General features: G+C 38.2%; 2 protein-coding genes and 1 pseudogene across 2 annotated transcripts; 2 read left to right on the top strand and 1 right to left on the bottom strand.

Moving 5' to 3' along the window:
- Positions 1-11,911: 11,911 nt before the first annotated feature.
- Positions 11,912-25,922, top strand: LOC136866782 (histone-lysine N-methyltransferase SETMAR-like; annotated as a pseudogene).
- A 221,842-nt stretch (positions 25,923-247,764) lies between these two features.
- LOC136866781 (histone-lysine N-methyltransferase 2C-like) lies at positions 247,765-1,059,319 on the bottom strand. Its single transcript, XM_067143888.2, is given in 66 exon segments — positions 247,765-248,608; positions 269,017-269,199; positions 275,891-276,020; positions 277,621-277,915; positions 278,019-278,310; positions 292,628-292,876; positions 309,480-309,723; positions 329,187-329,296; positions 329,499-329,693; positions 334,453-334,683; positions 352,415-352,635; positions 373,138-373,405; positions 381,966-382,120; positions 388,181-388,297; positions 388,965-389,310; positions 395,938-396,044; positions 416,308-421,503; positions 421,537-421,729; positions 421,778-422,690; positions 423,458-423,693; positions 436,801-437,082; positions 456,819-456,977; positions 463,027-463,223; positions 468,837-468,865; positions 474,804-474,972; positions 479,497-479,755; positions 539,983-540,191; positions 541,165-541,318; positions 552,339-552,886; positions 553,688-553,860; positions 560,922-561,087; positions 564,483-564,719; positions 577,473-577,635; positions 584,878-585,203; positions 591,087-592,011; positions 602,255-602,355; positions 661,119-661,254; positions 673,023-673,745; positions 682,040-682,158; positions 702,386-702,391; positions 703,174-703,385; positions 712,807-712,927; positions 736,635-736,766; positions 747,665-747,809; positions 766,689-766,805; positions 789,270-789,395; positions 789,487-789,695; positions 803,404-803,592; positions 819,487-819,702; positions 826,601-826,764; positions 845,877-846,041; positions 860,449-860,630; positions 885,823-886,029; positions 895,628-895,891; positions 908,947-909,047; positions 909,175-909,320; positions 909,699-909,889; positions 939,799-939,965; positions 947,564-947,683; positions 961,874-962,146; positions 963,141-963,238; positions 976,706-976,924; positions 997,932-998,177; positions 1,012,863-1,013,037; positions 1,043,068-1,043,251; positions 1,059,217-1,059,319. Coding segments are annotated over 65 exon segments (19,206 nt in total). The 5' UTR covers positions 1,043,234-1,043,251; positions 1,059,217-1,059,319; the 3' UTR covers positions 247,765-248,515.
- On the top strand, positions 387,045-387,797 carry LOC137499024 (piggyBac transposable element-derived protein 4-like). The gene has a single exon (XM_068227058.1). It carries the CDS (start codon positions 387,045-387,047, stop codon positions 387,795-387,797), a length of 753 nt encoding a protein of 250 aa, XP_068083159.1.
- Positions 1,059,320-1,153,433: the final 94,114 nt, after the last annotated feature.

Raw genomic sequence — 1,153,433 nt, 5'->3', positions numbered from 1 at the left:
CTCTCAGAAAACGAGTCAGATCGCGAATTTCAGTGGATTGTGTATAAAACAATAAGGATTCAATTCTAAATTTCAGTATAATACTGTAACGAAGCATGGGTATCTTGCTAGTATAATATATATACAGTGCCCCTTTTCTCTAAAAAATTATAAGGTACTCTCAGTTATAGTCATCAAAACATCACGGTCTTACATATTTCGGCAATTATGCACAGTTCGGTTATCACTTTTCGGGATGACATGTTTATAGAAAAATTGTTTAAGCTATTTTATTTTTGGTCTGCATGTCAAGGTGGCAATTGCATTCAGTGTTTCTAATCATTTTACATTTTAAATTTAAGTGAACACATAAATATAAGCACTGTGGTAGTGTCTCATTTTGCTGAACTGAGTAAATTCCACACTGTAAAAGAGGCTGATCACTGCCATCTTCACGCTTCCTATCCTTGCTTTTTGTGTCAGTCGCCAGATGTCTTCCTTTCAGAAACCATGAATTCATGTAATCCACAGGTTTGAAAATTCTTAGTGGAGGCCCAACCAACTTGATGAACATAAGATTTGCTACTGTATTCAGATGCAATGATGGATGCTCTTGTTGGAAACATGATAAAGTTCATTTGTGAGAAGCCTCTTTCACATTCACTTGTCAAAATTGGGAAGCTGCTCATAGTGTTATTAAGAGGCAGGAGAGACATTGAGAATTTCTTCTCAGCAAGATATTCACAGAAACCACTTGAGAGTTGCCTTTTACGGAGCTTAAAACGTTTACACAAGTTTCTTATTTCTGCTTCTCCATAAGTTACATCAGGATTTTCCAGCCAAGTGATAGTGTCCAAAACTGTAGCCAATTCTGGGATTTCAATGCCTTCTGATGTTAAAAGACACTCATAGAACTTCACAGCATTAATATGACTCCCTTCATTTCTTGCTCCTTTTTTGAGATTAAACATTAACAGTGCTTCTGCTTCCAAGGCTTCAGTGTAGTATGGGCCATGTTTTGTCTTTCTTTCTGTAAACATCTTAAGTTGCTGGCATAACTTCTAATGGGCCACATAAATTGTAATATCATGAGTTTGTAACTCACTCTAAATTCCGCCAACTCCTCCTAATATAAAGTTGACATTGGTTATGCATTTGGAGTCCTCCATACATGGCTTGCTTAGTTTTGTCTCTTTTGGGATCATCTTTGGTATTTTTGAAATGTGAAACTTAAAGTTCAAAATGTTTCCACACAGCTGAGACTGCTCTAAAGCTAGAAGCAACCCATCTTGTCTCTAGAATCCTTGCAATTTTTAGGAGTACAGTTTCAAGTTCCTCTAAATGAGCTTCCAGTCTCCTGCCATTTTTAGGTGACTGGTGGTAAACTATATACAGTTTATCAAGGAAAGATTTGAAGTAGTTTACATGTGAGGAAGAAATCTTGACTCCTCACATCACCTATGGAAAGCTTTAGCCTGTGATTGGCACAATGCCAGAACAATGTTGTTTGAGTCATCAGTCCATAGACTGGTTTGATTCAGCTTCCTATGCCACCCTATCCTGTGCTAACCTTTTCATTTCTATGTAACTATTGCATCCTACATCTGCTCTAATCTGCTTGTCATATTCTACCCCTACAGTTCTTACTGCCTACAGTTCTTACTTCCTACACTTCCTTCAAATCCAACTGAACAAGTCCTGGGTGTCTTAAGATGTGTCGTATCATTCTATCAGTTCCTCTCATCAAATTTAGCTACATCGATCCCCTCTCACCAATTCGATTCAGTATCTCTTCCTTCGTGATTCGATCTATCCAACTCACCTTCAGCATTCTTCTGTAACACCACATTTCAAAAGCTTTCATTCTCTTTCTTTCTGAGCTAGTTATCATCCATGTTTCACATCCATACAATGCCACGCTCCAGATGAAAGTATTCAGCAACACCCTTCTAATTCCTATATCAATGTTTAAAGTGAGCAAATTCCTTTTCTTAAAAAAGCTCTTCCTTGCTTGTGCTAGTCTGCATTTTATGTCCTCCTTACTTTTGCCATCGTTAGTTATTTTACTACCCAAGAAACAATATTTATCTACTTCCTTTAAGACTTAATTTCCTAATCAAATATTTCCTACATCACCTGGCTTCGTTTAGCTGCACTCCATTACTTTTGTTTTGGACTTATTTATTTTCATCTTGTACTCCTTATCCAAGACTTCATCCATACTATTCAATAACTTCTCGAGATCTTCTGCAGTCTCAGATAAAATAACAATATCATCGGCAAAACTCAAGAGTTTGATTTCCTCTCCTCGGATTGTGACTCCCTTTCCAAATTCCTCTTTGATTTCCTTTACTGCCTGTTCTTTGTAAACATTGAAAAGGTGGGGGGACAAACTGCAGCCATGCCTCACTCCTTTCTGGATTGCTGCTTCTTTTTCAAAAGCCCTCAATTCTTATCACTGCAGACTGATTTTTATACAGATTGTAGATAATTCTTTGTTCTCAGTATCTGATCCCAATCACCTTCAGAATCTTAACTCTCTTGGTGCCAGGCAGTAGCGCGAGCATCCGCCCTTTAAATTGCCAGAGCCGATCTGGTCGGCCGTTAACAATCCAGTCGGATGTTGCCAGAGCCGATTACATCGGCCGGCTTAAAATTCTGTGATATACATAATTTTGAGGCAACCTATAGTGACGTGCATACTTTTGTTACAACCTGTAGTAAAGGGGCTACACGTTATTGTGTGCCTGGCGTTGCTTTGGCAGTTCTAAGAGGGTGTTTTACTTTTCACAAGAGTCGTTTCCTGTGTTTACAAATACCGCTAACCGGTCAGTAAGAGATTGCTCCTTGCAGTGAGTGGATTTTTGACAGGAAAATGGCATATTGTTCACGAGATAATTTTTCAGCAGGTATTGATGACAATAAATTAATGCAGTATTTAGAACAGTGCGAAGTTAACGCGGATGATTTATGGGATAGCAATAGGGAATTTAGTTCAGAGAGTAGCGACGAAATTATACCGCACACGTCCGCGCAATCACAGCAGCTAAAGAAGAAAGGTTTAATTGTGTCTAACAGCACTAAAGCTACTCTGGATATGGTGGTAGATGAAACTAGTGATAACGAATATGATGATGATGTCTCTGGAGAACATTTTATGGAAATTTGTCCCAATGAACCCGACAACACTCCTCAGCCTCCTGTCTCCTTCAAGGAAGTTCTTGGACCTAAACATGCCCTACCGTCTGATTCTCCGCCCATATCACACTTCAATTTACTTTTCACTTACTCTCTGCTAAACCTTATAGTCACATATAGTCCTCTATCATTACCTAAATGCCGGCCTCCGCAGGCCAACTGTAGCGTGCCTGCCTCTCACCCGGAGGTCATGGATTCGATTCCCGCCCAGGTCAAGAATTTTTGCCTGGTCCTGAGGGTTGGTTCGAGGTTCACTCAATCTCAGTGACCCTAAGTGATTGCAATTGAGGAGATATCTGAGGGTGAGAGGGTGACCCCGGTCTGGAAAACCAAGAATAATTACTGAGAGGATCCGTCTCACTGACCATGATCCACCTCGTAAACTGCAGGTACCAAACTGAGCAGCGGTCGCTTAGTAGGTCAAAACAAATCACGGCTTTAGTGTCATACATTTCTTAATTTCGTAAATTCTGTTGTATTGTAAAATTATTTTTCTAATATATACTACAACCGAAAACGAGAAACTATTTTTCTGAAAACAAAAAACTATAATATCAACTACTATTTTTTACTTATTTAATAATTCAGAATTATTTTAATACTATGTTGTCCGCACGTAGAAAATTTGTTGTTAGTATTTGCCAAACACCGATACATACACGCGAATTTTATCGGTGAGTAAAATTGTCTTGTTTTTACTAGTGACATATGTTTGAATTTTTATTTTTTACGTTTTTATTTTTCTCGTTCAAATTAGTTATTCTATAGAATTGTATTTAGAAATACATTATACATAATTACGTATATTCTTTTGTATCGTAAATTATTTTTTCAAAGTATATATTGAGAGAGAAAGTGCGAAAATATTTTTCGCTTCCTAAAAATAAACGTTATTGACAACTATAAATCAACAATAAAACGTCTTTGACTCTCTATATCACTCTAAACCAGTTTCTCTTTCTATGTAGTCGATATGTAGAAAATTTCATGCCGGTATTTGCCATACACCGGTAGATATACGCGAATTTTAAAATACATGTATTTCCACTGAAAACAGCCTGGCACTTTACAGTAGTAGAGTGGAGGCGGAGCTCTGGCTTCTTCCAGCTGATGGGGAACAGCCGACCAGATCGGCTCTTGGCTCCAAGAGGGTTAAATAGCTTGGTTCTATCAACATTATCAAATGCCTTTTCTAGATCTACGAACACCATGTACGTGGGCTTGTCCTTCTTAATTCGATCCTCTAAGATCATCCCCCTGTGGGTGGGGGTGGTAGAATAACACCCACGGTATCCCCTGCCTGTTGTAAGAGGCGACTAAAAGGGGCCTCAGGGGCTCTGAACTTTGGAGCGTGGGTTGGCGACCACGGGCCCCTCAGCTGAGTCCTGGCATTGCTTCCACTTACTTGTGCCAGGCTCCTCACTTTTATCTATCCTATCCGACCTCCCTTGGTCAACTCTTGTTCTTTTCTGACCCCGACGCTATTAGGTTTGCGAGGGCTAGGGAGTCTTTCATTTTCACGCCCTTCGTGGCCCGATATCTTCATTTTTCGAAGTGTCGGATCCGTTCCAATTTTCCTTCTGATTAGTGTTATATAGAGGATAGTTGCCCAGTTGTACTTCCTCTTAAAACAATAATCACCACCACCACCTCTAAGATCAGACATAAAGACAGGATTGTTTCATGTGTTCCTACATTTCTTCTGAAGCCAAACTGATCTTCTCCCAACTCAGCTTCAACTTGTCTTTCCATTTTTCTGTAAATAATACGTGTTAAAATTTTGCAGGCATGTGATACTAAGCTAATGGTGCGGTAGTTTTCACACTTGTCAACACCAGCTTTCTTGGGTGTAAGTATAACAACATTCTGCCAAAAATCGGATGGCACTTTTCCTGTCTCATACATCTTACACACTAAATGGAATAACCTTGCCATGCTGGTTTCTCCCAAGGCAGTCAGTAATTCAGAGGGAATGTCATTATTTCCAGATGCCTTGTTCCTATTTAGGTCTCTCACAGCTCTGTCAAACTCTGACCTCAAAATTGGGTCTCCCATTTCATCAGTATCAACAGCCTCTTCTTGTTTCGAACTAAATCATCTACATCTTTAAGTTGATACAACTGTTAGATATGTTCCTGCCATCTTTCTGCTTAGTCTTCTTTCCCTAGAAGTGGCTTTCCATATGAGCTCTTAATATTCATACACCTAGATTTCCTTTCTCCAAAGGTTTCCTTGATTTTTCTGCATGCAGCATCTACCTTTCCTAGGACTGTTGCTTTATTGAACTAAATTACACCCTTTTTCTTTCCCACCATTACTGCAGCCTCATCAGTACTTTATACATTGTTCGAAATACATTGGCAGTTATTTCCTATTCTTTTTCGAAAGCCTTGGTGCATGCAGTTTCCAAAGTTTTCAGTATTTTATCTGCAGCCTGATGAGCTGAACTCTCTTTATGTTTAAATATTTTCTTACAGAGAGAAAGCATTTGCCGACATTTATTTTCAGTTCCACCAGTTGCACAAATAGAAACTGAAACCCATTGCCGTGAAACGTTCATCCCTCATGATGTGCTTTCAGTTCACAAGTCACCAACTTCTCCACAAATTTTTCAGCCAAGTTTCTTAGTTTTTACCACCAACCATTCATACTTACTGCAAAATTTTGGATTTTTCTCCAAATTCCAGCATTCAGGAATGTCTTCTGTCCCACTGCTACATGCGGCTGAAAGCTCATTGTTGTGATCTTCTTTTGCATCACCACACGACACTGTTGGTGTTTCCTCATCATTGTTTACATTCTAATCATTAACTGTTGGCTTTTTTGATGTCTGGGAGGATATAAAATAGTTTGTTATTTTCTTCATCCTTCAAACTAACCACTCACACAAAATAACAATCTAACTCACCATCAAACACTAGCTTACATGCTTATAAGAACGAAAATTCCTTCTGCACAATTGTTAGAGTAGGTACCGGTACCATCAAATCATTTCTGTTCAGGTGTTCAGATTACCAACACAGTCTAATGATTTCTTTGCTTTCTTTAAAGTTACACATGCCATTAAGAAATTCAAAATCTAATCATGAAAGACACGCTGCTTTTCAATGCAAACCAAACACAATAAATCACATACTCAAGAAAATTGAAAGGCAACAGTATTACATCAGACAAAAGCCAGCAACCGTATTCAATAAAGCTCCCACTACAGTTTTATTGCACAAGGATAATTACATTAAGAAAACTGAAAACTTTTTCGCTAGTAACAGTTATACTACTATCAACAAGGACCCCATTCCTAAAATCCAACGATGTTTAAAGAACTTATTGAAAAACTCGCCTTTTTTGTTGTAAGAACGTGAATGTCAGAAACTCATAATAATGAATCGAAAACTTCCAACTGCCAAGGCTCTGCCAAAAATTCATAAAAAAGACATACCCATGCACCCTATCATAAATAGTATGAACAGTCCTACTTACAGAGTTTCTAAATTTCTACACTGCTTTCTTAGCTAACATTTTAAGTTTTATAATGTGGCCCACATAAGAAACTCCATTGATTTCTGTGAAAAATTATCTAAATTCAAACTCAAATATAATCACATAATGGTCTCTTATGACATTACTGATATGTATTTGAATACTCCTATAAATAGAACTATTAATATCGTAAAATCTATCAAAACACAGCAATTTGAGCAAATGTGAAATAGATAATTTTATCAATTTATTAGAATTTGTTCTTAACAATAACTACTTTATATTTAATAATGGAATATATTACCAAAAGGGCTTAGCAATGGGCGATCCGATTTCTGGTATTCTGGCTAATATCTTCATGGACAATTTGGAAAATAATAGAATAATAAATAATATCAACAGTCTCCAACTAAGATTAAGATATGTAGACAACACATTTGCTATCATAGATAAACATAAAAATGATAGTGATAGTGTGTCAACATTCCTCAATAAGCTTGATAGTAATGTCAAGTTCACAAAGGAAGATGAAGTCAATGGTATTTTGAACTTTTTAGATTTAAATATTTCAAGATAAAGTGATTAATTCATATTCCAAATCTACAGGAAACCTTCTTTCACTCCTGTTACTATAAGAAATGAATCCTTGCACCCACAATCCCACAAACAGGCAACATTTTTTAGTCTTGTCTAGAGAGCATGAAAGATTCCGCTGACAATTGAGAATCGCAAAAAGGAGTTAAATTACACTAAAGATTTGGCTAAATTTAATGGTTATAATCCAATTTTGATTGATAAAATCATTAATATGATTAAACTAAGAACTGTTACTAAGTTAATTCCAGATAAATCTATGAAGACAAAATTTGCGGCCTTTACTTACACAAACCCAGTCTTATATCAAGTCACAAACTCGATGAAAAAATATGATATCACTATGCTTATAGAACTCGGAACACAAATCGAAATATATTTTTCAACTCCAACACCATGAATTCATATTACAATACATTTTCAAACTCTGGAATCTATAGACTTAAATGAGCCCAATGTGAGTTTTCGTATACTGGGCAAACTGGACATAGTTTTCAAACCAGATACCTAGAACATTACAACACTCCTAAACATAATAAACGTTCTGCAATGAGCAATCATATGAAGGAGACTGGACATAGTTTCACCAACATTGGAAAAGATCTTTAAATCCTAAAACACATTAACAAAATAAACTAATGACAGAATTTGAGGATACTTATGTATTTTTGGATCAACATTTTAATGGCAATCAAAATTTAAACGATACACTAGAAACAAAAAGTCCAATAACTGAGAAATTCCAGAACTACTCTCTTTTCTTAACCCTAGACCGGGCGCGCCAATTTCTGTCACAGTACCATACGCGCAGTTGACTTTGTCAACCAGTTACGTTTTCAGTCATTTACAGGCTTCCAATCGCATAAACATTTCATTTAATGGCGTTTTATCTTTTGTCTCAATGTTGTTCTCCAAATCAAATCAAAAGCTTGTATTAGTGACTAATATGAATGTACTCAAAATGGATAATTATGTACACGTGAACTAATTCTGATAGGGACATGAATACTGCGCCTATTTAAAACGAGTTAAGCAGTAGATACATAATTTAAATTAATTGTAATAGTTTAATATTTGCACAATTATACAATGAAATGAACAGATATAATAGCAAAAGATGACGAATGGTAAATAACCTTTTTTGCCATGTCCAAAAAATCTTTCACACCTTATCCCCGAGCAATGCCATAATTTCACTGCGGTTCGCAAATTTAGAATCACGCTCACGGATGTATTTCACTTCCTCCCGCTTCCTAGAAATGTACAAATTAGTCGAGTATAATAATTCATCGACCATCCCAGCTTTTATCAACTGCATGAAACAGTCAATTTCTGCTTTTACCTTCGAAGTAAGTTTTGAAAAGTCCGTTGTGGACCACATTGTTCCTCCATCTCTCCTGAAGATAAATTCTCTTTAGTTACCGTCTTCATAGATCTCACGTACCAAATCAGCCTCCTGCTCCGTATCACTGTTATGATCCTGATCCGATATGTTTATAATTTCCTTCTCTCCATCCGAAAAATCCGAGGCAGAGTCCTCTATTTCATCGGACAACTGGCTCAAAATGTCAGATTTGTCGTCATCATTGACAAAACAAAACCTAAAGTAGAAATATACTATGTGTAATTACGTCTTACTTTGTCTAATTACCCAAAAAGTACAGAGGAAAGAAAATATTTTAAAGAAATAAATTTTACTTACATGACCAGGCATGTGGTTGACTTTGTCAACCAGCTTCGGGTTCCAAGAGTTCGTTCGAAATAATTACACATGTATCACTTCCACTGTTGTCAAAACTCGACTGAACAGAAGGGCAAGAGTGAGAGCAAAGGTATTAGACGCGAGGTGATGAAAGACTGACACTTCTAAGAATTACGACATAAAATAATGCACTGGTTGACAAAAACAACCAGCGCACCCGGTCTAGGGTTAATATAAATAATAATAATAATAATAATAATAGTTTTATAAGTATTTTTCATTACAAAACCACCAACATCAATGGCATGGAATGACATCAGTAGATGAATAAGTCTGAGTGGTGTCTTTAAAAGTAGGAAAGATCACAATATGAAGATAAAGTTGGAATTCAAGAGGACAAATTGGGGCAAACATTTGTTTATAGGAAGGGGAGTTAGGGATTGGAATAACTTACCAAGGGAGATGTTCTATAAATTCCCAACTTCTTTGCAATCATTTAAGAAAAGGCCAGGAAAACAACAGATAGGGAATCTGCCACCTGGACGACTGCCCTAAATGCAGATCAGTAGTGATTGATTGATTAATTCTCTGCTACAGTAACCATCTCTCTGCCACCTCTCCACATTACATCCCCTCCGCTTGCGACCGGCATGCTTAAGGTTCTGCCCACCCCTCCCCACCCGACTCACTCCTCCCCTCTATGCACATCCTTACAATACAAGAAACAGTAGTAAAGCGAGTTGCCAGATCGCCTCACACAGCCAATATGATAGTTAACTCTTTCTACTAGTCTAGGGGTTAAACTTGTTTTGTCTTTCTCCACAATTGTTTTATTGTTTGATACAACACTTACACATTTCTCCTTTTATTTCAGATTTCAACAAGCGTCAAATTGCTTTCCATATCACACCTAAGGCCTCGTTGAACTCCCCATTCTGTCTTCATAAAAGATATCCAAGTTTACATGATATAATTACTGCTGAATTTATTATCTTGTCGTGTCTTCAAGATTGCATAACTATTTTCAGCTACTACTGTTCGTCAAGTGTCATTTCACTAGCACAACATGGATGTGTTATGGTTCAGCTTATCATTTCTCTGTTATAAGTTTAATTAATCCACGCTTACACGCTTAAGTATTTTATAATGTTATAACCATTGTGAAACATGGGTGCTCTTTATGACTGGTTTCTCAACCATAGAATCACTCCTTTGTAATTTTATGACACTGTGAGCTTAAAAAAAAATGTTTATACCTATTACACATATTGTAATATTCTTAAAATACCTTTGTGTTTTATTTTACAACTTATTGTAACCAATGATCATTCTTTTATTGTAATATGGCAAACTTTAGATATGTGGAGACTGTCTTAGGTTCAATTCTGGCTCAGGGCCCTGACCTAATATTTGAGTATTAATGGCTGATGATGCTCGTGATGTCGAACGAAACATGTCCCATAATTAATATGGTATAATGATTATATCCTAATTGTAAAAAGTATATTGTATTGAATAGGTGGTTGCTAATAAAATTGTATATTACTTTTATTATTCTGCTACTTAGTGCCGAGTTGCTGTCCAAGAGAAACTGATTCCACAGGTCAATTTAAAATGAAGATGACTTGAAATCTTCTCCAGCTGTTGTAAACAGTGCGTTGACGCCAGCTGATCAATGAACTTTCAAGTCGGAAGTTGTATTTGCCGGATTAGATAGAAATGTAGCAACATTTTTTTCTTAAACAGTCTTCAAATATTTAAGGGGTATGCATACCCCCGGTTCCCCCCCGAAATGAAAGAAAGCACTATATAAATAGTCAGTTTAATAGTATATTAAATTATCCATTGTATTTTCTTTGAAGATGCATATGTCTGTAATTAGAGATAGACTTTTTTTTAAATTGCATAATTCAGGCAATGGCCTGCCTGGTGGCCTTGATCATTTAAGGCATCAAGTCTATATGGTCTGACACTGTAGTTAGCCAGTTCAAGTCCCATTGGTTGAAAAAATTTCACCATCAGAATACTGGCCAGCAGGATAGGAGAGGTGGTGGTATAGAATTTCTAATCCCTCTGTGGGTAGAATAACACCCATGGTATCCCCTATCTGTCATAAGAGGTGACTAAAAGGGGCCCCAGGGAATCTTAACATGGAAGCGTGGGTTGGCGACCATGGGGTCCTTAACTTAGTCCCGACATTGTTTCCACTTACTTGTGTCAGGCTCCTCACTTTTATCTATCCTATCCAACCTCCGTTGGTCAACTCTTGTTCTTTTCTGACCCCGACTGTTTTAGGGTCATAAGTCCTAGGGAGTCCACTTTCACACCCTTTGTGGCCAATACCTTCATTTTTCGAATTATCCATTATATTCTCTTTGAAGATGCATATATCTGTATTCAGAGATAGACATTTTTTAAATTGCATAGTTCAGGCAATGGCCTGCCTGGTGGCCATGATCATTTAAGGCATCAAGTCTATATGGTCTGACACTGTAGTTAGCCGGTTCAAGTCCCGTTGATCGAAAACATTTTACCATAAGAATGTTGGCCAGCAGGGTAGGCCTTCCATTGTTTCTCTTTGATTAGTATTAATAGAGGATGGTTGCCCAGTTGTATTTCCTCTTAAAACAATAATCACCACCAACACCATCACCATCATACAATTTCTAATCACTAGATTGCATGCCAAAAGCCTGGAATATATTCCAAACCTCTCCACAGTGCTCATGACACTGCTGATGGTGATTCGTCCATTGGATGGAGATGCAAAGCTTTCATCAGACCCTTGGTGGTATTCAACAGAGGAGTAGGCTAAGTGCTGGCACTGAGTTCCACCTTCTCCCTTCCTATTATCATATATCACATCATTCATTTCATCTCATTAACTCCTCTGATGAGGTTGACGTTCAGGAAAAGTATCCGGTCTTAAAAACTTGCTACGAAGATTCATCTCGCTTCATGCCCAACCCTGTGGAGAAACAGGACAAGGGTTGCGTATACATAGTTCAGGCAATACAGGGTGAGACACGCTAATATTCCTATATAAAATTAATACAGATATTTCACAATTAATGTAGAAATTTTATTTAGAGGTGAAAGGTAGAATTTTCTGTACAGTACCTAATTGCAATGCAGATAAGAGCTTAATACCTCATAAGAGTTTCATGAGTTTCATGAATTACAATTGATTCAGATAAGCCAGAGCAAGAACGTATCAACTACGTGCGCAAGCTAGCTGGGGTTGATGGTCCATTCCAGTCACCTATCAATCTTAATCTTCATGATATGCACCCCTTGGATCTCAACAAACTCTGTTGGTATAACTATGACATTGCACCCAAGAAGATGAAGATCACGAACACAGGGCATACAGGTAATACTATTTAATTGTCTACTTGTCTGTGAACTTAGAACTTTTATATCATACTTCATTTTAATCTTGTATTTAGGATATAGAAGTCAAAATAGGTCCAGTTGTGTTTCTATCCATTATGTTATTATGACATCATGTATAAAATGGATGAACAAAATTTTATGAAAAGCAGTATTGAAATTCAAAAAAATTAGGGCTTGTAGCTTTGGCTCTAATTTATTTTATTAGTGTCATTTGAGGTGGAAATTTAGAAGAAGGAGTAAAAGTAAATTATGAAATGTCTCTATAAATTGACAACGAAGGCCAAAAGTGTGAGAAGTGCTGCAGTGACAATGTGGGTAATTACAAAATACTTAGTTAATTAAGGTTAATTTCATAAATACTTGTATTACTCGTGATGAGTTACAATCGGTCAGTGCATCCAGGAGATAGTGGGCTCGAACCCCACTGTCGACAGCCCTGAAGATGGTTTTCCGTAGTTTCCCATTTTCACAGCAGGCAAATGCTGGGGCTGTACATTAATGAAGGCCATGGCCACTTCTTTCCCATTCCTAGTCCTTTCCTATCCCATCGTCGCCAAGAGACCTATCTGTGTCGGTGCGATGCAAAAAAAAATTGCCTAGTACATGTTTCAGCTTGTTTCAAGCCACCATCAGCTGACAAACAATGATAAAGAATAATCTTTCTCTTATAAATGAAAAGACATACATAAAATAAACATTAGAAGCAAAATATATATATATATATATATATATATATATACAGTGAAGGAAACGAGGTGGACTAGAAAGCGGTGATAAAGATATAGGGATCTGTAAGTCAAGTAGGGATGACATAAAAATGTTAGTGTTGAATCGTAGAAGAATCAGTGGTTGTTTGTGCTGAATGATATTGATGCTTCTGCTCTGTGATGCCCAGTCCATTGCATTAATTGTAACAGACACATATAAATTTGTATTGCATACGGGAAGAGCCAACTGAGCTTGTGTGCATCCATCCTCCAACCCTGCAGAAATGTTTTACTTCATGTCCTATCTGTTTGAAGTTGCCAAAACTGTGCAGAAAAAATACAGGTAAACATACACATGCATAAGTTTGTGCAGTATTCTTTTGGGTTGGCAACAATTCAGTATTGCTGCACCGTTATTCCATTGTTTAACTGAGTTTGGAGTTTGTGTGTTCACAACCAAGAAAACCTGTGTTTTCTTGATTGTGAACGTATTATTTGTGTATATTTCAGACAAACGGATATGGAGTGTCAAGTTGAGAAAAGTGAGCATTTCCGACACATTTTACTCTTTGAGTTTAACCGAGTATCCAGTGCAGCAGGAGTTGCAAGAACAATTTTTGAAGTGTATGGGAATGAAGCAATTGCTGAAAGAACAGCACAAAATGGTTTTCCCGCTTTCAAGCAGGATACTTTGACTTGTCTGATGATCCACGTTCTGGAAGACCTACAGATTTTGCTTCATGAGAATCCTCATCAAAAAACGTGTGAAATGACGCAAATTTTTGAATGTGATCAGTCAAGTATTGTATGCCATTTGCATTCAATGGGTAAGGTACAGAAATTGGGTATATGGGTACCACATGTGCTAAGTGACAGTAACAAATATCAATGAGTAAACAACTGTTCGTCATTGATTGCTCGGCACCGGTTGGCTTGTGATAGACACGAAGCATTCCTTTCGAATATTGTCACCGGTGACGAGAAATGGTGCTTGTATGTCAACATTAAGAAGAGGAAAGAGTGACTCAGCCCATCAAGAAAATCAACTCTCCGTGCCAAGGATAGTGCCCATCCACAGAAAATCATGTTGTGTGTTTGGTAGGACAAAGATGGCACTCTTCACCATGAACTTCTTCCGAAAAACATAATGATTACCTCTGCTGTGTAGAGTCACCAGCTAAGACGGCTTGCCATTGCTATTGACAACAAAAGACAAAGACGAACAACCAGTCTTATTGTTCCATGATAACGCTTGTCCGCATACAGTGCAATTGACCAAAGGTGTGATTGCTGAACTTGGCTGGTATTCCAGCCTGGTACCCTCAATGAGCCAGTACAAGTTAAAGTAGTTTAGGAAGCACAAAACCCAACCCAAAACACAACATCAAAACCAAGACAGAGATTAAACTTACTTTAAGCAGGTCAAGTTATCACCAATAACCAGTAGATCAATGGATGTTTGGGTACAGTACTACGTTGCTAAGAGTTAACCAAAGAAAAAAAGGAACACCAAGTTTAAGGAAATAAAATTAATTTTAATTCAGAAAAAATTTAAATCAATATTACCAACAGAAATATTGCCCTCTTTTCAGAAATCCAAGTAAATTATCAGAGCAATAAAATTAAATTAATTGTAAACACAGCCAGCCAAACAAGGTAAAGAAAAGAAAACAAAATTACATTTATTACAATAACAGTAACTTCATGCTTTTTCTCATTTACTTCAGAAGGTTCTTTCCAATGATAAGATTTCTTTTTTCTTTATTTAGTTAAACTTCGTCAGGATAAGTTTCGTCCAGGGAGCTTCTGCAAGGAAATTAAAATTCTAGCTCACAAGACAGAATTAACATAACTTACATAAACTACTCTGAAGACAGGGAAAATGAATATGAGTGAAGCAAGAAAAAAAATCATAAGATAACTTAAAGGGGCAAAATAACTGAAAGTATTTCACCAAGATGCAAAACTTTACAAGGAAAAAATTAATCACACAACCAGTTCAATCAGCAATCAACAACAGTCACATCACCATCCACGTTTCCATGGTGACGTACACATGCTAAAAGCAAAACGAATCGTCCAATCCCGGAATAGAGACACAACAATAGTAGCTTACTTGGGAAGAACAAAAGACAATTAGGTAGATTGAAAAACACAAAGTAACAAGATATAATAAAATTTAAGGTGAAGCAGAAAGTAGATTTTAAGAAAGGGATCAAACCAAAATTTTGAAATGCTTGTGAAAGCTCAAATGGCAGTTAAACTGTCCATAAACATGATTTACTTAAGTCACATAATAAGGTAAAACATCTTGTCCCAAAAAAAATTAATAATAATAAAATTTTCTTAACACCATGCATGGCTCAAACATATTTAACATAATAAAATATATAATTGAAGATCTTAGGAGATATAAATTAAAATTACATTTTGAAACCCATTTTCCATGATGAATACTGATAAGAATAAGAAGATTAGCGATATCAATCAAGTCAAGAGTCATTCACTACTGATCTGCATTTTGGGCAGTAGCCCAGGTGGCAGATTCCCTATGTGTTGTTTTCCTAGCATTTTTTAAAATGATTACAAACAAACTGGAAATTTATTGAATATCTCCCTTGGCAAGTTATTCCAATCTCTAACTCCCCTTCCTATAAACGAAAATTTCCCCAATTTGTCCTCTTGAATTCCGAACTTATCTTCATATTGTAAACTTTGCTACTTTTAAAGACACCACTCAAATTCGTCTACTGATGTCATTCCATGCCATCTCTCGACTGACAGCTTGGAACATACCACTTATGATAAAGATGTTGATTCCCATAGGAAAACTGAAATATTTCTTCCAAATAAGTAAATTTATATACATACCACTTAGTTGAGTAGCTCCTCTCTTTTCTCCCAGGTCTTCCCAGTACCAAATTTTACAACATTTTTGTAATGCTACTCTTTTGTCGGAAATCACCCAGAACAAATCGAGCTGCTTTTCTTTGGATTTTTTTCCAGTTCATAAATCAAGTAATCCTGGTGAGGATCCCATACACTGGAACCATACTCTAGTTGGGGTCTTACCAGAGACTTATATGCCATCTCCTTTACATCCCGTCTACAACCCCTAAATATCCTCATAACCATGAGCAGAGATCTGTACCCTTTATTTACAATCATATTTATGTGATTACCCCAATGAAGATCTTTCCTTACATTAACACCTAGGTAGTTACAAAGATCCCCAAAAGGAACATTTAACCCATCAATGCAGTAATTAAAACTGAGAGGACTTTTCCTATTTGTGAAACTCACAACCTGACTTTTATCCCTGTTTATCATCATACCATTGCCTACTGTCCATCTCACAACATTGTCAAGGTCATTTTGCAGTTGCTCACAATCTTGTAACATATTTATTACTCTGTACAGAATAACATCATCTGCAAAATGCCTTACCTCTGATTCCACTTCTTTGCACATATCATTGATATATATAAGAAAACATAAAGGTCCAATAATATTGCTTTGAGGAATTCCCCTCCTAATTATTACAAGGACAGACAAAGCTTTGCTACTCTAATTCTCTGAGTTTTATTTTCTAGAAACATAGCCACCCATTCAGTCACTCTTTTTTCTAGTCCAATAGCACTCAACTTTGCCAGTAGTCTTCCATGACCTGCCCTATCAAATGCCTTAGATAGGTCAATCACGATACAGTCCATTTGACCTCCCAAATCTAGCATATCTGCTATATCTTGCTGGAATCCTACAAGCTGAGCTTCAGTGGAATAACATTTCCTAAACCCAAACTGCCTTCCATCAAACCAGTTATTAATTTTGCAAACATGTCTAATATAAACAGAAAGAATGCTTTCCCAAAGCTTACATGCAATGCATGTCAAACTGACTGGCCTGTAATTTTCAGCTTTATATCTATCACCCTTCCTTTATACACAGGGGCTACTATAGCAACTCTCCATTCATTTGGTATAGCTTCTTCATGCAAACAATAATCGAATAAGTACTTAACATATAGTACTATATCCCAACCTATTGTCTTTAGTATATCCCCCAAAACCTTATCAATTCCAGCTGCTTTTCTAGTTTCCAAATTTTGTATCTTACTGTAAATGTCATTGTTGTCTTGTCACCACCTCTATCTGGACATTATCTTTGTAACCAACAATCTTTACATTCTGTTGATTGAATACTTCTGCCTTTTGAAGATCCTCGCATATACACTCCCCTTGTTCATTAATGATTCCTGGAATATACTTCTTGGAATCTGTTTCTGCCTTACCTATACATACTCTTCCATTTTTCACTAAAATTTGTATGACTGCCAATTATGCTTGCCATCATGTTATCCTTAGCTGACTTCTTTGCTAAATTCAATTTCCTAGTAAGTTACTTCAATTTCCTTACTTCCACAGCCATTTCTAACTCTATTTGTTTCCAACCTGCACCTACTTCTTAGTCCCTTTACTTCTCTGTTATAATATAGTGGATCTTTACCATTCCTTACCACCTTTAAAGGTACAAACCTATTTTCACATTCCTCAACAATTGCCTTAAACCCATCCCAGAGTCTGTTTACATTTTTATTTACCGTTTTCCACTGATCATGGTGACTTTTTTTAAACTACCTCACGCCTGTTTTATCAGCCATATGGTACTGCCTAATAATTTTAATATCTTCCTTTCTTTCATATTTATTTTTAATTACCACAAAACAGCTTCGTGATCACTAATACCATCTATTATATTGGTTTCTCTATAGAGCTCATCTGGGTTTACCAGCAGCACATCCAGAATATTCTTCCCACTAGTTGGTTCCATCACTTTCTGAATCAGATGCCCTTCCCATATTAACTTATTTGCCACTGGTTGGTCATGCTTCCTGTCGTTCACATTACCTTCCCAATTGACATTTGGTAAATTGATATCACCCGCTGCAATCCCTTATTTGCCATTTGTTGGTCATGATTGCTGTTGTTCACATGACCTTCCCAATCGACATTTGGTAAATTGAGATCACCCACTACAATCACGTTCCTTTCCTTATTGTTTCCCACATAGCTGATTATCTTATCAAGTAACTCTGAATCAGCGTCAGTGCTACCTTTTCCCGGTCTGTACCCTCCAAAGGCATCAAGTTGCCTATTATCTTTAGAGATGAGCCTTACACCTAGAATTTCATGTTTGTCATCCTTAACCTTTTCATAGCCTAAAAATTCTTCTTTCACCAGAATGAATACTCCTCCTCCTACCATTCCTATCCTATTTCTACGATACACACTCCAGTTCTGTGAGATAATTTCTGCATCCTTAATATAATTTCTCAGCCATGATTCAACTCCTATTACAATATCTGGTAAATATATATATATTAAATTAATTCTATTCTTTTATTTACAATATTTCTACAGTTCAGCACTAACATTTTTATGTCATCCCTACTTGATTTCTAGCTCCCTGTTCCCTTATTACTGCTCCCTAGGCCACCCCGTTTCCCTGAATGTACCTCCCTATAACCCTTCTAAATAAATTTCCCAACTTATATGTACCACTGTGATTTAAGTGAAGGCCATCTGAGCACAGATCCCTATCTCCTACCCACCCATTAGGATCTAGAAATCTCACTCCCAGTTTCCCACATACCCACTCCATAATCTCATTTAAATCCCCAATCACCATCCTTCCTACTCAGTATGTATGTTGGGTATTCAGCCCGAAGGCTGGTTTGATCCTCTTCAGCTCTGCCAACAGCTGTCATAAATAGCCTAGGCGTTACTGAAGAGGCGTACTAGGGAAATGAGGAGTGAGGTAGTTTCCCGTTGCTTTCCTCACCGAGCCAGCCATTGCTATTACATATCAGTCTGCCAAGCCCACTGAAATGCATGCACCAACCGACGCTATGAGCGATATTTTCACACCATTCATAGCAGGGACTGGCTGCATAAGGAATGGTATTACTAGCATCACTCATACCTCAGTCACTTTCATATTGTCAAAGCCAAGGATGAGACTGAGACAGGTCAATGAAAGTAACAAATTTGATATAGCCCATACCAGAAGACATAGTGCACTGTAAACACTACATCTCGCCAGCAAAGGCATTCCTACTCAGTATTCCACTGATAACAATCTCCGCTTCCTTAAACTTCACCCGTACTGCATTTACCAGATCCCACACATCCCCAACTATGTTGGTACTTATACCTGCTTGTCTTCCGTTGTTAGTACCAACGTGAAACACTACCACGTTCTCCTTTCCCACCTCCTTCTACTTTCCTCAACATCTGCCTTAACCTAATTCCTGGATAACACTCTAACCTGGTTCCCTTTCCTCCACACACCCCACATGTCTGAAAATGGAATCCCCTATGATCAGAGCCTCAACCCTACCCACCCCATTTGATCCCCTCCCCTTCTGGTCAGTCCCATATTTCCTGACAGCTGCAGAAGCTACTTCCTCCTCCCTTTTATCCATCCCATGACCCTGTTCCACCTGTCTTTTCCTATCCTCTACTCCACATTTCCCTTTCCCACCTTTTCCCTTCCTCCTACTACCACACTTCTCTGCAAAAGTTCCCTGTACCTCATCTTCCCTCGGTTGTTCTACCTGCAGTGACACGTACCGATTTTTCACAGACACCTGTCCTGAATTCTGATCCTGAATGGAGCCCTTAACCTGCCAACCACCTGTCTTCTACAATTCCCCCTTTCCTCCCCATCCCTCTTTTATACCTACTGTATCCTGTACATTGCTTGAGGGAGGCCCTCTTTCCTTCGTGTCCTCTGAGAATATCCTAATTATTTCTCTCAAACTCTCCAACTCTTCCCTCATACTCCTTAATGCCTGGCCACACCCACAGTTCCTACACTTGCACTCCTTAGCCATTCTTTACTGAATAATGAAAAGAAAAGGAAAAATAAGATAACTTATTCTGTGCAAAGTAAAAATGAAAGGAAAGAAATATTTTCTAGGATAGCTCACAAAAATCACACGACAATAAGGTAATTAATAAACGCTACTACTACACTACAATACTACTTAGTTGTATGATTTTTTTCCTACAACACCCTAACAGGATGAAAACTGCTGTTAATTACTGAAAACAGAAAATAATACACAAGAATTAATTATAAACTTCAGTTAATTCTAACCTAATTACTACAACAGAATTCTAGTAAGAGAGTTACTACAGATACAACAGATAATACAGATACTATACTACACAAATATTTCACAGTAATAGAATAAACACACTAATTTCTAATAAGATACTATAATACACTACAGTAATTTTAAATTTAAATAGGAAAATGGACGTAATTTTTGAAGATACAATCACACAAACGATCCCTAGGAGAGGATATTTCTTAAAATCATCATTCACAGTCTCTGAAGGCAATTTAAAATTAAAAGCATGAAGAAAACTTACAGGTTCTCCTCCAACTTGCAGTAAGACATTAGCATGTGGCACCACATGCTCACAAAAAATGTGCTTAGTAACCAAAACTTAAATTACACCAAAACACAAAGAGTCAAAGGACGATGAAAAATTATAATGCAAAAGAATCTTCTGAGGGTGAAAAAACCCTCAAGTTAATGTAACTATCCTGGATCCATGATCCAGCCTGAAGCCAGAACGCTGCGAGGACTCAGAACGGATCCTTCCCTCATGACTGTAGAACAGCGAGTCATGGCTGCCGCAAGCTTACAGGAGTGCATTGGCAAGCCCAAGGTGAAGCTGTGCGCTGATTGGCCAGAGACAGTGCCATCAGGTTAGACCAGCTATGGTAGAGAGCAGGACAAAGCAGAAGCGAATGAGCACATCATGTGCCCAGTTGAAGAAATACAAGATGAAGTATTTGAAAAATAGGAGCTTAGCGCACAAGGTGAAATTGATATTATAATCAAACATGTGACACCAAGTCACTTAGAAAATAATAGTAGAAGCAAAAAAAAAAAAAAAAAGAAAAAAGCAAAGTCATCTCCGTACAGGCCATGAAGGCCCTTGGAGGGGTGGAAGGTAAAGGCTTCCACCAATCGTAACCTTGGCACGTAATGGGGTGGAGTGGTTAGCCTTTGTCCCCAGGAATTTACCTGGTACTCATTTCTGGTGTAGGCTGAGAGAATCTCAGGGCCATATGCACTTCTGGAAGTGGAAATCTCGTTTTCTTAAATTTTACGACTTCCTGACAGGGATTTAAACCCATCCTTCTGGATGATCCGAGCACGCCTTTACCGTCTCGTCCAGGCAGCCCTTATAGTAGAAGACAAATTGGAAATAAATTCCCAGTAACACAGATTTCTATGGCAAATTTGCCACATCTAAAATGTTAAAGGAGAGGGCCTCAAAAATGTAACCTCAGTTACAGCTGGGAACCTCTTCCTCATCCTCCATATCACCCTGACCTTGCCCCCTCAGATTTCCATCTTTTCTGCTCTCTTTCTAACCACATTCAGGGGCAAGTGTTTCCTGATGAGGCTTCTCTTGACCAATGGCTAACAAATTTCTTCCAGTCAAAACCAAAACAATTCTAGGGGCAAGGCATTCAACTGCTACCTGAAAAGTTGGCAGAAGGTCATAGGGAGTGGAAGTGAATACATCACTGAGTGATTGTGATTTACAGTGCTTGATTGTGACAGTAAAATAAAATAAAATATAAAATATAAGAACCGCACAAACTTATGATTGATTAAATATATGACCCTGATTTCGAGGGACTTTGATGATATAAATAACTGACTAGTACAAAAAACAAGAGTTAAAACATTTCAAAAAAAGCCTTTCTTCCGCTTATTAAAAAAATGTTGATCTAGAATCGACACACACATATTTACAGATGTTCTGAGACCTGCGTACATCTTTGGGAGCCGGCTTTCTTAATGGAGGGGAAATATAATCTGATGGTACTAACATTCCTATTTTCATTTTCATAAGTATCTAACTCGGAAGAATTCACTACCGTTATGGAGAAACATATTCATGATTACTTGTAGGCCTAAGAACTCGCTCATTCACTTCATATGAGAGAAAAAGTTTTCGGTCATTGAATAGAATTATGCTTAAGTCCTGGCCATTTACACATAAGATAGAGTAATATACATAACCCCCAGTCCTAAACATTGTTTGAAGACTTAACATGAATAGTCAATTGATTTTGTGTTAGGTAATAACAACCATCCTCTTTTATCATGCACTTCTCCTGTATTTAAGCTATTTGGGCTTTCTTTCTACTGAACAGAAGCATCACAACTATACTGTAGTACCTGAGAATGTTTACATGTAAATTTTTTTAACCATATCAATATTCACACAATTTTAAAAGTTCTCTATTTACACTGATGAGTACAGTGGAGGGAGCATTCTGGCAAACAGCTGACAGTGAGATTTCAACATACTCTGCTCTCTGCAGTGATTCTCTCACAGACGGTGGCGCTGGTGTATCATAACTTTATAGTCTCAGCGACACAGCTTCCAATACGCGCGAATAGGCCAGCCGAGCTGCAAGGCATGCAGTTCATACAGAAGCTTAGCCACCTATCGGAGAAAGCTGTAGTTAAGTGTGCTCTCTCACAGCTCTCTCATGCTTTCAATCACATGTTCTGTCATTCACAAATCCTAACAAGATTGCCAGATCGCTAGTATCTTAATGGGTATCGATCTTTGGCTCGATATCACTATTCAGTATGAAGGATGGGATTGCCAGTCGCAAGAGCTTCCGAGATCTGGATACATCATTGGGAGCCAGCTTTCTTAATGGAGGGGGAAGATAACCTGATGGTACTAACGTTCCTATTTTCATTTTCATAACTACCTAACTCAGAAGAATTCACTACTATTATGAAGAAACACATTCATGATTACTTGTAGGCCTAAGAACTCGCGCTGTGAGCTCGCATCCGGGAGACAGTGGATTCGAACCCCACTGTCAGCAGCCCTGAAGATGGCTTTCCATGGTTTCCCATTTTCACACCAACCTTAATTAAGGTCACGGCTGCTTCCTTCCCATTCCTAGGCCTTTCCTGTCCCATCGTTGCCACAAGACCTATCTGTGTTGGTGCGACATAAAGCAAATAGCAAAAAAAAAATTTAAAATAAGAACTCACTCATTCGCTTTGTACGAGAGAGAATCTACACAGTTCTGGTGGTTCTGCAGCTCTGCAGATTGATTTATGGAGCTGCGTCTGAGAAGTATTGTAAATGTACCAGTTTATTTAGTTTATCAGTTTATATAATACGGGTGTTTATTATTATATAGAAAACTGAGTCTTTGTACTACACTGCAAATGAAGAAAGAGACTGTTTCAACACCCTATAGAAGCTACTTCTCTCTCATGTCTCGCTGGCACCAGAAACTAGCCTTGTTTCCAATGTTTCGAAGAACATCAGAGAGTGTGGGAATTTTGTCAGCAAGAAACCTTGGTTCAGAGGTTCTGGCAACTGTCAGAGTGTTCTGGCAGTTATCAGAGGGTGTGAGAACATTCCACCCTCATGACAAGAATATGCAATGTCTGCTCCATTCAAATCCTGCACATGATTGGTTGTTTGCTTCCCTTCTTCTGGAAGAGGATACGTGCAAACTGGGGGGTTTATGTTCTAAGACGCAAAGCTAGAATGGTCTATTCACATTTTGACCCTCTGTGAAGGTGGATGTGTCTGTTCAAAACTCTCGCTCCAAGGGGGAGTTTCAACCTAGGTTAATGGGATAATGTAAGTTTTAACTTAACCTATTCAGTTGCTGGAATTTGGCAGGGCAGTCTCGCATCTTCGATGATACAATGTAATCAAAACAGCACTTTTCAGTGCTTTTCAGGGAGAGGCAACCTTAATATAATACTTGTAAAATAACTCATGTCATTTTAATTTTTTCTGTTTATCTGTCTCTGGAAGAATGGGACTAGCCCACTGCAATAAGGGATCTTCAATTCTGAAACAGGTTTACTTATTACAGGGTAATGTCGTTACAATCCCCTTGATGTCCATTAGCTTACTTGTGTTTCCTAAATTGCTACTGATTAACCTTTGTTTTTAAAATTTTAAATTCCTTTGGTATCACTTATAAACATATTTTCCATCTCCAGTTTCCTGGGTGTGGTGTACAGGTATTTGTCACTTCTTCTTGTCAAAGTATAGTTTCTCTTCCTCTCTGTCCTACCACTTGCCATTCCTCTTGCTGACCTCTGATTTCACAGTGTCTATCCATCAATTCCTTGGCCTCCTGACTAGCGGTGTTTATTTGGTGCACAGAACATCATTTGGGTCCTGAGGGCAGTAGGGATGGGCAGACCGGAACCGGAACATTAGGAGCTTGAGGTGGAGTGTTTCGGTACAGTGTGCCGGCACACGGGACTGTAACTGCGCAGTAGTGAGACCTTCGTGAGGCAGCAGGAATGTGCTGCTGTAGCGGACGTGCTGTGCGTAGTTACGGCCAGCATAAAGCTGCACGGAACGTGAAGGAACAGTCAGAACATTGAAATTCATGCCCAATAATAACATTTAAAGGCTGCTTTTAGGTGAAGTTTTTTTGGTCAATATGAAACACACATAACACGGTTACAATGGCAGTACAGGTGTTTAAAAGTAACTAATCGAAGGATATTTTCATCAGTTGAATATATCAGCCTATACAGGGTTACTCTAAATGATTGTCAGGGTTTCATGAATTTTTTTTTGAAAACGTGGAAAACGTACCATTTTTATTGTTGCAGTAATGGTTAGACAAACTCTCAAAGTTTTGTTTTGCATCAACTGTAGTACATAAGTTATCACCAGATGGCAGTAATAGCATTGTTTAACAAAATGGCGGTTAGCGATAAGGAGAAAGCTTTTTGTACTCTTGAATTTTATCAACACAAATCCATTACCAGAGTCCAGCGCCATTTTCAGACAAAATACGGGAAGGAGCCTCCTTCTGACAACTCTATTTGCAGATGGTATGCACAATTTGTGGATACAGGTTGTTTGTGCAAAGGGAAAAGCAGTGAGCGTCCTGCTGTGTCAGAAGCAGATGTGAATCGGATTAGGGGTGTTTATCTCCGTAGTCCTAAGAAATCAACTACGAGATGTAGCAGGGAACTGCAAGTTCCTGAAACCACAGTATGGCGTGTGTTAGAAAGGCACCTAAAGGTAAAGCCATATCGCTTACAATTGCGTCAAGCTCTACCAGCTAATGACAAAGCCCTATGTTTCAACTTTTGCATGGCACTGCAGGAACGGATTGAAGAAGATGATGGTTTTCTTGACAGAGTAGTTTTCAGTGACGAAGCTACTTTTCATGTAAGTGGAAAGGTAAACAAACAAAACGTTCACATTTGGGGTGCAACGAACCCCCATTGTTATGTGGAACATGTGCGAGACTCTCCTAAGGTAAATGTGTTCTGTGCCGTTTCAAATACGAAGGTCTATGGCCCGTTCTTCTTCAATGAACAGACAGTAACAGGGCTGACTTACCTGGACATGCTCACAGAATGGCTGTTACCCCATTTGAGTGACAACAGGGATGATTACGTGCTACAACAGGATGGTGCACCACCTCATTTTCATGGGGAGGTTAGAGCATTTTTAAACCAAGAACTTCCACAATGACAGATGGGACGCGGAACGGAAGGTGATCTGATGCTCTTACCCTTTCCACCATGTTCACCAGATCTTACACCATGCGATTTCTTCCTGTGGGGATATGTTAAAGATCAGGTATTTGTTCCTCTTCTACCAGTGGATATTCAGGAAGTGAAGCAGCGCATCCAAGCCACCTTCAAAAGCATCACCGCTGCCATGTTGACTCGTGTGTGGGAAGAGATGGACTATCGAGTAGATATGTGTAGAGTGACACAAGGTGCACATATCGAGCATTTGTAATGTACTATGTATGTCAAAATAACTTTATAGTTACAGTACACAATAAAACAAGATTCATATTCGTATGTCAATTGCACCGTGAGTTATGGATTTTTGTAACCCCGACAATAATTTAAAATAACCCTGTATTGTGAGTAATTAGGGCCAGGATAAAACTTCATGGCATGTGAAAAAGCAGTCGGAACTCTGAAATAGGCACCCAGAAAATCATGTCTAAATGTTGTTTTTAGGACAAGAATGTTTTCATTCATTCTTAAATATACCTGTCACAATTACACTGGCAGTAGATGTGTTTACAAATGTCACAATGTTATTTTCACCAATTCAAAATATACTCGCACAGTTGAAGAAACATTCGTCAGTACTTTATTTACGCACACAATATACAAGCGGAACACGAAAATAAAAAATAACCGATACAAACAAAACACGAAGATAAAAATTAAACACTATATACAAGCGGAACAGGAGATTAAAAATAAAACTAGGCCTATGCAAGCAGAACACGAAAATAAAAATTGTAGGATGTTTAAGTTTCAAATGTTTTGTTGTTGTGCCTGTTGAAGATCCCTTTGCAGAAAAAATAGAAGAACATAAATTGCATGTCACTCTGTCTGGTTTTATTCTAGTAGAAAGTCGTAAACCGAACTCCGGTGTGACATTATTCAAAGTTTACCATCTTTATACGGTATATATTGCTAGGCTTCAATGAATACACTCTTACAAAACAGAATGCATTAAGTTATCCACATGTACCGAAGGCCAGTTGCCGGTGCAACGGAACTCACAGAATAAAGAGGATATGACGTAACAAGGAACATTCCAGCACATGGCAGTACACTGCTGGTATCGACAGTCAGCTAGTAGGTGAAGGCAGTACATAGTGGCGCTTCTGATGGGACAGCGAGTCACTGTCTCGGTCTCACTTGAGAATGTTTCAGAAAAACTGACGCTCCGTGTTCCAGAACAGTGGAACATAACTATGCACCGGCACAGTGTGCCGAAATAGGGACACAGTGCCCAACCCTAGAGGGCAAGTCTACCAATCCTCACATGCCTGTGAGCACAGCTGTCAATTTGGTCGCCTTTCCTTGATTTTCAGAGTAGTAATTTGATGTAATAATATTTATTGTTTTATAGTCCTAGACCTCAAGGGTTACTACATTTGTGAGGAAGGCAACGATTTCAGGTGAATATCTTCAAATCATTTTGCAAGTGTCAACAAGCACATTGTAAATATTTGTTAATATAATTAAGCTGAGTGTGTTCTAACCTCAATGTTTGAAAGTGAAGACTATTTTCTAAATTGGCTTAAAGAGTATTTTAAGGTCCATGATAGCCTTATTCAAGAATAAAAGCACCAACAAATTATGTTCCTAGCAGGGCCATCCAGCACCTTCCATACATCTTCATGTCCGTCTACTTATATTACCATTAGTCATCCTTGTTTTGTTTATTTGTTTATCTTTCCTTGGCTTGTTTATAATTATTTTATTGTTTTTATGTTTATAATATTACCATGCTGTGCAGTAATGAAAGGAATAGAATTACGTAATTTAATAGATATATACTTACCAGATACTGTAACAGGAGTTCAATCATTGTCGAGAAGTGATACCATGGATGCAGAAGTTTTCTTATGGAACTGGAGTGTTTATCATAAAGATAGAATAGGTGAAAGAAGAATTTGTAAGCTACAAAAAAGTTAAAGGTGACAAACATGAAATTCTAGGTGTAAAGTTCATCTCTAAAGATAATAGGCAAATAGATGTTTTTGGAATGTACAGACCTGGAAAGGGTGGCGCATATACTGATTTGGAATTATTTGATAAGATTATTTATCAGCTATATGGGAAACAATATAGAAAGGAACATGATTGTAGCAGGTGATCTCAATTTACCAAATGTCAATTGGGAAGGTAATGTGAACAACAGGAAGCGTCACCAACAAGTGGCAGATAAGTTAATCTGGAAAGGACAGCTGAATCAGAAAGTGATGGAACCAACTTAAGAGAAAAATATTCTGGACATGATACTGGTAAAACCAGATGAACTCTATAGAAGAATTGAAGTAATAGATGACTCAAGTGTCATGAAGCTGTTTTTGTTGTAGTTAAAAATAAATGTGATAGGAAGGAAGGCTGTAAAAGTAGGACTATTAGGCAGTACTGTACAGCTGATAAGACATGCGTGAGGGGGTATTTAAAAATGAATTATGATTGGTGGAAAATTGTAAATAAAAATATAAACAGACTATGGGATGGGAATTGTTGAGGAAAGTGAAAATAGGTATGTACCTTTAAAGATGGTAAGGAATGGTAAGGACCAGATATACTATAACAGAGAAGTAAAGAGACTTAGAAGGAGGTGTAGGTTGGAAGAAAATAGAGTTAGAAACGGTTGTAAAAGTAAGGAGAAATTGAAGAGGCTAGGACTAGTGAAAAAGTCAGCTAAGGATAACATGATGGCGAGCATAATTGGCAGTCATACAAATTTTAGTGAAAAATGGAAGGATATGTATAGGTACTTTAAGGCAGAAATATGTTTCAAGAAGGACATTCCAGAAATCATTAATGAACAAGAAGAGTGTGTAATGTGAGGATCTACAGAAGTATTCAGACAGCAGTATGTAAACATGTTTAGTTAATAGGATAATGTCCAGATAGAGGAGGTGACTAACACTAATGAAGTATTGAAATTTACGTACAATAACAAAGCCATTTACAATAAGATATAAAAGTTGAAAACTAGAAAAGCAGCTGGAATTGATAATATTTCTGGGGATATACTAGCGATAATGGGTTGGGATATAGTATCATATCTGAAGTATCAGTACTTGTTTGATTACTGTTTTCATGGAGGAGCTATACCAAATGAATGTAGAGTTGCTATAGTGGCCCCTGTATGTAAAGGAAAGGTTGATAAACATAAAGCTGAAAATTACAGGTCAGTCAGTTTGACATGCAGTGCATGTAAGCTTTGGGAAAGCATTTTTTACGATCATATTAGACATGTTTGCAAAATTAATAACTGGTTTGATAGAAGGCAGTTTGGGTTTGCAAAATGTTATTCCACTGAAGATCAACTTGTAGGATTCTAGCAAGATTAGCAGATATTTTAGATTCAGGATGTCAAATGGACTGTATCGTGATTGACCTATCTAAGGCATTTGATAGGTTAGATCAAGGAAGACAAGTGGCAAAAACGAGTGAAACTGGACTAGACAAAACAGAGACTGAAAGGGTAGCTATATTTCTAGAAAACAGAATTCATAAAATTAGGGTAGGAGATGCTTTATCTTTTACTGTAATTAATAGAGAGGAACTCCTCAGGGCAGTATTATTGAACCTTTATATTTTCTTATACCAGGTGGTCCACCAGCCCCTTGCGATCCAGTTTATGCATCCCTTCACATTTACTACAATTCTTAAAGACATTGTTCCCTCTCCCTAAACTGGGGTATTATAACGAGATGTGTGTTTACGGGCTAGAAGACAGCAGGAATCATGAGCGCCATTATTAATTCATTATGGGTACCCCGAATGAACCCATAAAACTAGTACAGATACGCAGAACGCGTACTTTAAAACAGGAGGTGGACGCACAGACCGGAAGCACGGTACTGTATAGGCTGGGAAGTGAGCGCCGTAGGTCAAGTGTTGCAGTAGCTCACATGGCAAACGGGTGGGGAGATATGTGATAGTGGACAGTGCTCGAAGTAGAAGGTTCAAATCCCACATAAGAAATTTTTTTAACAGCCAGTTGCCTGGATGTGGTAAGGTTGCATACTTGATAGCTTTCAAGGACTGATTTGTTTATTTGACCATGTAAAAGACCATATGTATCGTTGCATTGGGTATGGTGCTGTCAAACAATGGAAAAGAATAATCATTCTCTTATACATAAAATGCATATTAAAACATAATTATGAACCTTCATGAGGATCCATAAAATGAATGTCTCTTGAAACAACTGGAATATCATGTTAAAATGAGTGCACATTACAATAATGGACGCTTCATAGGAATTGTTAAAGAATATCCCTTAAAAAAGAATGTATGGGCCGTATTGATAGAATGACAGGAGATAGGAAAGTATCAAGTATCCAGTTCATTTTCCAAGAACATATTGTACCAGTAAAAGATGGCCCATGGCCCATACTAACTTGTTAATTGAAAAGAGCATGAATTGAAGTTCTCAAGGGACTTCCTAGGCAAAAATAGCTCAGGCTTGGTACAGGAGAGTAGGTTCTATCTACAATAAGTGAAGATTTAATTTGAATAGTCTGTTTATTCAGAACATTGGCAAGTTGAAATTCATATCACCTTGCTGCAGTGAACCACCATCTCCTGAATCGTCTTCCCGAATGGTTTTCCAGGCAAATCGTACTCCAAGGTCCTCTTGTTACAATGGAATTGGACTCGTACTCCAAGATTCTCTCATCACCATGGAACTGGACTCGTTCTCCCAAGTCCGCTCGCCACCATGGAATCAAACCCGTACCTCATACCTGAAGGTCTTGAAGTTCTCAGGGGTCTACAGTGATCTTTATGTGGGGTAATCACTTGTGGTTTAGCTTTATAAGAGTATTCACAGTCGTACAATCCCCCGACACGTTCACAATCACTTGTTACCAAAATTTGCAAAATACTGGCTTTAATTTATATGGGCAGACAACACGTTTGAAATATGCCAATAAACTTCGCTTGACACTTGAAGATAGAAATTAATGAACGTCACTTCATCATGTTAAAGTTGAAAATGCAGATAGCATTGATGGAACACAGTTCATGGTCATTTACCACTGAAAATGATGAAATTAAACACAGTTCACTTGCAATACACTGTCTGTGGTTACTTGCCCCAACGAAAAAAAATACTGTCGCACTTGACACACAAAAAGAGCTATTAAAGAGTTTATCCATAAGAAACTGCTAATAGCAATGAAATAAATAATAACTTGTCAGTCACTCTTAGCACAGTGAGTCTTGTAAAATAATAAAGTCACTGAAGACTATTTAGAAACAATTATATATAACTACTAGCTGATGTACCCGTGCTTCGCTACGGAATTCTAAATTTTACACAGAATTCTAGGTTAGGTAGTGTAAGCGTTGTGGGCAAGATTGTATTAAGTTGCATAGCTCTTAAAGTTGCTCTAGAAGCACGACGGGCAAGCCATCAACGTCTTTTCTCATATGAAGACTGGGTTAGGGAATTTTCATTGCAATGGTAGGCCAGCTTGCCTACCGTATGTCATAGAAAGAAAGAGATCCACCTTATCAATTTATAGATTCTCAGAAAGACTCTCTTAGTGGATTTCCCAACTGAAATGGACATGGGTCATTACAATGACGTCAGTAGGAATGACGCGATTAAAAGCAATGCCTTCATATGAAATACTTGATCAAATGAAAAAACCACACATTTTCTCACTTTTAACGAACAGTACTATGCTGCCGAACTAACAGTCCAAAGCTACAGAGCTGGAATGGCCAAGATGCAGACATCCGTGATCCGTGAACAATCTTCGTCCTTTTTTCAGCGGGGGGCGAGGGGGGTTTCAAATAGTGGATAGTCCCAGGGCAAAATCTATGCCGTTTACTTATCTGTTTCCTGGGAGTACCCGATGAGTCGGAAAATCTCAATTCACTACACTGGCGGGGAAAAAGCTGTCTGACGTGGAGGCAATTTTTCCTCCAAGCCAGAGAAGAAACCACATCTTCGCTGCTAATTTGGGATAAAATTAATTTAGATTTAATGAAAGTGAAGAGGAAGAAGCTTTTCCTAAGAAACGGCTCTTTTCAAGGTTGAATTTTGAGTTATTTAGTGAATTGTGGTACTATAATTTGGAATAGGGCTAAATTGTAATTCCAGACCAGTTCATACTACTACTCCTACTACTACTAACTGAGCCTCTGACTTAAGTGCGCACACTGCTCATTCAAAACAGCGCGTCAGAGTAGGTATCGAATAGCTGGCTTACTATGATGAACCAGTGCGTTACGTACCAGCAGTATCAGGAAATGTATGAACCAGAGGATTGGCATGCTAAAGAAGAAAGTTATCTAACTCCTCAGCTATTTCCCGCCAATATTCAGTTAGGCTGTTATACTCGTTACGCAGCAGTAATCCCATCTATCGGAGTTGAATGTCAGCATAAGAGACAAAGAACATTACAATAAACAACGGTCAGTGTAATGTTATTGTTGATCTATGTTACGCGCTTTCGATATTGTAGGCCTTCACATTATTAATTGTCTTCCGGTTCTGAAATACCACTCTTATCATAGTCAGTACGGTAAAACTGAATAAAACATAAGTGATCAGAAATTATATTCTCTGTAACTTTTGTTATGTAATACTTTTCCATAGGACCAAGAACATAGGTATTTAAAAATTAAATTTTAGGTGCCTTCCCCTAAACTACCATTTCACCCAGGGTGAATAACATTGTTTATAGCTTAAACTGTAGTTTCTTGTTCCCCGACTCTATATACCGATTTTCATTAAATTCTGTTTACCCTTTTGTCGGGGTTCGGTGTTGATATGGGCTTAGCAACAAAAATCCAAATTCATGAATATCTGTGTTATCATAGCCGGTACGGTAAAAATGCATAAGACATAAATGATCAGGAAATGAATTCTATATAACTTAAGTTATGTAGTATTTATCGACATGACCACTAAAAATATAAATATTTGAGAATTAAATTTTAGGCCTTCCCCTAAACTACCATTGCACTCAGCGTGAATAAAATAATTTGTAGCCTAGATTGTAGCAGCTCACCCCCCGATTCTACATACCTTTTTTTATTAAATTCTCTTCAGCCGTTTTCTCGTGATGCGTGTACATACAGACAGACAGACAGACAGACAGACAGACAGACAGACAGACAGACAGACAGACAGACAGAAATTACGGAAAAGTAAAAACTGCATTTTCTTATTACTGTGGACATGATCGATACAGAAATACCATTCTTTTCAAATTCTGAGCAATGTACAGACAAAACTCTTATTTTATACATATAGAAGATGTGCAGAAATCGGTTTGAACCAAGTTGAGATTAACACGATAATGGATTATCAGTTTAAGTCGCTCGCATTTAACAGTACGGTTGGCACAGTCTATCGTACTCAAAGTTTATCACTAGTTAAGGAGCACTTAAGTGTTGAATAGCAAGAAATATACAAACACTTGTGTTATAACAATGAAATATTTCAAACACTTTCAAATATCACAGTTACTGAAATATTAAATAATGTTCTAACACTTGCACAACAACGAAATGAATTAAACACTTCACTTGGGTTTTGTTGAAAGAAATATTCAGTTCTGCAGTTCGAGAATATTCTCGGTGTGAGAATTTACAAGTTGTGTTTCATAATCATTACATTATCACTCGACTATACTTTCCGACGGACAGAATAACATAGGGTCTGACCATGCAGAGCCCTTGCCAAGAATGCCTGTCTATCGCTGGGTAGCCCGGTCTTTTATATGGTCAAGGCCTACATGTCATAGGATAAAGTGGATTTACTTGAAAATCCCTCGATGGATTTTCTTGAGATTTGACAGTAGAGATGTTCTTGTGATTGGCTACAGAATGGCACATCTCCCAAGATGATAAGACCATTACTTAAAAAAGTTTTAACATTTCTGAATCGAAAGTTCTCGTATGCATGACTCACAGTTCCAGATGTATCCAGTACTCGCCACGAGGTAGACTGATGAGTTGGACGAGCTAGTCTGCCTTGCTCCTGCATCTACATCACGCACAGCCGTTCACTTGCAAGCTGCCTCGTTCTGCTAGATGAGCTTTGAGTTCTTGGCATGCATGATAATGATACGACATTGCTCTTAATAAATGCTGCATGTACCATGCGTTCCTGGTACAATATATCATTCAAGTCAACTAAAGTCAACTATCTGTTTTGTCAAGCCAACAACATGTTGACCACATCATAGTTAATATCTACATTTCTCAACAACTCAATTTTGTGATTTTCACTTCTATTTGAAGGATTCAATCAACTAAGGCCTATAGTCATTTTAAATATTTAATATGCCCTTCACATCCAATAAAGCACATTGTTTTCAAACAGAACATTCTCTTGATCAAGGGGCACTAATTATTAAGGAATTCCTAATATGTGCAATGTTTTAATATGTTTTAGCCCCATTTCATTGAAGAACACATATTCTTTAACTTCAAACCACATGAATATGCACACCTCCCTTTTTGTTAATTTATCTAATGAGTACTTATGATAAAATGAAGGATTCACATACTCTATCACCAAATTTATGTGCAGTGTTTCAACATGACATATTTTCTTAAGAGAGATTAATTTCAAGAATTCCTATGAAGGGTCAATTATTTCAATGTGCACTGATTTTAACACGACATTTTTTTTCAAGGCCCATTAATTTTAAGTAACCTCATGAAGGATCGATCGATCAATCAATCAATCAATCAATCAATCAATCAATCAATCAATCAATCAATCAATCAATCAATCAATCAATCAATCACCACTGATGTATATGTTGGGTAGTTGCCAAGGTGTCAGATTCCCAATCTGTTGTTTACCTAGCCTTTTCTTAAATAATTGCAAAGAATTTGGAAATTTATTGAACATCTTCATTGGTAAATTATTCCAATCTGTAAATCCTCATCCTGTAAATGAATAATTGCCCCAATTTGTTCTCTTCAGTACCAACTTTATCTTCATATTGTGATCTTTCCTACTTTTAAAACACCATTCAAAATTATTCATTATTCCGACTGGGTAAGTTGGCCATGCGGTTAGGGGCGTGCAGGTATGAGCTTACATCTGGGAGATAGTGGGTTCGGACCCCACTGTTGGCAACTCTGAAGATGGTTTTCCATGGTTTCCTATTTTCATACCAGGCAAATGCTGGGGCTATCAGACCGTCAATCAAAACTTTATTTGGAAGTTTTAATAAGATTGCGCAACAGTGTTCGTCAAAAAAGACCCGATAAGTGGCAGTCGGGAGACTGGTTCTTCCACCACAACAATGCACTTGCACACACATCCATCTCTGTTAGACAGTTTTGGGCTAAAAATGTCATGGTTCTACCACCCCATACACCTTACTCGCCTGACCTGACTTGTGCGACTTTTTCTTATTTCCACGCATGAAAAAAGGCATAAAAGGACACCAATTTGACAAATGTATCAATTGTAATGGAGAGCATTTTGAAGCTGATGAGGTAGTTTTGTAAAAAAAATTGAAAATATATATTGCTTCTAAAAAAATTTTTTTTTTTTGGGGGTGTACCTCCTCGTATAGCATAACCAAGTGCATCAGCACAATCTACAGACTTCATATAATGTGTTGAGGTGTTGTAACATCATTAGCTTTGATTGCGTGAGCACAAGTATCAAAAGTTTGGATACAATTGCAGCAAAACTTCTAGTAGAACACAGAGCAGGAAGAGATTGTATGCGCAGGCTATCAAAAAGTTTATAACCGCTAGGTCTCACATTTATTGACAGAAGATCACAAAGTTTAGAGAAAAACCATTGGTCAGGACCTTCTATAGAGAAATCAAATAAAAGAGGTTATGTGTTATCGAATATTGTGACAAGTGATGAAAGACAGTTCCATCATTATGAACCGGAAACAAAATGGGAGAACATCGAATAGCACCCTAAGAGAAAGAAAGCTGAGAAAATTATGAGCACCATCTTCTGTGATGTGGAGAGGTGTATTCTGGTTGAATTTCTTGGACCTGTGGGAATCATAAAAGCTGCTGTGACCAACATCCTTGAACAGTATAATGTGTACCCTCAATCTGTTCACTTCACCAAGGATTAAAATGGGAAAATGAGGTGAGAAGTTCTGCAGCATCTTAACTACAATCCTGAGGTGGCACTTTATAAATATCATCTTTTCAGTTTTGTGAGTAAACAGAAAGCAGTGTAGTGGTATCCGCAGACTGCTGGAATGGAGCACCACTGCTAGAGAATTTTCGAGCTTGCAGAAGATTATGCTGAAAAGTGAAGAAAACTCAGTAGATTCAAATGGTTTATGTGATTTTTCAATAATAATAATAATAATAAGAATAATAATAATAATAATAATAATAATAATAATAATAATAATAATAATAATAATAATAATAATAATAATAATAATAATAATAATAATAATAAACCCTGGTTCAGAAAAGATTGTTGCTCATTAGTTTCTGTATGAACTTCATAATGTGAGGAATGCACTGAGAGTAGGGCCCAGATGGTGTATTCTGAATGTTATATGGGCTGGAAGGATGGTGAAGGTGAGGCACGAACAGAGAACGTTGGAATTCAATGGTCACCGTTTTCAGAACTATACAATACTCACGTACTCGTAGTTTCTCCTAAATCATTTATTGGGGTCAGATTTTACTTAATAGTTCATGTTCATTAGGGGGGCCATACATTCCAGTTTAAAAAACTATATCCAAATAATGTCTGCTGTTGTCCTACATTTTTAATATTGAAATTACAACAGGGAAATCGTTTGAAAAGAGGTTCTAATTTTTAATACTGTAGCTGTGTGCGAAAAATTTGTAGTTGTCAGTATTTAAAACACTGTAGGATGTACAGAGATAAACTGAGTCGCTTCAGGCTAATTGTTTCTTTGTTTGTGGCCCATGCAGAAGTCAACAAAAATGAATTTATTTTATTTTATTCCCTACCAAGGGTGAACTAGTGAGTTTTGTTCTGTAGGAAACATGTGTTCTTGTCATACTGAAGGTTTGCAAGAAGCAACTGTTAGTTTTCTTGTTTCCAAGTCTTTACATAAAATTAAATCCTAAATTTCAGCCCAGTTAGTTTTTTTTAATTAACTAATATTGAAGATGTTTCTTAAAGGTAATTGTGATTATCTATTACAGTTTAGAACAGAGAATATCTTGATAAAAGATATCTCAGTATTCAGAATACTTGTGAAATATTTAGGTTTGTCATCAATGTTTATCTCTGTTTTGCACTTGCAGTTATCATGAGTGGTAAATGGTGTGGAGTAAGACCATTCATCCGTAATGGACCACTGCATGGTAGCTATGTCTTCTCTCAACTCCATTTCCACTGGGGTGAGACCAACATGGAAGGAAGTGAGCATACTGTGGATGAGAAAAGGTCTGCTCTCTATATTTTGATGTAATGTAATGTAATACTAGAATGGGTAAAGATCAGTTCATTTATTTATTTTTGGTCACATTTGAGGCCATTTCTTTTCAGTTTCATCTATTTCAATATATAACTGTTAGGTTCTTCAGTCTTTCAAAACTAATTTATGAATTAATACATATCATCTCACCAGTTTTATGAAGGAACAGAAAGCAGTGTACTGGTATCTGCAAGACCGTTGGAATGGAGCTTCATTTTCAGAGAAATTTATATTCATTTCAGAAGGCTGAAGAACTTGACAGTTATATATGATCACTAGATACACATAACAGTTTTGTGTATTTTGAGAAAAATGCTCATAGTTTTAACGTTTTTATATGTAGAATAAAAAATAAAACAAGTAATGGAAAGAAACAAACAAATGCAAAACATTTCATATACATTATAGGTACAGTTTAAAGAACACATAACAGGATAAACACAATTTATATATGTTGGAATGTGTTTACTTTCTCATAAAATGAAAAAAAAAAATTTGTACTTCCAACAATGATAAGCTGCCTATATCTTACAAAGTATACCATAATACATGAATACATCTTGTGTATTATAGTTGTAAGAAATCTATAATTATCAAGTTTACATGTTGGTAACTAGTGTTCATGAGTATTATTCTTAGGAGTAATCAAAAGTCTCTTTTTTGTTTCCTTGCATTCCCTTTTTTTAAACTGGTAACTGTGTGGACTGTAGGTCTTCAGTGACAATCATAACAATAACATGTGTGTGTGAAGAAACTATGGTGTTATCATAATTTTTAGCCTGGTACTGGTATTACATTGTAAAAATGAATAGAAATCAACAGGTCATGAGCCCAGAGCACCTCAGTGTAGTCCCGAGAATATCAGATGGAATGGAGTAATAAGAATTAACGAACAAAGCGAGTTGTGTACAATAACATGGAAAAATGGCAGTATTGTGGACCAGGGAAGAAACACTAAATAGGAACATGTCTAAGCTTACAGTAGAGAACTATTTTTCTTTGACATCAAGGGTGAAAAATTAAATAACTGGAAAGGAGGTTCAACCTATTCAATACTCAAAAGAAAGAAACGTAGCAATCACATTTCTATTTAAATGGGACCGGTTTCGACCTTAGTCTAGGTCATCATCAGCCATAAAAAACATGTAAAATGTTTATGAATGTTGGTCAGTTTCACAATCTGTTAGGCACAAAGACACGACATCACATTCTGTTCTGCACAAAGTCACAACACTACCAATCAACATACGAAGATCAAAAAGGTTTGAATTCGCGGACGAACAGATCTGTAGTAGAAAGCCGCCAGCTCCCGGTGACCAGCGTGGCACACTCAAGGTCACGCGCTGCGGCTAAACACCAAAGTAGAGTGGAGAACGTTTCGAAGGTCCAGAACCTGTCACGGCTGCGGGAAGCCAAGTGCGTATATAAAAATATACGACGCCAATTAGTGTAACTGAATGAGCACCCGTATTCCAGCTAAGTTCTTGGTAAACAGTTGACTTGAAAAAACAATTATATTTTATATACGCACTTGGTTTCCTGCAGCCGTGACAGGTTCTGGACCTTCGAAACATTCTCCACTCTACTTTGGTGTTTAGCCGCAGCGCGTGACCTTGAGTGTGCCGCGCTGGTCACCGGGAGCTGGCGGCTTTCTACTACAGATCTGTTCGTCTGCGAATTCAAGCCTTTTTGATCTTCGTATGTTGATTGGTAGTGTTGTGACTTTGTGCAGAACAGAATGTGATGTCGTGTCTTTGTGCCTAACAGATTGTGAAACTGACCAACATTCATAAACATTTTACATGTTTTTTATGGCTGATGATGACCTAGACTAAGGTCGAAACCGGTCCCATTTAAATAGAAATGTGATTGCTACGTTTCTTTCTTTTGAGTATTGAATAGGTTGAACCTCCTTTCCAGTTATTTAATTTTTAACATCAATAATTTCAATACGGAACAATGAAATTTTTATCTTTAAATCAAGGGTGAAACAATCATTATTGTTGAAGAATGTTTGGGAATCAGTTACAGGTTATGAGGATGCACCAGGTTGTCAGTTGCTTCAGACAGAAACAATACAGCGAGCGTGAAACAATATGATTGCATTAGCAGTTGTTTTCAAGTATATGGGAGAACATTTTTGAAAGTGACATTGCAGATACTAAATCAGTGAAAAAGATATGGGAGAAACTGGACGAGTTGTGCAATGATGGGGGGCTAACTCATCTTGTGAAGCCAAAGGAAATAAATGTACAAGAATACTTTCCAAAAATAAATCAACTGTGGAGGACAACGAGTAAAGCAGGATATAAGTTCACAGATCAACTAGTTGCAGGAACGTTCATTGGAAACCTTACAGAGGAATATGCAGTTTGTATACCTTCCTTGGAAGTTGACATGGCAAAACTGACAATCTTGAAGGTGCAGGTGAGATTACTTACTGAAGAAAGCAGAAAGAAACTTCAGAAAAATGGAATAAAGGCTTACAACACTGGAAAATATGAGGAGGATGTGGCCGGATTTGGGACAGCAGTGGGGAATGATGGAAGCCTCTTCATTTATTGTTTTAAAAATTATTTATGTTATATAAGAGTTTTAAAACAATTATTTAATTACTTTTGGAATAGTAAATCAAAAAACAATTGGTTTAAAGAAGTTCAAAGTGATTTGGAGGAGTTGAATATTACCATGCAAACCATAGAAAACAGAGGCGAGAAAAGTATTTTGAAGAATAAATGCATCAGGCTTCCTCTGACCACTGTACAGAGGAAACAATATGTTATAACGGATGCGGAGAGGGCAGCCAGGTCAACCAGACTCAAGACTTTTTGGAAGAAGAAAAGGAAGACAAATTTGTTGTAGTCTGATTTAAGTGTTCCAATGTGGGCGTAAACTCTGTAAATAAATAAATAAATATATTATTGTGTTTGGACCTGTGAACTAAAAGAAAAAAATATTTATGGTTTGGACTTTTGAACTTTTAAAAATCGTTTTGCAATTTTTTTTTTGTATCATGTACCTGTGACTTTTAATATTTTAAATTTGTTTTATCTAACTTATGAAACAGAGTGTACCTCCACATGCCATGTTTAGAAGCACATTTCCTGTTGCTTCCTGTTGTGTAAAAGACTTTCTGGATCAGCGAGAAATAACCATTTTTCATTGGTCAAAATAAAATTAATTATAATGGGTAAATATGAAAGTCAAGGATAAATTCTGTAGCCTGATTGGTTACCTTGGTGGTTGCACCATTTCCTGTTTCTCTATCTCATCCACTCCTTTGTGGGAGCAAAGTTGGCTCTGCATCTTTGATTCTTGACCATCTTTGAGAGCGGTCGTGCTCCTGCATCAGTCCCGTCATGGGATACCTCTCTCAGGGTAAGCACTATTGCTTCTTGTTTTTCGGACATTAATTTCATTTAAATGTAATTAATTCTTTTCTTGCACAGGAGTTTATCCTCGGGATTCACATTCACCATTAAATTATTGAAATGACTTAGCTTTTCAGCTAAGCATGCACAATTTAGTTTTTGGAGGCAATTCCCTTTTCCTTTCTTAACCTTGTAACTAACATGTAATTAAACTTTACCTCAGGTTTGCCGCTCATAGTTCTGCATGACTTAACACAAGCGCCCTAAAGGTATGCTCTTTACTGGAAGTGTTTTAGGTACTGACGCAAATTTTCGGTGCCTCTGTGTTAAGATTTTCTTTCTTTCCTTTTCTCAGTTTGTGTAGATGGGGATTAGCCCTCATTTAAATAATCATGCATAATTGTATACTGAAGTGTGACTTAAATTTTTCTTTATACGCAGCACATATCTGCAGGCGCAGTTAAAATTTTTATCTTGTAAATGAGTTTGTTTAGTTCTTTCTACAATGTGTTTTAGTTCATCCTTTTATAATTTTGTTGTGTTTTATGTAATTAAAAAGATAATTGTCAAGGGTGATTACCATCTATTATTCATTCATTCATTCATAATAGATATGTTCAATCACCTCATATGGTCCATGCTGTTTTCCACATCCATTTGATAGTTGTCATGTTTCCCAAATTGTTGTTTATGTTTTATGCTACTTCCCTTCTATGAACCTTGAGCTTGTTTTTCTGTTTTTACTGTGTCCTTAAATTCATAAATTTTATTATTATTATTATTATTATTATTATTACTATTTAATATGATCGTGTAACCCCACCAAGCGGTTACAATTGTCGCAGAACCCAAAAGTGCTTCAATTGTGGTAAGTATATCAAGCACTAAAGAGTGACAAATCATCACAGGAAAGTAAATGAGTGAATGCCAGTGGAAAAGTAGTGAGCTCGGAAATTATACATGTAGTGAATAAAGCAATTAGTATGAGAGTTTTTGTAGGAGCTGAGAATATTAAAGATTGGGTGTTCAATTCACGTGTATCCCATCATAAGTGTCCAACAGAGTAGATATTTATAGACATCTCAAGAAATGTAACTAGGAATGTGGAAATAGGAGACAACAGTAAGCTGGATATTAGAGGTACCAGTATAGGTTAAATGAAAGTAAAAATTTCAACAGGATGGACAATTACATTCACAGATGTGTTGTATGTGCCAAGCCTAGGTGTGAATTTAACGTTCATTGGTAAGTTAACCAGCAAAAGTTTCAAAGTAGCATTTGCAGGTGAGAAAGCAGCAGTTATGGATAAGAACGGAGATGAAACATTGTTTATTGCAAACAGGAGGAATGATGTATATGTATTACAGACAGAGGAAAGAAGTGATATTTCAGCTGTGATTGAGTGTGACCCAATGATACAGCAAGAATGCAATAATGGTAATAATGTAGCATTTAAATGTGTTTCCAGGTTAGGTTGTGGCATGAAAGATATGGACATGTACATTCTGAAGCTTTGTGTAAGTTGCCCATGTTAAAATTGAAAAGAAGTAATGATATTAATGATATTATGATATTAATAATAGATTTGGTTTAGAAAACCTATAAATACAAAATTTCTTTAAATTTTTTGTAGTTCCACTTTACACCAGACATCAGTTCTTTTTAACAGAGACATCTATGGAGAAAAGTCCAAATTTCTTGAAATAGTTGTTGCAACCTTTATGTGTTAGATAAGCCTAGCGTTCTTCAAGGCGCTTCTTTTAAATGCACGGGGTTGAGGTGTACCTCCTGGTACAACGACAACAATGACAACAACGACAACAACGACAACGATAATAATAATAATAATAATAATAATAATAATAATAATAATAATAATAATAATAATAATAATAATAATAATAATAATAACTGCACCAAGAACAGGCAGCAGAAGCTTTAAGATCAGAGCCATTTACCAGTCATGCAATAAGGTCGATAGAAAAGTTAGCGCAAACCGAGGCCATCTCCTATGCTAGATATTTATCAATATAATGTATCCCAACAAGAACAAACATTGCTTACAAACGGGGTCCTGCCCCTACACTATACAAAGTCTCCACTATTCTCTTCATAACGTGAGTGGGGTGTTTCTCGAATACACTCTCACTCGAGTATCACAATACAATTCTCAAATATTACAATTTTAGAGGTATTTGGCTATATACAAATAAACTTCTATGAAGATGAAATAGTACTGACTGCCGAATCTGCCCCAACAATTTTGATTATATAAAACATCAGAGGCGAGTTATTATTTCCAACCAGCGAGGCCTAGAACCTAGAACAATTAGCAAGAAGATTACATTTTCAGGATTAAAGAAACTCTCTCCTTTAGCCCAAAGGAAAGTTGAAGAACATTCTTCCTACCTGCACACCCGTAGATGAAGCAAGCGGAGCGAGCCGCTGCTTTCGGCGAGACAAGTTACTCGCATGGAGCAATCTGAGGAACTCCTCACAAGAGGCACTGACCTCAGCATATACGCGCCACGACCCCACCCCCCCCCCCCCTTGCGAGAGAAGAGGGCCGAGGCGGGGAGCGACGAGATGGACGTGAAGACGGGAAGAAGGCTTGCCAACATAAAGATGGGGAAATCCACCAAGGCGGAAGTAACTTCCCTTTTCCCTGGGGTCATAAAAGGGAAGGGGCAAAATGCAATTTATTAAAGAACAGAGGAAAATAACACATATACAAATAATATAAGAATACACACAGATCGATCTGGCCTAATAGATAAAGTTGAGAAAATAAAATGAATGGCAAGGGAGAGTAATTCATGGTACAGACCTCCCCCCCTAAATCCCCAACCAGGTTGGGAAGGTTTACTTCTCACACATGAGAGCTCTTGAGGAAAAAGTTCATTCTTGCTATAGATAAATATTGGTTTGCTCCACAAGTGAAAACTCTTGAAGAAAGAGTCCTTCTTTGTAACTAACACACATCAAACTTGTGTCGTGACACAGGCTTTGCCACGACGAGAAATGATGAATAATCAGATTGACTTCCTCCGAGTGGTAATGAGGGGTTGTTCAATGGGCCTGGGAGATTTGCTACGTGTGAAGAGACGAAGTCCTCTGTTTCCCAAAACCTTCCTTTAATAGTAGACTGATGAGTATGTATAATTATATACAGTATTTACAATCTCCTTCCTAACTTCAAATGACGCTGACATAGAAGACTTGGCGTGGTCGAAGTATTGAAGTGAATACTCGAAGTCCACACTTGGACCTTATTATTATTATCATCGGTGACCTGACTGACAGGGCTTCCGCCCGCACTTCTAGTCGACTTGTTCCAAAAAAGCCTCGATCAGGGTGTGTACCCCTGTTTTATACCTTCACTAACTTTCGCCTCCCTTCGAGAAGGCCATCGAAGTTCTCATCCTATGGAGACTGTCCACAGACACACAAAAATGGAATTGCCTCCTTCCGTTCACTCTCTACCCACCTTTTCTGAAGATATACTACGCACCTATAGCAGGGTGCAGCATGTGATTCACCTACTTCGACCAAGCCTTACTTCTAATTACACAACTTGTTGCTTACAGCTTTTGGTGTGCCTTCAAACTCTTAAATCTTATATGATTCTTAATTTACTTATATCCTTCTCCCAGCATTTTAATAATGATTCCTTGGCCTTACTGCCATTTCATAGTCATTACTATTAGCTTATAATTTCCCCATAATATTAATGTATGCCTCAGCGACACCATTCCTCCTACGTTCCCGGTCAAGGGTTCGATCCTCGGAAGAATGAGTCCTGAGCTCCAACTGGGGTCGACACGACACCTCCCCCCTTCGGGGAAAAATGAATGCAATACCTCTGCATTCATTTTTACTCTTACTCTTACATCCTGTTAGAGTCTCCATGCTCTTGTTCGTGGGTGCGCTGTGCCAAGTTATCTCTGATAATTGCTCTACCCGTAGTAGGGCGTTCATGTAACTCTAATCCCGGCAGCGATCCTGAGTGGCTGAGGGCCCTTTCATCCAGTCGAGGATGCTGAAAATGGACAGTAATGTCCTCATCAGAGACCTTAGCTCTGTGGTCATTAGCGATCACATTTTGGAAAATACATAAGTTGGGACAGCGCTCTCTACTGTCTTCTATGCATTTACTTAAAGATCTACACCTTCTACAGCAACCACAACAGTAACAACAGCAGCAACAGACTATTATAAGTACTGCAAACAAAATAATACCAGTTACAATTTGATATACACTTGTGTACTGTTGTGTCATTTGCATTTTAAATTCCTTTTCTTTCTGCATTACCAGTGCTTCTACATCCTCAGTCTTATGACTGGCTAACCTTAGGTCGCTTATATGATTCAGTAAGCTTCCTACTGTAACCCTATTTAATTCTGGTACATCCTCTAATTTGATATCACTGTCTAATTGTTCACAACAATCATATATTAACATTACTTCTGGCACTAAGTCCTTCTTTGTTGTAGTATTCACTGAACCTGCACTCTGAATTTTACTTGTGGGACTGTAAACTGTACACAAGTCTGTGAATTGTATTATTTGCACACCATTTAAACTTATATCACTGGTAATATCCTGACAAACACTGGTGACCTTTGTTTCATGAGGCGATACAAAAATATACATATTATCATCAATAGGTATCCATATGAGTTCATAAATCGACATCACACTTTTCTTGCAGTCCTCTGGAATAAAACTAACACCAGTTAACAACTTGACAATACAACTACCTTTTGACATTACATTATTAATAGGAAAATTTGCCTTGCATAATCTCTGTCCATTGTCAGTCCACTTGCATTGTTTCACTTGTTCATCACTTAATTCTACATATGTCTGTCTTTCTTGATCAACTAATACATACTGTTTTTCATTAGATATATACACAAAATGGTTTGGATTACTCTTCATGGGAGAGGGGAAAGGTACACAATGGTACAAATTGTACTTTATATTGTTAGTAAGAGGGGTGCGTAAAATATACACCAAAGTATCTCGAGTTATATATACACTCACTGATGATATTTTCAGAATCAAGTACCCATAAGTGACTTGCAAATCATATGGCAGATCATAACCCTTAGGGAAATCTCTTTGGGCCTTCTTATATGCCCTTACTAGATCATCGGGACTTAACACTTGGACACTCACCGTGCCTGTCTGAGAACTTACAATACTATCTAATAAGATCTGATAATGCTCGTGCAATTGCATCAAAAACCCTTGCAACTCAATTAAGTGTTTATTTAATGATATTTGCATTTCTGACTGTCTAAAAGCCTCATTTATACCCGTTGTTTCATTCTGAATGAAACTCTTAAGTTGCTCAAAGTTTTCACTTAGCTTGAGTTCGTTTGCTGTGATGTCATACAGAGTATTATTAACAGATTGCAAAGTTGACTTTACAACTAACATTTGACTTTTTGCTACTTGTATCATGGACAATTGTTCCTGTTCTAGTTCCTTAATTTTGCCTTCGTAATACATTGCATCACTGTCATCGAGCGTACCAAATAACGTCTTTGCGATGGTACCAATTGCATTTATTAACCCGTGCTTGCTTCGTTTCCCGTTGCCTTCCGTTGTTTCGATCCTAGTAATTTTCCTAATTAAGTCCTTAATCCCTTGAATCCTTTGAAATTGTTGCTCTACTAACATTATCTCATGTTCGCACTTAATATGTACTTCCTTTTCTATCTGAATACAGAGGGTTTTAGTCTTTCTACGGGCTATCACAAATAGATCTGCCAAACGTGTAAGGTTAATATAAGTAACCAGTTTCCATTCTACAGTGTATAATTGTACTTCGTCTTGAAATCCAATTGACTGGTGGGTATGGACAGCCCTAGCAACATAACCGTGACGACCAGTATTCTCCAGGTCGTGCGGCCTGTCACCCCTTCCATCTGCTTGGTTCGCTCACCTCCCTGCAAGGTAAACACGACTTTCACTTTCTTTGTTACTCTACCTTACACACTATACTGTTAGGTGTTGTTGAACCTACCCTCAACTGTTTATCTGTACCTGTATACACACTTAATGTGACTGACTGTCTTACTGTAATGTTTGTCTTCTCATAATTATACTCTGTACTAGTCTACTAGTATACTCGTGAGTAATTTAAATAAATCTACGAATTCCTTTTCGTAACTGATATCTCTGTGAAACTTCACTCTTGGGCAGCTCTAACAAAATTTTAGAGCCATCATTAGCCCATTCAAAAATTCTCTCCTTGTTTGACGTACCTGCGTCCTTCTCCTTATTCTTACGGACAGATGATAGACATCATTGGCAATTAAGAATTTGAATAGCGTCTGTTAAAGACTGCAGAGGATTTACCTCGAGGAATGGTTACAGAAGGTAAAGTTAAATACAGGTATGAATCTACCGAAGTGATCTCTATGGGATTGTACTCCGTACCCTTGGAGTCACATCTCACGGGACGGTTCTCAACGTGGTGAGAAAATTCCCTTCAGTGGATTCTGTTCCCACGAGAATCACACTGTTGTGGAAAATCACCGGCCTAATGGTGATATTTCCCAGGCAGAACCCGCCTCACTGAGTTCCATGCCTTACTCAGGGCGCCCGTATTCGTGCATAAAGGACTAAATACAAGGCCATTCCCTAAGTGGAACCTTTAGTCGCCTCCTACGACAGAGAGGTTCGAATCATGGTGTTATTCTAGCCGTGTAACTGTATGGGAAGAAGAGTACCAAAGTGTAGAGTTTTGTTCGCGTAAATCCCCGACACCACACGGGGTTATCCTCAGGATAACGACCCTTATTTAGATATCATATGGATTACGTAAAACATTTATCTGTGAAATTTTTCTGTACCATGAATGAATTTTGTTTCAGTGGAATTAGGCTTGGCATCACGCCCCTTCTGATTTTAATAATTACAAGCAGATCTCATTTATTTTTACATACAACGCTACCTAATTTACTCATTTAATTTTCTAGTGACAGTAAGTGAAGGCTTTTTCAGAACGTGTACATAGCAAGTGTAGATAATTTTAATCCTCATTATGAACTCGAATTCTCTCCATATTCAGTTCGAACCCTGCGGTTCCCTTTTGACGAGTTGATATCTGGACATACAGTCTCGTCACCTGTAGTCTTTCTGACGGGTACTTAGGATGTACTCACAATGGTACTCCCGTACCAAAATTCCTAGGTTCCTCTCTTCTTAGGTTGAAATTTCTAGTACTTTCCTGATTTCGACGCGACCTGACAGAGTATTTCAACTAACTCTATCAGCGGTACACGATAATCCACAATACCGTTGGAGTGAGGGAAGTGTAACTCACTGCGACCTAAATAGGAACCATTACCTTACATTCTTCTCTAATTAATGTACATTTTTAGTCTATTCTGGTGAACTATAATTTATTTACCACGCTTGTTTACTTGTAACGTGCAATTCACTCCCGATACCTTAGTAATCTTATAAGGACCTTGATATGGTGGAGAAAGTTTCCTTGAACGTCCCCTTCGTAGGGCATCGTTACGTAACAACACAAGATCTCCTACTTTGAATGAAACTTCATTCTTAGCCTTATCATAGTATTCCTTATCTCGTTCCTTGGTTTTAATTAACGTCTTTCTAGTTATCTCATGGCTCTCTTGCAGTTGTCTGGTTAACTGCTCCAAGACATTCTGGCATTCATTATAATTTGGTTCTGGTTTCCTTTGGAGAACACCAGGAATATTTGCCTTTCGCCCAAATATTAACTCAAATGGTGTATAACCTGTGCTAGTGTGCTTGGTCGTGTTATACACAAACATTGCCATAGGAAGATAACTATCCCAGTCATCTTGTGAACTGCATACATAATGTCTTAAATATTCTGCCAGCACCCTATGAGAGCGTTCCAAACTACCGTTAGATTGTGGTCAAAATGCCGCTGTATAGACCTTCTTGATTCGCAATATTCTGCATAGCTTCTTAAAACATCAGACATAAAATTTGCACCCTGATCTGTCAGTATAATATTTGGTATACCGAATATACTAATTACTCTATTAATCAGAGTTCGTGCTATGGTTTCTGCACTTTGGTCCGGCATAGCACTCGCAATTAAATACTTAGACAGCTGGTCTTGACAGGTGAGTATGTACCTGTTCCCTGCTTCCGTTACATTTAAAGGTCCTACCACATCTAGTGCTATTTTCTCAAAGACTGCTTTCGGAGTATCTGTGATCTCCATCTTTGCCCTTACTTCAGGCCCGGTAATCTTATTCTTTTGACACGATGGGCATGAGCGTATATACCTTTCTACATCCTTTTGCATCCCTTCCCATTGATAGTGGTCTTTTATCCGGGCATATATTCTGGATATGCCCTGATGGCCTGATACTAATGGCTCATGACATTCCTTAATAATCTCTAATTTCTCTTGTTCTGTTAGCTCCGGGCTAGTGTTTCTAGCCTCTCCAGTTACATCCTCCCTACACTACCTTCTTCGCTTCCACTCTCACTCTCAGGCTCTGTCACCTCTGCCGTGGCGTCCTCGGATTCAGAGCTGAGTCTCCGTGGTTGTGCATTATTATCTGAGCTAACAGGTGCTTCTAAGTTGTCATTAGCCTCACACTCCTCATTACTAGTCTCTTGGTTATTATCACTAGATTTAACTACTCGCACTTTTTGATCAGGCTCTTCGTCCCTAACTGGAATCCTACTTTAGGCATCTGCGTTGCAGTTACGTTTGCCTTCCTTGTACACTATCTCAAAGTCGTACTCTGCTAATTTCAATCGGAATTTAATTAATCTAGAGGATGGGTCTTGGACATTAAATACCCATTTCAAAGGCTTATGATCTGTTACTACCGTAAAATGCCTGCCGAACAAATACGGCCTAAAATACTTCACACTCCAAACAATTGCTAGTAATTCTTTCTCTGTCACAGAATAATTCTTCTCAGCCTTATTTAAAGTCCTGCTAGCGTAAGCTATCGGCAAATCCTTACCTATCTGTCCTTGTGACAGCACTGCTCCTAAGGCCTCATTACTAGCGTCTGTGGTCAATATGAAAGGTTTCTCAAAGTCTGGGTACTGCAATATTGGTTTCTCTGTTAACTTTTTCTTTAAGATCTGGAATGCCTGCTCTTGGTTATCCGTCCACTCGTACGGTACTTCCTTCTTAAGCAGCTCGTACAGTGGTTTCGCTATCTTACTATAGTTCGGAATAAACCTACGATAATAGCCTGACAAGCCTAGAAATCCTTTCAGCTGTTTCGTAGTGGTGGGCTGCAGATATTCTCTTACTGCTTGAACCTTCCGATCATCAGGTTGAACACCGTCCTTAGTAATCACATGTCCTAAGAAAGCTACCTCCGTTCTTAGAAATTCGCATTTATCTGGACCTAATTTGAGATTTACCTCTCTCAATCTCTGAAAAACATCACGTAATCTCTGATTATGGTCCTCTACAGAGCTAGCATACACAATCAAATCATCCATATACGCCAAACATTTAATGCCTTCTGAGCCTGCTAGTGCCGTTTTCATCAAACGCGTAAAAGTTGCTGGCGCGTCTCGAAGTCCCATGGCTAATCTCTTGTATTCATAGTGCCTTCCTAAGGCAGAAAATGCTGTCTTTTCTCTGTCCTCAGGTTTCAGCAATACCTGATGGTATCCACTGGCCAGATCCATAGTGGAAAAATACTTCGCCTTTCCTAGGGCATCTAATATTTCAGAAATTAATGGAATAGGATACGTAGTTCCTATGGTGACGTCGTTCAAAAGTCTGCAGTCCACTACGACCCTCCACTTCTGTTTACCAGAAGCATCTAATTTCCTTGGGACTAAAAGAATGGCACTAGACCATGGGGAAGTCGAAGGAGTAATAATATCATCCTGTAACATCTGATTTATCTGGTGACCTATCTCTTCTTTCTGAGCCTCAGGTAACCTATATTGCCTCACATGAATTGGGGGTTGATCTACGCGTGTGGGGATAGCATGTTGAAGTATATTCGTATGCGTTAATTTAGCCCCTTCTAGGTGAAAAATATCCTGATAAGCCGTGCAGATAGCGTAAATTTTCTCCCTGTCTTGGGGAGCTAAGTGATCTACTCTAAGCAGCTCCCGTATTCGCTGCGTTCGGGATTTACCTTCCTGATTATGATTACTATTATCATCCCTCTGCGCGATCGGCCTCTTGGCCTGACTATCGCCCTTTACAGCTATGGCTTCTTCAACCTTGTGTACCTCCGCTGTATTTTCGCTTTCTATATCCAATAACTTAACTACTGGGCTTTTTAATCGCCATTCCCTGTCAGTAGTGTTCAACATACTAACGAGTGCGACATAATCCTTGGCTTTCGTTAAACACTCAGCTAGGTATACACCTGGCTTTACTTCCTGCCGCTCTATCAAGCCTTCGGCTGACTGTTTGTCTACTTCTATAGCTACGATTTTCTCCACTCTTGGTTCGAGCACCACCCACATATCCTCTTTCGCCCCTAGTGGGTATCTTTTTCCTGCTATCACAGCATAGCCTTCCTTATAATTTAAGACCCTGTCTCTTAACACGTCCTTTCCAATTATACCGTCTTGTTTCAAATTAAAGTCGTTGTCCACTACATGGAAGTCTGGGCATCTACCACCAACGGGAATTCGAACTTTTCCTTTGGTTTGCTTCGAACCTTTCGTTATGCCTCTTAACTTCAGAATTTCCTTGCGGTTAACCCAAGCACCGTAAGGAACACTACCTTCCTTAATAAGAGAGACATCACTTCCTGTGTCGATTAAAAATCTTAAGGCATCCTTACGCCCGGTTACCGTTATTAATACAGTACCCTCCTCATGCTGTCCGACCTTACTGGGACTGATGGTCTTATGGGAGATCTCAAGCATCCCTGACTTGTCTCCCTTATCTAGTTTAAAGCCTCTCTCTCATTTTTAAACCAGCAATCTTTAGCTGAATGCGACCATCGCCTACAAATTCTACATCGCGTCTTTTCGCGTGTTCTATCACGGGAATTATTATTATTATTACTGTTACCACTCTGAATATTCCTAGTTTGTCTTCTAGGCAAGAGCTCTGTCCTATCTTTGGGCTCGCTATCGCATCTGGTGCGACACTGCCTCTGTAGGTGGCCAACCTTGCCGCAAGCATAACAACGCCTGAATTCTGGCTTTGAATTTCTACGTTGGCATTCTGCCTTTTTGTGCCCTCTTTCATTGCACTTAAAGCATTTCGGTCCTACCTTATTCACGCTCTGTCGGTAACCAGAGGTGCGCACGATGTTCACCTCGTTACCGGTCTTACCGGTCTCTTTATTTCTGTTTTGGTTAGCTAATTTCTTTCTACACTGCCGTGCCCAATGGCCTGGCTTTCCGCAATAATTACATTTTATCTCTCCCGCGGCGTTTCTTCGAGGAGTAAGCGATTCCTTTGCCTTTGAACTCTGATTCTTCTGCTTACAATCTCTAGCTATATGTCCCTCCTTATTACAATTAAAGCATATTAGCAGCACCTTGTTATAATGGGGAGATTTACTAGGTTTTTGCGCCCCTTGCGTGGCCTTGCCTTGCCACCGACCCTTCGTGTAGGTTACCGGCTGGGTGTGCGCGCCTTCTCTTCTAGAAGCCGTACTATTCCTGAGGAGTGCCTCTCTCTCCTTCTGGGAATTAATCATGGCTTCTTCTTGTCTAGCAATAGCTACAGCCGCCTCAAAAGTTTGAGGGCTACGATCCTGTAGCTTACCTTGTATTCGCGCTGTATGAATCCCCTGAGTGAAAGCCGCTATTGTGATTTTCACTAGCATTCTGCGCTGCCCTGTACGATATTCTATCGGTTCATTTTCTAGGATAGCGTTTCGAAACATCAACGCCATTTCTTCAATCCGATGGGCCCACTCAGCCACCGTTTCTTTCGGTCCCTGGCTTTTTTGGAACAATTGACACAAATACAAGTCAAAAGTGCCCTGTTTTCCATAATATTCCCAAAGAGCTTCCTTAGCTCTTTCCCAGCTGATTATGTCACATCTAGATAACAACTTTTCGCGAGCAGAACCCGTAATCTTTGTCAAAATATATTTAAAGAACAACGGTTGGTCCCTATCCTTAATCATACTCTGTGCGGCATCCACATTAGCAATAAACTCACGCAATTGCTCTGGTTTAGCACCACTAAATTCATGACCTATTAACCGGTATCCCCCAGTAACTGACACGTATAAATGTCCATCCTGTGCATCCCCTGCACTATCATAGTCAGAAACATTATCTGGCACATCATTGGGTACATTGGAATCTGCCATATTTACAACACTTGTGGGTACTTACCACTGCCCGAATATCTGCTGTCTTCTCTCGGTGTCTCGGCGTTGAGCTCCTCCAGGTGCCTCCTGCTGCTCTCCTGTCCTGATGTCCGCTTCCTTCTGCGTAGGCTGGAACGGTAGGCCTCTCATCTGCTGCTCTGGACCGGATCTGCGAATCTTCTTGCTTGAGCTAGCCTCTTCTGCGTGGCTCTTAAAATATCTGTCTCTTCACTGAGGCGGAATCGAACCCAATACCCCACATCTGACACCAGTTTAGTTTTTCTGTCGTGACACAGGCTTTGCCACGACGAGAAATGATGAATAATCAGATTGACTTCCTCCGAGCGGTAATGAGGGGTTGTTCAATGGGCCTGGGAGATTTGCTACGTGTGAAGAGACGAAGTCCTCTGTTTCCCAAAACCTTCCTTTAATAGTAGACTGATGAGTATGTATAATTATATACAGTATTTACAATCTCCTTCCTAACTTCAAATGACGCTGACATAGAAGACTTGGCGTGGTCGAAGTATTGAAGTGAATACTCGAAGTCCACACTTGGACCTTATTATTATTATCATCGGTGACCTGACTGACAGGGCTTCCGCCCGCACTTCTAGTCGACTTTTTTCCAAAAAAGCCTCGATCAGGGTGTGTACCCCTGTTTTATACCTTCACTAACTTTCGCCTCCCTTCGAGAAGGCCATCGAAGTTCTCATCCTATGGAGACTGTCCACAGACACACAAAAACGGAATTGCCTCCTTCCGTTCACTCTCTACCCACCTTTTCTGAAGATATACTACGCACCTATAGCAGGGTGCAGCATGTGATTCACCTACTTCGACCAAGCCTTACTTCTAATTACACAACTTGTTGCTTACAGCTTTTGGTGTGCCTTCAAACTCTTAAATCTTATATGATTCTTAATTTACTTATATCCTTCTCCCAGCATTTTAATAATGATTCCTTGGCCTTACTGCCATTACATAGTCATTACTATTAGCTTATAATTTCCCCATAATATTAATGTATGTCTCAGCGACACCATTCCTCCTACGTTCCCGGTCAAGGGTTCGATCCTCGGAAGAATGAGTCCTGAGCTCCAACTGGGGTCGACACGACACTTGCTTAACAGTGAATAAGGTTAATACACATATATTGTTGCTTGGCAAATAAGCGATGAAAGAGAGTCTATAAGAATCAATTTCCTGGGATAGATGATGTCTCAATTGGCTTCCAAGGCCAAATTAAGACAAGCAAGGTATGGTGCAAAGTCAGTGATAACGCTGAGCACGCGGCAAATAGCCACACCAACATGCAGAAAGTCAGAGAGAAGATGCGTGCAACAACTGTCGGCGGATGCTGGCCCACACAGTGCATGAAGAAGAACGGCGCAGCAGGACGGCCGACGGAGTCAGCGTATGCCAAGCCATGCCCACATGAAGGGCCCTTCCCACGGAGCAAAGATAGAAACTCCATAATGCTGAAACACAAACATGTAAGGCCAGCAATTTTGTCTCACAGAAGCCGATAAGGTTGACAGGTCAAGATGGAAGAAAACGAACCAAGCCAGCACACCGGGTGTGGAGGAGGAAGGCAAAGTAGGGCTCCAGGGGGGCTCACATAGCAAACAAAAAACTTACAAACTAAGATAGATATAACACCTCCAAATACAGGAGTTAGTAGACCAATAGAGAAAACTCACCCTAGTAGATATTAACATAACAGACACCACAGGTTCTCGCGAAAGAATTAAAGGCAGAGAAAACTCACTGAGCAGACTGAACCTGCGAAAGGTGAACGCGGAAAACCCCCTCTGTCTTGGGGTCCCTCATCAACAGGGTGGCCCGCGTAAGAAAGTCAAGAATCTGGAAAGGACCCCAAAACCGAGAAGCCAGCTTCCCAGAGGGAACAAAATTCTTAATAAATACATTATCCCCAACGGCCAGGCTGATAGGCTGATGTCCCTTATCATAGCGCTCCTTTTTCCTTTGATAAGGAGCCTTAAGGTTCTCCGTAGCTTTCTTCTAATTAGCCCAGTTGTTATGGGTATCGACCCTTTCGGTCAACAAGTCATTAATATGCCACAATTTAGAACGCGGGGAGTTCGGAACGAACGAAAACATGAGGAAAAATGGGGAAAACTGGTGCGCCTCATGCACAGCGGAGTTGAATGCATAAGCAAGCCACGGCAAGGAGGTGTCCCACCTCTGAACATCATGATACGTACGGATCAACGATTTTCCCATCTTTCAAGTCTTGTATGATAAGTGCCAAGACCGGATCCTCTAATTGGAATTTACCTATGTCATGATACAAGAGAGGGGTATCAGATAAAATAGCTCCAGCCAAAGGTAATGAGGGTGGAGACTCAGAGAGACAGGGCTCCTCATCAAGAATGGGTTGATCAGAAAATTTACGGCTGAGGGAATCGGCTACAACATTTTCAGAACCTCCAATATGGTGGACATTAAATTGGAAGGCGGAAACCCTTATGGCCCAACGGGCCAAACGACCAGTTTTCCATGGTTTCCCAAACACCCAGTTTAAGGCCTGGTTGTCAGTCTCAAGCTCGAACTTAACGTGCTCTAGGTACATACGAAAGCGTTCTAGAGCAAAAAGGACAGCCAAGCCCTCGAGGTCGTGCACGGAATATTTAGCCTCGAGAGGAGTAAGAGCGCGCAAAGCATAAGCAATAGGGCGTCTCCCTAACTCAGAATCCTGGAGCAAGACGGTTGCAACAGCTGACAAAGAAGCATTGGTTTGAACAATGAAGACCTTAGTAAAATCCGGCATGGCCAAAACCGGAGCTTTGGAAATGGCTAGCTTGAGGTCGTCAACACAACATGTCCTGAGTCGGCGATGCTAACAACATTGAAGCAGAATTACTGATATGTAAAGGGATTTTAGTTGTTTGAGAAAACTTGAACCAACATGAGCGTTCCTGTATGCCCAACACCAAACCAGAATAATTGAAAAAATTTGAACCAATAATGACAGAATAGGTAAATTACTTGCGACATACAAAGGAAATTTCCAAGTGAAATTGGAAACGCGGACTTTACGTTTTACCACTCCCAGAACCTCAATTCTGGAAGAATTAGCTGACACAAAGGAAAGCAAAACCGGAGACAGCTTTGTGCAAAGGCGAATCATCTTTCACTAATAAATGCCACTACACTGCCAGAATCAAGAAGGGCCGAGACTGGCTCATTATTTATTTCCACCTGAACCAAGGGAGTCAAACCTTTAACGTCCGTGGATATCCCTAAACAGCCTGCAGGGCAAATGGGAGAAGGTTCACCGAACGAAAAAGATTTATGATGGTCAACAGGGGAAGGTAATTCAACACCATTGTCCTGAACCACCTCCCGCTGTAGTCAGGAACTATTTTGAGTGGTCACACAATGCCGCGCGAGATGACTGGCGATTCCACCCTGAAAACATATAATATTACTAGTTCTAGATGGAACTTCTACCCTAGAACCCGCGCTAACACCCTGAGTGTTACGAGATCGAGAGGGGCATTTATTACACCAATGATCGGAGGCACTGCAGCTATAACACTTTCTTAATAAGATAGGCTTACGAATAACTGAAGACTCCCTCACATTAGAATCACCCAGGGGCAACCTCGTATAACGAAGCGAGTCTGCATGGCGAACACCTTGGGCAGATACCACCATCGCTTCCAACTCCGCGAAACTCTGAGGTTGAGTAGCAAAAGACAAGCAGGAGCAGTATGATGGGGAAATGCCCTTTACGATCGTGAGAACGATCTCCTCTTCAGTATAATGTAACGCAAACACCCTGGCATAAAATTTGACATCAGAAATAAATTCAGTTAAAGGCTCGTCCGAGTGTTGAAAACCCTGAAATAAAATTTCAGCAATAAAAAGTTGAGAGCCTTAGCCAGAATAAAATGGGTAAGCAAATGGGCATGAAACTGCTGAGGTGACAACTGATCAGAAATGGCATTGACTATTTTATTGGAAAGCACTCCTGTAGTATACAAATAAAGAATTTGCAATATTGGAACGTGAGTTAGTCCGAACACTAGAGCATGATCTTGAAATTCAACAAAAAATCGCAAGAAGGTGACTACATCATCCACGGAATTTACCGAATAACGAGGAACATTTTTAAATATACTATTTAATGGGAGAGGGATACTAGAAAAGGGCAAGTTTGATTGTTGAATTGAGGAATTAGCCTGGGGGAGAGCCCTAGCTAAGGAACAATGCTGCGACTCCAGCAAGCCTTGCTGCCCATCAGACTCAAGATTACAAATACCCTTATTTGATTCCTCCTCGACCCGACTGACAGAAGGATTTAATGGGAAGCGCGGCCAACCAAGCCTCAACCTTTCCTAAAAGTTGGAAAGCCTTGTCCTTTAAAGCTCCAACTTGACTTACTAATTGCTCCTTTAATTCTAAGGAAAGTAAATCTTCCGTCCAATGAACATAATGGGTCAAATGCCCTTGTACTCGTTTTAACTGATGGAGGGGCGCTACATCATTTTCTAGAAAATCCACAAATGAAGATATGTCAGTTAAATTGGCTTGGATAAGGGACGCCAAACTCGCAACCTCACTGTCAGACAAATTGGGCACTATGATGAATTTGCCTAAATTTGTTCGTAATAATAGCTTATCTGCTTTAACTGTCCCTTTTGACTCTAAATTATGAAATAATAATTCGTATAAGAGCTCCTCTTTTTGAAGAGATCCAGGGTAGGCCATGTCTCGAGTAGCCATAGTGCAAATATCTCCGGCCACCCAGCAGTATGAGGAAAACCGTAACTGAGAGAGACCTTCCATGCTCAAATTGCCCGAAAACACTGGTAGGAGCTAAAATAACCACGCTCTGCTACCAGAATGCTGCACCAAGAATAGGCAGCGGGAGCGGAAGTAAGGAAGGTGCGGGCTTTAAGATCAGAGCCATTTACCAATCATGCAATAAGCTTGATAGAAAAGTTAGCACAAACCGAGGATATCTCCTATGCTGGATATTTATTAATATAATGTATCCCAACAAGAACAAATACTGCTTACAAACGGGGTCCTGCTCCTACACTACACAAAGTCCCCACTATGCTCTTCATAACGTGAGTGGGGCGTTTCTCTAATACACTCTCACTCGAGTATCACAATACAATTCTCAAATATTTAACAATTTTAGAGGTGTTTGGCCATATACGAATTAACTTCTATAAAGACGAAATAGTACTGACTGCTGAATCTGCCGCCCAAGAATTTTGATTATATAAAACACCAGGGGCTTAGCCTTGTAACCAATATCATTAAAACCCAGTATGACAGACTAGATTAAAAGCAGATCTCATACATTAACATGCCCTTCAAGAACCTTATTCTTTCCAACCAACGAAGTCCGTAGCCTCTCCTAGAACAATTAGCAAGATTACATTTTTAAGATTAAAGAAACTCCCTCCCTTAGCCCAAAGGAAAGTTGAAGAACATTCTTCCTACCTCCACACCCGTACATGAAGCGAACGGAGCAAGCCGCTGCTTTCGGCCAGACAAGTTACTCGCATGGAGCGATCTGAGAAACTCCTCACAAGAGGCACTGACCTCAGCATATACGCGCCACCCCCCCCCCCCCCCCACCTTTCGGGAGAAGCGGGGCGAGGCGGGGAGCGATGAGATGGGTGTGAAGATGGGAAGAAGGCTTGCCAATATAAAGATGGGAAAATCCGCCAGGGCGAAAGTAACTTCCCTTTTCCCTGGGGTCATAAAGTGGAAGTGGCAAAATACAATTTATTAAAGAACAGACAAAAATAACAGATACACAAATAATATAAGAATACAGACAGATTGATCTGGCCTAATAGATAAAGTTGAGAAAAGAAAATGAACAGCGAGGGAGAGTAATTTATAATAATAATAATAATAATAATAATAATAATAATAATAATAATAATAATAATACCCAAACCCCATGGCACTACATCCATGAAAAATCTAGGCCTACCAAGCGACCGCTGTTCTGCCCAAAGTCCTGCAGATTACAAGGTGTCGTGTGGTCGCCACACTGAATCCTCTCAGCTGTTATTCTTGGATTTCTAAACTAGAGTCACCATCTCAATAATTATAAAACTCAAACCCCATGGCTCTACAGCAAGATTATTATTATTATTTATAGGTTTACTGACCCTTCCAATGTCTGTGCTTATAGAGATGTTGGGTGCCTAAATTTTGCCCACCATAACATGCCAGTGAATCTACTGACCCACATACGGGAGTCTAACATTTATACACTACTAGCAAGATACCTGTGCTTTGCTACGGCTTTAAAATGAAAGTTATCATTCAAAGTTTTACATTTTGGAGTGTCCACTGTCAGCTGAGCCTGTAAAATATGTCCTCAGTTTGTTCGTCAAACAGTTTTGGGGGAAAGATTATTTATTTTATAATCTACTACTCACTTAAATCTCATACAGAAGAATTTGAATGTTTTAAACCATATCTGATTATATTCTAGGACGTAAAAGTGACCAGCCTGAAAATTTTGATTTTGTACGTTGAACAGTAATGGAGGAATGAATACTTTTTTAAGGGGTGAATGTTTTGAAATATTTATTAACATCTAGGATATAGAAGACCACCCTTCAAAAAAAAATTATGTTCATGCCTGAAATGGTTTCGGAAGAATGGATATTGTGTTTTTGAGAGTCAACTACCATCTAAACCTCTTAAGGGAGAAATGTTTTAAAGTATACAGTATTTTACATCTAGGGCATAAAACAAGACCCTTCTCGTAAAATTACAATTTTGTACACCAAACACTTTCGGAGGGATGAAAATTTAGTTTACAGAGCTAACCTCATTTGACACTTTAGCAGTGGAACGTATACAAATATTTCCTATTTCACACCTAGGCTTTAAAATGTATACTGCTATTTGGAATTTTGTCTTTGTACATTAAACCATTTCGGAGGAAGGAATTAGTACATTTGTTTTTGGATATTAAATCCCATTTAACGCTCTGAGGGGTTAAATTTGTTTCAAACCTTCTGTTATTTAACACCTAGGATATAATTTGACTTTTAAATTCGTAACTGAAGTTTCATATACCGGTAAACATATATTTTGGTCATTATTCCTCATCCGCCGGTCAAAACCCTGTAGCGGTGTATTGTTTTAAGTTCACTTCTTATTTGTATCCTAATAATAAAAGATTCAACTCCTTTTACACATCCCTTAAGTTGATTTCCTCCCCAACAAAAAATGCATGTTTCTTTATTTTTAAAGGAGATTCCAAATACTAATTTTCATGTCCGTAACATCCTTTTTTTGTGATATAATTATTTTCATACAAAGAATTAAACTCATTTTTCAATTTATTTACCCATCCTTAATTGGATTTTCCAAAAACAAAAGAATGTGTGTTTCTTCATTTTTTTAAGAAGATTCCAAATACAAATTTTCATGGCTGTAACATCTTCAGTTTTTGAGATATAAGTATCCACATGAAAAGAATTCAACCCCTTTTCAGTCCTTTTTACACCCCCTTTAAGTGGATTTTATGAAAAAAATGTGTTTATTTTTGAAGGCCAAATACCAATTTTCACATCTGTAATATCTTCAGATTTTTGAGTTACCAGTATCCTAATAAAAATAATTCAACCTGTCTTCACAGTCTTTTTAATCCCCTCCAACCCCCCCTCCTCCCTCCAAGTGATATTTCCGAAAACAATAAAGTATGCATTACTTTATATTTAAAAGAGATTAAAAATACCAATTATCATGTCTGTAATATGTTACATTTTTGAGATATACTCATTTTAAAAATTCACTTCCTTTGTCAGTCCTTTTCACATGTATTTTTAAAGGAGATTTCAAATAATACTTTTCATGATTGTAACATCTTCAGTTTTGTGATATAAGTATCCTCAAAAAGGTATTCGACCCCTTTTTCATCTTTTTTCAACCCCCTTGACAGGATTTTCTGAAAACCAAAAAATATGTGTTTCTTTATTTTTAAAGGAGATTCCAAATACCAATGTTCATGTCTTTAAACTGTTCACTTTTTGAGATACAGATACACTCATTTTAAAAATTCACCCCGCTTTTCACCCCCTTAGCGACGGAATATCCCAAAATCCTCCCTTAGCGAGCACCTACATTGTAATATGAATGTATCCCCAAAATTTCACTTCTTGTGTCCAGAAGTTTTGGCTCGGCGATGATGAATCAGTCAGTCAGGACAAGCTATTTTATATATTGTAACAGGAATGCCCGTACTTTAGTTCAGTTGAGGGAATGGACTGACGCCAGGGCGTGTATGGTCCATGCTCAGAGAGAGATGGGTAGTATATAATAAGTTCTTATGAAGTTGAAACTTGTATTTATTTAAAAACCGACAAATTATATCACCTTTTACAGATGAACAGTTGAGATTTTGAATGTCCAGGTAGAGGTAGGGAGAGACGTCGCCCCTCGGCGCCGACATCGGTGATGTCCCACATTGTCGAACTCCTTCTCCCTCACCATAGAACTCCTCTCAGCACCATGGCACCACGTTATCCCACGACGGTTGACGACCTTCAAAGATCGGATGAGATTCGAACCTGGGAGTCTGACGTCTGGTGATGTCTGTGTGCAGCATGGAATATTTAATTAGCTTTTATTCCACCAAAATCCCATGAAGGGAGTAGAGAAATGTGTGGATTTCACACAGAATGTCAACAGAATCTGATACGACACTTCTCCACCGCACTGCTCTAAAGATTGTTGCACGACACTGTTCGAAAATTCCATGTTCCAGAGTCAGTAGGGTTGGACGCGAACACTTCGAAGAAATTCAAATAAATTCAGTATAACAGTTTGTGACGATGAGGAAAATTAGCACAGTTCAAATATGAAAGTAATTACCATCTGATACACTCGTCGACGAACTAGAAATTAATGGGGTAACACAATAATCTGGAACCTTCTATGACTTTAAGGTTCAGTCTTACAAAATGACATGAACACCATTACTTTGACACAGTCCAATGAAAAGAAATAAATTAAGTCACTAGAACACAGTCTCATGTAATGCTTGAACATGATAAAATGAATGTACAGTTCTATGAATGCAAGTTAGAACACACATAATCTTATAAACAAAAATTACGTTCTTTCATGAAGGCACAGTCTTATTTGAGCACAGTCTTATGGAACGAAACTAAGTTTCATGAAGGCACAGTCTTATGAAATGAGACACACAGTTTAATGGAAAGAAATTAAGTTTTCACTGAGGCACAGTCTTTATGGAATGAGTTAAGCACACTCTCTTGAAAAGAAACTAAGTTTTACTGATGCACAGTCTTTATGAATTGAGCTGAGCACAGTCTTATGAAAAGATATTAAGTTTTACTGAGGCACAGTCTTTATGAATTGAGATGCACAGTCTTACAAAAATACAGTCATTTGAGATAAGTTCATGCATAACAGTCCCATAAACTAAATTAAGGTACAGTCTTCGCAAACTGAAATGAAATTCACAAGTCACTTTCTGATTGTTTAAAATATCAATCATCTAAGCCCTTTCAGTTCGACACTTTATGAAACCAATTTTATCACTCTTGCATTCATGTTTGTACAAGTTAGTCACTACCAATAACTTGAGATAATTTACCTCCTTCAATCTCACACAAAGTTAAAGTCCTAAGATTGCACTTCTAACACTTAGAAAATTTAACTGTATCATTCACGTCCTGTCATCAGCACTCAGCCGGACAGAGTAACGATCTTGAGTACAACTTCCACAACTGACCTGCATGACGTGACAGCTGAGATACGAAGACACACACTGAATTCTACTGAGCCAGCACGCTTCTTTTATACGCGTGGGTTGGACTGCGAGGTTTCAAATATGCGATTCTTCAATCTTTAATAACCCGACTATTCTTCAGCCAATTTTCTTGAAATTTGGGTATATTATAATCTGTTATAAAGATCTACATGATGACATGGTTAAAATTTTGATCGGACATTCCATCCTGGAGATAATTAAATGGAAGCAATGGAATGCTCGATCGTGACATCACTTGGCCTTGGCCGGCTCCCCACACTGAGCGATCACCTGCCTTGCTGTCACATCCACTGCCGGAGTGCTCAGCGGTCTTTTCAAACCTTAGTAGACGGGTGTTAGGGTGAGATGCGTGAGATGCATAAGAAATACTTTGACGGCAAATGTTGACAGGACATTCCTGTTTCATCATATATAGATTAGATGCCAAGGACTGTGCCAGGACTCGATGTTCAACTAGCAGCAGGACCTATGAGATGTATTTGCTACCCTGTTTTTTATGGTTTCTTTGTTTTGACTTTTACAAGCATTTATAGGTACTAACCTTCAGTATGTTGATGAATAGTGCCATTGAGCTGAGGAAGAATAGTGTTAATGTTCCTGCGAGCTGTTTGGATATGAATCCTTCCTCTTTTACACAGGTATCTACTTAAAATTTAAGGCAATAGAAAAAATAATATTATTCTCCCTATCATTTATGAGAAAAATGTTTTCTCCTAAGCTGGATTGTATGTCCATAATGCTAGAGCATCGTGAACTTCTTGTATATTTTTAGGAAAAGGTGGCAAGTTTCTCCACTTCTTGGCTGCAATATTTCTTCTTATTCACCAATATAATTTGATAGTAAGCTATCAAACAAGTGCTAAGGGTCAGCAAGTACCAGTATGCCCTTCCTCACCAACTTCGATGACAGTTCACAGATCTCATCACGCACCTTTCTTTTCACACTGTTTGAAATAAATTCTTGATTGATTGTATGACATGGTTGAATGTGCCTTCTCAAATATCTCCACTTCTGGCCATGTTGCGTTAACTCACACTCACAAAATTTATATTTTCCTGTAACTCATATGTCTGCACCTCTTTTGACTACACATGGATAACATGTTAATATTGCACTGATTACTTCTACGGAAACTCCAGGGAGTCCAGGTGCAATACATGTAGCTGTCGTAGTTGTCAGTCAACTTGGATCACCTGTCACTTCATCGCTCTACCAATATTTCAAAGAAGGTACCTCCACTCCCTTCCCAAACCTATTAGCAAGAACTCACTGGACTCTCTGGGTGCAACCCCATCAGCTCAGCTCAACCCATCCTGTAGCAGACCTGAGAGAACCAAATCTGGGAGTTTCTTTTTAAAACTCTTTACACTGTTTTCAATTTTGGGCTCCAAAGACTGCCAAACTCCACATTTCTATGTAAAGAGACTTAACATCTAGGAGAAGAATTTTTTGAGGGGGGAAAAATGACATTCTGCCTCACTAATATCATTAGGGGAGAAGGGCAGAAAATGCCTTGCCCCACTAAAGTCGGCACCGGTGCTTCTGGGTACTGTAAACCATAACAATCTCAAGTTCTATGCTCCTTTGCACTTGTTGTGGTATGTTACTCGCTGTCTGGCACCTGTTCTTCTTAGCTGTACATAATGGTCCTCATTTGGTGGAGTTTACTGTGAACAACTTTCACCAGCCATTACCTGTCATTCTGAAGGCTTTATATGCTTGTGATACAATGTTTTAGACGATACCAAATTTGTGAGTCACATTTGTCATACTCCGTCCTTAGTCAAGCTTCCCAATTATTCTACCCTATGTAAGGTCACCATATTATGTTCTCCATGGGCCATTCAGTAGTTTTTAACCCATAGTGTAATGTAGTGAAACTATTAACAACAATGTTTTCCCTCTCAATATTTAGTGATACCTAGGATATTAACACACTGTTTGCTTGTGGAACTTTTGAAGTTGAGAGGATGATTTGCTATACTCCCAGTGAAAAACATAGAATTTAGTAGTGAGGTACCTAATATTCAATAACAATGTCCATAAATACACAGCCTTTTTTTAAAGTGTGAGAAATAACTGTACCATATTACAAATGATGAGGAATTTATTGTATTCCCTAGAGGAGTTAACTCTGCCTTCTGGTATTGATACAGTAAAAGGCTGACTGAATAGAACTTGTCTTCAGAATATACAATAGCAGAAAGCGAAAGCTGAAATAGAGTGTAAAATGTGCATTTTTTCAGTAAATATTAAAAGTCTCTGACTTAGATTTTCTTTGCAGCTTTCCACTAGAAATGCATGTCGTGCATTTCAAGGCTTGCTACAAGACACAAGATGTAGCACTGAAGGAACAGGATGGTCTGGCAATAATGGTTTATTTCTTTCAGGTAAGTCTTGGAAATTCTTTCAGAAAATGCTGCATAAATGAACATCATGATACAGAACCATTTAAATTTTTCTTCAGCTTATCCCAGGTATTTCTGGTGTTGCTGGAGGCACTCTAGCTCATTGTGGGCTTGGTCAGGGCTGTAGGATCTCATGTCATATGATTTTTCTGCTGAAAATTCCAACCAAAGATACTAACAGAAAAAGAAAGTCATATTAAACTACAGTATTTGACTAATTCATTTTAAATACCAGTACCTAAAAGTTAACATTTAATCTGCCTGTCAGTACTATTATTTACATATTAATATATGCCTACATTTTTTTCCACTGTTTTAAGGGCTTCTTCAGTGTGTTATATTTTTTTGGATCAACATTGGAAATGTTATTAGTTTAAAATCATGTATATTTACTGAACTCAAAATCTAAAGCTTAAGTGAAGAGTGGTTTAAATATTTGAAGTGCTAATTCTTCTTCTTTCAGTAGAAATCTAGTGTATTCACTCCAATCTGTAACACACAACTTCACTAAGAGATATACATGAATTATACCTTAAAATGCTTGTAGAAGAGATCATTACAAATGACAGGGACCCACCCAGCCTGCCCAAAAAGGCACATTTACTTTTATAACCTAATGAAAGATTTCATGCTCCACTGACCACTAGCCAGCCAGGTACGAGAACAGCCATTTGCAGATATAACGTCATTCCCAGAATTCCTAACTCGCTGCTTCCATTACCAACCTGTGCAAAATAAAAATACAGTGTTAATTCGCACGCCAAGAAAAAAATGTACCTGTAACCTATCTTTGCAAATCCAGGCCAAGCTCTGTCATGAGAACAGTGGCCCCCTTCGGAGGCCACACTCCCTTCGAGAGGCTCTTAACTATCGCCATGGTGCATACTGCCCACACAGCAAGAAAAAATGTAATTTACTAGTATCGTATAATGTCGTAACAGATGGTAACAGTTCGCAGATCGCTGGTAGACGCTCCTATCAGCAATCTCGTGAGCGAAAAAGAGAAGGGCATCACCCGCCGCAGAGCCTCCGAGCCTCAGTGTACAGCGAGCGGAGTGAATACACTAGACATCTGCCCTCCTGGTAGGTCTATTTCTCAATGTATTGAGGTTGGCACGGGTGGATGATTTGACCTAATTTTACAGCCGGATGCCCTTCCAGACACTAACTCTATGTGGAGGGATGTATTCACTATTGAGTGTTTGTGTGGTGATAGGTAGTGTGGTATGCTATGTTTGTATGTTGAGGTAAAGAAGTGTATTAAGACAAACAAAAACACTCAGCTCCTGTGCCAAAGGAATTAACTATACGTAGAGTTCGTGGTTTATAGCACTTAAAAATCAGAGATTTAGCATTTTGATTTTCAAATTTAGCATTTTTATAGCATCTATACCTCTCAAATTTAGTGTTTTGTAGCAAATTGGTTAAAAATAGACATAATTTGCAAAATTGCACACACAACAGTTAGGAGTAAAATCATACTGTTTAATCACACATTGCTTGTCATGTAGTTTTGAATACACTATGGAAAATAAGACAAACATCAACATAATACTGCAAGAAGTATTATAATAAAAAATATTTAAAAAACCACACACACACACACACACACACACACACACACACACACACACACACACACATGCATATTTATAAATTTACAAACACAATTTCAAAGTGAAAAGTACTATTCTAAACATATTCTTTTATCACAGTGCAAAAGAACTACAATGAAGAGGAATTTCGATGATGAAGTACAATATGCCAATTGTTCGAACAGTGTCCTCCTTCATTCGAGACTGCCTATCAGTTACAATCATGTTGTACTTGCTAAAGAAAACCTCTCTACATCAACACTGTTTGTAGAGGGCCAAATGCACTGCAATGCTGCCAAGACACAGGAAGGAAACTTTAACCTAAGTGCCATCAACATTTGAAGAGTGTCAGTGTTTTTTTTTTTTTTTTTTTTTTTTCAATTTTAATGTTCTGCAGCAGCATCTGTTGGTGATATGCCTCACAGCCCTCGACAAACTGATCAACAGTGACACTTCTAAAATATGGCAACTTATGCTTCAAAGACACAAGTGATTTGGGTTCCAGAGCACTGCTTTGTCCTGCAACTGTAGGATTAAATAAATTGCACACTTCGTTGAAAAACATGTTAATATCACTGACGCTCATATGTTTCGAGAGCTTAGTTATGCATGTAAGCATACACTGCTAAATTGCACTTAATTTCCTCTTTCGTCGTATTGCTTGCCAAATAAACTTGTTGTTCTGCATTTGATGTGATCGTCCTGAATAGAACAGCACCACGTCTGCCTCGGTTGTCCAACGTCTCATCTGCGATTACTGCAATGGGTTTCCCATCCAATGCAGCATTCACCTCTGCCCTTGCTGAATCTCCGCAACGTGGAACATACTCTCCAGTAAGGGTACTACCTTCAAGAAGATCTCCTGATCCTGGACATACCTATGGGGCCAATAAAATTTTGTTAAACATGGTAATAATAATAATAATAATAATAATAATAATAATAATAATAATAATAATAATAATAAAGTTTAGAGGTAAGGACAAATACTTAAACATTTTGTGCAGTGCTGGCCTAGAGAATCACTGAACGAGTTTTGAAGCTTTTCCCTATCAACTTCCTTTTCAGTACATGAAAAGTGATTCTCTTCACACATACACATACAATATGCAGGAGATAAAAAGAAAGTAATCTTAATTTGTTTTAAAATTTTAAGACCTCAGACTAATTTTGCATTAATGTTATTTGCTTTCCATCCTAATAACTACTCTTTTATGGTTTTCAGAGAATTTTGCACTAGAAAATGTTTTGTAGTAAAAATGTATTTGTTATAATTGCAAAGGGACCTTAATATGAATGATTAAGATGCAGTATTGGAATAAAAGTGATGAAGAAAGTCGAGAATAAAAAATAAAAAATTCTGCCATACCATTGTTTGTCAAGAAAAGAAATGAATAATCCAGGATGCAACAATGAATATCATAGTTAATTGTTATATCTCTGTGAATGTCATTGTTTTAACATTAAAGGTTAACGAATTTGATAGCAAACTGTGAAGTATTAATATATTTATTTCAGATCCAGCCTGATCCAAACCCTGAACTAGAAGACTTTGTCACCTCCTTCCAATTTATTGATAAGGCCCACACCTCAACACGGATAAAGCCAATACCAATGACATCTCTCATGCACACCTTTGATGAAGATTATTTCTTATACTGGGGCTCTGTACTGACTTCCTCATGTGCACATCTCATTTTATGGTTTGTTTGTCGAGAGCCTATAGGTATTTCTGCTGGCCAGGTGGGTACTTAATTATACAAAGAATTAGCATTAGAGTGCCAGGTTCTTTATATCATTTGTTCGTATCAGCAACTTTGGTTAATTTCAATATGCACTGTTGTCACTAAACAACGTACAATGGAAGTAGTGAAATTTCTTAATTTATTGTTTAAAAATGTTTTTTGTATAAGATTTTATTTTGTTTAGACCTTTGGACTTTGAAGAATTCTGTTTTAGAAACTCTTTTTTAAGTGTTTTATCAAAATTATCTTTTATCTGTGAATCTTAATTATTCTTTTGTCAAAATTCAAGATCAGTGCACTCACACCCCCATGTGGTGGCAACATTACAAAATTTCTATTGTACATATTCAGTTTTCAGTGTTGCCACACACCGGGTGAGTTGGCTGTGTGGTTAGGGGCGCATAGCTGTGAGCTTGCATCTGGGAGATAGTGGGTTCGAACCCCACTGTCGGCAGCCCTGAATATGGTTGTCCACTGTGTCCCATTTTCACACCAGGCAAATCCTGGGGCTGTACCTTAATTAAGGCCACAGCCACTTCCTTCCCACTCCTAGCCCTTTCCTATCTCATCATCGCCATAAGACCTATCTGTGTCGGTGCGACGTAAAGCAAATAAAAAAAAGTGTTGCCACATTTTCAGGATATTAAAAATAGTTTCATGACTTATGAATTAACCGATGTAACATATCTTCCAGATGAGTGTCCCATTTCCATGGTCAGCCCCTGCTTTTCACATACATTGAACCACTCATTTCCAATATACACTACTGTGTCAAAGACCTTTCCCACATTGATATGCTACAATAGTTTTCTGTGATGTGGCAGTATTAAGACAGCAGTACGCATTGATTGAAATTTCTTAATTTATTGTTTTAAACTTTTTTTGTATAAGATTTTATTTTGTTTGGACATTTGGACTTTGAAGAATTCTGTTTTAGAAAATATTTTTTAAGTGTTTTATCAAAATTATCATTTATCTGTGAATCTTAATTATTTTTTGTCAAAATTTGTGAAACGGCATGTACCTACATGCGCAGTTCTGGAAGCATGTTTTCTGTTGCCTAAACAAAGACTTTTGTCGAACATTTGTCAGCAAGAACAACGAGACTTTTGATTGGAGAAAATAAGAGTTAATGTAATTGGTAAATAGGAAAGTTGAGGGTGAAGTTTGTTTTCTGATTGGTTCTCTTTGGTGGCTGCACCATTTCCTGTTTCTCTATCTTACACCGCTCCTTCTGTAGGAGCAAGGTAGAATCTAGGACTTTGATCATGTGACCATCTTAGTGAGCGGATGTGCTCCTCTCATGGTCCCCTTGTGGAAAACCCGGTCTCAGGATAAGCACTGTTTGTACATTTATTTCAGTTTTAACTTCATTTAAATGTAATCATTTCTTTTTCTTATGCAGGCGTTTATCCTCGAGTTTCAAGTTCACCGCTAAATTTGTCCAAATGACTTAGCTTTTCAGCTAAGATATTGTACCTTTTGTTTCAGAGGCTATACCCTTTTTTCTTAACTTTGTAACTAATAATGTAATAGCCCTCGGGTTCGCCTCCCCGTATTTCTGTGTCGCCTTACATAAGTACTGAACATCTATGCACATTTCCTGAAGTGTTTTAGGTAGTGATGCAAGTTTTCTGTACCTCTGTGGTTGGTCTTATTTCTAGATTGGGATTAGCCCTCATTTTAATCAACATGTATCGTTAAATAGTATTTCTAGATTCAAATTCTGTGATTAAATTTCTTTTAGTGTACTGTGTATGTTTGCAGGCATGGTTAAATCCTTAATTTCCCTTGATAAAGATCTATTTTTAGTTTTAATTTGTTTCCTTTTTTAAATAAATAAATGTGTGTAATCCAAAGGCAATTGACTTACTTGACTTACTTGACTTAATTCCTGTTGTTCCTTGTGGAACATAGGGCATCAACAAAGCATCTCCATCTGATCCTGTTGTCAGCCAACCTCTTCACCTCTCTCCAGGTCTTGCCTTCTTCCATTGCCTCCATGTGTACAGATCTTCGCCACGTTTGTTTGGGCCTTCCTCTCCTCCTTTTACCCTGTGGGTTCCCAAGGGCAATTATCCCCTACATTTTCTTTCTTCACAAAAGGCTACATTCCATTACCTCTCAGGGTTCCATGCCGCTTTCCACATTCATTCTATAGTTGCCATGTTTCCTAACCTGTTTGTTCACATTTTGTGCTCCGATACTTTTGTTTGAATCTTAAGATTTTCTTTCACTGTGTTTAAAATGTTATTCTTTATTATTATTTTATTTGTGTAAGCGAGCCAGTCTACAGTTACATAATCGCTGTTAAATGTTCTCGTTAGTACAAAATGAAATCCAGAGGACAGAAGTTACTTGATACATTTAACGTTCGAAGAAGTAATCAGTCGAATACCTTCATATGTTTCTTTACTCAGAAACCCAGTGGCCTTTTCTTCACTGCATGTCTTAATTGACAAATGCTACAATTGTTTTCTGTTCATATCCAACCTTCTTCCCAGTACCATTCATGCTTCTCTCATATTTCTTTAATGTAACGGCTTTACGTCCCACTAACTACTCTTTTTTGGTTTTTAGAGGTGCCAAGGTGCCGGAATTTAGTCCCGCAGGAGTTCTTTTATGTCCCAGTAAATCTACCAACATGAGGCTTACGTATTTGAGCACCTTCAAATACCACCAGCCTGAGCTAGGATCGAACCTGCCAAATTAGGGTCAGAAGGCCAGCGCCTCAACTGCCTGAGCCACTCAGCCCAACTCTCTAGTATCTCTCTCAGATTAAAACAAATTTGGTACTCTTCTCTCTTATTTTTCCTTCTATGGTCCATTATTCATTTTGAACAATAGGTTACTACAGAAATCATTTTTTAATTATTACAATGAATGGTATATTCTGTCTTGGACAAAGTAGCTGGTTTCATAAACCCTAAAAAACTTGTCTGTTTTCATAGATGTCTTTGAAAATATTGAATAAATATGAGATGGATCAAGAACTTCAAGGTAAGCAACAACAAAAAAATGTGTGAAAACAAATGGCAAACACCACGGTTAAAATCCCACAAGAAAATATAACATAAGATAAACAACAACATTTATACAGTAAAACCTGCTCAAAGTGGAACGTCTATAAAGCAGAACCTTGTCCATTGTGTACGAAAGTTATGGTCCCGGTGCACTGGATATGGCTTTGCATGTTATTTATGTTGTATAAAGCAGAATCTGTTCAACATGGAAATGAAATTATGAAAATAATTACTGTATAATGTGGAAATTGTGCTTTAGCTGTGAAATTTATTTAGGCATACCTGGTACTACAGGTACATAAATATTTCACCAGGGGAAGCGTCAGGTGTTTACAGACCATAACACGCTGCTCTAATGAGGTCTGAGTTTCCCAAATTCCCGGTAGAATGGGATTTAAATCCCCACTAATCTCCACTAATTGCCTGATTCTTGCCATGGTTCATACAGATCTTTATCTTGATGTACAACTTGAACCCAATTCTAAGATAAACAGTTCTCTTACTTTTTGTCCTGTCAGTAAACTTCTGTCAGTTTTGAATGGCTAACAAATATACGTCACTGACACTGAACGAGAAAGTGAAAGTTATTGAAGCGAGTGAAAAGGAAAAGTTGTCTGTGCGTGAAATTATGTCCCGTTTTAAAACATAAGGATGACATTACTAAGCACTGGATGTAGGGGAATGGACAAATGAAAAGGAAATCTAAGATAACAGGCAATGAAGAAATCAATGATGTAGTATGGAAATGGTTCATCAGTGCCTGTTCGAGAAACCTTCCGGTTAGTGGACCTATGCTACAGAATGAGGCTCTTGCCATTGTTAAATCACTTGGCAACACTGCCTTTAAATCATCAACTGAATGGCTGGAGAGTTTCAAAACAAGACACAATATCATATGGAATGAAGTCTGTGGTGAATCCAAAGACGTGGATGGAAATGTAGTAGCTGAGTGGAAATCGAAGTTGCAAAATTTAATTTCTGGCTATGAACCTAAAGACATTTTCATCGCTGACGAAACAGAATATTTCCACACAAATGAAGAAGGAATAAATCATAATTCCTTTTAAGTCTTAAAGTAAGATAAATTCCATCAAGAAATCAGAATACATGCCACATCCAGGCAAGAAAATAGAAAAGAACACACCCACAGACAATGGGGTGCGAAACAAAAAACTGATATGGAACAATTAAGCAGGAGTAAAAGTAAAATATGAACAAAAGAGGTTAGAAAATTAGCTTTCAACTTTCCTCATAATCCCCCCTAATATTTATAATGACTATTAAAAAAAAAACCATAATAATAATAATAATAATAATAATAATAATAATAATAATAATAATAATAATAATAATAATAAGTATACAATAAAGAAATAAATATAATGTACAACATCAAGAGCCATTCTATGGTCAGTGATTTACAAAGCAGGGGGTTTGAATAAACAAACATAATAAACATGAGTACTAGTATTTAAAAAGTAAAAAAGCAAAGTCATTTCTGTACATACTATGAAGGCCATTGGAATGGTGGAAGGTAAAGGTTTCCACTAATCCATAACATTGGCACTTGGAGAGGTAGAGTGTTTAGCTCTATACCTGGCCGACTTTGCTTCCAGGAGTTAACCTGGTACTCATTTTTGGTGTAGGCTGCGAAAACTTCAAGGCCATGTGCACCTCCAGAAGTGGAGATATTGTTTCTTAAATTTTAGAATTTGTAGCAGGGAATCAAACCCATGTCCTTCTGGCTGGACAATCCAAGCACACCTTTAATGACTCGACCAAGCAGCCTCTAACGTGAGTTTTTAGTGTAATTAATTATAATAAACTTCTTTGAGCAAATACTCTGCTTCTTAAGAATAAATTAAGTTCCTGAGATTGTATCCTTTAACTGAGCATGTATGTTATGGAGGTGGTGTAGCATGAACCGACATTTTGAACAGTCTAAGAGCAGATTCTCAATTCTGTTGGTATGACTAAAGGAGAGTATCTTCTCCAATTAATAAGTATACTGATTAACAATTGAATCAGTGATACCTGGCTGGTAGCATGCAGATCTACTTTAGCGCTGATGATTGTGACGATACGGAGCGGCAAGGGTTTGAAAAGACACTGGAAACATTTGGAAGCTATCCTGATCTACAACCACTGCACAGACTCCCTTAATGCACAGAGGTGTGGTGGAATAATAACTAAGGTGTGCACACCTCTCACCTCATTATTGTAGAACTCAACAATCTTCTCTTCAGTGTGTTTCACTTCATTTCTCCATATCTCTGCTGTCACTTGTAGGATATATTGAAGTATCACAACCTCACACGTATATGATAAACTCCACTTCCTTATATCCAATAAATAACATTTCCACTTGGCTTATCTGATCAAGAGATTCTTTCCACACAGCCATGGCAAGGCCTTGAAGCCACTGTTTTATTATAACTAGGGAGCGGATTTTTGTGTGCTGAAAATGTGAAAAATATTTATTTTTTATGTGCTGAAAAACTTTAAAATATGTGATAAAAAATTGAAATTATTTTCCTTTAAATATCACATAACTACTCGCGCTCAAGAAGTAAATAAGTATAATATTTTGTATTAGAATATGGTGCTACCAAACGTGCTCCTTAAGGCAAAATGATGTCTGTGTATGGAAACGTGCTGTATGGTATATTAATTTTTGATATGCCAGAGTAGATATTATGAATGGTTATTTTTGTAAAGGTAATGTTTTGTTTAAATATGGCAAAAGCAACCTATCATCTTTGAAAAAATAGTACCAGTTTGTACTCACCCATCACACGCTGGAATATTAGTTGCTAGAAGTAGTCTCAGAATTGCAGTGAACAACAAAGGTCATCTCCAAATTGTCCATCACAAATGCATGCCTATTATCTCTAAAGAACGCCTTATACTGCGAAAACGATCGCTCCACATCACAGGAAGTCAGACGAGCATAGTTAAAGAGAGGAATGTCACCAACAATAACGCCATCAATTTCGCCAACATGAGCACACTCTAATACATAAGAAATTTGGCACATTGTTTGAAATCCACTGTTTTTCCTGAACAAATTTTGATATTTGACCTTTAACAGTCCCTGTACCTGCAAAGCCGGGAGTGAATCTAATTTATTTTCAACAGCGTGCACTTCCTTCACTGTTTTGGACAACAGGTTAGTGGATTTTTCAAGTATGTCTATAGTTTTAGACAAGAAGCTTAGATTGGCAGATATAAACGCCAAATCATTTTTCAAAGAGCTGTCTTTTAGTATCTCTTGAAGAATCTAAATTGACGACGCGTCGTTTTTATCTAGCACGTTCACAACGGATGCAAAACTTTCGAAATTGTCTGCGTAGTATACCACAGCGCTAAGCTAGGTACCCCACCGCGTAACAATAGGCAGAGGAGGAAGCGCAAGATCCGGGTTTTTCTCTTTAAAGAGATCGATTCTTGAGGGTGCTTTTACGAAGACTTTTTTGCCATTAGACACTAATTTATCCACTTGTGGATACTGAGCCCGCACAGTTTCACATAACCTGTGTAGAACATGAACAACGCAAGTTACGTGTATCATTTTCGGAAAGCTCACAGAAAGGCCTTCAGCTGCCTTTTTCATGTAAGCTGCACTGTCCGTAAGGAAAAGCAATACATGGTCGTATTTTATACCTTTTGGCCAAAGTAAGTGCATGGCTTCATTGAATAACCTAGTTACAGTGACATGGTTTGCAGCAAGCATTTCTTTACACGCTAGCAAATAAGAATGTTCGCAAGCAGTTTTGTCATTCTTCAACACACCAACTACAACATTTCCTACTTTTCTGCCATTTGAATCAGTGGTTTCGTCAATGCACACCCACAGTTTTTCGCTATCACATACTGCCCGAATTCTCTGTAAAGTTTCTTCGTAACATTTTGGGAGATAGTTTTTCCTTAATGTGGATTCGTCTGGAGGCCCAAAATTAATGTACTTTGTTAGGAAATTTCTCAGTCCCGGATTATTTATTTTACCAAGAGGAATGTCGGTGCAAACAAATGCTCTGCACACATCTAAATAATACTGGGAATATTTAGATGGGCCTGCATTTGAAGTAGCTGGTTCAGCTATTAGTAATTGTCGCGAACGCACACGCGAAGCAGCCGCAGTATGCTTATTTCCAGACAAATGCTGGATTACTTGAGAACGTTGATCTGCACGTACTGTTTTACCACACGGTTGGCAAAATAATACTTTTCCATCGGTAGTGAAAATGCTTTTAAATTCCACTACATATTGTTGAAGACGTGACCTTCTACTCGACTTCTCTTTTGGCATTATTTTGCAGCTTACGACACACGCATTTACGGTGAATCACTGTTTCAATAAAAAGAATAGCAGCGGACACTGAAGGAAATATTTCTTATAAATCCATACAAAATCACACAACCACGGGAATGATATATGGACCTGAACAGCTAACCTTACTCTTAGGAGTGATGAAATTCCACTACCTAATGGTGGGGCAATATTCTTCCGAGTCTCTCATGTCGTAACGGAATTACGTCACCTTATCTCTCCGTGATTGCCTTTCGCTGATATTCTATAAACAAAACCTGACAGGGCTGACTCATAAAGAGTTGGAATGACATCATGCAAGGAAACATCTTGTGCAGCAAATCAAATCGCTGTCTAAATGTAACGACGTAGCCAGTGACCAGCAAGTTTTAGAACTTATGGAGGGAAGTCCATAAATAGCCGAAACATTCAGATACATTATGTTAAATACACTGTTAAAAACAATATCGTAATCGTAAAATGAAAATATGAGCATTGTTTTATAACACAGAAGCATTTTAAATTTTATTGACCAACAAATATTGCCGATTTATGTGCTTATTATAGATTTTCTTAAAATATGTATTTACATTTAAAAAATGTGAAAATATGTGTTTTTATGTGAAATAAGATTCAGTTTTTACACTTTGGGATGCACAATAGGAATAATGAACTTCGTAACTTGTGTTAAAACTTACGCAAAAAAATATGTAATTACATAAAAATCCGCTCCCTAATTATAACACTGCTTTGCCACAGACCATACTAATTCGACAGCATTGAAAAATGAGTGATATGGAGGACGTTGTAGAACAGTATAGCCTTCATTGTGCAGCATCTCATCAACAATATACCTGGTGCAAAAAAACCACAGGAATGTTGTTATGCATACATGTAAGTAAACAACATTACCTAAACTTATGTTTAGGCGTTTAAGTTTAGGTGTTTACTATACCTCCTTACGTGACTCCAGTTCATATTACCTTTGCAGCTCATCTTTTGTTGCATTTTCTGGTGGAGACACCTCATACTGCCTCAAAGATGACTATAAATTAAAGGAAAAATTAAAATTAAATTCTGTAACATCATTAAATATCATTCAGTAAAAGAGAAAATATTCAATCTAGTATAATGACCACTAATTTATCCTTCCTCCATTTCATTGTCAGTTGATGCTCCACAAGCTTACAGTGATATGCTGCATTATCCATTACAATAACACAGGATCCTACATTTCTTAATCCTATGATTGTGTTTCCACCCACATCTGAAAATTCTCATTGTTCATAGCACCATGATAATCTTGATTTCTCTTCAAGTTTGTGGCAAATATAAAATCAGCACCTGTAAGAATTTTGAGTTTTAGCATGAAGTTATTTCTTCTAAAAAGTATTCTCTAAAAATATGAGATCATCCTCTTCATTGACATTAATAGACAAAATTGGGATTTATATTGAATGATTGAAAAAGATATCTGATTTTAAGTGAAAGTAACCACAATGCAGCAAAGTCACCTGATGATGAAGTCAGTGAATTACTACTTACACTACTTTACCCTAAAATCCATCATGATTTTACTTCCATTAGTATATCTAGATTAGAAATCAATGATATAACTGTAAACACTAATTTTAATACCTTAGAACAAAGGTAATTGCGACGAACACTGAACTTGTATCAAACACAAAAATATAAGCTTAGAAGGTGTCCAACAGTGAGCTATCATACACTGATTCAGGAGGAGATTGTCGAATACAGAACAAACCTAATAAATAGGCCTACAGTACAAGTAATTTTGCAGACACCAATATTCAGTAATATTATATGAAAATACACTGGAGAAGTTTTAATTGAAGTTCCTCTCTAAAGTTAATTGTTGGCCTAAAGTGAATACCTGCAGGTCTTTTTAATAACCAAGAGGTTCCTTAAGAGTGGAGAAGTCAAAATCAAGAATAACAGATAGCACCCAGTTTAGCAGTAAGTTATAATGCCACTTCCTATATTGTGCTGGTCAATTTCAATCAATCAGTCACCACTGATCTGCACTTAGGACAATCGCCCAGGTGGCAGATGTTGTTTACCTAGTCTTTTCTTCAATAATTGCAAAGAATTTGGAAATTTATTATACATCTCCCTTGGTAAATTATTCCAATCCCTAACTCCTTTTCTTAAAAAACAAATATTTGCCCCAATTTGTACACTTAAATTCTATATTTATCATTGTACTATAATCTTTCCTACTTTTAAAACACTACTCATACTTATTCGTGTACCAATGTCATTCCACACCATCTCTCCACTGACAGCTCGGAACATACTACTTAGTCAAGCAGCTTACCTCCTTTCTCCTAAGTCTCCCAAGCCCAAACTCTGCAACATTTCTGTAACGCTACTCTTTTGTCAGAAATCACCCAGAACAAATCGAGCTGCTTTCCTTTGAATTTTTTCCAGTTCTCGAATCAAGTAATCCTGGTGAGGGTCCCATACTCTGGAACCATACTCTAGTTGGGGTCTTACCAGAGACTTATGTGCCCTCTCCTTTACATCCTTACTACAACCCCTAAATACCTTCATAACTGTGTGAAGAGAGATCAGCTCACAATAATAAGAAAATGAAGTAAAATAAAATAAGAACAAACCAGATACAAAAGCATTTTTCACTTCAGCATGAACAATAACCGGTCTTTCGCCCTCAGATATAGGTTGATGAATTACTCCTTGGACATCATGTCCAGATTTGTGTGGTTTATTCCAGGAGTATGTGGGTGACTGAGAAAGAGAAATGCACATTTGAAACCAAAGACACCTGATGAAGAAAAATTACTCTATGACTGTTATATAAAATATCATAATGTATATGTATGTTCATTCTTCAGCCTTAAGGCTGGTTGGATCTTCAACAGCTCTGCCATCAGCTGTCATAGATGGCCTAGGCATCACTGAAGAGGCGTACTAGGGAAATGAAGAGTGAGGTAGTTTCCCGTTGCTTTCCTCACCGAGCCAGAAGTTGCTATTACATATTAGTCTGCGAAGCCCACTGAAATGCATGCACCAACTGACCCTATGAGCAACATTTTCATACCATTCATAGCAGGGACTGTCTGCAGAAGAAATGGTATTACTAGTTTTGCTCATACCTCAGTTACTTTCATATTGTCAAAGCCAAGGATAAGACAGAGACAGATTATTGAAAGTATAAAAAATTGTTCTAGCCCATACCAGAAGACATAGTGCACTATAAATACTAGGTCCTGCCAGCAAAATAACTTATAAAATATATATTCACCAGTCATAAAAATACAAGTCTCATCCAAGAAAAAAATAGGTTTTGGGTTCTCGCTCTCCTTATTTCACATGTATTCCCTCAGAAAACAGGATCTCTTAAAACAAATGTCTTCATTTTCTTTAACATATGCATAGGGATCCATTTTTCAAGCAATTGTTGAGAAATGTGAAAATAGGTTTGTTCCTTTAAAGGTGGTAAGGAATGGTAAGGATCCACTATATTATAACAGAGGAGAAGTAAGGAGAAATTGAAGGAACTTACTAGGAAATTGAATCTAGCAAAGAAGTCAGCTAAGGATAACATGATGGCAAGCATAATTGGTGGTCATACAAATTTTAGTGAAAAATTGAAGAGTATGTATAGGTACTTCAAGGCAGAAACAGGTTCAAAGAAGGACATTCCAGGAATCATTAATGAACAAGGGGAGTGGAGAAGTATTCAGTCAGCAGTATGTAAAGATTGTTGGTTACAAGGATAATGTCCAGATAGGGGATGTGAGTAACACTAAAGAAGTATTAAAATTTACCTATGATAACAATGACATTTACAGTAAGATACAAAAGTTGAAAACTAGAAAAGCAGCTGGAATTGATAAGATTTCTCTAAAGGCAATGGGTTGAAATACTTATTTGATTATTGTTTGGTTGAAGGAGCTATACCAAATGAATGGAGAGTTGCTATAGTAGCCCCTGTGTATACAGGAAAGGCTGATAGACATAAAGCTGAAAATTACAGGCCAGTCAGTTTGACATGCATTGTATGTAAGCTATGGGAAAGCATTCTTTCTGATTATATTAGACATGTTTGCAAAATTAATAACTGGTTTGACAGAAGGCAGTTTGGGTTTAGGAAAGGTTTTTTGACTGAAGCTCAGATTGTTGGATTTCAGCAAGATATAGCAGATATCCTGGATTCAGGAGGCCAAATGGACTGTACTGCGATTGACCTATCTAAGGCATTTGATAGGGTAGATCATGGAAGACTACTGGCAAAAATGAGTGCAATTGGACTAGAAAAAAGAGTGACTGAATGGGTGGCTATATTTCTAGAAAATAGAACTCAGAGAATTAGAGTAGGCGAAGCTTTATCTGACCCTGTAATAATTAAGAGGGGAATTCCTCAAGGCAGTATTATTGGACCTTTATGTTTTCATATATATATATATCAATGATATGTGTAAAGAAGTGGAATCAGAGATAATGCTGTTTGCAGATGATGTTATTCTGTACAGAGTAATAAATAAGTTACAAGATTGTGAGCGGCTGCAGGGTGACCTCGATAGTGTTGTGAGATGGATGGTTGACAATGGTATGATAATAAACAGGGTTAAAAGTCAGGTTGTGAGTTTCACAAATAGGAAAAGTCCTCTCAGTTTTAATTACTGCGTTGATAGGGTGAAAGTTCCTTTTGGGGATCATTGTAAGTACCTAAGTGTTAATATAAGAAAAGACCTTCATTGGGGTAATCACACAAATATGATTGTTAATAAAGGGTACAGATCTCTGCACATGGTTATGAGGGTATTTAGGGGTTGTAGTAAGGATGTAAAGGAGAGGGTATATAAGTCTCTGGTAAGACCCCAACTAGAGTATGGTTCCAGTGTATGGGACCCTCACCAGAATTACTTGATTCAAGAACTGGAAAAAATCCAAAGAAAAGCAGCTTGATTTGTTCTGGGTGATTTCTGACAAAAGAGTAGTGTTACAAAAATGTTGCAAAGTTTGGGCTGGGAAAATTTGGGATAAAGTAGACGAGCTGCTCGATTAAATGGTATGTTCCGAGCTGTCAGAGGAGAGATGACATGGGAGGACATCAGTAGCCGAATAAGTTTGAGTGGTGTCTTTAAAAGTAGGAAAGATCACAATATGAAGATAAAGTTGGAATTCAAGAGGACAAATTGGGCCAAATATTCATTTATAGGAAGGGGAGTTAGGGATTGGAATAACTTACCAACGGAAATGTTCAATAATTTTCCAATTTCTTTGCGATCATTTAAGAAAAGGCTAGGAAAACAACAGGTAGGCAATCTGCCACCTGGGCGACTGCGCTAAATGCAGATCAGAATTAATTGATTGATTGATTGATTGATTGATTGATTGATTGATTGATTGATTGATTGATTGATTGATTGATTGATTGATTGATTGATTGATTGATTGATTGATTGATTGATTGATTGATTGATTGATTGATTGATTGATTGATTGATTGATTGATTGATTGATTGATTGATTGATTGATTGATTGATTGATTGATTGATTGATTGATTGATTGATTGATTGATTGATTGATTGATTGATTGATTGATTGATTGATTGATTGATTGATTGATTGATTGATTGATTGATTGATTGATTGATTGATTGATTGATTGATTGATTGATTGATTGATTGATTGATTGATTGATTGATTGATTGATTGATTGATTGATTGATTGATTGATTGATTGATTGATTGATTGATTGATTGATTGATTGATTGATTGATTGATTGATTGATTGATTGATTGATTGATTGATTGATTGATTGATTGATACAAATCCCATGGCCTTCAAAATTCTTTTTAATGATGTTTCTGACCACTTGTACAAATAAGTGTCATAATTTGCTTTCATGTAGTCGTAAACCTTTCTTATAGTTACAAATTCTCCTGTGGAGAGAGAAAAGGGTGTTGTGAGAGGCTCAAAATAGCTGTATAGCTGTCGATATATGCACAAAACATTTCTGGGAGGTTATCTCACCTGCATGCCATTTTCTATAAATAATGTTGCAATAGATTCCTTGCGAAGTTACCTTATCTTTATGTATTTTATCGTATATAAACCTTGCTATCACTTTGTTAAAAGAACTGTCTATACCAGTCACTGGATGCTCACGCTTCCAGTGTTTACCTGGAGTAGATAATTTAACTCCCTTGTTGAAAGTTCCTATTACTTTTACTTTTTGGACTAAAGTGAAACCAAACTGTAATAATACACACAAGCAAATATATTACATACACATATACTGTCAGTCAATATGAACACACAAAGGCTAAGTCTGCAAACCGTATCAAATTCGAGAGAAGACATGATTAGGTTAGCTTAGGTTCATAATGAAATATTCTTCCATTTCAACTAATTCTCATTATGTCAAAAACTTATCATAGAAACAAGATTAAAATAAACACTTACCTCAGTTAATTTTAAAACTCTTATCATAAAGTCTGTATCACTACAAATGATACCTTCTTTATTGTCTTCACGTTTCAATTCCTCGTAGCCATGTATAAACATATCTTGACCTGATATTTGTAAAGGACGTAATTTTGCTTTCCTTTTCGGAGGAGTTCTTGCAGATTTTTCTTGCTTCTTAGACATACTGATCGAAATTTCTACGTAGGTATTGGACGAAATAAAACTGTAATTAATAAAATGCTGTGTTCATCATTTCACATGAACTATGTTATTAAATGCATTATTCGAACATGCCACAATTCTACTTACGTGGTATTACTCAAACAGATTTACAATCTCACAGAAAAAGAAAATATGCTTTAATTATACCCGCAATTGTATCACTAGTGACTTTAACAGTATTGCAGTGGCAATATGTAATTCTGGCATAAACCATGACTGTACAGTGCTAACATGCCAGATTAACAGTAAGTGTAAGATGTCGTGCACCTGTGACAGCACCCCAGCAATTCCTATGTTGTTGGCGTTGGTGTCCATGATGAACTTCTCTCCAAGCTTGGGATATCCCAGGATGGGTGCCATATACAGAAGCTCCCTCAGTGAATGGAAAGCAGCCTCTGCCTCTGATGACCATTGGAACAGCCTACTCTCCTCAGTGAAATGCATAAATGGCTTCAGGATCTCAACATATACTCCTGAGCACGTAAACCTGTACATTAAGGGTGCAACCTTACTCTTTCTCCCCTGTTAATGCTGAAGGTTGTGATTTATAGTTGTTTTCTAACTGTTGTTGGGTTTGATTCATTGTCGCTAACCATACAGTTTAGGGGCCCTACTACATGTATTGTAGGGGTGTGTATGTGAAGGCAGAGAATGAGTCGGGAGAGAGGGGGGTTAAATGGAGCATTGAGGACATTAGGAAAAGGTAGAGGGGGTTTAGTGTGAATCGGTGACTTGGAAGTGGCTACTATTGCAGTGGGGAAATTGTTAACGTGTTTATAATTAAATATTTTCATAAAATTATTGGTATTTATATTAAAGGCAGTGAGTAAATTAGGGATTTGTTCAATTAATGGACTATTTGTGTTGAGAACATCATTTAGATTACTATTAATGTTATAATGCTGATCCCAAAAAATGTAGGCATTTTCGAACTCGGTGGCTCCAAGTAGCCTACGTAGTGGCCTCCACGGTGTGCACTAGCCATGCGTCTTGGTAGGTGTGCTAGGTACCAACTGATGAGCCCAACCTAGCACACGGGGGCAAAACACTGGCAACCAGGAATGAGTTCGCTGGAAAATTTATAATGTCCAATAACGGACCATATATATTGGTAATAAATTTACTCATTTGGGACAAATATTTCTGATTTCCTATAGGAATCAATATCTATAACATCTGATGGCCAAGCAGGCATCAATTTTTTGGTAATGAGACAAAGTCTCTCATAGTGCATTGGCACTGCCAGTGACTCCAAGTAGCCATACCTGCCAACTTTACAAAACCAAAAATCAGGAGATTTTGATTTGAAAATCAGGAAAAATCAGGAGATATAATTGGTCAAAATTGCTTATTCTACATGTCTTGCGCAATACAGTACTACAATATATTTACAACACTTATTGTCTCAAAGGCCGACTGTTGCTATATGAGGTTACAAGGCTAAAAGTTACACATCTCTATTCCCTCACAGGAAGTATGTGAGTGAGATGATCAGTCTCCGATAAGCCTACCGAAAATAGTATGAACTCGTGCTCCACATGTGTGAATCAGTCATGCACTTAGATGCCATTACTTAGCAAATGCATAGATTAATATATTGCATCAAGCGCCCGCGTGATTATGCAAAGATCAAATAACTAGCTGATGTACCCTCGTTCGCTATGGAATTCTCAGAAAGACTGTCCTTATAATTTTCCCAACTGAAGGCAACATGTCATTACAATGATGCCAGTATGAATGTCACGGTTAAAAGTAATGCTTTCATAAGAAATATTCGATAAAATGAAAACAGAACATGTTCTCACTTTTAGCGAAAAGTACTACAGTGTCAATCTAACAGTTCAAAGTTTCAGAGCTAGAACGACCAGGCTGCAGAGAGCCGTGAACACTCCTGTGTAATTATTCCGTTTAAGTCTGCACATTGCTCATTCAAATCACTACCTCAGAGTAGGTATCGAATAGGTGGAATATTATGATGATCCAGTGTGTTACGTACCAGTAGTATCAGAAAATTTATGAACCACAGGTATGCCATGCTAAAGAAAGTGATCTAACTTCCCACTCCCCAGGTTCTTCCCGCCAATATTCAGGCAGGCTGTTATACTCGAAATGCAGCAGTAATTCCATCTATTGTAGATAAATGACAGCAGAATACACAATGCACATCACAATAACAATGGTCAATGTAATGTTATTGTTGATCAATTTTATGGGCTTTCTATATTGGAGGCCTTCACTTTAGTTTTCTTCCGAATCTGTGATATTACAGCATCTAATGTAAAGTGATTCATCCTTTCTTTCATGACTCCCTCTTGTGTTATTATTCAAGCGATTGTTCCTTCACGACTTTTTTCTCATTCTTATAATCATCTTCAAAATTTAATCACCATCACCACCAATATTATTATAGTCGGAACGGTAAAACTGAATAAGCAAATTATCACAAAAATAATTTATTCTATTATCACCACCTTTTCAATACAAGCCATGTGCTATGTGGATGAAATCTACATAATACTCTATACACTTCTCAGGGACATGTTTCACCCCTTGTAAAGGGCATCATCAGCCTGTAGGTAACCTTAAGGTCAAATGTCTGAAACATTATCTATTCATACATGGATTAATGTCTAACATACTTTTCATTGTAATCCATGTATGAATAGATAATGTTTCAGACATTTGACCTTAAGGTTACCTATAGGCTGATGATGCCCTTAAACAAGGGGCGAAACATGTCCCTGAGAAGTGTATATAGTATTATGTAAATTTCATCCATGTAGCATGTAGTTTGTATTGAATAGGTGGTGATAATAGAATAAATTATTTTTGTGATAATTTGCTTAAGTCAGTTTCAATACGAATCATTCATGAGAACTGTCTCTTGCAAAACTGAATAAGACCATAAATAATCGAAATTGCATTCTCTGTAACTTTTGTTATGTAGTTCTTTTCAATATGACCACTAAGATAGGTAATTAAAAATTAATTTTTTGGCACCTTCCCTTAAACTACCATTTCGAACAGAGTGAATAAAATTATTTATAGCATAGACTGTAGTTCCTTATTCCCCGACTTAACATAAAATTCTGTTCGCCATTTTCTCGTACCTCGGCACTGATATGGACTTGGCAAAAAAAAAAAAAAAAAAAAAAAATCCAAATTCATGAATGTCTTATCATAGCTGGTACAGTAAAAATTTATCATACATAAATGATAGGAAATTTAATAATATATAACTTTAGTTATGTTGTATTTATCGCTAGGGGCAATAATAACATAAATATTTGAGAATTAAATTTTAGGCCTTCCCCTAAACTACCATTTCACTCAGCGTGAATAAATTTATTTATGGCCTAGATTGTAGCGACTTATTCCCCGACGTTATATACCGATTTTCATTAAATTCTCTTCAGCCGTTTTCTCGTGATGAGCCTGCGTACGTACGTACATATAGTACAAACACATAGACAGAAATTACAGAAAATTAAAACGGGCATTTCCCCTTGTTACTGTGGTCACGATCGGCACGGAAATATCATTCTTTTTAAATTCTGAGCAATGTACAGGCAAAACTGTTATTTTATTTATATTGAGATAAATTAAAATTAGTCAGAATTGTCTCCAAATGGCTCCTAAAATCTCTAGAAAAGACACCAGTCGTTATCATTGAAATTATGTCACTAAATTACTAAGAAAGTGACTAGTCTCTAGAATCGACCAAAGAGGATGGAATCGACTAGACTGATGTGAACCAAGACCGACTCCAATCGGTCTTGTGTGAACGAACACGGACATAGTACGCGAGAACGAGAGATTGACTGTCGATATACGCGTCGCGATATACAGGTTTCAATAAACATCGCACATTCGCGCACATTTTTCGCATTAGTAAACGTCGATATTTCGTTTGAAAGCGGCCAATGGGCGAAGGACTTCCAGCCACTGGCGTAAAAAAGCTGAAATGGCGGGATTTGAAAACAAATGTTTGAAATTCACTAAAAATAAGCTAAAATCGGGAGAAAAGATAGAATAATCGGGAGGCGGGAAAAACTGTCGAAAATCGGGAGTCTCCCGCCTAAATCGGGAAAGTTGGCAGGTATGCAAGTAGCCTACGCAGTGGCCTCCACGGTGCATGATGAAAGTATAATGGTGTGTCAGTGCGCATCCAGCCTACCGCAGTGACGTCACGCTGGTAGCAAAGCAAGGAAGGCGGTAACATTTCCCGCTCTGTGAAGAGAGCGCATCGATCAAAATGTATTCGTTTACAATCGAAAGACCAGTAATATGTTATTACAGTCATTTTATTATTATATCATTAATATCCTAAGTATTTTATTCTTACATTTATGCAATGAATGCCTTACGCATAAGCGTTATACGGCAGCTCTAGCAGTTTGTAATGTTCGACATTTTCTTGGACGTTTATAAAATTTTCTCCCTGTTTTAACTGTTTCAAGCGAATACAAGATATTTTGCACGCTAAAGTTAAACTCACTTCTCGAGGAATTTTCACCGTTGGCGGTAATTGCTTCATGGTTCTCTGTTAGTTTGTCAAATATGTAGGGTTCCCCGCAAAGGTAGTTACCGTGACGGTCATTAAATTACTTCTCCAGTATATTTGTAACTTTCAGTAACTCGTAACTGGGTCTCATTACATTTCCTCTTGAGACACATTGGAGTCAGTTCGTTTGTGGTTGCCGAACAGTTGTACCTTTCTTTCTTAATCTGTTTACCCTCCAGGGTTGGTTTTTCCCTCGGAGTCAGCGAGGGATCCCACCTCTACCGCCTCAAGGGTAGTGTCCTGGAGCGTGAGACATTGGGTCGGAGATACAACTGGGGAGGATGACCAGTACCTCGCCCAGGCGGCCTCACCTGCTATGCTGAACAGGGACCTTGTGAGAGATGGAAAGATTGGAAGGGATACACAGGGGAGACAGAAGGATGAGGCCGGGGCCTTAAGTTAGTACCATCCTGGCATTTGCCTGGAGGAGAAGTGGGAAACCACGGAAAACCACTTCCAGGATGGCTGAGGTGGGAGTCTAACCCACCTCTACTCAGTTGACCTCCCGAGGCTGAGTGGACCTGTTTCCAGCTCTCATACCACTTTTCAAATTTCGTGGCAGAGCCGGGAATCGAACCCGGACCTCCGGGGGGGGAGCTAATCACACGAACCACTACACCACAGAGGCGGATTTTATTTTATTTTCATGGTTCATTAAAAATTGTATTTGCCCTGGAGAAAAAATATGTCCGAACATTGAAGTAATTGTCTCAGAAATGCCATTTGCCTTTTTTAGTTGTGGTAGTAATTCCCATTCATTCTTCAATAGCTGTTCATATTTTTCCTTAAGTCACTATTTTCTCTTTCCAACAGTAGGATCTTTCTTCTCAAATCATCCAACTCTTTAGTTCCATTTTATCCGTTATAGTCCACCATTTCTTCAGTTTCATCTTCCCTAAAATTAACAAAGACAAGTTATTTATTCTTTCAGTTGAAAAAAGTGGAATGTTATATAACATTTGAACATGTATTTATTGTGTTTCTTCACTCACCTGTTAAATCAGCAGCCGGCGATCTTAGAAGTTCAGCTACATCCTTATGTCGATTTTTCTGTTTTTCCCTCTCAACCCTCCTGCCACTATTAGGAGTTAATATATTTCCTCATAGTGGCATAGACTCATACATCCGGTTTTAATTCACGGCTGCTTTTATTCCGATTATTTAGAAGTTATTGTCTTAAAGGGATTTCAAAGCACGTCACAGCGAAATAAAGCGAGCAAACTCGACCTAAAGTAATAACGTAATAACAAACTTTGTATTAACACAGCATGTATCGAATAAAGACAATAATAATGTATCGTCAACTATAAATACGTACCGTGTTTCACACTAAATTTATCATTGCGCCGACAAGCGTTTTCCCACAGTCTGGCAAGATCTTCATTTTTCGGGAATGAAAAATACTTTGTGTATGATCCTTTGGTTTTCCTGTAGTAGCTTAAACAGCCTGCTACTGCACATCCCGGATTTTTCAAAAGTGTGATCCGTGCATATTAATGAAACGAATAAAAGAGCTTCAAGTTATGTACGACACATATTTAATACATAACGCGTGTTTAACACATTAAAAATACAACAGCTACAAGCCATGTAGCCGCAGAGCCAGTTTAACGCAGTGCTCCCCGTGTGACGTCACCTGCGCAGAAGCAACGCGTTTTCGTCTCTCTTACTGACACACCATTATATTCACATCACGCCACGGTGTGCACTAGCCATGCGTCTTGGTAGGTGTGTTAGATACCAACTGATGAGCTCAACCTAGCACACGGGGACAAAACGCTGGCAACCAGGAATGAATTAGCTGGAAAATTTATAATGTCCAATAATGGACCATTTATATTGGTATTACAAACAATAGATACCAGCAAGCGTTTCCATCATGGAGGTTTATATGTTTTATGTTCTGTGTAATTTAACTGATAAAAACGAGTCTGTAAATGCAGTGCAGGATAGCAATAGCACTTTACAACTTTATCATGGGAGACTTGCTCACAAGAACCCTTTTAATTTTTTTTTCTTTTTTACAATTGGCTTTATGTCGCATCAACACAAATAGGTCTTATGGCGAAGATGGTATGGGAAAGGGCTAGGAGTGGGAAGGAAGCGGCCGTTGCCTTAATTAAGGTACAGCCCCAGAATTTGCCTGGTGTGAAAATGGGAAACCATGGAAAACCATCTTCAGGCTGCCGACAGTGGAGTTTGAACTCACTGTCCCCTGAATGCAAGCTCACAGCTGTGAGCCCCTAACCGCATGGCCAACTCACTTGGTGCTCACCAGAACAAGCATCACGTCAAAGAACTTATTGATCGAGAATTGGGTATTAATGTTTTGATAGATTTGAAGTTATGCAAAGATTGTGTTTACAGCAATGTGCTTAAATTAAAATTTGGAACTAGACTTGGGTATTAAAGTTCCGATAGATTCAGATTTATGTGAAGGTTGTGTTTATGGCAAAGCGCACAAATTAAAATTTGGAACTAGAGAAAAAGAACCACTTCTGGACAAGTCATTCACGTGGATGTTGTTGGCCCATTTGAGCATTCATTGTCGGGATTCTGTTATTATGTTCTTTTTAAAGACAACTTTACTCGCTATACATTCATTTACTTCATTAAAGAAAAGTGTGAAGTGCATGATAAGTTTGTTCAACTCCTGAAGGATTGAAGACGAGCAGGTCATACAGCTAAAGCATTTCAGTCCGACAACGGAGGTGAATTCGATAATACGCAAATGAAAAATACGCTAGATAAGTATGGCATTGAGCAACTTTTAACCATGCCTTACAGTAGTGAATTAAATGGCTTCATAAAGAAAGACAATAGAACTGTTGATGAAGCAGCTAGAGCTGTGAAAAACTACTGCTAGAGTATTTATGGGTGGAGCTTACTAATACTCCTGTGTATATTTTAAATAGGTCAGGAAAATTAAGTACTCCTGATAAGATGCCCTTCGAGATGTGGTTTAACAGAAGGACTGGTATTAAACACTTACGTAATATAGGCAGCAAATGCTATGCTCACATTCCTAAGCAAGGAAGAAGATGGATAAAAAGTCTATCAAGGGTGGAGCAGTATAAAGATAGCAGAGTTGAAATGGATTGGAATTTCTTAATTTATTGTTTTTTAAGATCTATTCTGTTTCGACTTGGAAGAATTATTTTGATCTCATAAACCTGGATCTATCCATATCATTTTAAATTCTGTTTTAAAAACTCTTATGGGTTATATCAAAATTATCATTTATCTGTGAATTATAATATTTCCATTTCTTGTTGTCAAAATTTGTGAAACTACACGTATCTACACGCGCAGTTCTGGAAACGCGTTTCCTGTTGCATAAATTAAGACTTTTCTCAAACATTTATTATCACTGTGTCAGCAAGAATGAAGAGACTTTTGATTGGAGAAAATAAGAGTTAATGTAATTGGTGAATGTCAAAGTCGAAGGTAAATTCTGTATTCTGATTGGTTCTCTTTCGTGGTTGCACCATTTCCTGTTTCTCGATCTTATCCCGCTCCTCCTGTGGGAGCGAGGTAGGATCTGTGTCATTGATCACCTGACCATCTTAACAAGCGGACGTGCTCCTCTCTTGGTCCCGTCGTAGTAAACTCGGTCTCAGGGTAAGCACTGTTTCTATGCTTATTTTGGTTTTTAACTTCATTCAAATGTGTTAATTCCTTTTTCGTACGTAGGAGTTTATCCTTGAGTTTCATGTTCACCACTAAATTTGTTGAAATTACTTAGCTTAACAGCTAAGATCTTATACCTTTTGTTTCAGAGGCAATACCCTTTTTCTTAACTTCGTAACTTATTAATGAAAGTATCCCTCAGATTTGCCACCCGGTATTTCTGTGTCACCTTGCATAAGTATAGAAAGTCTATGCACATAACCTGAAGAGTTTTAGACAGTGATGCAAATTTACCTCTGTGTTTGGTCTTATTTCTACATTTGTGAAGATTGGGATTATCCCTCATTTTAATAATCATGTATAGTTGGATCGTTTTTATTCGAATTCAAATTCAGTGATTAAATTTCTTTTAATGAAATGTGCGTGTCTGCAGACATTCTTAACACCACAATTTTGAGTTCTTGATTTGTTTCCTTTTAAAATAAATGTGTGTAATCCAAGAGCAATTACCCTCTCCGTTTTCTTTCTTCACAATAGGCTACGTTCCAGTACCTCTCAGGGTTCCATGCCGCTTTCCACATCCATTCTGTAGATGTCATGTTTCCTAACCTGTTTGTTCACGTTTTGTGGCACGATGCTTTTTTTTTAACCAACATTTTTTCTTTTACTGTGTTTAAAATTTTATTCTTTATTATAAATTTTACATTTTATTTGTGTAATCAAGCCAAGTGCAGTTACAAAGGTTGTCTATGAACATTTTGGATATAGAATTTGGGATGGAGGCTGAAGAAGAATAATATGATCCAGAGATGTCATTTTTAAGGATACTCCACTGACTTCAGATAGTATTAATATTTAGAAATTTCATGATCCATATTGAAGTGGGATTACAATAATTGAAATTAAGAGGGTTCCTCCTATTCAATGCAAAGATATTTATTAACGTGAATGAATCACATATCGTTCATTCATGAATTCATGAATCGCATATCGTTCATTCATTCACGTTAATAAATATCTTTGTATTGAATAGGAGGAACTCTCTTAATTTCAATTATTGTAATTCAGATAGTATGGCACTCCATTTCACAGAAGGTGATCAGCCCAAACAACCAGCTATTGTAAAAGATAAATCAGACAAAGAAGAAAAAACCACTGAAGAATTCCACAATTTTTTAGAGGATGCAGAGTCTGATGTTCCAAAGTATATGACCCTTGGAGACAGGAAGAGTATTTGACCGCCATAAAACTATGAGGAATACGAGTATGTTTCCTTTGTGGTATCGGAGATGCAGGATGCTCCTGAAAGCCAAGATGAAGCTACAAGCTCAAAGTTCTCCAGAGAATGGAAAAATGCTACGGATGCATAGATGAAAGCATTAAGAGAAAACAAGACAATCAATCAATCAATACTGATCTGCATTTAGGGCAGTCGCCCAGGTGGCAGATTCCCTATCTGTTGCTTTCCTAGCCTTTTCCTAAATGATTTCAAAGAAATTGGAAATTTATTGAACATCTCCCTTGGTAAGTTATTCCAATCCCTAACTCCCCTTCCTATAAATGAATATTGCCCCAGTTTGTCCTCTTGAATTCCAACTTTATAGCTAATATAGATAAGTGTCTGACAAGGATAGCTTTTATCACAGCTAATGTAAATAAGTGTCTGACAAGGATAGCTTTTATCATAGCTAATGTTGGAATGCAGGTCGTGGGAGAGGTACCACATTGTCTAGGAAAGTCAATCAATCAATCAATCAATCAATCAATCAATCAATCAATCAATCAATCAATCAATACTGACTTGGAACCATGAGTGTTTACCTAAAGGAATGAAGACGTTGCCATGTAAATGGGTATACAAGATAAAGTAAAATCCCAATGGTTTGATTGAATGTTACAAAGCAAGTCTTGTAGTGAAAGGTTTCTCTCAAGAAAATGATGGTAATTATGATGAAACCTTTAACCCCATTCCTAAGATGGGAACCATTCGTACTTTACTCATTGTTGCAGAAAGTGAGAAAATGTCATTGGCAAACTTTGACATAGCAACTGCATTCTTGAACGGAGATCTTAATGAGATAGATGAGATTTACATGCGACAACCCGAGGGCTACGATGATGGAAGTAGTCGAATGTGCAGACCGAAAAAAAAGTTTGTATGGCTTAAATAGGCTGCTCGCTGTTCATAAGAATGCTTGTGAATTTTCTGAAGAATCTTGACTTTACTCCTAGTGATGCAGACTGTGTCCTTTCATAAGAAATGAGGGAGAGTGTAAAACAATTATTGCACTTTATGTTGATGACGGGTTAGTTGTGTCATCTAACAGAAGAGTTGGAAGATTTTCTACAAGATTTAAAATCGACTTCTATAATCAATGTAAAGTCATTGTCATAATTTTTTATTTTATTTAGGTTTAGAAATATTCCAGAAGGAAGACAGCTCGATTCACATTGAATATGGAGAGTTCCAAACCAGTGACTACACCGATGCTACATGTCAGGTCATTAGAGAAACAAACAGGGAGAAAAGAAACTAACTTCCCTTACAGACAGGCAGTTAGAGCCTTAATGTATCTGATGCTGTCAACGAGACCTGATATTTCTTACATGGTAGGTGTGGTTTCAAGGTCATTACAGAATCCATTCGCCAAAGATGTTTCTTGAGTGAAAAGGAATCTTCATTATCTAAGAGGGACAGAAAACCTAGGCATTATTTATCGCCATGGTGAGACTTCGAGTAAACAAGGGGGATTTAGTGATGCTGACCTGTATGGCGACATGGACACCAGAAGACCAACGACTGGCTTAGTTTGCAAGTATGCTGGTGGATCAATATCTTGGCTAAGTCAACTACAGTATAGTGTAGCAATATCTACAACAGAGGCCGAGGTGGTTGGGAGCCCGCGACCTGGTTTGGCTAAGGCAACTTCTTGATCAACTTGTTGGAATTTACGGAAAACCAAACCTGTATGTGAACAAAGAGGTTGCGATAAGGCTCACAAAGAACCCAGAGTATCATCGCAGAACTAAACACATTCGTCTGAGACACTTTTATGCACAAGAGGTGGTTAATGAGGGAATCCTTGACATCCAGCACATTTCAACAGAATGCCAGCTTGCTGATATTTTTACCAAAGCTTTGAATAAACCAAGATTTGTGAAACTTATTGGTGATATAGGGCTTAAAGAGCTGAAGGACTAAAACACATGTTCAGTGAGAGAGAGCGTTAAAAGTAAAAAGTTCATTTTTAAGGTTATTTAATTATTTATTGCAGTATGTTTTAGGCTATTCATTTTTATTCTTTGATAGCTCTTATTGTTTTACTGACGACACTGCCGACTGATCTATGTAGATAAAGTTTTGTTTTTCCTTCGTTCTACCTAGTTTAAGCTTCAATTAAAGAAAAGTAAAGATACTTTCAATAATTTGTTGAGAATATTTATACATATTCATATGACTCTGGCTGAGCCACCATCAAGTAGCGCCAGCTACACACTACGTTTTCTTTGTCCCTTCTGACACGTCACGATTGTAATCTCCATGTCTTGATTCACTACATCCATCTTGTGATTTACGTACCGTAAAATGGGGTGAATAGGATCACTGGGGTGAATAGGATCATAAAAAGATAAAGTTATTGCCTTCACTTTTCAAGGAGTAAACGACTTTCTTCTAAAATATTTCCATGTTTATACAATTATATGCTATTTTCTCCTTGGAATCCAGTAAATTTCATGTGTGGGGGTTGCCTGTCGTGACACATGCACATTTTCCCGCCATTTGTGTCACTGTGACAGTATATGGGAGTGAAATAACTTTGTCTGAATCTCAGAAGCTATTAGATTCCCCGAAATCACAGTTGGTATTTTGTATTCAAAATATATTCCAGAATCATGTGTGAAATAGGCAATATTGTGCGTCTATTAGAGTTTCTGGAATTTAGGCTAACCTCACTTTGTAATTTTTGTACGCTTGTTTGGGGTGAATAGGATCACCATACCAAGAACTTTCAAACGAGATCGATATGCAAGGGCTTACAAGAACCATGATCCTGAGACCATACAATTAGCTAAGGATGCAATTAATAAGAAAGAGCTGCAAGTAAGCAGTTTGGGGAAGAGTTTTTTAAAAGTGTTGCCACTTGATGATGGGGTAAATGATCCTGATCACGTCAGAGAAGTGTTGGACGATTCTTTCAAGGCTTTTCTAATGAGCACCCGGCATGCGATATGAAGAGAACGTAGTGCGGAAGCAAAAGAAGAAGCTGGATGTTGCTCCAGACAAAAGCGTGACTTGTAGGTAAGAGTGACTCATCCTCAAATCCTAACGTGAGTGAATCTCACTGTGAAGTGGATGTTCCGGCAGCTAACAGTGATATTTCCGAACGTCGTTTGCATGAACAGAATTCAGAAGGGAACGCAAATAACAGAATACAAGTTCCTGCTGATGAAGCTGAAAATGGGGACTGACTACTGATTTCCTTTCTGACCAGTAAACTAGGCACTAGTTCCAGTATGAGTCACTCTTTTATTGGTCAAGTTCTAGAGAAGAAAGAGAAGGATCGATTTTGTGGCCAATTTTGTGAGGCCGAAGGTTACTCAAGATTATGCTGGTTACATTTACACTGTTCCTGATTTTGAGGACATGTGGATTTTCCTATACTCAGGTAAAAGAAAACTGGACAATCCACATATAATGAGAAGGGGCCAATTGAAATTCAATGTGCACTCTCAGACTTGGCTTTCATAGAATGTCATTCCTTGATAAAACAAAAACAAAGTTTCTCCTTCATATATGTTGTTGCTATTACATACACATTACAATACATTTGAACTATGTACTATAAATAGCATTTTTTGTTATTATTTTATTTATGAAGGCACTATTCCTGCTACAATTTTCACAGATATTTTTTTACTTTGGCAAGAATGTTTTTTTACCCTAATCAGTTTTGTTTTAGTTACTTCAGAACATTAAACTGTAATAGAAAGTGTATTTATGTGTTTTAACTATCAAATAACCAATCCCATTGACACCAGTTTGATGTGAATCGAACAACTTTCATATTAGTATGCCTGATCCTATTGACCCCAGTCAAGGGGTGAATAGGATCACTTAACAAATTGGTTAAAATCAAGGAAATATGAAGGAATTCTAGAATATTTGTGGATAAAGTTATAAAACATAGTAGGACTCATGTACTGAAACAAAAAAGGAGAATAATTCTGTATTCTTCTTGTTGGTAGGTTAATGTTCCTCGTGAAAGTGATCCTATTCACACCATTTTACGGTATGTAATAAATAGTGTCATTTTAATATAAACCGTGCTGACCTTATTACTTCCAGATTCATCGTGCCTTTTCAACAGGTTATGGGCCCAGGATGGGCGTTTGGAAAGTGATTAAATGTGTAGTGATAAAATACACTGAAAAATAGACGCGTGAAAATATCGTGTCGCGCACGGTTGGCGAGGTTGAGTTAAACATTTAGCCAAATGTCTTCTGCGAAGAAATAGTGTGTGAAGATGAACACTTCAAGTATGGTGCGCATCGAGACATTGTCAAAGGAAAATTTTGACACGTGGAAAATTCACATGAAGGCTGTGTTAGTAAAAAATCGTAGGACTACGTGGGCGTACGTAGCTGGGATAAAGGTTAAACCTGAACCGGTCAGCGAGAATGCGGCCGCTATTACAGAATGGGAAGAACGTGACAGTGAAGCAATGTCAGATATCATCTTGGCGATTCAACCCTCGGAATTGAAACAGGTAAAATATTGTGTCACTTCGCGCGAACTGTGGCTTAAACTAGAGTCGATTTACCAATCGAAAGGGCCAGCGGGGAAAGCAACATTATTAAAGCAGATCGTGCTTCAAAGAATGAGTGAAGATGGGGATGTACCGGTACGCGATCATTTGCGGAGATTTTTCGACGCCGTGGACAAGCTCAGTGGTATGGACGTAGCAATCAACGATGATTTGTTATCCATATTACTTCTGTATAGCTTGCCAGTCAGTTTCGAATACTTTCGGTGCGCAATAGAATCTCGCGACGAACTTCCAAAGCCCGAGGTATTAGGCCTACGCATAAAAATTGTCGAAGAAAGTGACGCGAGGAGCAGTGATCGGAACAACTTGATGCAAAACTGTATGACTGTTGAACGAAAATGCAAGAACAAGAATTATAGAAAGCCCACAAGCAAAGTCGATAAAGGCGAAAAAGGAGGATCCACATCTCTTCGTTGCTATCGTTGTAAAAGGATAGGTCATAAGACGAAGGAGTGCAAATCATGACAATGCTCACAAGGGCGAAGGAAGTACCTCGCTATATATTACATCAGAACTGAACTCGTGCAAGTTCGTGACGGACCGCGACGCAGATACAGTGTGGTGCCTCGACAGCGGCTGTACATCGCACATGTGTAAAAATCTGTACTATTTTTCACAAGTAGAATCCGATGTTTCAGATGATTTAAAGTTAGCGAACAGTTCTACAACGAAAATAAGTGCAAAAGGTGTTGTGACAATGTCAACGAACGTTGATGGTTGTGATAAAAGTTTCAACCTATGCGATACATTATACGTACCTGATTTGCGTACTAACCTACTCTCAGTCGGGAAGATCGTAGACAGGGGTCACCGCGTAGTGTATGACAAAACATCCGCTCGAGTTACAGATGCGAACGATAGTACTTTATTCATTGCACATAGAAAAGACGGACTTTATTACGTCAATGGGTCATACACCGAAGAACAGGGAAAAATTGTCCAAACTGGAGATACACGCAAAGGATCTATTATGGACTGGCACATTCGATTGGGACATCTAAACATAACGGATCTACGTCAGGCAGTGAAGAATAAAAGGATAGAGGGAATGGAACTCATCGACACTGAAGAGGATTTTGAATGTGAGATCTGTCTCCAAGGAAAGATGACACGTACCCCCTTTCCGAAGAAGTCCGATAGGAGAATGGAACCAGGGAAATTGATTCATTCCGATATTTGCGGCCGTATGAGGGTTTCCTTGAATGGAAACGCGCGTTACTTCGTCACATTCGTCGACGATGCGACTGGATGGTGCGAAGTGAAGTTTCTTCGTCAGAAAAATGAAGTCGTTAATGAGTTTCAGGACTTCAAAAACGTCTGGAAACACAGAAAAACGCGAAGATAAAGATTTTGCAATCTGATAATGGTACGGAATACGTGAATTCCCAATTCGACGCATTGTTGAAAAGCTGCGGGATCCTACGACGCCTGACGATTCCACGTAAGCCGGAACAAAATGGAGTAGCGGAAAGAAAACCGTACATTCGTCGAGATGGCCAGATGTTTATTAATGCAGTCCGGACTTCCTCCTTCTTTCTGGGCAGAGGCTGTTGCAACAGCGAATTACATTAGGAACAGATGTCCTACAAGTAAACTGGGTGGACGAACTCCTTATGAAGCCTGGACTGGAAAGGTTCCAAATGTTTGTAAATTCGAAAAATTTGGATGTGAAACCTACTGCCTAAATCGATCGCCGAACATAGGAAAATTCGACCCTCGGGGAGAAAAGGGCATATTCTTCGGGTATGCGGAGCAGTCCAAAGGTTTCAGAATTTGGATACTACAGGAACGAAAAGTGGAAATCTCATGTGATGTCAAGTTTTTGAAATGAGACAGAAAAGAGCAAAAATATGATCTTGATATTTTTCCAAGTCAGCACCAAAATGTAGAGCACATTGATAAAGATCATCCCAGGATAGAGCCAGAGAAGGTCGATCCTTTCATCAATGTAAACATAACTCCTAGAGACACAGAACGTACAGAAAGCACCGAAGATCCGGATAGTGCTGAAGAAGAATTTCTTGGTTTTGAAAATGAGCCAGAACCAGAAATACGACAATCTCGACGTGCTCCAGGAAGACCAAAAATGATTCGTTCAGGAACACGAGGCAGACCTCTAAAGCTTTACCAGGAACACGATGGAGGACAAACTGATTCGGTATGTCTGGCTTAGGTTCCAATTCAGATGGCATTTTCAGGTCCAGAGAAAAATGAGTGGATGCTGGCAATGGCAGATGAATTTGTCTCTATTCTAAGAAACAAGACCTGGGATCTTGTAGACCGCCCAGAAAATAGGACGACAGTTGGAAGTCGTGTAGTCCTTAGGAATAAGTACGGAGCAAATGGCGAGATCACAAGAAGGAAGGCTAGAGTCGTGGCCAGGGTTTTTTTCCAGAGACCAGGTATAGATTATACTGAAACATTCGCACCAGTAGCACGACTCAGCTCAATACGAATGGCTATTGCGCTCGCTGCTCATCATGGAATGTATGTCCCACAATTCGATGTAGCAACTGCATACTTAAATGGAATTGTTGAAGAGGAAATCTTTATAGAAGTACCAAACTACACCAGAGAAATACTCAAATTCATCGTAGAGGAAAGCAATGCAACATCCGAGATTATAGCTGAAGCCAAGAGGATGCTGAAGATGTTGAACAAGGATTGTGTGTGCCGTATTAAAAAGGCTCTGTATGGCTTGAAGCAGGTTGGCCGCTGTTGGCACCGACGCTTGAACGAGCAACTACTAAAGCTTAGTGTCAAACCAACGTCCGGCGATTCGAGTGTTTATGTGAAGGGTTCTGATGCTGGTGCTCTCCTAATCGTAGTTTATGTTAATGACATTTTAGTTTTGTCACGGAACTCGAGAGAAATTTATGAGGTCCACAAATTTCTACAAAAGTCATTTGAGGTCAAAGACCTGGGAGACATTAAGTACTGTCTCGGGATTGAGTTTTCTCGAGATGAATCCGGTATCGCTTCGAAACAGAAAGGTTATGTTATGGATATCTTAGATCGCTTTCGAATGTCTGATTGCAAGCCCGTGGCCACACCAATTGAAGCTGGAATTAAACTGTTAAGATCAAGTACTTCGTCCAATGATGATGGTGAGAGGCCCCCTACAGAGAGCTCATAGGTGCTCTTATGTATCTATCAACCGCAACGCGTCCAGACATATCTCATGCAGTGAGTGTCTTAAGCCAATTCTATGATTATTTTGGCAAAGAGCACTGGCAAGCAGCAAAGAGGGTACTGATGTACCTCAAGTGTTCTTCTGATGTGGGAATCACCTTTGGAAGCGATACCAGTAATCTAACTGGCTATGTAGATGCTGATTGGGCTGCATGCATCAACGATCGCAGGTCATACACTGGCTTTGCCTTCACTATGTATGGCGGAGTCGTATCTTGGGAATCCAGGAAACAACGGACAGTGGCATTGTCCTCAACGGAGGCTGAATATATGGCCTTGAGTGAGGCTTCAAAAGAGGAAGTGCACTTACTACGACTAGCAAGGGAGATAGGCATTAACAGCGGGTCAACTGTACAGCTATACAGCAACAACATTGGAGCTCAGAAGCTTGCTGGAAATCCTGTTTTCCACTCTCGGACTAAGCACATTGATGTGCGAAATCACTTTGTACGAAAGGTTCTTTCATCTGGGGACATTCACCTCGAATACTTGTCAACTGAGAAGATGTCTGCAGATATATTAACCAAGGGACTACCGAAGGATAAGCACTGGAAGTGTTTAGAGTGTCTGGGTGTCAGAAGACTGAAACGTTGAAGCTGGTTCATCCTTCGAGAGGGGATGTTGAGAATGTTTATACATATTCATATGACTCTGGCTGAGCCACCATCTAGTAGCGCCACCTACACACTACGTTTTCTTTGTCCATTCTGACACGTCACGATTGTAATCTCCATGTCGATTGATTCACTGCATCCATCTTGTGATTTACGTATGTAATAAATAGTGTCATTTTAATATAAACCATGCTGACCTTATTACTTTCCGATTCATCGTGCCTTTTCAACATAATTCAATAATGAAAACACTTCTCCAGGTTCGCCCCTGGACATCAACAATTAACTTGCTTGACATCAAGTGCTGCATTCGACATGATGGAATTCCTATACTGATGGGCACAGGAATCAGACCAAGTTATTAGTTCATTGACTTAATTCTCCTCAACTAACACGTCTAAAATTCCATGAAATGTCATTTTCAACTCGCCCAGGAATTCTTCTCATACCAGCAAAATTAGATAGACAAACCATTAAATAGGAATGAGGTTAAGTTAGGAAACTCTGGTGTACCAGTACTCTCATTATCACAAATATCAGCCAAAGGAGGAAATGGACCATATTCATCAATGCCATCACTTAACAGATGGTAAAAGACTAATACCACTATAAATGGTCCGTTATCGGACATTATAAATTTTCCAGCTAACTCATTCCTAGTTGCCAGCGTTATTCCCCCGTGTGCTAGGTTGGGCTCATCAGTTGGTACCTAGCACGCCTACCAAGACGCACGGCTAGTGCACTTATAGTTATGAATTTTATTGGTTCCGTATTGAAGTGGGATTACAGTAAAATTAAATTCTTTCAAGGTTCACCTATTCAATACAATGACGTTTTATTGTGATTTAATCACATGTCAAATAGTCAGTGGTACTAGTTTCGGCATCTATGTGCCATCATCAGCCTTGAGTACAAATTAAAACAAGATATATATTCCTAAAACATCTAAAACACATTTTAACTCATTATAAAATAACATACAATTAATGTGGTGATACATGAAATACGATAAAATTATGATACAATTGGTGTGATATAAAATTCTTAAAATTCCGGCTGTTCGTTACATAATTCAGTCTATGTGCATCCGGGATAAGTGAATTTTTGCAGTTGTATGCTGTCTATGTGAATGACATTTGTTCCTTTAGATATTAGGTGGTTCCAGGGAAGTTTACTTTGATCATATAAGATCGTGATGTAATTAGAGATGAATTCCCAATTCAATTTGAACCTGAAGGAGAAAATAGCCAAGTTAGACGTTGGAAGCAATGTATGGAAGTTACTAGAAACATTAGAATCGTTGAATGATGATTGACTCACCTTGAGCAGCATGTAAACGTGTTATTACACAAACGGAGCCAGACGAAGTGTGTGGGCAACGGTAAAGGAGGCGAGGGGAAGGAAGGAGGCGGAGCACTTGCGGGGGAATGGAACTAAGGCGGGGCCTTACCTGGAACCACCTAATATCTAAAGGAACAAATGTCATTCACATAGACAGCATACAACTGCAAAAATTCACTTATCCCGGATACACACAGACTGAATTATGTAACGGAGAGCCGGAATTTTAAGAATTTTATATCACACCAATTGTATCATAATTTTATCGTATTTCATGTATCACCACATTAATTGTATGTTATTTTATAATGAGTTAAATGTGTTTTAGATGTTTTAGGAATATATATCTTGTTTTAATTTGTACTCGGGGCTGATGATGGCACATAGATGCCGAAACTAGTACCATTGACTATTTGACATGTGATTAAATCACAATAAAACGTCATTGTATTGAATAGGTGGACCTTGAAAGAATTTAATTTTACTGCAATCCCACTTCAATACGGAACGAATGGAATTCATAACTAGAAGTGGAACGGCCTACCAGGCAAAGGGAAAGGCCTATCAATATATGGGCCTAAAAATCAAAGTTGCCAAATTAGGCAAAGATATCAATTTCCTGAAGCAATGTATTACACATTATTTAACACCCAATTATTTGAAAGGAACAATTAAAAAACATCGTTATGCACCACATTTGATCAAAACTCAGCAAAAAACGAACAAGATTTGGCTAGAAAACGAAATTTGTTTTTTACATAAGAAAAAATCCTTCTTAAATAACAAATTGTATGAAACTCACCTTGAAGCAGCTCATCTGCTTTCTACAGCACAATGGAACATAAGTTATTTCAAAGTCAAATTGACAAATTGTTTGACATTCTTTCGCAAAAACAGCTTACTTTAGATAGAAAATTAAACATTAAAAAAAAGAAACAAACGTTTTTACTTGTAAATCAACCTAAAGAATTCAATTTGACAAAAAATATAATCGAGAAATAACATCACCCTGTAGTTAACCTTTCCAATGTAAACTTTAATAAAGAAGAAATCGCCGTCTTATCAGAAGGCCCTAACCAAAACTGGCCTAACATGAATAAAATAAACATAATGACTAACATGATTAAAGAATCAGAAGCTACAATAAAAACATGCCTTTGGAGAAACAAGACGAAATTAGATTTGAAATAAAAAGAAAACTAGATAAGATAGGCACAGCTAAAAACGTAAGTAGGAAAACTATTTCCACTAACTGTAATGAGGACAAATTTACCTCTGAACACAAACAAATCACAGAACTTAAAAGTAAAATAAAACATAATGACTTAATAATTACAAAGGCAGATAAAGTTAAAGCTACTGTCTTAATGAATAAAACTGATTATGTATCCAAAATTAAAGAATTTTTTAACAACAACAACACATTTAAAATAATCAAGAAAGATCCTACACAAAAAATCCAGAGGCAACTAAAGCAAAATTTAAAAAACTTAACATTTCTTTTTACAGACCATGAAAAATCTAAACTGATAACCATGAATCCAGACCTTCCTACAGTCAAAGCCCTTCCAAAAATTCACAAACCTAATATTCCTATCCGACCCATTATCAACTACAAACCCAGTTCACTCTACAAAGCATCCCAATTCATTCAAAATTTCCTAACAAAAAATTATCACTTTCTCTCCAACAAATCCATTAAAAACACTACTGAACTGATTGAAAAATTAAAGGTATTAAACCTACAACCTAACCACTCCCTCCACTCCTTTGATATAGAAAATATGTACCCGAGCATACCAATTTCTAAAATTGAATATAATCTAAGTAAACAAAGTTCTCTTAGCAAACTGGAAATACAAGATTTCATTCAGCTTCTAAACCTGGTCATCAACAATAACTTCTTTGTTTTCGACAAAATTATATATCAACAGAATGGACTGGCGATGGGATCACCTCCATGAGGAATTTTGGCTAATATTTATTTAGATAACTTAGAATATACAAAAATCAATAATAACAACTTTCCAAATATTCTCATGGGCTAGATATGTGGACGACACATTCGTCATTATGGATGAATCAATCAAGAACGTGGAATCCACTCTTCAAGACTTGAATAGTATTGACCCATACATTAAATTCACACTAGAGTCAGAAACCAATAAAGCAATCAATTTTCTAGATATAACCATTATTAGAAATACATCTGGCCTGTCTTACAAAATATACAGGAAACCTACACAAACTGCTAACACTATACACACAGATTCCATACATCCCATAATGCACAAACGTGCAGCATACAAGTATGGTATATCGAGACTTCGCCATACCCATCGCAAAGAACAAACTTAATACCATAAGGGCAATTGCCAAGTTCAATGGGTACAACAGGCAGTTTATAGAACAAATAATAAATAAATATAGGTACAGGCCTAAAACCAAACTCATAAAAGAAAAAGAAAAACTCCTATCTCAACCACCTTCACTTATAATAATGACGTCCACAAAATCACCAAACTTTTCCGAAAACACAATGTAAGAATTTTATTCAAAACTAACAATAGAACCTCCGAAATTTTACAAAACTCTGCATCAATCAATACCCCCAGTATCTACTCCAAATCGGAATATATAGACTAAAATGCAATGAATGCAGCAGCTCCTACATAGGTCAAACAGGACGCAACTTTATGATTAGATATTCGGAACACGTCAACGCGATGAGACTCAATAAGTTCTCCGCCATAGGTATACATATGCACGACACTAATCACAAATTTACTGACATTGAACAAGATATGGAAGTTCTCCAAACAGTAAAGACGGGACCCATAATGAATATCATTGAAAGTTGTTACATTAACTGCGACCAATATTTTAACCCCAATTACAATTTAAATGAGATTTACGAGAAACCCAATATCCTTTTCGATCTTTTACTCGATTGGCTTAAAAATACCAAACTATCGAAAAACAGTTCGATTTTCCAAGTAATCCGGAATACACACTCCCATCAATTAACCCCACTACCCCGACTTAGTTCCATTCCCCCACAAGTGCTCCGCCTCCTTCCTTCCCCTCGCCTCTTTTACCGTTGCCCACACACTTCGTCCGGTTCCGTTTGTGTAATAACACGTTTACATGCTGCTCAAGGTGAGTCAATCATCATTCAACGATTCTAATGTTTCTAGTAACTTCCATACATTGCTTCCAACGTCTAACTTGGCTATTTTCTCCTTCAGGTTCAAATTGAAGTGGGAATTCATCTCTAATTACATCACGATCTTATATGATCAAAGTAAACTTCCCTGGAACCATCTAATATCTAAAGGAACAAATGTCATTCACATAGACAGCATACAACTGCAAATATTCACTTATCCCGGATGCACATAGACTGAATTATGTAACGAACAGCCGGAATTTTAAGAATTTTATATCACACCAATTGTATCATAATTTTATCATATTTCATGTATCACCACATTAATTGTATGTTATTTTATAATGAGTTAAAATGTGTTTTAGATGTTTTAGGAATATATATCTTGTTTTAATTTGTACTCAAGGCTGATGATGGCACATAGATGCCGAAACTAGTACCACTGACTATTTGAAATGTGATTAAATCACAATAAAACATCATTGTATTGAATAGGTGGACCTTGAAAGAATTTAATTTTACTGTGTCTAGTGCACACCGTGGAGGCTACTGAGTAAGCTACATGTTTGGCTCAGTTAGCTGAGTAAGGCCACTGCATAGGTATTATAAATTTACTCATTCGGGACAAATATTTCAGATTCCATATGGGAATCAACATCTGTATCATCTGATGGCCAAGCAGGCATCAATTTTTGTTAGTGAGACAAAGTCTCTCATAGTGCATTGGCACTGTCGGTGGCTTCAAGTAGCCTACGCAGTGGGCTCCACGGTATGCACTAGCCATGCGTCTTGGTAGATGTGCTAGGTACAAACTGATGAGCCCAACCTAGCACACGGGGGAAAAATGCTGGCAACCAGGAATGAGTTAGGTGGAAAATGTATAATGTCCAATAACGGACCATTTATATTGGTATTATAAATTTTCTCATTCGGGACAAATATTTCAGATTCCCAATGGGAATCAACATCTATGTCATTGTGAAAGACTAACACAGAAGGAGAAAAGGAAATCAAACAGTCAATATAGGTAATGGAAAGGAACAAACAAGTCACAAATCATGTGATAGTTTCTTACCTGTATTCATTTTTGTCCCTTCACTTTTCCTCTCTTTCTTCTTATCCTGAACTTCTCACATCAAGAATGAAGATCTGTCAAGGTGGTCACTTAAAGATTGCGATGCCCACCTTCTTCAAGGAGCTGGGAAGTAGAAACAGGCTTGCTGGGGACCTGAGATGAAAAGGATGTAGAAGAATAATTGTGATTCACAAGGGGAGAGTCCATTTATGTGAAGATGACTTTGCATGAAGGTGTGGAGATTGTTCTTATTCTCTATTGCTTTGATGTTTGTCTTTGTCCCTTTTCCTTGTTCTCACTCTTCTCACACTATTGTACCATTGTGTTTATTCTATAAAGTATTTCTTTTCACATTCCTTTCTATATATGACTTGATTTATCACTTGAATTTTTTTCTCCATCACTACAATTTACGTTTTTATGGAGTGACTGTTCTTCAGAGGTCCCTTATCTTTCAGATTAGTCATCACCACTTTTTAATGGTGAGGTGTCCGACTTGTTGGCTGAACGGTCAGCATCCTGGCCTTCGGTTCAGAGGATCCCAGGTTTGATTCCTGGCCAGGTTGGGGATTTTAACCTTCATTGGTTAATTCCATTGGTCCGAGGACTGGGTGTTTGTGCTGTCCCCAACATCCCTGCAATTCGCACACCACACATAACACTATCCTCCACCACAATAACATGCAGTTACCTACACATGCCACCCACCCTTATCAGAGGGTCTGCCTTACAAGGGCTGGACTCGGCTAGAAATAGCCACACAAATTTTTATTTTAAAAAAATGATGAGGTTAAGAGAGGAGAGAGAGAGGAGAGGCTTGATACAGGTCTTTCGAACTAATGCCCAGGGACCTGCGTCTCTGTTAGGGTGGGGCCCTACCTAGGGTAAATTCTACTGAAGACAACACACACACACACACACACACACACACACACACACTTAGTCCCCAAGCCAATTAAGGTTAAAATCCCCGACCCAGGAACTCTTGGACCAAAGGCCAGCAAGCTAACCAGATAACCATGGAGCTGGATAGTCATCATCACAGAGATGTGTCCATGACCCCCATAAGGGATGGGGAGGTCCAAGTGGACCTTCATATCCCAGGCCCAGACCATATTGAGGCCCAACACCCAGCATAAAATCTATAAAAAAATTATTTTAGATTTTTATTGTTTTTAGTTTTCAGGGTGGAACTACTCAGATTGGTGATGTTCACAACAACAGTTTTACGGGAATAATGGAACTGATTGACAAATGAAAAATGAAATGGCGTTTGGCTTTTAGTGCCAGGGGTGTCCGAGGACATGTTTGGCTTGCCAGGCGCAGGCCTTTTGATTTGACGACGGTATGCGACCTCCACGTCATGATGAGGATGAAATGATGATGAAGACAACACATACACCCAGCCCCTGATGGTTAAAATCCCCGACCCTGCCGGGAATTGAACCTGGGACCCCAGTGACCAAAGGCCAGCACTCTAACCATGTAGCTATGGACCTGGACTGATCAGCAAATAAGATGACATAATTCGTGACAATTTGACCAAGGTAGAAGAAAACCAACTAACAGACAAACATGAGGGACCAAGCTCACTATTTATCACGGTATTCTCAAAACTGAATTTATTTCTCTATTTGGTGAAAAACTTTTGAAAATAATTTTGAATCAAAGAGAAGAGGCATTATTTTATGGAATAACTGTTGATGTTACATTTGACGTCTGCCTTCAAGAACGGAAGTTCTTATTCTGCATTAAGATTTTCAAAATAAAGAAAAAAAATTATTTGAAATTTGTGAGAGATTTACTGAATTTGAGAACTTTAGTAGGAAAACATGTGAGGCAAGAATGGATGAAGCTTGGAAACTCTTCAAGTGCCACTTCCAGATTGTCCTGCACAGGGTTACAACAAGGACTCGAACATGCAGACACACATTAGTGGAGTTCAATCAAGAATACTTTAAAAATCAAATTTGCTATTTTTTCCTCACTGCGCAGCACACTCATTGAACAGAGTTGGTATTAATGCTGCTAAAGTGAATCGTGATGTACAGACATTTTTTTTTGTAAATATTGAAAGATTGCACTCTTTGTTTTGTAGTAGCAGTGGTTGCTGGGAATTGTTGAAACAACACATCCCATTATCTCTGCAAAACCTTTCTGAGATTTGTTGGAGTGAAAGACTACAAGCTGTGCTCCCAATAGTAAAGCACTGTTCTTTGATTCTCTAAGTTCTAAACCTGCCCCTGGAAAACACTGTTACTGTATTGACTCCATTAGCACGAAACATCATTTTGGGACTTAAGAAGCACTTTATATCTTCCAAGGGGTCTTTTGATGCCATCATTTTGTCACAATGTTCTGTCTACTATTGATCCGAAGAATTTCATCATTCAGAGCAAAGGAATGTCCTCCAATGCTGAGACTCAACTCATTAAAGATTAACTTGATGAGATCTAGAACGTCTGAGATTCATATGAAATCACTTTGCACGAATCAAAAATAGTTGCCTAAGCTTTTGGCATCTCCTCCCACTTAGTTAGTAGGATGAAAAATAGTAGGACTTAGTGATCAACTCAAAATTAATACCAAATATCTTGTTTCCAAATAAGATTATGACTTATCAGATGTATACAGCTTAAACAAAAAAAATACTGCATAGTATGAAGAATGTCCATAGCATGGTGTTTGACACAGAAAAGTATGCACTTAAGCTTCTCACCTGCATCTATTAAAAAAAAAAAAGTGAAACTTCTTTTGTAAACTTGTGCAACAGAATCAAGGTTTATTTGCACAATTCCAGTAATGGTATCTACTACTGAGAGGTCCTTCAACAGACTGGTCAACTCTCTCAAATGAAATGGCGTATGGCTTTCAGTGCCGGGAGTGTCCATGGACATGTTTGGCTCGCCAGGTGCAGGTCTTTTGATTTGACTCCCGTAGGAGACCTGCGTGTCATGATGAGGATGAAATGATGATGAAGACGACACATACACCCAGCCCCCGTGCCGGCGAAATTAACCGATCAAGGTTAAAATTCCCGACCCTGCCAGGAATCGAACCCGGGACCCCTGTGGCCAAAGGCCAGCACGCTAACCATTTAGCCATGGAGCCGGACAACTCTCTCAAAAACTGGCAGAGAAGCAAAACTAACCCTAACCATCAGAAACATTTGGCAATTTTAGCCATAGAAAACAAACTGGCAAAAAATGTAAACTTTTCTCATGTTATTGACCATTTCAGCCAGAAAAAAAAAAAAAAAATAGGAAGATGTAGTTTAATTCAAAATAACTCAATAACTCAATTTTGCACATGTATGCGAGTCATTTTTGTAGGTTTTCAAGCTTCAGCAGTTCAACTACAACTACAGTATTACTTCTAACTCTAGCTAGTTTTCAATAATGAATTTTCATTGCTACAGTATTTTTATTTTGAAAATTTTTCTGGTTTTACTAGACCTATGTAATGTAATTTAAAATAAGAAAACAAAATGGCCTAAGCCTAACTGACTTTCATTGTAGACTTCTTATGTTTGTAAAGTAATCGTAAAAGAGGTACATTTACATTAAATAGTCCATACACATAGATTAATGGTTAAAATGTTAGATACAATTCATTTTTGTAAATGCTGTAAACAATGGTAAGTTTAAATTTTATCTGATAATAAAATTGAATAAACTCTTTTCTCATTTATAGACTTACCATTGTCCATTGTAAGTGAAATTACATTTCAGACAGGTCATTGTTATTGGCCCATGCCATGAAGATGGGTTCAATAAAAAAAAAAAGAGAGGGTGACTAACTTCTTTCTCTCCCTAAACAAAAGAAAATATGAAAAATTATGAAAAGAAGGTTTCCGCTTCAGATTCTGGGTCCTGGGTCCACAATTTCATGTTGGGGCCATAGACATACTATGGTCCATTTTTGCTTTGCTTACCTTCCTGCTTTCTCTTCATAAATGTACAAAAAGTATTGTTGAATGTACGGCAAATGGGAACAATCTCTTCATGAAAAGAAATTCAATGATATCATTATTCCATTTCCATGTTCATATCTGATGGTATTATAGCATGTTGCTTCTCAATTCCCATGTTGCGAAGCAGAAAAACTTGCTGGAAATTTCAAACTCTACAGTCAGAATCAGCTCTGAGTGTACTAAATAAATTAGGAGGTATTCTTTTCAATACAATCCACAAAGTTTCTCCATTCCCTTTAAAAGATCTTCATTTAATACTGCATATACAAGAAAAAAAGTAATCTGCACAACATGTCCTTTCCTGTCCTTTATTATATTTTAGGTGTAGGCTACCTACTAGTGCAAGTTTCTTATTTTTGTTCATTCAGATAAAGTTTGCATGTTTCAACAAGTTATTACATACTTTAAGGATTTTCCATGAATTTATGATGGCAAGTAACAAAAAGGGATCTGTCAAAATATAAAAGAAAAATGTAAATATTGCCAGATTATTGTCAGAATGAAGACTCAAACCATTGACTTTATAATTACTGGTCCTGTTCATCAATGTTTGACAACTAAATTCCTGTTCTTAGTCATGATAATACATTTTAATCTGATTATGCATAATCCATGCAAAATCACTCACAAATACTGTTTTTATATATGAAAAGAAGATGATAAAATAGTTTTTCTGAATGCTTTCAGATGGCCAAATTCCGATCTCTGAACGATGCAAACAATGAACCTCTGGTTCACAACTACCGTGAAATTCAACCACTCAACAATCGTTCTGTGTTCCACGTCTCACCAGGAAAATCATTATCTCATACTATGTTACATATTCCTTCAAGTCCTTCATCCAACGTTTCACGAGGAGGGCAGCGCTCGACAAGGAATAGTTATGAACATTGTGAAAGGTATCTTTCTCAAAACACTAGAGACAGTGAACGACAGCCACCAGCCTCTCCACCACCCAACAGCCACACAAGAACATTAAAAAATAAACTGTTAGCAGTTGCAAGAAGTACAGGTAATATTTTGTCAAATAATAGTTTCTCTAATAAAACTGATTCCCAGAAATCAATTAGAACATTTAAACATGACAATAATCCTAGAAGTGTTAAGAAATTCATGAGCAATGAAAAAATATTAGAAGAAAATTACCAAAGGATGAGAAACTTTGCTAATTCATCTACAAGAGCAACAAATCAGCAGACCATACCAGCATCTCCTTTCCATGTATGCCAAATGAAGAATTCAAAATATTCTGTTTGCAATAAACCTACTTATACTAATAATTCTGAATTTAGCACTAGAAGTTCTGGTTCATCCCATAATTCAAAAATGAACTCTACATTCTGCAGTGATTATCAACCTAGCATACATTCTAGACATAGTCCTACAAATTTAGTAAAAAATGATTCAGCTCCTTTTACCTGTAGACACAGGACATTTCCTGGGAAAACTACAAATGAAACACAAGATGATTCAATGGTATTTTACAACCAGCAATTTATGCCAAAACAAATGCTTAGAAGACGGTGTAAATGTAAACTGACAGCAACAAATGCAGTTGATTTCATGAAGCAGACATGTGATCACCATCCCCATGAAGATGTTCCATGCTTAACATACATTACACAAAAACAAACACGTATGATGAAACAGATAGAAAGTAGCAATCTATTTCAACAACACGGTAAGTGTTTCAAGATGAACTCATTGATGACTACTAGCTATGATACCTCACCAAGAGAATTGCCATCATGCTGCTCATGTTCTGAAGTACATAAATTATCTCACCATCCAAAAAGGACAGAACATCTACGCAAGGACACAAATGTAACAAGAAATGTCCACAATGCCAAAAATGGCTGTGTACTAAATAATTTCAACAGTGCTACAGGAATCAACAAGCAACTACAATTGAAACTAAGAAATCCACTGTCAGTTGGTGACAAACTGCACATAAATGAAAACAACAGGAATAGGAAAGGTAATGATTTCTATTCGTCTGCAGCAAATAAAAACAGTGACAGAAGAGAAAAGCAGGATTTCTACACCCATTGCAAGCACACTAGGATACATTCCACTCACTCAAATGAAGGATCATCTAAAATGTTACACAATGAATCTCAAAAGGATCATAATACTGACAAACACAGCAATGAGCAACTTAAACATCAACCAATAAGCGTATCATTTATTGCTCATCCAATAATAATTTTTGAGAAGGAATGTGGCCAAGAACAAACAGCTAGTACTGAAGAAATGCCATCAGTAGATAGTTCGCAATCAAGTATTCAAAATATTCAAGAAATTTTAGAAAAATACAGCCAGAAAGTAACATCTACTGCCAAAGTCCTTCAATGTCATTACAGTGATAGTGCTCATTATTTATGCTCATCCATTTCTCAAATTATAGATATGAGTAAGAAAAATGAAGCACGATCTGCAAATCCAATTAACACAGATATTCCTAGAGAAGAAGATAAAGTCAAGTGTGAGATCCCACAACATTTACAGGAATCAAAGCCACAGCATGATATTCATGTTGGTTCCAACGGTATTGCAGACAACTTATCAAATTTAGTCCTCACTAAAGATAAAAATACTCAAAATGATTACTATAACTTCAATAAAAGTAATCGTATTATTCCTCGTTCTCTTTCACCTAATGAGTATGGACAGTTCTCCCTTGGAAAGACAGGAACAATGAAAAATTTTAATGAAAGAACAGTCTCTCTTAACAGGAAAAATTCATTAAATACTGTGAACAAATCTTCCAAAAGTGCTTCAAATTTTCTCAGGTACTGTAATGGATCAAGATGTCGGAGATTAGTTCCCACATCGTGAGACTTGGTTCTTCAAAAAAGGTTAATGCATAAAAACTTCCCAAGGATAGTCCTAGTGTACATCTATTCTATATGTATGAGTATGGCCTGTTATGTATTTCTAGTTTGTTGTATCAATGAAAGCATTTCCTCTTGTTGCTATTGTATGATGTTCACTGAATTACTGCTTTATATGTTGTATGTAAGATCGTGTGGTAAGTGTGGATTGTGAATTTGAAAAACTACTCTCTGAGATGTGTAAATATTGTTTAATGTCTGGTAAATAAATAAAATCATGAAGATATAGAATGTTTAGATTATTTAGTGGTGTAGAATGCTGTAGTCACATCCTAATTCCATGGCTGTCGTGAGGGTGGGATGAACAAAATGGTCGCCTCTAGTGCCACAAGTATCATTTTGAATACAGAGTAGCATATGGTATTATGCATACTGTTTAAATATTGATACTGTATTATTTTTTCATGCAAAACAAAAACATAAGGCACTTTATAAATAAAATATTATGTCAAATTTCCCTTTGGGAAAAATCAAATGATCATAAATATGTCTCACATTACTTCACATCACAGCCTGCTTGATTGCTAGGTAATATCATGTCATACATTTTGTATTGCTGCTTTTGTGGTGCAAATTTTCAGATCACCTCCCCCGCCTCCCAGCCATAAGACATATTTATGTCAACATTTACATAATTACTAGCCCTGTATTTATGCATGGGTCACCTAGGCCAGGGCAGCAATATATTGAGAAAATAATTATGCTAAAAATAAATTTTCATATGTGCATTAAAGAGCAGCGATAGTAGTGGAAATTTTTATTAGTGAGAGGGAAACTGTTGGTAGATGAAGGGAGATCTTATGCTCATCATGCAACCAGGAACACTGCCTTCCTAAAATATGCTTGCTTGCTAGTTTGCATTGTTATTCTGGCATAGAGGCCTTTAAGTAGCTTGGAATCAGAATGGTACAATATTTTTCTCTCAGTGAGTTTCTGTATATTTTCTGAAGTCTATTAATGTGGTAAGTGGTTTAGTGTAAAGTGAATATCAATATGGACAGTAGAAACCATTTGAGTGGTGCAATGTACAGGAAATTAATTGAACAAAATAAAGGAGAAAAGGAAGTGTTAGATCAAACGCTGAAGTTTGTTTTTTGTTAATGAAGAATTAGATACTGCAGCTGTGGATTCTCCCTCATCTGAATAGTTAAAACCTACAAGTGATACACAATATAGCAGAGACTGTGGTAAAATAAACAAAATTAGTAAATCTGAAAATGACAATGCACGTGTGAACTGATCCACAGTAAGTGAACCAGATTTAGGCGTAGGTAAGGTTTTATTATATTTCACACTAGGTGAAGATCCCTTCTTTTGGGTTAACAGTGAAAAAACCACTAGATTACATACTAAGAAACAGAATTAACCAGAATAAACACTGTGAGTTTGTAAAGTCAGAGCAAGTATTATCATTGTTTGAAAGGAAATGTTGACTGGAGACATGGTGTGTATGAACTGCCTGCACGCCTCCCCTGTCAGGCAGTTGGGAAGTACGTAGGGTCCCAGCAAGCACTTACCAACGATGCCGGTCTAGACGTTGGAGAACCTCTTTTGGTGAGCCCCTTCAGCTCATACGTGCTGGTTATGGAAGTTTTGAATGCCATCATGTGTGAACATTGCCTCTTTGGACTATAATACCAATGATGGAAAACGTGGTCGCGGAATGCATTGTTAGAGGAAATCCGCCGATGCCAGGGCTTGGACCCGCTGTAGGTGCTATGGATACAATTGGTGTTCTCACAAAAGTCACCAAATGTTGATGTGAGGAAACTACATCTGTCTACCTAAACTCCTTGTGCTGACGTGAGGATTCTGGTGTACAGCCTCGAGAACAGTTTGAACAGTGGCAGGGGTAGTGGATCTTAGCCGTCCTCTGGTGCCAGGTGCAGGTGTAAAGCTGTCATGTTCACGTAGGCAGCAATGGACACATTCAAATGTTTTTCTATCGGGGCAATGATGAATTGGATTTTGTTGTCGGTAGAAACTACATGTCTCCACCATGTTTCCAGCCACCAACCAATACAGGAAGTGCATGTCCGCATACTTGGTAGTGGAAAACCTTTTACATTGCCTGGGAAACAACACAGCTGAATGAATAACTGCACTCACAGACAATCAACTTCAGCAGCTGCTAAGAAACTTAAGAATCGTATGAACACTTACACAGTATGTCAACAGCAGCAATCAATCCTTTGACCCGTCCCCAGGAGTAAAAATGTACAAGTTGTCTCCATTGTAATTATTTGGAAACCACCATAATCAATCTGTGGGTCATAACAGATTTTGTTTTAAGCATTGATCTTTTGATTAGTGTTAGATTAGTGTCACACCATGAAAATGCAGCAAACAACATGTAAGCTCACAGCATTTGATGGTGGCTGTAGTGAAAAAACTTCTTTCTAGAGGATTATCATTTCATGGCAATGAACAGTTTGGTTTCTTAAGGAATGGTATGGTAGTTTTATGATGTGTTTAGAGCCGATTGCTGAATTCGATCCATTCTTATCTGGTCTTATAACCCAATGTGAAAACTCATTTAGCCTTTCTGAAGACATTATAAACATAATGAGGAAGACTGTCACAGAAGATATCATAAAGGAGATAGTTGATTCAGACAAAATATTACTTCATTATATAGATTCTACCTCTGATGTTTCACACTGTAGTTAGTTAAGTTTCATTATATGGTATGTGAACAGAGCAATTTAGAGAGTTTATGGGAAATGCTGGGCATACTGGGCAAGAATTGACAGATTCTGTGTTTAAGTTCCTCAGCTCTCATGGATTAGACATAAACAATTGTTGTGGCCAAAGTTATGACAATGTTGCAAATATAGCAGCAATCTACTCTGGCCTACTGGTCTGAATCAAGCTCTTCAATCCCTTGTCCTTTCTTAATTTCTTGCTCCCTAAATTTGATAGGGTCAAGTGCAGTCAGATGCTGTAAACTGGCTACAACTCTTTGATTGACCTGTTACAAACAATATTTTATTTTGGGTATCTACAAAACACTGGAAGTTTCTACAGTCTTTTTTTGAAGATGTAAACTTGATTGAATAACTGAACTTGAGTTTAAAGTCTCTTTGTATTACAATATAATCAGACCGAGAAGAGGTCTGCAAAAGTATAAAAGCTAATTGGGATGCAGTCAATAAAGGTCTAAAATTTCTGAAGAGAAAAGTGAGAAGGCTGTGCTTAAATCAGAAACAACAGATATTCTATAAAGGTTTAACTCTCGAAAAATGGTATTTGAGGCTACAGTGTGGGGGAGTATTTTGGAACATTTCAATGCAGTGAGTACACAGCTACAGCCAGAAAAATGGACATATCTGGAGTAAAGAAACTTTATACTTCGCTTCTTACTTTTCTAGATGAGATGATAAAAATCTTCTGGAGATTACACAACAAGTAGTACATGTCAATGAAACTACACCAAAATGTGTGAAGAAATAAAAGTTCTTTGATGACTCAGATCCTGAATCAAAAGATTAAACTGCAGTTTTTGAATCTGATGGTGACATACTGAAAACTAATTTTTTTACTATATTGAACAGATTAGCCACAGAGCTCAAGAGGTGTCTTGCAATTTAAGAATGTGGTTAAGTGTAAGAGAGGGCCTAGAACCTTAATTTTGTCACAAACAAACAAACAAACAAACAAACAAACAAACAAACAAACAAACAAACAAACAAACAAAACAAAACAAAACAAAACAAAAAAAAAACAAAACAAACAAACAAACAAACAGTGTCTGAAAAGTTCGGTGAATGGTCTCATGAAATAAAGACAACGTAAGTTCCACACAAAACTCCTTTACTGGCCTTCAAAGTAATCTCCGTTAGCTACAGCACACTTTTGACAGCGACTGTAAACCTTCTGGAAGCTGGCAGCAAACACTTCTTTTGTAATCTCCCAGAGAACCCTTGTCATGCATTGTTGGATAACTGCTACACTACACGTTATAATTCTCATGTTAGGTCCGTATTGAATACGTAAATACAAAGTATGTTACAAGTGTTATTTTTTTAAAATATTCAATACAAAGAGATCTCTTTTAAGAATTAAATATTATTATAAAATGTTAAGGGACATATTTCGCCCATATTAAGGGCCTCATCAGCCTCAAACTCAAACCTGTATGGTGAAAAATCAGGATCCTGATTGTTCTTACAAGTCGTAAAAAGAGGTTATCAATGTACGAGGGCAGATCAAAAAATAAGTTGCACTTCCCAGTTATGGCCATTTATTACACCACTAAAACACGACTAAAACAATATACACTGTAACGTCACTTTTCCACATAGTTTCCAAGAGACTCCAAACATTTCTGTGAGCGCACAACCAACCTGTCGATGCCGGATGCATAGAAATTTCCTCCAGCATTCTGCAACCACTCGGAGACAGCGGCCTTCACCTCCTCATCGGTCTGGAAACATCGACCACCGATCTCCGTTTTGAGCTTACCGAACAGATCAAAGTCACATGGCGCTAGGGCGGGGCTGTAGGGTGGATGTTGCCAGAAATCCCACTTGAAACGCTGCAGCAGTTCTCTCGTTTGGCGGGCCTTGTGAGGTGTTGCGTTATTGTGCAACAAAATCACACCGGCGCTCAATTTCCCCCGGCACTTCTCTTTAATTGCTTTATGCAACCGGTGCAACGTTTGATAATATGACGCCATGTTTATCGTCGTTCCTTTCGGCATGAATTCCATGTGCAGCAAACCCTCAAGTCAAAGAACACTATCGCCATAACCTTATCGGCTGAAGGTTGAACCTTGGCCTTCTTTCGTTGTGATGATGAGGGGTGCACTCATTCCATTGATGTTCTCTTCGTTTTGGGGGTGAAGTGGTGGACCCACGTTTCGTCGCCTGTGACGATTCGCCACAGAAACCCATTGCCGTCTGCGGCATAGCGTTGCAAAAATGCCAGGGAAGATTGGAAACGTCCCTTGTGCTCATCAGTGAGAAGACATGGAACCCATCTTTGACACAGCTTATGATATCCAAGGTCCTCGTGAACAATGGCGAACACACTGCCATACAACATGTTCAGCTGTGTCACGATTTCTCTCAGTTTAATGCGCCGGTTCAGTCTAATGATTGCATTCACACTGTTGTCCTGGACGTTGCGGGCCTGCCTTCGCGATGGTTGTCCGTGATATCCGTGCGTCCGGCTTCGAATTGCTGACACCACTTTGCGATACCTTGCCGGGAAATAGCCTGCTCCTCATACACAGCACTAATTTCACGATGACTGTCCATGTAATTCTTCCTTTTGGCCCATAGGAATCGGATTGTCACACGCAACTCATATTTGGAGTGAACGTCCAGTTGATGCGCCATTGCATTTGGCCGCTATTCACACAATACTAGACGGGACACAACAGCGACCTGCCTAAAAGACGTGTGGGCAGTGTCCGTCCCTTTCTCCGCTGTGCCCACGTTTACGACACACAGCACACTGCTGCTGTGCGTTAGTGCAACTAACCTTTTGATCCACCTACGTAGGTGTTAGTCTAAACATAAAAAATTATTAGAATGTCCTTGGTTAAAATCGTAGTATCAAGCTGCATGTCACAAGTTCACAAGATTATACTTTCCGGAGCGGTGATTCAATGTGCCCAAAAACCTGTTGAGGGTATAGCAATAAACAGCCCAATCTTTATAAAGAAATAGAAATGTGTTTTATTGATAACTCCTGTTGGAGGATAAGAAAAAGTAAAGCCGACAGACTGTTAAAGATGTTAATTTCGTATGTTAAGATAAGACAACAGTCTTCTTAAGTAGCTGTTCAGCTGTCTATAGTCTTATTTAACTGGCTTGAAGGTGTGAAAGTCAAATGTATTACGATAAGATAACAGTCTTCTTTAAGTAGTTGTCAGAGCAAGGAAAAGTATTCGGCTGTCTATAGTTGTATTTATCTTGCACGAAGGAGCGAAAGTTGAAGATATATTGACGTTGATAGAGTTTTTTGGTGTGAAGTCTGTAACAAGAGGAGAATAATAATAATAATAATAATAATAATAATAATAATAATAATAATAATAATAATAATAATAATAATAATAATAATAATAAAGCTTAGGATAGGTATTTTTGAAGAGAATGTGGTTAAAAAAAAAAAAGAAAACATGGAGAATGTATACTCATCCTTTCGTCTGTAAAGATGTAAATCAGTTATGGAAAGGTTAGTTGAAGAAAAACAACGTTATGTGTATGTTCATTTTTTTTTTAAACTGTTATGGTGCTAATCAGTTGCTATGGTAGCGTTGAATGACTGACACTTGTGCTTCTAGTATTGTATCGATGAGAGATTGGCGGAGGAGGGTGTGGTGGAGGGGAGGGTGTAGGCGGGGCGTTAAGTTTATGTGTTGCTGGTTGCGAGAGATTCGCATGGTTGGACAGGGAGGGAGTCGTGTTGGGTTGCAGGAAAATTGCGGGGGTGGACATGAAGGGAGTCAAGTTAGTTAAAGTAGTGGAGGTTCTAGAAGATGTTAATTTAAGATTTTTAAGAATGTAGTTATGTTTTGGATTTAGAGTTTGCAATAATATGGGTAAACTTTCATATAATGGATTCTTGACTTCAGTCAAATCATTGAGATTTAGATTTTTGTTGTAGTATTGGTCCAAAAATATATAGATGGTTTCAAGTTCATTCATCAACTTTCTTTTGTCTACTCTTTTAATAATTGTGAGGTCTTGTTCTATCGTTGTGAAGTGATGTCCTGTTTCTTTCATATGGGAGCTCATAGCTGAAAATTTATTGTGCTTAATGGCATTATAGTGTTCTAAGTACCTAGTTTGAAAACTCCGGCCTGTTTGACCAATATAAGAGACGTTGCATTGTGTGAAGGTGAGCCTGTATATGCCTGAGCCTAAGTAAATGTTTTTACTTGAATTGACTGTGTTGTGATTAAAAATAATTTTTGGTTAGTGTTTGTTGTTCTAAAAGCTAAACTGGTATTTTTGTTTCTTATTGGGTTCAAAACATGGTGAATGTTTGGATTGTTGTAGGCGAAGGTAACGAATTTGGATTTTTTGGGTTTGTCAGGGATGAGGTTTGTTGTTAATTTGAATTTTATCTTATTTATTAAACGGTTAATCATTTCAGGTTTATATCCATTGATTTTTGCAAAATCCTTTATATAATACAGTTCTGTTTCAGGGTTCTTGGGTGTTAGAGGGATTTTTAAAAATCTGTAAATTAAACTGTGAAAAATGGTCAATTTATGGGAGTTAGTATGTAAAGAAGTATTTTTGATTGTTAATGGGGTGTGAGTAAATTTCTGTAAATTTGAAAAACAAAGTTGCCATTAATATGAGTTACTGTGAGATCTAGGAAATTTAAGGATCCACTGACTTTATCTTCCTTGGTGAATTTAATATTTTGGTCTAGGTTGTTTAAATAACTTAAAATATCAGTACTATTGTTGAGATCTTTATTGATTATTATGAATTGTAAAGAAGTATTTTTGATTCTTAATGGGGTGTGAGTAGGTTTTCTGTAAATTTGAAAATCAAAGTTGCCATTAATATGAGTTACTGTGAGATCTAGGAAATTTAAGGATCCACTGACTTCAGCCTGCTTGGTGAATTTAATATTTTTGTCTACGTTGTTTAAATAATTTAAAATATCAATACTATTATTGAGCTCTTAAATTAAATTAAATTCACCAAGGAAGATGAAGTCAGTGGATCCTTAAATTTCCTAGATCTCACAGTAACTCATATTAATGGCAACTTCGATTTTCAAATTTACAGAAAACCTACCCACACCCCATTAACAATCAAAAATACTTCTGTACATCCTAACTCCCATAAATTGACCATTTTTCACAGTTTAATTTACAGAGTTTTAAAAATCCCTCTAACACCCAAGAACCTTGAAACAGAACTACACTGACTGACAGAGCAAATGCAACACCAAGAAGGAGTGGTTCGAAAGGGATGAAAGTTGGGGAAAAAACAGAGACGGCACGGACGAATAATTGATGTTTATTTCAAACCGATATGCAGGTTACACAATGCGCACGGCATCGACTCAGTAGGATGTAGGACCACCGCGAGCGGCGATGCACGCAGAAACACGTCGAGGTACAGAGTCAATAAGAAAGCGGATGGTGTCCTGAGGGATGGTTCTCCATTCTCTGTCAACCATTTGCCACAGTTGGTCATCCGTACGAGGCTGGGGCAGAGTTTGCAAACGGCATCCAATGAGATCCCACACGCCACACGTGTTCGATTGGTGAGAGATCCGGAGAGTACGCTGGCCACGGAAGCATCTGTACACCTCGTAGAGCCTGTTGGGAGATGCGAGCAGTGTGTGGGCGGGCATTATCCTGCTGAAACAGAGCATTGGGCAGCCCCTGAAGGTACGGGAGTGCCACCGGCCGCAGCATATGCTGCACGTAGCGGTGGGCATTTAACGTGCCTTGAATACACACTAGAGGTGACGTGGAATCATACGCAATAGCACCCCAAACCATGATGCCGCGTTGTCTAGCGGTAGGGCGCTCCACAGTTACTGCCGGATTTGACCTTTCTCTACGCCGACACCACACTCATCTGTGGTGACTATCACTGACAGAACAGAAGCATGACTCATCGGAGAACACGACGTTCCGCCATTCCCTCATCCAAGTCGCTCTAGCCCGGCACCATGCCAGGCGTGCACGTCTATGCTGTGGAGTCAATGGTAGTCTTCTGAGCAGACGCCAGGAGTGCAGGCCTCCTTCAACCAATCGACGGGAAATTGTTCTGGTCGATATTGGAACAGCCAGGGTGTCTTGCACATGCTGAAGAATGGCGGTTGACGTGGCGTGCGGGGCTGCCACCGCTTGGCGGCGGATGCGCCGATCCTCGCGTGCTGACGTCACTCGGGCTGTGCCTGGACCCCTCGCACGTGCCACATGTCCCTGCGCCAACCATCTTCGCCACAGGCGCTTCACCGTGGACACATCCCTATGGGTATCGGCTGCGATTTGACGAAGCGACCAACCTGCCCTTCTCAGCCCGATCACCATACACCTCGTAAAGGTGTCTGTCTGCTGGAAATGCCTCCGTTGACGGCGGCCTGGCATTCTTAGCTATACACGTGTCCTGTGGCACACGACAACACGTTTTACAATGACTGTCGGCTGAGAAATCACGGTACGAAGTGGGCCATTTGCCAACGCCGTGTCCCATTTATCGTTCGCTACGTGCGCAGCACAGCGGCGCATTTCACATCATGAGCATACCTCAGTGACGTCAGTCTACCCTGCAATTGGCATAAAGTTCTGACCACTCCTTCATGGTGTTGCATTTGCTCTGTCAGTCAGTGTATATTATATAAAGGATTTTGCAAAAATCAATGGATATAAACCTGAAATGATTAACCGTTTAATAAATAAGATAAAATTCAAATTAACAACAAACCTCATCCCTGACAAACCCAAAAAATCCAAATTCGTTACCTTCGCCTACAACAATCCAAACATTCACCAAGTTTTGAACCCAATAAGAAACAAAAATACCAGTTTAGCTTTTAGAACAACAAACAGTAACCAAAAATTATTTTTTAATCACAACACAGTCAATTCAAGTAAAAACATTTACTTAGGCTCAGGCATATACAGGCTCACCTGCATGCAATGCAACGTCTCTTATATTGGTCAAACAGGCCAGAGTTTTCAAACTAGGTACTTAGAACACTATAATGCCATTAAGCACAATAAATTTTCAGCTATGAGCTCCCATATGAAAGAAACAGGACATCACTTCACAACGACAGAACAAGACCTCACAATTATTAAAAGAGTAGACAAAGGAAAGTTGATGAATGAACTTGAAACCATCTATATATTTTTGGACCAATACTACAACAAAAATCTAAAACTCAATGATTTGACTGAAGTCAAGAATCCATTATATGAAAGTTTACCCATATTATTGCAAACTCTAAATCCAAAACATAACTACATTCTTAAAAATCTTAAATTAACATCTTCTAGAACCTCCACTACTTTAACTAACTTGACTCCCTTCATGTCCGCCCCCCAATTCTCCTGCAACCCAACACGACTCCCTCCCTGTCCAACCACGCAAATCTCTCGCAACCAACAACACATAAACTTAACGCCCCGCCTACACCCTCCCCTCCACCACACCCTCCTCCGCCAATCTCACATCGATACAATACTAGAAGCACAAGTGTCAGTCATTCAACGCTACCATAGCAACTGATTAGCACCATAACAGTTTTAAAACAATAATGGACATACACATAACGTTGTTTTCCTTCAACTAACCTTTCCGTAACTGATTTACATCTTTACAGACGAAAGGGTGAGTATACATTCTCCATGTTTTCTTTTTTTTAAAACCACATTCTCTTCAAAAATACCTTTCCTAAGCTTTCACTCTCCTCTTGTTACAGACTTCACACCAAAAAACTCTATCAACGTCAATATATCTTCAACTTCGCTCCTTCAAGCAAGATAAATACAACTATAGACAGCTGAATACTCTTCCTTGCTCCTGCAACTACTTAAAGAAGACTGTTATCTTATCATAACACATTTGACTTTCACACCTTCAAGCCAGTTAAATAAGACTATAGACAGCTGAACAGCTACTTAAGAAGACTGTTGTCTTATATTAACATATGAAATTAACATCTTTAATAGTCTATCAGCTGTACTTTTTTTTATCCCGCAACAGAAGTTATCAATGAAACACATTTCTATTTCATTATTAAGATTGAGCTGTTGAGTGGCGGTTCGTGACATTTTACTCCGGCAGGGCTGTGCCGTCATCTCCTCCCCCCACCCCCACCCCTCCCATGACCCAGTTTTCACTCGGCAGCACCACGATAATTTAGATGAAATATAATAATAATAATAATAATAATAATAATAATAATAATAATAATAATAATGATAATAATAATAATAATAATAATAATAATAATAATAATAATAATAATAATAATAATAATAATAATCCGATGACACTGGCTAAATACTGTAGGCATCTCCTTCCGAGGCAGAATGATCACGTAGCGAAAATCAGATAATATCGCGAAGCGGAAAAAGGTAGAAACTTAAAGCACCGCAAATCCGGAAGCATTACAATCTATATACCCTTAAAACATCGACAATAAACATATACTTATATTCACAAAACCACTAAATTCATGACTCGATATACTTTTCTGGTTGAGGTTCAAAAAAACATAGGTTAATATATTACAACACATGTAGGGAAGTGAAGTGTGAAGACAGCAGAGCGAACACCACTGACAAGAAAACTCAACAACTGAATCCGAAAAATAATTCTAGTAGATTACGAAATATGTAAATTATTATTATAAGTATAAAGTTTGTACTTTGATGATGATGATGATAATGACGAGATGAAGATACACATGAAAATAATACAAGAAAGTAGGTAACGATACCTTAGCTGACTTGCTTGTATACAAAATCCATTCTCCTCCCCTGTTCTGCGAAGTGGTTGATGACACATTCGTTGAAGTTAGGAACTGCCAACAGCTGTTTCTCGATGGAGCACATAGCAAGCGCGTTAAGTCGGTCTTCCTCCATAGTATTCCTAGTGAACGACTTAATCCTTTTCAGCGTAGAGAAGCACCTTTCACTTTCTGACACTGTCATCGGAATTGTACAAATAATTCGTAATAACTTAATTGACTCGGGAAGAAGTACTTCCAAGTTGTTATCACAAATGCATGTCAGAAGAGTTAGGGCACCTGAAGCGTTGGCAAAATCACTTCTGCCATATAAAACTGAGAGTTCATGCCTTAGTTCAATTTGGTTAATAGGAAATAATCTAGCAGCAATTTTAAATTCAGTTTGCGGGAACAGTATCCTATACCTCAGAAATAAACTAGGCTGGAAGAGTTTGGCAACAGACAGATGGTCACTGAACAAAAAACGGTCCTCTATTCCAGATAAAATAACATCGCACACCTCTCTCACTGCAATCTTTCTATTATCTTCAAACCATGCACGTTTTTTACTTGAGCCTGCTGGATTTCCATCGGTAGTGTCTGTGCCATTAAGCCAGTGATGGTCGTAACCGAGAGAGTTTCTGACTCGTTGCACTGATAACTTGAAATCAGATATACTTTTTTGAGCTTTTATACTATCAATTTCGCGGTGCTGAAGCTCGTTGAATAGAAAGTCACAGTGAGGCATAACTTTAGAGAATAGCTCTAGCCAGAATAGAAAATCAGGATCCTTCAGTAGATTCCGTAGGGCTACGGCTTTTCTCACTGTCGAATAGTCATTATTGTCATCGGCGATCTTCTCAAGACACGGGCATTTCTTGGGATGCGCCCTTTTTTCACTTTGTCCAAAACAGCAGTTTGTTTAGCAGATTTAAAAAAAATGATGAAAACCCTTCTAAATTACTAAAAAAGATCCTGACCTGCTTATTCTGAGTAGCACATCGCTCGACAATTAAATTTAATTGATGTGCGTAGCAGTGCACAAAATGAGCATTTTTGTAAACAACCTTGACCTTTGCTTGAATGCCAGTCTGCCTTCCACTCATTACTGAATGGCCATCGTACGTCTGTGCAATGACTTTGTCCGGAGTTTGGTCCAGCTTAAGTTTTTCCAACTCCTGGAATACTGCAGAGGTAATGCCTTCTGCTGAGTGATTATCAGGCAACACAAAACTTATGAATCTTTCATTTATTTTGCTACCCAGCTTGTACCGTACAACAAAAACGAGTTGAGATAAGGTGGAAAATCGGTGGTTTCATCAACTTGAATTGCCACAAAATTTGTTTGAGAGATTTCTTCCGAAATCATTTGATGGCACACGGCATAGATTGAATTCAGAAGCTCATTCTGTATGGTATTAGATAACCCAACAAATACTCTGTTATTTGCTCTTTCAATATGTTCTTTCAGTGTGCTGTCTAGCTCTGACATTAAATTGACTAAACCTCAAAAAATGCCTGGGTTATCAGACGTGTTAGTCTCATCGTGGCCCCTGAGCGCTAGTTCAAACTTCCCACAGAACTTATAGCATCAATTAATTTACTAAGAATGTATCGATTCTTCGAAACCTGTTCATTTGATTGTTTAATTTTAAGTCTGTATGCACTGTCTAATTGGCATCGAATATCTACCAAGCATAGCAAATTCAATACCAGCGTTTATATGTTTCTCGTTCATTTTATGCTTTTTCACTTTTTCACCTACGTGTTTTATGTCTGATACCCCGATTGATGTCCATGGAGCGTCAACGACATCCATTGCTAAACAAGAGTAACAGAAGAACGCATTCCTTATCTCACATCCGCACAGCCAGTCAGCCTGCTTATAAAGTGACAGACTGAATTTCCCAGTATATGCATTTTTGTTCTTGTAACTCTTCTGTTCTTGTGCAATATTTAAATTCGGTTGAGGAGGCCCTAATTTCTTTAATTCTATCCTAAGTTCAAAACTTAAATTCCCATCACTACTTAAAATACTATTTACAGAATTCATCTTCCTTGTCTTCCTAAATTAAGACTGTAACATTTAGTTTTCAAATGGGCAGATAAGTACTAAACAGACGAATGAAGATATTAACACGACACTTAAAACTCAAGGTAGAATTTACAATGTTATTTAAACTATTATGGTGCCGTAGTTTTATCTACTGAACATTTGCACAGCAACACTACACTACAATGGCATTTAAACACACACGAATTAGCCGGCTAACAGCTACTACAATCACGGCTACTATGACACTCAACTGTTTTACTGATCACAAACGACAATGACATTCACGAGAACAAATAAACAATGCACGCCCGAGTTCCTTTCGGCTTCCTCAAATCTCAAAGCAATGTGACCAAAGTACAAATAGTGCCATCACCTTATGATTAGATTTTAAATCTTTATTTTAGCTTATTTTTAGAACTGAATTGTTTAAATAGTCAGTCTAATTGAATCCATTGTTTTGTAAACAGTTTTAGAATTAACCTCTAACAACAGTTAACGTAAGACGTGTGGGAAAAGGCCTAGGTACATTGTAAAGTGGTTGGTGACATTGCTACGGGCTCTGCCGGACAGGCCAAGTATTAAATGCTCTAAGCATTTAATACTTGGCATTTAATGTCTGCACTCTTCCTTCCCCTGACAAGGCCAAATCATCTTCCAAGGCTCCTCCCGCACCCCTCATTCTTGTTAAACTCTAGGAACTTACTTGGGGCTCTCCTGCCAGCACCCGACTGCCTAATGTCTAAAGAGAAAACATTGTGCTGGACCAAAGAGAAAACATCGTGCTTGCTGAATGGATGCCACAGTCAGACAGCCTTTGCCATGTCTTTGAAAATAAAAAAGCGAAATGTTTACAGCCAAAACAATAAAGATAACATTGAATAACTGAATAACACAGTACCATAAGTTAGACTTTGCTACATTTGTCCATCTCTTTATATAATCAGCTACGGAATGAAATTATGTTACGTGTTTTAGTAAAGGCGGCGGGGCGGCGCTCAAAAGCCCTTCATGCACGAACCGCCACTGGAGCTGTTTATTGCTATACCCTCAACAGGTTTCTGGGCACATTGACTCAACGCTCCGGAAAGTATAATCTTGTGAACTTGTGACATGCAGCTTGATACTACGATTTTAACCAAGGACATTCTAATAATTTTTTATGTTTAGACTAACACCTATATTGATATCCTCTTTTTACGACTTGTAAGAACAATCAGGATCCTGATTTTTCACCATACATGTTTGAGTTTGAGGCTGATGATGCCCTTAATATGAGCGAAACATGTCCCTTAACATTTTATAATAATATTTAATTCTTAAAAAAGATCTCTTTGTATTGAATAGGTGGATATTAAGAAAAAAAACTTGTAACTGCTACAATGTCAAACCTGTGGCCTTTCAGGGCTAATTTAAGACGGGGAACAAAAAAATCTGCCGGCGCCAAATCCGGATAATACGGAGGGTGTGGAAGAACAGTCACCTGGTGTTCAGCGAGAAACTGGGTCATGCGGATCGCGGTGTGCGGACGGGCATTGTCGTGGAGGAGCGTCCACTGTCCACTCCGGTACAGTTCAGGCCGAACCCGTCTGATGCGTTGCAGTACCCATTTCAAAACTCCCTCATAGAATTCCGCATTGACAGTTGTACCCTGAGGTAGAAATTCATGATGAACAACACCATTGATGTCGAAAAAGGCGATCAGCATTGTCTTAACCTTTTAAGAGCTGAGTTACTAGTGGACTGTTTGGTACCTAAGTGCTGAGTAGGTAAATATTTTTTTTGGAAGCCTCAATTTTTAACTTATCAGGGTAGCGATTAGCTAAAAATGTTTACTAATGTTGGTTGTTTATAAATCTAATTGCAAATGGAAAATCGTACACTTATGTTCAGTATTATTTTGAGAGAAAACAAAATTACACTTATGTGCCCATACGTACATTATCTTTATACAAATTAAAGAGCCCAAAATAATATTATTTCCTAAAATATGTAGGCAGCTAATACATGTAACTTCTTAGAATATATAAGTTGATATTTTAAAATACATTCCAAACCTGGAATGTGGTGATAGTTAAATGTTTTCTACTGGTTGTTTGTGCTGCCAATTTGTTCAACTATCTGCACCAACTCCACTGGCACAAAAGTTTCTAAAAAGTAAATGATTTTCGGGTTGTCATCAAACATTACTTGGCCCTCAGAACCTGTCACAGTTACATGAAACTCTGGTGAAGAAAAGTAATCCATCCGCCACGAAATAAGTGATAAAATAGCCTTTGTACTCACCATGTTTTTCTTCTTTCCTTTAGAAGGAGGCTCTGTTTCTCTCTCGCATACAATATTTTAGGCACTCTCACTTTAAAAATTGCTTAACAAGTCCTTTAAATGATCATCTCCATCATCACTTTCCGCTGTGGTTAATAATTGAAAGATTGTGATCCGAAATAACATCTCTAAATTGTTCCACCATGTTGGTTTACATCACAGCTGAACTTCACAGACGTCTACAAAAAGCTCTGTAAGTTATTTCCCGAAGCTATAATCTCTGATCAGTTAGTTCTTCATAATGCCCAACAGATGGCAGAATATATCAGAGATGAAATTCGCACTCAAAAGTGAACCAGGAAACGCAAAAGAATTAAAATTCTCATGCATCGTCTATAGATGGACGTAGCACTGGTGGACCGGCCACATCAGCCCGTCTATAGACGGGCGTAGCACTCATAGGGTTAATCTTGGACTTTGTGCGCCAACTTTTCTTGGGAGGCAGAGAAGACAGTGAACACCATGCCAATGGCTGTCTCTTAGTCTCTGGATCATACTGGTAGCACCACGACTCATCTCCTTTAATGATGGTTTTCAACACCTCTGGATTTTGGTCACAAACATTAATGAATCTCCCAACGTTTCCATCTGAGTTTGCTTCTGCTCGTCTGTCAGCATGTGCAGTACAAACTGGGCACAAATCTTCCGCTTTTTCAAATGTTCGTGAACAATGGTCCTTACACTGTCCTTGCCTACACCCACTTCATCTGCTATCATTCGTAAGGACAGTCGCCGATCATTTGCAAGCAACTGTCGCACTCGTTCGGTGTTGTCTGGAGATGTGCTTGTGGTTGGTCGACTCGAACGCGCCTCGTCCTCAACACCTTCCTTTCCATCTCAAAAGTGTTTAAACCAGTCAAAAATGCTTGAGCGTGGTAAACTTGCACTAACATTGCGTGTGTTTCCGCTGCCATTTTGCGTAAGAGGAAACAAAACTTCATGTTAACGCGTTGCTCCGTTTTGCACTCCATTGTGCAATGACACGAGTCCTCACACTGACTCCGTGCGATGTGTGGCAGCATTCAACTCCATTTAACTGTGTTGAGTTGACCGATAGGGGGCACTTGGTGTCATGTCTCGCAATGCGTATGCACGAGTGCATCGTCCGAACTAGCTTGGTGTACAAACTAGGAAACCATTCACCGAACTTTTCAGACACAGATTGTATTTGAGCACACCAGTAACAAACTGCTCTGCCATAGGATCATTCTCAGTTCTTGGGAGAGTTAAGAACTACCTGTTTGCTTCTCAGACTCAGGAGCAATTGAATCATCTGGCTGTACTGGCAATAGAAAATGATCTGACTGTGAAACTTGAATTTGTGAATGTAATAAATGTGTTTGCAAATGACAAGGCAAGAAGAAAACCATTCAACCACTGACATTCTTTGTTGCATCAAAAATTTATTTTGATGCTACTACCGAGTTTCTTTTTTTTTTTTTTTTTTTGGTGGTGAATACTGATCAGTATTTTTGGTGTTTCTATTCTGAATTATAGACACAATGCGACCAATCTTTCTACTCTGAACTCAAGATTAGTTACCATACTTCAGTATGTTTTTTCCCCTCTTTGCAGATTTCTTTTTTTAAACAATATCTATTGTTAACATCACCATTTTACAGTTTTTCTGATGAATGTTTTTAAGGTTTGCTTAAGTTGTAGGGGACACAAATATTTTTTGGGCCCATGGGTGTAACATTACCTACATAAGAGGCTGATAATGACTATCAGTTGCATTTGATAAAAACTTCAATAAGCTAATTCAATCAAAAGGCCTCCTCCACACACAGTTTGGTCAATGGTTATCCGTAATATATATATGAGGCATCTAGTATCAAAACCGGCCAAGTTACTGAAGTCATATTTTTCAATATGGCTGGAAAACTTGTAGAGACAAAGCAATACTAGTCACAAAAGAGTTTTTTCCATAGTTATATCCTTAATGGTTTAACATTTAAGTTCCGCTGTTTTGAGAAATCTGACTCATAATGAACTCATCCTTTTTGTTAATATAAATTTTGATGTGGCCATTTTTGTTGCACTAACCTAAATGCAGATCAGGATTGATTGATTGATTGATTGATTGATTGATTGATTGATTGATTGATTGATTGATTGATTGATTGATTGATTGAAGTTCCTTTTGGGAATCATTGTAAGTACCTAGATGTTAATATAAGGAAAGTTCTTCATTGGGGTGATCACATAAATATGATTATTAATAAAGGGTTTGGAATTTAAATTTAATACAGTTTTAGAAAAATGAATGAATGAATGAATGAATGAATGAATGAATGAATGAATGAATGAATGAATGAATGAATCAATCAATCAATCAATCAATCAATCAATCAAACACTACTGGTCTGCATTTAGGGCACTCACCCAGGTGGCAGATTCCCTATCTGTTGTTTTCCTAGTCTTTTCTTAAATGTTTACAGAGAAATTGGAAATTTATTGAACATCTCCCGTGGTAAGTTATTCCAATCCCTAACTCCCCTTCCTATAAACGAATATTTGCCCCAATTTGTCCTCTTGAATTCCAACTTTAATTTCATATTGTGATCTTTCCTACTTTTAAAGACACCACTCAAACTTATTCGTCTACAGATGTCCTAATCACAAAGTTTTTTTTCTTTTTTTTTTCTATTTGCTTTACGTTGCACTGACACAGATATGTCTTACGGCGACGATGGGATAGGAAAGGCCTAGGAATTGGAAGGAAGCGGCCGTGGCCTTAATTAAGGTACAGCTCCGGCATTTGCCTGGTGTGAAAATGGGAAACCACGGAAAACCATCTTCAGGGCTGCCGACAGTGGGACTCGAACCCACTATCTCCCGATTACTGGATACTGGCCGCACTTAAGCGACTGCAGCTATCGAGCTCGGTAATCACAAAGTTTACACAAGGAGTAATTTTAATACCACCTATTCAATACAATTTATTCCATTATTGTGTGGTCAAATACACATAGAAATTACCAGAATTTTAAAGGTACATGTTTCGCCCACTATTTATTGGGCATCATCAGCCTCGTTCAATCTTAAAACACACACTGGTCTGAGGAATCTTAACAATTTACATAAAACGTATTGATGAGCACTTACGGGTGTTGATACTGTGGTTCCATAATAATTACAGCACAAAAAATATTGAATAAAATAGATACATATACTAAAATCACTTTGAAAAATTAAAATGTTCGTCTAAAAGTAATTGTCACACATTGTTTTTTAATAATAGTATATATATATACCATCATTGTAAGTACCTAGGTGTTAATATAAGGAAAGATCTTCATTGGGGTGATCACATAAATATGATTGTTAATAAAGGGTTTGGAATTTAAATTTAATACAGTTTCTCTCAACCTAATTATGCGCCATCATGTTAATTTCTGTTTCATTCCAGAATGACAACATTGTTTACTACAGACATCCACGTCTACATGAGGCATTTTCTGGTTACACAAAATTGTCATTTGACCTACCTTCTTTTATTTGGATAATTTCAGCAGTGTTTTCAATAAATTCTTCAATGTTTTTTAGCACTTCTCAACATATTACGATTTTTATCCAACATTCTAAGACGTCTTAATCTATACCGCCTCCAATTCGACTACATATTTTCATCCTAATTTTAAATTTTAGACCTCAACCTCATCATATACTATATCTTTTAACTGTATTATTCTTGTCCTGTGAAGCCTTGGTTTTGATAATCTGTTCTCCAGGCGTGATATATATATTGTTCAAGCTTTTTATCAAAAAGATCCATTTCAGTGTCAGACATGGATTATTTTTAAAAAACAATGTGTGACAATTACTTTTAGATGAACGTTTTAATTTTTCAAAGTGATTTTAGTATATGTATCTATTTTATTCAATATTTTTTGTGCTGTAATCATTATGCAACCACAGTATCAACACATATAAGTGTTCATCAATATGTTTTATGTAAATTGTTAAGATTCCTCAGACCAGTGTGTGTTTTAAGATTGAACGAGCCTGATGATGCCCAATAAATAGTGGACGAAACATGTACCTTTAAAATTCTGGTAATTTCTATGTGTATTTGACCACACAATAATGGAATAAATAGTATTGAATAGGTGGTATTAAAATTACTCCTTGTGTAAACTTTGTGATTAGCTATTTTTCAATACGGAATAATGATGAGAATAATGGTTTGTAATAATACTGATGTCCTCCCACGCCATTTCTCCAATGAAAGCTCGGAACATACCACTTAGTCGAGCAGCTCGTCTCATTTCTCCCAAGTCTTTCCAGCCCACACTTTACAACATTTTTGTAACGCTACTCTTTTGTCGGAAATCACTCAGAACAAATCAAGCTGCTTTTCTTTGGATTAATTCCAGTTCTTGAATCAGGTAATCCTGATGAGGGTCCCATATACTGGAACCATACTCTAGTTGGGATCTGACCACAGACTTATATGCCCTCTCCTTTTCATCCTTACTACAACTCCTAAATACCCTCATAACCATGTGCACAGATCTGTACCCTTTATATAAAATCATATTTATGTGACTACCCCAATGAAGATCTCTCCTTATATTAAGACCTAGGTATTTACAACGATCCCCAAAGGGAACTTTCACCCCATCAGTGCAGTAATTAAAACTGAGAGGACTTTTCCTATTTGTGAAACTCACAACCTGACTTTTAACCCCTTTTATCATCATACCATTGCCTACTGCCCATCTCACAACATTATCGAGATCATTTTGCAGTTGTTAACAATCTTGTAACTTATTTATCACTCTATACAGAATAACATCATCTGCAAAAAGCCTTATCTCTGATTCCACTTCTTTACACATATTATTGTTATATATAAGAAAACACAAAGGTCCAATAATATTGCCTTGAGGAATTCCTCTCTTAATTATTACAGGGACAGATAAAGCTTTGCCTACTCTAATTCTCTCAGTTCTATTTTCTAGAAACATAGCCACCCATTCATTCACTCTTTTGTCAAGTCCAATTGAACTCATTTTTGCCAGTCTTCTATGATCTACCCTATCAAATGCCTTAGATAGGTCAATCGCGATACAGTCCAATTGACCTCCTGAATCCAGGATATCTGTTATATCTTGCTGGAATCTTACAAGTTGAGTTTCAGTTGAATAACCTTTCCTAAACCCAAACTGTTTCTATCAAACCAGTTATTAATTTCACAAACATGTCTGATATAATAAGAAAGAATTCTTTCCCAAAGCTTACATGCAATGCATGTCAAACTGACTGACCTGTAATTTTCAGCTTTTGTCTATGACCCTTTCCCTTTACACACAGGGGCTACTGTAGCAACTCTCCATTCATTTGGTATAGCTCCTTCATGCAAACAATAATCAAATAAGTACTTAAGATATGGTACTATAACCCAATCCATTGCCTTTAGTATATCCCCCAAAATCTTATCAATTCCTGCTGCTTTTCTAGTTTTCAACTTTTGTATCTTACTGTAAATATCATTGTTGTCACAGGTAAATTTTAATACTTCTTTAGTATTAGTCACCTCCTCTATCTGGACATTATCCTTGTAACCAACAATCTTTACATAGTGCTGACTGATTACTTCTGCCTTTTGATGATTTCTCATCCACACCCCCCTTGTTCATTAATGATTCCTGTTGGAGAGTTTGAGGGAGATAATTAGGATTCTCTCAGAGGACAGGAAGGAAAGTAGGCCTCCCTCAAACAATGTACAGGATAAAGTGGGTGTAAAAGAGGGATGGGAAGGAAAGGGGGGAACTGTAGAAGACAGGTTTTCTATGTTTTAAGGGGAAGGAGATTGCAGGCTAAGGGTTCCATTCAGGATCTGAATTCAGGACAGGTGTCTGTGCGAAATCGGTATGAGTCACTGCAGGTAGAACAACCAAGGGAAGATGAGGAACAGGGAACTGTTGCTGAGAAGTGTGGAAGTAGGAGAAAGGGAAAAGGTAGGAAAGGGAAATGTGGACTAGTGGATAGGAAAAGACAGCTGAAACAGGGTCATGGGATGGAGAAAAGGGAGGAGGAAGTACCTTGCAGCTGTCAGGGAAGATGGGACTGACCAGGAGGGGAGGGGATCAAATGAGGTGGGTAGGGTTGAGGCTCTGGACATGGGGAATTCCATCGTTAGACATGTCAGGAAAGTGTGTGGAGGAAAGGGTACCAGGGTAGTGTGTTATCCAGGAATTAGGTTAAGGCAGATGTTGAGGAAAGTAGAAGAGGAGGAGGAGGGAAAGGAGAAGGTGGTAGTGTTTCATGCTGGTACTAACAATGTAAGACAAGCAGGTATAAGTACCAACATAGTTGGGGATGTATGGGACCTGGTAAACGCAGCGTGGGTGAAGTTTAAGGAAGCGGAGATTGTTATCAGTGGAATACTGTGTAGGAGGGATACTGACTGGAAGGTGATTGGGGATTTAAATGAGACTATGGAGTGGGTATGTGGGAAACTGGGAGTGAGATTTCTAGATCCTAATGGGTGGGTAGGGGATAGGGATCTGCGCTTAGATGGCCTTCACTTAAACCGCAGTGTTACATATAAGTTAGGAAATTTTTTTAGAAGGGTTATAAGGAGGTACATTCAGGGAAATGGGGTGGCTTAGGGAGCGGTGATAAGGGAACAGGGAACTGGAAATCACGTAGGGATGACATAAAAATGTTAGTGCTCAACTGTAGAAGTATTGTAAAGAAAGGAATAGAATTAATTTAATAGATATATACTTACCAAATATTGCAATAGGAGTTGAATCATGGCTGAGAAATGACATAATGGATGCAGAAATTTTCTCACAGAACTGGAGGATGTATCGTAGAGATAGGATAGGAATGGTAGGAGGGGGAGCAACTACGGTATCCTGGATCATGTCTTCCCTCCCCTGGCTTTGATCTTCTGCTAATACAGCTTCATTTGTTGGCTTATCTGCTTCCTTCTTTCTTCTGAAAAAATCACTTTTGAAGATTTCTTTTCTCCTTCTTCTCAGAAGCCTTGGAAGTCTGAAACTAATTGTCGAAAATGGTTCCTGTTTTGGATGTCTTCATGACTAATGCCCATTCTCTCCATATCAGCATGTATCTCCATAAACCACCTGGGAACAAATTTTTTCCCTTCGAAATGTGTAACGAGTTTTCAAGTCAGCCTTTCTTGATTCATATGTACGAGATGTCCATAAAATTGTATTCGTATCTTCTTTGTCGACTCTGTAATTCCCTCAGTCTCTTTGTATAATTCTTTGTTAGGTCTTAATCTCCGTTGTCCACCAACATATGTAGGTCCCAGAATCTTCCTTAGGATCTACCTTCCTTTCTTCTCCAGTTGTTCCAGGAATTCTCTGCTTGTTAAATCCAAGGTCTCAGCAGCGTGTAGTCCTTCTGGTTTGATCATGGTATTATAGTGCCTTAGTTTTGTTCTCAGACTTAATGATTTCTTGTTGTACCCATCTTTCATCAACTAGTACACTAATTCCATCTTTCTGATGCTTGCCTTGATTGCCTCCTGTTCTAAGCCATTAGACTGGATCATCTCACCAAGATATTTGAAGCTCTTGACTTTTTCTACCTTCCCTCCTGTTGTGTTCATTATTCTTGGAGCACTACTGTTGACTGTAAAAAAGATGGTGAATTACAGTTTATTATCTAAGAAACAACAGTACTAATAAGATTGTGACTAGAGTTGGCTAGTGTGTGTATGCTTTGAAACACTGAGCGGGCGCAGTCAGCTGTCTCGATGCCTCGACGCAACAATGCTTCACTGTTTTGAAGCAATGAGATTGCTTTGCGTGTCATGTCGCATGAACAGAAACTCCAGTCGTTCCATACACGTCAGCTACATTGATGGTTCAAAACAGTGACGGTGCTTTGTTTATCCTCTCAAAATTTTAAGGAAGAAGCTGCTAAAGTTCTACCTATGAGGCCGAGCAGTGAAGGCAACTCCATCTCAATGTCTCAAATTCAGCAGGATGATCCTGGAAGAAAAGAACCACAGGAAGAAAAATCTATGGAAATAAAAGAAACTGGAGATTTCTCAGGTGCTGATGAAGCACGTCATGCTGAAGACATGTTTAAAGAGGCAATGGCGGAGTTCGTGGGTCTCAAAGTGAACTATAGACCAAACTTTCCCAAAATTTGAGGAACACCAATGAGCAGAAACCTTGTAAGTACTGTAAATAACATCCTACAGCAGTATATAGAAGAATCCAGTAGCATAGAGGAAACAAACACCCTCATTTATTGCCCAGCAGTAACTGTGGTTAGGCTGAACAACCAAAATCTAATACCCATCTCCAGAAGCTCTTGTAAGAACGCAGATTCAGAATACATTCCACCATGGCAACGTCGATTACAAAGTGATATCCAAGAGCTAAGAAAAACCATGGGTCAACTTTCTGCATACCTCTGTAAAAAACTAAAACAAAAACTAACAGAAACTTGAGGAACGTGTTCGGGAAAATCAACACCCACACAAATGAACCTGAGCACAGAGAAAAGGTCAAAGAACACATTGACACCCTAAAACAAAAGTTGTGTGCAAAAGCAGCAAGGTTCAGGAGGTACAAAGAGTCTCAAGCTAGGAAAATGCAAAACAACCTTTTCTCCAAGAATGAGGGCCAGTTATACAGAACAATCAAGCAAAATCGGCAAACTAAGGCAAAAGAACCTCCAAGTATGCAGTACACAGAAGACTTTTGGAAACGTATTTGGTGTACCAACACAGTCCACAATACAAACAAAACATGGATTAAGGAAGAGAAAAACAACAATGGTTATGCAGAAATGAGTTTTGATACCATAGAAGAAAGCCATCTGAGTAATTCTGCCAGGAGAACTCAAAGTTGGAAAGCACCAGGTATAGACAAAATACAAAATTTTTGGTATAAACATTTCACTTGCATCCACAAGAAAATAGCCCAACAATTTACTTATCTCATGCATCCTCAAGAGTGTCCTGAATTTTTTACATCAGGAATTACATACCTCCTTATGAAAGAAGATGGAAATGCTACAGATCCATCAGCTTACAGGCCAATCACTTGTCTACAAACAATCTACAAACTTTTTACATCCATACTCACAAAAGAAATGTATAAACATATCAGCAACCATATCATTCTGACTAAGGAGCAGAAAGGATGCAAAAAGTCATCACTAGGGTGCAAAGAACAGATAATCATAGACTCCGTTGTAACACAACAGGCAATGCACTCACAAAGGAACCTGTACACAGCGTATATAGATTATCAGAAAGCATTTGACTCAGTTCCCCACTCATGGTTAAAAGAAGTACTTCATTTGTACCAGATCAGTCCAGCCATAATTCATTTTCTTGAAGTTACTATGAACAATTGGAAGACAGTGCTCTGCTCTAAGACAGAAAATAAATGTATCATGTCCGACACAATTAAAATTGAATGTGGTATATTTCAAGGAGATTCATTAAGTCCTCTGCGGTTTTGCCTTGCAATGAATCCCCTATCCAATGTTCTAAAAGCTACTGGTTTTGGATTTGATATTAAATATAACAATAGGAAACACAGAATATCTCATTTGTTTTATATGGATGATCTGAAAGTGTATGCACACAACGAAACACAAATGAACACCTTGCTGAATATAATAGATGCTTACTCATCTGATGTGGGAATGACGTTGGGAGTAAAGAAATGTAAGCTGCTAACAATTGAACGTGGTCGGTACACAAACTCCCAACCATATGAGCTCCATTCCGGATCTTTAATTGAGGGAATGACACAAACAGAGACATACAAGTACCTTGGATTTGCTCAGAATGCAATAAACACGTACGCTATTCCAACTCTTGTTTATTCATTCGGAATTCTGAAATGGTCTGTTACAGAAATAGACAGCATACAAAGGAAAACAAGAACTTTGCTCACCACCTATAAATTAAATCATCCAAATTCATGCATGGAAAGGGTCACACTCCCATAAAAATCGGGAGGCCGAGGAGTACTGGATCTTCAAGTCATGCTCCTGAATCAGATAAAGACCTACGGAGATACTTCCATAAAAAGCAAGAAAACAGCCTTCTCCATAAAGCTGTAGTACTTGCTGACAAGTACACTGTTCTGTATCCATACAATGACTCTGACCCACATACAAATCACCAAGTATCCCTGCAGGAGAAAGAAAGGACATGGTGAGAGAAGACCCTCCACGGAAAATACTACAGCAATCTAAACCAACAGAGCATAGACAACAATGCATCGTGTATGTGCTTACAAAGGGGGCGCTTATTTGAGGAGACAGCGGGATTTGCAGTTGCTATACAAGACCAAGTAATAGCTACAAACAATTACAAAAAGTACATCATCAAAGACACCAGCCTACTCTCCGACAAATGCAGACGATGCTCCGTTCATCTCGAGACCATCGACCATGTCACTGCGGGCTGCCCCGTACTTGCCTCCATAGAATACACGAGACGACACAATCATGTCTCGGGAATCATACACCAGGCACTTGCTCAGGAAAACCAATTAATTCAGGAGTGTATCCCTTATTACAACTACCATCCAACACCACTCCTGGAGAATGAGTCGATTAAGCTTTATTGGGACACCGCGGTAGTGACAGACAAAACAGTCAACCATAACAGACCAGACATCATACTGGTAAACAAGAAAACTGGGACAACTTTCATTATTGACATCGCTATCCCCAATGACACCAACACTGACAGGAAGTACTGTGAAAAAATCTCCAAGTACAAAGAACTTCCAGAGGAGATCAAGAGGATCTGGAAGATGAAACTGGTACGGATAGTCCCTGTGATTCTGTCAGTCAACGGCCTCATTCCACACACACTTCACTAGAGTCTGTGAGAACTGGGTCTTCAACCGAACATCTACAAAATTATTTAACATTCTGTCCTCCTGTCAACATGCAACATCGTGCGATTGTTCCTCTTGCAAGAATGAAGATCCCGCGATCTACAGTTTTGTATATACCTGTACATCAATGTTTGTATTATAATGTGTAAATACTTTAATTATTGTATGGCATTTGGTGCATCCCATGCCCCATTACTACCCATATTTCCAGTGGAGTATTAATAATAATAATAATAATAATAATAATAATAATAATAATAATAATAATAATAATAATAATAATAATTGTACCGGGAGGTACACCTCTACTCCGTTCATACAAAATAACCACCTTTAACAACTCCCCTATTGATCAAAAGGTGAAGCTGAAACTACACAAACTTGGAACTTTAATCAGTTGTCACCACTAAAATATTAAATAATTGTTTTGGTGTAAAGTTTCCTAAACTGACTGAAATTTTCCTTGTTTTGTTATGCAATGCATCAAGAAGTTTGAACATTTTTCTACAGATGACACTACTCAAAAACTATGATCATGCACTCTGGTGCAAAGTGAAAGAATTCATAATTTAAAGGTTTTATATTCCTGGGTTTTCCATAACTGATCTATGTTCATTTATTTTTGGATTGGCAACACTTCCTTTTCTTTCCACCAGTTTTGAATTTAGCCAATCAGGGATTTCTGTAATTAATTTTCAACCTATCACAGGCTTCTTGTTCGATTCTGAGTGTAACTTTGAGATTAACCAATTAAACTGAGAGAGTGGGGCTGGTTTAGTCTTGAATGATCTCGAAACTTCCCTGAGGGCTTATAAATTGTAGCTTTTCACGTTTCTTGGCTAATTGATTGTCGTCTATCCGAGTGTGTGTGCTTAAGCAGGAGGCTGGCAGCCTCTTACGTCGGCAGCAGAACATCTATAAGGTAATGGCCACATAAATTACATCTTTCTGGTTGTAGCTACCTCTGCAATTTAATCCGAGGGGAAAGGTCCAAATCTTTAACTATGTAACCTACTTTTCTGAAATGTAAATTTTCTTTTGGCTAATATAAAACTTCATTAAGCTACAACTGCAAACCGGGGATAGAGAGTGAAGTACCCTCTCGAGCTCTCCTTCATATTGGTTTGAGGTGACTTCGTTTTGTAACGATTTTCTTCCTGTAATGTGTTAAAGTGATTTCCATGCGAGCCACCTCAGTAGTGTGGGAATAACCCTGCTTCATCGGCCAAGAACTGTATAGGTTTTAATATTTCATTATCTGGAAATATTGTGTTTCGGGCCGTTTACTTAACCTGTTCCTTTTCTCAAAGGCCCTGTAGGTTGGGTACGAGATACCTCTGTGTAATAATATTTCAATTTGTAAATAGTGCCTCGAAAGGCCAGAGTTTGTCACTTTTCTTGAAATGTTGCCTTGAGTAGGCGTGAGAAGCTGAGACCCTGTTATCTCTTTTTCCAAATGTTGTAAGAGTAACGAATGCTTCTTGAAGTCTAGATGTTGTAATTTTGGGAGCAAGTGCTCTTTGAATTAGGGGATTTCTGCCCTTGACTAAATTGGTTCTCATTTTAAATTGTAAATTTGAGCTGGGAGCTCAGGGATTGTAAAACGAGGGGCTTGAAACCCAGAATCTGTAAAGTTCACTTTTTTGAATTTTCCTAGTCTTGTTTCAAGATTGCTTTGTAGCTGATATATTATTATAATGTTCACTCAGTGAAAAATATTGTTAAGTTTGTTGTTGGAAAAGAAATATAACCTTTTAAAGTTTTAACTCAACTTTGGTATTGTAGATAGAACTATTCACCCCAGCACTTTCTTTGACCTCTTTCTGCTCCACGGGTAACCCCAATAATAATAATAATAATAATAATAATAACAATAATAATAATAATAATAATAATAATAATAATTGTTATGGGGTTACCCGTGAACCAGCAGAGGTGAAAGAAGGTGCTGGGGTGAATGGGTCTAACTACTATGTCCAGAAAGAATTTAAACTGAAGTTAAACAGTTAAATAAATAGACCGAACACAAGATGAAAGGAGGTGAATACTTGCACTCCTCAATGTGACTTCTTAAAACCTAAAGGGCACTAGGCCGATGAAACAGGGCCTATTCCCAAACTATGGAGGTGACTTGTATAAAAATAAATTAAGACATTACGGAAAGGAAAAAGACCAGTTACAAACGTAGTCATCTCAAACCAATGTGAATGGGAGCTCGAGAGGGTACAGCGCTCTCTATTCCCAATTTACAGTTAAAGATATCATGAAGTTTTTACATAAGCCGGCAGAAAATTATATTTGTAGAAAAGTAGGTTACATGGTTAAAGTTTTGGACCTTTCCCTCAGGTTAAACTGCAGAGCTAGCACGAAATAAAGATGTTAACTGGCCATTACCTTGCTGAAGACCTGCTGCCTGATGAAAGAGGCACCTCCCGCCTCCTGCTTGACACACACACTAAGTTAGATGTTGATCAAATGGCCAAGAGACGAGAAATCCGCAGTTTATAAACCCTTGGGAAAAGTTTGAGACCTTTCATGAATAATCAAGCCACACCCTCTCACTTTATTGGTTACCTTAAAGTTACACACAAAATCGAAGAAGAAGCCTGTGATAGGCAAAAAATTAATTACAGAAATTCGTTATTGGCTAAATTAAAAACTGGTGGAAAGAAAGGATAAATAGTGACAACCCAAAAATGAATGAACAAAATTTAGTAAAGAAAAAACTTATGAATACAAAACTTCTTCAAAAAAGTTCTCTCACTTCGCACCAGAATGCATGATCATAGTTTTTTAGCAGGGACATCTGTTGAAGAAAGTCCAAACTTCTTGATGACTGGTAAACAAAACACGTAGAATTTCATACAGTAAATGAAATTTCAAACTAAGAAAATTACGTCCAATTACTGTAGTGACATCTTCTGAGTAATTGTTGAAGTAGGTGTAGTTTCAACTTCACTATTTCTCCAGAAGAGGAGTTCTTTTAAAGATTTAAATGTGTGGCGTAGAGGTGTACCTCCCGGTACGGACCTCCCTCCCCCCAAATGTCCTTCAAGGGGGTGACACAGAAGAATTTTGAAGAAATTATTTAACTTCGAAGAAAAAAATTTCGAATTTTTTTTTTAAGTAGACAGGTGGAAGTTAGATTAACTCCAGCTTAACAGTGTCTTTGTTGCCGTAGAATGTGAAATACATGTTGATAATTTTGACGGCAAGTACTGCCGCCGCTGCCGATATCCAATTGAGGTGAATTCATGGTGAAGGATGCCGCAGATCAGAAGTGTATTTACAGTCCCCAGATGAGTTGGCGGTAGGGGCGCCGCACTTCAGCCTTTGCTGGGAGATGGACTCCAGCGCGCTGTACACAAGTAGACTTCACGGGAGTGGAGTGGGCCTATACCCCACCTCAGTGATGGTACGGCAACGAACGGCTGCGAGGGCAGTGAAACAGTAAGATCTCGGCGACAGAAAAGAGTTGTTGGTGACTTGAGAATAGAGGGTACGATCTTTATTGGTGATGCTGAGGGGCCTGCGGCGTGGAAGGCATTTGCCAATTGTGTGGATTTGCAGGAGACGGGGGCTTAGTTATGGCCACTCGGGAACAGATAGCAGGAAAACCAGAGGGGAAGATTGTACATACAAAAATATATATATATCACAAAATCAAATAATCTGGGGCAGAGGGCCACCCAAAAATATAACCTTCGAACTGCTACTAAACGTTGCTGGCAAAGTTAACAATGACATTACACAGGTTTCACCTGGGAGATGTGGACCCTAAAGATTCTCTCGGTGGCTGGATTGCTCGCCAACAATGTTACTGGAGTCAGGAAATCCAAAATGATGCACGGGCCATGAAATCTGGGGGCAAGCTTGCCCGCAGGAACAAAATTTTAAACCATGACTTGATCTCCTACTTTTAAATTGGTGGGCCTCCATCCACAATCTTATCTTTCCCTAACCTTTTCATGAGAAGATTGGCTTTAGCCTTCTTCCATAGATCTCTGATATTATCGGGATCTATTGTCTCTGGTAGAATATCATTAAGTGACCAAAGGTTAGAGAGCAGCGTGTTAGGTACATTTTAAACAACAGAGAAGCAGGAGTAACCTTATGGGCCTCATGAACTGCCGAATTCAAAGCAAAGGCCAACCAATGCAGGGACGTATCCCACCTGGAATGATCTTCATGATGAAATGTGAAAGCGCCGATCTCAGATTACGATTGACCCGCTCAGCCCGAGATGGTTGAGGATAATACGCCAAAGTAGTTACAAGAGAGATGGACAGATCAAAACAGAATTTACAGAAGAGATTGGAGGTAAAGGCTTTAGCATTATCAGAAACCAAATATTGACATGGACCAAAAGAAGCAAAGATGGAATTTAAACAAGAAATGGTGGACTGAGCGGTTGCCAGCTTGGTCAGAAATAACCAGAAAAATCTTGTGAAACCATCTACACTCACAAGAATGAATTTGTTGGCTTTCCCCTTTGATTGGGTGAAGGATCCTACATAGTCGATATAGAGGCGTTCCATGGGGCGCGACACTTGAGGAGAAAATAGTAGACCTAGCTTAGTGGAAAAGATGGGCTTACTAAGCCAACAAGATTTACAAGCTTTTACTAATTCACGAACTTCACCGTCCACACCTTTCCAAATAAACATATCTTGGATCTTTTCTCAAGTTTTGAAGATTCCTAAATGCCCCCTAATGGCGTCTCATGGTAGTACTTGAAGATCATAGGTACAAGAACAGCTGGAACCACAACTTTCATCTTTTAATCATGGCTCAACGGGCAAAATTAAACCCCATTCCTCAACACATAAGGGACGACATGTTCCCCAGAAGAAAGGGTTTCCATAATAGGGGCCAGCACAGGTTTTTCACGTTGATATTTTTCAATATCCCTGAACAATATGGGGGCATCAGAATGGCATTAATACCCGAAGGTATGGGTGTGGGAAGGGAGGAACTATCTTCCAATTCAGCGGTCTCTACATCCTGAGCGAACATGCGGCTTAATCCATCCGCCACAACATTTTCAGATCCTCTAATGTGCCTAACGTCAAATTGGAAGGCAGAAATCCTGATGGCCCATCAGGCTGTACGACCCGTATGGCGCGGCCTAGCTAAGACCCAACTTAAGGCTTGATTATCAGTTTCCAAGTCGAACTTGACATGTTCCAGATAGAGGCGGAACTTCTCTAGTGCAAATAAGACTGCCAAACCCTCATGTTCATTGATGGAATACTTGGCTTCTTGAGCTGATAGTGTCCTGGATGCATAGGCGATGGGTCGCCTTCCGAGTTCAGTTTCTTGAAGAAGCACAGCAGCCACCGCCGACGACGACGCGTCGGTTTGAATGATGAAATTCTTTGAGAAATCAGGCATAGCAAGAACAGGGGCATTACTAAGAGCTAATTTCAGGTCTTCGAAAGCGGCATGTTGAGAAGGCCCCCACTCAAATTTGACGCCTTTCCTATGGAGTAAGTTCAATGGCGCTGCTCTATTAGTGAAGTTAGGAATAAATTTCCTGAAGAATTTCACCATGCCTATGAATCTGGCAATACCTTTGATGTCCTTAGGAGGTTTGAAATCACGGATGGCCTGTGTTCTAGAATGATCGATCGAAACATCATTGGGCGACACAATATGCCCTAGAAATGACATGGAAGGCTTAGCAAAGGCTACCTTGGATAACTTCACAGTTAACCCTGCCTTACGAAGGCGATTAAGGACCTCTTTCAGATGATCTAGATGTTCTTCAAAGGTCTACGAAAATACGACATCATCCAGATAATGGTATAAGTATTCAAACTTGATGTCAGAGAAGACCGTATCTAGTAGTCTGGTAAGCACAGCTGCTCCCGTTTGAAGACCGAAAGGCACTCAGTTGTACTCATACATTGTACTCATACAAGTTCCAATCCGTGGCAAAAGCTGTTAGATTTTTTGATTCCTCGGCTAGAGGGATCTGATTATACGCCTGATTGAGGTCTAAGATGGTGAAGAACTTAGCTTTCCAAAACCATGAAAAACAAGAGTGTAGGTCAGGAAGAGGCACAGACTGTAACACCACCTTCCGATTTAAAGCCCTATAGTCAATCACAGGCCTGAATACACCTTGGGGTTTAGGAACCAGAAAAATGGGTGATGAATACGCCGACTTAGAAGATCGAATAATACCATCCTTTAGCATTTGGTCGATGATCTCCTTGAGAGCCTTCATTTTAGGAGGAGATAACCTATAAGGTGGAAACCTAATGGTGATCGAATCCGTAACCTCAATCTTGTATTCAATAAGGTCAGTAACACCAAGAGTATCAGAAAAGACATCAGGAAAGGACTGACACAACTTACGAATACTTTCAGCCTGCTCCTCAGGTAGATGTCTAAGGTCTAACAACATTTCATCCTGGGTAGGCGAAACAGATGAACATGATGCAGAACTACACTTAAGCAAAGGAATTTTACAATTACTAGCAAATTTTAAGGCGCACGACTGGCTCTGAATGTCGAGCACTAGACCACTAGAAGACATGAAGTCTGCTCCTAATATTATGGGGCAAGACAGGCACTTAGCCACAAACAACTTTCCAGGTGAATTTAGGAATATGAATTTTGGCAAAGATAAACCCTAAAATTTCTAATGGAGATGAATTGGCCGAAACACATTGAACTGAAATCAAACAATAGTCAGAAAGTTTACAGACAGACATTAATTTTGAGTACCATTCAGCCAAAATAATAGAACAAACACTCCCAGAGTCTAATAGAGCAGTAATCGGTTCATCATTCAACTCAATCTTGAGAAAAGGTACAAGTGCAGGGGGCTCCGCCGCAATCCTAAGGCATTCTTTAGGGCATTCAACTGCGGGGTTAGAAGAACTTCTACCCTGTTCCGAGCTTTCGGAGGCTTTAACTGAGGCTGAGCCTTGGAAAGATGAATTTGCCGACTCAGCCAATGCCACTAGTCACTTTCGATTATTCGAGTTGGTGGAAGTTGCACCAGAAATTGGACAGGAAGGGGTGCTATTAGCATTAGGGTAATTCTTGGTGATATGAGAAAACGAACCACATTTAAAGCATCCTTGTGATGACCCTGTTCCATTCTTTGTCCCACTGGATTTAATCAAAGGACACTTATTATGCAGATGATCTGCCGATCCACAAGCATAACATTTGCGGGTGGTGGAAGTTCAGCGAGGTGAAGGCCGAAAAGTACTGGAAGATGGAGGGGGTTCCGTCGCGACTCTTAAGGTGTCGGCATACCTAACTCCTTCGGCCGAGACAGCCATCGCCTCCAATTCAGCAAAGGTTTGAGGACGTGACGCGAGACACAGATATGACCTGTAGGGGTGGGGAAATGCCTTCCACAATGGCCTGCACAATTTGATCTTCTGGGAAATGAAGAGCAAATACCCTAGTGTAGAACTTAATGTCCTGGATGAAGTCGGCAAGATTTTCATCCAGTCGCTGTACTCTATAATAGTACCTTTAAATTAGTGATGACATAGCTCGAGCCGGAATGAAATTAGCTAGCAGATGGGCGTGGAAGTCTTCTATAGATGATTGTTCAGCTATTGCTCTGACTATCTTGTCCGAGAGGACACCAATGGAGTAAGAGTAAATAATCTGAAGAATTTGAGAAAGGGAAAGAGAAAACACTAGAGCGTGATCTTGAAATTCAACTAAAAATCCTTAAAAATGAAATGACATCACTAGTAGAATTGATTGAAAATTTAGAAATTCCCCTAAGAAACATAGCCAAAGGATGAGGTAAACTACTAAAGCCAGGTGGCATAATAGGTAACGGTCTAGGGGGTGAAGAAGCCTCAGACACAGCATTATTTAAAAAGAAAAGTGGAATGGATGTACGACGCTCAGATTCCTTTCCTAATGGGGCAGAAGTTTGTTGAGTTGCCACGGATTTCCTGCTTTCTACGTTCTTGAACAAGTCCTCCTCACATACGATGTTTACAACAGTGGCTTGGTCGGTTTTGGGAGTAGCAGACCCAGTTAACAATTGACTAACTTTACAGGACATTTTAGAAAGATGTTCAACAAGAGTACTAGCCTCCTTACCCTGAACTTCGTTTAACTTAAGAGACAATAGATTGCTAACTCTATTGTAAAAATGGAACAATCTAGCCTGCACTCTTTTAAGTTGGTTTGGAGATGGATCACTTACTTCAAAAAAGCTAACTACAGATGCTAACTCAGTAGTGTTGTCAGTGATAGTGGAGAGAGCCTCATCAATGTCCTTCTTTCCCAAGGTTGGGATACAAATTGGTAACTCTAATGACTTCTTCAGTTTGTTTGAGTCTACCACAACTGTGCATCCAGATTGAACATTTCTAATATCTAATTCATAAATCAATTCCTCCTTGCGCAAGTAGCGGGGATAGAGGAGTTCGCGAGGGCCGGACATGATGACACAAAAATTTACAAATTTAGAAAATAGGAAAGGAAAATTCCAGCGAATGAGTAAATTCTTAGAGGTCGATCTGAATGCTACGTTTAGCCATCAAACAGGGCTTAATTGAGACCCATTCAACCACGCTCTTCTACCACTTGTTACGGGGTTACCTGTGGACCAGCAGAGGTGAAAAAAGGTGCCGGGGTGAATGGGTCTAACTACTATGTCCAGAAAGAATTTAAACTGAAGTGGAAGGTTATATTTTCAAAAAACAACAAGTTAACAAATTCTCACTCAGTGAGATAACAATGACATAGCAATTTAGAAACAAGACTTAGAAAAATCCAAGAGTTCAAAACTTTAACACACTTGGGTTACAAGCCCCTAGTTTTACAATTTCTGAGCTTCCAGCTCAAACTTGACAGAAGGTTATAATTTTACACCAGGGCAGAAATCCCTCAATACATGGAGCGCTGGCTCCCAACTCCCAATATCAAGCCTTCAGAAGGCATTCAATAATCTTACTTTGAAAAAGAGCTAACAGGCTCTCGGTTCTCAAGCCTATTCAAGGCAACACCAAAATTATCTTACACCTCTTGGCCTTCCATGGTGCAGCTTAAAAATTGAAACAGGGGTATCTCGTACCCAACCTATAGGGCCTTCGTGTAAAAGAAATAACAGTTAAATAAATGGACCGAACACAAGATGAAAGGAGGCGAATACTTGCACTCCTCAATGTGACTTCTTAAAACCTAAAGGGCACTAGGCCGATGAAACAGGGGCTATTCCCAAACTATGGAGGTGACTTGTATAAAAATAAATTAAGACATTATGGAAAGGAAAAAGATCAGTTACAAATGCAGTCACCTCAAACCAATGTGAATGGGAGCTCTAGAGGGTACAGCGCTCTCTATCCCCGATTTACAGTTAAAGATATCATGAAGTTTTTACATAAGCCGGCAGAAAATTATATTTGTAGAAAAGTAGGTTACATGGTTAAAGTTTCGGCCCTTTCACTCAGGTTAAACTGCAGAGCTAGCACGAAATAAAGATGTTAACTGGCCATTACCTTGCTGAAGACCTGCTGCCTGCTGATGGCACCTCCCGCCTCCTGCTTGACACACACACTAAGTTAGATGTTGATCAAATGGCCAAGAGATGAGAAAATCTGCAGTTTATAAACCCTTGGGGAAAGTTCGAGACCTTTCATGAATAATCAAGCCACACCCTCTCACTTTATTGGTTACCTTAAAGTTACACACAAAATCGAAGAAGAAGCCTGTGATAGGCAAAAAATTAATTACAGAAATTCGTTATTGGTTAAATTAAAAACTGATGGAAAGAAAGGATAAATATTGCCAATCCAAAAATGAATGAATGAAATTAAGAAAAAACTTATGAATACAAAACTTCTTCAAAAAAGTTCTCTCACTTCACACCAGAATGCATGATCATAGTTTTTTAGCAGAGACATCTGTTGAAGAAAGTCCAAACTTCTTGATGACTGGTAAACAAAACATGTAGAATTTCATACAGTACATGAAACTTCAAAATAAGAAAATTACGTCCGATTACTGTAGTGACATCTTCTGAGTAATTGTTGAAGTAGGTGTAGTTTCAACTTCAATATTTCTCCAGAAGAGGAGTTCTTTTAGGCACAAGATTTAAATGTGTGGCGTAGAGGTGTACCTTCCGGTACTACTACTACTACTACTACTACTACAACTACTACTACTACTACAACAACAACAACAACAACAACAATAAAGGATGAAAATCGTTATTTGTATTCAGTAGTTGTGCCAAGTCTAATAATCACTATCTATGCTTTTTTTCACTCTGTAAGAGGGAGTTTTTAAGGAGGAAGGTAGGGGCAATGAAAGAAAATGTGGACCAAGCCAAAGGAAATGTATGTTTGGGTCCCTTAAAATAGAATATATTGCCTAATCTGTTCAAAATATAGGCTCTGAAAAATATGTTTTCTAGCAACAACCTTGGACATACTAATTGATGTAGAAATCAAGGAGAAAGATGTAACAGAGAGGGTGATCAGGTGCAAGTTATTACTGTATTAGACTGTTCACTACCGGGCGAGTTGGCCGTGCGCGTAGAGGCGCGCTGCTGTGAGCTTGCATCCGGGACATAGTAGGTTCGAATCCCACTATCGGCAGCCCTGAAGATGGTTTTCCGTGGTTTCCCATTTTCACACCAGGCAAATGCTGGGGCTGTACCTTAATTAAGGCCACGGCCGCTTCCTTCCAACTCCTAGCCTTTCCTATCCCATCGTCGCCATAAGACCTATCTGTGTCGGTGCGACGTAAAGCCCCTAGCTAAGACTGTTCACTATTGTTACCAATAGTGTACAGATAAGTCCGACTTCAAAGAGGGTGGAGCCGTGCAAACTCCTAGTATTTATATATGGTAAGTACTGAATGTCTTTATTAAACAACTTTTCTTCTAGCAGAACATATGTATGTTTGAGTTTGTGGTCATATTTAAGACAGCACTATTTACAAAAATAGTGTACTACTTTGAAGTAAAAGTACAGTAATTTACACAACTAAAATTGAAAGTGTTTCCCAACCTTTTTGTCTGAAAAAACCCTCTGCAGTTAAAAAAATATTTTTTTAAGTACCGCCAATAACTAAATTCATACGACAATATGGAAAAACACATTTTTAAAAGACTGGGTTGCATTCTGAAAAGTAATATATTCATTGTTAAAGTAATTTCAACAAGTGAGTTGAACAAATATAAAAAAGAGTAATTCTAATGGGATACCTGACCTTTCATCACCAAAACCAGTTTATTTTATATCGGGCTGAACTTTGCTCAGTATTAGCCTTAGTGTGGCCTCCACATGCAAATTCACTACGTGATCACCTTAACCCTTTGGCACTCAGCCTATATACAGGAGTTTGCTCGAAGACACTCAGACTAATATCTGTCATTTTCCAAACCGACTTACAAAAAATCAACGCGTAAAAGAGTTTAACACACATTAAAATAAAATAAATCACACTAATACAGGAAACTATGAGCATTTCAGAAATGAACATACCTAAAACGTATTGTTATTGTTAAATCCAGAAAAGATTATTAAATTTTGAAAATAAATTTTTAAAAAAAATTGATTTTCAATGGCTGGAAAATCAGACATTATTGCGTATTCCTTCTTTACTCTTAGACGTGAAAGAAAGAACATTTATTTCTGATTAATTTGATATCAATATGATGTGTGTGCTGCAATTCATTCATGAAGCATGGCACATAGTTATTCACTGTACATGTAACGATCATCGATGTCAGGTCCTCGCCGTCCGATGCATGGTGAGCAGCTGTGACTGTGTCATTTCCCACATAATGCGAATCACTTTCGGCAAAAGAAGGTCATTATTACTGTCTAAATGAACTGAAAATTCAAGGATATCTGCCTCATTCGGCCTTGAATATGGCTTAGCCATTACGATAAAAAGATGACGCAAGCGTGTGCAACAACGGAGTCATGAAATGGAGTAAAATTATAATTTGCGAAGTACAGCGAACACACGATATACCAAAGAAACGAAATATACTCTTAACTAAACTCATATCAAGATCAAATTGTTGTATTCATAAGCCAACCAAAACAGATCCACGCAATTAACAACTTCAAATAACCACAACATAAACATTCATGGTCAATAGATTTCATTTGTCGAAAATAAAAATATTTTGTAGGGCAGGTGGATATTTCTGTAGAGTAAAACGCAAATTCAACGTTTTAAGGTACCGTCACGATCAATTGTTACGATTTAAGAGCCACGGAAATGATGAAAATGCCTAAATAGACAGAGCCGATATATCGGCGCCGTGAGTGTTTTCGCCATAACCTCTCGCGCCGATAGATCGGCGCGCTGAGTGCGAAAGGGTTAAGATGGTAAGAGTATATAATTATGTTCCACTGAGGTCAAGAGAGTGAAGAACAAAAAAATGTTAGCTTACTCACCTGTCAACAAGTGGCAGACTTATGAGAAATTTAACTCAAGATATTAGAAGCCATGGAGATTGGGAAAGGGTAGCACTGACGCGGATTCGGAATTATTTGATAGGATAGTCAGCTATGTGGGAAACGACATGGAAAGAAATATGATTGTAGCGGAAGATCTGAATTTGCCAGATGTCAATTGGGAAGGAAATGCGAACGACAGGAAGCACGACCAACAAATGGCAAATAAGTTAATATGGGAAGGACAGCTGATTCAGAAAATGATGGAACCAACCAGAGGGAAAAATATCCTGGATGTCGTGCTGATCAAACCAGATGAGCTCTATAGGGAAACTGAAGTAATAGATGGTATTAGTGATCATGAAGCTGTTTTTGTGGTAGTTAAAAATAAATGTGATAGAAAGGAAGGTCTTAAAAGTAGGACTGTTAGGCAGTACCATATGGCTGATAAAGCAGGCATGAGGCAGTTTCTAAAAAGTAACTATGATCGGTGGAAAATGGTAAATAAAAATGTAAACAGACTCTGGGATGGGTTTAAAGAAATTGTTGTGGAATGTGAAAACAGGTTTGTACCTTTAAGGGTGGTAAGGAATGGTAAAGACCCACCTTATTAAAATAGAGAAATAAAGAGACTAAGAAGGAGGTGCAGATCGGAAAGAAATAGAGTAAGAAATGGCTGTGGAAGTAAGGAGAAATTGAAGGAACTTACTAGAAAATTGAATCTAGCAAAGAAGGCAGCTAAGGATAACATGATGGCAAGCATAATAGGCAGTCATACAAATTTTAGTGAAAAATGGATAGGTATTTTAAGGCAGAAACAGGTTCCAAGAAGGACATTCCAGGAATAATTAATGAACAAGGGGAGTGTGTATGTGAGGATCTTCAAAAGGTAGAAGTATTCAGTCAGCAGTTTGTAAAGATTGTTGGTTACAAGGATAATGTCAAGATATAGGAGGTGACTAAGGCCAAAGAAGTAATAAAATTTACATATGATAACAATGACATTTACAATAAGATACAAAAGTTGTAAACTAGAAAAGCAGCTGGAATTGATCAGATTTCTGGGGATATACTAAAGACAATGGGTTGGGATATAGTACCATATCTGAAGTACTTATTTGATTATTGTTTGGTCGGAGGAGCTATACCAGATGAATGGAGAGTTGCTATAGTAGCCCCTGTGTATAAAGGAAAGGGTGATAGACATAAAGCTGAAAATTACAGGCCAGTAAGTTTGACATGCATTGTATGTAAGCTTTGGGAAGGCATTCTTTCTGATTATATTAGACATGTTTGTGAAATTAATAACTGGTTCGATAGAAGGCAATTCGTTTTTAGGAAAGGTTATTCCACTGAAGCTCAACTTGCAGGATTCCAGCAAGATATAGCTGATATCTTGGATTCTGGAGGTCAAATGGGCTGTATCGCGATTGACCTGTCTAAAGCATTTGATAGGGTGGATCATGGGATACTACTGGCAAAAATGAGTGCAGTTGGACTAGACAAAAGAGTGACTGAATGGGTTGCTATATTTCTAGAAAATAGATCTCAGAGAGTTAGAGTAGGTGAAGCTTTGTCTGACCCTGTAATAGTTGAGAGGGGAGTTCCTCAGGGCAGTGTTATCGGACCTTTGTGTTTTCTTATATATATAAATGATATGAGTAAAGGAGTGGAATCGGAGGTAAGGCTTTTTGCGGATGATGGTATTCTCTATAGAGTGATAAATAAGTTACAAGATTGTGAGCAACTGCAACATGACCTCGAAAATGTTGTGAGATGGACATCAGGCAATGGTATGTTGATAAACGGGGTTAAAAGTCAGGTTGTGAGTTTCAGAAATAGGAAAAGTCCTCTCAGTTTTAATTACTGCGTTGATGGGGTGAAAGTTCCTTTTGGGGATCATTGTAAGTATCTAGTATCTAGGTGTTAATATAAGGAAGGATCTTCATTGGGGTAATCACATAAATGGGATTGTAAATAAAGGGTACCGATCTCTGCACATGGTTATGAGGGTGTTTAGGGGTTGTAGTAAGGATGTAAAGGAGAGTGCATATAAGTCTCTGGTAAGACCCCAACTAGAGTATGGTTCCAGTGTATGGGACCCTCACCAGGATTACCTGATTCAAGAACTGGAAAAAATCCAAAGAAAAGCAGCTCGATTTGTTCTGGGTGATTTCCGACAAAAGAGTAGTGTCACAAAAATGTTGCAATGTTTGGGTTGGGAAGAATTGAGAGAAAGAAGAAGAGCTGCTCGACTAAGTGGTATGTTGAAATAATAACATTAAGTTATTTATTAGACCACCTAATCAATACAAAATCGTCTTGGATGATTTACATAAATTTGTTAGCTAATAATGGGACATGTTTCGCCTTCCCTGAAGGCATCATCAGCCATAGTCTTAACCTTAAATTAAAAATAAGCGTCTAAATAACATGTAGTAATGAAATGAATTTTAAAAATCTTGAAGAGATTTGAAGTAAAATAACATTAAAAATAACAATGATGGTTTGAAAATACAATGTGATGAGATACAATAGTGGAAGTATTAACAAAATTAACATTAGAAGGCTGCTAAAATAAGTACAATGGATAAAACAACAGATTGTTATACAATAAGTAGTAAGATTGCATAAAAGTAAAGTTGATAGTCAAGGCGGTTATAATTAGACGATGGCGAAAAATCTTATATAATCAAAGTAAAGAGGAGAGAATAAAAGTCGAAGTTAGTCGAGAGATCCAAAGTTCATCATGATCTTGAAGATAAAAGACGAAAGTCAGATGCATATGGTGAAGTTGAAGAACAGTTTCAAATAGGATCACTATGGACCATCTCAAAATTTGAAGTGATGTTCAAATGTTGTAAATTGTGAGTTTGTAGATATTCTAGTTGAAAAAGCATATAAAAGTGGAATCTGTAAATGGAAGCAAGAAACGTAGAGTTAATTGTGTGAAAAGATATTTGAAAAATATTGAAGTAGAATCGTATGCACTTACCATTTGACGGTGACAAAGATAGCTTGTAATATTATGAGTTAGAAGAATTTGCAACCGTAGACTTCTTGCTACGTGTGTTATAACTGAAGTTTTGTGCTGGAGGGGGATCTGTTTGCGTTGACGTAACTATTGGAGGGGGGCTGCTATTGGTGGGAGGGAAGGAAGAGAGTGTATTACTGCGCGTGTTGTAACGGTGTAAGGCTATTGGAGGGAGCGATGTTCCGGTGGGTGTGGCTATGGGTTTATTGGTTGTATTTGAATTAGCGGTACTAGCGGCGGGGGGAAGGGAGGGGGGTATATTAGCTGTAGGGGAGGTGGGAACTCTAATTGATGTGAGGTTGAAGATTTTTAAGAATTTTTAAGCTAATATACCCCCCTCCCTTCCCCCCGCCGCTAGTACCGCTAATTCAAATACAACCAATAAACCCATAGCCACACCCACCGGAACATCGCTCCCTCCAATAGCCTTACACCGTTACAACACGCGCAGTAATACACTCTCTTCCTTCCCTCCCACCAATAGCAGCCCCCCTCCAATAGTTACGTCAACGCAAACAGATCCCCCTCCAGCACAAAACTTCAGTTATAACACACGTAGCAAGAAGTCTACGGTTGCAAATTCTTCTAACTCATAATATTACAAGCTATCTTTGTCACCGTCAAATGGTAAGTGCATACGATTCTACTTCAATATTTTTCAAATATCTTTTCACACAATTAACTCTACGTTTCTTGCTTCCATTTACAGATTCCACTTTTATATGCTTTTTCAACTAGAATATCTACAAACTCACAATTTACAACATTTGAACATCACTTCAAATTTTGAGATGGTCCATAGTGATCCTATTTGAAACTGTTCTTCAACTTCACCATATGCATCTGACTTTCGTCTTTTATCTTCAAGATCATGATGAACTTTGGATCTCTCGACTAACTTCGACTTTTATTCTCTCCTCTTTACTTTGATTATATAAGATTTTTCGCCATCGTCTAATTATAACCGCCTTGACTATCAACTTTACTTTTATGCAATCTTACTACTTATTGTATAACAATCTGTTGTTTTATCCATTGTACTTATTTTAGCAGCCTTCTAATGTTAATTTTGTTAATACTTCCACTATTGTATCTCATCACATTGTATTTTCAAACCATCATTGTTATTTTTAATGTTATTTTACTTCAAATCTCTTCAAGATTTTTAAAATTCATTTCATTACTACATGTTATTTAGACGCTTATTTTTAATTTAAGGTTAAGACTATGGCTGATGATGCCTTCAGGGAAGGCGAAACATGTCCCATTATTAGCTAACAAATTTATGTAAATCATCCAAGACGATTTTGTATTGATTAGGTGGTCTAATAAATAACTTAATGTTATTATTTCAATCTAATATCATCAATACGGACCAAAAATGATATTTATTATAAGTGGTATGTTCCGAGCTGTCAGCGGAGAGATGGCGTGGAATGACATTAGTAGACGAATAAGTTTGAATGGAGTTTATAAAAGTAGGAATGATCTCAATATGAAGATAAAGTTGGAATTCAAGAGGACAAACTGGGGCAAATATTCATTTATAGGAAGGGGAGTTAGGGATTGGAATAACTTACCAAGGGAGATGTTCAATAAATTTCCAATTTCTTTGAAATCATTTCGGAAAAGGCTGGGAAAGCAACAGATAGGGAATCTGCCACCTGGGCGACTGCCCTAAATGCAGATCAGTATTGATTGATTGAGTTATTTATTATAAAAACAACCCTTTATAGTTTTATTTTATAACTTTGTTCATGTTTCAAAATTTTACCCAGCCACTTTATTGTGTACCACTGGACATCACCTCAAGTACCACTGGATGAAAAATGCTGACATGTATTATTCTATGTTATTTCATATAGTGATGTTTCGCTATATCTTTCTTAGCACATACCAGAAAGCCTTTATTGAAATTTCTACATGCAATTCAAGTATGCAATTGATTCAAATGTCTTACAGTCAAACCTCCGTAGAACGATTACCAATACAGCGGTAAACCCGGTTACAGTGATAATTTTATATAGTCCTGGCAGATTTCCTATATTTACTATGTTAATTACCCTTCATTAGAATGATGAAGTAATTTTAGTACCACCCTGTTATAACAAAGACAAAGTTTTGAGGATCTTACTATTTTCCGCTTCTAAGAATATGACCATAACATTTCGTATTGTTTGTTAAACCTCTCGACCTTCAGCGCTGTATTCTTAGAAGTTTCGCTACATACTTTACTGGCAGTAAGCAGGTAGCGAAAAGCTGCTATGCTCAGCGGCAAGAGTCAAAGAGCTCCTGTGTTTGAAGCATTGTTGACTGTTGTACTCTGTACATTATTGAGCTTGAGTTGCAGTCAGGAGTGTTGTATTGAGCTAGTACGAAGTTTATTTATGTGATCTGTGCAATCTGTAAATGTTTTTAAGGTGATAAATACATTTTGGACTTGGCTAATGAAATTTGGACAATGGCTGGAAATTGGAAACAGATAAGCTTAGAGACTAAACTGAAAGTTTTCAAAGACAATTTGTTTTACTAGTGGCTTTATGTCACACCAACACAGACAGGTCTTATGGCGACAATGGGATAGGAAAGGGCAAGGAGTGGGAAGGAAGCAGCCATGGCCTTAATTAAGGTAAATTTGCCTCGTGTGAAAATGGGAAACCACGGAAAACCATCTTCAGGGCTGCCGACATTGGGATTCGAACCCACTATCTCCCGGATGCAAGCTCACAGCTGCGCGTCCCTAACCGCACATTAAAAGACATTGATAATAGGATGAAACAGGTAGATGTGGTGAGGAAGTATGGACTTGCACAATCAACGTTGACTACATTCCTTAAAAAACGGAAAGAAATTGAAGAAAGTTTCCTAGGTGGCAAGTTTAACCCTTCAAGAAAAAGAATGAAGATGGCTGCTCTGACAATATGGACAGTGCTACACTGCAGTAGTTTAACGAGATGCATGTGCAGAACATTCCAATTAATGGCCCCTTTTTATGTCAAAAAGCCTTAGATTTTTGCTAAGTTACTTGGCAATTCTAATTTTAAGGCAAGTAACAGATGGCTGCAGAGGTTTAAGGAGCGGCATGGGATCATTTTTAAAGTGATTTCAGGTGATGAAAAATCTGCACCTTTAGGTGATGATGCAGAATATTGGCAGAAAAACACCATGTGTAAACTGCTGAAAAAGTACGGTCCTGGAAACATGTACAACACAGATGAGATGGGATTGTTTTACCAACTGATGCCAGGGAAGATGATGGCCTTTAGAGGAGAAAAATGTAAAAGAGGGAAGCAATCTAAAGTACGCCTGACAGTTCTTCTCTGCAGCAACGCTACGGGGACACATAAGTTGACACCGTTGGTGATCGGAAGATCAACAAACCCCCAGTACTTCAAAAATCTAAAAAATGCTTACCAGGTAAGAGTACATATATTTTATTTTTCTTCAATTCATAAGTTGATACAGTACTTACTGTAGTCATTTTATGAGTATGCATGAAGAGTAGGTATATACAGTACTGTACTTTACCACATTAATTTCAATATTTTTTGTATTTCTAAATATGATTTTTTTTATTGCAGTCAATTACAAGGCAAATCGAAAAGCATGGATGATGATAAAGAGATGGCAAGAAAAAAAAAGAAAACTGCATTGCTGGTGGATAATTGTAGTACGCATAACAACATGCCAGTGTTGAAGAATGTAGAACTATGCTACTTCCCCCCGAACTGTACTTCGATCCTTCAGCCACAAGACATGGGAATAATTAAGAACTTCAAGACAAAATACCATTCACGTCTAGTGTCTAGTTCAATAATAATAATAATGCTATTTGCTTTATGTCCCACTAACTACTCTTTTACGGTTTTTGGAGATGCCGAGGTGCCGGAATTTAGTCTCGCAGGAGTTCTTTTACGTGCCAGTAAATCTACCGACACGAGGCTGAGGCATTTGAGCACCTTCAAATACCACCAGACTGAGCCAGGATCGAACCTACCAAGTTGGGGTCAGAAGGCCAGTACCTCAACCGTCTGAGCTACTCAGCCCGGCCATCTAGTTCAACATGTGATTACAAACTTTGAAAGAAAGGTGGACAACCCCTACAGTTTCAATGTGAAGCAGGCTTGTGACATGATTGCTACTTCCTGGAACAGTGAAGAGCCGACTGTGATTGTAAACTGCTGGAAAAAAGCAAGGATTTCTGAAAGTGAAGATGTTGGTGAGAATGTTGTGGTGGATAAAGAAATACAGGATGATGTTCAATGTGATCTTGAAGTGTATTCTGCAGTAGCTGGAAAAAACATAGATGTATCAGTGGTTGAATATATGTCAGTGGATGATGAGGCAATGGTGTTTGAAGCTTACACTGATGAATCTATCCTCAAAGAGTTAAAGGGAGATTTGCCTGTTGAAGATTCTGATGGTGACAGTCATGTGGTATGTGTGAATCCTCCTCCTCTTCTAATGGAACTAATCGGTCAGTTGGAAACTGTGACCTGTGTTGGTACAGCAAGCTGGAAATTATCCTCATTAAGTTTTGTAAAATTATTTAAGTTTGGACAAGTAAACTGTTCACCATTTTTTATTATTTTTCTATTGCTATTTGCTTTACGTCGCACTGACACTGATAGGTCTTATGGTGACAATGGGATAGGAAGGGCCTAGGAATGGGAAGGAAGTGGCCATGGCCTTAATTAAGGAACAGCCCCAGCATTTGCCTGGTGTGAAAATGGGAAACCACGGAAAACCATCTTCAGGGCTGCCAACAGTGAGGTTCGAACCCACTATCTCTCGGATGCAAGCTCACAACTGCACGCCCCTAACAACACAGCCAACTTGCCCGGTACCTTTTATTTTAGGAAATGTGGAGAGAAAGAGACATTATGAACTGTTAATGATGAAGAAGTTTCAATCTATGAAGATGTGAAAATTGAATGTTGATTTGCAGGGAATGTTGAGTAACTGTGCATTTAATGTTGGTAACTAACTTTTGAGGCAACTTGTACTGCCACATGTACATTTTTAAAACAAAATTTCTATATGTTGCAATCGAAACTCTCTAGGTCTTGCTCATGTAAGTAACTGTAATATCATTGGTCGCAATAACAACCTTTCCTATTGGTGAATACGGAGATCTGGGGGGAAATTCCGTATTCTCATTGGTTACTTCCTGATCACTCGATCTTAGGTTTAGGGCTCCTCATGAGAGCGAGGCAACTGTCCGTGTCTTTTGAATGCTGATCTCCTTAGCGTGTCCAGCCCATCTCGGGACTCCAGCCCCCTAGGTAAGTGCTATCATCTTATATTTGATTTCATTCAAATTCATTCTTCTATTTCGGCCTTGGTTTGATTCAAGTAACTTCCATGGTAACGTAACTTTTAATTTCGCGAATCGAAGTTTCTCCCTAAACTTCCACATTCACCAATCTTGTGTTTTCTGAATTACTGTGCTTCGACAGACAGTCATAGCATCATGTTTACGGAGGCAATTCCTTCCAGACTTAGTATTTTGTAATTAAAAGTTAATGTTACTTTCTTTCTCGGATGGCGATATTGTACGCCATATTTAGATTACCATTTGTATTTTATAAATTTATTTAAATATCCTTTGTTTTAAGTGTTCTTAATTCTCATCTGCTTCGTCATTTGTTGTTTTGTTTCATTTAATTTTGTTAATAATTAATAGATTAATTGAGGGTGATTATCGAGAACCTTTTCTTCCCCATAATGTTATACTTTCCCATGGACCTCAATAGGGCTCCTGCCACTTCCACGTCCTTTCCGTAGTTGTCGTTTGAACTACCTGTAAGTTAAGTTTTACCTCGCATATGGTTTTGAACTGCGTATGTTTATAAGTTAACCGTTTTATTCCCATTATTTTATGTCCCCCTTTTTTCCCACTGCCACAGGAACTATCCAGCAAGTAGCATCTTCAATCCCCAGTGTTTCAGCAGAACAACTGATTGCGTTAGAGGAGATAAAAGAATATTTACAAGAGAGTCGTTAAGAAAAAAGAAAATAAGTGAATTCTTCTGTACACAAGAGTAAGCTACTCTACCAGTACTAATAAATGGAGTGAATGAAATGTGTTTCATTAATTGTATTTTAATGTTCTTTTTTGTCAGAAGAGTACTGTATATACTGCACTTCTCGGTACAGTAGGTACAGTACTGTAGTAGTCACTAATTATCAAACCCTCATTATAAAAATAACCCTGCTAAAACAATATTAATTTTAAGGTCCCCTGGATATTGTTCTATCAAGGTTTGACTGTATTAGTAGAAAGAGCCAGCTATACTTTAAGCTGGCTCAGTCAGCTAGAAAAAGAAACTCAGGATAGTAAGGAATTTCAAGTTACCCAATTGCAACAGTCAAGTTTTAGGGAGGAAGGGGGTCTGAGATTGCTCTTGGTAAACTGTCAAAGTGTAGTAAATAAACAATTAAAATTCGGTACATTGATGGAATCTTATGAGACTGATGTGGTGATAGGAGTGGAATCGTGGTTGAAAGAAGGGGTGGGTAATAGAGAAGTATTTCCAGAAGGGTACACAGTCTATCGTAGAGACCGAGGAGATAAAAAGGGAGGGGGGGTGTTTATTCTGGTGAAGGAAACTTACTGTTCACATGAATGGTTTACCGATGAAAGGGATGAAATATTAGGGATAAAATTAGTTTGTGATAATATGAAGGAGGTGGGAATTATAGGAACATACAGGCCTGGAAGAGAGGCAAGAGACATGGAAATCTTTGAAAAAATAATAGATTATACTTGTAAAAACAATAATAATGATATGGTAATAATTGGGGGAGATCTAAATTTGCCTGAAGTTGAATGGAAAGGAGCTGCAAGTGAAGCCCATGAACAGAAACTGGCAAATAAGTTAATTTGGGAGGGAGGATTTACACAAGTAGTACAAGAACCGACTCGTCTCAATACTTACTAGATGTATTCTTGGTTAAACCATGGGAAATTGTTGATAAAACTGAGGAATAGGAGACCATAAGGCTGTAATAATGGATGTAGGACTCGTACCAAAAAGGCTTAATAAGAGGGTTACACAAGACAAGAAATTGTACAGAAAAACTAAAGTTGATGAATTTGGGACTTACCTTAACTCACAATTCAGTTGTTGGATAAGTGAAGGGAGTAACGTGGATACACTTTGGGCTAAATTTAAAGGAATTATTTGGGAAGGAGAGAAGAGATTTGTACCTGTTAAGAAGGGTAAAATGACCTCAGACCCTGTTTATTATACAAGGGAAATAAGAAAATTAAAAAGAAAATGTAGAATAGTAAACAGGAAAATCAAAGAGGGTAGGGAGAGTAGAGAAACTAGAAAACAGCTAATGAGGGAACTGAATAGAGTGAAAAAGGAAGCAAAAGAGAATTATATGAATGGCATACTTCAAGAGGGTAATGACCACAAAGGGAAATGGAAAAAGCTGTATTCATATATCAGGAATCAAAAAGGAAAAGGAATCCAAATTCCTACAATGGTGGGAGAAGGGGGTGAACACTATTTAACAGATACTGAGAAAGCAAACCTATTTAGTAGGGAATTTAGAGATTCAGTAGATGATTGTCAAGAGTTGGAAACCGAAACAGAAGATAGAGAGGGAGAGAGACAGAGGGAAACAAGAAGCTTCTCATTCACAAACGAAGATATTTTCAGAGAAATCCAACTGCTTCAGCAAGGAAAAGCAGCAGAGAGTGATCAAATTACTGGGGAGGTATTAAAGACAATGGGGTGGTACATAGTGCCTTATTTAAAATTTCTCTTTGACTATGTCATAAATAATAGTGTAATACCAAAGGAATGGAAGGAATCTATAATAATACCAATTTATAAAGGAAAGGGTGATAAAAGGAAACCAGAGAACTACAGACCAATCAGCCTGACCAGTATAGTTTGTAAAATTCTGGAGAGTTTAATATCGAAGTACATCAGAGGGATATGTGATGATAAAAATTGGTTCATGAGGAGCCAGTATGGATTTAGAAAGAAATTTTCTTGTGAGGCACAACTGGTGGGATTTCAGCAGGACATATCAGATCAGTTGGATTCAGGAGGTCAGTTAGACTGCATAGCCATAGATCTTTCCAAAGCCTTTGATAGAGTGGAACATGGAATATTATTAAAGAAATTGGAGGGAATAGGATTGGACGTAAGGGTTACACGTTGGATAAAAGCATTTCTAAATTCAAGGGTTCAGAAAGTCAAAGTAGGAAATAATGTATCTCAGGAAGAGAAAGTTTGGAAGGGAATTGCACAGGGTAGTATAATCGGTCCGTTACTTTTCTTAATATACGCAAATGATTTAGGGAACAATATAACATCAAAAATAAGATTGTATGCAGATGACATAATTGTTTGTAGAGAAATAAACAACATTGAGGATTGTTCAGAATTACAAAGGGACCTTGAAAGTATCCAACAATGGGTTGAAGAAAATAATATGAAGGTTAATGGAGGCAAATCAACTGTTACAACTTTTACAAACAGGAGCTTTAAAACTGAATTTGAATATACTTTGGATGAGGTAGTTATCCCAAAAGATGGCAAGTGCAAATACTTAGGTGTGAGATTTGAAAGTAATTTGCACTGGAAGGGTCATATTGATGACATTGTTGGGAAAACATACAGATCATTACATGTCATAATGAGGCTACTTAAAGGATGCAACAAAGAATTAAAAGAAAAAAGTTACTTGAGTATGGTTCGTCCATTATTGGAATATGCAAACAGTGTTTGGGATCCTCACCAAGAATACCTAATAAAAGAAATAGATAGTGTGCAGAGGAAAGCAGCAAGATTTGTAACAGGGGATTTCAGGAGAAAGAGTAGTGTATCAGAAATGTTAAAGGAACTTGGGTGGGAAACTTTAAGTAAGAGAAGGGAGAAAACTAGACTTATAGGATTATATAGAGCCTATACAGGAGAAGAAGCATGGGGAGATATCCGTGAGAGGCTTCAGTTGGAAAATAATTATATCGGCAGGTCTGACCACAAATATAAAATTAGAAGGAATTTTAGCAGAAGCGATTGGGGTAAATTTTCATTCTTTGGGAAGGGTGTGAAGGAGTGGAACAGTTTACCAAGGGTAGTGTTTGATCCTTTTCCAAAATCTGTACAGATATTCAAGAAGAGAATAAACAGCAACAGAGAAAATAAATGAAATGTTAGAGGGCATTCGACCAGTGCAGGTTATTGTATATAAAAAAATGTGTGTGAATAAATTAATTCCATCCCCTGGTCTAAGGAGTTTGGACAGCCAAAGTAGGGGACTGCCTGTAGGGGTGAAGTACAGTGGGGACTTCGAGGGCCCTGGGACCGCTACGGTAGCTGTGAAGGCCCTTCAGGAACTCTGAAAAGTGGTGGCAAAAGGGGCTCTGGTTAAGACGCAGCAGGTCGTTATGCTACTTAGGATCCAGAACGGGTAAAAAAAAAAAAAAAAAAGTAAATAAATAAATGCAATGTAAATATTAATGTTATACCAGTTGTATAGTATCATTTGAAGTAATTCCACATACTGTATATCAGTTGACTATATTTGTAAGTAGGACAGGATATATTATAAGTAGAATTTTGTAAACAATATAAATTTATTAAGGATGAGCTGTGTGTTTAATAGAAAACATTGTTAGCGTAAATTGTATAATATTGTATTATAGGAAAAATTTTCTTCTCTTGTTAATTTAATATTTAGTGCTTGACAATAATGTATTTTAGTGTACCATTTGCCACCGAGGTAGACACCTCATTTGCAAATAAAGAGATTTTGATTTTGATTTGATATTAGATAGATGTGACCTAATATCTGTTCTATTCAAGCCAGAAAACTTATTTGCATTCAGCACTATTGAGAGGAATAATTAGAATGACCAACATTAATTGGTGTTATTTTATTATTCCATCAGACCCTTTTTAGCTTATTTTGCCCACTTAACTCGTAACTTACTGCATTAAAACAATATTTTTAAAAAATTAACCAATAAAGGAAGCATACTGCCTATAGGCCAAACAAGCCCGGCCAGTCCCTATTGCTTTTAGTTTTAAATGGAACAATTTGGTCACAGACAAGGCCTACATATAAACATGGTTATGTCTTTAAAAAACCACCTACTTTCCCTATAAAGTTACGTTTGCAGTAGTATTAATTAAATGACAAATACATACATAAACAGGGTCTGCAAAAATGTAACAGGAAACAAATCTTGGGTGGGTGGGTGGGTGGGTGGGTGGGTGGGTAAAGAGAGTTAAGTCAACAAATGTTAGTTTTGAGAAAACACGAGTTTGATGTTTGAACACTTTTGAAAGATCATGGAACAAACCAACAACACCGCCATTACATACGTACGTGAGCCTGGTCCTAGTCCAAACATATTATGACTATTAAATGGCACTGTATGACTTAATTCGGATTATATTATTACTTAACATAACAGAAAATTATTTTCACTGACTTATATCACTTTAGACATTATTTATTTTACACATAAATCCCTTTACACCAGTGGCATGAATGTGATCTAAATTAAAACATTATCTGAATATGTTGATATAACTCAGAACTTGTCACTAAATAATAAGAATACACTTCAATAATAATAATAATTGGCTACTCAGACAGTTCTTCAGAGCAGGTTGTTAGACATCTCTGTCATCGTCATCAGAGTTCATTGTATCTGGCAGGATATTGCGTACTTGAGTGCTGGTTTTCAAATCCCTGTAGAAGTTATGAAACACGGGTGAAATGTAGGGAAGGAGAGACAAAAGATCTTTCTTCTTTTCCACTGAGATTGGCTGTGGTCCATTATAGCTTAGAAGTGGGCGCAAAACTTGATTTGCCTTTCCCTGCCTTCTGAAACTGACTACTTTAAAGTCGGCACCATGGTCAAGAGTTGATTTGTACATGACCGTTCCTGGATTGCTTTTCTCGTAACACAACAATTTGATATCCCTCCAGTTCAGCTTTTCTCCACTGATATTAATCTTTCGTAGTTGGAGAGGCCCTTTCAACAGAGATGAATAGCTCCTGAAATCATTCCAAGCCATTTCCGTCACTCAGAACGGTTTGCTTTTTCCGGTCTGCCGAACCAGCATTCCCCAGTCATGTGGATGTTCAATGGGTCCTTGGAATTTCTTCTTCTTATTTTCTATTTGGCTGTGGTCGCCATCACACTCCATGCGTGTGTGACCTGGAAGAAGAAATTTGTGATCAATAGTTTCTAGGTTGGGTGAATCTTGAAGTACAGTCATGCACATCACAGACATGTGACTGTTTTTATTTGGCCTCTACATGTGTCTGAGTACAGGGTTAGATGCTTAACTGATGATTCTATACTTGTTAAGAACTTGTACACACATGAAGCCACATCATTAGCACCTCTCCCAGTGATGCTCTCATTCCACATAAAGCAATGCGCTTGATCTTCGTCACAGTCGTGGACAGTCAAATTGAAGGTCCACAACTGGTATAGGAAGACACTGTTGCATGTCAAAGGTGATCGTTTTCTTATGAGGATCGTCTCTTGACATCTCTTTATCTGTAGCTATGTATGTCTGATCAGCTTGTAGATGCAATCTGTTCCTGGATTTCTTGCTTGTTTTCCACCACTCTGAGTTGCAAAGAAAGTCTGTTGCATGTCTGACATGTATCAGCTTGGGGGTTCTTGATAGTTATTTATATATTTATTTTTTGCTAGTGGCTTTACGTCGTACCGACACAGATAGGTCTTATGGCGACGATGGGATAGGAAAGGCCTACGAGTTGGAAGGAAGCAGCCGTTGCCTTTGTACTGGGTTTATACCCGGTAGCTTTCGAAGAAAGAAGCGGTGGGCCAAGGGAATGGGGTGTAAAGGCACGATAAGTTTGCCAGATAACAATTTATTATATAAATGGAAGCTTGCGTTACTTCGGTATACAATGTTTAACAACACCAGGGACATGTCCCAATTTAAAGCACCATCCTAAAAGGAATTTAAATACATGTGACCAGCACAATTTACTGATTAGTATAATATTCGTTAGAAACCGGGACCGAGATCTGTACACAATACATCATTTACTTTACAAACACCCAACTTAGGGTCTCCTGGTATCCCAGTCTCCTCAATAGTACCAAAAGGTTCTAGATCATACCAGTATAATCTTTACTTAGAAAATTACGCAAGAGTGTTTACCACCAAAGTATCGTACATAACAGCAAGAATTTTAAACACATAATACTTGCTCAATACATCATAGCCTTCTGGTACCCTCTCGTACTCAGTAATTACACACATTTACCAAAACTCTTTGAACTTCTGAGACCGGAATGGTTTACGCTAATACAAATTTAAAACATAGTTTAAAAGTGATCTGTCCCATACATAAGGACAACATAGCAAAAGAAACACAGGTCTAAAGACCCTAAAGTACCTCTATCATACATACTATATTTTGAGTGAAAACTTGCCCGGGGCGAGGACCTATTGAAACCTTACGTAAACTAAAGCTTTAACATGAAATTCTTTAAGATTGCAATCCGCTTCCTCAACTTTCATAACGCGCTACACAAGGGGGTAACTATCTAAAGTCTTACCTCCACGTCTGGTGAGTCCTCGGTTCGAGGCCGCAGCGGGACCGGCTGCAAATGTGCAGCGAGCGAGAAAGTCAGTCAGAATGACGGCAAGGTCCAGCGAGCGCTCGCCTGCCCAGCAGGGAGAGGCGCGCGCGCACCCAAAAGGGAGGGGAGTTTTCTCACCAGATCGTGCAGGCAAGAGGAGGATAGCCAACATAAGATAGAAAATACCCCAGGACGGGAAGAAACTTCCCTTTATCCTGGGGCCATGAGGGAATGAGGACAACGTTTTATTTAAGGAAAGGGCAATGCAAAAACATAATACAATATAACATGTATAAATAACACATGAATTAAAACAGCTTGCAAGCACAATTACACTGATAAAATAAGACGAGGAGTGGAAAGAAAATTTTCTTCACAGTACAGATCTCCCCCCTCAAAACTCCAAACAGGGTGCAAAGTTCCATAGAAAACCTTGGTTTACGTAGAAGTGATCGTCGTTCAGGAGTAGGTTCCAGACCCCAAACAAGGTGGTCGTACATGAGACGCACACAACAATTCGCGCCACGTGACCCCTCCGAGGATAGCTTTTCATTTGATGTTTCGAAGAAGGTTACCAGCACTCTGGAGAGTAGGGTCCAATGCCCAGGAGCGCTGAGCGATGTAATAGTGCTTTATACCATAGCACAGTTGGAAATTCCATCAGGACGGAAAGAGCCTGAGAGGCAAGCAACCTCCATATGAAGATCAATCCAGGGAGCGTGGAAGCCCTGGGGCTCAGTGCATACGGAAGTGTCCATACTAGCCGTAAGGAACGGCTGCCGGAGACGTAGAAGCCGACAAGAGGCTCAACTGAGGGGCCCTCTCAGAGAGCAAACGGCGAGGCAGAAACTCCAGGGAACTGGAAAATAAATGCAGAGCCAACAGTATGTTTCACCAACATCCCAATTCAAGGGGAGGGATGGGCATAGAGAGGGGAGAGCGACCGCACACGGAATAACCGAGCACAGACGTGGAGGTAAGGAGCATACCCAAAACCCAATAGGAAGGGGAGGGTGATACAGGAAAGGATGAGGAAGCGGAAACATTACAAATTCAAACAATAATTTAACGCTCCATAAACATAAACACAGTTTACCTTAGAAATACCAAGAAACCCCACACTACAATACAGAAGCAAGGCAAACTCGTTCCACTTTAAACAAAAGAAAACTTAAGCAGGCTTAACCTGCGAGAGGTGGACCCTAAAAATTCTTCCGTCTTTGGGGTCCCTGAGAAGTAGAGTTACAGGAGTAAGAAAATCCACTACCGTACAGGGCCCCCGAAACCGAAGAGCTAATTTACCAGACAGGGTAAAATTCTTCACAAATACACTGTCGCCGACGGCGATGTTCGAGGGCCTACGCCCCTGAATATAACGCTCCTCTTTCTTCAAACGGTAGCTCTTAAGATTATTCAAGGCACGCTTCCAGGTGGCCCTAATGTTAGGAGGATCGATGTTCTCAGGCAATAGTTCACCAATGCTCCACAAGTTGCATAAGGGAGAATTAGGGACAAACGAAAACATTAAAGAGAAGGGGGTTGCCTTATGGGCCTCATGATTAGCCGTATTAAAGGCGTAAGCCAACCAGGGAATCGAGGTGTCCCACCTCAAAACATCTTCATGGTGGAAGGCAATGAGGGCAGAACGCAAATTACGGTTGACCCTTTCGGCGTACGAGGGTTGGGGATAGTACGCCGAGGTGGTAACATGAGATATGGAAAGACTAAAACAAAACTTTCTAAATAGGTTGGAAGTAAAAGCTTTAGTGTTATCTGAAACTAAAACCTGGCAGGGACCAAAGACGGAAAAAATGGACTTCAAGCACCTTACCGTGGTTTCAGCGGTAGCGAGTTTAGTTGGGAACAGCCACGTAAAATGAGTAAACCCGTCAACACAAACTAAAACGAACCTGTTCCCATCTCCCTTAGATTTAGGTAAGGGTCCCACGAAATCAATGAAAAGACGCTGCATGGGGCGCGTAGCTTGAGTAGAGGAGAGAAATCCTACCTTTGTATTCATCGCTGGCTTACTAACTCTACAGATCTTACAAGCCTTAACCAACTCCCGTACTTCACCATCTAGACCCTTCCAAATGAAATTTTCCCTGATTCTCTCCCTCGTTTTGAACACTCCCAGATGCCCCGCAAGAGGAGTCTCATGATAATATTTAAATATCATGGGTACTAATATAGCAGGTACCACCACCTTCATCTTTTGGTCGTGCCTAGCGGGACAACAGAGGACCCCATTTCTCAGAACATACGGAGGGAAGTGTTTCCCACTCTCCAAATCTCGCACAATAGGACCTAACACCGGATCTTCGCTTTGAAACTTGGCAACATCATGGTACAAAAGCAGGGTGTTAGACAAAATCGCGCCCGTAAGGGTCGGTGAACCATTAAGCAGGGGAAGGGACGAGTCATCATCTTGAACCTCGGGATGACCTAACATACGACTCAGGGAGTCAGCCAAGACATTATCGGTGCCCCGAATATGACGGACGTCAAATTGGAACGCCGAAATTCGAATCGCCCACCGAGCTAATCGACCAGTTTTCCTTGGCCTACCTAACACCCAGCTCAATGCCTGGTTATCCGTCTCGAGCTCGAATTTTACATGCTCCAAGTACATACGGAATTTTTCAAGAGCGAATAATACAGCCAACCCTTCCAGCTCATAAATCGAGTACTTAGACTCAAGAGGCGAAAGCGTCCTAGACGCATAAGCAATCGGACGTCTCCCAATCTCTGACTCTTGCAACAATACAGCCGCTACCGCTGATGAAGAGGCATCGGTTTGCACGATAAAGGTTTTAGAAAAGTCTGGCATCGCCAAGACCGGGGCATTCGAAATGGCTAACTTAAGGTCATCGAAAGACGCTTGTTGGGACGGACCCCACTCAAATTTTACCCCTTTACGACGCAACAAATTAAGCGGAGCCGCCCGCTTAGCCAGATCCGGGATAAACTTCCGAAAGAAATTGATCATGCCCACAAAGCGAGCAACTCCTTTCACATCGTTCGGAGGACGGAACTCACGAATCGCCTGTGTACGAGACAGATCCACAGACACGCCCTCAGCCGACACAATATGCCCCAGGAAGGACATCTGCGGTTTCGCGAAAGAAACCTTAGACAGCTTGACGGTCAACCCGGCGTGGCGAAGACGAGTCAAGACTTCACGTAGATGTAGGAGATGGTCTTCAAATGTCTCAGAGTACACAACTACATCATCCAAATAGTGATAAAGGTACTTGAACTTGACGTCCGAAAAGAGCTTATCCAGGAGCCTCGTGAGCACAGCGGCTCCAGTGGAAATTCTGAAAGGCAGGCGGCAAAATTCGTACAAATTCCAATCGGTGGCAAAGGCGGTCAAATGGCGCGATTCTTCCGCGAGAGGAATTTGATAATAGGCTTGGTTTAAGTCTAACACGGTGAAATACTTGGCCTTCTTAAACCAAGAAAAGCACGAGTGTAAATCCGGGAGAGGAACCGACTGTAATACAATCTTCTTATTCAAAACCCTGTAATCCAAAACAGGCCTAAACCCACCTTGAGGTTTAGGGACGAGAAAAATAGGCGACGAATAGGCAGACGTAGAAGGCCGAATAATTCTCTCCCAAAGCATATTATTGACAATCTCCTTCAAAGCCTTCATCTTAGGAGGGGAGAGCCGATAAGGGGGAATCCTGACGGGGATTGAATCCGAGACCTCAATTTTATATTCTAAGATGTTTGTCATGCCTAATTGTTCCGTGAATACATCAGAAAAGGTATTACACATCTCGCTAATACTCTGCGCCTGTTCCTCAGGTAGATGGCTAAGATCACACACCATCTCACACTGAGGGGGCGTGACACAAAATAGCGAAGCAGAATTAACGAAAGTTAACGGAATCTTCACCGTCTCACAAAACTTGAACCAGCAGGAACGGTCCTGGAGATCCAATACTAATCCAGAATAGGAAAAGAAATTCGTCCCCAAAATGACAGGGCACGACAAATTTTTTGCAACATAAAAAGAAAACCTCCAAGTAAAATTGGAGACACGGACTTTACATTTAACCAAACCCATAATCTCAACTTTAGAGGAATTAGCAGAAACGCAAGTAATGGAAGTGGGTTCTAAATTGGAAAACTTACAAATAGTTTTATGAGCGACATACCACTGCTCACTAAGCAGAGAGACTACACTGCCAGAGTCCAAGAGCGCAGAAAAAGGCTCGTTGCCAAGTTCGACCTTGATGAAAGGGACACATCCTCTAACATCAGCGGAAATGCGCGAACACTCCACCGGACACGTAATAGAGCACTGATTTACCAGGACATCTTTACTGCGGTTATCTAAGGGGGTTCCATCGGTGAAAGAATCCACACTGGCCCCCTGTCCTAGTCAACTGGAACTCGGGTTCGCGGTACAACGTCTCGCCACATGTCCAGCAAGGCCACAGCGAAAACAAATGACACTGCCACTGCTAGGAGAGATGTTCACATCAGCAGCCACACGAGGTGGCCGCGCGCCCGGCGTACGAGAAGGACAGCGGTTTTGTAAATGATCAACGGACCCACAGGCATAGCATTTCCTAGAATTAACCGGCTTTCTTAACATAGGGGTACTAGCAACTTTAGCTGGCAAGGACTCACTAACCATACGTAAGGAGTCCGCATGGCGAACCCCTTCGGCCGAGACGACCATAGCCTCCAATTCAACGAAGGAGTGGGGGTGAGCCACGAAACACAAACAAGACCTATAGATGGGTGAAATCCCCTCCACAATCGTAGCAACCATTTGCTCTTCCAAATAATCCAGAGCAAACACCCTCGCATAAAATCTAATATCAGAGATAAAGGCAGATAATGATTCCTCCATACGTTGTACCCTGAAATAAAACTTCTGAATAAATGAATTGAGAGCCCTAGATGGAATATAATGGGTCAATAGATACGCATGAAACTGCTGAAGGGACATTTGCTCGGCAATAGCACTGACGATTTTTCGAGAAAGAACTCCATCCGTATGCGGGTATATAATCTGTAAAACTTGATCATGCGATAACCCGAAAACTGAGGCATGATCTTGAAATTCAACGAAAAATCGGAGAAAAGACACCGCGTCACTAGCCGAATTGACAGAGTACCGGAGAGCCCCCTTTAACATTAATGTCAGCGGGTGAGGAATGCTAGAAAAGGCAGAGACATAAGACGGTAAGGTGGGCCGTACGGATTGCTGATCAGTAAACGCACCATTCTCCGTAGGTTTACTTAGCTCCTCTCCAAGTAAAATAGAACTGGCAGGAACCGACTTAGGTTTAGTTACCAAATTAGAAAGCCATTGGTCAATTTTCTCTAAGAGATTAAGCGCTTTAGTCTCCAATCCCTTAACCTGGCTTCTTATTTCCTCGCCTAAGTCCAAGGAGAGACGGTCTCCGATACGATGGACATAGTGGGACAAGCGACCTTGAACTCTTCGAAGCTGATGATGTGAAGTGACATCACTTTCTAGGAAATCGATTACTGAAAGAATATCAGAAAGATTCGCGTCAATCAGGGCCGCAGCAGTCCCGACCTCATCGTCAGTACATTGAGGGACAGAAATAGCCCTATCTAAGCTTGACCTTAATAACGCTTCATCACCCTTCACTGTACCTCTGGATTCAACATTACGGATTTTTAGCTCATATAGTAGCTCCTCCTTTCGGAGCGCCCCCGGGTAGGGAACGTCACGAGTAGACATTTTAAGAAAGGCCAAAACTCAAGAAATACTCTGACGAAAGAACTTCCAGACTCCACCCCTACACAAGGTTAACTGCCAAGTATAAGTAAGATAAGCCCCATTGAAACCACGCTCTGCTACCAGATTTTGTACTGGGTTTATACCCGGTAGCTTTCGAAGAAAGAAGCGGTGGGCCAAGGGAATGGGGCATAAAGGCACGATAAGTTTGCCAGATAACAATTTATTATATAAATGGAAGCTTGCGTTACTTCGGTATACAATGTTTAACAACACCAGGGACATGTCCCAATTTAAAGCACCATCCTAAAAGGAATTTAAATACATGTGACCAGCACAATTTACTGATTAGTATAATATTCGTTAGAAACCGGGACCTAGCCCTGTAAACAATACATCATTTACTTTACAAACACCCAACTTAGGGTCTCCTGGTATCCCAGTATCCTCAATAGTACCAAAAGGTTCTAGATCATACCAGTATAATCTTTACTTAGAAAACTACGCAAGAGTGTTTACCACCAAAGTATCGTACATAACAGCAAGAATTTTAAACACATAATACTTGCTCAATACATCATAGCCTTCTGGTACCCTCTCGTACTCAGTAATTACACACATTTACCAAAACTCTTTGAACTTCTGAGACCGGAATGGTTTACGCTAATACAAATTTAAAACATAGTTTAAAAGTGATCTGTCCCATACATAAGGACAACATAGCAAAAGAAACACAGGTCTAAAGACCCTAAAGTACCTCTATCATACATACTATATTTTGAGTGAAAACTTGCCCGGGGCGGGGACCTATTGAAACCTTACGTAAACTAAAGCTTTAACATGAAATTCTTTAAGATTGCAATCCGCTTCCTCAACTTTCATAACGTGCTACACAAGGGGGTAACTATCTAAAGTCTTACCTCCACATCTGGTGAGTCCTCGGTTCGAGGCCGCAGCGGGACCGGCTGCAAATGTGCAGCGAGCGAGAAAGTCAGTCAGAATGACGGCAAGGTCCAGCGAGCGCTCGCCTGCCCAGCAGGGAGAGGCGCGCGCGCACCCAAAGGGGAGGGGAGTTTTCTCACCAGATCGTGCAGGCAAGAGGAGGATAGCCAACATAAGATAGAAAATACCCCAGGACGGGAAGAAACTTCCCTTTATCCTGGGGCCATGAGGGAATGAGGACAACGTTTTATTTAAGGAAAGGGCAATGCAAAAACATAATACAATATAACATGTATAAATAACACCTGAATTAAAACAGCTTGCAAGCACAATTACACTGATAAAATAAGACAAGGAGTGGAAAGAAAATTTTCTTCACGGGACAGCCTTAATTAAGGTACAGCCCCAGCATTTGCCTGGTGTGAAAATGGGAAACCACGGAAAACCATCTTCAAGGCTGCCGACAGTGGGATTTGAACGCACTATCTCCCGGATGCAAGCTCACAGCCGCATGCCTCTAAACACATGGCCAACTCGCCCATTGATAGTTAATTTTAATTCATGAAATAATGATTCGTAAATCCGATGGCTAACTGGACTTTGTGAACACTGTTTCTCATACCCATCGTCTAATGAGTAGAAGAGAAAGTGTGAGCTCTTAAGTTGTTCCCTGTTGGCTAGTAAAGGGACTGTGATGAATCGTCCGCTGGGGGCAGCACCGTTGCTATTTGAGGGTTGGTATCTGTAGTTGTAATATCGTTGTGTTCAGTAGTGTTGTTCTGTGAAGGCAAAAACTTAATTGTCGTGCATTATTGTTAAGTGAAAGGGAAGAGCATGTGATTTGGTGATGGTATTCTTTTATTTAGTGTAAATATAGTGCTGAGTTTATAAAACAAAAATACCGACGAGGAAAAAAATGCCTACTTGCTTCGTTCCAGGATGTAAGTCTGGCTACAAAACTATGAAAGGTAAACACTTCTTCAAACCACCTAAAAATGAAGCAGAATTTTCACAATGGGAAAAGGCTATTCCCAGAAAAGACAAAAAACTTTCTGATAAGTGTTATGTGTGCGATTCACATTTTTCTGATGAATTTATTGTTAAATCAGATTCATCTGTAATACAAGGCAAACAGGTAAAAATTTCTAGAGATAGATGGAAACTGAAAACTGGTGCTGTCCCTCATATATTTCCCAATTTGCCACAATATCTCATGAAACAATTAAACAAATGAAAATCACCCCATAAAAGACAGCCTCCGAAGACGGAGGAAAGTTCAAGAAACAAATCACACAGGCCTCACCGCGACTGAAATTTCGATGCTTTTTCTGAGAGTGATAAAAGAAATGAAATAGATTCATACACAGTTAAAAAGACAATAAGTTCACTTAGAAACAAACTAAAGAGACACGGACATAATATAATGACTATCCATAATAAATTGAAAATAGCTAATGTTAAGATTTTGTTGCTAGAGAAACAACTAAGAGATTCCAAATTACAGCCAAATGATTCAAGTGAGCCGACATTAAGCAGAAAGGAAAAGGTGATTATTGACATCATGCTAAAACAATATCAGTAGAAATAAGAAAGGAATGAGATATGATAATGAATTCCTTTTAGATAGTCTCTTATTTAAAATTAAATCACCTAAGGGCTATAGACACTGTTTAAGGCATAACATGCTTCCTCTTCCTTCGGAGTCTCACCTGCGAAAATTAGTTAAAGGTCTTAAGTGCCCTTACATGGTGAACACCCATGCCATTAGTGCTATTGAGAATTATTTCAGCGATGAGAAGAGTGAAAACAATCGCACGGGAATTCTCATATATGACGAAGTAAAACTGAGAGAAGAGGTTCAGTTTAACACCAACTCATTAAAAGTTGATGAATTCGTAAATTTAGGAGAACACACCCAAGAACATAAATTCTCAAATCATGCGTTAGTGTTCATGTTTGTGCCCCTGTTGAATGATTGGGTTCAACCGGTTGCTGTGTATGCAAGCCGAAATTCCACACCTGGTGATATTTTGTCACAAATTTTAATCCAGGTGGTCTTACAACTGGAGCAAATTGGAGCCAGAATTATAGGTTTCACCTCAGATGGAAGTCAGTCTAATAAAAAGGTGTAGAAATGTTTAGGAATAAATGGAAAAGAAGGGAAGGTCATGTGCTCTATTTCTAATCCCTTTGATTCTAGTAGGAGACTTTGGGCCTTTTCAGATGCTGCACATATAATTAAGTGCTACAGAAATAATTTCACGACAAAATGCAAGTATATTACAATAATGAAGTTGTGGACTTTAAAGTCTATCGACAAGTTTTTGAAATGGATAACTGCCATAAATTTGCAGGTTTGAACGTTTGCCACAAGCTAACGTCTACACATATAGACCCCACTTCATTTCAGCGCATGAACGTGAGACTTGCTTTTCAGTTATTTATTAATTCTGTTGCAAATGGCATAAAGTTCTTTAGACAGATAAACTCAGAGGGATTTGATGTCAGCGAACCGACAGAAACATTCACAAGGGAATTAAACATCCTAGTAGATGTATTAAGTACAGCAATTGAGGTGTCCGAGTATTTATGGAATAATGGATTCCGATATGTGCTCACAGCCAAATTTAATCAAGATCCACTAGAACGGCACTTTGGTATACTATGCTCATTAAGTTGTGATGACTACCCTTCAAAAATAGATTTTCTGAATTTACACATGTTGCAATTTATGTATATCCCAACCAAACTTGCCCTGTCATCGGGTAGTAATTGTGAGCCCAAATTTGAACTGACATTGACATCATTCGTCAATCAAATGAGAACATTGGCTACGAAGACAGGACAATCAAATGAGAACACTGGCTAAGAAGACAGGAGAGACAAATAAGGCTGTAGTAGAAAATGCACAAAAGAAAATAAGACAAGCACTAGACTTCACTGAGAATATGGATGACCTCTTACCAGACTGGGAGAACAATTTAGGTCTAATTAACAGTGATAGCTATAGTCTTGCAAAGGAGTGTTTGATTTATGATCTAGGAGGATGTATAGTACGCAATGTATCCAAGGTCACAAAATGTCATAAATGTGTCAGCCTGCTTCATGGAAAGCCTACAGAAGAAATTCCTGCCGCAGCCCTCACATTTATTAGGGACCATAGCAATAAATACAGCACTGACAGCACTTTCCTCACCCATCCTTCAAGTGCAGTTTATAATGTGTTCGTGCAAGCTGAAAGTGTAGTGGAACAAAAACTCTCCTGTGAACATAGTTTATAGGGTGATGTATTTTACAAGTGTTTGGACAGTTTGCACAGTATCACTATTAATCCAAAAGAATTAGGATGCTGCAATGACCATGTTGTGGACATTATCCCCAAACTTGTGTTACATTATCTGAAATGTCGATTTTATTTTGTAACAAGACAGATGATAAAGGAAATGAAATCCTCAAAAAGACCACAAAGTCTACCCGGAAGCTATCTAAACTATCTGACAACTACTTCTGGAATGATAAGCAAAAGCATAATATTTTGCATGCAATAATTGTCTTTTATTCGTATGCTGACTTGTAAGCTCAAGCTCAAATACTGCTGGGAGAGCGGCCTAGCGGAGGAACCGATGAACTAGGGGAGTGATCACACTTCTTCCTTCTACTCGCTATGCTCATCCTATAACTGACGCATGGTCAGATGGGATGGCAAATATCTACGTTGAGAATCTCTCCTTGTATAAAGGCTCTCATAGTTGTGAATGGAAAGTAAGTGTTGCCGTGCTTATTCTATTTCTTCTTTTGTTTTCTTTTGAGGTGGCTCATATTTTCCTCTTTGATCTAGCTGGGGAATGCCAGCAATGGAACAACGCTTCTTTCTAACAACTGTGTCAATAAATCGGTTTGTTTCACATAATGTCTTACGAAAACAAGTTTTACAAATAGGCTTCTTTTGACCATTGACATCCAAATGATACTGCACCATTATATGCCTGAAACGCTGTTTACGAAGGCTTTCCTGTCTTACCCTCATCAATTTCTTATTTTCTATTTCAATCAAACTAGCTATGAACGCAAGATGACGATTATAATAACTTAGGCCCCAATAATCCTTAAATATTGCCTCCCTATTGCCATATGTAAATGTCTCAGAACGCTTGTTTCTGCATTTCTGTAGAGGCTCCAATTTTCTCACAGGCACACGCTTTCCCTTACTTGTTACATAATCTGGTCCTAGATTCCTGGCAGTTTTTCTTTCCTGTCTCACTTTTCTCGTTTCGCCTTTAACACCACGGATCCGATGTATGCCCTTGTTTTTCCGGGAACGGTCACTTTGTTTTGTTTTTTTCGTTATTATCAACATTTAGTTTGTGACTATGTGCTTTGTCGCTCACTTCCCTATCTACCCCTTCCTTACTCTCAGTCGTAATTTGCACTAATGTTTCACTACTTCATTTCAAAATATCCGCAAGGCTGTCCTCTATTACATTTTCATCAGTCAGGTCCATTTCTTGAGTCACTTTCGAACCAATACTTGGGGAAGGATGGGTCCTATTGATAGTTTTTAACTTCTTTCTTGGTACCAACTCCCATCTGAATCTGAGCTCTGCTGTATGTCAGGAAAATAATGTAGATCATCAACGCTGTCATCTGAAGTCAATAAGTCTTTAAGATCATCCAGCAAGGATGAAGCTTTGCTTGAATCTGAGAAAGAAAGAAGTTGTATTAATACACGACACATGGTCTCCAAATAATACACATTATACAAATGTATAAGTGGCAAGATATCCCTTACCTGAGTCTGCTTGCAGGCCCTGTTCATACACCAGTGCAACCATTCGCTGTCCTCTTGAAGGGTACATTACTGTAATGATTCACCACTGATCATTAACTCAATCACAAAGCGAACGATTCTAAGAGTACTGTAGTATCAAGTAGAATGAACAAGGTGGGACAAAAAGAGGTATGTCTCTTCCCACCCACTGCTATCAACACAGTTTCCAATAATGCAGAACTAGATTCTGCATTATTGCCTGCATGAAATCAATGTGCATAGAGAGCTAAGTCAGTCTGAAAGTGACATAACCCTCTCTGCACGCAGAAATACATTGTTGTAATACATGTAGAGAGAGGTAAGTTGACATAACCTGCTGTTCTCACCCAACATCTCACAATTTATGATCTAGCCCAAAATACGCTGAGTCCTACCCAGCGTTCTATGCGAGATACGACTTGACTCTCTATACCCACGCGTAGAGATCATTTTTCTGCAGGGGGCATACGAAATAACTCAACTTTCATAATTTCTTGACTTTACTCTCTTTACCCACCCACCCATGAAATTGAATAGTATTAAATTTTAACATACCTCAAACAAAACATGAATGGATTTTCTGAATCAACCTTCCTTAAATGTTGAGGAATGCTATGCCCAAAGACTGCTCCTCACTCATTAGTGATCCCAGGTAAGCCTTTACACACCTCAGAGTTCAGAAAGAGCGTTATACTGTGCAGTTGGTGGCTAGTGAACTCAGTGTCATCCAAAAGACCTATAAACCCAGGTACAGTTCTATAAAATCTTCGTGAATAAGTTGACAAAGACATGACAAATCTGCAGCCTTATCATGGTCTGCCATTAGAAGTTGCAGATGAGCATATTCATTTTGCAAAGTGGAGGAAACAAAATCATCTTCATGGAATGACTAGCTTCCCGCCGTGGCTTTACTCGGTCTAACAATTATAAAGGTTCCAAATTTTCTGAAGTCTCTCACCTTATAAAACAGTACATATCTTGTCAAATTATATGGTACAGACTTCAAAATTATATGACACAGGGCCATATGGAAATAATTAAAGTAGGAATGAATTAACAGAAAAAAAGATCAAAATAGGCTTAGGCAATGAACAGCAACAACAAAGAATATTTTTACAATTTGCTTTACGTCACACCGACAGAGATAGGTTATGGCGACACTGGGAGAGGAAAGGCCTAGGAATGGGAAGGAAGCGGCCAAGGCCTTAATTAAGATACAGCCCTTGAAACATGGCTTAATTCCAACCGATTAACTATCAATCTAACAAAAACAAACTACATAAATTTTCACAAACCTTTATATGTATTAAATTTGGATAAAAATCTGCTTTTCTTCAATCAAAGAGTAATGAAAGTGCACAGTACTAAATTCTTAGGACTGATTATAGATGAAAATCTGTCGTGGAGTAATCACGTGGAGACTATCTGTAATAAAATTATCCCTGTGATTGGTATCCTCAGTAGATTGCGATATAAGTTTTCTCATGGGTTGTTGAAGGGTATTTACTATGCTCTTATTGAAAGCCACATCTCTTATATGATACATGTCTGGGCATGCTGTAATAAAGAATTATTTGGAAAGGTAGAGGTCCTTAGGAAGAGAGCACTAAAAATAATTTTCAAACTGCCCATTCTGACACCGACTAAAGATCTGTATAAATATTGTAATATATTATCACTTCCAAACCTCCGCATAAAGGCTTCTATAATTATGATCTATAAAATTCAAAACAAATTAGTCCGCTCAAACACATCAGTAATTACCAATTCACAGATTCATAATTATGAAACAAGAATTATTTATAATATTCACTACAATCAGATTCATTCCACTAGTTATGGTCAAAACTCTCTTTGGCATTTTTCTATAACTATGTATAACTCGCTTCCAAAAAATATAAAAATGTTACCAACTTTATCTATCTTCAAAAGTAATTTAACTAAATACCTGAAGTAGTATGGTAATTATGGTTAGGAAGCTTTGTCCTATCTTATCTCTTACACCATGTTAAATTATATACTACTGTATTTTATTTTGTAATCAGATTGTGAATATAGCTGCCATTGTCATTTATTTGTATTGCACCAAGAAGAGCCTTGGCTCAGGTGCCTATATTGAAATGAAATAAATAAAATAAAAATAAATAATTTGCCTGGTATGAGAATAAGAAACCACAGAAAACCATCTTCAGGACTGCTGACAGTGGGGTTCAAAACCACAATCTCCTGGATGAAACTTAGAACCATGTAGGTATAGTATGTCTCAATAAATAAAATAGCTGCCAAAACTTAAAATCCAACCCTTGTATATGTTAATGTGCATTACTTCTACAGAAGGAATTTATAAATTTTACTGAAGTTTCTTTGACTGTGATGTTTGATATAGCATGTTATTTGATATTACATGAAGAAGAACATAGCCTACGGTAAGACTAGGTTTTGTTGAGGATATTCCTTCTATTTTTTGGCCTTGTAAATAGTGAAAGGAACACTTTGGTGTTATTCACAAACATTATGCTAATAACAGTATGGAAATGTGGAAACAAAAGGTATCTCAGCAGATTAATGCTGTCTACAAGTTTAAAAATATTTAGACCTAAACAGAATCTCTTAAAAATAGAAAAAGTAACACTTTGGTGCTTTTCACAATCATTATCATGTTAAGAGTATGGAAATGTGGAGCCAGTAAACATAAAAGTATCTCTGCAGATCAGCTCTGTCTATGAGTTTTAAAATCTCTTGTAAATAGCAAAACAACACTTTTGCGCTATTCAAAATCATTATGCTAATAAGAGTATGGAAATGTGGAACCAAAAACAATATGTGTCTTGCAAATTAATGCTACCTATGAGTTACAAATGTTTAAACAAAATCTACTTTGGCCTTGCCTACTCTCATGCAAGTGCCTAACCTGCCCCCATAAGACAAAAGGCTCTATCTCCAATGACCAACATTTTACAGGAGAGAAGGGAAACAAATTTCTTCACATGCACCAGTTTTGATACAGTACTTTAAAAGGCTTTTGATGTGTAAAAGTCTTCGTTTTAATATACCCAACTTTGTGATAAAGTTGATGTTGTTGTTGTTTGAGTCATCAGTCCATAGACTGGTTTGCTGCAGCTCTCCATGCCACCCTATCCTGTGCTAACCTTTTCATTTCTACGTAACTATTGCATCCTACATCTGCTCTAATCTGCTTGTCATATTCATACCTTGGTCTACCCCTAACGTTCTTACCACCTACACTTCCTTCAAAAACCAACTGAACAAGTCCTGGGTGTCTTAAGATGTGTCCTATCATTCTCTCTCTTCTTCTTGTCAAAATTAGCCAAATCGATCTCCTCTCACCAATTTGATTCGGTATCTCTTTATTCGTGATTTGATCTATCCATCTCACCTTCAGCATTCTTATGTAACACCACATTTCAAAAGCTTCTATTCTCTTTCTTTCTGAGCTAGTTATCATCCATGTTTCACTTCCATACAATGCCATACTCCACACGAAAGTCTTCAAAAACATCTAATTCTGATATCAATGTTTGAAGTGAGCAAATTTCTTTTCTTAATAAAGCTCTTCCTTGCTTGTGCTAATCTGCATTTTATGTCCTCCTTACTTTTGCCATCGTTAGTTATTTTACTACCCAAGTAACAATATTCATCTACTTCCTTTAAGACTTCATTTCCTAATTTAATATTTCCTGCATCAACTTCCTTCGTTCGACTGCACTCCATTACTTTTGTTTTGGACTTATTTATTTTCATCTCGTACTCCTTACCCAAGACTTCGTACATACCATTCAGCAGCTTCTAGAGATCTTCTGCAGTCTCAGATAAAATAACAATATCATCGGCAAATCTCAAGGCTTTGATTTCCTTTCCTTGGATTGTGATTCCCTTTCCAAATTCCTCTTTGATTTCCTTTACTGCCTGTTCTATGTAAACATTGAAAAGGAGGGGGGACTGACTGCAGCCTTGCCTCACTCTTTTCTGGATTGTTGCTTTTTTTTTTTTTTCAAAGCTCTCAATTCCTATCACTGCAGACTGATTTTTATACAGATTGTAGATAATTCTTCATTCTCAGTATCTGATCCCAATCGCCTTCAGAATCTTAAATAGCTTGGTCCAATCAACATTATCGAATGCCTTTTCTAGTTCTATGAATGCCATGTATGTGGGCTTTTCCTTCTTGATTTGATCCCCTAAGATCAAAAATGTCAAAAACATATCCCTCCATGGGAATTTAGAATTTTCTACCCCTAAGATCAGACGTAAAGTCAGGATTGCTTCACGTGTTCCTACATTTCTTCTGAAGGCTTTTCAGGCATTTGCTCTATTAACCAGCATTTCGTCTTAGGTCTGACACTAGACTCATCAGAATGGGATGTGTCAGACCCTACCCACTGACGCTGGGGTGTATGCAGGTGAACTTATCAGAAGCCCTTATAAGAGGCACAGTCTGATAACTGCATACGGGAGATAAATCTCCACAATGGAAGTATTGCCCGCCTAGCAATTCCGAATGAAAAATTCTAAATTCCCATGGAGGGAATTAGATATTTTACACCAATAGAGCATGTCAAAAATGTCAAAAACATATCAGATCTAAGGCTTTTCAGGCATTAGCTCTATTAACCAGCGTTTCACCTTAGGTCTGATTCCCTCCATGGGAATTTAGAATTTTCTACCCCTAAGATCAGACGTAAAGTCAGGATTGCTTCACGTGTTCCTACATTTCTTCTGAAGCCAAATAGATCTTCTTCCAACTCAGCTTCAACTTGTTTATCCATTCTTATGTATATAATATGTGTTAAAATTTTGCAGGCATGAGATACTAAACTAATGATGTGGTAGTTTTCACACCTGTCAGCACCGGCTTTCTTGGGAATAGGTATAACAACATTCTGCCGAAAATCGGATGGGACTTCTCCTGTCTCATACATTTTACACACTAAATGGAATAACCTTGCCATGCTGGTTTCTCCTAAGGCAGTCAATAATTCAGAGGGAATGTCATCAATTCCAGGTGCCTTGTTCCTATCTAGGTCGCTCACAGCTCTGTCAAACTCTGACCTCAAAACTGGGTCTCCCATTTCATCAGCATCATCAGCCTCTTCTTGTTCCAAAACCAAATTATCTACATCTTTACCTTGATACAACTGTTGGATATGTTCCTGCCATCTTTCTGCTTTGTCTTCTTTCCCTAGAAGCGGCTTTCCATCTGAGCTCTTAATATTCACACACCTAGATTTCCTTTCTCCAAAGATTTCTATGATTTTCCTGTATGCAGCATCTACCTTTCCTAGGACCATACAACCTTCAACATCCTTGCACTTCTCCTTCAGCCATTCTTCCTTAGCTACCTTGCACTTTCTATCCACTTCACTCTTTAATCGCCTGTATTCTTTTCTGCCCTTATCATTTCTAGCATTCTTGTATTTTTGTCGTTCATCAATCAGGTCTAGTATCTCCTGAGTTATCCACTGATTCTTAATTGATCTTTTCTTCCTTCCTAACATTTCTTCAGCAGCCCTACCGACTTCATTTTTCATGACTATCCACTCTTCCTCTATCGTGTTTTCTTCAGCCTTTTCATTTAGTCCTTGCGCAACATGTTCCTTGAAACAATCCCTCACACTCTTTTCTTTCAACTTGTCTAGATCCCATCTTTTTGCATTCTTTCCTTTCTTCAGTTTCTTTAGTTTCAGATGGCATTTCATTACCAACAAGTTGTGGTCAGAGTCCACGTCTGCTCCTGGGAAAGTTTTGCAATCCAACACCTGGTTTCTGAATCTCTGCCTAATCATAATGAAGTCTATTTGATACCTTCCAGTGTCTCCAGGTCTCATCCACATATAAAGCCGTCGTTTGTCATGTTTGAACCAAGTATTGGCAAGGACTAAATTATGATGAGTGCAGAATTCAACCAGCCGACTTCCTCTTTCATTTCTTTGTCTCAATCCGAATTCTCCTACTGTATTACCTTCTCTTCCTTGGCCTACCACTGCATTCCAGTCTCCCATCACAATTAGATTCTTGTCACCTTTTACATATTGTATTAAATCTTCTATCTCTTCATATATTCTTTCGATTTCCTCATCATCTGCTGAGCTAGTAGGCATATAGACCTGCACTATTGTGGTGGGCATTGGTTTGGTGTCTACCTTGACGACAATAATTCTTTCACTATGCTGGTCGTAGTAGCTTACCCGCTGCCCTATTTTCTTAGTCATTATTAAACCAACTCCTGCATTTCCTCTGTTTGATTTTGTGTTGATAATTTGGTAGTTGCCTGACCAAAAATCCTGTTCTTCCTGCCAATGTACTTCACTCATACCAACTACATCTAACTTTAATCTATCCATCTCCCTTTTCAGATTCTCTAATCTACCACAACGATTCAAACTTCTAACATTCCACGCTCTGACTCGCAGAATGTCAGTATCCATCTTCCTGATGATCGCCCCCTCTCGTGTAGTCCCCACCCGGAGATCCAAATGGGGGACTAGTTTACCTCCAGAATATTTTACCCGGAACAAAACCATCATCAGTACATCATTCATACAGAGAGAGCTGCATGTCCTCGGGAGTTAGTCACAGCTGTAGTTTCCCATTGCTTTCGGCCGTGTAGCAGTATCAATACAGCTAAGCAATGTTGAATATTATTACAAGGCCACATCAGTCAATCATCCAGACTGTCGCCCTTGCAACTTCCGAAAGGCTGCTACCCCCCTTTCGATGAACCATTCGTTAGTCTGGTCTCTCAACAGATACCCATCCGATATGATTGTACCTACGGCTCGGCTATCTGCTTCATTGGGACACGCAAGCCTCCCCACCGCGGCAAGGTCACATGGTTCGCAGGGGAGGGATAAAGTTAATATAATTGTTTAATATTTATTTAGAAGAATTTAGGGCATTTTATTTTAAAGTTTGGTGCTGTAATACACGGTCTTGAAAAGCCCTAACTCCCTGTATGGAAGGTGGGCCATTTTTTTGTCATAATTATCATATTTCTTCTTCTGGTTCCTATCCGTTCTGGATGTTGGGAACCATCTTGGCTGTGCTCGCCCTGTCACTTGCGGCTCGAAAAAGCTCTGTAGATGTTTTAGAGTTCCACGTTCTGATGTTCTTAAGCCAGGGTATTCTTCTTTGGCCAACGCTTCTTTTTCCTGGAATTTTTCCTCGCAGGATGGTCTGAAGGAGATTGTATCTGCTGTTGTTCCGCACGATGTGTCCCAGGTACTGGATCTTTCTTGCTTTCACGGTGGTCAATACTTCTTCTCCTTCTTCATTCTTCGTAGAATCTCAACATTTGTGACATGCAATGTCCATGGTATTCTTAACATTCTTCTAAATAGCCACATCTCAAAAGCCTCCAAACGTTTACACAATGATTCTGTCAGAGACCATGTTTCAACACCATAGAAGAGAGTGGAGAACACATAGCAGCATAGTAGTCTGATCTTCGTCGACATTTCTAACCCATGATTCTTAAACAGATTGCTCATGTTATTGAAAACAGCCCTGGCTTTTCCAATTCAGGCCTTCACCTCATCAGAAAGATCCCATTGATCATTTATGGTAGTACCAAGATACGTGTATTTATGAACATGTTCAATGTTGTTCTGGCCTATCTTAAGATAACATGTAAGAACCCTGTTTTTACTGATTATCATTGTTTTCGTTTTTTTGAGTGTTGATATCTAGACCATATTCAGAGCTCTTTTGTGTAAGTCTGTCTACAAGGTACTGTAAACTATCCTCACTATCAGAAAAGACGACTGTGTCGTTGGCATATCTGATGTTGTTGATGTATTGGCATTTAAGAGCACTCCCATCTCCACTTTATCAAGAGCTTCCTTAAAGATGCGTTCTGAATAGATGTTGAAAATCAGTGGAGATAATATACAACCCTGCCTTACACCTCATAGAATGTCTATGTCCTCCGTATTTTCTCTGTCCAACCAAAAAGAAGCCGACTGGTTCCAATATAAGTTTACTATTATATGCAGGTCGTTGTCATCCAAACCAATGCTTTTTAAGATTTCAACGATCTTCTGGTGTTTTACTCTGTAAAAAGCCTTCTGGTAATCAATAAAACGGGCATAAATGTCGCAATTCACGTCTCTGCACCTTTGAACCAGCACCTGGATACAAAACAATGCTTCACGCATACCAAATGTATTTCTGAAACCAAATTGTGTAGGAGAAATTTGTTCTTCATAGATCTTGTATATTCTTCAGTGAATGTTCATCAGAAATATCTTCAGTAAGTAACTTATGAGGCTGATGGTCCTGTACTCACCACATGTTTTAGCTCCGGGTTGTTTGGGCAATGTAATAAATTCAGATTTAAGCCAATCCCGTGGAATACAACCAGAGTCATAGATGTCGTTGAATAATGCAGTCAACCATTTTAAATTATCTTCACAGAGAAGCTTTAGAATTTCGTAATTTACATTGCTGGGCTAGGTGATTTACAGTGGCGTATGCTGGGATCAAAATGTGGGCTACCACTAGACTTAGGTTACCCCTTTTCAATGGTTGGTTTAGTGAACATCAGGCCTTCAGCGTTTTGAGCTGTGGTCAATTGCCAGTGGAGAAGCCTGGTGGGTTGTCAAGGTTGCTTAACAAGCTACTGCCCTGGCCTCTGCTACAGCCAATGCTCAACCCCTGATCAGTGGAGATGGTAGCCTAAGGTTTAGCAAATTAAAGTCCGGCTTTGTGGCTAAATGGATAGAATGCTTGCCTTTAGTCTGATGACCTCGGTTCAGTTTTTAGAATCCACACCCTCATACTGTTAATTCCCCTGGCTTGAGGAATGGGTATTTAGGACATCCTCGCTATTCATTTTATCCTCATTAGGTCACCACCAAGCCTATACAGATGCCATGCCCCATCATCATCATCATCATCATCATCATCATCATCATCATCACCATCACCATCACCATTGTTAAATAGAAATGTTGAATTTTATAGGGGTCGTACCCATCCTTCACTGGTTAATTAGCTTCCTCGGGAGATCAGTGGTGGTGTCCGACCCATGATCACGGGTTCGATTCCAACCAAAAAAAAATAGAACACTAAATATGAAAGACTGCATTTCATTTTTGCAGATCTAGCAATAAAAAGAAAACTATATTACTCTTATAACAGAAGACCTGGCAGTGTCTTCCTACGAGGATATAGAAGTAAACGGGGTGAAATGTCAGCACTCTCTTATCTATATAATTAAAACAGAAGTATGAGGTGAGGAAGTATATACGATGAGTAATGCATGGTTGATAGTTAGCAGTGGCGATCTGACAGACCGAAACCTAGCACACCTATCACCCTGGTGCCCGCTCCAATCCGATATAAAGCAGCAAGCCGCGTGTGGCATGTCGAGGGGACAGGGACGGGAATCTGGGCTGCAATATCAGTCTGTGATGCCTTGCTCTCAGAAATACATGTGACGTATTTTCTCAATGCTTTCAAGTTTTGTAAATGGAACAATGTGACAGAGGCTTACATTATAATGTGCTTTAGACTTCCACCTTTCTCAATAGAGGTTTGGGCTTCACTGATAGCCTTGGTAGCCCTCAGTATACGCCACTGGTAATTTACCATCTTTCATTCCATTTATCGCAGCTTGTACTTCTTTCATCAGAATTCTAGGTCCTGTTTCGCAGTTTACTTCAGGGGGTTCAGGACGATTGTCATAAAAGAGTTGTTCTACGTATATTTTCCATGTGTGTTTTAGGTCCTCTTGTCCAACGATTATTTTCCCTTCACTATTCATCAACCTGCTCCCTGTTCTTGATTTGTATTTCCCAGTCACCTCTCCAAATTTTCGATGAACATTGAAATTGTCATGCTTCAGTTGTAATTTCTCTATTTCATTGCACTGTTCCTGTATTTCTCTTTCCTTAGCTTCTTGTATTCATTTCCTGATCTCCTTGTTGATATTCCTGTATTCATCAGGGTTATTTTTACTTTCCTCGCCCTGGCCATCATTTTAAGTATTTCTTCAGTCATCCATGACTTCTTTTTGGTGACATTAGGTTTCAAATGTTCCTCTTTAATGGATTTCACTATAGAGTTTATTCTTTTAATTTTCTCTTTAGTGCACAAGTTACCTGACAGAGACTTAAGTTCATTATTGAGATGGACTCCTGCATTTTCTCTTATGGAAGGTTCTTTCAGTTTTCAGTTATCATACATTTTGACTCTTTTTTTCTGAATTTTTTTCATTCTGATTTTAAAGACACCAACTAGGGGAATGTGGTCTGAGTTAATGTCAGCACCTGGATATGTTTTCATTGAAACACAGCTATTTCTATACCTTTGATTTAAGAAGACATAATCAATTTGATTCCAGTGAAATATTTTCATCTGAATCTCTTGGGGATTTCCAGATATAGAGACGTCTGGGTGGTACTGTGAAGAATGTGTTAGTTATTACAAATTTCCATTCTCCTGCAAATGCACTAAGTACACTGCCTCTCTCATTTCTTTCACCAAGTCCATAGGGACCTATAATATCACCGTCAGATCCTCTTCCAGTCTTGGCATTAAAATCACCAACGATTATAGTAAGATCTTTCTTCGATAGTTGTTTCAAAACACCTGTGATTTGGGAGTAAAATTCTGCAACTTCTCCATCACTATGGTCTGTTGTTGGAGCATAGACCTGAATAATGTTCAGTTGTGCAGGTAGAGCACTTATTTGAAGCAACATTACTCTCTCCAAAACAGGTACAAAATTGGTGACACATTCTGCAATTGTTTTCAATATTATAAATCCTACTCCAGACTGATACAGTCCATTAGATGTTCCTGAGTAGTAAACTCTGTACTCATTAATGTTACAAGAACCTGAACCTGGCCATCACATTTCACTTACTCCCATAATCTTAATGTGTATTCTTTCCATTTCTTGGATTACATTGTTTATTTTACCAGCTTGAGCCATCGTCTTCACATTCCATGTGCTTATCTTTATACTATTCTTCAATGATAACCTCGTCTTTGTTACAGCGTTGATCAAAACTGTCCCCCATGGACTTGAAACTCCGGAACATTTGTTTTTGAACACAACCGTGATGTGTAACTAGAGAAATCCATTTGGATCTTGAATGCAGGAGTTTATCATTGCTTTCTGCATTCCCATGCCATTGGCCAACCAGTAGCTCATCCGCCTTTAGAGGAGATTTCTCACCCCTTGGACAAGAGAGTGCCCAAATTTTCCACCAGCTCTTCCACCCTCCAAAGAGGCTGTTGGTATGTGAGGAAAGTTTATCTCCTTATCCCGGGAGATATTTGGTCCCTGTATTAATCATTCACTAATGTATTTATCTATATACCCAGAGGACAAGTGTAGGGTAATGTTAGGTGAAAAACTTATGGACATTGAGCAACGTTGTCCCCGCAATCAGAAGTGTAGAATCTCTGTCTTAGGAACATCAGGAAGGCCATACATCTTATAGCATTACGAAGCCGTACATAGTGTCTACCTTCTCCATGACTACCGCGATATTGATGGCAAGTCAACAAAATGGCTGACACCTAAGGCAAGAATGTAAACCTATATATCAAGTGTCTCTCTTCGTAGTGTTCTCTATGGATCAAATGCATGCAAAAACAATATGGCTGATACTTAGGGCACAACAGTAAGAAATATTAATGCTTAAAAAAGGTGATAAATGATCACAAACTCTCTAGATAACACTAACACACACTAAACACTTAATGTAGTGTCAAAAATGCTGCCTAGAAACCACAAATGGAGCATAATTCTAACATATAGATGGAGATAAGATGCACAGAAACTACACTTGATCTTATGTCATGGCCTCTTGTAACTTAGTTACAAACCCTAAATAATAGCTTTGCATACAGTAACATTTAAAACCTGTAATACCATGAAATGCAAAGATCACATTCAGTAATTTTCAGTTTTCTAATTCACATAACACTGGCTTACATATATATATGAACCTTGTTTATGATCAGTCTGTCATTAGTCAGCTTGTAGTAAGTCAGGCTCTTCCATACAATTGAAAACATTTTACAGGCCACCTACCACTCTCTTCAAACCATCAACAGACCAGGCAGTGCCAATGGGATCCAATAGCTTCCGCACTGCTGGGAACACTTGTACGAAACACTGGTGACTATACTGAAGGCCTTATGAAACCTAGAGCCATGTATGTATGCTATGTCTCAAAAGCGTATCTCGGCAGATCAGCTCTGTCTACGAGTTTTAAAATATTTAAATAGAATCTCTTGTAAACAGCTAAACAACACTTTTGCACTATTCAAAATCATTATGCTAATAAGAGTATGGAAATGTGGAACCAGAAACAATATGTATCTCATAAATTAATGCTACCTATGAGTTTCAAATGTTTAAACAAAATCTCTTTTGGCCTTGCCTACTCTCATGCAAGTGCCTACTCTGCCCCCATAAGACAGAAGGCCCCTTCGCCGATGACCAACATTTTACAGGAGAGAAGGAAAATTAATTTCTTCACCTCCATCACAGTTTTGATACAGTACTTTAAAAGGCTTTTGATGTATAAAAGTCGTCATTTTAATGTACCCAACTTTGTGATAATGTTAATATAATTGTTTAATACCGTATTTATTTTTAGAAGAAATGGATTTAGGGCTTTTTATTTTAAAGTTTGGTGCTGTATTACACGGTCTCGAAAAGCTCTAACTCCCTGTATGTAAGGTGGGCCTTTTTAATGTCATAATTATCATATTTACAAACCCTAAATACAGTTGAACCTGACTTATACGTATATTAAAGGGAAGAGAAAAACTACTTGTAACTGAGAATTACTTAGAAATCAGACTTACACAATACATCACATATTTACTGAAAAACCAATGAAATAGACCTACATGTGTAAATCCTTGCAAATAATAAATACATTAAGACAGAAAATATTATTTTGAACTTGGTCCAGCCTTAAAGAAATCAGATAGTTTGGCTTGTTTCACTTTTCTTGCATTAAGAGTATAAACCTGCTTTAGCAAACTTAGTAATGAATTCAAAGCACTTTCACTACAACTTTTCACACTGATGTAACGCCTACACACATCGATTGCATTTAACACTTCACTCACTTGAGGTGTTTCAAGATTCAAGATTCAAGATGGAGATCTCCATCACTGTCACTATCGCTTGTAGCTGGTCCATCACCACCGTGTTGTTGACATGTATCAGCAATAATCTATTCACCTGGTAGTTCTCCACATATAGCCAGATTATCATCGAAATGCACAAAAATATCGCATTCTACACCCTCCGGTAGCGTTAGCTCATTGCCAGACATAACTTCGTCCCCATAATAATCATTAGAGGCAGCCTCTTCTAGTAAGGCATCAGCTTTGCAGAAACAGTTGCTGATTGCGGAGGATGACACCTGCTTCCAGGCAGCCAAAATGAAGTCCATGAGTTGTAGTAAATTAATGGAGAGAGGTTCATTTCCTGCATCACTCAGTGTTATTAAATGTTGAACCAGCATTTTTCTATAATGCACTTTGAAATTTGTAATGATGCCCAAATCAAGCGGTTGTAGAACACTGGTACAGTTAGGAGGGAAAATCCCACTCGGACATTCTCCAGAATGATTTGAGGTGGATGTGCTGCACATCGATCCATAAGAAGAAGGATTTTCTTCTGTTTCTTTTTCATTTTAATGTCCAGTTTTTTCAACCACTGTTCCATTAGAAGCATAGCCATCCAAGAACTTCTGTTGGATTCATATTCCGTAGGTTTTGTTTTCGCACCCTTAAAACAACAGACCGCTCTACTTCCGTGTACGTCGACAAAGTGGAAACTTCGTAAATACAGTAGTTTCTTTTAACAAAGCACATGCTCATTAGAATTATGCAGTTATATTTCACTGACACTTAATATACAACAGCAAATTACGTATAAACAGATTACGTATAAATAAGGTTTAATTAACACGCTTTTAAATTACATTTTGCTGGGACCTAAAGGAAATTACGTACAAATATGAATTACGCAGAATAGAGTTACATATATAGCAGGCTCAACTGTAATAGCTTTGCATACAATAATATTTAAAAACTGTGTAATACCATGAAATACAATGAACACATTCAGTAAATTTCTGTTTTCTAATTCACATAAAACTAGCTTACATATATATGAACCTTGTTCTTGATCAGTCTGTCATTAGTCAGCTCATTAGATGGCATATTTCTTTTTTCTTTGCCTTATTGAATCCTCGTATTCTGTTCATTTTTGCAGGCATGGGAAACATGGGAAAGTTTTTGATGCATTTAGCTTGCAAGATGTTCAACACTTTTGAATAAGATTCCTCATATTTAGTAGAATACAAAAGACTTGTTGAACCTTGTTTAGCAGTTAATTTAACAACATCTGTGAGATAAGGTATGTTGTCACCTTGATGCATATTTTTTTGTTTTGAGGTGCAGTCTTTCCATGCGAAAAGGTCCCCAATAAGTTCTTTGATGTCTACTTTTCCTGAGTTTGCTTGCTGAACACACTTAACAAAATCCTGGAAATCATAAACCTTTCCACACTGTTTCATAGCCAGTTAAACTTGATGATGAAAGGAGTCATTAGCCATAAATGTATGACCTGGTTCGAAGTAAAAACTGTCAATGGTGTCTACGAAATCTGTGGACAATAATTTACAAGATACACCAGAGAGGTAAAAAGAATCCATTTTTTGTTTTCTGCTGAGCAATTGTTCAGCCAAATACAGATATGCTTTACATCTCTGAAATGATTGCAAAATGCATAAAATGCATTTAAGATGTCTTCTTTTATTCTTCCACTTATTGCCTCGTGCCACAAGGCTGTGAGAGGTTTAACCTTCTGTTTTGTACCAATAGGAACAAAACTTTCATTAAATACCACCATTCTTCAGGTAAACACAACTTCTTTGAAGGAATCCATCCATGGCAACATAATCACCTTCTGTATATCAGCACAAACGTATAAGGTGTCAGTAGAAGGCTGCTGCTTAGCATATTCTTTATAGAGGTCTCTTGCTTTTTCAGCCTTTTCAATGTGGCACTTCCAATTAATGCAAGTCTCACAGTCTGGTGATAATTTTTCCTGGTTGTGGTCTATATCATATTCCTTAAACTTGAAGCACATGCCACATTCTTCATGACTAAGTTTTGTAAACAATATGTTCAGCTCATTATCAACCTTCCTATACAGATCGTAAGAACAGTCACAAACGTTTTTAGCTTGTATGAAATCATCATACATCCTTTTAATAGTCACATCATTTGAGAGGTATCGTCAATTTGATGCATGTTCTCTTCTATAGTGAGCAATACTTGGGTTGTAGCTCTCTATATGATTTATAATAAGGCTCCTGTCAATTTTCTTATGATTAGGATGCTTTCCTCTTTTGTCAGTCGAACATGATGTCATACCAGTCATGGTATCTTTGTGAACAGATGTTAAAGTGTCATAAATAACTGAGTTATTTTATTTAGAAAACCCAGGAGTAGTCAGAAAAAGCCATTTACACACTCTGAATCTTTTTGCTGTCTTTGTAATTAAAAAGATATTGAAACAATTGTTTCTAGTTTCCGATTCACCCCGACATCTCTTCACCGGGAGCTTAGTGGCACACATCACAATAAAGTCCCGTCTTTCAGTGAAATTTTTGTTCCAAAATTCAGTGTTACATTGGTTTCTCCACTCTTCCAAAAATTTTGTGCTGCATTGTAGCGACATTTGTCACCACAAGGATCACATGGGGGATGGTTTTCTTTTAACTTTTTGATTCTGTACTGTGCTTCTTCTTTTGGAGTTGTATTTTGTTTCTTCCTTACTCTGTTTGTTCCCCTTTTTGTGAAACCAGGATGTTGTTGTTCTTCTTTTTCTTTTGGAGGTACAGTATTGTTTAAAGTTTCACCATCGTGACAATTTTCTATTTCATTTCATACTGGATCATTTTCAACTTCAATAGGCTCTTCAAAATTGGATGGAACCATAACCTCCAGTGTTGTGTAAATCAATGTGCTTTCATCTTCGTTTTCATTGATACACAAGCATCCGACATTGATTGTGGTTCCTGAAATTAAATGCACGATCATCAGAACCCATGTAAAAGATTGACTGACTAGATGAACAATAAACATCTGAAGGTACCGTATATTAATTGTTTGTTACATATAAAAGAACCAGACAATGCAACAGCTCATACAAATGTAGGCCTAATCAGTAAACAAAGTCAGCTGTATCCAAATTGTGAGAACACAAGGAACTTTGTTACTATCTGCTTAAATGAGAAAGCATCATTAGGTGAATGTTTGTTTCTGTTACAACAACAACATACTGTTTGTGTTACTTTCATTCATTTACATTTCTTATAGTGGTGTGTATGCCAACTGTTACTGCAGAATGCTTGGTATTTATTATTGATGACTCACCGGAGATGGGGTGCCAGAATGATGCCTGTCACTCCGTTCTTACTTGATCTTCACTACTTCTTCACACATCAGCAAATGATGAGCATTTACATGTAAAAAAAAAAAAATTTTTTAATAGAACTTCCTGTTCGTACGATATCTCCTGTAATTACAAGTAGCATGTTGTCACCTCACTCACGCTTCCTGACTGAAGTGGAAATGGGCCATGACCCATCAGATTCCACTGCATGGAGACAGAAAGGAATTCCCCTGACCATGATGTTACGCTCTCCCTACTGCTATCTTATTGGTCTTAATGCGATAGCAGAGCCTGCTTGAAGAAAATGAGGCATTGCTTTAACACTTACAAATGGAACAAGTAAATAAAAGAGAACAGACTGAACTGCACTCAGTGTGTTACAATAGAGAAAGGGAGAAAGTAACAATGGGATTGTCAACAGACACTCCAGCTAGGCTGTTGAAAAAATGGCCAGTCACATTGACAGGTCCGATGAAAGAAGGCCTTACCTCCTGGACCAGGAAATCCCACAAGAGTGTCTTACAAAGGAAGGCCCTAATTCCTTGATAGGATGCTTAACTTGAAGGGTGAAGGCCCTAAGTACAACTCTTTGTGGATTAAGGGTGTTTTTAATATGTTTTTGTTACATAGGGCCTTCTTTCATCGAAACCTACCTCAAACTGGAGTTAGGGCCAATATAAAATTCAATATAACCCAACAATGTTTTGGATTTAGGGCTTTCTAATGGCATAGAAAGGTGTATTCTTGCACATTGCAAGTGCTAATGAGTCATTATTGATCCGTATTGAAGATACTATATGTAGGATGCTAAAAAGTTTATTATGTCACCTATTCATAGGTATTCATACGTATTCTTGTACACCAATTTGGAAAAGCTAATGGAAAGCATTTGGAAAAAAGTTGAAGTTAGGGCCTTTTAACTTATCAGGGCAGTAACTTTGAACACCAAGCCTGTATTCTAGAATCCTTCAATTGACGTTGCTATGGTTATAGCCTGTAATTTATACATCAAATTCCTACAGCGGGGGAGTGTGGTGTAAAAATCTTGAAAACAGTTGATTTTAGGGCCTTAAAGCATGTTTTTCAGTGTTCCATAGGGACTTATAATCAAATTATGTTCTTCCCATTGTGAGGTTTAAAATGAGCTGTGTCTCCTCCTTGTATAACAAATTTGATAATCTGTCTGTATTACCCTATGCCAAAGGGTCCAAATCACAGTTCTCAAGGGAACCCTTTGATATTCTCGGATGAAATATAGCCAATGTCACCAAGATGATATATTTTTTCAAATGGTGAAAGAAATTTCACAACCAGTTCAGTAGTTTCTGAGATTACCCGTTACATAGACACAAACTCACAGTCTCTCTTTATATTGAAGGCATGTTAAGCAAGTACTGTTTTGATATAGAAAAAAGTAATGCAATTTTTTAAACAATTCAATTTTTTACATGTATGCCTGTACCTTAATAGTACATTATGCAACAAGCCTATAATGGCAATAATTAAAACATGAGTATGTTTATGAAACATGTTCTCCACCAATAAGAGTTCAGATTTTCATTATGATACAACTGTTTGACCAATTAGGTAAGGATAGCATTGCACCTGCACTCAATGCACTAGCTTTGCACTTGTTTCCAAAATCAAACAAGTCGGACACACATATTAACATCAATGCACCTTCTATTTCCAATATTCTACAACCACATGGGACATTCCCGCAAATTCACTTCACCAACTGTACAATAAACAATTTGTATTTGAAATAAAGCTAGATTATGATAACCTTCTATCAAAGCTTTGAAAAATGATATTATCAAGGTCTCTGATCCACTCACGGAAAATCAATAACACATCGCATGTGCTCTGTTCAGTAAACTCAACTGTCAAGTGACATCTCGACAGAAATTTATGAATATTTAAAAAATAGAGTTATAATTATTGTTGAGCATAAACAGTTGTATGCAATTCGCCTATAATGGAATTAAGACATTCGTATGGAAATTATACTGAAAAAGGTGGACCATACGACATTAGTTTAATAATAATTATTGTGACTTATGTCTCTGTCAAAGGGTACAGAAGGGTCCACCTATTTAATACCATTAGGTTGTATATTGTCTTATAAAACTGGGACTAGTTTTGACCCAATATATACAATACTCTTATTAGCATAATGATTTTGAATAGCGCAAAAGTGTTGTTGTTTCGATGTTTACAAGAGATTCTGTTTAAATATTTGAAAATCTGGGATGAACTAAGTGTAAAATCTGAAAATACTTGTGTCTTAGTTATTGCCATTATAGGCTTGTTGCATAATGTACTATTTCAACATAAGTTCCATCATAAGTTCTGAATTTCATTATGGTCCATACTGACAATTGAACACTATCAAAGGGTAGAGAAAGGTCCACCTATTCAATACCATTAGCTTGTATATTGTCTTATGAATGAAACTGGGACTAGTTTCGACCCCATATATATTGGGGTAACAGTATGGAAATGTGGATCCAGTAACCATAAGAGCAGCTCGGCAGATCAGTTCTGTCTATGAGTTTTAAAATATTTAAACAGAATCTCTTGTAAGCAGCGAAACAACAACACTTTTGCGCTATTAAAAATCATTATGCTAATAAGAGTATTGTATATATTGGACCGAAACTAGTCCCACATTTTTTTAAAGACAATATACAAGCTAATGGTAGTCTATTGAATGGGTGGACCCTTCTCTACCCTTTCATAGAGGCATAAGTCACAATAATAATTATAAAATTAATGTTGTATGGTCCACCTTTTTCAATACTATATTATGCAATATTATTGAATTACATTACTAAACTAGGGACTAGTTTCAGCCTTGGCTGGCCATCTTCAACCTTAATGTAATACATCTAATAATTAAACAAATGTAAAAACACACAATTGACATGAAAACTAATCACTTTACAAATGAAAATATTTATAAAATCCTCCGTATCAATACAAATTAAGTCATCTGTTAGATGAAGTAAAGTCTATACATGTTTCAGCCTAATCTCAAGGCCATCTTCAGTAGCAAAACAGTAATTACATAATACACAAACAAATTAAAAATCGTAATGAAGTGAGGTGACAGTGAACATGATTAGTGACTTAAAAACATATTGAGGTACAAAGTCCTCTCATCTAATAGATCGTTCTTGAATTGTCAAATAAAACTTGCTGACTGTTAAAATGAAAACACTGTGCTGAGGAGTGTAGTGAGACCGTCAATACTATGGATTAAAACGTGTGAAACATCTGTAATGAGAAAAAGGAATATATGAGTGGATGAAAAACAAGTTAAAAATAATGTATGAAAAGAAAACTCATTTAACTTACTTGTACATAAAAGTTGTCGTCTCGTATGCAGATGACCTTGTCAGCCTCAAGTCACATTGACAACTAAGCCTGTGTGTGGTTTACTGTGTACCGTTGCCTACGTCATAATACAAGGCCTTGAAATAGAGCCCATAAAACTCTATGGAAGTGGTTACACTGAAGTTCAATGCCGGGTCGCTAGGATCCCTATCTTGGCCCCCTGTCTACCAGGCTCGCGCCTTTAAACGTGTTCATTAACTGAGTTGGTTGTGAATGTATTATGTATTTGTTTGATGTTAAGCATTCGCAGTTCCAGTCATGGTTTATTCACGAAAAATTAAAGGTAGTGGGAATTTCGTTTCACAAGTTTCCAGTGAATGTTCAACGTTCGAAACATTATACAGAGGAAGTATTACGCATGAGATACGACTTCAAGCTGATCGAAGTAAGCGTCTGTTCCTAAGTACCGAGCTCGATAGCTGCAGTCGCTTAAGTGCAGCCAGTATCCAGTATTCGGGAGATAGTAGGTTCGAACTCCACTGTCGGCAGCCCTGAAAATGGTTTTCCGTGGTTTCCCATTTTCACACCAGGCAAATGCTGGGGCTGTACCTTAATTAAGGCCACGGCCGCTTCCTTCCCACTCCTAGCCCTTCCCTGTCCCATCGTCGCCATAAGACCTATCTGAGTCGGTGTGACGTAAAGCAACTAGCAAAAAAAAAAGTTCCCAAGTTTTGATCCGAGTTACGTCATAAGAATCGGGCGATCACTGGACTTTTTTTAAACTGTGCTACCGTGACCGGCAATCATTTGAGAGGTATCTTCAAACTCAGAAATCTTAAATTAGGAAACCAACGAGGAAAATAATTTGCCCAACAAAGTTCACGAAAACGAATGTAGCAAGAGCTAAAAAAAATTTTCCCCTGAAACAATCTCTGGTTTGAAAAGTATGGAGGTGGTTTTGTCCTGAGAGCATAAAATACAGTTTAAAATAAGCCATTTGTTTTATGGAGCATTTTATTAAATTGTTCAATGAGCATAACGTCTGCAACACCTCACATGGGACATATTCAGGAACGAGAACAAACGTGCATCTTTTAACCGGGCGAGTTGGTCGTACGGTTAAGGGCGCGCGACTGTGAGCTTGCATCCGGGAGATAGTGGGTTCGAATCCCACTGTCGGCAGCCCTGAAGATGGTTTTCCGTGGTTTTCCATTTTGACACCAGGCAAATGCTGGGGCTGTACCTTAATTAAGGCCATGGCCGCTTCCTTCCAACTCCTAGGCCTTTCCTATCCCATCGTCGCGATAATACCTATCTGTTGTTGTTTATAAGTTTCATTTCCGTATTGATAGATATTACTTTACAAAAAACAATATATATATGAGTCTCCACCTTATCAATACAAATTTATTTTACATTAAGCTGGTAAATATAGTCAAGACTAGTTTCGACCCCTAGGGGGTCATCTTCAGTTGACATGCATTAAAAATGTATTATTTACAAAAACATCACATGTAGTGGTAAAAGCTTAAATTAATTTGAACCGATCATTAATGTTGGTATGTCTGGTACATTTGGGCTATTGTATGTGTCAATTTTGAGTTTTTAGCACACAGTGTGAAGGTAGTTGATTAACTAGTGTGCATCATCCATGAAGACACATATTATTTTTTATGCTACTACCATCCAATTTTTTGGGTTATACAATGTGGAATATACATACATTTGTGCAAATCAACAGTGGCAAGTTTAACAATATACATTTAAAGTTGGTTCATAAATTACACAAATTGGCTATTGATTAGTCATATGAAAATGTAGGACATTGGTTTGAACACTTTTGACTGAAATATCAATGTAACACCTTACTGGCATATATCTTAGATGCTAAAATCAGTTTATAAAGCCTGTTACTCTTGATTGAGTCTTGGAATAGGGTTAAAATTTTTTTAAATAAAAACCATTTGCTTAGTATAGGCATTAAATAATGCTGTTAAAATGGACATATAGCTAAAACAGTGGTATATGTATGCCATATATGCCTGGTTAAAAACACATTACATTAATGTTATTGATATGTGGTGCTACATGTACATTGTTTTGGAATAAATGGGGTTGACGAATTTTTCACAACAGTCTTAGATATAGTGTTCCGATAAAATGGGTCCGTAAAAATATTTATATGTAAAAAACGGTTAGGTAAGTATTTGAATAATCCGCTTGCAGATCAGGTAATACTCAGTTATATATCTGGAGATATTTTAGGCAGCTACTAATGTTGGAGTTATTAGAAATCTTGAATATATTAATGGAGCATGTTTTTCCATCCGTATGTCGTGATGTTTTAAGTTGGTGACATTTGTCAGAACGTGTTGAAATTATGCGTCTTGATGCACGTTGATTTTATCATGGAAGCGTATATGTTGTAAAAACAAGGTACAGTATCTGGAAATAGAAATAATAAGTGTGATAATGGTGTGGTATGAAAGTGTAATAGTAAATCGTATGATCGGTTCAAATTAATTTAAGCTTTTACCACTACATGTGATGTTTTTGTAAATAATACATTTTTAATGCATGTCAACTGAAGATGACCCCCTAGGGGTCGAAACTAGTCTTGACTATATTTACCAGCTTAATGTAAAATAAATTTGTATTGATAAGGTGGAGACTCATATATATATTGTTTTTTGTAAAGTAATACCTATCTGTGTCGATGCGATGTAAAGTCAGTAGCAAAAAAAAAAAAAAAAAAAAAGCATCTTTTAGTACTGAAGATGAACGCCTCAGTTGGTTAATTAATTATTTCCTGTCATATATTAAGAAACTTAAAATGCATTCAGAGAAAGTAAAAAAGAATCATGAGAGAAATGTATCAGGCATAGATCTTGACTACCCAGTCCACTGTGGCCTGCGTAAAATACCTCATAAGTATACATTTTCATTATGCATTGACGAGGAACCTAACGAGGTATGACATCAAGCTCTTCTTCAGCTACCTAAGACGCCAAGCGGAATACAATGACATTATGGTTCGTGTGGCGAAAGAAAAAACAGACTGTAAAGGCTGTTTAGAACATATCTGTTCTCCAGCTACTCAAAGTCCAACATTGTGTCTTATTCGTTTTCAAGATCGAGGAGCCATCAGATACCGAAAATCATCGTCTGTGGCACTTCTGCAGTGAACGATGGAATTTGTCACTTCCGCTACGCAGTACTTGTCCCGAAGAGAGTTACTAAAAGGTGTACATTTATTTTTTCAAAAGACATGTTCAAGAGTGAAATTAAGTGTGGAAAGTGTAAAGGCGACAAACCACCTCTGTTTCTACTATGAACATTTCTGAGACCTCTGTTAGACAACATTGCTTTGAGCCACACAAGTAGAAGAGAGAAAGTTTTGAAACTTGTTAAGAAGCCCCTCAGAAGGAAAGTTTTGAAACTTCAATGACATATCCAAGCCAATGCAGCACCGCTCTATAAATAAAGTACTGTCAATACTCGCAAAAACATTCAGTTCTTTTTATTTAGGATATACTTTACTTATTGACATATACAGCCATGCGAATACAAGGGGGCAAGACCGCTATCCTAGCGGCTGAATGGTGAACTAGGAAACAACCCGTTTCCACGAGTGCATTTCAAGGCCTTGTATTATAGCGTAGGCAACGCTGTGTACCTGTGTGGATGTGGTTGGGAGGGGTAATGGAGGGGGAGGGGCGAGGAGGGAGGGACAATGTGAATCACTGGAGGAGGGTGTTGATGGAAGGGCGGGTCTTGTTCTAGAATGTTGGTAGTGAAACTCGCTTTTATTAATGAATTGTTCACAGATGAGTGGGACAAAGCTTTCAAAAAAAAACATTTTTATTTTCATTGATTTCATTCAAGTTGTACACGGGATTGTTATATTGGTCGATATCTATCTCTCTCTCTATATATATATATATATATTCTCTAGTATATTAAGTAAGGGACCTTTCTGTTCGTAATGCAGGATCTTTAAATCTTGATCAATTGTTGTGTATTTATGATTTTTCTCTCTACAATGTTCGCTCATGGCTGAGTAGCAATTGTACTTTAGGGCATTGAGGTGTTCGGAGTATCTTACATTGAAGCTGCGGCCTGTTTGCTCAATATACATTGAAAGACATGATTGGCATTTTAATTTGTCTATCCCAGAGTTTGAAAATTTTTTGTTGCTGTTGACAGTATGAGAATTAAAAAACGTTTTTTCATTGGTGTGAACAGTCTTGAAAGCTACTTTTAACTTGTGTTTTTTAAAGATGTTTGAAATAGAATATATGTTATTATTATTATTATTATTATTATTATTATTATTATTATTATTATTATTATTATTATTATTATTATTATTATTATTATTATTATTAAAGGTAAATGTGGTGAACCTCTATTTAGGGGAAGATTCTTTTCTAAGGTGGTCTTGGGTTTACTTTTAAATTTATTGAGAATTTTGTTCACAAAAGCTTTACTGAAACCATTACCTTACCTTCGGCTATTGCATATATGGTGTTGATTTCCTTTCTAAAATTCTTACAGGATAAAGGAACATTATGAACTCTGAAAATCATACTATTGTAAGCTGTCTTCTTCTGTGTCCCTGGGTGTAGAGAAGTTTGGTGGATTGTGTTTATTGTGTGAGTGGGCTTCCTGTAAATATTAAAAAAAATGGTTTTATTCTGATTGCAAGTAATAGTTAAATCGAGATAATTAAGGAAATTGTTGTTCTCGGATTCTATCGTAAATTTTGTGCGGATCCAGGTTAGTAATTCAAGAACGGTGTTGCTATCAGTAATGTGTGAATCCAGGATAATAAAAGTATCATCCACATACCGAGTCCAATGTTTGATCCCATTAATTTTACCTATAATGTGAGTGTATTCAAGGAAATCTACGTAAATATCAGCGAGGATTCCCGAGGCCGGTGACCCCATAGGAAGACCCTTCTGTTGGTATATGATGTTATTAAAAGTGAAGAAGCCATTATTTAACGTAAACTTGAGGATCTGAATAAATTCTTCTATCTCCCCAACAGTCATTTTACTGAATTTGGAAAGGTTGTTTTTTACTATTTCGATGGTTTTATTGACGGGTACATTCGCGTACATATTGACTATGTCAAAGGAGTGAAGGGTGTAATGTTTCGGTAACGTGAGATTTTTTTATTCTATTGCAGAATTCCAGGGAATTTTTAACTGACGTGTTAGCTTGAAAGAAATAATGTGTTTTAAAAAAATTGTGAATATATTGGGATATTTTGTACGTCGGACTACTTCTGAAGTTAATAACGGGCCTTATGGGGACATCCGCCTTGTGAATCTTCGGTAACGCTTTCGCCGTAGGTAACTTGGGATTCATGATGATCAATTTTGATTTTTCTAGGTCATTAAACAAGAATAAAAGGTTCTTAATTAAAGCTTTCAGTTCTCTTTGTATTCTATTAGTAGGATCTTTTTATTACGTTAAAGTTATTGTTAGTAAAGAAGAATTGTGCTTTATTTAGTGACTTTTCTTCATAACTACAGTAGCATTACCTTTATCTGCTTTAGTTACTATTAAATCGTTATCTTTAATTTTCTTTTTGATATTGCGTGTGTTGGTGACTTGTTCTTTATTGGATTTACCAGTAGCGGTATGTTTCTGATCGAAAGAAGAAAGTAACTTTCGCTTAACTTCATATCTAACCTCATTTTGAACATCTGTAGGTAACCTATTAACCGCTAATTCAGATTCAGCCAACGTAATGATTAAATCATCATGGTTGAAGGACGTGTCCCAGTTATGTTTTGGTCCCTTATTCAATATCTTGAGGTCTTTAGGATCAAGGCCAAGTTGACTGAGGTCAAATACAGTAGAGACAATACGCGACACTGACGGATTTCGCCTTACTAAAATGGGAGACAATTCGACGGTGGCGCTCCTAGTGACTTGACCTGAATAAATGCGCTAAATTCAAATATCAATGGAAATGTATATCAGCAGCGGCTGCTGAGGGGAACTGGTGGAGGGGCACACTACCTTTTCACAAATTTACGTTCTTACTAAGCACACATGAGTAAAGAAATGCATAGCCGGATACACATCACACAATGTTAAATACTTGATCATTACTCACCTACTTCACTGTCATCTTCTTCATTTTAAGAGAAACTGTGGAATGAAATGTTGGTGTCCATTCGAAGAAGGCAGCGATCCAGACTCTTCATCACCCTAAGTATCTTGAACTATTTAAATGTACAGCACCTACTGTCACTAAAGTATCTTGAACTATTTAATGTACAGCACCTACTGTCACTAAAGTATCTTGAACTATTTAAATGTACAGCACCTACTGTCACTAAAGTATCTTGAACTATTTAAATGTACAGCACCTACTGTCACTAAAGTATCTTGAACTATTTAAATGTACAGTACCTGCTGTCACTAAAGTATCATAAACTATTTAAATGTAAAGCACCTACTGTCATTAAAGTATCTTGAACTATTTAAATGTACAGCACCTTCTGTCACTAAAGTATCTTGAACTATTTAAATGTACAGCACCTACTGTCACTAATGTATCTTGAACTATTTCAATGTGCCTACTGCCACTGAAGTCTATCTGAAATACGTTCACAGCGCTATATACATTATGGAACTACCGTTGGAGGGCCTTGTAATACAGAAGTCCATTCAAATTACTGTACCGACTGATAGGCCTTCTACTGAGTCTACAGGACGAATGAAGTACAGTCTACTCGCCCTGGCCATACAAATGAATACGGTAGGGCCTTGTTCAACGACCGCAGTGTTATCTCTTTATTTAAACACGAATTCCATTCTTCTATGCCTTAAATTCACAAACTTAGAAATGACTTTATCGTCAAAGTCAGGCATATCGTAAATAAGGTATTTCGCAATAGAAATCATTGCCAGAGCAGATAGTCGTTCTTCGGTCATTGTGTTGCGCAAAAATGTCTTAATACGAGCCAGTGTCGAAAAACAGCGCTCTGCTTCGGCTGTGGACATGGGTGTTGTCACAATTATCCTGAGAAGCTTTAGCGTTTCTTTGAACGTTGATTTCAGATTATTTTCTAAAATAAAAGCGAGAAGTGGTAGAGCTCCTTTCACTTGCCTGAAATCTGTCCGTTTGTAAATCACTTCTAATTCCGTCTTTAGCCTTTCTTTCTGCAACATTGGATAATGTAACACAGTAGAATTTAATACATTTTGTGGAAAGTTTATAGAGAATTTGTCAAACGAATCTGAGTACAGTAGTGTTGCAGCTTCAATGTACCCAGTAAATGCAAACCTATCATACACCTGATTCATTACAACGTCACATACTTCTTTCGCTGCAATGGTCCTTGTGTCACTTACTCTACGTCTTTTATCGGAATTATTGTAGTCCGTGAGGTCACATGAAATTGTATCTATTTCTTCACGTTGTTGTGCTACGCACTTTGCGAAGTCAGAAATAGCCTTTTTTATTTGGACTGAATCTGTTTCGCGTTTTTGTAGCTGATTGTACAAAATGTCAACATGCGGCATTAATTTGTGAAAAATAGACAACCAGAACATGAATATGGTATCCTCAAGAGCACGTCGCAGTCCACTGGCTTCATTTACGCTAACAGACGTTTTACCTTCTTCTTCTATTCTACGAAAGCACTCGATCAGTTTATCTCTATTCTCATAAACTATATTCACCGTACGAATGTTGTAGTTCCAGCGAGTAGTGATTGTCCGAGGGAGTCTAGTCTTCATTATTTCATTCAATAGGTCACTTCTGTGAGACGAGTTGGAAAAGAAAGTTGGAATTGCGGACAGGTTACAGAAAAATAATTTGACTTGGGGACTGTACGAACAAGCCTTCTGCATTGTCAAATTTAGCTGGTGTCCATAACAATGAATGAAATGTGCATTAGGGTAGTGTACTTTCAATTTCGCCTGCACACCCCCTGTCCTTCCGCTCATTACGCTGGCTCCGTCATAACTCTGACAAATAAGTTTATGTGGTGTGTCCCTTAATATGGGATTAATTTGCTCTAACAGACATTGACTCAATCCATCCGCTGTCCTGTCGGTTGGATTCATGAACCCCCAGAATCTTTCATGGACGTGACCCTCTAATGCATATCGAAAAACAAGTACCAATTGGCATTTGTTTGAAACATCCGTTGTTTCATCTGCTTCTATTGCAACGAATTGGGATTCCCCAATTTCTGAAGAAATTTGTTCCCTGCACACATTTAACATACAGTCAAGAAGCTCGTTCTGAATGGTCTTTGAAGTACCTTTAAATACAGAAGCTTTGGCCAGGTGTTCTTTCATAGCAACGTCTATTTCAGCCGTAAAATTAATGAGGCCTTTGAAAATTCCAGGATTTAGAGAATTTTCTGTCTCATCATGGCCACGGAGTGCCACTTCAAATACGCCACAGAATTTTATGCACTGAATAATTCTGCGTAATATGTGCCTATTTTTCCTAACCTGATCATTGTGTTTGTTAATGGATTGGCGATAAGCAGAATCCAGTTGAGTCACTATATTAACTTTCCCTAGCACAGCTAATTCCATGCATGAATTGATATGTTGGGAGGAACTTTCGTGTTTTTTAATTTTTTCTTTCAAGTGTTTGAGATCTGTTACTCCGGTTTTCGTCCACGTCTGGTCATGTCCGAATAACATGCACGGAAAACAGAAAAACGCATTCCTTGAATCACAGCCACACAACCACTCGTATTCTGTATACACCCCTGGCTGGAATCTACGTCGATATTCACGCCCTTTATATTGTCCGACTTGCTCTAGTTGTAAATGAGGCGTTGGTCGACCGAGTGTCTTTATCTCAGTCTTTTCCGTTAGGGACAGTTGAGAAAAAGGTCTATTTAAAATATTACTCACAGAATTCATTGTACGTAGCCTAGATGTTAATCATACCTGTGTGATATACCTTAAGAGACTCTTCATAGGGATTCTGTATGTCCGCACACAAAACACGACAGATTTACTTTTAACGACACCACACTAAATATTACGAGATAGGATACTGACTAATTTCATTAGCCAGTACAGCATGTTTATCAGACCGCAGATGACAGACTTGGAACACGATGTTCTGCTCGGCGCGATAAGCCTTCGCGTATTTTCGTAATCGTAGCGGGCTGGCTTCGGTAATGACCCAATCTCCCATTCAGTGCATGTTAAAAATTAGTTCGTTCCACGCATGCGTGAACGAAAATTACGTAAGAAAGAGTCAGCAGCTAAGGGCACAGGGCCCAGCATGACCAGCCAGCGTAGAGCCCGCCGGAGGAAGCAAAGTACGTGTATGATGAAAACATTGACACTCTAGCTGCATGCGGCGCCTAATATCAAAACTGAATGTATCACCATTCAAATTGCCAGTATTTATAAAACCATGCATTAACAGTTACTTAGCCGGAGGGGCACGTGCCCCTCTGCCCTTTAGAACGAGCCGCTACTGATGTATATACCGGTACGGAAATGGATAAATTAATTACGTCTAGAAAGAAAGTGGTATTGAGATATTAACTTCGAAGTTGCTAAAGCAATTCTGGATAAATGAATGTAAAATTATTTAAAAGACTAAAATTAGACACATAAACAAGATATGAAATGGGCTGCTGTGAAGTGGCTTGATCTTTCATTTATGCATTACTTTTTTAGCTTTAGCATTCCTGCCTGAACTTTTACGGTTGGATTTGTCTTTTTTCTCATTTAAAAAACATTGTATGGTCACATTAAGACACTTGTCAATAAATATCGGCACATTCCTTACACACATGATGCAATGAATTAACATTATTTTAAAAGCAGGACAATTTTTCCCTTAACATGAAGCCTACTAACAGAAAGAAAATCTATATATTTCCGGCTTTAATCTGAGAAGAGGGATTAAAGAAAGAAAAGTATGAACATGTTGTCGATAGTGATGCTTTGAAGAATATTTACGTACAATTAGAGTAAAAATGTAACATACCCTTGGCTCTATAGTCGAGGATTTCTAAAGTCGCTGGCCTGGAAATGATCTGAACAGATCTTATAATTCTTATATAAGCGTAACGTCTCTTCCTTCTTGTACACCTTATCCAAATCACTTCTGTGACATTTCAAAACACACAGATCACACCTACAACAACACATCGGTATTGAAGGTTAACTGCTGCACTATACAATAAAATATGCGTATTACATTTTATGCCAGTTAAAATATGGGACGAGCAGGTCAGGAGATTATGAAGTACTATAAAAATCTCTGTCACTGGAAGAATATATATGCAAACACAATATTACTTACATGTTCTTGTCACGAGGGAACCTGAAGAACGACCGCGCATTTTTCTCTACTTCGTAATTACTGCAGCCAAACACAACACATACCTTTCCCCTCATGTTGAGAGGAGATATCAAGGAATGACACACGCTACTATTTAAGTATGTCAACTCACTGAAAACGCATAAATAACACCAAAAACTTCACACAAAAATACACGTGCTCTTATGAGAGAATCAGTACTGTTCAGGTCTATCCGCTAGGGTGAGCTCCAATAGCTGTCCCTCGATATCTCGCTCAGTGTCGCGTATTGTCTCTACTGTATTTGCTGAGGTTCACTACCAGTGGGTGAAAGACGTTCGATTCCGCGTAATTCTGCGTGTTTGGGATATTGTGGGAAGCTTTTATTAAGTTATTCCACTTCTTATCAAGAGTGCTTTGTTTTTACAGTAAAACCTTATCGAGCCTATTGGTGACGTGAGCCTGAAAATAAGTCCATTCGAGAGGACATAATAAGGTCGAAAGTTCTAAATGAGTGTCGTAAAGATTATTGTTAAGAAGAGCTTTTTTTCTTTTGGAGGAATTTAATTTCCTCTCTTATCCAAATTCTATCCGTTTTTCGTTGAGTCGCGCGGGTTTTAGCCGTGTCTCTATAAGTTTTCTTAGCAAATTTAAAAAAAATTAGGTGTGACATCATTAGTTAAGCATTTTCTTAAAAAACGTAAATCTTTACCTAATTTGGCAACTAGCCTGGATGTCGTTACCATTGCAAGTTATAAATCTCATTCCGTATTGACGGTTATCACTTTACAAATGAAAATATTTATAAAATCCACCATATCAATACAAATCAAGTCATCTGTTAGATGAAGTAAAGTCTATACATGTTTCAGCCTAATCTCAAGGCCATCTTCAGTAGCGAAACTGTCGAACGTCTTTCACCCACCGGTAGTGAACCTCAGTCAAGTTGACCTTGATCCTAAGGACTTCAAGATACTGAATAAGGGACCAAAACATAACTGGGACATGTCTTTCAACCATGACGATTTAATCATTACGTTGGCTGAATCTACTACAGATGTTCAAAATGAGGTTAGATATGAAGTTAGGCGAAGGTTACTTTCTTCTTTCGATCAGAAACATACCGGTACTGGTAAATCCAATGAAGAACAAGTCATCAACATACGCAATATCAAAAAGAAAATTAAAGATAACGATTTAATAGTAACTAAAGCAGATAAAGGTAATGCTACTGTAGTTATGAAGAAAAGTCACTAAATAAAGCACAATTCTTCTTTACTAACAATAACTTTAACGTAATAAAAAGATCCTACTAATAGAATACAAAGAGAACTTAAAGCTTTAATTAAGAACCTTTTATTCTTGTTTAATGACCTAGAAAAATCAAAATTGATCATCATGAATCCCAAGTTACCTACGGCGAAAGCGTTACCGAAGATTCACAAGGCGGATGTCCCCATAAGGCCCGTTATTAACTTCAGAAGTAGTCCGACGTACAAAATATTCCAATATATTCACAATTTTTTTAAAACACATTATTTCTTTCAAGCTAACACGTCAGTTAAAAATTCCCTGGAATTCTGCAATAGAATAAAAATCTCACGTTACCGAAACATTACACCCTTCACTCCTTTGACATAGTCAATATGTACGCGAATGTACCCATCAATAAAACCATCGAAATAGTAAAAAACAATCTTTCCAAAATCAGTAAATTGACTGTAGGGGAGATAGAAGAATTTATTCAGATCCTCAAGTTTACGTTAAATAATGGCTTCTTCACTTTTAATAACATCATATACCAACAGAAGGGTCTTCCTATGGGGTCACCGGCCTCGGGAATCCTCGCTGATATTTACGTAGATTTCCTTGAATACACTCACATTATAGGTAAAATTAATGGGATCAAACATTGGACTCAGTATGTGGATGATACTTTTATTATCCTAGATTCACACATTACTGATAGCAACACCGTTCCTGAATTACTTTTTTTTTTGCTATTTGCTTTACGTCGCACCAACACAGATATATCTTATGGCGACGATGGGAGAGGAAACGCCTAGGAATGGGAAGGAAGCGGCCGTGGCCTTAATGAAGGTACAGTCCCAGCATTTGCCTGGTATGAAAATGGGAAACCACGGAAAACCATCTTCAGGGCTGCCGACAGTGGGATTCGAACCTACTATCTCCCGGATGAGAGCTCACAGCTGCGCACCCCTAACCGAACAGCCAACTCGCCCGGTCTTCAATTACTTAATAACCTGGATCCGCACAAAGTTTACGATAGAATGCGAGAACAACAATTTCCTTAATTATCTCGATTTAACTATTACTTGCAATCAGAATAAAACAATTTCTTTTAATATTTACAGGAAGCCCACTCACACAATAAACACAATCCACCAAACTTCTCTACACCCAGGGTCACAGAAGAAGATAGCTTACAATAGTGTGATTTTCAGAGCTCTTAATGTTCCTTTATCCCGTAAGAATTTTAGAAAGGAAATCAACACCATATATGCAATAGCCGAAGGTAAGGTAATGGTTTCAGTAAAGCTTTCGTGAACAAAATTCTTAATAAATTTAAAAGTAAACCCAAGACCACCTTAGAAAGAATCTTCCCCTAAATAGAGGTTCACCACATTTACCTTTAATAATAATAATAATAATAATAATAATAATAATAATAATAATAATAATAATAATAATAATAATAATAATAATAATAATAATAACATATATTCTATTTCAAATATCTTTAAAAAACACAAGTTCAAATTAGCTTTCAAGACAGTTCACACCAATGCAAAAACGTGTTTTAATTCTCATACTGTCAACAGCAACAAAAAATTTTCAAACTCTGGGATATACAAATTAAAATGCCAATCATGTCTTTCAATGTATATTGGGCAAACAGGCCGCAGCTTCAATGTAAGATACTCCGAACGCCTCAATGCCCTAAAGTACAATCGCTACTCAGCCATGAGCGAACATTGTAGAGAGAAAAATCATAAATACACAACAATTGATCAAGATTTAAAGATCCTGCATTACGAACAGACAGGTCCCTTACTTAATATACTAGAGAATATATATATATATATATATATAGAGAGAGAGAGAGAGAGAGATAGATATCGACCAATATAACAATCCCGTGTACAACTTGAATGAAATCAATGAAAATAAAAATATTTTTTTGGAAAGCTTTGTCCCACTCATCTGTGAACAATTCATTAATAAAAACGCGTTTCACTACCGACAGTCTAGAAAAAGACCCGCCCTTCCATCAACACCCTCCTCCAGTGATTCACATTGTCCCTCCCTCCTCGCCCCTTCCCCTCCATTACCCCACCCAACCACATTGACAAAAGTACACACGCAGGCTTAGTTATCAATGTGACTGACAAGGTCATCTGCATACGAGACGACAACTTTTATGTATAAGTTAAATGAGTTTTCTTTTCATACATTATTTTTAACTTGTTTTTGATCCACTCATATATTACTTTTTCTCATTACAGATGTTACACACGTTTTAATCTACAGTATTGACGGTCTCACTATACTCCTCAGCACAGTGTTTTCATTTTAACAGTCAGCAAGTTTTATTTGACAATTCAAGAACGATCTATTAGACGAGAGGACATTGTACCTCAATATTGTACCAGGAAAAGTTGATTTTAAAGAGCATGAGGTCTGTCAAAGGGGTACCTAGTCCTTAGGCGATGGTACAGGGAGGGAGGATCACAAAGCGAAATAATAGATATTATATCTTTCTTTCCTTTATTCAATCTTGGGAAGACCACCCTATTATGTCGCCGAATCATACATTTTTAATCGAAAATAAATTCCAATTTCAACAACAGAATAGCGAAATTTAAGTGAAATTCAACTGAATAATATCTTCTTCAATTTTATGGCATAAATTAATAATAAATAATGTTAGAAGTAAATAAGAAATCCTAAAGTCTTTCTATCGGCACTTGCGATTTCAGATTACACTTTCTAAATGAATTGAATAAAGTAAGTTTGGCAATTCCTTCTCGAGAACACATCAAATTCAAATATGAAAACACTTGAAATCAAATCTAGTCTTCTTGTATAAAGTTCTGAGTATCGTCCTACTCTTTTGTTAATTATTGTACACTTGACAATATTGTAAATTGAGAGTTTGTGATACACTACCACTATGAATATTGCACTCAATTGATATTTCAAAGTTCCAATAAATGAGAATATACGAGAGCACACTGTTATTTGAAAGTCTGTCTTGAATTGAAGAGTTGTAAAACGTAAAATTTCCAAGTAAAGTGTTAATTTAGTGAACTTTTAATGTCCTTTGTCAGCAATGACACTGTTTATGAAAGTTCTGCTCAAACTTAGAATTGAATGGAAAAAAGCACTGATATCACCTGATATACGGCTTCTCGTTGAGCTCGAACAGTTGAATACTGCTCTGCAAACAGCAATCTGGAACTCAGCTATCAGCAGACACCAAGATGTTCCATAGTACCACGTCCCTGGAACTATTCCTCGTAGTACCAAATTTCCGTCGTTCTCCGTCGTCTTGAGTCAGGATTTCTCATGTTATTAAAAGACTGGCTTTACCACGAGAAAGTCCAACTGACTAGGTTGAAAATGTGCACCATTTGATTTTGCACTGTTAGACCTGATGACTGTTTCATAAATAATCACCATTCACTCGATGAGAAATACGTCGGAGCACTGTCTATTATCGTAACTCACGATAATGAGAAATACACTTCACTGCACAGTTCGTTTAGACACGTACTGCCCACTGTTCGTATGGTCAAAACAACTTTCATTTGAGGCACAGTTTGTTATGGTTCACCTTCACAGCAAAGAAATAAATAAGTGGCTCTCTCTCGTAATATCTCGTACGTTAGTTCTCAATAACACAGTCCTACAATTATTCATGTATGAGTCCTATACTTCACAATATCACTGGATTACGAAGTTCATTATACAGTCTGTCCACACGCGTTGTTTTAAATGGTACAGTCTGTTATGACAATACGCGAACAGTCCTTCTACACAAATGAAAGTGTTCTAGGCTTTAATAATACTCAAAATAGTCAGCGTGTTGCGACCTACACTCACGATATTCGCAGTGGAAACAGTCCAAGATCATTACGATTAAAATTAGCCGTGCTAATTTCAAGTTGGTTATGGTTATTCACAGGAAATTAAGATACTTTTCAAGTTCAAATATTGGTGAAATATTACAAGTCTTTATGACTTTGATGTTACACACACGTTAATTTCCTAAGTCTGAATGTCTGACGAATTGCAAGTCCCACAATTTATAAGTTACACACTGGTATTCACAGAAACTGTCAACTTGTCGAAATTTTCTAAGTATTACGATGTCCGGCGGCAGGAATACCGAGTTCGACTCGTCGCGTGCAGCATGACCTGCTAGCCAGCTGTGAAGAATGCGAACTGAATTGCTGTGGTTTTTTGCTTCCAATGTTTTCATTCCCCTCCCTGAAGGGGAGGGGCGGGCCACCTTGAAGGTTACGCCTTCACCCTGGCCAGGAGTTTCGGCTGGTTGGAGAAGGAGCGATAGTATGAGGAGGATAATTGAAGTAAGGGATGAGGAGGTGTGCACGTATATGTAAAAACCGGGGATGTGTTTAGGGAGTAAAAGTTTAGAGGAGAGTACGAAGGGGGATATGAAGGGTTAGTATGTGAGGGTGCGTGGGGTAAGTTGGAGGGCGAGGATGTGAAATAAGGAAGAGATATTGACTAGGGAAGTGAGTAAGAGACGGAGGAGATCGGGTGTGTGCGATGTTGGGGGAAAAAGCTAGGAGGGGGATGGTAAGAACGGTGATGTGGACGAGGTAGATGGAATGGAGGAGCTGGCCGGGGACGTGAAGGGTTGGGGCGATTTAAACGTTAGGGAGGAGAGCGTGACTGTTCGACTTGATGGTGTCGGCCGTGAAGTTGTGTTCCATTGGCGATAAGATTTTGGGCAGTGTCGGGAGTCTCTAGATGTAATCTCACTAAATACGTGGGTCCAGATGCGTTGTAAATCCGGGTAGCTCTTCGAACGGGCAATTCTGCCAGACGGAGTTCAATGGTGATGTCTTCTGTTGGCATTAATAGGTCCACGCCACGGACGACGCAGGTGCAGTCGGGCGGTGGTGGCGACGATGGTAGACGTGCCGTATCTTCTGCAGGAGAAGTGGCGGTGTCATCGGCGGGTAACTGAACAGTTGTAAGCGGAGAGTTGGATTGATCAGGGGTGGGACCGATGGGGAGAGAAGACGTCAGAATGGAGGAAGGTTGGCACATAACAGTCGTGGTGATAGGAACATTGGGAGAGGTGTAAGGGGACGTGATTGTGGTGGTAGTAGTAGTAGTAGTGGTGGTGGTGGTGGTGTAGGATGACGACGAAATCTGTGGAGTTGGTATTCATGGCTGCGGCAATGTTGTTGGAGGCATCTCAAAAGCATCGGTGAAGTACGGCGGACAAGGTTCCACTCGATTCCCGGAGGTGGAGATATACAAACCATCCTGGAACAATTGCCGGGCGTTGTCTTCCGTGGGTACTTGTATAAGGACCCGACTTGTTGGGACAAAGTCCTCCTGGACACGAGATACATTTGAAACTGGATAGTTGTTAATGCGGAAGAAGTAAAGGAGATCGTCTTCAGAAAAGTCAAGTTCAACATCGTGGATAAGGCAGTTAGGCATGACGGGAAGGCCGACTTCCAACTTGGTGTCAGGCCGTTTTGTTGATTGAGGTCGGCTGGGTGCTAAAGTAGTGTAGGCCCCCGGCCGAACAAAAAGAGGCGTTGTGAGGAATTCGTGAGTAGTCGTTCGATAATCGGGCGTGATCCCCCGTCGTGCTCTGTGGAGAAGCGTGATGTAATGTGGTGTTGCTGTGGTCTGGCCTGCTGCTTATATCCCGTACGACTCAAGGCTGCTTGCCACGTCACGGAGGGGAAATGTGCTTCTCTCTCTTGAATGCCGTGACAGATTTTTTTGAAATTAACATATGTTAATATATTTAGAACATGAGCTACACGATGCTATATGTCTCAATTTCGTAACTTAATTGGCTAAAAGTTAGACATTTCCTTCTAGCACATTCGATAGAGAGGCGTGCAACATGTGGCCGTGACGTCACCCGCAGGTTTCTTGCTCGTGACGTGTCCAGCTCGCCACGAGGAACTTCGTATTGCGCTAGTACAAGATGTCAGGGCATACGAACATATATTATCGCCGTCCCTTTTCCATATGTTCCGGCAATTATAAAACAATATACACGGCTGGAACAGTTCCTGGTACAATGTTTTTAACTCACTAATCATGTTCACTGTCACCTCACTTCATTACGATTTTTAATTTGTTTGTATATTGTGTAATTACTGTTTTGCTACTGAAGATGGCCTTGAGATTAGGCTGAAACATGTATAGACTTTACCTACTTCATCTAACAGATGATTTGATTTGTATTGATAAGGAGGATTTTATAAATATTTTCATTTGTAAAGTGATAACCGTCAATACGGAATGAGATTTATAACTTGCAATGAAAACTAATGTACAAACACACAATTAACATTAAAATCTGGGATGAACTAAGTGTAAAGGGCCCTGAACACAACTGGCCTAATTTTAACACTGAACACAGCCATCACTACAACAGTAGAAGCAGAATTAGCTATTAGCAAATTGCCAGCAGATAAACAAGATGAAGTAAGAAGTGAAGTAAAAAGGAAATTAAACTCCATTCTTAACCTAATAATTTCACCCCTTACTACTCACGACTTCAATAGCTACTAGGATTCAATTCTCATACAAAAGCAAATACATGCTCTCAAAAAGAAAATCAATGATAATAATCTTATAATTACAAAAGCAGAAAAGGTAACAATACTGTCTTAATGGACAAAAACAAATATGTAAGTAAAACAAATAATTTTTTAAAAATAGCTCATTCTCTACAGTAAGGAAGGACCCTACCCTGAGAATCCAACACCAACTTAAGCAGACCCTCAAGAATACTTCATATCTATTGACAGATCAAGAAAAAACTAATTAATATGAACCCAGGTTTACCCAATGCCAAAGCCCTCCCCAAGATACACAAAACCGGCGTCCCCATTTGCTCGATCATTAACTATAGACAGAGTCCATTATATAAAGCATCACAATTCATTCAAAGATTTTTAGTAAGGAACTATCATTTTTGTTGAACAAATCCATCAAAAACACTAAAGAATTGATTAATAAATTTTAACATTTAATCCAATCATTCTCTCCACTCATTCGATATTGTAAACATGTATCCTAGCATACAAATCTCCAAGGTATACCCCATCATTCAAAACAATTTAAGCAAATACAGCGGCCTAAGTATATTAGAAATACAGGATTTCATGCCTATGCTTAAATTAGTTATAAGCAACAATGATTTCACTTTCGATAATGTTATTTATCAACAAGAAGAACTGGCTATGGGATCACCAGCCTTGGGTATCTTAGCTGAGATTTACTTGGATTTTTTGGAACACACCAAAATTGATAATAATAATAACTTTGACAACATCTTTTTCTGGGCAATATATGTAGTTGACACCATTGTAATTATCGATGAGAGCATCACAGACGCTGCTACCACCCTCATTAATCTAAATAACATTGACCTGCATATAAAATTCACACTTGAATCCAAAATTGAACAGAAAATTCATTTTTTCAACTTAACTATTATCAGGCACCCAAGCTATGTAAGATATAAGATTTTCAGAAAACCCACCCAAACAGTCACTACAATCCATCAGGATTCTTCACACCCCCAAATTCACAAACGAGCAGCGTACAACAGTATGGTGTACCGAGCCTTCAGTGTTCCAATGTCTAAAAGAGACCTCAAAAATGAGTTGAACACTATACGTAACACAGCTAAATCTAATGGATACAACAGTTTCTTTGTTGAAAAAATAATTAATAAATATAAATATTGCCCCTCTACTACTCTGGAAAAAGATAAACAAAACAACTCCTCCCTTTCTATCTTTATGTTCAACAAGCAAATTTACAAAGTCTCTAACATCTTTAAAAAGCAAGATGTAAAAGTAGTTTTCAAAACCAACAATAGGAATGCACAAGTCTTACATAATGCCACATCCATAAACAAGTTCAATAGTTTTTCAAAATCAGGAGTATACAAGATTATTTGCAACAGTTGTAATTCTTCTTATGTTGGACAGACCGGGAGGAGTTTTAATGAAAGGTACTCGGAACACATTATTGCCCTGAAGTACAATAAATTTTCAGCTGTAGGACAGCATATGTACAACTATAATCACAAGTACACAGACATTAAACAAGATATGGAAATTCTCAAAATCATCAACAAAAGACCCCTCCGTTACATTACTGTAAATTGCTTCATACATATATATCAATTTTTTTTTTTTTTTTTTTTTGCTACTTGCTTTACGTCGCACCGACATAGATATGTCTTATGGCGACGATGGGATAGGAAAGGCCTAGGAAGTGGAAGGAAGCGGCCGTGGCCTTTACAGCCCCAGCATTTGCCTGGTGTGAAAATGGGAAACCACGGAAAACCATCTTCAGGGCTGCCGACAGTGGGGCTCGAACCCACGATCTCCCGATTACTGGATACTGGCCGCACTTAAGCGTATCAATATTTTAACCTGAATCATAATCTTAATGACATTTCAGAAAAGTCAAATATCCTATTTGACCTTCTAATTCCCATTTTTAGAAACATCAAACCAACAAGTCAAAATTCAGTTTTTCATAATATTCACAGCACCTTTCCTCAGCAGCCACCTCTTTTCACACATCCTTCAGCCCCGCCTTAATTCCCCCCTTCCCTCCATCCCGCCTCCCCCTTGCCCATTGCCCCGCCTCTCTCTTGTTTAACAAATTAATTTCCATATCTTGTTTTATGTCTGTGATTGTAGTAATGTATATGCTGCCCTACAGCTGAAAATTTATTGTACTTCAGAGCATTGATGTGTTCTGAGTACCTTACGTTAAAATTCTTCCCAGTCTCTCCGACGTAAGAAGAATTATAACCGTTAGTATGAGGCACACAACAATGCACCACATGCCACAACGAGAGGTAAGTCTCATATAACCTATGCCATTTGACTAACACGCTCTCTCTCTCTCTTTCTCCTTCTATTCATTAATTTTATCTATCATTTATTCAGGTTAACTTCATGAACACTGCAATGAATTGCAAATTTATACTAACAACAAATTAAGAATGTGCCAGTTTTAACCATATCTTCATGTAATACAGATGTTGATTCCCATAGGGAATCTGTAATATTTGTTCCGAATGAGTAAATTTATAATACCAATATAAATGGTCCATTATTGGACATTATAAATTTTCCAGCTAACTCATTCCTGGCTGCCAGCGTTTCGCCCTCGTGTGCTAGGCTGGGCTCATCAGTTGGTACCTAGCACACATACCAAGACGCATGGCTAGTGCATACCGTGGAGGCCACTGCGTAGGCCAATTGTAGCCACCGGCAGTGCCAATGCACTATGAGAGACTCTGTCTCACTACTAAAAATTGATGCCTGCTTGGCCATCAGATAATACAGATGTTGATTCCCATAGGGAATCTGTAATATTTGTTCCGAATGAGTAAATTTATAATACCAATATAAATGGTCCATTATTGGACATTATAAATTTTCCAGCTAACTCATTCCTGGTTGCCAGCGTTTCACCCTCGTGTGCTAGGCTGGGCTCATCAGTTGGTACCTAGCACACCTACCAAGACGCATGGCTAGTGCATACCGTGGAGGCCACTGTGTAGGCCAATTGTAGCCACCGGCAGTGCCAATGCACTATGAGACACTGTCTCACAACTAAAAATTGATGCCTGCTTGGCCATCAGATAATACAGGTGTTGATTCCCATAGGGAATCTGTAATATTTGTTCCGAATGAGTAAATTTATAATACCAATATAAATGGTCCATTATTGGACATTATAAATTTTCCAGCTAACTCATTCCTGGTTGCCAGCATTTCGCCCTCGTGTGCTTGGCTGGGCTCATCAGTTGGTACCTAGCACACATACCAAGACGCATGGCTAGTGCATACCGTGGAGGCCACTGCGTAGGCCAATTGTAGCCACCGGCAGTGCCAATGCACTATGAGACACTCTGTCTCACTACTAAAAATTGATGCCTGCTTGGCCATCAGATAATACAGATGTTGATTCCCATAGGGAATCTGTATTATCTGTTTTATGCCTGCTTGGCCATCAGATAATACAGATGTTGATTCCCATAGGGAATCTGTATTATCTGTTTTATCTGATGGCCAAGCAGGCATCAATTTTTAGTAGTGAGACAGAGTGTCTCATAGTGCATTGGCACTGCCGGTGCCTACAATTGGCCTACGCAGTGGCCTCCACGGTATGCACTAGCCATGCTTCTTGGTAGGTGTGCTAGGTACCAACTGATGAGCCCAGCCTAGCACACGAGGGCGAAAGGCAACCAGGAATGATTTAGCTGGAAAATTTATAATGTCCAATAATGGACCATTTATATTGGTATTATAAATTTACTCATTCGGAACAAATTACAGATTCCCTATGGGAATCAACATCTGTATTATCTGATGGCCACGCAGGCATCAATTTTTAGTAGTGAGACAGAGTGTCTCATAGTGCATTGGCACTGCCGGTGGCTACAATTGGCCTACGCAGTGGCCTCCACGGTATGCACTAGCCATGCGTCTTGGTAGGTGTGCTAGGTACCAACTGATGAGCCCAGCCTAGCACATGAGGGCGAAACGCTGGCAACCAGGAATGAGTTAGCTGGAAAATTTATAATGTCCAATAATGGACCATTTATATTGGTATTATATCTTCATGTGCCGTCCTGACAATGTCCAACAGCGTTTCTGCATGTTTTTAACAAGCACTACGGGAACCTTTCATTTTATTTACGTTGGTCGATGTGGAAACACCATCTAGCAGTTCTGCGTCAGCTGGTGGTAATTTACAGTGGCATCCAGTGGCTTGCATACTATTAACACCACTCAAGTAGATTTGATGATTGATGATCTGACTACAGAATCAACATTTACCAGTTCCCGTTTTGCAATTGGAATTGTAATGATTAGCAGTGATGAACTAAAAATTCTATGATTATCGATACCAGAAAGAGTCTGGGTGATGAGCATACTCCAGATGCTAAGAATTTAGAGCCTAATTTATTTTCAGATTTTACACTTAGTTCATCCCAGATTTTAATGTTAGTTGTGTGTTTGTATATTAGTTTTCATGTCAATTGTTTTTACATTTGTTAAGTTATTAGATGTATTACATTAAGGTTGAAGATGGCCAGCCAAGGCCAAAACTAGTCCCTAGTTTAGTAATGTAATTCAATAATATTGCAAAATATAGTATTGGAAAAGGTGGACCATACGACATTAATTTAATTATTATTATTCTGATCACAATTCAATATGGATCAAAACCATGAAGTGTATATCCTATGAGAGAGACAATTTCCAAGCATAGTAAGGCACTTGTCATATCTGTAAGCTGTAGTGGGACAGAACTGGAACTGGATGTTGTGTGTTGCAAGAAGTTGGAGTTTGGAAATGTAAAAGTTTTTTTAAATTTAACATATTTGAAGGATTTTATTTTGTTTGTAATATTTTGAGAAATGAAGAAATAAGAACTCTGGACTCTACTGGAATTATTTTATATAACTGCAAGAAATATTAATTTAAATATGTGTGTAATAATTTTTCTTTTAGGCAATAGGCAAGAAATGTTGAACTGTATGTACATTGAGAGGTGCAAGAAGTATTTTGATTCAAAAATTATGTAACTAGTAAAATGTAATTTAAGAAAACCTCAAGATTGGATTGTTAACTTTGCAAGAGTGATAAAGTGATCTGTATATCATGATGTAATTGGTGACATTTAAAAAATATAAAGGTGCTTTAATTTGAAACAGCCTATACCGCACGCGCGGTTATGGATGTTGAAATAAGTGATGTAATTTCTCTAGCATCAGTAGCCAGGAAATCACCATATATGGTCATGCGAATGTATTGGTGAACGAGAATCTAGTGGAAATTGTTTCTTATTGGTTAATTGTAATCGAGCCATATCCGGTCTTCTTGCCGGCTTTGGAAAAATAATGCGTATGCTCGGCGTCATTTTCCATCCGACCACCCTAGTGAGCGTTTGCGCTCGAGGGCTACCCTTGGGAACTCCAGCCTTTCCGAGGTAAGTGTTATTTCAGTGCTATTTTCTTGTTATTATCAATGTTTTCTGATTTCGTTTGATTTAATTTAATTCCGTTGCGTTTCGGTATTTTCTTGCTTAATGTAATTTTCAAAGTTTAATATTCAACGTGTCTGAGTTTGCCCTAGATTCTCGTTTCCGTAATTTAAAGTATTTCTCCTGTCTTTTATCAACTATCCTTTCATTTGTGTTTTGGTTTCGTAGTTATTCCGTTTGTCAAATGTGTAAAGTATCTGCTGCTCTGTTATGTAACTTCGTCTCTTGTAAAAAAAATTTATTTGTTATTTTTAATATAATTGAGATAGAGGGTGCTTCATGCAAGTCTTTTCTCCCCCATAACGTCATATGTTCCCATGGACCTCATAAGGGCTTCCCACACCTTCCACTGAGGATAGTTATTTCAGTTGTCATTTTTAGGCCTGTAAGGGTTCCCTGTATTTGGTTTAATTTTGCATATCGAAAGATGCTCGTCACGCTTCTATGTTCTGATATAAATACTCCGCCACTGCGTTATTTACAATTTCCTTATTCATATTATTAAGTATTATATTATTTACTATTATTATTCTTATATTATTATTATTATGGTAACCGTAATTGTCCCTTAGCGGTTACAATATCGTGAAACAGCTTCTGAATTCCATCCTCATAGAAATCTGTAGCCAGATGTGTCAGCCACTGCAGTAGGTCGTTTTTAGATCATCATCGTTGTGGAGCTGACTTCCTAATGGTTTTTTTCAAGTGCAGGAACAAGTGGTAGTAAGCAAGTCTTCAGTAATGACAGACGGTTGCCCACTATGCTTCTCATTGTGGACATTAGTACGGCCTTCTTTAAATGCTCTAACCCATTTTCTTACCATTCCTTTGCTCATAGTGTCCTCCGTACACTTCACTAATTTGCCGATGAATTTCCAACAGCTTTCTCATCTTTCGCATTTAGAAATGAATCACAGTGTGTACTTCACACTCGGCGGGACAGTTAATTGTCAGAGGCATTTTCAATACGCATAAAGATAAAGAAGGCTAATTCTTTTATAATAGCATTGCGACTAGCCTAATTTATTTTCAGATTGTGACTAGCCTACAGATGTACGTACTGAGCGTGGATGCTCTGAATGACGACCGAAATTCTGCAGTAGCCATATTTAAAAATGGTACTTACTTAAAAATCATGCTCATATTATTGTTATGGAATGATATAAGCTGCTGAAATTGAATTTGCATCTGAAGTATTCAGATTTCTCAGAAGCTAAATTTATCATTGTGTTCCTTGTAGTGACCATTATTTTCTTTGAGATATAAACACATGTCCAGGATTACATTAAATGTGTTAATTCTAAAATTAATCTGAGTCTTAAGTGCTGACCATTTGATGATGGTATCAATATACATTCATGAAAGTTTTACTCTCATTTCATCAAATGTACATGTCTGATATCTATAGGAAGTCTTTAAAATGAAAAACTTAGTCTCTCAAAATGAGTTATTAAATCAGTCGAACTATACTTGTCCTACATCAATATTTAGTTTGAAGACTAGCATTCACTGCTTGAAATATTTTTATGACAGTTCCCCAAAGAACCGCTATAAAAGCTCTTTCCAATAGGGGAGATTGCCCATTGTCGAGTGGATTCTGTATATTGGATAGCAAGGTTCTTCTTTCCAGTACCTGCTACACTGATGCAGAGGACAGGATTGCTTTGTTTTGCTCTACCTTCAGGGTAAAATGAGTTTTGCAGTGAGTGGTGTGCTTAGTAGTTATGTGGCAATTCCTGTGTGAATGCAGTTGAAAAGTATTTTGCAGCACTTTGTATAATTGAAGATATCGACTGAATGTAACTATTGTGGTTTTCTCTTTTATAAAGTTGTAATGCCTACATTTTATATATGTATGTTTAACTCATTCCTTGTTTTAAAATAAAATACATCAGAATTTGTGAGCTGATTTCCTATAATCATATATTTGGTGGGTACTTCATTTTGGATATCCAATATTTGGGTTTAGCCATTTCTTTTACATGATGTTTAATTTACAGATGCCATTGTCAAAAGCTACCAGAGCAAAAGCAGTGGTTTCCACAAGCAGTGATGAAAGCAGTATATGTTGTTAAGGAGAAAATGATGGTTTATAATATGAAAGCATAAGAAATTTTTAATGTTCTAAAATGAACTCTGGTGGATTATGTAAAAAGCACAACAAAAGGGATTCAGAAGCTCATAAATACAAAACTTTGAAGAAATCTTACTTTAGAGAAGGGTCTGGAGGAAGAAATAGTCGAGTTCAATAAAGTCAAGGAGAGCAGAAGGATATTTTGGATTGTGGTCAATGGATATACGACAGCTTGCGTTTCAAGTTGATTGAATAAGAATGGAAAACAATAGAAATCTGTCATATGCCTCTGATGGATATGTGAACTGTTCTGATATTGATAAATGAGATTGAATACTTTTGTTTGTGATCATCAATAATTTTAAATTTTAAAGAATGTTATTTTGTCTCTTGGAAGTTATTAGTTACATCTCAGACACATTTCTTCTCATTACATAAAAGTAATTTGTGTATATTGCTTATTTTAGTCCATCTATTACTCTATCTGACATTAGAAACTCTCATAAAGAAACCTTGAAACATACGTTCTTCAGATAATAATAATTTATTTCAAAATATGGAATGTTGCGTATAAACCATTTAGTAAGTTAATGCTGCGATATAAAGATGCATTTTTCGGCATACACAAAAATGTTCTCCATTTCTTTGTTGGAAATTAATACTAAAAATTTAATAACTCCATGTCAATCACATTGCGAAGTGTGACATGCATTATGGTGGGTAGACTATAGCATTTTGCTCAGACTCTGGAGTTATAGTTCGCAGTTCTGACTAAGAATTTTCCATTGGTGCATAGAAGCCATGAAAATAAAAAATGGAGTTTTTGGAGCAGTTCAATAAAAGATATTGCATTTATACAATGAACAGCAGTACTTGAACTCACAAGATTGAGAAAATGTTTAGTGGATAGAATGTAGTCAGTGTGAGGACAAAGTTGGTTTATTCTTGCCTGCAGATCTGCGCAATGCATTGTCATAAGACTGGTTCTACAATTTGAAATAGCTATACGTACTAAGTTCCTTCAAATTGGATTTACAGTATCTTCTGGCTTATGTCCCACTTTCGGCAAGAAGCAAAGAAACCACTCATCTTAAATTCCGTTAGTATTCACATAAGGTATTACTGTATAATATTGTAAGGTGTTCTATAGGAGATATATCAGGCATAGAGCGGACACAGTGATATACCTAGCTTGTTTGATTTCTCTGACAATTTTTTTTTTAAAGAATATGAGCACTCATAAAAAATAATTAGTTCCTCACATACCATATATGGTAAACCTATCTTATTTCCTGATCTTTTATTTAAAGTTTCCCCGGGAGTTAGGGGTGTTGAAGGGATGTACAGTAATTTGAAAACACATTCATAGATGACATTCAATGTCTCACGTGCTGCTAAACTTTGAATTGTAGGATCGTTAGCACACAGTAGCTACTTACATAGAGAACATGCTGTGAAGAGGAAGTGTTATTGTAGTCTTCACAAACAAAGGTACTCCTTCAATTATATCAGAAATATCATTCTATCATAAATGTTTGATATCAACACATGCATATATTTAACATACGAAATTTTACTTTAAGAACAGTATTATACAGAGAATTGCTTATGTAAATGAACATTTTCTTATGATTTGAAAAATATATATTTTATATAAAATGCCTCCATGTGGAAGGAATCCTTCACAAGACAATGGGGAAAAGGGCAGATAAAATGGCTCTGTGCAGAATGAATCCTTCACAAGACAATGGGAAAAAAGGGATCTGAAAGTTTACCCGAATAAAGATAAGAATATGATGCTGGAAGTCTTCAAGCAGTACTTCAGAAGGTTTTAGAGGAAAAGTGGCCTATAACCACAGCTACCAAGGAATAGATCCTTCAAATACCTAAATTCATAGTCAGTCAGAAAAAATAATTCTACTAGAGCCAAAAGGGATCCTACATCCAAGGTATACCTTCTAAATCAAGTGGAACTGTACATGAAAGTGCAAATAAGGTAGGCTTATCTATAGAAAGTTAAGCAGGCCCATATGGTTTGAAACCTGAAAAGAGGAAGAATACTGTGAAGAAAAGTGATGATGATGATTTATTTTATGATTAGTGTACACAAATATGAGAGTAGAAAAAAGTTGAAGTTCATGGATTCAGTGCTACTTTTGCCTAAAATAGTACCACAAAAACTGAATTCATGGATTCCAAAACTCACCCATCATTTCACCTGTAATGAGTACGCATGAAAAGAACATGTTGATAGAGACAGTGAATACAAACTTGCTGAGTGGAACAACCTATGTGAATATTGTCAGGAAGGAAATGATGAGTTAGATAACTTTCTTCATTTTGCCATTTGCCTGAATCATACATATTCTTATCACTACCAACTTGAATCACTGGTCCATCATAGTATTCAAGCTATTCGATCCATGCTATGGAGGCACAGGTAGGAATGGAGAGTTTACACACTGAACAGAACATAGTACAAAAGTCTTCACCGACGTCTGTGACCAATGTAACGTTATTACATTAACAAAATATTACTCAAAATCAGTGTATACTAAAGTGTGTACTAAAAAAAGTGTATACAAAAATACGTGTCTGTACGGCACGTCTAACCTTAAATTCTGATATGGATTGGACATTGTCAACGTTTTTCTTCTGCTCATTTTAAATTAGTCCATATGGGCGTATTGTCGTTGCGTTCCTTGTGAAACATTCCTTTGTAGCAGCGCGCATGTGCTGTGAGTGGACTCTGACGCTATCTGTCAGTGAATTAACTTACTACTCTTGTGTTCGGACACTCTCACCAGAGCGCACATTAATTTGCCCAACTCGTGTAAGTACTGCCTTTTATATTTGTTGGGTCATGTGATTTGGTTTATTATATGTAAATTAATTTTTTTGTGGAGTTAATGGTGAGATTTATGACATTCCCATTAATTTTGTTTATCCAAAGTTTATTTTCCCTCTCTGGTTATTATTATTTTGCTTCTTTTTGGCAATTTCTTGTATTCTTTCGTTTGGTGCGTGTGTTATTGCTATTAAATTTTCCTGTGCCTTGTAGATATGATATTCTTTGCCCCAGTGCTTGCGGGTTTTTATTTGGTCATTGTGTTTTGGTTTATTAATCTTTCACGTTTTTGATTCTGTAATTCTCTGGTGTTGACCTATGTGCTGTGTGATTCACCATTTTCTTCCTAGTTAAATTTTTTAAAATTACTATTAATTTTGGGTTTTGTAAATGTTAATTTCTCATTTGCCAAATTTTAATTTCTCTTCGTTATTTTAAAACCTCTTCAGTATTTTAAACATTTTGTATGTTTGCCTAATATTAATATCTATATAAGTCATTTCAAGGAATTATTAATGCTGGGACGTCCTAAATATTTTAAAGCTTGTATTATTTTAATATATATTTTAGTTGAAACATTCAAAAGAAGGATGTTTAACTTAAAATCTATTATTTTGCGGAGGTTTATGCTTTCCTTAGAGGAGTGTTTCAAGCGTTTAATATCCTTATCTTAACTTCTCATTGTTGCATTATCTTGCCTCCATTTCTGTCCTATTACGTAATGGTGTCATTGTTGCCTGACTTAACTGATCTTTTGTTCTCGCGTGGAGACGCTGATTTGTTTTTGTTTTGATCGTGGCGCGAGATTATTGTGTGGATGCCATGGGTTACCGATCCTGCCTTGAGTTCTATTTTATTGCCCATGGGATTTAATTTAGTTGGTTTACTAATCCATTTTATTTTATTTTATTTTGGGATTGATGCTTGATTTATCTGCGTTTGAGTTTTTTGTTCCCCTAAGTTTTGGGCTGGTTATGTGTTAAAATATTTTTCGTCTGGATGGTCCTTACATTTTAATTTCATGCGGCGATTAATGGAACTACAGTATGCCTCAGACCATATATTGGCTGGGTGATACCTCCAATAGGAATTATCATAAGCTCTTCACACGTTTACTCACCCTAACGGTTTGTTCCACATTTAAATTTATTAAATTTGAGAATTTTCAAACCTTGTTAAAAATAGATTAAATTTAATGGTGCACCATTTCTAATATTTGTTAATTGAGAAAATCTATTTTTTCACAAGTGGGGAAAATCTGAAGACCCGTTCTGCGACTGTGATAATGTGCCTCAGACCATCCAGCACGTTGTTATGGACTGCCCAAAAAGAAGATTCAATGGATCTGTTCAAGAATTACATAGTGCCTCTACAGAAGCAGTGGACTGGCTGAAAAGTCTGGACATTAAGTTTTAAATGCTGGCCAGTAAATTACATACTTATTTAAGAAATATGTATTTATAATGTATCCTTGTTTTGCCATACAAAATAATAATAATAATAATAATCTATTTTAAATTCCTATATTTATGTTAGCTTCATTGATTTATTTATTTTTCAGAAAATTTATTATATTATCAGTAATTTGTTTCCTTACATTTTCAAATTTTCATTTATTTAAAAATAATTGATTTAAAATTTTTCTTTAATGTAATCTGTTCCAAAACTTAATTATAATTTTATTTTAAAGTATACTGGTATTGTCCTTTGGTGACCTTGCTCAGTATTTCCTGGACATCATAGACCTTTTTTTATATGGGATGGGTTTTCAGTACAGATTCCATCGCTTCCGCTTTTGTCTAGGTAAGTTAATTTATTTTGAGGGTTTGTGTGTTGTATATTCGTTTGTGCTTCTTTCCGTTTTTGCTGTTAACGTAACCCTAGGGCGTTTGTTGAGCGTAACGTCATTCCTCTTCATCTCGGGGTTGCGTTGCACCAGGTCATTCCAAGCACTGGCACTTTGGCATTGGTAGAATGCAAGTATGCAGTAAAACTGTTCGTGAAAAAAGAGAATTCACATTTCATTGAGCATTTCATATGACAGCATTGTTTTTAACTGCAACATTTGACCATACTTTCACTACAGCTGCAAATCAATTGCTTTTCTTTATTTACCTACATGGCTGACATATTGAAGAGAGGCATGATAGCTAGTTAATAAACTACAATGAAGACCCACATTTACAGAGGAGAATTTAATGCTTTTCATGTCCATGGTGAAAATTCATGAAATCCCAAATCTTCTTATGAAGATGAAAAAAATCTCCATCCCCATAAATTTTATGGACAAACCGTAAAAGTTGGTGAATGGGTGATGTCTCAAGATCAGTTTCAGATACAGCAATCTGCATAACATGGATCACTAAATCAACATTGACATAAAGAAAAGGAAATTGAAGAAACCAGTGAAACTATGCCAAGAGGAAATTTATCAAGAGGTATGAAGTATTAGAATATCCAAGGGCACTTGTGGGTAAAAAACATTCATTATTCTGGGCCACTCGTCAGTCAATTATGACCAGCTTGCAATTAGTGGCGTTAAACATGTGCATGGAGTAGTTGCAAAATATGAAGTTTTGAAGAGCATGTAGGCCCTATTTGAATATTTACATGTTATTTTATTATAATTAGGTACCTAGCTTAACTTTGCTTCCAAACAACAGAAGTGATTGTGTTTCACACAAGCAAGAGGAATACTAGCTGCCAAACTTAAGTTATTTAAAGAATGCAGAATTTGGCCAGAACAGTAATCAGAAATATTTGGGTATTACAATATACAGATCGCTACAGTAACCAGCAAAGTAATGTAGTTGCAAAACTTAAAAGCCGCAATAGCCTTCTTCTGAGGTTGGTTGAAACATAGTGGAGAGTATACACTAACACCTTATGAACTACAGCTTTGGCTTTGGTGTACTCCACAGCCGAACTAAGAGAATTTCAAATTGGTGAAATTTAAATCACACCGCTCTGCTGAAGTGTGTCCGATGGTTCTTAATTTTATAGGCTCTTGAACCAGTCTCTGACTGCAAAGAGGTGCTGTTCAGTGGATTTCAGGAAGTAACTAATCTACTTCAACAATATTCCTCTTTACTTATTTTTTGGGAAAAAAAAAAAAAACAAAAAAAAAAAACAAACAACAACTTGGCTTTCTAGACTTGGGCCGCTATCTCACTGTCAAATAGCTCCTCAATTCTGATCACACAGTGGACCTCAAACCAGCCCTCAGATCCAGGTACACTACCCCTACACCACGGGGCTGGCTACTTCTAGGAAGGTAAGTGATTAAACAACACTAATATCATATCCTGCACCTAACTCTATATGTACAGATTAAGGGAACATGGTAATGAGTAATGAACTCTGTGTACAATCCACAGCAGCAAGATCTTAAAAAGTAATCCATGTTATAGAGATTATTTTTGGAGCAGATAAGGTAGGTTCTGTTGATAAGAAATAGTTTGAAAAGACATACCCGTAACTGGTAGTTGAGAATGTATGCTTTGTACGATCTGTGTATCACAACCTTTGGAACATATTATGACAAGCTGTGATTTAAAAAATGTTAACAATTCATTTAAAACACAAATCACTTTAGTAGTCTTTTGCTTTTCTTTACATCGTATAAACAAACTCTTTACACAACATTACATTTATTTATAGTCTATTTACCCAATGTCAGGCGGTGCTGTTTGTATATTACAGTTTTTAATGATTTCATATCATTACAGAATGATTGTCCTTTGTTTTTTATGAAATATAGAAAAATGTTTCAAGATTTACATAGGATTACACAATTCCTTTTTACATATATAAAAGTTACTTTATTCATCTATTTTTTGTCAGAACCCTTTCATGAGAGTGATTGTTTTTTAGAAATAATGTACATTTTGTCAATTTGTTCTATATTTTACATGGAATCACTACACTAATAAATACAAATTCAAAGAAGTACTAACAACCACTATATATATTTATATATATAGAGATTACAAAATAACAATAATCTGTAGATGTGTAAATCCTGAAACACTCTGTACAAGGAAAATCTCAAATAACACAATATGGATCTATGAAGAATCTACAGAATATATGCTTTGTTATCTGAGAAAGAGAGGCCGAGTTAAAGCTTGCGTAGCAAAAAGATGCAGTAATGCAAGTTAACCTCAGTATATAAATACCATCACAACCAGCTGAGATTCAATAATTTACATTACTTCCAATGAGGAAAGGGAAGGGAAAAAGGCATCCTCTGTAGTTTGTATTGATTCACTAAAAATTATCACTTTTGTGAAGTATGAAAATTGGTGATGCAAGTAATAACAAAAATATTCTATATATATATAGCACATCTTGAATAATCTGCTTATTATCTAGAAAGCAAACAAAAAAGGGTAAAGGTCACTATAACCTAAAAATATGAGTGAAAATAGCAAAGGTGAAGCAAATAGATATGCATTTTATACAACATTCTTGTAAAAAAAATAAAAATATATAAGAACCATGCATTCACTCTCTCTCTCTCTCTCTCTCTCGGCTAGAATTACTTTGTTGATGCTAAACAGGGGGGACACTAATGTACAGTAACAGCATCTCAGCACTTATCTTAAATATATTACATATATTGCAGTATAAACCTGAAAGAAATATACATAAAACAATTTTGGGGAGAAAGAAATATCACTAACCTCTCTTTCTCTAAGTTTACATGTATCTAAATACAATACAAACTGAGAATTCAGTATTACTAAAGTACATAACAAAAAAGAGAAATCACGACTAAGAGGAAAAACTCATTTACAATGAAGATTATGAATGTACATATGAAATGAAAATATTTCTTACGTTGGTTTATGGCTATTAAAAATTAAAAAATAACAATTATTTTCAACTATATTACATAATGAGAGTATAACTTTGCATAACACAGTTCATAAATCATATTCACCACATTTGCTTCATTGTGTTCACATACACATTTTAATTTATATATTAATACATTTATATATAAAAAATCTTAAGCTCTTACAGTTATTTCCTTCGCTTATTCCATTACTTTTGCAGTTAGCAGACAATAATGGCAATAATTAAAGAACGATGTTTCTCATATATGGACGCTGTTAAATTACAATAACTTAACCATTACTTTCTAAATATGTCTACCTGTACAATATGAATACTCTAATTGCATAACGAGCTTATTTGAAGTATACGTGTGATTAATTACAGCTCGGTTTCACCATTTCTTTTAACACTATTGCACTGAGAAGTACAATCCTCACTAGATTTCTATTCTACAAAATATACATAAGAAAAACAAGTATTAACAAACTTGGTTTCTGTTTACTTTGGCAAATAGCTAGAGTTCAACATAGAAAATATTTGGAAAGTCACTACAGAAATTGAAACAGTCTCCTCACTACTTCTTAACAAAATGTTCTCTAAAAATGTAGAATTCAATGCTTCATTGCAAAATAATGTGTCATGTGCATGTGAGCAAGTTTACCCAATTTACAAGCCCAATACCTTCTCCAGTGGTAATTCGATATTAATTAAAAAATACTTCCCCTTACAGGCCTTTTTACCTAAGTTCTGATTATTAGTGTCTTGTGTTTATACAGTTTCAAACTTAAAATCTTATAACAACAGTCAGAACAAAAAGTTTTAAAAAGTTTTTAAAGCACGGTTTTTTGTTCCATACGTTTGTCTAATACGATCACAACAAAGGTTCGAATTACTATTCTTTCATTTTTGCAGCTAAACTAGAAATCTATTTTAAGTTCAACTCTTCTCAGAATACTAACAGTACCTATAGAAAACTCTTCCTATTTTTGAAGTTATGCTTATTGCTAAGGTGTTTGGCATGTTAATGAAACTACCTACTTGTGTTACAAAGAATTATGCCCTTGTATTCTCAGAAAACACCCCTACCTAAATTCATGTCTTTGATGACTAAAATACCATGTCAAGATTTTAAAATAATTTGTTCCACTGCCATGGCATAGTTTAAAGCTTGACAGAAGTTCTCTCATCTTCAACTGGAAATGGAAGTACTCGTGCAGTGCCATTCTTCGGACTCATCAATCTATATTGGAAAGATTTTGTGCCTTTAAGTTTCCCTACTGTAATTATTACAATGGGCAAAAATTCTGAACATGGTGCCCAGGCTGAAAAATCAAGAAGGAAAACATTATTAATTTAAATGCCAAAGACCAATCTCCCCAACCCTTACATCATTATCATCCATTTCAGTCATCCAGCTCCTGCCAGGTTGGGATGTTTATGGCACCTTTTCCATCTCTCTCTATCCATCCAACCACCATTGTTCCTTCTTAACTGTGTTTCAGTCAAGGTTTCTTCTCATTATACTATTTTTGATCATTTTCAACCACCTTAATCTGGATCTCCCTCTTGCCCTCTCTCTTCCTATCTTGGTCTTCATCATCCACTTCAGCGTCCTTCCCTCTCCCATTCTCTTAACGTATCCAAACCATATGTAATGAATTTCATTTTGTACCGTATTGACAATGAACAGTTACAAATAGAGGAAGGGAGGTGAATAGGTGAACCTTCCTTCCTCTATTTGTAAATTTCCAAACCATCTAAGTATATTCCTCTTCTTTCTATTGTAAAGCTTTTCTGCTCCGATTTCCTTCCTGATGTCCTCATTTCTTCTCTTTTCTTGTCTTTCCTATCATACTTTTCAAAATTTATGTTCACTGGCCTGGATTTTATTCTCTTGTCTTTTTGACAGTGCCAGGTCTCTGTCATATATGTCAGTACTGAGCACACTTCATTGGTACTTCCTTCCTCCACACCAGCTTTCTCACACTCTGATAGAATGCATTTCCCTGTTGGAACCCTTTTACAGATCTCCATGTCCAGCCCATTATCCTGCATCAGTTCGCTTCCCAAGTACTTAAAGCTCTTCATATTTCAAGGTTTTATTATTATTTTTTTTTAAATATTCCTTTACCTTTCCTTTCCCTTCTACTAAACACCACTGTCATACTCTTTTCCACACTGATTTTCATTCCACAATTTTTAATAATCTCCCTCAATAAGTCAAGTTGCCCTTGTACTTGCTCTCTGTTTGCTCCCCACACAATGATATGATCTGCAAACAGCATTTACCTTCACCTCTCTGTCCCCATACCTTTGTCTTCTTCACAACTTTGTCCATCACCATTATGAAAAACAGTGGTGACAGCACACTTCTTTGTAGTCCAGTACCTTTCCAAAACCACTCTGTCCTGGGCACATGTGTTTAAACATGTCCCTTGCATATTAATACAAAACCGAGGACAATCTTTGGACAGACAACATGGAGAAGATAAATATTGCCATTGTAAGTATTTTGTAGCTACTTTTAGTGCTTGGTTGTTTACACAGTGGCACTGACGTCACTTGTAATATATTTTATTTCATATTACATCAAATTTCATATGTTTACATGCTTCAAAATAGTGTACCTTTACAATGCCAAAGGTGGAAGGTGAAAACTTAAGGAGTTTTGGTGTGGAAATCGAAAATGTTCTCTTGAACACTAGAAGGGAGCACAGTACTGTTGAAAGGTCCACATGGGAAGACCTCAAACAAAATATAGTGAACATTGCAATGAAACATTCTTCTCCAATACAGAGTCATCGTAAGTGTTGGATCGGTGATCATGCGTGGCAGCTCATAGAACAGCAGAAACAACTGAAAGAAACAGGCTTGCATATTTACGACAGATACTTTGAGCTGTGCTGTGAAATTCAATGTAACTGCTGCTTAGACAAACATAAGTATCTGTCAGGAATCTGTGAAGAAATTGAAGCTCATGGCCATCACAATGAGATACGAGATATATACCGTAAAGTAAAACAGCTGTCAAATAAATAAAAACCTTGTGTATGGTCCATAGAAGATTCTAATGGTCATAGGATACATGATTTTGAAATTGTATTGAATAGATGGAAACAGTACTGTGAGGAGTTGTAAAAAGAAGAGACAGTACAGCCGATGATTGAATGGTGAGAGTCAGCGGAAGGAGACCTGCTGGACAACCAAAGAAACGATGGGCTGGATCAAATGAAGAAGACAGACATCGAGAGTAGAGGAGGGGACTGGAGAGTGATCATGGAGGGAGACATCTACATGGACAGACAACGCTGGCGAGAGCTCGTTCAACACCATCCTACCCGGCGAACTGGAAGGGTTACATGATGATGATGATGATTACTACTACTAATAATAAAAACTGTAGAGCCTAGATAGCAGACCACCTGGAGTAGTGCAATTCAGGTGGCCTACATACCAGTTTCGATGTTCTATTTGCATCGACATTTAGCAGAGGAATGGAACTCTACTGGATAATTTCTACCACTGATTTAATTTTGGACTGTCAGAAATCTTTTTTTACTTGTTAGTGGACACTGAATGGACTGACAGAAATATTTTAAAATTTGCTAATAATTATGACCAGTGCCTGAATTTTTTCTTTCTCCTAACAAACAGATTATCTCAGTAAGAACCCAAGAGCTTGGTATTATGGGCTAGACAGCAGCTGAGTGTTTTTATGTCCTTCTAACTATTACTGAACAAGTTATTGGAAAATCAAAGTGCTAGAAAATGCCCTGAATATAATTTTTTCGATGTGTTAGTAAATCTACTGATATGAATCCCTCAGATTTAAACACTCCTGAATGCCAACTGACTGTTCTAGGATTCGACTCCACAATCTTGAGTGTCAGATACAAGTGGTTAACCAGCTGCACTAAATAGATGGTTTAATTTTATTGCTGTATATTTGTCCATGAACAATTGTTAGCATTAGGCTACAACAGTTTTGATTTAATTAAAATAATAGTTCTCTCTTCACCAAGAGGTGCTGTGAGGTTAGGGGGTGTACAGCTGTGAGCTTGCATTTTGGAGATAGTGAGTTCGAACCCAACTGTTGGCAGCCATGAAGGTGGTTTTCCATGGTTTTCCATTTTCACACCAGGCAAATGCAGGGGGCTGTACTTTAATTAAGGGTACGGCCACTTCCTTCCCACTCCTAGCCCATACCTATCTCATCGTTGGCTTAAGATCTATATGTGTCGGTGTGACGTAAAGCAAATTTCATAATTTTTTGAAATACACAGAGTTTGTCTCCTAAACACTTGAACAAGGTGGCCTTAAGATGAAGCAGCATGTTCAACATAGACAATGAAATCAGAGAGCAATATATAACTCAAATCTATGCATTACTTGCAAAAATAACAATAATAATTTAAGAAATGAGATGTGAACCAAAGTAAGGAAAAAACATTATATACAAGATTTACGTGGCATTATTTGAAAAATGAATTTTTAATTAACTCACTGTATGCTTTTTCCTATCATTTTAGCATTCACCATTTATAAATCTTTTACGTGTTAATTTTCAATTGAAAAAAAAAAAAAAGCACGATTAAATGAAAATGATATATAAAGTATTTACCAGGTGAGAATAAACATGTCACAACTGTAGCTACTGAACCTTCAGGACTGCACTTTCACCAAGTGTTAAGAAGGTTCCTTCATTCAAACAGACACTTGTTTAACTGCTAAGCTACTAGCTTTCTGCATTCAGGTTTAAAAAAATCTTGTGGTATAATAGCCGAATCTAAGAGGAAGTCCCCTCTTAACATTAAATTTTAAGTCTCAATTCTTGCTCCTGTTTGCTTTCTACAGATTTATCCTTATTGATATAAACATCGATAAACAAACAGAGGTTTGTTTTTCATTATCTTCATAAGAATATATTCATATTAGGAAAGTGGAAGATGATCGATATGTCTTGGTTAAGACATGATGATATTGGATACTGTAATATTTAAGTGCAGAAACAGCTAATAGGCGCCTATGTTTAAGCAGAATTCTTCAACCCAAGGAAGAGTGTTTCCTTTACTTGCAATGAGGTATGTTATTTTACTTTACTACAGCTGTAAAAGGAACAGGTAATCACATTCAACTGTCATTTAAATAAAAGTTAACAAAATGTTTCCATACTCACAACACTGTAAGCTCCCTACCTCAAAGAAATATACAATTTTATACTGCAAAATGAATGGTTTCAAAACAGATGAACAGTTGTCTCAATACTGTAGTGACTCTCATGACCTATTATATACGCAATAATATAAATAATATAAAATGCTCACACACTCATCAGGTAACAGTAAGACATAGCCATTATTAAATTTATCAACAAACAGCCTACGATGGAAAAAAAAAGTAACAATTTTAAAATTAATTTCTGTATGCATACAATAAGGCATCACTGATCATGAAAAAAAAATGTTATTTTACAATTAAGTGTTTCCTATTTAACAGTGAAAAAGGTATCAATAAGAAGGAATATAAACAACTACCTTTAAACAGAATAGTTATCTATACAAGCAATTTTTCAAACTCTTTGAATGTACAGCCAATCCTGACATACTACTATCTGATATTATAATAAATATGCTGTATCAAATTAAGTTTATTAAAAAGGTTCCAGCAACTTTATATTTGCATTTAGCAATATTCATCCCTGTTTGTAAAACCATGTTTTAACAAACATCACCAGGGCAGCAATATTATGTAAAATGAAGTTCCCAAAAAATATAGTTTCACATATTGTTGGAGAATTTCATATTTAAAATTCCATTTTAACAATAATCTAATGACTAATTTTTATATTCATTCAGCTAGAATCAAACAACTTTCACACTCATACTCTACATTATTATTAATTATGTACAAATGTAATACTAATATTTTATGCATTAAGTAAAAACAAGGAAGGTCACTTTAAATAAACTCATGGCTATCAATGACCATTTACCTGAGATCATTTAATTTTCCGTAACATACACAATGACTTATGATTAAACATGTTAAAAAAGTATAACCACAGATACTCCTTATATAAAAAAGTTTATAGGATAAGCAGGTTTGTTTGAGTCCAGGTGAGAAAATGTGATTTTAGTTCACGTTGCATATTCGTACTTTCTTAAAATAAATTTTCTCAAAATATTTCAACTACTGTTGTTTCAATACTGCTTAATCACTTCCAGTACATATACAAAACTGAAAGACTAGTTAACATAAGCTAGAGTAAGGAAGAAAAAGAAAGAACAAGTACCAATGAAGAAAAGTCAGGTTAGGAAGGTGCATATATCATATTTTAGTTTCTGAACGGGGTCTAAGAGTTAGGAAATTTGGTTTTTTTTTCGTGCTGATAGACTAAAAAAAGTGGGTTCAAATACCACTCTCTCAGCCACCTTAGAAATGAATTTTGGGGTCTTCCACTTATTTCAACCCTAAGAAAATTCTGAGATGATAACATGCAACGGTTGCTTCTTTCCCAATTCTAAAGCACAGCGACAACATGAATTAGATAAACTTCACGTGTACTGAATATACACAGAACTATTAGGTTGATGCATAAGTCTGTAGTGTTTTAGCTGTGATAAGACGTGTTAATATTATTATACATTTAAATGTTGCACATTTGGAATAATGGGATACAATGGTGATACAGACTATACACTAGTGTCACTAGCCATCATCAGTAACATAATGTAACATAACAACCATGATTGTTAAGGCATCAAGTCTATATAGTCTGACACTGTGGCTAGCCAGTTCGAGTCCTGCTGGTGGAAAAAATTATGACCAACAGAATGTACGCAGGCAGGATAGGAGAGGTTGTGGTATACAATTTGCATGCCAAAAGCCTGAATTCAATTCCAAACATCACTGCATCATTCACATGGAGTGAGAGCATATGATTCTGTGGATGGTGATTTGTTTGTCAGATGGAGACTTAAGCCCCGAGCAGACACCATGATGTTAATCGACAAGAGTAGGCTATGAGTCGACACTGGGTTTCACCCTCTCGCCACCTCATTATCATTCCACATCCAGATGCACAGATCGCCCATTGGCATCAAATACAAAGACCTGTATGAGGCAAGCCGAAAATGTCCTTGGATACGGTTGGCACAAAAACCATACGATAAATAAATGTCCTGCATTAACAATGACTTTCTGCCAATGCTGGGTCAAATTTTTAATTTCACACCTGAAGAAATCTACTGATTTGGTGTTGAAGCCAACAAGCCAAATTCAAAGATCATTTGCATCATGAAGAAGTGTCCTTGCATATTGTTCAATAAAGAACGTAAGAAACGAAAATCGGAGGGGCCACTTTGTACTCCACTTTCAACTATTTTTCTAACATTTCACTTTCTTCAGAGCAGCTCATTCAAAATGCATCCACAAGCACAATAATAGCACTCCAAATGGTAAAACAACTACTACTACTACTACTACTACTACTACTACTACTACTACTACTACTACTACTACTACTACTACATTTTTTGCAGTTCTAATGAAAGTTAGAAAAGAATAGTATATTGTGACAACTAATGGAAAGTCTCTGGATTGGAAACATCCTTCAACTGTATGCCGCTTCATGGGGAAGTTTTCACAGAAAATCATCAAAAATAATTTTAAGTGATAAGTTACTATAATCAATAATGAAAGTTAATATAATTCTGAAAGCAGTGAAGAAGTCTAGTTTCATTTTTTATATTTGAAAAAGTCAAATATGGACAGTAGGAGAGAATTACTATAAGAGACTAGTGTAAAGACAAAAGAAACGTAACCATCTCAAAACATGTCTTGAAAAAGATTGTGTTATAAGTCATGATATTTGGATCAGGGACTTGAAAGCTACAAATGTCACCCTTGCAATATAAATAAGTTATGACGAAGTCCCAAAGTTAGATGTTGAGGAATGATTAATTTTCTTTGTGCCTTCAAAGTCATTACGGGGGTCATACAGTAGATTATACTAAAAAATGTTATTTTTTAAAATAAATCTCATACGAAAGGTTGAGGCTTTCTAAACGCAGATATTAAGTTTTATGTAAAAATTCCTCATAGTTTTAGAGATATTTGCATTTTAGTGACGGCTGTGTGGCTTCTCTTTTCATCAATATCTTATCTCACTGGCTGCATGGTTAGTATACACGTAGGCCATGCCTGTATCCTTGGTTTAGTGAGTTGTCTTTAAGAGAGGAAAGCTTTAAACTTCTGTTTCCAAAGTTTCTGTTGTGTACTCCTTGGCTGTAGTAGCATTTTGTTATGAAACTTTCCACGTGCTTCTATTACATTGTGTTGTGAATTGTGATCATAATGCCTAAGAAAGGGAACGTTGCACGATGGACAAAAAAGGAGATTTGCTGGAAATCGCTTTTCTAATGAAGAGAGAGGTGATAATGGCAATGTTATTATTGATGTAACCAGTAGGCCTAGTGCATCAGCCAGGAAACTTGGGCCAGAGCTTAGGTCACCTGTCAGTGATGCTAAGGATACTGGCAGCGTGCCATACAGGATTATAGATTTTTCTTCTTTAGAGGATAATATAAGTTAACATTAGTGTTGCAAATTGTATCATGGAAATGTGAAATTAACTGGAAGTAATATATCTGGGTTGGCAAAGCAAAGTTTGGTCCATTTGTCCCAAAACATCATGCAATGGTAATAAAATTGTTCAAATAGCAACCTACAGTGCAATGGCCAGTTTTAATGATGGAGCTAGCAGTAGTCTACAAGTACTGAAGGCATTGGGAATCAAAGTTGGGAAGAATACTGTGGAAGCTTTGAGCAAGTTTCACAAGGTACGTGTAGATTCAGCTGAAAAAAGTAAAAAAAAAAACCCTCAACTTTGGAGGCTAGAAAGATTAGGCAAAGACTCAGACTGGAAGAACAATCCAAGAACAAAGACAGAGGGTATAACATATGGCAGTGGAGACTTCTAAGATGAAACGTGACTAGAACTGTGTGTGACAACTTTACATGCAGTTTCCTGAAAACTTATTTTTTTCAAACAAGAAATGTAATATCACAGGAACCATTTGTCTGATCTAAATGAAACTTTGCACAGTTGGTCAAATATGAATTCTACAGAGGATGAACTAAAATAATGGAACTGAGACAACATTTAGGCTTAATATAATGACATAAATAGGTCATAAAAATATATAAATTATACATATATTTTTTTTTTTTTAATCTGCCAATTTAATTTGAATGCACTTAGAGATTTCATCTTAGTCCATCCTCTATAACATTCTGTCAGTTTCAATTCAAAAGAAAGAAAACAACCATTAAGCTCATATTTAAAGAGTTGTTATGTTTTTGTCATATCAAATGGTTAATAATTTTATCAAAATTTGTTAATTAATAATGTGGCTACTTTATATTCAATTTTGATTTGTACTACATCAAACAATAGGTACTGATTTTCAATGTCCTACTTGAAATAATGTAGGAAATATTCATATTTTTGTCAAGTGGTAACTAAAAAAGGCATGACTAGTGTATGACCCCCCTTAAACAAAGAATCTATCTGAAAGAACTTGTACTTCTTCTTTTCTATGTCTTGTTTTCTACCATCCCTTGTTGGAATGGAGTACAGTTAAGTAAGCAATACTGAAATTTTGTATTTTATAATGACTAACTTCCCAAAGGCATTCAGGAAGTAGCAATAGAACTAATGGAAAGTGTGACAATAAAGAGGTAGAGGATGAACTGAAAGGGCAGATTCTATGCCTTGTTTTCTACCATCCCTTGTTGGAATGGAGTATACACAGAAGCAAGAGAACTTTTAACTTATATTATTACACTGCCAATAGTGAACCAAAGAAATCTGAGAAGTTTTATATATTTAATATTCTTAAAAACAAAATATAATTTACGCTCTAAAACATGTTATTCATAAAAAAATACTATCCTGCAAGAATTGTTTAATATATTAAAGAATTTGCACAAATTATACATAAAAGGTTGAATATAAATTGTCCTTAACCAATACCTTTCCAATTCCATGGCTATATGGTTAGCATCCTGGCCTTTGATCCAAGGGCGCCCGGCTTTGATTCCCAGCCAGATCGGGGATTTTAACTTTCATTGGTTAATTTCTCTGGCTCAGGGACTGGGTGTTTGTGCCGTTCGATAGAAGGCAATTCGGTTTTAGGAAAGGTTATTCCACTGAAGCACAACTTGTAGGATTCCAGCAAGATATAGCACATATCTTGGATTCTGGAGGTCAAATGGACTGTATCGCGATTGACCTGTCTAAAGCACTTGATAGGGTGGATCATGGGAGACTACCGGCAAAAATGAGTGCAATTGGACTAGACAAAAGAGTGACTGAATGGGTTGCTATATTTCTAGAAAATAGATCTCAGAGAATTAGAGTAGGTGAAGCTTTATCTGACCCTGTAATAATTAAGAGGGGAATTCCTCAAGGCAGTATTATCGGACCTTTATGTTTTCTTATATATATAAATGATATGAGTAAAGGAGTGGAATCAGAGGTAAAGCTTTTTGCGGATGATGTTATTCTCTATAGAGTGATAAATAAGTTACAAGATTGTGAGCAACTGCAACGTGACCTCGAAAATGTTGTGAGATGGACAGCAGGCAATGGTATGTTGATAAACGGGGTTAAAAGTCAGGTTGTGAGTTTCACAAATAGGAAAAGTCCTCTCAGTTTTAATTACTGCGTTGATGGGGTGAAAGTTCCTTTTGGAGATCATTGTAAGTATCTAGGTGTTAATATAAGGAAAGATCTTCATTGGGGTAATCACATAAATGGGATTGTAAATAAAGGGTACAGATCTCTGCACATGGTTATGAGGGTGTTTAGGGGTTGTAGTAAGGATGTAAAGGAGAGGGCATATAAGTCTTTGGTAAGACCCCAACTAGAGTATGGTTCCAGTGTATGGGACCCTCACCAGGATTACCTGATTCAAGAACTGGAAAAAATCCAAAGAAAAGCAGCTAAATTTGTTCTGGGTGATTTCCGACAAAAGAGTAGCGTTACAAAAATGTTGCAAAGTTTGGGTTGGGAAGAACTGAGAGAAAGAAGAAGAGCTGCTCGACTAAGTGGTATGTTCCGAGCTGTCAGCGGAGAGATGGCGTGGAATGACATTAGTAGACGAATAAGTTTGAATGGCGTTTATAAAAGTAGAAAAGATCACAATATGAAGATAAAGTTGGAATTCAAGAGGACAAACTGGGGCAAATATTCATTTATAGGAAGGGAAGTTAGATTTTGGAATAACTTACCAAGGGAGATGTTCAATAAATTTCCAATTTCTTTGAAATCATTCAGGAAAAGACTAGGAAAGCAACAGATAGGGAATCTGCCACCTGGGCAACTGCCCTAAATGCAAATCAGTATTGATTGATTGATTGAATGAATAGAAGTCATGTTAGGTAGGGCCCCATCCTCACAGACTTGATACACGAGTCCATTAGTCAGAGTGACGACAAATTCCTTGTAAATAGAGCCCTGCACGGATGTGGATTTATCCGCAGATATCCACAAAGTTAGTGTCTTGGCGGATACAAATGTATGACAGTGCGGATAATTTTTCCAATAATTTCTAAACAATGATGTTTATTGATTTTCACTCAGGTATACTCTTATTCTTGCTTGTGGTTAGGCGACCCTTGACATTGGTATGGGAGAATAGTGATATATAAAGAGCCTTGAAACCATAAAGCCGTAAATCTGATCTAAGCCTAACTGGCTCCTGCCTGCAATTAATGGAAAGGAAGGAACAAAGGTGAATACGTGAGTAGATATCGCAAGAGAAAATCCCTCATAAACCTGCGACTGTATGGGTTCTGGTGCCAGGTCTATTGTATTATGTTAACAGATCTATCCGTTTCAATATCTTGGGTGTAATGTACTGTAGTTAAATATTTAAATTATCCCCAGATAACCATTCGCGGATGCGGGTGCGAAGCAGATGCAGATATTATTTTTTATATCCACGCAGGGCTCTACTTGTAACATAATGTACATTCCTGAGACAGTAAGAGGTTTAGTGAACACCACTGCAGATCTAAGGCAGTGCTGAAGACTATTGAAGACAACACCCAAATACTTTAATCATTAGACCACAGCAGTTGTTCAAATTTGGACACATCCTAGCCTTCACAGTCTGAAGGGATGAGTGAATATTAGCCCAATGGAGTTAAGCAGCAAAAATGAAAGGGATGAGATGGGCAAAAGTGGACCAGGTTTAATTCAGAATTCCATTAGTATTTATCTACGTTCAGTCTATTGCAAAGGTAAAGAGCACCCAGTCCTAAGACAGCCATTCTTCTGGTGAATCATCAGTATGAAAAATTAGTTGATCATTATGTTTTGTAGTTCTGCCCATTTTTCTTTAAACATAGCATCAGTTCTCTAAGAGAATGGTTATGAATTACAAGTACAGAGTAACTATACTGTTAGTTCTGGAATAGTGTTCACTGGAGAATTCCAATATTTTATAATCTCCACTGAAAAAGCACAGGCATTTTACAACTACGCATAGAGTAAAAGTGAATATAATTTTTCTATTGGAAAATCTTGTGTCAACAATTATCTCACCATCAATACTATATACAGTAGTGAGAGTATACAAATGTACAGCAGTTTCATGGTAGGATGATTACTGTTTTTTCTTTAGCTGATCAGACAGAATACATACAGTAATAACTTTCTATCATCACTTAAGTCATGAATTAAAGTTAATTTTAACATTATAATGAGTGACTGTCACAACTAATCTGACTACTGGATAACCCTGAAGTACACAGTATAGTGTGCTGCATATATGTATGCTAAATATATATACCAGGAGGTCTGTGGTATATTTTAAATGACGTGAGGAGAATTCCAGAGGCTGCCTGTTTTGGCACAATAAAAATATGCAGAAAAAGTACCATAGTTTAGAATATAACTACAACCACTGACTGTGAGGTGTTCTACAGTTTAGTGCAGTAATATAATTTTCAAATCAAATCTCCTTGTTTCTAACAAAGAACATTCCACTACCTAAAGTAACATAACATACAATTTCAAAAGGAAATTATATAGGTTATATATTTTTAAAATAGTACCACAGAATTCTTGAGCACTGTCTTGTCCAATCAATGGACTGACCCATCCCTTGAAACTTGAATGAGTGTAGCAGGGTCAGTATGAAAGCAATGATACTGGTTTCTGAAAGGAAGGTCATCATTTTTTATTTCCGATAGTTCCTGAATTGTCTTTATACAACTGAGTGAACTCCATTTCAGACTTTTACTTCAAGAGAGAGCTTGAGTAGGTCAGAATCAAAACTGGGAGCACCTGGTCAGCCTTGTTATATGAAATCCAACTATTAAATAAGTGTGATAGATACCGTGTACTTTAAACAGCCACCGTAAAAGCTTCATTTTGCCATATTTTTTGAAGTGTGTACCATGCTACTCTTTCCTATAGACAAATATTTTTGAAAAGTGTTGTGCAAACATCTACAAGGATACAACTTATTCCCATTTCTCCCCTTCATTGAGTACAATAACACTATATTGTTTATTTATCTATAAGTTTCTTTGGGCTGAAATGTTCGATAAGGTATCTACTACAGGATCATACTTTATCACCTACTAATTTATCACATTCTCAAACATCAGCAGCTGGTGAGACAAACAAGAATATTCCACGGATTTACTTTCCCCTTGAGGGAGTACTGTACATGATGCAGTATGGACGTAACTAACTTAGAGTGTGAAAAAAGAAGAAAACCCCAACCACCACCACCTGTATTAATAGATGTTTAAAACATTCAATCTTGTTTTGAAATCACAATGTAGTATAATAATAATTGCACTATTTCTTGCATGAAGTGAACAGCAAGAAATGTTTATAGTTAAAAAAAAAAGGGACAAAATGATTACCATGTTCTCTAAGGGTAAAATACTCCAAAGTGGATGACAAACTATTGCTATTTGCTTTACATCGCACCGACACAGATAGGTCTTATGGCGACAATGGGAGAGGAAAGGCTTAGGAATGGGAAAGAAGTGGCTGTGGCCTTAGTTAAAGTACTGCCCCAGCATTTGCCTGGTGTGAAAATGGGAAACCACGGAAAACCATCTTCAGGGCTGCCAACAGTGGGGTTCGAACCCACTATCTCCCGGATGCAAGCTCACAGCTGAGCGCTCCTAACTGCATAACCAACTCGCCCGGTGACAAACTATTGAACTCGGATATAAACCTAAAAGTTGGTTTATTATGTTATTGATTTCATGTCCCACTTACTACTTTTATAGTTTTCGGAGACGCCAAGGTGCCGGAGTTCTTTAACATGCCAATACATCTACTGACGTAAGGCTGATGTATTTGAACACCTTTAAATACCACCAGACTGAACCGGGATTGAACCTGCGAAGTTGGGCTCAGAAGGCCAGCGCTCTACCGTATGAGCTACTCAGACCAGCGAAAGTGGGTTTATAGTTGTTGCTGAAGTTAACTTGGAATTTAGTCTACTATCAAAAATTATCTAAAAATGATAACAAGAAAGTTAAAATTTATGATGGTTATTAAATCATTTACAATAAAATCAGTTATTTGGAAGAATTGGGTATAACTCGGCAACAAATCAAAGACAGAAAAGAGAAGAGGATTTTGAAGAACAAAAGCATAAGTCTCAAACTAAAAGCAGTTGAACGGAAACAATATACTATATCGGACACACAAAGGGCTTCCAGGTCGGAGAGGATGAAAAAGTTCTGGGAGAAGAAGAAGAAGAAATTAACTCAAATGTATTGATTTCAGTGCTCCAATGTGGGCGTAAAATATGTAAATAAATAAATAAATAAAATCAGTTAAATATTGCAACTAGCAGTTTTCATGACAACTGATAAGAAAGAACGTGGATTTGTTGGTGATGAAGGTATATGTCAAAAATAATATTCCTCTGAGAAGTGTTGCCATTCTGGCACTATTTCTATTATATTCTACAATTGTGACCTGTTACTTTATTTGTTATCAAATTTCCTCTCTAAGTGGCGCAGGTGATTTTTGTTTTAAGAGGAAGTACAACTAGGTAATCATCCAATTTTCCTCCCTATGTTGACTAACACTGACTCATAAGAATGTGCACACAGCATCAGTACTTTTATAACAAGCTTGTCATAATGATATAGTAATATATTATACTATATAGTACATTACAATACTGGGTAAAGAGACTCACAAAACAAACAGGGATACACTGTACACGTAGTGAGGAAATTTAGGAGTTATCTCTACAAAAACCTGATATTTCAAACGAAGAATGACCTTCCATATTTCCACTATAATGAATGAATAACACAGAAACATCACATATGCAAACATAACTATTGGACAAAACTATTAACTTGCACTTAATTCCAGCAGTTGACTGAGAAAAAAAGGAAGCATACACAGGGTGATCGGAATCAACGTGAACCAGGTATATCAGCGTCAGCGGGTTAGCCACGCTGATAAATAATTCGAAAGAAATAATTCGACATCTCGCACCGTTGTCATTTTATCAGTTGCTGAAGTTAGCCAATCAGATGACTTTGCGGACGAATTCAAATGGGCTTTGCATGGTGCTGTTGCTAATTCTATATGAGGCTTAACACCAGACAAAGAATATACCTTTCCCAGGGGATGGGTTTGAATACAGACCTCCGAGCTGACAGGATCGCGCCAAAGCAGAAACGCTTCGGTGACACTGGCTGAAACCCACGGTGCATTTGTGTTTGATGCTGATTTCTCGGCATGGCTCTCAAGCTGCTCTTAAGTCGTCGTGCAGATTTAGCAACAGTGCCACACAAAGTCTGTTTGAATTCGCTCGCGAAGCAAGCTGATTGGCTAAGTTTAGCATAAAATGACAACGGTGCAAGATATTAAATTATTAATAAGCATGACCAACACTAACGCTCACATACCCGGTTCACATTGTTTCTGACCACCCTTTACTAAAAAACTATCCTTGAAGTAGCTCTATTTAACTATTTCTTTCAATGCACTGTGCAACATTTTTGGACCCTTCATGAGCTTGCAAAGAAACTGAAACTTTTAAATATGGCATTATTATTTTCCATTAAAATCTCTTTTTTCTCAGACAATTGCCATAACTGAAAGAAAATGGGGCAGTCTTAAAGTCATTTCCATCTTCTCACAGATATTTCAACTTTCCTTGACTATGCTAAAGACAGTGTAAAAATAATGCTCATCAAAGGAAGGCCTCAAAAAAGTAACAGAAGTATCTTCAAAATTTAGAGAGGCCAAGCATTTATAATGCTTTCTATTGATATTTGGTCTCTAAATGGCACACATATACTTGCGGTGGGTAAAACGTTTTTAGGAATGTAGATTACTTCCACAATAGTATGATGCATTAATTCATCCATTTCCGACAGTTGGGCGCACCACAGTTGCATGGGATCTTATGCTGATCGTCCTCTATGTCAAACTTATAGTCATATGCCAGCTGAAAAAATAAATTAATGAAACTATAATCAGTAAAAAAGGAACAAAAAATATTAAACACAAATCTCGGGGAAGGAGCCTTAGAATATTTGTTTGCAAAGGTATCACATTAGGAGTAAGTATACACATATGGGATTTGTTAAATATATATATATAAACAGGAGCCCTTAATTTTAAAATGACATCCCTCATGATTTTTGTAAACATTCGCAGTGCTTTAAATATATTTTCAACAAATTCTAATAGAAAGGAACAAACATGTGACAGGTCAAATCATGTACAGAATGGCAGGAACACTAATAGGAACATGTAATAGGAAAAACACAATGATATGACAGCATTGGAAGAGGTAGCAACAGAAAGAGGAGAGTAGAACAAACATGGAAACTCAAAAGAACCAAGGACGATGTCTACATTTTCATACACTGATGTCTTTACGTTGATAGGATCTCTCCTAATCGATTCTTGTTCTTCTATTTCCATTTATTCTCAGCTCTCGATGAGCTTCTCCCTGCTTTGTAATTTCATCAGGAGGGTGGGCTTCAACACTTATTGAAAGGACAACTTGATGGATACAATTTACAAGTTGCTTTACGTCGCATAGGTCTTATGGCGATGATGGGACAGGAAAGGGCTAGGAGTGGGAAGGAAGTGTCCGAGGCCTTAATTAAGGCACAGCCCCAGCATTTGCCTGGTGTGAAAATGGAAAACCACAGAAAACCATCTTCAGTACTGCCGACAGTGAGGTTCGAACACACTATCTCCCGAATACTCAAATAGAAATTCAGTCCTGATGTGGGAAATGTAGGATATTAAAAAAAAAAGCCAAATAAGCATAGTAAAATGGGAGAGACAAAAAATTAAGGTGAATATAGGTGGTAAAAGACTAGGAACAAAGAAGTGACAAATCAAGCCATGCACAGAGGGACAAAAACATATAATAGAAAAAAACCCACAATGACAGGTCATTTGTTGATGAAATTTTCAGCATATGAATCTATAGTGATCAAAGTGAGTGACGTAGAACAGTGGCTTGCCTTGGGACAATCTGATAATTTTTTGTATAGTTCGAACATTGTCCAAGAGATACATAAGGCCTGGAAAGGTTCTTATGTTTTGATCACAATAAAAGGACTCGCTCAGTTTACAGTCTCACCGCTAGGTATCAGTTAAACCTTTAAAAAGTCGCATGAGAATTATTGCACTAATAGTCGCGCAAGGAGGAAATCTCCGGGTTCAAGAAAGAGTTGTGTTTTCATCCTATAGTTCATCTTATTTAGCAGAAAATGTTAGTGTTCCTTTTAATGCTGGGTGGTCAGTTTTAAAGCAAACTAATATATTCTTACGTGATTTATTTAAGATAAAAAAGTACAGTATGCTAATATAGGACATGAACCATTTATTAGAATGTTATAACAATGGGGTTTATCCCATACCAAAAATATCACCATAAAAGTGTCAAAATAAAAATGCTGAAAGTGAACATAAGTTTAGAAAAGAAAACTAAGAGGTCATCTGAGCAAAAAATGGCAAGAAAAGTAAAACTATAAAACAATCTGTATAACTGAAAACGGTGAGAAAACATTCTGGTAGTTTGTTCTAAATTAACTGAAAATAATGTACACTTGCCGAACTTTGTGTCCAAAATTGAACCATTCAACTTCCGCACTTAAAAAAAAAAAAGCAAGAATGTTCGCAACGTGGTCACTGATTCAGTCATGTATGAAGGTATTTCATTTCATACATTGAAATTCTCATCTTCTTGAGAGTCCCCGTTGTTTGCATAATCCACATAGTATGCCACTCGATGATCTGTGCATAGGATTATTCAGCTCGATATTCACAACACTCCTGAAGATCTGTTCTGTCTGTAGGTACAAAAAGCGCAGCGCCCAGTTCCTTGGTCCGAGTTTCCAGGGCACAGTGGTTCATCTTCAATTCCAGCAAGTATCTTTATTTTTGTCTTCAGCTGTCATGGAATGTAGGGTAACGAGTGACGGATTTTCCAATAATCCAGGCAGAGTTCATGAGACAAAGTTTTCAGAAGTGCCCTCCTGGTTCATGTCATCTTTTCTGTTTGCCAGGAAAATTATATAGGCATTTATTGCTCCAATACTTGAGGGCAAAGAGGAGTGATAGAGGCCATCTCTTGCCGAACATAAATCCCCTTCTACCCCTGTTTAGGTTGAAAATTGGAACAATGACAAGTTCACATTGTTTGCTTCTTGAAGGGATATCACTCAATTCTAAAACATTTCATGCTTAACCAAGAAACCTCAAACATCTGATTCAAGTGGAATTCTTTCGAATAAGTTTTTTATTCGTTTCTCCTTTTGTGAATCCAGTTGCTATAAAAAAATATAACAAAAATGCTGTTATGGTGAGACTTACAAGAGAAAGACTTTAAATAATGCCAATACATGCCAAGTCGGTTATGCATAAGATTCAAAGAAAGATTCAGTAAAGAAAAATAAATCCTTATTAGCTGTTCAGTCTTATCACATGGTCCTAAAAAGTGCAATGACTTACAGGTATGTTTTCTTAAAATAGATCCTACAACATATAAAATGTTTACTTACAAATGGCTTTTGGCAGTAAACCACAACTGTAAACACGTAATAAAGAAAATAAAATGACACATACAGAAAATAAGCTACAAGTATTGGTGTAGAATTCAGAGAGGAGGTAGCCAGTAACCGGTATACAAGAAAAAAAGCTGTGTCAGAGGGACGATTCGAACCAACGAAAAAAGAAGTGTACTGCGGCCAGAGAACAGTATACTGCCACCCTGACTTGTGCTGTTGACGTTGCTTTCCGCTTTCCCTAAGCAAACACCAACGACTTGTTCTCCCAATAAGCTGCAAGTCTAGTATGGGTGATGAATTCAGAGTCGATTAATTCACTATCAGGTATCAAAGAAGAAAAGCGATGTCAGGAGCCGGATTCGAACCTTTGCTCACAGAAATGGACAGCGATCTGAACGCCGTGCCTTAGACCGCTCGCCCAACCTTGCATGAGCTCTTGCAGTTGCCCTACGCTAACTTAAGCAGACGCAACGACTTGCTGGCGTAATAAGATCCAACTCAAGTATTGGTATAGAATTACCGTGTATCCAAGAAAAAATGCTGCGTCAGAATTGGGATATGTACCCACGCCCACCAGAAAGCCTTTTTTATTCCTCGGCCACCCTAACATGTGGCGTTGATGTTGCTCTCCGCTATCTTAAGGAGGTCCAACGACTTGCTCGCGTAATAAGCGACAAGTCAAGGTCTGGGCTTAGACAACTGTCTCAGAAATATCCCTTCCCTGCCATAGCAGATGAGCTGTGACGACACATTTCACAAAGGGTGATTCAAAATGAATGAGGAGGAAGGCATAGGGGCAGATAGCTTCACCAGTTGAAGGTAACAAATTATGTCGTGCAAAATAAAAAAATAAAAAAAAATAAATAAAAAAAATAAGCAAAAATAAAAAGGTATAACAGGCCCAGATGAAACCTCCGGGTGCGACTAACTGATGTTAACTGAGATATAATTTGGTTGAGTTAACATTAGAGAAGCAAGAAGCAAATGTGATTTAAAACTTTTCAATAAATAGAAAAAAACTTTTCAATAAATAGAAAGTTTGTAGCAGCCCAAATGGTACACGAGACATTTCTCAAGAAGGTATTATTTTCCATCTGTTTCATGTAGATCCAATACTGAGAGAGAAATGATGATTTTCCATTTCCAGGCAGGGTGACAAGCACAAATCTCTCTGTTTTCAAAGTACCATGGTAAGGTCTACAATTTGCATTTCCTGCAATATGATTTCAGTATAAGTGCAACAATATTATAATACTCCTACAAAGTGCCTCCAGTGTACATTACCTTTTTGACTCATAAACAAAAAGATGTAAGTCGCTGAAAATATCCAGTTCCTAGACTCGCTCTATTATGGCCACAAAGAAGAAAAATAACACAAAGGACAATATTATTTATAATCAAGAAATTCTGAGACCTCCTTTAGATGATACTTCCGCCATTGATGAAATAAACATACAAGTAGAGTCACTTGTTAGTAGTCAGAAACAAATGAGTGTAAATTGTATCACCGATCTAGGGCCGATGATCTAGATGTTAGGCCCATTTAAGCCATTTTATTACCATCAAATCACCAACTGAGAGAAACTAAGAAGTAAAGAAGAAAAAGAGAACAAATACAACCTAGGACACCACAGCTCAATCGATAAAGATGAAATCTGAAGGTTGAAGGTTTGATTACCAAGCGCATTTGACCATTTTTGTTCTGTACTGAACATCTCCTTGACATGTACTATATGCACCCAGCATGACCTAATAAGCTGACAGTTTATTTCAAGTAATGCAGTCATGAAAACGTAAAATTTATGTAATTCAAAAAACAATGGACTAAAGATTTATGCAGTCACTGAACTACCTGCAACTCTATGCAAAGTCTCTTACATTGCTGATTTCACAGTTTGTCAGAAAATGGCAAGGTATTCGTATGCAACATAAAAAAAATAAATAAGTATTCAAGGGGTTGGACGTTGAGAACCTAAACTAGTTGTTTAACGGTCGGTTGCATAAACCATTTGATCTTAGATCAGAGATGAAATTGATCTCAGTTCACGCTAAACTCAGATTTTGTTGTTGTATAAACGTTAATCTGAGAACAATTCGCACTGAACTAGGTTTAACTTTGACTGGAGAAATTTCTCCAATCAAACAGTTTCATCTCAGTTCAAGGAGTTGTTTTCTATTTGAGATACAAGAACAGCTGATCGTGAACATAATATTACCTGTGTTGTTACGATAAATCATAAGAAAATACACAAAAGACTAACCTAATACATTCTTAGCTATAGTTGTCCGTATATAAGCTATATTACGCTTCTTGTAATGCGTGAAACATAGGCTAATTCTATAACATAACCTTTAAGAATTGCTTACGGATATTACATTAAAATCTCGTTCATGTTTTACAGATGTCTGATTAGTGGGATATAGAGGGTTATTCAGCTAAGTTGTCCATCTCAAATAACATATGGACCATTCAAGATAGAATGGCGTCAAAATCCTCTGAGATAATGCTATTAACTTTGTTTTTAAAATGGAACTACACTGTTGTCTACAGCTAGCCTTAAATCTACGAGCATTACAAGTTCAGCACTGTGATTGTTCTGAAAATCAATCTAAGTACTATTTGAGAAAATGCAATGTATTCAAACGTGCTTCATTTGCCAGCTGGGGACTGTCCTGTTCGATTCATGCTACATATGAAACATGAGCTAGCTGGTGACATATGGAGTTACTTCACATTTTCCTGACAGCTACATATTCGCTCTGCTGTGCTCATAAAAGCACTGTGAGGAAATGTATGATATAACACCTTTAATATCGCCGTAGGTAACAGATACCGCAAAGGAAAAACAGACATGCGACGGGCTCTATGTGACAACATTTTTTATCCTGATGTGATATTAAACCACACAAGACCGAACGAGCCTAGCGCAACTGAGCAATCACCCCTTCTTAACACTAACTGATTCTTTGAAGAATGAATAAAAGAAAGAGAACGGCCATGAAGGCCATGAAAATGAAAGACTCTCTAGGCTTCGCAAACCTAATACCGTCGGGATCAAAAAAGAAACGAGTGTTGACCGAGGGAAGTCAAATCAGAACAAAATCCCTTAATTGTTTAAATCTCCTTACTCAAATGCTTCATACACCATACCAAACATTAGGCCCACCCACGCCGCTTCTAGAAACTCCCCTCCAGCAACAGCACATGCGTCCAAAGACCAACCTACTCCTTCTCTCCCTACATGCCCCTCCATTACCACATCGATGTAACACCAGGAGTAGAAAAGATAGTAAGGCAGGTGCTGCCAGTGTAAGCTGTAGTGGGACAGAACTGGAACTGGATGTTGTGTGTTGCAAGAAGTTAGAGTTTGGAAATGTAAAAGTTTTTTTTTTTTTAAATTTAACATATCTGAAGGATTTTATTTTGTTAGTAATATTTTGAGGAATGAAGAAATAAGAACTCTGGACTCTACTGGAATTATTTTATGTAACTGCAAGAAATATTAATTTAAATATGTGTGTAATAAGTTTTCTTTTAGGCAATAAGCAAGAAATGTTGAACTGTATGTACATTGAGAGATGCAAGAAGTATTTTGATTCAAAAATTATGTAACTAATAAAAAGTAATTTAAGAAAACCTCAAGATTGGATTGTTAACATTGCAAGAGTGATAAAGTGATCTGTATATCATGATGTAATTGGTGACATTTAAAAAATGTAAAGGTGCTTTAATTAGAAACAGCCTATACTGCACGCGCGGTTATGGATGTTGCAATAAGTGATGTAATTTCTCTAGCGTCAGTAGCCAGGAAATCACCATATATGGTCATGCGAATGTATTGGCGAACGAGAATCTAGTGGAAATTGTTTCTTATTGGTTAATTGTAATCGAGCCATATCCGGTCTTCTTGCCGGCTTTGGAAAAATGATGCGTATGCTCGGCGTCATTTTCCATCCGACCGCCCTAGCGAGCGTTCGAGCTCGAGGGCTACCTTCGGGAACTCCTGCCTTGATATACTAACAATTTGTTGGTTATTTTGATCCACCTTTTCAATACAAATGAAAAGGTGGATCAAAATAACCAACAAATTGTTAGTATATCATAGCATAGTTCAATACGGGTCTAATAATGAGATTAGTTACATGTAACTCCTGCCTTTCCGAGGTAAGTGTTATTTCAGTGCTATTTTCTTGTTATTATCAATGTTTTCTGATTTCGTTTGATTTAATTTAATTCCTTTGCGTTTCGGTATTTTCTTGCTTAATGTAATTTTCAAAGTTTAATATTCAACGTGTCTGAGTTTGCCCTATATTCTCGTTTTCATAATTTAAAGTCTTTCTCCTGTCTTTTAATCAACTATCCTTTCATTTGTGTTTTGGTTTCGTAATCATTCCGTTAGTCAAATGTGTAAAAGTATCTTCTGCTCTGTTATGTTACTTAGTCTCTTGTAATTTTGGTTATTTGTTATTTTTAATAGAATTGAGCTAGAGGGTGTTTCATGTAAGTCTTTTCTCCCCATAACGTTATACGTTCCTTAGACCTCGTACGGTTTTCCAGCAGCTCCCACATCCTGTCTTAGTTGTCATTTTAGGCCTGTAAGTGTTTCCTATATTTGGTTTAATTTTGCATATCGAAAGATACTCGTCACGTTTCCATGTTTTGATGTGAATACACCGCGACTGCGTCCTTTTTCTATCTTCTTATTCATGTTATTAAGTTTTATATTATTACTACTCTTATATTATTATTATGTGTAACCGTAATTGTCCCGAAAATGGTTACATTTGGTAGCAGAACGTGGTTATGTAAGGAGCGAAGACTTACAATGAACATTCTTGGCTAACTTTTCTAAAATTAATTTTAAATCTTTTAAGTTTGAATATAGGTTGTAAGTGTTCCGTGTGTGTTCTTAATTCCCGCCTTTTGTTTTTCATGATTCTTGCGCGAGTTTTACGCACCACGTGTTTTCGTTCCGCGATGTGCAGTTTTGTGTTCTGTTTCATCTTGTAATTAATTAATTAATGGTTGGAGGAAATGGTGTGTCACTATTTGTAACAAGTTTTTTGGTTTCGTTAATTTTAATAAATATTCCTCTGTGGCAAGATTTCGCTTGACCACGTGTTTTGTAGTAAAGGGATATCTTCACATTTCATGTGCTGTGTTCACGTTCCGAAAGTCTTCTTTAATAAATTTCAATATGTTTGATTATGTCTACTTTTCTTCCATTTTTTTTCCCCGATTGTAGCATTTGTGTAATTTCCGGTTGTTTCAAACTACGTTGTGATATCGTGCTAAGTATTGTCTCGATACTGTATTTGGTACTATACTCCCGTGTCTTAAGTGTGTTGAAAACAGCTGAGCGTTTGACCCACTGCGAAGTGTACACACCCTACATCCTACGTTATCGAGTGTCGCGTTCTGCTTGTTTTCCGTCTAGACCACGTAAATTGTAGTGTGAATTGTCAGAGTGATCATTGTGTTCTTGTTAAATTTTAGCATGGAGTTTCCTTAGTTTTTCTGTAATTTCTGTTTTGGTAAATTTTCGGCAACAATTTCGAGGTTATGTTGTGAATTTTTCGAAGGTCTTTTCGAGTGGTTTTCTGTTCGTAAATCTCGTGTTTCAGCAAATTATTTTCTAAATTTGTTTCTTACCGCGTTGTGTGTTTTTTTCGGCAGTATTCCACGTGTGTGATCTTTAAAATTATTTTCGCGTAGTATTTTAGCTTGCTATGTACTTAAATTTCCGATCATGTTGTGTTGTTTTTGGTCTTTTGCTGGATCTGGGTTCGTTTCCAAGTAGGTATGGGACTATTTTGGGGACTGTTTCCCAACTAGCTACTAAATTCATCTAACAGATTATCGAGTATGGAATCTCTTAATCTGTGTGAAAGTTTCCTAGTTTGTCGTATGGAGCTTTTCCATCGTGTAAGTGTCTGTTTCCTTGTCACGTATATTTATTAACCCGTGTGTTCCATACTTGTTAGGATGGGTCTACATTTGACTGTGATTGTCTTGTAGGGTGAGTCTTGCTCACCATATTGTTAGACCAGCTAGGCTGACGCTCATTATGGGCAAATTTGACGGGTTACTGATCTGCGCTTGTGCTTGTGACATCTTGGAAATCTAGTGTATCTGATATGAGATTCTTCTGTGATCTTTTGGCCCAACATTAGGTGCCTAGATGGAGAACGATGTCCATTGTGATTATAAGAATGAGTACTAGGAGGATTTTCTACAAATGTTCATTTTGGTGTTCTTATGCTGATATAAATTGTTGTTAAATTCATAGTAGGTCTGCAGGTTGTCAAGATTTTCTTTCTGTTATTTTTAATTTGTCACTGGTGACATTTTGAAGGTATCGTGATTTAGCTAAGCCATTCAGTTAATTTTTCTGCTTGTTTTCTTTTGTTCGATTTTATCAATATTAAAAATTTCTTGCATTACGGGTTCGTGTCTTCAAAATTTATGTACTCAATTTGTAGAAGTATGGGATTCTCTAGACTGAGTACGGGTCAAAATTTGGGTAGTGCTGTATCTGTCCTACGATTTTCGCATATAATTGTGTGTTTGGATTGGGTGACTTGGCTAGGCATATGTATGTGTGTACTGAGACTTAGAGCTTAAGGTGCTGAGAGGCTGTCCCTCTTCTGGGAGTACGATATTGGCCCTAAGAGTCTCATTGTTGTGTGATAAGTTCAAGTGTACTTGAGGTCATGTACTGTCCTTTTCTTTTGTGGGTACTTCTTGATGTGTCATCGCACGGGTGTTTTTGTGTGTGTATGTGTACTGTGTTTGTATGTCATGTGATGGGAGTCAGTATCGAGGTCGTCTGTGCCTTTTACCATTCGTTGGTTATGCTGATTCAGTGATCATCGCACTTTTTTTGGTGGTTTGATGTTGTCTGTGTGTATGTAGGACAGATAAGCTTGGTAGTCTTGTATGTCGTGCGGTTATCTGGTAATCTCTGGTATGTTGTACTTGTATCTTTTTATTTCTGATATCAGCAAGTTGGATTTCCGTATGCGCACTCTTGCATCGCTTTCGTTTTTCATTTTTGAGTTACTGTTGGTAATGTAATGTGATTTTGATTTGATATTCCTGGCTTAATTGCGCCTTCATTTGACTGGTGTGACACGTAATATGTAATGCGAGTTCATCTATGTAAAAATTTTATGAGTACATGACAAAGTAAATGAATAGTGACTTACTAACCTCGGTTCATTGAAGGTGGTTGCAAGCTAACGTAATTTAGTATTTATTTCTTTGTTTTGTGTTCCCTTGCAACATTTTAAATTCTTCCTTTTATCTGGTTGTTTTTTCTTAAGGGGGGGGGGGGGTAATTAAGAATGCACGCGGTAACTTAATTTGGTAGTTATAAGGGATTTAGTTATAAATAAAATTTTTGTTTTGGGGGTAAATATCTGGCCGGATACATTGGCAATTTTATAGGTTTTGTAATGAGCATGGTCACTGTCACCATGTTAGGTATAATTTAATGTAATGTCTTTTGGGCTAAGATTAGAATGTGATTCATTTGCTTAGTTAGGGATTTTGTAACATTTTTGGGACTAGGGTAAACTCGGGCAGATTTTCTTTTAATTTTTTATATTATCCTAAATTTCAGAAATAACACTTGCCAAAAGGGGGACTGGGGTATCCCAGAACTATAAGAGGGACCTCCCTAAGGAGTTTTGTTATTGTTATAAGAAAAATAAAAACAAAAACCCACCCTTGAAACTCAAATTTTAAAGTCATCGATAGGTTAGGCCAGGGGCCTTATTTCTTCAGTTCCAAGTTTCTGCTGCGTTTGTTTATGTTCCAGTGACTGCAATACTACTGACTCTGTTCTACCTGGGGTGTCTGTTGGGAGCCTGCAATGCACCTTTTGGTCACTGTATCTGATAGTGGAATGGGAAGGTGGTTCTGATGGTGGCAGTATGCAATGTTGCACCAACACCCTTCACCTGTTTTGGGCCAGTTCACTAAGCTGGTGGGCTGTGCTGAGGCTATAAGTGAGCTATGGTTGGACTGCAATATGGATGGAGACGTTGGCAACGGCCGCGGTCAGCGCCTTTGTTTGACAGCGATACCAACGCTCTACTTGTTTTTGATTGTATGGACGTTCCTGAAGAGAACGAAGAAAAAAAGGAGTTGTGTGGTACAATTTGTGGTGTTGAAAGAATCTTCAAATCTCTATTAATCCTCCCTTTTAAGTTCATTTAAATTTTTTTATTTTTACTGTTTTTGTCGAGCGGAGCTCGACGTTGAGAGGAGAATGTAAGCTGTAGTGGGACAGAACTGGAACTGGATGTTGTGTGTTGCAAGAAGTTAGAGTTTGGAAATGTAAAAGTTTTTATTTATTTTTAAATTTAACATATCTGAAGGATTTTATTTTGTTAGTAATATTTTGAGGAATGAAGAAATAAGAACTCTGGACTCTACTGGAATTATTTTATGTAACTGCAAGAAATATTAATTTAAATATGTGTGTAATAAGTTTTCTTTTAGGCAATAAGCAAGAAATGTTGAACTGTATGTACATTGAGAGATGCAAGAAGTATTTTGATTCAAAAATTATGTAACTAATAAAAAGTAATTTAAGAAAACCTCAAGATTGGATTGTTAACATTGCAAGAGTGATAAAGTGATCTGTATATCATGATGTAATTGGTGACATTTAAAAAATGTAAGTGCTTTAATTTGAAACAGCCTATACCGCACGCGCGGTTATGGATGTTGAAATAAGTGAAGTAATTTCTCTAGCGTCAGTAGCCAGGAAATCACCATATATGGTCATGCGAATGTATTGGCGAACGAGAATCTAGTGGAAATTGTTTCTTATTGGTTAATTGTAATCGAGCCATATCCGGTCTTCTTGCCGGCTTTGGAAAAATGATGCGTATGCTCGGCGTCATTTTCCATCCGACCGCCCTGGCGAGCGTTCGAGCTCGAGGGCTACCCTCGGGAACTCCTGCCTTTCCGAGGTAAGTGTTATTTCAGTGCTATTTTCTTGTTATTATCAATGTTTTCTGATTTCGTTTGATTTAATTTAATTCCTTTGCGTTTCGGTACTTTCTTGCTTAATGTAATTTTCAAAGTTTAATATTCAACGTGTCTGAGTTTGCCCTAGATTCTCGTTTTCGTAATTTAAAGTCTTTCTCCTGTCTTTTAATCAACTATCCTTTCATTTGTGTTTTGGTTTCGTAATCATTCCGTTAGTCAAATGTGTAAAGTATCTGCTGCTCTGTTATGTAACTTAGTCTCTTGTAATTTTGGTTATTTGTTATTTTTAATAGAATTGAGCTAGAGGGTGTTTCATGTAAGTCTTTTCTCCCCATAACGTTATACGTTCCTTAGACCTCGTAGGGTTTTCCAGCGGCTTCCACATCGTGTCTTAGTTGTCATTTTAGGCCTGTAAGTGTTTCCTATATTTGGTTTAATTTTGCATATCGAAAGATACTCGTCACGTTTCCATGTTTTGATGTGAATACACCGCGACTGTGTCCTTTTTCTATCTCCTTATACATATTATTAAGTTTTATATTATTACTACTCTTATATTATTATAATTATGTGTAACTGTAATTGTCCTGAAAACGGTTACAGCCAGAACAGACGGATCCACCTAGTATGAACTGAATGAGTAAGTCACTTCACATTCATGGGGTACTATTCTGATTGGTTTCTGTCACAACCCGCTTTCTAATTTGTTGATTAAAATTTCTTTTTTACTCATTTCACATAATCTTAAGATCCCTCCCAAGGCCAAGTAACACCTCAACGGGAATGATTATTCTTTTTCAGTGTCTAGAACGTTCCTTCACAATTAAGCAGCAACCCAAAACTAAGAAAAAATCTAAGAATGTATTCTTCACATTCATTGTCAATACATTTAACAAGAAACCAAGAAGTTTATCCTTTCAATCACAACAAAATTGAATGTGGTTTTAAACAATCTTATCCAGCCTAAAGAAACAATCGGTTTCAAGTCTCCATTCGTGATTGACAACACATTCCAAATTGCTTTCGTCAAGATTAAGTAAATGATATATGTGGGTCAAATGAGCCTCCGGGTTAATATATTAAGACCATTGTCGTCCTAATGATCTTTAAGTTGGATGAAGAAGATCCATTTTAGTTTTGGACATTTTTTAAAATTAGATAGAATAGGTCTGACAAGTTTTAATTGTGTTAAAATACCATTAATTTATGTCACTTACATTATGTGTTATTCACATTTAAAAAAATATTATTGTGGCATGTTAATTTTAAGAGGTTATTAATGTGTAACATTAATGTCCATATTTCATACTATATATGGTTAAGTAAGGTCCCGGACCTTGACTGCAAGGTTGACTACAGGCTGAAGATGCCCAAAGAAGGGTGAAACATCTACCTGATAAATCTATATAAATTCATGTAGATTTAAGCCACATTAAACATGGTACGTATTGAATACGTGGTTTTATTAAATTATCTTTAAGAAATTTTTGCCTACCAGAAGTCCGATATCCGTTTTTCCTTCACTTGTATTCGGTGCAAGAAAAGCATATGGAGAAATTCCAGTCTATGCTGCAAACAACGTTTATGTTTCATTTGTCAACAGTCACGGCCAGCTCAATTCAATGTGTAAGTGTTATCCAAGGGGCAAAGCAATTTCTTATTTCATTTGTTGACAAGTCACGGCCAGGTCAATTCCATCACTTAATTATTATTCAACTGACAAAGCTATTTCGTGTTTAATTTGTTTTGCAGTGTTGCAACATCCACTTTTCTGAACTCCGATTACATCTGAACTGATGGGCTATCTGTCGTAAATGAGTATGATTGTCTTCCTGAAGAACTTAGTTTTTGTGAGATCTTAAGTGACAGTAGAGGCCAATCCTAGAACCCTATCTGAACTACACATGTGTAAACCGAGTTCAGTTTTCGTACAACACGTTGAAGTCATAATCTCAGTTCATTTTCAGAACTAGGTTCTAAACTGATCTCCGGTCAGATGTCCTTATGCAACCGACCTTAAGAGATTCAGACAGACAGAATGAGATAAATAGACATGGTTAATGAAATGCAGTAGTAGTCTAAGTAGTCTCTCTAAGAGAGAAGGTTTAGGAAACCATGGTTAAAAAGAGACTCAGAAGAGAAATGTTAGAAATGGTGCAAGCAATGTACAACAACTGTGTTAGCGGAGTACTGACCCCAGTTGGAAAGACAGAATGGTTTAGGAATAAGACTGGACTAAGACAGGGGAGTGTGCTGTCACCTGTTTTTGTGTTTATTATGGTCATGGACCAAATTGTAAAGGAAACAAAGGAAGCCTATGGAGATAAAGAGACGAAGATACTGCTATTTGTAGATGATGATGTTATCTGGGGAAAGGACAGCATAGAAGTACAACAACAACAACAACAACAACAACAACAACAACAACAACAACTAGATGTACGGAACAAAAAAATAGAAAAGTATGGCAGGAAAATCAGTACAGAGAAAAGCAAGACTATGGTGATGTCGAGAGAGGAAAGGCAAGGAAAACTGGAAGTCAGAGCCTGGAAATTGTGGACAGCTTTAAATACCTAGGAAGTGAATTAATGCAAAATGCTAGGGTGGACATGGAGATAGCAGGAGGATACAGCAGAGTAATGCATTCTACCAAAGTGTAAGAAAATTTGTTCGGAGCAAAGAAGTACCAAGGAAAAGTAAAGAGATAATGTACAAAATGTACTATGTACCCATAGGTGAGACTTGGACTTAGACTAGCAGGCAAGAGAGTAGATTCAAGCTAGTGAGATGAAATTCCTAAGAAGTATGATAGGAAAGACAGATTGAGAAATGAAAATGTTAGGAAGGAAGTTGGAATATTCAGAGAATGGCAGAAACCTGCACTGTTAAAAAGGCGTTTATAGGGAAACTTGATGGAAGAAGGAGGAGAGGAAGACCCAGGAAAAGATGGATTGATGATGTTGAGGATGACCTTAGAAAGGAGTTAAACGTTGGAGACGAAAAGCTGAGGACCGAGATGAATGGAGGCAGGTGATAAAGGAGGCCAAGGACCTACAAGGACTGTAGCGCCGACCAGTAAGTAAATAAGTAAGTAAGTAAGTAAGTAAGTAAGTAAGTTGGAATAGGAAAGCTAAATGGGAGAGTTGAAAAGAATAAATTAATGTGGTTTGGACATGTCAAGAGGATGGAAGAGAATAGAATTCCTAGACAGATGCTGGAGGCAAAGTGCAAGGGCAAGAGAGCAAGAGGAAGACCTAGAAGAAGATGGATAGAATCAGTGAAGAGCGGCATAAGAAGATGAAATTTAGACTGGGACAAGATCGTGGAAGAGGAATGATGGAAGGAAAGAGGAATATGGAGAAGTACCATAAATACTCCGACCCGGCAGGAGCTGGATAAGGGGAAATGATGAGGATGATGATGAGAAGTAGACTACAGGAATGGAGACTTTTATCAATGTGATACTGTGTAGGAGGGATACTAACTGGAAGGTGATCGGGGATTATTTACATGAAACTATGTGAGAAACTGGGAATCAGATTTGTAGATTCAAATGAATGGGTATGAGATAGGGATCTGCGCTCGGATGGACTTCATTCGAACAGCAATGGTATGTATAAATCAGGAGGGTCGAAAATAATTATAGGGAGGTCTATACAGGGAAATGGGGTTGGCTAGGGAGAGGTGATGAGAGACAGGGAGCTTGAAGTCACACAATGATGATAAAGTTGTCAGTGGTAAACTGTACAATTACTGTAAAGAAAGAAATAAAATTATGAAAAGTAATAGATATATATTTACCAGAAAATGTAAAATGAGTTGAATCATGGTTAAGAAGTGATATTAAGGATGCAGAAATTTTTCTTCATGAACTGGAGTGTTTATCATGAAGACAGGATTTGAAAGGAGGGTTGAAGAAAAATCTGTAAGCTGATGATGATCGTATCCAAGTATCCTCAAATGTTGAAAGCATTCCAGTATGAAGTAGTCACAACAGCTTTATCACTGACTATAATGGAGTCTTCAAGTTGGGTTTCCACAGGGCAGTTTGGACACTGAAATAGATGCTCAAGATCTTGACTTGCATCAGTCACAATCAGCATTCTGTGTATGACCTCATCTTTTGAGTGTACCCTTGGTTCATCAAAGTAGTTGTGGGCTTGTTAGTATGTTTATTGATTAGCTTATTTATAAACCACACCAAGGGACAACAAAAACATTGAAACAAGAAGACTTCCAGCTCAAGACTGTTTTGACGATCACCATCTCATAGTTTTTAACTTTCATCATGCCTTTTAAGAAAAAACTAGTGACTAGGAGGATATCAAAATAATTTCATACAATTTTGTAAGAAGTTCAACTGTCAATACGGATCTAACATGAGATTCATACTCTGTAATGGAAATGCCATCCAGGCAAGAAAGGAAGCTAATTTCTACTGTAACACAAAAGTGAAATTAGCAAAAATAGGTAAAGACATAACCTTTCCTAAGAGATGTCTTAATAATGATGTGACACCTAAATTTCTAAAATTCACTAAAAAGATGCACAGGAACACCACAAGAACTAGATTCACTCAATTACAGACAGATAAGATTTGGATATGGGAGATCAAGTTTTTAAATAAGAAAAAGTTAATTTTGATCAACAGACTTTACAAGGCCCACTTGGAAATTACCACACTTTTAGCCCCATCAGAATGGAATTCACTATAAAAACACACCACAAATAAGCTAGAGAACACACTATCCAGTAAGCAAAATACACTGGACAAAAATTGGAACTCACTCATAAACTCAACAAAACACAGAACACAAAAAACTTTGTCAATCTAATCAACACAACTGAAACCAACATTGAATCCAAAGGTTTTCATCCACCAGTTATGAACTTGAGTAAAGTAAGTCTTAGCAAGGACGACCTTGAAATTCTGAGTAGTGGACCGAAACACAATTGGCCCACCATCTCCAAACATGATAGTTTAATTACTACTTTAGTAGAAACAGAAATGGCCATCAACAAATTACCCTTAGATAAACAGGAAGAAATAAAATACGTTATAAAAAACAAACTTTTATCTTATCATAAACAAGTATTTAATCACAACACAGACCGATCCACTAATGTGAAAGTTAAAAACCTTAAAGAAAAACTAAAAGTTAATGATCTGATGGCAACTAATATCAGATAAAGGGAATGCAATAGTAATCATGGAGAGGAATGATTATATTAATAAAATACATTCTGGCATAGGGATGTGGCAACCCCATCACCCAGTGGGAAACCACTGCAATCAGCTGCCCGAGTATTGGCGGGAAAACCATAACGATTGCAGGGTATGGAGGAAATGCCTACTCCCAGTCCTGAACAACTAGGATGAACTTGTAGCGGAGATTGTTGCCTAACACCATTGTCTATCCTGAATGTGAATCAATAATATATACAATGCGTACAAGAAGAATTTTTTCTGTCACATATCAAGATTACCATACACCAGGATTTTGAATAAAACTATTTGATTACTTTTTGAAAAATAAAATCAATAATAATTGGTTCAAAGAAGTTCAGGATGATTTGGAGGAATTGGGTATAACTCGGCAACAAATCAAAGACAGAAAAGAGAAGAGGATTTTGAAGAACAAAATCATAAGTCTCAAACTAAAAACAGTCGAACGGAAACAATATGCTATATCGGACACACAAAGGGCTTCCAGGTCGGAGAGGATGAGAAAGTTCTGGGAGAAGAAAAAGAAGAAATTAACTCAAATTTAAGTGCTCCAATGTGGGCGTAAAATATGTAAATAATAAATAAATAAATAATAAAATACATTCGTTTTTCACGGAAAACAATTTTGGCGTAATTAAGGAACCCATAAATAAGTTGCAAAAAGAATTAATAGTCAAAAATAGTATTTTCCTTACCTGTAGTGAAATCATTACCAAATCGTTATAAGGCTAACACCCCTATACAACCAATTATCAACTTTAGGGGCAGTCCGACATAGAAATTATCTCAATTTATTCAAGATTTCCTTAGTACACATTATCGCTACCAAGTGAATACCACGATAAAGAAATCCATAAAACTTTGCAGAAGAATAAAACATATGAAGGTACCAGAACAGTACAAGATTTTTTTTTTTGCTATTGGCTTTACGTCGTGCCGACATTGATAGGTCTTATGCCTAGGAATGGGAAGGAAGCGGCTGTGGCCTTAATTAAGGTACAGCCCCAGCATTTGCCTGGTGTGAAAATGGGAAACCACGGAAAACCATCTTCAGGGCTGCCGACAGTGGGGTTCGAACCCACTATCTCCCGAAGTACAAGATGCTTTCATTTAATGTCGTCAATATGTACACCAATATCCCCGTTAAAACCACTATAAATTTGATACGGAATAATTTAACCAAATTCAGTAAATTAAGCCTTGGTGAAATAGATGAGTTCATAGGCTTATTAAAATTCTATAATTATTATAATAATTATTTCGTTTTTGAGAAAAAATCTACCAGCAGACAGGTTTGCTAAAGGGAGCACAGTCCTTGAGTATTTTGGTGAATATGTACGTGGACCACTTAGAACACACAAATATCATAGATAAGATCAAAGCTATAAAATACTGGACATGATACGTCGACAATATCCTAGCCATTTAAAGATAAAAATTTCATTGTTCCGTATTGAAAAGTATCACAGTTAAAATTGAAATAATAAATAAAGAGGTTCAACCGATTCAATACAAAAGAATAAGAAATGCAGTGATTACATTCTTATTTAATAATAAGTAGAAGTGGTACCGGTTTCGACCCTAGTCAGGTCATCATCAGCCAATTAAAACTTGAAAAACAATGCATAGGAAAAAGAAAATAAAAGATCGAGTTCACTCCAGATCAGCAGAAGAGGTGAAATAAATGACGGGGGTAGACACTGTAAAATTCAGAAGTTAAATGTAAGTCACTTAAAAGGAACTTAAAAGAAAATAGTGCGTAACTTTCTGAGCGGTAGTGTGGCACACGTAGTGTTAGGCAAAGTCTTACAATGTTTATGAAAAGCGGAGAACGGTAAATGAGTTAGCTTGTATACTCTGTCAGGCACAAAGTCATAACACGATCGAACACATATGAAGATCCATAATCTTGCTAAAGCTGAAGATGAGTAGATCAACTGAAGTAACTTGCAAGCTCCCGGTGATCAGCGTGATATATTCAATATCAGGCACGGTGGTTTTAAAGGCCAACGTAAAATGAAGAATAGCTTAAAGAATCAGTGTTTAATTCGGCTGCGGGAATGTAAGTATATATAGATACATATAATATAATTCAATATAATTGAATAAGTAATTGTGATCCTGTAGAATTTTTGGAACAGTTGACGTGAAAAAACAAATGTGAAGAGAAAAAAATATAGTAAAAAGCACAATACCGGAAACAAATGAAAACATAAATGCACAGTGCGCTATTATTTAAAATGTAAAAAATCCAGGTTGTGATTGAAGTAATCGAAGTTGGCATAAGGCAAGAGTTAAATTTGAATGAGAAGAACTGAAATGAAGGTGGATCTTTTTTTTTCTTTTTTTGTGAAAAGAAAAGATAGGATAAAATAATAGAGGAAGAGGAATAGTGGAATAAGAGAAGAATAAAAGAGATTCTCTACTACTGTAGAGTGCGTTTAAGTTGCCCGTTGAGGGCCAAGTCAATGAATGATCCCACTGGTGTCTGGTTGGCCATTTTTGTTCTGTACTTAACACATCTCTTCAACACGTACTAAATGTACGTAAAACGACCTAATAGGTTGAAAGTCGGTTTCGATTACAATGCCGTCGTGAAAATCCAATATTCATTGACTTGGCCCTCAACGGGCAACTTATTACAGTGTGATGGTAGTAGTACCAGACCTGTAGTTTAGATCCTTTCCAACAGAACAAAGATGGCCTAGGCCACCATAGCTCAATTGGTAGAGCAAAGGACGCGAAATCGGGAGGTTGTGGGTTCGGATCCCACTGGTGTCTGGTTGGCCATTTTTGTTCTGTACTTAACACCTCTTCAATACGTACTAAATGTACATAACACGACCTAATAGGTTGAAAGTCGGTTTCGATTACAATGCAGTTGTGAAAATTCAATATTCTTAAACCAGGAATACATTCAGGTGTTTTCTTTAATTTTTTTTTATTGTAACACAGGAAGTTGATTACAAGGCCAAATAGTAAAGCATTAGGTGTGAGAGATAACCAGAAGTAGTATAACAAATAATGTTAAAGCTAATAATTCAATTTGTAGCCCAATGAAGTAATTGTGTAAACCTTTCTAAATTCTGCATTTTCTAAATACAACTGTTAAAGGTTAACTTCCCAGTTTTATCATAATTTGTGTTTGACCAAATGGAAGATTTTCCTTATTCTCACATATAGATTAACTTGTGGAGATCTTAACAAAAAATGTTCCACCTTTACAATACCGTAATTGTCTTTATTAATAAGACTACATTAAACTATATCGGTAATACACGTTTTGTCCCTCTTTTGGGACATGTTCAGTCACACATAAAATCATTGAAAATATGGTAAGGGCCCACAATAAAATTAGTGAATAAAAGGTCTATGAATCTTGTGACGCGGCGCATTGGCGTCTTGTCAAATCTTGAGTCATAAAATAACAAACATGAATACGATGTGAATCATAAAGCCCAGTCATTGCAGGGGTTAAAATATAGTTGCACGCATGGAATCCACAATGTAATACAACATGAGTGGCTATGCAATATCGATACATTATCACCAAGATTTACAAAATGCCACAAGAGCACACAATTTATACTTACTTCTTCTCCTCTTGAGATTCGCCTCTTGGCAAAAATAATAATTCTTAGATCACGTTCTACTTCAACAATTTCAGCCACACAGTTAGGATTGCATGAATGGTTTATATACCGCGCTAATCCACCAGAGAGAGTAGCATCCACTACTCGTTCTTCATCAAGCCGGAACATGTAAATCCCACGATTCTGTTGAAATAAAATATAAAATCATTAACTGACACATAATTTTGTAGAAATGATCAAGATAAGCACACATGGTTTATGACTCAGTAATCTGTCTTAATGGAAAGACTCAAATGAGGAGATGATCCACAGGTACCAAAAAACATGGTCCATGGCAAAAAAAGAAGGTAGAAGACAAATGCAGAAGCAAACATAACTATTTCATCACAAAGCTCCAATTAAGGACTCTACCTAAGAATGTTATTACTCTCGATAACTAATGCTAGACCCCCTCCCCTTCATTTCTCCAATACGTCCTTCTTTGGCTGACTTTTGTTCTCTTTAAACCAAAATGCCTTCCTGAGTGGGTCCACTGGTAGAGTGCTAGCTTTCTGAGCTCAAGTTGGCTCCTGGCTCAGTCTAGAGGTACTTGAAAGTAGCACTATGAAAATGTTGTAAAGTTTGGGCTGGGAAGACTTGGGAGAAAGGAGACGTGCTGCTTGACTAAGTTCCGAGTTAAGAATGAATTATTTTAACCATGATGGTCAACTAATTATGTCCATATCGACTTCAACTTAATTTTTACATTCAATATATAAAACTTTATTCCACCCTCTCAATACTTAACAATTCTTACTAACTAATGCTAGAACTCCTCCCTTTCATTTCACTTCTGAACTGTCAGTGGAGAGATGGCATGGAATGACATAAGTAGACGAATAAGCTTGAGTGGTGTTTTTAAACGCCGGCCCCGTGATGTAGGGGTAGTGTGCCTGCCTCTTACCCAGAGGCCCTGGGTTCGATTCCCAGCCAGGTCAGGGATTTTTACTTGTATCCGAGGTCCACTCAGCCTATGTGATCACAACTGAGGAGCTAATTGATAGCGAGAAGGCGGTCCAGGTCTAGAGAGCCAAGAATAACGGCCGAGAGGATCCGTCGTGCTGACCACACGACACCTCATAATCTGCAGGCCTTCGGGCTGAGCAGCGGTCGCTTGGTAGGCCATGGCCCTTTGGGGCTGTTTGCGCCATGGGGTTTGGTTTGGTTTGGTTTGGTTTGGTTTGGTTTGGTTTGGTTTGGTTTGGTTTGGTTTGGTTTGGTGTTTTTAAAAGTAGGAATGGTCACAATACAGTAGAAGTCTGCTATGATGAGAACCCGTTATAACGGCAGTTTTTCCTGTCCCTTCAAAATTCATATATTAAACTGTGTGTTAACTTTTGCTTACAGTGAGAGCCCTATCACTGATGCATCTGTTATTACGAGCAATTAAGCGTGCGTGATTTTTTTCTGTTACTGATATTTATGCACCCTGGGATTATATTGCCTGCGATCGATCATCTTCAGTATAGTTTCCTTGCTATGACCTCTAGCAAGCTCTCTTTTCGACATTTTGAGGTGATGTCGGAGTCAATTAGTAATACCCATCGACTGCTGTTCCATGAAGAAAAATGGAAATGAAAGAGGAGAACATGTTTTCGTAATAAATGCATAAATAACATGTCCAACAGCAGTCGTTAATTCATTAAAAATAAGGGCTGAAGTAAACTATTGTTTAATTTTAATGTTAAATACTGCAATTATGTAAGAATGGGATACACCTCAAGATATGACAGAGTGCATAATTGATTTCAGAGGTTAGTTTTATGTTTTCTTGTGTCTGGTTAAATTTTGGAAAGGCTGTTATCATGTAAATTTATAGCGAGAAGGTTGTCATTTTTTTTACTGGCACTTGAAGTATGTTTTCATGATGCATATAGTGTTGTTTTGTTTTGTAATTTTAACTTTTCTCAGAGCACTGGAGCTCCATAGATCTAATAATAACCATTTCTGAAGTTATGCGATAATAGTATGTAGGAATAAAGCAATAACACTCTCCAATCCACCTTATTTTCCCTACCATTAATAACTGAATTCTCATGGTTGCACATGCCACTCCGTTGGGTGACAAAGGTCAGAGAAATTCCACTGTCTGTCGTGCAATGCACAGTATGCTGAGAAAGGAATGGGCACCGCGCTGCTCTCTAGGGACACCTTATGTGAACAAGCGATAGAATACAACAGCGAATGGTAGCGCCAGTTTCGTGCGGCAGCCTAAACTTGAGAGGCATGGACATACTACCACGTCACCCCATGAGCCGTCTTGACCTTGGTTCGCTTCACTTTTGAAATGCCAGAAATGCAAGCAAAATCAGTATGAACTTGTGCCGCTTTATTACATGACCCCAACATAACTTTGATACAGTCTGTTCTATCTTGACCAATATTTATGTAGTTTGGGAAAATGTGTTAAGCCTATTCACATCAATAAGCCTAAGAAAGTTTTCATGTCAGCACAATTGATATTAGTCCACTGAGTGAATCTACTCCGCTAGAATTTAGTCCCGCAGGAGTTCTTTTACGTGCCAATAAATCTACCAACACAAGGCTGACATATTTGAGCATCTTAAAATACCACCAGACTGAGCCAGGATCAAAACTGCCAAGTTGAGGTCAGAAGGCCAGCGCCTCAACTGTCTGAGCCACTCAGCCCGACACAAAGCATAGTTTTTTGGATTATTATATGTAAATTTAACATATTTATCGATCTTTTTTGGTTCTGGTAACAAGTTTGATTACTGTTTGTCTGTGAACTTTCTACTTATCTTATTTATAATGTTTATACTAAAACCATTGTAATGAGCCTGTTTACGAATAAATGAAAGTTCTTTATCAAGTTCAGGTATTGAAAGGGATACCCTATCGATGAAGCTATAATATGCTGATCTTTTCTCCGCCTCTGGATGTTTAGGCACAAAGTTCACTTTAGATCAAAAGGTTAGTAGTAAAATATTCATGGTGACAACCCCCCCCACTCATGGTTACAGGTCACAATTGCAAATTTTTTTTTTTTTTTTTTTTTTTTGCTAGGGGCTTTACGTCGCACCGACACAGATAGGTCTTATGGCGACGATGGGATAGGAAAAGCCTAGGAGTTGGAAGGAAGCGGCCGTGGCCTTAATTAAGGTACAGCCCCAGCATTTGCCTGGTGTGAAAATGGGAAACGACGGAAAACCATTTTCAGGGCTGCCGATAGTGGGATTTGAACCTACTATCTCCCGGATGCAAGCTCACAGCTGCGCGCCTCTACACGCATGGCCAACTCGTCCGGTCAATTGCAAAATATCAACTTCATAATCACCATTCAATTATGTTTTCCTACAAAGAAATACTATGAGTCTCATCAATTTAGAGATCTACTAATGAGTTTTTCAAGAGCACACTGCCATAAAAAGACATATTTTACTCATGTTTTATTGATCACGGTGTGTAAGTGTATACGAAGACATTTTAGATAAACATTATGACAAACTGTCACATTTTACATAAGTTTTTAAAGTTTGTAGTTAGTAATTGTTTTCAAGCCCCTTCTTTCACTCCCTGCCCCCCCCCCCCCACAACCAATCATTACCTTTTTCCAATATTTTTTAAGTAGTCAAGTATTTTTTGATATCACCTTGAGAAGACTATGTCTTTTCACTTTTAATGTTTCTGCTTAGACAAAGATAGCTGATGATGTTTATAATAAAATGAAACATGTGCTACTACTTATATGTTAACTTGCTTAAGGCACACACACAACATACTGAATTTGCTCGCATATAACTCACCACCGCGTGCATCTTGCACCCTGTTTTTAACATATAAAACTGCAGGAATAAAATACCCGCACATAACTCGCATTAATTTCTGACGTTATACAAAGACAAAGGGTACATACATGAAATAAAGTTTGGGGATTTTGTGGACGCACCCACATTAAATATCGGGACTGTACCAATAGCTGTAACGGTACTTTGCACGCAACAGTACAAGAAGAAGCTGCATTTCTTTCTACCTGCGGAACGGTTGAGGCTAGCTGTTGTAACAAAAATACCTAATGCCTGTTGCTCACGGTAAAATTTTCTGTCAAATTTATTGTAGAATAATTTAATTTTATAAAATTTCTGTTGCTCACGGTCAAATTCAAGTTTTATAAAACCTTTGATAACTTTTCATAAAATAGGACATGTTCTATTCCATAAAATTAATTTTACGAAACAAACCAATCAGCGAAGCTGACATCACGATGATGCTGGCGCTACATCGTGAGAAGATTGTGAGGCTCGATTGTAAACAAACACTTCTTTCTAAAATGGGAGGATCTGGGTGGACTAAGGAAGCTGTTTTTACTGGACGAATACCAGAAATATCCTTATTTGTACGAAGATAAAACACCACTTTACCACAACAGAAATGCAAGAAGAGAGGCAACCGCCAAATTCCTATATGTATGTTGGTCTTCTAACCTCAACTAATTTTCGACCAAGGACAGCAATCCTCTACCTTCTTCTCTTCTTCTGATCCAATCCCGAGTCCAGCATTTCCTGGGATTTCATTTCTTCCTTTTTACTACTGTACAATATATAATTGCAGCTAAAGCAGCAAGTTTTGCTTTGTTTGTTGGAGCCATACTCTCAAAAACACTGTAGGCTGAACAGCTGATTCCTGGTTTAAAAGTTTATCGATAGATGGCAGCACATGCGCATCTTAGTTCAGAAGTGAGTTCATAGATGGCCATCCTGATGCTTCCACGGATTTTATAAAATAATTTTACCGTGAGCAACACAACTTGATTTCACCAAATTTTTATAAAATTAATTGTACAACAAATTTTACGAAACATTTTACCGTGAGCAATAGGCATAACTCGCAAACCCTCGCCCCAAGGCTGCATTCCTAGCCAGTCAGTTACACTCAGCCATCTCTCTCACTCTTCCATTTTTGTCAATATGCTTATTGTTACCTGTCCGGCAGAGCTGATCACATGAACTGGGAGTGTTTCCCTGTCCAGGCAGTCAAGTGATCACAGTATTAGGTATTGTCCATCTGTTGTACTGTCGACAAGTACCAGTATTCTGTCTTCACGTTTCATTGTTGTTTCTCGCATAAGTTTTCTTGTGTAGGCCGATCTTCAAGTTATGGAGAAACGTGGGAGTTATACAGCTGGGTTTAAACTCAAAATAATAAAATAAGCTGAAGAACATAGTAACAAGAGCTGCTGGTTGAGAATTCAGTGTGACTGAGTTTAATGTTTGTTACAGCGTAAACAGAAAGCTATGCTAGAAACCACCAACCGAACAAGTAGTAATGCCTTCAGAGGGCTGAAAATTGGTTTCCTGAGCTGAAAGATGAGTTGTTTCATTACGTTACAGAGTTGCAAAATGATGACTTAGTATTTTGCACGAGATGCTACATTTCAAAGTGCGAACTACTGATTAAAGGGGGAATCAGGTGTTCGGATCTGAAAGTGAGCCAGGGTTGGATACGTAGATTCATGACACGAAAGGGATTGTGTCTGCGAAAGCAAACATCTCTCTGCCAGAGAATGCCAAACGATTTCAGCGACAAAATCATAGATTTTCATCACCATGTGATAGCATCGCGGAAGAAAAACAATGATCTCTTATTTGAAATTGGCAATGCACATCAAACCCCGATAAAATCCAACATTACATAAAATCAGCTTCATGGTCCGTATCACACTTCCACAATAAAGTATTTATTTATCTTCCACCTAGTCGATACAATGATTGCTTAAGGCAATTTTTAATGGTCAAAAGTGGTACATGTTTTGTATATTATCAACATCTTCAGCCACATAATGCTGTTTAGATGAAAAATATATAAATTGTCAAAGTAATGCTTTAGAGGAAGTGGCCTTAAAATTAATATAAGATTGACAACATTTTTAGTGACAATGAATAGGGTAAGTATACCAATTGTCTTGTTTCAAGAGCTTAATGCACCTTTTGCACATAAATTACCGCATACATCACGCACTGAAAATTTTTACACTTATTTATTGTTAAAAAAGTGGGAGTTATATGCAAGCAAATACGGTATTGTATCGATAAGGTGGAACAGTAATAATTACTATCAACTTGTTAAATCGCTGAAAGATGCAGATGCCTGTCCAATTCCTGGATTTTAATTTTGTCTTCGTTAGTAAGTGATGTTACAACTTTCCTCAGTATCTATAACTGGGCTACTACAACACATATACACCATGCTGGTCAATTTTACACAATTATGTTCCTAATTCGTAGGTAGTCTATCGTGTGACAAATATTCGCTACCCTTCAGATCACTCAACAAAGAATACATTTCTAACTTCTGAATGGAATGGGGTTTGTTGCGCACAACACTAAGAGAGTGCATGTCACAACATTTAACACGTACGAGGCTGATACAAATTAATATTGTAGGCACACTCCTTCATGGTGTTGCAATTTCTATTTGACAAAAAGTCAATACTTAATATATTTTTCTTTACACGATCACCATAATTTTTGTACAAACCCAAAACCATGATGTACTTTTTCCTTTACAACAATGAAACACTGAAGAAAAATGAGGGAAACTATTCAAGTAAGTATGGGACACTGTTCTAAGTTATAAATCCAGGTATTCTTCAATGATGCAAAACCTGAATGATACTAATAAATATTAAACTCACATCTTACTACTAAGCATCATAAATGTTTTATCAACTCAGAATTATAATTTAACATATCCCAAAATATTGTTTTGTACATCTGTTATATTATAAGAAAAATTAAGATAAATTTCAAATTAAACAAATGCTGTGAATGGTTGAAACCTACTAATAAATAATGATCCAAGAAATTAAATTCACCTTAGCCTCGTATTGTTTCTCTCTCAATTCAGAGAGTTCAGTTCGAATAACCTCTCCAATATACTCGATCACCATGGTGTGTCGTTCCAAATCTCGAGCTGCATACAAGCCTAAACCCTGTATTTTAGACCTGGAAAAGATAATAATGTAGGAAATACACACATGTACAGTAATCCTACAAATAATACAGTCACAAGAGCAAGAAAAAGTTACCTTTATCCATGACAAATATATATGTAAAAATTGTAAGAACAGGGTAAGGGAATAATATTTAACAATAAGACAATAATGTTGCATTACTCAATATATTACAATTCTTAGCGCTAATGCCCTGCAGTGTTACTTCATTTCATAAGACAACTAAGTTTAACCCCTTCAGTGACAGGTTCTTATGGAGTTCTTGTGCCAGAAAGGTGACATTTTTCAGAGGAAATGACTGTATTTCCTCATGTATTAGACCACCCGCTGGCTTACTGAGACAAACTTGTATGCAGAGATTTATTTACAACTTTTTCAACACAAGTTTTAGCATAAGAATTGGTCAATAATTAAGCAGAGAAATTGTTCCACCTAATCGATACTGTTTAAAGATGTGAGGGGGGAAAAGGGAGGTTAAGAACTTAGCTATGGCTATTTTGGTTAAAACTTATGGCTAATAAACATTTCTAAAAACATGTTATAATTGATGACTAGAAATGTCTTTGATCTTTTTGTGTTCCCGTAACATGGAATGTAGAAATATAAACTCGTCCCCTCCAACGTTTTCAAAGGTTCAACCTTTAAGTATCGATTAGGTGGAACAATTTCTCTACTTGATTATTGATTAATTTATCGATATGGATCATGAAGTGGACGGTTTGCAATAAGATACAGCCCCAGCATTTGCCTGGTGTGAAAATGAGAAACCACGGAAAACCCTCTTCAGGGCTGCCGACAGTGGGGTTCGAACCCACCGTCTCCCGAATGCAAACTCACAGCTGCGCGCCCTTAAATCGCGAAATGAACTCTGCAGATAAACAAGAATTTCTTGGGCAGTCATGTTACGGGCAAGAACATGCCACCCAAGAATTTATTGAGCGTGCCACTGAAGAAGTTAAATGTTGTTAACAGTTTAGTTACATGTGCTTCATATTGTCAACAAGAAAAAATGTTTTATGACTAAAGAAGAGAACTTCTGCTGAAGCCTTAAAATAATCTATATTTAAGACCAAATAAATGAATAAATGTAGGCATAAATATTACACTAAAATCAAACTGTGTTTAGTTTTTTTGTAAAGCTTTTCAAGCCTAGGAAGGCTTTAGCAGTAAGAATTTCTCCCATGAAAGGATTTGTAACCTTAACTTACAAGGACAGTCCAGTGTACAAACGAACTGATCCTCGTACTGCTATGGCAACATACTGTAGATGTAAGGTCAATTAAATTTCTGTATAAATAGATTTCTTACACTTAATAAAGATCATGGTTTCAGAGTCTGCAGCTTTCATAAACAATCTGCTACCTTTCCATGTTTATATGTATTACACACAATATATATGCCACTGAATTGTTCTCTGAATAATGATTGCATGAGATTAAAGGAAAGAAAACATGAAAAAGGAGTCAGAATATTAGCACTTTAGGCACATCTATCTCCAACTTATCACAGTATTTTCACTAGAGACACACTGGGGATTTAATGCCAAATTAAGAATTCCTTTCCACCATTCTTTTCTAAGAAAAATGAATTACCTGGCCAGATAAACATTGTTGCGCCACTCTTGCTTCATCTTCTTGTACTGTGAACTCTTGGAATGTACAAACTGTTTAGAGTAAGGACAAGCTGCTTCACCTGCCATTGTTGCAGTGGGTACAAATACAGGTCTAGAAGAGGAGCCGGTGCGTTGAGTATGAGGCCTTTTCCAGTTAAACTGGTTTCGCAGTTTGGGTTCCGTGCGGGCACATCCTGTTGGATTAACAGCCAAAGGCAACTCAAGCAAAGGGTTTCTCCCATATTTGAAGCGATAATCGGTTAATGTCTCCACTCCTATAAGATTAAAAAATTTTGACAACGTTTATCCCATACTTAATATCTTACTACATCACTATAAAAAACAACACAGCTCATGATGGACAACATGTATTTTTACCTGGCAAACTTTCCAGTACTCTTACAACGGCTGGTTCAGTAAGTCCAAAAAGATCTTCCCCAGATAGGAAACGTGGGAAGACCTGAACTCCACCAATTTCCCGGCGCAGCGCCGCCAGAGGTTCCAAGATGCGGGTCCATACAGCACGAGGTGAAGTATCCCGCAACTCAAGGTCATCTTGACATGGCTCCTGAACTAGTACTCGAAATTCTGGTCGTCCAGCGACATCATGGATTGAACAAACATACCGGCAGCGCTTATTTGGCACTCGCATGCTCCAATAAAACCGTACCTGAAAGTACACAGTATATGCCTGATCAAAACCAGGACCGCTATCAACTTCAGTTGAAGCTGTGGAAGGGTGTGACATAGTTTGATGATATATATCTTCTTCAATACAGATGAATGGCATCGGATAATCACAAGCTCCCATGCAATATAGGATGAGAAAACATACTAATATTTCATTAAATACATAAAAATAGGTAAAAATGTATTTTTTATAATCGTAAGTTTCCTAAACAACCATTTCTTAATTTTCCAATATCTGTAATTCTCAGTATTCTTCTACAGTCTCTTATACCTTGTTTCAAATTATTTCACATTATAAACAAAATCATAGATGATATAATCACTAATCATGATTGTGCCACTGTAGTTTGGGGTGAAGTCTGAGTTCGATAACAGACTACAGGTTTAAGATTGAAATTAATAACAATAACACACTTATTACAACAGAGGTACACAGTGGAAAACAAGCCCAGAGGGATCCGGGATGTAAAAGGGTGGTAGCAAACAGTACAATTAAAGGAAAGATAGTTTCGACGGTAATAATAACAACAACCTTTACTTCAAAATATATGTGCACATTACCGACCAGCGGGGTCTAAAAGAATCCATAAATAATTCCAATGGGAGTTTGAGACAAACTTCACACATGGTGTTGAGCCAAGATATAGTGTTAGTAGATAACAAAGGGTGATGAAAAGAAGTTTATTTAAATAGTTGATCTAGATCGCTACATATCCAGAGACTAGTGCCAAAATCATTTACAAAGAATAATCTACCAGGAGAATATATAGAGCAATGGAATAAAGAGTACGTAAGTTTAAGTAAACAAATAACTCTATTCAACAAAATCGACTGGAACATTAATCAACATGGTTAGACAGAGGTTACTAAATTCTTATACAAGTGTGTCTTAAATCTATGTACAATGATTCACACAAAATTTGAACAAGGTATGGGGTGGATAAGGGAAACCGAGAGACATGACCAGTAAGAAAAATTTTCTCGCTGGATGCACAAGGAATAACTCGAAACACGCGAAGATTTGAATTATGCTTAAAAGGTAGGAGTAGTTCGAATGCACTGAAAGTGTATGTCCAAGCATGCTTCAAAGATCCATAACCCATGAACACAGAATGGAATTTAGTGCTCTGTAACTTGGTGACTCTCCCAACTCCCTCACCATCCGAAGAAAGATGAATGAAAAGATATGTTACATAATGTGATCTCTATGTTTCACCTGAAGAACATCATTGGTCGATGGGAGCAGAGAACCAACTCTGTCTTATGTTATGCGCTCACACATCCAGTGGGGAACGGCCTTTTGTTCAATCTGGTGAGACAGGCCGGGTGTCGACTATTTATATGATTTCGGAGTTCATTCTAGAAGTTGCGAGACATAGAGCTGACGTCAGGGGAGTGGGAGAGTCAGCTGATTGTCCAAGATGGTGGTCAGTAAGTGCAAAACAAGGCCGGCAGAAGGTAGTGTAATATGAAGTGCCGGGGGTACACAAGGTAAGTTCGGAAAATCACAGCACAATTGTAAATTTCATTGTTAAGAATCATGACTCAATTCAAGTTGAATGGCTTCACAGTCCACCTAATGTAATCAACACTGAAAGGGATCTTTCAAATCATGATGTAACAGGATCATCATACCTAAAATTACAATAAGCTTGTGGTGGGGAATATGTAACTGATAATACAAGGAAGAACATCTGACATGTGCAGCACTGAGTCACTGTTGTTGTTGAAGATTCTCCAAAGGAGGAAATTTAGGGATAGGCACCAGCAGAAAGATGAATTAGACTATGATTGCTCAGACAGAATGCAGACAATAAGAACACCTGTACATAAGTCCAAACTAGGATTTTATGATAATGATGATATGACCATATCCCGATTCTCCTTAAATGTTGAAGTAGCTCCAGTATGAAGTGGCTATTATAGAATTGTCACTGACTGCGTCAAAATCTCCATGTTGGGTTTACACAGGGCAAATTGGGTAATGGTACACATTCCAGATCTTGAAAAGCACCGCAGTCATCATTTTGTGTATAGCCTTTTTTTTTTTTTTTTTTTTTTTTTTTTTTTTTTTTTTTTTTTTTTTTTTAAAAGGGTGGCCCCAGTTCTTGCCATATTAACCCATGGAGATCCACACAATGATATATCACTGTTTTGTATATACGATATATCGTTGTTTGGGTAGCACACTTTTCTATACGAGTTAGTATAACTTGGGCCGTTAGATGGCAACCTCTTATCTTTCGAGTTCATAGAGAAGGGTCAATAGATTTTAACTACGCCGCTAGATAGTGCATAAATTGATTTGTTATCATGCAGTGAATTTCTGAAGTCCATGTTCATCTATGACGTATGATCTCCATGCCGCACGAGTAAAATGGCGACTAGCAGGAAAAGTGACTTTGTTGATGATGATGAACTAGCTCTATATCTTAATAATTTAAGTGAAGAGGTGATGAAGTCTCAAATGAGGAATTCATTCGTCCAACAAGTGAGGAAGGGGTAAGTATTACTGGGAATGAATACGGCAATTTTTCTGTAAACACTCGACCACGTGCTCGTTGTCCGAGTGTAAACAGTGAAAGTGGTAATGACTGTGAGAGTGACAGTACTGATGAAGATGTTGGCTGTAACAACATTCAACAGCAACAATTTCCTGTTTTCCGTGAAATTCAGTTAGGTCAAGATACAAAATACCAACTCTAACCTGGTTATTATGAGACTCCTGGCCCGAGACATGCCCCTTCCTCAGACACAAAACCTATAGCGTATTGTTATTTGTATTTCACAGCTCAATTATGGAACCTCATAACTACAGAGACAAACAGATATGCTGATCAGTTTATGAGAAGTCATATCTTGTCACCACATGCCAGAGCATAGCAGTGGCGCCTGGTTACATTCACTGAAATGGCTTTCATTGCTGTTTTGTTGAACCGAGCATATTTTCTTATAGGGTCAAAAACTCCCATTATATTACATGGTTTGGAAATATGTTCTCATGAAACATATTCCAATTGATCTTGAGATTCTTTCATCTTGTGAACAATGATAAACTTTCACCACCTGGTCACCCTGACTACAACCAATGTGCTAGATTCGATCCCATTGTTGAACATGCCAATCGTTCATTCCGATACCATTGTAAATAACTCTTGAACTACTCAAGATAAAAAATGTGAAACTTTACATGTTTATTCACCTGAAATAGGACATTTCAAAGAAGTAATCAATATTTTTCAGTGAGGTGAATTTTCTGATTTTTTTCTGTTTTGTTTCTGATTTTTAATTTGTGGTGGTGTAAAACTGTTTAGATTTTTTTTTTTTTCAAAATACCCAAGAGCATTTTTTTAATGTTATAATTCAGTTCAGCAGTAAGAGTATCTTCTTGTTAACATTCATTAAACATTTCAAGTGATAGTGATAATATTTGTGAACTAGTATATAGCCCAGAGAGTGAGAACCTGCAAATTCCTCTAAATCTGTCTGGCACTCTTGGCATACTGTGAGCACCCAGGCCTGGCACTAAGAGGCTTAAGCATTCTCCAGGGTGGCCATGGTTGCGAGACATGGGTTGGAGTCCCATGTTTGGCTTATTCCAGTTTGGTAGTGCCAACTATTGCCGCCAGTACTGTGTAACTTTACGGCGACATTTGAATGCTACATCTGGGTAATGAAATAAAATATTAACTTGAAATAAATATAAATAACAAACTTGGGCACCACCTGCAAAATATTTTCAGGAATAATTGACTCTGGAGAGCATGAATGAACTCCTTTTCCCAAGGAGACAGTTATCAGGCTGACAAGACTTCAAACTTGCTTCATTATCTTACCTCCTACTGTTTAACCCTGAAAATAATTTTGGATAGCATGCCAGGCTTTTTCTTACTTCACCAATACAAGATTTACTACAAGTTTCACTATATGATTTTACTAACAAAACAAAACAAAACAAAACAAAACAAAACAAAACAAAACAAAACAAAACAAAACAAAACAAAACAAAACAAAACAAAACAAAAAAAACAAAACAAAACAAAACAAAACAAAACAAAACAAAACAAAACAAAACACCAATTATCATCACGTGATGAGACCAACTCATTTTGCCACTTAAAAAACTAAACATCCACAAACATCCATTATTTACAAAGAAGAAAAAAGACTGTACATTGTTCTGAAGGCCATGCTTCAAATTAATGGTATCCTACAGATAAGACGACTGTCCATTCTTAACCTTACGTACATTAGCAGAATAGCATCATCACCATGGAATCTATTTATCCTAGGTTATAACTGTATGTTAAAACAAACCCGGCCACCTCGCTATACTTTGTTAATCAAACAACTTCACTATGTAAAAGAAAAACCAACAACTTCTGTGGACTAGATGCAAGACAAATGATATGTCAAATCAATCAAAGAACGACCAAGCGCTTAACACTTGGCCTACAATTTCATCTAGCAATAATCAGTTATGTGCACAATTACACATTATCTCCAGATTACACCTACAGAGAGCATTTCCTTGGAGAGGAATAATAATAATAATAATAATAATAATAATAATAATAATAATAATAATAATAATAATAATAATGTAATTTGCTTTACGTCCCACTAACTACTCTTTTACGGTTTTTGGAGCCGCCGAGGTGCCGGAATTTAGTCCCACAGGAGTTCTTTTACGTGCCAGTAAATCTACCGACACGAGGCTGACGTATTTGAGCACCTTCAAATACCACCGGACTGAGCCAGGATCGAACCTGCCAAGTTGGGGTCAGAAGGCCAGGGCCTGAGCCACTCAGCCCGGCACCTTGGAGAGGAATAATCTAAGAGTCTGACTTACAAAAGAACACTATATAGCGCCTTCCACCGACTGCTACCGGGAACTTGCAATTATCGAGTAATGCACTAGTCATGACCTTGTAATGTACAGTAATGCAACCCTAAAGAACTCATACAACAAAGACTTCATAATGGTAATAGTCATCAATAGCAACCACAATGGTCATGAACTGTAACAGTAATCTACTTAACTTAAAATGAATACAAGATTTATTGCTCCACCTTCTCAATACTTAAAATCATTTAACGTTTATCAAAACATTACAATATGATAGTGTCAGGTACTAGTTTCGATCCGTTTTTTGGACCATCATCAGCCTAGCCAAAATTACAAGCAAAAGACATAATCTAAAATGATATGGATGAACAAGAGGATGGATGGTGATGGAATGACATACAAGTAAAACCTTATACATAAATTACACTGAATATAACCAAACTATGTTAAAATTAACAGATGAACAAAATCATTGTGATGTCGCTTAAAATTTCTTGATGCCAAACTCTTAGGTTGACGGTTGAACTCATGTTGCACACTTAAATTCTAGTGAAATCTTAAGTTTCTGGAAAGTTCTGAGAGCGAGTTCCACTATGGCACAGAGGGAAATGTCCAATATGACCAATGTAAACTTGACGAATTGAGAAAGCTGGACTTGTTCTATGAACAACTGCTGTGTTTAAAGGAAGTCTCAATTCAGTCGGAACCCAAAGAACCTGAAGAACAAAATTAGAATTGACTCGAAAAATCTAATAGAGAAAGTAGAAAGGGAGGGAGGAGGTTAAAATAACGAGTACTCACCTTGTGTTTCTTTTGGAAACAAGCTGCTGGAAGGAGTGCAACAGGCTGAGTGAGTGTCACGCAGCGTAGATCAGCAAGAGAGGAGAGAAGAGAGAGGGATGCGGAGGGGAAGTGTGCAACACGAGTTCAACCGTCAACCTAAGAGTTTGGCATCAAGAAATTTTAAGCGACATCACATCTGTTAATTTTAACATATTTTTATGTATAAGGTTTTACGTGTATGTCATTCCATCACCATCCATCCTCTTGTTCATCCATATCATTTTAGATTATGTCTTTTGCTTGTAATTTTGGCTAGGCTGATCATGGTCCAAAAAACGGATCAAAACTAGTACCTGACACGATCATATTGTAATGTTTTGATAAACGTTAAATGATTTTAAGTATTGAGAAGGTGGAGCAATAAATCTTGTATTCATTTTAAGGTAAGTCTTAACTCAATACGGTAAGCTTGCTGCACGTGCCTGTCATGTCTGCATAAGTCCACTGGAAGCAACGCTCCAACTGCAACATATTCAAGTGTCTCTTAGTCAACACAACCTCATTCAAAATCGGAGCTTTCAGAATGGTTATCAAGCTGCCGATCTGCAAATAGCGATCCTGCATGTTCATCCACACTGATGAAACAATCTTCAGCATACACTTCCCGGCCATATCCCGGGTTTCTAAACCACTTGTTGCAACACTTTTAACCGACTTCAACCGTCTCTACCGGTACAGTCACTGTTTCCTTACTGTATTTCACTGCTAGGCCATGTGCACAGACTCTTATCCAAACAGGGATTTATACAAAATATAACGATGCACATATGAAGCATTCCCCCACTACAAATTCATCCTACAAGTAATGTTCGTACATCTTAATTTAAAAAATTCACACGATATTCACTACTTTATATCACAAATTATTTACAAAAATTTCCTAACTTAAAATCGGTGATTGTGCCTTTTTTGATATAAGTTGGTCTGAAGCATCCAGAAACAACACGACATGCTTCATTCAAGGCAGTATCCACATATATATAATTTTTTTTTTTGGTATGCACAGAGTAGTCCAGACAGCACTTAAGAAAGAGCTTCCCACGGCATACTCTGGGCAATGTTCTGACCATGAGAACACCACTGGTCCAATTACAATATATATGTAGTAGAGTGACTAACTTTCTTGATACTGAGTAACCTCAAGTTCTTCAGACGATTCTATAATGTTACAGAAATGAAGGAAATTGAATGTAATTAAATGTAACATATTACACTATATGAAGGTGTGATTCTTTAGTACTTTTAAAATATATACAATAAAACCTTGTGAAGACCTTTCTGCAGGGAAAAAGAACGTGTTAAGTGAGAAAACATACTACTGAATACACGAATAAAACCATCTGACAGGGATGAGTAAACATTCAGTATTAGTTTATTTTCTGGGTTGAACCGTGTTGTTGTTGCCTGTACATCATGTACAGTTTGCTGACATTTCGAACACATTGCAGTATTCTTTGTTAAGGCGACTGAAATATCTCTACTCAATCCGAGCTAGTCAGTCTCCCAGGTAGCAGTAGTGTGACAAAGAATACTGCAATGTATTTGAAACGTCGGCAAACTGTACGTGATGTACAGACAACAACAACAACAACAACAACAACAACAACAACAACAACAACAAAAACACGGTTCAACCCGTAACATAAACTAAATAATTCTTCACACCGTGGAAGCTTCACCTCTAAGAAACATTCAGTATGTTTTTTCCAACAAGCGTGTATTTTCTGTTGTGTATGTACGCGTACACTTAAAGATTATAGGCTATCTACTGTTTCTAAAGATGAGATTAAAGTATTAAAAAGGCATAAAAAAGAAAAGAACAAATATGAAAACCTTTTCCACTGGAGTTTATTAAATAAAAGTGTATTAAAAGATGTGTAAAACACCAGACAAATATGAAAACATTTGCATTGGCGCCCAAAAAGTATCAACGTATCATTGCAGATCGCACTCTTCCTAAAGCCCTATATTTTCCTATTCTGAGGCCAGAATTCAAATCTCCCTCAGTCAGTACACTGAAACTACCAGCTACTAGCACTGCATGTCATATTTTCAAGAAATGTCATTCAAAATTTAACACTAAAGCATTGTAATCTCTTACAAGACGTTATGGATGGATGTCATGTTTTCAAGAAATGCCGTTCAAATTTTAACATTGAAGATTTAAGAAAACAAACATCTTTTGCAAGAAGGGATGGCCAATTTTATGTAAATAATGTGTATATTTTATGTTTAGTGTATTCGCAAACAGTTCTTAAAGGACATGGGTTCTTCCATTTTTAAATTATTAGACAGCAACAATGAGCATTGTAATCTACTACAAGACGTTATGGCTGAGGAAGTCTCAAATGGGACGAAATATGTTCCAAAGTATGTTTAATATAGTTTTATATTAAGTAGTTTTCACCTGTAAAGTGAAGTGTACTGATTGGGTGGACCATTAAACCTAACACTAGTTCTTAATTTAAACTGTATCAATATGGATCTATATGATGAAGTTCGTAAATTGTAACAAAGCCCTATATCTCGGATGAGTGGGTTAAACATTGTTTTCTGTTGGAGGTTAACTTTGGCCATGTGTGAGAGAATTATTTTGACAGCTATCTTGAATGCAACAACACTTCGAACGACTCAAGTCGAAACTCAAAGGTGTGAGTTTCAATATACCTGCAACCAATGAAAGATGTGGATGCCCATCCACTTCCTAGATTTCAATTTTGTCCTCATTAGTAAGTGATTCATGACTTTTTCAGTATTCATAACTGGGCTACCATAACACAAACGCGCACCACGCTAGTCAACTTCACACACGATTACATTCCTTATCTGTAGGTAGGTTACCACTAGGGCTCGGATGTTTAGGAAAAGTCATATTTTTTCTTTATCTCTATTTTCTTACCTGATTGCATTTTGGTGCAAATTACGTGATTACCGTCACAATTAAGCGATTTTTACTTGTCATATAAATGTATATTTTGGCTATTTTTTGTCTTAAGGTCATATTTTGAGCTATTTTCGTAGAAACGTCATATTTCTGTCATATTTCGGTGGTTTGACGATAGCTGTAGCTGTGCAAAATCAACTTATCGAATGCGAACTAGTGTTCAAAAAACAGCTTCTCGGTAGCGGTATCACATCTGCAGTTAATACAAGTGGAAATGAAAATGAAATGGCGTATGGCTTTTAGTGCCGGGAGTGTCCGAGGACATGTTCGGCTCGCCAGATGCAGGTCTTTTTGATTTGACACCCGTAGGTGACCTGCGCGTCATGATGAGGATGAAATGATGATGAAGACGACACATACACCCAGCCCCCGTGCCAGCGAAATTAACCAATTAAGGTTAAAATTCCCGACCCTGCTGGGAATCGAACCCGGGGCCCCTGTGACCAAAGGCCAGCACGCTAACCATTTAGCCATGGAGCCGGACAATACAAGTGGAATACCGTTTGTATAGAATGAAGACTCACTGCACCTTTTACATGATTTAAATATGCACCAATAACCTTGTGACGTAGAAACGAGCTTCTCTTCTTACAAGAATGTGTTAAGTGATAATCTGAGTTCTTTCGCACCTGATGATTTGAAAATGAATCTTGTCATACACTTCAATTCCATCCTTGGAGAAGAATGAAAAAGATATGTCGGTTTGCACTGTAGGCCCTGCCGCCCTACCGTAATATATTGAAAGACATCTCCTTAATTCATTTCGAGGTGCTCAATTTAAACTTTGATGCATTTAATAATATTAATGAAATCTGGGCTTGAACGTTCCAAAATATTTAAAAATAGATTGATTTCTAGTTTTCTCGTATTTTAAAACACCATTACAGGGTGAAAACATGTTTTATGTTTTAAAATGTTGTGTGATCTGATAATCTTATCGAACCTAGTACCAGTACTTTATAGCTATGTATTGTCCAACTCATTGGTCAGCGTACTGGCCTTCGGTGCATATTTTCCTTTGCAGTCTATGAATTTGCTGAAGTGGCATAACGTACCATGAACTGTAACTTAATTAAGAGTCGGTGGGTAGATTGTGACACACATGAGAGTTATGGCCACGAATAACAGGCTGCCCTTTTAAAATAGTCTTTCAAAGCTTAAAAATACTAGTCAACATCTAGGGCTTCTGAATGTGAGGCCAGCTAGAATGCGCACAGATGTTTTTGATAATGTTGTTTACATCTTCCAAAGTGTCTGAGGAACCAAATATTTTGTGCCACAAGAGTTCATTTACGTAAAGGTAGATCTACCGACACAAACTTTGCAGATTTCCAGCTTTCAACGAGCGACAGCTGTTCACTTACCATCGAACTGAGGCAGAATCAAACCCAGTGCATTGGTGAAAGGTAGCGATGTTATCTACCTGTGTTCCTAAAACTGTAAAACTGCTGGATATATTTCAAATAAACTGCCTATTTGTAATCTACTCATATGACGTCAAGATATCACTTGGAGTTAGCGTTTATAGTAAGGTTATTCCCACATATATTCGTTAAATTGGGTCTATCAAAAGACGGTATATAACAAACATTTAAGAATATGTTATTTCTGTTATTTTATGCCGTATACGTATTTATCGTATGATGGATAATAATGGAGATGCTTATGAAATATAGAATTTTTAGTCCAAGTCCCGTTGAACACTTCGTGTATGTTACTTCAAGGTAAGTAAACAGGAAGAACTAAAGAGCCATTTTACTTTTTTTTTATAGAACAGATAATAACGGAGGTTATTATCAACGATGGATTTCATGAGTCTTCGGTCACAGCACTATTCCAGTGGTCAGAAAAACAACAATATGTAACTGAGAAGCAGGGAGAATTTCGCACAAATTTGGACCAGGAACTGTACCATACAATAAATTTTCTAATCGTCCTCGTTCTGCCTCAACTTTGTTCAGCTTTATCGTAATTCACGTTACTGCCACATGCTTTCGTAGAATAATATCAGTTTAACATGCCGTATTAAATGTTTGAATACAGGAATGTAACTTCGCATAAATTCATGAAGGAAACATGTAATCCATTATAAATTCCCATGTGAAGAACTGGTACAACTCCTAGTCTTAGATAATTCTATAGCTATTCTAAGAAAGATAACCCGATTAAAAGAATATATATTACATAATATTTTACCCTTCTCCTGGTCAGGGGATGAGCAGAATTACAAAGGCAAAGTATATCAACAGTTAAATTTACATTGGACCTATATATGAGATAAGTAATAGCATTAAGATTGAAATACTCTATAAATTAATAATATGTGCATTTGCCTCCTTTTCCAGAGCATTTTTACATTGTTGTTTCTCATCATTTATACCCCCAACCCTCCATTTACACCAGTATTCCTTGGGTCCCTTGGAAAGTGTAAAATAGACATAATTCTGTAATATACAGATACACTACAATTTGAGTATCTTGAAGAAATCATCATACACAATTTATACGAGAAAGAAACATGGAAAGAACTAACACAATGAATAAAAAAGCTCAATTTCTAACCTGGTCAACGTATAACAAGAAATGCCTGTCAATAGACACTAAGAACCAACACTATAAAACCGTAACTCTCCCAGAAGCCACTTATGCTTGTGAAACCCTGTTCCAAATGAAAAATGAAAGAAGAACTGATCAGCTATTCAAAATTGAAAGAAGAATCATCAGAACTTGCATAAATAAACAATACCAGGGTGAAGGAGTCTGGAGAATCCTTCCTAATGAAACTGTCTATTGAGAGTCTGACCCAATCACTAGCACAATGAAAAAATCTTTTATTTCTTTCACATCTTGCAACTGCCAGGAACGGGATTTTACGACAACTAGTAATGAGATATCTTGGAAAGAAGACAGGACGCTGGATCCACGAAAGTCAGCAACATCTCAAAGCAGCTGGACTTGAGTTAGCAGATTCAGGAAGCAAAAATAAAATTAAAACCCTTCTTAAGGCTCTCAAACTTTCAGCAGAAATGACACATAGAAGGGTTACAGCAATTTCAGATGAATTGAGAAAATTACGATCGGAACAAATGAAAAAGTACTGGGCAGATCATAAGAACCAAGCAGTAAAACCTTCAATGAGAAAGTAAATGTGGAATGAATCAAGTGGTCCAATGTGGTTAAGAAAGTTAATAATAATAATAATAATAATAATAATAATAATAATAATAATAATAATAAACCGGACGAGTTGGCTGTGCAGTTAGGGGAGCACAGCTGTAAGCTTGCATCCAGGAGATAGTGCATTCGAACCCCACTGTCGGCAGCCCTGAAGATGGTTTTCCGTGGTTTCCCATTTTCACACCAGGCAAATGCTGGGGCTGTACCTTAGTGAAGGCCATGGCTACTTCCTTCCCATTCCTAGGCCTTTCCTATCCCCATCATCGCTATAAAACCTATCTGTGTCGGTGCGAAACGCAAACGGCAAGAATAGTAATAATAATAATAATAATAATAATAATAATAATAATAATAATAATAATAATAATAATACAGACACTCTACCTTATATTCATGAGCGACAAAGACTCCTCTTAAATTCGTCTAGCTTTCTAGTAATGCACAGAAAGAAAGGCAAGAAACATTCTAATGTCTAATAACTGAAACACTTCTGTTCTTGCTACTTGCACTCTTACCAGTAACAGGTTAAAGTCATTTCCAAATTATGAATGAAGCAAAAGTCAAATTATTGGGCAATTTTCAAATTTTTTGCTACATAAACTTTTTAAGGAATAATCCTGTAAGTAGCTCTTAGTGGAATAAAAACAGTGCTTCCTCTACTGTTGAATAACTTAAGGGTTGTTTTAGTATATGCCATAGAACACTGTTCAGAGCTTATCATACTTATCTTAATTAGTACGTCAATAAATTGCTGGTCTTTCATAATAGACTGGTGACTTAGCAGTGAAAGCTTTTCCAGCCATGAATTTCTGAAGTATTATTTAACCCTTTCCCTGCCAAGCTAAATTGCTGTACTGCTAAAACTGCCAACATAAATTAAGGTAAAATGTAAGGTCTAACTGAAAATTTTGAACACACCTCAGTTTTGAAGCTATATATATATGGGAATTTTTTAAATGATTTATCCATGTATATATCCTGTGATTTACTTTGTTGGTGCTTATGTCTTTATGTTAAAAAGTTAATGAATTATTAACTTCCACTTTCTGTAATTAATTTTGCAAATTTGAAATAGTATTTGGCATAGTAATAATTATTTCACATACATGTTAATGTCACTGTTAGAATCACGAAATTGTGTTGTCTTTTAATGTTAAACGTTTTATATCTCTGTATTTACGATGATGCTTGTTGTTGAAAGGGGCCTAACATCGAAGGTTATCGGCCCCTCTCTGTATTTAAAAATGTGCAAATGATTTTAGTTTTTGAAATTGAAAATTGAGGTTAGGTTTGTCATCATGGTGACTTGCATTGCGCTGGTTAACATCAACATCATTGTCACCTTCACTTTTGACAGTATTGGCAGTAGTAGTAGTTTGAGGAGGGATAATACTATTAGGCCTAATATCTGCCACATGAACTGTTGTTGTCTGTCTCACTGTTTTCATCACTAGAAGATATATCACTGTCACTAACAACATAGCCTGAATGTGCTTTTAACACAAGTGTTCTGAATAATATTTTACCATTTTACCCTATACAAATTTGCAGTATAATACGCAAAAACACAATAAAAAGCAATACCTCGCGTCAAACAAACTTGCCGCATAAATTTCGTTGCACACATGACATGGCCAGCGCGTGCCAACCTCTTAAAGAAATAAAAAATAAGAATGTTATATTCTCTTTGTCAGAGAGAAAATGGTATTTACTTGTAGTTTGAGATACCATGCCCAGCCCTGCAGTGTAGGGGTAGCATGCCTGCCTCTTACCCGGAGGCCACGGGTTCGATTCCCGGCCAGGTCAGGGATTTTCACCTGGATCTGAGGGCTCGTTCGAGGTCCACTAAGCCTATGTGATTACAATTGAGGAGCTAGCTGACAGTGAAATGGTGGCCCTGGACTAGAGAGCCAAGAATAACGGCTGTGAGGATTCATTGTGTTGACCACACGACACCTCGTAATGTGCAGGCCTTCGGGCTGAGCAGCAGACGCTTGGTAGGCCAAGGCCCATCAGGGCTGTTGCGCCATGAGGTTTGGTTTGGTTTTTCGAGATACCATGGATCAGCCAACATGCATATGTGAGTCATCTGTTGCCTTAACAGCCTGAACATATGGTATTTGAAAACAGACATTTACAGCATTAGATCTCATTGGATCGTGGCAGTTTTACAATTCACAGAGCACTGGATTACATCAGATATTAGCAGCCATTGGGTTAAATAACTACACATATTTTTTATAGTTCTATTATTGTGGTAAGAATATTTTTTGTTTGGTATACTTTGTCAAGCCTTGAAGAGAAAAAAATGAATGTGAAAAACTCTTATAAATTTATTTTGATGTATCTGTTTTCAAATCTTTATAGGTACTAGAATTAAGCATAAATTTGATGTTTAAAGTTATCTCTTTGTATCTGTGAAAAAAAAAAAAAAAAAAAAAAAGGTAATAAAATCTATTACAGGCTACCATATGAAGGACTTACAATCTTGTATCCTATGGGATAAATGTAGTTTGGTGTATGGAAGGCTTGCAGTTGATGAGGTAGTAGTTGTCCAACACTCAAGAAGATAAGACTTCCCACTCGAAGTAGGTTGTTATGATCAGTGTGGTGCATCACAGTAGCCACCTGCCTGTTCTCATCACGGTTTACATACACTCGGCGAAAAACAGCCAGAGTTGTTAGTTCGTTATCCTTCTCGTTCTTTGGTACATGAGCAGTGCAGTAAACAGACTAAAAACAAATAAGAGGAGATATTACATTGGATATCAAGAAAACATTAATTTTACAGGTCCAGTAGAAATTGTACTTCTGGTAAGCATTATGGACAATGTTTACTGACCAAAAGAATTACATTTCATAAATCAACAGCCTTAAAAAAATAGTGAGGATCTTCATAAGAGCAAGCACCAAATGTACGGTGTTACAAGCAAATGTTACCATGAAACGGAATCAATGAATTCAGGTAAGTTCACAGTCATCGCTACTGGCATCATTATATATTAAATGAGGCATTCAAAATACAATAGAACACCTGAATAACACAACCATTTGTAGTGAAAAAGAAAATTTTTCAGATTAAAGTTGCTTGGCTTGAAGGAACAAAATGTATTACAAGTTGTCCATTTCATGACCGTATCGATGTTTAATCAAGAAGTAAGTATTAATAACCACCTAATCGATACTTTATTAATGCCTCAGGCAAAATTGAATAAAATTAAAACAGCTGAAGAGGACCACTAAGTGGTCGAAACATATCCTGTAAGTTTTAATATTATTCAATTTTGCCTGAGGCATTAATAAAGTATCGATTAGGTGGTTATTAATACTTACTTCTTGGAACAAAATGTGATACTGATAGCCTTTTTTCATAGGTGGAGTGTGGATATGAAAGTCATTATTTTAAATGAGTTGATTTTTATTAATTACCTTTAATTCTAGTGATCAGTAGAAAGGAAAAGTGCAAAACAAGCTTGTAGTTTTATGAGACTACTGAAATTGTGATCATAGCCACAAGACCTCCACTTTACAAGGAATCCAAACCATGGGGACATGATTCCACATTTTGAAAATTCTGTAAGCATTAGCTAGGATTCAAACTGCAGCCAGTAACTGTGCCACTTGGATATCATGCCCCCTGATCCTACAACTTCTGTCTGAAAAATTCTTTCTTCATTTTCTTTTTCAATTGCTTTACGTCGCACAGACACAGAAGGGTCTTATGGTGATGAAGGGTTAGGAAAGGGCTAGGCATGGGAAGGAAGTGGCTGTGGTGTACAGGTACAGCCGCAGTATTTGCCTGATGTGAAAATGTGAACCATGTAAAAACATCTTCAGAGCTGCCGACAGAGGGGTTTGAACCCACTATTTCCCGAATGCAAGCTGATAGCTATGGGACCCAAAGTGCACAGACCTTGCTTGGTAAGCATTTTCTTCTATGATCACAAATAGCCATACATCGCGTATGCCTAAACCTGTATAGTACTAGTATATGTACTAAAGATAACCAAAATTTATTTGGGGAGGTTTACTGCACAAAATATTTTAATACTAAACTTAAGATTTAATCAGCAGAGAAAGGCGATGTTGAGAGGTTTTTGTAAGAAGTTTAAGAGAGACCTAAATTTGCAGGATGCTCTTGCTGATATACACTGACTGACAGAGCAAATGCAACACCAAGAAGGAGTGGTTCGAAAGGGATGAAAGTTGGGGAAAAAACAGAGACGGCACGGACGAATAATTGACGTTTATTTCAAACCGATATGCAGGTTACACAATGCGCACGGCATCGACTCAGTAGGATGTAGGACCACCGCGAGCGGCGATGCACGCAGAAACACGTTGAGGTACAGAGTCAATAAGAGTGCGGATGGTGTCCTGAGGGATGGTTCTCCATTCTCTGTCAACCATTTGCCACAGTTGGTCATCCGTACGAGGCTGGGGCAGAGTTTGCAAACGGCGTCCAATGAGATCCCACACGTGTTCGATTGGTGAGAGATCCGGACAGTACGCTGGCCACGGAAGCATCTGTATACCTCGTAGAGCCTGTTGGGAGATGCGAGCAGTGTGTGGGCAGGCATTATCCTGCTGAAACAGAGCATTGGGCAGCCCCTGAAGGTACGGGAGTGCCACCGGCCGCAGCACATGCTGCACGTAGCGGTGGGCATTTAACGTGCCTTGAATACGCACTAGAGGTGACGTGGAATCATACGCAATAGCGCCCCAAACCATGATGCCGCGTTGTCTAGCGGTAGGGTGCTCCACAGTTACTGCCGGATTTGACCTTTCTCCACGCCGACGCCACACTCGTCTGCAGTGACTATCACTGACAGAACAGAAGCGTGACTCATCGGAGAACATGACGTTCCGCCATTCCCTCATCCAAGTCGCTCTAGCCCGGCACCATGCCAGGCGTGCACGTCTATGCTGTGGAGTCAATGGTAGTCTTCTGAGCGGACGCCTTCAACCAATCGACGGGAAATTGTTCTGGTCGATATTGGAACAGCCAGGGTGTCTTGCACATGCTGAAGAATGGCGGTTGACGTGGCGTGCGGGGCTGCCACCGCTTGGGGGCGGATGCGCCGATCCTCGCGTGCTGACGTCACTCGGGGTGCGCCTGGACCCCTCGCACGTGCCACATGTCCCTGCGCCAACCATCTTCGCCACATTGATGGTTATGAATTTCATGTTTTTGGTCCGTATTGAACTGAGAATAATATATAAGTAATAATAATAATAACGTAAATGTTTCCACCTTTTCAATACAATATATTCACAAAATTACAAAATTATACGGTACTAGTTTCGACCCATCTAGGGGTCATCATCAGCCGTATTGGAGCAAAGATCATTTGTGGCGAAATCCTAAGACAATATTATTTTAAAGAATAACAAGTGAAATGAGATGTTATGGTAATAGTTAATAATACAAGGAATATACATACTAAGAGGTTTTTAACAAAGAATAAAGTATAAATGGGGTGTTGTAAAAATTATAATCATGGAAATCAGTAAGTTCTTGTATTGAAATGAAATATGGCTTAGGAAGAGGGCTTAAGGTGGGGCTGAAGGGTGCGGGAGAAAGTGTAATTGTCTTGGAAAAGTACCTTTGATTAAATTTAGGATTGAGTTTAGGTTGGCTGCATTATTGTTTCTGAGGAAAGTGATAAATAGATCGAAGAGTATGTTGGGTTTCTCTGAGATTTTATTGAGATTGTGACTGGCATTAAAGTATTGGTCTAGGTGTATGTAGTAATTTTCCATTATGTTCAGTAAAGGGCCCTTGTTTGCTAATACGAGGATGTCCATGTCTTGTTCAATATTGGTGAAATTATGGTTATAATCTTGCATGTGTTGGCCGATGGCTGAAAACTTGTTGTATTTTATTGCGTTAGTGTGCTCGTGGTATCTGATAATGAAGTTTCTCCCGGTTTGCCCGATGTAGGTTTTTTTACAGGTGGTACATTTGATCCTATAAACTCCTGATTTTAAAAAACTGCTGGTCTTGTTGATGTGTGAAGTATTGTATAAAACATTCATGTTCTTATTGTTGGTTTTGAAGGCTATTTTAACGCCTTGTTTCTTAAAGATGTTGGTTAACTTGTAGATATCATTGTTGAACGTGAAGGTGGAAAATGTTAGAGGTTTGGTTATTTCTTTTTTGAGGGTAGTTTTTGGGCGATGTTTGTGTTTATTGATTATCCTTTCTATAAAATGATTGCTGAAACCGTTGAATTTTGCGATTCCGCGGATTGTGTTGAGTTCGTTTTTTAGATCTTTATTGGACATAGGTATGCTGAAGGCTCGGTGAACTAGGCTGTTGTATGTGGCTCGTTTGTGGGACTGGGGGTGCACTGAATCTTGGCGAATGGTGGAGGCTGTTTGAGTGGGTTTTCTGAAAATTTTATAACTGAAAGAATCTGAGTTTCTAGTGATGGTTAAATCTAGAAAGTTGATTTTTTGATTTGATTCGGATTCTAGTGTGAATTTGATATGAGGATCAATATTGTTGAGTCTTAAGAGGGTGGTGGGTGCGTTAATTGATTTCTCATTCATGATTACAAAGACATCGTCGACATATCTGGCGCTGCACCGTGGACACATCCCTATGGGTATCGGCTGCGATTTGACGAAGCGACCAACCTGCCCTTCTCAGCCCGATCAACATACCCCTCGTAAAGTCGTCTGTCTGCTGGAAATGCCTCCGTTGATGGCGGCCTGGCATTCTTAGCTATACACGTGTCCTGTGGCACACGACAACACGTTCTACAATGACTGTCGGCTGAGAAATCACAGTACGAAGTGGGCCATTCGCCAACGCCGTGTCCCATTTATCGTTCGCTACGTGCGCAGCACAGCGGCGCATTTCACATCATGAGCATACCTCAGTGACGTCAGTCTACCCTGCAATTGGCATAAAGTTCTGACCACTCCTTCTTGGTGTTGCATTTGGTGTATAATAATGAGAACTTCGATTGATAATTAATGCTTTACATTATCGAGACATACTCTGAATATAACAATGAAAGCTTAGGACCTTAATTTGTCCTGAATGTTGGTAACCTGATCAATATTCTTTACTCAGTCAAGTGATCATTGAAGAGGTATTCTGAACCAGAGTATACTTGCAATAGGACTGACACCGAGGTGTCACATTTAATCGTCTTCTCCCCCCCCCCCCCCCTAACGTTTTTGGACCTGGGCTAATCCCTGTGGAAATTAGTGTCTTTCTACCTCAATTTTCTGTGTATTCAGTTCGCTGAATTTCTTATCTCCTTCTAGTTTTATGATTCACTACCACTTTATGGTAGGGCTCTGGTCTGAGTAACGACCTGATCTAAACGGCTCCTTGTACGTACTGACATCTGTGCAGTGAACTGGTACTACGATGCTCAGCTCCTTGACCAATGAGAGCTCGTCTCGGACAGAGAGCGTTGGCTTGTTGAAGCTCGCTTGAAGCGAGAGACTCATTCTTGTGCTGGTGTCTGGTTGGTGATGGACGCGTGTAGTATGAGCCTCGTGAAGGTGAAGATTTTACTCGGGACAATGGAGAACGGCTGAATACTATGTGTGTGAGGGCTCTCCTCATAGCCCTCAACATCGGGTGATACCTCATCCATCGTGAAAACGTCCACAGACTGTATGTATTTTATTTAAGTCTATCTATCTGCGTTTGGGAACCAGAGTTTTAAATGGCGACGCGAAGTGGCTTCAAGCTTCTGTTCTATTTTCGATATTGATGAACCCCCCAAAAGAGAAACTGTACGGAAGTGTGAGACGTGTCTAAGACTCTAATGGTTAAAATTTGTTCACTCTCGGCTAAATTTTAGTGATATGTTTTCAAAAAAAAAAAAACTTGGGTAGTATGTCTTTTAAGGGCAGATTCATTTAATCACGTGCTATAATGGTCATGTAAACTTGTAACGTTGTTCTGGGCGTATGGTAAATTTCATTCTAAATTGTTCAAGAGGAAAAAGGAATACGATAGAATACTAATTTTTACTCTACTGTTAAGCTCATCACAATTTGGTCTAACTTGAACTACTTAGGCCTAACCAAGAGACGGTTTGTTTATTTAATTTATGCGGTCCGGTTTTATATTTTCTTCCGTCTTGGTCCGTTCTACCTAAATTGTCGCCTTTTTTGCCTCGTTCCTGGTTTCCTTTCGGTGTGTTTCTTTGATTTTGCGTTGTATTGTGCGTGGGCCTGTTACCTTGACAACGTATGTTGTACGGTGATTGTTAATGTAAACATTTCCGTTGACGAATGATTTTGGTTCCTTGTTTCCCTTTCTGGGCTTGATGACCTGTGTTTCCTTTCTATTTTATTGAATGTTTTGTGCTTCCCCTTTTCTTGTACCTTTGTTTTGAATTTTCCTAATTCAATTTATATTTTTAACTTCTCCCTGCGCATAGTGTTTAAGGTGAATTTTCTTTCTGGGCTCCTGGTAAGACCTGTCCTTAAGTAGGACTAGGTGGTTCATGTGGTTTTTGGTAGTTTAAAGGCTGATTCTTTATTTTAAGCAGATACTATTTTCATTATCACATTACTTCTAGTATAGTGGGGCCACCTAATATTTTTTAAATATGATTAATTTATTTTCTTGGTAATAATTCTATTTCATGTTAATTACTAGTCTTTCTATTTTACTACGTGGGCGTTTTCTTATTACTAATTGGAAGGTTTAATTTTTCTCTAATAAATTCTACTTACCTTTGCATGAAAACACTGGTGTTGTTCTTTCAAATGAATTACTCATCTGATACTGGATTTTAATTTTACATGGTTTGATGTGTCACCCACTTCTTCTTGTGGTAAGCAATTTACTGGTTTTATGGTTACGTTTGGTGGGTGCCTAGTTACGCTTCCTGACCTACTTTTGTCTATTCTGACTTGGTGTGTTCTATTTTATTTCTAGTTGATTTATACCTTGCTGGCCTTACCGTAGTGTTCTGGGTTTGACTACGTTTGGGTCAAGGACAACCAATTTCTTTAAATTTCTCCATCAGCCAGCAGTATGGGGTTATCTATCAAATAACAAACCACATCCTACTGAGCAAGCTGGGTGTGTGGTATGGACCGTGTAGCTGTAAGCTTGCTTTAGGAAGATGTTTGATTCAAGCCCCACCACTGGCAGCCAGGCAAACGCTGGTGTAATTTACCTGTATCTTAATTAAGGTCATGGTTGCTTCCTTCTCAGCCCTGCACCTTTCCTATCCCATTGTCACTGATGAACTATCCCAGTTAGTGCGATGTTAACCCCTTCAGTGGCAGGTTTTAGCAGACCTCCTGTGCCAGAAAAGTGAGGTTTTGGGGGGGAAAATTATTTATTTTTAGGAAGCAAGGAATGAGTAACAATTATTAAGGGAACACATTCAAAATATCATTCAAGGTTAATAAAATCATACTTTACACTCTATTTACACTTTTTACAGTAGGCCTGTGATATTGTTTTATAAAATATTGGTGTTTTGTGAATACTGTCCTGTGAGTAATACATTTATATTTCAGGTTTTTGTATTATTCCCATCAACAACACTAACGCAATAAATTTCCAAATTTTGTAAGAGTTTTTTTTTTTCCCCAAAACTGTGCCCTTGCATGCAGAGATTTATTTACAAGTTTTACAATGCACTTGCATAGGGCCAATGAATTTTTTTCAGTCACTGTCAAATTTACAACTTCATCCGTTATACGTTATAACCAGTTCAAACAGACAGTCGCAGTCACCTCTGGTAATAATCCAACCCTCACACCAGTATTTCCTGTAAATGGAATTATATTAGGTCACACACTATCCCCAGGCTTACACTTTTTCCATATGAATGTATATTCAACATCTACCGTCACCTTAGCTTCTAATGTAATATCTTCTTCACCTTCCCTAGAATTACTAAGAACGTCATCATCTGAAGATTCAATTGAATCATTATCACTACTATAAGAAATACTAACGTCACTTAGAGATTCATCTTTGATGTAGTTCCCCATTTTGTCTTCAGACAAACTCCTCTACCATTTCGCGCTCGCCATTTCTGTTTACCTCGTCAGCTGGCCAGAGATTGCATATGTAAAGTAGAGAAGATAAGGCATATTTTAGGCCAGACGCTTCATGAATACAGCTGGAAATCCTCCTGCCATCTGTTGAGAATGATGGAAAACATTTTCCAAAGAGATTACACTACCTGAGAAATAATTGGGCGATCGCAAAATGAACACTGCCGCTAAACGACAATTTCTAGGGTGGTGAAGTTATGGGCAGGCGTGCACCACCCGAGAATTTCTCGGGCGTGCCACTGAAGAAGTTAAACCAGCAAGCAAACAAAGATTAAACAGAAATGTTGTGTGGAAAAAGGGATATAATAATATGATTATCACTAAATAATCTCCCTCACTTGTATCTCTATCTTGCTGGAATGAGGGAGCTTCAGTGCCAAAGCAATCCAAATATAGTAGTTCAGTTCAGTGTCATGGTTGGCAAGGATGGAGCATACAGAGGAACAGTTCGAAGGAAAGTCTTTAATGCCATATCAAGTGACGATAAGCAAAAGTTAACAAACAAAAAGTGCTAGAAATAAATATAAGAAAAGGTACATATCAGACGGATATCTTTAACCAAATAGACCATGCAGCAATTAGTAGGAGACAACTGTCTTTCATCCTTCAGGCAGACAGTTGTAGAAGTCCTAACAGTGCTTCAGACCTTTATATGGTAAGCTCACTGGGCAAAAATTTAGTCCCCGTAATGTGCACGCACAGGTGGATCGTTAAGCCTGTACAGATGGTGCAGCAAACTAATCCTGTGCTCAACCACATACGTACTGTCTCTACGTGAGCATAAGGCAGTAGCGATCAGTGAGATATTGATGTTTCAAGCAGACAATGTACGTCAACATGGGTAGATGTAAGGATGTGACAGAGTGACAAAAAGGGGCAATCGTGATTGGCGGGGCCCAAGGTCATACGGTGCGTGAAGTTGCTGGATTTGTTGGCGTTTTGCAGTGGACTATTCAATGTGTCTACAAGCAGTGGTGCATCACACGTGCCATGAAACACGTCAGAATTGTGGTCGGAAAAAAATACCGGAGATGCGTTTCACGGCTTGTGAATCAAAATCGCTTCCAAACCCGACAGGAATTGCTGCAGTCAGTGAAAGAAGGCCCATCCTAACCTGTCTGCGAGAGAACAATATGGCGGGAACTGCATGCAATGAACATTTGGAGTCAGTCACCACGCAAGAGGCCATTGCTCACACAGGCACATAAAGCTGCGCATCTCCAATGGGCTACAAATCATCGAATGTGGACAGTAGCTGATGGGCAGAATGTAATGTGGTCTGACGAATCACGTTTTTGCCTATATTCCAATAACGCATGTCGTCGAGTGCACCAAAGGCCAAATGAAGCATTTCATTCTCGATGTGTCCAAGGCCAGGGGCCTGTTCCATGAACAAACTTTGCAACTTTTCAGTTCAGATTTTGTTCCACCATCACTTTTCAGATTTAGCTTGCAAAGTGAAAAGTTAGGAATCTTTTCACTTTTCAAGCCTGTTATGTTCCTCCATTTGTACAGAAATGCAAAGTGCAAATAAATGAAGTGAAAAGTTTTCATCTATTAATTAACAAGCATGTACACTAGTTTATCGACGTAGAATTTGGTTTAGTGATATAAACATGTTACGACGAGAGCTTTCGTTATCATCAAGTGAGGACAGTGATGATATGATGAAGAATCCAACAAGAGAACATACAAAGACAGGATTAATTTTCATAACCACACTTCAAAGGAATTTTGCAAGTGTTTTCGTATTACCCCAACACAACCTGACTATATTCTTGAAATGATCGATCATTTATTGAAACATGCAACAAATAGAAGTCAATCCCTTTCCAAAAAAGAACAAATTCTTATATGCATACATTGGTTAGGAAATGGTGTCCAGCTGCAACAGTGTAGCAGCAATGCATGGGACATCAAAATCAATTACAGTAGAAGTCCGTTATAGTGAGAATTCACAACAGCGGAAAATGTACTCGCTATAGCGGATTCTCGTTATATCGGTATGAAACAGCAATCAGTTTGTTCAAAACTTGCGTTTCCGTGGATGATATCCACACTACCCCTTACTTGTTTGTTATTTTTCGAAATTCGATACTACGTGTAAGTGTATGTTTATTTCATTCTAAAAATGTACAGTACCGTATTTCTCCGAATCCAAGACGAGCCCCACTTTTTCCTTCAAAAAATTTAAATCAGGCTCAAAAAGTGTGCTTTGTAAAATCATATGAATGCCTTTGCTGTACAGTACGCATTTTTAGACTATCTTTAGACGGCGAACATTGGCTTTTGTGGCTGCACAATTATTCTTCATTTGCGCAGGTTTAATGACCATTAACTTAAAATTGGCATCATAATACCAAAGAGAACCCGCTGAACATTTGCCTGCAATATCTATTCCATGTGTGTCTACAATACAGCGATCTGTCAGGAAAACATTCTTGCTGTCTATAAAACTGTTACAGTACTTTTACTCAGCGTCAGATATAACCGGCTACCGCTACACACGTCTCGTCTGTTGTGCTCGGCCAACTTCAGCAGCTAACGATGTATCGCGGACGTTGAAGGTCAACAAACAAGTCTATTGCGCCACGGTATGGCCATTCCGCCCTTGCGTTTTTCGTGTACATACCTCACAATTTCATCTTCAACTTCTTTACAGCGTCCTTACTGAGGACCACTGAATGCATTTTTTGTACAGTACACATTTTTTAAAGCTATCTTTGTCTTCACGCTGATGCCTAATATGGGATTTAGGCCTATGCCATATTTTCTTGCGGCTGAACAATTATTCTACATTTTCGAGTGTTTAATAACCATTAACTTAAAATTGGCATCATAATATCGACTACTTTACTAGGAGTCAGGTACAGTAGACGCGTTTCAACTCTGCCACTGAGTAGCCGTGGCCTTTCTGTAAGAATTTGATGGCTAGCATGTTTTGACGCCATTCTGCAGATTTGAGAAATGATTTTGTAGATGCTAACAGAATGTCATTCTACCTTCACTATTTCCCGAGATCCAGTGACGCTACGCACAGGCAGCACTGTACAACCGGTTGTCACGGTTAGCGATGTATAATAAAGAGGGGGTCGTTTATTGTCAACGAATTTTGTGTGTGCGTGTGAAAAGAAGCAGTGTGGTTACCACAAGAGTTACCAGTGGTATTCAATACTGTTAGGCAGCGAATGCAGGACGACCCTTGATTTTTCGCATGAGATTCTGAGGAGAAAAACACAGTTTTGGATTTGGAAAAATACGGTTATCACTCCAAATTTTTCTTCTTTAAATGGCATCACCTAACCTAACCATGTATGTGTCATGAAAACATATTTGAAACACATGTAGAGAAATGAGTTATCCTCGCTAAAAATTTATATGTGAATAGCATTTCCAAAATTTAACTAGAAGCGAGAAAATATGAACTAACCCTCTGAAATCAGTGATGTACTCTGCCATATCTTGAGGTGTATCACATTCTTCCTTAATTTCAGTATATAACATTAAAATTATGAAATCGTTTACTTCAGCCGTTATTTTTAACTGCTATCAGCCACGTTATTTACGTTTTTATTACGAAAACTTGTTATCCTCTTTTATTTCAAATTTTCTTTGTAGAACAGCAGTCGTTGGATATTACTAATGGACTCCAACATCGCCTTCGAATGTCGACGAGAGAGCTCGCAAATGCACATAGTGAGAAAACTATACAGTACCCTACCAAAGATGATCAATCGCATTTTGTGGCAAATGTTTCAGTAGAGTAAATTAATGTATTATTTGGGTCCACCTTTTCAATACAAAATGTAAATAGTTTAAATTACATAAATGATTAGGGACTAGTTTCGACCTAGTAACAGGTCATCGTCAGCCTAAAGCAAAATTAAAACACAAATAACGAAGAAATTAAACAATGTAAAGACATGTACGGTCTCGTGAAAGTACATACCATGCGAGATATTGTGCAGCACTATGTTAAAAAATAACTCTCTGAAAGAGATTCATAATAAGTCCAGTGCATATTAAAAAGATGTTATAGATAGGAATCCTTGAGTTGCTGGAATATGCTGGCTCCTTTAAGAACCACTGAGCTGAAGTTACGTCGTTTATTTATGAATGAAGTCCAGTGCGCCGTATAGCATTAAAAAGTCCAGTGCGCACTAAAAAGATGTTATAGAAAAGAATTCTTGGGTTGCTGGATAAGGAGATTACAATACGCTGGCTCCTTTAAGATACTGGTATCCAACTGAAGAACCACTGAGCCAAAGTCACGTCGTTTATTTACGATTAAAGACCAGTGCGCCGTATAGCATTAAAAGGTTGATAGGGATGGAAATTTTTCAGTTGTTGGCCAAGGAATTCAACATATGCTGGCTTCTTAAATTTGCTGCTGTATATTCGAAGAACAACTGAGATGAAATTACATTGTTTTTTAAGATATTCATAGACGTAAAAACACACGGATGCTGGATAGGCTCTTCAGTTTTTTGGAACTTGAAGGAAGGTAATTGTTGCACGCGGAGGCTTAAGAATCCAGAGATGCGCTACATTATGTTAAAAAATAGAGATCCATAAAAAGGTCCCGTGCGCCGTATAAAAGTAACAAGTTGTAAAAGTAATACTTAAGTTGTTGGTCATGGAAATCGAAAAAGGTTGGTTTTTAAGCGATGCTGCTGTTCATTCAGAGATCAATTGAAATTACAGTACCGTAACACTGTCTTCTCAAGATGTTTATAAACTTGAAATAAATGTTGATGCGAAGTAAGATGCTAGAAGAATGCTCTTCTGTTTCTAGAATCTTGAAGGACGATGGATGTTACGCGAGGACGATTAACATATATGGAATTAAATAAAGGTGGATAGAAATTCGCAGTTCAATGCCCATACATTTGACTCTGAATAAATGACAGCAAGGAAAGAAAGAAAGAAAGAAAGAAAGAAAGAAAGAAAGAAAGAAAGAAAATTGGACAGGTGGAAGAAAATATTTAAATAAAATATGTCATAAGGGAATTTATGCGTGTTGTAATAAGCTGAAGAGAGAAATGGGGGTAGGTGAGGTTCAAAGGAAATCTTGAGGAGGTGAAGGGAGAAAAAGAATGGAAGGAGAAGAAAAGGGGGAGGAGGAGAGGATATTAAGGTGGGGCTGAGGGATGTGGGAATATGGAAGATTGTTTAAGAAAAGTACTATAAATAGAATGAAAAATCAGACTTTTAAAATTAGATTTTGATTGTCTGAAAAGCTGAATGAGCAAGTCAAAAAGAATGTTCGATTTTTTGGAAATGTCATTAAGATTGAAGTTTGGATTAAAATATTGGTCTAGATTTATAAAGCAATTCTCTGTTATGTTAAGGAGGGGTCCTTTATTCATAATTTTGAGAATTACCATATCATGCTTAATGTCTGTAAATTTATGATTATAATTATTCATGTGTTGACCAACTGCAGAAAATCTGTTGTGTTTTAGGGCATTGACATGTTCCAAGTATCGTATTTTAAAGCTTCTTCCTGTTTGTCCAATATAAGAAAAATTGCAGCTGTTGCATTTTACGCTATATACACCGGATTTTGAAACACAATCAGTTCTATTAACAGATGATGAGTTGTGTAAGACTTTAGCGTTATTATTGTTGGTTCTGAAGGAGATTTTAACATCATGTTTTTTTAAAGCGTTAGTGACCTTATAAATATCTTTATTGAACGTAAAGGTAGAAAATAAAGAAACTTTTGGTTTTTAATTTTTTAGAGTGGTTATAGGACGATGTTTGTATTTATTGATAATACCTTCAATGAAAGAACTGTTGTATCCATTGAGTTTAGCAATCATACGGATATAGTTCAATTCTTTTTTAAGATCACTTTCAGTCATTGGGACAGTATAGGCTCGATGAACCATACTATTATAAGCTGCTCTTTTATGGATTTGTGGATGAGAGGAATCTTGACGAATAGTAGAAGATGTTTGGGTAGGCTTTCTGAAGATATTGAATTTTAAGGAATATAGTTGCCTAATCATGGTTAAGTCTAAAAAATTTATTCTTTGTTCAGATTCAGATTTGAGCGTAAATTTTATGTGCGGGTCAATATTATTAAGGTTGACAAGAGTGGAAGCAGAGTCTGTTGTGCTTTCATCTAGGATTACTAAAGTATCATCCACATATCTAGCCCAAAAAAGAATATTATTGAAATTATTATTATTATCAATTTTAGTATATTCTAAAAAATCCAAGCAGATTTCAGCTAAGATGCCCGAAGCCGGTGATCCCATGGCCAAACCCTCCTGCTGATAGATAATACCGTCGAAAGTGAAATAGTTATTATTTAAAACCAATTTCAGGATAGACATAAAATCTTGTATTTCCAAAGCACTTAGGTGGCCGTATTTACTGAAATAGTTTTCAATGATAGGGTATAATTTAGAGGTTTGATTACTAGGATATATTAACAATGTCGAACGAGTGAAGGGAATGGTTAGGTTGGATATGAAATTTATTAAGATTCTCGATCAACTCTGTAGTATTTTTAATAGATTTTTTAGATAAAAAATGATAATATCTTCTTAGAAACTTTTGAATGAATTGAGAAGCATTGTAAAGAGGACTTGGTCTATAATTGATGATCGGGCGGATAGGGACGCTGGGTTTGTGTATCTTAGGAAGGGCTTTAGTGGTTGGAAGGCTTGGATTCATGCTAATAAATTTAGTTTTTTCTTGTTCAGTTAAAAGGAATGAAGTATTTTTAAGAGTTTGTTTAAGTAGGCGTTGGATTTTTTGAGTGGGGTCTTTTTTAACAACAGTGAACTGTCAGAAAAGAAATCTTTAGTCTTATCAATATATTCGTTTCTTTCCATTATAACGGTGGTATTGCCCTTGTCAGCCTTAGTGACAATAACATTATTATCAGAAATCTGGTTAAAATTCCAGACCCTGCCGGGAGTCGAACCTGGGACCCCTTTGACCAAAGGTCAGCACGCTAACCATTTAGCCACGGAGCCGGAACCTAACATAGTATGTTGGCCTGATAATCCACATTATATAGCGACGGAATTTCTAATGAAGAGTGAATTTCCTTCTGTGTGTGGATGTGTTTAGGTACTCTCGTTAATATTGATGCTAGTCATCATTCGAGAGGTTATTTTTAAAGTTGCCAGAAAGGATGTCCCATTTCTCCTTGATAACTTCCAGCACAGCCAGCTTCTTGTAATAATCTTTTTTTCTCATGATCAAAACTTTAAAACTAATGGTACCACAATTATACCGTCAAGTTTGCCATGAAAAATAAAGCATTAAAATCATGGAGTTTGCCCATGGAATAAACTTGGATCGGATCACTCATTCGCAAAGACTTTTCACTTTGCGAAGAAATTGAAAAGTAAAACCTAGATCATGGTGATACAGAAAGACTTTGCACTTTGCAAGAATTGAAAATTGTAAAGATGAAAAGTTGCAAAGTTCTTTCATGCAACAGGCCCCAGGTTCAAGCCATGGGTCGGTGATGTTTTGGGGCGGTTTTTCGTATCATGAATTAGGCCTGCTCACTGAGGTGACCACTAACATGAACCAGCATGTTTATTTAAACAATCTGGATGATCAGGTGTTGCCTTTCACTCAACATCTGCATGATGAGTATGCTATTGATATCCCAAGTTTTCAAGATGACAACAGCAAAGTTCATCACGATGGACACATATGTGACTGGTTTTATGAACAGACTTCCCTACCTTATTACATCTCACATGGCCTGAAAAATCACCTGACTTGAACCCCACTGAAAATCTGTGGGACATGTTGAAACAGCAGATAAGGCGCCGATATCAGCATCCCCGCAATTTGGTGGAATTGTGAGATCAAATCCTAAGTGAGTGGCTTAACCTATATGCTATGTACCTGTACAACCTTGTGGACTCACTTCCTAACTGATTCCAGGTGTTATCAAGTCCAGAGGCGGAGTTATGCAGTATTAAATGATGCTTGTAATGATTTCTCCAGGGAGGACTAATTAAACAAGTGAACTTATGAGTGAAAAACAGACAACCTAATATAATGTGCAGTAATATTAGGGAGGGAAATTAACATAAGACATAAAAGTCTCAAAACTAAAAAAAGAAGAAATTGTTCAATAAGCTGGAGGAGAAGGTTGAGGTTAAAGAACAGTACCAAGTGATGGAAAGAACTGAAGTAAAATATAATATGAGAGCCTTCTACAAGAAACTGCTCAAGTAGTATTGAAGATGGAAGAAATATAGGATGGTAAGGATACTTTGGTAAAAAATATAGGTAAGAAAAAGGACAAGGAGGAGAAAAATTAATAGATGAACAGAGAAGTACAGGATTTAGGCAGAAAAAAAGAGGGGCAGACAGACTGTGTAGAAGGAAAGTCACCCTGTCGGCGACGGCCGGGGCCGCCGCTTACACAGTACGAACAGGACTTGCCTGAGCTCGCAACAGCGGGCTCGGCAGGAGTCTCGCTCCTCGAGGGAGCCTCGCCGGAGGAGAGGACCGCGCGGGGCCGTCCGACTCCTCCTTCTCGAAATGTTTTTTGTTAAAAACAATTTCGGTAATGATCCTTCCGCAGGTTCACCTACGGAAACCTTGTTACGACTTTTACTTCCTCTAAATAATCAAGTTTGGTCATCTTTCCAGACACATCGGAAACTGCGCGAAGCAGATCCCGCGCACCGGTCCGAAGACCTCACTAAATCATTCAATCGGTAGTAGCGACGGGCGGTGTGTACAAAGGGCAGGGACGTAATCAACGCGAGCTTATGACTCGCGCTTACTGGGAATTCCTCGTTCATTGGGAACAATTGCAAGCCCCAATCCCTAGCACGAAGGAGGTTCAACGGGTTGCCCGGTCCTTTCGGACTAGGAGGACACGCTGATTCCTTCAGTGTAGCGCGCGTGCGGCCCAGAACATCTAAGGGCATCACAGACCTGTTATTGCTCAATCTCGTGCGGCTAGAAGCCGCCTGTCCCTCTAAGAAGATGTGTTGTCGCCGGTAGCACGAACGGATACCGGATGCGACTATTTAGCAGGCTAGAGTCTCGTTCGTTATCGGAATTAACCAGACAAATCGCTCCACCAACTAAGAACGGCCATGCACCACCACCCACCGAATCAGTTGGAAAAACAATGGATTACAGAGCTCGAAGAGCAACATAATACCCAAGAAGTACAACAGTTCTATGATAGAAAGCAAGACATAAAAAGGGGCTCCAAATCATTTACAGTGTTCTGAAAAGCACTGAAATGTTTGATAATATTATTCTAAATTTAACTCACCTTATTCTTGAAAAACACACAGCCATCTTTGACAGCGCAAGCCAGATGATATACATTTGAGCATCGATGTTTGAAGCAGCGAATTGTTGCACCAACACGGTGACAGAGTATACAATTTAAAACCAAACTTTGCTGAAGAGCATTCTCCACATTCATTAAAGCACCATTTACAGTTTCATATACATCATCTGACCACAGTGCACAGTTTAGGTGAACCCATTTATCTACATCAAAATTCAGTAACCTGAAACAATACACAGCCATAAACACATGTACAAGGAAACTACTAAAAAATACAGTACTTCTTTTTTTGCATTTTGAACAAAGTTATTTTATATCAAATAACCAGAAGAAGAAATAAAACTAAGATATTTATAAAAGAAAATCACTGAAAATCCACAGCCTGTTTCCAGTCATTCGACTGGGTCAGGAATGGAATGAAAGAAACCCCCATCTAGCGGTGAGGACAGGAAGTGTGCTGGCTGCCGAAGCCTGTGGCACTCCTCTGGGGCAATGATTAATGAATGACAGATGAAGTGAAACGATATTGGAGAGTGTTGCTGGAATGAATTATGACAGGGAAAACCGGAGTACCCGGAAAAAACCCTGTCCCGCCTCCACTTTGTCCAGCACAAATCTCACATGGAGTAACCTAGATTTGAACCATGGAACTCAGCGGTGAGAAGTCGGCGCACTGCCGCCTGAGCCACGGAGGCTACACAAAAGAAAATCATTATACAGTATATTAAATAACTTATGACAGTCAGCTGACTATCAACGCTGAGTAAATTTGCAAATTTATCATCATTTCATTTTCTAAAAGAAATTGTTTTCAAAGTTGATACAATTCTTGTAACTACTGTTGGCATTTAAAGTGTGTTTAACTTCTTAACTACAATAGTATTAATTTCAAGAAACACCAGAGGGATAAAATTTTGCCCGAAACAAATTTTCCTTAAGAGACTGAATTGAAAATTTCTAAGGAGGATGCAAGGGAATTAATTTTGTTGGCAACATGTTCCCAAAATTCTTCAGTAAGAAACTCGTGCAGCACTTCATACCTGGATTGCCTAGTCTTTGTGGTACCACAGCATTCAATTCACCATCTGCATTACAAAGCATATTACTTGGCACATTTTTCTAAAGTGTCCACTTCCAGCATTCGAGGTTATAAACATGCCCATCTGCAGGTTCTTCCAATTTTTCTTCTTCAATGTCACCTAATTTTTCAGAAAAACTACTACTACCTTCACTCAAAGATAATTCCATACCACTTTTCTCAGAAGAATTGTCACTGAAATCACTATCTTCTAAAAAAATATAATATTGTAGTGCGATAACTTCATCAGAAGTAGCCATGATGGTGCATTTACATATACAAGACAGGTGTCTCGACTGACATTATAACTTCTCATCATTATCATCAGAGCACGATCAATTCCCTACGACTAGGTAACCATTCATCATCACCTGCCAGTCAAGTATTAGGCCAGGTGGCCTGTTACGGTCTCAATCCATCTTTTAGCTGGACGTCCAATGGATCGTGTCCCCCTAGGTTGGTATTGTACAATCAGTACTGAAACTCGTTCACTAGGCATTCTGTTCATGTCTCGCCAGTTCATCCTGTGGGTTCCTATGTAATTTAATACAGGTTCTAATTTTAGTTCTTTCATCACATCTTTGTACCTTTTATGATCCCATCATGTGTATCCTGCTGTGTATCTCATAAATTTCATCTCAGCAGCTGTGAACCTGGTTTCATCTCGTCTCCTGATTGTCCATGCTTCGCTTCCATATGTAAGGATTGACCTAGCTAGATTTGTAGACTCAAAGTCTTGTGTCTCTCTGTAATAATCATGGCTTCATTATTGAGTTCACTGTACCTATGGATTCGTTGAACTTCACTATCTTATTAGAAATACCGGTATCTACATCATTGTTGAATGATAAGGCAAAGCCGAGGTAACTTAAGGTGTTAACTGTTTCAAACAGTATGTTCTTGGGACATTTTTCTTACTCGGAATTGGTTCTTCACTCTTGAAAGCAACTACTTTTGTTTTTTTTGTAGATATTTCAATGTCATATTCAGTGGCTATTCTTTCAGATGATGTATGGAGCGTTGTAAGTCATCCACCTTGCTGGGAAATAGTACTTAGTCATCAGCATTTCTAAAAGATGTCAGGAATTGTTTTTCAGCTCTTTTTCTTAAAACATGGCTATTACAAAGAACCTTGTGGAATGAATTTTAATAAGGTTCTTTGTGAAATGATAGTTTCATCAAACATTCCTTTATATAAAGTAGAGGTTTCCGAAAGTTCTTGGAGAAGCACACGACTTATAGCATTCCCTCTGAGTTCACATTATGAAAGAACTATCTGACTTCCTGTTAAATGAACAAAGTAAAAAACAGTGTGGGCAGTAAAAAAATTTGGCATTCATACGTGAAACCACCGATGTAGACGGTAGACATATGGCAAATATTATTGTAGGCACTCTTAAACATGATCAGCCTGGAGGAATATTTCTGTTGGCGTGTGAGGTGTTGTTTTCACTGTTGTTTTCGACACCTCAAACAGTTTACAAAATAAAATATATACTTTATACTGAAATCTTTAATAAAACTTTGCATTGTCACACTATCAGAGCACCTTCTTGTAGGCATCTTGAAACTGCACTGAACTACTCATTAGCAGATACTGTGGAGGGGCATAGATAGTTTTTTCCCTTACTAATTGCTTTACATCGCACCGACACAGATATGTCTTATGGTGACGATGGGACAGGAAAGGCCTAGGAATGGGAAGGAAGCAACCGTGGCCTTAATTAAGGTACAGCCCCAGGATTTGCCTGGTGTGAAAATGGGAAACCATCTTCAGGGTTGCCAACATTGGGGTTCGAACCCACTATCTCCAGGATGCGAGCTCACAGCTGCGCGCCCCTAACCGCACGGCCAACTCGCCCGGTCATACATAGTTTAGTGGTTTAGATTCCTTTCTACTATTCCACAGAACAAGGAAACTGAACATTGTCTATTGGGAAGGAGAGGGAGAGAGAGAAGTAGCTATTAGTTTCTTTCTCACGCACAATGAATCAAACTTTTGGTATCTCAAACGGGCTCATGCAGTTCGAGGTTGATTAGTTTATATCCACTGTTGTGAATTTTATCCATAACATTGTCCGTCAATTCACCTGGCATGGTGAACTTCAGCTCAAAACAACTATTCCAACATCCTTTTATACCCTCAAATTCCCAGCCTTTGCTCTTTGTAAACAAGGACTTACCTATATCTGAATGAAACACATTGCTTGCAATGCCAGTAAAGCAAGCATGGCCATCCTCTCTAATCAGCAAACTTCGCTTTGAACATGCCCTTTTGAACGAACTGGAGCAAACTTGGGCATTTTAGATTATTCGTTCCACTCATGCAAGATGTTGGTTGCATATCCAGCAAGGCACATCTTGCTCCATCTTGGTTACCTGTCTCTAGTTCGAACAATGCACGCCACAAGCTGGAAACCACCTGATCAGAACTGGCATGCAATCTGCTTACCTTCTGATATTTGTGATCGGCTAGATTCACCTATGTAATGTCATAATAAGAGTGATGTCTGGTATTAGCCGAATAGGAACGTGTTGTGCGAAATACCCGGTGATTACTATTTGTTTTTCTTCCAGTCAGGAATGCTACTTTCTCTGACATTGTTACTTTCTTCTTGCTGCATGGTTGCCAATGTTCTCTGCATTTTCAATAACAATAAGCTTATCTTTAGCCATGAACAAATTATTATGAGAACTTGCAGCCATACTTAATAAGTGATTCACACTTCGCTTCTTACGTGCTACTCGTGTTACACAGACCAAGCCCAGACAATACTATAGTATAATGGAATCCAATGGTTAAGGTGAAGTGGTAAAAATACATACATATGCTAAGTGATTGTCCAGTCAACCACAGGTACAACTATCACTATGTAAATAAGATGAATTTAAGACCATTATATCTTTGCCACATTATTTAAACAAATGATTATTTCACATCAATACTCACCAGTTCCAACAATGACCAATGTCTTTTCCTCTACTTTGTGCTGATAAAATCTCTTATAATTGATGGATATACATTTCAGACGACTGTCCTGAAAGGACAGATGACCCCTTATGATGAACCAACTGTTAATCTAATCGCCTCTCATCAGGTATCGATCTGATATGATAACATCTTTGTCTTAGATATATGCTTCTCAGGAACTTGCAAACCTCCTCACTGTAGTAATGTCATAATTATGGTTCAAAGGGTATGCTGACAATTACAGGCAAATATGGAATGAACAAATATCAAACACGATTTCTATCCAAACTAAGCCCCATCACAACGTATGATGTCTTGTCTGCTTATTCTATTTTAAAGATAAACTTTTTTTTTTTTTGCTACGGGCTTTACGTCGCACCGACACAGATAGGTCTTATGGCGACGATGGGATAGGAAAGGCCTAGGAGTTGGAAGGAAGCGGCCGTGGCCTTAATTAAGGTACAGCCCCAGCATTTGCCTGGTGTGAAAATGGGAAACCACGGAAAACCATCTTCAGGGCTGCCGATAGTGGGATTCGAACCTACTATCTCCCGGATGCAAGCTCACAGCCGCGCGCCTCTACACGCACGGCCAACTCGCCCGGTAAAGATAAACTTAATTCTCGTGAAAGGAGAATTTGTAAGCTATGAAAAAGTTAAAGATGACAAACATGAAATTCTAGGTGTAAGGATCATCTCTAAAGATAATAGTCAACTTGATGTTTATGGAGTGTACAGACCTGGAAAGGGTGACGCAGATGCTGATTTGGAATGATTTGATACGATAATCAGCTATGTGTTAAACGATATGGAAAGGAACATGACTGTAGTGGGTGATCTAAATTTACCAAATGTCAATTGGGAAGGTAAAGTGAATGACAGGAAGCATGACAAACACATGGCAAATTTAATCTGGGAAGGATAGCTGAATCAGAAAGTGGCAGAACCAATTAAGTGAAGAATATTCTGGACGTCGTGCTGGTAAAACCAGATGAGCTCTATAGAGAAATTGAAGTAATAGATGGTATTAGAGATCACAAAGTTGTTTTTTTGTCATAGTTATGTATAGGAATTTTAAAGCAGAAATAGGTTCCAATAAGGACATTCCACGAATCATTGAAGAAGGGGACTGTGTACGTGAGGATCTACAGAAGGTAGAAGTATTCAGTCAGCAATATGTAAAGATTGTCGGTTCTAAGGATAATATCCAGGTAGACAAGGTGACTAATACTAACAAAGTATCAAAATTTACCCATGATAAAGACTTTTACAATAAGATAAAAAAGTTGAAAACTAGAAAAGCAGCTGGAATTAGTAAGAATTTTTTTTTTTGGCTATTTGTTTTACGTCACACCGACACAGATAGGTCTTGTGGTGACGATGGGACAGGAAAGGCCTAGGAATGGGAAGGAAGCAGGCATGGCCTTAATTAAGGTACAGCATGGTGTAAAAAAATGAAACCACAGAAAACCATCCTCAGGGCTGCTGACACTGGGATTCGAACCCACTATCTCTCAGATGCGAGCTCACAGCTGTGCGCCCCTAACCCACGGCCAACTCGCCCAGTACGGTAAGATTTCTGGGGATATACCAACAACAATGGATTGGGATATACTGTAGTACCATATGTGAAGTACTTCTTTGATTACTGTTTGCAGAAAAAGCTATACCAAATTAATGGAGAGTTGCTATAGTAGCCCCTGTGAATAAAGGGAAGGGTGACAAACGTAAAGTCAAAAATTACAGGCCAGTCAGTTTGACATGTGTTACATGTAAGCTTTGGGAAAGCATGAATTCTGATTATATTAGACATGTTTGCACAAGCACAAGTAATAACTGGTTCAATAGAAGGCAGTTCGCGTTTAGGAAAGGTTATTCCTCTCACGCTCAAGTTGTAGGATTCCAGGAAAAAAATAGCAGATATCTTATGCATACCTGCCAACTTTACAAAACCAAAAATCAGGAGATTTTGATATGAAAATCAGGAAAAATCAGGAGAAATCAGGAGATACATTATTGGTCAAAACTGCTTATTCTACGTCTAGCGCAGTACAGCACTATGATATATTTATAACACTTATTGTCTCAAAGCCCGACTGTTGCTATACGAGGTTACAATGCTAAAAAATACACATCACTATTCCCTCACAGGAAGTATGTGAGTGAGATGATCGGTCTCTGATAATATTTCCAAAAATAGCATGAATTCATGCTCCACACGTGTGAATCAGGCATGCACTTAGATGCCATTACTTAGCAAATGCATAGATTAATATATTGCATCAAGCTTCCGTGCGATTATGCGAAGTGCAATACTATCTGTATCAAATAACTAGCTGATGTACTCGTGCTTTGTTACGGAATTCTCAGAAAGACTGTCCTTACAGTTTTCCCAACTGAAGTGTCAACATAGGTCATTACAATGACGTCATTACGAATGTTGCGATTAAAAGCAAGGCTGTCATATGAAATATTCGAAAAAATGAAAACCAGCACATTTTCTTACTTTTAACGAAAATAACACGGTGTCGATCTAACAGTTCAAAGTTCTAGAGCTAGAATGACCAGGACGCAGGCAGCCATGAACACTCCTGTGTAATTATTCCGTTTAAGTGTGCACACTGCTCATTCCAATCACTGCCCCAGAGTAGGGATTGAATAGCTGGAATACTATGCTGATCCAGTGTGTTACGTTCCAGTAGTATCAGAAAATTTATGAACCAGAGGAATGGCATGCTAAAGAAGAGCGAGATCTAACTTCCCTGTTACTTTCCGCCAATATTCAGGCAGGCTGTTATACTCAATAACAGTACGCAGCAGTAATCCCATCTATCGGAGATAAATGGCAGAAGAATACACAAAGCACATCACATCAAACAATGGCCAATGTAATGTTATTGTAGATCAATTTTATGAGCTTTCTATACTGCAGGCCTTCACATTTAGTTTTCTTCTGACTCTGTGCTATTAGAGCATCTAATGTAAAGTGAGTCCTCCTTTCTTTCATGACGCCCTCTTGTGTTATTATTCCAGCGATCGTTCCTTCATGACTTTTTTCTCATTCTTATAATCATCTTCACAAATTAATTTCATTTTAGTCGGTACACTAAAACTGAATAAGACATAAATAATCGGAAATTGTATTCTCTATTACTTAGTTACGTAGTAATTTTCGATAGACTAAGATAGGTTATCAAAAATTAAATTTCTGGCACCTTCCCCTAAACTACCATTTCGAACAGGGTGAATAAAATTATGTATAGCATAGACTGTAGTTCCTTATTCCCCGACATAACATACCGATTTTCATTAAATTCTGTTCTCCCATTTTCTCGTACCTCGGCGCTTATATGGGCTTAGCAACAAAAATCCAAATTCATGAATATCTCATACATTTTTACCGTACCGGCTATGATAAAAGACGTAAACGAAACGAAATTTAATAATATATAACTTTAGTTATATAGTATTTATCAACAGGGCCAATAAAAAATATAAATATTTGAGAATTACATCTCAGGCCTTCCCCTAAACTACCATTTCACTCAGCGTGAATAAAATTATTTATGGCCTAGATTGTAGCAACCTACTCTCCGACTTTATATACCGATTTTCACTAAATTCTCTTCGGCCGTTTTCTTGTGATGGACGTACATATGTACATACATACATATATGCATATAGACAGAAAATACGGAAAATTAAAACTTGCATTTCCCCTTGTTACTGCTGTCATGGCCGGTACGGAGATATTCTTTTTTAATTCTGAGCAATGTGCAGATAAAACTTTCTATTTATATTGAGATAAAATTGGTCAGAATTTTCTCCAAATGGCTCCTAAAATCTCTAGAAAAGTCACTAGTCGTTATCATTGAAATTCTGTCACTAAATTACTAAAAAAGACTCCGTATATAACGACTGGTCTCCAGAATCGTCTAGACTGATGTGAACGAACACGAAAATAGCACGCGAGAACGAGAGATTGACAATCGATATACGCTTCGCGATATACAGGTTTCAATAAACATCGCACATTCGCGCACATTTCGCGCATTAATAAACGTCGATATTTCGTTTGAAAGAGGCCAATGAGTGAAGGACTTCCGGCCACTGGCGTAAAAAAAGCTGAAACAGCGGGATTTGAAAACAAATGTGTGAAGTTCACCAAAAATAAATTAAAATCGGGAGAAATAATAGAATAATCGGGAGGCGGGAAAAACTGTCGAAAATCGGGAGTCTCCTGCCTAAATCGGGAAAGTTGGCAGGTATGCTTATGCCTGTTGTGCACCATCAAATTTTTCTTTCAATTCAATATTTCACAGGAAAAGTTGCCAAATCTTGTCAAAGACTGTTCAACATTGCTGAAGATTTGACAAAATTTGAAAAGATTTGACAAGGTTTTTATAGCATTTTGTTTTAATATGGAGGATAGGCAAACAGCCGTTGTGGTTCTTGGACTAGCACAGGGATACCTTCTTAAAAAGAAAAGAAATGTGCAATAAACCATAATTTACAAGGGGAAAATATTAATGTGGTTATCTTCAACATAATTTTTGCAATGAATTTACTGCCATAACATCATTTGCAGAGGTTATGTTATGTTGCATTTACTCACATTAATTCAATAAAAACGATGGCAATGCAATAGAAATTCATACCTTATTACACGAAAACATAATAGGAATGAAATAATAATAATAATAATAATAATAATAATAATAATAATAATAATAATAATAATAATAATAATATGCTGCTAAGATCATCATAAATCGATCATTGCTGTCAGTGTTTACTTATAGGTTACTGTACAGTAATAAACATAAAAGATGTACACTTCCTTCCGATATTTTTCTTGCAATGTCCTTGTACACTGCCGTGTTATTCATTTTATTGTGGTATTCTACAGAGTCCACTGAATACAGGCAGGGATATGCCTCATACTTGGCAATTAATACACACATAACATCCTCATGAAGACGAAGCTATTTTTGTTGTTTTGATTCCCGTCCCAGCAATCCCAGCATGCCTAGCAGCATAGCGCGCACCATTCATACTCAAATTCAATTGGTCAACTCTGTCAAAGACTTTGCAATTCTTCAATCAATTAGAATATATTCTAATTTACTTTCAAGACTTTTGAAAACTTCTCAACACTTGTGAAGTATTACAAGCAATTTGACAAGTGAACTAGTTAAGTATTGAAATTTCTTATGAAGTTCCGATTTTGACAAAAATTTGATTATTTATAACAGGCTTTAGATACAGGAGGTCAAATGGACTGTATCGTAATTGACCTATCTAAGGCATCTGATAGTGTAGATCATGGGAGACTACTGGCAAAAATGAGTGCAATTGGACTAGACGAAAGAGTGACTGAATGGGTGGCTACATTTCTAGAAAAGAGAACTCAGAGAATTAGAGTAGGTGAAGTGTTATCTGATCCTGTAATGATTAAGAGGGGAATTCCGCAAGGCAGTGTTATTGGACTTTGATGTTTTCTTATATAAGGAGAAGTCAAATGAAAACCAAACACCCGCTACAACGCGACTATGGAATAGTTTTGTTCAAAAGTAATTATCAAAAGTGTTAATATATTTATCTCACAGGGAGATGTGACTAACTTTCCAGTTTTGTAGAAAGAGGTAGGTTGCAGATGAACCCACAACTGCACTCACTCTTGCACTTCACTGTCCGAATGAAACTGACGTCCACTAATGTCTTTCTTCAGGTCACCAAAAATTTGAAAATCACAAGGTGAAAGATCTGGGTGTACAGAAGATGTTGAAGTGTTTCCCAACCAAATCACTGAAGTGTAGCCTCCACCAGATTGGAGGTATGGGGGCGAGCATAATCATGCAACAGGATGACTCAGTCCGACAGCATTCCAGGGTGCTTTGACTTTATGGTGTGTCGCAGTTTCTGCAAAGTGTCTTCATAGCGCTGTGCATTTATTTTGGTTCCACGCTTGAGGAAGTCGACAAGCAGAGGGCCCCCGCATTCAAAGGAGGTCATCATCATGACTTTACTGGAACTTGTACGAACACCTTTGGATTTCTTTGGCGGGAAGAACTGCGATGTTTCCATTGTTGGCTTTGCCATTTGCTCTTGGACTTGAAACGGTGGCACCACATTTCATCCCGTGACGACACGGGACAGAAACGCATACTCCTCGCTGTTTGACATCATCTTCAGCCAAAATGTGGGAAATAGGCTAGCATGTAGACATTTATATTACACAAGGCGTTACATTAAACAATACACATCTTACGAGGAGATAAAAACAGGGACGAATATAGAAACAAATGAATCGTTGAGAAAGCAAAAGTTATACATATTAAAAATAACCTTAACCACACATCTTGCAGTGCGAAAATATTCGCCTTGAATGATTCCTGAATACAAAATGCACGCGCGCACATTTCTGATGAGCCAGCAGGCAGGAAAAAGTAAAGTGAAACCTTAAGAGTTCTTCTGAGAAGAGTTCATCATTTTTTCTATGTTCCGACTAACTAATGAAGTCTCTCTTGAGTTCCTGATAAACATACACAACAGGAAATTCTCCTTCACTCTCAACAATAGCTATAAAGACCAACGGTAAATTGCATTTTAAATATTGTGCAGAGACGTGAAAGCATGATCTTGAACATGATATAACTTCTTCATTTAACCCAATTTTTTTTATACAAGGTATTACATTAAACAATACACATCTTATGAGGAGATAAAAACAGGGACGAATATAGAAACAAATGAATCGTTGAGAAAGCAAAAGTTATACATATTAAAAATAACCTTAACCACACATCTTGCAGTGCGAAAATATTTGCCTTGAATGATTCCTGAATATAAAACGCACGCGCACACACTTCTGAAGAGCCAGCAGGCAGGAAAAAGTAAGGTGAAAACTTTAAGAGTTCTTCTGAGAAGAGTTCATTATTTTTCTATGTTATGACTAACTAATGAAGTCTCCCTTGAGTTCCTGATAAACATACACAACAGGAAATTCTCCTTCACTCTCAACAATAGCTATAAAGACCAACGGTAAATTGTATTTTAAATACTGTGCAGAGACGTGAAAGCATGATCTTGAACATGATATAACTTCTTCATTTAACCACCTTTGAAAGTCTCTCTCTATATTACATAGCTTCATTAACACCACCATTCTGTAGATGCACAAAATAATCTTGTAATCTTCACAGGTCTGGTATTCAGCTCGACAAGAATATATATATATATATTGTTTTTTTGCTATGGGCTTTACGTCGCACCGAGACAGATGGGTTTTATGGCGACGATGACAAGAATATAAAATTGGTATTAAGGAATATGTTTTCTGAGAGTATGGAGGTTGACTGTGCCAGTATTTGTGGTGTATTGTTGCAGCGTTACGTGTAGGGTGGGGGCAGGTTTCTATGATGTTTATTGCGGGACCTAAGGCGGTAAAGCTATGGCGCGAGATGAAGAGGAACAGAGCGTGTTGGATAGTTTAGGTCTGGGGAGCGGCCATTGTTGGATTAGGAGGGGAGAGGGAAGGAGCGGTAGGGAAGGAGGGGAAATATGGAGGGTGATGTGGTGAAAGTGTGTGGCGTGACAAAGTATTATGCATAATGTGAAAGACAGATCTGTTTTTCCTGCCTGCTGGCTCATCAGAAATGTGTGCGCGTGCGTTTTGTATTCAGGAATCATTCAAGGCGAATATTTTCGCACTGCATGATGTGTGGTTAAGGTTATTTTTAATATGTATAACTTTTGCTTTCTCAACGATTCATTTGTTTCTATATTCGTCCCTGTTTTTATCTCCTCGTAAGATGTGTATTGTTTAATGTAACGCCTTGTGTAATATAAATGTCTACATGCTAGCCTATTTCCCACATTTTGGCTGAAGATGACGCCAAACAGCGTCGAAACTAGTTCCAAATGTAAATATATGTTGTAAATAAACTATAACATTTTTGTATTGAAAAGGTGGACCCTTTTAAGTTTCCTATCTTCCATTCTCAGTTCAATACGGACAAAAATGAAATTCTTAGATTTAAATGCATACTCCTCCTCGTGGTACCGCTGCAGATGACTCAAACATGATGCCATTCTGTCAATCTTTAGTCCCTCCATCAGTTACCGTATTTACGCGAATAATACCAGCATATATTAAAAAAAATTGAGGCACGAAATTGGGGTGCGGGTTTTATTTGAGTCAATGTTGGCTTTTTCTTTTTTTTTTTTTTTTTTCAAAATCAGCCTTCCTTAAGTTAGGGTGCGGGGATTATTCATGTAAATACGGTAATACGAAATGCACTGCGCGCAACTACAAGTGATCTTTGATAATCGCATGCACAGGGCCATGGCTAACGCAGACCTGAACACTAATTTCTTCCTCCATGATTCGTCGACTTTCACAGATAAGGCCATCAATCAGCCCTATCACATCAGGAGTAATGGGTCGATGGGCCTGTCCCGGGCACGCACTGTCTTGCAGTGATGTGCGCCCTTCTCAGAATCTCCTATGCTACTTGTGCACACTGTTCATAGACATGCAATATTCGCCATACATAGCAGACATGCGATGAGTTTCACATACTACAGCAACCTGAGCCACCAGAAAATGAACCACATTTCTCTGTTCTTCTTTGCTTGCCTCCATTTCTACAGTTGGATGAACTCACTACACCAGTCTGCGCACCAACAGAGACATAATAATAATGCTATTGGCTTTCATCATCATCATCATCATCATCATCATCATCATCATCATTTCCCTTTATTCAGCTGTAGCCGGGTAGGGGCAAATATGGTTCCTCTCCACTTTCTTTGGTATTTCCACCACTCCTCCTCCAACACTGTGTCCCAGTCCAGGTTTCTTTCTATAATGCTGCGTTGGATGGTTTCCTTCCATCTCAATCGTGGTCGTCCACGGCCTCTCCTTCCTTGGATTTGCATTTCCATCACCTTTTTTGGCATTCTTTTGTCCCTCATTCGCTTTATGTGCCCAAACCATCTTAGTCGGCTCTTCTCTATTCTATCATTCATTTTTTTCACTCCAATTTCTTCCCGGATTTTCTCATTCCTTATTTTGTCTCTTCTACTCTTCTGTATCATACTCCTCAAGAACTTCATTTTGGCTGCCTGTATTCGACTCTCATATTTATTTGTCATTGTCCAAGTTTCTGCTCCGTAAGTTGTTATGGGGACGTAATACATCTTGTACATAGTATCCTTTGCTTCCGTTGGCACATCTTTGTCCCATAACATGTTTCTTACACTATGATAGAAACAACTTCCAGCTTGAATCCTTTTACTAATCTCAGCATCCAGTCGAGCATTCTCCATTAATTCACTCCCCAGGTATTTAAACGTTTCCACTACTTCCAGGGGCTTGTCTGCAAGTCTAATCTGACCTTTCCCTTCTTTCTCCCCTCTAGTCATAACAAGAGTTTTACTCTTTTCTACACTTATTTTCAATCCACATTCTTCGATGTTCCCGTTCACCACATTCAACTGTTCTTGAACCTTCTTGTCGTCTTCTCCCCAAATCACAATATCATCTGCAAATAACATAATGTTCATTTCTCTTCCTCCATATGCTGCTTTTGCTGTTCTCATGATGTCATCCATTACTATTGTAAACAGGATTGGTGATAGAACACTTCCCTGTCTCAGCCCACTAGTTATTTTGAACCAACTTGTCCTGCCAACTTGTGTTTGCACGCAACTACAACATTCCTTATACAATGCCATGATCATTTTCATTAATCCCTGTCCAATTCCTTTTTGCACCAGACTGTCCCAAACTTTTGTCCTGGGGACACTGTCATATGCCTTTTCAATGTCAATGAATGTCATCACCATATCATTCCCGTACTCCCAATGCTTTTCCATTAGTTGTCTCATAATGAAAATGGGCTCTATTGTTGACCTTCCACTTCTGAAACCAAACTGATTTTCCTGTATCTGATTCTCAACCCTCAACCTTATTCTACTTTCCAGTATCCTTTCCATTATCTTAGCAACATGGGATATTAGAGTAATTCCCCTGTAGTTCTTCAAAACATTCTTATCACCTTTCTTGAAAATTGGGATGATTATTCCTTTTTGCCAATCCTCAGGGACCTCCTTATTCTCCCAGACATTCCTGAGAATCCGATATGTCCACTGCAGGCCTACAGCTCCAGCTGCCTTTATCATCTCCACTGAAATTTCATCTATTCCAGCAGTTTTTCCATTCTTCATCTTTCTTACTGCCATTTCAATTTCATTCATGTAATTTCTTTATCCATTTCTTCATCAACTAATTGCCTTTCCTGGTCGTCCATTGAAAATACTTTCTCCATCTATTTCTTATTTCTTCTGGCTTTGTTAAAATTATGCCACCTTCATCCTTCACAAATCAGGTGTTTACTTGATCTCTCTTTTTGTTCCTTAAGATACCATACAGTAATTTCTTGCTGCCCTGCGCATCATCTCTCAATTTCTGTGTGAATAAGGCCCAACTTTTTCTCTTTTCTTCCTCCACTACTTTCTTGGCCAAATTCTTTGCCTCCACATATTTTCTCCTACTTTCTTCAGTCTTAGATGTTTTCCATGCTTTCCATGCCATTTTCTTTTCCTTCACTTTAATCTTTACCCTATCATTCCACCAGTGTGTTTCTTTGTCTTTCACATTTCCTGATGTTCTACCACACACCTTTTGGCTTTACGTCCCATAATTACTTTTATGGTTTTCGGAGACACCGAGGTGCTAGAATTTAGTCCTGCAGGAGTTCTTTTATGTGCCAATAAATCTTCCGACACGAGGCTGACGTATTTGAGCATCTTCAAATAACACCAGACTGAGCCACGATCGAACCTTCCAAGTTGGGTTCAGATGGCCAACGCCTCAACTGTCTGAGCCACTCAGCCCAGCAAAACAGACACCAATAACTGTGTGCACCTGTGAGTTGCCACTATGCAGTTCTCCTACAACAGTAATGGCAGTATCGATAAGTAACAACAATATTGCCAACTTGTGCACGGAATGTGTGTTACGGCGGGTGTTTGGTTTTCATGTGACTGCCCCCTATATATATCATAAGTGTAAAGAACTGGAATCAGAGATAACACATTCTGCAAATGATGATGTTATACTGTATAGAGTACGTAATAAATAAGTTGATAAATGGGGTTAAAAGCAAGGCTGTGAGTTTCATTAATAGGAAAAGTCCTCTCAGTTTTAATAACTGCATTGATGAGGTGAAAGTTCTTTATGGGAATCACTGTAAGTACCTAGGAGTTAATATAAGGAAAGATCTTAATTGGGGAAATCACATAAACCAGATTGTAAATAAAGGGTATAAATCTCTGCACGTGGTTATGCTTTTTTTTTTTTTTTTTTGCTAGTTGCTTTACGTCGCGCCTACACAGATAGGTCTTATGGCGACGATGGGACAGAGAAGGGATAGGAGTGGGAAGGAAGCGGCCATGGCCTTAATTAAGGTACAGCCCCAGCATTTGCCTGGTGTGAAAATGGGAAACCACGGAAAACCATTTTCAGGGCTGCCGACAGTGGGGTTCGAACCTACTATCTCCCGAATACTGGATACTGGCCGCACGTGGTTATGAAAGTATTTAGGGGTTGTAGTAAGGATGTAAAGACCGAGCTCGATAGCTGCAGTCGCTTAAGTGCGGCCAGTGTCCAGTATTCGGGAGATAGTGGGTTCGAACCCCACTGTCGGCAGCCCTGAAGATGGTTTTCCGTGGTTTCCCATTTTCACACCAGGCAAATGCTGGGGCTGTACCTTAATTAAGGACACGGACGCTTCCTTCCCATTCCTAGGTCTTTCCTGCCCCATCGTCGCCATAAGACCTATCTGTGTCGGTGCGCCGTAAAGAAAGAAAGAAAAAAAAAAGGATGTAAAGGAGAGGACATGCAAGTCTCTGGTAAGACTGCAACTAGAATATGGGACCCTCACAAGGATTACTTGATTCGAAAACTAAAAACAATACAAAGAAAAGCAGCTCAATTTGTTCTGGGTGATTTCTGACAAAAGAGCAGAGTTATGAAAATGTTGCGAAGTTTAGGCTGGGAAGACTTGGGAAAAAGGATACGAGCTGCTTGCCTAAGTAGTATGTTATAGATGTTGATTCCCAGAGGGAACCTGGAATATTTGTTCAGCTAACTCATTCCTGGTTTCCAGCGTTTCGCCCCCGTGTGCTAAGTTGGACTCATCAGTTGGTACTTAGCACACCCACCAAGACGCATGGCTAGTGCATACCGCGGAGGCCACTGCGTAGGCTATTTGGAGCCACCGGCCATCAGATGGCCAAGCAGGCATCAATTTTTGGTAATGAGACAAAGTCTCTCATAGTGCATTGGCACTGCCGGTGGCTCCAAATAGCCTACACAGTGGCCTCCACGGTATGCACTACCCATTGTCTTGGTGGCTGTACTAAGTACCAACTGATGAGCCTAACTTAGCACACGGGGGCAAAACGCTGGCAACCAGGAATGAGTTAGCTGGAAAATTTATAATGTCCAATAACGGATCTTTTATATTGGTATTAAGTAGTATGTTCTAAACTTTCAGTGGAGATATGGTGTGGAATGACGTTAGTACATTGTAACCTTTGTTAGTGCATTCCTCATTAACATGTTTTCTCGCTTAGCACGTCATAAATTCAAAGTCTCAATTCTAATCGTATTAAATCTATATAAAAATACCTCACTTATTGAACCACTAGAGTTTGTGATTTTTAGCATTTGCGATAAATGCGAAATATGTTGAAACTTTGTCAGTGTATGTGGTTTCATCTTATATGACCCGTACAAGTGTTTTTTAGTGATTTCGAATTAGTGATAAAATGCGAAATTGGCTCAAAACGCGAAATTATACAATTTATGCGAAATAGATGCAAAACTCTGTTTTATAAGAAATAAACATATATCTTTTTAAAAACGATGCATTTTTCTTAAAAATGATATATATGTTGTTATTTATTTCCGGAGAAATAATTATTACGGCGCCCATTGCGATCGTAAAGCGGTCCCATACATTGACGGACACTTCCGTCCTGGTGCACGGAATATTTATAAGTTCATTGTCACAGTTAGCTGGCCGGAGAGATTTATTCTCTTTGTTTTGCAGCCTACCCGATTGATGTCAGATGATACCTGAAGCTATTTTCTCTGTGTAAATTGTAACTCTGAGCTGAAATACGGAAAATAAAAAGCACCTCATTTTGCCGCTCGTTGTAAACAATCATGGCGGCATCCAAGCGCGGCATGAATGAGTTTATTCATTACTAGCTTGAGAATAGTGATGTTGAAAGAGGAAATGATTCTCTGGAGAGTGAAAATACTTCTTCTTCAACTGACAGTGATGAAAGTGATTCCGATTTCAGTTCCGGGATGATAGTGCCAATTGAAACTATGTTTAAAAATACGGTAGCAATTTATTTTATTGTCTGGTAGCCATGGGTAGAAGCGAAGTGATGATCAAACAGCATGCCGAAAGTCACAAATCGGGACATTTTTATGTAAGCGATACAGATGGCCTATATTGATGTGCCGACTCTGCAATCAAAGACTTGAAGAATGTTTTGCAGTCCTTCCTTTGCCTTGGCAGCACTTCTGTGTATTTGGGCCTCTACGAAAAGTGTCAATGTAGAGTTTTTTTAGCAAGTACAACATAATTGTAATTGATAGGAGGTCTCAAATGAAGGTAGACACCTTTCAAACAATTGGCATGTTTTACTTCAATCATCATTGAAATTCCTCTTCCTTGTAGATGTTGTACTGTGATAAATAAATACGTTCAGAATAGTATTTTTCACTTTGAAATTGTGTTTGTAAATTTGAAAATAAGCATATTCGTGTGTGTACGTTAATACTTCATGCAGTCTTATGTTGATGTTTGTCTTATTTTCCATAGTGAATTCAAAACTGCATGACGAGCAATGTGTGATTAAACAGTATGATTTTACTCCCAACACATTATGCCTATTTTTAACCAATTCACTACAAAACACTAAATTTGAGACCTTTAGATGCTACAAAACGCTAAATTTGAAAATTAAAATGCTAAATCTCTGATTTTTTAATGCTATAAACCACGAACTCTATGCATCACGAATTTTCGCTATTACTGCTTAGTACAATCACATTTTTCCTAGCCCTGAAAATGCTACTCGTCATTCCTTGTGGAAGGAATGTGATTTCCAACTTGGGTAAGAGCATTTGCCGCGGTTGTATGATAACAGGCAAAGGCCACGAATTCACAAATGTCACAGCATAAGTTGTACCTTCGGGGAGCAAGCCGTTAGCATCAGAAATGCTCAGCTTTTCTTGCTGGTTAGCAGTCAGAATGCAGAATAACACAATGAGCCTCTTTGTTCTTGTTTTTCACATTCCATTCAGAAGTTAAAAATGTATTTTGTGTTTAGTTGTAGGCTACAGTGAAGGGTAGCGAATATTTGTCGTGTGAGAGCCTACATATGGAACATAATCGTGTGAAGTTGACCAGCGTGGTGCATAATTGTCCTGTTATAGCCTAATTATGGATACGGGAAAAAAAAAAAAGTGAAATTAATTACTGTTGAAGACAAAATTAAAGTCTGTCAGCAAGTCTACTGGCATCCACATCTTTAAGCGTGCAGAGTTGGTGTGAATGTTGAAACTCGCAACTTCCAGTTTTGGACTCAATCAATCGAGATGGTCTTGGTCGGATGAAGTTTTGTTTGATTCAATGGCGGCCAAGGTCATTCTGTTGCAGTTGCACATGGCCGTGTATAACCTCCAATTCACTGTCTAAGTATGTGACCAGATAAATATTGTTTAATAACCCAACGGTCTGAAATATAAGGCTTCTAGTAACACTTATTTTAGAAAGAGTGTGATCTGCGATAATACTTGGATATATTTATGGGCCCCATTCAAATTTTTCATATATGCTTTTGGTGTTCTTAACACTTATCAGTGCACTATTATAAGCCTCAGCGAAATAAGTTTTCATATTTATTCTCTCGAGTTTTTCACACCTTTTAATACTCTCTTCTCATAGAGTTTTCACTGTCCCCGTGGAAATACGACGAAAAATCCCCTTGGGTTAGAAAAAAATCATATCTAGTGTTTCCATATCCCTGTTGGATAGTTTTTATTAGTGTATTAATAGTATGTTTTTCGCTTAACATGATCTTTTTTTGTTGTAGCCAGCAGAAACGTCATAACGAGGTTTTACTGTAGATGAATAAATTTCAGTGGTGTTTTCAAAATGAGGAAAGATCACAAGATGATGATAAAGTTTGAATTCAGGACAAATATTTGTTTATAGGAAGAGAAGTCAGGGATTGGTATGATTTATCAAGGGAGATGTTCAATAAATTTCCAAATTCTTTGCAATTATTTAAGAAAGGAATAGGTAAACAACAGATAGGGATTTTGCCATATGGTGATTAATTGATTTGAAGGTGTAAGTTTTAATGTTCCTTATACTAAAAAGACTTAAATACTTTGAAGAAGATTGCAGGGTCTGTATTCAAGGAGGGGCAAAAAAAGAAAAACCCACTGCACTACAGCCTTGATGGGCTTTGGGTTACCAAGTAAACTCTCAGCCCTAAGGCACGAAGTGACGCACAGTCAGTGCAACTTCCAAGCTTCTTACCTTGCTGGTCCATCTGCCACAGCATCCCCATATTGATGGCAGAAAATGCATTTACGAGTATCATCAGGTATTTTAGACGGCATCATTGTTATGCCCATTCTATATAACATCTGTAAAAAAATAAAATCAAAATTCAATGAACGCAGAAAGCTATAAAGATCTATTCATCCCTGAATACTGTACAGGCCAAGGCCAAGTTATAAGACTAAATACAAATAAATTTCTCTTCTAAATACAGTACAACTTCAAAACCAAACAAATCAAAGGGCATAAATTCATATAATCTTTTAATTACACTGCGATAGCTCTTACTTCAGTTATTTCACGGTCAGTGGGCTTCTTGTATTTTACAGCTGGTTGAATGCCACCAGGACTCCAGTATTTATATTTCAAGCCTTTCCACACTTTTGCTGGAGTACAAGGATCTTCAATAGCATGCCGGCGACTTCTTTTTTCAGTTACGGGATGAGGAGGAGTTTCTGATCTGATCCATTTTATATTTTTCACCTGCAACAAACAGAGCAATTGCCAACAGCTGCAACTCCACTTTTATTCTTAACAGAAGTAACATACCCAGGATAAAAAGCATATTGCATCAAAATATGGATATACAGACTAAAATTTAAGCTGTAAGTTTAATACTGTCATTGACTAATCTGAAATTAGGTATTCATGAACAACATGTATTAGGCTGGAAGTGTTCCAAAGGGGAAACATTTTGAATCAGAAGGCTTAACATAGTAAGTGAGCCATTGGCCAATGCTTTTCTCAGTAGAGGATTAGAAGTCTATGAAGAGGTCATTCATTGTCTGGTCAAGAATGGAAGCTTCAAACAAATCAACATTATTGCCAATAGCTGACAAAAGAAGATGGGAGAAATCAACGATCCTACCGTTTGTTTTGATCTCAGGTGCAAAATCAGAACAAATTTAGAAAAAAGAAAAAGGAATATTATGAGCCTTACTTTTTAGATAAATTTCAATACAATTAAAATGACTGATTTGTTTTTTGGTTTGAGGGGAACAATTTTAAACTTTTCATTAAGTGGCATGAGTTTACAATTTGGAAAACTGATCAGGGAAATATTGTAATTAATATAACTAAGTATTCAGTACCTATTCTTTGAAACCATTTGTATGGATTACATCATGATAGACTAAATTATCTATTATTTAAAAAAATCATTATTCTGTGTCGTTAGGCAAACCCACTATGGGTCACATTAAATAAATAAAAAATCCCATCAAACTGCATACTATTCTCCCTTATGTTAGGGAGTACATGGACCAATGGAAGAGAGAAATGACAACCATGTGACTGGGTAATAATAAAGCAAGTCCAATACATACAATGTATATTGCAGGAATGTTACATCATATATACTTCTGAAACTCCATATACCTTTCAAGCAGATTTTTAGGAAGGGAGGTGTCAGTTATTTCCATTATCTTTGGAAACCAAGACCCTCATAGTATGTCATAGAAAGAAAGAGATCCACCTTATCAATACTAAATTTAATAATGTTTTTTAAAACAGGACCGGTTTCGACTTATCACAAGTCATCCTCAGCTGTCATTTACATACACATTAGAATACATGTTTTAACAGTTGTATCTTACAAATAAACATGTCATGTTTGATAGACATTAGGTAGTATGTCTAGAAGTGAAATTCTGCTTCTTACATCTAAGTTTAGAGGATCAAGAATATTAAAAAGATATATATCTTTAACACATTAAAAGAATTATAACACATGATAAAATTTGTTGTTTACACCTGACCTTGAATATAGCATTAACGTTCAAGTTTTACTAGTAATAGTTCTTTAAAAGGACTTTCATATTGCGTTCTTTTTAGTCGACTAAATATGCTTAAATGTAGCCGCATGTGCTTATACAGTATATTTTTTATTAGGCTTAGACTTTGTCAAAATGAGTAATGTGAATTCGAAGTTGAAATTACAATAACAAAGTGAAATGCGTTTGAAATAATAGTAAGCTAGGTAATTGTAACCTCTGTTGAATGACTCCTGCAATTATATGCTATTTAAAATACATTTCATGCAAAGAAGACATTAGCACACTTCAATATATAAAAGTTGAAAAGTATAAGACAATCATATACGTTTTGTGAAAGTATTGTTCTTTCTTCATGCGTATGTGTCAATTTCAAATGGGGTAGTATACTTTATATAAACTTTGTCAAATTAAATAATGTGAATCTGAATTTGAGATTGCGTTGAGAAATGAAATGCCAGGTAATTAAAACCTGTATTGAATGACCTCTTCAAATATATACTGTGTAAAATACATTAAATGCAACATAAGACAATGGTACATTTCAATATGCAAGTTAAAAGGTAAGAGGCAGTCCTGCAAATTTGTAAGTCTTCATATGAAGTACTGTTCTTCACGTGTACATGCCAAGTTCAAATGGGGCACTATTGGCCACTATTTGCTAAAGTCCAATCACTATAAACTTATATTGTCTTGTTAAATATACAGATTGAAGATGAATGTGCTGCTGGGGTTATGAAAGCTGTTGTTGTAGGTGGTTCTTTTTCGGTCTATGATACTTGCTAACTATCTGTAAAAAGTAAATGAAATCAATTAGAAGCGTATTAGAATGTTAAAGTGTTAAACTTGTGTGTGTGTGTGTATATTGTAGAGATTACTTACTGTCGTGAGATGATTGGGAAGTGTATCGCTTGGCAGCTTGGCGTGTACTATATCGTGAACTTGTGGTATTAGTGTCTGTTGTCGTGAGGGGAATGGAGGGGTGGGGAAGGGGAGTTGCTAACTGTGTAGAGGTGGAGTTAGTCGTGTCTTTCTCTTGCGCTGTGGATTGCGCGTGGTGTTGTTTTTTTCAACTTTTATATATTGAAGTGTGGTAATGTCTTCTTTGCGTGAAATGTATTTTAAATAGCATATAATTGCAGGAGTCATTCAACAGAGGTTACAATTACTTAGCTTACTATTATTTCAAACGCATTTCACTTTGTTATTGTAATTTCAACTTCGAATTCACATTACTCATTTTGACAAAGTCTAAGCCTGATAAAAAATATACTGTATAAGCACATGCGGCTACATTTAAGCATATTTAGTCGACTAAAAAGAACGCAATATGAAAGTCCTTTTAAAGAACTATTACTAGTAAAACTTGAACGTTAATGCTATATTCAAGGTCAGGTATAAACAACAAAATTTTATCACGTGTTATAATTCTTTTAATGTGTTAAAGATATATATCTTTTTAATATTCTTGATCCTCTAAACTTAGATGTAAGAAGCAGAATTTCACTTCTAGACATACTACCTAATGTCTATCAAATATGACATGTTTATTTGTAAGATACAACTGTTAAAACATGTATTCTAATGTGTATGTAAATGACAGCTGAGGATGACTTGTGATAAGTCGAAACCGGTCCTGTTTTGAAAAACATTATTAAATTTAGTATTGATAAGGTGGATCTCTTTCTTTCTATGACATACTATAGATATCAATACGGAACATCATGAAATTTATTAATCAAGACAACCAAGACCATCAATCGCTTATTAGGTACAATAGTACGTTTGGTGAGCAGAGCACAGTACTACTCACATTTTGCGCATTGTAATAAGTCAATGTTTGTCTTATGCTTGTGTTTAAAGCGGATCGTTTATATTGTTAATGTTGTTAGTGAATTTACACAAGTTATAATGGCTTTCAGTGATCAGATACGCTCATGGTTGGATGAAACGATGGAGGAAGTGGACTTGAACACTGAAAGTGATGATAATGAAACTGATGAGGTTAGAATACTGTAATAACAGTAACTTATTTATTAAATTAACCACCTAATCAATACATTAAGTCATTGTCCTGGATGATTTACATTGATCTATTAACTAAAAATGGTACATGTTTCGCCTAGTATGAAGGTATCATCAGCCATTGTCCTAACCTCGGAATAAAAATAAGCACTTGAAAAACATATAATAAGATGAAATTGATTTTAAAAAGTCTTGAAGAGATTTAACCTAAAATTAAAATTTTTTTTTACAATGTGAAGAATTACAAAGGTGAAAGTATTAAAATTATTGACATTAAAAGGTTGCTATTACAAGTAAAATGGACAAAGCAGCAGACTGTGATGAACAAGTAGTAAGATTGCTATAAAATTAAGTTGACCAATTGGCGGTTACAATTAAACTCTGACGAGAATGACGATCAGTTACATTTATTCAAAAAGTAATATTGAGAAAATAATGTTGAAGGTTGGTCAGGAGATCACTATATTCAATTCTAGGAGACAGAAGACGAAAGTCATAGGCATATGGTAGAAATGTAGAACAGATTGATGAGAAGATAAAAAGTTGTAGATTAAAGGTTGAAGAACAGTGTTAAAATTGGACCTCTGTGGACAATCACAATTTGAAGCGATGTTAAAATGTTGTCAAGAATATGAGTTTATTGACAGTTGAATCATTTGAAGAGGTGAAGGTTGCTTGTACGTTATGAATTAAGTGTACTGACAACTGTAGACTTCTTACTACGAGTGTAAGTAAGTAGTAAGAAGTCTACTTTATTATTACTTTATTATTAAAATTAAAATTCTACACTCATTTTATTCTAAATCAGCAATGAAGAGGTGGTTTCATCTTTGCCTTGGAGGAAAAATTGCCTCCAAGGCAGATGGTGGTGATCACTGTCATCATACTACGATCCTAATCTTTCTTTCACTAATAATAGTCTAAGAAGATGTCTCCCAGAGCTTGAATTTTGCTTAGAAAGAAATTGCTTAAGATTCAGTTAGTCTAATGACAGCACCCTTAAATGCCAACTGTCTTGACACTCATTTACAGTTTCTTTCCCTGACTTAACTAGCCATTACCTATAAGTTTATTAATTTTGATTCTGGTCATAATGTCTACAAACAATAGATGACTGTCACTTTCTATTAGAATACTTGCTTTAAGTATTACAGCAATAAGGAATGTAAGATTTATAGAATTTACTAAATATTTCTTTTCTTGATCAATATACACAGCAAAAAGTATTGAAAATGGACAAACCCTATTGGTATACGCCATCAAATGATACAAATATTTATAAATACCAACTAATTTCTCAGATTGGAAAAGTACAACAAACTTTTTCTGTCTGCTGCAGGATGTTCATTATCTACCTAGACGAAGAATTTGAAACAGTTTAATTCAAACTCTATAGAATTCTCATTTGTTACAAAACTACCAACAAACAAGCTCAAATTTTGTACCTCTGGTTTCACATCCTCTGGCTCATTTCTTTTTTCATCTACTTCCATTGATTCTTCCAGATCATTTGGCTCAACTTCTACCTTAATTTTCTTTTCTTCCACAAGCTCTTCCTCTATTTCTTGCTTTATTTCCTTTTTGCAGATCTTATCATCATCGTCTACACTCTTATTACACTTCTTCTGTTCAGTGGGACTTTGTGTCTGACACAAATGGTCCACGATAGCAGCAGCCTGGAAACATAAAAGGCAATGGTTTCAATGTAAGTATCTCTAACATAATCAACAACTAAACATAAGCAAGTTCAAGTTCAAATATATTACTCTGTAATGAGGACAAGTACAACTAACTGAGAAGCAAAATATTCCAATTACATCTTAAAACTATAATTCAATGATAATATTTTTCAGAGACTTTTAATTATCGATCTCTATAGATAATTCAATTCATTCATTAGGAAATAGCTACAGGAAGAATTCCAATGCAGTGCTTGTTATAAATTTAATCATGTCACACAATTAGGACACATGAAAGGATACAATAATTAACTCAGGAAATATTAACACATGTACATAATTTCATACTTGCACTTAAACCTATTGTTATGTGCTATGTTGGGTATAAGCTTGCTTATTCTAAAACAAGACCAGAACTTGAAGCTGTCATACCCAACTGAACAGAAGATTGATTATAATAGTGGTGGTGGTATGTATATTTCTCTAAACCTTATCATTCATATTCCTTGTCCAGCTCACACCAGGAACACTAAAACTAATGTCCCCTATTTCATTATGTTGCTAATATGCTTGCAGTTTGAACTCTTAGTTCAATGTTGCTGCCACATGACAGAAGGCAAAACGGGGGCAAGCCTGACAAAATTACATCTCTCGTAAAAATGCATATTAATTATAGGTGAGTAGCCGAATTCTTCTATGCGCAAGAAACTGCACCATTTGACATTCATCGATGTTTACTGAATGTTTAAAGATAAGAAACAGTAGATGAGTTCATAGTGAGGTGGTGGATGTTGAATTTCAGCACTGACAGCAGTGATCTGAAAGCCATGTCCTGAATGGCCACACACATAGGTCAGGTGGGTCCTCTGGAGGGTTACAAAGGAACAGAAAGAACAGAGTATGGATGTTTGCAAGGAACTATTCTTAACCCTAGAACACAAACCCTAATTTGGTAGTACATAAACACAAACCCTCGTAAAATTTATGACTATTTACTTCCATGATGATAACGTGTAATTGCCCACGATATGTAATATAAGAAGTATGTATTAACATGTAAGTTATTTTACAGAGTGTTAACTCCTAGTTTTTCAAGTTCCTGGTGTCTCATTTACAGCAGTTAGTGCAAAGATTCGCTCTATGTTCCTTGCAATACGCGTGGTGACATTCGCTGCAGTATGTTGTCGTCATTTGCCTTTTCTCAGCAGGACAGATGTGACAAATAGTTCTCTTGCCAGTAATAACTAATCCTTTACATTGGGTAGATGAACTATCACTTAGAGCACCCTGCATAATTTCTCGCAGATGTGTTTGTAAGCTCGGTTTTTCCAGTCTCTTCGCCATCCATGGCTTGGTGAGTTCTTCACTTAGATGTATGGGAAAGTCTTTCCTCGGCAACTTGCGGCCACTTTGACGCTCATTATTGTTATAGTAGATAACCCACGAATTCACACATGTGCTGTTCAGCATTCCATAAAATAGACACAGTGACCACCGCCTGGTTTTCCGGCTACAACAATAGCAATTGCACATTTGATCGTGAGCATCCACTCCACACTTAGTTGCATTGTAATCCTCTACAATGTGTGGTTTATGACTAGTGTCACTGATAGTAAGTTGGTCATGAGCAGTGGACAATAAAACAACTACCTTACTTGGTTTTACTTCGAATGAAACCAGAGTTTTATCACTGTCAAAGCAAAACATAGAGATGCCAACATTGCTGTTTCTTGTCGACAGTAGTTCTGGTGGTATATCAGGTTTACTGATGCGAATAGTACCAATTAACGTCAGTTTGTCCTTTAAAAGATCATCTGCAAGATTTACTGACGTAAATGAGTTATCTAGTGTGACATTTCTATTTGATCTTCGTACAGTCTTGGTCAGTTCCTTGACATAGAATTCCCCGAGAGGCATTCCATCTGTCTTTGTACATTTGCCTAGGTAAGGCATAGCATCTATCACGTACTCGGTCTTTGTGTCACAGGCCATTACTATTTTGATGCCGTATTTGTTGGGCTTACTCGGGATATACATGCAGAATGGGCATCTTCCACGAAAACCCAACAGTTGCTCATCCACTGTTACAAATGGGCCTGCTTTAGAGCACGTTCTGCAATTGTGAACAAACTGTTTCCAAATTTCACGTATTGGTGCAAAATAATCACTTTCCCTCCTTACCTGACGAGTTTCCTTGTCGTCAAACCGCAAGCACGATACTAGGAATTCAAACCTCTCTGAACTCATGGTGGCTTTGTACCTAGTACCACACAAATCAGTACTGAACATTTCTCGGACTGACAGGTGTTTATTTTTCAAAGCTGCAGTTAGTACAAAGAATCCGAGGAGTGCCTTTACTTCTTCCATGCAAGTATGGTTTTGTGTGTGTGTTGGTGACTTGTACCTCAACCTCTTTCTAATTATTTCTTCATTTGTATGGACTACTATTATGTTTATCATACCATCTGTGAAGAACAAAGAAAATGAATCCTGAGAAGTCGTTGCTTCCTTAGCTTCCTTCCTTAACAAAGTGTATCATATTTCTGCTTGGAGTGCGACCTTGTGACCGACTGGCAGGTTTTGCAGACTAGCGATGATTATTCCTTCCTTTGGAATCTTCCTAGGGGCAATCACGATATTTACATTTCTCGGTGGAGAGTAAACATCTCGGTAGTCTTCATTTTCAGATGTTGAACTTGTGGGCTTCACCGATTCAAGTCTTCTGTGCTTGCACAGTGACAGGGGAGTCATCACGACTGCTTAAGATTATTTCCATATTCCGTGCTGGTATATCTTCTTCATCTGTATCTGTCAGCGTTATGTCATCAGTTGGTACATTATCAACCTCTTCATCAGAACTAGAATCATTACACGAACCACACTCTTCCTCTTTTTCAAAAATCAATGACACAACTTTTTCTCCGAAATTCAGGTCATGTCCTCGTATAATACTCATCTGCAATAACAATAACGGCATGCGTTACTTACCAGTATGTGCATGACAAATTCTGTGGTTCTAAATACTTATTTCATTCAGAATAGTGCTGTAATGTAACTCTGTTGCAGAACTTACCTTGCAAAGTTTAGCACACGTAGTCACAAATCGTCGTAAATTTTACGACGCAAGTCTTTAGTTTGAAATCAACAGACTCACTCTAACAATGCACGCACACTGATGAAGCTCGCAGTATTGTAGGAAGCTACTAAGTAGGACAGCAACGTGGCGCGAAAAGCCTAACAGATAGAGCCATGTTGCCAAGTATGCGTCGTAAAAATTACGAGGGTTTGTGTTCTAGGGTTAAAACCAGTATAAAGCTAAATATAACAGTTGCCTAGATTGGGTCATTACAAGTGACAAGACAGGGTGTCTCCATAATAAGCAAGAGTCAAAACAGAAGTCCATAGAACAACAACATGCAAATTTCCCACTGAAGGAAAAGTTCAGGATGCAGTCCTTAGTGGGTTAAGTAGTGTACAGTGTTGTTTGGGATAAGAAGAGGGTAATCCTTTCCAATTTCATGGAACTTGGATAAACCATCATCATCATAATTTTCTAGCTCGTCTCCCGGGTGTGCTATACAAATGCTCACCACTTCTTCCTTTCAAAGTACGGTATAGTTTCTGTTCCTCTACTTCCTCCCACTTTAACATTCCTCTTGCTGACCTACAATTTCACTGTGCCTATCGATTCCATGCTGATGATGATGCTTGTTGTTTAAAGGGGCCTAACATCTAGGTCACTGGCTCCTATCGATTCCTTGGCCTCCCTACTGGCCTCTCCCCTTTCACTTCTCTGTCAAATTAATTCCTTGCTGTTCTCTTTCTGCCCATCCTCATATGTCCAAACCATTGTAGCCTGCATCTTCCTAAAAGTTCTGTAACAGGTATTTTAATACAAGCCTTCTTCCTGTTTGCTTCATTTCTAATCTTGTCTTTCCTGGTCTTTCGGTTCAATGTTCTGATGAATTTCATTACTGTTGACAAGTTTAATATTAGCCTTGTTATGTTATGTTATAAGAGTAAAAGCAGTAAATGAACAGATAGTGATAAGGGTGAAAAATATGTATGATGGAAGCACAAGCTGTGTTAAAATTGGAACCAAAAGAACTGGATGGTTTAAGTTAACAAATGGTGTAAAGTAAAGAAGTGCCCTCTCACCTCTACTATTTGTAGTGGTGATGAATGATATAATACAGAAGATAGCACAGACCATTGGGGAGAGAAGAATGAAAGTGGTGTTGTTAGCAGAGGATCTATTAATATGGGAAACCCACAAGAGTGAAGTGCAGGAACAGCTAAATGTATGGGAGGAAGTTGTCATCTTATGGAATGAAGTTCTCAGCACAAAAGAGTAAAGTGTTGGTAACGACAAGAAACAAAAACCGAGTGTATAATGGCATGACATTAGGAGGGGAGCAGTTGAAAAGAGCTGAAAGCTTTAAATACTTGGGAAGTGTAATTGAAGAAAATGGAGGAAACAGGATGAAAATCAATGAAAGAGGAAGGTGTACAAATGGATTCTTTAAAGAGTGTGGGAGGATTGATATGGAACAGGAATGTACCACAGAGATGTAAAAGAGTTATCTACGAGACTCATTTTGTGCCAATTTTGACATATGGATCAGAAACGTGGGTGTTAAAAATAGAATACAAGCAGTGGAAATTAAGTTTCAAAGGTGTCGAGTAGGTTTAACAAGAATGGACAGAGTAAGAAATGAGAGAGTTTGGGAGATGGTAAATGAGGTACCCTACAGGAAAAGAGAGAGAAAACAAGGCTGCAGTGGTATGGAAATGTTAAGAGAATGAGAGAAGAGAGGATACCAAGAAAGGTATTAGGAATGGAATTGAAGAGGAGACCTAGAGGAAGACTGAGGGACACAAGGCTGAAAGGTGTAAAGAAGAGCATCAAAGCAAGAGAAGGGAACTGGACAACAGTGAGAGAAGAAAAGTGGTGGATGGACAGAAAAAGATGGAGAGGCTTATGTTCCAAGCAGACCCAGCCTGTGGTTGGAAACTGTTCCAGATGATGATTATGAGATTATGATGATGATGTTGCAGGATACATGTTTTGCGTCCATAAGTGAGAAATGGAATGAAGTAGATAAGAAATATGGTCAAATTTGCTATCTGGGGTACTTTTAAAAATAAAACTGAGGAGCTTTCTGAGTCCTATTAAGTATTTCTTTGTATACTGCGTTATCTTTTGAAATGATACTTCCGATGTATTTGAACTTACGAGCAGATTGTATCTGAGTTCCCTCCAGGTAAGTGTTTGAATTTGTGCCTTTTCTGTTGATAGTCATTCCAACAGTTTTGTTTTGTTTTACTGATGTTTAGTCCATACTCTTTAAACTTGGTATTCCAAAGATTTAGTTTCTCCTATACTACTGATTAATCCCCTCACCCCCCTACTGAGCAAGTTGGCTGTACGGTTAGGGGCACGCAGCTATGAGCTTGCATTCGGGAGATAGTGGGGATAGTGGGTTCAAACTCCACTGTCGGCAGCCCTGAAGAGGATTTTCTGTGGTTTCCCATTTTCACACCAAGCAAATGCTGGGGCTGTACCTCAATTAAGGCCATGGCTGCTTCCTTCTCAGTCCTAGCCCTTTCCTATACCACTGTCGCCATAAGACCTATCTGTGTCGGCGCAACGTATCCAACTGAAAAAATACAGGGTGTTTCAAAAAGAATATATGTATTTCAAATGCATATATTTATTAAAGTAAGTAAGTAATTCGTCTTTATTCGTGGCGAAGTTAGGGCTCAAGGCCCTCTCTTACACTTAACCACAATATTTAAAATGATTAACGTACATATAATATTTAAATGCAACAGATCTTTTAAAATAATATGGTACTAATAGAAAATTTGGAGATTGTAATAAAAAAACTATTATAGAATGTACAACACTACAATCTAAGTGTACATGATAATAAATATAAAACTAACACTAGTGATAATAAGAGACGGAAACACAGAAAAGAAAAAAAAAACCTATAACTGGCAAATATATTTCTAATTATTATGAATATATGCTCATTCACGCACTCATTCACACTACACACATCGAAAAGTCAGCTAGAGGTATTCAGAAAGTGATTTCGGCAATCCATCTTAAATCTCCTACGAGAACGCAAATCCCTAATGGTAGCAGGTAGGGTATTCCACAGCCTCGCGGCAGTGACTACAAAGGAGCGGTTGTAGGTCCTGGAGTGACTGAGAGATATTGTTAAACAGGAGCCAGATCGTGTATCGTGGTTATGATAGGAGGAGAGGTAATTAAATTTTGAAGAGAGATAATTCGGTACACCTGTGTTTAGAACTCCATGCAGAAGAGACAACATGTGGAGACTGCGACGCTCATGAACACGAAGCCATGACAACTCCCTGTAATAAGGTGAAATGTGAGAACCATATCGCAGCTTAAATATGAATCGAATACAGGTGTTCAAACTCCGTTCAAGCATCTTGTTACCGTCTTGAGATATGTCCGTAAGTACAGTGTCGCAGTAGTCTAGAATTGGTAAGATTAGGGATTTTACCAGTTGTATTTTAAGATTTTTTGGAAATATAGTAGAGTAGCGTTTGAGAGGAAAAAGGGATTTCTGCACTTTACGGCATGTATTTGTCACTTGTTCAGTCCAGTTGAGGGTCTCAGTCATTATAACGCCTAAGTTTCTTACTGACGTACAATAGGGCACGACAATGTTATTTAAAATAATTGGGGGTACATGTCTACTTTTCAACAAGTTGAGGTTTATTTTGGTACCAAATATAATAGCCTGAGTTTTATTAGGATTTATTAACAAGCTGTTATTTTTTGCATAGTCATTCAGTCGTCGTAAGTCAAAATTTACTCTGTCAATGGCTACATCTATGTCTTGTGGATATGAGTGATAATAAATCTGAAGATCATCTGCATAGATATGGTACTTGCTATATTTCAATGCGTTCCCTATGTCGTTCACACTAACAACAAATAAAAGTGGGCCCAAACCGACCCCTGCGGGACACCTATGGATTTGTTGTGCCATCCTGAGTACATTGTTCCTACTGATACTCGTTGCCGACGGTCAGTGAGGTAGGAGCTAAAAAATTTAAGAGATGTCATATTAAAGTTGAGACTACGGAGTTTCAGCAATAGTAACCCAGGGCTAACTGTGTCAAAGGCGCTGCTTAGGTCTAGTAGTGTTGCTACAGTCACATATCGTTGGTCTATCGCTTGTCTGATGTCGTCCGTAACTCGCAGTAATGCTGTCGCGGTACTATGTCCTTTTTTAAAGCCGGATTGAAAAGGGTCAAGGAGGGAATTTTGGGTCAGGCATACAGTGATTTGTGCATGAATCAGACGTTCGAGTGCTTTTGCGAGGGGTGGCAGGATGGACACAGGGCGGTAATCTGATGGAGAATCCAAGGTATTGTTTTTCGGGATAGGCCTTATTAGTGCGTCTTTCCAAACGTTAGGGAATACTCCATTGGTCAGGCAGTAGTTGAATATGTGAGTCAGTATTGGTAGTACAGCCCCGATGATGTTTTTAATTAATTTTATAGAGATACCGTCATTACCTGTCGCATCGGAAGTGATAGAGTACAGCACACGTTTAACATCATTTGCGCTAACGGTGTGGAAAGAGAACTGGTCGCACTCGGAAGAGCGTGCTAAGTTTGTGGGATTAGCTGGTAATGGAACTGGTCCGACTTTAGGCTGAGAAAAGTAATCATTTAAGGTATCTAGAGATATGGTGGGAATGTGCTCTTCTACGGCTTTGCCTATACCCAGAGATCGTAACTTCTTCCAGGTTTGGTTTAAATTATTATTTCTCCCTAACTGTTGAAAGTAGCGGCATTTACTGTTTCTAATTAGCTGTTTAACTTTGTTTCTAAGTATCCTGTATTGCTCAAAGTCATCTTTGTCACGTGTTCGTCTGAATTGTCTGTACCAACGGTCACGGCTGGCCATAACAGATCTTATCTCGGTCGTCAGCCAGGGAGAAGGGGGGCGGGTAAATCTTACCTGCCTCTCCGGAGCATGTTTGTCATACAAGTTCAGCACTAATGAGTTGAATCTGTTGACTTTTGAGTCAATGTCATGAAAATTACGTATGTCATCCCACGGTAAGTTATATGCGTCATTACGTAGGTCATCTAATTCAATATGTTTTATGTCTCTTAAAATAACGTAGCGTGCTTTATACTTCGGTCCTCTGATAGAGTAACATAAGTACAATAAGTCGTGAGTTGAAATCCCAGGAGCTGGGATCTGTCCGTGCTTAACGACTTTCTGGGGTTGATTTGAAATTATAAGGTCAATTAAAGTGTGAGTCGAGTGGTCAGGGTAGTAGACATGATTCGTAGCGTTAAGTGGTAAGATTTCCATGTTCAGAGCATGGAATATGTGACACAACTTATCCGATTCACTAGTTTGTTTTAACAAGTCAGTATTAAAATCCCCCATGACTATGACATCTTCGTAGACCGAGATAAGATCAGTTAAAGCTGCTTCGAATTCCCCCATTTGTCTAATATCAGGTGGCTTATATACAATTCCTATTAATATTTTCTTATTACAGTCGAGTTCAACAAACATATACTCAGGTCGCAGGGGAAGGCTTGGGTCTGAGGTGCAGATAATCTTGCATTTTAAATCATTCCTGTAGTAAAAGGCTACTCCACCACCTCGTCTGTCAGTACGGTCATGTCGTAAGAGCGAGTATCCGTCGATATTTACAGCACATGACGGCAAATCTCCACGTAACCAGCTTTCTGATATGCCAATACAATGCACCTTATTATTTTCGAAAATTGCCTGTAGTTCTTCTAGGTGAGCTGCAATGGATAGTGAATTTAGGTGACAACACGAGAGAGCTCTCGGGTGATTCATCAGCTGTCGCCTCAGAATGGATCCCGTTGCTTCAGAGTATGGGAGGTGTGAGGGTTGAGTTAAGAGGGGAGGCGAGGAATGCGGGTCATTGACACAAGGGATAGATTCGTCTACCAACATAACAGGAAAACTAATAGTAGGTACATGAAATAAGATGAGCTTACCTGAGAACAGCACTGAATACATCCACTGACTATTACATACACACACTCACTCACACACAAACGTAAACTACTGAAAACACACATAATAAAATTTAACAGTCCACTCGTTCATCCTACACAGCTAAGGCATTTAGTTGCGCAATCGTGCATATTTGAAACTTTGTGTTATCTTTCAAAACACATATTCTCCCGTCCTGAGTCCAACAGTTTCTTGGTCCCCAAAAGTCCCTAGCACGATTTAATATACTTTTCCTCACACTTGTGAGGGACTCTGTGATAAGAAGTCCACTCCCCTTCAGTGCACGCTTGGCTCGCCACACACGATCACGATCATGATAGCGCAGGAATTAATTATAATCGGGCGATTTCCTTGCGCAACCACTTGTGCAGATGTCCGGCTTCGGCGCCCCAGCCGGTGACAGCGGTCAACATCACTCATTGAGAGCTCAATCGAAAATTTAGTTTTTATTATATCCAAAGACTTATTATATACATCTTCAGACGGTTCTTCCGGGACGCCGTGTAGCAGTAGGCAATTTCGGCGACTATATTGCTCTGCCTCATCTAATGCCTCATCCTGTTTCTGAATTTTATCCTCTATCGCGCTTAGTTGTTTCTTCAGGTCACCAATTGCAGTTGTTACTTGCGACTTGAATGCCTGGAATTTGCCGTCCAGCGTTTGAAGTACAGTCGGAGGGTTGGCAGCACTTACAGCGGAGTCCAAGCGAGCTTGAAAGGCCTTCATCACTTCTTCAAATTCAGTTATTTTCCTAGTTGCTTCTTTCAAAGCCATGACGGGAGTGTAGAACTGACGCTTGTCAATTTTTGTTCCACAACTATGCACAGATTAAACGCTTTCTGCAACTTATTATGCGAATCGAGTAGGATGTTTACGGAGCGAAAATTACTCACTCATCACACTAGTCGCCATTTAAACTGTAAGACATACAAATATGAAACTTTACATACATATTTACGAACCTCTCAAGTTCAGACTACAGATGTTAAATATGTCCTCACCGAGCTCGATAGCTGCAGTCGCTTAATTGCGGCCAGTATCCAGTATTCGGGAGATAGTAGGTTCGGACCCCACTGTCGGCAGCCATGAAAATGGTTTTCCGTGGTTTCCCATTTTCACACCAGGCAAATGCTGGGGCTGTACCTTAATTAAGGCCACGGCCGCTTCCTTCCCACTCCTAGCCCTTTCCCGTCCCATCGTCGCCATAAGACCTCTCTGTGTCGGTGCAACGTAAAGCAACTAGCAACTAGCAAAAATATGTCCTCCATCAGCGACACGAATGATTTCACATCAATACTCAAAGTCCTCTCATACTCGGGCAAGCATGTCCTTCGTCACTGATGTTATGGCAGTACGGATCCGGTTCTTCAACTCTTTCAGGTTCTGTGGGAGTGGTGGTACGAAACCCCACAAGAAGAAGTCACAGGGTGTCAAATCCGGTGACCGTGGAGCCCAGCTGTGACATGCTAAGTCGCCAGCTCCTTGATGACCAATCCAACGGTTCGGTAGAGTTTCATTCAGATATTCACGCACTTGGCGACTCCAGTGAGGGAGTGCCCCATCTTGTTGAAAAATGAAGTTGTCTTCGTGCAGCCTCGGAAACAACCAGTTTTGTAACATAGCGAGATACTGCTGACCATTAACCGTGTTTCCATCAAAGAAGAATGGGCCGTAAACAGATGATCGGGATATCGCACAAAACACATTGACTTTGGGCGAATCTCGTACATGTTCAATGACTGCATGTGGGTTCTGTAGTCCCCAAATTTGAACATTGTGTATGTTCACCTGACCACTAACATGGAAAGTCGCTTCATCACTGAACACGATGCGTTGTGCGAAAGTGTTATCATTGTCAATAGCATCAAGAATCTAGTTACAAAATGCCACACGTTTGTGTTTGTCATCAGGACGCAGAGCTTGTAACAGTTGTAACTTGTACCCATTAACATGGCTTGAGGTAGAAACAGCACTAAAGAACATTTGAAATGGGAAGTCCCCAGGCTTTAATGATCTCAGCTCAGACATGATAAAGGCAGCAGGAATACCAGGCTTGAATTGGCTATATAGAGTGTTATCAGTGATTTGGGAAAGTAAAAACATTCCAGAAGATTGGAGTAAAGGAGTCATCATCCCACTGTTCAAAAAGGGCAACCAACAGAAATGTGAAAATTACAGAACATCATGCTGTTGTCACACTCACTGAAACTGCTGGAAAAGATCATAGAAACAAGACTTAGGAAGATAGTGGAACCTTTGCTTGAGGAAGAACAACACGGGTTCAGGAAAGGTCGAAGTACTGTGGATCTTATCTTTGCTGACAGAAAAGTACTGGGAATACGGAAGAAATCTTTTGATTGCATTTGTGGACATTGAAAAAGCATATGATAAGTGTTCCTCGAAACAAGATATGGGAATGTCTGGAAAATCTAAAGGTGCCAAAGTACTTAATTGACAAAGTCAAGATGCTATACCAGAAGTGCTACAGCTGTGTCCAGATAGGCAACGGACGATCAAAATGGTTTGAAACAAAGAGAGGTGTCCTACAAGGAAGTGCCCGGTCACCACTCCTGTTCATAATAGTAACGGACAAGAACATAAAATCTATCAAGAAAATGGACAGTGAACCAAACGCCCTGGTATTTTGCTGATGCTGTGCTTTTATGGGGAGAGACAGAAGCTGAAGTTCAGAAGAAACTTAATGAATGGAACAACACATTCAAAAATTTTGGACAGAAGATGAGCAAAACAAAGACAGTGGAAATGACCATCAAGAGGGAAGGAACAAGCTCAAATATATTTCTGGAAGGAGCAAAAATCGAATCAGCTTCCCACTTCAAGTACCTCGGAAGCACAATCTCGAAAGACAACACTGTTAGGCAGGAAATACTCAGCAGGACACAGAAAGCATCAAATTTCTACAGTCAAGTCAGAATTCTTCTCTGGGACTGCAAAATACCACAGAAAGCGAAAACAATCATGTACCACACTTACTTCGTACCAATCCTCACTTACGGTTTAGAGATAAGTATCCTACTAAACAAAGACTTCAGTAGAATCCAAGCAACTGAAATGAGATTCATTAGAACCATGAACCAAACAACCAGAAAGGACAAGATCAGAGATGAAGTGAATAGGAAAGTAGCTGGTATTGAGGTTCCTATTATCAGTGTCATAAAGAAACACAGACTTCAGTGGTATGGGCGCATAATGAGAATGAACAGGGAAAGACCTGCCAGAAAATATTTCGACCTTAATCTCATAGGTAGAAGACCACAAGGTAGACGAAGAAAATGCTGGATAGAGACTGTAAGATCAGATGTGGAGGAGAGAGGATACAAATGGGAGGATGTACTGGATCAGAAGATATATGAAGACAGGAGATGGCGAGCGCTTGTACACCACACCCGGGAAACTGGAGTTGGGAAATAATGATGATGATGACGGCTTCATAACCAACCGACATCTCAAAACACGCCAAATTGTTGTTGTAGGCAGTTGTTAACTCCCGACTGGCATGACGAGTTGATTTTGAAGGACTACGTTGGAAAGCAGTTTCAATTCGTGCAACATTTTCTTCAGGAACACGAGGGCGGCCAGGAATATTTCACCCATTTGGAGGATCAATTTGGTACCTCAACCTGAAACATCTGGAATCACGGAATTGCACTTCGCAAACTCGAGAACACAAAATGATTTCTGCTGCGGAGTAGCCATTTTAAACATACGACGGTTACCGAGCAAAACAGAAGACAACTGACATCTAGCGGCTATTAATATAGACTAGATTATGTACTTGTTCCTCCAATAGCCAAGTCGAGGAGCAGCGATCGATAGTTTGGACAAAGTAATATCTTGTAATATGTATATTCTTTTTGAAACATCCTATATATATATATATTTATATTTCTCCCAAGATCAAAACATCATCTGCAAATATTAGTGTGTTAGGCTCTTTGCAATGTTCTTTGATGGATTTTATGATACAATCAACTGTATCATAAGAATTTCATTACGATCCGTATTGACAAACATTCACAATTATAAGAATTTGAAGGAAGATCTACTTATTAAATATAAATTAATATTTAATGTAAGTTATATTTATACTAAATACGTCATGGGACCGATTTCGACCCTTTAAGAGTCATCCTCCGCCATTACGACTAAAATTAACAATTTATATAGTAGGCCTATGCTTAAAACAAACACTTTAAAACAGAATAAAACTGTAATTTACTTAGTCTCAACAACTAGAATTTGTCGATTTTTAAGTCCACTTGTTAAAGCTTACGTTAGGTGTGACATAACTATTTTTTTTGCAATAAACAAATAATCTTAAGTTTAATAAGTCCCATGTTAGAAACACATATACACTTCCACCGACAGTTACTGAGACAACAAAATAATAATATAATGAAATGTTTTATTTCAATATTTGTATAACTACTAGTTCAGACTTTCAGACGTAATTTCATACAATAATATGGTAATGACAAATGGGACAAAATGACCCAAAGAGACAAAATGCTCTAAAATATGACCAAACAATTCTCCAAAATCAAAGAAAATACTCTTAATTTATATATATATATAAAAAGCAAAATAGAAAGGATGTATTTGTAATCGAGGTGCCATGAACTGAGCTTGTATATATTGGAGCACTGTACCTGACCACTCAATAAAATATGATGTCATCAACATCCGGCCCCAAATGATCATCTACTTGCTTCCATTGACACCATGCTAACATAGTTCTCTGTAGTTCACTCTCAGAAGGTAGCTTTATAAATCTCATATCTCCCTATGCTCCAACCTCAGATACTGAAGATGACGTAAAGAACCAGTTCTATAACCAACTAACTGCAACCATCACCAAGGTACCGCCCGTCTCCGCAGCATAATGGTTAGTGTTATTACCTGCTGTCCTTGGGGGCCCGGGTTTGATTCCCGGCACTGCCAGAAATTTAAGAATGGCAGGATAGCTGGTTTGCGGTACAAATGGTACACGCAGCTCACCTCCATTGGGGTCGTGCCTCAAAAGCGCTGCACCACCTCGGGATGAGGACACGAGTTGACACTTTTTTTTTACCAAGGTAACCCGAATACAGACAAGCTTTTACTGCTTGGTGACTTCAGGGCTAGAGAAGAGATCATTGACTATGGGAAAATGTTACTGGTAAGCAAGGACATGGCAACTGAAATGTCAACAAACTACTCTTCAGTCTATGTGCAGAACATCAAATATATTTTCTTTTCTTTTTTAAAAATAACTGTTCACTGTACTTTTTCTTGCAGGTAGTTTATAAATTTATTTTACTCTAAGTTAGTTTTGGCAGACTGAAGAGACTAACAGCTATAAATTAACCGAGTCGAAACTGAAGATAACAAAAAGCAAAAAACCCACATCAAATCTTCATCGCCAACACTCAGTTCTGGCAACCTACTCGCTTCAAAACTACATGGATGCACCTAGGCCCAAAGCATGGACACATCCTTGAATAAGTCTCACTCGGTAACTTGACAAGAAATATGTCCTCAACACCAGTACTGCTAGAAATATTGATGACTGTTAGATAGATCACAAACTCCTCATCTGCTGACAGAGGTTTGATACTTTTAAAGTTCAAGTTAAATCCATTGCTGTGCATTTGCAGAATCTGACTGGCTGGCAAATAATCCAGTGAACACAAAGAATGTAGAACAAGAATGGGCTGTTTTACTAAAACAATAGTTAGTCAGCTACGGTCACTGGTTTTGTGAATCAAGGATGACTGGTGCCAAAAGAAAACTCCGGAACTGCAGATGTTCTCTGATGCTAGAGACCTGAGGAACTTCAATGATGGTATAAGAGCTGTACAGTCCAATTCATTCAACAGGAACACTGAAAACTGCTGATAATTCAACCATCCTTACTGACAGCCATGAAATCTCAGTGAGAACAATTAAACAGTAATGTCACCACTGCTGAACACTTAATTCTTTTGTTATTTATGATTATTTGCTTACATTGCACTGGCACAGATAGGTCTTATGGCGACGATGGGATAGGAAAGGGCTAGAAGTGGGAAGGAAGCAGCCGTGGCATTAATTAAGTACAGCCCTGGCATTTGCCTGGTGTGAAAATGGGAAATCATGGAAAACCATCTTCAGGGCTGCCGACTGTGGCGTTTGAACCCACTATATCCTGAACGCAAGCTCACAACTGTGCGACCCTAACTGCATGGCCACTTGCTCGATATGACTTACTTTGTGATGTGCCACAGCAGCCTCAACAGCCATGTATGGTTGTCCTACCAACATACCAAAAATTCAACAAAGCTCTCAATCAGATGAAACCTAGAAAGGTACCTGAACTAGACAACATCCTTCTAAAGTTAATTTGAAGTGGAGGTTTACCCCCTAAAACAAGGCTCTTCAGACTCATTCTCTTACTTTGGTGAACCCGAGCTGTACCCACTGACCTTACAACTGTCACTATTCTTACTATATTCAAGAAAGGTGATTGTGGTGTGGGCGGTAACTGTTGTGGCATATCAGTGCTGTAAAGTTCTTGCAAGAATTTTGCTTAATCATCTCCACATTATCTCTGAGATGATCCTCCCCAAGTCTGAGTGTGGTTTTCGAACCTCCAGGGGCACAACTGACATGACCTGTACAAGATAGCTCCAAGAAAAGTGTAGAGAGCAACAGATGCCCTCTTATGCTTTAAAAACAGGAAAAGGCATTTGATTCAGTCCCAAAACCAGCCATGTAGGCAGGGCTGAAACACTTTGCCTGTCCTCCAGTACTTTGTTGATCTCATTCAGGTTCTCCATAATGGCATGCCTGGGCAGGTTCTTCATAAAAATAATATCTTAGAGGCTTTTCAAATCATTCATGGACTAAAACAGAAGTGTATAGTTGCTCTACATCTGGCTGCTATGCTACATGAAACATACAACCCAGGTATAAATGATGGGTATCATTCTGACAGAGGACTGTTAAATCTAACAAGACTTTGCTCCCAAAGGCTGACTTGGGTTACTACAGTGAAATGCAATATAATGTTGCACATCACCCACTTTTACCCCCATGGAACTGCAAAAATAAGTCAGTCAACTGCTTCAAGAATGTGTATGATCACTTTGGCCTCTGTACAAGAGGAGAGAGAATATGAATTTCCTCCACCAAACACTTATATCCATCCTGAACATCATATAGGAGTACCACGTTACCAAGCTAGACAGTTATTGAGAAAAGTGCGCATCAACAGCACAGAATCCACCATCAGTAGTCATCAGCTTAGATGAACAGAACATGTACACTGCATGGATGATACCAGGTTTAATCCTTTACAGCAAACTGCTCCAGCTTTAGGTCTCAAGGAGCCCTTCTGAAACGCTACAAAGATCCACTTAACGTAATATCACGAAGCTGACAGGTATCGACTTGCAATCCTGGGATGCATTTGTTGAAAAACACTCACTTTGGTGCTACACTATCTCTACTGCCATTAGTACAATTGATGGACCGGGCGAGTTGGCCGTGCGTGTAGAGGCGCGCGGCTGTGAGCTTGCATCCGGGAGATAGTAGGTTCGAATCCCACTATCGGCAGCCCTGAAAATGGTTTTCCGTGGTTTCCCATTTTCACACCAGGCAAATGCTGGGGCTGTACCTTAATTAAGGCCATGGCCGCTTCCTTCCAACTCCTAGGCCTTTCCTATCCCATCGTCGCCATAAGACCTATCTGTGTCGGTGCGACGTAAAGCCCCTAGCAAAAAAAAAAAAAAAAAAAAAAAAAAAAAAAAAACAATTGATGAAGAATGCCACACAGATGAAGAGGCTAAACGACATACTCAAAAGCTCCATCAAATTCAACAAAGGTCTTCACCATCGATTCAGTGCAACGTATGTGGACACTGGTTTCATGCTAAAATCAGCCTGTTTAATCATTGGAAGAACATCCATAAACTGAAATGAGTACAGAGAAGATTGCATTTCTGATATTGTCTGTTACTTGCAGTACCGCTGTCATGATACTATGTCTTCTTATTTTAAAGCCGGATTGAAAAGAGTCAAGGAAGGGAATTCTGGGTCGCGTATTCAGTGACTTGTGCATGAATCAGATGCTCGAGTGCTTTTGAGAGGGGTGGGAGAATGGACACTGGGCAGTAATCTGAGAGAGAATACAACAAAGTGTTTTTCGGGATATGACTAATTAGTCTTTACAAATATCAGGGAATACTCTATTGGTCAGGCAGTAGTTGAATTTGAGAGTAAGTATTGACTGTACAGTCCTGATGATGTTTTTAACTAATTTTATACAGATACCAGCATTACATATCATGTTGGAAGTGATAAGGAGACATCAGATTTATACGCTGTATAGATCACCAATATAAGCATGCAACTATGCTGCAAAAAGTTCCCTGGGAGATGGTCTGCAATTCTAGGGTTAACATAACGTAGTGTACTTTGTAATTTGATCCTCAGATCGAGTAACATAAGTACAGTAAGTCGTGAATAGAAAAGCCAGAGTAGAAAAATATACAGTATGGTACGAAAATTATCACATTACAACATCATCAACCTGAATATATTATTAAACCAGCCACTGGGATAAATATAACTGAAAATATAAAGGTATAATGCATGCAGTATGACAAATTTATGAGTACTTACTTTATCTTCAGAGATATTTGGAGACCGATGCATAAGTGCAAACTGCATGTAACAGGAAGAACTACAAAAATAGAGATCATCACCATTTTCAACTAAATCCTCCTTTGCTAAGAAAGGCAATTCACTTGCTTTCTTACGAATCAGATTGCTTAGAATCACGACATCACAGTGACGACAAAACTTTGCAGCACCATTCAAGATACTCTGGATGTCAATAGGAGCTGTGAACAAGAGAAACATGTTTGAATTATATATTTCTGTATTATAACACGTCATATAAACACTGATCCACTGTGTTATATTTCTCCTAGCAGAACAGTTATAAATCTGGCCTTAGGTAGCAAGAATGTGGGGAATTCCAGTGCTGGTAGATACTACTTTTATACTTGTCTACCCATTTTCTCAAACATTCTAGATGAAGAAAAGTCTTGATTCTTTCTCAATGACCACCAGTGCCTTGTTATAGATATCCATACTTTCTTACCAGAGTTAGTACAATTATGTATTCAAAGATATTATTCTTAAAATCATTCTTTAAAACTTGTATGATTTTAATAATAATGTTACTTGCTTTACGTCCCACTAACTTCTCTTTTACGGTTTTCGGAGACGCCAAGGTGCCAGGGCTTAGTCCCGCAGGAGTTCTTTTACGTGCCAGTAAATCTACCGACATGAGGCTGACGTATTTGAGCACCTTCAAATACCACCGGACTGAGCCAGGATCGAACCTGCCAAGTAGGGGTCAGAAGGCCAGCGCCTCAACCGTCTGAGCCACTCAGCCCGGCTTGTATGATTTTATGCAGCATTAACAGTTTTTGCAGCTCCGACTGCATTAAAGTCAGACAAATTGGTCTTGAATGAAAACTGTTGGTAACAGTAGTGAACACTCCAATAGTAATTTACTTGTGATCATTCTCTCTGTCAAATTTCATCTCTCTCCTTGGTTTCTACTTAAATGAGCGTATCCAAGTCGCAGTCAGGGGAAAATAACTTGTTTCAGAACAAGTTCTTCTAAGAGATCAGGCAGTGTATTCTCTTTTAGGGTCCTAAATATACAGTTTCTTTGGCACGGTCCATATTCTTTATTGTTGCCCCCAGCTCTTGCCTTAGCAAACTTTCTCTCACAATGCAAAATGATATATAATGATTGCTGGACTTGCACCACTAATGGATACAAATAATCATTTTCACTTTAAATCACCCAGCTGTACCACATTTGACATGCAAGCACCCTGGACTGCATGCTCAAAATGCTCCCTTAACACATAAAAGAGTGATTTTCTGGCAAACCATTAGATTCAGAAAGAAACAGCATGTGAACATTTTGATATTTGATTCTACATTCTACATGCATGTTCTATTTTTATAAGACTTACAGTTTACCTGTTATTTTGGTTTATATTGGATAAAGCATGCATCAAAATACAAAGAAGTATTCTTTTCTTGGAAAACTGCAAGAGTAAGAACTAAAATGTATATGCACATTTTTTTTACTAAATTTAATCCTACACTTGGAATGCTCCACTTTTAATAGGACCAACAGTTCTGGCAGCATATTCACTTATATTTTTGTACAAAATTGAATTCTAAGTACACTTAGTGAGTTCCATTTTTAATAGGACTAACAGTTCAGGCAATGTACTCACTTTTAAAAGTTCTGGAAGAGCAATTTTTCCTACCTGCTCAACCTTTTTCAGAACTGCCTGCACCCAGAACAGCTATGATAATGTGGAAGAAATAAGCTTTCCAATGGTAAAAGAATTACTGGAATTGGTTGACTGGCTTCCAAGATTACCCTCTACATATAAACTTTCCCTCTTTATAATACTAGTACAGTAAAACCTGTCCTCAGCGGAAACCCAAGGGACCAGAAATTTGTTCCACTATATACAGAATTCTGGTTCATAAAGGTTCATAACATAAAAATCAAAAGTGCGTACCTCCATTAGACAATCCATCAGCATATTTATATGATTTTGTGCAATAAGAGATACAATAATGACTCTTAATCACACACTTATATATATACTAGTTCATCAGCTCTAACACAAATCTGTTCTTGCTTAGAACCTAATCATAGAGCACAGTAGTACAGTACATATATTTATTTAATACATATTGCATGTTTTATAGAAATAACACTAATAGTAATATGGTACACTGTCATTTACTACTTCTAGTAATACAAAATTGTACGCTGGACACAACTATCTTGGGTAGAACGGTTCTCCATCAAAATATGGGTACGGCAAATAATGTCAAACAATTCCGCGTCATTTTTTATCAGTGAAATTGACTGAATGTTCTTTACGGCTGACAGGGCATGTCGGTAGGACTTACGTTACATGAACCATCTTCTTCATCATCTTTGTTCATGTCTTCATAGCCATCAATTTCTGTTCCTTCACTGGGTGACAAACTCTTTGGTGTTTTTTAACGCCACCACTGTCTCCAATTCTTGATCAATGTCCATGTAATCTTCTGCACTGACATCACCATCTTTACTTTGTTCCAGAGTTTGTTGTAGCAATCAGGCAAGGTGAAGGTGTGTGTACAGGCAAATGCATAAGAAAGAAAGTGCTTCAGTAGCTTTTAAGACATCGTGGCCCTGAAAAGGGCCTTTGTCGTTCTTGTTGTTGTTGTTGCCAACTATACTTTAACTATACTTTAAAGTATAGCGTTGCATTACCAAACAAATTTAATTTTAATGAACTTTCTTCAGATTTAATATTTATTACAACACCGAGTATGTGCCCCCTCCATAATTTAGCCTTCCTTTTAGAACACCAACATAATTTGTTAGCAGCCAGTCACTGCGTCCTGTGATGCATAAGCAGTAAGCAAGTTAGAACCAATAATTTGATCATCAATATCAGACAAATTATCAATTTTAGGAATTTCATCCCGAAACACACACACACACACAAATATTCAAACATGCTTCGCCCTTCCCATTTGGAGTACACATGTACTGATAAGGGTTAGAAAGGAAATTTTCATTATTTTGTCCGTTATATTCACAAACTTTCATTCCGTTTCTGTGTCAAACAGATTATGTCAAATACAGGTAAACTTACAAGAATAATAAACCATAATTCATGGACAGGGAAATTTTTCCAATGGACAGATTTCTGGTTCATAAAGGTTCTGCCAAAGGCATGGGCTAACATTACAAATCTACAGCCGCAGCATCAGGAGAATGTTATAAATTAAGCATAAAACAAATATCTACAGAGAGAGTTCCTGAGAAAATGCTTTATTTGTTCAAAATATTAAAAATTAACTTTCACAAGTGAGCCCATCACAAAGAACCAAACTTTCTCTCTTCGTAACATTAGTATGTATCATGGAGTAACTTTACAAATCTGCAGGAGAATGTGGTAAATTAACTGTTAAAAACATATATATGTAAAGACTTCCTAAGAAAATGAGAGAGAGAGGTTTCAACAACATCACAAGATAATTTGCATTCTTTTTATAACAGGTTCTTCATTCTGTTGAAAATAATTTTGAATAAATAAATTTATAAATTATCTGAGAAAGAAACATTTGGTAACAGACTTACACCTGAAAAAGAAACAACTTTATTAAATTAGAATGATATGTTTTGTTCGTTTAAGATCATCATCAGATCTGATGAAATCACACTCAAATATATTTAGAATTTTTGAATTTTGGAACTTATCTTAATGAAGTCTTCACTGCTCTCCACTCTAGCAACAAACATGTCATTCTAATGAATTATGTTGTTTCTTTTTCAGATACCTGTAGTTTATAAATTTATTTATTGAAAATTAGTTTCAGCAGACAGTTATAAATTAACAGTCATTAAACAGTTATAAATTAACTGAGTCAAAACTGAAAACAGATTGCTTCAAATATATATATAAATTGTTTACAAACTTGCTTCATCCATTCTTTTCAACGCCCTAGCCATCCTCATACATATTTTCCACAGATTCCCATTCCTTCTCAACTTCTAGTCCAGCTCTTCCTCAATCCAGTCTTGTGCAAAAGAATTCCATGACAGGCTGATCCTCTCAGTTCTATCCCATTTTATGAAGTTAAATCAATATTTTTCCAATGTTTTGCTTGAATCTAACAGCAAATATTCTCAGGAACTCGCGAGCTGATATCTTGCTAGTTAGCACAAAAGTATCATCATAAGTGGTAATGGGGAATATGGGACTTGACTGGAAAGACAGGCGCCTTATTCTGAATCTATATAAAGCTCAAACCACGGAAGTTAATATTAATGGCACTCAAGAGAAGCAAAAATTAGAAGAGGAGAACGACAAGAATGCCCACTGTCACCATATCTCTTTAACCTGCTCATAGAAAATGCAGTTAGACAAATGAAAGAGCATACTAAAAGGGCTGAATTTTAATGGTATTAAGGTGCATAATATCTGCTTTGCAGTTGATATTGCTATCTTAGCAAGAAAACAAAATTCATGATAGTAGACAAAAAGAAAACATTTCAACAAGCTTTCATTTGGACACCAACACCCCGATAAAAACATCACCAGAGAACATCAATCCCCCCACAATAAAGGAAGTCTACCAAGCTCTGAATAAATTAAAAAACTACAAAGCGCCAGGAGAAGATCAGACCTTTGCAGAAATCTGGAAATATGCAGGGACATCAGCAAAAGTTGCCCTCCATCAGCAACTTGTCTCTATCTGGGTTAAAGAAGAATTACCAGAACACTGGACAACAGCCCTCATTCATCCACTACACAAAAAAGGAGACCCTAATAACTACAGGGGAATCTCGCTCCTAGACATAACATACAAAATATTTTCAATAATCATCCTTAACCCTTTCCCGCCCGCATTTTCACTCCGCTTATCCCCAGGTTTCAACCTATTATTTAGCAAAAACTGAAACAGACCTATTGTTTCAGAAAAAAGTTAAATACAGTGAAAACTATTGATCACAATGAATTCAAATTTTCAATAACATCAGAAAATATACCATCACATCCATTTCTCTGTTTATTGAGTCATAATGTGTTTTACACCCCCCCCTCCCCCCCGCCCCCCTCCTCGTGATACTCGACACAGAGACAGTCTGCATTTATCACATTCCCATGTTGTATGAATCCCTCAAATCACGTGATTTTGGAAGTGGAATGATGCCCATGTATATAAGATTTTATTTCATCTGGGCAAGGGTCTTCGTAATCTGCTTTTATCTTACCAGAATGCGACTGTTTGAAGGCTGCATTATTATATGAGCAACAGGCTATGTCACTGAATAGTTTTTCTCCTCCTAACATACGTAAAAACAATCTCTTTCCCCTAATACTCTTTCCGAATTATGCGCAGGTTCAACATCATCCATTTAATCATTCGGAGTAACGAGACGTAATATTTGTGTTACCGGAATTGCCGTGGCATCGCCATCAGGTCCGATTTATCGACATTCGTTTTCATTCATATCACTGTTATCACTAAAATTATCTTCGCTGATACATTATTCACTCAATAAAAATTCACCTGCACCCCTACTCAAGGATTCTGTGTCATTTTTTTCGCCCATATTCAGCTCAGTTTCAATATACGTGACATTCAATCCCGCCATGTTTACGGACGAAACAGCTGACCCGCGCTCGCAGAAGTTCAAGACCATTGCCTAAGCAACGTCAAGACAGATTATCTCTCTTCCTTTATTCCCTAAGACTTGCAGATTGCACTGCGTGTTCATGAATGCCTTATAAACACTTCACTGATGAGAAAAATAAAAAAACTATCGCACAGATCGCAGACGAATGCAGATAATGCAGCCGGGCGCTTTCGGGCGCTAAGGACCGGAAGGCTAAATGAACAGTCGGGCGCTTTCGGGTGCTAAGGGCTGGAAAGGGTTAATAGGATAAGTTTACAACTTGAGAAAGAACTAGGAGAATATCAAGGAGGTTTCAGACCCTGGAGGAGCTGTCCTGATCAGATCATGAGTCTTACGTTGATAATGGACTATAACAGGAGAAGAAACAGAGATATGGTGATAACATTTGTAGATTTCAAGAAAGCTTATGATTGCATCCATAGAGAATCTCTGTTTAAAATTTTAAGACACGTTGGACTACACCCCAAATTAATAAACATGATAAAATTGACTCTCACCAACACCAAATCAAAAGTGAAGTTTAGGGGCGAAACATCAGAGACATTTGAAATTAAAACTGGATTACGGCAGGGAGATGGGCTCTCACCACTATTATTTAACTGTGCTCTAGAAATGGTAATGAGGGAATGGTTTAGGAAATGCCCCCCCAAAATAAAGATTGGCCGAAAAATCAAAACAAATTGCCTGGGTTTTGCTGACGATTTAGCATTACTAGCAGTGGACATAAAAGAAGCAAAAACCCAGATATCAGAACTTCAAAACATTGCAAATAAAATTGTCAAAATATCATTTGAAAAAACAGAAATTATGCCCCAAAAACCAACACAGCTAAAAGAAGTCACCATAAATGGTAATAAAATCAAAATAGTAACTCAATTTAAATATCTGGAGAAGTAATAACACATAACCTAAATGAAAAAATCTCAATCCAAATAAGAACAAATAGATTAGCTAAAGCACAAAAATTAACATGGGATATCTACAAAAAGAAATGTCTATCAACAAATAAAAAATAAAACACTACAACACAGTCATAAAACCGGAAGCTACATATGCAGCAGAAACACTCTTTTACCTGAATAAACAATCAAAGACTGACAGACTTCAGAAAATTGAAAGGAGGATTGGAAGAACCTGCATCAACAAAAAATACCAGAAAGAGGGACAGTGGCGGTTAATACCTAACAAAGTCGTGTACAAAGAGCTAGAACCCATTACAGATACTATGCGTAAGAGGAGACTGGGATTCTTTGGACATATCATGAGGATGCAGTATTCGAGACTTCTGAAACAACTAATACAACACAATCTCGTCTCAAAAAATACCATAACAGGATGTAAATGGATCAGAGAAGTAAGAGAGGATCTGAAGGAAATAGGCCTTACAACAGAAGACACCACAAATAAGATAAAATTGAATACAAAACTCAAGAATACAAACCTCCGCTTTACCCTTACACAAAATAAACCAACAACACGCACATTTTCAACTGAGGAAAGGGCACGAAGATCGGAGCGTCTGAAGAAGTACTGGGAGGACCGCAAAGCCCGAACAATCCCTTCAAAGAGACCTGAACGACGGACTGACTAAAGTGATCCTTTGTGGTCATAAAAGAAGAAGACGACAAAAAGAAGCCTACCAGCAGAAAAATCTTAAAATTAAATGATACACTGATAGAAAAATTCACAGAATGATGTAAATGGTGGAAAAAGGATGTTGTATGGATTGATAAAAAATTAAGAGAAAAGATAAAATCTACACCAAAAAAGTGAAGGAAGAAGAGTGGAAATGACATAAAAGATCCAGAGGAGATTAAGAATATGTGGGAAGATTACTTCGATAAACTCCTGAATGTGAGAAATGATGCAGAAGAGAGTGTAGTGGTAATTTTTTTTTTTTACATTTCTTTTACGTCGCACCAACACAGATAGGTCTTATGGCGATGATAAGATAGGAAAGGCCTAAGAGTGGGAGGAAGCGGCCGTGGCCTTAATTAAGGTACAGCCCCAGCATTAGCCTGGTCTGAAAATGAACAAGATGCTAACAACATTCAACAAATCCTTAGAAATATTTAAACTAAAAATAAATATAAAGAAAACAAAATTCATGATAGTAGACAAAAAGAAGCCTACAAGTAGAAAAATCTTAAAATTAAATAATACACCGATAGAACTGGTCAGAGAATTCTCCTGTTTGGGTAGTGTATAATTACCTCTGATAACAGGTCCTTTTCAGAAATCAAGAAAAGAATAGTCATCTGAAATAAGAAAAACTTATTGCAAACAACCATCTCAGTTTGGAGACCAGAAAAACACTTCTCAAGACCTTTGTTTGGAGTGTGCTACTGTATGGATGTAAAGCCTGGACATTAGGGAAACAGGAAGAAACAAAACTTGAGCCTGCAGAAATGTGGTTTTGGAGAAGAATTACAAAAACAAGTTGGGTGGATAAAAAAACAAAAAAAAAACAAATGACCTTGTCTTAAAGAATGTAAAAGAGGGTCGATGTTCATTACATATGATAAAGAAGAGGAATATGTTTCTTTCCGGACCTAAGAGTCACCAAACCTATTATTAAAGTAAACAAGAAGGAAAAACCATGAATTAAAGACTGGACATTGAAAAATCTGGAAGTCAAACAGCAGTTTCAAGAGGAAATCAGAGCTAAAATACCGATAACAGACACAAAGAAAGGTAATGAAGAATGGAATGATTTTAACCTTTTGCTTAGTGAGTTTTTGGTGACACTCGCAGACCACCAGGAGTAAGTTTTTACTTGAAAATATTGAACACTTAATTTTAAGTTATTTTAATCCTAACTTTTCTCTATTAATAAATTTACACAATTTACACGTACATAATTAATACCTTCAATTTAATTGAAATCAGTGGTGTAGAAAATATTTTTCTCAAAATATTGAAAGAATAGTAAAATTGACAAAAATACAATTACTCTCAAGTGTGATCAAGTTTGCACCATTTACACCACATTGACTTGATTTTACAACAGTTTCATCCATCAAAATATCTTTAGGGTATGGTACTGACCCAGGCAGTCGAGTTTTTCATCGTGGTCAACTTCCGTAACGTTTCCAGTACACAAAAAATAAACAGTTGCCAGCAAAACATAAAGAGTCTCTAGGTTATGCCTTGCCACTTATGTAACTTTGACTTTTCCTTCACGTCTGTATTTTCCGTAACGAATAAGTAGTACTTACTCATTTGACACTATGAAGTTCATATTATTACGATCAACAACTTCTTTGAAAATCGAGCCTTCAAGTCTTGAATTATTGTCATTATCATTCAAATGAAGATTATCACTAACCCCTGAATTTTATGGATCAAAATGAGCAGAAAGCATAGGAAAAAAATCTGCCTACAGAACTCCACTTTCCTCCTTCGGTTTGAACAGCTGACAGCTTAGCCTTCGTTGCGACAGCGGAGCGCTGCACTTCATCCTCAATTTCCGTGTTGCCGTCTTCCGAGAAATAACCAATTTCATTCTCATCGGACACAATACAATCACTATCACTTCATAAATATCAATTTCATCGTTAGACCCCTCGTTAGTCAAAATATTACTTATATCTTGCTGAGCCATTATGACATGTATATGTTTACGATCATGAGAGTGGTTGTTTCTACGGAAACCAGAGATGGCAAAAAATAAAAATAATGTGTATTGACAAGGAATAGTCATGCAATGCATTCAACGCAAACAACAATAGAAAACAGTTCCCGGGTGTTGTCGTAAATTTTAACACAATCGTGCAAGAATTTAGGTTACGTAACTACAGATGCTTCGACAGAACTTCATCACAGAACATTCGAGATGTGACAAAACATGGAATAATGTTCACTGAACATGTCAAACATCCCCCAACTTTGTTCTAAAAACCTGCCAGTACGATGTCACGAAACAATTTCAAACATTCAACATGAAACGTGAAGAAACAGTGGTACTGTTCAGGCGCAAAACTTTGAGAATGTAAATAGAGGACAGTACTCCCGTGGGCCACGCGCAGCACTGCCGTAAACAGACAGCAGTATTGCTCTATGGGTTAAGGTAAGTCTGGTTGGTAGTGCAGATAAAATATGTGGAAGAACAAGCAGAAGAGCTGGTGAAATGATAAAGTGAAAGAAGCCATAATGAAAAGGAATAAAGCCAAAAAAGTTCTTGATGTGGCAATTCTGACAGAACAATCAACGGTGACTGAAGAGACAACAATAAATTGGAAGAGATGGCAAAAGAATATAGATACAGGAAGTCGGAAGTCAAGAGAATTGTAAGGGAAGAAAAAGAGAAAAGTTGGAAAGAATTTACAACTAAACTCAAAGAAGACAGTGAAGGGAATATGAAAATGATATATGGAATAGTAAAAAGTAAAAGATCAGATAAAGAAGCAATTACAGCTCTGGAGACAGCAGATGGGAATATTTCGCACTATGAAAGATATCACGGATACAATGGGACAGTATTTTGACAAGCTCCTAAATGGCCCTAATGAGATCTCTGTTGAGGATGTAGGACAGAAAACAATACAGGAAGATGTCCCAATTACATGGAGAGAAGTAGAGCAAACTCTCCATACGATGAGAAGTGGTAAGTCAGCAGGAGCTGATGAAGTTACTGCTGACATGATTAAAGCTGCTGGTCCACCAGGAATAAAGTGGCTGCATAGAGTTCTCAGAACAATATGGAAGGAAAACGAAATACCTGAAGATTGGACAAAAGGGGTGATAGTTCCGATCTTTAAGAAAGGGAGTAGAAGGAAAAGTGAAAATTACAGAGGCATTACCCTCTAATAACATGGCCTTAAAATTATGGAGAAGATCACTGAAGCCAGAGTAAGGGATATACTAGAGAATACTTAGAAGACGAACAACATGGCTTTAGGGCTGGAAGAAGCACAACAGATCTGATGTTTGCTTTGAGGATGTTGGCGAAGAAACACTGGGAAAGAGGGAAAAGACCTAATTATTGTGTTTATGGACCTTGAAAAGGCACATGATAATGTTCCTAGATCAACTATTTGGAAAAGTCTTAGAAAACTTGGTGTACCGGAGTACCTTATTAGGAAGATCCAAATGCTATATACTAATTGCTAAAGCTGAGCCAGTATTGGAGATAGTCACTCTGAATGGTTCAATACAACCAAAGGAGTACAACAGGGAAGCGCCTTATCACCTATTCCATTCATAGCAGTTATGGACACCATTTTAAAGGAACTAAAAGGAAAAGGTAATAAAGATCTTCAGGCTCTGGTGTTTGCAGATGATGTGGCAATATGGAATGAAACAGAGGAGGGAGTGCAAAATAATCTGAATGCATGGTGTAAGAAGTTTGATGATTATGGAATGAAACTGAACCCATCAAAAACAGTAGCATTGAAAATCAGCAGTCATAATACAGAACGCAATATAAAAATACAGGACCACCAAGTTGAAGTAGTACACTAATTCAGATATTTAGAAAGCGTAATGGTAGTAATAATAGAGCTGAGATAGAAATAACAAACAGAGTAACCAAAGGCTCCAACTTTTAAAGTATCGTTAGACACCTATTATGGGATGAGAAGGTCCCACAAAGAACAAAAATGACCTTGCACAAGTCATATTTCATTCCCATCCTTACATATTCCCTGGAAACCTGCACACTAACATCAAAGGATTGTTGCAGGATTCAAGCCTGTGAAATTAAATTTCTTAGAACTGCCCTCTAAAAGACGACTTGATCACGTGAAAAATGATGAGATTCAATTTAACCTAGGTCTAAATGAATCAATGGAGGAAAGACTTAAGATCATCTAGAATTAAATGGCCTGGGCATGTTAAACAAATGAATAGCACAAGATTACCATGTGCTGTCCGGCTCCATGGCTAAATGGTTAGCATGCTGGCCTTTGGTCACAGGGGTCCCGGGTTCGATTCCTGGCAGGGTTGGGAATTTTAACTATCATTGGTTAATTTCGCTGGCACGGGGGCTGGTTGTATGTGTCGTCTTCATCATCATTTCATCCTCATCACGACGCGCAGGTCGCCTACTGGCGTCAATTCAAAAGACCTGCACCTGGCGAGCCGAACTTGTCCTTGGACACTCCCGGCACTAAAAGCCATACGCCATTTCATTTCACTATGGGCTTATTTGGAAAAGAGAATAACAGGTGGAAGACCAGCTGGAAGACCAAGAAGATGATGATGGATGGACCAACTGAGGGAAGACGTGAAGAGAAGAGGATGGAATTGGGAATCTGTCATGGACAACAAAATCTTTCTGTTTGGAAGACGCTCGTTTTCAAACACCCTACCCGGTTCACTGGAAGGGCAAACTGATGATGAAAGAAGAGAAAAACAAAGTTCCTTGGACAGTACTGAGCCATGACTTTCTTCTCCAAACCATCATTGTATGTAAAGTACTGGGAAAGAGACTCAGATGACGAACAAAGATGTCATACATCCGGAACTCCGTCGGTGAACTGGATGTAGTTCATATAGCAACATGAAGAGGCTGCAGAAGATTGTCCGATGTGGCTACAGTGACAAGGCATTACCTTTAGTAAATGATGATGATCGATATTGTTACCGTGTTTTTGTGGTAGTTATGCGTGAAAGAAGGTGCGGGGTGGTGAACAGGTCTCAAGCTATGAAAGTAAAATTAATTTAAAATTTAACAAGGTTATATTTTCTTTTCAAAATAAAGGAATAACAAACATGGCAGGTACAGAGTAGCAAGTCAAAAGGGTAGTTACAATATTTACAGAATTTGGGCTTCGAGCCCTGACTTCACAATGCTTGGGCTATCAGCCCAACCTTACTTCAAAATAAGTATTAACAGAGGGGCAGAAAACCCCATTCATGCTCAGGAGCACTTGCTCCAAATTACACCGAAAAGCCTCCACGAGGCATACAACACTCAATTTTCGAAAAAGAGCCACTCGCTCTCAACTTTAAGCCTATCAAAGGCCACACCAAACTCCACCTTCAAGTTGTCCTCACTGGACATAGACACAGGGGTAAAATACCCAACCTACTGAGGTCTATTAAATGAAAAGGGGTAATTACATGACCTCCAAAATAACAATTCGAGAGGAGGCGATCTGCACTCCTAATACACTTTGTTTTTAAAACCTAATCTGGCTCTAGGCCACTAATGCAAGGGCTAATCCCATACTACAGAGGTGACTTTAGAAAAGAACAATTTGTTTTACGTTAACTAAGAATAGGTTGAGAAAAATAAGTTCACCTCAAAACAATATGATTGGGAACTCGAGAGGGTTAAGCACTCTCTATCCCGATATGCAGTTTAAAAGATGGAATAGATACAAGTTCCTTTACATTTTAAGGAAGGTTACATAATGAAAAAACTTCGGACCCGCCCCGAGAGTTAAACTGCTGAGCAAGCAAGAAAAGAAGTAATTAATCGGCCATTACCTGGTTGTTGACTGTCGCCGAAGAAAGAGGCGCTTCCCGCCCCCTGCTATGTACTTTACACACTGAAAGATGGAACAGAAGTGGCCCGGAGACCCTAAAATCAGCAGTTTATATTCTCTCGCGGAAGGTTCGAGGCGTTAGGGGAATGAAAACACCCTCCCACAAACTCTTTATTGGGTAGGATACAGCAACATATTCAAGTTGGGGGAAAATACATCTGATTGGTCAGAAATTAATAAAAGAAATTCGGGATTGGCTAAATACAAAACAAGGGGAAAGAGAGGGGTATACAGCCAACTTAAACAATAACAGAAAGAAATTTAACAAGAAACAAACTTTTGAAATAAAAATTTCTCCAAAAAATAGTTCTTTCACTCCGCACTAGGGTGCACTATTGTTGATCTTCAGTAGTGTCCTCTAGAAGAGAAAGTTCACACTTCTTACTACAAGCAAAACAAAAATACGTCGAAAATGACACAGTTCAAAAACTCTAAAATTTCCACGTAGTGACATCTTCTGAGAAATTTGAAAATTAATACCGTCAATAAAGTTCAGACTTCCTCCAGCAGAGGAGTTTCAATTGGCGCACATTTTAAATTAGCGGCGTGGAGGTGTACCGCCCGGTACAGATATTATAAAAATGGTCAATACGGGGAAAAAGTGACACCATACATGGATACTTAAATTTATCAAACATATAATTTAGACTGATGCTTTTAGAGTCTAGAAAAATAGGCACAACATTCTTTCCAAAATAATATGAAGTCCGAAGTTATTTGTAGCTATTGGCAGAAGAATGCATAAGAAACATCTATATCAAAGTATCTTGCCCTTAAAAGGGCATAAGAAACATCTATATCAAAGTATCTTGCCCTGAAAAGGGGTTCATTAATGTTGGCATAGGCCCTTATATTTTAGAACTCATATACGAGGAAAGAAGTGATTAGTCCTTCTGGATATAGAAACAAAGAAACAGCAAAGGAGATAAGTTGATTTATTTTTGAGAGAGAAATGGAACGATTATGGAACACTTGGTTTAGAAAAAAGAATAGTAGAAATATCACTAGACATGGCTGGGTGGTGGTTGTAAAACTGAAAACAGGTAAAATTGTGAAAGTACAAGAAATAAGACAGAAGAAAATACAAGTATGGAAATTAAAAGATAAAGGAACTCAGGAGGAACTATATCAGAAACTGAGAGTGTTGAAGAAGAAAGGGCCAAATTAAAAAACACATTTGTACGCTGTGCACAGAAAATTTGCGGCAGAACTTAGGCAAGAGTGAAGGATAAGGAGACACCTTGGTGGAATGAAAAGGTGAAGGAGGTTGTTAAACAAAGGAAGAAAGTATGGCAAGAATGGAATAGAAATAGGAAAGAAGTACGATTATCAGGAAATTAGAAGTAGGTGTAAAAAGTGGTAAATGAGGAACAGAAAAGGATGTTGGGAGAAATTCACACAAGATTTAAAAAACTATGTAAATGGTGGAAAAAGGATTTAGTATGGATTGATAAAAAATACGAGAAAAGAAAAAATCTACACAAAACAAGTGAAGAAAGAGAGTGGAAATGACATAAAAGATCCAGAGGAGATTAAGAATATGTGGAAAGATTACTTCGATAAACTCCTGAATGTGAGAAATGATGCAGAAGAGAATGTAGTGATAATTTTTTTTTCTCAATTTGTTTTACGTTGCACCGACACAGATAGGTCTTATGATGACAATAAGATAGGAAAGGCCGAGGAGTGGGAAGGAAGCGGCCGTGGCGTTAATTAAGGTACAACCTGGTGTGAAAATGGGAAAACCATGGAAAACCATCTTCAGGGCTGCTGACAGTGGGGTTCGAATTCACTATCTCCCCAGATGCAAGCTCACAGCTGCGTGACCCTAACCACACGGCCAACTCGTCCGGTGTATGGTGGTAAATGAGGATGATCCAGAAATGGAGAGTGATATTGCAATAGTAGAGGTGGAAATGGCTTTTAAACAAACGAAAACAGGAAAAAACAGCAGGGATGAATGAAATGTGTGTGGAAATGATACACGCAACAGGACCTATTGATCTACACTAGTCATATAGGCTGTTGAGGTGTATATGGAGGAAAAAGCAAGTACCCGATGATCTGTGTAAAGGTGTAATAATACTATTATTTAAGAAAAGTGACAGGAAGATATGTGACAATTATCAAGGAAGTACACTGTTGTCACAAATAGCTGAAATATTGGAGAGAATAATAGAAAATAGGATAGGAGGAAGTGTGGAATGAAATTTAGAAGAAGAGCATGGATTTTGACAGGGCAGGTCAATAAAAGGACCCTATATTTACCATGAGATTACTGCTGGAAAAAATATGGTGATGGTATTCCTTGATGTTGTGAAAGCATATGATAGTGTCAATAGAGGAAAGGCGTGGGAAACTCTGGAAAGAAAAGGATGTACAAAGCATTCAAGGGAACTCGTGATGGCAATGTATAAAAACTGTTCCAGTTGCGTCCGATTCCAGTGGAGAGAACAGATTGGTTTAGAAAGCAAACTGGAGTAAGACAGGCAAGTGTATTGTCTCCACTTATTTATAAGCGTTATGGATGAAATTGTAAGGAAACAAAGGCAACATAATGGAGGGGATATGAAAACGCTGTTTGCAGATGATGTAGTGATCTGGGGAGTCAATAATACAGAAGTGAAAATCCAATTACAGGATTTAAATGGCAATTTTGAGAAATGCGCTATGAAAATCAGTGTGGAGAAAAGCAAAACCGTGGTTATGACAAGAGGAGAAAGAGAAGGAAAATGAATCATTAGTATCAAGGGATAAAACCTTGAGGTTGTTGAATACTTCATATATTTGCAAAGTGAAATAATGCAAGATACAGGGTTGGATAAGGAGATCAGCAGAAGGGTACAAGCGGGACATACATTCTACCAGAATGTAAGGAACTTTGTGTGGGACAGAGAAGTTCCTATGAAATATAAAGAGATAATGTACAAGATGTATTATACCCCTATATTAATGTATGCATCAGAGACTTGGACAATGACAGCAAGAAATGAGAGTAAAATTCAGGCCAGTGGGGTGAAGTTCCTGAGGAGAATGGTAGGGAAGAGAAAGTAAGAAATGTTGAGGTCAGAAAAGAAATAGGGGTAGAAAAATTGAGTGACAGGATGGAGAAGAATAAATTGAGATGGTTTGGACATGTTATGCAGTTGGAGGAAGGAAGGATACCAAAACAGGTGTTGGAGGCTAAGACAGAGGGAAAGAGGGAGGCCCAGAGCAAGGTGGATAGACTCGATCAAGAACAGTTTAAGAAAAAGAAGACTGGACAGGAATATAATTACTGAAGAGGAGTGGTGTAAGTAACGGCAACGGTGAAGGATACTATCAACACCCTGATCTGGCAGGAGCTGGACAAGGGAAAATGAAAATGACGACGATGATACCAAGTACAGTACTGCGCTGGGATTCAGTCCTGGAACCTTGAGCATAGGAGACAAGTGTCGAACCATATGCAGCTGGTGCAATTAGAATAAAATCCTTATGATAAGATTTGTCTAATGTTTCCTATTTGAAAGGTGCATGGATACAAGAATTCTCTTCTCAAGCAGTTACTTTACATGTCAGCTGTTGCTGAATCTACCAGTACAACGTACTGAACCGTATCACTCTATTACGATCCAAATATAATCATTCTATGTTATAGGAATATTTTAATATATCACCAAGTGGAGCCCGAATTCCGTGTCTTAGGGGGAGGTGAACCCCAGAGCACAACCTGTAGTCCTTGTGGATACTCATGTAAGCCCTGACAAGAAGCTTTATTTTTAACCTACTCACGGAGACCCCGGATATTGCTTTCCTAAGCAAGACAGAGAAAAAGAAGGGAGACTGTAAGAAAGAGACAAAGATGTTCGAATTTTTCACATGAAGTCAGTGGTGCCAACAGCACGTAGCTAAATCCGAGCAATTCCGATCCGGTAGCATGCAAATTCGAGACTCTATTTCCACACGAGTGCAAGTTTCTGCAAAAATAAAACACTGAATAATGTTGGTTGTAATTATGATGCACTACTTACACCATAGCGGTGACAAGTAGGCATGTTACATGTATTCTTTGGTCATATTCAAATAGCCGTTGGAAGGACGCGATTGGCCCACAAAGGCAATCTATTGTGAGCGTGGAGATGTACCGGACCCCAACGGAATCTACCAGGGCTATAAAGGCATTGTCTCCCAAGCAGCTGGCAACTATTGCTGACAGACCAGCGCAAAGTGCATGTCGCTTATATCAAACCTCTAGACAAAGTGATTTTAACAAAGTAATTAGAAAGTCTTATTTAGGGCTTCGACTAGCTCGCCTGAGCTTTTATTGTGAGTGAATAATGTAACTAGAACAATTTCTCAAATTCAGTGTGGTACGTGTCGGTTAACTGCCAAAAAAACACTTCTTGTGACCGGGTGTCATACCCATAATAGGCGCTACTCATGGTCGGACTGATACCATAAGTAACAGATATAGCAAATTTTATCTTGCCTAGGTTACAGCATTGTATACAAATACAAACTAGGCAGTGAAGACGAGTTACTTCATTATCCAGTTTTCAGGAGTTGCCGAGGACCAAGGAAGAAGAAGGCATTTGTAATGCTGTTCCCAGGAGTAGAGTACAAGACTTCAGGATCCAGAGTACACACCACCCTGCATGGGCGCGCTGAGGCAAAGAAGGAAGGTTTAAGATAAGTTGAACTGCATGTAAGCATGATTTGTAGCTACAGATTCGACCCAGAGCCTTTTTGGCAATGTAAATGTAAAATACATAACCTTCAATGCCATAGGCATATATATTCAATTACTGGTAGGTAATTTAGCTTGGTACCGGGCGAGCTGGCCGTGCGCGTAGAGGAGCGCGGCTGTGAGCTTGCATCCGGGAGATAGTAGGTTCGAATTCCACTATCGGCAGCCCTGAAGATGGTTTTCCGTGGTTTCCCATTTTCACACCAGGCAAATGCTGGGGCTGTACCTTAATTAACGCCACGGCTGCTTCCTTCCAACTCCTAGGCCTTCCCTATCCCATCGTCGCCATAAGACCTATCTGTGTCATGTTTTATGAACGTAGATTTCTCCTACGCCATGTAGAGGTGCGAGTCTTAGGTTGATGTCAAAGTCTTCAGAATAAGTTGGAGGTCAACTTACCTCTAGAGGTTCAAAAGGGAAAACCTGGTATCGAAGACGACTTAGATAAAAATGTTAGGATGTGCATGATTATTATTATTATATATTTGCCTTTATTTGTAGTGGCGAAGTTAGGACTCATGGTCCTCTCTTACACTTAACCAAACTTCATTAACATTGAACAACTGAAAGCAACATTCATAATCTTATCTTAAAACTACCATTACAAACTAGAAACAAAATATGAAACAAAAGAACATAAACTCTATAAATATTCTTAGTCATGTCTTACAACTATCGTTACAAATTAAAAGTTGAATGACACTAAATACCATAAGCACAGTCAACGTACATTCATACATACATTCACTCTACCAGATTCATTCAGCCTGGTGGTACACATCGAGGAGATGCTCACAGCAAGACAACTTGAAGGAATTTAAGGATTTTATGGCTCTAATGTTGTGGGGGAGAGAATTCCATATTCTAGCTCCATTTGCAACAAAAGAACGGCTAAATGCTGCTGACCTGCTGAGACGGATAGCATGGGACAGGGATGTAGGTGGAGTGGCTACTGTGGAGGTAGGGGTGGGGTTAAGCTTGTGATTCGTCGGTTTATTAGGGCGTGCTATATTCTGTTTGTTTACTATTTTGAGATAGTCGTTTTTTAATGCAGGAATTGCTTTATCAAAGATGATGCTGGATTTATCTGTAATGTCATTAATGTTATGATTGGGATGAGCTAACAGAATATAGCACACCCTAATAAACCGACGAATCACAAGCTTAACTCCACCCCTACCTCTACAATAGCCACTCCTCCTACCCCTCCACAGCTAACATAAGCCCCAGACGCACTCGTAGTAGAACACAGCAAGCTTCCAAACATATTGCTACACGACCTCCACAACAACAATAGTAAGTACTCTTTTCATTTCCATACACACACCGGGCATTCCTTCATATGCACACTATATTTATATTAGCTTATCTTTAGAGATAATAACTACAACACAAATACAGACGAGAGAGGTATCGCCACCAACAGCTCCTAATCAAAATTTAAACTCAAGTCTTGCAGTCTGTCATAAACTTACTGATCTACATCAACAGTTGAATTACATAGTACTCAAAAAAATTTCACGACAAGGGTTTTCACCACGAATCAATATGACATATATCAGTCATAGAATATTCTCGAAGATCACTTCATGAAACTAAATTAACATAGATACAGAAGCCCAAGAACTATAAAGAAGATTGAAGAAAGAACCCCACGCAACACAAACGCTCAAATTTTAACAAACGTTTTAACATATATACCACATTTTAGTGTGTTTAACTTATTAAGTGTTTTATGTTGTGCCTTATGTATTTTAATATGTTTAATGTACTCAGTATGTCCAATGTACACTCAATAGGTTTTAGTTTATTGTAGCCTTCATTACCACTTTGATCACAGATATTTTAACCCCACATAGACAAAATACTACTACAATATATTTTATTTTTTCAACCCCATTAGACATCCGGATGATCTACCATAATAACATCTTTGTGATATTGTCTAATGGCTGTAATATAATTGTGTATTAGCTGATGATGGCCATGGAAGGCCGAAACCGGTACTAATGTAAATCCATTTACAATAAATAAGTATTGATAGGTGGAACACATTTCTTGTCTGTACAGTGAATCCAATCAATACGGAAAATGAAACTTATAAATAATAAATAGTTCGGATTTGTTTAATCGGGCCAAGATGTGTGAATCTATAATTATAATTTCATGTTAAGAGACTATTCGCTTCGAGGCTACATGCCATGTGCAGTTTAACTTATTTGAACCTCCGTCAAAACTCAACCCCATCGTATTCCACAGAATGACTTTGTAATTGGGTTCAATACCGTGTAAAGATTTTAATCAGTGACGGCAACTTATATTTCTTCGATTTATTTTGGGAAGATTACTACTCTAACCTCATGTTTTATTGGTTAATAAAGTTTTCTACCTATTCATTTTCTTCGAGTTCTCTTTTACAAAAATGTATTCTAGAACCTGTCCTATGATTTTAAGTTAATTTTACCTAGATTATTTGACCCATACCTTTTCAATTCGGACGCACCACGCAGTGTCTCCACTGAGGCAGGCCAAGCAGGGACAGGGGAAGGTACAATACACAACATTAAATTCCTCTGTACCAAGTTGGAATCTTATATTTTCTACTCGTAGGAAGTACGTCTGCCCTCCTTCATTCTCACTTCTGGTCTCTGGCTTGTTCTAAGTTTTTTACGGGCATGACTTTCATTCAGTCCTCAAGTTTATTATTTCCTCTGTTTTGCAATAGCATCTACATCCTTAGTTCTCCTGCTAGCTTTCTTAAACTATTTAGCTACCAATCAGAAAGCAGTCCAGTAGTTCTTCTTGACAATAAAACAAAAACAAAAAAAAAAAAATGTAGAAAAGAATGCACTGGCACAAATATTCTACTTACCTCCTTCTTTACCATCCTTGCCTTTGGTGCGATATAAGCCAAGCTTCTGGCTAGGAGGGGTACTGGTGCGCTCCACTATATGATATGCGGCTGGTGCAGGAATGTGCAGAATATTGGCAAGGTCACGCAACACACCCAGAATGTCCTCTGCAGCGGCAGCAGTCAAAGTCAATGTAACTGTCACATTACCCGAATCTCGTAAGGGTGATGTACCCAATCGTGATTTAAGCTGTAGATGATCTCGTGGCACTCCTGCATTTTCTTTGTCCTATTGAACACCAAATGACAAATATTACATTTAGAACATTAAATCTAGGCGATATCAACTTTACTTATGGATTATTACACCTTTCAGTCAGCAATCCTTTGTCACAAAGTAAATGACTACATATGATGCACCAAGGGTTTTTTGATGTTAACATGCAAACCATGTTTTAGGTAGTAACGGATAAAGACACCTGTCAATATCAATACAATAGCAACTACTGAAGACAGCATTGCTTTCCTACAAAAAACAAAGTTATAGTAATATCAAAATTATAATCATGGACCATTGCGAAATACTGGAGGCATGCAAGCATGCCCGTAGCATCACCAGAAATGTTTCAAATGATATCCAGACATCTTTCTGGCTTATATGTAACTTTAATCTCAAAGGGGTTGTTATATAAAGTGAAAGAAGTGAACAAGCCTGCAGTTTTATGTGACTGTGGATATTGTGATCCTAGCCACAGGATTTACAGTTTTAAGTGGAATCGAAAACGCAGGGATGCAACATATTATTAAGAAAATCTCACATTCATTGACTGCATTTTGAACTGACCTCTTGGGTGATGTCAAGGATGATCACCCTCAGCAGGTTATGCCAACTAAACCAAGAGAGCTGAAAATGCAACCTTTCTTGAACTTGATTTTGAATTCACCACTGTCCTTTCATGAACACCGAAAGAAAGTTAGAATTTTAAGTTCTGGGCACCCAGGTTTACATTCTATATTTAAGCATGTGGGTCATGGGTAGAGACAAGTTGCTTTATGTTGCACCGAGGCAGATAAGCCTTATAGCGATAATGGTATAGGAAAGGGCTAGGAGTGGGAAGGAAGTGGCTGCAGTGTTAATTAAGGTACAGCTCACACTATTTGCCTAGTGTGAAAATGGGAAACCACGGAAAACCACCTTCAGGGCAGCTGATAGTGGCAGTTGAACCCACTACCTCCCAAATGCAAGCTCAGAGCTGCGTGCCCCAAACCACAAGGCCAACTCGCTTGGTGACATAAGTAGACAGCTATAAATGATGTCACTTCAAAGTGTATGCCACATTCATAAATGACAACTGTTTGTATGAAAGCAGAACATACTCTCTTTAGTGGGCACACTAAAACACACTAAACTGTAGCGATACCACTTAGGACATGCACGAAAGTGTTGTGGCATTAATCAAAATCTGGCCTCAGTAATGTGTGATCGTAGACATGGTATAAGTAAACAACATTAAGAGGTTCATGATGTCAATTCTGGGACCACTTTGACTCTGATCTGTGCTATGAAAAATAGGTGGTCTACGAATTTACATGGGAACAGCTTTTCTGAAATTTAACTGGACGCAAAAAAATCTAAACTGTCCTCTGAAATCGGTGGTGTACCCTGCCACATCTTGAGCTGTTATCACATTCTTACTTACTTTCATTATATAACATTAAAATTAAGCGATCGTTTACTTCAGCCTTTATTTCTAATGCGTTAACAACGGCTACGGGCCACATTATTTATGCAATTATTACGTGTTATCCTCACTCGTTTTGAATTTTCTTTTAGAGAACAGCAGTCGACGGGTATTACTAATCGACTCCGACATCACCTTCGAATGATATAGATGTTGATTCCTATAGGGAAGATGATGTATTGCATTTTGTGGCAATTGTTTCAGTTTTCTTATTCAAACAGCATCACCCAACCTAACTTAACTGTAACATATGTATCATGAAAACATATGTCAAGTGCCAGTAGAGAAATTATAACATTCTGGCTATAAATTTACATTGGGAATAGCCTCTCTGAAATTTAACCAGACGCGAGAAGATATAACCTAACCTCTGAAATCATTGATGTGCTCTGCCATATCTTGAGGTATATCGCATTCTTACTTAATTTCAGTGTACAGTATTAAAATTAAGCAATCGTTTACTTAGCCTTTATTTCTAATGAGTTAACAACTGCTATCGGCAGCGTTATTTACACATTTGATACAAAAGCGTGTGATACTCTTTCATTCTGAATTTGCTTTCAGAGAACAGCAGTCGACTGGTATTACTAAACAGCTCCAACATTGCCTTCTAATGTCAACAAGAGAGCTCGCAAGTGCACATAGCGAGAAAACGATACTGTGCTGAAGATGAACGATCTCATTTTGTGGCAAAAGTTTCAGTTTTCTTATTTAAACAGCGTCACCTAACCTAACTTAACCATACTATATGTATCATGAAAACATGTGTGAAGCGCCAGCAGAGAAATGATAAACTTCTCGCTATAAAATTACATGATAACAGCCTTTCCGAAATTTAACCAGATGCGAGAAAATTTAAAACTAACCACTGCAATCAATGATGCACTGTGCCATACCTTGAGGTGTATCCCATTCTTACTTAATTGCAGTATTTAGCATTAAAATGAAGCGATTGTCAGCCTTTATTTATAACGAGTTAACAACTGCTAGCAGACATGTTATTTATCCAAATATGTTCTCCTCCTTTATTTCCATTTTTCTTTACGGAACAGCAATCGACGGGTATTACTAATCGACTCCGACATCGCCTTTGAATGTTGACGAGAGAGCTCGCTTGTGGATATAGCGCGGAAACAATACCAAAGAGGATCGATCGCATGCAATACAATCACTGGATGCATAAATATCGGTAACGGAAAAATCATGCATGCTCAATCACTCGTAATAACGGAAGTGTCAGTGATAGGGCTTTCGCTGTAACAGAAAGATAATACACTGCTTAATACAGGAATTTTGAGGGCACAGACCGAAAATTGTTGTTATAACAGGGGTCTCGTTATATGCCGTACTCGTTATAGTGGACTTCTACTGTTTTCTACAGCCAGTGGCACATACTTGTGAAGTAGAACGAAATCTTTGAAGTTTGGTGTGACATGCTTATTTCTAGAGACAAAAGTTTAGCCCATTCCATGTTGCAGAGCCTACCTTCAATATCTCTTTCCCCTGGCTCAAAATTTTATGTTGGTCTCCATCTTCTTGGCTGCTTCCCAAGAACTTTCAAGTAGGAGCAAATTGATAATGATGAATCACTTCATAAGCTCACCTCTGCCTTCTTTCATCCTGCAGCTACTGGTACTGTACTTATTACTTTTAACAGGACACCTTTACAGTCACTTTAGAAAAGAGACATAAGATTATCAAGCCTATTTATCCAGTAATAGTGCACCTAAATGGTTACTTGGTACATCATATCTTTTATTTTATTTTATGAGGCCTATGAGGTGCATATAAGAATTGTAGGTACTGGTAATACAACACCCCCCACCCCAAAAAAATACTAATAATAAAAAAAATAGGTTATCAATATAATTTCAAACAATACAAACTTCACACTGCAGCAAATTTATACTTATACTTGGAAAGTGAAAAAACAGATTATAAAAATCAAATGGAATTTCACTCTTTATTTTTCAAATGCCTTATATTAAAAAACTAATCTTCATATCAAAATATAAATTTGCCACTAAGATATAACTATCCTGAGGAAGCGAACAAATATGAATTTTTAAAACCATTTTCATCAACTTCTGAGAAGGTAAACACAAATAACATCATCCAACATAAATCCCAGTAATGAATGGTTAACAGCTGATTATGACTAACTAAATACACCAGATAAATGCTGCGCTGTTGTCATTCATTTGTCTTTCAAAAAAAATTAAAGCCCTCTTTGCACGCATAGGCTACTCTTGGCCAATGTTGCAATAAGTCATAAATCCTTCCCCTTAGCTTCTCTGAACAAGGGGATCATAAGGCAAGTACAGTAGAAGTCTGTTATAGCGAGAATTCATAACGGCGAGAAATTTACTCGCTATAGCGGATTGTCGTTAGATCAGATTTTTTGTAAAAAGTCGGGAAAACCCCCATACACATTAAAATCAGTATGAAATTTCAATCAGTTTGTTCAAAACTTGTGTTTTCGCGGATAGTATCCACACAACGGCTTACTTGTTTGTTGTTTTTCAAAATCCGATACTGCGTGAAAGTGTGTTTAATTTCATTCTGAAAAATATATATTTCCGTATTTCTCCGAATCCAAGATGACCCCCACTTTTTCTTTCATAAATTTTAATCAGGCTTAAAAAGTGCTTTGTAAAATCATATGAATGTCTTTCTTATACAGTACGCATTTTTAGACTATTTGTAGACGCCGAACATTGGCTTTAGTTATGTCGGTTTTTTCCGGCTGTACAATTATGCTTTATTTCAGCGGGTTTAATAACCATTAACTTAAAATTGGCATCACAATATCGAAGGGAACTCGTTGAAAATTTGCCGGCAATACACATTCTATGCGTCTCTACGATACGACGATCCATCAGGAAAATATTCTTGTTTACTGTAAAATTGTTACTTTCACTCAGCATCAGATATAACTGGCTGCAGCTACACGCACTTCTTGCTTGCCGGATTCAGCCAAATTCAGCGGCTAGCGATGTATAGGTCTTAATCGCGGACTTTGAAAGTCAACGAACGAGTTTATATTGCGGTATGGCAATTCTGCTTTTTCATTTTTGTGCACATACCTCACAATTTCATCTTCAACTTCTTTAAAACGTCGTCGTTGCGGGCCACTGAATGCAATTTTTTGTGCAGTTCGCATTTTTAAGCTGTCTTTGTCTTCACAGTAACGCCGAATATTGGCTTTAGTTAGGCCTATGCGCATTTTCTTGCGGCTGGACAATTATTATATATTTCCGAGTGTTTAATAGCCATTAACTTAAAATTGGCATCATAACATCGACGAGAACCCGGTGAAAATTTGCCGGCAATACCTGTTCCACGTATTTTTACAATATGACGATCCATCACGAAAATATTCCTGCTTTCTATAAAACTTAAATTTTACTAAGCGTCAGGTACAGCAGACGCGTTGTAACTCTGCTACTGAATAGCCATGGCCTTTCTATGAATTCGAAGGCTCGCATGTTTTGATGCCATTCTGCAGATTTGAGAAAAGTTTTTGTAGAGGATAATAGAATGTCACTCTCTCTTCACTATTTCCCGCGATCCAGTGACATTACACATAGGCACTGTACAACCGGTCACAGAGGCTAGCGATGTATGATAAAGAGGCGGTCGTTTATTGCCAACGAGTTTTGTGTGTGCGCGCGTGCGGGGGTGAAAAGAAACAGCGTGGTTCCTGCGGTAGTTGCCAGTGGTGTTCATTATTATCAGGCCGTGAATGCAAAACGACCCTTGATTTTTCACATGAGATTCTGAGAAAAAAATGTCGTCTTGGATTCAGAGAAATGCGGTATCACTCCAGAGGCTTCTGTGGCAAACATTTCAGTTTTCTTCTTCAAACGGCATCATCTAACCTAACCGTATATGTATCATGAAAACCTATTTAAAACGCATGTAGAGAAATGATAATCTCCTCGCTAAAAATTGATATGGGAATACAATAGCTTTCCGAAATTTAACTAGATGCTAGAAAATATAAACTATCCTCTGAAATCAGTGATGTACCCTGCCATATCTTGAAGTGTACCTATCACATTCTTACTTAATTTCAGTATAAGGTAACCCATTAAAATGAAGAGATAGTTTCCTTCAGCCTTTATTTTTAACGAGTTAACAACTGCTATCGGCCATGTTATTTACGCATTTATTACGAAAACGTGTTATTCTCTTTCATTTCGAATTTTCTTTAGGGAACAACATTCGATGGGTATTACTATTCGACTCCAATATCACCTTCGAATGTTGACGAATAAGCGCCACCTATCCTGACTTAACTTTACTATATGTATGATGAAAACATACTTCAAGCGCCAGGAGAGAAATTATAACCTTCTCGCTATAAATTTACATGATAATAACCTATGCAGTGGCCTCCATGGTATGCACTAGCCTTGCGTCTTGGGTGGTGTGCTAAGTCCCAACTGACGAGCCTAACTCAGCACACGAGGGCAAAACGCAGGCAACCAAGAATGAGTTAGCTGGAAAATTTATAATGTCCAATAACGGACCATTATATTGGTATGATAATAGCCTTTGATAAATTTAACGGACGCGAGAAAATATAAACTTACCTCGTAATCAATGACGCACTCTGCCATATCTTGAAGTGTAGGCCTATCTCATTCTTACCTAATTGCAGTATTTAGCATTAAAATTAAGCGATCGTTTATTCACCGTTTATCTTTAACGAGTTAACAACGGTTATCGAACATGTCATTTACGCATTTATTGCGAAAACATGTTCTCGTCTTTCATTTTCATTTTTCTCGTGGAAGAACAGTCGACGGGTATTACTAATCGACTCTGACACTGCCTTCGAATATCGACGAGAAAGCTCACTGGTGGGCGTAAATCGCTCATAATAACGGATGCGTCAGTGATAAGGCTCTCGCTGTAACCGAAGGATAATATACAGTTTAATATAGGAATTTTGAAGGGACGGGCAAAGGTCATCGTTATAACGTGGATCTCGTTATATGCCGTACTCGCTATAACAGACTTCTACTGTATTATAAATAGCAATATGGTAGCTGCAACTAGGGAAGTGTTAGGGATCCCCTTGTCTTGTGAGTGTTTTGGCAACGACTATGAATATGACCCACAATCTGAAACATCAGCCTTCCAAGGAAGAGTACATAGTTTACAATAGTTACAGTTGTCAAGGCTACAATCCCTTTGTCTCACCGAACAGGATTCAGTGAGGAGGGAGTGAGTTTGTGGTAATGATTTATTGCTGAATTTGTTGTATGAGGTGATTCTTGGGCATACTCCAGGTACAGTAAAACTTCGATGCATCGTTTTTCAAGGGTGAGGGGGAAAATGACGATGAATGTGGTAAAATGATAAATGCGGGTGACATAAAAGCAAAATAATAAAATACAGGTACTGTATTTGGGCATTTTTTGTCATATAAACATAACGATAATAAAACAACAATAATAATGGTGTTTGGCCTCTGAAGTCGGATGCAGGTCTTTTGAGTTGTCGAGTGATAGGCGATCTACGTGCTTATGAAAATGCGGCTCTACCTAAGATGAATCCTAATGCGTATATTGGCACACACACACAGCCCTCGAACCATCAGAATTAACCAAGGAAAGTTAAAATCTCCGACCCGATAGAGACCCCTTGAACGGAAGGCTAACATGCGCTAACCATTTAGCCATGGAGCCGAACAGGCTCATACTATATATACATAACAGTATCAAAATATTGCAACCAGGATATATACGATGAAAATAAAATGCGTGACTTTTACGCAGTTTCATTTCACTTTGCTTTACATCTCGTAATAAGTGAAAACCTTTAAGGTCAGTTGTTGTATTGCAAATTAATGATATACATGGATATTACGGCGATAACCTAAGAATAAGATTCCATAGACCCTTCACGAACGTTAGGTTAGAGATCCCACACGGCGTGGCTTGGACGATGTCACAGCGGGCTATGTGAGGTTGCCAACTTAGTATCAATACCAGGCTAGTGAAAAGATTATTGGTCTGGTTGGTTAAGTCTGGCTTGTTACAAGACAATTGGGCAAGGGACAACAAAGTGGTCAACAGACTTCTAATATCCCACACAGTCCACAAGGTATGACGTGATTAATAACCCTGTGACTAATTAAAACGTACCTGGCGCACATCGTAACTATTTTAAACTACGTGATTTTCCAATTTTCAACGAAGGTGGCAGCCCTAGCCAGCCAAAAGCAACACAGAAAATGGTGGCAAATTTTGAGTTTTACAATGCCTCCATTTTAATTCTTGTAAATAAAAATACTTCTAGGGGTCTCTTATGAGAAATGCTGACGCCAGGAGGCTCGAAGTGAGTTTACGTATGAGTAACTCGTGTACAGCACTCGAGGTTACAATTTCCTTGCTCAAAACTAGCAACTCTGAATCGCTTGTACATTCTCGCATAACAGGTTGCCGCTCTTATATACTGGAGTATTGAGCTGTCTCTAAATTCAAAAAACTTTTGCATACATTTTTCTTATGTATGATCGAACCATGCGGGAAAATTGTGGCCAAGGACAATTTTTTTTTGCCGATCGATGCAATAAAACGATAGTTCAAGGAACGAAAGATACGGGGAAATTTAACACTGATTTATATGGAACATTTTTGGGACCGAATAAATTGAACAATGAATACGGGAAAACGACAGTTCTGGCAACGATGCATCGAGGTTCTACTGTATCTCATTTACTGTTTGGGGCTAATCAACATGTATGAAAGTAACAAACATACCTGACAGTATGAGCAGATGGGAGTTGGCATTTCACAACTTGATGGTAAGAGTTTAATATAAGGAGAGGTGTGGTTAGTGCTAATTGCAGATATACGATTATGGAAGCAATTAGTTCACCTGCATATGCTTACAAACTGAACACTGAAAGGAATTTGGTCTATAATGAAAATATCAGTATTTATCAATGTAATTATGAATGTGATCAAAATAAAAATGGTTCAAAGTCTTGGGGTGAAAAAAAAAAAAAAAGTAATTCAAAATTCAATGGGTAGTATATATTTCCCCTTCAAATTAAAAGCTTTATTTTAAATACACAATCAAACATCTTACCCCATCATTAATATCTTTGGTGTACGGCACACCAGGTCGAAGTCGAATGGGAGTGGGAATGATGAGAGGTATGATGGGGGAACCTCCACGTTTCAGCCATCGCACTGCTTCCTCCTCCTTTCCTTCATCTTCCTCTTCTTCAATTAAACGGAGCCCTGTAGGCACAAATATACACACAACTGTAATACTCTATGGATGAATACACATGTAATATAAAGGCAGTCAAAATTGCATTTTGATATTAGGAAATAGGGAAAAATGATCAATCCCAGCAATATACAGATAACATATACTTTGGTATCCTGCAACTTCAATGAAGTAGAACTCTGAGCTAAAATTATTGAGAACTGCTGCTTCAATACCAAAGCTTGTAGAGTATGGTCTGCTCCCATTTATCTTAACCTTTAGTGCTCACTAGTTATGGTATATGATATATTTCACTGGTATAAATACTGAATGTCAAAAAAAATTTTTTTCATGTTGGAAACAAATGAACATCTCAACTCTTTCACATCTGTGTCATTCTGTTCATACTTGTTTCAGCTGAGCTGAGTTCTAGAAGATTCCTCAAGTGCTGGTATTTTAAGTGCTTCTTCAATGATCCATATTGGAAACAAATGAAAATCTCAACACTTCCCCATCATCATTCTCTTCACACTTGTTTGAGCTGAGCTGAGTTCTAGAAGATTCCTCAAGTGCTGGTATTTTAGTGCTTCCCCTGTCTTCTGTGAGGTGCAGTATTCAAACAGGAGGAAAGCTGAAAGCATGCACAGGACATGTGATTGTGATGAGTGTTTTTCAAATCTTTACTTGTCTTACATTGAATTTCATGCTTGCTTCATTTTATCTATATTCATGTCTTGCTTTAACTTTGATTTTGACTGATGGTGGTCTCTGGTAAGACCGAAACTAGTTTCAGCAAATATATGTAACTTTTTTAAGGTTACAACAAACAGTATTGAATAGGTGGAAACCTTAGCTTTTGTTTTATGCTATATTGGTCTTCAATATGGATTAATATGAAATTTATTCCCTATGACATAATGCCTAAGGTTTGAATCCTGGCGTGAACTTTTTTTGTTTTTTTTTGTTTCTGAAAGAATACACTGCAATGATGTCAGGCAATGAACACAAGTTTGACCAAGCTAACTTTGATGCTAAAGGCATCACTCCATTTTGAAACGGAACATTATTTACACGCATCAAGAAAGCAAAAGCTGGCTCTTGTCCAACATGGCAATTTTACCATTCGTGAAGCAGCGATAAGGATGCATACATCAGTGGAGGATATCAGGGTATATTCTATGTTTACTGAGCATTGGTTTAAAGCAGGTTTTTACGAAGGAAGGTGGCAAAAGGTTATTCAGCTGAGCTCCTGCAGGTGACTAATTTTCGTAGATGTCCATACACGGTCCATGAATGATTACAAGAAGTTTAATTTCACTGCAGAAAAGCTGCCACCAAAGAGAGTCTCTGTGATCAGTGTATCTTTGCTGAGATGGAGAAATCGTAATTAGGATAATCCGATCTTTCCTGATGAGATTTCTTCCAGTTCAGTGGAGGTCAGGCCAATTCACGTTTACAGGCCACGGGGAGTCCGATGCAACAAAAGATATACAGCTGAGTGTTCATGAAGTGGCCACATGTATGTGTCGTGTTGCCAGGAGATTGTTTGGTGAGGCTGGAGTGCTTCATCAGATAGATCATCTCACATCCGACCAATATTTGGACATGTGGCAGAATATTATAGTTCTGATTGAGAGAGAGAGAGCCACTAGAAGATTTGTTAAGGAGGAAGGAAAACATATCCGTACCACAATGAGAAATTAAAAAATGTAGCCAACAACAAAGCCTGAAGAATAATTAGACATGAAAATTCCTTTTAACAACTGAACTGCACAACTCAATACTCAGCATAAAAAACAGTTAAGAACAAAATAAATAAAAAAATAATCTAATCGTCACAAAAGCAAGCACATAGAAAAAGCAAAAGAATTCAACAGCAACAACAAGAGTTATAATGCAACCTAAGAAATAAATTTCAAAAACGTGATAAAGCACGCGATCAAGTAAACAGACCTTATTCTCACAAAATAAGAAAAAGTCTTACCATTGAAAATGCCAGACTCCCCACACCAACTGCCCTCCCCAAAATTGACAAAATCTTAAGTAAACTTTCAGTCTACACCTTCACAAGTGTCTCTGTGTGGACTATTGAAATCACGGTGTTGAATTTCACTTAATGATAAAACAATCCATACATGTGTGTTCATCAGACCAATAGTAAATTTCAAAGATGTGTCAAGTTATAATGTCAATAAATGTCATCACTATGTCTTTTCCAAACTCCTGTCTTTACTCCATCATATGTCTTAATGTAAAGATCAGGCCAAATGCTGATCTGTCTTTCCTAAAGCCATACTGTTCTTCTTCCATTTCTCCTTCTAGCTTCCTCCTCAGTCTTCCTTCTAATACTCTCTCAAAAATCGTAGCTATATGGGCAATAAGGGTGATCCCTCTGTAGTTACTGCATTCCTTGCTGCTTTTATCACTTCCGTAGTTACCTCATCCACTCCTGCTGCTTTACCATTCTTCATCTTTTGTATCGCTTCCTCTATTTCTAACATTGATATCTCCTTTTCTTGTCCTTCTTCTTTTCCCATTGTTTCTTCTTGCTCCTTCTCATCTACCAGTTCACTGTATTTAATATTTAGCAATTCTGAGAAGTATTCTTCCCATCTTTTTAGTAGGTCATCTCTTTGCGTCAATATTATCTGCCTTGTTTCAGTTTTTACAAATTTGGTATCTTCCCTATTTTGTAAACTATTCTTCACCAAACCATACAAAACCTTTTTCTTCCCTTTATATCTTCCTGTAACAGCTCTTCCGTTTCTCTTCTTGTACTATTTTCTTGCATACCTTTTTGGCTTCTTTATATTTCTGCCAATTCTTTGTACTATTGATGCCTACCTACTTCCTCCGAGCCATCTGTTTCTCTTTAACTGCTTCCTTTACTCTGCTGTTCCACCAACGAGCCTCCTTTTCTTTCTTTCTTTTTTTTTTTTTTTTTTTTTTTTAAACAGGGAAGAATCAAGTGGGCTGGTCATGTTCAGAGAATGACAGAAACCAGTAATGTCAAAAAAGTCTTAATAGGAAAACCGGAAGGAAGAAGGAGGAGAGGAAGGCCCAGGAAGAGATGGATTGATGATGTTGAGAGCGACCTTACAAAGATGGGAGTTAATGCTGGAGAAGGAAAGCCAAAGACCGGGACGAATGGAGGCAGGTGATTAAGAAGGCCAAGGACCTACATGGACTGTAGCGCCAACCTGTAAGTAAGTATGGCAGTTTCTTGTAAACTTCATGGTATTCCATTATGCGATTCTCATATGCGGACAGTTGTGTTGTGTACTGACAGTCGCATTTTGTCTGGAACGCGTCATTTAACCCCTCAGCGCCGACCTCTATACGTGGTATAGACCATCTTTTCTTCTGTAGCCGCCGACCTCTATACGTGGTATAGACCCATACATGGTTTCACATTTACGGCTATAGCGCGAAGAGTTTTGGAGTTATGGATACGCAAATTGTTGTGTTTCCAAGAAGAGATTTTGGAGTTTATCAGTGTTGTAAAATAAGAATTGAAGATCGTTAAAATGTAGTTGTTTTTGCAAGGATACATATTTGTCAAGTAAGTCTGAGCCCTAATCTCTGTTTTTCTTTTAAGTCCGTTTGCTTCATTCTTTCCCACAGAATAAAATAAAGAAATGATGATCTGAGTAGTTTGTCTTTTCGCATGATGCTCTTTGCTCTATTTGTACAGTGACAGTGCGGTTTATTTGTTATATTTACCTTTATTTCTCGGCTTGTAATATTTTCGTAACTCTCCACGAGCACTCTGTGTAGGCATCAGTTAGTGCTGCTTTCTGTCATACGATATGAGAACCAACTGTGCATGGTGTAGATCACATTTGAAAGACGATGTCTCAACCTTTTATCTGAAATATGTATCGAGTTGGTTTATTTCGTCATAAATGTTATTCCCCTCATTCAGTTTCGTACTGCTGCCTTCGGTCTCGCTGCAGCTTCATCAGTCTGTGTGACGCGCCGCGCTCAATGGCTAGCTCCAGCCGTGGTTTGACTGACAGTAACGTGCTTGATATATTGTATAATTCAGATGAAAGTTTAGTCGGAAGTAGTAGTGACAGTATAAGCAGCAGTGACAATGAAATAGATGATTTGGCTGTGGCGGATGCAGTGGTAAATGATGAGAGTGACGATGAGGAGGAACCAGTACTTGGAAATTTCGTGTGGGAGACTATGGATAATTACAGAGGTCAGAGGGAAGTTTTCAACAGTGAATTCGGACCAAGAGGTGGTGCACAAAATATCAGCGGAATCGTTGAATGTTTTGAAACGTTCTTTGATATTAGCGTAGTAGAGTTAATTGTGAAAGAAACTAACAGGTATGCAGAGCAATATCAAAATGCTCGTGGAAATCTTTTTTCGTTTCGGTCACCCGTTCGAACCTGGACACCTGTCACAGTAAATGAAATTTATACTGTGTTAGCTTTATTTCTGCTGATGGGCATTGTACAAAAGCCAACATCTCGGTCTTATTTTTCGAAGAGCAGGGTCATATCAACACCTGGGTTTTCAGATGTCATAAGTAGGGACAGGTTTGAAATGATATGTAGGTTTTTGCATTTTATAGACAATAACAGCTTGTCTACATACCAAGGGCCTCCCAAACTGTTCAAAATATATCCTATTCTGTGTCATTTGAATAACAAATTTCAGTCCCTGTACTTACCACAGCAAAATATTGCTATTGATGAAAGTCTGACTCTGTGGAAAGGGCGCCTCTCGTTTCGGCAATACTTGCCGCTAAAGGCCTCAAAATTTGGCATAAAAACATTCGAACTGTGTGAGTCAAGTACTGGTTATTTGTGGTGTTTTCTTGTATACACAGGGAAAGGAACTCTCATTGAATCAACTCTTATCACACCCGAAACTCCGAAAACTGCAGCAATTGTCTTGAAATTGTTAGAACCTTTGTTAGGCCGCGGACACACCTTATGGATGGACAATTACTACAATAGTCCAGAATTAGCGAGGGCTCTAAAACAACATCATTCAACAGACTGTGTTGGGACACTGAAACTGAACAGAAAAAACGTTCCCACGGAAGTAAAAGAAAAAAAACTTAAGAAGGGGGAAATAATAGCTAGGCATTCTGGGCCCGTCACTGTGCTAAAATGGTGTGACAAAAAAAATGTTACGTTCGTGTCCACATACCACAATGAAGAAACAAGACGTGTTACTAAGAGGGGGAAAGAAACAGTAAAGCCTTTATGCGCGATAGATTACAACTATGGCATGGGGGGCGTTGATCTCAAGGACCAGTTACTACATATGTTTTTAGTCAAAAGAAAGAGAACAACTAAATGGTATATAAAGCTGTTCAAAAGACTATTGAATGCAACCGTCCTAAATTCTCTAATAATATTCAGACAAGCCACAGGGACAAGCATTGAGCAGTTATCTTATCGGATTCAGCTGGTAGAAGGTTTGTTTACAAAATACGCTCGCACGGGCGGGGAGCGAAACATTCAAGGCCGGCGCGCATCAGATAATACAGTTCCAAGGTTGCAAGAAAGACATTTTATCAGGAAATTAGCACCAAAAAGTGAGAAATCCAAACCTCAGAGACGTTGTGTCGTGTGTTCAAAACACGGCAAAAAGAAGACGTCGGTGTACTGCTGCCAGGAGTGTGACGTGGGTCTCTGTCTCAAAGAGTGCTTCGAACTCTATCACACGAAACTAAATTACTAAGGTAATGTGAAAAAATGATGTCATTATCTGCATGTACATAGTTCTATCATAAGGAATTCCAAATTTCGTGAATATCGTGCTACTCTTATACTTGTAGTAACGCTTTAAGTGAATCAATGTATTTCAGACGCGCGTAGTTGAAATCTCATCCGGCCGCGGGGAAGGAAGCTCTTTAAATGGCTACGACGCTGAGGGGTTAACAATAAGCGAGTTGAGTAACTTTTCATTGTAGTTGTACCACCTCACCAGAGGACGATGATACCTGATACAGGACTTAAAATTTTTTCATACATCAATTTTTGATCATTCAACAGTACATGCATGGACAATATTTTTAGATGTATAGACCTACTTGACATTAACTGAAATAGTGAATCACCTACCTGGAAATCGCAGAGGAAAATCTGGAATAACACATTCAGGTGAAGATGAACTAATGATGGTGTCCGGTGTATCAATGTCACGATCTCGGCTGCTACCATCTTGTTTCTTATCATCACCTATAATAATAAAAGAAAAATATATGCAGATGTCTAAGGAAAACTTAATAGTTTATTAAGATGTCTCTAGATCTTCCTCTGAACATTTACATCCTGATGATGAACATGAAAGGATATTTTGGAATAGCAGGCATTGTTCACGAATATTTTTACATTTGTTTCACCTGTTGCAAATTAATTAGGTCTCTACCAATAAAGAGGATGTCTACAGTTTCGTTCCATTCCAAATTTTATATTCTGCATAATTTTACAATATGACACCATTACTGTTAACTGATCATGAAATCTTTTGAAGATGCTTTTTCCATTCTTTCTAAATGAGAGCAGGGTAATGTTTAATGAACTTGAGTTGAAAATATTCAGGAAAATAACTGAAATATTGTACTTCTAAAATAATAATAATAATAATAATAATAATAATAATAATAATAATAATAATAATAATAATAATCAATTGTTTGATAAGAGATTTAAAGATGTTAAACATGTAGATTATCAGCTAGAAAGTACAGAGTATGAAACGTTCCTAGAATGGTATGATACACTGATAATTCAATTATTTAATTGTAACAATCCTCACTAACAATACATTCAACTTGAAATCAGAAGAGGATGATATAATAATAATAACTTACTAGGGCAAAGTAATACAAATGGGAAAACTTACTGTCATTATCTAACTTGAGAGCAGCAAATTCCTGGTCATAGAAGCCTCTCTGAGTGGACACAGGTGGTTGAGGAGGTAGTGGGGGCAAATTTCCAAATGGTTGTGTATTGTAATAATCAGAAATGAAAGGAAGAGTAGCAGCACCATACTGGCCTTGCAGGTCACCATGCCGAGTATTATATTCCTTGGAACTACCAATTTTTGTTAGATCACCAGACCCAAAAATAGCACACACTGCATAGTTTCTAGATAGTGCAGGTTCAAGTACACTCATGGGTGGTAACTGCCGAAGTTGTGTCATTAGATTCTCAATGTAGCTGTCGTAATCCTCTTCTACTTTTGAGCCCTAAAAAGAAAAATGGATTAACGCATATGAATGAACAAATAACAAGTGATAGAACACCAAAGGGTAAATTTGCTTACATTTAGGGTTATTAAAAGTATAATACCAAAATAAATGGTCATTATTGGACATTCTTAAAAATTCTGAACAGTTTGAAACAGACAACTATAACAGAAAAATTGTGAATTATGGATGGACCATTACAATATAACACTCAGTTTACAATTGAACAAAATTAACAAAACAAGAAACAAAAGAACAGAGAAAGAGGATAGAAAAAAAAAAATCCTACAACCAGTTTTCCAGTCAATGACCAGGTCAGGGATGAAATGAATGAAGCTCTCAACTTGCGGCGAGGATATGAATTGTGCCGGCTGCCGAGGCCTGTCGCACGCCTCTGGGGCAATGATTAATGACTGACAGATGAAATGAAATGATAGTGGAGAGTGTTGCTGGAATGAAAGATGACAGGGAAAACCGGAGTACCCGGAGAAAAACCTGTCCCGCCTCCACTTTGTCCAGCACAAATCTCACATGGAGTGGCCGGGATTTGAACCACGGTATCCAGTGGTGATAGGACGGCGCGGTGCCGCCTGAGCCACAGAGGCTTCAGAAAGAGGAAAGAAAAAGTTGAAAATAAATTTTATAAAATCAAACAAGGTGCAGAGGAACGACATACAATCATTACACTAAAGGATTAGATAAATCAATAATTAACCATTCAAAATATTAACATACCTCTATGTATTTAAGTGATTAAGTAGGAGTCAGTTTGATACATACAATACTTATATTCTTAATATTCACAATACTAAGACAAACATTGTACCAACTCAACTAATAGTATTACTGTATGAAATTACCGAGCAAGTTGGCTGTGTGGTTAGGGGTGTGCAGCCATGAGCTTGCATTCGGGAGATAGTGGGTTCGAACCCTATTGTCGGCAACCCCAAAAATGGTTTTCTGTGGTTTTCCATTTTCACACCAGGCAACTGCCGGGGCTGTACCTTAATTAGGGTCACAGCCACTTTCTTCCCACTCCTAGTCATTTCCTATCCCATTGTCACCGTAACATCTATCTGTGTCGGTGCGACATAAAAAAAAAAAAAAAAACCAGCAACTTGTAAATTTATGAAATTGTTTCACTTACAATATTTTTATTAGTAAATGATAACGTGATGTCAACTGCATTCCTTGTCAAAGACAGACTGTTACAGGTTTTGCACATTCTAATCAGGGATGATTTCTTTGACTGGTGGCTATATATAAAATAAAATAATTGATGCACCGATTAATAAATTAGATTTCTTTATGTTACAACTTGTCTTTCAAAGAAATTTGAGTTTATCAAGTACACAATTGACTGTTGTGAAAAGGAAATTTTGCTGCAAACTTCCCTGTAGTGATATAAAGTTTTGTACTAAAATTCCCTCAGCAATCATTTGTATGAAATTTTTCCTTGATGCAATGAGAGATGATAATTCTTAAAATACAGATATTGTAGGAATTTATTTTGAACTTTCTCTAATTCGTTTAGGAGTGACTGGTAATACGGCAACCAAACTACAGCAGCATATTCTAATTTACAATGAATGAGACAAATTATAATTTTAAAGCACGTATATCAATTAAATCTTTGGTATTCCATATTAAAAAATCTAAAATTTAATATGACTCTGTAAGATTTTCTATGTGGTGCATAAAAGGATAGGTTATCCCACATGACAACTCCCAAACCCTTCAGCGATCTTTGCTTCTGTACATTTTGCACAATTTACAGTGTAGTCAAATATCTGTGGATTTTGTTTTTTTTGAACAGTTATCAATATCAGACTGCATACTTTTAATGTCATCATCACCACCTCATACAGCAGCACAGACCAATTAAATGACAGATGTTCTCAGCAGTTCGACCTCAAATAATTATCCTTTCGAAGAAGATACGGTGTTCAGAAAGGTGACTGGGATAACTTCACCAAGAGTCTACATGAAACGATCTTGAATACTGATCCAAGTCTAGAATCACTGATGCTATCAAGAAATGTTTGCGTATGTCAATCCCACAAGGTTGCAGAACACAGTGCATACAAGGTTTAGATCCTTGTGCAGTAAAAGTTCTGGAAAACTAAATTTCACTTTTTTAAGCGGATCCTTTTAGTGAAGAAACAATACAGGCTGGCCATAAACTCATAGAGACTGTTGGTAAATTGAAAAGGGAAGAATTGGATATGTCGCAGAGCAGCATGAAAGCCTGGAGACAACTGAAATATTTGAACAATGACCCCACCAAGGCATCTGTTCATTATAATGTATCCCCAAATGAAATCACCCATCAGCTCTTGTTGAATGGCAAAATTAAACAGAGCTAGGCCACGAAAATTTCTAAGAAACATTGAAGATGAAACCTGTGAAATATCCAAACCTTTTGTTTTTGGAGAGCTGGAAAATGCCATCAAGATGTGTAAGAATAGAAAAGTGCCTGGTCTAGACGACATTCTTATAGAACAAATTAAACATTTTGGAAATGCTACCAAAGAATGGATACTCCAATTCTGCAATAACTGCTTGGTGCGCTGTCACATTCCAAAAATCTCAAAGAAGGCCAGAGTTAGTTGCTATCCTTAATCCCGGCAAGGATCCTAATGACACAAAGAACTTTCGACTGATCTCCCTTTTGTGTCACATCTACAAGATCTTTGAAGGGATAATTCTTAACTGTCTTGCACCATCTGTGGAGCCTTTGTTAATCCAAGAGCAAGCTGGTTTTAGGCCAGGCATAAACTGCACTGCACAAGTAGTAAACCTAACACAGTATATAGAAGATGGTTTTCAATCCTGAAAAATTACAGGAGTAGCACTTATAGACCTTTCTTGTGCCTATGACACCGTACAACATCAAATCATGTTACAAAAACTGTACAGGCTTACAAAGGATTTCAAGCTTACAAGAAATGTTGCTGCCCTTTTACAGATTTGACGCATCTTTGTTGACTTTCATGGTCAACGAAGTCGATGGAGAACTCAAAAGAATGGCCTTCCTCAAGGAAGTATGCTAGCTCCCTTACTTTTCAATATATACACCAACGAGCAGCCACATCCACCTCATACTAAAAGCTTCCTATACGCTGTTGATCTGGCCATGGCTACTCAGAGTGAATGCTTTGAAAGAGTAGAAAACAATCTCACTTCAGCATTGGATATTTTGTCTCAATGCTATGAGACCAATAATCTCAAACCAAACCCATCAAAAACTTAAGTATGTGCTTTCCATCTGAAGAACAAGCAAGCCTCAAGGAAGTTGCAAATGAAGTGGAAGGAAAAAGTTCTACAACATAATTACACACCGAAATAATTGGGTGTTACTTTGGATCATTTTCTAACTTACAGGGAGCACTGTTCAAACATCAACGCAAAGGTCTCCTCTTGGAACTCCCTGCTCTGTAAACTGACAGGTTCAAAGTGGGGTGCCCATCCTCATACGGTAAGGACAACAGCCTTAGCACTTTGTTACTCAACAGAGGAGTATGCTGGTCCTATTTGATATAAATCTACACATGCCAAAAAGGTCGATGTCGCCCTGAATAAAATATTAATATTTAGAAATTTCATGATCCGTATTGAAGTGGATTACTATATTTGAAATTAAGAGGGTTCCTCCTATTCAATACAAAGATGTTTATTAACGTGAAAGAATCACATATCGTTCACATGAGGTACTAGTTTCGGCACCAAATATGTGTCATCATCAGCCACAAAGTCAAATCGGACAAACACAATAAAACCTTAAAACAACTTTAAACACACTATAACACCTGCATGGATGAATATGAAATATGACTTTAAAACAACTATAACACTTGCACAGATGAATATAAAATAAAATATGGTACATGATGAAGTTGCATTTCATTTTAAAATCCGTTAAAATGATGACTACCGGGCGAGTTGGCCGTGCGCATAGAGGCGCGCGGCTGTGAGCTTGCATCCGGGAGATAGTAGGTTCGAATCCCACTATCGGCAGCCCTGAAAATGGTTTTCCGTGGTTTCCCATTTTCACACCAGGCAAATGCTGGGGCTGTACCTTAATTAAGGCCACGGTCACTTCCTTCCAACTCCTAGGCCTTTCCTATCCCATCGTTGCCATAAGACCTATCTGTGTCGGTGCGACGTAAAGCCCCTAGCAAAAAAAAAAAAAAAGATGACTCCGTTGTATACCCGTGGGGGTTTGTCAAGCTTGTATATATATTTAGTTTTCTAGAACTGTTAAATTATGCTGCGGAGTTTAATGTCATATGAAGTTGACACTATGTGTGTTCTGTAGTTTGGTTCCGAAAAATAAACGTAAACATGAACTTGGTTAGATCCAAAGAATTAATTCCCACTTCAATATGGGTTAAGGAACCTGGGGAAGAAATTAAAAGTCGAATTAGGCAAAAGATCGGAAGGAAAGATCAAAAAGAAAAGTCTAGAAAAACCGAGTGAATACTAGAAAACGAACTCACCTTGAGCAGCCCGAGTGATCGGCGGACGGAGTTGGACTGATAGATGCGATTATAAGGTTAAGGGGTGAGGCGGAAGGGAGGAGAGGGGAGGGGTAGAGGCAGAGCAACTGTCACGGAGCTAAGGTGGAGCAGAAGGATGTGGTAGTGGGGGTAAATGATGTGGATAGGTACTGTGTATGGTTTGAAAGATCGAATTGTTTTTTAGGTGGTCTAATATTTCTTAACCATTTAATTAAGAGATCATAAAGAATATTAGATTTCTCGGAAATTTAATTTAAATTATAGTTAGGGTTGAAATATTGATCGCAATGAATGAAACAATTTTCGACAATGTTCATAATTGTCCCTTTGTTTGCACCTGGGGGTGGCAGGTAATCACACTAACAACTAACCCACAGAGGTGGACAAGCAGAAAAACAACGGTCCAATGTTCAATCCTTGAGGCACTCCAGAATATACAGTAAACTGCACGAGTGCACAGGTAATAGAAATGGCCCTGTAATTTTAAATTTTTGTGGTCACCTGATTTCAGTATTGGGCATACCCTACTAAGTTTCCTTAAGTCAGGGAATACGTGACATCTTGTTATCAAATTGAATGTAAAAGATGAAGGTTTCTTTCTTCAATATCCAGGAACATCCCTTTAGCACATAATGGGGAATTCTGTCTGGTTCACTACATTTACTAGATTTCAAATGTAACATAGATTTCCTATTTTCTTTGCTATCTACTGGATTTAATTCTAGACAGATGTTATTAACTTTTCTGAATTCATGATGCTAAATGAAGGAGACTAAGGCTGGTATTCATAGTCGGCAACCTATTTCTCTGATAAGAATGACTTAACAAAGTTGTACTTATTCGTGAAGTCGACTTAAACATTTCTGGTATTCATAGTTATTGGTCAAGTTCTACTTTGTTAAGCTACTCTTGATGAAGTGTTACTTATATGCAGACACTCTGCACAATTAAGTCAAACTTTATAGTATGAGAAATTGCATTGCCATCATCACAATGGTTGAATATGGGAGTCATCTTTTAGCTGTCTCAGTACACAGCACCAGCCACGGACAACTAGATATGCACTGCATTCCATATTCTGATATTATGTGCAATTGTGCCTTTAAACCAATGAGTTAGAAAGGGGACTATAGAGTGGCTGTTACACTGCCATAGTCAAATCCACTTGAACACCATATCTACCATATTTTAAGCGACCAAAACAAGTGCATGTGGTGATGAAGCAAGTACAGAGAATGCAGGAATAAAGGCCGTTACATGGTTTTGTTAATTATGAAAGGACTTAAAGGTGCATAACGTCTTTTAAAAAGGGTGCTAAAAATACAAGATATAGGATGCATAATTGCATAAAGAAGGAAAACACATTTCAAGTTATTACAAAATAAATCACAATACACTGCCATTAAATACATTTTGCAATACAGTACTTATAGAGAATGAAAATAATAGAACAGAAAATGTTGAACAAATTAATGTCACAAAATGGAGCTATTATTATCATCACTTGGAACTGACATAATAAAACAATGTACTGAAAAAGCCGATAATAAAGTAATCAACAATAATTACAATTATAGTAATAATAAACCAATACAGTACATGGCAGAAATTGTTCATATGCATATAATAATAATAATAATAATAATAATAATAATGGAGTGTAGCCTCCGGAGAGGCCTGGTGCAGGTCCTTCGAGTTGATGTCCTTGGGCTACCTGGCGTCTGTGAGGATAGGACCCTACATAGGATGATATTTGTTGCTGCAGTTGGCACATCCATGGCACATGGGATAAACCTATAGAGTTTGGGATATTAAGAGGATAGAAGAAGGAAGGATACCGAAGTAGACAATGGAGAGCCAGATAGAAGGAAGGCAAGAGGGAGACCAGACCTACGGTTGTTGAAAACGATCAAGAATAATATAATTAGAAGAAACCTGGATTGCAACACAGTTGAGTAGTAACAATGATGGTTGGATAGAGGAAGATGGAAAGGTGCCATAAACATCCCAACATGGTAGGAGCTTGTTGAGCAAAATTGATGATGATGATAATTTTCATTCCTAATCAAAGCACAGACAATGGGAAAACCAACAAGAAATTACAAACAAACTAACTCACCTTTCTCTGACGTTTCTTTGGTGTTGTTGCTGATTCTTTGCCCTGACTTTGCCTTCGTTTTTGCTGATATTGCCTTCGTTTTAATTTTTTCATGTCTGTAATTTAAAAAGTGGAGAAAAATATGAAATACTACTATGTCCTATGAGGGATCCTACTCTCAAGAACAATAATATACTTATCTCTAGAGAGTAAATAACTGCATGCAGGAATGGTATGTAAAGAGACTGAGAAACAAAAACTCAACCTAAGACATCTGTTAGGTGCCATCTATATGGAGTTTACGTAATATCAGAGAGATATTTTACCCATTCCTAAGTTAGAGTATAGGTATTGGAAAGGAACAAACAAGTGTGAAATCAAGTTGTATAGAGATAGGCAAGGTAGTTAAGAGTAAGAGGTAGGGATAACGCGCAGGTCTCCCCACCACGCTTGGCCGTCAGTGACGTCATCGAGATCCCTCAGCGCCTTGTCTTCTTTACGAGGTAATACACAGCTGTGAGCTATTCTGTTTTAGCCACAAGTTAGAAGAGATAACAGAACTTTATCGATATTTTAACATCACCTCAGCAAAGGCATTGTAATTCACTATTACATTAGAGTAATAATAGATCAAATACAGTGTGAATCAAGCAGCATTTTCTGGAGTATTTTGATCTGTATAAAAGGTTGTAACAATGCTAAGACTGTGATTGCAGTGAAATGGCCATTCCATATGTTCATGTTCCCAACACCTAAGATAACAAGGGGGCTGTAATTGTTACAGACTCGAACATTAACGCTTGATGACTGCAAGAAGTATGTCCATTGTTACAAACAATATTAGGAAACTACAGTATATACATTGTCAACAACACACACAGCAAATGTTAGGAAACTATAACTGTCCACAACTCACACAGTACAAATGTTCTCCAAGTGCCAGGAACTGACAAATTCCACATTAACATTAGATAGGCTATATAAATTAATGGGCCTATATATTAAAATATTTAGCACTGGTTTCATATACAACATAATAAACTGCCTTTCATAGAAAATTAACAGGTGTGTTATACACGAAGAATAATGCTGATATTTAAAAAATATTATCAAACACACTTATCTATAAGCATCAGTGAAATTTCTTTGCTTTCCTTCTTTCTTTATCAGTATTGCATTAACTGAAACCCAGTCTCTTGAATGTCTTCCTTTTGTTTAAAGCGTTCATTCGAATAAAAGAACGGCTTCTCATAAAGCAACTTGCAAACTAATAAATTTCGGGGAATTTCTTCTTCAGGATATCTGAAAGGTTTGTGATGATGTTAGAACCCTATATATTTTTTATTTCTTTATGTTACAGAATATGGCTGGCATAGTATTTCCAGCATAATTCTGCTCTTGATTGCATTCACAAATGCCATGCCATGAGACATGTATTGAGCTTGTAATCGTGGTAGTGAATAGTTTGTAAAACGTGTGCAAATATTTGTGGTAAATGATAAGAGTTTCTTCAATGCTGCAAAAAAATTAAGTCAATAATAATGTTATTGGCTTTACATCCCACTAACTACTTTTACCTGCCAGTAAATCTATCGAAATGAAGCTGACATATTTGAGCACCTTCAAATACCACCCGGCTAAGCCAGGAACGAACCTGCCGAGTTGTCCGCAAAAACTGTTACAAAAATATAAAAAAAAGTAAATAAATAAGGTCATTCAAGAAGCTAAAGAGTTAGGGAATCATGGAGTGAGAAGAAAATATGACATTCCAGAATCGTGTAATTTTTTTACAAGTTACTTTACGTCGCACGGACACTGATAGGTCTTATGGTGACGATGGGACAGGAAAGGGCTAGGAGTGGGAACGAAGCAGCCGTGACCTTAATTAAGGTATAGTCCCAGCATTTGCCTGGTGTAAAAATGGGAAACCGCAGAAAACCATCTTCAGGGCTGATGACAGTGGGGTTCGAACCCACTATTTTCCAAATACTGGATTGGCCGCACTTAAGCAATTGCAGCTATCGAGCTCGGTCTTTTATTAACCTAACAGTGATGTAAATTTTCAAACAAGTAGGCCTAATGATCATTTTCCTTAGTGCAGATTTCTATTTTTCAAGGTGAAGCAACATTATGTTTTCTGCTGAAAGAGTAAGGAAGTATTGTAAAAAAATTAACCATGAAGAACGAGAGAATACCCGTTGAAAGAGCGTGAAAGGAACAGGAAGCGAAGAGAGAAACATCTGGAAGAGGAGGTAAACAAGAAAGCTTTAAAACAGGTGTTGTAACACCTAAAAAAAACTGGGCTTAAACCTGAAAAAAAAAAAAAAAAAAAAAAAAAAAAAAAAAACCCAACCTCTTACAGTTCTAGTTGTTCTCTAGGAAAAGCAGTAAGCAAGGCCAGAAAAAACTTGCTTCAATTCCAAGGAAAAACGGCTGCAGTTGTGAAAAAACTTATGTTGGAATTATTGCCCGATACAGCTAAGAAAGTAATTAAGTTCAGCAGCAAAGGAAAATGCTCGCCCCACGGTGTAGGGGTAGCGTGATGGTGAGATGGTGGCCCTGGTCTAGGAAGCCAATATTGACGGTCGAGAGGATTCGTCGTGCTGACCACACGGTCTGTCATAAGGCTGAGCAGCAGTCGGTTGGTAGGCCATGGCCCTTTGGAGCTCTTGCGCCATGGGGCTTGTTTTGTTTGTTATTTTAAGAAAGGAAAACCCTCGAGCCACAAATCAGAAAATAAGGTAAAGGAATTTTCCTACGGGATGACGTAAGTCAACAGGAGCCTGGGAGGAAGGATGAAGTTAATCCATTGCAGACGCTACCCACAGAAACTGTGGGAGAGTTATTTCATTGCTGCTAAAGGAGCTTGAAGAATCTATGGGTGCACGATTTCACTGTAACTAAAAATAGTAGTTGTCTTTTCAGTGAGCTGTGATTTAACCAAAATACTGTCGGGTTCTTCCATCAGCATAAAATGAGCATACGTCAGAACATCGAGAACACCACTTTCCAACATAACCTGAGGCTGTGCCATAGTTCACTCACCGCTGTGAAATGAGTGGGAAAGTATATGAATGCAGACAGAAAGAGAGTGTGTACAAGAGGCAGGATTGTTTGTGTCATTCTTGTGAATATTTGTCATGTCTAATTAAAGTATACAAAATTTAGATGATGAATCCACACTAGATGTTCTTATGGAAGACTCGGCTTCTGGAACTGAAGACGAGGATAGCAATTACACACCAAGTGAATATGATGATTCTGACGCTTCAGTCATGTAAACTTAGATAATGGTGTGAAGTGGGTTCTGCAATACAGTTCTATATCGCTCCCTAAAAATTTGGGTTCTTTGCCATGTACAGATGACAACCTGCAGCAACTTGATGCCATGAACAGCAAATTACTGGTTGTAAACAAGGATACCCACGCTAATTGAACAATAATGTTATTGGCTTTAAGTCCCACTAACTACTTTCACGGTTTTCGGAGACACTGAGGTGCCAGAATTTAGTTCTGCAGGAGTTCTTTTACTTGTCAGTAAATCAAGCTGATATAACTAACACCTTCAAATACTCCCAGACTGAGCCAGGAGCCAGGATCAAAACTGCCAACTTGGGGTCAGAAGGCCAGTGCCCCAACCGTCTGAGCCACTCAGCCTGGCTGACTAATTAGTGTTAGACTATTTTTAGTAGATGTGCCCTCAATATTTGTCAAATTTCAAAATAATAACCTAACTGGCAGCCATAATGAAGTCAATTTTTTTGTTTGTTTGTAGAACTTATCTCCATAAATTTATATTTAAAAACTGCTGCAATATTATGATAATTAACACTCATTTTTGTGTAGAAAATATAAAAAATAAAAAATATTCCAAAAGTGATTACAATCATTGCATTCCCCAGTATTGAAAAAAATCACAAAACCATTAAAAATCCTGCAATTTCTGGAAGGTAGCACCTTCAAATGTGGCCATCTTCAATGTGTTAAGTAAAAATCCTTCAACTAACAGTAAAGAATATACTCAAAAGAGGGTTATGATCACATCAATAGCAGAGACCTATGAGCAGTTTCTTTCTGAAAAACCAATATCATAATTAAGATCAAAATTTTACGCATTATGTCTACCACATGTTCGGCCAGTGTCAGAAACATCTCACAATGCTTGTCTCTGCTAATGCAGTAAAATGCTGCTGTAAAGAATGCCAATATTACAAAATGTTCAGAATTGCAAAATTATTTTTAGGTCCCTTCCCTGGTTCTTATTTAATGTGTGTAAATATATTGAATTTTAACAAATTTGGAACTTTCAGTATAATTAGTTAATATTTAGCCCACCTGCCTATATTTAACTTGAATAATTCAAAATATAATTAAAATTCATCCTATTTTAATCGCTAAGCATTTCACACAAAACGTTCATATGCAGCCAATACCAGACAGTACAGCACACTCATTACAACAGAGGTGAAACTAGCCAAATATAAATATCAAGGGAAGGTAGGCAAACCACATGACAATTCTGATCTGCAGGCTGCTTACCTGACAGCACGTGGGGATTATAAGTTTATTAAAACAAATTTATATTTTTATTGTTCAGTTAGACAGTACATCATTATGTAGAATTAATTTCTTGTACATAAAATACAAAATACAGCCAATTTCCTGTTTAATATTTCCTCAGAGAGAGATATTAATCTCAACATACTGGAAGCAATGCAGATGTTCAGTGCTACATGGAAATCAATGAAAGAAGAAATCATTGCAAACTGCTTTAGAAAGTTGGAGTGGTTTATACAGAAGACATCACAGAAAGTGAAGAGTTGGATGATGCAGAAGCAGAGGAAAACTAGAAGTGTTTGTGTTTTGGATGTGCCAACAAAGTGTGAATCTTGCAATTACGTCAACGAGGATTGTGATGTGTTAGTGCAAAATTACTGAAGATGAAATTGTGGCAGACATTATGAGTGATAGAAATCCTTGTGATGATGAGGTGGAAGGGAAAGATGTGCTTCAGTGTTCGACAGTTTGGCTCTTGTGCAGGCAAGGCACACGACAAATAGTCTTAAAGATTTTATTCTGTCATGAAGTGGTGTGCTAGAATCTGTCTTAAATTCATGGGCAGTGGTTGGTGACTACCTAGAATATTCTTTTGCGACTGGGAGGGTTCAAAAGAAAACTACAGACTTTTACAAAAAAATAAAGTCCAGTACATAGTGTACCAGATTTGACATGCTGAAAATGTACAGGAATCTTGCAATTACTATATATCTTTACTTCGTGTACATATATCTCAATTTTCTTATAATCTAATCTGTTTATTAAAAAAGTTTACTAAAACAGTTTTGTCTAGTCCGTCCATCCGTTCCAGTGGACCGATTTGCTTCATTTTTTCTTTTATTCTCTCATCAGGTATTGATATGTCTGTAAGTTCAGTCAACTTAAACCTGCAATATCAACCGTGGGAGTAAGACACACCAAGCACCCTTAGCAGTGAAGTGAGGAGAGAGTAGTACATAAAAATAATAAAAAATGACCTACAGTATATTAATGTTGAATACTTAGTTTTCGGGGCCGCTGAGATGAGTAGTGACACTCCGAAAGACATTTAAATCCAAGTTCAGCCACCATCAGCACGAGGGCTGAGAAGGGGCGAAAAAGGAAATCTACAAAGTGATGGAGATTATGTACAGTATTTACATTTGTATGTTCCAGCATAGCTCTCAACCAAACTTGGTACCAATATGACTTACTATCTGGAGCAAAATACTGTGGGGTGACACACCTCTAGCACCCATATGGTCAGGGATTAGGAATGACATTAAAATTCATTGAACATGACCAGTATTAGTGTCGAATCCATACTTTTTGGAGTAAGTAAGATGGATTGTGAGACACTGGATGCTGTTGAAGTCCAAGTTCAGCCTCCATCAGCTTTGGAGTGAGAAGGGATGAGAATGAAAATGTCCAAATGACCGAGATTAGTATTAAATTAGCAGTTTTCGCGTTCACTAGGCTGATTGGTGACAGTCCCAATGACAGCTGGAATCATGTACATCATATCTATAGTGGGATGCATAAATACTTACAATTATCACTTATATTTATTACTTGAAATAATCAACTACTTCTCAGAAAATCCAGACTGTCACAAGAATGAAGTTTCAAGCAAAACAAAATAATCTAAAAGTAAAACTTTAACTTTAAATTAAACACACAGCAATAAGTTTAAGGCCACAAATATTTTGTAAAAACCGAGCGAGTGTCTGCGCGGTGAGGGTCATGTAGTTAACAGCTTGCATTTGGGAGATAGTGGTTTCGAACCAAAGTCGGCAGCTCTGAAGGTGGTTTTCAGTGGTTTCTTATTTTATAATAATGTTTATGTTATTGGCTTAATGTCCCACTAAATTCTATTTCGGTTTTCGGAGACGCCGAGGTGCCGGATTTTGTCCCGCAGGAGTTCTTTTACGTGCCAGTAAATCTAACGACACGAGGCTGTCGTATTTGAGCACCTTCAAATACCACCAGATTGAGCCAGGATCAAACCTGCCAAGTTGGGGTCAGAAGGCCAGCACCTCAACCGTCTGAGCCACTCAGCCCGGCTGGTTTCTTATTTTCACGACAGACAACTGGTGGGGCTGTACCTTAATTCAGGCCACGGTCGCTTCCTTCCCACTCCTAGCCCTTTCCTATCTCATGGTCGCTATATCTGTGCCAGTGGTACGTAAAACGAATTGTGAAAAAAAGCTTGTAAAAGATCAATCGTCACAATAAAGAAATCTACAAAAATTCACTTCATACATAAATAACAGGTAATCTATATACATAAAACAAGAGTTTTGTCTGTACATTGCTCAGAATTTGAAAAGAATGGTATTGCTGTATCGGTCATATCCACAGTAACAAGAAAATGTATTTTTTACTTTTCCGTAATTTCTGTCTGTCTGTATGTACACGCATCATGAGAAAACGGCTGAAGAGAATTTAATGAAAATCGGTATGTAAAGTTATATAGAATTAAATTTCCAATCAATTATGTCTTATACATTTTTACCGTACCGGCTCTGATAACACAGATATTAATGAATTTGTAGTTTTGTTGCTAAGTCCATATCAACGCCTAGCCACGAGAAAATTGGTTAATAGAATTTAATGAAAACCGATACATAGAGTCGGGGAATAAGAAACTACAGCCTAGGCTGTAAATAATTTTATTCGCCCAAGATGAAATGATAGTTTAGGGGAAGGTGCCTAAAATTTAATTTTTAAATACCGGTACCTATGTTATTGGTGCTATCGAAAAGTACTACATAACAAAAGTTACAGAAAATACAATTTCCGATCATTTATGTTTCATTCAGTTTTACTGTACTGACTATGATAAGAGTGGTATTTCAGAAGGCCGACAATATCGAAAGCGCATAACACTGATCAACAATAACTTCACATTGACCATTGTTTGTTACTGATCAACAATAACTTTACAATGACCATTGTTTGTTGTGATGTTCTTCGTTTCTTATGATCCCGCTCAACTCCGATAGACGGGATTACTACTGCGAACCGAGTATAACAGCCCGACTGAACATTGGCGGGAAATAGCTGGGGAATTGGAAAACTGTCTTCTTTAGCATGCCATTCCTCTGGTTCATGTAGTCTCCGTGGCTCAGACTGCAGCACGTCGGCCTCTCATCGCTGGTCACCGTGGTTCAAATCCCGGTCACTCCATGTGAGATTTGTGCTGGACAAAGTGGAGGCGGGACATGTTTTTCTCCGGGTACTCCGGTTTGCCCTGTCATCTTTCATTCTAGCAACACTCTCCATTCTCATTTCATAGCATATATCAGTCATTAATGTATCACTAGGAGTGGTGACCCCATCGTACTAACAGCCTATATATATGCTTCATTTATTACATCCCTGACCCTGTCAATGACTGGAAAACAGGTTGTAGGTTTTCATTTTCATTTTCCTCTGGTTCATACATTTTCTGATACTGCAGGTACGTAACACACTGGTTCATCATAGTATTCGAGTTATTCGATCCCTACTCTGACGCGCTGTTTTGAATGAGCTGTATGCACACTTACGGCAGAGGCTCACTTAGTAGTAGTAGTAGTAGTAGTAGTAGTAGTAGTTGTAGTAGTAGTAGTAGTAGTAGTAGTGTGACCTGGCCTAGAATTACTATTTAAGCCTATTTCAAATTATAGCACCACAATTCACTAAATAACTCAAAAGTCAACCCTGAAAAGAGCCGTTTCTTAAGAAAAGCTTCTTCCTCTTCACTTTTATTAAATTCTACATTCATTTAATTCCAAATTAGCAGTGAAGAGGGGGCTACTCCTCTGGCTTGGAGGAAAAAATTGCCTCCAAATCAGATAGGTTTTTCCGTTGCCATTGTAGTGAATTGAGATTTTCCGACTCATCGGGTACTCCTCGGAAACAGATTAGTAAAAAAGCACAGTTTTTGCCCTGGGACTCTCCACTATTCGCCTTCCCCCCCCACACCGCAGAAAAAAGACGAAGAGTGTTCACGGATCAGAACTGTCTGCGACTTGGTCAATCCAGCTCTGGAATTCCAGCATAGTACTGTTCGTTAAAAGTGAGAAAGTGTGTGATCTTTCATCTGATGGAGTATTTCATATGAAAGTATTGCTTTTAATCGCGCCATTCCTACTGACGTCATTGCAATGACTATGTTCATTTCAGTTGGAAAACCACTAAAACAGTCTTTCTGAGGATGTAAAATGGCTGGTGGAGAGTGAGTGTCTGCCATTATAATGAAAACTCCCCAACCTGGTGGTGACTGATGGTAGGCAAGCAGGCCTATCATTACAATGAAAATTCCCTAACACAGTCTTCCCCGTCGCGTTTCTAGGGCAACGTTAAGAGCTATGCAATTTAATATAATCTTGCTCACAACGTGTACACTACCTAGCCTAGAATTATGTATACAATGTAGAATTCCGTAGCGAAGCACGGGTACATCAGCTAGTATAAATCCTAAAAGTAAAAGTTAAACAATTTACCCGGAAAGTGCATGGAGCAATTTTATATAAGACACGTTATCTGACCTCTTTACAACGAATGCTGTAGAGCAGCATGGGTCCTATATTAAGCATTTCTATCTGTAAATTCGTGCTGAAGTAATGTAGATCCTGCAGTAGATATATGAAACAGGCGAGTTCTTAAACAATGACATTTCAGTATAACAAAATTTCACTATAAGAAATTCGTTTCTGAGGTCCCGAAAATTTTGTTGTACTGGTATTTTACTGCACAATTCTTAATTGAAATTCAAAGTTATTTTATTCAGTTCCCTAGCCGAATTGAAGATCTGCTTGACATAACACTCTGTAAATAAGAAAACTATCCATGAATGTAAAGATTTTGCAATTCAAGGGCTTGTGGATGAAGAGAGCATGAATAATGATATTGTATGGAAGGAACGGAAAGTTGAGTATGGAAGGTTCAGTGTGAGTGATCAACGAGGAACAATACAGGATTGTTTACAAGAAATTGTAAAGCAGTTTCCCAGCTTCAAAATGCACTGTTACATTAAAAATGCAGCCTTGACATTTTGAAGAGCTTAGGAAAGACACTACCAATAAAACAGCTGTTCTCCAAGTTGATTTTGCAGAGAATTACACAGCTGTTTCACAAGCTGAAAGAGAGAGTGTAAGCTGGCACCGAAAACAAGTCATTGCTTGGGTTGGTGATAATAGTGCAAAACCTACAAATTTTTTTTTTTTTAATATCGCCAATGACGACTCATAACAAGCACAGTGTCTGAAAAACACTTATGAAAAACATTACAGAGAGTCTTCAAGCAGAGTTTCCTAACCTCTGAGGTTGTCCAATACTAGGTGAGAGGCTTTTATGAAAGAAAGCTCAGAAGAAAGAAAGAAATGAAGAAAAACACCTCTGAGACAATAAATAAAATTATACCTCACTGTAAACCCTTACTAACTGGCAGAGTGTGAAGGCTTTGATAAATGTAATATCGTGTCACCATTGAATTATGGTTAAGGTAATTAAAGTCAATCCTAGAAATAGGGCCTACTTTCTGCAAGATTTTGGAGTTGATGGAACATGGAACGTTTTTGCCACATCAGATGGAAAGGGAGCTGTAAATGGCATTGGAGGAACTAATAAATGAACTGTATAGCGATTAGTAAAATCACGTCAATATACTGTCTTGGGCCAAGCACTTTTTTGAATGTGCCAGAAATACCATAAAGGGTGTAACAGTTCTTTACACCTTACCTGAAGATGTTGCTGCAGCATCAACTCGTTTGAACATGAGGTGCGAAAGTGTGAAACTAATCTCCACAAATCTGACTGTTTTCACTCAGTTGGGCTGGTTGTTATCAGAGCAGCATTAACATACCATGGAGAGATGTCTATTACAGATTCTTTGCAAGATGTTGAACCTTGGAGTATTGCTGGAACCTCTACATCAAGTTCAGCCCAAAGAAAAAACACTGATTTTAAAGATTGTTTTGGAGAATCTGGATGTTAGTGGGAAACTGAACACCAAAAGAGTAATTATGTGGAAGTTCTCAACTTAGATGGAGAAAATGATTCTGTTGTACTGAAATATATGAATCCTAGTGGGAGTTCATAGATCTTGCCTAAGAAGAAAGTTGCATCTATGGAGAAAACTTCTGTCATTTTCAAAAAAGAAAAAGCGAAACATACATGTAATACAGCAATTGTGGACAGTGGACAGTTTGTTTTTGATCGAAAATTATAAATTTTTACAAAAAACCAAAGAGTAAAACTTTGTCTACTTTCTTTTATATCTTTAAGTAGTTGTATTTTCAGTTGTTTGAAGAAGGTAATAAAACAGAAAAATCATATTTGAACTATTTTGTCACACACGTTATGTGACACCTGTAACATGGATTAATAATTCTATATAATTCTATTAATCTACAACACCTGTAGATAGAAAAAATATACAATTATTGCAGAAGTTAGTAATTAACAGAGTTAAATCTATATATATATATATATAAAATAAGAGTTTTGTCTGTACATTGCAATTTAAAAAGGATGGCATTTATGTATCAGTCATGTCCACAGCAACAAGGAAATGCACTTTTTAATTTTCCGTAATCTGTCTGTCTGTATGTACACGCATCACGAGAAAACGGTTGAAGAAAATTTAATGAAAATTGGTATGCAAAGTCGGGGAATAAGCTGCTACCATCTAGGATATAAATAATTATATTCACGCTGAGTGAAATGGTAGTTAGGCGAATACCTAGAATTTAATTCTCAAATATTTGTTATTAGAGGTCGTATCGATAAATACTACAAAACTAAAGTTATATAGTATTAAATTTCCGATCATTTACGTCTTATACATGGTTACCGCACCAGCTATGATCACAAAGATATTCATGAATTTGGACTTTTGTTACTAAGTCCATATCAGCTCCGAGTCACGAGAAAGTGGGTAAACAGAATTTAATGAAAATCGGTATGTAAAGTCGGAGAATAAGGAACTACAGTCTACGCTATAAATAATTTTACAAATCACAGAGTCGAAAGAAAATTAAATGTGAAGACCTACAATAGAGAAAGCTCATAACATTGATCAACAATCACATTACATTGACCATTGTTTGTTGTGGTGTGCTTTGTGTCTTCTGTTGCCACTCATTTCCGGTAGATAGGATTACTGCTGTGTACCAAGTATTTTTTTTTTATTTGCTTTACGTTGCACCGATAGAGATAGATCTTATGGCGATGGTGGGATAGGAAAGGGCTAGGAGTGTGAAGGAAGTGGCCTTGGCCTTAATTAACGTACAGTCCCATCATTTGCCTGCTGTGAAAGTGGGAAACCACAGAATGCCATCTTCAGCGCTGCCGACAGTGGGGTTCGAATCCACTATCTCCCGGATACAAGCTCACAGCTGTGCACCCCTAACCACATGGCCAACTCGCCCGGTTGTACTGACTGTAACAGTCTGCCTGAATATTGACGGGAAGTAGCTGGGGTGTTAGATAACTTTCTTCTTTAGCATGCCATTCCTCTGGTTCATAAATTTTCTGACACTACTGGTACGTAACACATTGGTTCATCATAGCATTCGAACTATTCAATCCCTACTCTGAGGCACTGATCAGAATGAGCAGTGTTCATATTTAACGGAATAATGGCAGAGGAGTGTTCACAGCAATTTGCGGCCTGATCATTACAGCACTGGAACTTTGGACTGTTAGACTGGCAGCACAGTATTGTTCGTTAAAAGTGATGAAATGTGCGGTTATTCATTTGATCAAGTATTTTATATGTAAACATTGCTTTTAATGGCTTCATTCCTACTGACGTCGTTGTAATAACCTATGTTGACTTCAGTTACGAAAACTACAAAGTCACTCTTTCTGAGAATCTCGTAGCAAAGCACGGGTACATCAGCTAGTGCAATACCCATGGAAAATTTTGTGAAGTCCATAACAGACCACTATCTGATCTGTAGTGAACTATCTCTAGGCCTAGGATAAAGTGAAATCTGTCTGCAAATGAATAAGGGTAGAAAATCTCTAGGATGAGGAAATTAGACAGAAGTACATGGATATGATTGGTGAGAATATATATATATATAGGATATAGAAAGGGAATGGGTGGCATACAGCGACGCTGTAGTAGAAATGGCAAGGGAATGCCTAGGAACAACTGTGCGTAAAGATGGGAAAAAGCTAACATCTTGGTGGAATGATGAAGTGAGAGCAGCTTGTAAACGTAAAAAGAAGGTTTATGAGAAATGACTCCAAACAAGGGCCGATGCAGACAGAGAATTGTACGTAGATGAAAGAAACAGAGCGAAATAAATAGTTGTTGAATCTAAAAAGAAATCATGGGAAGATTTTGGTAATAACCTGGATAGGCTAGGTAAAGCAGTAGGGAAAACTTTCTGGACAATAATAAAGAATCTTGGGAGGGGAGGGAAAAAGAAAATGAACAGTGTTTCGGGTAATTCAGGTAAACTAATAATAGATTCCAGGAAATCACCGGACAGGTGGAGGGAATATTTTGAAAATCTTCTCAATGTAAAAAGAAATCTTCCTGGTGACGTTGCGAACAGCCAAGCTCGTGGGGAGGAGGAAAATGATGTTGGTGAAATGATGCTTGAGGAAGTGGAAAGGATGGTAAATAAACTCCATTGTCATACAGAAGCAGGAACAGATGAAATTAGACCTGAAATGGTGAAGTATAGTGGGAAGGCAGGGATGAAATGGCTTCATAGAGTAGTAAGATTAGCATGGAGTGTTGAAAAGATACCTTCAGATTCGACAAAAGCAGTAATTGCACCTTCTATAAGCAAGGGAACAGGAAGGATTGCAACACATCGAGGTATCTCATTGATTAGTATACCAGGTGAAGTATTAACTGGCATCTTGGAAGGGAGGGTGCGATCAGTGGTTGAGAGAAAGTTGGATGAAAACCAGCGTGGTTTCAGACCACAGAGGGGCTGTCAGGATCAATTTTCAGTATGCGCCATGTAATTGAAAAACGCTACGAGAGGATAGACAGTTGTGTTTATGTTTTGTAGATCTAGAGAAAGCATATGACAGGGTACTAAGGGAAAATATGTTCACCATACTGGGGGACTATGGAATTAAAGGTAGATTATCAAAATAAATCAAAGGCATTTATGTTGTCAATTACGCTTCAGAGAGATTTGATGGTAGAATGAGTTCTTGGTTTGGGGTACCGTAAAGTGGGGTAACTTTGCCCACTGACGAATAGCAACACTTATTTTCTCCTGCCTCCTATACTGAGAAAGATGAACCACTTGCAACAACTAAAATGTACAAACAATAGAATGCTCTATCAAAACTTGGCAGTCAAAAGAACATTGGCGGGCTCATTGTTGAGTCAATCACTTTTTTCGCAGCCCCGACTATTGTCTTGTCTGGTAACAGCAGAAAACAAACTGTTCTCTATCCCCAGCATTCGATTCTCCATTCCAGTGGTTTACGGGGTCAAAATGTAAGTACGTCTGGTAACTGATCAACACAAGTTGATGCATTTTATTCAAATATGTTTTTCAGGGTATATTTTTTTTTGATAAATGTAGTCCTCTTCTGGGGTAACTTGGGCCATGCCAAGAACATACAGAAAAACACTACGCGGCCGCGGGTATTCTAATTACAATCCTGTTTATTTCAAGAACGCTTTAAAAGAGAATAATAAAGGCATAATAAGGCACAATAACAATAAACAGGGAAGTTTATACCAACAGGGAGGGGAAAGACAGTTCCCATTGTCAATGATAAATAGACGGATATCAGTTGACATGGACGATACACATTGAAGAACTTGATTGATGGCCCAGATATTTTCTAATTTAGAAGACAGTGTACTATGAGGACAGTCTATAAGATTGCTTCTTTTCTGCCTCTTTTTCTCACCATACAATTGGGCTTTATGATTTTCATACCTTTTATTTACTATCTTTAGTACCATTACAAATATCTTTGCAATGCAACGTGTAATTTGTAATATCATACAATGCTTGTACGCTCAGAATAAATAAAATAGTTTCTTCTTTGGGGAAAATGTGAATTTCACGACTATAAATCTGTTTCACCACAAATCGTTTTAATTTGTTTGCGACTGTTGATACTGAGCGTTCTACAGGTTTTTAAAAAACATTCACAGTGGGCGAAGTAACACTACATCGAAGAAAACTTTGTTTCTTGAGTTGCTTTTATTGCGGCCGAAGTTACCCCAAAACGTGGGGTAACTCCAGCCACTCTTTCGATGATCATAATTCATTACTGAATAATAATTACAATCATGTTCATATTTAAAAATGAATTTATATCAATTTTTTCAGAAAATGACAGGGAATATTTAACATTTTAATTTTAAAAACATATGAAAAAGTGGCCGAAGTTACCCCGTTTTTACGGTACTTACAGGGGTTAGACAAGGCTGTAATTTTTCACCTTTGCTGTTCGTAGTTTAGATGGATCATTTGCTGAAAGGTATAAAGTGGCAGGGAGGGATTCAGTTAGGCGGAAATGTAGTAAGCAGTCTGGCTTATGCAGATGACTTGGTCTTAATGGCAGATTGTGCCGAAAGCCTGCAGTCTAATATCTTGGAACTTGAAAATAGGTGCAATGAGTATGGTATGAAAATTAGCCTTTCGAAGACTAAACTGATGTCAGTAGGTAAGAAATTCAACAGAACTGAATGTCAGATTGGTGATACAAAGCTGGAACAGGTAGATTTCAGGTATTTAGGTTGTGTGTTCTCCCAGGATGGTAATATATTAAGTGAGATTTAATCAAGTGTAGTAAAGCTAATGCAGTGAGCTCACAGTAGCGATCAACAGTAAGAAGGAAGTCAGCTCCCGGACAAAAACTATCTTTACATCGGTCTGTATTCAGATCAACTTTGCTTTACGGGAGTGAAAGCTGGGTGGACTCGGGATATGTTAATCATAAGTTAGAAGTAACAGACAAGAAAGTAGCAAGAATGATTGCTGGTACAAACAGGTGTGAACAATGGCAAGAGGGTACTTGGAATGAGGAGATAAAGGCTAAGTTAGGAATGAACTCGACTGATGAAGCTGTATGCATAAACCGGCTTCAGTGTTGGGGTCATGTGAGGCGAATGGAGGAGGATAGGTTACCTAGGAGAATAATGGACTCTGTTACGGAGGGTAAGAGAAGTAGAGGGAGACCAAGACGACGACGGTTAGACTAGTTTCTAACGATTTAAAGATAAGAGGTATAGAACTAAATGAGGCCACAGCACTAGTTGCAAACAGAGGATTGTGGCGACATTTAGTAAATTCACAGAGTCTTGCATACTGAATGCTGAAAGGCATAACGGTCAATAATGTACTGTACCAGGAAGGCCTAGGTCCTAGCACATATAAATTAAAAACTTTATTTCCAGCATACAATTCCATTCCGATACGTGAGCAGCTGTGTGAAAAAATGTTCTAGTACCTACCACACTTCACGAGCAAGTCAAGCAAGGTCAAGTGACGTCACCGCCGCTTACAGCTTACTTCCCCCACAGATATTTCTAGACGCTTTTTCATTTATTTTTTAATGCCTGGACCGATTAAAATGAGACCAACGCTAAATTATAGCTAACATTATGGAAGTAATGCCCTGCAAATTTCAAGTCAATCCATCCAGTAGTTTTCGAAATATAACTATTTAAAGTTTGGGGAAGAATGAACACCCCTTCTTCAGCTGATTCATAGCGCCGCCGCCCACCTGGCGTGTATATATATATGCCACTGGGCCAAAGCCAGGGAGAGAGCAGTCTGACCCGTGTGGCGAGTACAGTCTGTCAGTGCAGTCTCGTCAGTGAAGAAAGTATGCTCCGTCGCGATTCGTAAGGACGTGGTTAGGGCCATGATCGAATGCCGTTGAACTAGTACCGTACGTGAAGTTCCAATACGCCGCGATGACGGTAAAATTCTAGACGTTTCCGTAATATAACATTTGTGAAATTATTAACTGAATAAGGCCATAATTTGGAGTGAGAATTCAAGTATCTGAGATTTTACGGACTGGTGCACTTCACTAATTTCGTGTAATTGTGAACCATGACGATATCTTAAATTATCGCGTGTGGCAAAACGGAAATAATAATTTACGACAATTTTAACCATTCTAGGACATATTCTTTTAAGACAGTATAACAGTGAACTGTGTGTAACCTTATTTTCTATACATTTGTTCCATAACAGGACAAGACTTTGCTATTTTTCCCAGTGAACTTTCTCGATCTTTTGATCAACACTATAATAAACTCAGAGAACATTAAGAACTTTTTATAGTTATATTAAATAATTCAGACTAGTGTTATATAAACATGACCATAAAATCACCTTAATCTGCCAACAACAATTGTTCAGAGACTGTGATAAAAACTATTGCAAATTACATTTTCAAGTGTCTGAACTGTGCTTATTACTTCGCAATCATAATTTCAGACGTAATCAGTGACGATTATGAACTGTGTTTTGTGCCACAAGGACTGTAAATATTAATTTAATATCGTAAAATTAGAGTTAAAACAGAACTGTGTATCATGACAGTGAGTGGTAATAATCTCCGTGATTGTGTATGTATGTTGGGTAATCAGCCCGAAGGCTGGTTTGATCCTCTGCAGCTTCGCCAACAGCTGTCATAAATAGCCTAGGCGTCACTGAAGAGGCGTACTAGGGAAACGAGGAGTGAGGTATTTTCCCGCTGCTTTCCTCACCGAGCCAGCAGTTGCTCTTACATATCAGTCTGCCAAGCCCACTGAAATGTATGCACCAACTGACCCTATGAGCGATATTTTCACACCATTCATATAACAGGGACTGGCTGCATAAGGAATGGTATTTCTAGCATCACTCATACCTCAGTCACTTTCATATCGTCAAAGCCAAGGATGAGACTGTGACAGGTCAATGAAAGTAACAAAAATTTGATATAGCCCATAGCAGAAGACATAGTGCACTGTAAACACTACATCTCGCCAGCAAAGGCATCTCCGTGATTACTGAATTAAATAGTGCCAATTGAACTTTCTGTGTGCTAATATCACCTCCAAGAGTGAAGGAAACCTTGGCGAAATACTATATCCTGCTACATCGGACATCATTTCTTCATCTATGGTACCCAACGAGGGACGACGATGTGGTCTCTTCACGGAACATCGCCGAGTTCGAGTCTTCTTCCGCACTCCGCGGAATGTTCCAGACGCCGAGTCTTCAACTTCAGCAGTCGTAAGCAGATATTTCTGTTCTGAGTGAGTAATTACAAACTGACTGACTTTTACCAAACTGTTAATACAATACAGTGATATTATCAGTGCTTCGTGTGAACAGTATTTCATAATTTTCTCGTCGTATCAAAGAAGTTCACATTCTGTGACAAATTTATTTCAAAGTTAACAAGTAATTCAAGTTCACATTACTTAGATAAACTTTAGGGTTTTCAAGTGTTTTATTATGATTTCTTACAATCCAAACTGAGAGACACTCCACAAGAGTTTAAATATTTTACTCAACTTTTTCATGATAAATATGTGTGTTCATTTTTGTGTGATTTAAAAACTTAGAGAGGCTCTAGGTGCAAAATTGATATCTTATGTTCTTACGAGATTTAGAAAGACTGTAGGATATTAATGTCCCATGAAGGAGTGATATTTATTTTCAAACTGACTTCAAGAAGGTCACGATATATAAATCTTTGATTTTGACAAATATTGATGATAGATTTGAGTTCTACAGTAAGATTGCAGGGTGATCTATCTTTTGATATTATTAATAAATTTTATAGAAAAAGATATAACCATCTATTATTCGCCCTGCGATTCTATCCTTCTCTGTATCTGCTCCAAAAACACCGCACACTACCTGAGATCCTTCTCATGCCCAAAACCCACTATCATTTCCTGGTACAGTATGTATGTATTCATAACATTTAGTCTTCCCCCTCCAGAATTATGGGCCAACAACTATGTACATAGAGTTATCAAAAATAGTTTTTTCAATTGCCTATGAGATAAGAATTTGACATTTCATCTTACAGTCAATACAACTAGGTACAGTAGAACCTCGATGCATCGTCCCAGGAACTGTTGTTTTCCCATATTCGTTTGTCAATTTGTTTGGTCCCAAACATTTTCCATATAAACCTATGTTAAATTTCGCCGCATCTAACGTTCCTCGAATTACTGTTTTATCGCATCGATCATAAAAAAAATATTTGTCCTCTCCCACAATTTTCCCATGTGGATCGATTGTACGTAAGAAAAATATACGCAAAAGTTCTTTGAATTTAGTGAGACACCTTATAATAGCGGCAACCTGTTACGTGAAAATGTACGAGTGATTCAGAGTTGCTAGCCTTGAGCAACGATCTTGTAGGCTGGAGTGCTGCATGCTGGCTATTCACGTGCAACCTCACTTCGAGCCTCCTGGCGCCAACGCTTCTCCTCAACCCACTACCTGTCGCCTACAAGTATTTTTATTTACAAGAATTAAAACGGAGGCACTGTAAATCTCAAATTTGCCACCATTTTCTGTGTTGCTATTGGCCAGCCAGGGCTGCCACCTTTGTTGAAAATTATAAAATCATGCAGTTTAAAATAAGTCACAGCGTGCGCCAGGTATGTAACTTTGTTGGCCCTTGCCCATCTGTCAACTTACAAGCCGGACCTAACCAAGCCAGATGAAAAATCTTTTCACTAGCCTGGTCTCGAAAGTAAGTTGGCAGCCTCGCATAGCCCGCTGTGACATCGTTCAAGACACGCCATGTTGAATTTCTAACCTCTGTGAGATTGTCCGAGCCGCATCATGTGGCATCCCTGGTGGGATCTGTAACCTATCGTTCACGAAGGGTCTATGGAATCTTTACCAAATTACAGTTTTTTGCTGTGATATCCACGTATATAATTTGCAATAAGAGAACTGACCTTAAAGGTTTTCAATTATTATGAGATTTAAAGAGACGTGAAATGAAACGGCGGGATAGTCATGCTTTTTTATTTTCATCCCGTATATCATGGTTGCAATATGTTGTTACCATTATGTATATATAGTATGAGCATGTCCGGTCCCATGGCTAAATGACTAGCATGTATTGGACTTTGGTTCAAGGGGTCTCGATCGGGTCGGGGATTTTAACTTTCCTTAGTTAATTCCGACGGTTCGGGGGCTGTGTGTGTGCGCCAACTTATGCATTAGGATTTATCTTAGGTAGGGTCGCATTTTCATTACCGCGTAGACTGCCTATCATGCGAGAACTTGAAAGACCTGCATCGGCTTCGGAGACCACACGCCTTTGTTGTTGTTGTTCTATTATTATATTTACATGACGAAAAATGCCCACGCACAATACACGTATTTTATTATTTTTGCTTTCCCCCTATTTTTTATGTCACCCAAATTTATCGTTTTCCTGCATCCATCGTCAATTTCCTCACCCCCCCCCCCCGAAAAACGATGCATCAAGGTTTTACTGTATTTGTCACACCCGTAACAGTGGAATGACCAATACACGCAAATTTTAAAACACATGTATTTCCACTAAATATGGCGTGGCACTTCACAGTAGAAAAGTGGAGGTGGAGTTCTGGCCTCTTCCAGCCGATGGTAAATGGCATACCAGATAGTCTCCTGGATACAAGAGGGTTAATTTGACATGCCTAGATACTGAGAAAATAATTAGGATTCAGAGGAAACTTCTGGCAACCTTCATATGATCTGTAAGAGTTTAACATGTCTCAATATTCTCAGGAAATCGACACTGCACTGTTTGTTTTAAATTTCTATAACTGTAGGCCTAATTAGCTTATACATGGCAAGTACCTAAAAAGTAATGTACATACAAAATGCTCACCTAAGGCAGTCTGATCTAGGAGAGATTTATCAGATCCTAGATCTAAATCCATCATTTCATCCTTTGCTTCCACCTTTGGCTGGAAATCTTTGCGGTCCACACCAATAGACAACTGAAGGGAACTGTCATCTATAACTTCCTTTTTGACTTCACTGGCAGGCATTGGATGAATTGGACTGATTTGGGATACAGGCACTTCTCGCTTTATGGTAGTCTGAGGTGAAGTCAGCGGTGAAGGTGTATGTTGATTTGAATCAGCACCACTTCCAAAAGAGCGTGGTGTAGCCGGTGTAGGTGGTGACAAGAGCTCTTCTCTGCTGGGTGTACGATTTGGAGTTACTATTCGCCTCTCAAGGACTTGAGAGCTTTGTTGCAGTTGCTGTTGAAAGTGCAGTTGCTGTTGTTGAAACTGCAGATGCTGAGAATGAGATGAAGGGATTGACTGCTGTGATGGTCTACTCACTATTGGCATGTCCCTTTGAACAGGTTGAGTGGCTCGCACTGGTACTTGCTTCATACCTTGTGGTTGAGAACTCTCATTTGACAGAAGAGGTGGTAGAAGAGAAGATGGTGTTGGTGGTACTGGTCGCGCTAACTGAGCTTCAAGTGAAGGTACCTCGGGCAAACTTGAGCCCCCATGATGCTGACTTGTTTCTTGAGCACATGCAGTATTCTGAAGTAACTGTTTCAGAAGAACATTTTGAGATTCTTCCATTCTGTGACCAACACTGTGTGTTATTGATGAGGTAGCAAATTTGCAGCTGCTGGTTACAGGTGGATTTTCTGATTTTGGAACTACCAAAGGCTGTGATAAAGAAGACAAAAGGGGCATATTCAACTGCTGTTGATCTACACAGCTGTTGTCAATGATCTCTTTCTTTACATTTGAAATTCCTTCCATAGGACAAGATTTTGGAATTTCTTCTTGCTTTACTTGACTCAGATCAAACTTTTGTTCCATACGGTACATCCTATCACTACTTATTTGACTAGAAAGATTCTGATTCTCTGAAGACTCAGGCTGATATTCAGATGAAATCTGTTGATGTGATGAAGCAGCTGTAGAGGTTTCAACAGTTGTTAAAACATTGTAACTATAAGTAGATGAGGGTACATGAGATTTTAATGGGACATTCTGATTTGCAATAGAAGACATAACAACAGTGGGTGTAGATTTGCTAAACCCTCCAAATGTAAAAGAAGGCGAAGATGACGACAATGGAAGTTGTGGACTGGGAGAATTTGAAATATTTAAAACTTGAGATGTACCTGAAGATTGAGGAACTGATAGATGTGCCTGAGTCAAAGTAGAAGCAAGGACACTATTAGCAGCATTTATAGCCGATAGTGGAACATTGTTGCTGGTGGTGTTGGTGGAACTGTATGGCAGAGATAAGTGCTGAATAGATGTTGGGGCAGAAGTAGATGTAGCCAAGGTTTGTTGTGACATTATAACATTAACATTCCCTTGCACTGAAGCTGACGACGGTATGGGATTGCGTCCAACCGCCTGCACTGACTGCACTGGAGAAGGTGTCGAAAGTGTTCTTATCACAGCAGCTGGTTTGTTCATCATCCCAGAAGAACTCTGTGGAACAGTGCTTGTCCTCTGCAAGGCATAGACAGTTTCAGTAGTTTGTCGGACACTTGCCGAAGTAGATAGGTTTATTGCAGATGGACTCGAAGGTAAGTTTGGTGAACCATGGTTACTGGTCACACCAGATGACACACCAGACAATGATAGCACAGTAGAAGGGGGTGTCGCTGATACCTCTTTGGGTAAGGTGACCATGTAATTCATACTGGGGACAACAGCACGTGTTGTCATCAGAGTGAGGCGACTCTCTAACATCGACTGGCCAGACCCTCTGATGTGCTGTGCATGAGATGGTGTTACAGTAACACCACAAGTTCGTATTACATGAGATGAATCTCCAGTTCTGTCCGAGGATAGAGGCATTATATTCTGCTCAAGTAATTCTGCAAGACTTGAAGGTATCTTGGATGCATCTACATCCAATGATCCCTTTGCAGCAGACTCTTGATTGTCAGGGACCTTTCCCCTCTGTGACATTTGTAATACAGCAGATAGAACATCCGTTCGAGGACTCCTTTCTAGAATTAAGGATTTAGATTTGTCTCCTGCATCACCATCGGTTTTCCACAATTCTTTAGAAACTGGAGCAATTTTGGAGGTCTGCGTAACAGAAGTGGAGCCAATTATACTCTGAATACTGCTTACAGATGACATAGAGCTGAAAGAATCTTCTCGACCTCTGGACTGAGCTGTTGACAATTCAGGCAGTAACTCTGAGTTTGATGAAACTTCTTTGTTCATGACACTTCTAATAACCTGTGATATATGAGATGATGATGGTGATGTGTTGAGTCTTAAGTCACTTGCATCCTGGGGATGGTGATTAGAAGGTTCGTGTGAAGATACTCGTGGAAACCATGAGGATTTTTCCACAGTTGCAAAAACACTTGGCCTTGAATCTTGGAAAATTTGAGATGATTTTAACTGACTGTCACTCTCATGACTCACTGAGGAATGGATTATTTTAAAAAGGCAATCTTTAGATACTGATATATGTTCTGAACTTTTAGTCAGTGGCTCCAGAACACTTGGTCTTTGTATCTGTGATGTATTTAAAATGTTTTTCTCTTCCTCTGATTGATTTAGGTCATGTTCTTGAGCAACTGATGATATTACTTTTAAAGAACCTTCAGCAAGTAATTCCTCAGTTACTTGAGATTGGGGGAGAATTGGAAGTTCTACTTTTGACAGTGGTTTAATGCATGATCTAGAAGTTACTGCCTGCATTCCTGGCTGAAAATTTGTAATAACAGGCTGTGGAGATGGTACTACTGCAGATCTAGTTAGCTGGTTCACAGTTACATTAGGAGGAGTTATAACTTCTGAAGAGGTCAATGTGGACACTAATCTCGGAGCACTTGCTATTACACTGACACCCGATGCTGGCACAGTTGTTACACTATTTGATGTAAAGGCACCGAAGACAACATGCTGGCTCAGAGCTGTGGGAGGACATGGTAAGCGGGCTGTGTTAACGGCATCAGCAATACGAGCTGTGTTTACAGCATCGGCAACCAAGTTAGTAACATTAGTAGTCAGTTGAGCTCTAGCGCCTTGATTACCTGGTGCCAGCACAGTTGAGGCTATTGCTGTGTTTATCAGGGACATGGTTGAAGGCAGTCCTCTAATTCTTGAAGGTATAATATTTTCTGTTGTAGCTGGTCTAGAATTTATCACTGTCAGTAATCCGTTTTCTACCTGAGATCTTGTACTAGAAAGAGGCATAGTTGAAGATATGGCTGAATTAATCACTGATGTTGTTGAAATTCCACCAGAGGACATGGATGATTGTGTATGAGAATTAAGAGTTGCATGAAAGCCAAGTTCTGGGAATGGCAAAGTAGTATTGCTTTCAGTCTGCAACTCTGCAGATCTTGGTGGTACAATGGAAGGACTACTTGTGGTAGTAACCTGAGATGTCTGCATATGGTGAGCAGATACTACACTGATATTTTTAACAGAGGACACTACTGTAGTTCCTAAGAGGGATGTAGGAGTAGTTGCACTACTAGTCATCTGGGATAGAGGCACTTCCGAAGAGGAAACATTCAGCAGAGCAGAAAGTGAATGATCTCTATTATAGCTTGCTGATGGAACAGAAAGATGAGGAAATGATGAATAAGTCACAGCAGGCCTTGTAACACCAGGGATACCAATATTGGCTTGATGAATGCTGGAAGGAGGTAGCTGAGTACTGGGCGGCATACTGAATGGAATAGGTGTTTGAGGCTTATCCGAACTTAATGTAACAACATTTGTCGCAGCTCCTGCAGTAGCACATGAGCTCATCGATAAATCCTGAGCTTCCTCTTTATATTCAGAAGAAGCATTATTGTCACTGTGAGAATGCGACTCTGATGGCATTTCATCGCTTTTCTCCTCCAATATATACGACTTTACACCTTGCATTGCATCCACATGGTTTTCTGGAGACTTCTGTGATAACATTTCTACAGTCAAGCAGTCTGCATCATCATGAGAAACATCTTCCTCCTCATCTTTTACAGTATCTGGTGTTGGCAAATACGGTTCTGGAGATGGATCTACATTCATTTCTTCCTGATCTGGCGATTCTGGAGTGTCAGTTATAGCAACTATTTTTTCATCACGTACAGGTCCTAAGCTTCTAACGATACCAATTCGCATACCTCCTTCTGATTTTGATCGACCTTCAGCTATATGTGTATGTTCTATAACAGGATCTCTATCTAAAGATTTATGCCTGAGTATATCTACAACACCAGATTTGACACATTCTACCATTTTATGAACATTACCTAAATTAGCTCCCTCTGAATCTCTTCTGTCTCTAATATCCATTACTAAATCTGTCTCTCTATCTGCCAGTGGTTCACTTTCACACTTTTCACTCTTTCCTTTATCATGACAAGCAACTTGATCACAACCATGTGAAATTTCAACAGGAAGGTTCACCATCTCAGAAATTACCACACATTCTTCCACCACTTCAGTTTCATGAGTAATAACTAAATCACTAGCACAGGTTGTTCCTGTTGACACTAGAGGTAGTTCCACTGATACTGAACTGTCCTTTTCTAGCAAAGCTTGCAAGGCACTGGTTTCTGGACAACTCACAACTAACCCACCTTTAACTCTTTCACCGTCTACAGTTTCTATACTATCTGATGATTTTTCACCTTTTACAAATGAGACTGATGATTCACATGTTGAGGGAGCAGCAGTAGCAAGCCTCTTCTCCAAATCATGTGGCGGTGATGGAGTAAGAGGAGGAGTGTGAGAATTCTCATCATCAAAGTCATTATAATCTGCACACACGAGAGATGCCACTTTACTGGAATTGTGTGTTGATCGGTTAGGTGTAATCACTCCCTTAGAAGATGGTTTACTACCTTCAGAGGACATCCCAGAATCTCGTCCACTTCCTCCACTAGTGGATTTACTTAATCCTTGCTGACGACCTCCCCGTCCAAAGCCAGAACCCATTGCCCACATAGGAGAACCACCCCTTAGTCCAAGTTTGAAATAACCAAATCTCTGGAACATCAATGGGAGAGGTAGAGGGTTCAATGGATTGTGAGGATTACCACCTCCTCCGCCATTATTACTGTTACCTCCTCCTCCTCCTCCAGTACTGCCATTACTGCTACTACCTCCTATACTATTATTATCCTGTTCCCCATGCGTTTGAGGTGTGAATGGCGTATGTGGAGTATGAGGTGTGTGTGGGGTACGTGGTGTTCCTGGGTACTCCACACTTTGTGGTCGATCTGATACAGCAGGACTGCTGCCTGCTGTTGAGTGCCGTGCAGGCATAGGAGAACTAGACGGCTGTCCAAATGGCTGCTGGTGTTGTAACATTGGACTGACAGGAGGCATGGGTGAGTTTGCTGCTATATGCTGAACCATAGGACTACGCTGTGAAAGCGGTGAGCTTGGTGGTTGATTGTTCTGCACCATGGGGCTATGAGGAGGCATGGGAGAGTCTGGGGGATGATTTTGACCATGTTGCTGTTGAGATATCTGTTGATGGACCATGGGGCTCTTTGGTGGCATTGGTGAACTTGGTGGCTGATTTAAAGATCCCTGTTGAACCACTGGGCTACGAGGTGGCATTGGAGAGTTGGGTGGTTGTTGTTGTTGTACCAACTGTTGTTGTTGCTGCATCAGATGTTGAGCAATACCCTGCTGATTATGCTGTTGTTGACTGAGGAGCTGTTGTTGGATCAACTGTTGTCGCTGTTGTTGCTGTAGCAAAACTTGTTGAGTGGCTAACTGAGGTTGACCAATACCTTGCTGCTGAGCAAGCTGTTGCTGCAAAAGCTGTTGTCTTTGCTGTAATGCTAAGTGCTGTTGCTGTTGTTGCTGTTGTCTCTGTTGAACCAGTTGTAATTGCTGCCTCTGAGTTAATACCAAACCTTCCTGTTGAGCTCCATCTTGCTGCTGCTGCTGCTGCTGCTGTTGTTGTTGTTGTTGTTGTTGAAGGAGCTGCTGCTGTTGCAATATTTGTTGCTGTCGCTGCACCATCTGCTGCTGTCCACTTTGTTGCTGCATTAATTGCTGGCGTACAATCAACTGTTGCTGTTGTTGTTGTTGTTGTTGTTGTTGGGGTGGAGGACTCCCAAGAGGTGAGGTTGCTGATGCATTAGAATACACTGTCCCAGGTCTCATACCCACCACAGACTGCTGACTGTATATCAAATTTCCTGAACTAGCAGGAGTCTGGATTGGAATTGTACGAGGTCTTTGTTGGTCACCACTTCCACCCATAATTGGACGTGTGAAGCCTCTAGCCATTCCATGGATCCTGAAATAATAATAATAATAATAATAATAATAATAATAATAATAATAATAATAATAATAATGACAAGAATAGACAAATTAAGACACTTCAAGACATACACCAGGCTACAGACCGAGATTAATAAAAGGTCTAATGGAAGGATGTTTTCCATTGAAGAAATGAAGGCAGCATCTTTCACAATGAAGAAATATTGGGCCAATAAAAAAAAACAAAAAATCCCCTATGTAATTGAATACAGTGGTCTAATACAGACCATAAAATTCAATAAATGAATAATAAATAATAACTGCACACACATTTTTCAACAGTGTTTTCAACCCTAAACATTCATATACTTAGAAAGTAAGAAAAATATTTTGTTATTCTGAAAGAACGACTTAAGCAGTCACCACAAATGATGTGATATTCTTTACAAACACGGGAAGAGGAGGATTATTCCTTACACACTGTTGTAGTTTAGACAGGTATTGACTTTTTTTTTTTTCGGTCCTAGAGGTTTAATGTCACACCAACAGACAGGTTTTCGGCAACATAAGCATGGGAAAGGGCTAGGACTGGGAAGGAAGTGGTCATGGCAATAATTACTGTGATGTCACATCATTAGCGTGTGAAAATGGGTAACTGTCCTTGTCCTTTCGTCCTAGCATATCCTCTCTGTTACTTCTCCTGCATACACTAGCCTGTCATTGAGTTTATCCTTCATGTGTGTTTCAGCCCCTTTTCTATCTTTCTGTACTGGATTCTTAAGAAATCAATAGTTTACATACCTGATTTGCTCAGCTGAGAACTGTTGCTGACCAGGCCGATGCTCCCCAGTATATGATACAGGGCTGGTAACAAGGCGGGTCATTCCCTGAGGTGTAGAAGTACCCATGCGATGCTGAGGTGACGTCATCCTAGGTGCTGCCTGGGGTGAAGTTAATCTACCACAGACCTGCTGGGGTGATGGCAAAGACCGTAGCAGCTCTTGGGATGTCCCCGGACTGAATGGGCTTTCTTCACTCTGGCAACAAATATACAGAATATTTGATATATTTATACTATCTAATTTAGTACATAATATGAAACCATATAAAATATTATCACACGAAAGAAAATGATTATGCAATTAATACTTTAATGTATAAAAGATACAGTTCAGAGCCAACATTTTCACTACTTGACAAATGACCAGTAACGTTAAAAATTAAATAATTGAAAAGGAGGTTCAACCTATTCAATACATAAAAGAAAGAAATGTAGTGATTACATTCTTATTTAATAGTAACTATAAATGGGACCGGTTTCGACCCTAGTCCAGGTCATCGTCAGCCGTAAAAACATGTAAAACAATGCATATGAAAAAGAAAAAGAAAAAGATTAAGTGAACTCTGGATCGGTATAAGATGAAGCATAAATTAACGATGGGGGTAGAAATTGTGAGTCACTTAAAAGAAAACAGTACGTAATATTAAGAATAGTAGTATGGCACACGCAATGATAGGCGAAGTCTCACAATGTTTATGAATATTAGAGAACGGTCAAATGGGTCAGTTTCCACATTCTGTCAGGCACAAAGTCACAACACTATCAAATAATATATGAAGATCATAAATAACTTGAAGTCGCAGACGAACAGATTTGTAGAAGCAAACCGCTAGCTCCCGGTGATCAGCGCGGCACATTCAAGGTCATGCGCTGCGGTCTCGAACGCCAAAGTAGAATGGAGAATATCCTGAAGGTCCAGTATTTGTCTCGGTTGCGGGAAGTTAAGTACGTATATATAGAAATATACAACGCAAAACAGTATAATTGAATGAGTACTTGTGCTCCTGCTAAGTTCTTGGAAAACAGTTGACTTGAAAAAACAATTGTAAAGAGAAAAAAATATAGTAAAAAGCACAATATCGGAAAACAAATGAAAACTTATATGCACAGTGCGCTATTTTTTAAATTAAAAAAATTTTAGGTCATGATTGAAGTAGTCGAAGTTGGCGCAAGACAAGAGTTAAAATTTGAAAGAGGAGAACCGAAATGAAGGTCGATGGGTTTTTTTTTTTTTTTAATAGAGAAGGTAGAATAAATTAACAGAGGAAGAGTGATAGTGAAATAAGAGAAAGAATAAAAGAAATTGAAGTTAGATGGTATTGAGGAAGGATAAGATAGGGAAATGAAGGAGGGGTAGTTTAGGGTGGGTTAGGAGGGTGGGTTATTGGAGGTAGAAAATGTGGGTGGGAACTTTGTAAGGCATGGAAAATAGAATTGGGGTTTTGGAATTTGGAATTTTTGAGAAGAAGAATTAGGAAGTCAAAAAGGATATTGGGTTTTTCAGAAATGTCGTTTAAATTGAAATTAGAACTAACAATAGAAATCTTGATATCTTACACAACTCTAAATCTCTAAATAAGTTTAATGCTTTTTCTAAATCTGGTTTATACAGATTCAAATGCAACAACTGCAATTCCTCCTACGTCGGACAAACTGGCCGCAACTTCAATATCAGGTACTCTGAACATGTCAACGCCATTAAATACAACAGATTCTCTGCTATAGGACAGCACATACAAGACTCCAAGCATAGTTTCACCAGTATTGACAATGACATGAATATACTTAAAATCATTAACAAAGGCCCCCTCTTAAACATTACTGAAGATTGCTTTATCCACCTTGACCAGTACTTCAACCCTAATTTCAAACACCAGGAATGAGTTAGATGGAAAATTTATAATGTCCAATAACGGATCAACCATATCGGGGAAAGATATTAGCAGAGTATGAGCCAGTCAGTTGAAAATCGTAAGTAATGCTGATGATCTGCTTGCAATGGCAAAAAGCTTGCAATATACTGTATAATCCCGAATACCACCCGCCACCAAATAAGACCCGTACCCTAAATTTGAGACGGCAAAATACGGATGAAAAATAAAATAACTTACAAACCTATTTAATTTTCTTCAAATATACCACAAATATAAATTCAAACAGCTTGCAATTAATAAAATCATCACAAGAATCGTAAATAAAATCGGTCCAATATTCAGATCATTCACAATTCACAGTCGTCATCTGAAGTTTGATCATAGGAACTTTTGTCGCTGGCATCTTTCCACAAATAATCGTCCTCACTACCATCCACTTAATTTGAAATTTCACATTTCTTAAAGTTTTTGGACACTAGATTGTTGTGAATGTGCGCCCATGCAGTCTTGATCCAGCTGCATATTAGTCCCAATTCAGGTCTCTTCACTCGTCCGGTTGGTGTTAACGCGTGATCGCCATCACACATCCTTTCGGTATACAACAGTTTCATTGCAGTTTTGAAAAGCCGGTTCACGCACACATCCAACGGCTGTAGAATAGAAGCGAGTCCTCCAGGAATTATCGCAAGATTGGTTTTTCCTTTCCTCATCATCTCTTTTACGGTGTCAGTTGTATGTCCTCAGTAACTGTCCAACACATGCATGTTTCGTTTTTGTAACAAAGCTCCCGGGCGACTTTGCCCAACGCACTTCACCTAGTCCCCAACTTATGCACTGTCCATCCAGCCGGACTCATGTGTTCTAACAGTAACACCGGACAGCAAGTTTCCTTTCGGAAGTGTTTTCCTTTTCAGAAACCACATACAGAGGAAGTTTGGTTCCGTTCACTAATACGCACAACATTATCGCGCATCATTGCTTTTCATTACCATCTGTTCTGATGGTTACACTTTTAGAACCCTTCGTATCCACTGTATTTTCCAACGGCATTTCAAAATAGACAGGTGTCTGGTCAGCCTGCCCAATTTGCAACAGCAAATAAGAATTTTGCTTCCTCAAATTAATAATGAGACGCTGAAAGGCCGTTAATTTTTCTTCATACGCCCTAGGGAGACGACGTGAAATAGACGTACGTCTCCGAATGCACAATCCGTATCTCCGATAAAAGTTTCGGATCCATCTGCGGCTTGCAGTGAAACCCTGTGGTTTGAGTTCTTTTGACATCTCTAGTGCTTTCAATTGACACATTTCACTAGAAACACCACATCCTAACTCACGTTTTTCTATCACAAAATAGTGGAGTCGTTCTTCAATTTTCGGAAACACTGCACTCTGCTTGCAGAATGCTCTTCGAACGCCGTTATGTTTTAGAAGTTTTCCTTCTTCTTCTTCTTCCGCCAATCACGAATACACGATTCATCAATATCGTATTTTCTGCCAACGGTACGATTTCCGTATATTTCAGCTTCGCTTACAACTATGTTTCTCACACACAGTAAATGACCGCAGACGCCGTTTTGAATCCATCACTTACTATTGAGATAGCACTTTCATGGGACAGATACTGAACTCAAATGTGAGAGAGGTAGACTTCCGTAATCAACAGTCTTGACTCTCGCTAAGTACTATATCCTGTGAGATCAGCTAATCGTGCACCCAGCATGCCAGCAACACTTGTAAAACAAATGACGATCGAGCATCCGCAGCAGCGGCTTTCATGTTTACTGCATATTTACCCATATTCTTTGATTTACCGTATTTCATTACCTTACATTTCGCATTTATATGCCACTGTAACTGTATTGAGAAAAATCAATCTTGTTTTCTAGAACATAACTAAAACACAATAAGACCTGAATGCCCGTTTACATGTAGTATATTGAGTGTAGTAACCGTATTCAAATCTATTTCAATACTCCATGTAAACGTAGTAAATATTTATGAGAATGAACGGCTTGAATACGACCCGCACCCAAGATTTAGAACCAATATGCGGGTGGTATTCGGGATTATACGGTAACCTTGGAGATTTCAGAACAAGCACCGTGTACAGATAACTCAAAGAAAAGTAGGACTCAGGATCTTACTAGGGTGGTTAATTGTAACTTTCCATTAATGGTATCCTTTTTATTTTTTCATTTTTTTACAATTTGTTTTATGTCGCACCAACACAGATAGGTCTTATGGTGACGATGGAATAGGCAAGGGATATGAGTGGGAAGGAAGCGACCATGACCTCAATTAAAGCACAGCCCTTGCATTTGCCCGGTGTGTAAATGGGAAACCATGGAAAACCATCTTCAGGGCTGCTGACAGCGGAGATCGAACCCACTATTTCCTAAATGCAAGCTGATAGCTCTGTGACCCAAATCGCACAGCCACTTGCTCGGTAAATAGTCTTCATTTCTGATAGAGATATAAGCAAAAACATAATTAGTTTTGTATTTCTTGTTGATACTAATTGTCAGAGCCCAAGAAAATGGAACACAAAATGAAAAGGGTCTCCACATTCTAGAATATGCAAAGCATATGACTTGGCTATAAATATTTTCAAGAATAAGCATCTTGCCTAATAAGTTACTAGGTGCTGTCCCCTCGTTGATTTTGCATGAGCAGGTCAGTGAACACTCTGGGTCAATTCAACATGCAATAATACCCAGTAATAGTCTGCCTTTATAGCACAATGGTTAGCATTATTAGCTGCTGTCCTCAGTGACCCAGGTTTGAACTGCAGTACTGCCAGAGATTTAAGAATGGCAGGAGGGCTGGTACATGACTAAAATGGTACATGCAGCTCAGCTCCATTATGGGTGTGCCTGAAAAGAGCTGCACAATCTTGGGATGAGGACATGAGTTTACTTTTACCCAGTAATCTTTCAGCAAGCTTGCTCAGCTGAATGCAACTGTTTGTGTTGAACTCAATTGGAATGACTCAGACAAGAAGTCAGACTGACACCAAGGTGAATCTGAAAGCACCCCCTACCCGTATCAGTAGGTTCCACCCAGTTCCTAACAAAGTAATGGAAAAATATGTACAGGAGCTTGATGGTTAGAAATAACTTTTACTATAGCCTTAATAACACATGTTATTTTTATCAGTCTAATACCGTATTTACCCGAATAATCCCCACTGATGAATAGTGCCCACACCCTCATTTTAGGAAGGCTCATTTTGAAAGAAAAAAAAATGAAAAGACTAAAATTCCTTCCATCGAAAGAGTAACGTAGGCATAAACAAACACTTCGTATCACTCCGAGGTCCATGTGGTCTTTATGCAAATATGAACATGTAAATTTACGGATATAGCTACTTTGCCTGAGATGATTAAAATACATTATCACTGCTATGAAATATATTTTCCATGAAAATGAGTAAGTAGACCTACTTAAGTGACAGGTATTTCATTAATCTGAACTTGCAATAGGCTCGATTCCCTGTAGATGGGAAGATTCGTTGTCTCTTGCATCACTAGAATCCTCTCCTAAATTACTTACAAGTTCGTCACACTCCACGTCTAAAACACTTCTCACACGAGGTCTCTTTTTACTGGACAGTAACACGACCGGTGGTGGATAATTCTTTTGGTGCAATGTAAACACTTGAAATAGACACACTGGCAATACAGTAAAACCTTGTTAATTCAAAGTCTTTGTAATACAGGAATCGGACTTCCAATTATGTGATTTCGAATTAACAGCCATCTTGTAATTCAGAAATGCCAACCCTCGCCAGTTTTCGCGGATTCTGCTTTTCCGCGTACTGCCTGCTACGTGATATTGTGGCGTTCCTTAAAACGCTGAATACAAAAGAAATAGGATTTCACACTATTTTCAAATATGAAACACACTATGGACACACCAAAGTGAGTGAAAGTGCGGAAAGCTAATCCTGCACGTTCCGGAAGATGGGTTCTATCGTGATGCGGAGAAATTTTGAATTTAAATTACTTTGTAAAATACAGTACTATATAAAAAAATGTAAAGTCAGTTTAGAATTACAAGTCTGAATTGTTTTCTATTTAAATATGACATATGGGGACAGTTTTCTTCCATATACGGTTACACAAAGCATAACTGTACACTCAGCATCGAAAACTAGGTGAGCCAGGAGCGTGTTGGCAACCTTGATGCAAATAAAACCCGCAACCATATTTCGTGCCTCAAATTTTTTTAAAAAAATATGTGGTGATTATTTGCGTAAATACGTTATTATGGGAGATATTAGCAATTTTAGATTCTCTAGTATGTTCAGGCCTTCCTCTCAAAGTCTCCTGACATCAATCAAAAAATGAGTACTTACGATTCTAATCATTGTTGCATTTAAATAACAAGTTTCATGAAATTCTATCCAGTTGTTTTCCCATAATGCTATCATCATCATCATCATCATCATCAATTCCCCTTTTCCAGTTGACACCGGGTGGAGGCAAATATGGTTCCTCTCCACTTCATCCTGACTCTCCAGCATTCTTCATACAACACTGTGTTCCAGACCAGGTTCCGTTATTCTACGCCATTCTTCAAATAGTCAATCCACTGTAATCTTGGTCTCCCTCGTCCTCTCTTCCCTGTCATCTGTCTGTTTGGTACTTGTCTTGGCAGTCATCTTCTTTCATATGTGTGATACGTTCAGACCACCTCAACTTGCTCTGTTCCAGTTTGTCATTTAGTTTTTGCACATTTAGCACTGTTTACATGTGTTCATTTGTCAATCTGTCCCTCCTTGTCTTCTGTATCATACTCCTTAGGAATTTTCATTTCAGCTGCCAGTATTCTACACCCATCTCTCTGAGTCACTGTCCAGGTTTTTGTTGCGTATGTCATCATATTAATAGTTTAATGAATTTTATCAGTTCCACCTTTTCAATACAAAGTTTTGCAAGGTGTTTACATTACAAGTTAATTTAATTTGGTACTAGTTTCGACCTAAGGTCAAGGTCATCATCAGTGATAACACAAATTACCTATACAATATATCAAATAGTCCAAAAACAATGTACAATACAAAGACATTAAAATGGACAAGTGAGAGTTAAAATAGACAGATTTTTGAATATTGTAGTGTACCATTACAAAGTTAAAACTGAATATAAAGGGTGGTCACAATGATATTAAACAATGAAATTGTGCACACAATACATTAAAATAAGGCAATTGGATGCTGCTATGGAATGTTTCTAGTTATTTGATCTTGATGCTGAAGAAAATTCTTAAAAATGTGTTGCATTCCATTACAAAGTTCTAATAGTTAGATGACGCTGTGTGGTAGCTATGACATTTAAGATTAAGTTGTGCACATAACATGATTAATGTTAAAACAAGGTACACTGATGCCTTAAAAGACTTCCAGTTGATGTTCTTAACGCTGAGGGCAAATGTTGCGCATGAAGGTCAGATTACTTCTAAGAAGCAGGTGGTAAAGATTTGCAGTTCAATGCGGAACAAGAAGTCTGACTTTGACCTTGCGCTGCGATGTGTAGAACGTGGATAGTTGTGCATGACTTACCTATGTCATTATAGGTAAGTAATATCCCTTGTGCATTACTTCTTTAGCCTTATCTGGTATACAGAAAGCAAGACTGAGATGGTTCGGACATGTAGAAAGAATGGGAAAGGAATAGGTAGCAAGAAGGTAACTGGAAAGAGAAGTTAAGGGAAGGAGAGCAGTTGGAAGACCTAGAAGGTGGATGGATCAGATTTGGAAGGACGTTAGAGAAGCTGGATTGGATGTGGCAGAAGTAATGGTGCAGGAAAAGTGGAAGGACAGAAAGGAGTGGAGGAGGCTTGTTAACCACACCCGGGCGACTGGAGTGGGACATTGATGATGATGATGATTTATTCCATATCAATCTCTGTACTAGATGGTGAAAAGCACTGCTCAGTTGTATCCTACTAATTTCCCAATCTGTTCTTTCATTTTGAGTACGTTCACTCTCCAAGTATTTGACGTGTTCTAGTATTTCCAATTCCTTGTCTCCAATGTTGATAGCTCCTTTTTCTTCTTTTTCCTCTACTCATCACCATTGTCTTGGTCTTCTCCACATTGATTCTCAATCCCCACTGTTCAATATACCGGGCGAGTTGGCTGTGCGGTTAGGAGCGCGCAGCTGTGAGCTCGCATCCGGGAGATAGTAGGTTCGAACCCCACTGTCGGCAGCTGTGAAGATGGTTTTCTGTGGTTTAATATTTTCACACCAGGCAAATGCTGGGGCTGCACCTTAATTAAGGCCTCGGCCGTTCCTTCCCATTCCTAGGCCTTTCCTGTCCCATCGCCGCCATAAGACCTATCTGTGTCGGTGCGACGTAAAACAAATAGCAAACAAAATATTGTTCAGTAAAACAGAGAATACAGTTGTTGTTATACTTCATCATCTCCCCAGATCACATCATCATATCTGCAAACGTCATTCCATTCATTCTTTCCCATCTATAATCTTCCCTTACCTGCCTGTATGATATCATCCATCACCATTATGAACAGGAAAGATGATTGACAACACACACCATTCTGTTCTACCCACTGCTGACTTCACACAGCCGTAACAATAATTATATATTGCTTTTATCATTGTTATTCTGTCCTTGCCAATCCCTCTGTGTATCAGGCTTCCTAAACGGTTTGATCTACTGTCGGATTTTTTATTATGGACACTCGAGTTTAGGCTTTAATTACAAACGAACCAATAGGCCTATGGAAATTCGAGTTATACCAATATTTTCCTTGTTTAATTCTGCATTAGCGTATATAAGATGCATTGCTTTCGACGTTCATTAAATATTTTTTATTTGTGGTTGTAATAAATATTGCCCGGGTTTTTGGCTTCTTCTCTAGGAAGCGCTCACTTAGGAATATATACAAGGAAAACGACTTGTCTGATTCTAATGAAATTTTTATATGTTATAACCACATGTATTTGTAGTGTAATACTCAAGTTACAATTTTTTTCAACCAACCTGAAAAAAGTTCTTATCATTTTTCTAAAGCAACTCTTTCTCAGCCCAGGATAAACGTACAGCAGCAAACTCGGGCTTGTTTTGAAGCACTCAGTCATGGTTATCAGAAACTACAACAACTGTAACCATACAGTGTGGTACCGAATTTATGAAGAGTAATATTGAAGGGAGGTTTTGTGTACGCCAGACCGTGGAATTAACAGCAAGCCGGGTGGTGAAATTGGGCGCAGTGTTGCCGCGTTCAGTAGTACTCACGCGTGCAACGAACACAGTACACTCGCCCCGGGCAGTTGTGAAACGGAATGCCCGTGACCTTGGTTTGTCCGGAAGCTATTTTCAGTTTTCCTATGTTCTGCATGTTGACCACGTCACTTCAAGATGCCTCCGAGACCGCTGTTATCAGAGGGTGAACTTGCAATGATTTTTTTTTTTTGTTATTTGCTTTACGTCGCACCGACATAGATAGGTCTTATGGCAAGGATGGGAGAGGAAACGCCGAGGAATGGGAAGGAAGCAGCCGTGGCCTTAATTAAGGTACAGCCTTTGCCTGGTGTGAAAATGGGAACCACGGAAAAAGATCTTCAGCGCTGCCCTCAGTGGGGTTCGAACCCACTATCTCCCGGATGCGAGCTCACAGCTGCGCGTTCGTAATCGCATGGCCAACTCGCCTGGTTTGCAATGATTTTGAGTGCTAATTTTTCTTTCAATGTGAGGGGAAAAAAGTAGGGGACAAGAGGTTCCCTGTGTACAAGAAGGTGGCAGATTGTCTTGGATTATCGCTGTCGTCAGTGAAGAGAGTAGGAGCCGCTTCAAAGGAGAATGATGGAAATAAGTCGTCCAGGTCAAATTTTACACATTGGAAGTGAAGAACGATTTCTTGACGGTGCAGAACTTTGTTTTAATGGCAGGAAAAGTAGTGGCGATTACCAGAATGAGATGAACTCGACTCATTATGAAGAATGGTTCATGAAAGTCCTGAGTTTATTGCCTCAAAGTTCTGCTGTCGTTATAGATCAAGCTCCATATCATATGAGGGTCGATCCTTCATCTAAAAAGCCGAACATGTCGTGGCTGAAACGTGAAATTATACATTGCATAACGTCAAAGAATATTTCACTACCACCTGGAGTTGACGATTATAATAAATTAACTTAATCAGAGCTGATTGTTCTTGCCAGGCCTTAGTTTCAAATGCCGGTAAAGAAGCTGGAACAACTGACTAAACGACTTCGACCAGATGTACAGATTATTTGGTTACCAGTGGCCCATTGCGAGCTTAATCCAATCGAGCTCATTTGGGCTTACGTAAAAGGGAAAATAGCAAAAACAAATATGGCTAACACATTAGAAAATGGTAGAGGTATGGAAGCAATTTACGCTTTATGCCGAGAAGCCTTACGTACCGTGACCCCTGAACTCTGGAAACAATGTATTAAACACGCTAAGAAAATTGAAGACCACTACTGGAAAAAAAATGGACTGTCTGCAAATGTCCCTTATTTCGAGTCAGTCATAATCAACATGAATGACAGCAGCACCGATTCTTCGGAACACACTGATTTTTCAGACGAAGAAAATTGATAGAATAAAATACCGTAAATGCAGTATATGTAAATAATAATACAAATAACTCTTGTAAAAATTGTACAGTGTAATATTTCTAAATTAGGAAGTTAACCATTTTTAAACCTGCCGTTGAAGGTCCAAGGCCCTTATGAGAAAAGGTGATGGGAAGTGGAATTTATAAGAGGAAATAAAATTAAAGGTTGAAAGTAAACGAAAAGCTGCGTTCGTTGCGCGCGTGAGTACTACTGAACGCGGCAACACTGCGCCCAATTTCACCACCCGGCCTGCTGTTAATAGCACGGTCTGGCGTACACAAAACCTCCCTTCAATATTACTCTTCATAAATTCGGTACCACACTGTACGGTTACAGTTGTTGATAACCATGACTGAGAGCTTCAAAACAAGCCCGAGTTTGCTGCTGTACGTTTATCCTGGGCTGAGAAAGAGTTGCTTTAGAAAAATGATAAGAACTTTTTTCAGGTTGGTTGAAAAAAACTGTAACTTGAGTATTGCACTACAAATACATGTGGTTATAACATATAAAAATTTCATTAGAATCAGACAAGTCATTTTCCTTGTATATATTCCTAAGTGAGCGCTTCCTAGAGAAGAAGCCAAAAACCCGGGCAATATTTATTACAACCACAAATAAAAAATATTTAATGAACGTCGAAAACAATGCGTCTTATATACGCTAACGTAGAATTAAACAAGGAAAATATTGGTATAACTCGAATTTCAATAGGCCCATTGGTTCGTTTGTAATTAAAGCCTAAACTCGAGTGTCCATGATAAAAAATCCGACAGTAGGGATGCTGTTGTATGCCTTTTCTAAGTCTATAAAAGTCATTACTATAACCCTTCTCATATTTCAGCTCTTTTCTCCGTCTCAGAATGAAAATGGGTTCTACTGTTGACCTTCCACTTCTGAATCCAAATTTTTCCTCTTGTAATAGACTTTCCACCTTTCCTCTAATTCTTTCCAATATCCTTTCCATAATCTTGGCAACATGGGAGAGGATGGTGATTCCTTGGCAGTTATTGCAGATCTTCTTATCTCCTTTCTTGAATATTGATACAGTAGAACCTCGATTATACGTTCCCGGAAACTACGTTTTCCCATATTATTCGCTCAAATTATGTGGTCCCGCAAGCATCCTAATTAAGTCACATTGTAAAAATCCTGCATAATCCGTTCCTCGTAGAAACAATTTCCCGGATCAACCATCCAAAAATTTCAGTCCCATCAACGCTAAATCCTCGATCACTTGTTTTTTAAGGAACTGTATATCATGAAAGGACAGTAATTTGAGAAAGTACTGTACCGTACCGTACTGGAAAAGCGATCGGCGGTGAACTTGCATAAGGGACCACGTTAGCATCACATTCAGGTGGTATTGTTTAGAAAATCCTCGGAAATCATGAAGCAGAGAGTGTCAACAACAATTGGAAGGAGACAGAACAAGTTTTGTCAAATGTTCGTACTTGCAAAACGTCTATATTATGACCAGGGTTACATTTTTTTCCCAAGTGTATCACCGAACAGTTCTTCAGCACTTCCCTCAGGGCACTGTATAGTCAATGGGCTTTCAGGCAGGAATCGAAACGGCTCCTTCTTAAGTAACACAAATTTAGTATTTAAATATTATCGTATACGATTATGTTATTGAGACCAGAACAGATGTTGTACCTTACATACATACCATACATAAAGCCATGGGAGGTTTTGGGATTGCCTATTACTGTTTCTGTCCTAATATAAGACTGGGAATTTCACGTTTTTGGGTTAAAATGTTAGGAAAACTTCAGTCATTTTATATGCACACGTCACAATTAGAAACTACGTATCATTTCGCAATCGTACCGACTTGTATAGCGAGCGCGCTTTCCAGCTGAGCTCAGGATCGCGAATAACCGCAATTTCAGAAGTGTTAATGATATTTTTTCTCTTTCCAATTTGACTGTGATTAGTGACAGGCAGAATTGAATATAATGCATTTGAGAACTTGAGGATCGATACTTACATTCGAAACCATATTCTCGAGTTCAACATAACCTTTAAAAGTTGATGTAGGTCTAATTTAGGCGGTACAGGATTTCCATTAACTGACTACGAACAGTGGTATACGACTATATTACTATATTACAGAACCCATTTTACACCAATTTAGAATTAGCCCCTTGCCAGAAGCGTCAGAATTGTCATGTTCACTTGCGTGTAATTGTTATCCTCGTCCTCAATTTCAGAATGACACAAACAACCCTGGCTCTCAAACAAACTCCACTCCTGTCCGCACAGATGTACTTTCCCGTTCTTTTCACAGCTGAGAGTGAATGACGACACAGCCTTGGATTATGTAGGAACGTGGCTTTTCTATCAAGGTCTTGAAACAATAGCTCTTAACTTATGCTAACAACTAGCACATTTTATGCGTATAGAAGCATCCAACGGTATTCTGGTGAAGACACAACTCACTGAAATGGCAGCTACTATTTTTAGCTACAGTGAAAATATGCATCCGTAGATTCTCCAAGCTCCATCAGCTGCAATGAAATAACGTGCCCACACATTCTACGGGCAGAATCTCCAATCCAAGTGGATAGCCAAAGACGCTATGAATGGAACAACACGAGAGGACACGAACAAAGTCAGTGCGTTCTCTAGTGATGTATGGATTGACAAAGGCAGCAGACCCTGCTACCCAACATAAATGGTAAGAAGAAGAAAATTTGTAAGAAATCTTCAAGAAAAATGCCAGAAAAGAAGTAGACAATCTAATCCGTATTGTGATCAAATATTTAATGATGTTTGTTGCACAGTTTAACATCAAATTGAGAGATACGTTACCTGAGAGTGCGGTGTGCCCATACGAGGTGAAGGCTGAAGACTGTGAGGAGAAAGTCCGCTGTTAGTGCCCGGACTATGTTGCAACATTGATGTAACTGATCCTGGACCAGGACTATGTGACAACAGAGGCCCTGGACTCTGCAGAGGCGAGGGTGACGGTGACATCATGGGTGACTGAGGGGTCGAGGGATGATGAATTGGAGATGTTGTAGGTTGCTGTGGTGTATTTGACCCCATTAATAAGGGTGGCCGCTGCTTTTGCTGCTGCTTGTTTCGATATTCCTATGAATAAAAAGCTATGAGACACTAGGAAAATTTATTAAGCTGGAGCAGAACAAATAAATGCACACTTTTCACTAAAAAGATTAAAACAAACCACAGAGAACTTCATGAACTATACCATGAATAAATTCAAATCATAGATGTAGTTGCGTAAGCAACACAGACTCAGCCTTATCGTATTTCATTTTGACCCATTAGACAGTAAGGTGACTTTAGTTTTGTTCTAATGGACACAAAGTTAAGATTCTAATAAATACAAAGGAAAGAGCAAACCAATACATTTATCTACATATACTATATCCACTTTGTGCACATGAACAGAGACATTCATGCTAAAGCTACTTCTTAAGATTCCATCACGTGACAAGTTGTAGGCTACAGATACTGGGAGTATCGAGTAGGAAAATCGTAATACACAATTACAGTAGAAGTCCGCTATAGCGAGTACGGCATATAACAAGAACCCCGTTATAACGGCAATTTTTTTCTGCCCCTTCAAAATTCTATATTAAACTGTGTATTATCCTTCGGTTACAGCGAGAGCTCTATCACTGCGCATCCATTTTAACGAGAGATAAGTGTGTGCGAATTTTTCTGTTAATGATATTTACGCACCCAAGCGATTATGATGTGTGCGATCGATCACCTTCGTTATAGTTTCCTTACTATGTCCACTAGCGAACTCTCTCGTCGACATTCGAAGGCAATGTCAGAACCGATTAGTAATACCTGTCGACTCTGTTCCGTAAAGAAAATTTGAAATGAAAGAGAACATGTTTTCGTAATAAATACATAAATAATGTGTCCGATAACATTGTTAACTCGCTGAAATAGAGACTGAATAAACAATCTCTTAATTTTCAAACTGTTGATAAACTTGACCATAATAGATATTTTATTTGATCTTGTATTGACTTGCCTAAATCTATTAAAGAAACTATTTAAAATAGTTTATGTTGGGCCCCCCTTGTCAATACACTTTTAATGAATGAAAATTATTTATTTTAACACACACACACACATACGCACGCACGCACGCACGCACGCACGCAAAACTCGTTGTAGACTGTCTCTAGGTAACGTCAATGGATTTCTGGAAATAGTGAAGAGAGAATGATGTTCTATTAGCCTCTATAAAATCGTTTCTCAAATCTGCAGAATGGCATCAAAACATGCAAGCCTTTGAATTCTTAGAATGGCCACTGCACAGTGGCAGAGTTATCATGTGTCTACTGTACTTGACGTTTAGTAAAATTGAGTTTAATAGACAGCAGGAAGATAAGTTGAACAGATATTGCCAGAAAAGTTTTGAATGGTTCTCAATATTAGGATGCCAGTCTTCAGTTAATGGTTATTAAACACTTGGAAATGTAGAATAATTGTGCAGCCCCAAGAAAATATGGCATAGGCCTAACTAAAGCCAATATTCAGAGTTAGCATGAAGACAAAGATAGCTAAATGAGTACTATACAAAAAATTCATTCAGTGGCCCGCAACAAGGACGCTTTACACAAGTCAAAGATGAAATTGTGAGGTATGTGCACGAAAAACACAATGGCGAAACGGCCATACCACAGCGCAGTAAACTCGTTTGTTGACATTAAATGTCCGTGATTAGGCCTATACATCGCTAGCCGCTGAAGTTGGCTAAACCCGGCAAGCGAGATGTGCGTATAGTGGCTGGTTGTAGTTAGACGCTGAGTAAAAGCAACAGTTTTGCAGACAGCAAGAATATTTTCCTCATGGATTGTTGTATTGTAGAGACGCATGGAATAGATATTGCTGACAAATTTTCAACAGGATCTCCTTGACATTATGATGCCAATTTTAAGTTAATGGTTATTAAACTTGCGGAAATAAAGAAAAAAAAGGGGGGGGGGGTGCATAACTAAAGCCAATGTTCGACATTGGCGTGAAGACAAAGACGGTCTAAAAATGTGTAGTGTACAAGAAAGGCATTCATATGATTTTACAAAGTACTTTTTAAGCCTGATTTAATTTTTTTGAAGGAAAAATTAGGGGTCGTATTGCATTCAGGGTCATTTTGGATTAAATTAAACATATACTTTCAAGTAGTATTGGATTTCGAAAAATAACAAACAAGTAGCCGTAGTGTGGATATCATCCGCGATAATGCAAGTTTTGAACAAAAAGACTGCCGTTTCATACTGATTTTATTGTGTATGGGGGTTTTCCTGACTTTAAAAAAATCGGATGTAACGACAATCCGCTATAGCGAGTAAATTTTTCGCTGTTGTGAATTCTCGCTGTAGCGAGTAAATATTTCGCTGTTGTGAATTCTCATTATACCGGACTTCTACTATAGTTGTCCACGCGAAAAACTGTTTCCTAAGCTATCCATTAGGCGTACGTCTATTGTGAATTTGTGTGTGTTATAGTAATAGAAAGGGGGCTTAATTGGTAATTACGATTTTATAAAATGGGAAACGTAGATGTGATTTCAACATTTATCTTTTTCAAATTTAAAGCTCTTACTTCTTGTTGAAAATTGATATGTAGTTACTTCAATAAAATTTATCTCATCATTTGAGGCTTTGTTTGATTTAATAATTAGATAACTAATGAAATGGTAAACCTAAGGAATTCAAGCTATTAAAAAACTAAGGAATGAGTTGTGCGTATCTACTGTGGTCTCAACAGACTTTTACTGGATGGATGGATGGATCTGGGCATCAAACTGCCCAAATATTCCATGCAAGATATGTTCAAAAATGCTTAACTAAATGATGAAGTGGCTACATCGTATAGAAGTAATGCTTCATTTCCTTTCTTCTTTCAAACTTTTTTAGTTTAATAATATGGTGCACTGAAGGTGGTATGTACTGACAGCAATCATTCCTTCCCAACTTTTCTCAATCAACACTGTAAGTACATCCTGCAAAGGACACATCTTTCAAGTCATAAGCACATGACTGAACCAAAAACATCACAACATTTCTAGCAGTTATTAGAGCTTAATAACACAAAAATTACAGTTATGCTCTAAACATTATCATTTCTCAATGGACATTTTGGCACTGTCTAATGCAGTGCTTTGCAAACTTTTTCTTATGGCGACACCCTATTAGCACACATAACTCAACATGACATGCATTTAATTATAATTATGAACATATCCTACTTTAACACATTGACTCCCGTAGGTGCCTTAAGGTGGATAACATTTCGCCAGAGTATTCTCCAGTATCCGCCTTATGGCGAAAATTTCAAGTTAAAAACCGCTCTACGGATCGTAGTTCCTTCATTCTTTCATGGATGGTAGCTAGATGAACGTTCTGACCTTTGTTAACATATGTCAAAACAGTAATTCCCGCCTAGAATCACCCAGCAAAAAAATTGCCTCTAGTGTTGTTGTGTTAGTGCCACTAGCAAGAGACACTATGGAGAGCAGTAAGTTTATATATGTTGAAGAGGCTGTTGAAATGATTTATAATGATGATTCAAGTGATGAACTCATCCCAGATTTAGATAATGAAAGTGAAAGTGATGAGGACCAAACTACAGTGTGCGATAATATTGAAATACCAGACAGTGTTCCTCTATGTGACACCTCTCCAAGCTAGTCTCCCCCGTTACTCGAGTTTTTCGGAAATACAGGCCTAAATGTAGAGGTTACAAACAGTGAAGATATGTCTTTGTAAATATATTTATCAGTGACAGTTTTTATGGGTATGTTTGTTAGCAGACTAACTTATATGCACAGCAGGTTATCAGTAGTGCACCGCGTCCATTCACTAAATATTCAATCTATCAAACTTGGAAATCTGTGTCAATGATCGAACAATACGGAATCAATGAAATTCATAACTATAAATGAAACAGTTTGTAATAAAAGAAAGAAAAGTTCCACCTGATCAATACTTATCTATTATCACATGTATGATAGAATTCACATGTATATTAGGACCGGTTTTGACCTACTACAAGGCCATCCTCAGCTGCATTAGAATCTTATGTTTGCATTTTTGTATTATGCCACATTCTTGAAAGCTTTATGACATACTCTGAAATTTAACAACATTATGTTTGTTACACTTTTGCTAAAAGTTCTAATGTTACAACATAGCTAAGATTATTACATGTTAAATACTCTTATTACATAATATAATGACCCAATGTACACATATACTTATAATAAAATGAGTTTGTCTTTTTTCTAATGCGTAATGAGTATGTAGGAATAGACTACCATAGGCGTTTGCCTATTCAGTTAAAATAAGCTCCATTCTTATAAATGTTTAGTCAAGTATGAGGCGAGCTTTGTTGATACTTGTGAAGTGATTAATGTTATAGCAGTAAATTAGTAGTAAAATACGCTAACCAAATGGAATTAAATGCTGATAGTTCAATAAAACTTATTATATATCTACATTAAAATACTAGCAAACATGGTTAAACGACAGCTGATAACAATAAATCTTACATTGTTTTGCAGTACGTATTACATTGATATAATGTGAAAATGGCCCATTATACACACATATAAACACACAGAAGCTGTATTCAAGTAGGATGTGGTTTGCCAGACTGGTTTGAAACAAAGAGAGGAGTGCAGCAGGGCAGCTCATTGTCACCACTTCTATTTATTATTGTAATGGATGTAGTAATGAAATCTATTAAAAGGAAAGAACATGGAGATATCAAAGCCTTCACATTTGCAGATGATGTTGCGATCTGGAGTGACTCAGAAGAGGAATTGGGAGAGAGAATACAAAGCTGGAATGAGGAGTTTAAGAAATATGGTTTAAACATCAGCAAGACCAAGACGGTGGTGATGAAAGTGTATGGGGAAGGAGCAGAACCAATAGTCATGTTAAATGAAGCTCAACTGGACAGCGTTCCAGTTTTCAAATACTTGGGTGGCGTTATATCAAATGACAACCTAGCAAAACATGAGGTGAACAATCGAATCAATAAGGCAGCACAATTTTACCACCAGGTAAGACACCTGCTGTGGGATGAGCAAATACGCATGAAAACAAAAATGGCATTGTACAAGTCCTATTATACACCAATTCTTACATACAGTCTCGAAACCACAACACTGACCAATAGAGATAATTCCAAACTTCAGGCAGCTGAAATGAAATTCTTACGCACTATGATCCAGAAAACCAGGAAAGACAAGATTAGGAATGAGAAAATTAGAGAAGAAGTAGGAATAGATGATTCTCTCCTCAATAAGATTCAGATATCAAGACTGAAGTGGTTTGGCCACATGAAGAGGATGCCAGTAAAGAGAACTGCAAGGAAGGAATTTGACAGAAAGGTAGAAGGAAGACGACCCGTGGGAAGGCCACGAAGGAAATGGATAGATTTAGTTAAGAGCGATGTACTGCTGAGAGGTCATGATTGGGACAAGTTGGTGGAGGAAGAATGGTACAAGGACAGGATGATATGGAGGAGGCTCATATACCACACCCGGGAAACTGGAGATGGTTTAGGATGATGATGATGATGATGATGATGAAATATTAAAACATTGTAAGATATGTTTCGACGCAAATGTCTGTTTGTAGTCTAAATTGACAAGTGACAAGCACATTCTTATGTTGTTTTAAAAGAGACTGATGAACATGCGAGTTACAAGCCCGAATTTGTATAAGCTTAGCCGACAGATACACTTTGTGTATAACTCAACCACTTTATCTTTCTAATTTTGTTTTTTGTGACTTGAACATAATCCTGGCTCGTTTGACGTGCCTGATGTTCTGGAAATTGTTCAATTTGAATGGCAAAGTCGTAATTATTGGTGGCTCTTTCTTTTCTTATGATGTTGGTGTTGGTAAATATCTGTTAGTCGAAATGAATGAATTAGGAATTTTGTGTTGAATTAAAGTTTGTGTACTATTGTATGAGTTCTGTGATAATCTACTTACTGTTGTGGAGTGGTTGAGATGTATGCTGCTTGACTGTTTGTCGTGTATTGTATCTCGTACTTCTGGTGTTGGTGTCGCCTGTTGTGAGGGGGCTGGAGGGGTGAATGGGGGAAGCTTCGGCGTGTGTATGGGCGGAGCCAGGTATGTCCGCTGTCTGCGCTATAGCTTGCTTATGACGTTGTTTGTTGACTAATCTGAGGTAATCATTCTTTATGATAGGAATAATCTTATTAAATAAAATATTAGTTTTCTCATTAATATTAATACCAGCTAAAGATCCGCCATCACGTCTGGATAGAAAAGTGAATGAACAAATTCTGCTCAAGTTTCCACCACTGAAAACTGACCCTTACCTGACAAGAAAAGGTACTTTGTCTCAAGAAGAAAAAAAGTATGTGACACAAGGTGGTACTGCAGGAAGTGTGGCGTCTTCCTGCAGCCTGGAGCGTGTGACACCAGATATCACACCTTAAAAATCATACTATAGTCCCTTCCACAAGTACGTTCTAATTTTTACATTATTTCAAAATGTAATATAGGAGTAGTAAATATTTTTGTCCCACAGTGCTGAAGGCAGGACTGGCAGGCAAAAAATGTAATATAGGAGTAGTAAATATTTTTGTCCCACAGTGCTGAAGGCAGGACTGGCAGGCAAGGACTTTTAAAAATGGTTGGGCTGGAGGTTTAAATGCCTGGCTACTTCCTGGTAGTCAAAGTGTTAACAAAGGAGATTCATTTTAAAGAAATTTTAATTTTTCTTAGTATATATATGATTTTACAAGTATAGTAGGCTATATTAAACACCTTTCTCATAGATACAAAACTTGCACCTTGTTGTTCCAAGTTCAATGACTACTATGGGCTTGGCGATCATTACAAATCTGCTTTATATCGGGTCAGATGCAGGACAAATTCACACGCATTTCCTCATCTAACATTCCAAACTTCCACATTTAACTGTTTTTGTATAAGCCATAATGGAAAATGCATTTTCACATAAATATGTCGTAGAAAACTGCAACAAAACGATGAGGGCTCTTTTACTTAGGTGAGGGAAATCTTGTTGAATAGAAACCCAGAGGCTGTCTAAATCTGATTCTTGGCACTTAAGTTTTAAAGTCCGGTTGTTTTTAAGTTCTCCCAGTTCCTCCTCTTCGATATGTTGAAGTTCACAAGAGCTGGAGGATGTAAAAGAATTTCTTATCCGGTCATATTGGTTTACATTTAGTGTTGGAAAATATCCATCCAGCCTCTATTTCAGTTCCATTAAGTGATTATGAACCAGTGGTTGTATTTTGTCACTAATTGGACATTTAGGCCCTATTCACCCAACACGAGTAAAAGCTCTTATCTTGGTTTAAAGCTAAGAAAACTGAGATAACAGTTACATTTGTATTCACCACCAACATTATCTCGGGTAACGGGTATTATTCCGGTTTAAAATTTTACAGGAGATAGGTTGGCCGGTAAAACAGGAAATCTAAGATAAGTCTTTCAAGATGGCAGCTCGTAGATGGCTGGAATATTTAACTGGAAGAGAATATCACAACGATGAGGAACATGACCAAGATTATGCAATAAAACGTCCTAGATGGATAAAAAGAACGTGCGACATACTTTGAGGACTACGATGACACTAATTTTGAAACACGTTTTAGATTATCTAAAGCTTCGACACTGTCAGTGTTGTCTATGATTGAACATAACCTGGAATTCCCAGTAGGTAAGCCTAAAATGAATTCTCGATTGTAGCTTATATCTTGTACGGTACACGACTGGGTGATTTTTTAATGACGAATTAAGAACTGCCAACTTGTGAAATATACAATATGTAGGCTATAATTTGTTTTCTTATTTTGTATTGTGTTAACGCTTTCTGCCACCTAAGTCGGTAACAATTCCTTCACTTGGAACGTCGTATTAGGCTTCTTGCTTCATTTCTGGTTAATAGTGGACATAATTTACTATCAGTCGTAAACACCGAACGTAATTTCGGTAGTGGCGGCAACAAGTAGTTTTCCGTGCATCAGTATGAAAAATTTAAGGTTCAAATTCAGGTTGAACGAAAGCTTAGTTTTGGTAAACCGAGATAATAAATTCTATGGTGAACACAGAAGCGAGCATTATCCGAGATAATATTATTATCCGAGTTTTGGAAATCTAGGATAACAGCAGAAGTAACCAATGTTGGTGAATATAGGCCTTAGATGTTAATGGAAACATCCCAAAATTGCCTTCATTTGTTTTTCTCAACCACACACCGACTTTGTCCCTTAAAGCAGCAATTTTGTCAGTAGCGGTAAGGAGATCAGCATTCTCTCCTTGTAGACCAGCATTAGTTTTGTTGAGTATTTCAAAAATATCAGAAAGGAAAGCTAACTTTGTACACCAGAGTTCGTCTTTCAATGCATCAACAAACTCGGTTCTTTCCTTGCACAAATACTTGCAGCATTACACATCCTTCAGTTCATACACAAGACTAAGTATTCACCCTCTAGATAGCCAATGGACTTCTGTATGGAGGAGGAGATGACTATGTGGTATTCCTAGCTCACCATACATCTGAGCATATAACCGTGACTTGAGAGGCCTGCTTTTCATGAAATTTATCATCTCAATAGTGTTGTCCAAAACTGACTTCAAATCCTCTGCAATGGTTTTTGCTACCAGCGCTTCTCTATGTAGAGAGCATAGTAATGTTTTCATTTTGTTGTTTCACCAGTGCTATGAATCCTGTCACTGAAGGGGCTCCATCTGTGCATATGCCAATACCATACCTGCCAACTTTCAAAAAGAGATATCTGGAAGATCTTTAAGTGGAAATTTTTTAACACGCGCATGCGTAACAGTCTTGAGACATAATGAAAAAGGAAAGCAAGGGGGAGGGGAGAGATTATAAACAATACTAATACAAGTCAAATACAACAGAACTTCAATGCATCGTTCCCGGAACTGCGGAACAGTGGTTTTCCCGTATTCATCGTTGAATTTATTCTGTCCCAAAAATGTTCCATATAAACCAATGTTAAATTTCTCCACATCTACAGTTTCTCAAACTATTGTTTTATCGCATCGATCATCGAAAAATGATTTGTCCTCAGTCACAATTTTCCTGCAATGATCGATCATACGTAAGAAAAATATACGCAAAAGTTTTTTGAATTTAGAGGGACTGCTCAATACTCTTAGCATATAATAGCGGCAACCTGTTATGCGAGAATCTATGTGCGATTCGGAATTGGTAGTCTTGAAGAAGGATCTTGTAGGCTGGAGTGCTGTGCGCAGGTCATTCACGTGCAACCTCACTATGAGCCTCCTAGTGCCGACGCGTCTCCTCAGCCCACTAACCGACCCCTAGAAATATTCTTATTTACAAGAATTAAAATGTAGACAGCGTAAAACTCAAATTTATCACCATTTTCTGTGTTTGTATAGGCTGGCTAGGGCTGCCAACTTCGTTGAAAAAAAGAGAAAATCGTGCAGTGCACCAGATACGTTTTAATTAGTCGTACCTTGTGGAGTATGTGGGATGCAAGAGGCCTGTTGACCGCTTTGTTGCCCTCTGTCTTGAAAAGCCATACCTAACCAAGCCAGACCAATAATCTTTTCTCATAGCCTAGTCTTGTACCTATTTCCTAAGTTGGCAGCTTCGCACAAGTCGCTGTGACATTGTTCGAGACGAGCCGCATTGAATTTCTAACCTCTGTGACATCGTCCGAGCTGAGCTGCGGGAGCCGCGCCGTGTTGGGTATCTAACCTATCGTTCGCAAAGGGTCTACGGAATATTTTCCTAAATACAGGTTATCGCCGTAATATCCACGTATATCTTTAATTTGCAATAAGAGAACTGAACTTAAAGGTTTTCAATTATTATGAAATGTGTAAAGAAATGTGAAACGAAAAGGGCGTAAAAGTCACGCTTTTTATTTTCATCTCATAGGCCTATATCATGGTTGAAATATTTTGATACCGGTATGTATAGTATGAGCTAAATGGTTAGCACGTGTTGGCCTTTGGTTCAAGAGGTCTCGATTGGGTCGAGGATTTTAACTTGCCTTGGTCAATTCCAACGTTTCGGGGCTGTCTGTTTACAAGTGATCAAGCTCTCTACCAGCATTCTTGCCATCCAACTGGCACTCCACTTTAATATTCTCATTCTTCAAGAAAGTGATGTTAATCTATAGAATATTTAGGCCACCTCAAAAATCATATAAGTTGAACGTGTTTGATCTCCTACAAATGTAAAAAAAAGGTTTAAATGTTATGATTCCAATAGACTACAATTGCCATATCAGTATTGGCATTATCTCCATTCGACGTGGACATGACCAGGATGTCCCATTGGAACTTTAAGACAAGATCGACCAGTTCATTTCCAAATTGTACCATATGTTATATATATTAGTGTAAATTGTGTAAAAAATAGTTTTTAAGAATAGTTCTAGTACAAGTTAATCTTCTAATAGGTTGTAAAAATGTACAGATGTTTTAAACCCACTTGTATCATGCCGTTCTCATTAGTGGCATCATGAGAGTTGACAGTTAATATTTCCATTGGATGTGAACATGAGTTGGACGTCACATTAGAATTTTAAGACATGAACGGCTTGTTCACTCCAACATGGCCTAATGTCTTGTACTTCAGTGCAAATTGTTATATAAAAAATATTGATTTATGAATAATCCTAGTATAACATCCACTCAGAGCTCTGACTTGGAGATAGATTTCATGGCTGATGATGCCTGCAATGACAGGTGAAACATGTACCATACTAAAACTTAATATAATGACAGTGTTATAGTCCTAAAGACTTAACTAGTATTGAATAGGTGGTTTCAATAAATTAATTGTTCAACATTTAATGGCTGTCTGTTTGCCGAATTAAACATTAGAATTCATCTTAGGTAGGGCCGCATTTTCATATGCGCGTAGATCGCCTATCACGCGAGAACTCGAAAGACCTGCACCCGGCTCCGGAGACCACGCACCATTTTGTTGTTGTTTTTATAATAATAATATATTTACATAACGAAACAAGTCCCAATACCGTACCCGTATTTTATTATTTTGCCTTCCCCTATTTTTTATGTTGCACACATTAATAGTTTTCCCGCATCCATCGTCAATTTCCCCCAGCCCCCTGTAAAACGATGCATCGAGGTTTTGCTGTATATGCTATGATCACCCCTGAAATTAAATACTTACACAAAGTTACTCTTGATGAGCGCTCATCTGTTTTCACTTAACATAGGAACACTTTCCGTGATCATATAAAAGATTGAAATTAAGCAGAATATGCCTCCCGAAAAGACTGATATCATTTCTTAGTTGAACTCATTACGAACATTACTAAATCGCTTAGAAATTAGTCACACAATTCCATGAGTTTCAGAACTGCCGCAGTTACTTAAGTTGTTTTACATAAATTCACAGCCTGCTACTTTTCATGGATTTCTTTTCTTAAAAATCACTGCCTGCTATTTGTTTGAGAACATCTCATTGAATGAAGTAGCAGTTGAGGTGGAACAGATAACAAAAGCACGCTAATAATCGATAATGTGATTAGACATTTACTCGTCGAATTCCAAGCACTGCATCTTGTATTACCAGCTACTATTAAAAATCAAACAAATCCTATTTGACCACAGAAAGCAAAACCAAGCGCGGATATTAAAAATCCATACAATAATGTTGGTCATCCGTACAACCGTAAAAAAACACTCAAAATCCATACATTTTACGAAAAAACCGGAACACTTGGCAGGTATGCAATACAATTCTTCCATTTCATTGTCTCCATGTATCCATTTATTACTGCAAAGATATCTTTTCCTTTGGTAGTGTACGGAATTTCCTTGCAACAGAGGTATTGTTCAACGATTTTCCCTTCATCAAGGAAACGAATAAAAGAAACTAGTTAGCTAGTCCACCTACATCAGTAGATTCATCCAATCGCATTGCAAACATTGAGTTTGTTTCAGCAACTCCAATTTTAACCGAGTTTTCAATGTTTTCAGACTTATCCTGAATGCGTCTGCCAACTGTGTTATCAGCCAAGGGGATTTTCTTGATATAAGTTTCGTACTCAGAGCCAAACATCGTGTTTACTATCGCATGGTAAGGTGGAATGATGGCTTTCTCTGCAACTACATGAGACAACGTATTCTTTGCAATAATCTAAGCTACAAGATAACTAGCTTCTTGAGCTTTATCGGAGGTCTTCAACTTCTTAGTCAATACTGCACTCATTTTTTTTTCTTCTGTCTTAGAAGTTCTTTAAATGGTCAACATTTTTCCTTGTAAATGATTGTGTTTTGTTGAAACATGGCGCAACAACTTATTAAGCACCATGCTCGCATAAAAAAGTTTTTCTCCGCATATCGAACACTCTGGTATAGAACATCCTTTATCGCCACACCATGTGAAACCCATTTTTAGGAATTCCTCACTATACAATCTCACTTTCATGTTCTTGCTACTACACAATGGCGTGGAAGAAACAAAGGTTAGAGATGCACTACAAGATTGCTGTTCTGTACCTTCTGAAGTTTCACACACTTTACCTGGCTGTTGCTCCACATCTGCTGTTTCATGATCTGCCGAAGGTCTCTTTCTAACCACAAATTTGTCCATTTCTGGTGTTTCTTGTAAATTATATCACTTTGAAGTAATTACACATGTCACAGAACTAAGAAACAAACTGAAGGAAAGCAGTTGATAATCTCGCTGTGTGTGATGCGTGTCAGGTAGGCCGCGTGAAGAGTTAAAATATAAATCAACAGATAGCGCCAACATACATAAATGAGAACAGATACATATAGTGTCATCTGAAGCAAGTTTACTATTTCCTAACAGATTCTTTATTCCTTTTCTATCTTGAATTTATAAGTACAATGAATCCAACGACACCCCGGGGTGTCGCGACGCCCAGTTTGGAAAGCACTGGTCTAAGGGTACGTTTATGCTGCAGCTTCGCTGCTGGCTCATGGATGCTCGCCCTAGCACCTCGCTGCTGGCTATAGCCTGGCTGCTCGCCATAGAGCTTTTACCCTGCACCAGCCCCGCGCGCACGCTGCTGGCAGCTCTCAGCTGTAGTCGAAAATTCAAAACAGAGGAACTGATAGTTAAGGCGGTTTGTATTTTGCATAATTTGATTGTAGATATAGAGGGCATAACACTTAGACTACCGAGCTCGATAGCTGCAGTCGCTTAAGTGCAGCCAGTATTCAGTAATCGGGAGATAGTGGGTTCGAGCCCCACTGTCGGCAGCCCTGAAGATGGTTTTCCATGGTTTCCCATTTTCACACCAGGCAAATGCCGGTGCTGTACCTTAATTAAGGCCACGGCCGCTTCCTTCCAATTCCTAGGCCTTTCCTATCCCACCGTTGCCGTAAAACATATCTGTGTCGTTGCGACATAAAAAAAAAACCACACTTAGACTACAAAGACGTACTTCTTCCAAGAGCTACCCTGTCGAGGAGAAACAACACAGCTCCAGCTCAAGCTTCAGAAGTGCGGAATAAATTCAGAGATTTTTTTAACGAGTGAGTCACAGTTCTGTCGGCGAGTGTATCTTACAATAATTTGGTGTACTGAATGTGAAATAAAAAGTGTAAAATGCTTCGCCTGGATTTTTCAGTGCATTTCTACTGCGGGAGTTGATTGAAGAATGAAGCTACAAATGCTTCATTTCGTAATTGAATAGTGTACTTTTGAATAATGTAAAATAGGGGGTTATGGAGTATGTCACTTTGACTTTAGTTAGGTCTCCTTAACAAAATGTATTTACAGTTTGAAAAAATAAGTTTTGAACTTTCCATGAAAAACGAGGTACTTCATATAACTCACCTGCTTGTAACGATAGAGGTCCCCAAAATGGCAAGAATAAAAGAACAAAGTTGACGTACCGGTAATCGTTCCGCATTCTTTTGCCACGTCAATCCATAATTTGATGACGATGATGATAATATTTGTTGTTTAAAGTGGGCTAACATGTAGGTCATCGGCCCCTGATGGTACGAGAGGAGACGAAATGGATTAAAAGTTATAATTAACCCACTGACTAGGATTAGAAAAATGCTATTTGCTTTACGTCGCACCGACACAGATATGTCTTATGGCGACGATGGGAGAGGAAAGGCCTAGGAATTGGAAGGAAGCGGTCGTGGCCTTAATTAAGGTACAGCTCCGGCATTTGCCTTGATGTGAAAATGGGACACCACGGAAAACCATCTTTAGGGCTGCCGACAGTGGGACTCGAACCCACTGTCTCCCGATTACTGGATACTGGCCGCACTTAAGCGACTGCAGCTATCGAGCTCGGTAGATTAGAAAAATGATAATGATGAGGAAAATTATTATGAATTTAAAACAAGCAGTGAATCTAATTCGCAATGCCTTATTTTCTTCTAAAGTTAAAAAAGAGTAAAAAGTAATAAAATTGAAAATGGCACTGAAGTAAAATAATATATTTAATTCCAATTAAAAATACACAAGATAAACACATAGTCAATAGAAAAAAGTTTTTTTTTTTTTGCTATTTGTTTTACGTCGCGCTGACACAGATAGGTCTTATGGCGACGATGGGATAGAAGAGGCCTCTGAATAGGAAGGAAGCAGTCATGGTCTTAATTAAGGTACAGCCCCAGCATTTTCCTGGTGTGAAAATGGGAAACCACGGAAAACCATCTTCAGGGCCGCCGACAGTGGGTTAGAACCCACTGTCTCCAGGACGCAAGCTCACAGCTGCATGCCCCTAATCGCACGGCCTTTCGCCCGGTAGAGTGAAATAGTAGTTAACAATAAACCAATTAAAACACAAATAGAAACTTTACTTTTAAACACGATAAAACAAGCCACTGAAAATGAAAATGAATGAATCAGGTATGTGATGAATGAAGCAGATATAGGCTATTAGTACGATGGGGTCGCCACTCCCAAAGTGATTTATTAAGGAATGACAGATGCTATGAAATGAGAATGGAGAGTGTTGCTGGAATGAAAGATGACAGGGAAAACCGGAGTACCCGGAGGAAAACCTGTCCCGCCTCCGCTTTGTCCGGCACAAACCTCACATGGAGTGACCGGGACTTGAACCACGGTATCCAGTGGTGAGAGGCCGACGCGCTGCCGTCTGAGCCACGGAAGCTCAAAACAAGCCACTCTCCCTCATAAAACGTAGGAAAAGGTCTACTGGCCGCTTGTCATCTCGTCACTCCTTTTATCTCATACGAAACTCTTGTGATGATCCGCATGCCGCTGGCTCCAAATCGCATTGCGTTCGAAGACAGGTTCAGATAGCAAGTGAGCAAGTGATCACTGAACGTGTGTATAGAGTGCGAAGAGAGGAAGAGTGGGAGAGAGGATGATCTTGAAAGAACCAATCACAGTCCAAGTTACATGATAGCCAGCGATGGGCCAGGCTCGAAAATCAAACATGTTTGAGACCATGGATGTGGCGAGGATAGCAGCCAGCAGCGCAGCTATGAGCCGGGCTCCAGGGTAAAAGCACTGATTGAGATCCATTGGTTTGTTTCATCATCGCCTAACATCGAGCAGCGAAGCTTGGCAATGTGCCAACAGCCAGGCTGCAGCATAAACGTACCCTAATGGTTGTACAGGAAACAGGCATCCAACAAATACCAAGCTGCCATTCATGTAGATTTATATCAACAGAAAACTATATAGATACAGATGCATTTTCAAACATAACAATTTTCATGAAAATACATGTAACATTTTAATGTGTTGACCACAACCAGAACATATGTTTAACAATGCAGTTATCTATGTGCCAAAGGATGTGCGTTTTTGAACATGGTGGCTAAACAATGTGTTCTTAACCCTTTGGGGTACAATCTTGGACTCGGTTCAACATCGTTAATTTTTCGTTCCGGTCTAATCTGACACAACTTTGCATGCACTCTACAGCTGTGAAGGTAGTAGTGCCAGTAGTAGTAAAACATTTTGAGCAGAACAAATGACCTAGGCAACCACAGATCAATTGGATAGACCATCCGACACATAAACATAAGGTTGTGGGTTGGGATCTCACTGGTGTCTGGTTAGCCATTTTTGTTCTGTACTAAATATCTCTTTGATATGTACTAACTGCACTGAAAATGACCTAATACGCTGAAATTGAGAGTGATGAAGTGAATAGTGAAGTTAGCGATAACAGTGATTACAGCAATGAAACGTGCTACACGTATGTATAGTAACAATACCGTTATAGCCTACTCTTTAGTTCAAGAATGCTTTGCTTGTCATTGTAGTCTATGATCATGTAATGTAATTGATGTGTTAAATGGTAGTTCTGTAGATTCGTGCAAATTCTGGCAAATAAAATTTTTAGTTTGCCTCTCCATAATCTCTGTTCTTTCTGTCATTTTGGTATTTTCGGTATTCTCCTTTTTCATCACTCAAATTTTGACAGATCTGCTTATGTGTGAGAGCGGCTTATTTTTGGACCAATGCGGTAAGACTAGTACAAATTTTACAATAAAAAATATAGCCTTATATTCGGGCTAATAAGGTAGTAACAAAAAGGTGAAATAAGGATGGTACATATGTTAGATATGCTTCAAACAAGCTATGTACAGACAAGTCTGAGTGTGAACAGTGCTGAAATGTTGTATAGCCTGCTATCAACTTATGGTTAATATCTCACCATATTATCTAAATATTTTCACTTCTATATTGTCCCCTTCAAAAGTGGAAATAATTTATTAAGGGAGAATGATTTATTTCATCAGTGAGTTGAAACATTATTTTGATCGCCAGGAGGGTGAGATTTTACACTCCCGTGCCAGCATGAACAAACCGCCTGCAAACCAGTTTTCCCAACCTACCAAGAGAACGAGGAAGCAGGGTGAAATTCCTGATAGGTGTCCTTCAGACACATGTGTGTGTGCCACATGATCAGGCGGGCAGCGTGATTGTAATCGATCAATAATGGCAAGGTCGTGTGACGTGAAACTAGGGCAGCCAATAAAAATGATAACCTTCACAGGAATGCAACAGATCCACCAATCAGATATAATCAAGAGGCACACCTCCGTCTTAAGACAGTGAATTTATGGTAATTCCAAAGGAAATTTTATAGAGGGTTTTTACTTCTGAACACTTGATTTGAGCGTTACTCTGAATGCAACTACGGTCGAGACTGGACGTCGTTTGCTTTACTGGGAGACTTTGCATTAGAGAAGGCACTGAGGACTGAATAAACTGCAATTCAGGCATTTTAAAAACTTCTCTAAGATTTATTTATGACTGTCATAAGTTAAGTGTCCATCTCCAAATTGTTAAACATCGCGTGTGTATCCTGGACTATTGCTAAGACTTATTAGTTTCAGCTTTTCTACGAGAACTCAGAAGAAAGAAGGTTGTTGGTTCGAGCTCGCTTCAAGATGGCTATCCCTTTCCGAGATGAATCCTACTGTTTCCTGTGCACCTTCATCTCCTCCATGAGTCACTAATTATGTAAGGCGTCGGACATGGGCAAGACTTTGTTCGATGGAAGGTGATGTGACCACGTACTAGGTCATCAGCCAGAATCCAGTTAACACCAGCCACATGAGTATTCTTTAAGAATTCATCTGTAAAATGTCTGTAAAACGTAGCCTTACCTTATTCATTTAGATTTTCTATTAGTTTAGCAGTAGTTTGACTTTTCATTCTTCTTTCCTCGGTGGGAGGTAGTTTGTGCTCTGGAATGAATGTGTATTCGGTTCTATTAGTTAGAGATAAGAGTGAATGTCATCGAGAGAGACCTCAACTGTCCTAAACATTTTAGACGGCAGGAGAAATAAAAGTAAATGACCTCCGCGTTAATCTTGAATGATTTTGAAATAGTTTGAAAATTAATTGAGACAGATTAGGACAGTGTTCTAGTGTTTTTCTGAGTGTCAAATTTCATTCTACGATTATACGACATTTCTATGGACTTGAGTTCGTTTAGAGTCATCTGAATAATTTCGTATGATAGCTTTGCAAGTGTGATTAGGCACGGTCAATAAATAATAATAATAATAATAATAATAATAATAATAATAATAATAATAATAATGAATAAAAATAATTAAACCTAATTACGGGCTAAAATTTGAATAAGGTCATGGGTTTAATGTTGGTTTGTTCTTGGAAAGAATTAACGTGTGCTCACTTTATGTAAAGTAGGCCTGGAACATGGCATCCTCCGGACTGAGTAATGATGAATTATACGTATATTTTACTGTGCTATTAATTTGATTATGACTTGCAGATGAACATTATATTTTGTGTGATAATTTATGCATCCATTAGAGTCATTTTTGGAAGAAATGTGTCACTGGACATGATTTCTTCGAGCTTGAGTGCAGATTAATTGAGAGCCACGATATAGTAGGAGAATAAGAATAGATGCCGCAACTCATGTACCAAAAGTGCGTATTCTAATATTTTGACCTTGCTGTAGGTATTTTACTTGCTTATTTTGGATGATTTCTGTTTAAAAGATTCCCTTGAACATCATTGTATAATTAATTTTTGAATAAAAGTGATAACCTCAACTCTATCACGTCCTAGATCGACACCTGGAATGTACATGATATTGTCATCTAGAGAATGATTTCCCTAATTTGGAATAAATCCAAAAACTAATAATAATGGGTTAGTGTCCGTGTAAATAATATTGTAATATTGTCATGTACCTGTGTGTGAATGTGTGATGTGTGATTTGATTATATTCTGTGTTTTGTGATTTTTCTTGAATGGTTTTATGATGATGTTCTCCACTGCGCGCGTCAAATTTTGACCGATTTACGTTATTTTCGCGTGTCCGCGATTTGATGAATTATGAATCTTTAGAAGATTTTATTATAATTTAAGGTAGATTAGGATCTTATTCACTAAAATAAATTGAATAAGAGAAGGCAACGTCCGTGGATTGATGTCACAAGGCTGAATTTATAGTTATTGTACAGTCACTTATTGCATAAAAACGAGTAATGTTTAGGTTGACATGAGATCAAATAAGAATTAATTATGAGAAGTTCAGTCACTTAATTATAAAAATGAATTGATTGATGAAGGGAAAGTCTAAGGAAGACTTATTAACCACAATTTCTTGACTTAAACATTTTTCAATAATTTTAATAAGGGAAAGAAAATGATCATTTTCTTGTAGAATTAAGCGAGATCCAGAAGGAATATTTTAATTTAAGCAATTTAATTATCATTATTTGAGAGAGTGATACCAGATATTATTTTGATTTTCAATCCAGTTTATAGTAAATTAATGATCCCTATTATTATTATTACAGACAAGAACATTCATTGAGCTTTAATTTGATCAAGATTCCTTATAGACGATAGCACGAGGAGAAGAGATTTTCAAGAATTATTCCCAGATTTTGTAAATTTAATTGTTTATTGGAAGAGTGATAGTTTTTAATAAATGTATAAAACCTATTTTAGCTTCTTTTCATTTGTCGCTAGTCCTTCATCTATTCCTGCCTTTAAAATTTTCTGCACAGCCGATAAGTGAACGGTCTACCTTTGAGACTCTCGCTCATCGGCGAGCTGAGCCCGGCACGATGGGGGCAATATGGAGCTTTAGTACTCTAATACTGGCCAGAGCTTGCTATGTTAGATTAGTACTGTAACTTCATAGTAAGAATACTCACAGTCTGCATTTCACTGATATAGAATACCCACACAATACTTGACTACTCACCCACATGTGTTCGACAGAACCAAGAACGAACTCATTGTATATGTATCAGGAAACTTCCAGATAAGACAATAACTGACTGCAAATATATTATAAAAGCATAATATATTAAATCAGAACTCACCTGTAAAAGTACACTATGCTGTCTGCTTTGTTTTCGACTTGCCTCCAACTGTTTCTGTAAAATGGCCTGTTCAGCTGAAACTCGCTGCAACTCTAAGGCATCAGGTTCAGCCAGCTCATTACCAGATTTTCGTAGCTGCCGCTGCTTGCTGTTCAATGACTGAAATTGACACGACCTGCACTTAATGATGTAGAATAGTTCTCATTTTAAATATAAATAATATATTCAGGTCTATTTTAAAATAAACTTACTAAATACTGCACGTCTTCTGGGAAAGAAATAGCAAACTCCAACCTATAGTTGGCCCACTCACTATCCTCAAATGTGTATTACTATTCTTAAATGACAAAATTTAGAGTGAAAAACATGTTTGGGATTTTAATATGTCAGTGTAAAACATGAACAGTTTCCTGTATTATTAAAAAGAAAGAAACCTATTGCTGGAGAAAAACTGGCATGGCATAGAGAAGAATACTTCCAGGGAAGAATTCTAGCACTCTGGGATCGGCAGTGAATTTTTTTATCTCGGGAGTTAATGACAAGAACTACTTGGTAAAATTGGTCAGGGAACGAGACTAGTTGATAGGCCACATTTAAAACTATTTGATACTAGCTAATAGGTATGGAGGGAAGTTGTTAGCAGTTAAAGGTGAGGGGAACAGAATAATGATGTTACTAGTTTTACACATCCCACTAACTAAAACTGTATGGTTTTTTACAATGCTGAAGTGGCAGAATTTGGCCCCAGAGGAGTTCTTTTATATGCTAGCAAATCTACCAACACGAGGCTGATGTATTTGAACACCTTCAAATACCACTGGACTGAGCCATGACCAAACCTGCTAGGTTGGGCTCAGAAGGCCAGCGCTCTACCAACTGAGCTACTCAGCCCGACAGCAAACAGAATATAGAGAGGTATTGTCTTTAATCTTGTACCCATATAAGCTACTCGGGATCCTTTTTTGCAACCACAAGTATGTCTGGACGATTTTAAGGTGATATTCTCTATGCTTCTGCAAAAGCAGTTCATAGACAAATTCTGACAACTTCTCAAGTTTGTAGTTTTACGTGAATACTGATAAGGTGATCATTGCCGAGAGACCTCCAGTTCAGTAGAAATCTAAACTAGAGGTATGTGGCTTTTGAAAATGAGACAATTGCTGTTATGAGAGGCCAAACACTGAGGTCATAGGCCCCAAATGCAGCCTTTTTTTTTTTTTTTACAATTGGCTTTACGTAACACCGACAAATACGTCTTACGACGATGATAGGATCAAGTTCTAGGAGTGGAAAGCAAGTGGCCGTGCCCTTGATTACGGTATAGTCCCAGCATTTGCCTGGTATGAAAATGGGAAATGCAACGTTGCATTTCAAAAATCACACTGAACATACCCAAAAGTTTGATTGATAACAATGTCATTAACTTATTCTCTGATTAACAGAGATTGATTTCCCATGACTGAAGTTCAGATTTTCCTCAAAATTTCTGCATTGCTCCTCGTTGATGGTCACATAGAAAGCAGAACATTCTCTACTGAAGTGCTGCCATATCTGAACTCTCGTACCATTCTTTGATTTGCTGTACTGTTGAAGGTTTATAAAATGTTGCACTTTGTTTGCACTTATTTCCAAGCATCTTGTAAAACATACACCTGCTTCATAAATTTCCAAACACAAATGTGAAGAGAATGATATTACCTCAAAAGAAAAAAGGAAGGTAGAAGACAGCATATCAACAAGTGACATACTCAGTACCCAGCTAAACTTCAAGCATGAGCAGGATTGTGGCCATGAACAAGGAGCAATGCAGAAATTGTTGAGAATGTGAAGACTTTGATAATTGAAAATCAATATTTAAGAGTCAGTGAAAAGCTGAAGTAATTACTTCTTGGACAGACTTTTTTCAACAGTAAATGAGAACTTACAGTTCAATGATTTTGTTCTGTTTCTCTGTCAGACCATTCTGTTTTGCATACTTGTATTCTGACACAATCATTGCATTTAAAACACATTGCTTCTACTATATACTGTATGTAGTTTCGTTTATACAGTGAAACCTCCTTAGTGTGTTCCTCATTAGCATGTTTTCCCGTTTAGCAAGTCGTAAATTCCAAGCCCCGTTTCTCATAGTATTAAATCTCTATAAAAATACCTTGCTTATTGCATCACAAATTTTTGCTATTACCACTTAGTACGATCACATTTTTCCTAGCCCTGAAAATGTTATTTATCATCCCTTGTGATAGGAACGTTATTTCTAACTTGGATAAGAGCTGACACCACAGTTGCGTGATTACGGAAAAGGGCCTTAAATTCTTGAACTTCACAGGATAAGTTGCACCTTCGGGGAGCAAGCCATTAGCCTCAGGAATGTTCAGTTCTGCTTGCCGGTTATCAGGGAGATTAATGAATGACGCAGTGAGCCTATAGATTGTATTTCACATTCCATTCAGTGGTTAGAAATTTATTTTGTTGAGTGGTACAGTGAAGTGCAGCGAATACTTGTCGCGTGATACGGTTTCCCTCTATCTGGATTAGGAATATAACCATGTAAAATTGACTAGCGTGGTGCATATCTGTCTTGTGATAGCCTACTTATGGGTATGGAAAAAGCTGTGAAATTCCTTACTAATGAAGACAAAATTAAATTGGCGTCCGCATCTTAAAGTGCGCAGAGGTCACAAATGTTGAACTCGCACCTTAGAGTTTCGACTTGATCACTGGAGTTGTTCAAAATGGCGGCCAAAGTCATTCCTGCCGGTCACACATGGTCGGGCAAAACCTCCAATTCACTCTCTAAGCGTGTGACCAGTAAATAACATTTAATAACTCACTGCTCCGTTATAAAAGGCTTCTATTGACAGTTTGTTTAGGTAGAGTGTGATCTGCAATAATACTTTATTTTTATTGACACCCGTGCACATGTCTCCAAATTTGTTGTTTGGTGTTTTTCACACCTTTCAGAGCACTTGTTATTTTATAAGCCCCAGCGGAAAAGGTTTTCATCTTTGGTTCTCTTGTGTTTTACACACCTTTTAATGCTTACTTCTCATCTTTACAAATAGCAGATATGTTTTCACTGTACCTGCAAATACATGATGTAAAATGTCCTAAAGTTGGCAGTAACAATTTGCTGTACGTGGTAGGTTTTGAAGGAATTTTAATTTCATGGTTTTGAGGTTCTGAAGTAATTAACCGCAGTGAACCAGAATATTTTGCTAACTACAATTTGTATATCATCAATAGATGTATGTACACTAAGTTTATGTGATTAAGGAAACTTTTAATTACGGTAGTACTACATGTTTTATGAAAGGTAAACAGCAAAATGTCAAGACGTAAATAACACTAGTGTAACGTACTTCTGCCATATCCCCTCGATCTACGTTTCTACAAGCTTCTGGAAATATCGTCGCATCTACGTCTCCATATACTCTGCAATATCTACGTTTCTACTGGACTATATGCTTTCTACTACTACTACTATTATTATTATTATTATTATTATTATTATTATTATTATTATTATCATTATCATCATCATCATCTATACCTCTATGTATTATTGGATTAACCTTGCTTTGTGCTCACCGCCTTTCCGCTCCGGCATCTCTCGACATACTGACTGTCGTCCTCCTGTCTGCTTAACACCAACTACGCCATCTGCCACGTCACTTAAACCTTCTCGAATAGACTGGTCTTTGCTTCCGGGTGTGTATATATTGGACTACTTCGCCCATCTTAAGCAGACTGGCATCAACTTGTGTAAAGAGAGAGTGTGTGTGTGTGTGTGTGTGTGTGTGGAGGGGCCACTGACCTCGCACGGCTCGCCATGCGGTGCGCATTTCATTACCGTCCAGCTGGAGAAGTTAACCTCGTCGGACTTCGGTGAGCTAAAACACTTCACATACAAAATTGTTTGGCGTGTTGACTGATGACATATTTTGATCTTCAAGGCCTTGGTTCGTGCCTAACTTCTTACCACTATCAAGTTATTAAAAATCATTCTTTTTAACGTTCTGAAAATTGTTGATGTGGACAGAGGGTAAACATCGCCAACAGAATTTTCTCAAGCTTTCATGATTCGGACATTAATTGGCGGATGAGCTTTCTCCAGTATCGCACAGTCGGAGTTCCTATTTTCTCTTCCTTACATGTACTTGTTGTTCTGATCCTCCTCTTTTCCCTCCCCTTTTCTCTTTTACTTGGTTTATTTGGTTTTTATAATAAAGCGCCCCGGAGGTGTTTGGTTTTCTAAGTGTGGCCAAATGTTACGATCTTCGTAGAAAAAGGATAGCTGTTCTTTCAAAAGTTTTTTCATGTCTATTTCCCTATGAAGAAATTCATCTGAGATGATTATGTATCAGTGGGGGTACTTTAACTCACAGTCTAAATGAGCAAGTGGGTGCACGGTATGAGTCACATTGCTATCAGTTTGTGATCAGAAGATTAGTGGCTTCAAATTCTACTGTCAGCAGCCCTGAAGACAGTTTTCCGTGTTTTCCCATTTTCACACCAGGCAAATGCTGGGCCTATACCTTAATTAAAGCCACGGTCGCTTCATACCCACCCCTAGTCCTTTCTAACACATCATTGTCAGAAAAACTATCTGCATCGGTGCGACGTAATGCAAATAGTAAAAACTCACAGTCCAAAAATAGGGAAGGCCCCAGAAAATGTTGAAATTTAACCCTCAAGAAAATGCAGTTTTAGGTTTCTTTAAATGAGCAATACTTGACGGAAAACATAAAACTGTTCTATTAGGCGCTTTTTCAACAATAATGAATGAGTACAAACAAAATTCAACATAAATCCACATAAAAAGTAAAAATGTGTTTTAATCATGAAAAACTAAGAGATTTTACATTTCATACACTGTATGTGTGAATTAAGCTAATGAAATACAAATTGTGTCTTTAGAATTTTAAGGAAAAAAAAAAAAACAACCTACCAACATAATACATCTAAAAATGGGTAAAGTTAATACGATCTTTAGCAAACTTAACTACCTCTGGAATCAATGACCCTTTCTACAGTTTTGGATGAATCGGATCTAATTAATAAAATAAAATGTCCATACAACTCACTTGTGATTGAGAATTAAGTAAACAAAAGTTTCTTATTGGGTTCCTCAATGTTGCCAACCTCCTTGATCCCCTCTTGGTAATGTAGGGACAAAAATACTTTGGTACTACTAGGGTTAAGAACTATGAAAAAAATCCACTTTTTTCTTTTTTTCTTCTGTTATTATCTCATTTTTTATCTTTCTTTTCTCTGTTTGTGCGGGTGCTAGGTACCCTCACAATAATTTTGGGGGTGCTTGAGACCCCTGAGCTGCCTGGAGGCACCAGGATTGATTCCCGGCCAGATCAGGGATTTTTCTCTCGACCTGAGGGCTGGTTCAAGGTCAACTCAGCCTATGTGATTAGAACTGAGGAGCTATCTGCCGATGAGATGGCGGCCTCGTCTCGAAAGCCTAGAATAATGGCCGAGAGGATGTGTCGTGCTAACCACATGGCCCCTCGTAATCTGCAGGCCTTCGGGCTGAGCAGCAGTCGCTGGGCAGGCCAAAGCCCTTTCACGGGTGTTCAGTGCTGTGGGGTTTGGTTTTTGGTTTTGAGACCCCTGAGTCGCACCCCTTATTACACGTCATATTATCTCTCTCTTTCATTCCTCATCATTTTGGTAACTTCTTCGAGCTGCAGCCGTGTGCCTTAAAGGAAAAGTCACATTGCTAATCAAGCAATGTCACTGTTTGACATCTATGTAAAAATCAAGTAACAATAAATTTGAACATGTTATTTTCCAAACCAGTGAATTCCCAGAAAATTTATCCACACACTGCTACTGGTTACACACCTTTGTTTGTAAGCTTTTCTACGAATTCAGTTTACATCATGATGTATAACAACTATGGCTGAAGCAAACATAAAATCTTAAATTGAAAATACATAAATGAAACGGAATGTGCCACCAATGTAATGGAAATTACCTGATACAAAGACATATTTTATTATAACTACTATGTCAAACAGTAGATCCTAAATCAGGGAACTATTTGAAGTTACCGCATGTAAAGAATAATAATAATAATAATAATAATAATAATAATAATAATAATAATAATAATAATAATAATAATAATAATAATAATAAAAATAATAAAAATAATAATAAGCAACAAAAGAAAGTAGAAATGACATCTCACCTTACGTATTTTCCGCAACTTGTTCACTTCAGTTTCATAGTAGTTCAGTTGCGCAAGGACTACCTGCTGCTGCTGATTAAGCCAGAACTCATAGTGCAAATGCATCTGCCTATCCTGTTCTGTCACAATGTTCTCTGGAGGAAGAGGTGGTGCTGGATTATGTGGTGCATTAAATAATGGAATACGTCCAGCAGTTGCTGCAAATACAATACCAAATTGAAATGAGTACTGCAATGCAAATAGACACCCTTACAGGAGAGAGATTAAACCCTCTCATTATAAACATATTCATGAATTTTTATAACATATTGGAACAAAAAGAGGAGTCAAGCAGGGAAGTACGTTGTCACCACTCCCGTGCATCACTGTCATCATAAAATCCACCAACGAACATTGCAGAGATACTCTAATATTTGCAGATGATGTTCTGATATGGGGAGAAAATGAAACAGAAATACACAGGAAATTAAATTGTTGGAATAACAAGTTGAAAGAATATGGACAAAACATCAGTAAAACAAAAACTGTTGAAATGACTATCAACAAGAAAGGCCCAGATTCAAATACCTTGGAAGTATAATTTCAAAAGATAATAAAGAAATAATAAGAAATAATTAATAATTAATACAACTCAAAAAGCTCCTCATTTTTATTTTCAAGTGAGAAATTTACTCTGGGATGATAAAATACCCTGAAAACAAAATTGACCCTGTTTCATACCTCTTTAATTCCATTTCTCATCTATAGACTTGAAACATGTACCCTACAACAATGCTAATATTAAAATCCAGTAAACAGAAATGAAATTCATCAGAACAATGAACCAAAAGACCAGGAAAGACAAACTCAAAAATGAAGCAAACAGGAAGAAGGCTGGTATCATAAGACCTATGACCAAGCTTTTAGGAAGATGCAGGCTACTATGATTTGGACATATTATGAGGATGGACAGAGCGAGAATACCAAGGAATTACTTTCACAGAGAAGTGAAAGGAGAGAGGTCAAGTAACTAATGGATAGACACAGTGAAATCAAAGGTCAGCAAGTGGAATGTTCAGTGGGAAGACATAGAGGAACAGAAACTATGCTTTGAGAGAAAGAAGTGGCGAACGCTTATACACCAGATCTGGTAAACTGGAGCTGGAAAATAATAATGATGATGAAGAAGAAATGAGTAATGGAACAGTTTGTTGATATTAAGGCCAGTCTTCACTGATTAACATTTAACAACATTTTAAATGTTAACTGGTAACACAATCAACATGTTAACTGTTAAATACTGTTTCATTTAACATTGTATCCACACTTATAAACATGTTAAACTTGACTGAGTGGCTCAGACGGTTGAAGCGCTGGCCTTCTGACCACAACTGGCTCAGTCCGGTGGTATTTAAAGGTGGTCATATAGAACGTCAGCCTCGTGTCAGTAGATTTACTGGCACGTAAAAGAACTCCTGTGGAACAAAATTCCGGTGTCCCGGCGTCTCTCGCAAAGCAAATAACATTATTATTAAACTTGTTTTCCTTTGTTTATACAGTATACAGGTATTTCGGCATATCAGTTTCTGGCAATACATTCAGGTGGTGTCTTGTATTTTCAAACAAGGACAATGGACTCAGGTGAAGAGGATTTGACCTTTGTTATTTATTTATTTATTTATCGTATGGCATATATACATATATACAGTAACAAGAAAGCAAGTACAGTAAAACCTCGTTAATTCGAAGTCGTTGGGACTCAAAATTCGGACTTCGAATTACGTGATTTCGAATTAACCGCCAATTCGCAATTCAGAAGTACCAACCCTTGCCGTGTTACGAAATATTCTAAGGCCCGTTACTGCATGCAGTTAACCTTGATTCACAGTTTATACCTTTCAAATGCCAAGAAAAAAGAACTATTTCCAAAATGTATCCAAAAAGGTGCATTTAGAGTAATCAAATAATGCACTTGCATATCTCACTGGCAAATATAACCTCACGCAACGAAAAAAAAAAAAAAAAAAAAAAAGCACGATTCAAAGACGAGGAGAAATCTATGCTGGCTCCCATGTGCAAGTGCTTTATTCATTGGAGTACTATACTGTATGCATTTTAGATGCCTTGTATTTACACAGATAGGACCCGATGCCCTTAAAATCAAACTTTCCTATGACTCTATCCTTGTACGATTTCCCGCCAAGGCACTTCTCTCGTACTTCAGAAATGTAAACACTTGCCACGTCACAAAGTATTCTAAGACCCATTAATACATGCAATCACCTCGATTCACAGTTTAAACCTTTCCAATGCCATGGAAAAACTATTTCCGAAATGTATCCAACAACGTACATTTACAATGTTCAAATAATGCACTTGGATAAATCACTGACGAACATAACCTCACGCAACGAAAGAAAAAAATCACACAATTCAAAGATGAATAAATTATGCCGGTTCCCCTGTGCAAATGCATTATTTTTTGGATATCTGTACTGTTTGCATTTTTAGATGCTTTGTACTGGGATGGAAAGTGCCCAACGCCCTTAAAAATTGTAGCTTATCGAACTTTTCTATGACGAGGGGATAAAGTTTCTTGCTTCCATGTGCATTGCAATTGCAACGCACTACAATGACCCCCATCCCCGACCCTTGTACGATTCTCTGGCTGGCACTTTCTCCTTTAAAACCAAAAGACCGTTTGGGCTCGCATTAAAATAAAGCAATGCAGTTTCATCGGCAATGACAGTATTGTTCGGTGCCTACGAATTTATTATATGAGCCACGATTTTTCGTCAACTGTCGGCATTGCCAGTGTTCGCGCATTCTGTTTTCCCGCACACTGCATGTTGCGTGATATTACGGCATTCCTGAAAAGATTGAATACAAAAGAATTCCGATTTCATTCAACTTGTCAATCATGAAGTGCAATGTAGACCCACCGAAGTGAATGTAAGTGCGGAAAGCTACCCCTCCACGTTCCGGAACACGTGTTCTATTATGACGCGGAAAAATTTTGAGTTGGAATTACTCTGTAACATACTATTGTTTTAAAATGTAAAGGCAGTTTCGAATTAAAAGTCTGAATTTCGGTAATGGGGCCGACATTGTACTTCGAATTACGAATTATCCGTATTTCGAATTAAACAATTTAAATAACATGCAAAACTCTATCTCATGTTTCCGGGAACGAGAGCTTCTTCGAATTACGTGGGATTTTGAATTAACCGATTTCGAATTATCGAGGTTCTACTGTACATTATATTTTAATGTCTAAAGATGTTACCCATTCTAGAGCCTCTGTATTGGCCTCTATAAAATCAAACCAATCTCCAGGGTAGGCTCTTCTGCTACACTCCTTTACAATGTGTTCGATGGTTTGAAAAGGAGTACCACAGTCACACTCGGGGGATTGTATCTTTCCCCATTTATACAGGGACGCAGCACAGACACCATGACCACATCGAATCCTATGATGGTCCAAGTTCTACTTGGAAGATCAGACCTATAATTAGGTGGGAAGAAAGGCCAGAGATGTTCACCTGTTTCTGAGATCCAATCTTCCTTCCATTGGGCATAGGGGTTGAATTTGTCTTCTGTGAGCTTCTGAGCGAACTTAACTGGCGGATGTCTAGATTTCAACCGGTTCCTCTGAAGGTCAGGAATATTGGAGTGGATGGGCAAGTCAGGGTTCCCATTTATCTTGGAGTATTCTCTCAACAGTGCTTGTGCTCTACGGAATGAAGGAGGCACGATGTTGCTCAAGACAGGAAGCCAATGGGTAGGAGTTGATCTTATTACACCTGAAATAATCCTCATTGTGTTGTTGAGTTGAGTGTCCACAAGTTTCACATGGCAGCTGTTGATCCACACAGGAGCACAATATTCTGCCGCAGAGAAAACCAAGCCAAGGGCAGAACATCTTAAGGTAGTTGCAGAAGCACCCCAGGTTGTACTACACAACTTCTGCAGAATGTTGTTACGACTCCTAATCTTTGCTGCTGTATTTACTAGATGTTGCCTGGAGGAGAGCGTCCGATCTAATGTTATACCTAAGTACTTTGGGTAATTATTGTGTCTGAGGACCTTACCGTTCAAAGACACTTGGAGAGTAAAGTTTGCCATTTTGTTATTTAGATGAAAGAAGGACACCTCAGTTTTTCTGGTGTTTGGTTGGAGTCTCCATTTCCAAAAAGAGTCACTAAGAATGGAAAGGTCATCAGTTAAAATGTTCTCCATTTCTTTCAGGTTACTATGACTTGTAGCTAAAGCTATATCATCAGCATAGCAAAATTTTCTAGATTTCGTTGGTGGCAAATCTGATATAGACAGATTGAACAGGAGAGGAGCCAAGACTGATCCTTGAGGGAGACCATTGTTTAATCTTCTCAGCTTCCTGGTCCTATTCCCTAGAACAACGTGAAAGAGTCTATTATTCAGCATGTTTCCAATTAATTGTATCGTGGTTTTGCATGGTAATACCTGAAGAAGTTTATACAGCAGCCCTTCTCTCCAAACCGTGTCATAAGCAGCAGAAAGATCCAGAAAAACAGCAGAGGTTTTCAACTGTTGCTGAAAACCTGCTTCAATGCATGTTGTGAGTGCAAGGACTTGGTCACAACAGCTACGATTCTGCCTAAAACCAGCTTGGTCAATAGGAATATGTTGATTACTTACAATGCTAATTCTGTTGTAAATTAGTCTCTTAAGGAGTTTATAGCAACAACTGAGGAGAGCGATTGGTCTGTAGCTTTGTGGTATATCTTTTGGTTTGCCAGGTTTCAATATGGCAAGCTATGCAGACATCTCACAAACAACGAATTGATTTGACAAATTTTTCACTTGGAGCAGAAAAAATGCCAACCTCAACATTCTGAGCTAACATGCAAAGTCAATTGGAAGATGCAATGACAACATACATGTCAATGTTGTAATGCAATGACAACATACATGTCAATGTTGTAATGTTTTTTTTTTGTTTTACGTCCCACTAACTACTCTTTTACGGTTTTCGGAGACGCCGAGGTGCCGGAATTCAGTCCCGCAGGAGGTTTTTTACGTGCCAATAAATCTACCGACACGAGGCTGACATATTTGATCACCTTCAAATACCACCGGACCGAGCCAGGATCGAACCTGCCAAGTTGGGGTCAGAAGGCCAGCGCCTTAACCGTCTGAGCCACTCAGCCCGGCACACATACATGTTAATTCTAATATACTGTTGCTTCACGTCCGTAGGTTAAACCTTAAAAAGCCCTACACGTGACCCCTGGGTGATGCTAAGGAAGCAACAACATTGGCTGCTGGACCTATCTTCTAAAGATCTCCCAGCAAATATGCAAACTGTACAAAGTAATCCACTCAATGGCTCTTTTAAGAGCCAACTGACTCGAAAGCTTGGACATGGTATTAAAATTTGCCAACTGAATATTGACCTTTGTTATTGTTACTGTTGCTTCTTACAACATCTTTAGAAGGAAGGAAAGGAAAATGTGGGTACGACAATATCTCAATAGAAGGCACAATGTGGATGACATTCTGAATGAGCTAAAAGTAGTAGACAGGTTTGGATTTAAAAACTTTCTGAGAATGAATAGCGTATGGCTTTCAGTGCCAGGAGAGTCCGAGGACAAGGCGACCTGATTGTTGTGATGAGGATGAGATGGTGATGAAGATAGTGTCCGAAGACAAGGCGACCTGCGCATCGTGATGAGGATGAGATGATGATGAAGACACATACACCCAGCCCCCGTGCCAGTGCAATTAATCAATTATGGTTAAAATTCCCGACCCTGCCAGGAATCAAAACCCCTGTGACCAAAGGCCAGCACACTAACCATTTAGCAATGGAGCAGGACTTCTGAGAATGTTTAAGCATGATTTTAATGTATGAAGTTTTGGAAAAAATACTTCCTACCATAAGAAAGGAGGCCACACAGTTACGAGCAGCTATTCCACCTCATCTGCATCTTGGGATAACTCTACGTTTCCGCACAGTATAAACTTTGTCCACTCCCGTCCCTGACTTTCGACTTTTCTGAACTTTTTGCAATTCTTGCCTGTACTGGGAGCGTAGGGAGGCTAGTTTTTTTAATGCAATTGGGGGAGCAATTATAGATAATTTCAAGTTCCTGGAAACCTGTCAGCTTTCCTTGCTTTATGTCGGTATTTCTTTGATGAGACATTCCACAAAGAAGGCCTTTCTATTATATCATTAATTAAGTCTAGAGTAATTAATCTCTTTGCTCCACTCTATTTTTGACTATACATTTTAGTATAGTGCAGAGAGAATGACACATGTGCGCGAACTGTATTTGTAGCTTGTAACTATAATCTTACTTTTTGAGGACGCGCATGTCATTTAACACTTTGGCGACTATGAGACCCGCCGGCGGGTCATGCCAACTCTTTACTTCTGGGCGGTGAGACTCGCCAGCGGTCTCATGACACATTATATATACTGGAGCTGTATCGTGCGCCGTTCCCAGTTTATGCTTTCGTCCTTTCTGGTTCGTCTCTACATAACGCAAACTAACTTCGTATAGAGTGGGACATGCAGGGAGTACATAGGAGCTAGGATAATTAAGAAATTATTCAACATGCTTGTTCCATTACTCAAATCATTTTATATGAAGAAAATATGTACAAATATAAGAATAGACACACACTTAACATGTTGCTTCACAACACTACGTTGGATCCAAACAAACAATGCTGCATAAAGACCGCCAATTTCAGTGAGGTCGCCGGCGGGTCACAGAGTGCGCGCGAACCCCGTGCGTTACTTGTGGACGATGAGACCCGCCGGGCGGTCTCAGCAGACAGTGCACACAGTGCACCCTAACGCCTATAGGCTGTACTTAAGATGTGTAATAGTATGTAATATATCCATTAGAGTTCAAGTAAAGACCGCCAATTTCAGTGAGGTCGCCGGCGGGTCACAGAGTGCGCGCGAACCTCGTGCGTTACTTGTGGACGATGAGACCCGCCGGGCGGTCTCAGCACACAGTGCACCCTAACGCCTATAAGCTGTACTTAAGATGTGTAACAGTATGTAATATATCCATTAGAGTTCAAGTACCTCTGATTTTTCACTTCGTTTCTCATGAATAAACTCGGAAAACAATACGCCGTCGTCAACGTGTTAAGCTACCTGTTGGCATGGAAACAGCACGGAATTTGCTGAAGCTATGCTGACATCTCACAAACAATGAATTGACTTGACAAATTTTCCACATGGAGCATGCCATCTGTTGGCATGGAAACAGCACGGAATTTGCCGAAGCTATGCAGACATCTCACAAACAACGAATTGATTTGACAAATTTTTCACTTGGAGCAGAAAACATGCCAACATGTTAAAAGTGTTAACCTCAACATTCTGAGTTAACATGCAAAGTCAATTGGAAGATGCAATGACAACATACATGTCAATTCTAATATGTTCAATTTAACAAATGTTAGTGTGAAGAAGAAAAGATAAGATTTAACATTAGAGAATAAACGGTCCAATTCATCCTTATAATTTTGTTTGGAATTCTCTTTGTGTTCATAAGTTATAAAGAAGTAATCAAGGTAGCCAGAACTGTATAAACTTTAGTGACGAGTTTCCTGATCATCTGGTAAAATTTATGCCTACATTTAATTTCTGTATCAGAAATATTGGACCTTAAGCAACACAGACACCCTCTGCCCCATGTTCAACATTCAATTTTTTTTTTTTTAAACCTGAAGATGCACTTGAAATATAGAATTCAATAGAAGTATCTGGACGTTGTATTCAGACCGGCATCTTATACTTTTAATGTGCAATTTTTGAGTATTCACTAAAAAAGGGGCAATATTTTAATCATCATTGTAGAAAATCATTGTGATACTATTCTTACAGTCTATTGTAACATATGTAAACCAAAAATGTTATTGTCATTGATCAGTCCAACATAATTTTATATATCAAAATTTCATCCACACCATCATTTCATATGCATATTACTGCACCATATACACAGTTCACTCTTTTAATTCTTATTTTCACAATGTGAAGCTATGTGCCTTTAACTGAAGGGTTTTAGAAAAGGCTGCAACCGAACTGGCCTCTGCGTTAAATTTTAATATTCTGCTGCTTTCTTTCGTTAGTAAATGTTTCAACAGGGCCCTTCCTTAATTTCATGTTGTAATTTTTACGTTCATTTCAATTTTAAAAAAATTTAAATATCCCACCATCGTCTATAATTCAATGATTGATCGTCACCATTTTTGGTAAACATTGTTTCAAGAAGAAGTAAGGTAGAAATGTTTTTCGTAACGGATACACACTAGCACATACATTATTATATGTTATTTTGGTTGTTAATTTATTTTGTGCTTTAACTTGAACTAATGATCAGTAAATTTGAGTGTTCAGAAAGGGATCACCGTTAATCTCGTTTTCCTCGCAACAAACTACCTTTCACAGACCTCGTATGGTTCCCAACCCACTTCCACTCTCCTTTCTTTTAGTTGTCATGTTGGTTAACCCGATATTTATCTCTCGACGTTGTTTTTGATGTATTTATCATGTGCGAGTTCTTCGTTTAACTTAATCAAATCTCATGATGTTTAAATTTTCTTTATTATGTTTATTATTATTACTAGTACTATTATTTTTGATGCTGTGTAATCCGTAGCAGTTACAATATATATATTTGGGAGGTATTCTGAAGAGCAATAAACACAGTTGTTCACACTTCTTCTTTTTAGAGTATCTGACACTTTGAGATTCAATGACCTAGATCATTAGATTTCTCCAACAAACCATCGCCAGTGCTGTGCGGCCGCTGGATGCGAATCTTGTGGCCATGCTAAATGAGTCAAGTGTAATGTGGGCGTCAGTGTAAACTATTTTTTGTCACTCCAAACTAGTGAAAAGTGGAAAGAGGAGAGTAAAAACTGAAGTATATGGTAATATTATTCCTATTTCTTAAATATATGTCACATCTGAGTGAATTGTATTTTTTGGAATTCCCAAAGGATGTCATTAATGAACCTATAAACAAAGTTTGTTCTTTTGTTTATTCCTAAGTAATTTGTAAGTGATATTCTGTAATAATATTTGTAAGTGATATTCTGTAATAATATTAAGCATTAAATTTCATGGTAGACTAATGAGGTAACAATTTTTATGTTTCACCCAAAAGATATGTCAAGCACCATACCAGGCCCTCATTTAGAAACCAACCATCCAATTTTCAGAAAAATGACTTTTAAATGTTCTCTAATATAAGAATGCTAGGAATATTTAATACAAATAAAATAATCGACAATTGAAACCTCCGGCGTTCCTGGGTTAAATAATCACCAACATGAACTTGAACTACATAAAATAACCTGTGAACACACAGAATACAAAGATTTAGCGTTAGTTAAGGCCCAGTAGTAATAATGTTATTTGCTTTACGTCCCACTAACTACTTTTACGGTCTTCGGAGACGCCGAGGTGCCAGAATTTAGTCCCGCAGGAGTTCTTTTACGTGCCAGTAAATCTACCGACACGGGGCTGTCGTATTTGAGCACCTTCAAATACCACCGGACTGAGCCAGGATCGAACTTGCCAAGTTGGGGTTAGAAGGCCAGCGCCTTAACCGTAAGGCCCAGTAGGAAGCATACATTCAACACCTTCACGTGATAAACATTCTGGAAAATTCAAATGGACTCTAAGGGAGAAATACTGAGAAAGGAGAAGCCAACTGCTTCCGTAATTTGAACATTGCTGTGAAAAAAAAAAAAAAAAAGGTAATTGCCCTCTCCGCATAGTACTCTCAAGGAAATAAATGTTTCACAGATAAGGTAGGCCTTTCAACATCGGAGTGGACCGAAAGCATTAAAATGCTGGCAGATGTTGCTCCAGTAAGAAACATGTATGATAGAAGCCAGGAGAACCACCACTGCAGGCATGCCTGCGGTAAGATTGAAACATTGGGACATATTCTTGGCTACTATCCATTTGGCTCATTGCTTAGGAATACTCACCACCACAAAATTCGGAAGGGAAGTATATGAAGTAATGAAATGCTTACCCGAAAATGGTAGCACGAAAAGAAGATCCTAAATAATCGCCAATATTAACTTCAATTAGGCTACATAAAAATAAGAAAACCCATGAAAGCGTAAAGTATAATATTGCGACAATATTTTACCAGTAATTGTTAATAATAATAATAATAATAATAATAATAATAATAATAATAATAATAATAATACAAAATGCCCTTAAAAAAATCACCAACATTCATTTCCATTACAAAAAACTGCGAGTGCAAAAATTATATAATGTTACAACATTTTTACCAGTTACTGTTCATATAGTAATTATTATGGGACAGGAAAGGCCTAGGAATGGGAAGGAAGCGGCCGTGGCCTTAATTAATGTATAGCCCCAGCATTTGCCTGGTGTGAAAATGCGAAACCACAGAAAACCATCTTCAGGGCTGCCGACAGTGGGATTTGAACCCACTATCTCCCGGATGCAAGCTCACAGCTGCGTGCCCCTAACCGCATGGCCCGGGATGAAATTGATGGTGTTCATTGCTGCGGTTTAATTTATTGGAGGGGCCGATGACCTGAATGTTAGGCCCCTGTAAACAACAAACAACATCATCAGCATCATCATCATCATCCATCATTTACTTGACACTGTATAGTCACCAACATGTATGGGAGTCAACTCTGGCTGGTTTGGTTACGGCTTCATTTGCTGTGTTTATTTTAATCGTTTTTATCTATATTAGAATTTTGTTTATTTTTCAGGGCTTTTTTGCCCACGTTAGATTTGTTTTTACCTTTCATGGTTTTTGTCATGTTAAATTCATAATGATTTACGATTGATATCTGTTTAACAAATACCATATACAGACAAGAAATTAAATGCCCGTTGTCTAATATGCCGACACTTTCTGGTTTGATTTGTTGTATTTAAACTACACCGTTACGTTCGTCTTTGCTAACCATACTTCATTCAATGACACTCTTAAATCCCACCAGGAAATTGAGCATAAAGATGCACAGTATTATTCAGCAACAACATACAGTAAGTCTTGTGTGTTTGCAGGTATTATTCATGTTATCCTACCACGCTTTGCCATGAGTGAGTGAGTGAGTGAGTGAGTGAGTGAGTGAGGCCCCTCAATGAGCGTCAGATTTGTTGGGGGTCATGAGGCTTCAAGTGAACCAATCCCGGTGTTTGGAGTCGATGGAGTTGAGACTCTCAATTCCAGGCTTCAGTCACGCATATCCCTACCCGTAAATATACCGACACGAGGCTGGCACATTTGAGCGCCTTCTCATACCACCAGATTGAGTTGGTATCAAACCTGTCAACTTGAGGTCAGAAAGCCAGTGCTCCACACGAACCATTCAGCCCATCAGTGCTGTGATGTTTAAAAACTTCTACTTTTCTACCTTTATCTTAAATTCATATGCACCTGGTTAATGCATAAAGAACAAAATTATTTATTACTACCATCTTGTTAAAAAAATAAAAATACAAAAGCCTGTAAAAGATTCTCTCATTTTATCTGCACTGTCACTGTCTATTTGATAATCAACAAACAGTTCATAATATATGTGTGACATAGGCTCCAATGCTATAATGTGTGTTGTGTATAAATGAACTATGCTTAATCTATCCAACGAACGAACTGAACGTCATCAATGCCACATCATTTGGCCTTGATTTTATAAATCAGCATTGTATGAACATAAGAAACATACCAGGTTCAGGTTGGCCAACAGGTGGACCTGGTAAAGGTGCTGGCCCAGACTGTTGGCGGACAATCATTCCCACAGGTGTTATTTTTGTCTCCATAGTAAGCGGAGGTCCACCTGCTTGCCATTCTACCATCTTGGAGGGAGGCTGTGATACTGGGCGTGGAGGATAGGGAGGCCGCAATGGTGTTGCTACAGAGGCAAGTGCTGGAAGTAGTCCTTGAGCTGAAACACAAAATAATATTTGAAAACAGTAAACACTATCTACTCATAAAAACTGCATCATAGCAAAGCCAGGAATTCACCATCCTTAGATCACACAAACTCCCAGGCAAGATTACAAGTGCAGTTGAAATGCAAGTATGTTAATAAACATCACACACCAGTTTGTATTTCAGAGTTTCTGACACTGCACACATTATTTTTACTACATCTGCCTTCACAGCATAACGGTTAGCACTATTAGCTGCCATCCTTCCAGGTTTCTATTACTGGTATTGTCAGAGAAATAAGAATGGCAGGAGGGCTGGTATTTTTGGCTGAAATGGCAGATGCAGCTCACCTCTTTGGGAGTGAACCTGAAAAGACCTGCACCACCTTGGAACGAGGACATGAGTTTACTTTTTTTAAACCATGATTTGTTAGTTATGGGACAAATGTTTATTCTATTTATTTATTTAATCGCATGGTGATTATAACTACAAATTTATAAGTCCCGGTCCAAGTGTTTCAGCCACTCTACAGCACTTTCTGAAAGATGAAACAGGTTGCTGGGGCTTCCGGAGTAGGCATGAAAAGGGCAGCGTAGGATGACATGGTCCATGGTCTGCTCCTCTTCATTACATTCACACATTGGAGAATCCATCCAACCCCACTTATGGCGTAAGAAATTGCAGCGTCCATGCCCAGTTCTCAGTATGTTGAGGCAACACCATTGTTTTCTTGGGAGGTCGAATCCCCTCATTTCCAGGGTTGGATTTAGGTCATGAGCATTTGTTCCAGATGTTGAAATTGACCACTCATCCCGCCAGCTCTCGTTTAGATTAAAATTATCCCTCAAGAGTCGGCCAGCGAGTATACATCCTGGTCTCCTAGATCGAAGTCATCTTGGCGATGGGTAACAAAATTCCTGGTGAACTGGTAATGAGGGAGATGACCAGATCTTCTTTGCTTCTCTCATCAGAGCTTCCTTTCTCCTCAGGTGGGGTGGTGGGATATGACTAAGTACGGGTAACCAGTGGCGAGGTGTTGATTTTACAGTACCAGTTACGCAGCGCATGGTATCATTCAACTTAGTATCCACTTTATGCACATGTGCACTTTCCAGCCACACTGGGGCACAGTATTCCGCTGCAGAGTAGACAAGACTGTTACCCGTTAATCGTAAGCAGTCAGCGAGGCTCCCCAGGAACTGCCACAAAGCTTGTGTAGGATGATATTCCTTGTAGCGATTTTGTGAGAGAGCTTGGCGAGATGTTCTTTGTAGCTCAGAGTTCTGTCCAGTGTGACTCCTAGATATTTCAGGAATGGGTTGTACTTTAGTTTTTCACCAAGAAATAAGACAGATGGCTCATAGTTTGCGAGTTGGTTGCTGAGATGAAAACATGAAACCTCGGTCTTAGAAGCACTTGGGATCAAACGCCAAGACTTGAAGAAAGTCGCCATTTTGACCAAGTCTGCTGAAAGAATGCCTTCTCCATCCTCAAAATTTCTGCTTTGAGCTACCAATGCAATGTCATCTGCATAGATGAACTTAGTAGCTGTGGTTGGTGGTAAGTCATGGATGTATAGGTTGAAGAGAACTGGGGCCAATACTGATCCCTGTGGCAGACCGTTATTTAATTTTCTTTTGCGACTTTTAGAATCACCTAGGAATACTACAAACTCTCTCTCACAGAGCATGTTGGAAATTAGGTTTGAAATTTCCAAGCAGGGAATTACTTCCAGCACTTTAAGAATTAGTCCATGTCGCCAGACAGTATCATATGCACTTGTCAGATCAATAAAGACAGCTGTTGATTTTAACTTCTTTTGGAAGCCTGCCTTGATGTGAGTGGTAAGAGACAAAACTTGATCAGTGCAGCTACGATTTCTTCTGAAACCAGCTTGCTCTGGAGGAATTATACCGTCAATGAGGGGTGCTATCCTAGTGAGGAGGACTCGCTCCAAGAGTTTATAAGTGCAACTGAGAAGTGCTATTAGGCGGTAGTTTTCAGGTCTCTGCTCCGACTTTCCAGGTTTAAGAAGGGCAATCACCTTTGACCGTTTGAACTGCTTTGGCAGGTTATTAGTCTGAAGGATGTAAGTAAAAAGAGAAGTTATCCATTTTATGCTATGTGGACCCATATTTCGAAGGAATTCGTTGAAGATATTATCAGGGCCACCGTTGCTAACGTCCGCAGGATTGTACCTATTGCTGCCCTGCATGTGTCCCCCGGGTGGTGCTAAGCGAGCAACAGCGACCTAAGGTGATTGAATTGAACGACATAATGTTTACTCTAATAGTGTGGCAATGAAATTATTTTTGTGATGATCCAACACCAACAATTAAAGTCCAGCATGTGACACAGAAAATGAGGGAAGAAAGAGAGAGAGAGAGAGATTTGGAACTAAGAGATCTACGTGTTATCTGAGGAATTTACATGACTACCAATATTACTGATCAGATTACACAATGAATTATGAACTGAAAAAAGAGCGGCAAATATAGTAATTCGAAATCTTAGATCATCAAGTGCTGGAAGATTTTCAGGCACTACAGTGACAAGTCTAGTTATTTGGCTGGTGTGTTAACAAACTTTACACTGAAGGAAGAAACTTGTTAGTGCGCTATTAGTATGTCTTACATCAAGGTCACCATAACTGCATCACAACCATCCTTGTCAGGTGTAGTGAAAACACTGTCTGTTTTATCAGCCTAATTTAATTCAGGATGACCCAATCGCATTCAAGCATGAATGGCCATACTCCACTAAATGCTGTCTATTTACATGTCTCTCACAAAATAACTCCAGCTGGACAGTCTTTACCTATTCACTTTCACTTCACTCTGCATGCTCAGACCCTTCAACAACAGCTGCATTCAGACACATACAATCACATAGTCTCCTGACCACAACAACACATTACTACTGTCCCTTGGCTCAACTCCAGAGAAGTCCACCACTTACACAATCATGTGGCCGCTCCACACAGTGAACTACTCAACAATGACAACTACAAACAGCAGTCAAATAACAACAACAACAACAACACCTCAACAGTGCCCTGATCCCTATGATACTCCCCATGATGACAATTAACACTGCTCCAATTCTACTCACATCAACAGTTCCACACTTAGTACTCCAAGGCAATACACACACAGTACTCTGCTCAGTACACAACGATACTCTGGCTCCAATGGAACACCGACGTCAGCAAGCACTACTGCTGTCCCACTCCCATTACTCCCAACTAGTGACCGACTGCTCACAGGTAGCCTCCTTTTTATATCCTGGTGACTGAGTACTAGAATCATTGGAGTTCAGCTAGAGATGGAACATTCTCGTTTTGTCTTCAAAAGGGCACGCGGAGAAAGCAGACAAATACACAATACAAGGAGAGGCCGCAGCATGTCGTTAGCCCAGCTGGGAGGTCCCTGGCTTGGCTTATTCACCCCGTCCAGGAAATTGTGATGGAGGCTACGGCAGAACTGCACGTCACAATACTGTAAATTCATTTGTTTATTCCTTGAACAACAATTTGATTGATAAAGAACTAGATGATCCTGGAGTAGAGTTGTCAAACAATCAGAAACATCACAGCAGAATATTCAAATAGGGTGGTCTAGTGGAGTTTCAGGGACATTTATTAGTGTGAGCTAACTTGAAACAATTATCAATTTTTATGTGTACAGTGCTATACGAAAATAGAGAAATTAAATAAAAATAATGGACAGGAGAAGTCAATGGAATGGACGCAATGGAAAAGAACAGAAAAGGAAGGTATCCCACTAAGACAACAAAGCTTCAGGTGTCTTTCTTTGTACAATTGCAAATGTAGTCTGAAGAGGGCCAAGATATATTGGCATACATACCAAACATATTGGACATAATGACATCAGACTTCCACTTACTGGTAATTTGGGCTCTAAGGAATTCCTTCACTAGGCAATTTCAATTCCAACAAAAATCATATGCATGACTTCTTTACCTTCAAACCCAATCCAGCTCAATGTAAACAGAATTTTACAACTGTTGGAAAGACATACTAAAATACTGAAAAATCATGAAACTGTGATGAATAATGGCTACTACATCTTCTGCATCAAAATATCATTAGTTGTCAAACTGAATTATTAGAGATAAAACACGAATACCAACACTCAACGCTTTGTTGCAAGACACACACTGATGGAGTGATATAATAATGTTGTGTGTTTGACATTGCCTGATTTCCATCGTGAACTTGTCACTGGGTCTACTGACAAAGCTTTCTGAAACTTACGCAATCTTAACTAATCAACTGCACCGGGATTCAATCCAACATAGGCCAACTTCAGAAAAGAACTCAGAATTGACATATATTCAAATCATTAATTACAAAGTAAGGCTACATTTGGTAGACATGAACATTTAAACTAAAATATCTCAGACTGGAAAACAAACATGTAATTCTGGTCACTAACATTTTGATTTGTAACTTGAATCTTAAAACTTTACACATAATTCAAATAGGAAAGAAACTATCATGTTATTACAGACTCACCTGGTACTCCCTGTGGTGGTGACCCTAGTTGTGGAGAGCCTAGACCTGGAGAGCTACTGGTAGGAGTGGAAGATCCTAAGACATCAGCACGTAGTCGCTCAAACTCTACATCACTGAGCAGAGCAGGTGATGATTCAGGCAGAGGTGGTGGGGGAGGAGGAGGAGGAGGTGGAGGTGCTTGCTGTTGTTGCTTCTCTTGTTCACGTTTCTCCTGCTCCAATAAATCCTCAAGCAATAGTGGCTGCTCCTGGGAGGAAGACTGCGGCATGTTAAATTATGTTCTATCTTACAGAATAAAAAAACAAAATATGCATTCTCTTTGATGAAATACACATCATAGTTATTTAAATAAACAATGCTTCACACTTTTGAAAAGATCACAATAAAAAATACTAAGTTTAATGACATAATTCAGCAAGTTGTATTTGTGTTGTACTGCAGCTGTGAAAATACGTTTTCAATGAGACCTGTTTAGTATAAAGGTCATATGAGGTAAAGGAAAATTGTATTTTTAATTTGGAGGTAGCTCACCAAACAAAAAATTTAGTCACCTGCTGGAATGATTCTAAAACTATGTAACAATGTCTCCAGCTTTGATAACCACCTTGATTTATTAAGAAAGGGAGTCCAAATATTCTTCTGCAGATATGCCATATCCAGCTGTAGCCACTTGCTGACGATCCCATAGAGCTGATGTCTGTGTTTCACCTGCTGCTCCAAACAGACCCACACATTTTCATTAGGATTAAGATTGAGGTTTTTTAGCAGGCAAGCAGAGGTGTCATAGGGTGTCGACATGTTTGCCAAACCAGTTGCACATATTACAAATTTTCCAGCTAACTATATTGGTATCATAAATTTATTCATTCAGTTACACATATGCGTGCAGTGCTGTGAACACAGCTGTTATCTTGGAAAGCGAGTATCTACAGCATACTCATCATGAAGATGTTGAGTGAATGGCAACAATTGGTCACTGAGAATGTTTAAAAATTATCCTGGTTCATGTTCACGGTGACCTGAATGAACAAGTCCAAGCCACAGTATGAAAAACGCCTCCAAAATATCATAGAATCACCGCTGGCCTGAACTAGAATCTCCACACACCGTAGGTTAAATGCTTCATTGGGCCATAGGTGCACTCAATGCCTTGCATCATTTGAAAACAGGCAAAATCTTGATTCGGTGGACCACAATACACACCTCCGTTAGCTACAGTCTACGTTCAATATTATTTGGTCCATTAAATATGTTCAAGTTTATGCGCCACTGTGAGTAATGACCTCTTACGAGGTGCTGAACTGCAAATGTTCATTGCAGGCAGTTCCCTTCACAATGTTCGTTCAGAAACTGGTTGGGATGGACCTTAATTTACTGATAGCAGCAATTCCTGTTGGGTTTGAAACTGATTTTCATCGGCAAGATGTGACACTCGTCTCCAGTTCTTATCGATTCGGATCATTTTACGACCACAGTTCTCAAGCCGTATTTTATGGCTGCGAGTGGTACACCATTCCCAGTAGACACGTTGGACAGTCTGCATTGATTCATCACAAATCAAGCAACTTCTTTCACTGTGTGGTTGTGTGTAGGGATGGACAGTGTGAGACAAGGTCTCGAGATTTCTTGAGACTAGCCCATGCACCTGTTTCTCGCGAGAAATGTAGAGAGATCTTGAGAGTGTTGTTACTGCATTGTGCGATGAGCAGCGTATCGTAGACCTTCAGGTAGACGGAACTGAAGGTTGTTTGTGCCGAGTATACGTATAGCCAACTAAGAGCCTTCTCCATTCCATAAATATGTGTCAACAAGCGACTAGGCCGTTCATTTCTTCCAAGGTTTATTAATAACGCAGTATAACATAATTATAAAGCATATGCATTCTGCCATTGTATGCAGCCGTAAGTACACAAATGAGTAGGCTATGTACAGAAACTGACGGCTATTGTAAGTGTACATCATTATCACACATAATTTATAAGACCCCATATTCAATATCCATTTGTCCAGTGTTTGTGTTTACTGACATCATGGAGATGAAGGAAAAAATTCCTAACAATATTATAGAATATTTGTGTCATACTTATGTACTTCGGTATATGCCGGTGCAATGTGTAATTGTGTCTAAATGTATGCGACAACTTTAAAACGATGTCCGAAAAGCAATATAAGTCGTGGAAGTGGGATTATTTTGAAGAGATGCCACAGAGCACAGTCCGCTGTGTTGTTTGTTTACAAGAAGTGAAATAAATCAGCAGAAATACTTCTAGGATGATCCAGCACTTAAAAACACATATCACTGAAGGGGAATTGTCCAAGAGAATACCTCCAGCCAGGTCTGCGTTATAAGAAGCTACCCAATTGTGAGGTATCCAGGTAGCTCTACATCCTATCTACAATTATTAACAAATTATACAGGGTTATTCAGCTAAGATATTCACCTCAAATAAGTCGTGAACAGTTTAATATACTGATATTCTGTTTTCATTTTTGCTAATGGTATTAAGGGACTCATAGTTGAACATGCAGTACCATTCCAGGTTTTTGACAAAATTTATCGGCACACACATTTCTTTATGAGAACGTTATTTCATGCAATAACTGCTGATGATAAACTATCAAGCTTACACTCGTAGTTACTGGGATGTTGCACAGATAGCAGCACAAGAGAATTGGTCTCGAGATCTGTGACATAAGTCTCGAGAATCTTGAGTGAGAACATTGCCCATCACTAGTCATGGGCACGTGCAAACATGACAGCCCCCTTTTGCCAATTTGTCGTGTTTTCACTTTGACCCATCTTAATGAAATGTTCCCATACAACCTTATGGCATACACTACTTCACTGCCATGGTAATAAATCAGCAGTGAAGGGTCACATGACTGTCTGTACCCATGCATCACTAAGTAAATTGTTCCAAGAGACCAGTGTTAACTTTCAAGGGGTGACTAAATCTTTGTTCAGTGTGCTACATTACTAACGCACAAAAATATCATCACTGCAACAAATTAGATTTTCTAATAAATAAATGTCTAGTTAGCTTATTATAACATGTTTACAGACTGCACAAAAATTCGCCAGCAAAGACAATTTTCATTTTATACGTTCTCGCAACACGAGGAAATTCAAAAACTGTGGATAGTCAGTGGCTGAAGAGATGATACTCAAAATCCTACCACCTGCACAATATGTTCAGCCTACTTCAAAAGAGAGGTTTGAAAGGAAGTCTTCTTCTGTGACACCCAATTTTTGTGCAGTTTAGTGTACATTATTACAAGATATAAATTTCCTTTAACCATTATGTGTATACATTAGTCATCAAAATTAATTGTGGTAATTGTCTGAAAAATCATTTCACAGTTAGCTGTACAAGACCAAAAAGTAGAAAATGATCTTCCTCGTGAGCAGTATAACAGAACTGGTTACAACCGGACATTCCTCAAGTCTCTTACTTTACTTATGACATAGCTTAAACATAGAATTGTGTAATAAATTCCAAGAACAAATCTCTAGAACTAAGGTGGCTTCTACGATTTTCCTCTTTTGATGTCATTTATTGGGGTGATTTTGTGGTGGGAAAAGTACAGCCTGAATCAAGCAACGACTTCCACACTTACCAGGTAGGTTTCACAGCACCACATGTCCAAATATCCTGATTCTTTAAGTGAGGTTGTAATAACAAGAACAGCAAATTCTTTACAAAGGGGTCTTAAAAGATCGGCACCACTTTTTTCTTATCAGTCGACTTCCTCCCCTCCTCACCCCTGACAACAGGCAAAGTCATGCTTTGGAGGAGGAGGAGGTGGTAGCAAGCCTGCTTAAGAGAAGAGACCAAGACATCACAAAAATTGTTACATCTAACATAGACGGACTTTGAAAGCCTTTGATTGAGTGCCCAATAAACTTGTATGGCAATCGCTAAAAGTCCATGTAGTACCAAAAGCTTACATCCACTGTTTTCAGCTTCTTTATCAAAACATCACCCTTAAGTAAAGTGCACAACAGGAAGTTCATCTCCTCTCCACATTAAAAGTGGTGTTTACCAAGTGGGCTTTGTCACCTCTTCTTTTCATTCTATGCATGGTCGTGGTAACAGCAGATATTCAAACTCAACATCTTATGTGAAACACAGCAAGGGACCAAACACAATCCTGGAAAGGGCATCTTTGTTCATAAAGAATGAAATGGAACATTTCCAAATATCTTGAGTGTGAACGAACTGATGGCTCAAAATCTATCAATGGGCAACTACTCAACAAGGTATCTAGATTCATATACCCAGGCTCATATGTAACACCAGATGGAGATGTGTTTGGAGAAGTGTGAATGCCACACATGCAGCCTGGGGAAAACGGTGGCAGATGACAGGGGTCTTACACAATCAGAAAATTCCTGTTTGGCTGAAATCCAAAATCAACTACACTGTGATCAGACATGTGGTTTTATATGGAGCTGAATGTTGGCTAGTAACCAACAGATTTGAAGAAATGCTGCACACTGTGGATATGAAGATGCTGCGCTAGTCCATTGGCTTACCAAGACTAGACCATGTCACCAATGACGAAGAAAGAAATATTTTCTGTGTCATACATATAACTAAAAGAAAATGCAGGAAACTCGCCTGAGATGGTCCGGGCATGTACTATGGAGTTTACCGGGCGAGTTGGCCATGTGGTTAGGGGCGCATAGCTGTGAGTTTCCATTCGAGAGATAGTGGGTTTGAGCCCCACTGTTGGCAGACCTGAATATAGTTTTCTGTGATTTCCCATTTTCACACCAGGCAAATGCTGGGGCAGAACCTTAATATTAAGGCCATGGCCAATTTCTTTCCACTCCTAGGCCTTTCCTATCCTATCCCATCATCGCCATAACACCTAACTGTGTTGGTTCAACGTAAAGCAAGTTGTTAAAAAAAGGTACTATGAAGTGGAAAAAAAAAAGTGATCATAAGGGCTATCTAAGAAATGATGGTTTGATCAAATTAAGGAAGATATAAGACATCTGAAAGGTCAATGTCAACAAGAGAGATGCTGCAGACTGTGGAAAATGGAGAAAAAAGTGCAAAAGGGCCAACCTTTCTAAGCGGGTCAATGTTTAGGCTAGAAGAGGGAAAAGAACAACAATGTGAGCAAGAAGGTGAGAAAGGAGGAGAAAGTGCAATTATTTGGCAATTCCCACAGATGCATCCTTTCAACAAATATTGTTGAACTATGAGATGACAGTGAAGTGGCAAGTTTTACTGAACCTCATGCCCATCTTGCTTTCATAGGAAGTGAAACTTATTTTAAAGAATGCTGATAAACTCTTGACAAATGATATCACAGCTACTGCCAGTGAAACCAATGACATAGCAAGAAATGAAGTCGCAAGTGTTCTCAAGAGGACTCAAGGTATGTTGACTCATAAAAATATATCTGTGACAAACATGATTCATAGCCATGACTTTGCTGACGGGTCAATTCTTAATGAAGCATTAAGGGATACAAATGAGAAATTCATGTAGATAGGCCTATGTAGTCATTTAAGAAATGGTACACTATTAGACATCAGTAAATTAAACGAAATTTCTCATACCAAGCATCATTAGCAGTAAACATCAGGAGAAAACATCCTGGTACTACTTAGTCCAGGAAACTTGAACTAGATTCTAGACCAAGTAATATCTCATCTAGAATGTGGGTTCGGAATTAAATAATGATCTAGAGGGTTGATATAAGCATTTCAAAATCCTTAATCAGACCATTCAATGCCTTAAAAAATAAAATGTTGGAATTAGAAATATTTTTAAATTTAATGCTGGATATTCTGCTTTTCTGTTTAGATGAACATTGATATAACAATAATGAAGTTGAAAGTTGTTTGTTATCTGGCAAGTTTGTTAAGAAGGAAGCCATTCTCTTTCAGTATCAATTCAGTTAATACAACTTACAGGTTTTTCAGACTGTTAAAAAAGAAATGTAACATATTTTCGATGGACTGAAATATTTTAAGTTTTGGCAAGTATTTACAGTCAAGTTAATAAAGGACATGCAAGAGTTTGTATGTTTGCAAAATGTAAAGAAAGGATGCTGAAGTGCATAATTCTAAATTCGAATTTGAACTATCAGTAGCTTCAGCAGAATTTAAGCTTCCTTATGGTGAAAGAGTAATTCTTTTAACTGTTTATCATTTTACAAATGAAAATATTCATAAAATCCCCCTTATCAATACAAATCAAGCCATCTGTTAGATGAAACAAAGTCTAAACATGTTTCAGCCTAATCTCAAGGCCATCTTTAGTAGTAGAACAACAATTACATAACACACAAACAAATTAAAAATCATGATGAAGTGAAATGTCAGTGATCATGATTAGTGAATTAAAAACATGTTGAGGTACAAAGTCCTCTCGTCTGATAGGTCGTTCTTGAATTGTCAAATAAAACTTGCTCACTGTTAAAACTAAAACACTGTGCTAAGCAGTGTAGTGAGACCGTCAATACCATGGATTAAAACGTGTGTAACATCTGTAATGAGAAAAGGGAATTATGTGTGAATGAAAAACCAGTTAAAAAATAATGTAAGAAAAGAAAACTCATTTAACTTACTTGTAAATAAAAGTTGTTGTATCGAATGGAGATGACCTTGTCACATTGACAACTAAGCCTGTGTGTGGCTTACCGTGTATCTGTGCCGATATGTTTGGGTGGGGTGGGGATGGAGAGGGAGGGGTGAACAGGGAGGGACGATGTGAAACACGGGAGGAGGGTGTTGATGGAAGGGCGGGTCTTGTTCTAGAACATCGGTAGTGAAACTCATTTTTATTAATGAATTGTTCACAGATGAGCGGGACAAAGGTTTCCAATAATATATTATTCTTTTCATTGATTTCATTCAAGTTGTACATGGGATTGTAATATTGGTCGATATCTATATAAATATTCTTTAGTATATTAAGTACGGGACCTTTCTGTTCATAATGCAGGATCTTTAAATCTTGGTCAATAGTTGTGTATTTATGATTTTTCTCTTTACAATGTTAGCTCATTGCTGAGTAGCAGTTGTACTTTAGGGCATTGAGGTGTTCGGAGTGTCTAACATTGAAGTTGCGGCCTGTTTGCCCAACATACGTTAAAAGACATGATTGGCATTTTAATTTGTATATCCCAGAGTTTGAAAATTTTTTGTTGCTGTTGACAGTATGAGAATTAAAAAACGTTTTTGCATTGGTGTGAACAGTCTTGAAAGCTAATTGAAACAGACTTTCAACGTATTAGGTCGTGTTACGTACCAGTAGTACGTGTTGAAGAGATGTTAAGTACAGAACAAAAATGGCCAGCCGGACACCAGTGGGATCCGAACCCACAACCTCCCGGTTTCACGTCGGTTGCTCTACCAATTGAGCTGTGGTGGTCTAGGCCATCTTTGTTCTGTTGAAAGGATCTGAGCTACAGGTCTGGCACTGCTGCTAGCACACTATAGAGTGCGTTTAAGTCGCCCGTTGTGGGGCATGTCAATGAATATTGAATTTTCACGACCGCATTGTAATCGAAACAGACTTTCAACGTATTAGGTCGTGTTACGTACATGTAGTACGTGTTGAAGAGATGTTAAGTACAGAACAAAAATGGCCAGCCGGACACCAGTGGAATCCGAACCCAAAACCTCCCGATTTCGCGTCAGTTGCTCTGTTTCGATTACAATGCGGTCGTGAAAATTCAATATTCATTGACATGCCCCACAACAGGCGACTTAAATGCACTCTACAGTGTGCTAGCAGCAGTGCCAGACCTGTAGCTCAGATCCTTTCAACAGAACAAAGATGGCCTAGGTCACCATAGCTCAATTGGTAGAGCAACGACGCGAAATCGGGAGGTTGTGGGTTCGGATCCCACTGGTGTCCGGCTGGCCATTTTTGTTCTGTACTTAACATCTCTTCAACACGTACTACATGTACGTAACACGACCTAATACGTTGAAAGTCTGTTTCGATTACAATGCGGTCGTGAAAATTCAATATTCATTGGTCTTGAAAGCTACTTTTAACTTGTGTTTTTTAAAGATGTTTGAAATAGGATATATGTTATTATTATTAAAGGTAAATGTGGTGAATTTCTCTTTAGGGGAAGATTCTTTTTCTAAGGTGGTAGTGAACCTGTCAAGTTGACCTTGATCCTAAGGACCTCAAGATATTAAATAAGGGACCAAAACATAACTGGGATACGTCCTTCAATCACGACGATTTAATCATTACGTTGGCTGAGTCTGAATTAGCGGTTAATAGATTATGCACAGACGTTCAAAATGAGGTTAGATATGAAGTCAAGCGAAAGTTACTTTCTTCTTTCGATCAGAAGCATACCGGTACTCGTAAACCCAATAAAGATCAAGTCACCAACATATGCAATCTCAAAAAGAAAATTAAAGATAACGATTTAATAGTAACCAAAGCAGATAAAGGTAATGCTACTGTAGTTATGAAGAAAAGTGACAACGTAAATAAAGCACAATCCTTCTTTACTAACAATAACTTTAACATAATTTAAAAAAAAAAGATCTGACTAATAGAATACAAAGAGAACTGAAAGCTTTAATTTAGAACCTTTATTTTTGTTTAATGACCTAGAAAAACCAAAATTGGTCATCATGAATCCCAAGTTACGTATGGCGAAAGCGTTACTGAAGATTCACAAGGCGATATCCCCATAACGCCTGTTATTAACTTCAGAAGTAGTCTGACGTACAAAATATCCCAATATATTCACAATTTTCTTAAAACACATTATTTCTTTCAAGCTTACACGTCAGTTAAAAATTCCCTGGAATTCTGCAATATAATAAAAATTCGTACGTTACCGAAACATTACACTCTTCACTCCTTTGACATAGTCAATGTGTATGCAAATGTACCCGTCAATAAAACCATTGAAATAGTAAAAAACAATCTTTCCAAATTCAGTAAATTGACTGTAGGGGAGATAGAAGAGTTTCTTCAGATCCTAAAGTTTACATTAAATAATAGTTTCCTCACTTTTAATAGCATCATATACCAACAGAAGGGTCTTCCTATGAGGTCACCGGCCTCGGGAATCCTCGCTGATATTTACATAGATTTCCTTGAATACACTCACATTATAGGTAAAATTAATGGGATCAAACATTGGACTCGGTATGTGGATGATACTTTAATTATCCTGGATTCTCATATTACTGATAGCAACACCTTTCTTGAATTACTTAATAACCTGGATTCGCACATAAAGTTTACAATGCCGGGCCAAGTGGCTCAGACGGTTAAGGCGCTGGCCTTCTGACCCCAACTTGGCAGGTTCGATCCTGGCTCAGTCCGGTGGTATTTGAAGGTGCTCAAATACGACAGCCTCGTGTCAGTAGATTTACTGGCACGTACAAGAACTCCTGCGGGACTAAATTCCGGCACCTCGGCGTCTCCGAAAACTGTAAAAGAGTAGTTAGTGGGACGTAAAGCGAATAACATTATTATTATTATTATTATTATTATTATTATTATTATTAAAGTTTACAATAGAATCTGAGAACAACAATCCCCTTAATTATCTCGATTTAACTATTACTCGCAATCAGAATAAAACCCTTTCTTTTAATATTTACAGGAAGCCCACTCACACAATAAACACAATCCACCGGACTTCTCTACACCCAGGGACACAGAAGAAGACCGCTTACAATAGTATGATTTTCAGAGCCCTTAATGTTCCGTTATCCCGTAAGAATTTTAGAAAGGAAATCAACACCATTTATGCAATAGCTGAAGGTAATGGTTTCAGTAAAGCTTTAGTGAACAAAATTTTCAATAAATTTAAAAATAAACCCAAGACCACCTTAAAAAAGAATCTTCCCTTAAAGAGAAATTCACCACATTTACCTTTAATAGTAATAACATATATCCTATTTCAAACATCTTTAAAAAACACAAGTTAAAAGTAGCTTTCAAGATATTCACACCCACCAATGCAAAAACATTTCTTAATTCTCATACTGTCAACAGCAACAAAAACTTTTCATACTCTGGGATATACAAATTAAAATGCCAATCATGTCTTTCGATGTATGTTGGGTAAACAGGCCGCAGCTTCAATGTAAGATACTCCGAACACCTCAATGCCCTAAAGTACAACCGCTACTCAGCCACGAGTGAACATTGTCGAGAAAAATCAAAAATACACAACTATTGACCAAGATTTAAAGATCCTGCATTATGAACAGAAGGGTCCCTTGCTTAATATACTAGAGAATATTTATATAGATATCGACCAATATAACAATCCCGTGTACAACTTGAATGAAATCAATGAAAAGAAAAATATATTATTGGAAACCTTTGTCCCGCTCATCTTTGAACAGTTCATTAATAAAAACGAGTTTCACTACTGATATTCTAGAACAAGACCCGCCCTTCCATCAACACCCTCCTCCCGTGATTCACATCGTCCCTTCCTCCTCGCCCCTCTCTCCATTCCCCCTCGCAACCACATCGGCACAGATACAAAGTAAGCCACACACAGGCTTAGTTGTCAATGTGACAAGGTCATCTCCATTCGAGACGACAACTTTTATTTACAAGTTAAATAAGTTTTCTTTCCTTACATTATTTTTTAACTGGTTTTTCATTCACTCATAATTCCTTTTTCTCATTACAGATGTTACACACGTTTTAATCCATGGTATTAACGGTCTCACTACACTGCTTAGCACAGTGTTTTCATTTTAACAGTGGGCAAGTTTTATTTGACAATTCAAGAACGACCTATCAGACGAGAGGACTTTGTACCTCAATATGTTTTTAATTCACTAATCATGATCACTGACGTTTTACTTCATTGTGATTTTTAATTTGTTTGTGTATTATGTAATTATTGTTCTACTACTAAAGATGGCCTTGAGATTAGGCTGAAACATGTATAGACTTTGTTTCATCTAACAGATGACTTGAATTGTATTGATAAGGAGGATTTTATAAATATTTTTATTTGTAAAGTGACAACCGTCAATACGGAATGAGATTTATAACGTGCAATGTTTGTCTTTTAACATATGTTGATGTTGAGATTTTCTTAGGGAAATAAGATCAAGTTGTTCTTAACTTTCTCATTAGAAATAACAGCATAGAAGTAATACTTCGCAATGATTTGCTGAAGAAAAACTTCTGTCAACATCACAATTACTGCATATTCTTAAAGAACTGTAATTGAAAACAATTATTTTTACACCTACCTGGATAACTGCCAACTCAGATACAATGATACACACCATTTGTATTAACTTCTATCGTACCAGAACACAAGCATTCAATATAAATTTGGAATTTTCAGATCATTATGTGCAAATTTTGCAACTACAGTAGTTTTTCTTTGGCTAGCAGCAGCTAGTGAAGCTGGAGCTTGTACTATTGATGCTATTGATATCTTAAAATTGGTCTATTTACTATGTTAATTTTATGTGTATTTCAATATTGGCCTTGTTTTGTGATGACATTATCCAATTTTTTAAATTCAGTAAGTGTAGTGTTCAATTGGGATCACCGTTGATTTCTTTTTTCTGGCAACACACTACCTTATAGGGAAAATTGAGAAGTCTCCACCTTATCAATACATTAATTTATTTACTCTAAAGTGGAAATCAAACTTATAACTGTCACCATTTAACCCAGTAACAACATACGCAGCTTCTGTCTACAATCAAGACAACTTTATTACGAGTAGCATTTATAAATTATAACGAATGAAAAACAACATAAGCTCTAACCTCAATATTATATATCATGTACTTTACTAGCGCAAGTGGTAAAATACAACAATACCAATAAGAATTCGGTCCCATCCCATTAGATCAATATTTTATATACTTTTAACAGCCTGTCATGTCAGATCATATTTTATACATATATCATAGATAATAGTAACTCAGTACTGGTGTCAACAAATGTAAACCTAACGCACAAAAATGGACACATAAGGTACCATATAATAAGTGTTTCTAGTCAAAAAGGTATCATTTTAACAAGCTTTTTCATGTTTGTTTCCAATTAGACTTATTATATAAAAGTGAAATCCCACAAACATCAAAAGAGTGTAAACAACCCTACTGATATTTTACAAAAACAGATATAATGAAGTGAGATACCTCAAACAATAAAATATTTTAGGACTTCATCATAATAGACTCACAATTAATAGTGTGTACACAAAATTTTTTTATTCTATGTTCTGTAATATAGGTGTCATGTAACGTTAAGGCTCAAACCAATTAGTGCTATTCAAACCAAAGATAGAGACATTCTTTTATAAGCAATTTTTAATGTTTTAATCAATATGAAACAACTATACTGAATGTAACATCCTAAACACTGATTGAGAACAAATGTAAGATCTCTAGTGTGTCATAGTGTGGTCACGTGCCACACACATACAAATACTTTCTCACTAACAACCTAACAACTTTTATATTTAATTTAATTGAACTAGTCTTACCAGATGCAATCTTTTACATGTGATGTTTTTATAAGTATTTCATCGTGTGTCAACTGAGGATGATCCCATAGGGATCGAAACGAGTATTGAATGATTTTACCACTTTAGAGTAAACAAATTAATGTATTGATAAGGTGGAGACTTCTCAATTTTCCCTATATTGTAGTACCAATCAATACGGAAATGAAGATAATAGATTATGATGAACACACTACCTTCTCACGGACCTGGTAGGGTTCCGAACCGCTCCCCATTTTCTTTCTTTTAGTTGTCATGTTGGTTAAACTGTTATTTATATCTCTACGTTGTTTCTGGAGTGTTAACTTTGTGTGTATGTTTCATTTATTTGGTGCGATCAAAATTTAATATGTTTAAAATTTTATTATGTCTTGTTCCTTGTTGTGTAATCCATAGCACTTAACAAAAAGTTCTGACCCGAACTTGGCAAGTGTGCTAAAAACTATAAATCAATCTATTAAAGAGATTAGAGAGATGATAATGTTTTTGGCTTTACGTCCCACTAACTTCTGCAATTCTTCCAATATTTGAATTCAGGAATGCAGATTCCTTTGATGGCTAAACAGATTAATCTTGGCATATGACCGCAATGGTTGCACCTTATAGAGGGTTGGGGGTTGTAATTGAGCCTGGTGTTGTTTACATCTCTTAACGTTTTTCTGCTTCCTGTCTACGCTCGAACTGTGCAACTGCCGTAGTTGTGTGCCACTGTGTACACGGATCAATGTCAGGGCTCCTGAAGGTCTTCTTAATGTGATCCTTATATCACTTCAGAGGGGCACCATGGAATCTCCTGCCTATACTGGTTTCATTATACAGGAGGAAGTCTGTCATTTTTCATGTGGTGGACATGCCCAATTCATCTGAGTTGGTGACCAACAATGGTGGCCTCTATACTGTTCATCTTTACCATCTCTAGAACTGTTGTGTTTGTAATTTAGTCATCCCATTTGATGTTCATAATATATCTGAGTTTCTGTTGAAGGAAGCGTTTTTGTTTCCTCTTATCATGGTGATATGGAGTCCAGGTTTCACATTTATACCACAGGGTGGAGATGACAACTGCTCGATACACCACCAATTTTGTATATATTCTTACAAGGGAGTTAGCACAACTTGCGATCACAATTGCAAAAACTTTCTCATCTGTATTTAAGTGTTTTACATGTACATTACAAATATGTGCACAATATTTTCCATCGACAATTACACTGCACTTTACAATCATGCACATGTTCAGGCACCGAGTTCAAAATATGGGTTGCTAGTAGCTCTTGGCAAAAGATTACGAGGATGAGCATGTCCACAGAGTATAATGTGCCGAAAACAGAGTTGTTTATCACAGTAGGAACACTTCATGAATGCTTGCAATAAGCAGTCTTCCGAGTCACACGGCTTTTGAACATCAAAAATATTGTAATGGATGTAGAGTCCGCCATGCTAACTCGCTACGCGCTGGGGGTGTCTCCCATCGTCCCACCCCCCTTACGCTCGAGCGCGCCAATCCGCGAGCAACACTCAAGCGCCGGGCCGGCCCTTCTCACTTCTATCTGCGGTCGCGCCGCAGCGAACTACGGAAACGACTGGAAGACTAATCTGGAGTCTTCTATTTCGCAAGGTCCCTCGATCCATCAAACATCCGGACTATTCCAAAAGGGCTGGTGCAAGTATAAAAGAGCAGTTACTTGCCTACAGAGTTAGTCAGTGAGAGCTAGTCAGTAAGAATTGTTCAGAGTGTGAGGGTTAGTTAGTGAGTGTGTGAGGAGTGAGCGCAGTCAGGCTGAGGTGTCAGCCTAAATGGAGCATTTGCCTGTGGCAGCCGAGGACTCGTTCCTATCTCGTTGACGTAGTGCGTGTGTATCTCTTGGGACCGGCTACGGGAGAAGAACCTTGGGTGTTCTGGAGTAGCGCGAAGAGAGCACTGGGTGCCGACGTGGAAGATTGCGGAGTTCGATGGGTTGAGTGAACAGCGGATACTGTCCCGACCTGCGAGGCTGACGTGTAGGCTGTGGACCGTGACAGCGCTAACGAGTGTGACTGAGTGGCTGAGAGTACTGCAAATAATCGATGACTCTGTGTGTGTGTGTGTCATTGTAGATGGAACATGAGAGAGAGAGAGAGAGAGAGAGAGAGAGAGAGAGAGAGAGAGAGAGAGAGAGAGAGAGAGAGAGAGAGAGAGAGAGAGAGAGAGAGAGAGAGAGAGAGAGAGAGAGAGAGAGAGAGAGAGAGAGAGAGAGAGAGAGAGAGAGAGAGAGAGAGAGAGAGAGAGAGAGAGAGAGGAGAGAGAGAGAGAGAGAGAGAGAGAGAGAGAGAGAGAGAGAGAGAGAGAGAGAGAGAGAGAGAGAGAGAGAGAGAGAGAGAGAGAGAGAGAGAGAGAGAGAGAGAGAGAGAGAGAGAGAGAGAGAGAGAGAGAGAGAGAGAGAGAGAGAGAGAGAGAGAGAGAGAGAGAGAGAGAGAGAGAGAGAGAGAGAGAGAGAGAGAGCAAACCTTCTGTAAGTGTGTGACCGTGTACGTGTGTAACTTGTGGCTCGGCTATCGTCTGTATGTGTGTAAATCTGTAGTTGTAGTGCTTAGTTAATAAATCTTAGAAATAGGTTGCTACCAGGTGCTGTACGCATTTATTAATTTATGTACCCCGCCAACACATTACAATATGTTCGGGTGGTGATTGAAACCTCTCTGTGGTCTGAAGTCATCATATCCAGCTACAGTCCAGGAGTACCGAACAAAGTCAGCGAAGACTGGAGAACAGAACTGATTGTGTAGAATGCACATCAGCAATGAAATGGAATCACTCGACGATGGTATGAACTGATAGTCGTTAAGGATAATGTGATCTTCAATCCGCTTCAGCACCGCCTTGAACGGTCAGAAGAATAGCACATCAAGTGGGTGAATGTAAGGTGTGCACCCAGAAGGGATGGTCTTGACTGCATCAACCAGAAGAAGAGACTCCTGTGCTGCATATGGGAAGTAGACATCTTAAAAGAATTGTGTCATGATTTGTTTCGTCATTAGGCCGGACTTTCATGGTTTCAGCATGAGTTGCGCTACTCGCACTCCAAACTGACCATTAGGTCCCTGGTAAATAACCAGCAACGTTGGAAACCTGTATCCACTTGCCGAAGTAACGGGTTGGATGGTGTAAGAATGAGTTGTTGCGTGATCACTTTGCACCGAACTTCTTACCGACGTCTCTCCCTTGTAATGCTGAGTTCGCGAAGAGTGAAGTTCTTTTCGTATACCACTTTGATCGGTATTATAAATCTGTATACGTTCCATGGTATTCATTAAGGACATTACCTATTTGCGAAACTCTTCACATTGTTCCTTCATGTCACCATCTCTATTCCAGGCTTTAGTGGTTACACATTTTGTTATTGCTCATGAACCAAGATGGAGTCTCTGTTTAAACTGTGCAACCCATCCATGGATAGATCCAGTGATTCGAGTCAGTCCTATTTCACAATTAAGTATTTATTTATTTTCCACCTAGTCAATACAATGATTGCTTAAGGCAATTTAATGGTTAAAAGTGGTACATGTTTCATATATTATCAACATCTTCAGCCACATAACACTGTTTAGATGAAAAATATATAAATTGACAAAGTAATGCTTTAGAGGAAGTGAACTTAAAAAATATCCCTGTCGTGAACATTCGCGCTTAGAACAGTTCTCGTTACCTCAAATTTTCCGCTACATAATCGTCAAGCAGGGGAAGTTTTGAGTGCTGGCCTAGCTCCCCTTTTTCTACTACGTGACGTAAATATCGTAGATGATGTACATCTTGCACCATACGATATCGTTTCTGTACTGTATTGAAGCTTAATCGTTTGGTTTTCCCAGAATCTTGGAATGAAATTATCTCCTTTGCCTTTTCAAAAGATACAGCACCCCACCTCTTCCTCTCCGGTTGGCTTGGCAGATACGCAGACGACTGGCTTCCATCACCTATTATTAATGACTCTACCTCACGGTCAGGTTCTGTTTTCACAATCACATAAGTCTTCCTCTGAGTATTCATATTCTTCAATATAGTCTATTGTATTTTCTTGATGTATATTATTAATAATGTTTGCCACTGTTTCGTCTATCACACTGTTTATGAATGTAGCTGTATTTCTCTCACTTACTGTCATTTCTCTGGATCTTCATTTGTGTTTGTAATGGTGAACAATTATATTCACTATATTGGCAGGATTCATTATAACAGGATTATGGTGACAGTGACTCGCTATGAAATTGGAAACACCACAAACAGAAGGAACTTTATGAATGGTCGAAGCAGATACAACACAGACGGAGGTCCCTTATTATACTAGCTTTCTTGATCTTATGCGGAATGTCTGTCTGGTTCCCCTAGATGTCGCATCGGCAACTGTGTCGGGTGACCTTGGACACGACGTGGTGTGTCGACCATAGCATACACGTAAAATAACAAAAGTAGTAGAGAAAACGTTTACGGTGTCTAAGGTTACTAAAGCCACGATGTCACGTTAGATAGGGTCTATTTTGAGCGGAATAGCGAATCTTCGTAACTTACAGCTTACTTGGCGATGACAATTTATACAGTGTTGTAGTCAGCACCTCAAACATATTCATACAAACCCCAAGTCACCTGCAATTGCGATCGCAAGTTGTACTAACTCCCTTGTTAGATCTTTATTAAGGACCTTCTCCATTGAGTAGTTACTAGAGAGAATACTTCCTAAATCGAGGAAATGATCTACTTGTTCTAGAGGCATATTGGAGATAAATATACTAAAATCCGGAAATGAACTTCTAGGAGCTGGCTGTGTGAGTATCTTTGTTTTAGGAATGTTTATGGTTAAGCCAAATCGTTCATATGCCCTAGTAAAACAGTTAACTGACATCTGCAGCTCGTCACATGTATTAGCTGGAGAAGCATTGTCACCAGCATATTACAGTTCAATTACATGGGTGAGACTAGTAGGTCTTTCTGATCAGAATTTGGCCTGATTGAATAGCCCTCCATCAAGCCTATACTTAAGAGCCACACCTGTGTTTTTTCAGACGATATCTTGTAGACCATCGCCGCCAGCATTGCTTAAGACCATTAGTGATGCAAAATTGTTCTGAAGTTTCATTTTGGTACAACACTTATCCAAGCATATTATCATGGAATGCCTGTATGAATCAAACTAAGCATTCTGCGCAGCCAAATCACCTTAAATCCATCCACACTGCTTCTCTAGCCACTGTATCAAAAGCCTTTTCTAGATTGTAGAACACATAATGCAGAGTTCTGTAGTTCTTAGCGGGCTGAGTATTTTCCGTAAACTTTTTCTTTCCAGTACTTCTAATTTATTCAACTTGTAATAATTCCGGTTTGACTACTGTGTTGTAGTGTTGTATTTTGAGGTTTTTAGATAAACACTTTTTGTTGTAGATATTTCTAATTATACCGTATGCTCTTTCAATCTTGTGTACCCTTTCTTCTACAGCGGATTTTTCCAAACCATTTTCTTGAATTGATTCTCCCAAATATTTGAATTTCTTACCTCCATTATTCGACCTATTTCTGTTACAAGAAATTCTGGAGCATTTTTTGTATTTGTCGTACTTTTTTTTTTTTTTTCCCTACAGAAATTCTTAAACCTGTTCTGTTGGCCATTTCTTCCAAGAGATTGACTTTTATTCTTGTATTTTTCAGGTATTCTGAAAGTATGGCAAAATCATCTGCAAATGCTAGACAGTTTATTTCTACACCTCTGTTCTTTCTTCCCAGTGTTATTGGTGATAGCTTGTGTTCTTCAGTTTTTCATTCCAAATTCTTACTATTTTCTCCAGGATGCAATGGAATAGGAGTGGAGATAAACCATCACCTTGCCTTACACCTGTATTTATTCTGAATGGTTTAGATATTTCACCCATAAGTTTTACTTTTGATATGGTGCCTGTGAAGGTTTCACGGATTAAGTTTGCCAATTTGGCTTTAACTCCGAACTCTTGGATTATTTTATCTCAAGATTCGCTATCAACAGAGCCATAAGCCTTTTTAAAATCTATAAATATTACTATTATGTCTTTGGAGTTCACTAATCTGTGACGGATTATGGACTTCAGGTTGAATATCTGTTCTGGGCAAGATCTGCCCTTTCTAAATCCACTCTGATATTCACCCAAATAACTGTCAAGACTTACTTCTATCCTGTTCAGTTGTTGAAAATATCTTATAAGCCACTGGAAAAAGGGATATAATCACATCTTGCTTGCTTGCTTGTTACCTTTCTTATGCAAAGGATGTATAAGAGCCGCTTTCCATTAATCCTGGATCATCTCAGTTTTCCAGATTTCTTCATATATGATTTGAAGATTATCTATGATTTTTGGTTGAAACCATTTTATAATTTCAGCTATAATGGAGTCTTCACCACTAGCTTTGTTGTTTTTTAGGGTTATTATTATTATTACTAATATTATTGCATCTCTGATATATATTACCCTATTACACAAAATGTACATTAAGGTGATAGTTTTACAAAATATAATAAACCACTGTATTACATAAAATGCTATGATATTATGGTTGTTTAAATGTAAGCCTCTGTTGCTCAGGCAACAGTGAGCCGGCCTCTCACCGCTGGGTTCTGTGGTTCAAATCCCGGTCACTCGATGTGAGATTTGTGCTGCACAAAGCAGAGGTGGGACAGGTTTTTCTCTGGGTACTCTAGTTTTCCCTGTCATCTTTCATTCCAGCAACATTCTCCAATATCATTTCGTCTGTCAGTGATTAATCATTGCCCCAGAGGACTGTGACAGGCTTCGGCAGCCAGAACAATTAATATCCCTGTCACTATATGGGGCTTCATTCATCCCTGACCCAGTCGACTGACTGGAAACAGGCTGAGGATTTTCATTTTAGTTGTTTAAATAGTAGCTCCAAGTAACTCACAAAAGCAGAACAACACCCCAATTTACAAAAGACATCTCTAAGTGGTGGTGGGAAGTGAATTTCATAGTAGTTCAAATGAGTTACTAAGCTCCATATTTTGCTATCATGTAATGAACATTCAAACAAAAGGTGATGAACCATTTGCTCAACATTTCCCCAATGACACTGGTAATTGTCTATCTGTATCCTGAATCTCTGGAAATAACTTTTGAACTTGCCATATCCGTCCACTAATGAACATGCTAGAAATGTAAGACTCCTTGAAAAATTTGGATTCTAGTCGCTGGAACACTGTTAAAAAAAAAAAAAGTTCTTGTGTTGTTGCTGTTTTTACTGCTGGTCCAAATCATATTCCATTCAAATAGGCTTTCCTTATGATTTAATAAAAGCTAAAGGAATTGTGTTGAAGCTATAATCCCCCTCATTTTGTGCTGCGGTTTTGTCAAGCTGGTCTGTTCGTTCATTAACTTCTATCCCTGCACGGCCCTTGACCCAAGTGATGCATAAATGTTAGGAGCTTTTCACAGCTAATATTCTGATGTTTACAGCAATCAGATTGGAATTTAATTTGTCATTAACTGATTTGACTGAGGCCTGATAATCACTATATATTTTGATGGTGATTTGTTTATCAGATGGGAACATAAAGATTTGAGCAGACCTCTTGGTACTATTCGACAGGAGTAGGCTACGTACCAGCATTGGGTTTCACGCTCTCACTTCCTACTATCATGCATCACATCGTTCATTTATCTCACTATCTCCTCTGATGAAGTTGACACCAGAAAGGGCGTTAAGGCATAAAAACTTGTTATGAACAACAATAATTATTGTAGATAAATACAATATAAAATTAGTACTTCAATTTATTTTAATCATGGTTCTATTTTTGGCCCATTGATATTACCAGCCATAAGGACTTAAAACACTTCAAAAACTAATTGACCATACATATAACAAAAATAGATAGCATAATACTTAAGCAACACAACATTTGAAAATTCTTATGATCTGTTGGTATACTTCAATAAATATAAATCGCTGTTTTGAAGATCTATAAATAATAGATTATAATAATTGGATCTTAGATTCAATTTTACATCAATCTATTCTATCTTAATTATTCACCAATTACTTTTAATTTTATACAAGTGTTCAACAAATTATTTATTATGCTAGTACCGTAATTGCTCGTGATTAATAGCCATTGTGGCAGTGTGAAATACATGTACACACTCTGCACAGTACTACATAAAAACATTTTTACAGCATCTATCAAGCATTCACACAAATTATTAGTTCACCAGAAAAAAAATTAGTCACCCTAGTGCGCATGTACAGATGGATCGTTAAGCCTGCACAGATGGTGCAGCGAATGGGTCCCGTGCTTAATCACATGCGCACTGCCTCTATGTGAGCATAAGGCAGTAGTGATCAGTGAGACATTGATGTTTCAGCTGGCACTGTGCGTTAAAATGGGTAAATGTAAGGATGTGAAGTCACTGGATTTGCTGGTGTTTCGCAGTGGACTGTTCAACGTGTCTAGAAGCAGTGATGAACTACATGTGGCCACGAAACACGTCAGAATTGTGGTCAGAGAAAGATCCAGACTGAGAGGGACTGGAGACGCGTTTCATGTCTTGTGAATCAAAATCGCTTCCAAATCCGACAGGAATTGCTGCAGTCAGTGAATGAAGGCCCATCCCAACCTGTTAGCGAGAGAACATTGCGACAGGAACTGCGTGCAATTAACATTTGGAGTCGGTCACCTCGCAAGAGGCCATTGCTCACACAGGCACATAAAACTGATGTCTTCAATGGGCTACAAATAACTGAATGTGGACAGTAGCTACTGGCGGCACGTAATGTGGTCTGATGAATCACGCTTTTGCCTGTATTCCAATGACGCATATCGTTGAGTGCACCGAAGGCCTAATGAAATATTTCATCCTGGACGTGTGCAAGGTCAGGTGCAAGCCGGAGTTGGGTCTGGAATGTTTTGGGAGTATTTTTCGTATCATGGATTGGGTCTGCTCACTGAGGTGACCACTAACATGAACCAGCATGTTTATTTAAACATTCTGGATGATCAGGTGTTGCCTTCCAGTCAACATCTGCATGATGCGTATGCTATTGATACCCCGATTTTTCAAGACGACAACAGCAATGTTCATCGGGCTGGACACATATGTGGCTGGTTTTAAGAACGCTCCCCAACCCTATTACGTCTTGACTGGTCTGCAAAATCACCTGACTTGAACCCTACTGAAAATCTGTGGGATACATTGGAACAGTGAGTAAAACGCTGACATCACCACCCCTGCAATTTGGTGGAATTGCGCGATCAAATCCTCAGCAAGTGGCTTAACCTGGATGCAACATACTTGCACAACCTTGTGGACTCACTTCCTAACCAAATCCAGGCGGTTATTAAGTCCAGAGGCGGAGTTACACGGTAATGATGCTTGTAATGATTTCTCCAGGGGTGACTAATTTTTTGTTCAGTGAGCTTATAATACTAATTAGTTCTAGAAGCCTTGCTCTTCCTGATTACCAACATGCCACAACAAATATTTCATAAGCCTGTCATTTAATACATCACTGAAGTGAAGAATAATATGCCTAATGCCCTCTCTTGAGACAAAATGGAAACTATCAACCCCTAGGTGCTTTCATCTTGACTGTCATCGTGCTAGGAATTTAAACTTCTTATATATGATGTAGTCAAAAGAGGAAGTTTAACATTATCAAGGGAAGAACAGGTACCATGAAAAATGGCAGGGCCTTCGCATGGTTTTTTGGGTTCTAAAATTTGAAGTGCTCTGATAGGAGAGGAACATAGAAACGTAAGCAGTTTTGATAGTGATTCCAATAGTGCAAAAAGTAAGATTATGACAAAAAATAACATTTGCCTCTTGAAGAAAGATGACGTGATGTTACATCTGCTTATAGTGAATTTTCAGTGAGGTGGTATGAGTTACATACCATGTACAGCTAGAGGAAAACTTCCATTTACTGGACAGTAGGGAACACTAAACAAACTTGCTAGTATTTTTACTCTTCTTCGATGAGGAGGTTATAAATGTCATAGTAGCGGAGATGAAATGATCTCATAAAATGAGGATTTTTCCTTAAATGCATATTGTTTCTAAACTGTTAAAACATACATGGTAAAGTTGAAAATTCATTTTAGCCTAAATTATGATGAATATAAAGCATTTGTTAAAAAATATGCCTATTTCGACCACTGGTGCCTATATAGGCACCTAAAAATGTTATTTGTTAATGTTTTCCATTTGACTTTTTGCATCAATATGTCTCGTTAGTTGGCAGAGAGTATATACCAATCACATCCTGTGAAGAAGAGAGGACATTCTATCGATTTAGAAATATTCAGACTGAAGTGAGGCAAAAATTTACAGTAGAAAATCACAGTAGTCAACTGTAATATAAGTGGAGAGTAAGTTGTTTCAGTAGTTGTGGTACAATTTCATTCTGTCTTCACAGAATTGAGATCAATAACAGACTGGCACATCAAAGTACAGTACAATTCCCTATTTAACATTGTTCAATAGAGAATTTAAATTTTAAATAGTTAAGTTGATACAACGTCTGACTCCTTGGCTAAATGATCACTGTTGAGGCCTTTGCTTCAGGTCTTGGGTTCAATTCCTATTCGGGTTGGGGATTTTAACCGCATATAGATAATTCCTCTGACTCAGCAACTGGGTGTTTGTGTTTGTCTCAACACACTTTCCTTCATATACATAGAACATACCATACTACCAATCACAACAAAAACACTGAATACATTCCTACACATAGGGTTGGAATCAGAGAGGACATCCACCCATAAAACATGTCCAAGTATGCACGTGCATCACACCCACAATCCAACCAGGATGTAGGGGAAAAATTTTAAAATGAAATTTAGAAGAAGAGGAAGAAGAAAAGTAACAGTTTCGAAATTTTATACTGTTTATTTTAACTGTTTTAATTCCTATTTACACTGTCTTAAACAGGATTTTTAATGCTTGAATGCCCTCCGTTTACTGATGAGCAACACTTACAAGCCAGTATCTGAAAGTCAAAGCCGCAAGTTAGGAACTGAGAGCCCATGACAGGTGATGAAATTTACGTGGTTATTGGTCTCAAAATGTTGATGGGTTAAAAGTCTACTTAGAGAAGTTATTTCAGTGATGATACATTTCTGAAGTCCACAATCTTTCAGCAAACTAAGAAACAGGACCAGTTTGAATTCATAATGCAATTCCTGAATTTCACTGATAAGAGAAGAGCTGACAATTATAGTCTCCAAAATTATTCAAAATTTAAAACATTCACCAGATAATGAACAAAAATTTCAGTCTGCGTACCTTCCATCACAAAACATTAAAACCATAAATGTTTGACCTAGTTGAAAGGTCAGTTACATCTAAAACAGTATATACCTCTGAAAGCTGCAAAGTGTGAAATAAAATCATATGATCTTTGCGAATCATTTATAGGTATCCACTATTCATATGCAGGGGCACTGAAGATGACATTAGTAAGTCAACCTGAAAATTTGTGTCATTAATTTGTATAATTTTTGAAATATGAAACATTTTGTGAAGTGCTATAAAATTTCACTCTGCTGGCCAAATTAAAATACCAACTAGAGTGCAGAAGCTAGGCCATTTAAATGTCTACCTGAGAAGTGAAGGTCCTGAGAATACCTGTGATGAAAGTATTCTCCTTTTCTTGCAACCATTTAATGTCTGAAATCTATCCAGAATGTATTGTTAGTTGACATCCAAGTGGGTCATCAGTAAGATTTCTACCCCTGAGTCTTGTACTACTGTATTTAATTCATCTAGAATCACGAGTGATTCAATGTTGTAAGTACCTAAACAATGCAAGATTCTTCTAATCATGGAACATGCTTTTACTCCTTGCTTCCCAGTTCTTTCATTACAGATACAATGAAACATTCAGTATCTCATAGAATGTGCAATAGTAACACCTGGTTTGAAAGTTATTGAGCAACTTTTCATTTATTTATTTATTTAAATAAATAAATAAATAAATAAATAAATAAATAAATAAATAAATAAATAAATAAATAAATAAATAAATAAATAAATAAATAAATGTGAGGGCAACCATACATCTTAAAACATAATTTAAGGTATAAGTAAGTAAGTAAGTAAGTAAGTAAGTAAGTAAGTAAGTAAGTAAGTAAGTAAGTAAGTAAGTAAGTAAGTAAGTAAGCAAGCAAGTATGTATTATTTGGGGTCAACTGCATGCTACTATACAACCCTTCCATCACCCAACACTTCTGCCAGTGTGAAGACCAATATAAAGCTTCTAATAAGGCATCAGTACAAAATTCCAGTGAAAATTCTAAGAAATCACTCTCCTATTCTTCCAACACACACAATCCTACAAGCTAAGAAAATATATTAATTTGTAAAGAATAACTGTACTCAAAAATATTGAAATGTTTCTGCCACTTCCATGGCAACATGACCAGGAGTAAAGTATACAATTGAAATATATTCTACTTCATACACTTACAAGGAAAATGGTGACTCAGCACTATTACCATTGAAAGCATATGCTACTAATAATGGCAACAAATAAACCATTATAAACTACCATATTATATCTAGAAAAAGCAGAAAACAGGAAATAAAAGTCAAATATTAGAAGGGTAAGGTTATAAAGTGGCAAAAGGAGTGTGACACAGAAGCTAGCATATCAGAGCTCTAGTCGATGGTGTAGAATTGTGAAACTCAAAATATTTGATCTACAAGAATTGGAGAAAATATTTTTTGTTCTGAGATTATACACTGAAAATGAGATCATTGAAATTTGGGAAGCAATGTTCCAATGTAAGATGCATTTAAAAGAAGTAAATTTTCTTCTAATGAGTCTCTAACTTACAGTTACACTTCACAAATGCAAGAAATTAAGCCAGTAAAATTACAGTGATGTCATTGAAAAATATTAAAAAATATTAAATGCTGAAGTATTAACAGCATTTTTATCCATTAGTCAGTGTATATACTTCCAACCACAGTTTTAACCTATTCTTCACTGGTTAAAAAAAACCAAAAAACACAGTTCTTTTCATTGAAGTTATAATATGTGACAACTATGTGCTCAGGTTATATATAGACAATGCACTCCATGAAGTACTTTTAGAATCAAGTCTATTCTCCTGCAGATTAGGACTGAGAGCTCACTAGCCTGGATCTGGCATGGATGAAGGGACAACAAGGGTGCTATCTGCAGTAGTGTCCTCACCTGCAGCAGCAGAGGTCTGCGCTGGATATGGGGAGACACAGGTCCGGGGCCTGAGGGGTGCATCAGGCCCCCACCCATCTGCGACATCATGGGCATTGGGGGCGGGCGTGGAGGCCCCAAGGGTAAACCCACGCCAATGCCACGCAATCCTGCAGGAGGTATCTGGGCAAAGGGGGGCCACACAGATGCAAACAAGATGCAGTCAGGTTATTTTTCAAGTGTTGGTGCTCGAAGCAAGGAGGGAATATCAAACATGTTAGATATTATACAGAATCAGGGACAGAGCCAGACAGCTTGTTTCATCAGATTAATCCAATACTAAACAATAGCATACTTCCAGAAGAAGTAAAATGCAAATTTCTCAAGGCACACAGAAACAGAACACTGTCAAAATACTGAGAACTGCTCTCCATAGTTGCGAGCATGACTATTAATATCTTCTGACTAGATATGTGGCATATGTAAGAACGATTAACCGGATTTTGACTGTAGTCCACCATCGTACTATTTGCAAATTCCCTGATATCTGCTGATTAGTGATTAACATGCAAACACATTTCCATATATTAATGTTACAGCTTTCTAACCTCACAGAAATGTACTGTATCAGCTTCAATCATAAAAAGTAAATCAAACACATGGTAACTCTATAGAGAAGAAAACACTGCTAAAAATTAAAACAATATTGAACTATGGGGCCTCAAGTAGACATACTAAGACAAGAATATGTAAGAAAACACAGAGAGCAGAAATTTACCTTATTAAGGACACATCTGATAGAAACAAAATACCACTGGTCTAATATCAATCATATTCGTAACTGATAATTCACTGCTCCCCATCCAAAACCTGCATAATTATTGTGGGAGCATCGATTACAGGAAACAATGCCAAAAATATCATCCGAGTTAAGTAATTTTACAGTCCAGCTTAACAGGAATTAAACCACTTTAAAAAGCCATCTTAAGAGGATCTGAAGCATCTAATGAAGCTTATAATATGATTGATATACATTTACTATTCCTCGAAACCACACCCGAGGGACTTGAGTGGGACATTGATGATGATAATTACTATTTCTCGAATTGTAACACTCATCCAAATTCAATGACAGGCTGAATATCTGATTCGGTTCCATAGGAATCAGAAGGTCAAGTACAGTTTCCCCATTTCATAATATTTTTCTCAGCTTATTTAGTGGGGTCTAGCACAGAAATACGAGAAGATTCCTATGTAGAGGTATTAAAGATCACTTTGTTTATGTTGCAAAGCAAATAGCAGAATGTCCTTTATTTAACACTCGGGTGTTTATGCGGATAACTACTGTCATCCAGGGTTATAATCTGCTCGGAACTGTTTATATTTTTTAATGTATAATTTGAAATGTTTATGTAATCCCAAAAAGGCAATTTCTAAAAATCCATGCGAGTGCTGGCATTACAATTTCTGGTTTAATTTACTTTTAAATGTTACCACCTTTATGAAGTTTTAGGAGCGATTTTGTTATGCCATAAAATGGGATATTACCGACACAGTGGATGAACAACCATTATTCTGTCTTCTTTGAGAAACTTGGGACCTAAAATGGGAAAATGGCCGAGATATTCCTAGATGTTTCACCCAAAACCTTTTGTCCTGAAGTGCTTTTACACTTGTCAGTTCCATCTATCCACATTTCATCCAAAGTTTTTCTTTCCCTGCATATGTCCCATCCAGTGACATTTTAATGCATGGGCGAACCCAGTGACTGACGGTGGCTCAGATCATATGGGGTCTTGTATGTAGCATTATTATTTCCCTTTTATTAGACTTATTCCTTCCCATCGGCCTATCCTGTTTCAACAATATTGAACAAATATTGAGTTGCTGTGTATGTATGTTTAGTCCTCCACCTGAAGACTGGTCGGATCCTCAACGGCCCTACCATTACTGTCATCGATGGCCTAGCTATCGTTATGAATTATGACTCACTATTAAAAGAGTTCATGCACCCCATCTCTCTCATTATTGCCACAATTAACAATGGAATATCATCAACAGTAGTTCCCCCATGCTGCACATTAAGACATCAGTCAACAGTATCCATTTGAATTTTGTACAAATAGATTGTTTGACTGAAGTCTAGTAAGTTGTAGTTTCATTTTAACACTTTTTCCAGTTAATTTTGTATTCATAATAAGGTGTATTGAAAGTGGTTGTGCTAATCAATCAATCAATCAATCAATCAATCTGCAGTTAGGGTTGCTGCCCAGTTGGCAGATTCCTTATATGTTGTATACTAGTCTTTTCCTAACAATTTCAAAGAAGTTGGGAATTTATTGAACATTTTTCCCCAATGAAATTCTACTTCACATTATTGTACTCTTAAAGAAATTCCAACTTCATATTATTCTTTCCTGTTTTTAAAAACTCCACTCAAGCTTAGCATTTACTAATGTTATTACAAGCCATTTATTTCTCCACTCTTCACTGACTGCTTGGAATGAAGCTGAAGAACAAGAAGAGAGTACTGAATTAAGAAATTCCCGAAACTAATTATTTTAGTTTCACTGGCAACAACAACAAAAATAGTGGTATTGAAACTACTGATAATGTGAATACATTCCTGCCCTCTTTTCTTCAAAGTTGGGTGAAATACCAAAAGAAATTTTGAAATGCAAGCTAAAAGATTTGTTAATGTTCAGTGCAAATAAAAAAAAATCAGCATAAAATTTTAGACAAGTCTTTTGCCAGAAAAGGATAATATATTACTGGATTATCTGGTAGGAAAGGGACCTCCTGTTTTCCGAAATAAAAATAGCAATTTTGATAAATCAGCCTGTGAATAAAAAATTGAAGACAATTTTTGTGAAAACTGAAACACAAAGAAATAGCAGAAAGAGAATGGCTTTATTACTCTCCTGTGAAGGGAGAAGTTTCTAGTTCTCCAACTGAACTATTTTCCCCATTCCAAATCTTCTGTATTTACCGCTATTTAATGATCGGAGAGAGAGAGAGAGAGAGAGAGAGAGAGAGAGAGAGAGAGAGAGAGAGAGAGAGAGAGAGAGAGAGAGAGAGAACGGGCGCTGTAGATTCGAAACACACAACTCATAATGATATCAGCTTACGTTCATCATAAGATGGTGATTAATGCCATTGCACAAGAGATATTTTTCACAATGTAAACCTATTCATGGACATAAATCAGACCATCCTGTTGAGGTTCTCAAAAATGTGTAAAAATATAATAATCTCGATATTCTGAACTGTAGGGGTCAGTCCTATAACAAGTCATGGAAAGTGCACTGTATATGCCATGTGCTGGACATTCATTTAACTTAGTAGGAGTGAATGTTATTAATTGTGTTTGAGTGTGATATTTTATTTTGATTTCATACAAAATCTTTGCATATTCTTTCCATCATTCAAATATTGTCGGGAAATATTGCGTTCACATTTAGGAATCCAGCGTAAAGTTGTAAGAAAGCTTTCTAATATAAGGTGGTCTGCGCAAGCCAATGCAGTAAATGACTGAAGTGATGAATATAACAAAATCAGACTAAGTCTGAAGTCTTGGAATGGAACAAACAAGTGTCAATACAAGTCATATATATATATAGAGAGAGAGAACAACAAGAACAGAACACGAATTAGGACAACACAATGAAAAGTCCATGTGGGAAGAAAACAACAGAAAGAGGAGACAAGGACAAACATGAAATCACAAAAGGACATGGACAATCTCCACAGCAGTTTGTGAATTTGTACCAAGTGAAGAATGAGCTAACAAATTCAGCACATTTGCAACAGACCATAAGATGTTTTATGGGCATTTCAAGCGTAAAGGTTCTTAGTGATAACAAGCGACCAATACATTAAAGACGATGATGATAATGATTGATGCTTAAAGGGGCCTAGCATCTAGATCAGTGGCTCCCAGTACATTAAAATTCTTCATGAGCTGCACAAAAGGTTTCCAGATAGTGATGAAATTTTTCAGCTAGACTTACCTCCTTGCCACACTTCAAAGAAAGTGAAGAAATTCTTCAGTGATAATATTTGTGTGCTAGAGTGGCTGGGAACTTGCCTGACATTAATCCCCCTCATTTTTCACTGAAGATGGCTCAAACGAGCCGAAACATGTTTGAATTTGTTTACTCCGTCTAATGATGGAATATATGATGTACTGAATTAGCAGGATACTCTCATTTTTGCACCTTTGTAAAGTGAAAACCGTGAATACGGAATGATTCTAATATCTTGTAACAGAGTGTTTGTAAATTAACTTTAATTAGATTTTCGTAAGGCCATATATGAAACAGGGTCAACATAAATGGAACTTTTTGTGTTCATGGACAAACTGGCTTTTAAAATAGTAAACTACTCTATTTTGATTCGTTATGCCTAGAAGCACCTGTTTTATTTTTTTGATTTTTTTGTGAAGAGTGAAATTGCAAACATTTTGCAAAATTTTACAAATTTAGTTCAAGATGCAGAACTATTTACATATATGCAAATTACCGACAAAATTACGTGGAGTAACTCTTTGATCCAAGAAACATAATGAAAGGTGATTTTAGAAAATGAAGTTTCTCATCTAATAAATTCCCATACGAGAACTTGCAACAATCAGAATATCTTGAACCATACATAGAGTTTAGGGATCTCCTTCGTAACTGATGTAGAGCAGGTAAAGATATCAATGTGACTGTTATTTCCTGAAATCAGAATACGGGCATTTTTTGGAAACAGCAGTGAAGGCTTCATGGATCTCAGTCAGTAATGTTGATAGCAAGATGTCATTTTCAACATATTATAATATCTGACGAGTGAACAGCTCTGACTCCCAGTAATATGGAACTTATGGCATCTGTCATTTACAAACTGATGTAATAATTTCACGTCAGTAGGCCTACTGAAGGGGGAACAAACCTGGCTAGGTTCGGGCCAAGGGCGGACTGCTGGATGGACGACTGAGGGGCATCGTCTCTGCTACGGAGAGCCTGAGTTGCGGGAGGACAATGTCTGGCTGTATGCTTCACCACGGATTGTGAGAACGACGCTCAGGACCCTAGAAGGGACAAAAACCCTATGACTGATTGAAATATGGATACTTATAAAGAACCAATTTCAAAACTTTCGACGTGAAGGGAAGCCAAGGAAGCTCCAGTAGAGCAGATACGGGAGCAAGCCCAAGATGAAAAAATGGAGACAGAAGTCCCAATTCGACAGGCTGTCGCTGCGTCAAAACAAGAAATGGCAACAGAAGCTCCAGTAGAGCAGACGACTGTCAGAATCAATCCAAACTTCTAACACAAGAGTGGAGAGTGCTGAATGCCACTTCAATGGACAAGACAGGAAGGACAGTAGTTTTAGCCCTTGGTGAAAGAAACTTTGAAGAGCTCAAAAAGAGAAGCCTTAAGGCTAAGCTTGGACTTGGGCAGATCAAGTTTCAAGTCATCAAGGGAAAAACGAAACCCAATGTTGATAAAGATGGAGCTGAAGGTCCTTCAGGCCAATCTTCAGCATAAAAAAGCAGCTGTGGCCAATTTCGCCAGGAAGTTCAAGTCCAAGGCTATTGACATGGCCCTTATTCAAGAGCCATGGGTAGTCAAGGGCAGAGTAGCAGGACTGGCGGAATCTGGAGGTAAGCTGATGTACGATACAAGATCGGAAATATCCAGAACATGTCTTCTTGTGAACAGGAAATTAAAATGTTTTATGTTGCAGGAACATTGTTCACGGGACTTAACTGTGGCTAAGATTAAACTTGGAAATTGGGAGGTACCCAGAGAAATAACCATAGGCTCTGCATACCTCCCATATGACTCAATTAATCTGCCCCCATCAGAAGTAGTTCAGAGCCTAATTTGCAGCGCAAAGAGGAAAGGCGAACACCTAGTCCTTGGAATAGATGCAAATTCACACCACACGGCACGGGACAGCAAGAACTGCAATGCAAGAGGTGAGTCTTTACTAGAGTTTATTATTGGAACTGAGTTGACGATACTAAACCTAGGAAACAAGCCTACATTTATAAATAAAAATCATAGGGAGGTAATAGACATTAGACTAAGCACTACGCATATTGCAAACTTTAAAAAGATTGGAAGGTGCTGGAGGAACCATCAATGGCAGACCACCAGCACATCCAATTTACAATAGATGCGAGACTAAGTGGGATTGAGACGTACAGAGACCCAAAAAGAACTAACAGGGACAGATACAAAGAAGTTATAAGGAAGGCTGTACAAAAAATTCCAAGTAATGTGAAAGGACAGAAAGAATTGGATGAGACAGTGGAACTATTAGAAGACGGTATTCCATGAAAACTATCCTCTCAAAGAAAAGAAAAACACCAAAAAAAGTAGTGTGGTGGAACAACAAACTAGCCAAAATAAAAAATAGGTTAGGATGTTGTATAGAATATCATCTAGAAATGGTATGTGGGACGTACATCATAGGAAACTCACTGAGTATAACCTAGAGATACGGAAAGCAAAAAGAAAATCTTGGAGACTGTTCTGTGAGAAAGTGGAATCACACACTGAAACAGCACGGCTCCAGAAGGTTCTGAAGGCAACCCATATAATTCAAGTAGGGACACTGGAGAAACCAGATGAGTCATTTACTCAGGTGGAGAGGGACATGCTGGAGATACTAAAGGCGTGTCACTTCCCTGAGGCTGAGGAGATGATAGAAGAAGAAACGGTTGGAACAGTGACTGGAGCTCGAAGAGCAGACTGGAACTGTGCCAACAGAATAATAAAACATAACCATGTAAAATGGGCAATCGACACGTTTCATGCTATAAAGGCTGCGGGGCCAGACGAGATACTTCCGATACTCCTACAGGAAGGACGGGAGATACTCGCCAATGCCCTGATGGACCTTTTCAGAGCTAGTCTAGCTTTAGGGTACGTGCCGAAATCATGGTCTTAAGCTAAAGCGGTATTCATACCTAAGCCTGAAAGGGCAAATTATGCCCAAGCCAAAGCATACAGACCATTATGTTTAACCTCCTCCATGCTGAAAGCAATGGGAAAAATTCAGGATAAATATATCAGAAGAACGGTGCAACTGAACTCAATGTTGCATGAAAATCAGTTTGCATATAGACCTGGCAGATCCACTGAAGTAGCACTCCACCATTTGTAAACTAGAGGAAAGCCTAGAATATAAAGAAATTGCACTGGCGGCATTTCTAGATATAGAAGGAGCCGTCAGCAATACAACCTATGACTATGATCAAAGCAATGGGAAAGAGCAAGGTAAGTACAACCGTCGTCAAATGGATTAAATCCATGTTAGATGGAAGGAAGATAAAAGCAACGCTGTTTGAAGGAACACTGATGGTTAGGGCCACCCGAGGCTGTACTCAGGGAGGAGTTCTTTCTCCTCTGCTGTGGAACCTCATGGTGAACAAAATCATAGCTATGCTCAACGAACAGGGTTTCTATACACAAGGACACGCAGATGACCTAGTGATTGTGGTACGAGGTAAGGTGATGAGTGTTATCCAGGACCTCATGCAAAGATCACTTAATCTTGTGGAGAACTGGTGTTGGGAAGAACAACTATCAGTCAACCCAAACAAGATAACTCTGGTCCCTTTTACAAGGAGGAAATTAGAGGGAAAGAGATCAATGAAGCTCTTTGGGCAAGATATATATATGGCAGAACAGGCACTGCACCTAAGTGTAGTGTTAGATAAAAATCTAATCTGGAATCCACATATAGAAAGGATCATAACTCGGGCCAAGAACTTGCTGTAAGCATGTAAAAGAGCAGTCAGGAAGACATGGGGCCTAAGACCATCAATGGTAATGTGGATATATACAATGATCATTAGACTGTTGATAGCCGAAGAACATTTTCATTTTTTCAGAGAGCCAAGCGGCCATTAAGGCACTAGAAGCAGTCCGGATAATATCCAGAATTGTCTGGTATTGCCATTCACTTCTCCTGAAGCTCTCAAAGTACAACATTGTCAAAATAATACGGGTACCGGGGTATGCAGGTATAAAAGGAAATGAAAAGGCAGATAAACTGGCCAGAAAAGGGGCAGAAACACATTTTGTAGGGCCATAACCTGTATGCAGGATTTCCTATGGACAAGCCCGATACTACACAGGAAAATGGATAAAAAACAAAAACAAATGGAGAACTGGAAAAGTACTCCAGGATGCAGACTTGCAAACAACTGATAAAAGCACCAAACAAGAAGCATACTAAAGAACTCTTGAAACTCAGCAGAGAAAATATAAGATGGGTAGTAGGACTGTTGACAGGACACTGCCATCTGAAAAAACACCTACAAAGAATTGGAGTAATAAGAGACAACATATGTAGGAAATGCAACAAAGCAGTGGAATCAGCTGAACACATACTTTTCAAATGTGAGGCGCTAGGTAGAATCAGACTCTCCACTCTAGGACTACCATGTGAAGAGAGAGAATCCAAGAAGACAAAATAAGAACAAGCTGCAGCTTTGTGAAGGGAGCAGGTATATCTACGTGGGAATGAAGAAAAAACATGGTAGCAAAAGATCTTAGAGGTTGATGCTAATTAGGAACTAATATTTAGAGGCCCCATGAAGAAACAAAGAAGAAGAAGAATATGATTTCAGCATGTTTCTTGTACATAAAATAAAATAAGTTTATTGCAAATATGCAATCAGTTATGTTTTGGTTTAGCTTTTATTAGTTAGAAGTGGAAATAAAGTTTGGCAAAATTACTGATGAAATAAAATAGCAAAAAAATACACCAACATAACTTAAAAACTGATGGAATTAGGCAAAGAATTTCACCATAAATAGGTGCCTCTACTTATACGTTGTATTATAAGAAATGTGAAAGAATATAAAAGTTACAAAATGCCTTAATTTACTGCAACGTTCATTCAAGGTTTTGAAACAGGTAATAAGGGATTGATTGAGTAACTATCCAACATTTCTGCTACAAACCTTGTGTGTCAAAAAGTTAAAATAAGATACAAGTAACTTTGTATCTCAAATTAGGTATAGAAATTTTGTGTTGTATCATATCGTTAAACCCCATAACACAATTTTTAAAAATGCAAGTATACACGCACAAAACTTGAATACAAGCAGTTTCATGAACATTCAAAATGGTATAAGAAAATTTCTTAGGACATGCATACCAACATGACAAGCATATTTCTAATTTCTGGTTATTTATGTCTTGAAGATAATATGCTCCTTGAACCTACTTGTCCCCATCTATACACATTTGAATATAGGTAGTGATAGGAAGAGCACAAGAAAAAGTAATTGGGCTGAATTACAATTATCTGACAAATATTCTTATTTATTTACATGGTTTACGCCCAAATTGGAGCATCAAAATCAAACCTTATACAACAAAGTCTTCAGAGAATAAGTTCAGCTTTTAACACTTGATAACTTTTTCCTTTCCCTAAACTTCTTCATTCTGGATGATCATGCGGCCCGTACTTCTGCAGATATAACATATTGCTTATGCTGCGATATTTTTCATGATAGTCTTGTGTACTTGTTATTTAGAATTTGTTTCTCTTCTCTATTTTCAATATGACCTTTAGTAATTTTCAATTCATCTACATCCATTTGTATTTCTTTAAACCATGTGTTTTTTGTTTTACTATTCCAAAAGAAATCAAGAAGTTCTTTCAGGAGTCTAGTATTTGGTAAGTTGCATATGTGTTCAAAGAATGTAATCCTCCGTCTCCGCATCGTGTCAATGATCGATTCACTTTTCTGGTAAAGTACTAAATTTGGCAAAAGTCTCCACTGGCCATCAATCTGGTGTTTTTTATTAATAATTGTCTGAAGAATTCTTCTATCAACTTTCTGCAGTTTGTCTGTTGTTGATTGGGGATTCAGTTTAAATAATGTTTCCCTTGCATATGTTGCTTCTTGCTTAACGACGGAGTAATAATATCGAAATTTAGCATTAATCGAAAGAAACTGTATCTTGTAACTCGGCCAGGTAATTTGTTGTGTTCGTCCCTTTTTGAGTTCTACTATCTATGGATGCTATTTCGTTAGCATTCCAAGTTATAATCTCATCAAGATCTTTAAATTTGTCTACAAACTTTATTTTCTGAGTATTATTTAACATAATATGTAAAGAGTCAACTTGAAAAGATGGCATCATTTCTGTTTTTTCAAAAGAAATTTTCAACCCAAAGTTCACTGCTAATCGCTCCAATTCCTCTACTTGAAATTTAGCTTCTTCAATACTATTTGCTAATAATGCTAGATCATCAACAAATGCGAGACAATTTAGTCAAATATTTCTTCCAACCTTAACAGTCGGTGGACATACCTTATTCCATTCAGGCATAATTTTTTCCAGCACACAATTAAACAACAACGGGGATAATCCATTTCCCTGTCGAAGACCAGTATGAATTTCGAATGGCTCAGAGATTTCATTTCTGAACCTAACTCTAGATTTTGTATTTCTAAGAGTAACTGCAATATGGTTAACAAGTCTCCAATGTAAACCAAATTCAGTGTGGATATGCAATGATTTCACGATGCATACTATCATAAGCTTTTTGAAAAATCAACAAAAGTGATCACTAAATTTTTGCTCCTAATCTTTTGATGTTTTATAATCCATTTGAGACTGATAATTTGACCTGGACAGCTGTCCTGGATGAAAACCACCCTGATATTCACCAAATTCACTATCAAATTGTTGATGAATTCTGGAATATAAAATCTTATAAGTGATATCTAGCAAAGAAATTCCTCGGTAATTACTAGGATTTGATCTACCTTCTTTTTTGTGTAGTGGATGTATAATTGCAACATTCCAAAATTCCATTCTTCAGGCAATTTTTTTGTATTCCATATGTCAATGAGATGTTTGTGTAAATTCAGAATAGCCTGTACATTTTTATTATTACAATTTGTTTTACGTCGCACCGACACAGATAGGTCTTAATGTGACAATGGGATAGGAAAGACCTAGGAGTGGGAAGGAAGCGGCCGTGGCCTTAATTAAGGTACAGCCCTAGCATTTGCCTGGTGTGAAAATGGGAAATCACAGAAAACCATCTTCAGGGCTGCCGACAGTGGGATTCGAAATCACTATCTCCTGGATGCAAGCTCACAGCTGCGCGACCCTAACCGCACGGCAAACTCGCCTCGTGACAAATATTTGACTCAATTCCAATTCCAAATTACTTTTTCAACAAGTAATCAGTAAAATTACATGTACAATTATGATTACTTTATAGAACCCTAGTCTTGAGGAAATCACCGACATTTTTTTTGTGTAATACAAAGTTTGAAAGGAAAATATTTTTTTCTTTTTAAGCATAGAGACATTTAGTGGCCAGCATTTCTAGATGAGACTAAACATGAGGCGTTAGAACTTTCAAAATTATCCTTCTCCATCATTTTTAGTTAATGACTTAGGCCCGGTTGTATAAAGACATCTGACTGGAGATCAATTAAGAACTTAGTTCTGAAAATGAACTGAGATTATGACTTCATCGCATTGTATAAAACTGAACTCGGTTTACACATGTGTAGTTCAAATGTAATCGGAGTTCAAAAAAGTGGACGTGGCAACACCGCAAAACAAATGAAATACGAAATAGCTTGGCCCTTTAGATAATACATAAATGGCGGGATTGACCTGCCGTGACTGTAAACAAATGAAATACGAAACTGCCGTGACTGTCGAAGGAGGAGAAGAAGATAATAATGAAATGGAAGGAAATTCAAAGGAGCGTTCTGCGAATTTCACACCGAAATAAAAGGACGATCTGGTGGATATTGTACTATCAAGGTACAAACATATAATAAAAAATAAAAGAACCGATATTGTGACATCAAAGTTGAAAGAGAAAGCCGTTGACTTGTCAATTTGAAGAGATCTCCAACAACCATTTGAAAACTTCTTGTAGCATAAAACATACACATGGGTGACGGGATAATTTCTTTGAGTAGGTTTTTGTAGTGTGTCCCTTAACTTCAGTTCCAGTCGTTCCCCAACATCTTTCGAGAAACGAAATCTCATTTTGAACATTTGATCACTCATTTAAATCATCGGATTCCGTCTGTACCGAAAGACGCGAGGAGCTCCTCGTAAAATCAACTCTTCTTCATCAGACGAAAAGTCGGAATAATCTGACATCCCTGCTAAATAAAAAAAATGTATATATTACACAGTTGCTTTGTTTTGTAAACTTGAAACATAATTTAAAATAATTCATTATTGAAGCAGTATCATAAAACTAAGTAACAACAACGCGTTGGTATGGCAGTAGTCTATTGTTTATATGATATTCACATAACCTCACTTCTGAAAAAATCGAGCGATCTTTAGCAATATCATTTAACTACTAGCATTCAAGATATTTATAACTCATCTCGATATTATTAAGGTGCGGTATTCTTACGCAGATACGATAGAAGGAAACACTTCTCAAGTCTTCAGGGCTAGTTCAATGTTTAATATGAATGATAATGATCTAAGTTCAAGGAGATTAACCGACGAATATTCGCCAGTCAAATCTGAACTTAGATCGAGACGAGATGATCTTAGATTAGCGTTTATACAACGGAAAATCAAAGTTCAACTTGACTGGCAGCCATTTTTCCTTGTTAAACTCAGATCAAATGTTTTATACAACCGGGCCTTAGTGTTTCAAATAATTTGCCATTTACTTTGTACATAAATGAACTGGTCCTTAAGATTCTCATAGCTAAGCCTTGATGTTTTTGGGAAAAGTACATAATTATTTGCAGTAAAGTTACTGGTTCTGCTGTAGTATAACTGAAAAAGTTATCTTCATCATTTTTTATTCCTTTGCCGTTTCTTCTTCCATGCAATGTATATCAGTTACTAGAATGTAATGATTACTAGAAAGTAAGAATTAAAATTTTACTTCAGTAAGCAAAAATTACAAGTGACTAAGAATTACAAGTAATTTAATTACATGGTAAATGTTAACAAAACTTCCGTAAAATTTCCAATATAGCCTTGCACAATGGAGCTAAAGCAGAGAAATTCAGCACAGTGAGAAATGGCATATGCTGTGGCAATAACATTTCACTTCGGTTCAGCAATTATTTTCACACACAGTTCTACCCATCTTGGAGAAATAACTCTGTTGTACAATAGATGGCAGAAATACTAATGCCATATATGTTTAGAATACCACTCCCAATTTATTTTCCACTTTGCTCGACACATTTGTTAGTATGTACATTTCATTGTGAGAGGTTCAGAACAGTATTTTTTTTTCTTCTGCTAGTTGTTTTACGTCGCACCGACACACATACGTCTTATGGCGACGATGGGACAGGAAAGGGCTAGGAGTGGAAAGGAAGCGGTCGTGGTCTTAATTAAGGTACAGGCCCAGCATTTGCCTGGTGTGAAAATGGGAAATCACGGAAAACCATTTTTACGGCTGCCGACAGTGGGGTTCGAACCTACTATCTCCCGAATACTATTTCTAATTTTTATGAGAATCGTAAAAGATTCTTTCTGATTATATTGGACACGTTTGCGATATTAATAACTGGTTCGATAAAAGTCAGTTCAGTTTTAGGAAAGGTTATTTGACTGATGCTCAACTTGTAGGATTCCAGCAAGATATAGTGGATATCTTGGATTCAGGAGGTCATGTGGACTGTATCGCGATTGACCTGTCTAAAGCATTTGATAGGGTGGATCATGGGAGACTACTGGGAAAAATGAATGCAACTGGACTAGACAAAAGAGTGACTGAATGGGTTGCTATATTTCTAGAAAATATATCTCTGAGAATTAGAGCAGGCGAAGCTTTATCTGACCCTGTAATAATTAAGAGGGGAATTCCTCAAGGCAGTATTATTGGACCTGTATGTTTTCTTTATATATATCTCGAAAAAGCATTTGATAGTGTTCCAAGGAAGACTATATGGGAATGTTTAAGAAAGAAGAATGTACCCAAAGGGCTTATCCAGAAAGTTAAAATGCTTTACGAAGACTGCTGCAGTTGCGTACAGATAGGAAACGGTAATTCTGATTGGTTCCAAACCATTAAAGGAGTGCAACAAGGCAGTACCCTTTCACCATTACTTTTTATCACTGTCATGGATGAAGTCATGAAAGAAATTAAGCAGAAGAACAATATGGACATCAATGCATTTGCATATGATGTAGTAATTTGGGGAAATACAGAGAAGGAAGTCCAAGAGAGGCTGAACACCTGGAATGAACATTTGAAAGCACACGGATTAATAATAAATAAATCGAAAACTGTTACTGTGTCTGTCAACAGGCAGAAGAAGAAAGGAAAAATAATGCTGGAAGGTACACAACTGGAAACAGTAGACCAATATAAATATCTTGGGTGCATCATTTCAAGTGATAACAGAATACAGCATGAGATTAACAACCGCATTCAAAAATCAGCTCAGTTTTACCATCAAGTTCGGAACCTCCTCTGGAACGAACAAGTTCCCTTAAGATCAAAGCAGATTCTATTCCAATCATACTTCACCCCCATAATAACATATGGCCTAGAAACCTGCACAACAACCCAACAAGTGGACAGCAAACTACAAGCCGCAGAAATGAAGTTCCTACGAACTATGGTACAGAAGACAAAAAGGGACAGGGTAAGGAATGAAAGAATAAGGGAGCAAGCTGGTGTGTACCCATCCCTGAATGAAAAAGTGACAAGGGCCCGTTTGAAATGGTTTGGCCATGTCAAACGAATGGACGATGGAAGGACAGCAAAACAATGGCTACACACAGTCGTGGCCGGAAAACGACCGGTAGGAAGACCTAGGAAGAGGTGGCTGGACCAAGTGAAAGAGGACGTAGGAACAAGAGGAAACGGCTGGGATGTCGTTTTGAGAGAAGAGTGGTACATGGACAGACAGAAGTGGAGAGTGCTCGTAAACCACACCCGGGCAACTGGAGTGGAAAACTTTTTTTTTTTTGCTAGGGGCTTTACGTTGCACCGACACAGATAGGTCTTATGGCGACGAGGAGTGGAAAACTGATGATGATGATGATGATATATAAATGATATGAGTAAAGACGTGGAAACAGATGTAAGGCATTTTGCGGATGATGTTATTCTGTATAGAGTAATACGAGGGCCATCCGGAAAGTAGTACCCGTTAGCGCCGCATGAAGTGCTGACGACTCGGGTAGCCGCTGGGCATGGTCAGACCGCGTCAGTGGCTTGTCTGCCTGCTCTGTGCGAGGTTGCGTGACACTAGCATTGCCTGTGTTGTGTCTGTGATCGTTTAAAATGTTTAAACAAATTGAGAACCCCGCCAGTTGTGAAGTGAGGGCCGTGATTAAATTTCTTAATGCACGAAACATTCGACCTTGTGATATTCATCGCCAATTAACAGAGATGTATGGAGACAATGTGATGGACGAGTCGTCTGTTTGGCGCTGGTGTCATAACTTCAACCTGGGGAGGGGGAATACACACGACGAGGAGCGTTCAGGGAGACCATCTGTCATTACAGACCAACTGTTGAGCGCAGTAGACGAATGTATGAGGAACGATCGGCGCATCACAATTGATCAACTCTGTTAACATTTTCCTGATGTGTCTCCAACAATTGTTCATGATATTGTCAAAGACCATCTGCATTATTCAAAAATCTGTGCAAGGTGGGTCCCTCGCACGCTTACAGAGGAGCACAAAACCAAGTGTATGGCTGCAGCACTGACGTTTCTGGGACATTATTCCGATGAAGGAGACTCTTTCCTGACTCGCATCATTACTGGGGACGAAACAAGGGTTTGTTATGCATCAACTGAGAGTAAACGACAGTCAATGCAGTGGCATCATGCTCATTCACCAACCAAACCAAAAAAAATTCAAGACAGTTCTGTTCACCAGGAAACTCATGGCAACCGTTTTCTGGGTTCGCCAAAGTGTACTGCTCACTGATTTTTTGGCCCGTGGAGACACAATGCTAATGCGTATTGTGAAACACTAAAGAAATTACGGCGGGCAATACAAAATCGACGGCGAGGTCTACTGTCTACAGGCATCATTCTCCTTCATGACAATGCCAGGCCCCATGCAGCTGCGATAACACAACAACTTTTGCAGCAATTCAAGTGGGAAACCTTCGACCATCCCCAGTATAGCCCAGACTTGGCCCCTTCGGATTTTCATCTCTTTACAAAGCTTAAAGACTTTCTGAAGGGAAAAAGATTTGACCGTGATGAAGAACTTAAACGAGCCGTGACTACGTATCTCAATATGCTGGCGACGGAGGACTATGATGCTGGAATACAAAAACTCGTCCCACGTTATGACAAATGCCTAAATTTGCTTCGAGATTATATGGAGAAGTAGTGTAAAGTACGCTCTTACCAATAAAAATGAGTATATTTGTTAATATTTACTCCTGTGTCTTTATTGCACAAACGGGTACCACTTTCCAGATGGCCTTCGTAAATAACTTACAAGATTGTGAGCAACTGCAACAAGACCTCGATAATGTTGTGAGATGGACAGTACGCAAAGGTATGATGATGTATGTATGTTCAGTCCATCAGCGCTAACGCTGGTGGGGTCCTCAACAACTCTGCCATCAGCTGTCATAGATGGCCTAGGCATCACTGAAGAGGCATACTAGGGAAATGAGGAGTGAGGTTGTTTCCCATTGCTTTCCTCACCGAGCCAGAGTTGCTATTAACCGACCATTTATATTGGTATTATAAATTTACTCATTCGGAACAAATAATTCAGGTTTCTCATGGGAATCAACATTTATATGATAAGTCGTATGTTCCGAGCTGTCAGCGGAGAGATGGCATGGAACGACATTCGTAAGTAAAATTCTTTCAAGAATAAACTTACTGTGTTCACCTATTTAATACAATGACATTCTGTAGTGATTAAATCCTACATGAATTACAAACACTAATTAAGAACATGTTTTGCCCTAGTTTTGGGAATCTTCAGCCTAATAATCTGAAGGTCAAGTCTTAAATCTATTAAACATTAGAACTTAGAACTAAATACAATGTTCTTATGCTAAACATTTTTTTTTACAAAAAGTTGTGCTTTAGATGATATTTACATGGTTTACAAAGTGTACAAGGAACCAATTGCAATTATCTTACAATGACTAGAAATTGTTAGATAAATTTATTCTTGAAATAATTTTACTTATTGTTATCTTCAATACGGAACAAAATGAGATTAGTCACTTGTACTTGTAATGACATTAGTAGACAAATAATTCTGAGTGGCGTCCTTACAAGTAGGAAAGATCACAATATGAAGATAAAGTTGGAATTCAAGAGGACAAATTGGGGCAAATATTCATTTATAGGAAGGGGAGTTAGGAATTGGAATGACTTACCACAGGACATGTACAATAAATTTCCAATTTCTTTTAAATCATTTAAGAAAAGGCAAGGAAAACAACAGATAGGGAATCTGCCACCTGGGCGACTGCCCTAAATGCAGATCAGTATTGATTGATTTTTGTCTCTGTAGGAATCTGTTAAACACAGACCATGGCATCGAAATGGAAGATCAAATTTACGGATTATTGTACGAAAGAATTTCCATCAATAATGATAAATATAAAAAGGACTCAGCAAGATGGCAGGAGTGTACCTGTGAGCCTGCATTCAGGAAATAATGGGTTCAAACTCCACTGTTGAGCCTGCATTCAGAAGATAGTGGGTTCAAACTCCACTGTTAGCAGCCCTAAGCTAGTGTTCCATGGTTTCCATTTCTACACCACCACACAAATGTTGGGGGCTGTACCTTAATTAAGGTCATGGTCGCTTTCTTCCCAGTCCTAGCTCCCTCCTATCTCACTGTCACCATAAGACCTCTTTGAGTCAGTATGATGTACAACAAATAGATGAAAATAAAGAAATCATCAGAAAATGAAAAGAGTTCAAATCAATATACACTGACTGACAGAGCAAATGCAACACCAAGAAGGAGTGGTCAGAACTTTATGCCAATTGCAGGGTAGACTGACGTCACTGAGGTATGCTCATGATGTGAAATGCGCCGCTGTGCTGCGCACGTAGCGAACGATAAATGGGACACGGCATTGGCGAATGGCCCACTTCGTACCGTGATTTCTCAGCCGACAGTCATTGTAGAACGTGTTGTCGTGTGCCACAGGACACGTGTATAGCTAAGAATGCCAGGCCGCCGTCAACGGAGGCATTTCCAGCAGACAGACGACTTTACGAGGGGTATGGTGATCGGGCTGAGAAGGGCAGGTTGGTCGCTTCGTCAAATCGCAGCCGATACCCATAGGGATGTGTCCACGGTGCAGCGCCTGTGGCGAAGATGGTTGGCGCAGGGACATGTGGCACGTGCGAGGGGTCCAGGCGCAGCCCGAGTGACGTCAGCGCGCGAGGATCGGCGCATCCGCCGCCAAGCGGTGGCAGCCCCGCACGACACGTCAACCGCCATTCTTCAGCATGTGCAAGACACCCTGGCTGTTCCAATATCGACCAGAACAATTTCCCGTCGATTGGTTGAAGGAGGCCTGCACTCCCGGCGTCCGCTCAGAAGACTACCATTGACTCCACAGCATAGACGTGCACGCCTGGCATGGTGCCGGGCTAGAGCGACTTGGACGAGGGAATGGCGGAACGTCGTGTTCTCCGATGAGTCACGCTTCTGTTCTGTCAGTGATAGTCACCGCAGACGAGTGTGGCGTCGGCGTGGAGAAAGGTCAAATCCGGTAGTAACTGTGGAACGCCCTACCGCTAGACAACGCGGCATCATGGTTTGGGGCGCTATTGCGTATGATTCCACGTCACCTCTAGTGCGTATTCAAGGCACGTTAAATGCCCACCGCTACGTGCAACATGTGCTGCGGCCGGTGGCACTCCCGTACCTTCAGGGGCTGCCCAATGCTCTGTTTCAGCAGGATAATGCCCGCCCACACACTGCTCGCATCTCCCAACAGGCTCTACGAGGTGTACAGATGCTTCCGTGGCCAGCGTACTCTCCGGATCTCTCACCAATCGAACACGTGTGGGATCTCATTGGACGCCGTTTGCAAACTCTGCCCCAGCCTCGTACGGACGACCAACTGTGGCAAATGGTTGACAGAGAATGGAGAACCATCCCTCAGGACACCATCCGCACTCTTATTGACTCGGTACCTCGACGTGTTTCTGCGTGCATCGCCGCTCGCGGTGGTCCTACATCCTACTGAGTCGATGCCGTGCGCATTGTGTAACCTGCATATCGGTTTGAAATAAACATCAATTATTCGTCCGTGCCGTCTCTGTTTTTTCCCCAACTTTCATCCCTTTCGAACCACTCCTTCTTGGTGTTGCATTTGCTCTGTCAGTCAGTGTATCTATTATGCAAGTACATTTATCATATGATAAAATATATGTGTTTCAAAACACAGGAATGCTGTACAGTATTTATGCGTTTAATGTGAAAGAATGATTTTTTAAAACTGTTCTCATTATATTATTATATTTGCTTTAAATAAAGCTACTTTGCCAGTAATCCACTTGTCAAGTACACTTTTATTCTGGTTTCGTAATGAGCAACCATCTTAAAAGGAAGTAACACTGGGCAACACTCCTCTCTAGTGAGGGGAGAAATTACAAGATACAAAGCCTTCAAAAATGAAAGTTGTGTACATAGAGCTAGAACCCATTACAGATACTATGCATAAGAGGAGACTGGAATTCTTTGGACATATCATGAGGATGCAGGATTCGAGACTTCTGAAACAACTAGTACAGCACAGTCTTGTCTCAAAAAATACCACAACAGGATGTAAATGGATCAGAGAAGTAAGAGAGGATCTGAAGGAAATAGGCCTTACAATAGAAGACACCACAAATAAGATAAAATTGAATACAAAACTCAAGAATACAAACCTTCACTTTACCCTTACATGAAACAAACCAACAACACGCATATTTTCAACTGAGGAAAGGGCACAAAGATCGGAGCATCTGAAGAAGTACTGGGAGGACCGCAAAGCCCGAACAGTCCCTTCAAAGCGACCTGAACGACGGACTGACGAATGTGATCCTATGTGGTCATGAAAGAAGAAGAAAAAGAAGAAAAAGGAGGAGAAGAATTAACAAGCCCTTTGCCATGCATTTCTTAAACAAATGGTTATCACTCAGCAGCTGTTAGTTTGTAAGTGTGTTGAGTATGTGCTGTGATTGTCAAGACATCTGAATAATATGAACATCGTATCAAAATTTTCTTCTGCTTCAAACTGGAAAGAAAGTTTACAGAAATCCACAGAGGACAGCAAAATAATGCACAGGTACTGTGGACTGGACGATGAAACACTAGTGAAGGTCATGCCAGTCACAGCTCAAGGTTAGAGCAAGTAGCACATGCATTAATTTTGTCCATAACAATATTGGTGTGTAGATAAAAAGAGAAGAAATGGAGCCTGCAGGTGTGCCAGGATCTGTGACTATTGATGATCAAAGGTTGTTCATTAAAATTAAAAAACTTTAAGTGATAAACCCCCCCAATATATATCCACTATGCATTGAATGAAATTTGTGGCGAGTTCACAGTGGAGCACAGTATAGTTTCTCGTTTGGCTACATGTTATCATGTTGGCCTTACCATCATAGACAATGACCCAAGTCCTGGAAGGCTGAAAACATCAACAGATGAATAAAGTATGGAACTTGTGGCGGATGCTCTTCAGGGAAATCATTGCATGACATGTGAGGAACTTTCAGAAGCTGCAGGAATTTCACCAGTGTCAGTATTCCGTATTTTAACAAAGGATTTACAGACGAGAGACATTTGATTGTGATGGATCCCTCAGTGCTTGACTGCTGAACGGAAGCAAAATGCATTGACACTGCAAAGTTGCTGAAACATCATTTGACACCAAAGGTTAAGTTTTCTTGTGTCTAATTGTTGTTATTAATGAAATGTAGATTAAAGACTTAAAGCTGGAGTTGAAAGCACAGTCTAAGTAGAGGAGAGCTTCCTCTTCCTTAGAAGCAAAAGAAACTTAACAAATGTACATTTTCTCTGCTACACAGGTAAGCATAGAATCTTGGACATCCTTTTGGGCTTAGAAGATGAGGGAGTGAGTACAGATTCTTTGGTTGTTCCCCTCTCAGTAGTCTCTTACGACATGCAGCGGTTATACCCAAATGGGAGATAAAGAGTTCTGATAAAATGAAAGAAAAGTGAGTGGATAAATGGATAAATCGAAAGACAAGCGAGTGTATCCACAAAAGAATGGTAAGCAGTGGTGTTCATCTATAACTGGGCAAAAAAAGTCTGTTGATGATAAAAAAATCTAAATCTATCATAAAGACACCAGTGAGAAAATATGCATTTATGAATAAGACATCACGACAAAAATGAATTCATCACAGAGGTATGAGAACAATTCACTAAGACCAAAGAAAGCACAGAAGGTCCGGTCAAACGTGAAATTGTTTTCTGACAACTGTGCTATGCATCCTGTATTAATACCTGAAGAGTCAAGCGGTGGACCACTTGTATTTTCTCGAAGACTTGAGATGCTTGTAGAGAAACAACCCCTAGACCCTCCATCATGACAAGATGCCAACCCACACATAGCTGTTGATTCAAAAACTTTTGATGAACATGAAGAAAATGTGCCTCCCTATCCACCTTACTCTCTTGATCCAGCCTCAGTAGACTTCCTATTTCTCAACATCAAATTCGCTCTGAAAGGATAACTTCTTCAGTCAAATGAAAAGATGTTTGAAATCAAAGGTGAAATTGCATGCGATTCTCCAAATTGACAGCTTCTGTTAGTGAAAATGGCGTTGGGAGCATTGTATTAATAGAGGAGCGAGTACTTTGACGGAGACAAAGCTAACTAGGCAGCAGATAGAGCCCTAAAGAGTCATTTTCAAAGTTCGGTCATCTTTCGGACAGACGTATCTCAGTCATAATGTACACTAACGGTTGGCAAATGATGATGGCTCCAAGATGAACTATGAAGCAACTGTACACATGAAACTAATGTCACACCATTCAGTAGGCGTGTCTCTCCTCTCCATCTCTTCAAATGTTTTGACTACACAAATTTATTTTACGAGACACAAAATTTAAAGGAACTACAAGCGTGGCTACAAGAAATGAATAAGTCAATCAGGAGCTTGCCCAACCCTCGTCTTGTCTAATACAGAGTATCAAGCGGATATGCCTGTGATAACACGATTTTGTTTATCATTTATGCCTAGAAAATATTACAACGCTCAAGGATAAAAACAGATCAGATGCAAGGCTTTTTCAGGCGTTTGCTCGATTAACCAGCGTTTCTTCTTCACATTTTCTTCATGTTCATCAAAAGTAAGTAGGAAATGTAATAGTTTAGTCAGAGAGACAACTTTATTCTGAACATGACCGTCTAAGAACCAGATCTCTAAGCCAAGAAGTTGGCGAATTATAATTATAATGCATTTTAATTTTCCTTTCAGAAGATGGATTTTTAAGAAAATGCCCTGAGTAATCTTCTGTCTTTCTGTTTTCTTTCCTCAGCTTTATCTGGGAGCAGGCATCTCAAGGAAATATCCTTCTGCAGCAGAGCATTAAGTGCTAACAGAATGAATAAACAGATACCACAAACCAAGCTTCAGTGTTGTAAAGAATGCAGTCCTCAATTCACTGCTATCAGTTTTGGGTTGTCTTTCATTGAGTGTGCAGGCTTTATGTCATTGAATAGTGCTTCTGAATTTATTACATGTGATGTAGAAAACATTATTATTACTTAAGACAAGTATGTATAATGTAAATATTTTTGGTAATAAACCGATGATGGCTGGCAATGAATGCGGCACGATTGACACAGGTGAAGGACTGGCTAAAGACATGAACGTCTCTATGGACAGATGAGAAACACTATTTTAAATGTCCCTACGTTCTCAAGGAATTGTCGCCTGAATTGCAGAGGGTAAAAGCTTCCCCCCCCCCGAAAGCTCGAGAACTGACCGTTGATGCTTGTGGAAAGGGGAGTTTGCACATAGTGACAAGAATTCATAATAAGGCAAAAGAGTTGCTTCAACAGGCTCAGTGTTTTCTATGTATTCACTGCTAAAATCAATTAGGTTTAAGTACAAAAAGACAAATGATGGTCTTAAGTTCCTCATGGAACACATGGATATAGTTGCCACACGAATTAAGTTCTTGACAGCAGTACATAATTTGAGATTATAAGGAGATAAATGCCCTATATTTTACCTGGCTAAAACATGGGTCAACCAGAACCACAAAAAAATATATTTGGCATGAATCATCAAAGATTGGAGGTCTGCAAGTTCCTCCAAGGAAAGGAAGCAAACTTATTGTGCGTCACGCAGGTTTGGCAAAGACAGGTTTCATTAAGGAGAGTAAATGTATATTTTGTTCACAACCACATTTATGCAATTCAGACTAACATTCCAAAACTAATTCAAAAAGTTCTAAAGACTAGTTTCAAAATAGGTTTCTGAATTACCTAAAAGAAGGATCCACAATAAGAATGGACAATGGAAGTTATCATTCTGTAGTGATGAACAAAATATTCAACACTACATCACGAAAAAAAATCAAGACTAGTTGCAGGAAAGAAATATTGAATTTCACCCCACTGAAACAAAATCGGAAAAACTTTTGCACGTTGTGCCTTTTAAAACAGCAGGCAAAGTTTATGAACTTGATCAAATAGCAGAAGAGATGGGCCACATCATGTCATTCGACTGCCTCACTATCACTGTCAGTACAATCCTATTAAATTGATATGGGCTAAGGTAAAAAGTGAAGTTGCCGAACGTAATTTAACCTTCCAACTGGTGGACACTGAAAATTTAATGCATGATGCAATTGATAAAGTGACAAAAGACGACTAGATTTCACACGTTCGACATGCAGAAAAATTGCAAGAGGAGGATTTCCGAAAGGAATTCATCCGAGATGAGACTTTGTGGCCGTTTATTGTTAACCTGAGGGATGACAGTGAAGGGTCAGGTTTAGGTGATATTGGAAGTGAAGGGGAGGGAGAAGATACGGACGACCTAACAGTTCCATTATAAATAACATGCATGTGGAAAATCTGACACAGTGACGAGCTACGAACATGACTTAAAATAACTAATGATTTACGGCCTGAATATAGCTGTCGCATTATGCATGCTGTTGCTGTGCTACTGTACTATTTTTGTTTATTAATGAACGAACTAATGCAGGTCCAATGCCCGCCGCTAAGCTAATCAGCGGCAACATTGAAACTGCTTTCTCATATTGTTGGGTGCTGAGCGCGTTCCTTTAAATTTTATGTCACATACAATATTTAAGAAGACATAGCAAGAGCAGTTGCAACAACCACTTTCACATTTTTCTGAAAATACAAGATTGCAAGTCTCCAGAATTTAGTGAGGTCTTCATACAATTTTGCCATACAAAATTAATACTGTAGTTAATTGGAATGCTATATTTTATGTTTGTATCATGCTCCAGGATAATCCACAGAGCATGTACAAAGAAATCAAAATTTTTCTCCTGCATACACCAAGGGTATTATCCTAGAGCCCTAGGAACATCTTGGAGAATTTTTGTGTGCTATATTTTTATTTCAGAATGAATATTGTATTTGAACCTATGTCAATGGTATGAGCTCCTACTATCTTTGTACTATTTGCAATAAAATTGGTTCTCCAACACTGCCCCTTACAGTAAAATAACTGCAGCGGATTCAAATGTAAATCATTTAAGACTCCCTACAGTTATATACACTACATGCTACGCATTATCTCACAAGTTGTCAATATCTTTAAACAAAGCAACAACAAAATAACTTCCCAGTGATGCATCTGGAATACAGTCAACCAGGTCCTCATCACAATAATTGCTATAATCATCATTGTTAATAAACAAAATGTCAAGCAATTTCATGGATGGGACAGTGACTTCCTATTTTATCATGATTTACAAGAAATAATCATCTTAAATTTTGTTAGCGAGCCCTGTGGTTTAAGGGTAGCACGTCTGCCTTAATCCGGAGGATTTTATTCCTGGACTGATGACAGGAACAAGGTTCTCTCAGACCCTTGAGAACTGAGGAGATGTCTCATATAGGAGGCAAAGGATCTGCTTATGAAAGCCAAGCAATACATCTGAAGATGTAGTTACGCTGACTACGTGGCACTTCGCAGGCCACCGAGTGATCTTGGCAAGTCCCGAAATAAGCTGTGTGTTTAAATTAAATTATATTATTCATAATAATTCAATACCTAAAATTATTCAGTACCGATTTCTTGCAAGTTTCTACTTATTTAAACAGCCAAAATGAATATGGTTGAGCAAAAATTCCAATGATGGCATTCAATGTTCACTTTATTCTACATTTATTCACACATAGTATATCACGACTCAAAAATGTATATTAAAAAGCAAAAACAAATGTCCATGAAAAATTTAAAATGCAGATAAACATCTACTCAACATGTTTATTTAACTTCTCTACAGAATCTCACAAATTCACTACATCAACAAAATGAAGCAGTGAAATTTTTGTCATATTTGCATAATGGACTCGTGTGTGTCAAAAATAATCATCCAAAAATGAGCCTGAAGAGATAATAGTTTAAAAAATTTCCAATTCAGATATATATGGATGGTGACCTATTACTAAATAATCCAAATATCATTAAATTTACTGACAATAATCCATGAAACAATACAAATTTATTTCTTTTTGTGGGAAATGATACAATTTTGAACGATTATGAACAATTTTTTTCCTGTGTTGTCTTGAATGTTGCAGAACTTCTAACTATGCTAACTGACCCATATAATCTACAAATGATTACAGGCAATTCTAGCTACTGTTAGGAGATTTAGACAGTTTGACACAATTTTTCTGTTGCTAAATTATTTTCTAGTAGAGTGAATGAGAACAGCAGCTGGGCTTGTCAAAATCATGGCATTCAATTTGGTGATTGGGTTGAGTTTCTCCAGACAACCCTAAGTTTTGGAACTGACCTTACGTGTGAAGCAAAGAAGTTGAATTTGATCAGAAACCTGTAGAGTACTGAACTTCTTGAACTAAATGTTTGTGTGTTGATGTAAACAGTGTTATTCCCAAACACACAAGAAAAAAAACCTTGCACATTCTAAAAATGACAGAAAAAGTATGAAGATGCTTCCAAAGTCACATTTTCTCCAACTCTAGTCATTACCACGTAAGTACATTTTGTATCATTGCAATCTCGTAGATGATGCAACTCTTAGCAGGTGTACCTATAATGGAGGTGAGCTACACAACTAGATGAAATCTGTGGTTCTATACAGTTTTGATGACATGTGAGCATTTTTAAGCATTCTTTGTGTAAAGAAGAGAAGGTAGTTCCACTGCCCAATGCTTAAAAGGCATAAAACCAGAAATTTGTAAAGTGTTGTCATAAATTCTTAAGATACTGTACTGCTGACTGAAATACTTGAAGGGTAACCTTTCGTTTACTGACTTAAAACATGTTGCAGGGCAACAGAAACAGTACATCATTGGTTTCGTGAAGTTGCTTTTGGGATCAAACAAAAAGCTCTCTTTAGTTAATGCCCAAATGTCCATTCATGTCAACCAATCTAAAAATGTGAGGATAAAATGTCTCACCAAACTGAAAGATTACTTTTGATAGATCCAGTATCGGAGCTCATTTGCTCTGCTGGAAAATTTGCTTTCAAGAATTTATCTGAGACAATATTTAAGGAAGCTTATCTCATTCTCAAGGGCCCTGTTTGGACAAATTCATGATATAATAAGATACAATAATCTACTGATAATGCTCCTAGGATCATTTTTTTGAATGTCATGTCCTCTGAGAAGACAATGCAAAATGTTATGGGTTCCTGTAAATAATAGTAACAGCTTATCTTGCTCACTCGCTTGTTAGGAAAAATTCATGAAAAAGACACAATAGTGTTAAGTTCTCTGAGAGGGCAATGATAAATGTTATGGATTCCTGTAAATAATATTAACAGAGAGATTGTTCCTGTGATATGGAAATGTAGTGCAAAGTTAAGGCTACATCTTAAACTGAAAATGTCAAACTTATGGCGGTTTTATCAATGAAACAATGAAAATTCAAGGCTTGAAAGAAGTAATCTTTTAATGGCATATAAATTACTAATCTGTTTTCTACTTCCTCAGTACTGGCATACAATGTGCATATACACTGATCTGGTTTCATATGATGATTCAGTAAATAATTAAAAATAACAAATAACATAATTAACTTTCATTTACCATCACAAACACCAATAACCATCAGATTTCATTCCACAGCTAGCTTAAGATTTTGTTTACCGTACAGTCGAAATCCCCTTACTATCACTCATCACAATGTGACTTTTTTTTTGCTAGTTGTTTTACGTCGCACCGGCACAGATAGGTCTTATGGCGATGATGCGATAGGAATGGCCTAAGAGTTGGACGGAAGTGGCCGTGGCCTTATTTAAGGTATAGCCCCAGCCGCAGCATTTGCCTGGTGTGAAAATGGGGAAACCACGGAAAACCATCTACAGGGCTGCCGATAGTGGGATTCGAACCCACTATCTCCCGGATGCACACAATGTGACTAGTTGAATGCTTGTGGACGTAACAGTTGAATGGAGCACCTGGTTCAAGCAGTTATAATGACACTTCAGGTGAATAGGACAACTTGCATGAGCTGTAAGCATGGTACTTCAGAATAATCCTAATGCTAACTGATGAAGGTAATGCCTTGTAGAGGTTCTGGATTTAGATCACTTGATATTTTGCTCTTGTTTTCTACTTCATTTCGATGACTGCTTTGTATTTTTGAAGATATACGATAATCTGCATTTTCACCCTGAGAGTATGAAAGTACAGTATTCTGGTAATTATAAATGACTTAAGGAAAATATTTTAGAAGTTAACAATAACGATTTTTCTGACGAGTCAATGGTAAGCTGCTGACTACTGCCTCCTTTAAGAAATGTACTGTGAATCCTGTGACTACTACTACTACAACAAGAACCACACAGCTACAAATCTACACTTGGGCCTATTCTGAAGGTAATTCACATGAAAACCATTCAGTTTGAAATTTAGATCAGACTTTATTCCAAATTAATAACCACACACATCCCATGCAATTAAATTTTAGTGATGAATTCCAAACACCACCATAAAGTCTATACCCCTCCACTTCGAGCACCATGTAAAACTTAATTAAATTCATGCACAAACCAACAACAAATCACATAAAAGTACAATTTACTCCAATAATGTATATGCTTAAAAGCATGTTAAATGGAGAATTACAGAAAATGTATATTTTCATAAAGAAACTCAAACAGCAGAAAGTGTGAAAGAATACTTAATAAGATACCATAGTACTGTTGTTTGCCTTCTGGAATATGCCATGTCATATTACAAGAAAAGGACAATATTTTGTATATTCAATGATGAGCAGTACCATATCTAAATGAGTATTCACAATACCCTTTGTACACCAAACACAAACTGCTGACTTTATTTATTTGAAACTTTTGGTTCCCTTTAATACAGAAATTCATATCTAACTTTTAAAAAATTCAAACCTTTGGGCTAATTGTTTCTTTTTTTTCAATCCGTGGCTAAAGGTTAACTGGTAACTTCTCTCTCTGTATTTTTACCTGGAACTTTCATCCTTTTGATTGTTCAGTTATATCACAAAATTGATGAATGTCACCAATAATTAACTTACTAAAATATCAGTATTTACGAAGGCAAATAAAATATAAATGGGAATTTGAATGTACCGCTGCTGTTAGTAATAATTCTGAGGCGGGGCTTTGCCAGGAAGTTGGTGGGGGTGTCTGGAGAAGGGGTTTGCGCACGCATGAACGACGCTGGAGAGCTGGGCTGCTTCAGTATAGTATGAGTGAGCAAGAGGTGCACACACCTGTTGCGCAATGCATCATTACAAAATTTCTAGCAAAAGAGGGCATCAAATTTCTGAAATTCTGAAACGGTTCTGCGCACAGTTTGGGGAAGAAACACTTTCACAGACTCGAGTGCATGAGTGAGCTAAAAAAATTTGTGGCAGGAAGAGAAGCTGTGGGAGATGAACCTCATGATAAGAGACCGCGGATAAGCATCACTGCAGACAACATTGTTGCCATTCGTGATATTATTGGTGAAGATCGGCAAATAAAAATTTGGCAAACAGTTTTAGCCTTAGGAATAAGTTACGGAAGTGTTCAAAGCATCATCCAAGATGAACTCCATTTCAGAAAATTATATGCCAGGTGGGTTACTCATCTCCTCAACCAGGAACAAAAAACTTAACGCCAGGAAGTTAGCCAGAGACTCCTGTGTCACTATAAGGAGGAAGGAGAGGATTTCTTGCGTCGTATTATGACTTGTGATGAAACTTGGGTGCATCATTACACCACAAAGTCAAAGCAAGCAAGCATGGAGTGGCGGTAAAGAGATGAAGCAGGTCCGGTTAAGGCCAGAACACTCCCATCTGCTTGAAAAGTGCTCCTCTTTCTACCCTTCCTTGAAAGTTACCTTTAATGGTAGTCAAGGTCGCAGCCTTTTGTGTTTGCCTGGTCCGATAAGGAGGCGGGTGGCAAAGGGATTGCGAGCTGTCTTGTTAGGAATTCCCTGGCAACTTCCATTCCTATCAGACAAATGCAGGAGAGGATTCTAGTGAAGCAAGTGACAGAGACTCGTCCGATCTACAGGAAATCGAGCCTCTAGCAAGTTTGGATTAATGAAGTAATTTTACTGATACTGTGATAACACAGCTCAGAAATGTGTATTTTGTATGTCTTTAATCAGTTACTTTAAATATCTTTGACACATTTGATTGAAGTAGACATTAGCTACATAATATTTCAAAAACCTATTAATAACTATCCTACGGAGTTATTTCTTTGTGAAATTAGGACATCATCATCATCATTATTTCTTCACTCCAGCAAGCCGGGGTTCAGTTGTGTACGAGCCTTCTCCAGTTTGTCCTGTCCATCCATACATGTTGTTCATATATACGACACCAGTTTACAACTCTGATATCAAGGTCCTTGAAAATCTCCTTCTCTCAAACATCACAGAGTCTTCCACTTGATCTCATTCCAGGAACACTGCGGTTAAAAAATGCTCAAAGAGTCTTATGGAGATCCATTCTTTTCATGCGACCATACCATTACAATCTCTTCACTTTGAGGCTTTCCAACAAGCTTCTTTCCAATCTAAGCTGTTGTTGGATATCCACATTCCTTATTTTATCCATTTTTGTTTTTGTAGACAAGAATGGAGGAACTTAATTTCTGTTGCCTGAAGACGACTCTTTGTTGATCCAGTAAATGTTGCTGCTTCCAGACCATACGTCAGTAACAGGTACCAGATATATTTTGTACAAGCTGATATTGGATATTAACAGAAATGTTTCATCCCAAAGTATTTGACGTACAGTGTGACAGAATGTGGAAGCTTTCTGTATTGTGTTACTAATCTCTTGATGTATCGTATTGTCTGAGGACAGAACAGTACCTAAGTACTGGAAGATGTCTACAATATGTATCTTCTCATCTCCAATTCTTAGATGAACAGTTGGAGAGTTTCTACTCATCACCAAGCTAACTATCTTGGTTTGGCTGATTTTAAGATCTAAGGTTCTAAAAGCCTCATGTCAAAGATCTAGTCTAGGTTGTACTTCTGCTTCCATCTCACCTCATACCATTACATCACCAGCAAAAACCAGGCCATTAGTTGATGATCCTTTCTTTTAACTGCTTTTAAAACTTCATCCATTATGATTATGAGGAGAAGCGGTGAAAGAAAAATTATTAGAATTACCGTATTTATGCGAATAAACACTGCATATTTTTAAAAAGAATTTGAGGCACAAAATTGTGGTACAGGTTTTATCTGTGTCAAGGTTGGCAACATGCTCCTGGTTCACATAGTTTTCAATGTTGGGTGTATGCTTTGTGTAAATGCAGATGGAAGAAAACTGCCCTCATGTCATATTTAAATGGAAAAGAATTCAGACCTTTAATTAGAACTGCATTTACATTTTTTTTTAAAATTTGTTTTTACAGAGTAATTTAAATCAGAACTTCCTCAGCGTCATGAAAGAACGTGTCTTCCGGAACGTGCAGGGGTAGCTTTCCGCACTTTCACTCGCTTCTGTGCATCTATAGTAGATTTCATAGTTTCTAAGAATGAGTGAAATCATCATTCGTTAATATTCAGTGTTTTAAGGAATGCTACAATATTACACAGCACAGGCAGTGTGCGGAGAAACAGAATCCGCGAACAATGGTGGTGCCGACAGTTGGTGAAAAAGTGGTGTTCATAATTATAATCAATTCGTATGCAGTGAACAATATTGTCAATGCTGAAGGAACTGCGTCTTATTTTTTATATGCAGAGATCAAACGGACTTATGGTTTTAAAGGAGATAGGGTCACTGTACTGTGTTGCAATGCAGACGGAAGAGAGAGACTTCCTATTCCCTCTCCTTGTCATAGGAATGTTCGATAAGCCACAGTGTTTTAAGAGCAACTTTCCGTGCAAGTACAAGGCATCTTAAAATGCATACAATACAGTAATCCAGTGAATAAAGTCACTTGCACAGGGGAGCCTCGTCTTAGAATCATATTTTTTACTTTTTTCTTTTGTTGCATTAGGTAATGTTTGTGAGTGAGTTATCCAAGTGCATTATTTGAATACTATAAATGCGCCTTGTTGGATACATTTCGGAAATTTTTTTTTCCATGGCATTTGAAAGGTGAATAAATGTTAACTGCATGCAGTAACGGGTCTTAGAACATTTTGTGATGCGGCAAGAGTTGACATTTCTGAATTACGAGTTGGTCGTTATTTCGAAATCACGCAATTCAAAGTCACATTTTTGCGTCTCTACAACTTCGAATTACGGAGATTTTACTGTATCGCAAAACTAACAAATGAGCTCGTAGGTGTGTCTGTTTCAAGTGCTTACATTGCATGAAAAGAATTATCCACCACTGGTTGTGTTAGTCTCCAAGTAAAAAGAATCGCATGTGAGAAGTGTTTTAGACTGGAATGTGACGAATTTGTAAGTAATTTAGGAGAGGATTCTAGTGATGAAAAATACAAAGAATCTTCTGATCTACAGCGAATCGAGCCTATTGCAAGTTCGGAGTAATGAAATACGTGTCACGTAAGAAGGCCTACTTGCCAATTTTCATGGCAAATATATTTTATAGCAGTGATAATGCATGTTTATTATCTCAAATATGTTCAGGCAAAGTAGCTAAATCTGTCATGTTCATATTTGCATAAAGAACATGCAGAACTCGAGGAGTGATATTAAATGTTTGTTTATGCTTACGTTCCTCTTTCGCTGGAAGGAATTTTAGTTCATCTCATTTTTTTCTAAATTTTCCCTCCTAAAATTAGGGCGCGGGGATTATTCGCGTAAATACTGTAATATAGCTAAAGACAGCATTGTTGATGTAATGAAGTTTTTGAGAAATTGAAAATCTTATTCAGCCTTAAACACGTGCAATCCCCCAGATCGCAACACTGGTTATGTTCCACGCTTGCTGGGTTAAAGCTTAACACATCAGGTGTCTGATGTGTATATATATATTTATTGAACGAATCAATGACTTCCCGCAATTACGGGTTGCCACAATAGACAAAGTAAAGCTTATCAGGATACATAATGTTTTTATGACATAGAAATATAGCGATGATACGGATTTTTTAGGTTATGGAGGTCTGAACAGGTGAGATTTCACGGATCCACGTATGGTGGGGGTAACTATTCTTTTGATGCTGTTCATAGGCAGGTCGAACTTCTTCCAGAATTCTACGAACAAGGCAGGTATTGTGCCACGAGCAGCAATCATTAGGCCGATAATCTCTACTTCATTCAGCTGGTATTTATTTTTGTAGAACGGAATGGTGGGCGCGTGAATGTTCTGCTTTTCAAGATGAACTTCAGTAGACTGGCCGCCTAAATAGTGAGGGAGTTTCATCAGAAGTGAGGATATACATATTTACTATTAAAGTACAACAACAACAACAACAACAGTGTAAATGCATCTACCAAATAGATATACAGTATGCCTTCAAAGAAATAACCTAACTGATGTTATTCCCAGCAAGCATGATTAGATTGTGGGCGAGTTCATCAGATAATATAAACTCAAGCAACCACAAGTCATAGCATATTCACCTTAAGTTCGTATTATATTCGAAATGTTTCTAAAGCACCTCTTAAAATATAATATTGAAAATTGTAATTCATTATGTACAGTACAAAAATATTTGAGGTTGTTGGCCCAAGTCTTTATTGTATCTGGTCAAAATACATAAACTGCAATGAACAAAAATAACTTATTTCTTACAACGTAAATTGAAAATGACATGGATTTTTGCCCCCTTTCATTATGTTCTGCTGTACCGAGCTCGATAGCTGCAGTCGCTTAAGTGTGGCCAGTATCAAGTATTCGGGAGATAGTGGGTTCGAACCCTACTGTCGGCAGCCCTGAAGATGGTTTTCCGTGGTGTCCCATTTTCACACCAGGCAAATATTGGGGCTGTACCTTAATTAAGGCCACAGCCATTTCCTTCCCACTCCTAGCCCTTTCCTGTCCCATCGTCGCAATAAGACCTATCTGTGTCGCTGCGACGTAAAGCAACTTTGCAAAAAAAAAAAAAAAAAAAAAAAAAAAAAAAAAAAAAAAAAAAAAAAAAAAAAAAAAACTGCCTACATTTCAAACTCGGGTATCTCCAAGTTATCAAGAGTGACTGGGAGAACTTCCCTCAACCTTCACGGCCTGCAACATAAACACATCACTGTGGCTGAATTGCATCCGCTAACGCCTGCCTGCCCGTCCACTTACAGTGCTGTGTGCCTGTGGAACGAAATTCCCAGCGTGAGTACCTCTGCGTTAGTGCAAAAAGAAGTTACTGATGATGGAACTGAGGCAGACATTATGAGTGATAGAAATCCATGTGATGATGAGGTGGAAGTGGAGTATGTGCCTCTAGTGTTCAAAAGAGACTCTTGTTCAGGCAACAAGCACGACATATAGTCTTATAAAGATTTTCTTCTCCTTATGAAGTTAAGTGCCAGAATCTGTCTTAAATCCATGTGCAGTGGTTGGTGACTATCTTGAATGTTCTTTTGTGTTTGGAAGTGCTCAGAAAAAAATCACATACTTTTTCAAAAAAAGTAAAGTCCAGAATACAGTGTACCAGAACAATCTAAAATAAAATTTGATATGTAGATAATTTACAGGAAACCTCTTGCAATTACTGTATAACATTACTTCTTGTACACATATAATAAAATTTTCCTATCATCTAATAAATATTCAGCTTTTTTATCTGTATGTTCATGTTGGAGGAAAGTAGATCCTGCAATGGACATATTGTAAAAACAGGTGAGTTCTTAAGAATATATTTATTTTGGTTATAACAAAATTTCACAACAACAAACTTTTTTCTGAGGTGCCTAAAATGTTGTTATAATGGTATTTTACTGTATTACCAAGATTAAATATTTGCAAGAATTTAGACAATATTGTTATTGTAATAAACAAGAAAGAGGGTTGGTAAACTAAAAAGTTTAGACTAATCCCTGAAGTCACCCTTGTCCACTTGGCATGAATTAGAGTCCTGAAGACTGTTAGGGACCATTCAGGTCAAATAAAACAGCAATTCCCCATTTAACATTGCCTCATATTAATAATGTTAACCAACAGATATTATTGTAATCAACAAGCTGTTAGGATCTAATGAAATGTAGTTATACGTAGGTGCTGTATTACTCACCTGCTGACACGGACCAGGGTAGGGTGGGGGTGGCCCAGGGTAGGGCGGTGGAGGTGGAGGTGGAGCAAGACTCAATCTGCCAGCTGTATGTTGAACCAATTGACTTGCATGACCCATGGATACAACACGAGGTGCACCTTCTCGAACAGCTGTAGCAGGCACTGAACCTGTAGCTAGCCGTAACTGGACTCTCTCTTGTTGCTGCTGTACTGCTAACAAAAAATTGTGTTCCAGTTATCCAAATAATGATAATAATAAATCATGTGGACTCAGATATTGTATGCAATTAATTTTTTTTTTTCATTTGACGCCACTTAGACTGCCTGTGTACCAATTTCATGTTGAGCTAATGTATACTCTAAAGAGAGTGCAGTATCATGACGAACTGAAAAATATGCTAAAAGTTTGCAGAGTCTATGCCAAATCATGTAATGCAATTTATAAAACAGAAAGAATGACAGCGATTGATAAGGATAAAAAAAAGCATATAAGCTATTAAAAAAAATTACAGGTACGTGATAAATAAAGGAAGTCCAACTGTATATGTTTATTGCTATGTTCTGAGTAATTTACAATGAAGTGTTGTTAAGTCAGACATTACAACACTCAAAAGTGTTGTAGTCTTACTTAATGAAGTTACTGTTACTATGAAAATAACTATTGGAGAACAAATACAGCCACAAATGAATACAAAGCAGCCTGGATGTATGGCACAACCAACACTCAAATTTAATAATTTGGTTTAAATCCATTTTCCTTCAAAGTAGTTGAAATGTTTTATGATATCCATATCAAAACACCATACTACAAGATTCATATCATAAATAACCATTATTAATAATTTGTCTTTTCCATTAATATATGAGTGAAGGTTTTGGATCATCTTCCACCCAAATACCTAAATGGCAATCTTTTATCTTCCCGGACCATGTAGTTATTACAAACAGTTGAATTTTTTGAGAACTTATCAGCACCTACTACTTACCAATAGTTAAGGCCACATCCGTGAACAAAATACACATGGTTTTATTTTTAAATAATAGTACGGACTAGTAATGAAGATCTCCCAACAAGTGATGTTTTATTGACATAAATAAAGAAGGAATCAATGCAATCATATCAACCATAAACTAAACTTTTCTATATTCAAAGGCTCAACACAACAAAACACAGACGACTTACTTTGTTGTAAATGTCCTGCAGGGAGTCTTTGTACGTGTTGTCCAGCAGATCCTGAAGGACTGCTAGTCACTGGAGTAGTAACAGCCGTGGCAGGAAAAGTACCAGTGAAGCTAACCGGTACACCTTCTGGAGACATCATTCTTCCAAGAGACGTCTGCTGACAGAAGATGATCAAATTCACAAAATGGGAAATATGCTTACAGGAAATGATATTCAAATTATACTTAGCATAACTTGAATTCTGTCTGAAGAGAGAGCAATACAATGAAACCTGCCAAAACAGTCACATCTAATCAGCGCTCATCTTCAGAAATGGTCATTTCTCGCTGGAATTGAAAAATTTTCATGTAGGGCCTGTGTAAGTATGCCCGCATTTTAGCATTCCACTTTTAAGGATACGTAGAGAACTGTACAATGTAACACTTAATACCGTTCAGTATAAAATCGCATCTGGCCATGGAATGTGAGTCATTAATGATATTTCATATAAATAAAATGTTAGAATCTCTTGAAACCTGTGCTGATAAAGGAGATGTGCTAGTACAAAACAAACTGTATATAAATACAAGATGTGTTTTTTAAGTTAGGCCTGTTTTGTTGTAGACAATAGTGGTTCGCGCATCCATCATGTGCCGGCACGCCTCGTGAACAACGGTGCTCAGTTGCAGCTCTGTTGCTAACCTGTACAGTTCTGTTCTGTGCTTGCTCAAATGTTCAAGATTATCGACTCGTCCAACCCGTGCGAGGTTCGGTCAATGGTAAGTTTTTTGTCGGCAAGGAACCTGTCTGCTGCATACATTCACCAACAGATTTACAAAGTGTACGGTGCTAATGCTATAAGTGAAAGCAAAGTGCGTAAGTGGGTATGAGACTTCAAAGATGGCCGTGACAAAGTTCATCATGAGGCCCGCTCTGGTTGCCCATCTCTGATCACTGACAATTTGGTGGCTTCAGTTGAAGCGAAGATTCATGAGGACAGACGCTTCCTGATGTGTCTAGGTCAGTGCTTTACAAAACTGTTTCCGAAAACCTAAACTTTAGGAAACTGTGCTCCTGTTGGGTCCCTAAACTCCTAATGGAGGACCACAAACACAAAAGATTTGAGTGTCCGATGACGTTTTTTACACATTATGCCGAAGGTGCTGATGACATTTTGAGTCAGATCGTAACGAGAGACAAAACATGGGTTTCGCATATCACACCAAAATCGAAGAAACAGAGCAAGGAATGGAGACACACACATTCGTCTGTAAAGGTGAAGGCCAAACAGACTCTGTCCCAGTGCAAAATCATGGCGTCCATGTTTTGGCCGCAAAATCTTGATTGGAAAATTCTAAATTCCCATGGAGGGAATTAGATATTTTTCACCAATAGAGCATGTCAAAAATGTCAAAAACATATCAGATGTAAGGCTTTTCAGGCGTTTGCTCTATTAACCAGCGTTTCATCTTAGGTCTGACACTAGACTCATCAGAGTGGGATGTGTCAGACCTAAGATGAAACGCTGGTTAATAGAGCAAATGCCTGAAAAGCCTCACAACTCTTGATTATCGGAACAGGCAGCAAGTCTCTATGAACAGGGTATTCAAAACTTAGTTGTAAGGTATGATAAATGTTTAAACAAACTTGGCGGCTATGTTGAAAAACAGAGTAAAGTATGTAGAATCTGAAAATAAATGTGGTGTTTGAAAATCATCTTTTGTTGTGTAGTTATTTTAAAATGGCCCTTACTTAAAAAGCATGCCTCGCAAAAAAATCTTGTGAAAGGAATAGAAAAAACATTATTTGGAAGATAATATATACAGTAACACCCCTCTTATGTAATTTTTCTCACTCCCTTCAATTTTCATACGCTAATAATGTAATTCTTATCCGCTATTTATGTATGCGTCATTTAAAATTTCTTGCAATTTATGGCAATTTTAAGAATTTGTGTGTGTGTGTGTGTGTGTATGTGTGTGTGTGTGTGTGTGTGTGAAATGGCTTCTGGACTGTAAAAATATAAATTTCCAGATGTCAAGACCTCAGTGAACAGCTATCCAATCAGAATGAAATGCCAAAGGACAATGAAACAATTAGAGTCAATTCAAAACAATTGTACTACATAGAGGAAACCTATGACGCATCTTATGATTTTGGCAGCACAAATACCACTAGTCTGACATGGTTGGAAGTAGAGACAGCAATATCTAAGCTGAAAAACAACACATCAACAGGATCAGATGAATTAAGTGTTGAGATGATCAAAGCACTAGGAGAGGTTGGACAACGGTGGTCGTACAGGGTACTAAATAGAATCTGGAAGGAGAATGTAATACCCAAAGACTGGAAGCAAGGAGTCAACATCCCACTGTTGAAAAATGGTGATAGAAAGAAATGTACCACGTACAGAGGTATAACTGCTATCACATGGCCTCCAAATCTACGAATCCATCCTTGAGAGCAGGATTAGAAAATATGTTAAACCTACACTTGAGGAGGAACAACATGGAATTAGATCTCATAGATCAACTATAGATCTCATGTTTGCTACCAGAATGCTCTATGAGAAGTATTGGGAGAAAGGTAATAACTGTTTTTCTGGACATCGAGAAAGCATATGACCTTGTACCACGCAGGCATTTATGGGAATGTTTGAGACATAAGAAAGTGCCCGATGACATCATAGCATGAGTACAACAATTATATGATGAAACCAAGTGTTGTGTCCAGGTCCAGAATGGAAGAGTCAGGTTGGTTCGAAATGAAGAGTGGAGTCCAGCAAGGAAGTTGTCTTTCACCATTTCTCTTCATAATCATAATGGATGAAGTTTTAAAAGTGGTTAAAAGAAAGGATCCAACAACTAACGGTATGGTTTTTGCTGATGATATAATGGTATGGGGTGAGACAGAAGCGGAAGTACAAACTAGACTACATCTCAGGCATGAAGCTTTTACAACATTAGGTCTCAAAATCAGCAAAATGAAGATAGTTGGCTTGGTGATGAGTAGAAACTCTCCAACTGTTCATCTAAGAATTGGAGATGAGGAGATGGATATTGTAGACAACTTCCAGTATTTAGGTAGTGTTTTGTGTCATCAGACAATACCATACATCAAGAGATTAGCAACAGAATACAGAAAGCTTCCAAATTCTATCACACTGTACGTCAAATACCTTGGGATGAAACATTTCTGTTAGTTTCCAAGATCAGCTTGTACAAAATATATTATCTAGTACCTACATTGACGTATGGCCTGGAAGCAGCAACACTTACTGGACCAACAAAGGGTCGTCTTCAGGCAACAGAAATGACGTTCCTCTGTTCTTGTCTATAAAAAGACAAAAATGGATAAAATACGGAATGTGGATATCCGGCATAAGCTTGGATTGGAAAGAATCTTGCTGGAGACTTTAGAAGTGAAGAGATTGGAATGATATGGTCACATGAAAAGAATGGACCCTCACAGGACTCCTCGAACATACTTTGACCACAATGTTCCTGGGAAGAGACCAAGAGGAAGACCTCACGATGTTTGAAAAAAAAACAGATATTGAAGGTCCTTGAAGTTAGAGATGTGAACTGGCGTCGCATATATGAGCAGCATCTGTGGATGGATAGGACAATCTGGAGGAGGCTCGTACACAACCGCACCCGGGTTGCTGGAGCGAAGAAATGATGATGATGATGAAGACTGTTTACTTTCCTTCGACCACGTTCATTCTTTCCTAAAACTGCATGACTTCTTACAGCACTTTTGCAATTACTGCTTAATTATAAATCTGCCTCGATTCAATTAGGTATTTGTTGTTCATTCGTGACAGTTTGAACATTACTTTTGTTTTTTAACCTATTGTTTGATTGATTAAGTATACCGTTATTGTCATCCGAATCAGAACTTGCCCCACTTGAAGGTTCATTAAGTTTTGTCACAATTGGAATCATCCTGTTCGTCAGAACTTGAATGCTCTCCTTAAGTCTTCTTCATTGCCAATATTGTGATAGTTAGGTTGATGAGTATTTTATTCTGAAATAAAACAGACCACATAATAGTTCCTTTGTCTGTTGAAATAAAAATGCCTAATAAGTTAGGTTATGTTTGCAACCACATTATTCACTAATATAAAAACTGTAGAAAACATTATAGCTTACCTATTGCGTCAATACTATTACTGCCTTTAAGTAACTTCATAATTCTGAAACCACAAGAGTTTGTATTCATAATTCTTAACTCTTATCAAACGGACACTGGAGATAACAATGTCAAATCACATATAAAACTAACTGGACTGAACTTAGTTCACACTAACTCCACCATACTGTGCAGAAGTATACAACACTATGTCCAGATGATGAAAGTGAAGTTGGTGTTATGTAACAGCACCGTAACTCTGCCAATATTTGATGTAGGACATAGTGTTGTATTCCTCTGGGTAGACGACAAAAAACCCATATGACTGAGCCAGTAGTCTTATTTTGGCCAAAAATGGACATAGTGTCCTATACCTCTAACACACAGATTTAATGTATATATTGCTATTTTTGTTTGGAACCTCCTTCCGAAGAAAGCCTACTCTAGTTGTTATCGTTTATATGGAATAGAATCCTTCCCACACCTCAATTATGTGAGAAATATATCTTTCCAATAATAATAATAATAATAATAAATAATAATAATAATAATAATAAAAATGATGATAATTTCCTAAGAAAACACACATGTGAACAATATTTCCATGTTAGCGATGTTCAGCATTGATATGGGCTAAGTCTAAATTGATGAATATTCCTGTTATCATAGCTGGTACGGTTAAAGTGAGTAAAGCATAAATGATTGGATATTTTATTTTCTATATCCTTTATTACGCATTTTTTGATAGAACCATATAGATACCTAAGAATTAAATTTAAAGCCTTACCATAAACTACCATTTCACTCAGCATGAATACAATTATTTATAGCCTAGATTGTAGTGCCTTATTTCTCGACTTTACATACCGATTTTCATTAAATTTGGTTCAGCCATTCTCTTGTGATTGTACAGACAGACAGACAGACAGACAGACAGACAGACAGACAGACAGACAGACAGACAGACAGACAGACAGACAGACAGAGAGGCAGGCAGGCAGGCAGACAGCTCATTTCCTTCTTATTGTGGACATAATTGATACAGAAATACCATTCCTTTTTAATTTTGAGCAATGTAAAGACAAAACTCTTATTTTATATATACGAGGATCGAGTCATGTCATAGCAACTTTTTTTTTCCTTGCGGACAGGAGACAACACGGAAAATCTAATACAGTAGAACCTCGAGAATTCAAAATCGGTTAATTCAAAATCCCGCCTAATTCGAAGAAGCTCTCGTTCCCGGAAATATGAGATACAGTTTTGCATGTTATTTCAATTGTTTAATTCGAAATACGGATAATTCATAATTCGAAGTACAATGTCGGCCCCATTACCGAAATTCAGACTTTTAATTCGAAACTGCCTTTACATTTTAAAACAATAGTATGTTACAGAGTAATTTCAACTCGAAATTTATCCGCTCCGCGTCATAATAGAACGTGCGTTCCGGAACGTGGAGGGGTAGCTTTCCGCACGTACACTCACTTCGGTGGGTATACAGTGCGCTTCATGATTACTAAGTTGAATGAAATCGGAATTCTTTTGTGTTCAACCTTTTAAGGAACGCGGTAATATCACACAACAGGCAGTGTGCGGGAAAACAGAATGCGCGAACACTGGCGATGCCGACAGTTGACGAAAAAACGTGGCAAATATAATAAATTAGTAGGCACCGAACAATATTGTCATTGCCGGTGAAACTCCATTGCTTTATTTTAATATGAGCCCAAACAGTCTTATGGTTTTAAAGGAGAAATTGCAAGCCGGAAAATCGTACAGTGTGAGGGATGGGGGTCATAGTAGTGCGTTGCAATGCACATGGAAGCGAGATACTTTATCCCCTCGTCAAAGGAAACTTCGATAAGCCACAATGTTTTAAGAGCGTAGAGCACTTTCCATGCCAGTAAGGTAAACGCACCGGTAGTGGACACGGCGTTAGTAGTGGACATTTTGAACTTAAAATACGTATAATAAGTCTGGAGACTGCTCCACTGCCCAAACACGAAGTTCAATTAATAGACCGAACCCCCTAGTGGCGATACCCAGCACTAACCCATTTCCAGTGCACCATGGGAGGCTTTCCCGCGCTTGTTAGTAATGGCGTCTCAGTTGAACTGGTATCACATGTGACTCCGCTGTACATTTCTTTAAGGTAGTTGGTAAGTACTAATCACAATTACTCTATTATCAGTTGGTTATACTAAATTGTTTTCATGAAATACTATTAGCATAGGCTTGAATGATGCTTTTCAGGACATTTATTTAATGTTTATGAGTTTCCCAAGCCCATTAAATGAGGTGTCCACTACTGAAACAAAATAATGGCATATGTTTAGTAGTGGACAAGAGGTGGCCACTACTAGTGAAAATAAACTTTTTATGTTTACCCAGTGTCGAATTAAAAATCAAATCTCCTGTTATTGATTCGCAGACTGTGTTTCTTCTGATGTTTTTTAGTTACCCTGTCTAGTCGTGGACAGGGGGGTGTCCACTACTAAACGACGAGTGTCCAGGTAGTGAAATGAGGCATTTCAATAGTGGACAACACATGATATTTCATACAAATGTTGTTTTTATCAACTTTAAGTTATTAAGTTAGCATTTATAAATATAGGTCTTCATCAACTTTCTGTATTTGTCTAGGTTGAGAAACATGGCATCACAAAAGAGAAAATGGTGGTCTTATGAAGAAGATAGAATCAGAGGGGCAGTAAATGATGTCCGTCGCGGGGTTCCGCTTAATACAGCTGCCAAGAATCATGGAGTACCACGAACGACACTGAGGAGATACGTGAAAGATGACACCTACAAATTCAAGAAAATGGGACCTTCTCCAGTGCTATCACAAGAAGAAGAAAACCTCTTAGTTCTATGGGTAGCATCCACAGCAGAGGCAGGGTTTCCTGTGAACAGAGATGACCTGCTAGACAGTGTACAAAAATTGATTAAAGATTTAGGGAGACCTATTAACTTCAAAAATGACCGGCCTGGTCGAACTTGGTTTGAAAGTTTCCAGAGAAGAAACCCCTCTGTCGCTACAAGGGTAGCGCAGAATCTAACTGCAAGTAGGGCCGGTGTCACACAGGAACAACTCCATAACTGGCTTAGTGAAGTTTACACTTATCTAAAAAATCATGGATTGGACGAGATTTTATCCATTCCTAACAGGGTTTTTAATGCCGATGAATCAGCGTTTTTCCTAAACCCAAAGGGCAATAAGGTGCTTGCGATAAAAGGCGATAAAAACACATATCAGCATGTTAATCCAGACGAAAAGGAATGTCTGACTGTACTCATAACGGCCAATGCTGAGGGGCAGCTTGCACCTCCGTTAGTTGTTTTCAAGTATGAAAGGATCCCACAGGAGTTGGTAAACAGTGTACCTGCAGACTGGGGCCTGGGCAAATCGGATTCTGGGTGGATGACAGGGGCCTTGTTCTATGAATTTATATGCAACGTATTTCATCCTTGGCTTTTCAGGAACAACATTCCCCGACCAGTCATCCTGTTCATTGACGGACACTCGTCACATTTAACTCTCCATACGAGCAAATTCTGCGAGGAAAATGGAATTATTTTAGTTGCACTCCATGCAAATGCGACTCATTTGATACAACCGATGGATGTCGCGGTATTCAGATCCCTTAAAGAGAACTGGAGGGCAAAAGTTCATGAGTGGCGCCTCAAAAACATACAAACACCTGTTTTAAAAAAGAAGGATTTTTGCCCATTGCTAAAGGAGGTATTGGATGAGAAAATAAGTCCTTCCATAATCCAAAATGGATTTCGCAAATGTGGTTTGGTGCCGTGGGACCCTACTGCACCCAGTATTGTAAGGAAGAAAGTAAACACAATAGGCAACAAGAAGTTGGAAAAGACTCTTAAGATAAGTGATGTAAGGATAGGTTTCGAAGTGTTAAGTAAATACATGGGACCTGAAAAAGTGGCATTATTTGAGTTTGCAGGGTCCTCTGGAGATGTTGAGCCTACAGACATCGTGAATCACATAACAACTGAGAACAACGAATCCTTCAGTTGTGATGAATTCGTAAGGGATGATTCCTCAGTTGGAGGTGCTCAAGTTATCCACCAGCAGGATAATAATTATGATGTAAGTAACTCCAGTGCTATCAATAATTCCTGAACTGAAAATAACCAGCACTATGAGAATGAAGGACCCGGTAATTCAAACACCAGCAGTACCGTTGTTGACACTAATATCAACAATAGCCGCAACAACAATCAAAGCTCTGAAGAAATACCTAGTCCTTTTAAAAGGTCTCTTTTCTGGCCTGAACCCAGGAAGACCACTACCAAAAGGTACAGAAAGGAGATCATACATTCCGTGGTCACCTCGAAAGCTTGGCAGGAGTATTATGAAAATAAAGAAAAGAAGAAAATAGCACAAGAAGAACTGAAAAGAGAGAGAGCAATTGCAAGGTTAAGAAAGAAAGAAGAACAGGCTGCTGAAAAAAAAAAGGAAGGCTGAAGAGAAAGCTATTAAAATGAAGACTACAAGGCAACGAAAGAAGAAAATGACACGGAAAGAAGAGACATCATCAGATGATGAAGGTTCTTGGGTACCATCGGGCAGTAGTAGTATCAACGATATTAGTCTTGACATAGAGGACATTACGGAAGACGAAGAAGGAATTTTGCTGTTACAGGAAGATGCTGAGCCATCTTCAAATGAACCTAGTGGACCAAGTCCAGCAGTTAAAGAATTTACAGATAAAGAGGAAGAAGGAGGAGGACAAGGAGAAAAAGGATTTGAAGAAACATCGAAAGCAGTCGAGGAGGACAGATACGAAAATCAAAGTCAGAATAGCGTTGAAAATGAGAGGCAAGAGGAAAGAAAACCTTTATTGGAGAACGATTTTGTAGTTGTTACCTTTTCTGGTAAGAAAAGAAAATACAAATGTGTGTGCAAAATTATGAGTGTAATAAATGACGATCTAGCGGAAGTGATGGTGTTCAATCCTCTAAATAGGATGAAAAGTGTATTCGGTAAAAATGACAAAGATGTGCGAAAAATTGATGCCTCTGAAATAGAATCAAGGCTTCCTAAACCTCTAGTGTTTGGGCGCGATGATCGCTGCCAATTTCCGATGAGCATTGATATAGACTGACAGTTAATAATAGTGGCAAAAGTAACAATGCTTCTTTAAGTTTAAACTGTGCTTGTTCGCAATGTTTCATGTTTGTATTCAATCAGAACAATGTAACAAATAAGTTAGCTCCTTGAATTAAGTTATCTTCTTTATGCTTTATGTTTACATTTCATAGTGATACTTCAAGTATTAATTCATTTATTTGTCATATATAAATATCAGAACTTAAGTTATGTGAGTTTTGTGTAGAATAAGGGATTTCTTAATGAATATATTCATTTTTATATATATTGTCCACTACTGACACAGCAGCCTGTCCACTACTAAATATCTAAATTTTTTCGGTGTCCACTATTGATACATTTTTAGCCTCAAGAATAAATTGTAATTAAATATGTTCCATTATGCAGTTGTGATTACAAAGCAAAAAAATTAATAGGGGATAGTTACGTGTATAAGAATACTTAATTTTTAAATTATATAATATACAAATAATAGTACAGTAAACAATTATTTGAAAAAAATCCTTAAAGTGTCCACTACTGGTGCGATTACCTTACAAAGCATATATAATAAAAATGCAAACAGTAAAGAAATCCAAAAAAATAATGCATTTGCACAGGGGAACCGGCATAATTTATCCTCGTCTTTGAATTGTGCGATTTTTTTCTTTCGTTGCGTGAGGTTATGTTTGTCAGCGATTTATCCAAATGCATTATTTGAACATTGTAAATGCACCTTGTTGGATACATTTCGGAACTAGTTTTTTTCCCACGGCATTTGAAAGCTTTAAACTGTGAATCGAGGTGATTGCATGTATTAATGGGTCTTAGAATACTTCGTGACGCGGCAAGTGTTTACATTTCTGAAGTACGAGAGAAGTGCCATGGCGGGAAATCGTACAAGGATAGAGTCATAGGAAAGTTTGATTTTAAGGGCATCGGGTACTTTCTGTGTAAATACAAGGCATCTAAAATGCATACAGTATAGTAATCCAATTAATAAAGCACTTGCACATGGGAGCGAGCATAGTCTCCTCGTCTTTGAATCGTGCTTTATTTTCTATCGTTGCGTGAGGTTATGTTTACCAGTGAGATATCCGAGTGCATTATTTGAATACTGTAAATGCACCTTTTTGGATACATTTTGGAAATAGTTCTTTTTTCTTGGCATTTGAAAGGTATAAAATGTGAATCAAGGTTAACTGCATGCCTTAGAATATTTTGCAACGCGGCAAGGGTTGGTACTTCTGAATTGCAAATTGGCGGTTAATTCAAAATCACGTAATTCAAAGGCTGATATTTGAGTCCCAACGACTTCGAATTAACGAGGTTTTACTGTATATGGATTTGGAAATATAAGGCATGTTCTTATACATAGTGCCTGACGACAAATTCTGACTTCAGGAGATTCTCGTCGGAAAGTGACAAAACACAGGCCATTGGTAAACATTGTTTTATTATGGTATAGACAGCAAATACACGAGACTATGTACAGAGGACAGGTCTTCACTGGTTACAGACCTTCGAAATAATCACCCAAGGTTTCCACTGTGCATTGCCAGTGGTGGGGCAGGCGCTGAATACCCTTCGCTGCATGTGTATCGCTAACGTGTGACACCTCTCTCCGAAATGCTGTTACGATGTCCTCTTTGTTAGCAAACCGTTGTCTGCATACTGGCTTCTCGACTTTGGGGATTAGATCATACTGTAGTCACATGAGCTCAGATCAGGCAAATAAGGCAGCTGTGGAAGAACCTCCCATCCCGACCCTTGTAAGCGACTCTGAATGATGGCTGCTGTGTGAGCTGTCGCATTATTGTGTAGGATTATGGCCTTGTCCAAAAGATCTGGATGTTTGGTTCGCACTGCATGGCGCAACTAGTACAAAAAAAAAGACTTGTAATAAACTGCATTGACAGTGCCCCTCATGCACTGGATGACACACAAGAACACCTTGAACATCGTATGCCAGGATTACCATACCCTTATTGGGCGACTGATTTTGTTGAACCTTGTGTCTCCGTGGTGACCCCTGACAACGCCATTCACTTGACTGTCTCTTCAGTTCAGGTACATAAGCAAGTGCCCATATTTCATCGACTGCAATAATGCGATTCAACATGGCTTGTCCTTCTTGCTGAAACCTCTCCAGAGTGATGCGACATGTTTCGTAACGAGCCCACTTCTGTACCTCAGTTAAGTGACGTGGCGCCCACTTTGAACAAAGTTTATGGATCTGCAGGTCCTTGTGTAAAATGCGCCGTATTGTTGCTGCTGGTACTGCTGTATGTTCTTGCAATTCCGCTAGAGTCCAGCGCCTGTCCTCATGTAGACACTGATCGATCACCATTATCCGTACATCTTTGTCCATGGACACTGGACGGCCTGGGCGAGGTAAATCGGCAGTTGATACTCTACCCCATTTGAATGTCTCCACCCACCTTGCCACTATTCCATATGGCATGGCGTGCACACCTAATGCTTCCCACAGCTCTGCATGGCATTGGCATGCATTTCTGCCATGGAGAACTGCTATTTTAATATACGATCGTTGCTCCTGTTTGTTGTCTTCCATTTTGTGACGCTCTCACTCACACACTGAACTTGGGGGCATGCTTAGACCCACACTGTTGTTTACATACACCATCTAGTGGCATCAAACGCAAGTACATACTGTACGTTTCCAAATGCATATCTTAGATTTTCCGTGTTGTCTCCTGTTTGCAAGAAAAAAATAGTTGCCATGACTTATAAATTATGATTTTTCACGACAGTATATCCTGAAGAGCACAGTGCTAAAAGAACTGTAAATGCTTCCCAGAGAAATTTGCTCCAGGTAATCCTCTTCAACATTTCAAAGTAACTTTCTACTTTTAAGGTACAAGATTAATAAATCTTCAGATATGCTATCACCTATGAGATAATAATGGATGTGAACTGCAGCCCTAACTGAATTCCTACCGAACAAGCCACATTTACTTCCAATTTAAGGATGTTACGTCGTAATCCGAGATCTACTACCAAGCATCTGCACTTGGTACGCTCTTTGCTGCATGTGCCTTGTTCTTCATATTTATCATCTAACGCCAGAAAAATGAATGTGTTGTCTTGAAAAGTGGCATAATTAACTCTGTTTGTGTGTGTGTGTATATATACATAAAAATTAAAAAAACAAACACACGCGCGTGCAGATTAAAAAACAAAGACAATTACATACTGGTTGGGTAAGAGTTGGGAGCTGGGGCCGATCAGAAGCCACTTCCTGCGAGTGTCGTTCAGCAGATTGTGACTCACTGCAAGGAGGAGTTGTTGTTGTTGTTGCCACATTCCTCTCTGATGTGCTGGTAGTAGTGACTACCACAGACGATGGTTTACTGGTGACTTTAGGAGAAACACTCAAGCTTGCTTTATTCGGTGAAGCTGCTCTGTCCGGTTCAGGTGTGCGAACGGGAGGTTTAGTTGTAGAACTGGAACAATAATAAACACCATTTTACAACTTAATTCCACTGTATCCATCAGTACATATAGTATGTGATGAACAGAATCCAGACTATACATTCCTTTCTGCATATCAACAGATATGCAGAAATTTATTATTTACTGTATGAAAGTCACAATTTAGAATACACATCCACTAGTGTAGAATAGTACATATTAATGCATGTTGATCGAGAAGATGATCTGGCAAACATAAGTAATAATTTTTACAACAACAACAACATAGATGCATGCATACATCTTCATTAATAATAATGTTTTTGGTTTTACATACCACTAACTATAAAGAGGTTGATTCCCAAAGGGAACCAGAAGTATTTGTTCCGAATGAGTAAATTTATAATACCAATATAGTTGGTCCGTTATTGGACATTATAAATTTTCCAGCTAACTCATTCCTGGTTGCCAGCGTTTTGTCCCAGTGGGCCAAGTTGGGCTCATCAGTTGGTAAATGGCACACCCACTAAAACGCATGGCTAGTGCATACCATGGAGGCCACTGCGTAGGCTATTTGGAGTCACTGGCAAAGGCGGGAAACATTACATTTTTGTAGAATAATGACATTCTTGTGTAATCTTAGTAATGTTTTATTCTGTACAGTCGCTCTTGAATAAGCAGATTCATCAACAGCTGGAACAGAATATTCCCTGCATATTTGCGTCCCAACAATGCACTTTTGTATCTACCCTGCACAACCGTTGGCCATAACGCTGGCATTGCAGCATAAGATATCTGAACTCGACACAATATCAGTGCCTCTTTGAACTTTAAGAATTGTTTCCTGTTTTTAACATTATAGCATAATATAAATTTTTTCTGAATATGTGGCACTCATGGGACTCCAGGAAGTTAAAGCCTTTTAACTTCAAAAACTGTACCATGTGTGTATATTTAGACATTAAACATTGTATTTTACTAGAATAGTGGCATTCTTGTTTAATCTCAGTACTGATAATAACACAGCCAGAGGAGACAAGGTAAACTCCTGAATGAGAAAATGGGTGTAAAAGAGATGACAGAAGTAGAGTTTGAGGAGACAGATTCCAAGAGTGAAATCATAATGGAAGAGGTGGAAACTGGTGTCAAACAAATGCCAGTAGGAAAAGAAGCAGGACTGGATGAATAGTGTACGTAAATAAAAAAAAGGAGCAGGAATCATTGGTCTACAACGGCTGTATAGGCTATTTACATGTATTTCAAAAGAAAAACTGGTACTAAATGACTAGAGTGATGATGATGCTTGTTAAAGAGGCCTAACATCTAGGTCATCAGCCCTTAATGGTACGAAATGAGATGTTATGACAATTTAAGAGTCCAAAATCTTCCACTGACCAGAATTCAAAACGTGAGGATGAAAAATGATGGATATGAATTGAAAATAATCAGTGGATCCGACCCGTAATGCCGCACATTCCCAGAAACTAACGTTAAACAATAGTATTACTGACCAAGGGACTGCTTCTAATGCACAATACTGAAACAATGATGCTTGTAGTCTAAAGGGGGCAAGAATCCAAGTCATTGTCCCCTCACAATGGTACTTAGCACTAGGAAAGTAGAACCATGGTATTTGACATGCTGCAGTACTAATCAAAAGTAGAGGAGACTCATTGTATTCCACACATTATGGTACTTCTCACAGCTAATGTAATGCGCACATGTAACACAGACCTATGGTGTTTCTCACATTGTGGCGCCATTTACAGGCAACGCAAACCTATGGTGTTCCTCACATAAGTGTACTAACCTGAGGGACTCGTACTATCCCGTGGTATTCCTCACCTAGTGGGTACTAATCATAGGCAAGGCAGAACCATGGAGTCGCTCCCCCATGGTGTCGCTCATATATTCTCCGATTTAAAAAAAGGCTTACGATAATGTTCCCAGACCAAATGTATAGAAAATTATGTGACAAGTGTGATTTGGAAAGCAAATCACAGGTACTGTAAAAGCCGAAAGCATACACTGTCGCTACTAATCACAAACGTATTATGTACCGAACATAGTGGTACTATGTTCAAGTAAAAGCGACCCGTAGTGTTCCCCGCATGGTAGTACTAATTACAAGTAGTTTCATGGTTCTAATTCAATCATCTCTTGGTTGCCCCTTTTAGTTGCCTCTTAGGACAGGCAGGGGATACAGTGGGTGTATTCTTCGTCTGCGTCCTCCACCCACAGGGGTTTTTGTGTTTGGTCCGTGAGAGCTATTTTAGTTTGCTCAAGTCTGCCAGCAAGCCGGTTAGGACCTCCCTATCCGCCATCTGGGACGTGCCACGTGGGAGTATCACCTCACCCCCAGCTACTCAAGCGTAGTACCATGGTTCTCATGTAGCGGTACTAATCACAAGTAACAGACTCACAGTGTTCTTCACATTGTGGTCCTGGTCACAGTAATGTACTACGCTAAGGTAACCCAGACCTATGGTGTTTCTCACATAATGGCACCACTCAAAGGCATTGCGAACTCATGATGTTCCTCACATAGCGAGGACTGATCACAGGCAATGCAGACCCGAAATATTGCTCACAGAGTGGTACTAATCACACGCAACACCCAGACCCATGGTGTACGTCGAAACGCAGACCCATGATGTCCACAACCAGATGCTGAAACACCCTAATGAGGAGAGCCACTTTTTTCTCCTCAGGGTGTTCCAACCATACCTGGACAGAGGGGAGCCTCCGGCATAGTGGCGGATACTATACACGGGTACTGTAAACCCATAGTGATCCACCCACAGAGCATGGTATTCCTCACATAGTGGTACTAATTGCAAGAAAAGTCGACTAATGGTGTTCCTTGTGTTATGGTACAGTTAAGGTCAGAGTTAAAAATTCAGCATCCCTTGGCCACCCGTTTGAATAGCCTCTTACGACAGGCAGGGGACACCGTGGGTGTATTATTCGTCAGTGTCCTCCACTCACAGGGGTATGTATTCAATAAAGCCTTTAATTTTAAGGTAGAAATTCTAGTCCAGTTCTTTACAGAGGAGCAGGCACACTTGCCTTACTAGGAATAGTTTCTTGAGCATACCTGTTTGATTCTGTCACCACGAGAGAAATAATGAAATCTGTGAAAAACAGGAAGAAATATGTTATTGGAGGGGAATCAAGAGCTGGCATGTATTTGGGCACAGGTAATTCTTGGTATAGGAATAGATGAGGGATAGGTTGTTCAGGTGACAGAATTTCCTAGAAGTCATCATCTGTCTCAACCCTTTCACTGTCAGATATGGTATAAGCAGCTGTAGGCCTAATATCTGAAGCATTGTCATCATGCTCTGTGAAGTTGGAATAACTTTGGCCAAAAAATCAATATCACTATCTAGTTCATCTAAATAACCCAGTACTTCAGTATAATTAGCGATGAATTTGTTCCAACATTGAAAATGTGCACAAGAAAAAAAACCCCACTAACACACACTTAGAGTGAGAGTATAATTAACTTCACTTCACTAGAAAACTGCAAATAAAACTTTATAACAGAATAAGACAAAAAACAAATTAAACTTAATGGAAACAAAAGCCACTTAGCTGAACTCGTATTATAAAGCAAAACACAAAGACACTAATCGAATATAAACTTCCCACTGCGATGAGCTAATCATACACAATGTGCGTGTTTCATTTGTATCAAACAAACTGTTTCCTTCAATTGAGCCAATCTCTTAAGTGAACTGTGAACTAAATCCTAAATATACTGGAACTATCTTGTGCTGCAGTCTAGGAGCCTAAAGTAGCCAGATAAGTTGCCACGAAAGGATCAGTACAGCAAGTATTTTGGTAATTACCTTGTGTGCTGATAGTAATCCTTTTTCTCAAATACATTTTTAAAGCATAACTTTATATTTAAGGGCATTGGACATCATTTTTCTAAGCACATAATGATTATTGTACACTGCATTCAGAGACATTCTCACCTGGAAATATTGCTGTTATTTTAGGGGTGAAACACAATGTAATCATAGGCACTGTGCTCTGAATTGCATCGAAGAATCTTTGAAAAATGTCTATTCTAATGTGCTTATACATAAAGGTTAGAATGAGAAGAAAACAGTATTAAGACAAATGATTTCAAGAATGCAAAGAATGAGAATCTACCCGACTATCTTACAACAAATTTAGAAACAACACAGAATCAGTAGTGGTGATTAAGGCGAGCGAGGTGGGGGGGGGGGGTGGCGGCGGCAGATGTGCCCCCACTTTGTGCAGAAAGTATTACATTTTTATTCTATTCTAGCCACCTAAAACTAGGAATTTATTGTAAAAAAAAAAAAAAAAAAAGCAAACCCTGTTGTGTTTTCAGGTAATTCTTTCCTTTAATTTCATTAGTTATTAAGAAAAATATGTAACGGAAATACGCAAGATGTCTTTCGTCGCGGCTAACCAAATGGTACAGCACTACAGCAAGCAGTGGAGACCCGTGGAACAATGTGCTGCATGTCCTGCGACGAAGTGTAGCAGGGGTAGATTATTTCCAAGGTCACCCGCTTGCCGCGCGTATTCGTCAGTCTCGCAGTCTTACTCAGTCAATGTGTGTGTTCAGTTCTATCTAGTGACTGTTACTTTGTTAGTGTGTAGTCAAACACTAAATGACTTTTAAATTGTATACTCAAACCGTACTTCTATTTGTAATACATGCATAATTATTGTTCCTTTGGTGAAGGTTTTTTTGTATAGTACTATTATTACAGCACGTAAGTTGGTAGATTGACAACCTTTGTGTGTCTATCGAAATTCATTCAGGGAGCATTAAAAACTCGCCATTTTATAGCTATTTGTTTCAATTTTGATGCCCTCCCCCCCCACCATACCCCATAGCCCCGGGTTACTTTTAGTTATCTGTACATCTTTGTGCCCCCAACTTCTTATTCCCAATCGCCGCTACTGTACAGAATGGTCTAGCAGATATGGACAATAAAATAGCATTCACAAGTTTCTTGTAGTAAAAAATACAGTAAATCTCTCCCGCTCTTATTTAAATTTACTTTTAATGTTATGAATATTATGACAGTATACCCTAAACGTCTACTCTGCAAATCATTAAAAACATATAAGCTGGCAAAGTACAGTGAAACCTCGATTCTCCGTTTTTCGAGGGATCATGAAAATAAAACGTACAACACAGGAAAACGGAAAATCCGGGAATGAATGAAAACCATCAACAATTTGGCTAAACATCACAAAAATTAAATATGTATAATTATAATCATACAAAAACTCCTAAACCAAACCAAACTACAGCCCCAGTGGGACTTTGCCTGCCAAGCGACAGCTGCTCAGCCCGAAGGCCTGCAGATTACGAGGTGCGCATGGTCAGTGCGACGAATCCTCTCGGCAAATATTCCTGGCTCTGTAGATCGGGGTCGCCATCTCACCATTAGATAGCTCCACAATTAAAGGTATTCACGTAGGCTGAGTGGATCTGGAACCAGACTTATATCCAGGTAAAATTGCCTGACCTGGTCGCAATCGAACCCGGGCCCTCTGGATGAGAGGCGGGCATGTTAGACCGCGAAACCACATTAATTACCGGTACGCGAGTTCAAAATCTCGGTACTTTATATTCAATTTTACAGGGGAATCTTCGTCAGTTTCCCGTGAAAACTTCTTTCAGTTCAGCAACTAGCCAAACTTCGAAAAATCTAATAACGCCAAGCCAAACGACAATCGACCACAAGTAGTTTTTAATTCTCTCATCTAATAAAATAAAGCACATTAGATACAAAAGCACCCAAAATGATGGCGAAATCCGTTCATTTCTTAATCTTTCATTGTAATTTGGTCTCCGGTATACTGTTCGTAGTCAGTTTCTGGAAATCTCGTACAGCGCAAATTAGGCCTACATCGACTTTTAAAGGTTATGTTGAACTCGAAAACATGGTTTCGAATGTAAGTATCGATTCTTAAAAGTTCTCGAATGCATTATATTCAATTCTGCGCGTCACAAATCCAATCAAATTGGAAAGATAAAAGAAATGTAAAAACTTCAGAAATTACGGTTATTCGTGACCTTGAGGTCATCTGGAAAGCGCGCTCGCTGCACATGTCAGTAGGAGTTTGAAATGATACCAACCATTTAAAATGTAACGTGCGCAAATAAAACGACTGCAGTTTTTGGTATTTTAACACGAAAACGTAACTTCCCAGTCTTACATCAGGACCTAAACAGTAATAGGCAATCCCAAGACCTCCCATGGCTTTTTTCTTTTTTTTTTAAATGTGAGGTGCAACATCTGTTTTGGTCTCGCTAACATATCATGTACGATAATATCAAAAGGTACTGAATTTGTGTTAAGAAGGAGCAGTTTCGATTCGTGCCTGAAAGCCCAGTTACTCTGCAGTGCCCTGAGCAAAGTGCCGAAAACCTCTTCGGCAGTATGATCGAAAAAAAATGTAAAAATATAAACATCTAACCCTGGACATAATATGGACGTTTTATAAGTGTGAACATATGACGAAACTCGTTCCGTCTTCAAGCAGAGCTGTCGAAATGCGCCGTGTCTTCTTGCAATTGTTGTGGGCACCCTCTGCTTTATGATTTTCCGAGATTCTCTAAACAATACCACCCGAATGCGATGCTAAAATGGTCTCTTATGCAAGTTCACCGCCGATCGCTTTTCTAGTACCGGTACAGTACTTGCTTTAATTATCGCAGTGACGGGGCGTTAACGCCAAGATCCATAAATATGCCATAGCTGTCCTTTCGTGAGATACAGTTTATTAAAAAACGATTGATCGAGGATTTAGCATTGATGGGACTGGAATTTCTGGACGGTTGATCCGGGAAAGCGTTTCTTCGAGGAACGGATAATGCGGGACTTTTACAACGTGATTTAATTACGATGCTCGCGGGACCACGTAATTTGAACGCATATTCCGGGAAAACGTATTTTCCGGGAACGGTTAATCGAGGTTCCACTGTACAGAGGTTTGCTAGATGTGAAACATAAGCATTAAGCAGCCTTTCTTTCCATGTTTACCAAAAATGAAAAGAAAGAAAAAGTATTGTGTATATTATTTATGATACCTGTCTTTAGTCAAGGGTAGCTCTCGCTTCACCCCTTTATGTTCTTCTTTACTGTCTTCCTCCTCAAGATCCAAATTCTCATCCAGAATATTCGTTTTTTCACCACCTGTTACATTGTCTAATTCAGGATCAGCATACTCCAAGATGTTAAAATCATTCCCCATCTCTGAAATATTAAAATCATCATATACTAAGCAATTACAGTATGTATAGAATGCAATTACCTGATAACATAATACTGTCTGGGTGGAAGGGAGTTCACCAGCTACAAACCCTAGGTTAAAAACAGTTTTCAGTATTTAAGGGGTATTATGACAATACGGCATTACATTCTGGAAATAGCTTTCCTGAAATGACAAAATCTAACGGTTTCTACAATAGTAACAAAAACAATACAACAACAACAATAATAATAATAATAATAATAATAATAATAATAATAATAATAATAACAACAACAACAATCCTGGAGCGCAACCCACTTAAGAAGAAACTTAAGACCTAAAGGGTTTCCAAGAAAAGCCGAGGCTGATGACGGGGAAGGTGTGGACCAAAGCAAGAAAGAAACAACACCAGTAATGAATGTGGGAGTACTGGGCAAATGTTAAAGCTGAGGGAAGGAGACAGTTGAAATGACGTGGTCCTTAGTTGGCTGGAAAAAAAAAGCATCAAGAAGGAATCTGTAGGGTACAAATCAAAATAATGATGGACAGGGATGAGAACGACCTTCTTAGAACTTAAATGGGATATGACCAATGATGTATCAGTTGACAGCCAGTGTCCTTACAGAGATTATTATAAATTTTGCTTTTTCCCCCTACTACTTCTAATATTATACTATACCAATTACATTTTATGTGGAAAAAAGACATTTAGGATTTGACATCAAAACCTGCCAAAACCTTCTCAGGAATTCTGCTGAAGTGATCACACCTAAATAATCAGTTAACGAGTTGACTAATAAATAATAATAATAATGTTTTTACGTTGTGCCAACTACTTTTTCTTAATGGTTTACAGAGACGGCAAGTTGCCGGAACTTTGTCCTGCAAGAGTTCTTTTATGTGCCAGTAAATCTACTGCCACAAGGGTGACATTTGAGCACCTTCAAATACCACCAGACTGAGCCAGGATCAAACCTGCCAAGTTGAGGTCAAAAGGCCAACGCTTCAAACATCTGAGCCACTCAGTCTGGCATTAACAAGTTATGTTTACAAATGTATGTATACCGTGTGTTCATCGTTACGGCGTCTGGCTCCATGGCTAAATGATTAGCATGCTGGTGTTTGGTCATAGGGGTCCCAGGTTTGATTTCTGGCAGGGTCGGGAATTTTAATCGTCATTGGTTAATTTCACTGGCATGAGGGCTGGGTGTATGTGTCGTCTTCATCATCATTTCAACCTCAATTCGACATGCAGATCGCCTACAGGCGTCAAATCAAAAGACCTGCACCTGGCAAGCCGAACATGTCCTCGGAGACTCCCGGCACTAAAAGCCATACGATATATAATTTCATTGTTACGGCAGTTAATCATGGAAAATATCAACTGCAAGCTATAAATTTCAGGTTGTGAAATATGCATAGGAAGATGGTTATAGAAATGCTGGAAGACATTTTGGATCATCACCAACAGTAAAAAAGAAAACATGGCATGGCCAGGACATTTCGAATAACTGTATAAAGGGAAGCAAGCAAAAGGCTAAAAAATATGCCAGAAATAGAGAGTGAAGTGTTGAAATGGGTTTAAGGAAATAGGTACAAGGACACTGTGATTTCAACAAAAATGATTCGCACACATGCAGTTAAAATATCCTGTGAACATAAGGTTGATAATTTCAAATAGGGACCTTCATTATGTCATCGTTTCATGAAACACAATGGACTTGCTAGGTGTACCAAAAATTTGTCAGAAATTGTCAAAAAACACAACAATAAAATTATTTACTTTCATAGATTTGTGATTCAACAACAAAAATAGAACAATTTTGAAGTGGAGCAGACAACTAATATCGACAAAACGCTGTTCACATTTAAAAAGTTTTTTAACTTATCCCAAGGGTTATGGTTTGATTTTTATAATGGTCTGTATTGAATACAATCTCCACTCCAATAAATATACATTTGATAATTAAAAGTCAGCCTTATCAACACTTAAGAGTTATTTAATTAATTATTTTTTATCACCTCATACACTGTGCATGTTTCGAGGACCTTATTGTCTTACAAACTATCCACTTCATTGCTGTTTCGATAATGTAATCTAATCAATATATGAAAAATGTTTCCATCTAATAAATACCTTTCTTTTTATTTAGCCTTTGGCTTCTTATAAAAAGATTAATAATATCAGGACATGTTTCGATCGCTTTGTGATCATCATCAGCTGCTTACATAAAAGCTTAGATAAAAACGGCATACAACAATCACATAGTTGACATTAAAAAACTGGTGTTAGTAAGGAATGTATGGGTTGGAGGGGGGCGGTTGATACTAGGACGTTAAACTTAAAATAAATGGACTAGAATGTCTTTGGTTTCATTTTAAGTCCCGAAGGCTGAATAAAATCACTTGTTTAAAAACTAAAAGATTTATTAGTGTTATGATCCTGAAGAAAAGATTTTTGCTAGAGTCTGTTTCTTCTTTACTTGACATCTTATTTCTTCCGTGTCACTTTTGTACTGTACTATGAAGCGTGATTCTCTTGCTTATCCTTTTTCTAAGTGGAAAGGGTGTGTCCGCTATTGGTTGAATTAAACAATTTTTGTATTCATAAACTCGTCAAGTTGCATAGCTTGTTGTACGAACCCCGTCCAACTTACTTCCTTTACTTTCCGTAATTACGGGTGTGGGTCTGGTTCTGCTGTCCTCGCCATTACAGATTTATCTTAACACAGGGTGTGAATGGACGGTTAAAGACTTTTAATGAACATATTTCAATGTGTATCCACAATAGTTTTGATTATTATGTCATTGCTTATATATTTGTGATTTATTTTATGGCTGATGATGACATTTTAAATATCGAAACCAGTCCCATGTTAAATAAAAGTTATTAGTAACATCAACACGTAATTAGTATTGAATAGGTTGAACCTAATGGATATCGTATCTCTGTGATTAGAGATATAAAGGTTTGACTGTATGTTGTTAATAATTTTTTAATTATTGTCATTCTTTAACTTCTAATTTTGTTTTCTCCTGAAAAATTGCATTGAATTTTGGGATGCATTTTTATTTCCCATTATGGTTGTATTATTTATCCCTGTAAGATGCAGAGTTCTATAAATTTTTAGTTAATTATGGTTTGCTTTCCAGTACCTTTACGTATTCAGTAATTATGATAATGTAGTTTTCTTAAAACTGAAAATACAAACTTTTATATAGTACAATCAATGTCCATTTTTCACTTTCGATAAAATTTAATGTTCATTATCTGAATTGAAAGAGCAACAGTAATACACAATAATGTCAACCTTGCAGAAAAATATTTACTGATTGAAAGCATGTCTGCTTTAGAAGAAGAAGAAGAAAAATTGAAATTGAAAAGCCAATAACTTACCCAACAATTCATCATCATCTGCTCCAAGATCTGCAAGTATTGCACCCACACCCTCTACCTCTACCATTCCCCCTCCTTCTTCCTCTAGTTTCTCTAGCTCTGCTGTAACACTCTCTGGAATTTCTTGGGATTCTGAGGCAGCTGAAACCTGTTGTGTGGATGATTGCAGAGGTGCACTTCCACCTGCACCAACAGTTACAGCAGAAGAAGATAGTGGTATTTCATTTGGCTGATTTGCTGAAAAGTTAACATAATTATATAAAATGATTTTCCGTGTAAAACACCACGTAAATTAAAATAAAATGAGATATAATACCACGGCATGAAATGTAACTATAAAGGAGGATAGACAGTAGGTAGGAAGACCTCAGTGATTACTGTAGATCCAAAAGAAAGTAGGATATTTTCATATCACAAATAAGAAAAAACTTCATTTATCAATACTAGGTAATTCAATCTATAAGACTGATACAAGTTACATTAACATCGTAGACATGTTTCAACTCTTTTGGGCCATCATTAGTACATCCAGGGTCTTTCCTATAAACACAGGCTGTCCATGGGTGTTTTTACTCTCCCAGATCTAAGCAGCTGCACAGGAGGAATGCGCATTGTTCTTGACCTTACAAGGAGCATGCACATGTTCAACCTAGCATCAATAGCCGGTCTGAATCTCAGCTGTTAACATGGTGAAACATTTATCATTGCAACACCGAATTTTCATATGTAAAAGTTATTTTAAGTACAAATCGGCTCAACGGGGACGCAATGCATTTGTTCAGGAATTTCCTGGTGAGGTGCCATCTTCAAGACCATAGATTCATGTAATTGTAAATAAATTTGAAACTACTGGCTCAGTGTTCAATAAAAAAAATATGCACGCATACGAACAATTTTAACAGAGGATAAGCTAGATGACATTGGTGTAAATCCTGCACGGTCACTGAATAAATCACAAAATTAGCACAAGTAGGGGTTTTGGTTTCTTCTGCACACACAGCTACATAGCTGTTACACATGAAACCGTACAGGTTAAATGGGCCCATTGTTTAAAACCTGCTGTGATCCAGTCACAAGAGTGAGATATTGTTGAGTGGTATCTTGCATCACTGAATGATTGTTTATTCGACCCACAGCTTGGGTTCTTTTCAGATGGGGCCTGGTTTCATCTTAATGGTCGTGTGAACAGTCATAACTCTCGCTACTGGTGTGCAGAAAATCCTAATGGTGTTTATGAAGTCCCCCATTATGAAGGATGACACTTGCGACATCTTTTATAAGGCAAGATTTCATATAGGATTGTATACATGTTTAAAGAAGGGAGACCACATGCGACATAAGTTAGGCTGAGGCAGTTGCTGTAGCACAGACTACAAACACCGTGCGCTTGGTCTGGGTTTATGAGAGAGACTTTGTAAAATAAGACTTTAAAATAATTAACAACTTAACTAAGCTAAAAAATCTCCTTTGGAGAATTACAGTGTTGGTGTTCAGTGTCTGTATTGAGGATATTTTCAAATTTATGCTTCACGTCTTTCATATAAATAATGATTCATTGAAGCCGACAGTTTTTGTTCCTGTCAATGCCATGGTTATCAACAAAATATGGTTTATACTAGTCAGATTTGTTCCTCCAAAGCCTCTTCAAAATTATTTTTCTCAAAATCACCACAACCAAATTGTGGTAATATTAATGTTCAGGGCAACTATTTTTCTTCGCGCTGCAGCTATTTCATATCTGTTAAAACAATGGACTATATGAAAAGTGGCACATCCATCATTGCATAATGGTATCAAATATTCTGGAAAATACTCATCAACTTGCAGGAACTTGTAGAAACTTGCCACTTTTTGGGCACTGGAATTCTTTATGAGACTTGCTGGTGTTTTCTGCACACTCACAAAACAGGATTGCAAACAGACTAAAATACAGCATTACTGAGCAAGGACAACAATGATTCGCTCACTAACCAAGTGGAACACAGAAAATACGAAAAACAAAAGTAAGATTATTTTTAGAGAAAAGTAATCATGCTTTTCCCCAAAAAATATCACCACCTTCTTTGGTACAGAGTCATGAGTACATTTCCTTCTCTTTAGGAATATTGTCTTGAAATATTGCTGTGGTTTATATGAATGAAGTAAATAACAACAATAATGTTACTAGCTTTATGTCCCACTAACTACTTTCGCGGTTTACGGAGACACCGAGGTGGGAAATTTAGTCCTGCAGGAGTTCTTTTATGTACCGGTAAATTTACTGACACAAAGCTGACATATCTGAACCCCTATCAGTGAGAAGTGTCTTGGAACAGCCTGTAGAGTTCAGATGTGATTTACAGGAGTGAAAATCATGGTTGTTTGATAGGTGTAAGTATAATATTGTCCTTACTATGTAATATTATGTATTATAATGTAATAACTACAAAAAATGCACCTTCAAATACCACAAGAATAAGCAACGAAAGAACCTGCCAAGTAGGGGTCAGAAGGCCAGCGCCTCACCCATATGAGCTGAACCGTTCAGCCTGGCTGTAAATGAAGCACCATATTTGCTCGCATATAACTTGCACTTTTTCGACAAAAAATAAGTATGAACATTATCAGGGCATGATATATGCAGGGATTTGTGTGCAAAAGATCGTATTCCTGAAGGGAAAAAAAAAAAAAAAAAAAAAAAAAAACCCACCTGTAAAATTTGCATTAGGCTATCAAAACTAGACAACTGGCATACTTACCATATCCATTGTCACTGCCTTCAGTCTCCGAGCTATTCTCAAGTGCATCATTCTAGTCACCATCCCATACTACATCATCCTGACTTCCGTCCACAGCATTTGCAATGCCTGTCTTCAAGAAACTCTTAAAAATGTCTGCTGACATCATAACCCATGCCCACCTAACCTAATCACACACGAGTTCAAACGACGGCCTCTTTATTTTGCCTGCTGGCGTCAGCTCATGCTCCCCTACTGCCATCCATTCGGCGTACAAATTACGTACGTTGTCCTTGAAGATCTTGTTGACAGAAATATCTAAGGGCTGTAGACAATGTGGGAGTCCACCAGGAATTATGAGATCATTTTTCATTTCCTGAAGGTGTTTGTTCGTGTCTTCCACCAAATGCCCGCGGAAACTTTCCCACACTAGCATTGCTGGGCGTTGAAGCAGTGCCCCTAGCAGTGCTCCCCATACCGTACAGATCCAGTCCTGTATCCATCCATCCTTCGCTTGAACCCATACATAAATGCCTTTAGGAAACATCGCTTTAGGCACTGTTTTTCTTTTGAAAATAATGTATGGTGGCAAATTTCTTCCGTCTGAGGTTATTCCTAGCATGGCACTGCAATGCTGTTTTTCACACCCAGTTGTACATACAAGCACGTTAGATTATCCCTTACTGTTGATGGTGGTGTTGCATGGCATGTCGAAGTTTATAGGGGTTTGATCTGCATTGCCAATTCGAGGTACGAGGTAATTGTTTTTCTTCCGCAGCTATCACATGCGATGAAAATTTATGATTCTGTCACTAAAATCACTTGGCATTCTCTGGTAGAGAGATGTTCGCCTTCGCAGACACAATCCCTTTCGTGTCATGAATCTACGGATCCAACCCCAGCTCACTTTCAGATCCGAACAGCTAATTCCTCCCTTAATTGCTAGTTTGAGGACTTTGAAATGCAGCATCTCATGCGAGATACTGAAGCCATCATTTTGCAACTCTGTAATGTAATGAAGCAACTCGTCTTTCAGTTTAGGAAACTTACCAGTTTTTGGCCCTCTGAATGCCTTACGTGTTCGATTGGTGGTTTCTAGCGCAGCTTTCTGTTTACGCCAATGGTTCTATGTTCTTCAGCATATTTTATCACTTTGAGTTTAAACTCAGCCATATAACTCCCGCATTTCTCCATAACTTAAAAATCGACCTACACAAGCAAACGTAAATGAGAACAAGAATGAAAAGTGAAGACAGAATACTGGTACTTGTCGACAATACAATAGATGGACGATACCTAATACCAATATCACTTGACTGCCTGGAGAGGGAAACACTCCCAGTTCACGTGATCAGTTCTGTCAGACAGGTAGCAATAAGCTTATTGACAACGATGGAAGAGTGAGAGGGATGGCCGAGTGTGACTGACTGGCTAGGAATGCGGCCTTGGGGCAGGGGTTTGGGAGTTAAGTATTTTTGTTACAACAGCTAGCCCCAACCGTTCTGCAGGTAGAAAGAAATGCAGCTCCTTCTTGTCCTGTCACGTACAAAGTACCATAACAGCATTTGGTACAGTCCCAATATTTAATGTAGGCATGTCCACGGATGAATACCCAAACTTTATTTAGACATTTATGTGCCGGTCGCATAAAGACATCTGACCAGAGATCAATTTCGAACCTAGTTCTGAAAATGAACTGAGATTACGGCTTTGTCGCGCTGTATAAAACTGAACTCGGTTTAAACGTGTGTAGTTCAAATGGAATCGGAGTTTAGAAAAGTGGACGTAGCAACACCGCAAAACAAAATGAAATATGAAATAGCTTTGATTGTTGGATAATACTTAAATGGTGGGATTGAGCTAGCTGTGACTGTCGACAATTGAAGGGAGTTAGCAGCATGTATTGGAATTTCTTCATATATGCTTTTCGTGCAGCGAACACAGGTGAAGGAAAAACGGATATCCGACTTCCCTCAGTCAAACCTTGTTTTTTTCTGATCCCGACGGTATTAGGTTTGAGAAGCCTAATGAGTCTTTCATTTTCACGGCCTTCGTGGCCGTTCGCTTTCTTTTATTCATTCTCTGAAGAATCTATTAGTGTAAAGAAGGGGTGATTGCCCAGTTGTACTAGGTCGTTCGGTCTTGTGTGGTTTAATATCATGTCAGGATGAAAATGTTGTCATATACAGCCTGTCGCATGTCCATTTTTCCTTTACGGTTCTGTTACCTACGGCAATATTAAAGGTTAAGAACTAGTTTAGGCTTAATGGTCCACCCAATCAATACACTTGATTTTACAAGGGGTGGCTTTCTGTACTTTCACTCACTTTGGTGTGTTGACAGTTTGTTTCAGAGCTGCTAAGTTCGAGTGAAATCTTAATTCTTTTGAATTCAGCGTTTTAAGGAATGTCACAGCATCAGGCAACAGGCAGTGTGCGAAGAAGTAGAATCCGTAAACATTAGCAATTCTCTTTGGCGATGCCGACAGTTGGCGAAAAAGCGTGGCTCATAATTATAATCAATTCGTATGCAAAGAACAATATTGTCAATGCCAATGAAACTGCATATATATATATTTTAATGCCTGGCCCAAACAGACTTTTTAAAAGGAGGTGGGATCACCGTATTGTATTCCAATGCAGACAGAAGCGAAATACTTCCTCTCCTTATCATAGGCAAGTTTGATAAGCCACGATGTTTTAACCTTTACCACTCGTCTGTCGGGTGAAGCCCGACATTACGATATTCCACTTTCCGGTCGCATGTCGGGCGAGACCCGACATGACATTTCATCGCCCACCGCTCGTCTGCCGTTTCTTAGCCGACAAAATAAACGATGCTATACTGTACTGCCATCTTTTGGTTCAGCGTGGAACTTTGTAGAATTCAGATATTATATGACAGTCAGTCAACAATCTATTATTTAGAGGGCAGTGTAGCCGTCAGCTGTCCACTCACGCACACGAAAGGTCGAGCGATAGTAAACAAACATGGTCGCCATGTGCTCTTATAGTCATATATAGTTTACTGTTCAATGTTGTATATGTCGGGTAAAACACAAAACCACAGTATTTTCGCACCTCTTCACGTTCCTTGTACCCTAAAAGTGAACTGGCGATGTTTGGCTTGTGTACCATAACCCAACATGTGCCTGATGCTGATGGCTGGCACAATTATAAATCAACTGATCCCGATTTCGAGAAATCGCCGTTTAGCCTAAAATCTACCGTGAGGTATGAAACCAGAGACTGAATAGAGTTTTTCAATTGCTTTTTACCGATAATTTGTTCATTGAAATAATTAACGAAACCAATCGGTATGTGATAACGATAATAATAATAATAATAATAATAATAATAATAATAATAATAATAATAATAATAATAATAATCATGCAAAATAATTTGTCTTAAATTGCACATATTGCTTTTATTTGCTCCAGTATAGCTTGCTTAAAATGTGTATAGCCTAAATACATCATTTAAAAGCAAATGTTACCTCCAAAATCGTGAAAGATGAATACAGGTCATATAAGATAAAAATTCACATTTAAAATACGAGTAGTAGAGACAACACAGAGAACTGTAATTCGAGGGGTAAGGGTTAAGGGCGTCAGGTACTTTCCGTGCAAATACAAGGCATCTAAAAATGCATACAGTACAGTAATCCAACGAATAAAGTACTTCAACAGGGGAACCAGCATAGACTTCTCGTCTTTAAATATATTTTCCTTTTTTCTTTCATTGCGTGTGGTTACGTTTGTCAGTGAGTTATCCAAGTGCATTACTTGAATTATTTGAATGCACCTTGTTGGATACATTTTGGAAATAGTTCTTTTCCATTGCATTTGAAAGGTTTAAACTGTGAATCTATGTTAATTGAATGCAGTAATGCAGAGGTGCCAACCTTTGAAGTGGATTATCAGTAATCGCCCTCCGCCCCCAAGAAAAATTGAGTCAAATCCAAAGCATGCTCCTCACTTCTTGATAATGACACCCCTTTTGTCCTTACCACTAACAATCTATTCAAAAGTACATCATGTTACACAATAACATTTGCGCACAACCTGTTGGTTCTGTGATAAAACATTCATTGTAGCTTCTTTCTCACGCAGCAGCTGCTTTTCAGTGTAGGTTTTCTTGAAGCATCCTTCCCAATCTGATGACATTTTCGTCTTCTGAACCATAAGCGACTCCAGTGCAGATATGCTTAATGTAGGCCTCACTTCTTTCTCAATCTTTCTGTCAACTGTCAGGTACACTTAATACAGCAAATACAACATTATTGAAGGATTTATAGTGGAGAAGAGCAGCGCCTGAGCTCCTTCATTCACAATGAATTTTACAACGCTCATGGGTAGCAAACGGAAGTCACGATCGAATAACTATCATTGCCAACTCACAAGCATTGAAATGAGGATGATTTAGGAGAAATGTTCAATTTTTTGAGCCTTTTCCCTTCTTTTCCATTTTTCTGTAGAAAATTACTTTTTCCTGATAATGTCAGCTTTTCTGTTATAATTTCCTCTTTGATCGTAATTCTGTAATTGTGAGGTGAAATCCGTAATAATTATGGACAATCCGTAATAGATGGCACCTCTGGTAATGAATCTTAGAATATTTTTTGATGCAGGAAGAGTTGGCATTTCTGAAGTACGAGTTGGTGGTTAATTCAAAAACACGTAATTCGATGTCCGATTTTTGCGTCCCAATGACTTCGAATTAACGAGGTTTTACCATATTGCAAAACTAACACCCGAGTTCACCGGTGTGGCTGTTTCAACTGTTTACATTGCATGAAAAAGAATTATCCACCACCAGTCATGTTAATATCCACGTAAAGAAAAGACTGCATGTGAAAAGATTTTTAAGTAATTTAGGAGAACATTTTAGAAATGCAAGAGACAACGAACGAATCTTTCAATCTACAGGGAATCGAGCCAGCTGCAAGTTCAGATCAATGAAATGCCTAGCCCTACTTGATAATTTCCATAAAGCAAAAAGCAAACAAGCAAAGTCATCTCCATACAGGCCATGAATGCCCTTGGAGGAGTGGAAGGTAAAGGCTTCCACTATCTGCAACCTTGGCACTTGATCGGGTAGAGTGGTTAGCTCTATGCCCGGCTGCCTTCGCCCCCAGGAATGAACCTGGTACTCATTTTTGGTGTAGGCTGAGTGAACCTTAGGGCCATGTGCACCTCTGGAAGTGGAAATCTCGTTTCTTAAATTTTATGACTTCCTGACGGCGAATCGAACCCACGTCCTTCCGGGCGAGCCGAGCACGCCTTTACCGCCTCGGCCAGGCAGCCCCTGATAATTTCCATGGCAAATATATTTCATAGCAGCCATAATGTTTTTCTCAAGTATGTTCAGGCTAAGCAGCTATATCTGTAAGTTTACACATTCATATTTGTGTAAAGATCACGTGGACCTCGCAGAATGATATGAAATGTTTGTTTATGCGTATGTTACTCTTTCAATGGGAGAAATTTTATTTAAATAATTCTTTTAAAAATAAGCCTTCTTGAAATTAGGGTGCGGGGATTATTCGCGTAAATACGGTATATTAAACATATTGTACTTGGGAACATGTTTCAATCTCATTCGATACTTCTTCAGGCATAATGTCTCATAAGAGATTACAATACTTATTGGTGCTATCTAATCATTTTAAAAATGGAAGAACCCATGTCCTTTATGAACTGTTTGAGAATACACTAAAGACAATAAATAATATTTACATAAAATTGTCCCTCACTTCTTGTAAAACATTTTCTTCAATGTTAAAAATTGAATAAATTTCTTGAAAATACGACATGCAGTGTTGGTAGCTTCGGTGTACTGACTGAGGGAGATTTGAATTCTGGTCTCGGAGTGGGAAAATGGGACCATATCTACATCAGAATACTTAAAAGCTTTAATTCTTATGAAAATTCCTTTCAAAAGAAAATAAGCTATTTCTGTTAGAAGGAATCTAATGCTTCTGAGAAAGCCTGCTGTATGGCAAAGATCTGCGCTGCATGACCATCATATTGATAGTTTAATTCTTATGAATATTCCTTTCAAAGGGCAAGGTCATCAAAGTTGGTGAAACTCCCTACAGCTGTTATAACACGCATAATAGTGTGGCGAGAAGCAAGTCAGATGTGAACCAGCTATAGGGAGTTTCACCAACTTTGATGACCTTGCCCTTTGAAAGAAATATTCATAAGAATTAAACTATCAATATGATGGTCATGCAGCGCAGATCTTTGCCATACAACAGGCTTTCTCAGAAGCATTAGATTCCTTCTAACAGAAATAGCTTATTTTCTTTTGAAAGGAATTTTCATAAGAATTAAAGCTTTTAAGTATTCTGATGTGGATATGGTCCCATTTTCCTATTCCGAAACCAGAATTAAAATATCCCTGTCAGTACACTGAAACTACCAGGACTGCATGTCTTATTTTCAAGAAATTCATTCAAATTTTAACATTGAAGAAAATGTTTTACAAGAAGTGAGGGACAATTTTGTATAAATATTACTTATTGTCTTTAGTGTATTCTCAAACAATTCATGAAGGACATGGGTTCTTCCCTTTTTTAAATTATTAGACAGCAACAATGAGTATCGTAATCTGTTATGAGACGTTATGGCTGAAGAAGTCTCAAATGAGATGAAACATGTTCCAACGTATGTTTAATATATTTTAATATTAAATAGTTTTCACTTGTAAAGTGAAGTGTATTGATTGGGTGGACCATAAAACCTAACACTAATGCTTAATTTAAACTGTAGCAATACGGATCTATATGATGAAGTTTGTAAATTGTAATGATATTACAGGTGATAAATCATACATTTGGTCATAGTGCTTTTATGAGCACAGCAGAGCGAATATGTAGCTGTCAGGAAAAGGTGAAGCAACTGTGCATGTCAATAGCTAGCTCATGTTTCATATGCATGTTTTTTTTATTGAACACTAAGCCAGTAGTTTCAAATGTATTTAAAATTACATGAATCTATGCTCTTGAAGATGGCACTTCACCAGGAACGTACCGAACTCACACTTCTTTTACCAAGATGACAGAAAACAGCGAGTATAAACTAGAACTGGAAAGAATTATGCATGGTGTATAAATGTAGATACAGTGGAACCTCGATTCTCCGTTTTTGGAGGGACCATTAAAATAAAACGTAAAACATGGGAAAACGGAAAATCCGGGAATGAATGAAAGCCATCAGCAATTTGGCTAAACATCACAAAAATGAAATATGTATAGTTATAATCTTACAACACTCTTAAACCAAACCAAACTACAGCCCCAATGGGCCTTTGCCTGCCAAACGAGCGCTGCTCAGCTCGAAGGCCTCAGATTATGAGGTGACGCATGGTCAGTGTGACGAATCCTCTCGGCCGTTATTCCTGGTGGCTCTCTAGACCGGGGTCGCCATCTCACCATTAGATAGCTCCTCAATTAAAGGTAATCATGCAGGCTGAGTGGACCTGGAACCAGCCCTTATATCCAGGTAAAAATGCCTGACCTGGCCGGGTATCGAACCCGGGTTCTTTGGACGAGAGGCAGGCAAGTTAATCCGCGAAAGCGGCATCAAACATTAATTACCGGTACGCGAGTTCAAAATATCGATACTTTATATTCAGTTTTGCAGGGGAAAGTTTTTCAGTTTCCCATGAAACTTTGTCAGTTTCCCGTGAAAACTTCTTTCAGTTCAGCAACTTTGATTAGCCAAACTTTTCGAAAAATAGAATAACTTCAAGCCAAGCGACCACAAGTACAGTAGAGTCTCGCTCAACCGACCTTCGCTTATCCGACACTCCGTGTTATCCGACACTGGTAGGCTTAATTTGATCTTTAGGTGGATGCAATTCTGGGACACGGGGTGTGGAGGGTGCGACTGTGGGACAAGCACTAGCAGTCATGCGGTAGGATTTTGCAATGTAGTATTGGTTGGGTGCGGATGTTATAGTTTTCATATCCTCTCTGAGTATGGCGAGTAAACGTAAGAAAGTGATTGTTTCTGTGGAAGACAAGTAGAGTGGGTTAAAGAGACTGGACAAAGGGGAAACTCTCCAAAAAAAATGGCTTCAGATTATGGTGTTGGACATGTTACAGTGGGAGGCTGGAAACATACGAGGGAATAAATTGAAAAGTGGTGCTCTACCAGAGCAACAAGTGATGCACTGAAAATTAGAAAAAAAACAATGAAAAATGTGAGTACATAAAAGTAAGTGAAGCACTATTTCTTTGGTTCACTAAAAACCAGGAAAAGGGCTTGTCAATATCTGGTCCCATTCTGCAAGAAATGGCGGTGTATATCCAGTAGGAGTTTAATAAAGGGACCCTGATTTTACTGCTATTGCTGGGTGGCTTGATCGGTGGGAAAAACTGTACGGCATTGGGCAGCTTAATATCTGTGAAGAAGAACTGCCAGCTAAATCCGATGAGGTTGTGAAATTTAAAAGACAATTTCAAGAAATAATTCTTGCTGAAGGATTAACCGGTGATCAGATTTTTAATTGTGATGAGACTGGGCTGAATTTCAAGAAGCTGACATCAAAACTCTTGCAGCCCAAGCCAAGACGTCTGCACCTGGCTACAGGCGTAGTAAGAAAAGAGTACTGCATCTACTGTACAATTGAATTAATAAGACAATAAATAGAGTCCCGCAAAACATAGTACGTAATACAGTATAGTCTTCCTGTTTGTCTTAGTTCATTTTCAAAGTTATTCTGTATTATCCGACATTTTCGGTGATCCGACGTACTCCAGGTCCCGTTTAGGTCGGATAATCGAGACTCTACTGTAGGTAGTTTTTAATTCTCTCATCTAATAAATAAAGAACATTAGATACAAAAGCCCCTTCTTTTCTTAATCTTCCATTGTAATTTGGTCTCTGGTTCGTACTCAGTTTCTGGAAATCTTGTACTGTACCATGTAAATTAGGCTTACATCGACTTTTAAAGGTTATGTTGAACTCGAGAACGATTTCGAAGGTAAGTATCGATTCTCAGAAGTTCTCAAATGTATTAAGTTCAATTCTGCCCGTCCTTAATCCAATCAAATTGAAAAGAAAAGAAATATCACTAAAAACTTAAGAAATTACAGTTATTCGTGACCTTGGGCTCAGCTGGAAAGCACGCTTGCTGCGCATGTCTGTACGAGTTGGAAATGATACAAACCATTCTTTATTTTCTACAAATAACATGCGCAAATAAAACAACTGCAGTTTTTTAATTTTAACACGAAAATGAAAAATTCCCAGTCTTATATTAGGACCAAATCAGTAACGGGCAATCCCAAGACCTCCTAAGGCCTTTTGTATGTAAGGTGCAACATCTGTTCTGGTCTCGATAACATAATCGTATACGATAATATTAAAATACTAGGTTTGTGCACGATTTGTGTTAAGAAGGAGCAGTTTCAATTCTTGCCGGAAAGCCCAGTTACTATACAGTGCCCGGAGGAAAGTGCCGAAAACTTATTCGGCAATACAATCGAAAAAAGTAAAATACAAACATCTAACCCTGGATATAATGTGGACGTTTTATAAGTGCGAACATTTGACGAAACTTGTTCCGTCTTCAAGTAGAGCTGTCGAAATGCTCTGTATCTCCTTATAATTATTGTGGCCACTCTCTGCTTTATAATTCCCGAGATTCTCTACACAATACCACCTGAATTTGATGCTAAGATGGTCCATCATGCAAGTTCACTGCCGATCACTTTTCCAGTACAGTACTTGCTCTAATTATCGCACTGATGGGGCGTTAACGCCAACATCCATAAATATGACACAGTTGTCCTTACGTGGGGTACAGTTTATTGAAAAATGCTTGATCGAGGATTTAGTGTTGATGGGACTGAAATTTCTGGACGGTTGATCCGGGAAATCGTTTCTTCGAGGAAGGATAATGTGGGATTTTTACAATGTGATTTAAATACGATGCTCACGGAGCCACGTAATTTGAACACATGATCCGGGAAAACGTAGGTTCCGGGAACGGATAATCGAGGTTCCACTGTATAATGACAATGTGGCAACAAAGTAAAACTATATCATGATGTAGCTTTCGAAAACATGAGCATCTGATCTCTTATGTGGACATGCAGTTGTTTAAAATTAACACAGAAAAGAATACCCACCATAATGTATGGATAACCTTCCCCTGGATAAACTGCAAATGGACATATGAGAGTTCGAAGTAGTTTGCAGCTGGTGGTGACAAAACGATTCCAGATATCCATCTACATAGTTAAGAACTGAACTCACCTTGAGAGAATGCAATAGACTGCTGCCGCTGCTGCACCAGATGGTCATAGGGATCCAGAGAGTTTCGAGGGCCAGTGAGCCGTTGGACTAACTGGCCAGGATAGGACTGGCCATTATTCAGAGCCCGTTGCTGCAACAGCTGCCTCATTCGTGGATCTAGACCCTGTTGATACAGATGTGTTACAAATGCAGAAAGTACAATCCCAATAACAATGTACAACTTTAATCACACATGTGAAGGAAGTGAATGGTTATAGTACAGCTTATCCGCTACAGCAAAGGAAGGATAAAACAAAAAAAACCCATACATGCAATTATATACAATATTCTTCACCTAATACGGTATTTCTATAGTAGCCACTGCCACTGATTAGTCTACATATAATGACAAGGTACTGAAAGAACTGAAACAGCTCTTTAAATATATGTGTGGCTCATATACCATATACATATATATAGTAGAAGTCCCTTATAGCGAGTACGGGATATAACGAGATCCCCGTTATAACAACAGGTTTTTCATGTCCCTTCAAAATTCCTATATTAAACTGTACAATAGACTTTGGTTACAACAAGAACCCTTTCACTGAGTCACGCATTATTACGAGAGATTTAAATGTGTTTTATTTTCCCTTATCGGTGCTTGTACAATTCTGCATAAGAAGCTAGCAAACAATGGTCAATTATTTTTTCATAGAATCTGAAATATTTGTTCCGAATTAGTAAATTTATAATACCAATATAAATGGTCCATTATTGGACATTATAAATTTTCCAGCTAACTCATTCCTGGTTGCCAGCATTTCGCCCCCCGTGTGCTAGGCTGGGCTCATTAGTTGGTACCTAGCACACTTATCAAGACGCATGGCTGAACGCACTGCCTTTGCTTTCTTTGGTGGTGGTGAATCACCATGTTTCCATTACTTTGACTGCTGTTTTGTCTCTGGGGTATAGCAGTGGACCCAAGTTTCATCTGTTGTCACAAAATGGCGCAAAAAATCTTGTTGGTTGCACTGAAAACGGGCCAGACTTTGTTCGGACATTTCCAATCTGGTGCGTTTATTGTCCAATGTCAAGAGCCATGGCACCCATCTTGCCGATAATTTTTTCATACCCAATTCTTCAGTTAAAATATAATATACCCGTTCAGAAGACATCCCTACAGCTTCAGCAATCTCCCGCACTTATAGTCGACGATCCTCCATGACCATTTTATGCACTTTTGCGATAAATTCTGGGGACGTAACACTTTTTGGCCGTTCACTACGCGGATCATCATCCAAGCTCTCCCAACCAAATTTAAACTCGCTGGTCCACTTGGCAACAGTTGAAACTGAAGGAGCAGAATCGCCCAGTGTGTTCTGAAAGTCGGCATGAATTCCCTTTGCTTTCATACCTTTCTTTAAAAAGTATTTAATCACTGCTCGAATCTCAGTTTTTCCCATTGTCACAAATCACTACGCGGGAACAACAACAAAGAGTCATCACTACCACACTCCTGCAGCTAGAGCACTGACGTGCCACGTGTTCACTCACAAAGGATGTGTGATTATTGCGCGGGAACCTCATTACTCTAGCACTGACATCTAGCGGTGATTCCGAGAACTTTTCAAACCGTCCTCGTAGCTTGCCTGATTGGCTGTTTGAGTGCTTCTCAATTTCCGGCCTTTGGCTCCTCGGTAGGAGCAGGGCTCTTGTCCGCGTCTTTCGTTTTCATACGTCCTCCCGGTCGGACGCACCTTGTGGGTGGTCTGGTCAGCGGCTCCAGTCACCTCAGGGTAAGCATGTTTCCTTTTCTCGCATGGTTTTCACCACTTGTTTTGTAATGCCTTAGCTCGTCAGCTAGGCATATCCTTTGTTTTGGAGGCAATTCACTTTTATTAACCTTTTGTGTAATTTAAAATTTATTTTTCCATCCGTGTTGCCTCCCGTAGTCCAGTATCAATTTAGGGTAAGTCCGTGGAGCTATGCGTCTCTCGCTGATGCATATTAGGAGAGAACGGCAACTCTAAAGGCCTTTGAGTTAAATTTCAAATTCCACTGTTATTTTGTTTGTAAACTATTGGTAATAATCTGTAAATTCTTTTTCTATTTGCCTTGTAAGATGGTCATAATTATGTTTATATTCCCTGTAAAATTTTCCTTGTGAATTTCATTGTCGAAGTTATGCTCACCTTTTCTAACATGTAATCACAATATTTTATTGCTATTTTAATATTCCGAAGAACCATCGACAGGAACCTCGCGGTTCGATTCTACTTGTTTCTTTATTGATCATGTTACCTTTTAATTACTATTATTATACCTTGTTGAAATTTCTTTATTGTTAGTAAACCAGACTGAAGGGTAAACGCTCTCACGTCTTTTTACCTACAACGTCACATAAGATCAAGTCCTCTAAGGGTTCCCGGCCTGCTTCCTATATCCTGTCTCTAGTTGTCATGTTGGTAATCCTGTGCATCTTTGTTTCTAGCCATGTGTATATTTTTGAAATTTGAGATTGTTTTTATTTATGTCTTATCGGATGACGTATGTTCCTTCAGGTTTGTTATTACTTTATTACTTTGGTTTATGTGTGCTAAATTTATGTGACCACCTTAAAAGGGGGGGGGGGACATCTGGTAGCAGAGCGTGAGCAAACTTTCTCTTCTATATGCTGTGCTAACAGTTTTATTTCTGCCTTAAACACGGACACTGATCAGCCCGAACATTATGGCCACCTACCCAATAGCTGGTACGTCCATCTTTGGCACGTATAACAGCGGCGACGCATCTTGGCATGGAAGCCATGAGACCCTTGGTAGGTTGTTGGAGGGAGTTGGCACCACATATGCACATACAAGTCACCTAACTACCATAAATTTCAGGGAGGGGAGCGATGAGCTCTGACACCCCGTTCAATCACATCCCAGATGAGTTAGACCGGGTTAAGATCTCAATTAAATTGAAAACAAGAAATAAAGTGGTTCAACCAATTCAATACAACGAAAATAAGAAATGTAATGTTACATTCTTATTTGATTAAAAGCAGTACCAGTTTGGACCATTATTCTGGGTAATCATAAGCCGATAAATAAAAATATAAAACAATGCATAGGAAAACTGAGAGCGGAGAGAGCATTGTTGCCGTGCCGGTGGTGATGCCCGATTTACGTGCATTTGGAAAGATAAAATTCCCAAAATTTTAAGTAAGACCCGCACCCAATTTTGGAAGTGATATTTTCGAAAAAACAGTGCGGACGGTATTCGAGATTATACGGTAATTCATGTAATTCACATAAGGGCAAAACCAGCATTTAGCATAAGGAAATGTTTAAATTCTCAAGTATTTATCTGTATTTGTTATGGTTATGGGACATTAACAACCTATTAAAAAGACATCATAAGCCTGCTAAGGATGTCTGAAGGCAGAAGAGAAATTTTGAGCAAGAGCGCTTAATGCTGAAGTGAGACGTCAGACTCAGATACACATCCGACTGCAGCCGCTGTAGTAGAATAGAAGAGAACCCTGTAGTAATGACAGTATTATTATGCCCTTCAAAAATTACTATATTAAACCGTGCAATATCCTTCGGTTACAATGGGAACCCTTTCACTGATTCATCCATCATTATGGGCAAATTTGGGTGTGTTAGTTTTTCCGTTACCAATATGGTTTTTGCCAGTAAAATAGCACACTTTTGCAGAATTCGCACCAAAATCGCACATTCATACTAATATTGCATTTTGGGTCACAATTCGCATTTTGTCGCACTTCTATTTATGTGTAAAAATGATTTTATTCCACATTAGAATTACCGTAGACTTGGATTCAGTCCAAGATACAAAAATTTGCATTGATCACAAATGCAATTTTTTTTCAGGTCCTAACAATTGCTTAATTTTAATACCAGTCAATGAAATAAAATGAGATGTGATATTTCACGTTCTCAAGATACAGTAATGTGTATAATTTCAGAGGTTAGGTTAAGTAATTTCATGTCTGGTTAAATTTCAGAAAGGCTGTTCCCCTACAACATTTATAGTGAAAAGGTTGTCATTACTCTCAAGGGAGCTCGAAGAATGTTTTCATGATACATGCGCGGAAGCCCAGGTTAGGTGATGCCGTGTGATAATATAAAATGGAAACGTTCACCACAGAAGACTCTGGATTGATGCTATGACAGTTTTTAAGATGATGATGATGCTCGTTGTTTAAAGGGGCCTAACAACTAGGTCAACGGTCCCAGTTTTTAAGAATCAAACTGAATATGTATATTAACTGTCTATCAGAATTAGAAAATACCGTGCTGAGTAAGCAGCTGTTTGGAGAATATCTGCTAAAATTTTAAAACAAACTGATTGCTGTTTCATACCGATTTTGACGTGTTTTTGTGCAAGTGTGGTATCTTTTCTGACTTGTAAGTAAAATCATGTAAGAACAACTGTAAACCAAAAGACTTTTGCATTCACTGAAAAAATCTACTGTCATAAGAAAGGGTAACCATGGGCTGACCAATATCAGGAATAATAACAATCATATTTCTAAATAACACTGAAAACAATTTCTTAACCAACTAACAGACATAAAGGGAGAGTAAGTTTAAAGAGGTGAGGAACTAAAAGATGCTACAGAGTTGGTTACAAATAGAGGATTATGGAAGCACTTAGTCAATTCAAAGAGGCTTTCAGACAGAATGCTAATAGGTGTAACAATGTACAATGAAGATGGTATGTATGAGATAATGATCCGTCATCTAGGAATCACATATGTGGTGGGGATCATAAACCACAGCATTCAGCAATTATTCAGTTGGGTTCTACAAACAGCATTGGTCTGTTGATCTGATGATACTGATGATGGTGCAAAGGGACAAACTTGTTAAGCTATACCCAAGCAAGCATGCATGCTTTATTATTATTTTTCCAAAGAACAATCTAAGCCAAAGCTAGTTATGGTGCAATACAGGTCTCTTTTTCAGATAGGAGGGTCAGTGTTTAACTTATGAGTAATATACAGTACAAAGTTGTAACTATGCTATGGTGTATAAGGTAGATATCTCCTTGTTTTATTCCTGTCACTGTGTAAATAATGTGTAATGATGTAATTTATGTTAATAAAGGCAAAGATTTCTGGAACAGGTGTGCTTTCTGCTGAAACCTGTAAGGTAAACCCCCCAATTAAGGTTTAAGAAAATCAGGTCCCTGTAAAATCACTAAATAGGAGTTTTGCTGAATGTAAACAAATACAGATTAATTCTTTATATAAACACGAGAATATTCAGAAGGACTTCTACGCTCATCTGTAATCTTGATTTCGTAGATGGCACCCTTTCTAAATGAATATGATGATGATGGTCATCATCATCACCTGGAGCAGTTTCCAACCACAGGCTGGGTCTGCTTGTAACATAAGCCTCGCCATCGTCTTCTGTCCATCCACCACTTCTCTATTCTCAATGTCATCCAGTTCCCTACTCTTGCCTCAATGCTCTTCATCACACCTTTCAGCCATCTGTCCCTCGATCTTCCTCTAGGTCTCCTTCTCTTCAACTCCATTTCTAACATATTGGTATCCTATCTTCTCCCATTCTCTTAACATGTCTATACCAGTGTTGCCAACTGAGAAATATTTTATCCGCTAAATTTTAGTTTAAAGTCGACACTCGCCAGTTTTAGAACAGGGTTTCATAACCTTCTCCTCTCCTGTCGTTTCATATGAAGCCTTGGTACCATTCCTATTCGAAATATCTGATTCCAATTCATGATCCCTGAAACACTTGTTCACTCGTTTCAATCCTGCTGGAATGGTAAACAATAGCGGTAGACATTTGCTTTTACCTAATGAAATTGGCTGAGAGCTATTTCAACAGCAGCATTAGACCATATCCTAACCCTTTAGCACTCTTTCAGAACAGCCAAAGGAACTTTCCGTCGACTTTGCAGCTCACCAGCAATGCATATTTTATTTTAGATATATTTCAAAAGGTTTTTCACTTCCATCACAGGTTTCATTGTTTTCATAGCCAAGAGATATTTAAGGATATTTATATTTGGAAAGGACACGATTTCTTGCGACTTGAATAGACAGCCATCTTATGTTACTTGGCTGCACTCTTGCGACTTGAATAGACAGCCATCTTATGTTACTTGGCTGCACCTTTCCTTTCGGCATAGGAACACTGTATCAAACACAACACATGCAGCTCACCATGATTTCAGTAACGATTACAGCAGCAGAAAGCAATGATAGTAAGTTCTATTCAGCAAGTATACCAAATTTTAAAGTGAGTTGTATATTATTTATTTATTATTATTTATTATTTATTATAAAATATGATGATACCGCTGAAAACCGTTAACAGAAGTTTGAAAATCCGTCAAAAACTCCGCTGTCCGCTAAAAGAAAATTTTATCCGCTGTTCTATTTAAAATTCTGCTAAATTTAGCGGAAAATCCGCTGAGTTGACAAAACTGGTCTATACCACTGGAGCCTTGATTTTTCTCTCTCTTCCTGTAGAGGTACCTCATTTACAATTTCATGAACTCTGTCAATTCTTACTCTGTCCATTCTTGTTAAACCTACTTGACACCTTTGAAACTTCATTTCCACTGCTTGTATTCTACTTTTATCCCTCTCCTTCATCACCCATGTTTCTGATCCATATGTCAAAACAGGCACAAAATAAGTCTTGTAAATAATTCCTTTACATCTCTTTGGTACATCCGTGTTCAGTATTAATCCTCCCACACTCTTAAAGAATCCATTTGCACACCTTCCTCTTTCATTGATTTCCATCCTGTTTCCACCATTTTCTTCAATTATTACACTTCCCAGGTATTTAAAAAGATTTCAGCTCTTTTCAACTGCTCCCCTCCTAATGCCATGCTATTACATGCTCGGTTCTTGTTTCGTGTCGTTACCAGTACTTCACTCTTTTAATAATCATAACAATAATCATCATCGTTTAATGTCTGTTTAACTACTTTTATGTTTATGGAGACGTCAAGGTGTCAGAATATTTTCCCACAGGAGGCTAACATATTTGAGCCAGAACCAAACCAACCAACTTGAGCTCAGAAGGCCAAGTTTTACTATCCGAGTTATTCAATCTGGCAATTTTTACTACTCGAAGAAACATAAATGAAGGAGAGTCCTGTATGCATTAGGATCTTGTTAACAAGTAAGTACAGAATTAAAGTAAAAGCTGCCCAATATAATGAGGAAAGACAGTATACTCTCAATTTTAGAAAATATTAGGAAGAAGCTTATTTCTGTACAGATAAGATAAGACGAAATTTCAAAAGTACACCACGTTCTCATTACAAATAGGCTGGAAAAGGACAGACAGATGTCAGTAGAAGATAGAACATATTTAGTTTATAAGAGATATATTCATGTGAGAAACCCTGCCCGGCCCATCACCTGCAAGCGTGGATCTATTCCTGGCACAGGATGCCTCAACCCAGGAGTACGGATCACCACATTACTCGGAAGTGGTATTCGTGGGCGTACCAGCGCTGGAGGGAGAGGCTGGCGGAATGTAGCATCAGATGATGTAGGAAGTTGTTGACTTGTAGTCACAGTAGTAGTTTCAAATGTCTGTGGTTTAGGTTCTTGGATTTGCGATGCTTGAGGTTGCTGAGGTTGAGATGCTGGTGGCGGTTGCTGCTGCGGTAGTGATTGTTGCTGCTGTGCTGGCTGCTGTTGAGGCAATGGTGGATGTGCCCCACTTTCTTGATTTGAACTTTCTGGAATTTGAAAATTTAACAGTTAACAGTGTTATACAGAATCTATAAATGAAGTCACCATAATGACATATACATGGCAGCGAGTAATAATAAACAAGTAAGAAATATTCAATGTGAACTGCACAGCAAAGAAATATTAGAACCCCCTTCTGACTGCTTATTTCAGTCTATCTACAGCCAGCCTACTACACGGATTAGCTGCAAGTATTCATATGTATGAAATCGATACAAAGCTAGTCTAACAAACTCAATTTCCTTGCAAATTCCACCTTGTCCATAGTGGTTTGCAGGATATTCCGTTATGGAGAAGAAGAAAACTAGACAGTTTGAAAAAGTAAAGTTTATTGAGAAAGTGGATGCTAATCCACGCATCAAATGTGTGTAAACTGCACAGGTGTTGGACATTCCTATGACAAATTTGAACATAATAAGCAACACGTTTCTAAGATTTGATTTGATTTGATTTGATTTGATTTGTTGGATGCTTCATAGACAGTTGCGAGAAGCATGTGCATGCTCTTGAGCATTCATCAAAGAAAGCTGTAGTTCAATGCTTGCTACTTAGTGTTGCTTCGACATCCACCGAGTCCTCACAGTTTAGTAAGGAATTGTGTGATGTGTTAGTATCAATAAATATTCCTCTACTTAAACTCTCGTATAAAAAATGTGCATTTTTGAAAAAACAAACTGAGGAATACCAGGCAAGATGACTTTATGTAAGAATTATTAATAATAATAATGTTATTTGCTTTACGTCCCAGTAACTACTTTTTACGGTTTTTGGAGGCGCCAATGTGCCGGAATTTAGTCTTGCAGGAGTTCTTTTACGTGCTGGTAAATCTACCGACACGAGGCTGACGTATTTGAGCACCTTCAAATACCACCGGACTGAGCCAGGATCGAACCTGCCACGTTTGGGGTCAGAAGGGCAGCGCCTCAACCATCTGAGCCACTCAGCCCGACATAAGAATTATTATTTACCATAATGCTACAAAGAAACATCAAATAAAATAAGGTGCGGTACTCATAGGAAGGAGCTGTAGGTTTCTATTGGTGAGGTAACTGATGCTGTGGGGCGCTATGTAGCCAATGTTGGGATTGGAACATTGGGGACAGACCAGGTGAAATACTTTTATTGACTGCTGAAGTGTTAGAAAAGGCCAATTACTCAACAATATCCAAATTATTTGATAATGCTGTTTCTTTTGTGGCCTGATGGCATAAAACACAATGTGCTTTCATTTGTAAGCAACACAGCCCCATATATGCTACGAGCAGGCAATTCACTTACGGCACTTTAATATGCTACATGTCACGGGCCTAGTAAATGGGCTACATAGAGTTTGTCAAGAAGGGCGAGGAAATTATCCCAATGTAGACAGGCTTATGGCAAATGTTAAAAAGGTTTTCATACAAGCCCCCTAGCGAGTTACACAATTCAAAGCAGAAGCTTCGGACATTCCGTAATTACCACAACCTACAATTACACACTGGGGCATGTTGGTTAAATGTGCGCTTGTATTACTGTGAAAATTTCAGGGTAGTGAAAGAAATAGTACGGGTTTTAACGCTGAAAAAGCTGCATCAATACAGATTGCTGAAGATATGTTCTCCGAACCAAACATGGAGGGCAGTTCGGCATTATTTTATTAATCGAACTTCACACTGTTGTCGACAACCATAATGTTACATGAGGACTGTACAAGATGTGTGAGGGTTGGCAGTGGTTATTCTTCCTGGTTCGAGACCAAGAGTGGAGTACAACAGGGAAGTGCACTGTCACCACTACTGTTCATCACTGTGATGGATGAAATAATCCATCAAAGAAACATCATTAGGTGAATTAAAAGCCACGGCCTTTGCAGATGATGTTGTGATCTGGGGAGAGTCTGAAGTGGAGGTTCAATCAAAATTAAATGTTCAAAGCATTCAACCTCAAGATCAGCATGACTAAGACCGTGGTGATGGTAGTGAGTAGAGTCATTCAGCAAGGATCACACTAGCAGACCAACTGCTGGAATTTGTAGAAAACTTCTCCTATCTTGGCAGCATAATCTCTAGCGATGGCCTAGTCACAAAGGAGATAAACAATAGGGTGCAAAAGAGCTCCCATTTCTACCAACAAGTGAGAACGCTTCTTTGGGATACCAAAGTTCCAAAGAAGGCAAAATTAACCATGTTCAACAGCTACTTTGTACCAATACTGACATATGGTATTGAGACATGCACCCTAACCTCGCGAGACTTGTCAAGGCTACAGGCTTCAGAGATGAGGTTCCTGAGGTCCACTACACAAAAAAACAAGTTGGACAAGATAAGGAGTCAGGAGATGCAAAAAAGAAGTGGTATAAAGACATCGCTACCAGATCGAGTCAGGAATTCTAGACTAAGGTGGTTTGGATATGTGATGAGAATGGAACTAGAAAGAATTGCCAGACTGAACCTAGAGAGAGAGGTGACAGGAAGAAGAATGGTCGGAAGGCCTATAACCCATTGGATGGACATTGTTAAGATAGAGATTAATGACAGGGAATCAACAATAGCAGACGTCATGGAGAAGACGACATACATGAATAGAATGGAATGGAGGAGACTCATTAACAGTACCCGTGGAACTGGAACTGTGAAATAATAATGATGATGATGATGATGATACTTAAATAGTCATTCCTGTTCTTTTGGGTCTTTGTTTCTGAATCATATTTGTATTTTAAATTTAGTACAAATTAACTTCTCAAGTTGCTTCTTATAATTTTTAAAAATGATTTTGCAAACGTTAATTTATCAAATTGTTTTTTATTATTTCAAGTTCTTTTCAAAATGTTTCTTTTTCAATCAATGTTCATTGTCTTGTATATTCTCTGTCTTTGAGCAGCCTCCAAATGAAAGGCCCATATTATATACAGTAGAAGTCCGTTATAATGAGAATTCATATCAGCGAAAAATTTACTCGCCACAACGGATTGTTGTTATATCCGATTTTTTGTAAAAGTCGGAAAAACCCCCATATGCATTTAAATCAGTATGAAACGACAATCAGTTTATTCAAAACTTGCATTTTCACGGATAATATCCACACTACGGCTTACTTGTTTGTATTTTTCAAAATCCGATACTACGTGAAAGTGAATGTGTAATTTCATTCTGAAAAAAGTTATAGTACCATATTTCTCCGAATCCAAGACGACCACCACTTTTTCGTACAAAAAATTGTAATGTCTTAAAAAGTGCTTTGTAAAATCACATGAATGCTTTAATGCTTTTCTTATAGAGTAAGCATTCTAGACTATTTTTAGACGCCAAACACTGGCTTTAGTTATGGCATATTCCTTTGCTGCCGCACAAGCATTCTTTATTTCAGCAGGTTCAATAACAATTAACTTAAAATTGGCATCATAATATTGAACAGAACCCGTTGAAAATTTGCCGGCAATAACTATTCCACGCGTCTCTACAATACAATGATCCATCAGGAAAATATTCTTGCTTACTATAAAACTGTTACTTTCACTCAGCGTCAGACATAACTGGCTGCCGCTACACGCACGTCTCACTTGCCGGGATTGACCAACTTAAGCGGCTAGGGATGTATATGCCTAATCGTGGGCGTTGAAGGTCAACAAATGAGTTTATTGCGCCACGGTATGGCAATTCTGCCCTTACGTTTTAAGTGCACATACCTCACAATTTCACCTTCGACTTCTTTAAAGCATCCATGTTGCGGACCACCGAATGCATTTTTTGTGCAGTACACATTTCTAAGCTATCTTTGTCTTCACGCTAACGCCAAATATTGGCTTTAGTTAGGCCTATATTTCCGAGTATTTAATAACCGCTTACTTAAAATTAGCATCACAATATCGACGAGAACCTGTTGAAAATTTGCCAGCAATACCTTTCCCACGTATCTTTACAATACGATGACCCATTGCGAAAATATTCCTGCTATCTATAAAACTTAAATTTACTAAGCATCAGGTACAGTAGACACGTTATAACTCTACTACTGAGTACCCATGGGCTTCCTAGGAATTCGAAGGCTCGCATTTTTTAATGCCATTCTGCAGATTTGAGAAATGATTTTGTAGTTATAGAATGTCATTCACTCTTCAATATTTCCGGAGATCCAGTGGCATTACACATAGGCACTGTGACAACAGGTCGCTGCGGCTAACGATGTATAATAAAGAGACTATCGTTTACTGTCAACAAGTTTTGTGTGCGTGCGCACGGGGGTGAAAAGAAGTAGCATGGTTACTGCAGTAGATGCCAGTGGTGTTCATTACTGTTAGGCTGCGAATGTAAGACGACCCTTGATTTTTCACATGAGATTCTGAGAAAAAAATTTGTCATCTTGGATTCGAGAAATAAGGTACCGGTATCACTCCAGAGGCGTCTGTGGCAAACATTTCAGTTTTCTTCTTCAAACGGCGTCACCTAACCTACCCGTATATGTATCATGAAAAACATTTCAAACACATGTAGAGAAACGATAACTTCCTTGCTAAAATTTACATGGGAAATTTAACTAGACACGAGAAAATACAAACTATCCTCCGAAATCAGTGATGTACTCTGTCCTATCATGAGGTGTATCACATTCTTACTTAATTTCAGTACATAACATTAAAAATAAGAGATTGTTTACTTCAGCCTTTATTTTTAACGAGTTAACAACTGCTATCGGCCATGTTATTTACGCATTGATTACGGAAATGTGTTATTCTTCATTTCGAATTTTCTTTAGAGAACAGCAGTCGACGGGTATTACTAATCGACTCTAACATCGCCTTCGAATGTCGACGAGAGAGCTCGCAAATGCACATAGGAAGAAAACTGTACTGTACCAAAGATGATCGATTGCAGTTTGTGGTAAACATTTTAGCTTTCTTATTCAAATAGCATCACCTACCCCAACTTAACCATACTATATTTATCATGAATACAAATTTCTAGCGCCAGTAGAGAAATACCCTTCTTGCTATAAATTTATATGATGATAGCCTTTGCGAAATTTAACAGACGCGAGAAAATATAAACTAACCTCTTAAATCAATGATGCATGCTGCCATATCTTGAGGTGTATTCCATCCTTATGTAATTGCAGTATTTAGCATTAAAATTAAAATAGGTTCCTCAGCCTTTATTTTTAACGAGTTAACAACTGTTATTGGACAGGTTATTTACGCATTTATTATGCAAAACAGTTCTCTTTCATTTTTAATTTTCTTCATGGCACAACAGCTGACACGTATTACTAAATTACTAATCGCCTTTGAATGTCGACAAGAGAACTCGCTAGGGGACAGTGTGAGGAAACGATACCAAAGGTGATCGGTCGCATGCAACATAATCGCTGGGGCGCATAAATATCGGCAATGGAAAAGTCGCGCGTAATAACGGATGCGTCAGTGATAGGGCTCTCTCTGTAACCGAAGGATAATACACCGTTTAACATAGGAATTTAGAAGGGACAAACAAAAATAGACGTTATAGCAGGGCTCTCGTTATATGGCGTACTCGCTATAGTGGACTTCTACTGTACTTTGTAAGTTTGTGTCTAACCTATAATTTTTGAAAGTATTTTTAAACATTAATTTTAAACATCATTTTATAATACATTTTCTTAATAATTAGGTCATTTAAACAAAGTAACTTCAATATTTTAAGTGCATTTTTGAATATTCTTTAAGTCATCAACATCTGGGCCTGAATAATGATTAAGTAACTATACTTAGTGAGAAAGAGGTAACTTCAATATAATGGTCAAAATTATCCCATGTGTGGGGGTTGTAATGTTTTGAGAACATTTGCCGTTTGTCCCCGGGAAAATGAAAACTTGGGCCATTAAAATGTAATAGAACACTGAAATCAATTACCAACCTGACTGGCCAGGAACCCATGTCCTCTCCCTCTCCTGCTCAAGTTTCTTGAATTGTTGACCTTGAAGAAGATCTCTGAGCTGCCGATTCACCTCTGGTGTCTGGTTACTCTGAGGCTGGCCAAACATTTCTCCTTCAGATCTTGGCCGAGGTGTTGCGGGCGGTTGGCTATAAGGATCCTGAGTGCGTGGAGTAGAAGGCTGTACAGCATACGGGTCAGCTGTCCGAGGTGTGGGCGAGTAAGGGTCAACAGATACAGGCCTTGGAGTCTGAGGTTGATTACTAAAGGGATCTTGCTGAGGGCGTGGTGTTGAAAACACAAGGTGAGATGGACGGGGAGCTGGTGTACCAAACTGGGGTCTTGGCGTATTAGGTATCTGAGAGTATGGATCAGGAGTAGGAGCATGTGGAGGCCGCACAGGCGTGGCGTACACAGGATTGCGCTGAGTAACAGAAGAAGATTGCAGAGTAGGCATGAACTGAGGCCGAGGAGTAAGAGGAGTCTGGGCATATGGGTCATTGCTAGAGACATCAGGCCGTTGAAACGGATCTGCCTGTGATGAATTTTGGGTGGTGTTTGCAGAAACTGGTGACGGAGAGAACTGATCATGAGGGGATTGTGGCTGCTGTGGAGAAAATGGGGATTGGGGCTGGCCTGGAAATGGAAGTCTAGTGATAAACTGATCAGGTCCACCCTGACGAATTATACCAGTAGGAGCAGAACGGGGAAGTGTGAGAGTAGATGGTCTATTGGGAACAGTCATTTCCTGGCGACTAGGATGTGGTGGAGGAAGGTTTGGATGAGAGAATTGACTACCTCCAGGACTCTGAGGGGTAACCCCTCTAGCCATCTTCACAGGGGGCATTGGAAACTGGGACCGTGATCCTGGCGATGGTGATGCTAATGATGCTATGATATTGGAATCCTAGGAAGAAACATTCACATAATGCAGATATGAAAGAAAGTGTACCATACCCTACACGTATGGAATAACCTTATGAAAGGGTATTGGTACATACTATTTGCCAAAAAAAGTCAAACTTATTATTATGGACTACGACTAGGTGATAATTATTTATTCATAAGTTTTGATACTGTCTTCCACAGACTAATTTTTTTTTTGTATGGATGAAATATGCAGTACATGAGAGTCACATGACTTCATGATTTCCAGAATACAGTATCTTTCTATCTAAATGCATCAAATACATCAATTACTACTAAAGTAAGACCTCATTTCAAAGCTCTTATTCTTTACAAACTTCATTTTTCTGAGGACCAATTTCAAAATTCTATATATGACAAGAGTTTACACGTTTTTCCTTTCCTTTACCTGAAATGACCCTTTGGGATTTAATTTCTCCTTCCATGTTTGTCCTACATTCCAAGTATCCCTCACCCGTATTCATATTTAACCTTTTAAAATTTGTTTTATACCTTTCTAGTTTTTGCCAGCATTGCTCTTATTCTTATCCTACACTTCCCATATCAAGACTGAAAATTTGCAAATGATCACTTAATGAGCGTTAATGCCTGTCTTCGGGATAAGTTGGGAATCAGAAATGACCTCGCTGGGGTTTGAAAAAATATATATGTAGAAAAACAGCAATTGATGAGGAAAGAACCAATCTATTTAACCCTATGCCAGGCATGAAGGGTATTTAGATACCTTCTGCATCCTGGCAGGCCATTTAAAGTGTCAATCCGCAAAATGCATAAAAACACTATTCTTTAAATAACTTGGGTACCAATCAGTCTTTTAAAGCTAGATTTTAAAGTATTAATAAATTCTTAATATTTCATACATTAAAGATATCTTCATACTTGTTCAGTAGTCTTTCAGCTGGTTGCACTTGATTACCCAGAAAAATGAAGAAATGTTGATAATGATTATGATATATATTTGTATTGAATAGGTGAACACAATATTTTTAATCTTGAAAGATTTTACTTATTGTATCTTCAATACGGAACAAAATGAGATTAGTTACTTGTAACTTGATAGCCAACCAGGCAAATTATCGTTTAAACAGATATTTGAATCTTAAGGTCAAAATGGACAATTTAACAAAAGATATAGTTTATTTAAAACAATGTCTGCAACAAAAATTGGTACCAAAGTTTCTAAAACCCACGCAGAGGAAGGGTTTAACCAATATGATTAGAATTCAGAACAAGGTCAACGAGATTTGGATAAGAAATGAAATTAAAGCAGCGTACAAAAAGAAAGCCCTCTTAAATTTACAATTATATAAGGTTCATTTATTTTTGGCCCAAATGTTGTCTCCGTTGGAATGGAGTTCATTTCAATTACATGTGGACTACAAATTGAATATTGCATTAGAAAGGAAGCAAACAACACTCAATAAAAAACTCTCCCAATTAATACAATCTAAGATACGATCACCCACACATAACAAGGTTTCACAAAGACTAGCATCCCCACATGTTAACACATCCACAGTAGTCAATTTGACAAACGTTCAGTTCTCTCAGGAAGAAATTGGGATATTGGATAAGGGCCTAAAGTATAATTGGCCTAGCCGAAATAAAACAACCGACATCATCAATACAACAGCAGGGGTAGAAACCGGTATTTCAAAACTCCCCATTGAGATTCAAAACGATGTTAAATACGAAGTAAAAAAGAAATTACCTAAACTGGCCCAAGAGTTAAATGTTAATTTTGATTTCAATCATAAAAAACAAATTCAGAAATTAAAAACAAAAATAGACGACAATAACATTATTGTTACTAAGGCAGATAAAGGAGGTTCCACAGTCCTGCTAGACAAACAATTTTACACTCAAAAAAAGAAGAATTTTTTAATAATACAAGTTATTCGATAGTTAACAAAGATCCCACTGTAAGAATTCAGCGAAATTACACTTTTCACAAACACTTTTCAACATGAACTCCAGTATCCCTACCGCCAGAGCTTTACCTAAGATACATAAGAAGGACACCCCAATGCGTCCCATTATAAATTGCAGGAATAGCCCTACCTATAAAGTATCAAAATTCATTCATAGGTTTTTAAGAAAACATTATATTTTCAACAACAAGTCTCCCTTAAAAAATTCAATTAATTTCTGCGAAGTATTAAAGAAATTTGAACTGCAACCCAACCATATTTTATGTTCTTTCGATGTCACAAACATGTTTCCAAGCATTCCTACTAAAGAAACCATTAAAATTATCCATGACAACATCAATAAACACAGCGGCCTCAGTAAAATGGATATTGAAGAATTCATGAAGTTATTGAGTTTCGTTCTAAACAATAATTACTTCTCCTTTAATGGTAAATATTATCAGCAGAAAGGCCTAGCTATGGGCGACCCTCTTTCTGGCATTCTAGCAGATATTTACATGGACTATATAAAACATACAAAAATTTCACAAATAAAGGGCATTAGTTGTGGCTAAGATTTGTTGACAATACTTTCGTAATCATCAATAAGGACATTACTAACAGTCACGATATATTAGTCTCACTGAACGAAATAGATCGTAACGTCAAATTCACCAAAGAAGATGAAGTCAATAATTCTTTAAATTTTTTTGATTTAACAATTACATGCTTGAGTAACACTTTTGAATTTCAAATTTTCAGGAAACCTACTCATTCACCCATAACTATTAAAGATTCGTCCTTACATCCTAAGACCCAAAAACTAGCTGCCTATCACAGTCTAACATATAGGAAACTAAAAATTCCTCTTTTGCCAAAAAGTTTGGAAACAGAACTAAATTACATAAGACAGTTAGCTTGGTACAATGGCTTTAAAGTAAATGTTATCAATTGGTTAATTAATAAGATCAAAATTAGGTTATCGTCCAACCTAGTCCCAGAGAAACCAAGGACAAACAGCTACACCACCCTTACGTATAATGGTCCGGCTATCCATCATATCACTAATATTTAAAAAAAACATAGCGTCAACATAGCCTTCAAGACAATAAATAATAATCAGAACATTTTCCTCAACCACAGTAGAGTCAATATTAACAACAACATTTACTCAAGGTCAGGTGTTTATAGGTTAAAATGTGCCCAATGTGAGTTCACATATTTTGGACAAGCCGGGAGGAGCTTTTACACGTGGTATCTGGAACATTACAATGCTTCCAAGCATAATAAGTATTCGGCCATGAGCCAGCATATGACTGAAACCGGCCGTAAGTTCACCTCAACAGAAAATGATTTGATGGTCATTAAAAGCCTAAGCAAAGGGAAATTATTGAACGAAACGGAAAACTTGTACATTTATTTGGATCAAACTTATAACAAAAATAATAATCTTAACGATGTCATCGATAACAAAAATCCGTTATATGACACAACTCCGAGGTTAATCCAGGCCGTAAATCAGAATAAAGTTCCCAGTATGTTTAAATCACAGAACGCATGTGCTACAATAGCCAAACTTAATGCCAGACCCGCCCAATCCAATTCAAGTAACGCATCTCAAGCAACAACACAGATGCACAATTTGAAACTCACGCCCTCTTCCCCACCACGCTCCACCCCTTCGCTACAGCATCAATATTACACTAGGAGCAGCAAGCTTAGCCGTTCAGACACAATCGGAACAATTGGTCCCAGCTAACGTTGACAAGACAAGTAAGTTCATACGATAAACACTCACTCTACATTTATTACCATATTGGGTTCCACATTCATCACTCTAATTCCCCGTTTATTCTCTTATCCAGTTACAGACAACTCATATTCCTCCCAGACTGAATATGCACCAATGGGAAGTTTATCAACAAGAACGACGGAATTTTCCAAACATTTTTATCCAATAAGCAATGAATGAAATCAACAATATGTATCCTATTTACATGCTTTAATCTTAAAACATAACCATGCTTCTTTCTAAAGGAATATTCAAACTGTTCCAAACCCTAACATGAACGACTTGAACCAAGGTTCCGGTATTGTTAAAATTCTTGCGACTCAGGCGACCATATCAGCTAAAGAAACGCCAACTCACGCAGTGATGAATTCTAGTCAATACAATTTGAGAAACCCTAATTAACGCTGTGATCAATCCAATCCACAATTGGAAGTCTAGTCATTATAAAATAAGTTAATTCATTGTTCATAAATTCTGGCAGAACAAAAATTGGTACCAAAATTTCTAAAACCCACGCAGAGGAAGGGTATAACCAATACGAATAGAATTCAGAATAAGGTCAACGAGATTTGGATAAGAAATGAAATTAAAGCAACGTACAAAAAGAAAGCCCTCCTAAATTTACAATTATATAAGGTCATTTACTTTTGGCCCAAATGTTGTCTCCGTTGGAATGGAATTCATTCCAACTACATGTGGACTTTAAATTGAATATTAACAATTTTAACCAAGATTCTGGTTTTGTAAAAGTTCTTACGACTCAGGCAACCATAACAGTTGAAGAAACCCCAACTCATGCAGTGATAAATTCTAGTCAATACAATTTGAGAAACCCCAATTCACACTGTGATCAATCCAATCCACAATTGGAAGTCTAGTCATAATAAAATAAGTTAATTCATTGTTCATAAATTCTGGCAAAGTTAATGCACATATTGTACATATTGTAAACTATGTAAATAGCATAAGACAATTGTATTTAGTATTAAGTTAGTTTACATAAGTTCCAATGTTATAGTTTTAATTCTTGACCTTAAGTTTAATATAGGCTGAAAATGCCCATAACTAGGGCAAAACATGTCCCTAACTGGTGTGTTTAATTCATGTAGAATTTAACCACTAAAAATATATATTTGTATTGAATAGGTGAACACAATATTTTTAATCTTGAAAGATTTTACTTATGATTGTAAATGTCATAAATACATATTTTGTTCATAACATGGTATGAAAGAAGTGTCCTGTGGACTAATATACCCTAATATTGTCCACTGTCATCATATGTACAATTCCTAAGTATAACCATACTACATCTAATGTGATGTCTCTGTAGTTACAACGTTGCGAGTGAGGAGATAACACGTGTGTAATGAAGAACTGGTGTGCAAAGTGATTTGTTTCAACTGTGATTGAATTCACAAAATCTTTGTCTAGATAAGTTTTGAAAAAAGAGGAATGGGTCAATATGTAAGCCATATCAATTTTTATTCCAGAATTACTTCTAAAATACAACTGTTACTGATAAAATATCAGCCTGTCCACATAGCTGACATATAACGAACAGCGGGTATAACACAATTATCTTTTTTATCACTAATGCCATCATAAAAATCACTTTCTGTCACCACAGTAGAGTAGAGTACACTACACTATGATCAAGCTCATTTCGTTCTGAAGGAATAATTTCATCGCAAATTTAGTCATCTGCACCAACTTTCGAGATGATCAGCTGGAACGTGTAAACACTTGTTACATGAAACAATAGTGACACTGAAATGAAAGTGAAATATTTAACTGTCAGACCTTCAGAGCATTACACACAAATAATTCTTGAACATGTTCGATGACTTTCTATGCTGCAACATAGGAGAAAGCGCGCCAGAGCACTGAAACATGCCAATGCCAGGGAATGCTGGGAAAATACACCTGTGCCAAGGAAAAAGTTAAAAATGGTGGTGTATGAAGATGTGGAGATTGTTCCTGTCCAACTGCATTTTCATTTTCTTGCTTACTCCTTCTGTTATCTCTTCCCACACTGAGCTGTCATTGTCACATTGTGTGTTCCCGTTTATGTTCCTATAACAACTTTTATCGCAAAAGAACACAGAAGAGTTAAAGTTCTATTACAGGTATGGGGATGAGTCTGTACTAAATATTTTCCATCACAAACTTTCAACTGCTTGTTCTGAATATCCAACCATTTAATTATAATGTCAGCTCTTAAGTATTAATCTTCTATATCTATAAAATAACGTCCTGACTGACTGATTCATCATCGCCGAGCCAAAACTACTGGACTTAAAGAAATGAAATTTTGGAAATACATTTATATTAACGTGTAGGTGCACACTAAGGAAGGATTTTTGGATATTCCATTGCTAAGGGGGTGAAAAGGGGGATGAATATTTTAAATGAGGATATCTGTATCTCAAAAACTTAAAAAGTTTAATGTTAAAATTGGTATTTGGAATCTCCTTTAAAAATAAAGAAACACTTATTTTTTGTTTTTTGGAAAATCCTATTAAGGGGGTTGAATACCTTTTATGAGGACACATATATCTCAAAAACTGAAGATGTTACAGGCATGAAAATTGGTATTTGGAATCTCCTCTGAAAATAAAATATGTGTTTTTGTGTTTTAGGAAAATCCAATATATAGGGGATGAACAAGAGTGACAAGCGGGGTGAATTTTTAAAATTATTATCTGCAAATTATCTCCAACACATAACATATTACAGACTTGAAAATTGGTATTTGTAGTCTCCTGTAAAAGTAAAGAAATACATTTGTTATGTTTTCAGAAAATCCACTTGGGGGAGGAGGGTGAAGGAATTGAAAAATGAGTTGAAATTTTTGTATGTGGATACTTATATGTCAAAAACTAAAGATGCTGAGTACGTGAAAATTGGTATTTGGAATCTCCTTAGAAAATAAAAAGACATGTATTCTTTTGTTTTTCGGAAAATTCACTAAGGGGTGGTGGTGAAAGAATCGAAAAATTAGTTGAATGATTTGTACGAAAATACTTATATCTAAAAAAAGTAAAGATGTTACGAACTTGAAAATTGGTATTTGGAATATCCTTTGAACATAATGAAAAACACCATTTTGGGGGAAATCAACTGGTGGAAGTGGGCAGATGAAAACGGAGTTGAATTCTTTTTATGAAGATAAATACATCTCAAAAAACTGAAGATGTTACAGTTGTGATAATTGGTAATCGGAAGTTCCTTTCTAAATAAAGAAACACGTATTTTTTGTTTTCAGAAAATTCACTTAAGGGGGGAGTGTGAAAGGGTATGAAAAATATTGAATTCCTTTTATGGAGAAACTTGTATTTCAAAAACTGAATGTTACAGATGTGGAAATGGGTATTTTGAATCTCCTTTAAAAATAAATAATAAACACATTTTTGGGGGAAATTTATTGGGGGGGGGGGTGAAAAAAGGAGTTTAATTCTTTTTATGAGGTTACATATACCTCAGAACTTAAGATGTTACAGTATTATAGTATTTGGATGCTCCTTTATAAATAAAGAAACACATATTCCCCCCCCCCCCCGGAAAATTCAGTTGGGGGGAGGGGGGAAGTGAAAAAATTGAATGTCTTTTATGGAGAAACTTATAGCTCAAAAACTGAAAGTTCCAGTCATGAACATTTGTATTTGGAATATCCTTTAAAAATAAAGAAACACGCATTTTTGGAGGGGAGAGGAATAAACCCGGCGGGTGGGAGTGGGGTGAAAAAGGAGTGGTATTCTTTTTATGAGGATACTTATATCTCAAAAGCTGAAGATGTTACAGGCATGAACATTTGTATTAGGAATCATTTTTCACAGTAAAGAAACACGTATTCTTTTGTTTTCAGAAAATCGACTTGGGGGGGGGGGCTGTGTGAAAATATGTAAAGCAGGAGTTAAATTATGTTTATGAAGATACTTATATCTTAAAACTGAAGCTGTTACAGACGTGAAAGTTGATATTTTGAATTTCCTTTCAATATCAAGAAACACATATTTTATGTTTTCGTAAAGTCCACTTAAGGGGAGAGCGGGGTGGAAAGAAGTGAAGAAGTTGAATTCTTTTAATGAGGATACATAGATCTCAAGAACTGAAGGTGTTGCAGACGTACAGAAATGTAAACTGGTATTTGGAATCTCCTTTAAAAATAATGAAACACTTATATGTGTTTGTTTTCGAAAATCCACGTAAGGGGCTGAAAAGAATTGAAAAAGTGGGTGAATTTTAAAATGAGTACCGGTGTATCTAGAATATATGTCCAAAACATAACATGTTACAGAAGAGAAACTTTGTATTTGGAAAGTCCTTTAAAAGTACAGGAACATGTACCTTTTTGTTTTCAGAAAATGCATTAATAGGGTGAAAAGAAATGAAAGAGAGTTGAATGCTTTTTTATGAGGATACTTATATCTCAAAAACTTTAGATATTACAGGGGCCTGTTCCACGAACAAACTTTGCAACTTTGCAACTTTTCACTTTGCACTTTTCAGTTCAGATTTTGTTCCACCATCACTTTTCAGATTTAGCTTGCAAAGTGAAAAGTTAGGAATCTTTTCACTTTTCAAGCCTGTTATGTTCCTCCATTAGTACAGAAATGCAAAGTGCAAAGAAACGAAGTGAAAAGTTTTTATAAAACTTGCAAAGAGATGATTCCCTTTTCATCTGTTAATTAACAAGTATGTACATTCGTTTCTCGACGTAGAACTTGGTTTAGTGATATAAACACGTTATGACGTGAGCTTTTGTTAGCATCAAGTGAGGACAGTGATGAAGAATCCAATAAGAGAACGTACAAAGACTAGATTAATTTTCATAACCACACTTCGACGGACTTTCGCGAGTGATTTCGTATTACCCCAACACAGGCTGACCATATTCTTGAAATGATTGGTCATTTATTGAAACATGCAACAAAAAGAAGTCAATTCCTTTCCGTAAAAGAACAAATTCTTATATGCTTACGTTGGTTAGTAAATTGTGCCCAGCTGCATGGTGTAGCATGGGCCTTCAAAATCAATTATTTGCAGAACTGTTACCAAAGTCGTAGATGTTATAGTAAATGTAATATTTCCTTGGCCTGATAATTCACATAATATAGCGACGGGATTTCTAATGAAGGGTGAATTTACTTCTGTGTGTGGATGTGTTGACGGTACTCTTATTAACATTCATGTGTGTCATCATTTGAGAGGTTATCTTTAAAATTGTCAAAAAGGATGTCATGTTTCTCCCTGACTGTTCCAGCACAGCCAGCTTCTTGTAATACTAACCTTTCTTTCCCATGATAAAAACTTAAACGGTACTACAATTATACCGTCAAGTTCGCCGCGAAAAGTAAAGCATTAAAATCATAGAGTATTAGGCCTATACAGTTTGCTCATGGAATAAACTCAATCGGATCACTCATTCGCAAAGACTTTTCACTTTGCAAAGAAATTGAAAAGTACAACCTAGATCATGGTGGAACAGAAAGACTTCACACTCTGCAAGAATTGAAAAGTGAAAAGTGCAAAGTTGAAAAGTTGCAAAGTTCGTTTGTGGAACTGGCCCCAGACGTGAAAATTGGTCTTTGGAATCTCCTTGAAAAATAAAGAAACATGTTTTTTTGTTTTGTTTTCGGAAAATCCACTTAGATGGGGGTGTGCGTAGGGAAGGACTGATAAAGGGGTTGAATTCTTCTTATGGGGATATTTATATCTCAAAAACTGAAGATGTTACAGATGTGGAAATGAGTATTTGGAATCTCCTTTAATGAAGAAACATGTATTTACTTTTATTTTTGACTTGATAGAAGACTGTTTCTCACATGTACAGTTATATGTTGCACGGTCGTCTTACCCTGAAAAGGTAACACCACAATCGTGGTTTACAAAGAGTTCCTGGGGTTAATGAAACTCAGTTTTTCTGTGAGTTTTTATACTTTAGGAATTTTCAGATAATGTCTTAGTACAATTCTGAGATTTGATTACTCTAGTCAAATTACGAAATCCATGCAAGCGAAGCCACGGGTAACTATTACAGGTATGGGGATGAGTCTGTACTAAATATTTTCCATCACAAACTTTCAGCTCTTGTTCTGAATATCCAACCATTTCAATTATAACGTCAGCTCTAAGTATTAATCTTCTATATATATAAAATAACATGTCCTGATTCACTGACCAACCATTTTAATTATAATGTCAGCTCTTAAGTATTAATAATATAATATAAATGCTAAATAGATGATAACCTACAACGTGAATAACGAGGCATTTGTCTACAAACTATACTGTTATGAAATATTCTTTAACTCATCCTCTTTTCTCTACAATTCAGTTATAATGGGTGCTGGAATTTTGCACTGAAAAGGAGCTCATTCTTTTGACATAATTTTTATCTACCATATAATAAATATAAATGATGCTCAATTGGACATCATACTTGATATACAGTTACTTCATATTATTTCATGGAAAAAGACTGAAAGAGTTACAACTAAGCTATGTACTATACACACCTGTGATGTAGAAACCTGTAATTGTGAGGTAAGGGGAGTAGGCTGATCATTTGTGAAAGGGACACCATCCACACTGATCTGACGTTGCACACGCGCTATAGCTGCAAGCGAAACACCTAAATAAACAATATGGAAGTTTTCCACATTTTAACACAAATTCAATCTACAAAATATTTTCAGACTAACAAATGAGCAAGAAATGCAAGCGTAAACATAGTTCTGCAAGAGCTGTGATTTTACTTATTTAGAAATAGTATGACCATCATCAATTAGTATCTTTTCCTTAATTTCTAAACAAGGGTATAAGAGGAAGGTAAACAGCGTGGAAAAATGAAGACATACTTCAGAGAATGAAGATACTCTACGTTAACCCCTCTATGGCCCAGGAGATAATGCAAAGACGTTCTCTAAGTGCCAGGTCAGATTGGTGAAGAATGTAGGCTTTCCAGAAAATAAGTTTTAATTGCTTTGGTTTTAAAGTTATTGCAGAATTCTAAATTACAAAAACAACAGCATTGAAATTTAATTTTAAGACCACAAAATCAAAAGAATAAAATGCAAATACTTTATATAAAAACATATGATGTATTTAACTTTAGAAAAGCATTAATAGCAGTATCAACATTTAAAAAACTGGGGTGTCAGAAAAGCACAGAGGATATATTATTATCCTTATTAATAATGTTATTTTGTTTTACGTCCCACTAACTACTTTTACAGTTTTCGGAGACCCGGAGGTGCCAGTTCTTTAGATGCCAGTAAATCTACCGACATGAGGCTGATGCAATTGAGCACCTTTAAATACCGCCAGATTGAGACAGGATTGAACCTGCCAAGGTGGAGTGAGAAGGCCAGCACCTCAACCATCTGGGCCACTCAGCCTGGCTTATTATTCATAATAATATTGTTACCTCTGTGGATCAGTGCTACAGTGCAGGCCCCTGAACCCCAAGATGGTGGGTTTAAACTCAGCAGAGCTAGTTCATTTTTTTTCCTAGTTGCTTTACGTCGCACCGACACAGATAGGTCTTATGGCGATGACGGGACAGGAAAGGCCTAGGAATGGGAAGGAAGCGGCCGTGGCTTTAATCACGGTACAGCCCAAGCAGATCTATTTTTTAAGGGTTGAAAGTCATTGTACGGCATTCAGCACTCCATGTCATATTATATTGCATGTAAAAGACCTCTAGTGACAACTGTTTATCCGACAAAATTAATTAAAACAATTACATGACTGATTACCAACCTCCCTGACCCAGCAAAGAAGAAACAGGACTAATGGGCATACATAGATAGATAAGACACATACATACATACATACATACATACATACATACATACATACATACATGCCAACACTGAAAAGTAAACGATTCAGGAGAAATTTGGCAGCAAATCACGACGTATTATGACACATCACTGATGGCAGAACATATACTAATTCATTATAATTCAATACATTAACAACTCTATTTGGCCTACACATATATATATTTCACTATTTATATGTGAATACTAAATACTGGACATACCTGAATTTTAGGAACATGTGACTTCTAATCCTTCAACATGCTGAACACATTACGATAATTGTTGTTCAACACACCCGTAGCTGACTTAGCCCTCTTCAGAAACTCGGAACTAAATTTTTGCTCAAAGCATTTGCATTGCTGAACTGATTTTAAGGTTAAACGTTTCTCAAAAGTTTGTTCAGACAGCAAGGATCTGAACTGTGCTTTTGTCTTTGTGACTCTGCTAAAAATCCTTTCACATTCTGCATTGCTATGTGGAATTGATAAAATAGCAAGCATCACCTTACAAGATCTGTCATATTCAAGTACACCATCAGCTGATCATTAATTCAAACTTCATTTTTAAACGGAAATTTGTGTAGCATGTAGTCACATGATGAAGAGAAACACTTTCTAACAGACTTACACAATATGCATTTTTCCTCAGACTTCAAAGTGTTCACTAAAACAAACGCAGAGTTTCCTACCATCAGATCACAATCATTCTTTTGATTTCACGGAGTATGATAATCTATATCAAGGAGAGAGGAGGAGCTTTTAATAACCTGTGGTTTCACAAACCTTGCCATCATATTCTTCAATAGTTCCTCCAAAATTGACTTTTGAATTCTCAAAGATATCCATAAACCTTGAGAGAAAAAGGCAAAAAGATTTACGTAAATTTGATGCAAGGAACATGAACAGTCGTTTTTCACGTGATAAAGCATGATTCTTAGTGCCATCACTAGTTTCGTTTTCTTTTTGGTGAAAATGATGACTGGGTTTTCCTCTTAACTGAGGAGTGTGTCACAATATAATTATTAAATTAATGTCGTAATGGTCCACCTTTCAATACTATAATATGCAATATTCTAAATTACATTAACTAGGGACTAGTTTTGGCCGGGCCTGGCCATCTTCAGCCTTAATGTAAAACATCTAGTAACTAAACAAATGTGCATGCACACAATTGACATAAAACAAATGAAACAATTATATACAAATTGATTAAAAACAGGGATGAAATTATGAGCAAATTTGAAAACAACTAGGTTCTAAATTCCTGCATCTTGAGTATGCTCATCATCGAGACTCTTTCATGTATTAATATTCACAGAACTGTTAGTTCTAACACTGCCGATCATTAGTAATTCAATTGTAAATGGGAACTGGTAAATGTTGATCTCTTAGTCAATCACCAAATCTACTTGAGTGGTGTTAGCCGTATGCAAGTTATTGGACGCTGCTGTAAATAACCACCAGCTGACACAGAACTGCTAGATGGTGTTTCAACATCAATCAACATAATAAAATGAGATGCTCTCATGGCGCTTGTTAAATCATGCTGAAATGTTGTTGGACATTGTCAGGACGGCACATGAAGTGGTTAAAACAGATACATTGTGTCTGGTATAAAATTTGCAATTCATTGTGGTGCCCAAGAAGTTAACCTGAATAAATTAGATAAAATTAAATAAATGAATTGAAGGAGAGTGTGTGTTAGTTAGATGGCATAGGTTATATGAGGCTTACCTCTCAATACAGCATGTGGTGTGTGCTTCAGACGAACTGTTGCGAGATTCAAAGGAAAAGGAAGGGGCAAGGAGGGAGAGACGTGCCAAGGGGAGAAGGGTGGGGCAAGGCGACAGGTCGTGAAGGAGAGGGGGGAGGGGAAGGTCGTGAAGGAGACGGAGGAGTGGGAGGGGGGAATTAAGGCGGAGCTGAAGGATGTGGGAAAAAGGATGGCTGCTGAGGAAAGGTGCTGTGAATATTATGAAAAACTGAATTATGACTTGTTGGTTTGACGTTCCTGAAAATGGGAATTAGAAGGTCAAAAAGGATATTTGGCTTTTCTGAAACTTCATTAAGATTATGATTTGGGTTGAAATATTGATCTAAATGTATGAAGCAGCTTTCGGTAATGTTAGCAAATTACCAGCAGATAAACAAGACAAAGTAAGATTTGAAGTAAGAAGAAAATTAAACTCCATTCTCAACCCAGAAATCAATATTAACTCCCTTAATTCACCCCTTGCTCATGACGACAATAGCTACATTCTATTCTCACACAAAAGCAAATACGTGCTCTAAAAAAGAAACTCAATGATAATAATCTTATAATTACGAAAGCAGATAATGGACAAGAACGAATATGTAAGAAAAACAAGTTAATGTTTTAAAGATAGCTCATTCTCTACAATAATAAAAGACCCTATCCCGAGAATCCAACATCAACTTAAGCAGACCCTCAAGAATACTTCATATCTTTGTTGACAGATCAAGAAAAAACTAAATTAATTAATATGAACTCAGGTTTACCCACGCCAAAGCCCTCTCCCCAAATACACAACCCGGCGTTCCCATTCGCCTGATCATTAACTATAGACCGAGTCCGTTATACAAGGCATCACAATTCATTCAAAGATTTTTAAGAAGAAAGTATCATTTCTTGTCGAAAAAATCCGTCAAAATCACTAAAGAACTGATCGATAAATTAAAAAATTGTAACATTCAATCCAATAACTCTCCACTCATTCGATATTGTAAACATGTATCTTAGCATACGAATTTCGAAAATATACCCCATCATTCAAAACAAAGCAAATACAGAAGGCTAAGTATACTAGAAATACAGGATATGTCTATGCTTAAATTAGTTAAAAGCAACAATTATTTCACTTTCAATAATGTTATTTATTAACAGGAAGGACTGGCTATGGGATCGCCAGCCTCGGGTAACTTAGCTGAGATTTACTTGGATTTCTTGGAACACACCAAAATTGATAAAAATAATAACTTTAACAACATCCTTTTCTGGGCAAGATTTGTAGATGACACCATAATAATTATGGATGAAAGCATTACAAACACAGCTACCACCCTCATTTATCTAAATAACACTGACCCACACATAAATTCACACTTGAATCCGAAATTGAACGGAAAATACATTTTTTTAGACCTAAATATTATCAGGCACCCAAGCTACTTAAGATGTAAGATTTCCAGAAAACCCACCCAAACAGTCACTACAATCCGTCAAGATATTTTAGACCCCCAAATTCACAAACGAGCAACATACAACAGCATGGTATACTGAGCCTTCAGTGTTCCAATGTCTAAAAGAGACCTCAAAAAAAGAGTTGAACACTATTCATAATATAGCTAAATCCAATGGATACAACAGTTTCTTTATAGAAAAAATAACCAATAAATATAAATACTGCCCACCTTGAAAAAAATAAGTAAAACAACTCCTCCCTTTCTATCTTTACCTTCAATGAACAAATCTACAAAGTCACCAACGTCTTTAAAAAGCACGCTGTAAAAGTAGTTTTCAAAACAAACAATAGGAATGCACAAGTCTTACATAACGCCACATCCATAGACAAGTTCAATAGTTATTCAAAATCAGGAGTATACAGGATCATTTGCAACAGTTGTAATTCTTCTTACGTCGGACAAACTGGGAGGAATTTTAATGTAAGGTACTGGAAACACGTCAATGCTCTGAAATACAATAAATTTTCAGCTGTAGGACAGCACATGCATGACTATAAGCACAAATTCACAGACACAAAACAAGAAATGGAAATTCTCAAAATCATCAACAAAGGACCCCTACTTAACATTACCGAAAGCTGCTTCATACATTTAGATCAATATTTCAACCCAAATCACAATCTTGATGAAATTTCAGAAAAGCCAAATATCCTTTTTGACCTTCTAATTCCCATTTTCAGAAATGTCAAACCAACAGGTCATAATTCAGTTTTTCATAATACCTTCCCTCAGAAGGCATCCTTTTTCCCACATCCTTCTGCCCTGCCTTAATCCACCCCTTCCCCTCCCTCCTCTCCATCACGATGTCTCGTCTTGCCCCAACCCTCTTCCCTAGCCCCACCTCTCCCTCCTTGCCCGCAACTTCCTTCTCCTTTGAATCTCACAACAGTTAGTCTGAAGCACACACCACATGCCGTACTGAGAGGTAAGTCTCAAATAACCTATGCCACCTAACTAACACACTCTCTCCTTCAATTCATTTATTTAATTTTATCTAATTTATTCAGGTTAACTTCATGGGCACCACAATGAATTGCAAATTTTATACCAGACACAATGTATCTGTTTTAACCACATCTTCATGTGCCGTCCTGACAATGTCCAACAACATTTCAGCATGATTTAACAAGCACCACGAGAGCATCTCATTTTATACGTTGATTGATGCTGAAACACCATCTAGCAGTTCTGCATCAGCTGGTGGTTATTTACAGCGGCGTCCAATGACTTGCAAACGGCTAACACCACTCAAGTAGATTTGGTGATTGACTACGGGATCGACATTTACCAGTTACCGTTTACAATTGAATTACTAATGATTAGCAGTGTTAGAACTAACAGTTCTGTGAATATTAATACATGAAAGAGCCTCGATGATGAACATACTCAAGATGCAAGAATTTAGAACCTAGTTGTTTTCAAATTTACTCACAATCCCTGTTTTTAATATCAGTTTGTATATATTTGTTTCATTTGTTTTATGTCAATTGTGTGCATGTACATTTGTTTAGTTATTAGATGTTTTACATTAAGGCTGAAGATGGCCAGCCTCGACCAAAACTAGTCCCTAGTTAATGTAATTTAGAATATTGCATATTATAGTATTGAAAGGTGGACATTACGATATTAATTTAATAATTATATTGTGAATACAATTCAATACGGATAAGAACCATGCAGTTTATATCCTATGAGGAGTGTGTGGTGAAATGTTATGAGAATGCTTCACCTTTTCAGACAAGACACATCTGCATTTAGACTGTGCTTAGGAGGTTTGTAAGCCTTCAAAGTTTCCATCTGCAAATCCTTACTCACAATTTTGCTCCTAAATGAAGTAAAACCAAGCTTGATAGCTGCAGTCGCTTAAGTGGGGCCAGGATCCAGTATTCGGGAGATAGTAGGTTCGAACCCCATTGTCGGCAGCCCTGAAAATTGTTTTCCGTGGTTTCCCATTTTCATACCAGGCAAATGCTGGGGCTGTACCTTAATTAAGGCCATGGCCGCTTCCTTCCCACTTCCAGCCCTTTCCTGTCCACTCGTTGCCATAAGACCTATCTGTGTCGGTGCGACGTAAAAAATAAAATAAAAAAGTAAACAAAGGATTCCACTGCAGCAAAATCCCATCTAAATACCTTCTTAGTGATAAACATCAAGTAGGTACATGTTTCAGAATTTTCCTGATTCTGTGTTGTGTAAAGTCTGAAATTCTATGAACTTTTCTTTCTTTTTGCACTCCTTTCCAGATAATAAAATATATCAGTTATACTTTCATCTACATTAACAGGCAAGCATGCTGTGCCCTTCTCTGCAGCAAGATTAATTAGGTAACAAGAACAGCCGACAATGATTATGTTACTATTTTCCCGCATCAAACATCCTGCCACACCATTCTTGAATTTTACCATTACTGGAGCATTATCAGCACAAAGAGCTAGGCAGCTTTTTAATGGAATACAGAATTCCTGAAAAGATGGGAGCAAATGATTGGCAACGTTAGCTCCAGTAGCATCCCCTTCTAAATTAGGGACAGGGAGTAGACAACTTTGAATTTCATTGAGTTCAGGCCTAAAAAATGTTACAACAATAGGATACATTTTCAAGTCGATTTTATTGCTGCCATCAATAGCAACAGAAAATGCATTCACCTGCAAATGTGATAGAATTTTTGCCCTTTATTCCATGCACATTTCTGTAATGATAGCTGCTGTTTTCGTTCTCGCATACCCATATTGTTTAGCAATTCCTGAATCAGGAAACATTTTGCAAAACCAAGACCCCACGTGGTTGGCACATTTTTCAGGCAGGTTATGCTCTACGATAAATGACCTAAATAAAGCCTTGGCATTCGTCACAGGATTCATATCTTACTTTTTACATGAAAAGTTCAGTTTCTGGTTTGTTCTAAACACTGGACACTCTCCTTATGTTTTTTTGTTTGCATTTGTTTGAGTATATCGCACTTCCTGCCATGCGCAAATGAAAAATCACACCTACATATAGTACAGAATGTGAACGATGGCCCCTTTCTAAATTCACTGAAACATGGAAACTCTTCCCTATAAACGCTTTTAAACATTGCATCACATTACTTTTTTGACATTTTGGCCAAAACAAATATTAAGACATACCACCAAGAAGCACTACTACGTGATGTAACACGAGCACTTATGCAAGTCCTGCTCCAGGTAAACATCTATGGTGTGCTACTCTGAGGTTAGGTTACTCGCTTGCAACTTCCTATTATTAAGCTATTTGAGTATTTGACTGTATTTAAGACAAAAGAAGAGCACATGGCTGGCCAGCATGCCACCCGGTTGTATTTATTAGAACTAATATCGACCAGCCATACTAAGCCATATATTGATAGAACGAGGGTACACGCATGTGTTTAAAATAATATGAACATTTCTGAAACTGCTCTGAAAATCGGGGCATCGGTCCCGGCGATCGGGAGATCATGAAGAACAATGAAAAATCGGGAGTCTTCCGCTTAAATCGGGAGAGTTCGCACATCTGCATACCGTATTTCTCCGAATTCAACATGACATTTTCCCCTCAGAAATTCATGTGAAAAATCAAGGGTCGTCTTGCATTCGCAACTTTAACAGCTGGCAGCTACCACGGCAACTACGCTTCTTCCCTTCAAACCCTGCGGTCGTGCATAAAACTCATTGACATTCAATGTTCGCAGCAATGCCCCTGTGTAACGTTGCTGGTTCTTGGAAAATAGTGAGGAAAGGAGGACATTTTTCTCTTCTGAGCTAACTGCAACCTCGAGCGTAACATGCTTCCGAGCCCCAGCTGCATTGGAAATGTCATTTGAAATGGAATAGCAAGGATGCGACTCTTTGGATTCTTAGAAAGGCCATGGCTACTCAGTGGCAGAGTTATAATGCGTCTCCTGTACCTGATACTTAGTAACAGTTTTATAGACAGCAGAATTTTTTTTTACAATTTGCTTTACGTCGTAGTAACACAGATAGGTCTAAGGCGACAATGGCAGAAATGGATTGTCATACTGTAGAGACATGTGGAACAGGTACTGCAGGCAAATTTTCAACAGGTTCTCATCAATATTAACATGCCAATTTTAAGTTAATAGTTCCTAAGGCACAAAATTAAGAATAATCGTGCAGCTGCAAGAAAATACTGCATACGGTAACTAAAGCCATAGTTTAAAAATGTGTAGTGTACAAAAAATGCATTCAATGGCCCGCTACAAGGACACTTTAAAGAAGTCGAAGATGAAATAGTGGGGTATGTATTGGGGGGCTATGAGATTAAGGGTAGATTGTTAAAATCAATCAAAGGCATTCATACTGACAATTGGGATGCAGTGAGAATCGATGGTAGAATGAGTTCTTGGTTCAAATTACTTACAGGGATTAGACACGGGTGTAATCTTTTATCTATGTTGCTCCTAGTTTCCAAAGATCATCTGCTGAAAAGTGTTAAGTGGCAGCGAGGAATTTGAACTATGCTGACAACTTGGTCTTAATGGCAGATGTGCTGAAAGCCTGCAGTCAATATTCAATACAGATCACAGTGGTTCCGTGCATGAACTGAAAGCAAAAACGACTCTATCGTTGAGTGGTGAGAAACAAACTGAAGCAGTTGCTCAATCAGTCAATCCATTCACCCATTTGTATACAATTATGCCTACCCTTAGTATGGCTGTTGCTCTTTTCCCGAAATTAGTTATTGTGGCACATGAGCAATTGAAAATTTTTGTCTGAGAGTTTTCAAAGAAATGTTTCATGTCGAAAATATAATTGTAACAGTCACAAAATCAGTGAAAATGGGGAAAAAAAGAATTAAAGTACAGTAAAACCTTGTTAATTTGAAGTTGCTGGGACGCAAAAATCAGACTATGATTTATGTGGTATCGAATTAACTGCCAACCCGTAATTCAGAAATGCCAACCCTTGCTGCGTCAAAAAATATTCTAAGACCCGCACTGCAGGCCTGCATGCAATTAACCTTGATTCATATTTTAAACCTTTGAAATGCCATGGAAAAAAATTGATTTCCAAAATGTATCCAACAAGGTGCATTTACAGTATTAAAATTCACAATACTGTATTCACTTGGTTAACTCACTGACAAACATAACCTCATGCAACAAAAGAAAACAAAAACAAAAGCATGATTCGAAGACATGGAGAAATCTATGCTGGCTCCCCTGAACAAGCCCTTTATTCATTGGATTACTGAACGGAAAGTACCCGATGCATTTAAAATATTGTAGTTTATCGAACTTCCTATGACGAGAGGAGAAAGTCTCTCACTTCCGCCTGCATTAGAACGCAGTACAGTGACTAACCCTGTACGATTTCCCGTCATGGTTTTTCTCGTAATACAGAAATGTGAACCCTTGACGCATCACAGAGTATTCTAAGATGCATTAATGGATGCAATCACCTTGATTCACAGTTTAAACTTTTTAAATGCCTTGGAAAAAAACCAATCCGGAAATGTATTCAACAAAGAGCAAACGTACCCTCACGCATCAAAAGAAAAAACACACGATTCAAAGACGAGGACATGCTAGCTACCTTATGCAAGTCCTTTATTCATTGAATTACTGTACTGAATGCATTTTAGATGTCCTGTACTTGCACGCAAATTGACCGACGCCCCTTAAAAGATCGTGGCTTATCGAACTTCCGTATGACAAGGGGAAGAAGTCTCTCCCTTCCGTGTGCATTGCAACACAGTGCAATGACCCCCCTTGTACGATTTCCCAGCTGGCAATTCCCTCCTATAAAACCGTAAGTCTGTTTGGGCTCGGCATTCAAAAAGCCAATGCAGTTTCATCGGCATTGATAATATTATTCGGTGCATACGAATTGATTATATGAGCCACGTTTTTTCGCCAACTGTCGGCATCACTGATGTTCGCGGATTCTGCTTCTCTGCACACTGCCTGTTACGTGATATTGTGGTGTTCCTTAAAACGTTGAATACAAAAGAATTACGATTTTACTCAAACGTAGCAAATATGAAGCAAGCTGGAGACACACCAAAGTGAGTAAATGTACTGACATCTACTCCAGCACATTCCGGAAGATGCGGATAAACTTTGAATTTAAATTACTCTAGAAAACTTTTTTTTTTAAATATAGAGGCAGTTTTGAATGGAAAGTCTGAATTTTGGTAATGGGACCGACATTGTTCTTTGAATGATGAATTATTCATATTTCGAATCAAACAATTTAAATAATATGCAAAACCGTACATCGTGAATCTGGGAACGAGAGCTTTTATAAATTAGGCGGGATTTTGAATTAACCGATTTTGAATTATCGAGGTTCTACTGTATTGGTTTATAGAAGCCTTCTTCCAATTCGCGGAAGACAAGCATTTGCTACTGTTAATGATGAATGGACTACTTATAGTGATAAATGCTGCCTTGAAGACATTCCTCCTGGCAAAAGTATAGAAATTTTCCAGATTCCTTCCGGCGCTACAGGCTGACGTCAGGAAGGGTACACAGTTGTAAAAACTCGCTACGAAGATTCGTCTCACTTCATACTCGATCACGTAGAGAAAAGAGAGAAGGGTATCATATTGTCATATAATGAAATATTGGTACAAAAGAACTTGATGTCCAGTCATTTGTTTCTGTCAGTTGAGCAGTAGGCCTACCAGTAAATCTGAGTATATCTAATCACTGCTTTCATTTGAATTATCGTCTTGTGCAGCCAATTTCCCTGTTATTGGCACGTCGTCATTACAAATGACGTCATCTTCACTGCCATCTCGTCAGCCATGCATCGAGAGCATTCGAGACCCCGTCTTTTTTTGAAACTTTTAAAAATAGTTTTGTTCCCAATTATAGAGTCAAGACAGTGAGAATCTATTCCCAAATGAATTCTGGAGATGGTCTCTGATATCCTCAGTTGGTGTATGTGTAGCAGAAGCCACTCCTTCCGAATAAAGCCGTGCTGTGGAAAAAGTGCCCAACCACCAGCTGATAAGTAGCGTATGTTACGAGCTGTACTTCCGAATGTAATACATAGTGAGTGGAAGCGTTCTTAGGATAACTGCAACTGTTGAAAGCCAAACCCAAAGTTTGCCGCATTTATGGATATCTACAGGTGTAGCGGCAATGCATTTTACTATCATAATGTTTAATTTCGTATAATCGTTGTTTCCATTTTTAAATTAAAGCATAGTATCTTTACTTTGGCTTGTTTTTATGAGGTATGGTGGCGAGTAAAATAACAGTTGTGACTGGATTGTTTTCATCACGTTTTAAACCTACTTCTCTCCAAAAATACTGTATTGGCTCGAGTTATGAGATATTAAACGATAACTGTGTTAATAATCTTGCCTGCTATATTAATCGCAACAACCGTGAATATTTCTTAACTAAAATAAACAGTTTCCTCATCCCGAGGTGATGCAGCTGTTTTTAGACAGGCCCCCAGTGGAAAGAAGTTGTATGCACCATTTTCACTGTGTATCAACCTTCCTGCCAATTGTAAATTTCAGGCAATACGGTACCGGGAATCGAACTCAGGCTCCCGAGAATGGCAGATAATTGTGCTAACCATTACGCTGGCGGACATTCGTAATTACAAAACACAGACATACATACATACTGATGTAGCCCAAAGATGCACACAAAATGCTGCCACTCACGTACACGGATTTTATTTGCAATTATTTACAGAAAGATAAGAATTTCATTTGGGTCCATATTGAACTGAGACTACAATTAAATTAATAATATATTAATGTTCCTCCACCTATTCAACACAATAAGACTTAGTAATGCGAGGGTACATCACAAGTCTTTAAACCAATATGGTAGAACCTCGATAATTCAAAATCAGTTGATTCAAAATCCCGCCTAATTCGAAGAAGCTCTCGTTCCTGGATTAACGATGTACGGTTTTGCACGTTATTTAAATTGTTTAATTTGAAATACGGATAATTTGTAATTCGAAGAGCAATGTCGGTCCCATTACCGAAATTCAGACTTATAATTCAAATGCTGCCTTGTAGACATTCCCCCTGGCAAAAGTATAGAAATTTTCCAGATTCCTCCCGGCACTGCAGGTTGACGTCAGGAAGGGTATACAGTTGTATAAAGTCGACTTGTGATGTAACTTCGCATTACTAAGAGTTTTTGTATTGAATAAGCGGAACATTAATATATTATTAATTTAATTGCAATTATTGACAGGTTATACATTAACCACACAAGTCAGCAAACCACCATTCTTAACAATTGCCTATCACAAAGCACATGGACATTCATCATCATCATCATCATCTGGGCATCCTCCCAGCGGGCCGGGTAGGACTTTTGTGGACAATATGCCTCCATCGGTTCCTGTCATTATAGAGTTCCTCTCCTTTCACATCCTGCAGTGTTGTTCCTTTCTCTATAAGGTCTGCATTTATTTGGTCCAGCCACCTTCTTCTGGGACGTCCAACAGGTCTCTTTCCAGGTACCGTCATTTCCAAGTATTGTCTGGCGGTTCTAGTCTCTTCCATCCTTTGCACATGCCCAAACCATTTCAACCGTGTAATGCGTAGTCTTTCTTCCATCGTACAGGTCACTTGCATGTCATTTCTAATGCACTCATTTAAAATTCTGTCTTTAGTTTTTTGCATAGCAGATCGTAAAAATTTCATATCACATGCTTGCAGTTTGCTGATGTCTCTTTTTAATAACACACAGATCTCCAACCCATATGTCATGATTGGCAGGAGGTAAGATTTGAAGTGTTTCTTTGGCTTTTACGGGAACTGCTTTGTCCCACATTAGATTTCGTACCTGATAGAAGAACGTGGAACCTTTTGTCACTCTGTTCTGGATTTCCAATTTAGCACCCCCTGGTTTGATACAATGCTTCCAAAATAGCTGAAGCTTTCAATACATTCAATTCTCTCTCCATGAAGTTTGAGGCCACATTCGTTGGGTGTTCTACTCAATTTCATTGCTACTGTTTTCTACTTACTCACAGTTAACTTACATCCCTTAAATTTATTGACACAGCAATCTAATTTCCCTTGGACTGCTTGCTCTGTTTCTCCCCAAATGGCAACATCATCTGCAAATACTAATGCATTCAAATCTCCAGGTTCTGCAGCTTTAATTTCTTTAATGATTACATCCATGAGTGCAAGGAAAAGTAGTGGAGATAGTGCACTGCCATGTTGCACACCTCTCTTTGTCTGGAACCATTCAGATCTGCCATTCCCTATTTGTACACTACTTCCACAGTTTTCATATAACAATTGGATCTTACAAATTAGAAAACTTGGAGCCCATAGTTTATGCAGACATTCCCATATTTTGCTCCTTGGAACAGCTTTTTCTATATCTAGGAACACTACTATCACATCTTTCCCTTTTTTCCAGTACTTTTCCATTAGTTGTCTAATGGCAAAAATTAGGTCTAATGTTCCTCTGTTGCCTTTGAAGCCATGTTGTTGTTTTTCAAACTGATCCTTGTTCTTAATCTCTTCGAAATGATCTTTTCCAATTTCTTGAGGCAGTGTGGTAGCAGGGTAATTCCTCTGTAGTTTCTACACTTTCTTCTGCTTCCTTTCTTGAATACTGGTATGATCAATCCTTTTTTTCATTCATCTGGTATTTTCTCTCCAGATTACTCCTAGTGTTCGATGTAGCCACTGAAGACCTTGTATGTCTGCCGCTTTGATTACATCTGCAGATAATCAATATACTGCTGGTGACTTTCCTCCTTTCATAAGCTTCAGGGCATTTTCTGTTTTTGACCACGTAATTGTTAGTAACTGAACTATATGTATTCATATACAGCAGTGCATCGCCGCGAGCTGAGCCCGTCATTGGATTCGTATGCCATGAATAACTTTTGCAAGCTAGAGTCGTCAAATGATCTGATTGGGTTAATACATATTTACAATTGGAAGGAAGGTTCTATATAGTTCTCGTCTTACCTAGAGTTATTCTGGATATTACAATGTGTTGCATAATACTGTAGTGGATTACATATCATATATACAGGTAATAAATTATATACTATTAATTACAGGTTCTCAAAACTATTCACCTATTTGTGTGACATCATCAGAGCTGCAGTAGGCCTAGTGTTTTCAATGCGTGGGTCATATGGATGAAACTATTCACAAATTTGTGTGATGTCATCAGAGCTGGAGTAAGGCTTGTACCCACTTCGAAGCGGAATAGTTGTTGTTCTCTGACAAATTACGTTGGGCAGGGTTCTTGTAGGCAAGATTTATTTTTCTCATTTTCGTCATCGTGAAAAGCCAAGGGGGGGGGGGAAATTGCGTGCACGTGTGTGTGTGCCTAATACACCAGCAAATACGGCATCTTTACATCGGTCTGTTTCCAGACCAACTTTGCTTTACAGGAGTGAAAGCTCGATGGACTCAAGATATCTTATTCATAAGTTAAAAATAACAGACATGAAAATAGTGAGAATGATTGATGGTACAAAGAGGTGTGACCAATGATAGGAGGGTACTCAGAATGATGAGGGTAAAGGCTAAGTTAGGATAGAACTCGATGGATGAAGCTGTATGCATAAGCCGACTTAGGTGGTGGGATCATGTGAGGCGAATAGAGGAGCATAGGTTTCCTCAGAGATTAATGGACTCTTATCGAGTATAATGCCTGTTGTACACGATAAAATTTTGGTCAAATACAAGACTTCACACAGGAATTTTTAATACTTCACACGTTTACTTGTCAAACTGCTTCCAATACTTCAGAAGTTTCAAAAGTCTTGAAAGTGAATTAGAACATGTTTTAATCAATCAAAGAATTACTAAGTCTTTGACAGATTTGACCGATGGAATCTGAGCACTAATGGAGCGCACTAGGCTGCTAAGCAAGCTGGAATTGCTGGGAATCAAAACAACACAAATGGTTTCATCTTTCGCAACTGAGGGAGGTATGCGAGTGTATTAATTGCTAAGTATGAGGCACATCCCTGCCTACATTCAGTGGGATCCATAGAGTACCACAATAATATTAATAAAACGGCAGCGTACAAGGAGACTGTAAGAGAAATATCTCAGGGAATCAGACAGCTTTTATATCGATTAGCATATCATAACCTATAAGTAAACGCTATCAGCAACGTTCGATTTATAACGATCTTCACATATTTTAATTACCGTATTTACGTGAATAATCCCCACACCCTAATTTTAGGAAGGATTATTTTGAAAAAAAAATGAAATGAACTAAAATTCCTTCCAACAAAAGAGCAATTTGGGCATAAACAAATATTTCATACCACTCCTCGAGTTCCACCTGGTCTTTACACAAATTTGAATGTGACGGATATAGCTACTTTGCCTGAACATATTTGAGATGATAAAAATGCATTATCTTAGCTACAAAATATATTTGCTATGAAAATTGGCAAGTAGGCCTTCTTATGTGAAAGGTACTTCATTAATCTGAACTTGCAATAGGCTCTGCTCGCTGTAGGTCGGAAGATTCTTTGTATCTTGCATCACTAGAATCCTCTCCTAAATTACTTACAAATTTGTCACACTCCACGTCTAAAACACTTATCACAGTTTGTTAGTTTTGCGATACAGTAAAACCTCGTTAATTCAAAGTCGTAGAAGCACAAAAATGTGACTTCGAATTACATGATTCAGAATTAGCTGCCTACTCGTAATTCAGAAGTGCCAACCCTTGCCACATCACAAAATATTCTAAAACCTGTTACTGCACGCAATCAACATTTATTCACAGTTTAAGATTTTCAAAAGCCATGCAAAAAAGTTCTTTCCAAAATGTATTCAGCACGGTGCATTTACAGTATTCAAATAATGCACTTGGATAACTCACTCACAAACATAACCAAGATGGCACCCGGTAATGACGACGTGTTTTATCCTCCAAGTAAATTAATCGTAAAATGTGACTAAAAGTGCGGAACATGTCAAAAATTAGTGTAAAATGGAATGCGGTGTGATTCATGTGATCGATGGTGGCATTATAAGTGTAGTAATTGCCCTAGAGACATAAAAACTAATGAAAATGTTGACTGGAAATGTGAACAGTGTGTTTGGAATGTAGTAATTGGTGACGGTGTTGTCGATGACTAGAGCCCGGATTATATGTAATATAAAAATGAGGAATATGTACATAAATATGTAGGTAAAATTGACAAAATATATAGTTAAATATGTAATTAAAAAATATGTAACTTTATATCTAACCTTTACTTGATGTATTCTTGTACACAGTGAAGGAAACAAAAACAAGAGAAAAAAAGTTAATGTAGATGATATTCAACCTCTAACTTTCATTTGGAGGTGCAATTATTAACTTTTCTCCCCCAAATTTTCTGCAGTCAATGAATGCTTTCTGTCTGTTAGGATGTTCTTATATATATAGAGAGACCATTCAACTTCACATGAATTCACTGGCGCGTATTTCAAATGAGGAACGATACTGGAAGTTACGTTGTCATTCTCAGGGAGCTTCACAGACTCACCGCTAAATATCTGGCACACAACTTGAAAAATATTTGTATCCTAGGTTCTTTTTCAATAAATCATTGAATCTTACTGAAACACACTCACCAATTGCTCCCGGCACAACACTCAATGTACTGATTGCGTCCTCCACTACACAGACATACACTCATAGAGGAGCAGTCCAGATGTTTCAAGCTTTGTAATGTTGTTCTGAATCCAACTAAAATGGCTTGTGATGTATGCAATCGATGAAGCCACCTTCGAATCTTGGTACTCGTGAAGTCACGCACAGATGATGCACTTGAAAGAGGAAATGTATCCACCACGGATTTCACTGCTTCAGAATGTGCATGTTCCCAGCGTCTATCCACGTTCCCCATTTGGTGATTACAGGCTGTGGAGGTAAAGGCACATCAGGTAACAATTCCTTGCAGCACTGCAGGCGATAGCGAGATCTGCGGAAAACTTTTCTTGTTGCTGATACTAAACCATTCACTTCAGGAAATTTTTCTCTCATGGTCTCAGCTCTCGATGTAATCCATGAGCCAAACACTCAATTTACTGACTGCGTCCTCCACTACACAGACATACACTCATAGAGGAGTAGTCCAGATGTTTCAAGCTTTGTAATGTTGTTCGGAATCCAACTAAAATGGACCATATTGGGATAAAACACAAATAATGCAACCGCAGCTTTTAGCATATAGGATGCAGCATCTGTATAGAGCACCAACATTTTTTCTTTGTTATTCCCTAACTCTTTAAGTCCATTGTTGATGAATCGCGAACTGTAGCATGATTTGTCTGTTCCAGTGGTTTGCAGTAAATTAAATAAGACTTACATGGAGCCTCTGGACCCAATTTACTTGCTACGAGATTTGCAATGAAACAACCCAAGGCATCAGACGACTCATCAATGGCAATCCATATGTATGAATCGCGAAGTTCAGCTATAATCATAGGTAATAAATTTCGTATTATTCTGTATTGAAGAGCAATATAATATAAAACAAGAGCTAAAATGGTTTCCACCTATTCAGTACTATTTATTGTAACCTAAAGACAGAGTTACATATATTTGATAGTAGTTTCGGTCTTGCTAGAGACCATCATCAGTCAAAATCATTGAAGTTAATGCAAGACATGAATTATAATAGATAAAATTTAAAATTTATGAAACAAGCATGTGTTGCTGATATTCAGTGCAAGAGTTGAATAATAAACACTCATCACGATCACACTTCTTGTGTAAGTTCTCAAAGTTTTCTTGGAGTTTGAAGAATGCACTTCACAAAAGACCTGGTCAAACATTTAAAATACTAGCAATTAAAGAATCTTGCTGAATTCAGTTCAGCTGAAACAAGTGTGAACAGAATAATGTTGATGGGAAAGTGTTGAGATGTTCATTCGTTTTCAATATGGATCACTGAGAAAGTTGAAAGAGCTAAAGCAAAGAAATATAACAGAGCCGAGTTGTAGATGGTAAGAGGAAGATAAGGGAGGTATAGTGAAGCCTAAGGTGGGGTGAGGGATGTGGATGGTGGGTTCCACGATTCACCAACAATGGACTTAAAGAGCTAGGGAATAACGAAGAAAAAGTGTTGGTGATCTACTCAGATGCTGCATCCTATATGCTAAAAGCTGCGGTTGCGTTGTCTGTGTTTTACCCCAGTATGGTCCACTTCACAGGTATGGCACATGTGCAGTGCTACAAGAAATTGTTACCAGATGTGCCTTTGCTTCCACATCCTGTGATCACCAAATGGGGAACGTGGATAGAAGATGTGAACTTCCCATCGTGTCAATGTAGCAGGAGTTCAAATAGTTTTTCCGGAGTGTTGATTCATCCGGAATAGGAATCCTTGAAACTTCTGCAATCCAAGTTTATACCATGGTATGTTTGCAGCGACTACTTCCATGCACAAATCTTTATTAAATTCACTGGTAGAAGGCGAAGATGGTTCAAGCGCCTCTTGTGTAAGAAGAACTTGTTTCTTTGACAGACCACGCTTTTTATTTCTCACGTGAAGATCAGTTTTTAAATGCTGTTTTAATTGCGACTTCATGGAGCACACAATACGTATGTCACACACTCTGCATAGCATGATTTCACCATCACTTGTAAAGGCTTCATCAATCGAAATCCAACTTTCAACCTTTGACGCTAGTTTAGGTGTGCCTGGTGGCATAGCGATTTACTATGACTCAGAATATTATTCAAGCAAGTGTTTTCTTTCACGGGTTCTTTTTGCCAAGCGGTCATCCCAGCCACAGGGTAACTTTCACTTTGTGTCTTTCTCCGTCGTAGCAGCAGCGACATGTTTTTGACCTACACTTCACACTGTACCGTTACTTCTTAAGGGATGTACAAACCATCAACGTAACTAAGGGATGCGATTCTTCGACAGAATGCTTCACTTTGAATTACAGCGAAACCTCGATTAACCGTTCCCGGAAACTATATTTTCCTGGATTATGCATTCAAATTACGTGGTGCCGCGAGCAACCTAATTAAATAACGTTGTAATAGAACTAAATGAGGCCACAACACTAGTTGCAAATGGAGGATTGTGGTGACGTTAAGTAAATTCAAAGAGACTTGCAGACTGAACGCTGAAAGGCATAACAATCTATAATGATAATGTATGTATGTATGTAATGTATTATCCGTTCCCCAGAGAAACGATTTCCCGGATCAACTGTCCAAAAATTTCAGTCCCATCAACGCTAAATCCTCAATCAAGTGTTTTTCAATAAACTGTATCTCACGAAAGGATGACTATGGCATACTTATGGATCTTGCCGTTAACGCCCCGTCATTGCGATAATTAGAGCAAGTACTGTACTGGAAATTGTAATCTATCAGTTTCATGTCCGTATTGATACTTGGTATTCACTATCACAAAGAATGGGTACCGTCCACCTAATCAATACTTTATTATGTCTTGTTACTATGCAGTACCGGTTTCAACCTTCACAGAGGCCATCCTCAGTTGGTCATGAGATCTAAAGCCAACTTAATATATAATTTAAAAACATTACTAAATCTAATGAAGAATGTCACATGATATGAGTGATAATATTAAAATATACAATAGATAAAATAGACAATGATATGATACGTGTTCTGGTTTAAAAAACAAGCGTCGATATTGTATGACATGTATATGTTACATAAAATTCTGGTGTACTGTTAGTGAATAATAGATAATTTGGTGAAATACAATTTCTGCACTTAAAATGTTTATAGCATTCTTCAGGTACACTTTGAAGTTTAGTTCATATTGGTGAATCGTTGCATATGTTCATTGGTATGTTTATACTAAGCATTCTAGAACATTCCAGGATATGGATGTGATAAAAACTAATAACATATAATACATTAAAATACGATAAAATGTTTTCACAGTATTCTTGCAGTGTGCTTTGGAGTTAAATTAATGCTGGTAAAGCATTATGTACGTTCAAAGGCATGTTTGTACCAAGCATTCTAGAATGTTCAACGATGTGTATTGTTTATCTTGTAAGTTCATATAGTTAAGAATGTTGGATGATTTACATCAAAATATTGTGGTGTGTCATTAGTTTCCTTGGTACTAATCTCGTTAAAAGATATTGAGTAGGTGCAGATGCTCCCTCTTTGTAGTTATGTTGTTGGACATGCAGCAATATAGTACTGTTGACTGGTCGAATGTAATGTTTTTAAATTATATATTAAGTTAGCTTTAGATGTCATGACCAGCTGAGGATGACCTCTGTGAAGGTCAAAACCGGTACTGCATAGTAACAAAACATAATAAAGTATTGATTAGGTGGACGGTACCCATGCTTTGTGATTGTGAATGTCTGTACTGGAGAAGCGATTGGCGGTGAACTTGCATATGGGACCACCTTAGCATCACGTTCGGGTGGTATTGTTTAGAGAATCTCGAAAATCATAAAACAGAGAGTGGCCACAAAAATTGAAGATGGAATGAGTTTCGTCAGATGTTCGCACTTTACTTTTTTCGATGGTATTGCCGAACAGGTTTTTGGCACTTTCTCCGGGGCACTATATAGTAACTGGGATTTCAGGCACAAATCGAAACTGCTCCTTCTTAACACAAATCTAGTATTTTAATATTATCATATACAATTTTGTTATAGAGACCAGAACAGATGTTGCACCTTACATACAAAAAGCCATGGTAGGTCTTGGAATTGTCTATTACTGCTTTGGTACCAATATAAGACTGGGAACGTTACGCTTTCGTGTTAAAATGTCAAAACTGCAATAATTTTATTTGTGCACGTTACATTTAAATGGTTTGTATCATTTCCAACTTGTACTGACATGTGCAGCGAGCGCACTTTCCAGCTGAGCTCAAGGTCATGAATAATCGTAATTTCTGAAGTTCTGATGACATTTTTTTTTCCTCCTTCCAATTTAATTGGATTAGTGACTGGCAGAATTGAATATAATGCATTCGAGAACTTTTGAGAATCGATACTTACATTCGAAACCATGTTGTCGAGTTCAACATAACCTTTAATAACAGTCTACGTAGGCCTAATTTACGCAGTATAAGATTTCCAGAAACTAAATATGAAGAAAAGAAGGGATAAGGAAAGAAGGGATTTCGGCATCATGTTGGGTGCTTTTGTATTTAATGTGCTTTATTAGATGAGAGCATTAAAAAGTACTTCTGTTCGATTGTCATTTGGCTTGGTGTTATTAGATTTTTTGAAGAGTTTGCCTAATCAAAGTTGCTGAACTGAAAGAACTGACGTTTCCCCTATAAAATTCAATATACGAAGGTGATTTGAAAAGTCCATGCAAAGTCCGAGAGATGGCACCACCGGCGCATATCGAGGTTATGTTTAGTTAGTAGCATCTCCTGAATGAACGCACACCATGTTTCAGCCATATTGGTCTATTTATTTGTGTTTAGCATTCGTGTGAATCAAGGAAGTCAAGTGATTTTCAAGAAATGGACGAAAAAGAATTTTGTGTGGTGATTAAACATTACTTTATGAAAGGCAAAACGCCTCAGGAGACTAAAGAGAAGCTTGATAAACGTTATGGTGACTCTGCACCTTGGATTAGAACAGTTTATAAGTGGTTTCAAAATTTTCGGACTGGCCATATGGACACAAGTGACGCTGAACGTTCTGGAGGTTACGAATCCAGAAATCATTGATCAAAGCCTTGATATGGTGATGGATGACAAAAGAGTTAAGGTGCGTGAGATTGCTAGTGCTTTGGGCATCTCGACTGAACGGATACATAATATTTTGCATAATCATTTCGACATGAAAAGTGCTATCTGCAAGATGGGTGCCGCGATTGCTAATGCTTGTCCAAAAACGGAATCGTTTGAAGTGTTGCAAGGATGGTTTGCAGCTGTTCCATAAGAATCCGGAGGACTTTAAGCGTCGTTTAGTCACTGTGGATGAAACATGGATACATTACTATACTCCTGAGACCAAATAAAAATCTAAACAATGGGTTACCAAGGGGGAATCTGCACCAAAAAAGGCAAAGACCGTTCCTTTGGCCGGAAAGGTTATGGCGACTGTCTTTTGGGATTCGCAAGGGATGATCGTCATAGACTATCTGGAAAAGGGTAAAACTATTACAGGTGCATATTATTCATCGTTATTGGACCGTCTGAAAACCGAGCTGCATCAAGAAAAATGCCTGCGATTGGCCCACAAGAAAGTCCTTTTCCATCACGACAACGCACCAGCACACACCTCAGCAGTTGTGGTCACAAAATTAGTGGAAATAGGATTCCAACTCATTTCACATCCCCCCTATTCTCCAGACTTGGCTCCCTTGGACTACTATTTGTTCCCCAATTTGAAAAAATGGCTGGCGGGACAAAGATTTTATTCAAACGAGGTGGTGATTGCAAACACTAATGGATATTTTGCAGACTTGGACAAATCCTATTATTCAGAAAAAATCAACAAACTAGAACATCGTTGGACAAAGTGTATAAGCCTAAAAGGAGACTATATCAAAAAATAAAAAAGGTTACCCCAAACACATAAGTAGATTTTATTTTTGCACGGACTTTTCAAACGCCCCTCGTAAATTATCAAGATTTTGAACTCGCGTACTGATAATTAATTTCACGCGATCGATCATCTTCCGTATCGATTCCTTGCTACGCTGAAATACTCATACACTGTATTTGGTAGAGTGTATGAATACTGATACAAACTAACACACCTGAAATTGCCCGTAATGATGGATTAATCAGTAAAAGGGTTCGGTGGCGTTGGAGGTGATTATTGTTTTAAGAGGAAGTACAACTAGGCAATCATCCCCTATATAAGACTAGTTAGAGAGAAAGAATGGAAGGGATCTGAATCTTCGAAAAATGAAGACATCTGCCATAGGAAGATAACGGCCACGAAGGGCGTGAAAATGAAAAACTCCCTAGGCCTACATACGTAATACCGTAGGGGTCGGAAAAAAACAAGAGTTGACCAAGGGAGGTCAGGTAGGATAGATGAAAGTGAGGAGCCTGACACAAGTAAGTGGAAGCAATGCCAGGACTCAGCTAAGGGCCCCGTGATCGCCATCCCAGGTAGGATAGATGAAAGTGAGGAGCCTGACACAAGTAAGTGGAAGCAATGCTCGGACTCAGCTAAGGGCCCCGTGGTCGCCATCCCATGCTGCAAAGTTGAGAGCCCTGGGGCCCCTTTTAGTTGCCTCTTACGACAGGCAAGGTATACCGTTGGTGTTATTCTACCGCCGCCACCCACAGGGGGAGTAAAATGGTTCTCTTTGTAACCGAAGGATATTGCACGGATTAATATAGGCATTTTCGAAGGTTATAATAACATTGTCATTAAAACGGGGGTTTCTCGTCTGCTACAGCGGCCACAGTCGGTTGTGTATCCGAGTCTGACATCTTCTGTTTTGAATCATCCTCAACAAGCTTATGACGTCTTTTTAATAGGTTCTTAATGTCCCATAACCAAAATTAATAGAAATAAATATTTGAGAATTTTAAATATTTCCTTAACCCTATATGCGGATTTTGCCCTATTGTGAATTATGTTAAATTGAATATAAAATAGCATTGCTCTTATGGAATAAGTCTCGGGACTGGAAATGTCTTCCGTTAAATACAGGTTTACGTTAAATCGAGGTCATGCACAATGGGGGTTATACTGTATTGTTAAAATTTGTAAATATTTTCGTAATACTCAGGTTACTGAAGGCAACAGTTTCGAGAGACACTGTTACACAAAACATGGCCTTCACCTAAACAATTCAGGTAAACGAAAGATTGCAAATATTGTTCTCGATTTTATTAATCATAAGATATGTACCGTAGAAGTCCGTTATAGTGAGTACGGCATATAACGAAAACTCCGATATAGCGACGACATTTTTCTGTCCCTTCAAAATTCCTATAATAAACTGTGTATCGCCCTTCGGTTACAGCGAGAGCCATATCACTGACACATCCGTTATTACGAGCGATTAAGCGCGTGCGATTTTTTCCGTAAGCGATATTTATGCACCCCAGCGACGATATTGCATACAATCGATTACCTTTGGCATCGTTTCCTCGCTATGTGCACTAGAGAGTTCTCTCGTCGACATTCGAAGGCGATGTCGTAGTCGAATAGTAATACCAGTCGACTGCTGTTCCGTAAAGAAAATTCGATTGAAAGAGAACATATTTTCGTAATAAATGCGTACCAGTAAATAAACGGTTGTTAACTCGTTAAAAATTAAGGCGGGCTAAACGACCGCTTAATTCTGAGGCTAAATACTAAATAAGGTAGAAAGGGATACACCTCGAGGTATGGCAGAGTGCTTAATTTGGATTTCGGAGGTTAGTTTATATTTTCTCGCGTCTGGTTAAATTACGGAACGGCTATTATGAAAATTTATATCGAGAAGGTTATCATTTCTCTACTGGTGCTTGAAGTGTGTTTTTTATCATACGTATAGTACGGTTAAGTTAGGATACGTGACGCTGTTTGAATAAGAAAACTGAAACGTTTGCAACAAAATGCGATCGATCTTCTTCGGTACCGTACGGTATAGTTTTCTCATTTTCTGCATTTGCGAGTTCTCTCGTCGACATTCAAAGGCAATGTTGGAGTTGATTAGTACCTAATACCGGTCGACTGCTGTTCTCTAAAGAAAATTCGAAATGAAAGAGGATAATAGGTTTCGTAATAAATGCGTAAATAACATGGCCGATAGCAGTTGTTAACTCGTTAAAAATAAAGACTGAATTAAACGATATCTTAATTTTAATGTTATATACGGAAATTAAGTAAGAATGTGATACACCTCAAGATATGGCAGAGTACATCACTGATTTCAGAGGGAGTACATCACTGATTTCAGAGGATATTTCATATCTTCTCGCGTCTAGTTAAATTTTGGAAAGGCTATTTAAAAGGAAATTTTTGGCGAGGAGGTTATCATTTCTCTACGTGTGTTTGAAATATGTTTTCATGATACATATACGGTTAGGTTAGGTGACGCCATTTGAAGAAGAGAACTGAAGTGTTTGCCACAGAAACCTCTGGAGTGATACCATATTTCTCAGAATCCAAGACTTTTTTCCCCAGAATCTCATGCAAAAACTCAAGGGTTGTCTTACATTCGCGGCCTAACAGTAAGTTAATGGATACCACTGGCAACTACCGCGGTAACTACGCTACTTCTTTTCACACGCGCACAAAACTCGTTGACAAACGACCGCCTCCTTACTATAGCCTAAAATCGCCAGTGAAGTTACACACAGGATCGCAGGAAATAGTGAAGAGAGTACGGCGTTCTATTAGCGTTTACAAAAACATTTCTCAAATCTGCAGAATGACATCAAAACATGCAAGCTTTCCAATTCTTAGACAGGCCATGGCTACTCAGTGGCAGAGTTATAACGCGTCTATTGTACTTAACGGTTAGCAAAATTAAGTCTTAAAGATAGCAGGAATATTTTGGGCATAGGCCTAACTAAAGCCAATATTTGGCGTTAGTGTGAAGACAAATAGCGGAATGGCCATACCGTGGCACAATAAACTCGTTCGTTGACTTTCGACGTCCGCAATTAGGCCTACACATCGCTAGCCGCTGAAGTTGACCGAACCTGGCAAGCGAGACGTGCGTGTAGCGGTAGCCGGTTACATCTGACGCTGAGTAAAAGTAACAGTTTCATAGACAGCAAAAATAATTTCCTGGTGGATCGTCGTAATGTACAGACGCATGGAATAGGTACTGCCGGCAAATTTTCAACGGGTTCTCTTCGGTATTATGATGCCAATTTTAAGTTAATGGCCCTTAAACCCGTGGAAATAAAGAATAATTGTGCAACCACAAAAAAAAGGCATAACGAAAGTCAATGTTCGGCGTCTAAAAATAGTCTAAAAATGCGTAGGCCTACTGTACAACAAAGACATTCATATGATTTTACAAAGTACTTTTTGAGCCTGATTTAAATTTTTTGAAGGAAAAAGTGGGGTTCATCTTCGATTTGGAGAAATACGGTACTTTATTTTTTCAGAATGAAATTAAACATACAGTTTCACGTAGTATCGGATTTTGAAAAATAACAAACAAGTAAGCCGTAGTGTGGATAACATCTGCGGAAACGCAAGTTTTGAACAAACTGATTGCCGTTTCATACCGATTTTAAAATGCATGGGGGGTTTTCCGACTTTTATACAAAAATCGGATATAACGACAATCCGCTATAGTGAGTAAATGTTCCGACGTTATGAATTCTCGCTATAATAGACTTCTACTGTACTTTGAAAACTGCAACTCCCTTAGGTTATAATACCCACCAGGAAAACTATCAGAAAGAGCCAGCTGTACTTCAAGTTGGTTCGGTTAACTAGAAAATGTTATGAATTTTAATAGGCCACGTAAACCAAAACTAGCCTCTGTGACCGAATCAGATCAGTTACCAAATCAAACCATTACTGGTGTCAAAGATAGTTTAGTAAGTAGGTAAACTGAGGTATGTTATTCTCCTAATCATAAAATACCAGTACACGAAACATTAGGTCAGAAATTTCCACCCAATAATGAAAATGAGTGACACAAAAAGTAGTTGCCAAGAGGTAAATGGCATCCAAAAGAAGGATAGCAAGGGTAAATCTGTCAATGTTTTGCAAGTGAATATCCAATGCATTAGAAATAAGTTGTTAGAATTAGAACACTTTTGCCAAACTGAGAAAAATGATGTGATTTGTGTATTGGAGCACTGGCTTTCTGAAAATGAAGTAGAATATTTTGTGCCCCGTGGATATACTGTTGCAGATATATTCTGCAGGAGTAATAAGAAAAATTGGGAAGCTGGGATTTTAGTTACAGAGTGTTTTAAATTTGTAAAGATTGATTTAAGTCAGTACTGTATGGAATTAGAGAATTTAGTTGTGTGAACCTGGTGGTTCAGAATTTAATAACTGTTAGTTTGTATAGATCTCCAAAAGGTGATGCTTATTTATTTCTTAAGTGCTTTCTCCCTACGTATATAACATTCTTCTAACACAGAAAAAGGTTGTCCGCACAATGTGCAGGGCTAGTGCAGATGACCACTGTCAACCTCTCTTCATTAAGCTTAAACTACTGACAAATGTAAATTTCTATATTTATGTCTTTTTGACATATGTTAAAAACAACATAAATGAATCCATGATACTCGGGACAAAGCAGATATTGACATCCCAATTCATAGGCTGTCAAAAACTGTTCATTCACATAAAAATTAGTTGCTTAAGATTATTTAATAAAGTACAGTAAAACTTCGGTGCATCATTCCCCGAAATGTTGTTTTCCAGTATCCATCATTTAATTTATTCGGTCCCAAAAATGTTCCATATAACCAATGTTAATTTTCCCCGCATCTATCGTTCCTCGAACTATCATTTTACTGCATCGATCGTCAAAAAAATATTTCTCCTCAGCCACAATTTTCCTGTATGGATCAATCGTATGTAAGAAAAATATACGCAAACGCTTTTTTGAATTTAAAGAGACAGCTGAATACTATGGCACCATAGCGGCAACCTGTTATGCGAGAATGGACGAGCGATAACGAGTTGCCAGTTTTGAGCAAGGATCTTGTAGGCTAGAGTGCTGTGCACAGGTTATTCAAGCGCAACATCACTACGAGCCTCCTGGCGCCAATGCTTCTCCTTGACCCACTAACTGGCCCCTAGAAGTTTTCTTATTTACAAGAATTAAAACGGAGGCACTGAACTCAAATTTGCCACCATTTTCTGTGTTGCTATTGGCTGGCTGGGGCTGCCAGCTTCGTTGAAAATGAGAAAATTATGTAGTTTAAAACAGTCACGGCATGGGCTGGTTATGTTTTAATTAGCCACAGGGTTATTAATTGCGTCGTACCTTGTGATGTGTGTGGGATGCCAGAGGCCTGTTGACCTCCTTGTTGCCCCCTGCCCACTAGCCTGGTGTTGAAAATAATTCCTAACTTAGCAGCATCAATTAGCCCGCTGTGACATCGTCCAAGGCATGCCGTGTTGAATTTCTAACCTCTGTGACATTGTCCAAGCCACGCCATGTTGGATCTCTACCCTATCGTTCGCCAAGTGTCTATGGAATCTTTGCCAAAATACAGGTTATTACCGTAATATCCATGTATATCATCAATTTGCAATAATAGAACTGACTTTGAAGGTTTTCCAATTACTACGAGATGTAAGGAAAAGTGAAACAAAACTGTGTAAAAGTCGCACTTTTTTCTTCATCACGTATATCATGATTGCAATATTTTGATATCATTATGTATAGTATGAGCAAGTCCGGCTCCGTGGCTAAATGGTTAGCACATGTTGGCCTTGAGTTTAAGGGGTCACAATCGGGTTGGTGATTTTAACTTTTGCTGGTTAATTCTGACAGTTCGGGGCCTGTGTATGTGTGTGTGTCGACTTACACATTGGGATTCATTTTAAGTAAAGCCACATTTTCATAAGCGCGTAGATCGCCTATCACGTGACAACTCAAAAGATTTACACTGGGCTTCGGAGGCCACACTTCATCATCATCATCATCATCATTATTATTATTATTATTACATGACGAAAAATGCCCAAATACAGTACCCATATTTTATTATTTTGCTTTTCCCCTATTTTATGTCACCTGCATTTATTGTTTTCCCGCATCCATAGTCATTCCCCCCCCCCCTTTGAAAAACAATGCATCGAGGTTTTACTGTACCACATTCTGCACGGTCCACTCCTTTAAGCAATTTTAAAAGAAAATTGTATGATTAATGGAAAAATCCATTTTATAATGCCTCTGAATTCTTAGAAATGCATAATGTTAGTATTAAGCGTTAATAAAAGGGGTTTATTCATTTAGCCTTGTTAAGTACTAAATTATTATCAGTTGAAAAAGCCTATTTCATTGTATATGGTCACTGGCAAATAAGGATTCTTGATTCTCCCGGAACGAAAGAAAAAAAATATTATTCAAAGACGAGGAGAAATCTATGCTGGATACCCTGTACAAGTGACTACTCATTGGATTACTGTATTGTATGCATTTTAGATGCTTTGTACTTGCAGAGAAAGTACCCATTGCCCTTAAAAACCGTAGCTTATCGAACATTCCTATGACGAGGGGAGGGAGTGGGAAGTCTCTTGCTTCCGTCTGCACTGCAACACAATACAATGACCCTATCTCATTTAAAACCATAAGTCCGTTTGACCTTGGCATTAAAAAGAAAAGATGCAGTTTCATCAGCATTAACAATATTGTTTGGTGCGTACGAATTGATTATAATTATGAACCACACTTTTTTGCTGTCGGCAATGCCAGTGTTCGCGGATTCTGTTTCTCCGCACACTGCCTGCTATGTGATATTGTGGTGTTCCTTAAAACGCTGAATAGTGACGAATTATGATTTCACTCAAACTTAGCAACTATGAAACACACTGTAGGTGCACAGAAGCAAGTGATATAAGCCTCCTATGTATACATCTGTTATAGTTATTCACTGAATTGCTTATACAGTCCAGGACCCTAGTATACGCGTTGTATAGCAGCGTGTAGCGGAAAAAAAGAAACGAGTGAGCAGTTTATTTTCGTGGTATTTATTGTCAACAGTAATATAATCGTTGTAAAATATTCGACTTATCCATTTAACATTGAACACACGTTGAAAGAATGACGATAACGATGATGATCTTCACGATATTTTAAACATAGAAGACATACGGTACCGTACACCATTCAGAGGTTATGGAAGCTAGACATCTTCATAAAGTAAAACACTTTAAAGAGACGGAATGACAATGAATAACTATAAAAGAAATGATGGTTGGGCGTATTTTTGTGTAAAAATATGTTACAGCTTAATAGACCTTTGATATTGCGAGTTTATTATACACTATCTGCCCCTACAAAGATCTTTCTTAATTGAGTACCTACCGTATACAAGGGGACATATTCCTCGAGATAAAAAGTGGCATAACTTGAAAACCATACGTAATATGATTTCCATACTTTGTAGTTGAATACGTAGAAATGTGATGTATAAATGCCTAATAGAAACTTTTTTGATCTAACCTTTCGTTTAGCTACAAAACAGGTTTTCCTTTCTCCTGAAAAGTAAGGATTTTGGAATGTGTACCCTTTTCAACTCGCCGGTTCAATTACAATTGCTTACGTTTTCTGAACTACCCCAGTTAGGAGCTTTTGATATTTTCTTAAGCTTTTCCATTTCTTTTTTAGCGTCCATTACACAAGCAAGCTGAAGAAATGTTGATATCAATATAAGTCAATTTCCAGCTGTCTCACGGAATGACAATGAATACGGTAACTATAAAAGAAATTATGGTTGGGCGTATGTTTGTGTAGTAAGGTGTTACTGCTTAATAGACTTTAAATTGCGAGTTTATTATACATTATCTGCCTCTACAAAGATCTCAGATCTTTCTCAAATTTGAGTACCGTATAAAAAGGGACATATTCCTTGACATAAAAAAATGGTATAACTTGAAAACCGTACGTAATATGATTTCCATACTTTGTAGTTGAATACGTAGAAATGTGATGTATGAATGCCTAATAGAAACATTTTTGATCTAACCTTTCGTTTAGCTACAAAACAGGTTTTCCTTTCTCCTGAAAAGGAAGGATTTTGGAATGTGTACCCTTTTCAACTCGCCGATTCAATTGCAATTGCTTACGTTTTCCGAACTACCCCAGTTAGGAGCTTTTGATATTTTCTTAAGCTTTTCCATTTCTTTTTTTAGCATCCATTACACAAGCAAGCTGAAGAAATGTTGATATCAATATAAGTCAATTTCCAGCTGTCTCACGGAATGACAATTAATAACTATAAAAGAAATTATGGTTGGGCGTATGTTTGTGTAATAAGGTGTTACTGCTTAATAGACTTTAAACTGCGAGTTTATTATACATTATCTGCCTCTACAAAGATCTCAGATCTTTCTCAAATTTGAGTACCGTATAAAAAGGGACATATTCCTTGACATAAAAAAATGGTATAACTTGAAAACCGTACGTAATATGATTTCCATACTTTGTAGTTGAATACGTAGAAATGTGATGTATGAATGCCTAATAGAAACTTTTTTGATCTAACCTTTCGTTTAGCTACAAAACAGGTTTTCCTTTCTCCTGAAAAGGAAGGATTTTGGAATGTGTACCCTTTTCAACCCGCCGATTGAATTACAATTGCTTACGTTTTCCGTACTATCCCAGTTAAGAGCTATTGATCTTTTCTTAAGCCATTCCATTTCTTTTTTTGGCGATCATTACACAAGCAAGCTGAAGAAATGTTGATATCAATATAAGCGAATTTCCAGCTGTCTCACTTAGTGCTGCCACTGCCTTTTCGATATGCCGTGCTACTGTGCGACTTTCCGGAAAGTTTTGCTCGTAGATAACCAGCAGAAGCGATCATAAAGGCGGTGAACGTGCGAAATAACGTCAGTGAACTACAGGAAGAGATTCCTACTCCTTGGAACGAGTGTATACGTGCTGTGTAGTAATACAATGCGTATACCTCGTTTATTAGTAAGAAAAATGTAAAACGCTTATACAGGGTTTATTCACTGTATAACTAAACAAGAGTTAAACAACGGTATAAGGACTTTTTATTAGTAAGACCCTCATTATCCTTGGTTTGCCCGTCCAGTGAGCCGGGTAGGGTGTCGAATTTAAATTACTCTGTAAAAAAATATTTTCTTTAACGTAAAGGCAGTTTTGAATTGAAAGGCTGAATCGTTTTTGTTTAAATATGACATGTGGGGGTAGTCTTCTACCATCTGCAGTTACACAAAGCATAACATTACACCCAACATCGAAAACTATGTGAATCAGGAGCATGTTGCCAACCTTGTCACAAATAAAACTCGCATCCCAATTTTGCGCCTCAAATTTTTAAGGAAAATATGCGGGGATTATCTGCGTAAATACGGTATTATTATGTAATTCCTAATATGTTTTCACGTAATAAGATACGAATTTCCATTGCACTCTATATTTTCTATTCAATTCATGTGAGTAAATGCAATATAACCTCATCAAATGATGCTATGGCAGTAAATACATTGCAAAAATTATATGTTGAAGATAACCACATTAATCTTTTCCTCATTTAAATAATGCTTTATTGCGCGTTTCTCTTCTTTTTAAGAAAATAACCCACTGCTAGTCTAAGAATCTCAACTGCTGCTTGCCTTTCCTCCATGTTAAAACAAAATGCTATTAAACCTTGCCAAATCTTGTCAAACCTTCGGCAATATTGAGCAATCTTTGACAATATTCGACAATTTTCCTTGTGAGGTATTGAAATGACTGATGGTGTATAACAGGCATAAGAGAAGTAGAGGGAGACCGAGTTGATGATTATGATGATGGTGGTGGTGGTGGCGGTGGTGGTGGTTAGGATCAATTTAACAATTGGGAACATGCATCATTTTCAAAAAATTTTTTTTTTGAAAAGTACACCAATGAAATAGTACGTAAACGTATTACATTGTGGTATGTTGCCTTGTTTTCTACCATTAAAAAAAATATTTAATAGTGCCTTTCTGCAAGACGAGTGAAACGGCCTCTGACGTAAGCGGCGCGCTGTGACGTCACGATCCAGTACCGCATGGATCTCTACCAGCCGTTGTGCATCAGCCGCTGCTAAAAGCCGATTGTTTATTATTCATGATCGCGAATAACTTCAAAATGACAGAAGAAAGGTTCAAAACAGCACAATCAGACAATCTATCATGTGTAAATGTCATCATTCTTGAAAAATAGTGACTTTTGTGGCCGCAGAAATTCGCGGATAACAAGCAAGTTTGTAAGTGGTGTCTTTTATATACGTGCAATGTACTGTAGCCCATAGTATTAGGATAACAATGAACCTGGATAGATATCACATCACTTTCAACATTTCCTTCTAGACTGATTCCTCTATTAAAGAATAACATTACATTTTCGGGCTTTCAGCAGTAGTAAAGTAAGAAATCGGATTTCAGGACTAACATAAACATATAGGTAACATTATAGTACTAGTCCGCTTCTGTGGTGTAGTGGTTAATGTGTGCCACTCCCGGAGGCCCGGTTTCGATTCCCGGCTCTGCCATGAAAGTTGAAAACAAATAGTACGAGGGCTGGAACGGGGTCTACTCAGCCTCGGGAGGTCAACTGAGTAGAAGGGTTTCGAATCCCACCTCAGCCATCCTCGAAGTGGTTTTTCGTATTTTCCTACTTCTCCTCCAGGCACCTAAGGCCACGGCCGTTTCCTTCCCTCTTCCTTGTCTATCCCTTCCGATCCTCCCATCCTCCAACAAGGCCCCTGTTGAGCATAACAGGTGAGGCCGCCTGGGTGAGGTAATGGCCCTCCTCACCAGTTGCATCACCATACTCAAAGTCTCACGTTCCAGGACACTGCCCTTGAAGTGGTAGAGGTGAAATCCCTCACTGAGTCCGAGAGAAAACCAACCCTGAAGGACAGACTGATTAAGAAAGAAAGAAAGAAGGATCATAGTACTATAGGGCTATAATCTATCATTCCCCAAAAAATATATATTTATGGTTGGGACAACTGGCCTACCCACTTCCGGGGCCCATGAAAGAGAATTAAATATCTTTGTGGAGGAAAAAAGGTAAACATGATAAAGATAAATATGACTTCATCTAATTTTCACAAGTCGGGCTGAGTGGTTCAGACTGTTGAGGTGCTGGCCTTCTGACCCCAACTTGGCAGGTTCGATCCTGGTTCAGTCCGGTGGTAGTTGAAGGTGCTCAAATACGTCAGCCTCGTGTCGGTAGATTTACTGGCACGTAAAATAACTCCTGCAGGACTAAATTCCTGCACATCGGCGTCTCCGAAAATCGTCGAAGTAGTTAGCGGGGCGTGAAGCCAATAACATTAATTACATTTGGCTTTTAACAAGCTGAGCATATCAGGAAAGAAAAGTGTCCTGGTGACATTTTAGTCGCTCAATACAGGAATGTCTTTGGGTGCTGTGACTTACTTTTTTTTTGCTTTACGTCACACCGTCGCATATAGGTCTTATGGCGACGATGGGACAGGAAAGGCCTAGGAATGGGAACAAAGCGGCCGTGGCCTTAGGTAAAGCCTCAGCATTTGCCTGGTGTGAAAATGGGAAACCACGGAAAACCATCTTCAGGGCTGCCGGCAGTGGGGTTCAAAACCCACTATCTCCCGGATGCGAGCTCACAGCTGCGCACTCCTAACCGCACGGCCAACTCGCACGGTATTTTTACCCTTCGGTTTATTGACTTGGCTTGTATAACCTAAAACTTAGGCTAAGTTGGATAATATTTTAAACACCTACACCACTATTTTCACCTGTGTGCAATTATGTTATTTATTTCATTAATATTATGATAATTGTTATATTTGAGCATTGTTAACTTATAAGACCCCAACAGACAAGCATTGGTTTTGTGTAGAGTTATACATTTGTTAAATTCACGTTGTTTCCTTTCATGATGTACACGCCTATTCTTTGTTACATTATAGAGTATTTAGATATAGCCTAAATTTCTTTACCAATTAAGCTCTTCAATAAAGACATACATAACTGTTCCATGCCAAGATATATTGGTAGAATTAGAGCTGTCAAAATGGTTCATAACCCCTTTGATTTCTTATCTTGACAAGGATCACCCAAAACATAGGTTAGGTTTGGAGAATAGTTTAATAATCAGCATTATTTAATGCACCGTTTATTATTTTCATATTCCAAGATGTAATTGAAGCATTTAAATAAAGCATCATGCATTAAAATTTAAAGTTTTACCACTAGAACAGCTGACATGGAAAAGTGATTTGAAAATTCAAACAAATTTATCTTACGTTAAAATCTTAAAAAAAATAAACTGTAGACTTTTCCGATATATCACCAGCATTTATCCAGCTCGCCAAAATCCATTTCTCCCTACTTTTAGCGTCTTTATAAACAATTTGTTTGGTATGGTATGCGATGTGCTATTGCACATCGGAACTCTACACCATTTATAAGTTTTCTGCCTCACTGTCTGCGCAGGATTCATTTTAAGTCTAAAATATACCACTCAGATTATTATCCAATGTATAGACCTCGAATTTAACCATACCAGACACTAACGTAAAGTAGAAATACGCGAAGTGTATCCTGCTTCTCACAGCACACTATGTGTTATTTCGTCTGCTAATTCAGTCAACCTGTACGATGACGTCAGGCCAATGAGATCGCGTACTTGCGTGACGTGACATTTTCGTAGATTTTTATCATGTTTGGAGTTATTATTTGTACATTCTGATCATATTTTTGAATTCTGCATGCAATTTTGAATCAGATTAGCATATTTTTAATTAAAACCCCGGATCATGCATGTTCCTTATTTAAAGCAAAGAAGTATGGAACTAAATGAGGCCAGAGAACTAGTTACAAATAGAGGATTGTGGCAGCAATTAGTAAATTCAGAATTGGTTGCAGACTGGTCGCTGAAAGGCATAACAGTTTATAATGAAGATGTATGTATTCAACATTGATGTCATAGAGCGAGTCTGGACATGTAGTGTGAAGAAGTATAAAATTTTCTAGGTAATCGAGGTGACATTGGATGATACAATTTTTATTACAATATTTGGAGAGTAGGATGAGTTTCCTTACAGGTGTCAGCTTTAAAGGCAATAATGTCGATTAAGCGCTTGGGTTCTCCTCCTAAATAAACCCTGAGGATCTGTGAGATGGATGGGTCTTTCGTCAACTGAGGACTAAAATTGCTACCAAAAAGACACCATTTTCCAGTATCACCCAAGAAGGGGTTTAGCTTGATTGTAGGTAATTTCACTGTAGTTGGCAGAAGATTTGTGTTAAGAAGGAGCAGTTTTGATTCCTGCCTAAAAGTCCAGTGACTATACAAAATGCCCTCACGCAAGTGCTAAAAACCTGTTCGACAATACAATCTAAAAAATAAAAAAATAATTATCCACACTTGGAAATAATGTAGACAATTTACAAGTACGAACATTTGATTTGACGAAACTCGTTCTGTCTTCAGGTAGAGCTGTCAAAATGCGCTCTATCTCCATCCAATTGTTGTGGCCACTCATTGCTTTGATTTCCAAGGATTCTCTAAACAATACCACCCGAATGCGATGCTAAGATGGTCTCTAATGCAAGTTCACCGCCGATCCCTTTTCCAGTACAATACTTGCTCCAATTATCGCATTGACAGGACATTATCGCCAAGATCCACAGGAAGGCCGTAGCCGTCCTACTGAGATACAGTTTCTTGAAAAACGCTTTATGGAGGACTAGCTGATGTACCCGTGTTTCGCTACGGAATTCTACACTGTATACAGAATTCTAGCGTACACGTTATTATGAGCAAGATTGTATTAAATTGCATAGCTCTTAACGTTAACCTAGAAACGCGACGGGGAAGTCACCAAACATCTTTTTCCATATGAAGACTGAGTTAGGGAATTTTCTCTGTAATTTTTCCACCAAGCCAGAGGAGAAAACACCGCTTCACTGATAATATGGAATAAAATGAATGTAGAATTTAATAAAAATGAAGAGGAAGAAGCTTTCCTTAAGAAACGGCTCTTTTCAGGGTTGAATTTTGAGTTATTTAGTGAACTGTGGTGCTATAATTTTGAATAGGCCTAAATTGTTATTCTAGACCAGGCCATACTACTACTACTACTACTACTACTACTACTACTACTACTACTACTACTACTACTACTACTAAGTCAGCCTCTGCCTTAAGTATGCACACTGCTCATTCAAAACAGCTCATCAGAATAGGGATCGAATAACTGGAATACTATGAAGAACCAGTGTGTTACGTACCAGCTGTATCAGAAAATGTATGAACCAGAGCAATGGCATGTTAAAGAAGAAAGTTTTCTAACTCCCCGGCTATTTCCCGCCAATATTCAGTCAGGCTTTCATACTCGGTACGCAGCAGTAATTCCATCTATCAGGATTGAGAGGCAGCATAACAACAAACAATGGTCAATGTAATGTTATTGTTGATCAATGTTATGCGCATTCGATATTGTAGACCTTCACATTTAGTTTCCTTCCGACTCTGAAATACCACTCTTATCAAAGTTGGTACGGTAAAACTGAATAAAACATAAATGATCGGAAATTGTATTCTCTGTAACTTTTGTTATGTAGTACTTTTTGATAGGACCAAATATATAGGTATTTAAAAATTAAATTTTAGGTGCCTTCCCCTAAACTACAATTTCATCCAGGGTGAATAAAATTGTTTATATCTTAGACTGTAGTTTCTTATTCACCAACTATATATACCGATTTTCATTACATTCTGTTAACCCATTTTCTCGTGGCTCGGCGTCGATATGGACTTAGCAATAAAAATCCGAAATCATGGATATCTGTGTTATCATAGCCGGTACGGTAAAAATGTATAAGACATAAATAGTCGGAAATTTAATTCTATATAACTTTGGTTATGTTGTATTTATCGATACGACCACTAATAACGTAAATATTTAAGAATTAAATGTTAGGCCTTCCTCTAAGCTACCATTTCACTCAGCATGAATACAATTATTTATAGCCTAGATTGCAGCGACTTATTTCCCGAGTTCGCATACCAATTTTTATTATGATAGGATCACTTATAATATAAATATTTGAAAATTAAATTATAGGCCATCCCCTAAACTACCATTTCTATCAGCGTGAATAAAATTATTTATAGCTTAGATTGTAGCGACTTATTCCTCGACTCTGCATACCGATTTTCATTAAATTCTCTTTAGCCGTTTTCTAGTGATGTGTGTACATACACACACACACACACACACACACACACACATACATACAGACGGAAATCACGGAAAAGTAAAAAGTTCATTTCATTGTTACTGTGGACATGACCAATACAGAAATACCATTCTTTTCAAATTCTGAGCAATGTACAGACAAAACTCTTATTTTATATGTATAGATTTAGTGTTGATGGGACGACTGAAATTTCTAGATGGGAGATCCAGGAAATCGTTTCTTTGAGGAACGAATAATGCACGATTTATACAACGTGATTTAACCCCTCAGCGCCGACCTCTATACGTGGTATAGACCCTCTTTTCTTCCGTAGCCGCCGGCCTCTATACGTGGTATAGACCCATACATGGTTTCACATTTACGGCTATAGCGCGAAGAGTTTTGGAGTTATTGATATGCAAATTGTTTTGTTTCCAAGAAGACATTTTCGTGTTTATCACCGTTGTAAATAAGAATTGAAAAATCGTTATAATGTAGTTGTTTTTGCAAGGATAATTATTTGTCAAATAAGTCTGAGCACTAATCTCTTGCTTTTTTAAAAGTCTGTTTGCTTCTTTCTTTCCCACAGAATAAAATAAAGATGATCTGAGAAGTTTGTCTTTTCGTGTAATGTTCTTTGCTCTATTTGTACATTGGGAGTGCGGTTTATTTATTATATTTGTCTTTATTTCTCAGCTTGTAATATTTTCGTAACTCTCCACGAGCGCTCTGTGTAGGCATCAGTTAGTGCTACTTTCTGTCATACGATACGAGAACCAGTTGTTCATGGTATATATCTCGTTTGAAAGACTTTGTCTCGACCTTTTATATGAAATATGTATCGAGTTGGTTTGTTTCGTCATAAATGTTATTTCCCTCATTCAGTTTCGTCCTGTTGCTTTCGGTCTCGCTGCAGCTTCATCAGTCCGTGTGACGCGCCGCGCTCAGCCGTGGTATGACTGACAGTAACGTGCTTGAAATATTGTATAATTCAGATGAAAGTTTAGTCGGAAGTAGTAGTGACAGTATAAGCAGGAGTGATAATGAAATAGATGATGTAGCAGTGGTAAATGATGATGTGGAGGAAACAGTACTTGGAAATTTCGTGTAAGAGACTATAGATAATTATACAGGTCAAAGAGAAGTTTTCAATGGTGAATTCTGTTTGCTAAATTCTCTAATAATACTCACACAGGCCACAGAGGCAAATATTGAGCAATTACCTTATCAGGTTCAGCTGGTGAAAGGTTTGTTTACAAAATACGCTCGCTTGGGAGGGGAACGAAATATTCAAGGCCGGCGCGCATCAGATAATACAGTTCCAAGGTTGCAGGAAAGACATTTTATCAGCAAATTAGCATCCAAGAGTTGGAAATCCAAACCTCAGAGACATTGTATCCTGTGTTCAAAACACGGCGAAAAGACGACGTCACTGTACTGCTTCCAGGAGTGTGACTTGAGTCCCTGTCTCAAAGAGAGCTTCGAACTCTATCACACGGAACTAAATTACTACGGAAATGTGAAACAATTATGTAATTATCTGCATGTACATAGTTCTGTTATAAGGAATTCCAAATTTCGTGAAAATCGTGCTACTCTTAGGCCGCTATTAGCCGTGGGCGACTAGTGGCGCAATTAGTTGCGCCACTAGTTGCCAGTGGATTTAAGTACCGGGCGATCAGTGGCGCAACTTGTGAATACTTGCTCGGTTCATACCGGGGAATAGTCAGTTGAGAGAATGGCATCCTACGAAGAACTTCTTCTTCTTGCTCTTCTATTAAAATGGAAAAACCGAAGGGTTAGGAAAGCGCGGAAACATACTATATTTGTTTCTCGGCTGACTAGAAGATTATATTATACATTGTTTGACGATCTAAATGAGGATGATAGTAAATTTTTCAATTACCTGCGCGTGTCAAAGTCGTCACTTTGCGATCTGCTTGGCCACATGAAAGAAGAAATAACGGGAAACGACATAGGACTAAACAAGTGTTTCCCAGTTGAGCTGTAATTCACTAATAGAGCCATATAATGGATCAATGGTACTTGTAAATGTAAACGATTATAGAATTTATATGGGCATTACGTACTGTACTTCCAGATAAGAGTAGTAAACCTTTTATAATACACACCGGGCGAGTTGGCTGTGCGGTTAGGAGCGCGCAGCTGTGAGCTTGCATCCGGGAGATAGTGGGTTCGAATCCCACAGTCGGCAGCCCTGAAGATGGTTTTCCGTGGTTTCCCATTTTAACACCAGGCAAATTCTGGGACTGTACCTTAATAAAGGCCACGGCCTCTTCCTTCCAACTCTTGACCCTTTCCTATCCCCTCGTCCCCATAAGACCCATCTGTGTCGGTGCGACGTAAAGCCACTAGCAAAAAAAAATATAATACTCACTTAAAGTTCTTTAAAATGCTGTTCCAAGAATTTAGTGTTTTTATTTTGTCAGTGTAGGCCTAAGCTTCAGTTCTGGGATTCCAAGTGACCGGTTTTCATTCTAAGTCAAAAAGGGTCTTCATTATTTATTTTACTTTCAAATTATTTTGCCATCTCCTTCATTTGCTGTTGTAGTTTATTTGATGTCTTCATGTTCAATAAATAAACTATCACAATAAATAAAATATTCACTCTGCCACAGCACGAGACCAAACAAGGTAATGAAGAAAAAGATAATGGTTAGGTGGATCGCTGATTCAATTGCGTTCCATCGTCCGCATTACGTCAAGCTGGTGTCAGAACACGAACTTGAGTGACGTTTCCGTATGCGCGGAGAGGTACATCCGGCGACTAGTTGCGCCACTAGTCGCCCACGGCTAATAGGCTACATTTACTGCAATGCCCCGTCACGCAGTTGAGCAACTAAAAGTCGCCAGAGCAGTTGCCGGCTCAGATGACGGCCGGCAACTAGTTGCTCAGTTGCGCCACTAGTCGCCCGCGGCTAATAGGCTCCATTTGATTCAATGGTCCGTGACTCGCCAGAGCAACTAGTTGCGCCACTAGTCGCCCACGGCTAATAGCCTTATACTTGTAGTAACGCTTTAAGTGAATTGACGTATATCAATCGCGCGTAGTTGAAATCTCATCCGGCCGCGGGGTAGGAAGCTATTTAAATGGCTGCGACGCTGAGGGGTTAATTATGATGCTCGCGGGACCATGTAAACTGAACGAATAATCTGGGAAAACATAGGTTCCGGGAGCAGATAATTGAGGTTCCACTGTATAGGTTAAGCATTCTAATGTAATGTGAGTCAGATACTACCACACCCAGACAATACAGCAGATAAATTCAAACAAGACTAGTGTATATAAAATAATCTGTATAAACTGTGAACATTTCTACATTGGACAAACTGGAAGAGGATTGACATCAGATATCAAGAACACCTGGCAGTTCTTAGGTTACACAAGTATGAAAAATCAGCAGTTGCTGTACATCTACATGACACAGGACATGCAGTATCAAATCTACAAAATTCTCTCACCACTTTACACACACATCCAAAAGGGACCAAATTAAATATTTTAGTAACTCTTGATATCCATCGATATCAATTACCATATTTATGCAAATAATCCCCACATATTTAAAAAAAAAAAATTTGAGACACGAAATTGGGGTGCAGGTTTTATTTGTGTCAAGGTCGCCAACACGCTCCTGGCTTGCCTAGTTTTCGATGCTGAGTGTACAGTTATGCTTTGTGCAACCGTATATGGAAGAAAACTGTCCCCATATGTCATATTTAAACAGAAAACAATTCAGACTTTTAATTCTAAACTGACTTTAAATTTTTTTAAATAGTACCGTATTTTACAGAGTGATTTAAATTCAAAATTGCTCCGCGTCTCGATGGAATGCGTCTTCCGGAACGTGCAAGGGTAGCTTTCCACACTTTCACTCACTTTGGTGTGTCTATAGTGTGTTTCATAGTTGAAAATAGAGTGAAATCTTAATTCTTTTGTATTCAGCATTTTAAGGAATGCCACAATATCACGTAGCAGGCTTTACGCGGAAAAGCAGAATCCGCGAAAATTGGCAAGGGTTGGCATTTCTGAATTACAAGATGGCTGTTAATTCAAAATCAAGTAATTGGAAGTCCGATTTCTGTATTACAAAGACTTCGAATTAAGGAGTTTTACTGTATCACAAAACTAACATCAAATTTCGCCGGTGTGTCTATTTAAAGTTTTTACATTGCACGAAAAGAATTATCCACACCGGCCGTGTTACTGTCCAGTAAAAAGAGACCACATGTGAGAAGTGTTTTAGACGTGGGGTGTGACGAACTTGTAATTAATTTAGGAGAGGAGTCTAGAGTAGAATGCAGCCAGGAAGGTGGTATGAAGAGGGTTGCACAGTAACATTCGCGCTCTTTGTAGTATGACGCGTTTTCCGCAGAGCTAATAGAATCATTTCAGTAAGAAGTGCCTGTTTGTGTGGGTCATGAGTGAATGTTTCGAGTTTTATTTGTAAATATCATAATCAACGAATTTAGGGAATTATTTGTGTGTGTACGATGGATCCAGGAAGAGTAAAATGACAAGTATTGTATCGACAGACGATGGAAATACAGTGGAACCTCGATTATCCGTTCCCGGAAAATACGTTTTCCCGGAATATACGTTCAAATTACGTGGTCCCGCGAGCATCGTAATTAAATCACGTTGTAAAAGTCCCGCATTATCCGTTCCTCGAAGAAACGCTTTCCCGGATCAACCGTCCAGAAATTCCAGTCCCATCAATGCTAAATCCTCGATCAATCGTTTTTTAATAAACTGTATCTCACGAAAGGACGGCTATGGCATATTTATGGATCTTGGCGTTAACGCCCCGTCACTGTGATAATTAAAGCAAGTACTGTACCGGTACGGTACTAGAAAAGCGATCGGCGGTGAACTTGCATAAGGGTCCATCTTAGCATCGCATTCGGGTGGTATTGTTTAGAGAATCCCGGAAAATCAGAAAGCAGAGGGTGCCCATAACAATTGCAAGGAGACACGGCGCATTTCGACAGCTCTGCTTGAAGACGGAACGAGTTTCGTCATATGTTCGCACTTATAAAACGTCCATATTATGTCCAGGGTTAGATGTTTATATTTTTTCGATCATACTGCCGAAGAGGTTTTCGGCTCTTTGCTCAGGGCACTGCAGAGTAACTGGGCTTTCAAGCAGGAATCGAAACTGCTCCTTCTTAACACAAATTCAGTACCTTTTGATATTATCGTACATGATATGTTAGCGAGACCAAAACAGATGTTGCACCTCACATTTAAAAAAAAAAAAAAAAAGCCATGGGAGGTCTTGGGATTGCCTATTACTGTTTAGGTCCTGATGTAAGACTGGGAATGTTACGTTTTCGTGTTAAAATACTAAAAACTGCAGTCGTTTTATTTGCGCACGTTACATTTTAAATGGTTGGTATCATTTCAAACTCGTACTGACATGTGCAACGAGCGCGCTTTCCAGATGACCTCAAGGTCACGAATAACCGTAATTTCTGAAGTTTTTACATTTCTTTTATCTTTCCAATTTGATTGGATTTGTGACGCGCAGAATTGAATATAATGCATTCGAGAACTTTTAAGAATCGATACTTACATTCGAAACCATGTTTTCGAGGTCAACATAACCTTTAAAAGTCGATGTAGGCCTAATTTGCGCGGTACGAGATTTCCAGAAACTGACTACGAACAATATATCGGAGACCAAATTACAATGAAAGATTAAGAAATAAACGGATTTCGCCATCATTTTGGGTGCTTTTGTATCTAATGTGCTTTATTTTATTACATGAGAGAATTAAAAACTACTTGTGGTCGATTGTCGTTTGGCTTGGCGTTATTAGATTTTTCGAAGTTTGGCTAGCCTAATCAAAGTTGCTGAACTGAAAGAAGTTTTCACGGGAAACTGACTAAGATTCCCCTGTAAAATTGAATATAAAGTACCGAGATTTTGAACTCGCGTACCGGTAATTAATGCGGTTTCGCGGTCTAACATGCCCGCCTCTCATCCCGAGGGCCCGGGTTCGATTGCGACCAGGTCAGGCAATTTTACATGGATATAAGTCTGGTTCCAGGTCCACTCAGCCTACGTGAATACCTTTAATTGTGGAGCTATCTAATGGTGAGATGGCGACCCCGATCTACAGAGCCAGGAATATTTGCCGAGAGGATTCGTCGCACTGACCATGCGCCCCTCGTAATCTGCAGGCCTTCGGGCTGAGCAGCGGTCTCTTGGCAGGCAAAGTCCCACTGGGACTGTAGTTTGGTTTGGTTTGGTTTAGGAGTTTTTGTAAGATTATAATAATACATATTTAATTTTTGTGATGTTTAGCCAAATTGTTGATGGTTTTCATTCATTCCCGGATTTTCCGTTTTCCCGTGTTGTACGTTTTATTTTCATGGTCCCTCGAAAAACGGAGAATCGAGGTTTCACTGTAGTATATATAGAGTGTATTTCTATTTTGTAAGCATGCAGCAGCAGGCGTTCAGAAGCGGGGAAGGTGAGGAACGCCACCTTGCCACGCCTCACAAGAATATAGCACTCACGTGTGGTATCAGCCTGCGAACAGCACAGAGGATAAAACAAGTTACGGAAATAATTCAGGTCGCCAGGGAAAAACCCTAAGAGGAAGAAGCCAGTGACGGACCTCGATGATTTCAGTAAAAATGTTCTGCGTACAACAATGTTTGATATGTATTAAAACGGCGAATATCCTACGGCACTGAAACTGGCCCATCCATTTACCTTCTTTAATATCTGGAAAATTTCCCTCAACACTTTCTTGGAGTTTACAATAGAGTAAAATAATATATTATTTTACTCTATTGTAATCACAGTTCAATACGGATCTATCATTATGAAACTTATTTCTTTTAATTCTTGGAGTTTGGTGTTAAAAATTAATTTAGACTTTCAGGAAACATTTAAGCCCACGAAAGATATAGGTCATCGCTTTGGAATTCAAGATATCACTGGATGAAAACATGTTTCCACTTTCGTGCTGTTATGCTCTTTGCGCTTCGCCTTTCATTTCACTGAACTTCCATTTACCTCTTTAATATCTCGAAAATTTCCCTTAACACTTTCTCGGGGTTTGATGTTAAAAATTAATTTGGAATTTCAGGAAACTTAAGCCCACGAAATATATAGGTCATCGCTTTGGAATTAAATATATAACTGGATGAAAAAACGTAGGCCTACTTGCTCATTTTCATGGAAAATAAATTTCATAGCAGTGATAATGTATTTTTATCATCTCAGGCAAAGCAGCTATATCCGTAAAATTACATGTTCATATTTGCATAAAGACCATGTGCACCTCACGGAGTGATGCGAAATGTTTGTTTATGCCTATGTTACTGTTTCGATGGAAGGAATTTTAGTTCATTTCACTTTCTTTTTTTTTTTTTTCAAATGAGCCTTCCTAAAACGAGGGTGCTGGCAATATTCAACGGCAGGGATTATTCGGGTAAATACGGGTAAATACGTTAATAGATTCTCAACTCCTGTGCAGTGATAAAACTGAAATTGAATATTTAAAAACAATATTAAACTTTAGCAGCAACTGTACAGTATATTTCAGAAATGACTAAAACACACCATTGACCTGATACAGATGTTATAAATTCATAATGAACATAGCCCCTATTATTAAATTAAATAGTTGAATATTCTTTGAAAACAACTGTGTATCAAGTAGAGCAATGTCAAATTTTCACCACTTAACCTGTGGAGTACAACATTTAATAAAAATTGTAACTGGTAACAATTTTAATTAAGGATAGTAAAGTTACCAAGGAATGAAACACTAAGTACAAATGAGGAATGGAAGTTCTTTAAAACCATGTTAGTTAAGAACAGTGAGGGAAGAATAGGTCGAGGAGATCAAACAGAGAGGATACCGTATTTCACGGCATAATCGTCGCCACCGCGTAATCGTCGCATCCTTTATTTTCAATACAAAAATCGGACTTTAAACCTTTAATTACATAATCGTCGCACGTCCAAATTTTGTTCACTAATCTGGTTAAAAGGTAAATGGAACTGCAACGTAAGTTGCACATGAATGCGCAATTTAAATACGTGTATGGTTTATGGGCAATTTGGCAACACAGTCACGTTTGCGACATGTTGCACAACGTATAAATAAATAATACCGGTATATGTACGACGCATGGCTTACCGGTAGACTATCGGCAGTTTGACAACATGGTCGCGATACAGTGTACTATTTATTCACCACCTACATATTATGAGTTCCCATTTGAAATACGTAAGGCTGTAAGTTATCGCTTATCGGCAACGTCGCCAGGAAATACCGGCTAGGTAGGTTGAATGGACCTCGAACCAGCCCTCAGATACAGGTAAAATTCCCTGACCCGGCCGTGAACTGAACCCGAGGCCTCCGTGTAAGAGGCAAGCACGCTACCCCTACACCATGGGGCCGGCTCCTGTGTTATTGCGCACGAAGTGAAATCCAAGACGATAACGCAGATTTCCACGGAATTATTCAGCCGAATTATTTACGATGTCTCCGTTGTCATCGCTAGACTCTTATCTTACTACTACGTCATAAGTGTCCGGGCATGGGATGAAAACTTTTATCCAAGCAGTCAAGGTAATTATTATCCAATGCTATTAAAGTTTTATTTTATAAACTCGTCAGTAATGTAATGTAAAATCATCAATAACTGGGAAGAAATATTAACCTAATTACCGTATGTTTAAAAGAAATTGAAAAAAAAGAATGTTTGTTACTGACGTCTCGGAATACAGTCACCTATACAGTAGATCTACACCGCGCTAGCTAGAGCTCCGGTTCGCGAGCTTTGCGCAAGCGCAGTAGTGTGTCGCAACCAACGAGCTAAACTGATAAATTGTTGCATGCTTCCTTGCTGCCTAACAGTATTGGCTGCTCTGGAATGGACAGATCACAGATGCATTTATTTGTTTCAGATTTACGTGATTACTGTAGACATGTGTGCGTGAGAATCTAAGTTTTTAATTTGTGTTTTGGGTGTTTGCAGAAATAATTTGTTTTAATAGTGAACAATTACGGAAAGTCATTTATATCGCAAAACATTAACGTGTGAAGCATTTATAAGCGATTATGGGTAAATATAGAAACTATTCTGCGGGCTTCAAGCTAAGCGTAATTGCCTTCGCTGAACAGCACGGGAACAGAGCTGCAGAAAGAAAATTTTCTGTGAGTGAAAAGTTGATGCGTGACTGGCGGAAAGTAAAAAACAAGCTAAAAAGCACAAACCCTTCTAGACGCGCGTTTAGAGGTCCTAAAACAGGGAAGTTTCCTATAATTGACGAAGAAGTGTTTAGGTACGTCAGTGAAGTACGTAACAATGGCTGCAGTGTATCATATGAAATGTTACAAATTAATGGGACAGGAGGTAGCGCGCAAACACAACATACCGGTAACTCAGTTTAAGGCGACTCGTGGGTGGATTAAGGGGTTCATGTGACGACACAATCTATCAGTGCGAAGGAGAACAACACTAAGCCAAAAGTTGCCTGCTGATTACACGGACAAGATTGTAAATTTTCACCGATCTGTCATACGTTTGCGCAAGGAAACTTCGTACTTGCTTTCTCAAATCGGTAATGCCGATCAGACTCCAATCTTTTTTGATATGCCTCGCAACAGCACTATTGCGCTAAAAGGATCACGGAGTGTATTAATGAAAACCAGCGGTAGTGAGAAGTTGCGATGCACGGCAATGCTAGCCATTACAGCTGACGGGAGAAAGTTGCCGCCTTACATCATTTTCAAGATTAAAACGATGCCTAAGAATATACAGTTTCCCCATGGAATTGATGTACGAGTGCAACCAAAGGGTTGGATGGACATAGAACTCATGCTGGACTGGGTTAAACAACCAGCTCTGCTTGTTTTAGATAGTTTCCGAGGTCACCTCGTGAACGAAGTGAAGCAAATTCTCACTACAAATAAGACACGACAGATAGTCATTCCTGGTGGCCTAACATCTGCTTTGCAGCCACTAGACGTATGTGTTAATAAACCCTTTAAAGACCACTTACGTCGATTTTACAACGAGTGGTTGATGAGCAAGAAGTAAGTATAAATAACCACCTAATCGATACTTTATTAATGCCTCAGGCAAAATTGAATAAAATTAAAACTTACAGGACATGTTTCGACCACTTAGTGGTCCTCTTCAGCTGTATAAATAAAGAACTGAAAAGAAAAACATTGACAATAAGCACAAATAAATGTTCTTTGGAGACTCCTTTGATAAAAATGGTGGTCGTCAGAATAGGTCATCTTGCCTTTCGTTCTTGTTTGGAAAAGATGTTTATTCTGCGCTGTCTAGAGGGTCTGTCTTTGAGCGTGACCTGGTGAAGTAACGATGTGATACAGTTTGACAGTTCATGGAAAGCTCTGGAGAGAAGGGAAGTAGAGTTTCATCGTCATCTAAAATAACATGTGAGGGAGGAGGGAGATTGGGCTGTGCTTCTGCGATGTCGTGTTTGATTATATCTCTTGTTCGTCTAGTCTGTTTCATGTCTACCAATTCTAAGTATTTGCTAATATTCTCATATAAGATGTTTTTATGCTCGTTGTTTTCGTTGAGATTCTCTTCACCGTTTTCCAATTTATCAAGAACGATGTGGATGTTTTCCAGGTTGTTCATAAGATTACCTTTATTAATCATACAGATAATTTGAAGGTCCTGTTTTATATTGGTGAATTTGTGGTTGGACTCTTTCATATGGGATCCCATGGCAGAGAATCTTTTGTATCTTTCAGCATTGACGTGTTCTTGATATCTAATTGAGAAGTTCCTTCCAGATTGTCCCACGTAAGTTTTTTTACATTGAGCACAAGTCAGCTTATAAATACCCGATTCCTGGAATTCGTCATCTTTAAGTTTATTAGCTTTATTATGACTAAAGAACCTATGTTTCGTGTTGTTGTTTGTAGAGAAGGCTACCTTGGTATTGTGTTTCTTGAATAAGTTGGTGATTTCGTAAATCTTCGGGTTATTAAAGGTGAATTTTACATATCCTTTTTCTTTTTCTGAATGCTGTTTAAGTTTAATTTGTTGTTGGTATTTGCATTTAGTGATGATTTTATTGATGAATTTCAAACTGAAACCATTATGTAGAGCCTGTTGACGAATGAAAGAAAGTTCCTTTTTTCTGTCTGTTTCTGTTAGCGGAATTTCAAAGGCTCTGTTGACGAAACTATAATAAGCTGATTTCTTTTGCGAGATGGGATGTAAAGAATCACTTTTGATTGTAGTCGGGGTAAAAGTGGGTTTCCTGTATATTTTAAATTGGAAATGGTTGTCTTTACGAATTGTTTGGATATCCAGAAAATTGAGTATGCCTTTCTCTTCTTCTTCAGCTGTAAATTTTATGTTTGGGTCTAAATTATTCAAAGTATTAAGGATATGTTGATGATACCTATGCCATAATTAACAAGGAAATAAATGATAGTCACAGTATCCTTAATACTTTGAATAATTTAGACCCAAACATAAAATTTACAGCTGAAGAAGAAGAGAAAGGCATACTCAATTTTCTGGATATCCAAACAATTCGTAAAGACAACCATTTCCAATTTAAAATATACAGGAAACCCACTTTTACCCCGACTACAATCAAAAGTGATTCTTTACATCCCATCTCGCAAAAGAAATCAGCTTATTATAGTTTCGTCAACAGAGCCTTTGAAATTCCGCTAACAGAAACAGACAGAAAAAAGGAACTTTCTTTCATTCGTCAACAGGCTCTACATAATGGTTTCAGTTTGAAATTCATCAATAAAATCATCACTAAATGCAAATACCAACAACAAATTAAACTTAAACAGCATTCAGAAAAAGAAAAAGGATATGTAAAATTCACCTTTAATAACCCGAAGATTTACGAAATCACCAACTTATTCAAGAAACACAATACCAAGGTAGCCTTCTCTACAAACAACAACACGAAACATAGGTTCTTTAGTCATAATAAAGCTAATAAACTTAAAGATGACGAATTCCAGGAATCGGGTATTTATAAGCTGACTTGTGCTCAATGTTAAAAAACTTACGTGGGACAATCTGGAAGGAACTTCTCAATTAGATATCAAGAACACGTCAATGCTGAAAGATACAAAAGATTCTCTGCCATGGGATCCCATATGAAAGAGTCCAACCACAAATTCACCAATATAAAACAGGACCTTCAAATTATCTGTATGATTAATAAAGGTAATCTTATGAACAACCTGGAAAACATCCACATCGTTCTTGATAAATTGGAAAACGGTGAAGAGAATCTCAACGAAAACAACGAGCATAAAAACATCTTATATGAGAATATTAGCAAATACTTAGAATGGGTAGACATGAAACAGACTAGACGAACAAGAGATATAATCAAACACGACATCGCAGAAGCACAGCCCAATCTCCCTCCTCCCTCACATGTTATTTTAGATGACGATGAAACTCTACTTCCCTTCTCTCCAGAGCTTTCCATGAACTGTCAAACTGTATCACATCGTTACTTCACCAGGTCGCGCTCAAAGACAGACCCTCTAGACAGCGCAGAATAAACATCTTTTCCAAACAAGAACGAAAGGCAAGATGACCTATTCTGACGACCACCATTTTTATCAAAGGAGTCTCCAAAGAACATTTATTTGTGCTTATTGTCAATGTTTTTCTTTTCAGTTCTTTATTTATACAGCTGAAGAGGACCACTAAGTGGTCGAAACATGTCCTGTAAGTTTTAATTTTATTCAATTTTGCCTGAGGCATTAATAAAGTATCGATTAGGTGGTTATTTATACTTACTTCTTGATTAAACATCGATACGGTCATGAAATGGACAACTTGTAATGGTTGATGAGCGGCGATCAGCAATTGACGCCCGCCGGAAATATCAGGCGTCCACCCTTGGACTTGTTATGCTCGTGGGTGAAGAAGAGTTGGGATCTTATACCACCTGAACTAGTCTCCAAGAGCTTCAAAAGGACTGGGATTTCGAATGCAATAGACGGTTCCGAAGATGACGCAGCGTGGCAGGGAGACGAAGAAACTGATGCTGGTATTAACAGAGGCGAGGACGGCGCATCAGATAGCGAAACCTGCGATAGCGACACCGAAGATTTGGAATAAATTGCGTACCAGTAAGTCCGCATTTCACAACAAAGCGATAATTTTTTGCAAGTGTAATATTTTAACTTTAATAGTCAAATTAATGACAAATTAACTTAATACGTTAATTTTTATTTTCAGGTTGGAAAAACGTTTGCCGAATTGTTGCGAAAAATTATGAATTTTGTTTTAGACTACTTTAATTATTTTGATGTATAAACGCGAGTATTACGTGCATCTTAAATTTGTATCAAATACAATTTAGTTATAAATACATTTTTTGAGTAATACAAATACTGGTATTAAATATTCATCGTATAATGGTCGCACCCTACAATTTTTTTTCGAAAATTTTGGTATAAAAAGTGCGACGATTATGCCGTGAAATACGGTATTAAAAGCAACTGAAACAGAAGATGTGACCACTGTTAGGAATGCAGAGTGGATAAAAAGGAGATAATGAATTATTTTGACAAACTTGCTGAATGGGAAGAACAACATGAAATCCATGAGTTCGATACACATGAGGTAAAATATAGCCCTATTACATGGAAAGAAAGAAACAGTGCTCTGAAACTGATGGAAAGAGGAAAGTCACCAGGACCAGATGGACTGTCGGCAGATTTTCTAAAAGCATCAGGAATTCATGGTGCACAGTGACCAAACACCATAAGCAATATGGAAAGAGAATAAACTGCCAGATGATTGTAAGAAATAGTTAATTACACCATTAAGAAAAGAAGTAGGATGAAGTGTACCAAGCACAGAGGGATTACGCCGCCTTAACACACTGCTGATGGGACCCAAGCCTACTCGTGCTTGGCTGGCAAAACATTGTTGGCAGGTCTCGAGTTGACTTGTGTTCATGAGACTTGTACATTTGGCAACATCTGTGCGATTTTCTGAAACTGGTGGTCAAGGTTGATAGAATCTCGGTGCTGAAAGTTTTGGTTATTCCATGCTACCATTTCTGTTTGTTCTTCTTCTGTTTTATGATTCGTTTATTTCATTTTCCCAACTCGTGTTCACATAGTATGAAGAAACATGTGGTATATAAGATGGCCCTTTCCAGGCTGATCAAGTGTAATAAATTTTATGCGGATAAGTATTTGAAGGGCCAAAGTGACGTTGAAAAATGCAAGTTCAATATTGAAAGCTTTTCTGAAGAAATTGTCAGTAGGCACGCTTAAGATACACACCCTTCAAAACAATGTGGAATTGTGATGGTCGTGAACGAGACTAAAAGTAATACAAGTGTAAATGGAAGCAGTTCTTTTATTTCATCTGAGAGGCTGGTAAATAATATTGCAACAATATTACAAGATTTCTCAGGAGATCCAGGCATAACGATAAGGCTTCATGAACCGGAAAAATACCAAGGAAGTTTTTTTTTTGGTAAGAGTTTGTGATGTGGGTTACTGTAGTCACATCCTACTTCGTGAACCATGAACAATGACTGAGTGTCCTGGCAAGTGGTCCTGAGAGTTGGGATACCAGTTGCTATGGAATGGGAGTGGGCATCTCGGGCATATTCTGAGTGATGGCCCTCCTTGTGCTCAGATAGCTAGGACTATAAAATCCACCAATGGTTCCTAACCCAGACAGATCCTCACTAGGACTATACGTAAGGGTAGCATCCAGCTACACATAATTTTCATAAAGCAAGCCTCGGACGTATGGGAGTAACACAGTCCGACTCCCATTTGACAGGTGAGGGACTCCTGGAAAAAACTTTGTGAACAAAATAGAATTTGATGGGGAGATATCAAAATTAATGGGGCTTTCCGAAGAAAGAAAGTAGAACCAGCTGAGTCAGCAAAGAGGATGTGTCTGGAGGTGTTACGAGTTACTGTTTCAATAAATAAACCATACAAGGACGATGTGCGAAAACTACTAGTGCTGGATGATGGAAAGTGTACACGAACTAACTCCAACAAGCAAGATTCAGAAACCACCTGTGGAACTCCTATGTCAATGGATACTGCACGCTTGGGACATGTTTTCTTTGAAGGTGATTGAAAAGAGCTTCAAGAAAACAGGAATCTCAAATTCGTTAGACGGGAGTGAAGATAACTTCTTATGAAGAGATGTGAGCAGAGATAGAAGTAGCAGCAATTCTTCCTGCAGTGCTGGTAGTGAACTCAAAGACAGTAGCCTATAAAAGGTAAGAAATTTCTTTTTGCCGGTAGGCTATGTCTTTTTCATGAATTGTACTTTTATTAGTTCATATTTCTTTCACTTCAGATTGTGTTGTCAGCTTGTAATGGAAAGAATATTTTCCAGTGTCAGTACTGCAAAACCCATGTGTGCAACCCAACTGATGTACCCTATTTGACATTTTAGGAAAAAAAGAAAAGAAAAAGAAGCCTGCCATAATATTGCGTCAAATGACGATAACCGCAAATTAGTTGAACCAATTATGTGTATATTATATTTGATGTATCTTTTAAATGTAAATCAATTGTTAATTTTTTAATATCCTAATTTCATGAATAATTTATGCATCCCAAGTTTTTGCCTGTATTCTTTATAAAAAATGTACATTAATTATGCAAGAAAATATGGTAATTTGGAAAATCCAATATTGTTATATGAAGATTGTCAGAGCAGTGAGCTAGTGGGAAATGGAACTTGGAAGGTTTTGAACAAAGATAAGAGTATAAAAAGGCAGCCCACCCACTGTCCCCACTACTCTCTGCCACACTCATGGATATCATTATCACAGAAATTAAAAAATAACTGGATGTTGGTGATCTGAAAGTAATTGGGTTTGCTGATGATGTTACTATCTGGGGAGAGACAGAGCAGGAGGTATAGACGAAGTGAGACTGTTGGGAGCAGCAAATTTAAAGAGTAATCAACTGTGAGCACGCAAAAGAACAGTGGCAATGAAAATGAGTAGAACATCCACTCAGTAACCTTACGCTTAAGGGAGAGAGAACTGAATGTGCAGAAAAATACAGTAGAACCTCGATAATTCGAAATCGGTTAATTCAAAATCCCACGTAATTCGAAGAAGCTCTCATTCCCGGAAACATGAGATACAGTTTTGCATATTATTTAAATTGTTTAATTCGAAATACGGATAATTCGTAATTCGAAGTACATTGTCGGCCCCATTACCGAAATTCAGTCTTTTAATTCGAAACTGCCTTTACATTTTAAAACAATAGTATGTTACAGAGTAATTTCAACTCGAAATTTATCCGCGTCATAATAGAACGCGTGTTCCGCAACGTGGAGGGGTAGCTTTCCGCACTTACACTCACTTCGGTGGGTCTACAGTGCGCTTCATGATTGCCAAGTTGAATGAAATCGGAATTCTTTTGTATTCAACCTTTTAAGGAACGCCGTAATATCACGCAACAGGCAGTGTGCGGGAAAACAGAATGCGCGAACACTGGCGATGCCGACAGTTGACGAAAAATAATAATAAATATAATAAATTCGTAGGCACCGAACAATACCGGTACTGTCATTGCCGATGAAACTGCATTGCTTTATTTTAATGCGAGCCCAAACGGTCTTATGGTTTTAAAGGAGAAAGTGCCAGCCGGAGAATCGTACAAGGGTCGGGGATGATGGTCATTGTAGTGCGTTGCGATTGCAATGCACATGGAAGCGAGAAACTTTATCCCCTCGTCATAGAAAAGTTCGATAAGCTACAACGTTTTAAGGGCGTCGGGCACTTTCCATCCCAGTACAAAGCATCTAAAAATGCAAACAGTACAGATATCCAAAAAATTATGCATTTGCACAGGGGAACCAGCATAATTTATCCTCGTCTTTGAAATGTGTGATTTTTTTCTTTCGTTGCGTGAGGTTATGTTCGTCAGTGATTTATCCAAGTGCATTATTTGAACATTGTAAATGCACCTTGTTGGATACATTTCGGAAATAGCTTTTCCATGGCATTGGAAAGGTTTAAACTGTGAATCGAGGTGATTGCATGTATTAATGGGTCTTAGAATACTTTGTGACGCGGCAAGTGTTTACATTTCTGAAGTACGAGAGAAGTGCCATGGCGGGAAATCGTACAAGGTTAGAGTCATAGGAAAGTTAGATTTTAAGGCCATTGGGTCCTTTCTGTGTAAATACAAGGCATCTAAAATGCATACAGTATAGTACTCCAATGAATAAAGCACTTGTACATGGGAGCTAGCATAGATTTCTCCTCGTCTTTGAATCGTGCTTTTTTTTTTTTTTTTCGTTCTTCCGTTGCGTGAGGTTATATTTGCCAATGAGATATGCAAGTGCATTATTTGAATACTGTAAATGCACATTTTTGGATAAATTTAGGAAATATTTCTTTTTTCATGGCATTTGAAAGTTTTAAACTGTGAATCAAGGTTAAGTGCATGCAGTAACGGGCCTTAGAATATTTCGTAACGCGGCAAGGGTTGGTACTTCTGAATTGCGAACTGGCGGTTAATTCGAAATCACGTAATTCGAAGTCCGATTTTTGAGTCCCAACGACTTCGAATTAACGAGGTTTTACTGTACTGTCTTGGCAGTATTATCTCAAGAAATGGGAGTGCTAAATTAGGAGTACAAAATAGTGTGTATAGAGGATGAAACTACTTTTACCAAGTGTGTAATCTAGCCTGGAAACAAGCCGTTTTCTTAAGAACAGACAATGTTCCAATTACTGTATATGCTCGCATATAGCTCACACTTTCTTGACAAAAAATAAGTGTGAACATTTTTGCTGCGCTATATATGCGGGGATTTATATGCAAAAGATTGTATTCCTTAAAAAAACCCCCGTCAAATTTGGAAGAGGCTATTGAAACAAGACAACTGGCATACTCATCCTATTCATTGTCACTGCTTTCAGTCTCTGAGCTATTCTCACGAGCATCATCCTGACTTTGGTCCTTCTTCAAGAAACTCTTCATAATAAAGTCTGTCAACACCACACCCAATCACAAACAAGTTCAACTGATGGCCTCTTTAATTTGCCTGCTGTTGTCAGCTCATGCTCCCCTCCTGCCATCCATTCGGTGTATAAATTACGTATGTTGTCTTTGAAGGGCTTGTTGACGGAAACATATAAAGGCTGTAGAAAATGTGCGAGACCACCAGGAATTATGAGATCACTTTTCATTTCCTGAAGACGTTTCTTCGTGTCTTCCACCAAGTCGAAGAAGTGCCCCTGGCCGTGCTCCCCACACCGTATGGACCCAGTCCTGGACAAGAGCTGTATCCATCCATCTATTCTCTTGAACCCATACATGAATGCCTTTGGGAAACTTCACTTTAGGCACTGTTTTTCTTTTGAAGATAATGTATGGTGGCAATTTTCTTCCGTCTGCGGTTATTGCCAGTATGACAGAGCAATGCTGTTTTTCACACCCAGTTATACGTACAAGCACGCTAGATTCGCCTTTCTCATTGATGGTGGTGTTGCATGGCATGTCGAAGTTTATCGGGATTTGATCTTCATTGCCAATTTGAGACAAGAGGTAACTGTTTTTCTTCCTCATTGCTATCACATGGCAATGAAAAACTATGATTTTTGTCGCTGAAATCACTTGGCATTCTCTGGCAGAGATGTTCACCATCGCAAACACAATCCCTTTCGTGTCACGAATCTACGGATTCAACCGTGGCTCACTTTCAGATCCGAACAGCTGATTCCTCCTTGAATCACTAATTCCCGCGCTTCGAAATGTATTATCTCGTGCGAGATAATAAAGCCACAATTTCGCAACTCTGTAACATAATGAAGCAACTCGTCTTCTAGTTCAGGAAACTTACCCGTTTTCAGCCCTCTGAATGCCTTATGTGTTCAGTTGGTGGTTGCTAGAGCAGCTTTCTGTTTATGCCACTAGCGAGCATTAAACTCAGTCTCACTGAATTCTCGACCGGCAGCTCTGTTACTATGTTCTTCAGCATATTTTATCACTTTGAATTTAAACCTAGCCATATAACTCCCACGTTTCTCCGTAACTTAAAGATCGACCTACACAAGAAAACTTAAATGAGAACAAGACTGAAATGTAAGGCAGAATACTGTTACTTATTGACAACACAACAGATGGACGATACCTATTAAAGTGATCACTTGACTGCCTGGACTGGGAAACACTCCCAGTTCACATGATCAGCTCTGCCGGACCGGTAGCGATAAAACATACGGAAAAAAACAGAAGAGTGAGAGCGATGGCTGAATGTTACTGACTGGCTAGGAATAAGGCCTTGGGGCGGGGTTTGAGAGTTAGGTATTTTTGTTACAAAAGTTAGCCTCAACCGTTCTGCAGGTAGAAAGAAATTCAGCTTTTTATTGTATTGTCATGTACACAGTACTGTAACAGCAACTGGTACAGTCCCGATATTTAATGTAGGCACGTCAACGGAATACCGAAACTTTATTCCGTGTATGTACCTATCTTTATGACTTCAGAAATTAAGGCGAGTTATGTACGGGGGATTTTTTCCTGCAATTTCAAATGTTAAAAATGGGATGCGAGATATATGGGGTATTGAGTTATATGTGAGCAAACACGGTATATCTTCTGTCAATCATGGCATACACCTTGGAGAGTTGTGTATTAAATACACAAGACATTAGGAAATTACAAGAGTGTGAAATGAAATTCCTTAGACCAGTTACGTAGAAGACAAGGAGGGACAGAATGAGGAATGATTACATACGATGATACATGCAGGTTAACTTGACAATGGAGAAAAGACGGAGAATTGTATGGATGAAATTGTATGGCTATGTAAAGCAGGAGACATGGATTCCCTGAGAGTACTTGGAGATGATGGAGCTTTGGAAAAGACCAGTTGGACATCTCAGAGACAGAAGAAACGAATTAAAGAAGAGATCCATATATTTTTAGTGGGCGGGGGGATGAGGAATATACTGAAAGATATAATGAGAGAAGAAATTTATAAGGATAGAAACAGAGGGAGGCATAGCATTGACAAAAATCCTATCAGGCCTACTGGAAAAATCCACAGGTTACAATGAAAAACTTCACAATAGAGATATCTTCAAAGTATTCATTACTGTGTAACATTTAATGAGAAAAGTTTCCTGTAATAGTAAACTCAAAGCCTTCAAACTTTCATATCTGAAACTCACAAGGTATATGATCGGTCAAGGACCACGCTTTGCAGTGCTGTAAAAGAGTACTTTGGCCATATCATTTGAAATTATAAATATCAGACTCCTTGAGCATATTATACAAGGTAAAATTGAAGGAAGAAAGAACAGGGGAAGAAGAACATATTGGCTATGGAAGCTATAAGAATAGTATGGACTCAGTACCCCTACCCTTTTCTGATTTGCTGAAAGCAAGAATTATATTGCTCTGATAGCAGTCGGCATCTGAGCAGCAGCAGCAGCAGTAGTAGTAGTAAGGGACAGATACCACCACAGTATTCAGATATTTACCTTGTGCACGTTGTTCATGGATTACAGCCTGGTGCTGTTGTGCTTGTTGGTGGCGTAAAGCTTGTAGCTGCTTCCACTGACGTTCTTGCTCGGCCTCACGACATGATTTCTGCTGTTGCAAAATTTTTTCTTGGTCCTACAAAGACAGTAATTTTTTAGCAAATTTTCATCTATTCTTCAAAAATCATCTACAAGTAAAAATATATGAATTTTAAAATAAATATTCTTTTAGTAATAAGTACATGAATGCTCCAATGTCAACTTTACCATAACCACAAAACACAACCCATATTACAAATTATGTTGTTGTTGTTGTTGTTGAAAATTATCAAGAAACCAAAACACTGAGCACAATGTCTTCAAAAATTAGTGACTGAACAGTATGCATAATAAAATGAGCTTTCTCACCATACTTACAGCACAATGTGCTCATAAATATCACACTGAAGTTGTTCAACTCATCATCCATATGCATATGCGAAGTCAGAACACAGAATATAGGGTGTGTAATGTATGCACTAAAAAGTGGTGAATAAATATACTTCTCCAATTCTAAACATTTGTAACCTAATTCTCTACAAATAAGGTATGAAAATTAAATTAGTTTACATAAGGTTTCTTCTAAAATTTTCAAATTCAATAGAATAGGTATGCCTCTTGCCTAAGGATTACTATCAACATCATTAACAATATATCGTATAGCACCAGGTACCATATGCAATAATTTTGATATGATACCATTCAGGCTATCTCCCTGTCAATTTAGATATTCCGTTTTACCCCACAAGATGACAGAGAAACCTAACTCTGCCTGGCTACCTATGCCTGAGATTTTAATTGATATTCTCCACTAAACACACAATGTATAGCTAGAGATTTTTCACAAGTGCTGGAAGGTCATTTTTACGGCTACCAAAAATGTAACTACCTCTGCTGATTCATCAGTCTGTAGTAGACACAAAGCACTCTTGATTACTCACTTTTCAAGAAACTTTAGCGCCAGAGGTTAAACGTGAAGTTAAAGAGAATTTTCTTACTTGCTTTAAGTCGCACCGCCACAGATAGGTCTTATGGCGACGAAGGGGATAGGAAAGGCCTAGGAGTGGGAAGGAAGCAGCCATGGCCTTAATTACGTTACAGCCCTAGCATTTGTCTGATGTGAAAATGGGCTGCTGACAGTGGGGTTTGAATCCATTATCTCCCGGATGCAAGCCCCTAACTGCATGGCAGATTTGCCCAGTGTTAAAGAATTTAGGGAATGGAATGTTTGCTACAAGATCTTTTATTACGGACTCTCGAGTTTAGGCTTTAATTACAAATAAATCAATAGCCCTATTGCAAAACGAGTTATACCAATATTTTGCTTGTTTAATTTTGCATTAGGGTGTATAAGCCAAAGCCAAATTGTTTTTGAAGTTCATTATTTTTAAATTTAATTGTCCATAATTTTCTCTTCTTCTTCTTTCTCTCTCTCTCTCTCTCTCTCTAGGAACTGGTAACTTATAATATAAAATACCAGTATAACAACATTTTGGGGACCTCAGAAATTAATTTGTTATAGTGAAATTCTGTTATACTTAAATAAGTCAATTCTTAGAAACTCACCCACTGCTAAACCTGTTGAAGAATCTACGTTATTTCAACATGAATTTACACATAAAAACCTTAATACTATATTGATTAAATGAGAGGAAAATTAGGATACATATATTTACATGAACTAATGATATAAAGTACAGGTACTTGCAAGAATTTTAAGCAACTCAAATTTTACCCTGTACCAGACCGGTTCATTATCGCCTCGATTTTATTTTTTGAAAAAGTCTGTGATTTACTTCTGAACACTCCCAGGCACTAACGAACATTCAAGGTAGTCAGCAACCACTGCACTTGAACACAGATTCTGGCACATCACTTCGTGACAGAAGAAAATCCTGAAGACTACGTGCCATGTTTGTTACCTGCACAAGAGCCAAACTCTGTTAAACACTTTGAGGCACATCTTTCTCTTCCACCTCGTCATCACACGGATTCGTATCACTTATAATATCTGCCACAATCTCTTCTTCAGTGAAGAAGATTTACACTTGTTGGCTCATCCAACTTTTCACAAAAATGTTTCCAGTTCTCCTCTGTTTCTGCATCCAACTCTTCACTTTCTGCGGTGTTGTCTTCTCCATAACCCACTCCAGTTTTACTAAAGCAGTTCCTGATTACCTCTTCTTTCTGTGATCTCCATGCGAAACTGAACATCTGCAATGTCTCTCTCTAAGGCAATGTTACATAGCATATGTCGGACCACACAAGCTCGGTAATGCCGCTTCACCACATGAATTATCCTCTGATCCAGTGGCTGCAGAACTGAGGTAGTATTTGGAGACAAAAATAAAACTTTCACGTGCTCCAAATAGCGAGTTACACAATTGTGAGAGGAGCAATTGTCTAAGATGAGAAGAATTTTCCTTTTTTCGGCCTTCATCCAACGTTCCAGGCACAACAACCACTCTTCGAAGATCACTGATGTCATCCATACCTTGTTCTTGTGTCTATAATCACAGGGCAGATGTTGTACTCTTTTGAAGCATCTTGGCTTCCCAAACTTCCCAATTATGAGAGGCTTGAGCTTTTTTGTCCCTGTGGAGTTGGTGCACAAATGAGCCGTTATTCATTCTTTTGAGCTTTTGTCCCCAAAACACTTATTTCCCTTGAATTCAAGGGTTTTGTTCAGCATGAATTTGTAGAATAATGCAGTCTCACCTGCATTATAAATATCTGCCAGCAAAAATTCCCTCGAGGCAACTGACAGTGGCTCCATCCACCATGGAGATGCAACTTCCTTTGGGAAACTTCTTGCTTCACCATTTACAACCTTGTGAGGAATGCCATATCTTTCCCGGAACCTATGAAGCCAACCAGTACTCCCCATAAATTCCAGAAATCCAAGCGAACATGCGAAGGATCGTGCACGCACTCATAACAGTGGGCCACTGACAGGAATGCTTCTGGTCTGCATTTCGACAAACCACGTATATACAATAATAAAGTTTTATTATGAATCCACCTGTTCAATACATTATAATGTTGTCACATTTAAAATAACTTCACCACATGAATTATCCTCTGATCCAGTGGCTGCAGAACTGAGGTAGTATTTGGAGACAAAAATAAAACTTTCACGTGCTCCAAATAGCGAGTTACACAATTGAGAGAGGAGCAATTGTCTAAGATGAGAAGAATTTTCCTTTTTTCGGCCTTCATCCAACGTTCCAGGCACAACAACCACTCTTCAAAGATCACTGATGTCATCCATACCTTGTTCTTGTGTCTATAATCACAGGGCAGATGTTGTACTCTCTTGAAGCATCATCAGCCAAATCTGAATCTCGAATAATTGTTATTTACGTAAATAATGCCTTAAGAACTATTAGAACATTTTTGACAAACTTAAAACTTATTCTATTAGAATATCATAAAATATAAAATCTTTGTATACATGGCTTAATTACATGTGCTTAATAGGAAGATACATTAAAATTATGGAAGAGAGAGTACTAAAATATAAAATAAAATAAATATATATATATCATGTCCAAAATCTTAGAAAGACGTGATCAATCTTAGGAGCTAAATTTGAGGATTTTCTTGGCAATGAGATCTGGTAAAAAAGTTATTTATCCCTTGTGGATAAGAGTCTATAAAGATTCAAATTTATCGTCAATTTGATGATTGAACTTGTAACAGGATAAATGTTGGTCTTCAAGAAATTTAAATGCTTGTTGTCATATGACCTCGGCGAATGCTGTTGAAAAGATATGTTCTTATAGATGTCAATGACCGTTCGTTGAACTAATGGATTTGATAAGGATGATTGAAAGGGACGTAAATCAACGTTTGTATTGAAAGCAGCGTTGTTCATAATCATTAACTTAAAATTGTCATCACAATATTGACGAGATCCCGTTGAAAATTCACTGGCAATACCTGTTTTATGTGTGTCTTTAATATAACGATCCATCACAAAAATATTTGTGTTGTCTATAAAATTGTTTCTTTTATTAAGGTGCCACTAGATGCACATCTCACCGGCTTTGGCCTGCTTCAGCGGCTAGTGATTTTTAATAAAGACACAGAGGTTGGCGTTCAATAAGTTTTGTGTGCCGTGTTGTGGTGTTAGGGGCATTCAACCCTAGCGTTTTACCCACATATACCTCACAATTTCATTTTTGACTTTTTAAAGCGTCCTTCTTGCGGGTCATTGAATGCATTGTTTTGTACAGTAAGCGTTTTTTAAGCTAGACCTACTTTGTCTTCATGCCAACCCTGAACTTTGGCTTTAGTTATGCCATATTTTCTTGCGGCTGCACAATTACCGTATTTACTCGCGTATTAGACCCCTTTTTTCCCCACTTTTACAGCCAAAAATAATGAAGGGGGGTCCAATATGCGATAATGTCAAAATTTTGTGCAGCGAACACATGACTTCTAGGTTATAAAGAGCTATAAATTGTACGTGTAAACATTCTGTACTATTATTTAACAACCTTAAAATGTATTTAAGTTATACCGTACTGGCTATTTTCATCGGAAGGCAGTATTTCTAAACATAAAAAGACAAAAAATGGTGAACACGACCTTTAGGCCTACGGTACATATAAAAGTCCGTTTTAGTTAGGCCTACTCATATCACATCATTCGTTAAATCTCATTAATTCCTCTGGTGAGGTTGACGTCAGGAAAGGCATACGGCCGTAAAAACTCGCTACGAAGATTCGTCTCACTTCATACTAGATCCCATAGAAGAAAGGGATAAGGGTATCGTGTTATCATATAATTAAATATTGATGCAAAAGAACTTGATGGCCAGTCATTTGTCTCTGTCAGTTCAGCAGAAGGCCTACCACACAGTAAACTTGATCACTGCTTTCATTTGAATTATCGCCTTGCGCCGCCAACTTCCCTGCCTTGCTACCGGCGTGTCGGCATTCTAAGTGACGTCATCTTCACTGCTATCTCTCGTCAGTCGCGTCAGCCATGCTTCATTGTTCATTCTCTTTGAGCCATGCACTGCAATCAAGAGCACACGAGGTCCCGTCTTTTTGAACCTTTCAAAAATAATTTCGTTCCCGACTATAGAGTCTAAACAGTGTAAATCTATTCCCAGATGGTCTCTGATATTCGCAGTTGGTGTATATGCAGCAGAAGCCACTCCTTCCGAATAAAGTCGTGCTGTAGAAGGCATGCCAAACCATCAGCTGATAACTAGCGTATGTTACGAGTTGTACTTCCGAATGTAATGCATAGTAACTGGAAACATTCTTTTGATAACTGCGGCTGTTGAAACACAGACCCTTATTTTTAAGTATATTTCATGCTTGTTCTCTACATTTATCACATCAGTATTTGCGTAAACAGCTGTCCATGAGATAAGACAGACCACATTGTTTAGGTTAGGTATCGTATAGTATCGCCCTGATAGTGCCATAAGTTCGATGAAAAAAAAAAAAAAAACAGGAAAATATGCCGTATTTATGGATATCTACAGGTGTGGCGGTAATGCGTTTTATTATCATAATGTTTAATTTTGTACGTTCGTTGTCTCTTTTTTTATTAACGTATACCCGGGCATGTTTTGTTTGGCGTCTCCGAAAATCGTTTAAAGTACGTGGGGACATAAAATTATTATTATTTGTTAGGTACGTTGGCGAGTAAAACAATCGTTTTAGTTGAATAGCTTTTATCACGTTTTAAACTTACTTCTCTCCAAATATTTACCTATATTGGCCCGAGTTACGAGATGTTAAACGACCACTTTGTTAATGATCTCGCCTGCTGTATAAATAGCAACAACCGCGAATATTTCTCAACTAAAGTAAACTCGTTTCCTCATCCCGAGGTGGTACAGCTCTTTTTAGACACACCCCCAGTGGAGGGGAGTTACATGTACCGCTTTTACCGCATATCAACCTTCCTGCCATTCGTGAATCTGGCAGTACGGTACCGGGAATCGAAGTCAGACCCCGGAAAACAGCAACTTCTTGTGCTAACTATTACGCTGGCGGACATTATTAACTACAAAACACAGACATATAGCAAGACTGATGCATGCTCGCAATGTGCGGGTCGGACACGAAGCTAGGCCTATTCACCTATCTGAGCGACGTCATCAGAGCTGCAGTAGACCTACGCTAAAGAGGTGGACATTTCTTAACTACGAAACACAGATGTAACGCATGGATTTGACGCGTTTTTCATTGCGTAGGTCGTACGGACGAAACTATTCACAAATTTGTGCAATGTCATCAGTGCTGCAATAAGACTTGTACCCGCTTCGAAGCGGAATCGTCATCGTTCTCTGACGAGTTACGTTGGGGGTCTTATAGGCGAGATTTATTTTTTTCATTTTCTTCGTCTCGAAAAGCCAGGGGGGGTCTAATACGCGAGGGGGTCTAATACACGAGTAAATACGGTATTCTTCATTTCCGCATGTTTAATAACCATTAAATTTCATTAACTTAAATTTGGCATCATAATACCAGCGAGAACCTGAAACTATGCCTGCAATATCTGTTCTACGTGTTTTTACAATACAACGATCCATCACGAAAATATTTCTAATGTCATAACTGTTACTTTTATTAAGCGTCAGGTACAGTAGATGCGTCATAACTCTGGCACTGAATAACCCTGGCCTTTCTAAGAATTCTAAGGGTGTCTCCGAAAACCGTAAAAGTAGATAGTGGGACGTAAAGCAAATAACATTATTATTAATATTTCTCTTGCAGTACCATGATCCCAACTTCCTTGTCTTCTTCCCAATCTTCTCCAACCCCAGTTACCATATCCCTTTTATTCAACAAACATCTACTACTTCTCTTATTTTCCTCGACCAATATTTCCACCTTCCCGAAAGTACAAAACTACACACATCAAATCCATCAACCATTATTAATGTTAATAAAATGGTATTTTTCAATCCAATAGACAACGCCTTTCAGCTTCATTATCTGGAATAGATAGGTTTCCTCAACCTCAACAACCTGTAACTTCTTAATAATTAATAGAATCATCACCACCACAGAATAATCAACTGGCTGACTGCCAAGTTAATGAATTTTCTAGTTCCACAAAACCCTCAAATCCAAATCCAGTAATCTACACCAAGTGCTCCATTTTACTTAGGTGCCCACCTAACAATGTCACTGCATTGTCCTGCATAGGAGGCTCGTAGTGGTGTGTGGAGTTCAACTGATAAGCCCATTGCTACATTGGAGTGAGGCACTGGTAAATTCATGACTGAAAGGGCCTAAAGAGCAATACAGAAAGAGAAAACATTTCACAAATCCAAACTCTTGGATATAATCTTTGACACTGAAGGAGAGAGAGTAATCTGATGCTCAGGTTGTGTGCTTTCCTGGATCTGAACAATAGCTAGGGCTCATCCCCTGGATCCTGTAAGGCAAGGGGATGAGAGAATGGGGATGAATGATGGATTCTTACAATGAAACAGTCCTCAAGCACGATATGATAGACTCAGGTCTGAATGGGGTTTTGATCATTGATAGCAGCTGTGCTAGTATACAGTATCCGCATTGCTGTTTGGAGAGAGTGTAAATAGTGAAGTCAGTACAGAAGACTGGGCAGAGTCTCCACTGAAATGAACATATAACTAGTGGACCAATGCTGCTCCACAGCATTTGTTATAAATAGGTAAGATAATTTGTCTTGATATACATGTCGTAGATATATGGTTTTGATTGCCTTTTTCAATAGTTTTATGAACATTAAATACTGGTACATATAATAATGGATTCGTTTGTAATGAAATGTAATGAGCTTCGACCATTCGGGTGTATTTTCACACGATCTTGCCCGAGAGAGTGTAACATACAATTGGTCATGACAGAATACTGGACCGGATAAGCAGACACCTACTTTTTCAAGAGTTTGTTCCTGTGCTTAATTAATGGTCATACCGAGTGCTAATTGAACTTCCTGTCTGTGTGTATATCAACTATTTTCTCTTAACACATTGTAACATATTAGGAACGTTCTACCATCTATTAAGTATATTTAGAAACTGGAGAAGGTCAGAGAATCAAAGAGTATCTAACAGAGAATAGTATTCTTCCATGATCAGAGAATGTGTATACTCTCTGGCTTGACAGGGAGTAATCAAACATGATTGCATGCAGTCATATTACTAAGGATGAAAATCATATAACAGAATATTGATTAAAGTTTGAATCGCTTAACAAACCGTTAAGTGCACAATGTATTGCAGGCTAGCGTAAGTCTTCACCTGCAATTATTGGAGTGGTCATTTAGTGATTTGATTTTACAATTACTCAAAGTTGATTGAACTTACGGACTTGTCAATGTCTATGATTCTTCAGCAGGTAATTCCGGAGAAAATAAAAAAATAATTTAGAAAACGGTTCAAGTAGAACAGCTGGACAAAGCTGTTTTTAGTAAACTGTTTTAATATATACACAGATGTTAGTTCAGATCCATTCGTGATGATGTTCTTTTATAAAGTAAGACTTGGTGATGTTGCTACTGAATACTCTGCTGGATTAATGCAGACTAGGTAAAGAACTATTAGGGAATCTGACACCTGAGTGACAGCTCTAAATGCAGATCAATTGATTGAATGACTGATTGATTGATTGATTGTTTGATTGATTGAGGAAATTCTTCTACGTGGGAAGAAGATTGCTGGATATGGAGGTTACAGGAGAAAGAACCAGAAGAAAAGCTAAACAGAAGTGGATGGACTTAGGAGGACATGAAGGAAAAGAAGCTGACAGAGACAAAAGTAAATGACTGGACCCAGTGGAGACAAGCTGCCAGGGATATAAACACCATATGAAAATGGCAAAAAGATCTATGGAGAAAGAAGAAGCAATTAATAAAAGTATCTGAAATTATTATTCCACGATTGCTAGCTCATCACAGATAACTTTATGGACTTAATAAAACATTTCAGAAACATGATTACACAATTTTGAATAAAATTCTAGTGGAGGGCTCTGGGGAAAGTGAAATTATTGTGGCTTTATTCACTGCACTAAAAAGTACCACAATTTTTAAGACATCCTCACATGAATGTTGTATCCATTTTCACAAGACCATGTCAGATTATTGGATTCAGTCTCCATCCTGCAAGTCCTTTCCCAACTAACATTCTCAAACAAGGGATAACAATGAGCAACAAATACTGGTTAACCCGAAAGAAAGTTCATAGTCTGGCCATCGTATTGCAACACTGTACAGGGAATCCAATATAGATTTGCTACATATATATATTTTTTAAAGTGTGTGGTATTGGATGTTCCTTGATATCTTATCAAACTTAGGCAAACATATCTATATGCCCAACTGTTTTTCAAAAATGTATACCTGCAAGGAACTTGCACAATATCATGCACACATTAATTTTTGAGTGACTATACAATGGTAAGATACTTGTGAGTCCTGGGCAACAAGAGCAGTTTGTGTAAGTTGGTTGACAGTTTGTAGTGGATAGAAAAATATCCCAATCTCAACAACTTACCAACATGAACAAAGTATCACCAGAAATAATATAAAATTACAAATGAATCTTTATGATGGTGCTCTGTCCGAATCGGGACTTTTCTATTCATTAAAGGTCTGTACACTGATTTAAGGGGAAAAAAATTCCGTCTAATGATGTCTAGTGAAAGCTACAATAAAGACATCACCAGCCTGATGATCATGTCAGATTACTATGGTCACACTCCAAACTTTCTGACTGAACTGGTATTCACTTTGTGATTTTTCAAAGCTGTTAACATTTTATATGCAAGCTACATTGATTTATAACAAGAAAATTCAGTGTGATAACCAAACATCAAAAACAGGAATAATTTGCTAATACATGGATTAGCATTTGACTTTAAGGTTAGGGAACATATTAAAATTTAATTTTCTTTGGACTGTTTCCTTTAGATTCGAGAAATGTGTACTGATGAGAAATATTAAGTACTAAAAGCTGTACATATTACGACATTTTTACATTGTATTACTTCAAATTTCTTTATTCAATAAGAACAACAACAACAACAACAACAACAGAAATACAGAGCTAAAGCAAATTACTATCTTTGATGTCTACTGCTAGGTTAAAATTCAACTTCATTACCTAATTAATTTCTAAGAATATTTAGTCTACTCTGAAATAGGTTTCAATTAATCTTGTTGGAACTAAAGCTCTGAACTATAAAAACTTGCATACTGTCCATCAAATATATTAGTTGGTCATGTAGAAGTAATGATACGATTTCTGTGCAATAATTTTATGCTATTAGGCTGCATTTTCAATATGATTAATTGGCAACATTTTTCCATGTACTACAATAAGCTCTTTCAAGGCTAATTAACAGATAGTACTGCTCTAGTGTTTATACCATAACAGTAGGTCAAGTTGTTAGTTGTACAGGGACTTGCTCTCAATACAAGGAATCCGTACAGTTCAATGCTTCTCCATCTTTGAACTAGTTTATACATTTGAAGTACTAAAATATCTCTGTCCATCCTTCAGAATATTATTGTGATATGATATTTTAATACTCCAATGATTAACATCAAATGACTAACCCCCTACACGCTTTTGAAATTGGAGGAAAAAATGATAATTCAGAGAAACAAAAGAAAAATGCATAAATAATTACGAAATATTGGCCAATTGATTGCTAGATTGGTTGATAATTTCATCCATTGTAAACAAAATACAGGTACACTTTGCCTGCTAGTAGTTTAGCCTGGAAGAAGTATACTGTATGGTATGGATAATCACTGCAGTTCAAGGATGCAGCTTAATAGACTGAAATATTGCTATAAAAAGTAACATTAATTCATGCCACCAAGTCTATGTAAAAAATAATACAATTTGGTCACAAAAATAGAAATATTACCCCAGTAAATATAAATCATATCAAATTATAAAGAACATATAACCATGAACACAAGGCACACTAAAGTAATCTCAAATAACGATAATATACATAACCCACACCAACACTGAACATCAGTTGCCCATCACAAAGCAGCACCAGTACTTGCACTAGTAGCACTAAATAACACAAAGAAATAAGTAAGCACACCAAGAAGACAGAGGAAATTAACTACAGAAAGCTGTTAACACAACCAACAACAAATGCAAGAGAACATGATCTGAGATAAATGAGGAGGCAAACAATTAGTAATTGAAAACCGTGCTATAAGAGCATTCAGACTTTTAAAAAAAAGGACAGAGAGAAAAAAACAAAGCAAAATCCTAAGTAAACCCATCACCTATGAAGTTGAATCACTAAAACCTAAACAGCGGGCAACAACGAGGCATGTTAGTGAGGAATGGAACAGGCAGGACAGATTGTGCAGGAAGGGTACAGGGACTATAATAATACCTCATTTTTAAGGATGAAAAATATTTTAACACCGACTACTTCAAATGCATATTAATTCACACAAATTTCTTTTCAATTTTTTTGTCAACATTAATAAATTGATCTATATATGATATCCACATGGTTTTCAACTTCAGTAATTTGGGTAAAATCCAAGAATTAGAAAATATTATATGAAACATCAGGCATAACATTTTGATTGTAAAAAGGAGGACACTGACTTAATGCATGCACCACTATTCTGAACAAAACTGCACTTGAAAATACTGACAATAGCAACGGACTACATTAAATTGAAAAATTAAACATGAACCATGTAGTTAATAAAATATATATAATGAATACTACCATCGTTTTTAAAAAATTCCACAAGACATGTTTGAAATTTAAAGAAAAAAATACATAACTAATAAAAGAAAAACTGAACACCAAAAGGAAAACTGTAAGACATGAACTTCCGATCAGACATAAAGCTCACCATGGGCGGCGTGGATGCGGGAAGGTCGTAACTTTCTTGGCCTAAGGACGGGAGAGTGCGCATAATTTCAGATGGTGTCAACACGCGGATCTGTTGATCCGTGACTGGATTCACAGTGCCACTGTTTAAAAGATTAGGGGGTGCCTGGGGAGTCAAGGATAAGGGTGGTGGCCGGTTTGAAGATACAAGAACAGGCTGATTAGCAGAACCCTCGCTGCTCACTACAACATTGGGAGATGGAGTGACCGCCGGAGGAGGAACAACTGTAGGAGATGGAGAGGAAGAAGAGGCATGTGACATTGGAGGATTATACTGAACTTGATGGTGCACTGTATACTGATTCTGAATAATGTGAAGTGGGGTGACAGGTCGGTGTTGGACTAAGTGAACTGTATGAGTATTTGTACTTGGCGAGGTATTAGGAGGAGAGGAATGCTGTAGCTGAACTAAGCCACTTGAGGAAGTGGAAGGGGATGTTAGTTGAAGTTGTTGCTGCTGTTGCTGCTGTTGTTGTTGGGCCTTCACTGCTTGCTGTGGGCCCCCACACACCTCAGCGTTGGAAGGTGAAACACCTCCACTGCCATTAGAGCCAGCCTTCTGCGCCACAGCAACTGGTACAGTCTTCTTGGCAAGCGGGATCGTAGGGGTGGCAGCAGGAGTACCAGACGGTGACGTAGTGTTGTTGGATGCGACTGGGGGCTTTGTGGTGATTTCCTTGGGGATCTGCTGGGTACAGGGGTGATTCACATACACACACATAGTACACAGGGGAACAAGTGCTAGCAACATTACATTTCAGGACTTATGACAAGAATGATGAGCTGCAAAATTTGTGTTGTGAATAATTAAAAGTTTATATTTCAACTATGATCTTAAGAAACAACATTTATGACAAGTATTTCTCATCATAAGTCCTGAAGGATCAAACAAGGAGTACTGATAAGCATTTTAATTAATGACTAAAACAAGAAGCAAACATGTTGGGAGTTGAAATGAAACTCAATAGATCCCCAAGATGGAATTCATCAGCAAACCATATTGAGCAATGTTCTATGTGCGCATTAAAAATTACTACCTTGGCTCTCTACCTACATGTTCAGTCATTAAATCCAAGGAAAAGCCACATACAAGAATCTAATATTTGTCATCATGGCTCCAATTATCACTAGTCTGACATTTAATTCATATTCCACAAGTGTGCTCAAATTACAAGCTATCACTTGCAGATATCAAAATGTTAACTGTATATCTCTGACCCTTACATGTACATGAAAAAAAAAAAAAAACAACCAAAACAATCTATGGTTATTTGGAATCTAAAAAATTTGAACAAGTAGATTCTTCTTTATAACAGATATTAAGAAGAAAATACAGTAACAGAAACTAACTTTGCAACAGACTTAATCAAACAACTAACATACTGGGAGATCATTCATGGCAATAAGATTTACAATATATGGATTCATTTTAATTCAAAAAATTAACCAATTAACCCAACCAGCTTCATTTCAGATAAATACAGTGTCGGCCTGAATATAAGACTAGTCCTATATGGGTCACCATCATTTAAAAAGACACTTTTCCGTGACGGTCTATTTGTATCATTCCCCAATTGTACTCAGTTGTGCAATGGGAGTTGCCACATGCATTGCAGCTGAGCTCGAGATCATAGGAAACAAGAAAAATCTTCAACTTGAATACTTTTTTTTAAATTTGTGGCTTGTGATCTATTGTTCCTTGTCTCGACATAATTGTGACTGCGTTAACACATTTATTTTGATTACTTCTAGTCATGGCGGATTGTGTGCAAAGGAGTGAGTCTTGGTCGCTTCTTTAAAAGTAAAAGGGAGAGGAGGAATTATGATACAAACTCTACAAGATGCAAAACATACTGACGTATAGGCTGCAAAAAATTCTGACGTTTCAGAGTATAACATTGGTGGAAAGATAAAGAAAACTTTAGCAAAAAAAAAAAAGCATTGAGGACGAAATACAGGAAAATTTAGCTAAATTTATATGCTTGTTACTAAATTTGTACAACAGAAATGAAACCAGGGCTATCCAGTAAATCACAAAGTTATTAAAACAAAGGTACTTGAAGTGGCACGTGAGTTAAAAGTTAAGGTAACCACATTTAAGGTAAATCTTAAGTGGTGTAAACAAATGATGCTGTGTAAGTGTTTCAGACTTTGCACTACTACTACCATGGCATGCCAACTGACAGATTGCTCAAATAAAATAGCCACCTATCAAAGCAAAGTGAAGCAAAGCCATCTCCGTAAAGGTCAGAAAGACCCCTGGAGTAGTAGAAGGTAAAGGCTTCCACTATTCTTAACTTAGACACTAAGTAAGATAGAGTGGTTAACTCCCTTTGCTCCCAGGAATTAACCTGGTACTCATAAAATGTCATAGACTAAGAGAACCTCAATGCCATGTATCACTCCAGAAGTGGAAATCTCATTTCTATAATTCAACAACTTCCTCATGGAGAATCAATTCCACATCCTTCCAGGTCAACTGTGTGTGCCTTTGCTGTTTTGGCTAGGCAGTCCCTTGGTCACCAATCAGTGTTAAATAATATAACTAAGGAAGTTATTTAAGAAGTTCTGGGATAATAATAATAATAATAATAATAATAATTATAATAATAATAATAATAATAATAATAATAATAATAATAATAATAATAATATGAAGAAGAAGACGAAGAGAAAGCCTTAGGTTCAATACGGTCCATAGGCGGCCAAATTCGGAAACAACAAGAAGATCTAGGATGTTGTAACTACATTCATTATTTAATTTATCTTGTTAATATGTTTCAAACATTCAGGGTTATCTTATATCCAGGCCAATACAGTAATTTCTCTCGGTGGGGGAGGGGAAGGTGAAATAAAAGTATTTTGATACTTTTAAGAGTCCAAGTACATTTAACATGACACCATGTTCCCATATGTGAACACAAAGGACACACAAAGGTTAACACGAGAAGTACAGAATCTACTAGCTCCCATATCACACCACACCCAAGAGGCCAGTCTTCCTCTCACATGCAATCAGTTGGTTGAACTGCGCTGCACCAGGTTTACACATCACCATGTCCCAATGGTCAGAGTTAAAAATCCAAGGTAGAAACTAAAACTGGCAAGCTACTGATCCTAACAACTCGTCTCTCTACCAGTGGACATTAGACTGCTTTATGCTACATGGACATAACATTATGCCATCCCAAGTGGCACATTTCACACAGGCAGATGCATTTCAGCAAAGAGTCTGCTAACTGTATCAATGTAGTAAGGGACTGAAAACAACATTCTTCAATATGATGATGATAATGGGCTTTGAGAATAATATTCTTAAATATGATGGGGAGGGTGATGATGTACCACCACCACCACCACCATCATCATCATCATATGGCCTCAGCTACCATGTGCAGGCATTCTGATTTTATACTATCTACACTGACCACATGCCCACTTCAACATTTCATTTTACGCTACCATATGGCAGATTAAACCAGATTTCTCTAGGGCAAACTATGGCTGAGATTTTAATTAATTTAGTCAAAGTAAACACAAGTCACCATAGATCTATTACATGACTACATAGCATGATGTATTTTTAAATGGACTTTCTTCTGAACTGCAATGACTACCTCTGCTGGGTTTGAACCCGCAATCCTGGAGTACGGAGGCGGACAATCTATCACTGATCAACAGTGTTTCCATTGGATTAGACTGAACTGTATAGTCGAATTACAGTGGAACCTCGATTCTCCGTTTTTGGAGAGGCCACGAATAACAAAACGTACAACACAGAAAAACGGAAAATCCGGGAACGAATGAGCCATCAACAATTTGGCTAAAGATGAAAAAAGTTAAATATGTATAGTTATAACCTTACAAACACCCCTAAACCAAACCAAACTACAGCCACAATGGGCCTCCTGCTTACCAAGCGCCCGCTGCTCGATCCGAAGGCCTGCAGATTACGAGATGACACATGATGAATCCTCTCGGCCGTTAATCTAGACACTCTAGACCAGGATCGCCATCTTACCATTTAATAGCTCCTCAAGTAAAGGTAATTGTAGAATGAGTGAACCTGGAACTAGCCCTCATATGCAGGTAAAAATGCCTGATCGGGCCGGGAATCGAACCCGGGCCCTTCAGGTGAGAGGCAGGCAAGTTAGACCGCGAGGCCAACTTCAAACATTAATTACCGATACGAGACTTAAAAATCTCGAGATTTACATTTAGTTTTACCAGGGAAACTTCATCAGTTTCCTCTGAAAACTTAAGTTCAGAAACTTTGACCAAAAAATCTAATACCTGTAACGCCAAGCCAAACAACAATCGACCACAAGTAGTTTTTAATTCTCTAATGTAATAAAATAAAGCACATTAGATACAAAAGCGCCCAACATGATTGCGAAATCCCTATTTTTTTTTTTAAATCTTCCATTGTAATTTGGTCACAGGTATACTGTTCATAGTCAGTTTATGAAAATCTTGTACAGCGTAAATTAGGCCTACATCGACTTTTAAAGGTTATGTTGAACTCGAGACTATGGTTTCAAATGTAAGTTCTCGAATGCATTATACTAAATTCTGCCCGTCACTAATCACAATCAAAATGATAAGAGAAGAAATATCAATAACACTTCAGAAATTACGGTTATTCACGACCTCTAGCTCAGTTGGAAAGCGTGCTTGCTGTACAAGTCGGTACGAGTGTGAAATGATACAAAGTTTTTTAATGTAATGTGCGCAAATAAAACGGCTGTGGTTTTTATACCATTTTAACACAAAAACCTGAAATTCCCAGTCTTCTATTAGGACCAAAACAGTAATAGGCAATCCCAAAACCTCACATGGCTTTATGAATGTAAGGTGTAACATCTGTTCTGGTCTTGATAACATAATCGTATAAGATAATATTAAAATACTAAATTTGTGTTACTTAAGAAGCAGTTTCGATTCCTGCCTGAAAGCCCAGTGACTATACAGTGCCCTGAGGAAAGTGCCAAAAACCTATTCGGCGATACACTAAAAAAATAGTAAAAAAAAAAATAAACATGTAACCCTGGACAATAATGTAGACGTTTTGCAAGCACGAACATTTGATATTGACAAAACTCATTCCGCCTTCAAGTAGAGCTGTCGAAATGTGCTCTGTCTCCTTCCAATTGTTGTGGACACTCTCGCTTTATGATTTCCAAGGACTTCTAAACAATACCACCTGAATGCGATGCTAAGATGGTCCCTTCCGCAAGTTCACCGCCGATTGTTTGTCCAGTACCGGTACGGAATTTGAACAAATAATACGGGAAAACGTAGTTTCCGGGAACATATAGTCGAGGTTCTACTGCAGTCACTTTAAAGAACATCAGCCCACATTACACAGACTGGTCAATTCTTTCCCTTACTAATAAACTATCAAGGTTTCTGTGCAGCAATTTCTAGCTAACAGAGATGAGAGAATACGTGGGAATATTGTTCAGAAGTTTGTAAAGGAAGTGTATTCATCTGATCGTGAACCATAGTTTTCTTAGCAGACTGTAGTTTTGATTTACTTGTTACAAGTTTTGAAGAATTTCACACAGAGGATCAGCTGTTGGGACCTTACATATTATATGATCTCCTGATATGTTGGAACAATGAACACACTGAAGCTCTTATCAAAAGAACAGAACAGAACTGAAATTGAATGTAAAACCTCAAAATTAATTTAAATATTGTATAAAGAAGGATGGTGAATAAATGAGAATTAATTTACAAAACAACCTGCCTTGCTTGCACCAACAGAACTGAAAAGAAAGGATTATCTTTTTATTAGAAGTGTTTTTCATACAACTTGAATTTCAAAGCAGCTTGAACCAAATTAATGACCAAGTACTTGGCAACTGCCTGAGTGTGATCAACTTGGTACAGTAGAAGTCTGTTATAGCGAGAATTCATAACAGCGAAAAATTTACTCGCCACAACGGACTGTTGTTATATACGATTTTTCGTAAAAGTCGGGGAAAACCCCATTCATGTTAAAATGGTACGAAACGCCAGTAAGTTTGTTCAAAACTTGCGTTTTTGCAGATGATATCCACACTACGAATTGCTCGTTTGTTATTTTTCGGAATACAATAATGCGTGAAAGTGTAAGTTCGGGTTCATTCAGAAAAAATTATAGTATCACTTCAGAGGCCTCTATGACATTCCAGTTTTTCCTTCAAACAGCATCACATAACCTAATCGTATTTGTATCATGAAAACGTATTTCAAGCACACGTAGAGAAATGATAACCTCCTGGTTACAAAATGACATGGGAACAGGCTTTCCGAAACTCAACTAGGCACGAGAAAATATAAATTATCCTCTGAATCAGAGATGTACTCTGCCATATCTTAAGGTGTATCATATTCTTACTTAATTTCAGTATATAACATTAAAAATTAAGCGATCGTTTACTTCAGCCTTCATTTCTAACGAGTTAAAGAGTGCTATAGGCCACATTATTTAAGCATTTATTGCAAAAACATGTTATCCTCTTTCATTTTGAATTTTCATTTAGAGAACAGCAGCCGACGGGCATTACTAATCCACTCCAACATTGCCTTCGAATGGTTAATGTCGAGGAGAGAGTTTGCAAGTTTACATAGCAAGAAAAAAGATACGGTACCGAAGATGAAAGATGGCATTTTGTGGCAAATGCTTTACTCTTCTTATTCAAACAGCATCACACAACCTAATTTAATCCTGCTATATATATATATATATATATATATATATATCTCTCATGAAAACATATTCCAAGCACCAGTAGAGAAATGATAACGTTCTCGCTATAAGTTAACATGGGAATAGCCTCTCCAAAATTTAACCAGATGCGAGAAAATATGAACTAACCTCTGAAATCAGTGATGCACTCTCCCATACCTTGAGGTGTATTGCATTCTTTCTTAATTTCAGTGTAGAGAATTAAAATTAAGCGATCTTTTACTTAGCCTTTATTTCTAATGAGTTAACAACTGCTATCGACCACGTTATTTACGTATTTATTACGAAATAATGTTCTCCTCTTTCATGTCTGATTTTCTTTGCAGAACAGCAGTTGACGGGTATCACTAATCGACTCCGACATTTGAATGTCGACAAGATGGCTTGCAAGTGCACATAACAAGAAAATGATACTGTAGGGAAGATGATCGATTGCATTTTGTCGCAAACATTTCGGTTTTCTTATTCAAACAGTGTCACCTAACCTAGGTTAACTGTACTATATGTATCATTAAAACGTATTTCAAGCGCCAGTAGGGAAATGATAACATTCTCGGTATACATTTACATGATAATAGCCTTTCCGAAATTTAAGCAGACGCGAGAAAATTTAAACTAACCTCTGAAATAAAAGATGCACTGCCATATCTTGAGTTGTATCCCATTCCTACTTAATTCCAGTAATTAGTATTAAAATTAAGTGATCGTTTACATCAGCTTTTATTTTTAAGAGTAAACAACTGCTATCGGACATATTGTTTACGCATGTATTACGAAAACATGTTCCATTTCCATTTTTCTTTAAGGAACAGAAGTCAACGGGTATTACTAATCGACTCTGACAGTCTTCAAATGTCGACGAGCGAGCTCGTTAGTGGACATAGCGAGGAAACGATACCGGAAATGCTCGATCGCATGCAATATAACTGCTGGGTGCATAAATGTTGGTAACCAAAAAAATCGTGCACACTTAATCGCTCATAATAATGGATGCGTCAGTGAAAGGGCTCTTGCTGTAACCGAAGGATAATGCACAGTTTAATATAGGAATTTTGAAGGGACAGACAAAAACTGTCATTATAACGGGGTTTTCGTTATATGCTGTACTCATTATAGCGGACTTCTACTGTACTTTTAAGTCAAATACCAGAAAAATCAGGTCTTCAGTGCAGTTATTTTTTGCCATGGTTTTACTTTGCACTGACACAAATAGATCTTATGACAATGAGATAGGAAAGGGCTAGGTCTGCAAAGAAGCATTCACCTGGTGTGAAAATAGGAAATCATGGAAACCCATTTTGAGGATTGCCGACAGTGGGATTCGAAGCCACTATCTCCCAAATGCAAGCTCCCAGTTTTGTGACCTAAATTGCATAGCCAACTCGCTTGGTCAGTGCAAGCTGCAGACCCATTAACTAGAAAAGGATGAAACAAATGAAAGTTCTCTACAGATTTTCTTTGATATTCAGAAACAACTAATAATGATGAAGATTTTAATTTACCTGTTTTTTAATAATGCAAAAAGAATTCAATGCATAATACAGGGCTTGCATTATGGAATTTGAAGCAACTCACAAAGTGAAAGCACACTCTTTATATATCTTATCACAGCTATTTCCCAATCTTAGTCATCATCTATTTGTTCTGAAATCATCTATTACGTAGAGAGCACTGACAAGGCATTTTATCACAGTTCACAAGATTCCATTATTTTACACAAGCTACTTGTTCTGAAAGAAAATATTACATTTATTGTATCACAGTAGTTTAAAAAGAAGAAGTTAAAATTCAACATTCATTCAATGACTGGCAGTGCCTTCATTTTAAGGGACTGAAAAGCAGGAACTAGTATGTGCATTTCACTCAAAAAAGGAGTTCCAGAGATGACAAACTGAAAATACTAAATCCACCAGCTTAACAGTACATTGAAAATAACTAAAGTACAAGTATTTTTTTTTTTTTAACACCTTGATTTTAACATATCAGTTCTTACACCAGTAACTGTAAACCACTCATAAACAAACTAAACAATATTGTAAGAAATTTTAAACTATGCTAAACTAATGTTTCATGCACAAAGAATCAGTGGATCACAATACAAGTCCATTTAAACTGTCAGAAAGCATGTTTTATTCATTTCTTCTTTAATATAGATTTAAAAAATAATATTGTACTCAAATTAATGAGTAATAGCACCACACTGAATATTTAATATCCTGTACATCGAACACTTCTCTACCTACCTGCTGAGTTTTCTTCATTCGTAGTGATGCTCGATTTTCACGAGCTTGCTGCAGAAATGGACCCTTCTTCTCAGCCGGCAGCGCACGCCACTTCTTCAGGATCTGCCTGCATCTATCAGCTGCAACTGTTCAAACCAGGAAAAATATTACAATTACCTTCAGAAATTCTATAGTAAGAATCCAGTAAATAGCTGAACTTTCCAAGCATAACAACATACGTTATATCAAGTTCTGAATGGCAATTTGCAGCAAGTCATTACAACATTAGACTCTGTATATCATTTACAGAATCTCTCTTTCAAATAATTGCACAATCCAGAAGGACATGAAGTTTCTTTCATGATCTCTTTAACCCCCGAGTTGCTTAACTACAATGTACACAGGTACATGAGCGTTTCTCTTTCCTTATGGCAGCAGACCATTACAGCAGTATGCAAAGCGCAATACTATGCAAAAACTGATCGTATGAGTTATCTATTGTGATATAATGGAAATTCTTCCATCAGCATGTTCTATAAGCTATGATGTCCGGCTTCATCACTAAATAGCATGTTGGCCTTTGGTCACAGGGGTCCCGGGTTCCATTCCCCGCAGGGTAGGGAATTTGAACCATAATTGGTTAATTTTGCTGGCACGGGGGCTGGGTGTATGTGTCGTCTCCATCATCATTTCATCCTCATCACGACGCGCAGGTCACCTACAAGCGTCAAATCAAAAGACCTGCATCTGGCAAGCTGAGCACTCCCGGCACTAAAAGCCATACGTTATTTCACTTTTTCATAAGCTATGATTACACAAACTATGTTGATTCCTGACAAATGAACTTTGGCCTATTGATAACTATGCCTTGCTGAACTAGTTGTGATCTTATGGTTCATGCCATCTATTGAGGATAATTTGAAACCTATGTATTCTGAATTCCTTGTTCTTTTCTGCTATCTGTAAGAAGAAATTTGAACTTTGTATAAGGGATTCTGAATTCCTAGTTCTTTTCTGCCATTGAGCTATGGCTGGGGCCATCATGTTGATTGGTAAATGCAACCTGTGACCATCAATAACTATGGAGAGACAAAACGCACCAGTGGTGCAGGAAAAATGTCACACCGGGAAGCAAAGCAAACAACAGGTAACAGTAATGTTGTGTGCCAATAGTGATGGAAATGAAAAGCTGACTCCACTGACAATCAGCAAATTTTCAAAGCCACATTGTTTTTAAAACTTTGGTATGCTCCCCACGAAATACACCAAAAATTCAATACCCTGGTCATTGCGACAGTTTTTGAGGACTGGCTTCGAAGTGTGGATGGCAAAAAGGGAGTGCAAGGTCGTAAGACTTTGTTCATGGATTGATGAGCAGCACGTATTCCTATTACTTCCTATTTGAGGAATGTGACTGGAATTTTTCCCTGCGAATTGCACAAGCAAGACACAGCCGCTCGATCTTGGAGCGATACACAACATCAAGTTGCATTATCATAAAATGCTGGTGCAGCAAGCAATTAGAATTATAAACATCAGAAAGAAGCCTGAAATGAAGACCAACATATTACAGATAAGATTTCTTTTATTTATTTCCTCTTTTTGGTATGTTTAATCATGTTTATGTGAAATATTTTCCCTAGGACTTCACGCACAACAACGCATTAAGGACTGCTTCACACTAGGCGACCGGAATCAGCTACCAGTCGCCTGTACTTGCAGAACATTGTTTTAAATGGAGCTTTTCACACTGGGCTGAGCTGCAGAAAGAAATCAAGTTCATTCCCACTACCGATAGTTGGGGGATTTCGTAACCGCAAGTGGCGACAGCTGGTAAACTATTGCTGTGTACTGGGGTCTTCACACCGGGTTACACTGTAGACCAGCTACTACTCTTCAGATGAGTTCTGTTCAGAACGCCCTTCAGTGTCATTGTGCATTTCATGTTTCTTCATGTAACGTATTCCATTTTGAAATACTATAAACTGTACTAAATAAAATAAATTATATGAAGTATGAATGATATTCAGCTCCTTGGCTAAATGGTTAGCCTACTGGCCTTCAGTTTAGAGGGCCCTATCTTCGATTCCCAGTGGGGCCGGAGATTTTAACTGTGTGGGTTAATTCCTACAGTCACAATTAGAATTAAAGAAGGTTCAACCTATTCAATACAAAGTGTGTTGTACAAGGTGTTCACAACATGTTATTTATTATTACTAGTACCGGTTTCGACGCTTAATGGCGTCATCATCAGTGGGCAGGGTACATAACATAAAATTGTATACATGATACATGCATTGCAAAGTAAAAATGATTGACTGTTTTTACATTAAGAGCTAGATGAATAATGAGTAAAATATGATGGCATAATATAACGCATAGAGGCGTTATAGTCTAATGAGGCAGATAGGTATTGTACAATAAAATTGGTCTGATGAATGAGAGTAAAAGTCTTAGTATAATAATAAAACACTGCGGTAAAATTGTCCACTCTTCTGTTGTTATCAATGGAGATATATAAGTCCAGGTCCAGTGTTGTGTGTGGTTGGCAAGACCATCAAATATTTTTTAAAGGCCAGTACACCTGACGTTGAGTGGTTGAATAAGGTTGAATTTTGAGGTTGTCTCAGCTCAACATAGGTGATGAAGCTTAAAAGGAAGAAAAGCTAAGTTAATGAAATGGATAGCTAAAATTGGGTTCGCGGCCGAATGTGATGGAATATGGGACTCACCTTGTTCAGCGTGCTGGTTGTGTGTTGTGAGAAGGGTTGTGGACGAGTGAGATGGAAGTGAGTAAGTTGAGTGTGAGTGGAGGTGATTTGGGAGGGGCAGGAAAAGGAGAGGGGGAGAAGGAGAGAGGAGGGGAGTGGAAGGGATGGGAAGGCGGAGTTTAAGACGGGTCAGGGGGATGGAGTGCGGGTAGTGTGCGACATAGGAGAGTGTTGTGCAGAGCGTAAAAGATCAATTTCTTCTTCGTGGATTTGATGCCTCTAAAGACTTCGATTAGGAAGTTGAAAAGAATATTAGGTTTTTCTGAAATTTCATTGAGGTTTAGATTGGGATTGAAAAATTGGTCTAAATGAATGAAACAGTTTTCCGTAACATCGAGTAAAGGGCCTTTGTTTATTTTCTTGAGAATTTCTAGGTCTTGTTCTATGGTAGTGAAATTATGCTTTGAGTCATGTATGTATTGGCCTATTGCAGAAAACCTATTAGGGCCTATACTTAATGGCATTGACGTGTTCTAGGTATCTAACTTTGAAACTTCTTCCGGTCTGTCCGATGTATGAGGAAAAACAGTTATTGCATTTGAAAAGATAAACACCTGACTTTGCGTGTATGTCGGATTTGTTTATTGACTTGGAATTGTGCACTATTTCTATATTTCTATTGTTGGTTCTGTACGAAATTTTAATATTATGTTTCTTGAAGATGTTAGTTACACTGTGTATGTTTTCATTGAAAGTGAAGGTGGCATATAGGGCAGCGTTAGGTCTTTCTTTTGTTAATGTTGACTTTAGTCTGTGTTTACATTCGTTGATAATGCGTTCTATGAATGAGGAATTATATCCGTTATATTTAGCGATGGCACGTATGGTATTCAGTTCTTTCTTTAGATTTTCCTTAGATAACGGTATTTTTAATACTCGGTCTACCATACTGTAGTAAGTGGTGCACTTATGTGTGTATGGGTGTGTGGAGTCTCTTCTGATAGTTGTCGCTGTTTGTGTTGGTTTTCTGTAGATATTATATTCTAGTGAGGAAGGCAGTCTCTTAATTGTAAGGTCTAAAAAATTTATTGAGTTATTGGACTCAGACTCCAATGTAAATTTTATATTAGAATCTATATTGTTTGAATAGTTGAGGGTGGTAGCTGCATTTACCGTTCTGTCATCTAGATTAACCAGAGTGTCATCGACATATCTGGACCAGAAAAGTATGTTTGAGAAGATATTATTGCGTGTCTTCTAGGGAATCTATGTATATCTCCGCCAAAATTCCTGAGGCCAGCGACCCCTACAGATTCTACAGCTCAATGACTGGGTGTTTGACTCGTCGGCTGAATGGTCAGCGTACTGGCCTTCGGTTCACAGGGTCCCGAGTTCGATTCCCGGCCGGCTCAGGGAATTTAACCTTCATTGGTTAATTCCAAAGGCCCGGGGGATGGGTGTTTGTGCTGTCCCCAACATCCCTGCAACTCACACATCACACATAACACTATCCTCCACCACAATAACACATAGTTACCTACACATGGCAGATGCCGCCCACCCTCATCGGCAGGTCTGGCTTACAAGGCCTGCACTCAGCTAGAAATAGCCCCACGAAAAAAAAAAGACGGGTGTTTGTATTTTTCCCAACAGTCCCTTCTCATATTCATACAACATATCACACTACCAACCACCACAGAAACATGCAATAGCGAACAAATCCCTCCGTATAGGGTTGGCGTCAGGAAGGGCATTTGAGCGTAAAACAGGGCCAGATACACATGAGCACCACAGTTCGCACCCGCAATCCAACCAGTGTGGTAAAAGAAGAAAAATATACAATATGATAAACTGGTATCTAGACAAGCGGACCAAATAAACACGGAAAATTTCATTATGGAAATTATACAACCATCTGTAACTTAAACAGTGACGAATGAAGCAATAGAGTTGAGAAGAGAAATGCATGGTCTCAAGTAATGACCAGCATCTCAGTTCAACTTACCCCAAAGTTAAGGCTGATTTTTCTTTAGCAGTTTTTGTTTTTTCACCTTGGTATCCATTCCCATAATATCTTCTTTCACACTTTCAAAGGGCTAAACAAAAGGTTTCTTTGATATCCTGAAGTAATTAATAAACTTGGTACCATCATCACATGAATAATCAAATAAGTTATAGCAAAGTCCTTTTTCCAAATGATATTTCAACATAGTATGTGAATGAAACCTACGATTCTTTCTTTCCTTCTTTCTTTTCGACAATAACAAGAGGCAAGAAGATGATGAAAACTGGCAGTAGGCTGGGTAAGGCGGCTAAGTAGCGTGGCGGGCTCCAGCTCAGAGACACTATACTAATGTGAGCTAGTCTGTAGCCGCTTCCGGTCGCTGATTCGTGTTGCCTAGTGTGAAGCGGCCCTGAAAGACACGAATCTCTGAGTCGTTATAATAAACTCATGTCTTCAAAGAAATGAAAAACAATAAATCAATATATACCATTTTCTTTTCTTCTGGTAGGCAATGCATTATATCACAGCACCATGGCACCGTGTTTCAGAACTTACAGTTCAAAATTGTTTCTGAAAAGCTGGATTTGGAGGTAGTTCTGATGATGATTGTAATATCATCGACGATAATGGCAATGCTCTTGATAATGACTGCAAATTGAGGAAATTGGAAGATGAGGCATCATTCGAGGATTACGTAAGCGTTGATGGTAACCTCGTCACTACAGAAGCCATGATATCTCCGAGACAGCTAAAGACACACAAAGGGGTCTGAGTGAGAACTGTGATGACGACATCAAAGAACCACAGCATACTACAGTGGACTTACATGACACTGTCAATGCTCTATCAAACATTTTGTGATGTGCCTTAATGTTTCTTAGGAAATAATGGCCAAATTGCACCAGTTTGAGAACACTGTTCATGCCGTGGCAACTGCCAACAAAAAACAAGCCAAGATATTGGACTCCTTTATTCCATAACGTGACTCTTTCCCCTCTCTTCATATTTTTTTTTCTGCCTGAGTGCATTTCTTTTGTGTTTATATTGCCATTTATAGTTTCAAATATAACTCAGCTTCATATTTACAAAATTTAGTTTAAGCATTTTTCACACACGATTTTTTCCCTTTGTTCCCCTGGAAAAAGTGTAAATGAAGTTTTATTTATTATTACTATTGTTAGTTACATAATTATAATCCTTTTCATTTATATGTCATGTTGTACATTCCATAATTACAGTATAACCCCGATTTTGCGTGTCCTAGATTTAGCATTAACCCGCATTTAATGGAAGAAATTTCCAGTCCAAAAATTATCCCATAAAAGCAATGGAATTTTATATTCGATTTAATATAATTCACAATATGGCAAAACTTGCATTTAGCATTAAGGAATTGTTAAAATTCTCAAATATTTATTTCTATTTATTTTGGTAATGGAACATTAAGAACCTACGTAAAAGATGTCATAAGCTTGCTAAGGACGATTCAAGGCAGAAGAGGAATTTAGAGTGTGGGCAATTAGGACTCGCATACACATCCGACCGCGGCTGCTGTAGAAGAAAACCAACGTTTTAATGACAATGTTATTAAAACCTTCAAAAATTCCTCTATTAAGCCGTGCAATATCTGTTGGTTACAACGAGAACCCTTTTACTGATTCATCCGTTATTACGGGCAAATTCGGGCATGTTAGTTTTATCCGTTATCAATATCCATACACTCTACTCCAGCGTTTATATTGAATGCGATCGATCATCTCACACCTCGATTCCTCGCTATGCGCGAGCGCGTCGATCATGAGCGACTTGAGGTCTCCTCACATTCTCACAACTCCGACTGGTGTTAACAAACATTGGGAGAACATGTTTTTGCAAAACGTGCAATGAAAGCAGTTGTTAACTCCTTAGAAATAAAGGCTGAAGTAAACAATCGCATAATTTTAATACTGTGTTATGAAATGTGATAGAGATAAGGCCAGCTAGGAAGACGTCTGGTCGCGCATGCGCACTCTGGACGATCCAGCTTAGCACATCCCCACCTAACAGAGCTCCTGCTACAAAGACAGTACGGTGTATAAGTTTACACTCAACTGTCGCGCGCTGATTTCTAATTTCTCGCTGTGTAGTAACTGTGGTTAGTGGTGGTGTACGTTAGGCCTATCTCTGACAGTATGGAAGGCGTTAAAAGTAGCCTGCATTGTAAGGTGCTAAAGGGCCAGACTCGTGCAGCAATGTTGAACGTTACAGACTTAATGGAAAGGGAGGCAGTGGAAGTAAAGTTTGTGATAGATTGTAAGAAAGTGTAAGAAAGTGTAGGAAAGAGGAACAGCAGCTCCTGGAGTGTCAGAAAGTTCTGTGGCACGGATTAAGAGCGAAAAACGACAAGTGATAGAATTAGGAAAATTTATGGATAGTCTGTTTCAAACACCAAACAAGAAAGAAAAAAAAAACACATGTTACTGGACTGGACAACTTTGATGAAGGTGCCGTATGTCGTATTGTTAACAATTTTCGTTTAGTTGAAACATGGTTACCCATGGTTTCAAAAATTCCTGCAAAGTTGGAGGAAGACTTGAAGTTCGAATGATCCAATACCAGTGTCAAGCGAATCCTTCGATCATTAGGATATTGTTGGCAAAAACTAACACTAACAAGCATATCCTAATGAAAAACATGACATAAAATACAAAAGATCTGTTTATTTGAAGAAAAATATGGCCCAGTACTGGGCGGAGAATAGAAACTTATATACATACGTCCCATGTATCCAGCAAAGGCTGGTCTAATAATTCAATATCGGTATATGATGGCCCACGTCAAAAAGAAAAAGACTTACAGTTGTACATGCTCTGGCGGGGAAATGGGTTTAATGGAGAACTGTCTGCAAATCTGGAAGTCTGGCAGAAAGAGTGACGACTACCACAATGACATGAAGAATGACATTTTTTTTAAGTGGGTGAAAGATACGCTTATTCCTAATCTTCCACCTCGCAGTGTACTCGTGATTGACAACGCGTCGTACCACAACAAGGAAGTAGATCGTGCTCCAACCTCCAGCTCATGGAAAGTGACGACGATCTCCTGGCTAGTGAATAGGAACATTCCACACCGTGAGCCGATGTACAAACACGAGCTTTATGAGTTTATCAAAATGCACAAGCTGGCACACAAAACCTACGTCCTAGATGAACTCGTGGAACAGTATGAACGCTCGGTCCTTCGACTGCCCCCATGTCATCTTAAATTAAACAGTATTGAAATAATGTGGGCAGAAGTGAAGAAGTGGGTGGCTTCTCACAACGTCACCTTCATTATTGACTACGTAGAGAAACTCGCTACACAGAAATTTGCCTCAATATCCATCAAGTTCGGAACCTCCTCTGGAACGAACAAGTTCCCTTAAGATCAAAGCAGATTCTATTCCAATCATACTTCACCCCCATAATAACATATAGCCTAGAAACCTGCACAACAACCCAACAAGTGGACAGCAAACTACAAGCCTCAGAAATGAAGTTCCTACGAACTATGGTACAGAAGACAAAAAGGGACAGGGTAAGGAATGAAAGAATGAGGGAGCAAGCTGGTGTGTACCCATCCCTGAATGAAAAAGTGACAAGGGCCCGTTTGAAATGGTTTGGCCATGTCAAACGAATGGACGATGGAAGGACAGCAAAACAATGGCTACACACAGTCGTGGCGGGAAAACGACCGGTAGGAAGACCTAGGAAGAGGTGGCTGGACCAAGTGAAAGAGGACTTAGGAACAAGAGGAATCAGCTGGGATGTTGTCTTGAGAGAAGAGTGGTACATGGACAGACAGAAGTGGAGAGTGCTCGTAAACCACACCCGGGCAACTGGAGTGGAAAACTGATGATGATGATGATCCACCGAAGACTGGAAACGTAAATGTGAACACACAAAGAAGGTGGAGAAAGACTTCATGAGGGATGAGGAAACTCCTGAAGACATTATAGAGCTCTTTGTCATCCAACTGGGGCTGACGACAAGTCATCCGGTGAGGACGACAGAAGTGATGATGGAGGACTCAGTGGAACTGAAGAGCTATAGAGGACATTATAAAACAAGTACAGTAGAAGTCCGCTATAGCGAGTAAGGCATATAACAAGAACCCCATTATACCAACAATGTTTTGCTATCCCTGCAAAATTCTTAGATTAAACTGTGTATTATCCTTTGGTTACAGCGAGAGCCCTATCACTGATGCATCCGTTATTTGAGCGATTAAGCGCGCGTGATTTTTTCCGTTACCGATATTTATGCACCCTAGCGATTACAATGCATGCAATCAATTATCTTCAGTACTGTTTAATCACTATGTCCATTAGCGAGTTCTCCCGTCAACATTCGAAGGCGATGTCGGAGTCTATTAGTACTACCCGTCAACTCCTGTTCCGTAAAGAAAATTCTAAATGAAAGAGAACATATTTTCGAAATAAATGCGCAAATAACGTGTCCGATAAAAGTTCTTAACTCATTAAAAATAAAGGCTGACTATACGATCGCTTAATTTTAATGCTAAACTCTGCAATGAAGTAAAAATGGGATACACTTCGAGATATGGCAGAGTGTATAATGATTTCACAGATTAGTTTATATTTCCTCACATATGGTTAAATCATGGAAAGGTTATTATCACGTAAATTTATACCGAGAAGGTTATCATTTCCTTACTGGCGCTAGAAGTATGTTTTCATCATATGTATGGTAGGGTTAAGTTAGGATAGATCACGCTGTTTGAATAACAAAACTGAAAAGTTTGCCACAAAATGTGATCGATCATCTATGGTACGGAATAGTTTTCTCACTATGTGCATTTGCAAGCTCTCTCCTCGACATTCAAAGGCGATGTTGGAGTCTATCAGTAATACCCAACGACTGTTGTTATCTAAAGAAAATTTGCAATGAAAGATGATAACAAGTTTTCGTAACAAATGCGTAAATAACGAGGCCGATAGCAGTTGTTTCCTTGTTAAAAATACCGGCAAAGCAAACTATCTCTTAATTTTAATGTTATATACTGAAATTAAGTAAGAAAGTGATACACCTCAAGATATGGCAGAGTACATTACTGATATCAGAGGATAGTTCATATTTTCTTGCATCTAGTTAATTATCCGAAAGGCTATTCACAGATACATATTTAGCGAGGGTAACTCATTTCTCTACATGCATTTCAAATATGTTTTCATTACACATATACGGTTAGGTTAGGTGACGCCATTTGAAGCAGAAAACTCTGAGGGATACTGTATTTCTCCGAATCCAAGATGACTATTTTTTTCCCCACAGAATCTCATGTGAAAAATCAAGGGTGGTCTCGCATTCATGGCCTGACAGTAATGAATACCAATGGGAACTCTCGCGGTAACCACGCTGCTTCTTTTCACCCCTGCACGTGCATGCACACACAATATTCGTTGACAATATACGACCGCCTCTTTATTATTCATCCCTAGCCATGACAACCGGTTGTACATTGCCTGTGTGTAACGGCACTAGATCTCGGGAAATAGTGAAGAGAGAATGACATTCCATTAGCCTTGGCATCAAAACATGCGAACCTTCGAATTCTTAGAAAGGCCATGGCTACTCAGTGACAGAGTTAGAATGCGTCTACTGTACCTGACTCTTAGTAAAATTAAGTTTTATAGACAGCAAGAATATTTTCGTGATGGATAGTTGTAAAGATATGTGGAACAGGTATTGCCGGGAAATTTTTAACGGGTTCTCGTTGATATTATGATGCCAATTGTAAGTTAAAGGTTCTTAAACACTTGGAAATGTAGAATAATTGTGAAGCCACAAGAAAATATGGCACAGGCCTAACTAAAGCCAATATTTGGCGTCAGCGAGAAGACAAAGATAGCTAAAAATAAAAATGTGTAGGCACTAGGGCCTACTGTACAAAAAATGCATTCAGTGGTCCACAACAAATATGCTTTAAAGAAGTCGAAAATTAAATTGTGAGGTATGTGCACGAAAAGCAGAAAGGCCATACCGTGGCGCAATAAACTCGTTCGTTGACCTTCAACGTCCGTGATTAGGCCTATATATCGTTAGAGGTGCATGTAGCGGTAGCCCGTTATATCTGACACTGAGTAAAAGTACCGCAACAGTTTTATAGACAGCAAGAATATTTTCCTGACCGATTGCCGTATTCTAGAGACGCATGGAATAGGTATTGCTGGCAAATTTTCAACGGGTTCTCTTTGGTATTATGATAGCAATTTTAAGTTAATGGTCATTAAACCCGCGGAAATAAAGAATAATTGTGCAGCCGCAAAAAAATGCGGCATAAAGAAAGCCAATGTTTGGCGTCTAACAATGCGTACTGTATAACAAAGGCATTCATATGATTTTACTAAGCACTTTTAGAGCCTGATTTAAATTTTTTGAAGGAAAAAGTGGGGTTTGTCTTGGATTTGGAGAAATACGGATTACTGTAATTTTTTCAGAATGAAATTAAACATACACTTTCACGTAGTATCGGATTTCGAAAAATAACAACCAAGTAAGTCATAGCGTGGATATCATCAGCACAAACGCAAGTTTTGAACAAACTGATCGCCGTTTCATACCGATTTTAATGTGTAGGAAGGTTTTTCCGACTTTCATACAAAAATGAGATATAACGACAATCCGCTATAACGAGTAAATTTTCCGCTGTTGTGAATTCTCGCTATAACGGACTTATATTTCATGCGCTCATTTTGTAAATATAGTGTCATTTTTTATTATTTATTATTTCAAGTGTCATTTATGTTATATTTGTTACATACATTGTTGCCTTTTACTCAGCATATGTATACACTTTATGGTGTTTCTTTTTATGAATATTTTGTTTCTGTACCTGAGAACCGTTATATCGTTTTATATATATCATATCGTTAATTCACATTTCTAATTTTACAACAGAGCAACAAAATCTTGGCTTTAAGGAGCTAGGGACAAACGATCATATAGTCTAACCCTGCTTTCTCGCCTTGTAGCCAAATTATTATTATTATTATTATTATTATTATTATTATTATTATTATTATTATTATTATCATCGACTTATTTCACACAATGTGGCTCTGGTTATGAAGCCTCCTATTATACCAAACCATATTCTACACAGTACATCTACAGCGTCGTAAAGTTCATTTTACATCTAATTATAATTTAAAATGATGGCTACGCAAATTGATACATGAAAAAGATTTTGAGAGCTACTATAATAAGAGCAACTTCTTAAATCTATATATCATTTTGTAAAACTTCTAAATACATTCATTTCGGCTAGGTATGTCTGTAATTTACAGCTGGAAGGGAATTCCACTAACTGAAAATCTGCGGAATGTTACATGTCAGTTATAACAAATATTTTGGGTGAACTGTACGTCGTCACAACCTCGAGCGAAAAGGGGAAGTCAGCATTCTCGCTCAAACGGCTCTGCTTTCTCACTCCCACACTTCCCCTCACCGGCTGTCTTCCTAGCTGGCCCGATCTTTACTTCTCCTTCTGAAGATACAGTGGTTTGCATAACTAATTACAGAGGTTAGAATTGTACTTTCGCGTCTTGTTAAATTTCAGAAAGGCTGCTCCCATGTAAATTTATAGTGAAAATGTTATCATTATATCTACAAAAAGCTTGAATATGTTTTTGTAATACATACGAAGTAAATCTAGGTCAGGTGACACTGTTTGATATAAGAAAATGGAGCCTCATGAGTGATGCTATTTCATTTTTAAGAATGAAACTAAATATGCATGTTCAAATTACTGGAATTATAAAATAAGTACTAATAAGTAAGCCGCTGCTTGGAAAGTATCCGTGAAAAAGTTTAAACAAATTGTATGCTGTTTCATACCAATTTTAATGTGATTTTGTGCAGGTTTGGTATCTTTCCCGACTTTTATGGAAAATCATGTATAACATTATAGGAACAACCTAAAACCGAAGCGGTTTAGTATTCACCGACAAAAATTTGTCAAAATGAAGCACTGTAACTACAGTATAGTGTGTAGGGTAGATTTCTCCTTGTTTTATTGTTGTCACTGTGTAAATAATGTATGATGGTACAATTTTTGTTAATACAGAATTCAATTCTCAATTCTCCGTTTTTGGAGGGACCACAGAAGAAAAACGTACAACACGGGAAAATGGAAAATCCGGAAACAAATGGACCATCAACAATTTGACTAAACATCACAAAAATGAAATATGTATACTTATGATCTTACAAACACCCCTAATCCAAAACAAACTACAGCCCCAATGGGCCCCAATGAGTTATACTGGCTATTTTTGGTGGAAGGCACTACTTCTAAATGTAAAGTCAATAAACAGCGAGCACAAATTTTAGGCTGACATATAATGTAAATATATGTCAGTTTTATTTACTCATGTCACTCGTTTCATCTCATTAATTCCTCTGATTAGGTTGACGTCAGGAAGAGCACACGATCGTAAAAACTCGCTACGAAGATTCGTCGTGCTTCACACTCGATCCCATACAGAAAAGGGATAAGGGTATCGTATTATCATATTATCCCATACTAATACAAAAGAACTTAATGGCCAGTCATTTGTCTCTGTCAGTTGAGCAGTAGGCCTACCGCACCGTAAACTTGAGTAAACCTAATCACTGCTTTAATCTGAATTATTGTCTTGTGTCGCTAACTTCCCTGCTAACAGCATGTCGTCATTCCAAATGATGTCATATTCACTGCCATCTCGTCAGCCACGCAACGAAAGCATTCAACTACTATACCCCAGAGACAAAACAGCAGTCAAAGCAGTGGAAACGTGCTGATTCACCACCACCAAAGAAAGCAAAGGGAGTGCGTTCGGCCGGAAAGGTCATGGCCTCAGTTTTCTGGGATGCAAAAGGCATTCTGCTGATCGATTATCTTCCTACTGGCCAAACAATTACGGGGCAATACTGTGCAAACCTCCTAGACCAACTACAGGAAAAGATACGCGAAACAAGGCCTGGTTTGGCAAGGAAGAAACTCATCTTTCATCAGGACAACGCTCCACCGCACACAAGTGTTATTGCCAAGGCAAAACTTAATGAACTGGGGTACGAATTGTTGCCACATCCACCTTATTCACTTGATTTGGCACCATCAGACTTTCATCTATTCCCCAAGCTGAAAATTTTCCTCGGTGGAAGGAGATTTTCTACAAGGGAAGAACTGACAGCTAAATTGAAGAGGTATTTTGCAGGCCTGGAGGAATCTCATTTTCGAGATGGGATCAAGGCATTGAAACATCACTGGACCAAATGCATTAGTCTACAGGGAGACTATGTTGAAAAATAAAAGCAGTTCCACCGAGGTAAGATACTTAATTCTAGTACATTCTGAGAACTTTTCAAACCACCTACGTAGTTGCGTTTGGATTTAGTTTACACTTTCCTCGAGAGATAGAGATACTAAGCTCATCTGTTTGGAGCAAATTAAGTTATTAAACTGCGTATGTTTACCGCGTGCCAATTTAAAGTGTGCTGCTTGCGAGTACAATCTCATTTAAGCTTCAAAATACGGGTTTTCCTTCATTTTATTGTTTCCATTTCAATAGTATGTTTATTGTTTATTATATTTTGTTTATATTCAAGATTTATCAGTGTTCTCAAGTGAAGTTTAGTTTAACACTTTGTGTTATTAGATTTTCACGTCACGAGTAGGCCTAATTTTTTTAAATGGCTGGGCCAAGTTCTAGGCTAAATAATTCCGGTTTTGGATTAATTAAATGCTTTAGACGATGACAGTGACTTTATGGCCGATGGTGATTCGGATTTTAGTCCGACTCATTGGCTGAATGGTCAGCGTTGAGGCCTTCGGTTCAGAGGGCCCGGGTTTGATTTGTGGCCAGGTCGGGGATTTTAACTGCCTTTGATTAATTCTTCTGACCCGGGGACTGGGCATTTGTTTTTGTCTCAACACTTTCCTCTTCATAGTGATTACATCCCTCCATATAGAGTTGGCATCAGCAAGGGCATCCGACAATAAAACAGAGCCAAATCAACATGTGCAACACAGTTCGCACCGGCAACCCCACAGGTGTGGGAAAAACTGTAGATAAAGAAGAAGAAGATGAAGAAGAAGAAGAAGATGAAGAAGAAGAAGAAAAGTGATTGGGATTTTACAGGTAGTGATGATAGGAGAATGTTTTCCAAAACACAAATGCTGACTCCGGAAGGTATGTGTATAGATCTTTACGTCAGGTTCTATAACTCATGACTATATAAGAACACAAAAAAAAACAAATTATACCATGTTATACAGAACTAAATGCTCTTATTTTCAGAATGACTTAACAATAATATCACTAAAGTACAGATTACTTTTTTAGTATTTGAAAACCAATTTTTATTTTTGTAATATATATTTTCTAATTTTCAATTTTTTTTCGTAGTAAAATATGCCATGATATATTTTGGGATTTTTTTTTCCTAAAACTATATTGAACAGTGTACTATTGTTATTTTTTTTTCAATTTTGTATCTGGAAATTTCTTTATACGGCAATATTTTACGTTGTACATGCATAATCATGAAGAATGGTCTGAGTATTTTGGGCTTGACTGGTGAAAATAGCCTGAGAGCAAAAGGGTTATAACACTTATCATACCTTACAACTAAGTTTTGAATACCCTCTTCATAAATACAGCAAACTCTCCTGTTATTTATTTTTATTCTTTCCGTCGATGAACTTCTGGCACTATCCGGGCGATACCATACCAAACCTAAACAAAGCGGTCTCTCTTATCTCATTTACAGCTGTTTAGGTAAATGCTGATATGATAAATGTACTTAAAAATAGGGGTCTGGCTTTCAGCAGCCACAGTTATCAAAAGTTTAATTCTGTATAACATGGTATAATTTGGTTTTTTTTGTATTCTTATATAACTCCACACTATGTAGAGTGGAACCTCGATTCTCAGCTTTGGAGGGACCATGCAAAAAAAAAAAGCAACAACGTACAACATGGGAAAACAGAGATCCAGGAACGAATGAACCATCAACAACATCACAAAAATGAAATATACATACATACATACATACATACATACATACATACATACATACATACATACATTATCATTATAGACTGTTATGCCTTTCAGCGTTCAGTCTGCAAACCTCTGAGAATTTACTAAATGTCGCCACAATCCTCGATTTGCAACTAGTGTTGTGGCCTCATTTAGTTCTATACCTCTTATCCTTAAATCATTAGAAACCGAGTCTAACCATCGTCGTCTTGGTCTCCCTCTACTTCTCTTACCCTCCATAACAGAGTCCATTATTCTCCTAGGTAACCTATCCTCCTCCATTCGCCTCACATGACCCCACCACCGAAGCCGGTTTATGCGTACAGCTTCATCCATCGAGTTCATTCCTAAATTAGCCTTTATCTCCTCATTCCGAGTACCATCCTGCCATTGTTCCCACCTGTTTGTACCAGCAATCATTCTTGCTACTTTCATGTCTGTTACTTCTAACTTATGAATAAGATATCCTGAGTCCACCCAGCCTTCGCTCCCGTAAAGCAAAGTTGGTCTGAAAACAGACCGATGTAAAGATAGTTTCGTCTGGGAGCTGACTTCCTTCTTACAGAATACTGCTGATCGCAACTGCAAGCTCACTGCATTAGCTTTACTACACCTTGATTCAATCTCGCTTACTATATTACCATCCTGGGAAAAAACACAACCTAAATATTTGAAATTATCGACCTGTTCTAGCTTTGTATCACCAATCTGACATTCAATTCTGTTGAATTTCTTACCTACTGACATCAATTTAGTCTTCGAGAGGCTAATTTTCATACCATACTCATTGCACCTATTTTCAAGTTCTAAGATGTTAGACTGCAGGCTTTCGGCACAGTCTGCCATTAAGACCAAGTCGTCAGCATAGGCCAAACTATTTACTACATTTCCACCTAACTGAATGCCTTCCTGCGTAAAAAAAAAATGTATACTTATAATCTTACAAACACCCCTAAACCAAATCAAACTACAGCCCCAATGGGCCTTCCGCCTACCAAGCAGCCTGGTGCTCGGTCCAAAGGCCTGCAGATTACGAGGTGACGCATGGTCAGTGTGACCAATCCTCTCGACCGTTATTCCTGGCTCTCTAGACTGGGGTCGCCACCTCACCATTAAATAGCTCCTCAATAAAAGGTAATCGTAGGATGAGTGAACCTGAAACCAGCCCTCATATCCAGGTAAAAATGGCTGACCTGCCCGGGAATCAAACACAGGCCCTCCAGGTGAGAGGCAGGCTAGGTAGACTGCGGGGCCAGTTTCAAACATTAATCACCGGTACAAGACTAAAAAATCTCGAAACTTTACATTCAGGGAAACCTTGTCAGTTTCTTCTGAAATTCTTTCAGTTGAGCAACTTTGATCAGCCAAACTCTTCGAAAAATCTAATATCCGTAACGCCAAGCCAAACAACAATCGACCACAAGTAGTTTTTAATTTTGTAATCTAATAAAATGAAGCACGATAGATACAAAAGCGCCCAACATGCTGGCAAAATCCTATTTTTAAATCTTCCATTGTAATTTGGTCACCGGTATACTGTTCGTTATCAGTTTATGTACTGTGAAAATTAGTATACTTTTAAAGGTTATGTCAATATGGTTTCGAATGTAAGTATTGATTCTCAAGTTCTGGAATGCTTTATATTCAATTCTGCCCGTACTAATAAAAATAAAAACACCTTCAGAAATTATGGTTATTGGCTGTACAAGTCGGTACGAGTGCGAAATGATACAAAGCTTTTAAATGTAATGTGCATAATTAAAATGACTGCATTTCTTATAACGTTTTTACACAAAAACATGAAATTCCCAGTTTTATATTAGGACCAAAACAGCAATAGGCAATCCCAAAACCTCCCATGGCTTTATGTATGTAAGGTGCAACATCTGTTCTGGTCTCAATAACATAATCGTATACGATAATATTGAAATACAAAATTTGTGTTGCTTAAGGAGCAGTTTCAATTCCTGCCTGAAAGCCCAGTGACTATACAGTGTCCTAAGGGGAGTGGCGAAAACCTGTTCGGTGATACACTAAAAAAAAAAAAAAAATCTAACCCAATGTAGACGTTTTGCAAGTACGAATATTTGAAGAAACTCGTTCCATCTTCAAGTAGAGCTGCCAAAATGAGCTGTCTCCTTCCAATTGTTGTGGACACTCTCCGCTTTATGATTTCCGACGATTCTCTAAATAATACCATCCGAGTGCAATGCTAAGATGGTCCTTTATGAAAGTTTACCGCCGATCGCTTTTCCAGTACAGTAGGCTACTTCCTCAAACTACTGCAATGACGGGTCGTTAACACCACGATCCGTAAGTATGCCGTAGCTGTCCGTTCGTGAGATAAAGTTTCTTGAAAAAATGCGTGATCGTGGATTTAGCGATGATGGGACTGAAATTTCTGGACGGTTGATACGGGAAATAGTTTCTTCGAGGAACGGATAATGCAGGATTTTTACAACGTAATTTAATTAGGATGCTTGCGGGACCACGTAATTTGAATGAATAATACACTAAAACGTAGTTTCCGAGAACGTATAATCGAGGTTCTATTGTATTACATTCGGAAATACAACTCGTAGCATATGCTAGTTATCAGCTGGTGGTTTGGCACGCTTTCAACAACACGGCTTTATTCTGAAGGAGTGGCTTCTGCTACACATACACCAGCTGGGAATATCAGAGACCATCTCCAGAAACCACTTGGGAATGGCTTCACTCAGTTTGGACTCTATAGTCGGGAACGAAACATATTTTGAAAAGGTTCAAAAAGACGGGACCTCAAATGCTCTTGGTCTCGATTGCAGTGCATGGCTGACGAGATGGCAGTGAAGATGACGTCACTTGGAATGATGACACACTGGTAGCAGGGAAGGTAGATAGATGGATAAAAGCCTTTATTTTCTGTGGCAAAGTTAGGGCTCATGGCCCTTTCTTACACTTAACCACACACATATTATTTGTTAATAGAATGACACTGGTTAACTAAAAATACTAAGAACTGTACATAACACTAATTTTTAAAACAAAAATATGAATATATACACGCAAAGAGGAAAAGAAAGAAAAAAAAAAAGGAACTGCCTAGATAATACAGATTTGAAAAATACTCATTTCAATACGCAGCGAAAGAAAAACAAACGTAAAAATACTAGTAAACTTAATAAAAATATTAAATGAAATTCAACTAATTGTATCCTTGCAATACTAGATCTAAGTTAAATACTGGAGTTACTACTAGCTATGTTTAGGCTACTTCTACTTTGTAAATACAGTACGAATGTTTTAATTTAACTTAAATTATTATATTAACCCAAATTTTTATTATTTAATGTACAATAATCTCATATAATTTTCACACACAATCACTCGTTCCACTCATACAGGTACCTTGCTGGAAGCACTTAACGAGGAACTGCTGGTAAGAGGTTTTAAATATTGTTTTTGATGCAGCATCCTTGATGTCTTCGGGAAGAACAATCCACCATCCTGAAGCGGTGATAGTAAATGATCGATGGTGTGTGGTTGTTCGCTGGACAGATATTTATTTCTAGGAGGGATACTGAGCGAGTATCATGGAGATGTAAAGAACCAAGGTGACAAAAATTGCTGGAGAGATAAGCAGGGATGTCTTCTAAAAGTACCTGGTAGACAAGAGTATTTGAATCTAGTTTACACCTGTCGTCAAGTCGTAACCAAGATAACTGTTTATAGTAGGGAGAAACTTGAGCGTCATACCGTAAATCCATAGCATATCTAAAACAAGCATTTTGAGTGCGTTGTAGTTTCAAGCTTAATTCATTTGTTATGTCTATAAAAAATGCATCGCAGTAGTCAAAAATGGAAAATAATAGTGACTGAACAAGTTGAATTTTTAGTAATTCGAGGGAATGCATTTCTGAACTGTTTTAAGGGGTGCAAACCACAATAAACCTTTTTACAGTTATTCTTAACTTGCGCTGACCAGTTTAGAGTTTCCATTACAATAACTCCAAGGTTAGAAAATGATTCACAATAAGGTATAACAGTATTATTTAAAGCTATGGGAGGAAAGTAATTTTGTTTTAAAATGTGAAGATTCTTTGATGTACCAATGATAATGGCTTGCATTTTATGGGAGTTTAATTTAAGGTTGTTTTTAGTTGCATAGCCATTAATTTGCTCAAGGTCAGCATTTACGTTACATATTGCTTGTTGCATATTATTAGTTTTTGTGTGGTAATAAATTTGCAGATCATCAGCATAAAGATGGTACTTGCAGTGCTTAATTGATTTGGTGATATCATTTATATATAAAGTGGATACGAGAGGGCCCAGGACTGACCCTTGTGGGACACCAGTAATTTTTTGTTCACAACATTGATTTATTATTATTTACAACCACACACTGCCGGCGGTTTGTGAGGTAAGAATAGAAAAATTCCAGCACTTTCTGGCTAAAGTTTAAGGACTGTAATTTGTGGCGCAAGACAATTAAAATGAAAGCAGTGATCGGGTTTACTGTGTGGTAGGCCTACTGCTCAACTGACAGAGACAAATCACTGGCCATTGAGTTATTTTGTGTATCCCTTTTCTCCTTTCCTGACACCAACCTTACATGTTATAATTCTCATGTTAGGTCCGTATTGAAATGTACGTAAATACAACCTTGTCGGAGATTAATGAGATGAAACAAATGACGTGATATGAGCAACTAAAACAGATTATATTCACTTTATATGTAGACCTAAAAGTCGTGTCACACTTTATTGACTTTTTTTTTTTTGCTTTACGTCGCACCGACACAGATAGGTCTTATGGCGACGATGAGACAGGGAAGGGCTAGGATTGGTAAGGAAGCGACCGTGGCCTTAATTCAGGTACAGCCCCAGCATTTGCCTGGTGTGAAAATGGGAAACCACGGAAAACCATTTTCAGGGCTGCCGACAGTGGGGTTCGAACCTACTATCTCCCGAATACTGGATACTGGCCGCAATTAAGCGACTGCAGCTATTAAGCTCGGTTATTGACCTTTTACATTTAGAAATACTGCCTTGCAACGAAATACATTCATACTCAAATACATTCATAGGTTTGTTAAAGAATAGTGTAGAATGTTTACATGTATAATTTATAGCTCTTTACAGCCTAGAAGTCATGTGTTGACTGCACAAGATTTGAGGTTATCACATATTGGACTCCCCCTTTACTTTTTCTGGCTGTAAAAATGGGGAAAAAAGGGGTGTTATACGCGAGTAAATACGGTACATTACAGTACGTATAATGGTACACATAAATTAACACTGGACAATATGTCTTTTATCAATCCATCCCTTAAAAGAAAATATAATAAAAAGAAACCAACAAGGAATTTAAGAAAGGTTTGACAACTTACCAGGAAATTCAGTCTTCCATTCTGGATGATTGATATTGGCATACAAAACAGCAGATATGGTTGCACCCGTACCCAAAGCCTCGTCAGCTTCCATTTTAGCAGTGCTTCTATGACTATTGAGCCCTGAGGTTCCAGAACTTCCTGACCCATCCAATCCAACATCTGAATCCACAGGAGGCAACCATGGACTGGATGGACTAAATTGTGGACTGCTACAAAGCAAACAAATACTAAATTCTTCAAATATTCACTTTACAATGAGTTGTCTTTACATAAAATTACACCAGAATTAGATCCTGCAACCTTTAGCACAGGACATAATGGAATTGAATAAACAGGTGTCAAATCATATGACTTGATCACTCTCTTTCTGTTGGTTTAATGTTGCACTAACACACTGAAGGTTCTCTGTGAAACATAACGAAATCCACCTTATTTTCTTGACATGGCAAAAGCCCAAATGCCTATATCATATCTGTAAGTAGGGGGCCACGAAAGCATCAATCGTAATATTTAAATTCGGGGATATATAAGCTTAAATGCTCAAATTGTGCCAATTCATACATTGGGCAAACAGGCCGTAACTTCTTAGTAAGATATCAACAACATATTAATGCTGAAAAACATAGGAAGTACTCGGCCATGAGTCTTCATATGACCAAATACAAACACAGTTTTACATCAATAGAAAGGGACTTGACCATTCTACGAACGTTAAACAAAGGCAAATTAATGAATATTCTAGAAAATATCTATATTGAGATTGATCAGAAACAAAATCCCAGCCAGAATATTAATGGAATCACGGAAAGTATCAATATATTATTAGAAGACTCTACCAAATTAGACTCATCTAGAAAAACCATCCAAAGGATAACAAAAAACAACCAACACACCTCCTTCCTACACAATATTCCCCCTACTTTTTCTTCCATTTCCCCTACCCTATCACAGCGCCACTCCTCAGTTAGCTCCACCCTACACAACATTTCACCCGCTTTTCTCACTTCACCTACCTCTTCTTCCGATATTCCCCACCCATCGCAAGTGCCTCACACACGTACACAGAACTCAGTCAGTTAATGACACCGCATAAGGGACGACGTCAAATACGACACGATCGACTGTAAGGTAATCAAATCCTTTTATTCTCACATTTTACAAGGTTTTCTCCTTTAAAATATCCTCCTTTTTACTCATTTTTTTTCCTCGTTTCAGACTCATTTTAATAGTCCAACTGCAACTCAACTTCAACTACGGTTGTTTTATCAAGAGTTCCCCCGATAATTATACGTTAAGAAAATCTTATATAACTCTAATTTTATCTTCAAGATTAACGAATATACACGTCTCCAACATAAAGAAGAACCTTATAGCCGATTTTACTTTGTCACTTGGACATTGACTTGTTGAAATTTTAACCAACATGAATGAACATTTTATTTTATCATCATAACTATCATATGTGTTTTAATTTTCGTGCCATTTTGACAAATCTTTTAGCTATTGTATCATCATAACTATCAAATGTGGTAACTGTCTTGCCATTTTGTGAAATCTTTTAGCTGAAGATGTTTCATAATCGGAACGAAACTTGCCCTAGAGATTAAGCTGGTTTATATCATGTAATTAATAAAACTACTTCTTCTTCTTCTCCTTCTTTTATGACCACATAGGATCACTTTAGTCAGTCCGTCGTTTAAGTCTCTTTGAAGGGATTGTTCGGGCTTTACGGTCCTCCCAGTACTTCTTCAGACGCTCCGATCTTGGTGCCCTTTCCTCAGTTGAAAATGTGCGTGTTGTTGGTTTGTTTAGTGTAAGGGTAAAGCGGAGGTTTGTATTCTTGAGTTTTGTATTCAATTTTATTTTATTTGTGGTGTCTTCTGTTGTAAGGCCTATTTCCTTCCGACCCTTTCTTACTTCTCTGATCCATTTACATCCTGTTGTGGTATTTTTTGAGACGAGATTGTGTTGTACTAGTTGTTTCAGAAGTCTTGAATCCTGCATCCTCAAGATATGTCCAAAGAATCCCAGTCTCCTCTTACGCATAGTATCTGTAATGGGTTCTAGCTCTTTGTACATGACTTTGTTAGGTATTAACCACCACTGTCCATCTTTCTGGTATTTTTTGTTGATGCAGGTTCTTCCAATCCTCTTTTCAATTTCTGAAGTTTGTCAGTCTTTGATTGTTTATTCAGGTAAAACAGTGTTTCTGCTGCATATGTAGTTTCCGGTTTTATAACTGTGTTGTAGTGTTTTATTTTTGTATTTATTGATAGACATTTCTTTTTGTAGATATCCCATGTTAATTTTTGTGCTTTAGCTAATCTATTTGTTCTTATTTGGATTGAGATTTTTTCATTTAGGTTATGTGTTATTACTTCTCCAAGATATTTAAATTGAGTTGCTATTTTGATTTTATTACCATTTATGGTGACTTCTTTTAGCTGTGTTGGTTTTTGGGGCATAATTTCTGTTTTTTCAAATGATATTTTGAGGCCAATTTTATTTGCAATGTTTTGAAGTTCTGATATCTGGGTTTTTGCTTCTTTTATGTCCACTGCTAGTAATGCTAAATCGTCAGCAAAACCCAGGCAATTTGTTTTGATTTTTCGGCCAATCTTTATTTTGGGGAGACATTTCCTAAACCATTCCCTCATTACCATTTCTAGAGCACAGTTAAATAATAGTGGTGAGAGCCCATCTCCCTGCCATAGTCCAGTTTTGATTTCAAATGTCTCTGATGTTTCACCCCTATACTTCACTTTTGATTTGGTGTTGGTGAGAGTCAATTTTATCATGTTTATTAATTTGGGGTGTAGTCCAAGGTGTCTTAAAATTTTAAACAGAGATTCTCTATGGATGCAATCATAAGCTTTCTTGAAATCTACAAATATTATCACCATATCTCTGTTTCTTCTCCTGTTATAGTCCATTATCAACTTGCCCTCCAGGGTCTGAAACCTCCTTGATATTCTCCTAGTTCTTTCTCAAGTTGTAAACTTATCCTATTAAGGATGCTAGGGGCTTTACGTTGCACCGACACAGATAGGTCTTATGGCGACGATGGGATAGGAAAAGCCTAGGAGTTGGAAGGAAGCGGCCGTGGCCTTAATTAAGGTACAGCCCCAGCATTTGCTTGGTGTGAAAATGGGAAACCACGGAAAACCATCTTCAGGGCTGCCGATAGTGGGATTCGAACCTACTATCTCCCGGATGCAAGCCCACAGCCGCGCGCCTCTACGCACACGGCCAACTCGCCCGGTCTATTAAGGATGATTATTGAAAATATTTTGTATATTATGCCTAGGAGCAGGATTCCCCTGTAGTTATTGGGGTCGGTTTTGTCTCCTATTATATAGAAATTGATAAGTATTGGAAGGTTGAAACCTAAAACTTAGTTGTGTTGAGCCAATACAGGATAAAATATGAGATTTATAAGTAGCTTCAATGGTAACACTCAAGGTTGTTCCTTTCTAAAATTTACTGATACACAGTACTGTATTACCCCAATGGCTTCTTTCTCTTCTTTTGTGTCTAGTCTTTTACCACCTGTTTTCATCTTCATGCCTTTTCTGGCATTTTTTCATATTCTACACTTCCTGCATCACGTCTGAAGATTTGCGAAGATGGCTCCTCAGTGAGAGTTGATGCTCACCCTCCGGATGAAGTTGAGAAGCAGAGACAAGTTCATCAAGGGCTCAGAAGAAATAGAGGTAGAAGAACTGGGATCGATCAGGAGAGAGATCTATTTGAAGACGGACAGCAGTGCGTAAAGATGTGGAGACTGTCCTTGTCCTTTTGTGTTTTCATGTTTATCCTTTGTCTCCTCTTTCTACTGATCCCTCTGAATTGTTACTGTGTTCATCTGATTATGTGTTCCTTTCCATGTTTCTATGTACCAGTTATGAAAAAAACAAAGAAAAAACAGTGCAGTATACAAAGTCTGTTGAAGGAAATATGGAAGAATTTCCAATTTCCAGGACTCTTTAGATCCCCCCCCCCCCTCCAACTTATCTATCTCTCTGGACTCCAAACAATATGAATTAGCCTAGTACAAGAACTGTGGCACTCATGAAAGCAACATTCCGTTTAAATGATAGGAAACAAAGTCCATCGTGATTGTTCTATACTGATAAAATTAACCATAATAGGTTAATATGATTGTTTGATCCGTATTGACTAGTCTGAACTAATACTCAAGAAAAATTACTCCTGTTGATGGCCATCAAACAGTGCATTAAAAGAAAGTCATGGCTAGTTTTATACTTTTCAACAAAGAATTCACTTATTTCCTGACACTACACTGCATTCATAAGTTTATAATGTTGCAACCAGCCAACAATCTGAATGTTTTACCATCTGCTATACAGACTACTATGGAATTTCTAATCATCACAAAAACAACTCTCTTTGTTCTATTGATTTTCAATCTCATTCCTTCAACTCTGCTCATTAGAAATACAGTAGAAGTCCGCTATAGCGAGTACCCTGTTATAACGCCAAGTTTTTGCTGTCCCTTCATAATTCTTATATTAAACTCTGTATTATCCTTCGGTTACAGTGAGAGCTCTATCAATGATGTATCCGTTATTACGAGCGCTTAAGCACGCGCAATTTTTCCTGTTACAAATATTTATGCACCACAGCAATTATGTTGCATGCGATCGATTACCTTTGGTACCGTTTCCTTGCTATTTCCACTAGCGAGTTCTCTTGTCGACATTCGAAGGCGATGCCGGGGTAGATTATTAACACCTGTCGTCTGCTGTTCCGTGAAGAAAATTTGAAATAAAAGAGGACATATTCGTAATAAATGCATAAATAACGTGTCCGATAACTGTTGTTAACTCATTAAAAATAAAGGCTCACTAACGATTGCTCAATTTTACTGCTAAATACTGCAATTAAGTAAGAATGGGATAACCTCGAGATATGGCAGAGTGCATAATTGATTTCAGAGGTTAGTTTATATTTTCTCGCATCTGGTTAAATTACGGAAAAGCTATTACGTAAATTTATAGCGCTGGTGCTTGAAGCATGTTTTCATCATACGTATAGTATGGTTAAGTTAGGATAGGTGATGTCGTTTGAATAAGAAAACTGAAACGTTTGCCACAACATGTGATCAATCTTGTTTGGTAAGGTACAGTTTTCTAACTATGTGCATTTGCGAGCTCTCTCGTTGAAATTCGAAGGTGATGTTGTAGTCGATTAGTAATACCCGTTGACTGCCGTAATCTAAAGAAAATTCAAAATGAAAGAGGATAACACCGTTTTCGTAAAAAAATGTGTAAATTTTGTGGCCGATAGCAGTTCTTAACTCATTAAAAATAAAGGCTGAAGTTAAGTAAGAATGTGATACACCTCACGATATGGCAGAGTACATCACTGATATCAGAGGATAGTTCATATTTTCTCGCGTCCAGTTACGTTTCGGAAAGGCACATGTAAATTTTTAGCGAGGAGGTTATAATTTCTCTATTTAGCGAGGAGGTTATCATTTCTTTACATGCTTTACAAATAATTATGTTTTCATGATACATATGCGTTGACAATAAATGACCGCCTCTTTATTATACACTGCTAGCCGCGACAACCGGTTGTACAGTGCCTGTGTGTAACGTCACTAGATCGTGGTAAATAGTGAAGAGAGACTGACGTTCTATCAGCCTCTACAAAAACGTTTCTCAAATCTGCAGAATGGCATCAAAACATGCGAGTCTTCGAATTCCTAGAAAGGCCACAGCCATTCAGTGGCAGAGTTATAACGCATCTACTGTACCTGATGCTTAGTAAAATTAAGAACACTTTTGTGATAGATAGTAGTTCTGTAAAGATACGCAGAAGAGGTATTGCCGGCAAATTAACAACGGGTTCTCATCGATATTATGCTGCCAATTTTATGTTAATAGTTAATAAACATTTGGAAATGTAGAATAATTGTGCATAGGCCTAACTAAAGCCAATACCGTATTTCACGGCATAATCGTCGCACTTTTTATACCAAAATTTTCGAAAAAAATTGTAGGGTGCGACCATTATACGATGAATATTTAATACCAGTATTTGTATTACTCAAAAAATGTATTTATAACTAAATTGTATTTGATACAAATTTAAGATGAACGTAATACTCGCGTTTATACATCAAAATAATTAAAATAGTCTAAAACAAAATTCATAATTTTTCGCAACAATTCGGCGAACGTTTTTTCACCTGAAAATAAAAATGAACGTTTTAAGTTAATATGTCATTAATTTGAGTATTAAAGTTAAAATATTACACTTGCAAAAAATTATCGCTTTGTTGTGAAATGCGGACTTACCGGTACGCAATTTATTCCAAATCTTCGGTGTCGCTATCGCAGGTTTTGCTATCTGATGCGCCGTCCTCGCCTCTGTTAATACCAGTATCAGATTCTTCGTCTCCCTGCCACACTGCGTCATCTTCGGAACCGTCTAGTGCATTCGAAATCCCAGTCCATTTGAAGCTCTTGGAGACTAGTTCAGGTGGTATAAGATCCCAACTCTTCTTCACCCACGAGCATAACAAGTCCAAGGGTGGATGCCTGATATTTCCAGCGGGCGTCAATTGCTGATCGCCGCTCGTCATCCACTCGTTGTAAAATCGACGTAAGTGGTCTTTAAAGGGTTTATTAACACATACGTCTAGTGGCTGCAAAGCAGATGTTAGGCCACCAGGAATGACTATCTGTCGTGTCTTATTTGTAGTGAGAATTTGCTTCACTTCGTTCACGAGGTGACATCGGAAACTATCTAAAACAAGCAGAGCTGGTTGTTTTAGTAGTGCACCAGGTCTTCTATTCCACACAGTTTTAACCCAGTCCAGCATGAGTTCTACGTCCATCCAACCCTTTGGTTGCACTCGTACATGAATTCCACGGGGAAACTGTATATTCTTAGGCATCGTTTCAATCTTGAAAATGATGTAAGGCGGCAACTTTCTCCCGTCAGCTGTAATGGCTAGCATTGCCGTGCATCGCAACTTCTCACTACCGCTGGTTTTCATTAATACACTCCGTGATCCTTTTAGCGCAATAGTGCTGTTGCGAGGCATATCAAAAAAGATTGGAGTCTGATCGGCATTACCGATTTGAGAAAGCAAGTATGAAGTTTCCTTGCGCAAACGTATGACAAATCGGTGAAAATTTACAATCTTGTCCGTGTAATCAGCAAGCAACTTTTGGCTTAGTGTTGTTCTCCTTCGCACAGACAGATTGTGTCGTCGCATGAACCCCTTAATCCACCCACGAGTCGCCTTAAACTGAGTTACCGGTATGTTGTGTTTGCGCGCTACCTCCTGTCCCTTAATTTGTAACATTTCATATGATACACTGCAGCCATTGTTACGTATTTCACTGACGTACCTAAACACTTCTTCGTCAATTATAGGAAACTTCCCTGTTTTAGGACCTCTAAACGCGCGTCTAGAAGGGTTTGTGCTTTTTAGCTTGTTTTTTACTTTCCGCCAGTCACGCACCAACTTTTCACTCACAGAAAATTTTCTTTCTGCAGCTCTGTTCCCGTGCTGTTCAGCGAAGGCAATTACGCTTAGCTTGAAGCCCGCAGAACAGTTTCTATATTTACCCATAATCACTTATAAATGCTTCACACGTTAATGTTTTGCGATATAAATGACTTTCCGCAATTGTTCACTATTAAAACAAATTATTTCTGCAAACACCCCAAACACAAATTAAAAACTTAAATTCTCACACACACATGTGTACAGTAATCACGTAAATCTGAAACAAATAAATGCATCTGTGATCTGTCCATTCCAGAGCAGCCAATACTGTTAGGCAGCAAGGAAGCATGCAACAATTTATCAGTGTAGCTCGTTGGTTGCGACACACTACTGCGCTTGCGCAAATCTCGCAAACCGGACCTCTAGCTAGCGCGGTGTAGATCTACTGTATAGCTGACTGTATTCCGAGACGTCAGTAACAAACATTCTTTTTTTTCAATTTCTTTTAAACATACGGTAATTAGGTTAATATTTCTTCCCAGTTATTGATGATTTTACATTACATTACTGACAAGTTTATAAAATAAAACTTTAATAGCATTGGATAATAATTATCTTGACTGCTTGGATAAAAGTTTTCATCCCATGCCCGGACACTTATGACGTTGTAGTAAGATAAGAGTCTAGCGATGACAACCGAGACATCGTAAATAATTCGGCTGAATAATTCTGTGGAAATCTGCGTTATCGTCTTGGATTTCACTTCGTGCGCAATAACACAGGAGCCGGCCCCATGGTGTAGGGGTAGCGTGCTTGCCTCTTACACGGAGGCCTCGGGTTCAATTCACGGCCGGGTCAGGGAATTTTACCTGTATCTGAGGGCTGGTTCGAGGTCCATTCAACCTACCTAGCCGGTATTTCCTGGCGACGTTGCCGATAAGCGATAACTTACAGCCTTACGTATTTCAAATGGGAACTCATAATATGTAGGTGGTGAATAAATAGTACATTGTCTCGCGACCACGTTGTCAAACTGCCGATAGTCTACCGGTAAGCCATGCGTCGTACATATACCGGTATTATTTATTTATACGTTGTGCAACATGTCGCAAACGTGACTGTGTTGCCAAATTGCCCATAAACCATACACGTATTTAAATTGCGCATTCATGTGCAACTTACGTTGCAGTTCCATTTACCTTTTAACCAGATTAGTGAACAAAATTTGGACGTGCGACGATTATGTAATTAAAGGTTTAAAGTTTAAAGAAGTCAAATATGAAATTGTGAGACCTGTGCACGAAAAATTCAAGGGCAGAAGGGCCATACTGTGGCACAATAAGCTCTTTCCTTGACCTCCAACGTCCGCAATTAGGCATATACATCACTAGCCGCTGAAGTTGGCTGAACCCGGCAAGCGAGACGTGCCCGTAGTGGTTGCCGGTTACATCTGACGCTGAGTAAAAGTAACAGTTTTACAGGCAGCAACAATATTTTCCTGATGGATTGTTGTATTGTAGAGATGCATGGAATAGGTACTGCTGGTAAATTTTCAACGGGTTCTCTTCGGTATTACGATGCCAATTTTAAGTTAATGGTCATTAAACCAACATAAATAAAGAATAATTGTGCAGCCGCCAAAAAATACCGCATAACGAAAGCCAGTGTTAGGCACCTAAAATGCGTACTGTACAACAAAGGCATTCATATGATTTTACAAAGCAATTTTTGAGAATGATTTACATTTTTTGAAGGAAAAAGCGGGGTTTGTCTTGGATTCGGAGAAATGCGGTACTATAATTTTTTCAGAATGAAATTAAACTCACACTTCCATGAAAAATAACAAACAAGTAAGCCGTAGGATACCATCCGCAGAAACGCAAGTTTTGAACAAACTGATTGCCTTTCCATCCGCAGAAACGCAAGTTTTGAACAAACTGATTGCCTTTTCATTCTGATTTTAATGTGCATGGGGGTTCTTTAGACTTTTATAAAAAAATCGGGTATAACGACAATCCGCTATAGCGAGTAAATTTTTCGCTGTTATGAATTCTCGCTATAACGGACTTCTACTGTATAGTTATTGATATTTTCTAAAATTATTAGAAACATAGACTAAAAATAATAATCAGAATACATACTTGCTATACTCATATGGTGACCGTGGAGGAAAGCTAACAGGGGAAGACAGATTTGACTGTACAACAGAAGGTAAAGGGCCCGACACTTGAGACCTGCCAAGGCTCAATCCAGTCTGAAGACCTAGAAATAAAAATTATCCTTATATTTTTTAAACCTGTACAGTTCATCATAAAAAAGAAATTTCCCTTAATATTCTACCACATCCAATGACTGTGATATCATAGAGTAAAACCTCATTAGTACTACACAATTTCATACACATTCTGTATATATCCCACTTTACAGTAATTTATTTAGCTTCTTATATGAATAAAATATGAAGAAGGACCTTTGTTTCTACAGATTTTTTACACATCACTGCTCTAAATCAGTTAACTTATCAAGTAGGCTGTATCCTAAAGTGATTGTATTAAGTATTGTGTACTGTACTTCTGCAAAATATTTCTCAAGTAATGCATGAGCACAGATAACCCACTCTTTTCTGCTTGTTTATTTTTCAATAGTAGTAATAGTAGTAGTAGTAGTAGTAGTAGTAGTAGTAGTAGTAGTAGTAGTAGTAGTAGTAGTAGTAGTAGTAGTAGTTTTTTGTTATGGCAGGGGAAAATCTTTTAAAGACACCACCCTGTGTGGGAGTTGGATTTCCACCAACTAAAAACCCCTGCCCTCTTCACCCAGACCATTCTGGAACTGCTTGTCGGCATGACATCAGAATGGAGTAATGTATGTTATTAAGTTCTTCCTTTCTCTTCTTTCTCCTTTACCCCCATAATGCTTGTCGCCATTGCCTTTACTGTGTTCCAGGCAAACGGGCTCTCTAACATAATCTGAACCAGATTCCCTGGAGTGAGTTGTCGGCCAAGTTGTTGGCAGGCTTTTCTTCGTTCTTCTTCCCATCGAACACAGTAGAAAAAAGCGTGTTCTACTGTATCCCTTTCAGAACAGTACTGACCACCATCTCCCTGCGTCTTTCCCATCTTCATGGCGTATACGCCGAATCTTCCATGTCCTGTCAGGATCTGCGACAGATAGTAATCTACCTGCCGATGTCTACATTTAAGCCAGTCTCCTATGTTGGGTATTAGCTTTTTTGTCCATTGGCCAACATCGGTTGTGCCATCCCATCGGTCTTGCCAGTCTAGTAAGAGTTGGTTCCTCGAGGCTTTCTTTTCTTCAGCAGATATAGTTGCACCCATTTCAAGCCAAAGTTTTCTCTCTACGAGGAGGTCAATGGGAATACTGGCAGCTACAACTTGTAAAGCTGCTGTCGAAACAGTTCGATAAGCACAGGTAACTCTGAGCAGCATTTTCCTCTGTACTCTTTTCATAGCTCTTCGGTGAATCTTCCTCCTGAGTGCATTGTGCCAGATAGGTGCAGCATAAAGTAAAATGGAATATACTGCAGAGCACATAATCTGTCTCTTAACTGTTCTTGGTCCCCCGATGTTAGGCATAAGTCTGGCTAATGCCGATGCCTTCTTCTCTGCCTTTTGGGTTACTGCCTTCATATGTGCACCAAATGTGCAATTCCTATCAATAAGAACCCCAAGGTATCGTACAGACTTTCCTGGGATAACCTCTGTATCATTTAATAAGAAACAGACATTTTTCCAATTCCTGGAACCTTTCAAAATTACAGCCTCAGGCTTATGTGGAGCCAATCTCAACTTATTATTTACCATCCAAAGGTTAACTCGTCTCAGTGATTCATTTACTCGGAAGGTCAGTTCTTCTACATTCTCTGCTATTACCACTATTGCAAGGTCATCTGCATAACCAATGGATGTTGTCCCTTTTGTCAGCTGCAGGCGTAAGACACCATCATATAGAATGTTCCACAAGGTGGGTCCTGGGACAGATCCCTGTGGAACGCCAGCACTCATTTCAAGATCTTCTAAATCATGAAATCGTATTCTTCGTCCTTTGAAGTACTTAACGATTATTTGTTGTAGATACTGAGAAATGTTCATCCTACGAAGTTCTCTCAAAATAATGCTCCAAGAAGCAGTGTTAAAAGCATTTTTGACATCTAGCGTTATCAAGGCAGCCCATTTCTCACTGCTTTCTGCCTGTATTTGAATCACCCTCTCAATAGCTTGGGTTGTGGTTCTACCCTTTCTAAATCCAAACTGGTTCGAAGAAAGTCCTCCCTGTTGTTCAAGTTCTTTCTCCAGTCTAGTTTTAATCAATCCTTCGTAAAGTTTGCTCAAGGTGTTTAATAAGCACAGTGGCCTGTATGCTGATGGATCTAATGATAGTTTCCCTGCCTTCAATAACAGCACTAGCTTGGCTACTTTCCACTCATCGGGGAATTCACGCTTTTTTAATAAATCATTGAAGACTGATAAGATCCAACCAGGTGCCACCTCAACTGCATACTTGATGGCTTCTGGTGGGATTCCATCTACACCTGCTTTCTGCCTGAATTTAAACGACCAATAATGGACATACTGCAGGCGAATCTCATGAGGAAATCCGACAGTCATGACATTATGTATGCGACAGCCTTGGAAAAGAAAGTAGACTTAGTACTTGTTAGCGAGCCAAACAGAAGGCGAGTAGCTGAAGGTGGTTGGTTCACGGACAAAAGATGTGATGTAGCTGCATATTTTTTAAATGATAAGTTGGAGGTGCTAAGCATAAGGGCAGAAGAAGGATATTTGGGTATTCAACTTCAGCAATATCAGATTTATTGTTGTTATATCTCTCCTAACATCCCTTTTGATACTTTCAAAGCTGAAGTAGATGCAATAGTTCAGGACTGCATGGCATCAGGTATTGAATCTATCATTCTCGGAGACCTAAATGTCAATCTTGATTAATAAATTTCATGATGTTCCATATTGATATCTATAGTATGTCATAGAAAGAAAGAGATCCACCTTATCAATACTAAATTTAATATTGTTATTTAAAACAGGACCGGTTTCGACTTATTACAAGTCATCTTCAGCTGTCATTTACATACACATTAGAATCATGTTCAAACAGTTGTATCTTACAAATAAACATGTCGTGTTTGATAGACATTAGGTAGTATGTCTAGAAGTGAAATTCTGCTTCTTACATCTAAGTTTAAAGGATCAAGAATATTAAAAAGATATCTATCTTTAACACATTAAAAAATTACAACACATGATAAAATTTCTTGTTTACACCTGACCTTGAATATAGCATTATCGTTCAAGTTTTACTAATAATAGTTCTTAAAAGGACTTTTATATTGCATTGTTTTTAGTCGACTAAATATGCTTAAATGTAGCCGCATGTGCTTATACAGATACTTCTTATTAGGCTTAGACTTCGTCAAAATGAGTAATGTGAATTCAAAGTTGAAATTACAATAACAAAGTGAAGTGCGTTTGAATTAATAGTGATCTAGGTAATTGTAACCTCTGTTGAATAACTCCTGCAATTATATGCTATTTAAAATACACTTCATGCAAAGAAGACATTAGCACACTTCAATATATAAAAAGTAGAAAGGTATAAAACAATCATATACGTTTTGTGAAATTCATATGAAGTAATGTAATGTAATGTAATGTAATGTGTATGTAAATGACAGCTGAAGATGACTTGTAATAAGTCGAAACCGGTCCTGTTTTAAATAACAATATTAAATTTAGTATTGATAAGGTGGATCTCTTTCTTTCTATGACATACCTAAATGTCAAGTCGCCTCTGTGGGGGGCATCAACTGCAGATCGTAGGGGAGAATATTGGGCAGAATGGATAGCGACCCTAGACTTGGAGGTTCATAACACTGGAATCTTACCAACTTTTTCCAGAGGGAACTCAGAGTCCTTCATAGACGTCACCTGCTCAACGCAGGGTATAGCATCATTCATTGTTGACTGGGAAGTTATGGAAGATGAATCTCTCAGCGACCATCGTTTTATTTACTTTCAAGTTAAGGGATCAAAGAAGCTTAATGATATCACGAAAATGGTGTGGAACAATAATTGGGAAACTTTTAAAATTGCAATCGAGTGGATGTCACAAACTGTAGATACAGTGCAACATACTCTAAAAGATGTAACTGCTGTTCTTAAAGATGCTTGTAGGACCAGTCGATTGAGGGGATCAACAAAATATAAAACACGAGTCCCTTACAGGTGGAACAATGAAATAGACATGCAAAGGAAAGACTGCAATTGCAAGAGACGAATTCTTACAAGATCTAGGAAAAAAATCAGCCAGGTCAACTTAATACAATTAGAAGCTGACTATAAGGCATCAAAGAGGCAACTAATGAAGCTAATAAAGGATTCTAAGAGAAATCTCTGGCAAAAGCTATGCGAAGATCTAGACAGTGATATCTGGGGAGTGGGATATAAGATAGTGACCGGTCGAATAATCAACAGGGTACCAGTTCAGCTCCCAGCTGATAGAAGGAAAGCCATAGCAATGGAGTTGTTCCCTTGTACTAATGACAGACTTGAAACGGAATCAGATTTTTGTGTTGCAGAACCGTTCACTGTGGTTGAGTTATAAGAGGTAGCACGCAATATGAAGACTGGTAAGGCACCAGGTGTAGATGGAATCCCACCAGAAGCCATCAAGTATGCAGTTGAGGTGGCACCTGGTTGGATCTTATCAGTCTTCAATGATTTATTAAAAAAGCGTGAATTCCCCAATGAGTGGAAAGTAGCCAAGCTAGTGCTGTTATTGAAGGCAGGAAAACTATCATTAGATCCATCAGCACACAGGCCACTGTGCTTATTAAACACCTTGAGCAAACTTTATGAAGGATTGATTAAAACTAGACTGGAGAAAGAACTTGAACAACAGGGAGGACTTTCTTCGAACCAGTTTGGATTTAGAAAGGGTAGAACCACAACCCAAGCAATTGAGAAGGTGATTCAAATACAGGCAGAAAGCAGTGAGAAATGGGCTGCCTTGATAACGCTAGATGTCAAAAATGCTTTTAACACTGCTTCTTGGAGCATTATTTTGAGAGAACTTCGTAGGATGACCATTTCTCAGTATCTACAATAAATAATCGTTAAGTACTTCAAAGGACGACGAATACGATTTCATGATTTAGAAGATCTTGAAATGAGTGCTGGCGTTCCACGGGGATCTGTCCCAGGACCCACCTTGTGGAACATTCTATATGATGGTGTCTTACGCCTGCAGCTGACAAAAGGGACAACATCTATTGGTTATGCAGATGACCTTGAAATAGTGGTAATAGCAGAGAATGTAGAAGAACTGACCTTCCGAGTAAATGAATCACTGAGACGAGTTAACCTTTGGATGGTAAATAATAAGTTGAGATTGGCTCCACATAAGACTGAGGCTGTAATTTTGAAAGGTTCCAGGAATTGGAAAAATGTCCGTTTCTTATTAAATGATACAGTGATTATCCCAGGAAAGTCTGTACGATACCTTGGGGTTCTTATTGACAGGAATTGCACATTTGGTGCACATGTGAAGGCAGTAACCCAAAAGGCAGAGAAGAAGGCATCGGCATTAGCCAGACTTATGCCTAACATCGGGGGACCAAGAACAGTTAAGAGACAGATTATGTGCTCTGCAGTATATTCCATTTTACTTTATGCTGCACCTATCTGGCACAATGCACTCAGGAGGAAGATTCACCGAAGAGCTACGGAAAGAGTACAGAGGAAAATGCTGCTCAGAGTTACCTGTGCATATCGAACTGTTTTGACAACAGCTTTACAAGTTGTAGCTGCCAGTATTCCCATTGACATCCTCGTTGTAAAGAGAAAACTTTGGCATGAAAGGGGTGCAACTATATCTGCTGAAGAAAAGAAAGCCTCGAGGAACCAACTCTTACTAGACTGGCAAAACCGATGGGATGGCACAACCGATGTTGGCCAATGGACAAAAAAGATAATACCCAACATAGGAGACTGGCTTAAATGTAGACATCGGCAGGTAGATTACTATCTGTCACAGATCCTAACAGGACATGGAAGATTCGGCGTATACGCCATGAAGATGGGAAAGACGCAGGGAGATGGTTGTCGGTACTGTTCTGAAAGGGATACAGTAGAACACACTTTTTTCTACTGTGTTCGATGGGAAGAAGAACGAAGGAAAGCCTGCCAACAACTTGGCCGACGACTCACGCCAGGGAATCTGGTTCAGATTATGTTAGAGAGCCCGTTTGCCTGGAACACAGTAAAGGCAATGGCGACAAGCATTATGGGGATGAAGGAGAAAGAAGAGAAAGGAAGAACTTAATAATATACATCACTCCATTCTGATGTCATGCCGACAAGCAGTTCCAGAACGGTCTGAGTGAAGAGGGCAGGGGTTTTTAGTTGGTGGAAATCCAACTCCCACACACAGTGGTCTCTTTAAAAGATTTTCCCCTGCCGTAACAAACAAAAAAGTAGTAGTAGTAGTAGTAGTAGTAGTAGTAGTAGTAGTAATGCAGTATGGAGTAAGAAACAGTGAGGCATGTAACACCAGGTTGTTCAGTGCTGACATTCATAAACTACAAGCAAAGACACAAACTTATTGGTAAGATTATACATAGTGCATTTGCCATCAAGTATGGTTTGGTCACAACTCTAGTGGAACTGTATTACCTGTACAAGAAAACAACAGATACGAATACAAAGTGTACTAGGACATGAGCATCCTGACTGACGGAAATATAGCTCATATAGACCAGATGTCACTCTGTAGATTGCAGTGCCAAACACGTTTGGATGGTGCGCTTTGCAGTGCTCTACAGTTCAAATATTCAGTCAACTAAAAATCAGTGGTGAGTGGACCAAGTAACGATAGTACCAGTTGTAATTGGAGCAACAGAACTGGTGCAAAACAACCTGAAACAGTCCCCGAAAAAGCTTCAGCTGCCCATCTAACTGATTGGACACATCCAAAAAGCTGTAGTTCTCAGCATCAGTAGAATTATGCCCAAGTTTCCCAATGACAGTTCAGTGTAAATTTAGAAAGTAATCCGAAGTACAACTGTGTTTGACCATTATTTACCCATGCAATTACAATGAAGTATCAGATGAGAAATCTGTGAGCTATGTAATAATAATAACTTTACAAAGGAAATTTTAATGTGTCCTCCTATTCAATATATAATTCCATCAGCAGATGGAGTAATAAAAGTCAAACATGTTTCGACTCGTTTGAGCCATCTTCAGTGAAGAGAGGGAAGGGGAGTGTAAAAGTTATTTACATAATAGAAGCTAAACATGTGTTAAAAACATAATGAAGAACAGACGAAAAACAAAAGAGACATGATAGAAAAACAAACAAACAAAAAAACCAATACAATATACACACATAAACCACTCGTTTGAGACATTTTCAGTGAAAACAGTTAACATTTTTACATAATTGAAGGTGTGTTAAACCTAAGAAGAAAATAAATGAGATAGGACAGAAATAAACACTTATTGTTCGTTTCCATCTTCTTTTTTTTTTTTCTTTTGCTAGTTGCTTTACGTCGCTCCGACACAGATAGGTCTTATGGCGGCGACGGGACAGGAAAGGGCTAGGAGTGGGAAGGAAGTGGCCGTGGCCTTAATTAAGGTACAGCCCCAGCATTTGCCTGGTGTTTCCATCTTCTTAGGTAACACACTTTTTAGATTCAATTGTGTAAAAATGTTAACTTTCTTCACTGAAGATGTCTCAAAGGAGTTGTTTATTACTTCATCTAATGATGGAAATGTGTGTATATTGTATTGTTTTTTATTTCCTTCATGTCTCTTTTGTTTTTCAATTGTTCCTTCATTATGTTTTAACACATTTTTAGCTTCTATTATGTAAATAATTTTTACCCCACTCTTTTCACTGAAGATGGCTCAAACGAGTCGAAACATGTTTGACTTTTATTACTACATCTAATGATGGAATTATGTTAAATAATGAATAGGAGGACACACTAAATTTTCCTTTGTAAAGTGAAAACCATCAACACGGAATGATTCTAATATATTGTAATAATAAGAAGAAAAAGAAGAACAGCAACATTTTTTTTTAAAGTTTCTTTAAGAATGCAAAAAGATGGGATCTAGACAAGTTGAAAGAAAAGAGTGTGAGGAATTGTTTCAAGGAACATGTTGAAAAAGGACTAAATGAAAAGGCTGAAGGAAACACTATAAAAGAAGAGTGGAGAGTCATGAAAAATGAAGTCAGTAGGGCTGCTGAAGAGATGTTAGGAAGGAAGAAAACATCAAATCAAATCAAATCAAATCAAATCAAATCAAATCAAAATCTCTTTATTTGCAAATGAGGTGTCTACCTCGGTGGCAAATGGTACACTAAAATACATTATTGTCAAGCACTAAATTTTAAATTAACAGGAGATGAAGAAAATTTTCCTAGAATACAATATTATACAATTTACACTAATAATTTTTTCTATTAAACACACAGATCATCCTTAATAAATTTATATTGTTTACAAAATTCTACTTATAATATCTTACAAACATAGTCAACTCATATACAGTACGGTATGTGAAATTACGTCTAATAATACTATACAACTGGTATAAGATTAAAATTAACACTGAATTTATTTACATATTTATATTTTACCCATTTTGGAACCTAAGTAGCATAACGACCTGCTGCGTCTTAACCAGAGCCCCTTTTGCCACCACTTTTCAGAGTTCCTGAAGGGCCTTCACAGCTACCGTAGCGGTCCCAGGGCCCTCGAAGTCCCCACTGTACTTCACCCCTACAGGCAGTCCCCTACTTGGGCTGTCCAAACTCCTTAGACCATGGGATGGAATTAATTTAATCACACACATTTATTATTTACAATATATCCTGCACTGGTCGAATGCCCTCTAACATTTAATTTATTATCTCTGTTGTTGTTTATTCTCTTCTTGAATATCTGTACAGATTTTGGAAAAGGATCAAACACTACCCCTGGTAAACTGTTCCACTCCTTCACGCCCTTCCCAATGAAAGAAAATTTACCCCAATCGCTTCTGCTAAAATTCCTTCTAATTTTGTACTTGTGGTCAGTTCTACCAATATAATTATTTTCCAACCGAAGCCTCTCATGGATATCTCCCCATGCTTCTTCTCCTGTATAGGCTCTATATAATCCTATAAGTCTACTTTTCTCCCTTCTCTTACTTAAAGTTTCCCACCCAAGTTCCTTTAACATTTCTGATACACTACTCTTTCTCCTGAAATCCCCTGTTACAAACCTTGCTGCTTTCCTCTGCACACCATCTAGTTCTTCTATTAGGTATTCTTGGTGAGGATCCCAAACACTGTTTGCATATTCCAATAATGGACGAACCATACTTAAGTAACTTTTTTCTTTTAATTCTTTGTTGCATCCTTTAAGTAGCCTCATTATGACATGTAACGATCTGTATGCTTTCCCAACAACGTCATCAACATGACCCTTCAGTGCAAATTACTTTCAAATCTCACACCTAAGTATTTGCACTTGCCATCTTTTGGGATAACTACTTCATCCAAAGTATATTCAAATTCAGTTTTAAAGCTCCTGTTTGTAAATGTTGTAACAGTTGATTTGCCTCCATTAATCTTCATATTATTTTCTTCAACCCATTCTTGGATACTGTCAAGGTCCCTTTGTAATTCTGAACAATCCTCAATGTTATTTATTTCCCTGTAAACAATTATGTCATCTGCATACAATCTTATTTTCGATGTTATATTGTTCCCTAAGTCATTTGCGTATATTAAGAAAAGTAACGGACCGATTATACTACCCTGTGCAATTCCCTTCCAGACTTTCCCTTCCTGTGATATATTATTTCCTACTTTGACTTTCTGAACCCTTGAATTTAGAAATGTTCTTATCCAACGTATAACCCTTACGTCCAATCCTATTCCCTCCAATTTCTTTAATAATATTCCATGTTCCACTCTATCAAAGGCTTTGGAAAGATCTATAGCTATGCAATCTAACTGGCCTCCTGAATCTAACTGATCTGATATGTCCTGCTGAAGTCCCACCAGTTGTGCCTCGCAAGAAAATTTCTTTCTAAATCCATACTGGCTCCTCATGAACCAATTTTTATCATCACATATCCCTCTGATGTACTTTGCTATTAAAATCTCCAGTATTTTACAAACTATACTGGTCAGGCTGATTGGTCTGTAGTTCTCTGGTTTCCTTTTTCCACCCTTTCCTTTATAAATTGGTATTATTATAGATTCCTTCCATTCCTTTGGTATCACATTATTATTTATGACATAGTCAAAGAGAAATTTTAAATAAGGCACTATATACCACCCCATTGTCTTCAATACCTCCCCAGTAATTTGATCACTTCCTGCTGCTTTTCCTTGCTGAAGCAGTTGGATTTCTCTGAAAATGTCTTCATTTGTAAATGAGAAGCTTCTTGTTTCCCTCTGTGTCTCTCCCTCTCTATCTTCTGTTACGGTTTCCAAGTCCTGACAATCTTCTACTGAATCTCAGAATTCCCTACTAAAGAGGTTTGCTTTCTCAGTATCTGTTAAATAGTGTTCACCCCCTTCTCCCACCATTGTAGGAATTTGGATTCCTTTTCCTTTTTGATTCCTAATATATTGTACCATTACGTTACATTAGCGGCCGTCAATGGAATGAATACAGTGGACAAAGATGGCGGACAATAACTTCAGGTGCAAGTACACAGAGTAGTGATCGAATAAATCGATATCGCCCGGCCGCAAGGGAAAAGAATTTCAAGAGTTAAATAATGACGGACGGAAAAATTTGAAAGAGAACGATTCTTGACTACTTTGTGACTGATGAAAGATACAAGTTTAAGGGAAGCTGCACGGCTTATAATAAGATTATTAAAAGATCAACTCAACGTCACATACGGAAATATTGATATATTAACGGAATAGAAGACTCTATCTGCAAGAATACAATACGGAAAAGGAGTATATTTGAAAGAAATATTCGTCACTGTGAGATCTGAAGTCAGAATCGGGAAAAGAAAGCTTCAGCTGAATTACACGTTGCCGAAAGTAGTACCATAACGGCAAAATTTATTGTTTCCAGGAGGGAGGCAATAGCTGTTTAAGCAAAAGAAAGAACAAGGAATAGGCCAAATTAGAGAACATTATAAATTTAAAGAAAAGAATATTTTCGTCTAACATGAGTTTCCAACAACAAGTATTGGGAATTGAATTGCCTATTTTTCACCAGTATACTATGTACTCTACCATGTTTTTGTTCTTTTATGATTGCATGATGACTGGTGACATGGACTCAGCTTAAACAGAGGAAATGTTTTGCTCAAGACTGATTAGCTCAAGCCAAGACCCAAGATGAAGCCGCAGATGACGTAGTCTTCGGATCGCAGCGATTGCCTGTTCCATGATGCCGTAGTCCAGCTGAGAGCCAGCAGAAATCCAGTTTTGAGATAAGTATTACGAGTTGCATCGTAATGAATTTCAAATCAATTAATGAAAAATATTTATAGGTATACAGGAGTGCTAGATATAAGAGATCAAGTGCCAATGAGAAGATATATGAATATAAATGCGATTTATTAGCCGATGAAAAGTGCTATTTTGTGCTATATAACTGCAGTGCTAATGTGATAATGTTAAGGTTATTGGAAACTAGATCTGACTGTGTATTTATGCATGTTTTGTGCCAATTAATACGTATAGACCGTGAAGCGTTTAACCAGTTGTGGATGTATAAATATAAGCGAGATATAAGACGTAACCTAGAAATTCGGGTCAATATGTATACCAACCATGGCCAGTATGATAATAATATGATAAAGAAGTGTTTGATATTACGAAGTTGCAGTGTATAAAGAATAGTCAGGTTATTGAATACTGCGTCCGTAATACAGGGGTTATTTTAGTGGAATTGAGTGATGATATATTTTAAATATGAAGATATATATATTTACAGAGGAAATGAAATGTTAATGTGGCATGTTATATGTAGAATGAGGAAACATGCTTCTGTTCGTTATTGAAGAATGGGATAGATAATTAGAATGCGGATTCCTGTGTTACGTAATATATTAGATTTGGGTTAGCACTGCAAGTAATGAATATAGGCCATGTTGAGTTGAATGCATATTTCGATCCATGTTGTTTTTGTTTCGTTGTAACTTTCGGAAGAGGATATGGTGAGGTTACGTGTTTGTTACGTATTACGATATATATATCTTTAGGAGTAGAATGAAATCTCGCACATTTACGTATTTGAAGGTCGGTATGTTAGCGCTTACCCGAAGTACGGTCTGCTTTATCGAAACTATGGCACAGCGAAGAAATATTTGGGAGTATGTAAATATTTTAGCACATGACTTGCACTGTATGGCACGATTTTCGCAGATTAGAATGACGTACCGTCAAATCTATAGCACTCCGTACTAGATTTAGTTGGTTTATGTTGTACAGATGGTGATGTACTGAATTAATCTATTCATTTGGGTTATGATAGGAATTTTTGGTAACTATATGGGTGTTTTGAACCCATAATTAAAAATGCTAATGCTTATCTCGTAACGTGGAAAGTCACTAACAAGAAGCCAAACGTATATTTAAATTGTTGGTCAAATAGACCGAAAACCAAAATAAAACTTAACTTATGCCCCAAAGAAAATTCCAAACAACATTAAATGAAAGATATTCCACTCCTCCTTGATTTAATAAAGGTCTGATCCCTATTTGTCCCCTCATACGAATTTAATCATGGAAGATATGGTATAATTTGGTTATTATCAATTATGTAAGCAAATGTATTGAAGATTTGAACGTTTTTCAAATATGTTTATTCCGGAACCCAAGCACTTTGGGGATGATACTTAAAATATTACGATTTTCCTTTCCTTATTGCCAATGAATATATATGATTCATTGTAATTATACATTAGCATGCTAATAAATTGTATATAGATTTGATTTTGCATTTATAATCCTTAAGTAGGTAGTAGTAGGATAGCATACGGAATTATTGAGCTAGCTTACGCTTAATATTAGGTGAGGATCTGATAACTTCTTTTAATATAAGGATATATTATAAATATTTCAACGGATGGCGACTCTTCAACGGAATCCGCGATTTATTTAATGCATTTAGGAACAACGAAGTGAGTTTTACCCTGAGAAATGATTATATGCCATATGTTAGAACTTATGCTCGAGAATACAATTCCAGTTTGGAATCTTTGTGTGACTTGCGACCCGATACTTAGAATTAAGAGACCGGAGTAATATTTACATATGTGTATGCACAGGTAATATTTCAAAAACGTAAGACAGATATGCTGGTAAAGGTCGCAACTCAAAATTAAGGCATATATAAAATTGGTCGCCCAACGTGGCGCAGCAACATAAGATAGAGGCATCGGGAAAGGTTACACTGATCATATGGTATAATATGAATACAGCTTTTTCCATTTCCCTTTGTGGTCATTACCCTCTTGAAGAATGCCATTCATATAATTCTCTTTTGCTTCCTTTTTCACTCTATTCAGTTCTCTCATTAGTTGTTTTCTAGTTTCTCTATTCTCCCTACCTTCTTTGATTTTCCTGTTTACTATTCTACATTTTCTTTTTAATTTTCTTATTTCCCTTGTATAATAAACAGGGTCTGAGGTCATTTTACCCTTCTTAACAGGTACAAATCTCTTCTCTCCTTCCCAAATAATTCCTTTAAATTTAGTCCAAAGTGTATCCACATTATTCCCTTCACTTATCCAACAACTGAATTGTGATTTAAGGTAAGTCCCAAATTCATCAACTTTAGTTTTTCTGTATAATTTCTTGTCTTTTGTGACCCTCTTATTAAACATTTTTGGTACGAGTCCTACATCCATTATTACAGCCTTATGGTCACCTATTCCTTCAATTACCTCAGTTTTATCAACAATTTCCCATGGTTTAACCAAGAATACATCTAGCAAGTTATTGAGACGAGTTGGTTCTTGTACTACTTGTGTAAATCCTCCCTCCCAAATTAACTTATTTGCCAGTTTCTGTTCATGGGCTTCACTTGCAGCTCCATTCCATTCAACTTCAGGCAAGTTTAGATCTCCCCCAATTATTACCGTATCATTATTGTTTTTATGAGTATAATCTATTATTTTCTCAAATATTTCCATATCTCTTTCCTCTCTTCCAGGCCTATATGTTCCTATAATTCCCACCTCCTTCATATTATCACAAACTAATTTTATCCCTAATATTTCATCCCTTTCATCAGTAAACCATTCATGCGAACAATAAGTTTCCTTCACCAGAATAAATACCCCTCCTCCTTTTTTATCTCCTCGGTCTCTACGATAGACTGTATACCCTTCTGGAAATACTTCTGTATTACCCACCCCTTCTCTCAACCACGATTCCACTCCTATCACCACATCCGTCTCATAAGATTCCATCAATGTACCGAATTTTAATTGTTTATTTACTACACTCTGACAGTTTACCAAGAGCAATCTCAGACCTCCTTCCTCCCTAAAACTTGACTGTTGCAATTGGGTAACGTTTGACTCATGAGTTGAGAACTTCCCTGGAACCCAGATCCTTGTACATAGATCTTGATTTAAGGGTCTGGGTTTTCTGGCAAGTTTCCCTGTATATGCCAGTTTAGTGGTATGGGTTTTCTTAAGTACCGATTAGTTTGCAAATCTCTGTTGATAATTGTAGCAATTTGTCTACAGAGAGTTGCTTTTCCATTACCATTTAGATGTAACCCATGTCTAGTGAACATTTGCCTGCCAAGACCTAAAGTATCTACTACATAGACATTTCTAAAACTCTTACATAATCTCTTGATTTTTATATTTACATCATGTACAGCTTTGTTCACACATGAGTCCTCTAAAAGGTCATACCTGGGTGGCACATTTACTACAATTACTTTTGAGTCAGGTAGTTTGGAAATCTTACCTCTGAGAGTCGTAATTAGTTCCTCACCTTCATTTGCAGCAATGTCATTTGTACCACTCACAATCACCACATAACTGTCCTTCTCTAACACAGGATCACAACTTGAAAGGACGTCTTCAGTTTTGGCACCTGGTTTTATTAGTCCTAAAACCTCAGTCTCTGGATTCTGCAGCTCATCCTTGATGCCTTCTGCCATACCCCGCCCTTGACTGTCTGCGTAGAGATGAATCTTTGGCGATCTTGACTTTCGGTTGGTTTTCTTACCTCCACTGGATTTAAAATTATTTGGAAAACTTGGTGTGTCTTCTTCTGGAACTTGCTGCAATAACTGAAATCTATTTTGGCACTGCAAAGAGTTTTTTCCCGGTTTTAAGTTGTAGGTAGTTTCTCCCATATGTTTAACATTAGGCCTAAAATGGCCACGCGTCTCTTCCGTCCACGGTGATCTTTCTTCTCCAATGTCTTCTTTATCTTCCAGTTTCTTTATTCTGTCCTTTAAGCATTCATTTTCATGTTTCAGAGCGCATAAGTCCTCTTGTAGCACTCCTAAAATCTTAATTATAGTTTCGTAAGTCTCTCTTTCTTGTTGTTCTGCCTCACTATCAGTTTGTTTACACTCGGGACACAGCCACTCACTTTCTTCAATATCAGTCCTATTTACAATATTTGCACAACGAAAATGGTACCATTCATCACACTTACGACACAGAATCCCATTTTTAACTACTCTTCTGCATTTGCCACATTTTTCACTGCATCTTACACCATTATCTACTACGGATATCACAGACTCACACAGAGTAGTCGCCATTTTTCAAATAAGAACTAAGAATCAGTGGATAACTCAGGAGATACTAGACCTGACTGATGAACGACGAAAATACAAGAATGCTAGAAATTAAGAGGGCAGAAAAGAATACAGGCGATTAAAGAATCAAGTGTATAGAAAGTGCAAGGTAGCTAAGGAAGAATGGCTGAAGGAGAAGTGCAAGGATGTTGAAGGCTGTATGGTCCTGGGAAAGGTAGATGCTGCATACAGGAAAATCAAGGGAACCTTTGGAGAAAGGAAATCTAGGTGTATGAATATTAAGAGCCCAGATGGAAAGCCACTTCTAGGGAAAGAAGACAAAGCAGAAAGATGGCAGGAGCAAATCCAACAGTTGTAACAAGGTAAAGATGTAGATAACTTGGCTCTGGAACATGAAGAGGCTGTTGACGCTGATGAAATGGGAGACCCAATTTTGAGGTCAGAGTTTGACAGAGCTGTGAGTGACCTCAATAGGAACAAGGCACCTGGAATTGATGACATTTCCTCTGAATTACTGACTGCCTTAGGAGAAACCAGCATGGCAAGGTTATTTCATTTAGTGTGCAAGATGTATGAGACAGGAGAAGTCCCATCTGATTTTCGGCAGAAAGTTGTTATACCTATTCCCAAGAAAGCCGGTGCTGACAGGTGTGAAAACTACCGCACCATTAGTTTAGTATCTCATGCCTGCAAAATTTTAACACATATTATTTACAGAAGAATGAAAAAACAAGTTGAAGCTGAGTTGGGAGAAGATCAATTTGGCTTCAGAAGAAATGTAGGAACACGTGAAGCAATCCTGACTTTACGTCTTATCTTAGAGGATCGAATCAAGAAGGACAAGCCCACGTACATGGCATTCGTAGATCTAGAAAAAGCATTCGATAATGTTGATTGGACCAACCTATTTATGATTCTGAAGATGATAGGGATCAGATACCGAGAACGAAGAATTATCTACAATCTGTATAAAAATCAGTCTGCAGTGATAAGAATCGAGGGCTTTGAAAAAGAAGCAGCAATCCAGAAAGGAGTGAGGCAAGGCTGCAGTTTGTCCCTTCTCCTTTTCAATATTTACATAGAACAGGCAGTAAAGGAAATCAAAGATAAATTTGGAAAGGGAATCACAGTCCAAGGAGAGGAAATCAAAACCTTGAGATTTGCCGATGATATTGTTATTTTATCTGAGACTGCAGAAGATCTCGAGAAGTTGCTGAATGGTATGGATGAAGTCTTGGGTAAGGAGTACAAGATGAAAATAAATAAGACCAAAACAAAAGTAATGGAGTGCAGTCGAACGAAGGCAGGTGATGTAGGAAATATTAGATTAGGAAAGGAAGTCTTAAAGGAAGTAGATGAATATTGTTACTTGGGTAGTAAAATAACTTAACGATGGCAGAAGTAAGGAGGACATAAAATGCAGACTAGCACAAGCAAGGAAGAGCTTTCTTAAGAAAAGAAATTTGCTCACTTCAAACATTGATATCGGAATTAGAAAGATGTTCTTGAAGACTTTCGTGTGGAGTGTGGCATTGTATGAAAGTGAAACATGGGCGATAACTAGCTCAGAAAGAAAGAGAATAGAAGCTTTTGAAATGTGGTGTTACAGAAGAATGCTGAAGGTGAGATGGATAGATCTAATCACAAATAAAGAGATACTGAATCGAATTGGTGAGAGGAGATCGATTTGACTAAATTTGACGAGAAGAAGAGATAGAATGATAGGACACATCTTAAGACACCCAGGACTTGTTCAGTTGGTTTTTGAAGGAAGTGTAGGTGGTAAGAACGGTAGGGGTAGACCAAGGTATGAATATGACAAGCAGATTAGAGCAGATGTAGGACGCAATAGTTACGTAGAAATGAAAAGTTTAGCACAGGATAGGGTGGCATGGAGGACTGCATCAAACCAGTCTATGGACTGATGACTCAAACAACAACATGCTTTGTTACTGCTCTGAAGACGATTCTGGTCGCAGGATCAAAACGCGTCAGTTGATAATTAATTGTACATGACCTAATGTCCCCAAATAATGATCATAATGCCATTTAGTGGCCGTGAAAGTCTAAGTATTAAGATTACTGAATCACTTGATAACGTCTCCTTCTTGTGGCTTATACTGTAATTAGCAATAAAGCAAACACCCAATATCTCCTCTTCTTCTTTGCAGGTTTGTTGGGCTCTGCATTTTGCCATTACCCAGATACTATATGTGGGGTATTATACAAGTTTTTAATTTCCATTGGGTGTTAGTTTACTTGCATTCAAAAGTCATAGGATTATGGTGGAAAGTTTGTGGGTATGTGAGATTTAAAGAGTTAATTGAACTTGTTGTCGGATTTGAAAATAAGGTGTAGGACATTGTAGAAAATACCTGATATCAAAAATTCACTACGTTGGATAAGCTGAAGTTCAATACTGAGAGTTCTAAGAGTTATTATAGACCATGGTTATTTGATTTGATCGTATACATTTACTCATTTGGGACAAATATTTCAGATTCCCTATGGGAATCAAGATCTATATCATGCCATAGTTACTCAAAGAGTTTTAGGTTAGTTGCAACGTCATTTACCTCAAATTTTTTCTTCTCGAACGGCCTGTCGTGGAGTAAATGGCGGGAAGCATAAAATGTCGCAATACATTGTGAGCATAAGATATCTCAGGAAACCAACAAAAAAATGTTGTAAAAGATGGGAAAGCGTAAAAGCTGGGAACGTAAATGTGGGGTAATACTGTATATTTAATTCTTCCCGTCACTAATCGCAAGCCACATAAAAAAAAGGTACAATCACCAAGACATTTTGGTTTATTCATGTCCTTGAGCTTGCCTGCAAAGCATATTAAGACACACTCTGTACAAGCCAGTATAGGTCGGAATGATACAAACTTTTTAAATGTTAGGTTATGCATATACAACAAGTGCGGTTTTTACCACATCGAATGCTGGAATATATGTAACTTGCTAAATGCTGCATACCGAGCATTTAGTCATATTTTGAGGCTTTTCAACTTCAACCATTTTTGTGCTACATGAATTTCCTTTTGTATCTGAAATTATCAGTCACAGCACTGAACTGATATTCTCATCTAACGTTGTTACAAAAGTTTTTTTTTTTTAATGTTGCACTGATGCAGATAGGTCTTATGGCGACAATGCGGAGGGAAAGGCCTAGGAGAGGGAAGGAAGTGGCCGTGGCCTTAATTAAGGCACAGCCGCAGCATTTGCCTGGTGTGAAAATAGGAAACCACGGAAAACCATCTTCAGGGCTGCCAACAGTGGGGTTCGAACCAACTATCTCCTGGATGAAAGCTCACAGATGCGCGCCCGTAACTGCATGGCCAACTCGTCCGGTACTCAGTATTAATTTGCTATCTAATAGAAAAAATGTGATTGGTAAAGGTAATCCTTTTTCTACAGTCCCAATTAAGAAAATGTATACTTCACGTGATAACACTGAAACACCATTCTAGGAATAAGCGGGAAAACAAAATGTGTAGGATATATTCTTGCTACTGCTTGAAACAAGCATTCAAATTCTATCCTGTAAGGGCAAGTGGTCTCATTTCGCAGCAGTGTAAGGAACTTTAATGCCATCATTCATGTTTACCAGAAGGGATACGGATGTCATGATTTATCAGTTAAGAAAATCAAGCCTACACAGGCAAATATGGCAGTTAATAAGGGAGCCTGAACAATACTCGGACACCATGTGCAACATTTTATAAGGACATTTTAATGTAAAAATATGAACGTTGGGATCAGGGGCTCAGACAGTTAAGGCATTCTGAGAGTAAGTTGGCAGGTTCGATCCTGGCTCAGTCCAATGGTAATTCCAAGTGCTTAAATACGTCGTCCTCAAATCGATAAATTTAAAAGCATGTAAAAGAACTTCTGTGGACAGAATTCCAGCATCTCAGAGTCTACGAAAACCATAACAGTAGCTAGTGGGATGTTGGTTCGAACCCCACTGTTGGCAGCCCTGAAGATGGTTTTCCGTGGTTTCCCATTTTCACACCAGGCAAATACTGGGGCTGAAATCGCATGGCCAACTCACCTGGTACTCAGTATTAATTTGCTACCTAAAAGAAAAATGTGATTGGTAAAAGTAATCCTTTTTCTACAGTCCCAATTAACCTTTTAAGTGCTGAGATATCAGTTGACTGTTTGGTACCTCAGTGCTGAGTTTTTTCATTCATAAGTAAAAAATTTGTAGAAGCCTCAATTCTTAACTTATCAGTGGGGTGATTAGCTTAAAATATTTATAAATGTTGGTTGATTATAAATCTAAATGCAAATGGGAAATCCTACACTTTTGTTCAATATTATTTAGAGAGAAAACAAAATTACACTTATGTGTCCCTGTGGGCATTATCTTTATAGAAAGTAAAGAGCCCAAAATAATATTATTCCCTGAACTCTGTAGACAGCTAATACATGTAACTTCTTAGAAGTATATAAGTTGATATTTTAAAATACTTTCCAGACCTGGAATAAGGTAATAGTTAAAGGTTTTCTACTGGTTTTTTATGATGCCAATTTGTTCAACTATCTGTACCAACTCTACTGGTAAAAAAGTTTCTAAAATTCAATGATTTTCGGGTCGTTATCAAACACTACTTGGCCCTCAGAGCCTGTCACAGTTACTTGAGACCCTGGTGAAGAAAAGTAATCCATCTGCCACGAAAATAGTGATAAAATAGCTTTTGTAATCACGGTGTTTTTCTTCTTTCGTTTATAAGGACGCTCTGTTTCTCTCTTACATACAATATTTTTGGCACACTCTCTATCACTCTCACTTTCAAAATCGCTTAACAATTCCTTAAAATGATCATCTCCATAATCACTTTCCTCTGTGGTTAATAACTGAAAGATTCTATGATTGGAAATAACATCGCTACAAGAGCAAATAGATTGTTGAACCGCCATGTTTGTTTACATCACATATGAACTCCACAGACGTCTACAAAAAAGCTCTGTAAGTTGCTTCCCGAAGCTATAATCTCTGATCAATTAGTTTTATGAAATGCCCAACAGATGGCAGAACATGTCAGAGATCAAATTCGCACTCGAAAGTGAACCAGGAAACTCAAAAAAATTAAAATTCTTGCGTACCGTCTATAGACGGGCGTAGCACTGGTGGAGCGGCCACGTCAGCCCATCTATAGGCGGGTGTAGCACTCATCGGGTTAAGAAAATGTTTACTTCATGTGATAACAACACTGAAATGCCATTCTAGGAATAAGCGGGAAAATAAAAATGTAAATGTAAAAATCCCCATCTTATGTTCAGAGAATTCAGTAATATCCCACAATGTTCCATGGCTTTATAGAGGTATATACCGTATTTACGCGAATAATCCCCGCTGCCGAATAATCCCTGCACCCTAATTTTAGGAAGGATGGTTTTGAAAAAAAAAAAAAAAAATGAAATGAACTAAAATTGCCTCCAGCGAAAGAGTAACGTAAGCATAAATAAACATTTCATATCACTTCTCGAGTTCCACGTGGTCTTTACGCAAATATGAACATGACGGATATAGCTACTTTGCCTGAACTTATTTGAGATAAAAATGCATTATGACTGCTATAAAATATATTTGCCATGAAAATTGGCAAGTAGGCCTTCTTACGTGAGAGGTATTTCATTAATCTGAACTTGCATATGCTCAACTCGCTGTAGTTCGAAAGATTCTTTGTATCTTGCATCACCAGAATCTTCTCCAAAATTACTTACAAATTCTTAACACTCCACATCTAAAACACTTCTCACATGAGATTCTTTTTATACTCTGAGAGTAATACGACCAGTGGTGGATAATTCTTTTCGTGCAATGTAAACTTTTGAAATAGACACATCTGCGAACTCGTTTGTTAGTTTTGCGATACAGTAAAACCTCGTTAATTCAAAGTCGCAGGGGCGCAAAGCTGTGACTTCGAATTACGTGATTTCGAATTAACCGCCAACTCGTAATTCAGAAACCATAACCCTTGTCGCGTCAGAAAATATTCTAAGACTCGTTACTGCATGCAATTAACATTGATTCACAGTTTAAAACTTTCAAATGCCACGGAAAATCTATTTCCAAACTGTATCCAACAAGGCGCACTTACAGTTTTCAAATAATACGCTGGGATAACTCGCTGCCAAACATGACCTCACTCAATGAAAGAAAAAATATGATTTAAAGACAAGGAGAATCTCTGCTGGCTCCTCTGTGAAAGTGCTTTTTTCACTGGATTACTGTACTGCATGCATTTTAGATGCCTTTTACTTGAACAGAAAGAACCTCATGCCCTTAAAACACCATGGCTTATCGAACATTCCTATGACGAGGAGAGCAAGTAGGAATTATTTCGCTTCCGTCTGCATTGCAACACAGTACGGTGACCATATCTCCTTTAAAACTATAAGACCGTTTGATTTTGGCATTAAAAAAAAAAAAGATGCAGTTTCATCGGCATTGGCAATATTGTTCGGTGTGTGTGTGTGAACTGATTATAATTATGACCACGCTTTTTCGCCAACTGTCGCATCGCCCGTGTTCGTGGATTCCGTTTCTCTGCACAATGCCTGCTACATGATATTGTGATGTTCCTTAAAACGCCGAATAGTAATTAATTACGATTTCACTCAAACTGAGCAACTATGAAACACACTGTACACGCACAGAAGCAATTGAAAATGCAGAAAGCTACCCCTGCACGTTTCGCAAGACGCGTTCCATCGTGATGCTAAGAAAGTTTGAATTTAAATTACTCTGTAAAAACAATTTTTTTAAATTGTAAAGGAAGTTTTGAATTAAAAGTCTGAATTGTTTTCCGTTTAAATATGACATTTGGGGCAGTTTTCTTCCATCAGCAGTTACATAAAACATAACTGTACACCCAACATCGAAAACTATCTAAACCACAAGCGTGTTGCCAACCTTGACACAAATAAAACCCACACCCCAATTTCATGCCTCAATTTTTTTAATATGCGGGGATTATTCGCATAAATATGGTATATATAAGGTGCAGCATATGTTCAGGTAACAAGAAAACAACCGTACATAATGCCTGATGGCCAGAAGATTTATTGCATCATTTAAAACTGCAGCAACTGTAAAAGATCCACTTTGGGCAATGCATCAAAATAAGTAAAAGTGCAGAGAAACTACATTCTGCAAACACTTTGTCCCACTTATTCAGAACTGAGCCTTGACCAACCATATCGGTAAGAATATTTCAAGTCGTGCGACATGAGAAAGCTTCCAAGCATATCGCAAACTCTCAAGACTCGTAAGGTGTCTACATTAAAATACTAGGCCTGTGTTATGAAGAAACAAATTCAATCTCTGTCTTCTGAAAACCCAGCAACTAGTGCCCTGAGAGAACTGCCGGAAACTGCTCGGTGATACAATCATAAAAAGTCTGCCAATAATAAATATCTAACCTGGACATAATATAGACATTTTACAAGTAAAAATATTTAACAAAAATTGTTCCATCTTCATACATAGCTGTCAGAATGCCCGCTGTTTCCTTCTAACTGTTGCAGCCACTTTGCTTTATAACTTATGTAGTTTCCCTGAACAATACCAGATGAATGCAATACGAGGATGCTCCCTTAAGCAAATTCACCACCCATCACTTTTCTTGTACTTGCTCTAATTACTGCAATGATGGAAAGTTAATGTGAAGATCCATAGGCATGATACAGCCATAATTTTGTGAGATACTGTTTCCTGAAAAATGCTTGATTGAGGATTTAACGTTCATGGGACTGAAATTTCGGAATGAACAGATAATGCAGGTTTTTAAAAACACAAGTTAATTAGGACGATTGCAGGACCACGTAATTTGAACAAATAATCTGGGAAAACAGCGTTTCCAGGAGTGGATAATCGAGGTTGCATTCTATCATAACTCATAGACCAAGGTACAGTAGTTTGCCTCTATCTATTTAATCAGGATTACTGGAGAACATCACTATGTCATTACATAGTGAGAATTATATTATTCATCATAAGAGTAGAGCACTTCAGGTGAGCTTGTAATCCTTTAATCTTTATCCAATTTGCTAAAAGAAGGAACCACCATACAACTGACACAAATGTTATATTTCTTACCTGGATGAGAAGTGTGTGAAGGTGACACAATACCTCCAGAGCTAGAGCCTCCACTTGCCCCATGCACAGATGTGGCAGAACTCACAGGTCCCAATGGATATGCTGATTCTTGAGATTCCTGAGATTCATCAGTTAAGACACCTTTTATGATCTCCTCAACATCTTTGCTGTCCATGTTGGGAAGACCTATTACAAACAAATTACTGTTATTATAACACATCACACTGACACAAACAAGCCATTCTATTTGTACAAGCTTATTCTATTACTTGTTAGTTAAATAATGAAAATATTTTATTCCAACAAGAGTATTTAATTTTGATGACATTTTTTGGGTCATAAACAGGAAAATAATGCATGCAAAACAAATTTCTTCAGTCAAGAAAAGACATATTCCACAATACATGGGATGTTAAAAAAAATTTTAAAAAAACTGAGTGAGAGATAATACTGAAATTTGCTGATTTACAGCAGATTTTAAAAAAACCTAGAGCAAGGAAAATGAAAAATAATGACTGTATAGAGCATGGCTTATGCCAGGCAGATTCTTCTACTATGCTATTTAACACTGTACTAAAGAAGGTGATCAGAAGAACAGATGTCATCAGAAGCAATAATACAGTAAAACCTTGTTAATTCAAAGTCGGTGGGACGCAAAAAATGGACTTTGAATTACATAATTTAGAATTAACTGCCAACTCGTAATTCAGAAATACCAACCCTTGCCGTGTCACAAAATATTCTAAGACCTGTTACTGTTTATGCTTGCAATCACCATGATTCACAGTTTAAACCATTCAAATTACATGAAGAAAAAACTATTTCTGACATGAATCCAACAAAGTGCATTTACAGTAATACACTTTAGGGTTGGGCAGACCGGAACATTCAGTTGTTCCGCAACATTAGGAGCTTGAGGCGGAGTGTTTCGGTACAGAGTGCCGGGACACGGGACTGTAAATGCGTCGCAGAGAGAATTCCGAGAGACAACATGACATGCTCCGCGTCAGCTGGAATGTGCCTGTACCGAACGTGCTGTGTAAGGCCGCACTAGATAGATTAGTTGGCCTTGGCTGAGTCTGAATGTCGATACCGGCTGTGTGCCACCCTGTGCTGGAGTGTAAACATTTTTTTTCATCCAGTTATATCTTTAATTCCAAAGCGATGACCTATATTTTTCTTGGGCTTAAAAGTTTCTTAAAGTCCAAATTAATTTTTAATGTCAATCCCCGAGAAAGTGTTCATTTTCGAGATATTAAAGAAAGTAAATGGAAGTTGAGAGGGAAGGAATTCGAAGTGCAAAGAGCATAACAGCACGAAAGTAATTAAACCGTACGAAAGATGGTAAACTTTGCATAATGTCGCATCGGAGTCCTGTCCAGGACTTTTTTACTAGAAAAAAAAAACCGGACAGAGTGAAATACAATTTATGTTCTATTTTGTCTGTAAAGGGACCTTCAACCGGCACAATGACAAGACATTTCACACTTGAACATCCCACAGTTTTATTTTCGTGTTCCACTTGTACTTTGTGTACATGAATACAGCACTGACGAATGTTTCTTCAACTGAGCGAGTATACTTTTAATTGGTGAAAATAACATTGTGACATTTGTAAACACCTGTACTGGCAGTGTAATCGTGACAGGTGTATTTCAGAATGAATGAAAACATTCTTATCCTAAAAAGAAAATTTAGACATGATTTTTTGGGTGAGTATTTCATTCAGAGTTCCAACTGCTTTCTCACGTGACGTGAAGTTTTATCCTGGCCCTAATTATTCACAATGCAGGCCAATACATTCAACCGGTGAAAATATTCTTGAATTAGTTACTTTTAAACACCTGTACTGCCATTGTAACCGTGTTATGTGTATTTCATATTGACCGGAAAACTCTTAACCTAAAAGCAGCCTTTAAACGTGATTATTGGACGCGAATTTCAGTGTTCCGACTGTTCGTTCATGTTCCGTGCAGCTTTATGCTGGACATGGCGATAACTACACACAGGCACACCCCACACAGCACGTTCCGTACAGGCACATTCCCACTGGCGTGGAGCATGTAATGTTGCCTCTTGAAGTTCTCTCTACACTGCGCAGTTACAGTCCCGCGTCCCATGCGCCTACTGCACAGTTCAGCTAGTAGGCGAAGGGCAGTGAGTGCATAGTGGCACTTCTGACGGGACAGCGAGTCAGTGTCTCCGTCTCGCTTGAGAATGTTTCGGAACAATTGACACTCTGTGTTCTGGAACAGTGGAACATAACTGTGCACCAGCACAGTGTGCTGAAACAGCGACATAGTGCCCAACCCTAATACACTTGGATAAATCACTGACAAACATAACCTCAAGCAACGAAGGAAAAAAAAAAATCACAGATTCAAAGACTAGGAAAAATTATGCTGGCTCCCGTGTGCAAATGCTTTGTTTCTTCGGATTACTATACTGTTTGCATTTATAGATGCCTTTTACTGCATGGAAAGTGCCCGACGCCCTTAAAATATCACAGCTTATCGAACATTCCTATGACGAGGGGAGGAAGTCTCTCGCTTCCATGTGCATTGCAGCACAGTCAATGACCATCCCACACTTGTATGATTACCCGGCTGGCAGTTCTCTCCTTTAAAATCATAAGTCTGTTTGTGTTTGGCATTACAAAAGAACAATATTGTTTGGTGTGTACGAATTGATTATATGAGCCACGCTTTTTCAAGAAACTGTCGGAATCACCAGTGTTCGCGGATTCTGCTTCTCTGCACACTGCCTGCTACGTGATACTGTGACATTCCTTAAAATGCTGAATATAAAAGAATTACAATTTTACTCAATGTAGCAAATATGAAGCACACTGTAGACACACCAAAGTGAATGAAAGTACAGAAAGCTACCCCAGCACATTCTGGAAGGCGCATTCTGTCATGAAGCAAATAAATTTTGAATATAAATTACTCTGTAAAATACAATTTTTAAAAAATGTAAAGGCAGTTTTCAATTAAAAGTCTGAATTTTGGTAATGGGACCAACTTTGTTTTTCAAATTACGAATTATCTGTATTTTGAATTAAACAATTTAAATAACATGCAAAACCGTACATCATGTTTCGGGGAATGAGAGCTTCTTCAAATTGGGTAGGTTTATGAATTAACCGATTTCGAGTTATTGAGATTCTACTGTATACATAAGCTAACTGAAATGAACATTTTCCTACGGCCGGTCTCCACTGATTAGCATGTAACAACAACTTGTTAAATGTTAAAACTGCTAAATGTTTACTGGTGACACCACCAACATGTTAGAAGTTAAATACTGTTTCATTTAACGTTGAGTCCACACTTATAAACAAGTTAAACTTGACTTCCTCCGTTTATACAGAGCTAGTTCATCATATCAGTTTGTGTTAAAACATTCAGGTAGTGTCTTGTATTTTCAAACAAGGACAATGGCCTTTGTTATTGCCAAAGTTGCTTCTTACAGGATTTTGAGAGGGATGATGATGATGATGATGATGATGATGCTTATTGTTTAAAGGGGCCTAAGATCTAGGTCATCCACCCTTCTTGAGAAGGAAGGAAAGGAGAATGTGGGTACGACAATATCTGAATAGAATACAAAACGTGGATGAAATTCTGAATGAGTTTAAAGTAGAAGACAGGTTTGGATTTAAAAACTTTCAGAGAATGTCTGAGCATGATTTTATTGTAGTTTACTATACAAACTTTGCAGAAGCCATGTTGATACAACACAAACAATGAACTGATTTAACCCACTGAACTGTAAGTTTTCCTGAAAAATAAATAAATGTTCTTCGGATGCGATTTTATTTAGCTAAAAGACAACAATTCTGCTACAGCAAGTTACCACATTGAAACACAGTTCATATTCTAGCAATAATTCAACACAGTGTGGTAATCTTAAAACACTCCTCTACATGCAATGCTACATTACACTCATCACATTAATAACCAGATTCACCCCTGTTTTTTCCCTTGGGTTTTTTTTCCCATGGTGGTCGTAGCAGACCTTGGATCTTCTGGATGGAGATGCCTTGCTTGCTGTTGGTGTTACCTTGACAGGGAAGTGATTCCAATGCTTGCTCATGTACATGTATAAGTTTGATAAAACAGTATTTGTTCACATGTGCTAGGGATAGGTGCTTCAAGGTATTCCAACGACATTTTACTGGAGTGAGGTTAGAAATTCCCGAAGAATTACCATCTAATTATATCCACTAATCCTTGTCACTAGATCGAATCACAAATGCTGGAGTCATTCATCACATGCTGAATCCTGGAAAAGTGAGGCCCAGCTTTTCCAGTTTAAGCGTTAATGTTGGGAGCAAATTTTGGAAGGTGTTGTTCTGCCTGATTACCCAACCGGAGGCTGGGACAGTGCAGGAAGTACACCAGAGAGGTTACTAATGCTAACATCACTCGAAGGTAATTCGGTATCGCTTTCATCAGAAAAACCGTCACTGACATTGCTTTCCTCCAAAAAATGTAATATTCTAGCTTCATCTGACTTGGCCATGTTGTTGACTTTGCCTTCACCAGAGCTTTATGCAGCAATCGACTCGATCAGGTTTCGATCGATATTTATAACCTCTTTGATGGTGAAATACATAGCTAAACGGCAGAGACAGCTGAAATACGATTACCAACATCTCTTAGATATCTTGGGAACGCAAATAAATATGAAAATGTATACATGGAAACCTCAACAAAGCAATAAAGAGGAATGGCAGAAATTTCCGTCACTGCATTTATGGGAACGCGCGGACTGTGACGGAAATTTCTGTCATTCCAAGGCAATGGGTTAACATGTTTTTCAATCCCACCGGAAAACACGCCAACATGTTAAATGAATGAAAATCCACAGCCTGTTTCCAGTCATTCAGCCAGGTCAGGAATGGAATGAATCAAGCCCCCATCTAGCGGCAAGGATAGGAATTGTGCCGGCTGCCGAAGCCTGTCGCACTCCTCTGGGGCAATGATTAATGAATGACAGATGAAATGAAATGATATTGGAGAGTGCTGCTGGAATGAAATATGACAGGGGAAAACCGGAGTACCCGGAGAAAAACCTGTCCCGCCTCCGCTTTGTCCAGCACAAATCTCACATAGAACGACCAGGATACGAACCACAAAACCCAGCGGTGAGAGGCCGGCACGCTGCCGCCTGAGCCACGGAGGCTCTAACATGTTAAATATGTTAACTTAAACATTTCAAGTTAACGTGTTAAGACAACCAATGAATCAAATGTTCATATACATGTCAATTTCAACATGTCATTTTTAACATGTTGTTAAATGTTAATCAGTGGAGACGCGGCTTTACACATATAAATTAACTGGGCCTTTCGCAGGCTCTATCACACAAGGTATTAACCCAGTGACATATGATAAATTTGCTTGAAAACCCAGGTCTGATGATATATTTTAGGTTATAAATGTTCCTTGGCTGTATGACCAGCATTGAGATCTTTGTTTCAAAGGGTTCCAAGTTTGATTCTAATCCTGGTCAGGGATTTTTATTGTCTGGATAATTCCTCTGACTCAGGGAATGGGTATTTGTGTTTGACCCAATAAACTTCACTTCATATTCACACAAAACACCACACTATCAGCCACCACCGAATCACTCAACAGTGAATGCATCCCTCCGCACAGTGTTAGCGTCACAAAGGGTATCTGGCCAAAAACAGGGCCAAGTCCATATGTGCAAAATAGTTTGGAACTGCAAACCCACCAGCTTGTAGGGAAAAGTGGTAGAAGAGGTTATTAATGTTAGAAGTGTTTACATGGCATTTTGCAGCCAACATATTTGAGTTACACTGACAGGAGCAGTTCAGATAAAAAATATTAATTACCCTTAAATGAAAAGGAGGAATTACGGTACTTTTACGATACAGATTTCTTTTGTTATTCTCTCTATTGTTTCTGTTTCAAGTGACCAGTTTGAAGTCTGAGCATAGTTCTGCGTGACTTCATCAGAAGTAACCTCTGTCTATGCTGTAACTAACTGCAGCGCCAGCACAGAAACAGAAGCGAAACCATACGCTGCACGTGTGCAGTTGGTATGTTATTTTATTAGTAGAGTCACTTATGTAGTTCAGTATCTAAACAAATGCCCCAGCAATGCTTATAAATGTAATTCTATGCAAGGAAAAGATATCTCTATGCTGTCTTTCTTCCACTTTCCTGATCGTGAAAAATCGCCACCTAAATTCAAGTTATGGAAACGCAAGATAAACAGAAGATTTTACAGCTATAAAATATAGTGCAATTTTTTCTAAATATCTTGATGGGAATGATTTTGAAGAATTTTCTCTCCTGAAATAAAAGTTGATAGACTCAGACATTTCAAGAATTGTTCAAAAACTTGCCTACCCCAGGCTGTATTTAACCCCATGTCACCAACATCAATCAATCAATCAATCAATCAATCAATCAATCAATCAATCAATCAATCAATCAATCAATCAATCAATCAATCAATCATTAAACACTGATCATCATTTAGAGCAGTCGCCCAAGTGGCAGATTCCCTATCTGTTGTTTTCCTAGCCTTTTCTTAAATGATTGCAAGGAATTTGGCCATTTACTGAACATCTCCCTTGGTAAATTATTCCAATCCCTAACTTGCCTAACTATAAACGAATATTCACCCCATTTGTTCTTTTTTGCTTAATGTCGTACTGATTCATATAGGTCTTATGGCGATGATGGGAAAGGAAAGGGAAAGGACTGGGAAGGAAGCGGCCATGGCCTTAATTAAGGTACAGCCCCAGCATTTGCCTGGTGTGAAAATGGGAAAACACAGCAAACCATCTTCAGGGCTGCCGACAGTGGGATTTGAACCCACTATCACCCGGATGCAAGCTCACAGCTGCGCGCCCCTAAACACACGGTCAACTCGCCCGATGCAATTTGTTGTCTTGAATTCCAACTTTATCTTCACACTGTGATCATTCATACTTTTAAAAACACCTTGTCTACCATGCACTGTATAGACCTCCTTTTCTTCACATGCCACCGACCTCCATGCGAGGTATCAACACCCGTAAGCTTAATTTTTTTCTAGTTTGTAAAGTTTTGAAGTTGTTGAGATGGAAATTTTCCTTGTAGGTATGAATCGGCCCAAATCAGTGTTTTTCTTTCCTTAATCTTTCGAAAGAGTTTGACCTCTTCCCACATGAGAGCATAGAGACTTAATTTTCTGTTGCAGTCTAGTGGATGTACCAGTATGTAACATTATACGACATTTTCTTATATAGATTGATAGTATAAATCACCATCTTTTCATTGATATGCATGTTGACATCATCTAGCAAGGATTCCTGTAGTTTTTTTCAACACCTTGAAACATCTCATGACTCAGAATTACTTGACTTGCTGTCACTTTGAAATATGATACTGCATCGCGCAGAAGCATGGCACAGTGCAGTGAAAATTAAGGAGAAGTAATTAAGTTTTAATAAATCAGATGATAACAGCAGTAAACCAGACCGAACTAAGCGAAGTGCCAGAAGACGCATAACGTTCGGAATGGGAGTGTATGGTGCATGCAACGAAGTAACGGACAACAAAACACGTCTAACTACATGCCCACTTTTCTCATGAACTAATTGTCCCAATAACCTGGGCGTAGTGCTAAATAAATCTTTGAACTATTGTTCCCCGTTTTTCTGTTCATAATTTCCAAAGCAATGATTATCCTAGTTTTCACTGCATTGTCAAACCCATGCAGATACAAGAACATTACTTTCGTTCTGTATAAAAATAATAATAATAACAATGAAATGAAAATCCACAGCCTGTTTCCAGTCATTTGACCGGGTCAGGAATGGACTGAATGAAGCCTCCATCTAGCGGCAAGGAGACAAATTGTGCCGGCTGCCGAAGCCTGTCGCACTCCTCTGGGGCAATGATTAATGACTTGAGAGATGAAATGAAATGATATTGGAGTGTGTTGCTGGAATGAAAGAAGATGGGGAAAACCGGAGTACCCAGATAAAAACCTGTCCCGCCTCCACTTTGTCCAGCACAAATCTCAAATGGAGTGACCGGGATTTGAACCACAGGAACCCAGTGGTGAGAGGCCGGTGCGCTGCCGCCTGAGCCACGGAGGATCAATAATAATAATAATAATAATAATAATAATAATAATAATAATAATAATAATAATAATAATAATAATAATAATAATAGTAATAATAGTAATAACAACAACAACAACAATTACTAATTGAGCACGATATTTCACTACTTGCCTATGGGTTTAGAGAATTGTTTCCAAGTTATACACTTGCATCAACTCGGCCAGGTAATTTGTTGTACTTGTCTCTTTTTGAGTTCCACTATCTATGGATGCTTTTTCGTTAGCATTCAAAGTTATAATCTCACCAAGGTATTTAAATTTGTCTACAAACTTTACTTTTTTGTATTATTTAACATAATATGTGAAGTGTCAACTTGAAAAGATGGCATCATTTCTGTTTCCTCAAAATAATTTTTCAACTCAAGCTTCGCTGCTAATCGTTCCAATTCCTCTACTTGAAATGTAGCTTCTTCAATACTATTTGCTAATAATGCTAGATCAACAGCAAATGCAAGATAATTTAGTCAAATATTTCTTCCAATCTTAACAGTCGGTGGATGTATCTCATTTCATTCATGCAAATTTTTAGCAGTATACAATTAAACAACAATGGGGATAATCCATCTCCCTGTCGAAGACCAGTATGAATTTCAAATGGCTCAGAGATTTCATTTCTGAACCTAATTCTAGATTTTGTATTTCTAAGAGTGACCGCAATAAGGTTAACAAGTTTCCGATGTAAACCGAATTCTGTAAGGATATGCAATAATGATTCTCGATGGATTCTATCATAAGCTTTTTGAAAATCAACAAAAGTGATCACTAAATTTTTCGCTCCTAATCCTCTAACAATCCATTTGAGACTGATAATTTGATCTGGACAGCTTCGTCCTGGACGAAAATCACCCTGATATTCACCAAATTCACTATCAAGTTCTTTAATGAATTCTGGAATATAAAATATTATAAGTGATATCCAGCAAAGAAATTCCTCGTTACTTACTAGGATCTGATCTATCTGATCTATTGCCCTTTTTGTGTACTGGGTGTATAATTGCAACATTCCATTCTTCAGGCAACTTTTCGGTATTCCACATGTCCATGAGATGTTTATGTAAATTCTGAATTAGTGTGTACATTTGCATTCTTCCAAAGTTCTGCTACTAGTTGACTCTCTCCCGCTGCTTTAAAATTTTGAAGTGAATCAATAGCTGCATGCACTTCATCGTAAACCGGTGGTATGATTTTTTTCAGTGGGTTTTTATTTCCGACATACAGATCAAGTACTGTAAATAAAAAGCTATAATATTTTTAAAGAACAGTGGCCCAAGGGAAGAAAGGTAGTTAGGTATGTGTTCTGCCGATCTGCATTATGCATGAAACAGTATGTGGGATTCCCAGAGCTACCTTAATTTCTCTGCTTCCTTCTTGAGACTAGGTGGGAGAAAGCAAGCAAAGGTAGCATGCACTCTCGGACTTTGCCCTCCCGAGAGCGATGCCACGGATGACCAGACTTCGTGCATTTTGAGAACAAACTTTATCTACTCAGTCTTACCATAAATACTGTCCTAACTTTTGAGGGTGGCTGTACTTCCGCCCGAACGAGGGACTGGCTACAAAACTGTTATTGTGAGGCGTGAGTTGGTTGGTTGAGCCCTACCTTGTGTAACGCTATCATGGCCACACGATTCTCATACTCCCCCCATTCCATGTTCAAAACTTCAAACTGACAACTGTACACTTCTGCAGCTCAACCAAAACCCTCCAAAAGCTGAAAATTAGTAAGAAATTTGTTTACCGCACTATAAATCGATTTGTTGAGGTTGGAACTGTGAGAGATCGCCCGTGGCAAGGAAGACCACGCACAGTACGAATGTCAGAACTCATCAAAGCAGTGGTGGCTCATGTGTGACGAAATCCGGTAAGGAGACAGTCAGTGATGGCTTGTGAGTTACAGATATCAAAAATGTCTATGTCTCGCACATTAAGCATTGACCTGGGACTCCATGCTTACAAATGACGCAAAGGACATCTCCTGACAAATGAACTGAAGCGCCAGAGGCTCCTAAAATCAAAGGACTTACTTAAGCGTTATGCGGCTAATGGTCATCGTCGAATCCTGTTTGGGAATGAAAAGATTTTCAGTGTTGAGGAGACTTTCAACACCCAAAACGACGGGGTATTTTCCCATTCCTCTAGAGAAGCTGGTGAAAAGGCTCCAAGGATCCAGAGGGGTCATCATCCCTCATCAGTTATGGTGTGGTGGGGTGTGAGCTTCGAGGGCACAACGGAGCTCCATTTCTGTGAAAAGGGAGTCAAAACTTCAGTTAAAGTGTACCACGAGACAGTGCTTGAGGGACTGGTCAAGAATCTCAACAACATCCTCTTCCATGGACGGAACTGGAGCTTCCAGCAGGACTCAGCCCCAGCGCACAAGGCACGGGCAACACAGCAGTGGTTGGAGGCAAATGTTCCTGATTTCATTTCCACTTCAGATTGGCCATCGGAGTGTCCAGATTTAAACCCTTTGGACTACAAATTGTGGTCTAAGCTTCAGGAGATGGCTTGCAAGAAAAGACATTCCAATACTGAAAGCTTAAAGCAGTCTCTTCGGAAGGCAGTTGCAGAATTTCCTGTTGATGTATTGCATAATACCATTGACGAGTGGCCACAAAGACGTAAGGCCTGTGTGCGTGCAAATGGTGGCCATTTTGAATAAGTATTTGTAGTTATGGTTCATAATGCATCTATGTAACACTTGTTATTAGGATATTAAAATATCTCTAATCATTTTGTGTCAATTTACTTAAAACGCTTGGGACAGTATTTATGGTAAGACTATGTATATACGACAAGGGTGATTTCACAGCGAAACCATAAGGGCAATTTCACTCAAGACATACTTGACAATTTAAGAAAAGAAGGGGAGAGAAACCCTGCAATGTATATCACAAATCTGTATGATGTCAACAAAATACCTCACTAACCTGCAATATCTTCCAAAGTTTCTCCTCCTTTGGTAATATCATCATCATCTTCATTCATGATGGTATTGACCAGGTCTGATTCCAGAAGATCACCAGGAAGAGGCAGATCTTTCAGAACTTCAGAGTCACTTCCTTCATCCTCATCCTAAGAAAATTGACAATGTACACAAATATGTATCAATACCAAACTTATAAATTCATATGAAATATATTGGCTGATTAATTTAGCTTCCTTGGCTGGTTGGATGCTCATATAGCACCACCAAAAGTTCAACTGCTATACGGGAAATTACAAAACCTAATTATGGTGCTACAATGAGGTATTCAAGGCATAACAAAGAGTGAGGCAGTTTGCCATTAATTTCCTCGCCACACAAATGGACCAATGAGTAGCACCTTCCATTACATCTAGACACACTGGCCGTGCTCATATGCACTCATACCTAGAGGCATGAAAATAATGCAACTGTGACAAAAGCAATGAAAATTAAAAGCATCATTTTTGCCACCTTTTTCACTTTGATTTACATTCCATTATTGCAAATTAATGCTATAATGCAACTCATAATCTTTTCAATCTATCAAACATGATTATTACATTTCGAACATTATAAAACATGTGTTTAAAAAAAAATACTTTACTGAGTTGATACTGAAAAAGAATTTCTTTGTTCTTAAAAAATCAATGTTATAAGCAAATATTACAGTGATAAAGCTGTATTTTCAACAAAATACAAGCGATTTTGACATAGAATATGACAATAGTTTCATAATCGTGGAGGCGCAAGTGAGAGTTACAAAACCACGAACAATTTAAAATCAAAATAACTTCTAGATAACACGTGCAAAAATAAAGAGAAAGATCCAGTATACCCAGCAACAAGAATCTAACCTGAACATGACATATACAGATAATGCAACAGTGCCACCATCTTGAGGTATTAAAACTGCCACGATGCACGGCTCTGGACTCCAGCAGTGTAGCACGTCATATGACGTGTCACTCAATCTTGGTGAGTTCTATGTGTATACAGTGAAAAAGAAGTCAATATGTTCAAGTACTTAGGAGAATGGCTTGAACCTAATCTGTCAGAATAGGCAACCTTAACAACCCGAACTAATAAGCTAAAGATGGCATACCGTCTGACCAAGAACCCATACAACAGGTGTCTCTCCCACAACACCAAACTCAGACACTACTATATTGTCAACTGCCCAGAAGCAATGTATGCTTCCGAGTGCCTGATCCGTAACAGGAAAGGTCTAGCTGAAAAACTAGAGATCAAAGAAAGGAAGATTCTCAGGAAGATAATAGGGCCAGTCAAAATAAAGGGTGAATACACGAGGCGATACAATGAGGAGCTCTATAACTACACAGGAAAGATCACGTATGCGGTCAGGAAGAGACGTCTGACCTTCTACGAGCACATGTCAAGGATGAATTCTGTCAAGATCCAACAGGGATATAGAAACACTAAATACGATTTTTCCGACATACGGGGATTTTACGTTGTATATCCACGGATACAGTAAACAATATGAGAAGAGAGTATTAAAAGAGGTGAAAAAACACAAGAGAACAAATATGAGAACTTATTCCGCTGGGGCTTGTAACATAACAATAGTGCACTGAAAAGTGTTAAAAATATGAAACAATATAAAAACATTTGAACAGGGCCCATTTATTTCAGACCAGCAAGTTATCCTTGATTTTCTTATAAAGGTTGAACAATTCATGTTTTTTCTGCATTTCCTGTATATTAATAAAATAATATGAAGCCTAGTGCAAACCCTGGCTATTTCTGAACTTAAATACAGAGTATCAAGAAATGAAGCCACTTTCCTGTAATGTTGATGCCGACAGACAAGAACTGAGCCAAACCTGTTTTCGACTTGTGTATGGTACCCAAGCTTGCCAAATGTACAGTTTCAGTTGGAACAGTATGCAATTTCTACATTTTGCCCTGCGTACAGTGCAAATCTATTATGAACATTAAAAGGAGGGACGAGTAAAACAGATCTACATTATAGCATACAGGGTAGGTATAATCTCGTCTTATTGCTGTCATGAAGTCAATTACAAATGTTGGTGTCACTATGTTAATACAGGCAATGATTTCTAGAAAAGGTGTTCTTTATGCTGAAAACCTCAATTTACAGCAAACTCGCATTTTAGGTTTAAAAAAATTCAGGACCATTTGAATATTCTATATAAGGGTTTCAGCACAGAGTAGAAGTCCACTATAGCGAGTATGGCATATAACGAGAACCCCGTTATAACGATAGCTTTTGTCCGACCCTTCAAAATTCCTATAATCAACTGTATATTATCCTTCGGTTACAGCGAGAACCCTATTGCTGATGCATCCGTTATTACGAGCGATTATGCACACTCGATTTTTTCCGTTGCCGATATTTATGCACCCAGTCATTATACTGCATGCGATCGATCATCTTCGGTACCATATCGTTTCCTCGATATGCCCACCAACGAGATCTCTCGACGACATTTGAAGGCAATGTGGACAGAGTACATCCTTGATTACGAGGTTCGCTTATATTTTCTCGCGTCGAATTACAGAAAGGTTATTATCATGTAAATTTATAGCGAGAAGGTTATAATTTCTCTACTTCCGCTTGAAGTATGTGTTCATCATACATATAGTACAGATAAGTTAGGATATGACGCTATTTGAATAACAAAATTGAAACGTTTGCCACAAAATGCAATCGATCATCTTCGGTACAGTCAAGCACAGTACAGTTTTCGCGCTATGTGCATTTGAGAGTTCTCTCGTCAAAATTCGAAGGCGATATTGGAGTCGATTAGTAATACCCGTCGACTGCTGTTCTCAAAAGAAAAATCAAAATGAAAGAGGATAAGACGTTTTCGTATTAAATGCGTAAATAATGTGGCCGATAGCAGTTGTTAACTCGTTAAAAATAAAGGCTGAAGTAAACGATCTCTTGGTTTACCGTATACTGAAATTAAGTAAGAAAGTGATACACCTCAGGATATGGCAGGGTACTATCACTGATTTCAGAGGATAGTTTATATTTTCTCACGTCTAGTTAAATTTCGGAAAGCTATTCCCATGTCAATTTTTAGCGAGGAGGTTATCATTTCTCTACATGCGTTTCAAATAGGTTTCCATGATACATACACAGTTAGGTTAGGTGATGCCGTTTTAAAAAAAACTGAAATGTTTGCCACAGAAGCCTCTGAAGTGATACCACATTTCTTCGAATCCAAGACGATTTTTTCTCAGAATCTCGTGTGAAAAATCAAGGGTCATTTTGTATTCGCAACCTGATAGTAATGAACACCACTGGCAACTACCGCAGTAATCAAACCACGCTGTTTCTTCCCCCTCCCCCGGCCCCCGTGCGCACACACAAAACTCGTTGACAATAAACAACCGCCTCTTTATCATAGGCCTACATCGCTAGCCACGGCGACCTGCCGTACAGTGCCTATGTGTAACGTCACTGGATCTTGGTAAATAGTGAAGAGAGAATGACATTCTATTATCCTCTACAAAAACGTTTCTCAAATCTGCGGAATGGCATCAAAACATGCCATCCTTCGAATTCTTAGAAAGGCCACGGCTATCAGTAACGGAGTTATAACGCGTCTGCTGTACCTGACGCTTGGTAAAATTAAGTTTTATCGACAGCAGGAATATTTTCGCAATGGATCGTCGTATTGTAAAGATACGCAGAACAGGTATTGCCGGAAAATTGTCAACGGGTTCTCGTCGATCTTATGATGTCAATTTTAAGTTAATGGTTACTGAACACTTGGAAATGTATAATAATTGTGCAGCCGCAAGAAAATACGACATAGGCCTAATTAAAGCCCATATTCGGCGTTGCCGTGATGGCTTAAAAATGCGTACTGAACAAAAAATGCATTCAGTGGCCTGCAACAAGGACGCTTTAAAGAAGTTGAAGACGATATTGTGAGGTATGTGCACAAAAATTCATGGGTGGAATCACCATACCGCGGCGCAATAAACTCGTGTGTTGACTTTCAAAGTGCGCGATTAAGACCTATACATCGCTAGCCGCTGAAATTGGCCGAATCTGGCAAGCAAGACGTGCGTTTAGCGGCAGCTGGTTATATCTGACGCTGAGTGAAAGTAACAGTTTTATAGTAAGCAAGAATATTTTCCTAGTGGATCGTCGTATTGTAGAGACGCGTGGAATGTGTATTGCCGGTAAATTTTCAACAAGATTCCTTCGATATTATGATGCCAATTTTAAATTAATGGTTATTAAACCCCCCTGAAATAAAGCATAATTGTACAGCCGCAAAAAATACAGCATAACTAAAGCCAATGTTCGGCGTCAACAGTCTAAAAATGCATACTGTATAAGAAAAGACATTCATATGATTTTACACAGCACTTTTTAAGCCTGATTAAATTTTTTTTGAAGGAAAAAGTGAGAGTCATCTTGGATTCGGAGAAATACAGTAATATATATTTTTCGGAATTAAATAAAACACACACTTTCACGTAGTATCGAATTTCAAAAAACAACAAAAAATAAGCCGCAGTGTGAATATTATCCGTGAAAATTCAAATTTTGAACAAACTTATTGCCATTTCATACTGAATTTAATGTGTATGGGGTTTTCCTGACTTTTACAAAAAATCAGATATAACGACAATCCACTATAGCGAGTACATTTTTCGCCATTATGAATTCTCACTATAATGGACTTCTACTGTATAAACAAAAGAATAAGCCCAAAAATATTCATGGTTTCAGGCAAATAAGTTCCAGAGGAGGATGGAAAAGGACCATGTATGCAAAATTCTTTGTGTTACTGTATTACAAGGGTTCACTACAAACTTTGACTGATGGAAAACATTAATAGATTAAAGTCCTGCCTCTGGCATACCACTGCACGTGCCTCTGTACTTTTGGTTTGGAAATACAGATAATTTTCAACAGTTCCTGATTTCCACATATTACTTCTATGAATGATTGAAGTACAATTGTACAGTATAACCCCAATTTTACGTGACCTCGATTTAACGTAAACCCCCATTTAACGGAAGAAATTTCAAGTCCCAAAAATTATGCCATAAGAACAATGCAATTTTATATTCGATTTAATGTAATTAACATAACGGCAAAACCCGCATTTTGTGTTAGGAAAATTTAAAATTCGCAAGTATTTATTTCTATTCGGTATGGTTGTGGGACATTAAGAACGTATGAAAAAGACGGCATAAGCTTGCTGAGGGTGATTCAAGACATAAGAGGAATTTAGAGAGCAGACGCGTAGTGCTAAAGTGAAATATCAGACTCTGATACATATCTTTCGGTTACAAGAAGAACCCTCGCACTGATTCATCCGTTATTACAAGCAAATCTGTGCCGTGATAGTTTCTCCGTTATCAATATTCATACCCCCAACCCCAGTGTTTATATAACGTGATCAATCATCTTCCGTATTGATTCCTTGCTACACTCACTCACGAGCTCGAACTCAGCCGACCATGGCTGAAGACTAAAGATGACACAATGTTCAAACACTCGCAATGCTTTGCTTGCATGCATGCAGTACGCGGCTGAGCTCTGTTCGAGTGTGTAGATCTGTTGCAGGGTAAGAATATAGTGTCAGTTTATGTAAGTTGGCATCAGTTTGTGTGTTGTGTACCGCGTGGATTATCGAGCTCTATGTCAATTTGCTCTAGTTCATTGTTTTAGTGAAACTGACTATGGCAGTCAAAATAAGTCAGAAATGAAGTAGACCTGATTCAGGAAGTGGAGCGAAACGCAAATGTGCCTGTTAGTTGACAGCTCTGTTATTTACGGACTAAACCAATTGGAAATGTACATTTTGAACATAAAATTCAACAGTGCTAAAGAGCAGACTACCATCTTTAATTATTTTAAAAAATGAGATACTGACAGTTGTGTAAATACGTACTGTATACAGGCAAAGTGGCTCAATATATTGTTGTCATTGGGACAAATATGTTGTGGGTGTTATAATTTTGTTGTGAACTGAAATCTACGATCTTTGACTACTGTATTAGTGGTGCAGAAATAGTTGTAATTACAGTATAGTGTGTATGGTAGGTATGTCTTTGTTTTATTGTTGTCACTGTATAAATAATGTTTGTTGATGCAATTTGTCAATACAGCAAAGATTTCTGGAAAAAGTTTGCTTTCTACTGAAAACTCTATATAAGGTTAACCCCCATTTAAGTTAAAAAATTCCGGTCCCTAGGAAAACGCTAAATAAAGGTTCTTCTGTATTACAATTTTAAGGACATCTTAATGAAAAATTCAATTCACCAGTTGAAATAAATGCTATTTGGAGATCGCTACCCTTGCTGACATTTCTGACATCAGTGTGCGTATTATTAAGCTGCAGTGTGTACTATGAATCCTGTTCTTTCCTGGATACTGCTGCTAATATGTTTCTTACCCTGCATAATTCTTTTTTTCAACAGCTTTCCTATCTGACCATTTATGATTACAGGTGATCCATCCCACACACACAATTCTTTTCTTGTTGTGAACTGCAGCTTAAAAATACACACACTGATGCCAGAAATGTCATATGCATACTCATTAAATGTGTTGCACATAGTGACTGATAAAATAGATTACAAGCAAAAAAAATCATGAAATAGTTTATGCAAATGGTTCATGGTGTGGATTACTGAAGTCACATCCTGGTTCGTAAACCATGGGCAATGGCTGAGTGGCCAAGTAAGTGGTCCTGAGAGTCGGGATACCAGTTGCTATGGAATGGGAGTGGGCATCTCTAACATATTCTGAATCGTGACCCTCCTTGTGCTCAGGAGGCTAGGACTATACAATCCACCAGTGGTCCCTAACCCATTCAAGGAGAGATCCTCACTAGGACTATGTGTAAGTAGGGTAGCATCCTGCTTCATGAATTTACCGAGCTCAGAACATTTTAAGCAAGCCTCGGACCGATGGAACTAACGGAGTCCCGCTCCCATTTGACAGGGGAGGAACTCCTTGGAAACAACTTGGCGAACGAAATGGAATTCGATGGGGAGCTATCAATATTGATGGGGCTCATGGAAGACAGAAAGTAGAACTGGCTGAGTCAGCAAAGAGGATCTGGATGTAGTTTGTAGTTTGGAGTAAGTGATATTCGGGTAAGGGGAGATAACGAGGTAGAGATTGGATATTATAAAGTGTACTTGACGGGGTTAAAAAGGGAAGGGCGGAGTATGGGGTAGGACTGTTTATCAGGAATACTATTGCACGCAACAATGTTTCTGTTAGTGAATGATTGAGGGCAGATTTGGCAGTTGGAGGAATTAGGACGAGAAATGTCTCAGTGTTTTTACCATGCGAGGGTGCAGATGAGGATGAAGTTGACAAGTTTTACGAAGCAATGAATGACATCGTAGTCAGGGTCAACAGCAAGGATAGGACAGTGCTAATGGGTGATTTCAGTGCGAGATATGGAAATAGAACTGAAGGATACGAAAGGCTGATTGGTAACTGTGGGAAAGATATGGAAGCCAATGGGAATGGTAAGCGTTTGCTGGACTTCTGTGCTATTATGGGTTTAGCAGTTACGAATATATTTTTCAAGCATAAGGCTACTCACTGCTACACATGGGAGGCTGGGGTACTACACCTATAATAGAATATACAGTGAAACATCGATTCTCCGGTTTTCAAGTGACCATGAAAATAAAACGCACAATACGGGAAAACGGAAAATACGGGAATGAATGAAAACCATCAACAATTTGACTAAACATTACAAAAATGAAATACAGTAGAAGTCCGTTATAGCGAGAATTCATAACAGCAGGAAAATCACTCGCTATAGCAGATTGTCGTTATATTCAATTGTTGTATAAAAGTAGGAAAACTCCCCATACACATTAAAATCGGTATGAAATATCAATCAGTTTGTTCAAAACTTGTGTTAATGATATCCACACTACGAATTATTGTTTGTTATTTTTTGAAATGCGATACTGCGCAAAAGTGTACGTTTAATTTCATTCTGAAAAAATTACAGTTCCGTATTTCTCCAAATCCAAGACGATCCTCCCTTTTTCCTTCAAAAATTTAAATCAGGCTCAAAAAGTGCCTTTGTTGTACAGTACGCATTTTTATACCATTTTAGACACCGAACATTGGCTTTCGTTATGCCGCATTTTTTGCGGCTGCACAATTATTTCTTTCCGCGGGTTTAATGACCATTAATTTAAAATTGGCGTCATAATACCGAAGAGAACCCGTTGAAAACTTGCCAGCAATACCTATTCCATGCGTCTCTACAATACGGCGATCCGTCAGGAAAATATTCTTGCTGTCTATAAAACTGTTACGGTACTTTTACTCAGCGTTAGATATAACCGGCTACAGCTACAAGCACGTCTTGCTTGCTGGGTTCAGCCAACTTCAGCGGCTAGCGATGTATAGGCCTAAGGTCAACGAACGATTTTATTGCACCAAGGTATGGCCTTTCTGCCCTTGTGTTGTTCGTGCACTACCGGTACCTCACAATTTCATTTTCGACTTCTTTAAAGCGTCTTTGTTGCGGACCACTGAATGCATTTTTTGTATCTTTGTCTTCACGCTGACGCGAAATATTGGCTTTAGTTAGGCCTATGTCATATCTTCTTGTGGCTCCACAACTGTTCTATATTTCCGAGTGTTTAATAACCATTAACATAAAATTGGCATCATAATATCGACGAGAACCCGTTGAAAACTTGCCAGCAATACCTGTTCCACATATCTTTACGACTATCCATCAAGGAAATATTCTTGCTGTCTATAAAATTTAATTTTACTAAGAGTCAGGTACAGTAGACGCGTTCTAACTCTGCCACTGAGTAGCTGTGGCCTTTCTAAGAATTCAAAGGCTCGCATGTTCTGATGTCATTCTACAGATTTGAGAAACGTTTTTGTAGAGGCTAATAGAATATCATTCTCTCTTCACTATTTCCTGAGATCCAGTGACGTTACACACAGGCACTGTACAATCGGTTGTCACTGCTAGCAATGTATAATAAAGAGTTGGTCATTTATTGTCAACGAATTTTGTGTATGCGTGCGCGTGCGGGGGTGAAAAGAAGCAGCTTGGTTACCGCGAGAGTTGCCGGTGGTATTCATTACTGTTTGGACGCGAATGCAAGACAAACCTTGATTTTTTGCACGAGATTCTGAGAAAAAAAAGTCGCCTTGGATTCGGAGAAATACGGTCCCGGTATCACTCCAGAATTTTCTTCTTCAGATGGCATCACCTAACCTAAGTGTATATGTGTCATGAAAACATAATTGAAACGCATGTAGAGATATGAGTTATCCTGGCTAAAATTTACATGTGAATAGCCTTTCCGAAATTTAACTAGACGCAAGTAATTATTAACTATCCTCTGAAATCAGTGATGTATTCTGCCATATCTCGAGGTGTTTCACGTTCTTACTTAATTCCAGTATATAACATTAAAATTAAGAGATCGTTTCCTTCAGCCGTTATTTTGAACGAGTTAACAACTGCTATTACATAAAATCAGTTTCATGGTCTGTATCGCACTTCAATAGATTCACAATTAAGTATTTATTATTTTCCACCTAGTCGATACAATTATTGCTTAAGGCAATTTAATGGTTAAAAGTGGTACATGTTTCATATTTTATCAACATCTTCAGCCACATAACACTGTTTAGATGAAAAATATATAAAATTGACAAAGTCATTTTAAGGATTTCCTCTTAAGCATTACTTAAAATTTAGTGCTTGACAATAATGTATTTTAGTGTACCATTTGCCACCGAGGTAGACACCTCATTTGCAAATAAAGATATTTTGATTTGAACTGTAAACCAAATAAATATTAAAAACGTTAAGAGTTCAGGCGGGGTTTCGATGGGCGTGTCTGTATTAATTGCTAAAAGTTTCTGGAGTTCTTCACAATTCAAAAGTTTAATGAATGCTTTTGCCATGATTTAGGCATTTTCCTTGTCATTATGTCATTATCCTGACTTTTCAGCATTAATGTGTGGAGGGGCAAATTTTTGTACTTGTCTTCCAAACATTTTGTAAAAGTCTCTGGAATTGGTTTTGTGGTAGTTTTCTTCTATTGAGTTGATTAGATCTTTCTGTGATTGTCTCTTAGTTTGCCTGATAATTTGTGTGAACTTTAGCCTGATATTTTTGAGGTTGGTTGCACTTTCTTCTGTTTTGTGTGTTTGAAATTTTAACCATGCCTGATGTCTTTCTTCATGAATTTTGTCACATTCTGAGGTCCACCAAGCATGTCTTTTACGTGTGTTCAATAGGGCTAAATTTTCAGCTTGTTGCCTGAGAACTGGAACCAGTTCTTCTAAGTTATCTGTCAGTTTTATGTTCTGTGTGACTTCTCTGTATTTATCATTCCTAATTAACTGGTGTGGATCAAAGTTCCTCTTTCGTTTATTGCGTTTTGGTTTCTTTTTTAGTGGTGTGAACTTAATTTTGATTTTGACTATGTAATGATCTGAACGTATATCTACTCCTCTTAATACTTTAATATTGTAGATTTCTCTGTGGAAGGTTTTGGCCATAAATACATGATCCAGCTGCCATTCCCCTTTTCTCCAATCAGGATGTTTCCAAGTTTTAAGTTTGTTGGGCCTCCTTTTGAAGTAGGTGGACTTTGAGATTAGCTTGTGTTCTCTGCAGAGTTCAACAAGTCTTTGACCATTCTTATTTATATGTTATTGTGGAGCCCATTTCCCAATGATATCTTGGTATTTCTTTTCTCTTCCGAGTTGGGCATTGAAGTCCCCTAACAGGATCCAGAGGGCCCGGGTTCGATTGCGACCAGGTCAGGCAATTTTACCTGGATATAAGTCTGGTTCCAGCTCCACTCAGCCTACGCGATTACCTTTAATTGTGGAACTATCTAATGGTGAGATGGCGACCCCGATCTACAGAGCCGGGAATATCGGCCGAGAGGATTCGTCGCACTGACCAAGCGCACCTCGTAATCTGCAGGCCTTCGGGCTGAGCAGCGGTCGCTTGGCAAGCAAAGTTCCACTGGGGCTGTAGTTTGGTTTGGTTTAGTTTAGGAGTTTTTGTAAGAATATAATTATACATATTTCATTTTTGTGATGTTTAGCCAAATTGTTGATGGTTTTCATTCATTCCCGGATTTTCCGTTTTCCCGTGTTGTACGTTTTATTTTCACGGTCCCTCAAAAAACGGAGAATCGAGGTTTCACTGTATCCCTCTCTTAGACTGCAGAGACAAGATTTCCTCCAGAATCGTATACAGGAGGATCAAAGAGCAACTAGAGGAAGAATTAGATGAATACCAAGGAGGCTTCAGACCTTGGAGAAGCTATGCAGAACAAATCATCACTTTAAAATTAGCCATAGCATATTACAAGAAGCAAAACAAACCTCTTGCAATAACCTTCGTGGACTGTATCCATAGACCTTCAATGTTGAAAATATTAAGAAATTTCGGGCTCCATCCAAAATTAATCAAATTTATTGAACTCACCTTAACCAACACTAAATCAAAAGTCAAGTTCTGAGGGGAATTATCTGAGCCATTCATCATAAAAACAGACTTAAGACAAGGAGATTGCTTGTCACCACTGCTGTTCAACTGTGCCTTGGAATATATAATGAGGGAATGGACAAGAGTAACCCAAAGAACATCTGAATTGGAAGACCCAAAGACAACATAAGTTTAAATTGCCTAGGTTTTGCCCGGATGACCTTGCTCTCTTGTCCAACAATATTCAGGAAACCAGACAAGAAGTTATATCACTACAGGAAATAGCACAGAAAATTGGTCTTGGAATATCTTTTGAAAAGACAGTAATCATGTTTACTGACCCACCACTCATAAACAAAATTGCCACAGGAAACCAAGAAATCAAAATTGTAGATAAATTTAAATATCTGGGAGAAATCATAACAAATAACCTCAATGAAAAGCCAGCATGGCATAACAGAATAAATAAACTGACCAAAGTATAATGTCACCAAGAATACCTACAATGAAAAAGGCCTGTCAATAGCAACAAAATTAAAACATTACAAAACAGTCATTCGACCAGAAATAACATACACAAGCGAAACTATCTTCAAAACAACTAACACTGCACAAATAGACAAATTACTCAAGATAGAGAAAAGAATCATTAGAACATGCATCAACAAATTATACCAAAAAGATGGACACTGGAGAGTAGCTTCTAATGAAACAGTCTACAAGGAAATAGAAGCAGTAAAGAGCTCAATCAGGAAGAAATGCATTTCGTTTTTTGGACATCTAATCAGGACACCAGAGAACAGGATCATCAGGAAAATAATAGAAAAAATATGAAATAGTAAGTGCAACATTAAGTGGATTACAGAAATTAAGGAAGATATGGATGAACTACAAATTACAGTGGAAGACCTAAGAAACAAAACCGACAAAATCAAGAAACTCACAAACAAACCAGACTGCAAATCAGAATCAACAAACAGACAATAGGAAGGGCGATTTCCGAAGAAAGAAGGATAAGATCAGAGAGAATAAAGAAGTACTGGGCTGACAGGAAACAAAAATTCTTGTAAGTAAGTAAGTAAGTAAGTAAGTAAGTAAGTAAGTAAGTAAGTAAGTAAGTAAGTAAGTAAGTAAGTAAGTAAGTAAGTAAGTAAGTAAGTAAGTAAGTAAGTAAGTAAGTAAGTAAGTAAGTAAGTAAGTAAGTAAGTAAGTAAGTAAGTAAGTAAGTAAGTAAGTAAGTAAGTAAGTAAGTAAGTAAGTAAGTAAGTAAGTAAGTAAGTAAGTAAGTAAGTAAGTAAGTAAGTAAGTAAGTAAGTAAGTAAGTAAGTAAGTAAGTAAGTAAGTAAGTAAGTAAGTAAGTAAGTAAGTAAGTAAGTAAGTAAGTAAGTAAGTAAGTAAGTAAGTAAGTAAGTAAGTAAGTAAGTAAGTAAGTAAGTAAGTAAGTAAGTAAGTAAGTAAGTAAGTAAGTAAGTAAGTAAGTAAGTAAGTAAGTAAGTAAGTAAGTAAGTAAGTAAGTAAGTAAGTAAGTAAGTAAGTAAGTAAGTAAGTAAGTAAGTAAGTAAGTAAGTAAGTAAGTAAGTAAGTAAGTAAGTAAGTAAGTAAGTAAGTAAGTAAGTAAGTAAGTAAGTAAGTAAGTAAGTAAGTAAGTAAGTAAGTAAGTAAGTAAGTAAGTAAGTAAGTAAGTAAGTAAGTAAGTAAGTAAGTAAGTAAGTAAGTAAGTAAGTAAGTAAGTAAGTAAGTAAGTAAGTAAGTAAGTAAGTAAGTAAGTAAGTAAGTAAGTAAGTAAGTAAGTAAGTAAGTAAGTAAGTAAGTAAGTAAGTAAGTAAGTAAGTAAGTAAGTAAGTAAGTAAGTAAGTAAGTAAGTAAGTAAGTAAGTAAGTAAGTAAGTAAGTAAGTAAGTAAGTAAGTAAGTAAGTAAGTAAGTAAGTAAGTAAGTAAGTAAGTAAGTAAGTAAGTAAGTAAGTAAGTAAGTAAGTAAGTAAGTAAGTAAGTAAGTAAGTAAGTAAGTAAGTAAGTAAGTAAGTAAGTAAGTAAGTAAGTAAGTAAGTAAGTAAGTAAGTAAGTAAGTAAGTAAGTAAGTAAGTAAGTAAGTAAGTAAGTAAGTAAGTAAGTAAGTAAGTAAGTAAGTAAGTAAGTAAGTAAGTAAGTAAGTAAGTAAGTAAGTAAGTAAGTAAGTAAGTAAGTAAGTAAGTAAGTAAGTAAGTAAGTAAGTAAGTAAGTAAGTAAGTAAGTAAGTAAGTAAGTAAGTAAGTAAGTAAGTAAGTAAGTAAGTAAGTAAGTAAGTAAGTAAGTAAGTAAGTAAGTAAGTAAGTAAGTAAGTAAGTAAGTAAGTAAGTAAGTAAGTAAGTAAGTAAGTAAGTAAGTAAGTAAGTAAGTAAGTAAGTAAGTAAGTAAGTAAGTAAGTAAGTAAGTAAGTAAGTAAGTAAGTAAGTAAGTAAGTAAGTAAGTAAGTAAGTAAGTAAGTAAGTAAGTAAGTAAGTAAGTAAGTAAGTAAGTAAGTAAGTAAGTAAGTAAGTAAGTAAGTAAGTAAGTAAGTAAGTAAGTAAGTAAGTAAGTAAGTAAGTAAGTAAGTAAGTAAGTAAGTAAGTAAGTAAGTAAGTAAGTAAGTAAGTAAGTAAGTAAGTAAGTAAGTAAGTAAGTAAGTAAGTAAGTAAGTAAGTAAGTAAGTAAGTAAGTAAGTAAGTAAGTAAGTAAGTAAGTAAGTAAGTAAGTAAGTAAGTAAGTAAGTAAGTAAGTAAGTAAGTAAGTAAGTAAGTAAGTAAGTAAGTAAGTAAGTAAGTAAGTAAGTAAGTAAGTAAGTAAGTAAGTAAGTAAGTAAGTAAGTAAGTAAGTAAGTAAGTAAGTAAGTAAGTAAGTAAGTAAGTAAGTAAGTAAGTAAGTAAGTAAGTAAGTAAGTAAGTAAGTAAGTAAGTAAGTAAGTAAGTAAGTAAGTAAGTAAGTAAGTAAGTAAGTAAGTAAGTAAGTAAGTAAGTAAGTAAGTAAGTAAGTAAGTAAGTAAGTAAGTAAGTAAGTAAGTAAGTAAGTAAGTAAGTAAGTAAGTAAGTAAGTAAGTAAGTAAGTAAGTAAGTAAGTAAGTAAGTAAGTAAGTAAGTAAGTAAGTAAGTAAGTAAGTAAGTAAGTAAGTAAGTAAGTAAGTAAGTAAGTAAGTAAGTAAGTAAGTAAGTAAGTAAGTAAGTAAGTAAGTAAGTAAGTAAGTAAGTAAGTAAGTAAGTAAGTAAGTAAGTAAGTAAGTAAGTAAGTAAGTAAGTAAGTAAGTAAGTACTTCTTCATTCTCTCTGATCTTATCCTTCTTTCTTCATCAGAAATCACCGGTACGTGAGTTCAAAATGTCGATACTTTATATTCAATTTTACAGGGGAATCTTCGGCAGTTTCCCGTGAAAACTTCTTTCAGTTCAGCAACTTTGATTAGGCAAACTCTTCGAAAAATCTAATAACGCCAAGCCAAACGACCACAAGTAGTTTTTAATTCTCTCATCTAATAAAATAAAGCACATTAGATACAAAAGCGCCCAACATGATGGCGAAATCCCTTCTTTTCTTAATCTTTCATTGCATATTGGTCTCCAGTATACTGTTCGTAGTCAGTTTCTGGAAATCTTGTACCGTTACCGTGTAAATTAGACCTACATCGAATTTTAAAGGTTATGTTGAACTCGAAAACATGGTTTTGACAGGAAGTATAGATTCTCAAAAGTTCTTGAATGCATTATATTCAATTCTGCCCGTCACTAATCCAATCAAATTGGAAAGATAAAAGAAATATCATCAAAACTTCAGAAATTACGGTTATTCTTGACTTTGAAGTCATCTGGAAAGCGCGCTCGCTGCACGTCACTACGAGTTGGAAATGATACAAACCATTTAAATGTACCGGTAATGTGCGCAAATAAAACGACTGCAGTTTTTGGTATTTTAACATGAAAACAAAAATTACCAGTCTTACATTAGGACCTAAACAGTAATAGGCAATCCCAAGACCTCCCGTGGCTTTCTTTTTTAATGTAAGGTGCAACATCTTTTCTGGTCTCGCTAACATAATCGCAAACGATAATATTAAAATACTACATTTGTGTTAAGGAGCAGTTTCGATTCCTACCTGCACGGTAGTACGATCGAAAAAATTTTAAAATATAAACATCTAACCATGGACATAAGGTGGACGATTTATAAGTGCAAACATTTGACGAAACTCGTTCCGTCTTCAAGCAGAGCTGCCGAAATGCGCCGTGTCTCCTTACAATTGTTGTGGCCACTCTCTACTTTATGATTTTCTAAGGTTCTCTAAACAATACCTCCGAATGCGATGCTAAGATGGTCCGTCATGCAAGTTCACCGCCGATCGCTTTTCCAGTACCGATAGATAACTCGCTCTAATTATCGTAATGACGGGGCGTAATAACCATCCTCTTCGTGAGATACAGTTTATTAAAAAACGATTGATCAAGGATTTAGCGTTGATGGGACTGGAATTTATGGACGGTTGATCCGGGAAATCGTTTATTCGAGGAACAGATAATGCAGGATTTTTACACACATACATACATTCATTATCATTATAGACTGTTATGCCTTTCAGCGTTCAGTCTGCAAGCCTCTGTGAAGTTACTAAACGTTGCCACAATCCTCGATTTGCAACTAGTGTCGTGGCCTCATTTAGTTTTATACCTCTTATCTTTAAATCGTTAGAAACCGAGTCTAACCACCGTCGTCTTGCTCTACCTCTACTCCTCTTACCCTCCATAACAGAGTCCATTATTCTCCTAGGTAACCTATCCTCCTCCATTCGCCTCACATGACCCCACCACCGAAGCCGGTTTATGCGTACAGCTTCATCCATCGAGTTCATTCCTAAATTAGCCTTTATCTCCTCATTCCCAGTACCATCCTGCCATTGTTCCCACCTGTTTGTACCAGCAATCATTCTTGCTACTTTCATGTCTGTTACTTCTAACTTATGAATAAGATATCCTGAGTCCACCAGCTTTCGCTCCCGTAAAGCAAAGTTGGTCTGAAAATAGACCGATGTAAAGGTAGTTTCGTCTGGGAGCTGACTTCCTTCTTACAGAATGCTGTTTATCGCAACTGCGAGCTCACTGCATTAGCTTTACTACACCTTGATTCAATCTCACATACTATATTACCATCCTGGGAGAACACACAACCTAAATACTTGAAATTATCAACCGCTTCTGGCTTTGTATCACCAATCTGACATTCAATTCTGTTGAATTTCTTACCTACTGACATCAATTTAGTCATTGAGAGGCTAATTTTCATACCAAACTCATTGCACCTATTTTCAAGTTCCAAGATATTACACTGCAGGTTTTCGGCACAATCTGCCATTAAGACCAAGTCGTCAGCATAGGCCAGACTGCATTATTACATTTCCACCTAACTGAAACCCTCCCTGCCATTTTATACCTTTCAGCAGATGATCCATGTAAACTACGAACAGCAAAGGTGAAAGATTACAGCCTTGTCTAACCCCTGTAAGTACCCTGAACCAGGAACTCATTCTACCATCAATTCTCACTGCAGCCCCGTTGTCAACATAAATGCCTTTGATTAATTTTAATAATCTACCGTTACTTCCAAGTCCCCCAGTATGGCGAACATCTTTTCCCTCGGTACCCTGTCATGTGCTTTCTCTAGATCTATGAAACATAAACACAACTGCCTATTCCTCTCGTAGCATTTTTTAATTACCTGGCGCATACTGAAAATCTGATCCTGACAGCCTCTCTGTGGTCTGAAACCACACTGGTGTTCATCCAACTTCCTCTCAACGACTGATCGCACCCTCCCTTTCAAGATGCCAACAACCAAGCTCATGGGGAGGAAGAAAATGATGTTGGTGAAATTATGCCTGAGGAAGTGGAAAGGATGGTAAATAAGCTCCATTGTCATAAAGCAGCAGGAATAGATGAAATTAGACCTGAAATGGTGAAGGATATTGGGAAGGCAGGGATGAAATGGCTTCATAGAGTAGTAAGATTAGGATGGAATGTTGGTAAGGTATCAGATTGGACAAAAGCAGTAATTGCACCTATCTATAAGCAAGGGAACAGGAAGGATTGCAACAACTATCGAGGTATCTCATTGAACAGCATACCAGGCAAAGTATTCACTGGCATCTTGGAAGGGAGAGGGTGCGATCAGTGATTGAGAGGAAGTTGGATGAACCCCAGTGTGGTTTCAGACCACAGAGAGGCTGTCAGGATCAGATTTTCAGTATGCGTCAGGTAACTGAAAAATGTTACGAGAGGAATAGGCAGTTGTGTTTATGCTATGTAGATCTAGAGAAAGCATATGACAGGATACCGAGGGAAAAGATGTTCGCCATACTGGGGGACTATGAAAGTAACGGAAGATTATTAAAATCAATCAAAGGCATTTATGCTGACAACGGGGCTGCAGTGAGAATTGATGGTAGAATGATTTCTTGGTTCAGGGTACTTACAGGGGTTAGACAAGGCTGTCATCTTTCACCTTTGCTGTTCGTAGTTTCCATGGATCATCTGCTGAAAGATTTAAAGTGGCATGGAGGGATTCAGTGAGGTGGAAATGTAGTAAGCAATCTGGCATATGCTGACGATTAATGGCAGATTGTGCCGAAAGCCTGCAGTCTAATATCTTGGGACTTGAAAATAGGTGCAATGAGTATGGTATGAAAATTAGCCTCTCCAAGATTAAATTGATGTCAGTAGGTAAGAAAGTCAACAGAACTGAATGTCAGATTGGTAATACAAAGCTGGAACAGGTAAATAATTATAAGTACTTAGGGTGTGTTCTCCCGGATGGTAATATATAGGTGAGATTGAATCAAGGTGAAGTAAAGCGAATGCAGTGAGCTGCGATCAACAGCATTCTGTAAGAAGCAAGTCAGCTCCCGGGCGAAACTATCTTTACATCGGTCTGTTTTCAGACCAACTTTGCTTTAAGGGAGAGAAAGCTGGGTGGACTCAGGATATCTTATTCATAAGTTAGAAGTAACAGACATGAAAGTAGCGAGAATGATTGCTGATACAAACAGGTGGGAACAATGGCAGGAGGGTACTTGGAACGAGGAGATAAAAGCTAAGTTAGAAATGAACTCAATGGATGAAGCTGTACGCATAAACCCGCTTCGTGTGGGGTCATGTGAGGCGAATGGAAGAGGATAGGTTACCTAGGAGAATAATGGACTCTGTTATGGAGGGTAAGAGGAGTAGAGGGATACCGTGATGACGATGGTTAGACTTCAGTTTCTAACGATTTAAAGATAAGAGGTATAGAACTAAATGAGGCCACAGCACTAATTGCAAATAGAGGAGTGTGGGGACGTTTAGTAAATTCACAGAGGCTTGCAGACTGAACGCTGAAAGGCATAACGGTCTATAATGATTATGTATGTATGTATGTATGTATGTATGTATGTATGTATGTATGTATGTATGTATGTATGTATGTATGTATGTACGTATGTATGTGTGTATGTTTTATTCAAAAAATAACTTACTTTTCCAGGTGATTTTACTGACACACTTCCTGATTCACTTTCATCCATCTTTCTGTCTTCTTTCTCCATTTCCTTGTCCTGCTTAGCCTTCACCTCTTCAATTGCCTTCAGTTCATCCTACAAAACAAACGAAAATAATTACAGCTAAGTTTCACAAAAAAACTCCATTATCACAATATCACAGAAAGGAACAAAAATAAATACAACTGTAAACAAAAAGCTACTATTCATCGAGCACTATCTTGATTATACTGCAATAAGACATCAGATCAACTCCAGTTCACTGGCTCCCTCTGTTGTCAGGAATAATGCCACCTGACTTATGAAGATCCAGAGCTCTAGTTCGAGAGTACAACAAGATCTGCAAGAATCCTCTGCTACCTGTTCTAAATGACATACCAGCTGTTAGTCTCAAAAGACTGAAATCACGACATCCACCCCTTTGTGATGCTGCTCTGAAGACGTCCACCAAATTCAATTCTTTGGAGGAGTGGAAAGGCCGCTGGAATAACTCTCCCAACGTGCCCCTGCATAACATCTTCAGAGGGGAAAATATTGCAAATTGATCCCAACTACCACGTGCAACTTGGTCCAGACTGAACAGGATCAGGACAGGTCATGGAAGGTGCAGGGATTCTCTCTACAAGTGGAACTTTGTACCATCTCCAGAATGTGACTGTGGAGCTCCTCGCCAGACTATTCCCCACATTGTAAGCGAGTGTCAACTGCGGGCTTATCTAGGTAGTTTGGAAGACTTCCTATCTCCAACAGCGAAAGCACTACAGTGGATTGAAAAGTTGGACATTCAGATATAAGAGAGAACACTAATGCTTGAAGTGAATCCATGTTTTTGTTATTGTGTATATATTGTATATTATGTATAGAATTTCCTTGCCATATGCTAATAATAATAATAATAATAATAATACTGCAATACGAAATAGAAACATTACACAGGAAACTTGAAACTTGAATTACAATAAGGCATAAACATCATACATAAGAATCTTCCATTTTATACTCAAGGAAGTATTTTATCTTTAATTCTATTATTATTATTATTATTATTATTATTATTATTATTATTATTATTATTATTATTATTATTATTATTATTATTATTATTACAGTAAAACTTGCTCAAAGTGGAATTTTAAGAGACCACATTTTTTTCCGAATTTGACAAGTCTCCGCATTACACAAAACATTGTATTTTTGCCTAAAAACACCAATCATGACCATTGCTACACAAAACAGAAATGTTAAATATTACTTAAGAGCATATCTATATTTGCCTACGCATAACACTTGGCTATCCAGATTCATGTATATAGTACTTTAGTGCACTGATTAATTTTACTGTGCTTTATTATTACATACAATATGTATATCCTGTTGACACTATCACAACATTCTATTACACAATTTCACAACACTGGATATACGTTCCTTAAACTTACTTAAAGCACAACACTCAATAGTCTATACAGTACTTCACAACACTAAGCTTTCTTCCACAGATCAAACAAAGAAACTTGTTTCCTCTTCTTTCTAATCATGTCTTTCTGAATGCAGTCCTTAGCAGCTGACGCCATTAGTTCACGAAGCGTGGAAGAGTTAGATGTAATGGCAAATTGCTTTATGTCACAAATGCACTGCAGGGCACGTTTGTGGATTCGAATCTTGATTTGACCTTCTTGCTCGTCTCCTTCCATCTGCTCCTCTTTCTCGGCCTTTCTTACTGCTAGAAATGCTGCAGTTGATTCAAGATTTTGATGTGTTGTAAGTTATTAATCACATCGAATAAAGTTCCTTGACTCGCAGAGAACGTTTCTTGCTTGACACAGGTCGAATATTGCCGATACATTTTCAACCGCTTCATTCGTTCCGTCATCTGTATGACTGTACATGCTTATTTTATAAGGCGAATTACTAGCCTTTCCCTCACAGAAATTCAGAAGTGTCCCAGTGAAGAAATAGAAAGTCAGGTAAGCTGATGGCAGGGATGGCCAAACACCTACTTTAGTTTCTCCATACAATGACATTGATCATATCAGCAGCAGCAATGCACAATGGAAATAAGAGAACACCTGCATGAAATGTAGCGAAACACTTACATGGGGTTACACGTCATTAACCAAACTCTCCGAAAGAAATATGGAAAATAATATTTATGGATGGAGTGTTGGATGACATTGTAATATTTACTAACCAACATATTGCAAAAGCACGGCCTGGGCATTCAAAGCATAGTGACACCCGAGACACAAGTAGGAGTGAGATAAAGGCATGTATTGGCCTTCTGTTTTTGGCAGGGGTCTACAATGCATCTCATTTAAAACTAATGCATTCATGGGAAAATGATGGGTTTGGGACTGAGTTTTCCAGAACCAGCATGAACTTAAAACAAATTAAATTTCTAATAAGAACAATAAGATTTGAAGACGCAAAAACACGCAGGCAGCAAATATTAATAGATAAGCTCTCCCCCATGCGAGACATTTTTGAAAATGTTGTTGACAAATGCAAGACTAGCATCTCTGTAAGTAAGTATTTGACAGTCGATGAAATGCATCACATTTAGGCATTTAGGAGACGATGTGCTGGCCTAACACAGTATCAAAGTGTATTCTTTGGCATCCACAAAAATATTTTACGTGGTTAATATGGAGGTGTATGCAGGAAAGCAACGTAAAAGACTTTTCAGGGCTGATAATTCAGGACTTGCAGATGTAAAGAGGTTGATAACACTCATCAGTGGTAGGGTGGTCAGTAACTACTGGTAACTGGTATATTCCATCCCTCTTGCAGAGATAGTTTCGAAAGATCATAATCTAACATTAGCAAAAACTAGGAGAAAGAACAAAATGGAGATTCCTCTTGCACTTATTGGAAAAGGAAAGCCAGTAAATTCCAGCATCTTTGCCTTTACGGAAAACCTAACTATAGTGATTTATACTCCAAAGAAAAATGAAGTTGTAATTCTAATTTTCAGCATGCATGACACTGATGACATCGACTCAGAATCCGGAGATGCCTCTAAGCCATACATCATAACGTTCTATAATTCAACTAAGTGTGGTGTTGATGTATTTGATCAGTATAAAGAGTGTTACTCAGTTTCAAGCACAAGAAACTGTTGGCCAATGACTTTGCTTTTTACTATCTTGAACATTACTAGAATTAATTTGTGTATTTACAAGCATGCGAAAGGTAACTTTAACATTCAAAGGTGTAATTATCTGAAAGAACTAAGCCAACAGCTATGCATGAGATATTTGCAGGAACGCAATGTTATTCAAACTCTATCTACGAGGCTAAAGAGAAACATTCGAAAAATGTTTGGATTGCCTATAGAAGAGCCCTCTGCACCTCCACAAGAACTAGACGGACCGGCAGATGCGCCTACTGGGGAGGAAAAAACAAGACTAGATGCCGTGAACGCCAGCGACATGTCCGCAAAGAACACTTGGCAGTGACGTGTTCGGTGTGGTACGGAGAGTCAAGAATCTAGTGACGACTCAGAATGAATGTCAATTGTTTAACAACCAATCTTTATACTGTTAAAATACCTTTGAATATCATTTACAAGTTGGTTCAAAGTTATAACAATAAAAAGTGTTTTTGCTTAATTTGTGCTATTTTTTTCTGACTCAGCCTAAAACATTGCGCGCCTCCTCACGGGGTTAATTCTCCGTGCCCTCTCCAGGGTTAAGACTGTTATCACCCGTTATATAACATGACAGGCAAGTTACCTGTGCTTTGCTAAGGGTTGAAACTGAAAATTACCATTTAAACTTTTAAATTTCGCTGAGTCCACTGTCAGCTGAGCCCGTAAAATATACCCTCAACTTGTACAGTACTTCAAGCAGTTTTACAGGAGTGATTATTTATTTTAGGATCTAGCACTAATTTGAACCCCACAAGATTGGAATATTTTAAAACCCCATCTTATTTTAACATCTAGGATTTAGAAGCAATCAAGCTAAATTTTAACTTTGTACGTCGAACAGTAATGGAGGAATAAATATTTTGTTTTAGAGGTAGAATGATTTAAAAATATTTCTTGTTTAACATATAGGACATGGAAGACAAAATTTGATGTAACCTTTTATGTCTGTACATGAAACTGTTTTGGAAGAATGAATATTGTGATTCTCAGAGTAAACACACATCTAAACCCTTAGGGGAGAAATGTTTTGAGGTATATATTTGACACCTAGGATATAAAAGGAAAATCTTATTGTAAAATTACAACTTTGTAAGTCAAACGGTTTTGTAGGGATGAATAATTTAGTTTCCCAAGTTAACCCCATTTAATCTCCTAGGGGTGAAATGTTTAAATAAAAATATTTCATACCTATGATGCAGTAGAAGTCCGCTATAGCGAGTATGACATATAGTGAGAACTCCGTTATTATAACAACAGCTTTTTTCTGCCCCTTGAAAATTCCTATATTAAACTGTGTATTATCCTTCGCTTACAGGGAGAACCCTATCACTGATGCATCTGTTATTATAAGCGATTCAGCGTGCATATTTTTTTTCCATTATCAATATTTATGCATTTTAGCGATTATATTAAATGTGATCAATCATGCTCAGTATAGATTTTTAGCTAGGTGCACTAGCGAACACTCACTTAGACATTGGAGCTCGAAGGCGATGTCGGAGTCGATTAGAATACTCGTTGACTGGTGTTCTATAAGCACAATTCGAGATGAAGGAGAACATATTTCCGTAATAAATACATAAATAACATGGCCGATAGCAGTAGTTAACTCGTTAGAAATAAAGGCTGAAGTAAACGATCGCTTATTTTTAAAACTATGTACTGAAATTAAGCACGAATGTGATACACCTAATTTACAGCGCAGAGTGGATAATTGATTTCGGAGGTTAGTTTATTCAGTTAAACCTTGTTAGGCGTTTCTGCTGGGGACAAGGAAAGATAATGTGTTAAGCAAGAAAACGTACTATTGAATACACAAATAAAAACTATCGGACACGGATATGTAAACATTTCATAAAGATGTTGATTTCCATAGGGAAACTGAAATACTTTTTCCGAATGAGTAAATTTATAATACCAATATAGTTGGTCCATTATTGGAATATATACATTTTCCACTTCAGGAATGAGTTAGCTGCTAAATTTTCCACTCCAAGAATGAGTTAGCTGGAAAATTTACAGGCAGTCTACCAGTTCTAAAGATGCGATGAGAGTATTAAAAGGTGTGAAAAAGACGAGAGAACAAATATGAAAACCTTTTCCACTGGGGCTTATTAAATATAAATAATGCATTAAAAAGCGTGTAAATCACCCGACAAGACACATAAAAACGTTTGCAGTGGGGCCCCATAAAACTATCAGCGCATTATTGCAGATCACACACTTTCTAAAACGAAAGTCAGCTTGAGATTGACCATGAATTTGGAGGTTAAACTTGGCCACATGCGAGAGAAATGACTCTGACCGTCATCTTGAATGCGACAACACTTCAATAGACTCGAGTCGAAAGTGCCGAGTTCCAACATATGTGCCACAGGTGAAAGATGCGGATGTCTGTCCACTTCCTGGATGTTGTCTTCATTAATAAGCGATTTCACGACTTTTTTTTTTCAGTACCTATAACGGGGCTACCACAAGACAAATATGCACCACTCTAGTCAACTTCACACGATTATGTTCCTAATCCTTATGTAGTCTATCACGCAATAAATATTTGCTACTCTTCACTGTGTTACTCAACACAGAATAAATTTCTAACTTCAGAATGGAATGCGAAATACAAACACAAAGAGGTTTACTGGGTTATTCAGCAATATGAATGAAAACTGGAAAGCAAAACTGAACTTTCTCGAGGCTAACAGCATGCTACCTGAATTAAAAGAAATAAATTTCATTATGATAGGTCCGTATTGAACTGTGATTACAATAGTATTTAAATAGTATATTATTCAGGTCCACCTTTTCAATACAAATTGTACAGTGTTTTAAATTACATATACGTTCAGGGACTAGTTTCGACCTAACAGTAGGTCATCATCAGCCTAAAGCAAATCAAACATAAATGTATCAAAGAAATTAAACAATGTAAAGACACACAGGTCTTAAAAATGTACATACCATGTAAGATATTACGATAAGAATTTGAGAGATGTGCTGCACTAAGTTAAAAAATAGCTCTATGATAGAGATTCATAAAAAATCCAGTGCTCTGTACAACATTAAAAAATTTGTTTATGAAAGAGAACCTTAAATTGCTGGTGAAGGATACCAGTATGGGCTGGCTCTTTAAAAATGCTGCTTTCTATTCAAAGATCAACTGAGCCGAAGTCATGCTCTCTTCTCAAGATGTTCATAAATTCACTACACATGGATGCGAAGCATGATGTTAGAAAGTCATTTCTGTTTTTAGAATCTTGAAGGATGATGATTGTTGCGCGAGGAGGCTTAATATATAGTAGTAAATAAGGGTGTTAGGAGTTCGCAGTTCAATCCGGACCATACAGCTGACATTGAATAAATGACAGTTAAGATAGAAAGAGTTAATTTAGGGGTAAAAATATACACAGATATGCCAACTTTCAAACGTGATAAATCAGGAGAAATTTTGCAGCGAATCGCGACGTATTACGACAAATCACTGATGGCAGAACATGTACAAATTTATTACAATTCAATACATTAACAATTCTATTTGCCCATATATATATTTTTCATCATTTACATGTGAATACTAAATACTGGACATACCTGAACTGTAGGAACATGCGACTTCTCATCCTTCAACATGGTGACCACATTATGACTAATTGTTGTTCAACACACCAGTAGCTGACTTAACCCTCTTCAGAAAATCTGAACTAAATTTTTGCTCAAAGCACTTGCTTTGCTGAATTGATTTCAAGGTTAAATGTTTCTCCAAAGTTTGTTCAGACAGCAAGGATCTGAACTGTGTTTTTGTCTTTGTGACTCTGCTAAAAATCCTTTCACATCCTGCATTGCTATGTGGAATTGATAAAATAGCAAGCATCACCTTAGAGAGTCTGTCATATTTAAGTACACCATCAGCTGATTTCATCTGACCTATCAATGTCCATTGAACATCAATTCTTCCTTTTGCCAGGTCTGTTTCTTCGAGCTGAAAGTTACAGAACTGGGAGTGCAGAATATCAGTTTATTTATCCAAATGATCCGTTTCACTAGTCAAAATGTTCGGCACTTGTTAATGAAAAATCTAAGGCTAGAAAATGATGCCTTACTTATAGCAGAAATATTTGCAACATCTGCATTCATTAAAACTTCATCTTTAAACGGAAATTTGGGTACCATGTAGTCACATGGTGAAGAGAAACACTTTCTAACAGATTTAAAGAATATGCACTCTTCCTCAGACTTCAAGGTGTTCACTAAAACAAACGCAGAGTTCCTTATCATCAGATCCCAATCGTCCTTTTGATTAGCTGGAGTATGATAACCTACATCAAGGAGAGAGGAGGATTTTTTAATAACGTCTGGTTTCACAAACCTTGCCATCACATTCTTCAATATTCATAGTTCCTCCAAAACTGACCTCAATAAGTGGATATGCAGCATACTTGACTGAAGAGCTGTTTGGATTCTTAAAGATATCCATAAAACTTGAGAGAAAAAGCCAAAAAGATTTATGTAAATTTGATGAAAGTAACATGACAAGTCGTTCTTCATGTGACAATGCATGGCTCTTAGTGGCATAAGTAGTTTCATCTTTTTTAGTGAAACTGATGATTGGGTTTTCCTTTTAACTGAGGAGTGAGGTGATATGTTACGATAATCATTAACATTTTCAGACAAACAAGACACATCTGCACTTAAACTGTGCTTAGGAATTTTGTAAGTCTTCAAATTTCCCATCTGAGAATCCTTACTCACAATTTCGCTCCTGAATAATGTAACTAAAGGGTCGCACTGAAACAAAATCCTAGCCTAACACCTTCTTAGTGATAACCATCGAGTAGGCACATGCTTCAGAATTTTCCTGATCTCTGTTTTGTGTAAAGTCTGAAATTCTCTGAACTTTTCTTTCCTCTTTGCACTCCTTTCCAGATAATAAAATATATCAATTACACTCTCATCTACATTTATGGGCAAGCACGCCGCACCCTTCTCGGCAGCAAGATTAATTAGGTGACAAGAGCAGCCTACGATGATTATGTTACTATTTTCCCGCTTCAAACACCCTGCCACAGCAATCTTTAATCCTACCATTACTGGAGCATTATCAGCACCAAGAGTTGGGCATTTTTTTTAATGTAATGCAGAATTCCCGAAAAGTTGAGACCAAAAGATTGGCAATGTTAGCTCCAGTAGCATCCCCTTCTAAATTAGGCACAGAGAGTAGACAACTCTGTATTTCATTGAGTTCAGGCCTAAAAAATGTTACATCAATGGGATATATCTTCAAGTCGCTTTTATTGCTACCATCAGTAGCAAAAGAAAATGCATTCACCTGCAAATGTGATACAATTTTCGCCCTTTCTTCCATGCACATTTCTGTAACGATAGCCGCCGTTTTTGTTCTAGCACACCCATATCGTGTAGCGATTTCCGAATCAGGAAACATTTTGCGAAACAAAGGTCCCGCGTATCGGCACAATTTACAGGCAGGTTATGTTCTACTATAAATGACGTAAATAACGCCTCGGCATTCGTCACAGGATTTACATCTTGGTTTTAACATGAAAAGTTCAGTTTCTGGTTTCTTTCAACACACTGGACACTCTCCTTATGGTTTTTCGTTTGCATATGCTGGAGTATATCGCATTTCCCGCCATGTGCAACTGAAAAATCACACCTACATATAGTACAGAATGTGAATGTTGGTCCCTTTCTGGATTCACTCAAACACGGAAATTCTTCCCTATACGCACTTTTAAACACTGCATCATATTTCTTTTTTGACATTTCAGCCAAAACAAATATTAAGACACAACACGAGCACTTCTTCAGGTCTTGCCCCAGGTAGAACGACTATGGTGTGCTACTTCTGAGGTTAGGTTACTCCAAAGAGAATTTTACTCTCTTGCAAAGAGAATGACTGTATTACAGAACAAAGAGCAGCACATGACTGGCCACCGTGCCCTGTACTGCCATCTGGTATCATTATTAGAACTACTATCGACCAGCCACACTCAGCCATATATCGACAGAACGAGGAAATCTGCAGGAGTTTAAAATAATACGAAAATTAGGGATACTGCTCTGAAAATCGGGAGATCGGACGCGGCGATCGGGAGATCGGGAGGAACGATGAAAAATCGGTAGTCTCCCGCTCAAATCGGGAGACTTGGCACGTCTGTATATATAAATGAAATATGCCATATGGGAATAACTTCGCGTTGTAACAAGCTGAGCGGAGCTGGAAATGAAGCGTGAATGAAGAGTGGAGTGGGTGAGGTTCAAATGAAGTATTGTGAAGGAGGTACGGGGAGAAAGAGAGGAGAGAGGATGGAAAGGAAGCGAGAAGAGAACATGGGGCGGGGGTTATCAAGGCAGGGCTGAGGGATACGGCAATACAGAAGACTGCCTAAGTAAAGTACTGTAAATAGAACGAAAAATCAGATCTTGACTATTTGATTTTATGTTTCTGAAAATGTGAATGAGCAGGTCAAATAGAAAAATCGGTTTTTCGTAAATGTCATTAAGATTATAATTTGGATTAAAATATTGGTCGAAATGTATAAAGCAGTTCTATGATTGTAATTGTTCATGTGTTGTCCTACTGCAGAAAAATTTACTGTATTTCAGGGCATTGACATGTTCCAAGTATCGTTCATGTGTTGTCCTACTGCAGAAAAATGTATTGTATTTCAGGGCATTGACATGTTCCAAGTATCTTATGTGGAAGCTCCTTCCTGTCTGTCCTAAAATTACAGCTGTTGCATTTTATCCTATATACTCCTGATTTTGAAAAGCAATCAGTCTTATTAATAGAAGTTGAGTTGTGTAAGATGGTTGCGTTATTATTGATGATTTTAAAGGGTTTTTAAAAATGTTAGTGATTTTATAAATATCTTCACTGAACGTGAAGGTAGAAAATAAAGTAACTTTAGGTTCTTCTTTTCTCAGAGTGGTTAAAGAGTGATGTTTGTATTAACTGATAATACTTTCAATGAAATAATGTTGTATCCATTAAGTTTAGCAATCATACGAATATTATTCAATTCTTTTTTAAGATCACTTTCATGCATTGGTACGGTAAAGGCTCGATGAATCATACTATTATATGCCGCTCGTTTATGGATTTGGGGATGTGAAGAATCCTGACGAATAGTACAGGCTGTCTGGGTAGGTTTTCTAAAAATATTGTATTTTAAGGAGTTTGGTTGTCTAATGATGGTCAAGTCTCAAAAATGTAATTTAAAACATTGTAAAATTTGTATTGAAAAGGTGGACGTGAATAACATATTATTTAAATAATATTGCTTCCCGAAGCCATAATGATTATTTACTCTCTACATTTCCGGAATTCAAGGCCATTTTGCGTAACTTTCCCCGACATAGCTCCTGTGGCGAAGGTTCTAATTTGTGACAAAGAACAACTTCAGGGCTGGGGAAAATGTGATCGTACTGAGCAGTAATAACAAAAATTATTCACATCGTATTAACACATTTGCTCCCAGCTCCGTCCGCGGGCCATGTGTCTCGCAGCCCAGCGATTTTTAGATGCCGTGCTGACTCAATAGGTAACTTGTAACACACAGCTTTAACTTGGTATTACTCCTATACTATAAACCGTGAGAAGACGACACCAAATATAAGATAAAATAGAATACAAAACTCAAGAATACAAATCTCCGCTTTACACTTACACGAAACAAACCAACAACAAGCATATTTTCAACCGAGAAAAGGGCACGAAGTTTGGAGCATCTGAAGAAGTACTGGGAGGACCACAAAGCCCTAACACGATAGCTGCAGTCGCTTAAGTGCGGCCAGTATCCAGTAATCGGGAGACAGTGGGTTCGAGTCCCACTGTCGGCAGCCTTGAAGATGGTTTTCCGTGGTTTCCCATTTTCACACCAGGCAAATGCCGGGGCTGTACCATAATTAAGGCCACGGCCGCTTCCTTCCAACTCCTAGGCCTTACCTATCCCATCGTCGCCATAAGACCTACCTGTGTCAGTGCGACAAAAAAAAAAACCCCACACAAGCCCTAACAATCCCTTCAAAGAGACCTGGACTAAAGTGATCCTATGCGATCATAAAAGAAGAAGAAGAAACTGTAAAAGTATGAAAATTTCTGCATACCTTCACAAGATGATCTAGTACGATTTAAGTGTGTGATATCTGGTATCACACTGTCCACCATGCAGAGGAATACCACACGTCACTCAGTACCACCAAGATTCACTCACTTTTCCGTTCTTCAGGCACACTCTACTTTTCCGTGTAGGAGTAGGCTACTCACACTTCTCATGTGGGGGGATTTCAACAGAATACGTTCCTTTCTTTTTCCATCAAAACGAAATGGGGGGTCTTTTGCCGGAGCTTTCTTGGGAGGGGCGTGATCGGAAGTGCAGGTAGTAGAGGAAGATATTGAAGCCCTCGAGATAATAGAAACAGCTGGTGAGGGATTTCAATCACGTGAAGCCTCTTCCTGACTTGGAGATATTTTCAGAACAGTGACAATGTGATGTGTTTCGTCAATAAATTTTTGTCGCAGGATTTGATAACGTATGTTTGTGATCAGACAAATCTGTACGCAGAACAGCTAATTAGTACCGTGTCACGCCCATTCACGAAGTATTCAGTAATGCTGGCATGGAAACTAGTTTCAGTGTCAGAACGAAGCCCTTCCTTCGTTTCAATGACAACAGGCAGCACGACATTGCAGATAGGCTCTACAAAATTATTATTATTAGATACAATATTTTCTTCTGTGGGTTTGATTTCTGATACAGTTGGAAGCAGTTGAATAACGTAAAAATTAGCAGGTAGAAAAACACCTTCTCCAGCCACTTACATGTTTTGTGAATGAAGGGATATAATGCAAGGTACTGATCTGCTGTGTCCACCCCATGCATGTTTTCATTATATTCTGCTACGGTTACCGGATTTAGTTTTTTCTTGCCAAATTTAGATTGTGTTTCAACCATTTCAGCAGAAAGCGTTGTTGAAATCATACTTACTGTTTTCTTGTCCTTCCATGCAACAAGTAGAAGGTTCATTTCTCGCCTAAATGTCATCTTACCGTTATTTAATCATTTTTGGTGATCCCTAAATTCTGTGGGTAGGCCCCTGTTTTGACAGATTGTTCCATATATGACAGGGTCTTTCTCCCTTAATCCTTTCGCTAACAGAACACTGTTATAATAATTGTCCACGTAGACTGAATACCCCAAACTTCGGTAGGAGTTTAGAAGCTAAAATACTATATCACGACTGATTCAACTGGCATCATACATTTTCAGTTGGCACATGTATCCACTATATGATTCACAAACCATGTGGACCATTATTCCATATTTCGCAATCTTTCCCGGATTGCAAACACGGAATCGAAGGCGCCCTCTCCAAGCCAGCACTCTTTCATCTAGTGACAGGTTTTTTTTTCTGGCATGTACACTAAAGGAAACTGGTCACGAAGCTGTTCTAGTATTGGCCTAATTTTGTAGAGCCTATCTGCAATGTCGTGCTGCCTGTTGTCATTGAAACGAAGGTAGGGCTTCGTTCTGACACTGAAACTAGTTTCCATGCCAGCATTACTGAATACTTCGTGAATGGGCGTGACACGGTACTAATTAGCTGTTCTGCGTACAGATTTGTCTGATCACAAACATACGTTATCAAATCCTCCGACAAAAATTTATTGACGAAACACATCACATTGTCACTGTTCTGAACTTCTATATTTAAACCTTCATTGGCTACGATCCTTGGTAAAGGGAGATGGTAACTTGGCAATTCGTCAGACACAGCTGGTATGTCATTGTCAGCGCAAAATAAAGAAGTCTCTGCCGCTAGATTTTCACCATCACTTGAATCTAATTCCGGAATGAGATAATAACCCGAATCTTCAGCTTGCAATAACTCGGTCACTTGCTTGAGAGACATACACTCTATAATAAAAAATAAAAAGAGACGACGCACTGGGAAGGCGTTGTTCGATTGTAAGGAAATTACGTATGCAAAGACATTCGGACCGAACATGCAAATGATTCAAGTTTCGTGTCCAATGAATGAATACGGGAGCTCCCGCACATCCAAACTGCGCATGCATCAGATGTATATAAGGCACGATTCTGAAGCGCTTGCTCAAAGTAGCTGTTGCATTCGACTGCGATATCTTAACGTCGGCTGTAAGAATGCACGCCGAAGGATTCGTGCTCATTACAAGCAGATGTCAGAGTTTGAGGGAGGTTGTGCGATCGGATTGAAAGAAGCTCGTTGGTCGAATTGAGCTGTCACTGGATATTTGGGTCGAACTGATGCGGCGATCAGACGATGATGGCAAGCGTGGGTCAGCACTGGCAGGCATCAGCGTCAGGATGGCAGTGGTCGACCGAGGGCCACAACAGCATAGGCAGACAGAGTGACTGTCAGAACAGCTATCACAGCACCGGAGTCATCATCAACGATCCAGCGTGTGACCTGCACACATGTGTCCGCCATGACCATCCACAGACGCCTGAGCGAGAGGAATTTGCGCTCGCGCCCCCCAATACACCGCTTACCAATCACACCTATTCACCGTCAAGTCAGATTACAGTGGTGCCTCACTCGAGCAACGTGTAACTGCACTGACTAGGGACGTATAGTCTTTAATGATGAGTCCTGTTTCCAACGGTGCTCTAACAAAAACTACAGACGTGTTTGGAGACGTCCAGGCCTGCGTAGGGATCATGCCTTGATTATCGCACGCCACACAGCCCCACGACAGGGGGTGATGGTCTGGGGTGCCATATCCTTTGATAGCCGGACCCCTCCGGTAGTCATTCCTGGCACACTGACAACACAGCGGTATGCTGATGACATTCTACGGCTGGTTGTGTTACCGTTCGTTCAGCGTCATCCAGGACTTACTTTCCAACAGGACAATAACCGGCCGCACATGGCACGTGTTTCTATGAACTGTCTTCAAGCTTGCCCTATTCTATCCTTCCTTGGCCAGCTCGGTCGTCTGAACTCTCTCCCATAGAGCACATTTGGGACGTCATGGGAAGGCAATTGCGAACATCCCGGAATGTCGCCGATTTAGCCCAACAGTTGGAGACCATTTGGCATGAAATTCCGCAGGACACCATCCGGGACCTTTACCAGTCCACGCCACGTCGAGTGACAGCTTGCATCCAGGCCAGGGGAGGACCAACACCTTACTGACGTCCACAATTTTTAACGCTCTATCTCTGCAATAAATCATTTCATTGTTTTGCATTTTTGACTGTTTGTTTTTCTATGTCTGTTCCTCACATTCACCGATTTTTATCGTCATCGGAGAATTCCTTCCTGGTGATTCGTTTTTTGTGTTATACAGTGTATATTCTTTACTTGCCCTATATACTCGTTACATCACTCAGCGCCACTTGATTTTCAACTGCGCAGATAAGAGAACTCGAGACTAGTATATGTTTACTTAGATCACAAAGCCCACAACGCAGGAAATTACCTGTAAGCCGTAGTATGTTCATATGCCCGCTATCTACTGGAAAACTGACATTCTGCATCATCTAACGTACTTTTGAATGTACAAAGTTGGCGTGAGTTCAATTCCGACTAAGGTCGGACATGGTATTTTACAAACTTGAAACCTAATCAGATCATGGTCGGATACGGGTGCAATTACGTCAAATATATTTAAACATATGACGTAAATCGGGACTTTGAATTTACGACGTGCCAAACGAGAAATCGTCTTATTTCACTGTATTTTCTTGTATCTGGGTACATTTCGGAAAGCCAGGCTCAGTGGCTCAGACGGTTAAGGTGCTGGCCTTCAGACCCCAAACTGGTAGGTTCGATCCTGGCTCAGTCTAGTGGTATTTAGAGGTGCTCAAACACGTCAGCCTCGTGTCAGTAGATTTACTGGCATGTTAAAGAACACCGGAGGTACTAAATTCTGGCAGCTCGGCGTGTCTGAAAATCGTAAACGTATTAGGGGAACCTAAAGCAAAATAACATTACCATATAATCCCGAATACCACCCATCACCAAATAAGATGCGCACCCTAAATAATACCGCATAATCCCGAATACCACCCGCACTTTTCTCCCCAAAATATTGGTTCTAAATCTTGGGTGCGGGTCGTATTCAAACCGTTCATTCTCGTAAATATTTACTACGTTTACATGGAGTATTGAAATGGATTTGAATATGGTTACAGTACTCAATATACCACACGTAAACGGGCATTCAGGTCTTATTGTGTTTCAATTGCGTTCCAGAAAACACGATTTTTTCACAATATGGTTACAGTGACATGTAAACACGAAATGTAAGGTAATGAAATATGGTAAATCATTATTTTTTTTTTTTTGCTAATGGCTTTACATCGCACCGACACAGATAGGTCTTATGGCGACGATGGGATAGGAAAGGCCTAGGAGTTGGAAGGAAGCGGCCGTGGCCTTAATTAAGGTACAGCCCCAGCATTTGCCTGGTGTGAAAATGGGAAACCACGGAAAACCCTCTTCAGGGCTGCCGATAGTGGGATTCGAACTTACTATCTCCCGGATGCAAGCTCACAGCCGCGCGCCTCTACGTGCACGGCCAACTCGCCCGGTATATGGTAAATCAAAGAATATGGGTAAATATGTGGTAAATATGTGGTAAATATGAAAGCCGCTGCTGCGGATGCTTGATCGTCATTTTGTTTCACAAGTGTTGCTAGCATGCTGGATGCGCGAATAGCTGATCTCGCGGGATATCGTACTTTGCGAGAGTCGAGACTCATGTAACTTTATAGTGAAAATGTTAACATTATTCTACATGCAGCTTGAAATGTTTTCATAATACGAGTGCGGTAAACCTAGGTTAGGTGACGCAGTTTGGCGTAAGAAAATGGAACTGTTTGCCAGAAGCCTCTGGTGTGATACTATTACAATTTTTAAGAATGAAAATGAATATACGTGTTCAGACTATTGGAATTACAAAATACATCCTAATGAGTAAGCTGCTGCTTGGAAAATATCCGCAAAAATGTTTAAACAAACTGATTGTTGTTTAATACCGATTTTAATGTGTTTTTGTGCGAGTTTGGTATCTTTCCCGACTTTTATCGAAAATCATGTATAATGTTATAAGAACCTTAAACTAAAGCGGTTTTGCATTCACTGACAAAAACCTGTTAAAATGAAGCACAAACTGTAACTACAGTACAGTGTGTATGGTAGCTATCTCCTTGTTTTATTGCTCTCACTGTGTAAATAATGTATGATGGTAATTTATGTTAATACAAGCAAAGATCTCTGGAAAAGATGTGCTTTTTACTAAAACCTCGATTTAAGGTAAACCAGTATTAATCTTACGAACACTCCTAAACCAAACCAAACTACAGCCCCAACGGGCTCTTGCCTGCCAAGCAACCACTGGTCAGCCCAAAGGCCTTCAAATTACGAGGCGACGCATGGTCAGTGCAACGAATCATCTCGGCCGTTATTTCTGGCTCTCTAGACCGGGGTCACCATCTCATCATTCGATAGCTCCTCAATTAAAGGTAATCAGGTAGGCTGAGTTGACTTATAACCAGCCCTTATATACATGTAAAAATGCCTGAAATGCCCGGGAATCAAACCAGGGCCCACTGGATCAGGGGCAGGCAACTTAGACCGCGCAACCGGCATCAAACATTAATTACCGGTACGCGAGTTCAAAATCTCGATACTTTATACTCAATTTTACAGGGGAAACTTTGTCAGTTTCCCATGAAAACTTCTTTCAGGTCAGCAACTTTGATTAGCCAAACTCTTTGAAAAATCTAATAACGCCAAGCCAAACAACAATCGGCCAGAAGTAGTTTTAAATTCTCTCATCCAATAAAATAAAGCACATTAGACACATACACGCTCAACATGATGGCGAAATCCCTCCATTTCTTAATCATCCATTGTAACTTGGTCTCCACTATACTGTTCGTAGTCAGTTTCTGGAAATCTTGTACCATGTAAATTAGGCCTACATCGACTTTTAAAGGTTATGCTGAACTCGAGAACATGGTTTTGAATGTGAGTATTGATTCTCAAAAGTTCTCGAATACATTATATTCAATTCTGCCTGTAACTAATCCAATCAAATTGGAAGGAGAAAAATAATCAAAACTTCAGAAATTACGGTCATTCATGACCTTGAGCTGAACTGGAAAGCGCGCTCGCTGCACATGTCAGTACGAGTTGGAAATGATACAAACCATTTAAATGTAACATGCGCAAATAAAACGACTGCGGTTTTTGACATTTTTTTGTAAGGTACAACATCCATTCTGGTCTTGATAACATAGTCGTATACAACAATATTAAAATACTAGTTTCCTGTTATGAAGGAGCAGTTTCGATTCTTGCCTGATTCTGTTACTATACAGTGCCCTGAGGAAAGTACCAAAAACCTCTTCACCAATACAATCGAAAAAAGTAAAAATTTAAAAATTAACCCTGGACATAATGTGGACGTTTTATAAGTGCGAACATTTGACAAAACTCGTTCTCTCTTCAAGTAGAGCTCACAATTAAATTGAAAGAAGCTATATAATGGTTCAATCTTTTCAAAACATGTAGAATTTGAAAAGTAATCTTACATTACTAGTTGATTATAATCGGTACCGGTTTCAACCACTGTTCCAGGTCATCATCAGCCGATATATTAACATATAAAAAACAATGCACAGGAAAATAATAGGTGATGCATAAATTTTCCACTGGTTGTAGTTCATTAAGTATTATAACACTTTTGGCAATAGCACTGCGTGTTGAAAGTTCTTGAAGTCTTGAAGAAATCGAGGATCAATCATATACATGAAGCCTGACGTAAGTTCTTGGAGAGCAGTAAAACTAATTGAACCCGTCACTATATATAATGCTTATTAAGAGAAGGAGGGGGGAAAACATCATCTTTGTTTCTCTCTTTTACTTTTCCACATTGAACTGGGTATTATAAGATCACTTACGGTTCAGATCATTATAACATTTAAATTTATACCTTACGCCACCTCAAGAACTTTTTTTTTTTTTTCTAGTTGTTTTACGTCGCACCGACACAGATAGGTCTTACGGCGACGATGGGACAGGAAAGGGCCAGGAGTGGGAAGGAAGCGGCCGTGGCCTTAATTAAGGTACAGCCTGGTGTGAAAATGGGAAACCACGGAAAACCATCTTCAGGGCTGCCAGCAGTGGGGTTCGAACCTACTATCTCCCGAATACTGGATACTGGCCGCACTTAAGTGACTGCAGCTATCGAGCTCGGTACCTCAAGAACTACCAGAGCTCTTATCTTCAAGAAATCACATGCTGTGTAATTGCATTTCTCAATTGTTCTAATACTGCGCTTTTTAACCCTTTTCTTTTCACAATTGTTTTTTATGTCAACTGTTCTGCATCACCAAACTTCAAGTTTCTGACATATAAGATTTTATAAACCTTACTATATATTTCTATTGTCAAGTATATTATACTGTATTATACGATTTCACACCTAGCAACATTTACAAACTTGATCCTAGAGCTATTTAATTTTTCATTGAGTTCCATAAACATTTATAAACACAGTGCCATTAGCACATATGTTTTACTACTCTCCAAGAACTTATGTCTGGTTTCATTTATATGATTGATCCTTGACCACTTCAAGAATTTTAGAACTTTCAACACGCAGTGATACTGCCAAAAGTGTTATAATACTTCATGAACTACAACTAGTAGAAAATTTATACATCACCTATTATTTTCCTGTGCATCTTTTTTTATATTTTAAGTGACTGGTTGAGGATGACCCGGAACAGTGGTTGAAACTGGTACCGCTTATAATCTCAACTAGTAATGTAACGTTACTTTTCTAATTCTACACGTATTGAAAAGGTTGAACCATTATATAACTTCTTTCAATTTATTTGTGAGCTCGGTTAAATACAGAACATAATGAAATTATTATCTTTAAACAAGTGGAGCTGTTGAAATGCGCTGTCTCTCCTTACAATTCTTGTGGCCTTCTCTGCTTTGTGATTTCTGAAATTCTCTAAACAATACCACACGAATGCGATGCTAAGATGGCTCCTTATGCAAGTTCACCGCCGATCGCCTTTCCAGTACAGTACTTACTCTAATTATTGCAAAGATGCCAAGATCCATAAGTATGCCTTACCCGTCCTTTTGTGATATATACCGTATTTACTCGTGTATTACACCCCTTTTCTTCCCACTTTTACAGTAAAAAATAGTAAAGGGGAGTCCAATATGCACTAACCTCAAAATTTTGTGCAGAGAACACATGACTTCTAGGCTATAAAGATCTATGAATTATACGATTATACGATTATTTAATCAACTTAAAAGGTATTTAAGTTATACTGGCCATTTTCGTCGAAGGGCAGTATTTCTAAACGTAAAAAGACAACAAATGGTGAACACGACTTTTAAGCCTACGGTACACATAAAAGTCTGTTTTAGTTACTCATATCACGTCATTCGTTACATCTTATTAATTCCTCTGGTGGTATTGACATCAGGAAGGGCATACGGCCGTAAAAACTCGCTACGAAGATTCGTCTCAATTCATACTCGACCCCGTAGAAAAAAGGGAAAAGGGTATCATGTTAGCATGCAATTAAATATTGATACAAAAGAACTTAATGTCCAGTCATTTGTCACTGTCAGTTCAGCAGTAGGCCTACCACACAGTAAACTTGATCACTGCTTTCATTTGAATTATCGCCTTGCTCCGCCAACTTCCCTGCCCTGCTACCGGCGTGTCGGCATTCCAAGTAATGCCATCTTCACTGCCATCTCGTCAGTCGCATCAGCCATGCTTCATTCTCTTTGACCAGCCATGCACTGCAATCGAGAGCATACGAGGTCCCATCTTTCTTAACCTTTTAAACATAATTTTGTTCCTGACTATATAGTCTAAACAGTGTGAATCTATTCCCAAATGGCTTCTGGAGATGGTCTCTGATATTCCCAGTTGGTGTATATGTAGCAGAAGCCACTCCTTTTGAATAAAGCCGTGCTGTAGAAGGCATGCTAACCATCAGCTGATAACCAGCGTATATTACGAGTTGTACTTCCGAATGTAATACTTAGTAACTGGAAACATTCTTTTGATAAATGCGGCTGTTGAAACACAGACCCATATATTTAAGTACATTTCATGCTTGTTCTCTATATTTATCACATCAGGATTTACGTAAACAGCTGTCCATGAGATAAGACAGATCACATTGTTTAGGTTAGGTATATTATCGCCCTGAGTGTGCCAAAAGTTCCTCGACAGAAAGAGTAAAAAAATAACAGGAAGATATACTGCATTTATGGTTATCTACAGGTGTGGTGGTAATGCGTTTTATTATCATAATGTTTAATTTCGTACGTTCGTTGTCTCTTTCTTTAAATTAATGCATACACTAGTATGTTTTGTTTGGTGTCTTTGAAAATAATTTAAAGTACGTAGGGACATAAAATTATTAATATTATTTGTTAGGCATACTGGCGAGTAAAACAATCGTTTTAATTGGATAACTATCATCACGTTTTAAACTTACTTCTCTTCAAATATATATCGGTACCTATATTCGCCCGAGTTATGAGATATTAAACTACCATTTTGTTAATGATCTCGCCTGCTGCATAAATAGCAACAACCGCGAATATTTCGCAACTAAGGTAAACTCGTTTCCTCATCCCGAGGTGATACAGCTCTTTTTAGACACACCCCAAGTGGAGGAGAGTTACATGTACCACTTTCACCGCATATCAACCTTCCTGCCATTCATAAATCTCTGGCAGTGCGGTACCGGGAATCGAAGTCAGACTCCCGAGAACAGCAACTAATTGTGCTAACCATTACGCTGATGGACATTATTAACTACAAAACACAGACATATAGCATGACTGATGCAAGCTTGCAATGCGCAGGTCGGACACGAAGTTAGGCCTATTCACCTACTTGTGCGACGTCATCAGAGCTGCAGTAGACCTATGCTATGGAGGCGGACATTTCTTAACCACGAAACACAGATGTACCGCAGGGATTCGGCGTGTTTTCATTGTGTAGGTCGTACGGACAAAACCATTCACAAATTTGTGCGATGTCATCAGAGCTGCAATAAGACTTGTACCGGCTTCGAAGCGGAATCGTTGTTCTTCTCCGACGCATTACGTTGGGAGGTCTTATATGCAAGAAGTTTTTCATTTTCTTCATCTCGAAAAGCCAGGGGGGTCTAATACAAGAGTAAATATGGTAATTTATTGAAAAACACTTGTTCGAGGATTTAGTGTTGATGGGGCTGAAATTTCTGGACAAGTGATCCGGGAAATCATTTCTTCGAGGAACAGATAATGTGGGATTTTTCCAGCATGATTTAATTACGATGCTCTCAGGACCACGTAATTTGAACGCATAATCCGGGAAAACGTAGTTTCCGGGAACGTATAATCGAGGTTCCACAGTATCGTGGCGATTTCCTTATTGGTGAAGGACAATATATATATGGACTGCTATGTGTATGCGAACAGCGTACAACGTACAGTCTGGTGAGAACTGTGTTGCACGTATGTGTAAACTGTAAGGTGTGCACCCACTATTGTTGTACAGTGGATTTGATCGTAAACTGCCTGAGGGTCCAAATGACAGATGCAGGAGTATGTGTAGTGTAAATGTTTTAGCTCATTAAGTGTTAGACTGAATTAGTGTGACTAAACAACAATAACACAGAGAGAGCTAACTAGAGTGATTGTGTGCCTGTGTAATTGTTTAGCCATTAGTGTTAGTTAAGAAATCTTGGAGTAAACGCTAACAGTCTTGTATTTATTTACCTGCTATCTGCCCTACTCGTTACAGTATACATTCTCAGAAATTAGGATTTCTTTATGTGTCTAGTGAACACGTGAAGTGAAGTCCACAGTTATGTTAATCCTTTAAAGAAATGTGTGGCCAATTTTGTTGTGGTAAATAGTAAGTGTGAGCAGCCTACAGTTTCAATAACATGCTTTGCACCTTGAATAAGGTACCTCTCAATTGCAGAACATTATTTTTACAAAAATGCTGTCATAGATTAAAACTAACATTCTTGTATACTTCACAAACAGAAAACTACCATCAAAAATAAATGTGACTGTTTTTGAGGCTTTTGTCTGCAATATATTTTATTCTATCTTTTAACACAGTATGTAAATTCTGCCTCATTTTATGTGTGACATACTACTAAAAATGAATTTGCATCCAATTTCTCAGAAATCTAACAAGTAGATAATATGAAATAGTTGACTAAAATAACAGTGTATCAGAACAGTTATTAGAGAAAAACAGATTTCTACTCAATCAATAATTATGTAAATTAGCAAAAGGAATATGGAAGACTGCTCATGCAGAGGATACTTCAGAATCTTCTAACCTGTGACAGTTGAATGGTTTTATCTTCTTGAAGTGCAGATGTCTGCTCTTCGTCAGAATCGCTACTACTTCCCTGCATCCCTTTTTCCTTTGATAAGTCCAATAAATCTCTTCCAAAGAATGCTTCCTACACAGAATTAATACATTACATTTCAAAGATGAGTATTATATATTACAGATAATTACAAGAGTAAAAACCACTAAATTCCAAATCAAACCTGTAAATAAGATGGATAACTCTCCATAAGCTTATTTCTTGGTCGTCTTCTCTGAGGTTTTCGGCGTGGTTTATCTTCAGGGGTAGTGACTTCAGTTCCACCAGCTACTGGAGGTATGGTTCCAGTTGTTCCAGTAGCTGCTGCACCTTCCTCTTCCTCTTTATCTTTGCAGCGCGTGCCTCGAAGCCTTACAATGAATCCCCCAATACCTAAAAAAAGAATATCCTGTTGTAATTTATTTCAAATTAGTAAATAATTGAGTTTCTTGGATTCATATAAAATGGTCTTTCGTGATGTAACATATAACAAGAATGAGAGCAAAGAACCACTCATCTTCAATGTCTATGACGTGTTCAATGTTAAAGCAAATATTCTTCAGAAGCTTTAATACATACTGTACATTTAATAATAACACAAGCCAAGAAAATGAATGGTCAAAAAAGCTCTTTATCAACATTTGTACTGAACATACAATTTTCCCTGCTGCTGAATTCAGAAATGACTTCCGTTTTTCTCTATCATCCACCATTTTTTTCACAACATGCATAGGTATTTTATTTTCTTTTTGTTATAGATTTTACTTCACAATTATACAGACAGGTCTCATGGCAACGACAGAATAGGATAGGGCTAGGGCTGGGACGGAAATGACCATGGCCTTAATTATGGAATTCCCCTAGCATTTGGCTGGTGTGAGAATGGGAAACCATGGTACACAATCTTCAGGGCTGCCAACAGTGGTCTTCAAACTCATCATCACCATCTTCAAACTCACCTTCTACGAAATGCAAGCCCATAGTTACGTGAACCAAATCACCATGCCAACTCTTATCAGTATAGATATTTTAATTACATGAATAAGAGAAAACTATTGCATGTACACTGGAACACCATTATCCATTCCCAAAAACAAGGTTTTCTCAAATTATTTGTTCAAAATACGTGGTCCCTCGAACATCCTAATTAAATCATGTATTTAAAAATCCAGCACTACCAGCATCTTGAACAAATTATTTCCCGCATCAGCCATCCACAAATTTCAATCCCATCTATGATAAATCCTCGATCAAGCCTTTTTCAAGAAACAGTATCTCGCAAAAAGACAGGTACGACATACCTATGGAACTTCATTAACATCCCAATAATTAGAGTAAGTATAGGGAATGCAACTGGCATTAAACTTGCTTCAAGGCATCATCCTCATATTATATTCACCTGGTATTGTTAAGGGAAACCCCAGAAATTATACAACAGAATGGCCGTAACAGTTGAAAGGAGATAAGAGTGCACTCAAACACCTCTACTTAAATAGAAAGAGTTTCATCAAATGCTCATAACTTAAAATTAAATTTTGAAAAGACTACATTATGTCCAGGGTTAGGAGTTCATTTTTCACAGATTTTTTACAACTGTGTCACCAAGCAGGTTTTTGGCACTTCCCTCAGGTCACTAGTCACTGCGCTTTCAGACAGAAATTAAACCTGCTTCTTCCTAATATGAGTCTAGCATTTTAATACAATCAGATACCTCACACAATCATCTCCCAAACCAGTACCACCGTCCTGCAGCCTTTAGATCAGTGGTCCACAGTGGGGCGGGCACACACCAGCATACAAAAATAAATCCTTCAGTAAAACAAGGGTCCTCCTCTAATGCTACCAGGGGGACCTCATCTTACTCTCTAGCAGAGATGAGTGGGTGGTCTATATTATTTGAGTATGTTCCTGATAAAGCTGGTCTCATCAAGTAGCAATGCCTTCGTTATAACTGATTCCGTTGAAAAAAAAAAAAAAAAAAAAAAAAAAAAAAAAAAAAAAAAAAAGAAAAAAAAAACAACCACCAGCCTTTACCAGTGCCAACACAGCTGACCTACAATCCACAAAACACAGTACACATGTACCGACATGCAAGGATATCAGACTCTAGGTAGTAAAATGTATCATGGTATTCCCTTGGACATAGCAAGAATGGACACAATACAGTGAAACCTTGTTAGTGCATTCCTCATTAACACGTTTTCCCGCTTAGCACCATCGTAAATTCAAAGTCCTGATTCTAATCATATTAAATCTATACCTTAGTTATCGCGTCACGAAATTTCGCTATTACTGCTTAGTACGATCACATTTTTCCTAGCCCTGAAAATGTTATTTGTCATCCCTTACAAAACAAATGTGATTTCCAACTTGGGTAAGATCCATCAGCACAGTTGCGAGATTAGAGAAAAAGGCCTTAAATTCCTGAACTTCACAGGATAAGTTGCACGTACGGGGAGCAAGCCGTTAGCATCAGGAATGTTCAATTCTGCTTGCCAGTTAGCAGCATGATTTCTGGATAACACAGTGAGTCTACTTGTGCTTGTATTTCAAATTCCATTCAGAAGTTAGAAATTGATTTTGTGTTGAGTGGCACAGTGAAATGTAGCGAATATCTGTCGCGTGATACGGTAGCCTATATCTGGATTAGGAACATATAAACATACCTATCGCTCCATGAAATTTCGCTACTACCGCTCACTATGAGTACGACCACATTTCTCCTAGCCCTGAAAATGTTATTTGTCATCCATTGTAAAAGAAAGGTGATTTACAACTCAGGTAAAGCCGTCGCCACAGTTGCATGATTACAGAAAAAGTGAGCCTGTTTGTGCTTGCAGTGAAGTTTTTTTGCGCGGATTAGGAACATAACCGTGTGAAAATGACAAGCGTAGTGCATATTTGTCTTGTGAAAGCCTAAGTATGGATATGGAAAAATTGAAATTCCTTTCTAATGAAGACAACATTAAAATCTTTCAGAAAGTGGACTGGCATCCACATCTTAAAGCGCGCAGAGGTCGAAAATGTTGAACTCGCACCTTTGAGTTTCAACTTGGTCAAAGTTTTCAAAATGGCAGCCAAAGTCATTCTGTCGCAGTCGCACATGGTGAGTAAAACCTTCAATTCATTGTCTAAGAGTGTGACAGGAAAATAATATTTTATAACCTACTGCTCCAAAATAAAAGGTTTCTATTAACATTTGTTTTAGAAAGAGTGTGATCTGCAATAATACTCTGATATTGTTATTGGCCCCTCCCATGCATATATTTTCATATTTGTTGTTTGGTGTTTTTCACACCATTCATGAATTTGTTAAAGGCCCAGCAGAAACATTTTCCATATTTGTTCTCTCATGTTTTTCACACCTTTTAATACTTTCCTCTCATCTTGAGAAATGGTAGATATCATTTTCATTTTACCCAAGGATAAACAACGTAAAATGCCTTCATGTCGGAAAATCGTATGTAGTGTTTCCCTATCCCTGATGGATAGTTTTTATTAGTAAGTCCAGTAGTAAGGGAAAAATCTCATGTCGGAATCTTACGCCAAATGACGATTAACCGCAAATGAGATTTGATGCGTCTTTTAAATGTAAATGAACTATAAATATTTTTTTTACAAATTTTAGTAGCTTTCATGAATATTTATATCATTCAAAATAATTAGGCATTATATGGATATTACCGTATTTGCTCGTGTATTAGGCCCCCTCGCGTATTAGACACCCCCCCCCCCCCAAGCCTTTTGGGACAATGGAAAATGAAAAATAAATCTCGCGTACAAGACCCCTGCAGCGTAATTCATCAGAGAAGAACAATGAATCCACTTCAAAGCGGTTACAAGCCTTACTACAGCTCCGATGACATCTAAAGAAACAAATGAAAAACGCAAATGCATAGCGTGTTATTTCTTGAAGATAAGAGTTTGGGTCGTATTTGAGGTAGCGCAAGATATGAATTAAAATTTGAATGTTGTAATGATCTGAACTGTAGGTGGTATTATAGTATACAGTTCAATTCGGAAAATATTTTTCTCTTTTCTCCGAGAGGAAAGATGAAAAGAAAAGATAGGATAAGGTAATAAAGGAGGAGGTTTTTTTTTTTTTTGGCTTACGTCGCACTGACACAGATAGGTCTTATGGCGAGGATGGGACAGGAGAGGCCTAGGAGTGGGAAGGAAGCAGCCATGGCCTTAATTGAGGTACAGCCCCAGCAGTTGCCTGGTGTGAAAATGGGAAACTACGGAAAACCATCTTCAGGGCTGCCGACCGTGGGGTTCAAACCTACTATATCCCGGATGCGAGCTCACAGCTGTGCGCTCCTAACCGCACGGCCAACTCGCCTGGTAGGAGAAGGATTAGTAGAAGATTAATAGAACTGGAAGTTGAAAGAAGATAGGGATGGATAGGACAGGAAATAAAAGAGGAATAGTTTAGGGTGGGTTAGGTGGATGGGTTACTGGAGGTAGAAAACATGTGGTAGTAACACTCCAGTGGATTCTATGGCAAACGTTTCAGTTTTCTTATTCAAAGAGCGTCACCTAACCTTATATGTATCATGAAAACAAATTTCAAGTACTAGTAGAGAACCACTTTTCTATAAATTTACTTGGGAATAGCCTTTCCAAAATTTAACCAGAGGTGTGAAAATACAGTGAAACTTTGTTAGTGTGTTCCTCATCAAGAAGATTACACGCTTAGCATGTTGTAAATTCGAAGTCCGAATTCACGTTGTATTAAATATATACGAGGGTTGGGGCAAAAGTTGTGGCAACTATTTTTTTTCTTAAAGATACCAGTCCGGTTGGAAAATGTGACATATACAAATGAAAGGACAAGGTGTTAACTCAATGTGTGGACAATGAATAGCACTGAAATATTGTAACACAAATGTATTATGGTAGTACACAGGGCAATATGGCCTGCCCAGTGCAAAAGAATGACAACACAGTACACATAAAGTTGACATGACAAACATGCAAGAAACATGAGAGCAGCCGGACGGATAACAAGGGAACAACCTGGTGCGAAAAGGTATACCCTGGGTGAGGTTCAGAGAGAAATGTTCTGATGCCGAACGGCACAAAGGGAGAGAAGAAGTACAAGAAGAAGAAATTAAAAGTCTGATCAATGCCAAACAGGAAGCCTATCTATCCTATCATCAAGATCCGTCTTCCAATGTGAAGAAATCACATTTCTTGGAACTTAAGGGAAAATGTCAGGCACAAATTAGGGAAATCAAGAATAACTGGTGGCAACAAAAAGCTGAACAACTGGAAAGAATATCTGATGCCCGTGACTTGCAAAACTTCAATGCTGGCATAAAGCAGATATATGGTTCAATTCGATTTTCATTGAGGGCCATTGAAGACTGCTGACAACTCGATCATTTTAACTGATAATGGAGAAATTTTGAAGCATTGGAAGGAATATATCTCTGCACTTCTAAATCGTGTCTCCAATGTCACTGAGGACTTTCTTTGTAATGTCCCTCAGCAGCCCCAGCAACTATGGATGGCGGTTCCACCCACATACAAAGACTTCACCAAAGCACTCAGTCAACTAAAACCAAGAAAGGCTCCTGGTCCTGATAACATCCCTCTGGAACTGAAACAAAATGGAGGTACAGTGAAACCTCGATTCTCCGTTTTCCGAGGGACCATGAAAATAAAACGTACAATACGGGAAAACGGAAAATCCGGGAATGAATGAAAACCATCAACAATTTGGCTAAACATCACAAAAATGAAATATGTATAATTATAATCTTACAAAAACTCCTAAACCAAACCAAACTACAGCCCCAGTGGGACTTTCTGCCAAGCGACCGCTGCTCAGCCCGAAGGCCTGCAGATTACGAGGTGCGCATGGTCAGTGCGACGAATCCTCGCGGCCGATATTCCTGCCTTTGTAGATCGGGGTCGCCATCTCACCATTAGATAGCTCCACAATTAAAGGTAATCACATAGGCTGAGTGGACCTGGAACCAGACTTACATCCAGGTAAAATTGCCTGACCTGGTCGCAATCGAACCCGGGCCCTCTGGATGAGAGGCGGGCATGTTAGACCGCGAAAGTGCATTAATTACCGGTACGCGAGTTCAAAATCTCGATACTTTATATTCAATTTTACAGGAGAATCTTCGTCATTTTCCCGTGAAAACGTCTTTCAGTTCAGCAACTTTGATTACGCTAGCCAAACTCTTCGATAAATCTAACAACGCCAAGCCAAACGACAATCGACCAAAAGTAGTTTTTAATTCTCTCATCTAATAAAATAAAGCACATTAGATACAAAAGCACCCAAAATGATGGCGAAATCCGTTCATTTCTTAATCTTTCATTGTAATTTGGTCTCCGGTATACTGTTCGTAGTCAGTTTCTGGAAATCTCGTACCGCGCAAATTAGGCCTACATCGACTTTTACAGGTTATGTTAAACTCGAAAACATGGTTTCGAATATATGTATCGATTCTTAAAAGTTCTCGAATGCATTAAATTCAATTATGCGCGTCACAAATCCAATCAAATTAGAAAGATAAAAGAAATACCAAAACTTCAGAAATTACGGTTATTCGTGACCTTGAGGTCATCTGGAAAGCGCACTCACTGCTCATGTCAGTACGAGTTTGAAATGATACCAACCATTTAAAATGTAACGTGCGCAAATAAAACGACTGCGGTTTTTGGTATTTTAATACGAAAACGTAAAATTCCCAGTCTTACATTAGAACCTAAACAGTAATAGGCAATCCCAAGACCTCCCATGGCTTTCTTTTTTTTAAATGTAAGGTGCAACGTCCGTTTTGGTCTCGCTAACATAATTATGTACGATAATATCAAAAATACTGAATTTGTGTTAAGAAGGAGCAATTTCGATTCCTGCCTGAAAGCCCAGTTACTCTGCAAGTGCCCTGAGCAAAGTGCCAAAAGCCTCTTCGGCAGTACGATCGAAAAAAGTAAAAATATAAACATCTAACCCTGGACATAATATGGACGTTTTATAAGTGCGAACATTTGACGAAACTCGTTCTGTCTTCAAGCAGAGCTGTCGAAATGCGCCGTGTCTCCTTGCAATTGTTGTGGCCACTCTCTGCTTTATGATTTTCCGAGGTTCTCTAAACAATACCACCCGAATGCGATGCTAAGATGGTCCCTTATGCAAGTTCACCGCCGACTGCTTTTCCAGTACCGGTACAGTAGGCCCTACTTGCTTTAATTATCGCAGTGATCCATAAATATTCCATAGCTGTCCTTTCGTGAGATACAGTTTATTAAAAAACGATTGATAGAGGATTTAGCATTGATGGGACTGGAATTTCTGGACGGTTGATCCGGGAAATCGTTTCTTCGAGGAACGGATAATGCGGGACTTTTACAACGTGATTTAATTACGATGCTCGCGGGACCGCGTAATTTGAACGCATATTCCGGGAAAACGTATTTTCCGGGAACGGATAATCGAGGTTCCATTGTATACTCTTGAAGACTAGACTTTTCACACTCATCCTCTTACTATCTTCAAGAAAGGCGATCGTAGTATTTGTAGGAACTGCCGTGGTATAACGCTTTTGTCAACTGCAGGCAAAATTCTCGCAAGGATTCTATTAAACCAGCTCAGAGTTATCTCAGAGAAGATTTTGCCTGAGTCTCAATGTGGTTTCCGAACCTCCACAGGCACAACAGATATGATCTTCTGTGCTAGACAACTCCAGGAAAAATGCAGAGCGCAACAGCAACCTCTGTATTTAGGTTTCTATGATCTGGAAAAAGCCTTTGATTCAGTACCATGATCTGCTACGTGGATAGTACTGAGATGTTTTCGTAGTCCTGAACGTTACATGGAATTGGTTCAAGCTCTTCATGATGGAATGTCTGGACAGGTTCTTCATGGTAACTCAGTATCGGATTCGTTCCCAATCACTCATGGATCGAAACAAGGCTGTAAGCTCGCTCCTACACTCTTTGCACTGTACACAGCTGCCATGCTGCACGAATCATCAGCAAACAACTTAGGCATGGAGATAAAATTTTGTTTTGATGGAGGCCTTTTTAATCTGGCAAGACTTCGCACACGGAGACGTACTCTGGTTATCCTGGTGACAGAACTGCAGTATGCTGATGACACCGCATCTCCTGCTCTAACATTTGCAGAACTACAACAGTCAGTCAACTGCTTTAAAACTACATGTGATCACTTTCGTCTTGCCATTAATGAAAAAAAAAAAAAAAAACTGAAATACTTGCATAACCTGCCCCAGGATTAACTCTTCCTCAGTTCAGAAGAACAACACTGGAACAGGTTGATCACTTTTCATATCTTGGAGCATCTTGTCTAAATGGTGTACATGTGAATAAGAGGTTGATAAAAGAATTGAGGCTGCTCATGCAGCATTCCGAAGATTAATGCACAGAGCCTTCATGAATAATGCCTTAAAACTGCATATCAAACTCATGGTGTACAAAGCTGTTGTCATTTCCACGCTGCTGTATAGTTGTGAAACTTGGACGCTCTACCGGCGTGATATCAAGAAACTTGAGCACTTTCACCAACAGAAAATGAGATACATCTTCAATACTAAGTGGGAGGACAATGTAACCAACACGGCAGTTCTCCACAAAGCGCAGCTAAATAGCGCTGAGGCAACAATCATCGCTCATCAACTAAGATGGTTAGTCCATGTTCACCGCATGGGAGATACCAGGCTTCCCCGCCAAATTCTTTACTGTGAACTTTGCTCCGGCAGTAGACCTCATGGAGCCACTCTTAAGAGTTTTAAGGACCAGCTGAAACAAATCATGAAGACAACTGATATAAATATACAGACATGGGAAGAAGGTGCAGTGAACAATTCACTGTGGCGGAACACTACATCCATCGCTGTCAACTTGTTTGAAAGGGAACGCCGCAGATATCAAAAGGCCAAGTGACAAGGAAGAAAACTCTGTCAATTACAACCCCGCCCTCCTGCATCCAATCAGTGTGATTTGTGTGGGCGTATGTTTTATGCCAGGATTGGTCTGTTTAGTCATTGCAAACACATCCATAAACTGAGTTAACTGGTCAATGTATGCAGGAAGAAGTCATATATACTCGGATTGACTTACAGTTGACGACGGTACTGTTGTCTAGAGATATCAATTTTGTATTGGTGTTACTTCCCAATAAAGCCATAGGTTACAACAACAATGTTATATGAGATTTCATTTCCACAGAAAGCGATATTATCTGTGGGCAAGTCATGCTCATGCTTACCAATATTTTAGTAATGTGTAGAAAGACAACTTGACTAACATTTGGCGCACGTACAGACAAATTTCATTGGATGCAACAAGCCAAGAGTTGTATGAAAGATACTTGTGTCGTTCTCTCTGCTCTATACTAAAATTTATAGTCAGAAATGGCATGGAGCAAGGAGATTACTCTGGACTTAATTAATGATTGGGATGTTTGTGGGATGTCTCATCAAAGGAATACAGAGATAATGTGAAGAAAGCCAACAGTTTCCAGTAACTCAATATTATCTATAATTGTCCCCACAAGTGCCTTGAAAAAACCAGCGTCCCTCCGCTTCCAGTACAGTCGAGAACTGCAAAAAGTTCAGAAAAGTTTATACGTCAAAGTGGTTTGCTTTTGAAGCAATAAGCAGGATGAGGGGAGGAAATGTGCCTAATAAAACTGCATTTCTAAATCATAACAAGAAGCAAGAGTGGCAATATCAAAGGCCAAATGCTCTTCATCTGAGTACATTGTCCTTGTTTGAAAATACGAGGCACCACGTAAATGTATTACCACAAATTGATATGATGAACTACCTGTAAATAAACAAAGGAAGTCAAGTATAACATGTTTATTAAGCTTGGACACAATGTTAAATGGAACAGTATTTAACAATCAACATGTTGATGGTGTCACCAGTTAACATTTAACACTTTCAACATTGAACATGTTGTTAAATGTTAATTAGTGAAGACCTGCCTTAAAAGTAGTCATCATTCCTGCAACCGGCCCTGTAAGTCCACATAAAAATATGAAACTCAAGTAACAATTTGAAACATTTCATTAAGTGTTCCTAGGCCTGATAAAATTAACATGACCAGCATAGGATGTACAGTAGAACCTCGATTATACGTTCCCGGAAACTACGTTTTCCCGTATTATTCGTTCAAATTACATGGTCCTGCAAGCATCCTAATTTAATCACATTGTAAAAATCCCGCATTATCTGTTCCTCAAAGAAACGATTTCCCGGATCAACCACCCAGAAATGTTAGTCCCATCAATGCTAAATCTTCGATCACGCGTTTTTCAAGAAACCGTACCTTACAAAGCGACGGCTATGGCATACTTACAGATCTTGATGTTGACGTCCCGTCATTGCGGTAATTTGAGGAAGTACTGTACTAGAAAAGCGATCGGCGGTGAACTTGCGTACGGGATCATCTTAGCATCGTATTCGGATAGTATTGTTTAGAAAATCCTTGGAAATCATAAAGCAGAGAGGGCCCACAACAATTGGAAAGAGATAGAGCGCATTTTAACAGCTCTATTTGAAGACGGAATGAGTTTCGTCAAATGTTCGTGCTTGCAAAATGTTTACATTATGTCCTGAGTTAGATGTTTATTATTTTTTTTACTTTTTTCAAGTGTATCGCCGAACAGGTTTTCAGCATTTCCCTCGGGGCACTATATAGTATCTGGGCTTTCAGGCAGGAATCGAAACTGCTCCTTCTTAACCCTTTAATGCCGAAATTATTTTTTTCGTCCGTTTTCTTTGAAATTCGTCTAAATCACTTCAGGTTCATAGTATAACATAACTTCAAAATATTAAGCTCATACTTTCCACAGTTTCGTCGTTAGGTGGCGTGTTCATATGATCACGCTAGGCGGATGTGTTAGCATTTCATTCTGTATAGCATTTCTTTAGTATTTATAGATTTTTTGTATTGATATTGATAAATTATGAACAAAATACACTAAAATAAACTAAAGATGATAATTTATGAAGAATATACATTAATTACAATATGTACATACATAAATAAAGCAATAAAAGTCTCAAGATATTCGTAATATATTACATTCAAGTTATCTAATTCACAGAAATTACCGAATAGGAACAAATATAAGAACTGTATGCTTCACACTGTATGAAATAGGACAAAGCATGGAACACAGAGTCCAACATTACATTTTGTGAACTCGGTGCGAACATTACTGGAGCATTCCTTTCCAGCACAGCGTCGTCGATTGCAGGGCGCTACGAGGTGCCCAATCCCGTCAAGTCGTACATCGTCAGTGACACTACTCTGCTGGATACTGTATCCCGAGGTGATAGGGTGGCCTCTTCCTACTGGCATTATTTTGAACTTATGTAGATATGTTTGCACAATGTGGCGACGAGATTCTAGATGTGACAAATCACATCCAGACCTCCTTAGCAGTAACCATGAATTGTGAATGGATACGTCCAGGAGCCATGTGAATAGCGACCACCACCATTTCTTTCCACGTATGCCTACTCTGTAGTACGACACATTCTGGTCCATCCTATCTGTTCCTGATGAAACGGGATCATTGTCTGCGCCTCCTATACGATCGTTGCCAGCAAGTACAATTTCTGCCTTACTTGAAATCTGGCGACCTGTGAGGTTATCAACCAAACCACCAACATCTTCATCTCCTGACTCTTCGTCGGAGTGAATATTAGCTTCCGGAGGTTCAATAAAAATGCTCTGTTAACCTCTCCAATTGGTTCGTCCGATTCAAGAATATCTAATACTTCTTGGAGCGTAATGTCCCTGTAAAAAGGGAAACAAGGTTTTGTAGCTGCATATATGTTAACAAGGCACAATTTATTTAAATGTAGAATAGATGACCGTAAACTGAATAAAGGTGTTCAATGAAAATTGATGTATAACAGTAATAGTAACAGGTAGCATAACGTCCACCATCAAATACACGCACAGGGTGAATAGCTAACACAAGCGCCTAGCGTGATCATACGATCACGCAATGTTCTAAGTGCCTAAGGGAGTAATATTTACTGTTAAATGCAAATTAACTGCATCATAATGTGAACATAGATCACTCCCAAACTTATTAAGCATATTAGCTGTGTAATCTAAACATAAATATATGTGAAATATCAAACTTACTTGAAGCGCGCCATCATGATTCAGCTGCTGTGACAATCACACGAAACGAAAGTGCACCGAAACAATGAGTCGGTATGTATCACGTAATAATATGCTCGCACACAGTTGCCACATGCTTCTTGAATTGATCTACACAGTCAGCAATCAATTCCAGCGCTATACAAAGCACTGAGAGCAATCTAAATGAAGGAATGCAGGCCGTGATCATATGGACATGCTCAGCGTTAACAGGTTAAGTAACACAAATTTAGTATTTTAATATTATCATATATATGCTATCGAGAGTCGAGACCAGATGTTGCACCTTACATACATAAAGCCATGGGATGTTTTGGGATTGCCTGTTACTGTTTTCGTCCTAATATAAGACTGGGAATTTCACGTTTTTGTATTAAAATGTTATAAAAACCACAGTCGTTTCCTTTGCGCATGTTACATTTAAAAAGTAGCATTTTGCACTCGGACAGACTTGTACAGCGAGCAGGCTTTCTAGCTGAGCTCAAAGTTGCGAATAATAGTAATTTCAGAAGTGTTAATGATATTTTTTCTCTTTCTAATTTGATTGTGATTAGTGACGGGCAGAATTGAATATAAATGCATTCGAGAACTTGGGGATTGATACATTCGAAACCATATTCTCGAGTTCAACATAACCTTTAAAAGTCGATGGAGGCCTAATTTATGCGGTACAAGATTTCCATAAAATGACTAGGAACAGTATACCGGTGACCAAATTACAATGGAAGATTAAAAAAGGATGGATTTCGCCATCATGTTGGACGCTTTTGTATCTAATGTGCTTTATTTTATTAGATTAGAGAATTAAAAACCACTTGTGGTCGATTGTTGTTTGGCTTGGCGTTATGGGTATTAGATTTTTCGAAGAGTTTTGCTGATCAAAGTTGCTGAACTGAAATAGTAAGTTTTGAAAGGAATTTGACGAAGTTTCCCCGGTAAAACTGAATGTAAAGTTTCGAAATTATTAAGTCGCATACAGGTAATTAACGTTTTAAGCCAGCCCCGCAGTCTAACTTGCCTGCCTCTCACCCGGAGGGCCTAGGTTCGATTACTGGCCAGGTCAGGCATTTTCACCTGGATATGAGGGCTGGTTCCAGGTTCAGTCATTCTACGATTAGGTACCTTTAATTCAGGAGCTATTCAATGGTTCAATGGTGATATGGCGACCACGGTCTAGAGAGCCAGGAATAACGGCTGAGATAATTCGTCGCACTGACCATGCCTCGTAATCTGCAGGCCTTCGGACCGAGGGCGGTCGCTTGGTAGGCGGAAGGCCCATTAGGGCTGTAGTTTGGTTTGGTTTAGGGGCGTTTGTAAGAGTATAAGTATACATATTTCATTTTTGTGGTGTTTAGTAAAATTGTTGATGGTTCATTCGTTCCCGGATTTTTCGTTTTCCCGTGTTGTACGTTTTTCTTTCATGGTCTCTCCAAGAACGGAGAATCGAGATTCCACTGTATTAACTTCCGCTAAGGGAAAACAATCCACAGGAGTCTCAAATATTAAGCAAACTCCAATTTATATTTCTTTCCACCAACCCTGGAATGGTTATCAGTGAGAATTTCCTTGGGAGAAGTGACTGCCTGCAAAATGACATAGTATACTTGCAGTATAGAGTTGATTTCTTACATGTAAATGCTGGGTAAGTTGCAATCAGAAGTAACTACAAACAGAGTATTTTAAAAATTCTTGAGTTGAACTGTTTTCTTTCTAATTATAATCAAGAAACAGTACTGTACATAATTTTTAACAGTAATCATCTGACAGCACCTTTCTCAAGTTATAAAACTTTGTGATTCCAAAACATAATGAAATTTTATGAAAGAGAAAAAAAAGAGTTAATCATCATCTTGTAAGAGGTTTAGGACACAGACAAGAGCACGACAAAAATTACCACAGTTACGCAGTCAATTAAGGTAAATCTTACCCAATTTCTGTAAATTGCGTTGCCGCTTCCGCCTTAAAACCATTTCCCCACTTTCTGTGGTATAGATTGTGAAACCTTCTGGTGGCTCAGGTGGTCTGCCATCTTCCCTACGGGCAACAATCATTCCTTCTTTGTACACTTCCACAGGCTCCTCCTTTGGTTCTTCATCTTTAGCTGCATCTTCATCACCTTATGATAGAACAAATGAAAGCACAGTTACACAATAGTTAATAACCAATATACACTGATGACCGTAACTCTGGAAACTTTTCAAGAAATATGGGAAATAAAATTTTCCAAGTAGTGAATTTATTTTTCCTAGTTTGAAACTGATAAAAAGATACTGAGAACATAAAATAATTTATTATTCATCAAAATAAATTCAACTCATTTTAAAGAAAGCATTTTTTTAACCTATAACTGAAATTACATGTAATGTTCAGCAGGTTTTAATTGAGTATATTTTGCATTTACTTCATATCAAGGTTCTGTCAGAACATTGTTGGATTACCGTTATCATCTCTTGTCCAAGATTTATCACTTCTATATGATTTCACATGATTTTCAGGTTGTGTTTAGTTGAGAAACATTTCCCAGGGTGATCTAGCTTTTAGGCCATTTCAGAATAATTTCTTTACAACAGTTCTTGCAGAAACATCAATTCTTGAATGTTCTCAAACTTTGTGGATTTGTTTAGAGGATTTCCTATGATCTCTCAGTGATAATATGCAAATATCCCTCGCATCACTTGGGACTTACATTAGGATTTCTACCCATTATTGGAGCTGTTTAGTAGGATTTGAATACTTGCCAACTTTTAGAAATCAAAAATAGGATGACTTTTTTAAATTCTTGGATTTCATCACACATATTGATTGCACCATGATTTAGGTGAAAAAAAGGACAGCATAGAAGGCATATATATCTATAGTTACAATGCGAACTGACCATTAAATTTAAAATCTTAAACTAACAAAACATAAAAATGGTTACAAGAAAATGAACAATAATTCTCTTTTATGACACATACACACGAATAATGATATTTATATCACACTGACACACGCAACAAAATGCATAATAGTTCCCTTTATCAGACTGTAAAATGAACGGAAATTTAATTTGCTGATAACGTTTGTTATGTTTGTTGGCCGTAACGTGAAGAGAAAATACCAGAAACTGCCACCGACACAACTCTCTGAAATACATGCAACTCATTAAAATGATGAAATAAGAATGGACACAAATGCACAGAAGTACACGAAACTATCACATACAAAACAGTTCAATGTGTCTCAAACATTATTAACATACGACTTTGACAGGGGGGAAGAACCGGAGAAAAACATGCGGCCTACAACTCCAACGAAACTATGCGCAGGAATGATGTTAACAGTGCACGAATCATGCAAAACAAAACTCATTCTCTCGTCTCGATTACCTGAGTCACTAGCTCGCACTAGCCTCTCTTGCTTGTAAGACGATTTCTGTTCCAAATCCCCAGCTGTAAAGAACACACGCTGCTGTGGTGAGCGGGAAACACGATACATGAAGGCGAGATACACTTGCCAAATAATGCATCAAATAAATACGCTTAAAAATAAGATTGTGTAAATTAGACAGGCACATAAGAATTTATCTGTTATTCTAGGGGAAGATCATTGACTGTACTGGAGATTATATTGGTCAAAAACAGGAAGAAGTAAGAATAAATTGGAAAATCGGAAGACAAGCTAAAAATCGGAAAGTTTCCAGGTAGAAGGGCTGGCAGGTATGGATATGCTAAATCTGTATTTCTGCCACACCTTCAGAACTGCAGACATTGTAGCACCATTACCAATCCTTTTCAAAATCTCTGTGTATGTGTAGCCTTCTTCATGAAGATTGATTACTCTGATTCGTTTAGAAGTTATCTAGTCCTTTCTTAGATCAATTCTGAAAATATTTTACATCGTCACTGGTTTCTCACCAAGGTGGGAGTTTGTCTCCCAATCTTTGGATAACGCGTAACAGACAGACTCCATATATACTGACTTCTTGAAAGCTTTCGACACAGTACAACACACTGCCCTAATTCTCAAATTATTTGCATATGGGGTGCATGGAAGAATCCTAGAAATCAGAAATCTTATCTATCCGGCAGGACTTGTCTTGTAAAATCTGAAGGATTTCTATCTTCTCCGTACCACCCAACATCAGGTGTTCCACAAGGTTCAATTCTAGGTCCACTTCTACTAATTTTGCAGATTAATGATTTGCCTTCTATCTTTCAGTAGAATAATTGCCTCTTATATACAGGTGATTTAAAAATCTTTAAGATAATAGAGTCTGAAAACGAAAGCAAACCTTTGGAATCGGATGCCTTTCATACGAATGAGTGGTGTAAGAAATGGATGCTGCAGGTCAATATTACGAAGTGCAATGTAATCAGCTTCACTCGTAAGAAATCACCTGTCGAGTATAATTATGCTTTAAATAGCCTATATTTAAACCATGTAGATACGATCAATGATTTAGGTATCATACTGTATTTCCTCGCATAACTGACGCCCTTGCATAATTTACGCACTCCAATATTTTTGGGTCCAAAGTGGAGAAAACGTATTTGATGCACCCACACTTTGAACATCCATCACGCACCTCCGAATGTGTTTTTGAAATAAAGATGTCAACTACTCAGGTAGCAGAATTCCTATTGCAAAACTGGGCGTTCCAAATACTGGACAATGTGCTGCTATCATCCGGTAGGAAATACCACTGCACTTGTTCAGCAAGAGAATCAGCACAGAAGTGACTAGTGACGCTCTATTCCAGTCTGGTACAAACATATTTTACAAGTGTTTCAGGTAGGTAACATTCATTTTCTGTAATCTCAAAATTGTCTGTTAATAATAATAATGTTATTTGCTTTACGTCCCACTAACTACTTTTTAAGGTCTTCGGAGACGCCGAGGTGCCGGAATTTAGTCCCGCAGGAGTTCTTTAACGTGCCAGTAAATCTACCGACACGGGGCTGTCGTATTTGAGCACCTTCAAATACCACCGGACTGAGCCAGGATCGAACCTGCCAAGTTGGGGTTAGAAGGCCAGCGCCTTAACCGTCTGAGCCACTCAGCCCGGCAAAATTGTCTGTTAGTCCACAGTGAGCAAGTATTCAAATAATACTGCATCATATACTGTATTTACTCGTGTATTAAACACACCCCTGGTTTTTTCAAGAAAAAGAAAAATATCGCCCCCCAACGTAATTCGTCAGAGAAAAACAATTATTCCGCTTCGGAGCTGGTACAAGTCTTATTGCAGCTCTGATGACATCGCACAAATTTGTCAATAGTTTCGTCTGTATGACCCACACAATGAAAACACGCGGTACATCTGTGTCTTGTAGCTAAGAAATATCCGCCTCCGTAGAGTAGGCCTACTGCAGTTTTGATGACGTCGTACAAATAGGTGAATAGTTTCGTGTTCAACCCACGTATTCAAGCATGCATCAGTCATGCTACATGCCTGTGTTTTGTAGTTAAGAATGTCCGCCAGCGTAATGGTTAGCACAATTAGCTGCCATTCTCGGGAGTCTGAGTTCAATTCCCGGTACCGTACTACCAGAGATTTACAATGGCAGGAAGGTTGATTTGTGGTAATAATGGTACATGTAACTTCCCTCCACTGCAGGCCTGTCTAAAAAGAGCTGCACCACCCCGGGATGAGGAAAAAAGTTTACTTTAGGTTGAGAAATATTCACACTTGTTGCTATTAATATAGAGGGCGAAATCATTAACAAAGTGATTGTTTAATATCTTATAACTCAGGCCAATATAGGTTTTTTTTTTTTAGACAAGTAAGTTTAGAACGTGATAAAAACAATCCAATCACAACTGTGTTACTCGCCAACATACCTAACAAATAATAATATTGTTTTTTTTATGTCTCCACTTACTTTCAACGATTTTCGGAGATGCCAAACAAAACATACTAGGGTATGCATTAATAAAAAATGGGAGACAACGTACGTACAAAATTAAACTTTATGATAATAAAACGCATTACCACCACACCTGTAGATATCCATAAATGTGGCAAACTTTCCTGTTATTTACTTTTAATCTTCCCATCATGGTACTTCTGGCAACAAGCGGGCACTTACTAGCATACCTAACCTAAACAGTGCGGTCTCTACAGTTGTTTAGATAAATCCTGATGTGATAAATGTTGAGAACATGTGTGAAATATGCTTAAAAATATGGTTCTGGCTTTCAACAGCAGCAGTTAACCAAAGAACGCTTCCAGCCACTATGTATTACATTCGGCACAACAACTCGTAACACACGCTAGTTATCAGGCAGGTTGTTTGGCATGCTTCCTAACAAAGCATGGCTTTATTCGGAAGGAGTGGCTTCTGCTACACACACACCAAATGGGAATATCAGAGACCATCTCCAGAAACCACTTTGGAATAGATTCCCACTGTTTGGACTCTATAGTCGGAAACAAAACTACTTTTTAAAGTTTCAAAAAAGATGGGGCCTAGATTGCTCTCGATGCATGGACGATGAGATGGCAGTAATGATGACGTCATATGGAATCATGACATGCCGGTAGGAGGGAAGTTGGCGGCACAAGACGATAATTCAAATGAAAGCAGTGTGCCCGTTCGCACGTCCACGACAGATTACAAAATGGCGCCGACCGAAGGTATGGGCCTTGTAATCTAAAACAAGCAAGGAATAGTCACCTGCTATGATGTCTCAGAGGGCCATATACTTCACGGAATGGTCATGTATTCGAGTAAAACGGACAGTGGACGGTCTACAGTATTGTTTTCAAAAAAATAGAAAAAACATTATTATTAAATAATCTTCATCTTGAATTTTCTCGACATCGAGAGCGGACGCAATTACCGTCATCGGATATTTCTTTTGGAGAAGCAAAGGATTGCATAAGAGAAAAGAAAGAATACAACGATTGAATAAGAATAAAATATAAGTCTTCGCCTGAATTCAAAATCAGTTGAGACGAAAAATGTACTGAAGTCGTAACGTAAGAAATTGCGGATACGACGAAGATACGAAGAAAAATAAAAATAAATTAAATTAAGGATAAACGACGTCAGAGAAGAATATTGAAATGGCAGTATATTGCAATATTATCTTCAACATTGTGACTGTCAAGAAGATGATCAGGATGATGTGCTAAATTCACATGATGGACCGACCTGGGAACAATTCATCTTACCATACGACCTGGAAATGACGAGGAAGGCAACGGGTAACCATCCGACCGAGCCATGACGTAGGAAGGCGACGGGTAACCAGATTGTACTACCAGAACGAAGGAGCGGATGACGTTCCAGATGTCTAACCCGTGACCGAACCGAAGACCCATCTACATCCAATGGGAATGGAACAGCTGGACCAGGGACAACCATGAGCGAGCTAAGTCATTCATAACATTTTATTGTATAATTTTTGGTTTGCTTACACATGTACCTTAGGTATGTGCTGATGGCAATTGTAGACCGATAATATAGCAATGCAAGTGATGATTACCAACAAAGTGTGAGATAATTAAGTTTGAAGTTACGATTTAGTAATATGGCAATAGTTTATGCTATATCGACCAGATTACTTCTAGGAAGCGTGAGGTTTGAAGAGAAATATGAAACAGCTGATTGAAATGACATACTGGGAGATTATAGACATTGAAGTAATGCATGAAGTTGACGTCACGTATGGTTGTGCGCGGTGTAGAAAGAAATATGGAATTACGCATTTGTTTGGTTCATAGAGAGGGCATTGAACTTCGTCTGTAGGTTATGAGAATCTGCGACTTGTTAATATTATTAAGAATCAGTGTGGTATTTTATCGTAGTCGTCAAGTTGGGAAACGCGATATATTTTTATGGAGGCTACGGTGTTTATATAAGATTGATGTTGTAATGAGAATATGAATATGGTAATTAGATGAAAGTTTCGAGTTATGTATAGTGATTTGAGAAGGTTTTACGCGATGCAGGACCATCATGTCCCTGCAAGTTAAGTTATACCACACTACAAGTGAATTTTATGATTTATTTGCGTAAGAGTGTCCACACCGCGGGAGCTACATAAGCCAAGGTACGAACTAGATTTATTAGTATAGATGTATGCTCGTGATGTAATTATATTTCAGTATAGATGACTTATTTTGAACAATAGAATACTACGACTTTGAATAGCTGTAGTTAACCAGAAGCATTACGATACCGATATATATGAGATTATGTTTTCCAAACCTCACAGCTTAGCGCTTCCATGTTAATTGCAAGAGAGTAAAGTAGCTTGCATTGTGGTCGAATGTTATTGAAAGATAACTATTAAAAGGGACATTGAACCTATATGGGCATGTGTGAGACAGCCAAAGATTAAGCTAAAGTTAGATAGATAGCTAGATCGGTTAATATTCTCCGTTTTTGAACGTACATTTCTTTAACGAACTTCAGCTAGGGAAAGGCTAGAGTAGGAGCCGTATTTAACTGGCACTAGGAAAGAATGCCTTAGTTCGTAAGGAGTTTCAATGCACAACGAGATCGTTGCAACAAAATCATGTCTTCGGATTTTATTAAAACCTAACTTAATATTCTCAGTTCTATTTTCGATTTCCTATAATTCACTCAGAACTACTTAAACGTATTCCAATTAATTCACATTTAATTTATTAGTGTATTTGAGATGCATTGCGGCTGGATATGGTATTCAAGTGAGACTGTTAAAATAAGACTAAGAAAGTGAACTTTCGGAACGAGTTAATTCTGTCGATGTTATACTTACATTGCAAATGCGAGGTGGACCTCGGATGTGTCCAGTGATCTGTTGTAAATGAGCAAATATTGAACTTCAACTTTACAAAGGAACTGATCATTTTAAATAATTTAAATACTGAATATTATTTCATTTTATTATACGAGCCAGCGCTGACTCATTTTCATTACGTATTTTCAGTTAATTTGAATAATGCGTTGCATAATATGAAGTTAGTTATTTAATATTGTATTAATAAATATTTTGTTATTTTTCTAATTGCTGGTGTCATGAGTTCTTTAATTACTGTCTAGATTGTAAGTTAACTACTAGCTAAGTAAGGTACCGTATAATTGTTTATTTAACCATGGCAAGTTTCTCTCGAGGTCAATCTCTGATAAGGTTGTCGGCGATGATTATCATTATGTCGTGAGTAACGATAGGTATCACCCGTGAGTTGGAATTCTCTTGGACTCACGTAAAGCGAATTCTACAGTAGGATTACATGTCCTACTTGCCATAAGTAAACCCTGAGGTATCCGCTGAGCGACTCCATTTCGTCAAACTAGGCTGCCCAATGACGAGTTAGAAAATGGAGGTATCGGGCAAAGAATGTTTAACCCGGAGCGGTTGCAGCAGTGATCAGCTTTACTCAAGTTTACTGTGTGGTAGGCCTAATGCTCAACTGACACAGACAAATGACTGGCCGTTAAGTTCTTTTGTATCAATATTGCATAATATGATAATACGACACCCTTATCCCTTTGCTCTACGGGGTCGAGTATGAAGCGAGATGAAACTTCGTAGCGATTTTTATGACTGTATGCCCTTTGTGATGTTAACCTAATCAAAGGAATTAATTAGATGAAACAAATGATGTGATGTAACTTAAAAATGGCCATATTTACTATATTTACGGTACTGGGTGTATATGTCGTCTTCATCATCATTTCATCCTCATCATGACACGCAGGTCGCCTACGGGAGTCAAATCGAAAGACCTGCATCTGGCGAGCCGAACTTGTCCTCGGACACTCCCGGCACTAGAAGTCATACGCCATTTCATTTCATTTTACCCGTGCTTCGCTACAAAATTCTCAGAAAGACTGTCCTTGTAGTTTTCCCAACTGAAGTCAACACAGGTCATTACAATGATGTCAGTACGAATGTCACGATTAAAAGTAATGCTGTCATATGAAATATTCGATAAAATGAAAAACAGCACATTTTCTCACTTTTAAAGAAAAGTACCACAGTGTTGATCTAACAGTTAAAAGTTCCAGAGCTAGAATGATCAGGCTGCAGACAGCCGCAAACACTCCTGTGCCGTTATTCCATTTAAGATGATGCTTGTTGTTTAAAGGGACCTAACATCTAGGTCATCGGCCCCTAATAGTACAAAATGAGATGAAATGTAATGACGATTTAAAAGTCCAAAATCATCCACTGACCAGAATTCAAAACGTGCTGTTCCTCATATAGTGTCTACTAACCATAGGCAAGGCAGACACATGGGGTTGCTCATAGAGTGGTACTAATCACAGGTACTGTAAAACTCACCCTGATTTACACACTATCGCCACTAACCACAAATCTATTTTGTACCCAACGTAGCGCGCAAGAAAAAGCGACCCAGCGTGGTGGTACTAATTATAAGTAGTCTCATGGTTCTAATTCAAACGTCCCTAGGTCGCCCCTTTAATCGCCTCTTACGACAGGCAGGATATACCATGGGTGTACTTTTCGCCTGCATCCACCACCCACAGCGGGGTGTGTGTTTGGTCCACGAAAGCTATTTTATTTCTCTCAAGTCCGCCGGCAAGCCGGTTAGGACCCACCCGGCCCACTATCCGCCACCTGGAAAGCGTCACGTGGCAGTATCACCTCTTCCCCTGCTATACCAATGTAGTAGGTTCATGGTTATTCCATTTAAGTGTGCACACTGCTCATTCCAACCACTGCCTCAGAGTAGGGATCAAATAGCTGGAATACTATGATCCAGTGTGTTATGTACCAGTAGTATCAGAAAATTTATAACCAGAGGAATGGCATGCTAAAGAAGAGTGAGATCTAACTCCCCAGTTACTTCCCGCCAATATTCAGGCAGGCTGTTGTACTAGGTACGCAGCAGTAATCCCACTCATCGGAGATAAATGGCAGCAGAATACACAAAGCACATCACAACAAACAATGGTCAATGTAATGTTATTGTTGATCAGTTTTATGAGCTGTCTATATTGCAGGCTTTCACATTTAATTTTCTTCCGACTCTGTGATATTAGAGCATCTAAGGTAAGGTGAGTCCTCCTTTCCTTTATGACTCCCTCTTGTGTTATTATTCAAGCGATCGTTCCTTCATGACTTTTTTCTCATTCTTATGATCATCTTCACAATATTATTATAGTCGGTACAGTAAAACTGAATAAGACATAAATAATCAGAAATTGCACACTATAACTTTTGTTGTGTAGTATTTTTCGATATGACTAATTAGATAGGTAATTAAAAATTAAATGTTGGTACCTTCTCCTAAACTACCATTTTGAACAAGGTAAATAAAATTGTTTATAGCATAGACTGTAGTTCCTTATTCCTCAACTTTACATACCGATTTTCTTTAAATTCTGTTCACCCATTTTCTCGCACCTCGGCGCTGATATGGACTTGGCAACAAAAATCCAAATTCACGAATATCTCTGTTATTGCAGCCGGTACAGTAAGAATGTATAAGACATAAATTATAGGAAATTCAATAATATATAACTTTAAATATGTAGTATTTATCGACAGGGCCAATAGTAACATAAATATGTGGGAATTAAATTTTTGGCCTTCCCCTAAACTACCATTTCACTCAGCGTGAACACAATTATTTATAGCCTACATTGTAGCAACTTATTCCCCGATTTTACATACTGATTTTCATTAAATTCTCTTCAGCCGTTTTCTCGTGATGCGCGTACGTACGTATGTATTTACATACATACATACATACATACATACATACAGGCAGACAGACAGACAGACATTACGAAAAATTGAAACGTGCATTTCTCTCATTTTATTTATATTGAGATAAAATTAGTCAGCATTGTCTCCAAATGGCTCCTAAAATCTCTAGAAAAGTCACTAGTCGTTATCATTGAAATTCTATCGTTAATTACTAAAAACGACTCCATATCTAGAGACTAGTCTCTATAATCGACTAGACTGATGTGAACGAACACGAACATAGCACTCGAGAACGAGAGATTGACAATCGATATAGGCACCGCGATGTACAGGTTTCAATAAACATCACACATTAATAAACGTACATATTTAGTTTGAAAGCAGCCAATGAGCGAAGGACTTCCGGCCACTTGCATAAAAAAGCTGAAATGGCGGGATTTGAAAACAAATTTTTGAAGTCCACCAAAAAATAAGCTAAATCAGGAGAAAAAATAGAATAATCGGGAGGCGGGAAAAACTGTCGAAAATTGGGAGTTTCCCACCTAAATCGGGAAAGTTGGCAGTATGCAACTTTGGTACATGAGGCAGACTTGACCTTTGTGTATTCTTATTGACATACGGCATACGTACATGTAATATATTTGCTTGTATATATTACTTGCTGATGAACCTGTGCTTCGCTAAGGAATTCTACATTGTATACAGAATTCTAGGTTACGTAGCGTACATGTTGTGAGCAAGATTGTATTAAATTGCATAGCTCTTAACATTACCCTAGAAATGCGATGGGGAAGTCACCAAACATCTTTTCTCATATGAAGACTGGGTTAGGGAATTTTCATTGTAATACTTGGGCCTCTTGCCTACCATCAGTCACAATCAATTTGGAGAGTTTTCATTATAATGGCAGACACTCACTATCCACCTACCTTTTCACATCCTCACAAAGACTGTCCAAGTGGTTTCCCAAATGAAATTAACATAGGTCATTACAATGAAAAACCACACATTTTCTCACTTTTAAGGAACAGTACTATGCTGTCGAACTAACAGTCCAAATTTCCAGAGCTGGAATGACCAAGCGGCAGACAGCCGTGATCCGTGAACACTCTTCGTCTTTTTTCGGAAGGGGAGAGGGGGCGGGGGGGAGGTGGTGTGGAACAGTGGAGAGTCCCAGGACAAAATATATGCCCTTTTACTAATGTTTCCTAGGAGCACCCAATAAGTTAGAAAATCTCAATTCACTACACTGGCGGTGGAAAACTCTATCTGACTTGGAGGCAAAGTTTCCTCCAAGCCAAAGGAGAAACCCCCTCTTCACTGCTAATTTGGAATAAAATGAATGTCGAATTTAATAAAAGTGGAGAGGAAAAAGCTTTTCTTACGAAACGGATCTTTTCAGGGTTGATTTTGCAGCATGTCAGAGTAGCAATCAAATAGCTGGAATACTATATGATGAACCAGTGTGTTACGTACCAGGACTATCAGAAAATCTATGAACCGGAGGAATAGCATGCTAAAGAAGAAAGAATTCTAACTCCTGAGCTATTTCCTGCCAATATTTAGCCAGGCTGTTATACTTGGTATGCAGCAGTAACCCCATCTATCGGAGATGAGTGGCACCATAAGAGACAAAGAACATCACAACAAACAATGGTCAATGTAATGCTACTGTTGATCAATGTTATGCGCTTTCGATATTGTAGGCCTGTCGAACTAAGGAGTAGAGCCACAACAGACAATAGTCACAGTAACGCAATAAGGCCCACAAGATTCTGTAGCAGCAGACAAAGGGATGCTTCTTCCATTCCATAAATCGAAAGAAACATAATCAGATACCAGTACTCAAAATTTGGATTGAAGCCCCTTTTAACCATAACTTACATCAAAACAATCAACTTCCAACGGAGAGTCTGGTCGCTACAAACAAGAATTAAATATGTCAATACTTCCTCTGATCAAATTGCCAAACTGCAGCAGCAAGCCTCATCAAATCTAGAAGCCATTTTCCAACAAACTCAAGACTTCAATTCTAGATTATCATCATGACTAATCACGCATAATGCAAAATTACAGTCTTTTTAAATAACATTATTTAGAGAGCACAATTCTTAACTATAATTCTCAATACTGAAATGTTACTGTATTCTAGAAACCAACGCACTTCAGAAACTATGGCTCCTATATATTAACATCCAATATTTATATTTATATTTATGACTCAAATTTTAATGCCAAATTATAATTGAATCAATTTTATTTTAACATTGCAAACAATTTTTAGCCAAATTAAAAACTGTGTTTTGGACGTCAATGTGTTTTAGAATTAAGAGTTAATCCATTTTAACATTTCAAATCATATTGTCATAATTTTTAATGTGTATATTATTCTTGTTTTAAATATTGTTATCACTGAAATCAGATTTACATTCAATGTAATGAAATTTGTAACAACCCAAAATGACAAACCTTGAGGCAATAGTATAGGCTGATGATGCTTGTGAATAAAAGCGAAACATGTCCCAGTAAATTAGTGTTGTAACATTACAACTTAGCAACACAAACTGTAATTTGTATTGAAAAGGTGGATCAAAATAACCAACAAATTGTTAGTATATCATAGCATAGTTCAATACGGGTCTAATAATGAGATTAGTTACATGTAATAATTGTAGGCCTTCACATTTAGTTTTCTTCCAACTCTCTTATCATAGTCGGTACGGTAAAACTGAATAAAACCTAAATGATTGGAAATTGTATTCTCTATAACTTTTGGTTATGTAGTACTTTTCGATAGGACCAATCATAGGTATTTAAAAAATAAATTTTAGGCGCCTTCCCTAAAATTACGATTTCATTCAGGGTGAATAAAATTGTTTATAGCCTAGACTGTACTTTCTTATTCCCCGACTCTATATACCGATTTTCATGAAATTCTGTTAACCCATTTTCTCAAGCCTTGGCGTTTATATGGAGTTAGCAACAAAAACTACAAATTCATGAATATCTGTTATCATAGCCGGTACGGTAAAAATGTATAAGACATAAATTATCGGAAATTTGATTCTATATAAGTTTAGTTATGTAATATTTGTTGATAGGACCAGTAATAATATAAATGTTTGAAAATTAAATTTTAGCCTTTCCCGAAACTACCATTTCACCCTGCGTGAATAAAATGATTTATAGCCTAGATTGTAGTGACTCATCCCCCGATTTTACATACCGATTTTCATTAAATTCTCTTCAGCCGTTTTCTTGTGATGCGTGTACATACATACATACATACATACATACAAACATACACACAGATACACACAGACAGAAATTACAGAAAAGTAAAAAGTGCATTTCCTTGTTACTGTGGACACGACCGATAGAGAAATAGCAGTCTTTTCAAATTCTGAGCAATGTACAGACAAAACTCTTATTTTATATATATAGATTACAGAATGGTTTCACTTCAGTCTGACAATCATACGGTTTTAGTAATGCATGAAATTTCTATATATTAAAAAAGTTTACTGAAAACAGCCTTGTCCAGTCTGTCCACCCAGTTCAGTCAACTTAGAATAATCCTTAAATCATATCATTAATGACCACTCCAAATTGCAGGCGAAGGCAAACCCTGGCCCACAATGCATTCTGTACTTAGTGGGTTCCATACATTTAAGGGGTAAAATCTTTACATAAAGATATCAGCTAAACCAAACTATTAAAAATGACGGCAGCTATAGGCAAACATGCGATTTCAACCAAACTTGGTACACGTATGACTTAATACTATCAGGAGAGAAGTACTCTGGGAGTAAGACCATCCCCACGATTCAGGGTTGGGAGGCAGTGACATGAGATCATAATCGAAAGCGACCAACATTAGTTTTGAATCCATACTTTTCAGAGTCGCTACGATGAATTCTAACATTCTGGATGCCGTTTAAGTCCAAGTTCAGCCTCCGCCAGTATAAAAGGTGGGGTGAAAAGGGCAGAAAATAAATGTTCAAAGTAACTGAGATTACTATTGAACCCACAGTTTTCAGTCTTGCTAGGTTGAGTGATAACAGTCTCAATGAGAGTTGGAAATGTGTACATCTTATCTATAGAGCAACGCATAAATATATACAGTTATCACTTATTTTTATTAATTGTTTGAAGGGAGCAACTACTCCCCAGACAATATGGACTGCAAGAAGGACAAAGCTTCACGTGAAACAAAATAATCTAAAACAAAGATTAATTGAACACATAACAAGTACTCTAAAACTACAAAATAGTTCATAAATTATCAACCAACATCACAAACAAAAATCAACAAAAATACATTTTGCACATAATTAAGAGGTAAAAGAAATCTTAATTAAAAGTCGACATTCAAAAAGTACCTGGGCAGCACATGGAGTAATTTCATATGAAGACACGTTATTTCACCTAACTTATTTATAACGAATGCTGCGGAACAGCACAGGTCCTCTAATATAGCATTAAATTGAGTGAGGTTGAGAGTGAGTGCTAATTTCTTCAACTCCTAATTGAGCTTGAAAAACAACTTAATTATGAATTTCTTGATATATCATTTACTTGGGTAAGGGAACCTTCATTACTGATAATTACACTGAGGTTAGTTTATTGATCATTATGTCCCGTGATTTCAATATGTAACTAGTTCAGTTGGCAGGAGTGATGAGTGATTATGAAAAAGACAATAGGGCGGCGATATTTGCTTTTTAGTATATAACCTTAAGTGCCGAGTACTATATATCTGGTCACGTTCTTCATTAGAAAAACATCTCTGATGCTTTTCCTATTACACATGGACTGAAGCAAGGGTGTGTACTTGCCCCAATGCTCCTTGCACTGTATGTGACTGCTATGCTTCATTCATCATGTGCCAACACCTCCAGCAATGATTTAAGGTATCATCTTGATGGAAGTCAATTCAATTTGAGAAGATTTCATACACGTTGCTGAACTCTTGTGACCAGAATAACTGAACTGCAGTATACTGATGAGACTGCATCACCTGCTCTTACCCCTAAGGACCTGCTGCAGCAATCAATCAATAGTTTCATGGGCGCATATGATAGTTTTGCTTCGCTATAAAAATAAAAAACACCACCACGATCCTTGCCCGACCTGTCCCAGGGACAAGCCTTGCAAAGTTCCTTGCCTCTGCCTTAGATACTATTCTGGAACAAGTAGATCACTTCCCATACCTTAAGAGTAACTGATCTAAATGATCTACCCCAGAAGAGGATGTGGAAAACAGACTCCAAGCTGCTCATTCTGTATTTGGTCAGTTATTCAAGCAGGTCTTAAAAAATGCAGACCTAACAGTTCATACCAAACTCATGGTGTATACAGCAGCCACCACCACATCGTTACACTATGGATGTGAAAACTGGACCCTGTACTGCCGTGACATCACGAAACTTGAATGTCTTCACCAGGAGAAACTCTGTTCAATCTTAAAATATCAAATCGGAGAACCATGTCTCCAATCTTGCAGTTCTCGAGAAAGAGTGCATGAACGGTGTAGAAGCGTCTATCACTGGCTATCAGCTATGGTGAGCTGAGCGTGTGTACCGTATGAGCAATGCCAGGCTTCCCCCTGAAGCATTATAATGACCAAACAAACCATGAAGATCACAAACATCAACCCTCAAAACCTGGGACACATTTGCCAAGAATTAGTCACTTTGGCAGCAAACCACCTCTAACTGCTATTGAACTGTTTGAAAAAAAAAAAAAAAAAGCACCTCAGGCATAAAGAGGTTAAACAACAGTATGCAAACTCTGTCAGATGCAGCCCCGTCCTCCCCATTCTTCGAGTGCAATTTGTGTGGATACATGTCTCACGCTAGAATTGGCTTGCTCAGTCATCAAAAGTACAAGCACAAACAGCATTACGTGCTCACGGATTGTAAGCAGGAGATTTATATACATGGAAATGAGTAGCAGACGACAACGATTTTGCAGTCATCACATACCTAATCCCTCTCATTTCTTGGCCTCTACATTTTAGGAGGAAGAGGGGAAATCATGCAGGTAAATATGGCATGTGGTGATTAAGAGAGTCTTTTGTTCAAAATACTACACATTTTTCATGTATGTAATAATAAGCATGATCTATAAATGAAGCTTATATATGCCTCAATTACTATATCTATACCTACTATGAGTACCTGACCAATGGCAAGAGTGAAAAGAGGAACCAACATGAAGAATCCATCACATCATCACTGCAAATAATTGTTCAGGATTAAAATACATTTTATATTATATTTTTTCTCAAACTCAGCAATGAGACTTGCTCATTTAAAGTACATCAGGAAATACAGTAAATTAATATTCTTACCAAGATCAGTACCAGCCACAACAGACTCAATAGTGGCAATAATGCCAGCTTCTTTGTCTGCTTTTGTAGGAATCTTTTTGTTCATTCGTTTTTTCCCCCTTGATGTCTGCTGCTGTTCCTGTTCCAACGTCAAAGACTTTATCTGATGCATCCCCATCTCAGAGAGACACACACCATCAAGGAAAAAATCTTGCTGCGAAGACTGTTTGATAAGTTCTGCAATATCATGAGCAAAATTAACATCTGAGTTACTACAATATTAATATTAGGTCATCGGTTATGAATCAGAATGATTGTAACTGATGTAGTCTAAGCACCTGTGAAACTATAATTATTTGAACAAAATATTAGGATTAAAACACTGAGACATGAAGGCCTTAAACAACCCAGGGACTCTTCCGTTAGGGTTATCATACTAGTGAACTGTGGGGAATGACTGGTAACAACTTGGGAAAGGAAAATTTTTACATAAAATTTATGAATTAAAAGGGGAGTCAGGTAAATGGACAATAAGCAATAATTTGGAGCTGAGAAGTCTATATGAATCCCCCATATTGTAATCAAGATTACTGAAGACTGGAATGGTTAGTACACGTTATGAGAATGGCTATCAATTTAAAGCCTGGGGCCTGTTACACAAACGAACTTTGCAACTTTTCAACTTCGCACTTTTTAATTATTGCAAAGTGCAAAGTTTTTCTGTTCCACCATGATCTAGGTTTTACTTTTCAATTTCTTCATAAAGTGAAAAGCTTTCGTGACTGAGTGATGCGATTAAGTTTATTCCATGGGCAAACTGTACAATAGCATCCGGGAGATAGTAGGTTCGAATCCCACTATCGGCAGCCCTGAAAATGGTTTTCCGTGGTTTCCCATTTTCACACCAGGCAAATGCTGGGGCTGTACCTTAATTAAGGCCACAGCCGCTTCCTTCCAACTCCTAGGCCTTTCCTATCCCATCGTCGCCATAAGACCTATCTGTGTCGGTGCGACGTAAAGCCCCTAGCAATAAAAAAAAACCTGTACAATACTCCATGATTTTAATGCTTTATTTTTTGTGACGAATTTGACAGTTTAGTTGTGGCACTGGTAGTTTTGAAGTTTTGATCATGGGAAAGAAAGATAATTACAAAAAGCTGGCAGTGCTAGAAGTTGTCAAGGAGAAATGGGACATCCTTTTTTGGCAACTTTAAAAATAACCTCTCAAATGATGACAAGCATCAATATTAATGAGAGTAACGTCAACACATCTACACACAGAAGGAAATTCAACCTTCATGAGAAACTCAGTCCCTATATTATGTGGATTATCAGGCCAACAAACTATGTTAGGAGATATTGCATTTACTGTAACATCTACGACTTTGGTAACAGTTCTGCAAATACTTGATTTTGATGTTCCATGCATTGCTGTTACACCGTGCAGCTGGGCACCATTTCCTAAACAATAGAAGCATATAAGAATCTGTTCTTTTTTTAAGAAAGGGATTGACTTCTTTTTGTTGCAGGTTTCAATAAATGACCAATCATTTCAAGAATGTAGCCAGTCTGTATTGAGGTAACACGAAAACACTCGCGAAATTCTGTTGACGTAAGGTTATGAAAATTAATCCTGTCTTTGTATGTTCTCTTGTTGGATTCTTCATCACTGTCTTCATTTGATGATACCAACAGTTCTCGTCGTAACATGTTTATATCACTAAACCAAATTCTACACCGAGAAACTAGTGTACATACTTGTTAATTAACAGATGAAAAGGGAAATCATCTCTTTCCAAAATTTATAAAAACTTTTCACTTCACTTCTTTGCACTTTGCATTTCTGTACCAATGGAGAAACATAACAGGCTTGAAAAGTGAAAAGATTCTTAACTTTTCACCTTCCAAGCAAAAGCTGAAAAGTGATGGTGGAACAAAATCTGAACTGAAACAAAGTGAAAAGTTGCAAAGTTTGTTCGTGGAACAGGCCCCTGGTATTTTCTCTCTACTCTGTAATTGTAGTTTGTCTGCTGTGTGTATTCCTTGAGTACGATGACACCAATTGCACATTTCTGTGAGAGCCTGGAAAGATATTCACATTTTGCTCGACTAGTCCCTTCCATATTCAGCTGACAAATGTGCAGAGTTTGTCAAATTCTGCAAATTTCAAGGTCCTGAAAAGGACCGCACATCTTCTACTTATTTATTCTTTGATCAAGAGGTTTTTCAACAGTTCGTCCTCATCTTATCTCTGTTGCTTTCTTAGCACCACCCGGGGGACACGTGTAGGGCAATTGAAGGTTATACCTCTGCAAATTGTGACTGTGGTGCCTCCTTGCAGACTGTCCACCACATTGCTGCTGACTGCCCTCTTCATGCTTTTAGAGGAAGATAATGGACATCCATCATACCTCAGCTGAAGCAATACAATGGGTCAGAGAACTAGACCTAGAATTGTAAGATTGTACGAGCTTGTGACTGTGCACATTTGTCCACAAACTCTGTATATAAAATGTACAGTAAAAGTCCGTTATAGTGAGAATTCACGAGAGCAAAAAATTTTCTTGCTATAGCAGATTGTCATTATGTCCAATTTCTATTAAAAAAAATTGATATGAAATGGCAATCAGTTTGTTCAAACCTTGCGGTTTCTCAAATTTCCTTACTACGGTTTACTCGTTAGTTATTTTTCTAATTCTGAGAAAACATGAACGGTATGTTCAATTTCATTCATTCATTTTCTTATTCAAACAGCATCATCTAACCTAACTTAACCTTATACACATCGTAAAAAGATATTTCAAGCACCAGTAGAGTAGTGATGGGACATTCGATTCATTTTACTAAATCGATTAATTTGATTCGTTCACGTTACTGAATCGATACAGTGATCAGATTCACGGCACATTAGATTCACCGCTCCTACTGCATCTGTGTAGTATGTACTGGTAAGACAGCAGCAACAGCATACAGTGCTCACTGCTGCCATCTGGTCTTCATACTATGAACTCCTGTCTTAGGAAAAAATGCTAGTCACTCTATTACATCGAAGGTTTCCGGCGATGCAGGATGGGAGAGGTCTGGGATTAGGAAGGTAGCTGCCATGGCCTTAATTAAGGTACAGTCCCAGCATTTCCTGGAGTAAAAATGGGGAAACTACGGAAAACCATCTTAACGGCTGCCGACGGTGGGATTCGTACCCACCTTCCCCCGAATGCACACGCATAGTTGCGCGATACTAACTGCACGTCCAACTCGCTAAGTCATTTTTGAAAATATGTATTTTTCTTTCAGCAGAGGATTTTTTTAAATCGTCACATTTTGTATAGGCTACCCGAGATGTACAGTAGCCCACTGGTTTTCTGATTCAACATACTGTTGTTTAAGTTATTGCATCAGTCAGCTCACTTACTGTCCACATATAATTGAAGTCTTGTGCAATGATGTGACATACAAACTGAGAGAATACTGAGCCATTCTTCCCAATATAAAACAGTTACTTTTGAGTGGTAATGAGCATGACTCATAGTCACGGGGCAGGCTAGAGTCGAGTTTAATTGTCAAATGTCAACTAAGTTAAAACTAATAAATAGTATAACCTAATAGCCTACCAACTTACTAGCTACTTTAGAATTATGTTTTGACTACCTTTTTAACACTGCAAATAAATCCATCTATTATTTAAACTTCCCTGTAAGAAAAGGACAGTGAATGCAAGTGGGTATTATTTTCAAATGAGCTACGCACAGAAGTCCATTACAGCATACGATTCTTTCAGTGTAGCATGGCTCTGTATGTATTGCTTCAGAGGAAGTTTGATTCCCCGCCAATGTCTAGTGTACCGATAATGAACCGTGTGTTGTGTCTCACTGATCTGTGACTGCGTATGATTCTTTCTGTGTGCCATGGCTCACTGTATGTCTCGCTGCAGCGGAAGCTCGGCTCTCCGCCAGTGTCCAGTGTTACATGTGATAATACATGTGATATCAATAGTAGGCATCATCAGCCATATTTTTTACCTGAGGAATAGATCAGGTACCTGATTGGAAATAACTTATGAATGCTGTTAAAAATGATGTCATGTAGAATGTATCAGAGATCGTTAAACAACTGTTAAAATATAAAATGTAGTATGCTGTTACTTGACAATATTTGTGATAATATTGGAGTCAAAATCATGACAATTATTTGAGGATTATGACATATTAAAAGATATTACAATAAAGATAAAAATCAGAAAACACATTCCATTTAGTTGTCATTTTACTGAATCGATAATTTGAATCGTTCACGTTACTGAATCGATACAGTGATCCGATTCACGGCGCATTAGAGTCACCGCTCCTACTGCATCTGTGTAGTATGTACTGGTAAGACAGCAGCAACAGCATTCAGTGCTCACTGCTGCCATCTGGTGTTATTTAATACAGTGTCCAGTGTGCCAATAAGGAGCCGTGTGTATCTTGTGTCTCACTTAGCCGTACTTGCAAACGATTCTTTTAGTGTGCCATGATTTACTGTCTCACTGCAGTGGAAGCTTGATTCCGCGCCAACGTCCAGTGTCCCACTAGTATCCCGCGGGTGCGCCACTCAGCACTGTCCGCTGGGAGTAATCTGAATTGTGTGCCGTGAGCTCGACGTTCCTGTGAATCGATTCACTCGGACACTTGAATGAATCGGTACACTGCTTCGAATCATGCATTCAGTAGCCAACACTACAGTAGAGTAGTGATAACCTGTTCGTTATAAATTTACAAGGGATTAGGCTTCCCAAAATTTAACCAGACGCAAGAAAACACAGTGAAACCTTGTAAGGAATTTCTTCATTAAAACATTTTCTTGCTTGGCACAGAGTAAATTCGAAGTCCCGATTCACAGCGTATTAAATCTATATTAAAAATATCTCACTTATCGCGTCGCAGATTTTCATTATCACTGCGTAGTACGATCACATTTTTCCTGGCCCTGAAAATATTCTTTGTCATTCCTTACGAAAGGAACATTTTTCCAGCACAGTTTGGAGCCCTCACCACAGGAAGCCAATCTGAGAAAATTGTGAAAAAAATGGCCTTGAATTCCTGAAATTTACAGGGTAAATTACACCTTCAGGAAGGAAGCCATTAGACTCAAGAAAGTTCAGTTTTGATCTCCGATTTTTATTGATATTTCTGAATAACCTACAAAAAGCCTGTTTGTGCTTGTATTTTTCATTCCCTTCAGAAGTTTAAAAATTAGTTCTGTCTTGAGTCATACAATGAAAGGTAGCAAATATTTGTCAAGTGACAGCCTACGTATGGATGAGGAACACAATCGTGTTAAGTTGACCAGCGTGATCATATTATTGTGTAGCCCAATTATAGATACTGAAAAAGTTGTGATATTTGTTTGCTTAAAAATGAAGACAAAATTAAAATATAGGAAGCGGACAAGCATGTACGGCTTTCAACAGTGGCGTGTATGTTGAAACTCGCACCTTCGTGTTCCGACTCGAGCCGATCAAGGTGTCGCATCAGGATGATGGTCAGAGTAATCCTCTCGCACATGGCCGAGTTTCACCTCCAAATAATTCATGGTCGAAGAGTGTGACCAGAAAACAAATTCTAATAACCTACTGGTCCGAAATATAAGATTTCAGCTGACATTTGTTTTAGAAAGAATGTGATCTACAAATAACGCGCTCATACTTTTATGGACCCCAGTTCAAACGTTTTATATTTGTTGTCTGATGTTTTACACACCTTATACACCGTTGTTATTTAATACGCCCCAGTGGAAAAGATTTTCGTATTTCTTCTCTCATCTTTTTCACCCCTTTTAATACTCTCATCTTTAGAAACAGTAGATAGCCTACCTCTTTCACTGTACCTGTACATATACGATGCAAAATGTACTCATGTCAGAAAAAAAAGCTTATGACGGTTTGATTGTTCTGATTCATGTCTGTTAGATCATCAGGCCAGAGGCTGGTTGGATCCTCAAATAGCACCACCAAAGGCTATCCAGTTGTAAGGAAACCACAAAAATCAATGGCAATAGTATGTTGTCTCCCTTAATACATTCTCTTTCCTTGTCCCCTGCAGAAACATCCAAAGGCAATTTTACTGAATAAACTAACCTCTGAAATCAGTCATCCTTTCTGTGCCATATTTTTTTTAAATAACATTATTCACTTTACGTCCCAATAACTACTTTTGCGGTTTATGGAGACGCTGATGTCCCAGAGTTATTCCTGCAGTTCTTTTACGTGCCAGTAAATCTGCCGACACAAGGCTGACGTATGTGAACACCTTCAAATACCATCGGACTGAGCCAGGATCGAAGCTGCCAAGTTGACGCCAGAAGGCCAGTGCCTCAACCGTCCGAGCCACTCAGCCCAGTGTGCCGTATTTTGAGGTCTATCACATTCTTACTTAATTTCAGTACATAACATTAAATTAATCACTACTATCGGGCAGGTTATTTACGCATTTATTACAGAAACATGTTCTCTTTCATTTTCAAATTGTGTTTACAGAACAACAGTTAACGAGTATTAATAGTCGAGTCTGAATATCGTCGAGAGAGCTCGCTAGTGTACATAGCGCGAAAACTACACTGAAAATGATCATTCGCATTCATTGCAATAGCACGAGTGCATAGATATTGATAATGGAAATAATAACGCATGCTCAATCGCTCATAATAACAAATGCATCGGTGATAGGGTTCTCGCTGTAACCGAAGGATAATACACAGTTTAATATAGGAAATTTCAAGGGACATAGAATCTGTCGTTACAACGGAGTTCTTGCTATATGCCATACTCGCTACAGCGGACTTCTACTGTATATGTAAACAAATTTGATTCATCATACAATAAATAATAATGAGAATGGCACCTAAAGGAAGTGATGCAGTTTAAGAGAAGATGAATGTGTGCAGTTGGAAGACAGTTGGACTATATGAAAGCTACACAGGAAAAAACATAAAGGAGAAAAGCTTCCGATAGGAAGGTGTACATGGCACAATGAAAAGGCCAAACTGTAAGAGCTGTAAAGCAAAAGAAGAAAATAGTTTTTGAAGAACTTTCATTGAGACTATATCGAGATGTTAAAAAAAAAAAAAAACTTTATGAAGAAAGGGAACTAAATCATACCTGGACTCTTTGTGGGGGAAGGTGGTTTTGGAGGCTGAGAGGATGGCAGCATATGTGGAGGAGGTACATCTCTTGGCCGACATAGGACACAGTTGTAACCCTCTTCAGCACAGCGCTCTGCTTCTGCTTCAGTTCGTATCTGATCACAGGAACAATGCAGCCACCTGCAATGTACAATTGCATACATGAAATAACAGTACTATGACTTATGGTTCTATAATTCATCCTTCAATATACATATAGCTTTGGTATACATATAACTTGCACTAAGAGAAAAGCATCATTTGTACATTAACATACTGAGATCTTGCTCATTCTCATACATTTTAATCTTCTTCAGACTGGCCATTTTTCCCTAATTATGGATACTAATTATTAATTAATTAATTCCCTAATTATGAAATACTAGTTTTGAATTTAGGTAATGTTTTATTTCACTATATTTGAGTTCATACTTTCTACTTCATAACTGTAAAATCTGTTAGTACAATTGATAGATCCTGTATCATAGAAATAGCAGACTGAAATTAACAGGTTTTCATTATTTATTTAAGTTTAGTGAGCTGAAAGACAAGTTGCTTCATTACATTACAGAGTTGCGAAATGACGACTTTAGTATCTCACACGAGATGCTACATTTCAAATCGCGCGAACTAGCTATTAAAGGAGGAATCAGCTGCTGCAAGTGAGCTGGGGTTGGATCCGTACATACATGACACGAAAGGGATTGTGTCTGTGAAGGTGAACATTTCTCTGCCAGAAAATGCCAAGCGATTTCAGCAACAAAATCATAAGATTTTCATCGCCATGTGAAGTAATGTGGAAGAAAAACAACCACCTCTTATCTCAAAATGGCAATGCAGATCGAACCCCGATAAACTTCAACATGTTATGCAACACCACCATCAACAAGAAGGGAAAATCTAGTGTGCTCGTATGTACAACTGGGTGTGAAAAACAGCGTTGCACTGTCATGCTAGCAATAAGCGTAGACGGAAGAAAATTGCCGCCATATGTTATTTTCAAAAGATAATAATAATGTTATTTGCTTTACGTCCCACTAACGACTTTTTATGGTTTTCGGAAACACCAAGGTGCCAGAATTTAGTCCCCCAGGAGTTCTTTTGCAGATCAGTAAATCTACCAACACAAGGCTGACGTATTTGAGCACCTTCAAATACCACTGGACTGAGCCAGGATCGAACCTGCCAAGTTGGGGTCAGAGGGCCTGTGCCTCAACCATCTGAGACACTCAGCCCAGCATTTTTTCAAAAGAAAAACAACAGTGCCTAAAGCAAAGTTTCTCAAAGGCATTCATGTACGAGTTCAAGAGAAAGGATGAATGGATACAGCTCTTGTGCAGGACTGGGTCCATGCTGTGTGAGGAGCACGGCCAGGAGTAGTGCTTCGACGCCTTGCAATGCTATGTTGCGACAGTTTCTGCAAACACCTTGGTGGAAGACATGAAGAAACGTCTTCAAGAAATGAAAACTGATCTCGCTGTAATTCCTGGAGGACTCGCACATTGTCTAAGGCCGTTAGTTGCTTCCGTCAACAAGCCCTTCAAGGACAACATACATGAACTGTAGACTGAATGCATGACAGGAGGGGAGCATGAGCTGACGCCACCAGGCAAAATAAAGAGACTGTCAGTTCAACTCATGTGTGATTGGGTTAGATGATAAAGATGCTGATTCCCATAGGCAACCTGAAATATTTGTTCCACTGATGAGTTAGCTGGAAAATGTATTATGTCCAACAACGGACCAACTGTACTGGTATTATAAATTTACTCATGCAGAACAAATATTTCAGGTTCCCTATGGGAATCAATATCATCTGAAAGCCAGGGGTCATCAATTTTTGAAAATGAGACAAAGTCTCTCATAGTGCACTGGCACTGCCAGTGGCTCCAACCAGCCTACACAGTGGCCTCAACAGTATGCATTAGTCATGCGTCTTGGTAGGTGTGCTATTTACCAACTGATGAGCCCAACTTAGCACACTGGGGCAAAACGCTGGCAACCAGGAATTAGTTAGCTGGAAAATGTACAATGTCCAATAACGGACCATCTATATTGTTATTATATGTGATTGGGTTATGATGTCAACAGACGTTTTTGTGAAGAGTTTCTTGAAGACAGGCATCACAAATGCATTGGTTGGAAGTCAGGATGATGCAGTATGTGATGGTGACCAGAATGATGCACGTGACAATAGCTCGGAGACTGAAGGCAGTGACAATAAATAGGGTAAGTATGCCAGTTGTCTTGTTTCAATACCCTAATGCCAAATATTGCGTTTTTTTTTTTTTTTTTTTTTTTTTTTTTTTTTTTTCCCTTTTGGAAATATGATCTTTTGCACACAAATCCCCGGGTATATCATGTACTGAAAATGTTTACACTTGATTTTTGGCAAAAAATAGTGAGTTATATGCGAGCAAATATGGTAAGATGTGCTTTCCTGAAAACAGCACTGAATACACCCCACTGACTATTACATACACACACACTAACGTAATCTATTGAAAACACACATCACAAAACTGAACAGTCCACTCGTTCATCCTACACAGCTAAGGCACTTAATTGCGCAATCATGCATATTTGAATCTTTGTGTTATCTTTTAAAGCACATACCGGTATTCTCCCGTCCTGCACCCACCAGTTTCTTGGTCCCCAGAAGTCCCTGGCACAATTTAATATAGTTTTCCTCACACTTGGGAGGGACTCTGTGAGAGGTAGGCTGCTCCCCTTCAGCACAGGCTTGACGCACCACACACAATCTCGAATATGGTAGCAGAGAAATTTTATTATAGTCAGACGATTTCCTTGAGCAACCACTTGTGCAGATGTCCGGCTTCGGCGCACCAGCTGGTGACAGCGGTCAATGTCACTCATCGAGAGCTCAACAGAAAATTTACTTTTGATTATGTCCAGAGACTTGTAATAGACATCTTCAGACAATTCTTCTGGGACATCGTGTAGCAGTAAGCAATCGCAGCGACTATACCGCTCTGCCTCATCTAGTGCCTCGTCTTGTTTTTTAAGTTTGTCCTCAATCGCGCTTAGTTGTTTCTTCAGGTCACCAATTGCTGTTGTTACTTGCGACTTGAATGCCAGAAAATCACTGTCCAGCGTTTGATCACAGTCGGAGGTTTGGCAGCACTTACAATGGAGTCCAAGCGAGCTTGAAAGTTCTTTATGACCTCTTCAAATTCACTTATTTTCCTAGTTGCTTCTTTCAGAGCCATGATGGGAGTGTAAAACTGAAGCTTTTCAATTTATGTTCCACAACTAAGCACAGACCAAACACTTTCTGCAACTTATTCTGTGAATCAAGTAGGATATTTACTGAGTGATATTACTCACTCAGCACACTAGTCACCATCTTGACGAGTTCCATCATGTCTTTGATGCATGTAAATCCTATCGGTAAGGGTTTATCATAGTCACCATCTTTACCGTTATTCTTATATAAATAAAATAAACTGCATTCCCCTACAAACCGTGTATTACTGGTGCTAGAGCAACTTTTCTTTCCTGTCCCCTCTCCCGCACAAGTGCGTCCCAGACCACCCCAGCTGCTACTGCTTCTCCCTCCTCCTCATTCTGCACTTCACCACCAGGTACTTGAAAATCCCTATCTTGAAGATGCCTAAACATGTTATGTACTATAATACATCAGATGACAACTGAAGCCACTTCTTCTATGGATAGTCTTATTCTATTTTGAAGGATTGGGAAGCGTTGTTTCAGGTACCTGAAGCATCTTCCTATTATACCAAGTTCTTTAGTAATGCATTTATTATACGCTCTCTGTTCTGGACTGTTAGCATTCATAAAAGGTGTCATGAGTCATGGTGTATCCCATATTCTTCGTCACCCAGAACAAGTGCATTTGCTCGATTGTCGGTCATTATTGCACAAGAAGTGGAATTCTTCCATATTCTTGAAGTTGACTAGCGTGGTGCATATTTGTCTGGTGGTATAGATACTGAAAAAGTCATGAAATTGCTTACTAATGAAAACAAAATTAAAATCTACAAAGTGCAGGCATCTGCATCTTTCAGCGGTGGCACATGCGTTGAAATTCACACCTTCGAGTTTCTACTCTAGTTAGTGTCATCGCATTCAAGACGGCGGTCAAATTTAAATGCTTTTACCATGGATTCCCAAGCACCTCCAAAATGAGGCGCAGATGGAGGGATGAAGTGTCAGGTAATGCCTATTCCTTCTGCGATCTTCACAATTTCTTTCTCTTGCTTCCAATCTTGTAACAACTTCTGAAGTTCCTTTAATTCCCTAGATGCACCAATGAAATTGGTGCCATTGTCGCTGTAGATATTGGCAGGACAACCTTAACGTGAGGTGAAACGGCGTAGTGCTGCCATGAATGCACTTGTTGTAAGATCAGAGATGATTTCAATGTGCACAGCTCTGATCGAAAGACATGTTAAGATTCCAGCATAAGCCTTTCCTGTTGTCTTACTTCGTCGTGTGTCTATCTACATTAGGAATGGGCCAGTGTAGTCTACTCCAACGTTCATAAAGACTCTAGTAGGAGTAACCCTAAATCTTGGGAGGTTTGCCATTTTCTGTTGAGCTGCTGATTTTCTCAGTCTGAAGCATGTGTAGCACGAATGAAAGCATTTCTTAACGATTTGGCGAATCCTCGGTATCCATTATCTCTGTTGCAGCGATGAAATGAGTAGTTGAGGTCCTGCGTGTAGTAATCTTACATGTTCACTCAGGCAGACAAGTTTGGTAAGGTGATGTTCAGGAGGAAATATAAGTTGATGCTTGGCTTCATATGGAATTGGTGCGTTTTGTAGTCTTCCTCCGACTCAAAGAAATGCATTTTGGTCCAGAATTGGGCTCAGACTCTTCAGTGTACTATTTGCATCAACAGCCTTACCTTGTTTGAGGCAGAGTATTTCTCTTTGATGAGAGACCGATTGTATGATTTTGATACAGACCCTGAACGCATTATTTACCTCTTGTGGTTTCAGTGGTGACGTATCGTGCTCACTGCGAGTTTTCTTGCAATTGGAGGAGAATCTGAGACACTGACCAACTATTCTGAGTAATCTGTTTAAGGATGAGAATCTATTCAGGAATGTATCATCGTGTTTTATGACATTAAGTGATGTTATAATTCTTTGGTCAGGGATCTTCGAGGTGTCGCATCCTTATTGTGATGATCATGATGCAGGGTCTAGACACAGCCAGCTGGGGCCTTCCCACCATAGTGCACTGTCTTGAAGAAGCAGTGGCTGTATTCCTCGTAATGCAAGATCTGCAGGATTGTCCAGTGATCCAAAATGATGCCAATGGGAGGCTGGTGCAGTTTAGTTTCTTGAATTTCTGCCACCCTGTTTGCCAGGAATATTTTTCATTTTGTAGGACATGCGCGTAACCAAGCCAATACGATTGATGAATCAGTCCAAAGTAGTACACCATCGGGGGTAGTGCGTAGAGTTTCAAGCGTTTTCTTGATGAGGCGAGCCAAAATTAAGGCACCGCATAATTCGAGACGGGGGTTTGAAATCTGTTTTAGAGGTGCAACCCTTGATTTTTAACAAAGAAGTCTCGTGAGAACCTCGGCTTTGTGGCTGACAGATCTTACGTACACGGCAGCCCCGTAAACAGTCTGTGAAGCATCGCAGAAGCCATGTATCTCGATATTCTTCACTATCTCTTCACTGAGGACCAGTCTTGGAATTTTGAAATCATTAAGTAGTGATTTTTGTTGATATAGGTCAATCCAGGTATTGAGCAAATTCCCGAGTAGTTGATCATCCCATCCTGAACCTTCTTGCCACAGGCGTTGCATGAAGACTTTGAAGAGAACAACTACGGGAGTTATCAGCCCTAGTGGGTCGAATATTGATGATATTATGGAAAGCACCATATGTTTTGAGAACTTGTATTTCCTTGAGCTCGATTAATGTGGTTTCAGGCTACAGTCGATTTGAAACTGGTCCGTTGAAGGGTGCCAAGTTAAACCCAACGTTTTTACTACGCTGTTCTCACTTAATTAATTAATTTCGTGTGGCTATTTCTAGCCGAGTGCAGCCCTTGTAAGGCAGACCCTCCGATGAGGGTGGGCGGCATCTGCCATATGTAGGTAACTGCGTGTTATTGTGGTGGAGGATAGTGTTATGCGTGGTGTGTGAGTTGCAGGGATGTTGGGGACAGCACAAACACCCAGCCCCCGGGCCATTGGAATTAACCAATGAAGGTTAAAAACCCCGACCCGGCCGGGAATCGAACCCGGGACCCTCTGAACCGAAGGCCAGTACGTTGACCATTCAGCCAACGAGTCGGACGCTGTTCTCACTGTCAGTCAATGAATGCTTATATTCTCGTAAGTTCTCTTGGACTGATTCAAGGAGTTCTGGGCTATTTGTGCACCACTTTCTCAATGGAAATCTTCCAAGCTGAAGAAGGTCTTAAATTTCGATTCACAGCCTTAGAGCTTCATCCAAAGTCTCTGTTCCTGAGATGCAATCATCCACATAAAAATCATGGTGGAGGACTGAAACCGCTCAAGGGAATCTGGTTGCTTCATTCGTAGCCAGCTGTACCAGGCACCTTGTAGCTAAGTAAGCTGCTGATGATGTGCCATATGTGATGGTAGGGAGGGCGTAGGATTTTAGTTTGTCCTGAGGGCTTTCTTGCCATAATATGCATTGTAGGGGTTGATGTTTTGGGTGTACTCTTACTTGTCAGTACATTTTTGCTACGTCAGCTGTAAAGGCTATTCTATGCATATGAAACCTCATGACCAATGAGCATAAGTCGTCTTGTACTATTGGTCTTACCATTAAAATGTCATTTAGTGCCACACCAATGTCAGTTTTTGTAGAGGCATCAAAAACCACCCTTGTCTTTGTAGTACTGTTCAAATGCTTGTGAATAGCGTGACGAGGAATGTAATATTCTGTTTGTCTTAGTGTGGAATTTGATTGAAGTTCGACCATGTGTCCAAGTGCTTCATATTCCCTCATGAATTTGACATAATCTTGACGAAGGTTGCTCTGCACTTGCAATTTTCTCTCCAGGAAATGAAAACATTGTCTTGCAATCTACTTTGAGCTTCCTAGCTTAATTTCCTTTCTCATGGGTACTTCTACTACATTTCTTCCACTCTCATCCCTTAACCCTTTGAGAGTCAGGTTTCTTCGTCCACTGCACACCCCAAAATTTAGGTTATTGCACATGTTTGCAAAACAACCCTCAAGAGGCATTATATTTTAATGAAACGAATGAATTTAATATAGTATGTTAACAAGATATCAAACAACTAGTTTGAGCACAAAAATTGTGAAACATCATTTTAGTGATGTTTTTTGGTATGATAATCCTCAAAACAAGGTAATTGGAACAATTTTTTACTTGCTTACTTAATCTGCTTACCCTCCAGGGTTGGTTTTTCCCTCGGACTCAACGAGGGACCCCACCTCTACCATCTCAAGGGCAGTGTCCTGGAGCGTGAGACATTGGGTCGGGGATACAACTGGGGAGAATGACCAGTACCTCGCCCAGGAGGTCTCACCTGCTATGCTGAACAGGGGCCTTGGTGGGGATGGGAAGATTGGAAAGGATAGGCAAGGAAAAGGGAAGGAAGCGGCCATGGCCTTAAGTTAGGTACCATCCCGGCATTTGCCTGGAGGAGAAGTGGGAAACCACGGAAAACCACTTCCAGGATGGCGGAGGTGGGAATCGAACCCACCTATACTCAGTTGACCTCCCGAGGCTGAGTGGACCCCGTTCGAGCCCTCGTACCACTCTTCAAATTTCGTGGCAGAGCCGGGAATCGAACCCAGGCCTCTAGGGGTGGCAGCTAATCATACTAACCACTACACCACAGAGGCGGACAACAAGTTTTTGAAAATGTCGATTTCTGAAGAATTTTTCGTCAGCGAAACATTCTGAATTCCTGACTTACTGCCATCGAAGCTAAGGTGGTTGGCGTGAATTGGTTAGTTATAGTCTCGTCTTCCCAAACTCTGTGATTACTAGGCGCTTTATTTACGTTCATTCGCTTTGGACGTGGCGGCTGTAAGATATCATCCTCACTTTCATTTACGTCTTAGCCACTTGAATTATTTCCAAATATACCTCCTAGATCGTCTTCATCACTGTCTTCAAATACTGAACAATCACTTTCAGTATTCATAAGAATTTCACAAACTGTATCGTCGCTTGTAAGCAAATCAGTTCGACTTCGCGCAGCCTTGTTCAACTGTTTGCAATTGACTCGCTAAAGCTGAAGACATCCGCTTACAAACATTTCATTTCCAGCACTTCCCGTGGTGATAGCAATAATCTAACGACTTCAAAATATAGCCAACAGATGTAGGGAGCTAACCGTTTTTCAATCGTTGTCCAAAGACAGTTATGGAGATATATCACTTCAAATTCTGACAAGCAATATATTGCGCTGTAACCACAGCGGCACTTACCGCTACACGCAATATATTGCGCCGTGACCTTCAAGGGGTTAAGGTGGTATCAATGAAATTTTTCTCACATTCCGCATGCTCTAGTGAACGAATTTCACGACTTCTTTCCTCTATGGACCAGAATCGTATTTGATTCTCAAGACTGAAGTCAGACCTAATGAAGAATGTATTAGATCTTTGCCCATTCATTTGCTGTGGATACTCCCCACTTAGAATCCATCCTAGCTGAGGGTTCTGGAGTGTGGGATATCCTGCGCGAAATTTCCTCCCCTCCTTCAAGAGATGCAAAAAGAACTCAGCTCCGATTAGTAAGTGAGTACTCTGAAGAAGGTGGAAATCTGGATCAGCGAAGATGACATCCTTTGGGATATTCCATTCCTTGAGGTCAATGTTTGATGCAGGGATATTGTCAGTTATCCCAGATAGTAATATACATTCCATATTGAAATGAAAGTCACTGATCGTTGAGTGCACTTCTACATTTACTGATGAATCAGCTTCGGGTGTCAGTTCACTGAATGCTTTCAGGGATATTATGGTAGTTCTTTTCTTCTTAAGTTTAAGTTGTTGTACCGCCTGCTCGGATACGAAGTTGCTTTGGAAACCGCTATCTAATATGCCTCGCATGCGATGATATCTTCCGTTTGAGTCCTTGATTTTAATCGTGACTGTGCTTAGAAGAACCCGAGTGTTTGGAGTACTTCTGAAAGAGTGATACGATGATTGGAATGTGTCGTTACCCTCTCGGTTTTGTGAAACAGTGTTGTTTGTGTTAGTTTTTTCCTCATTCTGATCGTTTCGGTGTAGCAACATGTGGTGGTATTTCTTGCATACCTTACATGCAGTACTGAATCTACATGCCTTCCAAGTGTGTGATGGACTAAGACAGTTACTGCAGTGCTTGCTATATTTGATCAATTTGAACTTTTCATCAGAACTCAAATTGAGGAAATCAGGACATTTATATAGACTGTGCTCTTCTGAGCAGATGTAACATGTCTCTGCTGTCGAAATGTATGATTGTTGTTGTGTTATCAAGCGTGGTGCTGATTTGGGATAATTGTTAAGACTGACTGCAGGAGGTTGGGTAGAAGAGCAGAGTTGTAGTATCTGACAGCGTCTCTCCAAGAAGCAAATGAGCTCCTCAAATTTAACTGCATTGGAATGAGAATGCTCCTTTTCAAATTCCAACCTTAGTTTTTGGTCTAGGCGAGAGAGTACAAGTTCATTAATAAGTAAATCTAGGATACTTGGTTGAGCGTTTAGGGCATTAAGAGCATCTATACTGCCCTTGAATATATTGATTAGCTTACATATTTCACTCTCCGTTGAACCTATTTTATGTGAAGTTTCCGTAATTTGCCTAATGTGTTCAGCTGCAATTAATTTGAGTGAATGATAACAATTGACCAGAATATTGTAGGCTACTTGAAAGTTGGCAACAGAAATGCTGATATTTCTTATGCTGTCCTTGGCTTTGCCTTTCAGAGAGGAGAGCAAGTAGTGAAATTTCTCTATGTTTAATAGGTCATTATTGTTGACCACCAGGCCTTCAAACGTATCTTTGAAATGCAGCCAGGTAATTAGAGTCCCACTAAAGGTAGGGAGATTTATTTTCGGTAATATGATATTTCTCAGCATGTCATGTGATGACTGAGTGAACACTTCAACATTACCTGACATGTTTTATAGATTGGTGGCCTTCCTTAATTTAGCCTCCAGCAAGTCAATTGTGTCTTCGAATTCTTCTCGGTAGATCGTGTTAGATTCCTCATTTTCTTCATCATACGACTGTAGTTCGCTTTGAATTTGCTTGAATCCTTCGTTGGTGGAGAGCAATCTGTTTAATTTAACCTGAATGAGGTTGATATCGTCAGAATTTATTTCTGACTCTACGAAGTGTTGAATGCGACTTACACGAGCCTTCAAGATTGCTCCCCTTTTGGTTAATGTTCGTTTGTTGGACTCTTCCATATTTATAGAATATCGTGGTGCTATACAATGACTAAGATTTGGATAAGTTATTACAGTGTAGTGGACAATAATTATTCTGAGGAAACACGTAACTTTCTGGATGAATGGAAGATAAGTGGGAACTAATTACAGGATTTTATAAAAGTTCGTGAATTTGTCAATAGATGGTACTAGTCAGGGTAGTTGTAGCAGTGGACGGTTGTGGACCTTGCAAGAAGTTATGACTTTGGGCGAAAGGCAGCGCTAGTTGTACCATAACCTAGCTGCGAGTTCCTTGAGAAGTTGTGACTTTGGGTGAAGGGTTGTGCTAGGTTAACTTGGTCAAGCATCTAATATTCGTTTGAATTCGATCAGAATCATGAAGTTTTATACTCGAGTGACTGTTATCCAATGGTTGCATTAATTACCTTACATAGGATGGTGGATTGTAGGAGTTTGAGAAAAGTTCAACCGGGCGGCGAGGACCAATAAATAAACGTGAACTAAGCTTTCCGACATCTTGTATTTTTAATAATGTACCCATTTTATACAACTGCCAACCTACAAGAAAAAAGTCTACTATATGGATTAAATTTACCTAAGTGTCTCTGAGGAACAACCTTGGATGGTAGTTTTCATGTGCACTGTATAGATAGAATATAGCTGTTACTGTTTCCTGCAAATTAGGATGAAGATACCATCTTTGAAAGCAATCGCTCAATGCTGGAGTTCTTGATTAAGAACTGTTACCAAACAAATTCTTGTTGAAATTAATTTAACAAGTTGGTTACTGAGTTAATTCATTCAATTGTGATATAATATCGTCTGCGTATATAAACTTGCCGAACATCGTATCAGGCAGACCATGAATGTACGAATTGAAGAGAATAGGAGAAAGAACTGATCCTTGAGGCAGGCCACTGTTAAGTTTGTGAAATTTACTCCCATTACGTTCAGAGTGAACTGGAAATAGTCTGTTACTTAACATGTGGTCATTTCAGTGAACTTTGGTTTTAGTTTTATTCCCTTATTTGGGGAATTATTTGCCGATATACACTTACTATAAATTTCTTTGGGTTGAAGTTAAACGGATTTGGGTATCATCCAAAATATTCTACCCATTTGAATTATGTTTTAAATGTGATTACTGGAATTACGTTCTCAGAATATTTTTAATTAACAGTATTAATAATCCTCAAAATATATTTATTGAATACCAAAGTACGGTTTGGGAGTTATGCTCTGAGTGACATTACAGGATTGAATTTAATTAGGTTAATCAAATATTTGAATTAATTTGGGCCATTACCAAACAAATTCTTGTTGAAATTAACGTGATGGTTACTGATTACATTTTTTATTCAGTTCATAAAAGGCCTACTTATTTCAATCAGGTTTGATGGTGTGTTTGTTTTCAATATTCCCGGGGAGCAAGACTTTTACCACAAATTCCAAATGAACATTCCCTGTAATTTTAATTACATACAAGTTGGGAATTGTAAAAATATAAGTGATTGTACCTTTGGTTTCATTCATGATTGTATTTTGTTTTATAAATGTTCCTCTTTGGTGTCCCATCTTGATTTTGACTGTGAACTTGACTTGTTTAATTTGTCTTTCCATATTGCATTTAAGTGTGGTCTCAATATACACATTAATAAGCCTTTTTAGACAGGCTGAGTCGCTCAGACGGTTGAGGCGCAGGCCTTCTGATCTCAACTTGGCAGGTTCGATCCTGGCTCAGTCCGGTGGTATTTGAAGGTGCTCAAATACATCAGCCTCATGTCGGTACATTTACTGGGCATGTACAAGAACTCCTGCGGAACTAAATTCCGGCACATCGGTGTCTCCGAAAACCATAAAAATAGTTAGTGAGACATAAAGCCAATAACATTATTAATAAGCCTTACAAAAGACACTTGAAATGCTTATATACCGAATTACAGGTAGCAAACCACACATACACGTTAACAAGAAAAATTAAGACACCTAACTTGGAGCTAACATGTAACTGGATAAAGACCATGTGGGCACTGATTATGCCAAAACTTATAGTCGAGAGTTTCAAGAACTGTGGTATATGAAATGCACTTGACAATACTGGGAACAACATCTTGTAGAATAATAATGGGGATGATGACAGTAGTGATGACTGTGACAGGGGAGACAATGGCATAAACAAAGATGAATGTTAGAAAAGGTACACAAGTATCATCATCATCATCATCATCATTTCCCTTTATCCAGCTGTAGCCGGGTAGGGGCAAATATGGTTCCTCTCCACTTTCTTCGGTCTTTCCACCACTCCTCCTCCAACACTGTGTCCCAGTCCAGGTTTCTTTCTATAATGCTGCGTTGGATGGTATCCTTCCATCTCAATCGTGGTCGTCCACGGCCTCTCCTTCCTTGGATTTGCATTTCCATCACCTTTTTTGGCATTCTTTCGTCGCTCATTCGCTTTATGTGCCCAAACCATTTTAGTCGGCTCTTCTCTATTCTATCATTCATTTTTTCCACTCCAATTTCTTCCCGGATTTTCTCATTCCTTATTTTGTCTCTTCTATATCATACTCCTCAAGAATTTCATTTCGGCTGCCTGTATTCGACTCTCATCCTTCTTTGTCATTGTCCAAGTTTCTGCTCCGTAAGTTGTTATGGGTACGTACTACATCTTGTACATAGTATCCTTTGCTTCCATTGGCACATCTTTGTCCCATAACATATTTCTTACACTATGATAGAAACAACTTCCAGCTTGAATCCTTTTACTAATCTCAGCATCCAGTCGAGCATTCTCCATTAATTCACTCCCCAGGTATTTAAACGTTTCCACTACTTCCAGGGGCTTGTCTGCAAGTCTAATCTGACCTTTCCCTTCTTTCTCCCCTCTAGTCAAAACAAGAGTTTTACTCTTTTCTACACTTATTTTCAATCCACATTCTTCAATCTTCCCATTCACCACATTCAACTGTTCTTGAACCTTCCTGTCGTCTTCTCCCCAAATCACAATATCATCTGCAAATAACATCATGTTCATTTCTCTTCCTCCATATGCTGCTTTTGCTGTTCTCATGATGTCATCCATTACTATTGTAAACAGGATTGGTGATAGAACACTTTCCTGTCTCAGCCCACTAGTTATTTTGAACCAACTTGTCCTGCCAACTTGTATTTGCACACAACTACAACATTCCTTATGCAATGCCATGATCATTTTTATTAATCCCTGTCCAATTCCTTTTTGCACCAGACTGTCCCAAACTTTCGTCCTAGGGACACTGTCATATGCCTTTTCAATATCAATGAATGTCATTACCATATCATTCCCGTACTCCCAATGCTTTTCCATTAGTTGTCTCATAATGAAAATGGGTTCTATTGTTGACCTTCCACTTCTGAAACCAAACTGATTTTCCTGTATCTGATTCTCAACCCTCAACCTTATTCTACTTTCCAGTATCCTTTCCATGATCTTAGCAACATGGGATATTAGAGTAATTCCCCTGTAGTTCTTCAAAACTTTCTTATCACCTTTCTTGAAAATTGGGATGATTATTCCTTTTTGCCAATCCTCAGGGACCTCCTTATTCTCCCAGACATTCCTGAGAACCCGATATGTCCACTGCAGGCCTACAGCTCCAGCTGCCTTTATCATCTCCACTGAAATTTCATCTATTCCAGCAGTTTTTCCATTCTTCATCTTTCTTACTGCCATTTCAATTTCATTCATTGTAATTTCTTTATCTATTTCTTCATCAACTAATTGCCTTTCCTGGTCGTCCATTGAATGACTGTCATCCGATCTTATGTTCAGCAGCTTCTGAAAATACTCTCTCCATCTATTTCTTATTTCTTCTGGCTTTGTTAAAATTATGCCACCTTCATCCTTCACAAATCTGGTGTTTACTTGATCTCTCTTTTTGTTTCTTAAGATACCATACAGTAATTTCTTGCTGCCCTGCGTATCATCTCTCAATGTCTGAGTGAATACGGCCCAGCTTTTCCTCTTTTCTTCCTCCACTACTTTCTCGGCCAAATTCTTTGCCTCCACATATTTTCTTCTACTTTCTTCAGTCTTAGATGTTTTCCATGCTTTCCATGCCATTTTCTTTTCCTTCACTTTAATCTTTACCCTATCATTCCACCAGTGTGTTTCTTTGTCTTTCACATTTCCTGATCTTCTACCACACACCTTTCCTGCACATCCAACCAGTGCTTCCTTAAATCTTTTCCATTCCGCTTCAACATTCCCCACCTCTGTCCTGTGTACCAAGGGTATTATTTCCCTTTGAAATTCTTCTTGTATGCTTTTCTCCTTCAACTTCCATACTTTAATTCTTTTCTCTCTTCTTAATTGGGGTTTTTCAATCTTTCCAACTTTCAATTTTCCTATCACAACTCTATGATCTCCACCAAAGGCTTCTTCAGGCATGGCTGTTACATCTACAAGGTTCTTCCGGTGTTCTTTCTCTATGATTATATAATCAATCATGGTCTTTGTTCATCTGTCTCCCCAGCCATACCATGTAATCTTCTGACTGTTCTTCTTCCTAAACCAGGTGTTTCCAACACAAGTATCAATGACATTAAAATATTACAGTGAAACCTTGTTAGTGCTCTCCTCATTAACACGTTTTCCCACATCGTTATGCTGTTTGAATCATCAGTCCACAGACTCGTTTGATGCAGCTCTCCATGCCACCCTATCCTGTGCTAACCTTTTCATTTCTACGTAACTACAGCATCCTACATCTGCTCTAATCTGCTTGTCATATTCATATTCACATTGTACTACATCTATATAAAAATACCCCACTTATCACGTCAAGAATTTTCGCTATTACCGCTTAGTACAATCACGTTTTTTTTTTAGCCCTGAAAAACTGTATTTGTCATTCCTTGTGAAAGAAACTGGTTTCCAACTCAGGTAAGATCCGTCGCCACAGGTGCGTGATTACGGAAAACAGCCTTCCTGAACTTCACAGGATAAATTGCAGTTTTGGGAAGCAAGCTGTTAACCTCAGGAATGTTCAGTTCTGCTTGCTGGTTAGCAGCAAGATTGCTGAATAGCAGAGTGAGCTTGTTTGTGTTAGTATTTCGCATTCCATTCAGAAGGTAGAAATTTATTTTGTGATGAGTGGTACAGTGAAGTGTAACGAATATTTGCCACGTGATACAGTAGCCTATATCTGGATTAGAAACATAATCGTGTGAAATTAATAATAATAATAATGCTATTTGTTTTACGTCCTACTAACTACTTTTTAAGGTCTTCGGAGACGCCGAGGTGCCGGAATTTAGTCCCGCAGGAGTTCTTTAACGTGCCAGTAAATCTACCGACACGGGGCTGTCGTATTTGAGCACCTTCAAATACCACCGGACTGAGCCAGGATCGAACCTGCCAAGTTGGGGTTAGAAGGCCAGCCCCTTAACCGTCTGAGCCACTCAGCCCGGCCATCGTGTGAAATTAACCAGTGAGGTGCATATATGCATTGTGATAGCCTAGTAATGGATATGGAAATTACTGTAAAATTCCTTAATAATAAAGACAAAATTAAAATCTGACAAAGTGGACCGGTGTAAGCGCGCAGAGGTAGCGAATATTGAAATTCGCACCTTCAAGTTTCGACTCAATCACTCAAGTTGATCAAATTTTGTTCGATTCAAAATGGCGGCCAAAGTCATTCCTGGCAGTTCGTGCATCGTCGAGTGTAACCTCCAATTCATTGTCTACGAGTGTGACCAGAAAATAATGTTTAATAACTCACTGGTCCGAAATAAAAGGCTTCTACTAACATTTGGTTTAGAAAGAGTGTGATCTGCAATAATATTTGAATAATTTCGCTGGCCGTGTGCACGTTTTCATATTTGTTGTCTGTATTTTTTTTTTTCCCCCCCCTCACATTTCAGTATACTTGTTATTTTACAATCCCTACTGGAAAAGATTTTCATATTTGTTCTCTCGTGTTTTTCACAACTTTTAATACTTTCCTCTCATCTTTAGAAATGCTAGATATGCCGATAGTTTACAACTGTACCCACTGATACACGACGTAAAATGCTCTCATGTCAGAAAAAATCATATCTAGTGTTTCCATATCCCTGTTAGATAGTTTTTACGTTTTCCTATTTAACACCTTTTTCCTTGTCCCCGGCAAAAACTTCTTAACGAGGTTTCACTATATTTCATTGTTTACGTGAACAAAAATTATTTAATTGTTTAAGTGGAAGAATCATTATTAAGTATACTGGTAACTCTCATGTTGGAGAAAGTGGCAAATTTACTACATTTCAATTCTGCGGAGTATGGTAGAATTTCAACGTATTTAATGAAAAACTTGTATATACTTTAATATTTAGAAATTTCATGATCCGTATTGAAGTGGGATTACAATATTTAAAGATTAAGAGTGTTCCTCCTATTCAATACAAAGATATTTATTAATGTGAAAGAATCACATATCGTTCAAATGAGGTACTAGTTTCGGCACCAGATATGTGCCATCATCAGCCACAAAGTCAAATCGGGCAAACACAATAAAACCCTTAATCTTAATCTTTAAATATTGTACAGTAGAACCTCGATTATACGCTCCCGGAAGCTACGTTTTCCCGTATTATCCGTTTAAATTACGTGGTCCCGCGACCATCCTAATTAATTCACGTTGTAAAAATCCCACATTATCCGTTCCTCGAAGAAACGATTTCCCGTATCAACCGTTCAGAAATTTCAGTCCCATCAACGCTAAATCCTCGATCACGCGTTTTTCAAGAAACTGTACCTCACGAAAGGGCGGCAACGCATACTTGCGGATCTTGGTGTTAACGTCCAGTCATAGCAGTAATTTGAGGAAGAGGAAAAGCGATCGGCGGTGAACTTGCATAAGGGACCATCTTAGCATCGCATTCAGGTGGTATTGTTTAGAGAATCGAAATCGCAAAGCAGAGTGTGTCCACAATAATTGGAAGGAGACAGAGCGCATTTCGACAGCTCTACTTGAAGACGGAACGAGTTTCGTCAAATGTTTGTACTTGCAAAGCGTCTACATTATGTCCAGGGTTAGATGTTTACTTTTTTATTTCGAGTGTATCGCCGAACAGGTTTTCGGCACTTCCCTCAGGGCACTGTATAGTCACTGAGCTTTCAGGCAGGAATCTCAACTGCTCCTTCTTAAGCAACATAAATTTAGTATTTTAATATTATCGCATACGATTACGTTATCGAGACCTGAACAGATGTTTCACCTTACATACATAAAGCCATGGGAGGTTTTGGGATTGCCTTTTACTGTTTTGGTCCTAATGTAAGACTAGGAATTTCATGTTATTGTGTTAAAATGTTAAAACCGCAGTCGTTTTATTTGCGCACGTTACATGTAAAAACCTTTGCATCAATTCGCACTTGTACCGACTTGGACAGCGAGGGCGTTTTCCAGCTGAGGTCAAGGTCGCGAATAACCGTAAATTCGGAAGTTTTGATGATATTTTTTCTCTTTCCAATTTAATCGTGATTAGTGACGGACATTATTGAATATAATGCATTCGAGAACTTGAGAATCGATACTTACATTCGAAATAATATTCTCGAGTTCAACATAACCTTTAAAAGTCGATGTAGGCCGTAGGCCTAATTTGCGCGGTAGATTTCCACAAACTGACTACGAACAGTATACCGGTGACCAAATTACAATGGAAGATTTAAAGGAAAAGGGATTTCGCCATCATGTTGGACGATTTTGTATCCAATGTGCTTTATTTTATTAGATTAGAGAATTAAAAAATACTTGTGGTCGATTGTTTGGCTTAATGTTATTAGGTTTTTCGAACAGTTTGACCGATCAAAGTTGCTGAACTGAAAGAAGTTTCCCCGGTAAAACTGAATGTAAAGTTTCGAGACTTTTAAGTCGCGTACCGGTAATTAATGTTTGAAGCCGGCCCCGCGGTCGAACTTGCCTGCCTCTCAACCGGAGGACCCAGGTTCGATTCCCAGCCAGGTCAGACACATTTACCTGGATATGAGGGCTGGTTCCAGGTTCACTCATTCTACGATTACCTTTAATTGAGGCGCTATTTAATGGTGAGATGGCGATTCCGGTCTAGAGGTAGGAATAACGGCCGAGAGGATTCGTCACACTGACCATGCGTCACCTCGTAATCTGCAGGCGTTCGGACCGAGCAGCGGTCGCTTGGTAGGCGGAAGGCGCATTGGGGCTATAGTTTGGTTTAGGGGTGTTTGTAAGATTTTAAGTATACATTTTTTTTTCTTTCTTTTTTTAGCCAAATTGTTCATGGTTCATTCATTCCCGAATTTTCCGTTTTCCCGTGTTGTACGTTTTTTTTCGGTGGTCCCTCCAAAAACGGAGAATCGAGGTTCCACTGTATATACTTAATAAAATTGTGTTGATTTGGGATTTTTAATTCTGTTCTTTATTCTCTCTACAAAACTGGAGTGTGCAGATTATTCAAATAATATGGTATGCCACTTGTTGGCCCCCATTTGTCCTACAGGTGAGCAACAAGCAAAATGCCTTGGAAAAAATGGTAAAGATGGGAAAAAGCCTACAACTTGGTGGAATGATGCAGTAAGATCAGCATGTAAACGTAAAATGGAAGCTTATCAATAAAAGGCTCTTAACAAGAAATGATTAAAATACAATTTATTTCAAACAAGAAAGACATAAATCTAAAAAAATAATGGAAGATTACACAATATAATGCATTCGAGAACTTGAGAATCGATACTTACATTCGAAATAATATTCTCGAGTTCAACATAACCTTAGCATAACAGAACTTTAGCATTAACTTACAATGTTAAGACCAGGCAGCAGGGAAATAATTAATTGAACATACCTTTCACACTGTACACACTGAATGATGAGATCTCCCTCAATGTATGGGTCAAAACATGAAGGGCAGGAAGAAAGAGATGAGCAAGGACCACACTCCGTAAAATTTTTCTGCCATGTACAATTAAAGCCTGGATCATTGGAACCACAAAAGAGACATGTTGCACACCTGGAACAATAATTAACTCATAACTGATAAAATTCAATAACCATATCAGCTCACTATGTGGGTATAACAGCCTTCAGTGTGAGTGTGCGCGCACATGCACATACACACACACAGAGAGTTACATATCGCATTTAACCCTTTCAGACCGTGTACGCACAATTGTGCGGGTTCGTATTTTATTTATATCTGAGCTTATTGGACGTTTTCTTGACGCTAGACCGGACTGCAGTGCTTGTGCGGGACACGTAGCATGTACTTCAGCTGTTTTTATTTAGTACTTGACCACCAGGGGGAAGGAAGAAGAGTTTAAAAACACAGTTCATTAGCAATATGGCGGGAAGCAGTAATGCCTCAAGTAAGTATTTATTTATTGCATTCATATTAATCTAGAAGCTTTACTGAATATCAGAATGTAATCTATGAAGTGTGTAGATTGTGTAGCAAACGTAAATTGTGAACTTTCAACATCGTACGTAATACCATGAGGTTTTGAATGTTGATACGCACATATGTGCGGGCTAGGTTTCCTTACAGCCAATGCATGCAGGAGTGCTGGGTACTGTCGCAAAAAGGACCGAGAAAGAAAAACTCGTAATCTACATGAGAAATATAATGTATAAGATTTTAACTGTTTAAAATCGTTCCACACTGTAAAATAGAACATTTGATCATGTACATCTGCATATTCACATGTACTGAGATGAAATTTTTTTAATTTTTTGTTTTTTGCAAGTAGTGAATGAGTCCTGACAGCACAATTGTGTGGGTTCTGTTTTTCAGCCAATAGTTCTTATTTTGTAAAATAAACTGTAAAAACATGTATTTGAGAGCATTTTAGTAAGTTTTTGACGTTTTGACACCTCCAAATTTCATTCAGGTCTGACAACAGGCTGCTGCTGCCAAAAGGGCAGTAATGTCAAAACTCCTCCTCAATGTAGAAAATGTAACGTTTACTTGTGTTTGAACGAAGATTTAATTGTTTTAAATTATTCCCCACTGTAAAATAGAACATTTGATCATGTACATATGTATATTCACATACATTGAGGTAATTTTTCTTTTTTGTAAGCAGTGAAGTAAGTCCTGACACGCACAATTGTGTGGGTGCTTTTTTTCAGATGTTAATTTTTATTTTGTAGAATAAACTAAAAATATATGTATTTAAGAGCATTTTAGTCAGTTTTTGACATACAAACAAAAATTCACACCGCCAGTTTTCTTTCAGGACTGAAAGGGTTAAGCGAACAATCCCCGCACCCTAATTTTAGGAAGGCTTATTCTGAAAAAAAAAAAAATTAAATGAACTAAAATTCCTTCCATCGAAAGAGTAACATAGACATAAACAAACATTTCATATCACTCCACGAGGTACACATGGTCTTTACGCAAATATGAACATGTAAATTTATGGATATAGCAGCTATGGCTGAGATGATAAAAATACATTATCACTGCTATGAAATATATTTGCCATGAAAATTTGATAGTAGGTTTACTTACGTGACAGATATTTAATTAATCTGTACTTGCAAATAGACTCAATTCCCTTTAGATCGGAAGATTCGTTGTCTCTTGCATCACTAGAATCCTCTCCTAAATGACTAAAAAATTTGTCACACTCCACGTCTAAAACACTTCCAACACGCGGCCTCTTTTTACTCAGACAGTAACACGACCGGTGGTGGATAATTCTTTTCTTGCAATGCAAACACTTGAAAAAGACACACCGGAGAATTCATATGTTATCTTTGCGATACAGTAAAATCTTCGTTAATTCAAAGTCTTAGGAACACAGAAATCGGATTTCGAATTAACCGCCAACATGTAACTAATAAAACTTTTTTTTTTGCTACTTGTTTTACGTCGCACCGACACAGATAGGTCTTACAGCGACGATGGGACAGGAAAGGGCTGGGAGTGGGAAGGAAGCGACCGTGGCCTTAATTAAGGTACAGCCCCAGCATTTGCCTGGTGTGAAAATGGGAAACCACGGAAAACCATTTTCAGGGCTGCCGACAGTGGGGTTCGAACCTACTATCTTCCGAATACTGGATACTGGCCGCACTTAAGCGACTGCAGCTATCGAGCTCGGTGCTAATAAAACTAGGTGAGCCTGGACCTTGTTGCCAACCTTGAGCAAATAAAACCCGCACCCCAATTTCGTGCCTCAAATTTTTTTTAAATATATGTGGGGATTATTCGCATAAATACGGTATTTTCATTAAAGACAGCAATGCTTATCAGCATGCAGTCGGCAAAACAGTAAGATCAAGGGTCAAGTCTGAAAATTCAATGGGCAAATCTCACATCTTTACATATTACCATCTCCCTCCATAGACTCTCCCCAGCTCTTCTGGGATTATTTCTCTGCAAAATGGTTCCTTCAATGTGTGTAAATGTTTGTTTACAGGGAAGCAGAAAGGAGCTTGTTGGGTGCTGAAAGTAACAGATGAAGAACAAATGAATTTGGTGAGAGGAGTGCCTATCTACAGTGTGAAGATGACATTTGCACGACCTCAACATCCGTTACCGTCACCACACGACACCAAGTGTGCCAGAATTATGCCTGAAATGAGGTTCATTAATTAGTATACCACTTGACAGAAGATCCTGAATTTAAGCACTCTCAAATATGCCAATTAACCCAGTCAAGATACAAGTCTACAATACAATCTAGTACACAGGCAGTGGGCGCCTAACTAACTGCATTACACTATCAACCTCCACCTATGAAGATGCCAATGAGTGAATAGAAAAAACAAGCCCTTGTCCCTTTCAACAATTCAAGTATCATGTTTTCCTTTGCTTTGTGTTTTTCTCTCTGCCAAAAATTGACCTGACTTCATGATTATTCTTTAGTGTATGTTCCTTTCTTCCTTCCCAGCTTCCAGTTTAATTGTAAAATTGGTTGTTCCCTTTTCATTATACGAGGATTGGGGTAAAAGTCATGGCAACTATTTTTTTCTTGTAGATATGGGAACGGATCACAAATGTATATGTGCCGTGTGGAAGTTCTGCAGGCATAGTGTGTATGCAGAACAATAGATGGCTCTGTGATAGCTGGTAGTAGCGCAGCGAGGGCTGTGAAATCAGTCAGTTGGTGGGCGTCATGCGAGATGGACGTAACCGTGTTGAGCAGCGCGCTTACATCAAAATAGATGTTCTTCCGAGCGAGAAATGCGACGGAATATCACAGTGAATTAGTGGAAGCCTTTGGGAATAATGCCCTACCATACCGTACAGTGGGTAGGAAAGTTTCAGCAAGGACGTGTGTCAACCAGTGATGAAGATACACGATGGATGCTACTGGAGTTAGAGAGGGCAAGTGGCACCGAGAAACGCACCGTCCACAGGATATTGTGTAATGAGCTGCAACTGCGCAAAATCGCATCGTGGTGGATACCGCATGCACTGACAGAAGTTCAAAGGTGGGTGTGCTATGCAATATGCTCCGACCACCTTGCACTCTGGGAACAGGACGGCGATCGATTCTTGTCACGAATAATCGCCATCGATGAATTTTGGGCCAGGGCATTCGAACCAGAACTGAAACGGAGGCAGAAGGTCCGTCAGAATAATTCCCCAATAAAATTGATGGTGATATTGATGTATGACGTCAAGAGTGTCACTGTTTGCCACTTTGTTCCACATGGCAGAACAGTGACCGCACAGTACTACAGGGACTTCCTGTTGCGGCAGGTACGAAGTGGTGTTCGGGAGAAACGTCCGGATCTTGTGGACAGTGCAATAATCCTGCACGACAATGCAAAACCACATAAAGCGGAGTGTGTAGAGCAGCTACTGCGACGTTGAGGATGGGAAGAATTGGAGCACCCACCATACTCTCCTGACATTTCACCCTGTGACTTTGATATCATTCGAAAGATGAACACGAGGGGACATTGCTAATGCTTTGCGCCAACAGGTGACCCGATTTACACATGGTGTGGCAAATGCTGAGGCGGATTGTATTCAGCACCTCCCACATCGTTGGCAGCGTGTGGTGTCTGTAGCAGGGGACTACCTTGAGGGTCTTTACGCCCAGGTTTGTCATGTCAACTTTATGTGTACTGTGTTGTCATTCTTTTGCACCGGGAAGGCCATATTGCCAAAATAATTTAGTGTGTTACGATATTTCAGTGCTATTTATTGTCCACATCTGTAGTTAACACCTTGTCCTTTCATCTGTATATGTCACATTTTCCAACCGGACTGGTATCTTCAAGAAAAAAAAAATAGTTGCCATGACTTTTGCCCCAACCCTCATATACTGTATGTACTGAACCCAATGATTTCCCGCAGTCCATCACTCCATCTCCTACCACCTGTATAATATATTTTCTCTCCCCTCTCTTCCATTCATACACACATAAAAACATTCCACACTTCCAGCTCGATAGGGACAAGAATGAAAGTCCTGTTTTCTTCCAAAACATCTCAGTCAGTCTTAAAAATGCTGTATAAAATCATAATCTCATTCAGAATTACTGTATTTACTCACATATCAGCCAATGTATTAGGTCCCAAACTAGAGGGTGTGGTTGTTATACGGAAAATTTTCAGAGACAAAATGTTTAAAAGACCTGGAGACATGTTGTAGCCATTGAAACTATTATTGGTTGGGTATTTATACAATAACAAAGAGATGGCACACATTCATCAGTAAGGCTTTTGACTAGTATAGTATTATAATAGGAGCCGAGACCAGTAGATCCACTGTCAAATAGCATGGTAAATATTGCACAAAAATATAATGAGCAATGATTTCAATACAAATTCACTGAGCAATGATTTCAATACAAATTCACCAATGATTTCAATACGACTTCACTGAAGGCTGATCACTTACTGCTACATGAGCATGTACCATACTAGCCTCCGTTTAGTTATTTTATCCTGCGGCCTATCAACTTCGAACAAGTCCCTCGTTGTTTTGTTTCTTATTCTATCCTCTCTTAAACTGTCATGTATGTTTCTGATAAACTTCGTATTAACTACCTAGATTCTGCAAACATCTTTGTTTCACCTTAAGTCCATATCATGAACCAACAGCTCAAGCATGGTAATAAGTAAGCATGGTGCATGGCCTCTTACAACTCCATACAACTTTCCTCCAACTTGAATCCTGCTGATAAGTTCACCTCAAAAGAATATATTTTACCTATTACAGAAGAAGCCTGTTATAATACCAACTCTGTTATTACAAGACTTCATAATGGCAATAAATTTACTCGCAACAGCGGTCTGCTATTACACATCCAATTTTCCGTTAAAGTCTGACAATGTACACAAAAAAATATGCAAACATTTTAAACGGTGTGAAATAGAAGTTTGTTCAAAACTTTTTGCAGACATTTTCCATACAGCTGCTTATCCATCAGTTACGGTATTTTCTAATTCTGATTCTCCAAACATGCACGTTCAGTTTCACTCACAAAAATTGTAAGAGCATCACTCCCGAGGCTTCTGTAGCAAAAATTTGAATTATCTTACCGCAAACAGTGTTGCCTAGCCTAACTTTATCATGCATGTAGTGTGAATACATATTTTCCCTAAAAGTTTACATGGAACAGCCTGAAATTTAACCAAACGCAAGTAAATAAGCTAACCTGCATAATTTACAATAGGATAAAAAACATTCTGGAACCACAAATTGAAGAATACAAACGCAAGTAAATAAGCTAACCTGCATAATTTACAATAGGATAAAAAACATTCTGGAACCACAAATTGAAGAATACAAAGGAGGATTTTGCCCATACAGAAGTTGCCCAGACCAAATTCTCAGCCTGAAACTAATAATGGAATATTACAAATACATACAAGGTCATATGACCTTCATCCTAAGTTAACAAAAATTATTGAACTAATTTTAACCAACATAATTTCAAAGGTAAAGTTCAGGGAAGAAATGTCAAATGCTTTTACAATAAATACAGGCCTCAGACAAGGTGACAGATTCCCTATTGCTTTTCAGGCCTGTAGAAAAAGTACATGTACACGTGATTTCTGGTTCCCTATGGGAATTAACATCTATATCATCTGATGGCCAAACGGGCATCAATTTTTGGTAATGAGACAAAGTCTCGACATAGTGCAATGGCACTGCCGGTGGCTCTAAGTAGCCTATGAAGTGGCCTCCATGATATGCACTAGCCAAGTGTCTTGGTGGGTGTGCTAAGTACCAACTGATGAGCCCAACTTAGCACACGGGGGTGAAACGCTGGCAACCAGGAATGAGTTAGCTGGAAAATTGATAATGTCCAATAATGGAGCATTTATATTGGTATTAACAAAACCTGTCATTACAACAGGGTTCTTGCAATATGCTGTACTCGCTATTCTACTGTATTATTATTAACTTTATTGGCCACATTGGACCACTTGAGTCTTCCATGTACACTTTTTTCTTTGAAGGCTGTACTGCTTGTTTCTTCTTATCTACCCAGTAGTTCTTCATTTGCTCCGACCGCAGTGTTCTTAATTCATCTGAAATCTCTACAGGTCTTCTGCACATCATTTCAGTTGAAAATTTGTGATTCTTAAGAAGGGTGGTAATTTTATTCTTGTTCTCTGCATCTGTATTTTTGTGTCAAACTGTTTTGAGATCCTCTTGATTTCTTTGATCCAATGCCCTCCTGTCTTTCCCAGATTTCTCGTCACTAGTTGTCGTAAAATTCTGTTTTCTGGTAATCGTAAGATGTGAAAGAAATAAGAGATAATTTTCTTCATCATGCTGGTAACTGGGTCAATTTCTCAATAGACAGTTTCACTGGGGAGGATTCTCCAGACACCTTCAACCTGGTATTTTTTATTTATGCAAGTTCGGATAATTCTTCTTTCAGTTTTGAAGAAGCTGACCAGTTCTTCTTTCATTTTTAATTTGGAACAAGGTTTTACAAGCTTAAGTGGCTTCGGGCAAAGTTACAATTTTGTAGTGTTGTATTTTAGTAACTATTGACAAGCATTTTTTGTTATGAGTTGACCAGGTTAGAATATGTGCTTTTTCATTTTGTTGGTTCTGTTTATCCATGTTGCTTTCTCGCTTAAGTTGTGCATAATGATTTCTCCAAGGTATTTAAATTGTAGGACTATGTTAATTTTTTGATCATTTATGATGACTTTGTTTATGTCAAGGGGTTTCGTTGGCATGATCTCAGTTTTTCTCAAAGGATATTTGTAATCCTATTTTTAATGCAATTTTTTGGAGACTGGTGATCTGAGCATGGACTTCTTCCTTGTCAAGGGTTAAGAGAGCTAAATCATCTGCAAACCCTAGGCAGTTTGTCCTTATTGAGGGTTTTGCTCGAAATTTGATTTTAGGTGGGTTTTCTTTTTGCCAAATTTTCATAATGTAATCTAGAGCCACACTGAAAAGCAGTGGGGATAATCCGTCACCTTGTCCGAGGCCTGCATTTATTGTAAAAGCATTAGACATTTCTACCCTGAACTTTACCTTTGAAATTGTGTTAGTTAAAGTTAGTTCAATCATTTTTGTTAATTTAGGATGAAGGCCATATGATCTGAGGACTTTTAAAAGAGTGGGTCTGTGTATACTATCATAAGCTGTTTTGAAATCTATGAATGAAATAAACAGCTGTTCTGTGTTTGTAATATTCCATTATTAGTTTCAGGCTGAGAATTTGCTCTGGGCAACTTCTGGGTGAAATCCTCCTTTGTATTTTCCAAGTTGTACCTCCAGAATGTTTTTTAACCTATTGTAAATTATGCAGGAGAAAATTTTGCAAGTGCAGCCCAAAAGAGTTATTCCTCTGTAATTGTCTGGATTAGTTTTATCTCCTTTTTTGAATAATGGATGGATTATGCCTGAGGTCCACTGTTCTGGGATTTTCTGTGATTCACATTTTAACTAGATGCTGATGTAGATTTATGATTGCTGGTTTCCCTGCGCTTTTCCAGATTTCTGCAAAGACTAGGTCTTCACCACATGCCTAATAATTTTTTAGTTCCTTAATTGTGAATTCTACCTCATTGATAGTTGGAGGTTGTATTAGTTTTGGGGTGATTAAAATGGATGTGTCAGTATTTACTTCCAACGTTTCCAGTGCATTGCAATTTAAAAGTTTGTTGAATGTCTCTGCGAGGATCTTTGTATTTTCTTCATTACTATGGGCTAACCTTCCTGATTTATCTCTCAGCATTAATATTGGGGGCTCATATTTTTTAAGGTATTTGCCAAAGGTTTTATAATAATCTCGTGCTTGTTTTTTGTTAAAACTCTCTTCTATCTTTTGTAAGATATTTTTAAGGTGTTTGTATTTGGTTTGATGACTTTATGGGTTGACTTTTTTTGTTTTATTAGTTCTAAATTTGATTTGTCTAACTTTTGGGCTTATGATTTATCCAAGCTTGGTGTCCTCTCTCAATTACCTGGTCAAATTCTTCATTCCACCATTCATGTTTTTTCCTAGGATTTGTTGGAGCTAACTCTTCTGCTATCGATTTTAGTTTGGTGGTCAGTTCTTCTAATGTATTGGTGTTGACAGATTCTTCTCCTGTTTTCCTATAGTACTCCCTATTATTTATTAAGGTATTACACCTCACATATACTTAAATTTATCAGTAATTTTCAGTTGTTCTCCTTACATTTCAATGAATGTCTCTAAATAACCATCTCACTTTTTTCTTGACTAAATATTCTTTCATTTGCTTCTTCTAGGCACTAATCCGAAGTTCTTGAAGTCATCCAACGTAACAAGTACCATCAGGAATAAGCATGACTTTTATATTATCACTACGAATGACATTACTTAATTTATTCTTTGTTGAATCTCATTCATCACAATAATAAACTGAAGAGTAGACAGACCTGCACCTTGTCTTAGACCTTTTTTAATCCAAGGCTGTTTTGACACGACTGTGGTTGTCCTGGTAGATATTTGCAATTCTTTCGACTACTGAATTGTTTATTCTGTTGTTTATCAACACAGACCCGATCACAGAGTCAAAGACTTCTGATAACTAGAGCCCTGTGCGGATATACAAAATAATATCCGCATCCACTCTGCCTCAGCACCCACATCTGCAAAGGGTTATCCACATCTGGAAAATGATTATCTGCAGATATTGCAAATATTTAACTGCAGTATATTACACCCAAGGTATTGAAATGGGTAGCCTAGATCTGTTAACATAATACAATAGGCCTGACAGCTGGCACAAGAACCCCTACAGTCACAGGTTTATGAGGAATTTTATCTTGTGACAGCTACCGGCGTATTGACCTTTGTTCCTTCCATTAGTTGCGGGCAGGAGCCAGTTACTCTTAGGTCAGATTTACGGCTGTACGGTCTCAAGGCTCTTTGTATATCATTATTCTCCCATACCAATGTCAAAGGTTGCCTAACCACAAGCAAAACCTCGAGTATACCTGAGTGAGAATCAATAAACGTCATTATTTAGAAATTATCAGCAAAATTATCCGCATTGCCATACAGTTTGTATCCGCCAAGACACTAACTTCGTGGATATCCGCATCCATGCAGGACTCTACTGATAACTAGGAAGGCCAACCAAAGATCCTTGTTCTATTTAAAGCCTTCCTCCATCAGCTGTTAGAATCTAAAAATTTCGTCAATCTATCTACCCTGAATCAATAAGTCTTCGATAAGATTTGTGTCTACTTAGGGTCTAATTTTCCATTCTATGATCCTTTTATAAATTTTAACCAGCAAGGATGTTAATGTAACTCCTCTAAAATTCAAACATTTTGTTTCTTGGATGACTGGTGTGAATTCTTGTTATAGATTGTTCACAGATGATGAAAAGCTGCACATTACTGAAGAAGCACAGCAAATTGGTAACTGCCTTCCAGGAAGAAGGTACGAGAGTTGTCGTATGCCCTTGGAGGAACATGAAAGCTTTTCTTAAACAGATAAACAGGACCAGCCATGCATTTCATGGACAATAAGAGAAGCTTCCAGAATTCAAAAACAGGATATGCAAATATGAGACTGAAAAGTGACAGTTTAGAAGCGCAATCACATGTGAAATATGTTGGCTGAAAGCTTAGTATTACTAAATAATATTTAAAACTTAAAAATTGAAAAGCTAGCCGTGGATAGTTCACACGTTTTAAAAATAAATGCCTTCAGTATACATACGAAAACTATCACATTACAATGTCTCCCAGCCAATCACAACGAAGAGATTGTGAAGTTCCACAGATTTGTTACCAGTTTGAGCCAGAGAAATTCATGTTTATTCTTGCAAATTGGTAATGCAGACCAGACACCAATATACAGTGGAACCTCGATTATCCGTTCCCGGAAAATACGTTTTCCCGGAATATGCGTTCAAATTACGTGGTCCCGCGAGCATCGTAATTAAATCACGTTGTAAAAGTCCCGCATTATCCGTTCCTCGAAAAAACGGTTTCCCGGATCAACCGTCCAGAAATTCCAGTCCCATCAACGCTAAATCCTCGATCAGTTGTTTTTTAATAAACTGTATCTCACAAAAGGACGGCTATGGCATATTTATGGATCTTGGCGTTAACGCCCCGTCACTGCGATAATTAAAGCAAGTACTGTACCGGTACTGGAAAAGCGATCGGCGGTGAACTTGCATAAGGGACCATCTTAGCATCGCATTCGGGTGGTATTGTTTAGAGAATCTCGGAAAATCATAAAGCAGAGAGTGGCGACAACAATTGCAAGGAGACACGGCGCATTTCGACAGCTCTGCTTGAAGACGGAACTAGTTTCGTCAAATGTTCACACTTATAAAACGTCCATATTATGTCCAGGGTTAGATGTTTATATTTTTACTTTTTTCGATCGTACTGCCGAAGAGGCTTTTGGCACTTTGCTCAGGGCACTTGCAGAGTAACTGGGCTTTCAGGCAGGAATCGAAACTGCTTCTTAACACAAATTCAGTATTTTTGATATTATCGTACATGATTATGTTGGCAAGACCAAAACACATGTTGCACCTAAATGTAATTTTAAAAAAAGAAAGCCATGGGAGGTCTTGGAATTGCCTATTACTGTTTAGGTCCTAATGTAAGACTGGAAATTTTACGTTTTCGTGTTAAAATACCAAAACCTGCAGTCGTTTTATTTGCGTACGTTACATTTTAAATGGTTGGTATAATTTCAAACTCGTACTGACATGTGCGGCGAGCGCGCTTTCCAGATGACCTCAAGGTCACGAATAACTGTAATTTCTGAAGTTTTGATATTTCTTTTATCTTTCCAATTTGATTGGTTTTGTGACGCGCAGAATTGAATATAATGCATTCGAGAACTTTTAAGAATTGATACTTACATTCGAAACCATGTTTTCGAATTCAACATAACCTTTAAAAGTCGACGTAAGCCTAATTTGCGCGGTATGAGATTTCCAGAAACTGACTACGAACAGTATACCGGAGACCAAATTACAATGAAAGATTAAGAAATGAACGGATTTCGCATTCATTTTGGGTGCTTTCGTATCTAATGTGCTTTATTTTATTAGATGAGAGAATTAAAAACTACTTGTGGTCGATTGTCGTTTGGCTTGGCGTTATTAGATTTTTCGAAGAGTTTGGCTAGCCTAATCGAAGTCGCTGAACTGAAAGAAGTTTTCACGGGAAACTGACGAAGATTCCCCTGTAAAACTGAATATAAAGTATCGAGATTTTGAACTCGCGTACCGGTAATTAATGCGGTTTCGTGGTCTAACATGCCCGCCTCTCATCCAGAGGCCCGGGTTCGATTGCGACCAGGTCAGACAATTTTACCTGGATATAAGTCTGGTTCCAGGTCCACTCAGCCTACGTGATTACCTTTAATTGTGGAGCTATCTAATGGTGAGATGGCGACCCCGATCTACAGAGCCCGCAATATCGGCCGAGAGGATTCGTCGCACTGATCATGCGCACCTCGTAATCTGCAGGCCTTCGGGCTGAGCAGCGGTCGCTTGGCAGGCAAAGTCCCACTGGGGCTGTAATTTGGTTTGGTTTAGGAGTTTTGTAAGATTATAATTATACATATTTCATTTTTGTGATGTTTAGCCAAATTGTTGATGGTTTTCATTCATTCCCGGATTTTCCGTTTTCCCGCATTGTACGTTTTATTTTCATGGTCCCTCGAAAAACGGAGAATCGAGGTTTCACTGTATTCTGAAATGCTGAAGCATTGGGTGGTATGAATAAACGTGAGTATTTAGTATATACTGTACTCAACATTTCTGATTATATACTCCACTTCATACAAATAAAGTTCATGAGAATGTACTCACTAGCTGAGTATATACTCGTGTCATGGAGGTTGTGTAGTATAAACTCACAATTGTAACAGTCTGAGAGTAGATTCTCACTTATGGTATGAATAAAAGAGAGTGCATTCTCAGATTGATGAGTACAATCTCAGTCTGTTTTGAGTAGGGCTGCTATGTGTCTCAAGTATGAGCATTTACTGATTTATTGCTCTTAAAAGTATTATGTAAATGGCCGAGTTTATTAATAATGTGGGACATGGGTATCTGAATTCTAAGAATCTTAAGTCTGTACCATTTTTCAAAATTGAATTTATTTGAACAAGGAAAACAAGAGGTGCTATTTAGAATATAGTTAAATTAAAGGCATTTTTAAGACTCTTAGGTCACCCTGGATGTCGATGTGTCTTAGAGGACTTCATACCCAACAAAAGATACTGAGTAAACTTATTGTTGAGGTTATGTACCGTTTTTTGTGACTAAAGCTGCAGTGTAAATTGCATTTCCTTAAAATAATAAAAGATTTGCTGTTACCAAACCAGAGCGGCAGAAAGTATAATTATCCAGCAGCAACGGCTGTTGTTGATACCTGCACTCATTTTAGGCTTACATATTAGGGTGGTGAATCCGTAAACAAGAAAGGTAATAAATATATTTTCGTTCTGGACCTTTATGATCACCGAGAATGCCAGGCAGATCTTTCATTTGGAACATTCAGTACACAGACCTAAACATAAGATACAAATTTCTTTTTTACTCTCACTTTCATATTAGGCCTATTTATCTACCGAGTGAAATCGCTACGCGGTTTGGGTCACGTATTAGTTAAATCCTGGATTCAGGATATAGGGGTTCGATCCCAACTGTCGGCATCTCGGTGGCTTATTTTCTCACTTGGCAAATCCTGGGGCTGTACCTTGATTAAGGCCACTTTGCTATCCCAAGTTCGCCGTAAGACCTATTGTATCGGTGCAACATTAAAAAAATTCTTTTGTTCCTCCTCCTGCACATTACTTGTAGTTTGGTTTGAGTTAGGCCTAATCCCAAACCCTCAAATATTTCCTTCTGAGATTTATTAAAATTATGATGAGTATAGCCTACAAAGAAGGAAGATACCGGCAATGAAAGTATTAACATGCATGTGTGTTTAAAGCCACACATTTGTTTCACACTAATTTTTGTGTTATTTATAATTTGAGTCATCGTAAACGTTTCTACATTCTGCCCACGTATGGCTTGTATTTTAGTTTAAATTATTTCAAAGTTTCGGATATTATGCTAATGAGGAAAAACTATGAAACTGTTAACGTACCGTAGGCTACATGCTTTAAAATTACATTTTTTATCACACAATCATTTTCATATTATTTATCTTTCATGTTATCGCACACACTTCTACCTTCTACAGTAGGTCTACCGGTACATTGCTTATAAATCGTTTTAAACGGACTCTGGAACGTCGGACCTTAAGAACAGAAGAGCATATTCCCGAAAAATGTTATTGGCGGAATATTTGCTATTGGTATGAGTAAAATACAGCTTGATGTGCATGCAGACGGTACAGAAATCGAATCTCAGTAGTTGAGGTTATGTATGACGACAACCTTACACAGCATGAGTACCTACTCATTTTCAAATGATCCACATGGCGGTGCACTTGAGTACCTACTACATCGAAGGAGAACCTTCTTATTCTTACCAAATGAAGTACATACTACTTGGGCTGAGAATATACTCCTAAAGTGTTCATACTCATGAGTATATATACTTTGAGTAAGAACTCAGGTTTTATTCATACCACCCATTATACTACTGATGATTATGAAGTAATGAATTGAGTACATAGTATTTACAACTTTCAATATTAATATTTAACATGGCTATGCAAAAAAAACCCTCAAAATTCTACTTCCAAAATTTAAGAGTAGGCGGGATTATTCACGTTTATCAGGTGATGACAAAGAAACATGCTGCACTGTACAATTATTTTTACAATCAGGATATCAGGTGGATTTAATAAAAAGCTCCCAGTTTCAACTGCAATGAATTGTAGATATTAATTTAGAATTTAATTCCCAATAAATAAGGAATGAAATATCAAGTTTATAAAAAGGTAATTTAATGAGAAATATACAATTCTTTCTACAGTAAAATTTCCATACCATTAACATGCAAATTAACATACCATTTACATTTCCAATTGCCATGTGGAACATAATCCAAAGGAGGATCCATGCAATAGATGTGATAAGATATGTCACAGTCATCACAAAGGATAAGTCTTGCTTCATCATTTCTTTGACCACATCCTTCACATACTGTGCAGTCCAAACAACGCCAACCTTTTTGAAGAATAACTTTTGTTACCTGTAAAAGAATTCTTTTTTTAAAAGGGAGGGATAAAATTAAGCACTTACACTGATAAGGTCACTTAAAATTACATCAAGCCTATACAACAATGCAAGTACCTTTCCACCAGTAGAAGAGGTCATCATAGAGTAAGAACTGTTGACGATTAATGTTCTTGATTGAATTAACCATGCCATTTTGGAGTTGTCATTCACCTCTTTACCCTTTTTCTGACAGCTTTTCTTCTGGTCCTATTATGCATCTTGTATTTAGTAAGAATATACCAATATGAACTCTAAGCACATGGAATAATATTCTAGTTGAATAGGGCATGAAATATAGTGGTAGTATACAGGGTGTCTCAATAATCCTTCTGGGTCAAATTAAAACAGGTGATAGTGGCTCCACAACCGTTACACTGAAATAGGGAATCAATGGTCGAAATGCATATTTATTATGTTATGGACATAAAAAGCGTACATCGCATAACAACATAGCTCATAGTAACTGTTCAAAGTGACGACTGCCAGACTCAATGCATGCATGGCCTGCCATAACGACTCGTACAGAATGTCCATTGTTGCTGTCTTCATGATAAAACAATGGCAGGCTTGTCAATTTCAAATTAATTTCATTTCTAACCTTGAAGACAAAAGGTTTTCTTTTCTTTTTTTCTTTGCAAGACTCGAGGTCAATTTGTGTAAATAATGTATATAGTTATATTTTTGCATTTCCCTAATAGTCTTTAAAAGATATTGAGTTCTTCCATATTTACATTTTGTTCAGTTTCTGATTTGAGTTTTGTAATCTACCACGTGATTTTATGGATGATGAAGTCTCGAACAGAGATGAAACATGTTCCTAAATGTTTTTAATTAAATAGTTCACTTGTAAAGTAACGTATATTGATTGGGTGGGCCAAAACCTAACATTGTTTCTTAGTTTTAACTGTATCAATACGGATCCATATGATGAAGTTCGTAAATTGTACTATACCAGCATAGTCGAATCCCAGACTGATGAGTCAGGAAAAAATGTGAGTTTATATAGCAGAGAGAGTTGGTGAGTGGAACATACTGGAAGTATCACAAGGTAAAGATTGGCAGGTGCGATGTGGCGATGTGACCTAACAGGCGGCCCGGAGCAAGTTGACGCTCACCAGTACAGCAGCTCACGCCAAGAAGAGATGGCCGGGAGAACCAGTACATCCATATATGAGCGTGTAGTAGTACCACAGGAGGGGACATTACAATGTATGAACTTTCTTGAATTTCTACAGCACTTTACATCCAGTTATGAGGTTCACTTGTCACAAAGCCATGTTCCAAGATATGTAAAATTCACTCTTTCATCAACTGGAAAGCTATTGGGTCTTAGGCTAACAATGGTAACGGCACATGGCTCTTGTACGATGATTATGAATTTTTTTCTTCAGACCAAAATTGTATCAGCATTCACTAACTGTGCTAAGGAGTTATTGAAGATGATTCCAAATTGTCAGCTATCTGTAGTGTGTCCTCAGCATAACAAATGTCGATCTAGACTACATCAATCTTCGTGCTTTTCTCTACGTGCGAATGTGTATAAAAAGGGGGATGGCAAAAGTGGTTTTATCTCAGATTCTGAATCTGCATAGCATAGTCTATATGTGAGTATAAAGGACTAAGTGATTAGTTGTGTGTACGTCCAGGGGAAAAAATCGTGTAATCTATGAAAATGAAAACCTGTGATTGAAAAACAAGTCAAGTCAATTTATCACCTTACACATGCTCCTGAGTCAGAATATTTTGCAAGTGAATAGAGAGACAACTCCATTATCACAGTGCTTGGTTCACTTCTATCCCCTTAATCCAGTAATACCCAGTATCCTCAAATGAGGACACCAAGATTCTTTTTAGTAAAAAAGAAACTGTATTCTTTATTTCATGACTACTATTATAGGAAGACATTAGGGTAACCTTTCTTTCAATTATTATGAAGTAAACTACTGACATATCTCAACATTTAAAATTATAAACAGTTTTCTAATGGCCTGTAAAGAACTGTTTTGCACATTTCCATTATTAGAGTACTGATTTCTGTAATTTCCATTTTTGACTTCTATACTGCTACAATATTACAGACAAAGCCTTTAGTTTGTTGTACACCCATTGCTTGCTTTTATTTGCTGCATTGTTGTTGAGTCATTGATGTAATCTGAGTGTCCTTAAACGAGGACACTGGGCGCTCGGGCAATTTCAAGCAATGTTCACCACTTGCTCATGCTGCATTTGTAAACCAGTTATCACTTAGATGATCACTCTGTACACTGTGTGAGGCCCCCTTGACTGTCTTGGCTTGTAGTACAGTGAATTATGTTTCATATTCTGCATTTTGCTCCTTCTACAAAAATACGTGGTGAAAGAGAAGAGTTTGTTACAAGTCTTCCAGCTACTGTAACTACGTCAGTAAGTCAAGAAAATTATGTCTCCTTACTGCGGAGAAAGCAGATTGGAAGAAGGAATACACACAATATACAAAACTAGTAGAAAGCAGGAACTCCAATCTCTCTCACTGAACCTTTGAAAAAAAATTTCATGAAGAGATACTTGAACACACTGTAAGAGAAACTGTTCCGATATCTCTCAACCCTCACGAAATAAGGGGTTTTGTAGAGTTTCTTGTTTTTAGTGGATGCCACAGATTACCTTCAGGAAGAGCGTAATGATCTAAAGATGAAGCTATGTGTAGAAATTGTCAAGTAAGCAATGCCAAGAAATAAATATCTGAAGTTGAAAAGATTAATTCATTTTTGCAATAATGATCTTGTCAATAACAACAAGAGTGACAACAACAACTTCAAGATATGGCCTCTGATCAAGATGATGAATGCAGCTTTTCAACAGTTCAGTGTGTTTGAAGAATTATTATAGGTCTTTTCTGCTCTGATGGTGGGCGGCCTACATGCTGTCAAGCGAAGCGGGGAACATGGGGCCGACCAATCCAGGACGACATGAGAGGCTGTTAAGGGAAAGAGACGGAGGCCACTATTACAACGTTGCCAGGAGCGCCCGCGTGCGCGTGTTAAAGTTGTGTTGAAATCCACATAACTTTGAAATGCAGAGCTTCGTATGTTATAGTTCGAGTATGGCCTGTGGATGAGTTTTATTATTATTTTTTTTTTTAATATTTCATTATATCTTTGATGTAGTACGATATGAGTTAAATAATAATGCATATAAAAAGTGCATTGACAACAGACCGAAAAATAATTCGTTCAAAAGTACAGAGTTACACAACACATTTGTTCAGTGTCGGGTATTCACCCTTTACTTAATACCATAACTGAGGAGAGTTCTTCTTATTACATCTTTATGAAATCCGTCCATTGCCTTTGTTATACAGTTCCTTTTGATTCATTTGCGCGGTGATTGAAATGAGATGGAACCATATGACTGGGTAGGTAATGTTTTTATCTTCCTTTACTATACGCTGAACGGTTCGCGTACTAACTTGACAAGCTTCCAACACTCTCTGTTGCACTTTATACACACTGACTAAAGGGCCATTATTTTCTGCTTCCTTTTGAAAATATTCATGAACACTGCTGATCATTTTTCTACCCAGGCTCCTTATCTCCTTCCTCTTCGCCATTGTAAGATATATAGTGCAGTTATTACATACAACATAGATCATTGCAAATAGAAACAAACCAACATCACATCACGTCACGGACACGCTAATCGAAGAATGCAGTAAAGGACGCATCGAGCAAGCTCTTTGTTATGCCCACACGCACACTGCAAGGCTACTCGGCAACACAGCAGTTCGGAGAGCGAAGTGAGCGCGGCAAACTCCCCGGGAGACTGAGTAGTTCTCAGCGCCACCGCCAGGCGATCTTTTACCTGATTGGGCAGTGACATACTGCCCGCACCCCACTTCCCCTGACAGCATGTAGGCCGCCCGCCATCAGAGCAGAAAAGACCTCTAGTACTGGATGACATGATACTGAAATACTACAGACATAATAACCTGAAACAGTTCATCAAAGGCAAGCCTCTTAGATTCAGGTACAATACAAGTTATGGGCCCTGTGTGGATCTAGTGTATACTGTTGCAATTTTAATCTGTATTATGGAAAGAATCAGACTGAGGGTGAAAAACAGGATATCTTACTGCGCTCTCATGTTGTTCTGAACACAACAAACTGCGTGGACAGTCCTAGGAGTTACATAGTGTTCTTTGACAACTTTTTTTACTAAGAGACCTCCTGATTCATCTCTGATCCCTAACACATAGAGCAAAAGGTACTGTAAGAGAGAATCGAACAGATGACTGTCCTTTGAAAATGAGTAAGGAGCAGAAGAGAAACCTGGAACCTATTGTCTAAATTGCAATGTGACCCTCTGCATACAAAGTTTCGATGTGTACCAAAAGAAGTTAAGAGTTGATGTACATGACTGCTGTTATAAAACACAATAGAGCTTGGAGACTCGATATATTTAACACCCAGCACCCTCATATTAGGAGTATTATTTCCTTATCTATGACATTATCTTAAATGTTTCCTTACAGATGATGTGTCTTAACACTTTTAAACACTTTTGAGTAAAAATCTCTTTAGAAAAAAGAAAAAAATTGATTTGGGCATTAATGGATTAATCAATTCGAAGCATGTCTCCCAGAAAAGAATAGACCAACACTAGCAATATGAAGCTTGTTGTGTCTGACCAACAGAACTGTACACAGGGTGCGTTTGTTGCCTACAGTCATTGAAGGTGTCTTGCATCGACATGTGTTGCAACTGGTTTGCTCCTTTTCTGGTGCATTATCAGCAATAAACAGTAAGACACATTCCATTTTCTTTTGGTCGACGCATTTCACTGCCTCTGTGCGTCTCCTGTACACATACGATGTGGCATCTGTGTTGACTGCATAAATCTTGTAACAGTTCTCTTTTCAGCTGATGATATGCCATCACTGTTAACAGAGATAATATTGTTAACTGTGGCTCTGGTGATGTTTCTGGTGTGAAAGGTTTAGCTGGCATTGCTTTGCCCAGGGATTGCCCTACTGCTTATGCATTCGCTTTCAAGTCACTACCAAGTCGCTATCTTCGGGGAGGCACCTCTCGTTTTCGGGAAGGCACCTCTCGTTTTCGGGAAGGCATGTTTCGTTTTGGTCGGAATGTATAATGTGAATGAGTGCAATTTTAACTGTACATTCTAGAAGTTTCTGACATAATGAGAATAATAATAATAACAATAATAATATTAACCACAACACATTGGTGAATGGGTTGAACCCAACAATTCTGAGAGGTTCGCCATCTTAACACGCGCCAACAAGTTTGAAACAGCCTTCCGACTCACTCAAAACATAAATAACAAAAAGTCTATCTCGTGAAATGCAATACTTAGACATTATCAGACTGTAATTAGACCTGAAGCATTATATGCAGAAGAATGTTTAGCACTTCGAATACACAGCCAGCTTGAAAAACTGGCAATTAAGGAAAGGAGGATTATCGAAAAATTCTTGGTCCAACCTCAAAGATGGTGTTTACAGACTTCAGAGCAACTTAGAAGTGTACACCCACACCGAAAAGATATCAAGCGTAATCTGGAAAAGGATAACTTTTTATGCTCACCTCTAGCTGAAAGAATCTGTAAACATTTGTTACCCTACTTCAGAAGTCTCAAAACGATTCCTCGTTGGTTGGTTGAGATCGATAAGGACCTTTTAAAGCATGGAATCACAGAAACAGACATTCAACTCTGAGCACCACTCAAATACAAACTTAGACAGGTTCATCAACAAGTCCCAACTCGACTGAAGCATGTCCATTCTGATGTATGGAAGAAAGCAAACTACAAGCAGATGAAAACCTAGTGGGCCCGCAACAAGACAAACAGTTTAGATCGTGCGGTCCTTAGTGGCCTAAACGAAGAAGAAAAAGAAGAAGAACAACAATAACAACGATCAGCAACAAAAAGCTGAATGCAGCAAGCCACCATCTGCACCACCAGAGCAACAGTTCCACGTGACTGAGATAGAGCAATGAGAATTTTATGAATTTTCAACTCCTTACAAAACTTTGTTGACAAATCGACAGCACATGTGAACAAGTCAACATCTGCAGGAAGAGAGAAATATCATACAAGATGTCAATGAGTAAACAAGAAGAGTTTAAATGCATTTAAATCAAAAACAGAGGGAAAGGTGGTTGCGTATTGCCTCCATCCCAAGCGTACATCATTCCAGTGCCCACAACACTAGAAAACAGCATCTCCTGGTGTTACTCTCCAGACTTCTCCATCGTCGGACGTCTAAAAATCAATACCCGCAGATTGAGATCGGTCACTGTACTACTTGAACAATTCGTCAGCAATGATGAGGGGACCAGTTCTCTTTCGTTGAGAAACACAAGATGATTATATCTCTGCTATGTGTTCATTCGTGTGGTATTATAAGAATACTTCACAAACTGTTATTATTTATCAGGAGATTGTTGATTTTGTTGACGTTTTTAAGCCACACAGATAATTTGAGAGTTGGCGAGATATGACAAGTGCTTTTTAATGTCTAATTTACATGTAGGTGGCTACATATCTTAGATTTTGCAGACATAAATTTGCAAGAAATTATATCTTGTAGACTGAAAAATCTTGAGTTCTTGGCTGTTGCCAGAAATCCCTTCCCTGCATCACATTTAGCAAACTTTCCTTTACCATTATATCTATATACTCCGCACGGCCTTACTTCTAAATTGAAGTTTCGCAAAACAAATGAGCATCGCCTTTCCTCTGTTGCCAGCGTGCTATGCCCGCGAGGACAGCTGATGCAATATGACCGCGGTAAACAGCCCTTGTAAAATGTAATACCGTACTCAGAAAAACTAATGAATATGGATTGAAAACAAATTCACAAAAACTAGACTTACTAACAACATCTGACACTAATAAGAGAATATATTAATAAGAATAAATGAGAATGAGGAAATAAAACATCACTCACCGCTAATGGCTGGCACAGAAAGGAGGTTATGGCCTACAAAGGGAACACTCCACTGATCTCAGTCACTAGAACCCTCCAGCAATATGAAAAACACACTAATTACTGAAGGAAAATGCAAAAGATCGCGAAGCATACCAAATACCATACACGCTGAGCGAGATAGGTTGCCTTGTCTTGATCATTTGATGGGCTTTGCGTGAGATAGGTTAACCACGTGGCGAATGTAAATATTAGAGTTGGCAACTGGGTTTCGAGATCGTGCTCTGCCGATATAAATCGATATGAATGGCAGATTGGGATTGGTTGGATGCCTATGCTTCAGTGCATAATCACCAGACGGAGCCAAAATCTGCCAAAACGTCAATTTAGAAGTAGAGCCGTGCGGAGTATAGTCTTAAACGTGTAAGAGAGAAATAAAACGTATTAACATCGGAGCCATAATAACATCTCAGTAACAGAGCAAAATAATGTCCCAACTTCACACACAGTTTTCTCAGAAGTAAGAGCTTTTTGGCTCATCCCCCTTTTCACGTGCAGATTACAGATACTCCTTTGCTGATAATTACTATGTTAATCACCTTGTTATCAACCTTAACATGGACCGCGAATTTCCAGTTTATGATTGTTAGATTATATACTGCCTAAGCACTTTACGTTGTACATTCCTTGACATGTTGTATTCGTTCTGAGAACGTGAGAAATAGGAAAATTTAGCCAAATCCCTGTGTGTCTTGTTTACTTCAAAGAAGAGGTATGTAATATACAGTATGTGTAGTGTGTGAATAAGTAACCAAATGGAAGAGTACACCAGTGTAATTTTACTTCTGTCCAAACAAGCTGATTTTTGAGGAAGAATGAAACACATAGATAACAAAGCGAAATTCGCAAGATGACCGGAGCTGTGAAAAGACGCAAAGCAGTGACAACAATTTTTACTAAGACTTACGACAAGTTTATTGAAGAAAGAGACTGTGAAAATCCCGACAGAGAAGCTGTGAAAACGAAGTTTACGACTGTTGAGGGGTTAAATAAAGAAATATTAATGTTTATTTATTCCACCTATTCAATACATAAAAAGTGATTTTAATTAAGAATAGGTGGAATAAATAAACATTAATATTTCTTTGACTTTATTGTACAATTCAATACGGACCAAAATATGAGAATTATAACATGTAATGTTGAGGGGTTACCGGCTGACCTACAAAACCTAAACGATACAGTCATTTCGTTGACGCTGAAAGATGAAAATCCCAACTTTGAGGCCGAGTATTCAACTTATGAAGACCAGAGAGAGAAGGTGAGTATTCAGCTTCTGAAGAATATACAGAAAAGATGGATCGTGCAAGAGTGAAGATGGAGAATTTTACTAAGGATAACCAGGTACAATTTGTAGGTGTGCTGCAATCAAATGCTTCATCACTGACTGCAGATAAGAGAAAATCAAGGCTTCCAAAAATAGAATTAAAGACACATTTAGCAGTGAGATTAAGGATTTTGAAAGCATTTCGAGCAAGTTTAAGAGAATACATGAGGACGAGGAAATGAAAAAGTGAAGACAAGTTCCAGTATCTAATTCAAGCAACTGTTGAAGTCTCAAGAGCACAAGAGATAGCGGATAGTTTCTCTGCCACCACAGAAAACTATGAGAAAGCTATTGAAAGGCTGTGAAATAGATTTGGTAGAAAGGAACTTTAAACGGAATATTATGTAAGGGAACTGCTGTCATTGGTGATTAAGAAAGCTACTGGTGCAGAAAACAAGAATGCTCGTTACGTATCTCGGCTGTCCCTGTAGTAGTAGTAAGTAAAATAATAATAATAATAATAATAATAATAATAATAATAATAATAATAATAATAACAACAGCAACTGAAAAACAACAAGGCACCTGGAGACGACGGCATTATAGCAGAGCTTCTTAAACATCTAGGAAAGAATTCTCTCCAAGAACTCACACAAATCATACAAGAAATTTGGACAATGGAAAAACTACCAGAAAATTGGACAAACGCCCTCCTCGTTCCACTTCACAAAAAAAGTGACCGAACAGATGTGAACAATTACAGGGGAATTTCCCTGGTGCAAGTCACATACAAAATCCTCTCTGCAGTCCTCCTCCAAAGAACACAGGAACAACTAGAACCACTCATAGGCGAATACCAAGCGGGCTTCAGGCCCCACAGATCCTGTGCAGAACAGATACTCAACCTGAAAACCATCTTGAAACTACGACACACAAGAAAACAACCCACAATCTGCACCTTCGTGGACTTCCAGAAAGCATACGACTCCACTGACCGGCAATCTCTCTTCCAAACACTGAGTGAGTACGGACTGGACAACAAGACTCAACTCTCACCAACACAACCTCCCAAGTAAAATTCATGGCAAATATATCTGAAAAATTTCAGATAAAAACCGGTGTCCGACAAGGAGATGGACTTTCCCCACTACTCTTTAACATAGCCCTGGACAAAATCATGAGAGAATGGGAACAAGCTCTAAAAGCTCAAGGAAATTGGCAACCATTAAGTATGACAAGAAGACATGTAAAAATCTCCTGTCTCACTTTCGCAGATGATCTCACGATCCTTGCAACAAATGAACAACAGGCAATCAGCCAAATCAAAACTCTCAGGAAATGCTCAGAAAAATTTGGCCTACAAATCTCCTCCTCAAAAACCAAGGTCATGTGCAACCACTGCAGCCTCCAGAATTTGAACACGAAATTTGGCACAATCGAAAAAGTAACTGAGTTCCGATATCTCGGAGAAATTATAGTACCAACAGGAAAAGAACAGAAGGCCCTCGAGGTCCGCATCCAGAAAATGAAGAGAGCCCTCGGCCGAACGCAAAACATTTACAACAAAAAATGCCTTTCAATCTTCACCAAAATTCGACATTACAACACTGTGATCAAACCTGAAATACTATACGCGAGTGAAACACTGGATCTCCACAGGAAAACAGTACTCGAAGACATCCTGAAAGAGGAACGTAAAATCATCAGAAAAATTCTTGGCCCAAAACTGACTGACGAAGGATATAGACTGCAATCTCGTATAAAAACCGAGGAGCTCTCAAACCTTGCGGCCGACATCAGAAAAAGATGCCTGAAATTTTACGGACACATCAAACGCCTTCCAGAAAACAGACTGACAAGAATCTTACTTGAGGCAACAGAAAACATCAAAACAAATAGGTGGACAACGGAAATCCGCCAAGACCTGGAAAAATCAGGAATCAAAGTGGCCGACATCGCTAACCGAACCTGCTACAGAACGAAAATCGACAAGTGGGAAGTAGAGTCAGAGAGAAACCACAAGAAGAAGACAGGAGCTAAGTGGACAGAAGATCAAAGAACCACGATGAGAGAAAAACTGAAGGCTGCCTGGCAAAGAAGGAAATGCACAACTTCTAAGTGAGCTTTGCGTGATCGGTTTTCTGGTCTTTTTCGCATCTAATAATAATAATAATAATAATAATAATAATAATAATAATAATAATAATAATAATAATAATAATTGTAACATTGGTGAGACATCTCCCTGAGTTTGAATTGCCAACGCATCTTCTGACTGCTGTGCTATCTACCAAAAACTGTCTGAACCTCTCCATGTCAACGAAGTTTCATGTAATTTCACAAGACTGGAATTATTAGTGCTGCCTGGTGTCCTGAAGTGTAATTAACTCGATGATTGAAATTGTTCATGTGTTAAGGTTTTATAACCTTCAGTTGTTCTTGTGTTATTTTGGAGTTTTCACCACTATCTGAAACTTTATCAACCAATCAGATTTCTGCCTTATGACATAAGGTTCCACCAATCAAATATACTGGACATTATTTTTCTAGAACAGTCAGCCAGACCACTATACACAGCCGCGAGTTTTAATCTAAGGGTGTCAATTTTCATCGGGACTTTAGAGTGTGCTACGCTAATTGAGGTGGTCTACCTCTGGAGGCAACATGAGGTTAGGGCTGGCTTTGGCGTAAATGGGCTGGAATAAGCTAAAGTAGAACTATTACCTAACTATATAAACTGTCCTACATATGACTAAGGGAAGATACCACAGTTCTCCTTTAGTATGTAACGGTTAGATCGATCTGAGGTTCCTCTAAATTTAATGTAGGGTTTTCTTTGTTTAGGAATTAAGATGTAGGTTTATAAGCAGTCTAGAGATTTAATGTAACAACCTCTCCTGCGGACTTTGTAAAATGTAAGAATGCAAGAGTGTGTACCCTCATTTCCCTCATTCACTTTGTTTTCTGGTGACTAAGATTTCATTTGTTATGGTAACATTTTTCTTCCCTGTTTCGGACTTTTAACTTTTTCTTTCTTAGCCACCAACTAGCATGGCTTATCATCTGTGTCATCAGGCCTTAAGTCCTACTAGGTTTTATCATATATCTTGAACTAGGAGTGCTTGAGTGGGTTCAGTCACCATTTTCATTTTTTGGTTCTCAGCCTTTCCATTTAACCTTATTTTTCTCTCTTTGGCCATATAGTATGGGCTTTGGCTCCTATATTTTTTCTGGATCTCCTGATCCACTTTCAGATGTGACTTCCCTATGAAATAAGAGTAGAGAGTCTGAAAACTGTTCAAGCTTTTTAGAGCAGATAGTGTATTCTACTGAAAGTGACTAGAGGTTTGAAGTAAAGTAATTTTGTAAATTCATTTATCTAATGTCAATTTAAGTTCTATTGGGCCATGTAAACTGTAATTTGTAAAGTGTAGCTCAGGGTCTGAGACCCATTTGAGACATTAATTTGAGGGTTTGATTCCCCTCTTTCTAGAAGCTGTATTTTCTTCTCTTGAACTGTGTAAAATTCTATTTTCCCTCTGCTATGGGACTTGTAACGGCTAGTGCCTCAATAAATGGCCAAAGATTGTATGTTAGAAGACCTACTGGTTCCATCTAGACTTTTAGTCTAGTACAAAATGGGAGTCTCTTCTCCCCCGCTTATAAATTTACTAAGCTTCTAAGCTTCTAAGCTTACCGTAGCACACTCAAAGTCCCGGTGAAGACTGACACCATTAGGTTCAAACTGACTATATATAGTGGTCTGGCTGACTGTTCTAGAATAATAATGTCCAGTATATATGATTGGTGGAACCTAGTTAATTCTTGAAAATTCTGTTGTTATTGTTTAGGACAAGATCATCAAGCAAGAAAAGAAAGAAAATAAAGTTTAGTAGATTTTGTTAAAATTCAATCATTGGTTCTCGCTTTGCCCATCAATCTACTCCTAATAATGATGATGATGATAATAATAATAATATTTATTATTATCCTATAAATTATTATTACTAATGCAAAGCTCAAAAAATTAAGGGAACATGTTTCGTAACGTCTGGTATGTGAATGTTAATTTGGTAGACGAGGTTCCAATGGTCGTACAGCATAGCTTGAGACCTTAGCTACTCAGAGTATGTCAAATCGAAGTTATTCTCCAGCTGTAGGCATAGCCATAAATTAAAATGTCAGGTGACTCCACAAAAACAAAGTGAATAGTGGTGTGTCCGTGTGTCATTGTGAGATACACTGACTACTGCGGTCACTCGAGCGCATTGTACATAAACCAGCACATCCCATGAGACATCTTAACGAGGTTTAAGTCTCAAGGGCCGTCACTTTGATTCAGGAAGGATGGACCTTTCGTCATGTTGCTGTAGATCTCAATGTCTCTTTGTCAGTGGAATCGCTACAATGAGACAGGCCAGTTAATAAGGAGGGTTGGACAAGGTCGTGGACACATGACAACCCCACAGGATGACCGATATCTGCCCATCTGTGCGTTGCGGCATCATTCAGCAACTGCCAGAGAACTTCAACAAGACCTCAGGGGGGTCACTGGAGGAACAGTGTCTAAGCAGACAGTAAGGAACTGGTTACGAGAAGTGTCCTTACGGCCCAGACGTCCTGTTCAAGTGCCCCGTTTAAGGCAGTAACATTGCGCAGCTCGCCTTCTGTTTGCCAGTACTAACGTTAACTGGCAACTTCGCCAATGGAGACCTGTGTTGTTCACAGACAAGTCCAGATTTCCCGACACAGCATGATGGGCGTCAACGTGTATGGAGACACCGTGGTGAGCAGTATGTGCCAAATGTTGTGCAGGAAGGCGACCGATTCGGACAAGGTTCAGTGATGGTGTACAGTAGCGTCAGTATTGATGGCCGTAAGGATCTTGTCATCATCTGTGGTAATCTTACCACTGTCGGGTACATTAAGCAGATACTGCTACAGCATGTGTTGGTTGCTGCATACGGCGTTGGCCCTGAATTCGTACTCATGCACGACAATGCCAGGGCTCATGTAGGCGCATCACCAGAGTTGTCTTGCGAGACTGGACATTCAGGAGATGGAATGGCCAGCAGTGAGTTCCGACCTTAATCCCATCGAGCATGTGTGGGATAGGCTTGACAGAAGTGTTCATGGGCGTCCTGCTCCACCACAGACTCTCCAAGACCTCGAGCAGGCTCTCATTGAAGAATGGGACCTGATACTGCAACGTGACCTCCGTCGACTTATATGGAGCATGCCACGTAGGTGTCAAGCTGTGATAAATGCTCATGGAGGACATACACCACACTGATGCTCTCCAACTGTGATAAAAATCCACCCTGGAGGACTGGTAACACTTTGTTTTCACCCCTATTTGGACATTTCCGTTTGTATTCTAAAAATGAACGTGAATCCATCGATGTTCTTCTTTCTTTCTTTTTTTTTTTTTTTTTTTTTTTTAGTTGCTTAACGTCACACTGACACAGATAGGTCTTATGGCGACGATGGGACAAAGGCCTAGGATTTGGAAGGAAGCGGCCGTGGCCTTAATTAAGGTACAGCCCCAGCATTTGCCTGGTGTGAAAATGGGAAACCACGGAAAACCATCTTCAGGGCTGCCGACCGTGGGGCTCGAACCCACGATCTCCTGGATGCAAGCTCACAGCTGCGCCTCTACGCGCACGGCCAACTTGCCCGGTCGATGTTCTTTTGTATACTTCAAAGGCACAGAATAAAGGTTTAGCTGGCAATATATCTGGATGTGAGGAATTGTTTTGTAGAGCATGGCATACATTCAAAAACATGTTCCCTTAATTTTTTGAACTGTGTAATAGTAAAAAAATACATGAATAAAAAGACATGTTTCATTATACAGTACATGTTATCAGTTTCCTATACTAGAAAAGTATCACTGTGATATTTTAATTTTATTATAAGGGGTAACTGGTGTCACAATTATTGAGGATACATACACAGCTGTAGTCAAGGGAAGAAAATTCAACAAAAAACCCTCACCTTTAAAGATTGTAACAGTGGATTTGAACCATCTTATGTCTTGCATCCATGAATAGTGTTTCAGGGTGTAACAAAACTTATGACAAGGAAGAAACTCAAAATTCGTGTCATGTAACACATTCATCAAAACTTTGAACATAATACTTTAAACTGAATGGCAAAGAAAAAGACAAATTAATAATAATATTACCGATTTTACATCCAGTAACTACTTATACAACGTTCAGAGATGTCAATGTGCCAGAACTTTGTCCCACTGAAGTTCTTTTGTATACCCGAGAATCTATCAGCATGAGGCTGGCGTAGCTTTGATATTAGGATTTGCTGCCACCTAGTGCCAAAGCAGAATGCTACTGAACAGTTCCTAAGGTAAATTTCACTGGATGATTTTAGAGTGCACCACAAGAGATCTATACTGTAAACTCCCAACAAAAACGCATGCAGTGCCAAGATCATTAGCTAATCTAACGATGTAGCACAATGATCAAACAGAATACTCAATGTTAAGAATGTTAAAAACGACGACACCTGATGACCGATTCATACAACACTAACCTAAATTCAGAAAGACAAATACTATTTGTTGCTGTTAAGATTTGTAATTGCAGAGAGGTCAGAGAATGACATGAATTGTTTTACAAATGGCCAGTAAAGCCAGCAATTGATATGTCAAAAAATGAAACTTTTCAGGAAATGAAGTTCATACTACATGGCACTGTAAAATACATAATTGAATTCATAACCCTTTTAGTATCAGTTACTTATAGGTGGTGTATGCGAAGAATACCAGGCTTATTTTTAAGAAATTGCGATGTTTCAGTAAAATCATTATCTTATTACTGAAGGTATGCCACCAAAATTTTTACTTATCATAGAAAAGGAGTTGCTTTATATGTTTTTTGATTACAAGCTATGTTATATTAACACTATAACATATAAAAAAATTGTTAGTTTAAAAATCATCAAAATAAAAATTGATGTCAAAATTGAGATAAAGAAACACAAATCAAAATTAAAATTATGCACTGAAAAATTTTATTGTCTGCAGATACATGCTCTTGGTTCACTATTTACAAAATTAAATATCCTGGGCACTAAAGTTTCTAACTTTAAAAATATGTTATTTCACTATACAAATGTAAACATTTCATGCTGGTTCGCTTTTAACACTTGTGATACCCTACGCAGATGCCATGGAGACCTTTCATACACTTAGAACAGGTAGTTCGTGATCTTTTTACTGGCCCTCCATCTTTTTTGCTGCACACAACGCATCTTTTCAGTAACCTGCCAATAATTTCATCAAAAGTTCACCTTCCCTAGGTGGATTTAGCTTCGGTAAGGCATTGTTTATTACGTTTTTCTCCTGGATCCATTCCTTTTCTATAGATTCTATTATGAAGAAAGTGAACTTGAGTCATGTCATAACTTTACCAAAAGTATTCTATTTATAAATCAAGTACGAATTCAGCACCATTTGCGCAAAGATACAAAATACTGCCTTCTTCCAATATGTTAGTGTTTGGCGCTCATCAAAGTACGTGTACAGCATCATGTCAGATGCGTCAACTCCCCCCATTGAATTGTAATATTCGAGAACTACAGCTGGCTTTCTTACTTCTACCGCTCTCCTCGACGCCTCTTAACTGTTGTTTTAGTGTGTGCTGTGCAGGATGTAGACAAAAGAAGCACTGGATTTTTCTGTGGTAGCCCGCCCCCACCGGTACCCAGCAACAAGAACCTCATTACTCCAAAAATACAGTAGAAGTCCGTTATAGCGAGAATTCATAACAGCGAAAAATTTACTCGCTATAACGGATTGTCGTTATATCCGATTTTTGTATAAAAGTCGGAAAACCCTTCTTGCACATTAAAATCAGTATGAAACGGCAATCATTTGGTTCAAAACTTGTGTCTCCGCAGATTATATCCACACTATGGTTTACTTGTTTGTTATTTTTCGTAATCCGATACTACGTGAAAGTGTATGTTTAATTTCATTCTGAAAAAAATATAGTTCCGTATTTCTCCGAATCCAAGATAAACCCCACTTTTCCCTTCAAAAAATGTAAATCAGGCTCAAAAAGAAGTTTGTAAAATCATATGAATGCTTTGTACATTAGGCCTACGCATTTTTAGACTATTTTTAGACGCCGGACATTGACTTTTGTCACGCCGTATTTCTTCTTTTTTTGTGGCCGCACAATTATTCTTTATTTTCGCGGGTTTAAGGACCATTAACTTAACATTGGCATCATAATACCGAAAAGAACTCGTTGAAAATTTTCCGGCAATACCTATTCCATGCGTCTCTACAATCAACGATCCATCAGGAAATTATTCTTGCTGTCTATAAAACTGTTACTTTTATGCAGCGTCAGATATAACCGGCTGCCGCTACACGCATGTCTCGCTTGTCGGGTTCGGCCAAATTCAGTGGCTAGCGATGTATAGGCCTAATCGCGAACGTTGAAAGTCAACGAACAAGTTTTTTTGCACCACGGTATGGCCATTCCGCCCTTGCGTTTTCAGTACACATACCTCACAATTTCATCTTCGACTTCTTTAAAGCGCCCTTGTTGCGGACCACTGAATGCATTTTTTTGTACAGTACGCATTTTTTAGCTCTTTGTCTTCACACTAACGCCCAATACTGGCTTTAGTTAGGCCTATGCCGTATGTTCTTGAGGCTGCACAAATATTTTACATTTCGAGTGTTTAATGAACATCAACTTAAAATTGGCATCATAATATCGACTAGAATCCGTCGAAAATTTCCCGGCAATACCTTTTCCACATGTCTTTACAATACGACTATCCATCACGAAAATATTCCTGTGTTCTATAAACCTTAATTTTACTAAGCGTCAAGTACAATAGACACGTTATGACTCTGCCACTGAGTAGCCATGGCTTTTCTAAGAATTCAAAAGGTCGCATGGTTTGATGCCATTCTGCAGATTTGAGAAACACACAGGCACTGCACAACCGGTTGTCGTGGCTAGCGATGTGTAGTAAAGAGGCGGTCTTTTATTGTCAACGAGTTCTGTGCACGTGTGAAAAAAAGCAGCGTGGTTACCGCGGTAGTTGCCAGTGGTATCAATTAATTTACTGTTAGGCCGCGAATGAAACAACCCTTGAGTTTTCGCATGAGATTCTGAGGAAAAAAGTCTTGGATTTGGAAAAGTATGGTATCACTCCAGAGATTTCTGTGGCAAACACCTCAGCTTTCTTCTTCAAACAGCGTCACCTAACCTAACCGTATATGTAGCCTATCATGAAAACATATTTGAAACGCATGTAGAGAAATAACTTCTACGCGAAAAATTTACATGTAAATAGCCGTAACTAGACGCGAGAAGATATGAAATATCCTCTGAAATCAGTGATGTACTCTGCCATATCTTGGGGTGTATCACATTCTTACTTAATTTCCGTATATTACATTCAAATGAAGATATCGTTTACTTCAGTCTTTATTTTTAACGAGTTAACAACTGCTATCGGCCACGTTATTTACGCATTTATTACGAAAACGTGTTATCCTCTTTCATTTCGAATTTTCTTTAGAGAACAGCAGTCGATGGGTGTTACTAATCAACTCCAACATTGCCTTTGAATGTCGAGAGAGATCGCAAATGGACAAAGTGAGAAAACTATACCGTACCGAAGATGATCGATCGCATTTTGTTGCAAACGTTTCAGTTTTCTAATTCAAACAGCGTCACGTATCCTATCTTAACCGTACTATACGTATGATGAAAACACACTTCAAGCGCTAGTAGAGAAACTATAACTTTCTCGCTATAAATTTTCATAATAGCCTTTCCGTAATTTAACCAGACGCGACAAAATATAAACTAACCTCTGAAATCAATTAAGCACTCTGCCATATCTCGAGGTTTATCCCATTCTTACTTAATTGCAGTATTTAGCCTCAAAATTATGCGGTAGTTTAGTCAGCCTAAATTTTTAACGAGTTAACAACCGTTATCGGACACGTTATTTACGCATTTATTACAAAAATACAGTACGTTCTCTTTCATTTCAAATTTTCTTTGCGGAACAGCTGTCGGCAGGTATTACTAATCGACTCCGACATCGCCTTCGAATGTAGACGAGATAAATCGCTAGTGCACATAGCGAGGAAACGATGCCGAAGGTAATCTATCGCATGCAATATCATCGCTGGGGTGTATAAATATTGGTAACGGAAAAATCGCGCGCGCTTAATCGCTCGTAATAACGGATGCGCCAGTGATAGGGTTCTCGCTGTAACCGAAGAACGATACACAGTTTAATATAGGAATTTTGAAGGGACAGGAAAAGGTCGTCGCTATAACGGAGTTCTCGTTATACGCCGTACTCGCTATATCGGACTTCCACTGTACTTCTCTTGTCCTACACCAAATTTTCCTTTCAGCCCCTGCGGAATATCTTTTCTGTTGTGTCTGAGGGTGCCTGTTAGGTAAGTACCATTTTCAAATAGGTACCGGGCCAAAGGAATGCTGGTAAAAAATTGTCAGTAAAAACGTGGTAGCCCTTCTTCAAATAGTTTCCCATAGTCAGTAATGTATTAACTACTACATGCCCCAAGCCAAACTTCTTCATTTTGTCTTTGTCTACATCACTCTTTGTCCCTCTGTAGCAATAAAACCCCAGGCAATAACTGATAACAGAATCACAAATCATCTAAAACTTAATGCCCCACCTATGATGCTTCTCATTAGGGAGGTACTGCATCAGAGTTGAATGGCATTTTGTGCCCACTAATGATTCATCTACATGTAATTGCTGATGGGGTGTGTAGTGAAACCGGAACAGTCTATTGGCATACTCAATTAATGGCTAAATCTTGCACATTGATCATATTTAGAGTGGCCAGGTGGAAAGATGATACTACTGTCAATAAGGTGGAAAAATTTCAGAATTAACTGAAATCTATTGTGGGAAAACATGGTACCGAACGAAGGAATCTGTCTTGAATTAGTCCACCAGTATGAAAGTATAGTTGGCCATCTTGTAATACCAATTTCCAATAACACTGCGACAAAGGCTTTTATTTCTGCGACAATAACAGGTCTCCATTGTCGACAGTGGCTTTATAGAAGAGAGGAACTGATTTGCGTACCTGTTCGTTTCCTTCAAACAATTAAATTCAAAATATATACAGTAAAGATCAGGTCAAAATACTGTACAGGCTCTGCATCAGCGAGAGGGGTATGTTTAGGACCGGGTGTCATTTCCAACTGAAACTTCACTGAACACTGTATTATGCATATAGACATGGTTGTCTTTACTGCCTGCATCGTGGTGTACACTGCCTTCATTTCCGTCACTTTCCGAATCAGCATCACTGTCACTTTCACTAATGACAATACCACGAGGTTTATTGTACTGTGGAATGCCATCGCTACACTCACTTCCTGTCTCTGAAACATCAACATCATTATTACATGACCTGATATAGCTACATCTTCAGCAGACTCAATATAGTCGTCATCGGCACAGACTCTTGATATATTCAGCTAAATCGTCATCCGTCTGGAACACATCGTGTACGGCAGAGGCCATTTTCCTACTCACAAATTTTTACGGTGTACAGAATATAGGTCGCTTTGTAAAAAATCATATCTCCGTAAATAAAGCGAATGGCACAATAGTTGTGGTAGAATTAGAAACTACAGGTTCTGAAGAGTCTAGATCACCTGCATTGTGCTGATACCTGTCCGAAAACTAAGAACTACAAGCAAATACAAAATTGCTTGCATAAGAAGCGCTATTGCGTTCCTGGGAATTTTCGCTCGCTTGCCGAGGAATGCTTTTGTGCTCTCTGGTATTCTAAGAGATAACTTCAAACTGTAGGAACTTGAAGACCAATATATTATAAAACACAACAAATACATTTTATATCGATACTTGAAAGTCTAGTGCGAAATGCTTCGGCAGTCGGCACAATTCCTATCCTCGCTGCTAGATGGGGGCTTCATTCATTCTATTCCTGACCTGGTCGAATGACTGGAAACAGGCTCTGGATTTTCACCTTCACTTAAGAGTCTAGTGACACTAGGGCATAAATTTGCATATCAAGTTCTGGCACATGAAGGCATGTCATATACGAAGACATATCAAGTTAGCAAGATGTATTCTAACCAAATCCACATACACTTTAACAAAAATAATAATCTTGACTGAAATTGTACTTTTCCTCTATTAATATAAATTTCAAGATTTAGGCCTCCAATTTTGACATTATCATCACCGAAAACATTGTTACTTTTGACCTTCACTTTCTTTTCATTTCAGCATAAGTTGAGGGGAATACTAATTCAATTCTCATCTGATGATGAATCAAAACATGGAAGAATACTATCTGATGCAGAATGACTAATGGTTAAATTTTGATAGAAATTTTGACAATCCGGACTGATGAGAGGAAGCAGTGACAAAAGGTCATTTTCCTTCTTGAGAATGATTGGAGCTGGCTCGGAATAAGTTTGAGGAACGTTGATACTTGACGGTCTTTCTAATTTATTCCGCCTTAGGTCTATAACCTGAAATGCTACATCTGGATCAAAGGTGTATTTAAATTCTACAACTCCAAATTCTTTGTATTGTAGCCATTCGATTTATGACCATTTCACAGTATTGCGCTCTCTATTCTTTGTCTGTTTCATGAGTTTATCTGTCAGCAAATATGAATAAAAGTAAAAATCATCCTGTCCCATCTCAGAAATTTTCATCGGCATCTTTCCTCTCACAGAATGTACAAAATTACACCCGTCCCTGGGTACCACGATTTCAAATGGATTGCGCTTCTTTGCTCATTCAATGTGAGCATGGTCCACATCACACTCAAGATGGGTATGAACAGGTAACGGAAACTTTTGATATATAATTTCCAGAACTGGCATGGCTTTAAACTGCAACACACATCACTGCTATATTGATGTTCAGGTTTTCTGCACCGCAAGTATTGGAGTAAGATTTGTGATGTGTCACTGTGTTAAATATGAACATTACCATATTTACTCGTGTAAAAAAAAAAAAAAAAAAAAACACGCACGCACGTGCACGCGCACACACACACACACACACACACACACACCACCCCCACCACCCTTGGCTTTTTGGGACAAAGAAAATGGAAAAATCAATCTTGTAATACAAGACCCCCCCCCCCCCAACGTAATTCATCAGAGAAGAACAACTATTCCACTCCATTACCTCTCCTCAGTTGGGGGCTGCACCAACTACGGATGAGAAAACGAGTTTGAGTTTACTTTAGTTAAGAAATATTCACGGTTGTTGCTATTAATACAGCAGGCGAGATCATTAACAAAGTGATCGTTTAATATCTTGTAACTCGGGCCAGTATAGCCTACGTAATCTTTGGAGAGAAGTAAGTTTAAAACGCGATAAAAACAATCCAACTCACCACAGTACTTTAATAATAATAATAATGGTATTAATTTTACGTCCGCACTAACTATTTTCAACGATTTTCGGAGACACCATACAGAACTTATTAAGCGTTAATAAAAAACTATGGAGGCAATGAATGTGCAAAATTAAACGTTATGATAATAAAATGCATTACCGCCATACCTGTAGATATCCATAAATGCGACAAGATTTCCTATTATTTATATTTATTCTATCCGCTGTGGAACTTCCGACACTAGCCGGGCACATACACAACCCAAACAACGCGTTCTCATACCTCAATTACAGCTGTTTAGGTAAATTCTGATGTGATAAATGTAGAGAACAAGCATAAAATATACAAATTCAGAAACAGAATTTAAAGAACACCCCTCTCCCGTTAAGAACATTTCTAAAGTTAATCTCACTGAGGAGGAAAAGAAAGCCCTAATTTCAATTGGAGAGGAAAGAACAAAGAAAAAGAGCTAATAATCACCATTGCAGAAGTTGAAACGACTATACAAAAACTCCCTAACGAAGTTCAAAATGACGTCAGACACGAGGTAAAAAAGAAAATTCCATACCTTGTAAAAGGCTTAAAAGTCTCCCAAAACAGAAATAAAACCACTAAGTTTATCATGAAAAATAAAACAAGAAGAAATAGTAATTACCAAAGCTGATAAGGGGGGAGACAATAGTAGTTTTAGATAAGGAGGAATATATTAGGAAAACAGAAACTATTTTCAGTAATAGCACTTCTTCATAAATAGATCGCGACCCTACGATTAATACTTAGGAAAAGTTAAAAACATTACTAAGAAATGCAACCTTCATTTTAAGTGAACAAGATGTCCAGAAACTGATTAATATGAATCCCGGTCTTCTAACTGCAAAGGCCTCGCCAAGTTACATAAAGAAGGAATACCCATAAGACCAGTAATAAACTTCCGCAGCAGTCCTATTTATAAAACACTGCAATACGTACATACATTTCTAACCAATCATTACGTTTTTTTAAAAACAAAACACCAAAAAAAACTTCTGTAGATTTTTGCAAAGTACTCAAGAACTTTAAATTAACACCACATCAAGTAACATGCTTCTTTGACATCAAGGACATGTATACAAATATTCCAATGGATGAAACAATAAAAATTATCACAAAGAATCTAATAGAACACAAGCAACTCAGCCCACCAGAAATAGAAGATTCTGGATTCTAGAATAAAGTTTACAGTAGAAAAAGAAAAAGAAGGTTCCATAAATTTTTTTTGACATAAATATAACACGGAAAAAGGAAGAGTTTGTTTTCAAGACACACAGAAAACCCACTTTTACTCTCATTACAATAAAGAACTACTCATTGCACCCGGAATCACAAAAAAGGTCAGCTTACTACAGTTACATATATAGAGCATTTAATATACCCCTTACACATACGGAACGAGAAAAAGAACTGCTCTTTATCAGTAAACAAGCCCAATACAACGGATTTGAACTAAATATGGTATACAAAATAATCAGAAAATTCAAACAGAAGTTTCAAACTAATCTAACATCCGAAATAAAAAAGAAAGATAAATACGCCAAATTCACGTTCAACAATGCTAACTTGTATACAGTAACGAATTTGTTCAGAAAATATAAGATCGCGTTTTCAACCAGTAATAATACAGAGCAAAAATTCTTTAATTACAATAATGTTAATTCCCTAGGAAAAAACACACATTCAGAATCAGGAGTTTACAAATTGAAATGTCCTCAATGTGAAAAAACTTATGTTGGGCAAACAAGGCGCAGTTTTACTGTAAGATACTTAGAACATGTCAATGCTGAAAGGCATAAAAAAAATTCTGCTATGGGCCAACACATGAGTACAACCGGACATCAGTTCACAACTATACAGCAGGATTTAACTATATTACGTAAAATAAACAAAGGAGCTCTTCTAAATACATTAGAAAATCTTTATATTTATTTAGAACAAAAAAAGTTATCAGGACAATAACCTGAATGATATAATTGACAATAGGAACCCTATATTTGAAGGAATATTATCAAATCTTAAAACTTTAGGCAAAATAAACAACACAGACGATAAAAGGATGAATAAGAACGAGCCTCCGCCATTTTGTACATCCACTCCCCCCACCCCTTCTAAAGCCGAAGCCGTGACAGTACGCGACACACTTACTCCCCTCTCTACAGCCTTGCCTCCCTGGAAGGAGAAGCAAACATCGGAACACACACATCATTATTATACAAGACGTAAAGCAGCTTCAAACGTAGCTCTTCCAGGGCCACAGTAGAATTGGAGTTTATGGAACCATTTCATACATTAAGTTACTTTATAAAGACAAGTTTTCATATATAAAAGCAAATCCCTATTTTCCTCATTTCATTTCAGAAAATGAGATGAAGCTCCCTTCTCGATTAGTGAACGGCAATCAGCTTCAAAGTTCCGCATTAAACTGAATTCAAGACACATTAAGTAAGCTCAAAATAAATAACAGCCTACTTGGAAGAAGTGAAAGAAGTGAACATTCAACAATATTTAGAACAGTGTCAAGGAGTCATACAGTTTTAAAAAACCTTTTAACTGGAAGACAAACGGATATTTTAGTGTAAAAGAGTGTGAAACTTTTAACAACAACTATTCAAACAAATAGATATAGTATTTTAAGTAGGCTAACTATGTATTCATCCTGTCTCATTTCACCAACCCTTTAACCACCACATTGTTTTAATATAATTTTAATTCAATTTATATTCAGATAGTTTTTAAGAGGAACAAGGTACCTGGAAATAACGTACTCAAAAACTCATCTTGCTAATTGCTTTACGTCGCACCGACACAGATAGGTCTTATGGCGACAAACTCAAAAACTCAGTGATTCACCTAAGCTATACTACAGCTGAAGATGTTCTCAAATAAGAACGAAACATGTACGGTTTATAATTCATTAATTTGCTAAAATGCAAATAATAAGTATAAAAAAGGTGGAAGATTTTCAATTATTGTAAGTCTCTGTAATTAGAATTTGAGACTGAAAATGAAGCTGATTACTTGCAATTGCCATTTATTCCATAACTAAAATGAGTAGACCTACTATCTAATACTCATGAGGACAAACTGCCTTGCGCCCTGGGCTTTCCCTACTCCCTTCTTCTTACATACATACATACATACATACATACATACATACATACATAGCCTACATACATACATAACTAGGGGACAGACGTTGTTGAAAGATCTTTTTTCCCTTTGCATTAGGATGTTGTCAGTAGTAGAGAAATTAATTCTGCAATATAATAAATAATAACAACAATGTGGAACATGGAGCACATGAAATACTATCAGCATCTTACAAAACAACAAATAGCATATTTTGGACGTAACTACTTTCAGCTTGTAACCTCAGAATTACAAGAATAACATCATAAAAGCATTTTACGCAAACACAACTAAACATATAACAATACCTTCACATTCACACAGTATGGATGATAGCACTGGCCACACTGTGCACAAGCAATAAGACACCCTTCTTGATCCCTTCCAATCGCTCCACACATAACACATATATCCTGGGTCAAAACAAATTTGTCCTTGGCCGAACATAGTACAAGACGATTTTCAACACCAGGCTCTTCCTCTGATTTAGCAGCAGAAGCATCAGCTTGAGGCCTCTACAACACAAATGCAAACAAAAGAACTAGCATGAAATACATCATAATCATCATCATCATCATTATTATTATTATTATTATTATTATTATTGTTATTATTATTACTACTACTACTATCACCAATATGAATATTAATTTCCATGACAGCTTGTACCCGAAATAAACTTTCAATAAACTTTCCACATCCACAACCTCCTACATGCACTGTATGTACTTAATACGACCTAATACGTTGAAAGTTATTTCAAGTACAATGTGGTCGTAAGAATTAAATATACACTGAACTGGCCCACAATGGCCAACTTGCACCTACTTTACAATTGTGATAACAGTAGTGCCAGAACTGTAGCTTAGATCCATTTCAACAGAACAAATATGGCTTAGACCACCATAACTCAATTGATAACCACATGTGATGTAAAATTGTAAGGTTTTGAGTTTGGATCCCACTGGTGTCTGGTTGGCTATTTTTGTTCTGTACTTAACATCTCTTTGATATGTACTGTATACAACAAACACGACCAACCTAATACATTGAAAGTTTATTTTGAGAATGAAATAATGTTTATAATAGTGTTAAAAAATACAGGCTGGTCAGAAACAATGTGAACTGGATATACTAGCGTTAAGAGGGTTGGTCATATTGACAAATAATTTGCAAAAAGTAATTTGATATCTCACACCATTGTCATTTTATCACTTGTTAATATAATAATAATAATGAAGGGCCTTGGGCTACCAAGCGACCGCTGCTCAGCAAGAACGCCTGCAGATTGCGAGGTATCATGTGGTCAGCATGACGAATACTCTCAGCCGTTGTTCTTGGCTTTCTAGGAATAATAATATTCGTATGGCCTCAGCTGCCGTGTGCATTTGAATTTGACGCCATCTGGCTGTCTGCTCATCAATTTGGACATTCCGTTTTACTCTAGGCCTACTAGATGGCAGACAGAGTAAATCAAATCTCTGTTGGGCATCTGTGGCTGAGATTTAATTCATTTTATGGGGTAAACATCAAATGTGTCACCAGAGATCTTTTACATACCGACATCGTACGACATGGAGTGTTCAATGGACTTTTTTCCGCACTTCAAAAATCCGACTATCTATACTGGGTTTGAACACGCTGTCTTGGCATCTGGGATTTATCTAATCAGATCACTTCGAAGGCGAATTCAAATGGGCTTTGCGAGGTGGTGTTGCTAAATCTGCACACGACTTAAGACTAGCTTCAGAGCACCAATCGAAGAAAGCTTGCAATGTAAGTCCCCAAGTCTGTACACATACCACATGGCTGCTTAATAAACATTTCCGTAAATGACCGATCATCTAGCAGCTACTGATGCCAAGAAACCAGCATCAAACACAAACAGACCATGGATGTAGCGAGTGACACTGTGTGTACTTGCTGTGGTGAGATCCTGTCAGCTCGAAGGTCTGTGGTCAAATTCCTTCCCGAACAAAGTTTTTTTCTTCAACTGGTGCTTTCAAGCCGATCTTAAGCCATGTGCAGATTTAGCAACACCACCAAACAAAGGCCATTTGAATTCACCTGCAAAGCGATTAGCTAATTTCAGCAGCTGATAAAATGACGACAGTGTAAGATAGTGTAAAAAAAAAATTTATATCAGTATGACCTACTATCTAATACTCATGAGGACAAACTGCCTTGCGCCCTGGGCTTTCCCTATTCCCTTCTTCTTACATACATACATACATACATACATACATACATACATACATACATACATAACTAGGGGACAGACGTTGTTGAAAGATCCTTTTTTCCCTTTGCATTAGGATGTTGTCAGTAGTAGAGAAATTAATTCTGCAATATAATAAATAATAACAACAATGTATTATTTTGCATTCTTTGGTACTTTTTGGTGAATTTGGATGATCAGTATTTATTTCAACTTTAAAGATTTTAGGTAGGTCAATATACAGCATTTTGAGGTATTTTTAAATCATTTCAAACTGTTTTTTAAATGTATGCATTCCTTATTATCTGATAAATGACTAGAGGTTAAAACATAATTTTTGTTTTTTTTTCAGAAGTTGCTTCTTGCAGGGGGGGTTCGAACCTACTATCGGCCAAATGCAAGCTCACAGCTGAGCACCCCTAATCGCATGGCTAACTTGCATGGTTGACAACATAAAAGAGTTATACATTTTCCTTACATATAGTTAAATTTGTTAAATATCTTTCATGACCAAGCCAAGTGACTAGCAGTTGCTGGTGACTAAGGAAGTGTAAGGAAAGGATTTTTAACTCTTGTGTTTCCAAGATATGTGCAGGAACACAATACGTAACTCTGATAATTAGGAGAAAGTATTTCCCAACGTGTCTCGAGCACAAGGAATGCACCAGCCTTCGCACCCTCTCTTACAGCCAGTCATTCAACCCCCACGTATCTCAGGCCAAGAAAAAATGGAAAGATTAAAAACAGCAATGACATAACTTTCTGCCTCAGTACAGATTTATCCTCCCAAGTAGTTCTGTCTAAGAAAAATGACAAAAGTGAAACCACACAAAGTGTATTTTTATTTCAACTAGTGAATGAATTTTTACAAGACTGTTTACAACAGATGGGTGTTTTATTTTGTGAACTGTGTAGTGTTAAAGTGAATGCGAAGAGGAAGTTTGTTGTACAACAGCACATTAAACGAGAAAAACATCTGAAAGCTGTAACGAGTGTAAAGAGCAAGTGTTCCGAGGTTCTTTGGGGGCAAAGTGCTAGCATTACATCCAAATTTATATACACTTCCAAGTAAATTAGGACATAATTACTTTTCTAAATTAACTTACAGAGAGAGCTCAGAATATTTTAAGCAAGCCTTGGACCTATGAGAGTAACGGAGTCCCACTCTCATTTGACAGGCCAGGGACTCCTTGGAAACAATTTGGCGAACGAAATGGTCCATATTAATGGGGCTTATGGAAGAAAGAAAGTAGAACTGGCCGAGTCAGCAAAGAGAATGCAACTGGATGTACTAGAGTAAGTGATATTTGGGTAAGGGGAGATAACAAGGAAGATATAGGAGATTGACCGGTGTTAAAAAGGGAAGGGCAAAGTCTGGGGTAGGGCTGTTTATCACAAATACTATTGCACGCAACATAGTTTCTGTCAGGCATGTACATGAGCGAATGTGACAAGTAAATGCTACTTCCTTATCCGTAAAGGTGGAACTCCCACCTCAGCGAATAGGCTAGGAATAGGGCTAGTACAAAAAGTTCCTGTTGCCAGCCTAACTCCACTATGGTGAATACTGTACAGACTCAGCAATTAAAGCTTTTCTGAAAAACAGATATTGCATCTCAAATATAGATAACCAAATTAGATAGTTGCTTCTGAAGGTAGTAAGAGGAAGAAGAAGAAATTATCACCTCAGCTACCATCATGCAGGCCTTCTGAACTAGTGTGATCTAGGCAGTCTACCTACCAATGCTACTGGAACGGATAACTTAATTTTTATTTGCTGATCATAAGATGGCAGTGAATGTGAATGAATATCAATGTGCAGAAAATAAAGTGAACCTTATTAACTGTGTCAAACGCACAAAGAGAGGTTGGTGTGAAGATGTGTTATGCCTATTGCTCACGGTAAAATGTTTCGTAAAATTTGTTGTACAATTAATTTTTTAAAATTTTGGTAAAAACAAGTTGTGTTGCTCACGGTAAAATTATTTTTTAAAATCCGTCGAAGCATCAGGATGGCCATCTATGAACTCACTTCTGAACTAAGATTTGTATGTGCTGCCATCTATCGATAAACTTTTAAACCAAGAATCAGCTGTTCAACTTACAGTGTGTTCGAGAGTATGGCTCCAACAAACAAAGCAAAACTTGCTGCTTTAGCTGCAATTATATGTTGTACAATGGTAAAGAGGAAGAGAAGAAATGCTAGGAAATGCTGGACTCGGGATTGGATCAAAAGAAGAGAAGAAGGTAGAGGACTGCTGTCCTTGGTCGAAAATTAGTTGAGGTTAGATGACCAGCATTCATATAGGGATTCGGCAATTGTGTTTTCTGCCTCTCTTCTTGCATTTCTGTTGTGGTAAAGTGGTGTTTTAACTTCGTACAAACAAGGATATTTCTGGTATTCGTCAGTAAAACACTAACAGCTTCCTTAGTCCACCCGGATCCTGCCATTTTAGAAAGAAGTGTTTGTTTACAATTGAGCTTCACAATCTTCTCATGATGTAGCGCCAACATCATCGTGATGTCAGCTTCGCTGATTGGTTCATTTCATAAAATTTATTTTACTGAATAGAACATGTCCCATTTTATGAAAAGTTTTATCAAATGTTTTATAAAACTTGACTTTGACCGTAAGCAACAGAAATTTTATAAAATTAAATTATTGTACAATAAATCTGGCAGAAAATTTTACCGTGAGCAACAGGCATTAGCTTCTGTAGAAGTGATAAAGAAAGACTCGGGACACCTCAGAGAGGAGATTACAAGGCTAGCCAATGCAACAGTCAGGTAAGCAACTTACCAAGGCTTTAATATCTCCATACTCTTTTCTTATAATAGATTTCATTATCACTTCCATCACAATGGTGAACAGAAGTGGTGACAATGAACTGCCCTGCTGCACTCCTCTCTTCGTTTCAAACCAGTCCAACAAACCACAACCTACTTGAACACAACTCCTGTTCCCAGTGTACAACATTTTCACTTTGTCTATGAGGCTGTCTCACACTTGAAGTTCTTTCATGAATTGCCAGTTCTTTCCCTTGGTACAATGTCATACACTTTCTAAAGATCCAAAAATATTAGAAATATGGGCTTATTCTTCTCCCAGTGTTTTCTATTAGCATCCTAATAGCAAAGATTAGGTCTGTAGTTGACCCTTCTGGTCTAAAACCATACTGGAATACAACAAGAAATTGGACACAGTTGATAAACCTGACATGTTGTTAAAATCACTTGACAGCACAAGTATGACCACCAAATGGTATAAGAAATGATAATTCCATTTATTCAATCGAGCCCTATGAAATGCTATTATCTTTTATCTAACCAACGTTAAGAAGAAGAATTATTAGAACCATGCCAGTTAAAATTACAGTAGAACCTCGATAATTCGAAATCGGTAAATTCAAAATACGGATAATTCGTAATTCAAAGTACAACGTCGACCCCATTAGTGAAGTTCAGACTTTTAATTCGAAACTGCCTTTACATTTTAAAACAATAGTACGGGTATATTACAGAGTAATTTCAACTCAAAATTTATCCGCGTCATAATAGAACGCGTGTTCCTGAACGTGGAGCGGTAGCTTACCGCACTTACACTCACTTCGGTGGGTCTACAGTGCGCTTCCTGATTGCTAAGTTGAATGAAATCAGAATTCTTTTTTATTCAACCTTTTAAGGAATGCCGTAATATCACGCAACAGGCAGTGTGCAGAAAAACAGAATCCGCTAAAAATGGCGATGCCGACAGTTGACGAAAAAACGTGGTTCATATATTAAATTCGTAGGCACCGAACAATATTGTCATTGCCGATGAAACAGCATTGCTTAATTTTAATGCGAGCCCAAACGGTCTTATGGTTTTAAAGGAGAAAGTGCCAGCCGGAGAATTGTACAAGGGTGGGGGATGGGGGTCATTGTAGTGCATTGCAATGCACATGGAAGTGAGAAACTGTCATAGAAAAGTTCGATAAGCCACAATGTTTTAAGGGCGTCGGGCACTTTCCATGCCAGTACAACACATCTTAAAATGCAAACAGTACAGAAATCCAAAAATTAATGCATTTGGACAAGAAAACCAGCATAACTTATCCCCGTCTTTGAATTGTGTGATTTTTTTTTTTTTTCGTTGCATGAGGTTATGTTTGTCAGTGATTTATCCAAGTGCATTATTTGAACATTGTAAATGCACCTTGTTGGATACATTTCGGAAATAGTTTTTTTTCCGTGGCATTTAAAATGTTTAAACTGTTAATCTCGGTGATTGCATGTATTAATGGGTGTTAGAATACTTTGTGATGCGGCAAGTGTTTACATTTCTGAAGTACGAGAGAAGTGCCATGGCGGGAAATCGTACAAGGATAGAAGCATAGGAAAGTTCGATTTTAAGGGCATCGGGTACTTTCTGTGTAAATACAAGGCATCTAAAATGCATACAGTATATAGTAATCCAATGAATAAAGCACTTGCACATGAGGCCAGCATAGATTTCTCCTCGTCTATGAATCCTGCTTTTTTTCTTTCTTTCGTTGCGTGAGGTTATGTTTGCCAGCGAGATATTCAAATGCATTATTTGAATACTGTAAATGCACCTTCTTGGATACATTTTTGAAATAGTTCTTCTTTCATGGCATTTGAAAGGTATAAACTGTGAATCAAGGTTAACTGCATGCAGTAACGGCCCTTAGAATATTTTGTAACGCGGCAAGGGTTGGTACTTCTGAATTGCGGATTGGCGGTTAATTCGAAATCACCTAATTCGAAGTCCGATTTTTGAGTCCCAATCACTTCGAATTAACGAGGTTTTACTGTAGTAAGGGAGATCTTCCACAGACAAGTAGTATTCAATAAAAAGTGGAAACAGCTCCAAAGACTGAAAAACATGTATTTCTCCCACCATATCCTGGAGACTAAAAAGAAACATCCTATTAAAAGATGTTTTGTGTGTGCCAACACTACTGCAAAACACAAAGCGAGGCAGGAAACATGCGTGCTGTGGATCAAGGCACTGTGCAACATCCATGAGAAGTTCCGCACTTGTTTGCATTTCTAACAGTAATTTATGCACTAGACTGGATTGGTTTGTATTTTTGTTTACATCTAATATTCTCAAAGACATTTTTAGCCATTATATAAAATTGTAATCTAATCATAAAAGCAATACTTGGTGTTAACTTTTAGTTGGGGATAAAAAAGATATTAAAAAATCAGCAGAAGGCTATAAGCAGGTGATAATGAACTCAGTATGTTAAGGGAGCCATCTATTAGCCTTCTGAGTGTTATAATCTTCTTTTCTCACGCAAAATTTCACAAGAATCTCATCATCAAGTGTTCAAAAACTGTGCATTGCAAATGCCCTGGACAATAAGTTGAATGACACACTACTGAAAGAGAATAAAGGCAATAATGACAGAGATGAAGTAAACACAGAAACACCGACGAAACTGATTAGTGTAATGTAATATGTCACCATCACATACAGTACTGTTGCTTAATGAATGGTTTTCTTGCCAATGTACATGTTTTATACTCACTGTATTAATATATGCTGTAATAAAAGGTAAATGAGTTGAATGGAACAAGACATGAATGTACTGAATGGTAATGTCTGTGTTCTACAAATATAGTAAAATTGTCAGTTCATCTGACTTCAGCTTGCTTTCTTTCTTTCATTCTTTCTTTCTTTCTTTCTTTCTTTCTCTCTTTCCTCCACTAATTCTAACAATTCAGCTTCTTTTAGGACAAATTTAAAAATACTGAGCCCAAAATATAAGTATATTAAGGGCCGTTTTCCCCAAATGAGTTTAAACTAGGTTTATTTTAATCTGGTTTAAGTCTGAGTTTAAACTAACATTCATTTTCCCCATATTGGTTTAAACTTTGTATCAAGTTTAAACCTGGCTCAGAGTTAAACCTTCTATATTGTTGGTTTAAACTGCTGTTTATATTCAACTTTCTTGACATTTTATTAACGTATCTGTGATTTTCCTAATAGAAGGGTTAGTTTTGACTACCAGTACTGCAGCACTTTAATGAAAAACGTACTAAAATTATAACCTAGTATTAGCATTAGAAAAATGGGAGAATTTATTGAAGTCTTTGGTTAAATAGGAAATAATTTTGATGTGCAAGAGAGGTTAAGAAGCCGCGTTCCAACAAAAGTTTACAATCTTGGAAAATCGGATGTAACGGAGTTCTTTGATGGATTTATAATTCATAAGCGAACAGCAAGGATTGTCTAGTATCGAAGAAGGATTCATTTAAAACGTCAACTGCACGAAATAATGCTATTTCGCTAGAAGCAATGATTCTGGTTGCTTTAAGATATGATGCAGCAGGCATTTTTTTCATTAACAACGGGGACCACAGACCTTAAATTGCAGTCTCCTTATAATATTATATACTGTAAAATACTGTTCGTGGTATGAATACTGTAATGTGAAGCATAAAAATATTCCTACTTAAGTCGTGTAATACGTCCGCTCTTCATGCGGTACCTGGTGGCTGTGGTCGCTAAGGCGTGAAGTCAGCATCGTTCGAATCCGTGACAAGACGGTTCGAATCTAATTTGTCGAAAATATTTTTACCATCAGAATGTTGACCGGCACGGTAGGAGAGGCGGTGGTATACAATTTCTAATCGCTAGATTATATATTTGTAGGATCAGAAAAACAATAAAGTATTTCATGCTTGCTAGTAAACTTGTAATAGAATAGATTATAGTTAAGAATGTTTCATCGTATCTATTGCCAGCATACCAGCAATAGAAATATTAATGCTATAGGGAGAAGAGTATTATGCATACAGTACGACATATCGCGAACTTGGTTATGTTATAAACGAATATGGAATCAAGTAATACATCTCCAAATTATACATCCTCAGTGGTCTGTCTGCTGGATCCAAGGTTTGTGAGATTGATCCCGGCCGAGGGCGATGGATTTTGATAGGAGATAGATCCCGAGCATGCTTGGAATTTTACTTGAAATTCACATAAATGTTGATTTTCTGAGGAAAGGAATACCATAGGCCTATTGCTGAAAGACCAGGATTTTAATATTTCAACGTTCCCGTGTGTTCCGTAAGACAATACAGACATCAAAAGACACGTATTAGGCCCACGGTACTTGTTTATGGTAAAGCATGACAGAGAAAAATAAGAAATAAAAGTTCGTTCCAATAAATTGTAGACAGCAATAGGTAGAATTATATGATACAACACTTCGCACAAATGTAAACAATTTATTTATCAGTAAAGCTAATATCCCGCCGAATTTGTTCTTTATTCACTACGTACGATAGCATTAATTCGCCACAAACAGCTGATATTATTACAAAAATGTCGGTCATTGAATTACTTGGCTCTGATTGGCCAATTCCAATCGACCATGCCTTCGACTATTCCTTCAGTGCAGCCAACGTTAGCGCCAACGACAGCTCGCCCGTTTAAACTAAACGAGTGTCAGAAATTGGTGGAGAAAATGGACGCAACTTTAAACTAGGTACTAAAGTTAAACGGGTTTAATTTATACCAGGTTTAACTCGATTTGGAGAAAATGGCCCTAACTAGCTTATGTATGCCCAGTCATAAAGGCAACACAGTGTGGAAAACCTAATGAGCTCTTTACCAGTCAAAATGTTATTTTTATTTCAAATTACTTTTTTCTAATACACACACATCCTTCTAAATGGCTTCATGTGAATCACACACATATAGCAACAGATTTAGTATTTATTGATAAATGATGTTCATAGGACCCCTGTGTGCAGCCAACAGTGGACTAGTCCAGAGAAAGAAAGAGAGAGAGAGAGAGAGAGAGAGAGAGAGAGAGAGAGAGAGAGAGATTGATTTTTTATTTAAGGATGTTTCAATAAGTACTGAATTAACTCACCTGCAGTCCAAGACCAGGAACACCAAAAATACCTCTCATCTTTGATTTTGGACCTCTTTTACGTCCAAAATCTGATACTTTCTGCCGTTTTATGAAATTCAGCCCACCTTTCCCCAGTCCAGCTGAACCTTTTCCCATACCCTTTGGACGACAACCAACAGTGCTTAAACCCAATTTCTTCTTTGCAATTTTGCTTGCACAGAAGGGTTTACCTTTGCCCAGTCCAATTGCTCGTATGGATGATTCTTCATAGTCACGGTAGCCCTGTGTGAAAAAAATAAAAAATAAAAATAACATCAGAATTGCACAATGTTACATAAAGACTAACTTCATAGAGAAGAATTTGTAAGTTTAGGTATTCTTTTGGTGGAGAAAAATTGTTAGCCTGCCATTTCAGTAGTAGAAATGCTATTAAAAATCAAATGTTCTTTGCACTCCAGGATTCACCAAAATGGCTTCACCACTACTCGTAGTGCCAAACTGGTAGGCCTATTAATATTATTTTTCCATTTTAATTCTTTTTATGCTGTATGTAATGACAAATACTTATGAAGTTTTTAAAGGTCCCATCTATTCAATACATAATAATGTTGCCTTAATGTATTTAACTTTATTTAGCAGTACTAGTTTTGGCGTTTCTTTAGCACCATCATCAGCTGCAAGAGTCATGAAAAATTGCCAATTAATATAAAATGTACATAACATTTTTGTACAACTAACTTCTACAGACCTTATATTAAAATATATATTTAGATAAAATACAAAGTTATTGTCTCATGTTTCTACAAGTTCACAAACTTGTGAGTCGAATGTCACAATTAAAAACAACCTGAAGAAAAAGAAAAAAGGTTTGTGTGCGTTCAAAGTTTTTCATCTTGGGGTACCGCGTTCGATCTGGTTTACCTGGTATTGCTTAAATTACCCCTTTTATTTATAATGCCTTGTGTGTCAGTTCAATAGCAGTGGCCTTCAAGGTCGAATATACTGAGTTAAAACTGTATACATTCAAATTTGCTGGTGTTAAAACACTAAATTGTTTGGTTCGAACTTATATTACACTAGCAAGATACCCGTGCTTCACTACGGCTGAAAGTTATTATTCAAAATTTTACATTTTGGAGAGTCCACTGTCAGCTGATCCTGTAAAGTATGTCCTCAGTTCGTACGTTCCTCAGTTCAATATCGGAAACCTCAACGGCCGTAGAACTAACGTGGCGGCACATAGTCCACGTTAACATCTTCGGGACACATTTGTACGTTTCCACCTTATCAGGTTACACGCAACAGCACAGCAGAGCATAGTAAACATTCTGCTACAGGAATCAAATTTTTAGAGGATGGCACATTTCAGTACATAAAATTATAATAAACGAATGCAAGCAAAATGAGGTTTTGGTGTAATTTAGTTTTATTAATATAAGTCTGAACCGAACAATTTAGTGTTTTAACACCAACAAATTTGAACGTATACAGTTTTAACTCAGTATATTCGACCTTGAAGGCCAGTGCTATTGAAATGAAACACAAGGTGTTATAAACAAAAGGAATAATTTAAGCAATACCAAGTAAACAAGAAACAAGACTGAACGCAGTACCCCAAGATGAAAAACTTCGAACGCACGCAAACCTTCTTTCTTTTTCATCAGGTTGTTTTTAATTGTAACATTTGACCCACAACTTTGTGAACTTGTAGAAGCATGGGACAATGACATTGCATTTTATCTAAATATATATTTTAACATAAGGTTTATAGGAGTTAGTTGTACAAAAATGTTGACGTATATTTTATATTAATTTCCAGTTTTTCATGACATTCTTGCAGCTGATATTGGCGCTAAAAAACGCCGAAACTAGTACTGCTAAATAAAGTTAATATGTTGCAATAATTCAGGCAACATTGTTTTGTACTGGATAAGAGGAACCTCTAAAAACTTTATAAGTATTTGTAATCTCGGTTCAATACAGATAAAATAAAAGATGGCATTTCTTATGCTAAACTATATGTAATGAAGAAAAGAAAAAAGCAGGTTTGAGTTACAGAAATGAGTCCATGGAAAAGTTTTGGGGATATTATGCGTTTGTGATAAAGGCACAGCAGCAACACTGTCCTCAACATTTTGTTGTTGTTGTTGTTGTTGTTGTTGTTGTTAAAATTGGCTTTACATCGCACCGACACAGGTAGGTCCTATGGTGACGATGGGATAGGGAAGACCTAGGAGTGGGAAGGAAGCGGCCATGGCATTAAGGTACAGCCCAAGCATTTGCCTAGTGTGGAAATGGAAAAAACCATGGAAAACCATCTTCAGGGCTGCCAATATTGGGGCTTGAACCCACTATCTCCCGGATGCCAGCTCAGCTGCACGCCCCTAACCGCACGGCCAACTCGCCCGGTGCCTGCATTTTAGCCAGATAGTTGCTGTATATCTTGTGTGATCGATGCTGCCATCTCTTACTACATTCCTAAACTAATTCTAAAGACGACTGAGAAATACTGTCAGGTTTCCAGGTAATGTGCAGTTCCTGCGGCGATTTTTAAAAGGTGGGACTTTAAAGTCCCATCAGTAAACAAAGGCTTAAATGGTGCCATTCTTTGGGATGATCAGGGCAGTGGTCCATAAACACCACTATCTTCCTGGTCTGGCTTCCCATCTTGATGTTTTGTGCCTGCATGTAATCCTCAAATAGGTAACTTCTCAGTCAAGCTGACTTGCTGGAGTACAGTAAAACCTCGAGGCATCGTTCCCAGAACCGTCGTTTTCCCGCATCCATCGTTGAGTTTATTTAGTCTTGAAAATGTTCCATATAAACTGATGTTAAATTTCCCCGCATCTGTCGTTCCTCGAACTATCGTTTTTCGCATTGATTGTCAAAAAAAATACAAGTCCTCGACCACAATTTTCCCACATTGATCGTTTATGAGAAAAATATACGCAAAAGTTCTTTTGAATTTAAAGCGGCATGGAATAGCGGCAACCTGTTACATAAGAATGTACGAGCTACGAGCGATTAAGAGTTTCTAGGCTTGACAAATTTCTCGGCTGGAGCAAGATTCATGTAGGCTGGACTTCAGTGCACAGATTATTTACGCACAACCACACTATATAAACATGCCTACGAGCTTCCTGGCACCCAGACTTCTACTCTAAGCGAAAAGCCGTCATTGTGCTGTTTCATTTCATTCTGAGTTGTCCTGGGCTGTGTCTTGGTTGTGTGCGGCGACTGCAATTTTATCTTCCACCTAGTCGATACAATGATTGCCTAAGGCAATTTTTATTGGTCAAAAGTGGTACATGTTTCGTATATTATCAACATCTTCAGCCACATAACACAGTTTAGATGAAAAATATAAAATTGACAAAGTAATGCTTTAGAGGAAGTGTCCTTGAAATTAACATAAGATTGACAAGATTAAAACAAACAAATAACTCAAGAGAAAATATATAAATTATTTCTACAATAGAAAGCAGTCGTCAAGGAAACACTTGTACAATATTCCATAGAGAAATTGTCCTAATAAATATTCTTTTCTTAATAATCCATGAAAAAAGATCAATTTATAAATTAAAAATTATACATTTTATAAGTAATTATCGAAATGAAGAAATCCTGATATCACAGTGCGGCTCTTATTATTAATGTAGATGAAAATATAACTAATTCCTAGTTGTCAAATCTTATTAAGCCTGCTTTCCTTTGGAACAGTAACTCCTGTCATTCTTTCACAGTTTTGCGCCGGGTGTAATATTGATGATGCGTTCTTCCTTGTTCTTTATAAATTGATCTTTTTTCATGGATTATTAAGAAAAGAATATTTATTAGGACAATTTCTCTATGGAATATTGTACAAGTGTTTCCTTGACGACTGCTTTCTATTGTAGAAATAATTTATATATTTTCTCTTGAGTTATTTGTTTGTTTTAATCTTGTCAATCTTATGTTAATTTCAAGGACACTTCCTCTAAAGCATTACTTTGTCAATTTTATATTTTTCATCTAAACTGTGTTATGTGGCTGAAGATGTTGATAATATACGAAACATGTACCACTTTTGACCAATAAAAATTGCCTTAGGCAATCATTGTATCGACTAGGTGGAAAATAAATAAATACTTCATTGTGAATCTATTGAAGTGCGATACGGACCATGAAGCTGATTTTATGTAATGCAATTTTATCTATCGTTCGTAGCTACGTTGCTTTTCTCATTTTAGTTCCTGTGTATTGTAGTTATTCATGACACATCACGTCCCACGAAAAAAGTAAGAACTCTTGAAGAACGATTGAAAATTATAGAAGAAGTTTAATCGAAACCATTCGAAAAAAGAGTGGATACTGCTAGATTGAAAGGAGAGAGAAAACATGAAGTAAACATGGGATACTATTCATAAATGAAACAGGACAAAAAGGCCTACTTTAAGTGACCAATGTCACCTATAGGCAACACCATGTCTTCTCATGGCAATAACGTACGCTTACATTATAATATTATGCTGAAGTAGTGGTGGTGGTGATTTTTGTTTTAAGAGGAAGTACAACGAGGCAATCATCCTCTCTGAACAAATGAGTGGAAAATAAATTTAAAATAAAAACAAAATTATTCATTCAACAAAGGAATTTGGTAACGCAGTAGAAAATGAAACAAAACAAAAAATTATTGAATTAGGCCAAAAAATTACTAACAAATCAAAAGGTGTGCCAACTGCATTTTCTGACGTATTTAAAAATGGCATCAAGTAAAGGTATGGACCACACAAGCCGGAATTGTATGCAAGAGAATCTCAAGATTCTATTAGGAGGCCATGACCAACTTGGGACATACAATTTTAAAAGGCTGTGAAGAACAGAGCAGTATCAATTGAATTGTTTCAAAACACAAGTAAAATATTATTTATTATTATTATTATTATTATTATTATTCACACATACTAAATTGAATTGAAAGCGACAGGAAGCAAATCATTACCACTGCGTCGGAAAGAAGAATAATTGCGATTATAATAGGAATTTCAGAAATATTACTGCTTCTAAATAAGAATACACGGCAATGATACTTGCTATACGTCATTAATAAGCATAAGGATGGCGTGAAATACGAATATTTTATTTAAATACGTTCGCCAAAAGAGCTGATACGTAATATAGCAACACATCGGAGCTTATTATCGAGCAGTGCTGTAAGAAGAGAAAGATACGCACAAATCATTTCTTGAAAAGAAGATTTAAGGAATAATTAAGTTTCCCAGAAGATAAATAATTTAAAATCACAGATACTTCTAAAACACGGTCGAAGATATCAAAGCAAATATAGATAGCTGATTGACCGAAACACGAAAAATAGAATACTTAAGAAGAGAAAATTATTTTAAAGAAAATTTTAAAAATGAACGATTACTTGTCAAATTTCTTTGATGTTATTGACAGCTGCAGTATGAAGAAGATGTCTTGCTAATTTCGAGGTGGACCGACCTGAAGGTGGATATGATCCAGCCAATAAACCAGACCTAATGTGAGAGGAGGACTCCAGCCGAAACACAGACTGTGGCCAGTCGTGACCAGCGACGTGACGGAGAGAGAGAGCTACAGAGACAGCTTACTTGATGAATGACGAGCTAAGTTTTACTATAAATATGTTAGTTCTTAATTAAGCTAGGCATATGTATCTAATATGAACTACAGTAAGTGTGAGATACTCAGAAGTGGAAGTGATACAGTGAAGTGATATATATATACATATAGTTGAATGATACTACAGTGGAACCTCGATTATCCGTACCCGGAAAGTACATTTTCCCGGAATATGCGTTCAAATTACGTGGTCTCGCGAGCATCGTAATTAAATCCCCTTGTAAAAAAATTGTATTATCCGTTCCTCAAAGAAACGATTTCCCAGAACAACTGTCCAGAAATTCCAGTCCCATCAACGCTAAATCCTCGATCAATCGTTTTTTAATAAACTGTATCTCACGAAAGGACGGCTATGGTATACTGATGGATCTTGCCGTTAACGCCCCGTCATTGAGATAATTAGAGCAAGTAGGTACTGTACCGGTACTGAAAAAGCGATTGGCGGTGAACTTGCATTAGGGATCATCTTAGCATCGCATTTGGGTGGTACTGTTTAGAGAACCTCTGAAAATCACAAAGTAGAGATTGGCCACAACAATTGTAAGGAGACACGGTGCATTTCGACAGCTCTGCTTGAAAACGGAACGAGTTTCGTCAAATGTTCACACTATACAATATTAAACAGAAGGAAGGATCCACCTTTCAATATTCCGTTGTTAAGTTGAACCAAATAGAGGTTACAACCTGTTCATTTGGTGGCTCAAAAATTTTTTTAAATGTGCTGGGATTATTTCTGTACATAATGTGACCGATTAAAGGACCAAAAATACTGCACATCTTAGGCGGGAATTTTTTAACTTCTTAACCAAGTTTTACTATACAGTGAAACCTCATTAGAAAGTTCCTCATTAACATGATTTCTCACTTAAAACGTTGTAAATGCAAAGGTCCGATTGCAGTCGTATTAAATCTATAAAAAGAACAAATCACTTACTGTGCCACATATTTTCGCTATTACCACTTCGTACAAGCGCATTTTTCCAAGCCCTGAAAATGTTCTCCGTGCCGATGCAATTCCAGTTGATGTTCATAACACAATGATCACAGTCAAAAGAGTAAAAAGAACACCACTACTTCGTGCCAAAACAAATGCAGTTGAAGTTCATAAGCAGGCTAGTACAATCCTGTTATGCCGCATTCACATATGAAGACGTAAGAAGATGTTGTATTTGAGATAGATAACGAGTAAAAGGACTTGTTCTAATATGCAAACTTGAGGGATAACTCGTTATGAAATTGAACATGTGGTAAGTGCTCATTATACCCCATCCTTTTCTCTATTTATCATCTCCCATTCATTTATCAAACACCACGGCAAGCTGTTTCGAGTTGAGCCTCACATTGTAATTTCTGTTAAAATTTCTTCCTATTTTTTATATACTTTTAGTTGATTTTATTTTATTCTTTTTCTTGGCAAAAAAGCGTGGCTTATGGCCTATAATCAAATCGTCCACACCAAACAATATTATAAATGCCAATGAAACTGCATTGTTTGTTTGTTTTATTTTTGTAAATGCTAAGGCCAAACAGACTTATGGCTTTACAGGAGAGAATTGCCAGCCGGCAAATGTAGTGTGTTGCTATGCAGTGCACACCACATTCTCTTAGGTGCACACTGCACAATGAAACGAGAGAGGGGAGCCAGCATAATTTCACCTCGTCTTTGAATCATGTTTTCTTTCTCTTCGTTGTATGAAGTTTTGTTTGTCAATGTTTTATACAAGAGCATTATTTGAATAATGTAAATGCACCTTGTTAAATAAATTTCTGAAATAGTGTTTTCCATGGCATTTGAAAAGTTTGAACTGAGAATCAATGTGATTGCATGCATTAATGTCTCATAGAAGTACCATGGCGGGAAATCGTACAAGTACAGAATATTCACTGTACTGTTGTTGTAATGTGGATGGAAGCGAGAGACTTTCTCCCCTCATCATAGGAAAGTTTGATAAGCCACGATGTTTTAAGGGCATCGGGTAAATTTCGTGCAAGCAACTAAAATGCATACATAGAGCTTGTGATTTTTAGCATTTGCGATAAATGCGAAATGTGTCGAAACTTTGTCAGTGTACGTGCCATCATCTTATATGACCCGTACGAGTGGTTTTTAGCAATTTCGAATTAGCGATAAAATGCGAAATTATACAATTTATGCAAAATAGATGCAAAACTCTCAGTTTTATACAAAATAATCATATATCCTTTTAAAAACGATGCATTTTTTCTTAAAAATAATATATATGTTGTTATTTATTTCAGGAGAAAGAATTATTACGGCGCCCATAGCGATAGTGAGGCGGTAACATACTTTGACGGACACTTCCGTCCTGGTGCACGGAACAAGTTCATTATCGCAGTTAGCTGGTCAGAGAGATTTATTCTCTTTGTTTTGCAGCCTACCCGATTGATGTCAGATGATACCGGAAGCTATTTTCTCTGTGTATATAGTAACTCCGAGCTGAAATACGGACAATAAAATGCACCTCATTTTTCCGCTCGTTGTAAACAATCGTGGCGGCATCCAAGCGTGGCATGGATGAGTTTATTCGTAACTGGATTGAAATTAGTGATGTTGAAAGTGGAAATTATTATCTGGAGAGTGAAAATACTTCTTCTTCAACAGACAGTGATGAAAGCGATTCCGATTTCAGTTCAGAGATGATAGTGCCGATTGAAACTACGTGACAAAACCAGAATGCAACAAGAGCGATTGAGAAGTCTAGTTTTTTTTGTTTTACGTCACGCTGACACAGATAGGTCTAACGGCGACGATGGGACAGGAAAGGCCTAGGAATGGGAAGGAAACGGCCGTGCCCTTAATTAAGGTACAGTCCAAGGCACTTGCCTGGTGTGAAAATGGGAAACCACGGAAAACCATCTTCAGGGCTGCCGACAGTGGGGTTCGAACCCACTATTTCCTGGATGAGAGCTCACAGCTGCGCGCTCCTAACCGCACGGCCAACTCGCCCGGTGAGAAGTCTAGTAAAATGATACTTGGAATTATGATCTTGTTGAAAATAAGCCTGCTTCTGTAACATGCAAACCAGTTTTTGAAATTCACTCTATAGTGAGGAGGGAGTTGGATAATAATCCGAAAGGAACGGACGTAGGGAATGAATTTCTAACCCCACAGTTCTGGGATCACGTTACTAAGGAAACCAGTTCCTATGCCTCTATATTTCTTGCTAATTTACCTGCTTCCCTTGAAACCAATAATACTTAAGGAAAAAATCATTGGTTTCCTGTTATTATAGACGAGCTCAAAGCTTACTTTGCTTTGTGTATTGTTATGTAGCCTATGCGATTAGTCAAATTTATGTTAGTGACGAAAAAATAAATGGTATGTAAGGGAATATTTCCTTTCACAAGTAATGGTACCCCAAAGGGTTAAATCAATGTGTGGAATATCTTTAACTGGCTAAAGAGCACTGCAAAGAACAATCAATCAAACAGCAAATACACTTTCAAGCACACACGTTCATTCTCTTTGTGTGTTGATCCTTGATCATAGTCGGTTATTCCTGACATTGGTGTTGAGTAGTAGTTCTGTTTAAAAGTACGGTAGCGATTTATTTTATTGTCTGGTAGCCATAGGTAGAAGCGAAGTGACGATCAAACAGCATGCCGAAAGTCACAAATCGGGACATTTTTATGTAAGCGAAGACTTGAAGAAAAAATTTTTTTTTGCAGTCCTTCCTTTGCCTTGGCAGCACTGCTGTGCATTTGGGACTCTACGAACAGTGTTGATGTAGAGTTCTTTTTAGCAAGTACAACATAATTGTAACTGATAGGCGGTCTCAAATGAAGGAGGACACCTTTTAAACAATTGGCACATTGTACTTCAATCATCATTGAAATTCCTCTTCCTTGTAGGTGTGTGGTACTGTGATAAATAAATACGTTCAGAATAGCATTTTTCACTTTGAAATTGTGTTTGTAAATTTGTAAATAAACATATTCCTGTGTGTGCATTAATACTTCTTGCAGTCTTATGTTGATGTTTGTCTTATTTTCCATAGTGAATTCAAAACTGCGTGACCCGCAATGTGTGATTAAACAGTATGTTTTTACTCCCAACTGTTGTGTGTGCAATTTAGCAAATTATGCCTATTTTTAACCAATTTGCTACAAAACGCTAAATTTGAGAATTTTAGATGCTACAAAACGCTAAATTTGAAAATCAAAACGCTAAATCTCTGATTTTTAAATGCTATAAACCACGAACTCTATGCATACAGTACAGTAATCCATTGAATAAAGCACTTGCACAGGGGAGCCAGTATAGATTTCTCCTTGTCTTTGAATCATGTTTTCTTTCTTTTGATTTCATTGTATGAGGTTATGTTTGCTGGTGAGTTATCCAAGTGTATCATTCGAATACTGTAATTGCACCTTGCTGGATACATTTTGGAAATCGTTTTTTTCCATGATATTTGCGAGCTTTAAACTGTGAATCAAGGTTAATTGCATGCAGTAACGGGTCTTAGAACATATTGTGACGCCGCAAGGGTTGGCATTTCCGTAGTACGAGTTGGCGATTAATTCAAAATTATGTAATTCGAAGTCTGATTTTTGCATCCCAACGACTTCAAATTAACGAGGTTTTACTGTAATTAATTGAGGAGCTATATACAGAGAGATGGAGAGCCCAATCTAGAGAGCCAGGAAGAACGGCAAGCGTTTGGGCTGAGCAGCTGTTGCTTGGTAAGCCAAGGCCCATTAGGGCTGTGGTTAGGTTTAGTTTGGTTTAGCAGTTTTTGTAAGATGAAATGAAATGAGATGAAATGCCATGTGGCCTACGGAGAGTCCTGGTGCAGGTCTTTTAATTTGACGCCCTAGGCGACCTGCGCGTCATGATGAGGATGAAATGATGATGAAGACGCCACATACACCCAACACCGCCAGGAACCAAACCCGGGATCCCTGTGACCAAAGGCCAGCACGCTAACCACCTAGCCATGGAGCTGGACATTAGTAAGATTATAATACACATAAAACTTATTTCATTATTGTGATGTTTAGCCAAAGTGGTGGTTTTAATTCGTTCCAGGATTTTCTGTTTTACCGTAATTTTTTTTACTCAGTGGTGCCTCCACAAACTGAGAATCAAGGTTCCACTGTAATTGCAATTATTAAAACATTCCTGTTATTTTAGCATTTGTTATGACAATTCACTGTATTCTGAAGAATAGTTCAAGAGGAATAAAAATATATTTATATAACTACAGTATTATATATTTTGAACACAGTCCCCAAAATATAATCAGAAATGTGTAATGACAAAATAGCGATTCAGGTGCATCTTATATACTTTTGGAGAAAACATCTGAGTGCAAAGTCAATAGCAAAAGGAATACAAGAGGTAGAAGACAACCAAATACAGTAGAGACAATACACGACACTTACGGATTTCGCCTTGCTAAATTGGGAGACAATTCGACGGTGGCGCTCCTAGTGACTTGACCTGGACAAATCGCGCTAAATTCAAATATCAATGGAAATGTATATACGGAAATGGATAAATAAATCACGTCTAGAAAGACAGTGGTATTGAGATATTAACTTCGAAGTTGCTAAAGCAATTCTGGATAAATGAATGAAGAATTATTTAAAAGGTTATTATTCAAAGACTGAAATTAGACATATAAACAAGGTGTGAAATGGACTGCTGTGAAATGGTTTGATCTTTCATTTATGCATTACTTTTTTAGCTTTAGCATACCTGCCTGAAATCTTACGGTTGGATTTGTCTTTTTTCCTCATTTAAAAACAATGTATCATCACATTGAGACATTTGTCAATAAAAATATCGGCACATTCCTTACACATATGATGGAATGAATTAACATTTAATAGCTGGACAATTTTCCTCTTAACATGAAGCCAACTAACAGAAAGAAAATCTATAAAATCCCGGCTTTAATCTGAGAAGAGGGATAAAAGAAAGAAAAGTTTGAAAATGTTGCCGATAGTGATGCTTTGAGGAATATTTACATACAATTAGAGTAAAAATGTAACATACCCTTGGCTATATAGTCGAGGATTTTTAAAGTCGCTGGCCTGGAAATGATCTGAACAGATCTTATAATTCTTATACATGCGTAACGTCCCTTCTTTCTTGTACACTTTATCCAAATCGCTTCTGTGACATTTCAAAACCCACAGATCACACCTACAACAACACATCGGTATTGAAGGTTAACTGCTGCACTATACAACAAAATATGCGTATTATATTTTAAGCCCGTTAAAACATGGGTCGAGCAGGTCAGAAGATTATGAAGTACTATAAAAATCTCTGTCACTGGAAGAATATATATGCAAACACAATATTACTTACATGTTCTTGTCACGAGGGAACCTGAAGAACGAACGCGCATTTTTCTCTACTTCGTAATTACTGCAGCCAAACACAGCACATACCTTTCCCCTCATGTTGAGAGGAGATATCAAGGAATGACACACGCTACTATTTAATTATGTCAACTCACTGAAAACGCATAAATAACACCAAAAACTTCACACAAAAATACACGTGCTCTTATGACAGAATCAGTACCATTCAGGTCTATCCGCTAGAGTGAGCTCCAATAGCTGTCCCTCGATATCTCGCTCAGTGTCGTGTATTGTCTCTACTGTATTTGAGACAACATTAGCAGGGGCTTAGTATTAAAACACAAATAAGTTGTGTCAACCAAGACAGTGACCGAAATCCTAGCCTTGGGATCAAACCCAGTTCAGGATGATCTTCATTTATAGAAAACGTTGTTCAACATGCCATTCTCAAAGAAGAAGAAGAAGAAGAAGAAGAAGAAGAAGAAGAAGAAGAAGAAGAAGAAGACGACGAAGAAGAAGAAGAAGAAGAAGAAGAAGAAGAAGAAGAAGAAGAAGAAGAAGAAGAAGAAGAAGAAGAAGAAGAAGAACCAATTGCAAACATATCTCGGTGTTTTAAAAGCCATAATTGTCCTTCAACTTCTCACGATAGGAAAAAAAGAGAAAGAATGTAGCCTAAAAAACTGCAAACCCTAGAAAATCCCCTAGGTGGCCGGATCTGGAAACGATTGACACAAGATCATAAATGAATCCTTTTGTGAAATTCTGAGGAGAGAAACCAATGAGAAGCTCATGAGGAATGGATCTCAATCAGAAGTTCATCATGGATACAAAGTTTTTTACTTCAATTTACTCCAAATGGGAGAAAAATTGGATGCTCAGTTATATCATGTAATAACAAAATAGCGGTTACATCTTCTATTTAGCACCAATGCATACAGGTTTTCAGCAACACATGGATAGGGGAGGACAAAGACCGGGACAAAAGTGGCTGTGGTCTAAAGCCAAAGATTGTCTGATGTCAAGGCTCAGTATCCTTCAAGTCAAGTTGACTCTCTCAATGCATTCTACACATTACTTGATATAAAGTATGTTTATAACCTGGATAATTTAAAGATTGATACCTCATTTCTATACATTAAAAATCATATAAATTGATTATCAGCAGTACCCAAAGCCTTCAGTCAACACAAAAATAAAACTACAACTCCAATTTTTCTCATTTATCCACAGTCTTACGAGACAAAAGAAGTGAAACAGTACCCTGACAAGTCAAAAATTTACGACCCTATACATGTTGCCAATTAGTCATGATACTAATCATTTTTAAATACATGTACTACAAATGATTTTTTCAATACCTTATCACTTTGAGAGCTTTCCAGATCAAAAGGGCCATCGTCACCATAAAGTGACTCTTGAGATGCAGAGAGACTAGAATCCAATCCAAAATCTTCCATGCCTGAAAACAAAAATACTATGTATAATAAAAAAATTGCTACATCAATTTTCAATTTGGAGCTCAATAATTACACATCAAGACAGGTGGAGAACTCAGGAAGAAGTTAAAATGACTTAAATATACTTACTATCTTTCCTTTTCAGGCCACCTTGACGACCAGCTTGAGTAACAGATTTACAATTGGGACAAATGTATTCGTAGTCAGGGTTGGACTCCTTTTTATGCTGATACGCTGTCAGGTCTGCTTCAACATCACATGTGCCATGAACATACCTAAAGAAGGATAAATTAAATTCTTTTAATACGACATAATCACTAAAATTATGTCAAGTAACTGTTTTTGATTTTGTAACTAGCTAAAGAACAAATGGTTCCTCTAAATTTGCTTGAAAATCTGGATTTAGAACATGCATTTTTACTTAACAGTAGGACACTTGTTTTCTGCAAGCACACTGGGGAAAAAAATGCTACTAAGAAATTTTTGGGTGTGCTCCCATTTCTCCTCAGTAATGTATCTTTATATATGCAAAATAAGATTAAAAGGGCAAATGATGAAACAACTTTTGTCTAAACATATGATAGTAATTAAATAAAATGAAAATGTTCAATGTGACATCACTGTATTAGAATATTAAGCAAAATGTATCTTACTTTCGGCATAGTGCACACTGAACCATTTCTCTTTGTGCAGCTGCACGGTATGCTCGATGGCACAGAGGACATGAGAAACCTTTATTTCTCTGCTGGTAACATGAATCACATACTGTGTAATGAGCATGCCAACGTGATGAGAGGCCTGCACCAGGTGTTCTTGAACCACAGTCACTACAGACTCTACAACACTGCAACACACACAAAAAATTATAGCTGAAAATCTGTAACTGAAAGATATGAACCTGTTGCACATAATCAGTAAAAACACCAATGCTAGACTGAAATATAATGTAAAAGAGGAGTTAAGCTGGCATGATTTAAAAAAAATCTAAACAGCAAACACTTTCTAAACAAAGACAAGCGACAAATATAAATCTAGCTGGATAAGAACAAATTCAAGCTGATTTAAATACATATGCCTAATACACACAAAAGTCCTAAAACATGAACCCCTCACTTCAATTGATGACTACTCCACGCAGCTACAATAGAAGTCTTGAAAGAATTCTGAATGTATTCACCATCTGAAGGAATAAACAAATAAGGTGAAGATATGCAAGGCTCATCAGTCAGCAAGTGGTTTAGTACAGTAATTAGAGTCAATAATAAAGATAGTATAGTCCTATTTCACAATTTCTATGAAAGAACTACAAACGGAACAGAAGGGTTAAGGATACAATGAGCAAGTAATGTGATGAGTTTATGAAAGGTAACAAAAATAAGAAATGATTACCAACTTTCTGAAAATTCATTCTTCACAAATGAATATTCAGTGCTACGCTTGTGAGGTTAATGGTACAAAGTCCACAAACCTGAATAACAAATGACTGCAGAATCAGGAAATCTGAAAGGTATTCACCAACATCCATCTAATCAGCAGTACAATAACATTTGCAATGAAATTATGGTTTCCTTCTTTAGCTCAGTCCTTATGCATTTGGACTTGACATTGGAGCGCCATTTCGCGGAGGCTAAATGAATTAATAAACAGCCAATCATAGGCAACGGATCACTCAGAGTGCGTTACATTCGAGTTCCGGTTTCCAGTGTTGTCGATATGTTGTTTACTGTAACAACGTGCTATCAGCTGTGTGTTGTATTGTGCTCAGTCCTTTTCGCGGTCTTTGTCAGTTCACTTGGTCATTCTTGACAAAGCACCAACAATGATGGCTAGAAATAATTTCATTGGGTGGTTGAAGAAGCACAATATTTCGGTTTGCAATAATATCAGGAAGGAGAGATCTCATGCATCTTGTGAAACAAAACAAGCCCGAGTACCCAGAGTACGTGGTGGATGAAATAGCCAGGAGACATGACCATAAAGTTGTTCGCCCTCCACCATACCATTGCCATTTTAACACCATAGAACCGATTTGGGCCCAAGTGAAGGATTATATAGTGCAAATAACTGACTCTTCACAGTCTCAGAAGTTGAAAGACTTCTCTGGGAAGTCGTAGGCCGTGTAAGTGCAGGATACTGGAGCAGGGTTGTGAGACGCAATCAGAGATAAGCAAAGCTTGGGAGAGGAAAAGTATCACAGGCAATTATGTTGAATTATGTTATCTGGTTATGGTCAAGCGAGAATGAACCTCAACAAACGATGACAATGCCGATAATGACTCCAAAATGAGTGGTGTATTCCCTTAGTAGCATTTCTCCTTCCTTAAGAGAAATTGAATCAATGAGCAACCCGAGCTCTTGTAGATGCCGAGTAGAAATTTCATGTTTGAGCATTGATCTATTTTTATCTTATAGCCTTATCCTAAATATGTTATGTGTTATTGTTAATAAGGTATGCATGTTGCTACAAAGAATAACTGATTCTGGACTTATATTCAAGTATATACATTTTCGTTTGTGTTGTGTGTCGTGAATCAGCTGTTTGTACTCGTAACAATTTGGCACCAATGTCTGACTTCCAGTTAACTGTCAAGTCAAAACTCATAGAAACGCAAGTAGGAACCTTATTTTTTATATTAAAATAAGTATTGTTACATCTATTGCAAACAATGTGGATGGAAACATTTCGCTGTAATCGGGGCAATGAAATGGTACAATAGGGTTTGTTTGCTTCGAACTTGAAGTTAACCAGAGCGTTCACTTTTGTGTCATTGTTCGCAATATTTTCTTTTACCTTACATTTTTAACTTCACTTTCTTCAGTTTCTTATAAATCTGTCCGGATTACTTCAGGTCATAAATGAACCAATCTTTGCCTTTCTTTTTTTTTTCACTGTTCCTGTTTCTCAGTAGATAACATTGTACTCACCTGGCTGAGCAATAACAGCTTTTTTTCTCAGTTGTTTTTCTATGCGCCAAAAAATAAAACTACGAATAAAACGGCGAAACGAGGTGTTAGAATCGTAACTTTTGCAGTGAATTGCGATAAAATGTCAGAAATCATGCAGTAGAAAAATATGTTACAAGAAAATACAGACATATGGAATTAAATAGGCTGTGAATATGCTACAAGAAAATACAGACATATGGAATTAAATAGGCCGTGAATATGCTGAAAGGAAATACAGACATGTCGAATCAAATAGGCCATGAACAGGAAGTAAGAATGTTCAGACCAACGAAATCCAAATGACCGTGATTAAGATAAATGCAGAACTTTTAATTGTTAAAACAAGCAAGGCGAACAATCGAATATTGCGTTGAGTATCAAGACGAAATTGTAAGAGGAAATTAACATGCAAAGAAAAGGAGCCTGTTTTAGAAAGATGATTTCTTGAATTATTGAAGATTATTGAACAAACGAATAGTAATACAGAAACATAACGCCAATCATCATATATGTAACAAGATTGTTAAGCGCAATATTAAAAGGGACAAAGAAAAGAATAGCTGTCAGTAGACTAGAATTGAATCAAAATTTATCAAGGATTGATTAGAACAGAAATGAGATATCGCTTATTTGAAGTATATTCTCATCAAACAAGGAGATATTTAAGCATTTTCTAAGTCATTCACTCTGGGATATTGACGTCTATGGTGTTATAATCTACTTTGTCTAGTATAAATAAGATTCTAGAACATTCAATAGATAATAGAATTATGAAACTAATAATATCTTTAAATATGTTTCTGACGCATGTATACGACAGCATCATGACGGGCAACTAAGCTGAAAATGGGATTGACATCTGGCGAAGACCAACCAGCAGATTCTGCGGACCCAAGACTTGTGACCACAACCCGGACATGACGCAGCCATAACCCGGAGATGATGACCTGAAGAAGAACGAGATAATACCCATCCCAGTCCAGTAGCGCAGGCAAAATAAGCTACGTTCCATGATATAAATTTTCAAAATTTATTCATATCTAACCTAATATGTAGTTAGTTGATATTTGTGTTATTATGAAAGAAAGGTCGACATGTGTGTCTTCGAGAGACAATTTCAATGTGTAGTGTCTTCGCGAAAGAACTCATAATGTTGCTTTTAATGATGGATTTAGGTAGTCCTCAATTACATAAGATAACATTCATATATAGGGAAGATGACATTCACTAGTGAAGAGCTTTGATTTCTCGACTTATTTTCAAAGAAATATACCATGCACAATGTGATACTATATAGTTGAAGTGCGAAATGGAAATAGATTGACTTGTAGGATATTGAGATCGGATACAACACCAACCTTTCACCAAATGTAAGTAAACATAAGCCTAATATGTTCATTCCTTGACAAGAAAGGTGCATCTTCTATATGAATGATAATTAGTGATCCATAAAGCGTCATTGTGTTAAGATACGAAATTTTTGAATTATGTGTTGCCTAGAAAGGATTAATTGATATTGATGTGTGTGGCAGAAAATGTATGCGACGGAAAAATGAGGTTCGAGTTGTATTATGATTGATATATATTTGTTGATACAATTGTCGTGGAATTATGGTATTTACGACGAAATATGATGGAAGATATTTATTGTAGATTAATTGATAGTAATTTTTGCGACGCAAGTCTTATTCAAGGTTATATTTTGTCATGATAGCAACGTGAATATTGGAGTGACGTATAATGTGGATTGACGTGATATTCATAAGGTGATATTTGTTTATTGAATTTATAGGGTAATAACAGTGTAAATCATCAAAAGATAATTTCCAAATAATTTATATTATAGTATAATAATGGTATTTTCAAGGAGAATGTCCCATGGTGCGTAGTATTTTAACTGATCTACTGTAAGTTGAAACAATAGATCACTGATGAAAGCGTCTTCATAATCTTATGTGATTGCCATTAACGAATTAAGAAATGTCATCTACGGTATTCTTTGAATTTTTGCAATCAGATGCTGGAATTTAAGTAAGATACGACCTTGGTAGATATATGTCATATTTATAAAAATGACGAGGCTATGTTAGTGAACTCCTACTTATTTATCAGGGAATATTTTGGATATATATCTAATTGCAGATAGACTATATATATTTCATTTTTGTTTATTTGTTGATATATTATAATATAGCCATTGGTAGCTATACAAAATGGAACTTTACTAATTCTGTCTACGTTATGAATGAAGTTAGAAGTACACAGCATGAAAATTAATAATCAGAGGTTACATAATGAACAAGCATTTTTGACATTCGTTATTATTGACACTCGTATTGTCTGAGATTCACTATTTTTCTTTTGACATTACTCTAATATTTTCGTCATTTTTCTTTTAATATGATGATAATTAAACTTCAAACAAGAACTTTCTTTATCTTTCTGAATGAGATTATGATGTGTGCGAATGAATGTTTAAATACCGGTAGTTTATTAATTCATCCTGAGTTACTAGATGGTTATGAATAAAGCTGGTATTTAGAATTTAAAACATTATTACTATTTTTATTATAGAAGATTAATTTTAAGTCGATTTCTTGGATGATGATTGGCTAAACTTGAAAGTTGATTATAATTACATTTAATGATCAGTCGAATATGCAGAAGTTCTGGAAAATAAGAGGCGCAGTTTCCCAGTCGAATCCACGTAAAATATATTTTTTTTTAAATATAATAATTGTAATCCTTGAGATGTATAATGCAGCTAGCTAGAGATTTTCTTGAACGTTGGCGTGTAGTTAATATAGAGGAAAAAATAGAAGTCCGTTCGCCATAAATGTATGAGTCGCTCACCCGATTGCTAGAACGGTTCAAGAAGAATTTATGCCCAACGTGATTGCAAGAGAAAATGAACGGTTCAAGAAAATTTATCACTAACCATGGGGTAGAGAAAGGCTATTGATGCTCAGCGGAATCTCAGAAAAATAAAAGTTAGGCACCTAAAATTATCCAACCGTGGGGCTTGAGAAGGAGACTGACACTCCAGTCAGAAGCATGTCGGCGTGAGAAAATTTTCGTCGGGCTAGAGAAGAAAAGAGTACCTGCAGGGACATAAAGTTGGTCGCCCAACACGGCGCAAGGAAAATATTCCCTCAACAAACGGTTTACTATAAGTCACCGAGATATAGAAGTCCTGAGTTCCACTGCAACATATTATTACAACAGAAAAAACTTCACGATGCAGATAAACTGATTCAGGAACTTTATGGGAATGACTGGAGAAAAGAATCCAATTTGTTTGGTACTGCCAGCTAACCGAGGTTTCTGTTGGGAAAGACGACCTTAATGTTGAGATTGAACAGTGAGAACTATGCAGCCGCCTTAAATTTGAGAAAGCTGTACACATTTAACCAGCACTTTGTGGTTTGTGTTTCGCTACCCAAAATCAGACATCGCAAATTCAGCAAAACACTATGAAAATAAAAGGAGGTCAGTAATTCAAAACAGTGTTTTATAAATTGTGAAGGTGATTTTTGAGACAAAAATAATTTGTTTTCTACAGGATATTTTATTTTTATAAGAAATTACTGTATATTGTCTTCTCCTTGAGTACATAATATTTTGTGACAAAAATTCACATCTCCCTACCCTTGTATTTCAAAACTTAATATAGCCACATTTTAATTTCAAAAGTTAATAAATCCAGATGATTTTTGTAAATACCATTAGAATAAAAGCTAATGATTTCCTGGTATTTACACACATGAATATACCGATCAGATACTACCATTCATCAGTCATTTTCTCTTTGCTATTACTCCACCTCTGACCACCGTAACAATTGCAATAGTGGACGCGTATCTCTGTCCCACCTTCCCCACTGAAGCACATTCTAACTACATATATGCAATTTTTGGAGATGCAGAGATGCCAGAATTTTGTCCAGTGGGAGTGGTTAAATTCAATTATCTAATGTTTCCTCACAAATTCAGCATCTACGAAACGTCCTGCACTGTGCTTCAACTACATCCTATTCTATATTTCTATCTTTTGCCTGCCATGATAAGAAACTCTATCCTACATATACCATATTTACTAAAATACTATCCTGCCTTTAACCTCAAAAAAAGGGGAGAGGAAAATTATAGGAATTCAAAGTTTGAATCAAAAATACTGATGGAATTCCACCACTTCTTCAGTACAGTCATTCGGCAATTGCCGGCACAGATGTTGCCCTTCTTCAAAGAGAAAGATTCTTCCCCTTCATGAATCTACAGTTATCCTCTGATTGATTTAAACTGTGAGATTCCTATATCGTTTCCCTTTGTTACCTCCAGCGCGTTTAATTGTCGCATTTTGTATGAAACCGAATAGCTATCGTCTCTTAATTAAGTTACATGTTTTAACAGTTTATATTCAATTTCAATACCGTATAATACCGAATACCACCCGCCACCAAATAAGACCCGCACCCTAAATTTGAGAGGACAAAATATGGGGGGAAAAAATAACAAATAAAATAACTTAAATACCTGTTTAATTTTCTTCAAATATACCACAAATATAAATTCAAACAGCTTACAATTAATAAAATCATCACAAAAATCATAAATAAAAACAGTCCAATACTCAGATCATTCACAATTCACCATCGTCATCTGAAGTTTCACCATAGGAACTTTCGTCGCTGGCATCTTTCAACAAATAGTTGTCCCCACTATATCCACTGAATTTGAAATTCCACATTCCTTAAAGCTTTTGGACACTAGATCGTTGGGAATGTGCGCTCACGCAGTCTTGATCCAGCTGCATATTAGTCCCACTTCACGCCTCTTCACTCGTCCTGTTGGTGTTAACGCATGATCACCATCAGACATCCATTCGGCGTACAAATGTTTCATTGCAGTTTTGAAAGGCCGGTTCACGCGCACATCCAAAGGCTGTAGAATACAAGTGAGTCCTCCGGGAATTATCGCAAGATAGGTTTTACCTTTCCTCATCATACCCTTTAAGGCATCAGTTGTATGTCCTCGGTAACTGTCCAACACAAGCATGTTTTGTTTTTGTAACAAAGCTCCCAGGCGACGTTGCCAAACGCATTTCACCCAGTCCTCACCTAACGCACTGTCCATCCAGCCAAACTCATGTGTACTAACAATAACACCAGACGGCAAGTTTCCTTTCGGAAGTTTTCCTTTTCAGAACCACATATGGAGGGAGTTTGGTTCCATCCGCTAATACGCACAACATTACCGTGCATCGTTGCTTTTCGTTGCCACCTGTTCTGATGGTTACACTTTTAGAACCCTTCGTATCCACTGTATTTTCCAATAGCATTTCATAAAAGACAGGTGTCTGGTCAGCATTCCCAATTTCCAACACCAAATAAGAAGTTTGCTTCCTCAAATGAATAATGTGACGCTGAAAGGCCGTTCATTTTACTTCATACGCTGCAGGGAGACGTTGTGAAACAGACGTATGTCTCCGAAAGTACAATCCATTACTTTTTAGAAGTTTTTCCTTCTTCTTCCGCCAATCATAAATACACGATTCATCAATACTTTCTGCCAACGGCATGATTTCCGTATAATTCAGCTTCGCATACAACTTCAAGTTTCTCACGCACAGTAAATGACGCAGATACCGTTTTTAATCCATCGCTTACTATCGAGACAGCACTTTCACAGAACTGATATGGAACTCAAATGCGAGCGAGGTAGGCTTCCGTAACCAACAGTCTTGACTCTCGCAAAGTATGTTATCCCGCAAGATTAGCTATTCGTGCGCCCAGCATGCCACGAACACTTGTGAAACAAATGACAATCGAGCATCCGCAGCAGCGGCTTTCATACGAGGGTTGAAGATATCAGTCCGGTTGGAAAATGTGACATATACAAACAAAAGGACAAGGTGTTAACTACATGTGTGGACAATGAATAGCACTGAAATATCGTAACACACTAATTTATTACGGAAGTATACAGGGCAATATGGTCTTACCGGTGCAAAATAATGACAACACAGTACACATAAAGTTGATAAGACAAACCTGGGCCTAAAGAACCTCAAAGTAGTCCCCTGCTACTGACACCACACGCTGACAAATGTGGGAGGCGCTGAATACCATCTGCCTCAGCATTTGCCGCACCATGTGTGAATAGGGTCACCTGTTGGCGCACAGCATTAGCAATGTCCTCTCGTGTTGCAAACCGCCGGCCATGTAGTTGTTCCTTAATCTTTCGAACGAGATCAAAGTCACAGGGCGAAATGTCAGGAGATTACGGAGGGTGCTCCAATTCTTCCCATCCCCAACGTCACAGTAGCTGCCCTACACACAATCTGTTTTACGAGTATGTGGTTTTGCATTCTCGTGCAGGATTATTGCACTGTCCACAAGATCCGGACGTTTTTCCCGAATGCCACGTTGTACCTGTCACACCAGGAAGTCCCTGTAGTACTGTGCAGTCACTGCTCTGCCATGTGGAACAAAGTGGCAAACAATGACACCCTTGACGTCATACGCGACGATCACCATCAATTTGACTGGGGAAGGATTCTGACGGACCTTCTGCCTCCTTGGTGATCCAGCATGTTGCCACTCCGCGGACTGATGTTTCAGTTCTGGTTCGTATGCCCTGGCCCAAAATTCATCGATGGCGATTATTCCTGTGAACAGTGCGTTTCTCGATGTCACTTGCCCTCTCTAACTCCAGTAGCGTCCATCGTCTGTCTTCATCCAGGAGCTCAATGACGGCACATGCCACGTCGGTCCGCACAAATGACAGGTCATCCCGAACCTTGCTCATCACTGGTTGACACACATCCTTGCAGAAACTTTCCTACCCTCTGTGCTACTGTACGGTATGGTAGGGCATTATTCCCAAGGGCTTCCACTAATTCACTGTGACATTCCATCGCATTTCTCCCTCGGAGAATGGCTATTTTGATGTAAGCGCGCTGCTCAATAAGGGTTATTTCCATCTCACACAACACTTACCAATTGATTGATATCACAGCCGTCGCTGCGCTACTACCAGCTATCACAGAGCCATCTGTAGTTCTGCATACACACTATGCCTGCAGAACTTCCACACGACACATATACGTTTGTGATCCGTTCACATATCTACAAGAAAAAAATAGTTGCCATGACTTTTTCACCAATCTTCGTATTTACCGCACATTTACCCATATTCTTTGATATACCATCTTTCATTACCATACATTTCGTGTTTACATGCCACTATAACCGTATTGAGAATAAATCGATCTTTTTTTTCTAGAACACAACAAAAACACAATTAGACCTGTATGCCTGTTTAAATGTGGTATGCTGAGTATGATAACCGTAGTCAAATCTATTTCAATACTCCGTGTAAACATAATAAATATTTACAAGAATGAACGGCTTCAATGCGACCCGCACCCAAGATTTATAACCAATATTTTGCGGAGAAAAGTGCTGGTGGTATTCGGGATTATACGGTATACTGGACTGATTTTGCTGTCTTCTTGGCACACTGCAACTGTTCTTTTTGTTAATGCCAGTAGTGTGCCGGTACATGTTATGGCTCTACACAAAACTCACATGCAGTAGCAAGATTACTATTACTATCAAAGGTGATAACTGTTAATTTAAACTCAGTTCGGTAACTCCCATTTTTCTTACACTTCGTTAACCACTATTCACTTACGTATGCAAAGGTAATCAGCACAGAGACCAATATTTATTATTGACCAAGTGTGTGTCACCCACGTGGTTACAATAAACACACTAGAGATATGCGCATAAGCACTATCCGTAGCTAGCCAAGCAGTCCCATGTTACAGTAGTGTTGCTGCTTGCACTACTCACTCACCACCTACAAAACCAGCCATCGAAATTTGTTGGTAATTTTCTCTCACCAGAAGTCGTGCTGTGGCGAGCGTGCATACTTGCATGCATGTGTTAGTCAAAAACTATTTAGTTTCATGTTCCACATACACCAAAATGCATTGTATTGCTCCATTATTTATGATGTCAATTTACATTCTTAGTGCTGATTAAAAAAATAAAATAAAAATTATTTTGCAGGCTTACTCCTCACACCATGCCTAGCTGGATTTGGAGCATTTGATATTGTGGTCACTGACATGCCGCAGTCCTGATGAGAAATACTGTTTGTCTATGGATACACCAGGATTAGTCTTCGAAGGGTGGTCTATTTACTGCCAGCTACATGTGACATCTTGTAGCACAGTGATGTCGACAGCGAAAGTCTCAGCTTCCTTTTGATCCTGTTAACGAAGCAGAATCCTATTTCACAAGATACTGTTGTTACTGCAACGCAAGCTACTCCGAAAAAAACTTTCTTAAGTTCACCTAAGTGCTCAGAAAACTTGTGTAGAGCTTTTAACAGTGAGCTCTCTTGGGGTAAGCATGAGAAATATAGAATGTGCCACTTGGTGGCTATTTAATTTTCATCTGTATCAAGGCAGCACTTCAAGTAGTGCTTCTGATCAACTTCCTATGAACTTATTTGTATTCCTCCTCCCCTTGAGACAAGCTTTTGAGAATAATTCCTTGGTTGCCCCTGTATTTCTGAGCAGCTCTGTTTCTGGGAGTCTGTGGGTGCTGTTAGGAATTCTTTCACAATGGGTCCTTCAGAGGAAAGCAATATATCATATTCTCAGTTATCATCACTGCCATTCATACATGTAACAACAGCAGCTCTTATGACTGTAAAACTTACAGAGCAGTTGTAATTTCTCATACCGGTCAAAAAAAATTTTAATGTTATTACTAGGGTGCAGATTTACACGACCTAAAAATGTATGCATTTATGACCTAAAAACATAAAAATAACCTATAAAATTCAAAATGACTCAATGAACAGCATCTACATTACATACCCAAACACTTTTATTACAATTTCTACAGTCTGCAATTAATGTAGGATTAGTTTTAATTCAATTCTTCAAAATCCTTAAAACTAAAAATCACATACCTGCCAACTTTACGAAACCAAAAATCAGCAGATGTTGATTTGAAAATCGGGAAAATATCAATTGGTCAAAACTGCTTATTCCACATGCCTTGCACAATACAGGAGTACTATGCTATATACTATAACACTTAGGCCCAGTTTCATCAACACGTTAAATATATACTAACAAGTAGTTAGTTAATACGGAGTTAAAAATTTAACATCTTGTTAGGTTTCTTGCGTTTCATCAAACTTTTCTTGTGAAATGTTAACTAATGAAGTCAAATAAATATTAAAGTTTATTTATTTCACCTGTTCAATACACGACTACTTGTATTTTAAACTTCATTAAGGCCTCATTTCAAGAATTTCTTAACTACATTCAAGAAAGTGTATAATTTTACGAATATTTATATTTTAGACCTTATTAAGGCCTGATATTAAGAATTTCATAACTATTATACCATTTTGCACATTTCCAACATTTCCTTCACATTCATATATAAGTTATTTACAATCAGGTACCTGATTAATCAACTTTCAGTTTGAGATTAAGGCTGAAGATGCCCATAATTAAAGAGCGAAACATGTCCCTATAATTTTATTTAATTCATTATCTTTTTTATGTATTGAACAGGTGGAAAAAATAAACTTTAATACTTATTTGACTTCATTGTACATTTCAATACGGACCTAAACATGAGAATTATAACATGTAAATGTTCACTAATCGACTGATAACTCTCCCAACATTGCAAACTGGTGCGAATCAAGGAGGCAGTGGTACAAACATGCTGGTTTACAGCGCACTCCGATGCGCTTTTGTTTGAGTACAGCTGTTAAATATGGCGCGTGAAGTGAAACTGAATCGTAGTTCTAATTTTTCCTCCTTCGAAAACGTGTTGTTAATTGAATTAGTCAATATATAGAAGTTATTGAGTGCAAGCGCACAGATGGCTTGACAATAAAAGAAAAGGACGAGGCTGGGAAAAAGTCTGCGAGGGTTTCAATGGGTTTAACAGATACATTCTTAGCGGGTATCCACTACCACCTAACAAAATCACTTTGTTAATTGTCCCCACTTAAAACTGTGCTCTGATATGGGAGTTATCAAATATTGTACTGTCATGTACAGAACCAGGCCACCTAGCAACTATATCCCTGATTTGGAGGTTTGAAAAATATCCCTTCCGATTATGATATATTTCGGCCCTATTGCCTACAGGTGATTGGGTTCCTACATGTGTGCAATCTATTGCACCTCAAACACCAGGAAAACAGCTTATTTCATAGAAGTCGTGGATGCCAATCGTTTGAGCAAGTTTCCACTGTGTTCGGACCTTGCGCGGACTGCAAGCACCGTCTGTGTTTAGGTGTAGTATAGTGTTTTGCCTGACCTGAGGCTACAATGGTGAATCGAAAATTGATCGTCGCCAGTTATTGTTATATGTATTTATTGCATTCCTTGAAAACAAAAAGGAGAAAGCGGTGGTGGCAAAGAAAACTGTATGAAGAGAGATGATTTTAAGGTAATGTAATAGAACTCGTCCTTGGGGTTCCACAGAAAGGGATATTTGTGATAGTACCCCAGGATGATAAGAGAATTATCCTGGGACAATTCCATTTCAACTTGAAATTACTTTCACACTCTTCCTTCACTTCACTCGCACGAGCGAGATCGCATATGCATAGGCGGAAGCAGTCGGCTCATACTGTTCAGGCTACCCCTCTCATCATCAACCGTCCACACTGAGCACGAACAGAGCACGCGATCACTTTGAGGTACCGACAACATTCGGATCGGGCTGAGGCATGCGGATACATTCGGTTCGCCCTGTACTCATCTGAGCAAAACTGGGCAAACGCATGCTCATTCGGGGCGAATGCTCAGGTGTATAGGGGCTTCAGAAATAAATTTGATAGAGTGAAATTTTTTTATACTGAAATAAGTTCATTCTTAAGCACTCGCCCATTGCTAAACCTGTTGAAAAATCTATGTTACTTCAACACGAATTTACACATAAAAAACCTTAATACTGTACTTATTAAATGAGAGGAAAATTAGGATACATATATTTACATGAAGTAATGAATAAAGTACTGGTACTAGCAAGAAATTTTCAGCATCTCAAATTTTACCCTGTACCAGTACATTATCTCCTCGACTTTATTTTTCGAGAAAATCTGCGATTTTCTTCTGAACACTCCCAGACACAAATGAATATTCAAGGTAGTCAGTAACCAATGCACTTGAATTTAACACAGCTTCTGACACATCACTTCGTGACAGAAGAAAATCCTTAAGACTACGTGCCATATTTGTTGCCTGCACAAGAGTCAAACTCTGCTGAACACTTTGAGGCACATCTTCCTCTTCCACATCATCATCACATAGATTCCTATCACTTATAATATCTGCCACAATCTCTTCTTCAGCAATTTCCTTTTCCACTAACACATCACAGTCCACGTTGACATAATCAGTAAGATTTACATTTGTTGGCACATCCAACTTTTAACACGAATGATTCCAGTTCTCCTCTGTTTCTGTATCAAACTCTTCACTTTCTGTGATGTTGTCTTCTCCATAACCCACTCCAGCTTTTCTAAAGCAGTTCCTGATTACCTCTTCTTTCAGTGATCTTCATGCAGCACTGAACATCTACATTGCTTCCAATAAGTTGACGTTAATGTCTCTCTCTGAGGTAATGTTACAGAGAATGCGCCGGGACCATACGAGCTCGGTAATACCGCTTCACCACGTGAATTATCCCCTGATCCAGTGGCAGCAGAACTGAGGTAGTATTTGGAGGCAAAAATAAAACCTTCACATGCTTCAGGTAACAGGTAGAGACCCTCCTCGGAGGCAGCCCTACCCAGGGAGTGGCGCCCCTGCCAATGTGAGTCCCGGAGCACACTGACCCGGTGTGTATTATCTGGTAAGTGTCCCAGCTCAGGGTTACGAGTGAAGACCTCAACGACATCTATGGCGGAAAAGATGGACTTCGGTACGATATAGATGGCGGAAGTGGCAGTCCAATACTCGGGATTAATAGAGTATGACACCGAGTAACCACCGGTATAAGTGGTTTACCTCTTCCAAGTGCCAACGGCCTCGTCGAGGGCGGATGAGCGGAAAGAGGGCAGGGAACCCTCATGTCCTTGGAGTAAGAAATTACTTCTTAAGGCGGATGAACCTAATTGTAGGTCAACGGCATACGATGTGGAAGGCAAAGGGAAACCAACACATTAAATATCCTTGTGATATCCCAAGAATAGCAAGCATGATGATGTCTTTGAACGTAAAATATTCCAGAATAGCCCCCTATTCGGATCTCCGAAGGGGGATACAGGAGAAGGCAAAGAGCAAATCCTACAAAGTAGGTACATGGAACGTGAGATCCTTGAAAAAGTGTGGTAAACTGGAGAATGTGAAGAATGAAATGAAGTGACTAGGAATGGATGTTTTGGGAATGAGTGAGGTAAGATGGCCAGATAGCGGAGATCTATGGAGCGGAGATTTCAGAGTTTCGTACTCGGGCTGTTCAGATGGAAAAAGTGGTGTTGGATTTATACTGACAAAGCAGTTAGGACAGCGAGTGTCAGGGATTTGGGCATATAATGAAAGAATACTGCTCATAAAATTAAAGGCAGAACCTAGAGATACAGCTCTAATCCAGGTGTACATGCCCACCTCTACTTATACAGATGACGAAGTGGAGGAAGTGTACGAACAACTGGAAGAAGGGTTACTAAAGGTCCAGGATGAAGAAAATCTTATCATCCTCGGAGATATGAACGCAGTTGTTGGAGAGGGCAGAGAAGATAATACGGTGGGCGATTATGGTCTTAGTTTTAGAAACAAAAGGGGAGAAAAGTTCATAGAATTTTGTCGAAGTCACTCCCTTGTAATTACAAATACTCTCTTCGAACACCCAAAAAGGAGAAGATATATATGGACAATGCCTGAAAATGGTAGTAGATATCAAATAGACTATATAATAGTTAGAGAACAGTATCAAAATCAAGTAAAATCAAGTAAAAGCTATCCTGGGGCTGATATTGACTCCGATCATAACCCCATGGTAATGACAGGCCAACTGAAACTTACGAAAAGAAGAAGAGAAAGACGCCACCCAAAAATGGAATTTGAGTAAGTTAAAGAAAGACAGCGAAGCTATCAAATTGCTCAAAGAAGAAACTAATAACAAAATTAATGCTGAAGTACTGGCTGGAAGTAGTGCTCAAGAAAAATGGGAAGAAATCAAGAAACAAATAATTGTTGCAGCAGAAGATAGTTTTGGAAAAGAAGAGAGGAAAGTCTATAAGCCATGTGTTACACCCTACATTTTAGAACTAATGAACACACGCCAGATGGCCAAAAGGAAAGGAAATCATGAAGAATACAAGAAAATAAGAAATAAAACCCATCGAGAAACTAAAAAAAGCAAAGGAAGAATGGATCGAAGCACAATGTAAACAGATAGATGAAAATATAACCAAAAGTAACACCAAAAAAGCTTTTACAGAAGTCCGGAGGCAGTTCCAAAGAAAGATAAAGCCCTTGAGTACAATAAAAGGAAGAAATGGAGATGTGATAATAGAGCAGGATAAGATAGCTATAATTTGGAAAGAATATGTAGAAGGCCTGTATGAAGGACAAATAAATGACGATGTAATAGGAAATGAAAGTGAGATTTTTTTTTTTTTTTTTGCTAGGGGCTTTACGTCGCACCGACACAGATAGGTCTTATGGCGACGATGGGATAGGAACGGCCTAGGAGTTGGAAGGAAGCGGCCGTGGCCTTAATTAAGGCACAGTCCCAGCATTTGCCTGGTGTGAGAATGGGAAACCACGGAAAACCATTTTCAGGGCTGCCGATAGTGGGATTCGAACCTACTATCTCCCGGATGCAAGGTCACAGTCGCGCGCCTCTACGCGCACGGCCAACTCGCCCGGTGAAAGTGAGATAGAACAAGATGATTTGGGACCATGTATACTTAAGAGAGGAATTTGAAAAAGCTTTGAATGAGCTAAAACAAAGGAAAGCTCCTGGAGTAGACTCAATTCCAGGAGAAATAATACAAGCTCTAGGGTATAAGGCAAAATATTCCTTACATCAACTAGTAAATGATATACTAGCGAAGAAATACCGGAAGATTTTGAGAAAACTATATTGATATCTATCCCAAAAAGTAATCATGCAAAGAGATATCAAGATTATAGAATGTTAAGCCTGGTAACACATGCCTCCAAAATTATTACAAGAATTGTCTACCATCGCATGGAGAAAAGAATAGAAGAAAATCTCTCAGAAGATCAATTCGGGTTTAGAAGAAACAGAGGAACAAGAGAAGCAATTCTGAGCCTTAGAATAATTATTGAACAAACCCTAAGAATCAATAAGAACACCCTAATTGCTTTCATTGATATAGAGAAAGCGTTTGATAATGTTAACTGGAATATAATGTTTAAAGCCCTTAGAAGTCTGAAAGTGGACTACAGAGATCGGAAAATCATCTATCAGCTGTACAAGAACCAGACAGCGCTTAGAGGAAAGGAGCAAATCAACGCGAAAATAAGAAAAGGAGTAAGGCAAGGATGTGGTCTGTCGCCTCTATTATTCAATGTGTATTTAGAAGAAGCAATGAAAGAGTATTCAGCCACCTCCACCCATGGAATAAAAATACATGGCCAACTATACCAAACAATATGTTTTGTGGATGATATTGCCCTCATAGCTGAAACTGAGAAAGAGAGAGACCTCGCTAAAGAAACTGAATGATCCACTAAAACTAAAATGTAATATGAAGGTTAACAAAACAAAAACCAAGATAATGAAATGTACTCCGGATGGTAAACAGGATGTTAATGTTTGGTTGGAAGGAGAAAAATTGACTCAAGTAAATCAGTTCAGTTATTTGGGAAGCATCACTACATCTGATAGGAGGTGTGAAAAGTATGTCCGTTCTTGAATAGCCCAGACTAAAGAAGCTTTCAATAAAAAAAAGAAGCCTATTGACCTTCAAGGCAATATCCCTACCAGTAAGAAAGCATTTCATTAAGAGCTTCATTTGGAGCATTGCGACCTATGGTTCTGAAACCTGGACTCTATTAAAGGCTGATAAGAAAAGAATAAATGCATTTGAAATGTGGTGCTGGCGTCGAATGTTACGAATTCCCTGGACTCACAGGCTAACAAGTGAAGAAGTTCTCAAGAGAGCTGAAGAAACCATCAGTCTAGAGGAAATGATTGCGAAAAGAAGATGTAGTTGGATAGGTCATTTACTCCAGCATTCATCATGGTGCACCACACTGCTTGAAGGGAAACTGGAAGAAAAGACTAAAAGAGGACGACCAAGAGCAGGGTTCCTCGATGGCATTAAAGGGCAACGTCCATATCAACTTATCAAGCAGCTGGCTCAGGATAGAAGGTCGTTGGACGAGGACAGTCATGCTACCTACCAACCATCAGGTTGAGGAGAATGAGAGAGAGATGCTTCAAATGGCGAGGTACACAATTGTGAGAGGAGCAATTGTCTAGGATGAGAAGAATTCTCCTCTTTTTGGCCTTCATCTGACGTCCCAGGCACAACAGCCACTATTCGAAGATCACTGATGTCATCCATGCTTTTTTTGTTGTGCCTATATTCACAGGGGAGATGATGTACTCCCTTGAAGCACCTTGGCTTCCCAAACTTCCCAATTATGAGAGGCTTCAGTTTATCCATCCCTGTGGAGTTGGTGTACGAAAGAGCTGTTATCTGTTCTTTTGAGCTTTTGCCCCCAAAACACTTATTTCCCTTGAATTCAAGGGTTTTCTTTTCTTCTTCTTCTTCTTTTTTTTCAAACGTCATACTGACACAGATATGTCTTATGGTGACGATAGGATAGGAAAGATCTAGGAGTTGGAAGGAAGCGGCCGTGGCCTTAATTAAGGTACAGCCCCGGCATTTGCCTGGTGCGAAAATGGGAAACCACGGAAAACCATCTTCAGGGCTGCCGACAGTGGGACTCGAACACACTATCTCCCGATTACTGGATACTGGCCACACTTAAGCGACTGCAGCTATCGAGCTCGGTAAATTCAAGGGTTTTGATCGGCATTAATTTGTAGAATAATGCAGTCTCGTCTACATTATGAATGAAAGTTTAATTGCAGCCAACGGCCATATAAATACATATGAAGTCCTACAATCCTGTTACACAAAACTTTGTCACTGATTCATGTCTCTGTCTACAGGAAATGGCATGGTATCTATCACATGGCTCCCCCCAACGAGAGCATGCACAGTCTGAGTCAGGGTGATGAAACGTTGATCTTCTGCATAACTTACAGTGGAAACCATGCACTGCGAACCTAGCCACAGTTTGCCGCTGCTCATAATTTGCTGATTTCCAGTCTTGCGAGAACATCACATCAGTGGTAAAGAAGTCATCCCAGATTTCTGCTCTCTTTGCCGATAAATCTTGTAGGGCATTAATGGAGCTGGAAGTGGCTGGAAGTAGCAGCTTAAACCGTAGTTCCTCTATGTAGTATAATTCCCTGGCTAGCACGTATACAAGACGGGATGCCATGAATTTTGACAACCTTTTTGAGAAAAGTTCATTTCACACTTTCAATATCTAATAATTGATTCTTTGTGAGATATATCCAAACGTTTTCTAGAGCATATGTAATGACTGGTGATACCTTCACAATGAACAGCTTAATAGCTGTTTCGAAGGTAATTTGCTGAGCTGCTTTATGTCATTCATTGATTGTATTGCTACATTTACCTTGTCTTTCATATCAACGGTAAATATATATTGCACTGACTCTGAAATGTTACACCTAGGTATTTAAACTTCACCACAGTAGATACCTGACGTGACTTGTATATAAAGACTGCAGCTGTCCACCTCTTCTAAAGGAGTTTGACACGGTCTTTCCCTCGTTTAGGAGGAGTTTATTTCTTTCCGCCCAGTCTGTCAGTTGACTGAAGGATGTTTGAACCGTTTCCTGTGACGTTGACGTTATCACCATATCATCCGCATATGTGTACATTTGCAGCTTATCTGGATTTTCCGAGTACACGGACTGAATAACATCTGCTGTGGCTATTACGAATAAAAGGGGACTCAATGGGTTGCCCTGCAGGACTCCAATATTTTGTCTTATAGGTTTCGAGTGAGAAAGACCGTCACCGATTTCAATAAAATTGTCCTTTAGAATATTCCTAATGATCCTGCATAGAAAATTCTGATAACCAACCAAAGTTTCCAATTTTTCTATGATTATACTTCTATTGATAGTATCAAATGATTTTGTGAAATCAATGAAGATGGCATGTAGTTTTCCCTTGGGCCTTGACAGGGCTGTCTCTGTATCTTCCTAAATACACTGGATAGCCTAAATAGTGGACCTAGCCCATCTGAAGCCAAATCGTTCTTCTGGACGAAAATCATCCACTAAAGATGAGAGTCTGTTGGTTACCAGTCAGTATTTAAAAAAAAGTGAACATTCTAGGCCAATTCCTCTATAAATGTTGGGGTCCCCAACATCTCCTTGAATTGCTAGGTTTTGTTTTTCTTCTTTCGACAATTGGATTTGGGGGTTGAGGATGTTCCCGTGGATTTCTTTGGGACTGGTCTCGAATGACTGTCGGGCTCTATAAATGTTGGGGTCCCCAACATCTCCTTTACCTTTATAGAGCATTTTCACAGCAGATTTTTTCCTATTTTCCGGAATGCATCCCATTTTCAGACATTCGTTGAATAGGTCTGTTAATAATCACACTAACGCTGGGGCTAATGCTTTTATATGCTCATTGAAAATCTCGTCAGGGCCACATGCTTTATTATCTTTGCAGTTATATATGGCAGTCTAAACTTCTTCTTCCGAGAAAAGTTCTTCTGGTTCAGGCAAATCATAGGTTGTGTATGGATTCGCTATTGGGCAGATATTCCTCGCTTACAATATTTCTGTGAAATATCTCTCCCATACGTCCATCGATATGTGTCAAGAAAATCTCGGTTTCCTTTGGGTTAATACCTTGAATGGGTTCTTTTCCGCATCATCCACTCCTCCTCTGCTCGGTGGCTCCATTTGGCATTGTTCACTGTCTCCTTATATATCCTTCTCGTCCTAGCATATTCGTGTAAGTTTAAATCTGAAGGAACAGCTAAGGCTAGGTGCAGATGTTTTAACGCTTCTTTCCGAGCTGTGTAGCATGTCCCATTAAACCATGGTTTAGCTTTTCTGTGAACAATGGGTACTGTAGTTGTGACGCTTTTTATTAATTTTTGTAGTGCGGTCGTTGCCTCGTTAATTTTCTTTTCATCTAGGGCTTTCCTTACTGTGATTTGATCATCCATTGTTAGCAGCGCTGGATTAATTTTCAAAGAGATTGCTGTCTTTCTATCCATTGGTCTGATTTCCTTGCTGCGGATAGAAAAGCTGGTTATAACTGGAAGGTATTTTCAGCATTATCCCTCACTGTTTGCTGGAAAGTTCGTATTATATTCCTCATATTTGTAAAATCTAAATCGATGGAGCTGGTACCGTTGTAGCTAATGTAGGTCTTCATTTTGCTATCGTTAATTAGTGATAATCCCTCATTTTGCAAATAGTCCAAAACTGTGGTTGAGTTGTGGATGTCGATACAACAGTTTAGATCTCCAGCTAGGATTACTGTGACGTCATTAGGAATGTTATTTAAGCATAGATTGATCTCATCAACAATAAATTCTGCTGCGTTGTAATCTTGAAAGTATGCGCAGACAAATGCAAATTGCTTCGTTTTTACTAATAATATATTAGACGAATTGTGTATCACTCCGAAGGGAGATAGATTCGCTTTAAGTAAGCATGAAATACCACCTTTTGGTCTACCAAGTGGACCTTGTTCTGCACAGGAGTGTATGGTATAGAATCCATCAATATTTCAGTCTGTCGTTGAGAATGTTTCAGTTAAAATTACTACATCAAAGGAGTTCAACATATTTGCTGGTATTAAAGTGAGAGCTTTCTTCAGGCCTTCGATGTTCCATAATAAAAGGTTTAAGCAATTGTCCTGACTATTTTCCTTAGCCTGATTAATAGTTATGCAAGTCGACAGCCTTGGGTTCAATCCTAGTCCTCTGAAAAACATACCGTCGAATTTTCAGTCCCTGTGGCTAGAACCCTTCTCGGTAAGCCAATTCATGGTATTTGAACGGCAATCCTAACCTAAAACCTTTGTTGTTTCCTTTCACTTGGAGCTCCTCACATTCAAACTCTCCTTTAATACCACTTTTCCTAAGGAACTCTATGATGATTTCAGCTGTTGCGCTATTTTGCAATCTTCTTACGTAAATCCAGACTTTACCTTCTGCCGCTCTCAATTCCCCATTTGCTTCTTGTCTTTTACCTACTATTGTCCATCTACTTTTCCGTCTGCATCCTTGTGTATACCATACCTCCAGCTCTATGTAACTATCTTCTCTCTTTTTTGATAAAACAGCGTACTGAGTTATTGTATTGCAAGGTTCTGTTTCTTTTCTTCTTTCGACAATTGGATTTGGGGGCTGAGGATGTTCCCGTGGATTTCTTTGGGACTGGTCTCGAATGACTTTCGGGCTCGGAGGTATGCCTACCTTTTCGAGTTTAATGTCTATTAGAGTTTCTACCTTGTAACAATTGCTCGAATGCCTCAAGCTGGTTCTAGATTTGTATGTTTGATTCCTCCATTTCTCTTCTGATTGCTGACATTTCATCCACTTTTTGTTTTGTAGTCTGAATCTTGGACCTACAGAGAGTGCATAACCACATGAGATTGCACGTGCTTCATTTTAAGATGCCAAATTCCCCTGTGGTAATGCCAGCACATTCTTTATAGAACCAATTCTGGCTTTCTCCATCAGAGCCTACAGCATCATCAGCAGTTATTGGATTCGTGCATTTGCCGCAGTTTATTTGCGCGCAGGTCTCGGTAGAATTAGAAGATGATGATGCTGGCAAGGTGATATATCCACTTTTATTTATTCCTTTGCTGACATCAATTGCCCGTGTTTCATAAGGCGAAAAATCGTAGTTAGAAACCCTATCCTAGGATCTTAGTGGTCATGAATTTCTATTGACTCTCAATACGAATATATGACTTATGTAAATCATTAACGGTGTGTGAAATGTAAACCTTTTCTGTGTAATGTGAGGAACTTACTCCAAGGAAAGATTATATTTATATTTATATTTATATTTATATTTATATTTATAAACTTATGGTTTTCCTGATAACTGAGACTTGAAAGTAATGTTGCGAAGCACATTTATCAACTACATATTCCTTCTGATAGTGTCTCCATCCATCATGAAGTTGCAACTTCCTTTGGGACACTGTTTATTTCACCATTTACAACCATGTGAGAAATACCATATCTTTCCCGGAACCTTTGAAGCCAACCAGTAACTCTCCATAAATTCCAGAAATCCAAGCAAACGTGCAAAGGATCGTGCACACTCGCATAACAGTGTGACAGGAATGTTTCTGGTCTGCATTTCGACAAACCACATACAAACAGCCTTGTCCACCTCCGCATAGTCTGCTGTCCTCATCTTCTTTCATTGTGGGCCAAGGGCATTAGCATCAATATTATACTCTATCTTACTTTTCTGTTTTAGAATAGTAGATAGTTTTGAAGGATTGATGCCATACTGCTTCGCTATTTCTCCTTTTAATCCACCTTTCTCCATTTCCCGAAGTATTTCACATTTTTATTTTAAAGAAAACTGCTTTCGCTTTTGATCCATGTTGGTGAAAGAGTTAACCGACACATTAATACACACGTTGCTTCACAAACAAAAGATAAACAATGGACACCTTGTGAGGCGTAAATAAACGGAATGGAGAACTGAAGGTAGAGATGTAAAACCATAACGTTCCTACCCAGCCAGTAGCATTACTTCTTACATACTGATTACTTTGAAATCTATATCCAGCTTGACCAATCGTATACATGTATGGAATGGCTACCTGAACCGTATCCTGTTAACGCGAATACTGCAATCCAATACAAGCACCCCAATATTTTAAGATACTGGTATTTTTATTAGTAGAAAATTGTCTTTAATGAGCATTTTTATGTATAAGAAATTAATCCTACACAAAGTAGAACCTTGATAATTCAAAATCGGTTATTTCAAAATCCCGCCTAATTAGAAGAAGATCTCGTTCCCGGAAAAATGAGGTATGGTTTTGAATGTTATTTCAGTTGTTTAATTTGAAATAGGGATAATTCATAATTCGAAGAACAATGTCAGCCCCATTACCAAAATTCAGACTTTTAATTCAAAACTGCCTTCACATTTTTAAAAAATAGTATTTTATAGAATAACTTAAATTCAAAATTTATCCGCATCATGATAGACAAAGTCTTCCAGAACATACAGGGTAGCTTTCCGCACTTTCACTCACTTCGGTGTGTCTACTATACGCGAACTTTTTCTTGAGCCCGATTTTTACGGGGTGAGGGGTAAGGAGGGAGCGCTGACGTTTCCGGTTATACTGCCAACTGGATGGAAATGAAATCTGAATTGAATCGATAATATGATCGATCGATATGAATTTTCTAAACATTTATTATCTTACGCCAACAACTCTGTCACACATACATTATTTAACATTATATAACATTTCTCGATGCGAATCTAGTTTCTAGCATGAATTATATAGTTTGGCTTTGCTGTGTAAACAATATCAGTACTAATTCGTAAGGTGTATGCTAGATGTCGCACAGCGATGCATAGTTTGTGTTTCAAAGGTTGCCAATATGGATGTCGAAGATAACCGAGGTCTACCGATTCAGCACTAAGAAGCTCACGGCTCAAGAATAGGTTCGCGTATAGTACAGTGTGCTTCAAATTTGCTAAGTTTGAGTGAAATCATAATTCTTTTGTATTCAGCCTTCTAAGGAATGCCACAACATCACGTAGCAGGCAGTGTGCGGAGAAGCAGAATCCGCAAACACTGGTGATCCCGACAGTTGGTGAAAAACATGGCTCATATAATCAATTCGTACGCAATGAACAATAATGTCAATGCCGATGAAACTACATTGACATTGTTTCTTTTAATGCCGAGCCCAAACGGACTTATGATTTTAAAGGAGAGAAGTGTCAGCCAGGTTGGCGTCAATGTACTGTGTTGCAATGCATGCGGAAGCGGGAGACTTTATCCCCTCAACGTAGGGATCTTCGATAAGCCACTATGTTTTAAGGGCATTGGGAACTTTCCGTGCGAGTAAAAGGCATATAAAATGTATGCAATATGATAATCCAATGAATAAAGCACTTGCACGCGAGAGCCAACATAGATTTCTCCTTGTCTTTGAATCATGCTTTGTTTTTCTTTCGTTGCATGAGGTTATGTTTGTCAGCAAGTTATGCGAGTGCATTATCTGAATACTGTAAATTAGATCTTTTCTGCCAGCTTTGGGAGATAGGATCGATCCAGTGGCCAAATATTTTTCTATAAACTCTATTCTCAAAGACTTGCAGCTACTGCTGCTGCTGCTCTTTCTTGGTTATACTCCATGTCTCGGAACCATACAGAATTGCTGGTCGAATGACAGTATTGCAGATAATCATTTTTGTATTCTTTTTGCTGTAAAGAGGGAGATTTAATGAAAAAATAAATTGTCCAGCCTCAAAAGAGGGTGACCAGATCTGGAATACAGACTGGTTACAATTTCAATAGTTTAAAACCATCAAAAAGTGGAAATTGAATTGTTAATGCTGTTTTTATCTTCTTTTTTCCAGGGGGAGTGGGGCAGGAATGTTAATCACGTTCTCAGGTATAGACGGAATTGAATGATTTGTAGAGAGCCGCTCAGTATCTGTATGGCTATTTTTTCTATTTTGCAGACTGGAACTTTCAAATTTTTTAGTAAGTTCGATGTCTGACTAGGGAGGGTACCTCCTCTTGCTCTGAATAGCAGGCCTCTGACAATCCACCAATCGATAGGTATTTTATACTTCACTAACAGGTAAGGCAAGCACGGAACAAAGATTACTTTTCTATGTCCACATCACAAACTTAGAGAGAAACTTGCAATCACATTTTTGGACAACAATAAGGCCTACCTACAATGGAACAAGATCTGGGAATGTCTGAAAGATCTCAGGGTGCCAAAGTACCTGACTGACAAAGTAAAGAAGCTATACCAGAATTGCAGCAGCTGTGTTCAAACTGGTTCGAGACTAACAGGTATCCAACAAGGAAATGCCCTGTCACCTCTCTTGTTCATAATAGTAATGGACAAGAACATAAAGAAAATGGCAATACACCAAATGCCCTCGTATTTCCTGATGATGATGATCTGTTTTTGGAGAAAAACAGAAGCTAAAGTACAGAAAAATTTGAATGAATGGAACAATATGTTCAATAACTCAACAGGGAAGGAACAAGCTCGAGCCTTTTTTCGGAAGGAACCAAATTATAATCAGTTTTTCACCTGAAGTACCTTGGAAGCACAATCTTGAAACACAACACTGTCAAGCAGGAAATATTCAGCAAGACACAGAAAGCACCGAACTTCTACTACAATCAAGTCTCAGTTTCTCCCCCAAGTACCTCGGAAACACAATCTTGAAACACAACACAGTCAGAAAACTATTCTGGGACTGCAAAATACCACTCGAAAGGACAAAATCAGAAATGAAATAAATAGGAAGTTAGCTGGCATTGAGGTCCCTAACCATTAAATAAGCCTATACTTCAGTGGTATGGGAAAATTATGAGAATGAACAGAATTAGAAAATACTTTCACCTTACTGTCCAAGGAAAACAATCGAGGGGGAGGCCAAGGAAACACCGGAAAGAGACAGTAAAATCAGATGTGGAGGAGAGAGGTCTCAGCTGGAAAGATTTTTTCAATCTTTATTTTTACAATCTGCTTTACGTAACATCAACACAGATAGCTCTTATGGCAACGATGGGATAGGAGAAGGCTAGGAGTGGAAAGTAAGTGACCGTGGCCTTAATTAAGGTACAGGCAGCCCCAGCATTTGCCTGGTGTGAAAATGGGAAACCACAAAAAACCATCTTCCAGACTGCCAACAGTGGGGTTCGAACCCACTCGCTCCCAAATGCAAGCTGATAGCTACGTGACCCAATAAGCACAGCCACTTGCTTGGTCAGCTGGGAAGATGACCTGCGAAAGAAGATGTATGAAGACAGGAGGAGACTGTGAGCACTTGTACACCACACTCAGGAAAAGTTTGGAAAATGATGATGATGATGATGATGACAACAATAGCTGACAAAACGGATGCAATATGAGTGACTAATCAACCTGCACTCTTACTGTAACAAAACATACCTTACCTGATCCTGTTTTGTGAGTTTAATCTAATTCCTGTCTTATATAGTTCTGCACATTCAGCAAATACAGTAGAAGTCCGTTATAGCGAGAATTCATAACAGCGAAAAATTTACTCGCTATAACGGATTGTCGTTATATCCGATTTTTGTATAAAAGTCGGAAAACCCTTCATGCACTTTAAAATCGGTATGAAACGGCAATCAGTTTGTTCAAAACTTGCGTTTCTGTAGATGATATCCACACTACGGCTTACTTGTTTGTTATTGTTCGTAATCCGATACTACGTGAAAGTGTATGTTTAATTTCATTCTGAAAAAAATATAGTACCGTATATCTCCGAATCCAAGATGAACCCCAATTTTTCCTTCAAAAAATTTAAATCAGGCTCAAAGAGAAGTTTGTAAAATCATATGAATGCCTTGTCTTACACTAGGCCTACGCATTTTTGACTATTTTTAGACGCCGAACATTGACTTTTGTCACGCCGTATTTCTTTATTTTTGGCGGTGCACAATTATTTATTTCCGCGGATTTAAGGACCATTAATTCAACATTGGCATCATAATACCGAAGAGAACTCGTTGAAAATTTTTCGGCTATACCTATCCCATGTAATAGACAAGAAAAATGTTCCACCGATCAATACATTTATTGTGAATGAATTATTGCACTAGTACCAGTTTCGACCTATCTTGGCCATCATCAGCTAGCACACAAATTTACAGTCATAGGACAAAATTACAAAGATGTTACGTAAGAGCATCCGGAAGTCTAATGAAAAATGGAAGTAAAATATATTGCAGTATGTTGCGTTAAAAATATTTCTGATTAAAAGTGGTGATGGTTAGAATAAACTAAAACCTATTGATTGAGCATGGACATGAGTACATAAACACATTAAAATATATATGCCACATCATAAGACACTAAAAAATATAGCACATTAAACACATTAAAACATGGTATACTACATTGAATCCAATCAATACGGAATATGAAACTTATAAATAATAATATACCTATTCCATGCGTCTCTACAATACAACGATCCATCAGGAAATTATTCTTGCTGTCTATAAAACTGTTACTTTTATGCAGCGTCAGATATAACCGGCTGCCGCTACACGAACGCCTCGCTTGTCGGGTTCGGCCAAATTCAGCGGCTAGCGATGTATTGGCCTAATCGCGAACGTTGAGAGTCAACGAACGAGTTTATTGCGTCACGGTGTGGCCATTCCGCCCTTGCATTTTTTGTGCACATACCTCACAATTTCATCTTCGACTTCTTTAAAGCGTCCTTGTGGCGGACCACTGAATGTATTTTTTGTACAGTGCGCATTTTTTTACCTCTTTGTCTTCACGCTAACACCAAATATTGGCTTTAGTTAGGCCTATGCCGTATTTACTTGTGGCTGCACAATTATTCTACATTATCGCATGTTTAATAAACATCAACTTATAATTGGCATCATAATATCAACTAGAACCCGTTGAAAATTTGTCGGCAATACCTTTTCCACGTATCTTTACAATACGACTATCCATCACGAAAATATTCCTGCTGTCTATAAACCTTAATTTTACTAAGCGTCAAGTACAATAGACGCGTTATGACTCTGCCACTGAGTAGCCATGGCTTTTCTAAGAATTCAAAAGGTCGCATGGTTTGATGCCATTCTGCAGATTTGAGAAACACACAGTCTGTACAACCGGTTGTCGCGGCTAGCGATGTGTAGTAAAGAGGCGGTCGTTTATTGTCAACGAGTTCTGTGCGCGTGTGAAAAGAAGCAGCGTGGTTACCGCGGTAGTTGCCAATGGTATCCATTAACTTACTGTTAGGCCGCGAATGCAACAACCCTTGAGTTTTTGCATGAGATTCTGAGGAAAAAAAGTCTTGGATTCGGAGAAATACGGTATCATTCCAGAGACTTCTGTGGCAAACATCTCGGCTTTCTTCTTCAAACAGCGTCACCTAACCTAACCGTATATGTAGTCTATCATGAAAACATATTTGAAACGCATGTAGAGAAATAACCTCCTCGCGAAAAATTTACATGTAAATAGCTGTAACTAGACGCGAGAAGATATGAAATATACTCTGAAACCAGTGATGTACTCTGCCATATCTTGAGGTGTACCACATTATTACTTAATTTCCGTATATAACATTAAAATTAAGATATTGTTTACTTCAGTCTTTATTTTTAACAAGTTAACAACTGCTATCGGCCACGTTATTTACGCATTTGTTACGAAAATGTGTTTTCCTCTTTCATTTCGAATTTTCTTTAGAGAACAGTAGTCAATGGGTATTACTAATAAACTCCAACATCGCCTTTGAATGTCAACGAGAGAGCTCGCAAATGCACAAAGTGAGAAAACTATACCGTACGATGATTTTGTTGCAAACGTTTCAGTTTTCTTATTCAAACAGCGTCACGTATCCTAACTTAACCGTACTATACATATGATGAAAACACACTTCAAGCGCCAATAGGGAAATTATACCTTTCTCCCTATAAATTTTCATAATAGCCTTTCCGTAATTTAACCAGACGCAACAAAATATAAACTAACCTCTGAAATCAATTAAGCACTCTGCCATATCTCAAGGTGTATCCCATTCTTACTAAATTGCAGTATTTAGCCTCAAAATTAAGCGGCGGTTTAGTCAGCCTTATATTTAACGAGTTAACAACTGTTATCGGACACGTTATTTACGCATTTATTCCGAAAGTTCTCTTTCATTTCGAATTTTCTTTACGGAACAACTGTCGACGGATATTACTAATCGACTCCGACATCGCCTTCGAATGTCGACGAGAAAAATCGCTAGTGCACATAGCGAGGAAACGATGCCGAAGGTAATCGATTGCATGCCATATCATCGCTGGGGTGCATAAACATCGGTAACGGAAAAAATCGCGCGCGCTTAATCGCTCGTAATAACGGATGCGCCAGAGATAGGGTTCTCGCTGTAACCGAAGGACGATACACAGTTTAAGATAGGAATTTTGAAGGGACAGAAAAATGTCGTCGCTATAACGGAGTTCTCGTTATATGCCGAACTCGCTATAGCACACTTCTATTGTAGTTCCATTTCCAAATGTTTCTTTTTCTTTCTTTCTTTCTTTCTTTCTTTCTTTCTTTCTTTCTTTCTTTCTTTCTTTCTTTCTTTTACTTTTTCCTAAAAATCATTCACTAGTGGCAAAAGGAATTTTTGAGCATTGTACAAACTGATGACTGATTGTTGAAACAATATATGTTTCTTAAGACTGCACATTTTGCACACACAAAAAAGCACATTGATGAAAGAAAAATTTGCATAATCATAGCAGGCAAATCACGCAAATTTTTATTTCCCTAAAATTTCAATTTAAAAAAGTAAGGGAGAGAAAATACGGGTGTAAATACAGAATATTTCCTTTACACTTTGATGCAATATTCATAATATATTTAGAGATATATGAACACAAAAGAACGAAGGCCTAGGTTTACCTTGCACTTCCAGCCATACTTAGGGATAGTCGTAACAATAGGACGCAAGCACTGTGGATGGTAGGCTTTATCACATGCTTCGCAGAGCATTACTTTAGAATCTTCTCCAGGTTGACGGCACACCTGACAAACTCTACATTCAGGACACTGCCAGCCAGCGCGTACCCCTGAAAGAAGAAAATGTGAACTTATGTTTAAGAATAATTTATTACTACACTAACATTCAAATTATTATTATTACTAGCAGGTCACCAATATCATTATAAAAATAAACTGAAGTAAAATAGCTGATGTTCAAGAAGAATAATTGAAAACATTTATTGAGGCATTCACTACTATTTAATCAGAATGTGCTAAGAAGAAAACCACCAGCTTCAGCATTAATAACTCTTAAACACAAAGCTTTTAGTCAAAAGAACAAATGCCAACAATATAGATCACAGCTATGACAGTAGGAAGAATGACAGATAAATATACAAGGCATAAGCAGAATGATAGACTGTCTTCGTGGTTTTGCTAACTGAAGTCAACTTAGGCTATTACAGAAACGCCAGTAGGAATGTAGTAATTAAAAGTAATGTTATCATATAAAACACTCGATCAAATGAAAAAATGCACATATAACAGTCCAAAGTTCCAGTGCTGGAATAACCAAGCCGCAGACAGCCGTGAACACTCCTCTACTATTATTCCGTTAAATATGCACACCACTCATTTCAATCAGAACCTCAGAGCAGGGATTGAATAGCTCGAATACTATGATGAACCAGTGTGTTACGGACCAGTAATATCAGAAAATTTATGAACCAGGGGAATGGCATGCTAAAAAGAAAGTTATCCAACTCCTCATCTACTGTACTTCCCACCAATAATCAGGCAGGCTGTTATACTCAGCACGACCAGGCGAGTTGGCCGTGCGGTCGGGGCGCTCAGCTGTGAGCTTGCATCTGGGAAGTAGTGGGTTCGAAACCCACTGTAGACAGCCTTGAAGATGGTTTTGCATGGTCTCCCATTTTCACACCAGGCAAATGCTGGGGGTGAAACTTCATTAAGGCCACGGCCACTTCTTTCCAACTCCTAGCACTTTCCTGTCCCATCGTTGCCATAAGACCTATCTGTGTCGGTGCAACGTAAAACAACTTGTAAAACAAAAAAAAAAAAAAAAAAAAGTTTACGTAGGTAGTTCCCCTCCCTGTCTCTTCAATATTATTAGGGGCCGTATTTTTTTGGAAATAGTGATACGCGCAAATTTTTTTCATATCCTCTTTCTTACCTATATATGACGTTCTAGATACTTGAAATACCATATTTTACCAAAATGAGCTCACAAAATATAACGAAATCTGATTTATTGAGTGAATTGAGCAAATAATCACGAAATATACCCCATTTGGTACGAAAAATGCGAAATATTATCCAAAAAGATCACCAAAAACGTTTAAATGCTTCCAAGACCTTGACTATTGTTGATTCAATTTCAGTTGCTTGATAATGCTGTATATTCTCTACACAAACGCACACAAATCGATACACACTGTGTACCGGAAGTATATATGTGTATTCAATTCCACAATCGATAAAAATCTATATCTGTTATCGATTACGGCAAATGACATTGTGGTCGTAGCAACAACGATCATGTAGCAAGAGCTGTCTTCAATAAGGCAGTGTAATAGATACAACAAAAGCATTCATGCAAGCGAACATTCCTCTTGAGAAATCGGATAATCCTGGCATGAGGGAGTGGATGTGCAAGTATATAAAAGGTAAGAACTTCAAAACATTGCAAATAAAATTGGCCTCAAAATATCATTTGAAAAAACAGAAATTATGCCCCAAAAACCAACACAGCTAAAAGAAGTCACCATAAATGGTAATAAAATCAAAATAGTAACTCAGTTTAAATATCTTGGAGAAGTAATAACACATAACTTAAATGAAAAAATCTCAATCCAAGTAAGAACAAATAGATTAGCTAAAGCACAAAAATTAACATGGGATATCTACAAAAAGAAATGTCTATCAATAAATACAAAAATAAAACACTACAACACAGTTATAAAACCAGAAGCTACATATGTAGCAGAAACACTCTTTTACCTGAATAAACAATCAAAGACTGACAGACTTCAGAAAATTGAAAGGAGGATTGGAAGAACCTGTATCAACAAAAAATATCAGAAAGATGGACAGTGGCGGTTAATACCTAACAAAGTCGTGTACAAAGAGCTAGAACCCATTACAGATACTATGCGTAAGAGGAGACTGGGATTCTTTGGACATATCATGAGGATGCAGGACTCGAGACTTCTGAAACAACTAGTACAACACAATCTCGTCTCAAAAAATACCACAACAGGATGTAAATGGATCAGAGAAGTAAGAGAGGATCTGAAGGAAATAGGCCTTACAACAGAAGACACCAAAAATAAGATAAAATTGAATACAAAACTCAAGAATACAAACCTCCGCTTTACCCTTACACAAAACAAACCAACAACACGCACATTTTCAACTGAGGAAAGGGCACGAAGATCGGAGCGTCTGAAGAAGTACTGGGAGGACCGCAAAGCCCGAACAATCCCTTCAAAGAGACCTGAACGACGGACTGACTAAAGTGATCCTATGTGGTCATAAAAGAAGAAGAAGAAGAAAAGGTAAGATAAATAATTTGTCTTTATTGTAAAATATGACCGTATTTGTAGCCCTATTGTAAATAAATCACAGGGTTGAGTAGTAATAATGTTATTGTTTTTACGTCCCACTGACTACTTTTACGGTTTTCGGAGACGCGGAGATGTCGGAATGTTGTTCCGGAGGAGTTCTTTTACGTATCAGTAAATCTACTAACACAGGGCTGACGTATATGAGCATTTTCAAATAACACCGGACTGAGCCAGGATAAACCTGCCAACTTGAGTTCAGAAAGCCAGTGCCTTAACCGTCTGAGCTATTCAAACGCAGCCAAGGTATTTGAAGGTGCTCAACTACGACGGACACATGTCAAGAGATTTACCAGCATGTAAGAGAAATTCCGCAGAACAAAATTTTGGCAACTCGGTAACTCTGAAAACCGTAAAAGTTGTCAGTGGACGTAAAACCAAAACATTAGCAAGTTAGAGTTCGTGGTTTATAGCATTTAAAAATCAGAGATTTAGCGTTTTGATTTTCAAGTTTAACATTTTATAGCATCTAAATTTCTCAAATTTAGCGTTTTGTAGCAAATTGGTTAAAAATAGGCATAATTTGCTAATCAAAATCAACTTTCAACCTATTAGCCTTCATTCAAGACTGCCTATCAGTTAAAATTATCTTGTACTTGCTAAAAAAAAGTCTACATCTACACTGTTCGTGGAGGCCCAAATGCACAGCAGTGCTGCCGAGGCAAAGGAAGGACTGCAAAACATTTTTTTCTTGAAGTGTTTGATTGCAAAGTTGGCACATCAATATCGGCCTATCTGTATCGCTTACATAAAAATGTCCCGATTTGTGGCTCTCGGCATACTGTTTGATCGTCACTTTGCTTCTACCCATGGCTATCAGACAATAAAATAAATCGCTACCGTACTTTAAAACAGGAACTACTGCTCAACACCAATGTCAAGAATAACTGACTATGATCAAGGGTTAACACAAAGAGAATGAACATGTGTGCTTCACAGTGTATTTGCTGTTTGATTGATTGTTCTTTGCAGTGCTCTTTGGCCAGTGAAAGATATTCCACACATTACGAAATATTCTCTTGCATACCATTTATGTATTTTTTTGTCACTTTAACATAAATTTGACTAATCACATACATAAGAATACACAGAGCAAAGTGAGCGTTTAGCTCGTCTATAGTAACAGGAAACCAATGTTTTTTTGGTTTCTAGGGAAGCAGATAAATTACCAAGAAATATATAGGCATAGGCATTGGTTTCCTTGGTAACGTCATCCCAGAGCTGTGGAGTTAGAAATTCATTCCCTACGTCCATTTCTTTCAGATTATTTCTCAACTCCCTCCTCACTATAGAGTGAATTTTAGAAACTGGTTTGCATGTTACAGAAACACGCTTATTGCCAACAAGATCATAATTCCAAGTATCATTTTACTAGAATTTTCACCCGCTCTTGTTGCATTCTGGTTTTGTCACACAGTTTCAATTGGCACTGTCATCTCGGAACTGAAATCAGAATCACTTTCATCACTGTCAGTCTAAGAAGAGGAAGTATTTTCACTCTCCAGAAAATCATTTCTACTCTCAACATCATTATTTTCAAGCCAATTGTTAATAACCTCATTCCATGCTGCGTTTGGATGCCGCCATGATTGTTTACAACGAGCGGCAAATTGAGGTGCTTTTTATTTTCCGTACTTCAACTCAGAGTTACTATGTACACAGAGAAAATAGCTTCATGTATCATCTGACATCAGTCGGGTAGGCTGCAAAACAAACAGACTTAATCTCTCTGACCAGCTAACCGCGATAATGAACTTATAATTGTTCCGTGCACCAGGACGGAAGTGTCCGCCAAAGTATTTCACCGCCTTACGATCGCAATGGGTGCCATAATAATTCTTTCTCCTGAAATAAATAACAACATATATATTATTTTTAAGAAAAATGCATCTTTTTAAAAAGATATATGTTTATTTTGTATAAACCGAGAGTTTTGCATCTATCTCGCATAAATTGCATAATTTTGCATTTTATTGCTAACTCAAAATCTCTAAAAACCACTTGTACGGGTCATATTAGATGAAGGCACATACACTGACAAAGTTTCGACGTATTTCGCATTTATCGCAAATGCTAAAAATTACAAAATCTGGTTCAAAATGCACCAGACAGCACTGAGATCGTTTCCATAGTTTCCCCATTTTCCATCAGCTAAATACATGGGCCGTTATTACGGCCAAGGCTCTCCCTTCCATCAGCAAAATACATGGGCTGTTATTACGGCTAAGGCTCTCCCTTCCCAGTCCTTGCCTTTTCCTATCTTATTGTTGCTGAAAACTTATCTGAATTAGCAAGAGATGATCTGGAAAAATCGACAACACTAACTTACTTTGTAGAATCACTATTACTGTATGTGTGCTTTCTTGACACTAAATGAAACATAGCAGCGTCCTTCCTGGTTGATGTATGCGCCTACCCTCTGATGATTTGGACAAATTATTCTGGTATGATGTAGGCCTAGTCAATGTGACGAATAATTCCAGGGAACTTATCTCAAATATAATCAAATATGTCGGTTGGCAAGATTTGTAGTCAAGTTGATAGTTACGTTGTGTCAGGCTCAAGAAACAAGTCCATTATATTATCTTTTGAAAAGCAAAATCGTATTTTTAAATGTAACTTCCCGTACATTTCAAATTAATTGCTGGAATTTTGGAGCAGACCACCCACAGGAGCCCGTCGGATCATCCTATCTTCCCAGAATCATCTCAACATGATAACAGAAAGTATATGCTTCATGGTACATAACCAGATTTTGTGATTTTTAGCATTTACAATAAATGCGAAATATGTCGAAACTTTGTCAGTGTGTGTGCCTTCATCTAATATGACCCGTACAAGTGGTTTTTAGAGATTTTGAGTTAGCAATAAAATGCGAAATCATTCAAAATGCGAAATTATGCAATTTATGCAAGATAGATGCAAAACTCTCGGTTTATACAAAATAAACATATACTTTTTTAAAAACGATGCATTTTTCTTAAAAATAATATATATGTTGTTATTTATTTCAGGAGAAAGAATTATTATGGCGCCCATTGTGATCGTAAGGCGGTAAAACACCTTGGCGGACACTTCCGTCCTGGTGCACGGAACAATTATAAGTTCATTATCGCGGTTAGCTGGTCAGAGAGATTTAGTCTGTCTGTTTTGCAGCCTACCCGACTGATGTCAGATGATACATGAAGCTATTTTCTCTGTGTATATAGTAACTCTGAGTTGAAGTACGGAAAATAAAAACCACCTCAATTTGCCGCTCGTTGTAAACAATCATGGCGGCATCCAAACGCAGCATGGATGAGGTTATTAACAATTGGCTTGAAAATAGTGATGTTGAGAGTAGAAATGATTTTCTGGAGAGTGAAAATACTTCCTCTTCTTCAACTGACAGTGATGAAAGTGATTCTGATTTCAGTTCCGAGATGACAGTGCCAATTAAAACTATGTGACAAAACCAGAACGCAACAAGAGCAAGTGAAAATTCTAGTAAAATGATACTTGGAATTATGATCTTGTTGGCAATAAGCGTGTTTCTGTAACATGCAAACCAGTTTCTAAAATTCACTCTATAGTGAGGAGGGAATTGAGAAATAATCTGAAAGAAATGGACGTAGGGAATGAATTTCTAACTCCACAGCTCTGGAATGACGTTACTAAGGAAACCAATGCCTATGCCTATATATTTCTTGGTAATTTATCTGCTTCCCTAGAAACCAGAAAAACATTGGTTTCCTGTTACTATAGACGAGCTAAATGCTCACTTTGCTCTGTGTATTCTTATGTATGTGATTAGTCAAATTTATGTTAAAGTGACAAAAAAATACATAAATGGTATGCAAGAGAATATTCCATTCACAAGTAATGGTGGGCCAAAGGGTTAAATCATTCAATGTGTGGAATATCTTTCACTGGCCAAAGAGCACTGCAAAGAACAATCAATCAAACAGCAAATACACTTTCAAGCACACATGTTCATTCTCTTTGTGTTGACCCTTGATCATAGTCAGTTATTCTTGACATCGGTGTTGAGCAGTAGTTCCTGTTTTAAAGTACGGTAGCGATTTATTTTATTGTCTGATAGCCATGGGTAGAAGCAAAGTGACGATCAAACAGTATGCCGAGAGCCACAAATCGGGACATTTTTATGTAAGCGATACAGATAGGCCGATATTGATGTGCCAACTTTGCAATCAAACACTTCAAGAAAAAAATGTTTTGCAGTCCTTCCTTTGCCTCGGCAGCACTGCTGTGCATTTGGGCCTCCACGAACAGTGTAGATGTAGACTTTTGTTTAGCAAGTACAAGATAATTGTAACTGATAGGCGCTCTTGAATGAAGGCTAATAGGTTGAAAGTTGATTTCGATTAGCAAATTATGCCTATTTTTAACCAATTTGCTACAAAACGCTAAATCTCTGATTTTTAAATGCTATAAACCACGAACTCTATACATAACCTCTAAGTGTGATTCACTCCTAAAATTTGAGGTTAAACAATGTTCTCGGCAGTGTTTAAACACACCGGGCGAGTTGGCCGTGCGCTTGCGTCCGGGAGATAGTAGGTTAGAATCCCACTATCGGCAGCCCTGAAAATGATTTTCCATGGTTTACCATTTTCACACCAGGCAAATGCTGGCACTGTACCCCAATTAAGGCCACGACCACTTCCTTCCAACTCCTAGGACTTTCCTATCCCATCGTCGCCATAAGACCTATCTGTGTCAGTGCGATGTAAAGCCCCTAGAAAAAAAAAAGTGTTTAAACATGGCCAGTTGAACACTGTTTTTAAACCGTGTCTAAGTGATAAAAATCTTTGCAATGTGGCAGCCATACTTAGACAATGTAACCATAAACATTGTCTAAATACAGTTTCTGCAATTGGCCCATAGCGATTGATTGTTTTATTCTCGGAGCAGAGCAACAAGATTATCATCCCCTCCTACAATTGATTAAATGACAGATTAATTGTAATTATTGTATAAAAGAGGCATTTCCCTCATTGAATTACTTTTAGTTTGCAAGAACACTCTACAGTAAAACTTACCAGGAAGTAGTGCTAAACCAACACAGCTACCATGGTAGTGATGACCACATAGAGTGCACATCATCAAATTAGAGACATCACCCAAGGCAAAGCAGGACATACACGTCACTTCTCCACTCACTGCAACATAAAATTATAATTTTTTTAGGATGTACATTTAAAGAAACTCAAGAAGTGAACAAATGGACAGGCAGCAGAGATATTAAAAAAACCATAGCAAATAGAAAATTTATGATGCTTGTTGTTTAAAGGGGCCTAACATCTATGTCATTGGCCCCTAATGATACTAAATGATACTAAATGACAATTTAAAAGTCCAAAATCATCCACTGACCAGAATTTAAAACGTGATGAAAATTGAATGGATGAATATGAAAGTAAAACAATCAGTGGAACCAACACGCAATGCCCCACATTCTCAAAAACTAGCGTAAAACAATAGTATTACTGACCAAGGGACTGCTTCTAAAGCACAATCCTGAATCGATGATGAGGTCTTAAGCGTGCCGGCACCCGAGTTAATGAATGTTTCATTTTGTACATAGAAACATCTCATCTGTGTGGCTAATTGTTGTCTAAAGGGGTCCCAAAACCCGGTCATCGGCCTCTCATAATGGTACTCAACGCTAGTAAAGTACAACCATGGTATTTGTCATGTTGCAGTACTAATCAAAAGTACCATACTCGCAGCATTCCACACATTATGGTACTAATCAAGGGTAATGCACATGTAATACGCATATGTAACGCAGACCTATGGTGTTTCTCACATTACGGCACCATTTACAGGTAACGCAAACCTATGGTGTTCCTCACATAGGTGTACTAATCAAAGGGATCGTAGGTTATGATCTTCATTTCCGTGTTGACGTTTAACTAATAAGACAAGAGTTTGAGAGATGTTCCACCATCAACACATTGTAAAATACATTAAAATTATAAGAAGACTGGTTTCGACTCCCTTGGAGTCATCATCAGTTCCTGTTAAAAATTAATTCAGGGGGAATCTGATAACAATCATCATAATAAGAAAAATTTAAGGTGATAGCCTGGAAAAACATCAACGGGTTGCAAGACATTACTTTGAAATGCAACGCATACATGGCAAGTAGCACTTGGAAATTAATATGTTCCTAGTTCTGGCCTAAACTCTCCTGTGTTCATGGAACACGTAACACTGGAAACACATGCACTGTTGAACACGTGACACGGACACTTATGATATGAAATTTTGGCTCTCCAAGAACGTTCCTGGACTTGACAGTTCTTTTTCTATCTTAAAAAACTGGATAACATACACACACCTTGAGACAAATGTACAAAGACATGATTCTGGTCTAGACTGTCGCGCATTCATAGACATGGAAGTACTGGAATTTCTTGCACTGTTCGAAAACACACTTACGATATAAGACACTTACATCGATACATGGATAAATATTTCATTTTTAACAACATTTTTGAGGGTATGGTAACAATTTTTAGCCATATTAAGGAAACTTATCAAATATCTTGGATCTCACAAGTCAAAATAAGTCATAAGAAACCAAGTATGAAAATTTTCCCCACAATAAAAAGTAATAAAGATGAAGATCTTGTATAGGCACACAGGATATATCAACTATGAATGAAGTTACGTGGAAAATAATCAATTTGCGAGAATTATATTTTCTGTACGGCATTTTATTCACATCATTAGACTTACATTTTTCGACAGAGGAGTTGAATCGTGATTTGGATGTCATAAGATGGCGTTAAATAATTCAACAAACCGAAGTTCAGTATTGAATGAATGATTTAGTACACAAGAGGAGACCCCATTTCAATTATGTCATTGACAGACAGAAATGTAAAAATAGGTTTGATTCTATATGAAGCATCTTTTTCTTTCCTCATTTTATCACAATTTATTTGTCTTCAGATTAGCATGCTAATCAATTAGTATAATAAGTTGGAATTTTTATTTTTGAAAATAGGTTAAGGTATGTAGTGATAAGGTCATATATTATAGTAATTTGTGGTAAGGATTATTCATACTGAATGTCGAATGGAGACGTCCACCGACAGAATTGGTTTATTGAGCGATACTTAGAGGACTTGAAGGCTATGTTTCTCGGAACCTACGGTGAATGAGTAGAATGTTGATGATATAAATTTCTTCCCTGAGATGCTACCGAGATTATCTACACTCCGACTTGGACACACATGGGGTAGAATAGCGACTGGAAGAATTCTTTGGATAACTGCGGCTGTTGAAAGCCAGGCCTTTAGTTTTAAGTACATTTCATACGTATTCTCTACATTTATCACGTTAGGATTTACCTAAACAGCTGTAATTGAGATAAGAGAGACTGCATTGTTTAGGTTAGGTTTGCTATCAAGTGTCCAGACAATGCCAGAAGTTCCACGATGGAAAGAATAAAAATAAATTACAGGAAATTTGCCGTATTTATGGATATCTAAAGGCGATAATGCATTTTATGATCATGTTTCATTTTATACGTTCGTTGCCTCCCTCCCTTTTTTTTTTTAACCAATGCACAGTACGTTTTGTTTGGTGTTTCTGAAAATCATAAGCGTAGTTAGTGGGGATGTAAAATCAATAATATTATTATCGAATTATTTTACATTTTATGGCCTACATTGGACCACTCTAGTCAATTATACAAAGGATTTCCCAATCCTTTGTTCTGTTGAAATACCCTCAACTTAGACCTTTTATTGATCTTGGTCTGTAGCCTGGTATATGTGTGTGTCTTGAAGTATCTTAATTTTTCCTGTTTTGTTTTTGAGATTGTCTATTGTTATTTGAAGTTCTTTAATATCTTCCTTAATTTCTGTTATCCATTTAATTTTGGTCTTGCTATTCCATAATTCTTTAATTATTCTTCTGCTAATTCTGGTGTCAGCTGTTCTGATAAGATGTCCAAAGAATGATATACGCTTTTTTCTAATCGTGCTCAATACTGGTTCAATTTCCTTACAACTGATTTATTTGATGCTATTCTCCATTGTCCATTACATTGATACTGCATATTTATGCATGTTCTAATTATTCTTCTTTCTGTCTTAAGTATTTTGTCTGTTTCAGCTGTATTAGTAGTTTTAAAAATGGTTTCACTAGCATATAAGTTATTTCTGGCTGTGTGATTGTTTTATAATGTCTTAATTTTGCTGCTATCGATAAGCTTTTTTTATTGTATGTAGTCTTGGTAATATAATTTGCTTTGTTTCATTTATTTATTCATTCCGTTATGGCAAGTTGGTTTCTCATTAAGACTGTAAGTTATAATTTCCCCTAAACACTTAAATTTATCAATAATTCCGATTTCTTGCCCATCAATTGTAATTTTATTTACCAGAGGAGGATGTATAAACATGATCTCAGTTTTTTCAAAGGATACTGTAAGACCTATTTTTTGTGCTATTTCCTGTAGAGATTTAATTTCATATCAAGTTTCTTGAATATTGTTGGAGAATAGAGCAAGGTCCTCAGCAAATCCTAAAAATTTTAAACTTAAATTTTGTTTAGAGCTTCCAACTTTTATGTTCTTTGGGTTGACCTTGTACCATACCCTCATTATAAATTCTAAAGCACAATTACTGTAAATAGTTATGGTGATAAGTCTTCTTGCCTTAAACCTGTTTTAATCAAAAATGGTTTAGAAAACTCTCCTCTAGACGTTACTTTTGATATGGTATTAGTTAAAGTAAGTTCTATCAGTTTAATTAATTTAGGATGGAGTCCAAAATTCTGCAAAATGTTTAACAATTGAAGGTCTACGTATACAATCATATGCCTTCTTAAAGTCAACAAATGTTATCACTATAGGCTTGTTTTATGTAGTACATACATATTGAACCATACGGTTCATGGGACAATTGTATTAATTTTAGTATTGGATATTAGTATCACAAGGCCACCCACGAAGCCATTGTCTTACAGTATATTTCATAAAGGAGTCCAGAAGTGAAGTGAGCTAGAGCGTCATTATGAGAAATCTCCAGAACCTCATTAAAAGGAGTTATGTCCCAAGCCAAGCCTCTTGATGAAGATTGGGGACGCTTCCCAGATCCCGGCAAAACTTATATTAGGAGGGAAGAAAGAATTAAATTAATATCTTTGGTTACGGAAGAGTTGCATTGGATTTGAGACAAGAATTGCAACATGCATAATTTCTGCTTAATTTTGATATGCATTAGGGCTGCATTCATAAATGCATTCGTTAATTAGAGCTCATGTGCGGGAAAAAAACTTCGCGGGCGCGCGTATATTGCACGCGACCAAGCGGCGTAATGACGCTAAAACTGGATTATAAAAATAAGGCCGCCTGGCATATCAAGCTCATTCTTGGACAAGAAGACCGCTTGAACGAGTCGTCATACGGCGTGTTGGTACTGAGAACAACGCTTTGTCTTCGAGCTGCACATACTACTGGTACTGCTGTATCTGCGAGGAAGTAAGTAATCAACTTGAATATTCAGCTGAATTTAAGATTTTACCTGTGAGGATATGCTATGGGGAGATGAGGTGCTGCCTGTAAGAAACTAATGAACTAGTAGCTTCATATTTCTGTGAGGTCAAGGTATTACTGACGAAAGGCTAGAATTAATATTGGCTCAGAGTAGGAATCCAGAAACGACAGGTTGTCCGAGTGAGAGGGTGAAATAACAGTGACTGAGAGGAGTGAAGAAACTGTGTACCAGGTTTAAAACTCTGAACGAGACTTGGTCAATGTAACGTGTGAGACACGATAGTAGGGGAAACAGGCATCGAGTTTGGACAGTCTGTAATGAATGAATTTGTTTTCAGTTACCTCAGCATCAAGTCAGAACGAGTGTTTGACATCATCATTGCGAGGAAGCCACAACCAGGAGCTGAAGCCAACACGACAACGGGCATCGATCCAAGAACGTTGGGAGCACCTGATCAGCGCGACGCCGAAGGGGACATCTTCCAACTACCTAGGGAGCTGTATGAAGGAGCCACACAAGAAAGAATGTCTCCAAGTGGTCAACAGTATCTGATGCCAGCGCCGCAATCTATCATGATGTGGTATATTCAGTGGTCCACAGGGAGGGCCGCTCCGTCATGTCATCGATAACATAAGGTCAGAGCTTTCCAATTCTGTTTCAAGCATGTCATTTAAATTTTGATAGGAATATGGGGGGCCATCAGTCAACAGATTAGTTATGGTAGGAGAATTTTCCTTGTAATTAAGAGCTAGGCCTCAAGCTCGAACCCCGTACATTAGGATAGATAATATTTTGTAGATTCCTTGTTAGCGTGTTTATATTTCATTTCGATTGTATTATTTTACGTACGTGTGTTTTTTTTATGGGTCGGATCGAACTCCTTTGGTCATGGTAGGTGAGTCTTACAGACAGGCACTTTTTATTATATCGCAGTTAGGCATTTGTTTCTGCAGACGTAGATACGTATAGTTGAGACCAGCATGGAACCCGTAATTCACCCAGCGTCACTGACAGGGCGAGCGAGTCCGAATATTTGAGAGATATGAGCATTATGCAGATAGCTGACTGTATGTATTTGAGATGAGAAAGCCCGGCACAGTTTGAGAGTGTATTGGCTGCATGAGAGAGGCCTGATTAGAGCCATGTGTTTATCGCATATGGATTTGTGTCTTTGTCGTATCAAGGTTGAGCCCATGGGAGGCGGAAATAAGATGAGTTATATCGCTGGTGATATTGAGATGAGGGCAGATCGCCCAGGTGTATTTAAAAGAGTATTTTTTAGCAGCCAGGTTACGTGAGGTATTTTGAGAGGCGAGATGTTATTTTTGGCAGTCAGCTGAGCTCATCAATTATGTGGACTGTCGCTGGTGAAGTGGTTGCAGGGGTGAGGGTGCTGCGCCGGACGTCACAGTCTTGAGAATTGGTTATTGTCGTCTGCAGCTTGTCAAGTGTGCGAAGGGGAGGAGGAACTTGATGTTTTGAAAGCAGGAAGAGATCTTTTTTATGTCCTATTTGTTCTACGTTAATTTTTAACACTGGCCCGTTTGATATTGACACCCGTGGATATTTTAGTTATGTTCCTTTTATAGTGTTTGCATATGAATCTTATACGCCTTACTCGTCATGGGACTAGGGTTCGTGACCGAGTCAGGTCACTGTACATTCTGTGTTGATATTTGTTTACACCGGGGTTCGACGGCGCGAGGCATAGTAAATTTTATGGGACTCATTGTTTGATGTGGATTTCAGCAGATATCCATCTTTCTAGACTTCGTTACTTACACTATTGTAACATGCTTGTTCCAGCACAGCTGTTTTTCGTGAAGGCAGTGAACTGGTTGTCATCGGCTCAGCATTATCTTGACCAAGCATTCTGAAAGCTATCTGATTTGTAAATAACTCAAGTTTATGTAATAAATCCCTATTTGTTAAACTTTGAATGCAGCGATGTTTTCTGTCTGATATTTTATTTTATTTAATTTAGCGAATTCTTACCTGAGTAGGCACATGTCCTAGTGTTTTATCTTTATGTTGCCCCGTTATCCCCATGTTATCCCTGAGAAGAGCGCTTATCCGGCTGAGTGAAGAGGACTGTGTTCAGGTAAGACTATGTGCACCAGCTCACGTCTGTGAGAGTTCTTTCACTACTGTACTCTGGGTTCGAGACCGGCTTTCGCCTGGCCGGAACTTTATAGAGTCCAGTAGGGCAAGACTGTGATGCCTTCCAGCGTCATGTCTGCAGCCTTTGTGAATTTACTAAACGTCACCACAATCCTCTATTTGCAACTAGTGCTGTGGCATCATTTAGTTCTATACCTCTTATCTTTAAATCGTTAGAAACCGAGTCTAACCATTGTCGTCTTGGTCTACCTCTACTTCTCTTACCCTCCATCACAAGATCCATTATTCTCCTAGGTAACCTATCCTCCTCCATTCGCCTCTTGTGACCCCACCACCGAAGCCGGTTCATGCGTACAGCTGCATCCATAGAGTTCATACCTAATTGAGCCTTTTACTCCTCCTTCCGAGTACCCTCCTGCCATTGTTCCCAATGTTTGTACCAGCAATCATTCTCGCTACTTTCATGTCTGTTACTTCTAACTTATGAACAAGATATCATGAGTCCACCCAGCTTTCGCTCTCGTAAAGCAAAGTTGGTCTGAAAACAGACCGATGTAAAGATAGTTTCGTCTGGGAGCTGACTCCCTTCTTACAGAACGCTGTTGATCGCAACTGCGAGCTCACTGCATTAGCTTTACTACAGCTTGATTCAATCTCAATTACTATATTACCATTCTGGGAGAACACACAACCTAAATACTTGAAATTATCGACCTGTTCTAGCTTCGTATCACCAATCTGACATTCAATTCTGTTGAATTTTTTACCTACTGACATCAATTTCGTCTTCAAAAGGCTAATTTTCATACCATACTCACTGCAGCTCTTTTCAAGTTCCAAGATATTAGACTGCAGGCTTTCGGCACAATCTGCCATTAAGACCAAGTCGTCAGCATAGGCCAGACTGCTTACTACATTTCTCCCTAACTGAATCCCTCCCTGCCATTTTATACCTTTCAGCAAATGATCCATGTAAACTACAAACAGCAAACGTCTAACTCTTGTAACTACCCTGAACCAAGAACTCATTCTACCAACAGTTCTCACTGAAGCCCAATTGTCAACATAAATGCCTTTGATTGATTCTAATAATCTACCTTTAATTCCATAGTCCCCCAGTAAGTACACCATTATTAATTTTAGAGTGATGATCTGCTCAGCACAACTTCTCCAGGTCTAAAGCCTTCTTGGTATTCTCCAAACTCTTATTCTAGTTCATCTTTAATCCTTCCATATAAGATACTGGAAAAAATCAAAAAATGTTGTATATGCAGTCGAAGATAGACAATCCTCTATAATTATCCGGATTACCCTCATCTACTTTTTTATGAAGAGAGTGTATTAAGGCTGTTGTCCAATGTTCTGGAAATTATTATTATTATTATTATTATTATTATTATTATTATTATTATTATTATTATTATTATTATTATTATTATTATTATTTGTTAGGTATGTTGGTGAGTAAAACAATCATTTTGATTGGATTTTTTAAAATCACGTTTTAAACCCACTTCTCTCGAAATATTACCAACAGTCTGTTCGCCTGAGTTACGAGATATTAAACGATCACTTTGTTAATGATTTTGCATGCTATATTATAGCAACAACTGCGAATATTTCCTAACTAAAGGAAACTCGTTTTCTCATCCCAAGCTATGTTTAGGCATGCCCGCAATGGAGGAGAGCTGCAAGTACCATTTTTACCGCATATCAACCTTCCTGCAATTCTTAAATCTCTGGCAGTACGGTACCGGGAATCTAACTCAGAGCCCTGAGAACGGTAGATAATTGTGTTAACCATTACACTGGCGGACATTCTTAACTACAAAACACAAGACATATAACATGACTGAAACGAGCTTTGCAATACACGGGTCGAACACAAAACTATTCACCTATTTGTGCGACGTCATCAGAGCTGAAGCAGGCCCACGCTATGGAAACGGGCATTTCTTAACTACGAAACACAGATGTTACCGCAAGACTTTGACACGTATTTTCATTGCGTGGGTGTCAGACTCGTTGGCTGAATGGTCAGCGTACTGGCCTTCGGTTCAGAGAGTCCCAGGTTCGATTTCTGGCCAGGTCGGGGATTTTAACCTTCATTGGTTAATTCCAATGGCCCGGGGGCTGGGTGTTTGTGCTTTCCCCAACGTCCCTGCAACTCACACGCCACACATAACACTATCCTCCACCACAATAACAGGTAGTTACCTACACATGGCAGATGCCGCCCACCCTCATAAGGTCTGCCTTACAAGAGCTGCATCCGGCTAGAAACAGCCACACAAAATTTTTAAAAACAATTGCGAGGGTCGTACGGACGAAAATATTCACTAATTTGTGTGATGTCATCGGAGCTGCAATAAGGCTTGTACCCGCTTTGAAGCGGAATCACTGTTCTTCTCTGATGAATTATGTTGGGGGGTCTTGTATGCAAGATTTTTTTTGTTCATTTTCTTTGTCTCTAAAAGCGACAGGGTGTCTAATACATGATTAAATACAGCACTATACAAATGATTTCAATGAACTGGAGAGACCTTTTGTTTACTGCTAGAGCAACTTGTGATATTAAATGAATTTCTTACAGAAATGTAATGGATTTGGATAATGAAAGACAAATGCACGAGAACAGCTGGCAGAATTTTGTGAACGTCTGCAGGTATAATCAGAAATTACCCTACACACGTCTCCTGGGTGGTACTCACTGAGCAACAATATTGGCTGCCAGATAATCCTTTGAATCTCCTGGCATATATCATACGATATACACAATGGAACGTGAGTCAGTAAACGGTCCTTCTAAAGACATGCTGTCCCGAAAATTAGATCATAGTGTGAAGATTCGTCAACTGAATATAGAAGGTGTTAGCAGATCTAAATGCTGAATATTGCACAAGATCTGGTCGATAACAACACTGACATAGTCTTGAGCTCGGAAACGTATGCAGAAAATGAAAACCAACATGCGTGTGCTTTTATATCTTAGGGCATTAATATGTTCTGAATATCTTGTGTTAAAACTTCTCCCAGTCTGTCCAACATAAATTCTCAGTAGTAGGTCAACACATGCTTGATTACAATCATAATTTTACTAACATACAGTAAGATATGGAAATCCTTAAGATATTAAACAAAGGTCCCCTATTTGATATAACGGAAAACTGTTTTATACATTCAGATCAGTATTTCAATTCAAACTACAACCTTAATGACATTTCAGAGAAATCCAACATTCTATTTGAACTTCTCATTAAAATTTTTAGAAACTTTAATTTAACAAAGCAAAAATCGATTTTCCATTCAATTCATGGTACCTATCCCCAGCATTTACACCTATTCCTACACCCCTCAGCCCCGCTATGAAACAGCCCCCCCTCACTTCTCCCTCCCTTCCCCGTTCTCTTCGATCTGCCCTACCACATTTTTTCCCCTCCCTTCCTGATCTTCCTTCCCCTCATATCAGTTATGCAATATGCCCAACACATCGCAGCGCAAGGTGAGTCACATATTATATTTTTATTATTTTTATTTTTTATTTATTTGTACTATTCAACCCTTGTACTAATTTGGCTTTTTATTATTATTATTATTATTATTATTATTACTTTAGTTTACGTGTTTCCACACTGAACTGCGAATCTTCTTCACCTACTTCAGAGAAATAATTCAACTTTCAAGTGCAACTTTTGCCTTCAGTTTTTTAAGGACATTATAAACTAGAAGCTCTTTGGATATCAATGTACCATGTTTCTACGGTACATTGTTCACTGCGTGTGCATAAACTGTTTTCTAAATGCCACTGCTACCATATGATGACTTACAGCTGTCAGAATTTTGTAGTGAAGAATACACTAATTTTCAAGAATCTTCGGTATCCAGATTGATTAAATTGAATTATCCTTTAACGGCAGCTCAGTACCTTACTTTAACGCAATTTATGCATAATTTAAAACGTTTTTCTCCATTGTGGCGGTTTCACCTTTAACTTTATAGCATCAAACTACAATGTTCCTGCGATATATGTACATTGTTTATGGACTATTCAATATGTTGTGCAATTTGTGTTACTGGCTGATGATGACCTTGACCTTAGGTCGAAACTAGTTCCAAATAAATGTTTCATTTGTAATGTGACTCGCATTACAAAAATTTTGTATTGAAAAGGTGGAACTGTTAAACTAAACTTTTCATTTTATATGTATTCAGTACAGCTGTCAGAATGCGCTCTGTCTCCATCCAATTATTGTGGCCACTATGATACATGATTTCCGTGCTTTTTCTAAACAATACCAGACGAATGTAATGAGGACATGGTCCCTTAAGCAAGTTCAACGCCAATTATTTTTCCGGGGCTTGCTCTAATTACCACAATGATGGGAAGTTAACATGAAGATCAATAGGTATGATGCAGCCATCCACTTATTCCTGTTATTTGGTCACTGGCATAAGTTTTTGTTAAGTCCTGTACTCATAAGATTTTGTTAAGTCTTGTACCACACAAATTATCATTAGACCTCCCTCTCTAGTTGTTACACTCATGACCGAGTATTCTGACCCTAGAACTTCATTGCTTTTCCCAAATGTTGATGCCATTCTGTGCAATCTTGCGTCTTCCGGACAGTAGCTCTCCATGGCATCTTGACCTTTTGCCATAGACCTAGTCGACTTTTAAAGGTTACATTATACTCGAGAATATGGTTCCAACTGCAAATATCAATTCTCAAAAGTTCTGGAAGGCATTGATTCGGCCCATCTTGAAAAATGCTTCATCAAGAATTCAGCATTGATGGGAACAAAATTTCTCGACAGTTTATGAGGAAAATAGTTTCTTCGAGGATCAGGTGGCGGTGGTGGCGGCGGCGGCGGCGGCGGTGGTGGTGGTGGTGGTGGTGGTGGTGGTGGTGGTTTAGGAATTTAGAGGATAAGAATCCAACATAACTAACTATACCACAGTACCACAAAAGACAACAATCAGAAACATTAATTCAATAAACATAAAAAGTCCACTGTGACTTGACAGACTGATTTACTGCACTTCAAACTGTCCAACACAATGTATCAGCATTCTGACCAACTTTCAGAGACAGTACAACACCCCACTCTCCATAAAAGATTTCAACAAGGAACTAGTCACCGAAGGAACTTGCAGTTGCTAACGGTTACAGCCATATGCAACTAACAAACTTCCACACAAAGTAAACAACAAGAAGTAAACAACAAAAAACTGGAACAAGGAGTCTTATGTCACACTAATAACTTTCAATGCAAAAAAACAAATCTGCCTTTCTAACCACAATGTAGGTTAACATGCATAAAATATTACTTATTGATCTTTACAGTCTGAGAAGTATGTACAGTAGGTAGCATGTATGTACGAATTGCTTATATGTCTAGGAAACAGATGGAAAGCAGCAACTTACCGTATAAGAATACAGTGAAACCTCGATTCTCCGTTTTTCGAGGGACCATGAAAATAAAACGTACAATACGGGAAAACGGAAAATCCGGGAATGAATGAAAACCATCAACAATTTGGCTAAACATCACAAAAATGAAATATGTATCATTATAATCTTACAAAACTCCTAAACCAAACCAAACTACAGCCCCAGTGGAACTTTGCCTGCCAAGCGACCGCTGCTCAGCCCGAAAGACTCCAGATTACGAGGTACGCATGGTCAGTGCGACGAATCCTCTCGGCCGATATTCCTGGCTCTGTAGATCGGGGTCGCCAACTCACCATTAGATAGCTCCACAGTTAAAGGTAATCACGTAGGCTGAGTGGACCTGGAATCAGACTTATATCCAGGTAAAATTTTCTGACCTGGTCGCAATCGAACTCGGGCCTCTGGATGAGAGGCGGGCATGTTAGACCACGAAACCGCATTAATTACCGGTACGCGAGTTCAAAATCTCGATACTTTATATTCAGTTTTACAGGGGAATCTTCGTCAGTTTCCCGTGAAAACTTCTTTCAGTTCAGCGACTTTGATTAGGCTAGCCAAACTCTTCGAAAAATCTAATAACGCCAAGCCAAATGACAATCGACCACAAGTAGTTTTTAATTCTCTCATCTAATAAAATAAAGCACATTAGATACGAAAGCACCCAAAATGAATGCGAAATCCGTTCATTTCTTAATCTTTCATTGTAATTTGGTCTCCGGTATACTGTTCGTAGTCAGTTTCTGGAAATCTCGTACCACGCAAATTAGGCCTACGTCGACTTTTAAAGGTTATGTTGAACTCGAAAACATGGTTTCAAATGTAAGTATCAATTCTTAAAAGTTCTCGAATGCATTATATTCAATTCTGCGCATCACAAATCCAATCAAATTGGAAAGATAAAAGAAATATCAAAACTTCAGAAACTATGGTTATTCGTGACCTTGAGGTCATCTGAAAAGCGCGCTCGCTGCACATGTCAGTACGAGTTTGAAATTACACCAACCATTTAAAATGTAACGTGCGCAAATAAAACGACTGCGTTTTTTTTGGTATTTTAACACGAAAACGTAAAATTCCCAGTCTTACATTAGGACCTAAACAGTAATAGGCAATTCCAAAACCTCCCATGGCTTTTTTTTTTTTTTTTATGTAAGGTGCAACATCTGTTTTGGTCTCGCTAACAATCATGTACGATAATATCAAAAATACTGAATTTGTGTTAAGAAGCAGTTTCGATTCCTGCCTGAAAGCCCAGTTACTCTGCAGTGCCCTGAGCCAAGTGCCAAAAACCTCTTCGGCAGTACGATCGAAAAAAGTAAAAATATAAACATCTAACCCTGGACATAATATGGACGTTTTATAAGTGCGAACATTTGACGAAACTCGTTCCGTCTTCAAGCAGAGCTGTCGAAATGCGCCGTGTCTCCTTGCAATTGTTGTCGCTACGCTCTGCTTTATGATTTTCCGAGATTCTCTAAACAATACCACCCGAATGCGATGCTAAGATGGTCCCTTATGCAAGGTAACCGCCGATCGCTTTTCCAGTACCGGTACAGTACTTGCTTTAATTATCGCAGTGACGGGGCGTTAACGCCAAGATCCATAAATATGCCATAGCCGTCCTTTTGTGAGATACAGTGTATTAAAAAATGATTGATCGAGGATTTAGCGTTGATGGGACTGGAATTTCTGGACGGTTGATCCGGGAAATCGTTTCTTCGAGGAACGGATAATGCGGGACTTTTACAACGTGATTTAATTACGATGCTCGCGGGACCACGTAATTTGAACGCATATTCCGGGAAAACGTATTTTCCGGGAACGGATAATCGAGGTTCCACTGTATGCGGATAGAGTACACACAAAACAAAGACACGGGTGAAAAATTTTTGGCTGCAGCCTTCATCACTAGGGAAACAGTCAGACTTAACATTAGATAACAATTCCTTTCTTACATTCTAGTCTGTCTGTCTCCTCACTCCCCTTACCGCTCAAAAGGGGTTTCTTCATCAACAATGGTCACTACCATTATTATTCTATCTGCAATGACAAAGGCTGCAGCCAAAAATTTTAGACCAATGTCTTTTCTTTGCCTGCATTTTATCCAAGTGTTCTTACATGGTAAGTCCTGCTCTCCATGCTTCCTAGACGCATATGTACATTTCTTATCTACAAGCAAATGAAATGCAAATGACCAACAATTTACATAATATTTTAATTCTTGAAAGTATAAAAGGACAAAGAAAGACTTTATACTCACATAGTAAGGGAACTTGGTCTAGATGCTGACTGCACACCATCATTAAAGTTTTGCTGTCCTGAAATGCTCCAGAGGCCGCAGCACATGGAAAATGTAGATATCGCTGACATGATGTCACAGTACAAGAAATAGTGGCACCAAAATGGCTACAATACGAGCATCGTCGAGAAGATCCTTGCAAAACAGCTGGACCAACGTTTTCCAAAACCAGGTCCTCTGTTCGAGACACTCCAGCGGACCACAGTGCACAAGACTGGTGTACATAAAAGTGACCTAAAAATAAGAAAAGCCAATTAACATACATACATCCTCTTTATAGACTGTTGTGCCTTTCAACGTTCAGTGAGCAGGCCCCTGTGAATTTACTAAATGTTTTCATAGGAAAACTAACATTGCAAAACATCTCCCACCCAATTATGAAGAAGAGATTGTGAATTTGCACTGAATTTTTTATTGATTTGCATCAGAGAAATCTGTATTTACCATCACAAACCACTAATGATGACCACATGCCGGAGTATTTTGAAATGCAGCTGGACTGTATTAATGAAGGTAGCAATGTGATAATTCATCATTTCATAACTCATTGTACTGCAGTATATTCAGTTTTGAAAATAAATAGGTAACAAAGCCCACAGATAAAGAAAAAACACACTTCTTTCCCTTAAATTCCCCTTCCTAAAATTAAGGTGCAAGAATTATTTGTGTATAGGGTACAGTATATATCTCTCACCATTTATTTCTTCTCCAAAGTGTATATATATATATAGGGCAATACTACCTGTAACGAGCACTGCATTGCTTGACAATACATTAATGTACAACAGGAAATGTATACAGTATACTCAAGAGATAAGACATATGAGGAGGTATTAGCACAGATTAGAAACAAAGATGATTGCAGGATAGGATAATACTAAACTAGAGTAACTCATCAACTTCAGTATTATAACATTAGCCTCAAGGAACTATTCCCCTTAACTCAGTTCTCAAAATTCTTGAAAACCCAACTCAAGAATCATTTCAAATGTTGATGTTCTTATACAAGAGATATGTATATTGATTGGCCACAGTGATAAATGCTATTTAAACTTGGTTCCTTCCAGAGCATCAACAACATCGTCACTGCTCTGTTTCGAACTTCAGCAAAGAATATTATTATACAAAAGTTTGCTCCTGGTCAATTTTGTTAGTATTAAACAATATAAATGTCAATCTCAGTGGCTAACAACATAAAATTAGCAGTGTATTACACAAGAGATCTCACCTGAGGACTCAAATATGGTGTTGACATCAGGTTCTTCCACAAATCCAACCATGCTGAGTTCATCGACAGGCTCAATGTAACTACTTGGGCAAGGATTTCTGTGAAGAAGAAGAATATATATAAATTCGCTTAAAATCTTGCACAAATGATCCCAACAGAACAAATATTAAATGGGATGCGCAGGTATTCTGGGTTTTCTTGATGATACAAACCTGACAGAGGTAGTGTCATTTTTGAAGGGCGGAGAAAGTAAATTCGACACACTATTTTGTACGATGTCAGCATGTAAAAGATCTCTGGCGACACATTTAGTGTTACCTGACAAAATTCATTAAACTCAGCCATAGACGCCCAAGAGAGATTTAGTTTACCCTGCCATCTAGTAAGCCTAGAGTAAAACAGAATGTAGAAATTGACGAGCAGCCAGCCAGATGGCATCAAATTAAAATATCTGCACACGATAGATGAGCTCACTTGCCAGATTATTACTTTTCATTCCTTCAGATTCAAGCACTTATTTCCTGATATGACATTCCTTAGGACTGCCACGCCAAAACCATCGGCAGCAAACTAATAATATCGCTCTAGTGTGCATGTATTATAACCTGAAAGAAGTACGAATACAATAAACACTCGCAAATAATAATTTTTTTGCTATTATTATTAATGGTTCATGTTTGTGGGTTACTGTAGTCACGTCCTAGTTCGTGAACCATGGGCAACGGCTGAGTGGCCTAGTAAGTGGTCCTGAGAGTCGGGATACCAGTTGCTATGGAATGGGAGTGGGCATCTCGGACATATTCTGAGTCGTGGCCCTAATTGTGCTCAGACAGCTAGGACTATACAATTCACCGGTGGTCCATAACCCGTTAGAGGAGAGATCCTCACTTGGACTATGTGCAAGTAGGGTAGCATCCTGATTCATGAATTTACCAAGCTCAGAACATTTTAAGCGACCTATGGGAGTAACGGAGTCCCACCCCCATTTGACAGGCGAGGGACTCCTTGGAAACAACTTGGCGAACGAAATGGAATTCGATGGGGAGCTATCAATATTAATGGGGCTTATGGAAGAAAGAAGGTAGAACTGGCTGAGTCAGCAAAGAGGATGCATCTGGATGTGCTAGGAGTAAGTGATATTCGGGTAAGGGGAGATAATGAGGAAGAGATAGATTATAAAGTGTACTTGACGGGTGTTAAAGAGGGAAGGGCAGAGTCTGGGGTAGGGCTCTCTATCAGGAATACCATTGCATGCAACATAGTTTGTGTTAGGCATGTAAATGACCGAATGATGTGGGTAGATTTGTCAGTGGGAGGAATTAGGACAAGAATTGTGTCCGTATATTCACCATGTGAGGGTGCAGATGAGGATGAAGTTGACAAGTTTTATGAAGCATTGAGTGACATCGTGGTCAGGGTCGACAGCAAGAACAGAATAGCGCTAATGGGCGATTTCAATGCGAGAGTTGGGAATAGAACTGAAGGATACGAAAGGGTGATTGGTAAATGTGGGGAAGATATGGAAGCTAATGGGAATGGGAAGCGTTTGCTGGACTTCTGTGCTAGTATGGGTTTAGCTGTTACAAATACATTCTTCAAGCATAAGGCTATTCACCGGTACACATGGGAGGCTAGGGGTACCAGATCCATAATAGACTATATCTTAACAGACTTCGAATTCAGGAAATCTGTTAGGAATGTACGAGTTTTTCGCGGATTTTTCGATGATACAGACCACTTTCTGATCTGTAGTGAACTAAGTATCCCTAGGCCTAGGGTAGAGAAAGTGAAATCTGTCTGCAAACGAAAAAGGGTAGAAAATCTCCAGGGCGAGGAAATTAGACAGAAGTACATGGATACGATCAGTGAGAAGTTTCGAACAGTAGACAGTAAGCAGGTTCAGGATATAGAAAGTGAATGGGTGACATACAGGGATGCTGTAGTAGAAAGAGCAAGGGAATGCCTAGGAACAACCGTGTGTAAAGATGGAAAAAGGCGAACATCTTGGTGGAATGATGAAGTGAGAGCAGCCTGTAAACGTAAAAAGAAGGCTTATCAGAAATGGCTCCAAACAAGGGCCGAGGCAGACAGGGATTGGTACGTAGATGAAAGAAACAGAGCGAAACAAATAGTTGTTGAATCCAAAAAGAAGTCATGGGAAGATTTTGGTAATAACCTGGAAAGACTAGATCAAGCAGCAGGGAAACCTTTCTGGACAGTAATAAAGAATCTTAGGAAGGGAGGGAAAAATGAAATGAACAGTGTTTTGAATAATTCAGGTGAACTCATAATAGATCCCAGGGAATCACTGGAGAGGTGGAGGGAATATTTTGAACATCTTCTCAATGTAAAAGGAAATCATCATGGTGGTGTTGCAAACAGCCAAGCTCATGGGGAGGAGGAAAATGATGTTGGTGAAATTACGCTTGAGGAAGTGGAAAGGATGGTAAATAAACTCCATTTTCATAAGGCAGCAGGAATAGATGAAATTAGACCTGAAATGGTGATGTATAGTGGGAAGGCAGGGATGAAATGGCTTCATAGAGTAGTAAAATTAGCGTGGAGTGTTGGTAAGGTACCTTCAGATTGGACAAGAACAGTAATTGCACCTGTCTATAAGCAAGGGAACAGGAAGGATTGGAACAACTATTGAGGTATTGATTAGTATACCAGGAACCGGGCGAGTTGGCCGTGTGCGTAGAGGCGCGTGACTGTGAGCTTGCATCCGGGAGATAGTAGGTTCGAATCCCACTATCGGCAGCCCTGAAAATGGTTTTCCGTGGTTTCCCATTTTCACACCAGGCAAATGCTGGGGCTGTACCTTAATTAAGGCCACGGCCGCTTCCTTCCAACTCCTAGGCCTTTCCTATCCCATCGTCGCCATAAGACCTATCTGTGTTGGTGCGACGTAAAGCCCCTAGCAAAAAAAAAAAAAAAAAAAAAAAATTATACCAGGCAAAGTATTCACTGGCATCTTGGAAGGAGGGTGCGATCAGTCGTTGAGAGGAAGTTGGATGAAAACCAGTGTGGTTTCAGACCACGGAGAGGCTGTCAGGATCAGATTTTCAGTATGCGCCAGGTAATTGAAAAATGCTACGAGAGGAATAAGCAGTTGTGTTTATGTTTCGTAGATCTAGAGAAAGCATATGACAGGGTACCGAGGGTAAAGATGTTCGCCATTCTGGGGGACTATGGAATTAAAGGTAGATTATTAAAATCAATCAAAGGCATTTATGTTGACAATTGGGCTTCAGTGAGAATTGATGGGAGAATGAGTTCTTGGTTCAGGCTACTTACAGGAGTTAGACAAGGCTGTAATCTTTCACCTTTGCTGTTCATAGTTTACATGGATCATCTGCTGAAAGGTATAAAATGGCAGGGAGGGATTCAGTTAGGTGGAAATGTAGTGAGCAGTTTGGCCTATGCTGACGACTTGGTCTTAATGGCAGACTGTGCCGAAAGCCTGCCGTGTAATATCTTGGAACTTGAAAATAGGTGCAATGAGTATGGTATGAAAATTAGGCCCTTGAAGAATAAATTGATGTCAGTAGGTAAGAAATTCAACAGAATTGAATGTCAGATTGGTGATACAAAGCTAGAACAGGTCGATAATTTCAAGTATTTAGGTTGTGTGTTCTCCCAGGATGGTAATATAGTAAATGAGATTGAATCAAGGTGTAGTAAAGCTAATGCAGTGAGCTCGCAGTTGCGATCAGCAGTATTCTCTAAGAAGGAAGTCAGCTCCCAGAGGAAACTATCTTTACATCGGTCTGTTTTCAGACCAACTTTGCTTTACAGGAGCGAAAGCTGGGTGGACTCAGGATATCTTATTCATAAGTTAGAAGTAACAGACATGAAGGTAGCAAGAATGATTGTTGGTACAAACATGTGGGAACAATGGCAGGAGGGTGCTCGGAATGAGGAGATAAAAGCTGATTTAGGATTGAACTCGATGGATGAAGCTGTACGCATAAACCAGCTTCGGTGGTGGGGTCATGTGAGGCGAATGGAGGAGGATAGGTTACCTAGGAGAATAATGGAATCTGTTATGGAGGGTAAGAGAAGTAGAGGGAGACCAAGACGACGATGGTTAGACTCGGTTTCTAATGGTTTAAAGATAAGAGGTATAGAACTAAATGAGGCCACAACACTAGTTGCAAATCGAGGATTGTGGCGACGTTTAGTTAATTCTCAGAGGCTTGCAGACTGAACGCTTAAAGGCATAACAGTCTATAATGATAATGTATGTATGTTATTATTATTAATAACGGAAAACGAGTGGAAGGCAAATAATGAGTCACGTTAGTTTCAGGCATGATGGCTCTGGGTATATCACATCCAGGTGCAAGGTGCATGTACCCCAGCTGCAAAGGAAAGCCCAGATCTTACTGGATAAAATGTGGGTTTTTATTTTTATTTGTTTTTTTTTTTGCCAGTGGTTTAACGTGGCACAAAAACATAGAAGATTTTCAGTGATCCTAGGATGGGAAAGTACTGGGAATGGGAAGATAATGAGTGTGACCTTAATTAAAGTACAGTCCCATTATTTGCCTGGTTTTGAAAAATTGGCAACCACGGAAAACCGTCTTCAGGGCTACCGACAGTAGAATTAGAACCCACCCTCTCCAGAATGCAAGCTCACAGCTACGCTACCCTAAACTCGTAGCCAACACCGGCGGTGTATAAAGTACCGTACTTACGCGAATAATACCCGCACATTCTTTTTTTAAATTTGGGGCACGAAATTAGGGTGCGGGTTTTATTTGCGTCAATGTTGGCATTTTTTTTCAAAATCAGCCTTTCTAAATGTAGGGTGCGGGATTATTCGGTGGCCGGGATTATTCGCGCAAATACGGTGGCAGGGATTATTCGTGTAAATACCCGTATTAACGCGAATAATACTCGCACCTTTTTTAAAAAAAATTGAGGCACGAAATATTGATGCAGTTTTTTGCGTCAAAGTTGGCATTTCGTTTTTTGTTTTTTGTTTTTTTTTTTTCAAAATAAGCCTACCTAAAGTTAGGGTGCGGCATACCTGCCAACTTTTAGAAACCAAAAATAGGAAGATTTTTTTAATTCTTCGATTTCATCACATATATTCCACCACAGTCTACGTGAATGAAGGTCAGGATAAAAGACATATCTACAGTTACAATGCGAATTGACCATTGAATTTAAAATCTTAAACTAAAAAACATAAAAATGGTTATAAGAAAATGTACCTAATCACTCATTTATGACACTTACATACGAATTTGTCACAACGACACACACAACAAAATGCATAATACCGTATTTTCTCGCGTAATTAACGCACTTTTTTGACGAAAAATACAGGCGAAAACTTCGGATGCGTAAATTATTCAAGGAATTCAGATATTTACAAATTATTTACAATTCATTTTCATTTAAAAGATAAGTTACACAAATATAATATAAACACAATTGGTTCAACTCATTTGCGATTATTGTCATTTGGCATCAAATTCCTGCACGAGATTTTTTCTGAAAAGTCAAATAGGGCACATCAGCTAAGTTAGACACGTGGGTTTGAAGTACCGACACTAGAAAGTATTCTTCTCATTACGAGCTGACAATACGACCTGAATGACATACCGTAACTGCAAAAAAAGAAAACGTCCAACACGAGAAGGACCAGGCATTGAAGGAGGGACTCTGCTACATTACCCCCAACCGTTCGTATCCAATCTTGTACAAGTGACGTGTCCATCCACCCTTTTTCTTAAATACGAACGTGGATCAATCGCGGAAAATTTTGCTTTAGGCACTGTTTTTCGTTTTAGAACAATGTAAGGTGCAAGCTTTCTGCCATCAGCTGTTAAAGAAACTATTGCAGTACCGGTACATCGTTGCTGTTTTCTCGCTTCCGGTAGCGCGTCCAATAACACTGCATGTTCCTTTCTTATCGACTGTTCAACTTTGTGGCATGTGGAAACTGATTGGCGTCTGATCTCCGGTTCCTATAAGGGAGATCAAACATTCATTCACTTTACGCTTCGCAATCACAAAGCGATGAAAATGGTTGAAATCATTAGTCATTTCTCTTCGTAAAATTAATCAAGCCTCGGCTTTGAAATCCGAGACACTGATTCCATGTGGCGCGACTATCATTCTTTAAGGTACAGCATTTCATGAGAAACAGCTTATCCAACATTGCGTAACAAAATAATATATTTAAGCACATAATCCTCTACTTGGGGAAACTTGCCGCTTTTTGGTCCGCGAAATGCTTTGCGAGACTTGTTGGCCGCTTGAAGTGCACTTCTGTTACCGCGGTAGCGCACGTTTCATTTGGACACTGAATACGTGCTGCCCGCTGCTCTATATGTTTTGGCGTAATTGATCACCGCGAGTTTGTCTGATGCAGTATTACTCCAATGCTGCGGACTAACAAACAATTTTGAGATCACAGAGTGTCCCGTATCCGAAACACTCGTAAAACTAGTGCAGTGGCATTTCCTGACGGCTATTAACAGCACGTTGCCCTGTGTTTGAAATGCCCGCTTTCACAATAGGAAGCCTGCTACTTGAATAGTTGACATCTTTATTTCGAAACGCATCCGGAGCTGAGTGATGGATGTTCGAAGTTGTGGGTGCGTCAAATACGTGAACATTTCTTTTTCTCCACTTTGGACCCCAAAATATTGGGATGAGTAAATTATGCAAAGGTGTTAATTACACGAGAAAATGCGGTAGTTTACTTTATCATACGGTAAAATGAACTGAAATGTAGTCCGACTCGTTGGCTGAATGGTCAGCGTACTGGCCTTCGGTTCAGAGGGTCTCGGGTTCGATTCCCGGCCGGGTCGGGGATTTTAACCTTAATTGGTTAATTCCTACGGCACAGGGGCTGGGTGTATGTGTTGTCTTCATCATCATTTCATCCTCATCACGACGCGCAGGTCACCTACAGGGGTCAAATAGAAAGACCTGCAACTGGCGAGCCGAACCCGTCCTTGGATATCCCGGCACTAAAAGCCATACGCCATTTCATTTCATTTCAACGGAAATGTATAGGTATCGCTGAACGCTTGGAGATGACGTTTGTCATTTTTTGGCCATAACGAAAAAAAGAAAATGCCAGAAACTGTCACCGACACAACATTCAACTCATTAATATTATGCACTTAAATAAGCGAAACTACCACATACAAAACAATTCAATATGTCCCATACATTATTAACATACAACTTTGACAGAGGGGGGAAGCATAGAAATGCAAGAAAAAACACGTGGCCTACAACTCCGACGAAACAACGCACAGAAACGATGTTAACAGCGCGCGAACAACAAAATAACATTTTTTTCGTCCTGGTTAACGGAGTCGTTACTGCGCGCGAGCCTCTTGCTTGAAGGACGATCTCCGCTCCGAATCCCCAGCTGTATCAAGCACACACGCTGCTGTGGTGAGCGGGAAACAAGATTCAAGAAGATGGCGGACGAAACACTCACAAAATACAGTATCAAATAAATACGCTTGAAAATGAAGATTCGTAAATTACACAAGCACGGAAGAATTTATCCTCTATCCTAGGGGAAGAGTATTGGCCTTACTAGACGTTATATTAGTAAAAAATCGGAAGAAGTAAAAATAAATCGGAAAATCGGAAGACGAGTTAAAAACCGGAAAGTCTCCGGGTAAATCGGAAGGGTTGGCAGGTATGGTGCGGGGATTATTCGCATAAATACGGTATATGATGTTCCCTCATGTCCTCGTGAGCTGATTCCCAGCGGCCTTGTTGGTAGAGCACACGCATATCATACAATCCATTAACTTTATGTAATAAACAGGACTGTCATTCCACAGTTCAAATCCATATTTACCATAGTCAACCAACCACCAAATCTGCGATATTCACTCGTAATCTAACTATTAAAGAGCAATAACAACTACTAGTAGGCCACTACTTCAACACTATGCTTAAAGCAGCGAAACTGTACTTCACGTGTTTAACTGGTGCAAGCAACTTTTCGATGCCGCATTTTATCAAGACATTGATGTAGAATATCAACAGACATGAATTATGAATTTGTCATTAAATTTGCCACTCATAGTGCCAGGCCATGCGAGCTGCAGCTAAAAATGCCGGTGACCGGTCTATGGGCCATGTTTTTATTTCGCCTGTATCTTCATTCCGTGCTGCACGATGGCAGCATAAGTAATGCCAACGGAAAGATTGAAGTTTTTACAATCTGGAAATATCGATAACGTGTGGTATCAATATCAGTGGAGTTTTATAAAAAGGTTTCCTTCGACGCACTGCAAGTTTCGCAAGTGGTAGCCCTGCGCTCTGCCGCATCATAATACCACAATACAATAAAGGAGAGTACAAATGATCCACCTTATACCAATACAAAATATGTTGCTAATACAAGATCACAACATTTTTTTTTTAGGGACCTGTTTCGATGTCTTTGGGCACCATCATCAGTCACAATAGGTCGAATGAACAAAGATATACATATATATATATTATAATACAAATATAGACTATCAGTAATAAAATGACATTATATGAATGAAATATACAATGTGATGGTGCTTAAAAGTCATTCTTACAAAATTTACAAGTTAGGGACTCTACGGTCGAATTTTCAGTTGAACTTTTTGTTAGTGAGGAAAGACGCGATGTTTGTTAGCGCCTTTAAGAAAATTAAGAGTTAAATTATGCGTGATACATTTTTAAATAATATCCATATCTTAGCCCAATTTTCCCAAAATTTTTAAGCCCATGTATTGTTGGGCTTTAGATTTTGCCTGATGGGCCGAATCATTTAATATTAAAAACTTTATATTTGGTCCATATTGAAAGGAGACTAACATACAATAAAGGAGAGTACAAATGATCCGCCTTATATCAAAACAAAATATGCTGCTAATACAAGATTACAACATTTTTATTAGGGACTGGTTTCGATGCCTTTGAACACCATCATGACATTAAATGAATGAAATATACGACGTTATGGTGCTTAGAAGTAATTTTTACAAAATTTACAATTGAGGCACTTGATGGCTGAATAATAAAATATAAGTTAAAAAATTAACAAATGGTTTTAAAAGTCTTTGTCACTGTGTAATGCCTAAAAGTCTTAAGCCAGGCATGAATAAACAAAGGATGAAAGTTGACATCTAAAAGCTGACCTAAATCATTGTTCCTCTGTTGATAACATGTAACTTGGTAATGGCCTGTATCATCAGTTTTCATAAGGTAAACAATAATTTATAATTATTAATAATTAATTTAATGCCCTCTTTCCCATCAACTTATTTTAATTCAAAATTTTTCTTTTTCACACTTCAGGTCCTGCACTGGATCGAGAACTTTCTGGTTTAACAACAATACTTCTGTCAATGCCGTTAACACGATCCACTTGCTTAATTACTTTATATTTTATTGACAATAAATGACCGCCTCTTTAATATACATCGCTAGCCGTTACAACTGCACTATGGCCTAGAGCAATTTGTTACTTTCATTGATCTGTCTCAGTTTCATCCTTGGCTTTGACAATATGAAAGTGACCGAGGTATGAGCGATGCTAGTAATAACATTCCTTATGCGGCCAGATCCTGTTATGAATGGTGTAAAAATATCGCTCATAGGGTCGGTTAGTGCATGAATTTCAGTGGGCTTGGCAAGCTGATATGCAGTAGCAACTACTGGCTTGGTGAGGAAAGCAATGGGAAACTACCTCACTCCTCTTTTCCCTAGTATGCCTCTTCAGTGACGCCTAGGCTATCTGCTGATAGCTTTCAGTGGAAATGTGGAGGATCAAACCAGCCTTGGGGCTGAATACCCAACAACACAGTCGTAAAGATACGTGGAACAGGTATTGCCGGCAAATTTTCAACGGGTTCTCGTCGATATTATGATCCCAATTTTAAGTTAATTGTTATTAAACACTCGGAAGTGTAGAATAATTGTGCAGCCACAAGAAAATATGGCATAGGCCTAAGTAAAGCCAATATTTGGCGTCAGCGTGAAGACAAAGATAGTTAAAAAATGTGTGCTGAACAAAAAATACATTAAGTGGTCCACAACAAGGACGCTTTAAAGAAATCAAAAATGAAATTGTCAGGTATGAGCACGAAATAATGCAAGTGTTGAATGGCCATACCGTGGCACAATAAACTAGTTCGTTGAACTTCAACGTCCGCGATTAACCGCTGAAGTTGGCCGAACCCGGCAAGCAAGATGTGCGTGTAGCAGTAGCCGGTTATATCTGACGCAGAGTAAAAGTACCGTAACAGTTTTATAGACAGCAACAATATTTTCCTGACGGATCGCCGTATTGTAGAGACGCATGGAATAGGTATTGCCGGCAAATTTTCAACGGGTCCTCTTCGTTATTATGATGCCAATTTTAATTTAATGGCCATTAAACCCGTGGAAATAAATAATAATTCTGCAGCCTCAAAAAATGCGGTGTAACAAAAACCAATGTTCAGCATCTAAAAATAGTCTAAAAATGCATACTGTATAACTAAGGCATTCATATGATTTTACAAAGCACTTCTTGAGCCTGATTCAAATTTTTTGAAGGAAAAAGTGGGGTTCGTCATGGATTCGGAGAAGTACAGTAGGCCCTACTGTAATTTTTTCAGAATGAAATTAAACATACACTTTCACGCAGTACCGGATTTTGAAAAAAAAAAAAAAAAACAAGTAACCCATATCATTTCTGGAAACGCACGTTCTGAACACACTGATTGCCTTTTCATACCAATTTTAATGTGTATGGGTGGTTTTCCGACTTTTATACATCGGATATAATGACAATCCGTTATAGCGAGTGAATTTCCGCTGTTGTAAATTCTCGCTATAATGGACATCTACTGTATGTTAATTTATGCAGTAAGTACCATGATAAGTATTATATGAAGATACGAACATATGAACTTATAATGCGTTTTTTAAGCACGGATTCTATGTCCTTGATGACCAAGATTAACAAATACAAATTATGTGGCAGGTATGGCATTTAGATATCAAATCTACTAGGAACATAACAGAAATCTCGCATATCTTGATTTACTCACATATATTACTTCCGTCTACATAAAGTAAAACATAATGTACAAAAACAGAATATCAGTGAAGAATTCTGTAAATCACATATACCGTATTTCTCCGAATCCAAGACACAGGTTTTTTTCCAGAATCTCAAGAGAAAAATCAAAGGTTGTCTTGCATTTGCGACCCAACAGTAATGAACACCACTGACAGCTATGTCGATAACCACGCTGCTTCTTTTCACCTCCATCCATGCACACAAAAATCTTGTTGCCAATCAACATTCACCCCTTTATTATACATTGCTAGCCGCGGCAACCTGTTGTACAGTGCTTCTATGTAATGTCACCGGATCTTGGGAAATAGTGAAGAGAGAATGACATTCTATTAGCCTTACAAAAATGTTTCTCAAATCCGCAAAATGGCATCAAACCATGCGAGTCCCTTAGGAAGGCCACGGCTACTGAGTAGCAGAGTTGCTAAGTGTCTACTGTACACGACACTTAGTAAAATGAAGTTTTATAGACAGCAGGAATATTTTCGTGATGGATCGTCTTCTTGCAAAGACGCATGGAATAGGTATTGCCGGCAAATTTTCAACGGGTTCTCATCGATATTATGCCAACTGTAAGTTAATGGTTATTAAACAAGTGATGACGAAAAATAATTCTGCAGCCCCAAGAAATAGTTTCGACCTAACTAAAGCCAATATTCAGTGTTAGCGTAAAGACGAAGACAGCTTCAAAGTGTGTAAAAAATGCATGCATTCAGTGGCCCGCAACAAGGACACTTTAAAGAAGTTTGTTGCTACTATAAATGCTGTCAATTGTGTACAGTTTTATCTACAAATTATACACACACACAAACATAAACTTAATAACTGCCCTCTTGAACAAAACACTACTACAAAGAAAAAGAATAAGAAGACTGCAAAACTTGCATGTCAACCAACTATCAACGCAACAAATTCACATCATAAATTCACGTACTCAACTAACGACATGCATTCACATCCCTCGCTAAAACAACTCCACTCAACTCCCAAGACTGCCTCTCAATATACGTCGCCTGGCCAGGCTGCTAGAAGAATATGACACAACATGTTTTCTCGTAATTTCGAGAGTCTTCAATAACCTATTTACAATGAATGGATTTTTCTGTAACTCTCTAGTGCCAAAGATACATTGTAATGGACTATTACCGTGTGTTGCACAACATTGCATTGGAGTTATACACCATATATACAGGTAATAATAAATTATGTACTATTAATTACGTGTTCTTACATAAAATAAACTCATATTAATATACATACAGCAGATGTTTCATGACATAACCTCACAAATAATACGATCACAATTTATACCAAATAAAGTCTATACATAACTACGTAAATAATGAAAATGAAAACCTACAATTTGTTTTCCAGTCAGTGACTGGGTCAGGGAAGGAATGAATGAATGAATGAATCCATCTTGTGACGAGGATAGGAATTGTGTCAGCTGCCGAGGCCTGTCACACTCGTCTGGGGCAATGATTAATGACTGACAGATGAAATGAAATGATAGTGGAGAGTGTTGCTGGAAATGAAAGATGACAGGGAAAACGAGGGTACCCGGAAAAAAACATGTCGTGCCTCCGCTTTGTCCAACACAAATCTACGTACATATTAATACTAATACTAATAGATGTAAACAACTTCATAGCCACACCTCACAAGTAGTAATAATAATCATGATAATATCATCGAGCTCGATATTTTCATTATTTACCCATGGATTAGAGAATTGTTTCCAAGTTATACTAGTCCATCACACTTGCATCAAGTCAAAAAAGAAATTGTGAGGTATGTGCATGAAAAACGCAAAGCGGAATGACCATGCCGTGCCGCTGAAGTTGGCCGAACCCGGCAAGCGAGACGTGTGTGTAGTGGCACCTAATTGTACCCAACACTGAGTAAAAGTAACAGTATTAGACAGCAGGAATATTTTCCTGATGGATGATCGTATTGTAGACACACGTGAAACAGGTGTTGCTGGCAAATTTTCGTCGGGTTCTCCTTGATATTTTGATGCCAATTTTAAGTTAAAGATGATTAAACCCACGGAAATAAAGAATAAACGTGCAGCCGCAAAAAAAATACTGCATAACTAAAGCCAATATTTGGCGTTGGCGTGAAGACAAAGATAGTCGAATTTGCACCGCACAAAAAAAGGCATTCATATGATTTTACAAATCACTTTTTAAGCCTGATTTAATTCCTTTGAAGGATAAAGTGGGGGTCGTATTCCACTGAGGGTGGTCTTAGATTCAGAGAAATACGGCAAATATATAAAAACACACATAGCAAGTTCTAATTAGCTTTCCACTCCAAAGTGTATGCTAACAAACAAGGCACACAACTATCATGACAAACAATGTGGCGGAAAGAAATTTATCATAATCCTTCCTGACTCAAGGATTAAATTAACCCCTTCACATTAAGTTACCATACAATACATATAAATCCAACAAGTGGTACATACTTGCACTTAGCCAAACTCTTCTGTCGCCGTACTGTAACAGCCAATGCACCCCCCCGTGGACTTTTGTCTCCTGGTATGAGAAGGTTCTCCTCAGGAATGGGACTCATTATGTCAGACTTGCGAGGTGTAAAACCTTCTGGACAGCTTAAACGCATCAAATCTCCTTGACCTAGTTGGCTACGCTCTCCCATGTTGCACAATGCACAGACTTTACCAGGCCTGGAAAAAAGAAATAATAATAATAATAACAAGAACAGGTTTTATAATGTACATTTCACCACTAATGTTTATGATTATGTTGATATGATTTTTCATGTCAAAAATCCCAAGTGCACTGGTTGGGATTTGAACTAAGGTAGTCACAAATGCCACTGGCCTATTAATTTCCCTTTTTTTAAATTCATCAGACATCGAATCACCTTGGTGAAAATGAGAAACCTCAGCCTGATTACAGTCACTCAACTGGGTCAGGAATGAAAATGAAGCCCCATCTAGCAGTGAGAATAGGAAATTTGCTGGCAGCTAAAGTCAGTCGCACTCCCCTGGAGCAATGACTGACAGATGAAATGAAATAATACTGGAGAGTGTTGTTGGAATGAAAGATGACAGCATACCTGCCAACTTCCAAAAAGAGAAATCCAGAAGATGCAAAAGCAGAATTTTCTAACAACACCGCACGTGCATCACAAAGTCTTGGGACATAGTGAAAAGGGACAGCACGGAGGGAGATTACAAACAATACTAATACAAGTCAAATACATGTTATAATAATGTATGCAGGGCTGAGTGGCTCAGACAGTTGAGGCGCTGGCCTTCTGACCTCAACTTGGCAGGTTCGATCCTGGCTCAGTCCGGTGGTATGTGATGGTGCTCAAATATGTCAGCCTCGTGTCGGTAGATTTACTAGCACATAAAAGAACTCCTGCGGGACAAAATTCCGGCACTTCCAGCGTCTCCGAAAACCATAAAAGAGTAGTTAGTGCGACGTAAAGCAAATAACACTATTATTATTATAATTTATGACTTTGTGTGGCTATATCTACCCGAGTGCAGCACTTGTAAGGCACACTCTCCAATGAGGGTGGGCGGCATCTGCCATGTGCAGGTAACTGCGTGTTATTGTGGTGGAGGATAGTGCTATGGGTGGTGTGTGAGTTGCAGGGATGTTGGGGACAGCACAAACACCCAGCACCCAGGCCACTGGGATTAACCAATGAAGGTTAAAATCTCCAACCCGGCCGGGAATCCAACCCAGGACGCTCCGAACCGAAGACCAGTATGCTCACCAATCAGCCAACGAGTCAGACAATATATGTTATGATCACCCCTCAAATTAAATACACAATGTTACATCTTGATTCACCTGTTTTCACTTACCACTGGGAATAGTTCACACAGTACACAAACAGTGGTTTTCTGCACTTTAAACTTGCGAGTCATAATATGAATGTCACCGTAAAAATTAAACTAAACATGTATACTTACTTACAGATCGAGATGAGTAGCTTTCTTTGCTTTCTTCAGAAATTCTGGAGGAAAACTACTCTAGTAACATGGACCAGTACTTCTGGTTTTCAAAACAGAAATAGAATCCAGAATTTCAATTGGCATTGAGGACCTAAACTGATTTTGGTTCTTTTTCACAAAGCTGAACAAACGTTCACACTCACCATTGCTGTGCGGTAGTCAGAACAAAAAGCATTAGCCTGGATATCCTATCATACTTAGGGACACCATCAGCTCTACGAATCTTCATCAAGCGAGCCCATTTGGTGTCATCTGTCAGATTCTCACTCTCAACAGTAGCATAGTCATCAATCTGAAGAGCTACAAAATGGTTCTGAAGCACATTCATTGCATCCTCAACCGACTTACTGTCCTTCCTTGGCAGCAATGATGGAAATCTTTCTATAAAGAATTGTACAGAAGAAAACTGGGCATCTTCAATTTTTGAAACATCTGCAACCTTCTCGTGTTTCAGTACTTCATCACTGAGAGGGAACTTGTTAATAATATAATCGCATGCTGTGTAGAAGTAACCCCTGGCAGATGAAAAGAATATTGAAAGAATGTTGATAGAGATTCTTAATAGAATCGTATGGAACTTTTAATAAAAGGGAACTTTTGATCACTTTTGGTTTAACAAATCTGGAAAGCAGCTGCTTTAACAGGTTCATCATTAGTTCTAATAGTTTGTGACTGTGAGGGGAAGCACTCTGAAGTATAGAATTGAGATTCTCAAATAAAGGAAAGACAGCATACAGGAAGGCACCGTATGCCATACTTAAGCCTGATGACACAACAATTTAAAAAAAAAAAAATCTTCATGATTTTGAATGATGTTCTTATTCTTTAGCACAGGAGTGTCAGATTTTGAGACACATGTAAATCTTTTGGGAGCGACCAATTCTGACGACTCAGTAGCTCTCCTCTTTTCATGGTCTTTGGAACTACCAAGCTCGGCTTTTGGAACCGTAAAGGATGTTAAGCTAGTAGTTGATGCACACTGAGCATTAACAAGCACCTCATCTTTAAAGAAAATAAGTAGTGGATCTCACTGCTCAAACAACCTCTGCAGACACCTTCCTAATGACAGCCATCTTATGCAAACGTTGTTTTAGTATCTTCTTCATTTCCTTGTGGTGAAGCTCTTGGAATTTCTTAAGGCGTTCCTTCCTCTTACAACTCTTTTCTAAATAATAGAAGATGTTGACTAATAGTTCATCAACTTTAACAGGCAAACTGCTTGCAACTTTCTCAGCAGCCAAGTTAATCGAATGACATGAGCAACCCAGTACGAATACATATGACTGTGCTTCCCTTAAAACAGCAGCAACTCCATTCTTCTTTCCAACCATGACTGGAGTAATGTCAGAACAGAACACTACGCTATTTTGAATTGGTAATTTGTAACACTCTAACTGTGAAATTATCAAATTACCAATATTATGTCCTATTGAATCACCCACCAAGGCTAGGACAGACAACACTGAGCTATCTTTTCCTGCTCTGCCACAAAACGGGCGACGACAATAGGGTAAGGAGAAGCCAGTAGCAGCTCGTGGCTCAAATGGCAGGTAAGGCTAATATGCGTATTATTATTATTATTATTAATGTAGTTTGCGTTGCTTCTGGTGCAGTATATACTCACATATTAAACGATGTCATTACATTTTTATTGGCAGTAACAGTACAGTTAAGTATGCGGGATTCTAATTCATGCTAACAGTAAAATACTTCAAAAGTTATCTCATTTATAAAGGAACTGCGCTCGTCGATTCTTCTGCGATGCAAACAAATCAATCACTTTTCGGTTGAATTCCACCCAATCTCTGCAATGATGTCCTCATGAATACTAAGCACAGCTAATGTGTTTAAACGTTCTTGTCCCTTTGTCCCTTGAGTTTCTTAAATAAGTTTTTTTTTCTCTTTTTTTGAAAAGTTGCTTTACGTCGCACCGACACAGATAGGTCTTACTGCGACGTAAATAAGTTTTAACTCGTTTTAGAGTACTGAAACAATGTTCTGATTCTGCGGTTGAAAGTGGGGTTGTAAGTACCATTTATAGCTGCCTCTGTGGATCCGTGGTAGTGTGTCGGCCTCCGGATCCCAAGATAGCGGGTTCAAACCCGGCAGAGGTAGTCAGATTTTTGAAGGGCGGAAAAAAGTCCATTCAACACTCCATGTCGTACGATGTCGGCATGTAAAAGATCTCTGGTGATACATTTGGTATTTACCCGACAAAATTAATTAAATCTCAGCCATAGACGCCCAAGAGAGATCCGGTTTACTCTAGGTCCGCTAGATAGCAGACAGAGTAAACCGGAACGTCGAAATTGACGAGCAGACAGCCAGATGGCGTCAATTCGAAATGTCTGCAAACGGTAGCTGAGGCCATACGATTATTATTATTATTATTATTATTATTATTATTATTATTATTATTAGTACCATTTATGCTAGTTTGTGTACTTCTGGTAAGGTTGTTTCCAGACTGTTTTCCCTCAATAGGGTCAAAAGAGAAAGTACACTTGTTACACTCGCAAATGTATCATTCCTATAAAGCACAGTTAGTTCACTTTCTAACTTATCCTTCATAAGCATGGGATATTTCACTGCACTGGTTACAAGTACCCTAGGAAAAGCAACTTTATGTACTACAAAAAATTGTGGATCAATTAAAGAAAAACATTGTGTACACTGCGCTTCTTCGAAATGGCGTTACATCTTATTTAAAATTATGTCACAGGCTTCTTTAGCATCAGCACTCACGTTCACTTCTGTCCGCGCACGTTTTGTTGAGCATTCAGAATTTCGTTCCAACTCAGGCAAATTCCTTCTGATATCATTTATTGCAGTTTCAAAATACTGAATTGCAGTACGAACATTCAGGGAACTGGTTGATGATATCTGCAGTGTGTTGTACAGAATGTCAATGTGTATCAGAAAGGAATTTAAAAATGAGAGAAAATATTGGAATTCCTCATCACTCAGAAGATTAGATGGTTCTACTGCCTCTCTAACTGTAACGTCATCCCAAGCATAGTCATTTTGAATGGTATCAAAACACTGAAGAAGAGTATCCTTGTTGCTGGAGACAGTATTACAACTCTGCTATGAAAATTCCAGCGCGTTTCTATAGTTTTCAGAACCGCACTGCCACAGACAGATCTTAATAACTCAGTGTGCTTGGAAGAATCAGAAAAAAAAAAACGAAAAGCCAGATACATTCATGAAAAACAACTTGACTGATTTCACAGTCGAGCAAGCTTTCTTTATTACCAATTTTAGTTGATGGGTGTAACAGTGGATGAAATGTGCACGAGGAAATTCTTCCCCTCACTAAACATAGCAGCACCATCATAGGACTAAGCAATAAACTTCTGTTCTGGTTTGTACGGATCTAATTGTTGTTTCAGAACTGACGTTAAACCATCTGCAGTTCGATCTTGAATGCGGAAGATGGAAATTAATCTCTCAACCGGGCCACTACGAGCAACATATTGCAAGAACTAATTGTGACATGCATGATATATCTAAAGTTTCATCTGCGTGAATGGCTACATATTTACTGTAGCTCTTTGTATTTCCTGTACTGTCGTCTCTCTATAGACGGCAAACATACAATCCAGTAATTCATTCTGAATTGTTTTCGAGGCATTTTTTGATACTGTAGAAATTAGAAGGTGATAGCTTAGAACGCTGTCTAATGCAATTAGTTCCGACAACAGATCCAAGAATACCCCGCAATTGAGTGAATTGTCACCTTTGTTATAACCTCAAAGAGGTAGTTCATGTGTTCTGCAAGACTTAGTACAGATAATTATCCTGTTTAAAATGTGTCTGTTCTTATCCACAAGTTCGTTGTCATGCTGATTAAAAAAACACGATAGCCTTCATTCAATAGAGTTAAAATGTATACAGAACCAAAAAGATTACATTTTACGTTGTTTTTAATATTGTACTTCCCGGCATAATCGTCGCACTTTTTATACCAATATTTTCAAAAAAATAGTAGGGTGCGACCATTACACGAAGAATTTTTAATACCAGTATTTGTATTTCTCAAAAAATTTATTTATAACTCAACTGTATTTGATACAGATTTAAGATGCACGTAATACTCGCGTTTATACGTCAAAATAATGAAAACAGTCTAAAACAAAATTCATAATTATTCGCAACAATTCGGCGAACGTTTTTACAACCTGAAAATAAAAATGAACGTAGTAAGTTAATTGTCTTTAATTTGAGTATTAAAGTTAAAATATTACACTTGCAAAAACTTATTGCTTTGTTGTGAAATACGGACTTAGCGGTACACAATGTATTCCAAATCTTCTGTGTCGCTATCGCAGGTTTCAGTATCTGATGCGCCGTCCTCGCCGCCGTTAATACCGTATCAGATTCTTCGTCTCTCTGCCACACTGCGTCATCTTCGAATCTGTCTAGTGCATTCGAAATCCCAGTTCTTTTGAAGCTCTTGGAGACTAGTTCAGGTGGTATAAGATCCCAACTCTTCATCACCCACGAGCATAACAAGTCCAAGGGTGGACGCCTGATATTTCCAGCGGGCGTCAATTGCTGATCGCCGCTCATCATCCACTCGTCGTAAAATCAACATAAGTGGTCTTTAAAGGGTTTATTAATACATACGTCTAGTGGCTGCAAAGCGGATGTTATGTCACCAGGAATGACTATCTGTCATGTCTTATTTTTTACTGAAAAGTTGCTACACTTCGTTCACGAGGTGACCTCAGAAACTACCTAAAACAAGCAGATCTGGTTGTTTTAGTAGTACACTGGGTCTTCTATCCCACACAGTTTTATCCCAGTCCAGCATGAGTTCTACGTCCATCCAACCCTTGGTTGCACTTGTACATGAATTCCAAGGGGAAACTGTATATTCTTAGGCATCGTTTTCCTCTTGAAAATGATATAAGGGGGCAACTTTCTTCCGTCAGCTGTAATGGCTAGCAATGCCGTGGATCGCAACTTCTCAATACCGCTGCATTTCATTAATACACTCCGTGATCCTTTTAGCGCAATAGTACTGTTGCGAGCCATATATAAAAAAAATTGGAGTCTGATCGGCATTACCGATTTGAGAAAGCAAGTACAAAGTTTCCTTGTGCAAACGTATGACAAATCGGTGAAAATTTACAATTTTGTCCGTGTAATCAGCAGGCAACGTTTGGCTTAGTGTTGTTCTCCTTCGCACTGACAGATTGTGTCAGTCACATGAACCCCTTAATCCACTCACGACTCGCCTTAAACCGAGTTATGTTGTGTTTGCGCGCCACCTCCCATCACTTAATTTGTAACATTTCATATGATACACTGCAGCCATTGCTACGTATTTCATTGACGTACATAAACACGTCTTCGCCATTTATAGGAAACTTCCCTGTTTTAGGACCTCTAAACGCGTGTCTAGAAGGGTTTGTGCTTTTTAGCTTGTTTTTTCATTTCCGCCAGTCACGCACCAACTTTTCACCCACTGAAAATTTTATTTCTGCAGCTCTGTTTCCGTGCTGTTCAGCGAAGGCAATTACGCTTAGCTTGAAGCCCGCAGAATAGTTTATATTTACCCATAATCGCTTATAAATGCTTCACACGTTAATGTTTTGCAATATAAATGACTTTCCGTAATTGTTCAGTATTAAAACAAATTATTTCTGCAAACACCCCAAACACAAATTAAAAATTTTAATTCTTACGCACACGTCTTTTTTTTTTTTTTGCTAGGGGCTTAACGTCGCACCGACACAGATAGGTCTTATGGTGACGATGGGATAGGAAAGGCCTAGGATTTGGAAGGAAGCGGCCGTGGCCTTAATTAAGGTACAGCCCCAGCATTTGCCTGGTGTGAAAATGGGAAACCACGGAAAACCATTTTCAGGGCTGCCGATAGTGGGATTCGAACCTACTATCTCCCGGATGCATGCTCACAGCCGCGCGCCTCTATGCGCACGGCCAACTCGCCCGGTGCACACATGTCTACAGTAATCACGTCAGTCACAAACAAATAAATGCATCTGTGACCTGTGCATTCCAGAGCAGCCAATACTGTTAGGCAGCAAGGAAGCATGCAGCAATTTGTTATCAGTTGAGCTCATTGGTTGCGAAACACTAGTGCGCTTGCGCAAAGCTCGCAAACCGGAGCACGGATGTATTCATACATTGCTGTAGCTAGCGTGGTGTAGATCTACTGTAGTTGACCGTGTTCCGAGACGTCAGTAACAAACATTCATTTTTTATATGCTCTATTGGTGGAAAAATATCTAATTCCCTCCATGGGAACTTAGAATTTCCATTCGGAATTGCTAGGCGGGCATTAATTCCATTGTGGAGTTTTATCTCCCATATGAAATTATCAGACTGTGCCTCTTAAATAGGCTTCTGAAAAGTTCACCTGCATACACCCCAGCGTCAGTGGGTAGGGTCTGGCCATGGCCAACTCGAAGTTCCGGCCTGCTACACATGACAGTTCCATAGTGATGACGTCAGTTTTTTAGTGCAGCGATATGTAGGCACGAGTCTTGTTTACATGGTGGTTTCGTAGCACGCTGTTGTTATTTCAACGTTATTAGAGGTGTTCGTTCGTGTTTAAAAGTCATAACTGTATAAAAACGCATCAGTAAAGGATGTATTTTCAGCAATAGTATTTATATAATTCTAATTTGAGCAGCCTGATGTTAGGAAGTATTGCTAGGTTATGTGATAGGTTAAGTGTACCTACTGAGCTATGATGAATTGTCTAAAGTACTCTACAGTTTATCATTTAATTATGATTATTACTATAATGTGTTAGTGTAGTGTATGCTCCTCTTTGCAAAATGGGGCGAACGTATAGAGTGCCTGGATGTAGGCCTACATCCAATTACCGTTCAAATAAGGAGGTGGCTATCTCAACATTTGCGTTTCCTAGCTATAAGGAGAAGCGAGCAAAATGGATTTATGCTACACACCGATCTAATTTTGAACTCAGTAAATATGCCTGTGTCTGTATTAAATATTTTTTCCGAAAATCACATAATTCGAGTTGATACTGCAAAATGACCAGATGGTTCCGTTTTAACCAAAACTAACTGACGATGCTATGCCAACTATATTTCCTGGGCAGCCATCATATATGTCTCAACCAATACCTGCCAAATGAAAATCGCCAGAAGAAGGAGACAAGATATCAAATTATGAGGACTTGTTGGGTAAGTTAACAACCCTAAATGTACTTGAATTTTCTACCAAAATTGATGTCAAAAAAGTTTTGTTTTACAAGCTTCAAACCAAATTCATACTTGCTAAAGCTGTGCAGAGAGGGGCTGATACAGCCTACAGAATTTGTTTTTCAAATTGCTGTGGAGGGCTACACTTTATTTCAGACCTTGATATCTGAAGATGCCTTTTTGAACACCGGAAGTCACAGGGATGTTTTTACAAACTTTTTGAAAATGAAAGTTGAAGAAACTGGCAATTACTGTGATAAGTGTATGTGTGGTATAGAGTTCAATTAGTATTGTGTCTAACATCTGCCACATTTTCGGAAACATTTTTTGTAACAATTACTCAAAAATAATTAACAACACTGTGCGCACAAACAAGCATAAAATAATAACATTTTAGAGACAACAGTTCGCCTATTGAGCATCAAATGATTTGTTATGGAGGGCTACGTGTTAATTTAGGCCTTGACATCTGATTCAAAGATGTATTTTTAAACAGTGGAAATGGTAGGGATTTTTCTTTCAATGATTTGATAATGGAAGTTGAAAAACCTGGTAATTTCTGTTGCAAGTGTGTGTGTGAGCTTCAGAGTTAATGAGTGTTGTGTCGAAGATCTATCATATCATGGCAAATATTTTTCCTAACTGTCATTCATAAATAATTAATAGCATTATGTGCTCAAATAAGTGTAATATAAGGGCATTTTAGAGACAGCAACAATTTGCCGAGTGACCATCATACTACTTTTCAAATTGTGGAAAACTACAGATTAACTCAGACCTTGATATCTCATTCAGTGGTTATTGTAGAGAATGGTTGCCTAGTTGTACTTCCTCTTAAAACAATAATCACCACCGCCACCATCAGTGGTTATTGTAGGGATGTTTCTTTCAATGTTTTGATAATGAAAGTTGAAAAATCTGGTCATTTCTGTGACAAGTGTGGGTGTGTGCTGTAGAGTTAATGAGTGTAATGTCCAAGATCTATCATATCATGGCACATATTTTTGCTAACTGTCATTCATAAATAATTAATAATACTATATGCTCAAATAAATGTAATGTGTAATATAAGGGCATTTTAGAGAGAGCAACAGCTTGCCGAGTGACCATCATACTACTTCTCAAATTGTGGAAAGTTACACGTTAACTCAGACCTTAAAACCTCATTCAGTAATAATTGTAGGGATGTTTCTTTCAATGTTTTTATAATGAAAGTTGAAAAACCTGGTAATTTCTGTGACAAGTGTGGGTATGAGCTGCAGAGTTAATGAGCGTTGTGTCCAAGATCTATCATATCATAGCAATATTTTCCTGTCATTCATAAATAATTAATTAATAACACTATGTGCTCAAATAAGTGTAATATAATGGCATTTTAGAAACAGCAACAGTTTGCTTAGTGACCTTCATACTACTTTTTAAATTGTGGAAAGCTACACATTAACTCATACTTTGATATCTGATTCAAAGATATATTTTTAGACAGTGGAAATTCTAAAGATGTTTCTTTCAATGTTTTTATAATGAAAGATGAAAAACCCGTGACAAGTGTGGGTGTGTGCTGCTGAGTTAATGAGTGTTGTGACCAAGATCTGTCATGTTTTGGAAAATACGTTTTTTAACTTATTCTTGTGCTCAAACAAGCAAAAAAGAATTGCATTGTTTTGAGAGAAAGCCATTCGCCTATTCACCATCATCGTACAGTCCAGGTGAGTAGCCTTCAGTTGAACATTTTACAATATGTAATATATTACCTTGAGTGCATATATTTGTGTATTCGTATGTATAATTTTAATAGTGTTTTTTTGGTGTTTTGTGTTTATAGGCTTATTATTGCATTTTCTTTGCCAAATTATGATAAAAAGTATCGTATCAGCAATATAGGAATTACACACGACGACGGAGAGTGAGCACTATATGCGTGACGTCACAACTATTGGTAGCAGGCCTCTATGTATCAAGATGGCCGTGGTCTGACACATCCCACTCTGATGAGTCTAGTGTCAGACCCAAGACAAAACGCTGGTTAATAGAGCAAACGCCTGAAAAGCCATACATCTAATTTTTGATCTGATCAAACATTCATTTATTCAATTTCTTTTAAACATACGGTAATTATTTTAATATTTCTTCCCAGTTATTGATGATTTTACATTACATTACTGACGAGTTTATAAAATAAAACTTTAATACCATTGGATAATAATTATCTTGACTGCTTGGGTAAAAGTTTTCATCCCATGCCCAGACACTAATGACGTAGTAGTAAGATAAGAGTCTAGCGATGACAATTGAGACATCGTAAATAATTCGGCTAACCGTGAGCTGAATAATTCCGTGGAAATCTGCGTTATCGTCTTGGATTTAACTTCGTGTGCAATAACGCAGGAGCCGGCCCCATGGTGTAGGGGTAGCGTGCCTGCCTCTTACACGGAGGCCCCGGGTTCAATTCACGGCGGGGTCAGGGAATTTTACCTGTGTCTGAGGGCTGGTTCGAGGTCTACTCAACCTACGTGATTACAATTGAGGAGCTATCTGACGGTGAGATGGCGGCCCCGGTCTAGAGAGCCAAGAATAACGGCCGTGAGGATTCGTCGTGCTCACCACACGACACCTCGTAATCTGCAGGCCTTCGGGCTGAGCAGCGGTCGCTTGCTAGGCCAAGGTCCTTCGCGACTGTTGCACCGGGGGCCGGGTGGTTGATATAACACAGAATTCTATCAGACCTCTTGTCTACTAGAAGACAAGTGTGTGGTGGTACCGGTAGTTCCTGGCGACATTGCCGATAAGCGATAACTTACAGCCTTACATACTTCAAATGAGAACTCATAACATGTAGGAGATGAATAAATTGTACACTGTCTCGCGACCACGTTGTCAAACTGCCGATAGCCTACCGGTAAGCCATGCGTCGCACATATACCGGTATTATTTATTTATACGTCGTGCAACATCTCTCAAATGTGACTGTGTTGCCAAATTGCCCATAAACCATACACGTATTTAAATTGTGCATTCATGGGCAACTTACATTGCAGTTCCATTTACCTTTTAACCAGATTGGTGAACAACATTTGGACGTGCGACAATTATGCGATTAAATTGTTTAAAGTCCAATTTTTGTATTGACAATAAAGGATGCTATGATTACGCGGTGGCGACGATTATGCCGGGAAATACGGTATGTGTTTCTGAATTTTCGTGTTTCTTAACTCTTTCTGATAAATGTTTAAGATCAGTTATGCTTGTCACAGTCCAACTAGTTTCCCCATCAAACAATAAGCACAAGAAACAGAAAAGCGACTTCTTTTCTTCACTCACAGTCAGGCACTTCTTCTTGACAAACCTAGATAATGCAAATGTTCTTTTCTGATTATTGCAACTCTGATGTAGCTTAAAATCTCTGGTTGGACACGCCAAGCCTTTTTACTTCAAATTTTTCTTCTAAATTTAACGATGAGAATGGAGACTTCACAGGAGTATCAACCGTATTCATAATTTCAAAAAACATGTTATTAATAATTTCACTGCGTACTATTCACTATTTTAAACACTGCACACTAATCACTGTTAAAAAAAACTATCCAGAACTCATGCTCTCCACTCCGCAACTGCTAAAACCGATCTGTAAACTAAAATTTTTAACGTATCAAAAGCTTAATTCTGAATGGTCACAAGAACATGTTACATGACGTTAGAAGAATACAAGTGAGTTTGCAATAAAACCGCCATAACACACACCGCTACAGCTTCGTCTACATTGTTCTTTCTTATTACGGGCATGTCATAACTAGCCCCTAGCTTGACATTTTAAAATGCATTGAAATTTCAATCTCTCAAAGGTTCACTAACCTTCAAAGCAGTTACCAACACTCACTGTGAGGACTGAGAGCAAATTAACCCCCGTGTCAGGATAAACGTACGAAACATGTAATACAATCATACTTTCATTTTCTCATATCATTAATTACTTTAGGACAGTGGTACTTGGATATAAATTTGGTCTCATTAAATTAATTATCTAAAGTATAAGTAATATAACATTTCTAAACTCTTATGTCCAAAACTCTGGTGGGGCTAAGCCCCTTTAGCCCTTAATGACGCAACACTCCTGAGATTAGCATTACTATTATAAGTCCCATCTGCAGCTAAAGAAAATGGTTCATGTTGCATGTAACCAACGAGTTCACTTCTTGAGCCCGTAGCCATTTCTTTCGAAATGTATGTGGTTTTCGTTCGACCAGAGCCATATTTTTTTGAATTTCTGAACCTGGAAACATTTTCCCAAACAGAACACCAGCATGATCGGCAGCAGCTGATGACGATGATGATGTTTGTTGTTTAAAGGGGCCTAACATCGAGGTCATCGGCCCCTAATGGTACGAAATGAAAGAACAAAAATGTCAAATTCATCCACTGACCAAAAAAAAAAAAATGACATGAAGAATGAATGGATGGACATGAACCCCACAAAAAAAAAAAAAAAAAGAGGAAACAAACAAACAAAATACAGTGGATCAGACTCAAACAAAGATCATACATAATTGATTAGTGACCAAGGGACCACTCATAAAGCACAATGATGCTTGATGTCTAAAGGGGTGCAAAATCCATGTCTAAGGCCGCACAGAATGGTACATGTCGCGAGTAAAGTAGAACCATGGTACTTGTCATGTTGCGGTACTAATCAAAAGTAGCGAAACTCACGGTGTTCCACACAAGACGGTACTACTCACAAGTAATGTACTTCGTACAGGTAACGCAGACCTACGGTGTTTCGCACACAATGGCGCCACTCACAGCCAACGCAAACCAATGAGTTTTCTCACCTAGGTGTACTAGGCACGGATGCCGGTCCCACGGGCTCCGTGGTGTTCCTCACATAGTGGATACTAATCAAAGGCAACGCAGACCCACGGTGTTGCTCATATAGTGGTACAACTCACAGGCTACGCCCAGACCCGCGGTGTTGCTCACATGGGTACGACGCACGGGTACTGGAAAACCCACAGGGGAACCACTCTCTGCTGCAACTAATCACAAACCCATTTCGTACCGAATATAGTGGTACAACTCGCAAGTACAGGCAACCCATAGTGTTCCCCGCGTGATGGCACGAATCAAAAGCAGTTTTATGGTTCCAATTTAATCATCCCTTGGTCGCCCCTTTTAGTCGCCTCTCACGGCAGGCAGGGGATACCGTGGGTGTATTCTTCATCTGCGTCCCCCACCCACAGGGGGTAGTGTGTTTGGTCCGCGAGAGGTATTTTACTTCCCTCAAGTCCGCAGCAGGTTCGTGGAGGCAGCAGCTAACAAGATATTATGTTTAATTAAAAATGAAGTGAACAAGCGTTCCGCTCTTACTATATCAAGGTCAGTTCCAGAAAAGGTAAAAAAGCAAATTAATTTTCTGACTGCCATCCTTAAATTTTGTATTGGAGATGTGTTTAACAGATTTAATGTGATTTACTAATTCTGTTCTTCCTCCGTGTGAAACGTTTATTTCACACGATCATATGTAACAGGATGCAAATGTTTCGCCTTTCCATGATCGAATTAAACAAAGAAATTCACCAGAAAATGGCTCCCTAAAAGACTGATAATATAGTTTCTTCGTTGAACTTATTACGAACAACACTAAAAATACTAAATCGCTTAAACATTCCTCACACAATTCCATGAGTTTAAGAACTACTGCCAATGTTACTCTCACCCACACACAAACAAAGCCTTTCAGCTCCTATGAAGCACGACACAGTTACTCAAGTAATTATATATAAATTCACAGCATGCTACTTTTCACTGATTTCTTTTCTTCAAAATCACAGCCTGCTACTTGTTTGGGAACATCTCAGTGAATGAAGTAGCAGTTGAGGTCGTACAGGTGACAAAAGGACGGTGATAATCGATAATGTGATTATCGATACATATACCAGTAGAATTTCAAACACTGCATCTCGTATTACCAGCTACTATCGAAAATCAAGCAAATCCGATTTGAGCGCAGAAAGCGAAAACAAGCGCATATATTCAAAATCCGTACAATAACACTGTTCATCCGTACAACCGTAAAACACACTCAAAATTCGTACAGTTTACAGAAAAACTGGAATACTTGCCAGGTGTGTGACAGGGAAAACCAGAGTATGCAGAGAAAAACCTGTCCTGCCTCTGCTTTGTCTAGCACGAATCTTACATGGAATGACTGGGATTTGCACCACGGAATCCAGCGGTGAGAGGCCGACGAACTACCACCCAAGCCACGGAGGCATTGAATCAGCTTGGTATTTTCTTTATTTAGTGTATAGCTTCATGGCAGGAGTGACCGAGGTCACGTTCGGCAGGCCTAGCGGGTCTAATTATTTGACCCCCATGGATGACCTGCACATCTGCGGGGTGTAAGATGATGATGGTAATGTTATTGTTGTAGAGAAACCAGCGTTGGCACATAGCCTCCTCCTGTCGAATAACACAACGGGGATTGCGCAAGGCTTAACATCCGCAACTCACAGACAAATCATAAACAGCGTCATATGTCCTCACTCCGCATGAACATTGGATATCCAACGTTTTTGCTATTTTGGACACATACGTAGGTGGTTTGAAAATTTCTCGGAATGTACTAGAATTATCTTACCTTGGTGGAACTGCTTTTATTTTTCAACATAGTCTCCCTGTAGACTAATGCATTTGGTCCAGCGATGTTCCAATGCCTTGATCCCATCTTGAAAATGAGATTTCTCCAGGCCTGCAAAATACCTCTCCAATTCGGCTGTCGGTTCTTCCCTTGTAGAAAATCTCCGTCCACCGAGAAAAATTTTCAGCTTGGGGAATAGATGAAAGTATGATGGTGCCAAATCAGGTGAATAAGGTGGATGTGGCAATAATTCATACCCCAGTTCATGAAGTTTTGCCATGGCAATAACACTTGTGTGCGGCAGAGCACTGTCCTGATGAAAGATGACCTTTTTCCTTGCCAAACCAGGCCTTGTTTCACATATCTTTTCCTGTAGTTGGTCTAGGAGGTTTGCATAGTATTGCCCCGTAATTGTTTGGCCAGTAGGAAGATAATCTATCAGCAGAATGCCTTTTGCATTCCAGAAAACTGAGGCCATGACCTTTCCGGCTGAACGCACTGCCTTTGCTTTCCTTGGTGGTAGTGAATCAGCATGTTTCCACTGCTCTGACTGCTGTTTTGTCTCTGGGGTATAGTAGTGGATCCATGATTCATCTGTAGTCACAAACCTGAGCAAAAAATCTTGTTGGTTGCACTGAAAACGGGCCAGACTTTGTTCGTACATTTCCAATCTGGCGCGTTTACTGTACAATGTCAAGAGACGCGGCACCCATCTTGCGGATAATTTTTTCATACCCAATTCTTCGGTTAAAATATAATATACCCGTTCAGAAGACATCCCCACAGCTTCAGCAATCTCCCGCACTTTCAGTCGACGATCCTCCATGACCATTTTATGCACTTTTGCGATAAATTCTGGGGTCGTAACACTTTTTGGCCATCCACTACGCGGATCATCATCCAAGCTCTCCCGACCAAATTTAAACTCGCTGGTCCACTTGGCAACAGTTGAAAATGAAGGAGCAGAGTCCTCCAGTGTGTTCTGAAAGTCAGCATGAATTTCCTTTGCTTTCATACCTTTCTTCACAAAGTATTTAATCACTGCTCGGATCTCAGTTTTTTCCATTGTCACAAATCACTGCGCGGGAACAACAACAAAGAGTCGTCACTACCACACTCCTGCAGCTAGAGCACTCACGCGCCACATGTTCACTCACAAAGGATGTGTGATTATTGCGCGGGAACTTCGTTGCTCTAGCACCGACATCTAGCCGTGATTCCGAGAACTTTTCAAACCGTCCTCGTACTGTAGCCACATAATACTTGTAAAATAATTGAGTGGCACATTACTAATGTTTTTGTTCACCAGTAATTGTAAATTATTCAATGAAACATCCAAACATGTGACTTTGGGTGAATTATTTCGTTTTATGCTTCTCCTGTAACAGTACTGAAATGGATTATACAATGTTTTTCGGGGGGAGCCTTTCAATTATAGATTTTATGGTTGACAAAGCATAGCATTGCCGGGAATCAGTGAGACCAAATGGAAAGGAAAAGGTGAGAGGAAGGTAAAGAACACCAGTATGGATTCAGAAAGAAGAAGGTCCACATTTGACCCAATAATTTTTGAGAAGCAGGATAGGAGTGACAATATTGGATAAGATGAGAAATGAGAAGGTTCGAGATATAGTAAAAGAAGAGCCACTACAGAATAGCATAGAGGCATCTAGACTTAGATGGAATGGACATGTGAAGAGAATGACAGAGGAAAGGGTACCGAGGAGGATGCACAAAATGGAGATAACAGGTAAACGACCAAGAGGAAGACCAAGGTGATGATGATGATGATTGTTGTTTAAAGGGGCCTAACATCGAGGTCATCAGCCCTTAATGGTACAAAATGAAATAACAAAAAATTCAAATTCATCCACTGACCAAAATAAAATAAAAAATGTCATGAAGAATGAATGGACATGAACCAGAGTATTACTGATGAAAGGACCATTTATAAAGCACAATGATGCTTGATGTTGGAAGGGGTGCTAAATTCACATCTAAGGCCCCACAGAATGGTACATGTCGCGAGTAAAGTAGAACCATGGTATTTGTCATTTTGGAGCACTGATCAAAAGTAACGAAGACTCACGGTGGTCCACACAAGATGGTACTACTCACAAGTATTGCAATTCGTACAGGGAACGCAGACCTATGGTGTTTCTCACACAATGGCGCCACACATAGCCAACGCAAACCGGTAAGGTTCCTCACCTAGGTGTACTAGTCACGGGCAACGGTATTCCCGTGGTGTTCCTCACATAGTGGGTACCAATCACAGGCAACGCTGACCCACGGTGCCACTCATATAGCGGTACAACTCACAGGCTACGCCCAGAACCGCGGTTGTTGCCCACATGGGTATAACACACGGGTTCTGGAATCCACCAGGCCAGGCTTTTTACTGCAACTAAACACAAACCTATTTTGTACCAATTTAGTGATACTACTCGCAAGTACATGCAACCCATGGTGTTCTCTGCATGATGGTACGAATCAAGAGTAGTTTCATGGTTCTAATTCAATCATCCCTTGGTCGCCCCTTGTAGTCGCCTCTTACGACAGGCAGGGGATACTGCGGGTGTATTCTACATGTGCGTCCCCCACCCGCAGGGGGTAGTGTATTTGGTCCGCGAGAGGTATTTTATTTCCTTCAAGTCCGCCGGCAAGCCGGTTAGGACCCCCCTTTCCGTCACCGGGGACGCGCCACGTGGGAGTATCACCTCTCCCAGGAAGACCAAGAGACAGGTGGATAAAAGGAGTGGAAGAGTGTGTACAGAGAAGAGGTGAGGACTGGGCAAGAGTGACTAGGGAGAAGTGGTGGAAAGACAAGAGGACGTGGAGAGGCTTATGTTCCAAACAGACCCGGAAAACAGCTGGACACTGCAGATGATACTGATGATGATGATTTACATTGTGTCAAATGATGGAAAGGTATTGGGAATATGAAAAGGACATGGTAGTAACATTCTGGATAATGAAAAGGCATAGGACAGTGACCCAAAGAATTTGGTATGGAAAACACAGAGGCACAGATTGGGAATGAAACAATGCAGATGGTAATAGCATTGTATCAAAGAAGAAAGGAACCCCCTGGACTGATGAAAGAAAGGAGTTACACCAGCAAAAAATGTGCCAATACTAGTCAAAGAACAAAGCCCAACAGTTGAACAACAGTTGAACAACCATGGTCCAAGGTAGGCCAATTCGAACCAAGAAGAAGAAAACATTGTATGACCGTTGTATAAATCTATTATTAATCTATCAATTCAATTAATACTAATCTATAGCAATGATTGAAAATCGAGTTTTGAACGTTTTTCTGATGATAAACATTGTTTTCGCTAAAAAATAACGCATTTATAATCAATTACCTACAAAATCGCAAGTATTTGTTAATTTTGCATTATTCGTATTTTCAGTCAGAATTAACATTAAAATTTGCAGCAATTGTAAAATGTGAAATTTTCCCATCCCTAGTCATTACTGAAGATTTCTTTAAAGGCATATGAAATTCTTTGTAATCGAACCTTACATAGTTGACATAATTAATTTTACAACATACCATCTTCCTTCTCTCTGTGTTGTTGCCTGACCTGTGTGCTGAAGGCCAATAGTTTTACATGGCTTCCAAAATAACAAATGGTTAGTACACTAACCAGTGTGGATGAACACTACTGTTAGTCATGATCCCTGATGGTCACACTGTTACAATACACGAAGTACAAGGTCAGTAGCATTCAGTCGAGCTGGCACCACAAGTGCCACAGACTTGCCACGCAAAACACAAGCAGACATCCTAACATTTTTACTCCCTATTAGAAGTAATTCTTCCCTCAGCAAGGTAGATTTCAGTGAGTCTCCCATTAGACCAACATCAGGACCGTGGCAAGATTGCTTACACCTAGCACTTTGGAATTCAATCTCATCCAAACTACTCATCAAGATTAGTAAAAGCTTCTTAAATGAAATTGGCATCATTATTATACCAGAATATTTTGGACGAATATTATATCGGCATACCAATATATTTTATCACATAATTAAAGCATAATTACCATAATTGTCCAAGGCCATCCTATATTTTACGTGTAAATACGTTAACAAACAACAAGAAGTCTAATCAACATTTAGACTATTTTAACCAGTTCAAGAATCCAGTGAATGATTATAAAAATAACTTATATGATGTTTCGGTTATAAATAGTGTTATGTGATCTTTAATTATACAAAGGACATTGACCTAGAAGATAAAATAGGGCTACGAATTAGAAAAATTTTAAGAGTTTTATTTCCTTAGAGTATTATTGAATAGGTTGTCAGACAAGAAGTAGCTTAAACAACAGCCAAATAATTTTTAACTAAAATCTGAATCCTGTGAATGTTCATAAGGGTACTTATGTGGTGTTTACTTTTGTATAACGTGTAAATATAACCTTTATTCTATTGGACATCGACCCAGAAGAGAGAATAGTGCTACACTATATAAATAAATTTTAATAGGTTTCAACACATGCTATCCAATGAGCAAAGACTGCTTTAAGAACTTTCACATAATTCCTTTTTTTTTTTTTTAATTCCTGCCAGTTAGTTAAAAATTGACAAAAATGTATTTTTAAATTCATATTGTTTTTACATTTAAGTATTAAGATAGCCTGTACGATAAAATCGGAATCCTGATGAATTGTGATTTTGGGGGCGAGGTTTAAGCTGATGATGCCTACAACTAAGGGCAAAACATGTCCCAAATTGATTGTAATGTATAAGTCATAAGCATTCAGGCAAATGTAATGTATTGAATAGGTTGAACATTTTAATAAACTTCATTGTTTTAACATAGTAATTATGGTTTCCCGGATAGGTCAGTAAAAGGGTTAAGAGGTTAAGTTAAAGGTTATATAGCAACCTCCCTACCTACTGAATTAGTTTTCATTCAGTTTATTCTCCATATGACAATATTCTCACCTACAAAGCTAGTAAATATTCATATGCTTTATAATATATAAAACTGAGGTATTATACAAAAATATGACCTAAGCTACCACAACTCCATCAATACAGCATCTAATATGAAACTGGAAGGCTCTGGGTTCCAATCCCACTGGCATCCGTATATCTCAAAATGAGAAAGGCTCAACTTTTGTCATAATGCCTGAATCAGGCACAACGATAAGAAACTACAACCAGGAACATTTTAACTATTAGCGACTTTACAATTTACCTCATTTCAAACATTTTCTTCTGCCCTCACACCAAATATTTTATATTTAGCAATGGCTTTTAGAACCAGAAGTGTCCAAGGACACGTTGGGCTCGCCATGTGCAGGTCTTTCTATTTCACGGCCTTAAAATCCTTAGATCTGGATCAACTGTGAATCCATTTACATAAATCATGCCTGTATTTTCCTGGCTTGTAGGCCATGGTCCAGGAACATATAATGGTCCTGACATTTCACCAAAGACCGCAGTTGGCACTTTCAAAGGTTCTGACTGACTTCCGATGGCTGTGAAGCTTATTCTCCATATGACAAGATCTCACCTACAATACTAGTAAATATTTCTATGCTTTGTAATAAATAAAGGTGAAGGTACTAAACAAAAATATGACCTAGGCTACCATAGCTCCACTAGCACAGCATCCAAAACGAAATTGGAATGACCCCAATTGAGCCATCAAAGTCAGTCAGAACTCTTGAAAATGCCAAACACTGTCTTTCGTGAAACATGCGGATCATCATATGCTCTAGGACCATGGCCTACAAGCCCAGAAAATACAGACATGATTTATAATGCCGACCATGAACACATCAACTGCCATTTATAAGTTTCTTAGAAAAGATTAGAGACAAATTTGTTTACAAACCACTGTTCTTGAAAATATGGTGGGTCTTCTGGAGCAACCATTTTATCAGTCTTTGTAACCACAGTTTCAGCCACTTCTTCAACTGCATTGTTCCCAATGGTAGCTCCATCTGACTCTAAAATTCCCTGATCTTCAGTAGCAGGACTGGGAGATTTGGTTGGCGATTCTCCTTCTTCAAGAGCAGAAAGTTCACAATCCAAGGACTCTTCCTTAGGGGCTTTGATAACACTTCGAATATATACATTACTGTGAAAGAAGGCACCAAAATAGTGATTATTAACCAGAAAATGTCCACATACTACTATATAACAAAGCACTAAGAATGATAAACGAGTCATTAAAAACAATAAATTGGGATGTGTGAAGATTCATAAAAACAAAACTGATTAGATCTTAACCTCACAATAACCACTATCAGTCTTCACATATTAAAGGTACTGTATCAAGAAAAGCAAGAAAAAATATCTTCACAATTTAGAATAAAGATCCAAATGCACTATACCAAAGATCTGGGGAAAACAATAACAGATATTTTGTTGAAGCATGAGAAAGAACCCACTGACACAATGAGTTTTCATCCTATTATGCTATTAACATCTCTACAAGACATTTGAGAAAATTCTGTTGAACAGAATGATCTCAGCAACTGACCCTCTCCTTTTCCTTCAGTAGGCTAGTTTCTGAACAGGAAGATCATGCATGGGTTAGGTGCTGAATTTAGTTCAGCACACAGAAGACAGCTTATTTTTTTTCATCCAACACGACATCAAGATTGCAACCATTAGACCAAGGCATTATTCAAAATTTAAAAACTCTCTACTGCAGAGAAATTGTTCCTTTTGTGCTGGAGAGCATCGAAAAAGGTGAAAAGGTGAACATAACAGTTTTGACCCCTATAATCATGACTGATAAGGTCTGGAAAAATGTCAACCCTACCACTGCTTCAAAATCAATTTCACGTGGTCTAATGTCGATGGTAAAATACCGAACTGTTTGGCGACACTTTTTTAACTGTCCATCCTCCTCAGCTTGAATCACACGCATTTTTTTTTTCACTTATGGAAAGACGCTTGTTCTTTCTTGAACTCATTTTGATACTTAAACACAGTAGAAGTCCGCAATAGTGAGTACGGCATATACCGAGAACTCCGTTATAGCAACAATATATTTCTGTCCCTTCAAAATTCCTATATTAAACTGTGTGTCGTCCTTCGATTACAGCGAGAGACCTATGCATCCGTTATTACGAGCGATTAAGCGTGCGCGATTTTTCCGTTCTCGATATTTATGCACCCCAGCGATTATATTGCATGCGATCGATTACCTTCGGTATTGTTTCCTCCCTATGTCTACTAGCGAGTTTTCACGTCGACATTCGAAGGCGATGTCGGAGTCGATTAGTAATACCCGTCGACTGCTGTTCGTGAAGAAAATTCTAAATGAAAGAGGACAATTTTGTAATAAATGCGTAAATGACATGGCCAATAGCAGTTGTTAACTCGTTAAAAATAAAGACTGAGATAAACGATTTCTTAATTTTAATGTCACATACGGAAATTTAGTAAGAATGTGATACACCTCAAGATACGGCAGAGTACATCACTGATTTCAGGGAATAGTTGATATCTTCTCACGTCTAGTTAAATTTCGGAAAGGCTATTCACATGTAAATTTTTAGCGAGGAGGTTATCATTTCTCTACTTGTGTTTCAAATACGTTTTCATGATACATATACGGTTAAGATAGGTGACGCCGTTTGAAAAAGGAAACTGAAGCGTTTGCCACAGAAACCTCTGGAGTGATACCGTATTTCTTCGAATCCAAGACAACGTTTCTTTATCTCAGAATCTCATGCGAAAACTCATGGGTTGTCTTGCATTCGCAGCCTAACAGTAAGTTAATGGATACCATTGGCAACTACCGTCGTAACCACGCTGCTTCTTTTCACACGCGCACAAAACTCGTTGACAGTAAACGACTGCCCCTTTACTATAGCCTACATCGCTAGCCGCGACAACCGGTTGTACAGTGCCTGTGTGTAACACCACTGGACCTCGGGAAATAGTGTAGAGAGAATGACGTTCTATTAGGCCTCTACAAAAACGTTTCTCAAATCTGCAGAATGGCATCAAAACATGTGAACCTTTGAATCCTTAGACAGACCGGCTGCTCAGTGGCAGAGTTATAACGCATCTATTGTACTTGACGCTTAGTAAATTTAAGTTTTATAGACAGCAGGAATATTTTCGTGATGGATAGTCGTATTGTAAAGATACGTGGAAAAGCTATTGCCAGCAAATTTTCAACGGGTTCTCGTCTATATTATGATGCCAATTTTAAGTTAATGGTTATTAAACATTCGGAAATGTAAAGTAATTGTGCACGAAAATACAGCATAGGCCAAACTAAAGCCAATATTTGGCTTAGCGTGAAGACAAAGAACTAAAAAAAATGCGTACTGTACAAAAAATGCATTCAGTGGTCCGCAACAAGGATGCTTTAAAGAAGTTGAAGATGAAATTGTGAGGTATGTGCACGAAAATCGCAAGGGCGGAATGGCCATACCGTGGCGCAATAAACTCGTTCTTTGACTTTCAACGTCCACGATTAGGCCTATACAACGCTAGGCAGCAAGCGAGACGTGCGAGTAGCGGTAGCCGGTTACATATGACGCTGAGTAAAAGTAACGGTTTTATAGACAGCAAGAATAATTTCCTGATGGATCATCGTATTGTAGAGCCGCATGGAATAGGTACTGCCGGCAAATTTTCAACGGGTTCTCTTCAGTATTTTTATGCCAATTATAAGTTAATGGTCATTAAACCCGCGGAAATAAAGGATAATTGTGCAGCCGCAAAAAAAAATACGGCATGACGAAAGCCAATGTTCGGCGTCTAAAAACAGTCTGAAATGCGTAGGCCTACTGTACAACAAAGGCATTCATATGATTTTACAAAAGACTTTTTGTGCCAGATTTAAATTTTTTGAAGGAAAATTTGGGGTTCGTCTTGGATTCCGAGAAATACGGTACCATATTTTTTCAGAATTAAATGAAACATACACTTTAACGTAGTATCGGATTTCGAAAAATAACAAGTAAGCCGTAGTGTGGATATCATCTGCAGAAAAGCAAGTTTTGAACAAACTGATTGCCGTTTCATACCGAATTTTAATGTGTATGAGTTTTTTCGACTTTTATACAAAAATTGGATATAACAACAATCCGCTATAGCGAGTAAATTTTTCGCTGTTATGAATTCTCGCTATAATGGACTTCTACTGTATTACATAATTCAAACGTTAACATACTGTAACACACTTTAACATTTGAAAGAAGGTTCAAGACTGCGAACTCACTCAAACATCTTATTGATGTAAACAAATGACAGGTTTGTTCACGATAATACATACTGTAATCACTGACTTCAAATTATAGAGAGTAGGGAAACTCGACGTTAAATTACAGAATGTCGGCGAGCAAGATTCCATTCCTACAACTTCAAATTACCGAGGGGACCAAATAACATTGATTTTTTTTCAATTTATCAAGTATTTTTCAAGGACAAGGAAAAAACTTCAAATTTACGAGAGATTCAAATTAACAAGTGTCAAATTATCGAGAGTCGAATGTGTTAGATTCCCTTTCCAATACGAGTTCTAACAATACACACTGTAGGAAATTAGAGGCATGTACTCTTGGTAAACAATGCTGTCTGTTCTTTTGTGTGACACTGGAATTGTTGAATAACAGTATATTTTCATCGGTAATGTCGACGAGAGATTGAAAGCGCTTGTAGACACTGTTTTAGATGGCAATTACGGCAATAATGACGTTTTGGAAAATGAATCCAAGTTCAAGGATAGTAATAGCAACATTGAAAGTTACTGAAGTGAGCAGAATATTGAAAAAAGTGAAAGTGACGCACAAGGTTCTTCCAAATGCACGCGGCCAGTAACACAAAAGAACCATAGTGATTGGAAATGGGAGAGAAAAAAAACGATAATCCTGATATACAGTCGATGTCAGCTATAATGAGTACCGCATATAACAAGAACCCCGTCATAATGACAGTTTTTGTCTGTCCCTCGGTTACAGCAAGAGCCCTATCACTGATGCATCCATTACTACGAGTGATTAAGCATGCACAGTTTTTTTCGTTACCATCATTTATACACCCAGCGATTATATTGCATGCGATCGATCACCTTTATCGTTTCCTCGCTATGCCCACTAGCGAGCTCTCTCGTCGACATTCGAAGGCAATGTCCGAGTCAACTGCTGTTCCGTAAAGAAAAATAGAAATGAGAGAGAAGAACACATTTTCATAATAAATACATAAATAACATGTCTAATAGCAGTTGTTAAATCTTAAAAAATAAAAGCTGAAGTAAACGATCGCTTAATTATAATGCTAAATACTGCAATTAAGAATAAACGGGATACACCTCAAGATACAGCAGAGTGCATCATTGATTTCAGACGTTCCTTTTATATTTTCTCGCGTCTGGATACATTTCAGAAAGGCTATCATCATGTAAATATATAGTTAGAGAGAGATAAATTTTCTACTAGCACTTGAAATGTTTTCATAATGCATATAGTGCAGTGAATTTAGGTCTGGTGGCGCAGTTAGAATAAGAAAACTGAAACATTTGCCACAAAATGCGATCGATCATCTTCGGAACGGTATCGTATTCTCGTTATGTGCACTTATGAGCTCTCTCGCCGACATTCGAAGGTGATTGCAAGTAATTAGTACCACTGTAATCCGTACTGAAATTCACTTTACTTATTAAATTATTAATTATGGTTAATGGTGGTTAATTAATAAACAATAATTTAATAAGTAAATTCAAAGGCGATGGAGTCAATTAGTAATATCAGTCAACCGCTGTTCCATAAAGAAAATTAGAAATGAAAGAGAACATGTTTTTGTAACAAATACGTAAAAAAAAAAAACATGGTCGATAGCAGTTGTTAACTCGTTACAAATAAAGGCTAAGTAAACGATTGCTTAATTTGAATACTCTACACTGAAATTAAGTAAGAATGTGAGACACCTCATAATGTGGCATAGAGCATCACTGATTTCTGAGGTTAGATTATAATTTCTTGTGTCTGATTAAATTTTGGTAAGGCTGTTCCCATCTAAATTTACAGCTTGATATATGTTTTTTTAAGTTAGATTAGATGACATTGTTTGAATAAGAAAACTGAAGCATTTGTTGCAAAATGCGACCTTGAGTATAGTTTTCTTGCAATGTGCACTTGCGAGTTCTCTCGTCGACATTCAAAGGTGATGTCGGAGTCAAATAGTAATACCCGGCTACTGCTGTTCAGTCAACAAAATTAGAAATGAAAGAAGAGAACATGTTTTCGTAACAAATACATAAATAACATGATCGATAACAGTTGTTAACACGTTAAAAATAAAGGCGAAGTAAACAATCACTTAATTTTAATACTCTACACTGAGATTACCCAATTTTCTCACATAATTAATGCCCTTGCATAATTTACGCATCCCAATATTTTTGGGTCCAAAGTGGCTAAAAAGAAATGTTCACGTATTTGATGCGTCGATCATCTTCGGAACGGTATCGTATTCTCACTATGTGCACTTGCGAGCTCTCTCGTCGACATTCAAAGGCGATGTCGGAGTCGATTAGTAAGACCCGTCAACTGCTGTTCCGTAAAGAAAATTAGAAATGAAACGCAGCTCTGGATGTGTTTTGAAATCAAGATGTCAACTACTTAGGTAGCAGCCTACCTATGGAAAAACCGGGCATTCCAATTACCTGGCACGTGCTGTTATCAGCCAGTAGGAAATACCACTGCACTATAGTTCAGTGAGAATCAGTGCAGAACTGACTAGTGATGCTCTATTCCAGTCTGGTACAAACGCATTCTAAGAGTGTTTTGGGTATGGGACGTGAGTTTTCTGTGATCTCAAAATTCTTTTTTACCAGGCGAGTTGGCTGAAGATGGTTTTCCGTGGTTTCCCATTTTCACACCAGGCAAATGCTGGGGCTGTACCTTAATTAAGGCCGGGGCTGCTTCTTTCCAATTCCTAGGCCTTTCCTGACCCATCATCGCCATGAGACCTACCTATGTCGGGGCAACGTAAAGCAACTAGCAAAATTTTCTTTTTAATTTAAAAAAAGTGTCTTAGTCCACAGTGAGCAAGTATTCAAGTAATAGTGCATCATATAAAAATGTGGTGATCAATTACGCCGAAACATGCGGGAATAGGGCAGTGGGCCGCAAGTATTCAATGTCCGAATACAATGTGCGCTACCGCGGTCACAGAGAAGTGCACATCAAGCGACCAAAACAAATCTCTCAAAGCATTTCGTGGACAAAAAAGTGGCACGTTTCTGAAAGTAGGGCACATTCTGCTTAAATGTACGATTTCATTATGCAACGTTGGATATACTGCGTCCCACTAAATACTGTACGGTATTTTAAAGGACAAGAATTAGCTGTTGCACATGGAAGCGGTGTCTCGGATATGAAGGTTAGCCGAGGCTTCATTATGTCACAAAATGCCAAATTATTTCCACCAAGTAATTGATTTTTATCGCTTTGTGATGGAGAAGCGTAAAGTAAAATCTGTTAACGCGAGTAAATTTTTCACAGTTATAAATTCTCGCTATAATGGACTTCCACTGTATAGTCTTTCTCTCAGACGAAGAACAACATTATGTCACAAAATGCCAAATTATTTCCACCAAGTAATTGATTTTTATCGCTTTGTGATTGAGAAGCGTAAAGTGAAGAAATATTTGCCAATCAGTTTTGGTATGCCACAGAGTCGAACAATCGATAAGAAAGGGATATAGAGCGTTATCGTGCACACTACCGGAAGTGAAAAGGAACGATGTACTGCAATGCTGGCTGTAACAGGTGATGTCAGAAAGCCTGCACCTTATGTTGTTCTAAAATGAAAAACAATGCCTAAAGTAAAATTTCCGCAAGGGATTCACATTCGTATCCAAGAAAATGGGTGGATGGACACGCCACTCGTACAAGATTGGATACGAACGATTTGGGAATATATACCAGGGGTCCCTCCTTCGATGCCTATCCCTTTTCGTGTTGGACAGTTTTCTTTTTTGCTGGTATGTCATTATTATGTACTTTCATGAATTGTACTTTTATTAGTGTATGTTTATTTTACTTCAGGCCGTACTGTCAGCTCGTAACGATAAGAATATTTTCTAGTGTCGGTACTTCAAACTCATGTGTCCTCCAACTTACCTGATTTACCCTATATGACTTATCAGAAAGAATCTTGCACCGGAATTTTATGCCAAATGGCGATTAACCGCAAATGAGTACCAACTGCGTGTATATTAAATTTGATGTATCTTTTAATTAAATGTAAATAATTGTAAATATTTTTTTAATATCCGAGTTCCTAGAATAATTTACACATCCGAAGTTTTCGCCTGTACTTTCGTCAAAAAAGGTTGTTAATTGATGATGCTTGTTGTTTAAAGGGGCTTAACATCAAGGTCATAGGCCAAAAAAAAAAAAAGTTGTTAATTACACAAGAAAATACAGTAAGTAAGAATGCGATACACCTCAATATATGGCATACTGCATCACTGATTTCAGAGGTTAGTTTATATTTTCTTGCCTCTGGTTAAACACTGGAGAAGCTATTCCCATGTAAATTTATAGCAAGAATCTTATCATTTCTCTACTGGCGATTGGAATATGTTTTCATGAGAGATTTAATATGGTTAAGTTACGTGACGCTATTAGAATAAGAAAACTGAAACATTTGCCACAAAATGCGGTCATCTTCGGAACCGTATTGTTTTCTCGCTATCTACACTTGCGAGCTCTCTCCTAGATATACAAAGGCGATGTCGGAGTCAATTAGTAATGCCATTCAGCCGCCGTTCTCTAAAAGGAAATTCAAAATGAAAGAACATGTTTTTGTAATAAATGCGTAAACAATGTGGCCAATAGCAGTTGTTAACTCGTTAGAAATAAATGCTAAAGTAAACGATTGCATAATTTTTAATATTATATACTGAAATTACGTAAGAATGTGATGCACCTCAAGATATGGTAGAGTACAACACTGATTCAGAGGATAGTTTATATTTTCTCACGTTTAGTTAAATTTCGGAATGGCTGTTCCCATGTAATTTCATGGCGAGGAGGTTATCATTTCGCTACGTGCGCTTGAAATACGTTTTCATGATACATATATGGTTACGTTAGGTGACGCTATTTTAAGAAGAAAACCAGAACATTTGCTACAGAGGCCTCTGAAGGGATACTATATTTTTTTCAGAATGAAATTAAACGTACACTTTTACGTAGTATTGTGTTTAGAAAAAGAAATTGGCAAGCCGTAGTGTGGATATCATGCGCGAAAACGCAAGTTTTGAACAAACTGATTGCCGTTTTATACCGATTTTAATGTGTATGGGGTTTTTCCTGGCTTTTACGACATATTGGATATAACGAAAATCTGTTAACGCGAGTAAATTTTTCACAGTTATAAATTCTCGCTATAATGGACTTCTACTGTATAGACCTGCTAGAGGTTTTTGGGCTTATGCCATGTCATGAAAATAAGGTGAAATTCTTAAAGTTTCGCAAAGAGCTTTGATCTGCGTCATCAGAAGAAAATCTCGACTATCCAGAGAAAGGCTTCTCAACTGTATATCCATTTTGTGGATACAGCGTTGTTTCAGAAATACTTACGAAAAATGTACAGTCTGCCCACCATCCAAAATTGCAATGTTTTTACGAGTACACGGATGCACTCTTTCAAAAATTATTTCAAATGAACCACTTGTAACACAGCCAGCAGTCACTTAAGGAATGAAAAATGGGTAATTTGAGTGAATTATCTGCATTACTTTTTATTTTATGCATGTTTTTGTGCGAAGGTACCTTCAACTACAAGCGGGCAAATTAAATCTGAATTGGTTAAAAACTGGTATTTTTTTATATGCCTCAAAATACTACAATAAGGAAGTACAGGAGCAAAGGAAATCAGCTAAATCATGAAATTGCCTTTACTGCAGAGGACAGGTGCCTCTGGTGAGCAACCAGCAGAAGCCGCAGTAATGTATACCTGGACATGATGCAGCTGCAGACAGTGACGAACAGTGCGAGCAGACACATATTATGTACGCATGTCTGAAATCCTGAGTAAGGTTGTTCGATGTGGCTGTATGGTCTTTGCCAAGCATGCCAGATTCCCTGTTATTACGCATGGTGGAACAACAGGGCCGTTGGCTTGCTGCACATATCTCAGTTCGTCCCTCCTCAACCCACTGATTCCACATCGCTTCACAGTGGTTGCAGCAATTTCACAGTATGATAATCCACAAACCCGAGAAGCCGTGATTCTCCCACAGTCGAAGGCAGAAACCTGTTGGTATGGTGGTTGTATTCTCTGACACAACATACTAATTCCATATGTGCATATGAACAGCACAGAAACACAACTAATCATATCATACCCCAATGTACAGTCCATCAGGTGCGGCCTTATTCATAATGCAATTTTAATGGCCAGTAGTGTATTTGATTGGATTTTTTATTTTTATTTTTTTATAACCCTAAATAACAAGGGATCATATTTCCCATCATGCCTAATTCCAAACTTACATATCACCAGAAATGCCAACCTTCAAAGGTAGTGTGAATCTTAGAAAAGATGGTGGGAACAGAACATCTCGGGCAAATTATAACATGCAATTTCAAACAATATTAACATGTTTTGTTAAAAAAAAAAAAATTATTACACACAGAAAGAGAACTACGTTACTTTCCTCACAGCATCACAGTTATTTTTGGTGGGAGATTCAAGATCTCAGGCAAATTATAATATGCACTTTCAAACAGTATCAACATTTTTCTATTCCTAAGTGATAAAAAAAAAAAAAAAAAAAAAAAAAAAAATTACATATATTAACATAGCTAAGTTATGCTTCTTGCAGCATCTTCATGGCTGCTTCTTTTGCCTCACAGAGATCCTTTTCAGAAAACTGCATTTTATAGCAGATCTCCGAGCATGATAACATTCTTATTTTTTCCACCAGGAAAGCACTAAGAGTCCTTGTACTCATATTTGGTCGAAAAGCAATGTGAGATTTGAGAACAATATTGAATATTTGCTCAGTTGAAACATTGCTGTGAGGTATCACTAAAACGGCAAGTATAACTTGAGGAACAACTGAATATTTAATGGTTCCAGAAGCATCTTTAGCTTCAAAATTTTAGCCAATGCTTCATTCATTGTTTCACAATTGGAAATGTCTTCATTTAATGGATGTGCTAGGCAGGAAATTCCACTAACAGTTTGTCTTGGTCAGTGTTCTCAATTATGTTTTGAAACAACTCAACAACAACAACAACAACAACAAAAGCACTTATGAAAACCAAGTAGTTGCTCTCAATGAAACATCCATTACTTCTGCATGCTTCACCACAGTCATGAAATAAGAGTTTGTCCAAAATACAGTTGCATTCTGTAGTGAATTTATGAATTTCAAGAACTGCCAGTATCAATTCTTCGCTTAACGTGCTGTCTTCTTGTAACTCTAGTAACAAGATAGTCGTCTTCCAGACAACTCCTGCTATTGAACTTTATATCAGTACTTTAATGCATTTCAAACTTTCTTCTAACTGCTTTCCAAAGTTGTTGGCTTTCACAAATCCTGCCATTAAATCCATCAACAATCCATTCATGAATCTGGCTATTCTACTGTATGTAATTACGTATCCACAAAGACGCACACGATATGCTGTCAGTTGGTACAATTATTTTATTCACATCTATTTACAAATTAAACACACATAAAAGCCTCCGTGGCTCAGGCGGCAGCATCTCACCGCTGGATTCCGTGGTTCAAATTACAGTCACCCCATTAGAGATTTGTGCAGGACAAGTTTTTCTCCGGGCACTCTGGCTTCCCCTGTCTCTTTCATTCCAGCAACACTCTCCAATATCATTTCATTTCATCTGTCAGTCATTCATCATTGCCTAGAGGAGTGCAACAGGCCTCGGCAGCCGGCAAAATTCCTATGCTCACCGCAAGATGGGGCTTCATTCATTCCATTCCTGACCTGGTCACTGACTGGAAAACAGGCTGTAGGTTTTCATTTTTTCAATCACACATAACCTTAATCACTGCTGTCACAACAAAAGACTCGCATCACAAATCGCCATCTTAAAAAACAACTGCATGACATTTCAATAAGGCGACTGCAACCACAGCATGTCACGAGTTCCCAAGTATATTCTTGCTACACCATAAATCTACTGAACAATAACTGGCTAACCAATAACTCGTCGTAACCAATAAACTCTCTGTTACCATCAAGACCACCTCCTTTATGTGCCTGGCCAGACTTCCGCAAAGATATATTACAAAAAACTGCCTTCGTGAAAATTCTAGAGTGCCTAATACATAGATTATTATGTACAGAATATTCTCCACCGTTCTCGACACCTGCACCATTCTGGAAGTTACAGTATGTTTCACAATTAGGGATCACAAAATACAGGTAAGAATAAATTTTATAATATTAATTTACAGGTATTCATATGAATACTCATGTACAGCACATTTCATGACATAATGCACAAACAGCGTGACCATATCGTTTGTATATCCCTTTCAGACCAAGTACGCAAATCGTGCGGGTTAGTATTTTATTTATGTCTGAGCTTATTTGACGTTTTCTTGGTGCTAGACCGGACTGCAGTGCTTGTGCGGCACACGTAGCATGTACTTCAGCTGTTTTTATTTAGTACTTGACCACCAGGGGGCAGGAAGAAGAGTTTAAAAATACAGTTCATTAGCAAGATGGGGGGGAAGCAGTAATGCCTAAAGTAAGTACTTATTTATTGCATTCATATTAATCTAGAAGCTTTACTGAATATCAGAATATAATCAATGAAGTGTGTAAATTGTGTAGCAAACGTAAATTGTGAACTTACAACATCGTACGTAATACCATGAGTTTTGAATGTTGATACGCACACATGTGCGGGCTAGGTTTCCATACATGCAATGCATGCAGGAGTACTGGGTGCTGTCACAGAAAGGACTGTGAAAGCAAAACTCGTACTCTACATGAGAAATGTAATGTTTAAGATTTTAATTGTTTAAAATCATTCCACACTGTAAAATAGAACATTTGATCATGTACAAGTGCATATTCACATGTACTGAGGTGAATTTAATTTTTTAATTTTTTGCAAGCAGTGAATGAAGTCCTGACACGCACAATTGTGTGGGTTCTGTTTTTCAGACGATAGTTCTTATTTTGTAAAATAAACTAAAAACATTTGAGAGCATTTTAGTAAGTTTTTCACGTTTTGACACTTCCAGATTTCTTTCAGGTCTGACGACAAGTTGCTGCTGCCAAAAGGGCAGTAAAAGCAAAACTATTCCTCAATGTAGAAAATGTAACATTTACTTGTGTTTGAATGAAGAATTAATTGTTTTAAATTATTCTCCACTGTAAAATAGAACATTTGATCATGTATACATATGTATATTCACATGCAGTGAGGTAATTTTTCTTTTTCGTAAGTAGTGAATTAAGTCCTGACACGCACAGTTGTGCGGGTGCTTTTTTTCAGATGTTAATTTTTATTTTGTAGAATAAACTAAAAATATATGCATTTAAGAGCACTTTAGTCATTTTTTGACGTACAAACAAAAATTCACACCGCCAGTTTTCTTTCAGGTCTGAAAGGGATATATGTTGTAATAATAATATTAATACTACATGGATGTAACACTTCATAGCCATTCATACAAGAAGTAATAATAATAATAATAATTTTTATGCTATTGGCTTTACGTCGCACTGACACAGATATGTCTTATGGCGACGATGGGAAAGGAAAGGGCTGGGAGTTGGAAGGAAGCGGCCATGGCCTTAAATTAAGGTACAGCCCCAGCATTTGCCTGAATGAAAATGGGAAACCACGGAAAACCATCTTCAGGGCTGCCGACAGTCGGGTTCAAACCCACTATCTCCCGAATACTGGATACTGGCCGCACTTAAGCGACTGCAGCTATTGAGCTCGGTAATAATAATAATAATAATAATAATAATAATAATAATAATAATAATAATAATCGTAAAATAACAATAATTCAAATTCAATACCTGTATTATTTACCCATGGGTGAGAGAAAACTGTTTTTAAGTTATATCTGTTTATAGCACTTGCGTCAATATAAAGGATGCTTCAACTCGCAACATGCTGATGTACTTACAAGGGAACATCGGCAATGGTTAAGTCTCTTGGAAAACGCACTGCAGTACACATTAAAAATATGTCGGCATCAATTTTGGGTGCCGACATTCATTAGGGCGTTAACTAAGGGGCCTAAAAGTTGCGACATTTCAAGTTCCGCATGAACAGCGATGAATACCTGCTGGTCATTGCTAAGCCGGCACACTGCCTGCCTAGTGCCACACCTCTGCAACTTCTCCCCTCCCCCCTCCTACTGGTTGCCAACGCACGTTTCCCTTCTCCCGGCATAGGTAGGTGGTCATCGCATCTAAAAAACCACACTGGTATGTTTCACAAAACATGTGTAGGCATGAAAACCCTTCCATATACTGCTATCGGCAATGTTGATACGCCGCAAAAAAAAATTACAAATCAGTCATTGCATTTACATTTTTAAAAATTGTTATTTTATTTAACACAGAAACATGCGTCAGTTTGTAATGCTTTGTGTTCTGCAACAAAAGCAGACACTCATCACTAAACTAGGAGTAATGAAACAAGTATTGAACACATATTCAGGAAATGCATTCAGCAAAGAAGTTACACTCAACAGTCAAAGGTTGTAAACAAATGTTGCCAACTCGTAACTTTTTCACAAACTATCTTTTAATAGCAAGTGTCCTATGCGATGTACCATATTTTCATATTCACGGTGAAACTGGAAAAATTCTAAAAACAACACTCCAAATTACACTCCTCATCCATGATACAGCTACCTATAGCAGCACGTCGATGTGATGGAATTTGTTTTTAAGAGAACATTTCCTGTTAAGATGAGAGAGCACAATTTTTTTGAGGCAGCCAGTGACGTGCATCATCTACTGTATTAAAGTTTGCATGTTTGATATGTTATTGATTATAGTGGATTACCACTTAGTTCACTGGTTTACCGAACTCGATAGCTGCAGTCGCTTAAGTGAGGCCAGTATCCAGTATTCGGGAGATAGTAGGTTCGAACCCCACTGTCGGCAGTCCTGAGAATGGTTTTCCGTGGTTTCCCATTTTCACACCAGGCAAATGCTGGGGCTCCACCTTAATTAAGGCCACAGTCGCTTCCTTCCCACTCCTAGCCCTTTCCTGTCCCATCGTCGCCGTAAGACCTATCTGTGTCGGTGCGACGTAATACAACTAGCAAAAAAAAAAAAAAAGTTCACCAGTTTATTTGTTCAGGACGGCTTAGTCACAGAGTTATTACGTAACTACCCGTATTGCATTCCTGGAGTGACGCAGTCCCTTTCAAAATTTTAGCCAATGGTGTTGCGTTTTTACATTTGCAAAGATGGAAAATGTCGCACAATTCTTATAAACATACAAACTGGGGTTTGGTTGGATTGGAGGTCATTGGCTTTCGGAATGAGCACATCTGTTTCTTATAAGTTACAGAATATAACCTCACATTTCAACAAGATAAAATGAGTTAGGCCTATAGTGAAGTTTTAATTTATCGAATTTGTATAAACTACACAAAATCCGCAGTTAGTGGCATCTCTGTATTACCATTAAAAAGTTCATTAAGAAACAACAAACATTATGCCTCATTTATTTAATATGGATAAATTCTGTCTTAACTATGGCTATGTGTATAATAAAATATGTAGGTTCAAAAATCTAAAAGGTTTCACCATGAAATACCAACCTTTTCCATTTTAATTTCAGTCCAAGCCCAGATTTCTTGGATCGCGAACTCACTCGTTCCTTTCTTGGCCGTCCTGGTCCTCGGCGTAAACTCAAGGGTTTACCACTACAGTGTGAATGTTTATGCTGCACATATTCCAGAGCACTATCCTCTTGAGAAAATGAATGGGATGATCCTGTAAACAACACACATAATTCTAAATCAGAAAATAACAACAACTGTAATAACAAAATTTTTAAAAAATATGTATATTGTTATCCTCCACAAGACCAGGAAAATTTCAATTAATATCATACCTTCCACCAGATAACCTGGACCAACCACATCTATTCTTTGCTGCCATTATTTTAACATCCCTCTGTTAATTGGAGCTAGGATTACAAGGATAACTGTTCAGCAGGAAATGTATCTGGACTGTATGATGCACTGTTCACCAATAGCAATCCTGATTCATGCAGATTAATGTCAAGGTACTCTTAAGATAAAGGAAATACAGTAGTTTAGCAATTCCAAGTACAGTCTCTTTACTATCAATGTTACAAAAAATCCTAGGGAGCAGGCAACAGTGTACCACAAGAAACTGGCAACTTTTTATACTTTACCGTTTAATATTGCATAATTTCATAGTGGCTTATCACCCGGGAGCACTCAAAGGCAGATTATCTTTTCGACTGCACAATATTCATAATATTGATAATAAGGAACGTCACATAATTCAAGACCATGTTGGGAGTTTGATCATCCCTACACTAAACCTTTTCCTGACATGATTACACACCTTCCCCCTGGTCTTGTGTTAAGGTCTCGGAAGCTAACAGCTACGATACTTCTGTATGAGAACGGATATAGAATACTTTTATGTGACAGTTCATATCCTGGTCAGAGCCACGAGACCTCTACTTAAACATGGAGTTTGAAACACAAGGATGTGAATTTTCGTTTCAAACGTTTCACGTGCATTGGTCAAGATTCCAAATGCCATCACCTTAGTAGTAGCATGTCAGTAAACAGATTACTCAGCTGTTTCATCTCCCCTCATATGCTATACCCAGTACAGGTACTGCTAATTTAAAAAATTGTATTTCCCTCCTACAGAGCTACATACAGAATCTTTTTTTTTTTTTTTTTTTTTGCTAGTTGCTTTACGTCGCGCCGACACAGACAGGTCTTATGGCGACGATGGGACAGGAAAGGGCTGGGAGTGGGAAGAAAGCGGCCGTGGCCTTAATTAAGGTACAGCCCCAGCATTTGCCTGGTGTGAAAATGGGAAACCACGGAAAACCATTTTCAGGACTGCCGACAGTGGGTTTCGAACCTACTATCTCCCGAATACTGGATACTGGCCGCACTTAAGCGACTGCAGCTATCGAGCTCGGTCATACAGAATCTTATTCAGAATCAAATACCATCAATCATTCATATAATACGCCAGTTCTGATTTCAGTTGGAAAATGATAACCATCTTGGTTTTCTCATTAAATTTATAACCACTACCATCAGCAGCATAATTTAATTAAGAGATAATCTCAAGTTCAATATGGTTCAGAGGATATCATTAGACAATAAATTGGAAATATTTGCAGTGAATATACTGTATACTGAATCAGCTGGTTGGAATAAATGAAGTTTATGGATTTTACTGGTATCTATGTTCAACTCAAGACACACTAGAGAGTGCAATCTATTTAGAGAATTAAACTGTCATTCTCATATGTTTAAAGAATACCAAGAGTACTTATATTTATTTTGTACTAGTTGTAATGTAAGATTGTATTAAATTGCATGGTTCTGAACGTTACCCTAGAAATTCAATGGGGAAGTCACCAAACGTCTTTTCTTATATGAAGGCTGGGTTAGAGAATTTTCACTGTAATGGTAGATTACGCCTTATTTACCTTCAACAATACCCACATATACACTATAACTAATGTTTTCAGGAAGCACAACTTCAAAACAGCATTTAAAACCACACATAACAGCACCAACACCATACACAACACCAGGACAGTCAACAATAACAATAAATATAACCAATCAGGAGTATACCGTACCAAATGCAACAACTGCGACACAAGTTACATTGGAGGTACAGGCAGAAACTTCACCATCCGCTACAACTAACATATAAACGCAGTACAAGATAACCATTTTTCATCAATAGGCCATAGTTTCAAAGACATCAATAACGACATGACAATATTAAACAAATTCTAAGGACCCCCTGCTCAACATAACCGAAGATTTCTATATTTCCCTGGACCAATACACCAATCCTAATCACAATATTAATTACATTACAGAGAAAACCAGCATCACCTTTGATAAAGCCATTCCTGCATTAAAAAAGGACTATCTTAAAATTGTAAACAAACAGAACATAGCACGCCTCAAAAGACCGACGAATCACAAGCCCAACCCCACCCCTACCCCTACAATAGCCACTCCTCCTACTCCTCCACCCATACCCCTCACCACAGCTCACACAAGTCCCAGATGTACTCGCAGTGGTACACAGCAAGCGTTCAAACACAACGCCGCACGACCTCAACAACAACAGCAGTAAGTAGGCCTACCCATCTCACCTCCACACACAACCTCAGGCATTCCTTCAAATTCGTACATATACTAGTTTATCTTTACAGATAACAGCAATATCCACACACAAATACAGACAGGAGAGAGGTCGCTACCAACAACTCCTTTTAATCAAATTTAAAACTCATGACTTTACAGTCTGCCTTAAAATTCACCAAAATATATCAACAGTTGAACCACAACAGTACCTGAAAAATTTTACGACAAGGGTTTTCGCCACGAACAGGCATGACATATATTAATCAAATAAAACCTTTTCAAAGTTCATTTTATGCAACCAAACCATCGTAGACACAGAGGTGCAAGAATTACAAGGAAGCTTGAAGTAGGAACTCCACAGAACAAGAACTCTCAAATGTTTTAACATATATGTACCTTACATTTTAGTGTGTTTAAACTTATCATACATGTATGTATGTATGTATGTATGTATGTAAACTTATCAAGGGTTTCATACTATGTTTAATGTATTTTGATATGTTTAATGTGTTCATTATGTTTAATGTATATGCAATAAGTTTTTAGCTTACTTGAGCATTTCACTGCCACATTGGTCATAGATACTATTTCAACACCGTATAGACAAAACATTATCTCAACACATTTTATCTTTAACCCCATTAGACATGGTTGTATAAGGTATTTAAAATTTAAGACTGACTTGTAAAGAATTTAATTACCGTTTTGATCAATCTCACTGTTGATTCTTTTGAATTTCGTTACTTATTCAGTTAAATTTATGAGACATGTTAACGATTTGGCATCTAAGGATCTGGATTAACTATATAAAGTATTTATACAAAACACACTTTATATCACTTTCAAATTTTGTCTCAGTTATCCATCAAATTATATTTGTTATGCTTTGTACACGCTGGCCGGTTGTGTACACATATGTATATCCATTCAAGTAAAAGGTTGTTCTTTTCATTATCGAAATGGTAAATATCAAATCATCTTTTCATTCAGGTATATTACAAAATTGTAGCCATTAGACATTGGTGTATGTCACAAAGATGTTATTATGATTAGAACATCCGGATGTCTAAGAGAGACCCTGCATATGTTTAATATAAACACTTTAAGATTAAAATCTATGAACTGAGGAATAAAAATGTGCTTTTCTCAGTCATTGCAGTCTCTTCAGTGTTCATTAGTAATTCTGAATCTGAATGATTTTTTTTTTTACAATTTATTATTTATTTTACATTTTATGGTCTTTATTGGACCACTTTAGTCAATTATACAATGGAGTTTTCGATTTTCTCTCAGCCCAGTACTTCTTCATTCTCTCGGATCTTGATTTTCTCTCCTCGTCTGAAATCACTCTTCTCATGGTTTGTCTGTTGATCTTGGTCTGTAGTCTGGTGCCTGTGTTTTCGAGTGTCTTGATTCTATGGGTCTTGTTTTTTAAATCCACTACTGTGATTTATATGATTGTCTATACATCCAGACCGAACCTTCGGTGTTGGTAATCTGAGCTTCAGCAGCTGCCTCAGCCGAACTACGTCGCGCACGGCCGCCCTGCTCTCAGTGTGTATACTATCTTATATGAAATCTTACCTTATAAAAAGTGCTGAAAGTGCCGTCCTTCCTGGGTTGTACAGGCACTGTATCTGGTAACCACATTCTGGCTGACGAAAGTAAGTTCTCATACTGTAATGTTTCTGATTTCATTCGTAATGTTTTCTTTCATTTCCTCCAATGTGTGAGGATTTGCTCGATACACTTTTTCTTTCAGTTTACCCCACAAGTAAAAAAATCACAATCTGTTAGATCTGGAAACCGAGGGGGAAATAGACCAGCACTGATCACTGCCTGCAAACACTTCCGAGATTATAAGACAGGAATCTTCTGCTGTATGAGCAGGGGCTGAATCTTGTTGAAACCACCCACGCGATTTTTCTTCTTCCGTTAACTGATGGAAAAATGGCGTAAAAATGTCATCTTGGTACATCTCTGCATTTATTGTTGTCCCGAAAAAATTGGCCCGATTTTCATCTTGCAATATCAGCACAATAAACACCAATATTCCTGTCATAATGAGGGACTTCATAAACACCATTAGGATTTTCTGCACACAAATAGCGAAAGTTGTAACCGTTCACACGACCATTAAGATGATACCAGAACTTTTACATACAAAAGTACGGTTTTTCAATGATAACTGTCTCACCATGTTAACAGCTGAGATTCAGACTGGTGACTGTTTGCTAAAGCTGGCCCCATGGTGTAGGGGTAGCGTGCCTGCCTCTTACCCGGAGGCCCCGGGTTCGATTTCCGGCCAGGTCAGGGATTTTTACCTGGACCTGAGGGCTGGTTCGAGGTCCACTCAGCCTATGTGATTAGAATTGAGGAGCTATCTGACGGTGAGATAGCGGCCCCGGTCTAGAAAGCTAAGAATAACGACCGAGAGGATTCGTCGGGCTGACCACACGACACCTCGTAATCTGCAGGCCTTCGGGCTGAGCAGCGGTCGCTTGGCAGGCCAAGGCCCTTCAAGGGCTGTAGTGCCATGGGGTTTGGTTTTGGTTTTTTGACTGTTTGCTAGGTCGAACACATGCAGGCTGCAGGCAAGGTTAAGAACTATGTGTACGCATCCCATACTGCAGCTGTCGTGGACCAGAATACAAGCGCCGTGCATTTGGTCTGGGTTTATAAGAGAGACCCTTGTATGTGTTTTGTACTCCTATCACATGAATTGTCAATTTTAGTTGTAATGGCTGAAGATGACCCTTAGCAAGTTGAAACTGGTCCCATTGTGCTGTTGTGCTCCGAACTTTTTGTGTACCGGCCCTTCATATTCACTAACTTTCACTGGCCTTGTTCTCCAAGAACTGACTGCCATTTTGAATTATCAGCTTACTCTCCCACCCACCGACGTCACTCTATGTCTCACAAATTCTAGAATGTACTGTAGACAATATAAATACTTGTCATCTGGCCTGCCTGGGCAGTTTGAATGAGAAGGCATTCCCCGCTGGATGTGCGACCACACCACACTGGACAGAGCAGGTTCTCTAGTCCCTCTGACTGCTGCTGTTTTGGTTTCAGGTGAGACATAGAGAACAAGTCATGTAAAATATCATTGCATTCATCTTGTTAAACAATAATGAAGTTGGGAGAGTCACGCAATTACACGGCACAAATCCATTTGTGTTTTGCACACTAATCCGTAACGCAACTTTGGACTTACACGCTTTACCATACTTCTAACAACTATACTCTTCAAGCAATTTCTCTCTTCAAGTGCCTGCCGTTATTCCTATTTGAACTCTTTTTTGCGTCGATCGTGTCTCTCGGTTCCCTCATTCCGTCCCGTCTCTACCCCGTACATCTATTCAAGTAAAAGGTTGTTCTTTTCATTATCAAATTCATCTTTTCATTCTTTGTACATCTTGTTACCATCCCCGACGTCCCGGATCCCTCTGGGGTATATTTCACTGCACACAAAGGTGTTTAGTTATTATTATCAGTAATATTGATGTTAAACCTGTACTCTGTCACTGAACCGTAGCCTCGGCCTACCATACTGTCACCACATGCTGGCAGAGTACTGTAATAACCTAGTAACAGTTGATAACAACATAGTGACAGTGAAAACAACATGATAGCAGAACAAAAGGTAACACCATGATATGTTTAATGTGAACATAACTTACATCAAATATCAATGTGTATTGAACAGGTGAATCCTACTTCAATTTTTATAACTGTGATCATTTGTCTATACGGATCATCATGAAATTCATATCTTACAATAGTTGCTCAGCCTGCAGATTACGAGGTGTTGCATGGTCGGTGCGACGAATCCGTCGGCCCTCATTCTTGGCTTCCTAGACCGGGAATATGATATAATGGTCTGTATTATTTCATTGCGAACAACTAAGAAAGTGGAAGTACTGTTACATTATTTCCATAACGGAGACTTAACGGTCCTGTGTGGTAGTTCATACTGCTTTTTGTTTAAGGGACACTGGGACTGAAATTTTGGCAAAATATATGAAAAATATTGATTTTTGGTTTTTTCCATATTAATATGTCCCTAACCCCTGCGGGTCAGATAGCAGTGTTTTTATCCAAATTCCGCCATTTTTAAAGCTCTAGCGTAGCTTTTAAATGCCTGGCGTGCAGTCCTTTAAACGCCCACTTTCGTTCGACTCGCGATCAGCGCATATTAGTGGTGTATTCAAGCAGATTTCTCGATTTCATTTCATAGGAATAATTCAAAAAGGCCTCCTACATCTGTCTCTCTGCATTGTGCTGCTTTCTAGTGGAGAAAGTAGACACTTTTACTACGTAAACTATATAAGAACTACAAAAGTTTTAACAAACCGAATGAAAATTACAGGTGGTGTTGTGACCTTGCATAATATATTGAGTATAATTTTTAGGCCTATTTTCGAAGACAATGATTACTCATTAAAGAAATATTTAATAGTTTCGACATTTCAACATTATGTATGACTATTTCCGTACTTGCCATGTGCAAATCCTGTTTGTTTACAAACAAGTTGTTTTCCAGTTTGATTGTATTGAGGTGTGCGAGTATTTTCTACTATTGTTTGGTGCTGTTCTGTGGTGAAATGCATACAGTAAGTTCTCGGTGGCATAAGCCAAAATCCAAAAGTAAGAGAAAACGAGAAATTTCTTTGAGATTATCAGCTACTCGGTGGAAATCAGCTGGCAATACAGGTTATGAGCATAGTGATGTTCAGAATGAGAAGGTAGTTGAAAGTCAACATAATGAAGCACCCAGCACATCCCAGAGTTCAGGACATGAAGGTAACAATAATTCCAAGAGTGTTGACAAGTTAGCTTTATTTCAGAAAGATGATCATAAAACTAGGCCTAATATTCACCCACCAGGTAGTGAGTATATTTTGATTCACTCAAGTACATTGGATGAACTGGTAAAGAATTTAAATTGCAGTGAATGTGGAGAAACAACATTAACTATTCAAGTAAGGGAAAGACATGGTCTAGCATGTAAATTGTGTGTGAAGTGTACTAGATGTGGATTCTGTCCAACCCAGACTTATTCAAGTCCTCGTGTTAAAAGTAACTCCAAATCCCAGAGGCCCCCTTTTGATGTGAATAGGAAGAGTGTGGATGGCTTTCTAAGCTTAGGTGTAGGACATAGGGGTATGGAAAAGTTCTGTGCTGCAATGGGAATGCCTAGCATTGATTCTAAGACATTCACCAAGCACATGACTATTTTAGCAGCTCATGCTAAATTATTGAAAGAGAATTGTCTGTCCCAGTCAAGTCAAATTGTAAGAAGAGCATATAGAACAGTTGATGGTAATACAGGAAGTAACACTGTTATTGACATTTCTGTCTCCTAAGATGGTACGTGGCACAAGAGAGGACACACTTCTGCGTATGGTATTGGCATAGTGATAGATTTATTAACAGGGTTAGTTATAGACTATGAAATACTGTCTAAGTACTGTACTAAATGTGTTATTAGCACTGCTGAACTTGGGGCTGACTCCCCAGAATTTCATGTATGGCATGTCTGTCATGTAAAGAGTGGGGAATGTGAAAAGAATCATGAAGGTAGTTCTGTGGCAATGGAAATGTGTGCAGCTGAAATTTTATGGAAACGTTCAGTCACAAATTATCAGATGAGATACACCACCATCCTGTCAGATGGTGATTCCAAAACCTTTAATCATTTAGTCTCTAAAAGTGTGTATGGTAGCAGTACCAGTACAGTATTAAAGAAGGAGGAATGTGTCAACCATGTAGCAAAGAGAATGGGAACAGGCTTGCGACAGGTGGTACAGACTTGGAAGCTGAAAGGTGTACAACTTGGTGGTCGTACAGGTGGTCTTACCAATGCCACGATAACAAAACTTACAAATTATTATAGGAATGCAATAGTACAGAACATAACAAATATTGCAGATATGAAGAAAGCAGTGTATGCCACTCTATGCCACTACATGTCAACTGACAGTAAGCCCCAGCACAGGAAGTGTCCTGAAGGTTCTGAGTCTTGGTGTTTTTACAATCGAAGTATCGCAGCAGGTAAAACACCACAGAGCCATGACAAAATGGCTGTAAGGCTTTCAGAACCTTTAGTTGTAAAGATTATGCCTGTTTATCAAAGGCTAGCATCAGATGAGCTATTATCCAGATGCATCCGGGGTGCTACTCAAAATCAGAATGAGTCTCTGCATTCTGTTATCTGGAGGAAGTGCCCAAAAGAGATTTTTATTTCACGGAGGAGACTTGAAATTTCTGTTTGTAATGCTGTAGCAGAATTCAACATGGGGTGTAGTGCAACAAGAGAGCTGAAATCAGGAATAACACAAACTTCAGTATCTCATGTCACAGCTCAAGCACTTAAAAGATGTGACAGTCGCAGGAAGTATGAAAGTATGCGGTCATCAATGGAGAAGCGAAAGGCATGTCGACGGAAGGTGAAACTGACCAAAATGAAGAAGGAGGCTGCAAAACAGAAGAAGGAGGGTGTCACCTATGCTGCAGGACAGTTCTAATGTCTTTGGTGAGCTGAAACCTTGTAAATTGTCCATTACTTTAGAAAATTGCTTTTTTCTCTGATTCACTTTTTCAGGCATTCAAAATGTTACATGCGTCATAAATCTTATGGTATTGCTTTCAAAATGTGCATATATTATCTTCATTGCAATGACTATAAACCTGCGGATCGATTTTTGGATTGCACTTTTGGTCTGGCTGCAAAAAATTTTCAAACTTAAAAAAATGAAGATTTTTTGTAGAATAAAACTTGGATATGAAAAAAAAATGTTTCTTCATACCCATTAATGCAATTCAAAAAAGAATCCGTAGGTTTCTTCCAATTGTTTTAGTGCAATAGAATATTACCTAAAAATTACACTATCTTGATTGGTTTAACGCGGCAGACGTTTATAAATCTTGAATAATTTGCACATAAAAAAGTACAAAATAATTAATATCTCAAGAACTAATCAACTTGCAATGCTCAACTTTCCCACAGTGGTTTACATTATGACTATTCATAAGCATATAAAATTTCAAAGCTGTACCTCACTTTATATAGAATTTGGAAATTTCAGTCCCAGTGTCCCTTAAGCTATGACATAACAGATGGGTATCTGTCGAGAGACCAGACTAATGAATAGTTCATCGAAAGTGGGGATAGCAGCCTTTCGCAAGTTGCAAGGGTGGCAGTCTAGATGATCGACTGATATGGCCTTGTAATAATATTCAACATGGCTTAGCTGTGTTGATACTGCTGCACAGATGAAAGCAACAGGAGACTGCAGCCATAACTAACTCCCCAGAACATGCAGCTCTCTCTGTATGAAGGAATGGTGTACTGATGATGGCTTCCTTCCGGGTAAAATATTCTAAGAGGTACAATAGTCTCCCCTTCAGATCTCCAGGTGGGCATTAAACACGAGCAGACAATCATCGGGAAGATGAATACTGACATTCTGCCAGTCGGAGCATGGAATATTAGAAGTTTGAATCATTGTGGTACGTTAAAGAATTTGAAAAGGGAGATGGATAGACTAAAGTTACCAGTAGATGTAGTTGGTACAAGTGAAGTACGTTGGCAGAAAGAGCAGGATTTTTGGTCCAGCGACTACAGAATTATCAACACAAAATCAAACAGGTGAAATGCACAAGTTAGCTTAACAATGAACAAGAAAATACGGCAAAGGCTAAGTTACTATGACCAGCATAGTGAAAAGATTATTGTCAAGACAGACACCAAACCAATGCCCACCACAATAGCGCAGGTCTATATGCCTAGGATGATGAAAAAATCAAATGTATGAAGAGATACAAGTTTATTACAATATGTAAAAGGTGACGAAAATCTAATTTTGATGGAAGACTGGAATGCAATGGTAGGCCAACAAAGAGAAAGTAATACAGTGTAGAAGAATTTGGATTAGGATAAAGGAATGAAAGAGGAAGTGGGCTGTTTGACGTATGCTCCGATCATAATTTAGTCCCAATTATATTTGGCTCAAAAACCACAAACGATGGCTGTATAAGTGAACGAGACCTGGAGACACTGGATGGTATCAAATAGCCTTTATTATGATTAGGCAGAAATTCAAAAACCAGGTCTTGGATTCCAAGACTTTCCCACGAGCGGACGTGGACTCTGACCACAATTTGGTCATGAAATGCCATCTGAAGTTCAAGAAATTGAAGAAGGGAAGGAATGCAAGGAGATGGGATCTGGACAAGTTGGAGGAAAAGAGTGCGAGGTATTGTTTCAAGGAACATGTTGCGAAAGGACTAAATGAAAAGACTGAATGAAACAAAAAAGAGGAAGAATGGACAGTCGTGAAGAATGAGGTCAACAGAGCAGCTGAAGAAAAGAAAGATCAACTAAGAATCAATGGATAACTCAGGAGATATTAGACCTGACTGATAAATGATGAAAATACATGAATGAAAAAAAAATTAGGAGGGCAGAAAATAATACAGGTGATTGAAGTGGACAGAAAGTTCAAGGAATGTAGATGCATACAGGAAAATCAAGGAAACCTTTGGAGAAAGGAAAACTAGGTGTATGAATACTACGAGCACTGATGGAAAGCCCCTTCCAGCGAAAGACAATGCAGAAAGATGACAGAAACATATCCAACAGCTATATCAAGGTAAGGATGTATATGATGTGGTTCTGGAACAAGAAGAGACTGCTGATGCTGATGAAATGCACGACCAAATTTTGAGGTCAGAATTCAACAGAGCTTTGAGAGACCTAAATAGGAACAAGGCATCTGGAATAGATGACATCCCTCTGAATTACTGACTGCCTTAGAAGAAACCAGCATGTCCATATGTCTCTCTCTTATTTCACAACACCTAAATCTACATGCATATTTCTTTTCCTTTTACTATAGCTATGACAGGTGTAGTAATTACTCCAAGCTGTGTTAACAGCTGGATGAAAACCTGGTGCTAACCAGGATTTCGGTTTTGGCCAGAGAAGAATCGCAAGATTGCTCACAATGAGAATTGTCAACACAGCACCCCCATGAGAGGCTAACAACTTGCCTCTTCTGACCTGATTGAGTCAGCTGCCTTTTAATTCCATGCATTTCTACCTCACCCCTAACCTGACCCACTCTACCACAACTTGCTGACTCCCTCATAAAATTTCTGCAGTCTGCTGAGTTGGTGCCCTCAACTCCTCTCGCATCCACATAGTCCTACTTTTCCAAATAAATTACCACCATTTCTTTTCCCTTAAGTACCGGTACTGCCCATATGAATTTATATCTTTATAACTTAATCACACTTAACAATCCTTCCAAATTTATAAACCCTATCTTCCGATGTAGTTATAACTTACCCTCCCTTGCATTTCCATTTCCTCCGCTATCTTTGCTTCTCGTTACTATGGCCCTCTCTCCTTCTACTTCCCTTCCGTCTTTTTTTGACATTTTGGGGCGCTCTTTGCTTTCCTTGTGTTCCGCCCTTTTAGTTTTAATTACCCACATCTCCCTTCTCAGACTTCTCCCTTTGTTCATAGCTTCTCTTACTTTTATTTCATCCCGTGAACCTTCACCTTTGCTAAGCACATGCCCACTGCAAACTGTACTTGTCATGTCTTGAGGTTTTCCCTCTACCAACACCTCCTGCATCCTATCCTCTTTTCTATTCCTGCACTACATAGTTCCCTGACTCCTTCCCACCGCTCACTCTGTGACCTTCCTGCCATCTGACTTGTCACCATGATTTCTTCTTCTTCCTTCTTGAGCATCTCTTGCATTTGTTGCAGCTTTGTCACAGCCCACGATCGCACCCATCTGCCGTTTGACAGTACCCACCAGTTGTTGACCCCTGATGTGCGCTCTCAGTCCTTGGTTCCTGGCTTTAATTAAATGCCTGCTTAAAATTTGCAAACTCTTATTCCCTTCAATTCCCATGTCTCTTTTAATCCTGATTTTCTCTCCTTGTAGGTTTCCCGCATTTCTCAAAACAATGTCCACCATCAAGGTAGATAATAGCTTCACTTTGATTGGTCTGTGCCCTCTCACTTTACCCACCCTTTGTGCATCATCTGTGTCCACTGAAGTTAATCTTCATTTTATTCTGGATAACTTTCACCACTTTATAAATTATGTCCACTTTGTTTCCTTTTCTGTTTTCCTGCACACCATAAATTTCCTCATACGTTGCTGGCTGCTGGTTTCTGCTTCTTTTATTAGTTTTGACACCTCCCCTTCCAGATTTTTAACTTTCTCTTTCAGTACAACAATTTCTTTCTCATTGCTTCCTGCCTTGGCCCTCGTCCCTTCTGTTTTTTCTTGAATCCACCTCCTCATTTTTTCAAACTCCTTGGATTGGTCCTGGATCATCTCTTTAAGCTGGTCAAATGGCAGACTTCATGCACTGCCTCCTTCACCACCTTCTTAATAACTTCAACATCCTCCCATCCAATACTGCCACTTGTATTTGCGCCAGGGTTTAACTCCACGCCCCCAATAACTAGTACCGGTAGCACAGTTATCACAGCTGCCACCAAAACCGTCTCTCCTATCTTTCCCAGTTTCCCTATACACTCCTTTCCTTTGGTTGTTTTCTTTTTCATTCTCCACTGCCACCTTCCAATCACGACCCGATAATGCTCTACTCCGATCATCTTACTCGCCACTCGCGACTCAGCACGTTATTTCCCATGTGAGTTGTGATGATAACAGCAGGCTCACCTACTGCCATTCGCAACAGAGTGGGGAAGTTTCATTATAATTCCTGATGCTTGCTCAGGCTAGACTGGTCTTAAAGGAAGTAGATGAATACCGTTACTTGGGTAGGAAAATAACTAACAATGGCAGAAGTAAGGAGGACATAAAATACAGACTAGCACAAGCAAGGAAGGTCTGACGTAAGAAAACAAACTCATTTCCAACAATGACATACAGTACTGACGAGTTACAAAGATGTTTTTGAAGACTTTCGTCTGGAGAATGGCACTGTATGGAAGTGAGACATGAACAATAACTAGCTCAAAAAGAAAGAGAACAGAAGCTTCTGAAATGTGATATTATAGAAGAATGCTGAAGGTGAGATGGATAGATCGAATCATGAATGAAGGGACACTGAATCGAATTGGTAGAGGAGATCGAATTAGCTGAACGTTGATAAGTAATTTTCATTTATGTGTTGATGCTACTTACTTCAAAACTATCTTAAGACAGATGTTCCCCCAAAATCAACCCTAGAGGAACAGTTTCACTCCTCATTGAGTCATCTTCAGCATAAATAATAAAAACTAGCAAATGTACCCTTGTTTCGCTACAGTATTCTACATTGTACACGGATTTCTACATAAATTACTGTACACGCGATAAGTGAGCTTGTATTAAATTGCATGTCCCTTAGCATTACCAAAGAAATGATATGGGTAGATCCCCATACGTTATTTCCCATGTAAGGTGTGAGTTGTGATGATAACAGCAGGCTCACCTACTGCCATTCGCAACAGAGTGGGGAAGTTTCATTATAATGACAAACACCCTTGCCTAATGCTGGTCACTAACGATTTGGAGTTTTCGTTACAATGGCAGGCCCCCTTTCCTACTTCCAGACACATTCCAGTTGAGGAGTTTTCATTAAAATGACAGGCACCATCCCTGTTGACAGTCAAAATTGAGTTTTTCTGTTATTATATTGACAGGCCCCTTTTCCTAGTGCATACCACCGGGTGAAATGGCCGTGCAGCTGTGAGCTCGCACCCGGCAGATAGCAGGTTCGAACCCCACTGTCGGCAGCCCTGAAGGTGGTTTTCCATGGTTTCCCATTTTCACACCAGGCAAATGCTCGGGCTGTACCTTAATTAAGGCCACGGCCACTTCCAATTCCTAGGCCTTTCCTATCCCATTGTTGCCATAAGCCCTATCTGTGTCGGTGCGACGTAAAGCAAATAGCTAATGAATACCTGCCAACTTTCAAAAAGAGAAATCCAGATGCTCCTAAAGCAGAAAAATGTTAACAACACGCGCATGCATCGCAATGTCTTGACACATAGTGAAAATGGACAGCAAGGGGGGAGATTACAAACAATACTAATACAAGTCAAATACATATTATGATCACCCCTGAAATTAAATAAACAAAGTTACATCTTGATGAGTGCTCATCTGCTTTCACTTAATACTGGGAACAGTTCACACAGGACACAAAAAGTGTTTTTCTGCACTTTAAACTTGCAGGTCACAATATCAATGTCACAGTCAAAATTAAAGTAAATTAAAATCCACAGCCTGTTTCCAGTCATTCGACCGGGTCAGGAATGGAATGAATGAAGCCCCATCTAGTGGCGAGGATAGGAATTGTGCGGGTTGCCGAAGCCTGTCGCACTCCTCTGGGGCAATGATAATGAATGACAGGTGAAATGAAATGACATTGGAGAGTGTTGCTGGAATGAAATATGACAAGGAAAACCGGAGAAAAACCTGTCCCGCCTCCGCTTTATCCAGAACAGATCTCACGTGGAGTGACTGGGATTTGAACTATGGAACCCAGTGGTGATAGGCCGGTGTGCTGCCGCCTGAGCCACGGAGGCTATATTCAAAATTAAACTAAACATGTACACTTGTTTACAAAATCCATCACAGGTTGGAGAGCACAGATGAAGACGAGTTGCTGTCATTGCCTTCTTCAGAAATTCTGGAGGAAAACTACTCAAGTAACATAGACCAGTACTTCTGCTTTTCAAAACAGAAATAGAATCCACAATTTCATTTGACATTGAAGACCTAAACTTATTTTGGTTCTCTTTCACCAAGCCGAACACACGTTCACACGCAGCATTGCGGTATGTTAAGAGTCAGAACCATTAAAAAAATTTCTTAACATTTTTGAATAATGTCCTTAATTTTTAGCACAGGAGTGTCAGATTCTGAGACACATGCAAATCTTTTGAGAGCAACCAATTCTGATGATTCAGTAGCTTTCCTCTTTTCGTGGTCTTTGGAACTACCAGGCTCGGATTTTGGGATCGTAAATGATGTTAAGCTAGTAGTTGATGCACAGTGAGCATTAACAAGCACCTCATCTTTAAAAGAAACCAAGTAGTGGATCCCACTGCTCTAACAGCCTCAGCAGACACCTTCGTAACGATAGCCATCTTGCGCATACGTGTTTCATTATCTTCTTCGTGTCCTTGTTGTGAAGTTCTCGGAAATTCTTAAGGCATTCCTTCCTCTTACAGCTCTTTTCTAAATAATAGAAGATGTCGACTAATAGTTCATCAACTTTAACAGGCAAACGGCTTGCACCTTTCTCAGCAGCCAAGTTAATCACATGGCATGAGCAACCCATTCCGAAGACAGATGACTGTGCTTCCCTTAAAACAGCAGCAACTCCATTCTTCTTTCCAATCATGACTGAAGCGTTGTCGGAAGTGAACGCTACACAATTTTGAATTGGTATTTTGTAACACTCCAACTGTGAAATTACCAAAATTATGTCCTGTTGAATCACCCACCAAGACTGGGACAGACAACACTGAGCTATCTTTTTCTGCTTTGCCACAAAACAGGTTTCGACAATAGGGTATTATTTATTTTGATGTCTTTATTTGTGGCGAAGTTAGGGCTCTTAGCCCTCTCTTACACTTAACCACATTATGCGGCTTAATACTGCATACAAACTTAATATTCAAACTTGACACACTGTATATAATATAATAATATAACTTAATATAGACTAAAACTAAAAGATTACATCCTAAGTCTAAAATGAGAAAAATAAATTCAATATTAACTACTCTTTGGAATTCATATAATATAACAGCATTTTATGTAAACTTTTGGGAACTATTTACTCAAGACATTCACACATAACTACATGATATAGCCTACGTATTCAAGAGGAAATCTTTAGACTGTCTTCTGCAGGTAATTAATGAGGAACACTTTCTAATTTCAGGGGGTAAAGCACTCCATATCCTAGTGCCCAACACAAGGAAAGAATTACTGAAGGCAGATGTATGATGTGGAGGATTGCAATTGTTGACCCAGATCGCGTGTCACGGTCATGAAAGGAAGATAGAAAACGGAAGTTACTGGAGAGATATTCAGGTATATTTTCAGTCAAGAGTCGATAGATAAGGGTTGATACATAGTGATCTCTGCTGCCAACCAAGAAAGTTGTGCATAAAAAAGGGATACATGCAAGGCAAAATTCAATGAAAAAATAAATCTAATGCAGGAGTTTAAAGCTCTCTGCAATTTCCTATTTTGTTCACTGGTAGCATCCAGCAACACAACATCACAATAGTTAAAAAATTGGAAGTATCAATGTTTGAACCAGTTTTATTTTTAAGTTGAGAGGTAATACAGTCTAGTGAATCTGAAGGGGATGAAGTGATGAATGAACTTTCCTGCATACGTTAGTGACATGCTCATCCCAGTTTAAAGTTTTATTTTTAGTGACTCCAAGGCTTTTTACTGATTTACACAATGGGATAGCAATGCCATTTAGTTGAATGACTGGAATTTGTAGACTGTGTAAATGGGCAAGCAGTTTTCTCTGCCCTAGTACAATAGCTTGTGTTTTTGTTGGGTTGATGGAGAGAGAATTCTCAGCTGCATAACAGCTGATCTGTTCTAAGTTTCGGTTCATATTTTTAATAGCTGTATTTATGTCATTCACTTTTGTGTGGCAGTAAATTTGAAGGTTGTCGGCATAGAGATGGTAGTTGCAGTTTTTCAACTTAGAAGAGATGTCATTCAATTATAAAATAAATAACAGGGGGCCGAGTATAGAACCTTGTGGCACACCATTAACTTTGTACTTCCACTCCGTTCTCTTATCATTCAAGACAACACACTGTAGTCGGTTATGGAGGTAGGAAGCGAACAAATTGCCCTATCCATAGCCAAAGAAAATGGTTTACGTTGCATGTAACCAACGAGTTCACTTCTCGAGTCCGTAGCCATTTCTTTCAAAATGTATGTGGTTTTCGTTCGACCAGAGTCATATTTTTTTGGAATTTCTGAACCTAGAAACATTTTCCTAAACAGAACACCAGCATGATCGGCAGCAGCTAAGGAGATATTATGTTCAATTAAAAATGAAGTGAACAAGCATTCCGCTCTTACTATATCAAGGTCAGCTCCAGAAGAGGTAAAAATGAATGAATTTTCTGACTGTCATCCTTAAATTTTATATTGGAGATGTGTTTAACAGATTTAATGTGATTTAATGTGATTTACTAATTCTGTTCTTCCTCCGTGAGAAACGTTTATATCACACGAGCACGTGGAAGAGAATGCAAATGTTTCACCTTTCCGTGATTGAATAAAATAAAGAAATTCAGCAGAATATGGCTCCCTAAAAGAATGATAATATCGTTTCTTAGTTGAACTCATTACGAACACCACTAAAAATACTAAATCGCTTACACATTTGTCACACAATTCCATGAGTTTCAAAACTACTGCCAATGTTACTCACAACCACACAAAAACAAAGCCTTTCAGCTCCTATGAAGCATGATGCAGTTACTAAAGTTGTTATAAATTCACAGCATGCTACTTTTCACAGATTTCTTTTCTTAAAAATCACAGCCTGCTACTTGTTTGGAAACTTCTCAGTGAATGAAGTAGCAGTTGAGGTCGTACAGGTGACAAAAGCACAGTGATAATCGATACATATACCGGTCGAATTTCAAACACTGCATCTCGTATTACCAGCTACTATCGAAAGTAAATCCAATATGACCGCAGAAAGCGAAAATAAGCACGGATATTCAAAATCTGTACAATAACGTCGTTCATCCGTACAACCGTAAAACATACTCAAAATATGTATATTTTACGGAAAAGATGGATCGATTGGCAGGTATGCTAATGCCAGTCACACTCGAGTTGGTGAGCGTCGATTATAATAGCAGTCCGCTTTGCCTAACGCCAGTCACATTTTAGATGGGTAAATTTGGTTATAATGGCATGCACCCTTGCCTACTGCCAGACACAATCGGGTAGAGGAGTTTTTTATGCATGCTCCCTTGCCTTCTGCCAGTCAAATCGAGAAGGGAATTATTTATTACAATGATAGGCCCTCCTTACTAATGCCAGTTACACAGGAGTTGGAGAAGGACAGCATTCCATTGCCAGTCAAAGTAGATGTGGAAAGTATTGATTACAATAGCAGATGCCCTCCTGTTGACATTCACTATCAAGTTATAAAGTATTAATAATAATGACAGACCCACCCTTTCTAGATCACTACAAATCGACTTCAATAAATATAGATCGATATAGGAAAGTATAGGCACGTTTAAAATATTGCACAAATTTACCGAGCTAGATAGCTGCAACTGCTTAAGTGCGGCCAGTGTCCAGTGTTCGGGAGACAGTGGGTTCGAACCCCACTTTCAGCAGCCCGGAAGATACTATAATCTATCAGCTTCATGTCCATATTGATGATGAATTGTCCACCAAATCAATACTTTATTGACAAAGTGCCTAGAATATTTACATTAAAAGACAGTAGCGGTTTCGACCTGTAAATAGGTCATCATCTGCTGTTGATGAACCTGTTTAATAGCAACTGTGGAGAATAAAGCACTACTAAAATTAAACAAGAATGCCACTATTCTAAATTATGTATTTTATTAGAATAATGTACGGTTTTCCATTTTCACATCAGGCAAATGCTTGGGCTGTACCTTACTTAAAGCCACAGCCACTTCCCTCCCACTCCTAGCACATTCCTGTCCTGTCGTCGCCATACGACCTATCTGTGTCGGCGGGACATAAAGCAACTTGTAAAAAAAAATAATAATAATAATATTATTGCAGGCATTCATTTACAGATTAACGGCTGCTTAAAAATAAGTCATATTGACAAACGGATTGCACCATAAGAAACCTCTTTTGGCGATCCACAGGGTAGATCCTATGACATTTTCTCCTATATCCTCTATTTGAGTTAGTTTGAGTTAGAAACGTTGAATAGGATGAAACATGGGTAAAGTTTTCACACACTGCATTACTTTCTGGATACTCAGGTGACAGCTAGAAACATAGAATGTGGTTCACATATGGCCGCCATGTAGGCCAATGTTTGTGCCGGATTTGACGATTCTTTCTTTACTATAAGTGTCAAACTATTATATATACCTGTAAAAAGCACAAAATTAACGTATAAGTGAGAAATACAGCCAAATCTAACGTATAAGCGAAAGATACGACAAAAAGTCATAAGACCAAAGTTGTAAATCACTCCAAATTGAACCAACATTGTGCCATCCGTTTTGTGATACGATTTACCATTTAGCCACGAAATACCTTGAAATGAAGGTCTGCACCGTCATATTTCGATGGTTTTCAGGAGTAAAATGTGAAAAATTTAACATCTTTGAAATTTTCCGTCAGTTACGGGCTAAAACCAATGTTGTAGATCTCTTCTTGCTGAGCTATAATTTTGCCAAATTTCTATTCTCTAGTTCATCTGGCTGATTGTGTTCCATAGTACATGCATACATACAGATAAAAAATTACAAATAAAACATTAAATGTTTGGTAATGTCAAAAGTCAAGTGTTCTGGAAAATTCTTCCTCAGTGTCCAGTTTTCTTTTACAGTTATAAAAGTGTCCCTTGTTTAAAACTCGCATTGAAAGTAACCAATGTTACAAAATTTAAAGAAAGTTACGCTGCAATATGATTGGAATCCTTTCCTGTAGAATCTAACACTTCTGTGAAATGTGGATATATCAGTCTTATATAGTTTATATTGAACTTATGTAAAATGGGCCTTGTTTAGATAGATCTGTCTAAACTTATCAATATACTGGTGTTTTGGACGGGAACATCCTTTAGGGCGAATATTGCTTGTAAATATGATATGTGCAGAGAACCAGTAAACTTGTGAAGTAAAATGTCTATCGTACAACTGGTGGTAATGAAAATATGTGAATGTCAGTAAAGAAAGGAGAAGAATGAAAGTGAGCCTTTATAAAATATCTTAGCACCAAGTGTAGAAGCTATTTGACCGTACTTACTCCCTTCCCTGCCCATGCTGTCCTACCAATGGAAGTGTTAGCTGTGCTCTGCTGGCTTGTTTTGGTGCGGAGCTTGTATCTTGGTGTGTCTGGTGGAGGTGCAGGAGCAGAAGGAGGGGCTTTGTTTGCACATGGAGGGAAGGCTCGAGGGGTTAGCAAGTTGGAAAGTAGCTAATTACGATGAAGATCAATATTTTTTTGATATGTCTTTAGACGAAAGGGTAAACCTTTTCGTATAAGGTATCAACTTTTTACCTAGTGGTTCATTTAAAGTGTGATTAGAATTGTTTTTTTCAGTCCAAAAATATGAAAAAATCTTCGGTAAAATTGAGTAGGGACCCCTTATGTATCTTTTTTCGATATTTATAAATCTTGACTGATATCAGAAATGTTGTAACTGGAATTCTTCATGTGTTGCCCCATAGCCAAGAAGCTATGTATTATGTATATTACACCGATATGCTCATTACATCTTATATTAAAACTTCTCCCCTTTGCGCAATGTAACTCGCTGGATATGTAGGACATTGCAGTCAACACATCAGAGAATGATTAAACCTGTTCAACATTCAATTTCATTCTTAAAAATTGTAATATCACTCCAGAGGCTTCTGTTGCAAACATTTCAGTTTTCTTATTCAAATAGTCACCTAACTGCATATGTATCATGAAAAGATATTTCAAGCGCCAGTAGAGAAATGATAACAGTCTCACTATATATTTACATGGAACAGCCTTTCCGAAATTTAACCATACGCAAAAAAATATAAACTATCCCATGAAATCGGTGATGCACTCTGCCATATCTTGAGATCTATCACATTCTTACTTAATTTCAACATATAGCATTAAAATTAAGCAATTGTTTATTTCAGCCCTTATTTCTAACGAGTTAACAACTGCTAATAAAAAAGAGTTTGAGAGATGTTCCATCATTCAACACATTGTAAAATATATTAAATTATAAGAAGACCGGTTTCAACTCCCTTGGAGACATCATCAGTTCTTGTTGAAAATCAAATCAAGGGGAATCTGATAACAATCATCATCATAAAAAATTATGTATCTATAGGCGATTGCATGGAAACACATCAATGGGTTGCTAGACATTACTTTGAAATGTAAAGTACACATGGTAAGCAGCACTTGGAACTTAAAAAGTTCTTAGTTCTGGCTTAAACTGTCTTGTGTTGATGGAACACAGAACATTGGAGGCACATGCACTGGTTGAAAATATGTACAAACATGACACAAACACTAATAATGATTTGAAACCTTGGCTCCCGCCTAAGAGCGTTCTTGGACTTGACAGTCCTGTTTCTATCTGAAAAAAACGTGCACTGAAGGTGTTTCCAATAGTCAAGGCCATACCATCACCATTCTACATCAACAATAGTAGACGACAGTTACAAATGCATTAGCAAGTGTTCCATAATGAAGGATGTTCCCCCAGCTCTTCAACCAACTTAAATCTACTAATAAGTTTATTCCATCTATCCTAAAACACTGCAAGATTATGTAAACTAAAACCAGCAAGTTCTAAATGTTTTCATGGTCAAACATATTTTCATTTCAACAATGTCATATATCAAGTTGGTTGAATCAGAGCTGACAATCGAATTCCATGTTCCACAAACACACGGTAATAATTCTAAATTAGACCCAAGATCTTTCTTAACTACTAAGCATATTATAGTTATGAATCTCAAGCCAATGTATAATTTCAGCTGATTACCAACGTTTTATGTGGTTGTGTGGTTATAATAGTCATTAATTTGCCATGTGTTTCATATCAGTGTATAAACTTTCAATCAATATATATATTCTCAACTACGATAGTGCATTTGTTTCCAATAGATTGAAACAAGACCAGCAGTTCTATTCTGTGTTCCACGAACACATTACAATTTTTTGAAACCAAAACCAAGTACTTTTAAATGCCAAGTGGTTTGTCTTTGTAGATTACAATCTAAAATCCACCTTACGAGGTTTCTAAAAATAGATTCAAGATATCTGTTGGTTTTACAATATTGTTTCTGTGAATATTCAATAGAGCCAACACTTTGAGTTGACTTCCACTTGTTTATTGTAGGTTTCTGTTTATTTTATTTTGTAAAGATTCCATGGGGTGGGGGAGGGGTTCTAACCCCCAGTAACCTCCCCCCCCTGCCTACGCCCTTGTAAAATAGAGATATTTCATCTCCATGATTCTATCCACAGATAGGAACAAATATGGTAGCCGGTGATTTGTGCTGTGTCAGAAAATAGGTGTAAGAACAATATGCACAGCCTGCGGAAACATGCCCTTGAGCTTCAACTCCTGTTTCAAGGCTTCATACTTAACTCAACATGTAACGGTAAGAAACAAACAGTGTTTCAAGAAAATTACTTTTCCAAAACATTCAATAAAATACAATGCACGTTTGATCAAAATAATTTGCAATAAATCTATGTCCATAACGTCCATTTCCTGCTGAACAACAATTTATCGTCCATAATGGGAAACGGGTTAATGATACCAAGTAATGACTGCAAATAAAATACACAAGCAATGGATCGGTAAGTAATTCAGTCAAATATTATTTTCCATAATTAAAAGTTAAAGAATAAAAATGTTTTATTTAATATTACTATTATTATACCAGAACACATACCTAAACAAATTATTTCTTTGTTTTAGATGATATTGAGTGTCATTTGCACCATTTCCCTTGTGCAGGAACAAAAATCCCTCATACTTTCACTTACAGTAAGCTTAGAAATAACGTAACTATGAAGAAGCAATGCAGGCTCCTTTAGTACTAATTATCATACCATCACCCGTGAAATGGTGCCAAAACAAGAGAAGCACGATTATTATGTTGTAGCAATGTAAATTCGAAAATGTTACACAACAATGAAAAGCTCCGAGTAGTATAATTGTAACACAAGATACAATTTTAATATCTGTAACAGGGGATCTAGTTACTGTTACAATATTAATACTTTTTGAAATCTAGTTATTGTTACAATATTAATATTTTTTTGGAATAACTTCTTTTCTTCAACTGCAAACATACAATTTTTTATGGTTCAAATGATAAACAATTTCAATGTTAGTTCAGTCGTTGACTTAAATCAAAATCAAAAAACGTGAGTTACAATGTTACTACTTAGGACCGTCGAAATATTCATGATTGTTGCTATCAATGTAGCACGCGAGATCATTAAAAAAGTGACGGTTTAATAGCTCGTAATTCAAGTCAATATAGGTAATTTTTGGAGAGAAGTAGGTTTAAAACATCAAAAACAATCCAATCTTAATGACTGTTTTACTTGTCAACGTACCTAACAAATAATAATATAATTGATTTTATGTTCCACTAACTAGTTTTACGATTTTCAGAGACAGCAAACAAAACATACTGTGCATTAACCCATTCCGGTTAACAAGCGTTCTGGACTGGGCACTTTTAAGGATTCTTTAAAAATTATATCTCTGTACCTATGGGAGATATTTACATGATTCTTTTTTCTTTGTGCTTATTTGAGCATCTAATTTTGAAAAACGTTTGTTTCACGTCAGAAATCACTTGTTTTGTGAATGAAACTGGTCTGACGGATTACTAAGCAAGTAGTTTCCTGAAATACTGTTATATATACACTATTTTGATAACGTACATTGTGCATTGAAATTACAAAACAATAATGAAAATGATATATATAACTGTTCAATAATAATAGTAACTGTTCAATAATAGTAATAACAATAATGAAAATGGAAATATGAAATTTTATTCATACATTTTTATGTGACGATAGTGTCTTGGAAGGTGATGAACAGTTGTTTGTGGCCCTGACTTTTAACACCACAAAATTAATCATTGGTGCTGTATACATTCCACCCAAGTCTCCTGTCCAAAAATATTTCGAACATTGCAGTGCTGTTGAAAAAATTATGTCAAATCTTGACAACCATTTATTGCTCATTGTTGGTGACTACAATCTACCACATCTTAATTGGATAGTAAATGGAGAAACATCTTCTGGCCTTATGTCAGTAGGTAACCACACTATGCAGTCCAGTATAGTTATAGACACTTTTTCTTATCTCTGTTTAAATCATTTTAATGCTATCCCAAATTTTCTAAATTTTCTAAATCACTTTCTTGGTTTTGTTTTCAGTAACTCCAGTTCCATTGAAGTAAAATCTAGTAATGAAAGCATTGTCCCCCTCGATAGACAACACCCAGCATTAGAGATTTCCTTACCTATAAATGAGCTATACAATTCCTTGCCTGCTGATAGTTTTTATTTTGACTTTTTAAATGGTCACTATAATGGACTAAATTATTATCTGTCACAGTTCAGCTGGGAGGAGATGTTTCAAAATGTGTCAATTGATAAAGCAGTAGAAATCTTCTATTCAGTACTACATTATGGCATGGAACTTCACATCCCTATACGGAATTTTAAGACTCCCAAATTCCCAAAGTGGTTTAATCATAAATTGAAGTCCCTCATTATTGAAAAGAAGAAAGCACACAAGCGATACAAAATATCAGGTCTCAATAGTGATTATCAGCATTTCTTGAAATTAAGAAATGAATGCAAGTCTGAATCTAAATCTTGCTATACAATGTATGTCTCCAACTGTGAACGAAGTATTACTTCCAATCCACAGAAATTCTGGCAATATCTAAGTTCTAAAAGGTCATGTAATAATATTCCTTCAACAATGCATCTTAATGAAGTTACAGCCAATACTGGAGAAAATATTGTCAGTCTTTTTGCTAACCACTTTTCATCCGTTTATTCTTCTTATCAGAATAGTAGTAGTATGTCATATGATTATCCTTTCTCTATCAATCTATCAGTTATAAACATTAGTAAGGCAGAAATTTACAACAAACTGATATCTCTGGAATTAAAGAAAACTGTCGGACCTGATGATGTTTCAACGTACCTGCTCAAGTACTGCTCATTTATTTTATGTGAAGCACTCTTTTATCTGTTCATGAGTTCATCTGTTTAAACCAAGGCGTTTTTCCAGTGGAATGGAAGAAAGGATTTGTTAGTCCAGTTTTCAAAAATGGTGATGAAACTGACATAAAACAATATAGACCAGTTACAAATTCTTCTCATATTTCCAAAATTTTTGACTCAATAATTCTTGACAAAATCACACCTCTCTTTAAAAACATCACTGATGAGCAACATGGATTCTTTTCAGGACGGTCAACCTGTACCAATCTTCTTTTATTCTATCAGTTCCTCTTGGATGCAATAGAGAACCACTCCCAAGTGGACTGCATTTATACAGACTTCTCAAAAGCTTTTGACACTGTTGACCACGATATCTTGCTGCAAAATTAACAGGCTACAGAATTAATGGGCCTCTCCTCTCATGGTTTGAATCGTATCTTAAAAATCGCCTGCAGATTGTTAAAATAAAGAATCATTTTTCTGCACCTATTATTGTTACCAGTGGAGTTCCTCAAGGGTCTCACCTTGCACCCTTACTTTTTACTCTCTATATAAACGACATTAAAAATATACTTAAGAATTCTGAATTGCTTTTGTCTGCTGACGATGCAAAAATTTTTATGCAAATTAATTGTCCACTTGATTGTTTAAAACTTCAAGAAGATTTACATCATCTGGAAAAGTATTGCATTCAAAATGGGTTGAAACTTAATCATGAGAAATGTAAAATAATATCGTTTTTTAAAAACAAGAAGAAAATATCACTTCAGTACAAATTTAGTAATAACAACATTCTAACTCCTGTTTCACAAGTTAATGACCTTGGTGTTTTATTCAGTTATAACCTATCGTTTAATGAACATATTGAAAATATTTGTAAGAAAACATTTCAAAGATTGGGTTGCATTACTAGATATTCTAGAGAATTTTCAAACTTAGCTACCTATCGATTGCTGTATGTGTCTATGGTACGCCCTATACTAGAATACTGTACACCTGTTTGGAACCCTTCTCATCAGACCTCTATCCATAGATTAGATTCAGTACAACATAAATTTCTTCGTTTATATTCATTTAAAGCAGGATTCTCATATGATAATGTTGATTATACATCCTTACAACAGTCCTTAAATATCCATAGCCTGTCACAACGCCGTGAATTATTGGATACACTCTTCATTTTTAAATTGCTTCATTCCTTGGTGAATTGTCCACAACTCCTTACAAAAATTAACGTACATGTACCAGACAGACGCACAAGGTTCAAGAATACATTGTCTACAAATTGACATAGAACTAACTAAGCATTCAATGGGCCAATTGAACGAATGTCAAGATCTCTAAACAAACTGGATATTGATATATGTAGCTGCTCATTGTCAAAATTGAGAAATCACTTACATAATCTCCAAATTTGACTATTACTTTCCTGTGATTACTTGTAATATAACCTGTGTATATATCTGTACATATTTTTCTACTTATACTCCATTGAACTTTCTTTTTAGAGTGTTTTGTTTATTCTTCTCTACTGTTATGTAAAATGGTATTACCGTTAATAAAGTATTCATTAGTTACCAAACCAGAGCGGCAGAAAATATAATTTATCCAGCAGCAACGACTACTCTTGACTGCACTCATGTTAGGCCTACATATTAGGGTGGTGAGTCCATAAACAAGAAAGGTAATAAATGTGTTTTCCTTCTGGACTTTTATGATCACCCAGATGACAGGCAGATGTTTCATTTGGAACATTCAGTACATAAACCTGTAGATACAAATTTATTTTTTACACTCACTTTCACATTGAGCCTATTTATCTACCGAGCGAGTTCGCTACGCGGTTTAGGTCACATATTAGTTAAATCCTGGATTCAGGATATAGGGGTTTGATCCCAACTGTTGGCATCTTAGAAGAAGAAGATGGTTTTCTGTGGCTTATTTTCTCACTTGGCAAATCCTGGGCTGTACCTTGATTAAGGCCACTTTCCTATCCCATGTTCACCGTAAGACTTATTGTATCGGTGCAACGTAAAACTAATAACAATAAATATAACTTATTTATTCTTTCATTCCTCCTGCACATTACTTGTAATGTGGATTGAGTTAGGCCTAATCCTAAAGCCTCAGACATTTCCTTCCGAGATTTACTAAAATTATGATGAGTATAGCCTACAAAGAAGGAAGGTACCAGTACTGGTATTGAAAGTATTAACATGAATGTGTGGTTAAAGCCACACATTTGTTTCACTCTAATTTTCGAGTTATTTATAATTTGAGTCATCGTGCACGTTTCTACATTCTGCCTACATATGGCTTGTAATTTGGTTTAAATTATTTCAAAGCTTCGGATATTATGCTAATGAGGAAATACTATGAAACTGTTTATGTACCATAGGCTACATGCTTTAAAATTACATTTTTTAATCACACTCTAATTTTCGTATTACCGGTATATTTATCTGTCACGTTATCACACACACGTTTCTACCTTCTACAGTACGGTACCGGTACATTGCTTATAATTTGTTTTAAACGGACTCTGGAGCGTCAGATCTTAAGAACAGAAGAGAATATTCTCGCAAAATGTTATTGGCGGAATATTTGCCATTGCTATGAGTAAAATACAACTTGATGTTCATGCAGACGGAACTGAAATCGAATCTCAGTAGTTGAGGTTATGTATGATGACAATCTTACGCACCACGAGTACCTACTCAGTTTCAAATGATCCACATGGCTGTGAGCTTGAGTACCTACTACATCGAAGGAGAACCTTCTTATTCTTACCAAGTGGAGTACATACTACTTGGGCTGAGAATACTCCTATTAAGTGCTCATACTCATGAGTATATACTTTGAGTAAGAACTTAGGTTTTATTCATACCACTCATGAAGGATAACTATTAAATAAAATATTGAAAATATCGCTTTCATCAAGCACTTGTTTGCTACGAGAAGCCATGTTTTAGAACACACTTAGCGACTTCTACTAAGTTAATGCACACTCGTCGATAATATTGTAAATTCTCTGACTTAGACATGGCCAATTCCAGGCCATTTGTACATTTCTTTTTAACATATATATGAAATTTACCATCTAAACAAACTGAGATTTATGCATAATAATATCCAGATGATATTTAACAACCTCCACAAATTTCATTGTTGTAAACCTGATGCATGCAATTTTTTAAATTTTAAAAGTAGCGATCGGTGTTCACATGGAACGGACTTTTGATTTAACATACCTTTACATTTTTTTCTAAATTCTGCGAATTGTGGCAACTTTCATTGGTAATGTCAAGATATTGTTTGCAAGAAGTACGAAGGTACATTTTGAAAAAAAAGAACCACACAAATGTGTAAGTTGCATAATGTCTGCGTAATATAGTTAAAGACAATCGTCGCGTGTTTACTTGACAGCATCGCGGGATTACACACGCAAATCAGTGCTATTGCAACATTGCATGAGGGGCTAATAAATCTTAAACTCCGCATCATATACAATCACTGAATGATAAAATGTATATTTAATATCGCAGGAAGTAATAATAAAGAAGAGGTGTGATGGCGCAGCGGTCAACCTGCTTAGAACCATTGAGACGGATTGGGTTCGACTCCCGATTAATACATGTGTGATTTTTGAGGTGAAAGTCGCGTCCGGTGGTTCGGATTTCACATAAAAATGAGGTCCCGTGGCTTAAGATACTGAGATCATCAGTCACATAAAACTACAATCTTCATTCCTCCTAATAATAATAATAATAATAATAATAATAATAATAATAATAATAATAATAATAATTTATATAACTACAGATACTGGTACTGACATGTGGCCTACTTAATAAAGTGTTTTTTATAAATTGTCACATAATTATTTAACACTAATAACATTGAATGTAAAATGAAGTAAAATATTTTAAAATAACATGCCTCATTATATTATGTAATAAGAGTATTTAACTTGTCATAATTTTAACTATATTGTAACAATGGAACTCTTAACAAAAGTGTAATCAACATAATGTTGTTAAATTTCGGAATATGTCATAAAGCTTTTAGGAATGAGGCATAATACAAAATGCAAACATAGGATTCTAATGTAGCTGAAGATGATCTTGTAAGAAGTCGAAACCGGTCCGATTATACATGTGATATTTCATCATACATGTGATAATAAATAAGTAGGCTACTGATTAGGTGGAACCTTTCTTTCTTTTTATGATATATGTTAAATACAAGCACAAATCAGCTCACTGTGTTATTCAGCAATCTCGCTGCTAAGCGGCAAGCAAAACTGAACATCCTGAGGCTAACGGCTTGCTCCATGAAGATGCAACTTATCCTGTGAAGTTCAGGAATTTGCGGCCTTTTTCCGTAATCACGCAACTGTGAGGACAGCTCTTACCCGAATTGGAAATCACGTTTCTTTCACAAGGGATGACAAAGAACATTTTCAAGGTTAGGAAAAATGCGATTGTACTAAGCGGTAATAGCGAAAATTCATGACAATAAGCGAGGTATTTTTATATAGATTTAATATGATGAGAATTGGGACTCTGAATATACGGTATGCTAAATGTGTTAATGAGGAATTCACTAATAAGGTTTCACTGTAATATCAAAGATAAACATCATACCTGGAGAAGATGAAAGGGCAACCACTTGTTGGTCAGGAAGTGGATCTCCCTCATCATCGTCTTCTTCTGCATCACCAGCAGAACCTTCATCCATGTCAGCATCTTCATCAATCTCCAAACCACCAGGCGAATTAGTTTTGGAATCTACATCCTGTTCCTCATCCATTTTACACTAAACTACAGTCTGAAAAGAAAAAGAAAAACAGTTTTATCTTGCAATGTTAGTCACTGTAGCCTATCAAACAATACAGTATAGAATCCTAATGTCTCAGACTTCCTAGTATATCCCCCAGTCTTTCTGTACAAATGAAAATGTTACTGCAATATTAACCCTTTGAAGTACACAAGGAAACTGCTGCAGACATTCATGGCATTTTATGATGTACTTGTCTATTTGGGACCAACTTAAATTATGAAATAATTTGTTTTGAAGGAAACATTCCCGTTTCCACAAAAAATGATTGGGACATACATGTTCCTATGTACGTTACAGGTAACAAATTGGGGGATTTCAGGAAAAGAAAACTGGTAATTCAAGGGTATGTACTGTACTTATTATTCACTGTTTCTGTACAAATCATTCACTAAACATCTTAAGAATAAATATTTCGGTGTGGTATTCTTGGAAGCAATTCCGTCCCACAAGAAAGCAAAGATGAACATTGCAGATTGAGCAGACTATTAGTGTGATTTTCTTGCTTCTTTCTTGTGCAATTCACACACCGTTTCCTGTTTTTGGCTGTTGCCGTGTAGTGTTTTGGTATTTTAAAAGGCACTTGTATTCTACACATCTTTCTGGTGTTTACCTCAAGGCGTAATGATCTTCTCCTGCTGAAATAATCACAGATCAATCCCCGATGAACACATTGGCCAAACTCCAGGGAGGCCTATGGTATTTCTGAATTTTGGCCAATATCCTTGGAAAGTTTGAGGTACACTACACATGAATTATTCACTCCAATGTCTTATCAGATCAAAGAGAAGTCGGAGATAACATTTAAATTTTGCCTTGTGGTCAATTTCATAACTTACTTCTTTCTGATCCACGACATCTAAACCACCTATAGGCTACACTTGTTAGACTTAGTATTAGTAACCATGACAGGACAGGGAACGATAACTGAACACGGAAATCGTGTACGCGCCTTTTTAGAGTAGTTACCTCAAGTGGTGATACGAACTTGGACATTAGGTACACTGACTTATTGTGTATCCACTTGAGGCAAGATATACTATTTCTAGCCAGAAAGTGAATATCCACTCTCTCCATAACTTCATCCTCTGGGAAGCTTTTCGGCATATTTTTTTTCTGTTTGTTCACACTATTCCACAAGCTGTCAATTATTTTCTGCAAGAATAAATTGTATATTAGGTGAACTGAAGAAGTTGTCCATATATATTTCACAGTCCTGATTCAATGTCTTCACTTAGGAGCAGTTGGTCTTCATCAACACTGGCCTCGGCTTCCAAAAACGTAATTACTTCTTCGCCCGTTATAAGGAACTCACGGCGCCTGGACATCTTCTGGAAAGCAGTAAAAAAATATTTCATACATCACTTCTGTATAGTTTTGAAGACGTTGATATAAATCTTCAGGTAGTAAGTACAAACTAAAAAAAAAAATGCAGAAATTACCAGCCTTGTGAGTTTATCATCAGATCTATCCCTTGTGTAGGTATGAACGCATACATGCATACAGTACATATGTGCATCACACACATCTACATATATAAAATAAGAGTTTTGTCTGTACATTGCTCAGAATTTTAAAAGAATGGTGTTTCTGTATCGACCGTGTCCACAGTAACAAGGAAATGTACTTTTTAATTTTCCATAATTTCTGTCAGTCTGTATGTATGTACGTACGTACGCGCATCACGAGAGGTGAAGAGAATTTAATGAAAATCAGTATGTAAAGTCGGGGAATTAGTCGCTACAATCTAGGCCATAAATAATTGAATTCACGCTGAGTTAAGCGGTACTTGAGGGGAAGGCCTAAAATTTAATTCTTAAATATTTATGTTATCAGTGGTCCTATTGATAAATAGTTATGTAGTATTAAATTTCTAATCATTTATGTCTTATACATTATACCTAATAACAGAGATATTCTTGAATTCGGATTTTTGTTGCTATGTCCATATCCGCGCTTAGTCACGAGAAAATTGTTAAACAAAATTTAATGAAAATTGGTATGTAAAGTTGGAGTATAAGGAACTACCGTCTACGCTCTAAATAATTTTATAAGATGCCCTAATATCATAGAGTCCAAAGAAAACTAAATGTGAAGGCCTACAATATAGAAAACTCATGAAATTGATCAACAATAACATTAAATTGACCATTGTTTGTTGTGATATTCTTTCTCTCTTATGCTGCCACTCATCTGCAAAAGATGGGATTACTGCTGCATACCGAGTATAACAGTCTGCCTGAATACTGGCAGGAAGTAGCTGGGGAGTAAGATCCCTCTCTTCTTTAGCATGCCATTCCTCTGGTTCATAAATTTTCTTATACTACTAGTACGTAACACACCTGGTTCATCAGAACCTTCCTTCTATTCAATCCCTACTCTGAGGCACTCATTGGAATGAGCAGTGTGGACATTTAATGGAATAATGGCAGAGGAGTGTTCGTGGCTGACTGTGGCCTGGTCATTCCAGTATTGAAACTTTGGTCTGTTAAATCGGCACTGTATTACTGTTTGTTAAAAATGAGAAAATGTGCGGTTTCTCATTTGATCTAGTATTTTATATGATAAAGTTGCTTTTAATCGGAACTTTCCGGCTGACGTCATTGTAATGACCTATGCCGACTTCAGTTGGGAAAACCACAAAAACAGTCTTTCTGAGAATTCCGTAGCGAAGCACGGGTACATCAGCTAGTATATTGATAAATCTTAAAAAGGATACAGTTACTTACCTTTCAGGTACATAGGGACATGAGTCCCAATGAGTAATTTTAGGTCCAATTAACTGAAGTACAGGTGGATTGTCCTCAAAATGACTGAAATGCACTCTCACAAGACCAACAGTTAGTGTTAACAGTAGCTCCAACAATGAACAGTGACTCTAAACCCTCGACTGGGTTTGGTACGGAAATGGTGTTCTGGGGTCGAAAATGATACCATAGAATGGATGACCTTAAACACGCTTTATTTATGTTTCAAAAATAAATACATGTCATTTATATTTCCTTATACCTTTTGCATTACCTAGAATGAGAAATTAATATCTTTACTGATTATAGATCGTGAGATAATGCACAATTGTTTTACCATCAAATTCAAAGGTACATTTAAATATCATAGCATACAAAACTCAAAACTTTTGAATATCACAGTCATATACATCATTTTCACAACCATTTAAGGATTGGAAGTTTGAAAACAATGTTCTGACTTTGACGTCTCACTTGCCTGTTGGGTTCGGTAGCTGATCACTTCTATCTGTTCCTACCAGAGAAAGATGATGGCTGGTTATGGATATCTAGGTTGTCCGTGAAACTTCCCTCTTCATCTTCCTCACTTCCTTCTTGTTCCGAATCCGTGTCGTGCTCAGAATTGTAATCTGGATCATTTTCACCTGAGAGATCGATATCGTTACTTCCTTCGGCATCTTCCCCTAAAGAACTGCGATCCTAGGATCACATACTGACATGCCAGGGCGAAATGTGGAAGCCATAGCAACGCTTACACGAAGAAAAAGTACCAAACATGTACTTCGAATGAAATATGAACACTTACAAAATTTTTAAGTCATGACAAACTTTGTAACACAAACACCGTTGTGGGATCGTAAACGGCACCACACAATATTTAAATCAAATTCCTGAGAAAACCAATATTTACTAAACGCTACAACTCCAGATAGCAGCTGACCTTGCACTAAGTAACAGCTACAGTGAACGACGATAGCCAAAACGGAATACGGAGGGAGCGCCAGGGTTGTACAAATTCACTGGTATCTTTAGACCCCATAATGCTAGTCAAGGTTTAAGCACTTCCAGTAAAATGCAAAACTTTAATTGCTTTTAAAACAGCATTAAGAATTAATACAGTCAACAAAAGTGACATATATATATATTAAATTTAAGAGTTCAGCATCACATCATCATTCACAAATCTGTAAATGACATACAACTTGGAACACATATGTCCCTTGTACCAAAAAGGGTTAATGACCACGATGTGACTACAGTGATTTGCTCCGCATACACCTAATATAACTGAGGTATGATAGGCCTACTTTCACTAAATACAATAACATGATATACTGCAGAGTACAGCCCATAACAAAATACTTAAATATTCTAACCTGTATATAACAATGATATAATGTGGGCAAAAATACCTAAAACTGCATAATTTGCAAAAGACACATACAATAATAGTGCATCAAAATCATACAAATGATGCTTGAAGTTTTTAAGAATTAGAACTTTATGTTACCACCATCCACCACTCCCAACCACCTTTGCTGCTTCAGATTCAATGAAGGAAACTGACATTGGTGAAATCCAGGCTTCTCTGAAGAAAATGAAACCAAGGAAAGCCATCGGCCCTGATGAATTTCCGCCAGAGTTTTGGTGCCATCAACGGTGGAATGCAGCAGCTTGGCTAACACATCTTATTAACCACATCATCAAAGGAGGTCAAATATCAACTGATTGGTGATGAAGCATCACCATACCAATCTTCAAGAAGGGAAGCCCTGCCTATTGTTCTAATTACCACCCGATGAGACTTCTAAGCATGAACATCAAACTTACAACGAACCAAGCAATATATGACAGAAGGGGACTGGACTGCTTACAAGCAGTGCGCTTTAGTGTACTGGACCAATGAACCTCAGATAAAACGTCTGTCGTATGCGTCAGTAATGAACCAGTTCAAGAAAATTAAGAACATGAACATTCTGAATACTCCGTCTATCCAAAAAAATCAATCAGGCTGTCCTGCAGAAATTCAAAGAAAAGGAAACGGGAGGAGCAATCATTGACAACTGGATGTTGCGACTGTGGGCCATGCAACTTAAGATAGCAATGGATCTGCAAAATACAATTGATTTTAGAGCTTGTGATTCCTGGGTATATCGCTTCAAGAAGCGGAACATTGTAAACAGAGCAATAACCCACAAAGTTGGCAGGATAAGGAGACAAACTTGTCACAGACGAGCGATGATTTTGTTGCGAAGATTCGCAACCTCATCGTTACAGAAAACTTTCCACCGACACATGTCTTCAATGCTGACTAGAGTAGATGTGATAAAGAGTTACATGGCCATCGAACCTTGCGAACCAGAGGAACAGCAGTTGTTCGCACTGTTGTTGGATCAGTCTCTGCAACACAGCACAGTTTAATGACTATGCCTGTGATTTCAATGGAAAGCGAAATACTGCGGCCAAGGAATATACAACCATAGATGAGATGCTTGAAGCATTCGGAGGACGATGCTGTTTCAGACAGTTCATTCCCAACAAACCGCCCAGATACAGAATAAAAAGTGTTCTCTTTATCAGATGCAAGAATATATTATACAGTGAATATGGAGATATATGCTGGAAAGCAACATGAAGGTCCATATAAGGCGGACAATAGCCCTACCAGTGTTGTTCAGAGGCTTATTACCCCAATATCTCAAACTGGACGAAATGTCGCCACGGACAATTGGTACACACCGATACCACTTGTTACTAAACTTTTCAATGAGCACAAACTCACAGTGGTTGGAACGCTAAAGAAGAACAAAGAGAAATCCCTCCGCTATTTCCACAGGCTTCCTCAAGTCCAACAAATACAAGCATATTCGGTTTCAGTAAGGACTGCACCCTACTATCATACCAGCCAAAAAGAAATAAAGTCGTCATGTTGTATTGCCTATGCATAATGACAATTCAATTGACGATATATCTGGTGATGCAAATACGGCAGAAATGCTGACGTTCTGCAACCTTACAGAAGGTGAAGTTCACAAGGTTGATCGCATGAAAAAGTGAGTATTCAGTGTCAAGAATCACCAACCACTGGCCAATGACCATATTCTATGTGCTCTTGAACATTGCAGGGATAAACATGTTTGTGATATATCAAGCTAACCACAGTGCTTCTAGCCACCATGCATCCTTGAAGACCATATCAACAGATTTGTGTAGGGAGTACATAGTTCAGCGTTCCACATTAGAGTGCATTCTCCGGGACATAACGATGCACCTGAGAAGTATTCTTGGTTTGGAGCCAGAGATACAAATACAGCAACACCAAGGAAGGGAACAATCCGATTGGTGCACTTTTTGCAACCGGAAAAAGATCTGTAAGTATCAGAAGAAATGCATTCAGTGCTCATGGTTTGTTTGCCCAGTATACTCAGCACAGTCGTGTATAGAATGAACCACAATAACAATGAATAAATGGACTTAGGAGGTTACTAAACCATGCGGTAGGCAAAATCACCTTTTATTGATTTTATTTTATATTGTAGGCAAATATCTATATATAGGCTATATAAAATAAGAGATTTGTATGTACATTGCTCAGAATTTTAAAAAAACTGGTATTTCTGTATCGGTCTTGTCCACAGTAACAAGGAAATGCATTTTTTTCTTTTTCCGTAATTTCTGCATGTTTGTATGTATATGCATTACGAGAAAACGACTGAAGATAATTGAATGAAAATCTGTATGTAAAGTCGGGGGGATGAGCTACTACAATCTAGGCTATAAATCATTTTATTCACGCTGAGTGAAATGATAGTTTAGGAGAAGGCCTAAAATTTAATTCTCAAATATTTATATTATTAGTGGTCTTATCGGTAAATGGTTACTTTTACCTTCTGCAGCCCAGAGTTTATAACATTATAGGGAAGAGAAAATTATGCAAATCTTACTTGGAATTCCTTTTAGAGGAGAGATGTGTTCATTGCTATGTCTATGAACCTTCCTACCCGCCCCAAGAAGTACATTTACTTTTATAGCCTAATAAGAGCAGCACCCGCCATCGACCATGGCTAAAGTAACTACTTGCATTCTCATGGGTCAACGTGAACAGAATGCGACGTCATTGCCATCAATGCTGATAAACATATTGCGTTACCAACCCCAGGTGAATAAAAGCACAAAGTGTTTCCTCACGAAACTAGGGGCCTAGGTCCGCTTTGCGACTTCTAACCGTCCAGACCAATGGTCTTGTCCACGGCAAGAATCCCAACCGTCCAGACCAATCGCGTTTCCTCACGAAACTAGAGGCCTAGGGCCGCTTCATGGCTTCTAACCGTCCAGACCAATGGTCTTGTCCAGATCCTACCCTAACCGTCCGCACGGCAAGAACCAATCCAGACCAAAGGTCTAACCAATGTAACAATAATCACCACCACCAGCTATCGAAGTACCACTCATTAGTTCCGTAGTACAGACGTTGGCAGCACTGAGTGCCTCTTGACAACATCCTTCCCGAGCGTGTAAACAAACGACAGTCGTTCCGCGCGCAGCTGAATGTAGTGAGTGCTGGGCTGCGGAAGGTAAAATTATAGTGATAAGTACTACATAACTAAAGTTATATAGAATTAAATTTCCGATTATTTTTGTCTTATACATTTTCACCATACCGGCTATGATAACACGGATATTCATGAATTTGTATTTTTGTTGTTAAGTCCATATCAACGCTGAGCCGCAAGAAAATGGGTTAAGAGAATTTAATGAACATCAGTATATAGAGTCAGGGAATAAGAAACTACAGTCTAAGCTATAAACAATTATATTCACCCTGGATGAAATTGTAGTTTAGGGGAAGGCGAGTAAAATTTAATTTTTAAATACCAACGTTATTAGTCCTATCGAAAAATACTACATAACAAAAGTTATAGAGAATACAACTTCCGATCATTTATGTTTTATTCAATTTTACCGAACTGACTATGATAAGAGTGGTATTTTAGAGTCGGAAGAAAACTAAATGTGAAGGTCTACAATATCGAAAGCGCATAATATTGATCAACAATAAAATTACATTGACCACTGTTTGTTCTGATGTCCTTTGTCTCTTATTCTGCCACTCGACTCTGATAGATGGAGATTACTGCTGCATACCGAGTATAACAGCCTGACTGAATATTGACAGGAAATAGATGGGGAGAGAAAACTTTCTTCTTTAGCATGCCATTTCTCTGGTTTATACATTTTCTGATACTGCTGGTATGTAACATACTGGTTCATCCTAATATTCCAGCTATTCGATCCCTACTCTGACCCGCTGTTTTGAATGAGCAGTGTGCACACTTAGGCCTAAGGCATAGGCTCACTTAGTAGTAGTAGTATGACCTGGTCTAGAATTACAATTTAGGCCTATTCCAGATTATAACACCACAATTCACTAAATAACTCAAAATTCAACCCTGAAAAGAGCAGTTTCTTAAGAAGGGCTTCTTCCTCTTCACTTTTATTAAATTCTACATTCATTTTATTCCAAACTAGTTGACGTACCCGTGCTTTGCTATGGAATTCTACATTGTATACAGAATTCTAGGTTAGGGAGTGTACATGTTGTGAGCAAGATTGTATAAAATTGCATAGCTCTATTAACGTTACCCTAGACACGTGACAGGGAAGTCACCAAACGTCTTATTTCATGTAAAGAATGGTTAGGGAATGTTCATAACAATGGTAGGCTCACTTGGCTACCATCAGTCACAATCAATTTGGGGAGTTTTCATTATAATGGCAGACATTCACTCTCTACCTGCCTTTTTATATCCTCAGAAAGACTGTCTTAGTGGTTTTCTCAACTGGAATCAACATAGGTCATTACCGTGACGTCAGTAGGAATAGCGCGGTTGAAAGCAATGCTTTCATATGAATACTTGATCAAATGAAAATATACATGCTCTCACTTTTAACAAACAGTACTATGCTATGTAGGATGCTAAAAGGTTTGTTTTGTCACCTATTCAATACATATAAATTTTACAATTTAGGAATTTATTATTGATTCCACTTGAGACATGTTTCGCCCTTCATTGAGGGCATCATCAGTCAAATTATCTCCTCAAGGCAAAAATCAGGTACCTGGTTAGTAGTTGACATGCACAAATTAATACATATTATTAATACACATTATAAAAATTAAGTAAGAGAAACAGTTGTACAATAGTGATGGTTGAGCATATAGGTTTATAGAATAAGAAGTTAGCACCAATGCGTAAAATTAAAATAGTAGAGTTCGGCAGTGGTGCTCTGGAGAACAGTTGACGCAATCATAGGAAAATATAAAGTTGAAGGGCGAAACATGTCTCAAGTGGAATCAATAATAAATTCCTAAATTGTAAAATTTATATGTATTGAATAGGTGACAAAACAAACCTTTTAGCATCCTACATTCAGTATCTTCAATACGGATAACAATAATTTTTATCACTTGCAACAGTACTACGCTGCCGATCTAACACAAAATTCCAAAGCTGGAATGACCAAGCCGCAGAGAGCCGTGATCCGTGACCACTCTTCGTCTTTTCTCGGCGGGATGGGGTCGAATAGTAGAGAGTCGCTGGTCAAAAACTATGCCCTTTCACTAATCTGTTTCCTAGGAATACCCGATGAGTCTGAAAATATCAATTCACTACACTGATGAAGGAAAAATCTATCTGACTTGGTGGCAAATTTTTCCTCCAAGGCAAAAGAGAGGCCCCCTCTTCACTGCTAATTTGGAATAAAATGAATGCAGAATTGAATAAAAGTGAAGAGGAAGAAGCTTTTCTTAAGAAACAGTTTCCTTCAAGGTTGAATGTGGAGTTATTTAGTGAATTGTGGTGCTATAATTTGGACTAGGCCTAAATTGTAATTCTAGACCAGGTCATATACTACTACTACTACTGCTGCTAAGTGAGCCTCTGCCTTAGGTGTGCACACTGATCATTCAAAACAGCGCGTCAGAGTAGGGACCAAATAGCTAGAATACTATGATGAACCAGTCTGTTACGTACCAGCATTATCAGAAAATGTATGAACCAGAGGAAAGGCAAGCTAAAGAAGAACGTTTTCTAACTCCCCATCTATTTCCCGCCAATATTCAGTCAAGCTGTTATACTCAGTATGCAGCAGTAATCCCATCTATCGGAGGCGAGTGGCAGCATAAGAGACAAAGAACACCGCAACAAACAATGGTCAATGTAATGTGCTTTCAGTATTGTAGGCCTTAACATTTAGTTTTCCTCCGACTCTGAAATACCACTCCTACTATCATAGTCGCTACGGTAAAACTGAATAAAATTTAAATGATTGGAAAATGTATTCTCTAAAACTTTTGTTATGTAGTATTTTTCGATAGGACCAATAACATAGGTATTTAAAAATTAAATTTTAGGTGCCTTCCCCTAATCTACAATTTCATCCAGGGTGAATAAAATTATTTACAGCTATATTCCCCAACTATAATAATAATGTTTTAATGCAGAGCCAATGGCCATAAAACAAGAATACAATGACATATATACATCCACATCTGCTTAGATTCATGCGGAGATCACTATTGGTCTTTCACAAATTCACTAATTGAGCACTTTCTCTCGGAGCATTCCTGTATATGATATCGCCCGCAGATTTGACCACAAAGCTTGCATACACACTGATCACTTGGGTCATGGAATTTCTTCTCTGAGCACAACTTAAAATGGAAAACATGGACCGCCATTCTTGTAGTGATGTGGCGCAGCTGGTAATTTGTACCCATCCACCTTCTGTCCATCATGGTGTCGGTAGTGTAGAAGGAATTCCAAATTTCCATTTCCGTGGCTTTCAGATCTTGTAGAAGCTTCTCGTATGCCGCATTAACTGGCAGTATCAGCTCATGCCGAAGGTCCTCTATCAGGTACGTCTCCTCATTAGCTCATATGTACCAAATGCGATCGGGTTGTCTTTGATAACCCCAGGACCCTTTTGAGGTAGCGAGCCTTGATTTTCTCCAGTTCCTCCAGTTGTTTATAAGTAAGGTACTCTCCTATAAGTTCAAGACCATATGTCAGCACCAGTATTACCTTTGCCTTAAATAGCTGCATAGCTGTCTCTACTGCAATAAGGGTAATATTCCCCATGTCGTTCACTGTTCTGATCGCAACAACCATCCTGGGTCTGATGTGTATTCGGAAGCAATGCCCACTTGTTTGCAGAATTAGTACTAGATATTTGAAATGATTGACTCTTCTTAGACGCGATCCTCTACACATTATTTGGTCAGCCTCCGCGAATTTACCACCCTTCTGTTTTGTCCTCGTTTATGCAGATTTCAGTTTCTTCTGACCATAGCTCCATAGCTCGTTGCAGCTCATCGACGTTCTCTGAAGCAATCGCCATATCATCCGCATAGATATACATTTTCGCATTGGTACTTTCTTTTATCTTTACCTCTACATCGCATGTAAAGGCCTTAAACAAGATTGAGCTCAGTGGATCTCCTTGGAGGACCCCTATTTTCTGTGGTATCCACTCTGATACATCTATCCCATCATCCATTTGTACATAATTTTCCGTTAATATATTTGATATAAGCGTTGTCACGAACGATTTTCTGGTCAATTTCTCCAGCTTCTTGACTAGGATCTCCCTATTAACTAAATCGAAAGCCTTCAAGTAGTCTACAAATATCACGTAGAGTTTTCCTCCTGGCGTTTCCAACGCAGATTTGATGTGTCCTAGCAGATTTTCAATAGCCTTGATAGTGGACCTTCCTTTTCTAAACCCGAACTGTTCCTCGGGTAGCAATGGATCTATCATTCACTCTACATGCTTGGTCAGGACTCTTGTTACGGTAGCAATTTTAGGCCTGTCGACTCTAAGGCTACTCCTCTGTAGGAATTAGGGTCGTCCGTGTCTCCTTTACCTTTGTATAAAGACTTTATTGTGGATTTCTTCCATTGTGTTGGTATTCTGCCTACCTCTAGACATTTATTAAGCAGAGCAGTCCATATTATATAGTTTCTGTTGCTGTCTTTTGAATATGCTCATTCCTAATACCATCTGTACCTGAGGCCCTGTTTTGCTTAGCTTTACTGATGGCCCAACTTACTTCTGTTGTCAAAGGCTGGGGCTCATGACAGACCTCTGGCTGTCTGAACTGAGGGCAAGTTTCCTTCAAGCAGATGACCTTGCGCAGATGCTCCTCCCAAGTTTCCATTGGTATGTTTGGCTGGAATCTTCTTTCCTTGGGGCGTAGTGCTTTATACCGATTTTCATTAAGTTCTGTTAACCCATTTTCTCATGGCTCGGCGTTGATATGGACTTAGCAACAAAAATCCAAATTCGTGAATATCTGTGTTATCATAGCCGGTATTGTAAATATGTATAAGACATAAATGATCGGAAATTTAATTCTATATAACTTTAGTTAAGTAGTATTTATCGATAGGACCACTAATAATATAAATATTTGAGAATTACATTTTAGGCCTTCCCTAAACTACGATTTCACTCAGCACGAATAAAATGATTTATAACCTAGATTATAGTGGCTCATTCCCCGACATCACATACCGATTTTTATTCAATTCTCTTCAGCCGTTTTCTCGTGATGCGTGTACATACATACATAAATTACGGAAAAGTAAAAAGTGTAGTTACTGCGGACATGAAGGATACAGAAAATACCATTCTTTTCAAATTCTGGGCAATGTACATACAAAACTCTTATTTTATATATATATATAGATTAGCAGTGAGGAGGGGGTTTCTCCTCTGGCTTGGAGGAAAAATTTGCCTCCAAGTCAGATTTCTCCGCCGCCAGTGTAGTGGATTGACATTTTCTGACTCATCGGGTACTTTTTGCCCTGGAACTCTCCACTATTTCACACCCCCACCCCACCGAAATAAGATGAGTGTTCACGGATCACGGCTGTCTGCGGCTTGATAATTCCAGCTCTGGAACATTGGACGGTTAAATCGGCAGCGTAGTACTGTTTGTTAAAAGTGAGAAAATGTGTCATTTTTCATTTGATTGAGTATCTCATATGAAAGCATTGCTTTTAATCGCACCATTCCTACAGACATCATTGTAATGACCTATGTTCATTTCAGTTGGGAAAGCCACTAAGGCAGTCTTTATGAGGATGTAAAAAGGCAGGTGGAGAGTAAGCGTCTGCATTATAATGAAAACTCCCCAACCTTATCGTGGCCGATGGTAGGCAAGCGGGCCTACCATTACAATGAAAATTCTCTAACCCAGTCTTCATATGAGAAGAGACGTTTGGTAACTTAGCCGTCACATTTCTAGGGTAACGTTCAGAGCTATGCAATTTAATACAGTCTTGCTCACAACCTGTACACTACCTAACCTAGAATTCTGTATACAATGTAGAATTCCATAGCGAAGCACGGGTACATCAGCTAGTACTTTTATATACCAGTACTGTACAATTTTCAGATTTATGGAATGCAGAGGAACTAGAATCAAGGTGTTTCGAAATACGAGGTTTCTGGAAAGGTAGAAGATGCAGTTACAACCAATAAATTTTGAATATGACCAACAAAACTAAAATTGAAAGTTTGTCTGATTTAGGAAAATTGAAATGGTGTATGGCTTTAAGTGTCGGGAGTGTCCGAGTACAAGCTCGGCTTGCCAGATGCAGGTCTTCTGATTTGACTCCCATAGGTGACCTGCGCATCGTGATGAATATGAAATGATGATGAAGACAACACATACACCCAGCCCCCGTGTCAGCAAAATTAACCAATTATGGTTAAAATTCCCGACCCTGCCGGGAATCGAACCCGGGACCCCTGTGGCCAAAGGCCAGCATGCTAACCATTTAGCCATGGAGCCGGACTGTCTGATTTAGGAAAATGACATATATTCTAATAACGACCCAGTTTATGTAGTGTAGCCTATAATGATAGAATATGAGATTTTCTTTGTCTAGATCATGTACAAACAAGCCACATACTGTACCTTAATGCACACGCAGATTCAGCTAAATATTACACCTACTGCACAAAAAAGTGTTATTTCATTTAGGCCTATAGCCGAATAAATAAGACATGGCTCAAAAGCAGCATTCTTTGTTGCGAGGTCATACCCACACAAAGAAAAGTTCCGCGCACGCCATTTAGTGTAATCAAACATTGCACAGCCTCTCCCGGGTTAAAAATGAATAGAAATGGGAGGCAAAGTATTCCAAAAGAGGATGATGACATACTACATCTTCTAGAAGCTGAAGAAATGAATGGAAATATTGATACTGGAAATGTTGTGTCCATGTGAAAGATTGACAAAAAATGAATAGGAAGATAAAGGAGGCATGTAAATGATGGGAACTTCATGGTCAGAATGCAAGTTACATGAACTGTGATCACAATTGAGCAATTTTGTATGGGAAAGGGCCTTGCTTTTCGTAAAATCTATTAGTAATAACTTCTTTAGTCACTTCTTTTCAATTTATATTTTGAATTAAGAAGACTTTTTCGTTTTGGTTACTTCAGGAAACTTACACTTGAAATAGCATTTTTATAACGCAAAAACCGAGCAAGATTACTGTGCAGTTAAGGTCGCGTAGCTGTGAGCTAGCATTCGGAAAATGGCGAGTTCTAATCCCACCATCAGCAGCCCTGATGATGGGTTTTCCAAGGTCTTCCCTGGTTTCCCATTTTCACACCTTGCTAATGCAAAAGCTGCATCTTAATTCAGGCCACGGCCTTACTTCCTTTCCAATCATAAATTTTTATCATTCTTATGTCACCGAAAACCTTTGATGTGTTAGTGCGACATTAAACCACTAGCAAAAAAGAAGAAAAAAAACCAATATTTTATTTATGAAATGTGCTTTAGGCCTCTAATTAATCATTTATGAATAAAAGACAAGTTTAAAAATCACTTGCGTTTTCATTTAATTCCCATTATAGAAATAAAACCATAAATAATAAGACTGTCATTTTGACCCACACCACACCTTTTCCACTGCCCAAGTCCACCACACTGGTAAATGTTCCGTACCTAGTTCCCTTACAGCCCCGAACCAGGTAAGGAAGTACCACCATGTGTTTAAAACATACAAATTAAATGTCTTACTTCCAGATATATACATAGGCCTACATGATGATTAATGAACCTGAACCAATATTCCATATATTACAGTTCTCCAAACAGTTCAAAACTGACAGACCTAATCCAAAATCATTTCCAAAATACCAAAAACTATCCTTGGCATATTACTATGTACACAGCAAGTGGATATACTATAGACTAATTAGTAGTACCCGTTTATTCAAAACACAAACCTGCAGTAACAGGTGAGACTAAATGAATTTCAATCCACAACTTAATAACTACACACACAAACTAAACATGCATACAAACTAAGTTAGTACACAATACCCAAGAGAATTCTGTAACCCGAATCACACCTGGCACAGAATGAAATCCTACACCTAAAATTGTATTGCCCAACAATATATACAAATTAATTTTATAGTACAACGAAAAACTCATTTATAATATAATATTTTCCCTTCCCAACGACCTAACCACAAAGATCACAAAAATTAAACAAAGTAAAGGCAGAACATTTTGCTTACCCAATGCAGTCACGTCCACTCCGAGAAGACGTATTCTCATAAGCAATCTAAAGCACAATCCAAGCACCACTGACAAATCTTCTGATACAAAAAAAAATCACGGACAAATACATCTCACCAACGAAATTTCCAACAATCACAAGAGGCGATCAAGCCCAGCCCACTTTCTAACATCCCGTATGGAAACATATTTTAAAGAATATTTTTTCACACAAACTATAAACTGTTCAAACTGAAAACGAAAGCGTTTTAAGTGTTGTAATTAGAATTCACACCGATACATAAATTTAGTTTACTTGTTTATGTATACCACAAACGCTCGTTCCCCATATTGTTTGCAAAGCTCATTTAATACACCGAAAACACACACTTCAGCACAAATGCACCTCCGTATTTTCTTCCTGATAAGTAATATCCAATTAGGCCGTAAAATTTAAGACAACTTATATATACAGTAATCGAGCATCGTGCATCTAAACACCAAGCAGAAGACGGATGCCTATCATGCACACCAACACTGTGCCGCGTCATTATTTATACTCTACGAAAACACATCCACACTAACTAACAGAAAAAATATAACCATGATATCGTACTTACTTAATAACAATTTTGGTCAACTCTTTAATAGCATTTTTATACACAATAAAATGAAAATAAACACCGGTAAAGATTAACAATATAGCAAATGTACATCGCAAAGTATACTCATTGATTGTACAATTACTTTAGATAGAAGACACCCAACCATGATACCTACTTTGAAAAAAGCTTTAGCTAAACGACATTGAATTTTCTATGACATCTAATTATGATCAACTTATTAGACAGTTAAATATATTCATCCTAGAACGAAAGGTAAATAAAGTAAATAAATAAAGGATATTCAGTTAGTCTATTCTACAGCTATAACTAATTAAATAACACTAAATGGAACTACTATAGCAATTTTCGGTACTGGCCCATTATATTCCAATTTCAAAAGTGAACGACATTCGAATTATATAATTTATAAAACATGTTCCTCTCATGGGACATGCTTACGATTCTATTTTCTATTTCTTTCTTATTTAAATATACCTTTATTGCTTTTAAGATCAGTTATTTTTGTATTATACCAAATATACAATTTCATTTACCGTCGTTGTATAAGACCAACATTCAATACCGAATATTATTTCATCTCACCAGCTACTTTTTATTCTACTTTAACAAAATGTATAAAATAATACAACTTGACAGAATACATATACTTTACATACTAGTGCACTCTATGGACGCTAGTGGTAACTAAAAAGGAATAGTGGCAAATTGTAACGGCGTCTTAGATCTAGTCCTCTTCTTCAAGTTCGCCCTACTTTCGAGGTGGGGAGGGGGGTAAGGACCACACATTTTACGTAATTTTTTGGGTACAATTAAATTGATTAGTCATCACACGACTTAAAGTAAGAGATACATTTTATAAGGTAATTTTAACTTGCTTCATGTCCCTTCTATTCAGTAAAATTGAAGGAAACTTTAGAACAAATGAACATTCCGATCAGGTTTTAAATGTCAGTATAGTCCCACATTTATTTTGTAGGTAGCGTTTGCTGTCCAAAAGTCCAAATATCTGAAATCGATAGATATCGCAAAATGGCAAATACTGTATTTGACAATTGTTATGATTGAACCAGGACGAATAGAAATGCATGATGTGAGAACTTCTGCTGGTTGATATGTTCCTACACTACGCGGCGCTTGTGTAGATATATAGTGATCAGCTGTCTCCGAACATGTGATTCAAAATGGGATCCGATGTGACTGAATTCGGAATTTAGCGTTTAAGTAAATGAATTTAAAGCGTGTGTTCATTTCTGTGATGTTTCAGGACTGTGCATTCTGTTTACTGACCGATGACTGCATTTATGTGCGATCTGTGTTTCGTTCAAATTAAGATACAGTGTTCCTTGTTTTGAAAGTTTGTGAAAAATACGTAGGAAATATTGTACATTTAATGATTTAATGACATAACTTCTGAAATTGGTTCGTCAGTATCTTAAAGAATTTCTCGAACGTGTATCTGTCTATAGAGCTAAGTGGTCTTTCATTAATTCACCACGAAATTGAACTCATTTGCTATTTCAATTATAGCCTTAATAACACATGTTCAACTGTTAGTGTACATGCTACAAACATATTAAAACTCTGCAGACATCCACATGATTGTTACGTATCGGTAAGTCATACACATTTAATTCTTACATTACTACCTAAGTTATATGTTAACATGCTCAGCTTAATGAATCTTACCAGCACTTCACCCCATCAGTCAGTCAACTGGACACCTTGGATATTTTCCGGGTATGTTTAGCGGTCGTACGAGCTTGCGTTTCTTCTCTTACTTCTTTTATTCGACATCGTATCTAATGGAAAATTAATTTTTGTATCAAGTCCTGAGCCTGTTCAATACAGCACCGAAGTCCATGAGAAACAGTAATTTCGGGTAAACTATCCTGGTATTCTTGAAATATATCTCTCCATAATGCTTCTTCTACATTGTGATTTCTTATTTTTCAGGAGCGTCTTGTATGCCTTTCTCTTCCTAGCATATTCCTCTAGGTCATCTTTTACATTTTTGAGTCTTGCTTTGTGCAGGGCAACTAACGTTTCTCTTCGGTGTTGGTAACATTCTGTGTCAAACCATGGTTTCGATTTCGTTTTTGTGGCTGGTACCGTTGCTGCATTTATAGCATCTTGAATGGTAGTCATGGTAAGATTGATATTATTTTCTCTTAGGTGTCCCTTCGCGGTTTATATAGCTTGTGTAATGTTTTGTAACACTTCTAAGTTCATTTTTCTTGTTGTTTTATGTGAGTTTTGAAGTGACTTTTCATCTATGCTTCTTACTAATGTTAATCTTGTATATATGCGGATATGTTTTGTGAGTGGTGTGTTCGAGGTACTCCATTTCTTTTTTTGGTTTTTAACTATGATTTTCTTTCCTCTACAGAAAACTAGGCCTAAGTCTATTGTGCTTGTTCCATTGTACGCTATGTAGGTTATATATTCGACCTTATTGATGAGTTTAAAACCTTCCTCCTGTAGAATATTCAGTATAGTTGTTGTTTTGTTATATGGTTTGTCAATTCTGCAGTTGAAATCTCCTGTAATAATTACGTTTTCTTCTGTTCACATTTGCAATATAGCCCCTATTTTCTGCTCCACTGTGTCTTCTATTGATGTGCCATATGTAGTGTACATTCCCACTACTGTAACGTCTATGGATTTTACGATTGTCATGTTTGTTCCTTCACTATCTCTTTAATTTTTCCTATTGTGTGTTTGAACATAAGGGATACACCTCCCTCCGCTCTGCCTAAAGCTTTTGGTTTAGCATAAGAGTGTGCTGTGTAGTATCCTGTGATGCCAAAAGGCTCCATCAGAAATGATCCTGTAGCTATTATTAAATCTTGTCCGATCCTAATGTCATCTGGTGCTGTATTTACAATGCTCTTTAACTCTTCCACATTCCATAGTGGTATGTCCAATGTCTTGCCTGTCGTCTTCAGGAATTCTCTCGGTGTCTCGTCTCTATTGTTTACGAAATCGATAAGTGTGGTAGGTTAAACCCATTCAAGACCGACTCCAATCCTCAGACCTTAATGCTACTCTCGATCGTTCAAAGATGGCGAATCGAGTAGCCGGAATTGTTGGAAATCTGGGTTTGTTTTAGTTTGTTGCTATCGTATGTAGTCTGTGTAATGTTATGAAAGTTAGCGATAAATGTTTGTTTCTTTGTAGAACTTAAGTGTGCGAGCGTATTTATATGAGTCAGTGGACACATACGATCTGTAATTATACGCAGTAATGTGAGAATATGCTTGTTTTGATCGTGTAGTTACCCATTGAAGAACATGGGTGCACTAAGTGGACCAGGTTTTAGTCTAACTATGGCAATGCCTCTCATACAGCTATTCTTAAGTTTCCCACGGAATAGAAAATTAAGATAGAAATGGATTAGGAATATACATCGTGATTATTTTGAAGTCCATGACAAAACTGTAGCATGCATACATCATTGTGAGAATAACTCTGAGGTTAGGGAAGCCATTTGTCTACTTCAAAACTATTCGTGTTCCTAGAAAGATATTAATTTAGATAGAATATAATTGATATTGTGTTATTCCGTCAGTGTCTACGTGCTTCAAAGTGTCTAGTGATTTAGATACAAGTTTATTTTACAATAATCAGTGCATTGCCCGCGGAAATGTTTGGCTGGATCTTGGAGTATAACAAAACTTATAAGTGTGACAATTGGAGCAATCTGCATACTGTCACGCAGAAGAAATAGTGACTTAGAAGGATTAGCAGGGTTTGTAACGTAGGGTTTTACACTACCAACACCTTCCGATTCATGCTGTGGTTATCCTATGGAGTCTTGGTTGTAGGCAGCTCCACATCGTTCATAAATAAACCAGTCCTCATGGATAATAAGATTTATTTACACCACACACAGTTTTAGTACACCTTTGCATGTGAGATAGGTTACACTGATTACACCAACAAGACACAAACAGGCGTGATGCTCATGCTCACTCCACGCAGCCGAATGACGCTAGTTTAGCAAGCTATACCCTGATGCAATGTTGCATCGTGCACAAGGGTGCATTCTGTATGTGGGGCGAGTTCATTCTTCCTGATGCCGCCACATCACCCCCCCACGGAGAAGGAAAGTTCACAAATCGAATGGACGGGCAAAGCGAACTCTGCGTCCTGATCGTGTTGTGTACTTTCTGGGTGGTGATGACGCATCAGGTAATTCAGGTGTAAAAGAAGTGCTAGGTTGACTGGATGAAATGGGGGTAGCAGATGTGTCAGGTGTGTTGGTGCGGGTAGGAACAGCAAGGTTTGTTTCTATGTATGCAGGTTTAACACGGTCTGTACTCACTACTACTTCCTTGTTTCCGATCATTAGCGTCAAAGTCTTCTCATTACGGCTGACTACAGGGTAAGGACCAGAGTATGGGGGTTGCAAGGGAGGCTTCACATGATCAACTCTCAGGAAAACATGGGAGGCAGTTGCCAAGTCTTTGAAGACGAATATTTTCTCTTGACTATGGCGGGAGGCAGGAACAGGTCTTAGTTCGGCCATTACCTTCCTTAGGTGATTTACAAAATCCGCAGGGTCAAGTGGAGTAGGAGAACTGGGCGAAGAAGTAACCATTTCCCCAGGGAGGTGTAGAGGCTCCCCAAAAACTAGTTCGGCGGGGGAAGCTTTCAGATCTTCCTTAAGAACCGAACGCATGCCAAGTAATACTAGGGGTAAGGCTTTTATCCACGTTGCACTATGACACATCAGAGAAGCTTTTAGCTGTCTATGAAGACGCTCCACCATACCGTTAGCGGATGGGTGGTAGCTGGTTGTACGGATTTTTGTTGTACCAAATTGTGTCATAAGTCTGCGAAAGAGTGTAGACTCGAATTGTCTTCCTTGGTCAGTAGTTATACGAGTTGGGAGACCAAATCGGGAGATCCAACCACTTATTAGCGTATCGGCTGTTTCTTCAGCAGTGATGCTGCGCATCGGCCATGCCTCGGCCAGCGAGTAAATCTGTCAACAGCAGTGAGGATATAATTATAGCCTTCGCAGACAGGCATTGGACCAACAATATCCAAGTGAATGTGGCTGAAACGGCCTGTGGGTGCTCCTAAATTCCCCAAAGGAGATATATTATGCCTCGTCACTTTATTGCGTTGACACGACAAACAAGCACGAGTCCAGGCACGTGTGTCTTTCTGAATAGATGGCCAAACAAATCTATCTGAGACTAGACGAGAGGTGGCTCGAATACCTGGGTGGCTTAAGTTATGGAGCTTGTCAAAGAACTTGCGTCGAAAAGGAAGTGTCAGGAACGGACGAGGTTTTCCTGTTGATGTATCGCATACAATGGTAGTCGTGGTGCCCGGAAGGGTTACTTTTTCTAATGTCAGCGACGTACCACCATGCAATAAGGCTTTGAGTTCATCATCGTCCGTTTGGGATCGAGCCAGCGCAGCGTAGTCATCTTCTAGTGAGATGGCTTCAACACGAGACATTGTATCGGCGACAACGTTATCTGCTCCCTTTATATGCTGAATATCAGTTGTGAACTGGGATATGAAGGACAGCTGATTTAGTTGGGCTGGGGGTAGTTTTTCTCTGCGTTGAGAAAATGCATAAAGCAGAGGCTTGTGGTCGGTATATATGGTGCATTGTTGTGCTTCCAGTATATAGCGGAAATGCTGGACAGCCTCGTACACAGCTAACAGTTCCCTGTAATAGGCCGGCCACGTTGTTTGACGCGCTGAAAGCTTCTTACTGAAAAATGCTAGGGGCTGCCAATGGTGTCCAACTTTCTGTTGCAAACACGCTCCAACTTGAGTATTTGATGCATCGGTAAAGAGACCTAGAGGCGCATCTGGCAATGGATGAGCAAGTTGAGTGGTTTGCGCTAGGCTTTCTTTGCATTCGTGGAAATCACGTTGCAATTCTGGAGTCCAGGGGACAGGTTTAGAACCCTTAAGCTTAGAATTGGCTAGGACGTTCACCAACGTTGCCTGCAATTCAGCCGCATGTGGTAGGAAACGTCTGTAGAAGTTGACCATGCCCAGGAACCGGCGGAGGCCCTGGACAGTCTTCGGTAGAGGGTATTCCAAGAGAGACTGGATTCTCTCTGGTGGAGGTTTTGTACCGTCCTTTGAGAGCCGATAGCCCAAGAAGGTTACCTCACTTGCACCTAATACGCAGTTGGATGGATTTATGACTACACCGTAATCAGCTAATCTCTGGAAAAGTATGCGGAGATGGTGCATATGCTCTTCAGCATCCCGTGAGAACACCAGGATATCGTCGATATACGGGAAACAGAAGTTTAAATCTCTAGTGACCTCATCCATAAAACGCTGGAAAGTTTGTCCAGCATTTCGTAACCCAGACGACATATAGGGAAATTCAAACAGCCCAAAAGGGGTTGTTATGGCTGTTTTGCAAATGTCACTGGGGTGAATTGGAATCTGTTGGTAGGCCTTGATAAGGTCAAATGTACTGAAAATGGTTGACCCAGCAATGTTATGGCAAAAATCTCCTATGTGTCGTACCGGGTAGCGGTCCGTTATTGTTCTTGCATTCAATGCCCGGTAATCGCCACATGGACGCCATGAGTTGTCCCGCTTAGGTGCAAGGTGCAAGGGTGAGGACCAGGGACTATTAGAAGGTCTCGCTGTACCACACCTTACCATGTCCTCGAATTCTTTCTTCGCTATCTGCAATTTTTGGGGTCCTAGACGACGAGGTCGACAAGAGACTGGTGGGCCTTCGGTTGTCCTAATGTGATGTACAGTATTGTGTTTAATATCACGTTGGATCCCAGGTGGGCGAGTAATGGACTGAAACTCAGCGAGCAACATGCTGAAAGGTGAGTCGGTGGATACTGCAGCAGTCTTTACGCTGGCCTGTTCGATAGAGGCTACAGATGCTTTAACGTGTAGGCCGGTGGTGCCGTTGAGGAGGCATCTGTTACGGCAGTCAGAGAGTAAGTTATAGTAAGCCAGAAAATCAGAACCAATGATGGCTGTGCTAACATCAGCAATGACAAATTGCCAACGAAAGTCACGACGTAAACCAAGGTTGAGGTTCATGGAAAGGCTACCATATGTCCTGATTGTACTACCGTTTGCAGCGCTCAGCTCATACCCAGAAGCTTTGCAAGTGCTTCCCAGAAGCTTACGCGGGAAACAGCAAAGGTCAGATCCGGTGTCAATCAGAAATTTTGCTTTGGTATTCTGATCAAAAATAAATAGACGGCGGCCCGATGTAGAACAGACAGTTGCCGTCTTCACTGGCTGTTCGTTCCGTTTTCCGCCTGCCAGGAACAGGGACTAGTACATTTTACAGCTTTATCTTGGAACTTTTTGTGGTACCAACAAAGCCGGCTCTGTGGAGTAAGGGAACGGTCACGGCTTTTAGATCTCCTTTTACTGTGACTCCTGCCTCGGGGCTGGTTACGGGCCAGGGCATCGACTTTACGTGTCAATTCCTCCATCTGGGCAGCTAAAGTATTCGGCGCAGCTGTAGCATGTACGGCCAAGTGGCTATATGGTGGTGTGACAGTAGGTGAGAGTTCCAAGATCTTGTCTGCAAGCTCTGCTATATCAGCTAGAGGCATTAACTGGGCCGCTAATATAGCCTGCAAGTGCTGGGGTAGTCGACGCATGAAAAGTTGTTTTAATATACTTTCGTCATGAAGTGAGCTACCGGCTAATGACTTTAAGTGACGTAAAAATTGTGATGGTTTCCTATCGCCGAGTTCTTCGTCACCAAGAAGTTGGCGAACTCGTTGCTCTTCGGATACGGAAAGACGACGGACTAGTTCAGATTTTAGTTTATCGTAACGTCCTGTGGTAGGAGGGTTAATGACAATGTCTTCTACCTCGGCTATGAGCTTGGTGTCAAGCTGTGAAATTACATTATCAAATTTAGTCTGGTCGGCCGTGATGCCTGCGAGCCTGAATTGAGTCTCAACCTGGGCGAACCAAACAGTTGGTCTGTCATACCAAAACGGTGGTAGCTTTGCAGAGATTTTGGCAACTTGGCCAACATTGCTAGATGTAGCATCGGTACCAGTAGACTCATGCTCCTGGAGCCGGGCTAGTAATGCTTCGTTCTGCTCTTGCAAAGGCTTCGTCAAAGCAATAAGTTGTTGGAGTTGGTTCTGCAAGTTGTTATTTTGTTCCTCCAAAGCTTTTAATCGATCCTCCGCCATAATCAAGATGGGTACACAACACAAGGGCAAGGAGAAAAAGAATTCTGAAAATACCGGACAAGGTGACAAAGAAGTAGTCAGAAGTACGATGTGTAGTTGTGTGTGTAAGTGAATGAAGATGTGAGGATGAGCAACACAAGCACAAATTTACAAATGGTTTGAAACAATCTTATAGGTTAGCTGGAAAAGAAATATTATGCAGGTAGGCCTAGCATATGATAAGAGATTCACAAACATATAAACTATAAGTTAACAAAATAATCTTGCAGATGTTACACACTGATTTTGGTTATAAATGAAAATATTAAGCATAAACCGTGGGTTCCAATGTCCATTTTAAGTCTTGAGGAATGTCCATATAATGCAACTGTATGTTACACCTGTAATGTAACAACTTAGAAACCACTAAAAGGCACGATTACGATTTATATATATATATATAGTACAACACTTCAAGCAGTTGTAATGCATGAGAAGTAGGTTATATTTAAGTAATTTTACTTGTTTGAACAGCAAATAAAGTAGGCCTATATTGTGGAGTAGTCTGTATCTTAGGCCTCAACTCGCAAAAAGAGAACAAGAAAATTGCACAGAAGATTGCTGGATTACGTACATCAATTTAACACCAAGATTGTAACTATGGTTATAAAACTAGGTACTGTCCATTGTAGGCCTATACATTTCTTTGTGATGTTCGTACAACTTCACAACGAATTTATGTTGTGAATAATTTGCAATATTCCGGAACAAGTAAAACGTAGGTTATACACATACAAGTTTTTAGATGATGTGTTGCGTTCTTGAAGATTAGCAGATGCGGCGTAACAAAGAGAAGTGGCGTAAAGTTGCCACGTGCGGACTGAAGCGATGCGTATCACCGACGGCCGTTAGGATTCTGGCGACTGTTTTTGTCGTTTGTCGAATTGGTTTCATACTCGGAAGAGGTGGTAGTTCCAATGAAGTAAACAGTCTAATGCCTCTTTGAAATAAAGTGTGGTAACATACCGTGATCTGTGGTGAAGCACGTGGTCCAAGATAGGTTATGGTATGAGCGTGTTCTCCATACTCGGGGTCACCATTTATGGAGTCTTGGTTGTAGGCAGCTCCACATCGTTCATAAATAAACCAGTCCTCATGGATAATAAGATTTATTTACACCACACACAGTTTTAGTACACCTTTGCATGTAAGATAGGTTACACTGATTACACCAAAAAGACACAAACAGGCGTGATGCTCGTGCTCACTCCACGCAGCCGAATGACGCTAGTTTAGCAAGCTATACCCTGATGCAATGTTGCATCGTGCACAAGGGTGCATTCTGTATGTGGGGCGAGTTCATTCTTCCTGATGCCGCCACAATCCGTTATCAAGCACACTGCGCCGAACTGAAGCTCGTGCCTGTGGTTTGGTTAAATATGAATGTTTAGTCAATAGAGAATTTGCACTCATGTTCTTTAATGGGTAAAAACCTATTATATCTTTAGTGTCTGAACGTTTCTTTACTAAGGTTACTATAATTGTGTGAAGTGCTGTTGCGCCATATATCAACATTATGTTAACATTACCAGGGCCGTGCATTGGGTTAACATAATCATTTCGGGTGTACTTGGGCTGAGTGACTCAGACGATTAAGGCGCTGGCCTTCTGACCCCAAGTTGGTAGATTCGATCTGGCTCAATCCAGTGGTATTTGAAGGTGCTCAAATACGTCAGCCTCGTGTCGGTAGATTTACTGGCATGTAAAAGAACTACTGCAGGACTAAGTTTCGGCAATTCGACGTCTCCGAAAACAGTAACAAATTTAGTTAGTGGGACGTAAAGCCAATAACATTATTATTTCGGGTGTACTTCCTATTCGTTGGGTGCTGAATTTAAGAAACTGTCCACCACTTCAAAACTTATGCAACAGTTCTCATCACAGCGACTAAATCGAGGAATTTCGTACCTTAATTTAATTTGAAACATTCAAAATTATGTTAGAAGTATCATTTTAACAGTTTTATCATGTATTTTCATCTATCCAGCGAAGTGAAATCTAAGAAAAACCGCTATTTGACGATTTGAAATTTCTAAATAATCAGCTTGTTGGCCTCTTTCCTAGTAGAATATATGTGATTCTTGTTGGCGAAGAGTTTTCAGACGTGTGAAAGTGATTTTCCCTATGATGTTACATTTATAATGTTAATTTACCGCCGTTTATATAAAATGTACGTGATATTTTCGTATTAGCCAATACCAGCAATTCGGCTACTTCAGCCGCCATGTTTTTTAATATTACAGTCTGAGGATTGGAGTCGGTCTTACCCCATTGGCCAGTATTCTGGGTCAAAGACTATTTCTCGTTTTTCCATAGGTATGTCTATTTTAAACGCTTTGTTTGATCTTCGTGTGGGTAATTGTTTGCATTCAATTACTTTAGTGATACCGTTGTTTGTGAGGTGTTCTTCAAATCGTAATCTCATTATTTGCAAATGAGGTCTCTGCCTCTGTGGCAAATGGTACACTAAAATGTATTATTGTCAAGCACCGAATTTTAAATTAACAAGAGAAGAAGAAAATGTTCCTAGAATACAATATTATACAATTTACTCTAACATGTTTTTCTATTAAACACTCAGCTCATTCTTAATAAATTTATGTCTGTCTGTTAGGTCATCAGCCCAGAGGCTGGTTGGATCCTCAAATAGCACCACCAAAGGTTATGCGGTTATAAGGAAAACGCAAAAACCAATGGCAGCAACAAAATGAGGCGTACTAGGCAAGACGATGAGTGAGGTAGTTTGGCATTGCTTTCCTCACTGAGTCAGAAAGTACTATTGCAGCACGATTGACCCTATGAGCAACACCTTTCATAACACTCAGATGCACTAGTCGTGTTCTGAACGTCATTACTCAGCATCACCCATACCCCAGCAGCTTCCATATTGTCACAGCCATGGATGAGACTGGAACTTCGGTGGAAGCTACACTTTAGCCTGTGCAAAGAGATGGATACAAAAGTACTGTATCCATCAAGGCAGCAGGTAAAAATAAATTTATATTGTTTACAAAATTCTACTTGTAATATCTCCTGTACTTACAAACATAAGGTCCGCCTCTGTGGTGTAGTGGTTAGCGTGATTAGCTGCCACCCCCGGAGGCCCGGGTTCGATTCCCGGCTCTGCCACGAAATTTGAAAAGTGGTACGAGGGCTGGAACGGGGTCCACTCAGCCTCGGGAGGTCAACTGAGTAGAGGTGGGTTCGATTCCCACCTCAGCCATCCTGGAAGTGGTTTTCCGTGGTTTCCCACTTCTCCTCCAGGCGAATGCCGGGATGGTACCTAACTTCAGGCCACGGCCGCTTCCTTCCCTCTTCCTTGCCTATCCCTTCCAATCTTCCCATCCCTCCACAAGGCCCCTGTTCAGCTTAGCAGGTGAGGCCGCCTGGGCGAGGTACTGGTCATACTCCCCAGTTGTATCCCCCGACCAAGAGTCTGAAGCTCCAGGACACTGCCCTTGAGGCGGTAGAGGTGGGATCCCTCGCTGAGTCCGAGGGAAAAACCGAACCTGGAGGGTAAACAGATGATGATGATGATGATGATGGATGGAATTACTTCAAATAATATTATACAACTGGTATGAGATTAAAATTTACATTGCATTTATTTACTTATTTTTATACCCATTCTGGAACCTAAGTAGCATAACGACCTGCTGCGTCTTAACCAGAGCCCCTTTTGCCGCCACTTTTCAGAGTTCCTGAAGGGGCTTCACAGCTACCGTAGCAGTCCCAGGGCCCTCGAAGACCCCACTGTACTTCACCCCTACAGGCAGTCCCCTACTTCGGCTGTCCAAACTCCATCGACCATCTGATGGAATTAATTCACACACATTTTTATTTACAATAACCTGCACTGGTCGAATGCCCTCTAAAATGTATTTTCCCTGTTGTTGCTTATTCTCTTCTTGAATATCTGTACAGATTTTGGAAAAAGATCAAACACTACCCCTGTAAACCGTTCCACTCCTTCACGCCCTTCCCAATGAATGAAAATTTACCCCAATCGTTTCTGCTAAAATTACTTTTAATTTTATACTTGTGGTCAGTTCTGCCGATAATTATTTTCCAACTGAAGCCTCTCACGGATTTCTCTCCATGCTTTTTCTCCTGTATAGGCTCTATATAATCCTATAAGTCTAGTTTTTTCCCTTCTCTTATTTGAAGTTTCCCACCCAAGTTCCTCTAACATTTCTGATACACTACTTTTCTACTGAAATCCCCTGTTATAAATCTTGCTGCTTTCCTCTGCACACTATCTATTTATTTTGTTAAGTATTCTTGGTGAGAATCTCAAACACTGTTTGCATATTCCAATAATGGACGAACCATACTTAAGTAACTTTTTTCTCTTAATTCTTTGTTGCATCCCTTAAGTAGCCTCGTTATGACATGTAACGATCTGTATGCTTTCCCAACAATGTCATCAACATGACCCTTCCAGTGCAAATTACTTTCAAATCCCACACCGAAGTATTTGCACTTGCCATCTTTTGGGATAACTACCTCATCCAAAGTATATTCAAATTCAGTTTTAAAGCTCCTGTTTGTAAATGTTGTAACAGTTCATTTGCTTCCATTAACCTTCATATTATTTTCTTCAACCCATTGTTGAATACTCTCAAGGTCCCTTTGTAATTCTGAACAATCCTCAATGTTATTTATTTCCCTATAAACAATTATATCATCTGCATACAATCTTATTTTTGATGTTATATTGTTCCCTAAATCGTTTGCGTATATTAAGAAAAGTAACGGACCGATTATACTACCCTGTGCAATTCCCTTTCAAACTTTATCTTCCTGTGATATATTATTTCCTACTTTGACTTTCTGAACCCTTGAATTTAGAAATGTTCTTATCCAACGTTTAACCCTTACGTCCAATCCTATTCCCTCCAATTCCTGTAATAATATTCCATGTTGCACTCTATCAAATGCTATGGAAAGATCTATGGCTATGCAATCTAACTGGCCTCCTGAATCCAACTGATCTGATATGTCCTGCTGAAATCCCACCAGTTGTGCCTCACAAGAAAATTTCTTTCTAAATCCATACTGGCTCCTCGTGAACAAATTTTTATCATCACATATCCCTCTGACGTACTTTGCTATTAAACTCTCCAGTATTTTACAAACTACACTGGTCAGGCTGATTGGTCTGTAGTTCTCTGGTTTCTTTTTATCACCCTTTCCTTTATACATTGGCATTATTATAGATTTCTTCCATTCCTTTGGTATTACACTATTATTTATGACATAGTCAAAGAGAAATTTTAAATAAGGCACTATGTACCACCCCATTGTCTTTAATACCTCCCCAGTAATTTGATCACTTCCTGCTGCTTTTCCTTGCTGAAGCAGTTGGATTTCTCTGAAAATATCTTTATTTGTGAATGAGAAGCTACTCCAGCCTATCCCTACAGTCGGCTTTGATATTATTTAATGCCAAAATATCGCCAATACTAACCTACGGATTAGAATTAATATGCGAAAACCTATCTTTATCAATGGAGAAAGTAAAAGCCCGATATCTGAAAAGAGCACATGGAGTGGCAAGAACAACACCTTCCAGGCTTGTTTTCGAATTGGCAAGAGAAACCTTCTACATCGAGAACTTACGTTACAAACTATCCCAGTCATCTACTAAACAAGCGACAAAACTGATCCAGACAAGAGAGAAGAAGCGCGCAGTAATCCCTTTGGACTTCTATAGCACAGATGCAATAATCGACAGGAGATGGGTAAAAGAAAGTCAAAAACTTAGGAATGTAATAACAAGATTGGCAATCCATGGTTTTCCCCATACATGAGGCAATTTTTACACAAGGAGTGCTTAATATTTGCATAACTCATTCATGGGCTGTGGAACATCCCCTCTCAGTATACCAAGGCAATTTCTAGCACCGGCTCTCAATTAATATCTGGATGGATGCAGTGGGAGGCCGGTTACTTTGACCAATCGTCTTTTTATTAGCGTTATTTACCTTTACGTCCCACTAACTATTTTTACCGTTTTCTGAGACGCTGATGTGCCGAAATTTAAAACCGCAGGAGTTCATTTACGTGCCAGTATTACTACGACACGAGGCTGGAGTATTTGTGCCCCATCAAATACCATCAGACTGAGCCAAGGTTGAACCTGCCAAGTTGGAGGTCGGAAGGTCAAGGTCTCAACCGTCTCAGACACTCAGACCGGAACTAATCACCATACTTGCATAAATTTGATCGGTGTAGATTTCCTTATGGCGACGATGGGACAGGAAAGGGCTAGTATCGGGAGGGAATCGAATTTACAGCCCCAGCATTTATCTGGTATGAACATGCCAAACCACAGAAAACCATCTTTAGAGCTGCCGACAGAGGGGTTCGAACCCACTATATCCCACTCATGAGCTGTGGAACATCCCCATTTAGTAGGACAAGGTAATTTCCAGCACCGGTTCAGAATGAATATCCGGATGGGTGTAGTTGGAGGTCGGTTACATGGACTAATCATCTTTTTATTAATTTTACCTTGCTCCTGTAGATACAGTACGTTACTGGAGCTTTCAGAAGACGTGTTGCTTCGACTACGCCGAACCACGTGGATTTTACACGATGGTGCAGACATTTACTCAACGGTGGACAGGACGATGTTCAGTTATCAATTCGCCAGCCAGATCTCCAGACCTTATTCAAATGGATTTTTTTATGTCTGGGGGGACATGAAAAACAAAGTATATCGAACTGAAGCAACAACTTCGGATAACCTCCGTGAACGTATATTTCATGGGAGCTCGCATCCGGGAGATAGTGGGTTCGAACTTCATGAAGGCCACGGTCGATGTTGTGTGTTTTTTAGCTACTCAAGAATCACCATTCCGTGGACATTCTGAGGGTGAAGATTCTTTGAACAGGGGTGCTTATTTGGGTGCATTGAACTTACTCGCCACTTACGATGCGACGTTAAGTACACACCTAGAAACATTGACCGTGTTCCGCGGGAATTCAAACAGGATACAAAATGACTTAATAAGGGCAGACAGTGATGTAGTTTTGGAAAAGTGAAGTCAGAAATAAAACACGCTATTTTCGTTGCCCTTCTTCTTGACGAGACTTCCAGCAATCCATTCTATTTTACTGTACTGTGAAGTTTGGAAATGACCAAGGTACTCTTGACTTTTGTTTTTATGCGTCCCTTTAATGTTGGGCATATCTCGAGAAGATTTTCCAGATTGAACAATTTCTAGTTTCTCACATGGCAAATATTACGGTAGTTGAAACTAATAATAAATTACCGTACCGTATATTTCACTAATACTTCTACGTAAATACACAATTATGCACTCACGACACAGCACTGTCCACGTTTCATGTTATTATTATGAAAATTATTAGAACGTTCAGAATCAACGTATCTCAGAGTGGTTGATAGTTGAGACAAATTCATAATAAACTGTTTGCTGGCCATGTTTACTCTTTGCAAGAGACCGGACTCTTTGGTCTGACACTGGTTATGATAATCTGAGTAACTTGCACAATGCCATTCAAAAGCATGAAAAATCGCAGTCACACATTTCTGCACTATTACGTTTGGAAAATCTAGAATTGATGTTCAGCTTGATGCTCAATTGCGTGCAAGCACTGTGCAATATAATGAGACCGTTCGGAAAAACAGAAAGGTGCTCAAGCGATTGATTGATGTAGCCCTAAACATGGTTTTCCGTGGGTTCCCACTTTCACACCAGGCAAATGCTGGGACTGTACCTTAATTAAAGCCACGGCCGCTTCCTCCCCATTCCTAGGCCTTCCCTGTTCCATCGTCGCCATAAGACCTATCTGTGTCCGTACGACGTAAAGCAACTAGCAAAAAAAGCGTATTCTGAACAACAACTGTGTCTTGGCTTAAATGCATCGCAACTACGAGTTTCACTTTGGTATGTCAGATCTTACGTCATTTCTGCTGCGTATTTACTTGGGAGTACAGTACAGAATCGATATAGTATTTTGAGACTCGATAGTTCGATATTCTCATAAATCCGAGCAGAGAAATTGATGTATCGGTAACAAAAATTATTCATCGAGAGTTTCAGTGCGTGAGTGCCTTGTACGTTGCGAAAGCTGAACACAACAGACGGAAGACGTGCTTGTTAAAACGCTAGACATTGACCTTGAACGCAGTTCGACAGTTCCTCATTCCCACCCTTGGCGTTGTTTTGGTTCATTACGTGTGTTCGAGCAGATTATATTTTTTTATTCGCTGTGAGTTAAAACAGAAGACACTTTGCTTTTTTAAGGGCTGATGAAGTAAAAACAGCAATCATCAATATCACATTTAAAAATTCAATAAAATGCTTGTTTTATATTCAGCACTACTGAAATAGGAACTATAAGTTAACATTTAACTGAAGAAAGTTGCCTAGAGCGTTTTCTTATTTACATAAGACAATTTAACTTCTTTTACTGTAAGGCAATCTGTATGTTTTTGTTTTCTAAACTGTTGTGCTGTAAGGTTTAACATAGGTAAATTTTTCGTGTACACAGCCGTTTTCGCGTTCGTTCGTAAATCCGTGCTTTTCTATTCGAGATAGTCTTGTTACCGTCCACCTGGAATTACGGAGCCCCTACTGTATGTTAGTTCATTCCTTTTCTACAACAGAGTGTTACTATTACGACTGTAGTTCATCTGACCACGCTACTTTTATGTCTATGTCACTAATGTGGCCACATAGTCAAACAGGACATAGCCGAACAAGGCTCACATAGTAATCTGTAGTTAACTACTACGACAAATATTGCCTCACGTGACGTACATTTCATCTTGTTTCCTCCTAAGCCACACATATTTTACTATTTTCTTCCACGTCTTTCAGCTCCTAATGATCTAATAATAATAATAATAATAATAATAATAATAATAATAATAATAATAATAATAATAATAATAATAATAATAGCTTTACGTCTCACTAACTACATTTACGGTTTTCGGAGACGCCGAGATGCCGAAATTTTGTCCCGTAGGAGTTCTTTACGTGTCAGTAAATCTACCGACACGACGCTGACGTATTAGAGAACCTTCAAATACCACCGGACTGAGCCAGGATCGAACCTGCCAAGTTGGGGACAGAAGGCCAGCGCCTCAACCGTTTGAACCACTCAGCCCGGCCCCTAACTACTTATTACGGCTTCCGGAGACACTTATGTGCCGGAATTTAGTCCCACAGGAGTTCTTTTTATGTACCAGTAAATCTTGCGACAATGGCTGACGTATTTGAGCACCTTCAAATACCACCGGACTGGGCCAGGTTCAAACCTGCGAAGTTGGAGTCAAGGCCGGCACCTCAACCTCTGAGCCACTCAGCTCGGCAGGATGCACGAAATGTAGGTACGTTTAATTAGTTAGTTGTATAACATGTCCATTTTTCGTTTGAAACAAAACGTTCGATGTGCTTCGATAATTTATTTCCGATGCTACTCATTTGGACGTCCTATATACCATGCATGCGTTCCTTGGCGTAAGGAACTGCCTTCCTTCTTCTATCTTTACGCAATGCCCAAGGGGGTCGTACCGTATTTCACGTCCCGGCGCTTCTATCCCAACCAATAATTATACCACACGCTCGTACAGGTCCCGCACCGACACAGGTTTTCAAGTCATTTCCATACTCAATAGACCACAGATATCCCAATCCCCTAAAGGACGTAACAGCAAATGAACCAGTATTAACGCTGGCAATTCGATACATGTCTAGGGTCCGAAACCGATGACTAGTGTTGTCTGAAGCCCCTAAGACGGAAACTAAATACTAACAACAACAAGACCAATCTGGCGAGAATGTAACGTAACATTTTATACACTGGTAGCAGCCTTCAGCTGTTATCGTAGGTCAGTTGCTCGTAATCATAAAACCAGTTTGGCAAGTATATTACGTAACATCTCGTTGCATTGCATAGGTAGCGCTCAGCTGTTTTAGTAGTACATTTACTCTTAAATATAAACAGAAACCAGTTTGGCACGGATATGCGTGACTTGCCTGTTATCAAAGGAAAGCTATTCATTCGCAAGAACATGGCATACTACTTATTCTAAGAACATCGTATCCCTTTGCTCTCGAAAATAACTTCCGAGGATTACTAAAAGTTTGATATATAGTGGTTCGTCACATTGTTCTCTATTGCTACAAGAAATATCTGCACGTATACCCCTCTTATCACGTATATTTGAAATAGTATTCTATAACGGTTTATTAGTATGGTGTATTGTTAGGAGTGCATATGATGGTCATGGGCGCCCGCTGGGTCTTTTCCAGGTGGGCACTTTAATACTTGTCTATATCAACTTTCCTGCTATAAAGAAGATACATTATTTCGTGTAATTGCCTACCTAGATGATAATGGTACGCAACCAGCCTCACCACCACCCATTTTCGTTGCATTTCTTACTTGCTTCGTTGAATGCAGAGCAGAACCGTTGGCTACTTTATGGCTGGAATGGATGGATATTTAGCGTTTGGTTCCGAGATTTTAACCACAAAATTTTGTGTTTCCTCTTCTGTGATTCATTATCAAAGATTGAGTTCTTAAAATGGTTACAAATGATATAATGATCCGTCCGTATTTCCAAAAATTAGAAATCAAGCAATTCTTAAAATGGTAATGTTTACCAAGTTGGCAGATTTTCTAAACAAATGGATATATTTTGAGATTACTCCAAGTCACTATATTAAATTAAACTGTAGAAATATCTCTAAAACTCAACCTGGATAATTATTCGAATAGCACACACAATGGAATAATTTGTTAGTTACTAAAAAGTAATGTTCCTAAATGTTTTTAAAAAATCTAGTTTTGTACTCAAGTTTTTCCACTTCTTCACAGCCAATCACGAATATCGTGCAGTGCTCTTGTTAGAATAATGAAACACTTGTACGGAATGACAAACTTCGTAATGTTCATTTTATTGCCTCACACAGTTTCACGGCAGTGATAATAAGTACGAATGAAAAAATCTGTATTGATTTAGCAGCATGAGGAATATGAAGGCTTTAGTTTCGTAATACTATTTCCAGCATACATATTCATTCCATAAAAAATATCTATCACTTGAAAAATATTATCCATCATTTTTATGCAAATGGACGTAAACCACGCTTAAATCTGATAGATAGTGTAAATTACTTTTTTAAGTAATATGTCCTTATACATTAGAACCGGGTAAGAGAAGTTGCATTCTTCTAGGAGCTTCTCTAGAAAATCGTGTAAGAACGTTTTTAATAAACTTCTGTTTGTTCTCTGCCGTTTTTCACGGCGCAAAGGCAGCATGCAAAGCCCACTAAGTCGATCGTTAGTCATTGTTGATCTAAGCCAAGATTTCACCCTACGAAGAGTGCTGAAACTCCTCTCCGCTGTGCACGTTCTATTTCTAAAACATCACCTACTCTTGGGTCAAAATTCTTAATGTAGCCTATTTTAAAAGTTCCAGGAAATTCATATCTGGTTTACAGGCCACACGTCATACCACAACTCTGCGTCCACCATTAACCTGTCTATTTTGTAGATATTAGAAACAACTTTCATGGAATTCAAAAAATCTTCCTTTCTTAATGTCTTCATAACACAAGGATGGAGAGAATACAGCATCAGTATAGTTTTGTTTTGTTCTCCTAAACCCGATTCTAGAGATTGTATCAGTGAGTCCATGTGGGGAATGTAGATTGAAACTCTGTAATAGTCCTCATCCGTAGTTACACTGTGTTTCGCCCTGTGACTCTGCTTGGCACCGAGGCGAGGGTGCGTTATTTCAAATCAACTATTAGAAGCTGTGTCCTCAGCATCTACCATTATTCTTTGAAAGTGGTTAATTGCGTCTGATCGTTGCTTTTTAAAAAGGTCCAGTAGCAACAAGATAAGTTCTCTAACTTTGAAGAGCTCCAGTCCTTTGCTTGAAGGGAGTTTGTTACGGGTTCTAATATGCCACTGTATTTTGCCATTACGTGAATTGCAACAATAAAGGCCGAGTTCGATGCTGAACCGTGAAAGTTATGTGCACGTTGTCGAGTCTTGGAAATGAAACTTCGCCAGTTGTAAATATTTTCGAGAGCCTTCATGGTACTTAAAAATTTTTCTGAAAGGAGCCTAATGCTTTTGTACTTTGAGAACCATCTTGTTTCACTGAAAAGAGGTAAGTTGCAGATATGCTTTCTTCGGAGTGGACTTTCACGAAATAAGTGAATTATTTCCTTGATGGTACCTGCAGTGGCGGTGGGCCCTTAGGGGCACAGGGGCACGTTCTCTGTCAAATTTTTGCACTCAGAATTTCAATAAATAATTTATATTTAGTTTGGTTACAGACGAACAACGTAATTATTTCTACAAATATTATCACGAGAAAATGTTGTGTTCTTAACTAAATTACGGATTTTGGTAGGTATTTAAACCCACCATGTCTTTAAGCACGAAGAGAGGATACCTTTTGTATTTAAAGAGACAAGCTGTTGCTGTCAGCGCGACAATGCAAGGATCATATAAGAGAAATAGATCCGTCACTCCTGTATAATAAAGTTGGCTGAGAAATCAGGTCATGGAAGCTACAGTGGCCACTTTCTCTCTGCCAACATAAGGAAATAAATCCCACGATAGTACCTCGTAGTAAACACGATGATGATAGTTGTTACTTTGTTAAATTTTTAATTGTGTTAGAGATAATGATTGTATTTCGTTAGGAAAGTTGTATCTAAAGCTTCTCTCGTGTCTTTTACTTGAAAAGTAAACTGCAATTACCGTATTTGTATGTTGGCAATACTGTTATAACGCTAGCTTGTATCGTTGTTTCACCGTTCGCATTTTAATGTAAATTTACACCTATTAAGTGATAAATGCAACATTGATTACTGAAAATGTTAATGCAATTCATAAAATAAAAAAATAAAAAAACGCCCATACTTGCCTAAATCACGATCTAACATAACCTCATTCTTTCGTTCGTTGAACGTTGGGAATGGAAAACACGAGAAGGAAAGGATGAAAGTAAAACACAGCATAATGCACACAGTTTATATTTGGAATTTATTTATTCCAAACAGCAGGTAAGAAGCACAATCACACAGACGTTTACTCGCAACAGCTAGGTAGTTCAATGTGAAGTACGATCATGATCATAATACTATTTCTTCACACTAAGAACGCGCATAATTATAATTTCACACCATACTCTCAAAAATCTCGTTAAATGCGAAAGAATCTCAACAAATTTTCGTCTAACAAGCACTATTACATACCGTACGACCAAGGTCCCTTCGCGCGCAACGATAACGGTGTTGTGTTTTGAATTTGCTGTACCACGCAACTGAATGTGTAATGCCAACCTCTGCCTTCTAAATTACTTGGCGGAGATCGATTGGCCCATCTCAGAACTGCTTCGGACGCTCCCTATGAAGTGTCACCCTCCTGCGACAATGACTGCAGGAGCCTTGGCGAGGCGAGTGGCAAGCGAACTGTGGAGTTCTGCGCACTAGACCGTCTTGTGCCCAAACACGCGCCTGCGCATTAGAACAGAGTATTTGAAGATGGTGAACGTCCATGAGAGCTGTGGGCTTGTGTGGGGAGAGGGCGACGGGGAGGGCTTCTGGTTGCTGGGCACTCAGATCCTTGTGGCGTTCTGCAGCGCATGCGCATAGAGCAAATAACAAATCACGAGAAATATCCACGCTTTACAAACATCAGCGTAGCCAATTCACCAATTCTGTAACTAAAGTAAATCTAATCATACTTTAGTCTTGTTTATTTAAAAAATGCGTTCATATCGCTCCTGCAGGGATTTATTTGTTTTAAGATGTTTGAATTATTGAAATAAGTTATCTTATATGAGGTTACCGTGTTTCTGTATCTAATATAATAATTGGCAACAGTAACATTTTGTTCCGGCACTTACACGCGTTCTCTTTTGTTCGAGGTGCTACTGATAAGTTAATTACAATAACACTGGGTGTGACGTCAATTCTCATCAGTGTTATATTTTGTGTATGTGTGTGCTTGTTTATTTCAAAATGAATAAAGTCAATGAGTTAATTGGAAAACAATTAAATTTTGAGACCAGAGTTCGTGCCAAGAGTTTAGGACCACCACGACGACCTGGTATGATTATTGTGCAGCAGACGGAAGGAAAAACAGGAATTTCAACAGGATAATAGTGGTACGTATGCTAAAGCGGAATGGTTATATGGATGAGAAGAGAGAAATGCAATTTTTTACTTTCCTTGTATTCTATTCGGTGGTGACGATGCGTGGAAAACAACGGGTGTCAAAGATTTATATCATTTCAACGAAAAACTGAAAAACACAGTGAATCGATAAAACGTTTAAACTACGAAATGGATCTCGCTCTTCTAGGTGAGTTGGACATAAGGATGCAACTTGATAGTGGGTACAGAATTTCACTTCGTAAACAGCATGAACATGTCGACAAAAATAGATATATTTTATCTCGTCTGATTGATTGTGTGAAATTCTGCGGTGTGTTTGAACTTGAGCTCCGCGGCCATGATGAATCAACCGATTCAAACGATCCTGGAATATGACTGACTTTGTAGCTAGCTTGGATATCGCAATCAAATAACATTTAGAATCTGCAACAGTTTTTAAGGGTACGTCGAAGACGATACAGAACGATATACTAGATGCTATGCTCGAAGTATGTCATACTTTTATAATGAAAGAAATTAGTGCTGCTAATTACTTAGCCATTCAAGCAGATGAAACAACCGACAATGCAACGAAAATGCAGGTGGTGCTTATATTTCGCTATCATATAAATGGCGAAATAAACGAGCGGTTTTGGGGTTTCTTTCTAGCATCCAGTCATATAGCTGAAGGTATAAGTTCTGTGATTTTTAGTGAACTAAGTAAGTTGGGTATAGACAAAACTCCTGAAAAACTAATTTGTCAAACATTTGATGGGTATAGTGTAATGAGCGGTGCGCAGACTAGTGTACAAGCACGCATAGAGGAAGTATATAATGAAGCTAATTTTGTTCTTTGTTATGCACATGTAGGAAATTTAATTATGCAGAAAGCCACGTCCGATATAAAAGAAGTGAAGATATTTTTCAGTCGCTCTAGTAAACGCACCGAACTACTAGATGCAGTTGTAATGCGCCGTTTGCCAAAAGCGGCTCCAACGCTTTGGAACTTTCAGACCCGCATTGTCAATATACAGTAGTGTTTGAAAACAGAGACGTATTGATTGAATGCTTCCAAACAATATGCGAAATAGAGACAGATCAAAACACTGTAGGACAAGTTTCTGGATTTATCAGATTACTGAAAGACGCTGACTTCATATATTGGCTGAATTTCTTCCCTAGAGTGATGCCTTATGTTGATATACTGTTCTCCCAAATTCAGATGCGTAATATTGACCCTGTCTTGGTATCTGAATTTCTAGCGAACTTGTTCGTAACATCAGAAGCATTCGCTCTGATTTAGAGGAAACTGATGACTACGAAACTTCAGTTCCTCTCAAGCGGCAGCGAACTTTCCAGCAACGAAAACGAATCGCTGCTTTGGAAACATGTGATACTATTTTACTACATGCAGAAGAAAGATTTCGTTTCGCAGGCCATTTAGCAGCTGCCAACCATTTTCGGGTATCACGTTTTGAGAATTTTGTACTCGCTTTCCGGAAAAGATTTCGCGTCAACCGTAAACACGTACCCGAAAGTGAAAAAAGCCAGGCTCAGGACCGAACTTGAATTGTTATATTCCAGGGTAGACGTGCGTGCGGCAGATAGTGCTGCGGCGCTTTTGCAACTTTTCCTGCGCAACAATATGCAAGACACGTTCAATGAATACGTTAGCTTACTTAGCATCGTTGTTACAATCCCGATGTCGACAGTGGAAAGTGAAAGGTGTTTCTCTAATCTAAATCGAATAAGGACCTTCTTGAGGAATACGATGAGCCAAGACAGACTAACAGCCCTGGCGATGCTTTCAATTGAAAATAAAATGGTACGCTCGATTCCCGACTTCAACCAGCGAGCTATCGAAGTATTTGCTCAAGCAAAGGATCGAAGAATGGACTATAATCTATAAATAAGAAGGTTAGTGTATTCATTATTACTTGACTTGTAGGGGAACAGGTTAAACATGAAATGTGGATCAGCTTATCCCTGGCCATTTAGCTCAGTGAAATAACACTTGACCGGAAATGGAGAAGTCACGGGTTCGTGTCCCGGTTCCTTTGACCCCACCTTTCGCTGTCTTTTTCCTTGGTGTTAATATCTAACTGGCACCAACTGTAAACAGGATAAGCTGATCTACAAGTCAGTTGTTAGTGTATTTATTCACATGGGCATTAGTGTTAAATTTTCCAACCGATACCTTAAGTTTCTACTTGACTATCCATATTATTTAATAAGTTGTGCCCCGCCGGATAATTTGGCCACGGGCCGCCACTGGGTACCTGCCGCATTATTCACAACAGAGAGTTCATTGAGGTCGTCTATTACCAGGTTAAGTTTATGACTAACACAGTGACAGAAAATAGCCTTTTGATACCTATCTTGTATTAATTTTGCAACTTCACCTTCACGTCTTGCCATAGTAGAACAACATTCGTATCATTGACCACATAGTTTGATTAAATCCATACCAGAGCTTGTTAAAAAATTCAAAATGGAATTTGCGATTGACTTGGCTTTCATTTCGTCTAAAGGCTGAAACCCAAGGAATTCTTCACATACTTTCAAATCATTACTAGATGTATTCTTGACGAACCGAATTCCAATATACAGCTGCCCGGTTACAGATATGTCAGTTGTCTCGTTAGCAATAACAGAGAAAGCATTGCATGACTTTGCTTCCGTAACCAGTATCTATCGTAATTCCTGTTCACAAAATCTTATCATTTCATTTTGAATTCTACGAGAAGTGTACTTGGCATATTTTGCAGAATTTGAGAGGTGTTCTTGTAGTAAAGCATCTACCGCCTCCAGGTGGAATTCCAATGAATGACGGAAAATTCCGCTGCCTGATGTTTTCCCTCGAAGTGAAATATCGTGGGTGCCACAGAAAATGATAGTTGACGAAATTGGTTCCAGCTTCTTTTTATTTTGTTCAATCTGATGGTGGAGACCACTATTGATTTGATCAACTACCGTGAGTTGCCTTCCTTCATAGATGTCCACAAAGTTTTTCGCCTTTTCTAATGATTCTCCATGCCAATTTGATTGCATATGGTCTTTGGCGCTGGCATTGAAGTCCTTGTATATTTTGTGAAAGGTTTCGTAATGAATGAACCTTGAAAACCTCTTTTGACGCTCGGCTTAAACAGAACACACGTTTGGCATAAAGCACCCTTCAGTTCACGAGAATAGCGTAGCCACGTAGAATAATCCTTCAACCACTGGTGTGTGAAAGCGCGGCAGGTACCAGCTTGCAAATCACCTTTAAAAATAGTAGGTTATTTGTGGGACCCATGGTTTTAACAATAATTCATACTTAAGAGTGTCACATATATTTCCCTGCATTAAGAACATGCCGATGTCTTTTCTGTCATTTTCATCTTTCAGAAACACTTCATTAATAACCCCCGTTGAAGTTCCGCTTTATCACAGTGTGTAGTGAAGTACACAACACACTGAATCCGCTTTAGCTACACTTTTATTTTACACCACATATCGTTACACAAATACACAAAAAACAGCTCACTCCAACTTTACTTTTTTCTGCTGCCTTTCGCTCTCGGCAAAGAAAATTTATCTACGGTTTTTAGTTCAGTCAAAGTCCATTAGGGGCGGCCTACACCGCTCCCCCTCCAGTAACCAAGTTACGATACAAAGACAATATAAACATAAACAAAATATACCATAATTACAAGAATATTACATATATACAACATCATCTAAATAGCGAGTGGGAAACCTGACAGTTCTTCCACTACGTGATTTTGTTACCACTTTCTCCTTGCTGGGTTTGTCCTAAGAATCCGTGGTTGATCCATCAGGGGGGGCAGAGTCCTTGCAAGACACCTGGTCGTTCTTCATGACGAGGTGTAGAAGTTTCATCATCTGCTGCTATGAAGTAGGTTGGTTTCAGGCGATCAATGGAGACATTCACAGATTTATATTTTATGGTAACCGTGAAATATTTATCAGTTTTGGCAGTTACCAGGAAATGACCTTCATATGGGGGTTGCAAAAGTTTTTTCACTCTATCAATTCTCAGAAATACATGAGTATATTTACTCAAGTCTTTATGGATGAACACAGTTCGGGAAGTTTTGTGCTTAACTTCCAAACTGCTGCATGTGCTGCTGAAGTTTAGAGACAAAAGTTTCTGGTTCGGTATGAGATGGAGGGTTATCAAAGAATTCACCTGGAAGCCTAATATGCGTGCCATACACCATTTGTGCAACTGAACTGTTCGAGTCCTCCCAGAATGATGCGCGTAGACCTATCAACACAGTCGGAAGTGTATCTGTCCACTTTATACAGTTGTGGGCTTTGATAGCAATTTTTATTGTTCGATGCAGACGTTCAACTTTACCATTGCTCTGCGGATGATAGGGTGTCGTACGTTTAAGCTTTACACCACACAATTCAGAAGGATTCTTAAAGAGCTGACTTTGAAACTGTCGGCCTTGGTCAGTAATTAGATTTGCTGGGCCGCCAAACCGCGTCACCCAATGATCATAAAATGATTTTGCTACCGTCTCTGCTGTTATATTTTGCAATGGTATTGCTTCCATCCAGTTGGTGAAGCGATCTATACATGTGAGGCAGTAGAGATAGCCATCAGAATGTGAAAGAGGGCCAACAATATCTATGTGAACAGTGCTGAACCTCTCATCAGGTTCTTGAAAATGGCTGACTGGCGATTTGGTATGTCTTGTTATTTTGTTTTTTGACATCCCATGCAAGCTTGCGTGCATTTTCTGACGCCATTCTTGATACCACCTAACAGTAGTCTTTTTCCCTGGATGCGCCATGTTGTGTTTTTTGTGGAGGTATCACACCACAATAACTTTCCAGAAGGCAGTAGGTCGCTCTTGAACACGAGTGACTGACTTTCCTCCTGAAGTTGTTTAAGTTCACTGTCTTTACTTGGCTTTCAGCGACTGTGTCGTAATCGATGAGAGTCATAGATTCAATCCGTGACAGGTTATCCGCAACGATATTGTCCTTGCTACTAATATGTTGGATATATGTTGTAAACTGTGACATATACTGAAGATGTCGCAGCTGCCGTGGAGATGCCTTCTCATTTTTCTGATTAAATGCAAAAGTGAATGGTTTGTGGTCCGTATATATTATGAAGTCTCTTCCTTCGAGAAAATTTTGAACTGCTTGACAGAGAGGTAGATTCCTACCAGTTCACGGTCATAGGTGCTATACACTCTCTGTGTATCGTTTAACTTCTTCGAAAAGAATTCAATAGTGTTCCATCTTCTTCATCCTGTTGCAGGACACTTCCTACTGCAAAGTCATTTGCATCTACTGCCAGGGCCAGCTGGTATGTTGGGTCTGGAGATGTAAGCAGTGCTGCATTTGCTAAGTCCTGCTTACATTTTTCAAATTTTGTGATAGCTTCTGGTGTCCAGTGAATTTGTCTCTTGCCTTTCTTCTTAGCACCTTTGAGATGAGCATGAAAAAGAGACTCCGTTTCTGCTGCATCCTTGATGTAACGTCTGTAGAAATTAACGGTACCTAAGAATACACGAAGGCCATGAACTGTCTGTGGTAGTTTGTAGTCAGTCTTGATTAAGCAAGTGAACGGAACGGATGTGCTGAGTGAGTGCTGCGTAATGGGGAACACTGTGCAACAATATAGAGCTGCAGTAGGAAGTTGGCAGAGTAGATGGAAGAGTAACGACTTAAACGATAAGAAGACGAAGGATATGAAAGAGGGGTTAATGGCAGCTCTGATTGTAGCAGTCGTGGTGGCAATGTTGGTAGTGATAGGGGGATTGGAGACGAACCCAGGACCAGGACAAGGCAATGTGGGAGCTCTTGGATGCGAAGAAATTGAGGCAATAAAGGAGCTGGTGAAGGAGGCTTGTCAGGCAGACCATGTACAGGATCTGTTAACGAAACAGACTGAGGATATCAAGCAATGCATCAAGGAGGAGATGAAAGATCTAAAGGGGAAGGCGGAAAACAACAGAGAAGAGGTAGAACTACTACGAAAGAAGGTCAAAAATTTGGAGGAGGAGCTGGTAAAGGTGAAGATGGAAAGTTTTAATGGTGAGCAGGAAAGAAGAAGGAAAAACATGTTTATTTTAGGAATACACGAAGGGGCCAGAGAAAATAAAGCGGTCTTAGTGTATAAGGTGGTTGACGTGGTACAAAGCAAAATGAAGATAAATTTCAGCGAGGTTGACATTGATGATGTTTACAGAGTGGGGAGAATGAAGGGAAATAGGCCATTAATGTGTTGCTATTATCCACCCTGATGGCGGATATTGTGCTAAGGAACGCAGGAATTTTAAAAGGGGAGGAAATATGGTTGTAGAGTGATATTGGTAGTGAAGCAATTAAAGAGCAGAGAATTTTGAGAAAACATCTTTGGTTAGCGAGAAAACAAAGTTTGAGAGCACATATTAGAGATCGTCAGTAGGTAGTTGGAGACGGCCGGTGGTCACGTGTGTGGGGAGTGAAAAAGCTCCAGGAAATGGATGACAGTCATCAGCAGGTTAGCGAGCAAGTGGCAGGTGAAGGTGAAAGGAAAGTCGAAGCAAGTGCAGAGTGTGCTGACGCAGTAGTGAATAACTGTGACGAAGTGACCGAAGTCCAGTGCCCAGAGGAGGAAGGAGCATCGAGTAGATCACCGAGTGAGGAGGGGTTGGTGCTGTCTCACGCAAGTGGAGCTGTGGAAGGAGAAGAAAAATGACGACGAGAATGTTTGGGCAAGGCTTATGGGCTAAGAAAAACAAAGGGCAGGATGACAAGACCAGTGAGGAGAGTACCAAATTGAATAAAAAGGAAGAAGGGGCAGTTGAAAGAGAAGGAGCGAGGGTAACGAGAAGTAGAATTATCAACACAACAGAAGGAAATACATTTAAGGGTGAAAGGGTAGAAGATGGAGATGGGAATAAATAATATATTGGAAAATAGGATTTGTAAATATTGAGGGGGTTCTAAGTAAATTGGGAAACGGGGGGTGATAAAAGTAGTGGAGAGCTTTGACATTGTGGCCCTTTTGGAGACATGGCTAGGAGAAGGAAGGAGTTTGACCTGGAAAGGGTTTGTGGTAAGGAATATAACTAAGAAAAAGCGGGGGAGGAGGGGAAGACATCCTGGTGGAATAGCATTACTAATAAAGGAAGAAATATGCGACAGGATTGAAGTTTTAGACAATCAGGTGGAAGGGGTGATTTGGGGGGGGGCGAGCCGAAAGAGGTATGCCTGGCCTTTTTATACAACCACCCCAGTGGTTCTGTATATGCAAATGATAGCTTTTTGAAGAACTGATAGTGAAAATTAGTGGGATAAAGGATAAATACGAAGCAGCGGGAATGATATTGATGGGCGACTGGAATGCGAGAATAATGAACTTAAGCCCCTTATATAATAAAGAGGTGAAAGGAATCAGAAGGAGTGAAAGAAGGAGTAAAGATAAGGGAATAAATGGGTGTGGGCAGAAACTGCTTGAATGATGTTCGGCAAGCAATTTATACATTCTGAATGGATGGTGGACAGGGGATAACGAGGGGGAGTTGACATATATCACAAAACAAGGAGGGAGTGTTATTGACTTGGTAATTAGCTCGGAGGAAATGTTGGAGAACATAAATTAAATTGAAGTGATTAACTGGGCTGAATCTCATCATGCCCCGATATCTAAAACCTGAGGAGGGGGGAACATGGGGATAGGTTGGGAAAAGGAACGAGTGATAGAGAAAAGGGCATGAATCTCATTAAATATAAATGGACAGAGGAGACTAAAACAAGACTTGATGAGTATTTACAAAATGAATTTCAAATTATTAATGTAGGGTGCGAAGTAGCATTGAGATGTAATAATGTTGACACGGCCTTAGAGCTAGTGGAATACCCCATTAAGAGAGTAGCAGAGGTGACACGTCATAGGGGGAAAAGTGTAGAGGAAACAGAGGGGTGGTTCGATAGTGAGTGTAAGGGATTGAGGAGAGAAGTTATTAGGGCGCTGAAAAACTTTAGGAAGCATGGAGGGGGAGAAGAAAGGGAAAGGTTTTGTAGACTGAGGAGGGAATACAAGGCCAAGATAATAGAAAGGAAAAAATTATGGAAAAAGGAACAAGTGGAGGCGATCAATAGGGAATGCAAAAGTAAGGAAGGGGAAAATGTATGGGAGAGAATGAACAAAATTAATAGGCGACAGAGGAGGGATAGTAAACCTAAAATTGATTACGAAATATGGATGGGATATTTCCGTAAACTGTTAAGAGGGAAGGATAGATGGAAGGGGGATAGAGGGCTGCAGGCGATTGGGTGGAGGTTGGAAGTAGGGAATTATTAATTGGACAAAGGACTATCAGGGGAAGAGGTATTGGAAGTGATAGGCGAAGCTAAAAATAGAACAGCTGGGGGTTGGAACGGAATAACAAATGTATTTTAGAAATAAGCGATAAAGAATGATAGGATGAGGGAGTGTATAGTGAAGTTACTTAATAAGGTGTTCGAAGGTACCAATTTTTCGAAAGAGTGGCAAAAAGTTATCATATGCACTATGTACACTGACTGACAGTGACAATGCAACACCAAGGAGGAGTGGTTCGAAAGGGATGAAAGTTGGGGAAAAAACACAGACGGCACGGACGAATAATTGATGTTTATTTCAAACCGATATGCAGGTTACACAATGCGCACAGCATCGACTCAGTAGGATGTAGGACCACCGCGAGCGGCGATGCACGCAGAAACACGTCGAGGTACAGAGTCAATAAGAGTGCGGATGGTGTCCTGAGGGATGGTTCTCCATTCTCTGTCAACCATTTGCCACAGTTGGTCGTCCGTACGAGGCTGGGGCAGAGTTTGCAAACGGCGTCCAATGAGATCCCACACGTGTTCGATTGGTGAGAGATCCGGAGAGTACGCTGGCCACGGAAGCATCTGTACACCTCGTAGAGCCTGTTGGGAGATGCGAGCAGTGTGTGGGCGATAATTATCCTGCTGAAACAGAGCATTGGGCAGCCCCTGAAGGTACGGGAGTGCCACCGGCCGCAGCACATGCTGCACGTAGCGGTGGGCATTTAACGTGCCTTGAATACGCACTAGAGGTGACGTGGAATCATACGCAATAGCGCCCCAAACCATGATGCCGCGTTGTCTAGCGGTAGGGCGCTCCACAGTTACTGCCAGATTTGACCTTTCTCCACGCCGACGCCACACGCGTCTGCGGTGACTATCACTGACAGAACAGAAGCGTGACTCATCGGAGAACACGACGTTCCGCCATTCCCTCATCCAAGTCGCTCTAGCCCGGCACCATGCCAGGCGTGCACGTCCATGCTGTGGAGTCAATGGTAGTCTTCTGAGCGGACGCCGGGAGTGCAGGCCTCTTTCAACCGATCGACGGGAAATTGTTCTGGTCGATATTGGAACAGCACATGCTGAAGAATGGCGGTTGACGTGGCGTGCGGGGCTGCCACCGCTTGGCGGCGGATGCGCCGATCCTCGCGTGCTGACGTCCCTCGGGCTGCGCCTGGACCCCTCGCACGTGCCACATGTCCCTGCGCCAACCATCTTTGCCACAGGCGCTGCACCGTGGACACATCCCTATGGGTATCGGCTGCGATTTGACGAAGCGACCAACCTGCCCTTCTCAGCCCGGTCACCATACCCCTCGTAAAGTCGTCTGTCTGCTGGAAATACCTCCGTTGACGGCGGTCTGGCATTCTTAGCTATACACGTGTCCTGTGGCACACGACAACACGTTCTACAATGACTGTCGGCTGAGAAATCACGGTACGAAGTGGGCCATTCGCCAAGGCCGTGTTCCATTTATCGTTCGCTACGTGCGCAGCACAGCGGCGCATTTCACATCATGAGCATACCTCAGTGACGTCAGTCTACCCTGCAATTGGCATAAAGTTCTGACCACTCCTTCTTGGTGTTGCATTTGCTCTGTCAGTCAGTGTATAAAAAGAAAGGACCGAGGAACAACCCGAGAATCTAAAGGGGTATAACTCTATTACATGCGTTGAGTAAGGTGTACACGGGTGTATTAGCGAATAGACAGAAGAAATTGGCGGAAGAGTTGTCTATTTGATCGATCTACCAACGTGAGGTCCGGAAGGGACGTAGAACAATGGATAACGTGATGATAGTGAAGACAATAATTGATAAGTATGTGAGGAAGGAAGGAAGGAAGCATGGTGTATATAGCAGTGGTGGATTTTGAAATGGCATTCGGCACAGTTAGTAGGAAGGCGCTGCTTGAGAGATTATGTAGGATGCGAATTTCCAAAAATATGAGACGGGCTATTGAGGCCATATATGAGGAAGTGTACTGTAGTATAAGATTAGAAGACGGGGTTGTAAGTGGTCTAATCGAATCAAATGTAGGTTTAAAACAGGGCTGCAAATTATCTCCCATTCTTTTTTTACCTTTATCAATGACATATTAGAAGGGCATGGGAGGAAGTGGGCGAGTCCTGTATTGGGTGATATAGAGATCCCTGGTCTGATATTTGCAGACGATGTATGATTGATGATGTTGACGGGAGGAGGTTTGCAGAGAAGTTTAAATAAGTTTCTGGATTACGCCAGGAAGTGGTCGTTGAGAGTAAACAGTACTAAGACAAAGGTAATGGTATGTAGGAAAAGCAGAAATGGGAAGACAGAGAGGCATTGGGTGATAAATGGGGAGGCAATAGGGGAGACAAATAAGTTAGAGTATTTGGGGGTTTTGTAGAAGTAGGAATGGCAAATGGTCCGAACAAATAAATTAAGCTAAGTGGAGGGGATAGCAGCGCTTTCAGTTATAAGAATATTGGAAAATAAATTCTCGGGGGTCGATTACAAAATTCAGAAAATTGTATTTAAGACAGTGGTTCTAAGTAGGGTGTTTATGGAGCAGAAATATGAGGAGTTGAAAAGGATTGTGTTATATTAAATCAGATTGTTAGTAGATTTGGAAAAAATGTATTGGATCTCCCAAATTGTACGGCTAACACAGCGGTCAGAGTCATGTGTAATGTGTGCTTACAGGTTGATATCATGAAGAGAGTGTTGGGGTACTGGAGAAGATTGGTAACGGGAGAGGGCGGTCTTCTACAAACGGTCTACCGGCACCAAATGAAGAGTTCTTTTGGAGACTATTGAGTTGACAAGGTGAAGAATATCATTGAGAGGTTGGGGTTAGGAATTTATTGGGGGATGGATTGGGAAAGAAGGAATGCAGTTTGTTGGAGGAACACGTTAAATAGGATTAAAGATATTCACTTACAGGAGCTGGAGACTGATTGCGGGAGACGAGCGTCCCTAAACATGTTTATTAAAATCAAACAAATAGTAAGTGTAAGAATAGGAAATGTGAATAGATTAGAGAGAAGAGCATTAATTTTGTGGATGTTGGGTTCTCACAGAAATAAAGGGTGGACAAGAATGAACGACAACTCAATTTGTTTATTGTGTGGAGAGGCAAGGGAGGGGTTACATTTGTTAATAGCATCTAAGGGAACTCGTGCGGAGAGAGAGAAATTCATGAGCGAGGGACAATTGGGAGCCATGAAAGTGTTGGACAATGACCGGAAGATTAATAACTGGATAGCGAGAGAGTGGAAAGAACCTGGAAACTTAAACAAATTTTTAGAGGCTATCAAAAACGCTGCACTAAGAAGTTAAAGGAAACTGAAGTTAGTAGAGTGTAGTGTGGCAGATGTATATATTGTTCTTCCTGTCGTAGCGAGTGTGTTGCTGAGAGGACAGGTCAGCAGTGAGTGACGAGATAATCAGTAGAGAATGAAGATCCTCACACTGCTGGATAGCAGAGTGGGGGAGATAATGGGTGGGCACGAGCGGCGGCCTATGGCAGGGCTTGGCTGCCTGAATCTGTTGGAAAACTCGGTCAGCTGACCAAGGGCTCGCCGCTCGAACATACGTCCATTGTAAGGACTGCTATAGTTAGCCTTTTTGTTTGTTTTTGCGTTATTTGCCGTGTTGCCGAAGACTTATTCAACAGTTTTTTTCATTATTTACATCTTGTTTTGATTGTATTGTGGGTTGCTTTCTATATGTTTTCCTTTTGGGTTGTTCTTTCTTTTATTTCTCCGTAAAGATTAAATTTGAAAAACTGTATAATCTGGAGAAATAAATAAATCTACTACTACTAGTTTGTAGTCAACAATCGCTTTACCTGCCTTCCGTGGTGATTAAGTGTCCCAGGAATTCCACTTGCTCTACACCAAGTACAGACTTGGAGACATTAATTCGGAGGCCAAATTCATGTAGCTTCTCAAACACAATCTTAAGATACTCACGATGTTCCTCTACTGATTCCGAAGCAATTAGGCTGACATTAAGATATGGAAAAATAAAGTCTAGGGCTCTGAATACCTCATTAGTGAAACGTTGGAAGCTGCTTGGTGCATTACCGAGTCCAAACGGCATCACATTAAATTCATATAACCCAAACGGAGTGATAATAGCGGTTTTAGGTTTGTCTTCCTCTGCTACAGGGATTTGGAAATATGCCTTGAAGAGGTCGAGCTTGCTAAATATTTTCTTTTTCCCCCAAAATATGTAGAAAATCTTCAATCCGAGAAATCGGATATCGGTCTGGGATAGTCTGTGCGTTCAATCGTCCGTAATCGCCGCAGGGTCGAACAGTTCCATCCTTTTTGAGGACCAGTTGGAGAGGACTAGCCCATCGCGACTTTGATGGTCGAATAATTCCACTGTTTTGCATTAACTGGAATTCCTGTTTGGCAATGTATAGCTTCCGAGGATCCAATTGCCTGGGCTTGCAATATACTGGTTGACCTTCAGTTGGGATGAAGTTTTGAATGTAGTGTTTGATTTGAGTAGGTAGTAAATTTGGTTTCGTTAAATCTGGGTAACTGGATAAGAGATCGGCAAACGTTTATGCATTTGACATTGTGCTTACAACATTATCAGCTGTGATGGCTGTTACTTCACCCGTGACAGAGAGTTTAGTGTCGCCATCAATTAACTGCTTTTTATTTAGGTCAATTAGTAAATTGAACTTCTTCAGAAAATCAGAACCTAATATGCCCTTGCCAATTTTAGCTACTATAAAAGGCCATTGGAATTGTCGACGGAGTCCCAAAGTCCATATGTTGGGATTTCTGTGCCATTAGCTGCAAATAATTTAAAATCTGGGTCACAGGTTCTGTTACTGGAAGTGACAGGGGTTATTGAATCATCGGCTCCACTATCCACTAGGAAGTGCAAACCCGTGTTTTTGTCATGTACAAATAAACGGGGTTTACAGCAATCCTTACTACTTTCAGTAATGGAGCTTGCTGCCAACTCTACTACTGTTTGGTGTTTTCCAAATTTTTCCACGAGCATGGAGGCCTGCATTTGTCAGGGAAGCACTTATTACCAAATCTGAAGTGGTAGTAACAGTACTCTTCGTTTGGATCGTACTTTTTTTGCTTCAGTTTCGGCTCTAACTTCGACTGCGGGGCCTAAAAGTGCGCATTGAAGCTATCTGTTGCTCTAGAGCGGCTATCTGTACAGAGGGTTTCGTGATAGCGTTGTTACTTACGGACGCATCAGTACCGCTATTTTCCACACTGTAAAGTTTACTGCAGGGATTCATTTCAATGATTTTGTCGCCCATAATAGCGATTGTTTCCAAGTTTTCGTCAGATACGATTGGAACATGTTTGATAGAGTCCGGTAATTTCTCAAGCCACAAGGTACGAAGCACTTTTTCGGAGACGTTTACGCCTGCTAAGGACTGCATTTTCCTTAAAAGCTGACTAGGTTTCAGATCGCCTAGGCCTGTTACCAACCGTTTTATTTGTTTATCTTCGCTTTCGTTGAAGATATTTAGAAGGCGTTCTTTAGCCGCGGAATATTTATTCAGTTTCGAACTTTTGATAATGTCCCAAATGTTTTCGAGATATTTAGGTTCGAGCTGAGACACGAGGTAGTTAAATTTAGTGTCCACTTGGGTAATTCTTGAGATAGAAAACTGAGCTTCCACCTGAAAGAACCATATTTCAGGTTTTTCTATCCAGAAAGGAGGGATCTTGATGCTTACCTTGTTCGCTTCACCCACCACGTGTTCTGAATGAGATTTGTTTGCCGTTGGCGTACCCGTTGTGTTGTTTTCATCCATTGTTCTTCACGCTTACACTACACTTATGCACTTCGTGATGTTTATTGCGCACTTCCGTCACTGAATCACGTCGGGGTCTCCAGTTATGTAGTGAAGTACACAACACACTTAATCCGCTTTAGCTACACTTTTATTTTACCCCTCAATTATCGTTACACAAATATACAAAAACAGCTCACTCCATCTTTACTTTTTTCTGCTGCTTTTTTCTCTCGGCAAAGAAAAGTTATATACGGTTTTTTAGTTCAGTCAAAGTCCAATAAGGGCGGCCTACGACAGCATTGTTCTATATCTTGTGAAGATTCCAGTTCGCGAACACCGCACTCTTTGTTCTGTTCAACACTGTCACTTGACACGCTTATTCCCTCAGAACTTCCAGCCCCTTCACTTAAGTTACTAAGTTTAGCCTCTTTGAAAACCGTCTTATATCCATTACTAATGCATAAAAATCGCTAAATCGTTTAATTGTACTGTATTAGCAATAATTTATAACCGCTAAGTTAAAAAGATACAAATTTTAAATCACTTCTCACTATAATAGCCGCTTTGATATCAACACAAACATCCCAGAATCAATGAAGTATTATACAATGATTCGACTGTAGATGATTTAACACTACAAGTTAAGAACCAACTGTATAACAACAATGGCAGGCTGCTATTGAATTACAGCAATCGTCACTTTGTTCACAAGAAATTCAATCAGTCAGTTAGGTCATCAGCCCAGAGGCTGGTTGGATCCTCAAATAGCACCACCAAAGGCTATGCAGTTATAGGGAAACTGCAAAAACCAATGGCAGAGCCCAAATGAGGCATACTAGGCAAGATGAGGAGTGAGGTAGTTTGCCATTGCTTTCCTCACTGGACCAGAAGGTGCTACTGCAGCACGACTGATCCTATGAGCAACACCTTTCATAACACTCGACACTAGATGTGCTCCAAATGTCATTACTCAACACCACCCATACCCCCAGCAGCTTCCATATAGTCACAGCCATGAATGAAACTGGGACTTCAGTGGAGGCTACACTTTGCTCTGGCCTGTGCCAAGAGATGGATACAAAAATACTGCATCCATCAAGATAAATGGCAACAGGCGTGCACAAGATATTAGCTACCGTATTATTGCACGCCTTAAAAATAACAATATACAGAATTTCGCAGCACGAACAAAGTTTGCGGTAAGATGAAACGGCGTAAATTTAGGCGAGAGCACAATAAATAATCCGCCTTGTAAGCACGACCTTACGGGACTCATGTCTTACTAGTCAGCAAGCACGACCTTAGTTCAGGGGTTGAGCTTCGCTAGAGGTGTGCTAATGTATAAAAATATCTCCAGAACGTGCTTTCCCTTATGGTCAGTGCCGAGGGCCAATTCCTAAGGTACAGTACGAGGGGTGGCACAAGTAAGTAGTCGCCACTCATGATGATGATGATGGTGATTAATGTACTGGAAACATACGGTACCTAAAACTAGGGTAGGCGTAACCATATTGGAAACTGAAGCAATGTTTACATTAGTAGCCTATTGTATGACATTATTAGAATATTTTTCTTGAATATAAAAACCAATATAACGTCAGTAACATTAAAATGTTTACAGAAAATTCCGGTTATAACAGATGTTAGATGACTGTCAGTAAGTTCAGTTTATGAAATAATCTGGTATGATATTAAACAATTGAACATCAACATTTTTAGAATTCCAGGGAGGGGGGCAAGCACACCGCTTGCGTGAGATTCAGAGACGAACATAGGCAGCAATGCTGTAGGCGCCCGCATGTGTTCAAACAAAGCAGAGAGGCCGCGTTACATATTCGGTTGTGTTCGGATAATGTCGTCCCAGCTCGTACCAAGCAGCCGAATATCCCAGTGCCTCGATGGGCTGCACCAAGCAAAATACATCCGTATGCGTACTGAGAGCAGTCTTGAGGGTTGTCATGGCAACCGTTGTGTTACACGTCACAGATGGTGGTGGTGGTGGTAGTGGTGATTATTGTCTTAAGAGGAAGTACAAATTACACGTCACAAGTCAGCCCGAACTGCTGCGAGCATTGAGAGGGCTGCACTCAGACCGCAAGACGCACGCGTAAAAGAAACGAACTGCTGTGCTTGCTTAATTAACTATGAGCGCTACACCGATTGGTAATCACAACATAGAAGGCGTAGTTTTCGGTTTTTTAAACGAATATGTTTAAAGAGAAAATACAGGGATGCAGAAAATGACAGACACTTGCTTTGAGAAATGATAGTGCAGCCGGCTGTACCTGATGCACTTGAAAAGCCGCTACTGGTTATGTGTGATAAGTTGCCACAAACCCAGGTAGACTCAGCCGTAGAGAGCCCGAACGCAACAGGAAACAAAATGGCTTCTACTGCGCAAGGCCAGAAAGATGAGGCTTTAGCTAGTTTGTCGAACCATTGTGGCATGTTAGTGCAAACACTAGTGTTCAAAGTTCGGGGAAAAGGTGTTGAGGGGACTGTAAGATTGATTCATCATCGCAACGTCCCTACATTTTGAAGATTACAGCCACGGAAATGGGATATCAAACTGGCAGACAAGAAAATATCCAACACTCGCTGCTTGGAGGTACAACCACTGGAGTATACCATCATTGTGTGTACACTATTTTTCTCTCTAGTCTGGATGGTAGCTACAACTGTCACTTCGAACCATTAGATCAAACAAGAAATTGTGGTGCCATACCTTCAGTACATCAAGGTCCTTGGATTGAGGAAGTAGTCGGGATATTACTTTGAGTGACATCGAATTTTATGGACCAATAGAAATAATAATTGGAGCTGATGTTGCAGGAAAATTGTTTACAGGAGGCCACAAGCAATGGACTATTGGCCATGGAAAATCCTTTAGGATAGATTTTAATGGGCAAAGTACCTTCAGGACATAGTAATGAGGGAATTATAGCTATGGTGGGGACAGCTATGCTAACAAGAGAAGCCCGTGTATCAGATTTGTGGACTCTGGATGCCCTTGGCATAATGTACCCTGCTGAGAAGAAGAGTGAATTAGATCTTCGAGAGGCTGCTCATCAACATTTCTTGGGTACAGTAAGGATCAATGAGGATGATAGATTTGAGTTCTGCCTACCCTGGATAGAAAATCATCCTCGACTATTATCGGCACACATTTTCTGGATAGATTTACACCCTAGTGCTGAATCGGTAGACCTCGGCAATCTTCGAGATTCGTACTGGCAACCTTTGAAACACAAGCTATGAATCGCTTATGCATCACCGTGTGACAAATGGCGTACACTTTACGTACTAGTACTGTTGTTATTTACACAGCAAAGCCAAACTATAGAATTCATGCTAGGAACAAGACTCGCATCGAGAAATGTTATATAATGTTATATAATGTGTGTGTGGCACAGTTGTTGGCTTAAGATAATAACGGTTTAGAAACTTAATATCGATCAATCATATTATCGATTCAATTCAGATTTCATTTCCATTCAGTTACCCTCGCACACAAATCTATCCATAAAAAAGTGTGCCCGTAATACCTAGCAACTACAATACGGCCGAAAAGAGAGTCCATTCCATAGATAAAAGATTATCAAAATCTGAATGCTACTATTATGCATATCAGTCTGTAGTAGACGAGTGGATACAGGAAGGTGTAATAGAAAGGTACCTGAAGAAACAATGGATTCTCCCTGTTATTATTTACCGCATCGTCACGTCGTAAAACAGAATAGTACCACGCCTGTTCGTCCTGTGTTTGATGCATCGGCATGTGAAAACAGGAATCCCAGTGTTAACAGTTGTGTTGAAAAGGGACCGAATCTCATAGAACTACTTCCTTCAGTATTGGCTCTTTTCCGGTTGAAGAGAATTGGAGTAATGGCCGACATCCGGCGTGCTTTCCTGCAGATCAGCATCTCTAAAGGGGAACGGCCATTTTGAGATACTTGTGGATCGACCGCCGGGGAACCTTGAAGATCTTTCAACACTGTAATGTAGTATTTGGAGTGACATATATCCCATATCCTCTTGTATCAGTAATCAAGAACCACCTGCAGACTGTACTAGACCAATGTAAAGGAGTTACATCATCTTATTCTCAAGATTTGGTAGAACTGTTTGCTCAGAGTTTTTATGTTGACATTTGTTTGACCAGTGTTGATGATATAAACCAGTTGCAGCAGTTCATAGACGAACTTCCATCATGAGTGAGAGAAAGTTCGAGCTTCCAGGGTGAGAGTTCAGAAACCCTGCATTGCCATCAGCAAAGCGTACCAATGTCTTAGGGTTGCTGTTGGATACGTCAGAAGATACCCTATACATAATTGTAGAAAAGGTAAATTCCCTTCGCCTGGAGAAAATCACCAAAAAAGTTATTCTCTCAGCAAGACTTCGGATTTTTGATCCCATTGGTGTAGCATGTAGTGTCGCCTTGCGTCCCAAACTTCTCTTGCAGCAGACATGGGAGTCAGGTATAGGGTGGGATCAGGAAGTGAGTGAGGATCTTAAGTCACAATTCTTGACCTGGGTGAAGGATTTGTTATACTTAGAAGAAATCAAAAATCGCCGTGGCTACTGGGGTCAGATTTGGAAGAAAACCGGACACTTCATATCTTCTGCGAGGCAAGTCAACTCTCGTATGCAGCTGTGGCTTACCTACGTGTTGAACATCAGGATCAGGTTCATGCCCACCTCATCCTCGCTAAAGTAAGAGTCCCTACAATTATTAAGCCTAATAAGAAAATGACAATCCCGAGGTTGGAGTTGTTAGCTGCAACAATAGCTTCTAGGATGTACTCAAACATTGTTCACATTTTCAACATCCCTAGTGTTAAGAAAATATTTTTGAGTGACGCAACTACGGTCTTAGCATGGATTCAAAGGGAAGATTAATGGGATGTGTTCATATCCAACCGACTTAAAGAAATCAGGGAACCAACTGAAGGACAGGAATGGAGGCACATTCCAGGTACCATGGATCCTGCAGACCTGCCGTGCCGTGGCGCTTCTGCTAAGAAGTTGTTAGAAACAAGATGGTGGGAGAGACGTAACTGGCTACGAGAACAACCAAGTACATCGCCTAAGGTAGACGTACAGTTTGATGAAGAATAGATTACTCGCACCAAGAAGAAAAGTGTTGTTTCCTCCATGCTCTCAGCTACAGTTGAATCTGATTGTTTTTGCCCACTTTTCTACTTTTAGGCAAAGTATGCGTTTAAATGTTTGGTCATATCGCTTTGTGAAGAATTGTCGAACGAAGGAACATGACAGATTCCATGGTAACTTGACAACAGAAGAATTAGTGTTGGCTCAGCTTAAAGTTATAAATATTGTTCAGTAACAGGCTTTCTCTGGAGTGAATGACGCAAAGTGGTCGAATTTGCTCCCATTCATTGATAGTAATGCAATTCTACGCCTGATGACGAAAGTCTCGCTTAGGAAGGATCTAAATAATTTTTTCAACCAGCTGTTCTGCCTAGTTCCGAGCATCCTGTTGTATTTCGCCTGATAATGGATTTACATAAAGAATCGTGTCACGCAGGTCCACAAAAGATGATGACTAGGGGGCGGATTTCTATGACAAGTCATATTTTTTCCCTTAACATTATATATTATGGTCTTGTATTTTCAACACGTTTCCTAGCATGATTATTAAAATTAAACAGGTTTTACTGGGAATATATAAATGCATATTTAAGCTTTATTAAGTTGTATGGCGTATTTTGAACAAAATATCATTATAACGGCATATTTTGCTAATTTTCATTTGAATTTCGTTTTATAAAAATCAGAATAAGCTCTAGAAATTATTTTTCAGGATAGACTGGAATATACTACTGAAGAACCATTCTAAAGTAGTGTATGGAATGTTTCTAACAGGTAGGAGCTATTGTTCGCTAGCTGGGTCAATTCCTGGAAACCGGGGTATTGTTTACATTGAAGTAGATGTAATTGTGCAATTATTTGTCATTGTTCCTATCTCTCTCCTTCGCCCTTCCCTTTTCCACCTTCAACACAATGAATGATGTTGGTCGTTAGGGAGCTTCAGTCATTCAGCTCCTTCAAATATGCCTAAAACGAAAGTCTTAATGTGAGGGAAGTTGCGAAGTTTTGTTCGCGAGTTCGGTGAAAACATATTCAGTACGGATGGAGTGATATTATTCTGTACATTGTATGAGGTAAAAGTTACTGCCAAAAACGCTTCTCTGTTCAACAACACTGTAATACTGGAAAACATAAGAATTGTGCAATAGATATTCTGCGCTCAAAAATAGGCAACGGCTGCTATTGGAAACCCCGACATCAAATTCACAGTGTTTACAATTTTCACAAGATCTCTGCAAGATGACGGTTTTGTCTAATATTCCTTTTAAAGGAACTTAACAGCCGAAGCTTCAGACAGTTTATTGAAAAATATACAAAGCACCCTGTTCCCAACGAATCTACTCTCAGGAAGGACTATCTGACCCCTTGTTATGAAGAGATGTTGGATGTAATAAGGCGTGCCGTGGGAGACAGTAAGATATGGGTTTCAATAGACGAGACCACAGATGGGGATGGAAGATATGTAGCAAATGTCATCGTTGGCAGGCTGAAGGAAGATCGGCCTGGAGGTACGTTCCTCCGGATGTGTGAAGTGCTAGAGAAGACAAACCATTCCACCAATGCAGTTCTCTTAGACAATTCAATGAATCTGTTGTGGGCAAACGGGGCAAAGAGAGAGCACATTTTTCTATTTGTAACTGACGCTGCTCCGTATATTGTGAAGGCAGCCAAGGGACTAAAATTGCTATACCCGAAAATGATACATGTGACAGGTCTTGCACATGCCTTGCATAGGGCAGCTGAAGAAGTTAGAAATAGCTACCCTGAGGTTGATAAATTAATATCGAACTGTAAGAAAGTGTTTGTCAAAGCTCCACTTAGCGTTCAGAAATTTCAAGGAGAAGCACCTTCACTACCCCTACCTCCCCAGCCAGTTATAATGCGATGGGGGACTTGGCTTGATGCCGCAGTGTACTATTGCAACAACTTAGATGTGGAGAAGATCGTGAAGTCTTTTGATCCTGCAGAATCGTCCTCCATAAAAACCACTCAAGATTTTTTTTTGCTATTTGCTTTACGTCGCACAGACACAGATATGTTTTATGGCGACGAAGATTTATTTTCAAGCACTACATTAAAAGCGGACCTGGCTTTCATAAAGTCAAATTTTAATTCTTTATCTGGACCAATCACGCAACTGGAAATTTCAGGTGCAGAACTAAGCGATGCACTGGCTGTTGTAAAGTGCATTGAACAGGAATTAAAGCATGGGAAAGGAACAATAGCACCTAGGGTGTGTAGAAAATTAGAAAATATACTTGAAAAAATAGCGGACTTGTGTACCTGCGTGGAATAAGTGACATTCTTTGTGGAAACCCTTCATCTGCATATTTCCAGGAATTTTCTCCAAGTGATTTAACTCTATTTAAGTACGCTCCCGTTACATCGTGTGATGTCGAAAGAAGTTTTTCTCGCTACAAGACGATACTCAGCGACAACAGGAGGGGATTCTCATTCAACAATCGTAAGATGCATGTGGTCATAAGTTGCAACAATTCCGATAATGGAGACTAGATCAGGGAAGAAAGTTTCATTCAAATAACATATGTTTTGTGTATAAATTAAAACTGATTGAATATTGAACAGTGAAAGTAACTGTAGTGTTTATGTCTTCCACACCTTGCCTAGAAGTATGCAGTATAACCTTAAAGAGTTCATGAAATATTCATCATTTTAGTTGATTTTGGGTTAAAGATTTCGAAGAATTAAAACTTTTTATCTGTAAATTAATTGCAGCCTGTAGCAATAGCAATAAATGTATTTCTATGTAACGTAGATGCAATTCATTAAGTCATATTTTGAATTGGATAGGTCATATTTTTATGTTTTAGGTCATAAATGCATACATATTTCATGCATTTTTAGGTAATTGAAATCCGCCCCCTAATGATGACTCTCCTTAGAGAAAAATTTTGGATCCTTCGTGGAACTGTTCGACTTCTTCAAAGAAGCAAACAGTCAAGCATTTAGAAATTAATCCGGCATCTCTTCCTGAAGATAGAGCGCGAAATGCTAAGATATTTGAAGTTACTGTTGTTGATTTAGCAGGCCCGCTATACCTCAAGATGGAGAAGGGCAGTAATAAAAAGGTATGGGTGTGTTTGTATGTTTGTGGAGTGTACCAAGCAGTAGGTACATTTGGAGCTTATATCTTCCCTTTCAACTGACAGCTTCATTCAGAGTTTTAGGAGATTCATTAGTAGAAGAGGTCGACCATCTCTTGCCTATAGTGACAATGATACTAACTTTTCTGGCACTGATAATGCATGTAAGAAATTTGACTGGGATGCTATATACCTTTACAGCACTGCCAGAAGAATTAAATGGAAGTTTAATCCTCCAACTGCATCCTGGCGGGGTGGTTGGTGGGAGCAGCGTATTGGAGTAATTAAGAGACTACTGTGTCGTGTTCTAGGGCGAACATCAGTTGACTACGAGAAGATACAGACAATTATGTGCGATTGTGAGGCCATCATCAATGCTCGTCCCCTAAATTATGTGTCTCAAAACCTCAGTGATTTGACTCCTCTAACACCCAGTATGTTTATACAGGAACTTGAAGAGATAAGAGTTCCAGATGTTAATTTAGTTGAATCCACTGATGTAAATAAGAGACTTCGCTACCGGCAAGAGCTGCGATAAGACCTCCGACGGAGATTTCATTCTGAATACTTGGGACAGTTGATGTTGTTATCCAATAAACAGCAGCATAGACCAATTTCAGTTGGTGAAATGGCGTTGGTGGGAATTGACAACACAAAACGTGTAGTGTGGCCTTTGGCAAGAGTTGTTGAACTCCAAAAGGGAACTAATGGTGAAACCAGACTAGTCAGAGTGAAGACCTCAAGCGGCTTGCTTCTGAGACCAGTACAGAGAATCTACCCGTTGGAACTGGAACTAGGACAACAGAGTGAAGACTTCGAGAGGAAGTTGCTGAACTACCCCAAGAGGTAACCGTGACCATCACTGAACAGGTTCCCAGTGAACTGGTGGAAACAAGATCTGGAAGGACGGTTCGTAAACCTCTAAAACTGAACCTTTGGTTATGTTGTGTAAGTTATCATTGGACTGACCACCGTTAACTTACGTGGCAGAAGATGTGGAATAAGCCTAAAACTTGAATAATACCGATTATTTTCAACTGTGTTGTGTGTGTAGAAGTTCTTTGGATTGAGTGTTTTGTTGTTGTTGTTGTTGTTCGCAAGATGTCTTTCATGTGTGTGTGTTTAAATAAAAGTGTTCGATTATTCAGAAATAGTACCCGTGTTTTATCGTTTTGCAAGTGCATTCCCAACAGTAGGTTTACCGCGCACGTATTATAAAAACGTATTTCAAGCTCCCTGTAGAATAATGATAACATTTTCAGTATAAATTTACACGAGACGTCCTTTCTGAAATTGAACAAGACGCAAAAGTACACAACCTCTGTGAAATTAGTAATGCACACCGCTGTATCTTGAGAAGGAGATGTATCACATTCTTATTTTAATTCAGTAAACAGTATTAAAATTAAGCAATCGTTTACTTCAGCCTTTATTTCTGAGGAGTTAACAACTGCTGGCATTGCACGTATTGCGAAAAAGTACTAACCCGATGTTTGTTTACACGAGTCGGAGACTCGGAGTTGTGAGTAGACCTCAGACTCGCTCAACATTGACTTGCTCGCGCGTAGCGAGGAATCGATACAGAAGATGATCGATTGCATTCGATACCGGTATAAACGCTGGAATAGAGTATTGATAACGGATAAAAACTAACCCGCCGGGATTAGTTAGTAATAACGGATGAATCAGTAGAAGGGTTCTCATTGTAACAGAAGGATATTGCACAGCCTAATATAGGAATTTTCGAATAACATTGTCATTAAAACGGGTGTTCTCTTCTTCTACAGCGGCCGGGGTCGGATGTGAATCTGAGTTCGACATCTCAATTTAGCCCTAAGTGCCCATGCTCTAAATTCCTCTTCTGCCTTGAATCATCCTTAGCAAGCTTATGACGGTTTTTCATAGGTTCTTAATGTCCCATAACCAAAACGAATACAAATAAACATTTGAGAAGTTTAACATTTCCTTAAAGCTAAATGCGGGCTTTGCCCTATTGTGAATTACGTTAAATCGAATGTAAAATAGCATTGCTCTTATGGAATAATTTTCTGGGCTGGAAATTTCTTCCGTTAAATGCGGGTTTAAGTTAAATCGAGGGCACGCAAAATCGGGGTTACACTGTGTGAGTAAATTAGGATGAAACATTATGTGATGAGCTCCAAGAAAAGTGGCAGCAAATACACAGCACACTTTCATCTCTTAATGATATACACATTCCTAGTTATGTTCTCAGATATAGTAATAGCACCCGTACAGAGGTTCGTGGATTTTCAGATGCTTCAGAGAAGCCTATGATGTCATTAATGCTTTCACGGCCCGTACTTAAAGACACGATACTGTATAGGCTTTTGGGGTAAGGCCGCGTCAAGAAAATAAGGTGAAATTCTTAACGTTTCGCAAAGAACTGTGCTCTGCGTTCTCAGAAGAAATCTCGACAGTCGATAAATACAAGAGCTACCTGATAAAAATACTCCTGAAATTGACATTTGTCAAAAATACCTAAAAACACAACTTCGAATGCCGATGGGAGAAAGAAAGAGCAATAAAGGTATGAACATGAAAAACATTTTCAAACACATCTATTTGATTATTTTAAGTTAATCTGTACAAAAATGAATCGGTTAAAGAAAATTCCTCTATGCAAATATACATTTTTAGGGAATGAATAGCTCTTACCATCGATCTTGCAAGCTAGATTAAACAAAATATTAAAATGGTCTTGAAAATGAAAAGATCAGAGATGTATTCTTAATCCTTAGCAGATTTCCAATTTTCTCCTTGAACAAATCAAACAGCAGAATCCCAGAGATGATTACGTACAATGAATTTTCTGACTGTGTTTAATTTTTTAGGATGTATTGTTTCAAAGGACATTTCTTTGGAGATATATTTGTTCATAATTAGTATCTGTGTGTATGTTTGGTTCAAATCAAAGTAGCAATGGTCCCCTATCAAGATTTACATTACTGAAATCAATTAGTAACTACAAAAAATCTGATAAGAGATTGCAGAAAATTAGAAATTACCTTTGGCATTTAAACTTAAAACAAGTGTTGTTTACTTTCTTTAATGAAATGGCGGATGGGTGTGTAAAGTGCGTTAAGTCAAGAAATGTCATGAACTGAGTTAATAGTGGCATGAGTTCCTACAGCGCAGCTAACCGAGCAGGTCGTGTCGTGTGTGGGTAGTTTCGTCAGTGTGTGTAATTGTGATGACAGTTAGTGCATCTAACCTATATTATACGTTCCGCAGTGTGTAATACGAGTGATGGTAGCCTCCAGTGGTGGGGATGTGTTATTAGATAATTTGCAGATGACTGTAGGTCGTGAGGTCATAGTACACATGGACGATGAGATTTTGGATAACCAGTCCATCGACCAGTCACCTCAGGAGCAAACAACTGCTAACCAAAATGCTCACCTTGGACAAACGCCACCACCTCCCGCTACACAGGAATTTTATACCCGGGAACACTATGGGCCATATATCGTAATGGTGGAATCCTTAAATGATAAAAATATAGGACAACTGCATCCAATGTCTCTTGGTCGTATTTTTTATGATAAGGACATTCCTGTAAAGTCAATCACGCGCAAAGGGAGGAACCGTTTTCAGGTTGAATTCAGCTATGCCGTTCAGGAAAACGAGTGTTTGCGAAATAGCATACTCGAAACCATGAACGCAATAGCTTACATACCAAGTTCCAATATATTCCGTGTTGGCATTATACGTGGAGTGGATAAGTATCTGACAGATCAGGTCATTCTCAAACACCTTAAATCAAAGAAAAATGTTAAATCTATTCATAGACTACACCGTAAGGCTGTCCAAAAAGAAACCATCGAGTGCATACCCACCGAATCTGTCAAGGTGGTTTTTCGCTCTCAAAACCTACCACGACAAATATCACTCTATGGCGTCTATTTAGACGTCGAACCGTTCACTTTTACCCCAATTATCCGTAAGAAAGGTCAGCGATACCGACATACCGCACGACAGTGTAAAGCTCAAGCCTATTGATGCGGCAACTGCTCAATGCAGCATCCTACGGACCAGTGCACGGAACAGATAAGGAAATGTGCACACTGAAAAAGGGAACATTCAACACGACACTTTACATGCCCGGAATGTAAGCACCAGCAATTAGTCAAAAAAAGTTATGAGTACCGAGCACATACCTTTTGTGGAAGCCAAATCCAAAGTCTCTCCCCTTGTATATTTTCCTGATCAGCATCCACAGCACTTTCCCTCTTCCCCCGGGAATCATATTCCCCTCCCATTGAAAATCCAAGAAAACGCAAGATTACCCAAGTACTTATGCAATCACCTAGACCCACATCCCCTCCTGGTTTTGATAGAGCTAGTTATACGGCCCTTATCAGAGATCAACATATTCCGCATACAACGCCTGTGCCTATAACTGATCCCATTCCACCTTCTCCACAACCACACCCCTCTACATCTACTGCCGGCGCTATTCGCCATGTACCTCCGATATCGCACAACGAGCAGCCGGTTCACCGTCAAACGGTGCACCTTCGAAAAGAAATACAAAACATGCTTATACTTCTACTCCAAGCATTAGAAAAGAATCCATCATTAACCCACGTTGTACATCAATTACGAGACCGTCTATGTGACATTTTAAACTTTTATTATAAATATAGTTCAATGGAATGCCAGGAGCGTACTTAATAAGAAATATGAACTCCAATTAATTATAAATGAAACCCTTGCGCATATTCTTGCTTTGCAGCAAATGTGGTTCACGGCCCAAACCGAATTTTCTATACCAGGTCATAATCATGAGCGTCACGACGGCCCAGGGTATGGTGGGGCTGCCCTTTTTAATCATCACTCCATACCTTACCAAACCTTACCCATTCCTTATTATATCCCAAATACCTTTATTGTCGGCATTACCTATAATCATCTACATCTTATTAATATTTACTACCCCCCCCCATGTTTATATCACGAACATGCAATGGTCTCATTTTTTTCCATCAATTCGATCATTTATCGAATATCACCTTCTTAAGCGATTATAACCTTCACCATACATCATGGAGTAGCAACAACGATACTGCTAGAGGTTCGCACCTTCTCTTATCTTCATAGCATCACGATTTAACCCTTCTCAATGATGGCTCCCCTACGAGACTCTCTTTACCACCTAGTGCTGTTGATCTAACCTTTTGCCGTTCTACTCTGACTGCTATTATCACGAGGACAACGTTATCGGTCACATACACCTGTGACCATAATCCCTGCACTCCCCCGATAATCCCATGCCCGCAAGTAATATTACATCCTTAAGGCATTTTGAGAAACAGACATATAACTCCTACCTCCAGCATCACCTTCGACGATTATCTGGACACACTTTCACGTATAAGTCTCTTATAGCACATCTAAACCAATATCTTGATATTTTCCACCCTTGCAAACACTTTGTTACGTCCGACTCCCGTCTTTTCCAATATATCCATTGGTGGGCCAGTGAGTGCCAACAACTTATACTGACATGTAAACTGTTATTCCGCACGTACCGTCAATCATTAACCCGTACAAACATTGCCAGAACCTAACACAGTTGTGTCGTGTTCATTTGTCTTCTTCTCCTCCAACATTGTAGTTGTGGCCTAGTTGCCATTGAAATATGTATCTTTTTATTATTTTTCCCAAAACATCCATTCCCCCAATTTTTTGATACTAGTCATCTTATATCTTATTTAATTCATATATTTTTCGGGCCTAACACTCGCTATTAGTTTTGATTCTGAAAGCATGAACCGTCCCTGCTGTGTGCTTTTTTTTGTTTTGTTTTGCTGTGAGCAAGTAGCTGGGAGCCCCGGGGCGGAAATTTGCGCCTCTACTCATCTGTTTCCGTAGGATACCGATGAGAAGGAAAATCACTGTTACTTGCACTGGGGGTGGGGGGTGGGGAACGATTTGTTTTAGGGAGAGGTGAGCCCCTAAATCAGTAGTGAAACCCCCGAACATCGCTGAAAAATTGTAGTCAACTAGGCTGCTGTGTGCTGCTATCTGCTACTGAGTGGTCATACTGCAATGCTCCGTTCCCTAACCAATCAAGAGCTCTCGGCCATGTTACGTCTGGGTTTCCTTCTAGCGGGCATGTGGCTCCATTACGGTTTTGTTGCTTGAGAGTGATGGATTGAAGGCGTGCTTGGTGTCCCGTGCCAGAAAAAGTTTTGGTCTATATTACGGACAATGGCTAATTCATCTATGTGCGAGGGTTCTTTCAAGCCCTTATAGAAAACGTCCTCAAACTGTATGGAATAATGTATTTTGTGGGATAATTTAGCCGACGTGAGTATTGGATACCGACGCTAACGCGTCTCTGCAAGCTTCCTGGAATCTGTAAGTCTTCATGATTTAGTTGGAAATGGTCTTCGGTTCTGCATCTATGAGTTTGGTAAAACTATTATTTGGACTTGTGGCGTTTGAAGTCTTCTAATATGTTCCGTCCTCCTATCTCGGCTTTAATTTTATTTATGGAATCTTTAATAATATTCGCGTGTCTTTGTAAAATTGTATCTATATCTATATCTACATCTACATCTACATCCATATCTATATCTATATCTATATCTATATCTATATCTCCTCCCCTGCGTACCATGTGACATTGCCGAGGTGGGGAGGCTTGCATGTTCCAATGAAGCAGATAGACGAGACGCAGGTGCAACCATATCGGATGAGTATCTGATGGGAGACCAGACTAAGGATGGATCATCGAAAGGAGGGTAGCAGCCTTTCGGAAGTTGCAAGGGCGGCAGTCTAGATGATTGAATGATATGGCCTTGTAATAATACTCAACATGGCTTAGCTGTGCTAATACTGCTACACGGCTGAAGGCAACGAGAAACTACAACTGTAACTAACTCCCGAGGACATGCAGCTCTCTCTATATGAATGATGTACTGACGATGGCTTCCTCAAGGGTAAAATATTCCGGAGGTAATCTAGTCCCCCATTCGGATCTTCAGGTGGGGACTACATGAGAGGGAGCGATCATCAGGAAGATGGATACTGACATTCTGCGAGTCGGAACGTGGAATGTTAGAAGTTTTAATCGTTGAGGTAGCTTAGAGAATCTGAAAATGGAAATGGATAGACAAAAGTTAGATGTAGTTGGTATAAGTGAAGTACGTTGGAAGGAAAAACAGGATTTTTGGTCAGGCAACTACCGAATTATCAACACAAAATCAAACATGGGAAATGCAGGAGTTGGTTTAATAATGACTGAGAAAATAGGGCAGCGTGTAAGCTACTACGACCAGCATAGTGAAATAATTATTGTCGTCAAGATAGACACCAAACCAATGCTCACCACAATAATGCAGTTGTATATGCCCACTAGTTCAGCAGATGATGAGGAAATCGAAAGAATATATGAAGAGATAGAAGATTTAATACAATATGTAAAAGGTGACGAGAATCTAATTGTGATGGGAGACTGGAATGCAGTGGTAGGCCAAGGAAGTGAAGGTAATACAGTAGGAGAATTCGGATTACGACAAAGGAACGAAAGAGGAAGCCGGCTGGTTGAATTCTGCACTGATCATGATTTAGTCCTAGTCAATACTTGGTTCAAACGCAACAAACGACGGCATAAAACATGGACGAGACCTGGAGACACTCGAAGGTATCAAATATACATAATTATAATTAGACAAAGATTCAGAAGTCAGGTGTTGGATTGCAAAACTTTCCCAGGAACATACGTGGACTCTAAACACAACTTGTTGGTCATGAAATAACATCTGAAGTTGAAGAAATTGAAGAAAGGAAAAAATGCAAGGAGATAGGATCTAGATAATTTGAAAGAAAAAGTGTGAGGTGTTCTTCCAAGGAACATGTTGCACAAGGTCTAAATGAAAAGGCTGAAGGAAACACAATAGAGGAAGAGTGGATAGTCATGAAAAATGAAGTCAGTAGGGCTGCTGGAGAAATGTTAGGAAGGAAGAAAAGATCAACCATGAATCAAAGGGTAACTCAGGAGATACTAGACCTGACTGATGAACGACGAAAATACAAGAATGCTAAAAATGAAGAGGGCAGAAAAGAATACAGGCGATTAAAGAATGAAGTGGATAGAAAGTGCAAGGTAGCTAAGGAAGAATGGCTGAAGGAGAAGTACAAGGATGTCAGAGGTTGTATGGTCCTAGGAAAGGTAGATGGTGCATACAGGAAAATCAGGGGAACCTTTGGAGAAAGGAAATCTCAGTGTATGAATATTAAGAGCTCAGATGGAAAGCCACTTCTAGGGAAGGAAGACCAAGCAGAAAGATGGCAGGAACGTATCCAGCAGTTGTATCAAGGTAAAGATGTAGATGATTTGGTTCTGGAAAAAGAAGAGGGTGTTGATGCTGATGAAATAAGACACCTGATTTTGCGGTCAGAGTTTGACAGAGCTGTGAGAGACCTAAATAGAAACAAGGCACCTGGAATTGATGACATTCCCTCTGAACTACTGACCGCCTTAAGAGAAACCAGAATGGCAAGGTTATTCCATTTAATGTGTAAGATGTATGAGACAAGAGAAGTGCCATCCGATTTTCGGCAGAATGTTGTGATGATGATGATGCTTGTTGTTTAAAGGGGCCTAACGTCGAGGTCATCGGCCCCCGGCAGAATGCTGGTATACATATTCCAAAGAAAGCCTGTGCTGACAATACCATTAATTTAGTATCTCATGCCTGCAAAATTTTAACACATACTATTTACAGAAGAATGGAGACAAGTTGAAGCTGAGTTGGGAGAAGACCAATTTCGCTTCAGAAGAAATGTAGGAACACGTCATGCAATCCTGACTTTACGTCTGATCCTAGAGGATCAAATTAAGAAGGACAAGTCCACGTACATGGCGTTCGTAGATCTAGAAAAGGCATTCGATAATGTTGATTGTACCAAGCTATTTAAGATTCTGAAGGTGATTGGTATCAGATACCGAGAACGAAGAATTATCTACAATCTGTATAAAAATCTGTCTGCAGTGATAAGAATCGAGGGCTTTGAAAAAGAAGCAGCAATCCAGAAAGGAGTGAGGCAAGGCGGCAGTTTGTCCCCCCACCTTTTCAATGTTGACATAGAAAAGGCAGTAAAAGAAATCAAAGAGGAATTTGAAAGTGAATCACAATCCAAGGAGAGGAGATAAAAACCTGCCGATGATATTGTTATTCTATCTGAGACTACAGAAGATCTCGAGAAGCTGCTGAATGGTATGGTCGAAGTCTTGGGTAAGGAGTAAAAATGAAAATAAATAAGTCCAATACAAAAGTAATGGATTGCAGCCAAACGAAGGCATGTGATGCAGTAAATATTAGATTAGGACGTGAAGTCTTAAAGGAAGTAGATGAATATTGTTACTTGGGTAGTAAAATAACTTACTATGGCAGAAATAAGGACATAAAATGCAGACTAGCACAAGCAAGGAAGAGATTTCTTAAGAAAAGAATTTCTCACTTCAATCGTTGATATAGAAACTAGAAATATGTCTCTGAAGACTTTCATCTGGAGCGTGGTATTGTATGGAATTAAAATGGATTAACTAGCTCGGAAGGAAAGAGAATACACGCTTTGGAAACGTGGTATTAGTGAAGAATGCTGAAGGTCAGATGGATAGATCGAATCACGAATGAAGAGACACTGATTCGAATCGGTGAGAGGACATCGATTTGGCTAACTTTGTCTAGAAGGTGAGATAGAATGATAGGACACATCTTAAGACATCCAGGACTTGTTCAGTTGGTTTTTGAAGGAAGTGTAGGCGGTAAGAACGGTACGGGTAGACCAAGGTATGAATATGGCACGCAGATTAGAGCAGATGTAGAATGCAATAGTTACGTAGAAATTAAAAGGTTAGCACAGGAATGGGTGGCATGGAGAGCTGCATCAAACCAGTCTATGGACTGATGACTCAAACAACAAGAACATCGTATCAATACCTATACTAATTGATCATGTACGATATGAATACCAAATCTTATCATGTTACATTTACTTTTGGTGAAACAAGTCATTGTTATTATTATTAATTATGTTGGGGTGATATAATGTAATTTCTTTTTGTGGTTGCTATGAAATTACCCCTATGGAAGGTTTCTTGAGCCAAGAGGATAGAAGTTTTGTTTGGTTTTTCCTTTCATTAATTTCTATCATTTTTCCTTCCTTATTCTTTACATTACTTGAACTTGTGTTTTTGCTCCTCTGGTAACGAAAATTGTTCTATTTGTTCCAATTGGTCGCTGCCTGCGTTCATGGCTTGTGTGCGTCGCAATGACGATTGAGAGTTGTCATTATTGATGATTGTTTATTTCTCTCCGGGACTGTTGACCAAGTTGGTGTTAGTTCAATATCTTGCTTGATTATGCTTTTGCTCTTGTGGATATTTGGGCATTTATTTCAACTTTAATGTTAATTTTGATATTTATCTATCTGGAGTTGAATTTATCTGTCCGTGTGACAATACGTATTTCTCTTATGCTGACGTGTCGGGTTAGTACCATATTCCCTTGGAGAGAACTCCGTAGTTAATGTGTCATTACTCTGTGTAACTGTAGTATAATTCTAAAGAATAAGTGAAAAGTGGAAAGAACTTTACCTTCCTCGAACGAATTAAGAACGCTCTAGTTTAATCCAGTTCCACTAAATTTTTAGGTTACTGGAAGCTTCAGTTTGTTTAATTCTTATTTTCTTCTTAGGTTGGTCGACCATAATTAGGGAATTTTTATCCTCCTGATTTGTCATTTAATTTAATTTATATAGATAATTCGTTTAATTAATTTGCTGGAATTTTCCATGTTAAAGCCCTTCATTTATTTTTTCTTTCCTGAAATAAATTAAATCATTTTTCCTCAAAGTAAGGCTGGTTTTTGTTTCTTTAATCTTAGTATTTTAATACCAGGTACAGTTCTTGTTTGTTAATCCACGGTTTTAACGTGACACCTCTCCACCAGTTCAGATAAGTTCTTCCTTGTCCTTTTTAGGTGGTATTTTACGGTGTCTGTCTGTCCTTTCCTGTTTTACGGTGTCTGTCTGTCGCTTCCTGTTTTCTCTTGTGAACTAGCTAATTTGTTGTACCAGCTAGTTCGATGTTTGACTGCCGTTATTTGTGTTTGACTAAGTTAACGGGTCAGTTAGTGGTAGCAGAGCGCGGTTCTTTGATTTACGTTCTGTCTGCTTGTAACTACCTGTAAGTCTGTTGCATTCCTACTTGTTTTTCTGTGAACTGTATTGTATCAAATACTAATAGGTTTAAAGAAGAACATTGTGATAAAAAAGTGTAAGATTTTATCGTAAAAGAAATGTATTCATCTTGTTTAACATTGTGTTTTTTGTGTTTCATGTAAATCTCCTGTCTGGGTGTTCTGTCCTCTTCACTCTCGTGCTGTGGGAGACCTAGTTGGGTTATGTACGTGATGTTGGTAGTTCTCTACCAGCTGTTAAGGTTCCGGTGTATCCTGCCTTCCTGATTTCAGGTGCCCTGTATCTTATCCTCTATTCTAACTTCCTAAATTGGTTAGTCGTGCATGCTATGAATTTTTCCTAATATAGTTGTTGATCTTGAAGTTTTGAAACTATTAATTGCTGAGCACGGATCTATTGGCTTCGGGTCACGAGTGTACCACCATTTACGGCGTGCTCTGTGTCCTTCGTGCTAGTTATCTGTTGGGTATTTTATTCACTAGCTTTAAAAATTATCTACTATCTGGTAGTGAAATTAATTTTATTTAATTGAGTTATTTAATTTGATCATTTCTGTTGTGTGTGAAGTTCTTCTGGTCAATCGAATTATGATTGATGTTCTATAGTCTGCGAACATCTCATTATAGTATCTGTCTTGGCATTATGTATTGGATCCCAGACTTGCTGCTATTATTATGTTCTGGCGTTGTACTTGGGTGGTGTATGCACTAAAACATTATATGAGCACCTACATGAACTATGTTTTCTACTGCGCAGCTACTGGCCTGTGAACGTTATCTCTACTTAATCTAATCATAGGCTTTCCCATCTTGCGTATATTTCTGAGCGTATGCGGTTAAGTGCTAAAGTATGTGGAGATTCGGTACTAATTTCCACTGTTGGTAACTGGTATCTGTTGGTATTGTCTTTTAAGATTTGATGATTCTATGTGTTTGATGTGCCCAACTTAGCTGCGCAGTGATCTCTAGTCCTTTGTGCCTAGAGTCCCTCGTAGGTTGCTCGTATCCTCTCATTTTCTGTTGTTCCGTTTGCGGTGCAGTTTTGAGTTATTTAAAGGTTGAAATGGAGACTAAAACCACTAGCTGGAAGTAATATTAGTAAAAGGAAGTACACGTATCGCGTGTAATCTGTTGGTTCATCTGTTTCTTGCCCACAACGATGTTCCCCCCAGTAATATTTCCCTATCAACTTAGGAAGGCGAAATTGGTGTACGAACTATCCATCTGCAACTTAGAACCAGTTGGCACAGTAGGGGAGTGTGCAGCAAATGCCCATGGCCCAATGAACCCCTTATTTATCGATAAAGCAAATGTGGTGAATTTTTGAACCTTATATGCGACTCATTGCACGAAATAAATGTCATCAGGGAAGAGTTTTCCGAACTGCCTCCATTCAGAGCTCAGATAAACAGATTGAAGGTCAGAGCTCACCATCACTTTGGCCGCATTCAGGACTTACTTGCGATTAAACCTGACGCGGAGCTTATATCCGAATGCGCTAGGTTGTTAACGGTTGTTTCTAGCACTTCCAGAGAACTTGATCTCTTGTTATCCAGCTGGACTATCGAAAACCTGTCGAATTCTGAGAAACGTGATCCTGTTGAGCCTACGTCCAATCCTTCCTCAAACCATTTTGTGTCCTCTCCTCATGCTGTGTGATAACCCCAATTTTAGAAAACTTGTTATCCAGATTTAATTCTGCTTCCTCTTCTAACTGTTTGAAAGATTTTTTGGGGGGAATAAGTAACTTTTCCGTCAATTCTATTGAAGAGAGTATTAGGTTCCTCCGATTTCTTGATGAGTTAAATGATACGGTAATGTTTATTCGGTTGATGATTTGGGTATTTTCCGCACCCTCTTCCCTCATCGTGAAGGGGTCATGAAAAGAAGGATTTCTGAAGCCTATCATGAAACCTGTCGATCAACGCTTTTTATGAACTTGTGCTGGCAAAATTCATTCCCTCTCTTGCTCCCCAGAGCTTAATCCAGCAGCACTGCTTTAGAACGCAGTTTCTGCATGAGAATTTGCTTAGTTATGTTTTTGACTTGATATTTTATTGTAAAGTATTTAAAATTCCTGTTCCTGAAGAGGTAATGGTGGCAAGGATCTTGAAGTGTATATCTCCTTTATACGACTCCTGCCTTTCTTTGACTCAGTGTCCGGCCAATTTTCAGGAACTACAAGAGGCGTGTTCATTCGCTGCGAACGATAAACATGGGATGCGTCTAGACCTGTCAATATTCCCACTCCTGCTGAACTTGTGTATCCTGGTTGCTTCTCCAACCTATAAAGATGTAAATGGCCGTAAATGTTTTAACTGTGGCTATAAAAATCATTTAAGAAACACTTGCCCTACCGTCAAGCGTAATTCTAGCGGTTGTTATACCTGTGGCTCTAGCAACACCTTAAGATAATTTGCCCCTTGTCGGTTCAAAATAGTGGTCAATGACTAAAGGCTAACAAAATGGGGTGTAACCGTCGTAATCTTGAAAATTCTGTAGGTTCTGAAAATATAATATGTCCCTCATAATGCAATAAGCTTTCTGCTCATGTCACCTCCCAATGTATTTGTGCTCTTTTTGAAGTTAACAATTAACCTGTAAATGCCTTGTTTGATACTGGAATTGTGGTGTGTTTGATTAATTCTGCATGGTATTACAAAATGAAACTCTCATGGTGGTTGCCTGGGTTGGAACATTCCAACGTAAAATATGCTTCTGCTAATTGCCAATGCCTGAAAATCTTGGTTTGGTGAAGGTTAAATTAAGGATAGGTAATTTTACCTGGAAGATCAAGTGCTTAGTAACAGCCAACCTTACCTGTAATTTGATCCTTGGTACCAATTTTTGTCTTGGGCTGGACTAGTGTTAGACCGGCAAAGTAGAAATTTCTTTTTTTAAATTTTCACCTAACATTAAATTTGGTTTAATCGATGTTCCGTCGAAAATCCGTATTGTTTTCTGTGTTGGTTACCCTCCCGTTCATGAAGCTAGCGACATCCACTGCCTTGATCTAAGTCATTTAGGGAATGTAGAAGCTAATCAAGCCCGTGCTTTGTAAAGAATTTCCAGAACTTTTTTACCAGCAAATTAGGTTTGACTGAAGTTTTGGAATACGAAATTGAGTTATCGGACAACCAACGGTTAGATCTCCCCCGTATCGTATTTCGCCCTCACAAATGCTTGAGTTGAAAAATATAATTGAACAAATGGAGAAAGATAGCTTTATCAGACCCCCTACTTCACCATATGCTTCCCCAGTATTGTTGGTACCTATGCCCTCTGGCGGCTTCAGAGCTGCTATCGACTATCGTGTCTTGAATAGTAAGTACTCCAATCTATCCCGCTGCGGGATTTGCACACTTGTTTCGGGTGGTTTTCTGGGGGCAATCTTTTTTGCTGTGCTTGACCTGAACCAGGCATTACTAACTGGCACTTTTATTTAAACGATCTATTACCCTTACGGCCTTTATCATTGATTGGAATGTATACGAGTTCTTGAGTTTGCCGTTTGGCTTCTCATGTGGGGCTGCCGTCCTTAACAGTCTCTTGAATTCTATTCTCTCTGACATAAAATTCAAGTTTTTGTTCAATTATTTCGACGACCAATTAACCTTTTCTAACACCTTTGAGGAACATATGTAGCACGTTAGGGAAGTTTTACAACGCCTGAAGAAGGCGGGACTTACTGTGAAACTATCCAACGTTGCATTCGCTAAACCTAGCATGTCCTTTCTCGGGCATGTAGTTTCGTCAGATGGTGTTTCAAGAGACCATTCTAGAACCCGCTAGGGATGCTAGAAGTGTTGCCCGCGTCATCGGTATGGTGAACTTTTTCAGGAAATTCATTCCCTACTTTGCCGAAATTGCTGCTTTTTTAAAATTTTCTTACACGGAATGATGTAAAGCTCACCTGTGATAGTGCCCAACAGGTAGCCTTCGATTCATTGAAAGTTGCTCTAACCAAAGCCCCGGTATTGGCGATCCCAGATTTTAATAAGCGCTTCATTGTACAAACGATGCCTCAGGTAAAGCTATTGCTGGTGTCCTCTTGCAAAAATATGAAGGTGGGCGTAGACCTGTAGCCTATATATCTAGGATACTTACCAATCTGGAACGCAAATACTCTATTTATGAACTGGAATGTCTCGCTGTATTGTTTGTCCTTGAGAAGTTTAGGCCCATCATTGAACACGTAAACTTTATCAGAAATAAATTGAGGCACAACTCTCAATAATTGATTAGAAATGTTTATTAAATACCTTCTGTCTCAACTCAACTTAACACTCATCTACACATTGCGGCATTACTCGGCACAAAAACAAAAGAATCACAGTTATAGTGATAGAGTAAATATAAATTTAACGCGGTTCCGGTGCGAGAAGGTCGGCGACACAATCTCTGGATAAAAGAATTGAATAAAAAAGCACTACCGTACATATGAAAAATACTACAGACACTACAAACAATTTTTCTCAACATATCAATTTTAACGACACCAAATACAGGAGAAAATTATTAATTCCAATACCCCCCTAGTCATAAAAATTTGACCACAAACTCAAATAAAAAATAAGCAACACACGTTGATACGCATGTGGACACTAATCAACAAGTCCTAACAAGTTCCTAAATATGGAAGTTCCCTCCTCTGACAGTGCCTTTGTGAAAACGTCTGCCACTTTTTCATCTGGTGGTACATACACAAACTTTACCAATCACATGGCCACAATGTCCTTTACCTACAAATAGCGAACATCCATATGTTTAGTTTTCTCAGACACAACATGAGTTGAGCTCACAATTATAGCACCTTGATTATCACAAAAATTTGAATTGGCAATTTAACGTAATTACAATCATCAAATTCATAGACAAAATTACGAAACCACAACATTGCCTTTGTGCACACCACCAATGATACAAACTCAGCCTCCACAGTTGAAGTAGAAACAATCTGTTGTTTCTAACTAGACCATATAACTGGACAACCAGCAAAATTTGCACGCATACTCAGAAATAAATTTCCTGTCCTCAGAGTAACCATAATCAGCATCGCAATAAACAGTTATTGAATCATCACTAGCTTTGTAGCATAACTTCACACCTCTTGTTTTCTTCAGATATCTAAACACCTTCCTTATTCTTTGCTAAATTTTTACGCTAGGGTTCTGAGAATACTGGCGCAGCTTGCAGACCGCAAAGGATATGTCCGGTCTTGTATTGTTTATTATATAAAGTAGATTGCTTTCAGCCTTTTGATACAAAGTCTGATTACAACTATCAGCCTCCCCTGAAATCCTCTTGTCTCCTAAATCCAACGGAGCAACACTTCCTTTGGCATTTTCTAAGTTATACTCATGTATCAGATTATCAATGCATTTGCATTGATCAACATATACCGCATCTTTGGTTACAGTTACAGACAACGATAAAAACTCTTAATTTGCACAAGTTCATTGAAGTCTAGATAGCGATACAACTCTGACTTAAACCACTCCAAAACTTCAACAATACCAATGGCTATCATATCATCAACATACACTCCAACTAGCATATTTTTTCCGAAGTATAAATATGGTTTACAAACAGATCTTTTTAGACCGATTAACTTCAACACACCATCAAAACAAGTGTTCCAGTCCTTTGTACTTTGGTGTAAACCATACATGCTTTCCTTTAACTTGTAGACACAGTTGGATTTTCTTTCAAAAACATTTTGTTGCTCCGCAAACACTTCCTATTTAATGTTACTCTTTAGAAATGCTGCATGTACATCATAATGTTGAATATTCCAACCTTTGACAACCACAAGAGCAATTAAGTTTTTGACAGTCTGACGCCTCAAAACAGGACTATAAGTATCATTATAATCAACACCTTCTACCTGCTTATAACCTAAAGCTACAAGCCTAGCCCTGTAAATGTTCTCATTACAATCAAGTCCTTCTTTGATTTTGAACACCCATTTTGTCCCAACAATGTTCTTTTCTTTTGGTCTCTTTACCAATTCCAACACTCATTTTTCTCTAAATTACATAGTTCCTTCTCCATTGCTGATTTCCGTTTTTCACATTTAGGACCGGTCAAAGTTTCCTTGGCACTCTTCGGTAAACTGTCAATTACAGCAGACGCAACATGCAAATTACATCCAATGCAATCCACACACTCTCGTCTATTTCTGATTCCCTGTGACCTACGTAGTTCAGGAATTATGGGTTCTTCCTGCACTTCAGCATTGATGTTATTCACCCTGATTTCAGGACCTCTATCTCGCTCATCCATTACTTGATCATCAGTTCTGCGCACCAAGTCATATTCATTATCAGAGTCAAACAATCTTAAATCTACGACCAATGTTTCTCACAAGACAACAGGCAACACAGTAGCAGGTCCTTCCTTAGTTTTCATGGGAAACACTCTCTCCTCACATACTACATTTCTGGACAAAACAACAGATTGTTTTCCAAGTCTCATAGCCTATAACCTGTTCTATTGTCAGGATAGCCCGAAAAGGCACATTCCTTTGCTCTAGACTCTAATTTACCAGCGTTGTTATGTTCCTCATATGCCCAGGCACGACATCCAAATACTCTGATTCTACAAATTTCCTCATCAAACATTTTTTTGTTGAACCACAACACATACGGTATACTTTTCAATAGCAGATGCCTTATACCTATTCTTAATGTAACAGGCAGTATACAGCGCCTCGCCCCAAAAATTCAAAAGCATACCTGCATTCAATAACACGGAACGAACTAAAGTCAGAAGCTGTTGATTCAGCCTCTCTGCCACTCCCATTTTCTGGTGTTCCCCTGGTAAAGACTGCCTGTGAACAATACCATTGTCAACAAAGAACTGTTTCAAGTCATTCTTACAATATTCTCCTCCCCATCCGTTTGAACAATTTTCAGTTTTTATCTTGAATATTCTCAGCTCTTTTCTTAAATGCAATTATTTTTTCGCAAGCCTCATTTTTGTGCTTTAATACACGCACTTCACTGTATCTAGAATAGTAATCTGTCAATGTTAGGAAACATTCCCTCCCTCCCTCCCTCCCTCCCTCCCAAGGTTTCAAGCTTTACATAACAAACATCACAGTAGACAAAATCTAAGGAAGCTGGTGATTTCACTGGTCTATCTGGAAAAGGAGACTTTTTAGCTTTGCCTTTCATGCACACTTCACACTTCTCACTACCTTTTTGCTTGCTAATGAAATCACTGTCAGGCAAATTTTCAGCATGCCCAAAACGGTCATGCCATACTTTTCTAGTTACCATCTTGCAAGCAACTGCACACACAGATTCCTGTTCACCATCACTTATCTTTAATGTCAGATTTCTCTAGTTCATACCAATCACATTTGATGGTATACACACTGTATCTTCTTCTCTTGCATAGGCACTGAACAATTCTGCATCTCCATCCCCTTTGTCATAAACAGTCAGCTTTCCATTGTCTATCTCAAAACGCACATTAGTTTTCTGAAGTTGCCTCACCAACAAAATATTATCAGATGCATCTGGAGTACACAGCACTTTGGTTAGTTTCAAAGACCATCCACCACACTTATCACTTATTTTCATCACTATGGACAATCATCAACACCGACAATTCTCAATCGTCATGGCAACGAACAGAAGCCATGAGCGCAGGCAACCACCAATCAGAACAAACACGACAATGGTCGTTACCAGAGGAGCAAAAACACAAGTTACAAGTAACGAAAAGAGTAAGGAAGGAACAAAGATAGAAATTAAGAAAAGAAAATATCAAACAAAAGTTCTATCTTCTTGACGAGAACTCGCGTGGCTCAAAAAACCTTCCATAGGGGTAATTTCATAGCAACCACGAAGGAAATTACATTATATTACCCCAACATAATTAATCATAATAACAATAATTTGTTTCACCAAAAGTGAATGTGATATGATAAGATTTGGTACGCATACCGTACATGATCAATTAGTATAGATATAGATATGTAACATAATTTTACAAAGAAACCCGAATACTATTAAAGATTCAATAAATAAAATTAAAAGCTGAGATAGGAGGACGGAATATAATAGGAGACCTTAAACGCCTCAAGTCCAAATAATAGATTTTCCAAACTCATAGATGCAGAATCGAAGGCCATTTCCAACTAAAAACATGAAGACTTACGGATTCCAAGATGTTTGTAGAGACGCGTTAGCGTCGGTATCCAATACTCACGTCGGCTAATTTATCCCACAAAATACATAATTACATACAGTTTGGGGGCGTTTTCTAGAAGATAAAAGTAGAATGATCTGAGGACGTGAAAGAATCTTGCACCACACCACATAGATTTTTGGCCCAAGTATCTCCATATTCGGCGTATCCGCAACTGATGCCACTCTTGCTCACGACTTATTGGCGCACTGGGCCCATAACCTATCAGAAATATATTCCCTTGGAGAAAACTCCGTGGTTAATGCGTCGTTACGCTGTTCAACTGTAGTATAATTCTAAAATAATAAGTTGAGGCACAACTCTCAATAATCGATTAGAAAAGTTTATTAAAATGTTTGTCTTAACTCAACTCAACACTTAATTACACATTGCGCCATTACTCGGCACAAAAACTAAAGAATCACAATTTTAGTCAGAGTAAATATAAATTTAGTGCAGTTCCGGTGCGAGAAGGTTGCGACACAATCTCTGGATAAAACTATTTCATTTCATATCCTAAAGGCAAGGCCATGTCGCTGCAACCACATTTGTCTTTCGTCTGCTGAGCGTTTCAGATCAACATATTTTTTTCAAATTCAGCCTGTCCATCACGGAATCCAGATACTTCTTCCTCGGTCTTCCTCTTCCCTTCTTACCCAGAACTTTTCCTTCCATCAGAATCGTGAGGAATGTGTTATGTCGAAGTGTGTGGCCAAGGAATTTGGTTTTCCTCTTTTCTACAGTGTTGATCAATACCCTTGTTTCGTTTATTTCCTTAAGGACCCTATTGTTTGACTTTTTCTCTGTCCAACTAATTTTCTGCATCCTCCTCAATATCCACATTTCCATTGCTTCCAGGTGTTTTATATCCTGTTTTGCAAAGACCCATGTTTCGCCACCATACAACAAAACACTCCACACAAACATTTTGGCAAATTCTTTCCTAATTTTAATGTTAATGTTCCTACTTGTCAAAAGCTGTTTCTTGTTACTGAAGGCTAGTTTAGCTAGAGCAATCCTCCTCCTGATTTCTGTGGTACACCTGTTGTCCTGAGTGATAATCCTTCCCAAGTAGCAAAATTGACTTACTTGTTGTAGATTTTCATCGCCTACCTTAATGTTTATTGGTATTTCCTCAGTTGATTTCTTGACAACTAATACTTTTGTTTCCGAGGTGTTCAGTTTCAATTTTGATTCTTGTAGTGTTGATGTTAAAACTCGTAGCATTTGATTTATTTCCCTCTCTGAATCTGCAATTAATGCAATGCCATCGGCAAACCTTATACCGTGGATTTGTTGCCCGTTAATTTTGATTCCTTTGGTTTTCTGCTTAAGTTTTGATATGGCCTCCTCAATGAACATGTTGGACAAAAATGGAGATAGCGCACAACCTTGTCTCACTCTCCTTCTAATGAATGCTGTCTTAACATTACCATTGATTTCTATTGTTGTGCTTTGATTTTTGTACAGGAGTAAAATGAGTTTTCTGTCCCTCCAGTCCAGTCCTATATTCTTCATGTTCCTAAAGAGTTGTTTCCAGTTTACTTTGTCAAAGTCTTTCTCTATATACACAAATGCAATGTATGTTTTTCTGTCAACACTTAGTCTTCTTTCTAGAATAGTTCTTAATGCTAGAAGAGTTTCTCTTGTTCCCTTCCCTGTTTTAAAACCAAACTGATCCTGCGATGTACATTGTTCAATTTTCTTTTGAATCCTGTTCTTAATTACATTAAACAGTATTTTGGATGCGTGCGATAGCAGTGTTAGTGTTCTATAGTTGTAACAGTCAGTAGCATTTCCTGTCTTTGGTAAGGTAACTGTCCTACTTTTAGTAAAGTCTCCAGGAATTTCACCATTGTAATAGCATTTTGCAATTATGTTATACAGTTGTTGTTTCATTCTTTCTCCTATTCCCTTGAGAAGTTCTGCTGGTATGTTGTCCGGTCCAGTTGCTTTCTTGTCTTTTAATTGTTTTAGAGCTAGTTCAAATTCTTCCTCTGTGATTATTGGGCCTATATTGTCTTCTTCCACCATCTGTTCAGGTTCAAGATAGTCTTGTATTGCCATTACGTCTTCATCCCAGTACAGGTCTTCAAGATATTCCTTCCAACGTTCTGCGATATATTCACTATCGATAAGTAGTTGCCCATTCTCATCATTTATAACTGAACTTCTTGTTTTGGGTTTATATTGGAGTGATTTGATCATGCCATATGCTCTATCTGTTCTTCCTCCTATTATATCATTCTCTTTAGTCTGCGTAATTTCCTTCATCCATACTTCTTTTGCCTACCTACATTTTGTCACAATGAGATTCTTTGTTTTTCTGTACTGGTCTTGGCTTAATGCTGTGTTTATCTTCCTATACTGGTTTCGTTTCTGAATGAGGTCTAATATCTCTTCAGTAATCCATGGTTTTCTTGGCTCTAGTCTTCTATTACCTAAAGTTCTATGTGCTATCTCAGGGATTCCTTGTTTCATCATTTTCCAGTCTATCTCACAATTATTATATTCCATGAGTGCATTTGTATCCTCTGCATATTTCTGTTTAGATTGTTTGTTTTGCAATCTGTTTAAATCCCATCTGACTTTTTTCTTTCTGATCATCTTTTTAAGTCTGAAATTGCATTTTGCCATCACAAGTGTGTAATCACTGTCCACTTCAGCGCCAGGATAGCTATGGCTTGGTTTGATTTGATTTTTATACCTAGCTTTAACTAATATAAAATCAATTTGGTATCTTTGCACGTCTCCGGGACTTTTCCAGGTATATCGTCTTCTCAAAGGCACTTCAAACATGGTGTTAGTTAGTACCATATCATACTGTTCGCAAAAATCTAGTAGCCTTTCGCCTCGGCTGTTTCTCTTTCCCAGTCCAAATTTCCCTATTCCCATTCTGTCTGGTTTTGAGCCAACCACAGCATTGAAATCTCCCATAATCATCAGATTTTCCTTGTTATCAATTAGTTTTAGTAGCTCATCAAGACACTCATACAGCTCTTCAACCTCATCTTCATTACTGTTCGATGTTGGAAAGTACACTTGTATAATGGTCATATCCCTAGGTTTTGTTTTGATCTTCACCATCAATATTCGGTCATTTACATGATAGGTGTCCTCAATATTCTTTGCCCAGTTCTTCCCAAGAATTAGTCCCACGCCGCATTGACCAGGTATTGTTCCTCCGCTATAGATGATCCTAAATGCATCACTAATGAAATCACCATTTCCTTGCCATCGTGTTTCACAAAGTCCTAAAATATCAATATTATTAACTTCCATCACCCTTTTTACCTCTTCTAACTTCCCGGGTGTCATTAATGTTCTGACATTCCACGTTGCAATTCTCATCTGTTTTTCTGTCCTTTGCAAGGATTTCGCTAACTGACGACCTGGGAAGCGTTGCAAGTCTGTCTTCCCCTGCCGGATCTTGAGTTCCGGAGCTCATGATCAGTAATCATTTTTTTTGCTAGTTGCTTTACGTCGCACCGACACAGATAGGTCTTATGGCGCCAGTAATCATTTGCTCGAGTAGAGACGATTGCATGGTTGCATTACGAGGGATAATAATGCAGTGGTTTCCCGTTGCCTTCTGCATCCCAAGGCCGTTGACCAAAACAAGTCGGTTCATCTGCCTTTAGGGGCAATTTCTCACCCCATGGGCAATAGGGTGCCCGGAACCTCCACCCGCTCATCCATTCTACGGAGAAAGAGTTGGCACTTGGCAGAGGGGATCTCCTTATACCGAGAGACATTCGGTCCCATCATTCGTTAGCCGCATGTATGTAATGACACTGTCATTACATACATTCGTTGCCCCCTCTCTACCACGGGGAGGTGAATGCCTGGAATTCCCCATCATTTCAACTAGGACCATAGAGGCATTTCCTAGTTCTTCAGGGCCTTAAGAGAGGGGATAAAACAATTGAATAATATAAAACACTACCATGCATATGAGAAATAATACAGACACTACGAACTATTTTTCTCATCATGTCAAATTTTTGACGACACTAAATACAGGAGAAAAAAATATTAATTCCAATAAACTTTGACTTAGGAACTGATAATCAGGCTCTTTCTTGGGTGCTAAATCGGACGAAAAGAATCCGTAGAAGGACTAGATGGGCACTTCTTATTTCATCCCTTAGTTTCAATGTTCGACATAATAGAGGTTCTGAAAATGTCATTGCTGATTGCTTGATAGGATGTTTTTTGGAAATTATGATACTGATGTGAATCCTGATGTCGAAAAACTTGAAGTTAATGCTGTTGGTGTGGTGCCACCCTTTCGGAACTTCCCTTATTTTACCACGAATTTGGGGATCATCTAAAATCTGACCCGGAATTGAAGTGGATCATCGACAAAGCCAATAACTAGTACCGGTACTTCTACTGAAAATCTAATGTTAATATTTAGTAGTAGAATGCATTGCCGAGAGTATTAAAAGGTAAACAGGATATGAGGAATGAACTACTGAAGATGCGTTGTGTGTGATCTTGCAGAACTTTTAAAATAAAAATAATCTTCAGCGAGTGAAGATGAAGGCGTGCTACAGTAACCAAATTGCAGAAAAATGACTTGATTTGATTTAGACTTTGTGCTGAAAAATTCTTGAAACCAAGTGTGCCCTGTGACGTTGTTTTTTCTAGAGAGAATTGGTGTGTGCAAACTATGCAATGGTGTTACGTGGAAATTGAAATTACGTTGGCAACTTGATAAATTCTGACTCTGTTTACCATGAAAATTATTGCATGACATGATTTAAAGTTGCAAAAGGTCTTAGATACTTAATATAAGGTGGTAATTCTACACACTAACTGCTTCGGGACTTGAAATTAGTATTAGTGGTCATGTTGATTTGCACTATATTATAAAGTTAGTTGGTTTCGAGACCACTGTACTGCGAGTATGCATGTGAATAAGTTGCGCTTCGGCGATGGAGGCTGACACAGTTGTGTCGCATTCATTTGTCTTCTCCTCCAACATTATAGCTATGGCCTAGTCACCATTGACATCTTTTTATTACATTTTTCCCAAACCATCCTTTTTCCCAATTTTTTTTATTCTAGTCACCCTATATCTTATTTGAGGCGGTCCGTTCCAAAAATCGTCTTATCCACCATAATTGATTTTTCAGGAAAAGCGAAAACCTGTAATTTTTGTAATATAAGTCTCATTTGTTTAAATGTATTACGACACGTTCAAGTCCAATGTCATAGGGTCGCCTTACTGAAGAATTATAAATATAATTAGTAGAACGTCAATATATTACATTTGTATTTTGGATAAGACGAGTTTTGGAGCATCCAAAAAATCAAAAACATTACCTCACACAACTTATTTTAAAACAAGGAAAATGAAAGAATTGGGAATATAATGTTTGTAATAAAACTCACCAGTACACCAATACACTTTTTTACTACCAGTATAATGATATTCACTAATAAATTAAACACAGCAGTGTGATTTATCATATTTGCATCCTATCCATAGTATTTGGAGAGAATTCTTCCTTTATAGGCTACACTGCACTCACAATAGAAGTAACTTGAACAATAAAACATCACTTTGTTGTTAATCAAACTCTCAAATCTGTTTCCTCCTCTTGAGATCGATCACAAAGAACTTCTGTTTCTTCAACAAGATTGTTTTCGTCTACAGAAATTGAGGTGAACAGATTCTTATAAAAAGAAAGCAACTCATTCCTTTCCCAATCCATTCCAAAATGCTTTTCAAGTAAGCTTTTTACGTCCTTTACTTCGGCGGTATTTAAGTTTACTCCTGGCAATAATTCAGGTGGCATTAGCATATCTCGCAGGCGTTTTCCCTGTTTCATTACCGATTTTCCTAAACCGATGTCTGAGTTGTAATGAGGTTCTCCTCTAAGGGTGACATTTCCCAGTGAGTCTTTGCTATAACAAATCGTTTCACTGAAGAAAATTTAAAGTGCCAAGATGCAGGTTTTTTCATAATATTTTCAGCAACCATTTTCCAATTGTTCACCGAGCAGTCTCTGCCAAACTTGAAGACTTCAGCATGTTTGCTAAAGATGCCTTCATTCTGCTGGATTTCATATTATAGGGCATTTCCGTATCTCTCTATCGACTTGAGCAAATACCCTGTCATAGGGCAGAAATGAGTGGCCTGTCATAGGAAAGACCAATTCAACATGAGCACATTCACATTCAATATGAGCACATTGCAATCATTGTAGAATTGCGGTTCTGTCCTCCGCAGCCATCCGCACAAGGTCGTATAGGTGTGAAGTTTGACAAATCAGTTTGTGATAACCGATGGTAAACTGCAGATGACGTTTCATTAGACCCCTTCTTGAATTCATGCTCCATCCATGTGTATGTAAAAACATTCTCCTTTGTCAACTTGGCATGTGAGGTACCCCTCACAATGGTAAAATTATAGGTGTACAATTGACGACTGTAATAGGCAATTTGATCCGGAACTTTTGGATTCACAAGATTCTTTTGGCAGTCAAATGAAAATATTGCCATGCTGTCCCTTTCTTCTTGGAGCTTTTTGAAAAAAGCTGCAGCCCTTAGTTTGTGTACTCTAAGTTCCAAGATTAAATAATTCTTCAGTGCTACGTTCGAACTTTCAAGTTTAATTTTCTCCTTGAGCTCGATACACTTTGAGCAAGCGTCAGTAACTGGTGTTCCGAATCCTATGTTGTAGCAACGCGTAAACATTTCACGGAAGAACCACCGCTTCACCCTGAGTTCTCCAGGCGATTTGTTGTTATACATTTTGTAAAGCTTAGCGATGCTTAAATTTCCGGGTAGATACTGTCTGACCGGTGACTTTCCGCGGCAATAGTGACTTTCACAACACTGCAAACTTTCAATGAAACGTTTCACGGGGTGCCTCTTTTCAGTGTACTCTGGTTTGATCCTAGCTCCTCCCCTCTTTTCTGTTGAAAGTTTCCCTGTCGTGAAGTGATTCCTGGCAATCCTCTGAACCCGATCTTTGCTGACATGCAACACATTCAAGAATGTCTTTTGGCAGACCTGAATGTGAAATTGTTCTGTATTAGCAAGTTTTATATAGTACTGAACACTGACACCTTTTCTTGAACTTCCCTCCTTGACAGCTATTTGCCTTTTGGGCTTCTCTATACTCAGATACTTTAAAATGAACGTATCTTGTTGAACCTTATTGTTACATTCATAAAAGTCTCCATGAAACTGCTGAATGTCAATCATCCGCAGTTTACGACATTTGAAGGTTGGACTATTGTGACTACATTGTGGGTAGTCTGGAGGACTAGTAGGCCCATGCCTGCAACGAAAATGAATGATTTCTCATCAAGGTACTGTATATCGCAAAATTGCTGATGTTTAAGATTTCATAATACAACAGTATGCTACTTCTCATTACAGTGAAACCTCGTTCCTTCCTCATACGTTTTATTGCTTAGTATGATAACATTTTACGTAGCCCTGAAAGCATTCTTTGTCCATCCCTTGTGGAATGTGAACCTCCCTTGATCTCTTGTCTAAGCCACAGGACGGACGAAGTTTGCGAGATAACAAGAAGGTAGCTTGACCTTGAAGCTCGTCGAGTTTGTGAATACTAAAACACGTTGTTCCTATGGGCTTGTGTATTCAGTGTTCTGACAAGAAAGTTGAGATGTAGAAGAAAAATTGTTATATCGTTAACTAATGAAGACAAAATTAAAATACTTCCAGTAGACAAGATTGTTCCCTGAGGAAACATGTTATGTATTTTAAAAGTAGCAGCTCTCAACTAAACTATTAGGATGTAACATTCATAGCATACCTATCTTTTTTCCTTAGTTTTTCTCCATGAATCAGGATCACTCTTCCTTCTCCTCTCTGTACCTTCCGCAAAGGGAGCAATATTTTCCGTCATCTTAATACACTCTGTTCACAGCACAAAACTGCATGAAAGACTAACACAGTTCAAGAACAACTCAAAGAGTGGAAAGAATGGCATAAAACGTGGGTAAGTTGTAGCGTGAGTCACGTGCTGAAATTATCCCTTCCTATTGGTTGATTGTATAAGGCGAGTTTTGGAACGACAAGCGCCGTGGATAAGGCGACTTATGGAACAAAAGCCGAAGTTTGGTGACAGATTTATATGGAAAAAGGCGAGTTTTGGTGCTTAACTTTGTGATAGAACTATCACAAACATCACCAAGAAGGCAATGCTACTTCTAACTCTTTTTTTAAATGGATAAGACGAGTTTTGGAACGGACCGCCTCATTTAATTCATATATTCTCCGGGACCAGCACTCGCTACTAGTTCTGATACTGAAAGCATGATCCGTCTCTGCTTTGTGCTGCCACCTGCCACTGAGAGATCTTACTGCAATGCTCCGCTCCCGAACCAATCAAGAGCTCTCGGCCATGTTAGCTCTGGCTTTCTTTCTGGCGGGCATGTGACTCCATTACGGTTTTGTTGCTTGAGAGTGATGGAACGAAGGCGTGCTTGGTGTCCCCTACCAGACCGAGTTTTGGTCTATATTAGGGACAATGGCTAATTCATCTGTGTGCGAAGGTTCTTCCAAGCCCCCAGATCATTCTACTTTTATCTTCTAGAAAACGCCCCCAAACTGTATGGAATTATGTATTTTGTGGGATAATTTAGCCGACGTGAGTATTGGATACCGACGCTAACGCGTCTCTGCAAGCTTCCTGGAATCTGTAAGTCTTCATGTTTTTAGTTGGAAATGGTCTTCGATTCTGCATCTATGAGTTTGGAAAATTTATTATTTGGATTTGAGGCGTTTAAGGTATCCTATTATATTCCGTCCTCCTATCTCGGCTTTTAATTTTATTTATTGAATCTTTAATAGCATTTGGGTTTCTTTGTAACATTAAGTTATAAGTCTATATCTATACTAATTGATCATGTACGGTATGCGTACCAAATCATCGTTACATTTTATTTTTGGTGAAACAAATTATTGTTATTATGATTAATTATGTTGGGGTGATATAACGTAATTTCCTTCGTGGTTGCTATGAAATTACCCCTATGGAAGGCTTTTTGAGCCACGCGATTTCTCGCCAAGAGGGTAGAATTTTTGTTTGATTTTCCTTTTCTTAATTCCTATCTTTTTTCCTTCCTTATTCTTTTTATTACTTGTAACTTGTGTTTTTGCTCCTCAGGTAACGACCGTTACTCTGTTTCTTCTGATTGGTCTTTGCCTGCGTTCGTGGCTTGTGTTCGTTGCCATGACGATTGAGAGTTGTCGGTGTTGATGGTTGTTTTTTTCTCTCCGGAACTGTTGACCACGTTGGTGGTAATTCAATTATCTTGCATGATTATGCCTTTTTCTTGTGGATATTTTGGCATGTTATTTGACCTTTATTGATACCTTAGATATTTTTTCTATCTTGAGTAGAATTTATCTGTCCGTGTGACAGTACGTGTTTCGCTTATGCTGACGTGTGGAGTTAGTACCATATTCCCTTGGAGAGAACTCCGTAGTTAATGCGTCGTTACGCTGTGTAACTGTAGTATAATTCTAAAAGAATAAGTGGAAATAACTTTACCTTCCTAGAACGAATTAAGAAAGTTCTAGTTTAATACAGTTCCGCTAAGTTTTTTGGTCACCGGAAACTTCAGTTTGTTTAATTTTTTATTATCTTCTTCTTAGGTTGGTCGACCATAGTTAGGGAATTTTTATCCTTCTGATTTGTGATTTAACTTAATTTATATAGATCATTCGTTTAATTAATTTGGCGAACGTTTTCTCTGTTAAAGTTCTTAATTGATTTTTTCCTGAAATAAATGAAATAATTTTTCCTCAAATTAAGGCATGTTGTTCTTTCTTTAATCTTAGTATTTTGATAAGAGGTAAAGTTGTTGTTTCTTAATCCACGGTTTTAACGTGACACCTCTCCACAAGTTCAGATAAGTTCGTCGTTGTCCTTTTTGTAGATGGTGCTTTACGGTGTCTGTCTGTCGCTTCCTGTTTTCTCTTATGAACTAGCTAATTTGTTGTACCAGCTGGTTCGATGTTTGGCTGCCGATAGCGTAATATTTGTGTTTGACTAAGTTAACGGGTCAAACCAAACAAATTTTCAATCAGAAACGACGTGCCGCATGGATATTGTTTGTATTCTCACTCAATTCTCATATCTTCCCAATTCATTTATGGAACGCCATCAGGAAGTTGTCGTGTGCCTCCCAACAGAAAGCACAACAGGTTATACCAAGCGATACCCTCATTTCCTTTCTTAATTTCCTGACCCCGGATTATTGCTTACCGATGTTTGATCTTCCCAACTACACTGCGCACTCGCAATATTCCACCCTTGTACAACCCATTCAATTTTGTGAAGTACAATCTGCCCTCCATTCTACATCCAGATCTTTCCCCGGTCCGGATTACATTACATATCACATGCTCCGATTATTACCTTCGCGCGCACAATTTGTCCTTCTTCAACTCTACAATAATATCCTAATTAATACCCATACACCTATTCAGTGGAACGACTATTTCCTAATACATATTCTCAAACCACAAAAACTCCCAACGTAACCTGAGGAGATTCCAGGTTAAGGGCTCTATTCAGGATCAGAATTCAGGACAGGTGTCTGTGAGAAATCGGTAAGAGTCACTGCAGGAAGGACAACCGAGGGAAGTTGAGGAACAGGGAACTGTTGCTGAGATGTGTGGAAGTAGGAAGAAGGGAAAGGTAGGAAAGGGAAATGTAGAGTAATGGATAGGAAAAACGAGTGGAACAGGGTCATTGGAGGGAGAAAGGGAGGAGGTAGTAGCTTCTGCAGCAGTGAGAGAAGATAGGGCTGACCAGGAGGGGAGGGGATCAAGTGAGGTGGGTAGGTTTGAGGCTCTGGTCATGGGGGATTCCATGGTTAGACATGTGGGGAAAGTGTGTGGAGGAAAGGGAACCAGGGTAGAGTTTTATCCAGGAATTAGGTTGAGGCAGATGTTGAGGAAAGTAGAAATGAAGGGTGAGGGAAAGGAGAAGGTGGTAGTGTTTCACGTTGGTACTAAAAACGTAAGACAAGCAGGTATAAATACCAACATTGTTGGCATGTGTGGGATCTGGTAAATGCAGCACGGGTGAAATTTAAGGAAGCGGCGATTATTATCACTGCAATGCTGTGTAGGAGGTATACTGACTAGAAAGCGGTTGGGAATTTAAATGAGACTATGGTATGGATATGTGGGATACTGGGAGTGAGATTTCTACATCCCAATGGGTGGATAGGAGATAGGAATTTGCGCTCAGATGGCTTTCAATTGAACTTCGGTGGTACATATAAGTTAGGAAATTTGTTTTGAAGTGTTGCAGACTGGTACATTAAGGGAAACGGGGTGAACTAGGTAGCGGTGATAAGGGTACAGGGAAATGGAAATCTCGTATGGATGACATAAAAATGTTAGTGCACAACTGTAGAAGTATTGTAAAGAAAGGAATAGAATTATGTAATTTAATAGATATATACTCACCAGATATTGTAATAGGAATTGAATCATGGCTGAGAAATGATATAATGGATGCAGAAATATTCTCACGGAAGTGGAGTGTGTTTTGTAGAGATAGGATAGGAATGGTAGGAGGGGAGTATTCACTCTGGTGAAAGAAGAATTTGTAAGTTAAAGATGACAAACATGAAATTCTAGGTGTAAGGCTCATCTCTAAAGATAGTAGGCTGATTCAGAATTATTTGATAAGATTATCAGCTATGTTGGAAACGATTGTGATAGTAGCAGGTGATCTCAATTGACCAAAAGTAAATTGGGAAGGTAATACGAACGACAAGAAGCATGAGCAAATGGTAAATAAGTTAATATGGGAAGGGCAGTTGATTCAGAGAGTGATGGAACCAACTAGAGGGAAGTATTTCTGGATGTGGTGTGATTAGGCAGTCCACCAAGAATAAGCCTTTTGTCGTAAAGGAAATGAACTGGGAAGAACGTTTGGATTTCTCAGCGCTTTTGCGAGGTCCTCTGCAACACAGGAAAGAAAAGAAAACCGAAGGTCATCGCAACTGGAGGGAAGCGAGATGGTTGTATTTTGACAGCTTTCCAGTTCCCATCTCTTACAAAAAGAAGAAAAATTTAATGGATCTCACCCAATTTATGTTGCCAGTTTTCAACAACTTTCACAAGGCGATTCCCTCAGCAAGCACAGTAAGAGACGTGCACCCTGACACCCTCAATGACAGCGACGATGAACACCACCATGTTGTGTGAACGTAATGTTACTGTCCGCGAAATGTGACACTTTGTAAGGTGAACTGTATTTAATGAAACACTTATGAACAAATTACAAGAAGGTTATATAAATAATACCTGTGTTAATATTGAATGTGATATTGTTCATTAATAATAAAGCAAATTTACATCCATATTACTGTGCAGCATTGCCTTATATTACTATATGAGGGTGTGCAAAGTGTGTTAAGTCATAATTTATTCGACAACTCGTGTTGTTTGGTTCCCTAATTATGTGACTTTACTTGGAATTTATTACCGGTATGACGAGTTACCCCATAGTTGTGAACAGTATTTCGTTCCTGAAGATATAATTCAAATTACTTATATTCCACAACTCGATTTTGGGTTTCCAATTGAACTTTAAAAATTGACTTTCTCAAAAATAGTAAATTATGACATACCGTAACACACTTTACACACCCACCCGTCAAATATTGGACAAATGAGTCAAAACAAATGTGGCTCTGAGATTAATATTTTCTGGAAAGTAAGACAATGATGACGATAATAAAGAAGAGAACAATAGAAATGCAAAAGCATAAATCAGCCTTCAAGGAGCTGAGATTATATGAAACAAGGAGGTTGATTTCTTCATTTGTCCTCAAATTTTGACATATTTTAGAGATTTAAAATTGAAACTGATTGTCCGAAAACTGATCCTGACAGTTGCTCTGAAAAAGTGAATTACATGAAGGCTAAGAAAATAGTCGGAGGTTTGAAAATCAGTGACACAGCAGAGAGAAGAGTGAAATTAATTAAGATTTCAATTCATGTGTTACGAAAAGCAAGAAACAATAGCAGTAACTTACAAGTAGTAGTTGAATGTAGAAACTTCTTCCAGACACCTCAAAAGCCACTTTATCAAAGTCTCTACCACTACCTCCTTGCGAACAATTATCCTTTGTTTTCCTTAATTACGGTAAGTTCTTTTTTTTTTTTACAAATTATGTCCACCTCCGTAGTGTAATGGTTAGTGTTATTAGCTGCCGTCCTCACGGGGCCCAGTTTCGATTCTCAGTACTGCAAGAAATTTAAGAATGGCAGGAGGGCTGGTATGTGGTCAAAATGACACATTCAGCTCACCTCCATTGGGGGTGTGCCTGGAAAGAGCTGCACCAGCTCGGGATGAAGACACGAGTTTACTTTCATAATAGATATTTTTGAAAATGTATTTGCATATTTGTACCTTTATTGCTCTTCCTCCATCTCTTTTTTACATCTAATTTTGATTTTGAAACATTTGTTTCTGAAAGGAAACTTATCAAAGCTCATATTCTTAACTTACAGTATACCAGTAGGAAATGCAAAGAGAATATGTACAAAGATAGTTGCACATAAAATAAAATCATTTTTCAATTAATACAGCAAACACTCAAACATTTATATCAAAACATTTTGAAATTTCAGAAAACGGATAAAAACTAACCCGCCAGAAGTTTCCTGTATTAATGGATGAATTAGTAAAAGGGTTCTCATTGTTATGAGGATATTGCACTTGATCTCCTCTAACACTGACCGCATTTTATTTCATACAGAACTGAGGTCAGAATTAGAAGGATTAGAATATGACCATCTCTCTCTCTCTCTCTCTCTCTCTCTCTCTCTCTCTCTCTCTCTCTCTCTCTCTCTCTCGCTCTCTCTCTCTTGCTAGCTAGCTAGTCATTACAATCATGATTAAGTATCGTGACCCAAGGACTTTGTTGCTTTTCCCCTAAGTTGATGCTATTCTATGCGATCTTGTCTCTTCTGGACAGTAGTTCTTCATGGCAAATTGGTGATATATCTGATTGTTCAGCCCGTATTTTTACAACTTATCATCTTGACGATGTCCAAATTCTTATGGCTAGGGTGCCCATCTACAATCAACAAAACAGGATAATGTTCTGAAGGATTTGTCTTCTCAACCAAAGTCTGCATCCATTTCAGGAAGCCTTCTTTGGTAATCCACCAGCTTCGTTTACCATAAAAATGCTACCTACTGTTCATCTTTTTTAAAATCATTGTCTACTTTTACCCTTGGGAACACAAATAGTGGAGGTATGAACTGATCTCCAGAGGCACCGATTGAAAGTGGTGACGTTCTTTCCCTCTTTTCCCAGATGTAAGTTTTTCTACCTGTTTCTTACTCCTGACTAACAAAACCTTTGATTGATTTGTATGCACACAAGACACTCCATTCTCATCAGTGCTGAAGATTCTTTATAGACTAAACAAATATTTTGTCATAAGATCATTTAATTTATCAAAACATTGGTCCATTTACCCCTTGTTGAAGCCTACTGTTCGCTGCAGGCTGGTAGACTCGGTCGTCCTCAAACTGAGGTCTTGATGCCTCTTCATAAAATCATAATAAAAGTCCTTTCCTGCCGTCATTTTAGTTTTATTAAACCTATATTTAACTCTCAATTCCTCAGCGAATTGATACAAAGTATAAAAATTTAGTTTTGTTGAGTGGCATGAGCTGGTTTCTAGTGACCATGGCCTGATAAGACCTATTTTTTGCCGTACACACTTTCAGTGAAATCTCTTTACCAGCCCCAAGAGCTTTCATTCTATCTCCTAATGTGTTTTTTGGAACAAAGAAACATTGACTGGCCTCTCTAATACTAATTTTATTGTCCCCAACGCTATTTACGGCTAATATCATATTGCATTCTTCCGATTGTTCTCGGATCTTCCCCATGTTTACCTAAAACAAAGAATCAGAAACCTCAACGGAACTGCAACTTACGATGTCCAATACCGCACGCCAGTTTCATGTTCGATACCACCCAAATCACTCCCTTAAAAACAACAGGAACTGAATGAGAGAGTTTGAAATTTTTTAATTCTAAACCCACGATAATACAGACTTGCGAGTCTTTTGAGATCCGCATTCAACTGGGAACTGGGAACGTTGTTCTTGATAACATCTCAAAGGACTTAGTGCTCGTTTCCACGTCATTAGGATTGCTCCATTAAAGGGACACTGTAGTTTTTATTGAAATATTTCTACTACGATAATACGTGAAGTTTTAAGAAGTGCAATAAATTAAGCGCATAGTGTTTCAAGACTATTTTATAATTTGTTGTTTTTTAATCCACTTTATATCATAAGTGAGCAAACCGGTTTGCATATGTTTTTATCGTTTATAGCATAAGACTCGCAAGTCTTTGACTTGTTGAAAATATGAACTTAGAGACAGTATATTTTAACACAGTTTCATATTATTTTAAATTGTGATGAATTTGACGCTGATAAACTTATATGGTTGTCAATTTTTCTACAAACTTCTATCAGCTGATGATGATGCAGTGGGGCGTCCAAACTAGTACTGATTGAAAAATATGTTGTAATTATATCTACACAACAATTCTTATGTAATGAATAAGGTGGACCCAAAATTGTAATAAAAAGTTGTAATCTTGGTTCAATACGGACAAACAATGAAGTTTATTAATTTAATTGGATAGTATCTGATTACTGTGCTACATACCGTCTTTGGAATAACAATTGGTACACCATTTTGGCTTTGATGATTTTATGTCCAAAGAAATAAACTGTGTTTCCATTGGCAGTGGTGAAATACCTAGCACGTGTAGCAGGACAAATTGTAGTAGTGAAATCTTATTGAGCAAGATTACTAGTGGCCATGTTGTTGGCCGTAGGTAACTTGGGAAAGCGAAAGCGTTACCGAAGATTCATAAGGCAGATGTCCCTATAAGGCCCGTTATTAACTTCAGAAGTAGTCCGACGTACAAAATATCCCAATATATTCACAATTTTCGTAAAACACAGTATTTCTTTCAAGCTAGCACGTCAGTTGAAAATTCCCTGGAATTCTGCAATAGAATAAAAAATCTTATGTTACCGAAACATTACAGCCTTCACTCCTTTGACATAGTCAATATGTACGCGAATGTACCCATCAATAAAACCATCGAAATAGTAAAAAACAATCTTTCCAAATTTAGTAAATTGACTGTAGGGGAGATAGAAGAGTTTGTTCAGATCCTAAAGTTTACATTAAATAATAGTTTCTTTACTTTTAATAACATCATATACCAACAGAAGGGTCTTCCTAAGGGGTCACCGGCCTTGGGAATCTTCGCTGATATTTAAGTAGATTTCCTTGAATACACTCATATTATAGATAAAATTAATGGGATCAAATATTGGACTCGGTACGTGGATGATACTTTTATTATCCTGGATTCTCATATTACTGATAGCAACACCGTTCTTGAATTACTTAATAACCTGGATCCGCACATACAGTTTACGATAGCATCCGAGAACAACAATTCCCTTAATTATCTCGATTTAACTATTACTCGCAATCAGAATAAAATCCTTTCTTTTAATATTTACAGGAAGCCCACTCACACAATAAACACAATCCACCTGACTTCTCTACACCCAGGGACACATAAGAAAACAGCTCACAATAGTATGATTTTCAGAGCTCTTAATGTTCCGTTATCCCGTAAGAATTTTAGAAAGGAAATCAACACCATTTATGCACTAGCCAAAGGTAATGGTTTCAGTAAAGTTTTCATGAACAAAATTCTCAATCAATTTAAAAATAAACCCAAGACCACCTTAGAAAAAGAATCTTCCCCTAAAGAGAAATTCACAATATTTACCTGTAATAATAATAATAATAATAATAATAATAATAATAATAATAATAATAATAATAATAATAATAATAATAATAATAATAATAATAATAATAATAATAATAATAATAATAATAATAACATATTTCAAACATCTTTAAAAACACAGGTTAAAAATAGCTTTCAAGACCGTTCACATTAATGCAAAAACGTCTTTTAATTCTCATACTGTCAACAGCAACAAAAAATTTTCAAACTCTAGGATGTACAAATTAAAATGTCAATCGTGTCTTTCAATGTATGTTGGGCAAACAGGCCACAGCTTCAATGTAAGATACTCCGAACACATCAATGCCCTAAAGTACAACTGCTATTCAGCCATGAGCGAACATTGTAAAGAGAAAAATCGTAAATACACAACAATTTACCAAGATTTAAAGATCCTGCATTATGAACAGAAAGGTCCCTTACCTAATAAACTAAAGAATATTTATATAGATATCGACCAATATAACAATCCCGTGTACAACTTGAATTAAATTAATGAAGAGAAAAATATATTATTGGAAGCCTTTGTTCCGCTCATCTGTGAACAATTCATTAATATAAACAAGTTTCACTACCGACATTCTAAAACAAGACCCGCGCTTCCATCAACACCCTCCTCCCGTGATTCACATCGCCCCCCACCTCCTGGCCCCTCCCTCTCCATTCCTCCTCCCAACCACATCGGCACAGATACACAGTAAGCCACACACAGGCTTAGTTGTCAATGTGACTTGAGGTTGACAAGGGCATCTCCGTTCGAGAGGACAACCTTTATTTACAAGTTAAATGAGTTTTCTTACATTATTTTAACTGGTTTTTCATTCACTCATAATTCCTTTTTCTCATTACAGATGTTATACACATTTTAATCCAAGTTACTGATGGTCTCATTACACTGCTTAGCACAGTGTTTTCATTTTAACAGTCAGCAAGTTTTATTTGACAATTCAAGAACGACCTATCAGACGAGAGGACTTTGTACCTCACTATGTTTTTAATTCTTTAATCATGATCACTGTCATTTCACGTCATCACAATTTTTAATTTGTTTGTGTATTATGTAACTATTGTTCTAATACTGAAGATGGCCTTGAGATTAGGCTGAAACATGTATAGACTTTGTTTCATCTAACAGATGACTTGATTTGTATTGATAAAGAGGATTTTATAAATATTTTCATTTGTGAAGTGACAGCCATCAATACGGAATGAGATTTATAACTTGCAATGAAACTGCTGTCGGGCGGATGCCTTCCAGGCTTCCTCGAGTCTCCAAGGCTGAAAAGTGGAGCAATGGTACTGATCTGTGCAAATCCAGAAACTAAAAGGTGGCTGGAATAGACAGTGGCCAATTGCAACCCTTGGAAAGGGGAGAATTTGGAGGTGGCAGAAGCCAAGAAGGTGCTGAATTCTACAAAGGTCATCACCAAGTTTCCTCCTCCATTTGACAAGATGAAGGTTGATGATGTGCTTGTCAGGATACATCAGCATGACACCAAGCTTCCGATGAAAGAATGGAGAGTGCTGAATGCAACAACTACTGATGACACAGGAAGGACAATTGTTTTGGCCCTTAATGAAAGAGATTTTGAAGATCTCAAGAAGAGAGGTCTTAAGGCCAAGCTTGGACTTGGGCAGATCAAATTTCAAGTAATTAAGGGAAAAACAAAACCTAGCGTTGGCAAAGATGGTACTGAAAAATCTACAGGCCAACCTACAACATAAAAAGCTATTTGTTGCCAATTTTGTCATGAAGTTCAAGTCCGAGGCTATAGATGTTGCTCTTATACAAGAGCCATGGATAGTTAAGGGCAGCGTAGCAGGATTGGCAGAATCTGGAGGTAAGCTAATGTACGATACTACATCGAATATGCCTAGAACGTGTTTACTTGTGTGCTGAAACTAAAATGCCTTCTGTTGCAGGAACATTGTTCAAAGGACTTAGTGGCAGCCAAGATAAAACTTGGAAATTGAGAAGGTCCCAGAGAAATAACCATAGACTCTGCATACCTCCCACATGACTCAACTAATCTGCCTCCATCAGAAGAATTTCAGAACCTAATTTGCAACACAAAGAGGAAAGGCAAACACCTAGTCCTTGGAGCAGATGCAAATTCACACCACACAGCATGGGACAGCACGAACTGCAATGCAATAGGTGAGTCTTTACTAGAGTTCATTATTGGAACTCAGTTGACGATACTAAACCTAGGAAACAAGCCTACATTTATAAATAAAAATCGTAGGGAAGTAATCGACATTACACTAAGCACTACGCATATTGCAAACTTTATTAAAGACTTGAAGGTGCTGGAGGAACCATTATGGCAGACCACCAGCACATCCAATTTGCAATAGATGTGAGACTTTGTGGGATTGAGATGTACAGAGACCCAAAAAGAACTAACTGGGACAGATACAGAGAAGTTCTAGGGAAGACTGTACAAAAAATTACAACAACGTGAGAGGACAAAAATAATTGATGAGGCAGTGAAACTATTAGAAGAGGCCATTATAGACTCATTCCATGAAAACTGTCCTCTCAAAGAAAAGAAAAACACTAAAAAAGTAGGGTGGTGGAACAACAAACTAGCCAAAATGAAAATAGAGGTTAGGATGTTGTATAGAATATCATCTAGATATGGTATGTAGAACGTATGTCATATGATATAGATGTTGATTCCCACAGGGAATATGAAATATTTGTCCTGAATGAGTAAATTTATAATACCAATTTAATGGTCCGTTATTGGACATTATAAATTTTCCAGCGAACTTAATCTTGGTTGCCTGCGTTGCGCCCCTATCATCTGATGGCCAGGCAGGCATCAATTTTTGGAAGTGAGACAAAGTATCTCATAGTGCAATGGCACTGCTGGTGGCTTCAAGTAGCCTATGCAGTGGCCTCCACGGTATGCACTAGCAATGCGTCTTGGTGGGTGTGCTAAGTACCAACTGATAAGCCCAACTTAGCACATAGGGGCGAGACGCAGGCAACCAAGAATGAGTTCGCTGAAAAATTTATAATGTCCAATAACGGACCATTAAATTGGTATTACGTATGTCATAGGAAATTCACTGAGTATAACCTAGAGATACGGAAAGCAAAAAGAAAATCTTGGAGACTGTTCTGTGAGAAAGTGAAATCACACACTGAAACAGCAAGGCTCCAGAAGGTTCTGAAAGCAACCCATATAAATAATGTGGGGACACTGGAGAAACCAGATGGGTCTTTTACTCAGGCGGAGAGGGACATGCCGGAGATACTAAAGGCGTGTCACTTTCCTGAGGCTGAGGAGATGGCAAAGAAGGTTGGAACAAAGACCAGAGCTCGAAGAGCAGACTGGAACTGTGTCAACAGAATAATAAAACACAACCATGTAAAATGGGCAATCGACACGTTTCACCCTATAAAGGCTCCGGGGCCAGATGAGATACTTCCATTACTCCTACAGGAAGGATGGGAGATACTCATCAATGCCCTGATGGACCTCTTCAGAGCTAGTTAGTTTTAGGGTACGTGCCGAAATCATGGTCTGAAGCTAAAGCAGTATTTATACCTAAGCCTGGAAGGGCAAACTATGCCCAAGCCAAAGCATACAGACCATTACGTTCAACCTCCTTCATGCTGAAAGCAATGCAGAAAATTCTGGATAAATATATCAGAAGAATGGTGCAACTGAACTCAACGTTACATGAAAATCAGTTTGCATATAGATCTGGCAAATCCACGTCAGTAGCACTCCACCAGTTGGTTTGTAAACTAGAGGAAAGCCTAGAATATAAGAAATTGCTCTGGTGGCATTTCTAGATATACAAGGAGCCTTCAGCAATACAACCTATGACTCTGTTTGAAGAAGCACTGATGGTTAGGGCCAACCAAGGCTGTGCTCAGGGAGGAGTTATTTCGCCTCTGCTGTGGAACCTCGTGATGAACAAAATCATAGTAATGCTCAACGAACAGGGTTTCTATACACAAAGATGACCTAGTGATTGTGGTACGAGGTAAGGTGATGAGTATTATCCAGGACCTTATGTAAAGAACACTCAGCCTTGTGGAGAACTGGTGTCGGGAGGAACAACTATCAGTCAACCCGAACAAGATAACTCTGGTCCCTTTTACAAGAAGGAGAAAATTAAAGGGAAAGAGATCACTGAAGCTCTTTGGGCAATATATATGGAAGAACAGTCACTGCGCCTAGGTGTATTGTTTGATACAAATCTAACCTGGAATCCACATATAGAAAGGAACATAACCCGGGCCAAGAACTTGCTGTATGCATGTAAAATAGCCATTGGGAAGACATAGGGCCCAAGATCATCGATGGTAATGTGGATATACACCATTATCATTAGACCACTGATGGCCTATGCTACAATCATCTGGTGGCAGAACGTAAGTCAAGGGTAAGTTGGTAGTAGATTGGATAGCCTACAGAGAATGGCATGCATAGCCATAACTGGAGCTATGAGAACTATGCCGACAGAAGCCTTGAATATTTTACTAGACCTCCCATCGCTATTCAATTTCATAAAAGGACAGGCTAGAATGAGTTCATATAGACTGGCACAATCACTGGCACTAAGACCCAAACTAGGGCACTGTAAAATTAACAGAGTAATAACAGAGGAAGTTCTACACATGACTTCTGATCACATGATACCAAAGGACAACTTTGACAAACCATTTGAGACCCAGAAAAGAAGACTGGGATATCAACAAATGGGATACTAAAAAAGAAAATATAGTGTGGTGGACTGATGGCTCATAAACTGTGGATGGCACAGGAGGAGAGATCAATTCAGATGAGCCTGGGCAGACACACTACAGTCTTTCAAGCTAAAATGATAGCTATCACATGTCTTGAAGAAAATCTGAAAACGAACTATAGGAATAAGATTTTCATTTTTACGGACAGCCAAGCGGCCATTTAGGCACTGGAGGCAGTCCGGATAATATCCAGAATTGTCTGGTATTGCCACTCACTTCTCCTGAAGCTCTCAAAGTACAACATTGTCAAAATAATTGGGTACCAGGGCATGCAAGTATAGTAGGAAATGAAAAGGCAAATAAACTGGCCAGGAAAGGGGCAGAAACACATTTTGTAGGCCCAGAACCTGTATGCAGGATTTCTTATGGACAAGCCCGGCACTACATAGGGAAATGGGTACAAAAGAAACAAATGGAAAACTGGAAAATTACTCCAGGAAGCAGGCTTGCAAAGGAACTGACAAAAAGGACTAAACAAGAAGCACACTAAAGAACTGATGAAACTCAGCAGAGAAAATATGTGACGGGTAATGGACTGTTGACAGGACACTGCCATCTGAAAAAACACCTACCTAGAATTGGAGTAATAAGAGACAACATATGTAGGAAATGCAATTAAGCAGAGGAATCAGCTAAACACATACTTTTCGAATGTGAGGTGCTGTGTAGAATCAGACTCTCCACTCTAGGACTACCAGGTGAAGGGAGAGAAAAAGTCCAATAAGAACAACCCGCAGCTTTGTGAAGGGAGCAGGTATACCTAGGTGGGAATGAAGGAAAAACATGGTAGCAAAATATCTTAGAAGTCGACGCTAATTAGGACTAATATTTAGATACCCCATGAAGAGGGAGAAGAAGAAGAAGTGCAAAGAGTTACCAAGATGACATTTTGGTGCCGTTCTTCCATCAGTTAACGGAAGAAAAAGAATCATGTGGGTGGTTTCAACAAGATTCAGCCCCTATTCATACAGTAGGAAATTCTCTTCTTACAATCTCGGAAGTGTTTGCAGACAGAGTGAACAGTGCTGGTCAATTTACCCCTCGATTTTCCTCGTTCTCGTTTTACTTGTTGGGTAAACTGAAAGAAAATTGCATCGAACAAATTCTCACACATTGGAGGAACTGAAAGAAAACATTATGAATGAAATCAGAAACATTACAGTGGCAGAACTCACTCGTGTCAGCCAGAATGTGGTTACCCAATACAATGGCTGTATAACCCAGGAAGGACGACACTTCCAGAATCTTTTATAAGGTAAGATTTCATATAAGATTGTATGCGCGCTTCAAGCAGGGCAGCCGGCTGAGGCAGCTGCCGTAGTGCAGAGTACAAAAAATGTGCATTCGATCTGTGTTTATATGAGAGGCCCTGTATTCATACTTCACAATTATGATTTATGTTGGGATCCCAGTCATAACCTAATGTTACCATCATAGCAACATGTAAACAATCTGTCACTTTGTAATTCAAAGTTTATATGCATAATCCTGACTAAATATCGTAATGAAAGCACTGTGATAAAAAAAAGTGAAAGTATAGCACAAACAACAAAACAATTAAAAGAAAATTATAGAAATATGAAATGTATAAATTGGGAGCATTCAATTGCATGGCCATTATGTTGTCAAGTGTTTCTGTCAATGATGGAATAAAATTACAATATTTATAGCAATGTATCTAGAAAACCTGATGAAACTACAATACTACACAAACAAGAACTTCAAACGTCATTAAGAATGGAAACACTGCAAAACAAGTTAAAGGAGACCAAAACAAAAACATTCATATTTCATCAGAGAAGCCTCCGTGGCTCAGACGGCAGCGCGTCGGCCTCTCACCGCTGAATACCGTGGTTCAAATCCCGGTCACTCCATGTGAGATTTGTGCTGGACAACGCGGAGGCGGGACAGGTTTTTCTCCGGGTGCTCCGGTTTCCCCTGTCATCTTTCATTCCAGCAACACTCTCCATTCTCATTTCATAGCATCTATCAGTCATTAATAAAATCACTTTGGGAGTGGCGACCCCATCGTACTAATAGCCTATATATGATTCATTCATTTCATTTCTGACCCGGTCAATGACTGGAAAACAGGTTGAAGGTTTTCATTTTCATTTCATCAGAATCGAAGTGTATCAGGCAGTGTTCAACTATATACTCTGCAGGCCAGTAATCCAAGGAAACACAAGTAGCTCTGACATCACTGCACTGTAAGCACTGAGTGAGCTAACCGCTCCATCCAGTTTATGGTTAAAATACATGCGCTGCCACTCTTCCGTTTATTTGAAGTGTTGTTTTTTATAATCAAATATGATGACTTTCAAAATGCCTACCTGTAGTGTGTATGGCTGTAAAAACATGAGTAGAAACCAAAAGTGTAGAGAGAAAGAAATACATTTTCATAGATTTCCAAATTGAAGTAGGTTCATCAGTTGGGTACAATTTTGCAAGAGTGAACATTTTTCTCCTGGTAAGGGAGATAATGTTTGTTCAGTGCATTTTATATATACAGATTATGATTACATGCAACTTTTGGAGATGAAGTTAATGCCTACGGAAAAGTTACAAGGTCCAAAGTTGAAGCCACAGGCTGCCCCTTCAATAAGATATCCGGTGATGACAGATGGATATACTTCTCATGCAGGAAAGCCAATTCATACAAAAGCTGCGTCACAAAATACACCGTTGGAGTACTCGTCAGTAACTAAAAAGAGCAGGACGGAAAGGTTCGAGACTAAAAGACGAAGAGAGTTTGTTGACACACTATTAAACAAAAGTTATAACAATAAAGATGTACACGACATTCAGAATGATACGAGTGAAGATATTTTCCCAGATAGATGCAAATGTAGTTCAAAAATACAGTGAATTAAGAAGTGAAATGGCTATAAAATACTTAAGACATTGCAACTTCTGGCCCAGCACTGAACAGTGACTAATTGCAGTCCATGAATTTACTCACGAAGTGACCTCTTTGTAACAAATAAAACATCAAGTTCTGTTTGATGGATTTAAAGCTGTCAGTAAATATTTCTTTACCCTGTTCATTGTTTTTAAGCACATGTTATGCCTTGTTATTGTCAACACTTCAGGCCTAAAATAAGCCTTGAAAAACTAGGGATTTCTTGTTATACACATGAATTCATCCAATTTCACTGCTTTTACATTGTCTAATTCACAACAGCTTACACTTTCTTCATTCATATCAATGACTGTACACTCATTACATTTATCATAATCTATAAGTTTCATTTCCGTATTGATTATATTCACAAATATAAAGATTTGAAGCTTCCACCTAATCAATACATATATTTATATATTATTGTTTTACAGTACCGGTTCAGCTGACAATCATAACATACAATTAAAACATCACAATAAGAATGTCACATGGTATGGGTGAAAACACAGTCATTACAATTGTTTAAATAATCGTCTACAACAACTGATATAGTAATTAAAAACTTAACATTATTATATGTAAATGTATGATGTAGGTTAAAACACTTTTTCTTAAATTATAAAAGTGTCACATAGTACGGATAAAAACGTTACCATATCAAATGTTTTTCGTCTTATCTTCGTCTACGTTAATCGGTATGAGAGTTAAAACTTTGCTCTACTATTATGTGCACAGGTGATATATGTTGAATATACAATATTCTTGAATTGTGAAGTGTCCACTGTTCCACATTAAAACTTATGGCTAGATGAATAAAACATTTTGAAGTACATCTAGCCATAAGTTTTAATGTGCACCAGTGGACACTTCACAATTCAAGAATATTGTATATTCAGCACATATCACCTGTGCACATAATACGTAGTAGTGCAAAGTTTTAACTCTCATACCGATTAACGTAGACGAAGATAAGACGAAAAACATTTGATAGGTAACGTTTTTGCTTGCTTGTTGTTTTAAGGGGCCTAACCTCTATATGTATTTAGGTGGAAGCTTCAAATCTTCATATTTGCTCATTACCGGGTACATTTACACCAAATTTGTGTGCCGGCTCGGCCTGTAGTGTTTAACACACCGTATCCTCAAGATCACTATCCGAGTAGACATCAGCAAACGTCATTCCTCCTGGCTCATACTGACACGGACGAATGTTATGTTTATCTCTTAAAGGTCAAAATAAGCTCCCTAACAATGGCAAAAGGAGAACATGGCAGCAGCAGATGAAGTGCGGGAAAAGACCGCCAGAGTTTATGCACGGCATCAAGACTGGCAGGTAGACTTGACAGCGCAGTGACATCACGAGCATTTACTACTTCTGGATGTAACTTGAGAACGGTTGGACGCAGAGGCACCGGATTAAAGGCATTGTTATTAAATTCCTCTATTATATATTTAGCAATGAATAACTAAATATCATATGTGCTTTTGTGTTGTATTCTCCTTTGAAGTAAATCTATAAGAATATCATACAAAGCAGATCATTCAGTCTTGGCTATATACCATTCATCAGTGCAAATAAAATCACGCATATTGACCTCCAGCTTTATTATTATTATTATTATTATTATTATTATTATTATTATTCCGTACTAAACAATGAACAAGGGCAATGGTGGTCCTCCTGAACTGTGACAATTTTCTCATAAACTTTTCCAGATCTTGAACCTATCATTTTTGTAATTAAATTGAGTAATTTCTCATCACTAAAGAGATACCATTGGTATATTCATTGTTGCTATGCTATTGCAGGACTTGTCACCATTCTAGTTTTCCCTACTTATTCAGTATGGTAATAGAGTCAGGAAATGTCCAGTATTCTGCCTTTTAACTGCCTTTTCAAGTTCTTCAGAAAGTAACCTGGACATTGATAACTGTGAAATGCTAAACTCCTGCACTGCATATTTATCAACTGCTTCAAGAGGGAATTTTGTCAGACAGGAGCCACCAATGTTTTGAAGAACTGCTACTACTTGTGCAGTGTGAAGGTGACCAACTCTTGGCAGTCCTTCATACTATCAGACTTGGTGAATTACTGGTGTGTCTGGTTGCTGATTATCAGGGTTTTAGGTTTGGAAAAAAATCAGTAATTGACTTTTCAACTTGATCCAAAGTAATTGGTGCTACTCTATTTTAATATCTATCCTTCTCCTTGCTAAGAGATGAGGAGGAATAGAGTATTTTTCTTGAAGTTGTACCCATAATGGTCAGAAGTGAGTTTCATCACAAGCATGGTTCATTATTTTGAGAACCAATTGTAAAGTCTGAGGTAAAAATTTTGTGATTTTTATAAATTATTAGATTAGGCATACATGTAAATGTGTTGCTTCCATTTTGCAATGTCTTTATGATGGAAAAGATTCATTAAAAATATTTTCTTAAGATTTTGTCCAACACAGCCCCTTGGGAGAAATCACATTTACTTTATATTTGTGTAAATATCAGATATAACAATCTACTGTATATATCCCAAATCTGAAGGTCATAGACGTGAACATTGGTGTTTGGAATCTCCTTTAAACATAAAGAAACATGCCTTCTTTTAATTTTTTGTGGGGGGGGGGGTAAATAAACTTGACGGCGGTGGGGTGTAAAAGGAGGTGAGTCCAGTTGATTTTACTGTTCATAATGTACTTATAAGGAGCCTCCGTTACTCAGGTGGCAGCGCGCCGGCCTCTCACAGCTCGGTTCCGTGGTTCAAATCCCGGTCACTTCACGTGACATTCGTGCTGGACAAAACGGAGGCGAGACAGATTTTCTCAGGATACTCCGGTTTTTCCTGTCATCATTCATTCCAGCACATTGTCCAATATCATTTCATTTCATTTGTCATTCATTATCCATTGGCCCAGAGGAGTGCGACAGGCTTCGGCAGCCGGCACAATTCCAATTGTCGCCGCTAGATGGGGGCTTTATTCATTCCATTCCTGACCCTGTTGAATGACTGGAAACAGGCTGTAGATTTTCGATGTACTTATTCTGATCATAAACCGATCATTTTAAATCTTTCCTGGGTTCGTTTTCAAGAGCCATCTTTTTCTTCGGAGAACGTTCTTAGATTACAGTAGATTCTCCTGGCATATAAATAAAAATGTAAACACCGTTGAAATAAACGATAGGAATGAGATTGACCGTCTAATTGTTCACCTCTATAATAAGGTCAATAATACACGGAAGTATGTCATTCGTATCGCCAGAAATCCCGCACACTTGCCTACGCGCGACAATGGTGCTAGTCATAATGTCAACAATGACAGCAGATGTAATTTATCGCCAAGTAGCGGTCTTGCGTCTTGCTATGGGGTCCAGAACATCTATAATAATAATAATAATAATAATAATAATAATAATAATAATAATAATAATAATAATAATAATAATAATAATAATAATAATAATAATAATGTTCCGGACCGTCGCCAAATGTGCGGACCGCACTGGAAACGGGTCCTGGACGGGTAATGACTAAGAATGCAGTCCGGCCGCGGGTTCAGTACCGCCAAGGCACCCAAGACGAAACCACGCTGGATCTCCTCAAGGATTTGATCCATATTAAAAATGCTTATAGGAAAAGATGGCAAAGATTTAGGGACCCAACTGACCGGGTGGAATACCTAGACCTAGCCCGGGAAGTACGAAATCGATTCCTGGAAAGAAAGATTGAAAAATGGGAGAAAACTTGCCGTAATCAATTAGAAAACGAGTCAGATCGCGAATTTCGGCTGATTATGTATAAAACAATAAGCATTCAATTATAAATTTCAGTATAATACCATAGCGAAGCACGGGTATCTTGCTAGTATATATATAAAAGAACATGTCCTGACTGACTGACTGACTGAATCATCATCGCCGAGCTAAAACTACTTGACGTAAAGAAATGTAATTTTGAGGATACATTTATATTACAATGTAGGTGCTCACTAAGGGAGGATTTTTGGATATTCCGTCGCTAAGTGGGTGAAAAGGGGGTAGAATTTTTAAAATGAGTGTATCTGTATCTCAAAATTTTAAAAGTCTACAGATGTAAAAATGGGTATTTTAATCTCCTTTAAAAATAAAGAAACACATTTTTTTGTTTTCAGAAAATCCCATTAGGATGGGTGAAAAGGGGGTTGATTGCCTTAAATGAGGATATTTATATCTCAGAAAGTGAAGTTATTACAGACCTGAAAATTGGTATTTGTAATCTCCTTTAAAAATAAAGAAACACGTTTTTAAAAAAAATACAATTAATGGGGGTTAAGCAGGAGTGACAAATGGGGTGAATTTCAGAAATTTTAAAAAAGAGTGTATCTGTATCCCAAAACTTTAAAAGTGGATGTAAAAATGGGTAGTTTGAATCTCCTTTAAAAATAAAGAAACACCTATTTTTTTGTTTTCGGAAAGTCCGACTAGGATGGGTGAAAAAGGTCAAAATGGGGTTGAATACCTTTAATGAGGATACTTATATCTCAGAAAATGAAGATATTACTAGACCTGAAAATTGGTATTTGGAAACTCCTTTAAAAATAAAGAAACCTGTATTTTTTGTTTTTGGAAAATTCAATTAATGGGGGTTAAACAGGAGTGACTAATGGGTTGAATTTTTAGAAAGACTATATCTACAGTATATCTCAGACACGTAAAATCTTACAATCGTAAAGATAAGTATTTGGAATCTCCTCTAAAAGTAAAGAAACACAGGTGATTTGTTTTCGGAAACTCCACTTGAGGGGAAATAAAAACGGGGTGAAATTTTAAAATGAGCAAGTCTACAGTACATCCCCAAAAAACATGTTACCGAAGTAAAAAATGGTATATTTAATATGTATTAAAATAAAGTAACATGTCTTTTTTGTTTTCGAAAAAAAAACACTTAGGTGGGGGTAAAAACGACTGAAAATGGGGTTGAATTATTTTTATTAGGTTACTGATATCTCAAGAGCTGAAGATGTTGCAAACGTGAAAATTGGTATTTGGAATCGCCTTTAAAAACAAATAAATACGTATTTTTTGTTTTAGGAAATCCACTTAAAGGGGGGGGGAGGGAATTGAAAAATTATTTGAATTATTTGTATGAAGATACTATTATCTCAAAAACGAAAGATGTTGCAGACGTGAAAATTGGTATTTGGAATCTGCTTTAAAATTAAAGAAACGTGTATTCCTGTGATTTCGTAAAATGCAATGAAGGAGGGGGGGGGGAAGGTGAAGGAATTGAAAATTTTTTGCTATTTGCTTTACGTCGCACCGACACAGGTAGGTATTATGGCGACGATGGGATAGGACAGGCCTAGGAAGTGGAAGGAAGCGGCCGTGGCCTTAATTAAAGGTACAGCCCCGGCATTTCCCTGGTGTGAAAATGGGAGACCACGGGAAACCATCTTCAGGGCTGCCGACAGTGGGACTCGAAACCATTGTCTCCCGATTACTGGATACTGGCCGCACTTAAGCGACTGCAGCTATCGAGCTCGGTGAATT

The sequence above is a fragment of the Anabrus simplex genome, chromosome 3 (genome assembly GCF_040414725.1).
Source record: "Anabrus simplex isolate iqAnaSimp1 chromosome 3, ASM4041472v1, whole genome shotgun sequence".
NCBI classification, from domain to species: Eukaryota; Metazoa; Arthropoda; class Insecta; order Orthoptera; family Tettigoniidae; genus Anabrus; species Anabrus simplex.
The sequence above is the reverse complement of the archived record's forward strand: the minus strand, read 5'-3'. Positions and strand labels throughout refer to the sequence as shown.

Excerpts from the sequence above, each read along its gene's own strand:
- LOC137499024 (XM_068227058.1), top strand. The coding sequence starts at position 387,045 with ATGGACAATTACTACAATAGTCCAGAATTAGCGAGGGCTCTAAAACAA.